Below are 1,118,975 nucleotides of genomic sequence, written 5' to 3'. Positions count from 1 at the left end.
ACCAACCCAAACAGGATATGACGTTGATACTGTCAGTCTGCGCAAGGATGGAAATCCCTCACTTTGCCTTTTCTGGCCACACCCACTTCCTCATGCCCACTCCCTTTTTAACTCCTGGCAACCACTACTGTATTCTTCATGTGTATAATTCTGTCATTTCCAGAAAGTTATGTTAATGGAATCATTTATATAACTGTAAGTAACCTTTTGGGAATGCCTTTAAAAAAACTTATTTTTACAGCAGTTTTAGATTCATAGCAAAATTGAGTGAAAAGTAGGATATTTCCCATGTAACCCCTGTTCCCACACATGCAGAACCTCCCCCATTATGAATATCCCACACCAGACTGGTACATTTGTTACAACTGATGAACTTGCATTGACACGTCCTTATCACCCGAAGTCCACAGTTTATTGGGGTTCATTCTTGCTGGTGTACATTCTCTGGGTTTGGACAAATATATAATGACATGTATCCACCATCATAGTGTCACACAGGTAGTTTCACCCTCCTAAAAATCCTCTGTTCTCTGCTTATTCATCTCTCTCTCCCCACTACCTCTTGGCAATCATTGATTTTTAAATTTTCTCCATAGATTTGATTTTTCCAGAATATTGTATAATTGGAAACATACAGTATGTAGCCTTTACAGACGGGCTCTTTTCACTTAGTAATATGTATTCAAGATCCCTTCATGTCTGTTCATGGCTTGATAGATCATTTCTTTCAGCACTGAATAATTTTCCATTGTCTGGATGGACCACAGTCTATTTATCCATTCACCTACTGAAGGACATCTTGGTTGCTTCCAAGTTTTGGCAATTATGAATAGCGCTGCTGTGAGCATCCATGTGCGGGTTTTTAGGTGAACATAAGTTTTCAGCTTCTCTGGGCAAATACTAAGGAGCGCAACTGCTGAACTGCATGATAAGAGTATGTTTTATTTTGTAAGAAATTTCCAAATTGGCAGAAACATCACAGTTGGAGAGGACAAATTCATATTCCACATATATACCTAGTCAAGTTAAGACATATTGCTGCCCCCTCCATGGTGTAGTGGTTCAGTGTAACCAACTTGTCACTAGGTGGCTGGCTAGTCCCCTTAGGGAATTTTGCCTTACCTGGGGTGCAAGATTGGGCTCTGTGGCAAGTTGACCTTTGGCAGAAGGAGTCACTAAGTCAGCCTTGGTGAGGGGGAGTCCATGTTGAGTCTGAGTGTTTCTGCCATCCCAGCCAACATGCCCACTTTCTACAACATCTATTGAGCAAACATTGGGGTGATTGATATCCACAGAAAATGTCATCTTTTCTATGTTACAAAGAGTCTTCTCTGCAGTGCAGTTCTTTGGTGAGCATTCACATAGAACATAAATATCTTTCCATTCTGTGTCTGGTCACAGAGAGAGGTTCATTCCCATATCGTTCACAAAGTTAGTAAGTTTTTGTTCATTATTTCTTAAAATATTTTTTTCCTGCATCAATCTGTTTCTCTTCCACTCTGGCACTCCAATGTCACAAATGTGACAAATGTGACTTTGTGGTATTGCCCTATAGGTTCCTGAGGCTGTATTCATGTTTTAAATCTTTTCTTTGTTGTTCATATCAGGTAATTTCTACTGATTAATTTTTTTAAGTTTTCTGACTCTTAACTCTGTCATCTCCATTCTGATTTTGAGCTCATTTAGTGACTTTTAAATTTCACTTATTCATAGTCTCTTTTATGTTCTAAAATTTCTATTTTAGAAATAGTTTCAATTTTTCTACTGAGAATGTCTACCTTTCCATTCATTTGGAGAGTGTTTACCTTTACCTCATGGAACATGTTTCTAATAGCTCTTTAATTTTAAATATTTGAGTGAAGACCCTACACCTGGATCACCTCAGAGTTGGCATCTGTTGATGGTATCTTCTCTTGAGAATTGGTCACATTGTCCTGATTTATTGTATTATAAGTAGTTTTTAACTGTATTTTCAACACTTGGGACACTATGTTGTGAGTCTTTGGGTCCTGTTAAAGTCTCTGCAGAATGTGGATTTTATTATTCTGGCAGGAAATCAGTATGATGGGGTTCTTATTGCTAGTTCTGTTTCACTATCTGTGGGCAGCAGTTCCAATGTTAATCTGGTTTTCAAAGCCTTTGTTATGCTGCGTTGGGTCTATTCCATACCTGTGCCTCTCTGGGCATGAGCAGTGGATGATACTATAGGTCAGATTTCAAAGTCTTGGCTATGATGCTTTGGGTTGATCTGGTACATGCACAGCTTAGAGGTGATCCTGGGACTTGTGACAGAATAAAGGATTCGCTTGTCCAGCTCTGTCTTCTCTGAGATTTCTTCTACAATCTTGCAGTTTTCAGGGACCCTTTTCCCAGGTCTTCTGCTCTGATTTTCTCATGTGTTTTAAGACCCCTGTCTTCTGCATAGTTCTGCAGTGGAACCACCCTTTGGTTAGAGTCAGCAGATAAAAGGGGAAAAACTAGAAAACTCACCCCCTGATATGGATTATTCTCTAAGTGTTGGCTTTCTTCCCTAATCTGCTTACTTTTGTTCAGAGTCTGCAAGGAGATGCCTTCTGTATTTTTTCTGGAGTTTTAGTTGTAACCAGTAGGAGAAAGGATTGAGGTGGGCTGGAATTCCCAGACAGCTGTGCTTTTAGAGATGTTGCGAGGGTATTGGAGTGGAGCCTGAGAGTTGAGCGGCTTTATTCATACTTTTGCACTAGTAAAGAGAACATGCTGGTGAGTGGGACCTTGAGTAGGGTGCGTCGAGAAACAGAGGGGCCTCATTTCCACAAAAAGGGCTAGAAGTGCCTTCCTTGATCACGTAGCACATTTGTATTTGTTTTTGGAACATGCTGTACATGTCATTTACTGCCAGATACTTTAGAAATATGAGATTTTTGCCTAAATCATGTAATCTCCTGATGTGTAAATGGTAGTAGGTACTTGCAATAGCCAAAGGCTGTCATTAGTACTATATAGGCTCTTTAGTGGAGTCCCTGGATGGAGCCTGAAATTCCTAGCCATGTATGATTCTTCCTTCTGATATGAGCAAATCATAGTGTGAATGATTTTAGAGTCTCGTCCACAAGTGAGGTAGGCTGAAGCCTCTGCACCCTCGCTTGGGAGCTTGGCTGCATGTCCATCCTGGGGATGGGGGGCATCGTTCTCACTGTCCTCATTAAAGCTCCTCTGTTTAGAGATCTTATTTATTTAATCTTTTGATATGTATGTAATTTATATCCGAAAGAATTTATATTTGGTTTTTACTGCTCTAAGGAAAGTGATAAATACATTAAAGAGAAATGGGTTCCTTTGACTCCCACACAGGCAAAAGAAAGTTGCAACTGGAGTTTGCCTTGAACTCCCATTTTTGCCTAGAAAAAGCAATACAAAGAGTCCTGACACTGAAGTCTGCTGTTTCCTGGGGCACGTTGCTTGGACCTGGGGGTTTCAGCTACAACTTGTAGGCAACCCCTTTGTCGCTGGCTAGAGTCACTGAAGGAGAGATGTCAGATCTGGGGTCAAGGACTTTCAGATCCCGGAATCTACTGTTTGGGGAAATGGTTGGGCAGAATGCAGTTTATAGTAAGATATGGCTTAGATTTTGTATTTGAAAGAATTAAAAGGCATGGGGGACCCTTTGGCCAGTCTCTGCCACATAGGGTTTTGAAAACTTTCATTTCATCCTAATTAAATATAACTGAATCACCACTTAGCCCAGGCAGAGGAGCAGCCCCAGGGCTGGCTTACCCTGAAGCCTTAGGCATGTCCAGTCCTCACAGACTTTTCATTCCCTCCCAGCGCCCCTCCTGGGGAAACTCCTGTGCCAGTCCTTCTCTCTGAGGCCTCTGGTTTAAGGATGAGCTGTAATGAGAGTTAGGAGGAGGAAGTTACGAAAAACTGCATTCATGCCTTCTTTGCCGACGAAGCAACTCACTAAGTAGCGTCCCAAGACAGCACAGCTCAAGCCATTTGGCACAATCTCACCTATAGATAAACAGCTTCCCCTCCCACCCCCACCAAAGCCAGTGTGCCGAGGGGTGGGCGGCCAGGATGGGAAGGGGCTTCTTGCTGTGGCCTGGGGTGGAAGCAGCCAGAGATCAATGTTGCAGTCAAAGCTGGAATCCACACCATGACCACGGCCCAGAGGGAGGGATGGGAAGGGGGCCCTGAAGGGACAGTCAGGGGTCTGGCTGGGCGTGGAAGAAACAGAAGTGGTTCTAGAACAAGGTGGGGTGGTTCCGGGTGGTCACTGGCTGTCATTGGTACATGGGAAGTTTATGTCTGGTAGTTAGGGGGAAGTGGGAGACTGACGTAGACAGGTTTGTTAGGTGACCCCAAAGGTACGGGGTCCAGTCAGACACCATAGAAGGGGCCGCTTGGTGTTTATTTCGCATTCTCTTTGTCGTGGCTGTGGCTATAGAACTAGTTGTAAATAAACAACACGTTCAATTTGTTCATTTTCCCCTTTTTTAGCTGTATGTATTATTTAAAAATATTTCATTACAAAGAATAGAATGTGCTGGGTGATTAAAAAAGAACTTGGAAAGCACAAAAAAGAATCAAGAAGAAAAAAATGTGCACCAGTAGTCAGAGCACCCAGAGATCACTATTGTTGATATTTTGGTGGATTTCTTTCCTGGAATTTTGGCTGTAAATAAACAGCTGTTGACCTTGTATTTTCAACCAGGTGAGCAGGCCAGGTGAGCTCTGCTGGCTAGGTGAACCCCATCAGCCCGGTGGATCACCAGCCAGAGCAGGGCCTCTAGCTGGGATGCTGAATGGAGAAATCTTCAGACATGTTTTCCTTCAGTGGATGTACCCAGTTAGTGGTCTGACATTATTTTGCCAATAACTTTGGCATGGTGCATCATGTGGAGCATCTGATACCGTTTGGGCACAAGACCTGGGGAAGTAAAGCCCCAAATGACCCAATTAAGGCCTAAGGAGGCCCATTTTCAAGTCAGTGTCATTACAGTCACTCAGTGGGGGAGCATAATTCTCCGAGTGTCTTCTGTGCTAAGACCTTATTATGGTGGTGGTATAAAGAAATATCCATGAGACATGCACATCAGAGGGTAACGAGAGCCCCAAACCATGACGTCCAATGAACTGTTTAATTGGAAAGGATTTTATCGGAGATGGCGGCCGCCCTCCTGACTCTCCAGCTATGATGGGAAGTTATGGAGTGTTGATCATCATCAACGCTGCCCACAAAATGGCAGAATGAAATCATATAAATGCAAATTAAGCTGTAATAAAAGAGGAAAGAGGCAAGAAGCAAAAGCATTTAGCTGAGCCTGGCCTTCAGTCCTCTGTTGCCTTTGAGAGTCCTGCAGACTCTTTGAGAGTTTGCCTGGAAATCCTCCTTCTATGCTGTTGACAGAGGCAGGGGGTTAATGAGGGGGAGTCGCAGGGACAGTTTTGAGGGAGACAGCACAAAGCCATTTCAGACTGACAGTCACTCGGGGGGTGTCACGCTGATGGAATCTGACCTCTTGCACAGGGAGAAGGGCAGGCTCCCTGTACTTACTGTGTCTCCCCACCGCTGTTCAAGAGCATCTGAACCAGGCACCCAGCGCTGGGGCGCGATAGAAAAGGAAGGAAGGGCAGGGGTGTTCTTCCTGGGGGGAGGCAAGGCTGAGATTGTTTTCATTGGCTGTAAAGCACATTTATTTTTAATTAACATTTTTAGTAGTTCAGTTTCAAAAATTATTTCAGTTCCAAAATAAAAAACAAAACAAAACAAAAAAAGTGAAAGTCTCCTTTTTCTACCTTTAGCCCCCACCCAGTCCCTCACCCTCCAACTTCAAGCACAGGAATCACTGTTATTAGATTTCTGGGTGTCCTTCCAGACTGTCTTGGTGCTTATAAGCAAACATTAATATATATTCTAATTTCCCTCCACTCTTATGTGAAAGAAAACATACTGTGATCTTTACCTTGCTTTTTTCCTTGAATATATCATGGAGACCTTTCCATACCAGTACAGAGCAAGCATCCCTATCCTTTTCTATACCAGCTTAGTACTCCATGGATGTACCATACTTTACTAATCCCCTATTCATGAACATTTAATTTATTGTAAATATTTTGCTACTACAAACAAGAGCCCTTGATTAGTAGGTCTGCCTTTCCCACCTGGGTTCTGGGCTCCATGAGGACTATGCCCCAGGCCTTATTCATAACACACAGTACAGTCTCTAAGACAGAATGGATGCTCAGTAGATGTGAATGGAGTTCAATTAAATCTAACATCAAAGAATCCCACTTAGACAGCCATGGTGAACAGAGCTGTTAGCCTGCCCAGAAAGGGCGATTTCAGCAAGCCTGGTAAGACCTTCATTCCATCCTCCACTCTGCTCCAAAGCTTTTCAGACGTCCTGGATCACACCTAAAATCCCTCTATTCCTTTCATCCCTTTAGCTTCCTGCTCTCACTTGTTAAAGAGCAAAAGCTCCACGTTGGTGTTTGTCAGTCATTTCCTGTTCTGTGGGGGTCAGACTTCCCCTCTCCTGGCCACATCACACATTCCAGCCATTTAGGAAGCTGAGGGACCGACACCTACAGCCAAGTCAAGTCATAACTGACTCTTCATGGGGCCAGGTCACTTACCTGGTTGGTCCAGGGCCCCAGAGCAGAGTCACTGGGCCCAAATCCCAGCCCTGCCACTTGTAGTGGCACTTGCAGGGCGATGTGGCTTTGGGCAAGTCACTTCATCTCTGTGTCTGCTCTTCTTTATCTGCAAAATAGAGAGGCTTACACTTATATCTACCTCATGGAGCTGTGGAACAGTGAGCCAACATCTTGGAGTGCTTAGAGCAGTGTCTGGCATGCAGCCAGAGCTGTGCAAGGGTTTTTGCTATTATCAGCATTGGCCCTCAGGCTGGGCAGTGGAGTGGGCACCTGCTCTCTGCTCCAAGTCTCTGCTAGCACTCCTGGGCAACCATCTCAAAGCTGGAAGGGTTTGGCCCTGTCCTTATTGCTTTCCTGGGGCAGAAATTTTGGGTCATTGGTAATAAGCAATGGACACACTTGTACTTCCTTTAACATTAGACAAAGGGGGATGGCTTGCATGGAGCTCACCAATATTACATGCTCCTTTCCTATGTTGCATTTGCCTTGTTAGTCTCCTGGGAATGAGCACACAGATCAGGCAAGAAAGGGAGAGAGACAGGGCCTGGCCTGGGACGGGGAGGCAGGGGTCGGGAGCCATGTACTACCAGTTTCATATGAAGCTGATGTTAAGAGAGAAAGAAATATAAAAGATGCAAGCTTTTGTGTTGAATTCTGGTGTTCACAGTATGTGAAAAGCATGAGAAAGGCATAGGCCATGTGAAACCAAGGTCGGTGGCCGTGTAGGCCTGGGCCCCCCCCACCTGTGTCTCCTAGGTGTCTGGCTACTTAACCACATGTGTTCCCTGAACATTGGGTCTTCTGAACACAGAAGCATATTTCTATGTCTCTGTACCTTTGCCTGTGCTGTGAGTTTGACCTGGAATGCCCCTTCCTCCTTTCCTGGCTAACTTCTGTGTTTCTTTTGAGATTGAGCTCAGGCACAGCTTCTTCTGGGAACCCCTCCCTGTGAGCAGAGTGTCCCTCCTCTCTGCTCCCAGAAGGCCCACGCTTAGTTCTATAAATGAAATGAAGACATTTTGCAGAATTAATTATACATGTACCCGTCTGGTTTTCCGTGAGATGTCATGTAACACCCATTGTTTAAACAAAGAGGAGAGGCTGTCCTTAGTGGAAGTTGTACAGGTGCATATGGGTAGAGCTGATACAATGTCTCCCAGACTTTCTAATGATAGTCATCTCTGGGGCCTTTGCTAAAATACAGATTCCTAGGCCCCACCACAGGGATGATTCTGTAGGTCTGGGGTAGGTATGAAATCTGTATTTTCACCTTGGGCCCCAGGTGTGCTTACATGCTAGCAAGTCTGAGGGACATTTGTAGAGTACTTGGGAGCTTAGGCTCTGGTTGGACTTGGGTTTGAATCTAGACCCTTTCACTTATTAACTGTATGACATCTGGGCAAATTTTTTGTCCTGTCTAAACCTCATTCTTCTCGTCAGCTAAACAGGGATTATAACATCATGTATCTCATAGTATTGTTGTACGTGTAAATGAGAAAATGGCTGGACAATGATTAGCACAGCTCTTGATACATAACACATTCCACAAATAGCTCATTTAATCCTCAGATGACATAAGGGGCAGACGTTATTATGTTTATCCTCATTTTGAAGATGAGAGAACTAATACGTGGACAGGCTAAGAAGCTAGCAGGTCACACAGTCAGTAGATGACAGAACTAGGCTGAACATCCCAGAAGTTTCTGCTGCTGGGGCATGGGGAGCTCTGGCCTGGGGAGGAGCAGAGAGAGGTTTTGGGATGCATGCCTTGCATGGGCATTCCCCCTTAATGAGTTGGGAGTCTGAAATTGAATCTTATTAGGTAATCTATTAGGATTAGAGAGTTTTCCTCAATGACTGAAAGATAAATTGAGAATGGAAAGATGTCTTCATGGAATGGAAGAAATTCAAGGAATGTGTTATTTCAGGCCAGTAATAGAAACAACCTTAAAAGAAGTAAAATTCCAGAACAACAGACTCCTGAGGTCACTGAGGTGTGTGATGTGCCGAGGCAGCCTCTTGGGGGTGGCCAGATTTCTCAGAGCATGAGCTCCCTGGTCAGGACTTCAGCCTTGTGATTTCCAGGTTTTTATCTTTTCCCCCCACATATAAGCAGCAGTATTGAGAACACTATGCTAAGACAAATTCCAGGAAGTTTTTCATGTTAAGGGCATTGGAAAGGAGAAGATAAGGAAGGATGTATATATGTTTTGCTGCAGAAATTAATCATATGGAGACTTTTGCTCCTGATTGGCATGGTGAAGGGTGAAGAAGGCCTTCACTATCACTGATAGAGAAATTCTCAGGTACGCCACGGCTTCATTTGTACTTTTAAAGCCATTAAAGAGCTGTGGTGCAAAGACATTTAAAAGAAACAAATTCCCGAGAGATCAGCCCTTTCTAGGTGAGAAAATGACAGAGGAAACTTTCTTACCTGGGGCCAGTTGCTAATGTTAGGGGCATTGTGGGCAAAGGACCAAGGCTTCCAGAGAAATAGTCTTCACTGGGATGAGGAGAAACAGCGAGGCTTTTGACAAATCTATGGCTGGCATTTGGATTTGACTCTGGAGGAGTCTTAAATTAAAAGAGAATCTGCCCAGTAATGGTCTCACATAAAAATTCTGGGGAGTTACCAGAGGCTGGGAAAAGCCTGGAAAGCAGAAAGAGATCTTGTGATTTTGCAGTCTTGCAGTTTCAAAATCTTGTGATCTTGAAATCTCATGGTTTCTCAGTCTTGTCATCTTGAGATTTCCTGTCCCTGAGATTCTGAGGTTCCATAATATCGTGCTATATACTCTGACAGTCTTGTGATGTCACACTCTTGAGGTTTAGCAGCCTTGTGGTGCTTTGGGGAAAGACCTGAACTTATCTTCAGAGTATCTGGAGAAAGATGTGAACAGAGCCTAATCAAAGCCACAGACATTCACCCTGAACAAACAGTACAGTTTCTGAGGAGATAAATGGACCCTGGGTGCCCCAAGAGATGGTGGTTGGGATCAAAAGCATAGATATATTTCCATAGACTTGAATTCCAAGGTGTTGCTCAAGGCAGTAAGGATGCACTGTTGTACTAAACTAGCTCAACTACTATTTAGCTCTAATTGATCATACCTTTATCTTAGGTGCCTAACAAAAGCACACATTTAATATACTTAAGGGTCTACTGTTATTTTAGAAATATCTAGCATGTAATAAAAATTTGTGAACACATGAAGAAACAGAAGAATGTGAAGCATAGACAAGGGGACAGTCAGTCAATAGAAACAGACCAACAAATGACTCAGATGACAGAATTAGCAGACAGAAATGTCAAAATAACTATAGTAAGTATGTTAAGGAAGTTACAGGAGAAGATGTATATAGTGAGTGAAAAGATGGGAGAATTCAGAGAATATATAAAAACTGTAAAACAGAACCAAGTAGAAATGCTAAGATTAAAAAAATATAACCTCTGAAAAATGCTTAACAGGAACAGTAAGGAACAGATGGAACAGCAGATTAAACACAACTGAAGATAGAACCAAAAACTATGGAGACATGTAGATAAAACTCATCTTAGAAGCAGAGTGTAAAAGCATAGACAAAAATGTAACAGACACTCAGTGACATGTGAGAGAACAGCAAGTGGTCTAAAATACATGTAATTGTAGTTCCAGAAAGACAGGTAACACAATAGGGCAGAAAATTTTTTTGAGAAATGTTCACTGAAAATTTAAGTTCATACAAACAAAATCTCTTAAATCCAGGAAGCTCAGCAAACTTCAAGCAAAACAAACAGAAGGGAAATCATTCCCAGACACATTATTGTCAAACTGTTGAAAACCAAAGGGAAAGAAAAAAGTCTTGAAAGCATCTACAGAAAAATGATTCGGTACACACAAGGTAACATAATTGAAGTGATTACTGACTTGCACTCAGAAAAAATGGAGGCCATAAAACAATGGAACAAATCTTTCAAGTGCTGGAAAAAAACCTGTTAGCATAGAATTGTGTCCATCAAAAATATTCTTCAAAAATGGGTAAAAAATAAAGGCACTTTCAGATGATAAACACACACACACACACACACACACACACACACACACACACACACACACACACACACAATCCTCTAAGAGAATTAATTAATAGCAGACCTGCACGACACAAAATGCTAAAGGAAGTTCTTTAGGCTGAAGGGAAGGTACTAGGTGAGAACTCAGATATTCAGAAATAAATGAAGGTCAGAATTGGAAATGTAAAAGAGTATTTTCCTCTTAATTAAGATGTAATATGACAGTTTAAAGTCAAAATCATAACATTGTCTTGTGGGCTTTATATGTCAATGTAATGTGTACTAAAACTGTTAAGATAAAGGATGAAGAATGGTTGTATTACTTTTCTATTGCACCATAATTCATTACCACAAATGAAGTGACTTAAAACAACTAAACTGATCAGTTCACAGTTTTGTACGTCAGAAGTCCTGCATGGCTCAGTTGTATTTTCTGCTTGGGGATTCACAAGGCCAAAATCCAGGGTTTTTTGGGATGGGGTTGTATTTGAAGGCTCTAGGGAAGAATCCACTTTCAAGCTCATCCAGTTTGTTGGTGAAATTCAGTTTCTTGCAGTAGTATGGCTGTGGACGGTTCCTGTTTGATGGCTGTCAGTTCTTGAAGGCTGTCCATATTCCTTGGTACATGGCTTTCTCTGTCTTAAAGCTTGCAATGGCACTTCAAATCCCCTTCTTATTTCAAATCTCTTTCTTTCTCTTCTGCTCTCAAGTCAGACAACATGCTCTGCTTTTAAAAGACTTACCTGACTGGATCAAGCCCACCTAGATAATCTCTCTGTTTTAAAGTGGACTGACTTGGGGTTTTAATTACATTGGAAAAATCTCTTCACAGCAGTACCTGGATTAGGTTTTGGTCAAATATCCAGGGGATGGAAATTTTAGGGGATCATCTTTAAAATCTGCCTAACACAGCAGATAAGTGGACCTTTTAAATGATAAATGTATTGTTGGGAGATTTCTACATTTTATATGAAATGGTACAATGTTAACTGTAAGTAGACTGTGAAAAATTAAGAATGTATTTTGTAATCCCTATAGCAACCACTAAAGTACATAATGCAAAGAGACATAGACATAATTTGAAGATGAATTCTAAAAATTATTTATTTAATACTCCCCCTTCTCAAAAAGAAAAAGCAGGAAAGAAGGAGCAGAGGAACAACAAACAAAAATCACATAAAAATCACTTCAAAAATAAAATGAATGAACCATTGATACTTGCAACAATATGGATGAATCCTTAAATTTATCCACAATATGCCTCAAAAAAGAATGTATACTGTAAAATTCCATTTATGTGGAGTACTAAAGTACTAAAATGAATCTATGGTGGAAAAAAATCAACAGTTGTTGCTTTCCTGGGAGGAAGGTGGGAACTTACCTGGAAGGGGCATATGGGAATTTTCTTGGATGATATTAGTTTTCTGTATCTTGAAAGAGGTTTGAGTTGAATGTGTGTATGTATGTGTCAGATGTTATCAAATGGTACGCTTAAGATTTGTGTGTTAAATTGTATGCAAATTTTACCTCAGAAAAAATAGTAAATTAATATTAACTGTAGTTATGGTTTACATGCCAAAGTATTTAGGATGAAGTGTTCTATAGATCACAGACACATAATAAAAGAATGAAAACTGACTGCCAATTGTAGAATTTAGGCAGTGAATATATGGTATACATTTTTTCAACTTTCTGAGTGTTTGCAAGCCTTTATAATGAAAAGCTAGTTAAAAAAAGAGAAAGTAAAACAAGACTTAACAGATAAGAGCTGAGAGAATTGTGTTGCTAGCAGACATATGCTACCAGGAATGCTGGGAAACTTTCTCAAGTGGAGAAAGTAAAACAAAACTTTACAGATAAGAGCCAAGGGAATTGTGCTGCTAGCAGATGTACACTACAAGGAGTGCTGGGAAGAGAAATAGAAATCAGATGAAAATTTGAATATATTGTGAGGAAAGAAGACCACTGATAATAGTAAATAGCAAATACTGCTTTTCTTTATTTTCTCTATCTCTTAAAACTAATTGACTCTTTAAAGCAAAAATGATAACAAGGTATTGTGGCTGTTGTTGCATTTAAAATATATGTAGGAGTAAAATATACAAGAATAGTACAAAACAGGAGGGAGTGTAGAGAGAATTATCCTTTGTCAGTTTTTTCATTATAAAGGAAGTAGTGTAATGTTAATTCCAGGCAGGCTGTGAAGGAAGCATTTTTAAAGTATAAGAGCAACCATAAAACATAAAAAAGTTATAGCTAAATAGGCAATGGAGGAGGTAGAATATAGAACTAAAGAATAATGCTTGATTAATCCAAAGGAAAAGAGGAACAAAGGAAGTGAGAACAGAGTAGTGAGTAAAAAATAAGTATTACATTAAATGTTAATGTGCTAAACATGCTGTTTAAAACAGAGATTCTCAGACTGGATAAGAAAGCAAGACCCAAGATTTTGCTGTTTAAAAGACACACACTTGAAATACAAAGACCCAAGCAGGTGGAAGTTAAAGGACCAAAAACGAAATGATATGATATGAAAAGACTAATCTTAAGAAAACAGATGTGGCTTACTAATATCACTTAGGGATCATTACCAAAGATAAGAAGGGTCATTTCATAATGAGGGGCTATATTTTGGTTTAAACATCTCCTTAAAGGATTCTGAATTTCAGTCATATTGTTGAAACTATTTGCCTCAACCAGCTGTTTTATGTTTGAGTTCTGTATTTTTTATCCATCTTACCTTCACCTCTCATCTCTTTCTATCCTCTCAATTCATTTACCATAAAGTACTTTTTTTCATTTTTACTTCTTGCAAAATTTGCAAAAATAAAATAAAACTTAAAGAACTTTCCACAGTTTCCCCCTTGTAACAATACATCTACTTTATTTTTATCTTGTCCCTCTGGTCCTGGTGTATATGCATATACAATTTTTATAGCTGACATTATAGCATGGATACAATTTTGTGTTTTGGTTATTCTCTTGTGTAGGTAAAACACCTGTTTATGTTGCATGTGATTATGGCCTTGGCAGTATTAACATTTTGTGCCCAATCAGTGTTTGTTGTGAGAAGCTGTTCTGTGCATTGTACAGCACTTAGCACTCCTAACTGCTACTCACTAGGCCCCAGGGAGCCCCGCTCCCTAGTTGTGACAATAAAAAATGTCTCAAGACATTGCTAGAGGCAAAATCATCCCTGGCTGAGAACCACTCAAGTCTGGAAAACATTTTTATTCACAGCCCAACATTATATACATTTAGTTGAAGACTCACACATTGCCAAATTATTTCCTTTCACCAGACATCTATATTATTTCCAACATTTTGCCATTCTGAATTGCACTGTAAGAGGAATTTCAGAGCCATATCTTTCTTCTCTATTATTTATTCCCCTTGGGGTAAATTCCTGGGGGTGGGGTATATGGGCTCAAGGGCATTTTACCTTTTGGGGCCTTTGAGGAGAAAAGTGATCCTTAGATCCTCAGGGCTAGCGTTTTCTATGGTTTCATGCCCTGAATTAGTCCCCTGCCAATATAAGTCACCCAAATCATTTCGGATCCATTTGTGTCACCAAGAAAAGTGCTAGGTGACTTATACGTTTTGGTGCTGGGTCGACAAATTAGTCATCTGAGCTATAAATTACCACAATGACCCATAAATCAGATCCATATTATATAAATCAAAAGACATGGACGTATGATGGGAATTTAAGAATACTAATTTATAAAACGCATTATGATAGATTAGGCCATGCAATAAAGGAAAACTGTGGCACATCCATCAATGCCTCCTCACCTGAGGAGATATTAGATGCCCAGACTGGCAGGGAGGGTGCCAGGAAGTTAATTTAAAGTCGACAGATTCTGCATGGAAGGGAAATGTGGGATAATGTTAGTTGCTCCTGCAAAATGAAGAAATGGCTGTTGTGGATTTTAACTTTGAAGAAACTTCTAAAGTGCAGTTTTCATTTTGTGCGATTTTTTCCTCCAGAGTTTCTGGTGCCAATAGGTTTTGGCGTTGAAACATGGATTTGGAAGGTGGCCAATTTTTATTCTGCCTCTCGTGCACCCTGCTTCTACAGACTGGAATTCCCCCAGTTCTCTCTTCTCCACTACCGTCTATTCATCCTCTGGTTCTCAGTTTGAATGCCTCTTCCTTCAGGACACCTTCTCTGGCACCCCCAGCTGGGTCAGGTCATCCTGTCTCAGGCTGCCATCTCCCAGCTCTCCCCATTGCTGGGTCAGGTCATCCTGTCTCAGGCTGCCATGGCTCCCCGCTCTCCCCGTTGCTCATGTCTCCACTCACACTCATTGCTCACGGCTTGCTCTTCCTCACTCTTCCTCACTAGAGCATGAGCTCCAAAAAGGAGACCTCAGCGCCTGTCTTGTCCTCCGCCGTATCTCCAGCACCCAGTGCGCTGCCGCAGAGCACACACGCAGTGTTTCTGGAATAAATGAGTGAACAGAAGGGAGGGTCTCACATTTGGGGGCTGGGGGCTGGGGACTGGGAGATGCTTGTTGGGTTGAGGCCGTGTCAGTGATGCATAGGGCAGTATTTCCTAAACTTCCTCAGCTGTTTTATGAGAACTTATTAAAGATTCTAACAAAAAGAATGTTTGGTAGGTAGATAAGTTAGAGAAAGTTGCATATTTTATTTCCCTCTAGGGGAGGTGAGATGCACATCCCCATAGTAAAGTCTCTGTGGGGTCTTCTAGTTAAAATGTTACATACTTTTTAACTGAGGTCAGGGTTTCCACTTGGTGGGGGGAGGCTATCTGGTTGTGAGTTTTGCTGATTCCAGTCACCACCCCCTGATTTCTTAGGCATTTTGTGAGTTCCCCAGGCTGGACAAGATGATGCCAGAGACACAGGCTCCACAGTCCCTTCCCACAAGAGATTGTATCTTGTTGGGGATGCACTTATTTACTCCTAACTGGAATCTTCGATAGTTCGAACTCTCTAGGGTACAAAACAAACTTCTATTTTTTTCCAATTACACAGTTTTTTCAAACATGCTCTGTTATGTTTCCCTTCCTCACCTGTTGACTCCAGTTCTGGCAGACCCCTTAACTGTGTGGTCCCTTTGACGATAAGCATGGTCATCTTGACAATCGAGACTCATGTTCAGGAGGTGGCAAGTCCTTCCTAGTCAAATCACCACCTCAGCCCCCTCCCATCCAAAGCTGCTCCCTTTGCCAGCTCAGCTGCAGCTGGGACCCTGGTTCCTCTGGGAGCTGACAGTACGTCTGGGGAGAAAGTCATATACATGAGATAAATGCAAACACATGACCAGAGGGTGCTGATGTGCTAGACTGTGCAAGACAGCTGGTATTTCATTTTTATTTTTTTATTGAAATTAAGTTGATTTGCAGTGTTATATATTGGTTTCAGATGTACAAAATAGTGATTTGATAATCACATATATTACTAGATGCTTGCCCCAGTAAGTGTAGTTACCCTGTTACCATACCAAGATATTATAATACTGTTGGTTATATTCTGTTTGTTGTACTTTCATTCCTATGGCAAGTTTATTTTACAGTTTGTGGTTTGTACCTCTTTATCCTCTTCACCTACTTCACTCCTTTGCCACTTCTGAAGCTGGTATTTTAGATGTCCGGCTTCTGTCTGGGGATGTGCTCATTCAGGCTTTCTGATGGTCAGTGGCACTCCCTCGCTCAAAGCCCTTCACTGGTCTGACTCCCATCACCTTCAGGAAAAAGAAAAGCCAAAGTTCTTTGCAGGCCCTTTGGGGTCTGACCCCTGCCCATCGCTCCAGCCCCCTTTCCTGGCTCTTGGGCCCCCCAGAACCCTCTGCCCACAGGCAGCCTCTCAGAGCCCTGAAAGTGGCCTGTCTGTAGGGTTCTGCAGCCTCTCAGGCTTGGCGCACGCCCTTAAGAGCTCTCCTGCTCACCTGTCCTCTACTCCTCTCTGTCTGGCTCTTATCTGGTTCCCAGCCCCAGCCAACCTCTCTCTCTCTCTCTCTTCCATCATCGCATCCCCTTCTTGACTCTGCATCCCTCTTTCAAGGACCCTTGTGATTACATTGGGTCCACCTGGATAATCCAAGATAAACTTCCCATCCCACAATGCTCAATCACATTGGCAAAGTCCCTTCTGAATTCCTCTTACAGAAGCAATTTCATCAGTGTGGCTGGAATCTCTTGGTTTGTCATGGAGATTACCTAGTGCGGATCAATCCAAGCAGAAGAAAGGGAACCAGGTTTGGGGGGAGGGTGACACCCCTGAGTCAAACTCAACAGCACAAGCTCTCAGAATGAGCTGGCAAGTGTTTGGGACTTAGGTCTGGTCACAACTTCACATAAAATCAGAAATGTATGTTCTCTGTCCTTCATAACCCCCTTTCCATAAGTAGGTATTTATAGGCTTCATTGTTAGAACTTGAATCCCAATGTGGCAGGAGTCCCTGAGCTTGTTATCCATTTTGAGGGGTGAATCTGGGCTCTTGCTAGCAATGTAATGGACACCTCTCAGATTATCTTCCTACTATTGCTTTCTGAAAAATTGATCCTTCCACAAAACCCCATCCATAGCATTGTTGCCAAAGATCCATGTTATAGTGCCATGTGCGCCCTGCTCGCCACAGACTGGTCTAGAGAACAGCACTACATTTGGAAAAAGGGCAGGGGGCTGGTCTGTAACATGTGCACTTGGAAGCAGGTCATGGCGACCATGTCCTACCATGAGAACTGGGTACAAAGAAGGCTAGACTACAGCAAGACAGAAGAACAGAGAGAAACATGGATAAATGACACAGACACAGATTCCCAGCCTGGTGAAATACTCCAGGCCAGCTCTGGCCACACTGCCTGACTTCACCTCTGAGGCTGCATTCAGCCACATACCCCAGGACTCAGCCACCCAAGTCCTTTTTCACTTGAAGTAGACAGAGTGTGGTTTCCAGAGCTGACACCTGGAGAGGCCCAAATAACATGCAAACCAAGGTGTCATTTGGAAAGGAAGGACAATGACAGTGAGCACATGTCTCCCAAGATAACAACCAAGTTGCCTCTGAGATCAGCAGTTTGGGAAAACCTGCTCGGGTGTACCATACACCTTCTGAGCTGACGTGGCCCGTGGATGACAATTCCACTCAGGCACAGCAGTAACCTTTTGCTACTTAATGGGCTGCTTGTAGAGATTTCCCTCCACAATGAGAACATTTCCTATTACAGGAGGAAAACAAAAGAGTCATTCATTCTACATGAGAAACAGGGACTTCAAAAATGGAAACCTTGTCAGTCCGGCTGAATCACCAGGTGTCATTAAAGCCACCAGACTTTTTCCCATTCATGTGAGCACATTTTAATTCTAGCCCAACCCTGAGCCTGTATTATAGAATGTCTGATATATTCCACTTTGAACATAATGCCAAATATGTCATAAAAGTAAAATACTTATTGCCCAAGTTCAAGCAAATTTTGGTTTTTCATTCAAGAAACTGTCACAGCACCTCAACCTTAACTCACATTTAGGTCCTTCCTAGTTAGGGAAATGAAGACGAAGCTGGGATCTATTATCATTGCTTGGCTGGTGCATGAAGCATCATTCATGGAAGAGAAGCTGGACACTTCTAGAAAAGGCAGCTTCTCTCCCCGGCCCACTACTGCTGTGGACGGAGATGGGTTCATTTTATTATATCAATCCAAACAATGATGAGCCTCTTGGACTGGAGGCTGGGAGTATAAATGAGAAAGTGAGATGCGGTCTGTACCCTTAGGAAATTTGCCAGCTCCACAAGCATGATTGTCAAGTAGGGGGACAATAAACTTTAACCTCAAGGCCGTGGGCACACAGAGGAGCGGCCTGGGCTGGAAGGAGCTGTCAGGAAAGGCTGCAAGGATGAGCAGACTCCAAGTCTTGGGAAGAGGGCAAAGCCTTTCACACGACCAGCACGAGCAGGGGCACAGGTGTGAAGCGGGGGCACACCGGGGAAGACCGTGTCCAGAACGCACCTCTCCACCTGCCCACGCTCACCCAGGGGGCATGCGCTCACCCAGCACTTGAGAGGCCCAGGAACTGAGGCAGGCAGGCCTGCAGACAAGAGAAACAGATGACATGCTTCCAAAAACAGCCCTGGTCCAGCTGGTGGGACAACTGAGGAGGGGGCTGGAGGGCATCAACCCAGTGCTCAGACAAAATGAAGAAATGGCCAGGAAAGACCTCACAGGCTTTGACCTCAGTGTGACCTCAGCCTGGGCCTCCGCTGACCTCAGAGATGGCAGGATTGCCACTTCCAAGGAGATCGAGGCATTTTCCTTGAATCCTTTTCTTTTGTGCCCTTCCCCCAACATTCATCAGCAGTTTGTCTTGCCTCTACCTACAAAATATACCCCACCTCTGCCCAAGCCTGTCTTTCTCCTCTGCCACCACCCAGTCCAGGCCACCATCAGCTCTCACCTGGACAGCTGCAATAGATGGACGTTGTAATCCTTTATGGATCAGATCATAATTTTCTCCTACTTAAAGGTTTTTCTCCCAACTTGGAATTAATCTAAGCTCTTTTTAAATTAAACTCTATAAGCCCACCTGTTTGGAGCCACAGCCCAGGCCCCCAGTTTCACCAAGACCCCCAGGCCTGCTCACCAGGCCCAGTGCATCACCCTCCTTTCTGCACCCACCTTTGCCCTAGTTCTTCCCTCTGCCTAGAACGTGCTCCTCATCTAACAGTACTGCCTAAGGAAGCCAACCCAATCCATAACTGCACAGTCATACAACTTAACACTATTTCCTTATTGTCTGTTCTCCCATCCCTGCTACACCTAGGCCCCATAAGAGGAGGGAGTTGTAAGTCTGGGGACCCTTCAGGACTGTATTCCTAGAACAAGAACCAGCCTGTAGAGTGTGCTCAGTAGACATTTGCTGACTGGATAATTCCATGTGCTGTCAACACCCTCAGAGCTTTGGACCTTATTGGAAGCCACAGTTCCTGGAATTTGCGAGGCCAAGGCAGGGCTGCTCTGATGTCAGGGAGGGGCTCATGGGCTTCAGGGACTCCCAAGCAATGGAATCAAAGGTTATTTTTCCTGTTTTGACAGAGCCTTCATGACAAAGCACTCAGTCCTCTGCCACTGTGATGATCCCTTTACTTTATACCTGTGCTGTATTCGTCAGGGTTCTCCAGAGAAACAGAAGCAACAGTATCTGTGTGCTTCTGTGTATGTGTGTGTGTGTGGGCGGGTTGGGGGGAGTGATGTAAGGAATTGGTTCACATGACTGTAGAAGCTGGTGAGTCCCAAGACCTATAGTCAGAAAGCGGGAGACCCAGGAAAGCCAATGGTGTAGTTCCACTTTAAATCCAAAGACCTGAGAAAAAGGGAGCTGATGGCTTAAGTTCCATTCCGAAATCCAGCAGCTTCAAAATCTAGAAAGATCTGATGTTTCAGTTCAAGTCCAAAGGCAGGAAAAGACTGATGTCTCACTCAGAGTCGGTCAGGCAAGAGGAATTCTCTCTTACTCAGGGAGGGTCAGCTTTTCTGTTCTATTCTGGCCTTCAGCTGGTTGGGCAAGGCCCACCCATGCTGGGAGGACAATCTGCTTTACTTAGTCTACTGATTCAGATGTTAATCTCATCCAGGAATGCTTTCACAGATGCACCCAAAATAATGTTTGGCCAATGTCTGAGTCCCCATGGCCCAGTTAAGTTGACACATAAAATCAACCATCGTATGTTCCTTTTGTGTCTATTTTCCTCACTGGGTGTGAGCAACTTGAGAACAACTGGGTCTTGTTTATCTTGGAACCCTCTAAATCCAGTTTAATTCCTGAAACCTGGTAGGTGCTCAGCAATATTTGAGGAATGAATGAATGAATCTCTGCTTCCCAGAATCTAGCCTCAGGTCTGGTCTAAGTGAAGGCTCATAAATTTGGATCAAATAAAAGTGTCTCTTGGCAAAGGACAGGAAGAAAATCAGTATGATGTCAAAGGTGGACCACCAGGACATCCAGAGAGTCCAGAACATGTCATTCAGACAATGAGGACTCACCTGGGGATCTCTGCAGAGACCGTGGGCAGACAGGAGCAGTTTCAGAGTTCAGGATCTGGACTCTGAACCACCTGGGTCTCAGCCCTGATGACTTAACCAGTTACCATCTTTGACCCCAGTCAGGATAGTGATTCCTGGTATTCTCAGAATCCTCATCTGTAAAGTGATATATTTGTAACTTCTTCATAGATTTTTGTGAAGATTAAATGAGATAAATCCATGCAGAGTAAGTGTGAATTTGTTTCATGACACTTGGGAAAATAAAGGTGTCTGAATCAGATGAATTTGGCTTGGATTGCAAGAAAACCAGATAAATAAAATAAAATCACATATAAAGAACTCCTATAACTCCACGCTGAAAAAACAAACAACCCAGTTAAACAATGGGCAAATGACTTGAACAGACATTTCTCCAAAGAAAATATAATACAACTGCCTTATAAGCATGTGATCAATAGGGAAGTTCAAATCAAAACCACAATGAGAAACCACCTCATACCCATTAGGATGGCTACTATAAAAAAAACCCCCAGAAAATAATAAGTGTTGATGAGGATGTGGAGAAAGTAGAACACTTGTATACTGTAGGTGGGAATGTAAAATGGTACAACTGTTGTGGAAAACAGAATGGCAGTTACTAAAAAATTGAAAATAATATTACCCTCTGATCCAGCAATTCCACCTCTGGGTATATACCCAAAAGAATTGGAAGCAGTGTTTAGAAGAGACATTTGTACATGCATATTCATAGCAGCATTATTCACAACAGCCAGAAGGTGGAAGCAATCCAAGCACTCATTGATGAATGAATGAATAAACAAAATGTGGTAAATACACATTCGATGGAATATTATTCACCCTTAAAAAGGAATGAGATTCTAACAGATGCCACAACATGGATTAACTTTGAGACACATTATACTAAATGAAATAAGCCAGTCATAAAGACACACTGATATGAGATACCTCATACATACTCCCTCAAAGCAGATTGTCCCAAGATTCTACCAATGCTCTGGGCGTTTTGTCCCCAGCCCAGTCCTGTGGTCACTCCTGGGGACTTCATTGTCGTTGTGGGTGGTCCATTCCATGCTCTGACCTCTCAGGATCTTGATTTCCACAACTGTCTCCATGTCAGACATCTGTTCTCATAACCATCCTGCAGGCCACCCCCTTGTCATCACGTGATCTCCTCCGCCCTGACGTCCTGAACTGTGGTTATTCTCTGACCACCTTGCCATCTTTCTGTTGCTATCACAGGGTTCCTCTTTGTCCACATTGAGATTTCTATCCCCATTCAGTTTTCACCCCTTATTTAATCTCTTCCTTTCCAATCTACCCCTGAACTTGGGGTTCCTTACTACAATCTGTCTCATGCCAACAATTTCCTTGCCTTTGCCAAATGTGCCTTTAGTAGGCCTTCCACGCTGATCCGTCTGGCCACCCACCTCCACTCCACTGCTGGGCTGCCAAGGCCCATTGGAGTGAGAACCAGCTCTTTCCAGTCCCCCATTTTACTCTGGCAGCAGACTGGCCTTGCCCCAAATTTCTACCAAGTGTGTTGTAGAAACCTTGGCAACAGAGGAGAAATTGAATTTTCTGGGTTGTTGTCAATACTGATCTTTAAATAAAAGTCGAGGATGAAGCCAGAGAGGGTTATCTTTTGATTTCCACCCTGTGAACTTCAGTTGGAGACTTGTGTTTATGGAGGTTGTTCTTTGTAAGCCTATTACAAAAATAATATAGCTGCATAATTGCAGGGGGAAAATGAAATTTTATTCTCTTTCTGTGATGACCTTGGGGGAAAACAGAAGCACATAGAAAATTCTCTACTTAGGGAAAGTAACCAGAACCTGCCAAATATGTTATATAATTTAGTTGAGAGGTACTTTGAAAAAAAATGTCTATTTATCTTAAGCCCCTGAAGAAATATCTTCATGGAGAGATTATTCCATTGAAATTTATTTTAAGGAATTCTTTAAAGAACATTGGTCTTTACCACCCATTAATCAGATTTCATTTGATCATACTTTGGTTTCTCTTTATCTCTTTAGCTACGGGTAATTATTTTAAGACTGCTGATTGCCTCCTATAAAGAATTTGATTTTTATGTTATAAAAACATCTCAGATGATATATTGGGCTGAACACTGTTGGGGAGGACTGGGAGAGTTCTGGGAGCCAAATGACTTTAAAGTTGACTGGGCTTGGTCTGGGCTGTGACTGAGGAGAATGGCAATGGTGCTGCTCTGGAAGTTTGGTTCAGAGGCAGAATCTTCAAGTGGGGCAGAAATTTTAAAGGCAGTGGCAGACTGGGTTGAACTCTGGAGTTGGAGTGTGGGCCAAGCCCACTTTCGTGGAGGCCTGAAGCCACAGCCAGCTGGTGAGGACACTGTGCCTTCCACACCATGGGCTTCTCTGGGCCCTACCACAGCGCCCTTCCCAGGGCCCCAGTAAGAGCCCAGATGGAAGGCCAAATCCTTGAACACCCCTGGTGTTTTCCTCTGGTGGGAATCATGCCCTGCATTGTGCCTTATTTCCCAAAGTCAAACATCAAGACAGTCCTGAGCGCAAGCAGATAGGAGGGTGGTGACGTGCACAGGGGGAACCCACGTGGTGCAGACGGTCATAAGCCTATCGTCAATCTGAGCTGATGTGGTGGTGGGACATTTAGCAAGTCACTCAAAAGCTCCAGGCCTCAGTTTTCTCCAGTACAACAGGAGAAACAAGAATGCTTGTACCTCATAGGGCTGTCACGAGGGATCAATGAGATAATGCACATAGGCATTCAGCTCAGTGCATGGCCCAAAGCAGGTGCTCAGTGTATGTCACTGTTCTTCATATCTGTTAAGGGGACTAATAATCACTATCTCAGGGGGCTGTTGTGACGATTGAATGACATGGGTGAATGGCTTAACACAAGGGACACCGGCACTCTATACAGGGTAGTCATGGATGTAAGTAGCGGTGTTCAAGTAGGTATTTGATCAGGTCTCTGTCCACTGTCACCTCTGCCTCCTCTCCTCTTTACTCAGATGCCCAGCCACACTGGCCTCCCTCTGTTCCTCTGTGTCCAAGCCCATTCCCTCCTCTCCTGTCCCTTGCATCTGTACTCAGTGGCTCCTCTTCATCACGTGGGTCTCAAATCCAAATCATCTCTGCAGAGAGGTCACCCAGGCCTCCACTAGGACCACTGTCTGTCCCTTATGATGCACCATGTGCCAGCATTCACTCATTTATTCTCTTCCCCTCCCACTGACTGGTTCTATGAGAACTGGGCTCTCTGTTGCCCACTGATGTTTCCAGGGCATAGGACAATGTCTGGTACAGATTAGGTACTCAAAAAATACCTTCCCCAGCTTCTGCTTGCTGAGTGCCCCACTGGGAGCTCTCTGAGGGGATTCATTTTGAAATCAATATTTCAGAGCCTTGAAAATGTTCAGTGTTCTCTGAAACAGCCTACATAAGAAACCTTACAGCACTAGCCCATGAGAGTGTTCAGGGAAAAAAAAATCTCCCCAGATAAAAAGAAGCTGTATCTGCAAGTGGGTTCTGTAAGAGGAAGTTCTGTCTTCAAGGACGAAGGGGGTCTCAGCGAGATCCTCCTGGGGTAGCCTGCTGATGGGGAGATGCGAGACGAAGACCCGCTTACTTCCAGGGTGGGTGAGTGCTGGACAGAGCTTCATGTAGCCACACTGTGGGGTGCCCCTGGCCAGGGGTCGGCCTCCTCCTCTGGGCTTCCTCGGGAGTTAGGAGACGAGGAGCAGGGATAGAGGCCCAGGCCATATCTGGGGAAGAGCAGTGCATGGGCCCTCACGGTGATCCAGTCTAGGGGACGTGAGTGGCCTTAGGGATAAGTGAGAGGGTGTGGGAGAGGCAGGGAGGAGGGACACGGGGGCAACCAGGAATGCACAAAGCAGTAGAAGCAGCAGAGAGCAAGCTGAACCTGTGTCTGACAGGCCCAGGAAATCCGCCCACCCATCCACCCATCCACCCATCCACCCATCTACCCATCCATCCATCCACCCAGCCACCCACCCATCCATCCATCCATCCATCCATCCATCCATCCATCCATCCATTCATCCAAATACTTCTCTCTCCCTCCTCCTTCCCTCCTTTCCTCCCTAGATCCCTTCCTCTTTTCCATCTTTTGTTTTTTTCCTCCTTCTGTCCATAAACCAATCTAAGAGCCAGTCACCCGTTGGTTGCTGGGGCCACAAAGAAGTTCCTAATCCAAACTCTCAAGGAGCTCACGGTCATATTAGGAAGAAGTGAGAAAACAGGGTCACTGCTGAAGTACAAGGCATCTTCCTGCAAATTTACAAAATGTGCTTCTCCTTTATGAAGAAAAAGATGCTTCTTTTTCTTTAAGAAAAGCAAACACCACAGTGAATTTATACATTGTTCTGTCTGAACAGTGGTGCCCAGCAGCTGTGTCTCTTGGGGGAGCTTTCCAGAGCTCTGGTCGACAGTCCTGGGGCTGCAGGCACACACCCACCCACCATCTGTGGATGCCACAATCCCTGCCTGTCCCCAACCCCCCAACCTGTGACTGAGTCAGGATCAGAGTCTGAAATAGGGTGTTGAGAGTAGGATTGCACCTCCCAGAGTAGTGGGTAGGCAAGAGAAGTGGCATCAGGAGAGGCCTGAATTACAGTCAGAATGGGGCATAGCTGCACACTTGTGGGTATGCAAGGCCGGTGGTGCCCATGTGGGTTGATGTTGGAGAGGTTCACGACCACTGTCCCAGCACACATACAGCTGGGCAGTTTGCAGTCTACACACTGCCAGTGCAATTCAGATAAATGAGTATGTGTCTAGGCCTCAATGGCACTTCTTAGGTGTGGGGCCCCTGTATGGTGCACAGTCTGAACATCCATATAAAGCAGCCCTGAAAACAGGTAAGGTGTAGTAATATAAGTAATAAGGTCTACTGGGTATCAACTGAGCACAGTCAGGAAAGGGAGCAGAGAGGTCGGTACTGATTCTGCTCCAAAGGACCCTTTAAATGCTCTTGGACTTCCCAAGCCTGGTGCTTTTGGATTCTATGAAAAGTTCTCAGACAGTCATGAGTGACTCGAGCTTCTCTCTCCTGCATCCACAGGCCCTGACTTGGCCTGCTCAGCCGTGGTCTCTTGGTCCTGTGCCTGGCCTTGCTTGTTGGGGTGGGGTCCTGGCTCTGGCCCGGTAGTCCCTTGAGGCCTCTGGAATGGCCCCTCAGCTCCTGGCACCATATCCACAGACAGGAATGCCACACATCTGTCCCTGCTCAGGCCCCAAAACCCCCACTCTTCGGGACTGGGCTAAAGTGACAGCTCTTCAGTCCTTGGTCTGGATGTACAGAGTGGAGGGAGAGACAGTCCTGTGCTTACAGTGGGCATCTGGTGTCCTTGTTCAGTGGCTGCCCTAGGAAGGCATCACGGTCTCCAGGAGGGGTACAGTCGGGGATTCAGAGAGGACAAACTATTAACACACAGTGTTTCCCTTGCCCCATGGATTCCAAACCCACACAGTGGATTGTGCCAGCATTTGCATGGAGAGCTTGATGAAGCAAGCTCTTGCGGGATTTAAGTCTGTGTTCGTTTCATGCAAGTTCCCCCCAAAGAACTGAACGGGGTGGGAATGGATTGCTGCTGCTGGATTATCTTAATGTCTTCCTGGAGTAACTCTAGGCAGGCTATTCTTCTGGCTTATAAGAATCACATATCTGTTTATTTATCTGCCTGCGAATCAAAATTCAACACTGTTGAGGAGCATTGTCTTTGCTGGAAAGCTCTGTCTTCCTGAGATGTATGCGTGTGCTCTCCAGGGGACTTTATCTCAGGCCTTCCAGGGCCCCTGGCTGTGTCAGGTTAGAGCTGGAATGGGGCCTCTACCCCTGTCTGCACACCTGTGAGCAGGGGCTCAGATGTCCCCACAGCTGGGGGTATGCAGTTGCAGAGGTCCTTTTTTCACCAAGCCACAGTTCACTGTATATTTTCTAATGCATACAAACAAAGGATTTCTAACATACTTGTGTACATTAGAAAGTGGAGTGGAGTAGTGGGGAAGAACAAAAAACCAAAAACATGGGATCTGAGCTCAAGACTTGGGTTTGAATGCCCAGTGGTTGTGTGATCTTGGCCATTATGGTAGACAAAATGATGGCTTTCTGAAGAATCCGTTCCTAGTTATCTCACACAATAAAAACATTATTTCTATACATTATCTATTAGCCTCCCAAGCACCACATCTTACTGATGTGGAATCAAAGCTACTAGAGGTTGATCAATTTGCTAAGGTGACACAGAACAGAAGAAGGGGAACTGGGACTGGCATTCACATATTTCTAGCTCTAACGCCTGTATTGATTTTGTAACACCACACTAGTCCCTCCACATAGCAGCACATTTCAAGACCAGGGTTGTTAGCAAGGAGAAAACAGACATAATGGACAAGAAAAGGGGTACATGATTTCTACATCTAGGAAAGGACGTACGAATGCATGGGTGGATCAGAAATCTGCTAGGATTCTTGGCCACTAGGACTTCGGATTGGCGCAGAGCCTGCTCCCTGCTGCAGGGAAGCGTCAGCCCCCCCCCCCCCCCCGATGTCGTGAGTGCCTGCTGTCCACGTGTACTGGTGGGCGCTTTCTCCGAGCGGCTCAACATCTGCCCAGACACAGGAGCGCATTCCTTTCCTCAGGTAATGCCCTGACTCTAAGGAAAACCTGTTCACACAGTTTTCTTGGATGTGAGTGTAGTAGCCTCCTTGGAGGGTTTGGAGGTGGGTAGAAGATGGGTTTCCATCCAGTGATACAGAGAGTCTAAGGTCTGACATTAACCATTCCCACACTTACATTATATATGGTCATCACATCCAGGGACATCTCCACTTACTCTTTACCCCAAGAAGCCTCCTCACCTCTCCCCATCTGCTGAACACCCTCTTCCTTTCCTACCCTCTAGAGTTTCAGGGTTACACAACCAGTCCTCCCATTTTTCTCATGCTTAATAGCTGCCACATGCAAACCCTCTGCCATTCTCAGCCCCTCTTATGGTTCCTGGGTGGAACTGGAGCCCCTGTCCATGGGAGACTGCCCCCCTCTGCCTTGGGGTGGCTGCCTCTCTGCTCCCCAGGTCCACCTGGACCTGCAGCTTCTGTCTGCACCTGCTCAGATCAGCACCTGCTGGTGGAAGTCGTCTTTCTCTGACAGTGCTAGCTTTGCACCCCCTGTCCAGAACCTCCAAAAGCAGCCGTCCTTGAGGAGGGAGGGAAGGTATTTCCTCCAGCTGGAGCAGCCAATAAAAGGTGTGCTGGCAGGACTGTGCACAGGTGTACAGGAGGAGTGGAGAGTGGGGCAGAGGGAGCGCTGTGTTCAGGGGAGTGAGGCGGAAGATGGTGCAGGGCTCTCCTAGGCCGGGAGAGGGCTCTGGGGTCTGAGCGGGCATCGTGGGGGACTGGTCTCTATTTGTGGCCATGCGTGGAAGGTAGAGCCTGGCCTTAAACATTTCTGTGTTCCCAAGCATCTTGTCTGGTTCATGGAGGCAAACAGTACATGTGTGTTGAGTGAATAAGTAAGCAAGGGAACAAGCCTTGTCAGCTGTGAAAGGACTTACTAGCTCTAGGGTTCAGAAAGGCTAGTTCCTGCTGCCTACCAGGCAGCCCCTGGGGGCCGTAGTTGACTGAGTCCACGGGATCCGCACTAGTGAGGCCCACCGACCTGCAGGCCCTTTGGAGGAGGAGGCAGCCTGCTGCAGCCACCGTACTGTTTCTGCCCCAGCAAACACAAGGCTTCAGGAGTTGATGCAATGTGACCGAAGGAAACCCTTCCGGATGGAGACCATCGTGGCCATGAGGTGGCGCCATTGCTCCAGCCGCAGACCACAGAGACTTGGGGAGACCGCATTTCTTGGAACTGAGTTGAATCCAAACTCCAATAACATATTGGTCCGGCTCTACTCTCAGTGCAGTAATCCATTCTAATCCCATAACAAGGGGATTAACAACACCACTGTCGCTAATTTGAACTGAGAAAATCTGTTTCAGAAAGCTAATTCCAAGGCGATTCCTTTTCTTAGCTGGCTGAAAAGGGCCCAGCACGTTGGTAGGAGCAGCTTCGGTGCAAACTGGCAAATCTGCTTGCTGGCTGAGCTTCTCGCGCAGCTCACTGCAGCGCCGACTCACGGAACCGCAGAGCGTGCCGGGCACTCCAGCCCCGGCGTGCCATCTTGGTGGGGGTCATAAAGGCAGCTGGGGACGACCAGAGAGGAAGGGTCCCCAACCTTAATTCCCATTACCTGTTCCCTGAGCACCCACCTCTTGGTACAGGATACCCCTCTATTCCACATGTTCACATCCTGCCTTTTATCATGGTCCAGTCCCCAGAGAGGTCTTTTAGCACCTCCTGACCCGAGGACTAAGACCTTGGGGCAGACCTTGAATTCTGGAGGCTCTTCTGACTCAATGGGCAATGAGAAATACAACCATGACCCACCTTTTTCTGTTCCTTTTTTTTCAGGACGTCCCATTGAAGTAGTGATTCCCTTGAGGGCAAACACTGTACTATAAGCTTGTGTTCCCTGAACACAGATAGCATTTGGTAGATATCTGTGCATGTAGAAGAGCAAAGTAAAACTGCTCCATATTCAAAGGGCTGGGAGATGTTTAATAGCAAAACGTACAAAGAGAGAGTTCTGCGGGTCGTTATTCTTAGATAGTTACAGATTATGATCTACAGATAAACAAGTGTGCTTTGTATTAATATTATCATAAATAACATTAAGAATAGATGCATTTTTGAGTGTCTTTGTGCAATGCATTTTACATATGTACTTCGATAGTTTCCCCAACAATCTAGGAGGCATTATTCCTGTTTTCTCTATGGGGGAAAAGGAAGGCTGAGGAAGATTAAGTAACCTGTAGTTTCCCCAACAATCTAGGAGGCATTATTCCTGTTTTCTCTATGGGGAAAAGGAAGGCTGAGGAAGATTAAGTAACCTGCTCAAGTTTCTGAGTTAGTGCAGGCCAAGCCCTGCAGGGTGACTGTGGGTTTGAAAAGCTCAATCTGCCTTCCTGGACCATGGGGCATAGGGACCAGGTCCCACAGTCTCTATCAGACTCGTGGGGACTCATATGCTGGGGTCATGCACAGCTCCACTCAGTCAGATCTGACTCCTGAAGGGCCCAAGGGCATGGAGAGCAGCCTGACTTGGAGGAGCAGCTGGTAGATGGCTAGAATCTGGGCATTTCGGGAACCTTGATTGCAGTGAATTCCTTGAACTGTCCTTCAGTAAAAACCAGACGAGGCCCAAAGTATAATGTATTTGCCCAGTAGAACATGTGCAAAGGTGTATCATTGCCTGTTTGGTATGATTTATGGGTCACCTGGGAGGCTTCTCTGTCCCCAAATATCTCCCTCTCTGGTCTGTTTTGATGCCCTGAAAGCTGCAGTTATTTCCTTTCAATTCAAATGTTTTTCAGTCTCTCAACATCCTCTATAATCTATCAAACCTGGCAAGGGAGGAGTTAAGAGTCATTTGGGAGGAAGCCAGGGCCGGGGTTAAGAGTGGGCTCTTCCCTTCTGCCTTCACAGCTGGGGACGAGGCCAGCAGGCAGGCAGAAAGGCACTGCTGGAGCCCCTGTAAGGCAGGGAGACTCCAGCTTTTGTATCTGGACCACAGAGTCTTCAGGACCTTGCTTTCCATTCATTCTCTACACTCTGCTCCCCGAGGCTGCCTCTCGTACAGCTGGAGTCCCAGATGCCATGGTTTGTTAAGTAAGCATGGCAGGTGGTGTTAGCAGCAAGAGATGAAGGAGGGAAAACAAGGCTTCAGCACAATCTTCCTCAGCTCTGATGCCTATGATGGAAATGCATTTTTTTTGGGGGGGAAAGAAGTCTCTGGCTTGATACTGAATATTTCCTTCATGGTAAAAATAGTAAAAGGGCCTTATTGGCTGTCTGCATGAGCAGTAGGAAGCCCCTAGATGGTCTCTGATGCTGGAAATTCCTTTCTCAGAAGCGTTTCATCCTACTATTAAAAACTAGGTTAAGGCTGCAAACCTTTGACAGAGCAAATTCCTGATATCCTTTTCTCCTGAGAGTCCATTGCTGTGGAGGATGGAGAGGAAGGAGAGGATTAAAATGTGAGGACGCTGAGCACCTGGGGAGAGCAGGCAGGTGTGGCCAGGCAGGCTGAGATCAGGGGTGTTTTGCCACTTTGTAATCTCATGAGTGTATTGTGCACTGGCCTCCTTTATACAGGTCTGAAATGAGTGTGTGCATGTGCGTGTGCATGTGTGTGTGTGTGTGACTGAGTAGGCTGTAGCCTTGACTAGTTGTAGTTTTCTGGGCTACTTCTATAGTGTGGCTTCAACTTTAGTTGGCTTAGTTTGGCTTCAGAAAGTCACACAGAATCTCTCTGACCTGGGCTGTGGTAGGCTGAATAACGGTCTCCAAGGATATCCAGGCCCCAATCCTTGGGCTTGTGTAAAATGTATCTTATACGGGTAAAGGGTCTTTGCAGATGCGCATGAGCTAGGGATGTTGAGATGGGGAGATCATCCTGGGTTGTCCAGGTGACCTTTAAAAGTAGTCACACATTTCCCAAGAAGAGGAAGAGGGAGACTTAGCTACACACAGAAGAGAAGAGGGCCACGTGACAGAGGCGGAAGAGGCAGAACTCAGAGTCAGGAGAGAAGATACTGGTTTTGAAGGTGGAGGAAAGGGGCCATGAGCCAAGGAATGCAAGGAAGGCAGATGTAAAGGCTGGAAAAGTGAAGAAAAGAGGCTCTCCCTAGTGTCTCCAGAGGAAATGTGGCCCTGCCTCAGTTTTGACTACTGAAGTCATTTTGGACTTCTGACCTCCACACTATAAGAAAATAAATGTATGCTGTTGTAAGCCACAAGTTTGTGGCACTTTGTTGGAGCAGCCATAAGAAACTAATACTTGGGCTAAGATGAAAATTTACATCTCTGGGATCCTGCCCTTTAAGGGGCTTTCCATTTAGGAGGTGAGATGAAGCCCCCCGGAACCACTGAATGCTGACCACCCACCACCCTGAGTTAGCAGTGGAGGGGAGCACTGAGAAGCAAATGGTCTAGGCTCAGAGACACTGGTCCTAAGCTGGTGCTGCTATTTGTCCCTGGGTTGACTTTGAGAGTGTTACTTGAACTCTTGAATTCCAGTGGCCACATTATAAAATGGAGCTAAGAATGCAGGCTGCTGTGACCATTAAGTGATGTCAGGGTTGTAATGAAGACATGGCTAGCTCAGTGCCTAGTCTATTCATCTTAAATCCCTCATCCTTCTTCCCATAGATACACAAGGTATTGACATTCTGAGTAACTAGGGAAATTGTCATGAATGAGTAAAAAAATCTGAATTCTAGATAGTTTATTTGGGAAAATCCCCCTCATTGTATACATGGGGAAATGAGGCTGAGAGAAGTTATGCTCCTTGATGGGGTCATTCTACAAGTCAGAACCTGGCTATAGGTCCAGCCCTGCTGGGTGAGCACCCCTGACCTTGGGTCATGTATGATCAATGATCCTTTCCGATATTGCTGATCACCAAACCCGTGACTAGTTCTTTGTCCTCCAGCTCTCTTTCCTCCCATAGGTGGGAGGAGACAGAACTGGGGATTTGGCACAGAGAAGTGAGAAAAGATTATTCTTCAGTGAATGTAGCATGGGCTTTACTGACATTGGGTAAGTGGATTCGAGTTTTTAGTGATGTAATCTATTAGTATAAAGAATAATGGCATCTACAGTCAGGGTCCTGATAAGGTTGAAAGGACAAATACTTCATTTTCCTTGATTACAGTTGAGTTCCTTTATGCAGATTAAAAACAAAACAAAACAAAACAGCCCAAACCCTGCAGGATCCAAACTGGTGTGTGCAGTGTATGTGTGTGTGTGCATATGACCAAGGGGGTACAGGTGAGCAGGTGTGTGCAGCACTGGTGTGATCTGGTGTGTATACCTTGCGCTCTGTTAGCTTGCACTAGGAAGCCTCAGGATGACTAGGGTTTGTGTACAGGTAGCTTAATTTGGTAAGTGATCCCAGGGTACAGGAGTAGGGGGCTGAAGGAAGTGAAACGGAAAAGGTGGGAAAGCCAGTCCCATGGTGTGTCATCAGGCTGGACCCTGCCGTGCTCAGCAGCCTCGGGTCTGCTGAAACCCTCTGTGGAGCTATCCAGGATGGGCTCCGGAGTGGTCTGCCTGGCAGGGGAGCGGGAGTCGCTAACTGGACAGTGTCGACAACCTTTGCCCCTCTCGACCGGCTCATGCTTCAGAATGGCTGCCCACATTGCCATGCTCAGTTCACAGGCAAAGACTGAGGAGTCTGGGGGCGGGGGAGAGAGACACGAAACTAGGGAGGCAGGTGCTTGAAGCTACGTGTCGTCATAGTGGGTGCAGTAAAAAGGTAGGCAAAGAAGATGTGAGATGAAGCGCAAGAGATGTCTGATACTTCCTCCTACCAGAATGGTTTTTCTTGTTTGTGTTGAAACCTCAGTCCTATGTTGTTATTAAAAGCATTCATTCACCGGGGACCTGATGGGTTTTGTCCAAGCATAGGCAGCTATTTAGGACATTTATAATCTAGCTGACCTATCAAAGGAGTGACAGTGGGCAAGGGTCTATGATGTGCCATACACTGTGTTAGAAGAAAGGATGAGATGAATATAACCTGTGTTCTTGTCCTTCAGGAGGTGTCATAGCAGAGTGGGGGTGCCAGCTTGTGATAGTCCAAAGGGGGTTGAAATTTCAGCTTCTCAACTTACTAGCTCTGTGGACCTGGGAGCACCACCACTTCTCAGTCCCAGTTTCCTCATTGGCAAGATGGGAATGATAATAATTTATTCAGAGGTATGACAGTAGAATTCAATAACACAGTGAATGTAAACTGTGTAGCCCAATTCCTGGCACAGTATACATGCTTAAAGATGGTGGTGACAAGAAGCTTTCTTTCAAGTGGGAAGATATCAGTACTGGGATGATTCCTATGCCCTGTGCTGCCTTCTTTTTTGGAAGGAAGCAGAGTGAGGGATGAGTGAAGGCTTCCTGGAAAAGGCTATGTAAAGATAAATAGTCAATACAATAATACAAGAAGAGATGAAATAAAATGGGTATTTCTAATGTAAAATTTAGTCAGGTAGATTGAGAAACCATTAGAACTAGCACAAGTTCAGAAGTCTGAATCCTGAGGAGTAAATGAAGAAGAGGTTATATGAGAGAAGGTGTGAGATAACAGACATACCACATTTCTAGATGGGAGGAGATATTTTAAAGATGGCAATTCTTCCCATATTATTTTATTTATAGAATAATAAATGCAAGAATTTACATTCACCGTTAGTGTGAGATTTCCTGCTACCTGATTATTGGAAAATAAATTGGCAATATCTACAATATCACACCTTTTGTTCTAGCAATTTCATTGTTAGGAATCTGTCCTTTAACGATCCTTCAATGAACACAAACCTGTCCGAGGTTCATTGCAATAGTTTGTGTCAGCTGAGAACTGGAAACCATCTAATGGTTCTTCAGTAGAGACTGCTTCCACTATGGAATTCAATGTAATGGCAAACTAAACTTACTTCAATCTGTATTATTAACAGAGAGATTTTATGAGACATTAAGTTACAGCATAATATGCTGAGTATGATTCCAGTCATGTAGAAGACAGTATGTGTTTGTGAATGTGTATTCCCCTGGGAACTGGTGCAAGATTAAAGAGGAACTTAGTTGGTTTTTTTCCAATGAAAGGATATTGTGTTTGTTAATATATATATATAAAAAAAAAAGATGAAAAGCAGTAACAGAATATTTAACTTATAGGAACAGTTCCAATACAATTTTGATGTATAATTATTCCAAAATTTGATTCTGAAGTGACAGTACTAATTTCATGAAAATAGCATAGTCATCTAGTAAAAGCCTCAAGTAGGCTATTCATTCCTATTTTTCCTGATTCATGTCTCAGGATTTAAAATATAGCTTTTTGTTGATCATTGAGTATTGATTTTTCCATTTTCTTATACTTTTAGATTAATTTCCCTATTCATGTAAAAATCAATGTTTGGATGACTTTTTTTAAAGTTTCACGTTCTACAATATTCCTTGATCCCTCATAAGTTTTTCCTTTTTGCATAAACAAAACTTGGATACTCTCTTGATTTTTACATTTCTCTCTATATCCTGCTGTCCCCTTTGAATTTGCTGGTAATCTCTCAGTCACGCCAGAGCATCTGTGAGCCTCTGTCTTAGCTGATGAAGCTCACACTCAGAATTCTAGAGGTGTTGATGCAAATTGTATCCCCGCAGTTCTCACAGTCACCGGTGTGTGTCTTAGGTCTGTCTGGGTGGGTGTTCAGAGGCTCCCTCCTGCCTCAGTCTCCTTTTTCTTTTTGTCATCTCCTGTAGGCTCATGCCCTTCCTTGAGGTCCTGCTGGGGAACCTTGAGTCTTGTGCATCCCAAGGGAAGCTTAGAGCTTACAGAGTTTTCCAGGAAGCCCCACGAGACAAACAAGCCTTTCTCATCCTAGTATCAATGGCATTTCTTGCATTACTTTGATGGCCTATCATGATAGTGATTTTTTTCCAGGAAGTGGGTAGGTGGGAAGGAAAGGTGGTCAGGGGTGGGAAAAGAAACCTCCTAATCCTATAGTTTATGAGAATGTGAAGTAGAGGTGAGGAGGGATGTTTTGGACTGAAGAGGGGATGGGTGGTCCAGGCAGAGGAGACGGTCATGAGAAGGCACAGTTCGGGGTGGTCTGAGCACCCCGAGTTGCCCCCCCCGCACCCTCCATCTGCCCCAGCAAAGGCTTCGGCGACTGCTTGGCAGGGGCTCCCTTGTCAAAGGTTGCAGATCCCCCCACCACAGTCAACCTCACAGCCTCTTCTTTGCCTCATTTTCTCCATCTATAAAATGGGGCTAATACTAGTGCATATCTCACAGGGCTATTAGGAGCATTTAATGAGTTAGCATTTGTAAAGTGCTTAAAACAGAGCCTGGGAAGCTCTAAGGACCATGTAAATATGTTTTATTATGAAAAATCTGTGGTCTTTACTTCTTTTGGCCATTTCACTGCATATTAGTTATCTGTTTAAAAATTTTCTTTAGATAATTTTCCTTCCAGTTCATGGAGAGAAAAGAACCTATCAACTCTGTGCATTTAAACAACAAAGTGGTTTTATTTCAGAAACAGTCCATATTATCCCTTCTTGGCCAAAAGCTTTTTGGCCATTATTTTTCAGTTGGGTTCATCTAATTCAATAAAAGGTTGACTGGCCTCTGAGTATATGTTCTTTTGGCTGTTCTTTCCTCTTGTTCAAAAAATCAGTGGCAGCCGTCTTGTCAGTGGGCCTCTGAGTGGCCCCATGTCACTTGTTGAAAAAGCTGTTTAGGAGAGAGGGAAGCTGTGTTTCAGGCCCAGTGTTGTCCAGCCTCCTGTTTCATGGGCCCTGGGTGTTTCTGGGTGGGCAGATGGTAGAGAAGCATAGCCTGCCAGCTGGGGGTGTGTTGGTAAACTGGCTTTGATTTGTATCATTGCTGATTACCATGGTGTAAATACTCCCACCATAGCTGATTTCAGACTAGCAATATGAGGTCACTGAATGGGGAGCTGGGAAAAGATGAGCACCATTAGCTCTTGCAAGCTGGTGTGAGCCAGCTTGTGCTACCACTACCTGTCAGGAAGGGACATAGGTAAGACAAAAGAGACCTTAATCCTGCAGCAAAGGGGTTGGGGTGGGTGAGGTCAGGAAAGTTCCAGTGGAGATTTTTTTCCCAAGCAGGGAATGTTGGGAGAACCAGGGGAGTATTAGCATTTGCTGAGCATCTTCTGAGTACATTCTGAGCTAGGTGCTTTATGGACATTATCTCATTTGATCTTTGCAATGACATTGTGAGTCAGCTTACTTCAGCCCCATTTTCATAGGAGACAGAGCCTCAGCTGTTAAGTAACCTGCCCAAGGTGACACAGCAGTAGAGCCGGGACTGAAATCAGTGCCACTGAAAGTATAATGACTCCTGGGATTGAAAGCAGCAGAGAATAACGCTAATGAAAAAGATTATAGGTAATTTTCTATGGGTGAATCCATTTTAACTTTACTCCATCACTCTGACATGAAAAATCATGGATTTTCGACCTGGGAGGAGACTTTATTTAGCTCAATCCCTCATCAAACAGATGAGGAAAGTGAGCTAGAGCAGCTTTATTTTAGCATAAAATAGGGATATGAAAAGTTAGGAAGGTGCTTTGTGCTCTTGGAAGAAAGAGGCTGGGGAGGAGGTGATTTTACTTTCCCAGGGCCCTGGCCTCAGAGAGCAGGAGGCAAGGACATGACTGCCCTGATCGGGGAAAACAGAGTGGTTCCTGGAAGCAGGACTGCAAATGAGCCCAAGGGAGGAAGTCCATCCTTCCTTCTCCACGGGGCCTTCCCCAGTGGGCTCTGGGGATATGGATTCCAGCCCGAGGAGAAGGACCCTGCTGAGGATGCCGATGACTTCGCGGCTGCAGGGGGTCATTCGGCTCAGGTCCCTACCTGAGAGGGCTGCCTGGGGATGCGGTACTCCTGGCTTGGCAGCCACGTCTGTGCAGAGGGGCTGGGGAGAGCCCTGCCCTCTCCTCACATTTCAGCCTTTGCCTATTGATGAGGAACTGAGGCGGAGACATTTCAAACCTTCTGTCCATCCTGCTTTGCCTTCCCCTGCCAGGCTCATCAGCACCTGGGGCAGAAGGAGCCATGTTAGGGGCAGGGCCACCGTGCCTCAGAGTGCCTGCAGGTGCACCTCCCCCGTCACTTCCCCTGAAACCTCCCTCTGCTTGTGGCCCATAGGTCCGCTCACAGGGCCAAGCCTGCTTCCTCAGCTTCCGCGTCTCCCCTCTGGATGGTCACGTGGGTGAGCTCATTCTAGTAGTGGACGCATAAAATAGCTGCTAAGTTGGATGAATAGAATTAGTTTTTTCCCTACCATACCGCCTTCCAAAAGTGTTTCATATACTTCTATAAAATCTGCTGTGGGGTTATACAGGGTTCATTTATGTATTTTATGTATTTATCAAAAGGATTTTGTATATCAGCACTCTGCTGAACTTTTAAAGGTCTTGTGGGGAGGGCTCCTCACTCTTCTCTGGCACCCCACCTCAGCCCTTGCTCATAGCTGCTTACACAGGAGTGCCACCAGAGTTACCGCCTGTCCTGGTCTTTAGCTTCTAGGGTCCCTTGGACTCAGAACGGTCCTCCCAGGGTGGTCTGCAGCTCCCAGTTGCAGGCTATGAAGCTGTGGTGCCAGATCGGGTGTACTTTGCCCCTCACCTACTGCCAACGTTAGATTGGTATGATTCTCTGGGATTTCAAAAGATCCGGGCTCAATGACCCAGCTCTGGCTCATGTTTGTAAAAGTTACAGAACCTACAGCTGGCACAGTAGGCTGGGAGATCCACGGAGAATCAGAGTGGCAGGCGAAGAGGAAAGTTGGGGAGGAGGGAGGCCCTAGGAGCAAGTCTGCTTCTGCTCCTGGCTAACCCAGGGGTCTGAGCTAATCCAGCAGTCAGGGGGCAGGCGCTGCCTGGGCCTCACCGTCTGCATGTGCAGAGCAGGGAGCTGCGAGTGTTACTGGAAGGAGCTGGGAGTCATCCCTCTTTCCAATGAAAGGGCAAGTTGTCAAGTGGAAAGGAGAAGGGAATTGTCAGCATGTGAAATCTTCTGTTCCTCGAAGCAGAACTGCCAGGAGATGGTTGTCTGGGGAGTTCCCACAGCCCGGGCTGACCTGGGGAGAGCCGCAGGCTCAGAAGCATGCAGACCTGGGTTCACACTCTGGCCTGCCTGCTCTGTCATTTTGTGACCTTGGGTAAATATGAAATCTTTCTGAACCTCATTTGCTTTTTTTTTTTTAAAATGGGGGCCAGACACCTTTCTGGGGTTGTTGCGAGGACATTATAGGGTGGCATTTTTTTACAGGCCTGGCACAGAGCAGGCACTTAGTAAATGCTGATCTTCCTCGTCTCACCCCTAATATTTATTTCTCCAAAGAAGGCACCCAGTGAGCCAGGCCTCCTGATGTCCACACCTTGCACCTGTGGCTGGCTGTGATTCGCTCTTGACCAGCGGAATGTAGTGGAAGTGCTGGTGCGTCATTTCCGAGGCTAGCGGCATCAGAATCCAAAGCCTTGGGGTTTCCCCCCCGGGGGCCGGAAGGCTTGCTGTTGGAATGCGGCCTCTCAGAACCCAGCTGCCATCATTATGATGGCAAGGGCATGGGGAGCTGCTGTGCTCAACGGCTCCAGCTGAGCTCCTGGGCAACCGCCAGCGTCCACGGCCAGCCCCATGAGTGAGCCACTCAGGACATCCAGGTGAGGCAAGCCTTCAGATGGCTCCAGCCCTAGCCACAGTAGGGCACCCCACGGAGAGCCATTCAGTGTGCAGGAGGGAAGGGGGTGGGCAGGGGGCCAATGTGGGGGTCCTATAGCCAGAGCCTGTGGGCCTGGCCTCTGAGTGCCGTGGCTCAGTTCTCAGGCTCAAGGAGGCCATAACTTCTGTGTCATGAGTGCTGGTGGTGAGCCCAGTGTTCAGTAGCTGTGCTGTTCACTCCTCTTCCCACAGCCTTTTGAAGCAGAATTGATATTATACCCATTTTATAGATTAGTAAATGGAGGCTCAGAGATGTAGAGATGTGACTTCACCTGAGGTCACAGAGCCAACAAGAACAGGACTAGACTTGGTGCTTTTCTGCCTGGTTCTGAAGTGTTGTTTCTTTCTAAGGTAAAACTTAGGCATTTTTCTGGGATTAGTTCTTCCCTCGATCCTGAGAGCTGCCCTTTGGCACCCCAGAGACCTGCCACACACATTTAGGGAATAGAGGAGTGGCAATTCCCCATCAAAGGGCTGTAACCAGGGCTTGTTGTCCATCTCCTCAGGCCTTTGGTTCTAGAGCAAGGTCAAGGGCCGTCCCTCTGCTAAACTCCTAACTTGAGCACAGATCGTTGTTTTCCCTGGAACCCTGAATTTCCCAGGGAGGTAAACTGGGGGTCCCTGTCTAGCAGGGGCAGGCGATTGTGGGGCAGCTGGAGGGGGGGCCAGGTACTGCAGCCTGACTGCTAAAGCTCTGTTCACTGCCATGTACATGGCCTGCTGCTGTCACCGGGCTCCTGTGCATGTTTTGGGCCTCTTCACCAAGAGGGGAAACGTACTATGAGAGGCTTAAAGTGGGAAAAGTCTGGGCACCACCTCTCCCCAAGACTGGACCTTATATTTCTTTGCTAGCAGGCTTTCTGCACGCCAGTTTTTCCTTCAAGGAACTAATAAGATGTGTTTCAGTCCAAACAGCTTTCAATGTACACCTACACCAGCTGGCTGCCCGTCACTCCCTGTCTACCTGCCTGGCTTTTTGCAGAGAGAGCACCTCCCTTAAATTCAGGAACAACCTCATTCTCTACAGTCATACCTATAGGCTGGGTCACACTGGAAGGCTGTAGGTCATGTAGGCAAAGGGAAGGGCCTAGTGAACCCAAGGGCAGAGTGGGGGATTGTCCATGCAATGGGTTTTCTTGTGGGGAGGTGAGTGGAAGAATTACTATAAAAAAACCCTCCTGGGGGCACTTTGTGAACATCACTTCCTTTAATTGTTGTGACAAGTCTCTAAGTCATTATTATTTCTGCTTATAGATCAGAAAATTGAAGCTCAGAGTTGTTAAGTCACTAAGATTTTCTTCATTCATGCATTCAGTAACTATTTACTATCTTAGTTTGGATTCCCTTGAAGCAGAGCCTGGTGCAGGGATTTGGGCACATGTGATGTGCTGAGAAGGGGCTCTCAGGAGAATCACATAAGGATGAAGGGGAAGCAGCATAGGCAGAGGAAAGGGATGAGCAAGGATGTAGTCTCAGGTGTAGTCTCACCTTGATCTAAACCACTTAGGGGGTCTGAACACAAATGCATCACAGAGTTGTCCTCCCTTGAGACAAGGGGGACTCTCATATTCCTGTAACAGCCAGTCACTGCCCCCTGAGTTTGGTGGTATAATCTCCCAGTATCTCTGAGTGAGGTGGCTTCTATCTGCCAAAGGCCATTATTGGGAGATGGTCACATGTTCAAGCTCTTGGTGCCAGCTCTTGCAACAGGAGCTGAGAACTGGTTTAACTGACACTGTAGGGTGACCGGCCATCTCAGTTTGCCCAGGACTGAGTTGTCTCTGGGATGCAGGATTTTCAGTGCTATACCTGGAAACTCCGAGTAGTCTGACATTAGTTGTCTACCCTGCCTGGCAGTCACAGATCTGAATGGGGCATGGACCAGGTCTGTTCATTGACTGAGGGTCTCGATATGTAAAAACTCATCTCAACAATGGGGATGTAGGGTCAGTGGTGAAAAGATATGGTCCTTGTTCTCAGGAGCCCAGAGTATAGCTGGAGAGACCCACAAAAATGACAATGGCTGGACTGAGTGAAGGGATGCATGGAGGACTCTGAGAAGGGACCCTCACCTAGCTTGGACAGGTGGAGTAGGGGAGGAGGACACGTAAAGTTTCCCAGAGGAGGTGATAACCAATAAGAATCTGAAGGCAACAGGGACTTGGTTAAAGTTGGGAGAGCAGGCAAAGGTGACATTCTGATTAAGGAAATACTTGATGTGAATTATTTAAACCCAACTCAGCTACAGAAAAAAATGGGTTCAAGGTGGACCTGGAGATGCTTCATATATTAGTCACCTAATGTTGAGAAACAAATTACTACAATACTCAGTAGCTTAAAACAACAAGCATCATAATGTAATAATTTCTGTGGGTCAGGGGTTTGGGAGCAGCTTGACTGGGTTGTTCTGGCTCAGGAGCTCTCATGAGGTTGCAGGTGAGACACCGGCCAGGGCATCTGACCTAGAGGTGAAAGATCCACTTCCCGGAAGGCTCGCCCACATAGCTGTGGGGCAGGGCCTTCATTCCCCTCTGGTGGTTCCTCACCGCATGGGCCTCTCTTCAGCACTGCTTGAATGTCCTCTGACATGACTACTGGCTTCTCCCAGAGCAGGTGATCTAAGACAGGGCAAGACAGAAGCCACAATGTCTTTAAGGTGTACCCTCAGGTCCCTTTCTATAATTTCTACCCCATTCTACTCATGAGAAAGGAGTCACTAAATCCAGCCCATAGGCAAGGAGGAGGGAATTAGGCACCACCTTTTGGAGGGAGGAGTGTCAAGTCATTTGTGGATATTTTCTAAATTTGCCACCAGGTTTGACTGGATCCAGGGATGAAAATGAGGTCTGTCATTTCCTCTCAGTCTCTCTTTCCTGCTTCCCTTTCTACTTTAGCCCTTCCAACTGACAAACCGAGGGAAGAATGTCTTTTGGCAGCCCCTAGTGTACATTATTTTATCTCCCTAATTAATCAGAGGTAAGATGCACATCACTTCATTTAATGAAATTGTAAGGGGAAGGTTCTGATTTATCTTATTTAGGTCACTTGCAGATACCGGGACTTACTTTATTTCCAAGAGAAAGCAGCTCTCTGGTTGGCTGTGCTTGAGTCACATGTCCACTCTTCTGTCTAGAAGAAACAAGTCATGTGATCACCGGTACTCCAGGAATCACGTAATAACCCTGCAGGAGGACAGATCCCGCAGGCCACAATTTCCACTAAAAGTGGTGATGCACAGGGGACAACTCCTGTAAAGGTAACAGATCAAAATGAATATGGTGCCTCCAGGCCAGTCCGTCTGTGTGTGGGGGTTAGAGTGTTGGTTGGTGGTGAGGGGCCAGAGGTGGCAGTAAAGACACTGCCGAAGAGCAGGCCAAGAGCTTGATGATGGGGGACCTCCCGTGCTGCACTAAGTAACAGAGAAGGCAGGATCACATCTACTTGTAGAAAGGTCACCCTGGCAGGAATTCAGAGGCTCTATTGGAGGAGGCTGGTTGAAGATGAGAATGCTGGTTCAGAAACCATTTCAGTGGTGTGGTTGAAAAAAGCGTTTTAATAAGAATTTAAAATATCATCACACATGGTGGGATTTTAGTTACTCTTGTTGGTGACCAGGAGTTTACTGTGCAGGAGAAATTTCTAGTCCTTTTCTCCAAGGTCTCTGTTAGAAACACCTTGGCTACTCCGGTTAGGCTCCTTCTCTTTGTCTCTCATTCACCTCTGTGGATGTTTGTGAGGCATTTAGATGAGGCAGTGGTTAACTAAAGGAATGAATTTCTAAGGATGAAATATCAGGCATCTTGGCAGGTGGGTAGGGGAGACACTTTTGGATAAGGAGAGCTACTTCCTTGTTCCATGCACAAAACTGCCTCATTCCATAATAAATAAATGTAAGAGACCTCTGCTTTTCACAACCTTCTTCACATCATCCTCACAGCAATTGCTGGCTACGTTCACCCACATGATCACCAAGGCCCTGGCCATATGTGTGTGACCATCAGTCCTTGCATAGGGGTCAGCACCACTCAGAGGCTTGCAGACCTGGGCCAAGTAACAGTACCACCACTGCAAGAAGAGAAATTAAAAAAGTTCCAGGCACTATTCTGTGTTCTACATATATTATTTCATATGATTCTCATAACAGCCCCTAAAGGGAAATAGTATTACTGTTGTCATTTTGCAACTGAGAAAATTGAAGCGAATTGCTCATAGTTACCTGCCACAAAGTGGTGGTTTTGAACCCAGGCAATGTGATTGCTCCTGCATTGCTTGCTCCATTCTGCTGTGCTGACTTGTTAATAAACCACCATCTAAGCCAAGAAGATGAATGTCTGGGTGGAGACTCACTAATGTGGGTCATGTGTGGCATCTCCATGTGTTCTATGGAGGAAGCAGATGGATACTATTGTGAACACCCCCAGGGAACATTTTGTTCTCCATAAATCTCTAGGCAAGGTTAGGATTTCAACCACTGTCACTCCTCTGGGAGTTCTCTGACAAGAAACAGCAAAGAAAGGGCTTGCTAAAAATATAAGAGAATATAGCATAACAGCATGTATTTTCTCTCTGTATCTTCGTAGAGCTGTGTGTGCACTGAGAAGGGGCCCTGAACAAATCCTAGAATGGAATCCTGAAAAAGTCTAATTCAAGTGTGAGCATTAGGAATGCAGTTCTCTAATAATGTTCTCCTTCTGGGGCATACCTGCCCATTTGAGGTGAGGTGCGCCCATGTGACTTATGTTGTTGGGTGGAATGTGAGTGGAGGTGATATATGTCATTTCTGGGTGGAAGCCACACTCCCTCCTCTTGCCACAGTGCCCAGCAAAGCTGAGAAGGTTCCATGCTCCATCAGCCGTGTCTCAGAGCAGCAGAGCCCCAGCTGACTTGTGATAGTCACACAGTGAGAGGGACACTTTTCTTATCTTAAGCCATTGATTTTAGGGTTGTTAGTTATTAGATCACAATCTGGCATGTCATGACTGATACAGCAAATCTACATTCAACCAAAAGAGCCCTTCACCCCCCTGTTGAAGGAATTATGTTGGTCTCTACATGGAATTGATCTAAGGGACAGATAATACTTTGGAGACCACTGTAGCTGGGTTTGGAATGGACCCATTGTTTACCTCAAAGCCACACTAACCAAAGCAGATTAAAAATGGAAAATGTAAATGAGGGTCATAGTAGCACTGGATAGATGCATGGAGATTTAATGTTTCAGAGACTCTTACATCTCTCATAATTTTTGCCCAGAATAACAATGAGAACACTACGCAATAGATTCTAACACCTACCATTACATTTGCTCTTCTGCAATGTGACCTTACCTCAAGGGATAAAGTTGATTTCTACATCCCTTGGTTCTAAATAGGACTGTGACTACTTTGACCAAACAGAATAAACCCAGTGGAAGTTATGCTGTTCCAGTCTTGGGTGTAGCTCTTAACTGGCTGGAAGTTCCTGTTCCCTGCCTGCTGTGTTTAGATGCCATGTGGAGAGAGGAAAAGAGAAAGATTAAGAAGTATCACAGTTCCAGATTTGTGAGTGAAGATAGAACTGGAGCCTGTAGCCCCAGAGGCCCCAGTTGATGCCACACAGGGCTAAGGCAAACCACCCAGCTTGTACTTCCCCCAAATCCTTGACCCACATAATCAAGAGCAAAATAGATGGCTGTTCTTAGTCACTATGTTTTGTGATGGTATGTTATGCAGCACTAGATAACCAAATGCAAAGCAACATACAACCCGGGAGGTAAGTAAGGGATGACGTATGTTCTTATTTTAAAGATAAGGAAATTGATACTCAATGGCACAAAATTGTTTGCTTGGGATCAGACTGCTCCTTGGTGGCATAGAAAGGACTAGAATGCAGATGTTCTGAGTATCAACTAGCTCAGGGTTTTTCCACAATGAAAGACACCCTGGCACATAGGATGTTTGGGGCATCTCTTGTTTAGGATCTACATGGAGGAAAATTAGTCCCAGAAAGGTTGAGGGTATTGCTGAAGGTCACATAGGGAGTCTGGGCCATGGACCAGACAGAGTCCCCATCTTCTCAGTCTGTTACCTGAGAGAATAACCAAATTGCTTGAACAATTAAAATATGTTTTCATTGCCTTATTCTTGGTAATACCCTGTAAGAGCAAATTATAATTCTCAGGGGGATGTTAAATAAAAAGCTATAAAAATATCTCATTGCCACAGGCTGAACATTTGAAGGGAAATATGCTGAGGAATGAGCCATATTGTTAGAGCCAAGGGAACAAAGGAGAGGAAAATGCTGCAGCCTGTTCCCACTGCAGGATCCCCCTGCCCTGCAGACAGCCCTGGCTCAGACCCCTCCTGGCTACTTGTTTTCTCAAATAGGAATAGAAATAAACATCCCTATTGGCATACTTAATATATAATAAATAACATGTATATCTCTCTATATATGCATATGTATAATTTATATAATGGTGTAACCATTTTATTGAATGGTTTAAAATCCCGTCATTGTCCTCCTATATGTTCTGTCAGAGCTCTTTCTCTCCCCATAATGTTACCTCTAGAAGATTCCATAGCTTTCTGGTTACTTCTCAGTTATAAGAATCCTGTTTTCAGGTATAAAAGGTTTAGTCAAATCTAAATCTTACTTCTCTCCTCTTTCCAGTTTACAATGACCCAAGTTTGGGGACTTCCACTGAGAAAGGAGGGCATGGTGACATTTTACTCTTCCTTGCTGTCCTCCCACGTCTGTGCTTCTGGCTACTGTTCCCTCCAGTCTTGACACCAGTGGTACATCCACAGCCCCTCACTGGGGGATTTCCCCACCTGGCCAACACTACTTTTGAGTACGATTCCATCAGGATGGCTGAAACCTAGTAGCTCCCGTGTCCACTCAGTACATGGGAATCTCACACTCCCTGCCTCACCAAAGGATGGCGGTGCAGCCCGTCCAATTCTGTACCAACTCTCCTTGTCCAGACTTTAGGGGCAACTTTTTCCAGACTCTACATTGATAAATTTCAAAGTGGAAATCAAACAAGCCTCTAGGCTCACTGTGTCACAAACTGCCAGAGTAAATTATCAAGATCTCTGAAGAACTCCCACCATTGTCTTGGTCAAGCTATTGGTACAATAATGTTATATAACAAATCACCCCGAACTCAGTGACCTGGAACAATAAACAGTGATTGTCACCCTCATGAAGCTGCAGTTCAGCTGATCCAAGTTGGCCTTGTCTTGGCAGCTCAGCTTCAAGTGTGGGTTTCCAGTCAGTCTTAGCTCCTTGCTGCTGGTGGGGCTCAGGTATTTCCATGTGTGTTCCTTCTGGGCCAGAGCTCAAGCGCAAGCAGCTAACCCTGGGAAGCCATACTCAGGGGATGACAGAAGTAGAAGAGGACAAACCAAACCATGCATGTACATTTCAAACTTCTGCCATACCACATCTGCTAATATCTCATTGGCCTGAGCAAGTCCTGAGACAGTAAAGTCCAGCGGTGAGGATGTAAGCATATCCTGTTCATCATGGGGCCAAAGCAAGTCACAAGACCAAGGCCAATATTAACAGGGTGGGAAAGAACACCCCCGTGGAGGTGGTTAATTGGAGGAAATATTTGCTCAATAGAAATCTAGTTTACCACAATCACTGAGATGGGACTTAGTTTCTGCAACTCAACTTTTAGTTGGTGAGCAAGCTGTGCCCCTCCTTGCAAGCATCCCCAATCTCTCCAAGCAGTTCTCCTCTTCCTGCCTTGATGGGGGCAACCTTTCCCCTCCAATAAAGAGTAAGAGTGGAGACCAGTTCTCTATTCCTACTTGATGTTCAGTGAACTCTGTTTCGGTGACTCATCTTCTCATTATAATCAGTATGGCATAATGCTTGCTGGACTGGTTTTGCTGCCTTTTAGCAAGTCCTGCGTGAGTGTGTCTGACATTCTCTTTAGAGTGGGTGTATATGTATCACCTTTTGTTCTTAGCTTTGAAGCTTCAGTCAACCAGAGAAAAAGTCTAATTAACTAGCCTCCTTCCACAGGAATATGCTTTGTGTGACTCCTCTCATATTAGCTGCTTTTCTTTTTCCCCTTTAGCACCAATCAGTGGACATCTTTCCATGCCGGCACATAAACATTTCTCTCATTCCTTTTAATGACCTTTTAGTGTTTCAGAGTATGGAGATATCATTATTTAAATAACCAAGTCCTTAAATGGTTGCCATTTAGATTTTGTATTTTTGTTGTTTGGATCATCTTTGTAACAAGGATTCCTAATATGTATACTCGTTTTATTTCCACAACATATATTATAAAAAATGGATTGCTGGATTAGCAATATATCACCTCCCCATCTTAGTATTTTCATGGAGAAATTAAAACCTAATACTAATATTCATACCATGTTTTTTGTAATCACAGTTGCAGGAGACATTCTCACTCTTTAAAAATTTTGTAGACTGGCAGTTCTAGTGTGAAAATGGAAAGTCCCAATTGTCAGTCTGAGAGAAGAAAAAGATAAAGTCAAGAAAAACATGCCAGTTGTCCTCTTTCCTTTCTCTACATTTTGTTGTACACACACTGACCAACAGTGACAGATTGAAAGGATGTCTTAAGGCCAAAGGAGAGACCAGTCACTGGAGTCCCTGGGATTCATATTCTTTGCAGCAGCTGCACATGGTGTCTTTCTTCTGAGCCAAACTAACACACTGAGTGTAGGGTGACAAAGATGACCACTGTTCAAATAGTAAATAGTCACTTAATAGGATGGATAAGGGATAGATCATGATTGCATCCAGAGTCCCTGAATTCATCATGTATACACTCTTTTATTTGTGGTAATAAAATGTAATATCCCAGCATCCATTTTGTTGTCTTTGTATTTGAATAATATAATTATATTGTAATAATTTAAAAATATTTTGATTATCAAAAATATTTTCTGAATATCAAAGAAACATATTCTCTTTTGAAAGTGTACAGATGCAGAAAAATATTTACCTTATAATCCTACCACCTAGAGTCTCATAAAACAAATCCTGGTGTTTTGGCTTACACAGTGATTGCTGAGTTTGTAGTAATGAAGTACCACCCCCTGGTGGAAGATTCTTGAATTGCAGGTAATGCAGGAAGAAATGGAGAAAAGGGAGTGATAGATTTGTCACCTTTATTTCAAGACAAATACCTTTGGAAGATTAAATTAGGGGAGGGTAGGGGATGAAAGAAGCACAGGGTTGAAATCAAAGGAGGAACACAGAGGTGGTGCAGAGGGCTTTGAAAAAAAGTTTCACATACTCAACTCTCTTGCTGTAGGGCATCTCTGCTTGTTACTATTGTTAGATTTCTTCATATTTTCATTGGCTAAAGTATAGTAGGTTGAAGGAAGCTTAAGTCTGCTCTTTTAATTGACTAGAGGTTGGGAGCAAATTGAAACATAAGTTCTCCAAATTTGAAAATCAGGAAAAACAATTTATCTTTTTATCTAGCTTTAGTTTCTGTGACTTTAAGAGAGCAAGACAAAAGACAAAAGAAACAAAGACAAACAAACCCAACCAAAGCCTTTGTGTGTGTGAGAGGCTAGGTATGGAGAACTGGCAATGTGGCTCTAAGGGCAGGCTGTGACCGTGGGGCCCTGGAAATGGGATTTATTTACAGGAGCTAAATAAAGGTGCCCTTGGATGTGGCTTGATTCTCTCCTGTTTAAATTGTGCTCCAGAAGGTTTCCACTTTAATTATATTAGTTGCCACTGGAGGCCAACTGCTCAGGCATCTCCTAGGCAACCCTCTGTCATGATGCCTGCACTGGACTGGGAGCCAGAAAGGGCGGCTGGACCACAGCAGGGATTTCTGACCTTGTCAAGTTTGAGGCTGGCCCTAAATGTCAAAATATTTCTGGTACCTTCACAGGTTGGTGCTTGTGCTTTTAGTAATTCTTTGTATTTTCTATTTGTTCCTTGTCACAGCAGCTTGCTTTGTTTGAAAACTGCACCTCGTGCATGGGGTAGGTGCTGCTGTTTTCTCAGGCTGTACACAGTGCTTGGTGTGCCCACTGATTCCTGGAGCTCATTGGTGGTTCTGTGACCCAATGCCGGGCCTCTCTGGGCCAGATCTGTCAGCCAGCTCTTCGTGGTGGCATGTTGACAGGTGTCCCAAGACTTCCCTGGAAAGGGTAAAGTGGCCTCCTCACTCTCATCTCCATGCAGAATAACTGAGGTCAGAGATAGGCAAGCTCTCCTGAATGCAGGACCTCTGAACTGGGAGCCCCTGGACTCCCCAGGATGTGGCTCAGAGGTGGGACTAGGGCTTCTCGACTCCATTGATATCCTACGCAAAATCTCACATGTATGTGCTCTCTGCCAGGGCCTGTTGTTTTTCCAGATTCTCAGTGAGAGTCTAATAACTTGGAAAAAGTTCAGAACTGCTCTGCCTTAACAGAGGCAGGCTGTATGGAGACATGGCTGAGTAGAATGAGGCTGGTTGTGTGGATGGACATTGCAATTCTGGCAACAAAGCTCAATTGCTGAGCATCTGCCCCAGGCCAGGCACTGAGCTTGAAACTGTAGGGACATATTCTCATTTTATACCCTTGTAATCTTCATGCCTATCCTTCCCAGTGGGTGTTACCCCTTTTTACAGAGTTAAGTCCTGAGGCCAAGAGAGTGTAAATACCTGGACAGAGTGGCTGCACAGGACACGGGCAGGTCTGGGGGCCTTGATGCTGGTGCTGTCCTGGGGCATCCTACTGCGAAGTGAGAACTGCTCAAGGAGGTGTCCTTTGGGAAGTCCTGCAAGGGCAGCAGGACTTCACCTTCCCAACCTGCTTGTTCCTGGAGAGCTGGGAGGGAAGACCTCATTTCTGTAGTTGGGGCCAATCCATTGAGAAAATCAAGTCTCCACAGACAGAGGGACTCTTTGACTTGTCTAAACCATAACCATTCACTTTTTAAAGAAATTTATTTTTATTAAAGTATAGATTATAAACAATATTATATTGGTTTCAAGCATACAACATAGTGATTCCACAGTTATCTACATTATTAAATGCTCACCCCAACTAGTGTAGTTACTATCTGTCAACATAGAAAGATGTTACAGAATCATTGACTGTATTCCCCATGCTTTACTTTCATCCCCATGACTAATTTGTATTATGATTGAGATTTTGTGCCTGTTTATCCCCATCACCTATTTCATGCACCCACACCGCCTCCCGCATGGTAACCACCAGTCACCTCTCAGTGTCCATAGCCCTCACTTTGCCCATACAAGACCTGCAGCTTCTTTTGAACTGGGGAACAGCCACTTTAGCTGGGGACACTGAATGCCTGACACTTGGATGTCAGCAGCCCTTGTGATTCTGTTCCCGTAGGGGGATGGGCACCAAAAGCCTCTACTGACCTGAGGAAACAGCACAGCGGAAGGCTCTGCCTGGACCTTGTCCCAGGATCCTCGTGGGTGTCTCTGAGCCTAGGTGAGAACCATGGTCCCTCTTCCAACGTGTCTGTCCCCCACGCTGCCCGGCAAACTCCACTCACGCTCCACCCTGCCACTTGGGTGCTGCCTACCCTGGGAGCTGTGCTTAACTCCCCTGAGCACCTCCCGCCCTCCCCATCCCACCATGAGCGGCCCTGCCCTACATGCTGTGGCCCTTTTCACAGGGTTTTGCCCCTGAGGGCAGACAGTGTCTCCCTCATCTCAGGGTCTCCAGCATGGGCATAGTGCCTGGCACTCAGGAAGTACTTATTAAAGTCCTGCTGAGAAGGCAGTTTTCCAGCTGAGGAAGAGCACCAATCTGATTAAATACAGGGTGAAGGGGAAGCATAGTGCCAGTGGTGGAACCCCTACTCCAATTAGCTTAGGCCCCAAAGGAGGATATGAAAGGGCGGGGGCGGATCCTGATCCAGACCCAGAATCATTGCCAGAGGCCCCCTACCCTCACCTCAGCCTCTCTTGCCCTTCAGCTTCGTTCTCAGACTCGCTCTCCATGAGTCAGGCACAGAGGCAAGGCAGGGCAGAACCTTTGCCTGGCACAGCTGCCAGGGCAAGGGCTGCATTCTAACTCAACCTCTCTGTGCCACTTACCAGCTGTGTGGTACTTAACTTCTCTGTGCCTCACTTTACTCACCAGTAAAATGGAGGTAATAGTAGTGCCTATGTCATAGGTATTTTTTGTGAGAATTAAATAGCCAATACATGTAAAATGGTTGGTTTAAAGCCCATAATATCTTTATGTTAGCTATTATTATTATAATTACTGCTGTTACTCATTTCCAGCTGAACAACATATATATGCTACTCATTAGGCAAAGAATAAACTCAAAATCTGTTTTCCATTGATTCCAGTGATCTGGCCACAAATCCCCATCCAGGCCTTTCACTCACCGAGGAGAAACACACTCTTGTGTATCTTTCCTTTACTCTCACACTATTGCCACACTTCACTTCTGACACCTCTGATCACCAAATATGTGTGTTTTTTCCCACACCAGGATATTCTCCACGGCACCAGCTTGATTGAATTCAATTCTGACACATGTACCTGGACTTAGCATCAGATTCCGCAGGTAGGGCTTAGTCCACAGGGCTGCCCCACTTCACATCCCAGTCACAAGCCCCACATTGTCATCTGTATTTCTGACCTACTGACTGTAAATCAGGGTTCCTACAACCTCTCCTTGGGTTCAGTCATTTGCAAGAAAAGCTCACAGAACTCAGGAAAGCATTTGCTAATGTTTCCAGTTTATTATATAATAAAGGATATGATGAAGGACACAGATGAACATTCAGATGAAGAGATGCACAGGGAGAGGTCTGGGAGGGTCCTGAGTGCAGGAGCTTCTGTTCCCAGGGAGTTGGGGTGCATCACCCTCCGAGCATGTGGATGTGTTCACCAACTCAGAAGCTCCTCCAAGCCCCCTGCTACTGGGATTTTTATGGAGGCTTCCTCACACAGGCATGATCAATTATTAACTCCATTCCCAGCCCCTCTCCCCTCTCCGGAGAATGGAGGGTGGGACTGAAGCTGTAAGCTTGGTCTCTGCGGTGACTGGCCCCCATCCAGGGGCCATCCACAAGCCCACCCAGAGTTGCCTCATTAGAACAAAGACACTCCTGTCACCCAGGAAATTCCCAGGGATTTAGTAGCCCTGTGCCGGGAAGTAGAGTCAAAGCCCAAATATTAGAACAAAAGATGCTTTTAGAGCTCTGGCCACTTAGGAATTTATGAGTTTTGGGAACTCTGCATCAGGAACTGGGGTCAGAGACTCAATGTTAGAACAGGAGATTCTCCTAGCCTCCTCCTATTTGCCAGGGTTTTAGGAACTTTGTGTTAGGAACTGGGAGCAGAGACTAATATCCACTTTTCTTAAAGTCTGGCACTCTGCGTCTGACATCCCAGTCCAGCCTCCATGACTTTATTGATGCCGTTCCCCTCCCACTATGCCTCCTTTGCTGTCTCTGCTCCTTGAATTCTTTGCAATTTTCAAGACTCCAGGGATTGCCACTCCTTCCGTGAAACCTGCCCCAGATACCAAAGCTCACAGAGATGTAGGACTTGATTTTCTCCCACTGTTTCATGTATGGAAACCTATGGAGGGCAGAGCCTGCACTATTTGCTCCACATGCCCAGGCCAAGTGGGTGCAGTGCTTGGCTAGTTTTTATTGAGTGAATTTGTTGTCTGTTTTGCTGCTCAGAGAGAAACTTCTCATATATGGCTTTATTAAGATGAAAGACTCCTTTATTCTGATTTTCTTAGAAGGAAATAAAATCAAATGAATAAACCCTGAAACAGCTACAGTTTTATATAGAAAGCATTATTTCAGAGCTAAATGATTTTTTTCCTGAAGGAAAATTTAGAAATTGTAGCTCCTGGTGGAATTAAAGGAATGGAAATGAAGCCATGCATAAATTCACAGCATCTGAAGAACTCTGTTTTAGACCCTATTTTGCTAACTTCTACTACTTGGTATAAAAAAAATTCAAGCTTCTGGGCCCAGTTCAGCTTTACAGTAATGTGTCCCTTGTGCTTCTCCCCAAATGGCATTTTTTCCTAGATTCAGTCAATTATTTGCCTTGGAATGTATTAGCTTTTCTGAGAACTTCTGCAAAACCTGATTCTCCTGGTCGTTTGCTGGCAAAGAAACTCTGATTTCAAACCAAAATGTCCTCACAGCTCATTTGGGTAAGAGTGACAAGGAAACGCCTGAGCTCCCCCACTTCCGCATGTCATGTCCGCCCTTCCCTTCCTCCCCGCACTGGCACGGATGCGGAAGTGCTGCCTCAGAATCAGGCTTCTTGGATCTAGTCCTTCCAGCCTCAAGGCAACTGCCCCGGTCCGGTCCCGGAGGTGTTCACTGACCCTGGAAGGATGACGCGGTGCTGAGCGTGACTGCAGAGTGTGCGCGCATGCACGTCTGAGGCACGTGGCTTGGCAGTGGGCAGTAGGGATGGTTGAGGGTAGGGGTGCTCCTATTGCTTTGGAATTCCCGTTAGCCCTTTGTTTCCTTATTTAGTTTGGAGTAGGGCAACTGTTGAAAGGATAGCAGCAATTTAAATGATCTCACCATTTCCCCACATAGCCTCTTTTTCATTCTCTCTCAAAACAAAAAGAGGGAGATATAGCACACGGTAAACTCAGAGTTTAGCAACTCAAACAATGAGCATTTTACGAGTACCTATTGTGTCCTGTTCTCCATCCATTCCTGCCTCTCTGCTGCTTTGCAAGCCATCCTCATGGTAGCCTTTCTCTGTCCTGTGTCTTACCCAATTCCTGCCCATTCTTCAAAAGCTCACTCTGGGTCTACTACCACCAGGAACCGTCTTCCAACAACTCGGGCACCATCCAGAGGGTACCAAGTGCTTGCTGGTCTGGAGGCTTTTAGAAAATACAGTGTCTAGGCCACTGTACTGCATAATCCGATCGGTGGGTCTGGGGTGGGACCTGAGCATCGACATTTTTTGGAAGTTTCATAGGTGATTTCAATGCTCACCTGGGGCTGGGACACAGCTCCAGAGGCAAGGTGACATAATCAGACATCCAGTTGCTTTCTGGTTGGCCCTGTGGTCATCTTGTGCTTAGGAAGCCACCTGAAGACAGGAACCAGTGTCATTTCTATCTAGTCTACCCTGCAGAGACATGCTGAGTTTGGGACAATTGACGTCATTAGTACGCTAGGAAATCAGAGTTACATCCACTGATGACTCCTGAGTTTGTGTTTCCAGCCCTGGCCTATCCTTTGAATTCTAGCCTTACATATTCAAGCTGCTACCTCTCAGCCACAAACCTGCCTCTCTGGACTTGTACTCTGGTGCTGGTGCTGGGGCTTTGGTGACAGCCCCTTTCCTCTGCCAGATGGCTCTGCTGCTAATGGCCACCAGCAGAAAATAAGAACCTAAAAGGGGGGGAAGGAAAGTGCTTCTTTCTGTCTTACAGCTGTCAGTTTCCAGTTTGTTTCCCATTCTCCTGGGACTGGCCTCCTGGGACTCCCTCAGACCTGCCAGCACCAGCCTGGTGATCTCTGCTCAGAGATCTGAGTCCCTGCTCAGCATGGCCCCTCCGTGGAGCCTCTGGTTCCGAAAAGCTCCCCCTCTTCCCTTCCCTTCCCAGTCCTAGGGGAGATGGTGGCTCCCTGCAGTTGCCTCCTGTGCCATCGCACAGTCTGCAGTCCTCCACCGTTTCATCAACGCTCATATTCTGTTCTCTCTGTTGAAAGGACTGCTGTGGCCTCTGTTATCCACATAGAATGAACTGATAAAATGACCAGCTGCTGCTCTTTGATTCCACTCACTGACCCCGAAACATCCTCACTCATCCAATACACAATTCCAGTATTTCCCTGAAACTTGGGCATTCGCCTGTGTCTGGATCTGTCACCCACCTTGTGCTTAACCAGAATCTGGGCCCTCATCCTTGACTCCTCTCTCTTGCTCACCCACATACCCCACATTAGTCAGAAAGGGCTATGGAGTCCACCTTGAACCTTCCTCCTAAGCCAAGGTAACCATGCTTGTGCTAACAGTTCCCCTTCCTTTTCTCTTTGCCCCCCATGACTCATTTCACACCCAGAACCAAAAGTAACACTACTAAAATATAAATAGGGGTGTGACATTGTGTGGCTTCACATCTTTCAACAGCTTCCTGTGGGCACACTGACTGTGATGGCTCTTGTCAAGGCCGCCGCCAGTCTGTCTCTCCTTGCTTCCTGCACTCCAGCCTCTTTCTTGAACATGCCAAGCCTCAGGGCCTTGGCACCTGCTGCTCTCTGTCTGGAAGGCTTTCCTCCTTTGCTTGTCACATGGTTGGCTCCTTCCCTCCTTAAGGAAATCATTTTAACTTCACCTCTTGGGAAACCCTTCACTGATACCATTTGTCTTAGTCAGTTTGGGCTGCTATAACAAAGTACCATATACTGGGTGTCTTTCAAATAACAGGAGCTTATTTCTTACTATTTTGGGGGCTAGAAGTCTGAGAGAAGCATTGTCAGGTTCTGTGAGGACCCTCTTCTGGGTCTTGAACTGTTGACTTCTCATTGTGTTCTCACACGGTGAAAAGAGAGTGAGCTAGCTCTCGGCCTCTTCTTAAAAAATGGCATCTACCTCCTAATACCATCACACATGAGATTATGGTTTTAACAGCTGGATTTTGGGGGACAGAACATTCTTTAGAGTTGATGCTTCCAAGCTCCATGCCCCTTTTCTTCCTAGCACTTTTAATCATTTCCAGTCATCTACATGTTTATATATTTATCTGTCTCCCTCATCAGACTTTAAGTATGTGAGGCAGGGACCATGTCTGCTTAATTCATCACTGAGTTCAAGTCTTTTCACAGATGGGTGAAATGAATGAATGAATCTAGAGTGGATATCAAAAAGAAAAAAAAAAAAGAAAAAGAGGAGAGGTACAAAAAAAGTACCGTTTAGTTAGCCAGCAACTGTACCACACTGCAGGCTTCTTTCCAGAAGCACTATAATAATTGCCACTAATTATCTGTTCCTGCAGCCATAGACTCTTCTCTAAAGAAAGACTGATAGGGATATTGAAATATGTAGATGTACAGAGAGATCATGGATCAACACAGTGGTATAGATTTGTGAATCTCTTGGTTACATTTGGCACGCATACATTCACATATATACTACAATGTACAGACACACTTGTACCTTATAAAACTTTGTTCTCTTTAACAGTACTTTTCATTTTGTGACGTACTCTCACCCATCTTACTCAGTTGAATCTGACAACAATCCTAAGAGTCAGGGAAAGAAAGGGGCATTATTCTCATATTATTAAGTCATCTGTAAAATATCTGATTTAATCACATCACTGTATAGATGAAGAAGCTGACATCCAGTGTGAGAAAGGGACTTGATCAAGGGCACACAAGTTAGTGAAGAGCTGGTGTAAAAACCAGATCCTTGCTTCCCTTTTTGTATCTTGGGAAGAGTCCTGGGAGGGGGACTCTGGGTGAGTCATGTGTGAATCAGGGACCAAATAATGGGCAGGGGTTTCAGTACCATTAAGAAATCCCACCTTGCATCTGGCAGACTGGCTTAGCCACTGGCTCAGTGGGCCTCTTAGCCAGTGTCCAGAGTCCACCTGACTGTCTTGGTCACTGAATGCAGGTTTGCATGTCCTCTAGAGGGGCTGGCCTCCCTGACTCCAGCTGTCTTTGTTGACTCTGAGTAGCTTTGATCATTGTTATGCAATATTCATACCATTTCACTTTTTTAGTTTAATTTCACTTTATCAGTAGTAAAATCCCTGCTGGCGTGTCATATAATTTGCTCTCTGTGCTAATGATGATTCTGAAGGCTTTTACAGAAATGATTATATGGTAATACCAAATCTGATGGTGGATTCAAGCCATCATTTACGGTAATAGGATCACAGGGAAGCTCCCTGGGGTGTTCCTTCCTGTAATACTGATGGCCGTGGGGCAGGGCAGGAATCCATTGGGCTTCATCTCACCTTGTTAGAAGAGCCTCACTAGGGACCTCTCATGGGAAAGGGTCTTTTGTGTCTCTTGCTGAGCCTCAGGGCAAAATAAAGGGTGGGAAAGCAGTCGTCTTACGGGTGAAGCTGGATGGGCTGGCCACACCTGTCCGTGGGGTGGCTCCTGGAAGGGACGGGAAAGAGGAGGTGGAGCCAGCAACTGCGGCTCCCTTTCCATGCCCTCCCACTTCTGAATGTAGACCCTTATCATGCATGCTGACACGTGGTGGCAGATCAGAGGAGGGTCATTCTCTGTGCCTGCCTTCAGCAGACCACTGGAAGGCAGCTGCTATCCTGGTAGAATTACCATTTGAGCTTTGCTGAGCCAGGCACTGGGACAGAATAAATGAGATAGCATCTCTGCCCTAAAGGCTAGGGACAAATGAGAGTCCCAGAGCATCACGGGCTCCTGACACCACAACAGATATCTCTGAGGGGGTTAGAGAAGAGGGCTTTGTGTTCAGTGAGAACCCAGGGGAGGAGGGAGGTATCATCCCCACCTGGAGAATCAGCAAAGGCTTCCTGGAAGAAGTGGTTGAACTGGGTCCTGAAAGACTGATGGTGCTTTCCACACAGAAATGGGGTTGGTGTTCAGGAGAGCCTTGTTCCAGGCAGATGGGGCCTTTGTCAGGCAAGGAAACCTGGGGGTTTCATAGTATCTGAAGGGCCAGGCCAAGTTCAGTGAGGCTGGAGCTGATGCATGACTCTGTCATTCTTTCCTGCCTTGCTTCAAAGGACTGGAGAGGAGCAGGCTCTGGCCAGGCATCCTACTGCTCCTCCTCTGCTGTGGGGACCAGAAGGCATGAGAGGAGAGGGTGCTCCACTCCTCATGGCTCAGAAACAGACTTCAGATCATGAGTCAAAGCTACGAGGAGGCAAGTTCAGGCTCAACGGTTAGGAAGAGCATTCTAGCAATGTTGGCTACTTAATATTGAAATAGACTGCCTGGTGAGGTAATGGGCTCCCCATCAATCAATGACTTGTGTAAACACAGAAGGCTAGTTATAGCAGAGTCAGAATGCATACCCAGGCGCCCTAGTTGCACAGAGAGGGCCCTTTTTGCCACCCAGAGGCCTGGTGGCTGGATATACAGAACACCGCAGGATTCTGAGCCCCAGGCTTAGGCCTGAGCTAATGGAGACAGAAAGACTTGCTGCCTGTTTTGTATAATAGTTTCATAATGAGCAAACAGAAAGCCATGACACCAGGCATTTCCTTTTATTAGTGCTTAGAAGACTGTTGATGAATTAGTTCAGACGTCTTGGGAACATGGTCTACAACTTCATTGAAGAATGTGCTGAGAAAATATATATACTTGTGTATATATATCTCTATTTCATGGTGCATGTCTGAGGTTGCTGCCTGTTCTGCAGGGAGGAGGCGCAGAAGTGCACTGGACATTCTTCAGCAGGCCCCACTTAGCTCGGTTCTTCCCATGCTCCTTGGGTGTTACCACCTGCAATCAGAAGCAGAGAACAATGGCACCAGTCACAAGAGAAAGAGCAGCTCCCAGAAGCCTGTGCCCTGCTGTGTGCCAGACCCTACAATTGTTCTCTCATGAGCTCCTCAGTTGCTATTGACCCTATTTTATAGATGAAGAAACTGAGGCTCAGAAAGACTGGGTAACTTCTCTAAAGCCCCACAGCTAATATGTGGAGGGATTGGGATTTCACAGACCAGGCTCCACTTCCCTTGACTCATCACGTGACTGACTATGTTCAGGCTGTGAGCCCAGGTGGGGTTTGCCGTAGAGAAGTCCCCTGGGTCCCTCGTTGGCCCTTGGCAATTGCTTCTGTCACATCTCTTATCATTTGTGAATTTCAGCAAATATGTTTGACTTTAAAAAAAATTTATTTTGGTATCATTAATTTGCAATTGCATGAGTAACAGTATGTTTACTAGACTCCCCTCATCATCAAGTCCCCCCCACATACCCAGGTACAGTCACTGTCCATCAGCGTAGTAAGATGCTATAGAAACACTACTTGTCTTCTCTGTACAGCCCTCCCTGTGCCCCCCCTACATTATATCTGCTAATCGTAGTGCCCCCTTTTTCACCCGTATTCTTCCCTTCCCACCCACCTTCCCCAGTCCCATTCCCTTTGGTAACTGTTAGTCCATTCTTGGGTTCTATGATTCTGCTGCTATTTTGTTCCTTCAGTTTTTTTCTTTGTTCTTATACTTCACAGATGAGTGAAATCATTTGGTACTTGTCTTTTTCCACCTGGCTTATTTCACTGAGCATAATACCCTCTAGCTCCATCCATGTTGTTACAAATGGTAGGATTTGTTTTCTTCTTATGTCTGAATAGTATTCCATTGTGTATATGTACCACATCTTCGTTATCCATTCATCTACTGATGGACACTTAGGTTGCTTCCATTTCTTGGCTACTGTAAATAGTGCTGCGATAAACATAGGGGTGCATCTGTCTTTTTCAAACTGGGCAGCTGCATTCTTAGGGTAAATTTCTAGGAATGGAATTCCTAGGAGTGGGTCAAATGGTATTTCAATTTTTAGTTTTTTGAGGAACCTCCGTACTGCTTTCCAAAATGGTTGAACTAATTTACATTCCCACCAGCAGTGTAGAAGGGTTCCCCTTTCTCCGCATCCTCGCCAACATTTGTTGTTGTTTGTCTTTTGAATGGTGGCCATCATTACTGGTATGAGGTGATATCTCATCGTGGTCTTAATTTGCATTTCTCTGATGATTAGTGATGTGGAGCATCTTTTCATGTGCCTGTTGGCTATCTGAATTTCTTCTTTGGAGAACTGTCTGTTCAGATCCTCTGCCCATTTTTTAATTGGATTATTTGCTTTTTGTTTGTTGAGGTGCATGAGCTTTTTATATATTTTGGAAGTCAACCCTTTATCAGATATGTCATTTATGAATATATTCTCCCATACTGTAGGATGTCTTTTTATTCTAATGATGGTGTCCTTTGCTGTACAGAAGCTTTCCAGCTTGATATAGTCCCACTTGTTCATTTTTGCTTTTGTTTCCCTTGCCAGGGGAGATACGTTCTTGAAGAAGTTGCTCATGTTTATGTCCAAGAGATTTTTGCCTATGTTTTTTTCTAAGAGTTTTATGGTTTCATGACTTACATTCAGGTCTTTGATCCATTTTGAATTTACTTTTGTGTTTGGGGTGAGACAATGATCCAGTTTCATTCTCTTGTATGCAGCTGTCCAATTTTGCCAACACCAGCTGTTGAAGAGGCTGTCATTTCCCCATTGTATATCCATGGCTCCTTTATCATATAGTAATTCACCATATATGTTTGGGTTAATATCTGGACTCTCTATTCTGTTCCACTGGACTGTGGATCTGTTCTTGTGCCAGTACCAAATTGTCTTGATTACTGTGGCTTTGTAGTAGAGCTTTAAGTTGGGAAGCAAGATCCCCACTGCTTTATTGTTCCTTCTCAGGTTTGCTTTGGTTATTCAGGGTCTTTTGTGGTTCCATATGAATTTTAGAACTATTTGTTCCAGTTTATTGAAGAATGCTGTTGATATTTTGATAGGGATTGCTTTAGGCAGGATGGGCATTTTGACAACATTAATTCTTCCTAGCCAAGAGCATGGGATGAGTTTCCATTTGTTAGTGTCCTCTTTAATTTCTCTTAAAAGAGTGTCTTATAGTTTTCAGGGTATAGGTCTTTCACTTCCTTAGTTAGGTTTATTCCTAGGTAATTTATTCTTTTTGATGCAATTGTGAATGGAATTTTTTCCTGATTTCTCCTTCTGCTAGTTTATTGTTAGTGTATAGGAAAGCAACAGATTTCTGTGTATTAATTTTGTATCCTGCAACTTTGCTGAATTCAGATATCAGTTCTAATAGTTTTGGAGTGGAGTCTTTAGGGTTTTTTATGTACAATATCATGTCATATGCACATAGTGACAATTTGACTTCTTCCTTACCAATTTGGATGCCTTGTATTTGTTTGTTTTGTCTGATTCCATGGCTAGGACCTCCAGTACTATCTTGAATAACAGTGGGGAGAGTGGGCATTGCTGTTCTGTTCCTGATCTTAGGTGAAATGCTTTCACCTTCTCTCTTTTTAGTATAATGTTGGCTGTGGGTTTGCCATATATGGCCTTTATTATGTTGAGGTACTTGCCCTCTACACCCATTTTGTTGGGAGTTTTTATCATGAATGGATGTTGAATTTTGTTGAATGCTTTTTCAGCACCTATGGAGATGATCATGGTTTTTGTCCTTCTTTTTGTTGATGTGGTGGATGATGTTGATGGATTTTCTAATATTGTAGCATCCTTGCATCCCTGAGATGAGTCACACTTTATCATGGTGTATGATCCTCTTGATTAATTAAAAAAATTTTTTTTATTAACTTATGGTTGATATATACTCTTATGAAGGTTTTACATGAAAAAACAATGTGGTTACTACATTTACCCATATGATCAAGTCCCCACCTGTACCCCAATGCAGTGACTGTCCATCAGTGCAGCAAGATGCCATAGATCCACTGTGTGCTTCTCTGTGCTACACTGTTCTCCCTGTAACCCCCACACCATATATACTAAACATAATACCCCTCTATCCCCTTCTCCCTCCCTCCCCACATGCCCTCCCACACCCTAGTCTCTTTTGGTAACCACTAGTTCATTCTTGGAGTCTCTGAGTCTGCTGCTATTTTGTTCCTTCAGTTTTGCTTCATTGTTATACTCCACAAATGAGGGAAGTCATTTGGCATTTGTCTTTCTCCACCTGGCTTATTTCACTGAGCATACTGTCCTCCAGCTCCATCCATTTTGTTGCAAATTTTAGGTTTGTTTCTTTCTTATGGCTGAATAGTATTCCATTGTGTATATGTACCACATCTTCTTTATCCATTCATCTACTGATGGACACTTAGGTTGCTTCCATTTCTTGGCTATTGTAAGAAGTGCTGCAATAAACATAGGGGTGCATCTGTCTTTTTGAATCTGAGAAGTTGTATTCTTTGGGTAAATTCCAAGGAGTGGGATTCCCAGGTTGTATTTTTCAATTCAGTTTGCTCATATTTTGTTGAGTATTTTTGCATCTATGTTCATCAGGGATATTGGTCTATAATTTTCTTTTTTTTGTGGGGTTTTTGCCTGGTTTTGGTATTAGAGTGATGCTGGCTTCATAGAATAAATTTGGAAGTATTCCCTCCTCTTCTATTTTTTGGAAAACTTTACGGAGAATGGGTATTATGTATTCTCTATATGTCTGATTAAATTCGGCGGTGAATCCATCTGGACTGGGTGTTTTGTTCTTGGGTAGTTTTTTGATTACCGCTTCAATTTCGCTGGTAATTGGTCTTTTTAGGTTTTCTGTTTCTTCCTGGGTCAGTCTTGCAAGATTGTATTTTTCTAGGGAGTTGTCCATTTCTTCTTGGTTATGTAGTTTGTTAGCATATAGATTCTCATAGCATTCTCTAATAACTCTTTGTATGTCTGTGGGCTCTGTTTTGATTTTTCCTTTCTCATTTCTGAATCTGTTTATGTGTGTAGATTCTCTTTTTCTTTTAATAAGTCTGGGTAGGGGTTTATCAGTTTATCTATTTTGTTTATTTTCTCAAAGAACCAGCTCTTGGTTTCATTGATTTTTTTCTATTGTTTTATTTTTCTCAATTTTTAAAATTTCTTCTTTGATCTTTATTATGTCCCTCCTTCTGCTGACTTTGGGCCTCATTTGTTCTTCTTTTTCCAGTTTCAATGATTGTGACTTTAGACTATTCATTTGGGATTCTTCTCCCTTCTTTAAATAGGCCTGGGTTGCTATATACTTTCCTCTTATAACTGCCTTCACTGCGTTCCACAGAAGTTGGGACTTTGGTCTGTTGTTGTCATTTGTCTCCAGATATTGCTTGATCTCTGTTTTAATTTGGTCATTGATGCATTGATTATTTAGGAGTATGTTGTTAAGCCTCCATGTGTTTGTGAGTCTTTTTGTTTTCTTTGTACAATTTATTTCTGGTTTTATAACTTTGTGATCTGAGAAGTTGGTTGATAGAATTTAAATCTTTTAAAATTTACTGAGGCTCTTTTTGTGGCCTAGTATGTGGTCTATTCTGGAAAATGTTCCATGTGCACTTGAGAAGACTGTGTATCATGCTGCTTTTGGGTGTAGAGTTCTGTAGATGTCTGTTAGGTCCATCTGTTGTAGTGTGTTGTTCAGTGCCTCTGTGTCCTTACTTATTTTCTGTCTGGTTGATCTGTCCTTTGGAGTGAGTGTTGTGTTGTAGTCTCTGAGAATGTATGCATTGCATTCTATTTCCTCCTTTAATTCTGTTAGTATTTGTTTCACAAGTCGGTGCTCCTGTGTTGGGTACACAGATATTTATAATGGTTATATCCTCTTGTTGGACTGAGCCCTTTATCATTATGTAATCTCTTTCTTTATCTCTTGTGACTTTCTTTGTTTTGAAGTCTATTTTGTCTGATAGTAGTACTGCAACACCTGCTTTTTTCTCCCTATTGTTTGCATGAAATATGTTTTTGCCCTTTATCATTATATAATCTCTTTCTTTATCTCTTGTGACTTTCTTTGTTTTGAAGTCCATTTTGTCTGATAGTAGTACTGCAACACCTGCTTTTTTCTCCCTATTGTTTGCATGAAATATGTTTTTCCATCCCTTCACTTTTAGTGTGTGTATGTCTTTGGGTTTGAGGAGAGTCTCTTGTAAGCAGTATATCGATGGGTCTTGCTTTTTATCCATTCTATTACTCTGTGTCTTTTGATTGGTGCATTCAGTCCATTTACATTTAGGGTGATTATAGAAAGATATATACTTGTTGCCATTGCAGGCTTTGGATTTGTGGTTACCAAAGGTTCAAGGTTAGCTTCTTTACTATCTTACTGTCTAACTTAACTCGCTTATTGAGCTATTATAAACACTGTCTGGTGATTCTTTATTTCTCTCCCTTCTTATTCTTCCTCCTCCATTCTTATATGTTAGGTGTTTTATTCTGTACTCTTTTGTGTTTCCCTTGACTGCTTTTGTGGATAGTTGATTTTATTTTTTGCCTTTAGTCAGTATTTGGTTGGTCTGCTTTTTTTTCTGTGATTTTTTTTCCCTCCAGTGCCATCTATTTAGCCTTAGGAGTGCTTTCTTCTAGAGTAGTCCCTTTATAATACACTGTAGAGGTGGTTTGTATGAGGCAAATTCCCTCAACTTTTGCTTGTCTGGGAATTGTTTAATCCCTCCTTCAAATTTAAATAATAGTCCTGCTGGATACAGTATTCTTGGTTCAAGGTGCTTCTGTTTCATTGCATTAAATAGATAATGCCATTCTCTTCTGGCCTGTAAGGTTTCTGTTGAGAAGTCTGATGATAGCCTGATGGGTTTTCCTTTGTAGGTGATCTTTTTTCTCTCTCTGGCTGCCTTTAATCCTCTGTCCTTGTGTTTGATCTTTGCCATTTTAATTGTTATATGTCTTGGTGTTGTCCTCCTTGGGTCCCTTCTGTTCGGAGATCTGTGGGCTTCCATGGTCTGAGAGTCTGTTTCCTCCCCCAGCTTGGGGAAGTTTTTAGCAATTATTTCTTCAAAGACACTTTCTATCTCTTTTTCTCTCTCTTCTTCTTCTGGTATTCCTATAATGTGAATATTGTTCCGTTTGGATTTGTCACGCAGTTCTCTTAATATTCTTTCATTCCTAGAGATCCTTTTATCACTCTCTGCCTCAGCTTCTCTGTATTCCTCTTTTCTGATTTCTATTCCATTAACAGTCTCTTGCACCTCATCCAGTCTTCTCTTAAGTCCTTCTATAGATTGTTTCATTTCTCTTATCTTTCTCCTTACTTCATCCCTTAGCTCTTGCATATTTCTCTGCAGGTCCATCAGCATGGTTATGACCTTTATTTTGAATTCTTTTTCAGGAAGATTGGTTATATCTGTCTCACCAGGCTCTCTCTCTGGGGCTGTATGAATGATTTTTGACTGGACCAGATTCTTCTGCATTTTCATGGATATAGAAGTGGTCGTAGGCAGGTAGCATATGTATCAGTTGGGAGAACAATGTCCTTTCCTGCTTGCTGGTCACCTTGCCCTTCTCTGCAGCTGTGTTGGTTACCTGCACACTGGGAGCAGTCCCTGGGATAATCCCCTGAGCTGCCGTGGGCGGGGCCACCCTCAGGCTAGCCTAGAGCTCCGTGGGGGGTCGCTGGCACATTGGGTGTGTTTTCCTGCGAGAACAGCACCCCCTCATGCCCTCTGGATCTTGCTCCAGCTTCCTCTGTCTGTGCTACAGCTACATGCCAGCAGCAGCCTCTGGGTCTGTGCCAGTTAACTGTGTGCTGGGAGGAGACTCTGTGTGGTTGCTGTGGGCAGAGCTGTTTTCCAGCTGATCCGCAGCTGTGGTGGGTCAGCCAGTTTGCTTGCAGCACTGGTGGGGGGGAATGAATGGCAGGCTGCTTATCACTGTGAGGGGCTTTGGGGATATGTTACTACTCCCCAGGTGGTTGGGACCCCTGAGGTTCCTTAAGATTCCTAGCCTGCTAGGCTGAGTGTGCCAGGATGATTTTGTCCAGCCATTAAGCCTTTGTCCCTTTAAGACTTTTAAAAACACCTGCTTTTCTTTTGTCCCAGGGTTGCTGGCTGTGGAGACCCACTCACAAATTTTACTTTTCCATTTTTCTAATAGCCAGTACACCATGCAATGTGTGTCTGTGCTCCTGGTGCAGATTACTAGGGCTGGTTATTTAGCAGTCCTGTGCTTCCACTCCTCCCCACTCTGATTCTTTTCCTCCTACCAGTGAGCTGGGGTGGGGGGAGTGCTTGAGTCCTGCCGGGTCACAGCTTTGTATCTTACCCTCTTCATGAGATGCTGAGTTCTTGCAGATGTAGATGTAGCCTGGTTGTTGTATATTCTGGTTTCTCTTTTAGGAGTAGTTGTATTTGTTGTATTTTCAAAAATATATATGGTTTTGGGAGGAGATTTCCACCACCCTACTCACACCACCATCTTTGACAGACCCCTGTTTGACTTTATTACCAGACTGTGAGCATGTTGATTGGGGTGTGGGCAATGACAGTCTTTCCTCTCTGTAATCCCAACATTGGTTATAGTAAAGAGAAGATTCTTAGACAAGCGGATGAAAGGTGAATAGAACCATAATTTGTAAATCTGCCAGTTACTTTCCTTTGATGCTTCATACTACCTTTGATCACAGTAAATGGTCAGTGCTACCTACAAAAGGTAGATTGCACTGGGTAGTGGGACCCTCCTGGAAGTCTCACCAACTCAGCTTATGTGTGGCTCTCCATGCCTTACCTTGAAGGTGGTGGGGTTCTCCATTTCTCTGGTTTGGTAGCATTCCTGTTCCTTCCAATACATATTTACTAAGAGGCATTTAGGGAGTGTGGTTGAGATCCAGGGATGAGAGACAGCCCACTGAATCAATGGGCTCTGTCTAGATAAATCAAGACTCACAGGGCAGATGGGGAGGGGGTGAGGATTGGATGGTGAAGGGCAATGCTTGTACAAAGCACAAAGTGTCTACATGCAAAGATTTTAACTTTTTATGTTCATTTTCAAAGGGAAAGGGCAAAAAGAAGTAGACACTCATTACCATTATGTTCTCTAGTTTTATAAAATTTATTTTCAGTTTTAGAGAAAACAGGGCTTCATGCAAGGTAAAGATCTTTTTATATACATTATATATGACATTAGATTACCCACTGCTGGATTATTACATATGACATTAGTGGAGATAGCACATAAAGATAATGCTGACAAAAGTAATATAAACAGTGTAAGATATACACACAGAGCTATCAGGGGTCAATGAAGAAAGGATAGTAGTGTTGTGACAGACATGGAATTGGCTTTTAAAAAATAGGAGATTTGAGTTCTGCCTTAAAGTATAATCAGGAGATATACTCCAGAGATAAAGACTGTGTGTGACATGTGAATGGTGCGGTGGGGACTGAGGTGAGTCTATGAACAAGGGAACCAGATGAAATGTGACAGAAGAAACAGAGAACAGAAATTGAGGTACCAAAGAAATTGAAATGATAGTTGACATCCCCTTCCCCACCCAAAGTTCTTGGATAGTTTTCCAAGTGGATTTTCCCAAAATTTAAGAAAGAGTTGTTCTGGAAAATAGGAAAAGAACTAGAGTTTTGTACCTCATTTTCTCAAGCTAGTAAAATAATGATTCCAGGACCAGATAAAAATAATATCAGCAAAACATTTTAGGTCCAGTCACTTATGATCATAGATGCAACAATTCAAAATAAAATATGAGTTAACTAAAATCAAGTATGTTAAAAAGTAATACATCATGATCACATAGGATTTAGTGCATAAATGCAAGTAGAGATTAACATCAGAAAATCAATGTAATTCATTTCATTAATGCCTAAAAGAGTAAAATCATATGATTGTTTCAATACAAAAAAACCCCATAAGATCGCACAAGCTCTCGGAAATTTAGAAAGGGAAGGAAATTTCCTTAACTTAGTAAGGATTATACACCACAAAAGCTAAATCAATACTCCTCATAGCTTAGTGGAGAAACATTAAGTTCAGGAATGAGACAAGGGTAACAACTATTATGGCTGCCATTCTCTGTATGACTCATGGCCCTGGCCAAAGTTATAAGGAAAGAAAAAGGAATAGAGGTTTAAGGATCATAAAGAAAGAGATATAACTATCGTTATTTATGGATGATAAGATTATATACATGGAAAAACAAACTGGATCAATAGATAGATTCTCTTAATAATAAGAGAGTTTATGAGATAGCTGGACTCAAGATTAACCTACAAACAACCAATAGACTTTATTCTAAGCAAGCAATATATTAGAAAATGTAATCAAATGTAAAATAACATTGATAATATCAATAGAGACTATAAATTATCTGATTTAAAAAGGAACATGTAGTATCTTTATGAGCAGGACTTAAAAGCCCTAATTAAGCATGTGGAAGATGAACTGCATAAATGTCAGATATATTACAAAAATACTAATTGATTATGGAGACTCAAGACCTTCCTAATCAAATTCCACCTGGATTTTTATTTTAGGAATTTAATTTATTTACTCCAAAATTTATATGAAGGAATATAAATGTCTAGTGAGACAAACCTTAAAAAAAGAAAGAAGGGTAATGGGAAGACTTACTGTAGCAGTTCATCAAGATAGCATAAAACTGAGGTTAAACAACAATAAGACTCGTGTGGTATTGACATAAGAATAGACAAATAGACCAACAGGATATACTGGAGAGCTTGGAGACACATCCCTAGATATTCGGCAATTTAATATAAGATCAAAGTAGCACCTTTACTATCTACTTGGGAAAAATGGCTCCCTAGATGGCCAAAAAGTATATCCCTACCTAGCTCTGCATACAAAGGTGGATTCGAGACAGAGTAAAGTCCTAAATTTGAAAGGTGAATCTAAAGTTAATAGAAGAATATGTGGGAGATTATTTCTGTGATCTAAGTATACAGGAGGACTTTTTAAAGAAAACTTCAAAAGGTCAAACCATAAGGAAAAATAATTGGTGACATTGATCACATCAAAATTGAAGATTTCTGCTGTTTCATGAAGTACACTATGAACAAAGTTAATAGACAAATGTCAGAATGGAGAACATATTAGCAATGCCTAAAGCCATTATCTAGAATTCATAAGGACATACTGCAAATCTCTAAAAAAGAAAAATGCAATAGAAAAAAGGGCAAAGATTATTTAGCAGGCTATTGACAGAAGAAAAAATCCTGAAAACTAACAAGCATATGAAATGAAATTTAAAACAATAAGGAGATAGTAGTTTATACCTATCGAGCTAGCAAAATACTAGAAAACTGGATCATGCTAAATGTAGGGAGGGCTTAGGATTTGAAGGCCCTCATTCATTTCTTATGAAGTATATGTGTAGGCAGTCAAATCAAGTATTCACATTCTTCCAGGCCGAGCAATTTCACTCCCAGTATACATCTGTTGGGTTGCACTGTGTCCTCTCAAAATTCCTCTGTTGAAGTCCTACCGCCCAACTACTTCAGAATGTAACTGCATTTGGAAATAGAACCTTAGAAGAGGTGATGAAGTTAAAATGAGGTCATTAGAGTGGGATCTCATCCAATCTGACTGGTGTCGTTATAAGAGGAGGAAATTTGGACACAGAGACACACCAGAGGGGCACTCACACAGAGCAAAGGTCATGTGAGGACACAGGGAGAGGCAGATGTCTGCAGGCCAAAGAGAGAGAGGCCTCAGGAGAAACCAGGTTTGCTGGAACCTTGATTTTGGACTTCTGGATTCCAGAACTGTGAGACAATCAATTTCTGCTGTTTAAGCCACCCCATCTGTAGCATTTTGATATAGCAGCCCTAGGAAACTAATATGATTTCCCACAGAAATGCTCGCACCCTTGTCCCACCCACTAAGAGTCATGAATGAGGCAATTCACTGCAGCATTATTGAAGGTAACCTGGGCATCCATCCTGGCTGAGTAGACAGATAAAGTGTGGTGAACAAATGTGTACTGTGAAGGAATAGGCTTTAGGAGTAAGGGAGTAAGTGTGCATAACAACTGGGTGGACCATAGAAACAGTATTTGGGAGGAAAAGGTAAAAAGCAATGTAAGACAGGTAACGCAATACTACTTGTGCACATTAACAACACATTCAAAACAAAACACACTTGTAGGAGCACTTACAGCAAAAAGATACACAGAAAACACATCAGAATGGACATCTAGGGAGAAATGGTCACTAAAGGGAATGCGTATGTAAACAAGAAAAGGACCTTGTATAGACAAGTGTTGATAAGGGACCATGAACTGAGGTGTATAGTTAATTCAACCCTCTGTTATGAGGCTAAAAACAATAGGTCCAGCTGGAACCTAAATTATCCTTGCTCTGAGTGTCAAGCCTCTACGGGGTAAGGGTGGAGGGATCAATAAGGCTTTATTTACATGAAGGATCAAGTTGCTCTTTGGAAAAGAATGAATCCTGAGGAGACAAAGTGCAAACAATTTGATTTCATTTCAGGGCCTGGAGGCACTGTGAGATGTGGGTAGGTAGGGGGTAGGTTTGGGGCATTCTGAGTGTGAAACAAGATCGGTCACTCAGATTGCTTTCCAACTCCAAACCCTGAGACGTGCATCTCTGCCTAGGAGAGGGTCTGCAGTAGGAACAGGGGAAAAACCAGAAGGGGGATTTCATGAAACCAAGCTAAGTTCACCAGCATGGCCAGGCATTCCTCCTGTGTGCTAGAGTTCAAGCCTGATGCACCCTTCACAGGACTTAGGGTAGCTGGCAGAGCTACTTCCCGAGCATACGTGAGACACATGGGGATCTGCAGTACAGACTGAGAAGGGATTTGAGAAGATGGGTGGGGGCAGGGGTTGTGCATTTCCTAAAGAGCATTTCCCCATGGGGAAAGACCAAGAACAGAATCAGTGTGTGACTATGTGGAGCCTAAATTTTTATCTCCAAATCTGATGTAATCTGGGGCATCTGGTTTACAGATTGAGGTAGGAAGAATAATGCACCCCTCCCCCATCCGTGTCCTAATCACTGAATTTATGATTATGTTATGTTACATGGCAACGGGTAATTAAGGTTGCTAATCAGCTGGCTTTAAGATAGGGAGGTTATCCTGAATCACCATGTCAGTCCAATGTAATCACAAGAGTCTGTCAAAGCGGAAGAGGGAGGCAGAAGAAGGACTTAGGAGGGACTCAGCCTAATGCTGCTGGCTTTGAAAGTGAAGGTGCCATGAGCCAAGGAAGGATGGTGGCTGTTATAAGCTGGAAAAAGCAAGGAAATGGATTTTCCCATAGAGCCTCCAGAAGGAACACAGCTCTGCTCACACCATGCCTTTGCCCAGTGACACCAATTTTGGACTTTTGATCTACAGTATTGTAAGATAATAAGTATGTATTGTTTAAATGACTAATTTATTACAGTAGCAACTGGAAACAATGCACAGAGGGAAAGTTAGATTAGACATGGGAAGATTTCCTGGAAGCTAGCTGAGATTTGAAGTCAGACAGAACCAATCAAAGCAAGGAGACTATTTTCAGAAACAGGGATGGTGGTCAGCAGGTACACCAAGGACTAGAGGAAGAGCAGGAGGAGAAAAAGGTACATGACTTTTGAGGCCAAAGGGTACATGACCTGCTAAAAACACATTTCTCCATCCCTTCAAAAATATCAATTAGGCTCTTGGGTGTTAAAGGCTCTCAACTAGGGTCCATGGCCCAAAAGAGATGAATAAGGCCAACATGGTACCTGTTCTCACAGAGCATACAGACTAGTGGAACCGGGCCTTGGACTCACGTACACCAGCCCAAGTCCAGTGCTCTTTTCAATGCATGATCTTCTCTCAAAAAAAAAATAGTTCTACTGTCACTGCTGTTGCTTTAGCAACATCCTGCCAGAGTGAGGTGGCAGGTCCCCATGGCTCAGCCCACCTGCCCAGACTTAGCTGTGTCTGATTACAGTGCAGGGGGACACAGCTCCCATATTGGATGAGACCTAGGTTCCCCCTCAGCACCTTCTTCAAATTCTAGAAGGCCATTTTCTCTCTCTGAGCCTCAGTTTCCTCATCTGTAAAACAGAGGCAATAACTTCCTGCCTTCCAAGCAATTGGGATGAGTGTGGTAATGAATATACAGTTGCTGACACCAAGTTGGCCTTTAATAAATCGTACCTTTAAAAAGCTTTGAAGTTAGTTTTCATGCTTTGTGTATTATATAGTTCAAATAAAATCCTTTAAATAATCAGCAAGCCACAGACTATGAAAATCAAATATAAAAGGTGTTATTTCACTTCCTTTACAAAAGTACATATGAGGGAAATATTGTATTTTGGATAAGAAATGATTCTGCTGCCTCATTACAGCATTTTAAATGAAACCTTTCAGGAATATCTGCAGAGAACTGATGCCAATGGAAAAATATTTCGATTTTATAGGAAAGAGCTGAAGTCATTACTTTTATGAAGCTTTATAAATGTCATTCAAACACACCATCTTTTTTTCATTTGCCACTGAAGCCTTTACTTATGCAAATCATGACAAATGTTAAGGAAACCTGTGTTTCTCCTGGAATGCTAATACAATCACAAAGAGGGAGGAAGAATTACTTCTGAAGGAAAAATCTATATTGCAGCCCTGCAAGTCAGATAAAAATGAAGCTTCTAGAAAACCTCATTAATTAGTGCTCTGCTCATTTAGAAATTGTGTGAAAAAAGCAAAGAAACTGGAATGAGTTTCCTTTTTAGGAAGTACAAATTAATCATGTAAACACAATTTCAGGTGGAAATATGTCTTGACTGACTATGTAACACAGTTAACAGCTTTCAGACATCTTATGGCACTTTTTAATTATTAATTTTATTTATCAATTTATTTCTTCACTCCTTAGACATTCATTCATCTGTTCATTTGTTTGGTCACATTTTCACTCATGTATTCATTCAACAACCATTAAGAGCCAGCTATATGCACAAAGCTGTGGTAAGCACTGTGGAGAAAGAAAGATAAATTAGACAAAAATTTTGTTCTTAAGGAGTTCAGAGTTTCAGAGTGATGGCAAAACACCTGCCTAAAAAAGGCTGACACACTTCAGTCTCTCCATGCCTGTCCATGTGCCGAGCATCTAAAAATGACAGAAGATACATTAAAAAAAAATTAGTAACAGCACTGCATGCTCTGCATGGGCACGACTTTTTTGAGGAATTTCTAAAAGATGAGAAGGCAGATGGAATCGGATGGAAGGAAAAATCCACAGCCGAAAGGACATGCTGCAAAACATGGTAGCAGCTGTGGGTGTTCCATGCTCTGGCGAGAAGGGTTTCCACAAGAACTGGGCTCTGGGGCAACTGCCAGACAGGTAACTGGCTGGGGGGTGGAGGGTAGCAGGAAGGGCAGCTAGGTTGACTTTCTCATCCCACTTCCTTCCCATGTGAGTGTCTGACCTCTGTGGGAAAGGAGGGGGTGCATGTGGGTGCTGGGCTCACCCTTGGAACTTGCAATAAGGATGGAGTAGGGAGGCCCCATCCCCAGGAGACTTGCTACTGGTGTCCTACCAACAGCATGGTCCTGCCCACAGCCTATCTCCTGCTTCCTTTCATCACTAGAGCTGGCAGCCAATCGGATTATTTTCTGCAAACATTTGACCAGAGACAAAGGGAGTGTAGCTAGTCAGATTGTGTTGGTTACACAGACTGTCATGTGTTGGGCCATGAAAATCTAAAACCACATGCAAGCCTAATTTAGGAGAGGAGAAATTATGAGCTAGCTGAAAGTGGGGCAGATTCAGAGAAAAACAGATGGAAGGGGGTGTGGTGGGCAGGGAGAGAGAGAGAGAGACAGAGAGAGAAAGAAGACATAGGATTGACTGATGGAGAGATTGAGAGAAACTGATGACTTTTCAGTCCCCTTGCGTATCAGCTGTATCTCCTGGCTGGAAATGGTTTCATGAGACCTCCCTCCCTTTCCTTTCTCTGTACCATGAACTTCCCTTTATGGAAGCTGAAATGAATGGACTTACTCTCTTTACTTCTAAAGAATCCCTGATTGAGACATAATCCTCGGTGATTCCAAAGAACACCATCATGGTTGTACAGTAAGATAGCTCTGGGCATTTTTGATATTTTTCTTCTTTTTCACCTTTGAATATCAGTAAAAGTATACTCTTGAAGGTATGTCCCCTGGGGCCATAAAGAAGAATCATCCTTGCATCACAAAGAAGATAGGAATAATCCTGTCCCTGTTTTTGGAGTCCACACTGACCTGCTCAGTGGCTATTCCTTGACTTTCAGATAAACGTAAGTATATCCTAAATATTGCATGGGACATACTTATATTAAAAAACTACTCATGTATGTGTTCTGTATTTGTTAAATCCAGCACTCTGTCCTTGCTTTGAGTCACCACCAGGGCTAACACAACTCTTTTTTGCCTTTCTCACACCACAATTATTTATCTCCTAGACTCTGAGCTTGAAGGCACGGATTATGTCTTATTTTCCTCTGACTCTCTCCAACCTAACAAAATGCCTGGCACAAATGCTTTTTCAAACTGAACTAACAATTCTCGGGCCTCATTTGCAAAGTTGGTTGAGGCCAGTAGCCCTCTCTCTCTGGCTCTCAGTTAACCAATCTTCTGGGTTTAGAGGGGCCAAGTACTTGGTGGGTCCTGTGATCTCATGATCATCCTAACAGAATGGCATCCAGAGTTTATAAAGAAAATCTGAGGAATAATGTGCACAGTACCTTGCAGATGTCACTCCATTGCCCAGGACCTTTATTGTTGATGGCTCTAACTTTAAAAAAATATTCAGTGTTGGGGGTCAGGTTGTGCAGCTCCACATTCTGCTGCATTATGTCCTGAATTTGTCCACAGAACTCTGCCTGCACATTGTTAGGTGGGGAATTAATGAGTTCATAGAATTCCATCTCAAAAGAGACCACATCTTCTGCTGGGCATGTCCAGTAAACCTGTAAATAAATGAACATGTGGGTGTGGTACACACCATTCAGCTTTCTTTCCCATAAAGATTTGTGTCACTAACTATCCGTGGGATGTTTAAGCTAACGCCATCCCTTCTAGCTGCTGAAGACTGAATTCAACTGTGTACAATAGTTTTGAAAGCTGTGTGATGAAGCCTGCCATGATACTTGTAATGCCTTTCAAGAATTGAAGAACGCGCCTTGTTACCGTCAGTCAACAGGGAGGTGACAGTTGTCTTTCTGAAAATGCTACCCAAAGTAGCTACCATTTATTGAATACCTATTATGCATCAGATTTTGTGTCTGATATTGCCCAGCTCATTTAGTCCTCATACTCCCTGGAAGGGAGATTTTATTATGCCATGTTAAAGTTGAGGCTTAGAAATACTACATTTAGCAAATTCCAATGGAACCACAGAGTACTAGAAAATAAAAAAGTGTATCTATTCCAACCCTATGTTTTATTATTTATTTATTCATTCATTCACTTATTTATTTATTTATTTAAAATTGAAGTATAATTTATATATAATATGTTTCTTCAACTATACAATAGTGATTCAACAGTTATGCACATTATTAAATCCTCACCGCAACTAGTGCAGTTACTGTCAAAATAGGAAGATATTGCAGAACCATGGACTGTTCTCCATGCTGCACTTCCATCCTGTGACTAACTTATATAATGCCTGAGATTTTGTGCCTCCTTATCCCCTTCACCCTCACACCCCTCCCCCTCCCCCATGGTAACCACCAATCACTTCTCAGGGTCTATGAGTCTACTGCTCTTTTATTCATTTTGTTTTGTTTTGTTTTGTTTTTAGATTCAACATATAAGTGAAATCGTAAGGTATTTATGAAAGGCCTATACCCTGAAAACTACAAGACACTCCTAAGAGAAATTAAAGAAGATAGCAATATAAAGAAACTTATCCCATGCTCATGGATAGGAAGAATTAATATTGGCCATCAAAATGGCCATCCTGCCTAAAGCAATCTACAGATTCAATGCAATTCCTATCAAAATACCAACAGCATTCTTCAAGAACTAGAGAAAATCATTCTAAAATCCATATTGAACCACAAAAGACCTCGAATAGCCAAAGCAATTCTGAGAAGGAAGAATAAAGCTGAGGGCATTACACTCCCCAACTTCAAGCTCTACTACAAAGCCACAGTAGTCAAGACAATTTGGTACTGACACAAGAACAGACCCATAGACCAATGGAACAGACTAGAGAGCCCTGATATAAACACAACAATATATGGTCAATATATATGATAAAGGAGCCATGGATATACAATGGGGAAATGACAGCCTCTTCAACAGCTGGTGTTGGCAAAACTGGACAGCTCCATGCAAGAGAATGAAACTGGATTATCATTTAACCCCATACACAAAAGTAAACTTGAAATGGATCAAAGACCTGAATGTAAGTCATGAAACCATTGAACTCTTAGAAGATAACATAGGCAAAAATCTCCTGAATATAAGCATGAGCAACTTCTTCCTGAAAGCGTCTCCTCAAGCAAGGGAAACAGAAGCAAAAATGAACTCATGGGACAACATCAAACTAAAAAGTTTCTGTACAGCAAAGGACACCATCAACAGAACAGAAAGGCATCCTACAGTATGGGAGAATATATTTGTAAATGACATATCTGACAAGGGGTTAACATCCAAAATATATAAAGAACTCACATGCCTCAATACCCAAAAAGCAAATAACCTGATTAACAAATGGGCAGAAGATATGAAGAGACAATTCTCCAAAGAAGAAATTCAGATGGCCAACAGACACATGAAAAGATGTTCCACATCACTAATCATCAGGGAAATGCAAATTAAAACCACAATGAGATATCACCTCACACCAGTAAGGATGGCCAGCATTGTAAAGAAAAAAAAAAAACTAAGAACAACAAATGCTGGCGAGGATGTGGAGAAAGGGGAACCCTCCTACACTGCTGGTGAGACTAGTAAGCTAGTTCAACCATTGTGGAAAGCAATATGGAGGTTCCTCAAAAAAAATTAAAAATAGAAATATCTTTTGACCCGAGAATCCCACTCCTTGGAATATTTACCCAAAGAATACAACTTCTCAGATTCAAAAAGACATATGCACCCCTATGTTTATCGCAGCACTTTTTACAATAGCCAAGAAATGGAAGCAACCTAAGTGTCCATCAGTAGATGAATGGATAAAGAAGATGTGGTACATATACACAATGGAATACTATTCAGACATAAGAAAGAAACAATCCTATAATTTGCAACAACATGGATGGAGCTGGAGGATATTATGCTCAGTGAAATAAGCCAGATGGAGAAAGACAAATGCCAAATGACTTCCCTCATTTGTGGAGTATAACAATGAAGCAAAACTGAAGGAACAAAATAGCAGAGACTCAGAGACTCCAAGAATGAAGTAATGGTTACCAAATGGGAGGGTTGTGGGAGGACATGTGGGGAGGGAGGGAGAAGGGGATGGAGGGGTATTATGTTTAGTACACATGGTGTGGGGGATCAGGGGAAAACAGTGTAGCACAGAGAAGGCACATAGTGGATCTATGGCATCTTTCTCCACTGATGGACAGTGAGTGCATTGGGGTATGGGTGGGGACTTGATAATATGGGTAAATGTAGTAACCACATTGTTTTTTCATGTGAAACCTTCATAAGAGTGTATATCAATCATACCTTTATAAAAAAAATAAGGTGTTTGTCTTCCTCCACCTGGCTTATTTCACTTAGCTTAATACCCTTTAGGTCCATCCATGTTGTCCTAAATGGCAGGATTTCTTTCTTTTTTTGTGGCTGATCAGCACTTTCATTACTTCCATATCTTGGCTATTGTAAATAATGCATATACATAGAGGTGCATATATTTTTTTGAATCAGAGATTTCATTTTCTTTGGATGAATTCCTGGAAGTGGAGTTACTGGGTTATATGGTATTTCCGTTTTTAGTTTTTTTAGGGAACCTCCATACTTCTTCCCATAGTGGCTTCACCAATTTACATTCCCACCAATAGTGTAGGAGGGTTCTCTTTTCTCCACATCCTCACCAACACTTGTTATTTGTTGTCTTTTGTATAGTGGCTGTTTTAACCAGTGTGGGGTGATATCTCATTGTGCTTTTGATTTTCATTTCACTGGTAATTAGTGATGGGGAGCATCTTTTCAAGTGCCTATTGACCATCTTTATTTCTTCTTTGTAGAAATATCTGTTCAGACCCTCCCCTTATTTTTAATTGATTTACTTATTTTTTTTTGGTGTTGAAGTGTATGAGTTCTTCATCTATTTTGGATGTTAACTCCTTATCAGATAAAGTGTTTATAAATATGTTCTCCCATACTGTAGGTTGCCTTTTTGTTCTGCTGATGGTGTCCTTTGCTGTACAGAAGCTTTTTAGCATGATGTAGTCCTACTTGTTCATCTTTGCTTTTGTTTCCCCTGCCCCAGGGAGATGTGTCTGGAAAAAAATTGCTCATGCTTATGTTTAAGAGATTTTTGCCTATGTCTTCTTCTAAGATTTTTATAGTTTCATGTCTTACATTCAGGTTCTTAATCCATTTCGAGTTTACTTTTGTGTATGGGGTTAGACAATAATCCAGTTTCATTCTCTTGCATGTAGCTGTTCACTTTTCCCAACACCATTCATTGAGAAGACTAGGCTTTTCCCCACTGTATATTCTTGGCTCCTTAATGATAGATTATTTGAACATATATGTGTTGGTTTATTTCTGGGCTCTCCATTCTGTTCTATTGATCTGTGTGTTTGTTCTTGTGTTTTGTACTGTTTTGGTTTTGGTAGTTTTGTATTACAGCTTGAAGTCAGGGAGAGTAATACTCCCACAGCTTTGTTCTTCTTTCTCAGGATTTCTATTCAGGGTCTTTTTCAGAACCATATAAATTTTAGGATTATTTGCTCTAGTTCATTGAAAAATGCCATTGGTATTTTAATAGGGGTTGCACTGAATCTTATAAATTGCTTTGGGCAGTATGGCCATTTTGACAATATTAATTCTTCCTATCCTTAGATATGAAGAAGTAGAGCTCGGAGAGGTGAAACAACTTACCCGAGTAATGGAGGATATATGCTCACATGCAAAGCATAAAATATCAACTCTTGAGAAGAAATATATTAACAAGTGTCAATTAACAGATTGTGCCTGGCATATATTTTATAATTATATATATATATTTTTTTCTCATTTTAATTTTTTATTAATATATAGAAAACAAAGTAATGCTTAATTACTCTTTAAAATCGTGGTTCAGTATTTTGTGATACACTTATTCAGAGGTCTGTTTCTAAATTTAGTTTATTTCAATACTTGGCTTATCTTCCAAACACTTTAGTGCACATATCCCACTTTAGAGATCACTGCTCGGTAAACAGCTGGGATAACTGTATTGAAACTAGCCTTTTCATTAAAATCAAAACAAAACTAAAGTAATTTATTTTCCTTTATGAATTTGTATTTGTGAGACAAATTTAAGAAAAATCAGCTTTGGCTTGAGCTTTGAAGATAAACACATCAGTCATAAACAGACTATGACTACAAGTGTCATATTTCACTAACTAGGAAGCCCTAGAGAATGGGGAAAAATTATTGGATAAATAAGTTACATGAAAGAAATGAAAGAACATTGTGCTAGTAATTGTTGATCAAAAAGATTAATTGCTGTTTTTTAAAAATAGTACCCTGTAATTATATTTGTTGGGTGATATCGGGAAGATGCTTTTTCTGAGCTATAGGAGATACAGTTCATAGCCTCTTGGGATGTCTTATAAAAGTATACTTCTTCGTGATATACTCCATCACTTATTGCATTTGCTTTATTGCATTTGAATCAATCAAATTCTTTTCATTGGAAGAGATGGAAAACCAACTTGAATAAGCTTGAGTAAAAAGAAAACTTACTGTCTCATAATCAGTATTCAGGCCCATCTCAAGGGCTTTAACTTGGTTGTCACTTCTGTGTTTCAAGGTGTCTTTTTTTTTTTTTTTGAGAGGGCATCTCTCATATTTATTGATCAAATGGTTGTTAACAACAATAAAATTCAGTATAGGGGGGTCAATGCTCAATGTACAATCATTAATCCATCTCAAGCCTAATTCTCGTCAGTCTCCAATCTTCTGAAGCATAACGAACAAGTTCTTACATGGTGAACGAATTCTTACAGAGTGAATAAATTCTTACATGGTGAACAGTACAAGGGCATTCATCACAGAAACTTTCGGTTTTGATCATGCATTTTGACCTATAAACAATCAGGTCAAATATGAATATTCATTTGATTTTTGTACTTGATTTATATGTTGATCCCACATTTCTCCTATTATTATTATTATTTTTATTTTTAATAAAATGCTGAAGTGGTAGGTAGATGCAAGATAAAGGTAGAAAACATAGTTTAGTGCTGTAAGAAGGCAAATGTAGATGATCAGATGATCAGGTGTGTGCCTATGGACTAAGTATTAATCCAGGCTAGACAAGGGCAGCAAGACATCCACGGATGCAGAAGATTTCTCTCAAAGCAGGGGGGGTGAGGTTCTGAGCCTCACCTCTGTTGATCCCCAAATTCTCACCTGATGGCCCCCCTGCGACTGTGCCTGTCTTAGGTTGTTCCTCCCTTGAGGAATCTTACCCGTCTCTGGCTAACCAGTCATCTTCCGGGGCCATACAGGGAAATGTAAAGTTGGTAAGTGAGAGAGAAGCCATATTGTTTGCAAAGGTTAGCTTTTTACTTCTTTGCAGATTTATGCCCTGTGGCTTCTATGCCCAGCATTTGTCTCGAGGTATCTTTACCACCTGGAGGAATTATGATACTCGGTAAATTCGATATGAGGCACGAATTCTATTTAAGGTTTGTAATTAGGAAGGAAGAAGAAAAGCTATAGATGTAGCATATGAAGGAAACTTGGGAGGATTGATTATTTCTTTGACATATCTTCTTGTATAGTACCTTAAGTATGTATAGGTTTTAAACTACTAACTAATTTGCACACACATATTAACATAATAGGAATACGGTGACATAAACAAAGCAAATCTATAATTACCAGCCATCTCCAGTGAAGCCAAGAAAACCATTTAGGCACCCTAGGCATTTGTGAAAATTTATCTATGATATGATGGATATTTTCCAACTGTACTTGAACCATCAGACAAATTAAAGCAGCCCATTTCTGGGATCTGTTCACATCCCATATGTTCTTTTAACCATAGATAGTCTATAGTCATGAGATTTTGGGGTGCTACAACTTGCACCCCTCCCAACTCCTGGTTGAGTTCCAACAGTACAGATCCAGTCAAATTCGTTGTCTCACTGTATGCACATGCCAGCCTAGACATCTCCCTCCTCCTTCTTATGGCAAGTCCAGGAGACGGTGGGCTGGATGCAGCCACAACCGCAGCATCGTCCGGATCCCTGTGGAGGCTTTTTGATGATCATCCCCCGGCACGAGTCCTCCAGAGAGTGCTCATGCCGGAAGCTCCTCCTCATATCGTATCTTAGTTCATTTTCTGGGTATCCAAGCTAGGCCTTGATCTTCTGCGTAGAAACAAACAGACCCTTTGCCCACACTTTGACATGCCCTCTATACCACTGTGCAGAACTCATTGGAGGTCAGCACACAGTAACTGCTTTTTTTTTTTTTTTAATTAAGAGAAAGGAATATTATCAGAAAAGAGTACTTCCATAGCTGATCATCTGACACCCTTTAAGTGATCAACATTAAGGATATTTAAAGCATGCGTTGATCTTTGATTTACCAATAGTTTTATCCTGTTAAGGAGTAATCCCCCTTTTCTTTCTTTCTTTCTTTTTTTTTTTTTTAATTTTTAATCTACACTTACCTGAAGAATACTATGTTTACTATGCTCTCCCCTATATCAGGTCCCCCCTAACAACCACATTACGGTTACTGTCCATCAGCTTAGCAAAATGTGGTAGAGTCACTACTTGTCCTCTCTGTGTTGTGCAGCCCACCCTCCCCTTTCTCCCTCCCCCCCATGCATGCTAATCTTAATACCCCCCTTCTTCTTCCCCCCCTTATCCCTCCCTGCCCACCCATCCTCCCCAGTTCCTTTCCCTTTGGTACCTGTTAGTCCATTTTTGGGTTCTGTAATTCTGCTGCTGTTTTGTTCCTTCAGTTTTTCCTTTGTTCCTATACTCCTCAGATGAGTGAAATCATTTGGTATTTCTCTTTCTCCTCTTGGCTTATTTCACTGAGCATAATACTCTCCAGCTCCATCCATGTTGCTGCAAATGGTTGGATTTTTCCACTTCTTATGGCTGAGTAGTATTCCATTGTGTATATGTACCACATCTTCTTTATCCATTCATCTACAGATGGACATTTAGGTTGCTTCCAATTCTTGGCTATTGTAAATAGTGCTGCGATAAACATAGGAGTGCATCTGTCTTTCTCAAACTTGATTGCTGCGTTCTTAGGGTAAATTCCTAGGAGTGGAATTCCTGGGTCAAATGGTAGGTCTGTTTTGAGCATTTTGATGCACCTCCATACTGCTTTCCACAATGGTTGAACTAATTTACATTCCCACCAGCAGTGTAGGAGGGTTCCCCTTTCTCCACAGCCTCGCCAACATTTGTTGTTGTTTGTCTTTTGGATGGCAGCCATCCTTACTGGTGTGAGGTGATACCTCATTGTAGTTTTAATTTGCATTTCTCTGATAATTAGCGATGTGGAGCATCTTTTCATGTGTCTCTTGGCCATCTGTATTTCTTTTTTGGAGAACTGTCTGTTCAGTTCCTCTGCCCATTTTTTAATTGGGTTATTTGTTTTTTGTTTGTTGAGGCGTGTGAGCTCTTTATATATTCTGGACGTCAAGCCTTTATCAGATCTGTCATTTTCAAATATATTCTCCCATACTGTAGGGTTCCTTTTTGTTCTATTGATGGTGTCTTTCGCTGTACAGAAGCTTTTCATCTTAATGTACTCCCACTTGCTCATTTTTGCTGTTGTTTTCCTTGCCCGGGGAGATATGTTCAAGAAGAGATCACTCATGTTAATGTCTAAGAGGTTTTTGCCTATGTTTTTTTCCAAGAGTTTAATGGTTTCGTGACTTACATTCAGGTCTTTGATCCATTTTGAGTTTACCTTTGTATATGGGGTTAGACAATGGTCCAGTTTCATTCTCCTACATGTAGCTGTCCAGTTTTGCCAGCACCATCTGTTGAAGAGACTGTCATTTTGCCATTGTATGTCCATGGCTCCTTTATCAAATATTAATTGACCATATATGTTTGGGTTAATTTCTGGGGTCTCTAATCTGTTCCACTGGTCTGTGGCTCTGTTCTTGTGCCAGTACCAAATTGTCTTGATTACTATGGCTTTGTAGTAGAGCTTGAAGTTGGGGAGTGAGATCCCCCCTACTTTATTCTTCTTTTTCAGGATTGCTTTGGCTATTCGGGGTCTTTGGTGTTTCCATATGAATTTTTGAATTATTTGTTCCAATTCATTGAAGAATGTTGCTGGTAATTTGAGAGGGATTGCATCAAATTTGTATATTGCTTTCGGCAGGATGGCCATTTTGACGATATTAATTCTTCCTAGCCATGAGCATGGGATGAGTTTCCACTTATTAGTGTCCCCTTTAATTTCTCTTAAGAGTGACTTGTAGTTTTCAGAGTATAAGTCTTTCACTTCCTTGGTTAGGTTTATTCCTAGGTATTTTATTCTTTTTGATGCAATGGTGAATGGAATTGTTTTCCTGATTTCTCTTTCTATTGATTCGTTGTTAGTGTATAGGAAAGCTACAGATTTCTGTGTGTTGATTTTGTATCCTGCAACTTTGCTGTATTCCGATATCAGTTCTAGTAGTTTTGGAGTGGAGCCTTTAGGGTTTTTTATGTACAGTATCATATCATCTGCAAATAGTGACAGTTTAACTTCTTCTTTACCAATCTGGATTCCTTGTATTTCTTTGTTTTGTCTGATTGCCGTGGCTAGGACCTCCAGTACTATGTTAAATAACAGTGGGGAGAGTGGGCATCCCTGTCTCGTTCCCGATCTCAGTGGAAATGCTTTCAGCTTCTCGCTGTTCAGTATAATGCTGGCTGTGGGTTTATCATATATGGCCTTTATTATGTTGAGGTACTTGCCCTCTATTCCCATTTTGCTGAGAGTTTTTATCATGAATGGATGTTGAATTTTGTCAAATGCTTTTTCAGCATCTTTGGAGATGATCATGTGGTTTTTGTCTTTCTTTTTGTTGATGTGGTGGATGATGTTGATGGACTTTCGAATGTTGTACCATCCTTGCATCCCTGGGATGAACCCCACTTGGTCATGGTGTATGATCCTTTTGATATACTGTTGAATTCTGTTTGCTAATATTTTATTGAGTATTTTTGCATCTACATTCATCAGGGATATTGGTCTGTAATTTTCTTTTTTGGTGGGGTCTTTTCCTGGTTTTGGTATTAGGGTGATGTTGGCTTCATAGAATGAGTTTGGGAGTATTCCCTCTTCTTCTATTTTGTGGAACACTTTAAGGAGAATGGGTATTATGTCTTCTCTGTGTGTCTGATAAAATTCCGAGGTAAATCCGTCCGGCCCCGGGGTTTTGTTCTTGGGTAGTTTTTTGATTACTGTTTCAATTTCTTTGCTTGTAATTGGTTTGTTTAACTTTTGTGTTTCTTCCTTGGTCAGTCTTGGGAGGTTGTATTTTTCTAGGAAGTTGTCCATTTCTTCTAGGTTTTCCAGCTTGTTGGCATATAGGTTTTCATAGTAGTCTTTAATAATTCTTTGTATTTCTGTGGAGTCTGTCGTGATTTTTCCATTCTCATTTCTGATTATGTTGATTTGTGTTGACTCTCTTTTTCTCTTAATAAGTTGGGCTAGAGGCTTATCTATTTTGTTTATTTTCTCAAAGAACCAGCTCTTGGTTTCGTTGATTTTTGCTATTGTTTTATTCTTCTCAATTTTGTTTATTTCTTCTCTGATCTTTATTATGTCCCTCCTTCTGCTGACTTTAGGCCTCATTTGTTCTTCTTTTTCCAGTTTTAATAATTGTGATGTTAGACTATTCATTTGGGATTGTTCTTCCTTCTTCAAGTGTGCCTGGATTGCTATATACTTTCCTCTTAAGACTGCTTTCGCTGCATCCCACAGAAGTTGGGGCTTAGTGTTGTTGTTGTCATTTGTTTCTATATATTCCTTGATCTCTATTTTGATTTGTTCATTGATCCATTGATTATTTAGTAGCATGTTGTTAAGCCTCCATGTGTTTGTGAGCCTTTTTGTTTTCTTTGTAGAATTTATTTCTACTTTCATACCTTTGTGGTCTGAAAAATTGGTTGGTAGAATTTCAATATTGTGGAATTTACTGAGGCTCTTTTTGTGAGCTAGTATGTGGTCTATTCTGGAGAATGTTCCATGTGCACTTGAGAAGAATGTATATCCTGTTGCTTTTGGATGTAAAGTTCTATAGATGTCTATTAGGTCCATCTGTTCTAGTGTGTTGTTCAGTGCCTGTGTGTCTTTACTTATTTTCTGCCTGGTGGATCTATCCTTTGGGGTGAGTGGTGTGTTGAAGTCTCCTACAATGAATGCATTGCAGTCTATTTCCCTCTTTAGTTCTGTTAGTATTTGCTTCACATATGCTGGTGCTCCTGTATTGGGTGCATATATATTTAGAATGGTTATATCCTCTTGTTGGACTGAGCCCTTTATCATTATGTAGTGGCCTTTTTTATCTCTTGTTACTTTCTTTGTTTTGAAGTCTATTTTGTCTGATATTAGTACTGCAACCCCTGCTTTCTTCTCACTGTTGTTTGCCTGAAATATGTTTTTCCATCCCTTGACTTTTAGTCTATGCTTATCTTTGGGTTTAAGGTGAGTTTCTTGTAAGCAGCATATAGATAGGTCTTGCTTTTTTATCCATTCTATTACTCTATGTCTTTTGATTGGTGCATTAAGTCCATTTACATTTAGGGTGACTATTGAAAGATATGTACTTATTGCCATTGCAGGCTTTAGATTCATGGTTACCAAAGGTTCAAGGTTAGCTTCTTTAGTATCTTACTGCCTAACTTAGCTCGCTTATTGAGCTGTTATATACACTGTCTGGAGATTCTTTTCTTCTCTCCCTTCTTATTCCTCCTCCTCCATTCTTCATATGTTGTGTGTTTTGTTCTGTGCTCTTTTTAGGGGTGCTCCCATCTAGAGCAGTCCCTGTAGGATGCCCTGTAGAGGTGGTTTGTGGGAAGCAAATTCCCTCAGCTTTTGCTTGTCTGGGAATTGTTTGATCCCACCATCATATTTAAATGATAGTCGTGCTGGATACAGTATCCTTGGTTCAAGGCCCTTCTGTTTCATTGCATTAAGTATATCATGCCATTCTCTTCTGGCCTGTAGGGTTTCTGTTGAGAAGTCTGATGTTAGCCTGATTGGTTTTCCTTTATAGGTGACCTTTTTCTCTCTAGCTGCCTTTAAAACTCTTTCCTTGTCCTTGATCCTTGCCATTTTAATTATTATGTGTCTTGGTGTTGTCCTCCTTGGATCCTTTCTGTTGGGGGTTCTGTATAATTCCATGGTCTGTTCGATTATTTCCTCCCCCAGTTTGGGGAAGTTTTCAGCAATTATTTCTTCAAAGACACTTTCTATCCCTTTTCCTCTTTCTTCCTCTTCTGGTATCCCTATAATACGAATGTTTTTCCTTTTGTATTGGTCACATATTTCTCTTAGTGTTGTTTCATTCCTGGAGATCCTTTTATCTCTCTCTATGTCAGCTTCTATACGTTCCTGTTCTCTGGCTTCTATTCCTTCAATGGCCTCTTGCATCTTATCCATTCTGCTTATAAATCCTTCCAGGGATTGTTTCACTTCTGTGATCTCTTTCCTGACATCTGTGATCTCCTTCCGGACTTCATCCCACTGCTCTTGCATTTTTCTCTGCATCTCATCCCATTGCTCTTGCATTTTTTTCTGCATCTCTGTCAGCATGTTCATGATTTTTATTTTGAATTCTTTTTCAGGAAGACTAGTTAGGTCTGTCTCCTTCTCAGGTGTTGTCTCTGTGATCTTTGTCTGCCTGTAGTTTTGCCTTTTCATGGTGATAGAGATAGTTTGCAGAGCTGGTACAAGTGACCGCTGGAAGAGCTTCCCTTCTTGTTGGTTTGTAGCCTTTTCCTGGGAGAATAGCGACCTCTAGTGGCTTGTGCTGGGCAGCTGTGCGCAGACAGGGCTTCTGCTTCCTGCCCAGTTGCTTTGGGGTTTATCTCCGCTGTTGCTGTGGGCTTGGCCTGGCTGGGGCTGTTCCTCCAAAATGGTGGAGCCCCGTTGGAGGGGGAGCAGCCAGGAGACTATTTATCTCTGTAAGGGGCCTCTGTGCTCCCTGCTGCCCAGGGGGTTAGAGTGCCCAGAGATCCCCAGATTCCCTGCCTCTGGTCTAAGTGACCTGTCCTGCCCCTTTAAGATTTCCAAAAAGCACTCTCCAAACCAAAACAACAACAGCAACAATGAGAGAGGGAACAGAAAGAAAGAGAAAAAAAAAAAAGGAAAAAAAAGGAAAAAACAAGCGATTTTTTTTTTTTTTTTTTTTTTTTGTCCTCAGGTGCCGGTCCCAGGCACCCGCTCACTGGTCCTGCTGCCCTGTCTCCCTAGCACCAGGGTCCCTGTCCTTTCAAGGCTTCCAAAAAGCACCCACCCACCGGTCCCGCAGGGAAGGAACGCTCAATATTCTTTGTCCTCAGGCACTGGTCCCACGCACCCGCTCACCAGTCCCGCTGCCCTGCCTCCCTAGCACCGGGGTCCCTGTCCCTTCAAGGCTTCCAAAAAGCACTCGGCAAAAAGAGAGAAAAAAAAGGGGAAAAACGCGCGATTTCTTCCGTCCTCAGGTGCTGGTCTCAGGCACCCACCCACCGGTCCCACAGGGAAAAATGCGGGATATTCTTTGTCCTCAGGTGCCGGTCCCAGGCACCCGCTCACCAGTCCCGCCGCCCTGCCTCCCTAGCACCGGGGTCCCTGTCCCTTTTAGGCTTCCAAAAAGCACTCGCAGAAAAGAGAAAAAAAAAAAAGGGGAAAAACGCGCGATTTCCTCTGTCCTCAAGTGCCGGTCTCAGGCACCCGCCCACCGGTCCCGCAGGGAAAAACGGGGGATATTCTTTGTCCTCAGGCGCCGGTCCCAGCCACCCGCTCACCAGTCCCGCCACCGTGCCTCCCTAGCACTGGGGTCCCCGTCCCTTCAAGGCTTCCAAAAAGCGCTCGCCAAAAAGAGAAGAAAAAAAAAAAAAAAAGGGGAAAAACGCGCGACCTCCTCCGTCCTCAGGCACCGGTCTCAGGCACCCGCCCCCCGGTCTCGCAGGGAGAAACGCGGGATATTCTTTGTTCTCCGGCGCCGTTCCCAGGCACCTCCTCACCGGTCCCGCCACCCTGCCTCCCCAGCAACGGGGGCCCGTCCCTCTAAGGCTTCCAAAAAGCGCTCGCCAAAAAAAAAAAAAAAAAAAACCGCTCCGGTTTCTCTCCACCCGCCGGGAGCCGGGGGGAGGGGCGCTCGGGTCCCGCCAGGCTGGGGCTTGTATCTTACCCCCTTCACAAGGCGCTGGGTTCTTGCAGGTGTGGATGTGGTCTGGATGTTGTCCTGTGTCCTGTGGTCTCTATTTTAGGAAGATTTTTCTTTGTTATATTTTCATAGCTCTATGTGTTTTGGGGAGGAGATTTCCACTGCTCTACTCACGCCGCCATCCTGGCTCCGCCCTTATAATTATATTTTTAACAGATCTTGCATGCTTCATTTAATTTTAATAAACTGAACTTTCATTTTATTTATAAAATTAATTTATAATTACTCTTATTAGCATATAAACTTTTAAATTTTATGAATTTGTTTAATTTAGTTATTTTTACATATTTATACTTATAAAACTTTTGATATATTTATATAACTTATTAATAGAAATTAACTTACTTTTTTGTGATTAGTAAAACAAACACTCATTGTAAAACTCGGGAAATACAGGAAAGGTGTAAGGGAAGAAAGTAAGTATCACTTATAATCCCACAATTTGGTTAATTATTCATTATTCTTTCCAGTTTTGGAATACACACAAACACACAAATATGTATAATTTGGTTTATACTGCTTTGATTCCTGTTTTCTTTCACTTACTATATTTTACATATTGCCTATTATCATTAAAAATTCAGTAAAGCACCATTTTAATAACTGCCCCATAAATTATTTAATTCTTCTGTAGTTGAAAACTTAGGTTGTTTCTAATTTTGCACTCATAAATAATGGTGCAATGAACACTTTGGGCAGGAATCTTCATCTGAATTTTGAATCATTTTCTTAAGAGGGATTTCTAGGAAATAAAATAAAATTTTATTAAAAGCTCTTTAGGATTTTTAAGATACATATTGACAAGCTACAAGACTAACTTTAAGAATATTTTCTCTGCTGAAAGCCTTAAGGGGTTTGTTAGTCAACCACCCTCTGAGAGAAATGTCAACACAGGTTTCATCTTCTGCATTACTGAGCTGTATGATTCCTGTGTGACTGGTCCTAAAATAAGGATCACTGATATTTTTACATCAAATGCCACGGTCTGGCATTAGGTGTAGATGTCCTCTCTTGACAGCCAATGCCTTGACCAGGTCTTCCTGTGTAGAGTCCTTTCTTGAGCTCACCCAGGGACCACTGATGGGCGGCAGGGGGTGACTGTTCTCCAAGCCCAAGTATAGAAAACATCACCATTCCTTCTCCAAAGCAAGATCCTGCTAACTTCTCAAGTGGTCTAAGTTGCGGGGGGATGAGACGTAATGTCATTCCTGAGCTAATGTCACATACACTGCAGGATTTGCTGTTCTAATACTATCTAGAAATGAAAAAGTTCAGCTGTTCAGTTGTGGGTGTGCCCTCTTTGTAGGGCAGAGACACTGCTGTGTCCCATAGCCCATGGGAGGGTACGTTCTAACTTTCAATGTATGTTCCTGCTTAGTGTCAATTATAGACTCCAAAACATAGATTGTTTTGTTTCAGGAGAGTGGGAAAGTAGAGTTTAGTTAGGTCTGGCTTTCATTATCTTGTTTTTAGACCTTTGATGCTAAAGTGTGGTCTCTGGATGAGCAGCAAAGGCAACACCTGAAGGTTGTTATAAGCACAGGATCTCGGGACTGGCACTGTAACAAGATCTCCAGGCGCACATAGATGTATAGACTTCAAGGATGACAAGAGTCTCTGGCAGAGCTCCAAGACTCTGGGGGCAAAAGGTGGGCACGTGGAAGCAGGCCGTGAGTGGTCCCGGGACACGTCCCTGTGGGGGGCCCAGAGGAGGCAAGGTTTGCTGGAGTGGAATACCTAGTTGCGAGTTATCTTTTTTCCTCCTTGAACTTTAGTGAAACATTCTGTGAACAACTCAAGTTCAGCTGGATTTGAGAGGAATCTTAAGGGAAAGGCCATTTGGCCATAGTAGGTCAGGAGGCTCAAGGTAGAGTCATGTCCCCTGAGGCTAGGTGGTGGCTGCTGCAGAGGTCTGTGGGAGACCCACTGCCCCTTCCACACCCCCCAAAAAATGTTGGCTCTCAGGCAAAAAGAATTGGAATGACACTGGGGATATCCCTCCAATCTTTCCAAATCATGGGGAGTCTGGATATTTTCTTTAAGAAAGGTAGCAATCTAGAGGAATCACAGCAGATAGATCATGAAGCCTGCATTTCTAATGCCAGTTTCTGTGCTCTTTCTACTATTACAGATATTCCTTCGGGTAATATTACACTCTCCAAGCAGTCTCTCTAAATTACTTTGGTTCCCAAATCGGGTTCTCTTTTCAACTGAGAAGCTGCCTTTGAAGTAGGGCTGGGATTTTCTGATGAATTCTATGAGCTAAATACATTGGTTTAAGCCACTCTTGGGCAACTTAAGATTTCAGGAACTTATCCCTTTTGAGTGGGATGACCACAAAGAGTCCAGAGGAGCAGATTGAAGCTACCCAACACTAGAGGTCAAAGAGGTAAGTGCAACATTTCCTGACTACTCATGTCTGTTCCATATCCCACACCCTCCCACCCTCCACACAGGGACACAGCCTTTACTAACTCGACAGCTCGGGGATACACCAGAGCCTGGTAGATAACAATGGGGCCTGGGGTTCTCACAGAGCCATCACTGAATGCGTACCAGCTGTGGAAGCTTCCTCCACTCTGCACAGGCTCGCCTTCTGCCCCTGTGTTTCAGTAGGTGTAGAGGCCATCTGTGGGTTTGGCAGCTGTGGCTGACTGGGCTCGCCCAGACGCCTCCAGACCCATCTTGGACTTCTTGCCACCAGGGGCACTGAAAGACATCAAGGAGGTGCTTCACTGGTAGATCTGCTGGTTGCCGAAGTTGTGGGTGCTGAAGGTGAGCTTCCTGGCAATCACCGTTTCCGAGTGCACAGGGTAGCAGGAGGGCAGGGAGTCCCCTGAAGGGCACAGCTTTTTGGGTCCTGTGGGGAAGAGCTTGTGGATGGCACTGGAGAGCTTGGTGAAGTCCAAGGGCATATAGTGGAAGGAGTGTAGCCGGAGCTGTGGGTCGGGCCTGAAGGTGCTCTCGATGCCATCCTTGATCTGGTCCATCAGCATCTTGGCCGACTGCAGGAACGCCACTTGGCCTGTCTCCTTCAGGGCCTCCTTGGAGTAGGCGATCAAGCCATCCATTTCATTCACTTTTGTGGTTGTGATGTACACATATTTTTCAATCTCCTTCTGCCTGGACACTTCTAGATTCTCTGTCTGCTCCATGATGACTTTCTCTTTCTCCTGTAGAATGCTGCACAGCTTGAGAAATCCATTTCTGATCTCTCTTCACTTTACCTCCTTGTCAGCTTTGAAGCTGATTTTTAAAATGTTGAATTCCATCAGGTCATTGTCAGTTTCACATCGGACTGCAAAATAACCAAGGTAGTTATTTCAGTTAAAATTTTCATCTCCCCAGATGTCAAAGGCAGTAGCAAATTGGAGAAAATTACCTTGGATTCCAAGGAAGTTCATGGAGAGGGAGGGAAGGTACTTATAGCTGGGCTGAAACATTCTAGATCAGGGTTATGAACTGCATGTGGCCTCCCTCAGCACAGCCCTCTCTTGTTCCTTGTCTAATACCTCCCTCATGTATAACAGCCAGCCTTCCCTGGCATACTTGAATCTTGTAATAGTAATCCCTGTGGCCTTGAGTCTGAAGTTGGAAGTTCAAGGCCACCTTTGATATTAGTGTTCACCAGACTTCATTTGTCAGCAAGTCGGAGTTGAGAAGGGACAATGCCACGAAGTGACTGGTTTTCCCTGTGTGAAAGTTGAACTGTTGCAGGGATAGGAGAAATAATTAAATTTCTGATGATAACTTCTAAATGCTGCCATGCCTCATTTGCCAAAACCCAGCCCTAGACAGCAGTGGGAGTCCGGCGATTCCCTTCCCTGAAGCTGCTCTTCCACACACACATTCTCCCCACTGGTGGACTTCGGCTCTCTGAGATTCATCTTGATTCCCTCTTGTCTTTCTCCCACTGCCTTTTAAGAATGAGTCCACTGAGGCGGAGCCAACATGGCGGCATGAGTAGGACAGTGGGAATCTCTTCCCAAAAACACATATATTTTTGAAAATACAACAAATACAACTAATCCTAAAAGAGAGACCAGAAGACACAGGACAACAGCCTGACTACATCGACATGTGTGAGAGCCCAGCACCTGGTGAAAGGGGTAAGATAAAAGCCCCGGCCAGTGGGACCCCAGCACACCTTCCCCCAGCTCTTGGCAGGAGGGAGAGGGAGCCCAGGACTGCTAAACACCCAGCCCCAGCCACCCGCACCAGAGCGCAGACACAGTGCATGCGTGGAGGGCTGGAAACTAGGGAAATAGGGCAGCAAGACCTCTGAGCGGGTTTTGAAGCTGATGCCCCTGTGACAAAGAAAAGCCAGTGCTCTTTGAAAGTCTTAAAGGGACAGGGATTTAACAGCTAGATGGAAACAACACAGGTCACAGCTCAGTGGCTGGAAATTACAGGGAAAACCAGGTGCATTAACCCCCTGGGCAACAGCTCTGAGATCCCTCATGGAGGTAAACAGCCAAACAGCCCCCCCCCTCCATCCATTACCCCTCCCGGCGCTGCGAAAGCAGAGAAACAGCCTAAGGCAAAACACGCCCACAGAAAGGCAGAAAGGAAAATTCCTATACTTTGGCTGGGCAAGACACAAAGACCCAGCCTACACGTGATTACCCAACACAGGCCACTAGGGGTTGCAGTTGTCCCAGTAAAGAAAGGCCAGTAGCAAGTGAAAAGTTTGGTCCTCCCAGCTGACAGTCAATAGCACCTGTCAACATGAAAAGGCAAAAAAATATGATCCAGACAAGACTAACCCAGACAGCTTCGGCATCTGCCACATCTTCCCCTGAGAAGGAACCTGGGGAGATAGATTTAGCCAGTCTTCCTGAAAAAGAATTCAAAACAAAAGTCATAACCATGCTGATGGACTTGCAGAGAAATATGCAAGAACTAAGGAAGGAGAATACAGAAATAAAACAAGATCTGGAAGGGCTTCAAAACAGAATGGACGAGATGCAAGAAACCATTAATGGTCTAGAAAACAGAGAACAGGAACGCAGAGAAGCTGATGCAGAGAGAGATAAAAGGATCTCCAGGAATGAAAGAATTCTAAGAGAGCTGAGTGACCAATCGAAAAGGAACAATATACGCATTATAGGAATACCAGAAGAAGAAGAGAGAGAAAAAGGGATAGAAAGTGTCTTTGAAGAAATAATTGCCGAAAACTTCCCCAAACTAGGGGAAGAAATGGCCTCTTAGACCACAGAGGTACACAGAACTCCCATGACAAGGGATTCAAGGAGGGCAACACCAAGACACATAATAATTAAAATGGCAAAGATCAAAGACAAGGACAAAGTATTAAAGGCAGCCAGAGAGAAAAAAAAGGTCACCTACAAAGGAAAACCCATCAGGCTATCATCAGACATCTCAACAGAAACCCTACAGGCCAGAAGAGAATGGCATGATATACTTAATGCAATGAAACAGAAGGGCCTCGAACCAAGACTACTGTATCCAGCACGAATATCATTTAAATATGAAGGAGGGATTAAACAATTCCCAGAAAGGCAAAAGTTGAGGGAATTTGCCTCCCACAAACCACCTCTTCAGGGCATCTTACAGGGACTGCTCTAGATGGGAGCACTCCTAAAAAGAGCACAGAACAAAACACCCAACATATGAAGAAGGGAGGAGGAGGAATAAGAAGGGAGAGAAATAATCATCAGACTGTGTTTATAATAACTCAACAAGTGAGTTAAGTTAGACAATGAGATAGTAAAGAAGCGAACCCTTAACCTTTGGTAACCACAAATCCAAAGCCTGCAATGGCAATAAGTTCATACCTTTCAATAATCACCCTAAATGTAAATGGACTGAATGCACCAATCAAAAGACACAGAGTTATAGAATGGATAAAAAAGCAAGATCCATCCATATGCTGCTTACAAGAGACCCACCTCAAACCCAAAGACATGCACAGACTTAAAGTCAAGGGATGGAAAAAGACATTTCAGGCAAACAACAAAGAGAAGAAAGCAGGTGTTGCAATTCTGGTATCAGACAAAACAGACTTCAAAATAAAGAAAGTAACAAAAGACAAAGAAGGACATTACATAAGGATAAAGGGCTCAGTGCAACAAGAGGATATAACCATTATAAACATATATGCACCCAATACAGGAGCACCAATATATGTGAAACAAACACTAACAGAATTAAAGGAGGAAATAAAATGCAATGCATTCATTTTGGGAGACTTTAACATACCACTCACTCCAAAGGACAGATCCACCAGACAGAAAATAAGTAAGAACACAGAGGCACTGAACAACACACTACAACAGATGGACCTAATAGACATCTACAGAACTCTACATCCAAAAGCAACAGGATACACATTCTTCTCAAGTGCACATGGAACATTCTCCAGAATAGACCACATACTAGGCCACAAAAAGAGCCTCAGTAAATTCCAAAAGATTGAAATCCTACCAACCAACTTTTCAGACCACAAAGGCATAAAACTAGAAATAAACTGTACAAACAAAGCAAAAAGGCTCACAAACACATGGAGGCTTATCAACACGCTCTTAAATAATCAATGGATCAATGACCAAATCAAAATGGAGATCCAGCAATATATGGAAACAAACGACAACAACAACACTAAGCCCCAACTTCTGTGGGACACAGCAAAAGCAGTCTTAAGAGGAAAGTATATAGCAATCCAAGCATATTTAAAAAAGGAAGAACAATCCCAAATGAAAGGTCTAATGTCACAGTTATCGAAATTGGAAAAAGAAGAACAAATGAGGCATAAGGTCAGCAGAAGGAGGGACATAATAAAGATCAGAGAAGAAATGAATAAAATTGAGAAGAATAAAACAATAGTAAAAATCAATGAAACAAGAGCTGGTTCTTTGAGAAAATAAACAAAATAGACAAGCCTCTAGCCAGACTTATTAAGAGGAAAAGAGAGTCAACACAAATCAACAGTATCAGAAATGAGAAAGGAAAAATCATGACAGACCCCAAAGAAATACAAAGAATTATTAGAGAATACTATGAAAACCTATATGCTAACAAGCTGGGAAACCTAGGAGAAATGGACAACTTCCTAGAAAAATACAACCTTCCAAGACTGACCCAGAAAGAAACAGAAAATCTAAACAGACCAATTACCAGCAACGAAATTGAATCGGTAATCAAAAAACTACCAAAGAACAAAACCCCTGGGCCAGATGGATTTACCTCAGAATTTTATCAGACGTACAGGGAAGACATAATACCCATTCTCCTTAAAGTTTTCCAAAAAATAGAAGAGGAGGGGATACTCCCAAACTCATTCTATGAAGCTAACATCACCCTAATACCAAAACCAGGCAAAGACCCCACCAAAAAAGAAAACTACATACTAATATCCCTGATGAACGTAGATGCAAAAATACTCAACAAAATATTAGCAAACCGAATTCAAAAATACATCAAAAGGATTGAACACCATGACCAAGTGGGATTCATCTCAGGGATGCAAGGATGGCACAACATTCGAAAGTCCATCAACATCATCCACCACATCAACAAAAAGAAAGACAAAAACCACATGATCATCTCCATAGATGCTGAAAAAGCATTTGACAAAGTTCAACATCCATTCATGATAAAAACTCTCAGCAAAATGGGAATAGAGGGCAAGTACCTCAACATAATAAAGGCCATCTATGAAAAACCCACAGCCAACATTATATTGAACAGCGAGAAGCTGAAAGCTTTTCCTCTGAGATTGAGAACTAGACAGGGATGCCCACTCTCCCCACTGTTATTTAACATAGTACTGGAGGTCCTAGCCACGGCAATCAGACAAAACAAAAAAATACAAAGAATCCAGATTGGTAAAGAAGAAGTTAAACTGTCACTATTTGCAGATGACATGATACTATACATGAAAAACCCTAAAGACTCCACCCCAAAACTACTAGAACTGATATCGGAATACAGCAAAGTTGCAGGATACAAAATCAACACACAGAAATCTGTGGCTTTCCTATACACTAACAATGAACCAACAGAAAGAGAAATCAGGAAAACAACTCCATTCACAATTGCATCAAAAAAAAATAAAATACCTAGGAATAAACCTAACCAAAGAAGTGAAAGACTTATACTCTGAAAACTACAAGTCACTCTTAAGAGAAATTAAAGGGGACACTAACAGATGGAAACGCATCCCATACTCATGGCTAGGAAGAATTAATATCATCAAAATGGCCATCCTGCCCAAAGCAATATACAGATTTGATGCAATCCCTGTGAAACTACCAGCAACATTCTTCAATGAACTGGAACAAATAATTCAAAAATTCATATGGAACCACCAAAGACCCCGAATAGCCAAAGCAATCCTGAGAAAGAAGAATAAAGTAGGGGGGATCTCACTCCCCAACTTCAAGCTCTATTATAAAGCCATAGTAATCAAGACAATTTGGTACTGGCACAAGAACAGAGCCACAGACCAATGGAACAGACTAGAGAATCCAGACATTAACCCAAACATATATGGGCAATTAATATTTGATAAAGGAGCCATGGACATACAATGGCGAAATGACAGTCTCTTCAACAGATGGTGCTGGCAAAACTGGACAGCTACATGTGGGAGAATGAAACTGGACCATTGTCTAACCCCATATACAAAAGTAAACTCAAAATGGATCAAAGACCTGAATGTAAGTCATGAAACCATTAAACTCTTGGAAAAAACATAGGCAAAAACCTCTTAGACATAAACATGAGTGACCTCTTCTTGAACATATCTCCCCGGGCAAGGAAAACAACAGCAAAAATGAACAAGTGGGACTATATTAAGCTGAAAAGCTTCTGTACAGCAAAAGACACCATCAATAGAACAAAAAGGAACCCTACAGTATGGGAGAATATATTTGAAAATGACACATCCAATAAAGGCTTGACGTCCAGAATATATAAAGAGCTCACATGCCTCAACAAACAAAAAACAAATAACCCAATTAAAAAATGGGCATAGGAACTGAACAGACAGACGGTTCTCCAAAAAAGAAATACAGATGGCCAACAGACACATGAAAAGATGCTCCACATCGCTAATTATCAGAGAAATGCAAATTAAAACTACAATGAGGTATCACCTCACACCAGTAAGGATGGCTGCCATCCAAAAGACAAACAACAACAAATGTTGGCGAGGCTGTGGAGAAAGGGGAACCCTCCTACACTGCTGGTGGGAATGTAAATTAGTTCAACCATTGTGGAAAGCAGTATGGAGGTACATCAAAATGCTCAAAATAGACTTACCATTTGACCCAGGAATTGCACTCCTAGGAATTTACCCTAAGAATGCAGCAATCAAGTATGAGAAAGACCAATGCACCCCTATGTTTATCGCAGCACTATTTATAATAGCCAAGAATTGGAAGCAACCTAAATGTCCATTGATAGGTGAATGGATAAAGAAGATGTGGTACATATACACAATGGAATACTACTCAGCCATAAGAAAAGGGAAAATCCTACAATTTGCAGCAACATGGATGGAGCTGGAGAGTATTATGCTCAGTGAAACAAGCCAAGCGGAGAAAGAGAAATACCAGATAATTTCACTCATCTGTGGAGTATAAGAACAAAGGAAAAACTGAAGGAACAAAATAGCAGCAGAATCACAGAACTCAAGAATGGACTAACCGGTACCAAAGGGAAAGGGACTGGGGAGGATGGGTGGGTAGGGAGAGATAAAGGAGGGGGAGAAAAAGGGGGGTATTAAGATTAGCATGCATGGGAGGGTGGGAGAAAGGGGAGGGCTGTACAACACAGAGAAGACAAGTAGTGACTCTACAACATTTTGCTACGCTGATGGACAGTGACTGTAAAGGGGTATATAGGGGGGACCTGGTATAGGGGAGAGCCTAGTAAACAAAATATTCATAATGTAAGTGTAGATTAATAATAAAAAGAAAAAAAAAAGAAAAAGCAGTTCCTGTGTGGTGACCTCCAATGAGTTCTACACAATGATATAAAGGGCATATAAAAGTGTAGGCAAAGGGTCTGTTTGTGTTTATACAGAGGATCAAAGCCTAATTTGGCTACCCCGAAAATGAACTAAGATACGATATGAAAAAGAACTTCCAACATCAGCACTCTCGGGAAGACTCATGCCAGAAGATGACCATCAAAAAACCCTAACAAAGATCCATGCACTGCTACAGGTGTAGACGCATTCATCCCACCAGTTCCTGGACTTGCCATGGGAATGAAGAAGGAGATATCTAAGCTGGCCTGTGCATACAGCAAAACAACAAATTTGACTGGATCTAAACTGTTGGAACTCAACCAAGAATTAGGAGAAGTGCAACTTGTAGTGCTCCAAAATCTTACAACTACAGACTATTTACTGTTAAAAGAACATATGGGATGTGAACAGTCCCCAGGAATGGGTTGTTTTAATTTGTCTGATTTCTCTCAGACTGTTCAAGTTCAGTTGGACAATATCCACCATATTATAGATAAGTTTTCACAAATGCCTAAGGTGCCTAACTGGTTTTCTTGGTTTCACTGGAGATGGCTGGTAATTACAGGTATGCTTTGGTTATGTAACTGTACTCCTATTATGTTAATGTGTGTGTACAATTTAATCAGTAGTTTAAAACCTATACATACTGAAGTTACTCTACAAGAGGATATGTCAAAGAAATAATCAATCTTCCCAGGTTTTCTTCTGCCTGCTACTTCTATAGCTTTTCTTCTTCCTTCCTAATTATAACCCTTAAGTAGAATTCGTGCCTCATATCGAATTTACCGAGTATCATAATTCTTCCAAGTGGTAAAGACACCTCAAGACAAATGCTGGGCATAGAAGCCACAGGGCATAAAATATGCAAAGAAGTAAAAAGCTAACCTTTTCAAACAATAAGGCTTCTCTCTCACTTACCAACTTAACATTTCCCTGTATGGCCCCGGAAGATGACTGGTTAGCCAGAGACGGGTAAGATTCCTCAAGGGAGGAACAACCTAAGACAGGTACAGTCACAGGGGGGCCATCAGGTGAGAAAATGGGGATCAACAGAGGTGAGGCTTAGAACTCCCCCCCCCCCCATTCTGAGAGAAACCTTCTGCATACGTGGATGTTTTATTGCTCTTGTCTAGCTTGGATTAACACATAGTCTACAGGCACATACCTGATCATCTACATTTGCTCTCTTACAACACTACACTATGTTTTCTACCTTTATCTTGTATCTACCTACCACTTCAGCATTTTATTAAAAATAATAATAATAAAGAGAGAAATGTGGTATCCACATATAAATCAAGTATAAAAATCAAATGAATATTCATATTTGAACTGACTGTTTATAGTTTATAATGCATGATCAAAACCAAAAGCTTCTGTGATGACTGCCCTTGTAATGTTCACCATGTAACTTATTCACTATGTAAGAATTTGTTCTCCATGTAAGAACTTGTTCATTATGCTTCAGAAGACTGGAGACTGATGACAATTAGGCTTGGGGTGGATTAATGATTGTGCATTGAGCATTGACCCCCATATACAGAATTTTATTGTGGTTAACAACCATTTGATCAATAAATATGAGAGATGCCCTCACAAAAAAAAAAAAAAGTACACACTTCCAATTGTAAAATAAATAAGTAACCGGGATGTAATGTATAGTATAAGGAATATAGTCAAAATATTGTAACAACTTGGTATGGTGGTAGCTGGTACCTAGAATTATCATGTATATAAATGTTGAATCACTGTGTTGTACACCTGAAACTAATGTAATACTGTGTGTCAACTACCCTTCAATAAAAAATACTTATCTAAAAAAAAAAAAAAAAGAATGAGTCCGCTGTTCTGCAATGGGGTATGGGGGGGTCTCGATAATATGGCTGAATGTAGTGAGCACATTGTTTTTCATGTGAATTCTTCATAAGAGTGTATGTTAATGATACCCTAATAAAAAAAGTGTGTGTGTTGAAAAAAAAAAAGAATGAGTCCGCTGTTATACACAGAGAAGACAAGTAATGATTGTATAGCATCTTACTATGCTGATGGACAGTGATTGTAATGGGATATGTGGGGGGAACTTGATAATAGGGGGAGTCTAGTAACCATAATGTTGTTCAATTAATTGTATATTAATGATACGAAAAAAAAAAGAATGAGTCCACTGTTACATTTCTAGGAGAACCCAATTCATCTTGTGTCCTCTCACAAGGTATTTGTATTTTAAGTTGATTCAGTCATTTAGCAAACATATACGGGATGCCTGTTACATGTCACATGGCTTTCTAGGCACAAGGGATACAGATATGAATATGAGAGGGCACCAGTGCTTAAGGGACTCCTAAGTTCAATGACGCTACAGTGCAGAGGATGCTATGACAGGGGCATGCATTTCTTTAGGGCCCAGAATTTCCCAAAGTATGTTCTCAGATCACCTGTTTTTGAATTACCTGGAGATCTGTTTAAAATGAAGATTTATGGCACCCCCTGCTCCTGAAAGTGAAGTGAGTCCATAAAAGCAAGGTTAAACACTGGTTAAAAAAATTTGGTGGGGGGGGAGCTCCTTTAGCAAGGATAGGCTAAATCCTTTACCTGTATCTGAATGGATATGTCATGAAAGTGGTCCCTGCTCTCTCCCTACCTCTGGAATTTGTACTGGTGTCCCTCTTACCCTGAATTAAACCTCACTGTCTGACTTTTAGGTGCCCTAGACTGGAGAAAACTCTCCTAGATTTCTCCTGTGTTAAAGACCCACTCTTGCTATGACTGCATGGGGTCTACAGCAGGCTTCAGGCAGCAGCCCCTTCCCCCTGCTGAGACCCCAGAGAACCTAGCCAACCCCAGGCAGGGGGTCCACCTTCAGAAAACCCTCTGTGAACCTATGGGACTCTCACTGCTGGCGACATGGCCCCTGGCGGGTTTCTTTAATGTAGAGGCTTCCCTGGTAGTGGTTCCAAACCTGAATAAACATTGTTTGACAATGCTACCAGGTATGGGCCAATTGAGAAACAAGGTATTCCTGAAATATTCATGCTGGTGAGAGGCCCTGGGTGACAGAATTAGCAAAGTCCATGTCGGACACACCTCTCTGTCCAATAGGACATTTCTGTGTAGCTCAGAGAAAATTTGCCTCTCCTGTGTTTAGACACAATCCTGGGTTAAGTAGGCCTCTATTCAAGGAAGTTATTACTAGAGGCAAAAAGCCCTGAAAGAATCCCTGATATCCTCATGTCTAATCAGGTGGACAAACACCCAGAAATTATGGGGTTCTTTGTGGAGCTCTGTAAAATACTGCTGTACTGAGTTCCATTGTGGAAATGAGAGTCAGTCTCATCTGTATACATATATGTATATGCATGTGTATGTGTGTGTATATAGATATATGTATATATATCTATATACACACACATACTATATATACTATATTCTATGTATCTAGTATAAAATAACCACGAGCAGGCATGCAGAGGAAAAACAAGCTGTTGACCAGACCATTTTTGGCTATTTCTGAGTTTTCTTCTTATTATGTGTTTGCTACCAGTTCACTTACTTTGTTGTTCGCAACTTTTGGGAAGAATCTGTCAGTAAAATTTAAAATTGAGATAATGAGATAATTCTAACACTGACTTCATTCTTTCCCCTACAGATCAGGAAAATACTGAAGAAATCCAACTTTACTGACAAAACACCTAAGAGAGGCTCACAGAACTTCAGGACACTACAGGATCAAAGCTTCCATCTTCCGAAGGAGAAAATGAGGCCCAGGGTCATGAAGATTACAACCAAGATTATACAATCCTTATGCACTTACTATGTGCCATGTAGTTTTCTGCACACTCGTGGAGAGTAACTCATTTAATCCTCAGAGCCACCCACGGAGGGCAGTACTACGATTACCCCCATTTTACAGGGGAGGAAACTAAGGCACAAGGAGGCTAGGCGGCTGGTGGTTGTTGCTGGGGGTGAACCTCAGGGCAGTAAGTTGCAGCCTAGCTCCGCTTTCCCCTGTGCTTGGATTGCCTCACCAGGCGGAGGTAAGGCTCTCACTGTGCAGACTGCCTAGGTCATTCCCCCCATCAGTGCCCGAACTGGAGTTCAGAGAGGAGAAAAGGGGGCCCGGACCTGCTTTGAACTTGGCCCTCTTGGAGCAGGCGTCGATGAGGCTGACAGTGTCATGGCCGTTGTGGAGGGTGGCCTTGCAGAAGGTGCAGAGCAGTTTGTTGTCATTGTGGCAGTACTCGATGCGTCTGGATGGGTAGTGGATGCAGACCTTCTCGTCCTGGTCCTTGGTGCTGGTGTCCACGAAGACATGGTCCTGCATGGCCATGTTCGAGTGGAAGGTCTTGAGGCAGTCGTTGCATAGGTTGAGGCGGCAGGTGATGCAGCGCTTGTAGGCGGTTCGCCGGCTGCAGCAGACCTGACAGAGGGTGGGCCCGGTGGAGCAGTCAGAGCGCTACTTGAGGTAGCCATGCTGCTGCATGTAGTGCTTCGTGAGGCGCCCGCGCAGGTAGTTCTCGGGCAGATGCATCTTGTGGCTGTAGGGCATGCAGTGTGAGCGACTGCACACAGGGCAGATGAGGATGAAAAAGTTCTCTGTGACCTTGGCATGCTTCTGCAGCTGCCGCAGGCACTTCTCACACAGGCTGTGGTGGCAGGGCAGCATGAAGGAGTGGAGGCGCAGCCGATTGCACCTGGGGCACGAGAGATGGTGCACCAGGTGGCTGCTCACTGGCATAGTCTTCACATCCTCCACCTGGGTGTTGCTGCTCCTGATGCGCAGGGCAGTCTTGGAGCTAGAAGCAGGAGCAAATGCAGGGAGGGCTTTAGGAGGCAGGCTCAGGATTAAAATTAAAGTTAATACCGGCAAGGGTTTATTTAGAGCAGTGTCTGGTACACAGGAAGTGCTCTGCGACTGCTTGTTATTTCTGAGCCAGAGAAAAGCGGCTCAGACTGGCCTGGCACTGTCAGCTGGGCCTTGGTGTCCTATTGGCCGCCAACAATATCATAGACCACCAATATCAGACACAGCCCTTTTGGGACTGTGATGGCGCAAAGTGGAAACCAGACCACTTCATCCTGTTTGAATGCAGACAAAAGGAAGTCCAAACCACAAACAGGACCAAACCTCCCCTAACTGGTTGATGGAAGTGACTGCTGTGTTTCCACTGATGGCAGCATGAGGCTCACTGTGTTCTTCCCACCTTCTAGAGAAGATTTATTAAGATACCCAATAGGATTTTTGCCCTCACACCCTCACCAAGCATGTACCTAAATCCTACAGTAACTTACTGATGTCTCTTACTGAGGCTTCTCAACTTTGCCTTGCTGTGAGTTCTCACTTGTTGCAGTGAGTCAATAAATCCAGTCTCATCCAACCACACTTGTGTTCTTGGTGGTTTTACTTGGAGGGCATTGACATTATTATTGTTTATTGTTATTGTATTATTATTTATTGTAGGTAGGATGGGACACAGAAGAGGATGCATCAGGAGTCCTTCCCAGGACTCCAGGAGGTCAGTCCCTGAGCCATTCATAGAACCTGTGTGTTCAGACCACCTGACCAAGAGCTAAGAGTTAAGGTCTAGGCTCTAGGGGAAGACTAGATAGAATTCACCACTTTAGATTTGTTGTTTGAGATGTTTTTCATTCTCAGTTTTCTCATCTGTAAATCAAAGCTCACGCTACTACTTCCTTCACAGGGACTTCACCTCCATACCTGATAGATAATTCGCGATGAGTGACTGACTGCTAGTACCTAGTAAACATTCAGTAAATGTGGCCATTGTAACTATTCCCCTCTGCTACTAGCCAGCTAATGTCCACAGTAGAAGAAGACAAGTCCATGAAAATGTGTGCTTCTACCGTTGTGTGTGTGCTGATTCTTTGTTTACTATCTGAGGCTGATTTAATACATTTAATTGTAGGAACTAAGGATGAAGCAAAAGGATACTTATAAAATTCAAGTGCATGTTCTAAGAAGCCACAATCACCGTAAAAATAGTTAGCTGTGCCAATAGAGGTGTAAACGTATACACAATTTGTGACTTCCTATTTCTTCTCCTCTGTTCACATAGTGTTGTTTGGGCATTGGTCTCTTCTGTTCCTGGCTTCTTGCAGTCCCTCTGTGCTCTTGTCTCCTTCCTCACTCCCTTAGCCAGGGACCTATGTCTCAGGCCAGACCGTCAAAGGTGCTGCCTAAGCGTGCTGGAATCAGTGACCCTGTGGTGGCAGAGAGTGCCCCTTGTAGACATTCAGCCACTGGGAAGCTCCTCCCTTGGGATTTGAATGCTGGGCTCCAGGCCTGCGGGCCTCCGTGTTCTCAGCCCGGTTCCCTCTCTGCTTTCCCAGCTTCCTGCCTGAACCCTCAGGGGGTCGCCTGGAGCTGCGGACCAGGTGGACACACAGTGGCTGGATGGACTTCTCTGGTATGATAGGGCGGGACTCTGGGAATCAGAGTGTAATGTAAAGGGAGATATTGCAACTTGAGAAATCAGGAAGGAGGAGGGAGGGCTGAGAGATAGGGGCCAATGGCCCAGGAGCTGGGGTGGAGGTGAGACAGGAGGTGAGAAGAAGGGATGAAGAAGGTGGAGATGGATGAACAAAGCTAGGGGAAGGCAGCTCTGTCCAGATGCTGAGCAGGGTGTAGCGACGAGCAGCAGGGGAGGCAGTGGGCCAGCAACCGGAGGGAGGTTGGATGGGAGGGAGCCTGGGCTGCACCCATGGCAGAGCTCTGACGCTGGCAAGAGCGCCTGTGCTCATCCCCCAAGAGCCTCAGGCTGGGGCCCCAGCACTCAATAGCCACGGTTCCCTGCCAAAATGGTCACCAGCAGCCTTGCCTTCAGGCTGAGACATCTGGCTTTTGCTCCTCAGCACAGTGCCCCCCACTCCTCATCCATTTAGGCCTGGTTCCTTGTACCTGGGCTCTTAACTTGGCAAATTTACTGGCTTCTCCTTGTTACCTCCAGACCATTCTGCACTTTAGAATCACTCAGTGTGTGTGTGGGGGCTTTTACAATTCCGATGCCCAGGTCATACTCCAGACCAATGTAATCAGAGTGTCTGGGGGTAGAGGCCAGGCATCAGCAGTTTTTAAAGATCCCTGGGTGATGGTAATGCCAGGCAAAGGTTGGGAGCTGCTGGCCTAACGTATCTTCCCAAGGCGCCAGTGTCATTCTTTCCCTGCAGAAAAGGGCTCAGGGACTCTCCATGGCTGATGTGCAGAAAATGGGGCCTTTGAGAGGAGAGAGCAGTGTGGATGCTACGTTCCGCAGCTTAGAGCTTCTGGCTTGCCATCCAGATCCCTGAGTCCTCCACTCATGCACCCTCTGGGAGGGGTCCACGAGTGGAGACGAACACTTATTAAGCATCTATCAAGTGCTGAACTGCAGGGTGGATCATACTCTTCCCCTGAATCCACTGAACCTTTGCTCATAGAACTGTTTTTGCAGCCTTGAAAGGCTATGAAACTGCCCCTCCAAATGCTGTCATCTTATAGTTTGAAGCTTTGATCCTTCTTACTCTAAGAAGTCTGCCCCTGCTACTCCAGACTTCCCTCAGGTGTGACGTACAAAGTCTGCCTTGGTCAGAGTGGGAAGAGGATACACAGCGCCTGACACAGAGGGTTAAAGGTCCAGGGGCATGACTGGGACCCCATGTCCCACAGCTTCTGGATAGGAACAAAGAGAAGGTTGGCAAGAGTTCATGGCCATCTGGGGAACTTACATGGACCATATGGGACGAAAGTGGCTTGTGGAAGTTATGAATTTTTCCAGTAAGTGCTACAGATATCAAGAGCTTAGAGGAAGAGGAGGAAGAGAATTTACATTGTAGCTCATAACAGATTGCAAAGCACAGGCATTCATCTGCATACCCACTTCACCACAGCAGGCATTATGCCCTCCATTTTGCAACAGTTAAAAACGCAGAGTCTGGGTTCAGATTCTGACTGCATCTTACTAGCTGTGTGGTCCTCTGCAGCTTAACCTCTCAAAGGCTTATTTCCTCTTTGGTGTGACGGCACGGGGCGAGGGTCCGTGGGCAAATTGCCTAAGCTGCAGCAGCTAGGACTGTTTTGCTGCAGGCGGAGGATCCGCGCTCGAGTTCAGGAGCGCGCGGTGCTCCTTCGCGCAGCTGCTGAGTTTGGGCTTAGAACTCAGGTCTCTCCACGCCGAGCGGCTGTGAGGACGCACTTAATCGCGACGACACTCCGGGCCTCCTCCCTGCAGACGGAGAGGCGGAGGGCACAGACCCGAGGCGGCCAGCGCAGACGCAGGGCCCCGGCTGTCGGGGAGGGTCGCGTACGCGGGCGAGGCACATACGAGGTGCGGATGCTGCGCAGGCGGCCCCGGGGAAAGGCGACTGTGGCCCTGTGGCAACAGCAGCTCTCGTAGTAGCAGCAGCGCAGGTCGCTGCTGGCTGTGCACGGCATTTGCCGTTGGGGTCGTTGGCCCAGGAGCAGCAGCACCAGTGGCGGTTGGGGTTCTCGGCGCAGGTGCTGGGGCAGCATTGGCAGTCGCGCTCGTCCTTGTCGGGGCAGGGGAAACACGTGCAGTTCCGCTCAGAGGTGAAGAGGAACTTGCAGCACAGACAGGAGCACAGCTCAGGACAGCATCTCTGCCACGTGCAGCAGGGAGAGCAGACACACGCGGTGGTCTCCATGACGCCTATATGGTTGTCGCCTGCCCCAGGGCTCGGCCGCCTCCTCCACCAGCACCGCTCTCGGTTCCTGGAGCGCCGCCTGCTGCCCCGGTGCCCGCGGAGGCTGTCAGCGAGAGGTTGGCTGCTAGAGGCCTGCGCAGGCGGTGTGTTCACCAGGAAGCTCCAGCGCCGGCATTTACATAGACCAGCCTGAGGCCGTTTGTTTATGTCACAATCCCTGCCCACCCCTCCCCCGACCCCCACATCTCACCACGCTGGGGCTGGTGGAGGGGGAGGCTGATGACCCTTCGTGCTTGCGTAGGACCAGCTCCTGAGGAACGACAATGCAGTGAGCATCCTGGAGGATTAGCTGTCACTTGCCACCTTTCAGTATGTGGGGTGGATTTCAGGGGCTAGTTCTCACTGCTTGGCCCTTTCCCTGCCACTCGGGCAAGTTGACTTCAGAGTATGTCTTCATGGGCTGAAAGGCTTGGGTAAGATTCATTGGAAGAGTAGGCCGACATCATGCTCCTTTCTGTGTGCCTTTTCTGCATTGATAGAACTCTTTTTTGATGATCCAGGCGCAGTGTTGACAAATAACAGTAACGCTGTATTTAAAGGGAGTCACCATTTGGAGGAAGAATTAAAGAAAAACAAATGATACAGGCTCACGCCATCACCTCTGTTAGTAGTCATTGTTTGCCAATGGCTGTATGGTCATTGCTGATTTTTATTGGGCCTCATGCGTAAGTCACAGAATATTTCTTGGCTTTTTGCAGCTTCAAGGGGTTTGGCTGAGGCTCAAACTGTTTCCTGCCCCCCTTTTACTCCCACCCCACTGTATCCCTGTTATCAACAGGCTGGAACTCTAGAAGAGAGTCTTTAACTCTTCTTTTAGTATATGCTCTGTATCTCTGGAAACAACCTTATATTTTAGGGGAGAATCTTGCTTTCCAGTTTATGTAGCTTGCAAACATTAACAGTGCAGAAATTTCATGGCCAAATCACCCTATGGTGTAAACATTGACTTATTCTTTTTCCAAAAAGGAGAAGTGAGACCTGAATTTGGCCGCAGGAATTTATGGCACAATTTATTATCTCTCCCTGTAATCAGCACCTTGTTATAGGCAAGAACATTCACTGTGTGCTAACTGTACCCACCACACATTGACTTTAGCTCCTACAAATGAAAATCCTGGATCATAGAATATGTGCTTTATTATTATTATATTTTATAGATACAACTAAATGGCTTACCTAAAGAACATGCCAGTTTATACTGACACCAACAATGTATGAGAGGCACTTTCTCCCTATATGATTTCCCACACTCAATTTTACCAGTATTCCTTTCTATCCTCCAGGTACAGAGGTTTGAGTTAAACTCCTGAGTTTATAGTACATTTTCATCATTGGTCTGTGCAAGGCTCCCTCTTGTTTCTTTAAAAATTTAATTTAATTTTTTAAATTGAGATATAATTCACTTACCATTAAGTTCACCATTTAAGAAATGAAAAAGTCAGTGGGTTTTAGTATATTCACAAGATCATGCCACTATTACCACTACCTAATTCTAGTACATTTTCATCATCCCAGAAAGACACCCTGTACCCATTAGCTGTCACTGGCTATGCCCTCTCTCTGTGGCTCTGGTAACCATTAATTACTTTCTGTATCTATCAATTTGCCTATTCTGGACTTTTCATATAAACAGAATTGTAGTATTTGGTCTTTTGTATCCAACTTCTTTCACTTATGTAATGTTTTCAAGGTTCATCCATGTTTTAGCCATGTGTCAATATTTCATTTTTTTATGGCTGCATAATGTTGTATGGATATAACACATTTTGTTTATCATTACCTATTGTTGGCCATTTGGGTTTTTTCCACCTTTTGGCTATTGTGAGTAATGTTGCTGTGAACATTTGTGTGCAAGTTTTTGTATGAACGTGTTTCCAATTTTCTTGGGTATGTACCTAGAGAGTGGAATTTCTGGGTCATACAGTAACTCTATATTTTTTTGAGGAAATGCCAAACTGTTTCCAAAATGGCTGCACCATTTTACATTTTTACATTTCTCTACATCCCCACCAAAACTTGTTCTTTTAAAATTATGATTAGTATAGCCTTCATAGTGGGTATGAAGTGGGATCTCATTGTGGTTTAGATTTGCATTTCCCTGGTGGTTAATGGTGTTGAGGACCTTTTCATGTGCTTATAGTATCTTCTTTAGAGAAATGTCTATTCAGATCCTTTGACCATTTAAAAAGTGAGTTTTTATTTATTGCTGAGTTGTAAGAATTCTTTGTACAAAATAGACAATACACCCATATCAGACACATGATTTGTAAATATTTTTTCCATTCTATGGCTTGTCTTTTCACTTTTTTGATTGTGTCTTTTGAAGCACAAAAGTTTTAATTTTGATGAAGTCTAATTTAACTATATTTTTGTTGTTGCTGCTTGTCCTTTTTGCCTGATCCAAAATCATGGATATTTATACCTATATTCTCTCCTAATAGTTTTATAATTTGTGCTCTTACAGTTAAGTCTTTCATCCATTTTGAATTAGTTTTTGCATTTGATGTGAGACAATCAATTGACCATACATGTGTAGTTTATTACTGGGCTCTGTTCTTTTGATCTATATGTCTATTCTTATGCCAGTCACACTGCTCCGATTACTGCAGCTTTGTAGTAAGTTTTGAACTTGGTAATGGTGAGTGCCTCACTTTTGTTCTTTTAGAGATTGTCTTGGATATTATGAGTCTCTTGTATTTCATATACATTTTAGGATCAGCTCTTCTAGTTTGCACAAAAGTCCATTAGAATCTTGATAGGGATTGCAATTAATCTGTAGATAAATTTGGGGAGCATTGTCATCCTAAGTATATTAAGTTTTCCAATCCATGAACATAAGATGTCCTTCTGTTTATTTACACCTTCTTCAATATCTGTCAACAACATTTTTTAGTTTTCAGTGTGTAAGTCTTATACTTCTATGGTTAAATTTATTCCTAAGTATATTATTCTTTTCATACTACCTTAGATGGAATTGTCTTCTGAATTTTAGTTTTAGATTGCTCATAGTTAGTGATGTTGGGGGAGGTCATTGGGAAGACATAACCACTGGTTGACTTGTGAGCTGGACCTGGGCAACTGGAGGCTCCTCACACCCTCCCCTCGTCTAGGAATGTGTAGTCTGCTTGCCTGTTCTGCTCCCAGAAGTTGCCCCAAGGACAGAGCCTTGAGATAGTGATGTGGTATTAAGATTGTCTGGATGGTATACATGACTGAACCCTAGTTAAGGCCTCTATATAAATTTTTAACATGTGCTGGAGTGAGTGCAAAGATCTTCTCATGTTGTGGCTGCCTAAGATAAGCCTCAGAGTAGGTTCCCTTGCTTATTTAACCTGCCACCTGCCAACCTGGAGGAGCCTGTCTCTTTCTTCAGTCTCTCCCTCTCCTCCAAATAAGAGGGCCCAGTTTCAGATTACATGTTGGAAGCTCCCAAGGAGTTTTCAAACTAACAAGTGTACAGAAATATAACTGATTTTTCTGCATGGGTCTTGTATCCGGCAACTTTGATGAACTCATTGTTACCTCGTCTTTTTTTGTTGTTGATTTTAAAGGACTATATGTGTGTTTGTGTGTGTGTGTCTATATATATATATATATATATAGACACACAGATATATATGTATATGTAACAGTTCATGTCACCTGTGAAGAGAGAGATCATTACATGATTTTTTTGCATATGGCACCAAAAACAAAATTAGACAAGTGAGACTACATCAAACTAAAAAGCATCTGCACAGCAAAGGAAACAATCAATAGAGTGAAAAGGAAACCTATGGAATAGGAGAAAATATTTTCAGATGACATATCTGATAAAGGGTTAATTTCAAAAACATATGAAGAACTCATAGAACTCAAGAGCAAAAAACCAGATAATCCAATTAAAAAATGGGCAAAAGACCCAAATAGACATTTTTTCCAAAGAAGACATACAGATGGCCAACAGGTCATATAAAAATCTGCTCAACATTGCTAATTATCAGGGAAATGTAAATCAAACCTACAATAATATATCACCTCAAATCAGTTAGGATGGTTATTCTAAAAAGACCAATAGATGACAAGTGCTGAGGATGTGGAGAAAAGGGAATCATTGTATATTGTTGGTAGGAATGCAAAATGGTGCAGCCACTGTGGAAAATAGTATGGAGTTTACTCATAAAATTAAAATTAGAACTACCAGATTATCCAGAAATTCCACTTTTGGTTATACAGCTTAAGGAAATGCATGTTCTTTGCAGCATTATTCACAGTAGTCAAGATATGGAAACAACTTAAGTGCTCCATGAATAAATGGATAAAAAAGATGTACTGTATACATATGTACACAGAGATACACACACATTCAGTGGAATACTATTCACTGATGAAAAGAAGGAAATCCCTTTGTAACAACATGGATGAACCTAAAGGACATAATGCTAAATGAAATAAGTCAGACAGAGAAACACAATTACTATAGGATCTCATTTATATGAGGAATCAAAAAAAAACAAAAAAAAAGTCAAACTCATATGAACAGTAGAATGGTAGTTTCTAAGGTTTAGGAGGTAGGAGATATGGGCAGATGTTGGTCAGGGAGTACACCTTACATTTATAAGATATATAAGTTATGCGATCTAATGTACAGCATGGCAGCTATAGTTAATAATATCATGTTGAATACTTGAAAGTTGCTAAGAGATTAGAGCTTAAGCATTCTCATCACACCAAAGGTTTTGGAGGTAGTAATGAACTTGATTATAGTAATCATTTCACAATGTATATGTATATCAAGTCATTATGTTGTACATTTTAAATATGTATAATTTTATTTGTCAATAATACCTCAATAAAGCTGGAGTAAAAAACAAAATCAACATACAAAAATCAGTGACTTTCATATATACAAGTAACAACAAGATGTAAAATAAAATAACCAATTTACAGTCACAAACAAAGCAAAAACAAAAAACAAAAAAACTACCTAGGTGTAAACTCGACCAGATAATTTCAAAACCTATATGAGGAAAGATATGAAACACTCTTGAAAGTGTCAAATATAGATTTGAGCTAATGGAAATATGTACTATATTCATGGATAGGAAAAGAGCACTATAGAGATTTCAGTTCCTTAAATTAGCAAATTCAACTCAATTCCAGTAAAAAATATCAGAATTCTTTTCTGAAGCTATAAGTATTGGTTATAATGTTTATTTGGAAGAACAAAGAAACAAGAATAGATGGGAAAACTGATGGAGAGTAGAACTAAAGGAGACTCGTACTGAATATTAAAAAAAAGTATTATAATGCCTCTATAAGTAAAACAGTATTGGTGTTTGTGAAGAAATAGACTGACCACTGGAAGAAGAAAGAAAAACCCAAATAGACCAAACTGCATATGGAAATTTAATCTGTATATAAAGGCAGCATCTCAAATCACTGTGGGAAAAGACAAGGTATTTAAAATATGGAGTTAGGAAGACTGGGTAGTCTTATATTAAAAAATGCGGATCCATTCCTCACACGAGGATAAATTCTGAATGGATCAGAGATTACAATGTGGTAAAAGATGAAATTACACAAATAATAGAAGAAAAGTTAATTGTTTTATAACATGGGAGTGGGGAAAACCTTCCTAATTATGACAAAATGCAAAAGCAATAAGGCAAAAAGATTCATAAATTTTATTACATAAATTAAAATATTTAAAAAGACTGAACAAATAAACACAAGAGGATTAAAGATGGTGGCATGAGAGGTGAGACAGAGGTTTCCTCCTAAAACTGCATGTAATATGAAAATATAATTAGTACAACTAATCCTGAAAGAGCAGCAGGAAAGAGGACTGCACTAGACTGCATACACCTGGAGAAAAGAATAAATCTCATGGAAAAGGGTAACATACCAAAGCTGTGGCCCCATGAAACCCAAGCCCTACCTAATTCCAGAGATCAACTCTGGGAGCACAAACCTACATTTCATGGTGCTTGCATAGTACTCTTGTGATTAGGGGGTTGGAAAGCTAAGACAGGCAGAGTTCCTGGAGAGACTGAGATTCCAGCCACTTGTGGAAAGCAGGGATCCATATCCAGTTGCTCTGGGACAAAAGAAAGGCAGGCAGCCTGAGAGACTGCCTAACCAGGAAGCCTTAGCAAGAGGGTTGCTATAGGGACAAGGATTGCACAGAGTTTACTGCTCAGGAGAAAAGACAGGTAGACAAAATTGTCCTGGGGCACTCTGCCCAGCAGGTTGGGAGCTTTCACCATCTTCAGGCACTCCAGCTTCCTGGCTGGCTACACAGCTCCAAGGACCTCCTTCATGATATGCAGCCTACTGTGCCTTTCTCCCAGCCAGCTCCACCTGGCTCGCAAACTGGCAAACCCTACCCTGGCATTAGGCCAGCAAGAGGGAAGACCTGTCTACAGCAACTACAAATGTAAAGTATAGAGGCTTATACCTGTGTGCTTGGCCCACTGGTTCAGGCAGTGGAGACAGGCAAAGCAGTCAGGAAGCAGGAAACAGCTCTTTCCTCCCCCCAGGCACCAATACCACTCCCCTGTGACCCCTGACATTGCTTCAGGAGCTGAGCAGCTCCAGAGAGTAGAGCTTCTGGGCACTAGAGGGTGCCACATACAAATATGAAATGCCAAATGAACCTGGTTCAGAGTAAAATTATTAATATAACTCCTGAGAAAGATTTAAGTGACATTGACCTCATGACTCTTCCTGAAAGGGTGTTCAAAATAAAAATCATTAACATGCTCATGGAGGTACAGAAAAATATTCAGGAACTCAGGAATGAATTCCTGTCAGAGAACCAATTGTTGAAGAGTAGTATTGAAAGCAGATTAGATACAGTGGAGGAAATGATAAATGAAATAGAAACTAGAGAAGAGGAATACAATGAAGCTGAGGCACAAAGAGAAAAAAAGATCTCCAAGAATGAAAGAATATTGAGAGAACTGTGTGACCAATCCAAATGGAACAATATTTGTATTATAGGGATACCAGAAGAAGAAGAGAGAGAAAAAGGGATAGAAAAAGGGATTGCACAGTAAACTCTGTGCAATCCTTGTCCCTATAGCAACCCTCTTGCTAAGGCTTCCTGGTTAGGCAGTCTCTCAGGCTGCCTGCCTTTCTTTTGTCCCAGAGCAACTGGATATGGATCCCTGCTTTCCACAAGTGTCTTTGAGGAGGTAATTGCTGAAAACTTCCCCAGTCTGGAGAAGGAGATAGTCTCTCAGGCCATGGAGATGCACAGATCTCCCAACACAAGGGACCCAAGGAAGAGAAAACCAAGACATATAGTAATTAAAATGGCAAAGACCAAGGATAAGGACAGACTATTAAAAGCAGTCAGAGAGAGAAATAAGATCACGTACAAAGGAAAGCCCATCAGGCCATTATCAGACTTCTCAGCAGAAACCTTACAGGCCAGAAGGGAGTGGCATGATGTATTCAATGCCATGAAGCAGAAGGCCCTTGAACCAAGATTACTTTATCTGGCAAGACTATCATTTAAATTTGAAGGAGGGATTAAACAATTTTCAGATAAGCATAAGCAAAAGCTTAGATAACTTACCTCCCACAAACCATCTCTACAGTGTATTTTAGAGGGACTGCTATAGATAGAAGTGTTTCTAAGGTTTAATAGCTGTCAACAGAGGTAATAAAACCACAGTAAAGAAAGAAGAACATCTAATTACTAAGCAAATGCAAAATTAAATTAACTATCTTCAAAATCAATCATGGGATAGACAAAGAGTACAGAATGTGATACCTGAAACATAAAGAATGGAGGAGGAAGAAAAAGGAGGAGAAAAAAAAGAACCTTTAGATTGTGTTTGTAATAGCATATTAAGTGAGTTAAGTTAGACTCTTAGATAGTAAACAAGTTAACCTTGAACCTTTGGTAACCACGAATCTAAAGCCTGCAATGGCAATAAGTACATACCTATTGAATATCACCCTAAATGTAAATGGAATGAATGCACCAATCAAAAGACATAGTCACTGAATAGATAAAAGAACAAGACCCATCTGTCTGCTGCCTACAAGAGACTTACTTTAAACCTAAAGACATACACAGACTAAAAGTGAAGGGATGGAAGAAAATATTTCATGCAACTAATAGGGAGAAAAAAAGCAGGAGTTGCAGTACTTGTATCAGACAAAATAGACTTCAAAACAAAGAAAGTCACAAGAGACAAAGAAGGACATTACATAATGATTAAGGTGTCAATCCAACAAGAAGATAAAACCATTATAAATATCTATGCTCCCAACACAGAATCATTCACATATGTGGAACAAATACCAGCAGAATTAAAAGGGGAAATAGAATGCAATGCATTCATTCTAGAAGACTTCAACACTCCACTCACTCTGAAGGACAGATCAACCAGACAGAAAATAAATAGGAGACAGAGGCACTGCACAACATATTAGAACAGATGGACCTAACAGACATCTACAGAACTCTACACCCAAAAGCATCAGAATGCACATTATTCTCAAGTGCACATGGAACATTTTCAAGAGTAGATCATATACTAGGCCACACACACAAAAAAGGGCCTCAGTGAATTCAAAAAGATTGAAATTGTACCAACCAGTTTCTCAGACCACAAAGGTATGAAACTAGAAATAAATTATGAAAAGAAAATGAAAAATTGCACAAACACATGTAGGCTTCACAACATGCTCCTAAATAACCAATGGATCAATGACCAAATAAAAACAAATCAAGCAATATGTGGAGACATATGACAACAATAATTCAACACTGCAAAATCTGTAGAATGCTGCAAAGGCCATGCTAAGGGGAAAGTATATTGCAATATAGGCTTACCTATTTATTGCATATAATAAAGGCATGTATAACAAACCCACAGACAACATTATACTTAACAGTGAGAAGCTGAAAGCTTTTCCTTTAAGATTGGCAACAAGACAAGGATGCCCACTCTCCACACTTCTATTCAACATAGTACTGGAGGTCCTAGCCATGACAATCAGACTACACAAAGAAATAAAAGGCATCCAGATTGGCAAGGAAGAAGTTAAACTGTCCCTGTTTGCAGATGACATGATATTGTACATAAAAAAACCCTAAAGACTCTACTCCCAAACTACTAGAACTAATATCTTAATTCAGCAAAGTTGCGGGATACAAAATTAATATGCAGAATCCGTGGCATTCCTATACACTAACAATGAACTAGCAGAAAGAGAAATCAGTAAAATAATTCCATTCACAGTTGCATCAAAAGTAATAAAATACCTAGAAATAAACCTAACCAAGGAAGAGAAAGACCTATACTCTGAAATTACAAGACACTCATGAGAGAAATTAAAGAAGATACCAATAAATGGAAACACATCCCGTGCTCATGGATAGGAAGAATTAATATTGTCAAAATGGCCATCCTACCTAAAGCAATCTACAGATTCAATGCAATTCCTATCAAAATACCAACAGCATTCTTCAATGAACTAGAGAAAATCATTCTAAAATTCATATGGAACCATAAAAGACCCCAAATAGCCAAAGCAATCCTGAGAAGGAAGAACAAAGCTGGAGGGATTATGCTCCCCAACTTCAAGGTCTACTACAAAGCCACAGTAATCAAGACAATTTGGTACTGGCACAAGAACAGACCCATAGACCAATGGAACAGATTAGAGAGCCCTGATATAAACCCAGCCATATATGGTCAATTAATATCTGATAAAGGAGCAATGGATGTACAATGGGGAAATGACAGCATCTTCAACAGCTGATGTTGGCAAAACTGGACAGCTCCATGCAATAGAATGAAACTGGATCATTATCTAACCCCATACACAAAAGTAAACTTGAAAAAAAAAAAGTAAACTTGAAATGGATCAAAGACCTGAATGCAAGTCATGAAACCGTAAAACTCTTAGAAGACAACATAGGCAAAAATCTCCTGAATATAAGCATGAGCAACTTCTTCCTAAATGCATCTCCTCAAGCAAGGGAAACAAAAGCCAAAATGAACTAATGGGACTACATCAAACTAAAAAGTTTCTGTATGGCAAAGGACACCATCAAAAGAACAAAAAGGCATCCTACAGTATGGGAGAATATATTTGTAAATGACATACCCGACAAGGGGTTAACATCCAAAATATATAAAGACCTCACATGCTTCAACACCCAAAAAGCAAATAACCTGGTCAAAAAATGGGCAGAGGATATGAAGAGAAAGTTCTCCAAAGAAGAAATTCAGATGGCCAACGAACACATGAAAAGATGTTCCACATCACTAATCACCAGGGAAATGCAAATAAAAACCACCATGAGATATCCCCTCACACCAGTAAGGATGGCCAGCATCGAGAAGACTAAGAACAACAAATGCTGGCGAGTATGTGGAGAAATGGGAACCCTCCTACACTGCTGGTGGGAATGTAAGCTAGTTCAACCATTGTGGAAAGCAGTATGGAGGTTCCTCAAAAACTATAAATAGAAATACCATTTGACCCAGGAATCCCACTCCTTGGAATTTACCCAAAGAATACAACTTCTCAGACTCAAAAAGACATCTGCACCCCTATGTTTATCGCAGCACTATTTACAATAGCCAAGAAATGGAAGCAACCTAAGTGTCCATCAGTAGATGAATGGATAAAGAAGATGTGGTACATAAACACAATGGAATACTATTCAGACATAAGAAAGAAAAAAATCCTACCATTTGCAACAACATGGATGGAGCTGTAGGATATTATGCTCAGTGAAATAAGCCAGGTGGAGAAAGACAAGTGCCAAATGATTCCCTCATTTGTGGAGTATAACAATGAAGCAAAACTGAAGGAACAAAATAGCAGCAGACTCAGAGACTACAAGAATGAACTAGTGGTTACCAAATGGGAGGGTTGTGGGAGGGTGGGTCGGAAGGAAGGGAGAAGGGGGATGAGGGGTATTATGTTTAGTACACATGGTGTGGGGGGGTCACGGGGAGAACAGTGCAGCACAGAGAAGGGACATAGTGGATCTCTGGCAACTTGCTGCACTGATGAACAGTGACTGCATTGGGGTATGGGTGGGGACTTGATAATATCGGTAAATGTTATGACCACATTGTTTTTTCATGTGAAACCTTCATTAGAGTGTATATCAATAATACTCTAATAGAAAACTAAAAATAAAAAAATCCATAAATATAAAAATAATAAAAATGCCCACAAAAATACCAAACTTACCAACCACTAAGACAGTAGAAAGACAAATGATGAACCGCAAAAACTGTGAAACCTGTATCATAAACAAAGATTTGATATCCATAATGCCTAAGGGCTTCTAAAATTTTTAGATGGAATAGATTGTTCCTGCCTATGAGTTTAAAATATGAGAAATGATCTTAGAATATGAAGCTTACAGAAGAAATTTTAATAGCCTGTAATCATATATAAAGTTGCTTACTTTTGCTCATAACAAATGGAATACAAAATAAACCTATACTGAGATACAATTTTTACCCATCAATTTACCAAAATTTCAAAAAATTGAGAATATACTCTGTTCGCAAAGCTCTAGGAGAACAGGAGTTCTCATACATTATTGGTGAGAATGTCAGAAATGGAACAAACACTATGGAGAGGAATTTGACATAACTCTCAAAATAACATCTACCTGTTGACTCAGCAATTCCAATGATAAGAATCTGTCCCAAAGATATACTGACAAAAATACAAAAAAGATTCATTTGTGGTAGTATAAGGACTATATGTGGTAACTCAAAATAGAAACAACCCAAATATCATCAATAGGGAACTAATCAAACTACAGTACATCCACACAACAGTGTTTAATGCAATTGTATAAAGGAATGAGAAAGACCTCTATTGAATGTTTCAGAATGATTGTTAAATTATTGAGTGCACTTCTAGATGTAGAAATGTGCATATAATATGCTACCATTCATTTCAGTAAAGGTCTTAAGTCCCTTGGTTATCTTTTCATACAATATGAAAGGATAAGCCAAAAAACCCTTAGATTTATGAGGAATTGCAGGAACGAGGTCAAGGGGGACTGTGTATCTTCATTTACAGAACTGATTTTGAAATCATGTAGCTATTTTACATAATTATAAGACAAAATTAAACTAAAAAAAATTCTAAAAATTAAATGAAACAAATGCACCTGTGAATTGAGTTGATGCCACAACCATACAAAGAGGAATTATTTTAAGTTAGTTTGAAACACATTAATGCAATTGTACATCCCCAGTGATTTAATCCCAAAGGAGAAACAAAACAAAATAAAGAGAAATCTTAAATTCTTTCAAGAATCATATTGTTAATGGTTGTGATGGTATTGTTATTCTGAAAGTCTTACGTGTGTATAAAGCAAATGAGTAATTATGTTGGTGTCAATGAGAGTCACAGCTTTTGGCATGGGAGAAAAGACATACAGGTGGGTGACTGCTGAAATTAAGAAAATCTTGTAGTCCTAAATTTGAATTGGAAATCTGAATATCAACTCATGATGTGTTTTTTTCTGAAAAAAGTAGTTCTTAACTCTGGCCACTGAAAAGGCCCAGAAACCATGACTTACCCAGCAGTAATGAACCCTCTCGTCTCCCAGATTATGGGCTCTGAGTATCACTAAAAAGAACCGGACTCTTTGGAGAAATGGGCGATTCCAGGTCTGGGGCAGGAAATGTAGAAGATAAATGTGGAATTTGATCTACACTTCACAAAATGGAACAGGTCCCCTCTGGCACCAGTATACTTAGCTTTGCCAGAGGACAAAGGACAGGAAGGACAGCATGCCTGCAGGCTGAGGGCAGGGGTGAAGGAAGGAGATCAAATGCGTGGGTATAGTGAGGCTATGGCACACCACTCAGGTTTCCTGTTAAGACTGAGACACTCATCTCTCCAGTTGTCTGAAGTGTTGGCTGTTTATAGTTCACACCTGACTCTTTCTCTGCAATTGTTTTCAGTGGAGGGGAGCTGCCTTGCCCTAGACTGTCCATATTCAGGGAGCAGCCCTTCCTAAATTGGGGCAACTTTAAAGGCCCATCCCAGCTACTGAGGAAGTCCTATGGGACTGGCTGAGGTTTACAGTTGCAACTCTCCTGTAGTTTAGCTTTTCCCTCTGCACCATCCTGTTTTCCTCACTCCCTAAGAGTCCTCCCCAATAAACCTCCTGTGCATAAATCTGCATCTCATAGTTTGCTCCTTGGGGAATCCAGCCCAAGTGAATGGGAATGGGAGCCATTCTGATTTATAAGCCCCATTCCCCTTATGAGAAAATATATTTTATTTCCTCCCATGGGAGCAGCTTCCAGGGGTCCTAGCAGGGCACATGCTCAGTTACAAGAATACACTGCATTCAGAGCAGTTCAAGTCATGAATTCTCACTAGATAGTTATAGTTAATTCACAGTCCTCCCAGGCTAGGTGTAGTTTAACTAATTAGAGGTCATTTATACCATAAGCAATGCTGCCTGGTAACATAGATGACATTCCACTTTTATTAGGTTTCCAGGGAAACAGAGCTAGAAAGTTAACCCAAGGTCAATTTTTCCATAGAGAAAGAGAATGAGTTTGTTAACCCTTTATTCAAATTTAAAGACTTATGAGTTACAAAGATAACTAAAACGAAACAACCCCCCAACAACCCTCATTTAGAGGATACTAGGAAACTAACTTTTTGTTTTGAAGCCTGGTAAATAAAGGAAAAGAATAGTTTATCTAGACTTTGTTATATGAACTATGCCTCAGGATAATGAGTGAGTTGATAAGGGGAATTTTCTCTTTATAGAAGTATCCCAGCTAATAATAAAGAATGATGGGATTAAGATGTCATCCATTTGCTTTCATCTCCTATTGAAAAGGTGAATCTAGCAATATCATCAGTGACTGCTATTAGCACAAAAGAGAGACAACCAGACATTGAGTGCCCCTGATGGAAGTACACAACACTACCTATAAAGTCTTCTTGCAAAAAGTTCTAACCTGAATCTGATCAAACTTCTAAGGACCAATTGTTGGGGCAGATATGTGGCTAGGCAATTTTCAAAATGCAGATTGTGGAAAACTATATAACAAATTACCTTTCTTTAACAAAGATATTGCAGGGGACACAAACACACACAAGGAAGAAATTTTACAAGTTAAAAGAGACCTAAACAACAAGAGACATATTAACCAGTTGTACGTCTTCAAACTTATTAAGTTCCCAATTTGAACAAACTATAAACATATTTAGTATTTATGGTTTAACTGAAGGAATTTGAACACTGTCCAGAGACTGTATGTTAGGAAGAAATGATTATTAATTTTTAAGGTTTGATAGTGGGATTGTGGTTACATTATTTGAGAGTCCTTGGTTCTTAAAAATACAGACAGAAATATTTACAGATGATGTGATAAAATAATTTGTTTCCCCCAAACAACCTAGACTGTGGGGAGGTGGATAAGGGATCAGATGAAATCAGACTGGCTATGAGCTGATAACTGTTGAAGCTGGGTAATAGGTTTATGGAGTTCATTAGACTATTTCTTTTACCTTTATGTTTGAAGATTTCCATTATACCAAATAGAAGCACATACACATTTATTTTTCAATATAATAATCACATTTCTGGGAGTCTATCCATGTAAGGATGTTTCATGTAGCAAAACTAACAAAAAGAAAAAGAAATCTGGAAATAAATTGAATATGCAGCAGTGACATATGGTTAAATAAATTGGGATACCACACCATCATTAAGAGGAATGATTTAGTGGCAAACCAGTTCACCTGGAGGTGTTTTCAGAAATATTATTAAATGAGAAAAGCAAAATGCACACATGAATGTATAAACCTCATTTAAAAAATAAAGACAAAAAAACCCCTCTACATCTTCACACTTGTATATGTGTATATTGGAGGGCAGTCAACAGGGTGTTAGCATGGGTTACTTGGGGGCCGGGAGAGTGGGAATGTGTTCGGGGTGGATGGGGGAGATGAGGCTCTGAAACTCTGGTAAAAGGAAAAGGAAGCTGTTTGCTGGAAGGGCGGGCTGTGTGGCAAGATCAGGGCTATGGGGTCAGGCTGCATTACAGTCCAGCTTTGCCACCTACCAGTGGTGTCACAGTGGAGGTTCAGGAACATTCATGGAGTGCTACCATGTGCCCAGTCTGGGATCCTCTGCACAGATGTGAAGACACAGCTTCTCCCCCTCAGATGCTGCCATACTGAGGGAAGAAGAAAGGTCAATATGTTTAAATGTTTTGTGCACAGGATGCCATGGGCATATTGCTTAACTTTTATGAACCTTAGTTTCCTGGTCCATAAAATAGGATGACAATGTTGGCTTCTCTGGGCTGTTGTGAGGATTAAATATATGCAACATGAATGCATACGCATCCTCTTGGACCCCACTCCTCTCACTGTGAAAAATAAACCCTCACGCTATTACTGCCCGTAAGGGTAGGAAGAGGGGCCGTGAGAGCAGTGGTTAGGCCAGAAAGGGACATCGGTCAGGGAAAATAAGTCGGAGAGCTGAAGCATAAATGAGGAAGGTAGAATTTTATGATGGTTTCTTGAAAACACAGAAGAAAGGAAGTAAGTTTATTCTTTTATTCATTCACATGAAAACATTAACTTAATTCATTATGTTAAACATCAACGAACAAAATAAACCAAGTCCTGAGCCCCTTCAGAGATTATACTGCAGAAGGGACAGACAGACGATATTCATTAAAAGGAGTAAATGAATAAATTCCATGATACATTAGAAAGTTCCATGGAAAAAGAAAAAGCAGAGCAGGGGAAATGTATCAGTTTGCTAGGGTTGCTGTAACAAAGTATCACAAACCGAGTGGCATAAACAACAGAAATTTATTGTCATTCGGTTCTGGAGGTTAGAGGTCTGAGATGAAGGTGTCCACAAGGCTGCGCTCACCCTGAAGGCTCCAGCGCAGGATCTGTTCCGGGTACCTCTCCAGGCTTCTGGCCTTTCCTTGGCTTGTGGCAGGATGACTTTGGTTCTCGTGGTGTTCTCCCTGTGTGCATGTCCACCTCAGTGTCCACATTTTCCCTTCATGTAAGGACACCAGTCCTATTGGATTAGGGGCCCGACCTACTTCAGTATTGCCTCCTCTTAACTAATTACATCAACAAAGGCCTTATTTCCAAATAAGGTCACATTCAAAGCTGCTGGAAGTTAGGACTTCAATGTACAAATTAACATAACAGGAAGGGAGACTAGAATGTCCACGTGGGTGGGTGGATGGGCTGCAGCGTTAAACAAGGAAACTTGTTGAACAGGGGCATTGGAGAGGAGGCTTGGAGGAGATGGGGAGTGGACCATGCAGGTGTCTGGAGAATTGTGTCTCAGTCAGAGGGGTCAGCCCATGCTGGGGCGCCATGGCAGGAGTGTGCCTGGGATTGCCCAGGAACAACAGGAAGCCAGTGCAGCTGGAGCAGAGTGTGAGGGAGTGAACCAGGAGATGAGGTCACATGGGGTCCGGCCCAGATCATGGATAGCTGGGAGGCCCAGGGGGGATGTTGGCTTTACTGTGGGCATAGCTCTGGGCAGAGTGGCTATGTTGAAAGCACAATGTGGATGGGTGGGGAAACAGCTAGGAAGCCATGGCTGTGATCCAGGTGGGAAACGACTGAGATAAGAGAGGTGGGGGTGGGGGGGCTTGCTACAGCAATGTCCTGAGTAGAGAAGTGGAGATGCAAGCTGGTGTACAAGAAAGGGATTGCCATGGAAACCAGGTCTCTGTACATATGTAGAATTTAAACACTTTTCCCTTATGGCATATTTAAAGAATCTAGCAAAATACCTGATGGACAGAAGAGCCTGAATATAGGTTCATTTCTCCCCTCTCCCTTTTGCCCTAGAATCTAGCCTTCTTTGTGCCTACCTGACAGTTCTCCATTCCCAGTCACTCATCCTAATCTCTATTGGCTCTTTAATCTTTAAAGACTGTGAGCTGGTATTGGCTTAAGGAAATGAGTCTTGAATGGTCTTCTGAGGAATCCTGGGTTTTTGAGGCAGGGCCTTGCAGCCCACGTGAGGGTGAAGGAACCGCTGAGTGGAGAAACTCCCGGGTTTCCCCGCCCATGACCCCTGGCCCTGCTCCATTCCCCACTTTGCCCACAAAAGCTCAGAGTCTGTGGTTTGCATATAGGGGCCCATTAGAGAGTTTTTTTATAAAAAAAAAAAAGGTCTCTGCTTCTCAAAAACAATTTGTTGTTTTAGTGCATTGCTTCTGTCTGAAATATTTCAAAACCCTTTAAAACCAAAGAAATGAGTTTCTCTGGTGGAATTTTAGATCCTGGTTCTGCTTCTTTTGTTACAGAAAGACTTTCTGACTTCATCAAATAGTAACGATGATGACATGATAACTAATATTTATTGAGGGCTACACTTGATATTGTTTAGGGTCCTATCTAGGAAATGGTAAGAATAAGGCTATGCATAGCCAAATCACTAGATTTGTGAAGCCAAATCTTTTGATTGGAGAACTTGGAGAGCTCGTAATAATATCCTAGCTTCAACCATCTCATTTTATTAACAAATGACTGAGAGAAATGTTGACTTGGTCAAGGTCATCCAAAGACAGTAGGGTCTAGAATGCAGTGACCTATATATCCCAGGTCCCTAATTTTCCCATCACCTCTTGCTGAAAGGCAGGTGTGCTCAGACTAGGATAAGGAGTGCCATATTACGGCTGTTGAAACAAAGGAAACATATACTGAAGCTATTTGATCTGACATTTACTGTCCTTGGGAGTTCAGATTTATAAGTTCTACCACATTTAAGAGCCTTTTAAAGTCTCTAATTGCTCATTTATCTGCTGTTACAAAAACAGCCTCCACAGATGCAGATTGACAGGTAAATAGCTTGTTGAGAATTTATTTAAAACGATAAACTAAAATAATGCATCTTTTCTTGGGAGAATTGTCAAAAGCAAAGGATCACACCACAGTTTGGAGCATTATTTCTTCTTTGGTCATGCAGGAGGCTGTGGCCTCCTAATTTTCCTGGGGGATATTTCATTTCCCGATCCATGAACTGCCACACTGTAAGTAAACCTGGCAGTTCCCATGGGGACAAGTAGATGTGAGCAGCCTGGTGAAGGACAAAGAAAACAGTTTGGGGCTTGGTCAGACCTGCATGTGAATCCCACCTCTGCCTCTTAGATCAGCTTGCTTTGGGTAAGCACGCAGCTCTGTGGCTCATTTTTCCCTTTGGTAAAATGGGAATTATAATAATATCTACCTCACAGGATGGTTGTGGAAATTAAGGGAATAAAGTCTATAGAGCATCTTGTGCACTGCCTGGCTTGTGGTAGGTGCTGTATGGCGAGGCACTCGATTGGGAGGCAGGACAGTGCAGCGCCTGGCCGCCCAGTGTAGTCTTTGGACCAGCACCATCAGCATCCTCCAGGCTGGGGGGGCACTGGTGTGGCTTTTGAGTTGGCCTGCTTGGATTCAAGTGTACTTTTGGTTACTAATTAGCTATGTAGCTTCAGATGAGTCTTTTAATTCCTCAAAGTTGCCGTATGTTCATCTGTGAACTCAGAAGGATGATGATAGGACTATGTTATGGCTCATTTTTACATGTCAGTGTGATGGTGCCCAGCCTCTACAATGTCTGGCATGTGAAGAATCACTCTTAGGATTTTCCAGAGACTGCCATCCAGAAGCAGTGAGCCTGTGGTAAATAAAACAAATGTGACATTTTAGGATATTTCTGTGCACCTGCCTCACAGTGAGGTATTAGGCAGACATTCAGTTTCCAGGTCACAACCTACCACTTGTTTGTCACAGTGCTATTTCTTATTAGTGTTGGGGGCACTTTGGGCAGTCGGGGAAGAGGCAAGGAAGGGAGAGGGTTGGCAGCTGGCTTGAGCATCCCCCCTAGTAAGAGACTCACACCCACAGGGCAGGAAGTCATCTGCTGCAGCCCCTGCTGATACAGGAACACTCCCTCGACATCTCTGACTCATGCTTCTTCAGCCTCTCCCTGTTCTCCTCTGGTGCTAGGGACACCTGCCTTCTGCCTAAGGAAGCCCATTTCAGTTCAGTTTAGGAGATCTCTAGTTGCTGGAAAGCTCTGGAGTTAGGTAATAAAGCTCAAGGGAACACAGAGTCCCTTGGGAACTGCCATAGCCTGAATGCCTGCTTCCTTCAAACTTCCTCTGCTGAAACCTAGTCCCCTATGTGAATGTGGGGGTGTTTAGAGGTGGGGTCTTTGGGAGGTGACTGGGTCATGAAGGTGGAGCTCTCAATAATGGAATTAGTGCCCTTATAAAAGAGACCCTGGAAAGCTCCCTAACCCTTTGTGCCATGTTAGGACAGTAAAAAGACAGCTGCTGTTGAACCAGGAGTGGGCCCTCACCAGATACCGAATCTGTGCCTTGATCTTGGACTTCCCAGCCTGCAGAATTGAGAAATAAATGCTTGTTGTTTAAAAATGTTCAGGCGGTAGCATTTTTGCTACAGCAGCATGAATGGCCTAAGACAGAACCTATATCCCAGAGCTGGAAAATCAGGTTCTTTGATGTAATGTATTACTTTCTTTTTATGAAATAATTTTGGTTGATTTTTATTCACTAACCAATTTTGGGGACATTTATACTCCCAAAGGGTGAGCCACATTTTTTTCTAAGGCAAATTCACGTATTTAATTTGCAATGAAAGGTTTTTGAATTCCACAGGAAAATAAGTAGTTTCCTGATTGAATCAAGCAAACACCTATTTACTTAATATTAGCTCCAAGCTACTCTCAAACCTCAGGTTTTCTTGTGCTAATGATATGAAAGGGAGCATCAGCCTTATTAGTCAGACCCTTCATTCTATGAGTCTTAAGTTAGTTTAATGATAGCTGGTCAATGTTATTTACTTGAATGGTCTGAATTGTCTGGCCAGGGCCAGTCCTGCAAAACTTGTCTTATTGGGTAGAAAGGGTCCATTACTCGGGTCCGTCATGAGCACTTTCTGTAGCAACCCAGCATGCAGAGTCCAATGCGGCAGGTCTCAATCCTGACTTCCAATGCAAAGAAACCACTGTTGTGCCATCAGTGGCAAGATTTCCCTCAAGACTTTTAAAAACTAATAGAGCCTAAAGGTATAGGGCCAGGAAGTGAAAAATCTGCAAGTGGATAATCAGGTGGAATAATATGAGGGGCTACTCCTACTGGCACTTTTTAATTCTCAGACCCTTGTACATCAGTTACCATATATTGGATGTAGGTTCAAAACATTCTTTATGATAGTATTACAATCTTGCCAAGTATTGTTTCCCAACTGGCGCTGTAATGAGTCCTCAGCAGGCCCTTCTATGATTCTGTCAATCCAGTTGCTTCTAGGTGATGGAACAGGTAAGACCTATTGGAATTCCATGAGCACGAGCTGCTGTTGTATTTCTTTTACTGTGAAAATGAGTTATCTGGGCAGAAGCAATATTGTAAGGGTTAGTAAAACAGTAAATAAACACTGAAGTTCACAGGTGGCTGTGGGCACAGGAAGCTGATTATTCAGTAGACAGGCCTGTTTCAGTGATATCGGATTGTTGCCCCTCTATGATGAAAGGGCAACACTGTAATCAGTCTACCACCTGGAGACAGGCTGGTTTCCCCAAAGAATGTGCCACAGGGAGCTTCCAGCATTGACCTCTGCTGTTGGCAAGTCACCGCTCAGCAGTGGTGGTAGGCAGATTATGCTTAGTGGGAGGGGGTCCATTTTGAACTCTTGTAGAACCTCCATCCCTATCACTAAATTCAGGAGCCCATTGAGCAAGCATTGCGGTAGCTTGGAAAAGAGGTTGACTGACAACAACAGATTCTATTTTGTCTACCTGATTATAACAATCTCCTCTGAGTGAGCAATCACAGATGACACAAATATCCATATTTTGTGCCCATTTTGAGAGGTCCATTCACAAAATTTTTCCCCAGACCTCCTGGTCACCAATCCTTTTCTTTCCAAACACTGATCTTATGGCCAAACCATTAGCCACTGGCTGTGGATCAGTGTAGGCTTGAATTGTAAGGCAATTCCTCAGTCTTCCTGCCAGACCTAGAGTATTTGTATAGAAACATTAATTCTTTAGTAGGCTGTTAACCTATTTTGTTCCTAGGGATGCTGTGATAATATTATCAAAAGTCCCACAGAATCAAAACATTGTGAAATCTACTTCGTCTCAGTTGCCTTGTCTGGTGATTACACTAGCCTTGTTTCTGGTGAGTTAAGTTCTATCACCTGGCCTCTGCTACTTTCAGATCGCATTCATCCTATGAAAATAATGGAGTCATTAAAATGGCAGTGGTATTGCACATCTTATATTACATTTATTCCTAAAGTATTTTGTTGACTGTGTTGAATTGGAATTTTTGTATTTTCTTTTCCAATTGTTCGCTACTGTACTTTAATTTTGTATATTGAGACCTGTAAGCTATGACTTTGTTAAATTCACTTTTTGATAATAATTTCATTGTAGGTGTCTTCGAATTTCTGCAGTCATGTCATCATGCATAAACATTTTACTTTTTCCTTTTCATATTTTTCTTCCTTATCACACTGACTAGGACCTCCACAACTACATTGAGTAAAAGTGGAGAGAGTGGGCATCCTTGTCTTGTTCCTGTTCTTAAAGGAAAAGCTTTCAGCTTCTCACTGTTCAGTCTGATGTTGGCTGTGGGTTTGTCATATATGGCCTTTATTATGTTGAGGTACTTGCCCTCTATGCCCATTTTGTTGAGAGTTTTTATCATGAATGGATGTTGAATTTTGATGAATGCTGTTTCAGCATCTATGGAGATGATCATGTTGTTTAGTCCTTCTTTTTATTGATGTGGTGGATGATGCTGATGGAATTTTGAATATTGTACCATCCTTGCGTCCCTGGAATAAATCCTACTTGATCATGATGGCTGATCTTTTTGGTGTATTTTTGAATTCAGTTTGCTAATATTTTGTTGAGTATTTTTGTACTATTTCATCAGGGATATTGGTCTGTAATTTTCTTTTTTTGTGGTATCTTTGTCTGGTTTTGGTATTAAAGTGATGCTGGCCTCATAGAATGAGTTTGGAAGTATTCCCTCTTCTACTTTTTGGAAAACTTTAAGGTGGATGGGTATTAGGTCTTCACTAAATGTTTGATAAAATTCAGCAGTGAAGCCATCTGGTCTAGGGTTTTTGTTCTTAGGTAGTTTTTTTATTACCAATTTGATTTTGTTGCTGGTAATTGGTCTGTTCAGATTTTCTGTTCCTTCTTGGGTCAGCCTTGGAAGGTTGTATTTTTCTAGAAAGTTGTCCATTTCTCCTAGGTTATCCAGTTTGTTAGCATATCTTTTTTATAGTATTCTCTAATAATTCTTTGTATTTCTGTGGTGTCCATAGTAATTTTTCCTTTCTCATTTCTGATTCTGTTTATGTGTGTAGACTCTCTTTTTTTCTTGGTAAGTCTGGCTAGGGTTTTATCTATTTTGTTAATTTTCTTGAAGAGCCAGCTCCTGCTTTCAGTGATTCTTTCTATTGTTTTATTCTTCTCAATTTTATTTATTTCTGCTCTAATCTTTATTATGTCCCTCCTTCTACTGACTTTGGACCTCATTTGTTCTTTTTCTAGTTTTGTTAATTGTCAGTTTAGACTGTTCATATGGAATGGTTCTTCTTTCTGAGGTAAGCCTGCATTGCAATATACTTCCCTGTTAGCATGGCCTTCACTCAGAAATTGTGGTATTGAGTTATTGTTTTCATTTGTCTCCATATATTGCTTGATCCCTGTTTTTATTTGGTCATTGATCCATTGATTATCTAGGAGCATGTTGTTAAGTCTCCATGTGTTTGTGGGCTTTTCTGCTTTCTTTGTGTAATTTATTTCTATTTTCATACCTTTGTGATCTGAGAAGCTGGTTGGTACAATTTCAATCTTTTTGAATTTACTGAGGGACTTTTTGTGGCCTAGTATTGATCTATTCTTGAAAATGTTCCATGTGTACTTGAGAATAATGTGTATCCTGATGCTTTTGGGTAGTTTTCTGTAGATGTCTGTTAGGTTCATCTGTTCTAATTGTTCTGTACCTCTGTCTCCTTACTTATTTTCTGTCTGGTTGATCTGTCTTTTGGTGTGAGTGGTGTTTTGAAGTCTCCTAAAATGAATGCATTGCACTCTATTTTGCCCCTTTAATTCTTTTAATATTTGTTTCACTTATTTAGGTGCTCCTATATTGGGTACATACATATTTATAATCATTATATCCTCTTGTTTGACTGACCCTTTTATCATTATGTAATGTCCTTCTTTGTCTCTTGTGACTTCCTTTGTTTTGAAGTCTATTTTGTCTGATACAAGTACTGCTACTCCTGCTTTTCTTTTCCTAATAGTTGCATGAAATATCTTTTTCCATCCCTTGACATTTAGTCTGTGCATGTCTTTGGGTTTGAGATGAGTCTCTTGTAAGCAGCATATAGATGAGTCTTGTTTTTTTCACCACTCAGTGACTCTATGTCTTTTGATTGGTGCATTCAGGCCATTTACATTTAGGGTGTTTATCGATAGGTATGTACTTATTGCCATTGTAGGCTTTAGATTTATGGTTACCAAAGGTTCAAGGGTAACTTCATTACTTTCTAACAGTCTAAGTTAACTCACTTAGTATGCTATTACAAACACAATCTAAAGGCTTTTTTCCTTCTTTTTCTTCCACCTCCATTCTTTATATATTAAGTATCATATTCTGTACTCCTTGACTGACTTTGGGGGTAGTTGATTTGATTTTATATATGCCTAGTAATTAATTGGTCTACTTCCTTTACTTTTCTTACTTCCCTTACTTTATTTTCTCTGGTGACAGCTATTTACCTTTAGGAGCACTTCCACCTAGAGCTGTCCCTTTAAATATACTGTTAAAATGGTTTGTGGGAGGTAAATTCCCTCAACTTTTGCTTATCTGGGGATTGTTTAATCCCTCCTCGAAATTTAAGTGATAATCTTGTTGGGTCTCTATTCTTGTTCCAGGCCCTTCTGCTTCATTGCATTAAATACATCATGCCATTCCCTTCTGGCCTGTAAGGTTTCTGCTGAGAAGTCTGATGATAGCCTGATGGGTTTTCCTTTGTATGTGATCTTTTTTCTCTCTCTGGCTGCTTTTAATAGTCTGTCTTTGTCTTTGATCTTTGCCATTTTAATTATTATATGTCTTGGTGTTGTCTTCCCTGAGTCCCTTGTGTTGGGAGATCTGTGAACCTCCATGTTCTGAAAGACTATCTCTTTCTCCAGATTGGGGAAGTTTTCAGTAATTACCTCATCAGAGACACTTTCCCTTCTTCCCTTTCTTCTTCTTCTGGTACCCTTATAATGTGAATATTGTTCAGTTTGGATTGGTCACACAGGTCTCTCAATATTCTTTCATTCCTAGAGATCTTTTTTTCTCTCTGTGCCTCAGGTTCTTTGTTTTCCTGTTCTCTAATTTCTATTTCATTTACTGTCTCCTCTATGCTCCATTTTTGGATACTTTATTCTTCAATGTTTGTTTCTCATTCTTGAATTCCCCCCTGAGTTCTTGAATATTTTTCTGTAGCTCCATGAGCATGTTTATGATTTTTATTTTGAAATCTCTTTCAGGAAGATTGATGACTTTAGTTTCACTTGGCCCTCTTTCTGGTGTTTGTGGGACTCTGGTCTGAACCAGGTTCCTTTGATGTTTCATATTTATGTGTGGTGCCCCTTAGTGCCCATAAGCTCTGCTCTCTGGAGCTGCTCAGTCACTGGAGCGATGGCAGTGGTTGCAGGTGAGTGGCACTGGTATCTGTTGGGAGGAAAAAATCTCTTTCCTGCTTCCTGGTTTCTGTGCCTGTTTCCACTGCCAGGGCCAGTGAGCCAAGAATGCAGGGAGAAGCCTCTATCCTTTGTACTTGTAGCTGCCATAGGAGGGGCTGCCCTCTCATTGACCTGGTGCAATGGCAGGGGTAGCCAGTTTGAGAGTTGGTGCCAGTCAGGAGGAAGGAGCAGCAGTCTGCATATCATGGTGGGGGGCCTTGGAATTGCATAGCCAGCCAGGGGGATTGAGCACCTGAAGCTCCTGAAAGTTCCCAACCTGCTGGGCAGAGTGCACCTGAACAATTTTGTCCACCTGTCCTTTCTCCTGAGCAGCAAACTCTGTGCTATCCTTGCCCCTTTAGCAGCCCTCTTGCTGTTAGGAAGTCTGTCAGTCTGCTCGCCTTCCTTTTGAACTGCTATCCAGAGTGGCCGGTTATGGATACATATTTTCCACAAGCAGCTGGAATCTCAGTCTCTCCAAGTATTCTGCCTGTTTTAGCTTTCCAACCCCACTAGTCTCCAGAGCACCATGTAATGTAGGTTCATGCTCCCAGGTTAGATCTCCAGGGCTGGGTGTTCAACAGTCCTAGGCCTCCAACCCCTCCCTGCTCCATTTCTCTTCCTCTGGGTTGGGGGAAGGCCTTGGGTATCTCTGGATCATGGCTTTCATACTTTACCCTTTTCCTTGAGGTCTGCTCTTTTCCCCAGCTGTAGGCAGTCTGCTCAGCCTTCTTTCCTGTTGCTCTTTCAGGAGTAGATGTATTTGCTATATTTTCATATTATATGTGGTATTGGGAGGAGGTTTCTGTCTCACCTCTCATGCTGCCATCTTTAATTCTCTCCTTAATAAGATTCTTAAAGCAATATAGTTCTACTTTACTCCCAGTCCTGTGTGCTGCTTTTACAATATATATTACATCTTCATATGTTATAAAGCCTACAATGCAGTGTTATATTTTATTTTTGGTTTAAATTGTCATATGTCCTTTAAGGGAATCAAGATTTCTATAATGTCTTGTCTTGTACACAATTTTACCATGTCCAGTTCTTTCAGTGTTTTATGTATATTTGAATTTCTAACTGATGCCTGTTTCTTTCAGTCTGAAGAAATTTATTTAGCATTTTTTGAGGTATTATTCTTATGACAACAAATGTTCTCAATCTTAGTTTATCTAAAAATGTCTTTATTCGCTTTATTTGAGGAATTTTTTGCAGGACATAGAATTCTGGATTTTTTCTTTCAGTATTTTACAAATGTCACTCCGTTGTCTTTAGATCTTTGTTGTTTTAAAAGAAAACTGGCCATTATTTGTGTTTTGTCCTTTATGTAATATATTATTTTCTCTGGCTGCTTTTAAGATTTTACTTTCTCTTTGGACTTTAGCAGTTTGACTATGACATGCCTAGCTCTGATTTTCTGTTTATTTTGGTTTGGTTTCTCTCAGCTTCTAGGATCTATAAGTTGATTTTAACCAAATTTGAAGAAATTTAAGCCATCATTTCTTCAAACATATTTGTCTTCCCATTGTCTGTTTCTTTTCTTTCTGGGACTCCAGTTACATGTATGTTAGACTGCTTGATATTGTCTCTTAGGACACTGTGACCCTTTCATTAAAAAAAATTCTTTGTTGTCTATGATTTTCATATTGGAAAAGTGATACTGATCTTTTTCCAAGTTCAGTGACTTTTTCTTCTGCCATTACCAATTTGCTGTCAAGCCTATACAGCAAATTTTCATGTCAGATATTATATCTTTCCATTTTTAATTTTCTGTATTGTTCTTTTACATAGCTTCTGTACCTCTGCAGGGGACCTCCTCTATTTATCTGTTTTAATCATATTTTCTTTTAAGTGCTTAAAATTATAATAGCTTCTTTAAAGTCCTCATTTGATAACTCCAAAGTCTTAGTTATCTCAGAGTCAGTTGATAATGACTGATTTTTTTTTTCTTGACTATGGCTCACATTTTCCTATTTCCTATATTGTCTAGTAAGACATGATTGTATATTGAATCCTGGATTCTCTGATCTCTTTCTGAAGATTTGTGATTTTTATTTTGGGGAGCAGTTTCCTTGGTTGGACTCAAACTCCAAACTCTGTCTCCCATATGGTGGACAATTGCTGAAATATGCATTTACTTTTTTCTACATTCCAAATGTTGTTTTCTGCCAAGGCTTCTGCTGTTTTCTCCCAGGCATGCTTCATGAGTCAATTGAGAATTTGGGTAGCCTTTACCTGTGGACTGTAGGGCTTTACCTCTGTAGTTCTTTTACTTTCCAACCCTAGCAGTCCTGAGCTACATCCTCTGAGTCTTTAGGCTGCCGGACTGTGGATGTTTGCTTAAATTCCAGCTCCACTTTGTACGGACTGGGGAAAGCCTGCAGGTAGAATATGCACAAACCAACATCCACAGCTGTCCCCTTCTATCAAGCTCCTCCCTTCTCTGGCTGCTTTTGCTTACTCCTTAATGCTTTCAGATAGATTAGTTTTTCTTCAAGTTCATCCAGAGTTTATAACTGATATCTGCCAGAGAGTTTACCTGATAGAAGCTACTCTTGTTACAGAAGCACAACTTCCATACCTTAGACTTCTAATGTTAACTTTACCATTAATAAATAAATAAATAAATAAATAAATAAATAAATAAATAAATATATATATATACTTGCATACCAATTCATCAAGTTTTTGATATAGGGTCATGGCATTTTCTTAGGGTATGTATCTTTTTTGTGTGTATGTATGTGCACAGTTTCCAATTTGGATTTCTTTAAAAGTAGAACAAGAACTTAAAGACATCTGTGAAGTACAAAGCCCTCTTAGTGGTCTTAGACTCAACCTGAAAAATTATACTCACCTGACTTCAATAGGCCACAGCTGGCTTCAGCTTCAACCAGAAAGATACAGGACAGTCAACTCAGCAGGACAGCATCAGGTGTGCTACTTTTGTGGTGTTTTTGTAACAGTCAAGAGTCTAGTTTTTAGTGCTTTGAATGATAGCTCAGATGCAAGGGAAGGAGACCAGAACTGCAGGTATGAGCGTGAGACTATATTTTTAGATTATGGACATGATAGTGTCTCCCATCCTTTATTATGTCTTCTTTCACTTAGTAGGGACTTTGTCCCTTCTTTTGGAGCTACATTAGGACAGTTTTTTTTTCTCAATATGAGGATTATCTGCTCCTCAAATATTTGTTGGAATTCATTTGTAAAGTTATCTGAATATAGTATTTTGGGCAGATGTAAGATGTTGGAGGTAGCTCTTTGACATATTTCTTAGTGTCTACCACAGTTTTCTTTCTAACTTGGCAGTTTCGGTAATTTATATTTTCTTTTAGAAATAGTACATTCCATTCATATTTCAAAGTTACTAACACAGTGTTGGGGAAAATGTTTTGCTATGTATCTTTGGGTTTTTCTCTGCATTTGTTTTCTCCTTTATTCATTCTTAATTTTATAATGATGTGCTTCCTCTTGTTCTTGATTAGGCTGCCTAATGATGTATTAGTTGTATTGATTTTTCCCCCAAAAAACCTGCTCTTAAACTATTTAATTCTACTATTTGTTGTGCAAAAATTCATTTTTTTTGAGTTTATATTTTGCTTGAACTTCTTTTTTTTCTCTATTAACATTCTATGTTGAATGCTTATTTAATTTATTTTTATTCTTGTTTGTCTGGTAATGTAAGTGTTTGAGGTTATGATTCCCTCTGGGCACAATTTTGAATGTATCTCAGTTCTAATTTGTAATGTTATTATTTTATTTTTTAGCTGTTTAACAATTGTAATTTCTCTATTATCTTGAATCCAACCCAACAGTTAATTAGGAGAGATATTTCCCCCCAAATTTCCAAGTGTTTGGCTTTTCTATTTTCTATCCTTGCTACTTATTTATTGTTTTAGTGCACTGCCATCTTAGAATGTAGTTTTCATTATAACAGCTTCCTGGAATTTATGCCTAAAAGATGGTAATTTTTGTAAGTGTACCACAGCAACCTTGAAAGACATCATATTAATTATATTGCTCACATATTTTATATCCTTACACTAATTTTCATATATTTGATCTGTCAGGAATCTAAAGAGGTGTATTAAAGCCTTTTATTACTTTTATATTTTTGTCGGTTTCTCTTTGCATTTCCTATGATTTTACTTTACCAGTGGCAATACCTTGTTATTTGATTCCTAATGATTCATGACAGTATTATCTTCAGTGTGGACTGCAGCCTTCTTTATTGTGAAGTGATTTCTTCTGCCCCCGCACAATGCTTTTGACCTTGAATTCAACTTTGTCTAATAAACAGTGTCACATTGCCTACCTTGTGTCCATTCAGGCTTCTGCTGCTGGTCTGGGGGCAAGAGAAGGGGTGTGGCTGTCCATCTCTCTCAGGTTTGCTTGCATCATTTCCCCATGTATGGAGGGAGCCTCCCACACGGGCCCTGCTTCTCCCTTGGTTCACCCAAGCCCAATGTCTCCATCTTTCCTAGATGAGAGCCCTTCAGATCCTTCTGCCCGATGTTTTCAAGTTTTGTGAGCACTTGGGATGCACTGTGAGTAAGACATAGACCCTGCATCTTAAGGCCCTCTTACTGTAGTGGAGACAGAAGGATAAGTCACAGTACAGAATACTAAGAGTTACAACTGATGCAGCTTCTGCTCTGTGTAGGTGGCTGCTGTAGAACCCAGACAAGGGGCACCTTTCCAGCCCAGTCTTCCTGAGGAGGTGATATGGGTGACATACCTAAATAGGAGTTAACCAGGCATATGGCAAGGAATATGTGGGCATTCAAGACGGGGAGGATGCCGTGATCATTGGCATGGAAATAGGTGTTTACACACCTATTTCACCAAGAAGGCAACAGAGTTTCAAAGAAATGAGCCCAAGGTAGCAGTAGGTAATAGAATCAAGATTCCTGACTACAGAGTCTGTGCTCGGCCCACTCCAGGGTGTCACTTGCCCAAAGAACGTTTCCCCCTTGGTGGTACTTCATTTCCTCATCTTCTTCATGTATTTATGTTCCTAGTCATCACATTTTCTTCTCTAGTGACAAAGCTTTCACACTGAGGAGCAAATGACTGATAGCAGTTTAACGTCTGAGCTACATTCTCTTCAAATAGTTCTGTATTTTAATGAGTAAGTCAGAAGCTGAAAGAAGCACCTCTAGCAGTGGAACTGCACTTGTTGTTGAGGAAGTTTTGGGATATGTAGGAGCCTGAGAAGTTTTACCACCTGAGCTGAACCGAAAGCTGGTCTCATCCTCAGTATCCCTCTTTCTCCTTGATTTCCTATTATTGGTGTCCCTTCACTCACACAAGTTCCCAATTCCTTTATGCAAAGGAGTGTCTGACCCATCTCTTCTGTGGCTGAAGCCATGGAGGAGCTCTGGACCTCTGGGATGAGCGCACCAATAGGAGACACAGACTTCAGGGGCAGACAATGATGCTGCTCAATTTACAGACTAGTTCCTGCTACAATTTACGTTCCTGTTCATATCTAGGTTCTTCCTTCATTTGCAGGTCTTGTGAGAACTCCTTTTTCTTGGAGTCCTGGGCTTCCCTTCTCTGAAAAACGTTCGAGTTGCCGAGGATGCGTAGCTTACCAGTGTCAGAGGAAGCCAGCTTCTCCTGCCCTAGACCCCAGGCTCTGATTGAGTTTCTTCCATAAATTAATGCTTTTCCTTTCAGCCCAGACCCTCACACCCTGTTGAGGTGGGATGCACTCTGAGACCCTGAATCTGATTGTTCACTGCTCTAGGGGTGTGTTTGCCATGTGGAGGAAGGGAGGCCTTCCTTTAGCTTTTGTCTGCTTCCTGTTAGAGGGAGACAGGCGACCTTGCCAAGAGTCTGCTCAGTGACAGCCTTCTTGCTCACAGGCATTGTATTCTGTGGCTTTGCCTTTACTCAGCTTTGCTCATTCAACACTGATAGACAGTTACATATTTACCCTAAAGATTCCAAATTCCAATAATTGTTGCCTTGAAACCCAGGGATTCTCTAACTCAACATGAATTATGCTTGATTTTCCTTGTGTGTCCATTCAAGCAATTCAGTACACACACACACACACACACACACACACACACACACACACACACACACACACACACACTAGAAATACAGGCTATTTGCTACATCGCTCAGTTGACACTTTTACCTTCACTGAATGTAGTTTTCAAACTTAAAACCAGGGCACATGGTGGGGCATTCAGGGGCTTTTGTTTGGTTTGGTTGAAGTAAAAGACTACCCAATCAAAACCTGCGTAAGCAGAAAAAGAAAAAGGAGCTTTTGGCTCATTTAACTGGACCATTCAGAGTCACAGATGGTTCTAGACACGACTGGATTTAGGGTTCAAACAGGAACATATCAGGACTCAACCTCTCACGTCTCAGTTCTGCCTCTCTCTGTCGTGGCTGCAGCCTCAGGTTCCATGTGATAACCTGATGGTGGCAACAAGTCCCAAACTCTTTCCTCCTCACAGTTTAAATCCAGAAAGGAAGGCACCTGCCTCTGTCCCAGGAGCCCCAGAAGCATCTGATTGGCTCTGGTTAGGTCATCCCTAAACCAGTCGCTGTGGGCAGGAAAATGTAGTGTGCTGACTGGCTCAGACTCATGTTATAAAGTCACTTCCAGAGCTGGGCATGGGCTGGACCCACCCAGAACACACAGACTGAGTGTGGCAGAGCAGTTCCCCAGTGGGAGACAGATGTGTAACTAGCACAGCAGCGAGTGGACGGTGGGGGGCAGAAATTACAGATATCTACCATCCTGATAGGATCAAGAGGTTTTGAATTTCTAGACATAAAACCAGATTGAGAGATGAACATGAGGCCAGTGTATTGTCATTTCTGAGGCATGTTTTTTTGTGCAGTGACAAGCCTGTCACAGACTATCAGTGATTTATGGTCACGAACTGCTCCCTCAGTCCCTATGGTCTTTATAATCATTATATATATAATACCTACCAGGGAAAAGCGGCAGAGAAAAGACAGTGTCTCACCCAGTCTAGATATTGTTGGCAATTTTAAGAGAGATTGTTTTGAAACCTATTTATTGTATGTGCTCAGAACCTATAAATTGTTTTCAACATTTTCCAGATAAGTGTGAAATGCTCTGAAGGCTGCCAGCAAAACATCAAGTCAGACCATTGACAGAGAAAAGAAGAGAAACTTTTGGAGAAGATATCAATGTTTCCTATTAGCTTACATTCCATCTGAACTGGAGCGGCTGACCTGCAGAGGGAGGCAGGAGAGGGTAAAGGCATGAAATGCTGACCAAGCTGTTTACTAATGGTTGCAGTGGGAGAGATGCCCCCTTCATCATTGTAATGCTAAGGGAAACACCCATAGCTTCAAAGACACTGGAATCCATCTTCTTGCCAAACAAAACTTCATAGTATGAAAAAGAGACCTTAGCACAAATTTCTCTAGGCATCTTTTATTAACAGACTAAGGCTAACCAAGTGATCCTCTGAAAACTCATCAAATTTCCAGGAAGACAAGCAAAATTATTAGTCATGAAATATTCATTATTATTACTGCACATTTTAGGGTGAACACAGAACAGTGCATTTATTACATACAGTGATCTGATAGTGTTGCCAAGAGAGAATCATGCTGTCTAGATCAGAAAGTGGGGCAATGGAGGAATGGATACAGGTTAAATAAAAGCCATTCAGCCCAAGAGCTTCCACAGGAAACTTCTCTTCCAGTAGATGCAGGGCTTCCTGCCAGCTAGGGGAAGTATTTGGGCAAACTCATTAAAGGCAAAATGATTATAAGCTCCTAACCAATCATAGACCCATGAACTCTGAGGGAGCTTGTCTCTGGGGGCCTTGGGTGGTAAAATCACTGGGCTGGAAAGATTTATTTTTGTAAATTAACATGATGTATTATGTTTTCTGAAGGATTTTGGGGGCAAAGGCCAAGGGTCGCTCCTGTGGTCCGGAGGTCTTCTGAGGGATGAGCTTTAAGGACTTAGACAATAAGGGAGGAAATCAGAAGCAGACGTTGCTAGTGGCCTTATCTGATCCAGAGCTGTAAGATGTACCATTAAGTTTCATCTCTCTTTCCCCTTGTCTCATGGCCCATGTGCTTCTATGTAAAGGTCAGGGTACTTTCTGCCTGGAAATGGTCTTACCCAGAAAAGACCTGGGTGGTGGCCTGAGATGGTCAGCATTACTCTTGGTGTTAGATATTCCTTTACACATATTTTTTTGGTGTCTTTTCTTGTAATACCTTTCCTCCCACTTGTAGAGGTGAGATCCAGAAAGGAAGCATCCGGAATAGTTCTGGTTACAGCAGCCTCTCACTCAGGTAAAAGACCCTGTACATAGTTCAGCCTGGCTAACTGGGAGGCTGGAGTGGAATTTGAGGCCATAAGCTCCAGGGCACACATGAGGTGGCCCTGTAGGAGGCTGTCTCCAGGATGCAGGGCTCCCATGCTGGAAGGAGGGGAAGATGGGACAGATGGCCATGCAGACATGGACCCTGAATTTTTGGTGCCCTTATTCCAGACAAATTCAGCCTCTTCCCATCATTCATCACTACCTTAGGTGAAATTTAAACCTAGGTCATTCTAATGTCAAAGCTTATGCCCCTTTCCCTAAACCTTTGCTGCTCAGGGGCAAGGCCATGAAGTACAGGCAGAATTTACAAAGACAGAGGGCTAGGGAAAGAGGAGCCAGGAAAGGGCAGGGGAACAGGGACAAGCATAAGGATGAGAAGGCACTGGGTGTACTGGTGTGTAAGGTAGAAGGAAAATTGAGGAGACCTCTAGCCCTCGAACTGGAACCTCTTGGGGTGGCAGTAATGAAGAGGCCACGGTGCAGAAACAGCCACCAGGAAGGGGCTCTGCCTTTGGGAAGCAGGTGTAGTAGTCTGTGATGTTCTGGCAGACATAGGACATGATGACAGCAGAGGGTCAGAGACAGGAAACTAGTGGCCACTGTGATCATTGGTGACTGACCTCCCTGGACTCCGCACACGGGCTCATTAGTCAGGCTCGGTTTCCACTGGAAGGCTGTGCTATTGCCTCTTCCTGCTGCCCTGAGGACCTGTGGGCTGTGATTTAGGAGGCGCAGCTCCCAGGGCCTCCTCAGCCCTGTCAGTTGGAGGAAATTGAGGTTGCAAAGGCTCTTTCTTGGCGGATGTCCCACAATCTCCACAACCAAGTTATGACCAGATTTAGATTGAGTCACAAGTGTGAAAGAGTTACTAGCAGTAGAGGAAAGTGAGCTTAGAATGACAGAGCGGCTCCCTGTTAGCTGGTCTATATCACAAGTGATCAAGGAAAGCTCCTGGAGGTAAGCCAGCCTGCTGGATAAACAGATGCGGGGAAGGACTGCCAGGAAATAAATTGCCTTCACCTCACTCGCCATTTTGGGGCCAGTATGATAAGAATGCATTTGGTTTCCAAATAGTGGGGAAAAAGATGGCTGAAACAGATACTGACTCACATGGCTGAATGTCCAGAGGTAGAGAGCTCAGCCTTCAGGCTCGGCCAGACCAGGGCTCTGGCTCCATTTCTGTGGCCTTTCTGTTCTGCCGTCTGTGGGTCCGTTGCGTTCCCAGATGGCTTGCCTTAGAGTACAGATGGCTGTATCAGTTCTAGGCTTCACATCCACACACCACTCCATCCAGAGCAAGAGAGCTTCTCTTTTCCACACTGTCGAAAGTCCTAAGTTTCATTCTAACTGGACCAGTTACTACGGTGATGAGGAGGGGGTTATGTTGATGGATTTAGATCTTTTGGGGCTGTGGTCAGGAATGGGGGTGGTAAGTTAATCTCACTCAGACCTTGTGCTTGACTCACAATGGAGGTGGTGAGGGATAGATGTTGGGGGAGAGGGGCTGGCCAACAATGTCCTCTCTAGGGCTGGTCACATTCTCCCCAGGAAAAAGGACAAATACATCCATGCTGTGGTGTGTAGAGGAGAAAAAAATGGTAACACGGAGCCCGGGCCACAGCTGGAATGGACATAGCACTGCAGTGGAAAGGCTGTACAATGTGAGACCCTTTGTTCTTTTTGAAATTAATGAATTGCCTTATAAACACAGTATTAGGAATTCATACTAAATAGTTGATCCAAATGTAGCATTTACAAATGTGCTGCTTGCTTAAGGCAAGGTATTACTTGAGTTTGTAATGGTGTTTGCCAAGTAACTGGATACTTAAAGTGAATAATAAAAATTTATTATAAAGTGTTTAAAATAAATAACATTTTATTTTTTCTACAGAAATATACCATTTTCAGCAGTAGAGTCATCTGCTCTGACATTTTCCATAGCCTTGTTACAGAGAGAGAGCGAGAGACAGAGAGAGAGAGAGAGAGAGAGAGAGGACAGATGAAGATAGATGATATCAATAGATGAGAGAAAGATAGGTAGATATAGATTGATAGTGTGAAAATTGACAAAGGGAAGCCTCACAGACTTACTGCGTGGGGAGCTCCCATGCCCTACCACTCCTGGTCAACTGCAGACCTGGCAGGAAGGAAGAGACAAGAGAGTTTCCAACCCATGCTAATTTGACTCCTTTGCCAGTAGGAGGAGGGAAGAGTTTCTGCCTCTCCCAGCAACAGCCAGCCAATGAGAGACTGTTGCAACTCAGCCAATGAGCAGACACGTGGTACCCCCAGTTTCCGCCAGTGGACTTTCTTCTTAGAATGGCCCCCCGCTTCTCCACCTTACTTTTACAAAAGATCCGCTCTCCTTTGTTCTCTGGACATGTTTATGATTTTGCCATTGCTTGCTTGTCATGAATTGCAATTCTCTGCTGTTCCTGAATAAACCCATTTTGCCGGTAAAATAACTGATAGCTGTATTTTTAACAATAGATAGGTAGACAGGTAAGGCTAATTCTCTGCCTTTATCATATTTTTCCCAAAGTTCTTGAAGACACAGGCTTCTGGTTGCTTCCCTCTCAGTGAGACACAAAAAACGTTGATACCAGCTATTCGCCCACCCAAAATACAGTACAGCAATTCTCTGTCAAATTAATTTGAAACCCAGTATGTTCTCCTGGCTCGCTTTCCGTCTTTTTGGTGATTTGATTCAGGTAGAGCAACTGTCATTGCAATGAAGGACGCACTACTGCCTCACTCCTGCCGGGAGAGACCCAGGAGGGGCCTTTCCTGTGTGGGCACGGGGCGGGGCTTCCTTCATGTGTCTCTCGGAACCACAGTGAGAGGGGTTTGAGATAGTGTTGGATTCTTAAGCTCCTTTGGGATGTGCAAACGTACATTGTTCACCAAACTGGGATACAATCATCAACATCAGCAAAATAACACATCTAAAGAGACAGGACTGAACTCTGTGCTGGGGCCAGAAAACCACAAGAAGTCACCTGGACTGAATAGTTTGACCGTTTGTAGCTTTGGGTAGAGTCAAGGACATGGCTGCTTTTCTCTGGTCTGTGGAAGGACTCCATGGAGGCACCTGGGATCCTAAAGCTGTCCCCCACTGGTTTGTCTCAGGGACTGAAATTTCACTTAAAATTGAAAACTTTTTTTTTTCCTGTAAGATGTTACAAGATGTTATGTATACAGACTCAGTCAGTCATGCTTTTCAGGTCAGTGCACATTATCACCCCTGGTTTGGTACAAGAGCCCTTTTATTTTATTTCAAAAATTTCCCCTTTATCCCAAAAACCTACTCTAGTTTCCTTATTCTATAGAAGCCCATTCTAAAATATTTTATGGGGGTCATACAAAAGGTGTAGCACACAGGTAATAGGAATGCCAGAGGGAGAAGGGAGATAGAAAGGAGCAGAAAAAATATTTGAAACAATGACTGAGAATTTCCCCATACTAATGTTAGACACCAAACCACAGATCCAGAAAGCTCAGAAAATACCAGGCAGGATAAATGACAAAGAACACAGAGGCATATCATTTTCAAAGTACAAAAAAATAATCAAAGATAATGAAAAAATAATTTTCAAAGTACAAAAAATAATCAAAGATAATGAAAAAATCCTGAAAGAATCCAGAGGGTAGAAAATTTTACCTATAAAGGAGCAAAGATAAAGACTTACATCTGACTTCTCAGAAGACATGAAAGCAGGCAAAGCGTATAGTGAAATATTTAAAGTACTGAAAGAAAAAAACATCAACCTAGAATTCTGTATCTGCAAGATTGTCCTTCAAAAATGAAGGCTAAATTAAAAATTTTTCAGACAAACAAAAATTGAATTTGTTGCCAGTAGACCTGTCTTGCAAGAAATGTTAAAAGAAGTTCTTTAGAGAGAAGGAAAATAATATAGGTCAGTAACTTGAATCTACATAAAGTAAGGAACAACATTGGAGAAAGAAAACATGAAGGTAAAATAACTTTTATTTTTCTTATACTTAGTTGATCCAATAGATAACAGTTTGTTCAAAATAATGCAAAAAATATATATAATTATGTATGCTCATGTATATCTTATGTGTATATACGTGCTTATGTATGCTTAAAAAAGACTTAAGAAATGGAGGAATATACTATGTGTATGAATTTGAAGACTCACAATTGTTAAGATGTCAATTCTCCTCAAATTGATTTATAGATCCAAAGCAATCCCAATCGAAGTCCTCACAGGCTCTCACAGCTTCTTTCAGAAGCTGAATCTAACAATTCTTACAGAAGTGCAAGGGACCGAAAATAACCTAAACCATTTTTACAGAGAAGAATAGCTGGGGAGGACTCATAGTACCTAATTTCCAAACTTCCCACATAAAGCTACAGAGATCAAAGTGGTTAGATTTGGCATAAGGATAGACATATAGCTCAATGGAATAGAACAAAGAACCTGAAAATGGGCAGATAGGTATATGACTGATTGATTTTCAGCAGAGGTGCTGTGATAACTCAATGGGGAAAGGCTAGTCTTAAACAAGTGCAGTGGAGCCAGTTGGACAGTCCTATGGAAAGAAAACTGAGCCTTGACCCTGATCACTCATCTTATCAAAACAAACCCCAAATGGGTCATACTTTCATATAAAAGCTAAAAGCTGTAAAATTTCTAGAAGCAAATATAGAACATGTTTGTATCTTGGCTTAGGTAAAGGTATCTTAGATAAAACACCAAAGGCAAAAACTGTAAGAGAAAATGATACATTGGAATTCATAAAAATTATAACTTTTGCTTTTTTGAAGGCCCTGCTAAGAAATGAAAATACAAGACTCAGACTGGAAGAAAATATTTGCCAACCATATATTGCATAAAGGATTTGTATCCAGAATATATAAATAATTCTTAAAACTCAGGATTGAGAATCCTAACAACCCAATTTAAAAAAAATTGGGCAAAGATATAAGATGCTTTACAAAAGAGTGACCAATAATGGCAAATAACCACATGAAAAAATGATTAATAGAAAAGGCAAGTCAAACTAAAACCTCAATGAGATACTACTACACACACATTAGCATGGCTAGATTAAAAAGACTGCTGATACCAAGTGTCGAAGAGGATGTGGAACAACTGGAGCTCTTGTAAATTGTTGGTGGGAGAGCAGAATGGCACAGCCACTTTGGAAAATTGTTTGGTGGTTTCTTTTTTTTTTTTTTTAAATTATTATTTTTTTATTTTGTTATCATTAATCTACAATTACATGAAGAACATTATGTTTACTAGGCTCTCCTCTACCCCAAGTCCCCCCTACAAACCCCATTACAGTCACTGTCCATCAGCATACTAAGATGTTGTAGAATCACTACTTGTCTTCTCTGTGTTGTTTGGTGGTTTCTTATAAAGTTAAACATTTATCTATCATATGATCCAGCCATTTCAATTCTAGATATTTATCCTAGGGAAATGAAAACATATTCCACATATAGATTTGTATATGAAAATTCATAGCAGCTTTATTTAAAATAGATAAAAACTGGAAACAATGCAAATGTCCCTTAATGGGTGAATGGGTAGATAAGTCATGGTGCGTCCCTACAATGGAGTACTACTCAGCAATAAAAGAGGCACCTAATGGTAGATGCAACAGTATAGCTGAGCCTTAAAGCATTATGTTAAGTGAAAAAAGGCAGAACCCAAAGACTATATACTCTATACTTCTTTTTTACGACATTCTAATGAAAGCTTAACTGTAGTGATAGGATACAGATCAGTGGTTGCCTGAAGCCAGGAACTTCTGGGGATGCAAAAATGAACATTTTGGGATAATGAAAATATTCTATATCTTGACCATGGTGGTAGTTATAAGATTATATACTTTTGTCAAAACTCATGACACTGTGCATTTAAACGGGGAACATTTTGTAGGTTAGACTTCAGTAAATCTGATTTTAAAAATTGCTGTGATTTGTTGTGTTGGTTACAACGTTTCTGTGTTGCACAGAGGATCAGGTATCAGAATGCTAGAGGGCCCAGGTTAGGGCATCCCTGTATATTGAGAAAAGACGTGAGCAGCCTGGTCTGCAAAGGTGTTGGCAGCTCTCTGGAAGGCATGACGTGTCTCTAGCACTTGTGGAGTGATTTCACATTTCTTTCTGCTAGAACCCCCATCAGTTCCCTGGGATTCACACTTGACTGCCCTGGTGAAATTCCCAATTTCCATCTGATAAAGGAGTAATGCGTCCAAAAAAAGTTGAAGGAAGCAAAAGGAAAATATCACCGTGACTGTTGAGGGGAGAAAAGAGTGGCCTGGGAGTCAGGCCAGGACAGCATTTTAGGGCCAGGTTCTCTGATGTGAAGCCTATCCCCTGTTGATGGACTGATTTAGCCAAGGCTGGCAGATCATGTTCCTGGGCTCATCCCTCTGTGATCCCTCAGGGCTATGTGGGGACGGACTCCCACTGGTCCCTCATTTCAAGGTTCTCAGCTTGGCAGGGGAAAGCAGACATGGGCATAGATAACTATCATAATGCATTTGCCAAGTGCTGTGATATGAAGATGTACTCAGGAGAGTATAGGGCTGGGACTCTAGAACCTCAGCACTTTCACCTATTAAATGTGGGTCATAGCAATAGCAACGTCCCAAGATCATTGTTAGGAATTAACCAACTATCAAAAACTGCATTTTCAAGCTATCCATTGCACAAGCTGCATAATGAAGCCCCATTCACAGCATGTTCCTGATCTCTACTAGGCTGCAGCTGGCTTTAGGTCCATCTTTGTCAAATGGAGTATGGCTTGTGTCTGAATAAATTAATTATAATAATAGCTACAAGGTGCTGTGCAAACATTACACAATTTAATCCTCATAAACATCATGCAGGATCTGCATCATTAGTCCCATTTTATCCAGGAGAAAAGTGAGGCTCCTAAAAGTTATAGACTCATTGAAAGTCACCCAGCCAGTGAGCACTGGCTATAGAGGAAGATAGAAAGGCAGGATCCATGTGTATTTTTTCTCTTAGTAAGTCTTACCCTGGCTTGGTTATCCTTGTGTCATTATCAAGAATCACAAACCCAAATGCCTCTAGGAGCCAGGTAGGTAATGTAAAAAAGGGGTAAGGGGAAGGCAGGTGTGAGACTGTGAGGCGTGGAGCTGTGGGGACTGGGTGGTGGGGAACATACCGTGTCTAAAGAACCAGCAGCTCCTCAGTGCCAGCTGGCTTTCGCCAAGCATGGGTGCCAGCTCAGTATGGTCAGCTCCCCTGATTTCCCAAGGGAGCAGAAATCTGAATTTAAAAGAGAGCTTAGTAGTGAAATATCCTGCTTTGCAATTGTTATATACTCTAAAAATGAATGCAAATTTCTGTGAGGGACCTACTCTAACATTATGCATTAGATTTGGCCCCAAAGTTTACAACATCTGATGTATATAATTTTTTTTGAATGCAAGATTAATAACCAAAAAAGGAATTTTGCCATAGGTTGTATCCAAAGAAGCGGCGTATTGTATTGGATTTTTGATGACATATTACTTTTAACCATCTTGGCTGGGGTGTTAGTCAGGATTTTCCAGAGAAACAGAACCAGTACGATGTGTGAGTGTATGCGTGTGTGCAGGGATTTATTTTAAGGAATTAGCTTGTGAGGTTATAGGAACCCGGGGAGGAGCTGGGGCTGCAGTCTAAGTCAGAGGCTGTCTGCTGTAGAAGTCCTTCTTTACCCAGGGAGGCCAGTATTTTATTCTAGTTCAGGTCTTTGACTGATTGGATGGGACCCTTCCACACCATGGAGGATATGGTGCTGTATATAGACTTTGTGTAACTCAGAGTCTACTGATTTAAATGTTAATCTCATCCAAAAGCACTGTCACAGAAACATTCAGAATAATGTTTGATCAAATATCAGCATTGTGGCCCAGCCAAGTTGACAGATAAAATGAACCATTACAATTGGTAATTTACTTATTATCTCTACTACGTTCAACCACATCTATGGTACATATTCATAAGGATACAATTTGCAATCAGCACTTTTGCTGAGAAGTCAGTTGGCATACTTTTATATTTTATATAGTACATAATCATATTTATTTGTTCTAAGAATCTGACAGCAAGTGCACTGCAATCAGTTCTGCTAATGAAATGCCCTGGTTTATCCACGGTGGGAGGTGTATCAGTCAGGGTTCTCCAGAAGAAACAGAGCCAATATATGTAATAAAGTATTGGCTCGTGTGATTATGGAGGCTGAGAATCCCCACGATCTGCGTCTGCAAGCAGAGAAGGCAGGAAGGCCAGTGTGTAGTTCTCGAGAGCCAGAGCCAATGGTGTAGCTTCCTTCTGAGTCTGAAGGCCAGGAATGGAGAGGCGTCGTTGGCAGAGGTAATTCTGACAGTGGGCTGGGCTTCCTTTGGCGTCTGGGGAAGTGATTACCTGGGCCTGATCAGCTGTCTTAGGTTTGGGGATGATGCTTCACACGAGGCGTCTCTAGAACACAGTCCAGCAAAACACCCAGGGAATTGGGAAATGCATGCAGCGGCCTGTCTTCCATACACTGCAGCCCTAACACAGCACCTTGCAAGGGAAAGGCCCTTTGTTGCTGTTTTCGAACAACTTCATTAATCACTTACAGGCCTCAGGACTGATAGCCAGGAAGCTGAAGAAATTGAAGGCTGAAACTTTTAGTCAGTGAAGGAAAATTTTACTTGGTTACATGTCTATTCGTAATGCTTGGTGAAAGGATGGGATGCCTTGATTTGCATGCATGTTGTAAGACAAAAACCCCTCATTTATTAATCCTGACTTCCAATGCACAAGCAGCTGCGGGGTGGTGCAAAGTGCAGGTCACAGAGCCAGGTTTGGACCACCCACTAGCGCTCAGAACCTGAGCTGCGTTCCAGTGTGAAGTGTGCAGGGGGCGCTGCAAGATAGGGGACAGAGGTCTGTGCTGAGGCGCGGGAATGCCGGCTGCTTAGCCCGGGCCAGGATCTCAGGTAGGGAGAACACCGAGCAACCATTCTTGCCTCAGCCTCCTCAGTTCTTAAATAGCAGTTTCCTGGAGGAGGTTGTCTCCCTAATTTTTTGGCCGCATGCTCTTTGATTGCCTTTTCATATGTCAATAATTTTATAATATCATTGTTTACAGAGAGAATTAAATGGTAATTCCGTCTTTCCTCTAGCATGGTTGATGCCAATTTTCATTACTGATAGTTTTAGAAATATTATTTCTTTTGGTTTAACAATTTATTTTTGGAAATGTTATGTAAATTTTTAGGGCTGTTGTCAAACTTCAATCCCATTTCTTTCATATATGTCTCATTTAATGACATATGTGCTTAAATGTTTGGAAATAACATCACAAAACAGGACAGTTTGCTCCTTCATGTAATTTGTACATTCTTTGGGGCATCTTTTTCTATTTTGTCTTTTTAATATTTCAAAGATTTCCACCAAATCAAACTGATTGGCCCTTAGATGAATTGGCTAAAGCAGCTTTAAAATCTTAAAAATAGACAAAAGAAACAGAATGAAAATGAAAAAAAAAGCTTTAAAAGAGCTACACAGATTACATCAAATATAAAGAACTGCCCATGTGATAAATACCTAGTTACAAAAGATTCATGTTTATAGATATTGCCTACCTTGGTCAACTGTGGCTTGCCTGCTGAGAAAAGCCACATAGACAAATTATGCTCTGTGCTTCAGCCTGAGTCCTAATGAGCCACTAGGGAATTGGGCTTCTTGACTTAACACCTGCCCACCCTGCTTTGGCACCACAGAAATGGTACTGAGGGTACAAGCAAGAGAGAGCCTGTAACATGGTCCTATATCCCTTACTTCTGTGTGGAAATATTTCTCCTTACCAACTGGTGCATTTTTAAGTCATGGGAACTAAAAATATTGTATTGAATGTATTCCTTTTTTTGCTTTGGATGCTTGGAAGCTCCTGCCGAACCATGTGACCTTAGTAAGTGTTAAAGGACCATGTAACATACATTTTTAGGAATTCTGGCCTCAGTGCTTTGTTCTAATGCTTATTGATCAATTAATTTTTTTTGCCTATTGTATACAGATTTGAAGGGCACCACAAACCTTATCTGGAAAAATAACAGAGATATAAATTTAAAAAAGATGATGTTTTGGAGGAAGAATAGCTGACATGGAGTTGAGCAAGAGGAACTATGAATAAAAAAGTTGAAATGTGGATGGGAATGGGTTTTGAATATTGAAGAATTGTGGAGAATAGGATGGGGGAAGGAGTACGAAATTCTGGACAGAATCAAGATTTGGGGGAGTGCTAGCAAAGAGTGTCCTGAAATCAACAGTAAGGACAGTTTAGGAAGAGGGAGGTGAGGCGAGCTCCCAGCCATGCCCCGGGCACTCTGATCACTGCACCTTGTCTAGTTAACAATCTTTTTTTGTCTGGGTACTTGAAAGGTTTTTCTCTTTATCTTTTTCACTATGGCATGTCTGCTTTCAGATTAATTTGTGTTTATCTTGCTTTGTGTCCAGAGCAAGTTTTAATTTGAGAACTTATGTCTCTCATATCCTGGAAATATTCTACTTTTATTTCTCAAATATTGGTTCTTTGCCATCCTCCATGTCTCCTAACTGCTCTAATAATTATCTTTATTATGGCTATCCTCTGGGTCATTCCTTCTGAGTCAATTCTTACACTGTGTAGACTCTAGGGTACTCTATTGGATTTATTTCAATAACTATATTTAATTTTCAAGATTTCTAATCAGTTTTCAGTAGTTTGCTGTTGTTTTAATTTCTGCCTGCTTTTGTCTCATAATTTATGCCCCTTTTATTGCTGCTATTTCTTCTCAATGAGGATCTTAAACATATTTATTTAAAGTCATTGCCAGACTGACTATATTTTTACTTTCATCTGGAGTGAATCCATGTTTGAATGTTTAATAGTTTGTTTTCTGTCTTTTGCTATATTTGATTTCCTCAGGTGTTTTGGAATTTTTGTTAGCAGGCTCATCTTGAGAGAGAGGTCTGACTCCACCTCCCTAGGCACACACACATACACTATTTCAATGAAGATGCGTTTGACACTATGTGAGAGGAAATCCAGCCAACATCGGTTAAACCCAATGAAATTGTTTACTTTAGAAGTCCAGACTGGGTGGTGCAGGGTTTATTGAATGATCCCACAATGTCAGGATTTCAGGTGCGTTTCTTTCCTTTTCCTCAATAGGTACAAGATGTTCTCTCAGCTTCAGGTATCCCATCATTACACAACAGCATCCCAGGTGAGATGGGAGAAGAAAGCAGACAACAGTTTTTTCTCCCACAAAAATCTTTATTTGGAAGAAAACCTTTCCTAGAAGCCCTGAGCAGTGAGCCTGATTTGGGTCCTTCACCTGGTATTCAACTCATGCTCCCTCCCTCATCTGCAGGAATACAGCTCCCAGACATGCCAGGATACTTGAGAGCTTAGCAATGCCTCTACTCACCACTAGAGATTTCTCTTCCTTTTGCATCTGTAACTCCAGGGGAAAATCCCGGGGCAAAACACCTTTGAAACCGAAATCAGTCAAAAGGAGAAATAAAGTTTATGAAACCCTTTTATCTCTTACAAGCAGTCCCCTTCTGCTCTCCCGTGTCTCTTGCAACCGGCCTGCAGAAGAAGAGGCCCCCCACCCAGCGTCTCTGGTCCAGATAAGCCTTTGCTAGCCCTTGTAATTACCTGTTGATATGGAGATAGACTATTCCTGCCACTCACTGGAAACACTCATTGTATGGAGATGAATTGAAGCCAGGTGAGAGATTCTAGAAATTTTGCAGTTTTACCTACAGCATCCATAGACATGGTCATCTTGATTTTGAACTTAGTCATGATTTTAGCAGTTTCTTTTTATATTTCATCTGTCATTACTATGGGCTCACACTGGATGGAAGGAAAGGGTCTTCAAATTATGTACTTACTATGTGTGGAGATGTGAAGGTTCCTATGGCCAGGATTCTCACCTGGCCCTGGTTGGCTTGTTTACTATGCATGTGTGGGCAATACTTTGTTGTTGACATTATTTACACAGCTCCGCCCAGTGCTCTGGGTGACATGATGGTATATGGCTGCAAAGCTGCAGGAGAGCAGAGATGAGACTGGAGTGGTGGCAGTGCTGAGGACAGAGACTGAGATGGCTGCGGGGGCAGAGAAGCCCTGAAGCAGAGACCAGCTTGCTGCATGCAGACTCTCTCTGAGTGGGTAGGATTCTAGTGATTGACCTGCCACCACGGGAGTAAAGTTGGGTATAAACCTCTTCACCCTAAGAACGTTCCACTGCCATTTCTTTTGTCACATTGCATGCATAGTGAACTTGTCCAGGGTTGACACCCATTGACAAGACACATGGGAATAAAGTTGGATATAAACCCTTTCACCTCAAGAACATTCCACTGTCATTTTTTTCAGCCTCACTAAAACCACAGAGAACTTGTTTGGGGCTGAAACCCATTGGTAAGACACCATGCTATCTTGATCCAAGTACCACTCTTCTTTCTGTTTTAAACACTGGGATGTGAGTCATGTATTGGGTAAATGATCAAACGATGTGGCCAGAGTGGTACGGGGAAGGCCACCTTATATCATCCTTACAGATGTGTAGGAGAAGCCCCCAAAAAGACACAAATGAACACCCTCAACAGGATATATATTCAGCTTAAAAGGACACACCTGAACATTCAGTTTATTAACACATGAGGGCAGAGTTTGTGGCCCAGATATACTTTCTGCATGAATTTGAACCCCAGAACCAACCTCCAAAGCCATGCATTTTTGTTACTTAAGCCTTGATTTAGCTACACTATGGCAGTTGTGGTGAGGATCGGTATTTATTCTTGGTTAATTTTCACTTTAATTAACTGGGGTGGGATATCAACACTGTGGCCCATAGACCCTTTCTGCCTGCCCAGTAGGATCTTTCTGCACACCCCACAAGCGGCTGTGGCAGCAGCTGAGCCTGCGTTAGCTCTCTCCCACAGAACGTATGTTACAGGTAAGTCACAACAGCCAGCAAAGACTACATTTCCTTTCACCTGCACCTATTTGTCAATCATTGGCTTTTCTACACTGGCTGGACCAGTTTTGGAGCAGAGATGGGGTTGTTTCAAATAGTTTCTTTCAAAGGCTTTGTTTTCAGAACTGGTGTTTCCCTTTCTTTTGGAGGAAAAAGAAAGTTCGGTATAATTTTTATTTACTAGCATCTTTCAGAATCTTTCTTGCCACTTTTTTTTTTCCAAAGGCAAAAATTTAGTTCTACAGTTTTTTTTTCATGGAAAATTGCTTTATTTTCAAAGACTGTAATAGACATGCAATGAATTTTGAAAACTCAGATATATGCATTATTTTCAGCAACAGTTATGTCTACAATCTACATAATTTTTAAGGAAGTATTTTCAGAGTATTCACAAGCAGCTTCTGGTGGCGCTGCCTGAAGACTACACAGCCAGAGTTTTCCAGCTTCTGGGCTGCTGCTGTTTAAGCAGAGAGGGGCTTTGGCGTCTGACTTCCAGCTGCAGCTGCCATCCTCACAGTCTAGGGGGTCAGCTTTTTAGCTACTCAGCCTCTGACCACTTCCACCTTCATGTCTGTGTCCACACCGGCTACTGGCTGTGTCTGGAGCTGGTGGAGGACTGTGAGCTGCATAGTCCTCAGCATGCTGTCAGCTGAGATCAATGGTCACTGGGCCCAGTCTCCTTCCAGAGAGCTGAGCTGTAGCTCAAAGCTGCTAAAGCTCTATCTCTTGCAGAAACACATCGTCTCTCATCAAACTTTACATTTCCCTTGCATGCTTTCAGGGAACTCATATTAGGTGTAGCCCTCAGCTGCTGCCAAGGGGAAGGGGTGGTTGTGCTAATTGCCTGTAAATGGAGCCCCCACAGATGGTGGGAAAAGCAAACAGACAGTCTACCTCCTTTTCAGGATGCAGGTGTGGGGGCATAGGAAACAGGCACGTCAGGGCCGTGCCACCATGTGAAGAGTCTTTGTCATGTTGGTTTAGGGAGCCTGCTTTGGTATGGAGCAGGGAGTGGCAAAATATGGCCCATGGGCCAAATGTAGCCTGCCGCCTGTTCTTATAAATTATTGGAACACAGACACACTTAGTTGTCTATGTACACATTGTCTATCGCCACATTTATGCCAAAGTTTAGTAGTTGCAACAGAAATCATATGGCCTTCAAAGGCCAAAGTATTTACCATCTGACCTTTTGCAACAAAAGTTTGCCAACCCCTAGTCTTTCTATTTGTTGAGGAGAAACTTAAGACTTCTGGCAAAGCTGGGAGAAATTCAGGTAGCCTTCCTGAAGTCTGTCTGGTACCCATTTTACGTGTTCTTGGTGTGTGAGGTATGAATGATGCTTATCCATTTACCAATATAAATCTAAGTGCACTTAACTTCAATGTGTACCATAGCTGAGTAAGGCTTCCAGTTACCTGTGCCCCGTTAATCCCCTCCACAGGATGTTGTGTTAATAGGGAAGGACAGACTGCAAGATGATACTGTAGTACCAGGAACAACAAAGTATTTGTGATTATTTGCATCTTTGTGAAATGGAGTATTACATTATTTGCTTTGGTGACATCTCATTAGACATGGTAAGGTCGGTAAAACCCCCTGACCACTGATTCTAACCCATTGTCACCAGCTTGAACCCCCTTGGGGGTCCCAAGGTCAAGGGCCACAGCAGAGGTTTGGGTCAGCACAGTTGTCAGTCCAAGAGCCATCACATTGGGAGGGTGAGTGGTGTCCCCTCCTTCTCAGGCTTTCTACTCATTCATCCTGCCGAGGCACCACGGTGCATGAAGCATGCAGCTGAGTGAGGCTCGGTGACCACATTGCGGGAGTGCCACCAGGCCTGCCCTACCTGAGGATGTCCTGCTCACTACATTCAGGACACTGATTTCGCTTTATAACCCAAGGCTACTGTCCCCGATGGTGGTATATCCCTCAATCACCAGTAAAGAAAACTTGCCTGACACTTGACAATAAGGCAAAAATGTAGGCAAATGTCCTTTTAATGGTTAGCAGGCTCAACTAAAGATTTAATTATTTAAGAGAATGTTGCTGTGTTTGACCTTGCTATTTATCACTTATTAGAGTTCAGACAATGTAAAGTTATATGTTAACTTGTAGCTCTGCTCGATAGGAAAAAAACCAACAAATTATGGTTTTATTCCTCTATAGCAATATCTGGCCTAGCAATCGTGTATGTTTTTTCCCTACCAATCTTATTCAAGCATTCTTTGTAAAGAAACATTTTATTGAGGGACATGCAAACCTGTTCCTCACATGCTCTTGGAAGCAGCTCTGGTCTGATTGGCAGGTACTTACGGTGAAAGGCACCCCAATCCTACAGTTCCAAGCTTTTCCTCCCTGAATGTTCTCCAACATCCCATTGGCCCAAGCAAATCACAACAAACTCAAGGGCAAGGACCTGCTCCAAAGGAAGTGGAGGTGAATATTAGCTGAACAAGCATCTAACCTACCGCAATGGTTAATTTTTTTGTATGTCAACTTGAATGGGCCATGGGACGCCAGATAGCTGGTTAGACGTTTCTTCTGAGGGTGTTTGTGAGGGTGTTTTCAGAGAAGATTAGCATTTGACTTGGTTACCTGAGTGAAGCAGGCCTTCCCTGGTGTGCGGGGACACTGTCCAGCCACAGAGAGGCAGAGGAAAGGTGACCTCCTTTCCTGCCTGACTGCCTAGGTGGACATCAGCCGTTCGCCCTGTACCTTCAGGCTTAGGTTCTCAGGTCTCCAGGTTCGAAGTGGAATCTGCATCATCTGCTCTCCACTCACAGGCCCTTGGATTACACTGCTGGCTTCTCTGTAGAAGGCAGATGGTGGGGCTTCTCAGCCCCCATAACCACACGAGCCAATATGTTGTTATATATATTGGCTTTGTTTCGTCTGGAGAACCCTGATCAATACACCTCCCAGCATGGATAAATGAGGGCATTTCATTAGCAGAACTGATTGCAGTGCACTCGCTGTCAGATTTTTAGAACAAATAAATATAAAAAAATAAATATTTATCTAAGATATAAAAGCATGCCAACTGACTTCTCAGTTAAAGTGCTGACTACAAGTTGCACCCCTGTGAAGGTGTATCACAGGCTTGGTTGATTGTAGTGGAGATAATAGGTAAATACAACCAGTCCAAACGTAGCAGTGCTCCAATCCTTACAGGTGTCACTTACACAGACTTTTTTTTTTAATGAGTGCCAGTTGTCACAGCTTTGTAGGAGATAAACAGATAAAATTGATATAACTGTCTTATAGTCTATTGCATACATAACCATTGCACAAACATCTAGGATGGAAGAGAAAATTTGAATCAGAGGTGGGTGATTCTACAGACAGGGAGCTAAATCTGGCTCACTCCCAGTTTTGTAAATAAATTTTTATTGGAGCGCAATTATGTGTATTCCTTTATGTGTGTTCTACGTATGCCTTTGTGGTACAATGCCAGGGTTGAATAGTTGCAACCATGAGGTCTAAAACTTTAATCTCTGGCTCCTTGTAGAAAATATCTGTTGACCCCTGAATGGGAAGGATACCACAGGTATGATTTTTGCCTACTCTTGAGCTGCCTCTGGTAAACCACAGTGCATAAAAGCAGCAAGGATTGCTGGTGAGCATTGCTAAACCCCAGCCTGTGAGAACCAGAGCCTCCTGGTGGGTAGGGGCAGGGGTCTGCTAGAGGACTTCTAGAAAAATGTTTTCTGAAGGGAAGAATGTTCTGGGTATTACCACCCCTCAAGGCCTGGAAAAGTTTACCTCTGTCACACACCTTGAGCTGAAAACATTTATTTGAAAATGTGAAAAACTCAATTTTCAGCAGTAGCGACAGGCACATGCAGTGTGAGGCTGCTCTCTCCCCACTGACATTGCCAGGATTAAAAATAGCCGTTCTGTTTGTCCTTCAGCCCTGTATCGAACTGGAGCCTCTGAGCCGAGTTCTCCTTAGCTTCATGCTTAATGAAGCATAATTTGTATTAATAGCAGCTATTAAATCTAGAGTGCTTAATGGGAATTTAGAGTGGAGGCCCCGAGTCACCAAGCCCCTCCAACCTGGTCCCTGGAGAGCTGAGCTCAGGCCTGAATGCTGGTGGCAATGAATCTTGGCCCTGGTGAGGTAAAGCAGCCCTGGCTAAGCAGGAGGGGGAGCAGTGGAGAAGCAGGCCTCAAAGGCTCTGCCTTAGCTGGGAGTCTGAACAAGTCCCAGGTCCTGTGAAGGGGGGGCCCTCAGTCCTGTAAGGGCTGCATCCCGGAGAAGGCCGGGTGGGGCCTGGAGACCAGTGGGTTGGCAGCTGTAAAGACCTGCATGCAGGTGTGGGTTCTGCTGTGTGATCTGACTCTGGTGCTTTGATCTCTTGGAAGCGCAGTTGTTTGTATTCTGAGAAGTGGAGATCACTGAATGGGTATAATATGACGTGATGGAAGTTGCCATGAAAAATAATAAGGAAAGACACATAGAAATGAAGAATTGGTTGGTGCTGGTTCTGCCCCTCTGTTTTCCCATCTTTCTTTACAATCAGCTCTGTTTTAAATGTAATACGGAGGGATTTCTGTAGAACATCATTGTGGGAAGCAAAATAGCTCCCTTTTAGACCTGCATAGCAACCATTTCCTTCCTTGCAGGCTTCCTCCATCAACACACACTGCGTTTGTATTTTATTGTGTTGTGGATCCCCTGCTCAGATGTCTGGCTTCACCCCGTGCTCCTGTTCCCACCTTGAGCTCCTGAAAAGCAGCAGGAGAAGAAGGGCGTCTTTCTCATCTTTGCATCTTCCCTGCCTAGTACGGGGTGCCAAGTAGGTAGGTGATCATGCGGCTGCTGTCATCACTGTTATGTTACAATTAAGAGAAAGTATTCAACACAGGGTCAGGTTGTCTATTTTAGTATTATCACCCATTGCTTGGTGAATCATGTGGTCCATCTGGGCTGCAATTTTCACATCTGCAAAATGGGGTTAATAGGTTGTTGAGAAGTTTCACTTTAAAAATTAAGCACTTAGGCTATGCTTTGCTTCTGGTTATTCTTACTGGAAGTGCCCTCTAGTTATTTCTACCAGAGCAGGAAAGGCTGAGGTGCCTTCCGCGCAAAGACTGTGGCTTCTTCTGCCAGTTGCCTACTCAGTGCAAAAGTCCTTTTCTGCGCTGGGCTGTGGGGCTGGGCCACCATGCAGAGCTTCAGCTGAGTATTTGGGTAGTTGGGAGACATCAGCAGAACGTGAGCCTTTAAGAAGTTACCAAGCTGGCAGCCTCCTTCTGGAAGCTATTGTTGGAAGCAAGCCATCACAGCAGAGCCCTGGGTCCTTTTGAACATGCCCAGGAGGAAAATGCTTCTAACAATCTATTGAAGCCCTGGAGCCCAAGGATTAATAGGAGCTCTTGTTTTGGACTTAGACAGCCAACAGGAAAATAGAGAATGAAGACTTGGCCACATGCGAGCCTGGACATTGTCAGTGAACATGTTTCCAAGGAATGGGCTGTGGGAGGAGAGGAGAGTTTCCTACCACTTTAGGGAATAGTATGAAGCTCTCAGTTTCACGAACACACTAACAAGCCTGCAGACCATCCTTAGAGTGGAAACATACCTCAGGGGGATTCTATTAATGTCAGGTGATTATTCATTTGTACCTGTTGGCATAACTGCAGTGACCCAGTGACAGAGGTGGGATGTTTGCTGGGCTGTGAACATCAAAAACGGGGTTCCCAGAACATTTGCTCATCTGTGAAATGCAGGCTGCTGTGTAGGGTTGACCTGGCAGAGGCTGAGGCTTATTCCCCAGCTCCAGGTGTCATGGCCCTGGGAACAAGAAAGTATGTCACGTCTCACTGGCAGAGCAGTAAACTATGGAGTGATTTAGGGAGCCACAGGGTCAGGGAAATAATAATACATCCGCCCCACTTGCCCTTGCTGAGCCAGTCCAAGGTGCCAGGCGCAGGGCTGACACACTGGGTAGAAACATGCAAACACAGGGTCCCACCCACCTGGGAGTGGACCCAGCTTTTGTGTGCCCTTATTGAAAATACAATAAGATCATGAAGCCAAAAGTGGGTAAAAAGTAGATATTTATATAGAATAAGAAAGAAGTTTTATCAAATATCATACCTTTAAAAGTTGACCAATAGAAAAAATAGTATTGTGCTGGGATTAACAGACACAGCTTTCTAATATATATTTTTTTACTAATATTTCTACTTTCCAAAGAGGACTGAAAGGTGAGTCAGTCTTTTCTCTTGCATAGTTTATAAAAAATTGCTTTTTATTATTGGTAGTTGAGGAAAGTTTCTTTCATCCTCATGTATCATTATATGTATATAATGATGTCTATGAGAGGATTGTTGTAAATTTGGAAGAGATTTCTATCTCCAGTATGTGGATTGTATATTCTACTCCTTCTGCTCAGTTGTTTCTTGTTTGGTACTGTTCTGATTCTCATAATCTTTTTTATCTCCTCTGTGATTTCATTATTTATACTTTTTGGATAGCATACCTTCCTTATCTTTATCTGGACTATCAGCATTTTGGTCTAGTGTGAGAAGAGGTTTTGATATTTTGAAGCCTCTGCTAGCCTGTCTTTCAGGTGATATTTTTGTTTTTTACTAGGATACTTCCTTTCCATTGTAAGTGAGTTTGGAGTGACCAATAATTCCAAAAAAATTCACAAAATTGATCAATAAGTAAGAAACACACAAGGAAATTCAAATACATTTTTAAATGCCCGTACCTTTCATTTAACTGCATACTTGTGAAACCAACTTACTTTTTATACTACATGCGTTTATGCTCATTCTGTGCAGGAGTTTTGCCAGATGAGTTTCTTCAGATAATTTTCCTGCATCAATGGCAATTTTGTATGCAGTTTTATCTGAAACTTCCAAATTTTTCTAGAGGACAAATGGTGTCAGACACAGTAAGATATGCCGTGATATATGGGGATATTTAAAACATGCTAGTTCCTACATTAGCATGTTCTCTGTAGTATTGCTATAGGGCTGTGCTCTAGTACAAGAATTATGATAAAATTAATTTTGTGATATTCTCATAACAGAAGATTTTTAAAATGTTTACTAAATTTATAATTGTGGGTAAAATCACAGTATTTCCAGAATCTCTGGCCTGGCCTTAGTGCATCTCCATATCAATATGTGTTTCCAAGGGGTGGAGAGATGTAGTCCATCTCCATATCAATAGGTAGTTACAAGGGTGAGGGAGGGCATATCTGGACCAGAGTGGTTGGGTGGGGCCCCTTCTTCTGCAGCCAAGTTGCATGAGACACAGGAGAGCAGAAGTGGACAACTACTTATTAGCAATAAATGAGTTTCTCCCACTTTATTTCTCCCCTTGGCTGATTTCAATTTGAAAGGTATTTTGCTGGAGTTACAATAATCATAATGAAAAAACAACATAACTGAATACATTCTCAGGAAGAGGCAGTTTTAGCGCAGTGTGAGTGAGCACTGAAGCCTTTGTGTGTAGTCGTGCTCCTCCGTGACTGGCAGAGCGACACGCGGAGTGGCTCTGGCTCTGCGCATTGGGAGCTTCGCCTCTCACCTCCAGTGCCCTGTGTGCGTTCACCCCACCCTAGATCACAGGGCCAGCCTGCCTCTGTGCCTGAGGCTGGAGCAGGCAGCACAGAGAGCAGGTAAGAGCATTCCACAGGAGGGACTGTGCAACACTTCTGTAAAATACCCACTAAATCCAAATTAAATCAATCCCACTGCCACTCCAGAGCCACCTCCACAAAGAGAAATGACACAGAGGAGAAGTCAGTTGGAGAAAGATGGCAGAATTAATTGAGGTTTAAATATCTTATTTTTGATAAATCATGTGACCATGAGAGACATTGTTGGTGCCCCTGTCAGTCCCTTGGGAAGGAACTGGGCAAGTGTAGGGCACTGAGGCTAGAGCATCCTCAGCCTCATGGAGAACCCATCTCTGTCTGTCCTGGAGGGAGGGAGGAGAACAGAGAGGCTAGCAGACAGTCCATGGCAAGGTGGAATGGTTGTCCCTGTCTGAGGGAAGCATGGGGCAGGGGAGAACCAGAGATGAGGGATCCTGGGTCAACCCAGAGGGCATGGAAGGCATGCTCGGGAAGACAGTGTCCAAGATGAACTGAATGATATCCAGTGCTTAGCCAGACAAGCCAGATGAGAGCCATTTCAGGAGGAGGGCACAGCATGAGAAAGTGTCTATAAGTGTTGATGTCTGTAGTGTCCAGGTGTAACTCCGGGGGTGGGGGTGAGAATCCCGGGGCAAAATACCTTTGTAACTGAAATCAGCCAAGGGGAGAAATAAAGTGGGAGAAGTCCATTTATTTGGGGTGATAATCCTGGGGCAAATTATCTTTGTTACTGAAATCAGTCAAGGGGAGAAATAAAGTGGGAGAAATCCATTTATTTCTTGCAGGCAGTTGTCCAATTCTGTTCTCCTGTGTCTCTTGCAACTCGGTTGCAGAAGAAGGGAGCCCACCTAGCCTCTCTGGTCCAGATATGCCCTTGCTCACCCTTGTAACTACCTATCAATATGGAGATGGACTACTTCTCTCCACCCCTTGGAAACACCTATTGATATGGAGATGCACTAAGGCCAGGCAAGAGATTCTGGAAATAACTGCAATTTTACCCACAGCCCGCCTGAACAGAAATCTCACCTCACAATCTACTTGTTCCCTGTCTTCTGCAATGGTTTCCTGTGTGAGAAAACTAGAGCACTGTAACCAGACCAATAACATAAAATAGCAACAGTAATAAAATCATGATAATCCTCAAGCCAGAGGATTCAGCTAGGTTCAAAGTCCTACGCAGATTAAGTCAATAGCTTCCCATTCAACTGGCAGTCAGTAGCTGAATGGGTAGAGTTCAGAGCAATCATCACACAGCAGGTCCAGACCACAGGGACTGTAGAAGAAAATTACCTTAAGGATGATAAGATACATGTTTTAATGACACCAGCATAGGCAAATCTTGTCCATTAGGTAGGATGCATGCAAGAGAGTGGTCCTGTGATAGGACAGTGGCAGGAATGGGATCTTGTCCTGGTCTAGTATACCAGACTTTCACCCCCCTCCCTGTGGGAGTTACAGATGGGTCAATATATAGGGCTATAGGAGGTACATGCACTGGCCATAAAGATAAAACAAAACTTCCCCATAAGATGCTCTTACCTCCCGGATGTTTTGGGTACACTACTGTGATCTTTGGGGGTCACTCTGCTGTTACTCCAGGACTACACAGGAGGCCAGCTTCCAGGCCTCTCCCCCAAGGTGCCAAAAAGGCCAGCCATCACTGGTCCATGTGTCAAAATGTTCAGGGTCATGTCCATTCAACAGTGTCTCCAGGGTTTAATGCAGTCGGGGCTGTATAAGTCCAGGGAGAGGAAATCCTGGGGCAAAACACCTCAAAGAACTGAAATCAGTCAAAGGGAGAAATAAAGTTTAAAATCCGTTTATTGCTTACAAACTGCAGTCCTGGGCCTTCTCTCTTTCCTGCTCCAGCAGAAGCAAAACTGACATTCCCCGTCACCTTTCAGGTACAGATAAGCCCTCTGTTGCCTAGGTATTTCCAGAATCTCCATTGATATGGAGAAGAACTTCTCTCTACCCCTGAGGATATGCAAATGAACTAAAGCCATACTTCTTTCCACCTCTGAACGCCTATTGATATGTAGATGTACTAAAGCCAGGTGAGATATTCTGGAAATATTACAATTTTACCCAAAGGCTGGCAGCAGGATGTTGCTCTGCTAGCCAGATCCTGGCTTTAATAATTCCTCTTTGGTTTGTACAGTTGTATAGGAGAGGCAGCAATGTGTGTTAGCATATCCACAGGGTTCAAGGCTTCTTTTTGGGGCTTCTCATTCAAACGCCGGAGCACTGTCCATAGGTGAACTGACCAACCCTGTAGACAATTGGTGTCTGACTTCAGGCCAGATTTCAACAAACCATTGTATCTCTCTATCATGCCTGCCCCAGTAGGGTTATATGGTACATGAAACTTCCACTTTATTCCTAATTGCTGCACCCATTCTTGTAATGCATGTCCAGTAAAGTGGGTGCTTTGACTGCTTCTCAATCACCTGTGGCTGACTATAGGCTGCAAAGCGATGCTCCAGTCCCCTTTTGGTGATTTGCTGATCTTCATGACGTGCAGGAAAAGCAGCCAACAGGCCAGTATCTGTGTCCACACATGTCATGGCATACCAATATCCTTCTGATATGGGCAGAGGCCCAGTATAGTCTATCTGCCACCTGACAAGGGGTATTGGCCCCTTTACTATTGTCCCATGTTGCTGTGGGACTCAGTTTAAGTCCTTCTTAGAGCACACAATGCCCTCCTTCCAGGTTCTGTTGATTTTTTCAAATGTCACTGGCAAGCCCCACTGATGGGCTACAGCCCACATTGTCTTTTGCCCTGCATGTAACAAATGCTGATGTAACCATTGGGCTACATCAGAGGCAGGCTTTCCTTCTAGCCAGTGCACCTGGGCCAATGTGTCTGCTTCATCATTCCCTGGGGATGCCAAAGGTGAATGGCCAGTCACATGATTTAAGGTAACTGTCTTAGTCTGACCAGACGCCCGTAGGTCTTGCCACAACTCTTGCCCCCAAAGGTGACCAACCATCCAGTTGGCATGGTATCATGTCAGTAGCCACATGGTCAAGCCGTGATAGCCCAGCTGTCAGTGCAGACAGCTATGGGGGAAGGCTCCTGGTGATCACGAGTCATACTGCCCGCAACTCAGCCCATTGGCTGCTCTTCCCCTCTTCATCCTCCAGCCATATTGTCTCAGTCTTAGGATGGAAAGCCACAGCCCTCCATTCTGGGGACTGCCCACAACTAGAGCTGTCTGTGTACCAAGCATCTTCAGGTAGAGGGGCTTTTCCCTCCTGATAAGGAGTCAGCTACCAATGGCTCAAAAGCAAGTTCTTCCTGCTTTACACTGGTATAGGTCACTAGCCCCAATAAGCATTGGAGTTCTCCACTTAAGGGGCTAGTAGAGTGAGCGCTGCACTGCTGTGAATATGCACCCCATCTGGCCAGTGTAGGTGTCTGTGCCACGCTACTCCGTGACCTTTGGGTCCAGTCTCACACCCACCCTGGGATAGGTGATTACTATCTTGGTCAGAGCTGTTCCAGTGATGGGCTCTGTAGCCAGCAAGGCATGGTACACAGCAGCCCGTTGCTTCTCTATCAAGGTGTACCAGACCTCTGCTTCTTTCCATAGTTGTGACCAGAATCCTATAGGTTGGTGTGTCCATTCAATCTGCTGCCAAAGACCCTATCCATAACTGTCTAGCTCAAGGACCTTGATGAGTCCATTATACTCAAGGCCTATATGACCTTGACTTCTCGCTTAGCAGCCATAAAAGCAGCTGCATGTCTCATCCCAGTCCCACCTGATGCCCTTTTGTACCAACTGGTCTAAGGGCTTCAGAATTTGTGCCAAGTGCGGGATAAACACTCTCCAGTAGCTCAAAAGACCCAAAAACTCTTGTAATAATGCCACAGTGGTAGCAGTGGAGAAAGCTTGGACCTTGTCTATGACTGCTTCAGGAAAAACTTTAGTTTTACCAAACAACCCCTAAGAATTTTACAGACAAACCAGGTCCCTGAACCTTGGTGTTGTTCACAGCCCATGCTTTCTACTGTAGATGTTGCAGCAGTCTAGGTACTGCACCTTCTAGATCTGAAAGAGAATCAGACATGAGCATGACATCATCAATGTAGTGATACAGTCGCACCATTTGCAGTTTCTTCCATGTGACCAAGTCCTGGACTACAAGTACATGACAAATGGTGGGATTGTTGAGGTATCCCTGTGGAAAGACAGTGAATCCACTGCCGGCCTTCCCATGTGAAGGCAAACTGTTCCTGGCTTTCCTGTGCTATGTCAATAGTGAAGAAAGCATTAGCAAGGTCCAAAACATAATGATACGTCCCCAGTTCATGACTGAGTGTGTCCATAATGGCACTATAGAGGGGACAGTAGCATGCCAAGGGGGGGTGACTTTATTCAATCCCCTGTAGTTCACGGTCATATACCAGGAGCCATCTGGCTTTCTCACTGGCCACACTGGGGAATTAAAAGGACTATGAGTGGGCTTTATAATGCCCACCTTCTCCAACTCCTGTACAGTTTCTCTGATTTCTTTGTGTCCCCTAGGCAATTTATACTGCTTAGTATGTGTCACCCACCAAGGTACAGGCAGAGCCACATGTGGGTGCTTAGCATGTCCTCTCAGAACTGCCTTTACCACATGTACCCCCAGTCTGAACTCACCTGCAGTCATCTGTAACCACAGGCCATGCAGGCTATCTACTCCTAAAATATATTCCAGGATGGAAGAAATGTGCAGTGTACTCTTTTGGGGGTAAACACCCTATCCCCAGTGGGAATTGCGTGTTTTTCAACTCTAATTGCCTTACTCCCATAGCCATCTATCACAGGGGGAATCCTGAGTAAATGCTCAGGGTTGCAATAAATCAGAGAACACTCAGCTCCTGTATCTACCAGTGCCAGGACATGTTGTACATTCACTGGGGACCAATGAATTGCTAATTCTACATGTGGCTTCCGGTCCTGCCCATGTTCCCTAAGATGGGGACTTTGAAACCCCCACCTCAGTCAAACTGTGATGCCCAATCGTCCTCCTATGGGGGTGAGGGCTCAGGTTGAGCCTGAGTACTGTCCCCTGGGAAGTCTTGCAGGGACACAGGCCAGACATGGTGCTTTGCCTCCAGTTTCCACATCCTGGACCTCAGCAGCTGAAACTACTGCTCTGGCCTTAATTGGTACCAGAGTTCTAACAAGATCTTACTGGGTTGCCTATTAAGTTTTTCTTTCACTACCCCAGCCTTCATCAAATCAACCCACATCTGGGTCCTAGAGTCCTTCCTGGGGCCTTTTGTGCCTCTCCTTTCAGTTGTAGCCTGTACTTCCTTCCACGCTCTTATTGTTTCAACCTCTCCCAGATCTGCTAAAGTACGAGTAGCCTCACTTATGGGTTGCCCTATGTGGGGGGCAAGAGTAGTCACTATGGAACCAAAGAAAGCCGAGGGAGCTGTATGGAGCACCAGATTTCTCATTCCTATGGTGAATAACTCCTCATCAGGGCCCTGGGGGTCCACATTATAAATTATATTTTTCATGCCTAGCTTCTGTAACACCTGCTGGAGCTCTGCAAATGTTTGCTACCTAGTGGGTAAGTATGGTAAATCACCCTGATTAGGCCAAACTGCCCTGATGGCTGCTGTCAGCCAATCCAGAAGTGCCTGACTCCCTGAGGTGTGATGGGCACTTTACAACCACTGCTAGAGGGAAGGGTTAGTGATCAGGGAAGCCAGTCTACCCATTTCAGAGCCCAAAATAACCATGTTTTCCACCCCCATACCCCAGAGATGCAAAAGCCATGTAAGCAGAGGTTTTGACGGCTTCTGCCAAAACCAGATGCTCATGTCCACCAGCTCATCCTGGGTATAGGGGCGGAGCACTGCACAACCTGGGGAGGAGGAAGCTCCTCCCCTGAGGAGCCCATGGTTGTTGGATTTTCATTTTCTTAATTACAATTGGATGGGCCTTTAATACATGAGAGGCTGGTGTCTCCGGTGGTGGCCGTGGCAACAGATCAGCCCTCGGCATCGCCTCATCCTCTTGGAACATCTCCTCCGCCATCTCCGGCACTGAAGGCGCTGTTCTTTTCTCCTCCTCCCCCACCGCCTCCTGCAACATGGATTCTGTGCTGTGTCCTCCCTCACTGCTGCTAATGTATCTTCTATGAGTGTGACCTGTCTTCTCAATAACTGTCTCTCTTTCTTAAGGGCATTCTATAGGTCATCACCCAGCTTCTCCAAGTGATGCCATAGTGTGTCTTCTGCTTAAGTCTCTCTTTTTCCTCCATAACCCTTTCTACTATCTTGAGGAAAACGCATCCTCAATCCCAGCTGCTACACAGCCACTCAGGGCCTCTAAGCAGTCTTTTATCTCATGAAGTGCTGATTCCACAGCTTCCGGTGTCTCCACCCTTCCCCAATTCTGGGGAAGGCCCCACCCCTCTAGGAGGTGCTTTACTCTAGACCAGTTCCCCACTAAGGGCTCCTAAATTGGAAGCCCCACAGATAGGAGGCCCCATGTGAAGTTGCACTCTGTACCACTGCAGCCACTGGGGCCTCCCCACCATCCACAAGGGAGGTTCTGGACATTTCCCCACCATGTCTAGAGGCAGGCCACCCAAGGGTTGCACCCATGTAGGCAGATTTCAGGTTCAGAGGTCCTGCTGTACTGCCAGGTGTAATTCTGGGGGGAAAATCCTGTGGCAAAATACCTTTGAAACCAAAATCAGTTTCAAAGGAAAGGAAAAATAAAGTGGGAGAAACCCATGTATTTCTTACAAGCAGTCATCCACTTCAGCTCTCCCACATCTCTTACACCGGGCTGCAGAAGAAGAGGCCTCACCCAACCACTCTGGTCCTGATAAACCCTCACTCACCCTTGTAATTACCTATTGATATGGATATGGGCTACTTCTTTCCACACCTTGGAAACACATATTGATATGGAGATGCACTAAGGCCAGGCATGAGATTCTGGAAATACTGCAATTTTACCCACACCAGGGTTGCACAAGTTGGAACTGGAGTTCTAGGAGAGGAGAGGAGAGAAAAGAGGTGCAATGGAAAAGCAGGAGTGAGATCTTGAAGGGCCTGGAGTACCATGGTAAGGAGATGATGGGCCACAGGGAGGCGCTGAAAGCTGCAGGTGTGATTTGCCTTTGGACAGTTCACTTGCAGCAATGTTGAGTTGGATAGGAGTGGGGTAAGTCCAGGCTGGTGAAGTAGCATGGGTAAGAGTAGCTGTAAGCAGAGTAGGTCCAAATACTAGGAAAAAATAAGGAATGGGGAGAAAAAGCTTTGGATGAATGGGGATTTCCAACGATAATAATCCAGGCATCTGGGTTGATGATGATGTTGGGAGAAGGGGCAGAGGAGGAGAAGCAGCTTTGGGGAAGACAATGAACTGCGGAAGGTTTTGGCAGGACATTTCAGTGACAGTGCCCTGAGAAGGGGCTTCAGGTGCATCCACATGGCTGGTGAGGGATCTGCCACAGCAGTGACTGTTGGAAGCCTGTGAAGCCATAAGTATGCATGAACTCTTACAAAGAGAGAGTGTGCTGTGAAAGGGTCAAGGACAAAACACTGAAGCCTGGAACACTAACATCTAAGGCAAAGAAGGGGAGTATGCTTAGGATACTGGGAAGAAATGGTATAGTGTAGGAGAAGGGGCAGTCTCCAGGAAGTTTTCCTGAATTCAGGCATAATCCTGGCACAAGATAGGCTTGGGCAGAGCTTCCAAGGAACACTTGATCAATGGGGAAGCCCAAATAATGGCAAGCATGATTTCCATTTTTCAGTTTCAGGTAATTTTCCATGTTGGCATCTTATGGTTATTGTACCAGTACTTTGGAGGGAAAAAGTACTTCCATTCTCTTTTTGTTTTTCCTCAAGGGAACTGGAAGAAATATAAAACCATAGCACTCCTAGTGTCTGAGGCAGACGGTCCCTGTAATTAGTAGTGAACATAAACAAATACAAGATATTGAGGTTTTGCTTAAAATTATATTGTAACTATCTCCACGGTCTAAATTGTAAATGGAGTTTTTTCATGTACATGTTCATTTACTAACAGCATTATTTAATTCTTACAATAATAGGTTTATGTTGTATTCTACTTAGATGAATATACTCATTATTCAAGCTAATTAGCCAGAATAATATTATCTAGCTTAACACAACCAAAGTTTATTTCCCAGTCACAGTTTATACCTACCATGGGTCAGTTGGAGTCAGGCTCCACATAATTATTCAGGACTCCAGGCTGAAAGAAGGTCCGTCATCTTGAAGCCACATCATCTGGAACACATGGTTTCCTCAGTTCCCTTAGCAGGGCAAGAGACAGCTGTCGTGTCATGGCCTGGATCTGCATTTGCTTTGCCCCAGGAAGGATATGTGCCTCTATGGTCAGGCAGCCCATTTAACTGCATGTGGCAATGGGTGTAGAGATGTACTTCGGCGTATGGTGGGCTGGAGGTAGAGGCGTACTTCTGCATGGTATGTGTCTCTGCAACACTCAATCTTGTGTGACTACAAAGTCCCCAAAGCCAACTTAAGTTAGAAAATATAAACAAAACAATAAGAAAATAGAATTAATATTAGCAAGTATCAGTAAAGTACTTTCATTGAAAATTAAAGAAATGGGAATGCATCTATATAATTCTACGATGCTTGGTTTCAGTGGAAGCAATTTATTGTTTTAGAATCCTAGGTATTTATATTTTGAAATATGATTTGTAATATTAATTGTAATACAACATTAATATCACATTTATATATTTTCCAATATTAATTTAATTAAGAGTAATGAGCTTTATTGTTTTTATATGAAAATAAGTATAGGAAATTCAGAAAATTGCAGTCATAAACAATTTTAGCTATTTTGCCTTTGCTGTATAACAGTCTCAGCCTAACTTAAATATGTCATGCTATTTGCTTTCTGTAGTAAGTGCACAAATACTACAGAGATAAAACACACAGTCACTCTAAAGAGTTGAGTTTCAACAGACTTATTTCATTAGTAGATTTTTTCTCATTCTAATTTATAAGGATTACCAGAATATGAATTGTTAAATTTCCCAGTTTTATTATACAATTTTTATTAGAGTATTTTTATTTTTTTGTTAGAGTATCAGTGGTATATAATCTTATGGTTTCACATGAACAACATTGTGGTTTCAGCATTCACCCTTATTATTAAGTCCTCATCACCCGCATTGCGGTCACTGTCCATCAGCATAGTAAGATGCTACAAAGTCATTACTTGTCTTCTCTATGTTATACTGCCTTCCCCATGACCTACCTATACTGCAACTGCAAATTATAGTGCCCCTTAATCCCCTTCTCCCTCCCTCCCTCCTCACTCACCCTCCTGAACCCCTTGCCTTTGGTAATCACTAGTTCCTTTTTGGAGCCTGTGAGTCTGCAGCTATTTTGTTCCTTCAGTTTTGCTTTGTTGTTATACTCCAAAAATGAATGAAATCACTTGGTTCTTGTCTTTCTTCACCAGACTTATTTCACTGAGCATGAAAGATGTGGATGCCCTGAGAAGGGGCTTCAGGTGCATCCACATGTCTGGTGAGGGATCTGCCACAGCAGTGACTGTTGGAAGCCTGTGAAGCCATAAGCATGCATGAACTCTTACAAAGAGAGAGTGTGCTGTGAAAGGGTCAAGGACAAAACACCGAAGCCTGAAACACTAATATCTAAGGCAAAGAAGGGGAGTATGCTTAGGATACTGGCTCCATCCATGTTGCTGCAAATGGTAGGATTTCTTTTCTTTTTATGGCTGAAAATATTGCATTGTGTATATGCAATATTTATCCATTTACCACATCTTTATCCATTCATCTATTGATGGACACTTAGGTTGCTTCAATATCTTGACTATTATAAAGAGTGCTGTGACAAACATAGGGGTGCATATGTCTTTTGGAATCAGGGATCTTGTTTTCTTTGGGTAAATTCCTAGGAGTGGAATTATGGGGTCCAATGGCATTTCTATTTTGAATTTTTTGAGGAATCTCCATATTGCTTTCCACAATGGTTGAACCAATTTACTTTCCCATCGACAATGTAGGAGGGGTCTCCTTTCTCCATTTGTAGTTTCTTGTCTTTAGGATGTTGGCCATCCTAACTGGTGTGAGGTGATATCTCATTGTGGTTTTAATTTGCATTTCTCTGATGATTAGCGATGTGGAGCATCTTTCATGTGCCTGTTGGTCATTCAAATTTCTTCTTTGAAGAAGCATTTGTTCAGATTTCTCTGATGATTAGCGATGTGGAGCATCTTTCATGTGCCTGTTGTCCATTCAAATTTCTTCTTTGAAGAAGCATTTGTTCAGATCCTCCACCCATTTTTTAATTTTGGTTGTTGAGGTGTGTGAGATCTTCATATATTTTAGATGTTAACCCCTTATCAGATAAGTCTTTTACGAATATATTCTCCCATACTGTGGGATGCCTTTTTGTTCTGCTGATGGTGTCCTTTGCTGTACAGAATTGATATAGTCCCACTTGTTCATTTTTGCTTTTGTTTCCCTTACCTGAGGAGATGTGTTCAGGAAAAAGTTGCTCATGTTTATATTCAAGAGATTTTTGCCTATGTTTTGTACTGTGAGTTTTATAGTTTTATGACTTACATTTAGGTCTTTGATCCATTTCAAGTTTACTTTTGTGTGTGGAGTTAGACAATAATCCAGTTTCATTCTCTTACATGTAGCTGTCCAGTTTTGCCAACACCATTTTTTTGAAGAGGCTGTCTATTCCCTATTGTATATTCATGGCTCCTCTTTGTATATTAATTGGCCATATATGTTTGGATTTATATCTGGGCTTTCTTTTCTGTTCCATTGATCTATGGGTCTGTTCTTGTGCCAGTACCAAATTGTCTTGATTACTGTGGCTTTGTAGTAGAGCTTGAAGTTAGGGAGCATAATCCCCTCAGCTTTATTCTTCCTTCTCAGGATTGCTTAGGCTATTTTGGGTCTTCTGTGGTTCCATATGAATTTTAGAACTATTTGTTCTAGCTTGTTGAAGAATGCTGTTGGTATTTTGGTAGGGATTGCACTGAATCTGCAGATTGCTTTAGGCAGGATGGCCATTTTGACAATATTAATTCTTCCAAACCATGAGCACAGGATGTATTTCCACTTATTGGAAATACATCTTTTTTATTTCTTCTTCTTTGATTTCTCTTTATACCTTTAAATGTGACTTCTTTAATTTCTCTCATAACTGTCTTGTGGTTTTCAGAGTATAGGTCTTTCACCTCCTTGGTTAGGTTTATTCCTAGGTATTTTATTCTTTTTGATGGAATTGTAAAAGGAGTTGTTGTCCTGATTTCTCTTTCTGCTAATTCATTGTTAGTATACAAGAATGCAACACATTTCTGTGTATTAATTTTGTATCCTCCAACATTGTTGAATTCAGTTATTAGTTTTAATAGCTTTTTGGTGGAGTCTTTAGGGTTTTCTATGTATAATATGTCATCTACAAACAGTGACAGTTTAACTTCTTCCTTACCAATCTGGATGTCTTTTGTTTTCTGTGTTATCTGATTCCATGACTAGGACTTCCAGTGCTATGTTGAATATAAGTGGTGAGAGTGAGAATTCTTATCTTGTTTCCAATCTTAGAGGAAAAGCTTTCAGTTTTTTGCTGTTAAGTATGATGTTGGCTGTGGGTTTGTCATATATGGCCTTTATTATGTTGAGGTACTTGCCCTCTATACCCATTTTGTTGAGAGTTTTTATCATGAATGGAAGTTGAATTTTGTCAAATGCTTTTTCAGCATCTATGGAGATGATCACATGATTTTTATTCTTTTTGTTGAAGTGGTGTGTGATATTGCTTGATTTTTGAATATTTTGCCATCTTTGCATTGCTGGAATAAATCTCACTTGGTCATGGTAGATGATCTTTTTGATGTATTTTTGAGTTCAGTTTGTTAATATTTTGTTGAGGATTTTTGCATCTATGTTTATGAGGGATATTGGTCTGTAATTTTCTTTTTTTGTGGTGTCTTTGTCTGGTTTTGATATTAGAGTGATCCTGGCCTCCTAGAATGAATTTGGAAATATTCCCTCCTCTTCTACTTTTTTGGAAAACTTTAAGGAGGATGGGTATTAAGTCTTCTCTAAATGTTTGATGAAATTCAGCCATGAAGCCATCTAGAATTTTGTTTTTAGGTAGTTTATTTGATTAGCAATTCAATTTTGTTACTGGTAATTGGTCGGTTCAGATTTTCTTTTCTTCCTGGGTTAGTCTTGGAATGTTGTATTTTCCTAGAATGTTGTCAATTTCTTCCAAGTTATCCAACATATTGGCATATAATTTTTCATTGTATTCTCTAATAATTCTTTGCATTTCTATGTTGTCCATAGTGATTTCTCCTTTCTCATTTCTGATTCTGTTTATGTGTGTAGATGCTGTTTTTTTCTTGATAAGTCTGGCTAGGGGTTTATCTATTTTGTTAATTATTTTCAAAGGAGGAGCTCCTGGTTTCCTTGATTCTTTCTATTGTTTTATTCTTCCCAATTTTATTTTTTTCTTCTCTGATCTTTACTATGTCCCTCATTCTATTGACTTCGGGCCTTATATGTTCTTCTTTTTCTAGTTTCATTAATTGTGAGTTTAGACCGTTCATGTTGGATTGTTATTCATTCTTGAGGTAAGCCTGTATTGCAATATACTTTCCTCTTAGTACAGCCTTCACTGCATTCCACAGGTTTTGGCCTGTTGAGTTGTTGTTTTCATTTGTCTCCATATATTGTTTGATCAGTTTTAATTTGGTCATTGATCCATTGATTATTTAGAAGTATGTTGTCAAGTCTCCATGTGTTGTGGGCTCTTTTGTTTTCTTTTCATAATTTGTTTCTAGTTTCAGACCTTTGTGGTAGGTGAAGCTAGTTGGCAGAATTTCAATATTTTTGAATTAATTGAGGCTCTTTGTATGGCCTGGTATGTGATCTATTCTGGAAAACATTCCATGTACACTTGAGAAGAATCTGTATCCTGTTGCTTTTGGGTGGGGTGTTCTGGTGATGTCTGTTAGGTCCATCTGTTCTGATGTGTTGTTCAATGCCTCTGTCTCCTTACTATTTTCTGTCTGGTTGATCTGCCTTTTGGTGTGAGTGGTGTATTGAAGTCTCCTAAGATGAATGTGTTGTATTATATTTCCCTCTTTAATTCTGTTATTATTTATTTTATATATTTACATGCTCTTATATTGGGTGCATATATTTTTATAATGGTTGTATCCTCTTGATGGACTGACCCCTTTATCATTATGTAATGTCCTTCTTTGCCTCTTGTTATTTTGTTTTGAAATCTATTTTGTCTGATATAAGTACTGCTACTCCTGCTTCTTTTTCCCACTATTTGCATGAAATATCTTTTTGCATCCCTTTACTTTTAATTGTATATATCTTTGGGTTTGAAGTGAGCCTCTTGTAGGCAACATATAGATAGGTCTTGTTGTTTTTTATCCATTCTCTAAGTCTATGTCTTTTGATTGGTACTTTTAGTCCATTTACATTTAGGGTGATTATCAATGTGATTGCCACTGTAGGCTTTAGACTTGTGGTTACCTAATGTACAAGGGAAGCTTTCTTACTCTCTAACAGTCCTTAACCTACTTATTATGCTATTTCAAATACAATCTAAACATTCTTTTTTTTCATTGCCTTCTTCTTCTTCTTCCTCCTCCACTCTTTATATATTAGGTGTTGTATTCTGTATTCTAGGTGTATCCCTTGACTAACTTTGTGAATAGTTGATTTTATTTTGTATTTGCTTAGTAATTAGTCTACTTCATTTACTGTGGTTTTATTATCTCTGGTGACAGCCATTTAACCCCAAGAGTACTTCCCGTCTAGAGCAGTTCCTTTAAGATACACTGTAAAGACAGTTTGTGGGTGGTAAATTCCCTCAACTTTTGTTTATCTGGAAATTGTTTAATCCCTGCTTCAAATTTGAATGATAATCTTGCCAGATAGAGTATTCTTTGTTGGAGGCCCTTCTGTTTCATTGTATTAAATATATCATTTATACCTGATCAGTCAGAAGTACATGTGGCAACATAGAAATTGTGATTGGGATCTGAAATGGGTCAGTCTTGTGGACTGAGTGCTTACCCTGTGGGCTCTCACATTAAGTCCAGGTAGATGGTATCAAATGAAGTGAATTACAGGACATCTACCTGGTGTTGCAGAGAATTGCATGATGTGTGGTGAACCAACATGTCTGGTGTCAGACACTCCCTTCTGGCCTATAACATTTCTGCCGAGAAGTCTGATGATAGCCTGATGGGTTTTCCTTTTAAAAAAAAGTTTGTGAACTTTTTTCTCTCTCTGGCTGCTTTTAATACTCTTTCCTTATCCTTGATCTTTGCCATTTTAATTGTTATATGTCTTGGTGTTGTCTTCCTAGGGTCCCTTGTGTTGGGAGATCTGTGGACCTCCATGGCCTGAGAGATTATCTCCTTCCCCAGATTGGGGAAGTTTTCAGCAATTACCTCCTCAAAGACACTTTCTATCCCTTTTCTCTCTCTTCTTCTTCTGGTACCCTTATAATGAGAATATTGTTCTGTTTAGATTGGTCACACTGCTCTCTCACTATTCTTTCATTCCTAAAGATTATTTTTTCTCTGTGTGCCTCAGCTTGTTTTCCTGTTCTTTAATTTCTATTTCATTTGCCATCTCCTCTACCTCATCTAATCTACTTTTAATTCTCTCCATTGTATGTTTCATTTCAAATACTGTGTTTTTCAACTTTTCTGTCTCTTTGTTGAACTCCTTCCTGGGATCTTGAACATTTTTCTGTAGCTCTGTGAGCATGTTTGTGACTTTTATTTTGAAATTTTTATCAAGGGGATTGGTGATTTCAGTTTCACTAAGCCCTCTTAATGTTGTTTTTTTCTGGAATTTTTGTTTGGACCAGATTCCTCTGTCTCTTTATTTATTTATTTATTTTTAGTGTTTCCTATGGGATAATTGAATTTTGTAGGAGGCGCCCTCTAGTGTCCATAAGGTCAATATCCTCAGCAGGAGCCCCAGCTGTTGGCATGCAGTGGGTGTTTGCAATGGTTCTGCTTTGTGTGAAGGGTTCCGATTTCAGGTAGGCTGTGTGGGCCATCAGCTGATCATGGGAGTGGGGACACTATTCTCTGGAGCTGCTGTCCAGGCCTGCTGCAATGGTTGGGGCACAGGTGAGCAGGACCAGTACCTGCTGGGAGTATATAATGCATTTTTATTTGCAGTTAAAACATTTAATAGAAAGTTAGCGTATTTGGAATTCCCAATCATTTAGAGAAAATAAAGTTCATACGTAAGATTTCTTTTTAAAACAAAAATCAGGGGATAGTTTCATTGCCTTTTCTTGGCTCAGAATCCAGCATTTGCTAGGCCAAGATTGAAATTGACACTTTTTCATTTCTAAAAATAGAATTTTTTGCTTTGTGTAAAGAAAAATATTCCTCTTTTACCTACATGCTCACAATACTTCTGACACCAAACATGTTGGTTCTCCACACATCATGCAACTCTCTGCAACACCAGGTAGATATCCTGTAATTCCCTTCACTTGATACCATCTACCTGGACTTAATGTCAGATCCTACAGGGTAAGGGCTCAGTCCACAAGACTGACCCATTTCAGATCCCAATCACAATTTCTATGTTGCCACATGTACTTCTGAGTGATCAGGTATAAATCAGGGCTTCTACACCCCCTCTTTGGGTTTGATAATTTGCTGGAATGGCTCACAGAACTCAAGGAATCACGTTTAGCATTTTATTTTAAAGGGTATAATAAAGGATATAAATGATTAGCTAATGAAGAGGTACATAGGACGAGGTCTGGAAGGGTCCTGAGCATAGGAGCTCTTATCCCTGTGGAGCTGGGGTACAACATTCTCCCAACTTGTGTCTGTTTCACCAACCCAGAAGCTCTCTGAGCCCCATACTCTTGGCATTTCTAATGAAAGCTTTCTCATGTAGGTATGAGCATCCTTAACTCGCCCCTTCCAAGATTATGGGAAATTTGGGGGTGTTGAAAGTTTCAGGTTCATATAGGGCTCGGTCTCTCTCATGACTGGCCCCCATCCAGAGGCCATCCAGAAGCTCACCAAGAGTCACCTCATTAGAATAAATGACATTTCTCTCATCTAGGAAATTCCAAGAGATTTAGGAGTTCTGTGTCAGGAACCAGGGTCAAAGATCAAATTTCAGAGCAAAAGATTCTGCTAGTGCTCTTATCACTTTGGAAATTACAAGGATTTTAGGAGCTCTTGCCAGGAATCAGGGGCAGAGACTAATATATATATTTTCTATTGTTTTATACCTTGGAAGAAATTTTCATGTTATTATCTTAAGTTCATATTATTATACCTCAGTATAATTTTGTAATGTTACCAGCTTTTATAGCATATCAGTTACTTTCTTATTGAAAGGTTATACTTAAAAAATAGTAATTAAAACACAGTTTAATTATAACAGCATCTCATGTTTTGATTTTGAATTTATCTTGAAATTGATAAAAGTTATAATGTACAGCTCTTTACAAACACTTACATATATTTAACTTGTTTCCTGGTCAGAATATATTTATTTCTGAAGAAGACTTTTTAAAGGAAGTTTTAAAAATACACTTTTACACAAATGGGGTTTTAGTTTTCAATTACATATTTTATATTGGATATTTAGGAGAAATCCTTATTTATCAATCTCTTTTTCTATCTCTGAGACTTATAATAATCTCTGAATATCTTCTTAAAACTATGAATTACAGAACATTTGTATAAATTATAGAGCACTAACCTCACAACTTTTTTTTTTAAACATACATTAGAAAAAAATGGAAGTATTTGTATTTGAAAATGAGAAGCAAGATTAATATATAGTATCAGGAATCCATTTGTCTGAAAATAACATAAACCCAACCAATGCTGGTTTAACAGATAACAGGAACCTGGGGTGAGTGGGGAGGCAGTAGGGATCCAGGTTATATCAGTGGCTCAGCAAAGCCACCAGGAGCCCAGGCTCCTTTGCATCTGTCCATTCTATCACTCTCAGTATGCCCACCTTCTCCTGTCTTGGTGTGTCTATGGTTACAAAGTGGCTGCTACCCTTCAAACCCTTTCATCCATGTTCCAAGCAGGAAAAAGGAAGAAGGGGAAGGGTGAAGTCTACTTCCTAACAAATCTTTGCCTTTTAATTCAGGAAAGAGCATCTTCCTCAGGGACTTCCACCTCCATGTTATTGGCCCAAACTGAGTTAAATGGCCATGCTTAACCACAAAGGTGCTGGGAAACTGTTCTATTAGTAAGCAAGAAAGTAGAAATTGATATGGAATAGGCAATTAGCAGGGTTTGTTGAACTTTCCTGAGTTGAATAAAGGTACTTATGTAATTAAAACTTAACTTGTATGTATTTTATTTGATCAGCTCATGTGAACAATTCAATTTTACTTATAATGTGTCTCCCTTTGTGATCTCCCTCTGAGATGGAGAACCATCTTAGAGTACCACTGAGCCCCGTTCTATAACCTTCTATGTCTGATGCCTGGGTATTTATCCTTTTTTTTCTTTTCAAATAAAAGGATCTTTGGGTATTCTTAAAAATAAAATGAAGAGGAGTCTTTTGCTTAATTCATGGGATGAGCAAGCACTTGTAAACAGACCTAATTAAAGAAATGCTAGAAGCTTTAATACATAAACCCAAGTGTACAGGATGATTACTAGACTATGAAATGTTACATTTTCCAGCTGTGCTCTATAATGTGTTATAATTCCTTTTGAACTTGCTCAGGTAAAGTCCAAAGCAAGTGTTCCTGATCAGCCGGGAGGGAGCTCTCCCTCCAGTGGTCTGTCCCCTGGTTCCTCCACTGTGGGCTATGACTTCCAAGAATGCTTGTTCATCTGCCTCCAACGGAAGAAAGGAAAGAGTCCGGAGGACTTGTTCATAGCAAGTTTCTAAGTGGAATGGCTGGCATCACTTCCATGCACGTGCGACAGGCTAGAAAATCACCACAAGCTGACTGTATCCCTGCAGCAAGCACTGGAACAGCTTGCCAGGATGAAGAGGATGGGGTTTGGGAAAGAGCCAGCCAGTCTCTGCCACGCAGCTAATTTGGCTGTTCAATTATCTGATTCTTCTGGCAAATACCGGTTGTGTGTGGCCATTAGAGGTTGGTGGGGCTCTATTTCTCTTCTCCACAATTAAGCTGAAGAAATATCACAACACAAATAAGTTCCACAGTCAGTTCTGGTGAAGGTACAAGAAGTCACAGCAGTCACATAAGCTATGCTTGTAAACAAGGAAGTCACCACTTGATCCTCGGTGACTGCTGAGTGCTTAGAATGAAGGCTCACCTCAGGGCAGGCCCACAGACATGCTATCCTCATGGCAGGACCACCCAGCCATAAAGCCTGGTGATGGTGCTCTGGGAAGTGGGGACTCAGAGGGCCAGTGGGGTTCTAAACCTCGGCACTATTCCAAGGAAGTGGGCTGTTGCACTGGCTTTTTTGCCTGGTGTTAACGTAAGCCCATGGAGACCGAGGCCATCTCTGTAAGCAACTGCATATCCTCTAGGACCCCTCACTCCATCAATGCAGATTGTTTCATTATTATTCTTAGTAGTAGTGATACTGATCTTACCTCAGGTGCAGGGGGGTTGACTTGATAAACCCATCAGCTCAGGCCATGCTGTGTTCACTGGGCTCTGTTCCAGGCTCCATTCCCTTTCCTGTCCCCTCCTTCCTCACACGGACAGCCATCTGATGCATCAGTGTGTGCTCTCTCACCTGCATGTGTTCTTGAAAACATGTATATTTGTTTTGTGTACTTCTATTGTTCATTTATATTGATTCTGCTGGGTTGGAGATGTCATTCAGTTAATTCTTTTCTTCTCATCACTATTCTTACGGGACCTACCCATGTTGTTATTGTGTTAGGCTGGGTTTCCTAGGAAACAGACTGTGAGATAGATTAGTGTGAAGGAAGTTTACTAGGAATGCTCTGTGCTTCAGGATCAACCCCTTACAGGAAGAGCAGCAGGGCTGGCAGAGGGAGAAACCAACCTGTGAGGCAGACCATGGTCCTTCACGGGGAGCTAAGCTGGGATGGCCCAGCAGAGTTGCCCTGACTTCGGCATGGGGCCAGCTTCCAGGCACCAGCGAGTTACTGGATGTCAGCTGCCTGGGGAGGTGGACCAGAGTCAGGGCCTTATCTTGGCTAAGTGCAATTTTTCAAAGAGCGACATAGCTTGAAGTGTCAGCGGTCACCTGTCGGTCCCTCCCTGCTTCTGACCTGCAGATAAGGGAGGAGACATGATGAGATATCAAAGATCTGAAAGGACCAGCCAGGGGACTCGAGGCTTAACAGCACAAGAGTGGTGCTGAGAGGGCACCCTTTGTATTTATTGAGCACATACATGTTAACAACAACAGAATTCTGTGGGGGGGACTTAATAGATAACCATTAACTTACTCTAAATGTAATCCTTGGCAGTCTCCAGTCTCCTGGGGAACGATGTCTTTCATGGTATTGAAACAATAGCAAGGGCAATTATGTCACAGAAACTGTTTTGGTCTTGTTTGTTCTGTTCTTGGTCACTTATTAGGAATTACAGGAAAAATAATCAAGTCATATATGATTATACATTTGATTTCTATACTTGGTTTATATATAAATCCCACATTTCCCCATTATTTAATAAAATGTTTAAGTAGTAGGTAGACATAATAAAGATTCCAGTTTCTAATAGAAAGCTTTTTAACAGTTTACTTTTTCATAAAAGACAATCTATCTTTTAAATCTCATGATATAAAATAAAGATGGAAAGTAGAGTTGAGTGCAGTAGGAAGGCAAGTGTAGGCAATCAGGTCCGTGCCTATAGACTAGGTATTGATACGAGCTAGACAAGGGCAACAAAACATCCACAGATGCAGAAGATTTCTCTCAAAACAGGGGGGGTGAGGTTCTAAGCCTCACCTCTGTTGACCCCCAATTTCTCACCTGATGCTGTGACTGTGCCTGTCTTAGGTTGTTCCTCCCTTGAGGAATCTTACCCATCTCTGGCTAACCAGCCATCTCCGGGGCCATATGGGGAGATATAAAGTTGGTAAGTGAGAGAGAAACAATATTCTTTAAAAAGGTTAGCTTTTTACATCTCTGCAGATTTATGCCCCATGGCTCCTATGCCCAGCACTTGTCTTGAGGTAACTTTCCAGCTGGAAGGATTATGATACATGGTAATTTTAAATATGAGGCACGAATTCTAGTAAAGGTCTGTATTTAGGAAGGAAAAAGAAAAGCTATAGAAGTAGCAAAGGAAGAAAATATGAGAAGATTATTTCTTTGACATAACTTCTTGTAGAGTAACATAAGCATGTATAGGTTTTAACAAACTACTAATTAAATTGCGTACACACATTAACAGAACAGGAATACAGATACATAACAAAAGCAGACCTACAATTACCAGCCGTATCCAATGAAACCAAGAAAACCAGTTAGGTAACACAGGCATTTGTGAAAACTTATTAATAATATGATGAATATTGTCTAATTGATTTTGAACAGTTTGAGAAAAATAAGACAAATTAAAACAACACATTCCTGGAAACTGTTCACATACCATATGTTCTTTAAACAGTAGATAGTCTATAGTAGCACAATTCTGGAGTACTGCTATTCACACTTTCCTCAATCCTTGATTGAGTTCAGATAATATGGAAGCAGTCAAATTCATTGTCTTACTGTATGTACAGGCTAACTTAGATATTTCCTTTTGCATTCCACCAACAAGTCCAGGAACCAGCAGAATGAATGCAGCTGCAACTGCAACAGAGGTGGGATCTAAAGGCTTCAAGTTGTCACCATCAGACGGCAGAGCTTGGAGAAATCTTTCATGACTGTTTCCGGGATAATCTATTAGAGCAGGAAGGATGCATCCCACGCCACATATACCTTGATAATGTGAAGAGAGGGCTTAGGGTGTGGACTTGTACCACCTGACCTGCCCCTAAGGTGGACTGGGTTATTGTCTGTTTGCCAGGGCTGTTTGCAGTGAAGTCACGGGTTATGCTGAGATACCCTTCTTTATTTGTGGAACATTCAAAACATTCCAGGCCAAGTTGCTCCTGGTCTTTTGAGCTTTAACTGATCTCACTGAAGAATGACTCTAGAGTTTAATGTTTAACACAGAGTTTTGGTAGGGGGCTTCCTTGCATGTAGTTACATTGCTCTGACTACAAATATCCTGCCTTGCTTTTTCGGGAGGCCCTCACCCTATTTTGTCTAAGCTCACAGTCCCTGTCTCATTTCCCCCTCTACAGATAGAGACCCTAGCTGCTGCTAGGGAAAGGAGGCCACACCTGCTCTGGCTGCCTGATAATGAGAGGGGGTGCATAAAGGGTGCAGTTAGGTCTCCATCAGTGGCCAGTGAGAGGGCCTCGGAAGATTGGCGCTTCTATTCTGGGTTCCATTTCTATCACTATTTGCAGTTTTATGGCTTCTAGGCAAGATAGAACAAATTGTGTTATTAGGTTAAGTAGCAACATCTGGAGTTGTATTTTCCTTTTTGGAGCAACTTGACAAGATTAAGAATGCATGGCTGAATATGAGGACTAGAAACAGTAAAATTTTAATTGAAATGATGGGGGAAAACTAAAACATCTAGAGATCATAGCTAGATATTTTGGGGAAACTAGAATTCTGGATCTAGTCTATGTCCAATGACTAGTATTAGGATTTAGTATAGATAAGGCTGCATTATTGAAGCAAAACTTTTCTCTAAAATCACCACCATTTTTATTAGAAGTAACTAGATTAAGAAAATAATTAACACTTGGCTTGACTATTTGCGTAAGTGCAGCAAGAAGAGCAGTTGATTACATAGGATCTTTTAAATGTGCTTTGCTGGAACTTTTTATAAGGAATTTCAGATTGGACTTTTAAAGGCCTCTTGAGGTCAGAAAGCCAAGCCAGACTTGACATCAGGTTTTGCCTGCAGTACCTGTAGATTTGGGTGAATTCCTCTCTTGCTGGGGTTCCCAAGATTTTCCTGAGGTTCCTGCACCTGCCAAGAAGTGACCTTCCTTACTCCCCTGGTAAGGCTGCTGGGAACCCTGTAAGCAAGGTACCAGGCCAGTTCTTCCAAGGGGCTTTGTTGGCTCTATAAAGTCAACCTTAGTTCCTTAAAACTGTCTGTTCATATCTGAGTTCATGCACATGTCTCTCAGGTATGACATTCCAGTCAGAGCCTTGGTAATATAACCAGTGTTTTTAATTGGTTCTCTTACAAGGAAAGCAGATTCTTATTGAACTTATGCAAATAAACATATTGCATGAAATATGAAAGTAGTCACTGACAGTTTTTAAATTCTGGAGGGATTAGTTAGAGAGAAAGATAAATGTTTCAATTTTGCTTATAAAGATATTGTCATTTACTAAACTGTTGTCAGTCAACTTAAGGGAAAAAGCTTAAAACACTTTATCACCAACATTTAAAACAAAAAGCCACAAAATCATTTTTTTAGTTTACTTAATCTTATGTAACTAATACTTGCTCTGCTGAAATCCAGTTCTTTACTAGTTTAGGAGTAATAAAATAGTGATTTTATATGACAAAAGACCTACAAATGACAATGGTTAAAGATCTGATGAGAGCTTACTATAAGACAGTTGATATAAGACAATTTGGATATTTCTGTAACATAAAACATTCAGTAACAAAGTTTAGCATCATTCCCTTTGATAGTGTTTTCCAGGTAAATATATATCAGATAAATAAGCCAAATTAGCCAAATGTTTTCCCTGATGAGGAGAAAAAATTCCTCTGACATGTTTTAGGTGCCCTCTGGAAAATATCAGAGTGAACTAGAGGTAAAAAGCACCTTTTTGAGTTTGATTTTGGGAAGCTATCAGAAGAAAGTTTCTTTGGCACTTGCTTAAATAAGATTACAGGTTGCCATGAAGCAATACTTATCCATTTAACCAGAATGACAACAAAATACCTCAAAGGTAAATACAGAAGGTTACACAGTTGTTAGCAAAGTTTAGGTTTTAGTCCTTTTAATATTAAGATCTCATTTTCTTAAATATTCAAGACAACTCATTGAGACTTTAAGCATGAGAAAGTGTTTTGATAAAACAATTTAGAAAACGCTTTGCAATCTTTCAACATTAACGGTAAACTAATAAACCATTGTTCTTTCAACAAACAAAAAATTCTAGTTTTTCTGTGTACTTGATATCAAGATTTATTTGCTTTAATTTCACATGGCATGACTATATCAATTTTTCCACAAACTTTCTACAACTTTCTACATTCAGTGTTCTCCCTCTTTAAATAAACAGCTGTACTTTAGAACAGTTATCTTCTCTTATCAAAAGATATATTCTTTAGCATGCAGAAATGTTTTCCTTATTACTTTAGGTAGTTTTACTTAGAACTTAAAACCATTAGGAACCTTAATTTTCAGTGAACACTGAGAAGTGGGCTATTGTAAACCATTACACTAGCATTCTTTAGATTAACAAATTTATGAACATACTTTATAATTTCTGGACCCATGTGCTTTACAGCATAATCTCTAAGCATAAAATATGTCTATTTAGCAAAACATTAAGGTTTTAGGTTACCACAAAGATTCTCAGGCCATTTGTAGGTATACATACTGTACTACACTGTAACACACTATTAAGATGTTCACTTGCTACACTTAGTTTACTCATTCCTAACAACTATGTTATTTTACTTACATTAGACAAAGCCAAGCCTCACTTTAAGCATTTTTCCTTGAAAGATTTAACAGATAATATCAAAACTTAAATGACTTTAGGTAAACTTAGGCAGCTGATAACCATAAGGACATGTCTGTTCAGTTTAATTTAAATTAGCATTAATCAATGCTTAATATTTCTATTAAATTTTCTGGAAGTTTTAGAATGCCTAATTTCTACAAGCCCTTGTCTTTAAATCAATTTTTATTAATACTATCCGGAGTTAGAAAAGTATTTTTCATTTACAGACTTAGACACCCAAACATACAGATTGAGACATAATGACTACAGTTAGCAACACTTTTCGTAAGAGAACATATACACAAACTGATAAAAAGATTTAAGTTATTAATATCTAATTGCCTTCTTTCTTTTTAGCTTATTTGATTACAAGTATCTCAGTTTTCACGAATACACTCTAAGGGCGAGCAGTTTACATAACTGGGTTAAGTTTTAGACGGCCCCAGATGAACAGGGCCGATGAAGGCTCTGTACTGATAGGGACAGTGTGTGTCTAGGGGGCTGGAAATGAAATGCAAGTACGATTCTAGCACCAGTTATTTAAAGCCAAGCTGTATTGCAGAAGATAAATTTCTTCAGTTTCAGGGAGTCTAGTTTAAAAACCTCCCAATTTTTGAAGATAATGATGAACCCAATAAGTAGAATAGATTTTCACTAAAAAAATTTAGAAAACTAGTCCCATATTGTAGTCTATGGGATTTTTGACTATTTCCCTTCTTTGCATCAAAATACATTTAGCTGCATAACCTTATTATATTGTCTACTTCTCTCAGGGGCCAAGCCTTTCTAATCAGAGACTTAAGACTGGTAGCGGACGCTAATCATCTTTTAAGTGGCTAACGGGTGCTGAGACACATTTCATGAGATAAAGAGTACAGCATTTAGTCAGGAATAAGAGCAATCTCTAACCTTGCAGTGGTGGGCATCAGGTTCCGTGCAACTGGTGAAGTTAGAAGAGAGTTAGGAAAGTCCCCTGCCTAGATGCCTCTGAAAGGGAATCCCAGCCTCCACTCAGGTGACATTCCCTGCTCCCAAGAGAGATGGGGGATCCAGTGAGGGAGGCGCAGGGGAACCTGTCGCTCGAGACTTTGAGATCGGACGCTGGGCTAGTCCCATGTAAGTGGCTGATGAGAGCCCAATGTTGTGTGCCATAGACGGCTTCCTTCTATAAGGACAGTGATAGAAAATGCGGGCTCGGATGCCGATACTCACCTCCGAAGTTATCCCGGACTAGCCCCCAAAAATGATGCTGGGGTTCTTGTTCACAGAGCCGAAGAATGAACTTCATGAACAGTCAAGGTAGGAGAGCAAGGTACAGGCTTTTATTTAGAGATAAAGTGAGAGGACACAGCTCCTGGCTCAGGCCAGGAGGGGACAAGAGAGTCCCGGGTGGTGTGTTGCCTAGGGGTTTTATAGGCAGTTGAAAGAAAAAGGGCTAGGGATGTACACCTACTAAGTGGTCTCAAATACTTCTGAAGAAACACTAAGTTTCATATTAGTCTTCCTGGTTATTTATAAGAATTCACTGATTTCCTCCCAGGATAGCAGCTTCCTGGTCTGGGAGCATGTCACTCAAGATTGCCTGCTTTGCTCCCAAGGTGGGCTGAGTTACTGTCTGTTTGTTAAGAAACTTTTTTAAACGAATTGGGTTTTAAGATGGAATCCTTCCTGTTTTTACTAGTTGTTTTGGGCTTGCTTGCTACATTGCCTAAGTTGCAACAAATCATTTGTTTAGGACTGGAGGAAGAAAAGCAGCACTTGGGTAAAGTCAGAAAAATAAGCTGGGCTCCCCTCAGCAGGACAAAGCAAATTTCACAATGGATTATCTTACTTTTGTTTTTTCCAGAAGCCTTCACCCTACTTGGTTTAAGCCCATGGGTCCCTGTCTCAGGAGCAGCCGGGGAACGGGGAGGGCGGAGGGGGCAGGCAGATGGCACGAGGTAGGGGAGGGTGGCCAGAAGCTGTAAAGATGGCCATGCCCACAGGGATGTGTGGCCATTGCTGCGTCCTATGCAGTGCCATTCCTCTCCATGGCCCCAATGCTTCCAAGAAAAACTTTGCTTTGATTTTCCCCTCTTTCCTCTGGAACTAATGTGTACGGTTTATCCCTGGGTATGACTAATATGAAACAGGAGGAAGAGGCTGCTGAAACTGTAACTCACAGAAACCTGGGGGAGCACTCTGGGTCCCCACTGGCTTCGGATGGAGAGGGAGCCTGTCTTCAATGGGCTTCAGGGGTGAGGGGGCCCTGGGTGGCTGCTGGGTGTAAGGGAAGGTCAGCATGGACGAGCGGAAAGGGACAGGCTAGGAGAGAGATGGATCTGTGCTCAGAGCCATGACCCCTCTGGCAAGGCCCCCGGCTCCTCTGGGTCTCAGTGTCTTCGCGTTGACAGTAAGAACTACCTGCTGTAAGAGTCAATGCAGACCGCAGGCACAGAGCTCTGGTGCTTTGTAGGTGCTCACGAAATGCATTGGGACTGTCTTTGTATAGGTAGGTCTCCAGCGGCAGTGCTGCTGAGTACCATGCAATAGGGCGCCTTGAAGAGGTCTGATGGGGTTCCATTTACCATGTCACCACCGCTCACATCCCACACCACTCTTGCCCACACATGGATTTAGGACAAAGCCCTGGAGAATGTTGGCCCAGCTAAGGCAGGTCTCAGCATCTCATCTCATCAAATAGTCTGAAGAACAGAAACTCTCAGAGGTCATCTTTACTGTGAAACTCTAAAATCATATTTATTCACCAATTCACAGAAAGTGTTGTTGTGACTACCAACATGAATCAGTTTGTAGGCATTTACAAGCCAAGGCTGAAAATAAGTATCTTTTTGTGTGGAATAGGCATTTAACAAATTACTTGGAAACTGCAAGAATCTTAATTGTTAGAAATTTAAAGTTTGTGATTCAGACCTGGGTAAGATCACAGTCTTAGGAAGAAGCTCAACAGATTCCCATGGTGGTTCTTATTTTCTTCCTATATCGTTATATACATACAGATTCTCAGTGCCCCTCCCCCCGTGTGGCCTGGAGTGGGTAGGACTGCGCAGTTAGGCAGGGGAGGGGTGCTGGGAGAAGGCGTGGGGAGGGAAAGGGCATTTTCTCTGATCCTCTGTGACTGGAGAGGCTTGTTCATTGAGCAAGATGACAATGTGCTCTCCAGAAATTAAATTCTATAAGTGCACACAGTCCTTTTAGCAAGAAAGTCCAAAGTTTGCATTGTATCACACTCACACACAATAGTATATTAGCAAATAAACACATTTCTGGACTAAAAGGATCCATTTTTTGAGGCAGTTGGAAGAGCTCCGAAGCCTGTGTGTCAGGTTCACACTGACCCTCCACTGGAGGCGGCATCTCCAGATACAGGGAAGAGAAGGATTGAGAGAAGAAATCGCTCAAACTTTTGGCCTGGTGGAGCCTTTACATTTAGTTCCAGAATTGTGCCTGAAGTTGGAAAAATTCAACAATTCACCAAGTGTTTAGGAAATGGCAGAGGCAATAGGAGGGGAGCCCCCAGCCCTTTTCCTGTAGAAAGAGCATTAGGTATTAGGCAGATGTGGTCTAAGTGACACAAACCCACTGTGTGTAACATCTTGTCACCGCTCACTACCAGGCAGCCAGACCCAGTGCCTGCAGCTGGCTGAACATGGCTCCGAATCTGTGAATTCACTAGGGCTTCTGCTCAGACAGGCTGTGATGCTCTAGGAGGGGAATGTGGCCAACTTACTTCTCTGTGGCTCACTTAATTTGGGGTATAGTGATACTACTGAGTGTTAGTTGGATCTTTGATTTCCAAATGCTTACCAAACTCCTACTATGGGCCAGGCACTATTCCCAGTGCCTGGGAGCTAAAAGTAAACAACAAGAAAAAGTGTAACACCCAAACCAGAGTTTCTAAAGAATTTAAAATGTGTTGGGATCATTGACATCTTCATTCAATAGCTTTATTTCTGTATTATATAAATGCACACAATGCACGTATATTTAGCTGTTCCTAGTCTAGTTATCTCTTATAATTTATATTTAATACAAACTAACTTTCCAAGCCAAAATGCCCCACCCCTCCAGTCATTCTGAATCTTACCTTAATGACATTATAATGTTCATGCCAATAACATAACACACCCTACAGATTTCTTTGAAAACAACCAACTCTACAAGCAATTTCTTTTCTAAACTCACCAACTTGTTTTCTCTAATTTCTTTCCAAGCCTGTTCAGCTTAGGGCATCAACAGCCTTTTTTGGAAGCCACCGGAGTCAGGCTGGAAGCATTCAGGTGGATTGATCCATCATGACGAGTTCAGTTAAGCACAGAGACCCCCTTCAAATGGCTCTGACATTGGAAGCATTGATGTGACTGCCTCTGTGGTCATATGGCCAGACTTCCTCAAAGCTTGCTGGCACTTGGATACAGCTTTCAATACAGAGGCGTGCTCTGGCTTCCTGGGTGCTGGGTGTTCCTACTGCTCATTCCTACCCAGCCTCACCTGTTCCCTCTCCAGCTCTGAGTCACCTTTCCCCTCAATCTCTCTTTTCTTGCTTTTTGAGTGATCAGCCCCGGGTATCAAGTCTACCATTCCTCCTCCAAAGAGCTTTTGCTGTATTCGCACCCCTTGAAGTTCCCCAGCAAAGGCAAGCCTGGCTTCTCCGGCACCCCGCGCGTCAGTGCTCCTTTGCAGCCGCGTGAGGGAGCCAGGCAGGGAGGGGTGGTCCACACTGATCAGCATGGGTGGAGGTGCACGCTAGATTCAGATTTGTGACCCACAGGCACAAGGGGAGCCCCTCCCCATAAAGGCCCTCATAAACCCTTCCCGAGAGCAGGTGCCCCCAACCCTTCCTCTCCTGTTTCCACAAGGGGCTGGAGTCGGTGCTCAGACTTGTGGTTGATCCTCTGCTTCTGCATCTAGACACAATCTGTGAGCTCCTTTCTCTGATAGCTCTTTCTGCTGAGGAAGAAAACCCTCAATGTGTGCGTGTGCGTAGGTCAGCTTTGTGCGTAGGTCAGTTTTGAAAGGCTCAGAAAAAACAGTCTGGGCAGTAGAGATGCATTTTCATTTTCAGATAAAAGCAAACAGACATTAAAGCTGACATGTTTCCGTTGCCTGTGATTAATACACCTGTCTGCATTTTGCCTCTCCTCACGTCTATTGTTCTCCTTTCTTTAGTCTATTGCGAATTGAGCTTCATCTTGATGAATCTCCTCTGTAGTGCATCTGATAAAAGGGACAGCAGAGCAGCACAGGGCTGGGGTCACTAACAGACTGGGGCTTCCTTGCTCGATTGCGATGTTGCCCAGGACCTATCGATCAGAGCAAGAGGGCTCATCCAGGTGCATCCACCCTACCCCAGGCTAGGGGCTTCTTTCCCTGGTTACAGACTTGGAGGGGTCACTCTCCCCACAGCACTGCTCCTGCTCTTTTTCCATTTGGGCAGCCTTCCTCCATGGCACTTCCATTCCCACCTGAACTGATGTTATGAAGGATCTAGACTTAGATAATAAGGGAAAAGATGGGTGAATCTTTCTCTGTTGGAGCATTTTAATTTTTCCAAACCCAGTCCATTCACTGAGGTCAAGTGATCTCTGGTCTTCCTTTTGATTCACAAGTTATTGTGGGCTGTGCTCAACACCCAAGGTGCTGTGCTGGGTAAGTGACTATTCTGGCCCTGAGAAGGGACTGTGATGGCAGGAGGCAGGGTTGAGGAGCCATAGCAGCCTCGCACAGCCATGTTTTCCAGGGTCCCAGTCAGGTACCCCATCAGAGACCTGGGAACGGAGGGTAGTGGCTCCGTTTCATTTAACTGACAGTTCTCATGGAGTAGGATTCTAACCCTGGAGATGTCCCCTCAGTGGTCAGAGCTACCAGCTCTTCTCTGCTCCTCAGAATGGGGGAACTGGCTGGGGCTGGGACACGGTTCTCTCCATTGTTTCTGAGGAAAGTAAATGGCCGGTATGGCTTGCACAGTGGCACCCGTTGTATGTCTCATCTGTGCCCAGCCTTCCAGTGAACACCCCCTCCCTACTCACTCACCCTACCTGGTGTCCTGACTGCATCTGAGCTCCTGATGCTCAGACTATAGTGTCCCCCTGTCCTGCCTGAATGGACACGGGTCCAGGCCTGCCTGTGAGAACAGAGCCCATCCTGTTTCCAGAGCGACCCAAGGCCTCTCTGTCCACCTCCTGCCATCCCATTTCTGAAAGTAGAACACAAAACCCAGTCCTTTTGTCTCCCAGGGTGCTTCGTAATAGGTGGCTGACTTCAGGGAAACACATAAAATTGCCTTAAGGTTTTGGGAGAGAAATAAAGAAAAACCCCTCGGGCTCTAAGCGACATGAAGAAAGCACTTCACCTTCCCTCCTGGGTCTGGTTTTCCTCATTCTCTCTCGCAAACAACTGGCAAGTGCTGTTGGTTCTTTTTAGCATATTCTAATCTGTTATTCTCGATATGGTCTCCGCGGTCCCAGGAGATTGGTTGGGTATTTAATCAGAAGACCTTTTTACAAACTGGGCTGGAGAAACAGAGGTATCCTTGTGGGCATTTGGGAGGGCTCAGTGAGGACGCTGCTGGGAAGACCAGGGATGTGTCTGGTCAAGAGAGAATTGGGGTTCTTAGGAACTAAACAGCAGGTGCTATGTCCCCAAGGCCATGTGTCTGAGCCCCCTCCCAGCTCTTTCCTGCTTTGTCCTTCTGCCCCAAGGACCAGCATCCTGGCCCTCTTAGCCCCCATCTCAGAAATACTCATATGAGGACAGGTTCTGCACCATAATTAGGTGTCGATGACTGATAGAACTCCACCTGGTCCTCCCAAAGCTTTGTGCACCTTCACGGAATTCAGACCATGAATCAAAAAACAAAATCAGTAATTGGCTGACCTCAGGCCCTCAGGGAGGTGGTGGAGAAAGGGCACTGGTGGACCTGTCATCTTAATAGGACTTAGATAGCTGAAGGCGAAAACAGATTCTGTCTGTAGAGAATGCTGCTGGTTTGCTTCTGGTTTTGTTTTCTACTTTCAGTGACATCCAGAATGAGTCACTGTCCTTGCAGGAAAAGCCATTCATTTGCCATCCAGGTGAGGGGATTGCAGTGTGGCATGCCTCCAGATGGGGCAGTGCTGCAGCGACCTGGCGGTGTCCTTCAGTGCCCCCACTCCTCTCTCTGCTGGGCCCTGGAGGCTCCCCAGCATAGAGACTGGGGAGAGGCCAGTTATCCTGGTGACACAGGGCCACCACTGCAGTGTCATTGCTTCCCCCAGAATTTGGGCCTTTGAGGAGACTGCTTAGCATCCAGGGACCTGGAAGGCAGCCTTCTTAGGGGTGGGTGGCCTCACTACAGCATCTATTAGTCTGAGTCTCTCTAGGATGAATGGGGCCACACTGGCAGAAAGTGGCTCATGAGAGGAGTGGAACTGGGACTAGGACCAGGGCTCCCTGAAACCACAGCCTCAGGGAGCAGGTATTGGAGCCTTAAGGGTGGGTGGGGCCGTCTGCTGTGGCTCCTATCATCACTACATTAGTACCTGATTACTTGATCTTGTTAGGGTCATTTCCTCCCAATGCCAGTGAAAGTCATTCTCCTCATCCTCTCCGTTCTGTGTGCATCAGCAGCAGAGGGCTGGTTAAAGTACGGACAGCCGGGCCCCACTCCCAAAGTTCTGAGTGAGCAGTGAGTGGGGCCTGAGAATCTGCATTTCTTTCTGTTCCCAGGTGATGCAAATGCTCTGGTCTGGGGGTGCACCTTGAGAGCTTCTGCTCCACAGTGTCATGTGAACCCGTAGCAGGTCTCCCACAGTCAGAGCCTCCTTCCCCGTTCAACCCTTACTTATGGCCTCACAGGTGTTTCCTCCACGGGCTTTTCCCGCCCTTGGGCCTTGGCTCACCAGCCCTGTACCTGGGTTGCTGTATTTGAGGTCTGCCTGCCATTCATACCTACAAACTTCCTTTGGCCGGAGTTTCACTGAATCGCAGCCATTAGTCACGTGATATCCCCCTGGTGGGCTTTTTCATCCATAAATGAGTCAGGCTGGGGTAGAATTAGAGACATTGAAGGAAGCATTGCCTACTTTCCTAGAGAGCTTCTCAGCTGGCCTCAGGGCTCCCAGAATTACACCTACCATCTACTGTAGGGTAGAGAGCTGCCCAAGCAAGTCACTCGCCTCTCCCAGCCCCACACTTCCGTCCTAACTGCTCTCAGACAGCCCTCAGTGCTGCGCAGGCAACAACCCGACAGCTCCTGAGAACAAGAGGTCCCCATGGGCAGGGCCGCACCTCATTCATCCTCTCTGTTCCTGGCACAGCACCTTGCACACCACGGCCCTCAGTAAGAATCTGCTGAGCTGCATTGAACAGAACGGCAAACACATAATCCCATCTGTTTGCTAATGGCATACAGGGGACATCTGATTGCTTTCTGGGGTGCTGGTGGTAACTTCTGTCTCTTTTGGTCTCCTTGGGATAGAGTCAAATTTGGCTTCTAATTCACAGCCCTTATAAAGCCTGCTTTCCTTTACACTTGGCACCAGTGGGAAAACTAGAGCAGGATCTCTAAAGCAGGTACAGAATTCATTTCCAGGGTAAAGCCAGTCAAGGCAGGGAAATGAAGGTGCTGGAGTAGACCTCAAAACTTTCTCTGCTCATTTCCTTTGTCTATCACTGGACAATGGAAAGTGATAACATGAAAATTAAATTGTGCCAAGGGCTTTGGCTTGTCAGCTTCAATAAATATCTGATGGATATAGAGCCTCCTTTACCATCCGAAGCCTGCCAGAGTATCTTGCAGGAGGCTTGGGGGATCCCCAAAGGTCTGAGAATGAGGTTTTCTTCCCTGAAAATTATCTACTTTTTACTGGCAAATTCTTTCAAAGTGTTAGACTCCTTCACTTCTGTGTAAAACTGATTTGGTTAATTTAAATGAGGGGATGATTAAGAAGTCCTCTTTTTCTCCCTCTTGGTATTATTGAATCATAGAGCCAAGAAGACTGCTAACTTTGAAGTACGCTGGGTAGGGCTTTCTGCTGATCATGGTGTTATTGATTCAAATAGTCAGAAGTCTTTAGGATCATTTTTAGAGCGGTGGTAAGGAGCAGGGCTGAAATGGAAATCACTCTGAGATAATGAACACTTCTGCTTAGAAATGATCACGGGCTGAGTCATGCGGAGAGGGTGCTGTGCCTGGGAGTGAGCCCTTAGCTCTACGGGGGTAGCTTTCAGTGGACAGCCTGTACCTGGACCCAGGGCATGCAGCTGTTGAGGAATGCTTGCCTGCGTTTGTGTCAGTTTGACGAAGAACAAATGCTTTTTGTTTTCTGTTTTCATTTCACCCCTGGAACACAGACATTTAAAACAGCTTAATTAAGGACTGTGGAGTTGTTCATTTTGGAGACAAAGACCACTGGCGAGTTGAAGGGGGGCTCTAAGTTAGCAATTTGCTGCCCTTGGCAAATGGAGGGTTGCTTTTTGTGCATGTGTCGTAGGCGGGTGCACACTACAGCCCATGGGCCAAATCTGTCCAGCTGCTTGTTTTTGTATGGCCTACGGACTCAGTCAGGTTTTTCCATTTTTAAATGGTTGAAAATAAAAATCAAAAGAGTAATAAAATTTCATGACATGTGAAAATAATATGAATTAAAATTGCTTGCTACTTTAGCATTCATAAAGTCTTTTTGGAACATAGCTATATCCACTTGTTTGCATATTGTCTGTGACTGGTTTCATGTTATAATGGCAGAGTTAATACTTGAAACAGTGACCACATGGCCTGCAAAACCCCAAATATTTACTATTTGGCTCTTTATAGATAAAGCTTGCTGACCTCTGCCATATGTATAGACATGGAGGACTGCTTCCCTCCAGCGTCCCTCTGCCTGGAGTGTCCATGTCCGCAAGGTACAGCCCTTGCTTCATGCACAGAAGTGTGGTCTAAACCCTGCCCACTAGGATGACCTAGCACATTCAAGAAAGTGACAATGAAATGAGATAACCCCTGCAACCACATTTTTGTTATTTAGATGAATTTGGGCCTTTGTCAGATTTATAGCATTTGATTAAACCAGCTAGAATATACTTTTAGTATTCTCTAAGCTAGGAGACCAACTAGTTGGTTGCTTTGTTCCATTAGGGTAACTCATTCTGTATTCGATTTTTCCTCTCACCTTGTTCCTCTTCCCCTTGGCACCTGAGTCACTGAGACGTTTCAGCCCATCTATTTTCCAACTCCAGAGAAGAAGCTGGTCATACTCTTGGAAATACAATCAATGCTTTGGCCCGGGGCTAAACTGGTCAGCTGTTGCTTGGGGTCTGAGCCTGTATCTGCTGCTGCTGACATCTGGGTGAGAGGCAACAGGGTGTCTGGGCCACCTGGAGTTTAGGTCTCTGAATGCCAGTGTATGAAGCCTGAAAACGCTGGGCTGGTTCATGACATTCTTCTCTTGTGGTTGGAATATCTGGCGGATGGCGAGTTACATTATTCACCACTCACGTGGCTATTCTCTGAAACTTCTGTGACTTTTATATGACTATCCCTTCTTGTTCTCACCCAGGGTGATGAGTAGGGCACTGGGAATATGATAAATGCCCCCTGACCTAGTAGCATCATTTCAAGTGCCTCATCTTTGTCACTGATGCAGAGCATGACCTCCCCTGACAGGAGTGGATGGAAAGGGCCCTGAATTGCTGCCCGCATTGTTTCTCTGCATGAGTCCAGTCACACATGATTCAACTCTGTGGCTCTTGCCAAGAGCTGTTTTTACCTGCTCCTGCCTCGTAAAACCCTGCAAAAGTATAGAGATTTCACTCGCCCCAAACAGCTCCCTCAGTCATGATAATGGATGCAGCCGTCAGAGACAGCCAGAGGATGTAAGGAACACCTTCCCACCCCAGCCAAACCGAAAGACTGAGCAAAGTGCTCTCATGAACAAGTGACTTAAATACTTTAAATCCAAATCCAATTCAAAAAGAATTGGTTTTAGACATGTCAAGTATTCACATTACTGCCACAATTTGGGGAGAATTCTGTTAGCCCCAAATGCCCAACCTGAGACTCTCTTTTTATTTAACTGAGGGGATTGGGAGGACTAAGCAATCCTACAGATTTTCTCCTTGTTGGTGTGCAGACACAGCCTGAGAGAAAAGGGCTCATTTTTGGTTGGGAGAATTCACAGAAATGTCTACTTCCATCCAATGAATATAAAACTCCAAACTTCTGTCAGTGGTTTTCCCTAAAAATAGGAAAAATAAGAGCGCTGGTTGATTTGCAAACGTGTCCTCCTTCCTGTCTCCCCCTTGCTCTGCATCTGTCCACTGTATACTTCCTATGCCCGTCTGGTTCCTGCCTGCAACCAGCCAGTCCTCTGGGGAAGGAGCCCATCTTACTCAGCTTCTTCCCTTTTCCACAGCTGCTGGTCAAGGGCTCTCCACACAGTAGATCCTCAGCAATGCCTGACAGCTGCACCAGTCTGAACACACGGAGAATCAGGGTGGCGGGCACTGGACCAGGTGGAAGGCATTTGGTCTGGTCTACACCTCTGAGTGACTCTTAGCAGGATGCTGAAGGTCTGAGCCTCAGTTTACTCATAATGAAAATGTGTCTGACAACAGATGTCCCAACTCCCCCACAGAATTACTGTGAGGCTCAAAGGTAGGAACACATGCAAAAAACACATTGGGCAATGGAAAAAGTTGCATAAGGTCCTATTCTTGAATCAGAAGGTTGCAAAGGCCTGTCATGGATCCTCACAGGGTGGAGGTCAGACTAGAGGACACTGGCGGTGGTGCCCCCTTTTTTAAGTGCTCCCTGTTTTGAGGACACAGTGAGTAGAATGAGCAGATTCTCGACTTTCCTTTGACCTGCATGCCCCTGAGACTAGCGGCAACCAAGCCAATATGGGACGGGCTGTGGGAGAGTGGGAAGATGGGGACAGATAGTACATACTGAGGACAAAGCTTGAGACATTCAAAACAAAGACTTTCTCAGGGCCTCGAGGAAGTCCTACAATGGCCCTAATTCTTGCCTGCTATTCTCTTGGCCACAAAAGATCACAGATCATTTACTATAGCAACAATTCTCTACAAGAGGTGTTCATGTTAGGACAGAGATGGAAAAGATTTCCTTATAAAAAAAAAGAAGAAAGAAAAAAATTAGGTTTTTGGATGTATTTGCCCTCCACCCAAAGCATTGCTCCTTTTGTGAGAAGAAGCTGTTATCACAAATATGATTCCAATTCCTAGAAGCTAAATCTCCAGACTTTCATTTTAGACTTGGTGCAGTTCACGCTTGCTCTAGTACATCCGAGAGGAATGTGTGTTCTGAAGAGGCAGAACAGTGTGAAATAGGGGCCGAGGGGCCATAAGACAGGTGGGGAGAGTCAGCCTCAGGCCCCCTCCAGCCTGGAGGAGCCCAGCCGCCCCCATCTGCAGACTTGTGCCGGCCATGAAGCATAGCTGGGCCATCTCATCAGCCCTTCCTTTGGACCTCTGGCTTCATGCTGTCACCACTGTCCCCTGGAGCAGTGCCTGTGTGGGAGGGCCTCCTGGTCCCTGTGGGGTCGTGTGGTGGGAGGGCCCAGCAGGGCAGCCACGTGGGTCTCAAGGCAGGCGGGCTCTCAGCTTTGGCTTGGGACCAGGCCCTGCTGAGGCTAAGGACCTATTCTTGGTATCGGACTTTTCATCTAAGCTTGATATGGCCTCCGAAAGGACAAAGGAAGAGGCTCTCCAAACTGGGAGAGAGTGTGTATGTGTGCGTGCGTGTATACGTGGGCAAATCTTTCCCTGTAAGTTGAATTCTGCCTCAACAAAGAGTTTGCTTTACAGTGTTAAGGGCTAAGACCTTCGGTGTGTGCAGTCTGGCTACCTTGCCTGTATGAAGCCACCTGGACAGTTAGGCGAGAAGAACCTGCTGGTCTGTGTGGGGAGGACTAAGTCAGGGTCACACAGCAAGTTGGAACCCAGGGCCCTGGGAATGCGGAGCTGAGGCAGGGTGAGTGATGTAAAGGCAGACCTTCTCCTTTGCAAAGAGCAGAAGAGCAGAGGCAAGACTGCAGCTTGGCCGGCAGGATGCTGGGTGAGTCCAGGGCAGGAGAAGTGGGGGCTACAGGACAAAGGTCACCCTAATGTCCCCACTGATGATGGCGCTGGGCTTCTTGAACCACCCCAGAGCTGGGACACAGGGTGCCCCAAGGTGCAGAGGGTGGGTTCCTGGAGACTGGGAAGGTCTGCCCAGACCGGTCATAGAAATCAGAGGCGACATGTGATAGACTCAGGCATATATCGGGGTGGGCTTACAAAAGGGACCCGTGGGAGGGCACAGACAGCAGGGCACTAGTAGGAAAGGGTGGAGTCGTCCCACTCCAGCTGGGCTTGCCTGGCCGCACTCTGCCCATGTCTGCCCCTGCCCATCCCCTCCTCCTCTTCGTCCTCTTCACTGTCATCTGAGTCACTGCTGCTGGCGCTGATGTCCTCCTCCATGTCCTCGTCCTCTTCCTCAGTCTCGTCTTCCCCACACCCTGGCGCTCCATGTTTCTGGATGTCAGGGGGAGAAACGCTCATCAGGGGCTAGGCAAAGGCCACCTTGGATATTATGTTTATCCCACCACTAAGGAAACATTTTGGGTCCCTTGGAACTCCTTTCCTTTAATGCTCAACCCTTGGGCCTGGAGACAGGCTTACTGGAAGGCAGGGCCTAGTGAAAGGCAAAGCAGAGGGTAAGGACAAAGGGCAGCGAGTTCCAGGACATGGGTTCAAGGTAAGTTGTGTGTACTAAACATTGGGCATTTAAGCCAATCCCTTCCACCATCTGATAAGCCTTTTGGCCTGAGGTTTGTTTTCTGGCATTTCTGGAGCCTATCTCCATGGAACTTTCTTTGCCTTAGGTGCTTGCTTCTCAGTGAGAGAATGGCATCAAGCTTACACCTCTTCTGCAGCTGAGAATATGATGTTTCTGGGAGTAGGGCTTCTAAATCAAGACTCAGGTGTGCTGCCCCTTGAAAATACTCCTCTGGGAAGGACAAAGTCCGTGGTCCTTATTTACCATGCCTGTTCTCACCCTCTGAGCTTCAAACTCTACCCAACTCATTTCCAGTTCCACCCCCACCCTCCAGCTTTTGGTTGACTCCAGCCAAATCTTTCTTCTGCATCTATGTTTTGAGTGGATGAAGCAGCCATAAAACATGTGTGCCTTGCTTGGCTGCATCTCCTGTCCGGAGCGGCTCATCCTCTGCCTTTGCCGCACCTCTCCCTGCCCCAAGGTCTCCCGTAGGCTGACCTCCAGGAACTCTTCCCTGAGCGTCCCAGCCCCAGGGACCCTCCTGCTCTTGCTTCACTGACTGCTGGCCTCACCGGGTGAATCCTTGGACGACACACTCTGGCCGGTTTCTCAGCTGGCTCCAGGCACAGCAGCTTGTTTCCAACAAGCAAGGCTCAGCAACTTGGGATAGAAATGCTGAGTCCCCATAGTAGTGTGCTCACTTTACCGATGGCACGTGCTGGGGGAAGCTGAGCTGCGTGGGCACTCTGGCTTTCAAACTGGAGCATGAGGCCAGCTGAGGGGGAACCAGGGAGAGGCTGGATAATCTTTTCATTTCTCACTGACTCTTCCTGATCTTCCCCTGACTTCCTACTTCTGCCTCGACATGGGTAGGCCAAAGGCATGATGTGAGTGCCTCCCCCTAGATACTCAGATGCCCAGAGCAGGGGCCTTCAACACTCATGGGTAGATTCTGGGGGTTGCTGGGTAACTGGAAAGATAAGAACTTTAGAATCTGGAGATCTTGTGTTTGACTATCAACACTTCCATTACTAGCTACACAAGTTTGAGCGCTTCTGCTTTTTGCCCCAAGTAGGTAGCCACCTTCGTAAAGAAGGATGATGCCATCTACACCACGGGTTGTCAGGAAGGTTACAGGAGGTGGTGCATACAGAACACCCTGTGCAGTGTCTGGCCTGATGGGGGATCAACAAATGGCAGGTGTTACTGCTGTATTTTTGTCTTAACCTATTCTGAGCCTTTGAGTGAGCTTGGCAGGCAGGATGGAGCAAAGCCATCTTATTTACACTGTTAGTTAATCAAAAATTCAATACTGAGTCCCTCAATGTTAGTCAGTTCTGAGCTGAATACTATGGGGGAGGCAAGATATAGACACCACATGGCTGCTTGCCTTGAGAAATGTCTGGTTCTGTTTGTAGGGTGAGAGCAATTCACATGTTTTGAATCCGTGAGTACAGTTGGTGGGAAAACCTGGCCCATTCAGGTTGAGAGGGCGGCAGGGGCTCAGAGAAGGAAAGGTCAGTGGGCTTGGGCCGGCAGGGCAGGGCTTCTGGCACAGGAAGAGATGGAGCTGGATGGGAGGGAGGTTCCATGCCCCAGCACCCCCCACCCCTGCACAAGGATCACCTCCATGGGGTTGACTGTGATGGTGAGTGCGGAGTCATCCCAATCCATCTCAGCCTCCTTGGCAGCCTCGGTCTCCTGGGTGAAGCGCTGGTGGGCGATCCGGATCCGGTACACGCCCATGGCCACAACAAACATTAGTATGCACAGGGAGATGGCGACGGCCACTGCGGCGATGCTCGGGACCGCTGGAAGGAGGAAGCAATCCATGACATGGTGAACAAAGGACTCACTTGGTTTTGGAAGGAACATGAATGATGCATCCACATGTAGATTAAAATCTGCCCTACCACTTCTCAGCTGTAGGGCTTTGGGTGAGCACCTTACCCTGGGCTTCATTTTTGCCACCTGTAGAGTAGACTTAATAACCCCTACCCCAGGGGTAATTGTGAGCATAACCAAAATAATCTATGTGAATCTCCACATGGGCACATGGTCCACACTTAATAAATCCAAGTTCTCTTCTATTTCTTGCTTTTTCCTCCTAGTTCTAGGGCAGCTTCCACTGAGAACCAGGCACTGTGATGTTCAGCAGGGACAGACACAGGGCCCACCAGGCAGCAATACAATATGGCAAGTGCTGGAGCAGCAGTAAGGGCAGGGGACTTTTCCATGTGGTGTGCACAGGTATGTATGTGATTGTGCACAAGGGCCCCCGCGATGCCTCATACGGGATGTGGCTTTGAGTTGGGCCTAAAAGGACTTGCCAAATTTTACTCTAGCCCTTTGCACTAATGCCTGTTATAATCTATTGTGTGTCACTTCTTGTTTACCTGACTGGCTCCCTGTGAGTACCTTAGGGGCAGGGCCCACAGCTTCCCCCTGCTTGGTCGTTCTGCCAGTGCCAGGTGCTCCATGACTGCTGGGGGGACAGTCTTGAATGACTGTGACCATCTGGTATCCCGGGTTCCCTCCTCCCAGATGACCTACCTGAACTGTGCTGGATGCTACTCCGGGACTCAGGGTGGTGGACGGACTGGAGGAAGGGAGGCTGCACGATCAGATGGTTGACATGCTCCTCGTCTGGGACTCTGACCTCGTGGAGGACGCTGACCTGGGAAGAGCAGGGAGAGGTGCGGCTGACCTGGCGTGGCAGGGGCCCAAGTCGATGAGGGAACCAGAAGTCTGGGCGTCTGCACAACGGCAGGACTCAAACTCACCTCCAGGTTGAACTCATTGCTGGTGTAGCGCCCATTGAGTTCCGAGCACTTGATCCTGAATCGCCGGGCCTCCAGGGAAGCCGGGCGCCAGTTGCGGTAGCGGATGTGACGGAGCACCTGCTCGTAGCGGCTCATGGAGCCCACACCTGTGCCAAGAGACCACACCTGTCTTAAGGCAGAAGAGAAGGTGAGGGAAACAGGCTATGGCTGCTGTGGCTTGCGGGCCCCTGAATTAGTCCATGGTGAGAGCTTGAGATGGTCAGGGGTAGGCTATGTACAGGCACAGAGGTCCTAGGGAGCCAATTATGCTGATCCACAGGATTTCCAAGTAGATTGGGCTCTGACCAGAGAGTTTGGCCTCAATCTGCCGAATGCTGCTATAATATTTGCAGAGATCAAACATTACAAGAGAAGGCATCCCCCTAGTTTCTACAGAGTGTTTCCCCAGGAGGGGGATGTGGGCCTGGTTCCCAAGATGCTGGGCAGCTCACCAAAGGAGAGGCTGGGAGTCCGCATGCCCAGGCCGATGGCTTGCACCCCCCAACCTCCACAGGCGATGGCCATCCCTCCTCCGAGGGGACCCCGCGTGCAGCCTTACCGTAGATGGAGTAGCCTGCAGTGGAGTTGGTGGCCTCCAGGTGCCGCTGGTGGAGCTCGCTGTGGGTGAGCTCCAGGCACTCTTGCCTGGGGTCCAAGTCCCCTCCAAGCACCAAAATGTCACAGAAATCTAAGTTGTGAAGCATTTCTTCTATGACTGCCGATTTGGGGCCTATGGGAAGACAGACACGTGGGGACCGTGGGTGTGCCGGTGACTCAGACAGCAGCCCCTGGGCACCATCTTCCTCCCGTGTGCTGGCCCCTGGGGCAGGCTGGGCAGGGGAAGGGGCTGTGCTGCCCCAGATCCCACCTGTGCTGCTCAGATGGGTGTTCAGACAGGCCCGAGGGTGAAGAGCATGAATATGGTAGTCAAAAGATATGCTACTGGGAAGTTGTGCTGTGTTAGAGAAGCTGCCTACTCCTCAATTTTCTCATCTGTAAAGAGGCCAAGGGTCTTGAGGGGATGAAAAACAGTGTCTGGCACCTAGCAGGGGCTTAGTAAGCAACAGTTCTCCTTTGGGGCCCGAGATAAGTGCCCGCTGTCATGCCCTCCCAGATTCCCCCAAGTGCCCATGGCGTGTGCATCCATTGGCCCAGCAGACTCTGACGTTCTCAGGGCAGAAGCACCGTCTCTTTATGACTGCTCAGTATCTACCCCAGGGGCTGGTGTGGAGCAGCATTACCACACATTGCTCAAAATGAGCTGTGTGGTTAATGTAATTAAATAATTAGGTATATTGGTTAGTCTATTGGTCAATCTAGCTGTCCTTGTCTGATTTGATGAACCCAAGTTTCCCCAAGGGATGTCTTGAGTATTTGAAAGCTGCATAGGTTGGCAGTTCTAACTGAAAAAATCTCACTTTATAATAAAAGTGACTGGGATTTGTGAACTGCTTGCTGTGTGTCAGGCACTGTGCAAATAAAATCCTAACAATAGATATTAAAAGGGTATCATTACTTTCAGCCCCATTTCACTGATGGAGAAATGGAAGGTCCAAGGGGTGGGGCGGATTGCCCAGGGTTGCACAGAGAGCAGAAGAGCCAGGACACAAAGCATGACTTTCTGACTCCACAGTGTCTGAGGTCTCAGCCTCTGGGCCAGTAGTCTTCAAATGTTTTTGCTCTTACAGCCTTTTATTGCAAAATTTGTGAACTGAGTATATTTAAATAAATTTATTTATTTATTTATAAAGTGGACTAATATATTTTGTGCATTATAAAACATTTATGAAAATAGAAATTAAAAAGGATTCACTAAAGATGAGAAAATTATTTGAAATAATTATTTTATATTTTGATTTTGTAGTGATACCAAAAATATTTTTCTGCTCTCACTAGATATGTATCATAAATAATTTCATATGCTTAATTTTTAAGTGCTTGTGAGGCTCAATGGCTTCATGTATCATTGGCAAAATCTAAAAGCACATTAATGTACACCTAAGGCCTATCATTAACGATAGTGTATTTCAATTTCAGGTGGAGTTCTCAGGGTTCTGGGTTTCTTGGTCAGCTTCCTGTCAGGTCAGGTTGCACTGTCCTCTCCTATCTCCTAATGTGGCTGCCCGATGGCTCATTCCAGGGAGGACCATGCTGTCACTGCCATTTTCTCACTGTCCTCTTGTGCTTGCATGCAGGGTAGTATTTTCCATCTCTAGTTCTCTTTAGTCCCACTGTGCAGAAGGGACTGTGCTGGGCTCAGGGACTTAGAAGTGGATTAGCCATGGTGCTTAAGGGGCTCCAGTCTGGCTTAACAAACAGGTAATCACCACAGTGGGCTAGCAAATGTGGTGTGTTAGAGGGAAGCACCAGCGGTGGGGGTGTACAGAGCAGGAGGCCCTAACCCAGTCCAGGGGTCAGGATGGTGGTGGTGGGGAAACCTTTTGGAGGGGGTCTTAAAGGTAGAGATGTTTGCCAGCAATAGCGGGATGAGGGGGGAGCAATCTTCCAGGCAGAACATAGGGCCTCAGCAAAGGTGTGAACTAACACAGAGGTGTGAGAGAGAGGGGTGTGCATGAGGGACCCTCCTGTGTTTGGTATAAAGAATTGGTCAGTGGAAGCAGAAGGTGATGCTGGAGCAGGTCACTGAGGCCTGGTGGCAAATGCCATTGGCTTGCATGTTTAAGGCATGCATAATAACGATTATTCTAAGAACAATAAGAGCAAAGTTTAAGAAGTACTGATGATAACTCAGGCACTTGGCCGTGCTCTCTGCCTGCGCCTTTCACAAACAGAGCGTGAGCTATGGACCCAGGGAATTGCTTTTCCCTGCATTGACTGCACGCTGGTGTCAGGCCTGGCAAATCCAGGTGCTGTAAAGGCCTGCGACCACTGTGGTCACAGGCCCTTCCTTTTTCTGTCGCACCGAAGCTACAGGTGAGGGGGAGCAGGCAGAACACATGGCCTACTGCAGCCTGAGACCTAACTAGGAAAGCAATTGCCTTGTCAGGACAGGTGCTGAAACAGCATCTATTTCTGTAAGCTCAGGAGGGCTGCCTTTTGAGGCACCCCACTCACTAGGGACCAGGGTGGTTTAAGGCACTGGATACTTACTTAGGTTTACTACAGAAGCAGCCCTTTAGGGATTCAGGCCCCTTGATGCCAGCAGGTCATTAGCAGTGGCTTTTTGGAGGGGAGAGGGGGAGTTGAAAGCATTCTTGTGGAGGAGGTGGCAAAGCCAGTTGTCCAATATGCATTTCCCCTGTGGATCTGGGCCCAAGTTCTCCTTCCTTCCTTTTTTAACCATGTCCACCCCATCCCCCAGCAAAATATATGGTAGATTTCAGTGCAACTGAAGTGTTTCTCTTTGGCAGATCATTCAAATTGCTCTCCTTTCACTGAATAGCCTTCCCAAAAATTAAACTGTTGGAAAGAACACTGGGAGTATTTCCTGAGATCTTCGAGTAATACAGCTGAACAGGAGCTGCCTCTGTGTATATATGAAGATGCAGCTCTATTTTTTCTTTGTGTTTCTTCTGATTATCAAAACATTAACTGCTCACTACAGAACATTTTGCAGTTGCACAAGAGTGAAGGGGTGTAGAAACAAACTGGCTCTTACCGTGCTTTTTAGAGAATGTCACTGTTAGCATTAGGTGTGTTTCCTTCTTGTGTTTTTCTATGTATTTCTTTTTATCTTTATATGGTTGACATCACTCTGCGTGTAGATACTCTGTAATCTGCATCTTGCTTTTTTCACTTACCATTTAGCATAAATGCCTTCTCTCCAACATCCTAACATCCTAGCACTTATGTGGGTGCACCATAATTTTCTAAGCCATTCTTCTTTTATTTATCTGCCTTTTTTCCAGGTTTGTTTATTTTGCTATTATAAATACCCTGCCATGGTAACGATACTGTTGTCCTGAAGTACGATTTGAGTGGCTGGGAGGACTTAAGGCTCCCTGTCCCGCAAGCCAGCATGAGCTTGTACCTGTGGTCCTCAAGCCACCTGGGGCCTCGGCTTTGGCAAAGGTGCTCACAATCTTGATGTCGGGGAAGAGAATCACCCCTCTGGCACTTCCAAACTGGGCCGCCGGTCTCCAGAAGCGGTCGGTGCCACGGAGGGTGATCTGGGGCTCGATGGCCTGCAGCACCATCACGTAGGCGTCCATGTCAGGGATGGTGATGCACACATCTTCCCCGAAGCACCTGGGAAAACAGCGGCAGTCACGGCACTGAAGAGCACGCGATGAAGCCATCCATCACACAGCCGTGGACAAGGACATACGCAACCACCTCTAGTCCTTGGCCAGGCATCCTGACTGCCTAACAGTCTCTGGAGATGTCAACAGACATTCACACTTAAAGCCACACTGCAGTCCAAACTACTAACAATCTAGGTTTACTACAGAAGCATGCATAATAACGATTATTCTAAGAACAATAAGAGCAAAGTTTAAGAAGTACTGATGATAACTCAGGCACTTGGCCATGCTCTCTGCCTGCGCCTTTCACAAACAGAGCGTGAGCTATGGACCCAGGGAATCTAGGGGCTTAAGAAGACTGAGTCCTAGGAGAAATGGGAATTTTCTATATCAGCAACTGGTAACCATTAAACCTTAAATTATCCTTTAACAAAGTAATCAATGGAACCATTAATTAAATAGCAACTGCTTGCTATGTGCATTAGGATTTAGTAAGCAAACTGTCATCTAACTAGTTGGTTAAAGCCATCTTACTAAGTGAGACCCCAGGGCTAAACTCTCGCTGCATCTCATCTGTCATCTCTCTGGGAGGATATCACACTAACATGCAGGGGCCAGTTGTACCAGTGGAGGGCTATTGTACCCACACTCCTTTTTCATGATACACCGCCCACAAAAATATCTGGAAGGCGGAATAGTGTGACAACAAGAGCAAGGCCTGGGAAGTTAGACAGGAGCCCACGGCCTGTCACTGCCGCTCCTAGGGCGGCTGACTCTGGCCAAGGTGCTTGACCCCTGTGAACCTCAGTTTCTTCATCTATGCAATGGGGATGGCATTAATGAATTACCTTACAGTAAGGAGGGTCAAATGTGATGACATATTTAGAAAAGAAGCTGGCTCAGGGGCCGCTGCATGGCTGGAGCTGGTGAACTCTGATGGATCTGACCAACTCCTCAGACCTCATCAGGCACACATGGCATTGGCCCTCTCTGCTGCTCATCTAGGCCAAAGACACAAAGACACAGGCCATGGCAGAGAACTCCCAGGCCCAGACGGATGCTCTGGGCACAGAGGGTGGGCTCAGTGGTGGCAGCCATCAGTTTGCATTCCTGGGGAAGTCCCTGAGGGAAGGGCAGTTGGGGCAGACCCCATGCTGAGCCACTCCATCCTCTTTTCAGTGGGTGAGATGTGGGGGCCATGGTGGGCTCCTGCTCCCAGTTTTCTCTGGCCTTTGCCACACCAGCCCCAGAGGGCAGCTTACAGAAGCTTGATACCAGAGCAGGGACTACCCAGTCTGGTGCCTCTTCTTCAGTGAGAGACGGAGCTCACCTGGAAGTACTTGCTCCCTATCCCAGGCCCCCAGGGGTGGCCTCTTGTGCGGAGGTGTGTGAGTCCTCCATTGCTAGAACTGTTGAATACAGGTGCTGCCTGTGGGCTTTACCCTGCCACCTGTCCCAGGCCCCAGCAGGTGGCAGGCCATCTTTCCCAGCCCTGACCCTGTCTTTCTGGGTTCTTCAGACTTCATGTGCTGGGTGACTCCTGTTCTACCTTGCCGGAGTTTTCCTGAGGTCCCCTTCCTAGCTGCTCACCCAGGCAGCTGCTGTGGTTGATAAATGATTGATAGGACTGTAACGGAGTTTCTACAGACTTCAGTATTGTCTCCTCTCCTTAATTTAACTCCAATCCCTAGGGACGAGTACTGGGCCTTCTCTTCTCTTGCTTTATCACCATATTTAGGAGCTCTACAAAGCTGGGTTGGTTAATTTAATTCAGTTTAAAAAACACTCATCAAGCATCTACTATGTCCCAGGCCCTCGGCCCTTAAATCAGACCTCTTACAACCCAGCTCTCTGAGAATATAAAGGAAGCAGTACCTCCTATGCATTCAATTCAGTTCAGGACTAATTATAAAAAGCTGGATTTCAATTGGCAGGACAATAGAACATTTTCTTTAAGAAGAAAACAAAAGGGCAACACAGATCCCCTGGGGAATCCTCACAGGGACTGCAGGGAAACTGCGACTAGCTGAGGAAAGGTGAACTGTGTTTTGCAAGGGAATGTTCCCTGTCCAGCCCTGCTGCTCGGTTAGGCCCCAGGCTGCCCAGTGACCACTCACTGGACTTTGGAAGAGACTTTGAGGCGCCGCACACCCGCCGTTGGGAACTGCCTGGAGTTGATGTAGGAGACCTTCTGGAGGGCGCGATTGATGCTCCCAATGTCGTCACCTTCCATCACCAGGATGGACTGCGAGGGGTTGAAGTGATACTGAAAGACAAAGGAGGTATCATGGGGAGAATGGTCAGCACTGCACCCTGTCCCGTGGAGGCTCCCCTCCATGGATGCCCACCAAGGCCAGCACAGGCATCCCCGAAACACCTGCAAGGCCAGCAGCTGTGCGCACGATGACCTTAGAACCTCTCAGTAATCCCTGCTCTTCCCCCACAGACTCCAGGGCCTCCCCTGTGAGTGTCCCCAGGGATTATGAACCCTCATCCCGAGCTGCAGGAGGGGGCTCTGAAATCCCAGTTACTGTGCCAGTGTAGCCCTGCTCTTGGTGGGGGTGGCCCTGCTCTGTGCCACTGTGGGGTGCTGACCGGAAACTTTTAGCCCTTGGACTGTCCACCCCTCAGCTGACAGCCTAGACATGTGGGGCTCCTTTTGCTGTTCATGTCTTTGGCCTTGAACTGCCCCTCAATTCACCCTGTACCCCACCTCCTGGCCTAGGCCTTATCTTCTCAGATTCCAAATTTAAAGCTCATTTTCCAGCTTATGGCTCTTCTCTCTCAGATTTGATTCTTGGTCTTGCTTTCCTGGTGCTAAACTCTGGTTTCCTATGAGTTTTACTCATTTGCTGTTTTCATGCCTGCCAGGTGCCCTCTGTTTGTTCTCTATTCATTCCATCCCGAGTCCCTGATATCCCAGGTGGTGAAGGCCCAGGGACTACATTGTTCCCCACTGAGTCCCTTGAATCCCCAATCTAGATAGACTAGATACAGACTTCTGCTTCTCACCATGTCACCCCAGCCCAGCAGTTACTCTGGGTGGAGCATGAAGAACTGCCTTCGTACTGGTCTGAGATACTGATTGGGACATGCTTTGGAGCAAGAATTATTAGCAACTGCTACCAGTAAGATGTCAAAAACATATCTGTGGCTTCAGTTTATATGTCCAATGCTCATGGCACAGGAGAGGGAGACATGGATATATTGTTATGTATCTACTTGACAATAATTATTTATTTTTAGATAGATAATATATTCACATGCTTCAGATATATGTGTATATATGTGCTAAGTGAAATTGTCCATCTTATTCCTGTTTTCTGCCCACCCAGTTTCCACAGTCCCATTCCTTAGGGAGTCACTGTTACATTAATCCCTTAGTGGCAAATTGCATTATTGTTCATGATTAGTTGCTTCCCTTCCCAGGGAAGGTTTACACAGGCCTGCCCTATTGTCAACAGGCTTGATAATGGGACTTATGGTGCCTTCCCCTGCAGGATATACATTTTTGCCCTGTTGCTCTCAGTGATCATGTGACCTGCTTGGCCAATGAAATGCAGACAGAAGTATTGCTTGATTCACACTCATGTGGAAGATTTAGCAGCCTGTTCATGTTGCCATGCCTCTTTTCCTCTGCCACGAAACCTGCAAAGGTCTCGCAGGGCCTGCTGCATCCACCCGGGTCTCACAGTGAGGGTGGTGTAGAGCTGAGCTGCAGCCAATCTATAATGGATGTGATGTGTGAACAACCAAAAAATGCTTGTTGTGTTAGCAACTGAAATTTCTAAGCTACTTGGTGCTGCAGCATAACTTAGTCTATCCTGACCACTATACTTAAGGTTCTTATGAATATAGATTTCCATTTTTTTCCCTTTCTTACATGGAAGGTAGCTTATTACACACTACACTGTACTTTGTTTTTTGGTTTAGCTTTTATTTCAGAGATCTTTACTCATAACCTTCTGCATTCCTTCTACAGCCATATAACATTCCACTGAGTAGGTAAGTTGAAATTTATTTAACCAGTCTCCTATGGGCTTTGGATCATTTCCAATCCTTTACTAATTATGCCATAATGCATAACCTTGTACCCATAACACTTCACATGTGTGCAAATACCTGTCAGACAAATCCCTCAATGTAAAATTGTGAGAGCAAAGAGTATATGTACTTTAAATTCTGACAAAAGTTGCCAAGTTCCCTATTGCTGGGATTATATCAATATACACTCCCTTTCACCGGGTATGAGAAAGAGTCTTTTTCTCAAAACCTCAACAAAAGATTATGGTTCCAGACTTTGGGATTTTTATCCAGTCTGACAGGTGATAAGTGCCATCTCAGTGTAGTTTTAATTTGCATTTTACTGAATGTGTTTCCATGAATTCAAGGAAAACTGTCAATTAACTTTTCCCTGATCTGACTAGGATGTCTTTATATGAGCTCCTTGTTCTGTTTCTGGACCCTAACGAAGTGGATGCCTCCTGAGCACTGCTGATGACATTGATCCACATAAATCCCTTGCATTGCAACCCTAACCAATGAAAGCTCCATCTTTGTCTCCTACAAAGTGTTTTTTTGTTACCTCCTCCTTGAGGCCTCTCCAGCTTCCCTCACTGAGAGTCCCACTGGGTTCCTACAGTGATTCTGAAATGGTCATCAGTTATCACTGTGCAGTGACCCTGAGCTCACTGAAGACAGGGGCTCCAACTCTTGCCCCTGAATCCCAGAACCGAGCCCTACTGCCACACATGCCCCTGTTAGATGGATGAGTGAACGGTCCCTGGGCCCACGTTTTACTCAGTATCATCTCCTGTTATTCCCCAAAACGACTCTTTTTTGTCAATCACTGTCTTTTCGATCAAAGCTCTGTGGGAGTCATCATCTGTGCTGGCCAAGCCCCGCTCTCCTTCGTCCTGGGGCTCTCTGGGGGCTTCCACTGCCTTGCACGGGGTGAGGGTGGGGCCATATGACTGCGTCTGACCAATGAGATGTGACAGGAAGTGAGGTGGGCCCTTCTGGGCTGAGGCACTGACATGTCTACTGGATGTACAGCCTCTTTCTGCCTCCACTTTGGTGGCCTGTGGCTTTCTAGGCAGAAACCCACCCCACCTCCCACATACAGTGAGAGAGAAAAATTAACTGTTAAGGATTAAAGCCATAGAGATTTTGGAGTCATTTGCTGCTGCTATCCCTTAGCCCACTTGGAAGAATTCAGCCCTTCTGAGGAGTGATTCTCATTTCCCTAAGGCTCCGTGGCATCTCTGAAGGCTCACAGGTTGTGTGGACTGTGGTATCCCAGCTCCAGGACAAACTACATAGTACAGCTTTTGATGATTTTCTTCCCCTTTCTGGACTTTATTTCCTCATGTAAAAATAATGAGGATATTAATATCTCCCTCTCTGGGGCTTCCATGACATAATGTATATAAAATATCTAGCAATTCAAAGGTGTTCAGTCTGGGATAGCTTTTATTATGATTCTTCATATTGTGATTATTTCTGCACTGAGTGCAGCATGGATTATGCAGCACATTGCCGTGCTGCTCCTGCCCTCTGCTCTCTCCCTGTGACCCAGCTCCCTCCTGCCCTCAATGCCCTGAGCAGGTGTCCCTGAGCTGTGGGGTCTGGCCACAAGCGCCGCCCCTGGAGCTGGGTTCCGGGGCCCCAGGCACATGCACAGGCGATGCTCCGGTCAGCTCTGGGGTGGCTCCTCTCTCGCCCTAGATGACTCACCAGCTTAGTGTGCTAGCCATGGACCTGCCTGCTCTGGTGGGTCGTTTCTAGTTCTGAGTGTTTCCCAAAGCAGCCAATTTCAGATCTGAACAGATTCAAGGACATTCTTCTGAAATACTACTTAGGTTCCCACCTGTTTTTTCGGCATCCTGCTGTGATCCCTTTTAGAGCAGAGTCCTGTGGAAACAGTACAGAGTCCTGCTGTCTGTCCATCTGCCACTCCAGCCAACCGTGAACACCTTGAGGGCAGGGGCCCCTAACATTTCCTCGGTGTCACCACAGGGTCTAACACATGAGGAACCTGGGACAAAATGCAGAACCCCGCAAAGGAGGCTGACCTCCACGCCTTGCATGAGAGCTGAACAGGAAATCCACAGTTCTTCCAGAGGCTTGAATCGGCAGCACCCTATGGCAGCCGGCAGAGGGCACATTGGCATGGCAGCCACCTAGCGAGAGGTGGGGTTAGGCAATGTTGGATCTATAGTCAACACTCTCACCTATCTGCCTGAGCATCCTGGGGGCTGCCACAGGGCATGAAGCTGGGCACTGGCTAGCCATCAACATAGTTCTTACAGGATCAGTAAAACCCTCCCCCATACAAAGTTTTTGTTTGTTTGGTTTTTGAAAACTGAAGTGTTCCCAGCCCTGTGGAATGACAGAGTTGGTCTCTGGTTGTGTGGGACACTGGGTGATAATGGCACTATCACAGGGGCAGTAGAGGGCCTCCTGGGGACCTAGCAAAGGGTGACATTGCTTACCATCCCTTGGGAAGCTGTATTGGCCACTGTGATCCCTTCTTTTGAGCTAAGAAGCTGCTAGACAGATGGCCTTTGCAAACTGTCAGCTTTCTTAAAGTTGGCCCTGTCACCAGCCACCTAGCAGGCTGGAACAGCAGTGAGATCCCTGCCTGATACCCTGGCCTGCTCCTCAGGGAACTTTGCTGTTCCCTTGGCTACCTGCCAGTCCCCCTGGGCTGGGCCAGATGAAGCATTGCCCCTTAAGGCTCTTCTGCCACAGTCACCCAGGCTTACTGTTCAGAGGAAGCTTGGACAGCAGCGACTGTCAAGTACAAGGCCAGCCCAGCAGGGGAAGGAGCTATGATTTGTTGAGAGCCTATTTATTAGGCTTGTTAGGGGTGATCTATATCTATGTACCTGTATCTATATCATCCCATCTATCTCTATATATGTATCCCTTTTCTATATCTAATATATATATAAATAAATAGAGATATATGAAATATACATAAAATGCAAATCTCACAACAGTACTACAAAATAATATTAAGTCCATTTTATTCAGGAGACATTGGGCTTAAAGGATTAAAGTACCTTGCCCAAGGTCACCCACCTAGCAAATATCCATACTGTGACTTGTACCTAGGAGTGTCTTGTTCCAAAGTTCTTGCTCTTTCTTCCTCTGCCACACTGTGGAGATGACAAACTGCCAGGGATTTGTTGTGAAAAAAAGAATACCTGAAGGGTATTCTTTAGGGATGTGGCTATTCTACAGTTTCTTGTATGGACACAAGACAACCAATTGATAACTACCACGACCATTTAATGTCTCTAGACATGCTGGAGAAATAGTCCAAAACATGTACATTCTAGGGGAAAGCAAGTCAAAAGAGGAACCTGTGCTGGGCCCTGTGAGTGAATGGGATGTTTCTTTATTTGCAGGAGGACCTCACTTCTTTTGACTAATCAGAGTGGAGGAAGGAGGCCAGGAATGGAATAATAGTCAGTATCTAGAAATGAAATGAGGGCTCGAAGGAGGAAGGGTAAGAAAGAAGGAAGTCTTGATAATTTTCAAGAATGTCTTCTAATCTGAGTTGCTGGTGTGGAGGAAAGAGCACGAAGTTACTTTGGACAAATCCCTGAGCCCCAATCTCCTTATTTCTGAAATGGGGTCATAATATTTAATTTATCGTGAAGAGTAGGGATAATGAACTTAAAAAAGCCCCCAGTGGGGGCACTGAAAATTGTGTCTTATCATTAACTTCTCACACAGCACTCTAGTTCTTGCCAGTTGCACCCTGAGAATGGAAAAGGGTCCTTTGCAGGGGCTGGTCATGACCAGGTGGTATCCTGAAAACTTGGATTAGCCTCTCCCACCTGGCTTCTTGTGCCTCTCAGTTTAGTACTTCCTCTTTTCATAAGCTGTGACTGCTAGGCAGAAATTGCTGTGCTTCTTTATAATTCTAAGAGTGTGTGGCTTTGAAGTCCAGCATCTTTGGTTTATTGGGTCTGTAGTGCTTGGAATCCTGAAACTGTGGTCCCACAGGATGGTCCAGAGCACAGCTGATTCACTCAGAGGCAGGGAGTGAATCCAGAATCAGACAGAGAGGAGGGGTGGAGGACAGATTTCTGCATCACTGGGTTGACAAAATGTTAAGAAAACAACACAAACAGCTGGTCAAAGATCAAACCCCAGATGCTCCACGTGAGGATCCCTACATTAGATGTGCCATGAGGGGCTTGCCTGGACCAGCGGCCATGAAACAGACCAGCAGAAAGCTGCCTTTCTCATATGAGGCAGTTTTGTGAGTTTCCTTCGATGACAGGTGATGAGCTGTTGAGCACACCTGTGCCTATGCCTGTGTATTTACTCTTCTGGAAACCTGCTCTGGCCTTCCTCTATCTGTGTCCTCCTCTCATCCCATCCCCTCTCCCTCTGAGCCCAGCCTTTAGAGGGAAATCCTAAACCACACCCCGTCCAGATCACACTCCTTTGCCTGAAGCCTCCTTTGCGACAGACACGTAAACACCCAAGCACAGTTAACAAGGCTCCATTGACATGGTTCTGCCTAGCACTCTGGTCGCACTTTCTACCTTTCCTCCATGATTTGGGCACCTGTAGCACTGGCCTTGGAGTAACTGCACACCGCAGGGCTGCTCATGTTCCTGGGTCTGCCCACGGTGCCTGCCCTGTGCTCCCCAACACCCCCAGCCTTTTTCCTGGCTGATTCCTGCCCAGGCTGAAACATTCTGCTGACTTCTCCTTCCCCGAGGAGCCTCTCCGAACTGCTATTCCTCCAGGTTCTGGAGGTCTGGAGCAGGACTGCCTGGGTTCAAATTCTGGCTCCATTCATTACTAATTCTAGGATCCTAGACAAGTTTCCTTTCTCTTCCGGTCCTCAGTTTTGCATTTGCAACATAGGAATGCTCACAGCACCTTCATCAGAGCGTTGCTCTGGGGCTTGAGTGAGTTACTGCCTATAAAGTGTTCAGAACAGTGCCCACTACTTGGGAGGGCCCAGTGCACATTAGGGCTCATAGTCACTGCAGCGGCTGTCACACCGGATTACAAACGTCTGCTCCGGCCACTGACTTTCCCGAAGACAGTAGGCTTGGAATGTTCAGTTCGTGTCCCTCGGCGAGCCCTGACCCACGTGCATGGGCATCCACGGAATGCTTGTTGAAGTGACCCCAGCTTAAAGAAGAGCATGACGCATTCGGTCACTAGCCCCTCTGAGACCACCCCATGTCGGAGCCCCATGAGGCCCACTGATGGCATAAATAAGAGGGCTTTCTGTTGGAGGGATGACTCCCGGTCCAGGAGAGGCAGGCCCCGGGCAGGAGGTTAGGGCAGATCTCTGTGGGCAGCACTGGGCAGGGGATGGGAGGCAGGGAGGAGAACCTCGGCTCTGATCACACCCTCCTTGGGAAGTGGCCAAGAAGGGGTGGGGGGCCTTGGGGGGCTGCCCTGTGGCCCTGGAGACAGAGGGTGGGCCACTCAAATTCTGGAGAGGCATCTGAAGAGCTGCCTGCTTTCACTGGGGTCCATCATGAATGAGCAGGGCCTACAGTGATGTTTACCCTGCTATTTGCTGAGGACCCCAGGGGCTCCATGCCGGCAGGTGCCCCTAAGGTCCAGGTGAGGCCAGAACCACCCCTGCTGATGGGGAGGCCCTCCTGAGGACAGCTGGCCACTCCCTGCCCTCTCAGGGGGTGCTTTCCTCAGAGCGCAGCTTTGATTTGGTTGGATCGTGTGAATGTCTTTATTTTGTGTGGATGATAAAAATTGTGAGTCTGCTCATGTTCCCTTTGACTGCCAGAAATCGCTCGAAGCCCAATCTGTGTTTCAGTTTAACCATGTAAGACCCAGAGACCTCCACATTTGCTTTCAGTTTGAGCCCCACTCCAGGCTGACCTTTAATTTGTATTTTACATGGCCCAAACTTTTTATTCTGTTTTTAAAATATTTTTGCATGTTACTTTTTAATATTTTTAATGTTCATGCAGGCTACTTCAGTTCCTTTGGAAAATAAACAACAAAGCCACCAGCCAGCCTGGGAACAAGAGGTAGACATTGACCATGGGCCTGCTTCTGTGCAGGGAACTTGTGCACAGAGGCTTCATCTAGGAATCTCAGGAGACAGCAGAAGTCCATGGTGGAAGTCACCTTCATGCATCTGCCCCCTGGGGCAGGCCGTTTTTGCTGCAGCACCATCTCTGTGCTACTGGGCAGGGATAGATTCCAATTCTCAGGGTGCACTGGTGCCGGCAGCCTCTTAAAGCACCATTTTATTGCAGGTGATGCCGCTCCCTCCTTACCTTTATTCCTTGGCCAAGGCTTTCCAGGGAATTTATATCCAGCCCTTCCTTGCAGGCCTGCAGGCAGGAAATCACCTTCTGACTCTCCATTTTGCCAGGGCGGATGGTGAGACTGGCTAAGCTGCCGTGGAAGAACTGAGCAAACCGTGGTTTCGTGACTTCTCCTCCTATAAGAAAAACAACACCAGTAGTCGTCTTGTGGAGATCGCGTGTGAAACACCAGTTCAAGGTACCTTCTGGGCAGGGATCCGAGGATGTGGTGACTGTCCCCTAACCCTGAGCTTTTCCTTTGGAAAGGTGAGCTCAGCAGCCAGAATCTCAGTGAGACGATGTTATTTGCCACCAAGACCTTGGCACTCCCCAGCTGCACCTGATTTAGGAACCCTGACATCTTTGAATTTTAAACCAGTCACTTCCAGAGGCATGAACTGTGTTAGAAGACATTAAGGGCCTACAGAGGAAAAACAGGAGGGACAAGGAAGCTACTACTGATCAAAGGCCTGCAGTGTGCCAGGCTGTCTGCTACGGTCTGAGCAAGCCTGCAAAGAAGGTCTCATTCTTCCAATTGATGCACAAAGAACCCTGAGACTCAGAAAGGTTGAGGGACTTGCCCCAGGGCACACAGCTAAATGCTGGAGCTGGTACTCTAGTCCTGCTCTGTCTGACCAAAGCTGGCATTTGCTCCCCTCTATTCCACTGAGAGGTTGGCATGCAATTGAGGAAACCTAGAAACCCTTCATCCATGGGCCCTGGCTCTCTCAGCAATGATTTCATTTCATACATGCTCAAATTTAAGTTCTTTGATATAGAAAGACTTCCCTGATTTTGTTTTGCCTCTAATTTTCTTCTCATCACTTGCTTCCTGTTCTCTCACAGGCTGACCTGAGCCCCACCTGAGCTCCAGGTCTGCCTGTCAGCATGTGAAATTTTTCCATGCTGTTTGTGTTAAGTCACCTCTCCCTATTTTTTCCTTGGTTTTCCACAGATCCCTAAAAAGAAGCCCCTAAGGGCCATTTGGATCCTTGCCTCCTCCAGTACAGACCCCTTCTATCTCTGGGCAGCCCACTGACAGACCAGCCTTGACCTTGAACTTCTGTTTATTCAGAGAGGTAGCAGAATATTTAGGAAAGATAGGTCTGGGTGCAGGTCCAGCTTTGCTAATTCCTGGGGATGGTTTTGTGACCTCTCTGAGCCTCTGCTTGCTTGCAGCGACACTTCTGGGCTCTGCGTCCTGGTTCCCTTGCACTCTGAGCAGGCGCCCACAGCCGCCCTGGTACCTGGCACCTGCAGGGCATGGCCAGCTCCAGGGAGATGGCCCCTGCAAACAACTTTCCCCAGCACACCAAAGGCAGATTTCTGGAAAGTTCTGCCAGAGTGACACTACACAACTTTTCTGCCCTTCAGTGAGCCATGCTGTGCCAGCAATCTGGAACTCAATCTGGGGAGTGGAGTGGGGGGTCTGTCCCTTGGGCATTCTGTCTCAGCCCTGGGGTAGTGGGTGCTCCTTCAAGGCTCCTTAAGCCCCCTGTCCCCGGTTAATCGCAGAAATCTTTTATAAGCCCCCTGCCCACTGTACCCTCCCCTAACTTCAGCCCTCTGCCCACCATGTCCTTCCCTTGCTTTGAGTCCCCTGCCCACCAGGCCTTCTCCCTTTTTCTGAGGCCTCTGCCTACTATGCCCTTTCCCTGCCCAAAGCCTTGAAACACTGACTTCATTTTAACATAGTCCTTGCAACCCGGCATTGTTAATGGCTTACGTGTGTTGCTTTATGTCCTCAGTAGCCTCGTACCATGGTTCTGAAACTTGGCTGCACATTGTAATCATCTGGAAATCTTTAAAAAGAAAAACTAATCCTGCTGCGGGGTCTTATCCACAGATATTGTGACTTAGCTGGTGTAGGGAGTTTTAAAAACTCAGGTGAGTTAAACCCGAAGTTAAGGTTAAGAACCACTGGGCTATAAACTTCTTGATGTTGGGCTTTCTGCATACTCCTTACGTGCCCTCTCTCCTTTATGCCACTTTCTGGCTTCCCCGTGCCACACTTTGCACACTGCTAGAGTTTATCTGTTTAGTCTTTGTCCTGGATGGCAGGAAGCACTCATGCATTATTCATTTTTATGAAGACAACACTGAGCAGGTATTAGGGGCTGAGGGCTGCACCAGACACTTCGCATAAGTTGGCTTATTTATTCCTCTTAACAATATGGGGCCCCTGTGTCCTCCCTGCATCCTGCACCCTGCCTGGCATGCAGCAGATGCTTCATAACTCATTGCTGAATTGAAGGAGATGCTGACTTAAATACCAGAAGAGTAGTGGGCATTGAAGTGTCTCTCCAACATCCATCTCACTCCTGTCCTCTTGCAATAGCAGCCCTGAGGTTTGGAGGGTTGAACTCAACCTGTGGGGATGGATTCTATTTAGTCAAAGCTAATGGGGTTTTCCTGTTCCCACTGTTCCAGTGACTGAGTCAGGTGTGGACTTTGGACCTCTTAACAAGGTGAAGCCAATCAGCATCTGCCATCCAATAAGCCAGAGGTTGGTCCAGAAATATCATGAGACCAAATTTAGGCCAATGAAATGACAGGAGAAATTGGCATGGAAGAGAAATGACAGGAGGAAGGGTATGAGCCTGGGTATGAACTGTAGATCTGTCACTCTCCAGGACATCTAGAAGGTCATCTCTTCCTTGCCTTTTCCACCCCCTTCCCCTGAAGCAGCAGCTGCAAAACAACAAATGAGTATTTTTTTACTGGGAATGAACTCTGTTTCCAACTCTATGTGAAGTCCTCAACATACATCAACTTACTGAATCTTCATCAAACTCTTGGGAGGTAGGTACTTATTCTGTAGTTGCAGATGAGCAAACTCAGGCTTAGAGAGATGTAAGTGGTGATGTGTGTACCCCTACAGTGTGAGTACATCCATCCTGCACAGAGCCAGCCAGAGCCTACTGGCCAACCCAGTCCAGAGTGAAGCTGAGAGGGAGCCCACTGTGGTCTACCAGTTAGACCCCCTTGACCACTCAGTGGGCAGCTCCATCCTTAAATGCCAAACTTTGAGATTCTGTCAGATGCTAAGACATTTTACTCTACTCTACTTTCTCTCAGAAAAACATTCATATATTTTTGACTCAAGAATCCTAGATCTGTGATGCACCCTGTTTATTAGTGACAGAGCTCCAGGAAATCAATTCAATTAGCATTTTGCAATAGGAGGCCAGCATAAAATTTGAAATATACTTGCACTCAGGGATGATTGTAATGTGGGACTTTTAAAATAATAGATACATTAAAAATCTCTTTCTTCTTAACATCTAGGGTGTCTGCATAAACCACACGGCTTCTCTGGTAACATTTAGACATAAACATGCTCATGAATTATTTTAAGAAAAAACATAACTTGATTTTTTCCACAAAGAACTTTCTCTAAATGGCTGTGAATATGATTTTGAATTCCTGAGGCTAGATCTGCACACATTTTTAAAGTATTTGTTGCATGCCTAGCCTTCTGTTAGAGTCAGTTAATTATAAGATGTCGACTGTGTTCTCTAGTAGCTTACATTTAGTTGGAAGAATAAAGTATAGATGCTGGGGAAGTAAAATAAAAATATAAGAACAGATTGCCAGCACAATAGATGTTCTAAGGCAGTGCATGATTAATTTCCAAACACATGATACAGGTAATGTATCCAACAGATCAGAGGGGAAAAAATTACAGTCAGCATTTATTAGGTCCTTAAAACATGGCAAGTTCTTCATTATGCTCTTTATTTAATACTTAAGTGGCAGGATAGTACTTTTGAGAGCTTAGCCTCTACTTTTTAAATTTTCCCTTAGTATTTCTCTCCATTTCAACACATCTCTGGTTTGTGCTCATTGCTACAGTGACGGTTGTGACAAGGAGAAGAACAGATGGGGCTTGAAGCTGAGTTTATTCCCCAGTTTTGTTTCCAGAAGTCTAAACCCTTGGTGGGGGGCAGCTGGGTATGGTTCAGCATTTGGAGATAAGTAGAGGAAGACAATATGGCTCTCCCCAGATGAGGAAATGACATCCCAGACATGGCGGTGGCAGCGAGGGTGAAGGGAGTAAGACAACAGAGGCGCAGAGCTAGGGCACCAGCACCTGCTACCTGGGCTGAGCCCAGGCAGGCGATGTGATGCTGGAGGGAACGCTGGCCTTAGTGCACCTGGACAGATGGACAGATGGACTGCAGATGGCCTTACTGAGAGAGCATGGGAGCAGGGGAGGTATTTCTATGCCCCTGAGCAAGGCAAAGAAATTGCTGCCAGCCCTGGAAACTGCTAGTGACTGAGGAACAAAGAGGTGGGCCCCATTGCAGGGAGTACCAGCTGGGAAGTGACTGGAGGTCCCTCCACACCCCAGCACCATATAAATCCCCTTGCAATCACCCAGAAATGGGAGAATTCTAAATTTACCAGGATTAAATCTCCTCAACTCAGATGGAATAAGGCTTTGAAATGAAACAAAGATGTATGTGGAAAAATAGTTTTTTCTTTGTGAATTCAGATTCTTACCTGCTGAACTTTTAACTCCTTTACAGGCAATGTTTTCAATGTCAGGTAACTTGCCCAAGGCCACACAGCCAGAAATTAGTGATACATCGATTCAAACTCAGGTACTGCTTGCTGCCAAGCCTTGGGCCTGCACGCCACCCAATGGGATGTGGCGGGGAGGGTTCAAGGAGGATTTCTTGGAGGATGTAACAATTGGGCTAAGAAACATGGGGGCAGGTTGGGACTGACGCAATGCTGGGGCAGAAATGTCCAATCAGACTGGCTTCTGTGGACACTGACTGACTTCAGCAGCAACTCTCAAAAATTTGTGTCATTTGCTGGGAAACACAGTAGTCTTGAAAAACAGTAGTATTTGGCAAATGTGATTTAATGTAGCCTGTGTTGTTCTGAGCCAGAGTTTGCATTGGTAATGAATTTCCCCTTAGCTTTCCTTCAACTGAAAGATGGAGTCCACCCACTCTTAACATAGCTTTTGAGTCAGTAATGTCCACTTTCCTCTAAGTGTAAGTAAAAGATTTGTGTGTGTGAACATACTAAGTCTCCTCCCTTGGCCAAGTGTGTGCAGGATGCTGCTGGTCTTTCCTCTCCTGTGTCATTCCCATAGCTATTTAGTCTGAGAAACACCTAGAAAAGAATGGGGGCGATGTTCCCTCTTGTTTGAGGCTAATGCTGCTCTGCGCATATGGCTTGTTGATGGGGATGCCCCTCAATGAACACAATTTCATGGATGGTTGGGTACCAATTCTGAGCAATGCAAATGGTGAGACCATCTGAAATTTTGCTTTCTTTCATTCTCTCATTTCAGTGATGGAGGCACCCATGGAATGCAGAGACTAAGTGAAGTGTGTAATAGACCCCCAAAAGCTGCAGCCGTAAAACTGTCCACACAACCCCGGGGGGTTGCAGCTGTACATGGCAGGTGACCTGTAGAGATCTGCCATCAAGGCTGGTCATGACACATTCTCAGCAGGCTTTCTCAACCATTTCAGTTTTAATGTCTACATCTCTCCAGCCTTTCCTGAAAACATTGATATAGCATGTTCTAAGTGAGCAAAACACATGACTTATGGATGACCTCAGCTAGCAGCTCTCTTGGGTTGGGCACCTAAATTCATGGAGTTGGAAGGGCCCTCAGATATCATCCAAGGTAACCCTTCATTCTCCAGACGAAAAGCTGGGGAGCACAGAGGCAAGACACTTTTCAAAGACCCAGAGCATAGAAGCAAAGCGGTGAGGGTCTGGAATTCTCCTGACTCCAAATTCAGTTCTCCCTGTGCAAAAACATGATGCCTGCTGGCCCTGTAATTATCTTTAGGTCTCAGCTTTGCTTTGCCCAATCTGGTGGGAAAAATGCCCAGGGAATGCAGGCAAATGATTTGATTCTAGATTCCAGAATCCTCTGGTCTTCTGTATTTGGATATGAAATGCCATCTGGCTTTACCTGTCCCTAGAAGCCGAGGTGGTATAGTAGTGTAACTGTTCCTGAGGGCTCTGATGGTACAGAGCTGGGGCCAGTCCAGGCTGCTCTATGTGACCCTTAACGAAGGTACCTACCTTCTCTCAATCTCAGTTTCCTCACCTGAAACGTGGGGAGCATAACCATAATCACACCCTAGTGGTGTTGAAGGAGAAGTCATGCAGAGAGCTCAGCACAGAGCGGGAACCTGAGAATGGCAGAGCGTTCTAGTGCAGCAGAACCAAGAAGCTTCCAGATGAGATTCCACCATGAGGGTTTTCCCTGTCTCTCTTCAGTGGCCTGCTTCTCTTTTATCCTTCCCTCCAGTGTGTCTCTCAGAGAAGTTAAAATGATACTGTTCTTGCTCTAAGACCCTTGTCAAATTTCCTAATTAATATAATCTTCAGAATAAGATACAGTTAGAATTATAACTCAGTTATACTGTGCTTCCAGACATGAACACTCAATTTTAAAGCTGATTTCATCTGTGTCTTCTTTAAACCAATACACCCTCATGTCAAATACTCCAGAACTTAGCAAATCTTTTCTTGATTTTTTAATATAGACAATGTTAACAGACACCCTTTTAGTCATTTCAGTGTGTCAGACCATGAACCACATATCTTTGTTAAAAGAGCCTCAAAAATGGGGTATAATTCAACAGACATTGATTATTGGAAAGGAGAGGAGAATCTGTGCGAGCAGTCCGTCTTTGTCTCCTACAGACTCATGACCTAGCAGGGGACAGACATGTGCATTAATGACTCTGATGAGGTATTTCCCAAAGAGTGCTCCAGGAACACTATGTCCCAAAGAGTGAGTTCCATAGTGAAATAAGATTGAGAAACATGGGTTAAGTAATATCAAACAGATTCCCTCATTGGCAGGCTTTTGAGAGCTGTTAATAAACTAATATGTGTTGTCTCTCCAAAGTGGTGGTGTGGGAATAGTTTATGTGGTTTTTCCAAACTTGACTTGACCTCCTTGTGGAAGGGGCGTCCTAAGGGACTGGAGCTGTTAAACCTTCCTTGGGAAATGCCACCTGAATGTCAGACAGACTGTGTTAGCACGTGCCTCTTTCTTCCAGCAGCAGAGACCCTAGGGATGCAGAATAATTTCAACACAGACTTTATTAAGAGAATTTGCACTAAATTAGACCAAGCTTATTAAATGAAGGCATGTACGCCAAGTGTCTGCCCTAATTTTAGTGTCTGGCAGAAAACAGACCTGGAAATGTACAGCATATCTCAGGACAACATATGGCTCCAATTCCCTGCGATATGAGCATCATAAACAATTGATTACTGGAACTCTCAGGGTTATTCCTGCCTTTTTACGCCTGTTGTGATCACTGCTATTCTTTGTCTTGGCTCCTCCCAAAGGCCACAGGGGGGTTCTGTATCTGTCCCTAAGGAGAGGTGCTTATTTTAAAAATCATCCCCTTCTCTACCTCCTACTGCTTTACTGTTAAGTAGGGAGCAGGACTCAACATGGCAGGAGCTAGGATAGAAGACCAGGGGTTCTACAGTCAGGAGGTGACCAAGTTGGACACTCTAGGGAGGCCAAGGTCCAGAGCTCTGGAGGAGAGTCCCCAGCAGAGGTAGGCATGTGGTGGTCACTGGGGGCAGAGTCGCAGGTAGGCAAGCCTGTGATGAGATGCACCCAGAGTAGGTGAGGATCCAGCAGAGAGCAGTGTGGTGGCTTCTGGAGCATGTGCCCAGAGTTGTGCTACTTCAGACAAGGTTAGACACTTCATTAAAATAACTTGCCCAGAGATCATACAAAATAGGTAGAACAGAGTTGCTCTGGTCACAGTGTTGGGGGAGAGGTGCCCTGGAGTTCTACCTGCTGGGGCATGTCCCTGAGCCCTGACACAGTCAGCAGCCTTCCTAACTCACTCCCACACTAGCTGGGTTATAGTCCCTCAGGGGTTGAGCCCAGTTGAGAGGTCCAGGGGCAAAGCAGATGTGAGTGTACAATTTTTATTATATATGAGCAGAACTTGAATTATTGCTGTTAGAAATGGATGCATAGGATGTCTAAAAAGAAGGACAAATTAATTAGCCTTTTAAATGATCTTCTCTCATGGCGTGTCCCAGAGAGAGACCAGGAACCTGGTATTTGTGTAAAGGCAGAAGTTTTTGAGTTAGCACAGATTGAGTGCAGCCAGGAGAGAGGGTCTGATCCATCCTGGAACTGTGCCACTGAGCACAGAGGTGATGGCAAGGGGGGGAAGGAGGACTCTTGTCATGTGAGGTCTGTCCTGATTGCAAAAGCCTTTCTCTACGATTCAGATAAACTGTGTGCTCTGGGCTGTCCTGGCAACATTTCATAAGTGTAAATGAAGTCTCAATTTTTTTTAATTACTGGGAAAAATAGCAGTGGAAATGAAATTCCACTGAAGGCTTTGGCTTTCAAATTCATAACAGGACACAGTAGGCTAACTGGGGCTGCAGAGTACGGCTGAGTGTCAGTGGCAGGCCAGGTCCCAGGAGTGCCCGACGAGCAGCTGTTATCAAATTAGTTTCTGTCCCCATTGTTAAACCTTGACCAGAAATTTCACAAATGGAAACTAGTTCTCTTGCCAACCTCAAAATCACCTGAAAAACTCACAATTGCAGGCCCAAAGGCAATTAGAGGTTCACAGAGCAGGCTAATAATATGTGTATTAGTAGATTTCAGAAGGTTTATAAACATGCCAAGATAAGGGCTGCATCACAGGCCATTAAGTTTGCAGCAACATGTCCTGTGGAAAGGTCATTTGATGTGTACTTGCAAGACAAAACCATTGCTCCCAGGAGGATGTTAAGTGTTCACGAGAATCCAAGCTCCTTAGCAAGGCGTGCTGGCATCCTGTGGCCTGCTCGCAGCTCTTCCCCAGCCTTGTCCCCACTCATTCTGGGCCTCCTGTGCAATTCCAGGGATGCGGCACCCTTCCCATGACTACGTCCAGCTTCTCTCTCATGGCCTGTGCTGTCTTCCTTATCTTCCTAGTGAACTCTTACTCATCCTATAAAGCCCAGTCTTAAATTTATAAGGATTTTCTCCTATGCTGAAAGTTCACTAGAGGATTGTCATTCTTCTCAGGGAAGGTACCCACATCTTCTCCATGGCTTAAAAGACTGCATGATCAGGTCCCTGCCTCCACCGCAAGCCCCATCTCCAGATACCTGTCTTCCGATGGTCTTTTCTCCAGCCTCACTGACCTTCTTTCAGCCCTACAATGGACCTGGGAGGGCAGGGCTTGGGTGTGAGGGTTGGTCGAGGGGAAGGGGAGAAGCATCAGTGTATGCAGGGAGTCAAAGGGAAGCCAGAGTGTCCCAAGGTCTTAGACTGTTGGCCATGTTGAGTTTAGGCGTAAGGAGAAGGGGCGGGGGAGGGGACCAGCGATGTTTCCAAATGTACGTATTCATTCAACTGAAACATGCCAGACACATTCCATGTGCCAATCACCTAGTCTTATAACCACCCTGTGAGGCAGGTATTACTCTAGTTTTACAGATAAGAAAATAGATATTCAGGCAAGTTAGGGATTTTTGTGCCTGGTTCACATAGCTAGTAGGTGGCAGGGCTGGGGTTTGACTCAAACTCAAAGTTTTCTGGCTCCAAAGCCTAAACTCCTTTTCTTTGTTTTGTAGAGGGTCATGTGTATGTAAGGAGTACAGAGCAGAAGATGAGCAAAGAGAAGGCAGTGCTCCTCTGGCTTTTTGATCCCCAAGTTGCCAGGTGTCTAAGAAGGTAAGGGGTTTAAGTATTTATATCAGTACACATCAGCTCCTGCATTTTCCCAACATATAATGACACCTACAAACCAATCAACTAGCAACAGGGGCAGAGAGCTACTGTGAAGAGAGAACAGGCTTTGGAGACCTGGGGTTGGGTAGACTCAACTGGGTGACTTAACTTCTCAGAGCCTAAGTTTCATGGCATCTGCAAGTTGGGACTAATAGCACTTTTTCACAGGATTATAAACACCTATGTCTGTAATGGGTCTCCTTGCAACACTGGCTCTTAAAGTTTCCTTCAGGAAATGACGTTAGGTACTTCCACTGACATTTAGCTGGTCAAATGGCCAATCTTTCTCCAACAAGGGTGGTCCTAGCATCTCTCAGGGAAGAGGACTCAGTGAATGACCTGCTGGTAATTCTTTCCCCCATTCCTTTAAAATAAAGGTGTACTTACTTGATTGAATGTTTGAAAAACATTTTTTTGGAATAGATTTTAAATAAATTATAAGCACAATACTAGAGTTATTTATGGAGTGACCAGGCTGTCTTCAGATGTGGCCAAGGCAATATTGGAGAAGGAAACACCTGCCAGAGGATGGAGCTGAGGGCCGTTCAGAACACTTCCCACCCTAGGGCAGGGCCCTTACAGCATCTGTCCAGAGGGAATTATTATGGACAAAAGATTGCTGTGTTTCTCTAATTCTACTCTTACTTACTGGAAATGCTTTTTGGTTATTCTGCCTCATTCTGTTGTTGCTTGGTGTGTGGTGTGGTGTGTGTGTGTGTGTGTGTGTGTGTGTGTGTGTGTGTGTGAGAGAGAGAGAGAGAGAGAGAGAGAGAGAGAGAGACTGAGAGAGAGAGTGTGTGTGTTGGTGTGTTCGTGTGTTTATGATGGAGGGGGTGATGGTTGTGGTGGGAGCACAGACTTCTTCCTATTAGCATAGCAGTCTTCCAATCAAGTAGTGCCACATCTGGGCCTGATACAGAGCCTCTGATGCATCTCACCCTGATGAAGAGATCACAGGAATCACTCAGAGAACCTGGGCATCGAACTAGGAGCTGGTAACAGGTAGGCCTCTTGAATTGTCTCATTTAGGAAACGATAGTTATATTTTTTATGTGGGAAGGATAGTCAAACAAGTATCTGTTTACTTAGTGGACAGGCAGTGGCGTTCATCAGTGTTGTTCATAAAATATTTTCTGTTTCTCTTCCAGATATGTTGTGGGTTTCATTTGCCTGCTGTGTTGGAGTTAGGTGTGGCCACAGGACTTGCTTTGGCCGGGAAGATGTGAGTGACAATGGCTGGTATCGCTCACAGGTGGAAGCTTTAAGGGCTTGTGCACCACCCATCATGCTTTCTTTTCCTTCTTTCTCATTATGCAACAATGTGGCTACTCTGTGAGTTTGGGTCCCAGACTGGGGAGAAAGCAGGGAAGAGCACCCCCATTGATCTGAGCTAAATATGAAGTGGGAATTCTTTTAAGTCACTGAGAACTGGGACTTGATTGCGACTGCAACACACCTTGGCTTATTCTAATTAGTTCAAATGTACCACCTTAATTCTTCATAAAATCACTTTCTATTTTGGTGCGACCATGTCCCTACCTAGTAGGCATGGAACGGGGCAGCAGCAGTTGCAGCTGGCCTTGCAGACTTGGGGGCAGGTTTCCACTGCAGGCTGTGGTTGCAGGGATCCACATGTGGTCTCTGAGGGCTGCTAGGGAAGTGTCACGGTAAGGTTCATGGTGAGGACATGACTAGGGCCCTGTTAACTCATGGGTGGCATCCAGGCTACCTTCCAAAATATTCACAGGCTGGCTGCAGAGCCAGCTGCAGCAACTGAGCCATAGGAGAGGGCCACTGCTCTAGGGTCTTGTTATAATAGTTTCACGGGCTCTCGCCGGATGAAACAATCTCCCTTTCCTGATAACCTAGGGAATTCTGCAATATTGATGATGCTCTTATCAAGTTCTATTGAAATGTTTAATGATATGTGACACAAGTCAGATGTCAAGTAGGGGACCTCAGCTCAAAATGCCTTCCCTGTCCTTGACTCGTTTGCGCTTTGCTCCCTGGTCCTGGGTTTCCTATCTCTAGAGTTCCCAGGGCAGCACTCTGTGCACTTTTTGGCATCTCCTCTTGCACGGTACTGCCCAGCACTTGTGCTTTGTCCCGACCCAGAGGGCCCTGTGTCTCGCCTAGTCCACACTTTGTCAGCTGGTCTCTGAAGGTGCACTCTTATACCAGCCCCCACGGCAAATGGTCACAGTCACAGATCTTAGTAACTTTGAAAGAATCCAGCAACATGAGGATGGGTTATCTCAGTACTAATCTGCTTATCTGGGGACATTTCCTTTCCCCTCTGCTCATTCACTGGTGCTTCAGGGCGTCCCAGCCCTTAAGAGAGCAAAGACAAAGACCCCAACAAAGCAAGAGAGGGACAGAAAATTTACGTGCATGCTCTGAATGCTGGCTTTACTGCCTCCAAAGAGGAGATTAGCCTGGGTTTGGGGCTTGGAGGAGAGGTGCAGCAGAGGAAGTGAGGAGGGAGTGGAGATACTGGGGTGAGAAGGCAGCAGGGAGCCTCTGTCCCTAGGAAGCAGGGAAGTGGCTAGAGCTGAGCTGAACTTGAGGGTGGCTCCCATGGCCTCAGGCCTGTGGACAGTCCACCCCCCACAGCCCTACATATTTATGAGTTCTGGAACAGAGGGCTGGGGACCTGGACAGCTTGTGTGTGGATCCTTGGCTCCTGACCAGTGTAGTGCTCAATAGAGCCAACTGGCAATTTTAATAAAAGACTCTACATTCAGCCTTTTCTCTGTGCAGCCCCAGTTGGAAACCAGATAAGGTTCCAGAACAGTAAAAGGCATTAGCAACTCAGACGTAACCATGAAACTTCTCATGTTTATCTAAAATCAAAATCTGGTGTCCAGCCAAGGGCTTTATTATCACCTAAGTTTAATGTCTGCATTAATCCTTATATAAAAATAAACTGTGTTTTATTAGTAAGGGAAAGTACACTTTGCTGTCTAATTCACACACCACTTGCTTTTTCCCTTTTCTCTACCAGTACCTTTTGTGGACTGCACAAAGATGGGCCAGGGAGAAGGGCTTGACTTAGGCTCACCTTGCCAACAAGCGCCAACAGTAAGTTGCATGGCTATGTGAGATGGGTGAATGGGCCAATCATTGGTCACCAGATATGGCTCATATGTTGCTCCATCCATGTATAAGGTAACCACAGGAAACTCCACATTGATGACATAGTAATGCCACTCTTTGTCACAAATCTAATGAAAAGAAAGAGAAAGAACACATAAAATTGAATATGCAATGAAACATCAAACAGGCTTTGGCTTTTATTCTAATTAGGGGGGAAAAGATATTTTTGGGTCAACAATTTTTATTGCAAAGAACTCAATGAGCATAAGGGCTAATATGCACTGAGGTTATAGAAGCTCATATCAAATATGATGGGGCAAACCATGAGGTTGAGAATCTAATCATCAGGTGAGCATTTGGCTGTAGGCAGATTATCTTGGTCACATAATTACCAACTGTCCAGGCTGGCAGGTTCTTGGTGGGGGTGTCAGCTTAAATTTGCTTTGTATGGATTTTTTTTAGTTCTTTAGTAGAGAAAAATAGTTAAATTGGAATGATTTTTCTAAACTTGGGGAAAATTGGTGGTACAAAAAGTAAGATGCAAGATTGAAAGTAGAAATGAAGATGAAGATAGAGAAGGGGAGGAGGAGGAGAAAGAGAAAGAAGAAAATGGAAGAGGAAAGAATTAGGGGTCAGAAAGGAGAAAGAGAGGAGGCAACGAATGTGGGAGAGGAAGGATAGGATGCAGGAGAGTAGGAACCCCCCAATTTCTTGTGTCTATTTTAAGGCTTGCCCAAGGAGCTGTTGTAATCACGTGCCACCTTCAACTGGATCAAGATAAATTCTGAGAGAGATAGTCTTCCCAAGAGAGCTCAGTGTTGTCCTACCGTGGCGTACCTGGGGAGGCAGAGAAGGACCACAAATGGTCCTCCTGGCCAGGGCTTGATTCAGAGTACTCTTATACTCATGTAACTTTTACAACTTTTACACCCAAGATTTCTGATCTTAGGGCTGGAACCCAAACCTAAGCTTGATGAGTGGATAGAGACGCTGGGGCTAGGATGGAGTCACAATTCCTGATCTCAGGGGACTGAACTCCTACAGCATGATCCAAAATAGAAACCAAGGCTGACATATCTTGGGAAGGGAGACAAGAAGCATTAGCAGTGGCACACTGGAGAGGGGCGCCTCCTCCCTCCCATCCCCTCTCTTCCACACACCCTCTCCCTCAAATCCCCCTGCACCTTGTGGAGCCCACCTCTGAGGGGTCTCTCATCTGCATCCTTTGCCTCCACCACCCCTGCTGTCTGTGGCAGCGCAGACAGATGAGCTCTGCATGAAGGTGACCCCAAGGGGAGGGCACCAAAGCCCTCCCTACATCTCGCTCTGGAGTCAATGTGCCATTTCTCATGAATAGATAACACCAACAGAGGTGCTAAATGATCTTTTTCCTTTCATTTTCAAATAGGGATTTCCTTTCCTTAATGTTCTTTTTATACCGTCCTGTCTTATGTCTCAGAAAATTGCTCCTTTTGAAGCCTATTAGCCTGATAATGCCTGATGAATATTTTAAGGGCCATTGGAAGGTAAGCAGGAAGGGTCCAGGCAGATGTCTCCAAAATCCTGTTACACTCTGCTGATCGTACAGCTCAGCATGTGCCTGTTACACCTCACTAGGGGTGTATACTCCCCTCCTGCTTGGTGCCTCAGACCAGATGCTGAGCTGGGCACAGGGCTCTGGGGCTGGACCTGTGACTGGGGTGAGGCTAACCCAGGGGCACAGGGGTGGCACAAAGGAAGACCTAGAGACAGAGTCCAGGGTGCTGGGAGCATAGAGAGCTAAGGAGAGTACTTGAATGAGGAAACATCCAGTCCAAGGAGGCCCAGTGTACCCTCAACTTGAAGTTTGCAATCAAGGATAGCTGAGCAGCATATTTCAGAACCTGGAATATGGTTCACATCTTGGGGATGTTTTCTGAGGCATCAGGAAACCTCTGGCCAGGCCCACGGGGATGAGGGAGCAGGTGGCAGTGCAGTGACCCTGACCAAACCCAAACCCTTTGAAACATAGGCAAAGCATGAGAGTCACCCAGGCAGCACTGGGGGCTCCCCTGCCCTGACCGCCATCACACCATTCCCGGGGCCCCCCTCTTAGGCATGCCTGCCATGCCGAGCCTGTGTGCCCGCCGACTCCACAGCACTGCACACCTACTGACTCTGGCTCATTTTCATTCACAACACAGAATTTGGAAGAACAATACAAAAAAATTCCAAAGACGCAGCAAAATAATCCCACCACTCAACAACAGCAGTGACCCCTCTTAGTACAATTTCTTCCAGGCCTTGCACCCAGCTTTTCTGAAGTATGCTCCCTGATGTCCTGCATAAACAGTGACCCTGTGCACCGAGCCGCGCTTCTCTTGGATTTCCCATGTCGTCAGCATATCTGAGGCTCTCAGGAGCTTCACAGGAGTATATGCCTGTGATGACTTTCTAGCCTTGTTGGAAAACGGAATCTTCATATTTTATATTTACATTGTTATATATTTATATATATTTAAAAATATACAATCTGGATTTTTATACTTATATATTTTCATTTTATATTTTATACTGACTTTCATATTTATGGCATTCCTATGAATACATCCTGAGAATCAACTTTTGGGAAAGGTCTATTTGGATCACGCTGTATGTGCAACTTGACAGTTTGCTCATCACTTAACATCAGCATTAAAATGCCTTCACCAACTTTACTTTAAGGTTGCTGCGTAACAAGGATATACTAATTACTAATATGGATATACTAATATACTAAACTATACTTAATAGTACCTTATTATCAGGTATTAATTATGCCCCAGCAATTACAAATGATGTTGTAGTGAATTTCTTTGTGCGTAATATTTTTCCACATTTCTGATTATATCCTTGGGAAAGACTCCTGGAAGTAGAATTACTGGATCAAAGGTTGGAGGTATTTTGAAGGCCTTTGACATATAACGTCAATTTTTTTTTCTATAAAAATCTGTGTCTATTTATACTCCTGACTGCAGAGTGTGAGAATGTTCATGCCTTATATCCTTCCCACATTGTGCATTCAAAAATATAAAATCCTGACAATTGGAAAGGGGATACATTTTATCTCATTTTGATATGGGTCACAAAAAATGGCAAGATTTGTATTAGCCAAGGTCAAAAGGGAGGGACTCCTGGGGGTGGGGAGGAGCCCTATCTAAGACTCAGGGTTAGAAATGGTTGGGAGCTTCCCCAGTTAGCTCCTAATTGGGCATCTAAACAGGCTTTTGGCTCAGACTAGGTTTATGCCTGCAGACTTCTCGCAACAAGTAATCTACGAAGGCAGCTAAGGGAAATGCCTAGTTAGGGTTGCACTAATGTGGATATATGATCAGAAAGAGACTCACATTAACCCTCTGCTAGAATAGCAGGGACACACTGTGATTGAAAAAATGATCAGGCCAGGAGGCAGCAAAAATAAATGTGTCAATGCAATGGCTCAACCACTAAAGAAGGAAATTAGGTAAAGTGACCTTTCCCGGGGGGAGAGAAGAACTTTAATTCCTGACTGTTCGTGAATCACTGGTGACTGCAGTTGGCACCAGGCCTGTCCCTGTGATGATGCCCAAGGCCTCAGCTGACCAAAGACACTTTGCTCCTTGGAAACCTCAGGGGTGATTCATACACCATTTGTGTGTGTGTGGTGTGTGTGTGTGTGTGTCTGCTGTTGGCTGGCCAGTGAATCAGAGGCCAGTGAGCCAGGAAGGGTAGGTAGCAGGGACAGTGCCAAAGGAAGTCTGAGTTGGGAGAAAGCTGGTACTCCAGGGTGAGCCTGGGGCCAGGGCCACCCCCCAAGAGGAGGAGAAGAAGATCAAGCTCTGACAGGTCGGTCCAAGTGTCTTTAAAGGGTCACATTGAAAGTTCTGAGTTGATTCTGAATTCCCAGGAAATGCGGTGTTTTTGAATGCAGCTATGCAACATGAAATACATTCACCTACCAACTACTACATGCCAGGGAGGGACCTTCAGGGCTGCAGGAGGTGTGATGCCTATCAGACACATGCTTTGACTTCAGAATTTTCAATAAACAGTAGGGGGCACGTATCCTGTAATGGGAATTGAGATGAACCTTACTGACCAGGTGCAAAGCACTGTGAGACCCCAGGGAATGTAGAGACGACTTCTGGCTGGGAGAGGGTGGTGTTTAATATGGGTATGGAAGGACTGTTAAGATTTCACTAAGAATAGATGGCAAGGAAAAATTCTAGGCCAATGGAGCAGAAACCCTTAACTCCTTCCTTCCTTCATATCTTTTCTATTGTCAGAGATGGTACTAGGTTTGGGGTATATGGAGATACACTCATTGTTTCTCCCCTGCAGACCTTTACTAAATGCATATCCTGCTTGGTGAATAAAAGAAAGTTCCTGCTTTCATGGAGCTTCCAGTCCAGTCATAGAATTGACAGAAAAGCTTGTCACAGAGTGTGACCCTCGTCCACATGGATTTGTACAAGGTACTGGGTTAACACAGCGGAGGGGAGAGGGGTGTCTGATAGCACTGGGAGGGGAAGGAGTAAAAGGCACAAGCTTGGAGGGGTCAGGTGGGTGTGGGAAACGTGATGGGTGAGAGATGAGGCTGCAAGGATGGATCTGGAATGGAGGGCCGAGGACTCGGACCGCCTCCATTCCATAGGCAGCAGGAGTGCAGGGGGCTGGGGGCAGGAGGAAGAGATGGTAGCTGTAACACAATTGATCTTGGAACATGCTTCTTAATTTTAAAACAGCTTTTCATATTCCTTATGCTCACTACAACCCTATATAGTAGGAGGGCCAGTGTTGTCTTAGACACCTTCAGAAAATAAAGTGAAAGTAATGACATGGTTTTTAATCTCAAGGAGTTTATATGGGGAGTGGGATGTAATCCCCCCACAGCCCCACTGTGGGCTTCCACACTCAGCTCTTGGTCTTTTCATCTCACCCACAACCAGTGATCAGCTTCACACATGCACCGCCGCGTCATTATCTCAGGCAGACAGGTACCTCCTGAGTGATGGACTCACATGTCCCACTGGCCCAGGATGGCCCCACCTGTTGTTCTGTAGGCACTTCCGGCTCACTGTGCCCGAACTGAGCTCAACTCCCCCCACTCCAGCCTCCCCTGCTCCTTCCCACGATCTCTGCCTTAGCACAGGCCCCCGCATTGATCTGAGTGTGGGCATTGCCTTAGACTCCCCACTCTTTCCCTCCCTCCAGCTGATTTACTGCCAAGTTCTGATGATGCTTCTCTCATCCGTTCTCGCCTCTCCACCATCACCGCTACTCAGAACTTACAAGCTGTACTAGAGAGGGGAGAGGTTGAGAAAGTGTGTCTGGGACAGCCTGTTGCCAGATAGGAAGCCCTCGAGGAGGGGGAGGACCATTGGTAGCAGGGGGATTGTGAGAGGGTTTTGGGGTGAGTTGCATCAGAGGAAGCAGCCTGCTAGTGACCAGCTGCCCTGGGGCTGGAGGCAGGCAGAGTGGGAAGGCCAGGGCGGTAAGGAGGGACGTGAGGGAGGCCACGCAGGCCTACCTGCGGGTGATGGTGGGTGTCACACCCGCTTTGGGAATTGCTGGGGGGATCACTGTCTGGACTTAGGGGAAATAACTGAACTTTAAAATCCTTGGCTCTTTCATCTGTAAAGTGAGGATAATAATAGCTTCTACATCTTTGCGGTATTATGTGAATTGAGCTAAAATAAAGCACATACAATGCTTACTGCATATTTTCAACCTGGGCAGATATGGGAACCCCTTTCTTTTTCCAAATACATGGAGATGCTGCATAAAATATAACAACAATTAAAAAATAAAACCAAAGTCAGACAGCTAGAAAGAGAACACCTTGGGTCTAAAAAACAAAAACACCAAAGCTGCAGCTAAGAACTGCACCTGAGTGGTTGCTGAGGGCTGTGGCCCACCCTGCCAGCTGTGGTTCCAAAGCCCTAGGGAAGGGGGAACAGAGATTTGGGTCCTCTGCTCGAGGAAACTCCAGCTGGGAGGTTGCATAAAGCCCACAGCTGCAAAGAGATGGTCTGAAGCCCAGGTCTTGGGACAGTGGCTGCCATGGCCCTAGGGAGGCAGGGAGGAAGCCAGAGAGCCACTCTGGAGTAAGTCACCTCTGAGACACTAGACCCCCGAGCCCTCCCTGTGCACATGCACTGGCAACAGAGGTACACAGCCCAGGTGGTGTGGAAATCCACAGCTCAGAAAAGAACTTAAAGTGAAGTCTTAAGGCCACAGCAAATCTTGATGGAGATGCGCCCACCATCTAGGGCATGAGCAGGATAATTCCTGCTGGACACCAGCTCAGGGTTAAAACAAAGAGGAAACAATCCTTTGCATGTGTGAGCAGACAAAACAAATGATCAAAACGTACATTCCAGGAAATGCAGAAAATGGAGAAACTGGAAAGGGAATAGGGGAAGGCAGGTTTGAAAAAGAACCAACTAAAGAGTCTAGCAATAAAAGACAAAGTTGTTGAAATAAAAATAAATCAAGAAAGCTGACAGCAGAATTAGTGAATTGATAGCTGAGATTAGAATAAAATGAAGTTTTTGATAGAGCAACAAAGAACTATGGGTTCTGTGGATGTGAATATACATTCCAACAAGCTTCCTGACCCATGTGTGTGGTCAGCGCGGGCCTGGTGCAGAGCAGTGGGGCTGGGCTCCCAAGGATCTTGTACGCCATGCTAGGGAGTGTGTTACTTTACTTTAGTGCCTGCATTCTAGAAAGTCATAGTTTACTTCAACAGACTTATCATGTGTTAAATTCAGGTGCCAATGGCCACATAGAGCTAAATAAGCCTCTGCCCCACAGGACATATTTGAAGGGTGGGTCAAAACTGAACTTCTTTTCCTGAAATGGAGGGCTATTGAATGGGAGGACTGAAAATATACAAATCGGTTCTCATTGTGGAGTTGCAAGGCTGTTTGGCCTTAGGCCACTGTTTTGGAGCATTAGAAAGGTGGGTTTTGGTTAGTGCCAAGTTCAAGCTCATGCCAATGTGAAGATGTCACTCTTATTTGCAAATCTCTTTAAGATCTTCCCAGGAGGGTGCCTGCACTTCCGAACTGGCAGGGAGAAGTACAGTGTGTTTTCAGCGGAAGGTGATTGTGACAGCTCAGAAAGCACCCGCTGGGCCTTCTGTCAAAAAGCAATTGCTGACTCAGGGCGGTGGAACACGGGGAAACAGGAAACATGAAAGGTGGCCTGTGTCAGAGACCACCTCCGTTTGCAGTTTGGTTGAGTAACATTTGGTCACATCCCCAGAGCAATCCTGGAAAATGCCCCTCGAAATTTGTGCTTGAAGTGTGTAAATCAAGAATTGCTAGTACACAGGATTAAATTAATCTGTGGAGAGAGAAAATACACCTTTATTATGTACTGATGATATGCCTGGTAGCCTGGCACCATGCTATGATTTTTGCCTGTGTAATCAGCTTATTGGATCAGCGGGTTTATTGTTTCCCACCACAGCCTTTAAATGCTGTCAATCAGACTTAGCACACCCTTGGAAAACACCCTGGGAAGATGCCTTAACTTCCAGGTTTTACTGCTGGCCTCATTTTCATGTGTTAAAAAGGGCACTTCTGTTAGTGTCTCATCTAAAAGCTTCTATACCCAGCCTGGGGCTAGTCCGCAAATTCCCCATGGAGATCAGGCAGGCAGATTGATGTGGGAGTCACAGTTTAGAACAGAGAGCTGCCCTCAACCTTGTAGGGATTGCACATCCTTCTGTCCCCTGCAGGAAGAGGACCGGGACCAGCCCGGGGAGGTGAGGCCCCATGTGCTATTGCTCAGGAAAGTGGTCTCCTCAGACCCTTGCAGGCTTCTTTCCCATGTGGGTTTTGTAAAGCACGGCTCTGCAAGATGTACCAAGAACAATGGCATCCAGGGTCAAAAATGTTTTGGGAAAACTTCATGTAACAGTTTTCTTCTAGCAAGACTCCTCAGAGCAGTGGTTCTCAAAGTGTGGTCCCTGGATCAGCAGCTAGTGTCACCATGTGGTACAGACTGAATGTTTGTATCCCCCCAAATTCAGATGTTCAAGTCCTACGCCCAAATTTGATGGTATTTGGAGGTGAGATCTTTGGGAGGTTTAGCTGAGGTCTGAGGGTGGGCCCCACGGTGGGATGACTGTAAGAAGAGGGAGACCAGAGCCTCTCTCTCTCTGCCATGTGAGGGGATGGGGAGGGGGCAGCCGCCTGCACACCAGTAAGTGGGCCTCCACTGGCAGCCGGATGTACGGGCACCTTGATCCTGGACTTCCACCTTCCAGAACTGTGACAAAATAAATGTCTGTTGTTTAAACCACCAGGTTGATGGCAATTTTTATAGCAGCCTGAGCTAAAGCACCTAGGAACCTGCTAGAAATGCAAATTCTCAGGCCCTGCCCCAGGCCCACTGAACAGAAATGTGTGTGTGTGTGGAGGGCAGCAGTCTGTGTTTCAACAGGCCCTCCTGGTTGTGAGGATGGGCTGAGTCTGAGAACCTTTGCCTCAGAGAATGTGCTCTGCTAACGTGGGGAATGGAGGGGTCACTTTACCACACATTTTTTTATCCCGTTTATTTTTTCCTGTTAGGCTTTTATGGCACAAAATTCTCAGAAGACACATGGAATGAAATTCATTCAATTCATTCACCACATACTCATTGAATATCCACTAGGTCTCAGGCACTTTCTAAGCACAGGGAATGTGACAATGACCAGCCCAGGAAGGCTTCTGCCTTGCCTTCCCACTTCCCAGCACCCCCACCATCCCTTGGCCCCATTCTGAAGCTTCTCTGCCTCTGCTCGCAGGTTTCTTCCAGCTTCTCTTCTTTTGGGGACTCAGTTGCTCCCAAAAGCAAAAAGCATTCCCTTAAACCTGCCAAGCTTTCTTCCTCCTCCCAGGTTTTTGATTCCAGCATGTGCCTCAGAATTCATCTGGGGATCTTCTTCTCATGCATTTGCTAAGCTGCTGACATCTGTCGGGCCCTGGGGCACAGACTGGAGCTGTGGAGGCAGGCCAGGAAGCATATGTCTTAAATGTGACGATTAGGAAGGGGCCTGTTTCTCCTCTGGCGTTTTCTCTGGTATCACAAACAACTTCGCAAAGACCACACTCATTGCTCACCTTGAGGAAGGAGCTGTCTGGAAAGCAAGTCGCTTTAGGGTAGGGTGGAAGTGGTTAGAGTCCTGTGGGTGCTGCCTCTTCCCACAAAGAACTGGGAGCATCTCTAGTGACATGATGGCAGTGAGCGTTCATAGGCCACCTGAATGAATGTGCCATTGAATGATTACGGGAAGAGCCAGCAACACTGGAAATGGTTCTTGTAGGAAAGGGGGACATGCAGGTCCAGCTTGGAAAACTGGGGCATGGTCCTAGGGATAGGTAATTATCTGTGTCCAATAGATATGGAGTTCTGGAAGCCTCATCAGGGTGGCAGTCCAAGAGAACAGGATGGGAAGGTCATGCAGACATGGAGGGTTTTAGATAGAAGGCAAGAGCCTCATGGGTCAAAGGGAAGGAGGGTGAAAGCTGTCAGATACAGGTTAGTCCCAGTAAGACCCAGGCTAGGGCAGGGTCCCTGCATGGTGTGCAGGCCTCCTCACTGGCAGCTGGTTTCCAGGCCCATCCTGGAATGCAGGGGACACTGGCACCTCCCTGCATTCCCACTGAAGGCAGTGGCTTTCAAGGGAGTCAGCTCAGGGGAGTTTTAGCTACCTTCTTACTTGGACAGGGACCTGGGGCAAGTTTCTTAAATTTGCTGTACCAGTTTTGAAGATTTATACTAGGTGTTGAGCATATAAAGTGGGCAAACGCTTTTTGATGAAGCTAGGCTTCATAAAGGATTCAGCCCTTCCTGAAGGGAGCAGACAGGAAAGAAAATACATAAACAGACATAATGTTACATCTGAAAAAAATACTCTAAAGGAGAGGCACCAGCTGCCACATGATCTAGTGCCTGGGAGATGTGCGCAGTTACAGAGGTCAGGAAGAGATGGTGCAGGAAAGGAGGTTGGTGAGAACACTCAAGGTGGGGGGCCTGGTGCAGGCAGGGGCCTGTGGCTGGAGCGCAGAGGTGAAGGGAGAGCTTGGCAATGCCTCAGAGGACCTGCAGAGCAGGTGCCCTGGGGACATCAGGCTCTGCCCATCACCCATCCCTGCTGCTGCCAGCATACCCTCTGCCCTCCCTACCAGCAACTCCCTGCAACCAATGAGTCTTCCCATCTCCTCAGACCAGGCTCTGTGCTGCCCAGACCTGCGGGGATGAGCATTCCCCACAAAGTGCTCACTCCTCAGCTTCACCTTTAGAGGGGGGCTAGGGAACAGTTCAAAGCTCGGGCTCAAATTCAGCTATGATCATTTTCTGGCTTTGTGATCTCAGGCAAGTCACCGGCCCTCTCTGTGCCTCCGTTCCTTCATCTATAAAATGGAAATGATAATACTAACTACCTCACGACGTTGTGAGGAGTAAACGAACACGTAAAACACTTAGAACAGTGCCTGATAGAGGGGGTGCTACAAAATGTAGCTGTTGCTATTGGTGTTCTGTCCACCCCTTTTACCCTTAATTACTTACATTATTCCTGGCATGAGCTCTTGCCCTCCCCACATTTGGTCCAGGACGTGCCCAGCCCTGCTTGTGCTGTGTCTCTCTGCCACGCCAGAAGAGCCACTGCCTATGCCAGCCCACACCACTCTGACCCACCCACCCAGCCCTCCCTCACAGCATCCCAGGCCCATGTGCCATCTCACAGTTTTTAGTAGCCACATGACAAAAATAAAAAAGAAACAGGTGAAATCAACTTTAATAATGTACTACATTTAGTCCAATATAGCCAATTATCATTTTAACATGTAATCCTATCTTAAAAATGATTAAGCTGTTTTACATTCTTTTTCCCTTACTAACGTCCTTGCGGTTCACTGTGTGTGTCAGTGACAGCACACCTCTGCCCAGCTGGCCATGCTCCTGGCGCTCAGCAGTCACCCATAGCCCGTGGTTGTCCTGCCGAGCAGGCCAGCTCTTAATGCTGAGATCCATACACAGCGTACGTCTGCATTTGAGGTATGCAGTCAGTTCTTGATACATGCTGACTGCATGACTGAAAGCATGGGTAGACGGAGGGGCAGCAGTTATGCTCTGCAAAGCCCCATCTGTTCTCCCCAAGGCCTCTTCCTGTGTTACAGGGCACACAGCCTTTCAGCCATGATGGGGATCAAACCCTGGCACCCAGCACCAAGTGACCTTTCCAAAGAGAAGGTGAGGGAGGCCCTAAAGGACCCAGAGGCCCAGGCTGAACTGTAAGGAGGGATGTGTGGAGAAAAAGAGGAAGGTGTCAAGATTCACGCTGGAGCAAGCAGAACAGGCCCCATCCCAGGGAGCCCTCAACTTCCCACCTTTAGGCAAAAAGACAAGGAATAGGGTATCTCCTGGTGGGGCTCTCTCAGTTTCCTAGGCACTTGCCAGCAGAAGCAAGGATTGGCAGGAAGAATAAAAAAGAAGGGAATACTTTGGTGCAAAAATGTTCCTTTCCATTCTTAATTCCTCTGCTGGTTCCTTATTAGGCAGATAAATAGCAGCAAGCACCACACATCACCCTCTTGACCCTCAGGAGGCCAACTCCTGTGGGCAGCTGCAGAGAGTAGGTGAGAGGGCCCCCTGGAGGCTTCGGGCAGCCTGCCCGGCCCAGAGTGTGGAGGCCGTGCTCAAGGGGAACCAGCTCTGTAGTTGCAGGGCAGGAGCCCAGAGCTCCTGCTTCCTGTCCTCAGACTTGTGCTTTTGAAAGTTCTCTCTTGATAGAGATGAGAGTAAATTGTAGGCTCCTTGAAGAGGACCCCAGTATATTAAACAAATAGGTTACCGAGATGCAGTTAATTATTCAGTAATGTATTTGAAGAGAATTAATTTTTCATTCATCCACTCAGAATATTGAGGCTTGCTGTCCATAAATACACAGTTTGATTCCTTCTCGTGTGTTCAGAAAAAAAGATCTCAGTGGATATCTTCGGGAAACATAATTATAATTTAGTTGACATATCTCATATCTTGGTGCTGGTGAATAAACCTCCCCTGAATAATTCAAATAATAAATTCTGCCCCTTTGGAAAATTGAGATGATCTTGAATGGAATTGGTTAAGTGTTTCCATCTCCAAAGACACAGCACCTGCCAGCCAGTGAGCATGTCCTGCATCTCACATCTTGCTGGGACTTTCTCAAGTATTGGCTCTGAAAACCAGCCACCATGTGGCTAACTGGCCTGGCCTGTCCTCCAGCCACATGCCTGCTTGGTGTGTGTCTGCCGGCTCCCCGGTGGAGCAGCGGAGGTAAGTGTGCATTTCCAATGGAGCTGTTGAATGTCTAGCACAGACCCTTCACCACATGAGCTTCCCACACTGATATTGCTCAGGTGGAATTTGGAGGGCTTGATTGTGATAAAGGCTGTCAGCGGCCATGGCCACGCGCATAATGTCCCTGCTCCAGAAAAGCTTGGTTCCAGCCTCATGTGGATCACCTGTTCCCCCTGCAGAGTGATTTATGGGGAAAGCTGATTTGCATTTCACAGGGGCCTCCAGGGAAAGCGTGTGAACAGGTTGCCTCTGCTTGGAATTCCACAGCAAAGAAATTGGGTGCTTTCTTTGAATTACAAGTCAGTCCATTAAATTGGGGAGAATTTGTAGAACTCTTTAGGGAACACATGCAGTTTTAAATCCGTTAGAACATCCAAGATCTTAAGACCAGTCTGTTAGGGCTATTTGCCAAGCAGACTCTTTAAATCTGGGTTTTGGTCTCATATAAAGCTTTGGGAACAGCTTAAAATCCAGCAGTGCCCTTCTCTCCCAGCCCTGCCCCACCTCCCAAGAAAAAGTATCTAAACAAACACAAAAGCCCGCCTAGCACCAGCCTTCCCTTGCTCTGGGGAGAAGGTGGGGTAGCCTGACCAGCTCCATGCCCAGATTCATCACCCAGCATGGACCTCCTGAGTGCCAATTAGGTGCAAAGCATGTGCTGGTTGCAGGCTTCAGTATGGCTGTAGATGTCAGAAGGTAAAAATGGCCGTCCACATTAACTGAGATAAGTGTGGTTCATCCTCCTGGCTTCCACCCAAGCCACATGGTTCAGGGACCCAGTTTTACCAAGTCTTAGAACAAAACTGGGAAGGCTTAAGTCCATGAGTCTGTGTTGGCCATTGTATTAATTTTCTGGGGCTTTTACCAGAAAATAGCACCCACTGAGTGGCTTACGACAATAGGAACTTAGTGGTCATACAGTTCTGCAGGCTAGAAGTCTGAAGTCAAGATGCGGGCAGAACTGGTCCTTCTGAGGGGGGGGGGGGAATTTGTTCCATGTCTCTCTCCTACCTTCTGGAAGCCACAGGCATTCTGGCTCACAGATGCATCACTCCAGTCCTCTGCTGTCCCATGGCATTCTCCCCACGTGTCTGTGTCGTCACATGGCCATCTTATAAGGACACCAGTCACATTGGATTAGGGGCCCACCCTACTCCAGTAGTTACATCAGCAACAATTTCATTTGCAAATAAAGTCACATTCCGAGGTATTGGAGATTAGAACTTTAACATCTTTTTTGAAGGGATGCAATTCAACACATTACAGCCCTCTCTTGATCCTGCCATGCTCCCAAAGTGCAAGGATAGGGACACAGAAAGTGCTCAAAGGATGTGGACAGAATTCAATCCGATCACTTCCCATGAGGAAAGAAAATTCTTTGAATCCCACATGATAATGATAGTAAACTGTGAGATGATATGTGTGTTCAGGAAGTGTTACTTTTAAAAGAAGAATCCTTTGTTAAATAATAATAAGGCTCCTATGAAAGGGTCTATAAATTGTATTCATTCATTCATTCATTCATTCATTCATCCATTCCATAAGTTTGCCTGCAGCCTGTATGTACCAGACACCCTGCTCTGTGTGCAAGTCACTCAGGTCCCACTGGGAAACCTGGAGTCTCTTCACTGCTGGGCCAGGCCTCTGAGGCTCCCTCTCTAGTGATCTGGCTGAAGCAGGGAGCATGTTCAGATTAAGATCACTTCACAGAGCAAACATTCCTAATCCTGAGTGAGATAATATACATATATATTATTCTGTTCTTGATCTAAAAAGCCATGTCAGTAGGGGTGCTAGGAGAATCTTTTGTTCTAATCCCAGTTCCTGACATAGGGCTCCTAAGACCTTTGCAATTTCCTGGGTGGCAGGAGCATCTGACCCCAAGCTCCTGAATCCTTTGGCATTTCCTGGGTGGTAGGGACTTGCTGGAGTGAGACAAAAATCTCACACATCTGGTATCAGAAGAGTCGTGTGTGTGGTTAAGTACGAGAGTAAAGGAGATGCACCCGGAGAGCCAGCCTACATGTGCTGGGTTCTAAGGGTGTCTGGGGTTTACCTGGCAAGGGGAGGGTGGTGCTGTGGAGAGGGAGGGAAGGCCGAGGACTGTCCCGGGTCCCAGTGGCCGGCAGGCCACCCTGCCTCTCCTGTGGCTGTCCTGGGGGGGCCTGGATGAAGGGGTCCTGCCACAAGGCCATGTGTGCCATGGCTCCTCAGTCCCTGTGGGACAGGGGTGTTCTCCTTATGTACCAGCTAATAGAGCCATGTCATGGGAAGTTCTTTTTTCCTTTTTGTCCCAAACTCTTAAACATTTTTCTTCTTTTTTACAAACTTCCTTGATAAGTTGCATTTCCCACAAAATCCTGGATGACAGACATGTTTAAGTCCCTCCCACCATGTAGGCAGAGTAATGGCCCCCAAAGATGTCTACACCCTAATCCCTGAAACCGGGAACTTTGTTACCTTATATGTCAAGGGACCCTTCAGGAGTGACTGAGCAGAACATTTGAGGTGGGAAATGATCCTGGGCTGTGCAGGTGGCCAGTGTGATCCCAAGGGCCCTTCTAAGTGACAGAGGGGGGCGGGAGAGTCAGAGAAGATGTGGTGCTAGAAGCAGAGCCCGGCGGGGGCTGAGGAGATGAGGAGGCCACCATGAGCCACAGACGGTGTGACCTTTACAAGCTGGGAAGGGCAAGGAAACCGATTCTCTCCTGGGAACGCAGCCCTTCTGACACCTTGATTTTAGCCCCAGGACACCCACTTCAGACACCTGACCTCCAAACCATAAGATGGCCAATGTGTGTTGTTTGTAGCTGCTAAGAGTGTGGTAGCTTGTCCAGTAACAACAGGAAACTAACACACCCATTTTATGTAACTCATAATCCTGTCTCTCCAGGCCCACTGGTCTCCCACTGTTGTCTTCCCCTCTGCCCTCCCCACTTCTCCTGCTTTTCCCACTCTCCTCAGCCTGCACCACTTGTGCCCCAATGCTGCCCTCCCACCCGGCCCCCCAGGTCCTTCTCTGATGCCAGCCACAGTGGGCCCTGACCTCTGAATTCCCTCAGTATTTTGAAGAGTGTTTCTTATTGTATATAATCCATGACCACAAAAATCTCATCTACCTAAAGACATGTACAAGGGCTGGGCTGGCCACACACAACACACCTGGATACCTACTGAATCTCCCCCAAGCCAGGTTGCCCCGTGAACTAAATGCTGTCTAAATGAGGGCCCGTTTTCCTGAAATACTCATGGCACCCTCTGCATGGAAGTGGTGCCCGGGGATGTGAGAGCTCAGCAGTTGTCCTCACAGGTCTCTGCGCCTCTGCTGCTCGGCCTGTATCGGGTATGAGCTCAGCCTGAAAGATGTGCTCTGTGCACCCTCTGGAGTGTCGCCCCAGGGAAAGGCCCATGCAGGAGAAGGCTCCCATCAGGTCATCCTGGGGTCACCAAGTCCACGAGTGCTCCCATCTCTCCTCTGCTTTGTGAAAGCATGGGCAGAGAACTCATGTGGATTGCCTTATTTAGTTCTCCCAAAAACTCTTGTCACTAGTACTATTATTATCCCCATTTTTCACTTAAACGGACGCTCAGAGAGATTCAATAACTTGCCCGAGGTCACACAGTGAGCTCCTGTGTACATCCTTGATCAAAGCTTGAGCTGTCACTTTGAGGCATCTGGGAGCAGTGCAGGCATCACCCAGGAGCTGGTTAGAAACCAGAATCTCAGCCCCACCTCGACCTGCTGAATCAGAATCTGGATTCCAGTTGATCTATCAGTGATTTGCAAGTATATCGAAATTTGAAAAGCTTAGCTCTAAATGACTATATGGTTCTATCACTCAAGAAAGAAAAAAAACAAAAGCGGTCATTTATTAGGTGTGAATTTGGATAGTGGGTCCGGTAGGGATTCCTGCAAGTCAGGCACTGTGTGAGGCTGCAGGGCCTTGGGAGAGCCGGTGAGGCCTCCCAAAGCATCCATTTAAGCCCTAAGCACTTACCCACCGGTGTCCCCCCTCCATGCACCCAGACCTCAAGCGGGACAGGGGAGGGTGGCTCCTATAGGCTTGCCAGTGGACTGACACTGGCTGTCATTGCATGGTGGCCACAGAGCAATGGCCTGCAAAGGACATTAGGGTGCTTATCCTTGTCTGGATTGCATTTTCAGTCCCTTAACCTAAGGAGGAAAGAAGGGAAATTCAGGCATGCTAGCCAGTACTGAGAGAGAGAGAAGAAAAGGCAAGTTGGGGGGTGGAGGGGCTGATGCCGGGTGGAGGCGCTTTGTGCCCTAGATACTGTAGGTGAAGGCCTGGCTCTCTCAACAACTAGACTCACTCCATTAAGCATGGGCAGGTGCCCCCACCAGTTCAGTACCCCCCTTACTGAACTGGAAGAGAGAGGAGCAAGACTGGTACTCGATCGCTATCATTACTGTCTTTAAATCCATTCATTTAGATCTTATTTATTTATACCTATCTCATTCCTTATCAGATTTAGGATTAATTTGTATTAATAATAGATACTTAATAGCCACTGTTAATGGCAACATCACTAATCACTTTCTATGAATGAAATAATACTTTATTATTTTCAAAGTACTCCACAGTACCCTCCCAATTTCTCCTGAGTCCCTGGGGAGGACAAACAGGTGGGTATTATACACCTTCCATAATGAAAAGAGTGAGGCCTGCAGAAGCACCATGGTTTCATCAGAGGCTCGTACAGAGAGAAGTCTGGGTATCGCCTCACTGGCACTTGTTCCAGCTGCACCTGGGAACCAAAGCAGCCGTAGTCACACATGCTGACCAGGTGCAGACAAAGGAGGGAACAGACCCCACCCTTGGATTCAGGAGTGCCTACCCCAATTTCTCATCCTCTTAACAGAATCCATGATGTACAGCACTGTTTGGGTGTTTGTTTGCTTCTGTTTCATGGTGGGACTGCCCATATCTGTTAGAAGGTTCCTCTCTCCCTCAGAGATATTCTGAGTATGTTCCTCATTTTCAAATATGTTTTTCTTCTGGGGTCATACATATGTGTGTGCATGTTGCTTGGTGTGTTTTCTCAATTCCCAGATAGTTTCTGGGCTCTTAAACAACTATCAGCAAGGCTGCTTTGGGGACCACCCTCTGATGCTCGATTAGAGGACATACCTGTCTGTTAGGAGGAATGAGGGAATGAGATATTTATGTTCATATTCCCAGGGGATCCCAGCTAAGTCTGAGTTCCTGAGCCCCACTTAAGGGCCAAATCCTGAAATTCCCTGACTCCCCATGAAATGTCCTAATTTCCACACCTTGCCCTTCCCTCAATGAGAACCTTTGCATTTTTACAGGGGTCTTGGTTATCTCTACCTCATGCATAGCAAGGGGTGGAACCTCAGGTACCTGGGCAGGCCAATCAGAAATATCCAGAGAAGGATTATACCACCTAGCACATGGTGGGAAATTCTGCCAGTGAGCAGAGCTACATTGCACAAAGACCAGCCTCTTCATCAATAAATGTTGCCCCAGCATCCTGGGCCACGGGGGCAGCAGCTCAACACCCAAGGGGGTCTTCATTTCCTGGACTACAGTTCTCAGCCCTTCAGCCCAGAAAAAGAAAGAAGAGGGTGCCCAAGCTGAAGGTGTCCTCCCACGTGCTTGGCTGACCATTTAATTACAAGGTCTAATCAAACTGATTACACCTTTGGGACCCTTAAGACATTAGGTAATTAAAGGCTGCCTTGCTGCTCAGTTCCAGAAACGCAGATTGTGTTTGTTGCAGTCATGAGAGTCATGCAGTGAAAAGGCGAGCCTTGAAACCAAGGGAATCAGGAGGAGAAGCATCTGGAGACACCAAACTAAGGGCTCAATATTGGATTGAATTCTGCAGAATCAGAGAGGTACATGGAGTTTTTTTCTAGCAAACTCCATCATCATCATAGAAATCTGGGGTCTTCATCAGATTTATGACTGAACCACAACTGGTAAGAGCTGAGTTTATAAAGATTAAACAAGGGAAGGCAGCTAGGGCAGTGTGGGGCAGCTAGTAAATGCTCAGTAAATGGTGATTCTTATAATTTAATAATAGTTAATTGTGTTAGTTCAAGACATTCATCAAGTGCACACAACACCAGATACAGTGCTCAGTGTTGGCGATACCAAGGGCGTGTTATCCTTGCAGATTCCTGGCATTTCCAAGGCTCAGAGGAAACATTTCAGGAAACAAAGGCCTTATATTTGGCATGAGATGTGAGTTCAAGGCTACCTGTGTGAGGAGAGGGGGTGACATGGCTAGTGGTTGCCTCGGGCACCACACTCCAGCCACTCTCGGGGGCACTTCAAGGGGTAAAAGAGAAGGTGTGCCTGGAGGATAAGGGTCTTACTGAGAGACTGCATTGGCACACAGCAAATGATTGTTGAATTTTATTTATACCCTGGCCCATCCAAAACATTGAATGTGGTTTGTGAGGATAAAATCAGTACATGATTAAAAAAAAAAAAGTCGGGAAATATGAGGCTGTGGAAGGGAAAACGTGGGTAGGGAAGTCTGTCAGATGCTTCTCTGGGACACCATCTCTCTGTAGGAGGGGTGAGAAGGGTGCACGGTCATTCGTTAGTGCCAGCTGCCATTGTGGCAAACAGCTCTTTCTGGTCTGTCCAGTGCTAGCTTCCTGAGGCCACAACCCAACAGCACCTCACCCTGCAGTGGAGCTTGGTTCCCCAGTTGTCTGAGGCATGCGGCTCACACAAGACTAATGCCACCTAGACATAGGGAGGTGTCAACGTTCCTGGGGCAAATACTGGGCCAATGGGAGACAGGTGTCAGGGGAAAAATTTCTCTTCTTATATAAGGAAGTTAATTGTTAAGAGTTAAGTAATTGCTTTGGAAGAACAAGCAGCTGAATTTGATCACAAGCAATGTTCAGCTCTTTTTATTTATCTCCCTCCTTCTCTGCCTCACTCCCTTTATCTTCACTCTCATCTTCGTGGGCTTGTACTCCTGTGAAAGACAGACTCATAAGCTTTTGCATTAGGCTCTGCTTTCTAGGGACTCAGGCCAAGACATAAAGCTAAGATGAAGTATTGGAGGGAATGTATGTGCTTTGTGCCTTAAATGCATGCTGAAAGGGTCTACATTCTTTAGCAGAGGGGGCAGCCAGCTGGTTCTAAGCTTTGTGGAAGCCAATGCAGAGAGGAAATTTGATGAGTCATATTGTCTTATCATGACCATAAAATGAAATGATGCCTTTTGTTAAAAAGAAACAAAGCTTTTTCTTATACTGAGTCCAGACAGAAATCTCTCTTGGGGGTCCTCAAAAGAAAACATTGTGTGATGTAGAGATCATTGTCCTCAACATCACCCTTTATTAGCCTAATAACGAGCTCTGTGGGCTGGTTCTTGTAACATCCTTGAACGTGGTCCCAAAGTCTAACACAAAGGTATACTCCAGTAAGCGCACAGGGCTAGCCACATAGTGTAGTGCACAGTTAACAGTCAAGGGCTTTGAAGTGGCCTGGGTTTAGGTATGATTCCGAGTTCTGCCACTGACCACCTAGGCAAATTAAACTCCCACAGCCTCAGTATTCTTCATCTGTAAAATGGGTCATGGTAAGGATAAATAACATAATGCATGAGGTGTCTGACCTCATGAATTGTGCTCAATATGACACTCAGCAAACAGTGAGAGTCCAGGAGGAATTGCTATGGGTAGAACTGTTCTGAGAGGGGCCCTGGAATGAATTCCAGATACAATGTAGTTCTCAAACGGTCTGTCTTAATTCAAGGGCTAAGTGTAGAGTATTTTGAGTTGTAACTGCCTTTTTTTTTTTCTTTTTCATCACTGAGATTTTCTTTTTTATTTCAAACAGTTCAGGCAGTGCAAGGAATTCAAAGACCCCCTCAAAGTAACTCAAGAGTCCATGGTTTGGGGATCCTGGAACTGAGGTCTGCTAATCTTTTTATCTTGTAGTCAGCTTGGAGAATAACTAAACTCTAGTCTGTTTTGTTTGCTTTTACTGGAGACAAATGCGAGTACAACACACAGACATGAGGTACAGTGGAAAGAATATTGGGCAGGGCCACAGTAATCATGGGCTGTTCTGTGAGAAGAGGATCGAATTTCTCCCTCCCTCCCTCTCCCTTCCTTCCTTCCTTCTTCCCTTCTCCTGATAGCATCACCCAGCCCCTAATATGATAGGGCAGGAGCTTCCCCAAGTATTTCTTTGTGATCCCTGCAGAACCCAGCTCACTGCCTGGTATAAAGCGGGTATACACAGCAAGTGCCGCTCATAGAACATTTGACTGAAGAAGCAACTTGTCCTTTGGTTCCATGACTAATGCTACAGTTACAAGAACAGAATGGCTGAGGTTCCAAACAAACCCTGTAATGCATGTAAATGACTCTTCACCATCCTAAATAATAACACAGATTTAATTAAAAACACTGGAAAGACATCCTTTAAAAGCCTCGCCCCAACCCTCTGTTCCTTTATCAGACTCTCATTTTGCAGACTGGAGTGTGATTTTTGCTGAAGCCTCTGAATGGCACATCACATTTTCATCCCAAAGTGTCAGAGATAAAGTCAGGTGAGAGAAGGAATAATTAAAGGCCAAAGAGGGAAACAGCCAGGAGCACAACAGAAAAACATGAGGGAGCCAATGAGGTTCAGACATTTTTTTCCTTTTGCTGATTAAACTAAAGGTCTTGGCTGTAAATTAAAACTGTGTTCTTCTGAAATATTAATCTACACCTTAGATTAAAAACAAAAGGTCTATGGTTGATTGCAACAATTCAAACGGTTGTTGAGTGTCCTTGGGAGAGACAAGCAGGGCTTGTCAAACTTTTTTTGGAGTATTCTTTATATGGTGGGAGGCCCCTACCTCCAGCGGGATCAGTTTACTTACAGACTCCAGAGCTCTTCCCATCTACATTCACTTCCTTCCTTCCCCCCCATTCCTCTGGCATATACTCTGAGCCAGGTGCTGCTGCTCTGTGTCGCTGTGGTGACACAGCAGGAAGTAAGACAGATGAGGTTCCCATTCTCATGGAGAGACCACATAATTACATAAACAAATAGTTACAACATGTAAACCAGGGCCAACCAATTTCCTTAAGTAAAGTGCTAAAGGCCAAGATCAGGTTGCTGAGGTAAGTGTCTGTGTTTTCCTGACAGGGTAAGGGCCATCTCTGCAATTAGCCCTGAATCCCTAGTGCCTAGCAGGAAACCCAGAACACAGTATACATCAGGAAAAGGGTGGTCAGTGAAGAATATCTACTCTGGGGCTACTCGAGGACAGGGCCAATGTCTTATCTGCCTCTGCAAAGAGCACTCTAGATTGTTTTAATTCATTCAACTAGTATTTTCTGAGACCCGTTCATTTCTCAAATATTGTCTGTACATGTCTTTTGGCGAACACATGTATGTGTTTCTGATGGGTAGACAATACGGAGTGGAACTTCTGGGTCCACTTTAGGAGATAGTGCCAAACAGCTTTCTACAGTGGTTGTACCAATTTATATTCCCAATTTATAGGAGTTCAGTTGTTCTACATTCCTGCCAGATCTTGGTATTGTCCCTTTCTTTTCTTTTCTCTTCCCTTCTGGTAGATATTTAGTATAGCACATTGTGGATTTAACTTGCATTTCCCTGATGCCTAATAAAGTAGAGCACCTTTTCATGTGCCAAGTGACCACTTAGGTAATTTCTGTGGAATGCTCGTTGGGGCCTCTGGGAGGGCCGGGATTATTGTCTGCTTTGTTCACTGTGTACCCTCAGGGTCCTGAGCAATGCCTGCCACAGAGTAGGCCCCCAAAGAAATTATTTGTTAAATAAATCTGCAAATCCCCAACCTCTTCTACCATCATGTTCTAAATGTTTGTCTTTAAATCAGCTCACTTTATTTAAATAAACTGACTTTAAAAGGTAATTTTGTGTCATTTCATAGTTCTGAAATCATGGTTGTAGTGTGCAAGTTACACTTTTTCTCTTACACATTAAAATAAATGGCCAACAACTAAAATTTAAAAATCTGTTCATGTATTTCCATGATCTCTCCCTTGATGTCACTGGTGATAAACCGATATCTCCGAAATTAAATGAATTGATTCTGGTGAAACAGTTCAGTGTTCATTATTTTGTTAACTAAGATTAACTTCCCTGTTCACCAGTGGTATGCGAACCACACAAGCAGACCAGGCAGGGGTGAAGTGAGCATTCGGGAAACATGTCTAGGCCAGGCAATGTTGCAGCAGCCCTGGTGATGTGCTTAGAAAGATCGCCAAGGGGAGGTGGCTGAGCGGACAAAAGGCTGGAGGGGTGCCAGACAGGCGAGATGCACAGAGACATCAGAAGACAAATGAATACCTAACTCTAGTTGTGATGTGAAGTATGTTTTTCAAGATTTTAAGTGACCAATTGTGCTTTACTTCACAGATAAAAAGCCTTTCATGTACTAGGGACAAATGACTTGTAAGGGGTGAACACAGTGCTAAAATCTTATTAAATGAACAGACTTTAAATGTCCTGCCTTTACTTGCCTAGATAAAATGCAGAAGTGGAGCAGCCTCAGATACTAAAGTATAATGAGGAAGGCTCCCCAGCTTATTTAATCAGCCACATGTGAGCCCGCGCTGGACATCACAGCCGGGCAGGCCGGGCTGCAGGACCTCTGTGAGGTGTGGGGTCTGTCCCGAGGTGGCTGAGCTGATGATGGTGTCAACGCCCAGCCCACGACACTACTTGGTGAAAAGACCTCCCATAACCAAAAGGTGGGAAGTCACAGAATCCTGCTCTTGAAAGCCAGCAGCTAGGCTGGAACATAGTCCTAGGGGATGCCACATTTTGAACAGGTCGCAGGCAAATGGCAGTGAGAATGCGAGCCTACTCTGTGGTCAGCCTCATAATGAACTGTTACGGAGTGAACATCCTTACAGCGATGGCCCAGGCCAAGAAAGAACCTTACCAGCTGCCCACCCTGTGCCCCCTGCCCCCACCAATCACACCCACCTTTCTCATCTAGGAGGACCCACTCTCCTGACCTTTACAGTCTTCTCGTCCTCCAACTTGCTCACGTAAATCTGTACCTCTAGACACTACAAGTTTTCCCATCAAAAAACTAATTTGTTACATTTAAGTCCTTAAAAATTTACAGATTCCTTCCCCCATTGCTTTCTTTTCCTTAAAATTTAACTATTGCAGAGCTCAGGACATTTGACCTATAGAGTTTCCCAGTCCGGATTTTGCTAATTGCACACTCAGAAGTAGTTCAAAATGTTGAACTCTATCCCGATATTTCCTGCAAAAAGGCAACTTGATCCAGGCTCATATTGTTCACTTTCTGCCCCAAACCTGGAATTAACTGTTTCTTTAAGAAACACTGGTTCCCTTAAGTGCAAATGGTGTTTTAGGACCAGTGTGGATTAGGAGAACAGAGACCTGTCATAGTTCTGTTTACCACTAGATGCCCAGCTTCCACCAGAGCAGTGCCTGGTATGAAGTAGCTGCTAAAAAGAAAAAAATGTATGTGTTAAATGAATTCAGTAGTAGGAGAGTGTTTATTCTACCTACAGCCTGTCTGTCTATCTGTCTATCTATCTATCTATCTATCTATCTATCTATCTATCTATCTATCTATCTATCTATCTACCTATCTATATCTATCTTTACCTGTCTGGCTTTTCTATCTATGCATATGTGTGCATTATGATGGTGTTGGCCCACCAAAACCTTTCCATGGGTCAGATCTGCCACTCCCTCCCTCACTAACCTTGCTTACACTCACTGTACCAGGTAATCCTTATAACTGCCCCCAAAGAGTTTATCCTCAGTGCACAGATGAGGAAAGCAAGGTTCAGAGAGGTGAAGTGGCTCACCCGAGATCACACAGATAATAAAGGGCAGAGCTGAGCTGCAAACTCAGGTGTGAGAGACTCTGAAGCCCGCTTGCCTTTCACTGCTCCTTGATGAATGTTTGCCCCTGGAATGTATGTTTATCCATTTCAACATCTAATATTGATTGAGATTTGTTGATAAATGAATGAGTGTATCAATGCCTGACTTTATGGGGCAGAGGGTGGACATAACTTGGCTCTGCACTCTGCCCCACTAAAGAAGCTTTCTTCCTTCTTTTTTCTTTTTTGGTTCCTAGTATGACATATTTTTGTTACCTATGGCAGAGGGATATTTTTAGTATTCTGGAATAAACCCTAAGTTATATTTTTGCTCTTGCTTTTGAGGCTCATTTCATTCACATATTTAGAGATGCAGAAATAAGTGCATGATATCAAGTGATTCAAGTCACAATTCACATTTATACCCCAATTATGGGTTCACTATTTATCTGAGCTTAGATAATAGGTATAAGAGTCTCTTTTTGCTTTGTGCCCACATAGCTAAAGCTTCATTGTCCCCTAGTATTTGTGACTATAATGAAAGCTTCTGACAAGGTTATGTTCGATGGAAAGATATGTGGCCCTTTTAGCAGAAGCAGATCACATTATAAGGCTGATACCAAGACTCCCATTTCCAGGCTAGCCTAAACAGAAGGACAAAGGATCCTTGGTATCTAAGATTTCAAGTCATGTCAAGGAACAGATGTTAGACTTTGCTATTGGAAGAGCAAAGAGTTCTCTTTCTCATGGGCATGGAGGAAGTTGCTTTTAACTGCCAAAGGGAAGAGGCATGTGGATCCATGGGGTCAAGCACAGGGATGGTCTTAGCACTCTCCTGTGTCTTCATCTTAGACAAAGGAGTCAAGCCAGTGCTGGAAAGAATGACAAGTCATCCCCACTGACAAAGAGGAGGGAAGGCCAACCTGTGTTTGTACCTTTAATTAGCACAGAGGGTTATAAGGAAATTGACTGGAGAGCCCAATGGAGGCTGGTTTGGCTTTTGATGGTAAAATGGTCAAAAAGGCTGGAGGTAAGAGATGAGGATTTAAGGTAATTCCAGATATAGGAGATTCTTGGTGCAAATGAGGGATTGTTTCTAAGATATCTGTGGATAACTCAATTCATGAAGATCCTTTGTAATTCCCCCCTTAGCCTGTATGTACTTATGAGTAAAAGCATTACTTTTGCAGACTACTTTACTCAATTTTCTTCCATAACAAGCAGAGCAATTTGCACAGAGAGTGATATCTCTGTTTAAAAAGGGAAAAAAGGACATTTACTCCATCCTAGGTAGACTGATTGTATAGACTACATACACAGGTCTCTAGCTCCATAGATATACACTGTTTTAAAATGTACCCAAGATTTGCTGTCTTCAGGTATGGTAAGACACACAGACACAGAAATGACTGTCATTAAGGAAGAAGTTTTTATACTCACAGCTCCCTAGAAACAGGGGGCACAATGTGCCATGAAGGGCCACATGCAGAATCACTAGGGTTAGCCAGGAGACAGAGGGTATGAGAACTGTGAGCAAGAGGCTTTATTGTGGTTTTTGAAAGAAGTAATAGGTGAAGCCAGATAAGTAAGGTGAACAGGCTTAGGACCGGGTAGTTTGAATAATTTTAGTGGGCTTTGGACTACTAGGGTCATCCCTAGATGTCTAATACCTAGCTCTGAAATGAGGGCAAGCGGATAGTGTCCTGGTCTGAAGGAGCCCAATAAAAGGAGGCAGTTGGGGTATGGTTGGTTTGCATATCAAAGGTGTACTGTCAGGTCAGTAATTTGTTATCTCTAAGAATGAGCTAACACAGGCAGGGGCAGCTCTTCCCTGGGTCCATGAGGCCCCAGGATGTCAAAGCATCAAAATATACGGAAAAAAAAATCCTATGGTTGATGCACAGAGAGATATGGTTGGTGCCACTGCTTGCAGCCCTGATAGCAGCAAATTCCACCTTCTTTCCATTCCCACACTTCTGGGTTACTCTCCAGATCCCTTAAACTTCTACCTGTTAGTTATATACTTTCTGAAGTCCAAACCTTAGGATTTTCTCTCTAGGCATCCTAGAACCCTGTTTCATTACAAGCAAGCAACACTACATTCTTATATATTGTGTCCAATTACAACTCAGGGTTGAGAGGTGAAATTGGTCCCTTCATCATTCATGCCACTTTTAGAACTTTCTCCCTGAGCACTTTCTAGAAGTTCCAGGTTCATTTTCTCTATTTCTAGTTTGCCCCATCTACCATCAACTGTTTTCTTTGACATTGTCACCACCTTTGCCCATTTTTTGTCTGCTTCAAGAAACCTACAACATTCTGAGTTTGCATTTGTTTCCAGAACATCCCTTTCACTTCATGGTCTCTAACCTAGAGTGGACCTTCCTTTATATGCATCTTTAACTTATCACAGTATACTCAGAATTAACATTGTAACATAAAATGTGAAGACCATAACTCTATTTACCACCCTCATTAGCTGTTTTACTGTGGGTATGTATTTTACATCTATATAAATTATATACCCACAATTACCTCTATATATATTGTATATATACTGTTACCATTATTTCATTAAAAGTAATGGTCATTTAAAGAAATTAAGAGGGAAAGGATAATAGTTTTTAATATTTACCCACATATTACCATTTCTATGCTCTTCTTTCTTTCTTGCAGCTCTCTTTCTGTCTAATACCATTTCCTTTCTATCACAAAGATGTCCTCCATCATTCCCAGTAAAATGCCTATTGTAATCTATATTGTTGCTCTCCCATATATAATGTGTTTTTTTCTTTTCCTTTTTCTTTGGGTGCTTTCAAGATTTTCTCTTTATTTTTGGTTTTCACCAGGTTGAGAATAATGTGATCATTTGTGGTTTACTTTGAACTTATCCAGTTTGAAGTTGCTTATCATATTCAGTATTTAAGATGTTTTGTACTAAATTTGGAAAACTTTCCAAAGATTATTTATTCAATTAATTCTTTTATGCCTCTCTCACTTAATATTTCCTTTGGTCCTTTTGAGACTTCTCTTTTCTCCTTTCCTCTCTCAATCTCTGACTCTAGATTTTAAGAAATCTTCCTCCCCTCTTTGTTCTTTACATTGGACAATTTCTTTCGATCTCCTTTCCAGCTGATTAACTCTTTCTTATTCTATCTCCTATCTGATGTTAAGTCCATCCTTTAATTTTAGATTTTGTATTTTCCACTCTAGATTTTACATTTCTGTACAGTTTCCATTTCTTTGCTGAGATTCCCCTCTCATAATTATGACATTCTTTAAAGTTCTAAAATGTATTTAAAATATCTGCTTTAAACTTGCTTTCTCATAATTCCAATATATGTGTAATCTCAGGGTCTGTTTCTGTTGAATTATTTTATGTGGGTCTTAGGTCACATTTTTGTGTTTCCTCAAATGTCTAATAATTTATATTTCATACTGAAACCTGTGGATTGTATACTGTAGAAACTTTGAATTCTATAATCTTTCTCTGAGATTATTGGTTTTTGTTAAATTACTGATCACCTTCTAACTACAGAGTTTGGTTTTATACTATATAAGGGTATGCTTATTGGGTTTACCCTTAATTATGAACCAGTCCCTTAATCCTGGCATATCATCTTTACTTCTAAGATGTGTCTCTTCCAATATATTTCATTGGAAAAACTTAGTGTTTACCTGGCCCCTCTAATTTGGAGAAATTCCAAAACTTGTCTTCTTTGCAGTAGGCAGTAGCTAAAATCTCTGCTCAGTCTTGTCTGTTCAATCTTTCCTGCTATTGCTTTCCACTGGGTTCCTGAAGTCTTATCTGTGTGTACACATTTCAGGGGTCACCCAAGGACTTAAGGGATTTGAGGACAGTTTATATTCAGATTTGAGATTTTGACTTGCTTCTGCCTCCTTTCTGGTATTAACCACCTACATTTCTAGCCACTCTGGCATTGCTGACCTTCATCCTATAACACCACAGGCTTAGAGAACTGTCTTTCTGTCTCTGTTTCTTCCTCCCTCCCTCCTTCTCTTCTTTCCAATCTTCTTTTCTTATTTTCAATTCTTACTTTGAATAGCCTTATTGAAGTATGACTTGTATATCATAAAATTCACTCATTATAAGTACACAGTTAGATGATTTTAAAATAAATTTATAGAGTTGTGCAATGATCATCTGAGTCCAGTTTTAGAAAATTTCCATCACTAAAATATCTGCCCATTTTCAGTTGATTCTGACTGTCACCCCAAGCCCTAGGAATCACTGATGGGCTTTCTGTCTACAAAATTGTCTTTTTATGGACATTGCATGCAAATGAAGTCATGCAACATGTAGTCTTTGTTGTGTAGTTTCTTTGACTTAGCATAATGTTTTTGAATTCATCCATGTTGTATGAATCAATAGTTTGTTCCTTTTTATTGCTGAATAGCATTCTGTGTACGAATATACAACAGGTTACTTATCCATTCATCTGTTAAAGGGCATCTTGTTTTTTTTTCCTGGAAGCTTTTCTACAGTGTTCCTCAGATGATACTTACATAACCAAACTGTTACTTTTATATCAGTAGACTAGAGTTTGGGAACCACAGTGTAGAAGATCAGATTGTGGCATTTAGATAAGGACTCATTTTTAAAAATTCCATAAGCATGTATTGAACACATATTTGTGTCAGACACTGTGTTACAGATTAAAGAGGTGAATAAGACATGATATCCCAGTGTACTGTAGGAAATGAACCAACAAACAAATAAGTGTAATAAAGTGTGAAAAATGGTATGACAAAATTCCAAGGCCCCCATAGTGGTAAGGTCAATTCCCTATGGGAGAAGGAGTTATAGGAAAGTCTTTATCAAGTATGTGAGCCTTGAGTATGGTCTAAAAGATGAATAGGTAATTGGTCAGTTAGATAGTGGATTCAGCTTGCCTGTCCATGACACATTCTGTTTTATTCTTAAGAACCATGCAGACAGGTACATACAAAGTGTTGTCCAGCCTGCCTGTGCTTGGGAATTGTATGAAAGGAAACTACTCCTGTGAGTTTCTGCTGAAATGAAAAGATGGAGAATTATGGTGAAGACTTGGAGGATATCCAGTTCTTTGAAGCTATGCAAATACTTCTCAAGACAATAAGTTCATAATGAAAAAGATCACGGAGCTTTGGAGAATGTTGGATGTGGTCCAACACTTTAAATAAATTACTTATTCTTTCAGATCTTCAATTTCAGTATCAATAAAATGGAGTTAAGACATAACTTTGAAAGTAACTGTGCAGCATAGACTTAACATATGCAAGTTAGTGAGTCTAGGGACTGGCACACAATAGCTTCTCAAAAAAATGCTAGTTTCCCTTCTTTCTTTCACTTGTAATATGTTACTGGCTTGCTGTTTGCTATTCTTACACCTACTACTATAAGGAGTTAATGGGATCAGAGGTTTATTTGTCCTTAGATTCCTATTTCTACTGCCTCAAGAAAGCTACTGTCTTCTGAGTAACCAAGGGATGCAGTAGCTGTTTTGTAACGAGACCTTGCTTCCTTCTAAACATGCACTGATTGTCAAAGTGATGGAGGAGGTTCATTATTTAAAAGCATAATTAAAGGGCACTTCCTTTAGCTAAACTAATGAGCAGTAAGTGCAGCAATATTTGCATGTTCAGACATTAAAGATGGAAACAGATGACTCGTAGGAGATTGGGAGGAAGCAGTGTTGGTCGGGCAAATAAATCTCACTGCTGGGCCTCCAGGGTTATTGTTTTGCAAGGCTTCCTCAGAGGAGCGGTCTTTCCTGGAAAGTCAGTTGTACTGGCTTCTCTTGTTCTATGGGATGAACAGTGCTTTCATAATTGTGCCCTAGGAGAAAGCTGATCTTCACTTTAAAAGATGCTAAAACATGATTCCTGGTAAGTTGAGCTTGGAATGTGTTTCTGGATGGACATCCATACCCTGCTTTGGAAGCTTAGGTATCAGCATGGATATTGGTTCATTCTTGTCATCTGTGTACTCATTAAAGCTGCCAGTTCTCCCAAGTCAATAATGTTCCCTTTTACCCTCTTGGAGCATGCATGCTTTCAGATCTGACTCAGGGTTCTTTCATTTATTAGATAAGAGATGTGGAGAGCACATGTGGCATGTTTCTTATTATTCATCCTTAACCTGAGTGTTATGCCTAAATGGCAAGACTTTTGTTAGAATGAAAAGCAAATGCCTGGCACAAAGTAAGAGCTGAGACCGCTGGTTCCACCTCTCCCTCTTACTACCCAGGGACTTCACAAAATGCCTGGTGTCTCCTAGAGAGAGGTTATCATTAGCATTTGCCCTTTATATTAGGATTCAATTTTGTCAAGTTCTTGTCTTTCCATAGTGTGCAATAGATTGAGGAAAATGTCTTTCATCTAATGAACGCAGACATTCAGGTCTGAAACCAAGGAGGTGTCTCCCCCCCATCCCCCACTGGCACCCAGTCCGTGAAGCAGTCTAGAAAGACAGAGGCAGGGCACAGCCAGCACAGTAACTGAGTTAATGCTGCTTCCCTCGGTGCCACCCCAAGGCTTAAGTGTCTGAATTTAATATTGAAAGAGTGATTAAGCATTTTTAATTGTGTTGACATTATTTCCTTCTTTTTAACAATAAAATGAGAGACACTGACTTTAAATATGTATTACAGAATGTCTACTGAAAAAAAATGCATCCATTGCCTCTGGGAAGATGTACAGGCCGAAACACAAATAATGATTTCGCAGGAGCAAAAGGAACTACTGAGCAGATGCTCGTTAGGAGAGGAGAGACCAGAGAGCAGCTAGGTCCGCCAGCCCAGGGAAAAATGTGTAGAATAATTGGCATCTTTGATTTGTTTAAATTTAACAGTTGTATAGCCTTCTCTTAAATCAGGATAGGAAAGAGGGAGAAGCCAGTGAGATAACAGCAGAGAAGAGAATGACATTCCTCATAGCTCTGTTTCAGCAAGTTATTCTTCTTTAGCACAGCCTCTTAAGAAGAAAAATTAAAGAAAAGTCTTTGAGAAATAATGGGAATTCAAGAAAGCCCTTGAGAAAGCAGCTCTTCAAGCAAGTAGCTCAGGTCATACTGATAAATAAGCCTGTGGAACCCCTCAGCCTGTTTGTGGATGCTATGTCCGCAGTGATTCACAAATGTATTGATCTACTTGTTGTCAGATCTTACTGCTGTCATGTGATCAGCTCCACTTATGTCTGGCAACACTAATCGCAACTTCGTGAAACTTCCCTTCTTTCCCTTTGTTCACTGCACCTGGGTCTCTCGGCAACTTCCTCCTTTTGGTCACAGTTCTGCCTCTGGAACTCTGCAGAAGTCTCTTTCTTCCCAATAATAATAGCAGTGGTGGTTTGCTAACTTCTCACTATAGATCAGAAACTTGTAACAATGTGTAACAGGGGTGAATGGAGCAGAGAGTTCATTTGAGGGTGGTTCCAGGGAAGAAGATGAAGCGGGGAGAGAGTCAGGGAAGGCAGAAAAGTCAGTACGGGGGGCACTGCTGAGGCCGCAGCGGCGGGCTCCTCGGAGGAGTGCGGGCAGCTGCCCAGAAGTGCTCACTGCCTCCACGCCCGGCTGCTCCTGTGCCCCTCTGGACAAAGGGTGCCCCTGGGGGCTAGCCACAGCTGCTGTGCTGTGGCTTGTGGAGATGTGCCGAGGCCGGGGCCTGGGAGGGTCTCCTGGTCGGCCTGGCAGCCCGGCTGTGCGGATGGGGAGGGGGCTGAGTCTGCAAGCCTGGGGCAGCGCCAGGATCCCGTGGCTCACGAGTGATGCTCTGTTGTTGCTAGAACAAGTGGCCACAAACTCTGTGGCTTAAAACAACACAAATGTATTATTTTATAATTTTGGAGGGCAGAATTCTGGGCTAAAATCAAGGGGTCAGCAGGGCTGTGTTTCTTCTGGGGGCTCTGATGGATAATCTGTTTCTTTTTTTTTTTTAGCTCGTAGACGCTACCACGTTCCTTGGCTTCTGGCCCCACCTTGCTCTGGCGCTGCTGCCACTGGCACATCTTGCCTGTCTCTAGCCCTCCTGCCTCCCTCATGCGAGGGCCCTTGTAATCACACTGGGCCCACCTGGATAATCCTGGACCATCTCTCTATTTTATGCTCTTAGATCGCATGGGTGGAGACCCTTTTGTCATGTAAGGCAACACATTGACAGGTTTCAGGGATTTGGGGGTGGAAACCTTTGGGGGCCATTGTTCTGTCTTATCACAAGTGGCTAAGGGAACCCTGAGAGCCTAGCTGAGGTGTAGGGGTGTGGAAGTCATAAAGCCTGCTGTGCACTGGAGCCCCAGGGTGTGATGCAGCTGCCACGAAAGGGGCTGCAGGGCCAAGGGGACATGGCTCGGGCACTGGGCTGGAGTGGGGGTGCTGGCATGCGGGCACCCTCTCTTAAAGAAACAGAGCAAATGGGCTGTGTCAGCAGTCGCCTTTCCAGAGAGCAGGAAATCTGGTCACTGCACAGTCTTGGCCCAGGAGGATGGCGAGCGTCCACTGTGGGTCTGAGGACCTTTCTCTGCCAGCACCATGCAGCCGTGGAAGCCACCTCCCCCCAAATGCCTAGGTGCTCTTGGAGGTGGGAGGAGGCAGGGAGAGGGGCTCTGAGAGAAGTAGGGGCTTAGCATGTATTATTGAAAGAAAAAGTGGGAATCACCGTATTTGTGACCCTTCCCAAATCCATTTTTCACTCAGAACAACCTTGCAAGGTGGCATCTTTAAAAAAGTCATTTGGGATTCTGTGTGAAAGGGAGAAAAAAGAGGTTCTGGGCTTTCATCCCTCCTCTCTGCTAGGACATGTGCTCCTGAAAGAAAGTGGCCAGTGTACAGGCAGGACAGTGAGTGGGGTGGCATCACCACATTAGAGGAATGGTGGCCACCGCATCCAGGAGTTAGTCTTTAACAGCAGAACTGGTGTGCTGACAATGCCCAGTTATTTTGCTCATTAAGATGACCCGTCTGGACTGGAGCCCAATCTCCAATGAGCTACCTGCTCGGCAGGAGCAGTGATTGAGCTGGCCCATTTGACTCCCAGCATGGCCAAAAGAGCAGACGCGGTGACCTGGCTGTGCATCTTCCTACCTTTCCCTCATCAAGAATTAAGGATTTGCTCACTTGTACTTCTTCCAGGAGCTTTAGAATTCTATGCAAGTAGAATGGCCTTGACGGGCAAAGGCTTTGGGCCAAGACAAATGTGAACATCTGGCTCAAATCCTGACTCTGTCATTTGTTTCTGGGTAAGCTTGGGCCTGAGACTTGCTGTCTCCTTCATTTGGGAGGAAGAAAGGCCACCATTCACACCAGGAGCCTGGGTCTGGGGGACTCTGTCCCACTCACACCTGCCCCTTCCCTTTGGGTGTTGTGAGGGGCTGCTGGGGACCAGACATGCTCCTCCCTGTCCCCATTCTTTATGGGGAGAGGGAGGGGCTAGGAGGACAGGAGGTGCTGACAAAGGATGATGGGCCTCATTTAAGAAAGTCCAAACTTCTCAATGGACATGAGGCTTTCCTATGTCAAAATAATAGTGCTTTTCTCTTTTATCAGTAGTCCCACACTGGTGACCAGAGTATAAATTAGTTTGGTCTCATGATATATGTTGCTCAATAAGAAAATTTAAAATATTGGGAGATTTTATGTAAATGTATTAATTCCAACTTCCGAACAATTGGAGGCACAGCAACAGGTGTGGATTCCTGTGTGGCCTGAAGTGGTGTGGTGGTTGGCTCTTCAGTGAAGGCCCACCTTCACCCAGCCAGGAATCTTCACTCACCTTTGTTGCCTCTCCTCACCCATAATTATTAGGGTTTGGGACTTCTGCAGGAGAATGCTCCCCAGCGTCCACAAACCGGGCATGGCCATGAGCTCCCCCAGGGCAGGGCCATGTTCTTCTTCTCTGTCCTGGTGCCTATTACAAGTTCTGACACAGGGAAGGCAATGGCCAAGAGAATGAATCTCATTTCTGCATCTTGTGCTCATTGCACTTTTTCAAAGATGCATGTTTTTCCTCATATGTGCCGGGAGCACCTGTCCTCTTGCTGGTCAGTGGAGGGTGTCACTCAAGCTGTGGCTTCCAATAAGTGGAACATGCCATAAAACATCAGCAGGTTTCCCTCCAAACACTGACAAGTCCAAAGGGAAGATCATTAGAATTCATGACAATGAGTCAACCACATCCAAATAATATTAAGGTCAGGAGGGGCTGCAAATTAATAAACCTTTCCTGTGTGAGCTGGCAGCCGGGTGTTCTCCTCTGCTCTTGTCTGGGTTTGCACATGACTAACTGCAGGCTCGAGGGATTTGCATTAGCAGATCATAAGTAAAAATCCCATTAAGATGACATTCTTCTCATCGTTATGATCTCTTAAGTGAGGAGTAGTGGATTGTCAGAGGCATTTCCTGAAACTGCCTGCGAATGGATGTACCTGGCCACCTGTCTTCTCTGGCAGAGGCTTTCTGCAGTGGGGGGGGGAATGGCACTGGCCTGCTGGAAGCACACAGCTGCCCTGTGGCCTCTGCCTCACTCCCTGGGCACACTCCTGAAGGGCTATGTGGAAACCATGCCCTGGTCTCAATGCCTGTGAGTGACATGTGTCAAGTGCTTCATCTCCTGTCCAGGCTGTGGAGAGGGGAGAGGCAAGACCCCACTTCCACTGCAGCCCTGTCCTTGGACCCACTGAATGACCTGGTTTGAGCTATAGTTGCTTAAATTTGATAAATTTTATGAATGCCATGGTAGCATTCTTCACATTTACCCATCCCTAAAATTTTCAGTCTTCTTTGAATAACAAAATGTTTCAGTTGTGGCCCGTTCTTTTGGAGATCAAGTACCCACTCAATAACATGATATAAAAAAACCTTGAGATTTTAATTCCCACCAGCTCCTCCAAACTGCCAAGCCTGCCAAAGTGTCCCCTTCCACCCCGTCCCGACGCCCTGCCACACAGGAAGCTTAGAGTTCCTTGAGGATGGCCCTTTAACGCACCTCTCTGCCATCTTGGCTGCCTGGCCCCACCCCACTGTGCCCACCACACTCTGTTCAGATGAGGTCCTTCCCCCAGGGGCATCTCCAGGCCCTCCACCCCAGGTCCACATCAGTGTCCCTGGAATGTCACTCCTCCCACTTAGGCCCTGCCTTCTGACCCAGCACATATTGCATAGGATCATAAACTGCTTATGTGTTCTTTTCCCCATTATCATGGACACCTCTAGAGAGCAGAGGCTTCCATCTACCCCGACCCCCTGATCACTGGTACCCAGCACAGAGCCTGGCACATAGTTAGTGCTCTGCTGAATAAAGGCATAAATGAGGTACCATCAGGCTTTAGAACATTTACTATGCTTCTGGAATCTCCAAGGTGGGCCAAGAATTTGAATACACACAATATAACAGACCAATTGGAGTCCTTTCTGCCAAGGCCAGAAAGTTCTCTACTAATCACAGAGCTACTGGTGGTAAACACACTAAGATTTTTGTTTTCATCAAAATCAAAGCTGGACAATGCTTGAGACTGAAAGTAAAAAATGCAAAATTGTAAAATTTAAAAATGTTACATAAAATGAATCAAAAGGTCAATTAATCACAGGAGATTTTTAAAAATGTCTGAACTTTTCTACTCTCCTTCCCTCTCTCCCTCCCTCACTTCATTTCTCTCTTATTTTGATCTTGACATCCATTTGCTGCTATGCAAACATTTATTGGGCACCAACTGTGTACTCAGGGCTGTAACTTGCACTGAGGATCTGGAGAGAGTAAAGTGCAGTACTGTCTGCTCAGAGCTCAGCATAAAGTGGGCAGAAAGGAAGGATAAAGGAGTCTCTAGGGTGCAGTAAGTGTTGGGATGGGCTACTGTGTGGGGCCTGGAGAGCACAGGGGAGAGGCATGCCACTAGCAAGGTGGTCCAGGATGGCTTCATGGTGGAGGAGACATTATCAGGTATGTACATTCTGGGCAGCAAGTGACTTACATGCAAGAAGATTCTGTCTACACAGGGAGCTGAATAAGGGGAAGGAGGGCTCTGCAAGCTGGTCTGTATACACCACTGGATGGCTAGCATGAGCATGGTGGAGGTTTCCTATATCCCATCCACTGTAGCTCCTGTCCGGGTGAGCTGGGGCTTCTGATCATTAATAGGCAGGCTTTACGTTTCTTTGAATGTTAATTTCTTTGGTAAAAGAGTGCTGTGACAGAAACGTGTCTCCCTTACCCCCCAATTCATGTGTTGAAGTGTTAACCCCCAATATGACTGTATTTGGAGTTGCAGCCTTAAGGAGGTAGGGGAGGGTGAATGAGGTCATACTGGTGGGGCCCTGATCCAACGGCTCCTGTCTTATAAGAGGAGGAAAGGTACCCAGGCTCTCTCTCAACCACGTGAGGACGCAGAGAGTAGACAGCTCCCTCCTGGCCAGGAGGAGGGCCCTCACTGGGCAACAGAGCCCGCTGGGATCTTGATCTTGGACTCCTGAGCCTTCAGAACTGTGAGAAATCAATGCCTGTGGTTTGAGCCCACCGGTCTGTGGTATTCTGTTCTGGCAGCCTGAGCTGACTGAGGTGAAGGACACAAAGTGTGAGCAGAGGGAGATTTGACATTTTCATAGGGTTTCATCAAGACTATAAAATTTTGCATTTCAGGGATAATCCAGATCCCTAAATAAAAAATATGTTACACTTAGAAATGAAGACATTTTATATTTGAAATTGGCAGGCACACCTAAGCAGCAGCACAGCATCATGGAAAGGCAGGTCTGAGCCATGCTTCATGGTGCCATGCCAGGTGAGCTGAGACCATGGTCCCTGGGCCCCACTGGGGCCGAGAGCAGAATGAGCTCAAGCATGCGGCATGCCTGGCACAAAGCAGGAGTCGACAAATGGTAGGAAAGGAGCTTGGAGTCATTTGGAAGGTGTTCAGTGTATCTCAGGCCTTCCTTAAGTTCACCACTTTGGGAACAGATTTCAGAATTCCTACATTCACTATATCTTTATCTGTATAACCAGAGTTCTGTCTCCACCTATTTTTAATTCCAAACCCTATGACTTTATTAGCCTATGTGAGTGCTTATCAATCCCATCTTAGAAAACGTCACAGGGCATCCATGACCATCTTGGCCATGATAGTAATGTTCTTATTAAAAACCCTCAAAATATAGAATTTATTTTAATGTACCTCAGTTCACATTACATCCTATATACATCCTATATACGCCATATGGCACTGTACAATGTAGCTGAGAGGTTGTGGGGAAATCAAATAAACAATGTCACAATTTCACAATTTCTGCAACACCCTGAATTTCTAATTCAGAAGAACATACACTCATCCAGATGCCATATTTGCAAAACTCCAGGCTCCAGGAGGATGGGATTTATTGGGAATGGATTAGGCAGTTGCCACTGGCTCCCTCAAACGTCTTTCCCATCAACTTGGCATCCTTGACACCTTGTCACATTGCCTCAAGTTCCATCACTGAGACCTTCCCTGAGGTTAATGAATCCTTTTAAAGAGCATATGTCCGTACTTCTGTGTAGATGCAAAAGGGGCAGCTATCATTCTCCTCGCAATGTAAATGAGTTCCTCCTGGAATGCTTCCCAGTGAAACTGTTTGAACTCAGTCCCACTGGGGACCCGGGGCTTAAGGACCACTGGGAGAAGGTGGGGGTAGACACAGGTAAGAAGGAGGGCTCAGCTCTAGCTGAGGCGAGGGGGGTGGCACAGACATGGAGTTTTAGAGGGAGAAAAGAAGACTGAGGTTTCCAGAAGTGCTTGGGATACAGGTGCAGGAGAAAGAAAGCAGAGAAATACTGTGGCTCCAGGTAGTAAGGCCACAACGAGCATCACTTCATCTGCTTCATCAAGCAGACCATTCTACAGCCCCCTTACCTGTCTGCAGGCATTCTCCCTTTGGATAATTTAGTCATTAAAAAATTCACGCCCGCCCCACCTTTTCAAGTTTAAGTGAAGCCCAACTCCAGACTTGCTGCCCAGACAGACATATGGCAAGGCACAGCCACCCAGAGAGGGTGGGGTGCCCCCCACAGTCAGCGCTGCACAGCCCCTGGAAACAGACACTTCAAGGCTTCCCATTCAGGCCAGAGGCTTCATTTGTCATTGACAAGTAGGACACAGTGGCGCTTGTGATCACGAGTCATGAGGCTCTGGCATGAGTCACAGATTTTCCCACTTTAGAAAAGAACATGTGCCCACAGTGCACTGTGTCACTGTTTACTTCCAGGTCCCCCTGTCCCTGTTCTCAATCTGTGTCACCAAACGCAAGGCTACATGGCACCCACAGGGAATAGTAGAGCATCAGAGAGGAGACAGGGCACATGTATGCTATAAAGATGTACTAACAAAAAAGAAAAACTGGACCCGAGGATCCAGAGAAGCAGCCTCCCAGGAGCTCAATGCAGAGCAAAACATACATGTTGGCAGGTCCACTGACTGGTGCTGGGTCCCGGCTGGGAAGTGCAGCTCTCCCCACCTCCAGCTGGTCTGAGGTGGCAGTTTCCATTCTGACTTTAGAGATGTGTCTCCCTGAGCTGACTTTTCCAGAATTCAGCAAGGGGCCAGAGCCTTGAGGGGTGTACCCACTGCCGCCACCATGGAGTGCACCGACCGTCCTGCACAAGGGCGAGCGGGGGAGAGGAGCCCGCTGAGGGCCATACCTGGTCCAGCTTCCAGTGGAACTCAGCTGGGCGGAAGGTGTCAGCCTGGTCAAAGTCCTTGCGCAGGAGGAAGACGAGGCGGCAGTTGTGCACATACAGGGCGTAGTGATGCCGGTTCATTTCTGAAAACCAGAAAGAGGACTTATGGGTGAGAGAATCCCTGTCAGTCTCCAGCAGAGGAGTCTCCCCGCCACCTCACTTAGCACACTTCAAAGGACAGAGGTGTGGGCAGTATCCTCTTCTGCAACTGGGTCTATGGGATGTTCTAGGACACACATGAAATGGAAGAGGGAGATTCAAGAAAGCCCACAGCAAAACTTCTGGGCTTTAAATACCTTATACTCAGATACTCCATCACATTGAGGATAAAAATTATGTAGGTTAACAAACTCTTTCTTGTGCAAATAACTTCTGGGATGGTTATGGGGTTCTTTGACAAAGAAGTCAGCCACCCTGGGCTACTTAACAGAGCTGATATTCTACTAGGGTTCTGGACTTTGTTTTACATTCCAGGTTTCTCATTGGTGACCACAGAGCACGACTCCTTCTCTATCTGATCTGTGTGCAGATGAGGGGAGCTGCCTCGCTTTTAGTTGCTGGGAGGAATGGACAGATTGATTTTCCAGCATTAGACATAGTTCTGTGACTTCCCAAAGCAATGAACACACCCTTCTCTCCATGCACAGACAATGGATGGACCTTTTTTCTCTTCTGATACAAAAGCCTTCTTTCCCACTTAGGAAAGCTCGTATCATGGATCCAGGCTACAGTGTCCTAAAGCCACAAGATAACAGCCACGAGGAGGGGAGGAGCTGTTCCATGGCCAATACTCAGAGAACTCATATTTTACTATTCAGTAGCACAACACAGAAATCTACTACCCATAAATGTTGGGTGAATGAGCAGGTGACTGGTAGAGTAGAAAGAGCATAGGCCCTAGTTCAGACTAGGAAGGATGCAGCTGTATCTCCAGGTGATGCTGGGAGAGTTATTTAGCCTCAGTTTCCCTAACTGTATCATGACAGGGATACTGGATTATCCTAATATATCATGAGGATAGGGTATGGTGATTGATTCATGTACAACCTGTATAAACCTTGCCCATGACACTTGACAGGGAGGAATTAGCTTCAGTCCCACTGCTAGGTATGGGCTCTGATTGGTCCTGGCCAAACAGGCTTGGCAAATCCCCCTGCCACAGGGATTGGTTCAGGCCTCAGTTCAGCAGTGTGGGCTATTCTCCTGGCCATGAAAAGTGACTCAATTCAGGCTAGTGATTGGGGAGCTTTTCTGAACAGTTCTGGGAAAGAACTCTTTCTCTTTTAGCAGAAATCTCTTTTAGCAAATAAGTACATACTCTCTCTCTAGAAGTTGTAGTATAAAATCAGGAGGCTTGGAGCTATATTTGCTAATATGAAATTCACACATATGGTGGAAGATCTGAGAAACTGCAGAGAAAAGTGGCCAGGGCCTTGATCACACTTTGCCTGAAGTGGTCATAGTTCTGGACATTTTCAGCTACAAGACCTCCACCTTCCATTTGTTATTGTTATTTTTTTTTCATCTGTTATCAGTTTGATCTGTATTTCCTGTCTGTAGTAACTGAAAGCATCTTAATTGGTGCAATGAGGAAATGTGTATAAAGCATCTGCCTAGAACAGATGCTCAATGACTGTTAGTTATTATAAGGACTATTACACTGACTCATGGCCATGACAACATAGCAAAGTGGTGTCAGGTGCTATTTAAACACAAGCATTGCTGATCCTGAGAGCGCAACCAAGAATGCAAGGGAGCAGAACGGTCAGTTGCCAAGTGTGGTGGGACTGGCCTTGGCCAACTTCTGGGCCAGTCTTCAGATTGACAAACACCTGGGCCTGGTTATGGGGTTTTTATTGAATGTTTCTTGTCCCCTCAGAATTGCCTAACTAATTTTCTATTGTGGTTTCTGTTGATATCTGTCAGGAAAATATAGAAAACCTTTTTCCCTTTAGTTTATTTGAGTCAGGAGAGGTTGTGCGTGAGGAGCTGGAACAAGAAGAATGAAAGGCTAGACCTCACTGGGGGTCCTGAGCACCTTTTAGCTAGGGGGTTTCTCCCTCCCACACCCTCCGTTAGTCTGGATTCCTGGATCACCCCCCACACCAGGGAAACTGGCTTATCCAGTGAACTGATGACATGATACACTCGGGAATTAGTTCCACTTCTTTTTCTGAAGTTCTGTGTGTTTTGCTACAGCTCTCTTTCCTCCTCTTTGCCCACGTCTCCAGCAGCTCCTAAAGCCTCTGGTCACATTCTGATAGAGCAGCAGTCTCCCCTTCTCCTTGGGGAATACAGTCCATGACCCCCAGGGGATGTCTGAACCACAGATGGCACTGAGCCCTATCTATACTACGCTCTTGCCTATGTATAGATACTTACAGTAGAGTTTAATTTGTAAATGAGGAACAGTAGGAGATGAACAATAACTTATTAGTTATTGTTACAATGCAATAGAACAATGATAACAATATACTGTATTAAAGTTATGTGATTGTGCTTTTTCTCTCTCTCAAAGTATCTCATTGTGCTGGGCTTCCCCTCTTCTCATGATGATGTAAGATGAGAAAATGCCTACATGAGGAGACGTGGTGAGGTGGATGATGCAGGCATGTGGCCTACTGTTGACCTTCTGACCACACATCGGAAGGAGGATCATCTGTCTCCAGACTGGGGGTGACGGTGGGTAACTGCGACCGCAGAATGTGAGCCCATGGATGAGGGGGGCTGTTGTGCTGATCGTGCTGAAGGGTTCACTCTAAATCAAACGCCAGTGTCTCATCCAGCTCAAAGGCCCTCCCTTTCCCTCTGCTCAGCCTTGACCCACGGCTTGGTGGCCAACAGCGGGGAAAGGCAGTGGGTCTGTCCTTTCACTCTTTTTGTTCCACTGCCTCATCCCCCAGCCTCTTTCTGGCTCCAGCCATGGTCAGAGTCAGGGGAAGGCCGATAAGAAGGAAAGAGGTGGGGTCCCTTTAACGAGCCCGTGGAGCCTGTCATGTTCTCGGGGATGCTGCATGTGCACTGTCATGCAGGTGTATGTATGTGCACTCACTATCTGGAGAGGCGCTGCAGAGCCTGGACCTGGGCAAAATAGTGTTTTCATCTCTCCCCTCTTCCCCCTACCACCCACACCCCCCAACCCTATTGTAATCAGGAATGAGAGTGGGCTAGTTATCATTTTTACACAGGGACTGATCTCATCAGTGACAGTCCCTTTCTAGATGTCTGGGACATTTATGCCAGCTCCAGTCCTTCCTTTGTGGGTGCCACCTCTCTCCTCCTGGTGTGAGTGATGCTTTTCCCAGTCAGTCTTTCATGACCTCTCTCGGCCCCTGCCCTCTCTCAGTAACTCCTCCCTCCTCCCCCATCTGCTCCTCCCACCAGGATCCCCTCTGCTTGGCATGCAGCCCCCTTGGCTCTAGCCTCAACCACTTCTGGGTGTCCATTTGGCCCATAAGAATAAGAACTCAAACACCTGTGTCCTGCCAAATTGCAGTGAGACACCTGCTCTCCCCCCGCCCCCTGCTCTCCTCTCTCCTCAGCCCACAGCTGAGGCAGCCCCCATCGGCCTCTTGCCTTCATAATCCCCGGGGGGTGGGAATCAGGCCAGGCATTCATACATCCTGACTCCTGGGACATGATTCAAACTTCCCCAGGGCTCTACCGAGTGTTCGCAGCTTGGCTTGCAAACCTCAGCTGGGAGTGAGATTCCCACCTCCTCTCTATGGCAGACAATGTCCATCCCTCTGAGTGATTTTCTGGGCCTCTCTGGAAGTGTAGGAGCACCCCTTCCCTTTCGTAGCAGGCAGGGGGCCCGGCTAGCTCCCTACCAGGCTGGCTGTTCTGCCTCTGCCACCTGGTGATTGCTGGGCCAGGCTGGCTCCTCTCTCTTGGAAAGCCCTGTAGGGAAGTGGTTAGCACTGTGTGCGATCATTTATCATACATTGCTGTCAGTTGGAACTCAAAGATAGCAAGAGGGGTGCATGCGTGAAAAAGGGGATCCCGGCAAGAGGATAAGACGTATGGGGAGGGCGATCTCTGAGAGAGGGCAGGAAAGAGCGTCACTCACACCAGGAGTGGGGAGAAGAGGGCCAGCAAAGTAGGTTTGGAGGGGGCACAAGTGTCCCAGCCAAGAGAGTCGTGGTAGAGACTCTGCTGTGTGTTCACCTGATTCTGTTTCCTTTGCTCCTAGACAAACAACAGAACTCATATCACAGCTTTCCCTGTGGTTAGGGGGGCCACGTGACCAAATTCTACCAACAGAGTGTGAGTAGAAGTGAGGCACGCCACTTGCTGGTCTAGCCAATAAAACCCTTCTATGTTCAACTCTATGCCAACTTTCTATCTTGTAGTTGAAAATGGCACCAAACGACGGAGGGATGCTGGGTCCCCACCTGCCTGGGCAAAGCTGAGCTTCCTCAGCCCCCTGCCCCACCCAGGGCTGCCGGACAATGGCGTAGGGGAAAACCACGAGCAAAGAGTGTTCGCCACTGAGACGTTTTTCGTTGGTGGTGGCTAATAGTGGTTTTCTTTCTTAGTTCTTTAAAACTTCACTTAGCCCTTGATGACTAATCAATTCTATTATCCAATTATTTATAAATTACTTTCTAATGGGCCAGCATAATAAGTTTTACTTGGTGGACAAGACAGAAACGAGTGCCATTTTCACAAAGGGTGATTTGGAAATCTGCATCGATAGCCTGCCTATATTCTTTGACTCAATAATTCAGCTTCTGATTGGGAAATAATCAGAAATGTCCTATAAAGGTTGACACAAGAATGCTCATCATGGCATTGTTTTATTTGCATTTAAAAGGAGACACTCTAAACATCTAACAAAAGGGAGCCAGTTAAATGAAGTATAACAAAAGCCCCATGACAGAATTTTAGACTGCCGCATAATTCATATTGTTAATATTTTTCATCACAGGAAGAAATGATCTGGATATAATGTCATGTAAGAGAAACAGATAACATGATAGCATAACATGTATTATAAAACATAGATTGAAAATTGTAAGGACATTCTACATGCAGATAGAAATAAAAACAAGATTTGGAATATTTCATTACCAAATATTAATAGAAAATACCTCTAAGTCTTAGGATTTTAGGTGATTTGTGTATTCTCTTCTATACTTTTCTGTGCTTTTCAGGTTTTCTGCTATAAATGTGTTGCTTTTCATTTCTGATTTTTAAAAAGTTTAAAGCAAGGACATATTTATAGATTTTTTTTTCTTAAGTTCAGAAGATTTAGAGAAAAATCTCCCCCATCTTCTTGGTGCCCACGTTGAGCTGATTGTAAAGTGTTATTTTATAGTAAGGCCAAAGCTGAGTAGTGCCTTGAGTCCTTGCTGATTCAAGGGAGCTGAAATGCCTGTTGGGTGTACTGCTCAATGAAAGGGGAGGCAGCACTGGCTAAAGCAGAATTTTCAGCCATGGCTGCACATAAGAATTCCCCAGAAATTTGAATTTATTGACTGAGGTGGGGCTCTGGTATCCATGTAGTTTTAGAAGCGTCTGGGCTATCCTGCTGTGTTAGGAGGGTTGACCTATAGGTCCAACAGCATGGGTCTGGAATGTGGGGCCAGGGGAGATAGGTACGATCCTGTTTCTCTGGGCAACTGGCTACATTATCCTGGGCCAGCTACTCAACTTCCCATATTCTAGTTTTCTCCTCTTTAAGCAGGAACATTTATATCTGTGTAACCTGCTTCCCAGGAGTATTTGATACATATCAGAAAGGACTACATATGTGTGGCCCCAGCTTCTGCAGCTTTGCATTCATATGTACATGCTGGGGCCATTGTGTCAGACACTGGCTTCTGGATCATGATGGGGGTGCCCCACCAGGCACTGAAAGGACAGAGCCATGGGCTGATTCCTGGGGTGGTGGACTGAGCTTTGAACCAGTCCTAAAACAGGGCCACCTCATGCAGGTCTTTGGGGTCCTTTCTGCATGAAGGTCCCAGAAAAGTTAATCGTTGGCAAAACCAACCTGACATAGACTTACTGTATGATTAGGGAAATCTGATAACTCTCTCTGTCTCAGTTTCTAACCCAGAAAATACATTGACATTGATTGTAAATATCAATTAAAACAGAAAATACAGGAGCCTGCTAGTAGCATAATGTGGAATAAAACCAGAAATATGAGGATGATAATAGTACCAGATTAATCAAGCACTGATTTTGTATCTGGTGCTAAGTGATTTCATACATTATTATGTTTGTTTTCCCCATTTTACATATGGGGAAATTAAGGCTCAGAGATATTAGCAACTCCTTGAAGGTCACACCTTAAATAGTGGGAAAGTTGAGGTGTGAACTCTGGCTGTACAGCAGTGAGGCTGAGCTGCCAGCCACTCTCCTATACTGTTTTCTCACTGCACTATTTGCTATAGGTGTAGTTTATTTGGGATATTTTCAGAAAAGCAGCATTTGAAATGGGAAATTGTGGGGTTACAATTTAAAATAGAATTATAACATTTGCATAAGAAATCAGAGTATTTTTGCGTATGTGTGTGTGTGTGTTTGCAAATTGAGGGTAGTGATAAGAACATAGGATTAAAGTTAGCTAGATCTAAGCTTACATTCCAGTTCTAATACTGATTGGCTGTATAACTTGGGACAGGTTCCTTAATCTCTCAGGGATGTTTCCTTATCCTTAAAATGGAAAACACAGTAATGCTTTTATAAAATTGCAGAGATGTAGAGCAGCTTAGAGCAGTAATAATAGTAATTGCCACCATAGATGGTACTTCCTGTGCACCAGGTACTGTTGTAAAGCATTAGATATACAGAAGTCATTTCATGCTGATAAGCACCCTATGAGGTAGATGATACTATCACGCCCATTTTATAGACAGGGAATGTGAGGCACAGAGAGTTAGACACCATGCCCAAGGTCCCCCAGCCAGTAATTGGTGGAGCCCTTGTAACTACCAAGGTGTGAACTGCCTTGCACAGGCTCAGTGTGCTGGAAATCTAACAAAAGTCAGCTATCACCATTATATTCGGCAGTGATTTTCAAATTATTTTAAATGAGCAGGACCTTTTCACTGAACATAAAGTTTTGCAAGTCTTACTATTTAAAATTTTGTGAAGGTGGAGCTGCTTGGCTTGAAGGAAGACAGCTCCTGGCCTCCCCCTCTCGCCCATATTGGCAGCCCTAAGTTACTTCTGGGGAGGTCAGGGTTCTGAAGAACCTGGTTTGAAAACCACTAGCCCCAGCCTTTGCATTCTTTCTATCTCTGTCTCTACTTTCTCCCCTTTCCTGTTCTGCTCTACCCTAAGCCCAGAAAATCAGCAGCCAGAAAACCAGAGACAGAATATTTTCCTAGGAATCTCCTCATGCCCCTGCTTTTCCCCACATCCTCTGTGGCTGTGTTCAAACAACCGGGCACAACAGGCAGCCACTGGGGGCGCTGGACTCGAGACTCACCAGTTTTGTCTGAGTTGCAGAGGATGGTTTCCTTCTCGGCTCTCACACCGGGGCTGGGGCCGTGTTTCATCCACATGGTGATGGTGAACTGATCCGTCAGGTTCTTTGGCACAATCCCATCAGGGATCTTAGCACCCTGCCTGCCGTCGAACTTGAAGATCATCTCACTGCTGTCCACCAGTAGTCCGGTGGTCCAGTTGGTGGCAGTGCTGGGGGACGGCAAGAGGTCAATGATGCCAGAGGAGGCTCCTGCAGAGGACGGGGGGATGGAAAGCACAAAGGGTCAGTCCTCACCAGGTGGGTGTCCTCACCTTCTGTCGTCTGCTCCTGGGTGTGGATGAACTGTTCGGTGTACCTACTCAGAGGTCTGTGCTCCACCCTGAGCTAGGTCACTCAGGAAAAGAAGAGCCAAATGCCATCCCTACCCCGGAACTGCTTCTGGTCTCTTTGGAGCTATCAGGAACTTACAGACAAAAACGTTGCATGTGACAAGACAGAGTGCAATAAACTTTTGTACCAGGAAATGTGCTGGAGGAATTTAGAGAAATGAGGTTACCCTGGGGGCTTTTATAATCAGGAAAGGTTGCTGGACAAGGCCAGGCCTGATTTGGATGGATGAATTCATTCATCCACCCATCCATCCTTCAACCTGCTAGCTATTTATCGAGCACTGATCCTGTGTCAAGATTCCTGCTAGGTCCTGGCAATATGAAGGTGAATCAGCACAGTCCCTGACCTGGAAGAGCTCAGAGCCAAGAATCCGACAGACAGCTGTATGCAGTGTGTTCAGGGCTGTGACTGAGGGAAGTTCTAGGTCCTGATGCCATGGGAAGGAGTATGAGTCACTTTTTACTCAGCACACTTTTTTACAATCATTTGTTTAGGCCACATGGTACAGTGGTTGAGAACAGATTCTGAAGTCAGTGAAATTTGAATTTGATGCCTGGCAGCATGACTTGCTAGCCTTGTGTCTGGTAGCAAGTCACTTAATTTTTCTATCTTTCCACCTCCTTCCTTGATACCTCCTTTTCCAGTGTGCTGTGGAGACTGAATGGGAGACTGCACGAGAGCTTACAGCAGCAGGCCAGCCACATGGTGCATTCTCACTCCACGTGAGCTATACCTTTATCATTATTATTACAATTATAGTTCTTTCTGCTACCACTATGATTCTAGGCTACATAGTGGGACTGTCAGAGGCATATTTGTGTCTTAGGAGGAGCACACCACCAGCTTCATGGAGGCCGGAGCTGAGGTAAGTGGGAGCAGGTGGCCCAGCAGAGAAGTCTGGATGTCTCAGCTGGGAGTGTCCTTAAGCCTCCACTGAGCTCCCACTGAAGCTCAGGAGCTACCAGCAGAGTTCTCTGCATCCTTATGTTCCACACAGGAGTGGGGCTCAGCACAGGGAAGGATGAGGGCGGGGGCTTCCTGATGCTGTCTAGGAATAAGAGAGTCTAACTTGTGTCCAGTGCTGGGGGTCACATGCTCTCCCAGCAGGCATGGCACTAGGCAGTCAGTTGTAAATGCTGATGGGGTCAGTGGACAGTGGTTGTGTGCAAAACCTGATATTTGTCAGGGCTCACTGGACTTCTGAATTTTGTCTACAGGCATACCTTGTTTTATTGTACTTCACTTTATTGCACTTTGCAGATATTGCATTTTTTTGCAAATTAAAGGTTTGTGGCAACTCTGGGTTGAACAAGTCTATCACCACCATTTTTCCAACAGCATTTGCTCACCTTGTGTCTCTGTGTCACATTTTGATAATTCTTGCAACCTATCAAACTTTTTGTGAGTATTATATTGTTATGGTCATCTGTGATCAGTGATTATGACTCACCAAAAGCTCAGAGGGTGGGTAGCATTTTTTAGGAGTGAAGTATTTTTAAATTGAGGAATGTACATTGTTTTTTAGACAATGCAATATAGCACACTTAATAGACTACCATATAGTATGAACATAACTTTCATCTACACTGGGAAACTAAAATATTCACTTGACTCCCTTTATTGTGACGTTCGCTTTCCTGTGGTGCTCTGGAACCAAACCTGCATCTGAGCCTCATCTCACCAGGGGACTGGGCTCCCAAGTCAGCCAGCACGAACATCTCCTTCAGTTAAAATGACTCTTGACTATCCTTCAGGAAGGTGCTACTTTGGAAACCAATCCACTTCTTTGAGAACGTTCAACCCAGCCAGTTTTCCCTCTTGGGAAACAAATCATCTTGGAACAGATAATCAGGTCTGGGGTGGAGTGCCACTGGTTTGCAATGGATGGTTATGCTATGTGAAAAATATGTGTCCTTAGAATCAGATGCTTTGTTTATCACTGAGAGGCTCATCCTTCGGGAGGCCTGTGGGAAGTGCAGTATCTGAGAGGATGGGATATTCTGGTCTCCCAACTTATGATCACTCTGCAGCTCGGGCTCATCAAGGGGAGAGGTGGGCAGCACTGACTGCATTATTTACATGTGTACCTTAGAGGTTTTGGCTGGTTTTGTGCCTGGCACAGTAGGCACTCCATTAATGTTTATGACTGCCTTTCCTCTCACCAGTACCTTCATGAGATGCTTCTGGCCATCTACCCAGTGCTTAGGTGAGCTGCCATTTGGCCTCTCGCCCAGGCCCCACACCTCTCACCAATACTTACTTGTTCTCAACTCCTGCCCTTAGAGCCTGGTTTGGTATCTGATAAGATTTTACTTATCTGCTAAATTTTACTCATCTGAAAGATTAATGCACACTAATGTTTTAATGACTGACAAAGCTTCCAGGGTTATCACCCTCCAAAAGTATTTGAAGGAAAGAAATCTATCAACGTGGTAGCAGGTAGAGATTTGGGAGTAGGTAGGAAGAAAAAGATATGTGGTCTTCTGCAACAAGTTCACTTTCTTAGAAATGTCCAAAATGGCAGCATCTTCTCTGCCCTATGGGTAAGCTAGCTCTCATACCAGGATCTGTCCAATGTAAGACAGCCCTGAACTGGGCACATTCAGAGTGTGTGTCAGATCCTGACATTTCAGGTGGCCAGAGGGATGCGGGCTGAGCCCTCGGGCTCCTGACTTCCAGCTTATGCCAGTGAAGCCAACCGTCGAGCAGTGCCCCGTGCAATGGTGTGTGCCTAGTGGCTTCCAGTGCTAGCTTTGCTACCACGCCTTTATCACTATTTTCCTAGGAACCTTTTCTTATGCCCTGGTTACCAGATCTGAATTAAGTACTTCAATGTTTTTTCTTACTTACTCACCTATGCAGTGAATACTATTATGATTCTAGTTTACATAGAAGAAACCTGAGGCTCAGTGAGCACCGCTCACAGTCAGCTGGTGACTGGACCCATCACCAGGACTTTGCAGCTCCAAAGCCCACGGTCCCCACTGTAGCACCTCAATAAACCTGGGGGGTAGATCTTGTAACCTCCTATACATTTTATGAACATGGAAACTGAGGCCCAGAGAAGGGGACGAGTTGACCAAGATCACACAGCCACACAGCTAGCTAGAGGCAGACCCAGCTCGCAGACCCAGATAATGCTCTTTCTGCCACACAGGATAGTGTCTTACCAAGCAGAGCACAGTCCCCTGGACCCCACCTCCCTATATAGGCAGCTGTCCACAGAGAGGCACATTGTGGAGAGCATGTGCCCTGGCAAGGCCAGCGATGCTCAGCCCCCTTGTCTTGTCGGGTGAGGGGAGCAGCAGGCCACCCTGACTAACCCACAGATGTTGCCTAGCAGAAAGCACCAGGCTGCATGTAACCAGATGGTGCAGACTTCCACAAACTTAACAGCTTGCGTTTCATTTCTTGTGCACTTAAACAAACTGGGGGAGATTTGTTTTCTTCCAAAGTTCTTCTCTCTCTCCTCTCCCCAAGGGATCTCATGGAAAGCAGGGCATAAACTGAATGAACCACTTGCCAAATGGTGAGGCACTGTCTTCCTATCAGTATATATTTAAGACATTTGCTGGGAATCCTCTGCAAAGGTCCCTGGGACCCACCAGGCTGCCAAGGTTTACCCTGGTCTGGCACACAGCAGCTGGAGCTTGAGTGTGGGGGCTTGGGGCCAGAGTTGAGGTATGAGTCCAGGGTACTCTGAGGCCTACCAGGGTGGGGGAGCCTCTCTGGGCCAGCAACTAGATAAAGATGTGGTCACACTGGTGTGAGAGCCCAAATGGAGCCTGGAGGCAGAGGTAGCTGGACTTCCTAACGTCAGGGCTTACATGCTGCTTGGGGTGGTCTTGCTGAGGGCAGAGGATCCTTAGCACTACAAGGTGGACCTGTGGCAATGGTGATGGACATGGAGCCTCAGGTCATGCCTCCTCATGGTCCCTCCTGAGGCATGGGAAGGGATAGGGATACATAGGAGGGTCTCAGGGGAGAGAAGCCACTGCAGTCAAGCACACAGGCCTCATTCCGTATTCTCACAGTTGTCAATATCAGCTCCATATTACTTCAATAGATGTTCATGTATTGTCTAAGCTATGCCAGGCACTGTGGGGAGAATGCAGCAAGGAACCCACCAGAAGTGGGCCCTATGTTGAGAAGCCCAGTAGGAAGTCAGTTATTGTTCACGGGTGGGATATGTTCGTGCTTGAGTGTCTGGGGAAGCCAGAAGGCCCTCTTGACAAATGCTGACCAAGGACTCACGGTGACAGAAGGCATTCCATTATCAACATGTGTCTCTGATCCATTGGTAGCACTTGGTTGTGTGACTTGCTCTGACAAAAGTGCAAGTGGTATGTGTCATATCGGGACAGAAGTTGCAAGAGCCAGTCCGTGGTTTCTTCCCATCTCTCATGAGATCCACAATACCCTAGCTAAAGGCTGTTCAGTTAACCTCCATCCCAGTGGGAAACTGATATGGAAGAAAGCTGATATGGAACAAAGCCACAGTCAGCCCAAGAATGATGTACAGGAGGAATAATAAATAAATCTTTGCTATTTTAAGCCAAGGAGACTTTGGGGTCATTTGCTACTGCAGCATAACCTGTATCCTGACAGACAATCCACATAAGTGACTGACATCAGCAGCCACAATTCCTGTCTCTCCATCTGCATACCTGCAGCATGGATGGAGGGCTTTCTGATGCCCATGCAGGAGAGCACAGCCCATTGACCCTGCAATCAGACCATTACTCCACCTGGACTCCCGGACAAGAGGTGTTCCTCCGAGGCCTTGGAATCAGAAACTTAGCTGTCCAGGTGAAGCGAGACTGGCTCTGGACGAGGGCTCAGCTATGCTACTGGAACAGAGCCACGGGTACCCATTTGCTGACCAGCTTGGGCAAGGCTACTGCAGGCAGAACCCTTCTCCCCACTGTAGGAGGGCATGCCGCATGAGAGCTGCTGAAATGACATCAAGGAAGGAAGCATATTGGTTGAGAGGGCCACTGTTCACTATCATCATTCATGAGTCAGCATGTGCAGACCATTGCAGGTGTGTGATTGGTGATTTAATATGATTCGGTTTTCCTTAATGGGCTGGGCCCACTGTAGCTCTCTGAGAATGGAAGCACAGGTCAGACTGGGACAGAGTCTCCCCTGGGAAACTCGAGCTCTTTAGAGGTGACTTGGAGAAACTGATGACAGCTTCCTACCTGTAGCTGGGCCATGCTGTGGGTCTGGAAGCCTCTAAGCATGATTCTTAGTGATGACAAGCTTTGTTAAGCTTCATGGAGTAGTAGAAAACCTCAGATTTAACTTTTTTTTAAGCATGTCTTCCTCAGGAGACTGAATTGTTAAGTGGTCTTATTCTGTATAACCTCAAGAGTTACAGCATTTGGACACTCACAAATGTTTGTTGAATTAATAAATACGGGAATGAATGAATGAATCCTCTATGAAAACCTCCTGGGCTGGGAGTCTGCAAATCCTGAGAACATCTTAATGTCTGGTGATCTGAACTGTGCTGACAGGTCGGTCACTGGATTTAATGGCAGGCTCCCATCTGTGGCCTTACCTTCAGCAGACCCATGTTTGAAGGTCTCGACCGCACATACAAAACGGCTGGCACGGGCATTGCATGTGGGAGATGCCAGGCCCCTGCCAGGAGGCCTGTAATCCTGACTAGGAGTAGCCTCTGGCCTCAGGGCCACAAAGGGCATGAGCATCACAGACTGCTTTTCTCTTTGCTGTACTAGGTGGTGATGTAGGGGCCTCGAAGTGGGCCTTCCCTTGGGCTGTGGTTAATGTCAAATGTAATCTGACTAAGAGTTCTCCTTGAGGATTTTGTTGAGCATTTCATACTCAGGCCGGTTCTGTGACACTTCACCTCTGGAAAGTGTGGCGCTGAGATGGCAGTCCTTCATTCTGAGTCTCTGGATTCAGAGGAAGTGATAAGCAGTTTGCTCAGCTTCTCCTAGAAGCCTGGCTTTATGTGAAGCAAAGGCCACGGGGGCCCCCCAAGGCTACATCTTAGGCTGTGTCTGGCCTCCCAAGCTGAAGGGGACACAGGTTCAGAGCCCTGCATGGCTTGGGTTTTAAAGCAGAATGGTGGCAACTCAGTGTATAAACCTCAGGAGGCAATATGGGGGCGTCCAGTGCTTCCCGAGCCCCACAGAGGCTATTTCAAATGCCAGTCCCTGTCAGGAACTTTCTGGCAGCAGGCTGTGTGCCAGCTATTGCCCAACTTTCCCTTCACCAGAATTCTATCGCTGCTCCTAATGGAGCTGGTGTTGTAGGAGGAGGAAGCAAATGGAAAATGACCAAATGCCTACAATGTCCCTCTGGAGAGACACCCTGCTGGGTCACCGCTCATTTGCAGCCTCACCATAGAGACACCAGGACTCACAGCCACCCAAGAAGGGCTCCAGGGCTGCCTCCCAGTGGGCGCAGAGGGCAGGGCAATACTGATGGAAGGCAAGGGTTTGGAATGATGAGGGGGAGAGTCTAGTGGAAAGAAAACATGAACAAAAGGCTTAGGGATGACCCCCAGCCAGGCATGGGGACAGAGGTGGTGTCTTCGCTGAGAAGAGACAACACCAGGATCTGGTCTCTCACGCTGGATCGGCAGGGTGGAGGCTGGTCCTCGCGAGGGTGCAGACTCAGGCTAGAGTTGGGCACCCACACCAGATTGTCATCTGGCACGTACCAGTGGTGCCTAAATCTGCTCCTGGCCTGGGTTCCTTGTTCTGGCAGTGGCACCCTTAACCTGTTAGAAGCTTGCACTGGGGCCATCTTAGATGCCTTCTTTCTCACTCCTGACAGCAAATCAGTCACTGGCTCTTGCTGATTTTGCCTCCCTCATAAGCTGTCTTATATTCATCCCTGACACCACTCCCTGGTTCAGAACTCATTATGTCTTTCTTGCCTAAACTATGGCAATAACAACCTATTTGGTCTCCCCGTGTCCATCCATAGTCAATAAAGATTTGCAGGATGAAAAATGCAAGAATGCTGAGGCTTACCGTGTCATGGCCACTCCCCAGCTGGTAAACCCTGCAAGAGCTTGTCTGCCTTCCACTGAAAACACACAGAAGCTTGGCTTCAGGAGCTCAGGTACCCCACCAGAGTCAGGAATTACAACCCAGACCCCATTTTAGAAGTGATCCGGCCCCCACTTCCCTTGAAGTTTGGATATTGCCTGGGGCCTGATGAGCTGCCTCCTTCAGAAGCCGAGTCAGGACCAGAGGAGCATCTGGGGCTCATTCATTTGCTTCTGGCCTTTCCTGCCTCAGGGGAATTCACAATTCACAGTGCTGATAAGGACTTCCCCTAAGTGTGGAGGTGGCCCCCCAGGGAAGGTCGGCAGAAAGACACACAGACTCCTCTTAAGAAACGGTCACTCCCAGCACCAGATAAGCTCACATTTTAGGGGAAACGGCTTTTCTGACTGAATTATCTTGCCTTCCTGCAAGGCCAGCCTGGCAGCTCAGGAGGAATGAGCTGTGTTAACAATAAGATGCAATTTTGCTCTAAAGTTTCTTCCCTCAGAAAATCCTTCTCACTCCCCCTATCTCTTCATCTCTCCCCAGAAACATTCAAAATCAAATCATAAGTGTGTGCCCTTGGGCCCATCTGATCTTTAGCATGTTGATTCCATCATCTCCGTCTAACCTGGAGGAGTTCAGGAAATGACTGTAACCTACGGTGGTGTGGGGTCGAGTTGACTTATAATTCAGGTGCCCGGGGAGTGAAATGGGATATTCACTAGAAGTAGGATGTCTCTGAGATGATTTCTTTGCAGCAGAGTAAAAGAGAGGACCAGAGGCAGTTTTCTGAATATTGCAGACCCTTTGTGCACATTTTTGCAAGAGCTGTTTGGAATACTGAAGTTGTGGTGTTTTCCCTGGAGAAGCCTGTATCCCCACAGGCCTCCCTTGCCAGTCCAGTGACATGATAAATCAGACACAGTGATATCTAAGCAGGCTTTATTTCACATTCAGTTCTAACATCTTCACTTGGTTCTTAGGGCCAGAGCAGTGTGGGTGAAGGGGTACGTGTGTGTTGGGGGGTGCAATGCAAAGGAGAGAAAGTCCCCCCAAAGGTAATAGTGGGAGGGTCACCATGAAGGGATGGCAGACTGAACTGTTCAGGAGCCACCTCCTCCTGTGGAGACATAGTTCCCCCCAGTGTGGGCCCAGTCTGTAAGTAAGCTCTTTCCTAAACTCTCCACAGCACAGGTAGAGAGTTGAATGCTGAATATTCTTGAAGAGAACAAGAAAGAAATGAAACGTGTGTGGGGATGAAGGAGGGTCCTCACATCCGCAGCGCGGTTCACCCAGCACGAGGCACCATTCTGCCGGGTGAGCGTCCTCTCAGTCCACAGGCTGACGGGAGATTGCCGTTCGAGCTCCCAGGCCTGGCCTGCCTCCGTACATGTGAAGTTCCAGAGCCCTTCACTTAGACGGGCACACCCGGAAAGTCTAGCTCTGTCACTTTCTATCTGTGTGACCTCAGATAAGCCATTTCTCCTCTCTGGGTCTTAAGGTTTCCATCCTTACAATTGGATGAATAACATCCTCCTCAGAGTGAAGACGAAGAGCTCAATAAAGTGATGCCTGTGAAGAGCCAGGCAAAGGGAAAGGGAGCGCACAGCAGGCGCCCAATAGAGCTAAGACTCCCGTTGCACCGCCGCTCCACCAGCCTTGTTTCCCAGTCCCCCGTGGCTCCCTCGCTGCGACGCACTGCCTCACGCACACTGACAGCAGCCCCCTCTCCCACGCCCGGGACACCGTCGCCGGGCCACCTCCACCCTGACCCCAGCTCCTCTCCGACATGCGCAGCTCCCCCAAGTGGCTGGCACCACCCTTTGCTGCGGTCGCTGGTCCGGCGCCCCTCTCCAAGCCAACACCCTGGAAGGCAGCCCATGGCTCTTCAAGCCCTGAGTTAGGTGCTCTTAAACTGTGGTGTCATTCATCCTGTTTCACCAATGGAGAATGGAGGTTTTGTCACACCACTTGCCCACCGCCCCACAACTGGTAATGGTGGGATCTGATCAGGTGTGCCTGATGCCGAAAGCTGTGCCTTCTGACCCCTTAACCACAATAAGTAAATGTAATACTCCTCCAGGAGTTACACATCTCAGTGCAGCGGAAGGGCCTGATTCTTTCATAATACCATAGATATGCTTCATATATTTCACTTAAAAGTGATTTATTAAAAACATCCCAACAAGGAGAAACCTACCACATAATTTCTGAAGGGACTTCTCGGAATAGGTTTCCCGGTCACAGCCCTTCCCGATGTAATTGGTCTGTAGCTCTGTGGTGATCTGGATGGCGGACACGGCCCCATCGCAGGTCTCCAGGTGGATGCTGGGAAACAGGGGCACGCTCCCCGAGCCGGGCTGATACTCAATCCTCTTGGTCCAGTCTACACAAACAAGGAAAGGATGAATGCAGATCAGGCACTGCCAATTCTGCTATGACGTTTGTTTTGAAAATGCAGATTTGTTCGAATGCAACTGATATATTAGGGAATGATTTGAGGATAATGGGAATTTCACATTTGCTTATGCAGGATTTCCTTCCTGAGAAACACTAGGGTAATGCAGAAAACTGCATCCAGCTGGTCTGGGCTACATAGGAATGTACAAAACATGCACACGTACACACCTCTAACACCTACCCACTTCTTGGTTCCCCATGTGTTATGAGCCGCTTCCATGCACACCTGCCGTTATACCTGTCCATCCCACCCAGAAAGACCTCCTTCCATGTTTCACAGGAACGTACCAGCTGCACTCCTTCCCATGCCCACTTCCACACGCCTGCATCAGGCCTCCTCAAGGTGAAGTGCCACATTTATTGCAGTATACTTACATATGTCTTAACCATTTATCTGGTGTGAAACTGTTCTAATGATTTCTCTCTCTCCTTTTTTGTGTCATTGATGATGTTTTTGAGTGTTGTGCCCTATTTTCCTTATTTTGCCTAGCATAGTGATTTTTTAGGAATGCTTCTATCTTGTCACAAAACAAAAGAGAGCACAGTAGCTCAGGGCTATGTGAGGTCACGAGGTGGGGTGCAAGGGCTCTTTCCCAAACAGTCAGGACTGTGACCCACTTAAGTAGGGCTGATGTCTTATTGCTATGTTTTAGTGGAAGCAACATTTGGAAGTGATACACTGTTGAAGACGAACAAAATCACAGTCAAAGTGGGACCACAGAAAACACAGCAATCAACAAAATAAACGCTGAGTGAGTGTGCACATGGATCGACTGAAACAGCAATAGCTGTGACTGAAATTCAGACTCTAGGCAGAGTCAAGGCAGCGCTCACGGCGACCAACAGAAGTGCCTTTGGCAGCAGTGAGCAAGCTTCCCCCCACCCCACCATGAGGATTCCCACCTGGGAGGTCTGTACAACCCTCAGCCAGACTTGTGGGCAGAAGGGTGAGTGTGAATCATCACAGAACATGAGTTATGGACACTATTAGTTTATGGATCCCAGATGTTGCTCACATACATTGCTAGATGGCAGCCTTTTGCCAAAGTAGAAATGGAAAACTATGGAATTGCCTGCCCTCACCTGTGAGGAATTCAAAGTCCTACACTGAGGGGTCATTCTGCAGCCACTCATGTGCCCACTGGGCCACTGGCTGCCATCTTGAGCAATTCTAGTGGGGCAGAGGGGGCTGGGCTTAAGGGCCAGTCAGCTTTGTTCACTTAGGAACCATTGGTTCAGGGTTTTGCCATACCAGGCTGTCCCTGAACCATCAACGATACAGCAGGGAAGGAGTTAAGAAAGATCCCTGCCTTGTGCTGCTAGGGGAGAGAAGCCCATAGGTCCTGTTAGGGAGAGCAAGTACCAAAGGTGACAGGGAGGGTCCCTTTAGATGGAGAAAGTTCCTGTCTCAGCTGAGGCCTAAATGTCAAGGATGAATGTGCGTGGGAAGCCTCTGAAAACATGTTTAAAGCAGATGTAGAAATCGTCTTGGCTTGACTCTGTCAGGTCAGGAGTTCTCAGGCAGGTCGATGAAGGTCTCCAAACCTCAGGCACCTTATCAGTAAGTAAAACAGGGAGCAGAGCACTGACCCTACGGTGCTGGGTGAGGACCAAGTGCGGCCACGAGCGTGGCAGGCAGTAGGGCCACAGTTAATGTTCTGGGAGAGGAAGGGAAGGGTTCAGGTCACAGGACGCAGTGCCCCTTGGCGCCACAACTCTGCCAGGTCCCAGCTAACCATGCAGTGTGGGGGTTGCTCTGAACTCCACAGTAAGTAGCCTCCCTTGAAGGGGTTTCCTCTGCCACAGCCTACCTCGGGAGGGTATTTGGGTGAGAGTGACTACACGTGGAAGAGAACATTGCTAATTACGTGTTTTTCCTCATAGCCCCCCAGAGCTGTGATGGGACAGGCCCAGCCCCTCCGGAGGAGGAGAGCACGGAGCTGCCACCGCCTCTGCTCCAGAGGCCCCGAGTGCAATCGAGAGGACAAACCACTGGAGCACAGGACAGCTTTTTGTTAGGCATCTCGGAAAGTCAGAGTGCTGGATGAAGCACACATGATCAGCCTTGTAGCGTCTTAGAGAGAAACTGTTTTATGCCACTAGGCATTTGATCATGCTGTTTCTTCCTCATGGAGCTCTATTTCTTTCCCCCTCTGTCTTGACACCTCCTCCATGCAGCCTTTCAGAATTCCTCTGGTCTGGGTAGGTACCTTCCTCTGCGCTCCTGCAGCATCCCCCACATTAGACTATAAGCTTCATGGTTACTCTGAATCCCGTTCACACTGCCCAGGACCTGGCATGGAGTAGATGCTCGCTAGATAGAGGTAGAAAGTGTGAACAAATCCTAGGAGATTATCATATGGAAATCATCCATTTGTGTGCTTGCCTCTCCCAGTCACTAGGGATTCCTTAAAGGCAGGGAGTGTGATGTTAATTTTTGATTCCTCCACAGCTAGCAGAGAGTGCAGGAGATATTTGCCAGGTGTATCTGGGGACCCCAGGTCCCTAACTGTGACTGCTGCCACAGCAGCCTTTCTTCAGCTGCAGACAGAACCTCTGGCCCATTTGCAGCTGCTCTGATAGTGCCCCCGTGTGCCCCTACCATCAGTCCTGCAGAGCCGCCCATCCCACAGTGGCCCATGACATGTTAGGCTCTCCTTGTTCTCAGCAGGGTGCTTGGTCCAGGCTTGGTGATGGAGGAATCTGCGTCCGCAATAACAAGACACAGGTTGACGAGGCTTCTTTTCCTTCCCTCCCTCTCTTTAGGGAATCAGAGAGAAAATGGCTGACAGTTTATAGGGGGACCTTGATCTGAGCCCACAGCCTGGTTCTTGAGGTCCTGCTATTTCTGCTAGTGTGGAAGACACCTCCCACAGCCTCCTTCTGGAAGCCTTTTCCATTGAAGAAGGCCAAGACATCTTCAATATTTCATTCCCTTTATTCTGTGGAGGCTGCGGGCATCTCTTTCTGAAATAGATAGTTTGGTGGTTACCTTTCGTAAGAAATTACACCGCAACTCCTTTTCATAAGAAATGTAAATAAAGAAGCAAATAAATGAAGGGAAAGTCAGTGGAGGAAACTCTCCTAGTAGAATTTCCATTCCTCTCACCATCCCCTGGCTCCGGGGCAAGGACCTCTCTGGGAAGAAATCAGGTACGAAGGAGATTTGCTCCAGGTGGTTTGCTTTTAAAGGTTTATGAGGAGGAGGCAGAATTACAATCATATAATAAAATAAATCAGTGACGCTTTCTGAGTGTAGCATCCTTGAGAGAGTGGACAGTTTGCACAGATGCCTTTTATTTCCCAAAGATGTGGATTAAGAGAGCGAAAGACAAGTCATTGAAATGTCTTTGTCTATGAAATGTCTATTCATCTTCATTTCTTGGAGGGTAGGATTGCATGATGGTTAAAAGCATGACCTCTAAGTTCAGTGTGCCTGGGTTCAAATCCCAGCCCTACCGCTTCCTGTGTAACTTCGGGCACATCAGTCACCCTCCCTGGTCCTCAGTTGCCTTTCTGTCAAAGTAGTACCTACCACCCGGGGTTTGGGAATGTTAAAGGCAGAGTCACTTCAGCCTCAAACACAAGGGATATGTTCAACAGATATATTATTGTTAACTTATTATTTATTTGAAACAGTTATTGCAGGAAATAAGAAGATGCACAATTATTAAGCACCTACAAGGTACTAAACACTTCGACATCTATTCTTTTGTTCGATCCTCCCAACAGCGCAGGGAGTGGGAGTTATCATCACAACTGTGCAGATGACAGAAGCACGGCTGACAGTAGGCCTTCCTTGCCCAAGGCCACACAGCTCTTTCACAATGACTCCTCCATGATTTGGGGGATTTGCCAGAGCAGAGAGCAACTGCAATTTGTACAGACTCATTTCTGAACACTGACTTTACACTGATATAAAAAAATAAGAAAGGCAATAATCTCCAATTGGCAAAGCATCAGGGTGCTGTCAGTTTCATCACTGCCTGACCTTAAGGGCAGGTTTTGGGGGCCAAGGGGCTGCTTTGACACTGAAGACTGCAGAGATCCGTACTTGAATCTCATCTCCCCCAAATATGGTCCTGTGACCTCTGGAAAGTAGTTGTCTGAGCCTCCATTGCTTCATCTGTAGACTTGAGCTAATTACACCTCCTTATAGATTTGTTGTGAGCATTTAGGGCTAAAGGACCAATACAGAGTCCTTCCTGTTGAAGGCTCATGATAGGAACACCCTGCAACTTGCATTCACAAGCTTCCCAGACTTCCCTGGGTGGTCCTGCATGGAAACAAAATCTTTCCAGCTTATAAAGGGCCTAGAGACTAGTTTATTAATTGTGGTACAATTGTTTTCTTAAGTGGGTAGAAAGGAAGGAGACCACCTGTTGTATTAAGAATCAGGCTCAACTGCACTGTAAAGTATTGCTGGAAAAGCTAACATTGCAATGCCTTCCGGAATTGAACTCCTTGTGGATTAAAGATTCAGAAGCATGATGACTTTGTCATAATTCCTGCTAAATTTGGGGAACATGTGTTTTCTTATCAGGAGAATATTAGCCACTTGGAACTCTTTTTTTAGATGCTTGGAGGTGGAAAAAAAGCTAATCTGAAACTTCTGGAAACTATAGGCTTTGGGGGCCCTTGTAATCCAAGACATTCAAGTAAGTTGTTCTGATTCTGCCCTTAGAAGTGATGCAGAAGGAGAAAAAGGAGAGACCCGGTTGTGTCAAACACCTTCCTTTCCCTAACTATGCATGGTCAGAGGCTCCCAGCTCCTGCTGCCCCACCCTCTCCTTCAGCAGCTGGAGAAGCATCACGTTTTCTAGGAAATTGTTGGATTCATACAAAGTGAGTGACTGGGTGCAGGGATGCTGAGCAGTGGGAGGGACAGGAAGGGGTCCCCCTGAATAAGGGTTGTTCAGGCAGCTGACACTTTAGCCAGTCTCTGCAGGCATCAACCATCTGACATCTTTCAAGACTTTCTCTAAGAGATGGGTGACTTCGGTTTGGATGCCAAGGGTCTTCATTTCCTGCCCTGAGAAGCTAGGGAGGTGCCTTTGCACAACGGGGAGCATTTTATCTCCCCTGGATATCCAGTGCATCTGAACTGGTGGCAGGTTAGGAAGTAGACATGGGCTAGAGAGGTAAGCAGAGGGCAGATGATGAATGCTGGGTAAGAGATTTGGGTTTCACCTTAGGGTCAGTGAAGAACCACAAAGGGGTGTTGAGTGAGGGTGTGAAATACTCAGATTGCATTTTGGAAATGTCGTTCATCAGCTGGGGTAGGCCTGGTGTCCATTTTTAGGACATCAGAACACTCCTGATTGCCACCTCCTGATCCATCCACGCAGAGGGTTGCTTCTGATAGGGCCCCAAGTAGGGGAACTAACTTCAATTCAGTTCAATTCAATTTTATTAAATCTAAGAGTATTAACTCTGTAGCTGGGCAGACAGATGTTTGAACCTGGACTCTGCCCCTTCTTGGCTGTATGACCTTGGGTGGCTCACTGAACCTCTCTGAGTCTTGTTTTCTCACCTGAAGAATGAAGATAACACAAACCTACCTTGCAGAGTGGCTTTGGGAATTGGAGAAAGGTATGCAAAGCATCAGGAATAGAGATCTAGTGTTGCTACTATCATTGTTCTTATCATTATTTCAGATGCCATGTATTTACTGAGCACCTACTATGTGTCAGGCAAAGCATATGGCATGGGAGATAAGAAATGTGACTCATAACCCCTAACTTGGTGGCTTTTACACTCAGGGCAGTGGCAGCCACACCACCACAGAGTTAAGGCAGACAGAGGAACCCAGAGCTGGCTCCAGGGAACAGATAGGAAGAGGTAAGTTATGCTCCTGTGACAATCAAATGATGCTTCCTGGAGGAGGTGACCTGGGCATTTGTTTTAATACAAGTGTCACTATTATGTAGGTATGGCAGGGCCAACAGATCAGGATATGATTGCCATTGAGAAGACAGGTTGTTAGACTCACAGATTCCCAAGGAGCGGGGGCACGTCACACCACGGGGTCCGTCAGGAGGCCGAGGGAAAGGGAAAACTGTGGGTAAGAGCCTTTCTTGTGGTTTCCATGGGAAGAAACAGGCAAGGCATGCTAAGCAGGCATAGGATTGGCTCTTTTGTACGATTCCAGAGGCTCTGGTGCACAGGGGCTGCCCCGAGTTGTTTGGTACCTGCCCTGGGTGACCAGGGAAGGTGAAAGCCCAACCAAGGAGGTGGCCTGAGGGGCCTGCACAAGGGTGCCAGAAAGGAACAGAAGAAATGTGCCATTCATTTCCTTCGCTGCAAACACTGGCAATATCATCACCTATTTTAGATCTGCTGATAAGTTTTATATCAGACAATACATGCAAACCATGTAGCCCTGTGCCGACATATAATAAGCACATACATAATTTAATAACTCTAATAGGTATTAAACTATGTGGCTTTCTCTTCTCTAACTAAAAAAAATTATACACAGGTACAATTTAAAAAGAAACAAAACACAAACCCTCTGAACTCAATCACAAATACAAAGAATCCTTCCTCTTGCATTACTACTGACCCCTTTCCATTTAATCTATTTCATTGTCAGAAGAACATTTTCTTTTTTATGCATTTTTTAAAGTAAGCTATCCTTGATATACAATCTTATGAAGGTTTCACATGAGCAATGTTGTGGTTACTACATTCCCCCCATTATCAAGTCCCTCCCCACCATATTGCAGTCACTGTCCATCAGCGTAGTAAGACACTGTAGAGTCACTGCTTGTCTTCTCTGTACTGTACTGCCTTCCCTGTCAGAAGAACATTTCATTACCTTCTAATTCTTACTAAAAAGAGTTATCTCAACTAACTACAAAAGAAAAGGAAGGAGGGGAAAAATACCCAGGTGCCCATGTTGGGGTGTCCATCTGCCTGGGACTTCCCACCCTTCCTGAGGCTGGGCCTCCTCTGCCTCCAGGTATCACCTCACACGCAGCTTTGTGAAGGACGCCTTGGCCTCACCTGGATGGCACATACCCTACCTCCACCCAGCCCTGTCTTCCCCTCTGAGAATTATTTACTTATATGATTGTGAACATTCCTGCTTTGAAGCATCATGTGTACATCACTACAGTGCCTGGCATGTTTAATAAATATCTATGAAATTAAAGAGTGATCAGATGTGTGACAATCAGAACACACACACACACACACACACACACACACACACTCTGATTTCAGTCCCCAAAGGCAGGGAAGGCACCATTTGGAAAGCTGGGGGTCTCTTGGTACACTTTGTGCATCTACCTTCCACTTAAGCCTCCAGCCAGCTGCCAAATGACAGACTGTCAGGCATTACAGTGGGAAGGATTCAAACTGTGGCTGTGTGTGGGGGGGGGTGTCTGTGTGTACATGCATGCAAACACCTCAGCCTGAGTTTGAGTGTCTGTGGGCAGGTGTGTCAATGATGAAATTGCCTTTACATACGGCTCTAGTTTTGGAAACCCTCACATATTTTCAACCCTTTTAGCTCCCAAGATGTCTCAGTGAATGTCAAACAAAGCAACCAGAAATGTGTCCTCAAATATTGTCCTGCCCATGAGGTTCTCCCTGGTTAGCTGAGAGCACAGGGAATGTAATTTTGTCTCAGATCAACAGCATGATCAATAACTCCTCAGCCTGAAAAATCCTTGCCTCCTGACCTGGATAATTTCGGACTCATGCCTGTAGGCAGACACTTTCTGGCTATTCTGAATTAAGAAATTCCCTCCTCCCCAATTCACAGACCTTGTAAACTGCATCACCTATGTGGGGCTCACACTATTCTCTCCAAATCCTGTCTGTAGGCAGGTATATGGTCAAGAGGCCTCAGGAGAATCACCTGAAAAACGTTTAAAGACACTAATTCCTGGGCCCCACCTTAGGAGATCCCAGTGGAAGATTTTGAAGAAGGAGCTCTGGAATCTGTCATTTTAATTAACCCCCCAAAGTGATCTGGATGCACAGACAGACTTGGAAACCATTCACCCCCAAAATATTGGGTAATAAACTCCCATTCCCACTACCTTCCTGAGCTCCAGAAGTCAGGGGAGGGGCTGAGAAAGGATTTCTCCCCCTATGCACGATGTAGAAAGAGATCTGTTTGCTGCCTGGAAACTGGTCAGCAGGGTGGGACTTCACACAACATGAGTTCACAACAAGCTTTCTTTTCTTTCTTTACAGTGTGAATGTAAAGAGATTTGTAAATGCAGAACTGAGGTTCTAGTCCCAGAAGAACCACAGTGGCAGGACCAGGGCTGTCAAATAAACTATTTTGATCAGTCAAATAAACTATTCATTTATTTCCAAGACTGTTTTTTGTCTGCAACTCCTGACACCCCTCTCCCCATTAGAAGTTCCACAAAAGTAGGGTCTGTGTCTATTTTGTTAGTGTTTAAATCTCTAGTGCCTGGTGCAGTTCCTGGAGCACTGCAGGTTCTCACTGAATGCTTAGGGAATGAGCGGCAAGGGTGCTTCCTAAAAGGGGCCTGGGCCCAGTTCTGGGGTTGGGAATTCCTCTAGTCCTCTGGCTCTGGCCACTTTGTCTTTATTGCATTCCTTGAGGATTCTCCAGCCGGTTCCTGCCTCTCTGAATTGCAGACACTGCTCCCATTCTGCTGGCCTGGGTTTAGGGTTCCCTCTGCATGCTGTCTCTCCGGGGCCTTCGGATCAGCACACAGCCCTTGAGCAAGTTCTGCTCTGCCCCCAGTCCTGCCACCAGCCCCTGGACACTGTGCCCCAATCAGCCCGCCCCTCACTGTCCACATGCTGTGAGGGGATTTATTCTCTTCTGCATGGTTTTCTGATACTGGTGTGAATGAATGCCTTCTTTGTTCCCCACAGCTTCTGAGTTTGCTAGTGTTGGGCACCTCTTTAGGGGTTTCCCTCTACTTCCACCCTGGCTCCCAACTCTCTGGGGCTGTTGGGAAAGAAGCTGATGCTGCCACTGAAGTGAACTCCATGGTATTCAGAAACCAGGACCCCACCCAAAGCTTAGGTGCTGCTTTTCTGCCTCCCCCTTCGTTCCCAAAGACCCTCAGTTCGTGTGCTTCCCAGCTCCCAAACAGAAACATAACAGGCAGAATAGTAACTGCCAAGGTGCAGAATCCAGGCAATTCAAGAGCAGCCCTCTGAAAGATAATTCTCCCAAGGGGGAAATCATTAATTCAACCAACCAGGTACTTTCTCTTGGATTTATAGAAACTCTTCTCTCTTATGTCCAATAAACATGAGCATTTTCCAGGCAATTTTCTTATCCTGGGACGAATGTATTATTGGTGTAAGATGGAGTAGCTGTTCTTTTAGAATCTTTCCTTTTATGGCGTTGGAAAGCATTTACAATGCAAGAGTACAGTTTTTCATGCACATATTTTCAGTCGTTTTGTAAAAATATCTTACGTATACTTTTCAGACTCCAGCAATGTAAATCATTTTAACCTATAGATCAGTCATACATGGTTGCAAAACTTTTTTTTTTTTCAATAAAAGGACTGCGACTCTAGGTGATATTGCAGTGCTGCAGGACTTCTCATTTCACTGAATGATTTCTAAAACTGGAACAAGTTTTCATCTGTTCAGAAAGTATGGTACAAATCTGCAGAGTCCTTCAGTACACAGGCAACTGGAGAGTGCATGTGCGGGAGGGTGGGGAAAGGTGTCCTCACCCCGCTGGGGGCAGTGCAAGCCAGCACAAACGGTCATATGGGGCCTTGGCAAAATGCACCCAAGGCTGACAAACGCCCATTTACTTTGGCCTGGGAAGGAGATTCCTGAGAAAGGAATCCAAAATGCACCCAAAGACTTTTGCACAAAAAAAGAAAAGCAGAACCAGTTAGAGCCCACCAATCACACGGCCCCATCTGACCGCGGCCCAAGGACACTGACCTTCTGTGAGGGACCATGATGCAGGCGCTGTGGGGGTGGTGAGGGTTTTATCATGTGGGAAAATACATAAGGCATAAAGTTAAGTGGAAAAAGAACACAGACTTCATGTGACTGTAGGAAGAGAGGAAAGTATTCTATAATATTGATAATACTGCATTAATTGGATGGTGGAAATTTTTATTGTGATTGTTATACATTTAAAAATCATTTTCAAATGAGTGTAAACCACTTTAAAATTTTAAAAAATGTTTATATTAAAGAGTTGTGGTGGCCCAGTTACCATATATTATATTATCTCAAGTTCTCTAACAGAATGCAGAACTCATAAATGTTGCCTGGAGAACACCCTCTCCCTTGCCTGGTGGTCTCTGTTGGTGTCTGGGCAGACAGACAAGCTGCCTTTTCCTTTCTCTACAGGGGCCCCCATGGGCAGGTGTGAGTCCCACCCACACCTAGGTATGGAGGGCTTTGTCTTACATTTGGTAATGAGGGGCGTTTTAAATCCATGGAGACTAAGAGCCTCAAGAGCTAAAGCTATGTAGGCTGGGAGTAGGGGGACCTGCTGTCAATATTTGCTTCTGGGCCTGGAGTCTGGGAGAAGCCCACAGAAGGTGGGAGATTCAGCCAATGGGAGGTGGTCATTAAACAAACTTCCCAGTAGGTGGATGGGCCCCTACTCCTCGCCTGCCAGGTTCTGCTAGTGTGCAGCTGGCCGCCGTCACTCAGGGATGTAGAGACTCTGGCCAGAAACAGGCATTGGCATTGGAGATGCCAAAGGGCTTCTAGCTTCCAGGAAATGCCTCATTACTGAAACAGGGCCAACCAAACAATCCCCTTGTCTTAAACAGTGATTAAGAGCGGGATCACGTTTCACTCCAGATACTGACCTCCTCAAGCCAGGTTATCAGAAAGGGGTCTTCCTCCGAGTGTACTAGTTTCTAGAGGCCCCAGACAGGCTCCCCACATTGGCCTACCATCCGACTGGTTGCAGGCCTCACAGGCCTCCATGAGTGTCCACTTCTGCTGGAGCCCACTTGCCCCGCCTGCTGCTCCCATGGCTAGGCCTTGGCCTGCCCTGCCTCACTAGCAGATGCCAGCCTCCCAGCTGGGGGTGCCAAATGCAGATGCCCTGGAGGTACCTAAGACATAGGGCTGAGGCTGGCTGGGCTCCGTGGAGAGGTGAGGAGGCCCACAGAGCTCAGATTCTGTGACTGCACAGCCTTACAGAATATCTATGTGAAGTTCTGCTGGGCCTCTCCCATGGGGCTCAGTCTGAATAGCGTCCATCTGAGAAAGGGAATAATCTCACTGATATGATGGCTGGGGCCGAGGTGTCAAATGAACTACCCCAGGTCACACAGCCAGCAAACGGCACTGAGAGGCTGCCTACCCCCAAACCCACATCAGTGGCTTCCCTTCCTTCTCCTTCGTCCCCCTCATTGGTACCACAGAGCTGTCCCTGCATGCCAGGAACAGTTCTGCCTTGTGACCACACTTCCAGCATGTTTATGAGCCTCATTTCGCAGATGCCAAATCCGAAGGTTCAGAGAGGTTAAGTGACTTGCCCGATGTCCCTGCCCCAATGTGTGGTGGAATCCAGGCTTGAACCTTGATCCTTCTGGCTTCAGAACAGTTTCTGAAGCCCTACCCTGTGCCAACTCCCTGCAAGGTGAAATTCTAGGAACTGCAAATATTTGAAAGAACTGTCAGTGGAAGAAAGCGTAGACTGAACCACAGATTGGGTGGAGCATGGCTTCTGAGTCAGAAGACTGGATGGGAGCTGTGGTTCCCTACTCAGCATCTGAGTGTCCTCGGGCAAGCCCCCTCCCCTGTGCTGCCCCCAAGGGCTCAGCTAAGAAGGCTGAGAGAGGGCCCTGCTATGGTGAATGGGGGTGGGCCCCAGACATGGGCTTGTGTGGCAGGAGCGATACCTCCTCACCACCCCCTGCAAACATGGCCCTCTCTCACGGCTGCCTGCTGTCCAATGACACATTTTCCTTAGGAGATGAGGGAAGGGTCATAACTGCAGAGTTTTCCTCAAAATAGCAATATTTTTAACTGCAAAAATTTCCTCCAATGACCTCCAATGGTGGCCAGTGGCCTCCGCTTTGAGACACATTGTAGGTGAATGGGAGGGAGCTCTGTGCTTGCAGACATGGATTGGTGCTGGCCTGGATATTGCTAGCTGTGAGACAAGAGTCTTGACCTCAGTGTCCCCATCTACAAATTGGGAAACTGACAGCGTTCAGGGTGTGGTGAAGAGTACCTGAGAGCACATGAAACACCCACACACAGGGCTTGCCAAAGAGGGAATGCTCAGGCAGCGGTAACGATTATCATGACTGAGCACCGTTTGGGCTGAGTGCAGTGCGCCCAAGTCCGCCTCCCCAGGCCTAGATTAGGAGACTCAGAAACCTCTGAGGCCTGTTGCCCCCTGCTCACACAGAGCCACAGGCGAGGCAGGCAGAGCAGGCTTTAGCATGGGTGCTTTTTATCCAGTAGGTCTTGAAGCGCATTAAGACGCCACTGAGTGGGTAAATCAGCATCTTCTACAGAGCCATCTGTTGCTCCTTAATGATCAGCTGTGTCATGATGTGAAAACAGGTCGTTATTCATGGAGGAGGGCCTCCACCAGGGCACAGAATGCTAGCTTGGCAAATCTGAGCAAACCCAGGGGCAGCTGTCCGGGGGCTGCTCTACAGAGTTAGAGGAATTCAGGGATCGTTGATAGCTTTTCCAACTGTTTTGGGGTAAAAATGCTTCACTGTGATTGCAAAAATTGTAACGAAGGGAACTGGACACAGCTTCTATTTCTGGAGCCCCACCATGTGTGGTTCTGAGTGGGGCACCCCACCCAGCAGCTTGTCATCTCATACAAGGAGGCATTATTGTCCATTTACACTTGGGGAAGTGAAACCAGGCAGGAGTGGCTTTCCAAAGGATACAGAGCAGTTCAGAGCTGTGCTGAGACGGAGTCCTAGGTCCCCAGGCCACAGACTGTGCTCTTTCCACCCCACCGCACTGGCTCCTTCAGTGGCACTCTTTGGCTCTGCAATCAAGGGCATGATGCTCAAGTCGCATAGCCTTGCCCAAGTGTATGGATTTCCCCATGTACGTGTGCGTGTGTATGCATTCATTTATATGACAGTGCCTGTTTCACCAATTCTAATCATAATATTATCTGGTGATTTAAATTTTGCAAAACACTTCCACACACAGAATCCTGTGGCCTTCTTAACAATCCTGTCAATAGCTGGGCCAGGGATTGTGCTTCTCAATTTACAGCTGAGAAAATCCAAGCTTAGCCAGGGAAGTGGCTTCCACAAAGCCTGGGGCTGGAGCATGAGTGGGCTGCCCAGAGGCCTCCTCGGTGCCTCCCTGCTTCGTCCTTGCTGCTTTGACCCACCCTGGCACCCCGGTTGTGTTCAGGGCCTTTGCTTGGGAAAGACTGTGGGGGGAGTGGGGGTCAGAGGATGAATGTAGAGGGAATGAAGGGAAGGAGGGGAAGGTAGAGGGTGGGAGCACAGGGAGAGGAGGCAACACTGATAAACTCGAGGGTCAGAGTCCAGGAGGGGACTAGGGGTAGAGGGGACAGGGAGGGTGACTGTAAATGAAGCCAGGTCCTGTCCTGTTGAATGGAGTGAGGATGGTGGGACACTTTTGTGTCTGATTCTCTCGCAGAACAAGGCAGCTTCATGCCGTGGTGTGAGAAGCCTGGTCCGGGCCTTTGAGGGTAAAGCTTAACAAGCATGCCACAGCTCATACTGCTTCTTGGGCCCACGAGTTTACCTGGAGCAACTGCAGGTTTGGGCAAATAGTGCCTGAGAGACAGAGTCTGCAAGCGCGGGTGTTTTCCCAAATGAGGTGTAACTTCAAGGCACCTGTGCACAAGATGGGCTCAGTCAAGGAAATGGGAGTTGGGTGGGGGGAGTAGGAGAGCGAACGAAGGCGGGGCCCTTGTTGGTGTTCCATGCACTGTTTCATTGGACTGGACTCCAGCTACCCTTTCAAGGTGAGTCTAGGGGCCAGTTTGTAGAGGAGGTGACGGAAAGGTGAAACACGTTTCCTAGGGCACTTCTGGACAGAGTCCTGAGATGCCCGTTTAAAGTGGGTTATGTGCCCCTTTGGAAATTGCCGCCTTCTTGTTCCATCCTCCTCCTCCTCCTAGTGCTGGATGCCCTCTGGGATAGACAGGCATGGGTTTGAGTTCTCCCTCTGCCATTTACCAGCTGCGACTTCCAGACAAGTCACATAAGCTCTCTTGGCCTGAGTTCCCCTCACCCGCATAATGGGCTAGAATCACTTATATTTCAGGGTCTTCCTGTCATCTGTGCAGTGAACCTTGCTTTGGGTTTTTATACTCTTTTGCCTCTGTCTAAAATTGTTCTATTCTTTCTTTGCTGTTCTAGGTACTCCGATAAACTATTCTCACTAAGGTGTCAATGGAAGATAATAGCTTCACGTGGGTGTCAGCAAATGTTTTCTGTAAAGAGCCAGGTAGTAAATTTTCAGGCTGTGGAGCTCATTTAGCCTCTGTTGAACCTACTCAGCTCTGCTGTTGTTAGTGCAGAAGCAGCCATGAGATAGGATGTAAACGAGTGAGTGTGGCAGTCTGTCAGTAAAACTTGATATAAGGCCATAGAATTTGAACTTGACATGATTTTCACATGGTACAAAATAGTATTTGTCTTTTGATGTTTTTTTAACCATTTTAAGATGTAAAAGCCATTTTTTAGCTCATGGTGGTACAAAAACAGGTGGTCAACTGCATTTGGTTTGTGGGCTATGCTTTGCTAATCCCTGGCTTAACAGTTATTCCTACAAGAGGTATTTGCATCGTAGGTGGGGATTACCCTTTAGAACAAAGAGTTGGTACTCCAATGGTGGGTGGCACCTCAGACACCCTGGCAGGAGAGTGAAAGAGGCAAGGAGCTGTTCTTCTCTGTCTTTCTGGCAATGCCCTCATGTATCAGCCTCCATAAGGCTATAACATTGTCATGCAATCTTCTGATGGACACAGCTCCACCTTCTGAGCCCTGGCTGATTCTGTGTCTTTAAGCAAATCTGGACACCTTCCTGGGCTTTTAACCCTATGATTTGAAATCAGTAACTTTCATGTAGTAAAAGCTAAGGCAGCTCTTCAGTGTATTTGATCACTAATCGATCTGACTTTTGGCAGGAGCAGGGTGAAGCCAGTTGACCCCTGGGGCTTGGACTTCCTTCTTCTTGGCAGGGCAGCAGGTAAGTGGACAGCCACAGAGGGGAGTGGGGCATATACTTGACAAGGCTTAGCAGGAATCTTTCCTACTGCAGACATACCTGAATGCCAACCCTGTCCCTGTATCTATGGGGGTCTCGTGGGATTTGCTGAAAGTGTAACCTCCTCTGCTGCCCAGCACAGCAGTTCCCCCTTATCTGTGGTTTCAGTTACCAGAGGTCAACTGCAGTCCCAAAGCACATGATCCTCCTTTGACCTGTCATCAAATCAATAGCTGCCTCATGCTCCATCATAATGCCTTCATCCTTTACCTCACCTCATCTCCTCACGCAGGTGTTTTCTCATCTCACTTCAGTACAAGAAGGGTGAGCAGAGCACAGTAAGATATTTTGAGACAGACAAAAACCACTTTCACATAACTTTTGTTACAGTATATTGTAATCATTGTTCTATTATTAGTTATTGTTCATCTCTTACTGTGCCTAATTTATAAATTAAACTTTATCATAGATGTGCATGTATAGGAAAAAACATAGTATAGTGTTTGGTAGTATCTGTGGTTTTAGGCATCCACTGGGGTTCTGGGAATGTATACCCCTCAATTAAGAGGGAACTAATGTACTTTGAATTGGTTTTGGAATAGATACATGACTTTAGATACTTTTTCAGAAGTTTTCCACTGAAAAGTGCACTCAGGAATAATAACCCTTTCCAGGTGGTCTTCCTGTTGCAATTTCTGCATCCCAGCCACCATCTACGTGGTTGGCCAAGGAGCCTTTCTTCCCCAAGATCCCCCTCACCATGCTGGGGCATGAAACCCTCTGGGCTCCCCACTGCCCTTGGGGAAGCGTAAGAGCCCTCTCTCCATGATCTGATCCCTGAGGCCCGTCCAGTCTTCTCCTCCATGCCCCTGACACGTGTGCTCCTTCCACCTTCCTAACATCTGCTCTTGAGTCCAGAACACTCTCTGAGCTACAACTGTTATCCTTCAAGATTTGGCCCGGTGCATCTACCCCAGGGGGCTTGCAAGGTTAAGTGTTTCTCCTCTGGGTCCCCAGAGCTCGCTCCACCAGACCTTCATCCTCAGTATTACCATCATCTCCTCTTGTCCTAGGAGCCTGGGTATGTAGCAACTGTCTCCATCTTCCTCGCCTTCAGCGCACAGTGGGCCCTCAGTAAAGGGCACATGAATTCACTCTGAAGTATTTCCCACCATGTAATGTGTGTGCCTTCTTCAGTTATTTCACAGTGCAAATAACTAAGGAAAAATTTATCTGAGCCACCTTCTTCACGGTCCTGTCTTTTCAGCACAAAATTCTTAGACACACTCTGGTGTTCAGTAAATATTTTCTGCATGAACTTACTCAACTTGAAGGTCATGGGTCAGCAACATCCAGACCTGCACAGGCTTAGTAAGTCAGAATCTGCATTTTACCCAGCCTCCCAGGTACTCATGGGCACCTTTGGGTTTAAGAAGAACTGATCTAGCAGATACCTGCCTTCCTTCCTATAGAAGGCTGATTTGTGGAATGGTGGAAACACTGATGCGATCTGGCACACCTGGAGAATTATTCAAACCCAAAAGAACAGAGAAAATGTGGTTTGTTATGTAGTTGTACCTCCATATTGGATAGGACACCTTACTGTGAAGGTAAAAGGAGCAGGAACTTGGCCCGTGGAGAAACTCTAGTTGCTGGTGGCACTGGGAGAAATGGTGCCGAGCGAGGTGTGACTGAGTGCCGTGGGACTGCGCTCAGGGAGGCAGTGGGCAGACGGAGATGGGGCTCCCCGGGGGCTGGACTTTACAAAGCTGGTTTGATATGGAAAGTTCCAATCCAGAATGGCCAAAAGTCTGGTCAGCAACATGTCTGGGAAAGAATGGTGAAGGGCCACCAGGGAAGTCTGCAGTGGCTCTCTTCAAAGGGGAATTGTTTTGCATGAAAGGACAGTGAAATATTGAAGTTGGGGCCCTAACTGGCAGGAACAGGTAGTAAATACAAAATAAGACTTGCACTAAATAGGGGAAAGTATACTAAGTAAGTGTTGTGAAGACAATATTTTCAGTTTGAAACATAGAAAGAGAAGGGGCAGTGGAATTAAAAAGAACAATAAAGGTAGGCATAAAGAAGGAGTGTGATTCTCAACACAACATAAGCTGACATAAAAACTAAACAAATAAAGAACCCCAGGCAGAAATTGAGTTACAAGTGACCCTCCAGGACATTGTTGGTGGCCCCTATAAGGAGGGTCAGTGGGGTCATCTCCGACTGGGTCCATTGCTCTAATAGCCACTATTATCCTGAGAGCTTCCGAGGGCCCTATGTCCTCTGCAGTGCTCTGATCCATGAACGGATGCAGATGCCTCCTGAGTCCTCAGAGCACAATCGGGACCAAGCCTGGGTATGTATACATGCTTGACAAGAGGGAAGCAGAACCAAGAAGACTGCACGTCCAGAGCCTGGTGTGAGAGGCAGGGTATAGACCTGTCTTTGGCATGTGGCCTGCTGCAGGAGCACCATTCCTGGTTCCTAATAGAATCTTCTGTCTCCACGAATAAGAGCTGCTGTAGGGATACCATGAGTTCTCAAAGCTCAGGACAAAACACAGAGATTGAGTTCTCCCTTCCACTCACCCCGGTCTCACTGGTGCTCTGGGGACCAGTCTCTTCCCTGGGAAGCTCAGAAGGGGAGTGAAGTCCCCTTAGGCAAAGCTCCACCTACCCTTGCACAGTGAGCTCACCCTTGCCACCTGTTTGGAGAATGCAATCTTAGAATACAGCAAAGAAGACAAAACTCGCATAAGAGCAAGACTGTGTGCCTGGTATCCGGGTCTTTTCCTGGATGCAAAGCCTTCCTCCCATTGCTGCCAGCTGAGCCCTGGGCAAGCCCCTTTCTGCCACTGGTGAGTGGTGCTGGTAAGCAAGCTTTAGTTTAGGCATAGGTGATGGGCAGAAAGTTCAATGAGTGTCAGGGGCTGAGATAAGTGTGGCTTTGCCCTCAGGCAGCCCCTGTAATTTCTGGGAAGACAAGACCAATTCATGCAAAAAGACAATGGAAACCCACAACCCAAGTAGATGATGCCTTGGCCAAAGTCTGAAAGGCAGGTGGCAGCAGAGCCAGGGTCTGGGATGTCCTCATGCACAGGTGGGTCAGGCCAGCAGCCCGCTGGGAAAGCTGCAGTCCTCTCCTCCTGGAAGGGGTTATTGTGCCGGGAACCAGGGCACTGCCCCAAGGCGTCACTGGAATCTGAGAGCGGTCCCTTCCTGGCCCTGGACAGACGGAAGGCTCCGTCTGGTGACAGTGCTGATAGGAGGGCTCCAGGGACTCCTGAGTGTGATGGATTGCTTTAAGTGTGCTGCAGTTCCCTCCTGCCTGGAGGGAAATGACTTAGAACAGGTACAAGAATTTGAACTGCCTAACTGCGTTTGCCTGGTGACTCTTGTGGCTAGTGAGGAGTTGGCCTGGGGAGGAGCCCCTGCTCCCCTGGGCACTCACCCCAGGCCCATGCCCCCAGAGCCTCACTCGCGGCTCGGGAGCAGTGCAGCTGCTTACCCTAGCACTCGAGATGGTGGCTGCCTGTCTACCCTACCCTACCCCTGACCTCTCCACTCTTGCTTCCCTAGTCCCAACCCCTAAGCAAGCTTGGCCTCCTTATAGCAGTCACTGGTGCCCTGTGTGGCCTCCCCTCTCTGTGCTCCTCTCTTTTTCTACAGAGTGCAGGCTTCACCCCACATGTGCTTCAGGAAGAACCAACCCTTTCCCCTTGGGCCTCACAACCTCTCACAGGAAGGGGAAGCCTGCCTCATCTGTGGTTAGCAAAGAAAATCAGTAAAACACGCTTTACTCCTGTTTGCTCTGCAAAGCTGGGAGAGGGAGTTGGACAAGAGACATGCATCTGGGACCAGTGGTGATATGCTTCTCCCTGGGGAAAGGTGTGCTTCCAGCTACGAGGCTGCAGCCCTGGCCAGGAGTGGAAGGGAGAACAGGCCCCAGGGTGGGGGTGGGGGGTCAGAGATGAGGGGTGCCCAAGAGGAGGAATAAAGTATACCAGGATGCTGGTGGAAGGCTGTTCTCCAGGTCTGGGGGCTGGGACAGGAATGGCAGGAGGGCAGTTTGACCACACTACACATATCAGAGGACCTGTCTGTGATCTGAAATCCTGCAGGGACTATGGCTGGGGAGAGAAACTTAATGGCTGACTGCAGGGGTAAGCTGGACGGAGGAGGGGTGCCATGTAGAACCAGGGTGAGCTTCTGCCCCGAAGGCTGGCTAACAGGCAGGGACGCCACCCTAAAGTAAAGCAGCAGCACATGGTTTGGGTGTTAGACACGTGTGCATCACATTGCCTCACACAGTGAACTGAGTTGCTGCCTCCCTCTTTTCCCTGTTGCACAGAAAGGTACACTTGTCTCTAGCCAGTCACCTGTTTGACACTTTCTGAAAGCTGTGTGGTGCCTGGCCCTGTGCTGGGCAGTGGAGGCACAGCAAACAAACATGATCCTTGCTGGCAGGAGCTCACTGTCTGCAGCTGCAAAGGGCATTGTGCACCACAGGTCAGCTGCCCCCACATTCTGCACACCCGGAACTAAACATTATTAACATGTTTTCCTCTGCATACCTTTAACATTGAAATAAGTACAAACTCTGTTATGAAATTACATTTAAATATGGGCACAAAAATGTAATCCCAAAGCTGTAGGTGTCATTTATCAAAGACAAAAAGCATTGGCATCATTCTCCAGGTGTGGCTTTGTGTTTTTATTTCCTCACTTAAACTCCCATTGTGAGCATGCTCCGTGCTGAGAAAGCACTTAGAGTTTTTTCAGGCTTTCTTTTCAAAAGCTAGACTTTCGCTGGGGTCAGTCAGTCCTTTTAAATTAACATAAAAGAAGGTGAGTTCTTCTTTAAGCAAACAGGTTTGTATTCAGCCATCCAATCATTTATTCATTCAATGGCTGTTTCTGGAGCACCTACCTTTGGGGCCAGAAGTATGCTAAGCCTGAGAAATGCAGTGGTGAACACACAGGAGAGACAGAATCCTTCCCTCGGGGTCTCAGGGTCTGTTGAGCTATAGCCCACCAGGGCTCAGGCCCCCGAGGCCAGTACCACACACTTTCCCACTTGGGCCTGTTCCTCCTTCTCTGTCTCTTGCTTGACCCTAAACACACTGACACAAGGGTGACTCTCCTTTGTTCTTTATATCTTACATGTCTTGCCTGTGGCTTCTGTCCTGAGCATTTCCTCTTTTCCACTTCGCTCAAAGGCAAACGACTCTGGCTTTCTCCAGAGGTGGGTTTGATTGCCCCCTCCCATCTTTCTAGTTGAAAGATTAAGGGTGATAAAGCTGTGCAAGAGAGGAACACTTTGAGAGCTGCCTTCTGAGGGGAGTGACCACAGAGGGGCCCTCGGGTGTTCTTGCTTGCACCATGAGGTCCTGCCAATCTGGCCCTGATGGACCAGATTAGGAATGAAGGTCTGACTAAAAGACCACTATTCAAAGGCCTACGAGAGGCCTGGCATCAATCTGCGCAATAGGGATGTGAATGACTAACACAGCTAATCACACCTTCTCTAGGGGAACTTAAAACTGAGAGACACAGGGAGATAGAGAACAAGCTAGAATAAAACAGGGGCCCTGAAACTTAAAGGCATGTGAAGCGAAGGCAGTAGACAGAGCCACAAAGTGGAGGGCTCCACGAAGCACCACAAGCTAGGAGTAGGCAGTGGCCTACATCAGCAGCAGCACATGAAGCAGAGACAGCAGCAGGTGAACCCCAGAAATGGGGGTACAGAGATCACTCCAGCATCCCTGTTCGGCCATCGGAACTATTGGTTCACCACTAGAGCTACTGTTATTCCACAAACCATCCAGCTGTCTGTGAGACCCATGCATGCAGTTGGCCTTGTGCTCCTCATTTCCCCATAGCTCAGTGATAAACCTCCATCATCACCACCTTTGTTCTGTCTTTGCATCCCAAAGTATTGAAGCTAGCACAAAAATCCACCTACATCTAAGGCCATTGTTTCTCAGTTCCCAGAGCCAACATTTGAGAAACTCCATAATCCAAAGCTGGACTCTAGATCCCTGACCTCTGCCTGTATGCCCTCAGTGCAAGCCCCAGGAACATGACAACCTTCCCAGGTGACACACCAGCTGGACTTGGCACCCTTAGGCAAAGTGAATAGGCTTGCTGGCACTTCTGAGAACTGGGAAAATTACTGGTTCAGGGATGTCATGACATTTGAGAAAGGGTGCACAGGACAAACTGGGTACATGATGTTGGACAAGCTGCCTGTGACATTCTCAGTAAAATGGGCATAATATATAACCTAGGAACTGAGACAAATAAGCTACTCTATTTCTTGCAGCAAAGTGACAGCACTTTAAACATTCCTCTAGTTACAGGTTGATGATTTGAGGACAGGTCCAGCACCTTCTCTATGCCAGGCCAAACTGGCTTCACTCATCAGACTGATAAGAGCAGGCCCACCTTGCCACCCAGGCTTGCAAACTGGCTTCACATCCACTTGCACCAGGGTGTCCTGAGCAGCAGGCTTCTGTCCACAGTCATAGGCGGTCACCAGGATCTCATACTGGTGTTGCTTGTCGTAGCTCAGCTTCTCAGTGTTCCTGATGTTGCCTGAGGACACAGGGATATTCAAAACTGTTTCAGATCAAGTTAGGCATACTGCAGTCCTTCAGAATTCCTCTCCACTCCTCTAGCCTTCACTAAAATGAAATGACCCCTTGCCCTCTCTCTTCGTAAAAACCAGGGCAAATAGGGGTATGGCTTCCACATGTGCCCTCCTTGTGCTGTGGAGCAGATTCCCCAGAACCACTGGCCAGAACCACCCCAGCTGTGGAGCGGGATTTGTAGGGAATTCTGAGCACACATGTGGAATTGAACTGGTTCTATTTATTAGTGATGGGCTGTCGACAAGCTCTCTCCCAAGGAGTGTGCCTGATGTAGGGTGCAGTGAGCGTATCTGCTCTGAAATCTCTGGGAGAAAGATGGAATTCAGAAATGTCCTGACAAATATTTTTTAACATCTTGGCTCATTGCCAGGAATGTTCACTGCCTCTTCTCACTATTTTGCTGCTAAATAGGAAGTAAAATCAATAAGAAAACGTGTGAACTCCCTTCTGAAAGCTACACAGAATAACAGATTCCTTGCCTTGGTGGCAGAGATGTTTTTCTTCTCCAAGAGAGACTAAATGATTTCTCTGAGCCATTTGTATGTTTTTGTTCCTGTGGGTTCAATATCATGATTCAAAAATAAATATTTGATAATTAATGAGCAACACTTTCACTGTCTTGCCTGAGAGTTCCAGCCCCGGGCAAGTTCACTGTGGATTGAGTGAGACTGAGAAATGACAATGAATATTCTTGGGATACAAGGGTCTACACATGGCTTTGTTCTTCCAGTGGAAGGCTGAGCTCTAGAATCACATCTGCATCCAGTAGTCTGTGGGCGGGTAATCCACCTTCATCTCTGCCTCCGCTCAGAGCACTGAGCAGAGCTTTTATATAGTGACTCAGTCAATAATAGCTTATCGCCTAGGTGTGGAAGCATTAGCCCAGCAGCAGGCCAAGTATATCATCAAGGAATTTAGGGTCAGGTAAGGATCCTGGCTGTGGGAACTTCATTTCCCCACAACTATTTTTGCTGAAATATAATTTTAGTTCCAAACAACTAATACCTGCCCAGTGTGCACTTAATACTTTTTAGATTTTGATTCTAAGAGATTAACAAGTTTTCCTTTGTTGAGAACAATTTCAGTCTTGCTTTATTTCTGATGGGGGAGTTGACAGCAAATTAGAACTCAGATGTTACTATCATTCGTTTACCAGAAGTGAAATTAACAAAATGGAAAATAAGAAACAAGCAAACCAACCAGCAAATAAACAAACATGCAATGGCTGACTCAGGAATATTTTTATATTCAAAACCAAAGGAAAACTCCCTAATGAACTTTCTTCCATTCCAAATAATGTACATTGTTTATGTCAATTGAGGCAGGAGGGACTAAGGTAAGAAGGCATGGAAATTAGAAAAGTCCCATAATGTTTTAAAGATTGGAAAAGCTAATGCACCAATCAAAACAGTGCTCAGCACCAGGCCATGTGCAGATACTACAAATGTGAGTAAATGTGAGGGTGGCATACAGGGAGTACAAAGTTGCCCAACACTTTGGACCAAGAACTAGAATCATTTATTCTGCTGTCTCTCCTGGGCTGTTTCTAAAAATGTACTTGGAGCCATTGGTTTGAAGTAAAATTTAGTTTAACAAAGCCGGTCAAAAATCTCTTAGTATTTGGGGTGTTTTTGATCTTGTGGCCGATGTTCAAAACCCCTCTCATTTTCCCCCAAATATTTGTTTCCGTCTCATCTCGGGGCCCACACAGGTATAGAACAACTGGTCTTGCCATGATTGGTCACATTCCCTGTGAGTTCTGTTAGCAAACTAATTTGTGGCTCAGTCATCACAGGGGAGGAATTCTGTCAGGTGGAAGCACTTTAAAGCCACCAGGAGAAGTATGTTTCAGCAACATCAAATTGAATTTTGAACAAAAAGTTTTAACTTTCTCTTCCTTTAAAGTTAAATGGCTCTCAAAAGATATGCCTCTTAGAAAAGGAAGGCTCGGGTTTTCCAATCTGTGTGACATTAAGCAGACCAAACACTATTGACTGTTGTAGAAAAATAAACACACAAGTTGGCTATCTTGGGCTCAATCTGTGGCAGCTGTGCTTCCTAACAAGTCTTAATGAAACTGTCTGAGAAACTAATTTACTTTCTTCACCACTACTGACTTCATGCATATGAGAATGGGTTTCAGAGCATAGAATTTGAAGCATTATGTCAAAAATGAGAGCATAATATTGTGATCAATTGTTGTGTTGGGGAAGGTTCTATTTGTATATGGCACACAATTTAAAATGGTACAATTGTATTTTTCCCCCACATTTGAATGATTTCTTCTTGTAGTGCTTTCCCAGGTGTCTTGCCAATGGGTTTCAGTCCTGGGCAAGCTCACTATGGGTTCAGAGAGACTGAGGAATGACAATGGAATGTTCCTGGGGTGAAAGGGTTTATTACCTGGCTTGTTCTCCCGGTGATAGGTCCAGCAGTAGAATTATACCTGCATACAACAGTCTGCGGGTCTGTAATCCTCCTTCATCTCTGCCTCCACCCAGAGCACTAGGCAGAGCTTTTATACAGTGACTCAGTCAATAATAGCTTAATTGCCTAGGGTGTGGAAGCAGTGGCCCAGCAGCAGGCCAGGTACATCATCAAGTAGTTTAGCTTCAGGTGTGATTCTGGCCATAGGAACTTCAGTTTTTCCCACACCAGGACACCTGAGTGGGCAGTTCAGCCAGGTGGGTAACAGTCCCTGGGCCTATTGCATTGGTCCACAGGAACCTGGGAAACTAGCTCACAAAAGAACAATCAGAATGTACATTGCATATGTGGGGAAATTGGGGTTCCTATGGCCAGAATCCTCACTGAACTCAAACCACTTGATGATGTAACTGGCCTGTTGCTAGGCTACTGTTTCCACACCCTAGGCAATTAGCTATAATTGCACTATATAGAGAGAGCTTGGCCCAGTGCTCTGGGTGGAGGCAGAGATGCTAGTGCTCCACCTACTGCTGGAGAGCAAGCTGGGTAATAAGTCCTTTCACCCCCAAAGAAACATTATACTGTCATTTCTTTTGTCACACTGAATCCATAGCGAACGTGCTGGGGGCTGAAACCCATTGGCAAGAAAACTGGCAAAGTTGGCAGGGTTCATTGTTGACCAAGGAAAAAGACAGGCTGCTCTTATGGGAGGGGTGCTTCAGTGGGCTGCCCCTGTGAATGGGAAGACAGCAGATTGTCTCCCAGTGGGTATGTGGTCTGAGGTGGCTTGCTTCCTAGAGGGCTGGGACCCACCCCAGGGCTGGAGGCAAGTGGAGGTGACACCTGAGGCAGTAGGGGTGGCCCTTGGTATAGTAAGTAGGTCTTTTGAGAGACAGAGCACCTGTGAGGCAGTGGGGACTGTGGGTTGGCTGCTTCTCACAGTATTAAAAAAGTCTACAGAAGAGAAGGACACGCTCCTGAAAAAGACCCAAGAAATGGCGGCACAAGAATATGAGCTGCAAACTGCAGCTATGGATTCACTGAAGAAGGAAATAGCATTGATGCGAGAGGAGGCAGCATGAAAATGCTGACAGAGAGGTGCCATTGAAGAGGTAAAAGATTCCTTACAGAATGAGATGACAGCACTGCCAGGTGCTCTGAAGGAGGAAAAGGCCATGAAGGAAAAAGACGAACTTCTGAGGGAAGCACAGGCAGAGGTGGTACGAGAACATCAGCTGCAAAGCATTGAGGTGAAGGTAAGAGAGCTGCTGCAGACTGAGCTAGCATTGCTGCGAGGTGCTGTAGAAAAGGTAAAGGTTGTAGCAGAGGAGGCACTCAGGGGAGGGGAGAGAAAGGTGCCATCAGTCCCGGAAATGGAGGAGCTGGGGAAGGATGAAGGGGTGGTGCTGGAGGCACTGGCCCCTCCTGTACTGAAAGCACACTCAGTGGTTGTAAAGAAAATAAAGACCCAGCAGCTGAAAGTTCCCCAAGGAGAGGAGCAGCCCCCTCCCCAGGTCGTGGAGCACTCTATGGTCCACCCCTATACTCAGGCTGAGCTGGTGGATTTGGGCTCCTGGATTAGGCAGAAGCCCTCGGAGTCAATATCAGCTTGGCTCCTGTATCTGTGGGACTTAGGGTGGATGGAATTGTTCTGTCGGGATCAGAGATGGGAAAGCTGGCTTCCCTGATGGTTCAGCCCACCTTGAGGCAACAGTTACAAAGTGCACTTCACACCCGAGGAAATCACTCCCTCCTCGATTGGTTTATGGCTGCACTTTGTGCTATGTGGCCCAATCTGGGTGATCTACCATACTCTCCTGCTAGATGGCAGATGTATGCTGAGCTCCAACAGGTGTTATGAGAGCTAGGATTAAGAAATGCCATCTGCAGTCCAGAGAATCATGTCCCAGATGAAGAGCCTTTCTGCTGGGATGAGAAATATTGTGCTTTAAACAGCTCTCACATCCCTCTTTGGGTCTCTAGTGGCCATTCTTTCCCCTCACTTAGGGCAGCCCATAAGCGAGGTGACATGTACAGTAGCAGACTTAGGAGAAGCTGAAGCAATGAGAACATGGAAAGAAATAAGGTCTGTTACTCACAAGAAGAATTTAAAGGGCCCCATGAAGGTTATGAGGACCCAGATGTGGGTTGATTTAATATGGGCAGGAGCAGATGGAAGGAAATTAGATGGGAAGTCAAATAGGATCTCACTGGAGCTATGGCAACAACTGAAACCAGGGCAGCAGTTCCAGCCATTAAGACCAAAGAAGCAGAGGTCAGAGACAGAGCCACAAGTCTGGCCTGTATGTTTGCAAGACTTCCTGCTGAAGAGTGAGCCAATCTCACTTGAGCCCACACAGGAAGGTGACTGGGGAACATGGTTTGACTGAGGGAAAGGTACCTGCCCTGAGGGACCAGGGGGGACCAGAGGCCACATATTGAAATAGCTATCCACTGGCCCCCAGTGACCATACAACGTGTCCTGGCTCTGGTGGACATAAGGGCTGAATGTTCTCTTCTTCATGGTAACCCTGAGTGGTTCCCTGGGACCCCCACTATCATAGATGGATATGGGGGTAAGTCTATCAGAGTGAAATAAGCCCAAATCCCTTTGGGAATAGAGCATCTACCCCCAAAAGAGTATACTGTGTATATATCTCCAATCCCTGAGTATATTTTGGGGATTGATATCCTGCAGGGTCTATGGTTGCAGACCACTGTAGGTGAGTTCAGACTGAGAGTGCATGTGGTGAAGGCAGTTCTGAGGGGACATGCTAGGCACCCACCCATAGCTTTGCCTGTACCTCGGTGGGTGACTAATACCAAACAATACAAACTGCCTGGAGGGCATAAGGAGATTGGAAAAACTCTTCAGGAACTGGAAAAGGGGAGTATTATAAAGCCCGCCCATAGTCCTTTCAATTCCCCAGTATGGCCAGACAAAAAAGCCAGATGGCTCCTGGCATATGACTGTGGATTACAGAGAATTGAATAAAGTCACACCCCCAATGCATGCTGTTGTCTCCTCCATTGCAGGCTTGATGGAGACCATCAGACATGAACTAGGAACATACCATTATGTGGTAGATCTTGTTAATGCCTCCTTTTCTATTGACTCTGAGCAGAAAAAGTCAGGAACAGTTTGCCTTCATGTGGGAAAGATGGTGATGGACTTTCACTGTCCTTCCACAGGGATACCTCCACAGCCCCACCATCTGTCATGGACTTGTAGCCCAGGACTTGGCTACATGGGAGAAACCGGCTGTACCATTATATTGATGATGTCATGCTCATGTCTGATTCTCTTTCAGATCTATAAGGTGCAGCACCTAGACTGATGCTACATCTACAGGGGAAAGGATGGGCTGTGAACAACACCAAGGTTCAGGGATCTGGTTTGTCTATCAAATTCTTGGGGGTTGTCTGGTCGGGTAAGACCAAAGTTATACCGAAAGCAGTTATAGATAAAGTCCAGGCCTTTCCTACCCCTATAACTGTAGCATTGTTACAGGAGTTTCCGGATCTTCTAGGGTACTGGAGAGTGTTTATCCCAACCTTGGCACAAATTCTGAAGCCCTTATACTAGTTAGTATGAAAGGGCATCAAGTGAGACTGGGATAAGACATGTGCATCTGCCTTTACTACAGCAAAACAGGCAGTCAGGTTCGTGCAGGCCTTGAGTGTGATAGACCCATCAAGGCCCTGTGAGCTGGATGTTCATGTGACTAAAGACAGTTATGATGGGGTCTCTGGCAGTGGCTTGAATGAACTCACCAACCTGTTGAATTCTGGTCACAACTCTGGAAAGGGACAGAGGTACAATATACACCTTGACAGGAAAACAACTGGCTGCTGTGTATCACATCTTTCTGGCTACAGAACCCATCACTGGAATATCCCTGATAAAGGTAATAACCACCCATCCCATCTTGTGGTGGGTACAAGACTGGACCCAAAAGCCAAGGAGTGGTGTGGCACAAACACCCACACTAGCCAAGTGGGGTGCTCACCTACAGCAGCATAGTGCCCTCTCTAGTAGCCCCCTGAGTGAAAACTTCAATGCTTATTGGGGCTGGTGACACATACTAGTGAAAAGTAGGAAGAACTTGATTTTGAACCATTAGTAGCAGAGAGTCCCTACTGGGAGCGAAGAGCCCCTATACCGGAAGATGCATGGTATAGATTGATCCAGCCATGAGCAGCCCCCAAAATGGAAGGCCATAGCTTTCCAACCTAAGACTAAGAGAATATGGATGGAAGATGGTGAGGGGAAGAGCAGCCAATGGGCAGAGTTGCGGGCTGTGTGGCTTGTGATCAGCCAGGAGCCCTCCCCTATAGTTGTCTGCACTGATAGCTGGGCTGTCTATTGGGGCTTGACCCTGTGGCTACCAACCTGTTACCATGCGAACTTGCTAGTTGGTCACTGACCCCTTTGGGGTCAAGAATTGTGGCAAGACTTATGGGCCTGTGGTCAGACTGAAATAATCACAGTATACCATGTGACAGGTCATTTGCCACTGGCATCCCCAGGAAATGATGAAGCAGATAAATTGGCCCAGATATGTTGGTTAGAAGGAAAGCCTGCCTCTGATGTAGCCCAATGGTTACATCAGCGTTTGTTGTATGCAGGGCAAAAGACAATGTGGGCTATAGCCCATCGATGGGGCTTGCCTTTGACCTTTGAAGAAGTTAGTAGAGCCCGGCAGGACGGTGTCATATGTTCTAAAAGGGACTTATACCGAGTTTCACAGCAATATGGGATGATAGCTAAGGGGCTTATACCCCTCATCAGGTGGCAGATAGACTATATTGGGCCTCTACCTATGTCAAAAGGATATCGCTATGCGATGACTTGTGTGGGCACAGCTACTGGACTTCTGTTTGCTCTTCCTACCTATTGTGCAGACAAGCAGATGACCAAAAGAGGCCTGGAGCGTCTCTTTGCCACCTATGGCTGACCATAGGTAATTGAGAGTGATCAGGGCACCCATTTTACTGGACATACAGTGCAAGAATGGGTGCAACAGCTGGGAATCAAATGGAAGTTTCATGTGTCATACAATCCTACCACAGCAGGCATGACAGAGAGGCATAATGGCTTGTTAAAATCCAGACTAAAGTCAGATCCCAATAGCCTGCGGGGAATGTTCAGTCCGCTTATGGACCATACTATAGCATTTGTACGAGAGACGCTGAAAGGGAGTCCTGAGCCCCATAGACATGCTAACACATATTGCTGCCTCCCCTATGCAACTGCTAGTACAAACCAAGAAAGAATCACTGAAGCAGAGGTTTGGCCTCCAGAATAATATCTTGCTGCCAGCACCAACTGCACTGAACCCTGGAGACTCCATTGAGTGGATGTGGTCTTGGAACTTTTGACATATGGACCAATGATGGCTGGCTCTCCTGGCACCTTGGGGACAAGGCCTGGAAGCTGGCCTCCTGTGTATGGGCCACAGCAGAGTGGCCCATACAGATCACAGCAATATACCATGAATGGCCAGAAGGTAGGAGCATCTTACCAGGGAGTTTTCTTTTATTATTATGGTCAGAGCATGCACCTTGAGTAGCACTATATATAGACCCTTCAGTAAAACCCACAGGGAGAGGAGTAAAAGTGTGGTGCTAGACCTGGACAGGACCCCCTTCCTGCTACAGTCCTATCACTAGGACCACTCTCTTGCATGCATCCTACCTGATGGACAAGATTTGCCTATATTGGTGTCATTAAAGCATGTGTCTAAGGTCTTTGTGGATTGGGAACCTCCTCTGGCCTGAGGATTATTATAATTTTTGTTGGAAATCTTGTACCTTAATTTTTCTTTTTATCTCTAAATTGTTGTTAGCCTCTGTTGCTGTTGTGGAATCTGGTTAGAGTGTTCCAGCTTTCTTGCACAGGGACCATTGCAGAAGATTGAGAGCATGTAGATTATAAGGTAAGAACCCTGGAGGGGGGGAGTGTGGGGAAGTTGGAGTTCCTATGGCCAGAATCCTCACTGAACTTAAACCACTTGATGATGTAACTGCCTGTTGCTAGGCTACTGTTTCCACACCTGTAGGCAATAAGCTATTATTGCACTGTATACAGAGAGCTTGGCCCAGTGCTCTGGGAGCAGGCAGAGATCCTAGTGCTCAACCTACCACTGGGAGAACAATCCAGGTAATAAACCCCTTCACTCCAAAGAAAGTTTCTACAGTCATTTCTTTGGTCACACTGAATCCATAGCGAACTTGCTGGGGGCTGAAATCCATTGGCAAGACACATATTAGTGAAGGTATTTTCTTTCTTGGTATCATTAACATACAATTACATGAGCAACATTGTAGTTACTAGATTCCCCCCATTGTCAAGTCCCCACCACATACCCCATTACAGTCACTGTCCATTAGCATAGCAAGATACTATAGAGTCACTACTTGTCTTCTCTGTGCTATACTGCCTTCCCTGTGCCCTCCCCCCAATACATTACATGTCTAATTGTAATGCCCCCTTTTCCCCCTTATCCCTCCCTTCCCACCCATCCTCCCCAGTCCCTTTCCCTTTGGTAACTGTTAGTCCATTCTTGGGTTCTGTGAGTCTGCTGCTGTTTTGTTCCTTCAGTTTTTTCTACATTCTTATGCTCCACAGATGAGTGAAATCATTTGGTATTTGTCTTTCTCCACCTGGCTTATTTCACTGAGCATAATACCCTCTAGCACCATCCATGTTGTTGCAAATGGTAGGATTTGTTTTCATCTTATGGCTAAATAGTATTCCATTGTGTATATGTACCACATCTTCTTTATCCATTCATCTACTGATGGACATGTAGGTTGCTTCCATTTCTTGGCTATTGTAAATAGTGCTGCAATAAACATAGGAGTGCATATGTATTTTTGAGACTGAGAAGCTTCATTCTTAGGATAAATTCCTAGGAGTGAAGTGAAGGTATTTTTAAAAAACTCAGGCAGGGCTGAGGGTGCAGAGATAAGAACAGTGACCTGTGCCTTCCTTTCAATTTTAATGGGAATTTAAATGGAATAAACCTTTCAGAAAGACTATACAGGCCAGTCACTTTGGAATTGTTCATACCTTTTGGGCATGCAACTCATATATAAAAATTAAATATGGGCCTGAATGTAAGTCATGAAACCATAAAACTCTTAGAAAAAAACATAGGCAAAAATCTCATGGACATAAACATTCGTGACTTCTTCAAGAACATACCTCCCCGGGCAAGGAAAACAAAAGCAAAAATGACAGGTGGAACTATATCAAGCTGAAAAGCTTCTGTGCAGCAAAGGTCACCATCAATAGAACAAAAAGGTACCCTACAGTATGGGAGAATATATTCATAAATGCCAGACCCTATAAAGCCTTGACATCCAAAATATATAAAGAGCTCATGCACCTCAACAAACAAAAAGCAAATAATCCAATTAAAAAATGGGCAGAGGAGCTGAACAGACAGTTCTCCAAAGAAGAAATTCAGATGGCCAACAGACACATGAAAAGATGCTCCACATCGCTAGTCATCAGAGAAATGCAAATTAAAACCACCATGAGATATCACTTCACACCAGTAAGGATGGCTACCATCCAAAAGACAAACAACAACAAATGTTGGTGAGGTTGTGGAGAAAGGGGAACCCTCCTACACTGCTGGAGGGAATGTAAATTAGTTCAACCATTGTGGAAAGCAGTATGGAGGTTCCTTAAAAAGCTCAATATAGACTTACCATTTGACCTAGGAATTCCACTTCTAGGAATTTACCCTAAGAATGCAGCAGCCCAGTTTGAAAAAGACAGATGCACTCCTATATTTATCGCAGCACTATTTACTATAGCCAACAAATGAAGCAACCCAAGTGTCCATCAGTAGATGAATGGATAAAGAAGATGTGGTACATATACACAATGGAATATTATTCAGCCACAAGAAGAAAACAAATCCTACCATTTGCAACAACATGGATGGAGCTAGAGGGTATTATGCTCAGTGAAATAGGCCAAGCAGAGAAAGACAAATACCAAATGATTTCACTCATCTGTGGAGTATAAGAACAAAGGAAAAACTGAAGGAACAAAACAGCAGCAGAATCACAGAACCCAAGAATGGACAAACAGTTACCAAAGGGAAAGAGACTGGGGAGAATGGGAGAGTAGGGAGGGATAAGGGTGGGGAAGAAAAAGGGGGTATTACGATTTGCATGTATAAGGTAGGGGGTGGGGGAAAGGGGAGGGCTGTGCAACACAGAGTGATTCTACAACATCTTACTATGCTGATGGACAGTGACTGTAATGGGGTTTGTTGGGGGGACTTGGGGTAGGGGAGAGCCTAGTAAACATAATGTTCTTCATGTAATTGTAGATTAATGATAGCGAAATTTTTAAAAAGGTAACAAAAAAATTAAATATGGGAAAATGATAAAAATTGCAGATATAGGTACAAATATATTCTTTAAGCGTTATTTATTACATTGAAAAATAGTAAAGAACTGGATATCTGCTTGTGAAGAAAATGGAAGTTCCTATGGCCAGGATCCTCACCTGACTCTAAACTACTTGATGATGTAACTGGCCTGCTGCTAGACTACTGCTTCCACACTTGCAGGCAATGAGCTTTTATTGACTGAGTCACTATATAAAGAGCTCTGCCCAGTACTCAGGGCAGAGGCAGAGATGGTGGTGGATTACGGACCTGCAGATTGCTGGATGCAGACATCGTTCTAGTGCTTGACCTACCACTGTGAGAATAAAGCTGGGTATAACTCTTTGCACCCCAAGAACATTCCGCTGTCATTTCTTGGTCTCACTGAATCCATGGTGAACTTGCCTGGGGCTGAAACCCTCAGGCAAGACACCACTGCTAAGGGAAAAACTAAATGTAAGAGTCTGTGTACATGATGGAATGTTGTCCTGCATTAAAAGTGTTTGATTGTGAAGCATTTTTAAGGATGGAAAAAAATCCATATAATTGAATGTTAGGTGAAGAGGGAGGATAAAGGAAGGCAAAGAAAGTGTGGCTTTTGTTTAAATACTTCATAGAAAAACTGCTGGGAAAATGTCAATAGCGGTTACATTTGGTGGAATTACGAGTGACTTATTTCCTTCTTCATGTCTCTCTGTACTTTCCAAATTTCCCACAAAGGGTATGGTTGCTTTTCTGTTCCAATGAAAAAGAAGTGTATTCATTTACTTTAAGAATAAGCAGATTCTGGGACACACTTGGCTCAGAATATGTCAGTGTCTGGTGAGAGCCTTGTTTGCAGTATAGCCACCCTCTTGGACATATACTTATTTAATTCCCATTTTGCTGATGAGGTTCTGAGCCAAGGCTTAAGTACATTGTCAAAGTTCTCTCTGTCTCTCTGTCTCTCTGTATCTCTGTCTCTCTCTGTCTCTCTCTCTCTCTCTCTCACACACACACACACACACACACACACACACACACACACACAGTAATGGATGGAGCCTTAAGACACAACTTTGTATTTTTGAACTTAAATACCATCGCCATGCATTCCTGTCAGTTCTCACCGAGGACAGTGATTTTACTTTCCCAGGTGCAAAGGCCTTGGGACCAACTCTCAGGGGAACTGGGCTCCAGTACCAACTCTGCCATAGAGTGACAGGTGCTGTCAGCCAAGCTCTTTATGCTTTAAGACTCAGTTTTTCCATCTCTTCAATGGAAATGAGGATCTAGGCCCCACTGATTCCAGAGAGACTAGCTATAGAGAAAATGAAAGTTCTTACGGCTAGGATCCTTACCTGGCTTTGATTGGCTTGCTCACTACACATGTGTGGGCAATGCGTCTTTACTGAATGTATATAAAGAGCTCTGCCCAGTGCTCTGGGCTGCCCAGCTGCAGGAGAGCAGAGGCTGGAGTGGTCGCAGCGCTGAGGACAGAGACTAGGATGGCTGTGGTGGCAGAGAGGCCCAGAGGCAGGGACCAGCTTGCTGCATGCACACCTGCTCTTGAGTGGAAGGGATTCTAGTGCTTGACCTGCCACCATGGGAATAAACTTGGGTATAAACCCTTTCACCCCAAGAGCATTTCATTGTCATTTTTTGGTCTCACCAAATCATGAGTGAATTTGCCTGGGGCTGAAACCCACTGGCAAAACACCAACCAGCTTCCAGAAGATCAGGGACTGGAAGCCATCTGAAGTGGGTTCAGAACTTCCCAAGAGGGAGCTGATGTCACCACTCACTTAGGTACCTGCTCAAAGTTTCAGCCTGGAAAACCATGAAGAGTGAACAACCTTCATGTCCCATCACCCAGATAAATGCCTAATAATCACTGTGGGTGGTGCACTTCCCAACTGCCAGGTACCCTGGGAACTGTGGTCCCTTCTCTGCTGAGACCTGCCTCACACAATGAAGCAGGCCTTGATGCTGCCATGATTTCACAGCGAAGGGATCTAACGGGAGTCGGGGTGAGGCCACCTGGTAGGAAGAGATTGAATCTTGAGTTAAGAGAGCTCAGGCTGACTCCACATGATGACTTCTATCCTCTCTGCTGCCCTGCTCCCGGCCTCCCCCACAAGAGGTGGAAGTGGTCAGGAGCCATCTTCCCAAAGTCAGTGGGCCTCAGCGAGCAGACTCCAAACCCAGCAGGACTTTCTCTGATGTGCATGCAAAGAGCTTCTTCAAGGAGCTAGGAAGGTCTCTGGGACAAGTGATGGATAAGGGCCAACTGAGAAGCTCATTAGAATGGGAGCTGCTTCTGAGTCTGCCCCCGGGTCCTGCCTTCATTACTTGGAGAACTGCTTTTGTAAACCTCACTGTTGGGAGCCCATGCTCTCTAGGAGAGCCCACTCTCTTCTCCATCTTATCTTGTAAACCAATGTTGGAGGCAGAGGCCTGGCAAAGGACCATTACTCACTTTTAATGAGACAGCTAGGGAAATAAATTGGCATATGTTAGTGAAATGGCTCATCAAGGTGAGTAATTATCTTCATGACTGGGGTATTTTACCCTGGGATGATAGAATTTGTATCTCATCTCTTGTTGGGCTGTGGCTCTAGAACAAAGGCAGGAGGTCAAGTGGAGCTTGACTGCTCATCAGACACCTTCACTTGTCTAGTCTCACTCTCCACCAAGGACATGTCACTTCCCAACTTCCAAAACTACTGTGGACATAGGCCACAGGGAAACAGAAAAATATAAAGCAGTTGTTTTATATTGTATGCATGTGATATGTGTCTGTGTGTGTGGCAGGGGCCAAGCCAAGGATATCACAGGGCCTGTAGGAAAGGCTATCAGAAGGCAGTTCTGACAGGCTTTACTAATTAAAATCACTTACTTTTTAGTTCTGAACCAAATATTAATGAAAGTCCAGTATTTTCTCCTTTACTTTCTTGTGCACTCACCTTGGGTCCTACACAATTAGCACCTAGCAGTACCCTGGTGCATAACTGTCATTTCCACACCTGCTTTTATAAGGAAACTGTCTTATTAGTATTTTGTCTGTTTTATGAATATTGGTTTCATCTTCCAAGACAGATCTCAAGCTACCAGAGTGAGAGGTGAAGGTGTCTTCTAGGTTTGCATCCCCTGTGGAACCTGCTACAGTTCTTAGGATGCAGAAGACTATATTTTAGGGTGAACTTCTCCCTGGCCTCAACATCAAGAAGCACTGGAAGTACTGAAGGTGTGCAAGCAGGCAATTGATAGTCTTTCTCTTTAGGCACTGCCTACCAGGAGCCCAGAGCTAATTTGTTGCCTAACTCTGGTTCATGACATGCTTTGTGCACCAACCTCACCCTTGATGTCACAAGACTTTCTACTTTGGATCTTGATTTTTTTTCCCACTAGATGATAAGCTCCATGTGGGCAAGCCAATGTCTGTTTTGAGTTCCACTCTACAGGTCTTGCAATATTTGCATCTTTGCACAGCACTTGAATCCTACTTGAAACAAAGTGGGGATAATATACATATACCCACAAACTTATGCTGATATTCAAACAATATACCTGGCAAATAATTATCATTTGGTTAACATCACGTTACTGAAAATTATTAAAGTAGGCTGAGTTGATTGGGCCTCTGGCTGGGGAGCTTACACTATAATGAGTTTTTATTAATGGCAATGGAGCAATATTCAAAGGGTCTAGTGGGCTGTTTTCAGTTCAGTGAGTTCAGTTTGGGATTGGGGTATGGTGGGACACTTCATTCATTCTTCATTCTCACTAGGGTAGAAATTTTCAAAGGACACTGGCAAGTGCTTTAAAGCTTCCCAAATGGATCTACAGCTTAGTCAGTGTTTCAAAAATCTGCATCTCCTCCTTTAGCATCTCTTTGTCTGAGAACAGGAACCAGATTGTTGTGGTGGGGGATCATGTTATAACTTGTCATATAGGAAAGAGACTCAGATACAGCCAAATTGATGGCATGGCTCACATCTGGATGAAAACCGACTTGTTTCCTGTATCCAGATGTGTGGCATTGTGAGCTCTATAGGCTGTATTCACTGAGTAGGTTTCTGAGGAGTCCTGGGGGGATTTTAGACCTCGCTGGCTGCTAATACTGTCAGGCCATTCCTTCTAATGCAGAAGCGAGTTCGGAGTTACAAAGCTTGATCAGGGTGGCCAGGGAGGTGTCACCTGCCAGGTACATTCAGAGGCCTCACTTGGCCTTTGGAGGGTGGACTTGTCTCCCTGTCCCCACTGGGGTCCCCAGGTCACTCACCGTTTCTGTCAATGGCAAAAGGCACGTCAGTTGTGATGATTTCATAGTTGCAAATCTGGCTGTACTGGGGGGAACAGTCCTCGTCGATGGCTTCCACCTGCAGGATGCTGTCGTAGATCTTGCCCTCTGTCACGACAGCCTTGTAGGCAGGCTCTTTGAAGGTGGGAGCAAACTCATTGACATCCTTCACCTGGATGTGGACCACGGCTCTGGGATCACACACAAGAAGGAAGAGACGGTGGTAAAGAAAGAATCACACCACCTCCTGTACACTCACGGTCACTGACCAGGTCCCAAGGTCAAGACAGCGGAGAAGCCACAGGCCAGTCAGAGAGGGTGTTGTCAAGTGTTCTGTCCTCCCTCCTACTGGTGACCCCTCTACCTGTCCTTGCCCAGCCCTCTGGAATGAGTCCTCCCCTTCTCTGTCCTTCCTGTTACCCAGCTTTAGGCAACGTACTTTTCTAGAGCGCCTCCTCTTTCTTTTATTCATTCCTCCCCTGGTGATTCACTCCTCCAGTCAGTACAAATTGAACCACGCTTCTCTTTGTTAGGCTCTGAGCCAAACTCCACAAGGAAGAGATTTAGATACCCAAAATGAAAACTGCCGTCTCAGACAGAAGCAGGTGGCAGAGTCCCCACCGGGTCTGCAGGGATGGGCTGGCTTAGGGAAGGCTTCCCGCAAGAAGGGCCACCTGAGCTCAGTCCTGATGGTGGACAAGAGCCTCCCAGGCAGAGGAATCGGTCTGTGCCGATGCCCGCAGGGACCCGGGGACTGGCAAGCAGGCTGGAGTGTGTGGTGTGACCACTGGGCACACAGACTGAACAGCAGTGTGTGAGTGGGACGGTGGGCCAAGGTGAGAAGGGCCCAGGGAGCTCTGTCAGCCACTTACTTGTGTGACTTCTTCCAGGCTGTCTCCCGGAGCCCCGAGCCACAGTCATAGGCCTGGATGATGAATGTGTACTCCTTCTGCAGCTCACAGTCAATGGGGCTCTTGGCACGGAGCCGGCCCTCTCCCGAGGTCTTGTTGAGCACCACAGCCTCAAAGGGCAGCTCCTGGCCATGGATCTTGAATGCACAAATTTCCCCTGCAGAAGGACAGGAGATAATGAGTGGGGACCCTGAGAGTTGCCAGACTGAAGTCAGAGCTACTATTGGGCTGGATTTGCAAACTCAAAACCTCTAGTCAGCTTCCCCCACACTGAGAATTGTCAAACCAGAAGAGGCCTCCAGAGATCCAGACCAATGTGTTCATTTCATGGATAGTAAAATTGAAGTGTTTCATGCATAGAATGTCACCCATCAAATAAATCTGGTAGAAATAAAGGGAGCATCATCATGCCAGGGAGCTGGCTGATCATCCCTGTTTGCCACTTCTCCTAGCAGGTTCCCAGTTGCCCTCTGCCCAGTCTGAGATGAAGGACTTGGCCCATGGTCAAAATCACTGCAGAAGGAAGGAGAAAAAGGCCAAAGCTTTCAATTCTTTCATCCCTTGACAACATCCCCGCTACTTGAAAGTCTGTCTGTGAACCAGCAGCACGCACAACCCCTGGGGACTTGTTAGAAATACAGGCTCCTGGGCCCCACCCAGCCCTCTTGAGTCAGAACCTGCATTTTAATGGAGTCCCCAGCTCACTAAATCTGAGAGGCCCTGTTCTTCTTTGTATTTTGTTCCTGCTTTAAACACCCCACATTGCTGCGGCACCCCCATCCTCCGCCCACACCCCTCCTTTATGTCTCTCCACCCACTGCTTCCCTGCGGGGAGATGGGCGCCACTCCGAGTTGCAATTTTTCTCTCACAACAGTGGGAGCGAGTCTGTGGTTCCAGAATCCCCATGGAGCCTGGAAAGCTAACTTCTTAAAGAGCTGAACATGTTGTGAAATTAATGCGTTTCTCTCCCTCAGCTGGGTTCATGTGTATTGTAACTGTTCCTCTGCATTAAAATTATAAGGCCATGAAAATATCTTTTTCTCAATTGATGAATATTTATTTCTTGGATCCAACTGCAAGTAAGCCCTGTAGTGTAAGTGCCTAGAAAGTGCTGAAATTATGAGACATGTTCCCTTCCTGGACTGAGGGACCTTACAGACTTGATGGAGACACAATATGGTGATGGACGTTCAAAAGAACTATTCACAGTGCAAAGGGGTGCAGGCACGTCGCATGACAGTGGCCCCGGAGAGTTGAGCTACAGGCTGCTGGGGAGTAAAACAGGCTTAGAGCCCAGAGGCCTGGATGCACGTTCCCAGTTTGCCACTTACTGGCTGATTTAGTCAAATTACATTGATTCTGTGGGTCTCAACTGTGTCACCTGTCAAATGGCCTGGGAGGTGATGCTGAGGGGAGGAACACTGCCCTGAGATGCCTCAACCCTGGATGACATTGCCCCAGCTGCACTGCTGGGCAGGGGTGAGGCTCCTGGGGTGCACAGTTTACAGGGCCCTCACTCTGAGGGCAGTGGGGCACCTGCTAGCCTCAGTCTAGTCCAAGCCCTTTCCAGCTGTTCCAAAGCACCGATACTGTGAGGATAGGCGATGACATGACTGCAGGCTGCTCTGTGCCAGGCACTGAGCTTGCACCTCCACCCAAGGGATCTCATTCAGTCTTCATAATAAACCTGCAAGGCAGGTGTTTTATTCCAATTTGTACAAATCAAAGAAGAGTCAGAGACATTATTACTTGCTCAAGGTCACAGAGCTAAAGTTGGTTTACAACTCAGGTATGGCTGCTTCCTAAACCCATGCTCTTTCTACCAGAATGGAAGGTCTCCAAGCAGCTGCATAACTTCTGAGCAGACCTCCTCAGGGATTGCTTCCAGCCATGTCCTATATTCCCATTCAAGTCTCACTCAGGAGAGAAAGCCCCCATTTTATGTATAAATATGTAATATAGGAGGCATGCCCTGATCTCTTCTTACTAACAATGTTTTCTGAGATGGTCAATCAATACCAATCTTACCTTTAGGCTTTTGTTTTTTATTATTTCATTGATCCTCAATTTCATAATGAATGCTCCATTTTCACTGCATCCCTCCTGGCCATTTCTCAGATGTAGTTGTGGAATAATGGGCAAGACAGACAGGTTGCTGGATGAGGCTCTAACGAGAGGTCTGGGTTGCCACCACCGCTGTTGCTCAGGCTCGGCCTGCATCTCTGTACAGCCTTGCCGACAGGGCTGGCTCTGCAGCTCAGGGCAGGAGGCCAAGCCTATTTGAGTCTCAAGTTTAATTTCTGCTCTGAATTGGCTAGGGTTGAATGGATGGACTTCTTAATGCCCGCCTTGTGGTTCTATCCCAAGATCAATGCCAATATAGGAGTATTACCAGCCAAAGTGCGAGACTGCTTCTCTTCGCTTGGGACTCCCTTGGGCGCCCAACCAATGCACGATTATAAGAACAACTGGGCCATTTCTCTTTGAAGACTCGCGTCAAAGTGAAAATAAATGAGGGTAATTCTCTGTTGGAAACATTGGATCACAACTAAAGTAGTTCTCAAGGCTCAGAAATCCTTAACAAGAGGAAAGGAGAGGAAAGAAGAAGAGCTGAAGGAGGCGGGGAAGGAGATAAAAGGAGTGGGTATAATAAAGTAAGCCTTGGGCCAACATATTTTCATTCAACTCAAAGCAGATCAATTCAGTTCAATAGAACCAGTACTTTTTGAGAACCAAGTAGGTACCAGGCACTGTGCTAGGCCTAGAGACACAAAGAAAATGATTTGGGTACCTTAAAATAGAGGCACACCCAAACCTGAAGACTCAGTACCCGGCAGAAGACAGTCGAGTGAACTAGGGCCATGTGGGGCTCACCTAATTTCGCCCCCGCTTAGATGGAGACAGGATTGAGCCAGCTTTGAACAAAACCTACAATTCATGCCATCCTCATTTATCCCACCTCCACCTGACACTTGAGTTATTCATTTACTCATCCATTCATTCACCTTGTAAATATTTATTAGAGACTATGAGCCCAGCACTGGTGAAACAATGATGGGCAGAACCAGAACCAGCCCTGGCCTGTGAGCTGCCGGCTGTCCAGTGGAGGGAAATAAGCCGCCAGGTAACCACACCTGAATGAAGAGTGGTGATGCTGAGGCGTAACTGAAAGAGAGCTACACGGCGCCAAGAGAGCTCTGACCTGCTCATGGGCAGGAGGGGCTAACCTAAGGACTTGACAGCTTAGCTGGGATCACAGGAGGAGGGGAACACACCTAGGCCACCAGGGAGGGGACCGAGCTTCCCTAGGGCCTAGTAGCAGGAAGGCCTTGTAGCAGATGCCTAGGGCCTTGTAGCAGGAAGGAACATGGTGAGACCCAGGACCCGCAGGGGCCAGCATGGCAGGAGAAGAGGCCGTGGGGCAGGGCTGGCTTCAGGAGCATGTGTGACCCGACAGCCGGCAGTGCCTGTCCTCGAGAGGGCCTTAACCTTGCTTTTACTCTCTGCTGTTACCATCTTGAAATTCTTACTAATTTTATCTTTGAACATGTGTTTTGTAAACTGGACTTATTTGTTAGGAAATTTTTTCCTATTTGTTATTCCTGGAGGTCTAAGAAACTCATTTTACTGTGATGTAAAACTTATATTTCATAGGTATGTCTGAGAGCGATCCTATAGATTTTGCAGACCTGGAAAGACAACATGGAACAGATTCAAATTAACTAGATGAAAGCAGGTCTGCAAAATAATGTGTATTTAGAATCTTTTAGAATAAATGCGGTTGCAGCACAAAAGGAAACCCAAAGCCTTCAGGTTAGTCTGAAGTCTGATGGGACAATGGAGCAGGTCGTGAGCTGAGACTGGTGCAATATGGATGTTCATAGCTCTTGCTGTCCCTTCACAGGCTGCCCCAAGCACAGAATGCTGGCAGACCTGAGGTGCATTGGAATTTAGCAGGACTCCTGTACAACGTAAGCATGTGGCATCCATGACCATGTAAGTGGGGAGCTGACAACCCCGATATGCTACCCCTTCTGTTCAAACCAAAGCTGTTTTGAATGCAGAAGGAAGGCAGGGGTGTTTTAAGAAACATCATCAACCAAAGAACTCTCGCGTATCTTTTCTTACCTATGTTACTTCTCTGTAGTAGCCAATCGCTTATGCTCAAAAGATGACACAGAGGGAAAGCAGAGCTAAGACAGCCCACAGGTCATTGTCTTTTTGTGCTGTCCTATGATCAGCATGCCAAAGACAGGGAGTATTGGTAGAATGTGTGCGTATCAAGAAGTAGAAGAAAACCATTTGGTCTGGGGTGTGTGTGTGTGTGTGGCATTTACACTGCGCTGGTAAAAAATTAAATACATATGCATATGTGAGCTATGAAATGCAAATTCTGTGATTTTTCAGAGATTCTGCACAGCAGTTAATATAGCTTTGACTTGTATCTAAAACTGGCATTGCACAGTCTAAAGATAAATGCTAAAATTCATGGTAATAATTTAAAATTTTAATTTTTCTTTACTTAGAACGACATCAGATAGCAAATAAAAAAACCCACAAGTTGAGAGAGAGATTGCAGGAAGAAAGGTCCCAGCGTGGAGTCCTGAGGAGAAAGGAAGGATGCTTAGAACTACAGCTCCCAGTGTCAGCGGGTGCCACCCTGGGCAGTCTCCTTTTTTTGTGAGGCTGCCACTGGAGTTGATCACTAATGAAGGAGGATGATGTGCTTAAAAGTGGAAGATCATACCTAATGGTTTCCATATAAAAATATCACTTTTAAAATCTTGCTTCCTCATATGCTTTCTTGGGTGGAGAACTGGGCTCCAGGCACCAGGTGTGGAGGAGAGCAACATGCAGATGACAGGTGTTCTAGGCCAGCAATGGGCCCCTTGGGGAAAGCGGCCAGCCCACAGGGCTTCTGGGCCTCCGGGTGTGACCCCACACTGGCTGTTGCCTTGGGTGGCTGAACTGGAGCCCCATTGAGAGGCCAGGCCAGAAGAGGAGCCCCTGCAGTGCCTAGCTGGCGCACTGTGTTCCCAGCCCCTGTGTCTCACGGTCACCTTGTCCCCTGTACCTCTCACACACCCACAGAAATTGGTGGGGTTGTCTCTTAATTCCTCTCATAGATACTGGGGAAATGAGTGAAGCTGAATGAATGGATGAATGAAATAGATTTTGAGAATATATTTTGTTCCTACCATTGAGTAACCTCGACAATAGGTTGTGCTGATTTCATCTTTCAGACGAAATTGAGTCTCAGAGAGATTAAATGGTCCACCCCAAGTCACTTTCATAGTAAGAAGCAGATCAAAGACTGAAGTCTAGAGGCTTTAATTCTACATCCAGCACCCTCTTTTTATTCATGCTACTTATCACTGGGTGAGTGTAACATGCTAGGACAGTGGTTCTAAGTGTGATCTATCAGCCTCTGGGGTCCCCAAGACCCTTTCTGCCAGATCCAAAAAGTCAAAATTATCACCATATTAACAATAAGATCTTATGTGACTTTTTCACTGTGCTGATATTTGTACTGATCGTATAAAAACAATGGGCAAGTAAAAGTGCTAATGCCTTACCAGCACCTAACTGCATTCTTTACCACAGAGGGTCCCAGTGAAAAAGTAAATAAGGCCAATTCCACTTAAGAATGACTTTGATGGTACAGTAAATATTATGAATCTTACTAAATTTCATTCCTCAAGTACACATCTCTTTAATATTCTCTGTAACAAAGTGGAGAGTACACATGGGCACCTTTGTATAGCAAAGTATGCTGGTTTATTGCTAAGAGTATTTGTGTGATGTAAGTTGAGTGGGAGCTGAAGTAGGACGTTTTTCATGGAATGCCATTTTTACTTAAAAGAATGATTGACAGACAAACTATGTTTATTCAAACTTGAGTGTGTGGCTGATGCTTATTTAAAAGTAAGCCTGTCACTTCAAGGGAAAAGAACTAGTGTATTTGCTGCCAATGATAAAATTCGAGCTTCAAATTTTAGAAACCTTGTGTCTGCCACAGCGAGTTTAATTTACAAATACTTTAACAGTTTCTGATGAGATGGGTAGAAATAGTAATGAATGTTACAGTTTTATATTGCATAATGACATACGTAAACTTTTAAAAGATCTACTTAACAATGAATCACTATTTTCCAATATATATAATGTTAAGCAGTCATATATGTTTAAAAGTTTTATTTAAAGTAGGAGATAGCCTGATGGATTTTAACAGTGCCTAAGTTCATTAGTGTGATTTCAGATTCTTTACTATTAACTAACTTCTAAGAACCTATTACTTATGGAGTTTTGGTGTAGTATCAGAGATGAATATCTACAATTATCTGAAAATATTATTAAAACACTTCCTTTTTCCAACTCCATACCATAGTTTGTAAGGCCATAGCTTTTCTTAGCGTACTTTGACCTACATAACATATCACAGCAGACTGCAGGCAGGAGCGGATAGGAGGACCTAGCTGTCCTCTCTGGAGCCCAGACATTGAGGGGACTGCGGAAGTGCAAACAATGCCACTCCTCTCACTCATTTATTTTGTTTTGGAAAATGTATTTCTTCTTGGTCAAAACATGTTGTTTATGTTCATATGTAACAAATTTATTATTGTTAGTTTTAAATCAGTTAATAAATAAGCATTTGAATGTTTCTCTGCTTTAATCTCTAGAAGAGTAAATACTGATAGATAGAACCCACACATACAAAAGCTCTTGAGGGTCCTTAATAACGTTTAAGAGTGTAACAGGGTCTGAGACCAAAAAGCTTGAGAACTACTGTTCTTGTCATTTACTGACCACAGTTTCCCCCCAGATCATGATTCCATGTCCTGTTCCTGACCCATCACCTCTCAGAGAACTGTCAACCTCAGGGCAACCCACTTTGCTTTGCATCTCACAGCAGAGGCATTGGTAATGAGAGTGACTAGGCAGAGCTTGACGTCCACAGAGTGCTGGGTGTGAGCAAGTTCATTTCAAGATCTTCATCTAGGCACAGATGGTTAAAGTCTGGTTGTGGGAGCCAGACTGGCTGGACTCATATCCTAACTCTGTGGTTATCTTCTTGTGTGATCTTGGGCCAGTCACTTACGTCTCTGTGCCTGTTTCCACACCTATAAAATGGGATGATATTCATAATAGTTTAGTATTGTTGGTATTGGGAGGCAACTTAACAGTGCCTGGCATGAAGTAAGTATGATATAAGTGTTAGCTTTTATCATTGTCACTATATTGAAGAAAAGTCACACACTTCTGGCAAATTCCCTGCTCTTGTTCAGGAACTGAAAAGGCGTCATTCAAAACATTCTGGCTTGTGACTATCGGCCACAGCTTATACGTATTTATTTTCCTGAACATCACTGGCCAACATCACATCCTGCACATTTGCAGTATCTCATCCAGGGCCAGTACTGCCCCATGGGGAGAGTTTACTGGGGGTGAGGGGCTTTTGCTCATCTGATTTTGCTTGTCACTGTGACTAGAGGTTGCTAATAGCTTTTATTTGGGTCACAGTCAAGGATGCTAAATATCCTGCCCCAAGCAGGTCAGTCTGACACCATGGAGAGCCATCTCAACCTCACCTGAAATGGCTATGGTGTCCCCTTGAGAAACACTGTATCCTAAGCATGCAGCTAGTCTTCTTAGAGCAAATGCCAGGCTGGGTTCATGGTCCCAGGTTTGAGGAAAATAATAGATCTTGTTAAAGGCTTCTCCAAGTTGGTGAGGTGCCCCCAGAAGGAGACCATACCACCTGTACTCAGCTGTACGCTCTGTCCTCCCAGTACATACACTGGGGCAGACCGTGGACACTGACCCAGCTTCCAGAGCACTGGGTGGCTGAGCTTTTCCCAGCGTGCTCTACACTCCCACCTGAGGTCATCTGCTGACATGTTAAGTATAACCAAATGGGAAGGGACAAATGGTAATGGCATCAAGAGGTAATCATGCCCAGAATATCAAATTAGGGTGGAACCGGGAAATAAATCTATGCTTCAAATACAAAAAGTTGATTTAAAGCCCTCTCTCTTTAGATGAAAACTTAAAATTTCCAAAAGTAGAAAGCTAAAGGGACGGGCTCAGTGGCTTGTCCCTTTGGTGGCCCCTCATGGGTCTGGGTGGCAGGGAGCTGTGGACCAGGCTCTGGCTGGCCAGGAGGTGACCCTGGTCAGAGTCCCAGCTCCGCGCTTCTCAACTGGGTGACCTTGGATGATGCCCAAGTTCTTCTCCATTAGAGCTGAGGACATAACCATGCCAATCCTGCAAGTGCCATGAGGCACTAAATGTGAAAAAGCTTTGGGAAGTATAAAGGTCTATCCACTTTTTATTACTGCGATAGTAATAAATTCTGCCTTCAAGCTTACAAGTAGCTAGATGCAGATTGGCAACTTGCCATGTTTCTATTAGAAATGAAAGGGGGCTGTCACCATTTATAGCTTTCTGTCTTCTTAGTATTGAGCAAAATAAAACATTCTTTTATTTAAAAAGCCATTTTCCTATGTGCTGAGATCAAAATCCCTCTCCTTTGGAAGATTGTTATACACAGTTATTATATTACTGTAAAGCCAATGTAGACAATGTATTTTTCCCTCTTTGGCAATATTTACTGAGTGAATAAGTGATATATCAACTAACATATATGCTGAGAGACTTGAAGAGGTCCCCGCTCAGCTAGTCACCATCAGGTCAAGTAGATCTTGAGGAGACGCTGTGGCATTTGGTCTGTCTGGTGCTCAATGGTCTGGTCTGGAGTTGAAGGACTCCAGGTAAAAAAATGTGCCATATTCATCATTCTCTCAGCAAACCTTCCCTGATCATAAATGATAGAGTAAAAAGAAAATTAATGAGTAATCATAATTTAAAATCCACTGCAGCTCACATTCATTGAGCATTTAATGGCACTTATTTAGATCTACAATGAGAACATCCTGCATCTCTTTATATGCTGACCTGCCTAGCCAGGGACTGAGATTTGGACGAATCAGAGACAAGCTCTGTCTTTGCAGAGAGGAGAAGGAAACAGGTGAACAAAGAATTAAATGCAAGCAGGTGAACAAAGAGTTAAATGAAATACAATAATGCACAGGCTGCAATAGGTGTCTCTTCTGGGTGTTGTGAGAACACAAATGATGACAGATCAATCTTACCCCTGTCCTTCCAGATTCAGTTGTTTGCTATGTCATGTAGCCACCACAGAGGAGTTCAATAGTAAGAAAGAAAGAGTTTTAACCTAAACAACTCTGCTGTGATAAGACCCTATCGTATGGACACTATCCTGTCTTCCTTTTACAATGGTGTTTTCTGCTTCTGTTCCTAGTAGAAAGGTAGTATTTATTGATAAGTACCTCAGAGTGAGGTAAACCTAGATTCAAAGGCTGAGCCTCCACTTGTCATCTCTATTACTTTCCATACCTCCATTTCCCCATCTGTGAAATGGGAATAAAGCCATCTTTCTCCTATGGCCACCATATTTTAATCAGGATATAACATCTTTTTAACTGAGAATTTACTATGGTGCAAGTGGAATTACGTTTCTGTCGGTCGGTGCTGCTCTACATGATTAACAGCGCACATCATTAAATGGTCATTTTACCATAGAAATAAATGTAGAGAATTACATTCTACAATAACTGCAGAATTGTTCTGCTTTAATGCTAATTTTTATTTCCTAGCATTATTCCTAATATTGAGGATAATGTTCTCTCTTAAAACAATAGCTCATTTGGCCTTCTTCAGATGATTATGCCAAATTTAGCTCAAGCTCTTAAAGTGCTGATTGTCCAGCCTTGAATTAGCCTTGCCTCTTAATGATCACTTGGATGGCGCTATTATAGAAGAAAGAAATATTTTGAAATTTTAATGACATTTAATAATAATAATAGCTCATTGGTCACTTGTAGAAATTCAGATGTATGTACTGACAAGTGGCTTTTATTAATTATCAGCTAAGGTAGAAGCCTTTTGGCAATAGGATTCTAGTTTATAATTCACTTAGTCATTGAAATTGAAACTGTGTTATCCTTTATAAAGAAAATTTTATTTTTATAAAATAAATTTAATAATATTACATTAGTAAATTAATAATAAAATATTTTTATAAAATAATTATGTATTACATATCAAGTCATATTATGTCAGTATTCTTGTACTTTTTCTAGTTACAATAATCCAGACTCCCACAAAATATAATGCACTGTTTATTTCCCTGCAACTGGGAAGATAGGGAATGCAGAGTTGTGAAAGGTACAGGTAAAGGGGCCTAAGGAGTTGTGCTTCTGATGTGGATGAGTAGGCTACTAATACACTGACTGTCTCACAAAATACCCACAACCCTGGAAAAAATACACCCCCCATTCCCCCCCCCCCAAAAAAAAACCACTGGAGAGTGGTTAAAAATAGGTGGATTTTTGGTTGGGGGTAAAAAATTGAAGGAAGCTCCTAGAAGTGGGTGAGTTTTCTGTTTTTTAAATCATTTTTTAAAATTGTGATAAAATACATATAACAAAACGTACCATCTTAACCATTCTCAGGTGTACGGTTCAGTGTTACTAAGTACATTCATGAGTTTTCTGTTTTCTTTTTTCCTGAGGGCAGCGCAGCCCTGGAAGAGCAGGGGTCCCAAAACTCTGATGGAAAGCCTGTTGTCCTTCTGGTCAGATAGAGAGGGCTGCTGGGGTGTGAGGGAGGACTGCTGGGGAGGAGTAAGCCAGGGAGGGGGCAGCACAACACCATAAATTCCACCCTAGTCTCTGGCTTGGTCCATAATGCATGTGGGGGACAAATGGACAGTCATCTGCACTGACATCTGAACTGCTACCCACAGCAGGCAAGAGACTTCACAGTTTGAGCTGAACTAAGTTAACTGCCTGTTAAAACAAAACATCAACAATTTCTGAAAGAATATGACAATCCAGAGTTTTCTCAACATAACAGTCAAAATGTGTAGGACACAGTGAAACTTACTTAGCATACGAAAAGCCAAGAATTGTGAACCTTTCTCAAGGGCAAAGGCAACAGGGGCCGACCCTAAGATAACTCAGATATATGTATTCTTAAACAAGGACATTATTTATTCTTATAATGCCCAAGGCTATAAAAGAAAATATGCTTGTAGTGAATGAAAATATATAAATCTCATCAGACAAATATAACATAAAAAAAGAAGTGCAGATTCTATAAGTAAAAGAGATAATATCTGAAATAAAATATTAATTGGATAGATGTAATGGCAGAATGGAGATGATAGAAGGATAAGTTAGTGAATGCATGATAAATCAACACAAAAGCATCCAATCTGATGAAAATGAAGAACAAAGACTGAGAGGAAATAAGCAGAGTTTTGGTGGCCTGTAAAAAATCTGAAGTAGAAAGAGAAAATATTTTGGAGAAAAAAAAACCCTCAAGGACCTATGGGTTGATAACAAGAAGTCTTATGGGTAGTTGGAGTCCCAGAAAGAGAGGAGAGGGGAAGTGAAGCAAAAATGATACCCAAAGAAATAATTGCTGAGAATTTTCCAAATTTGGTGAAAGACATATATTTACATGTTCAAGAAGCCAGTAAAACCCAAGAGGAATAAATATGAGTGTAATCACACCCATGCACCTCAAAGCCAAAGAGAAAGAGAATGCAACCACAGAAAAATGACATTATGTACAGGGGAACAATAATTTGAATGACTGCAAACTGATCACAAACCATGGAAGCTAGAAGACAGTGGAACTACATCTTTGAAGAACTTAAAGAAAAAGACTATTAGCCCATAATGCTGTAATAAACAGAAACAGCCTTCAGGAAAGAAGAAGAAATGAAGACATTTTAGTTCATCTCCACTAGGCTGGGCCTGAAAGAAATGCTAAAAATATTTTTCTGGCAAAAGAGAAATGATATGGGGGGAAACATGGGTCTCCAGAGCTGAAGGAAGATTCTTGGAATTTTAAGTATCTGGGAAAGTCTAAGAGACTATTTTTCCCCTCTTAAAAAAATTTCTTTAAAATATATTTATGATTATTTAAAGTAAAATTATAACATTGTCTTTGGAACTTAAAATATGTATAGATATAATTAATACATGTGACCATTATAGCATACAGGATGGCAGCAGAGAGGTGGCAAATGGAGCTATATGATTGCAGTGTGCACAAAGTGATAAAATATCAATTCTAGGAAGACTAAAAATTTGTAGACATATAGAAAGATCATGCAACCCCTAAGAAAATGAAACAAGTTTTACTTAAAAAGTCAATGCTAAAGTAAAATTTTAAAGATTACTCAAATAATCCCAAAGAAGGCAAGAAAGAAGCAACAGAGAAGCATCAGAGATTAAAAAAACAAGTAATAAAATGGTAGATCTAAATCCAGCTATAAGAATTACATTAACCACTCCAATAAAAAGGCCGAGATTATTGGAATGGACAAAATGCAAGGCCCAACTGCATATGTGCTATCTATTTGAGAGGCACTCTACATGTAAAACCACAGACAGGTGAAAAGGAATGGATGGGAAGATACCTGACAGAATAGTAAGCACAAAAGGCTGGAGCAACTAAATTAGAATCAGACAAAATTGATGTCAAACAAAGAGTATTATTAAAGAAGGACATTTTGTAATTATAAACAGAACAGAAGGCAATCATAAAAGCATGTGAACCTAATTATAAAGCCTCAAAACACATGAAGCAAAAACCGACAAAACTACAGGGAGAAGCAGGCAATTCTACAATCATGGTAGGAGAATTTTAGTAATCGATAGAACAAGACAAAAAACGATCAAAAGTCATAGGTTATCTAAACAATTATATCAGCTACTTTGTCCTGATATTTACAGAACATTACATCCAACTGCAGAATACACATTCATTTCAATCTCACATGCCATATTCACAAAGGCCATATGCTGGGCCATAAAATGACCCCGATCAATTTTAAAAGGCTGAAATCCTAGAGTATGTTATTTGATCATAATGGAATTAAATTAGAAATCAATAACATTTAACAATATGAGATCTAGAGAAACCCCAGGTATTTGTAAATAAAACAATATATGAGTCAAAGAAGAAATTGAAAGAGAAATGAGTAATTGGAATTGAAGGAAATACCAAAATGACATATAAAAATAGGTGGAATGCAGTTAAATCAGTGTTTAGAGAGAAATTTATAGCATATATTATAAAAGAAGAAAGATCTAAAATAAACTCCAAAAAGAAAAGTAAATCCAAAGTAACTAGCTGAAAAAAAGACCCTATTATCATGTTTAAATAATATATTAAAGAATTTGAATTCTTCATAAAAAAATCTTCCCACAAATAAAACTCCAGACCCAGATTATATCATTGGTTTCTATCACACATCTAAAGTAACAACACTATTTGTAAATAGCTTATTTTAAGAAAATGAGGAGGGGATACTTTCTCATTTTAAGAGGCTGGCGTTACTCTAATACCAAAACTTGACACAGACATTATAAATAAAGAAAATTGCAGAATGTCACCAACATTGATACAAAAATCCTTAATAATATACTAGCAAATTTAATGCATCTCTATAAAAAGGATTATGACTAAGTAGAATTTATCTCCAAAATGCAAGATTCAGTCCATGTAATTCACCATATTAAGAGGACAAAGCAGAAAAACTGTATGATGGTGTCAATGATGTAAAACAGAATTTGCCAAAGTTCAACACTCATACATAATAAAATCTCCCAGTAAACTAGAAATAGAAGGAAACTTGTTTGAACTGATAAAGGACATCTATGATAAACCTATAGCTAACATCATACTAACAGTGAAATATCAAATCCTTTCTTAGGATCAGGGACAAGACAGGAGGCCTGCTTTTACCAGTTAATCATCTTGAGTGCTTATTATATGCCAGGTACTGTGCCAATGGTTCTAGAGAAATCCTTTGGGTAAGTACCAAGTACCAGATTTTCTCCCATTATGCAGATGAGGAGATTCGAGCACAGAGATGTTAAGAAATTTGCCCAATGTCATAAAACAATCCTAAGTCAAAATTTACATTCAGGTCTCCTTGACTTCAGAGTACACCTCTTAATCACAGTAGCATAATAAAATTATTATAGGAATCTAGAGGCTGGATAGAAGCTTCTGTGTCTGGCCTCTTCACACCTTCCCCTCTCACAGGCTGAGAGGCAAACATCGCTGCGGACACACGTCTGCCAGGGACAAAGCAGACCCAGGCTAACTGGTGCATGGTTTCCGGGAGATGCTTGCGAGAGCTGCTGCCTGATTTACACATCTCCATCAAAGACACCATGCTATCCATCAATAGGAATATTCAAATTATAATGGTATTTTGCTACTAGAAGTGAGTCTAATTTGCTCATTTTCATTATTTAGAGGCAGTTAATTAAAAACCCAGCCGATATTTACTTTGCTCCCCTCACATCACCAGTGATTTCTCGCTGCTGTGCCTTCACAGCCTTACAGTTTTATGACCTGACATGGACTATAGTGGGTTTCTTATGGTTGTGCCTCCCATTACTTTAATTTCAAGCAAGACATTAAGCTGCTGTAAGATTTCAGCCATTGCTGGTGAAGCGTGATGAGCAATTGTGGTGCTTGTCTTTCTGAAAGAGCAGACGCTACTGGATTATACACTGGAGGATGGACTCTGCTCCCTTGTACAGGGAGAGTGTGGGTGTTCAGCTTTGGGGTAGGTGAAGGATTGGCCCCAGGGGTTATACAGGTTGAAGCAGGCAACCTTCATCCTGGGTCCCTACAGCCATTTCATTATCTCCTAATGATAAAGGAACGGCTATGTCAAAACATGTCCCATGTCAACTGTGACATTTTTTTTGTGTGTGTGTGTCTGCGCCTGTCAACTGTGACATTTTTAAGAGAGCTAATGTTTTATTTCTGAAGGGTCATGCTAACTTTGCAATTCACTCTATGAAATATCTCTATCTTAATACAAAATTAATTTTTTTTACCCTTGCATAGGCTCTTTTGAACCTGTATCAGCAGCCTTTGTTGCCAAGAAAATAAGCCATCCCAGTTAATGAACTTAGCTTCAAGGGCCAGCTCCAAAATGCCTACTCTATGATGCTGGTCTAAATGCGTTAACTGAGCTAAACCTCAATCTCCCATCCTTTCTAAGGAAATCTGTCATGACAAATTTTGCCCATGATCCATATGTTGTACTAAAGTTTATCTGGTGACTCCATGCCTGCTTGGCAAGGGCCATTTTAAGCAGAGAAGCCCTGTTCTGAAAATTCTGGGTGAAGGTTAGACTATAGGATCCAAATGGCAGTAATATTTTTACTTCATCACCAACACTCTACTACTGTAATGTCAACCTCCTGGAAACAGAGGCAGCCTTCGCATCTGTGGGGTGGACTCCGCCTAAATTACTGTCCTACGACTCCTGACAAGTCTCCACCGATGCGTTACTCTGAAGAGTCACTGTCCCCCGCTTCCTCCCCCTGGTAATCTCCACAGTGACTGCCTGGGGTCAGTCCCCTTTGGCACCCTGGGAGCATATCCCTCGCAGTATGGTCCAGACACTGTCTGCTTGTGTTGGGCCAGGCTGATGTTTAGGACTATCAGAAGAAACAGCAGGCTCCTGCATGCTAAATGACATGGTCTCAGCTCCTGCTGGCAGACACCCCACAACTACTGAAGGGAAAGTGGCTCATATTTGCCTCTTCTTTCCCCCCAAATATGGGGTCCTTTATTTTCAATTAGCACCCTCTCTCCAGACCGCAGGGTGGGAATGGAATGGAATGGAGTAGAATGTGCCAGTGCAGGGGAAGCCCAGTTGCTAAATCAACAATGACCACCGAAGACTTCAGGCCTCAGGCACATTTTAGCGGGCAGCAGGCAGGCTCAGGCTGTGATTTAAGTCACATTGATTGTGGCAAGAAGGGAGGGAGGTGAAGGGAGGGGTAAAGTCATCTATAACTGAGCATCTACTGTATATCAAACATTAGATATGGCATTTCTACATATTAGCACACTTAATCCTGTAAGCTAGCTATTTTACCAAATTGTAGAGAAAAACAAACAGGAGTTTGGAGAGGTTATGTGACTCACCTAAGGCCACACAGCCAGTAATCAGACCTCCGGCTTCAGATAGTCTGTGTGATCCCACACTCATGCTCTTTCAGGGGACCAGTCTTAAAGAAGCCCTTCCCTGTGGATGCTCAAGGCCTCCCTGCAGCTTTCCCTACAGCCAAGTTCTAATACACAATAGGGTCCTAATGACAGTGAGCAAGTCTAGGTCTCAGGTTTCTGGCAGACAGATCACATAGCCCCAGTGATAATAAACTGATTAAGGTCACTACAGTTTGAGCCCCACCTTTTCCAGTTTGAGTAAAACTGTTGGCCTTTGTAAAGACTCCATTAAGTCAGGAAGGCTGCAGAGCACTGGCCTGGTCCACCTGAAGTATGTAAAGTGCCTGTAACATAACAGATATGTGCAGACATTTGTTCCCTTTCTGCATTAGGGTCAGATGGCTTTGCAGTTTGTTCATCAGACACTCACTGAGCATCTACCGTAGGCCATCTGGAGCAATGCCTGTAAGGGCCTGCTGCCAGGAGGAAGGGGCAGGAGAGCACGCACACAAGGGAAGTTCTCTTCTTTAAGTCCAGCCGGCAGGAATGTGCTTCCTGTCAGCTTTAAGCCCTTGAGAACCGCTGATAGATGAACAGTCCCAAACCCAGCTCACGGACCTTTCATTATGCTTCCTACCAAGAAGGCTTATGAGGATGTTACAGATCAGGTGGCAGCTTACTGCAGTTAAACTGAGCCACTGCTCTCCTGCTGGAAAATCTTGACAAGTGTCCTGGGATTGTAGAGTCAGACAAGACACTGGATTTACAGCACAACTCCTCACAAGGACTGTATAGAACGTGACGTGAAAAAACAACTTTGTTCTAGAATTTAAAAACAAATCTAGGCAGGGTTTACCTCTTGGGAGGGGATTTGGAATTTTGGTCAGTTGTCTACTCAATTATTCAACTAAGTACTTTAAAAATATTTAGCTGAATAAAGAAGACATAGAGGGATGTTGCAGAAGGGAGGGAAATCTTTAGGGGTGGGGGCTTGTGATTCTGCCACAGGGTCCCTTGGAAGGAGAGAAGCATGCAGCCTCCCTGCATCCCCTATCCATCACTGCCCATAGTCGGGGACCCTGCCTGCCACAGCCTGGAAGGTGCAGCCCGGAGAGCTACTTACTGCCATCCTGAGAGCTAAAGTTGATGCAGGAGGAGTGGGGTTGGAGGGGGAAACTGAGCCAAGTTGAACCACCCAATCAGATCCTGTCTTACTGGTGGTTGGAACTGGTTAACAGTGACTGAGTTGGTTAGATGGTAGCAGGTTCTGGACTTTAAGGCATGCAGACTTGGCCTTGGTAGTTAGGCTGGGCCTTGGGAAAGCAGAGACCTCAACTCTTTGGGGAAGGCACATGAAGCAGAAAAGCAGAGAGGAAGAAACAAGGACCCCAGGGTGAGGGACAGATGGAGAAGGTAGTTGTGGATGATAATTTTGCATTTCTAATGAGGCTTGAATATCTTATTACACTTCATTTCTTTGGTATTTGTCTGTATTCTTCAAATAAGCCTTCATTGCATGGACTAAGTATGAGTGGCTTGCTGTGCCTGGTCACTCAAGATGTCCTTTCTAAGACTCTGGGTGCCCTCACAACTGGTTCCTTCCTAACTGCCTCAAACTTGCTGTTTTGTAATTAAAGAGCATAAAAGATAATGAAGAAACCGTGTGCTATCAACAAAAAGATGAATCAAGGCAAAAGTCATTTAAAGCAGCATAAAAAGCAAATAACAAGGCTAAAATAAAAATGAACAACACTAAACTAAAGCTCAAAATAAAAGTTGACTATAATGAGAGAACTAGGTAAAATATAAGGCATGGAAAAAAGTAAAAGTGAGATAAAAAGTCATCAATCGAACATCAGCTGAGAACAATTAAAATACAAGAAACAAAAGAGCAAAGTGAATAGTGAAAGAATATGACCTACAAACTATAAAACTACGATAATCAGGCAATAAAACAAAATGGATAAGAAGATAGAGCTCCTTTGCCCAGGGGCATATGCCAATGCCTTAAGTCTACAAGCAGAGAGTGTGGAGACCTTCCCAGCCAAGCTCGCCACAGCGGGGGCACAGGCCTCGCATGACTGTCTTCCCACAGCAAGGAGCTCCCAGGCAATCACCCTCTGGACAGAGAACCCAGGGGCCGGAGAGCAGGACACCTGTCCCTTTCTTTTCCCTTTTTTCCCTCTTTCCTTCAGTGTGTGCCTTCTCCCCATGCTCCCTTCTCTACTGAACCGAGTAAACAGAACCACATCAGCCACACTCCTTCAGTCCCTCAGTGACATTTTGTGAGCAGCAAAGAGCAGTGCTCGCACATACAGTTCAGTAGGGAATCCAAGTGGCAAGATTCAGAACCACCACCCTTGTTCCTAGATGGGGAAAGAGAGGCAGAAGGCTAAAGGTCTTATCTGTCTGATATTCTGCAAAATGCCCAGAGGCTTTGCGTTGGGTTGGCAGGGCCATAAGAAATCACTGGGGCAACAGAGTTGCCTGTGAGCGGCCAGCCTCCTCTCCCAACCCTCACCAGGGCACTGGAAAGGTCCAAAGGCCAACATCAGTCAGGCAGTACTGAGATATATTATGAGGCTACGAAGGGGCTTCCTACATGGTCAAGAGAACAGGTATCTGACCATGAAAAATTACTGGTTCCAGTTACTTAAGAGGTATAGGATCATTTAGGTTTTCCATTTCTTCTTGCAACAATTTGAAAGTTGTATTTTTAGAAATTTGTATGCAGCAGTTATATTTTCAAATTCATTGTCATAGTGATTTATAATACCATTTTTTATCATTTGACACTTGTTGACCTCACTTGTTTTTCATTCCTGCCTTGGTTATGTCTTCTTTCTTGTTAACTAGAATAGCCTCAGCAGAGGTTTGTCAATTTTATCAGTATTTAAAAAAAACCCAGCGAGCCCAGGGAACAGAAATTAATGACATAGTGAATATATGATAGAAAGACTCAGTGGGGCCCAAAAGGATACCGGCAAAAATTAGCTAACAAGACACAAGAGGAAGGCTGATGCTACGAGCATATTCACTAGCAGGTCTGATCAGAGATCCCTCTGTGAAGACACAGACGGCGGGACGTGGAACTTCAGCTGGGTGGTAAAAAATGGCAGAATTTGGACAGTCGGAGAGCACGAGGGGAAGGAGGAGGAGGAAAAAGAGGCAGCGGAGGAGGGGGGAGGAGGGAAGCGTCTGAGCAAAAACGAAGAACAGACAGGTGGATCAACGTGGTTTCTGACATGGGACTTACAGTCACAGAGTTGAACAGGCACTAGGGGCCTGATCGTAAAGGGCTGTGATGTACGTGAAAGGCAGTGGGAAGGAGTGTGTGGCCCCTCCTGAAGTCAGTGCGCAGCCCTGAGGGTGTCTGGCAGATGCATCTCTCTGCAGGGGAGCAAGGAGGAAAGCGGCTGGCCGGGCAGACTGGCCGCAGGCACCGGAGGCCGGCCGTTCAGGCCGAGTGATGAGGGCCTGCAGCAGGAAGCCTGCGGAGATGGACAGGAGGGTCTAGAGCCTGAACAGTCAGGAAGGGAGAAGAGCTGAGGAAACACAAGTCCACAGGGAAGGCTCCAGAAAGCTCTGGCAGGGACAGTGGCCAATTTTAGTGTTCCAGTGCCAGCAGGGAGCCTCCAGCTTCGTTGCTCCGACCCCTTTCCCTCCTGCTGCTCAGGAAGATAGGCTCCCCTCGGTTCCTCCTTCCTGACTTCCTGCTGTTAGAGCCTCACACAGGATGGCCTATGTGGGGAAGAGTGATCGTTGTTTGCCCTCAAATAGAGCTCTCTCCCTCCCCAGCCAACAGAGTGATGGCGGGGGCCTTGTGCACCCTGTCCTTTCCATGCCCTGGCTGCGCAGCCCATGGTCTGAACCAAGCAGGCGTGAGCGATTTCTTCTGGCTCCTGGTCTCTAATTCTCCTGTTCAGTGTGATGGACAGCATATAAGAAAGGAGCGCTCTGAATGCACCTTTTGTGGGAGTGCAGGGAAGCAGAAAGCTGATTATTTTCCATTGGAAAATGTCGTTGTTAACACTGGGCATGTTTTGTGTTTGGTGGTCACTCATAAGCAGTAGGAGGAAGAGGCCATAGTTCCCTGATGGCTGAGCTGAACTGCTCCCAAGAATAAGGAACAGCAGTTCTCAAAGTTCCAGTGAGATTCTCTCATGATCAATGCTGAAACAGTATTCTGACCATTTTTGCTACAGTATGTTTTGCCATTTCTTGATGGATGTTACACACACTCACAGTTTCCTCTGTGGCTGCCCATGTTTGGAAAAAGTGAGTTAAACCAGGTTTCTTACATTCAAGCCTTCTCAGAGCCTTTAATATGCTAATCTGCTAACTTGTACTGTGAATTTCCAAGAGAACCAGTGTTCCGGAGACTAGGCATTCTTGCCACCATTTTTGTAGAGCATCTCATGTGATTAGAGCTTCCCAGGGTGCCTGCTTTTAGGGAAGATGGTCAGATGGCCATCTCCTGTGCCTGCGGAGTCACCTGTGCTCTCCGAGTTGGGTTCAGCACTCGCCTCCCTTGCTTGCTCTGCAACAGAATCTCATGGATGCAGGGGGATTTTACTGCATCACTGCTGGTGACACCAGATTGCTTAGAGTTATTAGGTCAGCAAAATGTGTTGTCAAGGGCCTTGCCCACCCACTCCGCTTTCCCTTGCTCTTTTTTTCCACCAAGTGCTCTTATGTTCAGTCTGACATAGCTATCAAAGATTCTACTCATCAAAAATGGAGGCAAATAATTCAAACCAAGACTGCTCACTGGGTTACCCACTGCACAAGCATCCATTTATTCACACACATAGTCATTTAAAACACTCAGTACTGACTGTGCTATGTACTGGCGGTGCAGGCAGAAAATCAGGCATGGATCCTGCCCTTGAGAAGATTACGGGCCAGTGGGAGAAGCAAGAGATAATTACCCCTGGGCAATATGCCATGAAAATGGGATGGCCCAAGAGCTTTGGGAGCAGATGAGGGTCACCTCACGCAGTCCAGGAAGGAAACACCCAGAGATGGCTTCCAGAGGGGGTGACACCTCACTGGAGAAGTAGGAAAAGGCACTACAGGAAAACAAATGACGCACAAAGACTGGGACATGAGACATAGCATGCTATGCTTGGGAGAAGAGGAAGCAGGCAGCATGGCTGAAGAAGAGGATGCCTTTAGAGAAGGAGCTGGAGATGAGGCCATCAGGGAGCAGAGGCCCAATCAGGGATGCTCTTACCAAGTGAGGAGCATGGGACCACCCTGGAAACCATGCAGAGTGCTGCAGCCAGGGACAGAGGTGTGTGTGTTTAAGTGTTGAGTTCCAGGCAGAGCAATGGTAAACTGAGTTCTGGTTACTCTGGTCCCTCTCTGGGACTTCCCAGGCTAGGAACATCCCCATCAGGTGCTTACCCTTCTCCAGATTCTTCCTGGGTCCCTTCAGTTTCTCTTGTTCCACCCAGATCCCGCAGTTACAAACCCCACTGCCATGCAGGAGTTACCGGCTTGGTGTCCTGGCCACCTAAGGTCCGTCAGGAAGCATTAACCTATTATAACAGCTCCACGCCTGCCCAAGAAGGGAGAGATGGACATGGTGGGTGTGCATCTCTAGGGTTAGGGATAGGGGAGGACAGTGTACCCACTTACTGGCAGTGCCGCAAGTGATTTGCTGAACACATGCTACTCAGCTATTTCACCATAACTGGTGTGAGGAAATCAATGAACATATGGCCCTACACTGGTCCTATAATCCCCCCAAGTTGGAGTTGCTAAGCAGAAAGTAGGGATATAATTTCCTTCTCAGGCCTTCTTTAGGAAGGACTACACATGGGTATGAGGGACACTGAGGTGCTACTCTGCACTTAGACTGACATAGGTGGCCAACTGGAGGGCAGGCCCTTGGGGGCTGATTTGCAGGAAGGTTCCAGGGGCAGCCACTTGGTGACCCTGATGAAAGCCAGGGTTGAAGAGTATATTAGTTAGTTACTCAGGCTGTACCACAAACTGGGTGGCTTAAACAATAGTTTATTGTTGCATGGGAGCTAGAAGACTAGAAGACTGAGATCATGGTTTTGGAAGAGCTGGTTTTATTCTGAGAGCTGTGAGGAAGAATCAGTCCATGCATCTCTCCAAGCTTCTGGCATTTGATAGCCTCACTGCATCTCTGCCTGCACCTTCACATGGCTCCCCCTGTATGTGTTTCTGTGTCCAAATTTTTATATGGACTCCAGTCATATTGGACTAAGGGCCTGCACTATCTGAGTATGACTTCACCTTAATGAACTAAATCTACCAAGACCCTATTTCCAAATAAGGCTACCTGCTGAGGTTCTGGGGGTTTGGACAGGGAGGGACATGGGATGGGCCAGTAAGTTCAGATGGGACCCTTGGCAACTGCAGAAATTTGGATGGCCTGCAGTCTACATCATTCCAGCGTCATGGAACAGCCTGAAGGTGATGAACACATATGTTTATGACATGTTATTAGTTACTGGTGTGGAGGGCCCATTTGCATCAAAGGCTGGTGAGCCTGGGGAAACTTGCTTGTGTAAAAAAAACACTTGGTATGTGTCTGGCCTTAGTACCCGTCAGCTCCTAGTCTCCTGCTCCCCACATCCCGTGTTCCAACTGAGCATGTTTTCTCCTTAGTCCTCTGCAGATTGCTTCAACAGACCTCCCAAGGCTATGTCTTCAGGCCCAGCCATCCCTTATCTTCAAAGATTAACCTACATGCCGTCTATGGTCCTGAACCCATGGGCTTCCCAAAGCCTGCTCAGATCTCTGCCTCAAGGGGTACCTGTTGGGCCGCCTCGAGGGCATGCCTTCCCTGACTCCCTTTATCTTTTAGCAGTTTCAGTGCCAAGGGAATTGCCAGTGAAATATGTTGCCTCTGAGAAGTGAGAAAATTCCTGCAGGTGTTTGCCAGAAAGACAGCAAAAGGTGTTGTTTTTGCTTAGCAGGTGTTTAAATTTTTGTGAGACATAAACTTGCGGAAATCACAGACTTTCAGATGGGTTTTGATATCTAGCATCACTGTGCCTTCTTGGCCAAGGCGCTGAGGTGGCAGTAGTGTGTGTGTGTGTTGGGTGGAAGGGCCTGATGGAAGAAAGAGCGTGGGCTCCTGGTTCCAGCGTGGCCCCTGCTGGGCACTGGGCACTGGAGAAAGCTGTTCAACTCCCAGAAGGTGGCTCAGCCTTGAAATGTGCATTTGTTCTTCTGTGAGCCCTAATAGCTCTCTTTTTTCAGCTGTATAATTTAATGCATTTTTGGCCCCAGACTGCCCAGGGTGAGGGCGTGCTGGGTGAATAAAGTTCTCTCTGGCCAGTGGAGTTATATTGGGATCTCCTTCCTCCTTCAGACATGACACAACAACCATATTCTAGAACTACAAAATTGATACCAAGCTGTGTCATAACCTTTGCACGACAATCCCATCTCTCCCTCCCTTCCTCCCTTAGGTGTATACTGGGCATCTACCGTGTGCTAGGCACAGTGCTGGGTGAAGGATAAAGGGTGAGCACAAAGCCATCTTGGGTCTTTAGGCTAGGGGGCAGGCCGAGAGCCCAAGCTTCCAATTAGGACCACACTTCAGTCCCATGATTACCGGCCTTAAGAAGGCAGACTTCCTGGGACCAGATTCTCCACTTTGACTACCCGTGAGAATCCCCTGGGGAGCTTTACATGTGCTGGCACCTCACCTCCCCTGAATCAACTGAATCAGACTGCGGAGGGCACAGACTGTGCATCCTAACAGAGAGGCCTGGTTGAGAAGACAGGACCCTGGATGGGCCTAAGCATCCTTATGACAATCTGTTCACACACCCTGTCATCTGTAAACAGGGGTTGTTTCTGGACAAGACATGGGAGTTAACCCTCCCTAAAGCAGGGGCCTCTGAGACTAAAGACATGATCACACAATCCCATGGAATAATTAATAAGGATAATAATTAATCCATATTAATTTCCAGAATGAATATGTAGTTTCATAATTCAATATGTGCTACATACTTGTAACATAAAATGATCCACAGAAACAACTGGTAGGGACCTTACTATCTGCTTTGCATGGCACTACCCACGGTGAGGCATGTGTGTCCGCCTACAGCCTTCATCTCTAGAATCTGCCATGGGAGATTTCCACTCGTGGAGGTAAGAGAAGTGTGTGAAATGGGCTGAGAACAGGACAGCAGCGGCTGTGGGAGCTGTGGCTCTAGGAGTGCTAATGCTGGGTCCAAAGTGGGTGGGCTATTATTTAGCTCCCACTGATTGTGGCCACATGGAAATTGAGGACCTGTGATAGCAGCTTTAGGCTTTTTTTTAAAAAAGTGTTTACTTGAAATCTCCTGATTTCTAAATGTGTAAAGTCAATCAATTTTTTAAAAATTAAAAATAAACAAAAAACACGTTGGGCATTGCAAGCAGACATGTCAACTGATCATATTTGCTGTCCAGACTGAAAGGACAGCAGGTCCACTGGCCAAGAGGGGCTCTATGCTCATTTAGACCTTCCATGGTGGATCACCACTGTTACTTCGGCTGGCCCCCAGCTGTAACTCATGATGTTAGAGGCAGGGAGGCCCTACAGCTGGAGGCCGTCTGTTGCCTGCTGTGAAATGCGTGTATGAAGTTCTAAAAACCATGATAGAAGAATATCACTTGCTTACTCAGTATTGACTTATAATGGCTGCTGATGAATTTTACACAAGACAATTTAATAGTAAGCTATAACAATCGAAGTGCCTAGAATCCAACTGATGAATTTGCTAATTATTCTCCCTTAACCAAAATGATGGTTTTAGGGTTGCTGGGTAACAGAACAGCTACCATCTAGCCAGAAATTCACTCATTTACTTAAAAACTGCTACTGAACCTCTACTTGAGGTGGGCAGTGTGACCCAGGAGGGACAGCAAGTCCTCACCTTCAAGGTCCACACGCTCCTAGAGGAGATGTGGTAAATTGTCAGTTAAAAAATGCCTCAATTATGTGCTGGCTGTGAGGGGGGCAAGCTAACCCTGGCTGTGGTACAGGAAGACGTCACCCACCTTTCTTCCTAAGTGCTTTCCAGATTGTTTTCGTTTAAAGCTCACACAGAACACTGTAAGAAAATCAATGAATGAGGATGCTATAAAAAATAATGCTGAAATTTCCACAGCACATGAATAGTATGCAGTGGGCGCTCTGGCGAGAGGGCAACTTCTCTCCTTCTTACCACAGGCAAGACAGCAGAGGGAGGGCTAAGGCAGAGTGTGCAGACCTGAGTCTGTGCTGGGTGCTGGCATGGCTTTTTGAGGACTGCCCGGGATCATCCTGGGGGCCTTTAAGCATAGGTTGAGATACAGACTAGTTGAGAATTGACAGCATCTTGGAACCAGTAGGAGAAAGAAGAATATCTGGCTCTGAGTGATTAAGGGGTGGGGCTCGATTCAGGCCAAAGATTGCATCCTTCAATAGGGTCCAGTAGGGTCTGGGTCCCATCCTTCCTGCTCCCAAATGCCAACAGCCAACTCACTTTCCACATGGCACTTCTTTCAGCATTTCCTTCAGGGCAACTATACTACACAGAAGAATATCTAGATTCTTTTTAAAGCATTTTTAAATTGTTTAAGCATTTTTAAGAACACAGTCTCTCTCTCTCTTTTTCCTTTACTTTTAATACCTTGATAAATGGAACTACCGTCCACCAAGTCCTTTAATCCAGAACCTAGGGGTCTCCTGGACTCCCCCCACCCCACCCCCTCTGTACCCATAACTGACCCCCAGGACGTGCCCACATATCTCACACCGCGCCTTTGCCATCCTCAGCATCTCTCACCTACGTATTGCAGTAGAGCCTCCCAACTGGTTTCCTGGCTCTGACCACCATAAGACAGCCAGAAAGTTCCTTCTGTAAAGCCAAGCTAATTGCTACCCCAGCATTTAAAATCCTTTAACAGTTAGCATTTACCTTCCAATAAACTCAAAGTCTCTTAGCTTAACACAAAAACCTCTCCATCGTGGGGGCCCCTGGTTTGTGCTCCAGCATCACCCCCCAGCCTACCCTGTAGAGGGCTCTGCAGGGCCCAAGTCCCATTCTGTCTTTTCACACATGGTGGGTTCCTCCTAACCTCCCTCTATCTCATCTCTACCTGTAACCAGTCCCAGTGTCAGGAAGAAACAGAAGATGTGGGAATTGGGATGACTCACAAGGCCAAGGTTCAGGCGTAGAGAAATCACCAGGGATGGGGCAGGAGCCAGGGACATGACGGGGGCGGATGTGGGTGAGGAGGTGGTTTCAGACGTCTGAAGCCAGAGGCTGTGGTGATAGGACCACCTGGAAAGACCTCTGGCCCTGGGCCAAGGGCACAAGCAGCCTCCAGGAGGTGCCGGGGCATGGATCACTGTCCTTCCATCCCTTGCAGTCCCACCTGGCCCCACCAGCCGAACCCTTGGGAAGCTAGAGGGCAGGGCATGGAGAGAGGCCAGGAAGGAAGGCCTGGGAGGGGGAGGTGCGTCTCTCCCACCACACACACTGCTCATCCCTTAAAAGCCAGCCAGGCTGCCTGGTGTGGGAGGCCTTCCTGACCCTCCTTATGCTCAGGCTCTCAGGGACCCCCCCCCTCCATGCTCCCAGAGCCCCAGGGCCAGCTCAGCTAGGGGCTGAGCATGCCCTTGGTTGTTATGTTTTTACTTTTCACTGCTGGCCTGTCTCCCCTCAAACTTGGGGTAAGCTTCACATATTTGCCATTTTCTACCTAAATCAGGCTTTCTGATTTGTCTTTCTAAAAATAATCACCTAGAAGCTTCCAAAGCTCTTTGTGGTTTAAATTTCACAGCCTGGAGGGCAAGACTGTGCTTCCCTCCTCCATTCCCGCAAAGCAGCACATGCCAGGACTGCCTCCTCTGGTGCCCAGACTGAGGTAGAGATGGCCCCGAACACTGGCCATGCCCCGGGCCCTGCGCTTGGCGCTTATGGGTTTACCTAACTCATCAAACACCCTAGGAGGAAGTTACTACTACAAATGAAGAAGTTGAGGCTCAGAGAGGTTCCCAACCATACCCAATGCCACACATTGACGTGGTCAAGTCAAGACTGGAGAAGAACTTTAGTAAATTCCTGCTTTAAAATCTATGGAGCCCACAGCCTTCCCAGTTCAAAATATAAACAACACAAACACTGATGGCAAAACTAATGCAGATGATGGAAGTAAATGGTTTTGAAGTTTTAATTCTAAATTCTGCATGCATTTCTCTGAAGTTGAACTTTTCTCCCTTCTGTGCGGGAGCCTAAGCTCCCCTCGGTGTGCCTGCTGGGTCACCTGGCCCTGGGTAAGAGGGCTGGAGTCTGGGTGGTTGGCTCAGCACCCCTGTTCTTAAGCAGCAGGCTTGCTGCCGGGCTGATGCAGCCACAGGTCCTTCGGAGGACAGAGTGGCCTTGGAATATCCCTGCCAGCAGCAGGCAGGGCACGAGTCCATGGGAGTTTAATTTTGCCTCCCCTCCTGCAGATACTGCCGAGGCCCCACCCAGTGTTCCTCTGGGTTGGCCAGTGAGAGCACCCCGGTCACTCCCAACACTTGCATCGTTCACCTGTCCTGGTCACCAGCTGGTCCTGGAAGCTGGAAGGGAAAACGCCAAGCATCCAACACAGGTCCCAAGTGCAGGGACAAATGTCAAGTAGGAATAACCTCAGTGGGAGGCTTGAGGGGCAAGAGATCACTGCCAGCTAAGGGTTCTGCAGGTGCTGTGGGGAGACAGGGTCCGAGCTGGGGCAGTAGGTGGAGGCAGTTCAAGGAGTGAGGCGTGGGCTAAGCCCAGGGCAGGCAGGACGCAGGGGTGGAGGAGAGAGGGAAGGCAGGGTGAGCTGATAAGGATGCACGCAGCCCAGCTGTGTGGGGTCCTCTGCAGTCTCTCTGAAATCAACCCTGGGCGGTTTAGCCTGCTGCCCATGCATTTTAAGTGTCTGGGTTTGACTTACATATTTTTCTTTCTAAATATCTGATGTCTGCTTTCTTAACTGTTCTTTAAAGGCAGAGCAAATCCTGTCTCCTGTCCTCCTGTGACTCAAATTGGTTTCGGAATTGACGAAGTAATTAGGCTGATTGTTCCAGTCTGGGGTGGCTGCACAGGCAGGAGTGGTCACATTCTCCTCACGGACTAAGACCTCTCCTCCGCAGGGGAGATTTCTCCAGCATGAGTCATAAGGGGTAGTGGGGACGCTGTGTCCCATCCACCCCAGGGGTCAGTTCTATCAGGGACATGTGTGCAGTGCCTCTGTGACACGTGGCAGACATGCACGCCAGGCTGTCACCGCAAGGGCACAGTGTTTTTCTCCTCAAGAGCAGCTTGTTTTGGCCAGCTAGTGGATAAGGCAGATAAGCCACCGTTCTGCTTCCGCGATTGCCAGCCTACTTCTGAGGACCAGGCAGTGGAGGGGGCCTGGGGTGTGGTCCTCCAGGAGGCAGAGCCCAAGCTTCAGGGAGACTCTCTGCTCAGACTCAGGGCTGGGTTACACCTCCTTTTCTTATGAGATATTTCCCAAGCCCTTGAGACAGCTTTGCAAATTGTTAAAAAGGAAAAAAAAAAAAAGAGAAAGATTTTGTTTTGAATGCACAGCTGTCTCCCTCTATCTCCAAGGCACCAGGCCTAGAACAGAGCTTGGCAGGTTGCAGGCAGTCAGTGAGTATTGAGGGGACAAAAGAAAGAATGGTGAGAGAAAGCTAGGTTCCGGGACTCAGACTATAAAGCCCCAGATCTGGCACCACCACTTACCTTCTGTGAAGCTTTTGGTCAGTCCCTTCCACTCTCTGGGCTCTGTTCCCCTACACAAACTTGCTGTAGGAATGATGGTCCTGGCTCTGTGTCCTCCCTGGGCATTCCCTAGTCATCCTCATGTTTGGGTGGGGTGCCCCTCTGAGATGGCCCCTCGGCCCTGAGCTTCCCTAGCACTGCCCCATGCTGTAACTGCTGCATCCCCCCAGACTGTAAGCAATGCCTCATTGACCACTGTGCCCAGTGTGTGCCCATGGCCCAGTGCAGGGCTTTGATGATGGTGGGCACTCAGTTAGTCTTCACTGTATGAATGAATGGATTTCTTTTGGTTGTAATCTACATTTCCCTCAAAGGTAAACAAGGGCAAGAAATTCAAATTGAGTACCTTCTACACGCCCTTCCAGAGGTGGGCCTCTGCTTCTATCCTGGCCCTCTCCCTGCTTCATCGTCCCCCGCAGGCCCCAGGGTTGGTCTCCCTTGCCCCCTTCTTCCAGCCACTATTATAAGCTGCTCATGCCTTCCCCATCCCTCCCTCTGGCTCCTGGTACCCTGGACACAGGCAGACCTTGCTATTCATGGCTGTGTTTTAACTGACCTTCAAACAGGCACCAGCCTCACATGCAACTGTTAACTTGGTCACTGCCAGGTCAGAGAAGAGAGTAAATGACACACAGAGTGAAAAGTATGATTCTCGGACCTTGGCAGTTTCCATGGTAACTGTTGGTTTCCCTCAAGCTCAGCAGAGGATGCAGATGTCGCCCTCTGAGCCCTGGGTCAGAAGTTATTGAACTGCAGGCCCCCACTCTGAGGACACTCAGAATGCCAGGGGTGCCCTGCAGGGCCCCTCTCCTGGAACTCTAGGTGAGTGTGTCTGAGGCTGAGGCTGCCTGTTGCACATGGAAATCAACTAAGCCTGTGCCTTGGAACTGACTTACAGGAAGGAAGTGGACTTGGATGGGCTACTCTGAAAATTTGTGCCTGGTGATCTAGAATCAGGATGTTGAAAAAGGTACAACCCTAGAGAGACATTCACTGAACACCTTGAATTGAGTACCTTCTACACGCTCTTCCAGAGGCGGGCCTCTGCTTCCATCCTGGCCTTCTCCCTGCCTCATCGTCCCCCACAGGCCCCAAGGTTGGTCTCCCTTGCACCCTTCTTTCAACACATGGAATTGTGTTGACAGTGTGCCGGGCACTGTGAATGGCGCCGGAGTCCTTGTAGATAGCCCCTCTCGGTCTGCCGATGAGAGAACTGGAGAGGCCCAGGTCAGCAGGGACACGCAACTGGGGCGGTCAGAGCCAGACTGAGGCTCCCAGTCAGGATGCAGCCTCCCACTACTTGGCACCTCTCTAACCTGGCCATTGCAACAGAGTGACTCACTGGGTCTCCTACCCTCTAGGGTCCCCACCCCAGTTCGTCCTTTGTTGAGCAGAGTGATCTTTGTAAAATCCAATTTGGATCTTATTACCCCTAAATTGGAAGTCTAGATGGTTGTCCATTGTTCTCAGGATAGAGTCCTAGGGGACTTTGGCCTTCATATTTTTACCCATCATCCCACCTCCATCCAGAGGAACCTTGCTCCCGTGAGATGCAGGGCAGGGAGGAGCACATACACAGACAGAACCCTAAATACACGTTCGGCCCTCTAACTGGCAGCGTCTCTACCGTCAGTTGCCACTGACCCCAAGACTGCTACCTATCAGACATGGTTTGAGAATCAGGAGTTTTGATTTCTTCTTCTTCTTTGTTTTTCTAGCTACTTCATTCAGTAAGGGATAATTTACAGACTTCCAAATTCACGCATTATAAGTGTGCATTTCAATGATTTTAGTAAATTTATAGAGGTGGGCAATTATCAACATAATCCAGTTTTAGAACATTTCCATCACCCCCCAAAAATCCTTGTGCCCATTTGGAGTCAAGTTGGGTGGGTGCTTGCTGCCTTCATCCCAGGTGACAATCCGAGACAAGTCTGTTTTCTACATCTATAAATTTGTCTTTCCTGGACATTTCATATAAATGCAATCATATAAGATTCTGTTATAAAATGGAATAATCTAATAGTCTTGTGAATCATTTTGTTTACTTAGCATAATGTTTTTGAGATTCATCCATGTCATACTGTGTGTGACTAATGCATTCTTTTTTATTGATGAATAGTATTCTATTGTATGGATATACCATCTTTTGTTTATCCAGGTTAATGGACATTTGGGTTGTTTACATTTTTGAGCTATTATGAATAATGTTCCTATTAATATTCATGAGCAAGTCTGTATGTAAACATGTCTTCTTCATATCTCTTAAATGAATAACCATAAGTAGAGTTTTGGTCATATTGTAAGTTTATGTGTAACTTTTCAAGAAACTGACAAACTGTTTTGAAAAGTAATAATATGATTTTACTTTTCTCGCAACTACACTGAATTGTATAAGAGTTAGTTTCTCCACATTTTTGTCAATACTTGTTATTATCTGGTTTATTATTATTATTACATCCATTCTTAGAATCCTTGAAGTGGTAGCTTACTGTGGTTTTAATTTGCATTTCCCTAATGACTGATGATCTTGAATCTCTTTTTAATTGTTGGTGGTGTGTCATCTTTGGTGAAATGTCTATTTACATCTTTTGCCAATTAAAAAAAATCAGATTGTCCCTTTATGATTGAGGTGTACGAATTACTTACATATTTTGCATTTGTTTTTTATCAAGTATATGATTTGCAAATATTTTCTCCAAGTCTGGCTTGTCTTTTCATATTCTTATGGTGTTTTTTGAAGCACAAAAGTTTTTATTTCAACAGTCCAATTTATTAATTTTTTATAGTCATGCTTTTGATGTCATATCCAAGAAATCTTTGCCTAGCCCAAAGTCATGAAGATTTTTTTTCCTATGTTTTCATCTAAAGGTCTATAGTTTTATTTCTTACATTTAAGTTAACAGATAATTCATTTTGAGTTCATTTTTCTGTATGTTGGGAGGTAAGTAAGTCTCTATATTCATCCTCTTGCATTGTGGATATCCAATTATCCTAGAAAACTATCCTTTGTCCCATTGAATTAATGTGGTACCTATGTTGAAAATCACTTGCTCACAAATGTAAGGGCTTATTTCTAGATTCCTAATTCTGTTCCACTGATCTATATTCCTATCCTTCCACCAGTAACCCACCATTTTCATTACTGCAGACTTACAGTAAGTTTTGAAATCACAGAGTCTAAGTCTTCCAGTTTTGTTTTTCCTTTTCAAAATTGTTTTGGCTATTCTGGATTCTTTGCATTTCCAGGATCATCTTTTCAATTTCTGCAACAAAGCCTGCTGAGATTTTGGTAGAGATTGCATTGAATATATGGATCTACTTATGGAGAATTACCATTGTAATAATATTGAATCTTCCAGCCCATGAACTTGGAATATCTCTCCATTTATTTAGATATTAAATTATTTTTTCTCAGCAATGTTTTTACAGTTCTTTTGGTGTACAAGTCTTGTATGTCTTTTTTAAAATTTCTTCCTAGGCATCTTATTCTTTTTGGAATTGTTTCTTAAATTCATTTCTGGGTTGTACATTGTTAGTATATAAAAATACAATTGAGTTTTTTATATCGATCTTGTATCTGAGACCTTGCTGAACTGTTTATTGTACATTCAGTTTGTGTTGTCTGTGAATAACGATCATTTTTATGTCTCCCTTTCCAACTGAATGTCTAATTTTTTTGGTGGGGGGCGGTCTTATTTCATAGGCTTAGGAACAATAGTTTTAAGGTTGAAAAGAAGTGTTGAGAACAGATATCCTTACCTTGTTCCGATTTTATGGGGAAAATCTTCAATCTTTCACCACAAAGTATGATCTTAGACATAAGTTTCCTATAAATGCCTATAATTAGGTTGAAGAAGTTTCTCTATTTTTAGTTTGAGTGGATATTGAATTTTTTACATGTGTTTTCTGTGTCTTTGAGATCATGTGGTTTTTACCCTGGCTAATTTAGTCTATTCTAATAAGGTGACGTATTATTTTAGTTGATTTTTGGATGTTAAATAGGTCTTTGATTTCTGGGATAAATCCAACTTGGTCATGGTGTATAACCTTTTTGTATATTGCTGGATTTTATTTGTCAATATTTTGAGATTTTTTGCATCTACGTTCATGAGAGATATTGGTCTATATTTTTCTTATGTCTTGTCTGACTTTGGTATCAGCATAATACTGGCTCCTCATTCTCCTCTATTTCCTGGAGAATTTGTGAAGGATTGGAATTATTTCTTCTTTAAATATATGATAGAATTTACCAGTGAAGTCATCTGGGCCTGAGATTTCTTTGTGGGAAGACTTAACATGCTCAGTTTGTTCTAAGTCTGTTAGATTTTCTATCTCTTTTTGAACCAATTTTGATTATTTGTGTCTTTTTGGGGATGTTTCCATTTCATTGAAATTGTCTAATTTATTAGCACAAGATTGTTGATAATATTCTCAATTTGTTGTTTGCTTTTGGTCAATTTCCAGAGTCCTGAAATGGTTGTGATGATTTTTTTTCTTTTTTGGTTTATTGTCCTTTTTGGGGGATAGTATTTGCTGAGCTCTTTATTCCACTGTTCCATGAGCCACACCCTTCTTTTCTGGTTTTGATACCATATCCTTAGCAATCCTCATTTCTTGGTGAAGGAGACTGTGTGTGGATGACCATTTCAGACATTCAAGTTTCTGTCTGAATGACAACTCTGAGGAGCCTTTCTTGGTCACTCTCAGCTCAAGTGCTTATCTTCCTCTCCTCCAGGTACTTAATATCATACCAGTTTATTTTATTATAGCACTTATCACTAACTGACTTTATTCTATTTGCTCAGTCAGTTTCTCATTTACTGTCTGTTTCTCACCCCCTGCCTGCCTCAAGCCCCCTGTCTGTGTGCTATGCCATGCAAGCAGAGGCCTTCAGCTCTACCCACAGCTGCCCAGCACAGAGAGGGGGCTGATGAATGTCAGCTGATGGATGAATGACCAAAGAATAAAGGAAGTAAGGACTATAGGTGGGGATGAGGCTTCAAACCTGGGGCACTTTATTTCCAGATCAGTGCTTTTCCAGTCCACTGCTCTTTCTTCCTAAACTACAGATGTGTTCCCCAGATACTGGTGGGAGAAGCAGTATGAAGGAGAACTAATATACATCAAGCCTTATTGCCTATAGAGTGGTAGGGCACATTTACTGCACATTTTCAAGCCTTCCTTGCAATTAGGTGGGGCAAAGTGCCCGTTCTGGCCGACAGAATATAATTGGAAGAGCGTCTATTATGTCTCTACTGTTATAACACAGCAAGATAGATATTACTGCCCCGCTTTAAAGATGAGAATGCTGAGTGTCAGAGGTTAAGCCATGTGACAAACCTCACCCAACCGATAAGAGGTGGAGCCAGCTTTCCTTTTAAACTTAGTTTGAAGGATTTGAGATCCTGCTGTGTTTTCACTATTCCCAGCAGCCTACATGGGAGTAATTATGTCATTAAGTTATTATAAACAATTAACACCATAGATGGTTTATTGGGAGTTAGGCAGAGTATCAAAAGCCCTATATTTCTTTTTCCTTTTCCTTTCTTAATGTGAGTATACATAATGTTTTGCATCAGTGCAGCCCTGGCTAACTATCAAAATGATTTTTATGCTGACTCAATTCAAATTGAGGACAGAAGAGCTAGTTGAGTGCGGAAATGGCTTCATTATATAACATTCACAGCTTAAATTTAAGCCTTGTACTTGAGTACTTCCAATGCTTTTGTTCTTTCACTTACCCACTAAACATCTTTTTCTGGTTTGATTTCCTCTATTGGACGCAAAGCTGAGGAACCTCAGCCCCTAACTTGCAGAGCTGAGTCCAGAGGGATAAACAGAACAAAAGGCTATATTTCCCCCCAACTGACAGCAAATAAACCGCCATCTCCTGCTTCTGTATCAATTCCCAGGGCAGCGTTTGTGGAGGATGTTGTGGGTGGGTCGTGGGGTGATTGCAGACTCCGAGATGACATCTTTGAGTAGCAAGATCTTTGCTGTTGGCCTAAATGCTTGGACACCAGAAGGAGGTCTGTCTGCAGGCTCTGCTCTGGGGTTTATTCTGCCTCCGGGACTGCCTCGGTGCGTCCCTGCGCTGGCAGCCCAGCTGCTCCCTGACCTCACTGCCTCGGCGCCTTCAAAACAAAGGGCTGGATCAAGTCGGCCTTTTCCTTTCCAGGTGTGCACCATCTGTGGTATTTTAAAAGCATGTGTGTTATTATCCCACTCCCAGACTAACAGAATTGAAATATAGGAGTGGCAGTGCGGAGTTCTGGGGCGAGGGGTGGCAGCGGAGGATATGTCTGAAAAAGCTCCTGGGTGATGGTAATGAGCCACCAGGGTTAAAAACCAGAATAGTATTAATCTAGAATGATCTTCTGGGTCCTTTCCAGCTCTGTGCACATTCAAATATGCAAGGTGTGACCCAAGAAGGGCTGAAAGGATTCCTAATGCCTTGCTGTCTGATACTGCTTTCTGTTTTTCTAAGTGCCCTCAGGTTCATTAAGGGAATGATCTTTAAATACCAATATTATAGCTAGGTAAGCACTTCAGAGATTTTACAGAGGAAAGATTTTATAGATAAGTGCCCCTTCCACTCCCAAAAAGTACAGTTCAGGGTCTCTTGCAAGGTCACTGGCATTTCAGCCACATACTGGGACCAGAACCCCAGCCCTGAGCCACCTCCAGGAGCTCTAATTGCTCCCGAAGGTGAAGAAGCTTCTTGAAAGCTTTTCCAAAGGGAGGTGGAAAGGGGTTGGCCACGTCTCCCTGACACTCTGAGAGACCAGAGAGCCAGGTTTCACAGAATTCTGAGCCAAGGAGACTGTCAGGGGGCCGCCTTCCGAAGCACAGAGCATAGGGAGCCCAGCCTGGGTGGCAGGCACTCTGCCAGCCCTCAGCTCTGATGAAGGATCCAAGATGACTTAACCCCACGTGGATGTGTCAAGAGCAGTCTCACTCAGCATCAGCCTGGCTCATCCTGTAATAGGCAAAGACATTCTTGCTAGAGCACTTCATGCTTAACCCCTTGCTATTGGCTAATGGGCTGTCAGAATCCGTAAAAGAGGTTGCATTTCTGCCATGAAATCCAGAAATGTAACATGTTTTCCTCAGTATTAAGTCACTGAGGCTGGTCAGCTCAGCACTGAATTTATGTCTGAGAAGTCTGAACTTCTGGGGTGCCCTGGTAGAAATGAAAGTGCTGGGATGCCCCCAAACCACAGTCCTCTGTGCTCTGCATGAGGAAGTCTGGGTCCCAAACATCCCTGTCCCTGAGCCTCCTTCCAAAGGCACATGGAGGTAGTGCAAAGTGAGGCAGACCATTGAGTCTCCACTCAGCTCTGAGCCCTGCAAGCAAAGGTTTCCCCTCTCCAGGCTTGGTGTCTCTGTCTGTGCTTGCCTCTCTCACATAAAGAGACCATTTTGGGTCAATGAACTAAGTGTTAAAGTGACATAGTGACTTTCATTATTGCTGTCATTATAACACTTGTTACTCACCCACCCAGCCCAGCCTAAGTCCAGGAAGGCTTCCTTCCAGCAGTGGGAGGAATGCACAGTATGTGCTCCATGAACATGAGCAGGGATGCGAGGGCTGGCACACTGAACCAGCAGCCTGGTGAGAGCATGCCTGCTCCGTGAGATGTCCACGCAGACAGAGTCATCTGATACCACAGCCAGCATCTGGGCTGTGGTGACAGGTGCCACACCTTAGTAGACCCTGTAATTCTCATACTTGAGGGAGGGGCAGTGATTGGAAGCATAGAGTCTCTGGCTGCCCACAGCATGGGGCTTCAGAAGTCTCTGGGGCTCTGTGCTTAGACCAGATCCTGCTCTCTTGTAGGCCCTATAGGTTTCTTGCCAGGGCCTGCTGAGCTTTGAGAATATCTGTCTTGGTGTGTGGGAGGGCTGGCAAGGCCCTTGCTTGCTATATCCTCTGCCAAGACCTGACCCAATTGGGAGCAGCAGGCTGTCCTGCCTGGCACTTCATCTGGCTCCCCTGGGAGCCTGGAGCTGTGGTTACTGAGAGCCCAGCCCACCACGCTGCAAAGAGGGTTCATGAGCTTTCTGTCTATAACTGGATTTCTGCAGTTTCTCTGCTGGGCTAGGAGAGGGGCACTGTCGAGGTTGTGGCATCCTCTGCTGGCAGCCTCTGTGGGTCTGTCCTGATGTCTGTGCATCTGGATAAGAAAGGGTAGCTGGTGTGACTGCATGGGTATGTGCCCATGGGAAAGGGTGCCTGGAGTGTGCATAGTAGCAGCATCTGGGAACTGGGGCCATTTAATCCTTCTGGCCCCTTCTGGCAGGACAGTCTTTAACCATCTGATGTAACATCCCTTAAACAGTAAGCCCTGCTGCCACTTTAGATGCATGGGTCAAAATGAGGTTAATTGGTAATATTACAGACAATTTAACAAAAACTAAGTCCTGTTAGACACTTACTACATCCCTGACCCTCTGCCAGGAATGTTAACATAAAAGATAGCCCTTTTCATCTCCATTTTCCAGACTGAGGTCCAGGGGAATGACTCACCCAAGGCCTGGCAGGTATTGTGTGGCTATGCTGATTTCCAAGCTTGGATCTGCTTTGCTCTTTACCAGCCATTTGGACTGGGGCTATGTTTCCCCACCTGTAAAATGGGATGCCAACTGCATGGCGGGTGCATTGTTGGGCCTAAGATGGCACATGTAATGTGACTGTATGAGTAACTGATAACCTGGTTCATGCTAATTCTCAGTTCTTTTCTTATTTTCATTGTATATTGGAATGATAATATAAATGTAAATTCAATATATTTTGAAGTTTTCTTTTGAATTGAGGGCATTTAAAACCCCCTAGGGGTCATCCAGCTCAGGCCCTTGTAGAGAAAAGTTCCAATTTTATCTTAGCTCACAGTTTTGACAGCTGTGGAAGCTTTGGCTCAAGGACACCTTCAGGGACAAGCTCAGCTGGGGCCTGCTTTGTCACTCCACTCCCCGGCTGTCCACTGAGGGTGGGCTCTTGCTCTGCTGACCCCCAGCTCACTTTCTGCCCCCTCTGATGATCCAGGCTTGTCTTCCCTTTATGGTCCCAGAAAGATCCAAGGCTCTGCATTCTGCTGGCCACGGCCTCCTGCCTGGAGAAGCTCACAGCCGGTGGGAGAGACAAACAGTCAGAAGGCAGTGTGGGAACTGCTGGCTGACGGAGGTACTGCAGCTTGGGAGACAGTGATGGAGCTGTATCATTACTAATGTGAATTTTGCTAGATGCTCAAAAAACAGTATGATTAATTTTTTATTCACTCTTTTACACAGACAAAAGTTTACATTAATTTACATTTTTGAAGGCAACAAACAGATGTCACCTACTAAGGAAATAAGTGCATCCCTCGAGTGGAATAAAACCTCTCCCCTGTGGCATCCTGGACGCCATGCTCTATCTCCATTCCTCCTGGGAGTGGCAGGTGCTGTGTGTGAGTGGGAGGCAGGAGGCAGGGCCAGCCCCAGCCTCCTTTCTGTCGTCTGTCCCACACCCAATGCTGGACAGGTTGCCTGTCACCTTGCCTGACCTGTGGAGTGTACACAACAACTTCCTCCTCCAGGATACTTCCTAGGCTGCTCCAAGCCACACTGACCCTTCACCCCTGAAATACAGCAGCATGCCCTGGCTGCCTGAACACTGTGTCTGATTAAGTCTAATTTGTTGACAGCCCTCTACCTACTGATGTATTGACTGAACACCCACCTTAAACCCAGATGCCATATATCCGTGCTGAATGCATAAGGGCATTTTATCATTTTAGCCTCACAACAATCTTAAGGGACTGATATTAATATTCCCACTTTACTGATAAAGAAAGTGAAGCTCGATTGACCAAAAAAAATAATGTACAATGGCAGATATATTCCCTGACTCAAAGTACTTATTCAGGAGAGTGAAGGTTCATATTTAAGTTTTAAAAATTCACTGAGAAATGCCATTCTTAAATAAGAAATGCAAATCTAAGAAAGGTAATTCTTACACCCATGCACAGTTTAGTAGCAATGCCACTTTCTTTCTGTAAAACATCTCGGACCTGCACGTTAGCTTATCTTCTCTTCTGATAACATAGTCAGAGTCAGGTGTGAGGCCTCCCCCATCAGCTAAGGAGATTCCTCAAGGGTGGGACCAGGTGCCATGCTTCTTCAGACACCTGGAAGAGCATGGCCCAGGCTGGAGCAAACCGCATTGTCTGAAGATGTGCCTCAGCATGAGGAGTGTCTGCCAGCCAGTGCAGTGGGCAGGGGCCACCTCTGCAGCACTAAGTGTTGGCCAGAGGTGTGCAGACAGTGATGAAGATGTGAGGTGGAGGAAGTGAGAAGCAAGGCCTCCAGTGTCTCTAACAGAGGGAATTAAAACGGACGACCTGATGTGCTTGATTGCCACCCGCCCCAGGCCAGGCCAAGTTCATCCAGGCCCACTCCTGACTCACCCCTTCCACGGTAAAACGCAGACACCCTGTAGCCACGGGCAGGCTGGGAGGCATCTTATTTGGCAGTGGACTTTCTCAGCGCTTCAGCAGATGACCATGGGCTCGGGGAGGGGTAGTCAGGGAAGACTGTGGGGCAGACAAAAATCCTCTTCCCCAGAGCACCACTCAAAGAGCAGGACACTGTCATTGTGGGTCTAAAGACAATGTGAGTCACTATGTGGGCCACCACAGATGGAGTGACACAGAAGTAAAGTTTCCAAGGATGGCAATGTGGTGGACAGAAAGGTACCATTGGCTGACAATGAAAGGATGTGGAGTTTCTTTATAATTAACGGGCATAAAGTGCCTTTCACCACAAAAGATACATAATCTTATGAAGCTCGATACGCAAACAGAAGGCAACACAGTCCATCCAGATGGAAGTTCAGTACCCTTGGTGGCCCAGAGTTCCACCCTGACCCATGCCACTGTGGATGATATCCTGGCATGGAGACAGGACCTGCCAGGTGTGAGGGCCCCACCTGCCACGTTCAGGCATGTCTTTCCTATTTCCAGCCTCATCTCCTGCACCACATCCCAATCCTAGTTATCAAGGCTATGTGCCGAGGGACTCTCCAAATGCGAGAAACCACTGCAAAGCAAGCCAGCAAACTCCTGGTTAGTGTGTGATGGGTGAACAGGGCCGATTTCCCAGGCTGGTCACATTTCAGTAGGCTGAGCCTTCAGACCTGCAGTCAGTGCCCTCTTGCAGCTGAGCGTCTCTGCCTGCAGTCGGCTGTGGCCTCCGCACTTGGGCTGTCCCTTCACCCGGGATCACCAGGCGGCCTGTTTGGTTGGACCCAGGCAAAGACAGGGAGTGAAACGGAAATACATAAATGGCCCAGAGTAAGTACTGTCTCACCATTATTTATTAATATTTTACTGAGGCCATCTGAATAAGCTTTAGAGCTGCTAAATGGAGACCAGACACTACTAGCAACTTGAGTGAGGCAGAGGTGCCTCCCAGAGAAGACGGAGAGTGGCCGAGGATGCCAGGAGGCCTAGTGGAGAGACGAATTCCTCTGCTCTGAAGACAGTAATAGGCCCCACTTAGAAAAAAAGCCTGATAATTGGTATGATTTTTAAGAGTGTCTTTGAGTAAACATAGGACACTGCTGACAGGGCCATAAGTGAAAGGGGGCTGCTATATTTCTTACAGAATCTCTTAAGGCTCTAATAAATAGGTGGGAATCATTGTTAATTAGCACCTACATTTCAGGAATGCAAATGTGGCTGCTAACTCAGCAGCTTTGCTCTAAGTACACTAACTATGTCCTTGTTTACAGTGTAATCACCCCCAATCCCTAGTTGTTTATAAATTACTACTAAGAATGGTCTGGGGGGAGGGAGGAGATCCTTAATAGGAATTCCAGGAGACTCTGGGTTTCTGAGCTCAGCTGGGTACTGAAGGGAAAGATTGAGTTGGTTTTAGGAAAAAATCTCAAAAATCAAGGACCTTATATGAGAAGGATGAGCAATAGGACTTTCCATTATACCTTCATGATCCCAGCACCCAATAATGATTGTGGATTTATCTGTAGCCCTAGGACCTCCCTTTGGCTTTAATAAAGAATAATTAATGATGATTTTATAGTTAAAAACTGTCATTCATTGAATGCTGGAAAATGCATCATCTCTTCTACCTGTCACAACAAACCTCTGGGTAAATCCAGTATTATCTTTATTTTTGAAGCAGAAAAATCAAGCTTTAGTAAGATTGGCTCAACCCTCTTGGGTCACACATTGGGATTAGAACTAAGTGTGTCTCACTTTCTTGTCCAGGTGTGTTACTCAGGTACACTTATTGCCTAAAGAGTAAAAAGCAAAAGGATGGCTGATTCCCTCCCTAGTCACCCAGCTTTATCCCTCCCCGAATCATTAATAGACCCAATCAGTGCTCCAGGAATTTTTACTTGCTTATAGCTCCCCAAATACAATGCGTGAGCTCATGCCCCAATGCCTCTGCACCCATCAAGAAAAAAATAACAAAACTTGGAAATAAGTTAGAGATAATTTTTTTTGACCCTTTAAGGTCATCCAGGAGTCAGTGTCAGCTACAGCCTACAGGCCAAATCCAGCCAACAACATGTTTTTGTAAATAAAGTTTTATTGAAACACATCCTCTCCCATTCATTTCAATATTGTCTAGGGCAGCTTTTGTGCAGCAAGGGCAGAACTGTGTAGTTATATTAGAGACCATACATCCCCCAAAGTATAAAATATTTACTCTCTGGGCCTTTATAGAAACAGTTTGCTGAACCCTGCTGTAGGGGGGCTTCACAGTGTTTTTCTTACTGTTTACTATTGATTAGGACCCAGATATACCATAATCTGTAAAGGTTAGAGACTAATTTATAGAAAATCAATAAGGGGAGAAGCTGATAACAAAGAATCTCAGAAGTTATAGTTTTATTGCCCTGCAGCAATTACCCAGCTTTGTATCTGGTTTACCTATCTCTTCTCAGCATTCCTTTTTATTTCACAGATTATATAAAATGCCAGGTTTCATATTTCTTTTGTACTAATTTTGTCATCTTGCTGGCTCCCTTGCTAAAAAGTTAAATCAAACTATGATATATTCTCTCTCTGTCCATTTTGAGAAATTTATTTTGACAAGCTCTTCCATCCACTTCTAGTCATACTTCAATGCTTATCTTGGTTGTCCCCTTCTCTGGGAAATCTTCCCTCATTCTGTCTGGGTTAGTGGCCCCCCTCTCTATACCTGAAGCCTTGGGAGGACACTTTCTCAGCACAAATGCTCTCAGTTTGGGAGTGAAATAAGGAATGCTGAGCAAGCAAGCACTAAATCTTCCATGGGGTGTGCAATAAGACACTGCTCAGGTGTGGATAAGAGGTGTTGGGTGGAATTGCGTTGAGGGGTCCAGGAGTTTGTGAAACACACCTCATCATCCTTTTGATAACTTTACTCAGTGACTCTCTCCATCTCGAGCATCTGAGCTGTAAGAACTCATCTCTAATCTCTCCAGGACTGCTGAAAGCTCCAGGCTTCAGGATCCTGGAGTCAAAAGCAGAAAACTATTGATAACCTGGATGAAGGAAGAGACCAAAATGAGTGCCTCATTATGTGCATACCATCTGGAGAAAACTAACATAGACTTAGAAGCATATTGTCACAAGATGTTTGGGAAGAGAGAAGCCAAGATGTTTCTAGCAAGCAAAGAATAAATGAGTAAATGGAACATAATCACATGCAGCCCCACTATTATCATTTTGGAATGGTAATATGTCATTGATATGCTCATTATTTAATGTATCCTTCAACGTTTTACTTTTAGGAAGATAAAATGCATAGAGGGGCCTTCACAAGTCCCCACACCCTATTTTCTCCATTAGATCTGGTTCCTTATCACAGGACTTTCAGTAATTCAACAGTCATGGCAAAGCTTTGTGCTGAAGGTAGCAATCTGTAGCTGGCTTTTTAGCTTCCACATAATACATATATTTGCAAGTTCATTTTGCATAAGTGAAATTCCTCTAGCTGTCATTACCTTCCGAGATTAGCATGGATTTCTGGCAGGTAGTGTTCTTAGCATCATTAAAGAAGACTTGATTTTCTGAAAGCTCCTTTCAGATTTCTCAAGTTATTATCTTTCTTCCTGTCCAGCCCCACTCTAAGCTGCCACCAAGCCAAGAGGCAGAACTACATGGCTTGCTGTTGCAGCCAGCAACATTTTCCCTTGGGATTGAGGGTGTATGTGTGTGTGTGTGTGTGCACATGTGTAGAAATAGGATTGTTAGCCTCTACTTGACTCTTGGCTGGTTTTCCTCCCTATATTTCAGGCAGTTTCAGAAACTGTCATCCAAATGACGCCCTCAGTCTTATAGGAGATGTCAACAAGGCAACAGACAGGGAGAGACAGGTTTTGGAGAGAGATACCATGAGGCAAAATGTTTATCCTCTGTTCACAAGCCAGCCATTGGTGCATAGCAATGGGGAAACATGTGGATGTTCACTTCCCCTTAACCACGTGTATTTGTAGAGTCTTGCTAGAGAGGGAATCTGGGCGTGGAAGCAAGTAGGAAAAGAGCAAGCCAAGGGTGAGTGGGTACTTGTTGCTTCAGTGCTGGGTCCTGTTACCTTGCAATTAGATTCAAATGTCAAATGTCTGGATTTTATATGTCTGAGGAACCATGTAAAATACTTCAGTTTCACATATTTCAGATCTGGCCATCCCCAGCCCTCACACCACACTCACTACCATACTGTAGCCATAGATTAGATTCCCACTGCAATGCCATCTACTGTCTTGGTGAATCTACAGGATTATATAAACAGTTTCTTCAATAAGTAAATGGATTATTCCTATTGGGAAACGACTTTCATTTTACAAAATAAAAGTTTTTTTCCAACACTATTTTTTTTCCCTACACAAAGTTCCTTCAGTGCATTCAAAAAGTAACTGGTTTCTGACCCAATGACAGAGTGTGCATTTGTGTAGTGAAGTAAAGAAAACATAGTCAGCCACAGTAATGATTGACAGACAATCTTGACAGCCATTGAGACTCTATGTGTGCCATAATAGGGAAGGAAAAGAGGTGACACAGAGGAAAGGAATGGGAGATCAGAGAGGGAGACTGGCTAGAATTCTGGACTGCAGAGAATTTACCCATGCACATGCCTGTGTGTGTGTGTGTGTGTTCAGTACAGTGGAATCTTTGGGGAATGAATTGCCTCCAGGACAGGTCAAACAGCAGCAAGGTCACCCTCATATATTAGGCAGATTAGGCCATTATATCTGAAGAGTGACTTAGCATAATATAAAGAAAGGCCTTTCTAATCTATCCTTGCACCTTTGGTAACCACAAATCTAAAGCCTGCAATGGCAATAAGTACATATCTATTGATAATCAACCTAAATGCAAGTGGACTGAATACACCAATCAAAAGACACAGAGTTTCAGAATGGATAAAAAAAAATAAGACCCATCTATATGCTGCCTACAAGAGACTCATTTCAAACCCAAAGACATGCACAGACTAAAAGTGAAGGGATGGAAAATGATATTCCATGCAAATAGAAAAAAGTACTTATATTAGACAAAACAGATTTCATAACAAAGAAAGTAACAAGACACAAAGAACATTACATAATGATAAAGGGGCCGGTCAAACAAAAGGATATAATGATTATAAATATGTATGCACCCAATATAGGAGCACCTAATAAGTGAAACAAATACTAACATAATTAAAGGGGGAAATAGAATGCAATGCATTCGTTTTAGGAGACACACCAATCACACTAAAAGACAAATCAACCAGACAGAAAATAAGTAAGGAGACAGAGGTACGGAACAATACATTAGAACAGATGGACCTAACAGACATCTACAGAAAACTCCACCCAAAAGCATCAGGATAGGCATTATTCTCAAGTGTACATGGAATGTTTTCCAGAATAGATCCCATACTAGACCAAAAAGAGCCTCAATAAATTAAAAAAGATTGAAATTGTACTGACCAGCTTCTCAGACTATAAAATGTATGAAACTAGAAATAAATTATGCAAAGGAAACAAAAAAGCCCACAAACACACAGAGTCTTAACATGTTCCTAAATAATCAATGAATCAATGACCAAGTAAAAACAGAGATCAAGCAATATATGGAGACAAATGAAAACAACAATTCAACAGCCCAAAACCTGTGCAATGCAGTGAAAGCAGTTCTAAGAGGAAAGTATATTGCAATACAAGCTTGCCTCAAGGAAGAAGAACAATTCCAAATGAACATTCTAAACTCACTATTAAAGAAACTAGAAAAAGAAGAACAAATGAAGCCCAAAGTCAGTAGAAGGAGTGACATAATAAAGCTCAGAGCAGAAATAAATAAAATTGAGAAGAATAAAACAATAGAAAGAATCAATGAAAACAGGAGCCAGTTCTTTGAGCAAATAAACAAAAGAGATAAACCCATAGCCAGACTTATCAAGAAAAAAAGACACACATAAATGGAATTAGAAATGAAAAAGAAAAAATCACAACAAACACCATGGAAATTATTAGAGACTAGTATGAAAAATCATATGCCAATAAACTGGACAACCTAATAAGTGGACAACTTTTTAGAAAAATACAGCCTTCCAAGACTGACCCAGGAAGAAAATAAAATTGAATAAACCAATTACCATCACTGAAATTGAATCAGTAATCAATAAACTACCTAAGAACAAAACTTTTGGCACAGATGGCTTCACTGTTGAATTTTATCAAACATTTAGGGAAGACCTAATACCCATTCTCCTTAAAGTTTTCCAAAAAGTAGAAGAGGAAGGAATACTTCTAAACTTATTCTATGAGGCCAGCATCACTCTAATTCCAAAACCAGACAGACATAAAAAAAAAAAGAAAATTACAAATCAATATCCCTGATGAACATAGATGCAAAAATCCTAAACAAAATATTAGCAAACTAAATTCAAAAATACATCAAAAAGATCATATACTACAACTAAGTGGGATTTATTTCAGTGATGCAAAGATGGTACAATATTTAAAACCCAATCAATATTATACACCACATCAAAAAGAAGGAAAAAAATCACATGATCATATCCATAGATGCTGAAAAAGCATTTGACAAAATTTAACATCCATTCATGATAAAAACTCTCAAAAAATGTGTGTAGTGGGTAAGTACCTCAACATAATAAAGGCCATGTACAAAAAACTCACAGCTAGCATCATACTTAACAGCGAAATGCTAAAAGCTTTTCCTCTAAGACTGGGAACAAGACAGGGATGCCCACTCTCACCACTTTTATTAAACATAGAACTGGAGGTTCTAGCCACAGCAATCAGACAACACAAAGAAATAAAAGGTATCAAGATCAGTGAGGAAGAGGTTAAACTGTCACTGTCTATAGATGACATGATATTGTGCATAAAAACCCTAAAGAATCCACTCCAAAACCACTATAATTAATAACTAAATTCAGTAAAGTTGCAGGATACAAAATTAATACACAGAAATTTGTTGCATTCCTATATACTAATGATGAACTAGCAGAAAGAGAAATCTGGAAAACAATTCCATTTACAATTTCACCTAAAAGAATAAAATACCTAGGAATAAACCTAACCAAGGAGGTCGAAGACCTATACCCTGAAAACTACAAGACACTCTTGAGAAAAACTAGAGAAGATACCAATAAATAGAAATACATCCCATGCTCATCAATAGGAAGAATCACTATTGTCAAAATGGCCATCCTGCCTAAACCAATCTACAGATTCAATGCAATCCCTATCAAAATACCAACAGCATTTTACAATGAACTAGAGCAAATAGTTCTAAAATTCACTGGAACCATAAAAGACCTCAGATAGCCAAAGAATTCCTGAGAAGGAAGAATGAAGCTGGGGGATAATGTTCCTCAACTTCAAACTCTACTACAAAGCCATAGCAATCAAGATAATTTGGTACTGGCACAAGAAGAGACCCATAGACCAGTGGAACAGACCAGAGAGCCCAGATATAAACCCAAGCATATATAGTCAATTAATATACAATAAAGGAGCCATGGATATACAATGGGAAAATGAGAGCCTCTTCAACAACTGGTGTTGGCACAACTGGACAGCTACATGTAAGAGAATGAAACTGGATTACTGTTTAACTCCATACACAAAAGTAAACTTGAAATGAATCAAATACCTAAATGTGAGTCATGAAACCATAAAACTCTTAGAAGGAAACATAGGCAAAAATCTCTTGAATATAAACATGAGTGACTTTTTCCTGAACATATCTCCTCAGGCAAGGGAAACAAAATAAAAAATGAACAAATGGGACTACATAAAACTAAAATGCTTCTGTACAGCAAAGGATGCCATCAGTAAAACAAAAAGGCATCCTATAGTATGGGAGAATATATTCATAAACAATTTATCTGATAAGGGGTTAACACCCAAAATATATAAAGAATTCATATGCCTTACCACCCAAAAAACAAGTAACCCTATTAAAAAATGGGCAGAGAATCTGAATAGACACTTCTCCAAAGAAGAAATTCAGATGGCCAACAGACTCATGAAAAGATGCCCCCACATCACTAATCATCAGGGAAATGCAAACTAAAACCACAATGAGATACCACTTCATACCAGTTAGGATGGCCAATATCCAAAAGACAGGGAACAACAAATGCTGACAAGGATGAGGAGAAAGGGGAACCCTCCTACACTGTTGGTGTGAATGTAAATTGGTTCATCAGTGTGGATAGCAATATGTAGATTCCTCAAAAATGAAAAACAGAAATACTGTTGGACCCACTAATTTCATTCCTAGGAATTTAGCCAAAGAAAACAAGATCCCTGGTTAAAAAGACATATGCACCCCTATGTTTATCATTGCATTATTTACAATAGCCAAGATATGAAAGCAAATGAAATATCAATCAACAGATGAATGGATAAAGAAGATGTGGTACATATACACAATGGAATATTATTCAGCCATAAAAAGAAAAGAAATCTTACCATTTTTAACAACATGGATGGATCTAGAGGGTATTATGCTCAGTGAAATAAGGCAGATGTAGAAAGACAAATACCAAATGATTCCACTCATTTTTGGAGTATAAAAACAAAGGAAAACTGAAGGAACAAAATAGCAGCAGACTCACCGGCTCCAGGAAGGGACTAAGGTTTACCAAAGGGAAAGGGTTGGGGAGGGTGGATGGAGAGGGAGGGAGAAGGGGATTAAGGGGCACTATAATTAGCACTCAAAATATACGTAGGTCACAGGGAAGGCAGTACAGCATGGAGAAGACACGTAATGACGTAATGACTCTATAGCCTCTTACTATGCTGATAGACAGTGACCACAATAGAAGGGTGAAGACTTGATAATATGGGTGAATTGTGAAACCACAGTGTTGTTTATCTGAAACCATCTTAAGATTGCATATCAATGATACTTTAATAAAAAAAGAAAGAAAGAAAGTCCTTCCTGTATGAAATTATCTCCCCTATCTGCCATTGTAGCCTACCTTCCTATACCTTCTCACTCCTCAGAGAAATTTCAAACTGTGGTTTGCTGAAAGAAAGACAGAGAAATTCATGCTGAAATGTAGATGACTGATAGCAGATTCTTTCTTGAGAGCAGACAGGTGCTGATGCCTGGTGGCAAGGAGTGCTCTGGCTGTCCTGGACACTCTGACAGAGAAGGAGAATGCAAAACAACTGAAGATAGTCTTTGCTGATTGATCCTAAATTGAGGCATGAATATAGAGGTGATTAGAGAAAGAAAATTCCTTTTTAACTTGAAACAGATGTTTTAAAAGTTCAAAAACTTGGTTTGGGGCTCCAGTGCTCCAGAAATGAAACTAAGAGTTCAGCCTATCCAAGTTGTGTGATTAAATTGCACATTAGTTTCTATCTGAGAGTTTGAAGCCAAAGAACACGTCATTTGGGTAACTGCCGTTTCAAGTGGAACTTTTATAAGGGTCAAAGCTCTGTAACCTGAACACAGTTGGTTATTTTGTAAGTAGAACATTGATCCTATGCCCAGTACTGGTCACCATTCTTCCTTTCCACCCAATTGGCAGTCAGTGCTGATTCACTGTAGCATCCTCCTTACTGCGCCAATGTCAAGCATCAGAATCCTTCTCAAGCCAGCCCTCCAAGCTGCCAGAATTATTTGATGGGACTTGGCTCTTGGATCAAAAGCTATCTTTCTTCCTTGGTCAAAAGCAATGAAGAAGTTCCACATACAAATTCTTCAAAGGTTCCATCTCTATGCTTTTTTTCCTGAAGAGACAATTCAGGGTAGGGTACTCTAGTAGATAAGCAATAGATCTATGAAAGTTTGATGAAATTTATGTGAAAACAGGTATACACAGCTGATCCATTTAACAATAATTCCTGAGAGGCAGGTAGAAGGAAGCATTACCTGGAGATCATAAAAGTATATTTGCTATGACTGCTAACTCTCTGTTGCTTTGGGAATAGAAATGGTTCACTGAGAATTTATCTACACAGATAAGATAGATAGCCATGCTCAGCAAGAAAGGAGTGCTATAGGCCTTTAGTGATAAATTTAGAGCTGTAGTTTTATTGATGAGTCAGATGTTTGCTTCACCACAAAAAAAAGAGGAACCATGGTAAGTTACTATGTCCATTCCAGGTGACTCACCTTTGCTCAGCTAAGGCTCCAGGGAAGTGATTAGAGCTCACCGATATGGGGCCTCTAGAACAACCACCTTGGAAACAGCCATTAAACAAAACCACAGTGTGGTCAAGCTTTAGCCATTCTGAAAAAACTCTTTAGGATGTTTTCAACTCTCTCAACTTCCAAGTTACTGGAATTACTTAATTTCTCCTATTCAACAAGGAAAAGTTCAATAGCAATTTTTTTTTTTTGGTCTACTAGGAGATGCCAAATAACACATTTCAGTCAATGTTTCAGTCAATGGTGTTTTGTGAGAAAATCATCATGAAAATGATTTTGTTCAAAACGTGTGTATGATTCCCAGAAGAAAACAGAATATGGGCCCCTTTAAAGAAATTAAAACAAAATTTTAGTAGAGCTATGAAATCCCTCCCAGGAAAGGAAGGTTGAAAAAAAATAAAAGTTACATAAGATATTCTTTCAGTATTTACTATCCATTTAATAGAAGAAAAGAAAAACATGGTGGGCTAAGGCACTCATACAAGGAAGTTTATGCTACTAGCTTGGGCAAGTTACGTGGATTGTTAGATACATGGTCTCAGTATTAACCATTTTGCAGATCCTGGAGCATCTCCCAAGGGCCCCATGCATTTCACCTTCTCTCCATTACCCGTAATCCTCACAGTCACATTCAAGGTTGTCATTATCTCACTTTTGTATGTGAGCACGATGAGATGCCGAAGGATAAAGTCATTGGCTAAGGGTCATTAGGGAAAGTGGGAAGCTGACTATACTAAGAGACTCGAAGTTTTCACACCAATTTTAGTTAAGTACTGATTGAAAATGGCTCAGTTTAGAGTTTCTCCATATTTGACTCTTGTTCTTAAACTTCCTTAATTCTCTTAATTCAATCCTATGAGCTTATTGAGTAACTCCTCTGTGCAAAGCCTTTGTGCCAGCAGGGGACACTGCCTGGAAGATCTGAATGGGAAGAATTGGAAACCTGGACAGGCAAAGCCCAGCACAGGGCTGTGGATACATAGACTGGATTGAAAGGGAGTGACAGGCAGGGTGCTCACTGAAAACAAGATAGAGGTGCTCCCTACACACACACCTATCCCAGAAGTTCCTACTATGGGTCCCTGCAGCTCTTCTGTAAATGAGGACACCCCAAAGACTTTGTTTGGGCTATTATATGCAGGGTGGCTGCATAGATCTGGCTAAGATAAAATTCAAAAATTGAATGAACAGTGTGATGTTTTGCCTGATGAATTTTGCAGCCAATTCAACTGGCATGGCATAATCCACCTTTGAGGTAGTGCGACTCCTCTGAATGTGTACATGCCTGGGGAAATTAGAAATGGCACAAAAACAAATAGCAGGATTTGTAGCTCTGCCATCCCCTGCCGTCTTTCATATTCTGTTTGTTGATTTGGAAGAGGCTTCTGAATGTCTCCACTCCCTTCTCTGGATGAAGACCCAGCCTTGGAAGCCATGCATAGTTTCAGTAAGCTGAGATGATGGGCTATTATATCTAAGAGTACCATATTGAACTGGCAAACACAGATCATTGAGTTACCTTCAAAATGATCATTCACAGTGAAAGGCTTCGGATTCCTTTAAATGAGGAGCAGCTGTGACTTTAAAGTACCACCCAACAAACATATAAATTCCCATTTCTAGCCCTGCTCTGAAGAAACTAAAGTCTGGAGTGGGTTCAAAGCAGCCTGTAAGTCTGTCCCCTCCACCCTCCTCCCTTTCTGCCTCTGGAAAAATCCAAGCAGAGATGAGTGGCAGCCACACATGTTACCGCCTTTAACCAAATGCACAGCCTTCTGCTCCATGCTCCCTGCCCCACCCCCTTTGCCAAAAATCCACCCAGGAACACCAATGACAAGTCAATGAAAAATCCTGCATGAAAGAGTTTCTACCCACCTAATGCCTAGGGCTGAACAGAATGCCTTGAGTCCTCCACGACTGCTACTTGGGGAGCAACTAGCAGCTAATACTCCTAATTTAAGTCAAGATGGGGAACAAAATTCAGAAAGGGTACATGAGGATATGATGCTGCCCAGAACAGAACCTAAGACACATGGTCTACGCTGATTTCCTAGTCTTCACATGCCTCAAAAACCCATGGCATTTGTTGGACACAGTCAGATGTACCCAGACGACTCATACAGTTCATTCCAAATGGCACTCCCACTGGGAAATGTCAAAACCCCAGTTCTTTCTCCGCTTCCCCAGAGTGTCAGTGCAGAGAGGTCACAACCCCCTTACCCAGTGCTGCAAACACAGTATTCACTTGCCTTTCACTTTGAGCCTATGCTGCCTGCTGGGGAAGTAATGATTCAGCCCTCATGGTATAGTGAGGTGCTAAAGACAAACAGATAAATTCACTTTGTACAGTATGATGGGGTCTGAACATGCAGAATGATGTGGGAACCCAGAGGAGAGTCCAGGAACCTAAATGTGTTATTGGAGAAGGTATCCCAGAGCAGATGGCCCCAGATGAGTAGGAATGAGTAAGGGAGTGGGGTCATTTGACCCCCAAGTAGAAACTATTTCAGATAGAAGGGATGGCATACCGAAAGCTCAGAGGCTAGAAAGAGCATGACACTTGTGGAAGAAGTAGAGGTGTGAGAGCTTAGGAAACGCTCAAGCCTTCCCCCTCTGTCTCCTGGGAGGAGCCTGCTTGGTCGCACAGCTTGACTCTGGGCTGGGAATGTGATTTGTTTCAATCATTGGTTTATTAGTAGACAAGTGTGAGCAGAGCCTTAAAATGTGTATGCACAGGCTTGTCTGCTCACTCGTCCTCCTGCCGTTTGCTCTGAGAACATGTCTCAGATAGTCTCAGGGCTAAAAATAAGATATGTGTAGAGCTGACCTGAATTATTTCTACTGAGCTCAGCCTAAGTTAGCCAAATTCCAGATGATGACAGACATGTGGGCAGGAAATAAATGCTTATTGTTGTATGCCAATGAGAATTGGAGTGGCTTGTTATGCCAATTACTAAAAGTATAGCTGAGTATATACTGGGTAAGGCAAAGAATGGAAAAAGAGGAAGCTGGAGAAGGAAAAATGTGCCAATATTAACTAACTGGAAATAAACACAGCAGAGAAACAAAGGAATCACGAAGTGGTCTTGAGACTTGAGGGCAGGGACTGCTTTTTTTTTGGATGGTTATCCATGCCTGGCACTCAGCATAAGTCTGAGCACACAGCAGTTACTCAGTAAAGACATCTGAACGATCAAACCAAAGAGTCCTCAGCCAGGAGCAGACAATGGACTGCATAGTTATCAGCAGTGACAGGCTACTTGCGACACTAGCTCAAAATTCTCACAGCCAAAAATTTAGCTGTGGCCACAGACTTGAAACTCTTTTAAGTTAACATAATCATCATGAACTTACTCAATGTAACTAAAACTTGAATGTGGATTAAAGAAGAGTAAAAAGTTATAATTACATTTTGATTAGAACTTCTAGGCTCAAGGAAAATCTCACCAACCTCTAATACAGACAATACTGAATATCATAAAATGCCCAGTCACTGAGATCAGAAACATTTATTCAGCACATACTTATTAAGAACCCAGCATGTGCACTGCATGTTGGTAGACCCCAGCAGACACAAGTTCCCTCTTTAAGACAGTCTCTTAAAAGCAAAGATTTATGTGCCATCTTATTTCAGGCATATCAGCACCACAGTTCCTTCCTGAGCTAACCTCAGAGGAGACAATGCTGCGCTTTGCCTTAAATGAGCTTCTCAAGGTGAAATGAAGTAGCTGTTTGTAGGACCTCTAGAACTGAGAATCAAATGATTCTCAGAGCCATTGGGGATATTCAGAGGAAATAAAGCCAACAAAACCCCAGTATCATCTTCTTCCAGCGGACCTGGAGGGTAATTTTGCATCAGTCTCTTTGGTTATGGGGGAGACTTCATGGTGAATGAAAGAAGGGCAGATGGTCTGAGAGAAGAGTCAGGAGCCAGGGCCCATGGATGGGGTGAGGGAGACTCTACAGAAAGATAACGTCAGGGAGGGACTGGGGCAGATGCCACAGCAGCCTATCCTGTCCATGTGCCCCTAGTACAACGTGATTTTGACACTCCTCCCACCTGGGAGGGCTCCTGACCACAGCGGAAGCTACACCATGTGAGTTCCGAGGCTTGGTCATAGAAGGAAATACCGTTTCCATCTGGTCTCTTGCAGTAGTCACCTTTGACCTTACACCATGTAAGCAGCTGAGTGCCCTGGGGCTGCCATGCTGTGAGGAAGCCCAGACCACAGGGAGAGGTCATGAGTAGATGACCTCTACCTCTGGCCACAGCCCCAGTTTAGCTCCAGATTATAGCCAGCATCAACTGCCAGACATGTTAGGAAGACAGTTTCAGATGATTCCAGGTCCCAGGTATCAAGTCACCCCCAGCCTGTGACTTTCCCTCCTGAGGGCCTCAGACATCAGAAGCAGGGAGAAGCTATCCCTGCTTCATCCACATGGCTGCTGCTTTACTGCACTAAGTTTGGGGTGCTTTATGACACAGGAATAGGTAACTAGGACAGGAACCATGACAGGGACTGCCCCCTGGTTTTCCCTTGTAATCTCTGCAGTTAATAGTGAGTCATCAGTCCTACACAGGCAAGAAGTGCCTGTACCTTCCGGTCCTCACACTGAACACAAGCAAACCCAAGGGGTGCAGATGTGTTCCACTGTAGGGCCTAGAGAGAGACAGCTGGACCTTCAGAAGAGTGGTTCTCAACTGAGGGGGATTTTCCCCTCAAGGGACATCTGGCAATGCCTGAAGCTGTTTTGATTGTCAGGACTTGGGAGAATGTGCCACTGTCACCTAGGGGAAGCCAGGGAGGCACTCAGCATTCCACAGTGTGCAGGACAGGCTCCACACCAAATATTCACTCTGCTGTAGTGTCACCAGTGCTGAGGTTGAGAACCTTTGCTCTAGAAGACAGCAGCTTCTCAGAGCTGCACAATTTGCTAAGAATGTTCCATTTTTTACAGAGAAATGTTAAGTGGGCCAGGAAGATGAGGCTGTAGTAGGTATGGTTGAGGACTCTTTCTTCCCTTTCAGCTGTTGCATAAATGAAGTGGTGCCTGCAGGCTGTCTACCCCAGGACACACAGCCCCTACAGTGTCCTCTGAATCTTGTCTCCTGCACCAGGCTTCCTTAAAAGCAGAGCAATTAGCCACCTGCTCTCACAATCATTTTGGAAAACTGTTTCTTTTTTGGGGGAAAAAAATCAAGAAAACAATTCACTAAGGATAGTAAGTTTTAGGACAGTGTGCCTGCTGCAGGTGGCTGCAGAACTTTTACTGTAAGAAAGCTGTCTAATTTCAATGCATTGCTCACACTAGCTTCTTTGACAAAAAGCCACGGGTGAACCTGCTACAACTCACTCCTTTATCTCACTGATAACTGACACAAACTGCCCGGCCCTGTGCTGGGTCTTTTTAGGGAAGGAGGTGTGGAGCAGGCTGTCTTCCAAATGGCTGGGTGTTTTCAGGTGGCTGGATAAGAACCTTCTCCTTCAGCAAGATTTACACCCTGCTTACCTCTGGCAGCAGGGAGAAAGTGCTGCTGAAAGTCCCCTTCACTTTCACAGTGAGGGCAAGGCTTCCTGGTTGATTGATGGGCCTGCTCACACAGCAGCATTGGAAGTTACTCTGCACAATACACCCTTGCAAGGCGAGCCTCATGGGCTGAGGTCAGAGTCACGCTCAGCAGGAACTGAGGCTGGTAACTAGATAAATCCTCAACAGAGACATCTGGAGTGGCATGCGTAGCAGTGTGAAAATCAAGCCAAAACAAAATATAAAGAAAGAATGAAAGTCTTGTGAGACTTAACCCATTTTTTTCCCCAAATAAAAATACCTTTTTCCTCCCTGATTATCAAAGTAATTATGCTAATTGAAAGGAAAAGAAAACTTCAGATAACATGGAACAATAAAAAGAAAATGCAAGTATAGTATGGAAAAGGGGAATGGGAAGTATCTTTATGTTTGTAGTGGAGGAACCTGACAAACACCACCTCAGCCAGGTGACCAAGGTCAAGATCAGTGACAGTAAGTCATGTTGGCAGCATGTGCTCGGGATACGATGTGATCAAAATGGCACTTGATCTCTGTGGTCCTCCGACCAAAACCTCACAACCCTAGTCTAGTTGTGAGAAAAGCATGAGACGAAGCCCAGCCAAGGGATATTCTTAAAAATATGTGATCATATACATGACATTGTACCTGACAACTGTGAATGTCATCGAGAACAAGGGAAGTCTTGAACAAGAATGGTGACTAAATGTGATGGGGTATGCTGGATGGGGTCCCAGAACCAAAACAGGGATGTTAAGTAAAAAACTATAAATAAAGTATGAACTTTAGTCAACAAGAATATATCAGTATTGGTTCATTAATTGCAACAAACGTACCATAGTAATGTAAGATGGTAATAACAGGATAAACTGAAAGTGGGATATAGGGGATTCTGTTCTATCCCTTGAAATTCTTCTGTAATCTTAAAACTACTCTAAAAAATGAAGTTTCTTAAAAAATAAAAAAGCAATGAAAAACAGCTATAATTGCCCCCTCCAGATAAAACTAATGTTTATATGGTTTATAGCCTTCTCTGCATATGCAGTCATTATATGCATATGTCTATTTGTTATTTTTAGTTTAATTTAAACCAAAAACAGAGTTATTCTACAGGTTTTTTAAAAACTGGAAATTCACTCTCTGGTCCTCATTTGCAGATGTAGTCAGCACACAGTACTGTGACGTTCCACATGCAGGGGAAAGTGAAATGTGTGTAGGAGGTACATCGGGACTTCCTACAGTCAAGTCTAACTTCACAAATTAGCCTGGGCCAAGATAAAATGCATGCTCTAGGAAGACATCTGCTCGGCAAGCACTAGTTTCAATAAGATTATAAAGATATATATTCAAGCTGTAGGAGAGGGAGTGGGTGAAGAGGCCAAACTCTGGACACAAGACTCGCTTCACAACCACCATGTCTTTTCATTCTCACAGGAATCTGGTGAGGTCTGCCCGTCTGTCCTCATTTTCAGGAAAGGAAACTGGGGGTCTGCGGGGCAGGTGCACCTTGGACTTCACAATTAGTAAGTGGCGGAGCCTGCGTCCAAACCAAGCCCAGCTCCAAAACATGGGCTCGTTCTCTGGAACAATGCAGTGCGGCTGGCTTGGACCGGGTCAAACTTTCAGAGGCGAGGAAATTAAGGCCAGACGGGTGTATGTCCAACAGCAGTGCAGCTGCTAGAACAACACCCACTAAGCATGGACCATGTGTCCCAAGTACATGTGCCTGCAGAGCTTGAATACCCTGAGGGGGATTGTGGTTCCGTGTGTTCCATGGGGAACCACAAAGCACATGTGTTCAGCTAGGGATGGAAACTGCTGCGCCTTCATCTCAGCACCCCACGGTTCTGAGGAAGCACAAGGCTGGGCTGGGTGGGGAGATTCCTGGGTCCCTGCCTCACAGACCTTATTTAGTAGGTCTAGGTTATGGTCAGGAATTGACTCCTTTAAAATCTCCCCAGGTGACCGTGATGCATGGACAGATTTGGAAACCACTGTGACGGATGGTCCCTACTAGCTTTAAGATTTCAAGTGCAACTGATTATCAAACTAAGTCTTTGAAATTGCTCTTCACAAATCTCACTGTAATTCCAAAGGTTCTCTTCTAGTCTTGATACTTCCCCTGGAGAAAGGGGAGAGAGAGAACACAGTTGGACAGCACTCTCCTGTCCTCCACACACGACATTGGTCATGGGGCCAGAGATCTTCTTGGGATTTAAAAAATCACAAAGAGCCCCAGAAGGAAAACATTCTTGAGATCCTGCAATCTAACCCCTTATGGTAAAGATAGTAGCAAAGCTCTGTGGATCTTATTCAAGCCTGGACTGCCCACCTCAGACTCAGGCTCAAGCAACTGTCCAGAAAGCAGATGGTGTGGCGCTGGTCACACCTGCTGACACAGGGCAGCTTTGCTGAGAGGAGCCACTGCAGAGCATGACACAGTCTCATTCCCTCCTAATAGAGCAACATATGTGGGTCTGTGTCAGGCTGCCAGGCCCCTCATCTCTGTCCTCCACCTCATTAGCAGAGAGCCCATAATGCCCGCCCCACTGTCTGCTGGAAAAAAAAGGTGAGGGCAGTGCACAGATTCAGAGAGCAGCTGGCCAGGCTGAGGATGCGGAAGACAGGGCATCTGCATGCTGAGAACCTTCAGACCTGGGGGAAGGCTGGTCCCTGCTTCCTCAGTCTGTTCTACAGGATGTGCGTTCCTCCTGGTCTCAGGCAGGAAGAGCCCCACAGGAACTAGTTCCAGACCTGGGCAGAAAAGGGCATTTGCCTCTGTGCAATTATTATACATCCTCCTAGGGCCCCCAAATAAGACCACCCTGACAATTCTGCAGGTGCACCACTCGCTGAGCACCCCCCACCCCCAGGGGCAGGGAGTGGAACTAGACATGTTACATTCATTGCCACATTTCATCCTTGCCGCCACCCCTGTGGAAGAGGTGTCATCATTCCTGCTTTGTAGATTAGGCTTGGAGGCATCAAACAACCTGCTCCATCAGCAGAGCTGGGACTTAGACCCAGGCATGGGCAGGGCTGGCTCTTAGAGGGCATGTGGCAGGGTATGGGTTCAGGTTTTATCCTAAGAGCTACGGGGTCAGAGAGATCTGTGGCCCCAGGTTTGCACTGCAAATAGATTCCTGTGGCTGTTGTGTGGAGCCATCATAAGAGCCTGAAAGGAGAGAGACAACAGTCAGAGAAATGGGGGGGTCCAGGGTGGGCCCTCTTGCTTCACTGAGGTCTGCAGATCAACAACCTTATCTGACAAAGTCACTCTCATGGAAACAAGAGGACACTGTTTGTCAAAGTGTGGGCCATGGAGTCTGCATTAAAATCACTACAGGTGCTCTAAAATTTCAGATTCCTGAGCTCCATCTGGGTCCAGATTTGATTCCATCACACAGAATCAGAAGCTCTGTGTGAAAAGCCTAGAAATTGCATTGTCAAGAATTTAGGATGAAGAACTTGGGCTCTGGAATCAGAGTGCCGAATTTTCATTCAACTCTCTCACTTCTGTAGGTCCAGGGAAGTCACCTACTGTCTGTAAAACAGGTATCATGGTAGTACCCACCTCACATGGAAATTCTGAGGGTTAAATCAATTAACATGTATCAGCCCCCTAAAACCTTGTTCTAGGTCAAGGGTAACAGAGAAGTGAGTGTCCAAGTACCTCTGAAGGAGATAGTGCCGACATTAGCTGTGTACCCGCATTAGCTATGAAACCAGTGCATCCACTTCTTCTGTGAGGTTTCAGACATAAAAGCAGAATCTCAGCTGCTGTGGATTGAATTGTGTTCCCCCGAAAGATGTTGAAGTCCAGATCCCTGGTACTTACGAATGTGTTCATTTTTGGAAATAGGATCTTTGCAGATGATCAAGTTAAAATGAGATCATTGGGGCGATAGCCACAACCTGGAAGCACGAGTAATTTTGTTCTGAGCCTAATAATGGTCACCCAAAAGGACGTTCAGCCCCCAAAGCAGCAGCCAATGATATATATATGTGGAGAATGTCACACAGAAAATGAAATAAAATCCAGGGATCCAATCAGATGCAGAGAATGTGGATACAGAATAATGTACAAGAAAAGGACTAAAGGATTGGTGGTTTTTGATGCTTAATGAAAGATGAAATTCAGAAGAATATCTTCATTTGTATTTGCATTTGCTGTTAATGTGTAGCTTTTGATTAGTGTACTTAATGAATGCAACTCTATGCACATGATTTCATATTGTATTTAGGTATCTATTAATAATTTATATAAAGAAATCATTTTTTGTTCAACTAAAAAAAAATGAGATCATTGGGATGGGCACAAATCCAACATGTCCGTGTCCTTTACAAGAGGGGAAATTTGGACAGAGAGACAGACATGAACAGAGGGCAGATGATGTGAAGATGTAGGAAGGACACTCATCTACAAGCCCAGGAACTCCTGAGGCCACCAGAAATTGGGGAAAGGATTAAAACAGATTTTTCCACACCATTCTCAGAAGCAATCAATGATGCCAACACCTTGATTGCAGACATCTAGCCTCCAGAACGGTGAGACAGTAACTTTCTGTTCTTTAAACCATATGCTTTGTGTTTATTATAGCAGCCCTAGGAAATTAATACATCTGCCAACACAGAATGGGCCTCTAGAACTAGAGAGCTAAAGGACAGTTCCTAAGAAGCAAGCAAGTCCTAAATTCCTGAAATTTGTATCCTGAGTCTGGCCTGCTGAGCACCAATGGGGGCAACAGCCCTTCTGGTGACAGTAGCATTGCTACTGACTGGGGACAGGCAGTAAGTTGATTCTTCCCTCAGCTGTTCATCTTCTGGGGGTGGAGGAGGGTGAGGCCCTCAGGGACCACCAGCCCTTTCTTTCCTGTGAGGCTGTGTAATTTGGCACATGATGGCTGTGGTGTACTCAGTGGCCCCACTGGCCTCGCTGTCTAGTGCTGCTGATGATCACAGCCTTTGGTAGGCAATCATTTGCAGCACAATTCACCCAGAGCCATAGCAAACAGTTCCGTGGAAGAGAACGCAAAAGCCTCCCCAAGCCCCAGGACTGCAGCTTTCAGTGCACTGAAAGCAGTTGGCTTTCAGCAAAATCCTGGCATATCTACACTGGCTCTGGTAGGCTGGTGGAAGCTGGGGGTGGTTGTGTGCTTGGCAGAGGGTCAGTTCCCAGCCCTGCTTTGGTTAGCTGGGGGGCTGTGCCCAGAAGCCCAGAAGCCAGGTGCTAAGCAGTAGGAGAGCTCTGCCATTCCACAGGGCTATGCACACTTGAGGGGATGCCCCAGGAGAGGCTGGTCCACAGGCAGAGCCTGAAAAACTGCAGAGAAGGAAGGCCAAGCCTCCTGGAGTGGCCCTCAAGACCCTTCAGGGTTCATCTCCATTGCAGTCCTGTCTCATCTTCTTCCTCCCCTCACAGGAGGTTCCAGAATGGCTGAACAATGGGTTATTCCTGAGTTCAAATCCTGTCTCCTCGTGTACCTACTTTGTGAGCTTGGATGTGACACTGAGCCTCAGTTTCCACCTCTGTAAAATGGGGAGACAGATACCTATTCTTTCTGGTTATTATAAGGATTACAGGAGGTAAAATGTTCAAAGGGCCTTCACAGTGCCCAACACATAGTCAGCACTTGGAGGTAGCTATCACTGATCATCATTAACTCACTCATCAATAACTGAATCCAAATAGTATTCAGTCTACAAATAACTCTGCTGACTGACAATAGAATCACCAATACCAAGAAGGCAGTAATTAACTCATTTAACCTAGCTTCCCAGTCCCTTCCAAAGGCCCAGCACTTATGCTGTAAAAGACTAAAAGGAAGGCTTCTGATATGTAGAGTCCAGTTCTGTAGGCTCTGGTGTGACCTGGTGCCTCTGTTCTGAGGATGGGCTTCTGACAGCAGCGAGGGCCAGAGGACAGAAGGCCATTCAGGCCTCCAGCTCCGTGCTCATCACACACACAGTCCTATTCAAGCCTCTTTCAAGTTCATTTTTCTTAGAAGAATTGACTTCTAAAGCTCATGGCCCCCATTCATAGGTGTATGACTGAATTAATACCAGCATTGTGGGACTCAGCAGCCATCTGGAAAGACCTTTTTAAGTAACCATATTTTGCCTTCTGTCTTTGTTATAATAATGGGATGTAAAATAAGGGTCATCAGTCAGAAATGCAGTCTAAACCTTCTGATCCGATTTAACCGGCCTTTGTCTTTGAGGCTCTGGCTGTCTCAATCAGGGGCAACCAGACTTCGGTCTTCGTCTTAGAGCCCTGTGTACCCAGACCTTTGGAGGAAGGGCAGGCTTCAGAACTGGGTAGGGAGCCCTGAGCTCTTTGCCTCTGGTTATAAAAAAGCCACTTCAAGTCCCAGTGGGGCTTTCTTTGCATTCTATATCTTCTGACAAGGGCATACAGCTCTGAGTCCCCTCAACAACGTCTCCACCTGCTGCCTGCCATAATTCATCTTTCTGAAGAATTAGAAGGTTGTACTGAAGCATGTATTTCTTTAACTACTACCACCCTAATAATACATGATCCCTAAAAGACAAGTACTCCTTGTGCCTTGCTCCATTTCCTGTCAAAGACACCAAATGGGCTACAGGGTCCAAAGGTACTGGAGGCCAGAGGTAGGCTTCCCGTCTCATGTTTGGATTTTAAACAAGACCAGGATGCAACTTACTATCCACAGAGCAGGACGCTCGGCAACATTTTCCCAACTAGATGGTGAAGATTCTCCAGCCTTTGGGTCTTCACGAGGCAACCCTCAGCCACAGAAACTTCTGGTTAGGGAAAGGGGGCAGGCCCTCCTCCAGGAAGCCCCCATGACCACTCCTCTGTCAGCATGGAACCCTCCTGGAAATGACAGCTCCCCTGGACACTCAAGCCCTGTGCCTGCCTGCCCAAGTGGACACAACAAAGGGTGACAATGACAGCCCATTCCTGAGGCTTCACATTCCGAAGAAAAGGTTGATTTCCAGGGTTGGCTTCCCAGACTGCTGGTCTGGCTTTAGCTTGCTTGACAGTTGATTCCACACCTTCCCTTCAACTTCTGCCTGTTGGCATTCAGCCCAAACTCAAGGCTCATCTTCTGGCTCCCCCTTCTTCTGCAAATGCCTTACTAGTCTGCAAGACTCCTCTTAAATGCTGCTTCCTCTGTGAATATTTTCAGATTCCTCAGGATGATCTAGCGATCCTTCTCTCAGCCGGACGGTCCCTTCATTCTGTCACTGATAGATTGCACGGCAACTGCTTTCTGCGTTGGGCCTCCCCGTGTGGCTCTGACGGGCTCTGAGGCAGAACCCTGTTTTTCCGTTTGTGCCTCCACAGCCCAGCCCAGGGCTTGGCACAGTGTGGGGCTTTAGAAAATGTAGCTGTGTGCTCACTGAATGAACATGGAATAGAAAATGCACAAGTAACACAGAGCAGTGATGAATGAGGCCACCAGGCTCCTCTTGGAGTTTAATATTTAGAGCTGCCACACTTCCTCCATTTATTCAGGTCACATCCATGAGAATGAGTCATTTCTCAGGGGCTGGGGCAGATGACTGGAAAGCCTCTCTGGAATGGATGATAAGCAATGACTTCATGATAATGCTTCTTCCCTTTGGGGTAGAATGCGGTGTTCTTCCTACTGCACTTTTATACACAATGTCTCTATCAGGGTGGGACACCTGTTCAGGGATAAGAGGACCTTCATTTTTCAGATGAGGAAACTAGGGCCCAAGAAGTCAGGCAGCTGGACTCATGGGCACACGGCAAGCTAAGGTAAAGCTGAAATGAGGCTTCTTCCTCTGCCTTTTTTGTTGCACTTTCCACAACAGCCGTCTGCCTCTCCTTGAGCAAAGTGGCTCACCCAGACATAAAATCCAGGTGTAATTCTTATCTGATCTGTTCGTAACAGTCCCAACAGCAGGCTGAATGTGGAGCTACAGGTAGTTCTGGAGCCAGTGGCTCTGTCCTAACAGCTGTGTAGAGGGCCTGGTCTGGTAAACCCACTAACCATAGCCCTGTACCGTAATAGCCCTATCCTGTTGGGCAAGGCTTGCTTACTCCCCACGCTGTGGCCTCATCTCTCTCTTTTCCCTGACTTCAAGTTTATATTCCAACAACAATGAACAATTGAGGGTCCCACGGACTCTCCTTGTCTCCTTGTCCTGGAACCTGCAGCTCTCTCTTGGAATGTCCCTCATACCCCCACCCTCCACCTTTTCCTAGTGCTAAAACAGCTGAGGTTATCCGTCACTGCCTCTGCCCCCAGGCTTGGGGAGGAGCCCCTCCCTGCTCCCAGGGCCCCTGCGCTTTCCTCTAACACTGCACTGATCACTGTTCTGTCTCTGCTTATGTGCTTGTTTGTCCCTCCCCAGGAGAGGGGTCAGATTGATTAATGTCTACAGATCCAGAGCCAAGCATATTATTAGATAACACTGAATACATTATCAAAACATAAATGTATGAATAAATGAACAAAGGGAAGAATCCCAGTAAGTACTGTAGTTGCATAAGTGAGCTTGGAAGCTTGCTAGAATGAGTGGAGCCTTGAAGAACAGATACTGGAGAACATGGGAGTAAACTTTTGGGAGAAAAATGAGGGAGGAAGTCAGCATTAGCCAAAGGTAGATGCAGAAATGAAAATGTCATGTGGGTCATGGAAGACAGACAGCCTTGGCTAGAGCGTTAGGTTTGTGGGTAAAAGTTGTCAGACATAGGGCAAAACCGCAGGGGATTGGGGACCACAATTAGCCTAGAAGTTGCCTTTGTATGAACTGGAAAAAGGTGCTCTCTTTGTGAAAATGCCAACCTGAAACCACCTGGCCTGGAGAATGGTCAGTACCTTTGTGTTGAGAAACAAAAGCTTTTTATTTCAGTGGATGCAGCCAAGACCTTGAGGGTGTGGCCTGGTGAGCAGAACAAGTGCTAAACTTCAAACTCCTACAGTGCCCAACCTGCATAACCATATGCAGAGACCTGACCTTGGCAGTCCGGATTAAGATGAATAGAGAACAAGAAGCACAAATGAAGCTAATTCTTTTCATAGAATCTGACTTTCAGAGCTATTGGGGCTTTATGTTGGCCCCTAAGCCTCAAAGTTCATTTCTGCCTCCATAAGTCTTCCCCATACTATGAGCCTATGTTTTGCCCACGCGTGTCCCTGAAGGCAGAGCCTGGGGCAAGGACTTGGACCAGATAACTTATTTGGGAGATGTCCCAGGAAAGCAGGTGTGTGTGTGGTGGGGGCAAAGAAAATCAGACAGGCACCTATGGAAAGGTACAGAATTGGGCTAGTTATTGGTGTGGGAAAACTGGGACTCCATCCTTCTGGGGAATTTTGAAGAAACATTTAAAACACATCAAAATTGTCCCTCCAACAGACATGCAACACAGCTGGGATAATCAGTGACCCCCCATCTTCTGCCCCGCCTTAGTTGAGAGCTGTCACTAGGAACATGGCCTTTCCCACACTTCCAGGCAGTACCTGAGTCCAAGGTGAGAGACCTCCAATGGAGGTGGGGATGCCAGGACTGTGCCCTGAGCTGTCTGTTGTGACCACACTGAAACAGATGGGCTGAGGGCGCAGGGCAAGTGGCACACAAGTGTCCGCCACAGCCTATCCTTAGGTCAAATCAGAGACTGGAATACTGTCTTTACTTGATGGTGTGCAGACGAGGAGCAGCCCCTCTGGCTTTCTCTCTCCTAGAGAGGCCGAAAATAGTGGTGGTGACCTGGCCATCTGTTCCCTGCAGTGGCTAGCATCATGGGGCCCTAAGAAAGGCAGACACCAGCCATGCACAACAGAGATGCAGATATTGCATCCACCTGTGCTCGGGGCTCAATACTCATTCCTCCCTGAACAGGGAAGGAAAAGGCACCAGCTTGGTTACAGCTCTTGAGTAACACTGAATTCCTTACCTTTAATATTTAATGGCAGGTGTAATGATATAAGCTGTGTTCTTCAGCATCCACTAGAAATGAAGGAACATTTTTATTTTAGTGGCACCCTGCCATAGATTTCCCATGCTACATTGCTGGGGCCATGCCGTGAATTCCAGAGGCACATGAGAGGTCATTGATCAGAGCTTGGATCCTAACCCCATAAATATGGCCCAAAGTGCTTATGCCTATAATATCAAAGGGAAAGGGTTGATTTTTTTATGAGGTTGGACTGAATTTCTTTTTTAATTCAAGGTGTGTCACATGTATTTGTAAGTCAAATCACAATTTTTCAGGAAAGGGTTGGAAACTGTTCTGTGAATACCAAGTGCTTAGCACAGGAAACAGACATGGGAATGAGGCACCAGGCAGGGGGCTGGGCAGAGCCCCCAGGACCAGCCATAAGTCTGTCATATCAAGCACAAAGTCACAAAGTCAAAAAATATAGAAGACACCTTGCACCCATTAGGATGACCACTATCAAACAAAACAAAACTCTAAACCCAGAAAATAGCAATTGCTGTGAGGCTCTGGAGAAACTGGAACTTTTGTGTGCTGTTGGTGGGAATGTAAATAGTATAGCTGCTATTGAAAACAGTTCCTCCAAAAGTTAAAAAAATAGAATTACCTATGATTTAGCAACTCCAAAAAGAATTGAAAACAGGGACTCAAAGAGATATTTGCATATTTATGTTCATTGTAGCATTGGACAATAGCCAAAGGGTAGAAGTAAACCAAGTGTCCATCAGTGGATGAATGGACAAACAAAACACGGTATATACTTACAAAGGACTATTACACATCCTTAAAAAAGAAGGAAATTCTGACACATGCAGCAACATGGATAAACCTTGGGGACATTATGCTATGTGAAATGAGCCAGACACAAAAGAACAAATATTGTATTATTTCATTTGCATGAGGTACCTAGAGTAGTCAAATTCATATATACAGAAAGTAGAATGATGGTTGGCTAGAGCTAGGGGAGAGGAGGAAATAGGGACAGAGTTTTAGTTTTGCAAGATGACAAGAGTTTTGGAGATGGATGGTGAGACGGTTGCACAACAATGTGAATGTACTTAATGCCACTCAACTCTGATGTTAAATGTTGAAACAAAGATATAACAGATAGAAGGCTTTATAGATTACCTATTCCAACCCACTGATGATGCAAATGGGAGAAACTGAGGCCCAAATAGCAAAGGTTAGAGTCACACATCAAAAACTGGTAGAGAAACCAGACTAGAATTTAGATTCTCAGTCCAGGGCTCCTGTGATATAATCTCATGTTAACTCACTTTATTACAAAACATGGGTCAAAGTGTCAATGAGAAGTTTATAAAACACGGCATGCCAGATGCTACTCTGAGGCCTCGGCCTAACTAACTTACTGAATTCTCACAAGGACCCTGTGAGGAAAGAACTACTATTTTTACACAGGAGGAAATCGAGGCAGGGAGAGGTTAGATAACTTGCCTGCAGTCACCTAGTGACAGAGCCAGGGTTTGAACCTAAACTGTTTGACTCCAGAGCCCACTTGACTTAACCGCTCTAAGATGCTGTTTCTCATCAGGATTCTCCACAGCCCGTGCTTCAAGGGAGCCTCCCTGCCTACAAACAATATAAAACCTGTACTGAGAGAAAGCGTGTCCATTCTCTCCTGCCCCTGTGTATGTGCTGAGCTCTGCAGGGTTTCTAGCTTGGCAAAGTTAGGAAAGAGAGGAGTGAGAATCATGGGAAGACAGCTAACACATACGATCTCCCCAAACTCCAGGCATTTTGCATTCCAAGGCGAAGGTCACTAAGGAGGGCTCTGTGTGGACTGGGAAGCTCTGGGAACCACCTCTGTGGAGGGTAGGCCTCACCTGAGTTTTGAAGAATGAACAGGACTTGACTTAATGGGATGGTCTATGTGCTGATTATCTGGTGTGTGGTCCCATCCTGAGAACTGTAGTGAGGATTTAAACACAAAAGCTATTTATTTACTTTCCAGGATGCTAGGAAATGACTTTCAGCACTGGTTTGGTTAGAAACAGGATCCAGCTTCTGGAACTTTCTAGTTTAGGGCTAGAGACACCTAATTTCTTTCTGAAGAAGTTAAAACTATAGCAAGGTAGGGTAGGTGGAAAGGAGGCACAGTGAGTCCCCAGACCAATTGCTAAATCACCCTCCTGTGATTCCCAGGTGTTTCTGGGACCCCCTCAGCACACAGGGACTGAAGTACAATTGGCCTGAGGTGCTGGGACTCCAGGTCTTCCACCCCCACAGTTTAGCCCTTGACTAGTTTACATGTTGTGTTTCTAAGTGCAATTTCATTAATTAAGTGGGCCTGTGACTAAACAGATCTAAAAACTACAATATGAAATTAACATGCTACACTAAATCTTTCAGATCCCATAGTATTCTATGGATTGGCCAGTGAACTAGTACTTATTGAGTGGATGGTACTAATTTCAGTGAATACCTACAAAAACACTAGGAGGTAGGTTTTACAGTTATGACCGCTTTATAAATTAGGAATCTGAGGTACATTAAATTGTGAAGTAACTTGCCCGAGATCACACAGATGTTTGTCAGGAAAGCCACTACGTGAACAGAGAGCTGTCTGACCCCAAAGCCCATAATTCTCTTGAGTACATCATGCAGCATGGCCAGAATTTTTCTCTAACTACATTTTCTAAAATTTAAGGAGAGGTGTGTCTGGCTTGAATAATTCAGATTTACACCACAAACTGAGACCAGGAGCACACCACTCCTATGTGAGTACAAGGAGGCTTTGGGGTATGTCTTCTGGGTGAAGGTGCTTCATAAATTGCACCTGTTTCTGGGGCAGCAGGGACAGGTTGTGAGTGTTTGGGGTTATTCTCCCTGTTATTATCCCTCTGGAGGGCAGGATAATGGCTATATTGTGAAGAGCAGTAAGAGCATTTTTTACCATAGTGCACAGTAGAGCATCAAACGTTGATTGGGCACCCTTAAGCCTGGCTTCAATCTAATAACTGTCATTTTCCCCATAAGAATGAACCCTGGCTCATTCAAGGATAAGACAAGATAATCTTGTCCTCTCTGTCATTTGTGTGCTTTCTGGCTTTGCTCTAATGATACTGACCTGTTTGCCAAGAGCTACATATACAATCATTTTAATGAGGTGTTATTCTTTTCTGTGAAATAGATAATCTTACTTGATTGCATTTTTAGTTATTCTTCAGGGCAAACACTTTGTATTAATCTTAGCAATGATGGACAAAAGGTCATGTATAAAATATTTCACATCCAGAAAGTCGACCTTTCACTTTTAAAATTGATGTCTAAAGCAAATATGGTTGTAGAAAACACTTTGGGAAAATGTCACACCAAATTGCACAGGTCAATGAGAGAGTTTTGTCTGAAAGTACAGAGGTAAAAAGAAGTCTGTAGATTCTAACGAGGCCTTGAGCTTTCATTCCTTTTGTCCCTCATAACTGGCATAGCGGCATGGTGTTCAGGACCACGGACAGCGCCAAGGCACCTCCTGACTAGGTGAACGGGTGGCAGCTGGGTAGAAAGGGTGGTAGCTGTGGGGGAATTCTGTCTCTCAGGCTACTAAGTCCTTGAAAGGAATCTCTTTTGCAGGAATAAGCAATGCTCTATCCTATCTGCTGTGTATTAACATGAACTTCCGAATTCTTTAAGTAATTAGAGCTTATGTTCTTCTGAAAATGAGGAAAAGCTGGGATGATGAAATGATATTGTGTATGGGAAATGCTCAACACGTTCTAGATTCCCTGTTCCTATGGGAGAATTAGGTATAGCCTTGGGTAATTGCAGTGGGAACACGATCTTTGGGCCAAGACATGCACTGTTGGGAAGATCTTTGCCTTTTGGGGTGCCTGCTTCCTCCTCTTCTCTCCCTAGCTTCATGTTCAGAAGTCTTCCCCTGGTGATCAGCTAGCGACCGATGAGATGCTCTGACACTGACATAAAGCTTTATCCCCCAGGGGAGAGTATTACTTGGGGAGTCTTGGGGGACTAGGGACGACTCAAGGCTCAGTGGGGTAACGTCACAATGGCGGCATTTCAAACGCAGTGCCAAGCAGCAGGGGGCAGTTTGGATATGATACGTAGAGGGTGGAATAACACACTCAATATTTATTACAATGCATTAAAATGGTATTTCTTGCTTGTGGCTAACATTTGTGATTACCTGTTGTGGGGTAAGATTTTGGGGAGGAAAAGTACACATTTAGCTTCTTAAAAGCTTTGATCCAGTAATAAGTTAAGAGTAAAGTGTTTGCGGGAGGAGAGGTCTTCTCCATAAGCAACCCAACCAATGGGGAATGAACTGCATTATCCCCTTATACACCAAACTTACCTAAGACAACCCCATCTCATGCTTTCTGTCTTAGAAACTTCCTGTCTTAGAAGCATCTTCAGCTCTTTAATCTCTTCATAATCAAATTAAACCTTCTCTTATTAATGATGCACATTAATCTTCTTTAATTTGTCACAGACATTAACTGTGATTTCCCAAGTTTTCAGCTTCTTGACACGTTTGCAGGCCCAGAAGTGTCCCCTGACCAGCATTTCTGTGGTCGCTGCCATTACAGTAACACTTCTAGTTTATATGGCCTGTTCTCAGGACAAAGAGGCCCTCTTCCTCATCTCTCATTTGTTTTAATAAATGTGGTAAAAATGCATGAGATGCAGAGACTTTCTCCACACAGTCTGGAGTGCCTTTACACATTGATTTGGATAGAATAGAAAGATAAAAATATGCATGCAGATCCATGCCAAGAAGGCATTCTCTGTGGTCAGGCTAAGCACCATTATTTTTTAAATTGTTTTTTTCCCTGCTATAAATAGGTGAATTATAGAAATTTTAGAACACCATAGGAAAATAGAAAGAAAATGAATCAACCAGGCTTCCACTACTCTAGAAAAATCAGTCAACATTTTGGTCTGATTTCTTCTAACAGATTTTTTTCCCTATTAATTTTATTTTGTACATACATTTGCTTTCCTTAGTGGAGATAAAGTGGTATATAAGCATTTTTATTTTACTCACTCAACATTATATAGAATTTTTATATGTAATCTAAAACTCATTATTAATATTACAGAATTAGAGAGGTACATTACTGCTTATTTAATTAATTGTTCCTCTATTGCTAAACAATTAGGTTGTTTCCTTTTCTTTCTTGCTTTTAGAAATTATACCAGTTGACAGCTTTCTACATAAAGAATAAATATTGTTAAACATGATAATTTTTAAATAACTGAGTGTTCGATGAACTGTTTTTAATTAGTAGTGACACTTTAGTGAAGGTCTACCGTGTGCACATACTTTTCAAGGTGGCATGGGAGAGATCTGACAGTATAAGATCACGCCCCTACCCTTGAGCCTTATTTGAAGAGGCATGGCAAACACTTCCATCTGGCTGCCCATTTCAGAGGCCTACCCATTTCCCTTCCTGGTGGATTTCCTTTTCTATTGATATTAGGAGGCATCTGCTCCTGGGCATAGCCTGTGCACACTGTTGCGTGGGGATGTGAAGCTGGGCCATCTTGTGAGAAAATCAAGGGACCAGTCTTAGGACAGGTGCCAGCACTTGGATCCTTAGTGGTGTCACTGAGCTGCTATTCAACCTATCCCGGTGTTCCCTGCCATCAGACTTCATACTACATGAGAAAAACTGTTTTCTTCCTTGTTTCTTCTAGTTGAGTTGGACTTTTTATTAATTGCCTCTGAAAGCATCCAAAACTAATAAGGTAAAAAGAACATATAATAGTTGCCTTTTATGAAGTTGTTTTACAGACTTTAATTGAACTGTAATTCTCTTCACTGAACAGATGAAGAGACTGAATATCAGAGAAGCTACATGACTTGCCCCAAGTCACAGAGCCAGGATTTGAATCCATACTTGTGTGAATCTGGAGCCTCGTTGATGGGCAGACTAGAGAAGTGAAGAGTGCCAAGCATACTGTCCATGAGGGTGATGAGGAGGCAGAAACTGTCCTTACCTTCTGTAACCTCTGTTCATATGTGTATATGTGGAACTTACTGCATTATAAAATCTTTTTACATCTGTTAGTTTATTGTATCCTTCCCCAGGTACCTTGTGGAAAAGGAGAGGTTTAACTGTTCTGTCAAGGCACAATACCAGCTGGCCTCAGAGGCCGACCTGGAAGCTAAGTTCCCTGATCCCCACTCCGGTAGAGCCTGTTGCAGGGGAAGCCTGCTCAGAGACAGTCCCTTCCCCCTTCCTGGTTTTCTCCCTTTAGTCCCCACCTTTTGATGTTCTGATTTTCTTGAGCACAGCATCTACCCTGTGGTGCTGTTAACAAATGTAATACATCAGAGAATGAATTACAAATATTTATGGCTGTAATAACTTTCCACCCAAAAAAGAGGCATGGATCAGATCATTAGAGCAAATCAGCCTCGCAGGAGGTATGCTTTTTATTTCTCCCTTAGATTTTAATTCAGATAATGTACATGATTTTCTGGGAGTGAGAAACACTGCTCAGGGAAACAGGATTTTGCATGACACAATGCTGATGTGCAAATGGGTTTTTTGTTTTGTTTTGATTCACTGATTCCTTCAAAATGTTATAACCTAAAAATGCCTCGGAGGCTTTCCAACTGGGACTCAGATACCAGGGGTTATAGTGTTCTAGTGGATGTGTGAGTCTGAGATACACTGTGCCTGCTCTCACACACTCTGCGTCTTTTACAACCTGCCTTTGAGTAAATCTTATTGTTAGTTTATTTTTAAGGTTCAGCAAGAAATAATAGGGGGGTTCAGTCTAAGAGCCTCAGTTCATTGCCATCTTCTGTACAAAATGTCCCTGACCACCCCACCCTCATGCTGGTTTGGGGCTCCCCTCCATATTCTGCAAGCCATGGAGCTGATCTATCATTCCGTATCCCGTTTGGCTGTTTTCTCATCCACCTCCCTCGCTAGACTCTGAGGTCCTGTAAGCAGAGATCGTTTCTCCAGCCCTCAGCACGGAGCTTGCCATAGGGACAGGTGATCAGTACATTGTCTATTCCATGACTCCCAAGAGGCACACCGGAAAATGATTCAGGCTTGGTTCACCTCCCAGGGTTCATGTGGGGAGGGTGTAGCCAGGCCACCTCAGCCTGGCGGACACCAGCCACGTACACTGCAGTGTGGGGGAGGCTCCCCCCTCTCTCCTGCACTAAAATTCTGCCTTGTTCGCTCTGCTGACACAGGCCTTGTTCTGGGAACTTAGCTATGACTATGTCTCTGTCCCTGAGAACAGCTCCCACTGCAGGGCTTCCCTTCTCCTGGGGGTTTGCAGTCTGGACAGATGGAGCCACAAAGGCTGTGGACGGTGACGGCGAGGGCCCAGGCATCTGCCCTGGAGTTAACACTGGCTGGGCCACTCTGCCCCAAGCGGCCGTCCTGTACAGCACAAGCCTGCAGCGGCAAGGACGTCCTTCCCTCAGTCTTACATTCCCTGGGAAGCTGGCAGCGGGGGCGGCCCCCTAAGCACCAGTCTGTACTGGACGCTAAAATACCAGAAATGGAAAAAAATGTATTTCCCAAGGCTCTCTTCAAGGAGGACAATCCAATCACCTCAGGGCTACGTGGCGCTGGGAATCAATGTGTCCTAAGTGTGCTGTCAGGAGGGCAATTCTGGCTGTCTGAGGGCTCTTGGTGGGGTGCACACCCCCACACCTCCCTCCCCTCCCTGCCCTCAGCCTCACTTCTAAATAAACGAGCAGGAACATTTAAAGACTATCAGCTTTCAGGGGTGCTCCATTATTAGATTCTAGGGTCTCCAGCCATCTCTCCCCAGCCTCGCTGAGGTAGGGCAGTGAGTCTGAGAGGGAATCCACCCAAGGGTGTAGGGAGCAAGCAAAAAGGAGGTCGTGCAAATGTTGGGCCACACAGGCCACTGCTCAGAGCTATGAAGGCTGGAAAGGAGGAGGAGGAGGTGGGTTTGGGGCAGAGTGGAACATGCTGGCCAGGCCAGACTCCCCCTAGCAGATGACCATGTAGGAGACTGATTTCCCTGGGCAGGGAATGTCAAAGATGGTGTCAGAAAAGAGAAAGAGGCAGGCTGATAAGGTGTGGACATGGGTCTGGACTTACTCTGGGCCTAAGGGGGCGGGTCTAGGGCCGATCCACTCTAACCTGGTCCTCAAGGCTCCAAGACCCCCGTTCAGGAACAAGCTGCGCTGTGCCCAAGAAATTCCTGTTGAGCCAAGAAAAACCACCCTATTCCATGACCAGTTACCACAGTTGTTCACCATCAGTCACCTAGGACACCCCTGACCTTTAGCCTTTACCCCAAAGCCACTGATTTCAGTTCCATCGCAGATGAGGGAGCTCTGCGATTCTTCCACATGTGCTCGGGATGGGGCATTTGGGGCAGCTGCTCTAGGCACCCAGAAAAACGACTGCAGACACTTTTCTCTGTTGCCTGGGCTCACCTCCCATCAAAGAAGCAAGCTAGCCAAGCACCCCAGGCTCTCCTGGCCTGCGTTTCCCTTCTGTTCCCACTTTCGCTTGCTTCGGCCGTCTGTTCTTGCATTTCTGGAGCTGCTTAAGGCTTCAGCTGCATCTCCCAAAATGGCCTTTCCTTCCTTGACATGGTTCAGGGCTCCAACTAATAATGAAGATGCCCCTGAATCTTGTTTAATCCAGAAAATTCACCAAGTGAGTCTTCCCCTACCACCTCCCCACACAAAGGAAGCATAGGCACTATCTGCCTGCACATGGGGCCTGCAGAGGGCCACCTGGTTCTCAGGGGCACTGCTAGCCTCGCTCCTGGAGTGTCTGACATCAGAACCTGAAAACCAGCAAATGAGCACCGAGTCTTTTATCCCTCTTTCAATGTCCTTACCAACGCTATGACACCCTCTTCTCCCCTTTGAAAAAAAGGTGACAGGGTTGCCACTTCAGTGTTGGACCCCCTGCCAAGACTCTCCCCTTTTCTCTTACCCACTTTCTCTATTTCTGGCCTGGAAACTACAAATGGGGGCAAATTCTGACAAGGACCCCAGTACTGGGTGTGCGTCAGGTTCTCCTGGCAGCCCTGCTCTTCGCCTGCTGCTGGGATCTCCTGGCTGACTTGCACCCTGCAGGGCTCCTACGGGAACCCAATTACGAGGGCTGTCAGAGCAGCTGGGCCAGGGGAAGGCATGGCATGCAGCTGCCTTTGGCAAGAGCCCGAACATACCTCGTGCTCTGAGATGACACTTCAAATGTGAAACGTTCTCATGGCAGAGCAAAGACGTTTGTTAGGACCCATAACACAGTGTTCAGAGACTGCTGGGAATGCACTTGCAGTAAAATGGAGCAGCCAGAAAACAGCAGCCAAGTGTTTGCAGCAAGGGTGGCCTTTTCTCTGCGGGGAAGTGACTGAGTTGCCACTTCTCCAAAGCATCAGCATAGTGCTGTGCCTGGAACATATTTTAAAAGAGCACAGCAATTATTATTTGAGACAGACAGATATTCTTAGAAGGGTTTGTACCTTTCCTTACTATTAAAGTGATCTACAAGCGTGCTAAGGCACATGCTCAAAACTTTCCATGTGTCATCTCTTTATTCTTCATGACAAACTTCTACCATGGTACTTGTGTGGGACACTGCTGTTGGCTGCCTTCCCTGCATCATGTCCTCACCATCCTTTCTGACTGGATCCTGATTTGTTCTTCAGCTAGTCCCTGCCCAGCCCCGGTGGGGCAGCCGGATTACTTAAGAAACAAATCAGTGCATGCACAGTGTTTCTTTGGCTACTCTCCCTGGACTGGGAGGGCACTCGTGACCATGGTCCAGCGAGACTGAGGGTAAGGACACACGCTGTGGTTGGAGGACTGCATCTTTCACTGTTCTGTTGGGTGGGAACAGAGTGGCACACAGACCCAAGTGAGATCACCTGATGATCTCCGGGGACTGCCTTAGCAAGGCACCCATGCTAAAGACGGCAGAGAAGAGGGACAGGGACACCTGGGTCCCGGAAACCATCACTGGGCTGCTGGGTCCACCCACCCTGCCTCTGGGCCTCCTTGCAGTGTGAAACAAGACATTTCCTTACTTACTCATTTGGGGTGAGGTGGAATTACTCTTGTACTTGGAAGAGTCCTAATTGATCTAGGACTATTATTATTCTTATTTAACTGATAAAGAAACTGAGGTGTTTTTTTTTTTTTTTTTTTTTTAGGAGAGCAAGGTACAGGCTTTCATTTAGAAATAAAGTGAGAGAATAGAGCTCCTGGCTCATGCCAGGAGGGGACAAGAGAGCCCCAGAAACTGAGGTTTAAGGGACTGATTCACTAGATCAAGGTTAAATAGCCAGTAATCAGTGTAAAATCCAAGGATAATTTGACTCCAAAGTCCAAACTCTTCATTTTACTGTTACATACAGGTTGTTATAATCACATATGTGGAAATTTTACAATTCACTCTCATTCAAGGGAAGAAAAATACATTAAATCAATATTTTCTCCCAAGAACCCAGATCCCAGATTGCTTTTCAGGATGGATTGCTTTTAAAAATTATTTCAAAGTTCAAATCTTCCACTTTACTCTTTCTCCAGTTTCCTCCTCAGCTAGGTACAGAGCAGGCACTCAATGTGACATACCTAAGGTCCCCCCAGCAGAAAACAGTGGCTCTGAGGAGGCCTTTTGGGTACTGGACCCTTTCCTTCCATGGTAGTGCTTCCCTGGAACTCCAGAATGTGGAGACATTCATGCCAAAGTCTGCTTCAGTAGTGTGGAGAAAATAATCAGCTTTCAGCAGTAGCAAAATTTGAACAATTAATCACTAATATTAGGTCACACCTTAAGACTTGATAATCTAGAAACGGGTGTCCCAGAGGGCCTTGTCAGTAACTTCTGTTCCACTGGGTACATGAGCTTCTGCAGAGACCCAGCAATCTGACACTCTCCTTTGTTGGAAAAACAGGACTCCTGATCTACCTGTTCTGCCGCTACAACACCTGACCCTGGCTTCTGTTCCCCGACAACCCTTGGAATTCATCCACCCACTTAGTCTTCCAAGCCCTCTCCTTGCCTCCTCTTCTTGTCACCATGGCCTTGTCTGGTCACTGGACTGTGTGCCTGCCTCTGCCCGAGGTGCTGGGACCTGCCTGGACAGCACATTCTGGCAAGCCTGCATGAGAGACGGTGCAATGCAGGTGGGAAGAGCACGGCCTTTGGAGCGGGTCCACAAGGCCCCTTTGTTCACAGGGTGAACGACTTTGGATGGGCGTCTCATTTCCCTGTGCCTTGCCATCCTCATCTAAGATGGGAGCTGTCACAGTGCCCTCTGGCTAATATGCATCGCACCAGGGTCGGAACATACTGAGCTGCATGGCTCTAGGGGGTGCTGTTGACGTGGAGCATGGCCTGCACATCGGCACAGGGCAGTCCTGACTTACACCCAGCAAGCAATTAATACATGCTGATGTTAGGTATTATTTCTTTCATTGACTCTATTCCCTGGGATCCTTCCTGCCATCCACTCTTAAGTTTCACTTACACTGTCTCATTTGGGCCTCAGAGAAAAAATCCCAGTAGTCAGATTTTCTGTTTTGCATGTGAGGAAGAGAAAGTCTGGAGAATGGTGATCCTGACACAGCTGCTCACTGGTGGGTAGCCTGCAGGCTTCCCCATGGACTGCGGCTGAGTGAAGACTCTGCAGAGAGGAGGTTGATCAGGCCAGGAGGCTGCCAGCAGAGGCCTCTGGCCTCTAAAGCCTCAGTCCTTCTGGTTGCATCAGCAAGCTCTGGCTTCCAACCATCTGAGCCAACTTATCAGATGTGCCCTCCCAGAAGGTTCCCTGAGCTTAACCACTTGCATTTTCAGAGGATGATGCAAAGAGCAACAACCCTATTTAAAACTGAGCCATCTGGTCCACTCAACACTTCTTTGGTAAAATTCATGGGGACTGTTTTCTTTGTTTGTTTGTTTTTTAAAAGGCTCAGCTTCATTATACAGAAATGTTGTTCCCAGAGGAGCCACTAATCGAGGAAATCACTGAAACTCTCAAAGGGAAATGCCTCTAATAATTCACTTTATTATAACTCCGCCTAACACCAAGAACTTGTTTTCTTGATTTCCTTGAATTGTCCCTAAAGTGAGACAATTTTCCCATCAGCATGCTGTCAGTCTACTCTGCATTATTCCATGGCAGGCTTTATTTGCATTCACTGTGAGTTTAAAACTTGGAGTGGTTTGATGAGATTAATATGAGGTGTCTCTTCAAAAGTTGAGTGGTATAACAATTTAGCAATGCCTCCACTATGCGAAATGAAATATTAACTTCACAAATGCAGTGACAGATTAGAATATCATTCACCTCTGAGGCAATTACAGCTTCTGATCACACATCACCACCACCCCTGGGAAATGTGTGAGCCCCTCTGTCAATCACTCCCCAGCACCTGCTTATGTCCCACACTCTGCTCTGAGAGCCCTGAGATACCATGTCTGGCCTTTGGGAGCTGACACGCTAGCAAAACTAACCTGTGATTAAAATGGCAAGCCATCGAGAAGTAAATGGGTGACACAGACAGCAGGAGATGTGGAGAAAAGAAAGTAGTGTGGGCTAAAGAAGGGGTCCCATAGAAGACACGAATTCACTGCAAGAGCACAGACACCATTTAGCAAGTGCTACTTATGCCAGCCACTACCACGCTGGGCACTTGACACGTGCCAGTGAATTCAGACCGGATCACAACCTTATGAGCCTGAGGCTCACCCTCGCTCAATCAGCTGCCATTGGTGCACCTGGCATGGCCTTGCTTCTCTCTCGGGATTCAAGATTTGGGGTCATGAATCAAGCCCTCCCCACTGCTCATACCAAATTGTAATCACATGTTAATTTTTCCCCAGACTGGGTTGTGAAGATCGCAGCTGAGTTTCATTTATTGTCATACCCCTAGCACCTCACACAGAACCTGCACATAGTTGGTGCTCAACAAATGCCCACAAAATGAGTATATGAGTTCTAAAGACTGTCAGTTCCCCTGGAGCAGGGATGCATGCATGCTCCTCTGCAAGCCCATCCTGACTTGTTCTCCCTCCACTGAGCTTCTCTCCTTCCACGCCTATTGCTTCAGTGGCAGAAATCATCTTGGAGGCAGTGGCCACCCTCAGCTTTTTCTCTTTGCCTTGCCCTCTTCCCCGGTGCCTGAACCATGCTTAGCCCACAGCACAGGGTCCAGAAACTGATGAGAGCATGTAGGCTATGACCTTGCTAAATGGCATCAGCACTGACTTGAGATTTTACTCAGAAAGAAGTGTCAGCTGGGTCCCCTGGAAGGCAAGCCCTACATTTAGAAAACAACCACTACTTGGAGCCTCCACAGGACCCCTGAAAACTTACTAATTGAAAATCAGTTTCTTAGCTATAGGACCTGACGAGGAGACAATGGACAGGCTCACATTTGGCACATGTGGAAGGCAAAAAAGCCACAGTATGAGAGGATAACAGCATCCACATGAACAAATAAACATTTTCATAATTTGCCTACTAATTAAACAGCAAATACAATCAAACTCAATTAACGTGTATTGGTCTGTGGGGCTTTAAATCAGAGGAGCCTGGTTGATTGCTCTGGAGTCATTAATTAGGCCTGACGTGATTTCTTCCAAGAAGCAAATCCTCTTAGCAGGTGCCTTTCCCAACTACAGGATCATGAGCTCATGAGCGACTGGGAAAATTACAGGTGTTGTTCAGAACTGGACTTCAGCAAGGGCCTATTTCAAGGGTTTCTGCCATTTCATACGTGCTTTCATTTACTTAGTTTGGGGTGGGGTGGGGGTGGGGGTCTTCTGAACCTGGTTGGTGCACACGGTGGTCTGGGGTCTGAGGCAGGATCTGGGGATGGCAGTGAAGGCAGTCCTCCCGGGTCCTTACCCCTTCCCTTATCAGCAGGGCTTCATGCCTGTCCTACGTATCAGCCCTCACCAGAAGGCATCTACAACTTCAGGGCCAATCTACTATTTCCCTTGTATAGGTTAAAAAGTGATCTCTCTCAGTTAACTGAGATAAAGAGGAACTTAGTTCAACCACAGGTTCCCTCAAAAATATTTCTTGGGAGAGGCGGAGCCAAGATGGCGGCGTGAGTAGAGCAGTGGAAATCTCCTCCCAAAAACACATAGAGCTATGAAAATATAACAAAGAAAAATCTTCCTAAAATAGAGACCACAGGACACAGGACAACATCCAGACCACATCCACACCTGCAAGAACCCAGCGCCTTGTGAAGGGGGTAAGATACAAGCCCCAGCCCGGCGGGACCCGAGCGCCCCTCCCCCCGGCTCCCGGCGGGTGGAGAGAAACCGGAGCGGTTTTTTTTTTTTTTTTTTTTTTTGGCGAGCGCTTTTTGGAAGCCTTAGAGGGACGGGCCCCCGTTGCTGGGGAGGCAGGGTGGCGGGACCGGTGAAGAGGTGCCTGGGAACGGCGCCGGAGGACAAAGAATATCCCGCGTTTCTCCCTGCGAGACCTGGGGGCGGGTGCCTGAGACCGGTGCCTGAGGACGGAGGAGGTCGCGCGTTTTTCCCCTTTTTTTTTTTTTTTTTCTCTTTTTGGCGAGCGCTTTTTGGAAGCCTTGAAGGGACGGGGACCCCAGTGCTAGGGAGGCACGGTGGCGGGACTGGTGAGCGGGTGGCTGGGACCGGCGCCTGAGGACAAAGAATATCCCCCATTTTTCCCTGCGGGACCGGTGGGCGGGTGCCTGAGACCGGCACTTGAGGACAGAGGAAATCGCGCGTTTTTCCCCTTTTTTTTTTCTCTTTTCTGCGAGTGCTTTTTGGAAGCCTAAAAGGGACAGGGACCCCGGTGCTAGGGAGGCAGGGCGGCGGGACTGGTGAGCGGGTGCCTGGGACCGGCACCTGAGGACAAAGAATATCCTGCATTTTTCCCTGTGGGACCGGTGGGTGGGTGCCTGAGACCAGCACCTGAGGACGGAAGAAATCGCGCGTTTTTCCCCTTTTTTTTCTCTCTTTTTGCCGAGTGCTTTTTGGAAGCCTTGAAGGGACAGGGACCCCGGTGCTAGGGAGGCAGGGCAGCGGGACTGGTGAGCGGGTGCGTGGGACCAGTGCCTGAGGACAAAGAATATTGAGCGTTCCTTCCCTGCGGGACCGGTGGGTGGGTGCTTTTTGGAAGCCTTGAAAGGACAGGGACCCTGGTGCTAGGGAGACAGGGCAGCAGGACAAGTGAGCGGGTGCCTGGGACCGGCACCTGAGGACAAAAAAAAAAAAAAAAAAAAAATCGCTTGTTTTTTCCTTTTTTTCCTTTTTTTTTTCTCTTTGTTTCTGTTCCCTCTCTCATTGTTGCTGCTGTTGTTTTGGTTTGGAGAGTGCTTTTTGGAAATCTTAAAGGGGCAGGACAGGTCACTTAGACCAGAAGCAGGGAATCTGGGGATCTCTGGGCACTCTAACCCCCTGGGCAGCAGGGAGCACAGAGGCCCCTTACGGAGATAAATAGTCTCCTGGCTGCTCCCCCTCCAACGGGGCTCCACCATTTTGGAGGAACAGCCCCAGCCAGGCCAAGCCCACAGCAACAGCGGAGATAAACCCCAAAGCAACTGGGCAGGAAGCAGAAGCCCTGTCTGCGCACACCTGCCCAGCACAAGCCACTAGAGGTCGCTATTCTCCCAGGAAAAGGCTACAAACCAACAAGAAGGGAAGCTCTTCCAGCGGTCACTTGTACCAGCTCTGCAAACTATCTCTATCACCATGAAAAGGCAAAACTACAGGCAGACAAAGATCACAGAGACAACACCTGAGAAGGAGACAGACCTAACTAGTCTTCCTGAAAAAGAATTCAAAATAAAAATCATGAACATGCTGACAGAGATGCAGAAAAAAATGCAAGAGCAATGGGATGAGATGCAGAGAAAAATGCAAGAGCAGTGGGATGAAGTCCGGAAGGAGATCACAGATGTCAGGAAAGAGATCACAGAAGTGAAACAATCCCTGGAAGGATTTATAAGCAGAATGGATAAGATGCAAGAGGCCATTGAAGGAATAGAAGCCAGAGAACAGGAACGTATAGAAGCTGACATAGAGAGAGATAAAAGGATCTCCAGGAATGAAACAACACTAAGAGAAATATGTGACCAATACAAAAGGAAAAACATTCGTATTATAGGGATACCAGAAGAGGAAGAAAGAGGAAAAGGGATAGAAAGTGTCTTTGAAGAAATAATTGCTGAAAACTTCCCCAAACTGGGGGAGGAAATAATCGAACAGACCATGGAATTATACAGAACCCCCAACAGAAAGGATCCAAGGAGGACAACACCAAGACACATAATAATTAAAATGGCAAGGATCAAGGACAAGGAAAGAGTTTTAAAGGCAGCTAGAGAGAAAAAGGTCACCTATAAAGGAAAACCAATCAGGCTAACATCAGACTTCTCAACAGAAACCCTACAGGCCAGAAGAGAATGGCATGATATACTTAATGCAATGAAACAGAAGGGCCTTGAACCAAGGATACTGTATCCAGCACGACTATCATTTAAATATGATGGTGGGATCAAACAATTCCCAGACAAGCAAAAGCTGAGGGAATTTGCTTCCCACAAACCACCTCTACAGGGCATCCTACAGGGACTGCTCTAGATGGGAGCACCCCTAAAAAGAGCACAGAACAAAACACACAACATATGAAGAATGGAGGAGGAGGAATAAGAAGGGAGAGAAGAAAAGACTCTCCAGACAGTGTATATAACAGCTCAATAAGCGAGCTAAGTTAGGCAGTAAGATACTAAAGAAGCTAACCTTGAACCTTTGGTAACCACGAATCTAAAGCCTGCAATGGCAATAAGTACATATCTTTCAATAGTCACCCTAAATGTAAATGGACTTAATGCACCAATCAAAAGACATAGAGTAATAGAATGGATAAAAAAGCAAGACCCATCTATATGCTGCTTACAAGAAACTCACCTTAAACCCAAAGATAAGCATAGACTAAAAGTCAAGGGATGGAAAAACATATTTCAGGCAAACAACAGTGAGAAGAAAGCAGGGGTTGCAGTACTAATATCAGACAAAATAGACTTCAAAACAAAGAAAGTAACAAGAGATAAAGAAGGCCACTACATAATGATAAAGGGCTTAGTCCAACAAGAGGATATAACCATTCTAAATATATATGCACCCAATACAGGAGCACCAGCATATGTGAAGCAAACACTAACAGAACTAAAGAGGGAAATAGACTGCAATGCATTCATTGTAGGAGACTTCAACACACCACTCACCCCAAAGGATAGATCCACCGGGCAGAAAATAAGTAAAGACACACAGGCACTGAACAACACACTAGAACAGATGGACCTAATAGACATCTATAGAACTTTACATCCAAAAGCAACAGGATATACATTCTTCTCAAGTGCACATGGAACATTCTCCAGAATAGACCACATACTAGCTCACAAAAAGAGCCTCAGTAAATTCCACAATATTGAAATTCTACCAACCAATTTTTCAGACCACAAAGGTATGAAAGTAGAAATAAATTCTACAAAGAAAACAAAAAGGCTCACAAACACATGGAGGCTTAACAACATGCTACTAAATAATCAATGGATCAATGAACAAATCAAAATAGAGATCAAGGAATATATAGAAACAAATGACAACAACAACACTAAGCCCCAACTTCTGTGGGATGCAGCGAAAGCAGTCTTAAGAGGAAAGTATATAGCAATCCAGGCACACTTAAAGAAGGAAGAACAATCCCAAATGAATAGTCTAACATCACAACTATTAAAACTGGAAAAAGAAGAACAAATGAGGCCTAAAGTCAGCAGAAGGAGGGACATAATAAAGATCAGAGAAGAAATAAACAAAATTGAGAAGAATAAAACAATAGCAAAAATCAACGAAACCAAGAGCTGGTTCTTTGAGAAAATAAACAAAATAGATAAGCCTCTAGCCCAACTTATTAAGAGAAAAAGAGAGTCAACACAAATCAACATAATCAGAAATGAGAATGGAAAAATCACGACAGACTCCACAGAAATACAAAGAATTATTAAAGACTACTATGAAAACCTATATGCCAACAAGCTGGAAAACCTAGAAGAAATGGACAACTTCCTAGAAAAATACAACCTCCCAAGACTGACCAAGGAAGAAACACAAAAGTTAAACAAACCAATTACAAGCAAAGAAATTGAAACAGTAATCAAAAAACTACCCAAGAACAAAACCCCGGGGCCGGACGGATTTACCTCGGAATTTTATCAGACACACAGAGAAGACATAATACCCATTCTCCTTAAAGTGTTCCACAAAATAGAAGAAGAGGGAATACTCCCAAACTCATTCTATGAAGCCAACATCACCCTAATACCAAAAGCAGGAAAAGACCCCACCAAAAAAGAAAATTACAGACCAATATCCCTGATGAATGTAGATGCAAAAATACTCAATAAAATATTAGCAAACAGAATTCAACAGTATATCAAAAGGATCATACACCATGACCAAGTGGGGTTCATCCCAGGGATGCAAGGATGGTACAACATTCGAAAATCCATCAACATCATCCACCACATCAACAAAAAGAAAGACAAAAACCACATGATCATCTCCATAGATGCTGAAAAAGCATTTGACAAAATTCAACATCCATTCATGATAAAAACTCTCAGCAAAATGGGAATAGAGGGCAAGTACCTCAACATAATAAAGGCCATATATGATAAACCCACAGCCAGCATTATACTGAACAGCGAGAGGCTGAAAGCATTTCCACTGAGATCGGGAACCAGACAGGGATGCCCACTCTCCCCACTGTTATTTAACATAGTACTGGAGGTCCTAGCCACGGCAATCAGACAAAACAAAGAAATACAAGGAATCCAGATTGGTAAAGAAGAAGTTAAACTGTCACTATTTGCAGATGATATGATACTGTACATAAAAAACCCTAAAGACTCCACTCCAAAACTACTAGAACTGATATCGGAATACAGCAAAGTTGCAGGATACAAAATCAACACACAGAAATCTGTAGCTTTCCTATACGCTAACAACGAATCAATAGAAAGAGAAATCAGGAAAACAATTCCATTCACCATTGCATCAAAAAGAATAAAATACCTAGGAATAAACCTAACCAAGGAAGTGAAAGACTTATACTCTGAAAACTACAAGTCACTCTTAAGAGAAATTAAAGGGGACACTAATAAATGGAAACTCATCCCATGCTCATGGCTAGGAAGAATTAATATCGTCAAAATGGCCATCCTGCCGAAAGCAATATACAAATTTGATGCAATCCCTCTCAAATTACCAGCAACATTCTTCAATGAATTGGAACAAATAATTCAAAAATTCATATGGAAACACCAAAGACCCCGAATAGCCAAAGCAATCCTGAAAAAGAAGAATAAAGTAGGGGGGATCTCACTCCCCAACTTCAAGCTCTACTACAAAGCCATAGTAATCAAGACAATTTGGTACTGGCACAAGAACAGAGCCACAGACCAGTGGAACAGATTAGAGACCCCAGAAATTAACCCAAACATATATGGTCAATTAATATTTGATAAAGGAGCCATGGACATACAATGGCAAAATGACAGTCTCTTCAACAGATGGTGCTGGCAAAACTGGACAGCTACATGTAGGAGAATGAAACTGGACTATTGTCTAACCCCATATACAAAGGTAAACTCAAAATGGATCAAAGACCTGAATGTAAGTCACGAAACCATTAAACTCTTGGAAAAAAACATAGGCAAAAACCTCTTAGATATAAACATGAGTGATCTCTTCTTGAACATATCTCCCCGGGCAAGGAAAACAACAGCAAAAATGAGCAAGTGGGACTACATTAAGCTGAAAAGCTTCTGTACAGCGAAAGACACCATCAATAGAACAAAAAGGAACCCTACAGTATGGGAGAATATATTTGAAAATGACAGATCTGATAAAGGCTTGACGTCCAGAATATATAAAGAGCTGACACGCCTCAACAAACAAAAAACAAATAACCCAATTAAAAAATGGGCAGAGGAACTGAACAGACAGTTCTCCAAAAAAGAAATACAGATGGCCAAGAGACACATGAAAAGATGCTCCACATCGCTAATTATCAGAGAAATGCAAATTAAAACTACAATGAGGTATCACCTCACACCAGTAAGGATAGCTGCCATCCAAAAGACAAACAACAACAAATGTTGGCGAGGCTGTGGAGAAAGGGGAACCCTCCTACACTGCTGGTGGGAATGTAAATTAGTTCAACCATTGTGGAAAGCAGTATGGAGGTGCATCGAAATGCTCAAAACAGACGTACCATTTGACCCAGGAATTCCACTCCTAGGAATTTACCCTAAGAACGCAGCAATCAAGTTTGAGAAAGACAGATGCACTCCTATGTTTATCGCAGCACTATTTACAATAGCCAAGAATTGGAAGCAACCTAAATGTCCATCTGTAGATGAATGGATAAAGAAGATGTGGTACATATACACAATGGAATACTACTCAGCCATAAGAAGTGGAAAAATCCAACCATTTGCAGCAACATGGATGGAGCTGGAGAGTATTATGCTCAGTGAAATAAGCCAAGCGGAGAAAGAGAAATACCAAATGATTTCACTCATCTGAGGAGTATAGGAACAAAGGAAAAACTGAAGGAACAAAACAGCAGCAGAATTACAGAACCCAAAAATGGACTAACAGGTACCAAAGGGAAAGGAACTGGGGAGGATGGGTGGGCAGGGAGGGATAAGGGGGGGGAAGAAGAAGGGGGGTATTAAGATTAGCATGCATGGGGGGGAGGGAGAAAGGGGAGGGTGGGCTGCACAACACAGAGAGGACAAGTAGTGACTCTACCACATTTTGCTAAGCTGATGGACAGTAACCGTAATGTGGTTGTTAGGGGGGACCTGATATAGGGGAGAGCATAGTAAACATAGTATTCTTCAGGTAAGTGTAGATTAAAAATTTAAAAAAAAAAAGAAAGAAAGAAAGAAAGAAAAGGGGGATTACTCCTTAACAGGATAAAACTATTGGTAAATCAAAGATCAACGCATGCTTTAAATATCCTTAATGTTGATCACTTAAAGGGTGTCAGATGATCAGCTATGGAGGTACTCTTTTCTGATAATATTCCTTTCTCTTAATTAAAAAAAAAAAAAAAAAGCAGTTACTGTGTGCTGACCTCCAATGAGTTCTGCACAGTGGTATAGAGGGCATGTCAAAGTGTGGGCAAAGGGTCTGTTTGTTTCTACGCAGAAGATCAAGGCCTAGCTTGGATACCCAGAAAATGAACTAAGATACGATATGAGGAGGAGCTTCCGGCATCAGCACTCTCTGGAGGACTCATGCCGGGGGATGATCATCAAAAAGCCTCCACAGGGATCCGGACGATGCTGCGGTTGTGGCTGCATCCAGCCCACCGTCTCCTGGACTTGCCATAAGAAGGAGGAGGGAGATGTCTAGGCTGGCATGTGCATACAGTGAGACAACGAATTTGACTGGATCTGTACTGTTGGAACTCAACCAGGAGTTGGGAGGGGTGCAAGTTGTAGCACCCCAAAATCTCATGACTATAGACTATCTATGGTTAAAAGAACATATGGGATGTGAACAGATCCCAGAAATGGGCTGCTTTAATTTGTCTGATGGTTCAAGTACAGTTGGACAATATCCATCATATCATAGATAAATTTTCACAAATGCCTAGGGTGCCTAAATGGTTTTCTTGGCTTCACTGGAGATGGCTGGTAATTATAGATTTGCTTTGTTTATGTCACCATATTCCTATTATGTTAATATGTGTGTGCAAATTAGTTAGTAGTTTAAAACCTATACATAATTAAGGTACTATACAAGAAGATATGTCAAAGAAATAATCAATCCTCCCAAGTTTCCTTCATATGCTACATCTATAGCTTTTCTTCTTCCTTCCTAATTACAAACCTTAAATAGAATTCGTGCCTCATATCAAATTTACCGAGTATCATAATTCCTCCAGGTGGTAAAGATACCTCGAGACAAGTGCTGGGCATAGAAGCCACAGGGCATAAATCTGCAAAGAAGTTAAAAGCTAACCTTTGCAAACAATATGGCTTCTCTCTCACTTACCAACTTTACATTTCCCTGTATGGCCCCGGAAGATGACTGGTTAGCCAGAGACGGGTAAGATTCCTCAAGGGAGGAACAACCTAAGACAGGCACAGTCGCAGGGGGGCCATCAGGTGAGAATTTGGGGATCAACAGAGGTGAGGCTCAGAACCTCACCCCCCCTGCTTTGAGAGAAATCTTCTGCATCCGTGGATGTCTTGCTGCCCTTGTCTAGCCTGGATTAATACTTAGTCCATAGGCACACACCTGATCATCTGATCATCTATATTTGCCTTCTTACAGCACTAAACTATGTTTTCTACCTTTATCTTGCATCTACCTACCACTTCAGCATTTTATTAAAAATAAAAATAATAATAATAATAGGAGAAATGTGGGATCAACATATAAATCAAGTACAAAAATCAAATGAATATTCATATTTGACCTGATGGTTTATAGGTCATATTGCATGATCAAAACCGAAAGTTTCTGTGATGAATGCCCTTGTACTGTTCACCATGTAAGAATTTATTCACTCTGTAAGAATTCGTTCACCATGTAAGAACTTGTTCGTTATGCTTCAGAAGATTGGAGACTGAGGAGAATTAGGCTTGAGATGGATTAATGATTGTACATTGAGCATTGACCCCCCTATACTGAATTTTATTGTTGTTAACAACCATTTGATCAATAAATATGAGAGATGCCCTCTCAAAAAAAAAAAAAAAAAAAAAAAAATATTTCTTGGCACTTGCTTTTGTGCCAGCGGGTGGCAGGGAGCAGGAGCCGAGGTCCTGCCCTGAGGAGCTGCATGTGTTTCTTCAGGGAGAAACATTCACAGAGGGAGTCGCTCCAATGTCCCAGGGGCCAGGCCAAGCACACAACCAAGGAGTGGGCCTAGTGTGAGCAAAACGGGGAGCGGCTGGGATTATGGCAAATAGTGGGTCAGGTCCCTCCCTGTGGGGGCGGCCACCAGTGACTCAGAATGATGGCCCCCTATCAGGAATATGTGCCCCACGTCCTAGATGTCCTGAATTTACTCGAAGGTTAGAAACCCAGAGTCATGCAAAAACCCCCATTCTGTTGTTGTTTGTTTCATTTTTAAAGATTGGTTTGTTAAAAATAAACAAACAAAGCACTGGGACATGGAAACATGGCCTTTTGGGAGAAAATGGAGGTAAAGAGGAGATAAGCCCATTTTCCCATGTGTGTGGTCCTCTGGGGTCTCCAGGGTGGCAGCCACGTGGATTAGGTCTGGACAATAGCAGCTCTTCTCCAGATTAAGAAGGTAAGGACATAGGAGGCCTGAGGAAGAACACGGGCCAGTCATGGGTCCAAAGAGATCGTTGGACACCTTCCTCAGCCATGGGGTCTCAGTGCCCGAACGGTGGTCCCTGAGCAACTCCCATGGGCTTGAGGGCAGCAGCTAAGGGTAGTCCCCTGTCAGGGAGCCTAGGGGTCCCCGTATATTGTGAATGAGTGTTTGGCTTTCAGATAAACTCAGGAGATTTCATCTTTACCCAGTTCTTTCCTAGGAGCTTGGCTTTGAGGATGGCTATTCAATTTCTCAAATGGAAGATGGAGACAAACAACAAAATAAAACAAACAAACAAAAGACACCTGATGGGATGGTTGTGGAGATTCCATGAGACTGTGTGTCGCAAGTGTCCCAGGCCTGTTGCCTGCTGATGTGTGCCCTACAAGTGGCAGTGTTTATTGCTGTCAAAACCCCAGTGATCCAAAGCACAGCCTTTCCTTGAAACCGCTGAACTGCTGCTCTAGTCCCTTGACCCTGTGGCCACCCAAGGGCTAGGATTGGGATGGGTCAAAGGGCAAAGGGGGCAACCCCAGAAAGTAGACCTTCATTCTTCCACTTTGAGCTGCCCTTAATATTCCCAAACCTGCAGATGTCGACTTCCTGAGGTCCAACAACCAATGGTAGGGAAAGGTGCCAGCACATTCGCTGTGATTTGGAGATCACTGCACTGTGCTTTGTGTCAAAAAGTCATTATGATGTCTAGACTTTTTACCAATGACACACTTCACTTTGTGAGCATAGAAATAGCTTCTGAGTCTCTGGGACAGACGCACTTGAAAGCCACAAACGCCTCCCTGTCAGTCTGAGTCCTCTGGCTCCCGGAATCATTATGCCCTCTGCTACGACTTTACAACCCATTGTGCTTCCTCCACAGCACAGAGCACAGCAGCTGCCGCCTCCAGGCGCTCTCAGCTCGCCTCCGCTCTCAGCCTCCCTCAGTGGTAATTTGTCATATAATTCAAAATAACACTTGTGCTACATGGAGCTGCCATCTCTTCTACGGAGCCTCTGTGAGGCCCTACCCCCCCAGGCTGAAAGGATTCCTCTCCTTTTGGCCTCCTGTTAGGGTATTGGGGCTACACTGGGTAGTGGAAGGAGTGATGTGCTTCAGTTAGAAAGCTCTGCGTCTACCACCATCTTGCCATGTATCTGTGGCCAACCTCTCTGGGCCTAGTTCCTTATCTGTCAAAGGACGAGCAAGCAGTCCCTCATCTGCAGGGTTATTAGGAAGATTAAGTGCCATGCAAGGCATGGCATCTGACATGTAGAGGGATTCAGTGAGCAGTAAGGTGCTGTCCTTGTTTCTCAGCCTCTTCTGCTGAGGATGGGCTTCTAGATGGTGTGGATGGTGTACGACTCACCTGTGTTTATAGCCCCAGCACTGAGCACCATGAATGGCACTTTATGTGAGTCACTGAATGTAACTGCCTGAACTTCCCCCAACCCCCTCCCCGGGAGTCCTTGAGTAGTTTCTTTAAAATGTTTTATGTGCAAAAAGAAATTAACAAGTACACCAATAACAAAATAGAAATTGCCCAGGATTCCAGTGGCGACCTTTGGAGACAAGCTAACAAATAATCCAATTGCTAAAAAACGTCGACCCTTAGAAGGTTTTGTTCTTAATTATCAAAACAAATGCAAGTGTTTATCTCTGTTTCTTCCATGTACCCATTGTCAGATTCTAAAACCAAGGCAAACCAAACTGTGTTCTTCCTAAAACCCCCAATTTTTCTCCTGACCCCAATTAATTACAATTTCTTTGTGGTTTTACAGTGTTCACTTCACTGCCGATTACAGCTCAGTGGCTTATCCTGGCTCTTGACACTGTTAAGGACATGACAGAGGGGTAGATCCAGAAGGTGTTTGGCTTCCGTGTTTCTCATTATTTTAAAAGAGGGCTTAGAATTTTCTTGCATGCTCCTCATACAAAGCAATTACTTCAAACAAGTTCATGGCTCACACCCTGCAGAAAGAGTGAAGGTGATGAACATGGCTTTCAAAACAGTTTGTTTATTTCCCTGGGGGAAAATTCCTTGAAAGAAAAAGAAAGAGAAAGAAAGTCAGACTCTTCACATGCAATGACGATAGAGCAGGTCAAGGGCCCAGCAGTGCGAAGATAATCTGCAAGTGACAGTCCCCTGTACCAGCCACACTTCGGAAGGTCACCCTGCACAGAGCACGTGCATGTTGAAAGGGAGGAGATCGTTTATTTTTGTGTAACTGGGATCCTGATTTGTAAAGTAATGCCCACCTAGTGATCTGAAACCAATTATGTGTTAGAAAAACTAGTACAGAGCGAACAGCTACTGGGAGGAGATCTCAGATTCATGTCCTGATGAAACTCTTGGCCTTCTCATTAAAAATAAACGTCTACATTGCTTCCAAGCATTTGGGGAAGACAGCCAGAGACTGCAAGGGAGAAAGGGAAGGCGCTGTGTCTGGATGAACCACAGAAAGCAGAACCAGACTTAATTGGATTACCTCTAATTAGGTGACTCTAATGAGAACTGAGGAACACATGTGTAGAGGAATAACTGGAATAATCTTCATAATTAGAGATGTGATTGAAGTTAGGGCTTTTCATTCCCAGGGTGCTTTGTTAGTACAGACTTGCTCCTCCATCCTTCCATCCACCAGAGACCAGAAACTGGGGCCCAGTGTCTAGGGGGAAACGCTGGCCCACACTCACTAGCTGTGCAACTTGCCAAGTTACTTAACTCACTGTGTCTTTCTTTCCTCATAAGCTACATGAACATGGTTAAAACAGGGCTTCCATTTATTTATTAAAACAGCATTTATTAGGTATTTTCCATGTTCTGAATTCTGGGCTTGGCAAATCTGATCATATTAACTCCAATTCAGTGGCTTCCCGCTATTTTTTCTTATTTTGTTATCATTAATGTACAATTTCATGAGCAACATTATGGTCAGTAGACTTCCCCCATCACTAAGTGGCCCCCACAAACCCCATTACAGTCACTGTCCATCAGCGCAGTAAGATGCTGTAGAGTCACTACTTGTCTTCTCTGTGTTGCACAGCCTTAATGAAGACTCTACTGACTCCCAGCCATGTGTTGCTTGCCTGTTTCTTTCACCACGCTAGTGGTATTGGCCTCCCCCTGGGCGTCTGCCCAGCCATGCTCCCCGACTGTAGGGCCTTGGCAGGGCTAGTCCTGCAGCCTAGGATGCTCCAAGAGGGCAGAGTGTGCACCTGCTACTGTTTGTTCTTGAATCCACAGCCCCTATCACAGAGGATGGTTTGCACTAGGTGCTTGATTAACAGTCATTGAACTCATGTTAAGTAAATGAATCAAAAGTTAAAAATAATCAGCAAGACAGTGCTAAGGCCCAGTCATAACAGCTAACATTTATTTAGTGACAGGCACTATTCTAAATGCTTTTCTTGCCCTATCTCACATCTGTTTCATCGTGAATGGAATGAAATGGAACAGAATGGAGAGCCAGAGATGAGCGCAGAACCCAGGCCTGAGGCAGTGGGAGGCAGGGCCAAGGGCCGGAGCAGGACGCAGACATTCAGGGCAGGGAAGCCTCACAGTATGATGAAGGAGCAGAAGGGCTGAGGGAAAACTAGTCCCTGGGGAAGGACTCCTGGCAGTGCACGTGGGTGACTCTTACGGCTGCCTGGCTCTTGCAGCTGTGATCTGAAACCCTTGCCTGAGGGCCCTGATTCCTGAAGAACTGCTCTGCCCAACAGGCCTGCTGAAGGCCCCAGGCCCTGTGTCCTCTGGCCTGCCTACCTCGCCACTGGCTGTGCCCTGCTGCGGACAGGACTGGTCTTCCACAGTGTGGGGACATCTACGGTAAGTTTCCATAGTTCCCCTTCACCCTACTCCACCCCCAGAGCCCTCTTCAGACACCTGGTATCCAGGGTCCTTCTGCCTTTCTTTTGCCTCGGGCAGCTCCAGGCCAGCTCACCAGTGCAAATCACAGCCCCGACTGGGCCTGCATGGTGCGGCCTCTCACCTGGGAGCTGCAGGAAGGCAAGACATCCTCCTGCTTCACATATGTCCCAGGCATCTTGCTGCTGCAGGCCTTCACAGGTGTGCTCACCGCCTTCCTGTCCTCACCTCCTCACCCTTCAGTTTTGGCCTAAACGGGCCTCTCTCAGAAGAGCCTTCCCTTAGACCCCCAGCTGTGCCCTCACAGGACCTCAGTCCTTCTGCTTTGTCTTGCTGTCAAGATTGTAATTCAAATAATTAGTTGCTTAATCACATGCTTAGAGTCTGATCCTCTCACCTGTCTCTAAGTTCTCTGAGGACAGGCCAAATCAGCCTTATTCACTGCTGTATCCCTGGGACTTGAGATAGAGTCAAGCACTTGACAGGGGCTCCACAAATATTTGATGAATAAACGTATACATGAATAACAAGTGCAACCATGGCTCAAAGATCACATGGCCAGATAGCCAGTAAAATGTTGAATCTGGATGCAAATCACCTATTCCACATAGGCTTCAGCCAGTCCAGTTAGGATATGATATGAGCGGAGAATTTGCCCTTGGGTCTACTTCAGGGTGGACCTTAGGGAAGCAATGGAGTGGGGTCAGGAGGGCAGGGATCTTACATGCCAGCAAATGTTGGTTTTCTGAGATTGCTAAATGGCTTGGCATAAAACTGAAGTGAGGATTGTGCTTCTGAAACATTAAATGTTAAATTTAAAAAAAAACTGTGTAATAATTTGGCACTGTACAATGAGGGGCTTCTGTCAACATCCAACACATAGCTCTCCAGCTGGCTGAGAAATGAGCAGGGTGGTTTTGAAAACTTCACCCGTTCTCTTAGGGAACTAATCTGCTTTTCACAACTCACTTGATGCTTTGGGACTGGATTCACTCACTTCAAAAATACGCTTGCTAGAATTGACTAGGTAGACTCTCCCCGAGGAAATGCAGGATCCTCCATGAATACCACATTTACTATCCAGATGTAGTGTGCATGCCGGGAGGGATCATTCAGGAGAGCCTCCTACATGCTGGCGCTGAGCGGGTCCTCCCCCATGTTTCCTTCCTCAGGGTTGAGCACCACTCTGCATGGTGGTCCTGCCATGTACACCGTGGTGAAGTGACCTGCCCGGGTCCCAGTGTCTGACGTGAGTGGAGAAGGCCTAGGCACCCGAGGCCCTCTGGCCTTGAAGACTGTGCTCATTCTCCAGGTCCAGTTTGTCTGTCTTCTGGGTTGATGATGGTAGTGTCAGTATTCCAGAATTAAGGGGTCTGTAGCCTCTCACTGACACCTAGAGCCAGCTGCAAGGGGAATGGCCACCCCCTGGGCACACTTCTCCAAAAGGCTCAGGCAGGAGTTGATGATCAGATTGTACATACAATTCCATGGCTTGCTGTTTTTACTTAACAATACAGAGGAAGCATTTCATTTTCAAGAATCTGGGTTTCCATGGCTGCATGGGCCTCTGTTCAGGGCCTCCCAGGTTCTTGGGTCCTAGCGGCATGGCAACCTGTGTTGGCTGAGGAGGATGCAGCTCTCTGGAGTGGAGAGGCTGGCTCACCAGGGCCTTGGACTCCTCTTGGGGCACTTCCAGAGGGCCAGGTCACCTTCTCATTGCTGCCTACCCATGCTACCCCCTGCTCTTCTCCCATGGCATCTGGCCTTGCTGGGGCTGATATAAAAGGAACAAAGAGGAGTCTACTTCCCCTTTGGAGGCAAGGGACCCAAAATGCCTATGCTCCCACCGCACTTGTGAACGCAGCTAAACTAAATGTGAAGACATTAGATAATGTCTAATAAGACAATGATGTTTTACAGGAACCTGTTTCAGGTCTCCAGAAGTATTAAGAGATGCAATTTTTAATTCAACTCCTTCCTGGAAATGATCATATCAGACTATTAATATACAAATGGAGCCCCTTCTGACCTTGTCTTATGTGGTGACAGCTTGAAACCATTTATAGGATTCTTGGCAAAGAGCAGAGGCTCCCCTTGCTGGTGATCAGTACTGATGGTAGGGAGGGAGGGGTGTCACACACAGTGAGTGTGTGTGTGTGTGTGTGTGTGTGTGTCTGACAGCTCACGTGATTCTGTCTCTGGGGAGATGCGAACTATCATGCATAGCCGATTACTTACATGGCATGCAGGGCACTAGGCACTTGATGGAGATTATGTTTCTTTGGGTTTACAATAGGCAAGGAAATAACAATTGTCAGCTTTTCTTACCTGAGGAGACAAAGGGTTGAGCATTTTGCCCAAGATGACATACGTACTCAGTGGTGGGGCTGGGGCTGGGACTCAAGCTGCCTGGACCCACAGCCGGCTTTCCCCCCACTGCACACTTCTACTCCCTGGGTGGGGAGGGCAGCCACCCCACCCCTGGCCACCCCAGCTGAGCCCCGGAGGGCCACCAGCAGTCCCCAGACCTCAAACAGAGGCTCCAGTCAGGGCCCCACTTTCAACAGAGGACTCCATTTGGTACTGAGCTCTGCATTTTAGAAGATTATCAGGGGTGAGGAAAGAAACTCGAAGGACTTTCAGTCACAGTTATCAGAAAATTCAAAGAAATGAAGTTTCATGTTGTTCCAGACAGAGCCATTTAATCTCCCCACTGTCAATTTCTGAGTAACCACCTAACTCACATACATTCTCTTCTGAGTATTAATATATTGTCTATTTATCATATAATCCCCCTAGTGGGTAATATTTCTGACCACCATTTCAAAGACAGAGAAAAGGAGACTCCGAGAAAGAAGTAACTTGCTTAAAATTGTAGAGAAAAAGTGGCCCAGTAGTGCTGTGGACTCCATTTTTCTCCAAGATTCTGGATTCTTAGAGAGCCAAGGCCACGAGCCTCGTCTTGTGCATGGTGACCTTGTGTAAGGCCAGAGTGGGGCTCCTGGCCATGGCAGGTCTCTTCCCAGGTGCAGCTGGAGCAGGGTGACGCCTCTGAGGACTCAAGGGTGGTGCTGCCTCCTTTAGGGTCTTGGAGTCCTGGAGCCTGGTCATAATGGCCAAGGGCCAGGTTGGGACACTGAATTGTCCCGTCAGGTTCAAGTTTTTTCATACACATCTCTAGAAACCCACCTCCTTTGCTCCAATCGATCTGCAGCTGGATTCATTTTAAATTTTGGAAGTAAATGTGTTTTGTAACCGGTGGCATGCTCTATGCTTGGAGGATGTTTTTGTAGTCACACTTAGAAAAACTCCTGGAAGGATTATTTAGAGATCATCCCTCTTTTAGAAGTAAAAAAAAAGTATCCAAGAAAGCTAAATCCCTGTCAAAGATCATCACGTTGAGCAGCAGCAGAGCTGAGACTAGACCCTGACCTTTCTTTTGGATTCAAGTCAGTGAAATACTGACTGAGGACCTACTGTTTACTCAGCATCTTGCTAGGTACATGGGAGAGGATGCATGTCCTTGGACGAGAGCAGCCACGTCTTGATCCCTGGTTCCAAGCCTAGTGTTATGCTGGGCACAAAATAAGCACTTACGACATGTCTGCTGAACGACTTAAATGGCACAGATACTCACACTCTTGCTTCCTTTTGTGAACATTTAGAACCTAAACCGCCTACCTGATGTTTGAATTCATCTGACTAGATTTTCTCAGGTTTTTCTGTCACCATTTTCCCCTGTATTTATCGGCATCCCAATAAGATCGCGTACTCTTCAAGGGCAGAGGCCCTGATGCTGCTCTTGCCTCCCGTGCCATGTGCTGAACAGAGCCTGGGGCTCAGCCACGGCTGAGGAATCAGCCCCTCACCTCTTCAGGCTGGCATACCTCTGGCCAACACCAGAATGCCAGGGTCGCATGGAATCCTGAGCCCACCTGGTTCTACAATGGGCCCACACGCTCCTCCCTACAAGCCACCATTCCTGTACCGCCACCTGCCCCTCACCCCTCTCTGCCCCCTTGCGTGTCCTAGTGGAATGAATATTTCCTTGTCTGCTCTATACACCTGCCTTATTCCCTCAGCGGGATGGTGAGAGCACTCTTCCTACAGCCCCAAACGTCCCAACATCTAAGTCAGGGTTTTTCATATGGCAGGTACTCAATAAGCTTGTGCTAAACACAGAAAAACATTTTAGCCACACGTGTTTGGTTTGTTTTCAGCCAAGGTTTGCTAGCCTTTGAGAGTAAATGCTTTGAAGACCATATTTTTCAAAGAGCTCCTACGCAAACCCAGAATTAATAAGCATCTAAATTACAAACCTCACCATGTAGAACAAATTGGATTTCTTTTCATTAATAGCAAGGAAGCAGAAAACAAGCCCAATCCCAAGAGAACCAAATGAACACAGTTATTCACCATTTTCTCTTACATTCTTTTTCTTCCATCTATAAACTCATCTTTATTCAATTATGTAGCTCATAAATATGGCCTCTGTATGCCAGCACAGTCAACAAGTAGCCTCCAATGTCCCCGCCTCTGACAGCTCACCCGGCCTTGCAATAACAGAGTCATGGCTCTGGTTCTGGAGTCTTTTTATCTATTTATTCATTATTGAGAAACAACAGTAACAAAAACTAACCACAGTGCTTCCAATGTTCAGATGCAGGCCTAGTGGCTTTTTTCTCAAATATATGTTAATGCAGTTTTATAGAACAGCACAGAAACCACGTTACGGATGGAAAACAAAGGCCAGTCCATGCACAGAATATTTTCATATGTGTCTTCTTAAAAATATACGTGCTTGAAAAACAGTCCTGAAGCTTTTGCAGAGATCTGAGCACTCTAGTAGCGAAGGCTCTTCTCCAAAACAGCTACTGTAAGAGTGTCTGGAGGCTCCACCTCGGTGCTGGGGCTGCTCTTGTGCATTTCCCTTTTGCTCTGTGGGGATGGGGGTGTGAATGGGGCTGTGTTCCCTGAGAGATTCATAGCCTCCAGGAAGAGCACTTGGCGCCCTGCCTACATAGCAGAAGCCCAAAGCCTAGTAGGCTAGCCAATGATGAACCCTGGAGCTTTTTGTTCTCCAAATGAGAAGCTCCCAAAGTGCAGCCCAGGGACCCCTGATGGTCTCTATGACCCTTTTGTAGGAAGAGTCCATGAACTTAAAACTATTCGCAGAATTTCATGAAGACGTTTTTGACTTTTTTTTCACTTATATTATCTCATGAACCTACCATGAAGTTCTATCTCCATGAGGTATACTATTGCAGCCGATCAAATGCAAAAGTACACTTGAGAATGCTCTGTCTCTGTTAAGCTAGATAGTAAAGAGATTTGCCCTAATGTAAAGCAAGGCCACCCTTCTCACTGGATTCACTTTGTTTTGGACAATATAGTCACTTTTCAGAAAAGACATTATTTATGTTAACATGTAATGGGTTGATTATTGTTAAATCAATATATTGCTACAAAGTTCATTTTTCATTCTGAAAGGTTAAGTATTGATAGGTACAACCTACATAAATAAGTTCTTCATGGTCCTCAATAATTTTTAAGAGTGTAAAGGGGCCCCAAGGCCACAGAGCACAAGTACCCTGGCCAAGGACCCTTCTCAGCAATTCAAGGGCCTTCCCGGTTCCTCCTTACCCTGCAGACCCATCTCCCGCACCCCTCCTCTGGAGAGCCACCCGAGAGCCCTGGGCCCCAGGTGGGCCCTGCGCTGGCCTCTATACACTGATTACCTCATAGCTCATCCATCCATTTCCTTGTCTGTACTTTCCAGTGTCAAGCTTCTGAAGCTGAGCTGAGTGGGGGTTGGGGGGACCCATTCCTGCATTCTTAATGCCAAAGAGAAGAATTTACTGTAAGCTGTAAGCTTTTGTAATGTTGAAGGAAGAAGAGAGGCAAGGGAGGAAGCAGGGCCTTGTAGGGATTTGGGTCTGAAGGGTGTTGATCTGCATCAAAGGTCCAGCAAGGCCTATAAAACTCTCAATCACAATTATTCCCCAAAGGCCTAATCTTGGCCCAGCCCTGCCACTGGATTCCAATACACTATACATAAACATACCTTGAGGTATTTATAAACTAGACTTTCGGACCCTCCCCTTAGAGATACCTAAACAGCAAATCCTTCAGAGCTGGTGAGAAGTGACGGAGTGGAGGGGAGAGGCTGCTTTCTAGGCAATAGCTCCCAGTGAGGGACCAAGAACTGTAGCTTCCTGAGCAACGAGGGGAAACATCGTCAGGTTATTCACAGTTTGGCAGTTGTTTTATTTCAGCAAAAGGTGAGGCTGCACACAGAATCATCATTCCATGTGGTGTTTTTCCAGCCACTAACAGAACCATAATTGGTACAGGGGAGAAGAGAGAAAACTTTCACAGAGCTCCAGTGTGCAAATTTGTGTAACTCAAACCAAGTTCTGCAACTGCACATGTTTGTGCAAATCAAATTAGGGGGAAATCACCAGTGTGGTAGAACACAGCAGCGATGGACAGACACAGACGTTTCTGCAAACCATCTTCCTGTCCTCATACAAACAGTACCCTTCATGACACAGCCAGGTGGGATGTAGGGCAGCTTGGGGCACAAAGATGAGTGGCTGACACAAAGACACAGCACAAGAAGACAAAGAAAGGGACCTGGACTGGATCTGGACTGACACACACTTCCCTATACTTGGCTAAGGGTTTCACCACATCCCTCATGAGGCTGAGTGGAGGGGAAAAAGTGGAGAGTCAAGGTGATATAGTGAGGCACTGAGGCCAAGGAAAGGCAGAAAGGTCAGAGGCCAACCTTGTGTGGGTCCTCACTATGTGTCCACCACCTGGAAAGGCACCATGCAGAGTCTCCTTATAAAGAGGCTGCAAATATTTCTGTTCATTCCATGCCCAGACCTCAGATTCCCCCATCCTAGCTTCTGTGCAGGTCTGAAGTGCCTGGCCTCTTCCAATCCTTGTCATCGTCTTATCTTCCAATTTGTGTCAGGCAGCCGCTGAGCCCCAGTGGTCTGCAGTCTGTCCAGCTGGGGTCTGGCCCTCCTGCCTCTTCACTCTAGCGGCAGTTTATTTGCATTTCCTTATTTCCCTTTCTATTTTGGTTCCTTGTATGTTCATCACTGACCACATCACCAACCCCCAGCTGCTTCCCCTCTGGTCAATGAACTTTTTGAGCAAGTATATTGCCCTTTGCCTGTCCAATCAAGATTCAATGAATGAACAGCTAAGTGAGTCTCCTTGTGCAATCCTGGGAAAGTTACCTCCCCTCCCTGGGCTTTGTCTTCCCCATCCACGGAACCTGGTCATTGACCACAGCCTCCCCAGTATGAGGAGGTGGGCTCCCAGCTAGAGCTTCTTAATAGCTCAGTGCCTCCTGCTCCTTCTGCATAGTCTGGTTGTAGCATGAACCCTCCTCTCCCTGCCAGACACAGCACAAGCAGCCTCTCCCCACTGACCTCTTTTCCAGCCCCTCTGTGTCCACAGCCTTTCTTGCTACAGTGCACTGCAGATATGTGTTTCTATACTTGTCTCTTTCTCTGAGTGGTGAGCTCCTTGAAGGTTCAAAGGCCAATGTAAATTACAGTTACTGTTATTACTATTGTTATTAGCTTCCATTTAATGGACACTGTATTCCAGGTATTGTTCTAAAGACTTTACATGGATCATTTCCTTGAATATTTATAATAGTCTGATGAGCTATTACATGATGAGCTATTACATATTACAGATGAATTATATTGGGCCTATTTTACAGATGAAAAACTGAGGCTCAGAGCTATTAAGTGACCTGCCCAAGGTCAAGCAGCAAGTAGGTGGCAGGGCCAGGAATTGTGTGCAGGCCTGTCTAAATCAAAGCTAGAGCTTTAAATGACTATTATTTACATTATCTCACCTCTTGGCATGAGGTCTAGCACATTGCAGATGCTAAGGAAAGTGTTGGTAATGAATGAATGAAAACTATTAGGCTGAACCATCATTATAGAACTCACAAACCTGCATATTATCCTACATACTCAGAAAAAGATGACTCAGGTAGAATCACATTGCTTCTCTGAGTTCTGGTGTTGGGGGGGTCAGTAAACTTTGGCCCCCAGGCCAAAACTAGCCCTGTGCTGTTTTTGTGTAGCCTGCAAGCTAAGAATGGTTTCAATATTTTTAAATGTAGTATGTAAAAAAGACTCTAACCTTCCAGAAAATGGCTTGTCCCTTGGCTTGCAAAACCTCAAACGTTTACTATATGGCCTTTTACTGAAAAAATGTGCCAACTTTTGCTCTCTGTAGTAATGACTGCACAAGTTTGATATGAGAATTAAGTGAAGGTTATTGGAGGAAATCCTCTGTAAAGAAAGATGTTGTAAAAAGGCACTCATATGAATAATGGTTATTAATATTAGTTATAATTTTGATTCCAGAGGTGGCCACCTTTCCCAAAGTCCTTTGCACCTGTTTAAAATGAGTGGGCATTTCTACCTCCTCCTCTAACCCTCAGAGTGGCTGTGTGATCTCTGTGCAAGATCAACTCTCAGAGTTGATGCAGAGATCACTTCAAAGACTGAGGTTGGCCGACTAAACATCTAACTGTCCAAAACTACTTGGCAAACAAACAAAACAAATTGAGTCCAAATGTTTCCTAATTAGTCAAAATATTAGTAAGAAGCTAAGTACTGTAAGTGATGCCCAGAGACCTCCTCATAGGGGAGCAGCTGAAAGGTCTAAATTTCACCTGCAGGGAATCAGGAATACCCAGGAGATGGCTCCTAAAGTCCAGCCCTTAACCAGGCATCTGTCTGTCTGGCAGAGGGGGCAGAAGCTGCCTGTGGTGCTGGCCTGGCCACTCCTGCTGCTTCATCCCAGCTTGCTCCCTCCTGAACCTCAGGTTCTAAATTTGAAAATTAACTCAAGTTATGCTTTTCCTCTCCACCTAACAGGGCTGTTATGCTGAACTAGTGGAAAAATGGATGTGACAGTATAGCCTTTGCAATGACTAGAAATATAATAAAACTCAGCCCTCACAGGAGACATGGTCAGAGGCAGAAACCATAAAGAAAATATCGGTAGACTTTGTTTTATTAAGTCAATGTTCAGGTAATATTTATTAAGCTCCTATTATGTATCAGGCACAGCATAAAAATTCAAAAATTTCTATGGGGAAAACAAACTTAAATGTCAAATAAATTTTTTAAATGTTTGCCTTGTGTATGACAGACAAAGGGTTGATATCATTAATTTCTAAAGAACTCAACAAATCAGTAAGAAAGCAATGAACATCCCAATCGGAGTATGAAAGGGTGTGAATCAGGCAATCCATAACAGGTATGACAAATGAATTGTAAACATCTGAAAAGATGCTCAACCTTGCTAGTAATCAAAGAAATGCAAATTGAAATGACAATGGGATGTCATATTCCACTGCGGCAATGGAGGCAAGGAGTGGAAATGCCTGATGTGGGCAGAGGTGTGAGGGAATGGGGAGAATTTAAGTTAGTTCAGACTTCCCAGGGGCAACTTCACAGTATGTATCAACATCTTAAATCCACACGTCCCATCTTTATTAACTTTCCAACAGGATGGTGTTTAGGGAACTGACAGTAATTCTAAAGATCTTAAAGTAGCTCTCCAAGAAGAAACATGGGAATACAGCTAGGGAACTTCAGAAGAGAAGATCCCTCCAGATCCTAAGACAGTGAAGGTAGGAAACTGCAGACTGTAGGTACTAAAAAAGACAAATGGGTCAGGAGATTAGCATGGAGAATTCATAAAGAAATCCAGGCATTGGAAATCAGGATGGGAGGCAGGTAGGGATGACCACTTGACAGAGAAGTGTTGGGGAAGTTGTACAACTCTTCAGGGAAAAAATTAAGCTAGATCTTTACAGCACTTTTTAGAGCAAAATAAATTTCAGAGATGTGAAAGATTTACATATAAATAATACAAATAAATATTGAACAAAAAGTAGGTAAATCCTTTTATGATTTTTTATAAACCATTCTGTAAAGGAAAACTATGATAAACAAGGTTGAAAGATAAATTTAAAACTAGGAGAAATATTTTAAATTGTATGATGGATAAAAGGCTAAAATCCCTAGCATACAAACTGATTTCAAAGTCATAAGAGAAGTTCAGTTACCACCCTCCAAAACTGGACAAAGAAAACAAGTAGGTGGGAAAAATACAGTCAATAAATGTATGAAAATATGATCATATGATCATCCTTGCTTATAAAAATGAATATTTTTAAAAAGCAAGGTATTTTTTTTTCCTGCAAAACTGGTAAGACAGTATGTATAAAGCTATAAAATTAAGTATTGCTAGAAAATATTAGAGAGAAGGGAGGGAAGGCGAGAGAGAATGAATGCTTACTGATGGCAGGGCTCCTGCTACATTTATACATCATGGGTGGGGATGAAAACTGGTTCCCAGACTCACGGAGTCCCTGCTTCCCCACTGGCTAAAATGAAAATTACAATAGCTGCCTGCAACTACCACCACCATTTGAAATATGGGATATTAAAAAATACTCTATATGCACAGTCAATGCATTATCTTGTGTAATTCTCCCAGCAACCCTGTGAGAGAGATGTTCTGTCCCCACCTTCACTTGGCAAATGATGGCACTGATCCTCAAATAGGTTAAATAACCTGCTGAATGTCACTTGACTAATGAGGATTGGAACGTAGGTTTACACCCAAGTCTTTGGATTGCATCCTGCATGTTTCCCCTCCCCGTGTAGTAGCTGTTCTTAATAGGCACTGAAACACTGAGGTAAACAGAGATGAGCATCACAGTGTGTAGGTAGGGGTATCGACGGCTTTCTCCTTCAACAAAGATTTGCTGAGGAGTTACTGCATGGCCAGCACTACACAAGAGGCTTGGGACACAGTCGTCATCAAGACAGGTAATGTTCTTGCACATAAGAGGGCTCTATTCAGTGCGGTAGATAGAAAATAAATAAGTTTCAGTGGCATAGCTAACTGGGTGGATCAGAGAAGGCCTAATCGAGGAGGATATAACTGGGCTAAGATAGTTGTAACGGGACCGAAGCAGTTGACGGCTGTGGGAAGAACGGAGCAGCAGCACCCCAGAGAGGGAGAGGTGAGGTGCGGAGACGCAGCACGTGGGGGGACAGAGAGAGACCATATGGTAGTGAGAGATAACAGTGTGCAGGCAGCTTCAGGCAGCCTGTGGGGCTTGTGGGCTGCTGGGGAGGGCCTCCTTCTCATCTTCAAGGCACTGGGAAGTCTTTGAATTGAATTAAGCAAGGGAGAAATATGATCTGGAATTTGCTTCACAAAGACCCTCCAGCTTTGATTTGAGGAGGCGCAAGAGCTGGAGCAGGGAGACCAGCAGGAAACTCATGAGGTCCTCCAGGTGAGAGACACCCGGCTGGGGGGACTGGGCACTGATCAGGGATTCGTTCCGACGTTGCCGCTGATAAGACCTGTCTTGTGCGTGGATGGGCAGGGGAGAGTCAAGGGTGACTGTGGGTCTGAGTGTTTGGGAGCTTGATTTCTAGACAGGAGGACTGAGGAGGTTTCAGAGCTCTGCTTCTAACACTAGATCCAAGGTGCTTGTGAGACAGCACAGCAGAGGTGCCAGGTAGGCAGGGGAATATGCCAGTCTGGAGCTCATGAGAGGTCTGGCCTGGAGAGGGTGGGAAAGGTAAAAACAGTGAATAAGAGACTCCACCATATTTGGCTATCTGGGGGAAGAAGAGAAGGCAGCAAAGGGACTGATCAGGAACATGCAGGGAGAGGGTGGAATCACAGAACCCAAGGGACAGGTGTTCCTGAAAGGAGAGGGTAGTCAGAGTCACTGACGGATGTGGGGTCCGACAGGCAGCAGACGGCTGGGTGCTCGTCTGACTGAGCTTCATGTCAGATGCAGGTGTCCCTGACAAAAGCCATTTGACCTCCATGCTAGGAAGGGAGGCCGGAGTGGAGGGACGTAAGGCAATGTGAAGTGAGGAGGTGAGGCGATGAGTATAGGCATCTTGTTGGAGCTCAACGACTGCCACCGTATGGCGAAAGCTCATCATGGGCCAGGCCGTTCCCCTGTGCTGAAGTGAGGCTTGCTGATTCAGTTTTTCAACAACCCTCTGTGACCCTCATTAATGGCAGCCCCCTGTTGTAGACGAGCAGCCCGGGGCACAGTGATCTGAGCAATGTTTTGCTGAGAGGGTGGGAGGGTAGCTTAGATGTAGCCTTAGGCCAAGTAAAAGAGATATTATAAAAATCAGTTTTTCTTTTAACCTCAGGTAGTTGAGACAGTTTGTATGCTGATGGGAAGGATCCCTTAGTGAGGGGCATGAGAAAGCTCTCTCAGCAGTCCAGGGGAAGGACTGGCCCTGAGGGGAGCAAGGGCTTGCCTCGCCCAGAGGGGTGGGAAGGTACGGTGGTTGTCCTCAGCTAGAGGAGCAGAGGCTAGAGTGGTCTGAGGACAGAGGAGAAAGTGTGAGTAAGAATACTTACATTTACACATTAAGTTTTCCATGCCACATGCCAAAGTGCAGGGTGAGCCAGGACCCCGTGAGATTCTCAGCCAGGGAAGAGGCTTTCCTGCATCGTCTATTGGTTGCACTATGATTGGGTGTGTTTGAATCTGTTTCTCTCCATGGAAGACATGGGGATGCCCCTTTCTTCCTGCCCTTTTCCTATTTGCAGCAGTCTCTCTACCTGCACCCCCAGTCCTGCCCTCCACAAAGGCCACCCTTCCAAGAGGCCTGAACTGGCCTTCCCTAGTCCAAATCCATGAATTCCTTCCCGATGGACGCTCTGCAGCACTTTGCAGACTCCCCTGCATTACCGGGAAGCTCCCTGAAGGCAGGACTCTATCCTCTCAGTCACCCGAGGCTCCTGTGTTACCAGCTCCTCAAACCCCCAACAGCGGCTGACTGTAGTGCCTGACTCATGGGAGTGGCTTCATAAATGACTGCAAGATGACCTCAATCACACTTCAAACCAAGTCCAAAAAAAAACCATGATATGGGAGTTATGAGACAATTCCAGAAGCCATCATTATCTTAAAAGTGCAAAAAGATAATGAAAATCTTTTCTGATGCCTATTAGCAAAATTAGAGCACTAAAGGGACTTTTGATCTTTATTTCTCCACTTTTTACATTAAATCTGGTTTTAAAAGCTTTAAAAATGTCTGTTCAGCATCTAGTAGACTGGTCAAAGAGACTTCAGAGACTATTTTACATGCCCCACAAGCCTTGTTTCTAACCTGAAAATACAATTCGTTCGACTCAATATGGAAATTTGTCATCATTAGCATATATGAGGATTCTGATAATATTCTATGTTTTGGGTTTTTAAATATTGTCTGATGGGTAAGAAACTTACATATAAGTCTGATGACAGGGTTGTAGTTTTAGTTCATGATCAAGTTGGCAGATTTTAGAAAGGCAACAACTGCTAGGCTCTCTCCTCACGCTGGTGTTACCCTTTAGTGCATTCACTCTTCATTCAACAAGTGTTAATTAAGTCACCTCTGATGTGCCAGTCATTATCTGTTAAAGAAGGAATGGAGTAAAGGCCTGCTCAAGTGTTTGGCCTTGAGAATAACGGCAATGAGGAGCTGTGGAGCTCTAAAATGGAACAGAGGCCCAGTTAGCACTGTGGTACAGATAGGATTCTGCTATGGAATCAGGCTATGGTCCCTGTGCAAGCTGTTCCTTCAGCTTAAGTTTTGGCCAGTTGCACACAGAGATTAACTAGGTACCTGAAGGAAGACCTCAATTTCTAAAAACACAACTTAATGGACACCAACAAATTTTGAAACTGGACTCTGAACAAAGCTGTCTGGGTTTGAATCCTAACCCCTCTATTTCCTGTGTGGCCTTGGACCACACAGAATGGTAACAGACCTGCTCTGTGCTTCAGCCTTCCCGTCTCTATAATGGGCATGATACCATAGCTCATCTCATAAGAGTTCTGAAGATTAGAAGAAAGATTGAATACAGGTAAGGCCCTTGGAACCATGCCTGGCCCATAGTAAACAATCATTCTGGCTATACTGGGGCTACTTTGTGTTGGATCCTGTGGACCTGAAGGGGAATAACCATGGTCTGTCTCCTTGGGGAGCAACCAGTAGAGATCCCCCAGGGTTTCAGCACAGTGTGATCAGGGCAGTAAGGCAATAGTGGCATCTTTACCTTCAGAGGAACAGGACACCAGGGTGGAGGAGCACAGGTGTCTGGGAAGGCTGCCAGGAATGTGGGAGGTGGGCAGGAAGAATGGACAGAAGAGGGGTGTGCAGGATGCTATGGCCTGCTCAGAAGGAGCTGGATTTTCCCCACTTACAAATTTATTCATTAGTGCCCAAACCTGGTTCACAGTTGTTTTCATATAAATTCCCTGGAAGGTGTTCATGGGACCTTCCAGGGCATCGATGATAGTAACACGAGAGATAACTAGTGCCTGGTGTTGGTGGGAAGTGGGATGCTAAGTGAAGCACTGTGAGAAGGGAAACCAAAATAATCGATCAGAATTTCCTCAGTCCAATGCACTAACCTCAGAAATTATGCCCTGAAATTGGGAGGCTGAAGTCCACTAAAAAATTCAGGGAATCAGAGTGCCCCAATCAGTTTCATTTTTTCCCAGCCAGCGCTAAAGACTTCCCAAAACATCCAGAAATGGTGTTCAGCAATAGCAATAGAATCTTCCTCAAAAGAGCTGGGTATCTGAGAGGATGATACGGAGATAGTGCTATCATTTCCGACTGTCAAGGGTCTTAGGCAGAGAGAGGAAGGGCCAAGAAAATGAGCGGGCTGTTCACTGATCTTGGCATATGCCCTGAAATAGAGAGACATCTCTCCCTCCATCTCTTCCTTATTTTCTCTCTCCCCCCTTCCTTCATTTTCTTCCTTCTTTCCAACCTCCTTTCTTACTTTCCTCAGGTTGTTACTTCTAGTTTTGTATGTGTGATGTGTGTTAATGATGAAAGATTCCAAGATTTCAACAGGTATATATCTGACTCCCCTGTTTCCTGTTCTGTTTATTGCTTTTCAAACGAAGGTTATGCCTTGTCTATTGAGAAGAACTGTTTGGAGCTCAATTGATTGGGTTAACATTTTGTGCTGAAACTCACCTTGATAATCATAAGGTAGAATCCTCCCCTAACCCAAACCCATTCTGAAAGATGAGAAACTGAGCCCTCTGAGGGTTTGGAAGGGCTGCTTGGCTCAGCGCATCCCTCTTTCCTCCTGAGCACTGGGGAATGCTCTCAGAGGGAGACTCGAGAGGCACAGACCCACCACCTGGCACACTGATTTGAGCTGTTGCCCAGGGGGTTAGTGCGCCCGGTTTTCCCTGTAATTTCCAGCCACTGGACTGTGACCTTTGTTGTTTCCGTCCAGCTGTTATGTCCCTGTCCCTTTAAGACTTTCAAAAAGCACTCGCTTTTCTTTGTCACAGGGGCATCAGTTTAGGAACCCACTCAGAGGTCTTGCTGCCCGGTTTCCCTAGTTTCCAGCCCTCCATGTGTGCACTGTGTCTGCGCTCTGGTGCCGGTGGCTGGGGCTGGGTGTTTAGCAGTCCTGGGCTCCCTCTCCCTCCCGCCGGGAGCTGGGGGAGGTGTGCTCGGGTCCCCCCCGGGGGCCGGGGCTTGTATCTTATTCCTTTCACCAAGCGCTGGGCTCTCGCACGAGTGGATGTAGTCTGGCTGTTGTCCTTTGTCTTCTGGTCTCTCTTTTAGGATTAGTTGTATTTGTTGTATTTTCAGAAATATATATGTTTTTGGGAGGAGATTCCCACTGTCCTACTCACGCCGCTATGTTGGCTCCACCTCCTCTGGCACACTGATTTGGAGATCAGATAGACCTGAGTTTGAATTCTGGCTCTACCCATCACTCACAAGAAGTGTGACCCTGGGAAAGTCACTGAGTATCTCTGAGCCCCAGCATAGAATATATAAAATGGGAGCTTAATACCTAACACTGGACTGCTTAAGAAATCACATGAACTGACATATATAAAGTATTCCCTTTTCCATAAGAAAGTAAACTATGGTTTTCCAAAATTCACTATTATTATGGTTTCACTTTACAAGAAACTGCACACATTTAAAATGTGTTTTGATCAGGTTTGATATGTGTGTGTACTGTGAAACCACCACTGTGATTAAGATAACAAGTATTTTCAGCACCCTCCAAAATTTCCCCATGCCCCTTTATAGTCCACCCCTCCCTCTGCTCCCATTCCCAGGCAACCACTGTTCTGCTTTGTCTTCAGAGATTAGTTTTCATTTTCTAGAATTTTATATAAAAGGAATCATATGAAATGTCTTTTTTTTTTTTTTTTTGCCTGGATTCTTTCATGCAGCATAATTTTGAGAGTCATCCACGTTGTTGGGTCCATCAATAATTTACTATTTGTATTGCTGAGTCATATTTTATTATTGGCACTTGATAAGGCGTACCTTAACAAATCATATACCATCCTCGCAAATCAGGAAGCCAGAAAGAGCTTACTGTCTTTAGTTATCAGAAACCTTTGCTAACTGTAATATTCTACTTTAATTCATGATTACTCATCAGCTGGGCTGCTAAGGCCCTTTATTATCTGCATCTTGACATGAGCCAATCTCTCTCCCATCTGCTGACCAGCCCAATTCCTCATTCCAGCCAGGCTCTGTCCTCCTGGTCAACTACATTTTCCAGGATCTCTTCAGAGTCTGTACTCTGGTAATGCCATTCCACAGCCAGAAACACAGACTACTTCCTCACTTCTAAAAAGCCTACCCCATCTGTCATGCCTGAGGGGGACTGCCCCTGGGCAAGTTCAATCTGGATTTGGTGAGACCAAATAACAGCAATGGAATGTTAGGGGTAAAGGGGTTTATACCAAGCTTTATTCACACGGTGGCAGGTCCAGAGCTGGAATCACATCTACCTCTGGAGCAGAGCACTGGGTGGGTCTCTTTATATAGCAACACCAACAATAATGGCTCATTGCCAGCAGGTGTGTAAGCATGCGCCTATGCAGTAGACCAATTACTTCATCAAGCAGTTTAGGGTCAGGTGAGGATCCTGGCCATGGGAACTTCTGTTTCCTACTTCATCCCAGTGATTCAGTGCCTGCCTTACTTCCTCTAGGCCCCTGCTTTGTCTAGCTGCCATTCAGCCCCTCTTCCTGGCACATAAATCTCATGACTTGGCATGTACAGCTGAGCAGGCTCCTCCTCCCTTCAGCAAACAGTCTCCAATCTGCAGCACTACCTGGGCTCTAAGACCAGTTCAGAAATAGGAAGAGAGACACCTTGTCTTCAGGGTGCTCACAGTCCAAAGCTGGGTGGGCAGGCAGGCAGGGACACACCATCAGGCCCATCCCAAACTGTCTATCTGGGATTGGGGATGGGAATCATCAAACCATTCTTTCTTCCCCAATTTGTCAGGGTCATCACTGGAGCAGGAGATAGCTTTACAGACCTCCTGTCTGTTCCTAGAACAAATGTCTATACATGGCTGAACACAGAAGACAATTAAGAAATATTTAATTGATTTGTAGAAGAGAAATGGTTCAAAGAGTCTCCCCAGCTCTCCTTGAAAACATGATACCTAACAATAAGAAAACCCTATATCCAGGCATGAATCAAAGGCCCCATGTGCAGCTCTACCCAGTGGTTCAGTGCACAGGCATGACCTCCATTAGAATCAGGACCTGCAGAGAGTGGCCAGTTTCTTTACCCGGCCTGTAGGTCTGGATGCTGCTCAGAGGCAGGGGATAAGGTCAGGCCTCTGCTGCTCCAGAGGCCACCTGGACTTTCTGCTTGGAGAAGGAGCCCATCTTGGAGCCCCACACATACATTTCACAGGCATTATGCTACCACCCTGATGCTCCCAGGGTGGGAAGCTCACTGTGCCTAAACTTCCCACTGGGCAGGAAAATCACTGTGGTACAGATGGCAAAGTGCTAAGACACTTCCAAAGAGGGTCACCAACTTGACCCATTTTGCCAAGACTGTTCAGGTTTTAATATTGAAAGTCTTGTGTTCTGGGGCCCCTTTCCCCACAGTCCTGGGCAAACCAGGATGATTGGTCACCTTTGCTCCAGCTGGCATCCTCTGGCTCACCTTATACTTTAAACCAGCAATTCTAGAAACGTGATCAACTGAGCAGCATCCCAAATCCTAGGGGCAGCCATCAGCAATCTGTTTCAGCTAGCCTCCCAGGAGATCCTGGGACTGCTCAAGTTTGAGAACCACTGCTATAGCATAGCCACATCTGTTGCAAACAGCCTCACTGTCTTGCCTGAGGGTTTCAGCCCTGGGCAAGTTCACTATGGATTTGATGAGACTGAGAAATGACAACAGAATGTTCTTAGGGTAAAAGGGTTTATACACGGCTTTATTTTCCCAGTGGTAGGTTGAGCAGCAGAATCATGTCTGCATCCAGCAATCTGCAGGTCTGTAATCCTCCTCCATCTCTGCCTTTGCCTAGAACACTGGGCAGAGTTCTTTCATAGTAACTCAGTCAATAATAGCTTATTGCCTATGGGTGTGGAAGTATTAGCCTAGTAGAAGGCCAATTACATCATCATTGGGGTCAGGGGAGGATACTGGCCATAGGAACTGTTTTTTTCCTCACACTCACATATGAGTATCTGTGGATAAAGTGAAGGTTCCTGTGGCCAGGATTCTCACCTGGTCCTGGTTGGCTAGCTCACTACACAAGTGTGGGCAATACATTGTTATTGACTCTATATAAAGAGCTCTGTCGAGTGCTCTGGGCACAACACTGTGGCGCAGCTGCAAGGCTTCAGGAGAGCAGAGCAGAGGCTGGAGTGGTGGCAGCACCAAGGACAGAGACTGAGACAGCTGCGGGGGTAGAGAGGCCCAGAGGCAGAGACCAGCTTGCTGCACATAGAATCCCATCCACTCAGAGTTCTCTCTGAGTGGATGGGATTCTAGTGGTTGACTTGCCATAGTGAGAATAAAGTTGGATATAACCCTTTCACCCCAAGAACATTCTACTATCATTTCTTTGGTCACATTGAATCCATAGTGAACTTGACTGGGGCTGAAACCCATTGGCAAGACAGTACCTTGTTGGCCTCTGCCTCATCTACACCCCCAGAACTCCTACTTTGTACCTGTGGCTAATCTGATGCAGTGGTTGGGGGTGGGGGTGGGGTGTGCTTGCAGGAGCCACCTGCGCTTACACAGGCTGATGGAAAGTGTGGGGGTAATGCCTCTGAGGCTGCAGGAGACATCCAGTAGGTAAATGATACCCTCTTCCACCCCTTGGGCCAGCAACTTGAAAGCACAATCTAAATATAATCAATAATAAAAATTAATTAAAATGAAATGCATGTAAAAAATATCTTTCTCAGTCTCACAGCCACATTTCATTGGCCCACCAGCCATGTGTGGCTAGTGGATACAACACTGGACAGCCCAGAGAACATGCCAGCATTACAGAAAGTTCTATTAGTTTTGTTCTGCACAGCTCCTCAGAAGGGCCCACCGTAGTGACCAACTGGCGAATGTCCCTTTGTATGGACTGTTCTTCCTTCCCTGTTGCAGTCTGCTCAGGCCCTCAATCTTGGGCCCTGGAATCATGCAAGCCTTTGGCTCAGGCTCTGCTTTCTTGGGGCAGGGGGTGGGAGGTGTATGTGGGGATAGGCCAGCCTAGGGAGCCACAAGGACAAAGCCCTTCCTGACTCCCAGCCCTGCCAGGGGTATCCAACTCTGCCCAGCCCCCTGTCCCCTGAGCAGGCTGAGCATGCAGAGGCCCAGCAAACACAGGCTGTTGACAGAGGGAGTCTTTGCATTGATAAATGTAATCTGAAGATGAGTGGAGAAAACAACCCTCAGAATGAGCCTTTCAGACAGAGGTAAGCGTTGACTTTGAGAGAGGATTTGTACTGTTGAAGCTTTCCTTTCCACAGAAAATAGGCCCCCAGGGCAGGGCACATGCGTACCGAGTGGCTCCTGAGCCAGGAAACCCACGGTGGGAACACAGCCTTGATTGGAGAATTTGATCCCCATAATCCCCTGCAGAGTGTGAATAATGTGATTTTCTTAGAAAAAAATATCACTCTTACATTTTCTTTAGGACTCCATCAGTATTATATATGTGGAACAGCCCTATAATTGGCTGTTTTACCTTAAAGACTGGTTAAGGGCAATGGTGCCTTGACATCTTTTCAATTCAGTTCCATTTCACAAGCAGTCATTGAGTAATTACGGTGGGCCTAGTATTGTGTTTTCTAGCCCAGCAATAAATTAGAAGTCCAATTTATTCTTTCAGAAAAACCCAATAACACTTAGATTTTAAAATATATAAAATTCTTCATTTTGACAAAAACCAACCTCATTTTCACATGTCATTACTACATCTTTGGAGGAAAGGCTTGTTGAAAAACAATAAATATCTTTATTGCTGCTTTCTCTTAGAAAAAATAAAAGGAGATGTTCTTTTGGATGACAATTTTATTTGATCAATAATTGCATCAATTCCTGCCAAAAGTACATACTAGTTGCCGAAGGTGAAATTTGCCTGCTTCCAATTTTTAATTAGCCTGTATCTTCTTTACAGTTGGAGCTGCTAACAGAGAATTAAAGCAAAGTAACTCACTGAAGAGAGGAAGTCATGCAGAAAATGCCAATGCCAATTTTCTAAACAAGTCATAACTTAAATGTCACCTACCTGGCTCCTGGCCTGAAGCTTTAAAAGGAGAAACAGGCAAAGAAACTGATTGGGAGGGAACATTATCAATTAATGAGAGAAGTTAAAAGGAAAAAATAATGCATAAATAAATTAGAAAACAAATTTCAATGAAGGTTTGCCATTTTCAGTCTAAGGAGGAATGACTTTTCTGTTTGGACTCGTCTGTCTTTGCCTGTAACTGAGTGTCGCAGAGCAAAGAAGAGATGCTGCTATAGCCTGAGGTGATGTGCTCCAGAGCCAGGCAGAGGAGGTCTGGGGTGCAGGCCTGGCTCTGCTGCCATCTGGGGGACTTGTGCCCATCTCCTAACCCCTCTGAAGTCCTTGTTCCTCCTCCAAAAGATGAGGGTAATGCAACCAGCCCCACTGACCCCACAAGGTCATTAGAGAGGTCATCCAAGATCTGGGGCTGAAAGGGAAGCACTAATCCCCTGTAAGGAAAAGTGGAAACTCTGGGTGCAATGTGAGTGCATGCACATGTGTGCACATATTCCAGTACATATATGTGATTGTATAGATACACCAGTATCTGTGTACGCACGTGTGTAACCTGAAACAGTACATAGACTTTGGCTCTCAGAAGGATGAGGGAATGCATGGAAATGACAAACACCAACTTCCAGCTCATGAAATCTGGAGGGGCACATGGGCTTCATCTGAACTAGTGATGTCTCATTTCTTAAGCTGGGGGGTAAGAAAACAATGTTTTGCTGTGTTAGTTTTTAAAAACCTTTTGTATTATGAAATATATCTATCTTCTTCCTTCCTTCCTTCCTTCCTTCCTTCCTTCCTTCCTTCCTTCCTTCCTTCCTTCCTTCCTTTCTTTTTCTTTCTTTTTCTTTCTTTCTTTCTTTCTTTCTTTCTTTCTTTCTTTCTTTCTTTCTTTCTTTCTTTCTTTCTTTCTTTCTTTCTTTCTTTCTTTCTTTCTTTCTTTCTTTCTTTCTCTTTCTTTCTTTTTCTTTCTTTCTTTCTCTCTCTCTCTCTCTCCCTTCCTTCCTTCCTTCCTTCCTTCCTTCCTTCCTTCCTTCCTTCCTTCCTTCCTTCCTTCTTTCTTTCTTTCTTTCTTTCTTTCTTTCTTTCTTTCTTTCTTTCTTTCTTTCTTTCTTTCTTTCTTTCTTTCTTCCTTCCTTCCTTCCTTCCTTCCTTCCTTCCTTCTTTCCTTCTTTCTTTCTTTCTTTTTTCTCTCTTTCTTTCTTCCTTCCTCCCTCCCTCCCTCCCTTCCTTCCTTCCTTCTTTCCTTCCTCCCTTCCTTCCTTCCTTCCTTCCTTCCTTCCTTCCTTCCTTCCTTCCTTCCTTCCTTCCTTCCTTCCTTCCTTCCTTCCTTCCTATCATCTATCTATCTATCTATCTATCTGTCTATCTATCTATCTATCTATCTATCTATCTTTCTTTCTAAGGGATAAAGAGATAAGCGTTTGCTTGCAATAGGAAAATAGGAGGGCTGAACACCAAGACTTGGGGATTGTGCCTCATGCCCTGCTCTGAGCATCCCTCTATGCCATTTCTGGGGCAGATGTAAGATGAGTTTTGGGGGAGAATGTCATTTTGAGGAATGATCATCACATTACCTCTGGAAAGAGCAGCTCAGAGACTCTTTTGCAATGGACCAGGACAGTTTGGCCAGGATAGGCTGCAAAGGGTAAAAGTCAGGATGCCTGAAATTCTAAAGTAATACACACACTGTATAACTGTGCAGCAAGAGAAATGTGAGTCTCTTGTGAACTCAGACATAGCTGCAAAACTCAGTTCCTCTGACCACCAGCTTGGGGAACTTCTGCAATTCACTGCACCACTCCATAAGTTGCTTTCCTTGGTGTACACAGGGGCAATAACAGCCTACCACGCAGATAGAGATCATACATAGGGGAAAGGGAGAGGGGGGAAGGAAGGAAGCTTTGGACTAAAAAAAGAAGTTACAGACGATTTTCTTTGGTCTATAGATTATTTTAAAAACTGAGTATTTTTTAAAATTGAAAATACTGAAAAATAGTTGTCAATATTTTAAACCTAGGAGATTTCACAGGCAGCCCATTTCCAAGCTCCTGCATCCCCCAGTCCCCATTCCCATGAGCCTCCAAAGGCTGCAGAGCTATATACACACATGCTCTCCAGCCCACCCTGGCCCCTGCAGGCCCCCAAACTGCTGTGCCACCTGGCTGCACTGGAAGCATCTGAGGGGGAGGCTGCGGTTTGTGATGCTTGTGGGAGATGTGTGAGGGGCCAAGCTCAGTAGCACATCCCCACCATTCCCTACCAGCCAGCATGTAAGCTCCTGGCTCGTGTGCCCTGTGCCTGAAACAACCTCACTGCTGAGCTTTCTCTGGGACTGGTGTGTCCAGTTGCCTGCCTCCTCTCGGAAGTGTCCCTGTCCCCCTGACTGTATCCCCTTTGGACCAGTTAGCTACTCTGATGAAGCAGCTGTGTTTGGAGGGTCATTGGTTGAGAAGGGTGGGAAGCACCCTTAAGGCTGGACTTACTGGTTTTGTGGCCACTTTGCTGCTTCTTACGGTTTCCAGGCTTGTCTCTCACTGTCCCTTTGGTACTTTTTCAAAATGGATTGGAGGGCTTCCTCTAGGATTCTCCACTCCCCACCCCCATCTCAAAACTCACTGCTTCCGATGAGCTGTGGGTTGAAGAATCAGACGATGAAGCCTTTTAAATCAAAGAACCTTTTCCCATAAAATCTCAATGAGTGGATTGTGAATGGGGGCCTGGGAGCATGTCTCAGAGTAAATTAATCGGGTAACTGGAAGTGTCCCCCATGTTTCTGGATTAAGGGATATGATCGCAGCACTCGGGGCCCTGCTCCTGATACACTTTCTCAGGCACCACCTGCCCCAAGGCTGGTCTGATCAGGGTAGGCTTCATGCTGTTTGTGCTGTTTTCATTTCTGGAAGTTCCTCCAAGTCCACGAGCCCATGGAAGGCAGGAGCACCATCCTTCCTGGTGCTTCCACTGCACTCACCACGGTGCCAGCTCTAACCAAGTACTTGTTAAAATGAAGAGTCAGTTCATATTATACTCCCGTGTCTGAGGAACCCATGCCCATTTACTTAAGAACTCACTCAAAAGCCTTTACAGAGTTCCCACTCTCTTCAAAGTACTCTTTGAAGGAGATTTAAAATATTTAATAATGCCACCCCACCCCTTATGAGTTGTCTGCTACACACATGCACCCTCACATTTTGACCTTGAGACTTGAAAAGAGCCCAAGGGAACTCTGAACCACAGCCCCTGTGCCCTCCATGATGTCCAGGACACATACTGCTAGTCAATTAAGTCAGTCATCTCATAAATAAGCTCTTTCTCACTGAGCCTGGATCCTACCTCAGAATCCTTTTCAATACTTCTCAGTCTCAGTCTCAATAGGAAGACTCTACCAATTGATCAGAACTGGCTGTTGAATGAATGAAAGTCATTCTATACTTCAGATCAAGTTCAGTGTGTCCAAGTTCTCATTTTACAAAAGCTGGGACTGTCTCCAGACAGGATGAGTCACTTGCACCAATTCTCAAAGTTCTCTTGAAGCAGCTCTGGGTCTCCAGCTCCCAGTGCCCAGCACACCCCACCTACTGCCCCTGGTGAGTCACTGCACATAGGTCTACATTACTAGGGTCTGTCCCACAGCCCCATGTTACAGTACGACACGCTTGGAAGAGGCTCTGGTTCTACACCCAGAACAACTGGACAGAAATGCAAGGCTCTGCTGAACTGTCTCAGATTCTGTCTGGAGAGAGCTCATCCACAATGCACAGCAAAACATCCTGAACATTCTTTTTATTTTCTCAGTTCCTCAAGGTATGGCACCTGCATCTAAATTACTTTCCTTCCTCTCCGAACTGGAAAATCCTCCTCCAACCTGCCCCCCCTTCCTCTTGCCATCCTGTCTCTTCGTACATCCCACATATCTCCCACCCTCTTCCACCAGTATGCTTTCTTCAATGCAAATACATCCAGTCAGACTTTCTTCCCCTGAATGTCCCTGCTTATCCATTACCATGATTCTGCACAAAAAAGCCCCAGGACCTGATATGACAGAGTCAGAATCCCACTAATGGGGCAGTAGACGGGGAGAGAATGTGGACATTGAAATGATAATATATGTTTCTATTTGCACACATGTTATGTAAGAGTCAGGGATATTAGCAAGCAACCTACTTTGGACTTTCTTATTCCTTCTAAAGCTTCCCTTTATTTAAGAGAGGACACAAATATTTCAGTTTGATGCCTGCATGATTCACCGAGCCCCCATCTCTGGCCCAGACGGACACTGTACCGCGGCTGCAGGTACAGTGGTGAACAGGCAAGGCCCACGGCTCTGGGAGTGGACAGCTGCCTGGGGCCTGATGGGAGAAAGGAGCGAGCCTGGGGCTGGTCACCTGCCAGCGGAAGGCCTCCTGTGCTTCTGGCAAGGCCCTCCTGGCTTCTGAGACAGACCAAGAGGGCACCAACGGGCATGGATTCCCTAGCACGAGGAAAAGGCCCGATCTCACCACAGGTGTTTGGAAGAGCAAAGGGTGGGCCTATTTGCCCACTTTCTCTTCTCCTTTATTCATTTGGCAGTAACTTTCCTGAGCACATACTGTGCACAGGCACCTGCTCGATGCTGGGAACATGAGGACAGAGAAGGCAGGTCACTGGCCTTGAGAGCCCCCTGTCTACTGCAGTTAAGCAGATGTCACCCACTTTCCTCAGTTCACTCACTGAGGGCCTGAGCAGACAGGGCTGCATTGCTGCAGTGATCAAGGTGGTGAGTCACTTTGGAGACAGAGACTTAGCAGGGCAAATCAGGGGTTTCCAGAGAGCACAGCAATCTGTCCACACCCACCACTGACAGTTCCGCCTCCATGTATTGCCTTGCGCATCTCCTAGAAGTATACTCTGGGCTGCCTCTTCTTAACCAACAAAGGCCTGTGGCTGCTTCATCTCAGAGACACAGGCATGGTTACCCAGTAGTGACTTGCCCACTATCCAGGTGCCCTCGGCTCTGGTGCTGAGCTGCCAGGAGCCGGTGGGAGCTGGGTCTGCAGCCCTGGGCTTGTCCCTGTCTTTCCTGGGCCAGGGCTCCCCAAGTAGGCATCTGAATGAGGGGCAGGGCAGGGGATGAGCTCAGGGCCCATGGAACACCACTGGGATGAGCCTCACAGACAAACCGCTGAGAGAAAGAAGCCAGTCACAAGTGTCCCTGCTGCGTGACTCTATTTATAAAAAGGCAATAGGCAAGGCGATAGAAATCAGAAGAGGGGCTACTCTGGGGGTGGGAGGTGGAGGGCTGGAAGGAGCAAGAGGGAGCCTTCTGGAGTGCTAGAACTGTTCCATCCCTTTATCTGTACAGTAGCTACATGCTTCTGCATCTCGGCAAAAAATAATCCTGTGCCTGAAACCTTGGTGAACTTCACTTTAAATAAATTATACTTCAATTTAAAAAACACCTTTGGTGCCCTGGTGAAGAGGTCATTATAAATGTGCACAGATGAGTTCACTGGTATCAGCAAATAGTTTCTGGCTCTAGTCTGCCTGCTCTGCCTTGGCCTGGGTCAGAAATCAGGAAGCCCAATGCGCATCCTTGCAGGGTTCAGGGTCTGCCCCGGGGAAGATGGCCATGTATTCAGAGCAGAAAGGAAGCACCTGCTGGAGGAGGTCAGCAGGCAGCAGCAGGCAGAGTCCTTAAGGGGGAGCAGCAGAGGCCTGGGAAGGGGGACAGGGCTTTGTGGGCAAGGGGACGCCTGAGAAGAGCGGAGGGCGTGGTGTGGATCTCTAGCAGTGTGTTTACAAGGCTTGAAAGCAAGGAGGCCTAGGGGGAGGGTGGGAAGCTGCGGGGGCCAGACCTGATGCCGAGGACCACGCAGTGGGCACCTGGGCCTGCCCCCACTTACCTCACTTAATTATTCAGGCTGCAACTCTCCAGAGATCTAGAGAATGACTTGCAATCACCCAACGTAGAGGTCTTGAATACCAAGTAGAGGAGGGAAGGGCCATCTCAGACCACTCTGGTCAGGCCCTCTGCCTTATTTCAGCAGTCTGCAGGGACTGGGTGTCCAGCGCAACATGCCTCAGACCTGACATCTGGCCTGCGTGCGGTGACTGTCCCCCAGGGCTGGCAGGGAGTACCTCGGCTCTTTAAGATGCAGGTTAATCCTTCCTTGGAAAGCACTGCTGTCATGGCCGGCAAAGAATTATTACTTGTCTACATGTATTCTTTATTTCCTCTTTCAATAAAGCCTCATAGAACATGAATATTCCTTCATTTCCACTTCTATTAATTGCAGCCTTTGAGGTGAATAATAAGGCTGTGCAATCAATAGCAATGATGGAACCACTGAACACAAACAATATCTCCTTCACTGCTGTCTCTCCCCTAGCATCTATCGGCTTTTTTTAAGTGGCACAGTATATTATTTTTTTAAAAAAAGTACACCAGTAGGGGAAACAAATCTACAAATAATTATTTTAAAAAATTAATTGGTGGTATAATTCAATTATGCAGCATGCAATGCAGAAAAGTTCTCTTAATTACAACAGAATTGAATAGAACATTCTTCTGCCTTAACCTTGTTATTTTTCAAGGTGAGCATTACTAACTAAATTCTAGGATGGCTTTCAATAGCCTCTTTTTGCAGCAGTGTCTGAGAACTATTCAGAAGGAATCTGTCTCAATGCAATTGGAGATGGCTGGAGGAAAAATAAGGCAAAGAGCATGGACTTTGAGGCTGGACATACCTCACTGCTGAAATAAAGCCAGTGACTTTGGGGGAAGCAAGGTAACTCCTCTGACCTGCAACTCACCTCATCCCCCCTACCTCACAGAGTTCCAGGGTCAGTGAAATGGTTTAACATAAAGAGAGACCTGAGCTTCCAGCCTTGGTGCTGACCTTGATGCTTTGACCCAAATGCCCCAGGACCACGTCTGAGTTCACCAGTGGCTCCATCACCTGTTCTATGCACCTGACCTCAAGGGCCTGCATCTCCCTGCTTCTGTGCCCCACGGGCTTTCTCCAGTGTCATAGGAGCTTGCTCAGCCTCTTCTGAGGGGTAGCCCAGAAGTGCCAATCCCCCAAGGCAACCCTCAACCAACGAGCTTGTTGACCTGTGTCAACAGATACTCCAGATTCCCCAACATTTGGTGCATATTCTACATGATACCAGTGACCAACCATCCTGATCAGCAAGGGGCTGAGTGGATCCCCAGGATATCAGACTTGCACTGCTAACACTGCTAACACTGGTCAATCTGGGAAGACTGGGATGGTTGGTCACCCTAATTATATCTCAGAGGGTTTCCAGTGGGAAGGAGCCCCAGTGCCCACAGCAGCAACTTGTGTATCACTGCCCCATCCATTGGCCTTTCTCCCCTTCCTGCCTCAGCTTCTCCACTCCTGTGCTTGAACTTCCTGGAGTCACTCTCAAATAAACCGCGTGCACCCAAGTGCTTGTCTCAGGGAAAACCCAGACTGACCCGAGGCCAGGAGCCATACTGTCATAGCTCACTAGACAGTTGTCAGCTCAGGGTGCCCTGGGAAGAGGTGAGTGGGTCCCCAGGCACTTCTGTCTCTCTGCCTAAAGGCAAAGTACTTTCGAGAACCCAAAGGCATCTTCCAAAGAAGAGATGCAAGTGCCGGCCGCCGACAGCCAAAGCCGAGGACACTCCTTGCTGCCCCTCTGCTGCCTGGCACAGGGAGCCCCAGGATCTACACAGCATCCATCAGACGTGGGAGCTGCCCTAGCCCCCCTCACAAGCAGCAGGGTCTGTGTCCATGTTGTGCCCAGTCAGTCCCTCCCAGGTTTGGGAGAAGTGGGGCAGAAGCACTCTGTTCCTCTGACATTCCTTATCTAGGAAACAGAGCCTTGAGCTCATCGGCACAGCCTTTCCACGGGCACATGCAGTTCTTGTTCTGACCCACCCCTGAGGGCCACGTGGGTGAGCCCTGTGTGTCCAGCCCAGTGTCACCACACACAACCTGCCAGGACAGATGCTCTGAGGTCAGTGGGGCAGGCGGGCTCCTCCTGGCTAGTCCCTGGAGATAGGCAGGCCTGCCCCACGACCCCTACTTAATACCTGTCACGAGGATGCCCATGGCCTCATTTCCATGGCATTGTGAGTTCAGCCATCCAACATCCACTGAGGTTCCAGGGGCAGCTCCAGGCCTGTCTCCTCTTGGAATTAATCACCCTGAATGGGTCACACTTGCTGACAGGGAGTGAGTGGGCAAAGATACCTTCCTAGTGACATGAACTGATCAACTACAAAACACCTTCCTACAGTGACATAGTCAGGATTTAACTTCTTGAGGGCTCTTCCAGTGCTCTGACACCTGCCACGGTGAGTCAACAGACAGGTCAAGTTACCTTACGGACTGTTTCCATGGGCTTCCTAAGAAGCCGTGGCTGGGGGCAGGGGAGGAAGCCAAGGGTTTGCGTCCATGGGGAACTGACTTTATGCCAGGCCCTGGGGCTCTGGTGTGGCATCTCACTGAATCCTCACAATAGCTCATAGATTTTTCCTCTGTACTTAATCTTATTATCCCTATTCACATGTGATATAGAACGAATATGAATCTGGGAGTCACACTGAGGCCACATGTTCTTGCAAGGCTTCAGTTTCCTCAACCACTAACACTGTTGTGAGGATCCGTTGAATTAACACGAGGAGGGTATCTTGCACCATGGCGGGTGATCAGTATTTCTTTAAAGAAGAAAGTGAGTGTATTTTTCCAACCAGCAGGAACTCAAGGATGGAGAGTCTGATTTCAAAGGCGAAGTCATTCTTTAGGAAGTTTGCCTTCGATAGGTGAGATCGGTCTGTTATCTTGGGGGCTTCTTGTCCTCATCGAATAAGTTACAAATAACAAGGGAGGAAGAGAGCCAAGGAGGACATGGAGTGGGGGTCTGAGCCCCCAGAAAACTGCATCTGTGTGTGTGAGCGCTATTTCCTTCAAGGTGTTCAAAACTGAGACAAGATGGAAGGCATCACTGCCAACACAACCTTCCTTAAACACTTCATAATTTTCCTATCTAGTAATCAACCTAATGAAATGCAAAATACTGAACATTACATTTTAAAAGAGTAGCCATTCTACTTATTTTAATCTTATTGATTGACTATTATGTTCCAAACACTGCACATATCCCTTCCCATACAGAATTTTATTTCTTTTCACATTTACCCCATGAGGCAATAATTGCTGACCTTATTCATGGCCTTTGCATATTGATTGATTAAACTGTCACTCTGTGTCTCATATCAGAGGAGAGAAACTGAGGCCAGCAACATTAAGCAACTTTTCCCAAGGTCACTCAGCTAGTGCTTGAAGAAGCTGGGATGTGGACTTAGATTTAGCTTGTTCAAACACCTCTTAAGTTTTATTTTCTCATATCACTCCACGGGCTTTTATGAATCTAGGTGTGAGCAAAACAAAAGCAGGGAAAGTGGGCCTTTAGCTAGCTTTGCCTTTGTGCCCTCCCCCCATTCTGGAGGAGCAGAAAGTTAATGGCTTTACTTTGAAAAACACCCCGGTTAGCTGCCTTCAACACTGTGCTATTATCATGACTCGCAAGAAATATTAAGGAAGAAGGTTGGAGATTGCAGAGCTGGTTCCTTTTTGCACTTTTATTCTAGAATCTGTCAGGTGCTCATTGCTTTAAGTGAACACATTTTGCCTCAGCAGGGAACCCACACACATTTCTGTGTCTGCTGTACACAAACACACTTAGTTTGAATTTCACAAGCCTTCTTTCTTTTGATACCGGTCAGGCCTAGTGAGCAGCTTCCTCTGCTACCAAACAGGCAGTCCTTTCAATGAAATAAACAATTAGCTTGGAGGGGAGGGGAGCAAAGAGAAGCACTCCGGATAACCTGTCACTTGTTATTTCCTGGGTGGACATTAGCTGGCATCTGGGCTTCTACCTTCTCACATGTCAAGGGCCCTGGTGAGCTGTGGTGACCTCCTCTGATTCAGGGATAAGTGATTGCAGAACACAATGGTGCCCTAAATCCATTCGACTGGGGGCTATGATGCCCGGAGCCATCAGCTGTTTGGTGAGCCAGAGCAAAGTGATTATCCTGCTCCCGGAGAAGGAAATCACCCAGAGACACTAGGAAAGAACTATCTGGCATGAGGATGTGAGGGAGTAATTCCTCTTAAATTATTACTTTGTTGCAAGACTATGCAATGGTGCTAAATTCTCTCTGTGCAAGGATGAGAGGTCAGGTGCAGACACTGCATCTGTGGGACAGGAGGTATGCCGGGAGGGAGCTGCAAGCTCTCCCTTGGGAGTGCTCTGGACCGCAGGTTCCAGAACTCTGCTCTCAGCAGCCAGATGAGAATGCAGTGCTTTCCATCCTACCATTCTCTGGGCTGTAGTGAAATCATCTGTAAACACTTACCTCCTGGACCGCAGACCCACGGGGTAGATGTGGCGGATCCCTATACCTAGTACCACCCCCATGGCCTTTCCTGTACACACACAGCCTGGCCTCCCAGGAGAGGGTCATGTTTTTTACTGGCCCAACCCGTAAATTGTTTGGGTGGGGGACAACTGGGCCTTGTGCCGAGCTGACTGGATCACCCACGTACTTCCATTTTTCTGCTTGTGAATTCTGTCCTCACAAGTAGACAACAGGCACATCCCAAGCAAGGACCTTGTGTCATTTTTTTCACAAAGGTGGCTGACATAGAAAGTGGATGCCTGTCACCTTCTGCTTGAACTCCTCACTCCTGCAGCCACCCTCAGGCCCACAGAAGGGGAACCCCAGCTCTAGAGCCAGGTGCGTCTGCGTGTGAGTCCCAGCTCGGCCTCTTTCCTCAACCTCTTTGAGTCTCCGCCTCGTCATCTGTGTCAGGAGCTACAAGTACCACAGGTGGGTGAACGAGGCAATGCATGAGTAGCATGTAGGAGAGGCCATCTAGTTAGTCCTCTCAATAAGGGAGAGCCATCACATCCTCACTCACTAGGACTCTGATGCAGTTCCAGCATTTACTGGCTTATTCCCTTGGCATGTTCATCTGTGAAGATGCCCTCAATAACATGCACCTCATATGTTGGTGTTGAGGCTTGAATGTACTCCTGTCTGTGAAGTGGGGATCAAGTCAGCAGCATTTTCTCAGAAACCAGCCTGCATTTTCACCCCCTTTCTTTCTGTGTATCTTCACCACTTTGGACCTCATCAAATTCTCACAAAACCCCTCTGAGATATGTACAATTGTTATTGCCATTTTACAGATGAGGCAACTGAGACTCGGAGAGGTTAAGCAGTCATTTTGCTGGCATCACACAGCTAGTGAGTGACAGAGCTGGGCTTTGAACCCAGGAGTAAACTCCCTCTCTTAACACTACTCTGAATTCCTATGGGGCCAGAAGCCCTTTGGGAATGCAGGTTGGGAGCTGTTTTTCCACTGTTTTAACTTCCTACAGCACTTGGTTTGGTCCCCTATGGGTTAAAGAATTGGGCTACACACACAGAGTTTAACTCAGCAGTAACCAAAGTTTTTTTGTTCCTTCCAGAAGGGTCCACTCTTTAATCGCCCCCATTTTTGTGAATGCACCTCAGGCTTGGGTCACTCTGTCCCACATGAGTTTTGATCATTAGCTTTCTGTTAATTAATACCGAATTTAATCTTCTTTGATTACAAACATTGATTGTTGCTGATCTTTCAGCCATCCCTGCCCGAGGGTATGTATCTGAGTTCTAAAACACTCAGGCACCCTCATGCCAGGAGAAAGGTGAAATGAAACATTAAGCTCGGTTTATGGTCAATATAATTAATGCTAATGCTCAGCTCGGCTCATTTGCCACAATAATGCTTTCCAATAAAGCTATTGGGGACAAACACTTCTTGATTGTTTATTTTCTATGTCCTCTTTCAAAAAAAATCCTTTCTGCAAGAAACCGAGCAAGGTATGGCCTAAAGGACAATATTAAGTACTAAGCCGTGTCTCGTTCTTCAACTCCATGGAAAAGCTGCCTTGTGACTAGAAATCTAAGAGCAAAGATAAAAGTCTCTCAGCAAAGAGGGAGTAAGCCTGTGAAATGACAGGGCCAATGGTGGAAGGTAAGGGTGAACGTGGAGAGAGACAGAGGTGGGGGTGGAGAGAAGGAGAAAGAAGAGAGGAGAGGTCTTGCAGTGTAAGGTTTACCCACTAGAATATTTATTAAAGATATCTCTGACAAATCTACGGAACAACAATTTTTAACATTTATGTGGACAGGGCCCAGAGCACACAACATTCGTTATCTCATTTGACTGCTACTCAAAATAATCAAGGTAGGTACACAGTGTGGTTTCCATCTTGTGCATATAGGAAATGAGACTCTAAGAAGTCACACGAGTTGCTTAAAGTTACACAGCACCAAAGTCAGGACAGGCTATATGCTTCTAGCTCACTGCCACTGGGGCACGGTGTACAGGTGTGCACATCGCACCCCACACTAGGGTACCTGCATACCCCCATGGTTCAGTGGCCAACACCACGGTGGGGTACTGAGTCAGCCTGAAGACTGGAACTCTCCTCCTAATTTGTGCAATGACACACCTGCTTTGAGGCTGCAAGTCTGCAGGTGGAGTCTGTCCAGAAGACGTGTCAGTCTCTAATGTGCCCCAAAATGCCACATGGAGGCTTGCAGTGGCCAGTCCTGCCTTCCCAAGCCCTTGTCCATTGGATTTATCTCAGCACCTTTGTGTGTGCTGTTTCTAATGAATGCTCTGTTTCTCTGTATGCACTCCCTGCGCTTCCTGAGGGGAAGAACCCAGCTTTACTGGTCTCCATAGGCCAGGGCCCAAATGGGCTGTGCAAACACCGAACGAGATTAGTCAAGGGCTGACTGGCTGGATGCACAGATGCATGTGCAGTGCCCTTTCAGTACACATCCCTGGCCCAGCACTCTGTGGGTGACCACTCCCTCCTCTGGAAACCCAGAGCTTGGGTCTCTCCCTGTTGGGTCTCAGGTCACTGTGCACTTACTAATAGAGAGCTAAGCAAGGGCAGCCACAGGCAAGCTGATGAGCTTTTTCAGCACCAAGCTCAAAGCTTGCCATTAACTTTATTTCCCTCTTCTTTTCCTCTGCCTCCAATTCATTCCGCATTTTTATGTTGCCTCTTAAGGACAAACAATAAGCTTATGTGATAGGAGCCAATGGATGTCAATGTGAGTATAATTTCATTTCACAGAATCAGTCAGATTCCAAGAACAGCTACACCTTCTGGGAACACAGTATTCTAGAGCGCGACCTCTATCCATACTGTTCTGTCTCTGCTCTGGTGCTTTTGAGTCATACCAGAATTGTTATGCCTCCAAAGTTCAATGAAAATGTGAAATTGAGATATCAAAAAGGTAGCAAAGCCCTTGCTCAGGCCAACCAGACTAGAAATCACTGAGGTTTTCCCTTGTCTTTGTTCAAAGGTCTGACTGGCCACTGGCCTGACACATGGCAACTACCTGGACTTCTGCCTGCGGGAGGCATCTGCACCTTGAGAATACCTATGTTCCCATCTGGCAAAGGACGTGTCTGCCCAACTTCAGCTTTCTTTTAAATGACTATTGTTTGATTCTGTGCTTCAGTGAGGTTCAGCTTTTCTCCTTGACCTTCATTGTTTTCTCAGTCCTCATAAGTTTTCATCTTGCAATGTGCAGCAGACCTAGGGATTGGAACCTGTGGACTGAGGTGGTTAGGCCAGGGCAGAGGCATTCTACATCAAAGACTTACAGAGGAGCAACATAGAGCTGGGTTTGCTCCAAATTCTCATTTATCTGTATGTGCTCCTTCAGCTGCATCCTCCTCATCTTCCTTTCTTAAGGAAGGATCTGAGGCTCCTACAGAGTGAAAGATACTCGGAAAAGCCTTAGTGAGTGGAAAGAAGTTGTAATAAGTGTTGTAATAAGTGCACAGTCTGTTGTAACAGACTGGAAGATACATAGTCTCCTTTAGCTACACATTCAATTTGATGGCCTGGGAGGAACATGGTCCATTCTCCATCCATGTAAGATTTCTAGGTATGGCTGATTTCCAAATGTTGCAGTTCTAACCAAGGAATGAAACACACAGGTCTCACTTGTCCCAGTTTTCTCCACTTTTATTCACGGTAGACATTGCTAACTGATCATGATGCTGTCCCCAGTGAGCCCATTTCAGCCTAGAATTCTTTCCAACACAATGTTCCAGACAATTACTAACAATCAGAGTTGGCACATGAAATGCCACAGCTCTCTTCATGCTCTCCATATACCCAAAACAAATAATTGTTTAATATCCACAGCCAGGGACTACACCAGTGGATTGATTGATTAATCTATTTAAACTCACTGTGAACCATGATCACTTGTTAGACTAATCAGCATCCTATGTGGTGACCATTAGCCCAACACTAAATTATTGGAGCTTTAACACCTGACACCAACAATATGGGTAAACCCAAAACTTGCAGTGGAAATCCAGACACATTTTCACTTATTCAGCCTACATTTTACTTGAACCTACTTAAAACAAACGATGAGTTTTAGCAACCAACATGCAAACAAGATGCCAACTGATATATCTTTGAGTTGTTCTCTAGTAGCTGAGAACCGGATTGTTCTTTAGGCAGGCACACGTGTGGGTGAAGCCAGGTGTTTCTTACACTTAAAATAATGGAAAGTTGGAAGATGCTCTCTTAGTTTTCTAAGAACACCAAAACTACTTTCCTATAATATGAACTCAATTCTTCATATTTGCTGTGGTTGTTTGGATCTTGCTATAGGATTTCTAATGTTTTTCTTTCTTCTTTTCTTCCTTGCTTCCTTCCCACCTGTGATCCCTAGAAAAACATTTAGAAAGTGTCCTAACACTGGGAAAATTAGACTCTAGGGTGCTTGGGCCTTCACTGGGTGATGCAGACCAGGTGAAGCTGGCGCAGATGCCAGCGCTGCACTGCCTCAGCTCACCTAGCTGCATCAGACCCACTGGAATTCATGGCTGTTCCTAACAAGCCTTCTAGTACTGCACCTGACTCCCTTCAATAGGCTAACACCAGAAATGGGGACACTGAATTGCAGAGGGTGACTTAGTCCATTATTCTAATGTCTGGCTCCTCTCTCTGCACGGTGTTGGCTCACTTCCCCAGCACTGTCCTCTGATTTCCCTCATTACCAGGGGGAATGCAGAGGCAATGTGGTTCCCTGAGCAGATGTCCCCGCAGAGACCATATAGGTCCCCTGAGTCTCTCAGCTCTCTCCGCTCCATGGAAAAGTTGTTAGTTCACGCATGCTCTCTCCTGTCCTAGTGTCTGAGCCCCTGGATATGAGACTGGCCTAGGGATTATTCCTTTGGGGTCCCTTAGCCCCTGTGAGCACTGCCAGCAGACAGCATCTACAGCTGAGAACTGCCTTTGTTACTGTATTTGTCCCAGAGCCAGGAAGGGCAGTGCAGACCTGTGGCTGAGGGCCTGGGGGTCTGCAGCGCACTGTGTGGAGCCAGTTCCTGGCTCTGGTTCTGCCACGTTTGAATGAATTCAAGCTATCTGACCTCAGCTTCTGCCTCAAAAAAGTGACAGTAGTAATAGTACCTCCTCATGGAGTCACTGTGGAGACCAAGGGACTATGATGTATTATGCACTACATTATAACATATGCACAACACTTATAAGCATTGGGCGGGAGGTAGAATTTTAAGATGACAAGCAAGCTTCTTGGGGACAGGGCCCTAAGTCACCTCTGGAATCTCAATATCTAATCCCATACAGAAAAAGCTCTCAGTGAATGTATGTGGAAGCATGCCTGTACTCTAGATCTCCCCTACTGGCCTCATTTTCAATTAATAGCTGTTGTTCAATGAGAAACACCAGTTTCTCAGTTGCCCTAAAACCCACCAACCAGTTCTTTCTTCTTTCTCTGTCCCTTATTCCTGGGTTGCTTCCCTAACAGGCCTGAGATGACCTCTTGTTAGCAGGTTGGTGGAAGACAGTGCAAGGGAATCATCCTCAGAAGCAGTCATCATTAACCATAATCAGTCCTCATTATTACAATGGTTATATTGTATAAAGTAGCTATAAGCATTGAATTAGCGAATACTGAGTTTTGCCCCTAGGTGAAGACAGGGTTAGGTTCCAGAGAGCTTCTGGTAATAATATTTTCATCAATTTATGGATATGAAACCTGGTTTTATGGGTGTTTCTGTTCAAAAATACCTTATTTAAAATATATTGTTGATTCAATAACTTGAACTCATGGCTGATACGCTGCAACTCATGCTTGAACAAAGCTTATCTACCACAAGTATTTTTTTCCTGAAGGCACATCACAGCTTTCTTGTGCTTAGTAACCTAGACAGCCTTCCAAAACTCTGCTTGGAGGCAATTGTAAACAGCAAAATCACCAATCTAAAGCACAAAAATAAAAAAAAATAAAAAAACAGCACTGCATAGGCCATGAAGGGATATTTGTTCATGAGAGACCTGCCCTGTTCCACTTCAGCAGGAACTCAAAATTTTGCCAGTTTGCACATACCCACAAATGACCATGAAGGCACTGTGGGCACTGTGAGTATCGATATTGGGGTTGCAAATAATGTTTAGCAAGTAAGCACACTTGCAAAAATATGGGATCTGAATAATGTGGACTGACTGTACATGGCTATGAAATATGGAAGAGAAACATAGTATTTGTAATGAATGCCTAGAACTATGGCTTTGCATATTCTCAGACTATCAGGATTCAATATAAATGTTCTTGCAGGGATATTTCTCCTTCTTGAAATTATCAATGAGTAGTTAACATGGATATATTTTGTTCTAATAAGAAACAAACAAGTGTGTCTTTATTCTTCTTAAAGGCAAGCCGTGCCATTCATATGCTGAGTGGGATTGCCATTTGCCTGCACTCTGATAATCGGCCCTTTTTGCTTCCACATCGATCATTGCCAACTGCAAATAAACATGCACATAAATACAGTATATAAACGCAGTGATCCTGCAAAGTTTTTACTATAATCTCCGTTTTCTAATCAAGAAACTGAGCTTGAGAGAGGTTAAGAAACTTACTGGGGTCACAGGGCTAATCAGGAGGAATAGGGTGACTAAAATCTGTAGTTTTTATAGCATTTATACTAATTAGCCTGGCTGTATGACTGATCTTGATATAACCCTCAATATCAATGGTGACTAGCAGAGCCAGCTCTACAGACATTCTAATACATACCATAAGCCATAAAGGATACATGGAGGTAAGATGCAATTACCAAAGGGGCTGACCCAAACATGACTCAACAGCAAGGTGAGGACATCACATCTGTGAGGTCACCCACTGAAAGCCGAGGGCATGCACATGTGTTGTTTAGTGCTTCCTCTACATATACAACCTTGAGGTTATACGCACAGCATGATTTCCATGGATTGGAATGGCAATGTTGTGAACAGGTTTGAAGATAAACATTACACAGAAGGCCCCTCCTCAGTACTGCTTGTCATCAGACAGCTCCCAGTGATCAGAATCAGTAATTTGGCAAGTACAGAATAATGGAAATTTCCAACATATGGTTAAAACCCCAAGAGTTCTTGTACCCCATAGAAAACCACTCAAAGATATTAATAGAAGTTTCCCCAAAAGACATTAAAGCCGGGGGGCAGGGGAGAGATACATAAGGAGGAAGTAATGGAATTCAACTGCAAGTGGAAAACTCATCCTTATTTCAGGTTTGAAAATACCTCTCACAGCAGCAAATGGGAAATGGCAACCTCTTGCCTGAAACACGACTTTTTATTCTCATTGTGACATGCTTACAGTTTTTCCAAGGATTTGACCAAAGAGAGCCAGGAGAAGAAAAAGGAAAAAGACAAATGAATTGGAAATGACTGCATCCATTATCTAAGGCCACATGGAGGAAATAATGCTTTCCCAGAGCTGAGCCATGGATTAGCTGTCAAATAAAAAGCCCTATGTATAAACACTGGACCTAAGCACAAAGCTTCAAAGTAAGTTCAACTGTGTCTGTCTAAGAGGAAGTCACTGCCCATGTGGAATTAGCAAATTGTAGATAGAAGCTTCCACACAGGGACTTCTTTTCTTAATCTCAAAGTCTGTTTAAATAACTTTACTAAAGGGAGCTTAACACAATAAAGGCAGCTTCAAGGCTATGAGCAGAGAATGTGTTACACAGGAAATTAAAAATGCCATTAAGCTTTGGGGAAAGTGCTCAATCAATAATTAAAGAATAACAAATTAAAACAAAGATGAGATAATATTGCCACCAAAGTAGAAAACACACACAATAATATTTAATAATGTCAGAATCTGTGGAGTGGGAGCACCTACCTGAACACTGTTAGTGGGAAAATAAAATGACAAATCCGAAAAGAATAGATGTGAAGAGTCTGACAAATGTTTATATCCTTTCACCCTACAATTTGCCTATTGACTTCACCTTAAGGAGAGGATCTGAAATGGAGACTGATGTTTTGGCACAGAAGTGATCTCTGTAGTACTTTAACAAAGATTTACATTTATATCTGCAATAGTTTGGAAACAGCCTAATGTTCGGTAGTAGTAGAATTGTTAATTAATTTATGACATATCCATATGTCAGAACAGTTTGTAGCCATTTGAAAACACATTCTCAAGACATTTTGAATGACATGAGAATATTTAATATTATACAGAGAAATAATTTTGTACATAGACTGGATCTCATAGCAGACACACACACACACACACACACACATGCACACACACATGCACAGCCCTGTATACAGAACACTGGGAAGAAATAGGCTGGAGTACCAACAATGCCTGTCACTTCATGCCAGTGAAACTCTCAGTGACTTTAATTTTCTTCTTTATAAACAACTGAGCAATACTGAATTTAAAATACAAGAAGATAGCATCATGACACATGTGACCTACAGAAAACCCTTTCCGTCATTTCTCCAAATAATACAAGGCCTTCCTCATTACCCAGGCTGACTGTTTCATTGTTGATTATGTGTTGTCCACTGGATCATAGTTTTCTACTTTTCCCATTTTCCCTTATTAAATGAATTTAATATCCAAGTGATCCTTAGAGACATTTCCACTTGCAGTGTGCACCAAGTGCTATTTATGGAGTGTGAGCTTAATTATTGTAGGGCCTTTTATTAGTTTGAAGAATATTTTCTTTAAAGATTAAAACATCCTCTATACCGATCTTTAACCATTTCAGTGGACATTGAATTCAGTTCCATGAATATATTAATTTATTTGAAAATATCTATTAAGTACCCACTCCATGTCTTTGCCTTTCTACACCACACATGTTGCTCTCAAAAGGTTCCTGTGCATTAAGCTTGTCTCCCCAGGAAGGCTTGGGAGAGTGAAGTCCAACTTCCGGCATGTAGCATTGAATTAAACATAGAGCAAACGCATGCCCTGTGTGTGCTTGCTTGGAAAGACACCCACTCCTTGAATCAGAATGCAAATGAAAACAAACATAAAACCTCAGTGCATTATAAGCATCATGCAATGGCTTTGAGCATATTTTAATTAATTATATTTATTTGGCTGTCTTTCTGTCAGACTGAATCAAATAGAAGTCTCACGTTTAACCTGGGGACAACCAAGTTCAAAAGGAAAGTACTGTAAAACCCTGAGAAATGCTCCCACCTGGAGTATCAAGATCCAGCATATATTCCTGTAGGATGTAAGGCAAGGTTGACAGACAAATGGGAACTCCAACCTGAAGCTCATCCTGAAGGATGCCAAGACCACTTTGGCCCTCCTACTCCGGGCCAGGCACAGTGATGGCACTTCTCATCTCATCTCACTCAGTCTGCACAAACAGCCCTGTGAAGTTGCTTTCAACCTTTTAAATATGTATTTTCCTCCATGAATTAGTTTGATCATGAATTAAAAACAGCATTCTTAGGGTGCTTTTTGAAGTAATTGTGGCTCAAAATAAAGTTCAAAGTCCCCCTTCATCCTAAGGGGGTAGTATCTGTATTTAGAAAGAAGAGGCCCAGTATCTAGGAGAGGACTGGGGTAAAGAGTGGGCGAGGGGCTCTTGTGGAATTTTTGAGGAAGATCTCTCTTGCCTTCAGCTACCATAACTAGAACTAACTGAAATCTAGAAAATGCTTTGCTATCTCACACTACCCATGACTCTACATCATGAAAAATGTGGGAAAGAAAACATTGGGGTTGGCAGAGATCTGACTTGTATACACAGAAAACAATTTTCCAGATTTAGGATTTAAGGATCTTAAGAATTTCCAAATGCCCAAATGTCCTGGGTTATGTAGACAGAGTCAATAATTTCTGTTCTTTAGGTGTGTGCTGGAGTTGAAAGAGGAGGAGTTAGAACCCTAGTGATGTGTCCAGTTTCTGAGAGTCAATAGACATGTGACTAAATAAGCACTGAATATTTCTATGCCTTGGTTTTCTCCCTGTGAACTGGAGATAGTGGTCTCTGCTCTCCCCCATTACCAGGGACAGCATGAGGATCACATGGATATATCTGAAGGCTTTTCATAAACTTGAACCATTAAAAAAATCTCTATGTCTGTGAGCTATTTTAAATCACAACCTTTACAATATTATGAATGGTGTGGTTCTACTCCTATAAAAATACAAATGCACATATGTAGAAATGGTACACAGATTATTTTAGATAGTCAGTGGAATCCCTGAAACTGTTGTGAGTCCTAGATTGTGAATCTCTCCTGTAAATAGTTGTGGGAACCTCTCATAAAAGTCCCCTCTATGGGGCCCAAGACTCCCTCACCCTCATGTGTGATGCCTTCTCCTTCTTGCAGGAAGCCACAAATATTAGTAATTGGATTATTTCCATCTGTTAGGTTTGCAAGGAACTCCATCTCTTCTCAGATTTGTCATGGATATGCAGCGAGAGGTGACAGCATGGCAAGTCTGCATGTATTTTAGAAAGAGTCCCTCCTTACCTGGTTTATGATGCCAAGAAAAGAATGGGGAGGAACATGCCCAAATTAAGTAAGAAGCCTACAATTTCCTCTCCAAAGGAAGTTCTGAAGGAGGCAGAACATGGCTCCCTGACTGCTGCGAAGTTACCCAACTATCTCCAGCAAAAGCCTGCCTGTAGCTGAGCAGGGCACTGACAGTCCACCCTGTCACCAAGCAGGGGAGCTCTGGTGCCAGAAGTGCCACTCAAAGACTCCCACATCTGTTAGAGGGACGAAATGGTGACAGTTGTGTCTGGATCATGCTCTACCTGATAGAAAAAAACAAAGACTGAAACTCATGATGGGTCCCTGGTTCCTGGGATCCTGAACTTTCTATCTCCTTGCAATGCAGAGTTCAGCTATGGTCTGTCCCAGGGAAGGGGGCTCTTCCATTTCACATTTCTGGCTGTGCACTCTCTCAACACACACCTTACCTGTTGAGGAAAGACTGGAGCTCTCGCTCACACTCTCCCTGTCTGCACATTGCTGTTTGAATTTTTTAAGTGAGTTATAAAAGAGCAATTATACAAATCTGATTATGTAACATCATAAACAAATGTAGCTGCTGCCAACACTAATTAGGGACATCAGCTCCTCGGGTGCCACATGCACAGCGCTCTTGAGCTCTGAGTGGCTGACAACAGGTTTCCTGGGAATGCAGATAGCTCCTGCATGTACCCTGTGCAGATAACTCCCATGGTGCACCCTCCCCAGCCATTGAGGAACCTGGCTGTGACCACGGCAGAGCTCCAGTGCTGACCCTGACTAGGCCCCATCTTATTCCTACATCTTGCCCATGACCAAGATCACAGACTGTGTTTGCAACTGTAACTCTGTAACCTTGAATCTGTCTTCTGCTCTCCATCCCTCTGCCTTGACCTCAGGTAGGGCTCCTGCTATCCCCTGCCTACTATACCTGAACTACACAGGTGGTCAGATGGACACTGGTGACCAAACTCACACATGTGCAAACAAACAGGTTTAGGCAGAAGTGCACATTAGGCTGACAGTGAGATAGTTTAGAATTAGGAGTGGGGGAGATCCAGGGATTGGTGCTAACTTAGCACATTGGCCTGGTCTCTCTGGCTTCTACAGAGACACACTAGCCAGCAGATCCAGCCATCACTGGCTTTCATAAATGGGCTGGATCAGGGCTGAAGAGAAGCTCATGGGCTTTCTCAGCTGCCCATGTATCCTTCAAGTCTCTGAGCCATAGCTACTACTTCTTCAAACAACATAATCAACTCAGCAAGACGCATTTGTGCACTACACTTTACAGAGTTGCATCCCTCTGTCCCATGATCCACATATGTGCTTCTCAAACTTTCACATACATCTGGATGACCCGGAGAGCCTGTTAAGATGCAGAGCCTGATTCAGTTGGTCTGGGGCGGGGCTGAGGTTCTGCATTTCCCACAGGCCCACAGATGGGGCCTTGCTGCTGGTCTGTGGGGCAGCACTCACTACTTTGAGAAGTGAGGGTCTCTGAGGGCTAGTTTGGGACCTCCAACAAGGGTAGGCTGCTCAAACCTTTACACAGGATGCGATTTCAGGTCTTGGGTCCCATTCTAGAATCTGCCTCCTCTTCCACCCATCCTCCACTAAACCTGCTCCCTACTCAGCCTCTTTGTCTGTGGTCTGCTCTCATCTGGCTCTGATCCCCTCATTTCTGTTTCCAAAGTTTCCTTAAGAAATAAAACCCATGTCTTGCTGTGTCACTGCCTTGCTTCAGATTTTTCAGTACCTCTCTACTGAGCTTAGAAAACACACTTCTTGGTACCGCACCTGAGCTCATTAGAACCTGGACTCTGACCCCGCTACTGCTGTCCTCAGCCTGAGCTGCCCCCAAACCACACTGAGTCCCAGCAGTGTGCCTCAGGCCTGAAGCCCGGTGCTCCACACTCCGAGGCCTCTTCCTTCCAGCTTACGTCTGCTCCGCTGCAGTGACTGTACCTCTCCCTCCTTCTTCCAGCGTCGGCCCAGAGTCCCCTGGCCCACAGCACGAGACCCATTCCTTTGTGTTTTCTGTCTCCTTTTTTGTTTCCCTCACTTGACAGAGCCCCGTGAAGGTGGGAGCTGCAAGCCCATCACAGACGCAGTGTACCACTGACTGCACAGAAAATGGGGCATGGCTCAAGGCAGGTGCTCAGTAACTCACTGAGGAAAAAAGGAAGGTGGGAGGGCCCCAGCAGCTGCCTGCAGTGACTTTCCTTTTCCAGCGCCCCCTCCAGTCAAGGAGCCAGGCGTCAATCACTAGGCTAGAGTAAAGATGTCTTCAAACTTCATGAAACATTTTTAGCTCTCCCTGCCACAAGCTCAAAGAAAGCAAATTAGCTCTGCAGACTCTTACCTGCAAAACCTTCATTTAATAACTAGGCAAACTACCAAGTATAGAAACAGATGCTGAAGAAATCATACAGGCTAGAGCGACTTGTAATGGAAGAAGATACTTAGAACATGACTATTCTTTCTAAAAATTTTTGACAAATGGCAAACTTGATGGCCTTTCCCCAGAGGAGATGACACATTTTAGCACTGAGAACAATGATGTTTCCTTCTGGTAACGTCCCTCATTCATTCATTCTGTGCTTGCACTTGCCTGTTGCCTGAATGCCTGCCAGGCTGGACTCAGAGGAAGGCAGCCAGAGAAGGTGTGGTTCTGGCACTCCCATGTCCCCACACACGTGCTGACAGCAGGAGAGTCACAGCCAGCACACGCTTGGCACAAATGTCACAGCGTGGACACCTCTGCCACACGGGAAACCAGTCAGTGGGGAAAAGGCTCTTTTTGGAATTTGGCTGCTTAAGAAATCCTTTATAATTCCATATTGTCAGATCTGGATTTATTAAAGGTCACACGAAAAGCAATATTCTCGCCCACCACAGAAATCAGGGTTTGCATTAAGGTCTGCCTAAAACCACATTTCACATTAATGAGGACTATATTATTAAAATGAATTTTAATTTTAGTGTTTTACTCTCAAGTTTGGAAAAAGAGTGATTAATTAAAGAGAATGCTTTCCTTGCTTTTCTCCCCCTAGGTGGATTTTCACACCCATTAGGCCTGCTTGTCCCTGGCCGAGGGCCCAGCCAGCTGCAGCTGAGTACAGCTTGGCTCTCCCTGGGCAGTGAAATGTCTGGCTGCCACACCAGGGGCCAAGGCACTTGCAGGGACAGTGGCTCTGATGCCACTCCAGGGAAGCCCATAATGAACAGCATTACATCAAATGATTATGTAAATTTGACTTCGTAAAAGTAATTGAAAGAGATTTTTCTCATTTCTTCCCATTGCAAACTCCATGAAGCATTAGCCCGAACCCCCTAAAGAAGCATAGCCAAATGGTTGTTAACTCTCAGCTGCAAGCATCTGACATGGAAATACTCTCTAGCTTAGTTTCGAATGACCCACCTCTACTCCACCATCAGAATTTGGCATATTCTTTGGAATTCCCTGGAGGACTGCAGGCTTCTGGAAGGCAGGGCCAGATCTCACCCACGGAGTGTTTCCAGATCCTGGCATAGTGCTGGACACAGAGTGGGCACCAGTGAACTTCTGCTGAGTAAGGGCATCCCTCAGACATGTTTGCTGCCGACACCCAATGTCTGGTTGCTGCATAATGTCAGCCTTCCTGGTGGTTGTCCATGAGCCTTGTTTTGATAGATCCCTCCACAACAAAACTTATTCCCATTTCCAGTAAAAAATTAAACAGGTTCTTCCATAAGTGGCCTGCGTAATCTCTGAAAATGGATCACTATTCATCAGACCCAGAAAATCCCACAAAATCATGCACATCAAGAGGTTCGAATCTTTGGGTTCACTTTAAGAACACCCATGAAACTGCCCAGGCCATCAGGGTATGCAAAGGCAAAAAGCTAACAAGTACCTTAAAAGATGTCACTTTACGGGAGCAACACAGTGATGGAGCTGGCAGGTGTGCCTGAGGCCTGGACAAAGGTTGACAGCCCAGCAAGATGGCACAGTTTTGCTGCACATGCTAAGAAATGCAAAGACAATGCTGCACTTGGGTGGCTGGAGGTAGAATCTCTGATCATCAAGCACATCCCAGTGAGCTACGTCCCCAAGATGCCCTGTACTCAGAGAGCTCATGGTCACATTTGCTCATACATGAGCTCTGCCTGCCACACTGGGATGATTTTTACTAAGGAAGCACAGGTTGTTCTTAAACCATAAGAGAAGGTTGAATAAAGGAAAAAGATACACTAGAAGAAACTGAAGAACAAAAGGTTATGATCTGGGAAAAAATACAGCATAAAATGAATGCAAATGGAAGTTAAATAAAATTAAGCAGGTGCCTTTTGAAGGGGTCACTTGCTATTTCTTAAATTAACATGATTCCTAACTATCATCTGAGGTCACACTACTGTCTTTCTGGGCTCTCCCTGCCTGCTCAGGCCACAGGATGCATGGCTGTGTGGGTGCCGAGGCTGTTCTAAACTTCTATCTTTCCAAACCTTTCCTGTCATCTCTAACCTCCTGTATCCCAAGTTCTCTTGTCTGGGACCTACAAGTATAGAAGTTTCCAAGACTGGTAGATAAGATTAGGATAGTTACAATTTCGCATGTAATAGAAAGAAAGTAAGCTTTCATGTCAGACCACCTGGGGCACAAACTAACTCTCATTTATGAAGCCCTTAAGCCTTAATTTTCTCATCTCTAAAATGGAGATGATAATGCCCTAGGTTTTGGAAAACAATTACATTTGATAAAATGTGCCAAGTGCCTGTACCATACATGGAACATCGTAGTGTCTCTTATGGAAACCATTTGCATTTACCCCACTAGCCCAGGTCACAGCAGCTAGTTGGACCAGAATGTCTAACTCTTGACTCTCCCTGACCATTTCCTCCTGAGAGTTCCAGCCCCACAAAGCAGTATGGTGTTGAATAAGCCCTCTGCAGAGGCTTCACTCAACCCCCAGTCTTGTCAGACTTCTCAAACTATATGTCAGGCATGTTGACTAAATGTTCTTGTGAGAGCTGCAAGGCAATTGCTCCAGCTACAACATTTGTATGTGTCAATTTATCTTCATCTAGACTCAGATTTTTATCTGGAGTTGTTTGAATAGGAAGACAACATTAGAGGCAGGACAGTCTCTCTTGAGGCCCTGTTTGTTGTAGTGACATTTTAGCAGAGGTAGGGACTTGACTTGCACCAAGCTGGCTGGCATCTTAGGCCATCTGTGGCTCCAGGAGTCGTAGGAACATTCTTAGGAGAAGCAGCGAGGGAGTGGGGACTGTGACTGGGTGAGGAATCAAACACCCCACGGGCAAACCCCTTCTCCAGGAGCTATTTATTTCCATAGACACACAAGTGGTTAATTTTGTTATCTTGACTGGCCATGGTGCCCAGATTAAACATGATTTGTGGGTATGTCTGTGAGGGGTTTTCCAGATGAGATGAGCATTTGAATTGGTGGACCGAGTACAGTAACAGCCCTCCCCAATGTGAACGGGCCGATTCTCAACCTTTAGGACCTGTATAGACCACAAGGCAGTGGAAGGATAAATAATCCCTTTATTCCTGCCTCACTGATTAAATTGGGACATTGCATCTCATCTCATCTCCAACCCTTGGACTGAGATTCACACTGCTGGCCCCTCTGGTTCTCTAGACTTCAGATTTGGACTCGGTTAGCTGGCTTTCCTGGGTTTTCAGCTTCCACAGTCAAATGAATGGATTCTTCATAATAATCTCCTTTTGATAGATAGACAGATAGATATATGAGTATATGTGTATTCTTTTCTCTGGAGAACCTTGAACTAATACAGATGCTGAACTTAAAAAAACAATAATAACACATGAATTCCTAAAGTGTCAGAGCTATGAGGGCTCCTGAAGAATATCTAATCCACATCTCTCCTTTCAAAATTGGGCAAGTAGAGGCCCAAGGAGGGAAAGTGACTTTTCCAGGATCATATGGTTTCTTAGTGGGAGAACTGAGGCTGAAACCTGACCTCCAAATCTGTAGAATGTAGTTCCTTCTGGCTTTTGTGTATGGATAAAATTTTAATAATAAACTGATCTTCAAACATGTTATGGAAGCCCTTAGTTGGAAGAATTCTGCAAGGTCCTATAGGTCATGTGCCGATGCTACATCAGGGTGAATTGGTGAAATCATTGCAGACCATTAGTCCTGGGCATCTGCTATTGCTAACATCTGAATGTCCCTAGTACTTCATCCCTCCTTCACATCCACTGTATTTCAGCCACCTCTCTTCTGACTGCCATGGGTGTCTTCCCAGGTACATGCTGTAAGTTTCTGAGTGTTGCACATGAACTCCTGTGCAAGTCCACTTAATGTGTGAGGGCCCAGCTGAGACCTGCTGACCCCAAAGTATTTGAGGAAGATCCTCGGTCTCCTCCACTGCTCCCCAAATTGTCACCATCTCCTCCTCCAGTCTTGGGGCTGCTGCTTTGCAGGCCCAGGTGTAGCTGCCTGCAGGAATCAGGAGAAGTTGCCATGTTCCTGATGGGTGGTACCTCCCCCATGGGGCCCCTAAGCAGTATGGCTTGTGTCCCCTTCAGCTTAACCTATACTCCATTGTTCTGTAGGATGCCAAAATGAATGGTTTGTTCTGCTCAGGGAATGGACATTGTTGTCTCTTGTCTCTCTTCAGACAGCCACAGATAGGCTTTTGAAGTTCCCTTCTCACATGTCCACTAATTTGCACCTGGGATGCCTGAGAGGCTGCAGGTCTGGCTGCAAGTGTTGGTGTCCAGAACCACTTACTGCTCATACATCCTGTTTGATTAGAAAAGTGATCTCAGTGCTGGCAGAATGTTAGAATCACCTGAGAATCTTTAAGGAATCTGAGGCCTGGCCCAATCTGGGGTCAATCAAATCAGAGTCCCAGAGGGTGTGACTTGGGTATAAGCATGTGTGAAAGGCTCTTCTGGCAGGAAGAGGGTCCCTGGGGGTTCCTAACTGGGCTGGGGCCTGGGGGGGGCCTGCGGGTGCAGGAGCTGCTCTGTGTCTTCATGTCTTGCCTCACAAGGGGGGCAAAGGTTTTGTCTGGGCAGGGTTTGGAGAGTCGGGGTATGTCTTGCCAGTGGGTTTCAGCTCTGGAAAAGTTCACTCTTGATTCGATGAGACCAAAAAATGACAATAGAACATTCTTGGGATGAAAGGGTTTATATCCAGTTTTTCTCCTGGTGGTGGCAGGTCAAGCACTATAATTCCATCCGCCTCAGAGCAAGTCTGCACTCAGCAAGCCTGTCTCTGCCTTGGGGCCTCTCTGTCCCCACAGCCGTCTCAGTCTCTGTCCTCGGCGCTGCTACCACTCCAGCTTCTGCTCTCCCACAGTTGTGCAGCCCCACAGTCATGCAGCCCAGAGCATTGGGTGGAGCTCTTTATATAGAGTCAATAACAACATATTGCCCACACGTGTACAGTGAGCAAGCTGACCAGGGCCAGGTGAGAATCCTGGCCATAGGAACTTTCATTTTCTCTGCAGGGTATCTCACTGTCTATGTGCCCCGTACCCCTCCACACACTGTAGAGCTTGCATTTCCTGCTCAGATGATACCCATTCAAAAAAACAAGCAAGCACACCAAAACCCATTAGGAGGGGAAAACTGCAGCAAAGTAAATAAATCACATCATTTCGTTTTACTTCAGAGACCTAGGTATTCTGTGTTCTCGTGCCTGGTTTTCAAATGAAAGAAATCTGTCTAATATGCCAGTTTGAAGTTGATTTTCTTTTTTTTTTAGCCTTAAGAAAAAGATGGCTTAACACAAATGTAGTTCTGGGCACCATAAGGATGCCAGGGCTTTCTGAAGGTCACATCTCCTTTGCAGGAGGACAAGTAGGGGCATGAACAATATAGTTTTTCTGGAAATAAAGAGTTTCTTAGGATGCAGGACTTTTAGTGCTAAAACTGGGGAAGTCCTGAGAAAACCTAACTAACTGGTCACCCTGCAAAGAACTCAATCCTAATTGCTGGGTGGCTGGGCTCTCAACATGGCCAGGAAGGCAACACAGGGTTGAAACTGGGCCTCGTGAGTCAGATGTCACTGATAACCAAGTCAAGACCCCAAGGTCTATGTTGAGGACCTTTCAAGATCTTCAGCTCGTATTTCTGAAAACCACCCAAAATCTCAAAGGCATTTATCCTTACATAGAAGAGGACTCTTCAGAAGCCCATCCTGGTGATGTGTTTCCTGTTCTATGTTTTCTGGTGTTGGTTCATAACTGTGGCCCTCAGGTATTTGGCACCAAGATTCTTGATGATTTCATCCATTATTCATAATCCTCACAATGACTAAAATAGCATAATTGTTCCCATTTTAATAACCCTAGGATTAGATTCCCAAGTCTGTCTGAATTCACAGCCCACTGACTTTCCACAAGGTCATGCTGCCTCTCAGAAGCAATTCAGGATGTCCCAGGACATTAGCAGCCCCATAGACAGCTGCTAAGGAGCCTAACATCCACTTCTGGAATTCCTCCAGATTTGTGCCCCCACCTTCCTGACCAGCCCTTCCTTGGACTGATTTACTAGTTTGAGATTTTCCATGTTTAGTGAGACTTCAATTAAAATAATAATAATAATAATATATTAACAACAGCAGTGCTAAGTGTACTTACTATATGCCAGACATTTCACTATGTGTCTTACAACATGTTTCATGAAATCTTCATCCTGTGAGGTGGGTATCATGCCAATGTACAAATTAAGAAATTCAGGCTTAGGAAGACAGAGTAACTCATCAAAGTGTACACAGCTGCCTAGGGGTGTGGCTGGATTTCAAATTCACATGTGTCTGATTTCTTCTGGCTTGAATAGACAGAGAAGGGGAAAAGCATCTTGAATGATAGTTGAACTCATGGCAGTGAAAGTTCTCCTAGTAGCAACTGTCCACTCAGAACCACAATTATTTCCCAGGAATATCCTCTGATTGAAGGGGCAGGAGGTGCATTCAATTAACATTTCATGCAGAGCCAAAATTCACGGCTCTCCTGGGGAAAATAATAAAACGTCACCTTAGTCATAATTAAAAATGATACTCAGCTTCCATCTGATATGCATCTAAATCTATTTTAGTGTTATTAGTGTGGAAACAGATTCTCCATCAGTGTTGTTCCTGGCTCATAAATAAACTAAAGTAGAAGCAAAATAAATTTGAAGTTGGAAGTATCAACGTAAATGCATTTTTACAAGTTGTTTTATTTACAGTCACAGATTCACAGTTTATTGATTGCACACTTTAAAAAAATCCATGCATATCTGTACTGCATTACAAGAGGAAGACTTTAAGAAAAGAATAATGTCAATGATACACATGTCCTCAGGAGGTGCCACCAGCCATGCTGGCTAGAGCAGCGAGGAACAGCCTCCCTCAGTTCCTCAGAGAATAGAAATCAAGTGGGAGTTCACACAGGGTGAGGCCCTTGTCCAAAGCCCCCACAACGCCCCGCTGAAGTCAGCTAGTGCAGCACCTTTCTGAATCAGAGTGAGACATTGTCCCTGCAGAGCTGCAGCGCCTCTGGGGAAGGAACGAGGCTTGCATTGAGACCAAGGATGTTCTCGGCTCCATTGTCAGTTACTGCGTTTTCCTTTTTAGAAGTTAGCAGTCTCAGGGACATGGCAATGCGTTTCTGCCAAGCTTTGGAAACCCTTGACCACACTGGACTCTCTCCCTGGATTGCCCTTCCCTCTACTTGTCAACCCGGCAAACTCACTGTTGTCCTTCCAAAACCGACTTTTCCTTATCTTGCAGGTAAGGGATTAAAAATATTCCTTTTCCTTTGCCACCTCCAAGTCTCATATATCCATTATTGTTCTACTTATGCACAGTTGGGCAATTTCTTTATTTAAATGCCCTTCTCTCCTTCAAGGCTTTGAGCTTCTTGGGGATGCAGCTGAATTTCCTTCATTTCTGTATTTGCCTAGCATAGTGCCCGGCCTAGAAGCAGTTGCCCCCACAGTTCACTGCATGGGATTTGAATTAAATTGACTGTCTATTTGACTTTCTCACAGACATACTTTTCTCTAGTTATTCATTCAACAGGCATCCCTTGAAGACCTACTATGCCCTCAGCTTTGAGGCTAAAAGCCAAGCACACAATACATTGCCAGGCCTGTAACATGTGGCTGTCAGGTTAGGAGACAAATGCCATGCCTACCAAAACAAGTCAGTCAGTGTTTCCCAGATGCCTTCTGAGAAACCAAGATACTCTGACAGAGGACCTGGGTGAGCCAGCCTGGGGAGCCCTGCACAGCCCTGTTTCCACAGGCCGCTGGCGCACCTCTGGCCTGTGAAGTTTTGTGGCAACATGTGCTGTGGCATTTTTAAATCCTGACTTTTCAAAATTTATTGGGCAATAGCAGCTTTTTAAAAAATACAAGATAAAATTAACATTCAGTAGGAGCAAGTGTTACAGAGAACAAATTGCAATAAACATCAAGCCGGATGTTTGATGTTGATATACACACAAAGTAAAGCTGCTTAGGAAGGGGTTCAATAGGAGAAAACTCTTCTTCAGATAAGGGAGGCCTTGGTCTTTGAGAAAGGGCTTCCTTCATTCTCCCACTGCAGTTAAGTTTGCAGCAGTAAATTGTTATTAAGCAGTATCAGGTGCCAAGCACAAGCCTAGGGGCTGGGGCTGCAGACACTGGACGGAGTGTAAAGCATGTGCCTGGTGTTGTGAGGGTGTGAGTTTGAATGTAAAAGTGTGTGTCATTGTGTGTGTCTCTACACATGAGTGTGTATGTTTGTGTGATGTCGAAGACAGAGCCCCTTCCCACAAAGAGCCTACATTCCTAGTTAGATGTGGAGTGAAGGAAAGAAAGGGGAGGTGGCACTTCCTGAAGGTGAGGGGCAGGGTTGCCTATGGCATACAGTCCTGCCTGGCTGGGATGAGAGTTTGGCTTCACATCAAAGTCATTCTCTTCTTGATAACTAGCACATCACACCCCCAACGCCCTGTCAGGCAGCCCCACTCTGCACCCATCCCATTCATTGCCATACGAGTCAGGCTGCCCACCATGCCCTCTCCGGAGGCCACCCCTGGGTAAAGGCAGCACAAGGAAGGCCACTGGCATGTTTCCCAGCCACATAATCCACGGGATCACATAATACTGGCCTAGTAACTCTGCCACGACTGAGGTCATCTGCTAGGGCTTCTCCCCAGCATTCATCCCAGGCAGCTACCTCTCCACGATCCCTCTGTCATTTCTGAGAGATACATCTGTCCCTTTATAGGGGAGATGCTGCAGAGTGGGCAGGAGAAATGCGAACACAGGCCTGGGCTGCCCCCCGGGGAGACCCAGGTGTGCTCTGAGTGTAGCCAGGCCTGTAGTCCCCATTCTGACATGGACTGAGTACACAGGCTCAGTTTAGGCCTGTTCTCTCACCTGGGCAGTGCAGGAAGATGAACTCTAAGCACATGCTTCTCTAACATTAACATGCTTATGGATTCCCTAGCAGTTATGTTAGGATGCAGACTGACTCTGTAGATCTGCAGACTGAGATTCTACATATCTAGCAAGCTCCCTGGTGATGCTGAAGCTGTTGGTTCATGGTCCACACTTAAAGCAGCAAGACTAAGCTCCCTTCTCCCTCCCAGAGTCTACAGTCCAGGTTCTCAGCATTCCCTCTGATGGCTGAAACCATGGAACCCGTGGAGGCCCTGAACATATACAGCTGTGACCATTACCTGTGTATCTCAGCCACACACAGCCCAAATGGGGTGCTTTCATTACGTTCTGACAGCCCCCTGTGGAACAAACAGGCATGCATGCAGTATGCACTCCTTCCCATGCACGCATAGTTACATGCCGTGTGTCCTCCCTATTCTCCACCCTGTGTTCACCAGAACCAACCCCACTGCCGTCAGCTGCTAAATCACAGACAGATGAGAGCAACATTACCCAGGGTGTTGATGGTAGAGGATGTCAACACCCCTTCATGAACCACTTGTGGAAAGCACACACTAGCCAATCATTTACCCACAAATGGCTTTGTTTCTAACATCTGGATTAAAATACTGAGCCTCGACTTAGCCCCTGGGTGGTGAGCAATTGTATCCTAACCTGGGAAGGGGAGCCCGCAGCACACTGCTGTGCCTGTCCTTTCCAGCGGGCGTTCTGCATATTCCTCCCGCTTGGGCTGCATCCCACGTGATGGCAGTGGGGTGAGCACTGAGACCTGGGAAACCCTACGCCTCCAGATTGCGGCTTGGAAAACGTGATGGATGCCATTAGCAAGCATGTGCTTCGGAGGGTCAGGGTGGGAAAATGTCAGTGGGCTGCACAGGCTTGGCAGGGGTTCTAGAAGAATCAGAGCTTAACGATGAGTCAGGAGAGAAAGAGATGAATGTTGATTTAAAAAAAAAACCAAAAACATAAAAAGTACGGATAACCATGGCAGTGTATGCATACTCCTGTATGTGAGTCTGGAAAGAGCAATGACGCGTTCAGTTCAGGCCCTCCAGGGAGGGCTGCCGTGCTCCGGGGTCCCCGAGGAAGAGCATCGCGGCGGGGAGTGGGCACTGCCCCTCCATAGGCTGCCGGGCAGTGAGGAGTCCGTCGGGCCCCAGCGCCTCTGTGAATGCAGACGTAGCAGACCGGGGAATGGGAGTCGTGTCCTCTCGTAAAGTTCAGAGTCCCGTGAGCTCCTTCTGCTTGTAAGTTTCCCTTTGGGAAGGTGATGACTGAGCGCCAAACTCTCAAGGTCCATAAAAATCCTGTGGTTCCCAGCCGAGAGGGAAGGCCCGGTGGTGAAGGCCCACGACCCTGTCTAAGGAGGGAAACATTAACTTCCCTGGGCTCTGGGAGGCCAGAGCACAGAGAACTGATGTCTGGGTTAAGGAACGCCAGGCTGGCCAAAGTGCTAAGTAAATTTAAGTAAAAAAATAGTCTCAGAAAGGACACATGGCCAGCTTTTCCAGAATTGTATTTCAAGTGTGCTTTCTGCATATTTCTGCTCATCTGTCTCACAGGTTTTCCTGGAAAATATTAAAGATACACTTAAAAATGACAATGTGGTTTCTATGAGTCTTTCTTCACTGATTCCCAGAATAAATTAGGTTTCCCCCATTTATATGTATTCATAATATACTGTACAGGTCCCCTCTTCTGTAGCATATAAGGCGGCTCAATGAAATAGCATGTGTGCATGTGGAAGGCTGTCTTCCTTCCTGACAGCAGAATATCTGTCCTGTTCATTGATATATCCCCAGATTGAAGAACAATTCTGATACACAATGAACATCCAATCAAAGTGTGTTAAATGAATGAATGAATTCATAGTCTAATCACTTGTGACAAAAGACTCTGGGACACTAGAATCAGGCAAGATGACTATGAACGGTTATAGGACATTGCCGTCAGGATTGGAACTAAGGTCAGGATCAATATCTTCCTCAGTCAGCTCTTAAATGTTTATTCTAACAAATGGATCTAGATGGGTATCCTTGACCACAGGCCCAGGGCAGTGGATTCATGGAACACTGAGCCCATTCTCCTCTCCCTCATCCATGGCAGACACTAAAATTGAACATGGACATGGCTTGAGAATATTTTCTAACAGAGCATTTCCAGCAGTCACTGCCAATTGACTGGAGATGACAGGAGATATGAAACCTATTTACCATCCTGGCCACAGGCAACAGGGATGGGCAGGCACAATTTGACAAATTGGCAAAAGTTAGACCATGAGATGATACTCTAAATATTCCTTTGTTGTTGTTTCACTATCTTGCTAAATTTATTGAAAAACAGAACAGAAAAATAATTTACAAATCATAATTACTATGGCTGATTTCATGCATTATTATTTTTCATGTTCTGTTACATTGTCAAGTTAAAATTCCTCATCTCCTGGGATGTTGATACATTACAACCTGATGACGGGTGACCTATACTGCTTCCCCTTTTCCGAGCCTCCTAGATGATGGTCAGCATGTCACCTGGGAAGAGGAAGGTTCTCTGATGGAGAGGGTGGTACATGTGGGATCCTAGCAGTGCCACAAAAAACTTTGGGTTTCTCTTTCACCCCAACTTCAGAACACCTCTTATCCCATGGTCACTCTCCATTGCTTTGGTCTCTCAAAGCTGGCCCACTTCATCCCTAACTCTCTATTTTGCTGCTTTGCTAGGAGCAAGATCAAGGATCGTCTACCATCAGTGAAGTTCAGCCTCTTGGCCCGTGGGATGTGTGTCAGCACGCTGGCAGTATAAGTGAGACTGATGTGTGTTATCACTGTACATCTGATCAATAAATGTTATCTCATCTTCCCTCTTAACAGAACTGTCAAGCTGGTATTATTGCATTATTATTATCAGATGAGGAAATGAGACTCAGTCAGATTATGTAGCTTGACCAAGGTCTCATAGTTGGGGAATATGACAGCTTGGTGAAGCTCAAATCTTGTCCCTTTGTTTCCAAATTTCATTCTTTTTCTATAATGCCATGTGGTCTCCCATGCTTATTTTCTTTGTTCACAATAGCTTCTTAGTAAGTACTACCATTAAAAAAGGCATCATCCAGGTGCAATTAAGTCAGAGCTCTACAGCTGGGACTAGAGCTTGGAGAAATACTACAGACAGAGGTATGTACGCAGATGGAATGTCTGTGCCGACGAAAGGTGGAAAGGTATCCTATGATCTGGAGTGGATCATAAATATAGACTTTCCTGTTCTTTCTTTTAAATATGTTTATACATGTATATATATATATATATATATACACACACATATACACATACATATATATGTGTGTTTATATATATAAAAATACATACATATATATCATTTCATCTCTTTTAAGATACATATGTTTTTATATTTCATCATCACTGAAATCAGGCTGTGTCTTACAATCAATGAATAAATGGCATCTCACAATTTCTGGCCAGTCTGTAGTCCTGATGTAGTTGTCTTTGCACATCAAAATGTGCAGAATGGCTTTTAGCACTTGGAGGAAGTCCTGGATACAATAATGGAGCATTCTAAGAAATGCTGCATTAGCAGTGCTTCAGTGGCATACAAGATGATACTGTATGAAAAAACTTGGGCTTGGATGACTCTGAATCACAGGTAATTAGAAAATCTAGCCACTGAATATGAAGATAATCTTGGGACACCTCAACCATTTAATTATATCTATTTTATATTATTTTAAAGTATGCATAAGAGTAACAACATTCTTCTGTTGGTTTTAAAAATGTCTTTTAAGAAGTAGAAAATTTAAAAGTTTCAAAGTATTAAGAAAGCATGTGTCATAATTAGCTGGCAATGTTTCTGAGTGGTACACAAAATATTGGCATATCTTACAATTGATGGCATCTTTGCATCATTGAAGAGAGCCCACATATATTGTGTATGTATTCACATGTGTGTATGTTTTTTCTGCCACTCTAAAGAAAAATAGAGTTGCAGGTCTAGACAAAGTCAAAATTGTGACATTATCTCATTTTGCTTTTCATGTCACCAACCCCTCTACACCATTCTCATAGCCAAGATTTAGGGACACTAGCAACAAAAACTGGTTATTGAGGCCTTCCTGCAACCCAACTGTGAGAAAAGATTGCTGGAATAGATGATAAGATGCAGAGTACATGTGAGAAATGTACAGAAATATATTTTTTCCCATGTGTCACTATTATGCTCCCCTAAAATGAATGTTTTCAGTTCTGTTGGGCAATCTAACTTCCCTTTTAGATCTACATCCATTGTACTTTAAATTATGAATGCTGAATTAAAACTCTGGAATTCAAATCTCTTCTTGCCTTAAATGTTCTATTATTTCAATGCATCACAAATTTCTTTGTAGCTGAACTCAAGGCTCTGAGGCATTCTTGAAATAGTCCTTTTAAAGCTGATATTTTAAAATCACCCCCAACTCAAGTTAAAATAGTTTTGACATGGTGTTCTGAGAAGGCACAGCACTTAATAGCAAACACTTCTCGTGTATTAAGCAGGATTAGTCAGCTTAATTCTAAAAAGATGTCATAATGAGTATGCTGCAATAGATGTTTTCAAATTTGAGCCAAATTTGCTTCTATTTTTTCCTTTTAATGTCTTAGAACATGAAGGAAAAGTTCTACTTCTGAAAATGAATAGAAACCTCTGATTACCATTTACAAAATAAGATGCAACAAAAATGGATGAGGTACAAAATTACTATTTCCATTTTCTAGTGGAAGTAAAATATATCAGAAAGAGTTTCTTCTGGACAGTATAGATTTTTTTTCTGCTCTGTGCAGAAAATGTTCTTAAAATAGAACACAGAGAACTTTACCTAGCTGAAAACCATGCATAATTCAGTGTAGAGAGTGAACCATAATCTCTTTACACTGTTTGTATAAATAGTTTTGTTCTCTGAAAACAGGAATTTTCCAGATAGCAGTGAAAAGTCAGATTATATTCTCCTCAGTAAAAGTATCTGCCACAACTGGAGGCTCTGGCAATCTATCCCATGGCCCCAAAGGGTCAAGAGAAATGTCCTCTGTCCTCATCTGAGACAGGATGAAAATACAACATTGGGGTTGATGCTTGGAACAGCATTAATGTTTAGCTCTGAATACACGGGTGAGTGAAATGGGCCCATCCGTTTGAATGCTGGATGTATATATATGAAAACACATGTTGATTTCCTTTTGTAACTGAGAAATACTGAGTTTTCATTTAGAAAGATATTCATTTGTTTGACAGAAATATTTTTGAGACAATAGAGCCTAGAGTTTAAGAACATGACTTCAAATCCCTGGCTACTCCAATTACTAACCATGCAAGCTTGGGCAAATTACTCAACCACTTCATATTAGTGTCACCATCTGTAAAACAAAGATAAAAATAATCCCAAGTAAGACTTCTACTTTCTGATGGAATAATAGGAACCTTCTGCCTTAGAAAGTTAGCATACTGGAGAAGTGTATAAAACAATGGTTTTCAGATACCATACAATAGGCAGGATAGCACAGTGATCTCTGTGAAATGAGAAACAAATGAGGTGAACATTATGCTCAGCTTATGACCTGGAAAACATTTCTAGGCCTTAGCACAGGGAAAGAGTGTCCAGAGAGAGTTCAGCAGATTCCCAGAGTTAAGTCAGACTCTGAAGTTTGAGAGGGTCAAGGCAGCTAGAATTTGTGGAGCAGAATTAAACCAGAGAAGAAGATGTGTAGACAGAGAGAGAGAGTGCTCTGGAAATGTTAGAGTTTCCCTCAAATCTGACCGAGTACCAATCAGAGCATGCATGTGAGAAAACCACTAAGGGTAGGGAAATAACTATTAAAAGGAGCAGGAAGAATAGTCCCTGGAGCTCACACAGTGCTAAGAATGGACTGTATTCCCATCATCCAGTAAGGAAAAACCTTGAAATACATGAGGCATGGAGCATTGCCTTATTTATGGGGACAAGTTATTCCTAGACTAACAACTGATCTGGTCCACCATATAATAGTTAAAAGTAAGCCTTGAAAAGTTCAAACTGGATTATAAGTAATTTAACTACATTACAGAATGAAGTCCCCAAATATTTAAAGTCATTAAAAAAAAATGCCAAACTCAACAACATAAAATTCAAAATGTCCAAAATCCAATAAAAATTTATCAAGCATACAAAGAAACAGGAAAACATATGGGGAGAACAACCAGTTGATAGAAACAGACCCAGAAGTGATACAGATGATAGAATTAGTAGATGAGGAATTTAAAACAAATATTGTAAATATGTTTCATATGTTCTAGAAGTAACAGAAAAGAAAGCAGGGACAGGTAAAGAAAGATATGAAAAATAAGATAGATATAGGTATACTATAATTGCTATCTGTCTATCTATGTATCTATTGACCTATTTATCTATCCTTCCTTTTCTGTTCATGCTTTCTTTCATATTAGTGTCATTTTACCTGTATCTCTGCCTGTCTTTCTGTCTGTCTATCTCTCTAGAACTTCTAGAGATGAACAAAAACAATATATGAAGTTTAAAATATACTAGGTGGGATTACAATATATTAGACACTGCAAGAGAAAGAGTGGTGAACTTACATAGCAAGAGAAACTACCCAAAATGAAATAAAGAGGAAAAAATAAGATTGAAAAATAAAATGAGCAGAGAATCAGTATATCAGTGAGCAACCTAACATACACATAATTAGAATCCCAGAAAACAGGCATGAGGACAGAAAAAAATGTTTGAAGAAACAATGGTTGCAAATTTAACAAATTTGATGAAAACCACAAACCTACAAAAAGTTCAATAAACTGCAAGCAGAGAAATGAAGAAAACCCTGTAAGACACATCTTAACCTGCTGAAACCTGTATTAAAGTGTATAATCTTTAAATCCACCAGAAAAAATATAAATTATACATAGAAACAAAGATAAGACTGACAGAGACTTATCAGACTTCTCATCAGAAACAATACTAGCCAGAAGATAATGGAAAATCATCATATATATATATTTTTAAATAGGAGTTAACTCTTAAGGCTGTGCTCAGGTTTAAAACTGGCAACATTTTAAATTTATAATTCTTAGACTAGCACAAACTAGGTGCTATGTAAGTATTTGGTAAATTAAAAAACAACAAAAAACCCAGCTGTAGGCTTTCTTCCCATGGGATCCCAGAATTTTAGGTGTATGAAGGGGCTGTTGGAAATCATCACATTCAAAAATCAATGATTTTAAAGGAATTGATAGCTGAAGTTCAGAATGAGGATGACACATGGTCAGGGATGCACAGTGAGGTAGAGGCAGACAACTCTGGGACTCTAGCATCTAATGGATCTTGTCGGCTATAGTCACCCTCCCTGACCCACCATTTGATCTTCCCAGCCTCATTCCTTTTATTGCTCTTCACTGCTACCTCCTCCTCATATCTGTGAGCTTTCTCTAGCAATTGCTTTTCTAAGAATTTGCTTTGCCCCCATGATTTGATCTTCTTCATTTCCTTCCTTTCAGCCAATAATTCACCTTCTTTGATCATCTAGCCCAAGGCAGGGTTTAAACCTTGGATGAAGAGAAGACCCCCACTCGTAGCCAGCCCCAGGGCTAGCCCCTATGTCTCCCAGTGACACTGGCAAAAGAGCTCTGGAGCCTGCTGGCACACAGAAGACAGAGGGCAAAGCCTCCTCCTTAGAGCATACTTAGAAAGATAGGTATAGGCCTTCTGTCACTCACAACAAACTCAAAGACTAATTAAAACTACTCAGACCAATAGGTGGGCCCCGAGCTGCATGGCCCTGGACACACACGACACTGGACAAACCCCCTTTATCAGTGAGCACTGTTGTCACTAGCATGCATTTAAATTTCTCCCTGAACAGACCAACCCACTTCCACAGCCAGCAGCATGTAAGCTTTCTTCCACCACCAGGTCCCTTCTGCTTGGAGGGTTAAGTGGCTGACCTGGAAAGTCTTCAGGGAAAGGAAAGGGTTCAAAAAGCCAGTGTGGACTCTCAGAACTCCCCGTCTCACCCTCAGAGGCTCACCTCTAGGGGCATCACTGATGTCTGCAGCAGTGCCCACTAATCAGTCTATATAGTCACCTAAGTGGAAAGAGCCATGTGCTAAAAGCATGGAGGGAAAAATGAAGTATTTTGAACCTACTACATTCAAGAAACATTTATTATTTTATAGTTAACCTACTACATTCAAGAAACATTTATTATTTTATAGTTAATCCCAGAACAACTCTAAAAATGAGTGTTATTATTACTATTTCATAGTTGAGGAAATGAGTCTCACATGCAGTGTGGTTGTCCCTCCTGGGGCTGCACGCGCTCAGGGAGGCACAGCACAGTGAGAGATGGCCACAGTCCTGGCGGCCTCCTGCAGGCAGTGGTGCAGCTGCTTGGCTTTGAGAGATAGAGGGAAGGAGGGGTGTGAGAGAATGCAAGCTCAGGGGAACAGCATGAGTAAAACAAAAGAACAGTGATCAGGGCAGCGTGCAGCACAGTGAAAAAACCCCCTGATGGGGGCAGAAGGCTGAATGGCAACAGAATGATGAAATGGACTGGCTGTCAGTTTTGATCTTCTCATGTGGGCCCTGAGATGTGTAGGAGATGTCATGCAGAGGAGTATTGTGGAAGAAAGAAAGTTGTAGTGATCTGACTTTTTCTAAGTACCTAGGTTATTCCTTTTTTGGTAAGGAACACCCAAATACAGATTTCCTTGGAATTTCTTACCATGGTACTAGCACACAGCTGAGTAAGACCATAACAGCTGACATTCATTAAGCATCTTAAACAGACCCAATACTGTGACAAGAGCTTTGCATGTCTTATCTACTCTCTACTTTGACAGTTGGATGTCACTTTCATTGAGCACATTTTACAGAGGCGGAAATCAAGGCCAACAGGGTTAAATATCTTACTTGCTCAAGTTTATGTCATCAGTAAGATTTGGGCAGTGAGATTCCAGAGGCTGTGTTCTACAGCCTTGCAACTCAAAGTGTGGTCTGCGGAGCGGCAGTGTGGGCCTCACCTGGGAGCAGTAGTATTTGTATTTGAAGATCTTTCCTTAATGAATATGAAAGTACTTAGAAAAACATAAAGCATTATCAAAGGGAAAGTATTAGAAATGCCTTTCAGCCATGGAAATTGGATTTAAGACCGTGACCCTTTCTTGGGTTATGCCTTGCATATTTGAATATCAGCACAGAGCTAAATGAGACCAGCAGCTATAGAGCAAAGGTATAGAGTAGGCGTTTGTAATTTTTTTGTAAAGGGATGGGAGTATATAGTTTAGACTTTTCAGGACATATGATCTCTGTTATAACTACTCAACTCTGCCATCGTAGCATGAAAACAGCCATAAACAATACATAAATGACAAGTGTGGCTGTGTTTCAATAAAGCTTTATTTACAAAAACAGTGGTGAGCTGAATTGGGCTCCAGGTTTTAGTTTGCCAGCCCCATTCTAGAACACTAGATATTATCCTCTGAAAGATGCTCTGTAGAAGGGAGGACAAAGTAATAAATATGCTTCAGGTTACACAGACACTCTAGTAGTCACCTGGATGCAGGACCCTTCAGTGGGGGCAAAAAAGGTTTGGATTCTGGGGTTCTGGAATAAACATTACAAGTACGAACATAGTGAAGAACAATATCAGACTATTTATGGCAGGGAAGGCTTTTTGCCCCTCCATATCAAACTTTTTGTTAGATGGGCTCTGTTGGGTAGAAAGAAATGCCAACTAATATCTGTCATTTCTTCTCTTCATTCATCATCCAAACCAATGCAGCACATGCGAGTCTGGAGAAAACCAAGAAGCAATGCATGAGCTTGGAGGAAGGCACCTTACACAGAGCAGAAGCGGATCAGAAGCAACTACCTGGAAGAAAGTAAGCCTCTGTTGATACTTGAAGGCTTGGAGGATGCAGAGCCAACCACGTGAAAGAAGAGGAGCAGAAGGAACAAGGAGCAAAGGCTAGAGGGGGAGGAAGCACAGGAGGTCTAAGTACACAGAGTGCAGAACCAGAGATTAAGTATGACAAGGGAATGGAGGAAAATAGGGTGAGGGAGAATCCGGGGCCAGACTATCAAAGACCTATGCACCCTCTGAAGGAGGTGGGCCCATTCTTAGGGCAATGGGATACACTGAAGCCTTTTAAACTGGGGAGAAATAATGTCTGGATTTCTGTTTTACAAATCTAGAGAAATCTTATTAAGGTTTCACTGTGGAAAATGGATAGACTAAGGGTGACAACGTAGAGGAGAGGCCAGTAAGGAAGCTCTGAAAGTCCCCCAGGGAAGTCCAGAATTAAGGCAGTGACAGGGCAGGGAGAATGGGGCAGTGTTTGAAAGAGGAATTATGAGATAGAACTGATAAAGCTTGGTGAAGGTTAAAATGTCAGTAGTGAGATAGAGCTAAGAAGACACTCAAGATTCAAGCTGAGTAACTGGATGGGTATTGGTGCCATTCACTACAATATCCGACACAGAGGAGGGTCAGGTTTGGAGGAGAGGTAATGAGTTCAGCCTTGGGCTTGTTGACTCTGAGTGTCTGTGAACAGACTAGTGAAGATGTTGAGTAGGTGGGTATATAACATGGAACTTAGGGGAGAGATCTGGGTGGGAGGCAGGGATTTGGAACATCAGTGTATAGGGTTTGTGATCAAAGTCATGGCAGGGTGAGATTACACATAGAGAGTGCAGAAAGTAAGACGACCAGAAGGGCCTAGGAGGGTGATGGGAAGAGGAGGGAAGCCATAAGGAGGAAGGCAAAGGGCACCATGAGGAGGGCAGGAGGACCAGGAGAGAGTGGCATGTTTGCTAAGGATGGAACATGGATTATCTCCTATGTTTCCAACAGCTATATGGCTGGATGTGTTTATTCTCATTTTACAGATACGGGGACAAGGGATCAGAGAGGTACGGGATAGCAACTTGACTAGGTTTACAGTGCCAGTAAGTTTTGGAGGTGAGATTTAAACGTTTCTTGTTTTCTTTGAAGCTTGTGTACTTTTGTCTCACAAGCTACATCACAGGTTTCAATAATAAAATGAGCAACATTCATTTAGTATGTACTGCACTCTAGACACTGTTACAAATATTTTAAACATATTCACTCATTTGGCTCTTGCAATAAGCCTATAATATCCAGTACCAATAACACAGTACCATTATTATCATCATTTTTCAAATGAGGAAACAGAGGCACAGAGAAGTTGCCTAAGATAACAAGCTAGAAAATAGCAATCTGGGATTTGAACATAGATGTCTGGCTCTCAAGTCTGCACTCTTAACCACTGCACTCTACAACTGTAATCAGTCTGAAATATTTCATTCAGCAAAAGCAGAGTGACTATCACGTACCAGGCATTGTGTTTGATGCTACAATTCAAAGATGTGCTGAAACACAGTTCCTACCCAAATGGGTCTTATAGTCTAATAACTCCTAGAATTAATCCTCAGTCTTACCTAGAAAAAACAAATAATAAAGAAACAACAAAGATGAGTGACAGAATATGGGCGGGACTTGAACTAGAGACCAGTTGAGATAAATACAGGCCTTTATTGAACACCTTAGTGTGAAGTACTTTTCTGAACCTGAGCTGAGCTATAATGGGCAAACTATATAGCAGACTTTAAGGGTATAGTCACTAGACAGCACAGACTTGCCCTATCCTGAATTTATCTCTGTGTTTCCCTGTGGGAAGTCTTCTTGTGATGGTTAATTCACTGCTCATGAGATGGTCTGAATTTCTGAAAATCAGGAAGCTTTTATCAGTCTCCATCTTGTGATGGGAATAGACAGGCATTTAGAATTTAGAAGGCTGGGATTTATGGAATCGTGGAGTTCATCCAGTGATGCTGCTGCTGAGGATATTAACAACTCTGGAGCCAGGAAAGTGAGAGAGTATGTCTACTTCAGGTAGGAATGACTCTTGGGTCATGTCATGAGATAGTGGGAGCCTCTCAAAAGAAGCTAAGACCCTTATTGCTTCTCAGTAATGGTCCCCTCAATCTCCTGATAACACCTTTCTTCTCAGTGCTTACCATGGGATTTGATTGTTATAGAAATGAAAAAGGTGTGAATCAGGAGGGGTCTAAAGTAGATGTTTCACTGTGAACAAAGAGTTGACATATTTAAAAAATGAGAGAATTATTCCCTCTTTAGAAAGCAGGTTTGGGCTATCTCATTGCCTTCAGGAACTGCCAGGCTGAAGTCTCCTGAGAACCTATTAGGTCCTTTGTCTTCATAATATTACCTGAGACTATGGAGACTACAATATCCTGAGGGTGGTTTGAAAGGGAATACCTCTACAAATATCAGCTTGGTGTCATCTGGAGGGTTTATGTGATATTCAAAGGTAGTTTCTGAAATGACTGTATTTACTGTTTGTGTCATGCTTCAGGGACTAGACTAGCTCTACTCATTGAGGGTATTACAGGTAGGTCTAAAATACCCATGGATTTGACATATCTCTTTGCACTTAGGCTGGCTGCCTGTTGGATCACATTATGCTGCCATATGAAAGCTTCCCAATAAATACATTCACCTCATGCCACTGCTGTAAGGATGTATTGCTCCATAAATCAGAAATCAATGCCAAACTACTTTCTGCCCCTGCTCACTGAGGCCTGATATCACATAAGTGCCCCATTCATTCATTCATTCCAGTCACCCAAGAAAAAATGGCTGAGTATTTACTTTACTGAGCCTTACCCTAGGGCAAGGAGATGAATCAGACACATCCTTCAAGCTGCTCATAAACTATTAGAGAAGACAGAAAGGGAAGAAATAATTTCAATATAGTGTGATAGATTCTATAATAATTGTGTATGAAATACAAACAAAAAATAGATTGAGCTCCCACCTCTCATCCTGTTCAGAGTGACAATCATAAGAGAGAGCATAAATGTGAGACAGCTAGCCAGCTGAAGGTTCTATGTTCTCATGAGGCATAAAGGAATCTATCATTAGAACTTTACATCTCACAGAGCAATAGCTTAATTTACCTTTGTAGGAGAAGGTCTTGTCAGGGAGAATACTGGAAAGCTGGGTTTAGAGGAGCCCTGGAGGAGTTAGTGGGGAAGGCAAGAGTGAGTATAGTACTTTAAAGCTACCAGAGTGAACATGGCAGCTTTCCCCAGTTTCTCCTTCACTTACTTGGGTACTTACTTCATTACCTGCCTGAACGACTTTTAGCTCCAATAAATAGTCATGTAAAGAGCATGAATATGGCTTTTGCTTTGTCAAAGAAAGACAACTCAAAATGCCATGGAGTAAGAGAGTGGAATGGGAATGTTCAGACCTTCTTTCTCCCATGAAGACACTGGCACAATAAAAATACATGAAACAATTCTCTTTGAGAAAAAAACAGAAGCCAGGTGAGAGGATTCTGAACCCACAATGAATGCAAAACTGGCTATTATAACCTCTAATATGTTTTATGCATGTCTCATGGTAACCACAGAAAATACCTATAGAAGATAAAAGAAAATAAGAAAGGAATCAAAGCATGTCCTTACAAAACAAATAAAAAAACACAAAGGAAGACAGCAGGAGAGAAAAAGAGTGTCAAAATTGCTGTAAGAAAGACAGAAACAATGAAGAAAATGGCAATAAGTCCTTACCTATCAGTAATTACTTTAAATGTAAATGCTTTAAACTTCCTAATAAAAAGACATAGACTGGCTGAATGGGTTAAATGACAACAACAAACTAAGATCCAACTATATGTTGTCTAAAAGAGACTCACTTTAAATTTAAGGACTCATACAGGTTGAAAATGAAAGGAGGGAAAAATATATTCCATCTAAGTATCAACTAAAATAGAGCAGGAATGGCTATACTTATACATCAGACAAAATAGACTTTAAGTCAAAACTATCACAAGAGATCAAGAAGGACATTATATAATGATAAAAGGGTAATTCATCAGGAAGATGTAATTAGAAATTTTGTGTAAACCCAACATTAGAGCACCAAAATAAATGAAGCAAACATTGGCAGAATTGAATGAAGAAATAGACAGCAATACAATAATAGTAGGAGGCTTAGTACCCCACTTTCAATAATGGGTGGAACATCCAGACAGAAATTCAATAAAGGAACAGTGGACTTGAACAACACTACAGACAAATGGATCAGAAATAGACTTGCAAAGAGCATTCTATCCAACAGCAGCAGAATATATATTTTTCTCAAGTGCATAGGGAACATTCTCCAGGATAAATTATGTATTAGATCACAAAAAAGTCTTAAAAAATTCAAGAAGATTGAAATCATAACCAACTATCTTTTCTGACCACAATGAAATAAAAATAGAAATCCATAGCAGAAGACTGAAAAATTCACAAATACATGTAAATTAAACAACACACTCTTGAACAAACAATGGGTCAAAGAAGAAATCAAAAGGGAAATTAGATAAACTCTTGAGACAAATAAAAATGAAAATACAGTATATGAAAACTTATGAGATGTAACAAAATTAGTACTAATAGAGGTTTGTAATGGTAAACACCTACATTAAAAAAGAAGAAATATCTCAAACAATATACATTCATACCTCAATGAACTAGAAAAAAGTAGAAAACTAAGCCCAAACTTAGGAGAACAAAAGAAATAGTAAAGATTAAAGCAGAAATAAATGAAATGGAAAATATAAAAGTGATAGAAAAAATCAACAAAAATAAATTAGTCTTTTGAAAACATCAACAAAATAGAACTTTAGTTAGACTACGAAAAAAAGAGAAAACTCAAAATCAGAAGTGAAAGAGGAGACATTTCAACTGATGCTGCAGAAATAAAAAGAATTATAAAAGACTGCTAGAACAAGTATATGCCAAACAAATTGGATAACCTAGAATAAATAGATAAATTCCTAGAAACACACAGCCTACCAAGACTGAATCAGGGAGAAACAGCAAATATAAACAGAATAATTAAAAAAGACACAAACAAATGGAAAGACATAGGAGATTGAATGAGTAACCAAAAACCTCCCAACAAAGAACCAGATGGCTTCCCTGGAGAATTCTACCAAACATTTAAAGAAGAATTTATATCAATCCTTCTCAAGGTTTTCCAAAAACTGAAGAAGAGGGAACACTTCAAAACTCATTTTATGAGGTCAGCATTACTATGATAATAAAGCCAGACCAAGACATTACAAGAAAAGAAAACTATGAGCCAATATCTCTGATGAATATAGATGCAAAAAATCATAACAAAATACTAGCAACTGAATTCAAGAACACAATGAAAGGATCATACACCATAACCAAGTGGGATTTATCCATGGCATGCAAGTGTTTTTCAACATTTGAAAGTAAATCAATGTGATATATCACTTTAACAGAAGAAGGATAGAAAACAACATGGTCATCTCAATAGATGCAGAAAAATCATTTTTAAAAAATCCATCACCTTTACATGAAACACTCACAAAAACTAGGAATAGAAGGAAATTACTTCAACATAATAAAGGCCATATATGAAAAGCACATGGCTATTAGCATAATCAATGGTGAAAAAATGAAAGTATTTCCCCTAAGACTAGGAAAAAGGCAAGGATGTACACTCCCACCATTTCTATTCAACAAAGTACTAGAAGTTCTAGCCAATGCAGTTAGGGAAGATAAAGAAATAAGAGGTATCCAAAACAGAAAGAAAGAAATAGAACTGTCTCTGTTTGCAGATGACATGGTCTTATATATAGAACACTGGAAAGATTCCACAACATAACTAAGAATTTATGAACAAATTCAGTTAAGTTGCAGGATACAAATTTAACATGCAAAAATAAGTTGCATTTTTATACACTAACAATGAAGTATTTGAAAAGGAAATTAGGAAAACAATTTCATTTACAATACCATCAAAAAGAATATAATGATTAGAAATTAACTGAGGTGAAAGACTTGTACATTGAAAACTACAAAACACTGATGAAAAATTAAAGAAGACATAAGCAAATGGAAAAACATCCTATGTTCATTGATTGGAAGACTAACATTAAAATGTCCATATTACCCAAAGCAATCCATAAATTCAATGCAACCTCTATTAAAGTTCCAATGTTACTTCTTGCAGAAATAGAAAAAACAATCCTAAAATTCTTATGGAACCACAAAAGATCCTGGATAGCCAAAATAATCTTAAGAAGAACAAAGCCAGAGGCATCACACTTCCTGATTTCAAAACAAATTATAAAGTTATAGCAATCAAAACTGGATTATATTGTCATAAAGACAGGCACATATACCTGTGTGTGTGTATGTGTGTGTGTGTATACATACTAGTGAAACACAATAGAGAGTCCACAGATAAGTGTATGCAGGTAGTCAAATGATGCCAAGACTACGCGAAAGGGAAAGAAAAACTTCTTCAGCAATGGTGCTAGGAAAACTGGATATCCATGTGCAAAGAAATAAAATTGGACCTGCATCTTACATCATAAGTAAAAATCAACTCAAAATAGATTAAAGACTTAAATGTAAGACCTGAAACTATAAACCTCCTAGAAGAGTAGAGGAGTAGCTTCCTAAGGTTGGGCTTGGAAATGATTTATTGAATATGTCACCAAAATCACAGGCAACAAAACCAAAATTAGACAAGTGAGACTACCTCAAACTAAAAAGCTTCTGTGAAATGGGAGAAAGTATTTGCAAACCATATATCAAATAAAGGGGTTAATATCTAAGAAATAAAGTGAACTCCTACAACTTAACAGAAAAAAACCAACCAACCAACAAATAACCTGATTAAAAAAGAGGCAAAGGTATGAATAAACATTTGAAAAATGTCTCACAAGGCTATGAAGATGCTCATATCATTATTCATAAGGGAAATGTAAGTCAAAACCACAGTGAGCTATCACTTCACACCTGTTAGGATGGCCACTGTTAGAAAAAAAAATGTTGGTGAGGATGCAGAGAAATTTGAACCCTGTGTACTGTTGATGCGGATGTAAAATGGCTCAACTGCTATGGAAAGCACTACACAGGTGCCTCAAAAAAGAAAAAATGGAACTGCTATATCATTCGGCAGTCATGCTTCTGGGTATTTACCCAAAGAAATTGAAATCAGGGTCTCAGATATTCACACTCCCATGTTCATTGCAGCGTTTTTCTGCAATAATGGAAATAATCTAAATGTCCATCAATGGATGAATGGGTAAAGAAAATGTGGTATTTACATATAATGAAATATTATTCATCCTTAAAAGGAACAAAATCCTGTTACATGCTACAACATGGATAAATCTTGAGGACATAATGTCAAGGGAAGTAAGCCAGTCACAAAAAGACAAATATTATTTGATTCCACTTATATGAGGTATCTATAGTGGTCAAACTCATAGAAACAAAGAGAATGGTGGTTACCAGCAGCTGGTGTGGGGGTGGGGGGGACTGAGAAGTTGCTATTCAATAGGTACAGAGTTTCAGTTATGCAGATGAAAAAGTTTTAGAGATCTTCTGTACAGCAATGTGAGTATAGTTAATAATAGTGTATTGTACACACAAAAATTTGTTCAGAGGGTAGATTTCATATTAGGTGTTTTTTTGCCATGGAAGGAAGGAAGGGAGGGAGGGAGGAGTTAGAGATTACGGTCCAGAGGTCTAGGGTGGGAGAAAGAAGCAAAGGAGGACCCAAGTCAGAGGAAGTGGGTCATGTGGTCCCTGGAATGTGGAGACGCACATCTCAGACTCTTCAGTAGCTGCATCCTCTGAAGGACTGGTTTGGAACAGAGATACCTAGTGGGCTAGTGAACCATTGTTGGATTTTATTATTTTAATTATGAAGCAACAGCATCACCACTGTTGGGAAATAGAGGTCTATTCTAACCAATTACCTTGTTTATATGTTTGTAAATATACATCATCTTGGCGTCTTCTTATACACACCCTTAGCTCCTGAGAATCCCGGGAAGGTGGGTAGTTGGCTCCTGCATGGGCTTTCTAGACACCTGCCAATTCCTGGAACCCAAGCTGATGTGCATGGCTCTGCCTATAGTTCCGAGGGGGCTCAGGCGGCCCTCTGTGGCTGCTGGAGGGCCAACGAGATGCCTGTACAATCTAAAGCCCAGTCTCTCTCCTCAGGGACCTCCTTTCTCCTTTACATCCAGAACGAGCATGTGCTCTTTCTCTGCCACAGTCCGTTGTGACCTCCAGCACTGTGTAGTTAGGTTCTGTCCTTTATGTGTTCATGAGGCCATCACTCACATTTCCAGTATGTCTTTTCTAACATCTTATTATGAAGATTTTTAAACAAAGATAAAGTTTAATGAATTGTCTAATGAACATCCATATTCCCTTGCACAATGTCTAGTTGTGTCATGAATCCACCTTTATTGCATACCTATACATCTGTCATCAATACTCCTTAGCTTCCAGTGTACTTTCTAAACTAAACTTTTTATTTTGAGATAATTATGGATTCACATGCAGTTATAAGAAATGCAGAGAGATCCTGTGTACCTTTTACTTAGTTTCTCATAGTGGCATCTTACAAAACTCTATTACACAACAAGATATGGGCATGGATATAGTCAAGGTACAGACATTCCCATCACCACCAAGATTCCTCATGTTATCCCTTTAGAGTCAGGCTTACTATCCTTTCCCCATCCCTCCTTAAGCCCTGGCAACTGCTCAGCTAGTCTCTATTTCAATATTTTTATATTTCAAAAATGTCCTATACATGGAATCATGCAGATATAGCATTTGGGAACTGGCTTTCTTCACTCAGCATCCTTTTCTGGAGATCAGGTTGTTGTATGTATCAGTCATTCATTCCCAATGTGTTTTCAAAGACATTTTCATGCCTATGGGAAGTGCTTCACAAGCTTGTGTCAATATCACCGAATAAAATCCCTAGCAATGTTATAGAAGGATTTGTTCAAGTCTCTTCTTCTTCCTTAGAACAACCAGCTTATGGACGTTTGGACACTTTGCAGTATTGGCCACAAACATTTTGAAAGTTTCCAGTGTGACTTTTGTATGTGCGAATTTGAGAAGGAAATAAAAATGTCACTGGTCATATTCATCTTGCATAAAATATTCAAACTTCATGCTGCACTAGAACAATAAATTGTCTCTGTAATAAGACATGGGCAATTAAACAAGCAAGAGAAATAATTCATGTTGCCTGAGTTGAATAGAAGCAGTGCAACTGAAGTAATATAATCACACCCTAGGAACCTGAGGAGCAGGTGTGTGCCCAGGAGAGGTGACTGGCTTATGCTTCTTTATATAATGCGTAAGGGAAGTGTAATTTAATTTGCAAACAGCAATGTTTAGAAATCAATTAGGAATTTATTCCAAATAGGGCAAACACCAATCACAGATTTATGGACTTCTCTGCAAGAGGAAGGAAGTTTAGCCTTTAGTGCCTAAGTCCTGCCCTCTATATCTCCACAACAGTGACTCCTGGGAGAAGGAATATGGTGGGGCCACAGGCAGAGGTGTCCTTCTCTGCAGGGGGCTGCAGCAGAGAGCTCTGCAGTGGGGGGAGTGAGCCTGTGCCCCAGAGCTGGGAGGCTACTGACCAGGATAATAGGACTGATGTCCCTATAGTTGGTACTGAATCCACACACAGGCAGATCAATCTGGGATCGGCCCCAGGGGTGGCTGCTGCTTGCTAGTGGAGAGAGCCTCCTCCTCCTGAGAGCAGGGAAAGCCCTTGCTTGGGCTACTTGGTGGAATTACAGGCTTTGGGATTTCTTACTCCATCGCAGACTTCTTTCAGACATCTCTGGCTCAGTGTTTTCCTTCATGTGTTGAGACATAGACTTATAGCAATCAGTCTAACAGGAATTAGCAAACAGAGATTTTGTGGTCAGGTAAGTTTGGGGAATGCTGGTTTAATCAAAGTGAAGCAGGCATCTTTACTACAGGACTGCTTGGACCCTTTCATAGGAGGCTGTGCAGGGGTCTACAGATTATTATTAGTAAGCCTGTATGGTTATAATTATTGATTATGATTATACTCAAGATTTTTTAACTGTCAGATGAGGGGACCTCATTTGTCTGAAGCACAAAAGTACAAAAGCATTCAGACAAAAGCACTCTGGGTCACACTTTGAAGAAGGCTGACCTGCTTGGCTCCTCTCTGAGTCCTGTGTGTACATGACCACGATGAGCCTGGGAAGGTAAATTCCGTGTTGGAAGGCTTCTGATTGTGTTCCCTGGTGTATTTCCACTGCCTAAGGCAGTGACAGTTCATGGTAAGTGCTCAACAAATGCTGGTTAAATGACTACAAATAATAACTATTATTTCTTGAGTTCCAGGATTTGTGTTCAACTTTTTTCAGGTACTTCATTTAACTCTCAAAACAACACAGAGAACTAGTTCTCATTGTTTCTCCATTCTATAGTTGGGAAACCTGAGGGTTATGATGGTTCAATAATTTGTCCAAGGTCACTCAGATAGGAAGGAGCTGACAGGGGGGCTTGAATCCAGATTAATGACCCACTGATAACTGTGTAATAGCCCACACTGGTAACTGTTTCTACATTGCTTCTAGGAAGGAGTGGATAAATAGATGAGTGAATCCAAAACCCAGCCAGGCATCACTCACTGGAAGGGAATTAGCCAAAGTGGCCCCCAAAACCCCATTCCTCCAAGCTAACTCATCCTCAGAGGCAGTCTACCAGAGTGCTCTGGGATAGCACACATTTCCAGAACCTTCCTGGCTGCAGAGGATGGCACACACACCTATGGAAACTGCAGTGTCACCAAGAACCAGATTCACATGAACATACCTGATTTGATCTTCCTTGAGTTATGTGTGGTTCTCTTTGGAAGAGTCAGTTCTGAACGCTGAGGCGTTTGGAATAAAATAGCCACAGAAACAGGGGTTGGGGTGGTGAAGGAAGGTCTTGTAAATGATCAAATAATTGCTAGGGCTTCCAAACAGAAAATTAGGTGCATTTATTTTAGCACAGTGGATGGAGGCTCAGCGGAGAGGGCATCTTAGCCTCTCAACATTCACAGTGTGGCTATGAGACACTTCCACCCAGCACTGTGGCAGACAGGAAATAATGAAGCCACCTAGGAAAGTGGTTGTTGATACAGTAAGAAGTCAGGTGCAAAAAAACCTATGAAGACCCCTCTTTGGAAAAGAGAAGTGCATCTCTCAGAACATACTGAACTGCCGCCCCAGCACTCAAGGGTCTCCTCCAGCTCCATCCAAAGGCTGGCAACAGGCTGCAGGCCTGCGAGAGGCTGGCCCCGGGGCTGTGGGCTGGACGCTCTGTTGGGGCCTCTCAAGCAGCACTCAGTCAGGCATGGCCCGGCCTTCAGGAAAAGCAGCCACTGCTGGGGTTCAGATGCCTGAGGAACTCATATGACTTAAATTACTGTGATTAGGTGCTGTCTGCACACCTTAACACCTAACCATGGCTCCATCCTCGTAGTGATTTCTCTATGCATCTTGTGTTAGAGCAGAAGATGGAGACATGCTGCTTGCTCCAGGGAAGATGTCAGCCCAGGAACAGAAGGCCGTGTGGGTGAATAGAACACTTCTTAGTCAACATCACTACAACTCAGCACTGGGCAGTGGTTAGGAAGGCAGATTTTAAAGCTAGATTACTTGGGTTGTCCTGAATTCTGCCACTTAGAAGTCTGACCACTTTGAGCACATTATTTTAATTATCTGGCCTCTGTTTTTCCATCTCTACAATAGTGATAAAAGTGGTAGCATCTATATCTTAAAATTATGGCAAGGGTCCAAAGATAAAAGAGATGCAAGGCCTTTAGATGTAAGGTCTGGTATATGAGTGTTAGTTGCCATAATTAATATTCCAGGTCTGCAGTTCCTTATCAAAATTCTTTGAGGCCAAATGCATTACAGCATTCAGATTTTTTTGGCATCTGGGAAGGTAACATGATGCACACAATTTATATTAGATAGTGCCCCCTACAGGGTTGAGGGCAGTATCTCACAATCGAACATGTTAATATTTCTGGAGCTAAATATAGAAATACATTAAGATAAATATTGTAAATACCTTAATATCAATTTACGCAGATTTTTTTCAGCCAGTGAGTTTGGGCATTAAAACTTATGAAAAGACTTTCAGTTTTCAGAGCATTTTTACATTTCGGATAAGGTACTGCTGACCTGCAATGGTTGCCGTGTCTACACTGGGGCAGGTGTCCTCCCTACTTGGGTTCCATGAGAGGCCGCGGGTTGAGTCTGGGGATGGTGGGTGGTGCACAGTGGCAGAGCCTCCAGGTGTAAGCACCCACTGGCTGCCGCTGCCTGGCCAGGTCTGCTTGCTGGCTCCTGACATGGTGTGCGTTCAGTGCCAGGGCCTGCTCCCAGCCGGGACTAGGGATGGATCCTGCTGAACAGCACGTTCCCTGGACACAAGCTCCCTGCAAGTCATGCAAGCAGCCTGATGCTGTCACAGGCCAATGTGGGGAATGCAATGGAAAGAGTCAAGGTGCCTTCTCTCGTGAGGCGCTGCAGCCCCGAGCAAGGGAGGCAGCTGAGCGAGGGCTGGATGGGATTCAGATCTGCCCATTCACCCAGGAAACATTTACAGTGGGCCTACCACATGCCAGGCACCCTGCCAGGGCCCGCATACCCAGGAGTCCACAGAGAGCCTCAGTGAGACCCAGCTAATAGTGATGGCGTATTTGGAGGGCAGGCTGGGCAGACTGGATTCCTCCTTCCCTCCCTCCTGAGGCCACTGGAGGCTGCTGCCTGACCTTCTTACCCAAGCCGAGAGTTCTGCCTCTTAAATCCTGAGAAATATAATTCCTGTGAGACTCTTCATGCTCCATGAAAGAGCAGTTATCCTCAGTCCATAAAAGCATTAAGTAGGGGTTAGTTGTGAATCCTAAAGTTAGCTGGAACAGGAAGCAGTGGCTCACCTGTTAACATTTATACCCCTAACGACATGAAATGCCATCAAGATACGGTCATTTTTGCAGCAGGTGACTGGACAGACCCAAGACTTTCCTTTTCCAGGACCACCTATTATTCCTCCTGCCGAGGGAGGCCTGGGGTCCTTGGGGCAACATTTGTGGTAAACAGAGGCAGGGATTGGGCTTCCCTCCTGGGGCCTTCTGTGGATATCAGTGCTCGGTGCTCCCCCAGCAGTTTGTCATCCCCTCCTGTGCACACCCTGTTATTGAAGACATTCCCTGTGTTCTATCTGCTAAGGAGGGAGTCCAAGAGGGGGAAGCCCGTGGGAGACACTGAGGACTCTCCTGTCATCACTGCAATCATTTTAGAGCCCAGCACTCTGTAGGCCTTTCATATGCTATGCCATTACTCTGAATTCTGAAATCTATGCTACTTTTCATATTACAAAGAAGCAAAATGAGCAGTAGGGAGTTGAAGCAATGACTGTGGTGGCCCAGGCTATAGTCTAGATCTATCAAAGACCCAGACTGTAGAAAGGAGAGACAAGGCACCCTGAAATGCTGAGCCCCATACCACTCATGACGATACATCCTATTCTCAAAAGTATGTATTCGCATCCACCTCAGTGTGTTTAGGTAATGTGGCCAGGCAGCATGCTGGTGTTGGATCAACTCCAGGACACTGATACATTCTAGTTTTGGGGGGCTGCAGTCCAGGGGTCCCAGTTCTGGCAACTCTGTGAGCCTCCAACCTGGATACCTGGATCCAAGCACAGGTACCAACCAACTTCACCAAAGTTCATTGTCAACCACCTGAAGGACAGAGATTTTTCTGGAAGCCCTGGGCCTGCTGGAATCAGAATGAGATCCTCTGGGACTCTAAACCAGCCATGCCCTCCTGCCTCCTGGAGTTCCATGTCTCAAGTATTTGTCCCATATTCTGATGGGGCATTTAGTTCTTAGTTTCAGACACTCTCCAAGAAGCATTTGGAGTGATAACTGAGAATTAAAGTCATAGGGAAAGACTTGAGGACAGAAATCCTGAATTTAAATTCATTATACTTCAGAGTGAGAATCCATTGTGTTTCTGGTCAAGAAGAGCCCTCAAGTGATATTATTAATTCATTCTTTCAGTAATATAAAACATGTTTTCAGCGACTGTTAAAGATCCAACATTGTAGAGATACAAAGAAAAATAAGGCTCGGCCCATGATTTTTGCTTTGATTGCTTGTACATTTGGAGTCAGACCCAGTATGGGCCTGGCTTCATGTATGTCCAGAGCCGGCTGACTCCTTGCCTGCTGTCCACCTGGTTTCCTCACAGTCCCAACGAGTTGGTTTGCCTTCTGTCCTTTATGGTCCCAGTGTCCAATCTATTAATGCAGAAAATAATGCTAAACTCACCAGCTGGTTGTGAGGATCCAGCCAGTGTGGGTGAAAGTCCTGGGCATGTGGTCCTGGGCACACTGAGGCCCCTGTAAATTTCACCCTCCTATCTTTGTCTGGATGGAAACTGCCCTGTCTCTGCCACACATGAGCACAAAATGATATTCTGTCCTTCTGAACTTTCTCTTCGAGTTGTGGGCTTTTGTTTTAAGATTTCTAATTAGATGGAAAGCATTATGAAAGCAGGTGCCAATTCTGTTCATGTATCTTCAGCACAGGGCACTGAAGACATTCTTCCTGAACTGAATGGCAATGGCCCTTGGCAAATCTGCCTCTGAATACACCAAGCTTTTCAATGAGATAGAGGGTTAATAGTAATAGACATGGGGGGTGGGGGGTGCTTGTATGCTGCTCAGGCCAGGATGCCTGGTTCCAAAGCTAAAGACAGCTAGACCAATTTAAGGCTAAAAATAGAAACTGTAAATTAACCATGGAGCTCAGGTGAGAACATTGGAAGCCAAATTCCACATAGTGATACTGATAATATCCACAGTTTTATTCTCCCAGGGAACTAGTGTTCCCTGACCCTGCCAGTGTTACAGGGTAGCTACCAGATGCATCATAATTATTGACATACTATATCAAGTTGAGTCTAATGAGATGGCACCTGGAAAGGGGGCGCCCTCCACCAGGGGGTGCTGTAGGCAGGCAAGCCTGCAGGCCTCTGAGGAGTCTGGCAACAAATGTGACCCAGCAGAGTTTGCTGAACTGATGCACTTGATCATTTTCGTCTGGATGTTATTTTCCTGGCTGCAGGGAAACCATGAGAGGCAGACAGCATAGCAGGTCAGAGCACAGCATCTGTAGCCTGGTTGCCCTTGAAGCCAGGCTCTACCTCTTTACAGACACTGAGAACACCACATGTGGTCTTCCATTTCCCCATCTATAAAATGAGGACAGTAATGGTGCCCACTGCCCTTGTGGCTGGAGTGAAGAGGCGAGAGTAAATATGGCCAAAGCTCTCAAAAACAGTGCAGAGTGCAGAGAAAGCCAGAGGTAACTGGTAAATAAGACAGTGACGATGCTGTCTTTTGGAAATATTCCCTGGTCCCACTACCTGATGCAGCATATCTCAGGGAGGTGCTGAGGTCAGCCAGGAAACTTGGAAGAAGCCAGGCTTCCAAGAGGCATCTTCTAGAAGACCCACTTTGCCAAGTGAATGTGCAGGAGGCCCTGCTGCCCCCAGTGCCACAGCTGACTCTGTGGGGCAGTCTGGGAGGGCTGGGCACTTCCCTTCTGTCTTGCCAATGGTTTTCAGCCCCAGACAAGTTCACTATGGATTCAGTGAGATGGAGGAATGACAGTGGAATGTTCTTGGGGTGAAAGGTTTATACCAACTTTATTCCCAAGGTGGTAGGTTAATCACTAGCCTGTGTGGAGGAAGCCGGTCTCTGCCTCTGGGCCTCTCTGCCCCTACAGCCATTTCAGTCTCTGTTCTCGGTGCTGCCACCACTCTGATCTCTGCTCACCTGCAGCCATGCAGCCATGCCACTGTGTTGCTCAGAGCACTGGGAGGGGCTTTTTGTATAGAGTCAATAGCAACATATTGCCCACACATGTGTAAGCTAGGGTCAGGTGAGAATCCTGGCCATAGGAACCTTCATTTTATCCACACTCCACCCCTTCCAGGATTCTTGCCTCTCAATCTATGTGCCCTCAATCTTCTGCAATGGTTGCTGTGCAAAGCTAGAGCATTGTAACCAAATTCTATAACATAATAATAACAGAGGCTATGAAAATATACAAATAACAAAAATTACAATAAATTATAATGACCCTCAAGCCTGAGGAGATCCATTGCCACCAAGTGGTCACCCCAGCTCTATTCAAATCAGTTCTACTCAAATGAGTTAGCCAAAAGGATCATGGGAGGGCCTTAGAATACCTCCCTTCTCCAGCCTCTCCAGCGGAAGTCTTGCAGACACACAGGTTAGTCTTGTCACTTTGTCTCTGGCTTCTGCTTCTTTGTCCTCAGCGGCTGGACCCTCTGCTCCAGTTTCAATTGTTGCCACAGCTCCAGTAAGAGTCTATTTGACTTTCCATCCAATTTCTGTCTGCCTGCTCCTGCCTTTATCAAATCAACCCACACCTGGGTCCTCGTGACCTTCACAGGGCCCTTTAAATTCTTCCTTCAAGTAACAGACCACATTTCCTTTTGTGCTTTCACTGCTTGAGCCTGAGGATAGGAGCAGAGTATAGAGTGCTCCACAACCTGGGGAAGGGGCTCCACCTCTTCTGGAGGAACCCATGGCTGCTGAGTCTTTATTTTCTTTTGGGCTCTCCACCAGTCAAACCTCCACTCCTCCATTTCTGGGGCCAACGGCTCCACTGCATCCTTCACCTGCCCCAGGGCACCTGGCGGCATCTTCTCGTGAAGCTCCTTCTCATGCCACTGCTCCTTCTTGTGTTGCTTTCTCTCAGGCTACCATGACATCCTTTACCATTTCCACAGCACCTCATAGTGATGCCATTTCAGTCACCAATAAATTTTTTACCTTCTCAACGGCACCTCACAGCTCACATTCTCATACTGCGTCTTCTCGTGCTGCATATTTCTCCCTTATGGCTCTCAATATTATGAGAAAACTTGCTACTGTTCCACCACCTCACAGGCACTCTGTTTCTCTAAGGAATTCCCTATTTTGCTGGAGCCAACTTTACTGCCTTAGGCACTGCCTCCATCCCTTCCCAGTCCTGCGGTGGGGCCCAGTACTCTAGGAGGCAAGCCATGCCAGACCACACATCCACTGGGAATAGGGGCAGCCTGCTGAAGCACCCCTCCCATAAGGGCAGCCTCTTTTCCTTGATCAACAATGAATCCTGCTGACTATGCCATTGTCTTGCCAATGGGTTTTAGCCTCGGACAAGTTCACTATGGATTCAGTGAGACCGAAGAATGACAACGGAATGTTCTTGGGGTGAAAGGTTTAAAGCCAACTTTATCCCCACGGTGGCAGGTCAATCATTAGAGTCTCGTCCACTCAGAGCAAGTCTGCATGCAGCAAGCTGGTCTCTGCCTCTGGGCCTCTCTACCTGCAAAGCCATCTCAGTCTCTGTCCTCAGCGCTGCCACCACTCTGGTCTCTGCTCTCCTGCAGTCATGCAGCTGTGCTACCATGTCACTCAGAGCACTGGGCGGGGCTCTTTATATAGAGTCAATAGCAATGTATTGCTCACACGTGTGTAGCGAGCTAGCTGACCAGGGCCAGGTGGGAATCCTGCCCACAGGAACCTTCACTTTCTCCACACCCTCCATCATGGCACCATGGGGGTCCTTCCCACTGTACATGCCAGCCTCTAGGACACCAAGACAGTGCTTGCTCTGAGTGAGAAGGGAGCAGTATTCATAATACATTAAAAAATATATCAAGGAAAAGGACTCTGGAAACAAGATCACTCCTAGATAAAAAAAAAAACCACCTTGTTTTCCTAAGGAGCTTTGAGTTCTGTGAATTACAGAACTCTGGTTTGAAAGGTTACCTGCAGGAGATCCGGAGCTTTTAAAGCCCTGGGCTTTAATTAAAACTCACTCATGTGCAACTAATGTGTGAGCCCAGAGGTCCTCAGCGTGCTCTCTGGAAAGACAGGCCAGGGAAGGTCTTTGATGAGCCAAGAAGCTCCAAAGTTCTTGGCCCCGCATGTGAGGCCTGGCCACCCCAGTTCCCATTCTTACTCTTTAAGGCTGTACACCCAATCTTCAGACGTGAATGCACCTGGGCACCCCAATGTCCATCATTCCTGCAATTCATGTATGGGGCAGAGCATGGTTGGAGTTGATGCATTAGTGGTATTAATATAAATTCTCAAGTATTAAAATAAAAACAAAAAGTGCCAAACAGGCCCATATGCCACTGACAACAACCTTGTGTGTAAACCAAACACTGCCAAATGGGTAGCCTGCTCCATCCAGGTTGGGCTGCTCTGTGATTCCACCCCACACCTCTGCTCATGTTGTTCACTAAGATGGTTCAGATGGTTGCCCCATTTAATCATGCCTCACATGAGCATGTTTGTGGAGGCTGTTTCTATATCTTTATATCCCCAGGGACTCCACGTGATCCATTATTAGGAGCAGATTCAAATAATCAATTCCCTCAACAGATCCCACCCTAAATGCAATCTTTGCTCCTTGTTTCATGGGCCTGTAGTTAATCTGTAAAGATGCCATCCACCTTGAAAGGTCTCTGGGGAGAAAGCTAAATTTGGCCTAAAGACATGCTTCCTTGACCTACTCAGTGTTTAAAAAAAAAAACATGAACTAGTTCATATGTAAAACTCAGGTTTTAATGTATCAACTCAGGGTCCTCTCAAAAATCAGAATATCTAGCAATATGGGCCAACAATCGAACAAGGCACCCCCTGGCTGGGTCCTGGCTTCAGTGACAGTAACCCTCTCCAGCTCACCACGATCCCAGAGCCCCTCTGTCTTATATTCTGTCATCTCACTTGCTTTCACTTCCTGCCTGGACCTTGGGATGGGTCTCTCTAGCCCAGGAAGTAAGAATAAAATAAACAAGCAAAGGCTTATGAATCCTAAAAGCTTTGTGACTAAGGGCTGTGTGAGGTTCCACTTTGGCTTGCAAAGCACAGACGCTAATGACACAGGCAAAACAAGAGCAAATGCAGGGACTGGGCAGAGTTCTGTCCCCAAATGCTATAATCTCATGGCTAATATAAGTGGCCATTTTTCTGACAAGGTCCAGGAAATTTCTGCTGACAGGAGCTTAGTAACATAAAACATTGTGTTTTGAAATATGGTAACTGTTGCATTTTCTTATCAGCATTCTAGTTTTGCTTTTATGTCCTGAGTTTTAGCCCCTTGAGGAGTTCCTGGGAAATGCCCAGGGGTCCTGTTCCTGGTCATCCCTTCTGCTGGGGCAGAGAGAAAGTGAATTCACTCACGTATGCTGAGTCATGAATGAAGGTTTTGAGGAGGGTCTGGTTCATTCCAGAGCCACACGATTTGCTAATGTGCTTCTGAGCTGAAGCAGAGAATGGTCTGGTTTCTTCATTCCTTTCTGCTGTAGAGAACTTTAAAAATTTAAAACCATAATTTCCAAGCTTCCTCCACACTTGACATTTCTTAAATAGTTTCATTTTCTAGTCCAACAGTGCTCTGGCTTTCTAAGGCACATATGGCCTTTTCCACTCCAGAAGCAGCTGACTGGAAGAAAATCAAAGGGAAGGGAAGGCTATCAGAAGATGTGTCATGTGCCACAAAATCCTCTCTCAAGGCACCATTTCTATTTCTCCCAGATCATGAAAAGATGCAGAAAATATCATAATCACCTTATAAAAAAACAGGGATTTTCTTTTTGTGTTTTCCTACTTCCTACTTTTGTCATGTACAAAGTAATTAACAAACCTTTTTTTTTTTTTTTTTTGTAATATGGTGACTGTTGAATGATAATCAGTTTTTCCTGGATCTCAGTAAACCACGCTGCAGTGGGAGAACGAAGGTGAATTCTAACAAGAAAAGCCAGTTCTTGGGGAAGGTTACAACTCTGCTCCATGGACAGCTATTCTGGGGCAAAATTGCTTCATTACCTTGTCAAATTCTTCTTTATAGGAGAACACATCCTCAACTTTGGCATAAAATTGCCTTTAGAGGCAAGAAATAAGAACCTGTGCTCTTTAAAATAACCTTTGCTCTGAGGATGTAGCAGACCCTCGGCCGCAGCCAGAGCCAGCTCCCTGGAGACATGAGGTCCTCCAGCTCAGCTCGCACATCCCTCCTTTCACCATAATGTGGCAGTCGGGAAACTGGCCCTGGAGTCAAACTGTTGAGATTCAAACCCTGGCTTGACTATTTACCAGTAGTGGGACCTTGGGCCAATTACTTAAACCTCTGGACCATGGTTCTTCATCTGTAATATGAATATGAGTATGATAATGCCTCCTGCATGGAGTTTTTGTAAGGAGTAATTGATGTAGTCTCTGTAAAGCCTTTGTAATAGAGTCTGGCAGAGGCTAAGTTCTTAAATGTGCCCAATTACCTAAGGAACCTCCCTTTCTTGCACTGTCACTTGGTTTCCCAGGTTTTATTTACCTGGTTTTAGATTCATTGTCTGGGCATATTGCTCCCACCTCATTCCCATTCCCATGAAAATGTATTATCTATTTTATATCATGAAATTTACAAAATGTTTTTACATTCTAAATCCCATGTAATGTTTGTATAGACCCTGGGTATTATTCCCACTCTGCCTGATTGTTTTGGGCAACTTAGCACCATTTTGTCTCCTCTGTGCTTTCCCCTGTATCCTGGGCCTAAAGTCCCGGGAACTAGATTTCCTAGAATTCTAACCAGCAGTTGACAAATTTTCTATCTTTGTAAGAGTAAGAGCAGACAGGCACCCAGAGGAGAGTGTGAATGTGGAGGAGGATCAGAGCCCTAGTTGCTGCTGAAGCAGTGGGGACAGCCATGCAGGCTCTGCAGCAGAGGGATGCAGAGCATTTGGGCATCCTCCTGCGGACCACCCTATTGGCGCTGCAATGCCTGGCTTCTTAAATGCTAGTGGTGGCTTTCCCTTCCTCCATCACCTCAGCTTCTCTAAAGACACTGTGTCCTCTAATTGCCTCTATGAAATCTCTTTCTATCGTAAATGCCTAGCGCTTTCCATTTTCCTGACCAGACCTGGCCCAACACACCTCTCTATGTCAAATAATATGCATTGAGTACATGCTTTATGCTGGATACTATTTTAAGCATTTTATATAAATTAACTTATTTAATTCTTGCTAAGATGGTATTTGAAAAGTGGTGCTATTATCCTGATTCTTCAGAGGAGAAAACTGAGGCATGGAAAGGTTAAATTACTGTGCATGATTATTACTAGGTGCCCCTGACTCTTAATTTACTGGATGTTTACTATCTGCCTGGCATTGTGCTAAGTGCTTAAATGAACAATGAGCCTCAGGTTTGCCAAGGTAACATAGGTAGTTAAAAGCCAAGCACTGATCCTCATCCCTTCCCAACTCCACCTACAAGGTTTCTTTCTCTTAAACCTCTGACACCTCTGGCACCAGAGAAAACTGTCATGCAGATAGAGAGAGAAATGTTCTCACAGTTAAAGGGTGTCTGGCTAAGAATAGGTTGTCTGCCTCCTATTCTCTGCGCTCCTTACATCTTATTAAGGAAACTATGTCATTGCCAACAATGAGCCTGTAGTGGTAGGTCTTGAGGCCCTGGGAGAGTTTGTTATCGTCATACAAGGCAGAAATAGGAGGAAACAGAAAAAGCAGAGAGAGAATGAAGAGGGAGAGGTGAATGGTACAAGGGGTGGGGGAAGAGAAGAGTAAGGCCAGAGGAGGAAGAGGGTTAAAAGAAAGAAGGCAAAGTGACAGCTTTTTCTGATCAGCAAACCTACCAGCTGTACTTCTGAGCAAGGAGAAAAGAGAGAGTCTTCCTACCTCCTATTTCTACCAGGGGATCCAGGCCTCTGCCATCGCAAGGACTAAGTGCAGGTACTAAAATATTCATCCTTCTGTCCTAGATTTACATCAGAATGCACAATCCATAAGTGTTAGTTATTTTGGTTGCTTGATAAAAATTTGATACATTCTGATTAACCCACATATAATAAATAGTCTAATTTTATTATTGTATAAAGACCACAAAAATACATGGCATCTGTGCTTTTCCAAAGTGTAAGAAAACAGATAAGGCTTCAGACAAAGAAAGATTGCTTTCATTAAATTATGCAGTTATTGAATTTCTTTCCCTGTGTTATACTTTCCCTATTTTCAAAGCTGTCTGCCACATGAACAATCACTTGTGATGGGAATTTTCCCTCAGTTTCTGGAAGTCATCCTTGAATATACTATTTAAATAATTAGGAGATTCCTTATGAGAGGTCTGCAGGCAGCAAGGATGTGTTAGGAAAAGATCAGCTGGGCTGGTAAGGGTAATGCTGAGGCTGTCTAGAGAGGATGCGAGCTCTCACTCTAGTCCCTGGGACATCTTGAAGCTGAAGGATAGATATTTCCATATAATATACGTATTTTCTTTGGAGGATATGTGGGTTCATGAATACAAATGTGCAAAAGCACACATACACACACACACACACACATAGAAATAACAACATAGGGTAGGAGTCTGGGACTGGACATCATAATAAAAGTATAGCCTTTGCAATTTTCCTTTTCTTTCCTTCTTTTTCTTTTTTTTAACAGAGACTAGATTAATGTATTACTTATGGTATGAAAAAATGAAAGGTGCTCATGGTCATGAGGCTATTTTTCCAAGACAGGCAGTCTTAAGTTTAATCTCGGTTGATGATCAGGACATTCCACCATCAACAGTCATTGAGTGCCCCCTGCACCAGTGCTGTAAGGACACGGGCACAGTGAGAAGACAGGCTGAGCTCCTGCCCTCAAGGAGCTTATGGAGGAGGAACCGGTGAGTACAGCTCAGTGTGAGCGGAGCTGTGATGAGCACACGGCCTGAGCAGGGGTCATCAGCATGGGCTCTCCAGAGCCTAAGGGCTGAGGCTGGTGAGCCTCAGAGTGGGGGTGAGTGTTCCAGATGTAAGGGACGATAGGTGGCAAGGTCTAGAATGACCCGAGTATGGCCTACTAGAGACAATGAAATAGGTTTGTTATAGTTGCGGGGAGGTAGGAGGAATGTGAGAGACAAAGCATCTTAGACTTAAGTAGAATATAGGGAATAGAGGGTCTGATGGATCGTGTGAAAAGTTTAGACTTCAGCCTAAAAGTGAGGTGGGGGCACACTGAAGACTTTTTGGCAGATGAGAGGTTCATGGTAGAACTTCAAGCTAGCTAATGGCGTTTCTTGGGCCAGCTGGCTCTGAGTGGCCCTCAGAATACTGTAAGCTTTCTACCTACACACACCACAGCCTTGATTTCAAAGAGGTCCAGCCCGATCAACGTGTAATTATCTTTATGAAGATTAATTGCTTGTGGATTACCTGTGGCATATGAAAAATGTTAACCCCAAACTGATTTTCCATTCGTGCCTAGGACACTGATGGCTGCCTTTCTATCATCACTCACCAGCTCCCCTAGGCCTGCAAACTCATTTTATCACTGGGCTGAGCCAAACCAGATCTAGAAGGGAATTCTCTGCTACAAATGATTAACATAATGCAAGAGAAAGCCCAGTGTGAATGTCTGCTCAGTCAGGCGACCCCTCATAGCAAGCACCCATCCCGTTCCCAGGGAACCAAATGTCCAGGTGGCTGATTGAGCCCAGCCCTGTGGGAAGCAACATAGAGAAGAGGGTTGGCCATTTGGTGTGACTGCATTTAAATCCTGGATCCTCATCAGATCTGCGAGGTTTCGCAGGTCACTTAATCCTTGGGCTTCTCATATCTATCACATGATATCTTTATTGGATACCTAATATAGGTGATGCAGGTTTAGGGTCAAAAGTCGGCCTGCATGCGGAGAATTGAAAGTCAAGCACAGTCAAAACTGCATTTGAAAAAATAAAACAACAAAACATTAGCTCCTTTTTAAATTGTGAACACCAGGCATTTTGGAAGCTCAAAAGCTTCTATTTGTTATTACTTCTTCTTTTTCTTTTCCCATATTTTCTTGATTCACTGGAGGTTAAGATCTAGTTTAAAAGGCTGAGGATGAGATGGAAAACAGGGTGAGGGGCAGGGGATGAAATCACATCCAGTTTCATTCAAGGAAATTAAATGTGCATTATGATTGAACTCCATTGTACCACAGTAACTATTACAACTACCTAAAGTTTTTTATTGTGGGGATTAAATGGGTATGTTTGAATTATCCAGAATACTTTATGTGGTCTGGGGCCTCTTTTCTGTCTAGTGGTAATGGATAACTGAGGAAAGATTGCCCACCCCTGCAAACTCAGTCACTCTAAAATGAATCTCAGATAGCAGAACTGGAAGTTTCTTTAAAATAATCTAAACTGAACTGCCCAATTTATGGAGGAAGAAACCGAGGCCAGAGAGGAGAAGGATTTACAACAGCCACTCTGCTAGCAAGTGGCAGAGCTAGGACGAGGTCCCAACTCTCCTGACAGCCAGCCCAGGGCTCCTTCCATCCCACCACACTGACGCTCCCCAAGAGCCTGGCTGTCTGTTCAGGGAGTAAGACAGCACCCTCCCTAGCCCTAAGTGTACAAAACCTTTCTCAAAAATCCAGCTCACATTAGTGTAGGAAGTGGAATCTCTGGCTACTGTTGATGGAATACCTGGGAAGCAGAGGGGGGATGTTATAAATTTGGAGACTCAAAGCTTCCTAGGAAGCCAAGGAAATGCTGAGTTATCCTCAGCCTCATGGCTGTCTGCGTATTTATTATAAATCCTGCCCTATCCCCCAAATTCCACCTCAATGATTGCAAGTGGGTCCAATCTGCAGACTTCTGTAAAGACCATCCTTCCTCAAACCCACTGCATGGGCAGGGCCCACCAAGACTTGCATAGGATGAAACATCCAGGTTTCCCTCAGGAATGGTGCGAAGACTGGTCAGGACACAAGTGTGGCTTCACTGTGGTGAACTATCCAGTCAACAAAGAAGCAGCTTGATGTTTCCTTGGGCCTCTATGACCTCAGCTCAGGCTAGTGTGTGATTTCCCGGAGGATTACAAGAGCAAAACTGAAAATTTGTCTCAGACTTCAAGAGTCTGTACCCCAGGTGGGAACGCCTCCTTCCTGCTGGGTATGTGTCATGTCGGTTGACTGGCTCCTTGATGCCAAACATCTGTCTAAAGTGTGGAATATTTTCAGGTATTTCTTAGTATCCCAGTATACAACATGCTCCAGCTTCTGCTGCTCATATCAAATTGAGTGCTGGATTCACATCCTCGCAGACATATTCTGATCATTCATGGGATGTGGGAATTGGTGGGCTTAGTAAGCATGAGCCATGGGCTTTTGTGTCAAGCAAACAGAGGGTCAAATCCTGGCCCTTCACTGACACACAGCTGGCATGTTGCTTGTGCTCCAATGACTCATTTGTAAAATGAGAACAATGACAGCAACTTCCCAGAGTCACACACAGATGTGGCGATGCACAGAAGGCTCCCAGTAAGTGAGGACAATGTGATAAGTGTACAATGAGGAGTGCATTTTCTTAGAAGAGACAGAGAAGGTTCTATCTTGCTCACCACTGCATCTCTGGTACTTAGGACATGGCAGGAGCTCAATAAATATAAATAAAGGAGTGAATAAAAGAACAACTGAATGCAAATCTGATTTTCAGCTTTGTAGGTACTTAGAAAGTCCTTATAATCTAAGCTTACAGTCAGAACTCAATTAATTAAGGCTCCAATTTATACATAAAAGGTTACAACCAGTCAAAGGTGAACCACTAGAAGCACTCTTCCACCACCTGAACCCAGAATTCTCTCCCTTTCATTTTGCTGGTGTCCTATTGCCACTTGTCCTCTTCAGCTTCTAGCCCTCAGGACAGAGTGTCCAGGGGCCTGGTTACCTTCTCAGCCACTAAATACCAGGATGCTCTGTGCCTTCAGCCTGGGGAGCTGCAGGTTCAGACAGTAACACAGACACTGCACTTCATTAGGGATCTACTTTCTGCAAGGGTCCCTGACTAGCAGCAGCTGACACAGTCTCCCTTGGTACTCCATAGAAGTATGTATGAAGCCACAGCAAGGACCAGCACTCACAAAAGCACCAAAATCTGGCCCTGCAGCTAACCTACTGTCAGAATTGAGAGGTAAATGCTATATCCCTCCAATGAAAGAGAAGTGAAAAATCCATTAATGGTCACCAAAACTACACAGCTCAAAGAAGGCAAACCCAATGACCTCAAAGCATGAAGAATTATAATCATTCATTCCCTACATGCACCCAGCCAGAAGTGCTAGGGCAATATCTGCTCAAATGCTGAGCCTTCTTTTTTTTACAGAATGGATCCTGGTTTGATCAGCCATAATGCTGTCCCCCAAGTATCATTCCCAACTCCCCACCCCATTCCTGCTTGACAACCACCACAATACACACACTATGGCTTTTTCTTCTACAGATAGTTGGAGTCAGACTAAGTTTCAAAAATCTGGGAGCAAGAGAGGATTAAAGACGGCAGTGTGAGACCAGAGACAGAGGTTTCCTCCTAAAACTGGATACAATTAGAAAATATAGTTGGCACAACTAATCCTGAGACAGCAACAGGAAAGAGGTCAGCGCCAGACTGCACACACCTGGAGAAAAGAGCAGACCTCACAGAACAGGGTAACTTATCAGAGCTGTGGCTTGGCAGGACTCAATCCCTTCCCCCACCCCAGCTCACCAGTGGGAGGAAGAGAAACGGAGCAGGGAGGGAGTGGAAGGCCTGGGACTGCTGAATACCTAGCTCTGGAGATCTTTGCTGGGAGCACAAACCTACATTTCATGGTGCTTTCATCATACTCTTCTGATTACGGGGTTGGAAAGCTGGGACAGGCAGAGCTCCTGGGGAGACTAGGATTCCAGCCGCTTGTGGAAGTCAGGGATCCATATCCGGCTGCTCTGGGACAAAAGCTGACATCTGTGTGCTTGGCCCACTGGTTCAGGCAGTGGAGACAGGCACAGCAGCCAGGAAGCGGGAAACAGCTCTTTCCACCCCACTGGGCACCAGTGCCACTCCCCTGCAACCCCCGACATTGCTTCAGTGGCTGAGCAGCTCCAAGTTAGAGCTTCTGGACACTAGAGGGCGCCATATACAAACATGAAACACCAAAGGAACCTTGTCCAGAGTAAAATTAATATAACTCTGGAGAAAGATTTAAATGACATGGACCTTGTGACTCTTCCTGAAAGGGAGGTCAAGATAAAAATCATTAACATGCTAATGGAGGTATAGAAAGATATCCAAGAACTCAGGAATGAATTCCGGTCAGAGATCCAATCGTTGAAAAGCACGATGGAGGGTATTAAAAGCAGGTTGGATACAGTGGAGGAGATGATAAATGAAATAGAAACTAGAGAAGAGGAATACAAAGAAGCTGAGGCATAGAGATAAAAAAGGATTTCTAAGAATGAAAGAATATTGAGAGAACTGTGTGACCAATCCAAACGGAACAATATTTACATTATAGGGATACCAGAAGAACAAGAGAGAGATAAAGGGATAGAAAGTGTCTTTGAAGAGGTAGTTGCTGAAAACTTCCCCAATCTGGGAAAGGAGACAGTCCATCAGGCCATGGAGATCCACAGATCTTCCAACACAAGGGACCCAAGGAAGACAACACCAAGACATACAGTAATTAAAATGGAAAAGATCAAGGATAAGGACAGACTGTTAAAAGCAGCCAGAGAGAAATAAGATCACATACATAGGAAAGTCCATCAGGCTAACATCAGACTTATCAACAGAAACCTTACAGGGTAGAAGGGAGTGGCATGATGTATTTAATGCCATAAAGCATAAGGACCTGGAACTAAGATTACTTTATCCGGCAAGATTATCATTTAAATTTGAAGGATGGATTAAACAATTTCCAGATAAGCAAAAGCTGAGAGAATTTACCTCCCACAAACCATCTCTACAGTCTATTTTGGAGGGACTGCTATAGATGTAAGTGTTCCTAAGGTTTAATAGCTGTCACCAGAGGTAATAAAACCACAGTAAAGAAAGTAGAACAGCTAATTACTAAGCTAATACAAAATTATTCCCAAAGTCAATCAAGGGATAGACAAAGAATACAGAATATGATACCTAATATACAAAGAATGGAGGAGGGATAGTAAGGAAATTAGATTTCAGAATATAACTTCTCAGATTCAAAAAGACATATGCATCCCTATGTTTATCACAGCACTTTTTACAATAGCCATGATATGGAAGCAACCTAAGTATCCATCTGTAGATGAATGGATAAAGAAGATGTGGCACATATATACAATGGAATACTATTCATCCATAAGAAAGAAACAAATCCTACCATTTGCAACAACATGCATGGAGCTGGAGGACATTATGCTCAGTGAAATAAGCCAGGTGGAGAAAGACAAGTGCCAGATGATTTCCCTCATTTGTAGAGTATAACAATGAAGCAAAACTGAAGGAAAAAATGGCAGCAGACTCAGAGACTCCAAGAACGAACTAGTGGTTACCAAAGGGTAGGGGTGTGGGAGGGAGGGAGAAGGGGATGGAGGGGTATTATGTTTAGTACACATGGTGTGGGGGATCACAGGGAGAACAGTGTATCACAGAGAAGGCACATAGTGGATCTCTGGCAACTTGCTGCACTGATGGACAGTGACTGCATTGGGGTATGGGTGGGGACTTGATAGTATGGGTAAATGTAGTAACCACATTGTTTTTTCATGTGAAACCTTCATAAGAGTGTATATCAATCATACCTTAATAAAAATTTTTTTTAAAAATCTGGGAGCAAGAAATGGGTATGGAGTATACAGAATGGTAGTGACATAATTTTCCTAATGGTACAGTTTTCATAGAAAGGGGCTTTGATGGTGACAAACATAGGGGTCTCTTCAAACTGGGAATTGTCATTTTCTATCCACTGTATCTTTTCAGAGTGTAAAATAGCCAGAAAGTGGAAGTGCATATTAATAATAACAGGTAAGATTACTTGAGTACTTTCTATGTGCCAGGCATGTCTACAGGCACTTATGAGTATTGATTTATTTCATTTTCCTGATTACCCCTGGGAAGTACAGAGAAGTTACATAGCTTATTCAAAGTCTTCTTATACAGAGTTGGGTTAAGAGATAACAAATAATATGAAAACCCAACAGAATAAACCAAAACAGATGTGAAAAATAAAAAGGATTGCAACAGAATCCCAAAACACAGCATCAGAAGGAAAATTTTCATTGGTAGAACACAAAAGCAAAATGAGCACTGGAAAACTGAGTCACCGAGACCAAAACTAAAATGCAGAAACATCTAAGAAGGCAGGAGAATGCCAAAGCAACAAACGACAATGTCAGAGCATGCAGTACACCTGGGGAACAGAGAGCCTGAGCAATACCTACATTTGTGGGGAATGGAATCAATAAATGAAGCTATTACAAATTTATCTTGGCTAAAATAAAACAAACAAGAAAAGATTAATCATAATCTGAAGATTAAAAAATCTCATTGTACTCTATAAAAAGAAGAAAAAAAACAGTGAAAAGAAACCTTTTCCTAGATAAAGCTTAGCTAAATTTATTCAGTTAAGGATTCATAAAATTATTTTTAAGATGATTAGGGGAAGACTTTTACTCATAAGAAATTAAGTTAGAGGCTTACCTCTAATCCTACATCAAAAACAAATTTCAAATAGTTTAAAGAGTTCATTTAAAAATGAGCCAGATGTGGACTTGGAAAAAACCATCTTAGTATTGTTTGGATTTTAGATGAAGAATCTTTTTCTTTACTTAGAACAAAAAGTAATGCGGAAAAAAATCACAAAAGGAAACATCAGTGGATGTGACTAATACAGTTTAAAATTTATACCCAAGCCAATCTAATCAAAATTTAAAAGCATAAAGACTATTATTTATTGCCAAAAAATATGGCAATGGGTTACCATTTAATAAAAGAAGTTAGAGACAGATACTTTGCATATTAATAGTAAAACAATATCACATCAGTTATAAATATATATCAATATAAGCTTATAAAACAAAAACACATATACCCCATAACCATTTTGGAGATGTTCACACTCCCCAGTAATCAACAAAATGCAAAATAAAACCTTGGTGCCATAATGCTTTAAATTGGCACAACAGAGGAGAGAGCAGTTCCTTAACTGCTGTTCAGTCAGCTAGTCTTTGGAGGGCAGTTCTGCAATGGATACTAACAATACATACATTTGACCCACCAATTCGTCTCCTAGGAATTTACCCATGCAACAATCAAGTAAGTACATCAGTATGGATGCAGGAGCGTTTTCAGCAAGCACAGAGCACTCTATCTACCCTGTACTTGTTTATTTTTAAAACCACCATCAATTGTCAGTCCTCACAGGTGTTTTGATGTTCTGAATTTGTGGAGCGTGTTCCCAAGTGTCATCATATTTAATGTTTGAAACAACTCCCTAGCCATTACTATCACGATTTCCATTTAAAGAGACTGGACTACAAAAGGAGGAGGTCAAGTGTTCTCTGAGTTAAAGGTCACAATGTTTTGTCTGATTTCTAAGATCATGCCAGTAAGACATGAAAATACCATGAGAGAATGGGAAAGGTGGAGCACTGAGACCAACTTCTTCCTCTTACAAATTAAAAAATGTGGCATTTAGAGATGGGGAGTTTCTCACTGAGGTTCGCATGGTGATGCTGGAAAACTGTTTCTCTCCTGCTAATTTATTGGAAAGCACAAACATTTCCTGGACGGAGGACCTGCTCTCAAAACTCTTCCCTTTGCAGTTTGTTAGCTTATTAGCCAAAAGGAAGGCACCTTAGAAGTTGGAAATGGGACATGTGATGGGTCACGATGAGGAAATAGGAGATTAAGGAAGGTCTGAAGAATGGTCCAGGAATCTCCCAACCTCTTCCAGGGCTCGGGTCATGCAGTGAGCATGGGGATGGGTAAAGAAACAGAAATGCAGGAGAAAGAGGGAAGCAATCCCAGCTGCCTGGTCTGCTGCTCAGTCCAGGACAGGCACCGATTCCTCCTGGGACCAGGAATTCCTGGCTAGGGCAGCTGTGCTGTGGCCCTTACGTCATCATTTCAGACCCACCAGGTGCCTCATGGCTTCTGAGCATTTTCTGGAGGCCCGAGGACAGTGCTTTGCTGGCGCTGCAAAGAGAAAAACCCATTAGACTCTCCAGAAACAGAGAGCTAACGGAGCAAGTACAAAGGTCTCCCTGCAGAGTCTGTGGTGAGCTCTACTGAGGGGTTTTAAGCCTCGGCCGCTCTCCTTAGTGGCTCTGAATCCCCTTGGCAGCACGTTTATCAGCTACTTCATTATTTAAAAGAAGAGGTTGTGGAGAGTTGGTTTGGGGAGCTAATTCAAGTCTGGAAGATGACTCACGCTTCGTTTTCATGTGTTAGCTGCTCTCATACTTGATAAGAGCAGACGGGTATTAAGGACGCCAGAACCCGCCTGGAGCACTTCAAGCTCATTTCTGGCCAGCTGGGGCTGCAGTTCCTCAATCGGTTCCTTTAGGGCCACTTTGCCAAATCCCTGTCCTGCCAGTCATCCTTGCCTCTGCCTTGGCCTCTGCCCGCTGGCTGGGGGAGGCTGAGCCAAAGGGTGCTGCATGTTGGCCCCATCTGCTGAGCCCAGGAGGAGGTGTCCCCGTGGGTCCTTCTCTGCCTCTCTCAACTCCCCAGCTCCACGACCAGATAACATGCCCTTCCACCCCGTGGAACATTGGAGTTGTTTATAGCTATGGATCTCTACAGCAGTATTTCCACAGGCAGTCATTTGTCACTAATAAAAGTGAATGTTCTGAAGTTTGTGAATAATTTCTTTTTTATTTTCATTTTTTGACAGGAGTGGATTCAAGGTTCTATCTCTAATAAAATCCTTCACTGTGTCCATTCTGATGCATTTTCTTCAGGGACAGAATATGGAGCACCCAGCCCCCAGGGGCACAGTGCTCGCCATGGGAAGGGGCTGCCCAGGTGAACTGCACCCACCCTGTGGGCAGCTGGGGGCTGACTGGTGGGCACTGTGGTTTGGACCTCTGTGAGGCATGGCTGTGTGCACTGATCAGGGAGTAAGAGCTCCTTAGGGCAGGAATGCTGCTTTATTGTCCTCTGGGCTCCAGCCCTGGCCACAGTGCCTGCACACAGCAGGTGCTCAGTCATCATGGAGTAGCAGAAAGCAGAGTTTTGGTCAATAAGCTCATTGACTAACCAAGACCTGCACTGTGAACACACACAGAACGTGGCTGTGTGGGGTCAGGTCTGAACAACAACTACACCCAATCCTTAGTCTCCTCCCCGCTCCTCTGTGACTTTCCTAACCTTATCTGCTCTTCAGTTTAATGTGTTTCTGATATTCACACTTTTTGTAACCCAGAAAGAACCTAGAGTTGCCTTTCCCAGAACCCTCATTCATTGTTTGGTGACCCTGGTGGGTGACCATTCATCACCTGCTCAGGTGCTCCAGGAGCATGCTCTGCCTTCTCATCTGCACTGAGCACTCCTCATGGCAGGGCATAATGTCTTCTGCCTCTGTGCATATATTCCCAACTTCCAGCATCAAGGACTGAATGTGAGCTCCATAAATATTTGGACTGAGCTGAACTATGTAGGCATAATGATAAAAAAAACTCAAAAAGCATAGTATTTGGGTGTCAGAGCAACCTGGGTTTAGATCCCAGCAAATCCCTTTGGATGCTGTCTGATCTCAGACAAGTCACATAGCCTCTCTGACTTTCACTTTCCTCAACTTTAAGATGCATATGATATTCATGTTAACTTGTCATGGGCAGTACAAAGGCCACATCTTCTAGAGTATGCTTGCTCTTGTCTCATACGTCTCCTGACTGCTTCCACTGCCCATTGTATTTTGAGCCCCTAAGAATCATTAGCAGGTCAATAATGCCATGAGGTCCACCAATGCACTGTCATTAGGTGCTGCCAGGTAGAGCGGCCTAATAGAGCCAAAAGGGTGGACAGAGAGGCCTGGCCAATCACGAGCACCACTGCTGTCCAGCTGCCTGCGGGGGCAGCAACCAGGGCCATAAGACCCTTGGATCTCAAGGTCACTCATGTTGCCCCTCAGATGGGGGCTCCTCCAGGAAGGGACATTTGGGCCTCCCTAGAGTGACAAGGAGGCTGAGCACCACACTGTCATCCTTGGTTCCAGGTCTCTCATCCCATCCTAGGTTCTGCTCAGGCTCCATGTTATGTACAACCAACCAGCCAAGGAATGTGTCTTCTCCCAAATTTACACAAAACTACACTTACATGTAAATAATTCTAATAGCTGACTCACCAAGAGGTTATGTAGCAGACTAAGTACTTCACATGTGTGCATTCACCTGTACTCCCCTCAGTCCTGTGAGGTAGGCACGGTGATGGCCTGGATGAGGAGAGGGAGGGCCCAGGAGGGTAAGGACCTCATGCGAGGCTGGAAAGAAAGGACTGGATGTGCAGTCTGGCTTTTCTAGGCCACAGTGTCTTCCTGGCTGATCCCAAACATGAACAGCCAGTGCCTGTGCATTCCTGCCTCATGCCATAAGCTCTTTGAGATACTTTGAGTTCTATATTCCAGGAGGGGAAATTGAAGATATGGAAAGTGACTTGCTCAGGATCATCCAGGGAGAAGCAGCGAAACAGGAATGTAGAGCCATGCCTTTCCGAAGCAGCCACGCTGCATCCCAGAGGACACTTTTCCTTTGGCAAGTGGGGAGCAGAGGAAAGGGGAAATCCATGGAGACTAACTGCAAAAGCAGATGTCCTCGGAGATGTCCTACCAGCTGGGACCCTGAGGAGAAATGCTTCTCCAGTGTCTTTGTTCTTCCCCTGGCAACTGCCCATTAAACAGACTCTCAGAGCTCATTTCCTTCCCATGCTTCGGGGTCCATGTTAAGTAAAATCCTTGCAGATTTACCTCTTCCTTCTCCTCCTCCTCTTCCTCGCTGTCTTCAGGCATAATGCTGTTCCTTAGGATCCTTGGAACCTGTCCAAGACAAGCACTGGCAGGAGAAGCCATTGTCTTGTCAGAAAAGTCCATTAAGGCTGTCAGCCTTCCTAACAAATCAGTCAGGCACCAGGAGGCCTTTCAAAACGATATCATTTGCTATTCAGGCGGAAACACATAACTATCCCAGGTGAGCCGCAGAGGCACAGACCATGCGCCAAATTGCACCATGGTCTCAGGAAAAGAGCTGACGTTTTCTGCCAACAAACCCAAACAACCCTTTTCTCAACCCCTCCTTCCCCACCAGCTAGTACCCCATTCTTTGTTCTTTTTGGCAGTTATGTTCCTCAAAAGAGAGCTGGTGCTGGGATCTCCATCACTAATTTGTTTCTTCCCATTTTCTATTACACCAGCTCAGTCGGACTCTCATTCACCTACCCCCTGAAAGTCCCATTCCAAGGCCATGTGCAGTGTGCAATGATCCTTTCTCAGCCCTCACCTTCCTTGGCCTGTCAGCAGCACTTGATCCCTCCCTCTCTTTGTCAAGAGTGTATTAACTGCCGTCCCAACCAACCCCCAGATCTCAGTGGTGGAAAAGAATACAGGTTTATTTCTCACCTGTGACACATTCCAAGTATGTACATGTGTGCAGGGGTAGGCTACTGCTTCATGCTCAATGCAGTCACCGAGTCACATTAAGCTCAGTCTCCATGTTTGTCCTGTCACTCAAAGCTTTCCCAGCTCCCCAGTAAGCACAAGCTCCGAAGCTGGCAGTGAACAGCTCCACATTTTTATCCTGTTGCTCTTTCCTGTGTCTCCCATGTCCTCCATACATGAAGCCTGTGTGCCAGGCAGAGGATATGGCCACATCTTTTTCCTCCTGTGTCTACTTCTGGCTCTCCTTCGCCTTTTGAATACAGTGCCTAGGACCCAATTATCTTCCAATGGCAATTTCCATATTTATCTTCTACACTGAAGCCTCCTCTGATGTCTCCAACTGAACTGAGGCCACACAGTTTTCTTTAAGCGTCTGATGATCTTGAGCATGTCTCATGTCAGCTTCGTCCTCTGAGTGAATGAGTTGAGGGCAGGGCCTTTTTATACGTGCCTCAGGCAACAGATACAGGGCTTCACACTCATTTATTGAGCTTTCATGTAACACATTTTTGCTGTGTCCTAGACTGGGGGACCTAGAGACAAGTAGGGTGGTCACTGCTGTGAAAGGAGCGGATTGGATGAATCAGCAGATCCAAGGCCATGTTATCAAGGTCCTGTACAGGTAAGTGTTAAGTGATGTATCCGCTGAGATGGGACAGGGCCCGGAAGGCTTAGCAAAGTGACCCCTTAGCTTAGTTTCCATGAATCCCTTGAAACTTAGGTGAAATTCTCCAAGCATTTCTCAGGGCACCAAGGTCTGTGTCTTCCATAAGATATCACAGGGACTTTTATTTTTAAATGTGTACAAACCTCTGCATGACATCATACTCAAGGCCTTTTCAAAGGAGCAAAGAGATCTTGGCTTTTGTGATCGCCTTGACAAGAGACAAAATTGGGACTGTCCTATACATCTCCTGCCTAGAAGGAAGCTCCCAGGGGAAGAAACGTGAGGCTATATGTAGAAAACAGACTTCTCTGAGTTGAACTGCACTAAAGGTCTCATAGATGGTACCTGCAAACAGCCACCAGCTGCTCCAATCCTAGCATACATAATGCCCTCCAGCCAGAATCTGAACTCTATTTGTGCACCATGTTTGGGTTCACTGCCACTAAATTTAAAAGACCTTTGCAGTTTCTAACACCCATTGTCCAAGTCAAATTAAATGTCATAAAAGTCTAATTAAGTGACTGCTAGAGGTAAACTCTACTGCATCTACCTGATGGCCAGGGGCACCCATTTAGTTTGTGGGTCCCAGACTTTGGACAATATCAGATTCACCTATGGTGCTTGTGAGCCAGCTAGCTATCCAGAATTCACTCAGGCCCAGTGACTGAATCTCTGGGAAGACGAGCTGCCTGCAAGTGTGGGGACTCTGGGGTGGAAAGAGTTTGGCAGCAAAGATGCCCAGTGCAAATATCCATAGTAACAATAATCCCCCGGGCAGGGGTCTGGGAGGCTCCAAGTTTGGTAAGTGCCCCAGCTGATTGGAAACACTGATCTATTCAGTAGCTTTTGAATCTGGAACTGCATCAAAATTGCCTAAAGTTTCAAAACAATTCTGATTCCAGGTCTACTACAGACCTACTGCATTGAATTCTTTAGGGATATAGCCCCCAAATGATTCTTTAGAAGGCTCCCTGGGTGATTCCAATGTTCGGGCAAGGACCTGGATGGCTAGAGGAAGGCCCACACTGATGGAGAAACAGCCCTGCTGATGCCTTGCTTTTAGCTGGCAGGTCACTGAGCAGACGACCCAGCCACACTGGGCCCAGGAAACTGCGATTGTAAATGGGTGTTGTTTTAAGCCACTGAATTTGTGACACTTGGTTAAGCAGCAAGTGAAAACTCACATGAGCCTTCAGACACCAAAAAGCTGACCACTCTTTCCAGGAAAATGTATTCTGACTTGCCCCTCATGCTCTGGAAGTTTCCACCTACTTTTCTCTGTCCTATCCTTCAGGTTCCCTGCCAGACACAACACCTCACCCGACTGTCCCTAGCCCTCAGGGAGTTTACAGTCCGTGGAACACAGGACTCCTGGGAGTGCTGCTCAGCTGTGCATGGATTCATCCATTCTTCAGGGACACCCCGGGCCAGGTGCAGGGGATAATGAGGCAAATAAGCTGGGGTTTCTGCCTTCACAGAGTTCCCAGTGCAGACAGAGCAGGTATGGTAATGCCTTCAGTGCAGTGTAAACAGAGCTCTGTGAGAGAATTGTGCAGGGTCTGTTCTGCTCAGAAGACACTATAAACACAAACAGTGTTCACACTTTGTGTGACTGATGCTCTGCTCAGCCCTGATGATGCAGAAGTAACTCAGCCTGCATAAAGTTCAACAAAGCTTTATGACTCTGGCCCAGCCTCCCAGCATCTAATGCACGGCAATATCATTTACTTCCAACCCAGCTCTGATATGCCTCCCCACCAGGAGACTGCCAGGTTCTTTAAGGCAGGAACTGAATCATGTTCACACCTACATTCTACCTCCTGACTCAGAGAGAGGTGAGAGTTTTATTTACCAGCTTAATTTACCAATTCTCCAATGCCCTCCTCTCTAAAATGCAAGCAAATTCCTACCTGCTTTCCTTCCACTGATCTTCACAAAAGCGTTAGCAATGAGTGTGCAGTACACTGAGAGACTGTTCTCTACAATCACAGAACACTGGATAAAGTTCACTCCTCCTAAAATAATCACAAGTGAAGTGTTGTAAAATTTAATCTATTGCAAATGCATGGGTCAATCTATGTGCATGTAAATGTGTATTGTATGTGTGTGTGTATGTGGTGTGTTGGCAAAGAAGTAATTTTTGGCCTTTAAGTAATTTTCTTTCCCCCTGGCCTCCCCTGACCAGTCATGCTGATCTGGAAGAATGGAGCCGTGGTTCCGTGATCTGCTCATGCTGAGGGCTTAGCTGCTCTTGCGGCTGCCAGAGTCTGCGTGTCCATAACATAAGCAATCTGTGTTTGGTAACACAGATATCTTAGTTCCCCCGTTTGTCGATCTGCATTCCCCAAACGCACCAGCACACTGGGAAACACCCAGCTGGGCCAGCCTGTGGAGACACAATCACTGGCTGATTCAGACTGGGAAACTTAATTACAGGGAGAAGTCAGAATCAACAGAACCATTAACTACGACCCAAATACAATACGATGTGAGCACATTTGTTTTGTATAGCAAAATGCATAAGTGTCCACAGGTGTCCTTGCTATATAGCTTGTTGATGCCTTTCAAAAACTCTCCTTGCTTCTGCTTGAAGCCTCAGTACAATTCATAGGCACCTTTGAGACCACTTTAAGAGCCACAAATGAAATTCTAAAGTTCCCCAGGATCCATAGGGGATGAAAGCTAGAAATACCTTAGAGATAATCCAGTGTAAGAGTGAGTCTATCCCCCTTGATTTACACATGAGAAAACTGAGGCTCAAAGAGAGGAAGTAAAATTATGTTCTGAGCTAGACACAGAATAGGAACTCAAAGGCCTCCTGCCTTCTACCCCAGAGTTTCTCAATTTCAGCACTATGGACATTGTGGGTCAGATAATCCTTTGGTGTAGGCAGCCATCATCTGTTCACGCAGCTTCCCTGGTCGCTACCCATTAGATGCAATAGCAATCCCCACTCTGTTAAGAAAACCAAAAAATGTCTCTGAATATTGCTGAGTGTCTTTTGGAGGGCAAAAATCATCCCCATTGAGGACCAGTGATCTCATGATTGATGCCAGTCTGTGTGAATCCTGGCTCTAACATTTACCTGGCTGTGTGATCTCAGCAAGTCACTTACCTTTGTGAGCCTTAGATTCCTTATCTTTAAAGTAAAAATAGTGCTGACTTTCCAAGCTCATGCAGGTGGTGAATGTACGTAAAGTTATGTGTGTAAGTCCCTCAGGAAAGGGCCAGGCACACAGTAGGCTGGCAATGGATATTGTTTTTTTTTTTGTTACTTTTACAAGATGGGGTAGTCTGACACCAGTGTATTTCCAGCAAGCTCTTTCTTCTTTCTGCATTTTGCTGTAAATGCCACTGAACAATCATTTCATAGTCGGGACAGCTACCTTGGCAGCAGTGAGCTGAGAATGTGACCTTCTCATATTTGGAGGAAAAGGGGAGTGCTTGCAAGTCAGCCAGGGTTGTATCTGCTGTGCAGGAAAACAAACTATGTGCTATTTGTTTGTTTTTGTCATGTCTTTAAGCTCCCTTATCTCTAGCTGCAGGATTCTGCAAAATAAAATTCAATTAGTATTTATCATCCTTTTCCTAGCTGAGTAAGTCAACTTCTTTTATTGCTGAAACTCATAAAAAACATGGAATTGCCAAAGACCTCTGAAGATTTCAAGGTTTTGAGACAGAAAAGGCCTGAGTGTAAGAGAAGTAATTTCTTTCAAAACAAAATAACCATGTTTCTGTTGTGATCATAGATAATGTTCAGATATGAATATAAACAGAAAGTTTAATGCTGGGGTTTTCACACTTTGGATTCACCATGAAATCTGTGTGTGCAGGAACTTAATGCTGTACAATGCATGAGCAGGACAGCTTTTGTGGTTCAAGCTGTCTCTGTTTATACCTGTTTATGGGTGTTTATGCTGTTTGGGAAACTTAAAGACACATATGGGTCTTCAAAGCCAGGACTGGGTATATCATACCTACCCAGAGGACCCAAAAGGATGAGAGGAATTTGTGCTGGTGACTTCCTGAGTCCATCCCTGGCTCTTTTCTTTCCTGGAAAGGGCAAGTGGTACCCATTCCATTCCAGTCCCTGGTTTGACCAGGCAAGTGCACGCTGAGACAACTGTTTGCAACCTTCACTCCTGTCCAGGACCTGTCCCTGCAATGATAACTCATGCCCAAATCCTATATCCAAATGCTAGCCTTCCTGTGTCCTTAACTTTGATGGGTATGACTCTGGTTTTCCCCCTACCTTCCGCTACCATGAAATTTGGAAAAGCTCTGCTCTTTCTGCCTGTGGCCAGGTTCCAACACAGGGTGCCCTGATGTAGCTTGGAGGCAGTTGCTCTCTCTCTTCCAGCTGTCACTGGAGCCAGTGGAGCTGCTTCCAGGCATTCTTTTTAGGCAACAAGAAAGATGAGCTTATATTCCTGAGGAAATCCACTGGACTAACCATCAGAAAGACAGACCACCTAGAGAGCTACCCAAGGAGTCACATCTATTTCTGAAAACCTGTTCTGCATCATGATGCCCCTGATCGAAGGGCATGGTTTGTTTGTTCATGTAAGCTCTGTGGTGAGAGCCCTTGTCGGTCTCATTCACCATTGTAGCACACACAGTAGACACTCCTTGATGTCTTGTGAAGGAATGAGTGAATGTGGATTAGGCAAATGCCCCTCTAGGCAGCATGCAAACCTTCAAGGATAGCCAGCCCACACCTCTTCATCTCTCATTGCCTGGATAGCTTAAACCAGAGGTCACAAGCTGGTTGCTTGGGGCCAGATCCAGCCAGCAGTGATTTATCTGCAGATTGTCTTTCTACACAATGATTTATTGAAGAAACTGCATTATTTACTTTTAAAAATAAAACATTTGGAAATTTCACACAAACTCTGGATTTTTGGCTTCTTTTAGAAAATGACAAGACCTACATTTATAGATGAAAAAAATTAGACTTTAATCTATTCTTCCCACTAAGTGTACCTAAAATCCTTAGGCAAGATATATAAAACAAACATAGGAAAACTCTGACAGCTGGAGAGAAGGCAGACTACTTAGGGAGCTGGAGATCTGAGAATCAACATGGTGGTCAGTTTCCTGGGTTTTCTTTCTGTCTCATATGTACCACACTTGGAGCTAAAGAAACCAGCAACTCAAAAATGCCAAAAGGTACAGCAAAAACCAATAAAACTCCAAACAAAAGGTTGCTTTCTATAGCCAAAGGACCAGGAAAGGATCAGCCTTAGCGAGACAGATAACTTCCAGACAACTGCCACTATAGTCATAAACACTACATAAAAAACTATGGTCTTATTCTACCCATGCCAGAAAAGGATGAGTGGGGATCTTAGACTTCCACTCTCATGAGGCTTAATGAGATACCCCCAAATCCTGGCTGCAGCAATGTCAGAGAAGATCAAGTAGGGAGCTGGGACTTTCATGCTCAGTGGCCAAAATGAAGGCCTTCCTATGTGTCAGTGGAGACCACATGGGAAGCAGGACAGCCACCCTTACCTGGCAGTAGCTAGAGCACTAAAATTTTTTAAGCTATACAAAAAGATACCTTCAAAAACACTTTAGATAAATCAAAATGAATTCTGAAACATATTCAAATAATGGACCAAAAGAAAACATATATATATAACACACATACGTATATATAGATATGACAGAATACAGAAGACAATAAAGTGGCAGAATTAAATCCCAACAAACCAATAATTACATAACTATCAGTGGTCTAAATACAGCAATTAAAAGTCAGAGGTTGGCAGAGTAAATTAAAAATAAGATGAAATATATTGTCCATAAGAAACTTAATTCAAATACAATGGTAGAGACAAATTGAAAGTAAAAAATAGAAAAAGACATATCAGGTAAGCAATCAAATGAAAACAGAATGGTTATATTAATATCAGATAAGGTAAACTTCAGAGCAAAAAAATTACTGGAGGCAGTGACATTATATAATCATTAAAAGGTCAACCCACAATAAAGACATAGCAATCCTAAAAATGTATTCACTAGATAACAGAAAAACATGTGAGGTAAAAGCCAGCAGAACTGAAAGGAAAAATAAGCAAGTTCATAATTACAGTTGTATTCTTCAATAGCCCTTTGTCAACAGTTGATAGATCTGGGCAGAAAATAAGTTAGGATATAGAAAAAAATGACACTAACAACCAACAAGATCCAATTGAAATTTTTAGAACCTTTCACCCAACAATAGCAGAATATACAAGTGCCCACAGAATATATACTGAGATAGATCTTGGGCAATAAAACAAGCTCCCAAAATTTTAATGGAATTACTATGCTTTCCGACCACAAAGAAACTACACTAGAAATCAACAACAGAAAGATAAGAGGAAAATCTTCAAACATTTAGAAACTTAGCAACACACTTCTAATAACTCACAGCTCAGAAAGAAAGTCTCAATGGAAATAAAACTAATACATTGAACTAAATAAAAACAACATATTAAAATTTGTAGGGCACAGCTAACAAGATGTTGAGATGGAGATTTATAGCTTTAAATGTATACATTAGAAAAGAAGAAACATCTCAAATCAATAATCTAAGCTACCACCTCAAAAGCCTGCTAAAGAATAGCAAAGTAAGTCCAAACAAGTAGAATGAAAGAAAGGAACAAAAATAAATGAAGCAAAAACCAGAAAAATAATAAAGAAAAATCAATGAAATAAGGAATTGAGTCTTCAAAAAGATTAATAAAATTGATAAAACTCTAGAAAGACTGACAAAGAAGACATGAATTATCAACATAGAAGTGAACTAATGTATGTCATTTGCAGATACTAAAAGGTTGATAATTGGATACTAAAAACAACACTACACACATACATCTGTCAACTTACATAAAATGAGGAATTCCTTGAAAAAAACAACCCACCACTACTCAATCAATATGAAATAGACCACTTGTAGAGCCTTGTAACTGTTAAGGAAATTTAATTTATGATTCCAAAACTCCCAAAAAAGATTTTTCACTGGAAGATTCTACCAAATATTTAAAAAAGAATTAACACCAATGTTATATAATCTCTTCTAGAAAATAGAAAAAGAGGGAACATTTCCCAATTCATTTTATGAAACTATTATTACCTCAATACAAAACCAGATAATGACAATACAAATGCAGAAAATGACAAGCCAAAATTTCTTATAAATATGAATAAAAAATACTGAGTAAAATATCAGCAAATAAAATTTAGCAACCTATAAATAGAATTATACACTATGACTAAATAGTACTTATTTTAAGGATGCAAGGTTGGTTCAATACATGAAAATCAATCAATGTTATCACCATATTAACAATCTAAAAAAGAAAAACCACATATTCATATCAACAGATATCAGAAAAAATGAATTTGACAAAATCAACACTCACTCATGATTAAAAAAACAAAACTCTCAGAAACCTTGGTGTAAAAAATTGCCTCAGCTTGATGTAGAGCACCTACTATAGGTAATATATACCTGTTGGCTGAGTGCTTTTCCCTAAAATCTGGAACAAGGCAGGAAAATCTTTTATTTCTAATCAGTGCATTAAGGTAATAAAAGGAAACAGGTTTCCTAATTGCAGGAAACATGATTGTCTATGTAGGAGTTACAGGATACAGTAAGGTCACAGGATACAAAACATAAAAGCAATTATATTTCTATATACTAGCAATGAACACATGAGCAACATCATTAAACAATACCATTTACAGTCAATGAAAAATACATGTGTGGGTGTAAATCTAGCAAAACATGCATAATTTTTTGCTAAAAACTACACAACACTGATGAAGGAAATCAAAGAAAAATGAAACAATTGGAGGGATATACTATGTTCATGGATTGGAAGATTCAACAGGGTAAAGATGTCAGTACTTCCCAAATTGATAAACAAGTTTAATTCAATTCCTTTCAGTATCTCAGCAGGATTTTTATAGATGTAGACAATATTATTCTAAAATTTATATGGAAAATTGAACTAAAATAAACAATTCTGAAAAAGAAAAAGAAATTGGGAGTCATTCCTTTTAAGACTTATTTTGTACCTACAATAATAAAAATGACATAGTTTTGATGGGACAGTAGATATATGGATTAATATGACATAAAAGAGAGCCCAGAAACAGACCCATACAACTATGGTCAACCAATTTTTGACAAAGGTGCCAGAACAATTCAATGGAAGAAAGATAAACATTTCAACAAATGTTGTGGAAGCAACTGGACACTCATAAGGGGAAAAAAGTCTCAAGCTAAGTGTCTCATCTTATACAAAATTAATTCAAAATGGGTTATGCCACCAAAGAAGTGAAAGACTTATACTCTGAAAACTACAAGTCACTCTTAAGAGAAATTAAAGGGGACACTAATAAATGGAAACTCATCCCATGCTCATGGCTAGGAAGAATTAATATCGTCAAAATGGCCATCCTGCCCAAAGCAATATACAGATTTGATGCAATCCCTCTCAAATTACCAGCAACATTCTTCAATGAATTGGAACAAATAATTCAAAAATTCATATGGAAACACCAAAGACCCCGAATAGCCAAAGCAATCCTGAAAAAGAAGAATAAAGTAGGGGGGATCTCACTCCCCAACTTCAAGCTCTACTACAAAGCCATAGTAATCAAGACAATTTGGTACTGGCACAAGAACAGAGCCACAGACCAGTGGAACAGATTAGAGACCCCAGAAATTAACCCAAACATATATGGTCAATTAATATTTGATAAAGGAGCCATGGACATACAATGGCAAAATGACAGTCTCTTCAACAGATGGTGCTGGCAAAACTGGACAGCTACATGTAGGAGAATGAAACTGGACCATTGTCTAACCCCATATACAAAGGTAAACTCAAAATGGATCAAAGACCTGAATGTAAGTCATGAAACCATTAAACTCTTGGAAAAAAACATAGGCAAAAACCTCTTAGACATAAACATGAGTGATCTCTTCTTGAACATATCTCCCTGGGCAAGGAAAACAACAGCAAAAATGAGCAAGTGGGACTACATTAAGCTGAAAAGCTTCTGTACAGCGAAAGACACCATCAATAGAACAAAAAGGAACCCTACAGTATGGGAGAATATATTTGAAAATGACAGATCCGATAAAGGCTTGACGTCCAGAATATATAAAGAGCTCACATGCCTCAACAAACAAAAAACAAATAACCCAATTAAAAAATGGGCAGAGGAACTGAACAGACAGTTCTCCAAAAAAGAAATACAGATGGCCAAGAGACACATGAAAAGATGCTCCACATCGCTAATTATCAGAGAAATGCAAATTAAAACTACAATGAGGTATCACCTCACACCAGTAAGGATAGCTGCCATCCAAAAGACAAACAACAACAAATGTTGGCGAGGCTGTGGAGAAAGGGGAACCCTCCTACACTGCTGGTGGGAATGTAAATTAGTTCAACCATTGTGGAAAGCAGTATGGAGGTGCATCAAAATGCTCAAAACAGACCTACCATTTGACCCAGGAATTCCACTCCTAGGAATTTACCCTAAGAACGCAGCAATCAAGTTTGAGAAAGACAGATGCACTCCTATGTTTATCGCAGCACTATTTACAATAGCCAAGAATTGGAAGCAACCTAAATGTCCATTGGTAGATGAATGGATAAAGAAGATGTGGTACATATACACAATGGAATACTACTCAGCCATAAGAAGTGGAAAAATCCAACCATTTGCAGCAACATGGATGGAGCTGGAGAGTATTATGCTCAGTGAAATAAGCCAAGCGGAGAAAGAGAAATACCAAATGATTTCACTCATCTGAGGAGTATAGGAACAAAGGAAAAACTGAAGGAACAAAACAGCAGCAGAATTACAGAACCCAAAAATGGACTAACAGGTACCAAAGGGAAAGGAACTGGGGAGGATGGGTGGGCAGGGAGGGATAAGGGGGGGGAAGAAGAAGGGGGGTATTAAGATTAGCATGCATGGGAGGGAGGGAGCAAGGGGAGGGTGGGCTGCACAACACAGAGAGGACAAGTAGTGACTCTACAACATTTTGCTAAGCTGATGGACAGTAACCGTAATGTGGTTATTAGGGGGGACCTGATATAGGGGAGAGCATAGTAAACATAGTATTCTTCATGTAAGTGTAGATTAAAAATTAAAAAAAAAAAAAAGAAAGAAAGAAAGAAAGAAAGAAAAGGGGGATTACTCCTTAACAGGATAAAACTATTGGTAAATCAAAGATCAACGCATGCTTTAAATATCCTTAATGTTGATCACTTAAAGGGTGTCAGATGATCAGCTATGGAGGTACTCTTTTCTGATAATATTCCTTTCTCTTAATTAAAAAAAAAAAAAAAGCAGTTACTGTGTGCTGACCTCCAATGAGTTCTGCACAGTGGTATAGAGGGCATGTCAAAGTGTGGGCAAAGGGTCTGTTTGTTTCTACGCAGAAGATCAAGGCCTAGCTTGGATACCCAGAAAATGAACTAAGATACGATATGAGGAGGAGCTTCTGGCATCAGCACTCTCTGGAGGACTTGTGCCGGGGGATGATCATCAAAAAGCCTCCACAGGGATCCGGACGATGCTGCGGTTGTGGCTGCATCCAGCCCACCGTCTCCTGGACTTGCCATAAGAATGAGGAGGGAGATGTCTAGGCTGGCATGTGCATACAGTGAGACAACGAATTTGACCGGATCTGTACTGTTGGAACTCAACCAGGAGTTGGGAGGGGTGCAAGTTGTAGCACTCCAAAATCTCATGACTATAGACTATGGTTAAAAGAACATATGGGATGTGAACAGATCCCAGAAATGGGCTGCTTTAATTTGTCAGATGGTTCAAGTACAGTTGGACAATATCCATCATATCATAGATAAATTTTCACAAATGCCTAGGGTGCCTAAATGGTTTTCTTGGCTTCACTGGAGATGGATGGTAATTATAGATTTGCTTTGTTTATGTCACCGTATTCCTATTATGTTAATATGTGTGTGCAAATTAGTTAGTAGTTTAAAACCTATACATACTTAAGGTACTATACAAGAAGATATGTCAAAGAAATAATCAATCCTCCCAAGTTTCCTTCATATGCTACATCTATAGCTTTTCTTCTTCCTTCCTAATTACAACTCTTAAATAGAATTCGTGCCTCATATCGAATTTACCGAGTATCATAATTCCTCCAGGTGGTAAAGATACCTCGAGACAAGTGCTGGGCATAGAAGCCACAGGGCATAAATCTGCAAAGAAGTAAAAAGCTAACCTTTGCAAACAATATGGCTTCTCTCTCACTTACCAACTTTACATTTCCCTGTATGGCCCCGGAAGATGACTGGTTAGCCAGAGACGGGTAAGATTCCTCAAGGGAGGAACAACCTAAGACAGGCACAGTCGCAGGGGGGCCATCAGGTGAGAATTTGGGGATCAACAGAGGTGAGCCTCCGAACCTCACCCCCCCTGCTTTGAGAGAAATCTTCTGCATCCGTGGATGTCTTGCTGCCCTTGTCTAGCCTGGATTAATACTTAGTCCATAGGCACACACCTGATCATCTGATCATCTACATTGGCCTTCTTACAGCACTAAACTATGTTTTCTACCTTTATCTTGCATCTACCTACCACTTCAGCATTTTATTGAAAATAAAAATAATAATAATAATAGGAGAAATGTGGGATCAACATATAAATCAAGTACAAAAATCAAACGAATATTCATATTTGACCTGATTGTCTATAGGTCATATTGCATGATCAAAACCGAAAGTTTCTGTGATGACTGCCCTTGTACTGTTCACCATGTAAGAATTTATTCACTATGTAAGAATTCGTTCACCATGTAAGAACTTGTTCGTTATGCTTCAGAAGATTGGAGACTGACGAGAATTAGGCTTGAGATGGATTAATGATTGTACATTGAGCGTTGACCCCCCTATACTGAATTTTATTGTTGTTAACAACCATTTGATCAATAAATATGAGAGATGCCCTCTCAAAGAAAAAAAAAAATGGGTTATGCCCTTAAATATAAAACTATAAAACTTTTGGAAAAACATACAGGAGAATACAGGGCAAGACAAGGAGTTCTTAAGCTGGACACCAAAACATAATCCATAGAAAGATAAATTGGAATTCATCAAAATTTAAAACTTGCTTTGGGAAAGACCATGTTAAGAGGATGAAAAGACAAGCTACAAAATGGGAGAAAATATTTACAAACCAGGTATCTGACAAAGTACTAGTATTTAGGACATGTGATGAACTCTCAACAGTCAGCAGTAAAAGCTCAAACAATCCAATTAGAAAATGGGCAAAAGACATGAAGAGACAATTCAAGTAAGAGGATATATACCTGGCAAATAAACACAAGAAAATATATTCATCATCATTAGCCATTAGGGAAATGCAAATTAAAACCACAATGAGATACACTACATAGCTATCTGAATGACTATAATAAAAAATAGTGATAACATCAAATGTTGGTAAGAATGCAAAGAAACTGGAGCACTCATACATTGCTGGTGGGAAAGTAAAATGGTGCAGTCACTCTGGAGAAAGGTTTAGCAGTTTCTTTAAAAACTAAACATGTAACACCATACCACCCAGCAATCACACTCTTTAACACTTATCATAGAGAAGGGAAGACTTACATTTACACAAAAACTTGTATACAAATGTTTATAGCAGCTTTATTCATAATAGTCAAAAACTAGAAACAACCCAGAAGTCCTTCAGTGAATGAAGGAACATGCATACCATGGAATACTATGCAGCAATATAAAGGATGGATAACTGATAGAGGCAATGACCTGGATGAATTTTCAGAGGATGATGCTGGGTGAAAAAGTGCCAATTCTAAAGGTGGCCAACTGAATGATTCCACTTATATGATATATTTGAAATGACAAAATTATTGAAAGGAGAACAGCTGAGTGGTTGCTAGAAGGTAAGCAGGGAGTGGGTGGACAGCAAGAGTAGACACAAAGAGGAGAAAGGCCATCTCCTCCTGGGCTGGGAGGGACACGATAAGGGGGGGTCAGCGTGGATCAGTGCCCTGCTACGTGAGCCAACTCTCTGGCCTGTCAGCATCATGGAGGACAGTATTAGAGTAGCATGCATCCAGAGGCAGGCAGCGACGAGCTCCTAGGGGCAGAAGCTAAAAAGAACACACTGGCGTGGTATGGCCAGCCCACCACATGTGGGGCTGGGTGGAGCGTGGCTGAGGCAGAGCAGCACGGACGGCCTCTGAGCAGACAGGGTAGGCAAGGCCAAACAGAGCCACGAGGGTGGCCCAAGGGCAGGAGGCAGTGGGCATTACATCTGTTATCTCACCTCTTTAGGGACTTCAAGAGAGACACAGAAAAGGGAAACAGGGCTCCTTGTGTAGTGGACTCGGGGACAAAGAGTGTGAAGTTTCTGCCCTTGCAATCCACAGCCTGATGAAGCCAGGAGAGGGTCTTTTGCTAAAATGTCCTCACTTTCCGAATTTGCTTCTAAATTCCTTGCCCTTCAAAATTTGCTATTAGTATCATTAATGTGCATAAAGAACTCCTGCCATACTGGGATTCAACTTTCCACTAAAAAATAATAGTGTTGTATTTTAATGAAGTTCTCAGCCACCCAAGCCAACCATTGCAAGGGATGTCATTTATTTACCAGGGTACTCAGCTGGAACTTAGATAAATAATAATAATTTTTAAAGTAAGTTTGCAGATCATATTGAACTTGGCTTAATAGGCCCTCTCTCCAAACCTCTGAAAGGATGGCTCATAAAAATGTAATTAGTTTATATAGACTGTCAAGGTTCATGGGGGACAGCTGGCCTTTGATGCCTCATCTGTGATTACAGGCAGCTACAAGATCATAAAATCGAGCTCTGAATTCACGCCAAGGTATTCAGTGATCTCACTCTGGACACTGTGCCAGGCAGAATGAACTATAAATGCCTGCCTGTCCTCCTGTTCTTTAATTTGGAATCTCAAACAAGTCTAAGACATTTAGGACTTGCATTCATAGGCCCCAAATTCCTATTAAAGTAAAATCACTGACCTTACAAATTCATGCTCATAATTAATATTTGTGAGGGACTCTGATCCCAGGCCTATTCAATATGGCCACTGTCGTAAGTTCCTGACAGCTTCTGGAGAAGGGATTTGAATTGGTATTAAATTGTCTAAACTCAGTCATTAAATGGTCCAGTTTCTGATAGAGCTGGTTTTCAATCATCATTGATTTCACTGTGATGATCACCAGTAATGGCTTTTTAAGAGGATTTCCTCAATGTTTTCAAATTCTCAGTTCATTATTCTCCAGACTGCCCCCTTATCTGAACTTCCTTGGGCTCTTTTTCCTCCTGTAGCTCAAACTGTGACCCATGCCTTCAACATAGAAAACTATAAGAATAGGTGGTTTACATTTGGTCTCTTTGGTTTCCAGGGACAGAGACATACTCAGTCATCTCAGGAGAAAGTAGAGAGATGACGGCCGCAATGAGGACAATTCATGGGAATCCAAGATCACCAGGATGACTGGACCACTTGGGAACTGAGGCCATGGTTCTGACAGGGACCACTTAGGCCCTTCCTGCTGGGAACATTTGCTTCTCTCTGGGAGCAGCTGCATGTCCTCGGTCTGCTGACCAAGCACTCACAGCTGTGAGTCACAGGTGTCAGGGAAGCTTCATTGGCAACCCCCACCCCCAACGTGGCCCCTCAGCACATGAGCAGGAAACCAATTGGCCTGCTCCATCCTTTCTACCTGGGTAGCAAGTCACAGGCTGTAACTAGCCTATTCATTGGCCACCTTGAGTCAGGTGCCTACCTCAGGTCCAGTCACAGCTAGGCAGGGGGCAGGGTCATGTGGCCTAGAATTTGGCTGCCAGGGACAGCGAGTGGGAACATGTCATAAACATGCTTGCATCACATTAGTCAACAAGGTCATAGATCTGGAGTCCCTGACACCTCAGGATGCTTTCAGGCTTGGAGCTTGATGGATGCTTGTGTCTTCTGAATTGTTTATCCAGTGGAGGAAAAGGTATTTTTTGTTTTGTTCTGTTTTTCATTTCCTCTTGACTTATTGTATGAGCCCATATTTTAGAGTTTGGTTTGACCCACTGTCTTTTATTAAGGCTGGACAGAGTCAGGGATGTTGATGTGATGAATGAAGCTAAGAGTGTCCTCTGGGGCTTTGGGGCTGAGGCCAGGTCCCTGATCTCAGGAGCACTGTGTCCACTCCTGCTGAGTCTACCAGCCATGGGATGGAGCAGAATCAAATAATGGAAAGGGGAACAGAGGTTAACAGGAAGAGTAGAGAACAGTGGACTGGTGAGTCCCTCCTAGGGAAGAGAATCACCCTCAAAACGGGGGGATCTGGCTACCTTATTCCAACATGATATCAGGGTTGTTACGGGCCAGACCAGTGACTACTGTGTGCCACCCACCTTCCCTCTCTTTCAATGGGAGGTTGTTGAGGTTTTCCTTCCCCTGATGGGTATGAGGGGGAAGACAATTATTTTTCTAGCTCGCAGGTCTCTGGACCAAGAGGAGCTGCATCTAGACATGATGAGAATCATAAAATCTTGGACTTCAGCCAGATGCCCTGGTTGGACACAACTTTTGGGGGTCCTAAGATAGGGTGAGCATGTTTTGCATGAGGAGGTGTGAACTGTGATAGAATGACCACACTGGTGACTCTAACTTGTCACCTCTTCATGCCCTTGGGAATCCACTCCTACTCTGACTCCAGGCTTGGCTATGTGATTTGTTTAGTCAGTGGGACAGTAACAAACTTGTCCCAAGCAGCTTCTTGCAAAAGTACTTGCATATTTCTGTGCTCTTACGCTTCTTTGCAGTCACTACAGGGACATGCTCAGGCTAGCCTGCTGACATGCCTAGGCCAGCATGCTGGAAGAATACACAGGAGAGGGCAGTGTCATCCCAACCAGGCTGCTAGACCAGGCAGCCTACCGCCTAGCCCACAGCCGCCCACTGACACCTAAATGAGCCCAGCTGGGACTAGCTGAGCCTGGCTCAGATTAGCAGAGCTGCCCAATCAACAGGTCAACTCATGAGAAAGAACTAATGGCTACTTTTTGATGCTCCCAAGTTGTAGGGTATTTGTTGCATAGACATCTGGTGCGAACAACAGCTTCACCGTTACTTCCGTGTTCTGAGCAAATTACATAATCTGGTTTAGCCTCAGTCTCTCCTTCTGTAAAATAAGGGTAATGATAATGCCTATTTCAGAGGATTGTTGTAAAAATTATAGCGTGTGTAAAATATCTAGTACAGTGCCTGGTATATAAAGTACTTAATAAGTGTTAGCTAATTTTTGGTGCTATTTTGTGCAAGCTGTTTTCTGTACAAGGATGTACAACTGAGAGGACAAGCAGGGGCTTGTCCACTTGCCAAGTCATGTACTCTTGTGTGGGACAGTGTCCACATGTAAGAAAGGACTGCTTTCTAATTTGCCTGTTTCTAATTTGCACAGTTACCATACAGGCTGGCAGCAGTCCTCCTATTGTTATCGATTCCATTGTTCACTTTTCATCTTGTTTAGTAAAATACTGCCATTAACTTGGAAGCCCAGAAGACTCAAAATTCCTACATTCAAGGCCTTCCCTCAAGCCATTTTCTAGTACCAGTACTCAAGTTCTCTACTGTAGAACCCCACATTCTTCCTGTCGGGGTGACCAACTTGCTTTCGTTTACCAGGATTGTCTCCTTTTTAGTATTGAAAGTCCATGTCCTAGGAAACCTTCAGTCCCAGACAAACTAGCATGGTTTGCCTCCCTGAAGGTCCCTTACTCTTCCACCCAGTTGATGGCGAATGCCCCACCAGTAAACACTGGTTCTCCCTTAACTGGAGCAGGACCTTGCAGGAGTCTCATTGAGAAAGCTGGGGTCACATGACCTCCTACCAGTCAGCCCATGAAGCCCAGCCCCTACCATGGGTATTTACCTGGGACCCTCACATTCTTCTTCCTCCTTCACTGTCCACCCCTTGCTCCTGCCCTCTTTTCTCTGTGCCCTGGTTTTTGGTCCAGTCTCCAGACATCCCATGGGGGTGTCCCATCAGTGCCTGCCCCTCACTGCTCAGCGCAGGAGAAGCCCATGAGAACATACTCACTGGGCCTCCAGCTGTTGCCAAAAACCCAGTGGAGCAAGGGTCCCACGGAGGGGCCTGGACACCAGGGTTAAGCATGGAACATGATGGAGGAGAGGCCAACAGTAGAAACTTTCAGATGAGATACACCATCCTTATTTTCCCTCCAGTCGAGCAGCTCCATCCTAGAAAGGGTAACCCCCCATCTCTGTGGCAGGAAAAATGTGTAGTTCTCTCAGCAAAGCAAGGGCTTTGTGCCGCAGGACTGGGGAGCCCAAGGATCATGTGGATGGCTCCTGTCCACCCCACCCCAGTGGAGCTGAGGTCTCCTCCTGGGCTGCTTGACCATCAGCAGATAGGAAGGAAGTATAAAAAGTGCAAAAGGCAAAAACTGGGGTGAATGCAGTGACCATGAAAGGATGACCAAAAAAGGACCCCCAAATATTCCCCTAGTCCCATATCAATCATTGTCAAGGCTGGCAGCTGCCAAGCAGGCAGAAGAAAGAGAGCCAAAGAGCAGGGGCATACCAGGACTTAAATTGCAGGGTGACGGATACATCAGGCCTTTCTCCCAGTCTGCCTGGAGGACCCCTATGGCACCCACAGAACCAGAACCACAGGTGTCCCTTGCTACTCCCGGGGACAACAGACAGACCTCTCATTGCCATCCTCCCCAGAGATGAAAAGCATCAAACTGACCCATTGCTGTGCCCTCACCCCTCAATTTCTTCTGGTTTTAAAGCAATGTCTATTTTACCCTAATGAGTTCTCAAATCATAGCTTACCTACAGCTGGGAACCCTTAGGTCACAGTCACTGTTGTGAGAGGGAGACTTTGCCATAGGGCCTGTGGAGAGGGGCCCGATGCTCTGGCACGGGCTGCAGATGGGGGAATAGAGTCCAGTTCTCACTTCCCCCTCTAATCTGATCCCCACCACCTGCTCAAAATTGGGCACAGATCACATCAGCAAAAACATCTGATAACACAATCTCAATCTGTTCCTTAAAATAGAGCACATCTGTTTTTGATTCACTATCTATGAACTAAACCATAAACATAAGATCCTGACTCCTGTGTTTGTATGAGAAGGGTATTTCTTAAAAAGTCATCCATGGCAGTGCTATTTTTTTTAATGGAAAAATATTGTAAAACAACTTAAACATACAAAAATAGTGGAATGGTTAAGTAAACTATGATGGAGCTACATGATATATAATTATGTTTACACTTAAGTAAAATTTTGGAATATGTTTTAGTCAGCTTGGAAAATGTGAAAAATGAAAACACAAAGAGTCTGAACCACATATACTATGATCCAAATTAGTAAGAACTATGTATCGACATATGAATAAAAAAACAATCAGCAGGGTTTTAGGAGTTTGGGTTAATTTTGTTTTATTCTTTATTCTTTTTTGTAATTTTCACATGTACTTGAATGAGTAGACACTGACCCATGTTTTTCTGCTTCCTGATTATTCTTGATTCCAACCTGACAGATTGCAGCTTGATTCCAATTGATTGATTCCAACTTTGCGAGGTCCAAGGCAGTAGCCCAGATTGCGGGTTCTAATTCTTTGCAGTGACTGCTATAGACTGACCTCTGGCTGGGGCCAGGTGCTCAGAGAGCAGGGTGAGACACCAAAAGGCACCCTGCCTCTTCAGGAATGACCCCTCCACCCCCCATACAAACTAACTTAGAATGCAAAAGTACATCTCTGGTGAGGCTGACACAAACGGCTCCTTTGCTGCCAGGACCAGAGCTCAGAGAGCTGTGGGGCAGGACATACTGGTGATGGCTGGGGCCAGTGCAGGTGATCCTTAGGTTGCTGAACAGGGGCGTGAGGCCCAGATGTGGTTATCCCATGGTATTAGAGACCTCTTTCATGGTTTTTACTACTGCCATAAACTACCTAAATACTTATTTACTTACATCTTTCCTTAAATTGGATTAAAAAATACTCAAATGAGTTTATTCAAAAAGAGAACAGCTGAAAAGCAAGCAATCCTTCCCTCAAATGGAAAGTGACCTAAATAAAATACAACAGAATGTTATTAAAATTCTAGCTCAGTGCTGTTGCCTATGGGATACTATGAGAGAGCTTTCTCCTTCATCAAGAGAGATTTGCAAGTGTTTGAGAGGTGTTGAAGACATACATAATTAGAAAGATGGAAAAGATAACTCAGAATGACACTCAGCATGGGGTCCAGCATTCTTTAACGGTTATGTCCAGATACCAGCTGAATCCGCCCTTAAGAGTTGTCTCACACTGGAAAATTGGCAGAGGGAAACGGGAGTTCTGGAGTCTGAGGGTCTGGACTTGAATGACGGGGCTGATCCATCCTCTGCTAGGAAACCTTAAACAGTTACTTAATTTCTCTAAGTCTCAATGTCCTCATTTGAAAAAAGAGTATCATAATAGCAGACCTATGTACCATAGGGCTGGTTGGAGGGATGGATTTGGGTGTGTGTGTAAGTATGTGTTTATAGTAAAAGGACACATGACTTGCAGTAATTTGAAGTATATCTTATAACAGATGACTCCACAGGGATAAATTACAGGTATAATACAAAAAAAAAATTATTCCCAACTAATATTTATAGACTTCTGCACAATTCACAAACTACTTTTCCTTGCATTATACAATGGATTGCCCACCCACTACCCAACAATCGAGGCGGCACTTAATGGTGCAAGTAGGTGAGGGCATCAAGCCTTTAGAACAAACTCCAAATGAGTTATGATCACATCATTGTCATCAACCTAAAATGAACAAAATACTTGTGTTCTTATTGATGATAATAAGAATTACAATCACTCTGATTTCTCTTATTATTACCATTGCTAGGATTATCAGAACTACTGATCATTGGATGGAATTAGACAGTATTGGACTTCTGTTCCTATAGCCACAGAGCACTATAGGAACTTTGCATTTATATCTTATTTAATTCGCCTATTAACCGAAGAGTAGGTACTGTATTTGCCCTCATTTTAAATATGGAGACAATAGCCATCAGGGACTTCAGTAACTCATCTGAGACCACACAGCTCATAAATGGCAGAGCCTAAATGGAAAACCCATGTTTCTGATCCAAACCTGTGACTGTATACAGCCTGCATTCCCTCTTACCATGAGGCCCCAGGGCTGTACAAGCCCTCGGGAACAGTCTCAGCACCTAGGGGGCCCAAAGCATGAACAAGGGCCCTGGGCAGGCCCAAAATAAGGAGGCAGGTGGATAGGCAGACACTGAACGGAACAAAGAGGACAAACAGAGTCAACCACAGAGAACAGAGAACCTCTTGCCACAACCAGCTCATCAAACCAGGCCAAATCATGTCTGAGGCAATTTTCTGGGCAGCCTTCAGAGAGGCACCCAGCCTGAGAAGCCAGCCCATTATGCCTGATCATTCTCTGCAGCTCTTTCCTGAAAAAAGACAAGTCCAGACTGGCCCAGTGTAGACAAATGAACAGTTCTATTATCTCTGAAAGGCAATCTAATTCCCTTCAAATTTAAAAGGCTCCACAGTTTCCTAACAGGCCTCAGTGGGGCTCATGTAGAAATTAATAAGTTCACAGTGTGCCCAGCTTGCTTTCATTATCATTTTTTGCCATGCAGTGGACAGGATTTTCATTATTACTCAACGATTTTTCTGTATCTGATTCTTTAAGAAGGTCATGTCCACAGGGCTCAGACACTGGGTTGAGAACTGAGTTAGCTCTAATGGACCACACTGAAGTCTGAGGGGAGTGTTGTTGACTGAGAGTGGGTGTCTCTGCTAATCAGGTGGGGCAGGGGTCAGAGGGGAAGATCATAGGGAAAAGGAACTCAGAGCAAGTGATGAGAAGCCCCGGGCCCAGTCCCAGCCCCACGACTGGCCTGCTCCCAGATACTGAGCCAGTTGCTTGGTCTCTGTGAGTTAGTTCCCTCCCCTATAAAATAGGCAGATAGAAGAATCTGGAAAAAAAAATAAAACCCCTCAAATTTATTAAACTACTATCTCTAGAATCATTGCAATATGCATAAATAGATATTCTTTAAATAAAATCAAAACAACAACCCTGGAAAGCTCATATTATTTTACTAATGAAGGTAATGAGAATACTATAATTTGTTATTCCACCATATTGTCACTAAGTCACATCATTAGAGTGAGCCACATGGGGCCAGGAAATTAGAGACTTGTGTGAATGTGACTGCAAAATCATGCAACTTTTCTGGAAAGCAATTTAACACGGTTATAAATTTAAAATGTTTGACTAATTTCATTCTTAAAATCCATCCGAACAATAGAATCAGAAATGTAGAAATTACAAAAGAAAGGACTTGAAATATAAAATTGCCTCTCACCTCACACCTGTCAGAATGGCTATCATTAAAAAGACAAGAGATAAGTGTTGGCAAGGATATGGAGCAAAGAGAAGCCTGGTGCCCAGTTGGTGAGAATGGAACCTGGGACAGCCACTATGGAAAACAGTATGGAGGTTCCTAAAAGTTAAAAATAGAACTACCATATGATCCAGCAATTCCAATTCCAGGTATATGTCTGAAGTAAATGAAATGTTTACCTCAATGAGATACTGCATGCCCATGTGCATTGCTCAATAATTTACAATAACTGAGACATGGAAATAACCTAAGTGTCTGTGAACAGAAGACTGAATAAAGAAGATGTGGTATATATACAATGGAATATTATTCAGCCACGAGAAAGAAAATTCCGCCATGTGTGACAATATGGAGGGACTCTGAGGACATTATGCTCAGTGAAATAAACTAAACAAAGAAAAACACTGCAAGATATCACTTTGGGGGGGATCTATATGTGGATTCAGTTATATGTGGAATACCTGTATCGCATGTATGTTATCACTTACATGTGGAATTGGTTTTGAAAAGCCAAACTCAGAAATAGAGAATAGAATGGTAGTTACCATCTAATAGGGAGATGTTGGTCAAAGAGTAGAAATTTTCAAATGAATAACTTTTGGGATTCTAATGTACAACATGGTGATTATAGTTAACAATACTGTATTATATACTTGCAAGTTGCTAAAAGAGTAGATTTTAAATGTTCCCACCATAAGAAAGAAACAGTAATTATGTGAGGTGATGGGGGTGCCAGCTAAAGCTATGGCGGTAATCATTTTGTAATATATACATGTATCAAATCAACATGTTGTATACCTTAAACTTACACAATGCTACATGTCAATCATATCTCAGTAAAGTTGGAAAAAAATAAGAGAATCATAAATGTAGGAAACTGTGTAAACCATTAAATCACTTGTAGAAGAATATTTAATGAAATATGTATTTATATTTATTTAGTGGGGAAAATATTATAGTATTAAATATGAGGTATGATCACAGTTTTTGCAAAAAAAAACTGAAAAATGACGGGAAGGAAATACATTAGAATGTTGACAGAGGCTCTCTCTGGGGGTAGGAAAACATGCTTTTTATACTTTTTTTGTGCCTTGCTGTATTTTTCACACCTTATACGAAAAGCACTTTTTATAGTCCTAATCAGAAGATATACAATAAAAGCTATTTTATGTCCCTGAATTTTTTTTAAAGGGGGGTGAAAACACAGGAGAAACAAGACAGAGCAAAAATGATATGGATGGAAACATCTCCCAATAAACTTACAGCTCACCTCGCAGGCTACATGGGAAATAACGAGCACTGGGGAAGCAGTGGAAGATCGTCACCCAACACAGGAACAGTGATAAGGGGGGACTAAGAGCCGCGGTTGACTTTGAGAAGTGATGGAGCTGGCAGATATGAATTTTTCAATTTTACGAGAATGATAGGGATCTGAAATAAATCTTTATATTTTCTTTTTAAGATAAATGTTTTAGAATAAATGCCTGCAGCATGGATGGATGGCAAATGCCTGTCCTGTCTTAGACCTGATCATAAATAACGCTGAGAAAAATAGCTTTGGCCATTCTAAAAAGCACCTTTATTTTTACTCTTAAGAGCTTAGAAGATTATATTTTGACACATTAAGCTAGTTTTTTTTTCTTTATGCAGCTGCAGATATCAGGAGGAGTATAGAAATTGTCTTCAGATGGAAATAACTACTCAGGGCTTGGCTTAGAAGCAAACCTTAGTTTCAAGATGTGCCTGAAAACCCACGACTACATCCAATGGTCAGAATACAAATTCAAATTTAAAGACATTTGATGGATTTATGACTTAAGGGAATCCTTTGACAAATCTCCAGGTGAAATCATGAATTGTTCTTCAGCCGTGTAACCAAGGAAGATAAGTAACTTTTTGTAAATCTAAACTTCCAAAGATCAGATTTGCTTGAAATGTGGTTGGTTTATTTCCATTTTGGGCTGTATGTTAGAGAGCTTATAACTTTACTGCAGAAAAGCATATTCAATAACTCCGGTTTCCTAGGTCACTACTGGATGAGAGCAAGGCCACCCTGCGGTCAGAATGAATGATCAGACACATCCTCATCTTTTAAAGTAAAGTGTTAGCTCACAACTCTAAAGTGACTTAACGGCACATGTTTACTTCCTGTTTAAATTGTCATTTTTTTAAGAGGGGTCACACCCTTGAAAGGACAGGTGAATGAGTTGCCCTGTCCCAGAAGGGCTTTGCTCACAGGCTGTGAGAAGGGCTGAGGGAAGCCAGAAGCACATGCTTAGTCTAACAAGGGAAGCCACAACTCTGTATTTCTGGTCTGATTCATCAAGATAAATAAGAATCATGCATTTCCATGCTAAATCTTCCAATTTTTAAATGCTGTCTCTGTTCTTTTAAGCATACACTACATGCCTAACTAAACATTTCCATGACCCAAACACTTTACTAGTGGAGATAATTAAAATCTCATTTCCAGGATGTTATTAAGAATTGCTGATTAACCCAGCAATGTCTAGTTATGTTCAAGAAGGGGATGAGTTGGAATATTCCCAGAGTGGAAAAGGTTTTGAGAAGACGCCTTATCTTTTGTGGAAAAGAGAGGATGGGATTTGCACTTCCAAGTGGAATTTGGTTGAGCTGGAGCCTCTGAGGATGGCTGAAGGATGTACGGAAATGTCTCAGCTCTAAACACCATGGAGTCACAGTTAGGTGTCCTTGGTGGTCATCATGCTACATAAAATAAAGATAAAGCCTACTTCTGGGAGTCAAGAGTATCTTCCCCATGCTCAGCAAGAATGCTTATGGGTTTATCTTCACATAATGTTGAATTTCCCCCATTTAACCCATCCCCTTGCTCCTTTATAATGCTCTGTCATGAAAAAAGGGCCTTCACAGAGCTTCTCTCTCAGAAGTGCGAAAGCCGATTTTTTTCTGCCCAAGTAGCTCATAATGTAGCAGACAAACTGTCAGAAAAAATAGACTTCATCATGGTGAAAGCCTCAGCCTGGCACCCATCTATCATAAAGCAATCTTCTAGAAATCTTGAAAACCTTCACTCAATTTCCTATCTTTCTACTGACAGTTATAAAATGTTAACGATGTTCCTCATGATGCCGGCATCTTCAGAAATTCTTTGTCTAATCCCTCCTCCTGTGGCCATCCCCTATCCCCTTTCTCTTTCCCAAGATCTATGGAGACATGAGACATAGTCATATTCTTCACACACCCTTCCAGGGACAGGCAGGGTCCTCGCAGGAGCTCAGAGGAAGAAGTGTAGTCATTGTGGCGACAGTGGGAAAGTTCTCTAGACACAAGCTGCAGTGGGCAAAATGCCACTTGCTTTTGGATTCCTCCTTCAAGAGCCACCCCCACTCTGAACTTCAAGGGCACAGCCCCGTCCAGCTCTTAGCAAATATGTCCTGGTCCTTCTTTCTTCCCCTTTCTCTTGCCAATCCATAGAGGTACAAGTCTTCACCTGTCCATGATCTGTGGGTAGTGGGAACAGTGGGTCACACTTTATCATACCTATAGGCCACCTTTCTAGAAGGAAAATTCCCCTATGGACCTTACTAGCCCAGCTTTTCCAACTCCAGTGGCCACTTCAGCAATATACCATTTCTTAGAAGTAATAAGTGCCTTGCACCGGGGGCAACAAAGGAGCAAAACCATAAATCAGAAATCAGAACATCAGACATCAGAACCACACCAGACATCAGAAAAGGCATCAGCTTTGAAATCACAGGCTGATCTATGAGATGCACAGGGTGGTGAAAATAGCTATACAGCCCATACCTGGGCTGCGTGGTTTCCCAATATGTTTCCAAAGGAAGCCAAGCCCACCCATGTTAAGCCATCATCTCACCTGCAAAAGGAATTGGTGCATCTTTATCCAGGGCAACGAGTGGTGGGTCCAAAATGACTGTGTCATTGTTCTCAGTTATGACTCCATGATACGAAGTCTCGATCCATGGCTTATGTTTATTGACTAGAAAACAATGGAAAAAAACAAAACAAAAAGATTGACTTTTAAGATAACCACTTGAGTTGCTAATCCATAGTATTACTAATATTATACATTTGCCCAATCATAACCTCACATGAGGCACACAGAATCCCCATAAAGGCAGTACTGAGACTCAGCTACCAAACACAGTTTTTGGCTGTGAGACCTTGGATAGTTCACCTTACCAAGGTTACAATATTTTTATAGCTAGATGCCTAGTGTATGTAGATATTGTTAAAAATTGACTAAAAGCATTAATTCTCAAGAGCTATTATCAATTAATAGATGTTTTAGAGTTAAAGTTCATATTAATCAACAAACTAGCAGTATGGCTGGCTGTGTGCTGGGATTTCTGACCTCAGCCTAATCTGGTTCATTATTAGGAGCTGTTACTGCATTTTATACATGTACATATATAAAGTACCAACATATATGTAAAGATACACCAGATATTTGAATATTTTCTAGTCATTTAAAGACTATCTAAATGGCCTAAATTATCTAGCAATTTAATTTGCTCTTCAGATTTAACCAGCTGAATGATATATTATCTAATGAAAAATTAACACCTTAAAATGCAAATCAAATATGTGCTACTGATTTAAGTATGTCTCTGAGGAAAGGATAGGTTGGAGTCCTATTCTCCAGTACCTTGGGATGTGACCTTATTTGAAGATAAGGTCTTTATAGAGGTAACCGAATTACAGTGAGGTCATTTGGGCAGGCCCTAACCCAAAATGACTGGTTGTCCTTATAAAAAGGGGCAATTTGGACACCAAGACAGATATGCACACAGGAAAACACCACGTTAAGATTGAAGTTACAGGGTCACAGCTGAAGCACTACCGGAAGCTAGGAGAGGTACTTGGAATAAATCTTTCCCTTGCACTTTCAGAGCAAGCATGGGCCTGCCAACAGCTTGATTTTGACTTCTAGCCTCTAAAATTGTGAGACAATCCATTTTTGTTGTTCTAAGTCACACAATCTGTGATATTTTAAGGCAGTCCTAGCAAATGAATATAAGAATTCTTATAGAGTCAACAGATACTAATGAAGGATAGAGAATTTAAATAAGACTTGTGCTAGGATGGGAGAAACATTCTATGAGAGAATCTTATCTGGGGACTATCCCATTTCTGCTGATTTCAGCTCCTTGACTTGGTTCCGGGTCAGCCGTCTCCTATCTGAATCACTGCCTTGGCCTCCTGACGGGTTTTCCAGTTCTTAACCTACTGGCATTGAGAATAATCTTTCTAAAATACTAATCTGATTACTCAACTGTGATCTCCTAGGTGTGTCCGTTTATTCATTCACACACCCGCACAGAAGTCTGGGTGCAGACCAGGTGCTTTAGAAACAAAATGACAGGTTAGAGAGAGCCTTAGGAAAACCAAGGGCATCCTGAGGCCAATTCCAACTCTGCTTCACAGTGTAAAAGGCAGTGCCACATATAGAATGCTTATGTCCCTCACAGCAACCTGGAAGAAAGATGCATCGTTACAAAAATGATGAAGACACTACTTTAACAAGGCATGCCTTTTCCCAAGCTGGCCATGGGGTTAAATAACTAATAATTGGGAAAACCAAAGACTCCTTTGATACTTTATGATATCCAAACACCCATGCATTCATAGTATAATGTATGTAATACATATTATACTTACATATTATGTTACCTATTTTTCGACAGCCATGGCAAAGAAAGAGCTTATAAAATTGAGAGCAGCCTGTGGCAGTGGCCCCCATCCCCTCTCCTCCCCGTCCTGCTTTAAAAGGTCAGTTAGGAGTTACTCCAGGATTGGTGGTAGCCTCCATCTGGGCCACCCCTTGGCTCCTTCTTACCCATTCCATAGCAGTCCAGGAAGAATGAGAGACAGTTCAGTGGGGCAGGGAGTGTGCCTTGCTATTCTCAGGTCTGGGCACCTGAGACCCATTTCTGGCAAATGAATCATGCCTAGGGAAGACAGCAGTTCTGCAACTGCAGGTCTGAATAGGGAAGCAGGTTCATCCATGCTCACATGTTGGCATTCAAACTGGTGCTTCTTTATAGACCCAAAGAATTACAGCCACTCTGGGCTTCCCTACTCTCTTTTGCTCTTTTATTAGCCATCAACACAAATGCAATGTAAATAATTTGCAGCTGTTGGGAAAAACAATCTTTTTTCCTTTAATTAAACCTAGGGGCCTATTTATTAGAAATGTGTACGGAGGATATGGAAGGACCTCACCCAAGGTTTTAGATTCATTGTGCCACTTGGCTTGGTGGCAGATGGTAGAATCTAGAATCATGGTTGTTGGCTTAGCAGGCCTGGCTTAGCTACTTCAGGGCTGGTCCTGTGCAAGTCAGCTGGCCACTCAGAGTTTAACTTGAAACTCTGAAAAATGGGGAACATGACACAACTCACAGGATTGTCATGTCATTCAGATGTCCTGGGCCAGACAAATAGCCCCTGATCTTTCATTACTCAGACTCACCATCCTGCTCTTTAGACAGTGACCTTGTCAGCAGGAGAGGTGATTTATAGACCTTAAAGTTGAGGTTTTCCCTCATTAGTGGGGTGGTCTTATTTCCTTCTACCCACAGGCCTGTTTCCCTTTTCTCCCCTTTATCAATACCACAGTCAGTTGAGTACCTGTCACATATTAGGCATTTCACACCATAGAAAAAATGGAAGTTCCATGGCCAGGATTCTCTCCTGACACTGGTCTGTTTGCCCACTGCACACATGCAATGCTCACAAGCACAGGTTTGCACACATGTGAGCAATAAGTTATTATTAACCCTATATGAAGAGCTCCTGCCAGTGTTCTGGAGCTGCACAGCTGCGGGCTTGCTTCGTGGGCTAAGAGGCAGTGGATGAGCCCAGAGGCAGAGACCAGCTTGCTCCGTGCAGCCTTGCCCTGAGGCAATCAAAAGGCTAGTCAGGAGTCCACCACAAGAATAAAGCTGGGTATAAACCCTTTTACCCCCAGAACTTTCCTTTGTCATATTTTGGTCTCACCGAATCCAGAGTGAACTTGCCGAGGACTGAAACCCTCAGGTGAGACACGCACATATGCATTAATCCTCCCTACAACCCTAATAGGTAAGACTGTATATTTCATTTTGCAGGTGAGGAACTGAGGCTTAGTTTTTCCCTTTTGGAAAATAAGAATGCTAACATCCCTAAAATTTCCTCATTGCTCTCCCACTTTCTTTCTTAGATCGATCTAGCTTTCACTTTGTAAAGGTGGATAAACATTTGCCTTTTGATATATAAGCAAAATTAAATCTCCTTTGCTTTGTCTATAGATGAAATCCCCAGGGCTGCAAACCAATAACCTAAATTTACATTATTTTGACTATGAGGATATTGTTCATGGCTGAGCCAATATTGCGCAAGGATTACCTTTCCTTTTTAGTGGTCCAAACACAATATTCCTTGCATCCAGACCAACTAGAATCTTGATTCTTTCACTCCATCAAATGGTCAAATCATACTCCATTTTAACTTGCATCCCATTTGAAAACAGCCTCCTTTGCACACATTTTTGTTTTTTGAATTTAATGATTCTTTTTTAAAAAATTTCTATTGAGTTATGAAACACAGGACATTTTCTCCCACACCTGAACCATATTATAGCTTTTTTACTCCTTCTTCATAGGTAAAATGGATATAATTACTTCATAGGAATGTTGTAAAAATCACATGAGATCATTAAGGCAAACTAGCACCCCTGATACAAATAGGCATGAAAGTACTCTTTGATAGAATCCGGACCTGAGTATTACCTTTCAAATAAGCCCCCCGACCATCACAGAGAGACCTAGGTGTCATCTTACCTAGGCTACAAGCATCTTCCAGAGGACACGTCAGCAAGCCACAAGCCCACCTTTCCACCGACCCCTCCCCTCAAAAAGCCTGCCAAAAACCTTGGCCATAAAAAGCCTCTTGACCTGTTAGAGACTCTCTTTCCTTTGTTCTGCTCACCAGAACAGAGGGGTCCCTCTCAGGTTCAGCAATAAACCTGCTTGGACTGTTGAGCTCGCATCTCCTCTCTTCTTTCATCTATCCCCTGTGTCCTTTTCACTCTTAAGCTCCCCTGGCCTGTCTCATGCCTCTGGGTAGCTGAAGTGTGGCCTTGCCCTCTCAGAGGTATTCAGTTCATTCATTCATTCAACAAATATTTATGGAGTACCTAAATGTGCAAAAACAGTTTAAGCACTGAAGGTATATAGGGGGAGAGGGAGTCCCTGAAAAAAGCATTTGACAAAATTCAACATCCACTTATAATTAAAACTATAAGCAAATGAGGATTTGGTAAAGAACTTTAATAAAAATCTATAGCTAATATCATGCCTAACAATTAGAGAGTGAATCCTCTCCTCATAAGAGCAGGAGGAATACAAGCATGTCCACTCTCACCTTGGACTGTACTATTTATTCACATAGAACTGGAGGTTCTAACACAGTTAATTAGGCAAGAAAAAAATCAGATGGGAAATTAAAAAGTAAAATTGTCTTTATTTGCAGAGAACATGATTATCAATGAAGCAAATTGTATGGAATCTACCCAAATGCTACTAGGCCTTATAAAAGAGTTTAGGAAGGTCACAGTATGGAAAATCAATGTATAAAAATTAATTATGTTTCTAGGTAGTAGCAGTAAAAAATTAGAAATTTACATTAAAAATACTAATATGATAACATTAAAAACATGAAACATAAAATGCATGCAAGATCTGTACACCAAAATCTCTAACACATTCCTGAGAGAATTTAAGGATCTGAAGAGGTCTGAATGGAGAGAGAGACAGTATTCATGATTTTGTAGACCCAGCATAGTTAAGTAAATTTCCCTCTGTTGGTCTATTGAGTCAATACAACTCAAATCAAAATAATACTAGGATTTTTTTTTAATGGATAAGCTAATTCTATAATTTATATGAAAATGAAAAAGACCTGATAAGCCAAAATAATTCTGAAAAAGAAAAGTAAAGTTGGAGGACTTACATTACCTGATATGAAGACTTATTATAAAGCTACCTTAATCAAAATAGTATGTTATTGACATAAAGGTAGATACATAGAGCAATGGAAAAAAATGAAGAGTACAGAAATAGAAATATATACATATGGTCAATTAATTTCTGACCAAGTTTCCAAAATAATTCAGTGGAGGGGAAGCATGGTCTTTGCATTAAATGCTGCTGGAAAAATTGGATATCCATTTGCAAAAAAAAAAAAAAAGATCCTACACACCATTCACAAAAATTATCTCTAAATGGATCATGCCCTTATTATAGGCACTAAAATCATAATGCCTTTAAAACAAATCATAGAAGAAAAGCTTAGTTTTGAGTTAGGCAAAGATTTATTAGAACATGAACAAAAAAAGGAAAGCATGAACCATAAAAGAAAAAATGGATACGTCAAACTTTATGAAAATTACAAACTTCCATTCTTTGAAAATCACTTTTAGGAAAATTTTTTTTTTCTAAAAGACACAGACTGGAAGAAAATATTTGCACATACCTCATAAAAGACTTGTATCCAAAATATATAAAGATCTCTTGCAAGTCAGTAGTAAAACAAATAATCTTTTTAAAAAGGCAAAAATTTGAATAGGCCTGTCACTGAAGTAAATATATGAACAACAAATAAGAATAGGAAAGGATGCTCAATGTTAATAATTATCAGGGATTTGTAAAGAAAGCCACAATGGAATCTCACCACACCACCTCTAGAATGGTTAAAGTAAGACTGACAGTACCAAGTTCTAATGAAGATATGAAGCAATGTCATACATTGCTGGTAAGACTGTAAAATAATAGTCACTTTGGAAAACAGTTTAGCCATTTCTTTTAAAATGACTCAGCAATTCCATTCTTAGGATCTACTCTCGAGAAATGAAAACAAATTACACAAAAAGACTTGTATGTAAATGTTGATAGCATCTTTATTCAGAATAGTGTCAAAATGGAAACTAAAATGGCTATCAACCAGCAAATGAATAAACAAATTGCAATATATCCATATAATGGACATCTACTCAACAATAAAAAGCAGTCGTCTCCTGATCCACACTGCAAAATAGATATCCAAAGCATTTCTCTGGTGAAATGAAGTGAAATAAGGCAGACACAAAAGACAGCATACTGTTTGATGCCATTCATATGACATTCTAGAAAATGCCAAAGTATGCTGACAGATAATCGATTATGGTTGCAAGGGTCTGGGGGTAGGGTGGGAGGTGTTTACAAGGGGTATGAGAGAACTTTCAGGTACGATGGAACAGCTCCGCACCTTGATTGGGGAGTGGTTATACTTCTCTGTGCCTTTGTCAAAACATATCAACCTACACATTTTAAAAGGATGAATTCTATTATGTATAAATTATACCTCAATAAATATGGACAACAACAGAGTCCTTATCCTCAAAGGATCCCCAGACTAGAGAGGGATCCCTGATAACCAGCATGGTGAGAGTTGGTAAGTAGAGGAAAAGCAGAGCGCTGTGGAGGAAGAGAGTTGCACTAACCCGGACATGGAAATCAGAATCACGTCCTGGAGAAAGCAGATTCTAAGCTATGCACACTAGGAACTGAGCAGAGAGAAAGGATGTAGAAGTTAAGTCCCAGGGGCAAAGGCAGTCAAGAGATTGGACTGACAGATATGCATCATCTAGGGCTACTCCCATATACACAATCACGCAGGAACCGCTCTCAAATTCTGGCTTCGTGGGACACCAGAGAACTATCTCCTTTCAGAAAAAGCAAGAGATGTTGATGCTTGTGGCTTGGCTGTTATTCCTTATTTAATCTGTTCCCTCCCCTGACAAATGTTTTGCCTTTTTGTTCCAAAAGACTGAGACCAGTCAGCTCACACTTTGTTGCATTTGGATGTAACTTCAGAAGAGCTGACCTTTTATCAGTTCTTTACAAGATAATGCACTGGTTGCTGCACAGCCTTTCTTGAGGCTGAGCTCATGTCCCCTCAGGACTGCTTCTTGCCTCTGTCTTGTCTCTTTTCCATGCTCTTTCAGCATCTGGAAAATGCCTGTGTCTTTGCATGCACACAGAGGAAACACCAGTGTGATATTTCTGCTCCATTTACAGAGAAATTAGGTCTTGCTACCCAATAGACCTTTAACTAGAGCATAAATGTGTTACCAGGAGCACTCCTTGGCTCTCTTTTCGCTTCCTCCTCTGAAAAAAAGTGCATTAACACTTAGTCCAAGCAGCAGGCCCAAGTGGCTGATGATTTAGCCTTTGAATCTTTCTACTCTCAGACTCTAGTTGACCCTGCAGCCATATTGCTAGCTCCTGACTCCTCAGAACTCTAATACTTCTCCCTGGGTGTAAGTAAACTGTGAGTAAACAGCATACTGTACTGATTGCATAAGGCTCTAGTAAGGCTAACGACGCCCTAGACAACAGGTCATTCTAGTGGTTAGGCTGGTCTTTTGTCTGTCATGCCCAGCTGCCCTTCTGAGTTGATCCCCTGGTACAGCTGCCTAGACCAGGGTGGCCATCTAACCCATGGGAGAATCAGTGGGTGGAGTAGGCTGGGCTACTTGACTGGATCTTTAAGCTTTCACTTAAGAGGCTCAGAAACTATGGCTTATATGGTGATGGACACTTGAGATTAAGTTCATAAGGAGTTGGGGTTAGTGTTCAGGTAATGATCACTCAGAGTTTTGGGGGAGCTAAGAAGCCATTATAATCAGAGAAAGCTAATAGTCCAGGAGACAGAGAATTTGGGAATCAACAGAGAGAAGAACCCTAAACAATTGCAGAAGATAGAGAGGCTGGCCCCCCACATGTTGTCTGCCCAGGGCCTGCTCACCCTTCACGGACTGTCAGCTTGCTGGGGGGTGTCTGAGATTGCCAACTGAAGCCTTTCAATAGTTCTTCCCACAACCACCAATATATATGTATTTTTTGTACATGTGCTAGTTTGACTGGGTGTCTCTTCTTGCAATAAAATGATTCCAACTACAATAATTATAATAGTATTTCTTAAAGTATTTTTATTCCCTGCCACAGAGCAAGGGTAGGAGAGGATCCCTGTCTAGGTGAGAGGTAAGCTGCCTAAAGGCACATCTGGCCCTGGATTTCCCTGCCTAGCAGCCAGCAGCAGCAATCTCTGTTCAGTGAGGCCTCCCCAAGCCCCAGCTCCTTTCATTTCCCAAACCTTTGCACCCCCCCCGGTGCTGCCTACTCCTCTCTCCTCGCTCCTTCCTCCTGACCCTGCCTGTCTACCTTCCAGATTCAACTCCAGCCCCACCTCCTCTGGGTGTCCCCCTCTGCCCCAACATCACCCCGTACTGCCTGCTGCCATGCTGCGGGTTGACTACATATTGCCCTTAACTATTTTCCTGTCCTCTTTTCTCTGAAACTGTGAGCCCCCTTCAGGGAGAGGCAGCATCCTACACAGGATGGCACACTGGTAAGTGAGGCCAGCACACCTCTGCCTTGCTGGCACCTCTGATGCCTGAAACCAACAGCAGTGCTTTGATTCCGAAGAGCAGGTACTCCTACGTCACCCAAACAGAAAGAGGGCGCGTCTCCCAAATTATAGGGAGACGTTTGCCATCACTTAATTAGAAGCGATGTATGTCTCTTGCTAGAGGTACCAATTAGAGAGTTTTAAATTCAAATCCCATGTGTGTGACTCACGCATGCAAAGATTCACAGAAGATGAGAGTTACATTTCACTATTTTAATTGGGTTGAAGAAGCATCTGAGGGAAAGATGACTGAGTCATTTTAACTCCTAACTCCTTCATAGGTGCTTTCTTGGAAGACAGAGCCTTTCCTGACTGCCTTTCCTCTCCCTCCTTCCCTCTATCCGTCCCCCCACCCACTTATCCACCACTCCTAGTGTTCACTCTCCTTCCATCTGTCATTTTCCATCTATCAGTACCCAGTGGTTTGGAGCGTGAGTTCGCTCAAGGGCAGGACCCAAATGTCTCCAGCCTGGGGGTAGACCCTATGCCATTAGCCCACTGGGTACTGGCACATGGGCAGGAGCAAGGCCAGGAAGAATTATACCCTGGGGAACTGTGGAAGCTTACAGAAGTGAGATTGTCAGTTGTCTCTGTTACAAGTCATCCAGATAAAGCCAGCATCCCAAAGCTTGCCCTAAGACAGACCTTGAGGTTGGGTGCAAGGGTGCTGGGCTTAACACCATAGTTCTGACACAATGTAACCAACAGGGTATCTTAGCCAAGTCTCAATCTTCCCAGACTTCTGCTCACTCTCCTTTATAAGGTGGAGGTAATACCAATCCCGAAGTATTATTGAGAGGGAAATAAAATGCAACTATGAGTCAGAGCTGACTCAGTGCTAATTAGCACCTTATCTGTCCTTTGACAGAACCTAAGGTGCTTTGATTCTGAACATCAACACTCATAGGCTGGAGCAGGACCCATGTGGGCCCCAGTGGGCCCCAGAATAAATGTGCCCATTTTACGGAATAAATCTATCGGTAGGTGGGAGACCTAACAGAGTCGTAGCCTTACTCTTGGGGGCTGGGAAGATTAGATTAAATCTGTGAAGATTAGGAAGCATTCAGAACCCATCACTCAGGCTAGGAAGGGGAGAAACGACTGTGATGGCTTAATGTTCCCACTCAGCTGCGAGAGCCAACTCATTTTTCCACATGAAATGTCTTACCTACTGAACAATGTTATTGGACTGAAGTGAGCACTAAATTGTTATATCTATAATTCCCCAACGTTGTTATTACTTCAATATCTCATACTTCACTGCATTTTAAACATCTTTAACCCCTAAAACCAGCCCTTTACTTACTTTGGAATTTATGCTACTACATGTAATTGTCTAAAACTCTTTCTGTAACTGTCATTGTTTAACCACAAGCACTACATCATAACCAGGAGCTGCCACTCCTGAGAGCCTACTATGTACCAGGCTCTCCCGCTGTCATCTCATGAAATCCTCACATCCACCCTGAGAGGGCTCCCTTTCATGGATGAGGTTATGAGGCTCAGGAGCTTAAGGAAAACATACAAGGTCATGGCCCTTAATGGAAGAACTGAGATTCCCACCTGCTTTGGTCATTCTTTCCCCTGACCAGAGGTCAATGCACCATCTCCTGTGAGACTAGCCTTAAACGAAGTACTCTGTGAGGGCACAAGATGACAAAACCAGCATAGGCTGACACCCACAGAAGAGCAATCAGCGCCCTCCCGAGAAACAGAACCAGTAGGAGATAGATGGAGACAGAGCTAGAGCTAGGTGTGTATGTGTGTGTGTGTGTGTGTGTGTGTGTGTGTGTGTGTGTGTGTGTGTGTGTGTGTGTGTATGTGTGTGTGTGTGTAAAGGAATTGGCTCACATTGTCCAGGCTGCAAACTCAGGCAAGAGTGGACACCGTAGTGTTGCAGCAGAATTTCTTCTTTTCTGGGAAAACTCCGTTTTTTGCTCTTAAAGCCTTTCAACTCATTAGATGAGACCCACCTACATTATTGAAGGCAATATCCTTTACTTAAAATCAATTGATTATAGATGTTAACCACATACAAAATACCCTCACAGCAACACCTAGGTTAGGGTTTCATTGAACAACAGGTACTATAATCTAGCCAAATTGACACATAAAACTGAACATCACACCCATTGAAGAGTCTTATAAAATGTTATACCCAAAATAAGTGAGAAGATTTGATGTGACAGTGTAAATTTCTTTTAACCCCAGGTAGAAACACCATATTTTAGTTTCCCTGCTGGCAAACTAATAAATAAACCCTGAGGTTATGATATCAACTTTGTTCTAGAGGGTAGCAAATGTGTGATACATTTTTATTGCAAATTCCATTTCATGCCTTAGATCCCAAGATGTTGAGAAAGACGAATGGCAATTATCTGGTTTACAGTATATTCACTTCAGAATGCTCACTTGCTTCTCAATGCTTCAGAAAGAAAGCATTGGCAGGCCAATTTCACTCCTTATTTATGTGGACTGTTATCTGAATTTCTCCAGCTCTGGCTCCTTCCTGGGAAGCTCCGGAACATCAGAGGTAGAGGATAGGCAAAAATAGCCTCCCCTCCACCACCACCAAATACATAATCATAATAAAGCTACAAGCCAATACCCTAGGTCACCCTATCAGGGTATCAGACAAGATGATGCCATTTGCTTTCAGATGTCTGCACTCCCACCTGCTCAGCTCAAGCACCACTGAGTCAGGGAGGCCTTCTCTGAGCCTCCCCTTGGCCTCTACCCCAAAGACACACCCAGACTGAGTTAGGTCTCCCTCCCTCTCCTCTCGTAGCTCTCTCCCTACCTGTAGCACAGTAAACACTGGGTGTAAACATCCTTCTGTGTCTCTCCCCAACAAGATGGTCAGGAAGGGTGCTAGGTTTCTCCTCTCTGTGTCTCTAACCCAAGCACAAAACCTCTCAAAATTTGGCCCAGAACTCGGGCATCCCTGAGACCCTGTAAGGAGTTCACAAGGTCAAAACTGTTTTCATAGAGGTACTAAGATACTTTTCTTTCTTCTCATTCACTTGGGAGTTTTCCAGAAGGAGTTTCTATATACCATGAGACCATACAGATTGAACGCAGAAGCAGATATGAGGATTCGTCTGTCTTCTATTAAGCCAGAAATTTGCAAAAATATAAAACAATGGCACTCTCTCACTAGGTTTATTTTAGATAATACTGTCATTTTTAACAAAATATGAGATGGGTTTATTATCATTTGTAACTGAATAAATGTTTTAAAATTTTTTCATCTTTAATTACTAATGCAATACATGCCAATTGATATAATCTACAAAAACAAAAGCTCCTTGTGGTTGTTAATGGTATTTAAGACTGTTCAAGCGTTCAGAAACCAGAAAGTTTGCTTTATGACCTGGCAAAAGGACTTAAAGCATAGTGCATACTACTCATGTAGGGAGAAAGAGAAAAGGTATGAGTGGAGGAACAGAGGGGAGAGAGAACAAAGAGACAGAGGGGAGGCAGGGAAGGAAGGGATATTTGACGTCGTCAAGGCAAGACTCACATAATCATTCTTAGATACAAACTCAATTGGGGGAAAATTGATCAATATAGTGACAAGATCAGTCCTTTCTCTGTTTCTGGTTGTGAAAGAAAAGCAACTGGTTGACTGAATAGGTTGCACACCAATTGTTGCGATACTGTGTGGGTAATAGAGCCTCTGATTCTTTTGGAAAAAGGAAAAGGAGCATCTCTTGCTATATGAACTTGAGTGCATGCTGTCAAGAGAATAATTGTCTGAAATCACAGTCTTTCTATCGCTTGCAGACTGGTTGGAGAAATTGCCATAAGGAGAAATAAACTTCATAAATCATTCCTGCAAAAGGCATCAAAGGTTAAAAGTACCATGATGACTTTCTGAAAAAAATCTGTAGTCTGAATTTTCAGTGTTTGGGAGTGCAACCAGGGTGTTCTCCACAGAGAAATGATGATCTTAACAATTTTAAAGGGTAACACTGTTAAGGTGTCAATTTCTCCTACAGGTGAATAGAACAGGTATTTGTCAGCTACAAGAGTCTATCAATGCTTAAAGTATCCTTCCCAAAAGAGATTTGTGAGATCCCTGATCTCACCAGTGCTAAGTAGTGTAGGGCATGTGTGGGGCACATGGTGATTAAAAGATGTGTGTTGAAAGATCAATGAATGAATATGCGCTCTTACTACTTGTGTCAATGATGAGTGCAAAGACCCATGTAAGTGATCCCTCCACAAATATAAATTCTCTTAACTAAGATTTCTGGTTTGGACATATTTACATCTGAATAACTTTTGGCTGATCAAGAGTTTTGATTCCCACATACATCAGCATGTCATCACGGAATAAGTGAATGAGGAAGAAACAAGAACAGCAAAGAGGCTGAATGGACGAAGTTCATAATGGAAATTGGCAGGAGGTATACTGGGACAGTCCTGCATGTAAGGAGAAGAACTCCATGGACTGTCCCAAGAAGAAAAGTAACTCCTGACATGAGATCAGATTGTCACAGGACTTTTGGATGGGAAACGAGACAAACACATTACCTGCAACAAAGTGCACAAATGTACTAGTAATTAACAGATTTAAGGTTGGGAGAGTCTAAAAGATTCTTACAAACATAGACTGACAAATATAATTAATAGTGCGGAGCTTCTTATATTGAACTTCAGGTGGGTATCATGTCATTGATAGTGTATTATTTGAGGTGCTATATATTAGTGAAAACCAAGCTATTTACAAAAACAGTTGTATGTTAATTCTCAGCATCATTTTCTCATTTTTAAAAAATGAGGATTGAATTTTTCAGTAGTGATGCCTCCTCCCGTCGGATGTTGTTCCAGGGACTCACTCTGCAGCACAAAGGGCATGAGGTAGAACACCCCTGCTGTCCAGCTGCCCCTGGTGGAGTTAATAGAACCCTGGCCCCATCTGATGTTAGCAGGAGGTGTTGATCCAAGTCCTCCAAGAAGCAGATGCAAAGATGGGATTAAACAAGAGAGGATTTTTTTATAAGGGAAATTTTTATGTGAGGGAAAATAGGGAAAGAACCAAAAAAGTCTGGGAAAGAGATTAGACCCTGATCCAAAGTGTAACCCAGAACAGAAGAGAAGGTTGAATGACAGTGTCTGATACTATCATTCAGCCTAAGTGGGACTCTATACAGCTGAAGCCCTTGTGGCACCTTGTGCCAAAGTCAGCAGTCAGAGGAATCCCATGTCTCCCAGGAGAGGGCCTGCCTTAGTATTCCCCAGTATCCTCACACTCAGGCACTGGCTGGAACAGCCCAGGGAAGGCATGGCCTCACAGCCATACTCCAGAGCCTACCAGATGGGGCCCTCATTAACTGCCCCCTGCAGGTGGAGGTCTGTGAGGTGCTTTCTCATGACCGCCACACAGGGTGCCTGGTCATGCTCTCAGCCCCCTCCAAGTTAACTTTTAAAATAATCAAATTGCCAAAACCATTCACTCATTCATTTATTCATTTAATAAATACATATTGAGAAACTATGATGTGGAAGGCCCTATTCCAGCATAAAACTGAAACTGAAAAAAAGCATATTCCTGGAAATATCTGGAGGTGTTTGGCATGGTGTATGATGTAACTGAAGCATTTGGAACAAGGGGCAGACCTCTCCTGCTCTCAGATCTGTGACAGGCGCGGGTTATCAATGCTACTGAGTCTGGGTGCGACTGCAGACTCCTCTCAACACAGCGTCTCTGGCAGCCTCTACCGATCAGCAAGAGGTAGCACTGAAGATGAAACTAATCTGCCATCCCTGTTCCAGGAGAAGTGGTGGACAGTGGGAGGGGGAGCTATGGGAAGTAAAGGACATTATATACCCAACTGTAAAGGAGGTCAGAGGGCATCAAGAGTCAGGAAAAAGGACTAATAACATTTAACCTAACTGCCTAAAGCATGGGCCACCCAGTTTTGAATAAACAACCCGAGGCTAAGCTTAGAAATGCACCTACTTTAAGTTAGATAACTAGAAGTGGGCAACAGCCTGGGGGTGTGATCTGTGATAAGTCACATAGACATGCTTAGGTAAGCAAGAGATAACAATTGAAGCGGTCAGGCAACTGGAGTGTTCCCTAAAAGGTTACAATATAGAATGTGTTTTAAAATTATTGGTTGTAGAAATGCGCAGGCTTCGGTGTAAGGGCTGTGAAAATCCTATATAAGCAATACCTAAAGTTGCCTGGGGGTCGGCAGCTCGGACTCGGCCTGCGTGTCAGGGGAGGTGCTGTCGACCCCAGCTTGCTGGCTGAATAAAGACTTTGCCTGTACTTACATCTCCATGCCTGTGTGTTTTGTTCTCTCGGGAAAACCCTGAGTTCCTGGACCCTAACATTTGGGGGCTCGTCCGGGATCTGTGTGGCTTCCCTGAGAACAAAGGACGGCTGGAGGCAAGGTCTAATTGTCCAGACGGGGCAGTGCAATTCAAGGGTCGCCCCCTCGTGTCTGCATAAATCCATTATAAAGAGGGAGTCGCCATCCTGTGTATGGTCTCGGGTTAGTGACCCCGAGTGAGAGAGTCCGGGTTGGTAGTCCCGGCCCCCAGGTTAGCGACCCTGGGTGAAGCCCAGGTAACCAATCCTGGCCCTAAGGTCCGAGTGACTCGGCCTTAGGAAGGCAAGTCCGATTGGCAGAAAACTGGGTCCCGAGGAGGAAAAGATCGAGCTCGTCACCCTGCAGCAGTCCGAGTGGACGCCTTTTGGGAGAATAACAAGAGTTTTTGAGGATCCTGAAAGTGGTGAGTGTGGTGCACACCAGAGTGAGAGAAGGACCGGTCCGAACGAGTGTGATCAGATATGGTGTGTGTGCTTGGTGTTTATTTTACTGTGTTTTGGTTTTGGTTTATATTTTTTTATGCGCTTCTTATTTTAAGTTTCCTTGTTCTAAGGGTCTCCTGCTCTCTCTGTTCCTCCTTTCTGCCACTACATCATTCCCCGCGGGCACGGGTCGGGCAATTAAGAGCCATTAGGGCGCCCATCACTAGAAGACTCCTGTGACAGGATAAGGGGGTCACAGCCGTGAATCCCAGATAAATTCGCGTCCCCCGCAGAAGGAAAACTGTGCAACGACAGGCACCCATTCACAAGCACATATAACAGTCATCTTGTTTGAAGTGGCATCTTCATCCTTCACCTTTGTCTCCCTCATATCCTTTTTCTTCTTCTTTTTCACTATGGGTCAGGCTCAGGCTACTCCTAAGAGTCTGATCCTTTCCCATTTCCTGGAGGTCAAGAAACAGGCCTTAAATATGAGCCTTGGCATCAAGAAGGGTAAGCTTGACACCTTTTACTCAGTCGAGTGGCCTTCCTTTGGAATAGGCTGGCCGACCCAGGGATCTCTTTCCCTGGACCTTATCGGCAAAGTCAAAACCATTATCTCCCGACCAGGCCCTGAGGGCCACCCTGACCAACTCCCCTATATCTTGGTCTGGGAAAATCTACCCGAGAATCCTCCATCCTGGCTGAGGCCCTTTTTGGTGGGGAAACCTCATACTGACCCCCTAAAGACCTCCATCCTAGTTGCTCAGGAAAAATTAGAGCCCTCTGATTGCAGGGCCAGAAATCCTGTGCGCCTGAGTGCGCCACCTGTCCTCCCCGACAGTTCTCCTCTCTATCCCCTTCTGCCGATTGAGCAGCCACCCCCGTATGCGGAGGAGGGGGGTGAAGCTGCCGGGAGGATAGAAAATGAGGCTGGGGAACCCAGTGGGAACCAGGCGGCCGCAGCTTCCCCAGACTCTTCAGCAGAGGGAGGCAGGAGGCCGGAAAGAGCTTCCCCACACTCCCCCGCCCTGTCCCCACGCTGGGCGCCAGGTAGAACAGGAGGAATGCAATTAAGGCCTCGGGGGGCCAGGGAACAAGAAGGGGAGGCTCCCTCCTCCACCTCAGAAGGAGCAGTGCCGGTTCTGCCTGTGCGCGCCATCGGTACAGGCATCGCTCAACAATATCAATACTGGCCCTTTTCATCTAGTGACCTCTATAATTGGAGGACTCAGAACCCTCCCTTCTCAGAGGACCCCAAGTGTCTTATAGGTTTAGTGGAGTCCATTATGTTTACCCATCGTCCCACATGGGACGACTGCCAGCAATTGCTCCGCACTCTCTTCACGATGGAAGAGCGAGAGAGTATCCTCAACGAGGCCAGGAAAAATGTCCTCGGAGAGAATGGAAGACCCACTGTCCTCCAGCCCATCATTGATGAGGCGTTCCCACTTACGCGCCTGGATTGGGACTTTGGGACTGCAGAAGGTAGGGAGCCTCTCCGGGTCTACCGCCAGACTCTGATGACCAGTCTCCAGGCGGCCGCCAGACAGCCCACTAACCTGGCTAAGGTAAAAACTATTGTTCAGGGGGAAATGGAAAGCCCAGCCGCGTATCTGGAAAGGCTGTTTGACGTTTACAGGCAGTATACCCCCATAAACCCAGAAGCAGAGGAACACAGATCAGCTGTAGTCCTCTCATTCATCAACCAGGCAGCCCCCGATATCCGGAGAAAACTCCACAAGCGGGAGGACCTAGGGAAGATCTCTATTAGGGAATTGCTGCAGCAGGCAGAGAAAGTCTTCAATACTAGAGAAACTCCGGAAGATAGAGAAGAAAGGCTGAGGAAAGAGAAATGGGTAATACAGGAGAAAAATAGGAAGGAAGACAGAGGATTTCAGAAGAGGGAAAACAAGAAGCAGAGGGAGGAGATGGCCAGGATATTCCTGGCCGGGGTGAAGGAGGGCCCTAGGCCACCTTGAGGAACAGGACCCCACCAATCCTGACTAGGACAAGATCAATGCGCCCTGTGCAAGAGATATAGACATTGGAAGAGGGAGTGCCCCCAAAGGAGGGAACAAGGAGGAGGGAACCCTGTTAAAACCCTGCACCTAGGAGAGGAGGATTGACGGGCACGGGGCTCGGCACCCCTCCCCGAGTCCTGGGTAACCCTGTGCATGGAGGGGACTCCCATTGGGTTCATGGTAGACACTGGGGCACAATATTCAGTTCTCAACCAAGGCCCATGGTCCCCTGAACCCAGGACGCACAAATATAGTCCAGGGAGCAACAGGGTCCAAGAAATGTGCCTGGACCACTAGCAGAAAAGTGGACCTAGGAAGGCATCAGGTCTCTCACTCATTTATGGTCATACCTGAGAGCCCCACACCGCTGTTAGGTAGAGACTTACTAACCAAGGTTGGGGCGCGCATTCTTTTTGAACCAGAAGGGATAAAAATCATGGACAAAGAAGCGCAGCCTGTACAACCAGCGCATGTGTTAACTCTGTCCCTGGCCGACGAATATCGTCTGTTTCAGGTGGATCAAGAAAAGGGGGGCCAGGGAGAAATGGACTCTTGGTTACAGAGGTTCCCTTCTGCATGGGCTGAGACCAGAGGAATTGGTCTCGCTAAACACCTATCCCCGGTCGTTGTTCAACTCAAAGCCGCGGCTCTACCCATCTGGGTCTGGCAATATCCAATGCCGGAAGAGGCTAGGAAAGGAATAGCACCCCATATCCATAGACTATTGGAGACAGGAATCCTTAAAACCTGCCAATCTGCATGGAATACGCCCCTGCTTCCAGTAAGGAAGCCTGGCAGTGGAGATTACAGACTGGTGCAGGACTTGCGAAAGGTCAATGAGAGGGTAGAAGACATCCATCCTACAGTGCCCAACCCTTACACCCTACTCAGCTACCTGCCACCTGCACATGTGTGGTATACTACTCTGGACCTGAAAGACGCCTTCTTCAGTATCCCACTCTCTGAAGTTAGTCAGCCTTTGTTTGCCTTTGAGTGGCAAGAACCAGGGGGAGGAAGAAAAGGGCAGCTTACCTGGACTAGACTGCCACAGGGCTTCAAGAACTCTCCCACCTTATTCAATGAAGCCCTAAGCCAGGACCTGGAGCCCTTTCGCAGGAGCCACCCCCGTGTGACACTGCTGCAGTATGTGGATGACCTGTTGCTGGCTACAGAAACCCATGAGGAGTGTGAAGAAGCCACAGGGAACTTGCTGGCTGAACTAGGCGAACTGGGATATTGAGCCAGCGCCAAGAAAGCCCACATCTGTCAGAGGTCAGTAGTCTACCTGGGGTATGAAATATTTAATGGGGCCAGGTGGCTAACGCAGGCTATGAAACAAACTATCCGGACTATCCCCGTCCCCTCCTCACCCCAGGGAGTGAGAGAATTTCTTGGCTCAGCGGGGTTTTGCAGGCTTTGGATTCCAGGGTATGCAGAAATAGCCCGACCGCTATATGAAGCGACCAAAGAAGGGCCGGGCTGGCAATGGACTCAGGAACGACAAGAGGCTTTTGACAGACTAAAAGAAGCTCTCCTCCGGGCCCCTGCCCTATCTCTGCCAGACCCAGAAAAACCCTTTATCCTGTTTATAGATGAAAAGAAGGGAGTGGCCAAAGGAGTCCTGGCTCAGCAGCTGGGCCCATGGAAGAGACCTGTGACCTATTTGTCCAAGCGGCTAGACCCAGTGGCCTCCGGGTGGCCACCTTGTCTGCGTATCCTAGCAGCCATCGCTCTACTGGTAAAGGAGGCAGACAAGCTGACTTTTGGCCAGAACCTAAGAATAACAGCCCCACATACTGTAGAGGGGATCCTCAGGCATCCTCCAGGAAAATGGATGATGAACGCAAGACTCACCCACTACCAAGGGCTCCTACTAGACTCTCCACGAATCGCCTTCTCTGACCCGGTAACCCTAAATCCTGCCACCCTTCTGACGGACCCAGATCTGACGACCCCCATCCATGACTGTGGAGACATCCTTTCCAAAATTATCCAGGTGCGAGCAGACCTGAAAGACACACTGTTACCAAGCTGTGAGCTGAATTAGTATACGGATGGGAGCAGTTTTGTGCAGGAGGGGGTCAGGAGAGCAGGGGCAGCTGTAGTAACCCACGAAGGGGAAGTTGTCTGGAGCGCAGCTCTGCCCCCTGGCACCTCAGCACAGAAGGCGGAACTTATTGCTCTTGCTGAGGCCCTGGAAAGAGCAGAAGGCAAGAGGGCCAACATATACACAGATAGCAGATATGCCTTTGGCACTCTCCATGTCCATGGTGCCATCTACCGAGAAAGAGGATTCCGTTCCGTGGAAGGGAAGGGACTGAGGAATCTGCAAGAAGTCCAAAGACTACTAGCTGCTGTCGAAAAACCCAAAGCAGTAGCAGTTATACATGTACCGGGCCACCAATCAAAGAAGACACCTGAGGCTGTCAGCAACAGCCATGCTGATGCGGAAGCTAAAAGGGCAGCCCTCTCGGACTCCCTTGTACTTGCAGCCCTCGAAATACCCATACCTGAACTGCCCACCTTGCCACCCAAACCTAAGTATTCCCCCCAGGACCTTGAGTAGATTAAGAAACAAGTCTCGGGGAAAGTGTTTAGGGAGGGAAATTGGAGTAGGGATCAAGAAGGTAGGTTGATCCTGCCTGAAGCATTGGGGCAGTACATGCTTGCTAATCTGCACAAGTCCACCCATCTAGGCTAGAAAAAGCTGCTCAGCCTTTTCCAGTCTGCACAGTTGGTGTTTCCCCACCAGAATGAGGCAGCTCGTCAGATCATGAATGAATGCAGTAGCTGTGCAAGGCTAAGACCAGCCCCAAGAGGGCTGCACCCGGCAGGTACCCGGGAAAGGGGGAGGGCTCCAGGGAGGAATTGGGAAATAGACTTCACCGAAATAAAACCAGGGAAGTATGGATACAAGTATTTGCTGGTTATGGTAGATACTTTCTCTGGGTGGGTGGAGGCCTTTCCAACCAAGTATGAGACTAGCCAGGTAGTAGCAAAAAGATTAATTGAGGAAATCATCCCCAGATATGGGGTCCCTGAAGCAATAGGTTTCGATAACGGCCCGGCTTTCATTAGCAAAGTCCTGCAAGGACTAGCCCTAGCTTTGGGAGTAGATTGGAAGTTACATTGTGCTTATAACCCACAAAGCTCTGGGCAGGTAGAAAGAATGAATCGGACCCTGAAGGAGACCCTTTCTAAATTGGTATTGGAGACTGGCGGGGACTGGGTGACCCTCCTTCCCTTAGCCATCTTCCGTGCTCGGAACTCCCCCTATGTACATAGTTTAACTCCATTTGAGATAATGTACGAGGCTCCTCCACCCATAACCCGGCGAGTGCAGCTTCCCCGTGTAGAGGACCCATCCCCTGACTATCTGAAGGTGTTGCAAGCTCTTGCTAAAGTGCAGCAGGAAATCTGGCCCCTGATCAGAGCGTATTACGAGGGCGGGAAAATTCCGAGCCCAGAACATGGCATAGTCCCAGGGGATATGGTGTGGGTCAAGAGACACCAAGTGAAGACTCTCGAGCCCAGGTGGAAAGGACCTTACATTGTATTGTTTACCACCGCCACTGCTCTCAAGGTTGACGGTATCGCTCCTTGGGTGCACCACACCCACGTTCGGAAGATCCTGCCTCATCAGGATCCAGGGGCCCACAAGGAGGAGTGGAAGGTGCAGCAGCATCCTGCGAATCCCCTGAAACTACACCTAAGCCGAAGATGAAGGGGATCCTGCTGATAAGTGCCTTAGTATGGACCTTAAAGGGAACCACATCTGTGACCAGCCCCCCACCAGCCATGGGGCCTGACCTGGGTGCTGGTCAACGGCGCAACTGGGGAAGTCATCAGTACCACAGAACACAGTGCGCCACTCAGAACCTGGTGGCCTGACATGTTTTTCTGCCTTCGACGGATCAACCAAGTTTACTGGACCCTTTGGGGGATCGCCCCTTCGACTGGCACCCAGGCCCAGGGATTTTATGCCTGCCCAAAAGCAGGTAAAGGAGAGTCATGTGGGTGGGGGCCCTTCTGGTGTGCCAAATTGACCTGTGTAACCTCGAACGATGGGGGTCAGAAATGGCCGGTTACAAAAGGGGATGCTGTCAAATTTTCTTATGTCAACCAGGGCCTCCCACGTCACGTGCAAAGGGACAGGGCTTGTGACCGGGACCGGGATTGGGTACGAATTCAATTCACTGAGATGGGCAAAAAGACTGAGGTATCACGTTGGATAAGAGGGCTAACATGGGGGATAAAGTACTATAAATCTTGGGGACATGAGGAAGAAGGCTCAACCCTCACCATTAAATTAACCGTGTTAGCTCCCACCGCCGCCGTAGGTCCCAACCCGGTTATAAATCCCCAGAAACCTTCAATCCAAGATAAGGGCCTGAGCAAAAAGGATGAGAAAATGCCAACCAGGACGCTTGCTCCAGAACCCACGAGAGGACCGAGTCCATCGACCTCTGGGTTATGGGCCCAGCACACTCCCTCCGGGTTAGATAATCCCATGTGGGAAATGGTGCAGGCAGTAATAGAGACTCTTAACCACACCACTTCCTCCCTCACCGATCCCTGTTGGCTATGCTACCCAGGTTCACCCCCCTTCTATGAGGCAATCGGGATAAATGGCTCCTACACTATCAACAACTCCCATCCCACTTACTGGGATGGGAGACCATGGGGACTTACAATCGCTCAAGTCTCTATCGCTGGTACATGTGTAGGCACAGTCCCGACGGCCCAGAGCCAGTTATGCTCCTCCTATAATAGCACCCTGTGGGAGCAAGGGAAGTGGATTATACCCTCCTTGGGTTGGTGGCTCTGTTCAAAGACAGGCCTCACCCCGGCCCTATACACCTCTGTGTTCAATACTAATAATGAGTTTTGTGTGCTGGTGGCCATTCTACCTCGCCTAATATATCGTTCTCATGACTCTCTCCTTTCTTATTGGGAAAAAAGGCCGAATCCCCACCAGAGCAAGAGGGAGGCTGTTACTGCCCTGACCAGTGGGATCCTCGTCTCCCTAGGGATAGCAGAGGCAGGCACTGGGGTCGCAGCCCTCGTGACACGGGAAAAAGGGCTCACAACCCTGAGGCTGGCAGTCGACAGGGACCTAGAACAGCTCCGACAGTCAGTATCAAACCTGGAGCAATCCCTCACCTCCTTGGCAGAGGTGGTCCTACAGAACCGAAGAGGCCTGGACCTCTTGTTCTTAAAAGAAGGTGGGCTATGCGCAGCCCTAAAAGAAGAATGCTGTTTCTATGTAGATAAGACAGGTGCAGTTAGAGAGTCCTTAGCCAAACTAAAAAAAGATCTTGACAGGCGGCGTAAAGAATATGAAAGCAGCAGCAACGAAGGCTGGTTTGAATCTTGGTTTAAGCACAAGCCATGGTTTGCTACCCTCCTCTCGGCCGTTGCAGGGCCACTGGTCATCCTGCTGCTTTTGCTTACCATCGGCCCGTGTATAGTAAATAGGCTGCTTAAGTTTGTGCAAGAGAAGTTTGACACCGTCCAACTCCTGGTCCTTCGCCAAAAATATCAGGCCCTAGACACCGCTGCGGAAGATTCCTTAGTCTGATCAAGAAAAGGGGGGAAATGTAAAGGAGGGCAGAGGGCATCAAGAGTCAGGAAAAAGGACTAATAACATTTAACCTAACTGCCTAAAGCATGGGCCACCCAGTTTTGAATGAACAACCCGAGGCTAAGCTTAGAAATGCGCCTGCTTTAAGTTAGATAACTAGAAGTGGGCAACAGCCTGGGGGCGTGATCCGTGATAAGTCACATAGACATGCTTAGGTAAGCAAGAGATAACAATTGAAGCGGTCAGGCAACTGGAGTGTTCCCTAAAAGGTTACAATATAGAATGTGTTTTAAAATTATTGGTTGTAGAAATGCGCAGGCTTCGGTGTAACGGCTGTGAAAATCCTATATAAGCAATACCTAAAGTTGCCTGGGCGTCGGCAGCTCGGACTCGGCCTGCGTGTCAGGGGAGGTGCTGTCGACCCCAGCTTGCTGGCTGAATAAAGACTTTGCCTGTACTTACATCTCCATGCCTGTGTGCTTTGTTCTCTCGGGAAAACCCTGAGTTCCTGGACCCTAACACAACTCAGGTACCTATGCTGACAACATAGGGCAAGAAGAAAATAAATAAGATTGTCCCCAGAAGGTTTGGAAATAAACCTGTTTTGAAAAGAAAGAAAAAACATGGATAAGAATATAAAATCAGCTTAGTCTTTTATCATGGGTCTATCAAGCTTGGAAATGGTTTTTGAGACAGATCATAATCATAATGCAGTGAATTTTCATGACTCTGTCCTGGAATTTTGGAACCCTTTGACTTACTGGTCATTCCTTGACTGTGGGGGTCATTGATGGTGGGCACTCAGCATTGTAAGTAATGGACTGGATTGAAGGGATGCTAGCATGGTGACCATTTGGCTGGTGTCTCTAGGATTGTCAATGTACCCAGCAAACAGAATTCCTGGTCATACCCAGGTTGCCTAGTCCCAGTCCTTGGCTTTGTGAGAAAGCAATGGTAAGGATGTTTAGCTTTTGAAACTGAGTTACCTGCTCTTTTCTCGAGATGAATCCTGACCGAGTATCACGTAGCATTCCCATTCAGATGTTCAGGAAACCCTCACCTCTGGTTGCCCCTTGTGAAGAAAAGACTTGATTTCCTCCCCAGGTCTGCACCTCACCTCATGGCACCATCTCAAAAAATGGGACTATTATTGCTGCTCAAGCAAAACCTCCAGGAAGCATCTTGATTCCTGCCTTTCCCTAACCAGCAGTCCCTCCTCATTCATGTAATCCATCGGCAGGTCCTGCTACTCGCCACTGACACACTAGGATGTGGGACTTCTCTTCCTCCCACCTGTCAACATCCCATCCCCAGCCAATACCATCTCTTGCCTGAAACTCTGAAAGAACCCCCTAATTTGCCTTCATGTTTTCACTCACCATTCCTTTTCCAAGGAGCTTCTAGAGTCATGGTTTCAAGAAGAAAATCAGACCATAAAGTAGGCCATGGCCATTTCTGCTTAGACCCTCTCAAGGCAGCCCAATGCACTCAGAAAAAGTTTCAGAGACTTCTTCCCAGGGTTCATAAACCCCACCCCTTACTTAGCTTCTACTGCTTTTTTCACCGACTATGCCTCAGCCACACCGGCTTCCTTGTTATTCCTCAGACTCACAGCTCAGCCCTACCTTGGGGTATCTGTCCCACCTGGTCCCTCTGAGCTGCTTCCTCCTGTAGCATGACTGACTCCTTCTCATCATTCAGCCCTTAGCTCAGATTCCAAAGGACTCCTTCCTGAAAACCTCATTGAAGTATCCTCTCCCTGCCCAGAGGCAACCTATCACACCTTGATTCTTTGCATTATAATGGTCAAACCTTCTGTAAATCCTGACTTTTTTTCCTGTGTGTCTGGCCCCTCAAGCCCTGGGAGCAGGGGACTGACCCATTTTGTTCATCACCGTTTCTCCAGAACTTCAACAGTGCCTGGCCCGTGGTAGACACCAATAAGTCCCTGCTGAGTCAGTGAATGAACTAGCACCCATTGTGACTGTCAGGGACGTCAGAAAAGTGTCCTTCTGACAGTGGCCCCTTCATCTAGTTGAGCCCTTTCCTGGTTCAGTTCAGCTCCGTCTGGAAGCCCAATTCTACCAGGGTGTTATCTCTCCTCTCCCATCTGCACCTTGATTTCCTTTCTAACCCTGCCCAGCAATACACACAGATACACCCAGCCATCATGGCTCTTTGCAGAGCACCCGCTGCCTGAGCTGTGGAGACCCATGGGCAGGGCCTGCCCAAGCCCTGGAGGGCAGCCCTGTCTGCACCACTGCAAGGCAGAGCGCGAAAACTCTAAGCCAGAGCTCTCCTCACAGGCCCGCTACAGGTGGGTGGCTGCAGCCCTGAGGAGTAACACAAAGGCAGGGCACTCCCACATTTCTGTGCAGGGTGATTTGTTCTCTGTTTTTGTTTTAACTGCCTGGCAGCCTCACAGATTCCCTGCGCCAGCAGGGGGTACCTGCTTCTCCACATCTTTGTCTTTATAAAGCAGCCTCTGCCTGCACAGTCGGAGTGACAGGGCTCAGAAATGGAGCTGAGACGAACCACGGAGGGAAGAGGTGCCAGAAACCCCTCCTTCCACCGTGCAAGCTGAACCTCATCTCCTCCCCTACAGGACTTAACAAGCTGCACACCATGGCCTGGCAGGCAGCTCTGAAATCCTTCTAAACCAAGCTCTCTGAGATGCCACAGAAGCAGGCAGACACCCAGACCCCACAGGCAACGTGGCTCCAGTCACAGGTAGATCAGGCCTCCTCTGAGAACACTCGAGCTGGAGCTAGTGCACGTGCGCACACACCTCGGCTCCAGGGCCTGTCCCAGGGTTTGTGCACAGCAGTCTCTCTTTAAGTGCCTCTTGGATTCATGAAGTATTTAATAAGTCTTGGATGTGTAGATTATCTTCAGCTCCACTGAGCATGGAATTTCCTGTGGCACAAGGGAAGGGAGTAATCTGTAAACAGGGTGTTATGACATGGGGCTGCCTGGTCCTGGAGACTGAGGGAGGCAGGAGCTGCACCTTAACTTTCAACAAGGCTTCCACCCACTAAGAGGGCCAGGCTAATGGAACACCTATTGCCCGTGTACACAGTGTAGTCCACAAGTAAGAATTTCATTCAACAAATATTTGAACTACCAGCTAACTGTTGAACCACTGTGTTGTATTTTTGAAACCAATGTAAGATTGTATATCAACAATACTTCAAAAAACACAAATATTTTATTTAATGAGTAACTATTGTATGTGGGAGGAACTGTGTTGGGTACTGGAAATGATAGTATTTCCACAAATAATTAAATTGGGGTAAGTGCTAAGGAGTATAGGACCCCATGAACATACATGTCAAGGGGAAGTGACCTGCTGAGGTTGTTGGAGGAACCGCCCGTCAAGGGAGCTGAGACCTGACAGCTGAGAGGGAGAGAAAAATGTTTCAAGAAAGGAGAAGTGTATGGGCAGAGGCGAAGGAAGGCCACACACCTGGGTGCTCACATGCACTCCCTTCTCTCTCATCTGTTAATTCCTTTTTTACCATGTCTATACCTCGTCCCTCATAGAAATGCCTCCCGTGGACCTGCTCCCACTCCCACTGCCTCAGCCCAGCTCCCCTCAGGGCCCCTGAGGGTGGCTCCTGCCTCCAGCTGTCTCTCAGATGGCGCCCTCCAAGGCCGGAAATGCAGAGCAGACCACACTACCTCCCATGTCCGTCCTTCCAGGAACTCCATCTGGTGGCCCTGTATCTGAAGATCACAGTCCTCAGCCTGGCACACAGGCTTTTCATCTTGTAACCTCCCCTTGCCTCCGACTCCCACTTACTGCCTGATCTCCGCTGACTCCTTGGGCTACTTCAGCTTCCTGGGAGCTCCCTGCTCCCTCACCAGCCCTGCCTAAAGCCCAGAGCTTCTCTCCCACCACTTCCTAGGGTCTCTGGGGGGACTGAAACTCTTCCTATGTGACCTTATCCTTGGGCCATGGATATGCCCAAGCCCCTCACCTTCCTGCTGCAACCTCTGGTGTATCTCTTCAGCACATGCTTATGAGCAAACCCCCCTGAACCTATTTATATTTATAAATGATTTCCTAAAGAAGTCTGTGACTCCATGTGATCTCCTGAGACCAAGTACCTAAATGCTGTCCAAGCATCTATTGAGCATCTGATGTGCTTCCAGGCCCACGTCAGCCACCAAAAGAGGCACAGGAGCAGGACAGGGCTCACACTGATCACAGTCTAATATCAGTAACATCCCTACAGAGAAGGAAGCCCTTTCTGAGAAGCTGCACGTAGCATCACTACTACATCAGTCTAGATCACTGCTGGATGTTTGACACTACTGCTGCCATTCTTTTGTGCGTGTCCTTAATGTTTCCAATGAATTGAGCACCTATACCATGTGCCAGGAGCTGTACCAACCTGTTGCAGGTTGGGTTCCCTAGGAAGCAGACTGAGACAGAGCTCAGTGTGCAGGGTGTTTCTTTAGTAATGCCCTTGGCATACAACAGTGGGGGGAGTGGGGAAAGGAAGCAGCAAGTGCAGTGGGAGAAGTGGAGCTGCGCTGCAGGCTTGGTGGCCTTCCTGCCCCATCCCAGCTTGGGCTGACATGAATGGGCCTTTATATACTCGCATTCATCAGTCACTAGTGGGGCCAACCCCCCAAGAAGGGATTGAACCTTGGGCACTGTGCCTTTCTGCAGCTCAGGCAAAACCTGAAGGCCTGACAGGTGAGAGCTATCTCTGCCAACAGTTCTCCCAGCAGCTATGGCAACTAGCACTTTATTGAAGTGGGGGGTCTAGGTGGCACGTTGCAGAGTTCACCACAAAGCTGCTTTCTGTATTTCACTTTGAAAACTCACAACAACCTGAGATGTAGAAATCATGTCCATTTTACAGATGAGAAACTGAGTCATAGGGAGATTATCATTCAACCAAAGTTCTACAGCTGGATTTGAACTCAGTTCTGGTTTCACAGCTTATGCCTGTGTCATTGGGCAATAATCATTCCTTCTAAGCAATTGACTAGGGGTTCACACTGTGCCCCTCACTCACCACAGCCTGAGTTGAACTAGGCTGAAATGACGAGTTCAAACTCTTCATTGAAATAACCAGGATAAAAGGCAGAAGCCATATGTTCAGGGCAGCTGGGTGGAAGCGGGGTGCTCCACCATGGGTACTCACCTGAGGGGGTTCCACTTTGTTGCTGGGATGGTGCCTCATCCTAGGCCACATTTAGTACCCCAGGAAATGGTACCAAGGCTAGGACTCATGGAGGAGTTTGTCTAATTTAATATATAAAAATACAGGATGCTCAGTTAAATTTGAATTTCAGGTTGACAACAAATGATTGGTTTAGTGTAAGTAGGTCCATTGGGACATATGTCTACTAAAAAGTCATTTGCTATTTATCAGCACTCAAATTAACCATGTGCCTAGAGAAGCGGAAGGTATCCATTCCTATCCTCAAGATGATTTCAGTGACATGAAAGTTTCCGCAGACCAAATGCTCTCCCAGTCCAAAATCCATTTTCCAGAACCCAAAGTTTCTCATAGCACAGTCAAAGCTAGTGCGTAAGTGTGCTGACATCCCTGGGAGAGTGAGCTACACTTATTCAACCTTGAGGTGCTACTGACAACAGGTTTAGGGAATCCAACTAAGAGGACCCCAATAGGCAGGAAGGATGACCAGGAATGGGCCTTACCAAGTGGGTGAAGGGCTCAGGATGAGAAGAAAAGGCCTGTGTTGGAGAAAGACAAGTATCAAATGATTTCACTCATCTGTGGAGTATAAGAACAAAGCAAAAACTGAAGGAACAAAACAGTGCGGACTCACAGAACCCAAGAGTGGACTAACAGTTACCAAGGGAAAGGGACTGGGAGGATGGGTGGGAAGGGAGGGGCAAGGGGGAAAAAGGGGCATTACAATTAGCACACATAATTTATCAGAGGGGGGATGCATGGGGAAGGCAGTATAACACAGAGAAGACAAGTAGTGACTCTATAGCATCTTACTATGCTGATGGACAGTGACTATAATGGGGTATGTGGGGAGGACTTGATAATGGGGAGAGTCTAGTAACCATAATGTTGCTCATGTAATTGTACATTAATGATACCAAAATAAAAATGAATAAAATTAAATAAAAAAGAAAAGGCCTGTGGTATGAGGGATAGCCTCATGAACTTCTCCATTTATCTCAGTTGGGCTCCATGGGAAGGAAGTTCCAGTTTTTTAAGACTGCTTAGCAGGCTCATGGGCTCTCCTCTCCGGCTTAGAGGTTAACACCCAAACTCCTGCTTCACAGTAAGCTTCTGCCACCAGCAGCACCATGACCTACTATGGGCTACCAAGTGGCCTGGTGCCACTGCATCCAGAGCAGACCCAGGCATGGCAAAGCCCCACCATCCCACTCAGTCTCCTCATTCTGTCACTGGCCTAGAACCTGATGTTTCTTGGCAGCTCTGTGTTAAGGAAATGGTGTGTAGACAATCAAAAATGTCATCACGAGTGACCCGAACTTCTTCCTTTTCTCTCAACACTCCAGACAAGCCATTCCCTTTTATTACGCAGAGATACATAAAAATGCATAAGTGAATGCAACAGCTTAAATAGTTTTCTTTTTAAGACTTTGGCACTAAATACATTAAATGAATTCTCTTAACCCTTGGACAAGAAGCCATTAGATATGGACTATTACTTGCATTATCATTACATTCCTGGGTCATTATGAAAAATAAAAGTTCTAATCAGCAAGAACATTTATTAAGTGCCACGATGGGGAATATGCCAAGCTAGGCTGTCTCAGATATCCAACCTAACCACAGTGAGTAATGACTTTGAACAAAAAAAGGTTGAACACAAAGAATCACTTTAACAAATCCCACTCAAAGTCATTAGCAACGAAAGGCTTTAGGGAAAAAGGGGCAGTCCAGCCCATCTCTCCCAATCAGTGAGAGTTCTCGCTGTCTCAGATGTCCTGGGACAGCACTGGGTCTTCACCATCCTTACCCGGCCTCTGACTGGAAGGAAAGAAGCCTCTGTGGTCCTCACAAGGCTCCAGGCAGCCCCAGGGGCTGCAGCAGGTAGTAAGGGGCAGCTGCGTGGGCAGTGCGATGGACCCTGAACCCTGCTTTAATCCTGTCCTTTTTCACCCCTCATTTTGCTTTAACTGTGATCCTGTTTACAAGTTCCAGATAGTTCTGGAATGAGCTCCATTTGCTTCCTTTGACAAAGGATGATTTAAGTGACCAAGCATCCCTCTGGGATGCCCTCCCTGGCTGCCCAAGGTGAGTAACCCACTTCCCAGGGGACCCACTGGGCCCTGTACAGACCACTTACTGAGTACAGGGAAGTGGCCTTGTGCACTTCTTGTTTCCATTACACGGTGGACTCTGCTAGGGAAGGGTAGTGTCCAAACAGACTCCCTCCTTCACCCACCCGTCGTCCATCCGATCACTCATTCAATCTCTAACTCACTCAACAGACTGAGTCACCGTGTTCCTTTCACAGTGCCAGGTGCTTACCTTGTCTGTGAAACTGGCTCCTGAAACAGAGTTCGGCACCCAGTAAGTACTAAACACATCCTGATGAATGAGAATGCACAGGCGATGAGGACTTCTGCCAGTGGGGCCACATTCCCAGCGGCCCTACTGCTGGAGGGCTGGGAGGGGGTGGTGCAGGAGGAGTGAGAGGATGATGTCACCGTGGTTAAAGCCTCAGATCCTCGACTGACATAAATATTCCAGCTGACTAGCAATGTCTTTGGTTCCATCCAAACACATTAAAAATCTTTTATTCCCAGCACTGGTACTCTTTCAGATTTTTTCTTCCATGTTGCTAGTAAAATATTTGCTAGATTACTTTTACTACTTTGTAGGTGTAACACAATTTCTTTCAAGTTCTCATTTCCCCCAATTGAACTTCCTCTACATTACCTACCTGCTTTATTTAGCAAAACCTCAAGGAGCCTTTGAAGAGGAGCAGGGCTCCCCCTGTGTCTCCACAACACCGCCTACACCCCAAAATCTTTCACTTCCCCCCCAGGGTGCTGCTGCTCACTCTCATGCTTGTCTGAGCTCTGGTCTAGCTCTCCCACTTTTCAGCAGCAACCTAACAACACTTTGCTGAGCTTTTGATATTTCTGTAATATCCTTTTCCTTATAAAATAATCTGTTTTGCACACAGAATTTTAAGCAGTTAAATTTCTCCTCCCATATCATGTGTTCAGTAACTTTAGGGCATCCCAGTTATTGTAAGTTATTATATGCTTAGGTGAACTTATTAAATTCCACTTGTCTCCAGTTTTATTTATTTTCATTTCTGTAGTGGATTCTATGTCCCTCTATGTACATTTGTCAAAAGGCTTTCTAAATCAGTGGGGACCAAGGGAACTTATACCTCACCGGGTAGTGACAGGTGGACTCAGGGGTCCCAGGGAAAGGTCTTCCCAGAGTCTGCACTGTGGATCCAAGTATTTTGGCTACATGTTCAGGTCCCTCTGATCAGCTCCCAGAAACAAAGCAGTCTTCTTGTGGAAAAGTGTTGTGAAATGGCAGGCCATCACAGAGGCTGGGCAATTTCACCAGGCAGGATGTTCTGTAACACCATCTGCCCCACATAGGTGGGCTGTGCCAGAAAGATCGCTTTGCCAGCTCTGGGAATGGCAGCCTCTAGACCCAAGAAGCGCCCCTGTGCTGAGAAGAGGCTCTGGAATGTTGCCTAGAACTTGTCAGACTGCAGAAAGCCGAACAGAGCATGCAGACAAAGCTGGAAATGTGTTGGAATTTGCCACCAGGGCTGTCTGGCTGGGGACTGGGGCAGTTCTGGGCAGGGCATTCAGCTTAAACCTCGGCTACAGGAAAACAAAGCTATACTTTCCACCACCGGCAGCATCTGCTGAAACAGTTGAGCGAGATTTCTTCTAAGTAGCCGCTTGGGAGCCTGTGTACTTATTCCAATGACTCAGCCTAGCTGGAACCTTTCAGAGAGCTTCTCTCTGAGAACTGCCTTGAGACGCTACGATCCATCCAGTAAATGCTTTACATGGCCCATATGTGCTGTGCAGAGCACCTTTTCCATGCCACTTATAACTCCCAGAAATCCTATGCCTTTAGGAATCCTTTTCTCCCTTGCAAGGATCAGAAGACAGGGGGTTCAGATACACTGGGGATTTCCCCATGGCTTCCCTGCTCCTACAGGCCAGGGAAAGACTTTGAAATCAAGGCTCTCTCATGTCAGAGCCTGAACTCTTTCTATCTACCTATGCGTCCTATCTACAGCTCTCTAGAGTGACTGAATAAACACTCGCTGAGGTGACACCATGTACCAGATACTCCATTAGAAGCCAGGTCATGGAAAGTTTAATAAAGGTATGTACTCTGATCTAAAGGAAATCACAGCATGGCGGTGGGGGAGGGGGGCAATCCCATAATGTAGCTCTTCCAAGATGATACATGCGGACAAGGAACACCTGGGGCGCAGGGCAGCAAATGGTCTCCATTGGGGAGAGCCAGTGGTGTGGACTTTGTCCATGGAAAACATGTGTTGATATGACTCTTCAAAGACAACAAGGAGTTATCAAGTCCCCAAAGAAAGAGAATTTGTTTCAGACAAAAGAAAGGCTACATGCAAAGGCCCAGAGGCAGGAGAATGTGCTGCCTGCTGGGTGAATAAAAATGGTTTAGTGTGATCAGAATTTCAGATGCAAGGTAGCATGGGACTGGGGATGTAAAGAGGAGCCCAGTGCATGGGTATACCACACCTTCTTTATCCAGTATTATTCACCCTTAGAAAAGGAGATCCTGCCTTTTGTGACACCATGGATGAACCTAGAGGACATTATGTTCAGTGAAAGAAGCCAGGTACAGAAAGGCAAATACTGCATCATTCCATTTACATGAGGTATTAAAGTTAGTCATACTCACAGAAGAAAATAGTGGTGGTTGTTAGGAGCTTCAGGGAGAGGGAAATGGGGAACTGTCTCTCCATGGGTATAAAGTTTCTGTTATGCAAGAAGAATAAGTTCTAGAGATCTGCTGTACAACATAGTATCTATAGTTAACAATACAGTATTATGCACTTTAAACCATGTTGAGGTTAGACCTCATGTTAAGTGTTCTTACCAAAAACAACAAACAAACAAAAACCACAAAAGAACACAAAGAAATTTTGTGATGTGATAAATAGGCTTAGTACCTTTGGTGTGGTGATGGTATCACAGTTGTATGCATATGCCCAAAATCAACATATATACATTAAATGTGTGTGATTTTTTTTGTATATCAATTATATTTCAATAAAGCTAAAAAAAAACACACACAAAAAAAACAAAGAGAAGCCCAGCACCATCACTTCCAGAACAAACTGCACTTTGAGCCTAGTCTGACCAAACTGAGCTGCACGACTTTGATAGTTTTGGTTTTATGGGCTCTGAAAACAATCTTTTTTAAAAAAGTAAAAAAAGACATTTTAAGTACTTTCAGTGTAATCAGAATAAGCAAGCAGTCTCCTAAGGGGACTACTTTTCTCATCAAATCTTCCTTAATCCTGTTCACATTAACAAGAGTCATACTTGTCTCCACCCTTCATAACATTTGCCTGTCATCAGAAATAACTGAAAATATCAGTTCTCCAGCAAGTCAGAGGCAGTCTGCTGACAAACATCCAGTCCCCTGATCTTCAGTGGGACTGAGCTTCATTCCTTTCATGTAGGTAAGAAGGCTTTTGCTAGCATCTCTCTGTCTCCAGCCTCAGCCTCAAAAGGATGGTCTTGAAGGTTTCTGTTAATTTTATCTGGCTGGAGCACAGAGGAGCACGTTCAGCTAAAAAGATATCTATTAAGTTGTCAGTCATGATATCATTTGCCTTAACAGTGTTTAGTATCTACCAAGTGGAGGCTGACAGACAGCACAAAGGTGCTCCGTGAGGTAGACAGAATGCTAATTAGCACGGCACCTCCTCTCGCCTTCACTGCTTAGGAAAGTGGGAATCATAACATGTCTTTCTGCATACTTCCTTCAAAGATTTCAGGCAAAGAAGCAATTGGAAGTTTGCTACTAGGCATCCCAAGTGCTCACACAGCTGATTAGGCAGGCTTCCTGACTGGCCTATCCTGCATTAGAGGGAATGGTTACACGCAGCATACAGAAATATCCTTCCCAAACTGACAATGTGCAGTGAAATGCACAGAGGGTGAGTGGTGGGGCTCTGGGCTTTGGTCTTCCTCCAGGCCCCAGGGAGCCTTAGCAAGGCTGGTTCTAGGCTTAAACAGAGGTACTGAGAACCATTGTAGGAAAAGAGACAGGAAGGGAATTCCACGAAAGAACTGGGTCTACCTGGCAGAAATATATGTATTTATACATATTATGATTATAATCATTCTGGTAATTATAATCATTATACCAGCAGCCAGTATTTCTGGCTTGTATGCTATATGCCAGGCACTGTGTTAGATGCTTAACACACATGATCTTAATTCATAGCAGCCCAATAGTCCTGTTGTGACGAGGGTATTGTTATCCTCAGATAGTTAAGAAAATTGGGCTCTGAGAGATTGCTGATCACAATATTAGCAAAAAGTAGAAGTGCTTTTAAGTATAGGTTGATCTGCTACCCTTGCACTCGTAGAGTTTAAAGTAGCCTACAAAAGCCTCTGGCTTCCCATGAGGTGGATGAGGCAGATATCAGCATTCCTATTTTACAGCTGGAGAAACTGAGGCCTGAGTGCTCATTACCGAGATCACAATGGGCTAAGCCAGGATGAAGACACCACCTTTTCCAGACCAGATGGCTTCACCACTGAATTTTATCAGACATTTAGAGAAGACCTAATACCCATCCTACTTAAGGTTTTCCAAAGGGAATACCTCCAAACGCATTCTATGAGGCTAGCATCACTCTAATACCAAAACCAGGCAAAGACCCCACAAAAAAAGAAAATTACAGACCAATATCCCTGATGAACATAGATGCAAAAAAACTCAACAAAATATTAGCAAACTGAATTCAAAAATATATCAGAAAGATCATACATCATGATCAAATGTGATTTATCCCAGGGATGCAAGGATGGTACAATAATTGAAAATCCATGAACAACATCCACTACCTCAACAAAAAGGACAAAAACCACATGATCATCTCCATAGAACTGAAAAAGCATTTGACAAAATCCAACATCCACTCATGATAAAAACTCTGAACAAAATGGGTATAGAGGGCAAGTACCTCAACATAATAAAGGCCGTATATGACAAACCCACAGCTAACATCATACTGAACAGCGAAAAGCTGAAAGCTTTTCCTCTATGAGTGAGAATAAGAGAAGGTTGCCCACTCTCCCCATTTTTATCCAGTGTTGTATTTGAGATCCCAGCCATAGCAATCAGACAACACAAAGAAATAAAAGGTTTATCAAGATCAGTGAGGAAGAAGTCAAACTGTCACTGTCTGTAGATGACATTATATTGTACATAAAAAACCCTAAAGAATCCAAAACTACTAGAACTAATATCTGACTTCAGCAAAGTTGCAGGATACAATATTAATACACAGAAATCTATTGCATTCCTACAGACTAACAATGAACTAGCAGAAAGAGAAATCAGGAAAACAATTCCATTCACAATTGCATCTAAAAGAATAAAACACCTAGGAATAAACCTAAACAAGGAGGTGAAAGATCTATACCCTGAAAACTACAAGACACTCTTGAGAGAAATTAAAGAAGACATCAATAAATGGAAACACATCCCATGCTCATGACTAAGAAGAATTAATATTGTCAAAATGGCCATCCTGCCTAAAGCAATCTACAAATTCAATGCAATCCCTATCAAAATACCAACAGTATTCTTCAACAAACTAGAACAAATAGTTCTAAAATTCATAAGGAACCACAAAAGACCCTGAATACCCAAAGCAACCCTGAGAAGGAAGAATAAAGCTGGAGGGATTATGCTCCCCAACCTCAAGCTCTACTATAAAGCCACAGTAATCAAGACAATTTGGTACTGGCACAAGAACAGAGCCATAGATCAATGGAATAGAATAGAGAGGACAGATAGATATAAACCCACACATAAATGGCAAATTAATATACAATAAAGGAGGCATGGATATACAATGGAGAGATGACAGCTTCTTCAGCAACTGGTGTTGGTACAACTGCACAGCTACATGTAAGAGAATGAAACTGGATTGTCTAACTCCATACACAAAAATAAACTTGAAATGGATCAAAGACTTGAATGTAAGTCATGAAAACATAAAACTCTAGGAAGAAACATAGACAAAAAATCTCTTGAATATAAATATGAGCAACTTTTTCCTGAACACATGTCCTCGGGCAAGGGAAACAAAAGCAAAAAAGAACAAATGGGACTACGTCAAACTAAAAAGCTTCTGTATAGCAAAGGACACCATCAGCAGAACAAAAAGGCACCCTATGGTATGGGAGAATATATTTGTAAATGTCATATCTGATATGGGGTTAACATCCAAAATATATAAAGAGCTCATGCACCTCAACAAACAAAAAGCAAATAATCATATTAAAAAATGGGCAGAGCTGCTGAACACACACTTCTCCAAAGACAAAATTCAGATGGCCAGCAGGCACATGAAAAGATGCTCCATATCACTAATTATCAGGGAAATGCAAACTATAACCACAATGCGATATCACCTCACACCAGTTAGGATGGCCACCATCTGAAAGACAAGCAACAAGAAAGGGGAACCCTCCTACACTGCTGGTGGGGATGTAAATTAGTTTAACCACTGTGGAAAGCAATATGTAGGTTCCTCAAAAAACTAAAAATAGAAATACCATTTAACAAGGAATTCCACTCCTGGGAATTAACCCAAAGGAAACAAGATCACAGATTCAAAAAGACAGATGCACCCCTATGTTTATCACAGCACTATTTACAACAGTCAATATATGGAAGCAACCTAAGTGTCCATCAGTAGATGAATGGATAAAGAAGATGTGGTACATATACACAATGGAATATTATTCAGCCATAGAAGTAAACAAATCCTACCATTTGCAACAACATGGATGGAGCTAGAGGGTATTATGCTCAGTGAAATGTGCAGGATGGAGAAAGACAAGCATCAAATGATTTCACTCATCCGTGGAGTATAACAACAAAGCGAAAACTGAAGGAACAAAACAGTAGCAGACTCACAGACCCTAATAAGGGACTAGCAGTTACCGAAAGGTAACAGGGTTGGGAAGGTAGATGGGAGGGGAGAGGGAAGGGGAATAAGGGGCATTACGATTAGCACACATAACATGCACAGGGAAGGCAGTATAGCACAGAGAAGACAAGTGGTGACTCTTTAGCATCTTACTGTGCTCGTGGACAGTGACTGTAATGGGGTATGTGGGGGTACTTGATAATAGGGGAGAATGTAGCAATCACAACTGTTGGTCATGTGAAACATAAGATTGTATATCAATGATACCTTAATAAAAATTTTTTAAAAAGGTGCCATCTCCTGTCTCTCAGGACTTCTCTCCAACTCTCACAAGGGCTCAATTACTTGAGCAGAAATGCCCAGAGTTAAGGAATAATAATCCTCAACACACAAAAGGGAATTTGAAAACAATAATAATAAAAAAATAGCCATCACAGAAATCCAGGTGTATAACTAGGTTATTCATGACACATTCTATAATTTACAGAGATGGAACCTGAGAAAGTCTCTGGTACCTCACGTGTGTTTGGCTTGGTGGGCCCAGATCTGTACAATTCCTGTTTGCCAAGAGCATTCTGCTCCCTTCCATCCCCAGGATTGAGCCTTCTCACCGGGAGGCCTTCCCCAGCCTAGGCAGCCTGAACACTCCCATGGTCCTCTGAGCCTCACTTCACCTTGGGGGTTGTCTTTGAGCAGCCTTCCTGCTCCCAGGTGCCCCCTCTCTTGGGCACCCCGTGTTCTCAGCAACTGCCTCCATTGCTCCTGACAATATTAACAATGAAACCATGACCTGTGCCCTCAGTGTCCACACTAAGGAAGAAACAGAAGTCAAGTTGGGACTTGGCAAACACATATCTGAATGCTAAGATTTCCTGAAGAATGTGTACCACCTAGCCTATTTACCTCCTTATGTAAATTACAAATGGTTATATTAGTTAGACAAATGAGGCAGCTGATCCAGGAAGAATGAAGTGAGCTATCGAAAACCTCGGGGCTATTAAGGGAAAAACCTGGGGCCCCTATCTTGTTTCACCCTCAAAGGATCAGCTCTTCAGGCTTATTGGGTTCTCCATTATTCAGGAGAGAATACGTTGCAGATGACTCAGGACAAGCCCTTCTTGGGGTAAGCACAACTCTTTAGGCAATGGAACTCATGCCCGGGAGTCAGGAAAAGGTCTTTGGTGGCAGTATTGCTGGATGAGCATAGACACTGGCTTCTCATCCCCAGGTGGTAAGAATGAGGCAAAGACTATAGACACCGGCACCCCCCAGCTGTGTGCAGAGATATGCTCCGTGGGGTGTACTTCCAAGTCTGAGCAGGATGATGGGCTGTGAGCTGACTGGCTGGATTTCCAGGGCTGTGTGTGTGCTCCAGCCCAGTGGTCACCCTCAGGAGATCAGTGGGGGATTCTGCGAGCAGCTGTTCCCTGTGCTGGCCAGGCCAGGCCAGGGGGTTCTCTCACTTACTATTTCATTACTATTGTTATTATTGCCATTATTCTTGTAAGACAGGCCAGCTTGCCATCAGTAGTGACTTCAGGAACATACAGTCACTGCCACGCTTCCTCTAAAACAGTCTTCATGATGGGCCTGTCCCTGTCATTCCTGACAGTGTGTCTTGCAAATGGGTTTCAGTCCCGGACAAGTTCACTATGGATTCAGTGAGACTGAAAAAATGACAGTGGAACATTCTTGGGGGAAAAATATTTATACCCAACTTTATCCCCATGGTGGCAGGTCAGTCACTAGAATCCCGTCCACTCAGAGCGAGTCTGCCCACAGCAATCCGGTCTCTGCCTCTGGGCCTCTCTACCCCCACAGTCGTCTCAACCTCTGTCCTCAGTGCTGCCACCACTCCAGCCTCTGCTCTGCTCTCCTGCAGCCTTGCAGCCCTGCCACCATGTCACCCAGAGCACTGGGTGGAGCTCTTTGTATAGAGTCAGTAATGACGTATTGCCCCCACACGTGTAGTGAGCCAGCCAACCAGGGCCAGGTGAGAACCCTGGCCACAGGAACCCTCACTTTATCCACTGGGGGGCTGGTGGGAAGGAGCCTTGGGGCCCTGGGGCATTGGCAGGCTCCTGTGGCTGCTGCTTTGTTGCATACCTGGGGCGGCTCTGAGTTTCCTTCCTTGATGGAGACCACTAAGAGGTTTTAGTGAGTTAGGGAGGGGTATCTTGTCACACCCATGGTGCCTGGAACATAGATGAGATTATTGCAGGAACCCAGTGATGGCCTGTTAGGAGGCAGAGTGGTAGATGGAGTGGGCAGATTTGGGAGTCAGGCAGTCCTGAATTCAAATCCAGACTCTTACCCTTAACTCACAGCCTGGCACACTTAAAAAGCATGCCCTTTAACAAGTTACTTAGTTCTCTGAGCTCTCTGGAATGGGGGTGATGCCTACTCAGGTAGTTTTGTGAGATTAGAGGTAAATAATAAAGACTGAGGTTGCCTAGACTAGTGGTTCTCAAGGTGTGTTCCCTGGGTCAGTGGCATTAGCATCATGGGGAACCGGTCAGAGATGTACAGTCCCAACCCTACCGCAGCCCACCGAATCCAAAACCTGGGATTGAGCCCAGCAATCTGTGTTTTATCAGGCCGTCTGGGTGATACTGATGTACCTGAAGGTTCAAGAACCTTTGTAGGCCTTGGTAAATGTCAGTCTGTCCCCAGTCAGAGATGAAGAAATGACCTTCATTTGTACTTCAGAGCTGAAGTAGGGAAGTGGCCAGTGGCCAGACCAGTCACTCCAGAACTATGATCCCCTGGGACAAGTCGCTGGGTGAAGGAGTGTGCCGTTCCACTTATTTAAACATGAGCCGAGAGCACATCCAATTCAATCTGATCCAGTAGGAACTGGAGTGGTTGCAATAACACAAGGTGATGAACTTGCCCTAAAAGTAAGCACTCAGTACATGCTGACAGGGTCGGAGCTGGTCGAGCAGGGCTGCCACATATATTTCTTTAGATTCACTTTCCCTTGAAAGCAGTGGTTTTCAATCTTGGCTGCACCTGCGGAGTTTCAAAAAATCCAGATACCTGGGCTGTACAGCTCCTCCCAGAGAAGCTGAGAACCAGGCCTGAGTAGTTTTAAAGCTCCACAGTGATTTCAGTGCACCGCACAGGGCTGTGAACCACTCACCCAGGTGGGGCAAGCCTGAAGGGCTGGTGGCACACAGGTGGGCAGAGGCCACCCCTCGTCTCCGCCATCCCCACCCCTCCGTTCTTGTGGTCCCCACCCTCAGGTCACGGACTCAGCCATTCTCATTACAGAGGCATAAAGCCAGCTCGTGAGTTGGAAATCACTTGGGCCTCACAATAACCTTTGGAGAAAGGAAAAGCAACTGTTACTCCAATTTTGTGAGTAAAAACACAACTGTGCCACTGTGGGATTCTGAGATGTGTGCTGTTGCTTGCCTGAGCTGTAGGGTGGTCAGAGCCGAGCAGAGGCAGGGCCCCCAGCTGTGGTCTTGTGTGATGCAAGAGTTCACGCCACTGAGACAATGCTGTCTCCCCGTTCTGCCTGGAAAGCTGCCATATACTGAGCATCTACTATGCAGCAGGCACGTCCAGACCATTATGACTGTTCATTCTGCAAAGAGAAAACTCGAGGGCAGAAAAGTATATAACTTGCCCAATATCATACTGATAATAAATGATGGAGCTGGAACTGGATCTGAATCCTTTATGTTCTAGATACAGTGGTCTTTCCACTATACCATACTGCCTTTCTGGGAGAGAGGACATGAGAGAATGCCAGCACAGCCTCTTAAAATGATTTGATTTGGAGCCATCACAACAAAGTAAATCAGAACCAGGAAAAGATACTTCTATTACTTATAATTTTGCACATTCCTCTACCTTTTCTATAAAGCCTGGCTGAACCAGTTGCAGAGGAGGACTTCAAATGGCCATACTGACCTTCATGAGCATAGAGGGTAGCCTAAGGATATGGACAGATCAAAGAGAAAGCCCATTCAAAGCAAGCATCTGTGTGCTTCAAGTCCCACCATGCTCCAGGATAAGGTGTTGACATGTCCCCAGTGCACCACTGGATGAATGTGCCCTTCAGACTTGAGGTTCAGATTGAGGCTTCCATGTCTACCTGGTTTCACTCAGCTTTGATCTCAGCACTGCCTTAGCCATGCTGCCTCAGAGTACCTGGAAAGTGTACCTACCTCAAGGGACTCTGACCCAGGAAGGCTGTCAATCCCCAAACAATGGCCCCGTGACCACATGGATTCCTGGACAAGAGCCAGACAGGTGGTCTAACACAGCAAACGACCCACAACAAGCAGCAGGTGGGGGCAGCAAAGCTTGTCTCCTTTTCTACCTGTCCCTCTCCCTTGTTGCGAGGTACTGCATCCCCCCTTCAAGCACACGGGTCTCAGAAGAAATCTGCTATCTGCCATTTTAGGCATGTGCAATATTCACAATCTAAGCCCTATTTTATTATGTTCGATTTTTGGCCCTGTGGAGAGATGTCAGATGTTAGAAAATTAGGTAAAGGTAAGTAATTTAGGGGAAGATGAGCTTCCGATTTGGGGACTCCTCACTGAAGAGCCCCCACTTGCTGCACTGGCTATTGGACTTTCTGGATGCATATGCATACGCCATATGTTTGTGTGCTTGTTCTTTCCTTAGGACTTCTGTTAAGCATGAAAATTATCAAATGAATTATAGTAACAGAGAAAGAAGGATTTGGAATCAGACCTGGATGTGAATTCTCCTCTAACATGGCACAGCCCACACAATCAGCCCTTCGCTGATTCCTCATCTGCAGGACAGGGGACAGTGAAGCAGAGCGTGCTCTGCTGCCATCATCTGCCTCATGGGGCTGGGTGAGAATTCAGGGAGTACTGAGGGGGTGATTAATAAGCTGCAAAGCTTTATGTAAATATTAGCATAGTTGTAATAAGAACGACCATTGTTATGTCTCTGTGATTTGCATGTATGCTTATGCCACACATGCAAATCACATCATTATTGCCCCTAACATGTTAAATTCCTGGGGTAGATACAGTCTCTGCTAGAGAACAAACTGGTGGTTGCCAGGGACAGGGACTGGAGAGGAGAAATAGGTGAAGAATATCAAGAGGCACAAACTTCCAGGTATAAAATAACTAAGTCATGGGGATGAAAGGTACAGTATGGGGAATACAGTCAGTATTATAATGACAACTTTGTACGGTGCCAGATGGTAACCACACTTATCATCAAGGTGAGAAGTTTGAATTGTATATAAATGTTGAATCACTATGTCATACACCTGAAACTATTATAATATTAGGTCAACAATACTGCAATTTAAAAAAAAGACATTATGGTCTAGGAGGGAGATATTCCCAACTAGAGAACACTGAGTAGTGGTACTTAACTAGGGGAAAGGAAGCACGGGGAGGGAATGCAGGTTCCAGAGGAGGGAACCTATATTGTGACCCAAGAAGGCTTCATGGAGGAGGTGACCCTTGAGCTTTGCCAAAGAGGATATGTAAGAGTAACGTGGCTCAGAAGGCTGGTAATGGTAGGAAGCTTCTCAGCAAGCAGAGAAACAGCATGTAAGATGAAACAAAGCAAAGAAAAAAATATACTACATTTGGAATGCCAGTAATTTGATATTTGCAAAGGTCTTCAGCTCCTTGCCTAAGTGATTTCATTATCACTGGGCACCTGAGCCCTGCTGGGGCTGGGACAAGAGGAAGATGGATCTCTCCTCGCCTCTGATTACAGAGCTAGCCCTCATCAACGATTCCCTCTTCAGAATAAATCAATGCATCCTCAGTACTTGGCCCAAATCCTGGCATATGGTTGGTTCTCAATAATTATTTGTTGAATAAATGCATCTTCCACCTCCAATATAATCTAGAGGTAGCAGACTGTGATTATGATAAAATAGCCATAGAGTATCAAATACTCCTAAATTTTTATAGCCATTTCATTTACAAACTGACTTTAGCTATCTCTTCAGTGACCTGACATTTTCTGTCACCTGATCCCCACAGTCCATACCTGAAGTTAGACCCACCTGCCCTGGCTCCATTGTTCTGTACCTCCCCCTCCTCAAAGTCCAGAGTAAGAGTAACAGCCACTGACCATCTGCTCACTACAAGGACTGTGCTCAGTGGGTTTCTTAAGCTTTCCCATCTAATTCTCCTAACAACCCTGCAGGGCAGTTGAGAGTTACCACATTTTACAGATAGTGAAGCTAAAGCAAAGTGATCTTGCCAAAGTCATATAGCTGGCCAATAAATATAGAGTGATGTTTCCAGATCCCAAAACCTGTGTTCTTTGCCACATATGGGGTCAAGCTTCCCCCTGGGTTAGTCAGGAGGGGTGGTCACAGACCACATACTAACAGTAGCAACAAAAATAACTACTATATATGGAGTGTCATGCCACTCACTGACAAAGCAAGGTACTGTCATCTTAATCCATATAACAATTTCTTTGAGATAAGTACCATAGTCCCCATTTTACAGATGTGGATCAGAAAGGCTAAGTAACTTTCTCTATTTAGGCTGCCTAACTCCAAAGCCTGTTCTCTCATCACAGCACCACTTAGGACCAACTACATATGCAGCAAGAACTGAGTGGGAGATTTGCCTCCTTTCAATAGGAATCCAAGAGATTATGGAGCTTGATGCCTAAGAGTGATATATATTTTTAATTACTAGAACACTGTTGTTCATCCAAACCATTTCAGGGGAGCTGTGGTTGATAGGCATAATCAGTCTCCCTCTGTTCCATAAATTTTGAAGGAACTACTCATTAAGAATGACAGTGACCCTCACTCTGGATCTAAAACCTTCAAATCTTCTTAAGCCAAGATAAATAATGACTTACTCACATTAATGCTCCAAGATAGAGACTTGAATCTCCTAAGCGTATGTCTGCATTCACCAATGCTCTCAAGGTAAATAGCAAAAATGTAACTTAGCTTGGGGTTGCAAAATTTTAGAGATTAGGCTTTAAGGCAGATTTCTAAAACAGAGGGGCCCCATGCAGGAAGAGACCCCACACAACATGGCTCATTTCCTTTATAAACTGGCTTCAGCTATAAAAAGGTTTGAGGTAAGTACTTTCAACCTCAGTGTCATAAAATGTTCCCACCAGATTAATACTTCCACTTGTCAAAAAGCCAAATGTTACTGTTCCATGTGCAATCATGTGTGATCTGCTATGGTTTTGCTTCAAAGTATAAGGCAGTGCCACAGGCTGTCCATATGGCCTTGAAGTATCTGCTCTCAGTTTCCCCTCTCAGATACTTTTCTTTGATATTCCTAGAAATTTAGGCACACATTAATATCTCTTACGAAACCTGGTCTATGTTTAGAGAATGTGAGAATCAGAAAGGACACCTCAGGTCAACTTTATTCTCCATTCAGCTCCAGAATCTACCCTAAGGATGGCCACATCAATTCCACTAAGGAAATGTGTGATAGAAACTCCACAGGGTTTCTCAAGTATGTGCTGTAGAAGAGGAATGGAGTACAATTAGGGACATCAAAAATGTTCCAGAATAAGTAAGTTTGGAAAACACGTGATAAAACAAAATTAAATATGTATCTTAACTATAGATCTCAGAGTGTTTTATATGTGAATAGACACTGTATAACCCCAAAGGATGTCTATGGAGCCAAGGATAATCCCAATATACCTGATCCTTTTACAAACATCACCTTGGATTACTGCTATTATGTGGAACACCCCCTTGGAAATGTGATCTAAAACTTTCTGGAACCCATTTATGTTTGTGAAGTGAACACATCCTGGGGCAAGAACTTCCGTGTGTTCTCCACTCTAAAATGTTCTTATATGGTCCTTCCGATCTTCTTTTTAAACCCAGCTTGGAAAATCTTCACAAGCCATCAACTAGTGGTTGGTTGCATGCATTTTGGAGCTTTTGATGGACACGATGTTCGCTGATGTATCAATGGGTTTCCAGTGCAGGCACAGTGGGCACTGCTCTGTCCTCCCCTCCTTGCCTCCTGCGCAATGATCTGCATTATTACACAATGTACTGCCCTGTGGCCCTTGGGCTGCTCTGGGAGAAATCCACAAAGACAATGCTCAGCAAGAGTCAAACCATCTCCTCCTAAGCTGATGCCCAAGTGGTAACTCCCTCTGCCCAAAGAGGCCTGATTAACAACCCAAGCTTTCTTTGCTCTAGCACAGGCCAGGTTTCTATGGAAACATTATTTTAAAGGAGATATCTTAATTTAGTTCCCCGGACCGTTTGGATGGCCTTCTAAGAACCATGCATGGTTGCTCTTCCCAAGAAGCAAGTTGGCTGGGGTGGGGGACGACTGTCCTGCCTCATGGAGAAGAGGCACCAGTTTGATGTCATCTGGAGAACAGAGAGCCATCCAAGCAGAGAACCTTGGGCCGCAGAAAGCTCTGTGACTCCAGGGGAAAAGACTTTCCACATCCATAAGGGAAGTACCCAGCTCAGAAAATAAGCATATAAGCCAGAGGAAAAAAACATCATCAGTGCTTACTGTTATATGATAAACTGAGATTCAGAGGCAGTGAAGTTACATCCTGGGGCCCCACAAGTAAGTGATGGAGTCGGGATACCAAGCCAGGTGAAAACTCTAATTTCAAGCCAGCTGCTCATTTCACTCTTAACTGCAAGTAGTTAGTTACCCAAGGTCCATGGGTGGGGTGATATCCCATCAAAGCTCTGACTTTCTAGGGTGCAAATTGTAGCCAAATGTGTCCTATGGGCTCCACAATGGGTGTAGATATTCCACTAAGGAGAGATACCATTCCAGGATATCTCATTTCCAGGGAGAACGGCCCAGGTTTCCTAGCTGTACTGAATGTCCTGTATGGACTACCTGCATTCCTGCCTCCTAAGCTTTTTCAGTACTTTGTAATGTGGCTGGCCTTCCAGCAACATTATCTGGGCCTGCTCTTGAACCTGGCAATGAAGACAGGCCCCATCTCGGACATTTCCAAGCATCAACTTTCAGGTGTTGAACTGGGCTTTTCCAAAATATAATCTTGGACATGCTTCAACCCAAGTTCATGGTTATTGATTTACCAATTGTCAGCAGATAGATGCCTGTTTCATTAAGCAAACATTGTAAGAATATACCCCATCTTCATTTAAATATCCTTTAAAATGATGACAAAAAGATATCATTTTCTAGAGACATCGAACACACCATTCCATACAGTATCTTCCATCTGGGACATCCCTGGGGTGTGCGAGGGGGTAGGTTTTGTTATCTCCCACAGGGATATGTACATAATTACAAGCGAGCAATCATTTTTTAACTATAGGTATTAGGTTGCTCATAGTTGAGTTGCTCTTGTAAGAAGTGTTTTTGGTGTCCTTTGTATTAGCAATGCATTTCAACTTTAAGAAATATAAACATATTTAAAAAGAACTCACTTCTCTGAAGCACTACGATTGAGCTACACTTCCACATGCCATCATATATAATTCTCATGACACCCTATTGTGCTCAATATCCAGTCAGGAAACTGACTTCAGACACACTAAATAACTTCCCATACCTAGAAAGTGATAGAGTTGGGACCAGAAATTGGGTCCACCAAAGCCCACGGTTCAGGCATTTTCTCCTACCCTATGCCTTCTCTCCTCTACATTTTATATCACAGAAGGATTATTTCCTGAATGGAGAGATAAAGTATTTTTAGATGGATGTATTCTAAGTAAGGTTACCTGCAGTAGCTTGAAAAAATAAGAAGGAAGCTAGATACAAACTTACTTATTATTCACCTTCAAACACAGAAAAAAGAATCAATTATTTAAGTGCTGTTGGTAAAAATCATAGAAATCTAAGGAAGGCATTCTCCTAAAGTGAGGAGTCTTTTACAATTTTTCCTTCTGTAAAACGTCATCCAACATGATGAGTTATGTGAGCCCGCCATGCAGAATAGCAATATGTATCATAATTGTAGCCCTCCATGTGAGCTATCTATCAGAAATCTTAATGTAATTGCCATACTGAATCCCAATTCATCTCCGAGAGAAGCTTATTACTTTGGGGGTGTTGTATCACCTGCTTTTAAATCACACACAAGTATAGCTGCAATGATCTATTTAGTCTTCAATGTTTTAAACATCACTGTCCACGTCTACAGTAATTCCCCATCCACCAGCCATTTCAGACAGGGTACTGGTCAACTGTAAAGTGATTCTAAGCTGCTCTCTGTGCTAGTGTTCCTACCTCTGGCTTTTTCCTTCCAGTCCACCCTTCTCTACACAAATGCCAGAATGAGCTTCCAAAAATACAAAACTACCTGGGCCATGCCCTATAAAAAAAGCCTTAAATGGCTCCCCATCACCAACAGGACATAAGACCTCTCACTATACAGGGATCATGTGTCTACCTCACCTCATCTCACACCTCCACCATCTTTAAGCAGAGGCATAATTATAGACAACAGTAAACAATAAGTAAATATCAGTCTAGAAACCACCAAATAGAGCCAGACCTACCTGTTGCCTCTCAGGGGCTGTGTATGTTCTATGTGGGAAGCACAAACTTGATGATACCTCTCAGAATACAGAGGAAAAGGATGCAAGGTGAAAGTCACAGCAGAGAAAGTGATAAATACAGATAACTTCAACTCCCAAGTACATGCATACCCTGTATTTCCAAAGAAAACAGTGACTACACATTGCAGAAGCAACAAATAAAGATATGAAAGAAGAAATTTGCTGAGCCAAAAAAAAAATGACCTAAGAGGATCATTGCATTAAAAAAAAATCCTTAAAGAAACTCACTCTAACTAATGATGAAAATGTAGATTCAAAAGGACAAGGTATGGTCTAAAAAGTACCCAAGCAAAAATTACAAAATGGATTTGCTGCCAAAGAAATAGGCTGCCGCCAGGCTTCTCCTCTGGTATGCTCACTGCCATTCACAGATGTATCAAGTCATGAGGGACTTGTGGCTGTGGCCCAATGGGGCGACAGCACCCACACTGTCCTTCATGTATGAAGGCAGTGGAAAGATTACCTCTGACCTATAAAGGTTCAGAAAGCATGTCCCTGATGTGCTCTTTCCAGTGGTGATGGTACTGAAGTACATCCATGGGAATGGATTCAGTCCAATCAAAATAGAGAAAAGCAAAATAAGAGCTCGGAAATAGGGAACAATAGTGTCCAAGGACTGTCGATACTAAAACCAGTTAAACACAGGAGTCAAACAATGCTTTAACTTGGGCTACAAGATTGCAAATGCCAATACTTCTTAAAAACAAAGATACAAAATATAAAATCTGCATCTGTGCATAGAAAAGCATCACCGGCTCTCCTCCTCTGAGCAAGCCTCCAGGACTCCGCAGGCTGGGTCAGCCCCAACCTCGTGGTTCCTGGGCTTCTCTGTATCACAACACTCTTCTTGCCGCCATACTTTACAGGTGTTTCATGTTTTTGTTGCCACTGGAAGAATATGAGCCCCTAAGAGCAGTAGCTTTGTTATTTGTGTCTTTCCCTTCTATGTGGCAGAGTTCATCCCCTTCCTCCAACAAGGTCCCTCGGGGTTGGGCCCCTTGCATTTGCACCCCTGGAAGCACTTTCCCTTCTCTGCTCAGTTCTGTGCCCTGGGGGCCATGTGGGCCACAGCAATGGTCCTTCCCACTCCCCCTGTGGTTGGGCTCAGCAATGGGGAGCACTGCAGGACTGAAGGAAGGGAGGGGGGATATTCCCTTCTATGTGGCAGAGTTCTTTTTAAATATGACTGTGGATGTTTATTGAAAGAATGAATGAGGAAGAACATGGATGCATCTTCATTATGTTCTAGGTGACCTTCCCTAAGGCATGCCCTCTGATTCCTGGCAGGGCTTCAGTGAGGCCTTTACAGGATATTTAGTAGCTATTCTGAGCATCAGCGAAGCTTCCCTCAATGTCTGCCTAAAAAAGCCAGTGGTGTGCTCATCACATGGCGAGCCAAACTGTATTAGAGTATTTTTTCCCAGGGCCCATTAAACCCTGTGGTTCGCATCTCCACCCTGGGAGTTAGTTATTGCTGTTCCCATGAGGCAAAGATGGAAACTGAGGCTCACAAAGATATTTCCAAGTACACGTGGTGAGGGTGTGTGGGAGCTGACTGCATCTCTGACAGTAAAGGCCCTGCTCTGCCCACTCTCTCTCCCTGGCCCTAGTCTAGAAACCTGTGTCAGAGAACATCACGGTATGACACACAGGAGTTCTATCTCCTGAATGTCAGAGGGCCAAATCAAGCATCCGTCCCACCAGGCGCCTCCCTTAGGCTGCACAGGATGCTGTGCAGGGAACAGATATTCACCGGTGACTAGAGGGCTTAGTTAGCCAGAGAAGGTGGCCTCCCCTTGATGAATGGGGTCCCAGCTGCATTTACATGAGAGGGGATCTGGAGAGCTGGCTTCCTAGGTGTGATAAGGGGCTGGGCGATGCATCACTTGCTGTGCTGGCATGCAGAAGTCAGGAGTGATGAATGGGGCTGTGAGAGAAATGTTCAGAATGGCTCTGTGCATCCACACACCAGGCCACGCAGATGTGGTGGCCGATTAGGCTTCGAGAACACCAACCCACTTAAGATCCAGTCACTCGTGGATTTCTCCACTTGCCTGCGATTGATGGAATGCCTTTTCTGAGCCAGTGCTTCCCAGATGCTGCAGATAGAGAAGGAAGCTGCAGTCCTCCCCAACCACGCAATAATGAGCGCACCAATTACTGGGCACTTACTGTGTACCAGACACTGTACATGTTTAGTCTCCCATACTCACCACCACTTCCCTGTAGGGTAGGTATAATCCTCATTAAAGAATGGGAAAACTAAGACCAAGAAGGATTAACTAATCATCCCAAGTAATTATAGCTAAACAGTAAAATACTCTGAGTTTGAACTGGGGTCCCCTGATCCTGGAGTCCTTTCTAGTAGTTGATCTACAGATACGCAGACAATAATTATAGACAAGGAGTACCTAGAAAGTCTCAGACATTCTGCATGCTTTGTCTATCTTTATTCTCATGACAACCTCATGAGGAAGGTATTATTATCTCAATTTTTCAAATGAACAAACGGGCTCAGAGAGGTTAAGATATTTGACCAAAGACACACAGCTTGTTAAGGGGTTGGAGACTATATCCTGGCATCACAAATTCTCCTGAAAGTCCCCCTGGGCTGTCAAGAGAGTGGCACGTAGGGGTGTTTACAGGCGTTTGGTCTACAAAGTGAGTGCCTCTGAATAAACACCCTCACCAAATGTGACCCTCACACAATGGCACACTTTAAAAAGTGGTAGGAATCTGGCTTTGATAATATACTGTAGTCACAGATGTCATCACAGGGGAGGCTGGGGAGATGTACACCAGATTTCTCTGTTATATTTTCAGAACTTCTTAAGAGTCTATAATTAGTTCAAAAGGAAATTTTAAAAAATAAGTTTAATTCAAAACATTGAATCAGTTCACTTTCACAGACTTAGCAAACCTCTAAACCGTGATCAACCCTGTGTGGCCATAAGGGGAAATTTGAGATGGCCACTCGGTTTCTAGGATTATAAGTTTTTAGATATACTATAATTCACATCTCCTAACACATGACGACTCTGTGCTCTCAAACCTCCCAACTTCCACCGAAGAACTTACTATCTGCTCTTCCTGCTGAGAATTTAATCATGCATCAGATCTGCCTTCCTGGTTGTCTCCTGTGACAATCTCACCTGATCGACTCAGCTCCATCCCCTTCCTCCAACAAGGTCCCCCTGGGTTGGGCCCCTTGCATTTGGCCTCTGGAAGCATTTTCCTTTCTCTGCCCAGCTCTGTGCCCTGGGGGCCATGTGGGCCACAGCAATGGTCCTTCCCACTCCCCCTGTGGTTGGACTCAGCCATGGGGAGCACTGCAGGACTGAAGGAAGGGAGGGGGGATATTTACTACTCCAGCTCCCTCCCCGTAGGTCACTGCAATACAGCTGAGTCCCTCCACCAAAAGGAAGGTCACAGCTCCTGTCCAGAGACCCTCGCTGCTCAGCTTTATCTTCAGGTTCCCTAATGAGTCCCTCCACTTCAGGCCTGGGTGTGGCCACTATGACCCACCATGTCTAGACTAGGGTACCACACTACCTCTTGTCAGTCACAACATCCTGCCTACACTTTTATAAATAATCCCTTCGCTAACCTTTCTTCAAACTACCTAATTTGAATGTGCCATCTGTTTCCTGCCAGGATGCTGTCTGATACCATCTCTGAGGGCAGAAACCATATTTAATGCATTGTTTCATTACCTATGGCATCAATCACAGAGAAGTCAGGCCCACAGTGGGTGGGAATTGCCCAAATGGGTATCTCCTTGCTCGCCCAAGATTTGGACTTAATGACAAATTTATTTAAATTGATTTTTTTTGTAAATGGAATTCTATTTTAATCAGAAGAGTTAAATGTTTCTTAATCTATTTTGAAGACTCAGATCTCTTAGGAAATATCATGAAAGCTATAGATCTTCCACTTTAAAAAATACACAAAATCATGTTTTCACAAATGTTTGCATACATTTTCAGGCAGTTAAGAAGCAACTGGTTAAGAACCCCTGAAATGAATTCATTATTTATTAAATCAAAGAATCCTATAAGGATGTGAGTACTTGCTTTCTAATTCTAAGATACAATCAATTCTAAACACTTTACTATTATTATTATTTAAATGGTCATGGCACTTGGATTTATAAGTCAGTATGGTATTGACAAGATCTGGGATGAAACACAAAAATTCTGGAAGCTTATAAATGACAGAAGAGAAAAATAACAGGACCACATATATGACCTACTCTGCACAGAACTGTCCTAGCTGCCTTACAAATGTTAACTCATTTAATGCTCACAACCCCATGGAGTCAGTCCTAGTCTTATTCCACCCTAAAGCCCTCAAGCCTTTGAGGGTAGCCTGGCACTTTCTATCCATAAGGTTCAGGGAAATCACTTCCTGACTAGAAAATTTGACTCAGGAAGGTCTGAGAGGCATGATTCTGACAGCCCTCGCAACCTAGGTCTGCAGTCCATTGTTCTCAGCACTGTCACTACACTCAGACATCTGCGTTATAGTCAGTCACCTGTTTGTATGTTGCCTCTGCCAAGTGACACTCTCGGCCCAGGACATAGACTACAGCACGTTAGGAACAACAATTAAACCTAAATTGAATTGGTAATTTCCTATGTACTGGACTAGCTCTGCCCTAAGAGTTTTACAGGCACTATACCTCAGTTGATACTCATGACAATTCTATCATCAGAAGTGCTCTTATTCTCATTTTACAGATGAAGAAGTAAAGGCTGAGAGATGGCAAGCAATTTGCCTCAGTCACACACGTTTCCCTCACTCAAGAATGCATCCTGGTGTACAAGTGAAAAAGAGTAACATTATTGTGATAATCTTGACCTGCTCTAAATTTCTTAAAGTCAAAATTTGCTAATAGCATTATTTTAACCAACCATTGCTAGGAACATGGTGCTTGTACCTTCTGATGGATGCCAGACCACTTATGTGTCTACACACAGTGTCTAGGGACCTACCATGTTGGGCAGAGGCCAGGTATGACATCCCTGTGTCCACAGTACAGTCCAGGCTCTCAGCAAACAAATGAGTGCATGCAAAGATGCATGAATGAATGAATTTAAAAGATGACTCTCAGGTCTTAAAGGTGTAAGCAGTTAGAAAAAATAATTTGCAAAAGAATTAGAAGGAGAAGCAAGTGATGGAGAGAGCATACCAGCCTTCCTTATGCACCCAGGATCCCTCCCTGATCCTCAAACCCACCTGTCAGGTCCTGTGGAACTCAGAGAATATCAAAATCAAACTCACCTCAGTCCCTCACTCAGTGCTTCACATTCTTATTCTAATGAAAACCCAGAAGTCCCTCAGTGCATTTCGTACAGTCCTTTCCAGTGGTAGAGGCTAATTTTCCAGCTCAGGGGCTGGAGGATAGGTGTCCTGGATCCCCACTCTGGATCCAAGCCCTGTCTCTGCTTGCTCATTAAAAACCCCCAGCTCTTTGGAAGCATATCATCTGCCAGCTTCCTAGTCACCGGCGCTCCACCATTCACCGGTGACTTCACACCTGCTGCCCTCTCTTCATATGAGGGGACTTGAAAGTCCACGGGGTTGGTCTCTCCATGACCAAAGTGTCTCAGTCCTTTGACCTCCTCAACCCAGTGTTTTTTCTCCTCCCACTTGGGGCACCACTCCTAAGGCTACATATAGATCGCCACCAATCCCTGAACTAAGTACAAAGTGTCTGTTCCAGCCATCTATTCCTGGCCACCACTTCCCGTCCTTTGCACTCATTCACTCTAGGGTAAATGCACTAACAACTCTCTGATGCCACGGGGCCTGCCATTGGCCCCAGCGACTCTCGCCGCTTTGGGGCCGCCAACCAGATCCCCACTTCTCCACTTCCATTCTCGCTCTTCTTGGAGTCCATCACCCAGCTCTACACTCACGTCCTCGCAGACCTTGGCTCTGTGTTCTTCCTTCTCCGGACATCCTTCATAGCACCTAACACCCTCCTGCGGACTTACTTATCAGGTTTTTAAAACTGTCTCTCCCTCCACACAAGCATGTGAGATTCACACGGACAGGGGTCCCTATTTACTTTGCCCACTGATGTATCCCACATGTCCTAGAATAGTGCCCGGTGTGAAAAAGGTGCTCAGTGGAGATGTACAGACCCTTTGGGTGCTGTGACCCCCTCATCTGTGAGGCTCAGGAACTGACTGGCTCTCCAACCTCCATGACAAACGGGGGCAAAAGCCCTCTGACCACACCCAGCCCATGGCCTGGTTTTGTGTAGCCCATAATCTGAGCATGGTCTTTGCATGTTTAAAGGGCTGTAGAAGATGAAGAGCAGGAAGAGGAACGGAGCAGGAAGAGCAGCAGCAAGGACGTGTGTGGGACCGTGTGCTCACGAAGCCTGGAACATCTGGCGCTTCACAGAGAACATGGCAGACCCCACTCCAGGAGATCAAGATGACGGGGCATGCCGGTCCCTCAGGGCCCCTCTGGAGGGCGGGCCATGCCCACTGCCTGCCACCCCGCAGACAGACACTGTCTCCGTGTGACCCTGGGTGGCGTACACTTTCCCTGTGCCACCAATGCCCCGTTTCCAGCCCATTAGGAGAACTAATGTGGTACACAGCAGAGCGCTCACGAGGTTTCTTCATGGAAATTTCCTAAGAATCCATTCTTGGGAGTAAAGACATCCTTTATTATCTAATAAAATAGTTATATTGTGAATCAGGAGTCCGTGATTCAGCTAGCATGATTCCTGCCGTTAGCAGTCAGCGCTACTCCTCACCGTTCAGCCTCTGTTGTGCACCAAATGTTGTTGCCTGAACATCCATCCACAGCATTTTGCTGGCTTTGAAGTTAGGAGGGGCCATCCAGCCTTGCCTCCTCAGAAATACCAAACCTGCACAGCTAATAGATTCATACTGCTGAAGATGCATGGACACCCTCATGCAGAGGGAACAGGCATCCTCCATGTGTACTGAAAGCCAGTGTGCACCTATGGAAGTTGAAATTGTAGTCAGACATCAGTGCATTTCTAAGGGCAGTGTGAGAAATGTCCAGCTGCAGAACCGCAGGAGAGAGAACGATGGGGAGATGCGCTGCTGGGTTTCGCTCTGGTCCTGATTGGATCAACACTATAATTAACAATCCTCCCACTATGGTTGGTTGCTTCTTTACTCCCCCTAGAGCCATTACAGGTATCTATTTCAAGTGGCAGGCTTGTGCATTTTCCCACCAACTGAGACTCCGTGAGAACTGGTTTTCTCAGGAGGGAAGGTAAGAGAAATCCACAGGCTTCCCACACTTGCCCACTCTTGTGCTGAGGTGTCCTGAATGCCTAGGCTGTGCTCTTCCAGGGGAGATCTGCAGAGCTGGGCATTCACCTGCTGGGGGGTAGTGCCAGCGACATGCTTCTTCTCAGCAAGCCCTCTGAGCTGAGCCTGGTGTTGCTCCCCACTGACAGCACGTCCCCTGGAGCAGTCCTCTGCACTCTGGGGGAGCTGAGAAAGGCCCTGAGGACTTGGAGACCTGAGGCTCAGCTCAGCTTAAGCTCTGCCTCCCAGAGGGAGAGGAGACTCAGTGTGCGTTGAGTCCATACAGTGTGTCAGGCCCTGTGCTAGGTGTGTGCAGTGCACTGGGGCCTTCACTTTGCCCCTCTGGGCCTGCTCTCTGTCCCTCTCCTCCTGCCTCAGGGCCCAGGAGGCCTGCCTGTCTGGCCTGTACCAGCAGGCCCCTTGCCTCTGGCTTCTGGTTGCATTTGACCATCACGAAATCCAAGGTGGGGACTATTGTAGCCTGGTTTGCTGCCTTCAGGGCCCTGTGGGCTGCCTGGTCCTGCCCCTGAGGCCACAGCTCTGGCAGGACCCCCTCTGCCTCGCTTCTCCCTCACACCCTGGTCACTCCCAGCCCAGGGGTAGTGCCTTGAGGGTCTAGCCCTGAGGTACTGCATATTTCTTGTGATTTCCCTAGTTCTGCCCACCCATTGAAAACAGTCCTCTTACTAATCTCTCTTATTATAATAGTCCTTTTGTTAAACCTTTCATTAAAGGCTTCTGATTTATGTCAATTTTCAACTGGTAGGTGATTCAGCCACACCGAAGGGACATTGAAAATGTAGGTATACACAGTGGCCAGGATGTTCAGTGGCCAGGGCACTGGGATGCCCAGGGGCCTGCAGTGCATGGAACCTCCACGTGGAGGGATTCTCCAGCCTGGAAGGTGAACAGCACTCCCCACGGGAACACTTCAGAGCCCAGTGAGGAAGCCCCGAGGGCCCCCACTTCACATAAGATGACATCGAGGCTCACGGGGCATCCAGACAGCCCCACCGTCGGTGATCTCTCTGAGACACAGGATGCCCTGGCAACTCCGTTTCTAGCAATTAAGTTGCTCTGACTCACCGCCCGTGTGAAACATACATGTGCCATGTGCTGGCTGGCTGACACCCATTACTTCACTTAATCACGTCTCATCCAGACACCTTACCAGCTTTCCAGGGGAACGGGAGGAACCTAGGGCCTCTCTTTCCTCCCGCTCCTCAGCGTAGGCTGAGTGTACACAGTGGTGCCCATTACTAATCACAGACTGACCCTGGGATTCTGCCGAGTGGGGGCCACGGGGTCATAGTGTGTCTTCCCTCTCCTCATCCAGGAGAAGGCAGCTCGGAGAGGCAGGTGGGGAGAGTGGGAAGGCACATGAGCAGGAGCTATCAAAATCTTGAGCTGGGACACTCCACCTCCGCTTCCTGAGCGAGCATTGGGCCCCTTCCAGCCCCATAACCCGTGGCGAGCTTGGTCTGCTCTCTCCCTCCCATGACTCTCCTTGGCTCCCACCTGCCTGCTCTGCTGGTTTCTGTCCTCTGGGCCACTTCTCCACCTTCAGCGCCACCACTCCTGCCCTCTCTGTGTCCTGGCACTGCCAGGACAGCACCAGAGGAGCTGTTCATAAATGAAGTGATGGTAATAATGGCAACCACCACTCACAGGGCCTCTTCTCTATCCTGGACAGGACACTTCTATTTCTGCTTTAGGAGAGAACACATTGTATTCTAAAGATCCAGGAACTGAGCCTCAGATCAAGTAACTTGCCCAATGTCTATATTTCAAACCCATGAGTATCTGAAATCGGACCATGTGCCCCAGTGCAAACTTCCCAGCAGATCACACTGTGCTGCCCGCTGCCCCTCAGTCCTTCTGCCAGACCCCGACTTCCGGGGGGGCCCGGCCGCTCCTGGCTGGGTGACGGCACAGCTGCCTCTCCTCCACTGTGGGCAGGGAGGGAGGCCCCAGAGTCTCCTTCCCAGGCCTCAGCTCCTGCAGAGCACTAGGCTTTGAAACAGCTCAGAAAGTCCCGGCAGTGGGGAGTCCAAGTGACAAATCACCACTGTTCTCAGAAACTGGGAAGTTTTTCCGTAACTCTCCTTGCCCAGATTGCACATTCTTTTTTTTCCGTCTTTCAGTTCGGCATATGGCCTACATTAGTCAGCCTGGGCTACCATAGCAAAACACCACAAACTGGGGGGCTTACACACCCATATTTATTTTCTCACAATTTTAGAGGCTAAAGTCCAAGACCAAGGTGCTGGCAGGTTGGGTTTCCTCTGAAGCCCGTCTCCCTGGCTTGCAGAGGGCCGCCTTTCTGCTGTGTCCTCACAGTGTCAGCCCTCTGTCTGGGTCCTAATCTCTTCTTACAAGGCCACAAGTCATATTGGATTAGGCCCCATCCATATGACCTCATTTTACCTTAATTACCAAATTAAAGGCCCTGTCTCCAAATATAGTCAAACTCTGAGAGACCTGGGGTTAGGACATACAAATTTGAAGGGACACAATTCTGCCCATAACATGGTCTAAGAAGGAGGCGATTAGCAAAAGGACATCCTGATAACAAGGTTACCTAGATGCAAAGGGACCAAATACAAGGACTGCGGAGCCCAGTTAGGACACCTGAGTCCCAGGCCTGACTTCCCTGAGCTCTCTCTGTGACTCTGGATGAGCTGCTTCTCCTCCCCAATTTTCCCATTTGTAAAATGAGCATAACTGCACCCTCCCTCCTGTCCCTGAGTTGCTCTGCTAATCTCACAAATCCATGGCTGTGAAAGTTCTCTGAGAAGCTTAAAGCTCTGGACCTATATGGTTGATATTAAACTTTCTATTAAAAAGAGGAGCAATATAAGTGCTGTTTACAGAAAACTGAACTCAGCCGCTTTCCCCCTACCCTAATCAGAGACCCACCTCTTCAGTTAGTGTCCCTCCAGGGGAGCTGGCAGTCACAGGCAGGCTCTGGGGTCCAGGGGTCTGCCCGCTCTGCCTCATGACATCCTCACCATGACCTGGTGGAAGCGCTGCTAGCTCTGCCTTACAGGAGGGGAAAGCAGACTTTAGGAGGCCAGAGATGGAGCGAGCATACAGAATCCCAGCTGTCAGGCTCTAGAGCCTATGTTCTTGACCCTGTGCGAGATGGAGCATATGCACCGAGGGTGCTGAGCTGTGTAGGACACATTCCCATTTTTGAGGACACAGGCTGCAGAGGCCACCATGATGTAATGCAAAATGCAGAAAAGAGGAAGTGGACTGTGAGGGGTCATTCTTCATCACGCACTAGGCAGAACACTCACCCAGAGAGTGGGAACACGGCTGAGAAGGATGCAGGTGGAGAAAGGCATTACAGGCCCAGGAAGAGCATGGTACACCCAGGGCCATTCTACCAAAAACTGCTCCCCTGCCTGTTGGGATACTGGAGGAGGAGGAAAAAGGGGATCAGAAGAATAGGAGCAATACTGGAAGACTGACCAACAGCAAGTAGTACCCAGGTTTCCAAAGAGGCAAGATGGTAGATTCTGGAAACTAGAGCTGGAAAACCTGATAAAAATACTTGGTGCACTTTGCCAGAAGGCATTAAAAGGGTGGTGTGTGAGTACTTAGAAGAGGATTCAACCACAGCTCAGAGCTACCTGAGCACAAACATGCCAATTCAAACTCATTTTGGGCAGGAGGTTGGAAGGAATGGGTGTTTCCCAAGGCTATGGCTGCTGTTCCAGGGGTGAATTTAGGTGTAGGGGACCTGGTGATGAATGGCACCACTCACAGAGGACTGGGACTTGAGCAAGGCAAAGTGCAGTGCCCAGGTGGTAACATTTAGGAAGGCACTGGCTCCCAGCACTGGTGCAAATGCAGCGCTGGCCCTGAGGGTGAAGGCCTCCTTAATTTTGCACCCTGGGAGCTTCATTGACCTCCCCCTACTCCTGGCCCTGCTCATAGGGAGAAAATTAGTCTTTCTCCAAGTCATGATCAAATCCTTCTGAGTTGTGTAAGGAGAAGGCCGATGTGTCTCTCAACCTGGTCACACCCTCTGAATTTGAGCAGGCCTTATGCTTAGAGCATCCCACAGGCAACAGTATCTAGCTAGAATTTAATAATATTGCTTTGATTTCACCACATTCACTTTTATAGATTCATGGCAAGTGACATTGGTTTTCCATTTATGTTTGAAATACAAAGTTTCTTTTTAAAATTAAGTAAGAAAAGTAAGTCCTCTGGCAAAACACACAAAGCTGATAATAGAGCAGCAGGTATGCAGGTGAGGACATGTCGGGAAGGTGGGATGTGGGTGAGTGAGGCTGGGATCCTAGGTTTTCCAACTTTGGCTGTCCCGTGAATGGAGCAGGTTGGTCTGAGGGGCACAAGAAAGCCCGCATCCTCTGGCATAAAGCACCAACACAGCAGACCCTGTCCACTGAGCCAGAAGCCGCTCCTGCCCCAGGACAGAGGAGCAGGGACAGAAGACTGCAGCTGCCAGAGCCGAAAGAGTCCAGTGCCAGTGCCTGGAAAAGCTGGCCTCAGACACAGGGAATGTAAACCATGCTAATGACAGGGGGGGTGGTTTGCAGCTGGGCTGGTGACAACAATACCAATCCATTTGTAATTAATTTGTTATTTTGGTTCATCCAAAAAATATTTCAGTGGTACCCTACTGAATGTCAGGCACCAGCAATAGAAATGATAAAAGTATCATATTCTGCCTCCAATACCCTTAGAATCCAGTGGCCTACATAACTGGAATGGCCCTTGGCAACCCTTTGAAGGAAAGCAATCACTGGAATGCACACATTCTGCTGTGGAAATCAGATGGATCTGCTTGTGAGAGTTCCTATCCTTCTGTCTGAGATGGTCTCTTCTTTCTCCCAACCAATTGAAAAGCTTGGGCTGGTGGTGCGGCTTCAGAGACCAGCCTCATGAAAACCTGTCCTAAAAGTTTACAGGCTAGTGAGGGACAAGGACAGAAGTCAGAGCAAAGACAGGACGTGGTGTGATGAGGGTCACAACAGACACGGAGGAAGAGAGAGTGCCATGGGGCAGACCTGACCCAGACCAGTAAGGACAGGTGTAGGAGGAGCTTCCTTAGAAAGGCCAGCAGATGCACAGCTCTACAGGTGAGCAGTTCAGTAAAGAGCAGGGAGCACAGACCCTGCATGGGAACCACGGGAGGTATGTCAGGGAGGAGGCATTTGGAGGCCTGGTGGACAAGGCCAAGGGATCTGGGCCTTCTCCTAAAGGCCAGCCAGGAAATTTGGATGGTCTGTAATGAGCAATGTCTGCTCAGAGGCAGCTGTAAGTTACTGCAGGCCCCCCACAGGCCCCCACAGGTCCTCAGAGCATCCCATGTTCACTGGGCTGGCTTGCCTCAGTTATCCCAAGCAGCTAGTGCCTTCCCCTCGGTTAAAAATAATTTCTCACATTTCATGTCACTGATTCATACATGATACACATGCACACATTTGCTCCACTCACTTTATTGTTTAAAATTAATCTGTTGGCTCAATCTGAGAGTCCTGCACAAGCACTATCAGTTCCATAATTTTGTACAATCTACCCATCATCCAACTGCTCCCTCCCTGTTCTTACCTATAAAATAGGAATGATCAGGCCCAACTTGCAGAGTTATTATGAAAGTAAAAAAGGTATTACCCAGGAACCTTGGAAAAATTGAACCCAAAGCCAATGGAATTATGTGACTGAAACTCTAAACCCCACAGTTCTGTTTCCCGCTGTGTGAGTGCTGCAGAAACAGATGGGAAAGGGGGCAGAGGAGTGAGGCTGGTGCCAGATGAGCACAGGAGAGGAGGATGTGCTCTCAGCATCGGCATGACCCTGTGCTGTGAGCACAGGCGATCACAGTGTGACACCCCCACCCCGGGCTGTGCTGATTTGGAAGCAGCTCCCATCCTGCAGCTGTAGTGGACGCCCAGAGCCAACAGCTGCAAGGGACAGAGCTGCGGTCTGCACCTAGCCTGCAGGCACACTGTGGCTGGACCCCTCCAGGTTCAGAGCATCTCAACAGACCTTTGAGGAGCAATCACGGGGTGCTACCGAATTTCTGAATTTGACATCAGTTGGGCACAGTGCTCTGCTGGTAAACCAGCCCTCCAGAAAGCAAAAGCAAAAAACCTCAATCTGTAGTATTGCCAATTTCCATGGTGTAAAACCTCCACCTAAGGCCAATTCAAGTGACCCATGGTTTAAGAATTGGCTCTAAAAATTTCAGAATATTTAACAGTGGGTTCCCACAAGCTGGCAGGGCTGGCTCCAGCAGAATGCTGCGGCCATCGGAAGCATGGATTTGGCATCTCAGGGCCTCTCTAGAAAATTACCATGAACAGATTATGAGCCATTTTCTGTAGTAAGCATTCACACTTCAGTTTGGTTAAATGAAATCAGCCACAAAGGATTTTTATGGAGTGTTCTTCTCATGTTCTGTCTCCAAAGGCATGTTTGCAAAGCAGAGAGGAATCTCCTCGCGTGCCTTCCCAGGGTTTCTGTCGGCAGGATCCACCTCGAGCTGTAAGTGCAGACTGCCTGCTCCTTGTGCTCACTGAGCCAGAGGGACATTCTGAGCACAAGTTTATCTTTCCTTTGTTAGAACTCAATGCTTCCCCAGGACTGAACGCATCCCCAAGAGGCCAGAGGTGAGAGTGACTGCGGCCCTCAGATTCATCCATATCTGACAAAGGGATGAATAACTCCCACTTACTGAGTTTATGAAGAAAATGACGGCACTGTGGGTAGAATACAGTGTGTGGCTGTCTGCACTTTCACACTTGCTTAGTGAGATTGCTCTATGAAGATGCACTCCTGTGAATTAGAAGGTTTCTTTTACTGCTGGTTTTAAAAAATTTTATGTAATGCCAGGAAACTTAGGGGAAAAGTAATTATTTGGAGTATAGTGAAAAAGCACACTTTTGATATTTACTCCTCTTCTGTTACCTCAGTTCACCTGTGATTCCATAAGCAAAATAAGCTTCAAAAATAATGGTGTTTCTGAAATTGCTTAGAAGAACAGTTGTTAAAGGATGCGTTCTTTCCTTTGCTGCCCCCTCATAGAACAGAAGTGAAAATTCCATCAGGATGGCATTTTCTCTTCCTCTTAAACAGGAAGTGAAAGCAGATTCTGTTTTGAAGAAACACCTCGGAATCAACAGATAAAGAATCCATCCCTTTCCATTCCTTTCCCTGGGGTTTTGAACAGAGCCATGCCAGTGACACTTGACATCTTCACCCGGGCACTTAGGACATCCTTCTGTGTTGTGAGATGGGTAGAGTGTGGGGTAAAGAGAACAGTCCTTGGGGTCAGATTTTGGGTTTAAAGCCTAATTTTGCAGCCCATGAGCTGTGTGGCCTTTACTATCTAAACCTCAGTTTCTTCATCTGGCACTTACCTTCCAGGGATGGTCTAAGGATTTCATGAAATAGTGCACAGAAAGCCCTCAGCAGAGTGGCTGCTGTGCAGAGCGGGCACTCCATAAATATGGTGACGATGATGGTCTCTAGTGGCTCCAACACACCTTGTCTTCCAACTATACTTGGACTGCTTGGGACATTTTTCTTTTCTTTTAAGTCACAGGAACACACAAAATAAGGTCTTGTAGACTCATGTGTTGGTAACTCAGGAGGTTGGAGCAAGAAAAGCCCTTGCCCCATATAAGAAGGGAAGGAAGAGGGTGTCTCCTCTGCTAAGCTGGGACATCCTGGAACAGAGCAAAGCAAGGACCCTGCTCCTCCGATGTGGCTTTAGAGGTTGTCATCTCCCCAGGTGACTTGCCTGGTGACTCGCATTTCAGTGGGAGAGATCACTCTCTGACTTGGCTAACAAAGATGGGGTCTTTTTAAACCCATATCTATGAGCTCTTCACCATGGACTGGGGATGTGGCCAAAAGAGATGAACAATGAAACACAATCTCATGTGGAGAGGGAAAGGCGAGAAGAGACACAAGGACTGGGATAGGATTGTATCTTTGGGGACAGGGGATAAATATAAAGCAGTCAATGAGGGAAGTTGTCTCTGGGCACAGAACTGCTTCAGACTGTCCAATAGGATTACTATCCCTCCCTGCAATGGTGAGTCAAGGATGAAAACGCATGATAGAGCACATGACAAGGTGCATGCAGTGATACATGCTAAGTCTTGAATGTGCAGCTTCCTCCGAGATCCCTCCTCGGCACAGCCAGAAACTTGGCAATGGCTCTGTCCAACCAACCTGCTTTTCTTCCCTGGGGTCCAGTTGCAAGTCCCATTCTGGTCTGGGGCGGTGAGGAAAGCAGGAGAAGCCATCACCCAGGCCCTCAGAGGCTCACTATCTGGCTCAGGGGGCAGGGCTCCCAGGCAAGCAGTTTGGAATCACCCCAGAAGTGGAGGGGCAGCAGAGAGAACTCAGGACTGAAAGGTAGAAAGCTGAATCCTCACTCCCTGCATGCCTCGGGTCAATGACCCCTGAGGAACTGTGGCTTTCCTACATCTACAACAGAAATAATTATAATAATGATCCCAACATTTGCAGGAACATATTCACTCTCCAAGGGAATTATTTTACAACATCCATAATTAGCTTTTTTGTTTTTCTCTAATAATACAGAGCAAATAAAAGTTGAAGCAACAGCAAAGTGAAAAGTCCTGACCCTCAAATCAAAGCTATCCTTTCTACAGATGTGCAGACATTATTTTCTTAATTCGATAACAGGATGGCCCATGGTATTTAATGTTTCCATTTCCCTCTTTGTTGCCAAAATATTACCTTTCAAATAGGCTCTCAGGTTTCTTTTGCAAAGTGGCCTATTCCCTGATCTTTCTGATTTCCTATGTGAAGTCCTTTAAGGAAGATGTTGGTCATCTGAACATCCATTTGGAATTCAAGAAGTTGATCCTCATTAAAAAACCTGAGGAAGCATAGATCCATCTAAGTATATGCTCCTCAAAATAAAAGGATTATGAAATTCAAGGTAAAACCTGAATATTAAGATGGAATTATTCCAGTATTTCAGATATTAAGATGAGTGGTGATAGTAACTTGAAATTGACAGCTCTGAAACATTTCAGCAAAACCTGGGATAAAATTGGCATGCAACAACAAAAAAAATTGGCATGCACGGTTATGAAAATCATGGTTCTGAGAAGGGTGCTGAGGAGTTGGAGGGATGATGGTGGTCAAATGGCTGAACCGGGAGGAGACCCAGAAGGCCTTTAACAAACTCCATTGTTGCTGCAGAAAACAAGCCCCAGAGAGGAGCGTGACCTCCCCGGGTCACTGAGCTGTTGACTGCAAATCCAGAACGGCAGATGGCCCCACGGCAGGCCACACGAAACACAAGCCCTCACTGTCACTTCAGCTCCAGGCTGATCCTTGAGTCCTGTCTCCGTGTCCCCGTAAAATTCTTCTGCTGAACTGGTGAACTACCCCACCAACCCTGGGAACATCCTCAGTTCCCTCGGAATTCCCCGAGCCCACTGAGTCGCTGCACAGGACCCCGTGCTTTCATCGAGCAGACACCATGGAGACAGCCTAAACTCAAATGGCCTTGAAAAGACCAAAGAGCAGTGTTTTACAAAAGGCTCTTGCCCCCACCACATCCATCACTGGCCTGCAGAGCTGCCAGGAAGGCCACTCTCCACCCACTCTTGGCCTGAGCCAACTGTTCACCCCATCAGGTCTAGCTAAGGCTTCCCCTAAGCACAAGTCCCAGACTCCCCAGGGAGTGCTCAGAGACCCATAAGCACCTGTGCCAAGACAGATCCACGTGCCAAGTTCTGGCTCCCTAAGCCACAACCCACAGAGCCTGGGATTCTGCACTGGAATCGCACCTGCCCCAGGGCCTGTGCTCAAATCTGAGCTTTACCACTTCACAGCTGCCTGGCTGGAGCAAGTTACTTATCCTTGCAGAAGCAAGCTTTCACTGCCTTCAAAATGTGATCATGATGCTCAGCTCAGAGATGCCTCCAGGATCAGAGGGTGTAATGGAGCTCTCCCAGCCTGACAGCTAGCAGGAGTGCAGCAAATGCTGGCTCCTTCCTTTCCCTTCAGCTGAAGGGCTTCCCTCTCCATTTACTTATAAACAGAATGGTGACTCCATTCCTCTTTGGGTACCAAGGGGGAACAGCCGTAGAGAGTACCATGGCTCCTGCAGGCTTCCTTTGGTTCATTTTCAGGGTGAAAAGGGTAAGGAATTTTGGTTCCCTGCTCTGCCTGTGGACTTCACTGATGCCATCTGACAGGGGATTCACTGTCTGGCAGACAAGCAAGAAACTTTGTTGTGCTGGTGTTCTCAGAAGATATCTGTCACTCTTAAGAGGTGGATGTGCAGACATCTGATCCAGCAGTGCCCTGCTTCAAGGGCCAGTGTGCCCGTCCTCACACTGCGGGTGGGATAGCAGGGAACCCTTCTCCTGAGGGCACCTCACTGCTCTTCCCTGGAGTTGTTCTTGGTTGTGAAAGAGCAATGGAGCCCCTGGGAGCTGCTCCTATGGGAGTGAGGGTGACGCAGGAAGAGCCAGGGGAAGAGGAGGATCCAGTTCTTTGTGTTGGGGGAGGGGTGGGGAAGAATCTGAGAAGCGGGTGGAGCTTCAAAGAACCCAGAAGACAGGCTACCCTTGAGGAGTTGGGGCAGGACAGGACATGGGGGCTCCCCAATGAACCCCATCACCAGGGACGGTACTGTGGCAGAGGCTTCCTGTAGCCACTGCAGAAATTCCAATGTAGGGGCACCTCTAGTGTGTCCATGCGTCCATGCCTATCTTTTTCCACCTGTCCCAGCCCTCAGCAAAAGAAAATACATAGATTGACAGCCATTTTAAAGAGAATCTTTATCATCAGTGCCACCAATTAGGTTGTATAAAAAAGGAAAAGTTGTCACATCACTAATTGAATGATCATTTAGAAAGTAAGCTGCCACTCAAATATCTCCCCTGTTGCTTAACAATAGTGTTGGGGAAAAATACTCAACCCTTGACTTAGCATAAGTAGCACATAGGTGCAATTATAACATCATTTTTGCTAAATATAAGATAAAATCAACATGCTTTTAGAAATTTCCATTTTTTCATGAGAGTGCTCTAAAAATCTACCAAAAAATTTTGCTGTCTTGCTTTTTATGAAGATTCGTTTTGGAAGTGTTTGGGGAGACTTAGCTGACCTTCCCATCTCTTTGTGGACCACGCTGGAGAAGGAACTGGTCTTCTGGAAAGAACCACTGCCTGGAATTCCAGGCAGAAGCTGGCAAGTAGTGCTGTGAGCGGTGCCACCCAGGGGTGCTGGGAGGTGAGGGTGGAACTCCGGCCTGTGTGCCCAGGAGGCGGCCCTCTGGGAGTGACGGGCAATGGGTGTCTGGTCTGCAGAGTCCGGGTGGAGGACCCGGAATATTCTGGGCTCACACTGCCAGTGGGAAGAAAGCCCTTTTTGATCAAACCTGCCTCTCCTGGGAGAATGCTGGCAGGCTCTGAAGAGGTTCCTGGAATCTCCACTGAAGGGGAAGCACATGTTAAGGACAATGGAGGTCACCTGGGGGGACCTCTCTCCAGAGTGGAAATGGGCCCAGTCACCTATTACTCAGAGAGTCTTTCTATCTGGAAGGTGTGTTGCTCAGGGTTGAGTTGTGTATAAAAGTAATCAGAAGAAACAGATAGGGGCTTTAAAGGCCAAATTTGAAACTAAAACAACCTCAAGTGCCTGCCATATACATGCTATTTGAAAAGGAAGGGAACCCCACCCCCAGTCTTTCCCATGGAAGTTACCATGTTTTGCGGCACTCTGCAGATAAAACCAGGCCCACCACCTTGGGTGACTGGCACTGGAGGAGACTGGACTTGGGAATCACCACTTCTTAGGTCACTGAGCATGATTTCTGCTCAAAGGAAACCCTATGTGCTGCATGGCAGCGAGCTGACACACAGCAGCCCTCGCAAAGATGGCACAGATGTCAGGGAACAAGGGAAAGCAGGTGCTTGTCTCAGAACCCAAGAGGTGTGATGCCAGGTGTCTACGAGACCTGCTATACCTCTTCCAGTCACAAGCAAGCTGAAGCCTGGCGTGCCTGAGGGTCTGATGAAACAGTCCCACACTGCCTCACCTTCCCAGGTGATACACCTGCCTTGTGAAAGGACCTGGCATGGATGAGATGCTCAGTAAAGGTTTGTCTGATGAATGACTCTAAGAAATCTGCCTGATGTAGATGCTAGGAGTCAGCAGTCAAACCTTTCACAGGGCTGTAAAGACAGAAGAGGATATAAAGCTGAACAACTTGGGAGAAATGTACATGATCTACCTTCCTTGGGGGACCACAGGCCTAGAAGAGGAACAGAGATCACTGTCCAATTACCGGTTATCACTAAAACTACCAAAATGTGTGGCATGTGCTGGCCCTTTAAAGGCTGGGGTTGAGCATGTAGGACTTCTTAGATACCAGGCCGTCCCTCCAGGAACTATGCACCTGAGCATGAGCTTTGTTTGGGAAAATGCTGATGTTCCTCTAGGGTCTGTAGTAGGCATGGGCACAGACACAGGAAGGCACCTTGTCAGTAACATCAGTAAAGCAGTTAAAGTCAAAATGACCAGAGTATTCTTGAGATGATACGTCCCAAGAGGAAGAATTTAAAGACATAAGCCTCTGGACAAAGTCGGCAGTTAGCTCACTAATTCTTAACTTCTATCAGTCACAGCTTTATCTAACCATGAAATATCTCAAGACTTGACCAGAACACTTCCTTCCAAGCCACCTGGAGTCCTTAGCCCGGAATAAGATTCCTTCTTTGTGACCACTAGAAATTTAGGTTTTGCTTTTTTTGTTTTCTGTTTTAGCAACAGTTTCTCTTTTTATCCTACCTGGTTTTCTTTTTGTATAAGCAGCCACTGTTTCTGGGGACAAGCAGTGGGTATTGGTATGAGCTAGGAAGGTTACATTTTGCACAGTTGTCAAATATAAGTCAGTCCAAAGGAAACCATCATACCCTGAAGTCAGTGGGCTCAGGGGTGGGAAGCAGAGAGAGTGGAGCTCCTTGCAGCTGAGTGTTGCTTGCTTAGTAACAAAGAAAGAATCCTGGGTCTTTTTTGATATTTGTGGTGGCAACAGACTAGAAAGTTCAGTGGCTGGCAGCTATCGCAGAGGAGAACAAGGATCTCCAAATGTGGGTGGTATACTTCAGAGGGCTTTTATCTCTTTCTCTAGTGCCCCTAGCCGGCTGCTCTGTGAGAAAGAGGGCAGGAGGGAGGGACTGTCTTGGAGGAATCCAGGTCATCCTTTGAAGGGCGCCATTCGACCCTTATCACCACTGGAGTCAGTGGCGGGGAGAGAGATCCTTACTAACCGCATGACAGTGAATCGTGTGAGTTGGCAATGCTCTGATTAAAGCTGTGCCGTTCCTTCCATTCGGCTGACTTTACCAGCCTTTAATGTGAACAAGTATCTCCTTGTTCCCTGATAAGAACAAGGTGAAGATAAAGTTCTAATCAGCTTTCACAGTTCCCTCTACTTTCTCCATCAATCACGCCCCAGTTCCCTGGAGATCAGAACACCAGTTTTTCAAGTACTGGCAGGTACAGTTCTCCACTGTCTCACAGCTCTGGTATTGTGAGTCCTTTCTTCATATGTTTATTTGCTCTCCCCAACTAGTCCCACAACTCTTTGAGAGCCCAACTGGGACTGATCACACAGTAGGTGCTCTATAAACACCTGTCACATTGGGTGTGGTTCTCCAGGATTTGAGTAAGCCCACAGGAAAATAATATGTCCCCCAGCAGAAAATTACTTTGTATTTTATTTTTGACAATTTACACATGACTGAGCATACTACCCAGTACAGACTTAATTTGATATACTGTGCTTAGGATTCTGAGATGACAGCTAAAACACTGTCTTCAAAAAGACCCTGAAAAATACATGAATGCATAACTCTTTTTTCCATGCTGCTCATGGAAAGATAAATATACAACCTCTAAATGATGCCACAGAGACCCTGTGATGAAGGAATTGGAGGCACTATGGCAGGTGTGGAGGTTGAGAGGGGCTTCCTGTCTCCTCTGAAAGCTCCCTGTAAAGAGTATGGATGCCTGTCCTCCACTTGAAATAGGCCAGTGGTGCATCATTCATTCAGCTCTGCAGCAGAGAGTACAGAAGAGTGTGGATATGATGCAGAAGTGATCAGTTGTTGGCTTGGCTAAAGCTACAGCCCAGCATCTTCTCAAAAGGCGATCTCTCCAGGTGTTCTGTCCACCTGCTACACCCACACAGGCTAAGATATAACTGACATCTGGGCACTGTGACCATGGTCAGGCCTAGACGAGGTCTGCCTTCAAAGGACTATTCAACCATAATGCTAATTGCAACCATGCAGCTATTCTCTTCCAGGCAATGAGCTACATGATTTTCATACTTCATTGTAAATGTACACAACAAAATAGGTATTAATATCCCTATTTGACAGGTAAAGAAACTGAGGGCCAGAGGGACTGAGTAAATCGTTTATCCACAGTAAGTTTTAGACCAAGGCACTGGATGCCAACTTGACTCCAGTGCTTTTTCAGTTACTGGTCATTCTATAACTATTCCACATATGAATTCTTGGTTTATTGCATAAGCCATTCGGCATACCACAATTAGAGTTCTCTTTCCAAGGTACTTCAAACACCACCTGCATGGAGCTGAGGTTTCTGTTCCCCAGCTCTTAATATCAATATTATTAAGAACATGAAATAACAAAGGAGCCATCCGGGTCATGGGAAGACAATGGCTTCCAGTTGAGTTTTTGTTGTCTGTACAAGGAAATTACCTCCTGCTTACAAGACATCTTGCCAGGCAACCCACAGTAAGATTTTTGAAGTTTCTACTTGGAATCACAACAAGATTATCCATAGTATGTTTCTCTACCTGCCCCCTGCCCTGCTTTCCAAGGGCCTGAAGCAGCCTGCAAAGTCACTACAGAGACCTTTATAAGACATGTGTGACCTGGCTTGAAATGAGGACATGCAACAGAGCAACGACCATGAAGCTTTGGGTGGGCTGTAATGATGCCTGAGCCCACAGGGTGCTTCCTAGGTTAGGGACTGTTGGTTGTAGATGGTTCTGGGAGATCAGGTCAAGCTCCTTGGTGTAATTTCTGTTTAATGCCAGCTCCATCCGCATCTCCTTCTTAGAGACATGCTCCTAAGAGAGTCCCTGCCAAAAAGCCACAGACCATGTCCCTATGTCCCTCCTAGTCACACATCATTGTCCCAAGGGAGGACAGCTGGTACTAGGAAGCCCACTGGCTTGCCAGCAACCTCCGTATGACATGTGTGACATTTCAAGCAACCTCTGGCTTGGCATAAAGACCTAGAGAAATAGCTTCTATCACCAAGACTTTGACTAAGAAGTCCTCAGCTGTAAGATGGAAGTAGCCTGAATCCCCCAGCTCTTCCCTAGGAGACAGCACATGTACGCAGGCACACTGGATAGCTTAGCGAATGAGTTGATGACTAATGTTAATGTTAGTACTACTCCTACTGTTTGGTGACTGACTGACAAATTGGCAACCACAATCAGTCTGTGGTCATCATGAAGCCATGTTATCCATTGGAGGGACACTGGAGGCAGGAGACAGAGACTCACGTTTACAAGTGAGTCCTTGCTATGTTCCAGGATCGCTGCTTCATTTGATTCTTATAACAATTCGAATAATAAAATAGATGCTAGCTACCCTATTTCACAAAAGAAAAGCTGACAGAGTGGTTAAAAGACATGCAACCTGTAGTCCCTGATATGAGGAGTGAAACCCAGGCTTGACCGAGTATATCTGCCTCCCTTTTCCCAACAGGCTCCCTACAACCTTGCCTCCCCTTTGCCATGCACCAGGGCCTGCAGTGACACATTCTGACTACAAGGGCATCACAAACGCTGCTGGTAAAGCCCGCCTTGGCATCCTCCCCAGGAGCATCAGGGATGCAAGACTGAGAGCGGAAAGGTGGTCATGATCACACATGGGCTCGGGTGCCACAGGGAAGCGTCCCTTCAGGGTTTACGGCTGTCTTACAACCCCCGCAGCAACCTGGTGGCCAACGATGCCTTTTACATCTTGTTAGAATGTCAGCCTCATAACCCACCTCTGCTGTGCAACTGCATAGAATTACCCGCTGCCCACAGGGAGGACTGTGCATGTGTCCCCACACTCGGCATGGACCCTTAGTGGTATACTGGACTGTATGGGCAGCTGGACAATCAGGAGTACATTTAAAAAGAAATGGAAAGGAAAACCTTCAGTGACTGTAAGTTTATATTTTCCTATCACAAGGTCATGTTTTAAAGATAATTTAAGAGAATCTTATATTTTTCAGTCCTTCCCTTCTACCTCTAAGTTTAAAAGTGAATATTGAAAGAAAGCAACATTTTAAATAATTTTCTTTTGCTCAAGGCAAAGCTGCCCATCTTGACCACTGCCTGAAATTAATAAGTGGAGGATGAGGTGCATTGCCTTAGAGTCACAGATGGTAACTTTAATACCTTGGTATATCCACAGATAGCCAAGGGGCTTGGGTGGGGAGCCACCTCCATGTCACATGAGGGGAGGAAAGAAATAACAGAGAAAAGGCCCCTGTCAAGTCAAGAAGGGAAATGAGTACAAAGCAAAGGATGGGAGGAGACATCAGGGTAAATGAAGAGGGCTATGACTTCCCAAAAGAGGTCACAAAAATTGCAGAGTACAAAGAAAAAGAGATGCAATCTATAGAGGATGGTGATGTGGGATTTTAGAATGACTCAGTCAGCATGTGTATGCAAGCAGCTGTGTCTATGGGAGATGGGAAAGGAAACAATGCACGTGACCTCCCAGGAGGAGGGGCAAGGGGAAAAGGGACAGAATTGTCCAACACTACCAGCCTTTGCACAGGATTCTGCAAGATTTGATTATTAAGTGCCAAAGACATTAGGCAGCAAGAGCAGCATGCTGCTTCCTCGGGGACGTCTCCTAATGGGTGACCCCAAGTCTGAGCAACAGAGGCTGACCGAGTCTCCTAAGTCTACCTTTGGCTCCTATGATCATCTTGCCCCTTTACTTCCAGGCTGGCTATAAATAGATTTCACCTGCTCTGCCAGCTCTGCATGAACCTGTGGCATTTACACTGAGGAATTCTGCATCAACTAAAAATGTGTATCCATCTCTTCTCTGCAGATAGGGATGGCTGTGGGGCCCAATCTTGCCCATGAGATGGAAGCAGTGGTTTAGTGGTATAGTGGATTGAATAGTGGCCCCCAAAGGTATGTCCACATCCAGTAAGTGGAGGATGAGGCACAGTGCCTTAGGGTCACAGATGGTAATTTTAATACCTTGGATGACCCACAGATAGTCAATGTGAACGTGACTTTATTTGGGAAAAGGGTCTTTGCAGATATAATTAAGGATCTAGAGATGAAACAATCCTGGACCATCTAGGTGGGCCCTAAATCCAATGGCAAGTATCCTTACTGGAGACATACTGAAGGAGAGATGCACGGAGAAGAGAAGGCCAGGTGAAGACAGAGTCAGAGGTCAGGATAATGCAGCCAAGAGCCAAGGAACATCTGGAGCCACCAGAAGCTGAAAGAGGCAAGAAAGGATTGTCCTCTAGACCCTCCAGAAGGACCCCAGCCCTACTTCTAGACTCCAGGCTGTGAAAGAGCAAATTTCTGTTGTTTTAAGCCAGCAAGTTCATGATAATTTGTTACAGCTGCCTACGAAACTAATATAGTGGGATTTTCTGAGCTGCTTAAAAGCTGACAGCCATTCTTTCACTCTTTTATTCATTAAAATCTTCCTGTCTTGCCAATGGGTTTCAGCCCCGGAGAAGTTCAGTATGGATTCAGTGAGATTGAAAAAATGACAGTGGAACATTCTTGGGGTGAAAGGGTTTATACCCAACTTTATTCCCACCGTGGCAGGTCAAGCACAAGAATCCTGCCCACTCAGAGCGAGTCTGCATGCAGCAAGCTGGTCTCTGCCTCTGGGCCCCTCTGCCCCTGCAGCTGTCCCAGTCTCTGTCCTCGGTGCTGCCAACACTCCAGCCTCTGCTTTCCTGCAGCCATGCAGCAGTCATGTGGCCATGCCACCATGTTGCCCAGAGCACTGGGCAGGGCTCTTCATAGAGAGTCAATAGCAATGTATTGCCCACACACGTGTAGTGAGCTAGCCAACCAGGGCCCAGTGAGAATCTGGCCATAGGAACCTTCGCTTTATCCACAGTGCCCCATGAGAGAACTACTATTGGATAAAAGTGTCTGGGCCACGTGAGGACCAGCAGATTCTCGTGTCCTTCTCTGGGCTGTGGCATGTGGCACACCCCTCACTCAGCTGACTGTCCCAACATGACCTTTATGGCATAAGGTGTCCACGTATGGAGTCACCTCTAAGTATGGCTTGAAAGCTGTAGGATAGTCCTGGATTTACGAGGTGACCTGCAAAGTGTTTGCTCTTTTCTTTCCGACATGGCAGTCAGTGATTTTTACTTCTTCCCCTGCTCCTCGGTGGGCATTCAAACTCTTCATGTGCTCATTTGATAGAAAATAATAAAAACATAAAATAAAAATAATAAAAATAAGAATACTTTTAGGAGCAGAAAGTCTATAGCTCAGTAGTTCAGGGCTATGGAATAAGATGGTTGAAAGCCAGATGGGAAGAGAACAAGGGACTTCATGACTATTATAAAACAGTGAACTACATACAGGAAGGATTACATGTTTTTTGAGTATTTAGTAATTGCCTCCAAAGCCAGGAGAATGAATAAAATCTCCAGAAAAAAAAATGTACTTCCTTCAAAACAGTAAATATGCAGTGTCTATACATTTCCAAACAAACATATTTTGATTAAGCCATTAATGTCACTTTATAGTTCTTTCCACCTCTCCCCTCAGTCTTGCTGAAGGATTTAACATCAAGCAATTCAACAATGACAGCTGGCGAGAAAACAGCTTTGAGATTTCTCATTAAAAGTAATGCTGTGTTAGTAGCCAAATACTTGGAAATGTGAAATGTTAAAATTTAATGGTGTGGAAAAGGCTTATTCTAACTTTTTAGATTGTACTATCTTTGCGAAAGTTGGTAGAAAACAGCAGCTTGGACTGTGGAAGGCCCAGTGCAGTTATAAAAACAATAGTATTTTGCAGAAGCAGGTCTCCACTAACGTGCGGTACATAATATGGTTTGCTTTGTGGGGTTCTTGAAACCTCCAATTGGCTCTCACACTGGCACAGAATAAAGCTCCTCATTGGTCTCTGCTTCTTCACTCTGCACTCTCACCATTATTGGCCCATAAGCTGAATAGGCCAATTTATTCAGCTTATATTACCTTACCCATGCCATTTTCAGGAATATTCTTACCAATGTCTTGTATCACTGTATTGTGCTAAGCATTTGGGAAATTCATTTCGCTGAGAGGAATAGAAGGAAATAAAGTTCCAGTATATTTTTGGTGGGGAACAAGAATACAAGGACTTACACCCGATGTAATCAAGCTGCCTATTTGCATTTTGGGGAAATAATTACATTCTTTATCTTCTGAACTTAAATCACTTTGTGAAAACCCCCAACTCCTGGGACAATGAAAACATACAACTCCACAAATTTTTCAATGGATCCCATCTGTAAGACTTTAATACTAGCCCCTTCCAATCCTGTAACTGAGCTGGAATTGAGGATGGGAAGGAGGGGTATGTGTGGGCTCTGTGGCCCACCCCGTCTATTTCTTTTCTAGAATTTGAAAGTACATGTGCAACTACCTAAATGATTCAAGTAAATTTGCCTATTCAGCTTACGGGCCAATCACACATCAGGAGCTGTGATTATGATGATGGTGGTGGTTATCCCAAAACAGTAGCCCCTAAGTAAGGCTGGGCAGAGAAGTCCCTAAGCAAAGAAACAGAAAGTCCCTATGAGAACGTTGGTATATCTCTCCAGTTTAAACGTGAGTGGAGACAGGGAAACTCAAGCCCCAGGTGCAGCCACTTGTAATCTCCAGTGAGTCACTTGAACCCTCTGAGGCTTGGCATCTTCATGGATAAAGTGAGGGTAATAATGTAACTGTTATTATATTAGGAGAAGATATGTAAAGATAGTCACAAAGTATCCACTCACTTGAGGTGATAATCCTATAATATTATATCCAGTATTGGGGCTGGGAGTCATCTGAGAGCCCAACTGGTCCAACCTCCCATCTTATAGATGAAGAAACCATGGCTCAGTTGGACCACCCAAGTCTCACCAGGCACTAGCACACTCAGGGTTAATGGCAGAGCAAGGGCTTGAACCCCCGTCCCTTGCACCCAGACAATGGCTCTATTTATCCCTGCCAACTGCTGCTCTCACTTTGTCTCTCCAAACAAAGCACCGAATCCGAGAGGATGAAAACTGTCCCTCCTTCTGTTTCCCCCAGAGCAGAGCCAACTAGTCCAGGCTAAGAGTTACCACAGATCTCTGAAACAAGACCAAATTTGAATCAAGAGCTGGGTCTACTGCTCAGCTTCCAACACCGGCCATTATCTATCCCTGGGCATTTTCACAGGAGGCTTTGATGGATCTCTACCTGCACTGAAGCACATGGCCAGCTAATGATCTTTCTGACATGGTCCTGGGTCATGACCTAGAAGATTTCCCCGTACCCAGCTAGCACAAGAAGAAGCCGTGGGAATAGGAGCCAGCCATTCAAGAAAAGGGTAGAATTCCAGGAAAGTAATCCTGCCCTAGGCTCTCTCCCAGCAGCCTGCCACCAGTGCCACAGTCTGCCATCAGAATATCATCCTTTCAGCCAAGACGGTAATGCTCTGGGATATCACAAATGCTCTTACCGTACTGTAAGCCATTAATGTCAACTGCACTATCAGGAATCTTCTACTGAGAAAGCTGGACTGCCTCTGAGCAGAATATGATATTCATTAGATAGCACTGACTTGAGAAGGAAAGAGGCAGGAGTTCAAAGCAGAAATAGTTGTGCCCTGAGCTATTTAGGGAGCTGGGGACAGCATGAAACCACTGGACATGAGAGGGAAAATGAGATTTCAGGAGCAGAAAGGGAGGAGGAAATATGATGCAGTCTGAGAACTCTGAAACCGGACTTTGAAGTCATTTGGTAAAATCAAATTACCTTCCCTTAAAATCTGTTCTCTGGGAAAGAAGCTTTTGTTTTCCCAAGAAGCTGACTAAATTGTCATCCAGTGTCTTTAAATCTCCTCATCCACCCATGGTCTTTATCTCCTAGGACAGCAGCTCAACACAACTGCAGAACCATTAGAAACAAGAGCCCATCACAGACAAATAAACAGCAACCCACTCAGCAGCAGTGTGGGTGCCAGCCTGTAGCTCAATTACTTCCAAGTCTTAAAGCTAATTATAGGGTTGGAGCGGCTGTTGCTGTCCTTAGAAAACATGTCACACTAAAGAGTCACAGATGTTTGCCGCTGGTCACTGACATGTTGCCCAGCCCCCAGGTGTTCTCTTCCAGCCACTCACTCTTCCTCTCCCACTCTGTGCAGGAATTTTAGTGCAGTGTGACCAATATTCATAATCAGGACACAAGGCAAAGTCTCCATACACTTTATGAGAATTGGGGTGTCGATAGCTAAAGTGGAGTAATATTAATAACATGCCAAGTTATGATGAAAACCATTGTATAAGACAGCAAATGCATGCTACTTGCTTTCCATTTGCTGACATTGTCAGGAATGGAACAGCTGCAGAAAGCCCACTGGGTCCACCAGTTCTCCACTGGCACTGGGCTTCCTGTACTAAACATCCACACACAATGTTCCTGTTAGCAGGAGATACGTACAATCGGAGGGATTTTTGGTTTTTGATGTTTGGGTTGAGGGCTTCAAGGAATATGATCAAGCAACCTAGATTACTGAAACATAAGGGACATGGTCAATGATAAGACAGTTCCAGAAACCCTCCTCCCCATGCAGTGGCACATTATGGAGACCTTTCAGAACAAAAGGCAATACTGCACATTCATTTATTCTGTTACTCTATGGATATTCTCTCCACCATTATTGCTCCTGATCCCAGATATCCTTAATACATGAGCATTTATGGTGTAGCATTGGGAGGCAGACAAAAACAGAAATTTAGCTCATGAAATCTTTGTGAAAGTCTCTTGCAGAATTGAGACACCACCTGCCTCCCTTAACATGGGGGCCATCACACTGTAAATAAAATCTGCTTAAGTTTCTATAATCAGTCTGAATCTTATTTTTTTGAAATTACTCCAAGGCCTCAAAAGGGCATTGGCAGTCCCACTGGCAGTGGCTATGAAGCCCTGGTTGTAGTAGAATCATTGGTGTGTTAGAACATCACCCAGTTAGTTTGCTACAAAAGAAACCTGCCGCAAGGAGAGAAGAGTGTGTTCAGGGGCCCTCAGAACATCGACAATTTCTGTATTCAAAGGGAGCTTCCTCATAGCATCACTTAGGGGCACAGACTTTGGTTGGGGGAGGAGATTTCTTCTGCCTTTTTCCAACATTTATCTGCCATTTCTGCTGCAGACAGGATATAGTATTACTATTACATAGCACTCTAGCCACTTAATTTAGGTACTTCCGATGTTGCATTTTTAAATTAGAAAGAGTTTTGAGTGCTGAGCATTTCATTTGCTAATACGTTTTTCCTTTCTTCCCTACAGAGGCTCCTGCACCATTTGAAATAAAATTCATTTCCTTGAACACATGGAATGATGCTAATTAAAATGCCTGTGAGAGTTAAAGGCATCAGCCAGCCCTTGGAAAATGTAAGGTCAATTTTATTTTTCAAAGGGCATGGAAAGAAATTAAAATACCCTCAATTCAAGTCATAGGTTTCTAGAGTTTGAAGAGACTTTACAGCTCCTGTAGGGAAATATCAGAAAGGGCATGGGCTCTGAAGTCAGACGTGGGTTTGACACTTGGCTGGGCTTCTTCTAGAGTCTGTGACCTTAGACAAGGTCATCAGCTCCCCACCCCCGAGGATCAGGAAGGTGTTTTAGGGAGGAAAGCCTGGCTGCCAACATCCTATGGCACATACTTCTGCTCTACCTTGGTGCTGGCAGCTGGGAGCTGGTGTCTCTCTTATAATAAGAATATCAGTGATAGCAAATGGAGTTGAAGCTCTGCTAATGGGAAGGGTTTGAACTTCTCCTAGGGAACAGATGGGCCGCTTGCAGAAGGAACGGTATCCTCTCAGGCGTGAGATCCTTCATCGCGGATCCCCAGGGCAGCATTTGCAACACTGCAGCCACTTACACTTTCCCTTCTTGGATTCTTGCCATATGTGGACACTATTTGTACTTTAATGTACTCCTTGTTCTTATTTTATTTACTTGACTTCGAATAAACTCACTTTAGTGAGTTATCTTTCAGAGACTATTGTTTATATTTGATAAATAATAGGGTTGACATTCTAATTATATTTTAATGTACCACGAAATAAATACAGAACTACAAATCAACCATGTTCACCTTATGCCATTTAAAATTATTTTGCACACCGCTCATTGAGAAATACTTCTCAAGGGAAAAGTTAGGGGGTTAGAGCACCATGGTTTCTTTCCAGCCTATCTTTTAAATGATCAGATCTATGCCACTCTCCCAGTCCCCACGAACACTGAGGCGGAGCACCCCCCATGCTCTGCCAGCCCTTAGTCATTGGCCTTGGGGGACGCTGAAACTCAACACCCAAGAATATGAAATGGGCATACCCCAGAGGGGATCTGAAGGAACCTGGGCTCCATCATTCAAGGATGGGAGCGAGGGGAGAAGGAAGGGGGCCAGGGACAGGTGGGAGAGAGGTGAAGAGGAGCAACCAAGAAGAGGGAATCAGGAAGGCAGCAAGGATACCTTCTGGCCGGGGCAGGTGTGGGACGTGGTTAGGTAACCTCCTGCCTGCATGGCCTGGTACCATTATTTAGTACTATAATTAATCATTTACTTGACTTTAAGTAGACTCCAGGTTTTACTTAGCCTTAAATAATAATAATATCTGTGAAATAACAGTACACACATGGTAGGGAAGGATGAATGGATCTGGTGGCCTCCAGAAGAGCAGAAGGGCGCCCACTCACTCCTTCCTCCTGGTCCTCAGCTCTCTGGCTGGCTTGATTAGAAGGGAGAACCCCCCGCTAGGAGGGGCATCCAGGCAGCCCCCTCCACCCCGTGATGGTCAGCGACATGCTGTGGAGGGCAGGGGTGGGCAGAGGCTCTCTCAGGAATATGTTCTCTGGCACTCTGTTAACTTACTCGAGGCCACAGAGGCCAGAATCAGCCATAGGTTGTCCGCCTCCCAGGTCACTGCTCTGGGCGTAGTGGCGTCACCCCAATCACCCACTCCCCTGCCTGGAGCACACTACAGTGCCTGCAAGCAGAGGCCCTGGAGGCAGACCTCCTCAGTGGGGTGTCCACTCTGCCTCCTGGCTGGCTCTGCAGCCTTAGGCAAGACCCTCAATCTCCTGAAAACTTGATTTCCCATGAAAGAAACAATAACACCTCCTTCTAAGTCTCCTGCCAAGAGGAAAGGAGTAAGGTCTGTAACCAACAAGCACATGTTAAGTGAACAGCTTCTTGCCATGAACTGTGCACCAACCCACACCCCAGGCTCTGAGCGAAACATGGCGTCAGTGTCACAATGCCTTATCACGGGAAGAAGGGGGGGCCAGGGACAAGTGGGAGCACTTTTTTCCTGGGAGGATTACCTAGCTTTGTTTGGTATGTTTGAGAAAGTATATTTGCAGGTGATGATTCTAGGAAGATGTCTCAGCAAATTGAAAGGCAAAACTACATCTCAGGTCTAAATGATTCCACAGAGAGCCAGGAGGCTTGAGGAGCACATGCTGCACTCCCAAAGCCTCATCAAGGAAAGCAGTTCTGACTCGTTCCCCCAGCAGCCTCCATGGACAGACTTGGAGGGAGCCTGCTGGGGCGGTGGGCGGGGGAAGCCCTGGACACACTCTCTCTGAAAGTCCCATGGGCGGTTCTGAGGCACAGCCGGGCTTGATTAACTACATCCTTGTTTATTCAGCAAACATTTACTGAGTACCTACTACATGCTGGGCATTGACTGCGGACAGAATACCAAGAACAATGGAGGAAATCAGCCAAAGCAAAAGAATGCGCACTGTTGTATGGTGAGGCTGTACAGGTGCCCACAAGGACTATAGCTCCATTTGTAATAGGATTTTAAAACACAACACAGCTTTTAAGCTCATCAAGAACAGAATCCGTAATGAGATATTTCTCCTTTTGTGTTTGTTTCTGAGGCTTTGTGCTTGGCCCAGAGGATCCACAGAAGGCCGGAGCCTTGGATGGCCTGTGCTTGTTGCACTTCAACAACAAAAAATGAAGAAACATTTTCATTTCCTGCGTGATCTAGGAGAATGATTTCCACAGAGAAGGGCAGCAAGTCACCATAAACATTTTCAAAGTGTCTTCAAACTGTAAACAGATTTGGGTAATGAAATGCTCTCAGCTTCTCTGACTGTCATAGGCCGCACAGGCAGGCTCGGATGTTTACAAGGAATTCCTTCCCCCAAGGAAAGCTGGGACTGACACTAGCCAGTGGGCAAGACATGTGAAAACCTGCTCACTGGTGCAGCTCCTTAGAAGACAACAGTCTGAGGGATACCATAGGGGAGTAGATTTCTTTTTGTCTCTGGAACCTGTACCACATTTTTAAAGCTCAAGAGCTGCTGTTCAGATCATACCACCAAGGCATGTTCTTCTACCTGGCACCGTGACCCGGGTCTGTCTCATCCTCCCCGAGCCACTCTGCACATAGTCCCCCTTGTGTCAAGGGGGCCGCATGTTCCTTGGGCACTATCTGCTGGGCACAGGCTGTGCTCAGCGTTTGTTCACAGCAGGCCCCACAACAGCTACAGAAGGTCACCATCATCAGCCCACTGGTAAAATTAAGAAACCACGACTGGTTCTGCATCAGAAACTTAACCAAGGCAGCATAGCTGGTGAGAGCCCTACCCTGCCCATTCCACTACACCAGGAGAAGTCCAGAGTTGCTCCAGATTCTTCCACCAGTTTACCTGACCTGCATACCTTCAATGCTCCCCACTGCTGTCAGGGTCAGGTTCATACTTCCCAACCTGGTACTCGAGGGTCCCCAGCTTCCTACCACAAAGCTCTGTTTCATTCTTCTGACCAGCATCCTCTACTCCCCTTGCTTTCTTATCTTTCTTACACATATTATGTCCAGCCTGCCTCTGAGCCTTAATTTCCTCCTTCAGAATCTTCACTCTTCTCCCTAAACTAAATTTGCCCTATCCCTCAAAGATCATTTCAGCCTCACCTCCTCCAGGGAGACTCCCCTGGCTGGTCTAGCCCTCTCCTCCCATGAGAGTTCACTGTTCTCTAATTATGTTCTGGGTATTAGCACTGTAGAACTCAACAGGACTCATGTTCCCAAAACAGTGTCATGACTTCATTTCACTTCTTCACCAGTATTACCTAATATGCTAGAAGCCAGTAAGCACTTGACCTACATCTGTTCATCTATTGATGATGTTTTTTTCTCATTGATCATGGCTAGAGAAGATTGATCAATATAAAAAAGCTTCAGAGGAAGTCCACCAAAATAGAGTAGCCTTAAAAGTACAGGGCTTTACTTCTCTTCCTGTGTCTCAGATGTTCAGAGCCTGCTGAGCCAATGCATTCCTTTCTCCATGGGCACATTAGAAGCACTGTCCCAGGACCAGTGGCCTCTTAGAGAAGCAAGGGTTGAGACATAGACTCAAGGGCCTGTACTCAGGGGAACCCCCTAAGTGTTCAGGCAGGGCACTGAGAGACCACATAATCCAAGGTCAAATCTGACCCTTGGCCAGGAAGGGAAGCCATAGATAAATACAAAGAGAACAGAAGGACCGACTTGATTTCTGAAGGGTGCACATGGCCACCCATGGGAATACAAGCAAGGAGTAAGAATCCCAACAGGTCCAGGCATGTGGACAAGGCATGTGGACCATGAGGCCAGAAGCTGAGCAGAGCCCAGGGCTCAGCTTGTGAGTTCAGACTGTTACACATCAGCAGCTGCTAAGCTACAGGTCTCCAGGAAACTGTGACACAGACTAAAGAGACTGAGAAAACAGGAGAGTGGGGCAAGCACCAATGAAATCCCATCAGCAGCTTTTGCTTCAGAACCCTCATGCAAGCTGTGAAGCCCTGTCCCAGAATGCCCAGGGAGCGACCGGGGGATGATGCATGACATCACCACATCCGTTTAGCACATCAAGTCATCTCAGTATTGAAGGTCCCTCGGGCACCTCAGAGACATCAGGATTGAAGGATTTGGGATTGGGAGGGAATTATGGGATGGGGCCAAGGGACAGCTGCCTTGGAGAGCTGGCTTTTTCTGTTTTTTCCAGTTATAATTCTGTGCAAGTCAGCCCAAATGACCTTGAATGTCAGTAGGACTTGGTGGACATAAATGTGAAATGGGGTGGGGTTGGGGGTTATGGCTCAGCTGAATTCAGATTAAAAATTTAAGACTTTCAGAAAAATGTCTCCCCCAACAAGTAATGGCATGTCCAGGTGTCACATAAAAGTCAACCTTGATAGATGTGTTCTACACAAGACTGGATTATAAACTGCGTCTGGAACTCATTGTCTGGCCATTATCAGAACAAATCCCATTCTCAGATAATGGACATCTGTTAAATCCTCCACTGTTAATAGAAAATGTTGCCTGTGGGACAGAGACTTTTATGATAGCGCCATCTCTTCTGTGATAAAAGTGTTCTAAATCTTATTTTAACCAAGTGATTGTGTTTGCATCTGGTTTTCTTAGGGGGAAAGGAATAATGGGCCACAAAAGAATCCAGGGTGTCAGAGATGTCAGAGCACAATGAAGGGCTGCTAAGATACCAGACTCTCCTGCTTTCAGGCTCCCATCCAGCCCATGGAGATGAGTGGCTGCAAACCTTAAAATACAGACTCCCTAACCTGGACTATAAGACCCATAGGGATACTGTCTGAGTCTTGCCCAGGGTACTGTTGCCCTGGCCCCTCAAGTTCCCAAACGTTGCAGACATTACCACATCTCCCTGCCTTACCCCTTTGTTTTCTTGAACTCTTTCCAATGCTATAAATGACTTACACAACCACACAGCTCAAGGCTGACTGGAGGGATGAAGTATTGGATGGGGAGAAAGGTGGACTCATTCAGAGAGAATGATTCTGGGAGGTAGAAAAATGGACCCTTCCCATGCAGGATAGTGAGAGAGAACTAAAAAGACAGGGGATATTATAAATGTACCTAGGATCTTAAAAATATACAATAAGAAGCACCTCCATGATTCATATTTTTAATTTTTAATTGGATCATTTGCCGGATTCATGACCATACCCCTACCCAGATTCTGTCCTAATCTCATTAACCTGTCACTTGACCTACTGGGGAAACTCAACCTAATATTAGGATCTTCTTTCTAGCTCCTTCCCTTAAATTCAATGAAGGCAAAGGGGGCACATCTCAACTCCTGTCTGCTTGTTCTCAAGTGACACTGGTTCCTGACCCAGAACTCTACTTCAACTCCCAAATCCTATCTCAGATACCTGTTGTGACCCTCTTTCCTTCATTAAAAAAAATCTCCTCTATAAGGCAAAAGGTCTTCAAACCACCTTCCATGTGAGCAATGACCTGGATTTGAATTCAGACTGCCATTTTCCAAGTGAGCAATCTCAGGCAAGATATTTAAGTTCTCTAAACCTTTAGAGATATTTAAGTGTTCTTGTTTATAAAATGGAGATAATCATAGTGCTGACTTGAAAAGGCTGTTGTGAAGAGTAAATGAGACAATGAATAAGAAGCTCTTAAAACTGCATGATACACAATGACACTTAATATGTCACTGGGATCTGTCAAAGACAGCTGTGTAACAGCAGAGACTGAGAGCAATGCCTAAGACATGCAGGCAATGGCAAAACCTTAATTTTCAAGAAATGAGAAAGCATGGATCCAAAAATATATGTGGTAAGACACAGTGATGCCCAGGAAAATTGTAGAAAATTTAAAGAGATAGATTTTAAGCCCTTAGAAGAAAAAGTGGTAATCCCAAAGATCCAAAATAGATTTATTAATGACAAATGCACCTGGTTAACCTTAATTCCTTAAAACTTTGAAAGTCATGGGTATTCATTAATAATTACAGTAATAGCAAATACTTATATTGCAATTACTATGTGCCAGGAGCCATTCCAAGCATATTACACGTATTAGGTGATTCAGTCCATGGGTAAGCCCTATGAGGTAGGTATTATCAATCTCTTAAATTAGAGATGAAGATACAGAGGTACATAGGGTTTATGTAGTTTGCCTAAGATCACACAGCTATAGGAAGAGTCGCGGTGAGGATTTGAATTGAAGAAGTGCAGGTCCAGAGCCTGTGCCCATGCATTACTTCAAACCCACCATGTACACTACCACTCTGCCATCACATTCCCATAACAGACATTGCTAATCAATCCCAGTACTCGTTGTCACTGAACAGAGATACAGCCCCAACATTCTCTCAAGATAGTACTTCAGAGGCACCACACCTAGTCTTTGGGCATGTCACACCAGAGGAAATCCCTTTGCAATTCCTGCCATTGGCATATCCTGTCCAAATGTCCATAAGGTAGTCATCAGAATCTATTTCCATGAATTTGGTAGGAATAAAAGCCCCAAGACAGATTTATAGTTGGTTGAAAACATGTAAAAACCTCAGGGGTCTCATGAATGTGTCAATGGTCATCTGAGGGCTTAACCTGGAGCTACCCCAAGTGATCTGTACTTTGGTTGGTTCTATGCAACATGACCAATCAAAGGCTTGTACGAATGGCTACATACAGAGTCTGGTAAACACACAACTGAGTCACACAGGAAATCAAAGTTCAAAACCTCCTAGGCTACAAGTCCTAGGGAGTCCACAGGCATTAAGTTTTCACTCTAGATATAGTTTTATTGAGCCTGTATTTACCCAGGGTTGTGTGAAATCCTGGTGGCAGCAATGGAGGGAGGAACACAAGAGGACGTGAGCTCTGGCCAGGTTTATCAAGTGATACCTAGTCTTGCCAGATGGACCCCAGCACCTAGCCACAGACCAGTAGTTGTGTCAATTCTCTGGATGGAGTAAGTTGCTGCCCAATGACATGGATTCTTATGAAAGGTGTAGCTCAACTGGTCCCTCCCCACTTCAAGGTGAGGGTGGTCCCAGGAGGATAGACTGAGAGCAATGACCCTAGTGTGTCAGATATCAGTCGATACCACAGCCCTATCTATCTATATAGAGGAAAGTAAGTGTATCTAATGCTGGTCTGAAAGACTGTCCGCAGGAGACAGGGAAGCTTTTCAGTTGCTGGCAAGAAAAGGCTCCTTGTGCAATCAGGAAAACAAAATGATCCAATCCACCATTTTTCTTTTAGCACAACAAGGAACAGCAATGGCACCCATCCATTTGTTGATTTCTTTTCTAAGGCAGGAAATGAGGTGTCCACAGAGATCCTGGATGAATAATGCATGACACTTGCAAACAAAATCAACCTTCAGTTAAGTGTACTGGTGGAGGAGGCTGCAAGAATCCAAAACATCTGATAATTCTAGAAAAAGCCTGTTTCTCTTTGGAAAAGTTGAGGAGCTAAATGGTGGAAGATTCAGCCATACATACTGGAAACAAACTCATAGATTGCAATGCTGTGTATACATCACACCCACAGTCACATATACACACTCTTAAATGCACACACACAATCACACTCACACACACACACACATACACAGGTTGGTATAGACCCAAATCAAAGAGACTGAGCCTTATCATGAGGGCATTGTGCTCCCTGTCACTGAAAACGGGTAAGCAGGGGTGGGAAACACTTGTTGCAGATGCTGGAGAGAAGATCCAAGTATAAATAGAAGGATTTGCCTTTAGGCTTCCCTCGGACCCCTAGAATTTGTGCTTCTGGAATTTGCTTAAGTTCAGCAACAGATTGTATCCTACATCAGTGCACCTTATACTATGCAGCATATCAGAGAACCCTCAAATATTGTCTCTTTGAACCTGTGAATTGGGTAAAATAGCCATAAAAACAGCAGCACATTCTATTACAGTTGTCTGCACTGTGGGCTTGGTTTCTGACAGATGTTGGCAGACTCTCAGCTACTTTAGGAGATCAGATTTTTGTCAGGCAGTTGGAATACATATGAATGCATATTTATCCATATACACACCTACTCCTCACCTTAAGTGAAAGCCCACAGATATTTAAGGACTTGCTAGAGTTAGGAGCTGAACTGAATGGGAACTTTGTCTCCCCATTCTCTGCCTGGTACTCCAGCCATTTCCTTGGCCTGGTAAAAAAGAAGCCTGTGCTTATTTAGTTAATGTGATCATGTCCTCACTCCAGTCCCATATACATACCTCCCAGCTTTGGTAAGCAGCACAAGGTAGTGATGCTGTAAGCATGTGTTGGTGCCTCCCAGAAGGGCAGATGGGAGATACACACATGCCAAATTTGCCACAAGAAATGCAAACAGAACAGCAGATATGCTGATTAATTGGGATTTGACCTCCTATTCCTCTGGGGTCATATAGAGCATCATAAAAAGTCTACATTCTCAGATCAAGAGAACCTATTATTTGTCTTGTAAGCACCTTCTAAAGGCAGTGAAGAATGTCTCCTGCCAATCTCGGATGTATGTGTCACATCAGACATGTAAGTATCAAGAGTCTGCTTTTGATGCTCACTGAATGAGGCAGGGGATCAAAGTTCACTACTTAAAAAAAAAAAAGAAGGAAAAATATCTTCAAAAAAAGGATCACTGAGCTTAAAACATACGGATGCCACTATTCTCATTGCTGCTACTCCCCACAGCTGCCTTGCAGGCAGCGTTACCACCAGGACTGGGTAACATCACTATGCTGAGGGAGGATTCCCCAGCACAGGCAAACTAAAACTGGGAAGTCCCACTCCACACAAGAACTAGATTCTGCTCTGGAAATGCAGACCCTCAGGACCAAGGGATCCAAGGGTGACTGAAGGTTGGAGGGACAGAGCATGGACCATAGGTTGGAGAGGAGAAGCAAGGTGCAGGGTGAACACCTGGGTATTTCTGAATGGCCCACATTGCTGTTTGAGAGGCCCTGGTTTTATTCTTTCAATCATTCACTCATCCACCCGTCCATCAATTTATTCATCCATCTATCCAGCTATTCATTTAAAACAAATTAACCAAATAACAACATTGTAGATTTGCCACTGTGCCAGGTATGAGGCATAGAGTGATGAATAAATTAGATCACCCTTACTTCATAGAGCTTACAACCTTGAAAAGGGGAATAAAATATTGAAATCATCACACAAGCAGATCAGTAAAAACTATTAGTGCTATGACCAAAAAGTTCAAGAAGTCACAAGTGCTTAGTATCTAGCAATCAAAAGTCTTCTATGAGGAAGTAATACTACAGCTAAGATCTAATGGAGTTTACTCGTCTAAAGGAGGGAAAAGACTGTTGCAGGCAGAGGAAATCAGACGTGCAAAGCCCGTGGGGTGGAAATGAGCATGTTGTCCACATGGCTGTACCCGTGTGGAACATCTCAGCATTCACCTGGATGTCGAGCCCTGTCCTTGCTACGGAGACACACATTGGGATTATATAAAAGAAGCAATCTGAGTTCACTGCAGTCAGGGACCATGTCCAATTCTTTCTTGTCTCCCCAGCACCTAACACAGTCCCTGGCAAAGGTCAAACCTCATAATAAGTAATAAGCAGAAAACTGGTAGATTATGGGATGGTTCACGGATTGAGCTAAGAGATTTGAAGTAGCACAGAAGAGAGGCAAGATCACTCCAGAAAGGGGATGTTGGCAAGATCAGTGCTTGAAGGCAATCACACATGTGGGCTGTGACAGGAACCAGGAGGTCACTGCTCCCCTTACAAGGAGGTGTGTGGAAGTAGGGAGGGCCTTGTAGAAGTACACAGGGGTCAGGTTATGGGGGTTCTTCAAATCCAGAGTGAACCTCATTCTGATCCCAGAAATAAAGCAAATGGGGACATATCCATTCCAAGGATACGTCTCAGACTCCTCTGCCTGCCAACTACAAAGCAAAGGCCTGAAAGGATGGTCCACCCCACAGCTTCTCAACAAGTAATGTTGATGCAAACAGCACTGCACATTCCGTCATTCCCGCAGCTAGCCCTCTGGATGCAGCACACAGCCCTCTGAAGTCAAGGAGCTAGGAAGAAGGCAACAAAAAGCCAGCTATGGCACAAAAGCCTAGAGCCCTTCAATGTCAGGAGAAAGATCCCAGTGAGGAGCAGCAGATTTACACTCCTGCATTAGTCTCCAATCCTGGGGCACAGACAATGCTCACCAGGCACCTGCCCCAGCCTGTCCTTAGCCCTCCTGCTTCTCCAGTTTGGTGTTGGCGTCATTGCAGCACAACTCCCAATAGGCTTGCTCCAAAAGGCTGGGGCATGTGCAGGGTGCAGGGTGCTGAGCAGTGGATGGCATTCGAGTTAAATGAGTGAGCCAGTCGTTAAATCTGAATTTTATATGAAAGTAATAATAAATAAGCTAAATCCAGAGGGGTGTAGCAACTTGCTGAAGGCCAAACAACTATTAAGTGTCAGAGCTTGATAACAAACCAGCAACCTCTCTCCGATCTACAGAGTAGGATGGCAGCTAAATCCATTAATCAAAGTGAGCCAAGCTCTACCTGCTCCCCTAGACAGATTACCGTCCTCCTCTCTGAAGATTTCAGAAGTGCTACTATATGAGGTAGAGCTGGTGTGCTACTGGGCACAGCCTAGAAAAGGGAAGGGGAAGCAGTGGTGGAAGGGGAGACCTGAGCTGGGTGGGGGCGGGGGATGAGCTGAGGAATCTGCCAGCCTGACCTGCCAGTGCCTGGGGCTGCCGTGAAGGAGCCCAGCAATTTCCTCTCCCGGTTCCTACTAAATAAAATAAATATCTCTGCCTCATGTCACAGTTTGCATTTTCAATCTGATTCATGGGGAAAGCATTGGCAGGTAATCTTTATCCGTTTCAAGTGTTTAACTTTTCACTCAGAATACTAATGACAAACATGCAAAAGGAGAAACATCAACCTTGGCACTAAGAGATTAATCTTTCAAAACAAAGGAACATATGAAACGTCTCTATGCTTTCAAGACCTTTGTATTCTCTCTTTTTTCATTGTTCATTTCTAGTAGCGTCTTGACATCCATGAGGGATATGCCCTAAGGGGGGGGACTCAAACTGACAAATGTCACGGATAGAACACAATTTCCCCCACAAATGTGTCTTCTTACAAACAGCCATCGCTTTCTCACACATCTTCACCTCTTGTTCTATTCTACCATCAACAAAAGCATCTTCCTTTCTTAAGCAGATCCATTCACCACAAAATATTCGCATGTTTATGACATCACTAGAACTGCTGTGTGCGCTATGGGGCAAAGGCTGTGGGAGGTCAGCTGGGCACTGTCTCCTCCTCAGCAGCTCAAAAACCTCACGGGGCCTGAATCAAAGTTGGGCTGTGGTGAACACAGATCGTTAGCCCTATTATAGATATGAAGGGAAAGAGGCTCCAAGAGGTAGGTGCCCCACAGCTGAGGCAGTGGCAGAAGTGGGTGGAAACTTCCCCCATTGCATCACTGTACATATCCCGTAGTGCAGCTTGCACTCATCTTACACTTTTGGGGAATGGGATGTCGCCTAGCCTGTGTGGGCTTGGAGAGCTCCAGCCCTCAGGAGAGCACTGAGCTGCAGGAGAATGGAGTGGTGGCTTCGTGGAGCCTTCACTGATGGGCGATGAGCAGACAGCCAAGAATCTCTTGCTCCAGGTGGGGCTGTGTAGGCCTGTGAAGGCGGCAGCATCTTGGACAGAGCGGAAACAACCCAAGGGAAGCTGGGGCCTGGTAGAAGCTGAAAATCCCTGGAGGCCACAGGAATTGTGGACTAGGGCAGCATTAGTCTTGATGAAAAAGACCCATGGACCAGGAAAAGAAGGTTGAGTTGGGATAAACATGAACCCAAATAGGACCCTAAATAAATAAGGGTGATCCACTGTGGCCCAAAGGAAAGGTCTGGGAGCTGGGCACTGGGTGCTGACTTTCAACATCCATTCAAACAATGTTCCCCAGGCACCTACTATGTGCCAGCCCCCCTAGGAGGTCCTGATGGTTCTGAGACACAGAGCACACAGTTTTTTGTAATTTTGGAGTTCACACTAGAGATAAAGATGAGTGAACAGGTTAAGTGTGTTACTAGTGAGCAATACAGTGTATTAAATAAAGTGATGGTGGAAGACCCAACTGCTGTGAGAACCTAAGGATAGGCACCCGCTGGGTTTAGAAAGGGGAAAAGGTTCAAGGAAGGTTTCCCAGGTGCCAACAACCTCTCTCTTCCATGAGACCAGAGTCTGAACCCTGGCTTCACTTCAGCTGTGCTACTTGAATCTACATTAAATATTTTGCTCTCAATCTCCTCATCTGTAACATACCTCATATCACTGAATTGTGAAAATAATGTCTATAAACACAAAGTATACGTTAACTCCTCCCTGACAAACAATCAAGAATCACTAAACTTACATGCACTAGATCTTTTTTAAAGTTAAACACAAGAACCAACATATTATTCCTCAGAATTTCTAGCTTTTAAAAATAACTATTTGAACCTCAGTTTGGAAAAGAGAAAATAATTGATGTGTGGACTCTGATTCCTCCTCTCTATCCACCCTGATAATCTTTTCTATAGTGTCCATGATATATGAATCTTCCACCTCTGCTTATCTATTTCCTGAGCTTATTGCTGTCTTCGGAGGAACTTTCTATACCTCTTAGAGACTTGAGCTCACTCCTCAAACTTTTGACACTAGAATGGTTATTGTTAATCAACAGATTCAAAAAGTTACATATACCACATAACTCTTTCTTGGTCTGTGGCCCAGAGGCCACTGAACCATGTGACTACAAAGGAGCATAACCTACCTAGGTGGTGATGGCATCAGAAACCATAGCCACAGTTTGATGAGCACCTGTTTCCAAACAGGTACTGTGTTAGATTCCTTTACAAATATGCATGATGCTATTTGAGTTTCAGAGCCACCCTGGCTAGGGAGATATACTTATTCTGTTATGCAGATGAATAAACTGGGCAATGGTCATACAGCTATTAACAGGCAGAACTAGGGTCAAACCAGGTCTTTCTGCCATCAAAGATCACACTCTATCTCCCCAGCATTCCCGCAGCTCCTCCATCTGCATGTGCATGCATTTTTCACTTCTCCTTTGCAAAAACTATGAAAACTCTAGCTTTAATCCAACCAAGCATGGCTGCTATGTCTACCAAAGAATTGGAGAATTTTTCCCTGAATTCTCATTTTCTCCAACTGGTCAAAAGAAGTATTCAGTTCATAACCAGTTCAATAAAAACCATCTCAGAAATAAATGATTGCATTTATTACCATGACTCTGCTAATACTATTGATTTTCACCCACACCATTTCCCTATTCTTTGCTCTCTTTATAGACCACTAGCAGCAGGAAAGCTTACCATTAACCCCACAGACAGCACAAATAGATCACCGTGCTGTCACTCTCCCTCTTTTGTGAGCGAGCGTAGCAATTCCAGGCCGTGGCACAGCTTTTCACCTATCAGTCATCAAGGCCCCCTATTGGAGACAATACATTCATTACATGGAGCTCCTCAGACAGGCTGCTGTCAGCTTGCAAGCCAGGATTGAAAAGTCACCTTTAATTTTCTAATCCTCCAAGTAGTATGCTGTATCACACTTTGGTTCTGCCCCAAACCATCTCCCCTAAACCACAGGGACAGATGCCATGCACCGGGCAGCTCCAGATTCTAATTCCCAATTCTTCAATCAACCACTCAGGCAGCAGAAACTAGTTCAGTGCCTCTGTTCTTACTACCTCGTTGAGGAGCTAAGCCAAGCACAGGTGCAAAGCTAAGGATGAGAATTGATCACAGGAGAGCAGCTGCAAGACCCTGCCCCAAAGGAGGAAGGCAGGTGTTCTGTGAGTCCAGAGGATGGAGCTCAGGTGGGCTGGAGGGAGCCCCCAAATGCCACCAGCACACACAAGCAGTGCCTCCTTTCCCCTTCCATCTTCCATGCTTCCTCTGCACCCCCGTTACCCAAAATCAGGCTCCTCAGCTGGCCCTTCGAAGGGGAATTTCTTCACCAATGCCAGCACCTTCTCATGGTTGATTTGTTTCCTTCCAGTTCAGTTCCAACCACTTCCCCTGAGATAGAGTTGCAAGCTTTAATAATCAAATCTGGATTGGATTCCAGGAGAGTCCACGTGGAAACCATCAAACAGTTACATTTCAGCAGAGGAGCACGTCAGCCATGCCAAATGCTGGCAGCCTCAGCACGGTGGGCATTTGATATTAGATGAAAGCACACAAGAAGAAAGAGCTTAGTGGGCAGTAGCTGGAAGAGTATTCTAGGGTGGAGTGTTTTCTCCCTCTGCTCTAAGGGAAGAGGAGACAAAACCTCTCCCAGGGCAGGCACAATGGGGTTTTATAGGAAACCCTCACCAGCTGTGTAGGGCAGGCCCTTCTTCACAGGGCGTTAGCAAAGCCATTCCCACTGATAAGAGGGGACCTCCCACCTCTCTTACATTTGAAAACTTCTGTGTGGGACCAACAGAAACACAGGTAGAATTCTTAGACTTTAAGAACCTTGCTTTAATGAAGGAATTTTGAACAAGGGCTAACAGCAAGACTGAGAACCCGTGGTGTATAAGAGAGCCCTGTGATAGGAAATGAACCAATCAGCCTGGTATGGCCTGGGACACATCAGAGGGGAGGGTGTGCCTGAGAGTCAGCAGTTGGCAGAGAACTGCTGAGACAGAACAGAGCTAGGTCCAGGAACCTGGGTCTAGCTGTGGCTGTCTAGCAGAACATCAGGCTCCCAATGAAGGTCTCTTAGGCATCAGAGATCAGAATGAATTTGTTGCTTAAGTTTGCTTCTAATAAGTTTTATTTGCTTTCCATTTCATTAAGAGACTTCAGCCTTTTCCACTCATCTTTCAGTTAGTTGTCTTGTGAGTTCAGAGGCAGAAAATTCAATTCAAGTGTTAAAAGCTGGGGATCCAGAGTAGAGAGGCCAGAGTGTGCAGCCCCAGACCGCACTGCCTGGCTGAGCCTGGTTTGGTGCGCAGAGCATCACCCTGTAAGCCAGCTCTGTGTACGGCAATTTGCAGCTAAGAAACCCACAGACACAGAAACCATAGTCTCCATTGTCGTCGTATTCTCCCATCAAGCGTCCTCGATCAAGCTGGGGAGGCCAGAGCTATAAAAATATAGAAAACAATTTGCACTGCATAGGCTAAGTGCCAAATAAATCATGTAGGCATTCACTGCTGCTGAGTTCACAGGCAGCATAGTGGGGAGCTGGGCATCAGGGAGGACTACAGAGAAAAGCTGGGCCTGTAGGCACAGAAACCACTGCTAGCAGGCTGACAGGCCCTGACCACACAGCTCAGCTCCATGAAAGCTCCCCGAGAGCAGGGATGGCAATCTGTCCTGCTTGCTGAGGTATTGCTAGTGCCTAGAGGAGTACCTGGTACATAGTCAGCACTCACTACATATTTCTAAAATAAATGAATGAAATAACATTTACTGAGCTCCTCCTGGGTACCAGGCATTGGAGTCACAGAGACAAAAGAGTTCTTCACCTCAAGTAGCTTCTAGTGCACTGGGAGAGACAGAAAAGCAAGCAATGAATTCAATTTGGAGCATTAGGTGCTATCATCCATCTGTGCTTAGGACGCGCACAAGCACCCGGCCTGGGAATACTATCTAGTTTGTCTGTTGTATCATCTTCTGGGAATAGAAGACACAGAGACGCTACACATTCGGTTCAGTTTTCATGGAATGCTCTCGAAGGAAATGCAGATCAAAAGTCTTAAAAAGAAGGGCCCACCATTTGACCACACAATTCTAGGCCTTTTTCCTAGGGTTATAAAGATCAAACATATGCATATCAGATCAGCTCTAAGGTTGCTTGTTGAAGCACTGTTTAAAGCAGAAAGAACAAAAGCCCAGCAATATAGTATTGATGATAGACTACGATATATTCATACAATGAAATACAATGCCACTATTAACACGCTGTATCAGAATATTTATTAGCACAGAAATATTGTCTCCAGTACACAGCTACTTGAAAATGTAAAATTCAAAAGAAATTGCACACAGTAAGATCCAGTTTGTACAAATGTATTTTTTCCTTAAGAAGTCCAAAAAAATATATACTCCAGAAGTTGCAAATGCAGAACTTTAAGATGGTTTTCCAGAGTGAACATGCACTGCTTTTATATAAGAAAAACATATATTTTAATAAAAAATGAATAATCTCTTCTGCCCCATACACACTTTTAACAAATGCCACAAACTAAATTGGCTGCCCAGCTCATGTCAAGGGGGTAAAGACTCAAAGGAAGCCAGGGCCACCTTCCCTAGGGAAAGCCCTACAGCTGGCATCACCGGCCCAAGGCCTGCCCCAGACCTTGGACAGCTGTGGATTCAACATTAAAATCCTTTAAAGAACTGGCACCCGGCAGGTTAGCTCCCTAACACCCAGAATATCTGGGCCATATCCATTTCTCCTTAAAGAACTAACCTCTCACTACTTCAAGCTCAAATGACCTCATTATGACACAGAAGACTCTAGAAGCTCTCAAGCTTACTTATCATTTATTGATAAGCATGTACAGGAACAAATGATCTCTCCAGCTGCCTTGAGTAATTTGACAGCAAAGAGATTACCTCCAGGAGGGTAGAGAAAAACATGCTAGGGGACAACACAATAATGAGAAACTGTGTGCCAAATAATGACTGGAGTCCTCATTTTTCTCCTTAGTACTTGCTAAGGATGAACCACTGGATGGGCTTGCCTTATGATGGGAATCTTAAAGGATCCACCTGCCGACAGGTCTGCCCAGAAGGTGAAGTGTGGGAGGCTGGTGCTGACAACCATCAGTTGCTCAAATGACATGGCACTCTCATCCCAAGGCAGGCCCTTCCCTCCAAGCTATTTTTGCATTTTTATAACTCATTTTTTGCTGCTCTTACTGTAGGAGCATTTCTCCTTGCTGTGGGTGGCTGAAATGAGGAGAGCCAGTGATCAGAGACTGAGTTCGTCAAAAATGACCCAGAAAGTCTGGAGAGGGTAATTCATGAAAATGAGGACAAGGCAGGAAGTGAAGGGGTAACTGCAGGGCAGCAGAAGTTGGTGCCCACCGGACCCCCTATTCTTCTGCCAGCACTGACACTCTCATTTGCTCACAGCCCTGGTGACGGTGAAGTGACGAGGAGGTGGTGGCGGAGCTGAGCTTCAGAACCAGAAAGAGCTGGATTTGACTGGACTACCTTCCTCTTGCCATCGCCACACCACCAACTCACACTTAATAACCGTGTGGCATCACATGGAGTCTTTAATTTCAATTTCCTCATCTGCGAAACGGAACTGGTACGGCCTGAGCAGGGAATGTGTACGGAGCTGCAATAATGAGGAGTGAGCTCCTGCCACAGGGGAGGGAGTGATAAATGACATGGTGTCCTGTTTTGATGTAAGAGTATTTGTATATAAGAAGAAATCAGTTATCAAAAGATAAACCACAGAAATCCCCCATTTAGTTATAAGTTAACAAACATACTTCTGAATAACTCATAAGTCATAACCTAAGAAGAAAATTTTGAATTTAATGATGTAAAACATGTACACATCAAAACACACAGGATTCAGCTGAAGCAGTATTTAGAGGAAAATGCAGAGCCTTAAGTGAAGAAAGGACATTAATGAGCTAAATATCCATCTTCCTATAATGGACAAAGAGGAGTAAATTGAACCCAAAGGAAGTAGAAGAAAAAATAATAAAGATTAAAGAAGCTACTAATAAAATAACAAGCATAATTTGGAGAAGGTCAAGAAGCCAATAGCAGGTTCTTTGAAAAGGTTAATAAAAGTGTTAAACTTCTAGCATGGGTGATTTAAAAGGGGAGAAGGAAATAACCAGGATCAGGATTACTGGTGGAGCTATTTTTCTGGGCATAATTGCTGCTCACCAAGTTGAAGCATTGGCCCCTGCTTCAGGATGCTGAACATGCAGACAAAGACAAACTAGGGGTCCATGAGAAGTATCAGGAAGAGATTTAAGGCAAGTGAATACTCCAGGCAGGATGTTCAGAGGAGAAAGAGAGCCCCTGACTGGGGAAGCCAGGGAAGCTACTTCAATGAGGTTAGGAGTAGAACCCTGCCGGTTTCTATGATGAGAGCTTTTAATGCCACAAGTACTCAAAAGCTATAAAAGAAGACTACATCTCACAGTGGCCACAAGTACAAAAAGGGGAGTCAGATGGAACTGAGTTTGCATCCCAACTCTGCAACCAACTAGCCTTGTGACCTTGTGCAAATTACTTATCATTTTTTCGTGCCTTTACTTCATCATCTGTAAAATGGGAGTAATAATTGTACCTCCCTTATAAGGTTATTGTGAATATTAAAAGATTGACACAGAATACATGCTCAGTTGTACTGAGTATTACTTTGAATATTATTGTTTTATAACTCTATGAACATAGTTTAATGTATCAATCTGGGCAGGAAAGCAGACGTGCATTTCTGTGGATAGGCACAGAAAACCATGGATTCCCTCATCCTTCCATCCCCTCAGCAAGTCAGTTATGAAGTGTCTCCTATATGCCAAAAACAGCTACCATTCCCACACAGGCAGTCCAGGAGCTGCCCATAAGGGAGGGGCACGTTTGGCCAATGCCCAAGCTGATACACACTGAGCCTCCTGTCCAATACTATCATGGGCTAAGGTAGACAAGGTGAGGAAATATCTCTCAGATACTCAAGTGCCAAAGAATCAAGACAAAAATGGGTAATAATTGTCTTGAGAAAAAGTGAAATTTTTTTTAAATAAACATTTTATCTAAGGAACATCAGAGGTCAAATGGTAAATGGGAACAAAACTAACATTGATTTATAGCTTTAACCTCAGTTTTTGAGCCCAGAGCTTTGAGACTGGTATTCCTAGGGCCAGAAATGGAAGGGGAGAGGTTGGCTGACCAGCCACCCCTCGTCAGCAAGACCAGCGTCTGGACCTCTCCTTGCAAGGTGCCTTCCCAGGCTTCCAGAGAGCAGGCTGGTTTCCACAGGGGCAGGGTGGGAGTGGACTGAGCTCAGAGCTTTTCAGGCGAGTTCTGCCAGGCCCAAGGATGATAAATCACAGAAATGGAAAACAGGAGTGAGAAATAAAACCCTTGGCTTCCCACGAACTGCCAGCCACTTTCTTTGGGCTGTAAATAACCACAGTTAAACCAAGCACCCTTTGCACTTCTCAGCAGGGAAGTGCATGAAAGCATCTGATGTAAGGATTTTAAATGCTTAAATGCCCTCTGCCAACATCTATTTAACAGCCCAGAGCTGTGCATCGCATCCAGATCTTTAAGGAGAGCCCTGGTGCACCTCTCCCCCCATCTCTCCCCTGGCCCTGGCCACTGCCTTCAGGGACCCTGACAGGCAGGGTGCTAGGTGGCATCATGAGTGAGGAGCAGGGGTCAATCAGGCCTGGCAGAAGGAGGCGGGTGGCCCTGAGCTGAGGACCCGAATGCCCACAGTGCTACCTCTAGCACTGGCCATCCTGCAAGTCCCAGTCAGTCAGCTGGTGAGTAGGTGGTGGAGCCCAGATCCAGACCCGTGTTGTTCTGCTTCCAAAGCCCAGGCACATTGTCAACAGGCACAGCACTCGCCTGCCCAGAAAATATATTCTGTGATTAGACTTTGGAGTTGGGACTACTTTGTCTCCCCCACTCCTGTTTCCAATACCTTCTCTGTAACTTTTAAATGTCACCACCTGACAGAGAGCTGGTAGTCCGGAGCTCAGACTTTGCTGATTCTGCAATGCCATTTTAATGCTATCTCCCTAAATCAGTGAGTAAATGCCGTTTTGGATCATCTGGATGCCCATCTTTTAACCAAGAACTGCATCATTTGTATTTACCAGGAGAGTTGCTGCAAATGAAGATCAAAGGACATCATAGCCATCTGTGGAAGGAAAGACTTCACAGTAATTTGAAAAGAGAGAACAAGGAAGGAAATTGAGACCTCTGGGTAGAACAAAATCAGGGCTCTAAGAGCTCCCCACAGCTGTCTGCACCTGTGCAAGCGTGAGCCTTGCCTCGTTAGCAGTAAGCAGCAGTGCTAAATACCCCAGGAAGAGGATTTCTGGTCTTGCTTCCAGTGATAATTAGATCAAGTACTATTTAACACACATTACTGTAAGTCACAATACTAACCTTATCTTCAGATTAACTGGGTACCTTCATGGGATTATCAATAACAGCTCATTAAAACTGGCATTTGACATTCTTATTAATCATGGATCTCAATAGCGTGAACTAACAAGCAAAGCCTAAATGTATTAATATAATTTTTAAAGCTTATTTATGTAAGCAGGCCTTCCTTTCACTAATATTATTGAGCTGAAAGTATAGATTCTATATACAAAACAAATCTGTGTCAGTACAACCCCACTCCTAACACACATTCACCCTTTAGTTTCAGCAGAATACACCACACAGTTTATAAACTTTGTATTGTGAACTTGAATTTTATTGTTTTTATGTGTTTGTATATTATTTATACATTTATTTTTGACTTACGGAATTATAAGAACCATAAATCTACGAAAGTTGTACTTAGTTCAGTAGTTCCACATTTTAGAGACCATGATAAAAACATTAATTCAAGAACAAAGTTTCTGAGAATTTCTTTTTCTCTTAAATGGAATGGATACATTATTCAGGTTTGAGAAACACAGACATAATGAAACCTTAATGATGGGTATTTCATTGTTTCCTATTATCTTATCAATACAAACAATGTGCAATTACTCTCTTTGTCCAAGTATCTTTGTGTGGTGGGTGTACCTGTATGGCCAAGTCAGGTCAAAGTGTAGATGAATTACAATGTTCGTAAATGCAGCCAAATTACCCTTCAACAACTGCAATTACTCTTTCCAAACTATGTATGCAAATGCCTGTTTTCACACACCCTTGACACTTTTTATATCTTTGCCAATCTGCTAATCTGACAGGTAAATTAACATATGTCAGAGTTGTTTGAATTTACTCTTCTTTAATTAAAAGAAGAATAAATGCTTTTGCTCATTTGATATTTTCCATATCTTAATTGTATTATGTATGAACTGCCTGTTGGTGCTCTTCGCTGATTTTCTGTTAGAGTGTTTTATTATTTTCTCATTGATTTGTCTGCTTTCTTTGCATACAATCTCTGTCTCTCATGTTGATGATACTTTCTTTTTTTTCATCCAAGAAATTTACTGGGTAGGCTTTAAAAACATTTTAAAGTAAAATACACCCTCCTTCTTTCCTTTGTGGCTTTGTTTCCTTTTCCCCTTTTTATGATCTCAATGATTATTATTAAATATTGTATTCATCTAGAATTTCCTTCAAGTAAGACATGAGGAGAGTATTTTTTTTTCTAGATATCAACATAGCTTATTGAATAGTCCATCTTTTTCCTGCTAATTTGAAATGGCATCAACTATTAGATGTTAAATTCTGATGTTAAATTCTCCCAATATCCCAATATTTGGGCCTGTTTCTGTGCTCTTCTGTTGCAGAACTGAACAATTTTCTATTCTTGTGCCAATACCAAACTGATTGAAGTACTGTGTATTTGTAAAACAATTTGAAATTTGGTAAGGTTAGTCCACCCATATCAATCTTTTCTTATGTTTTCATGAATATTTTCACATGTTTAATTTTGGGGGTCAGAAGTCTGCAAACTTTTTCTCAAAGAGACAGATAGTAAATATTTCAGACTTCTGTGGGTTGTATCATATAGTCTCTGTGGTAACTACCCAACTCTGCCTTTGTAGCTGGAAAGCAGCTATAGGTGATATGTAAACAATGAGTATGGCTGTATTTCAACAAAACTTTACTTACAAAATAGCAGTGGGCTGGATTTGGGTGAGCCATAGTTGGCCAATCTCTGTTCTGAATGATACCCAGTATTGTTTTTGAAAATTCTCCTATCTAAACAACCAAACTGTCTTTGGACTATTGATTGGCATGACTTACATGATTAACAGTGGGAGAATTTACATGTTTAAATGCTGACTCTTACTATCAAAGAACACATTCTTCCTTTCCATTTATTCACAGCTTCATTGTTAGGTCTCATTAAGATTTTGAAGTTTTCCTCATAGCTCCTGCACACTTCTTGTTAAGTTTAGTGTGAGGTATTTTATTCATTTTCATGTTTGCTTATTACTGCATATGAAACTGTTCACATCAACTTCTGTTCAACCCATTAGTTCAACTCACTAGTTTAATGCAAGGCTTATAACCAGATCTACAGACTTTTCTGGGATTGAGGAAGAAATCCCATGGGACCTAGATATTCTCTGAAATTGTCCTGACATTTGTGTAGTATATTTTCCTGAGAAGCAAGTCAATAGCTTTCACCAGAATCTCAAGATCACCATCCATTCCCCTGCCCTACATATGAGATCCCCTGACTTAAGGTGGCTAAAAGACAGGGTGTTGGCACTGCAATGGAACCCAAATATAGGGGACTAAGAAGAAGCTCACTGCAGTGCCAGGGAGAGTGAGAGCCGCCAGCCTGCCCTGGCTGTCTGGGAGTAAGGGACAGCCAGGTTTGTGGGGTGCTTCCCCATGCCACCTGTATGGGCAGGGCTGCCCAAGGGCCGAGGTGCCCCAGGAGGGGAGATAAAGCTGTGCATCGCCGCATCAATAGAGCTAGACAGCTGAACAAGAATTTTATAGTTGCAGAGAACAGCAGCTATAACTGTTCTAAAAACACATCTTGAGAGAGGTTAGGAACCCAAAACTGTTCAGCCCCAACCACGGCTGGTAGTGCCCTGGGAGCTCACACACGTGGCCTTAGAACAGCGCTCCAAGTGGGCCACCATGTCCGGACGCAGAGAGAGGAGGCCAAGGTCCAGCGAGCGTGTGTAACACCAGTATGTCCATTTTTGAGCTAGTGAGACACCTTCCTATTACCCTATATTACCTTGTATGATCCATCATGGAGTCACACTGACTGAGAGGTGCAGGAAAGGTCAGAGGTCAAACCTCTCCTCCCTCAAGATTGATGAAATGTACTCCAGGCATCTCTTGCCCTAATTAAAATACATCGATGGTAAATTACCAAACTCCTTGACATGGAAAAGTGCGTGGTAAGAGTGCCACTGACAGCTGACCCAGGGAGATCATCACAGAAGGGGAAGAACAGCGAAGTTCAGCCTACCTCCCTGCCATCGTTTTCTGATTTCTAAGCATCTGTGAGTGTCTGTGGGTGAAGAGCAATAGAAGGAATACATTAGAAGGGGATCTGGAGGTCGTAATGATCATAGATGAACATAAGCCAACAAATTATCGTGCCTTTGGTTTAAGACACCAGGAGCCTAAGTACAGGGTTTCTCCCCTCAAGGTGGCAAAGCTGTAAAGTGGGATGAGTCTGTCTTGACAACCACCAGCTTCTGTTTGTGCCTATCCCTTTCTGACAGAAATATTCCTGCAAAAAATGTGTGGTACCTTCAGTCCTAATCACCTTCCTGTCTAGATGTTTATATAACTGCAGTGCCAGGAGAGCATCTCCTAGAAATCAGGCACACTATTATGTTAATGTCAAGCCATTTGTCTTCCTCCTCAGGGTCATTTCCTCCCTTGGCCTTTAGTCCCCTTGTAGAACAAAAGTTTGGTGCCTGCAAAAAGAATTCCAGGCATCCGAGAAAGACTGGAGAGAAAGCCCTGGAAACACAATAGGCCAGAGGCGGGATAGCTTCCCTATAGAAATGGAAAGTGGGAGACTGCTTCTCCTGCCCACATCTGTCCCTGAAGCCGGGCAGGCTGCTGTGGGCTCCTAGGCAGGCCCCAGGGAAAATCGGTTGGAACATTTCAGAAAATATTCTTGCTGGGCTTGTGCCCACCTGAAAAAATCAAGGACTTTAGGATCAAGCTCTGAATCTCATCTCTGCCACTTTCTAGCTGAAAGACCATGGGCAAATCATTTTATTTCTTCAATTGCCCATTCTGTGAAGTGGGGATAATAATATCTGTGTATCCTGGTAGTAGTGAGCATTATATGGGGTAGTGAATGGAAAATAGATGGCAAATCGTGAGAACTTGACAACCATCATTGTTGAGCAGATTACATAACATTCATCCTTCCATGGGAGAGTAAAAGTAGCCAATTAAGATCTATTCCCATGAAGCATTTTATCACTCACCGGGTCTGGTGCCCTTCACTCCCAAGGCTGTATCTGCCAACATGGTCCTTTAAATGAAAGGAGCAAAGCATGACGCATTTAACAGTCCCTGGGGATTGGGCCTTTAAAATCCCAACATCGTCCGACCTCCTGGCCCCGGAGGCTGTGTGGAGAGTCTGGGAGGCCAGTTAAGGGTGGAGAAAGAAGCGAATCTGCTCCCAGGGCACCTCCCTCTTGCCCAGCCATCTTGGTGTGAGAAACACACTCACTGGTCCAATTTATATAAGTGGACACAGAGACAAAGAGACCAGCGGAGCGAGGCTTTAATGACGGTCTTGCAAGATCGGGTGTCTGGTGGGCAGGCACACCTGGGGAGTTTGGTGCCAATAATTAATCTCCTAGTGCGCGAGTCCCTCCCCTGGTTCCTCATTGGCTGAGTACTGAAGAGTTCACATTCTTCCCAAGCCAGTTATATCTTTCCTTTCCATTTGTCTTAATTTTATAGGTAGGTTTAAAAAACTCAAACAGGTATTGCCAGGCCCTTATCAATTCCCCCACCCCCACTCTCAGGCCGAGGAGCTTCCACCACGTGGCCCTTTGTTAATACCTTACTGTTAAAATGTTTAAACATCCTAGTGGGAATAAATCACATTTAGGTTTTAAACTCTTTTCTAACATTGGCATGCCTTCTCAGGATAACACATTCAAGCCCATAGGAAGCACCTGAAGTCTGGCAGTTATCAACACAACAGCTTTAAAGGAATCATCTTTCTTGACCAGGACAAGAATAGTTCTTAACCTTAAGGTACTGTGAAATTGAATTTATACAAATGCTCATGCTTTCCATAACCCTTTCCCATTGACAGTCACAAAACTCGGGTCAGTAGGCTGTAAGGAGCTATCTCCCCAGATGACCATGCAGATAAAGGCAGGGCCCAGGTGGCCAGGCCTGAGTGTCAGAAAGAGGACACTGTGGCTTGTGTTTGAGGTCCAGTCTGTCCCAGACTCTGCTCACCTGCCCTCACCGCACACACCTGCCCTTGGCCCTGACTCCTGGCCTCACTCCCAGCCTCCTCTGCCTTTGACCTTGCCTGATCATTGTCTTGACTCACCTACTTAACTGTTCCAGTAAAACCCCGACTAGGTCTCTGAAACTCTATTTTTATTTTTTGATAATTCACTAAACATTTCAAGTTTCTTCCTCAGCTATTAGCCAAGTTAACTTTTTGAGTCAAATCTGAGAATATACATTTTCTCAGAATGCTATACATTTGAGACTTCCCAATACCTTAGTTTAGAACTCTATGTATTATCCTTTGCATTTTGATTTAATCTATTCCATATCCATGGTTATATTCCCTTTCTCATCTTTAATCTTGTGTTTACTGTGCTTTCTCTATTATTTTCTTGATTATATCTAGGAAGAGTATGTCAATTTTATTGTTTTCTTCAAAGAATCAGCTTTTACATTCACTCATAAGTTCTAATGTTTTTCTATTTTCTAATACATTGATTTCTGCCATATTTATAGCTTATTATTTCCCAATTTACTCAGATTTCTCTTTTTTTTAACTTCTTATGTTGAATGTTTTATTTAGTTTCATTCTTTCTCATTGATTATGAAGCATTTAAGGTTATGGATTTGCTTCTAAGTACAGCTTTGGTCATATTCCATAAGTTCTAGTATATAATGTTGCTCTATTAATAGCTATAATTGTGGTTTTGATTCATTTGTACCCAACAGTCATTTAAGAAAGCTCCATTTTTTTATTTCCATGGGATTAGGGTATGTTTTTCTTTGATTTCCATTATAAATGCTACAACATGATTCCCCACTGGCAGGGAGGACATTCTTGCTCCGCTTTTCAGAGAAGAGGAAGCTGAAGCATGGTGAGGTTAGGCAACTGGCCTAAAGCTTCCGAAATAATTGCCAGTGAAACCAGAAAGGGAGAAATGAGAATCAAAACTTTCTGCACAAGTAGATGCTCTCCAAGATTCTGATTCAGCAAAAGAGCATGTACAACTGTCAGTGACCTTTTTTAGGGCTGGGGAGGGAAGTGAAGGGATTCAGCAACTAGAGGCCAGGACTGCAACAGGGCTCACAGTGCAACACCCTCCCACCCCTGCTCCAGTCCTGCTGAGAGGGCACCCCGCACCCCTACCCCCCACCCCCAGCATGCTCTGCTCCTTGTTCACACTTGATCCCTGGACAGGAGAAAAGGCAGCAAGTGGTTAGCGATCCATCTTTCGTATCAGGTCCGTCCAGAGCAGCAAGAGAAAAGGCCCTGGAGGGTCTTCGTACACAAGCACCCCAGAGGCAAGAACAGCACCCAGAGATCATGGTTAGACTTGTCCAGACAGGGCAGTGTCCACACCTCTCCAGATGTGTTACTCCACGATTGTGTTACTTAATCCTATGAAGTGGTTATTAACCTCCTTCACAGATAAAGATACCAACGCTCAGAAGACTAAGGAACTCAGTCCAGGTCAGGGTTTGACAGTACAGGATGGCACTTTCTACAAAAGGGTGACAAGATACTGTAAGAGAACATAGTGGTGATTTAGATACTCCTTTCCCAGATTAGGCTTCTGGAGGAAATGTTTATGTATAAGTATATAGAATTCTGCCAGGGTTTTGACCCTCTGTTTATGTATTTAACTTTTAAATGGTTTTTTCCCACCATTTCTTTCCTAAACATCTCTTATTCCCTAAAATGAGGGGGGCCTTCACCCAGCCCTGGGGACTATAGTGCATAATGAAAGGTTTAGGATGGTGCCCAGCACATGGCAGGTGCTCAGTTAACATGGGGTTAAGGAGGTTCCTTTACTACATTCTCCCTTTAGCCTGGGGATCAAGCTGGGAGATGGTGGCCTACCTCTTGCAGAGTCAGACACCAGTGACGTGCCAGGGCTGGAAGAGCCCAGAGAGACCATCTAGTTCAGGGGTTCACTACTACAAATCATAGGTGGAATTCAGGGGGTGCCTAAATTTGGATAAGAAACAGTTTCATCTTTATCCTCACTAATCCCTCAACATTCTAGGATTTCCTTTGTTACACATGCAGGCAGCAGACCACAGCAGTCCTAGCTAGGACGATCCTGAATTGTGCCCTATAGAAATAACAGGTTTGTGGGACGTGTTACCATACGTATCTCAAAATATCTTAAAAACTTCATCACTACTTCAGAATTAGGATAGGTATTACACCCACAACTGGATTTTGTCACATAATGTGTTCATAAATAAATAAGCGTATGTATTCCAATACCATAATTTATGAATATTGGTAACTATTTCAATATAATTAGTTTACTTTATAGTCCAATATATTTTATTTAACTGATTAAAAAACATCATTCTGGGGAGGAGTTCATATGTTTCACCAGTCCATGGTACAAAAACATGTTTAAGATCCTTAGTCATAGATGAGGAAATAGGCCCAGAGAGAAGTGATCACCCACAGCAGAGCTGGGACCAGACGCAGACTGCCAGCCCTACCGGCGTTTGATGACCTTACAGAAAGGGATGGTTGGGGGCAAGGAGGTACAGGTAGTGGGCACACAGCTCTGCCATGTGATGACTCGGGACGCCTGTGGGAGCAGGGGTGCAGCCCAGGTGTGTGCAGTGGTGGTGGTGGGGTGGGGGAGGGGCAGGGCAGCAGGGGAAAGTAGGAAGCCCTGCCTGCTCAGCCAAGGAGGCCCTCAGAGCAGCAGGTACAAATATTTATTATTTGTTTTCCTGAAGTTTGCTCACATAGAACCAAGTAATAGATGAAATGATCCTTCAGTGGCCATGCAAGAGGGTGTAGGGCTTGATTTGCCTTTACAGTTAAAACCCTCATCACGTGTGGGTATTCTTTATAATTGTCTTCGAGCAGTTTAGGGAGATAGTATAATCCCATAATACATCTCACAGAGGTGGCATGCTTGCCTGTAGAACAGGAAGCCCTCAACTTGGAGGACGGTCCTTTCCACTGATACCTGAGACTTACAGAAATCAAGAACTTGGAACCAGAGAGAACGTGCTTCTCAGAGGAGGATGTCCGCATGTTTAGGGGGACTGACATCATTGTACCTGGCCTTCTGCAAACTGGGTGCCTATCACACATTCACCTCTCTCCTGGCCTTCTCTGAAAGCCTGGAGTTTCTTTCATGCTTAGCCATCATTTGGAATTCCCTCTCCACACCACTGTTTAATAATAACGATGATGAAGATGATGGTGATAATGTAGCAATTTCTAGTTAGAGGACTGCTAGCAGGCATGAGCCCTCATTCTATAAGGGAGGCTGCTGCATAAACAACCATTTTAAATACTGTACAATCAATGTTAGGAAAAGTGAGCACAAGTTTCAGGGGTACTTTGCTGGGTCTGGAGGGTACAGGGGCAAAACAGTTTCAGGCTGAGAACACAGCACAGGCGAAGGCTCAGTGGCCAGAAACAGCACAGCCCCATCAGGCCTCAGCAGGACTTTCCATCTGCCTGGTGCAGAACGTAACAGTATCATGTTCCAGGAAGCTACACTAGTCTGGATTTCTTGGAGAGGTGGACTTTCTCTGGCCTTCCAGCCTGGCAGCAGTTCTGACAGGAGAGCAAAAGTGGAGAGAATACTCTTGGAGTGGGGCGCAGCTCAAAAGAGTGGTGCAGGGGACTTCCCACCTCCAGTTCTAGGAGAAACGCTTCCACAGACCTGGAGAGAAGCTGGGCTCATTGGGGGAAGCATAAGCCAGGTTCCTGTGCAGGGTCCAGAACTGTGGAATCCCCCATGGAAATATGGAGAGAGATTTTATCTGGAAAGTCAGGAATATCAGCTAGGGGATGGGCAAATTGAGTCTGCAGTGGTGGGCTGCTTCACTGAGCTTTTCTTCTCACATCTCTATAGAGCATGGGGCTGAATGGATTTATGTACCTATGTCAGCAACTGACTCATGTTCCAGATAAAGAAAACTGTCTATTCTCATGCATTTACCTGCCTGCTTTAATTCCTCTCCTTTAAAGGTTTACCTACCACATTGCTTGCAAAACAGAATTTGATCCAGGAAAGCTCACCATGAGAAAAAAAATGATCAACATTACTATTTCCATGTGAATTGAGAAGGTTAGAGTCTTTAGGGAAGAGCCTTGGGGAATCTTGCTTCCTACCCCTTGAGCTGAGTAAGAAGTGTCTCTTATTCACCCCAACACAGGACTTCCCTTCACCAGAGCACAGATCCAGTGTCCAGCCATGGTCTGATTACTCCGCTGTCTCCCTCTCCGGGTTGGAAATTCACTGGGGGCAGTGATCACGACTCATCCTTTTCCAAGTACCTTTTGCTTGGCACAGACTTTGCCCTAAGAGATGCTCAGAAAATGTCAAATGAATGAGAGGAATGGCATACCCATGAAACTCAGATCCACAACTCAGTATTTATGTCTGTGAAGCCCAAATGTTTCCCTGTGTTGCCCAAATTTGGCCAATACCAGTTACCCAGGTGAACCACAGGCCTTGTTAGTCCAGGTCCCACATAGGGCACCCCAGCAGACACTGACCCGTTTGCCCTAACAGCCAGGTGCTGTTACCTCTGTGCCAGGTGTGCATTAGGCCCTAGTCCATCAGTCACCCCATCTAGCCCTGCACTGCAAAGTTTGGCTCACTCACATGTCCATGGAGTGGCAGAACTGAGCCCCCCCTGAGATCGAGGGCTTCCAAATGTCTGGGAAAACCGAGGCTGCCTTGATCTGGTGGGGTTCATTCCTAAGAGGACATCAGGGATTGGATCAAAGCAGCTTCTTGTCAACTTTGCAGGTTAGCAGCAGGGGGCAGCCTTGGTCATAGTGATGGGAGGGCTTCCTCCCCGACCCTCATTCCTCCATCCTCACACAGCCCTTCCCCAGTGACATCACCCCTGCCCTCACATTCACCTTTATTCTGGTGGACTATAAATAAAGCATAATAATACAAGAGTGAATTTTTCAAGCCTTTTATTAAACTCTTCCTTTATACCAAAATTCTTGCTGGGTTATTTATAGGCATGTTACTTGATTGTCCTAACAGCCCACAAAGGGGTCTCATGATCCTCATTTTTCAGATAAGGAAAGCTAGGCTCAGAGAGATGAAGCAGTCTTTCAAAGGCCACATTGCTGGGCAGTGGCAGGGCTAGGGTATGAGGCCAGTGCCTCCTGAAAACTGAGATGTTATTCTTAACCTCACATTAAGCAAAACTATTCACATACTGAATGAACTACATTACTAAGCATCCTAAACTTTTGTTGTTTAAATACCGTCTTTGGACATTTTGCTCAGTGAACTAACGGCTGCCATTGCAGTTTGAGAAATCAGGTTGACGATCTACAGAAGGAGCATGGATGGGGAAGGAGAGGACACAGGGCCAAGGAGCAGGCCCACCTCAGCACCTTCCAAGCAAATATCTTTAAGATAGTCAGTCTCTCACCTGAAAACAGGATAATTATATCCAACCTGCCATGCTCAGTGTTGGCCACCATGTGGATTGGACAAGATGGCAAGTGTGCAAAGGCTGGACACATAGGCAGAGGGGTGGCCTGGGTGGGTTCTTGTGGTCCCCATGGGCCCCATGGGTCCCCATGTAGCTCTCACTGGTCCCCTGATCAGGAGCACACACCTCCACCCAGAGTATGCCGCATCACCTTGAGTCATCCATCAGTACTGAACACATACTTACGGTGCCCCCTTTGTGTTCTGAGCACAGTTCCAGGCCCTGGGAAGACAGCAGCGTGCTCAGCCCTGCCCTCGTGGAGCTCCACCTGCTGAAAGGAAGAGCAGATGCACCCGGAGTGTTCAGCGTGGGCTGTTCCAGGTACTGGTACATCTCTGCTCACTTTCTCCTCCCCTGCAGAACTCTAAGGAAGAAGCTACTATTACAGCTGAGGACACTGAGGCAAGGGAGGCTAGGGAAGTTGCTCCAGGCTGCACAGGCAGGAAGCAGCAGAGCTGGGTTTGAACCAGGCATCTGGCACAAGAGCTCACCCCAAACCATCACTCTCTGCTATCACTCTCTTTACCTGCTTTACGTTGGACACCAAACCCTTTCAGCTTTTCCTCCACAGCTTCTCCTGTCTTCTCCTGCTCTCCTTTTGGGTATCTCACCCCTGACCCTTGTCCCATCTTTCTGGAAGCACAGCAGTCTTCCTCTGGCCTCCGTGCCTCCTCCAGCTTCTGCCTGGCTCCCCCATAGACTCTCTCCCCTCCTCTACATCCTGTGCCCCACCCCAGCTGAGTCCCAAATAACGTCTATGTGTACAACCCTGACTTTCAAGGCCTGCACAGTTTCTGCATTTCTCCCTCTGTTCACCAATGTTCAATTCACAAAAGCTGTCCTGCAGGCCAATGGGTCTAAAATTTTAATGGAATCACTGGCCTTTTTGAGAAGCCAACAAAAGCCATAGACCACTCCTCCCCAGGAAAGTCAACATGTGCAAGCTCTTCCCAAAGTCAGGACATGCCTTACGGACCGCCCCAGCTCACAGCGTCGCCATGAAGACCTCGGCTGCAGATACACCAATCTTAATACTTTTCCTCAATTCCTTAAACATACCATGGGTCTTCCCATCCGCCTCTCAACACTTGCTCATGCCATTTCATTCATCCATAATGCTTCCTCTGTTCTCATTTCCATCTGATGAAATCCTGGTGACCCATCAAAACCCTGTTCCTATGTTACCAGGCCAGGCAAGAACCTTTCCTCGATGTTTTCACCTGCAGCCACCCCCATGGGATTTCAGTGCTCACCTGCCTGGAATTTGGGACCACATAGCATTTCCACCTACCTGGTTGGACCCCTTGAGGCAAGGACACTGGCTTATTGTCTCACAATCTCATACCACCAAGCATAGAGCCCTGTGGGCAGCAGGTATACATTGTTCAGTTGCTGAAAAAATGGAAGATTCTTGAATGCTAATGAAATGGACTTTTTATGGTCTGTGTCTCACTAATAAGGCCTTGCAGAAGGTGGACTTCTGGAAAACTTCACCAGACATAAGCCTAGGAAAATTATCTCTTGCCTTTGTCATTTGTTAGAAATACAAACATTTCATACCCACTCATTACTGCAGTTCTGAAATTCCTACTTAAATCTCTGTTTCGCTAGTAATGGTAACCTAGTTTACAGGAATCTATGACTTCAAAATAAGGTCAGATCCTGAAATTAGTTGTGATCCATATTTTGTATCTGATAATTAGCTTATAGCCACGGTGATAATTGGGCCCTACATTTTTGGAAGCCACATATTTTAAGAAAGCAAGGAATACTCTTCATGTGCTCTGATCCTCTCTCTGCTTTGTTAAGAGGTTGTTAAAGTGAGAACTATAACATAGGAGAAAAATGAATACATTTGCTCTCGAGGATGCAATTAAAACAGAATGTAAACATGACTAATGAGGCGATTAACTTTTCTAGAAATATTATGCAGGAAAATCAATTTTGAGGACATAACATTTCCATGCTAGCTAAGAAATTCAGTTTGATGGCATCAGTGACCAAAGGACTCTAGGAAGAAAAGACGTTGCTACTGTCAGGAACACCAGACAGGGCGGAGAGACGGCCATGAAAAGCATCCATTTCTTTCCAGCTTGACCTGCCTGACCATGAATTATTTGCTGTAGCAAATGCTCCCAAGGCTGCTGCGTATGTCCTGCTTTCAGCACATCTTTTCAACATGGCACCATGAGAATGGCATTAACTCGGAAGTCAAGAGTGCTAGGTCAAAACCTCAGCTCCGCCAGAGTTGTGTGACCTGGGATGGTCCGTGTAATTGCTCTGGGCCTTGATTTCTTTGTTTGTGAAATGGGGTTAATGATACCTGCCTCAAGCATCCTGAGGATTACAAGAGCTAATGCAGGTGCCTGGAATGGAAGCAGCAGACTGCTGGGCTCTGGGGAGGGAGCTGTGGAAGCTGCAGAGTGGGGAGGGCATGAGAAATCCCTTTCCAGGAGGAGGCTCTGGCCTGAGGTGAGGGCTCTCTGGCAAGGAGGATTCAAAGGTCAGGATCCTGGGCCCCTCCATGTCCTCTGAGTTAAAGCCAAGTGATTTAGGGTATTAATGGCATGCTTTCAATGCCCATAAAATGAGAGCATTTCCCTAAACAACTTCCGAGGCACTGTTCTAAAAACCCAGCGCTGTTCAATGATACAGAGTAGTGCACATTTTTTAAAAATAATTTGTTACCCAATAGCCTGAATTTCTCCAAATATGACCTATTCTTGACTTATTTGGGTTGAGGTCCATAGCTGTAACTGCCCATAATTATATCGCAATTAAACAGTCCAAATTGTAGCCCTCCTGGTCCTCTGAGGTTTGCAAACAGCCACTCTTCTCAGTTCCCATCCTAGAGTTGCTCCTTAATCTTCCAACCCATGTCTGTGGACATTGATCCTACCCATGTGTTCCATAAACCAGACTGAGATACAGAGCATGGTCTTGTCCTCAGGAAGACTGGAGTCCAGTGGGAGTGACAGACCAGAAACAGACAAGACCAACCCAGTGCAGCAAGGACTTTGGTACAGAGATACACCTGGGGCCATGCAGGCACAGAAAGGGGTCAACCAACCCAGGGCAGGATGCTGGCAAGAGTGTCAGGGAAGGCTTCCTGGTGGAGGTGATGTTCAAGCTGAGTCTTGGTCGCCCAATGAGTCATCCAGCCAGCCAGTAGTCAGCAACTATTTCTTGAGCACCTCCTGTGTACCAGGCACCGTGCTAGATGCTGAGGCTGTAACCCTGAATGTCACCATGACAGTTCCTAACCCAAGAGTCCACATGGTTCACTACAGTCACTTGCTCCAGTGTCTATTCATTACATTTCCACCACGCTGGCATGACTTCCCCAGAGAGGCCTGGCCTCTTTGGTAAACAAGTTATCTTTCTTCCCAAAATGTCCCCTCCATTCTAGATGTCCCCTTCCCATCCAAATTTAGCCCAAAGCCATAGTTGAAGTTCAGCCTATCCCCAGACCTCTTTATACCAGTGGCAAGTGCTACTGTGTGCACCAGTCCCTGACAGGGCCACAGCAGGGGCATCCCAGTCATTCTGCTCACACTCACCTTATATCCCAACTTGGCGGGGATCCTGCTTCCTTCTTTTATACCTTCTTGTGCCAAGGACAGCTCCAGACACTGAACAGACAGGGGGACTGATTAACTAGGTGCTGCAAATGAGATGCTTCCTCCTGTCCGTCACCACCCTGAGCACTGATCCAGAGCTCATTTGGTTTTCTTTTTCAAGGAGATGGAAGAAAAAAAGAATCATTCACTAAGCATCTACTACATGCTTGGTGTGGTGCTGGATGCTCTAGTGTGATCTCCCTTTTCCTCTCTACCGCAGTCCTGAAGGTGAGCATTTTTATACCCTCACAGCATGTATAGAAATCAAGGCCTAAGGAGCTGGTTGACCTGTCCAGCATCTCACTGCCAGTAAGTGGCAAAACTGGAATTTAAACACAGCTATGTGATTCTGAAATCTAAGCTCTTCTTCCTCCACCAAGCTTTTTCCCAAGGAAAACACTGAAAGACCTGCTTCAATGCTGCATCCTGGGAAGAGCACCGAACTTGTTTACTGTGGGATGGTGGCTCAGAATCAAGTGAAAATCCAGGGCCTCCTTAAGGGAGAGGTAGGTGCCTCCAAGCCAGGGTTTAAGCAAACAAGATAAGAGGAATAAGAAAATGGTTTTTGGACACTGCCATCCATCTCTGGGAGGCCTTAGATAGGAAGCAGCAGGTGATGAACTGGAATGAAATTCTGAGAAAAAAAAAAAGTGAAAATGGAGGTTTTACACATCACTGAGCTACCTTCCTAGCTAGAAGGGAAAACCAACATTAATAAAACAGAAAACCTTCAACAAAAGCAAGACCAATTTATCTGCCAAGTTCAGAAACAATAGTACATAAACCCGCAGGCATTTCTCAGGTGTGTTCTAAAAATAGCCGTGTTTCTGAGAAGTTGGGTGGAAATCAACTTTGAGGTGAACTAGTCCATGTGAGGGGCACTGCCTTTGTCGCTGGGGGATCATGCCGCTTGTGACATCAGCTTTAAGTTTTCTTCCTAAACGCCCTTCTCCTCTTTCCCACCCTGATCAGGGACACCCTCAAACAAGGAGTCCACGGTATTCAACAACTGCCCAGTAGCACGGGGGAGCACTCAGTGACTCGACCTCGCTCATGAACTTGTCCATGAAGAAAACACACACACAGCGCAGACAGCTGGGTGGCGGCTCTCCACAGCCCGGCCCGCCTGCACTCTGCCTGTTAGCCAGCAGGTGGGGGTCTGTCTTCTTGCTGGCTACCAGGTAAGGGGGCCTCCAGCAGAGACCGCGGGCAGCAGGTGATGAGTGGGGTGAGAGATGGGTACAGCCAAGTCTGTAGGGTCGGACCGATGTAGGTTTGGAAGTCATTCCCACCACTTCCTGGCCGCATGGCCTTGGATTTACACATTTCCTTTTCCTTAAGAGAGAGAGAGAGAGAGAGAGAGAGAGAGAGAGAGAGAGAGAGAGAGTGTGTGTGTGTGTGTGTGTGTGTGTGTGTGTGTGTTCTTCATGGATAATGCATCTGCCATGGAGGGAAGAGCAGGCCCATTTCTTGGGTTCAGGTAAGAACTAACCAGAACAACAGTGTGAGGTTTTTGGTGTAGGGTTGGCACTAGGTGGTCTCCTCACGCTGTTCACCCTCCCCAAATCTGGTGTGTCTTAAAGGTCCAACTCACCTTCACCTCCTCTAAGAAGCCCTCCCAGATCCTGGATCCCCAAGGACCGTCCCTCCCATGAGCTCTGCGGTACTGTTGGTCATCATCAGCCTTTTGTCTGTGGTCACTCTCAGTTTTTCCTGTGACAGAGAAATGTCTGTGTGTGCTGGGACTCCCAGACAGACTGCAGCTGCCTGAGGACTGGCTGTGGTGACCCACCAGCTTCAGGCCCAAGCCTCGCTCAGGGTAGGCAATTAATAGTTGTGTGTGCACAGACAAGGTATTCAATCACCCCAGGGGGTTTTCAATGCAGGAAAGTTTCCTCACGTGAACTGAGTGAGTCCTGATGATGTGCCAAGCACTCTACAGTGACAATCCATCCCAGCAACAGCCCCCTAACATGAGCATTATGGATTCCATTTCACAGACATAGACACTGAGGCTCAGGCAAGTGAACTAGTGATTTCCCCAAAGCCTCACAGCTCAGAAGGACAGGAAAGGAAGCAGAACCATGGAAGGAGGACGGGAAAAAGGAGAGGAGGGATATGGCAGGTGGGGAGGACAGAGGGTAGAGAGTCAAACAGGAAAGACCAATCTGGACTCCTCTCTGTCGAGCTCCTGTTGTGAGCTGCTGTGCTGGCCTCTGCACACGTCCCTTCCCTAAGGCTCCCCGTGCTGGAGGTGTCTGGCACTCTTGGGACTTGTCACATACTTCTGTTTATCACACTCAGTGAAAGCTAGTGAGAGTTACAGTGGCTCTGACCTCTGTCCCCGCCCAGCTGACCAGTGAGTTTATCCTCAAATACAATCCAGTAACTCCAGAGAACCAGAATTGGAACTAGATTGGTTTCCTCTAATAAAATTTACCGTGTATACAAATACAATTACATCATCACATGCCAGTGGTGGCTGGAGGGGCCAAGGTCATTTACACACATCCATCACCAGGAAGCAGAGAGCCAGGGGCATGAAACTACCTCCCACCCAGAGCCCAGAGACTGGTGGGGGCACAGCACAGCTGCCGGCTGTGAGGGCTGGCCTCCCAGGAGGGGGGCAGCTGGTGATCCAGCCCCATGTTCTCCCTGCACCCAGGAGAGATAGGGAGACCAAGGGGATGCCCTGGGGTCCTGACTGCCATCCCCACCCTGTGCCACCCCTGCAGGCCCATGGATGGCTCTGCTTCCTTGTTGGCAGCTTTGTGTGTCCCTACCACACGATCTGCTTCTGCCCTGCACAGTGGAGGGTGAAACAATGTGCTGAGCCCACACCCAAGTTTTGCTATTTAATCCTCCCCAATCGTTACTTATAGAACCGGGGCTATCAGAGAAGGAAAGTGAGGTCAGAGAAGTTAAGTAACATGTCCAAAGCCACACAGCCCAGGAATTGACAAGCTGTGCTTGGAACTCCAGAGCCCATGCCAAGGGATTTCCCCGCGGGAGAAAGCAAGGCTACATTTCAAAGGAGAAGCTCGAGGAGGCCGAAGCTACTTCAGGGGATGTTTCCAACCCACTTTTTGATGGTGGGAGATACAGCTGGCTGGAAATAAATATTTTAAACAAGTACTCCTGTCTCCACCAAGGATTCTTATGATCTGGCAAATCTAATAAACACAGGTCTATGAGAATAAATCTAGAATGGGGTGAGGAGCAGGTTTGGGCCTTATGGTAATTTGATATCAGAAATACTTGAAGAAAATATAGGCCCTCTGTTCAGACTCAACCTGGCAAGGGCAGGGATAAACTGACTCGAATTCTCCATCCACTGAGGGGTGTCCGACCTTAAGCCAGTCATCTGAAGTCTCTGGGCCTCGGTTTCCACCACGGCAGTGGTCCTAGGGTGTGGGCCCTAGAGAGCATCAGCACTGCCTGGAAATGGAGGAAACAAATCAGATGCCGAGCCCCTGCCCCAGACTTACTGAACCAGCAACTCCGGGAGTGGAGTCCAGCTGTCTGCTTTCAAGCCCCCCTGGGGACTCTGATGCAGCTCAAAGGCACCCCTGCTTGTCGGCAGTGCCTTCATGCAATGGGTGCTCACAAGAGCCACCTAGAGAGTCTCTACAGCAATCCCAGGACCCTGGCCACTCTCCAGACCAATGGCAGCATCGCCTTTTATGTCAGTGAGGGGAAACGCAGGCCTCAGCACTTTCTGGAAGCTTTCCTGGGGACTCCAGCTGCAGCCAGGATGAGCAACACCCCTCTCTGGAGATGTCCACACAGTCCTCACAGGGAGTGGAGAGCCCAGAAGTCCACAGATGGAGAAACGTGAGCATGAACGAACCCTCCTCACAGCCCCTTGCAGCCCGCAGATGCCCTATTGCTCCTCCCGGTGTCGGGCAGGGCCCAGCAAGCATGCCGGTGGGGTATGGATGAATGACAAGAAAGCTGTGTAGGAGGATGCACAGTGGCCATGCCAAGGATGGATCAGGAACTGATTACAGGCAGGCAGGGTTTTCAACTTTGATTTTAATGGGGCTTCATAAAAGTCTGTGATATTTCATCCAAGTCCGATTGTTTTTCATTCATCAGAAAAAGTCCTGAAGGTCTGCAAACTTGTGCAAATTGCACATGCCACAAGATTGATGGCGATTCCTGGCAGCCTCTCCCTGGAGCCATTTGCTGCTTAAACCCCAGTTCTTCCAAAGACCTTGAAGCCGCTCAGCCTGGCCTAGGCTTCAACGGGCATCAGAGGCTGTATTTTCTGTTCCCTTGATTCTGAAGGGGGTCAGAGGGAGGGCAGGGGACAGGGTGTGGATAAGCCAGCTCCAGGTCTCAGCCAGGGAACTCTAGAGGTTGTGTGGAATCCAGGACCGCCTCCGAATTTGCCCTCTGAGCGGGCTTTTGTCATTTTACATTTCTTTTTGTTGATGTTTTTGAACCTTTGCATCCCCTGAGCCCTACCACCCCCCGATCCTGTTTGGCCTTCAAACCACTGACAGTAACAACAATGAGGATGATGAGGAAGCAGGCTCAGTGCCAAGCCCTCAGAACATCTCAGCTGAGCCACAAGTGTGGGAGCTGGCGACTCCCCTCCCACACCTCCAGACCACCCCCACCTCCCTTCTGTGTGCGGGAGGCTGACGTCTATGAGCTGCTTCATCCAAGCTCTCTTCTCTCTTGTCTGCCTGGGTCTGACCTATGGGAAGCACTGAGAAAAAGCCTAAGTGCAGGGGGAGTGGGGGCTGGGCTAATGGTTCCTCTACTCCCTCACCACTGGTCCCAGTGGGTACCCTGCTCTTCTGCAGAGGGTCACAGCTCCCACGGGTGGCCTCTCCTCCCTATGCCCGGCTCTCGGCAGGGCTCAGGAGCTGCTCCTGGTAACCCTCTGGCCCCTTCGCCTTTGGCCTGGGTGCTAACGGCTTCCACGCTGCTAGCCCTGGATTCTCACGGTCCCTTATTGGTGTCTCTTCAACACTGTCCAAACTTTTGAGCCATGTGAAATTGCTGTGTTTGTAGGTCAATAAAGGCCAAATTACTTGCAGTTTTACATGGTTTTATCTAGCAAATAGTTCCTTCTCCCAAAACCCTCCTCAGCTAATCCTTTGTAGTGAGCTTCTGTGTCCTACTTTGCCCACACAGCAGGCCTGGTGAGATGTTAGCATCTGCTCACAGGTGAGAGACTCAGAGCTTCATTGTCTCATCCAAGGTCATCTAGCATAAGGTTGAGAAAATAATAAGGGCAGGCTGAGAGTTTACTGTGTGTCAGGCACTGTGCTAACAGTTCATACAGATGCTCTAATTTAATTGTCAAAACTGATATTTACTAAAATCTGATATAAAACTCTAATATTATTAGACTTACTGTACCAGTGGGGACATCGAAGCCTGGATTAGTTAGGAGTAACCTTTCTCTGGAGCCTAACTGAGGGTCCTCCCTTTAGTCAAACTCGGCCAGAAGCAAGAGGGCCAGGGGCTCAGCTGAAGCAGCCTACAGCAGCCAGTCTCGGGGGCCACAGGGCAGAAGGGAGCAGGTGGGGCTGGGTCCCCAGGGCCAAGAGGGGAGTAACAGGCTCCTGGGCTTTTGCTGAAGATAAGAGGGACCAGCACTGGGCAGGCTGCCCGACTGCAGACCCTTAACCAAAGCCCAGCTATAGTTCCCGGATCTGTTTGCTTCCTCTGCCCGTGTTCCTTCCCACTATGCCGCACCTACCTTTCACCGAGAAATAATAATGCTGCTGTCTTCATTCTGCCTTCTTCCTCCTTCCACCCTGACAGACCCAGTACAAGACTAGGTACAGAATATAGCTTTAGGAGGTGATGGAGCCACAGCTCAAAGTGATTAAGGCTGCATGAGGCATGCCATGTGAGCAGCTGGGGTGGGGTCACCTTTAAGGGGGTCCGTGGGGTCACTGCTGTCCTGAGGTTTTGTGCTGTGGTGCAGTCTGCCTTTCCTTCCTGCGACCTGCTTAAGGTCCTGCCCAGCCACTGGGACCCCACCATGTTTCTCTTACAGTGATGCAGTCAACAGGAAGCTCTGGAGGCAGACAGACCACGGCCCGGCACCGGCCCCTTTGGACTTCGTGCCCTGGACTCCGAGGAGTCCCCACACTTACTGTCCTCCCCTGAAGGGGGGGTAATAGCCCCCCTCAGAGAGGCTGAGAAGATGAAATAAGACAGCCAAGGTAAAGTGGGTGTTCCTTATAAACATTTAATAAACAGCTGGTTCAGTTCCCTCATTCTGGAAATAATATTTCTAATCTAGAGATTATAATTAGTGGTTTAAGAAGAGAAGCTAAAATTGTTTATCACATATTGATTTTATGCACCTGGGGTTAAAAAGCCTGCCTTTAAAAATGGTTTTCCTGAGTTTACTGTTGAATTCCAGGATTTTCTTAGCAACAGCCTTCGGGAAGATAAAGAAGTCATCAAAGGCCACCCAGAGTGGGTGAGGGTTGAAACTGCTTATTCCTCTTTGGGGCTGGCGCTCTGCAGGCCCTGCTGGTCACGGCGTGCTCACGGGAACACCTTCCAGGCCTCTGTCAGAATCAACTCCCCATTCCCCATGCTGCCAGGTCCGTTTGACTGTTTCTCTGGCTCCAACTCCAGTTCCAGCCTGCTCGTGCCTCCCCCAGAGACGGGGCCCAGTGTGCAAGGACCAACAGGGTGCCGGCTCACTAGTGCCAGCTAGCAAAGCACAGATGGTCAAACAGGGAGGAAACACAGACAAACAGGTGGGGCCAGAGATCAGGAGGTGAGAGTCTGTGTGAGCTGGAGACACAGGCAGGACTTGAGCCTGGCCTTTCCCAGTGGGTGGGGGTGGGAGTGAGGAGTAGATGCTAACAAGGATGCTAACTGAAGCGGCTGCAGGGCTGTGGCTTCAGTGAGCTCAGACACAGTTTGCTGGCACCCCTCCCAGCCAGCTCTGAGGCCTGTAACATAGGGTCACCCCAGAGGGCTCAGTGCAGCCCCCCAGCTGAGAGAGAGGCCCAGTGGGGCAGAGGGAAGGATCTCAGAGCCTGAAGTCAGCCTGCCCGAGTTCACATCCAGCACTTCTACTCACTAGCTGTGTGCCCCTAGGCAATCTCTTTAACCTCCCTTTGCCTCAGTTTCCTTATTTGTGAAGTGGAGGTGATAATAAGAACATCTGTTGTGGTTGTAAGAAGTAAATTAACACACGTACAGCATGTGGAACAGCGTGCGCCCCTGGTACCTGCTGCACTGTGGCAGATGCCATTACTGTTAGCATGACATCGGCCAGCTCTGGGGGCAGCCTCAGGCCAGGGTGCAGGCAGCACCTGAGGAAAGCGCTTAGTCACCACGGCTCCCCGCGGGGTGGTCAGCACAACTGCTGAAATTCTGCTACTGCTTTCAGCCTGGTGTTCAGTCAGTCCTTTAACTGTGAATTCAGCTGTAGCTCCCAAAGCATGCTCCTTGTACAGCTGTGGCATTTACACTGACACTAAGAGTGACTGGAGAATGCTGTTTTAATTTTAATAGCCATGTATTTTAAAACTTTCTTTATATCAATATTTAAGGAAATAAATATCAGCTTTGCATTTAAATAATGACGCGGTCTCAGATAAATGAATGTCCCTGTAGATCACAGTACTTAGTTATATTCCCCCCTCTTCCCTGGTCCTTGCAGTCACCATGGGAACAATATCCTTCTGGTCAACTTCTTATACTTTATACTCTAATTTTAATAGCCATGCATTTCTTTATTTTCTTGAATCGTTAAGGCAAGTAATAATCATTTCTCATTTATAGAGTTGACATAAAACTTCCTTCTTAAATTAATTCATGTAAGAAGTGAATTAAAAGAAAATATTATGTAAATAAAAGACACAGGTAGAAGTGGCAGTTAGAAAAAATGACCTAGATCTATATATCAACATGGAGCAAGTGTTAAGACGTACAGCTGAATGACAAGAATGTTGCAGAGCAATATGTATTTTGTGGCATGATTTATGGAAAACAAATACACACAAAATACTGATACTTACCATGACTACGTATATGTGTTTGTAAAGATATACAAAACTGACTAGAAGGATAGTGTTTCCCATGGATGATGAAGGAGAAAGGGAGAGGAAGGCACATGGTTATGATTGATGGTCAACGGTAACATGAGTTACTAAAATTATTAAATTCTTTTTCTTTCTGAAGAGAAAGGAAGGGACTTGAAGAAAATCTAACACTATGTGAGCAATCTGCAAGGAAGCAACATGGATGTTTAACAATATTCTTGCCTTTTTCTTTATTTTATAGATCTTTCAACATAAAGGGTAACAAGGATGGCATGAAGATGTGCAAAACTCACCTAGAAGGGACAGCTAAATGCGGGCAATGCAAGGCAAGGCCAGTCGCCAAGCTGCAGGGATGCAGAAATGAAAGGCATGTCCCTCCCCTCAGTATCATATTTGAGCAGTAGACCCAGCAAGGAAATTTTCACAGTTCTGTGACAGAGGTGAGCCAGGAAAGTTCTCCTGGAGGAGGTGACTTCAGAGCTGTCTTTAAGAATCAGGGCTGGCATCCATCAATGGATGAACGGATAAATAAAATGTCATCTATCCAGACGATGGTATATTACTTGGAAATAAAAAGCAATGAAGTACTGATATGCTACAGCGTAGATGAACCTTAACAACATTATGCTAAGTGAAAGAAGCCAGTCACAAAAGGCCGTACACATACTGTATGATACCATTTCTATGAAATGGCCAGAATAAGCAAATCAATAGGGACGGAAAGTAGAGTGACTGCTAGGGGCTGGGAGGGAGGGAGTTGGAGAGGTGGGGGTGACTATGAATGGTACACGGTTTCTTTTTGGTTTCAATTGCATAATGAATCAAATGGACTTAGCTGTGTGTTGACTGCCAATGTGCATGGGGTTTTCCTGATGTTCTAATGCTTTAAAAATTCTATAATGTTCTAAAATTCATTGTAGTAATGGTTGTACAGCTCTGTGATTATATTAAAAATCACTGAATCACACTCTTTAAATGAGTGAATTCTATGGCATGTGAATTCTATTTCAATAAAGCTATTAAATAAAAAATAAACTTAGAAAAAGACCAGGGCTGGAAGTAGAAGGAACAGAAGAGAGGGATCATGAGTGAGGGCAACTGGCCCCCTCACCCCGCCCTAGTGAAGGTTTTTCTCACCCACAGGCATAAGCTATTGTTAGGGATGCTGCCCACGGGGTGGAAACCCCGTTAGACCTGCCTCTAAGGCCCCTGCCTCTGTGCACGTTCTTTCCCAGAGAGTTGAAAGAAGCAATAACACTGATGATCCAAAATGATACAGATATGCCTTGAAACTTCATGGGAGACGGTCAGATCCAGAAGGTGAGGAGATGCCTTCTAGGCAGAAGGAAAGACATATGCAAAAGCTTGGAAGCAAGAGAGGCTGAGGCTTTGCAAGGAGTTTGTGCAGGATTTAAGTGTTGAAAGGAGATGGATCTGAAGAGGCAGGCAGGGCCATGAAGAGCCCCCATGTGCCCCCAAATGGTGAAACCTCCACAAAGTCCTGGCTTCCCACCCTTCCTACTCACCACGTACCCCTCTCCATAATGTATAAAGGGAAAACTGAATTTCTTCTAGGACTGTCCCCTACAAACATCTTTCGAAGGTGGAACTGAGGTCTTTTTGTGGTTCCTCACCTCCTGGATATGAGGAGACCAGGTCTGCCTAGAAACCTCTTGTGCTGACTCCTCTGGTCTCTGGAAAATAAGTACTCTGTGTATGTCAACCAACCAGTCACTCATGCACAGAAGATAGCCATCTCCACCGTGAGCTGTCTGTGGGTGGCCAAATGACCCTCATAGACAGTTGGGAAGCAACCTCAAATAAACTTGCTTTGAGTCAGTTAATTAAAGTCACAATCATAGCTTGTGTATCTCAAGATAACAAAAATGAACAATTATGTCCCTGCACTGCTCTCTGGATTTAACACAATAAATGGCAGGGGTGATAAATTGTATGAAGAGCTCACAAAAGCTCTCCTGGAAGGTATCTCCCATCTTTATTATGGTTCCTTTTCTCCACTTGGGCCACCTGATTTTGGAGGCAGTTATTTCCTTCATTTATCACTGCCCTTGGCAACAGGAGTTGGATGTCAAAGCCCCATTTTCTCCCCTCATCCCCCCATCACGCTTGACATGACTGATTCACAGCTGGGCCTGCCTAACAGCCAGACCCAGCACACTCTTCCTTGTAATCGTGAGAAATATTCTCTCCCCTTCAGTGGCACTGTCACTCACACTGCATTATCAACAGCGTCCGAGCTAAGACTATTCCTTTTCTCTTGCCACTGAGTTCAAACTACAGAGAAGTAAAGGCTCATTTCTAAAGAAGTGCTCCATTTTCTTTAATCACTTCAAATTGCTTGGGTACCTGAATTTTCTTTTCACCAGTGGGAAAAGCTGCTGGCACGGAATAAAACATTCAGATCCCTGGTAAAATCTGGGTAAGGGAGGGTCAGCACGTGAGGATATTGATCATTGGCCTCCTTTCCACCTGGTAGACACAGAGCCAGCATATGAGAGTGATTCTGGGGTGGAAATCTTCTCCTATATGTAACCTGGTAGCCGTTCTGATGGATCATCTGGCCATATTGAGCCTATGCAGTGCATGGTCTGACTCTTAGAAAGGTTCAGACTGTTTCTTTGTTTGCACATAAGCCCCCAGAGAGGGCTGACTGAAACTTTTTTGATGTCTTTCTATGGCACAAAGCAAAGAAGAGCTAGACAGCACATGGATTGGATAAGGCAGTCTGCGTCAGGGTAGGGACTGCCTCAGCTGCGTGCCGGAGAGCACTGCTTACGAAAGATACTAAACGGGAGGAGGAAAGGAAGGCCCAGCTACAGAGCACGGCTGATGTGCAGGAGAGGGGGACTCAGACCTGGTAAGCTCAGGACGCAGTAGTGCTGGCAACTTGGTGAGCGATGGTATAAACTATGTAACCTCCCGGGGCACATGCCTGGGTTACAGGAGATGAATCAGGAACTTGACTGTGAAAAATGATATTTAGTATTGAAGGTTTCATTTCATTTAGAGGGAGGGAGGAAGGAAGGAAGGAAGGAAGGAAGGAAGGAAGGAAGGAAGGAAGGAAGGAAGGAAGGAAGGAAGGAAGGAAGGAAGGAGGGAAGGAAGGAGGGAAGGAGGGAAGGAGGGAGGGAGGGAGGGAAGGAAGGAGGGAAGGAAGGGAAGGAGGGAAGGAAGGAAGGAGGGAAGGGAGGGAGGAAGGAGGGAAGGAAGGAAGTTCCAAATCACCAATAGCCCAGAAACCCTTAGGCAAAGAGGAGAATGAATAGAACCAACCCCACCATATATCTAGGGATAAGTAGCTCAGACTATCAGGTTGATGAAGTTAAAGATATAAAAGTTTGAATTTGTAATGTGTTTTTTCTTAAAAATAGGTGAAACCATATGAAATTGCCAATACTGGATCACTTTAACCAGTAACATGATAATTTAGCCATATATTTTTCCTTTCTGGAACTAATGAAAAAACTAGAAACAGTGAAAACTCTGGTTTCAGTGAGCATACCTACTATTTAAATATCATTTTCCAATAAGGGAACAAAGACTCCTTAGGGAAATGGCTACTTCTAGGCCTACCTGAGACAGAAGATGGACAAGATAAGCCTAGAACATCTTGCCATGACAGAAAGCAAGGAAGTCTTCAAAGGCTATAGATCATGTCTCAGAGAACACAGGTGTCATCCTGAAGAAGTTTCCACTGAACAAAAGTGGGACGACTGAAATGGACTGAAGTACATGAAATATACTTAAATCCATGCATTCAAAGAACACAAAATCCACATTAGTGTACCTTTGAGTGAGGAAGATTAGAGCCAACTCATTATTTTGAAAACTGCTAACCAAGTAGTTAATAAAAGAAAGTTTATCTTAATAGAAGTGTTGCAGCTAATAAGTGCAAAAGGAATGATAAAATTGGAATATCACTATTCCACAGGCCCCAGTGGAAATAATTTACTAGGCATAAAGCATCAATGACTACCAACATTATGAAAATAAAGACAATCAGACATTATATGCCATCTGATGGAAATACGTTGTAGCACATATGAGGTCATCTTGCCAAAACTTCAAACCAGAACCTAGTTCAATTTTGTAGCTAGCTATCAATTCACAGGAAATACAGAGCAGAGAGGAACATGTTATAAGGATGCTAAAGGGATGGAATTTCAGGCTGGGGGAAACTCTACAGAAGAAAGTAACAGATAAACCACGAGAAAGAAAAATCATGTGTGTGTGTTCTTTTGAATTAAAAGACCCTTAAGAGACATATTAGCCAATTGCAAATTGTGGACTTAGGGTTCTGATTCAAACAAATCATAAAAATCTTTTATGAGCCAATTAGGGTAACTTGAAGAGTGACTAAGTGTTTCAGGATAATAAGGAGTTACTATTAATTTTTTAGGTGAGATAATGACATTGTGAGTACATACTTATTAAAATATATCCTTATCTTTCAGAGATCCAGGCTCACATATTTATAGAGGAAATCCTATGGCTGAGAGCTGCTTTAAAATACCTCAGTGGCAGGCAAGAGAGTGGAAGATGGATCAAATGCTGACCCTGGGCAATAAGTTTTATGACAGGGTTGTGTTCCTTGTTATAGATGTTTGAAATTTTCCAGGTTCAAGAGTTTAAGTTTGAAAACAGTAATTAAAATGTTAAAATGTATCCTCAGTGTATTCATTTCCAGAAAAAGGATGCTACAAAATTGCACATACTGTATGATTCCAATTTGGCATATAAATATAGTTGTATGCTTAACACAAGAGAAAAAACTAAAATTATATACTCCAAATTGCAAACTGTAATTATCTCAGGGTGTAGGGATTAAGTAAGACTTTTATTTTCTTTACACAGTTCTGTATTTTGTACTTATTTATAAAGATCACATGTTTTAATCCAAAAAGTATCATTGCTTATTATATCTAACAAGTGTGCACAGCATTCAAGAATTAGATTAAACATGCCCCCATCCTTAAATCAATGTAATCTAAAATGTAGGTCAAAATCAATGACATTCTAAATATTGGAAACATTTAGATGAGTGGCAGAATGTTGTGCATTTCATCTGCTGCTCAGCCTCCTATAAAAACAGTTCTAGCATTCTCACTGATGTGGTAAGAATAATGGGGGCAGGCAGAGCGGATGTGATGCTGTGAGGTGGACACTGACACTTTGATCACCTCATGCATGGTTGGGAAAGAAAGTGGAATCTTAAAGTAAAAATCCAAATGTTTCCAAATATCTCAAGTTATGCCCAGATTTGGGGCTTTTTACCTGCATACCTATACTATGAAACAGTGCCCCAGGATATCATTGTTTTCCATTTACTTCAAACAGAAGTATCAACAAGATACAGGTTTATAACGCCATGTGATTCTTCAGGCAAACCCTTGACCAGGCCATGAGTTCTTCTAGGCTTCAGCCAAGCTGTCTCAGAGCTGGGTCTAATTAAATGCAGCATAAATCACTCTGTGGATTTGGAGCTTAGCTATAAACATCTTAGACAATGGAATGGAAGCACTTGTAAGAAGTGAAACAAAACAAAGTGGAATGTACACGATGCCTAGGGCTTCAGAAGGTAAACCAATCATTCACCAGATACTCTCCAGCATCCAGCTGGTGTGGAATCCCAGGCCAGGCACTGGAAAATGAGGACAGGCAAATTGACCCTGCCCCTGCCTTTGCAGAGCTGAGTTTACTGGGAGAGAAAGGTTTTAATTAAATGGAGACACAAATGAATAATTACAAGTGGTGATGGAAGCCATGAAGTTAAAGCACCAGAAACTTGGTGAGCATATGACAGGGGGCCAGGCCCCTTGCTGGGGCTCAGGGAAGACCTCTTCCAGCTGAGATGTGAAGGATGTAAAAGTAGCATGGGTCACCCATGCAACTAGGGAGGTGAACTGGGAAGAAAATGCACCAGGGATGAAAAGAATACAAGTATGACTGGACCCCAGGCAAAAAGCTCAGGATGAAGTTGGCGAGTCAGGCAGAAGGCAGATTTGGCAAGGACCTAAAGGCCATATTAAAACTTTCAGTCCTAGGTCAATGAAGGTGTTATAGGCAGATGACTGACAAATGATAATAACTGCCAACATCACTGAGCACGTCCTTGAATCAGGTATCGTCCTAGGGCTTATGTGGATTCCCTCACTTAATCTGCATGATAGCCTTATGAGGCAGACACTACTATTATCCTAGATGGACCGATGAGGGCAGAGGTTAAATAACAGAAAGCAGCGCCCACAGCTTGTAAGATTTAAAGCTGGACTCAAACACTGAGCCCAAAGTCTGCTTTCTTGACACGATGCTCTGTGGCTTTTCAGTGCTCACTTGGCTGCTGTGCTGGGAACGGACAGCAGGGACTGAGTAGGAAGGAAGGGCATCAGGCAGGCTACTGCAGTCATCCACTTCCTATTGCCCTATATACTTTATAAAAAGCTTACAGCACAGTGAAGAAAGACATCCCAACTCATGGCCATCACTCCATACTTTAGGGAGGCCCTGGGCAAGGTGCCACCAGGTTCTCCAAAGCCCTCTTCCAATCTGGGGACTGATTAGAATCCCTAATGATGCAGAGATTCAACAAAGGTCCTTAGCTGACATAGGCATGGGGCTGGCACCTTGGCTGGTCAGAATTTAAAATCAACAAGGAAAATGTTTATTTCAGATAAGATCCAATATGTATGATTAGGCAGTAACAATGTCCTTAGTTTGTCAATCATCCCTAAACCAGGTAAGGGTAGCTCCCGGGAATTCCTATGAAGACCACTAGGGGCATAATAGGGTCAGAAAGGGGACCCCAAAGTCCAGGGAAGGAGTTGTATGTGGCTAGACTATTTTGCCCAGAACAGGACAACAGTCCTTCAGTCCTAACTTCTCCTGTGCACACACTGCGCACTCCGGGCTTTGCATCAATAATATGTCTGACAGCCACCCTGTGAGGCAAGCATTATAATCTCCACTTTATGGCTGAGAAATGGTGCATTTGGATCTAAGCCTATTTAACTTAGAGTCTCTATCTCTAGAATGAATGAGTTATTGAATGAAGATGTTGCAGGAAAACAGTTGGTTGATATCAATAGATATCAAACTCAAAAAAAATTCCCACTGCCTGCCCTCCATGCTACTCACTCTTTTGGACCTCAAGAGGCCAGAATTCCAGCTAACGGAGATGCTCTGCTGAAGGAGAGGAGGAGGGCAGGCTCCCCGAAGCCTGTACACCCTCTGGGGGCAGGCCCAGTATATGTAGGCATGTGGAATGCCTCATGGCAGGATGGAGATCTTCCCCAAGGAAACAGTACAGGGTCAACCCCATTTCACACTTTGATTCTAATTTGGCATTCAGGACTCCTGTGGCCTTCAGGATTTTTATCCCTTCTTTCTCTGATAGGATAATGACATCATGGTTCTAGATTAATGAATGAAATGTGAGAATTGCCATTAGATATTTTCTCATAGTACCACCCTCTCCTATAGACACCCTCGATAAAAATCATTTGCCCCTTTCCACACTGCCTAGACTTGGATTTAAGCATTCATTCAGTTGCCTCAGGCTGTCACCAAGAAAATTACTTAATTTCTATGCACTGCAGAGCTATCTCTAAAACAAATAGAGTAGACGCTGGATTGCCAGTATTAACCCCCTGCTCTGGCTTTGTGTTTTCTGTCAGAGCCTAGAAATATTTCTAATACAGAGTCATACACATTTGATCACATTTAAAAAATGCAAATTTACTCAACATTAATTGAAAACATTCATTGGTGAAGTCTTGGAAGTTTGCACACTTTCAAGCTATTAAAAGGCTAATAAGAGATGTTTTCTTCCATATATTATGATACAGCTAATTATTTCAACTTCTTTCTGTCTAAAAATAAAATAACAACTCAGTAGATTAATGGGCTCTAACCTTTTGATCTTCAGCCCTTTAAGAATATGAAGAGTGCTATGGGATCTTCTCCCCAGTAAAACCCATCATTTCACTCACGTGTGCACACCCCCACACAAAAAAGATAATTTTGTGCAGACTTACAACACGGTTTCAGATATTTCCTGGCTCACCTGAGAGCCCAGGAACCCTGGAGAATATTCTGCCTCTCTTCTTTTTTCAGTCTCCTAATTTGTTTATTGAGCTGATGGCTGCCCATTTCATCAGGGATATCAGTACTGAGAGGAGGCTTGCAGAATGATAAGCAGTATTTGTGTTTATTTCTCTGCTCCTAAACTAAATTGTCAGGTGTTTGCATGCAATTTTAAAATGTGCTAATGGCTTCTGGAGGGGGCGGTTAGATAAATGGGATGGGAAAAAAAGATGTCATGCTTGGCGTCCCAGGGAAGGAGGCTCCTCTCCAGTCCAGTGCCCAGAGAAGGTAGGTGTTCAATAAAAATGTTGGGGCTATCATTGTGAAGCTATTGTCTTTAGGGATACAGGAACTGACTACTGCCTGGTCCATGAGGCAGTTAGGTTGACCCTGCTACCATGCTACATCCCTTTGGTCTGCAAGAGGCCTGTGCAGTAGCAGCAGTCTCTTAAGATGTGTCACAGAGCATATTAGAATTTTTATATACTATCTACTACGTGCAAGGCCTCCTATTTCTTATTACGACTAATACACTTCCTAAAGTAGGAGTCACTATTCCAATTCTACCAATACAGAAACCAAGGCTCAGACAGATTAAGGGACTCTTGCTGGCTTACTGGCTGATAACTGGTATGGCCAGATTCAGCTGGACCCATCTGCTTCCAATGTCTGTGCTCCAGTTCAAGCCCCAGTCTGCTTTTCCCATCTCCACAGGGCTTTTCACTTTGCTCCCACACTCATTTCTCACCAACAAACCCAGAGGGGTATTTTGTTACTCTCAATTGCCATTTCATAAATGGGGGACTTGAAGGGCAGTAAGACCAAGCAACTTGGCTAAGGTCACACAGAGGGTACTTGGTGGATATAGGACTGGAAGCCAGGTTTCCTAGTTCCTGGGCTGCACCAGCCCCTGCACCATCCATGATGTCCTGCTGGCAGGAAGCAGGAAGGCATGCACATACCTCTGCAATCCTGTACCAGCATCAGACCACCCATCAGTGGTACTTACTGGCCCTAGAACTTAAGCTTGGTGGGAACAAAGACAAAAAGGAGAATAAGAATAAATTTTAGGCAGACTCATAAGAAGGTTACATGTGAAATATATTTTTTAAAAATTAGTTTTTCCCATCCAGATTGGCAAGGAAAAAGTTAAACTGTCCCTCTTTGCAGATGACATGATATTGTACATAAAAAACCCTAAAGAATCCACTCTAAAACTACTAAATCTAATATCAGAATTCAGCAAAGTTGCAGGACACAAAATTAATACACAGAAATCTGTGGCATTCTTATACACTAACAATGAACTAGCAGAGAGAGAAATCAGAAGAACAATTCCATTCACAATTGCATCAAAAGGAATAAAATACCTAGGAATAAACCTAACCAAGGAAGTGAAAGACCTATACTCTGAAAACTACAAGACACTCATGAGAGAAATTAAAGAAGATACCAATAAATGGAAACACATCCCGTGCTCATGGATAGGAAGAATTAATATTGTCAAAATGGCCATCCTGCCTAAAGCAATCTATAGACTCAATGCAATTCCTATCAAAATACCAACAGCATTCTTCAATGAACTAGAGAAAATTATCCTAAAATTCATATGGAACCACAAAAGACCCCAAATAGTCAAAGCAATTCTGAAAAGGAAGAATAAAGCAGGGGGAATAATGCTCCCCAACTTCAAGCTCTATTACAAAGCCACAGTAATCAAGACAAGTTGGTACTGGCACAAGAACAGACCCATAGACCAATGGAACAGACTAGAGAGCCCTGATATAAACCCAACAATATACAGTCAATTAATATACGATAAAGGAGCCATGGACATACAATGGGGAAATGACAGCCTCTTCAACAGTTGGTGTTGGCAAAACTAGACAGCTCCATGCAAGAGAATGAAACTGGATTATCATTTAACCCCATAAACAAAAGTAAACTCGAAATGGATTAAAGACTTGAATGTAAAGAATGAAACCATAAAACTCCTAGAAGACAACATAGGCAAACATCTCCTGAATATAAGCATGAGCAACTTCTTCCTGAACCCATTTCCTCGAGAAAAGGAAACAAAAGCAAAAATGAACTCATTGGACTACATCAAACTAAAAAGATTTTGTACAGCAAAGGACATCATCAACAAAACAAAAAGGCATCCTACAGTATGGGAGAATATATTTGTAAATGACATATCTGACAAGGGGTTAACATCCAAAATATATAAAGAACTTACACACCTCAACACCCAAAAAGCAAATAACCCAATTAACAAATGGGCAGAGAATATGAAGAGACAGTTCTCCAAAGAAGAAATTCAGATGGCCAACAGACACATGAAAAGATGCTCCACATCACTAATCATCAGGGAAATACAAATTAAAACCACGAGATATCACCTCACACCAGTAAGGATGGCCAGCCTCGAAAAGACTAAGAACAACAAATGCTGGCAAGGATGCGGAGAAAGGGGAACCCTCCTACGCTGCTAGTGGGAATGTAAGCTAGTTCAACCACTGTGGAAAGCAATATGGAGGTTCCTCTGAAAACTAAAAATAGAAATACCATAAAACCCCGGAATCCCACTCCTTGGAGTATACCCAAAGAATACAACTTCTTAGATTCAAAAAGACATATGCACCCCTCTGTTTATTGCAGCACTATTTACAATAGCCAAGATATGGAAGCAATCTAAGTGTCCATCTGTAGATGAATGGATAAAGAAGATGTGGTACATACACACAATGGAATATTATTCAGCCAAAGAAAGAAACAAATCCTACCATTTGCAACAAGATGAATGGAGCTGGAGGACATTATTCTCAGTGAAATAAGCCAGGCAGAGAAAGACAAATGCCAAATGATTTCCCTCATTTATGGAGTATAACAATGAAGTAAAACTGAAGGAACAAAATGGCAGCAGACTCAGAGACTCCAAGAAGGGACTAGTGGTTAACAAAGGGGAGGGGTGTGGAAGGGCGGGTGGGGAGGGAGGGAGAAGGGGAATGAGGGGTATTATGTTTAGTACGCATGGTGTGGTGTGGGGGATCACGGGGGGAACAGTGTATCACAGAGAAGGGACATAGTGGATCTCTGGCATCTTGCTGCGCTGATGGACAGTGACTGCATTGGGGTGTGGGTGGGGACTTGATAATATGGGTAAATGTAGTAACCACATTGTTTTTTCATGTGAAACCTTCATAAAAGTGTATATCAATCATACCTTAATGAAAAAATTTTAAAAAATTAGTTTTTCCCTGTTAGTCAATTTATGGACATGTTCTCCCCAGCAAGCCTGTTTATTTTGCACAGACATAATTTTCACAAGCCTTATGCAATATGTCCAGATCAACACCCTCCTTTGTCTAGGTGGGGGTAGAGGAAGGAGTTCAAAGTTCCCTCCCACCTCGCTTTGTGCTCAGCATAGGGCTACAGACTGTTAGGACTGGGGAGAGGTTTGGAAATCCTGGAATCTAACCTCCCATGTCATAGAGGGGCCCTGAGGTCCAGAAAGAGGAGGGACTTGCCCGAGGTCACCAGTCAATCATGCAGTAGCTGAGGCCACAGGTACTAGATAGAGCCAGGCTACCTGGTTTGAACCCCAGCTTTGCCTCCTACTAACCATGTGACTTTGGACAGGTTAGTTCAGGCTTAGCACTGAGTTACCTAAAGACACAGGTATCCTCCCCAGCACACCTCCAGTTGCACAAGCTGCCAGCCACCTGATTTCTTCCCAAGGTCGGCTTTGGACAGCATCACCCTATTTACTTGTAGCAGCAGGGACACAGCTCTAACAAACAGCTTCTGAATCTGTCTCCTCCATTACACAAGATTCCAGCTCACACACACTGTCCTTGTTGTTAAGCAGTGTCTAGAATAAGGAAATTACAAATATCCCAAATATAGGTTGATATTAAAACCTATACAGTTAGAAAAAGAGGACTTGGGAGCTTCTCCCAAATATAGGATACCAAATTATCTGGGTCTCTTTAGTTTCTGAGAATTGGCTAGCAATGTGCCAAGAGTTTGGACAGCAATGGATACCTATCCTCTCTCAAAGTGTTTAGCCAAACCACACATCTCCCAAGACCAGACAACAAGAGTCCAGGTAGGGAGCGATGCCTCCTGGGGACTCTAGCAAGCGAACAGGGGAACAGGGAAAATGGAGGCTGCAAGGGTGAACCACACCTGCCTCTTCTGTTTCCTTCCAGCTTCCTGATGACACAGCTCCTGATGATGATCCAACTCTACAGAGTCAGAATGAGGGAAAGAGCAGGGCTCTGAGGGCAGTCATCCTAGGGAATGTATTCTACTTCTCACTGGATGTATAACATTGGGAAAGTTACCTAACTCATCATTTCTGTTCCTGTAATGGGTACAATATTATCTGTCTCACAAGAGGATTATGTGACATGGGGTATGTGAAGAAGCAGGTACGGTGCCTGGCACTTAGCAAGCCCTCCAGACAGGAAATGGTGACTTCTCTGTGGTCCTGTGCTGCTCCCACCCCCAATCAGCTCCCAACTATTGTTGGTGCTGCCAATGTAGTGGTAGAGAGTACATTTCATTACTGAACAGAAAACAGAAAATGCAGGTACAAGGTGAAGAAGTGCTTAGAGAACCCAGCGGAAGCTGTGACCTCTCAGAAATAGCTTTGGCTTCTCTGAACTCAGCCTTCAGGAATTGTAATGGGCCATCTGCTGTATTCTGGCAACTCTGAAATTCATTGATGTTTCTGACTTGGGTCTTTGGAGAGCTCAGGGTTACATTAACAAGTGATACAAAGCAATCAGCAGATAGGGAGCATAAAGAAGGAGTCCTAGAAAAATCAGAGAATAATGATCCCAATGCAAGAAATGAAAATACCCCAAGCTCTAAAGCTTTGGAGGAGGAAATTTTAAATTTTATAATATTTAGACATCTGCAATATAGCATTCCTCATCTCTGTGTTTTGTACTGTGCATTTCTTTCATATAGATATTCCCCAAGCCTAAGTGCCTCATCAGGTTCTTAAGTCATTGAGTTAAGTTTTTTGGGGAAGACTGTTCCAAAAGCTTGACCATGCTTTTATAAGAATGACTTCATATTCCAAACAATATAGTTAAAAATCAACATGTGGGCATGGGCCTTGCATGCATGGGCCAGACATCATCTTTGGTTTTTCTGTTTTCCCCAGCATCCTTTGCAGACCTAAATTCAACTACGAATATGAGAGTACATATATACCATATGTATACCAGGCTTTTTGTCACAAAGCTCATTATTTTTGGCTTTCTTAAAATGTAAAAATATGTGGGGGGGATCAAAAGAGAAAATTCATTTCTTCTCAAACCTCAATACTTCCTTCCTCCATTTACCCCAAACTGCCCCACTTTTAATCCAGACAGATTGAGAGAAACCTCTAGAAAGCCCAAGAGAATGTACTGGATTCCCAGGACAAGAATGTTCTGGCTCTATGAGAGGTTTTAGAGGAGGCAGGAAAAAGAGGAATCAGAAACAAACAGTGTGAATGTGGAAGCAGCCCACGGAACCCACTGTGCAGTTCTGGAAGGAAGGCCCCGGTGTGCTGCCCAGCCCATCCCCATATCAGTCAGGGCATGATGGTTTTATGTGTCAACATGACTGGACCACAGTGTGCCCACAGAGCTGGCAAACATTAGTCCTGAATGTGTCTATGAGGAAGTTTCCAGATGAAATTAGCTTTGAATCAGTGAACTGAGTAAAGCAGTTTGCCCTCCCCCAGGGTAAGTAATCATCATCTGATCTGTTGAGGGCCTGAAAAGAGGGGAAAAAAACAGAACAGAGGAAGGAGGGATTTTTCCCTTTCTGCCTGATTGTTTCAGTGGGACATGGAGCTTCTCCTGCTCCAAGAGCTCCTAGTTGTCAGGCCTTAACACCCTATTACACCGCCGGTTTTCCTGGGTCCCCATCCTTCAAAACAGCACGTTGTGGGACTTCTCAACCTCCATAATTGCACAGGCCAATTCTCCATAACAAATCCTTTCATATATATCTACATAGCCCTGTCTATCTGTTTAAATTCCTGGGCTGCAACTAGCAAATCACCAGACATTGGGTGGCTTAAAACAACAGGAACTTAGTGTCTCATAGTTTTAGAGCCACTGACCAAAATCCAGGTGTCATCAGCACCATGCCCTCTCTGAAGGCCCCAGGGAAGGATGCTTCCTTGCTCCCCCTGCTGCTGGCGCCTGCTGGCACTCCTTGGCTTGGGGCTGCCTCTGTCTCCACTTCTCCCCTGTGTCTCTGTACACATCTCCTCCTTTTACAGAGACACAGTAGTTGCATACGGGGCCCACTCCAATCCAGTATCACCTCATCTTAACTAGCTACATCTACAGAGACCCTATTTCCAAGTAAGGCCACTTTCTGAGGTTTGGGGTGGGCATGAATTGGGACGGAACCCCTACTGAGTCTAAGGAAAAGCTGTTTCTGTCTCCCTGCATCCGGCCCGCTGGGCCACTTTGGCTCTGGCAAAGCCCCTAGGCTGCCAAGAGCAGGAGAAAGACCGACACTTGTTTTTCCAAGTTATGCAGAACATGAGGCGAAAGGGGAAGTCTCACCACCAGCCCTGGATCTAATCTGTGAGTCCACTAGCACCAATTCCTACTGCTCCATTCGGTGGGGGAAGGCCATCACCCCCATTAGCTGCATGGTGGAGCTCCTGTGGTCCCTCTCACAGGGCATCCATAATTCAGGCTCTCAGCCAGATGGAGGAGCACCCCAAAAATGAGTAGTATTGATATGTGGGGAGGTCTCACCGCCCTTCTGTGGGCCTTTGTGCCCATCTATAAAACATTCACGACTGGGAACAGTGAGGCTAACCCAGAATGGAGGGCCTCAGGGACAGAGAAGTTCTCATCCTCTGTCCATCCAGCCCTGAGTGTCCCCTTGCAGGGGGTGCCCTGAGGGGTCAGACCTTCTGAGGAGTAGACTCGGGGAATACCCCTCCTGTCGCTGGGACCAATCCAACAAGAAAAAGGTGGCAGCCCCATTTCTCAAAACCTACAGCATTCTGTGACACAGAGAGGAAGCAGAGAAAAGATGGCCCTTTATGGGAAGGCAAATTTTTTTGTCCATTTAGTTTTTTTCTGCTTTCTGAGCTTCAGGACATATTTAGCACATACACACCCCACACAGTACATAAAGGGCATATTGATGTATTTGCAAGCACTTCCACATACTATTTATTTTACCTACTGAAATATCATTTCTGTCTGGGAAAGATATTGGGTATAGTCAGCTTTTATGCTCTCGGCACTTTCCCCCCTAACAAAACCCTTCTCTATAAATCTGCAGTCCACGGCCTGACTTCAGAAAACACTTTAATAGTTCCCAACTCCAATATTTTCCATAGCGATATATCCTCATGTCAAGAATACTGAAGAGCTAAGGCTTGAATTCATCTAAGAGAACTCATCAATACCCTGCCAGTGGAGTTAGGAGTTTAACCTCCTCCCAGCCCATGGGGGGCACACAGGGGTAAGAGGAGATGCTGGAGGGGGGAGGGACCTGGTGGGACCGGGCCACCCAGGAGAGGGGATCTCCTTCCCCACTAGGGGCAGCCACAGGTCCTTATCTCACACAACTCCAGGTACTTGATCAACCCCAGGCAGACATCACTTCCTTGCATCCACATGAGCTGCTTCTGTGCCCATCCCGTGCCTTCCTTGAAGCGGGACACAACTCCATCTGTCTCTCGATAAACCAAACCCAACCTCACATAGTACACCCAGCAAGACGGATATTACTGGAGATTTTGGAAGAGGACAACATCATATGTCACACTGAAAATGTCTTTTAAATCTTGCTGAGACATCTCTTTGACCATCAGCTGCCTCATCTCTCTCTCTTTCCCCCGCTTTGCTCGTTAGAAACAAGTTAACACCCTCCTCCTCATCTGTCAGTCCCATCAACAACAACATCTGTTGGGAGGCAATGGGAGACAGGAAATAACCATCTATATATACTAACAGTAACAGAAACCCTATAGGGCTGTGCTGCCTGTTAGCCGTCATCTCAAGGTGGGGAGCTGAGGGGCAGACAGGACCCTTAACCTGCCAAAGTCACACGGCTGCACAGGCAGCAGAGTCAGAAGCCAAGTGCAGCACCTCCAGACCTCCACTCTTACCAAATGAATACCTGGAAAAGAGCAACTCACCTTCCTGTGAGCCCCCTATCCTTGGGGCCATGCTTTAAGGTCCTCCACTAGATGAACAGATCTTTAGCTTGCTCAGCAGACCCACAAATAGAACCTAGCAGAGCACACTTCCAAGGTATCCAAAACAGTAAACAGAAGCAAACCACTTTGGGAACAAAACTGTGGTCATTTTCAAAATTTCTACTCAGAAATAAACAATAGGAAGCTGAAAGGAAAGGATTTGAGAAACAGCAAGGTTCCTGAGCAGGGAGGCTCTGGACAACTCACCAGCCCTCCCTAGACCTTAATTTCTCATCTGCCAAACAGAAGAAGTTGACTATGGCTCTTTCCAGCTCTAGAATTCTTAGTCTAGTTCAAATAGATTTGTAAGTGATCACTTAGGTTTACTCTAAATATACCAAACCCCTGGCATTTGGTATATTTATTTGACAAAAATAATAGCAACTACTATTTACTGAGCAACAAATATATGCCAGGTGCTTTATATGCTGCATCTTCGAGCCTTAAAACAATCCTGCAAGATAAGGATTACCGCCCCCATTTTACAGAGGGCAAAACAGAGGCTTAGAAAACCCCAGTGACTGCACTGAGGTTACAGAGCTGAGATTGGGTCTATACATCGCTATATCCAAAGTGTGTGTCTTCCTCACCCGCAGGGCCACCACGAGATGGCCCTGTACTAACAGGAAGTTGTGTGACACACGGAGCTGGCTGTATAAGGTCTGAGTGCCGTCTAGCTCCGATCTACAATCTGAGCCATGGGGTGTCTGCTAGTGACCAACCTTCTATGGGGGCCAGGCCAAGGTTACCCTAGGGGCTTCAGAAAACTCACTGAATACTCTCAGTGATCTCCAGGGGAAGGACCTCACTTCACAGGAAAAGGACATGCAACCGAGGTGGACCCGGCCAAGTGGCTCAGTCCAGGTCTCCCTGTGGGAGGGCCGCACACCCCCTGGGCTGTCTGCAGTGTGAGGACATCCCCAAGGGAAAAGAAAGTGGGCACCCGAGGCAGAGGTCCCCTGTGCCATGGACACACACACTATGGAACGTTCCTCCCTTCGTGCCCAGACTTCTAAGGTCTTAGTAGTAGTAACCAGAAAGCAGCTGTCATCTCAGTGAGCTGCATCAGCAAGTGTGGTAAGGGTTTCACATGCCCTCCCTCATTGAAACCTCACCTTCTACAAACTGGGTATCCATATTTATCCATGTTTTGTAGATGAGGAAACTGAGACCCAGATTGGCTGTACTACACAATCAGCAGAGCGGGAGTTCAAACCCAGGCTGCCTGACTTGAAAGGCTGAAAGCTTAACCTCCAACTGACTTCCTCCAAACAACCGTAGTCCCCCACGGGACCTCCCTTCTGCTGTGAGTGGGGGGAGCACCACTGAGGATGGGAGCAGGGCCCTGAACCCCAGTCCAGTGCCAGGTGGAGCCACACCCAGACTCAGCACTTCCACCCTGAGCTCTTGTTTGTTGGAACCAAACTTTTGCCAAGAAGCAGCAGTGCCTGGAGAGAAGCGGAGCAGGGGAGGTGGCAAGACACACAGTGTCCAGGGACAGCCACCAGGTAAACAAGGAGTCTGCTCGGAGTTCCCCTGGGGGCCCCGGTCGTCACTAAGGCACCCTGGTGCAAACTTGAGCACCTCCTGAGACAGCAGATTCAGCTCACAGCACCAAACGCTGGACCAGCAGGCTCTGTCTCTGCCCCATGCAGACAGGGCCCGGACTCTGGGCACAGGGCAGCCATCCCTGCAGAGCTGATCCGTGCAGAGGTGCTGGGGCAGGCTCAGTGCCCTACAGAGGGAATGGGGGTTTAGGTGCTCTCCCAAATAGGGAGGCAAAAGTCCCAAGTGTCAGGGACACAGAGCAGCTCTGCCCTCAGAGGATCATCTGTTCTGCTCTTCTGGATTACAAATGGGGACACTGGCTCAAAAAAAGAAAGTGCTGGTCCAGGGTCAAATGGCAATTTTTCTGCAAAATTCAAGAAAAATTATGCCAAGTTTCCTCTGTTTGAGAGATTTCCACCTGCTCTCATCAATGCATTTGCATTTCAGTAAGAAGTCCCAAGCCAAGAAGGTGGGTTCAGGAGCCAGGCCAGCTCTCAGGTGGGTGGGAGTGACCTCTCTTGAACCTTGCTGGGTCCTCACTCCAAATGGACAGGGTTCTCCTAAGTCTTCTCGCACCTCCTGACTCCCTGCTTTGATCATAATTGAGGAAGAAACAGAGTAAGACTCATAAATAATGAGACACTGGGCTTCGCCACTGTGGTGCATACCATGGGTAATTAACTCCATTCTTTGGGAGGTCTGCTTCTCATCTCTCCTCCTACTCAGTTCCTCCAGAAAAGCCAGGGAGAGTCAGCCCTAGTCACCAGTGCATCCCCAGTGCCCAGCAGAGCTGGCATACACTAGGTGTCCTTAGTTATTTTTTGTAATAAAAGAGAGAACATTTTCACAATCATACCAGAAATGGATCTCACAAGCTAGTGGTTCTTCAAGGGAGACCACGTCTGAGGTTGTGCGTTTCTTCCAGGGACACTTGGCACAGCCTGCCTAGGACCCCTCTGTATTCCCCATGACCTCCCAGCTGAATACCACGTGGAACACCTCCAGGCAAATGGCTCTTGCCTACTCACCAGCAGCCGCATCCCCTGACACCCCACATCCACTAGCATCTACTTCAGCCTTAGGATGCCTCTGCGTGCCCACACTGCCTGGGCCTCTCAGCCAGTTGCCCTCTCTCCCACTTCTCTGCTCAGCGGGAACCTCTCCTGGGTAGCTTGCCTCCCTCTCTAGGTTGGGGCTCATCACACTTTCCTGCAGATCCTTCCTGGATGCCTATATAGAGCTCACCTGGCACCTGCCTCATGGCACTATGCTGGCTCTTTGCCTGTCTGTGTGTCCCTCCTGTCTGTCCTCCAGCGGTGGAGCCTGCAACCAGTTCACGAACAGAGGAGCCAGGGTCCGAGGACAAATTAAGCTTCATAAATATTTGGGGCTTCATAAAATATATGAAAAAATTGGGTACATTTCTTTAATGACACACCTTAATTTTCCCATATTTAATCCCTGATTTATTTAAAAATCTTACTTAAAAATGGCTGAGCCTTTTGTGCTGATAGATCACACACACGTACCATTATATCAGCCCAGGGGAAGCAGCCCTACTGCCCACAAAAGCTGGCCAGCCCACTGAGGTACCCCCCTCCTCTCCTCCTTGTATGCGTGCGGCTAAGGAGCTGGGACTGCATGCAGCAGGAGCAGGGCCCATGGAAGGAAGGACTGGAGAACAGAGAGCCATGGGGGCAGTGAAGCTGAAGGAAGGGCCAGGGCATTACTAAGGTAGGAGGAGGGGTTCTCTCGGCCCCTCCTGCCCGCACAGGGATGGCACGGGCCCTGTGTGGCCTGTGTCCTTCCCCCTCACCACAAAAGGCTGCTCTGCTGCTTCCAGAGGCACCTGGGAGAGGGAAGGGCCCTGAGCAGAGCAGCTGGGGCCTTGTGCCTCTGTGCTTCTCGAATCTCCCTCAGAGCACTCTCAGGCATCCAGGCTGTTCCCAGCCACAGGCTACTGTCCATTTCCAGTGCCTCCTAGTGACACCCCCACACCCCCATCCTCAAGTGGACTCAGAGCTCCTGATAGAATCTGCCACTGTCATCCATCAAAACAGCCTGGCGTGCCACAGTCCTTCAGCAACACCACTTAGAAGAGCACTGTGGGGGCCCCGCTCCGCCCCCTGCCTGGCTGGGGCAAGTCCCTCCCACCCTGGTCTTCGAGCTCTCACCCCAGAAGTGAGCATGTTGGATGGCACCACCTCACATTTAATATTCCGTGGTCCCACACTCTGATCTGAACTCATGTACTAACATGGAGAATGGGCTCATAGGAGAGTTCTGTTATCTGGGCTTTAACGGGATCTTTGTGCCTTAAATCCCAAAGAAATGCATCTCTCTTATGGGTGGAATATCAGGAACAGAGGAGTAAAAATTTTTGAGCCCTGAGGAGAAGAGACTTCAGGGTACCCCGAATCATCCCACAGTAGTCATATGTACTTCCTTAATGCCCCTGGAACACCAATTAAAAACCAGCCCCAACTTACAGAGACACAGGAATGCACACACATCCCTCCCAGCCCAGGTGAGAATATCAGGCACACACACATGGCTCTAGCCTGGCAGGGGAATTTTCTAGCAGAACAGGGCCTGCTGGTGTCAGAGAGCTCTGCGTAGCAAGGCTGGTCCCTGCCAAGGCTACTGGTGAACTGCATCACTGAGTCACCTATGTTGCCCTGACACTCCTGACCTGTTTTCAGTCCATTGTTGACATATATCTGCCATTCTAATCCATTTTCTCCCAGGGCTCTGTGCTGGAGTTAAGCTCTTCTGGAAGCTTCCAAACCCTTTAGCCCACAGGAGCATTAATGAGCACAGGAGCAGTAACTCAGAGTACTTAAGAGTTTGTGATAGCACCATGGTACTAAAGAGGCTGGAGATTGTCTGTGATGCCAACAGCAATGTATCCCCCATTGTGGACAGAAACCTGGGGTAACCAGAGCATTTGGGCCTCAGATGGGAGAGGCATGGAGCCCCACATCATAAAAGTTATTATCTCGCAGGAGAGTAGTTTTTCTCCAATTTGTATCTAAATATGAGGTGAAAATGCGTGCTGGGTGGAGAAGGGAGCACAGGAGCATTTAAGTCATTTATAGTTTACATTTTTACAGCACAGCAGAGATCGGCATCCGTTTTCCATCTGCAATTAGAAGACAGAGCAGTCTGCCAAGCCTGCGTGTAAATTGTGCCTATTAAAAGAGTCTACGCCGTGCAATGATTGATCAACACCCAGGATTTATTCACTGAGCTAACAGCGGTTTTTACTTTTGCCATTACCCGGGGTGATACATAACAATTTAGATAATGCACCCGGACAGATGCATTTATAACCCTAGTGTCAGCGTCCTGTCTCGGAGGCCGGTCGGCCTGCAGGAAGAAAGATGCTGTTCCCGGCCGCCCCGCGAGCACAGAGCCTGGCTCTGCCATTCTGGGACAGGGCTCACACTGTGCCAAAAGAGGAGGCTTGGGCCAGAACCACTAACACCCTCCCTGACAGCACACTGAACCTATCTGCAGGCAGGAGGCCCTCTCTCTCTTCATCTGTCAATGGATGATACAGCTGTCTCAGGGGCAGAGGGAGGACATCTGTGAAGCTAATGTGAAATACTTGAATAGTAGGTTTATAGAGATTCAAATATTCCTAAATGCACATGTGTACATGCATGAGGGTTCTACCCAAACATGCACAAGAACACAAGCACACACGGACAATCACGCTCCCCTCTTCCCTCTAGAATAAACAGTACACCTTTTCCCTTAGTGTAGGATCTTCTAAGAGTCTGTTTTTGTTTTCTTGTCTGGCATCAGATGGTGTTTAATACCATTGCTGAGTTTTGGTGACGGGTACTGAGTGTTCCCCCTCCACATTATCAGCCTGCTGTCTGTGTCGCAGGCTTCTGGGTGAGGACCTGGGCTGAGCACATGCTGGGCAAGGCACTTGGATGGCTGTCCCATAGGAATGACACTCTGGTAGAACACAGATAAGCTCTTCCTGCTCCCGAGGGTTTCAAACTCTGACCCACCCACCCCCCAACTTGTAGCATCATCCAAAGCTGTGCTCCCTGGGTAGCTCCCTCAGGATGTCCCGACGTCCCTCCGATCTGACATTCTCCTCAGGAGCTCATCCCCTTCCCTGATCTACCACCCCAACCTGACTCTCCTTCTGTACTGTCAGGCGCCAGCATGCCCAGTTTGGCCAAGCCAGAACCCTGGCTCTGTCCTGCCTACCTCATTCAAGGGTTCTTAGCTCCTATTACGTCCTCTGCCTAAATACCCCCCATTCTGGCCCTCCTCTCCATCCCCACTTCTGCCACCAAATTCATCATATCGCACCTGGGTAAGTGTACTGGTCTCCCTACCTTCAGTCTCCCCACCTTCTGTCTGACCATCCCCAGCATCTTTCTAAAACATAAATCCAATTGTGTCCTTCTTCTGCTTTAAACTCTTTTGTGACTTCCACCCAAATCAGGATGAGGCTGAAACTGCTTTGTCTGGGAACATGTCTGACAAACATTTCTTAAAAAGACTGAACTATGCCATCTGCATTAGTCAGAGCTCTCCAGAGAAACAGAACCAGAGGAACCAACATGGGGGGAGAGAGAGAGAGAGAGATCTTAAGGAATTGACCTGTGTGGTCATGCAGGCTGGCAAGTCCAAAATCTGAAGGCTAAGCTGGCAGGCTGAAGACGAGGTGATGTTACAATTTCCATACAAGGCCATCTGCAAGCAAAATACCTTCTTGCTCAGGGGAGGTTAGTTTTTGTTCTATTCAGGCCTTCAGCTGATTGGATGAAGCCCACCCGCATTATGGAGGGCAATCTGCTTTACTCAAAGTCCACCAACTTAGATGTTAATCTTATCCAAAAACATCCTCACAACAACAACCGTAATGTTCAACCACGTATCTGGGCCCTGTAGCCCACAGGGTTGGCACATAAAATTTACCTTCACACCATGTCTTTCCTATAATGATGAGGTTGAGGCTCTGGGGAGCAAAGAGGACTTATCTCCCGTCTACATGAGCAGTGCAGCATCTGAGTGGCTCCATGCAGAGGAAACCAGACCTTCAGAGCTGAAGAGACTCCAAGGATTGTCTGATCAGAGCCTGTCACACAGAAGCGGGAAGAGAGAGGCCCAGCGAAGGTCGAACTCCTACAGACATGTAACAGTCCATTAATTGGGAAGTTGAAGCATGTGAATCCACTCAGTAAGCATTTAAATTACAAGTAACATAAAAGCATAAAAGCTGAGGTTTCCATACGATGTGGCATTTATCACTGAGTCCTCACTGTTGAGCAGGTCCCGACACCTAGGGAGTACCAGGCCCTGTGGGTCTCTGTGGTGCAGAGGGTGTACATGGTGGGGGAGGGGGTTCCTTCAAGGCAGGGGCTACAGGGGATGGGTGGAGGTAGCTGGACCGGCCTGAAGCTGCGTCTCCATAGCCACACTTTCTACTTAGGTGGTCTCCTCATCTGGAGAGATGTGGGAATGAAGATGAAGGGAATGAGCCCCTACAGCCTCTCCTTAACTTGGAAGTGCCACCCAAACTAAGGCTTAGTCCACAGGGAAGAGCACCAGGCACAGACGGAGCAGCCACTCAAGGCCACGCAGGCCTGGAGACAGGAGCTCAGCCTCGACCTGAGCCGCCCACAGCCTGCCCTCTGGCTTCTCCTCACTCTTCCCAGAAAGCCATGACAGCACACTGCCTCTCTGGGACCCACGGCTCCCCAAGGGCCTCGGGCCTCCCGCTGCCCTGCAGAGCAGGCCGTAGCCCTGGCCAAGGGCCCTGTGACTCCGCCCCATCGAATGCCTCCCCAGTGTCTGTACAAGGTACTTACTGCAGGCCAAGCCCTCGACCCCCCAGCAGGAGAAGGACTTTGCCAGCAGGTTGAATACTGCTGTTCCCAGAGTTACAGACTAATGCAGCCACCTCAGACCTGAGGACTTGTTTAGAGAAGCATCACATCCCAGTTGCAGTGGGTTTTCCTCTGGCGCTTCAGTAAACAGGAGCAGAAGCATAAGACCAGATTAAAGCATTTTCCAGATGCATGTTCACAGTACCCACGACCAACCCTCAGCCAATACAGTAGGGAAGAATGACAAGTTTTTCTTTAAAAATGTGGCATAAAGGGGTACCCTAAAGTTATACTTTATAATTATAGATCCATTACTCAGCCTCAACAGTACGAAAACATTTTATTCCTTCTTTCCTTAAAGCAAAAAAAAAAAAAAACAAGGCAAAAGCAGACTGCATTCTGGTTGATCTGCAGAAGCACCAAATAAGCATCTCTCTCCACAGTCAGAGACACTCAGGAGAGGCAATCACTGGCATAGGCCCCGAGCTCAGAAATTGCCGGGATGAGGCAACAGAACAGTTCCCAGGCCCCGGCAGGGGCTCCCACAGTGGGATGCCAGTCCGTGTCACTTGCACGTAGAAGAAAAGGCCTGTGTCAGAACTGCACCCAGCCCTCGCTTGTGCAGGTAGCTCAAAAAAATGAAGAAAATCAACTCTATGTCTTCTCCCCACTTTGTTGTCTTTCAAATGCTATCTCCTTTCCCCCATCCTGGGAAGCAGTCCCTTCACACCAAAGTCCAAGGACTGATGGTGCACCACTCCTCACCCCTGACCCCTATATGGGCTCCCACTGCACACACAACCCTACTCATGGGCCTAGGAGCTGGGGGGATGACTCCAGATCCTGAAGCTCTTGGAAAGCCAAGCTCCCCTCCCGGTTGCATGCCACTACCTGTCTAGGGAGCACCCCTCCCCACTGCTGCACCTGGACAGTGGTCTAAATCCCCAGACCCCACACATCATCTGCACACCTCTTTCAGACACCACGCACTCTGAGGCAGGCACGGTTCCCACTGCACCTCCTGGCCCGGCCCTGCAGGTGTCAAGTGGAGAACTGAAAAAGAAAGTCAACCCTGAAGGCATGAGAGGACAAGCGGTTCAGTGCCCTTTCCTCCTGCCCAGAACAGTCTCTACTGCAGTCATGACAGCCACTGCTTTGGGCAGACATCCACAGCCTTGCTTTCCAAGCCATTTCCTTGACTTCTCATCAAGTCTAGAACTTCTGATCTTTAAAACTAAATGTGTTCCTCCCAAAAGGCTCCCCAGCCCAGTTGACCGAAATTCCATCCTTTCTTCTCTGATACCCCTCATCCTGTCTGCCAGGAAATCCTGTTGGCATTACCTGCAATGTGTACCCAGAACTTGCCTTTATTTTCCAGTACCAGTATTGCTATGGCCTCTGCCTAAGCAGCACATCTCTGTCAGGCCTCCTGATGGGTCTTCCCAAATTTCTGCCTCCTGCAAGGTTACTGTCATCACAAAGTCGGGGGTAATTCTCCACGGCCTGTCTGTGTGTCTTGTGACAGCATTTGTGGACTGTCTTCTCAAGGATGTTTCTATAAGCAGCCTTTGATGATAGAGATAATATCTCCTTCCTAGAAGGAGAGCAGATTGTTTCCTGAGCAGGATAATAACTTCTATTATCTTAGTCCAGGGTAAGCAGGCAGGTATAAGGGACCAACAGTCCCTTAGGAAATTTGGGTTCCTCTCTGTGACATAGACCCACTGTGTGCACGGCACCCACCTGGGCTGCTCCAAATTGGCCACATGGGGCTCAGAGAGAATGGGGATGGGTGTGAACAAGAAGCTCAAGCTGCACTGCCTACTGTACTTTGAGTGACAAATCCTTTATCTGATGGGGAGCTGCATGTGTGCTGTCATCTCGGAAACTACAGCAGGGGAACTGGTCAGAGGGAGGCAGGCCGTGCCCAGTTTCCGGCACAGAGCAGCCAAAGTTATAATTCAGCATCTAAGGTCATGTCGTTCCTCTCCTCAAACTCCTGTGATGGCCCTCATCTCACTCAGAGTAGAATCCAAAGTCCCTAGGCCAGAAGGCCCTGCATGAGCCCACCCCGCCTGCACCCTGCCTCTGACCTCATTTCCCTCCTTCCCCACCCCTGCCCTCCTCCAGTTCCAATGGCCTCCCCACTGTCCCTCCCACTCACACACACCGGGCACATGCCCCGCTGAGCACCCAGATAGCTGCTGCTCCATTAGCTGGGTGTTCTTCCCCACACCCACACAGCTCACCCCCTCACTTTCTTCATTTCTCTGCACAATGTCACTGTGTTGCTGAGACCAGCCTGAACCCCCATCTAAACTCACATCCTTCTGCCATTACAGGCCCTCAGCACAACCCCAAGGGCACCTGCTCCCCAGGGCAGGGCCTTCCTCAAGAATGGCTTTCATGGGTCGTTTCAGCAAGGGTCGCCACCGCCCTCACCCTAGGCAAACTGACCTGGCTCCAGCCGTAGGCTCTGACAATGACTGGTAGGTACAGGAGGGTACCTGAGGATCGCCTGGTGGGGGGAATGGGAAAATGGCATGGGGGAACACAATAGCAGAGAGCAGGACGCAGCTTTCCATTCAGCAAAAGGCCAAAGCGCTTGCCTGGTCCTCAAGGCAGCAAGGGGAGCAAGGGGTGACTGGCACTGGCTGGTGGTATAAATGTCACCACTCCCTAGGGACCTGCAGGACCACTGGGGGAGGAGGACGTGGTGCAGGGCTGAGCTCCAGCCAGGCCGTTGGAAGGAGGCTCAGACTATCGTGATTTAGGCATTCCAGGCACACGTGGACCCTGCCCCCTCCTCTAGCACAGGCTGCTGACTTCTGGAACAGTCCGTTTATTTTTTCAACTGATATATTTTCTACAGCATCTTACACTCTGCTCAGTTATGTTTTTGAGTTTGGCGATTATGACAGCCCTGCTCTGCTATTTATGTTTCTGATTATTTTGAGTGTTTTGCAGTGAGATTTTCTTAAATTAAAACTTTGGACCTAAGCATCAGATTGTCTGTAATGTACCATGATGTGTTCATATATGCAGTTTATATATTTGGGTTGCAAAAGCCGCAGGAAAAAAAAAACAGGATATTTCAATATTTGGCTCCCAGCGACGTTGTTTCCATATCACCCACACGTTTCCATGCACTTCTTTCTATTCCTACACCCTCAGTGACGCCCTCCACATTGTTGTGCATCAAAACAAAGAGCTGAGAGAGGGAACTAGGCCCTCTTTCAAAGCCAGAGCTCAGCTGCCTTTCCCCAGCTCCTCAGCACCTCCCCTTACTGGGATGTGCAGCCTGCACACTCTGCCCTTCGCCCTAGGCTTCCAGAGCTGCAGCCCCTTCTGCTGCTTTCCCTTACCCAGAGTGGGGTTCATCGGTTCCCTACAAGGCTCTCCCCAGACCGCTTCTGCCTGAACTGACACAGCTGTCCTCCTGGCTCCATGGTCCCCCACACTCCCCAGAGGTGCTCCCCAGAGGCAGCACCCCCCAAGACAATGCACAGGCAAGCCTGGCCCCCACCCCCCACCGGCTAGGCCTCCTCTCCTGGCCCCCACTGTGTGTGCTGCCCTGAAGCCCCTGGCCCCTCTCCCTCCTGCTGCAGACAAGGACAGCACTCTCTCCCCTATGGCCACATTCACCTTGTGGTCAGGACAGTCACCTTCGTGTATTTCCAGCCCGACCTCTGGGCTGCATTTCCAGCGCCAGCTCTGATTCTATTTAGATGCGTCTAGGCATTTAGGGCTCAACAGTATCCCTCCAAAGTCCCTCCTGCCTCCTCATCTCCCTCCCTGTGGTAATTCAGCCTGCAGCCCCTCAGTCTTAACCCCACCCCATGGGATCAAGACAACTTGAATCACTCATCCAAAACCCTTTTCCACCCTTTCTGACTTGTCTGCTTCCCTGCAGAGGCTGCAAAGCTCATGACTCCTTTCTGGCAGCTGGCCGTGGTCAGGAGGCACAGTTCAGTCCAATGACTTACAAAGAGAAGTCTGTTGGGGTGTGTGAAAAAGCTTTTGCTTTCCTAAAAACATGGACGGATGCAGCTGCTTGCCCCTCGTCCTCTCAGCTTCCACTTCCTCCAGTTCCCCCAACACCGACATGTATCCGGGGCTGCGACAGCCCAGGTCCCGGAGGACAGCAAGTACATGGGCTCAGAGTTGAAGGGAGGGAGAAATTGCCAGGCGCTTTGGTGGCATTGCTGAGTCGCCACTCAAGCTCTGAACAGCCTGCTTGCAGAGAGCCGGTCCTGAGAGACAAATAGCTGCTTGTTTGTGTTTTCTGTTGCCTGCAGTGAAAGTGTCCTTACGGATACACTTAGCCCATTCCCTTTTCTTCCCTCTCCACTCCCTCCCTTGCTCACAGATGGATGCTCTTATTCAATTGCCCTCTCCTCTTTCTCTCTCTCTTCCTCCCTCCCTTCTCTCATTGTTTCAGCAAGTGCTTGCTTCTAGAGCACCCACTCTGGACAGCTCCGCCCTGCATGCTGGAGAGAAAGCAGGGGCCCGCCACACATGCACAGCCAGGGCCCCAGGCCAGGCTTCACCTTGTGCACCTTAGTCAGTGCCGAGCCTGGTTATGTCACCCGTCTGGTCCCTTCTTCAAGAGTCCCCTGCACACCTCCAGCAGAAACAGCATCTCAGGTTTCCTCTGTTGAGTTACTGCAGTGACCCTCAGGTTCCCCAAGGCCTCTCTGGTCTCACTCTCCTGACAGGGCCATGGTGCTCTGCAGAGCTGGGCTCTTCCCCTCCACCGCCCCCACTCCCAAGCCAGACCCACCGCCCTGCTCCCGCACCCCTGAGCTCAGCACTGGGATCCCATTTCCCCACACTCACCCCTCCTGCAGCAACTCAGTGAAACTCTGCTGAGAGGGCGGCAGCAGCCAGAGACAGGGCCTCAGTGGTCCAGAAGTTTAGGAAGGACGAGGGGTTACATTCTGGCACATCATCTAGAAACAGTGGCCCTGCAGGGTGTTGTCAGAAGGACTAGGCAGGGAGATAATGAACACTGAGTAAACAGACACCATATACTAAGGCCTGGGCTAGGTGGCATCCATTTATTATCTCATTTTAAAGTGCAGTGAATGGAGTCCAAGATTCAGAGAGGTTCAGCAGTATGTCTGAAGTCACACAGCAAGTAATGGGCAATTCAGTGGTCTGAGGTAAAGAAAAATGAGGTTGGCAGAGCTTGTGGTCTGCAGGTCAAGGTTGCAGGTGGGCATTCCTGGAGCAGGGGATAGCCCTCTCCCTATATGCTCTGCTGCTAAATCTTCAGCTCTGCTGAGACTCCTTCGTAAAGCCAGGTAACCACCAAAACACCAGCAGAGGAGCTGTATCAGATCTGACTCTAACACGGCCATGATACCAGTTAAGGGATTATAGAGTCCTAGAAACATTATGCCCTAACAAGCAAGCAGGTTAGCAGTACTGTGGCTCAATCCCAGATCTACCTGGAGCGGGTTCCTTGGGTCTGCTCAAGAGGGTCTGCTCACTCCCTACTGCAGGGAGATGCCCCTTGGCAGGTGGCTGAGGAGGCCTGGCTTTACAGGCAGAGCTCAGACCTACCCTTGCAGCTGATGCCTTCTGCAACCCCTGAAACACAGGCCACTCACTACACCTGGGGGTTAAGACGAAGGGATTTCTAAGTCTAGACTAGTTATATTTTTTTATAATTTATATAACTAATATAATTGTTTTATAATTATGCAAGTGCCTTCATACCCATTATTGCATTGGGTCCTCACGATAAGGCCAGTATTACTTTCTAATTTTCCATATGAATAGCATCAACAGAAACAAAGCAAGGCCCTAAGAGGTCTGGATGCTGAAGACCTCACAGCAATTTCAGTGCAGTGGATGGTGGTTAACAGTTCATTTTGCCTTCCTCTGTTTCCTTCTGGTTTCCTGTGGGACCCAGGGGCCCAGAGGACTGCCTCTCCTTGGGCACAACAGAAAGAAAGGGCCTGCGACCCTAATCAGGCCACTCAGGATCCTCCCTGGGACATTGGATAGAATTCTCAGGAAAGAGCAAGCCATCAACCTGGGGCACCAAGGGTCATCACCCTCCCCAGAAGACTGTCTTTCAGGGAATGAGATCAGTTTGCAGGACAGCCATCTGGACATGTGAAGATGAATTTCTGGAAATATCATTAAGCACACAAAACCAGCCTTGCCTCAAGCCAACCCCACCTCACCTCTGGAATTTTCACATATGTCAGGCAATATTTTCTCATCTAAGTTATGATAGAAAGAGTCTTTCCACCAACACAAACTATAAAACTGAGACCTAATTGATGGTAGGGCACAGAAGTCTCCCAAAAAACAGAAGTGAAAATCAAAGAAAAGCATAAAACAACCACTGACAGATACTTTTACTCCTGCGACAAATATTTATGGGCGGGATCCCACTTCCCAGTGACCTTATTGGACAGGAACAGCACAGACACTATGGAGGGGCTGGGGCTGTTTGCAATAACAGTACAAATCTAGTCAGAGAGTAAGGAAAGACTATTCTAGAATGTCACATTTAAACTGAAACTGAAGGATGAATCAAATGCAAACTTCATAAAGCAAAAGCTGAGCAGGAGCAATGTAAGTGAAAACCCACAGCTGAGACAGCAATTTCATTACCAGTGACTCAGGGATGCCAGTGCATTTTTGCAGGGTGGGGGGGTGGGGATTTAAGTGAATTCTACATGTTCTTTTATTATTTGGACACAAGTACATATGAAAATCTTTCCAAACATATCAGATAAGCATGTAAAGAAGTATTTACAAGGCCCTTTATTACAGCAATGTTTATAACAATGGAAACCTACAACAATTGAAACTGAAAAATTAACAACAAAATATGTCACTATGCCCTTATGACTGAAAAACACTTAAAAAGACAATGTAAACACACATTTATTGATTTGGAAGGATGTACATGTCTAGGAGAAATAAGCAGGTCTCAAATAATGTGTATAGGAAGTCCCATGCATTGAGTACAAAATAGGAATTCAATAAATATTTACTGAATGAATGGCAAATAAATATGTCTAAACAGATAAACACTAAACGAAATGTTCACAGTCATTACTTCTGGGTGATGGGATTATTGGTGATTTTAAATTGTTGTCTATATCTGCTTATTTGCACTATCTAATATTTTTATATAATGCACATGAGTTACTTGTACAATAAAAAGGAATAAATAAGAAATATTGCCAAAGTAAGCCATGACTCACCAAGGTCAGTTTTAAAGATTAACATAATTAGGAAATGGGACACTAAGAAAGAAAGACAGAAAATAGTGTGGCTGGAAAAGCATAATCAATAAGGAAACATTCCTCCTATGAACATTGGAGAGAAAGAAATCTTTCTTCAGTGTCACAGGCAAAAATTGCTTATCACAAGTCCATTCCATATTTTATATTTATCAGCTCCACAACATAGCACACTAGCTAAATGTTAGTAAAGGGAAACACATGATGCAAACATAAAGTCAACAAGCTTATCCTTGTCAGATGCCCAAAAATTTACATTAAAAAAGAGGTTTATCTATGCCAAACATCCAAATATTTGGGAAAATCTGCAAGATAAATGCCATTTGGATCAATTTCTGGGGTGACTGATGGCATCATCCATGTTTCTCCCAGATGTTTTAGCATAACAGAGAATGTGGCCTTAGACAAACAAGCCAGTGGCCAAGCAGAATCACAGCCAGCTATGCTGTCACCATCACTAAAAGTGAGTGCTGAGCAAATAATGCTTTTGACTCTCTGATGTCCTTTTGTAGCCAAATTGTAATCCTCTGATTGTTCATATGATTAGGAAAATTCTGTTAACTTTGAAACTCTGGAAGCCCCTATGGAGGCCGAAAATTGGCTCTGATCCTGGCAAATTTGAAGGAAGCAGACGGCAGGTGCTATGAAAAGCTGGCCAAATGGTGGGCTCTGGGCCCTGGAGATGCCCCATAAATTACAAGAACAGCTGTCTGCATCTGACAATGGCCTCCCAAGCCCCACATGAGCAGTGTACCTCCCACCTTCTTGTGGTTCCCTCACTCACCAGGCTGCACCATGTCACTCCACTTAAGAGGGAACGGATTCACAGGAGGCCACAGAGGTCAGGAGAGGCATACTGTAGGAATGGGAGGTGAGCTGGTCCCTGGAGTACTGGCCTAAGGGAAAAGGATACCTGGGGTGTGGTCACACCGGCCACTGCAAAGACATTGTCTATAGCTTCTGGGGACAGCTGGACAGCTCACAGCTGCTACTCTGAAGAATCTGAAGAAGCATGGGGCACTCAAGTGGCAAACTCAAGGGCTTGGCGAAGAAGAGGGGTCATCATCACACAGAACCATGCCCCCAGTACCACTTCCCTGTCCTGGGATCAGCTGTCTAGATGTGGTCATTCTCCACTGGACTGTGAGCTCCTGAAGCTGGGACCATATCCTAGCAGGCTTGGCATCCCTACAGCTGGCACAGTGTCTGAACGAGAGTCCTCACTCAGTAACTACTGGCAGTTAAATGAGTGAGTGAATGCATCTCGCCCAAAGGCTAGGCTCCAAGTCAGCACGTACTGTGAAAATCTTGTATGGTATGAGTTACCTCCAGGAAATCACTTAACTGCTCAGAAGGTACATACAGAACCTGCTAGCATCTTTCCTCTACCAGTAGACAAGGTCACAAGTTGTTCTCTTGAAAGCCAGAGGAACTGGCTACCCAGCTAACAGAGTCACAATGCTGCGCAGTCTACCACTTGCACACACATACAAACATAAGGACACATTGGGCAGCACAGGGTTCTCACACTGCCGTGGGAACATGGGAACCGAGGGAAGACCAAGCTCATGGTGCCCCCATGCATGCTCACACTGGGGTCCACCTGCTCAGAGTAGGATGGTGGATGGGATCTCCAGCCCTCTTTCAACTGTTCTTGTTTTCTCCTTTTTTAACTGGTGGTAGCACAAATGAATGAAGGATTAAATTTATAGATGTTGGGACTCAACCAACTCTACCTAGATTACTACAAACTCAAAAGGAAACTGGGATTGGATGGGATTGGGAAGGGGAAAAGCTGCCCCATTAGACTGCAAAATGGGCAGTCCTCCACCCCATTCCATCTCATTTTCAGATCCTTAGTGAGTGACAGAGGAAGGGGGCTACCCTTTCAGGAATAAAGGGTAGGAATCGGCATGGGTGTACAATTACACATCACTACAAAAGGAAAAATCAGTAACACTCACCTTATATTTATTTTAAATTTTGATATTTTATTCTTGGATTTTTACATTAATTTTTATTTTCTGAAATATTACTTATTGTTATTTCTGAGGTTGCTTTTTTTTTAGGTGCCCCCTTATGTTTTACACCTAAGACAGATGTTTCACTCATTTCATTCTAGTCCCTATAGATAGAGCTACTATTTATTGTGTGTCAATAATACATGAGACACCTGCACTTAAAAAATGTCACAGAAGTCTCACAAATCTCCTATCAGTAGGTAGGAATGCTCCCATTTGCTAAGTGGGAAAGCTGAGACCTGAAAAGTGAACAGCAGAGGAAGGGACACACAGCTGGTAAGAGATAGTAGGGACACAAATTCAGGAGGCAGTGAAGTGCACTGTGCTTAATTAGCAGACTCCAGCATACTATGTATCTTATTTAGGGGAGAAACGGTGCAAGGAAGCGCTCTGCAGCCAGCCAGAGAGATTCAGAGGGCATCCTGTGGTGCACGTTGACCGTTCTGAGAAATCTAGGTGGGGCTCTGGGTGGGGCTCTGGAGACCAACCAACTGCTTCCATGAACATTTGCATATGGGCTAAGAAAAGGCTCCTCTGCTTAGAGGATTCACATACTGAAGAAAATCTGGTAGGGATTTGAAAACCCAGGCTTTGAATTTTTCATAAGATTATTTTAGATTTGTGGGAGTAAGATTATTATGAAATCTATGGCCAAAACTATTTTTCTGGCAATTTAAATTTTTCGGAAAGAACAAAATATCTCACAGGAAAATGTCTCATTTGACATAAAGCCATCAGTCAGCATTCTTCATCTGCTCATGAATACCACATTCTCATTAACACCCAGAGATCCATGGAAACCCCACTGAGAAACCATGAAACCTCAGGATGGATTTAACTAGGAGCTGTTTTTTTCAAGAATGTGTATGTTATGTTGAATATCAATACATCAACTCAGCTCCTGAACCATTATTTTGATGATATTAGCAGTAGCATGAATGAATTTTAATATTATTAACTCTAGACTAGACCAAATATACAATATTATTCAGATTAAGCTGTCAACATCTGAGACTGAGTTATTACTGTTCTAGTATGTGTGGGTTGGCAACTCCACAGCTGTTTATCATTTCACTTATTTTGTCATTTTGTTTGCTAGACACCTTGTCAGTTGGTGATGACATTGGCTGAAGTCCAAAAGTAGGTCAGAACACACATCCCAGGTCAAGATCTGCTTCTCCCACTTCAGACTACATTAACTTCTGTCTCATCACGTTTTCTCCAGCACTTATCAGCACCACACCATTTAGCACACAATTAAATACAGTCTCATCTATATTTAAGAATCAAGAAACTTTTGCCTCCTCAGATAGAAGGTAGCTACTCAACAGTGGGAATTTTGTTTCACTTCCTCTCATGGAACTCAGCTCAGGGATCAGTACATATTAGGCTATCAATTAAAAGATTTACTTTACTAGAGGGGAGACACAAAGAAAGGTAGGTGGGGCTCTGTGTATGAGTCCTCGTGAACAGAGAGTGATAGATCTAGGAGCCTAGTAGGACCTTTGGGGCAGCCTGAAGAAGTGTCACCAGAGGCTGTATTAACCACCAAGACAGAGGGAGGCTGAGGTCATGATAAAGTGAGCACAGATGGGAAAGACTATGAACAGGGGAAGCAGCAGTAACAGCACAAGCTGAAAGAATCTGGAGTGAGGAGGGGAACAAAAACCAACCCAGGCATATGGTTTAGGACCAAGGCCATACCTCACATGAGGGGACTGGAGATTCACCTGATGGCCAAGGAATCATGGGACACTGTCCTCCTCATAGCCCTGCCAAGAATTCTCCCCATTCCCAGGGCAATGTCTGCAGGGCTTAGCTCCTTTGCCCTTGGATTCCTGGACTCAGCTGATGTTCTACCTTTCCCAGTTGTGCTGATATCCAGGGCTAGCCACTGACCACCATTCTCTCTTCCCTAACCTTCTCCAATAGCCATTGAAGTTGGAGGCCATCTGTTATAATGGTACTTTTATGTGAATCATAAACTTTGGTTCCAAAGGACCAAGAGAAGGGGTATATCACATGGCCATATTATGGAGAACTGAATAACAGTGCCTCCTCTAGGTTGGAAAAGAGATTGTTCTAAATGTCAATACCTTGCTAAGCAACCAGTAAAACCATGGAGCCCTGCATGTAAGTCCAAAGGGTCTTTTATGAATTTACAACCAAATTTTACAAAAAGCCCTTCATACTCAGTTTTGCTTGTAGTGGTTGAAAAGAAGAGAAACCAGATCTTCCTGCTAGAAATTTGTTTCTTTTTCCAACTCAGACATCTTTCCCAAGGATTAATTCCAAGATGAAAAGCTTCATTATGCTAATGAATAATTACTAGAAGGCCTTAAAGGCAGGAAACTAAGTTCTTGAGAAGACACCAACATCACAGATGGTCTCTAAAGAAAGACCTCCTAAATATTTCTAAAGGTTCACTCTTCCTGCTATCCCTCTGAGTAGCTCTCAGTGGTGACAGCTATACAGGATTTCCCTGTTGGGATCCAGGAGGTCAGAGGTGGATGTGCACTGACTTTTCCTCCATTCAACCTCACCAATATCTGCACCTCCCCTGGTGGGCTTTCCAGATGGCACCTGTCATAAAGGGAAATCATGGTCAGATTAGTTATCTGCCTACATTAAGAAAGCCAACTTCCAACTGATTGACTCTCTTTCTCTTTCTCTCTGGCTTTAATTCTGTGAATAAATAAGGGGATTATATACTAATGAAGGTACTTATTTAATTAGTTGATATAAGAGAAACTGCAACTTCATTCTTTTAATGAGGAAGACCACCTGATTATGGAATCCTCAAAAAGGCACTGTGCACTAATTGGTGTATAATATATGAATGTATATATTTTATTTGATTGAGATACTCATTTTCTCACCCTATGTACTGAACAGAAAGAAGGGAAGCCCTCTTTGGTAGAATATAACATCAGAGCCTCTACAGTTTTTTGTATTCAATGACCAGCATACAATAAAAAATTACTGGACATATGAAGAAGCAAGAAAATTTGACTAATACTCATAGGAAGAAAGGTCATAGAAATAGACCCATTAATTATCTAGACATCTGAGTTAGCAGACAAGGATTTGAACCAAGATTAACATATTAAAAATAGGAGGCAAAATGAACCAAATGGATGAAAAGATAGGAATTGCAATGGAAATCGGAACATATAAGAAAGACGGCTAAAAAGCATTTTAGAACTTAAACATGCAATGTAGGAAGTTAAAAATTCATCAGGACAGCAAACTGGATGCATCAGAAAACAAGATAAGTAAATAGTCACACTAGTGTACAGAGAGAAACAAGAATCAGGGAAAAAGAGAAGAGCACAAGAGATATGTGAGAAACGGCCAAATGTTCTAACATACATGTAGTTAAAGTTGCTCTACGTGTTGTCTTAAGACAGACCTGGGTTGCACCTCACCCTTCTCTGGGGTTACTTACTGGGATAACTTACTGGATGAGCGAATGGTATGCCTAGTAGGTGGCCTAACTCTTATGAGCTTCAGTTTCTGCATGTACAATGGAAACAAATAAGCCATCACTGCAGCCTTTCTAAAGTAAGGCAGGATATTTTTTAAGTATTATCTCTGTGCTTCTCCCAACCATCTCTGCCCCAGAATCAACACATATGCCAATAACAGTAGAACTCTGGAATAAAGGCCCTAATACCAGGTGTCTAGGATCACAAGCCCTGGTCAGTCTGTAAGATGGAAAGATGGAGATGCAGACTCATGGAGTGGATTTTCTTGTGTTTCAGATCAGATGAGAGGTGGCACAGGACAGGAAACTGCAGAAAAGAAATATAATATAGGCCAGGGAGGAACAAGATGAAAAATCTGGGTTGTTCCACCAGAGAAGCACCATCTCCTGCCAGACTTCACATGAAAATAGCTCAGCTCCTAGACATGCTTCACACTGCCATCATCCAGTGAGGACCACTGAGATGGAGCAGTCTATATACTGTGGTAGGAACAATGCTCATTTGGGCCCTGACACCATGTTAAGTCTCCTATCTGACCCTCTCCATTTGGGCAACCCCTGTTTTATGGATTAAGGCATTGATGAGACCACAATTCCCATATTCAGTAATTTATATTAATCAACTCTTATGACCTACTATATATTATTTTATTACACTTAATATTTAATGAGTGTATACTATGTGCCAGCCACTAGTCATAACATTTCACATGTATATTAGCTTATTTATCACAACAACCTTCTAGGATGAATATTAGCTAAATACTTTCCTCAAGACCACCCAGTGAACAAGTTCCTTTGTCAACTCCAATGTATGACTCAGCAGATGGGAAATACCTGTTGAGTGCCACTGTATGCTAGGAACCTTTATATCTGGCCTGCCTGAACCCAAACAGCAACATCTGGTGCTTAGTTCCTCATCTACTATGTAGTCAGGTTGTTAACCATTGCTACCCCCACAGCACTGTTGTGCAACTTAAAGGAGATGATTACATAAGGTGTCCACGACAGTGATCAGCACATTGTGAACACTCATTAGACATGCTGTCACTTACCTGTCATTTGTGTGAAAACAGAGATCTCAGAGAAAAAGGTAAGATCTGGAATTTTAGATGTTCCATATATATAATTCACACAGAGAATGAAACTTTGGAATGTCTACGTTTCTTGCATTTTTTCATGTATTTAATGGTAGTTAAATAAATAACAAATGTCTCTGTCTCCGATTTCCTTTCATGTTGTAAGCTAGAGCATTGGAGTTTACTGGGATGTATCTTACTGTTAGGCTCCCATCCCTCTCAAGCACATCTGAGATGGAGTCAAAGCCCCCAGAACATCTGCCATTCTCTGACCTACCAGCTACCCACAGGAGCTCCGGGCAAGGCTCAGATTCCTCCTTAAAGAGCTGCACAGATAGAGGAACAGCCCTAGGGCCCAAGGCAGGCTAGTATGGGATACAGGATTTATTCTCCATCCCCAGACTCCCCCAAAGTTGGAATCAGAAAACTTCAGGGAACCTCAGGCCATCACCACAGACTTCCCTGAGAGGCTGGTGCTTGGAGACAGCTCCTCTCCAAAGAGCAGAGTATCTGCCCATGGGGACAGGCAAACATAATGGCATCAGTGGAGGATTCACAACAAAAACCCACAAGGTTCAGGCAGTAAAGAAAAGCTGAGTCTGATGTTCTTGCTCTTCCCATCAGAGATAATCGCATTTTAAACTTAGCCTCAAGGTTTCCAGGAACCTATTTAGATCTTGTGTAGCCTGTGTGTGACAAGCATGTAAGTCAGAAAATCAGTTGATGAAATGGGACTGTCAGCTTCTAAGACCACTCCAAGCCAGACCAGGGCAGGAGGTGGGGCCCTGATGGGAAGGACTCATGCAGCCCCTGAAGCTGCAAGGAGATGGTCAGTGTTATGGGCTGGTCTCAAATCAGGGAAAATAATCACTCTTTACTGAGCTCCTGCCTTGCATCAAGCACTAAATGCTGAACTGTACACTTGGAAGAACCTTCCCAGAAGCCCTGTGTTGTAGGTAACATTAGCCCTAATTTAAATAGAGGAAACTGGAGTCAGAAGATGTTAAGTCCTTGTTCCAGACCCACTGGTTGGTAGGTGTGGGGATGGATACAAAGTGAGGCCTGACTCCTAAGCTCAGGGAGGTTTGTTTCCCTAGAATTTCTGTTCTCATTACTGAGGTAACCCCTGGACCAGACAATGCACTAGACCATTGACAGACATGATTGAATCTTAATTCTCACAATCTTCCTGAGAGTAGTAAAGAAAACTTTTTGGCTAGACTACATGCTCATTAATATTTTTCTAGTAAAATACTGCACAAACTTCTGAACGGCAGAAAGAAAGAAAGTGGTCCTATCTTCTAAATATGTGCGCTGAAATTCCAGGGTCCTAAGAAAATTGTGAATTCCCAGTCTTTACCTCATGGAAAAATATACCATATTCATGGAAATGAAGTTTCAATACAAGAGAAATGTCAGTGTTCTCCAAATTGGTTGATAAATTTGATGCAAATTTTAAACAACAAGCTTTCTCAATGGTCTTGACAAATTAATTCTATATATGCACTGAAGAGAAATAGACAAAGCATAGCCACACCACTTCTGAAGGTGAATAAAGTGAAGGAATTTACCTTACCAGATACAAAGACTAAATACAGAAGTGTAATAATTAAGATAGAATGGTGTTGGTATAGGACTAGAAAAAATGACCAACACACCAGAATGAAAAGCCCAGGCATTGTTACCACAAGGAAAGTACAGATAATTTAGTCCAAGGAGCTGGAAAATGCAGTTCTCCATGTGTAAAAATTGAAATTGATCTCTAACTCATCATTCACAAAACAACTCTGTGTGTGTTCATGTGTGTGTGTGTGTGTGTGTGTGTGTGTGTGTGTGTGTGTGTGTGTTTGTCTGTCCATCCTTCTGGCCCTGGAGTAGGGAAAGATTTCTTAAACAAGATTCAGAAAATTCTAGCAATAAAAGAAAAATTTGACACATTTGATTTTATCAAAATTTAAAACTTTTATTCATCAAAAGATGACTCAAAGAAAGAGAAAGGACAAACTACACCCCATAAAAGATATCAATGATTGAATAGATGACTTATGTCAAGAATCTATGAAAAGCACCTATGAAAAATATGAAAAATACTAACACCCAGTAGAAAAATTAGCAATGGACATTACCAGAAATTTTCACAGAAGTGAATAAACTTACAGCCAATAACATATGAAGAAATGCTAAGCTTTAGCTGCAATCAGAAAACTGTACATCAGATTTCATTGTTGCATTCATCTAACTGGAAAAATGAGAACTCTGACATTTCAGTGTTTGAGAGAATGCAGTTTAATGTGGATATATTATACTTCGCCAGTAAGAGTACAAAATAATATAAGTATTTTGAAAAGCAATTTGGCATCATATTGTAAATTTAGACAGTCACCTACCCAAAGACCTATCAGTAGCATAATGGACAAATAAAGTGTGAATGTTTTACACACTGGAATATTATAAAGATACACACGGTAACATTTTAGAGTTGACTGGGGAAAAATGATATCTAGTAAGCTGCTTTTTTTGTTAAGTTCAATACAAGTAAAACTCATAACTGGGATTTAGGTATCATGTGTGATTTTAAAAGTTTTTAAAAAACAAACAGAACAACAATTACAACCTTCAGAATCATGGTCTCTGGTATGGGGTTACGAAAGCAGAGAGTGGGATTGAGGGAGCACACATATTGCTAATATAGAAATCTTGGTTTGAATTGTGGGTTCAAAAGGGTTTCTTTTTTAATAAATAAAAGAGACATATGATAATAGTATGTCATGAAAAGAACTCTGATTAATCCAAATCTATATACCTGAGACCTAATTTTAAAAATTTGGAACACAAGTGCAATTGAATATTGGCAATTGCCAAAACACTGCCATCTGTGAAAAGCACCTATCTACCATCCACATCACTGCATGTTGGAAGCCTGTGGCCAGGAGGTTCTCCAACCCCATGACACACCTGAACACAGGTAGCAGATAGCTCTGCAACCATCTTAACTTTTAACTTAACAAACCACTTTTCCTCATCATGACCATGACAGACATCAGTAATGGACCTGCAAAGACTTCAAACTTCTTCTCCTCACAGCTCTCCCCATAGTCACTTGCAATGAAAACTGGATGGATTAGGAACCCGATCAGGATGTTCAGAATAGCAAGCAATTCAGAGAAGAAGAATTCAAGGGATCACAGGCAAGAGAGAGGAAAAAAGTCAGCTGATGGAGTAGGACGCAAAGTCCATAAAACTGCCATGCCTGCCATGAAAAAAGCACAAGTGTCTGCCTGCTGGGTTTCTGAGAGGAAGAGAAATCAGGATAGACAACAGCATATTTAACTTGACATGTGGGAAATATGCTATGCTATGGGGTGTGGAGGCTGGAAATGGAAACCAATTTCCCCAAAAAATTGCTCATCCATGGGTGCCTGGGTCACTTGGGTTCCTGAAGGGAAATTGGATGATTAGAGCTCAGGACAGAAATGTCATTCCTCTGACACATCCCTGGAAGCTCACCACCAGCAGGCTCTCAGCCTAGAAAGATGGACGCCAATGAAGACCCAGAGGCATGACTAATATCACCAGCCTTAACTCTGCAAATGCCCCCAAAGCTCCTCAAATTCAGAGCCACAGCTCAGAACAGGCAGCCTGAAAATGTCAGAGAGATGAAAGCCAACATGCCAGAAATGCATGGTTTTATTTTGATTCAAAGCCATAGTCTTTTGAGCCTGAGACCTGAGTCCTTTAGGAAGGACATCAGGATTCTAAGTAAGGGAAGGAGGGGAAGAAATCATAAAGAGGGGACCATCTTTTCCTTGTAAATGCCCTAGTGGCAAGGGAAGCATCTTAATTCTTATAACACCTTTGCTGCCTAAAAGTGTATGAGGCAGAGCATACTCTCACAAATTGCCTAATAGATTTCACCAATCCAAGAGGCTCAGGTAAGCAATAGGAAACATGCACAGAAAAGATGCACCTGGTGTTAGTATCATACAAGCACTAAAAAGGAGAAGCTGGGCAAGGGGGTAGTTGGCAAGGGGGAGGCAGAGAGTACCAGTCCTCTCAGGGCACTGCACATTCTGGATGGGTTGTAGCCTAGATCTCAACTAGGGCAGAATAATAAAAGCAAAAGCACCTTAAGACATCATGAAAAATCATCTCCATGTAGAAATAATAAAGGCAGAATGCCAGAAGTGGTGACACAGAGCAACAGAGTAAGCATGAGATCAGAAGGTAGGAGACCTACAACAAGATATCATGCCTCAGTTTCCTCGGATGTCAAATGACATAATGCTGACCAAGTAGGATCAAATGATAAGGTTATGAAAGTATGATGATAAGTATGAAACACTACTAAAATACAAGGAAAGGTCAGTTTCTAAGACAACCCAAAGATGGATTTCAGTACAGGCAAGTTGAAATTTCTTGGAGGCAAATGCACTTCATTCCAGTAAGACAAAGTGCCCCAACCCAAGATCTGGACTGGTTTAGGCACAGCAGAAAAATGCTGGGTCTGCCTGAAGACCTCTATGAATGAGCTTCGCTCTCCACTCTGGACAGTGGCAGATACAAAGGGCAGACGAGCCATCATCTCTGAGGACCAAGCTAGGCACTCACTTCACTGGAGACTCCCCAGTTCCTTGAAGATCTCGCCACAGGTGTCCTGTGAGTTGGGCAACAGAAAGTAAAGGGGCTGCCCCCAGGAGGCCCAGCAGGCAGCAATCAGGGTCCAGCCCCACCTCCACAGGTCCACTGCACAGCCACAAGTCACATTTGTCTGGTGACCCACCACTTACTGTCACCCCAGAGGGTAAGAGTAAGGGACTGTCAAATAGCAGGATACATTCTTTTAATTTATACACTTTTGCTGATTTCCCCCAACCCTACCAGGACAGTATTTTTTGTCCCTAGTTGGCAGATAAGAAAACTGAGACTTAAATTGACCTGAAATCACGTAACTGGTTTATGGCAAAATAAGGATTTGAACCAAGATATGTTTGTCCACAAATCCCACACTTCTGTGCATTGTTTTGGCATTTGTGCCAATATATTAATCAATGTTAATAAATTTAACATTCAAGAGGATGCAGAAACAGTTTATGAGTTTCTTTGTGGGGGAGGGCATGGGTAAGGTGAGGACACATTCTTTGGGCAAAAGGCCCTTTGGGAGGAGTATTGTGGGTTAAGGTGAGGTTTGGGCACCCATTTGCTCATTATCCACAGACCCAGGATTAGCTGGGCACCAGCATCATTCATGCATCCTCTTCCCTGCAGGTTCCAGGGGAGGAAGCAGTAGTCATGGGAAACAAATAGCCCTCTGGGAGCACAAGAGAGAAAGAAGGCCTGAGTCCCAGGCTTTCACCCCACTGTTACAATACACACATACACACACACACACACACACACACACACACACCAGAAACTGTGGCTCAATTAAGATCTCAGGCACTGACCAATGAGCCCTCCTTTCTTACAGGGGAATTGCAAATGAGCTTGGGAAGAGGGACTTGACTGCAAGAGGAGAACACGGAATGATTCACTCACTGTTCATCCCAATAGGATGCCAGAGAGAGGACCTCAAAGGCTACATGAGCACCCTGAGATACAGCAATGCAGTTAGGGGTGCAGGAGGAATAGAGGACTTTGCTAACCACATGTGGCCTTGAGCCCTTGATAGATGTTGGGTGCTTCTGAACTTCCACTCTCAAGGGAAGCCTGTCTGCCAGGGAATTGGAGAAAAAGAGGAGACAAATAGAGAGGAGGAGACAAGGAGGAATGGAAGAAAACAGCATTTGACTCTCCAGCCCTCCTACTCCCCAGTGTTCTGTTTCCCAGGAGCCCCTCCTCCTCTCCAGAGCCCCCAAAACCCCCATGCATCTCCTTGTCCCACTTCTGGAAGGCAGATGCCCTGTTTCTCTTGGTTGATTCTCTCATGGTACCTCATAGAATCCTGGGTACCCAGCAGGTGCTCCACGAGTCCTGGGTGGTGCAGCAGACAAGGAGCAGTGAGGCTCTGATTTGATCAAGGAGCCTGGCACACAGCAGGCCCTCAGTAAGAACTCGATGCACTGAGTACTTGCTGGCTGAGGCTCTCTGTTCTACCCACAGAGACAAGAGTTCAGAAGGCTGGCTCTGCTGGAGAACTTTGGTTCTGGGAAGCCCTCTGCTCTGAGCTTTGTAGAGGCAGACTCTGAGCCTCCAGTCAAGGCTCCTTGCACACATTCCCCCAACTCCTACCATCTCTCTGAGGGAGGGTAAGAGTACGAGGCTGTCCAATAGCAGAATATAGTCTTTAATTTCCCAAAAGATTTTGATATGACTACATCTCACCCTTTTCCATCCTCAAGAATCACTGTGCAAGCAATTCCTGATTCCTAGTTTTCTAAATGCTCCATTCCCATTTGTACCTCCATGTCTTTATGCACTCTGACCCTCTTTTTAAAATGCTCTCTCCATACTTGCTTTGCTAAAAGTCTTGCTCAAGTGTACCTTCCCTCAGTTGCCAATGTACCTCTTAAAAACAGAACATTATTGTGCCAAAAGAACATTACCTCTTCCTCAGCCCACACAAGTGATCCCATTCTCACCCTACGAAACAGAACAAGCAGGCAGTCCTGGCCAGTGAGTCTCAGTTCTGAGAATGATGTCAAAGCTTGTACAGTAAAGTTCTCTTTTTGTTAGACCTGAAACAGGACGGATGGTGACCTCAAGTTGTTAGGGGCTACCCCATGGAATGAACCTGAGAGAGTGAAGAAGAAAGCAAGAGCTGGTAGAAAGAAGAGGCTATGTTCTGATAATACTGATTCAGCCATGCCTGAAGTACACACCTAGACTTTTCACTGTATGAACCTATAAATCTTTAGCTCTTTATTTGTTTGAGGCAGTTTGAGTTGGGTTTTCTAACATTTGCTGCCAAAACAATCCTGGTTCATATAAACATCGCCATCCCCCCAAGGATCTAACAGTACATGACACATAGTAGACATTCAATAAATAGCTAATTAAATTCAATGACTCTGTGGCAGCCTAGTTAAACCCCAGCCTTTAAACGTACAACTTAACATCAACCTGTGTTACCCCAGAGACAAGGAAATCTCCCTGTTCTCTTTGACTTCTGATCTCACTGAAACATCACTTCAGCTCCTCAGGAACTGCTATGAGGAGAAGTTCATTGTCTTCTAACTTTTGGAAGAGCACTTCTAATTAAAGCAATATTAAACAGTAATAACTGTCTTATAGTTTTATGGTAATGCCCATGATCACATAAATAAGGATTTTATGTCCAATTAGCATTTTATATTTATTCAATCCTAAAACAATCTACATTTTTATTAATCAAATAAAATAGCATTTAATAGATATGGTTGTTTCAGTTTCTGAAATTAGCTGCATATAAAATAGCACTACATCCAATTACACAATATATTGCCCCAAAAGAACAATGTTAGCCAGGATTTCCATCAACACAACACTCATATTTACCTAAATAAGCTAAAACCAACATCTTCCAACATTCTATTATTTGCATAATACTTTCAGCTCTAGCCGTGTGCCACCTGTAGTATTATTTACTTAAAATATTTATTTAAAAAGGCCTGTTTTGTTCATTTAAATAACTTTATTTTAAAAAGGAAACTTTATATCATGAGTTTGAAATGCTATGTTTTAAGACAATATTAAAATAAAGACACAATCATTAACATAAAAATGGTTTATCTCTGTACCAATTTACAGTTATCTTGCATATCACCAATGGTAGTCATGGCACACTTGGGAGAAACCTGAGTTAAACCATTCTAGTGTCAGGGAGCCTCTACCTGATTAACTCGAACACACCCAGGTGGGGTCTCTCCTTGGACCTCCCTGTGGTGAGCCTTCTCCTCTTCATTAAGAATTCATTATTTATTGATACATGAGGAACTTGGCAGTAAAAAGTTAGAAACAACTTTTACATGGTGGAAGACCTCTTTGATCTTGCAGGATAATTGCATTTTAGGTAAAGGATGCATTTCTGAAGGTGTTAGACAAGTTAAAACAGGTCCATGCCCAGTTAGGAACAAATACAAAGTAAGGGGATGACCCCTAGAAGCACAGAAATCTGCAAGCACTCTCACATGTTTTATTTTAAAGCTGCTTTTTATTTTCTCAGCATTGCCCTTAATATTAGACTGAGCACGTACACTTACACTGCCATGCAGCACAGCATGGAAGTGGTCTGGCCTCCTTTGTGGTATTTTATCAGATCTACCTTCTGGACCAAACTTACTGACATTCAGGTGCAATTTTCAGGACTAACAATGTTTCTTAATGAACTCCTGAATGATTTTATACACCTACAGGGTATTTAAGAAAAGGATCCCAATGATAATAACAATAAATGTTAAAATAACACCATATGGTTACCAAAATGACTTGCAGCCAACAGAAGGACTCCAGAGATGTGGACAAAGAATGGGCTATTTCTTTTTTTTTTGAGGAGGCTACTTCAGGCAGCTCTGTGCCTGCCTAGCCCCACAGCTCAGTGGCTTCTTTTTTTTTTTAATTTTGGTATCATTAATGTACAATTACATGAGCAACATTATGGTTACTAGACTAGGCTGCCCCCATTATTAAGTCCCCACCACATACCTCATTACAGTCACTGTCCATCAGCATAGTAAGATGCTATAGAGTCACTACTTGTCTTCTCTGTGCTATACTGCCTTCCCCATGCCCCCCCCAATAAATTATGTGTGCTAATTATAATGCCCCTTTTCCCCCTTATCCGTCTCTTCCCACCCATTCTCTCCAGTCCCTTTCTCTTTGGTAACTGTTAGTCCATTCTTGGGTTCTGTGATTCTGCTGCTGTTTTGTTCCTTCAGTTTTTCTTTGCTCTTATACTCCACAGATGAGTGAAATCATTTGATACTTGTCTTTCTCTGCCTGGCTTATTTCACTGAGCATAATACCCTCTAACTCCATCCATGTTGTTGCATGTAGGATTTGTTTTCTTCTTATGGCTGAATAATATTTCATTCTGTATATGTACCACATCTTCTTTATCCATTCATCTACTGATGGACACTTAGGTTGCTTCCATTTCTTGGCTATTGTAAATAGTGCTGCGATAAACATAGGGGTGCATCTGTCTTTTTGAAACTGGGCTCCTGAATTCTTAGGATAAATTCCTAGGAGTGGAATTCCTGGGTTAAATGGTATTTCTATTTTGAGCATTTTGAGGAACCTCCATACTGCTTTCCACAATGGTTGAACTAATTTACATTTCTACCAGCAGAGTAGGAGGGTTCCCCTTTCTCCACATCCTCACCAACATTTGTTGTTGTTTGTCTTTTAGATGTTGGCCATCCTAACTGGTGTGAGGTTTAATCACCTAACTGGTGATTGTGGTTTTAATTTGCATTTCTCTGATGATTAGTGACATGGAGCATCTTTTCATGTGCCTGTTGGCCATCTCAATTTCTTCTTTGGAGAAATGTCTGTTCAGATCCTCTGCCCATTTTTTAATTGGATTATTTGCTTTTTGTTTGTTGAGCTGCGTGAGCTCTTTATATATTTACGATGTCAACCCATTATTGGATATGTCATTTATGAATATATTCTCCCATACTGTAGGATGCTCTTTTGTTCTATTGATGGTGTCCTTGGCTGTACAGAAGCTTTACAGCTTGATATAGTCCCACTTGTTCATTTTTGCTTTTGTTTCCCTTGCCCAGGGAGATAGGTTCATGAAGAAGTTGCTCATGTTTATATCCAAGAGATTTGGGCCTATGTTTTTTTCTAAGACTTTAATGTTTTCATGACTTACATTCAAGTCTTAATTCATTTTGAGTTTACTTTTGTGTATGGGGTTAGACAATGATTCATTTTCATTCTCTTACATGTAGCCTTCCAGTTTTGCCAATACCAGCTATTGGCAACAGAGGTTGTCATTTCCCCATTGTATGTCCATGGCTCCTTTATCATATATTAATTGACTATATATGTTTGGGTTAATATTTGGGCTCTCTATTCTGTTCCACTGGTCTGTGGGTTTGTTCTTGTGCCAGGACCAAATTGTCTTGATTACTATGGCTTTGTAGTAAAGCTTAAAATTGGGGATTGAGATCCCCCCTGCTTTATTCTTCCTTCTCAGGATTGTTTTGGCTATTCAGGATCTTTTCTGGTTCCATATGAATTTTAGAACTATTTGTTCCAGTTCATTGAAGAATGCTGCTGGTATATTGATAGGGGTTGCATTGAACCTGTAGATTGCTTTAGGCAGGATGGCCATTTTGACGATATTAATTCTTCCTAGCCAGGAACATGGGATGAGTTTCCATTTGTTAGTGACCTCTTTAATTTCTCTTAAGAGTGTCTTGTAGTTTTCAGGATATAGGTCTTTCACTTCCTTGGTTAGGTTTATTCCTAGGTATTTTATTCTTTTTGATGTAATTGTGAATGGAATTGTTTTCCTGATTTCTCTTTCTGCTAGCTCATCATCAGCATATAGGAAAGCAACAGATTTCTGTGTATTAATTTTGTATTGTGGAATGTTGCTGAATTCAGATATTAGTTCTAGTAGTTTTGGGGTGGATTCTTTAGGGTACTTTAAGTACAATATCATGTCATCTGCAAATAGTGACAGTTTGACTTCTTCCTTGCCAATCTGGATGCCTTTTATTTCTTTGTTTTGTCTGATTGCTGTGGCTAGGACCTCCAGTACTATGCTGAATAAAAGTGGGGAAAGTGGGCATCCCTGTCTTGTTCCCAATCTTAGGTGAAAAGCTTTCAGCTTCTCTCTGTTAAGTATGTTGTTGGCTGTGGGTTTGTCATATATGGCCTTTATTATGCTGAGGTACTTGCCCTCTATACCCATTTTATTGAGAGTTTTTCTCATGAAAGGATGTTGAATTTTGTTGAATGCTTTTTCAGCATATATGGAGATAATCATGTTGTTTTTGTCCTTCTTTTCTGATGTGGTGTTTGATGTTGATGGATTTTTTAATGTTGTACCATCCTTGCATCCCTGGGATGAATCCCACTTGATCATGGTATATGATCCTCTTGATGTATTTTTGAATTCTGTTTGCTAATATTTTGTTGAGTATTTTTGCATCTATGTTCATCACGGATATTGGTCTGTAATTTTCTTTTTTTGTGGGGTCTTCACCTGGTTTTCATATTAGAGTGATGCTGGCTTCATAGAATGAGTTTGAAAGTATTCCCTCCTCTTCTAAAGTTTTTTGGGAAACTTTGAGGAGAATGGGTGTTATGTCTTCTCTAGGTGTCTGATAAAATTCAGCAGTGAATACATCTAGACCAGGCATTTTGTTCTTGGGTAGTTTTTTGATCACTGATTAAATTTCATTGCTGGCAATTGGTCTGTTTAGATACTCTGTTTCTTCCTTGGTCTTGGAAGGATGTATTTTTCTAGAAAGTTGTCCATTTCTTCTAGGCTATCCAGCTTGTTAGCATATAGATTTTCATAGTATTCTCTAATAATTCTTTGTATTTCTGTGGTGTCCATCATGATTTTTCCTTTCTCATTTCTGATTCTGTTTATGTGTGTAGATTCTTCTTCTCTTAATAAGTCTGGCTAGAGGTTTATCTATTTTGTTTATTTTCTCAAAGAACCAGCTCTTGGTTTCATTGAAGTTTTTCTATTGTTTTATTCTTCTCAATTTTATTTCTTCTCTGATCTTTACTATGTCTCTCCTTCTGCTGACTTTGGGTCTCATTTGTTCTTCTTTTTCCAGTTTCAATAATTGTGACTTTAGACTATTCATTTGGGATTGTTCTTCCTTCTTTAAATGGGCCTGGATTGCTATATACTTTCCTCTTAGAACTGTCTTTGCTGCATCCCACAGAAGTTGGGGCTTTTGCTGTTGTTGTCATTGGTCTCCATATATTGTTTGATCTCTGTTTTTATTTGGTCATTGATCCATTGATTATTAAGGAGCATGTTGTTAAGCCTCTGTGTGTTTGTGAATCTTTTTGTTTTCTTTGTACAATTTATGTCTAGTGTTATACCTTTGTGATCTGAGAAGTTACTTGGTACAATTTCAATCTTCTTGAATTTACTGAGGCTCTTTTTGTGACCTAGTATGTCATCTATTCTGGAAAATGTTCCATGTACACTTGAGAAGAATGTGTATCATGCTGCTTTTGGTTGTAGAGTTCTGTAGATGTCTGTTAGGTCCATGTGTTTTAGTGTGTTGTTCAGTGCCTCTGTGTCCTTACTTATTTTCTGACTGGTGGATCTGTCCTTTGGAGTGAGTAGTGTGTTGAAGTCTCCTAGAATGAATGCATTGCATTCTATTTCCTCCTTTAATTCTGTTAGTATTTGTTTCACATATGTCAGTGCTCCTGTGTTGGGTGCATAGATAGTTATAATGGTTATATCCTCTTGTTGGACTGACCCCTTTATCATTATGTAATGTCCTTTTTTATCTCATTACATTCTTTGTTTTGAGGTCTATTTTGTCTCATACAATACTGCCACACCTGCTTTTTTCTCCCTATTGTTTGCATGAAATATCTTTTTCCATCCCTTCACTTTTAGTCTGTGTTTGTCTTTGGGTTTGAGGTGTCTCTTGTAAGCAGCATATAGATGGGTCTTGCTTTTTTATCCATTCTATTACTCTGTGTCTTTTAATTAGTGCATTCAGTCCATTTACATTTAGGGTGACTATCAATAGATATGTACTTATTGCCATTGCAGGCTTTGGATTTGTGGTTACCAAAAGTTCAAGGGTAGCTTTTTTACTTTCTAACCATCTAACTTTAACTCACTTATTATGCTATTACAAACACAGTCTGATGATTCTTTATTTCTGTCCCTTCTTATTCTTCCTCCTCTAGTCTTTATATGTTAGGTGTTTTATTCTGTACTCTTTTGTGTTTCCCTTGACTGCTTCTGTGGATAGTTGATTTTATTTTTGGCCTTCAGTTAGTATTTGTTTGGTCTGCTTTCTTTGCTGTGATTTTATTTTCTCTGGTGACATCTATTTAGCCTTAGGTATACTTTCATCTAAAGCAGTCCCTTTAAAATATCCTGTAGAGGTGATTTGTGGGAGGCAAATTCCCTCAACTTTTGCTTATCTAGAAATTGTTTAATCCCTTCTTCAAATTTAAATGATACAGTATTCTTAGTTTAAAGCCCTTCTGTTTCATTGCATTAAATACATCATGCCATTCTCTTCCAGCCTGTAAGGTTTCTGTTGAGAAGTCTGATGATAGCCTGATGGGTTTTCCTTTGTAGGTAATCTTTTTTCTCTCTCTGGCTGCGTTTAATACCCTATGCTTGTCTTTGATATTCACCATTTTAATGATTATATGTCTTGGTGTTGTCCTCCTTGGGTTCCTTGTGTTGGGAGATCTGTGGACTTCCATGGTCTGAGAGACTATTTCCTTCCCCTGTGTGGGGAATTTTTCAACAATTATTTCTTCAGAGACACTTTGTATCCTGTTTTCTCTCTCTTCTTCTTTTGGTACCCCTATTATGTGAATATTGTTCTGTTTGGATTGGTCACACAGTTCTCTTAATATTCTTTCATTCCTAGAGATCCTTTTATCTCTTTCTGCCTCAGTTTCTCTGTATTCCTGTTCATTTATATTCCATTAACAGTCTCTTGCACCTTATCCATTCTTCTCTTAAGTCCTTCCATTGACTGTTTCATTTCTGTTATCTCCCTCCAGACTTCATCCCTTAGCTCTTGCATATTTCTCTGAAGCTCCATCAGCATGGTTATGACTTTTATTTTGAATTCTTTTTCAGGAATATTGGTTATATCTATCTTTCCAGGCCCTCTCTCTGCATTGTTTGAGTGATTTTGGACTGGACCAGGTTCTTCTGCTTCTTCATGGTGATAGAAGTGATTGCCGGCAAGTGGCGCATATGTCAGCTGGAAGAACAAAGTCTCTTCCTGCTTGCTGGTCACGTTGCCCTTCTCTGCTGCCTGTGCCAGTTATCTACACACAGGGAGCAGCCTCTGGGTTAATTCCCTGAGCTGCTGTGGGTGGGGCAGCCCTCGGTATGGCCTATGGCACTGCCGGGAGTTGCAGGTATGCTGCGTGTGTTCTCCTGAGAGAACAGGCCCCTTCGTGCCTTCCAGACTTTGAGCCAGCTTCCTCTGCCTATGCCAGGCAGTTGTGTGCTGGCAGCAGCCTACAGGGCTGTCCCAGTTAGCTTCGTACTGGGAGAAGACTCTGTGTGGTTGCTGTGGGCAGGGCTGCTCCCCAGCTGATCCACAGCAATGGCGGGTCAGCTGGTTTGCTTGCAGTGTTCCTTAAGATTCCCAGCCTGCTGGGCTGAGTATGCTGGGATGATTTTGTCCACCTGTTAAACCCTTGTCCCTTTAAGACTTTTAAAGCGCTGGCTTCTCTTTTGTCCCAGGAGAGCTGGTTGTGGGGATCCACTCACTCTCTTCATCTCAGATTCTACTTTTCCGTTTCCTTAATATTCAGTACACCATGCATTGTGTGTCTGTGCTCCCAGTTCAGATTACTAGGGCTGGTTATTTAGCAGTCCTGTGCTTCCACTCCCTCCACACTCTGATTCTTTCCTCCCACTGGTGAGCTGGGGTGGGGGGAGTGCTTGGGTCCCGCCGTATTATGTCTTTGTATGTAACCCTTTTCATGGGATGTAGCCTGGCTGTTGTACTGTATCTTCTGGTCTCTCTTTTAGGAATAGTTGTATTTGCAGTATTTTCAAAATATATATGGTTTTGGGAGGAGATTTCTGCTGCCCTACTCACGCCACCATCTTGAGTGCCTCCCCTCAGTCCAGAATGGGCTATTTCTGTGTATGGTTTCAAGGGTGGGCAAAGTTTTTATAGTTCAGCCATCTGCCTTTGAACTCATGCAACTTGTAAGTAAAAACAAGGGAGGTTCAAATTATTTCCAAATCTGTGCATAAAGTGACATTTTCAAACTTTTATATCACATTTTTTTAATTTGCTAATTCAACTGGACATGGATTACATTGTTGCTGGCAGAGATCTTTCAAAAGGGAGGAAACTGGGGAGTACCACGGGTTTACAGGGTGGGTGGGAGAGGCTCTGTGGCAGTACATTGTAGCAGGCTTGCAGGGTGGAGAAGAAGCTTGCCTTTTATTGGCATCCCAGATGCAATAAAGCTCAGTGCAGAGCTGTTAAATATATTATTCCAGTTGATTCTCACATCCCCGTTAGAGGTAAGAAATGGGAAGGCTGGGGTGGGGGGACAGTTCCAGGCTTGCTCACGTGTGCAGTTTCCCAGACCCCAGACCCCAGGAGAAGGTGGCAGGTGGACATGAGGGCAGACAGAGTAAAGGGAGGCTTCGTGGGCCTGGAACCTCAACAGCTCTCACCAGAGTGATCAAGGTAGCTGGAGGCAGATGGGGGAACTTTCTACCACCTAGGTGGATAAATCCTACTGCTAGCAATGCTGTCCCTGTGCTGTTTGTTCTCTTGTTTGAAGAAAAATAGTTTTAAGGAACTGCTTTTCCTTTTCCTTTTCAACTTAATATCTCTTTTATCTATAAAATATAAGCTCCAAACCAATCACATACTGGCAGGCAGCCTTTGATAAGAGTCCATGAATAGTAGAAAAGGTAGGACTCCATGGGAGTCAAGCTAAAATATGGGACTGCTGAGCTTAGCCAACTAGTCAGTTGCCTGTTTTTAGCGCTTCCATTTTTCATCTAGTCTTTCCTGTTAAAGATAATGCTACAATTACCATTTTAAATATAAGTTTTGCCTGTTTCTTATATTCTTTCCCGGGTAAGTTTCTATGACTTTGATTACTGATACAGGGTATCAACACTTTAAGACCAGCTGATACATACTGCCAACGTGCTCTTCCACCAATGGCTCAAAAGGGCTCATCACTGGGCACGGCTAACACTCCCAGTCTTTCAAATGGCATATGCAGAAAGGAAAAAAGCAGGCATTCTTTCAGTTTGCTTTAACTGGGTTAATAAAAACACCCAACTCACCAAAAGATAGAGGAACTATAGTCACTAAGGGTGTCTTCTCTTCACAGGATTGCTGTGCCAAGGGGAATCTTCTAAACACCATCAAGCTAGATAATAGACACGGATGATAAGTCCTTAAGGCAAGGAGGGTGGATAAGACCAATCACTGAAGATGATCAGATGTATCTTTCCTTGCAGATAGCCAGCCCACATACCAATCCTGTTTTCAGACATCCTTGCCACCTCTCAAATATGGCCCAGGAACACCAGCCCACAGCCTGCCCCTGAGTGTGCAATGGACATTGCTGACAGACCGAGCTCTCTGGTGTTCTGCGTTCTGGTGCCAGAGCTGCAATACTCCCAGGAGACTACCTCTCCTTCTAGCCAGGCCAGAAAGCATCAACAGTGACCTGTCACCAGCAGTAGAGCTGAGCTCAATCAAGCAACATGGAAATGCATAATTCCATAAAGAAAAGTAGGGCTGGGAGAGAGTAAGCCAGAGCCCCATAGAAAATTTAAGTTAGGCTCTGAACAGTCTAGGTTGAAGGGGAAGGAAAACCAGAGTCTCTTCTATTGGACCTGACAGAAAGCTGAATGTACCCCACAGAGGGGGGCAGCAGGGGTAGACAGACCCCCTCCCTGTGGTATCCTGGACCCTGTGTCAAGTGAAGCTGAAGGCTGCCTGCAAGACTCCTGACAACTGAAGGCTAGAGCACAGCTCAACCTCTTCAATTGACAAGATCCTGCCCACTCTGAGCCCCGGTCATACTTCCTCAAAGGGCTCGGATGAAAGTTTATGAGATATCAGAGCACAATACCTAGGACCACTGAAGCATGCACTAGAGACAGGCAATAAAGGGTAGCTGTTAGTGTTAATAATTACAGCAATTATTCACAACAAAGGCTTTCATAAGCATTTAGTAACTTATTTCAAAATTTTCAATACATTCTGGAATTTGTTCTATAAAACTTCAGTTCTATTCCTAGAAATCCAGACAAATAGTGCAAACATGACTGTGTCTCCTCAATAACATCATAGAAGAAAACACGTCCACTCTACTTCCCAGGGTTAGGGTGACAGGAGACAAGAGACGTTGAAGATCATGAGAAGCTCTATTGCTAAACGCCATGAGGAATAATTAATTAGTATCTACTACACTCGGATGAGGCTTGAGTTCTCATGTTGTCCAATGCAACCGCCACTAGCCATATGTGGCTATTTCAATTTAAATAAATTAAAATTAGATAAAGTTTAAAAAGTTCCTTAGTTGCACTGGCTACATTTTGAGTGTACACACTGCTAGTGGCTACCATGCTGAATGGCACAGAGATAAAATATCCTGATCATCACAGGAAGCCCTGCTACAGTCTGGACACCACAAACTGGACCTTGTGGCCCTCACATCCCAAACACAGACCTCAGAGGCACCTCAGAGCCACCATGATCCTGCTACCTTCCCTTCCTTGGCTTTATCCCCAAGTCACTGTATCTAAATAAGCCATTTTTAGTAGCATCTATAGACATCTTTGAGGAGCTGATGAAAGCAATGGATTCTCTCTCCAGAAAAACATAAGGCACATGAGAATACAAACACACAAGTTTTCAGATACTGTCAGAGTCTGAGGATGTACATGCCTGTGGACCCTTGATTAGGAACCTCAATCTAGAGAACAACCCAGAAAGGCCTGTTTATCAAACGGTTGACTGTTGGAAAGCTGGAAGAATACCCAAGAGGTTTTATGAGGAACAAAACTCACAAAGCACGATTTGTGTTCCACACCACTTTATGTGGGGTGTATTTTCCTTCCTCCTGACTTAGGAATGGTCAGCTCCCCAGTGGTCTCAGTGCTGGGCTCAGTTCACTCTACCCAACACTTGTGTACCTTGTACATCACCGTTGAGTTTGAGTTTTAGGCAGAATACAGTGGGTAGCCATTGGAGTTTTTGAACAGGAATGTGGTATGATCTTGTTTTTAAAAATCTGTTGAGTGAAGAATGACTGTGGAGAATTAATTGTTGAGAGGGTATGGAAATGAGGGGCATTAGACCAGGTAACAGGTGATGCAGGCTGAGGTGACAGACAACAGGAAATGGCATTTGATTGTAGCAGCAGACATGGAGGGAAGTAGATGGACCTGGGACACATTTTGGAGGCAAAGCTGATGGCACTGTTTCTGGTTTGAATGTATGAAAGGAGAGTTTTTGGCTTAAACAACTGTGTGGTGCAAATGTAAGAAAGAAAAGATTTATCAGAGATTAGGGACAGGGAATAGGGGAACAAGAGTTTTGTTTTGACCTTTGAGATATCCAACTGGGACCCAAGTAGAAATATCAAGCAGAGAATTAGAGATACAAGCTGGAATTAGAGGTGTAGGTTTTGGAAGCATTCATGTCATGATGATATTTGAGTCATTTCATCACAGGACTGGCTGGGATCACTAGGACGGGATGCAGGGAGTGCTGAGAACAGCACCTTGGACAGAGCCCAAGGCACCTCCACAGTGACAGGATCAGAGGCGTTGGAATGAGGAAAGGTAATCAGGATGGAGTGGTGTGAGAGGGAAGAGGAACAGAGAGTACGGAGCCCCAGCAGCGAAGAGAAGGCAGTGTTTTGGGAAGAAAGAGGTGGTCACCTGCGTTAAATGCTGCTGCAAGGTCCAGTATTAGAAGAATGGAGAAGGGCCCACTAGAGGGGACAGTGAGTAGAGAGCTCTCCTGCTAGAGTGGGTGACTGACTATGGAAACCAACTGGAAAAGCATAAAGGGAGAACGGGCGCAGAGAGGGCAACTAACACATCTGTGGTGGATGATGCTTTACTCTCTCGGAGCAGCATCTTTGATGATACTCCTTGTTTTTGAGGGACACTGCCCACCTGTGGCTCCATGACACCAGGGGTCATCCTGGGGAATAGCTCCTGGAGTAAGAACCTGAGCGCTTGGCTAAGATTAGAATTCATTCATCTCAGTTTCCATGCAGGGGGTGCCTGCAACCTCTGTATTCCTTGCTCCCTCAAACACGTTTCCCCACAAGTTCCCTCTTTCCCACCACTCAGCTCCCATGATGAATATATCCAACCATGCCATTGCTATAAGTAACCCATTCCTTGGCCCATTAAAGAGATGGGTCAATTTATGGGCTGACTCCAGTAAATTTTACTTTGGGTTCCAAGAAAGAACCAAGAAAGAAAAAAAGAAAGGCAATAAAAAGAGAACATTCTGAGAAGTTGAATCAAATTAAAAATGCTTAAGAAAAAATACTGCTTTACATATTTGTGTTTTAGAAGCATTACATGGCTGGATTTTAATTTCATATTATTACACATATACAGAGTTGTTAACATGCTGTTGATTAGGTAAGCTCCCATTAAAAATATGAAGTCCTTTGCCCAAAACAAAACAAGATACACAGCATCTTCTAAATAATCTGGGAGTTGACTTTTAAAATATATTAAAAATTACATATTATATTATGACATAGTTTAATACTATTATGCAGGGAAAGAAGAGTGGCATTTTGATTCTCCATGGAATTTAAAGATCACATATTTAAAGATGTAATAAAAATAGGCTCTACACATAAAATTCTAAACTTTAAGAAATCCAATGGATAACTATCTTAGTATTATGCAATAATTTCTTTGGCCCTCAAAGTTTGTAGTATAATGGCTTGTGAATTCTTGTGGTTGTAAGGTTAAAATGGAGGATTATTTCAAGGCTTTGGAATGAATATGTGAGCCATGCTATCCCAATGAATTAAGGAAAGAGCTCATTTCTTGTAGGAGTGTTTTCAGGCATATTTGTCCAGATGAGATCCACACCGTAAAACTTCTAATTAAGATTTTAATGTGGTTAGATTACACTAAATCACATAAAAACCATCCCTCCCACCTTTTCCAGCCCACTCTTTTGGTAAACACGTTTCCACATGAGTGGCTGCTTATTAAAGGTGAGTAACACATATATAATCAAGTTTCACTGATCAAAACATGCAGATGAAACATGCCAAAACCACCCCCAAATCCTGCCAGTAACTTTAGGAAAAAAAAACAAACATCAGATTAGAGGCCAACTTTCAATAGCAAAGAGCTGACCTCTGAGGTTTTTATTTGTTGCTTTTGTTTCGAAACTATCAGTAACTGCTGTGGAGTACTGTTCATCACAGGATCCTGACACACAGCCTTCAGGATACGTATTTGTCTTTGAACCAATATCTGCAATCTGCCCAAAATCAACATTAGTCAATTTATCTCAATATTATTTAATTATGTCTACTCCCTATTAATTTTTTTCAAGTCCTAATGTTCTTTCTCTTATACTCTTGTTTCATACACATTTCTTCTTCACAGGATACAACAAAAGCTGGTTTTCCTTTAGCCATGCTGTAAATAATGTCCCAGGAGGATTTTTAATAGCCACAATGAAACTATAGATGGACCTCTATTTACAAACCGGTGACGCCTGGTGGGGCGGAGCTGGCAAGCCTTTGCCCTGGAGCATAGCTTTTCCAGATCTATAAAAGTCTGTAAGGTACAGATGCCAAATAAAGAAGCCTCCCTGAAGACAAGCAGTGACTCTGTGGCATCTCGCTAGGATGATTGACAGTGATTGCAATGGTGGGGGTGGTGGACTCGATAATGTGGGTGAATGTAGTAACCACAATGCTGCTCATGTGAAACCTTCCTAAGATTGTATATCAATGATACCTTAATAAAAAAAAAAGGAAGCCTCTCTGAGCATTGTCAAAAGACCTTCTGGCATTCCTAAGTATCAATGATTATCAGCAAAAGTAAGCCCCCACAGAAGTATGCTAATATCAAGGGCATTACATTCACTTAGGAACTCCCAGGAATTTTGTAACTAAAAAATATTTGCAATATTTTAATTTTAATATGATACACTATCGCTCACACGTATAAAAATATTAAAATTAATACAGAAAAACTTCTCTAGAGGATCGCTGGAACATATGATAAGTCCATTCGGCCATCTGTAATCTAAAAATAAATTAGTAACAATACCAGTAATACCTGAAAATACAAAAATTCAATCAGAAACAAACACACCAAAAGACAAGAAATTAGTAGTATATTTTAATTTGCTGAGGAACACTTCACCTGGCTGGAAAAGCTGCCCATGGTGCCTTTGGCTTCTCCTGAATAGCAAATAAAGTATTATTGGATGAGTTAGCAACTCCTCCTCTCTCAGGCCTGTTTGCTTGCTTGGCCAGCAGAGGGCAGGGAGGATGTACAAATAACGGCAACTCTCCTTCCGGCCATCTTTTGATACTGCAGACAGATATAGACCAGCAAGAGAGGGAGAGGCCATGGTAGGGCAGCCTTGGAAACAGACCTGCCTTCCCTCCATGTGAGGCCCAACCGAGAAACCTGCCTTTCACTTTCTTATCTTGCATCATGAGCCCAAGGGAGCCAGAGGCTCTCGGGGCCATGAGGTGGCCCAAGGCCAACATGATGAGTGGGAAGGACAAAGATTCTCTCTCACAAGGCAACCATCTTGCTTCACAAGGCAGCCAAGCAGCTTTATGCTACTAATTGAAATTGATTTCAAAAATGCAGAGACGCCGTTTGGAAGCCTGAACTCTTTTTGTTCTTTTGATTTAGTCTGCCTAACCTCTCTCACCATTTAATTCTAATTAGATAGAGCCAGTAAATTGAGCTGGCAGGAATAGTCATTGACATTTAATTAATGGGTGGTATTCCATTTGTCGAAGAAGAAAGTCCAAGTAATGGAAGCTTGGTACAGCCATCATGAGCACAGGCAGTGATAAAAGTTACATGGGGGGCCCATACTTCAAAGGGCAGTAATACCCACATAGACATATGCTCTCTTCTGTGGGCCATTCCTGCCCCTGCAAAGAGGCTTAAACTCTAGGACTGATAGTCCATCTGTATCTCTACAGCCTAGAGCAGAGCTCAGAATACAGCAGATGCTCAAAAATATTAGTTAAATATCACTACATTTTTCACAAAGAGGGCGATCTGGGAGTGGGGGCTACATCACTCCCCACACACATAGTCAAATTGTCTCAAAAAGTCAGTTGAGAAAATGATATTTTCCAGAAAGCTGAGAAAAGAGGAGATGATGCCACTGAGATACTTCAGTAAACTCAAATGTGTGCAGGTGCCCCACAGACAGAGATCACTTTGATTTACATGATCAAACACACCCACAAAGGTTTTCTGACTGCAGAGAACTCTCTGCTCCATTCTCTGCCCCACTCCCCACAGTAAGACACATCATTCCAGCCTTCTAGGAGGGAGGGGTAGGAGGGAACTACGAAGGCTGGACACTACTTCCATGATTCCTGCTAGAAGTCTGAATGGGCCACTCCTTGGGGTCATATGACTCTCCAAGGTTGAGATATATTTGATGCACGTCTAAGCCCAACTCCTTAAAGTGCCCTTAGTAGGTGCATAATCCATGCACTGGGACATTCAACAAATACCTATTAAGTGTTAGCACTGTTCTGGGGCTGTGGAGATATCAGAGGATCAAAATGACAAAGGCTTTCATGGAGATTGTAGTCTGATAAAAGGAAAGTAAACAAGTACATGTACAATACAGTGTAGAAATGTCACACGCTATGAAGAAATATAAAGCAGAAGGAACTAGACAGCGATGTGCAAGGGAAGGGAGATATCATTTTACCTAAGATGGTTATGGACGGCCTTTTGGATGAGACCTAAATGAAAGCAAGGAGCAAGGCAGGTAGGTATCTGGGAGAGTCTATCAAGAAACAGTAAGTACAAAGGTCCTGTAGCAGGCGCAGAGGTCCAGGAGGTGCAAGAAGGGCAGTGTGACTGAGGCAGAAAAAGCTGGGGACAGACTGATGGGAGATGAAGCTGGGCAGGTGCGCATATCACGTAGAACCTTGTGACTCATTGTGAGGACTTTGGATTTTACTCCAGGTGCCCCTGAAAGGCATTTGACTTCTAAGGTTTGCCTTTTTTAGACTGTAGGGCCAAGGTGGGAGCAGGGAAACTTTCAGGAGACTAGTGCAGTAATCCAGATGAGGTGATGGTGGTCTGAATTAGGACAATGACTGTTGGGAAGAGAAGTAGATTGTGGATGCATTTTTCAAAGTAGAACTCATAGAACTCAGAGGAGTTCCTGATGGATGAGAAGTGGAGTGAAGGAGACAAGAGTCCAAGATGACTACCAGATGGCGTGAATAAGTGGGTGGATGGAAATGCCAGTTACTGAAACGGAGAGGCCCTGGTGGAGAGGAGGGTTGAGTCAGAGAGGGAAGCCAGGAGTTCCGTTTTGGAAATAAATACTGGCCAATGATGATGACAGTAACGGTGATGTAGTAGAAGGCAGAGTGCAGAGCTCTCAGTTTTCAAAGACTGAAAATCATTCCTCACAGAACCAAGCAAGAAGCCCCATCTGGAACTCTTTATGGGATCCCAATCTCCAGCTACTTGCATGGTGAGGAAGAACTGGACTAAAGTAGTAAGTTCCATAAGCAAGGAAATATAAATGACAAATGAGAACAGAACTGTCCCACATCCACTCTGGACAGCCTCAGTAAACAGGTGACAAATCTGAAGGGCTCTACTGTGCTGGGCAGTGGTCGATGCTAATGAAGGAGGAGGTAGGGAGCCCGTCATCACCACAGACTGGCCTGGAACCCTAATCCTTTAACGTGGATCTGAGGCCTCAAAGGTTCAAGTGCTCTCAGTTCTCTAGACCTGGTACCTCCAAATATGTCTGAGGCATGACAGGGGATCCACTAGGTATTATAGATTCACTTTTTAATATTTCCTTTTTTAAAAAAAGTTGGGATTACTTGTTATCAAAGTTCTACAGACACATAGTTAAAAAAAAAAGTCAAATAGTTCTGCAGGGCTTGTTACAAAGAAAACAGCAATAAAAAATGTTATCCTGAATCTTCCCTCTGCTCCATTTCCCACATCCCAGAGGCAACTACTTTTAACTATTTTAGCTGGTTCTGTCATTACTTACCTGCGCATCTCTAGATAAATATGTTTATGTTGCTACCTCATTTTTCACCTCTAGGCGTTCTCTATTGACTTTCCACTTGGGAAGAGGAAGATTTAGCTCTTGTTGTCTCCCACTACATAAATCTGAATAGATGTACACACACACACACACAGAGATACCTACACACATACACACAGCCATGCATGCACATGCAGGCACACACCACCTCAGGTCCTCGCAACAGTTACGTTACACTCTGGATAGCCCAATACTCAGCGCTAAATGATTAGGATTTTGTAAATGCCATTCAGAGCTAAGTCCCACAGACCCTTCTCTTTCTTATAGAATACTTCATGTTTTCAAAATTTAGTAACTATCTTGATTTCTGTCTTTCTTGTTTTCTATGCACTTTCCGTGATTAAGCAGAATCTCACCCTGTAAACTGGTCATCCTTCCTAATTCTCTCTGCCCCATGTACTCACATAGCAGCGAGTTTTTAGTGAGAAAGGAGATTATGATCCCCAGAGCAACATTCCACAAACAAATTTATAACTATCCCATGAAAGAGGGTTTTATAGTTGACAGGGCGGGAAAGGCCGAGTGCAGCACCCGGCAGCAGCAGGCTGCTGGGTTTGTTGGACTTCAAGTGTTCTGAACTGCGGAACAATGAGCTCAAAGGATCCCCTGCTTTTCTCTACTTCCTAGTTCTGTTAAAACAAAATGTGCCTTTTGGTCCTCCCTTAGCTTTGCAAAACCCTTCATCTGGTGTCTGAACTCAGCACAGATCCCACAGAAGCTGCTGCCACTGTTTGGGGGCCTTGCTCAAAACCAGCCCCTCCCCACTATCAAAAGGAGAAACATCAGCATGTTCCCACGTCACCACATGTCATGGAAATAGGCCAGCAAGGGAAATATTAAGAACATGCTGAGCAGACACTATGGGAAAATAACCTCAATTCCAAAGCTATATTTTTCTCAGCAGGTATAGAATAAAAAAATAATGTGACTGACCTCTAACTTGGCCAATATACAGAAGCAGCAGCAGGTCTGTTCTGTGCCGGGTGACAGCTTTCCTGCAATGCCCGGCTGCCTGGCCAGAGGCACTGTCCCCAGCTTGCAGGCCAAACAGACCTGGTAAAAAAGTTAGCACAAGGAGAGAGGGCCCCTGAAATGCTGTAAAGCGTGTAAATTAGGATAATGACAGCAGAGACTCAGTAATCTTGAAACCAGAATACTTAATCTAACAGATTCCTTAGAGATTCATGGGTGAGGAGAAAAAATGGTACAGGTATAAAACCCACACTGGTGACACTGTTTATGGCTGACACCATCATGTCACTCAAGACTGGTCTGGGATTCTGGATGGAACAGAAGAGAGGGCAGAATGGGATGAGACTCAGGAGGTCTTGGTGAGGCTGGGGTTCCCACCGTGAGCTGGTGTTCTCAGTGGCCCTTTGCCTTCGGTCCTTCTCCCATCCCTGTCCAAACCTCCAACTGGCTTCTCTGTATGGCTCTGAAGCACTGCCCAGCCCTTTGGTGAATTAGATGCATTAGGTATGAGGGATCAGGTAAGGATCCAGGAAGATTTGAAAAAACAGCAGTTATCACGCCAACTCCTATTCTCACCTAGAAACCAAATGCTAGCTAGTGCTGCAAGGCAGGCACTGGAGAGTTTGAGTTTTTGTCTTTTCTTGCCCACTGATTCCTATTGGCAACTGGCTGCTGGTCCTTCCCAGGCCCAGGTGGCAACTGGCTGGAGCAGGAAGAGGAAGCAGATGGAGGGGGCGGGAGCCTTATTATTGGAGGTCTCCAAAGGAACAGACTGCATATTTGCCTTCTAGCAAGTATGATTGCCAGGGAGGGTTGGAGGTCTCTGTGTTGCCAATGCATATGTGTGTGTATGTGCACGTGCACGCACACACACACACATCAGTGTATACATAGCAATACACAAACATACCCAGTCTTCAATCCTCAGCACATTTAGCACCTTATATTACAGACATGCAAGCAGACACCAGGAGAGGTAAGATGACTTGTCTGTAGCAGCTATGAGTCGCACCAGGACCTGGACCCATTGTACTTTCTTCTGACCCAGCCCGCTGCACTGGGTGACTCCAACATAGGACAGTTGCCTGGCATACTGCAGTGAGGGTGGTGAAAAGGTGGGGATTTGGGGTTCAGGTAGACCCCATTTGAATACTGTCTCTATCATTATAATCAGTGACCTTGGACAAGTAGTTAAAGCCCCTGAGCCTCAGTTTCCTTTGTTAGTAAGCTAAGGAAAGTAGTACCTACTGCCTGCATGGTTTTAAGAATTCTGTGAGATTCCACATGTGTGGCCCCTGGTACAGTATCTCCAGCACAGCAGCCACTTTCTGAAGTGGCAGATGATAGTAATTTGCACCTTGCTATGCAGATTTGTGGCAAATTTAGGTGGCTCTACCCATCTGAGCTAAGTCTTCATCCTTATTGGTCCCAGATGAGGGCACCAGGGTGTGGGAATGAAGGGCCCTGCCAGGGGGGCGGCTCCTGGTCCCGGGGCAACAGAGCAGCCCCTCCTGAGGTCCGCAGGCTGGTCTGCGGCCTGTGACTGCTCTGTAGGGATACTTGGTGACAGAGTCTTAGGCAGACTCTGAAGTATCTGTGGTAACACAGGTGTCACAGCTATTTAGTTAGCTCTATTCTTTAGCTTTTTGATTTGAGCTTCTTCCATGGGCAAGTCAGCCTGATGCTACTCCCAGGCCTCAGACTCTGCATCCTCGTACCCACCTCCTGACTGTGTCATGAAAATTACATGAAGGTGTCAAAAGCCCTCAGCAAGGGCCTGACACACCGTAAGAGCTAAAGGAAGGCTTGCTGTCATGGCGGCTCTGGCCCTACACCTGCCATGGTGGTGACTGTGGCCCTGATTCAGCCATCTTCCCAGAGCCCAGGGAGCAGGGTCTGCACATGTGACATGGGGCCATTCTGATTCCTCTGAGGACAAACTCCCTGCAGAAAGGCAATAGGGAAATGCTCCATTCATTCAGGCAGTCATTGGACAAGCCCTCACAGGGCCCCATTGCGTGTCAGCCTGGCCTGGACACTGGCACTCACATGTCCCTGGTATTCATGAAGCTGTTTTAAGAAGCTGGAGGCTTTTCACCTCATCACCACAGGTCCTTTCTTAGAACCAAAATCTCCTGAATTTTACTGTATAAGATCTCCATCAGTCCCCTAGTCCTGATTAAGTTGAATGACCTCTACCCATGGTCCTATTTTGCATTTGCAATTAATAGTGGGAATAAAATATCACTCATTCGTTCATTAACACTTAATGAGCACCCAGTCAGTGCTCTTGGGTGCCAGTGAGCCCATGACAGATGGTCTCTGCCCCATGGGAGGGGACAGTCTGGCACCGAACAGCAGGGCTCCCCCAACCACATCCCAGCACCAAGGTCCTTGCCAGGTTCCCTCAGGTACCCCCCTTTGCATGAGGCGCTTCCTCAGCCCCACCTCCTGCCCCTGTACCCCCTACTCCAGGTCTTGAGCCCAAGTCTGCCTGCCCTGGCCCCACATTAGGATTCCAGAAGCTACAGGTCTCACAGCTAGGCCCAGAGGTGAGGTTACCGTAATCAGCTGAGGGCCATTTCAGGATCCACCTCCTTGTGCAGCAGCTCAGCTTCCTCCTCTGCGGAGACACATCCCAGGATTGAATGAGATGAAGGAGGAGCCATGCTTTCAGGGCTGGGACCACCCCCACCTTCTCCTTAGACCCCGCTCCTGGGTCATACCACCCCCGCCTGACTGAACGTATGCCCCCAGAACGCCCCCTGCTCAGCTCACTGCTCTAAGATGAATACCCAAGACCTCTGTACAGGCCAGAAGGCAAACAGCATGCCAACACCCCTCAGGGCTGGTCTCCCAGAATAAATTATAGTGCAAGGCTTTAGACTCATTAGCAGTGAATCAGCAATTGATTTTATACATAATTTGGAAAGAGAAGAATATTATTGTACTTTGTTTTCCTACAGCTATTATCCCCATAAGAGCTCATTTCTACCTCTTAACAGGGGTTTACTTGGACTGATGAATTGGTTAAAACCTTCCTCCCCAATTTCAATTTACTCAGTGTGACATATGATGTAAAACATTTAGCAAGAGTGTAATTCAGGCAGTGCAGCTCCCTAAGGGACATTGCTATTCTTATATGGACACCCCATCTTCCTTTTGCAGGGCTCTGGGGAGCTCACACAGTGACCACTGGGAAAGCAGGGGATGCAGGATCCAAATTAGACCTGGAGCATCATTGCCCCCCAGACACATGTGTTGCAGACCGGCTGATAGCCCCTTGTTCCTGATGGGTCCTTTGCCCCTATTTCCCCCCCAATGCTATGCCCATAGGTCAGGTAGATCCCACCAACAACAACAACTTAAAGCCATCATCTGAGATGAGCCTTCCATTCCTCGGCTGAGTTTCTGAGTCCAGATGACCAACCTGAGCCTGCTACTAATGAGGCTGAGACTGGAACTCAATGTTTGGGAGGCCAGACACCTGCCCTTGAGGCCAGTCACAGAGATGTGGCTCCTCTGTAATGCAGGGAATCCGGCAGAGGTATGGGGATGACTCCCAGCAGACCACACCCTGCCAGAGCCCACCTGAGGGCTGCAATCCTCCAGGTCAAGGGTCCCTGGCTTTGAGGCTTCGATGCAGGTGTCCATGAGTAAAGCCCTCAGTGACCAGCTCATGGTAAGCACCATGTAAGTGCGGATTCCCTTTCCCACTAGCCTGACCAAGAATCTGATTATCCAACATCTCAGTTGGATATAAAACTCTGCAGGAATCCTTTTTATTTTAGAGGTAGACTAAAGGAGCAATTGCCTTCTAACAATAAAGACAGACTTGCAGACAAAGTTCCTAGCAAAAAATACCAGAGGACCAGTCTGTTTTTTCATTCGTCCATCCATCCACCCATTCAAACAGTACTGAGAACAAACTGCAGGCCAAGGCAGGAGGAAGCAACTGTTCTACAACCCTCATGCCCTTCGTCCTGGATCGAGGCAATGGGAGCAACTACAGCATTGCCACCCCCAGTCCTCATCACACATCCCCTTCACTGTGAGAGCTGTCATGGCATTGTGGGTGTTTTGGACTACAGTTAACTGAGTGCTGGGTCTTCCGCTAAATGGCTTTCCTAGATGATCTCATGGAATCCTCACAAGCCTTCAGCTAAGGGTTACCCTCATTTTACTGAGGAGAAAGCAAGACTCTGAGAAGGAGCAGGATAGTGCTATTAGCAAGTGATGGGAAAGAATGTGCAGCCCACTGTGGGGACCCACAGCCTGTGCATTTTCCTCTCCATTCTCTGAACCTACAGAGAATTCAAATCCTCAGAGAGGCACTCATATCAACATCACTACTTCCTTTACCATGCAGGCCCTGCCTGCAGCTGGGGGGAAGTGACAGGGACTCAAAAGAATAAAGGAGGACCCCCCACACTGTAAAACTTCCATCCCTCAGGACCCCCTCAAGCTCTTTCCTCCAGGAAGCTTCTGCAGGTGCAGTCTCCCTGACCCCGAAGAGGATTCAGAGAATATCGGAGGCTGCATTTGGCAGAGGTCACTAGAGCCCAGTGGGCCTTTACAGCTAATTTCGTACACAGGCAGAAGGCTGAGCTGGGAGTAGAATCTGTGTCTCCTGTCCTCCTGACCCTACTGACTGCTGACCAAGGAGGCTCAGTCCCTCCCAGCCCTGTAACTGTGGGGTGGGCCTGCAGCCATATACGGGCCAAGAATCCAGAACACCTGACTGCTCACAAAGGCAGTATGTGTTCCTCCGTAAGCCTAGCTCACCTGGACTTAGACCCCTTACCCTGTTTAACATCTCTTCCCACCTGGGTAACCCCACCCTTTCCTTCAAGTCTCACTCAGGCCACACCTCCTTCCAGAAGTCTACGCTGTTCCCCATCTTACACCTCTTTCCAGGAGACATTGATCTCTCTACAGTCAGTGACTGTGGCTCACTCCTCAGTGTATCTCCAGCTCCCGGCCCAGGACCTAGCATAGAGATGGTCAATAAATGATCATTGAATAAATTTTGTTGAATACACCAGAAATGATAAAACAGCCTCAGGCTCAGATAGCTATTTCATTAGCTGGTGAGGAATTAAAAGATGCCAACTCATCTTTATAATAATTGACTGCTTTTTATGAGGCCTCTCATCTCATTTATCTCCAGCCCTGCAGAGCACTGGAGCTCTTCAGTACCCCTCATTATCAGAGGTACTATTTATTGTGTAAGCATTTCATTTCACAGCACTAAAACACCAAATCTTCAGTGGTCATTTCTTTCCTCTGGCAGCAGGAAGGACTACTAGAAGCTATTCAGGCCTAGGAAGAACAAATGAATGCCAAGAAGAAAGCCAGATAATTCTAAACTATAATCTTCCCTTAGATTGATTTCCTCAAGGCAAAAATTCAACATTAAAGGCAGCGTTACCTCCTCAAGTTTTATGAAGACCATCAGCCCTCCGTAACATTGTGGGAGGCATCTGATGTGGGGCAAAGGGCAGGCATACAATGGGTCCTGTCATCATTTCCTTGGCTTTTCCTCAAGCCAGATCCCATCATCATGTTTAAGAGCTATTTCTAAAATGTATGTCTTCTCCCAGCCACTGGCCCACCATGAGTTGGTGAAGAGAGAGCTGCCATCTCCCTTAGAAACAACAGCGTCAGCAACTAGTCAGCTCCACCTGCAGGGGGCTGCAGGAAGCAGCCTCAGGTGAAAATCCTGCACGTGTCTATGGGGCAAGGGCCTGCCCTGGCCAACTGCAGTTTCCAGGATGAGCCACACAAAGTGGTTACTATCCCCCAAATAGTCACCAGAGGTTTTTGACAGACACCCTTCAATCACAAAAGCACATCCATAGTCAGCCCTTATCAGCAGGGCATGCGTTCCAAGACCCCCAGCGGATGCCTGCCCTGCATACAGTACCAAATCCTATATGTGCTATGCTTTGTCCTATGGATACACATCTATGATAAAGGTTAGTTCATAAACTAGGCAATGAGAGATTAATAATGACAACAATAAAACAAATATAATATAACTGTAATAAAAGTTATGTGAATGTAGTCTCTTTCAAAATATCTCATTGTACTGTACTCACTCTTCTTGTGATGATGGGAGAGGATAAAATGCCCACGTGATGAGAAGTCAGGTGAAGGACGCAGGCATTGCGATGTAGTGTCAAGTGATGACTGACCTTTTGACAATATATCTGAAGGAGGATCATCTGCTTCCAGTGGACCCCGGGTAACTTAGCCATGGAAAATGGAACTGCTGATGGGGGCACTACAGTGCTTTTATGTTTCCATATTTTAGAACTAGGCTGTCTTGCCAATGGGTTTCAGCCCTGGGCAAGTTCACTATAGATTCAATGTGACCAAAGAAATGACAGTAGAACGTTCTTGGGGTGAAAGGGTTATCCCCAACTGTATTTCCACGGTGGCAGGTCAATCACTAAAATCCTGTCCACTCAGAGTGAGTCTGCATGCAGCAAGCTGGTCTCTGCCTCTGGGCCTCTCTGCCCTCAGTGCTGCCACCACTCCAGCCTCTGCTCTGCTCCCCTGCAGCCTTGCGGTCATGGTACCATGTAGTCCAGAGCACGGGGCAGAGCTCTTTATATAGAGTCAGTAATGATGTATTGCCCACACATGTGCAGTGAGCTAGCTGACCAGGGCCAGGTGAAAATCCTGGCCATAGTACCTTCATTTTATCCACATAGGCCTTGAGCACCTGCTCAGTTTGGGACATTGAGTTAGGTATTGTGGAGGCCACATTAAACCATAACTACAGTGACCCCATTTATTGGCACACACCCTACCAGCTGCTTTATGTGGGTTATCTCATACAGTGCCAGGAACTCTGGGCAAGTGGTGTTTTACCTGAGAGTAAGTCCTAACTACTTACATAGGCAGTTTAAATCAGCAACTCTCAAATTGTGTTGCTCATCAGAATCATCCAAGGATCTTTTAAAAATTCTGATGCCCAGGCAACACCCCAGCCCAAATTATAGAAAAATATCTAAGAGTGGGATGCAGACAGCACTTTTTTAAAGATCCAAGGAAGATTTCAGCAATGACCTAATGATGACTGGCTGAAGTTCCAAGAGCTGGTAGTAGAGGAATGTGGTGGCGTGAACCCAGATGGGTCAGGCTCCAAAGCTGGTGCCCATCCTTTGTGTCATTCTTCCCATAGGTCCCTGCCTTCAAGTTGACTGCAGGCTCTAATAAGAGGAAGAAGGCCAGTCTACAGTGTCAATCAATGCTATGATGTAAGTCCAAAGGGCTATGGAGTTCAAGGGAGATCCTTGAATTGCTGGTTTCTTTGGGAAAGTCTCATTTGAAAGGGGTCCTGTAGTATACCATAGAGTGGTGGTGGGAGGTGTTACAGGTAGAGGGTATGGCATGTCAAAGCAGGGAAGCAGGAAAGCACGCAGGACCCAGGTGAACACAGTCACTCAGCTTAGAGGGCTCCCAGAGAGTAGGCAGAATCAGGGTAGAAAGACAGGTGGGTGTAGGAAGGAGGTGATGATGTATGTGGCTAGCAATAGGAAGCCCCTGAGATTCTCCAGTGACTGAGATTCTCCAATGATGTGACTGTAGATATGCTCTGGGAAGAGTCCTCTGGCTGTGGCACAGGGGAGGCACTTGAGATCTGCTAGACAGCAAGAAAGTGACTGCAAAATTAGATGATTTGGGATGAGAGTTCAACTAGAAGGAGGATGCAACCTCCCAAGAATAACTGACTGATGAGAGTAGGGCAGTGAGATGAAGGAGTAAAAGCTTCTGGATGCAGAACAGACAAGACTCAGCAGTGATTGACCACTGTCGGCGGGGGGAGGTTGCTTTTGTCAGCAACCTTGCCTTTACTGGTTAGGTGACCTCGGGCAAGTCACTTAACTCTCCAGCCTTAGTATCCAGCTCTGATGAATGGATATAATAAAACCCTCCTGCCCATCTCACAGGCAGGCTCTGAGTCTCAAATGAGAGAATGCATTTGGAGAGGTAGAAGAGTATTATATACAAAGCCCCACACAACTTCATGAAGTTATTAATACTCTGCATGTTCTCTTTACTTCCAGAGCTCTTAAACTTGAAGGCTACGCGACCATATGAGAAAAACTGTTAATAATGTCTTTTATAGCTAAAAGTTATGAACAAATAAAAAGAGTTTATGTCTTTTGCTGCTGCTAGAGAACAGACTTACCAACATGAATTTGAATTAAAATGTCAATAATTTTTCATCTGAGTTTCTTAAAATACATTTAATTTCTTTTTACATTTTCTCCTTATTTTATGCAGCAATATATCCTAAGTATTGAGTTTCTGGAATACGTCAAGATTCAAACTAACCAGAACACAAAAATCATACAACAGTTACCTATGGTCTTCAACTTAAGAAGAAGAGAAAAGAAATCAGTTATTGGAGCTCTCAGAAGATGGTGGTCTTAAGAAGCACTTTTATGCCAAGAGTTGTCAGTCAATTACACTTTTTGAAACTTGGGACACTAACATACCACAGTTGTGAGGGGCCCAGTCCTTGGAAATGCAGAATTCTAGTTACCTCTGGCCTCCAGTTTACTCCCTGGCCTCTACTTAACTCTTTGTTCCCCGTGGCCTCCAGTGTGAGTGCTAAGTTCTCTGAGGACTTTCACCTGGTCAAGAAGACATACATGTCATCCAAGTAAGAGGGTCCCATTTGGGTGTTTCAACCTCTTCTAAACCAAATAACCAATCATTAAGCATTTTTATTACGCCAAATATTTATTTATGTTTACTGCTACATAAATGTGTATGTGTCTGTGTCTATACACACACTCTTATCTTCACAACAAACTAGAATCATTGCCAATTTTGCAGAAGAGGAATTATATAATTTGTTCAGAGTCACATGGCATGGAACCTGCATTACAAAATTTCACTCTCCCATTTTCGGAGAACCTAATTATGAGACTGTGGGGTGCAAGAGGTGCGAATCATCTCCTGTGGTCTCCTCCACTCCAGCAGAACCAGCAGGACCACTTAGACAGTTTCTGCTTGCATGTTATCATGCATAAATATGAGGGAGATGTGTAAAAATACATGGAGCCCTTTCATCATTTTTAAATAGCTATTTGCTATAACTTCAAGACATCCAAAACACAACTGGAATATTTTGCTCCTGGGAAACTGGGATTTCTCATTTTTAAAGGACAAACTGGCAACCACTTTTAATAACAAAACAAGTCTTTTGAAAAATGGGACGAAATAGAAAAGCACCCATAGTCTTGGAAACAAAATGATACAGAGAACACACAGTTAAACTCCCAGGAAATATAGACTCCCAGGACTTTTTCCTATAGCCACCTGAAGTCCCATATGCCAAATTCCCTTGGCATGTTCCTGAAGGACAAACATGGGCGGCAGCCATGACCATTCTCTGATGGTTCTTCCTTGGAAGCCTGGGCACAGATGGAAGGTGACATTGCCCACTACCAGCAACTTTTTATCTGACCTCAATACCTAAGTCAGGTGGAGGCATAATCGACTGGATTAATCACATCCTGATGGGTACAACTTTAAAAGACAAGACCACTTGGAAGGTTGCTCTTGGGCCAGTCATGGAAGAAGGCAGAAGAGCTCCTCTGCACAAGATCCCTCATCCCACTGCTCCCCAAATCCATCTCTTTTATCCATAATTCCTGTGGCTTCCAAGTCAGTGCCTGATCGGGGCAGGTGTTCAGGAGCACCGGGGTGGAGGCCAGCCCCACTGAAGCCCTTTACCGTGGTTGGCAGCAATTTATCAAGCAGACCCTTGATGAGCTGCAGGTTTCCTCCACCCTCAACATGTTGGCACACATCTGTGCCCCACCCACCTTCCTCTGCTGAATTACACTCTGACGTCCCAGCAGGGACAGCCTAAGAGCCAGACTGCAGGGCAGGCTGCTGACTCCCTGCCTTACTCTTACTAGTGACCCTTCTCCTTCATTCTCCAGCCTTGGCCTAGGGCCTGCTGCTTCATACAAACAAATCTGAGCACCTTTGCTCTGCTCATTCAGTCCATCAATAAACATATAAACCTACGACGATTGAAGTGACTGCTTTCAACTATCTCATTCTCCAGTAGAGGAGACAAACTAATAAATAAACCATGAAAATGCAGTGTGGTCCATGCTCCACGGGACTGTATGGTGCTAGGCAAGCTCAGAAAGAAGGTTCCCACCCCAACAAGCAGCACTGCAGGGGCTCTTGGGAGGGGGTGAGTCCGACCCTCGTGAGTCTGAAAAGATACAGAGGAGTTAGCAGGCAGTTTAGGTGGGAGGCAGGGAGGGAACAAATGGCCATCAAGGCCGAGGAGACTACATCAACAAGAGCAGGAGATAACAGCCACCACAGTGTAGGGAGCAGAGGGAACTATACAGGGTCAAGTGTAAAGCTGGGGCTATATCATAAAGAACCATAGACACAAGTTAAGGAGTTTCAATTCCATCTTTAGCATGACCGGAGTGACAGAAGGGATTTAAACAAAGGAGTGGCACACTGAGATCTGTGTTTGAGTGTCTCTGGCTTCATGGTAGATAATGGGTTGCAGATTGTGGGGAGACAGCAGGAGCTATGGACTGGGTCCATAGAGGGCTGCTGCAGTCACCCCAAGTGGGGGCTGACACTGGGATTCAGAGTCATCCCCACCCACAGCTAAGACTGACTTGGATGGCAACATGGGCAATGTAGAGCCCAGGTCTTTAGGTTTATAAACATATAAACCTATGATGATTGAAGTGACTGCTTTCAACTATCTCATTCTCCAGTAGGTGAGACAAACTAATAAACAAACCATGAAAATGCAGTGTGGTCCATGCTCCAAGGGACTATATGGTGGTAGGCAAGCTCAAAAGAAGTCTGTCATTTGGTCACAGTAAGTCAGAGCCCAGAGCACCCCTTTAATTGGCTGGTCCATTCTCCAGGCCCTGGCCCCAGCTGCTCCAGCACCTTCCTGTCCTCCATCAGCCAGTGTTGATGGAGTGCCAGCAAACCCCCAGAGGCAAACAGAAAAGTGCTACCTCAACGGGCCAGTCATCAAACCACCATCCAACAGGTTGTCAGGACAAGTTGGTCTTGAAAGCTAGAGAGAAGGGCATGCGTTTTACAGGTGGTGAGTGAAGGGGCATGCCTCAGAATGCTGCAGGGGCATGCTGCAGGGACATGCACACTGCAGGGGCATACTTCAGCTTCACGGGGATGCACAGGCTGCTAGGGGATGCAGGAGGCTGAGGGTACTGGGCTCCTGTAAGATGGAGGGATGGTCCCAGCACAAAGGAAAGCTAGGTTCAGATGCCTTACCTGGTTCTTACGAGGGCTGGGCCAGGCCTGAGGCTGGCACCCAGAGAAAGGAATGTGTTTGCCTCCCTGTCTTCTGATGCCAGGTAACAGAGCTGGTCACCCAGCCTTGAATCTGGATACCTACCCACCTACCTTCTCCCTCATTGTTCACCAGAGCAGAGGCCCCAAGACCATGACCCAGAAAGCCAGGCCCCAGGTATGGGGGACACCCTTCCCACTCCACAGCTGGGAAGAGCATGACAGTAGACGCAGATCAGCCTGGCTTCTGCCCAGAGCTGTACAGAACCCACAAATCACGTAGAGGTCCAAATGCCCCCTCCCTGTCCCTCTGTGTCTCTTCAGGCCACTGCAAAGTTTATGAGAGATAACTCCTCATACACGGAGGCAGAGAAGTCAGTTCAGACAGCTCTGTTGTCAACGGATCAAACAATAACATTCCCTTCCCTGCAGAACCACCGCCTGCAGCCAGGCTTGTGTGCAGGAGATAAAGAGGCACAAAATCTCAATCATAATATAAATTAGCCACAGAGATGAAAGTACAGCATACAGAATATAGTCAGTAGTTCTGGAACATCTTTCTGTGTTGACAGAGCCTCATGAGTCTGAAAAGATAGAGTCTGTAACCACAGTTGGGGCGAGCATTTAATAATGTAGATAACTGTTGAATCACTATGTTGTATATTTGAAATCAATATAACATTGTCTATCAGCTATACTTCAATAAAAAAATATACATCAACCAAAAAATAAATAAAGTTTCTAGGGACAAAGGGAGGGTGGCACTAAAATCAAAAGCATGTGAAATGAAATCACTGAAGAAAATTCCCAAACTATAAAATATCAGGCATGGTGGTGGTATCTTAGGCCTGCCACCAAGATGAATGGAGGTGCCTGGGAGAAACATCAGACGGTATTTGTCAACTCACAGTTCTGAAGGACAAAGCAGGTCATTCCCCAGTCAATGAGAAAAGAGGCATCTACAACGGGCCAGAGACGTGTGGCTGGGAGGTGAAATTAAACCTCCTGGGGAAGCAGTTTTCAGCCCTGGAAAAATGTGTTTCTCTTTTTTTAAAATAAAAATGAGGAAAGAGAGAGGAAAAGTTCTCATCACAGGAAAGCTGTGGGGGCTTTGCAGAAGACACAGGACGCTCAGGACACGAGCCGGCTCACTGCCTGTGGAAGGCGCCCCAGCCTGGGAAATGCAGGTGTTCCATCCAACTCCACAGCGTCCCCTGGCTCCTGGCATGGCTCGGCCGCATACTGGGTGCAGAGGCACAGCAGCCCCTCATCTCTGAAGGCTTTCTCGCCTTCCCCTCCACTCACACTTAGAGATGAAGCTCCGGCATCGCCTCCGCCTGAAGCTTCCTCTGCCTCTCCAGGTTGGATGAGAACACGTGCCGGCACCATACCATGCGCCTTCCTCATCTCACCGCACATTCTCCTAACTGCAGTAGGCTCTCCCCGTCTCGCACATAGTGCCTGCCCTGACCCCAGACCAGCCCAGACTGACGGCACTGAGACTGTTCTCCCCCTAGCTAGGAGACCCTTGTGAGCACTGCCGTGCTCTATCCCTATGGTAAAGGATGCTGTCCGCGCCAACAACATGAGGAGAGCTGAGAAAGGACCCCAGGCGCTGGTTTCCAAACTGGGGACTGAGGCAGCTTGCGTGGCCACAGCAAGCTCAGAGATGCCCTGCCTTGGATATTTTAAATTTTCAAGGGCAATATAGTGACATCTGCCAAACACCATGCAAATGACTGGCTGGAGGTAGTTCAGCTGCTTCAGCATTAGATTGCTACATCCCTTCCATGCTGCCACATCTCTGCAAACCTTGGTTTTCAGTGTTGCTGTCATAAAAGGCAAGTACTGCGGGAAAATCACCACAGAACAAGACAGGACAACAGCAGCATCCAATGTAAGGCCCTGGCCTGAGACACTGTGGTGTCCTGTCGGCACCAAGTTGTTAGAACATTAATATTTAGTAAGCCTTGGGGACCAATCTAGTTAATAAGCAGAACTGTTGGGTATTTCTTTTGGCCGTGGGGAACTGTGAAACAATTCCTGAAACCCAAAGGGTGCAGTGAGCTAAGATAGTTGGAGAACTTCTGCCCCCAGGTGAGACAGCTCCCAGGCCTGCACTGGCGATGCCATCCAAGCCAGCCTGCATGACTCTTCACCCCTGTATCTGCTGAGCACCTACTGCCTGCCAAGCACGTGCTCAGCACTGGGCCACACAGACAAACTCCTCAGAAATGGAGGGATATAACTAGGCATATAAACTAATGGGTCCCTCTTGGAAAACAGTTTGGCAAAATGTACCAGGAAAATTAAAATGTCCTGATCCTTTGAAACTTTTTCTAGAACTGTACCCTAAGACATAAAAAGACATACAAAATTTTCACCACAGGATTATTTATAGCAAAAAGAATGGAAACCACTAATATATCTGGTAAAATGACTACTTAAATTAGGGTACACTCATAGTGAAATATTAGGTAGCCATTGAAAGCAATGTTTATGAGGAGATTTTAATAACCTGGAAAAATACTTATGTGATAATGTTAAGTGAAAAAAAAACAAGATATAAATTATATATATGGTGTGAACTAAATTATGTAAAATTATGCATAGAAAAACTCTGCAATACCTTTAGAATTATCTCAGAGTGAAGGGGAATACAGGTAATTTTTAATCTTTTGGTACAGATATCTAAATGTTACTATTTTTTATGTATTTCCTTAACTTTCTATTATGAAAATGTATTTGTTAAATTACAAGATATATAAAATAAATAATATTCAAGGAACCCCTCTAGTATTTCTTATTTCTTTGAAAAAGAAAACCCTGCTATAAGGATAAGAACCAGATTGCATTTCCCTAATCCTTGCATCTGTGAAAATGTACACGTCTTCACTGCCAGTTGCCACTCTATAACTTGAATCCATGTTCCCTTCTCTACTTTCAGACAACCTAGAGAACCAACTAGTGAACAACATAGATTGTCACCTAATTTTATCCTGTATTTTATTAAAACTCCACTTCTCTCCATATTTTGAGTGTTAACCACTTGAAGGCATAAGTGGGATGGTTTCCTTCATTTATACCTCCCCTTTCACCCCTAGTCCACCTTGACTTAATATCCAGGACAGATCTAAGGATGCAGGGACACACACACAAACACACACACACATTATGATTCTATAAATGAATAATAAAACCATACTACAATCTTACATACAGTCAGCTTTTTAGAGTTATCTCCTATTTTTCAACAAAACAAGAGCCCTAGGAGGTGGGTGGTGAGGTTGATGGGACTTTGGCTCCATTTTTTAAAGAGGAAGATGAGACCAAAGCACTCACTGAGGCTGAGACTAACTTCAGGAGTCTTTTCCTAACTTCTCTATATAAGTGATTCACAGAAGGACTAGGAATCCAAGGTCATGCACTAGCCTGTGACCTTCAGTCATGTCTTGCTTGTCTCCGTATCTCCAATGCCCAACCCAGGCAGGTATTGGTAAATTCTTGTTGTTTCTAAGAGAAAGGTTAGCAATTAGGTGAAGGCATGGATGGCTATGTATTTGCATCCACTTTCTCTATGCAAGATATATCCAAGAGAATCTTCAGTTTTATTGGCACCTATTTAATAATTTCCCACAGACCTCAAAAAAATCTTCTGAGATTGCCATCAAAGGGACCATTGGTGACCTTAACTTGACCAGATTCAGTAGAATGTGGGGACTGGGGAAGAGAAAGATGGCCCCTCAATGTTTAACCTTGTGATGATGTATCTTTGTATCAGTCAGGATCTAACCAGTAAAGCAGTAACTACACTAGGTACTTCAACGAGAAGAAATTTAATGCAAAGAATCAGTTGTGGAGTACAAGGAAGCTTAACAGCAAATGGCAAGACAGGATGCTATTACCACCCAGGCTGGAAGAACAAGTGGAGGAGACAGGGTCACCAGAGTTGAGGCAGTGGGCCCACATGGTGGAATCTGGAATCCTGCCACGTCTCCCCTGAAGGAGAGGAATTAGAAGGGGCATAAGACGTGAGATCACAGAAGGCAGAAAAAGAGGGAGCTACTCTCCAGTCTTCTCTCGGGGCCTCCCACTGGTTTTTCCTAGCCAGAAGCAATTGGCAAGGCAGTGTAGTAACTTAGTTCACCAGCATACAGACCTGAGCAACATAAAGGGAGGAACAGATCTGAGCCAACAGGCAAATGAATGACACAGTCTTTTATCACATTTCTTCACACCTAGGACACCATCAGTTATAAGACTCAGTCTGATTTCAGAGAGGCTCATATTTGAAAAAATAAGTCAGCCTAGTGTTAATGAAATGGTATACCTATGAAGAAATGAAGACACAATGGGATGGCACAATGCTTCACAGGGTATCTATTTTTCCAGACATGTTGGATTTCCTTTGCATGAGACTGTTATCTAATCCTGACTACAGAGACACACACTACTGACCCTAGGCTGCCAGGTGGTCCTCTGTAGGTTCCTAGGGTATCTCCCTTCCCCAGGGCTCATTCACCCAGCCTACCTGGTACATTATTGCCAGTCATGTCTTCAAGTTCATCATGCTCCCCTGGGCAGAAATCAAATTTATTATTTTATTCATTGATGCCCCCACATTCCATGATGGGTTTCAGTCTTGTGTACAGAAATGTATGCTGTGCCAAAGAAGAAAAGTACTTACTGAGGCAGAGGAAGGGGAACTACGGAGAACAGAAAGATAAACTAGGAAAAAATGAGTGCATATCACTCACTCCCATACCTCCTGGGTAAGTGCTAGAGATGGAGCACATGCACTCTGTGGCCAATAAGCTGCCCCAAGAGTGGGCCAGAAGTGTTTGGTCCTCCTAGGCAGTCTTGTACTCCCAGGATCCTAGTGAGACAGGGACCATGGGTGTAGTCAGAGTAGGGTGAGGGCTTCCAGGAAAAGCGGGGTGGGATATTTACAGTGAGAACAATGTAACAATGGGCAAAGAAGTCCCCATTGAAACTCTGTTAAGCATTATGCAAAGTCAAGGTCACACTAATTCTCTAGGGTAAAGATATAGACATCTTCAGTGAGATCAGTTAAAGGTCAGAAAGCCAGGAGCAACTTGGCCTGGAATGTTTGAGTGTTCTGCAAGGGTATCAGCATAACCCGTGACTCTGCTGTCAGCCCTAGCAATCAGACTATGACCCAGCCCACCTTGAGGACAGGGCAGGTGATGCAAGTCCACACCCCTAAGCTTTTTCATGTTCTCAAAAAATCCTCAACTGCCTATAAAACCCCCTAGACAACGGACCACTACGGGCTCTCTTGTCCCTCCTGGCGTGAGCCAGGAGCTCTATTCTCTCACTTTACTTCTAAATAAAAGCCTGTATCTTGCTCTCCTACCTTGAGTGTTTGTGAAGCTCATTCTTCAGCTTCTTGAACAAGAACCCCGGCATCACTAGGAACCATCACCATGAGGCAAGGGCCCTGGTGGGCATAACCCTTTTCAAGGGCAACAATGTATCCAGACTGCAAATGAGGCAGGAGCAGTATTTGCTCTGACCAGCCTTCTGAGTGAGAGCTGGCCCAGGCTTTCCTTGCAGAGGAGAATAAGCAGCCTTGTTGCTCTAGCTAAGCTCTGTTTCTGGACGGCTGCATCTGTAGTGTGCCTCAATATCAAACATGGGATCCCCCATCCCGCCAGTGGATGGGCAGCAGCTTCTCACAGGCAGGCAGGCAGCAGGAAAACAAGAATCAGAAAAACAAAGGAAAGTGCTTGCCTTTGGTGAGCTTGACATGTGGGGTCCTGTGGCATTTCTGAGACAGTTAGTGCCAGAGAAAGCTTCCTGGGCTAGCCCAGCGCCCTAGCTCAGGGCCCCAGTACCCAACATTAGAGAGGGGGGCTCATTCTTCCCAGGCCTTGGAGGGAAGTCTGTGGCAAACAAGCTGGTCTCAGCTCATACCCAACAAGGCACATACTCTCTGCTGTCTTCGGGCCATTCACTGACTTCAGTCCCCTCTCCAGAGCCCTCAGAGTCCCATACACTCCAAGCATCTGATTGAATCAGTCATTCCTCCATCCACTCGCTCAGTCAACAGTTAGTCACCAGGCTGGGAGACAAGCTGGGAAATGGATAAATGAAGATGTGAACCCTGCCCCTTTACAGACCTCATAGTCTACTGGGCAAACCCAGCCTTTCATTTAAAAAAAAAAAGTAAGGATTACATGAACTCTCTTTGAAGTATGTACAGGTTAGAATTGGGTCACAACTGTGGGGGTAGAAAAACAAAACTTTATTTAAAAAGTCCCAGATGAGGAGACATGCTCTGGGGGATTTGGGATGGGGGTTGTGGGTACGGGGGAGATGAGGGCATCCCAAGTCCTATGGGGAGAGGGAGTGTGTTGCCTAGACAATGAAGCACCTGGTTCCTTGCCTGGGCTCTAAGTGTCAGGTGTGGCTGGCACAGCCACCGCCTGAGCGGAGACTGGAGAGGAGGGCCCCGCAGTGTGGAGAGCCTCCTGCTCAGAGCAGGCATGGCCTTCTGTCCTCCCCTCCCCTCCTCAATTACACCAGCCCTGACTATCCAGCCTCATTCAATGCCTGTGTTGCTCTCCTACTCAGAATCACCATTTAATATTTTAATCTGTCAGCTTGTTAGTTTCCCCATCAAAATTTAGATCTTCTTGAGGGCAGAGAGCTGTCTTTGCAATCAACAATATTCTATGCTCCAGGCAGTCTGCCAACTCAGGAAGAGAAGGTGGGGGTCCAGGAAGGAGCAACCCCAGCCTTGGGAGAGCAATATTCTAGCCTGAGCAGTTCCTCAGGCAAAAGGACACTTACCAACTAAAATAAATTGTGTGTTTTTAAATAAGACTTTGGCTTGTCTGAGATTTCTCTTACTGGTGAATGACAATCAGCATTGTGCTCAGGTTTTTGTCATGTAAATTATGCATTTATCCAGCAGCTTTAACCTGTCAGAACCATTCACAATATTCTTTGGAGGGTTTTCTATTTGCTTCACGGTTATTGCTTTTAACCTGAAAACAGGAATAAAAGGAAGCCCATCCCAAATGGGATACCCCTTTAGCAGACCTTCTGTGTTTCCATTTCAAAACCAATACTTTAACAATAATGTAGAACAAAACTTCCTTTGGAGACTAGGATATGAGCAACAATGGCTTCCCGGCTCGCAATCCATCCAGCCCAGCCAGAGTAGCTAACAAGACCAACTCCGTGCTGGGACCCTAAAGAGGGCTGGTGGCCTCTCTGCCAAGCCCCAGTGCTGTTTCTGAGAGACTCCCATGTGCACTGGAGGGGAATCTGAGAGGACACACTCTTGCCCTCAGTGAGTACAGAATGGAGTTAGGGAAAATGATCAATGCACAATGAATAGAGGACAAAATATGAAAATATGTCACCAAGTACAGGGCTGCATACAAGAGTGATATTAAGAGCATAGACTCTGAAATCAGAGAGATCTGGCTTCAAGTAGCAATGCCACTACTCACAGACTAACTAAAGCTCTCAGAGACTCAGCTTCTTCAGCCATAAGAGAGGAAGTTGCAAGACCCCCCTCGCAGAGTCCCTGTGCAAATGACCTGAGCTAATGTGTGTAAAGTCTCTAGGCTATGGATCACTATCCTTGGGTCCTACCAGCCATCACCCTACTGCCCTCCAGGCTTCAGGTCTAACCTACAGAGACCTGTCTTTCTTTCAGAGCCCCAGCCCCTCCCTGTATGTGCTGCCCCCATCATAGGACACTGCCCAGGAAATAAGTGTGCTCCACCCTTTCTCTCTTGGACCATGAGATAGCAGAGACCACTCCAGCTAAGGCCAAGATCCAGGCCAAATAGAAACAAGGAGAAAGTCATCCTCTAGTGAGAGACACAGCTGAGGTTAGAAGGGCCTGTTCTAGAGGACTTTGGAAAGGAATCCAGCTGATTCACAAGACACCTTGCAGCTTCCCCCTCGTGCACCAGGCCTTGAGCTGACAGGTAAGAAGAATGACTACCCTGAGGCCTTCATGCAGTGAGGAAGCAGAGCCTCATGCCAAGGCCACATGAGGGCCCTGGTCAGTAGCCCAGCTGAGCTCAGTCCCTGCATCATCCCAGCCCAGGAATCAGACATTTGAGTGAGGAGACTTCCAGGTGACCCCAACTGACCCAACCAGCCCCCAGGCATTCAAGGCCACTGTCATAGTGGAGCAAAGACAAGCTATCCTCCCTCTATCAGAATTCTCAAGCCACAGGATCTATGAGCGTAATAAAATGGTTGCTGATTTACATCAGTCAGCTGTGGGGCAGTTTGCTAGGCAGCAATAGACAACCAGAACACCAGCTTCTTAGATGCCATGATTTTTATGTCCTGGGGCTTACTTTATCTTTACAACAGTCTCTTGCTATAGCATTTAATATGCTCATCATAGAAATGAGAAATCTGACTCTCAGAGAAGTTATGTAACTTTTCCAAGGTCCCAGAGCATCTAAGTGGCATTATCAGGCCCCATACACCAAATCAGAATTCATACACCATTCACACACCATGCATCAGTCAGCCACCCAGAATTAAGAGAACTTTTTAAATAAATTAGATGTTGTACTCAGTACCTGAAATGGCCTATTTATATATATTTTATATCCTGATAACACTGACTTCTGAAATAAAGTCATTTGGCTATCAAAAAAAATAAAACATTACTAAATCCCAACCACTTGAGCTGGGCCATACAACTAGAGCTAAGCTGGTGGACTAATTCACATAAACTGCTCAGCTGACAATGGCTCAGTGCATTAAGTCTCTCAGAAAGGGCAGAATGTGTATCAGTCAGATGTTTCAGCTCTTTACTGGAAAAAATAGAATGACCACAGCCATTCAGACCCATGGGTTAGCTGGGGAGGGCTCAGAGGAGAGATTGTTAGTTCTGCAGGCTAGCCCACATCAGGGAAGGAAGCACAGCAGACAGAGGTAACTGCTTTGCAAATTCACTTAGAGGAGCCCTGGGAAAATGCTGAGAATAGACACTCGAGAAATCTGGCTGTGATCAGAGGGGCCAGATGCTCCCCCAGATGCACAGATGATAGTGTTGCAGGCATTCAGCCTGATTCAACTCATTTCACCTCAGGAGGGTGAGTGCCTAGCTTAGCTCAGATCTTTGGGAAGGTGCTAGGGCAACCTTGCTCTCAAGGGTTCTGACCCCAGAGTAAAAGCCACCAGCGGCACCAGGCCCAGTGTCTGTCCTGCAGCAGAACAATGCACCGTGGGCCTGCTGCAGGGAAACCTCCTAACCCCAGGAGTGTGAAGGCAACCGTAGTGCTGTACAGGAGTGCTCAGAGTTCACGGAAGGGAGACCCCGCTCAGGCATGAGCAGGGTCCTCCAAATGTCCTGCAAGACCTCACAGCTGCCAAGCAAGTCTGACTGAATGAACAAAGGAATCCAAGTTCAGGTCCTGGAACACAGACTCACTATAGAGAGGGGGCAGAAGAGCTTAGAGTGCCTTCTATTGATCACTCCCTCTATCAGTTTGGGTTCCCTCAGAAGCAGATCCTGTCTGAAATAAGGATTTGAGTGCAGGTAGATTATCTGGGATGTGACCTCAGAAAAAACCAGTAGGGGAGTAAAGAAGTGACTTGGTGTGGATAAAGTAAAGGTTCCTATGGCTGGGATTCTCACCTGGCCCTGGTCAGCTAGCTCACTGCACACGTGTGGGCAATATGTTGTTGTTGACTCTATATAAGAGCCATGCCCAGGGCTCTGGGCGACACGGTGGCATGGCTGCTCAGCTGCAGGAAAGCAGAGGCTGGAGTGGTGGCAGTGCTGAGGACAGAGACTGAGACAGCTCTGAGTGGACCATTCCCAGGGGTGTTTATTCCCTTGGTCTTCTGACCCAGCACACACATAGGCATACTTGCTGCTGTGAGTGGACAGGATTCTAGTGATTGACCTGCTGCCATGGGAATAAAGTTGGGTATAAAACCCTTCCACCCCAAGAATGTTCTACCGTCATTCTTCAGTCTCATCGAATCCATAGTGAACTTACCCAGGGCTGAAACCCATTGGCAAGACACTTGGGAACAAAGGGTGGAAGCAAGTCCCCTCTTCTGGTGACCTCTGGGGGAAAGGCTGCAGACCTTCCTACCTGAGGGACGAGGGAGCAGACGTATTGATCCATCAACTCCCATCAGTCATCAATTGAGGACCATTCCTGGGGTGTTAATTCCCTGGGTCTTCTGACCCAGCACACACATAGGTAGAAAAGGATCTCATGGCCAGAGAAGCCCACACACAAAGGGCCACAAGTCTTGGAAGTCAAGCCTGAGTGCGTGAAAATGGCAGGAGCAGAGGAAATGTGGGCAGGGTGCTGGGGCATCTGTTACAATCAACCTCTGGCCACATAAACCCCTGACCCACAAGCACCCTTGCAGTGCTGCCTAGTCTCTAGACAACCTGCATCTTATTGAGTCTGATGACAAGGCAAGCTCGAGAGAGGGTCAAGACCTGCTACGCGGCCCAGCCTGGCATGCATAGCCCCTCCGGGGAGGAGTCCCTGAGTCCTAAGGGCCTAACTCAGCAGCTTTTCTATTCTGCTAGCCCAGCTAATGGGGTATATGGGGAAAAGAGCTGGCCCTTCCTCATCCTGGACTGGCTGTGGGTGGAATAGGGGGCCATTGCAACCCTGGATTTTGTGACCACCCTCTGGTCGGGAGGTCACCTCCTGAGCCTCTTGGAAGAATAAAACAATACAGAACCACTGCATCCTGGGACTGTCTAAGTATGACCCTGACCCTAACTGCTGCCAAAGGGTACCAGACTGGGAACTCTATGTAACCCATTTAGGGCATTTTGTACTTGCAGGGTGAAATGATGCTAAAATGGGAAACTAATAGGTACAAAAGGTCTGAATTTAAGCCAGAATAGGTAATGGAGCACAATGCCCTAGATATTTGCTTTACTCCCCAAATGTTCTGTTGGAAATACTTTTGTCTGGCTGTCAGAAGTATTTCATGCAACCTCAGGCTTTTACTGCCATGATTTTTCTTGCTCAAGTTCAACCCATTTCAGGTAAATCGAGATGGAAATTCACCACGAATTTAGAAAAGATTCCACTTACTAAAAAATCCCCAAGGAACCAATGTGTGGTGTAGTGGGGGGGAGCGGGGCTGGAATTAGAGCAATCTCTAAAAAGGAAGTGCTGTAGTAAGTTAAAGTGGAACAGTGGGCATGAGAACCCCTCTCTCCCCACCCCAAGCTCTTCTCTTTCTTCTACACAAGCTGGGACTGCTCAAGAGCTTGCAGGGGAGCTGCTTTTAAATTCACGGCCCATCGCCCATTATAATTGAAAATATGGTGACACATAAGAGACGATGTTGATTTAAGAATCAGAATGTCAACCAGGTCTTCTCATTTCAGAAATACATACATCCCTTAGTGCCCTGAAGTTACTGTTGGGCTGAAATTTTTATAAACTCAACTCCAAGTCAAATATTTTAAACTACCAAATGTCATTGAACTACTTATTAAAGGGATATAACATTTTTCCATTAAATCAAAATATTAAAATGCATTTTCATCTCAAAGTTACTGAAACTCTCTTTGCCAATTCAGCCTGTCTCAACCTCTGGCCACATAAACCCCTGACCCACAAGCTTATGTGAGGCAAGTGGGGAATAACAGACACCTGGGGATGGACAACGAGGCCAAAACAAAACCCTCATCCTTCTAATCTATTGATAAGAACACTTAGGAAGAATTTTCCATCCAAGAGAACAGTGTTTTATCTCTGAAATACTGGTATTGACCATAATAAATACACTAGCCAGTTTGTTGGAGTTTAATCCTAAGGGTTATAAACATATTATGATGTTATTTTTGCCCCCTACGATGTTATCTAGTGCCCCTTTCCCACTATGTGGCAACTGCCTTAAAGATACTCCAGCCCAGTTCCACAGCCTTTCATTCCCATCCAGTTCCTAAGACTCAATCCGGTTCATTTTTAAACTTCAATCTCCCATCACATCCCAAGATCTTCTACTCTCCCCGGTCCCTAGCAAAGGCGAGGTCTTCCAAAGCCACATGATGGCAGATCAGGTGGGGTCTTCTCCCTCCCTGGCCCGTCCTCCCTACCCTTCTGCCTGAGGGGTAGAGAGGCAGGAGAGCAGAACAGATGTCTCCATTCTGGACAAGGCAAAGTAGCAGTTCTCTCTTCAGCTGATCTAAGTGATGTCCCAGTACATGGTTTATGGGCTCCATGTGGTCTTCCAACATGCCTCACTGAGGCCCTAATCTTCAGGCCTTCTTGTGAACTATGACAACCTCTTTCAAAGTTGTCCACCAGCTGGTGGCATTTTACCCTTTTTCCCCAAAAGGTCTCTAGAAGAAGTATAGTTCCAGGAGCTATCTATGCATTAAGACAATTTCAGCCTGGAAGCACATACGGGCACACATTTCTCTTAGAACCAGTAACTGATGAGTGAGTGTGTGTGTGTGCATGCACACCTGCGTTTGTGCACATGTGTGTGTTGCAGGAGTCCAGGTGCCTCTCGGTTTGAATGTTGGCCAGTACACAGAGCTCCACAGTTCTCGTCCTTATACCACTGGCACTGGAGTGGGTCCGCTATAGCCTTTGTGTAGCTTTAATAAACCCTGAGTTTTCTAGGAATACAACCACCCTATGCATTGAGGCCCGAGTGTACTCTGTCTTGTTGAGAACTTCACCAAAAGTATTTCACCATTTCTAAACATCACATTACCCCAATCCCGTCCATATTTGAATTGCCAGTACAACACACCCAGATCCGTTTGCATTTTTTGCTGTGGAATTCACAGCAAGCAAGTACTTCACTACCTTCCTGTAGTAAAGCTGGGCCCAAGCATAACATTTTATTTTATTATACATCATTTTCCCTTTAGTTCCTTTATATTTCAATTAAGGCATTACATTGATTTGTTAAATTATGTATACAAGCAGGTAATAGTATCAGTAAATTTCATTCCAGGGTAATACTGGGAGCATTACAAACTATGTGTTGTAATATCACCGATGGGAAAGTTTATTTACACTAATTATCCCAGAAGAAGACACATGCTAGAAATGGCCCCCAGAATCATCATCAGCCTCAGAGGTTCAAGGTCCTGAGCCATCCAGCTTCCCACTCCCTAAACTGTCTCATACCCAACAGGTCACCTACCCCCATTCTGGCTCCATCTCCCCATCCCTGAATGCACCAGCTCATGCCAGTGCCAGCCATACAGATCTCCATCAGTCCTACACTGCTGTGCTTGCCCTAGAAAGATGGGCACTGGGACCCAGGGAAGATGGACACTGGAACCCAGGGCCATAAAGGAGAAAAGTGAATCAGGGAAATATCCATCCCGGCCCTGCATCCTCCATGAGGCAAAGAGCTGGGTTCCGGGGAGCTCTAGTCATTACCTAAACACCTACCACGTGCTAGACCCTAAACTGCTGGCAATACAGGAATGAGCACTTCACAGACCCTGACCTCAAGGAATGCACGGTTTAGTGCAGGGCAGGCAGGTGGGCAAGGATGGCACAGTCTGAGAAGTGCCACCACGGAGGTCTGCATGGGAGCTGTACCAGAGGGGAGGAAGGACACCTCCCTCAGCCAGGGGGTGGGCAGGGTTGGAGTCCCAGAAGAGGCACTCACACTGCGAGGGGAGCTGCCAGGCTTCCAGCCCAGCACAAGTGGGGCAGGAGGCAGATGAGGCCCATGAGGCACGAGAAGGCCCCACAAGGCCGGGAACTGGGGTCCTTCTGGGAGTCAGGGCCGAAGCGTGAGAAGGAGTGGAGAGAGGATTCCTTCTTTTCTGTCTCAGGCACTGGGCTCTGCTCACAGGAGTTTATTTTCTAGCCCAGGAACAGAAGGGCATCAACTGAGAGTCTTTTGAGATAAGCCAACAAATGTAGACTTTATGCTGAACGTGGTGAAGCAACATGGAGGGATTCTGAGCAGGGGCAGATGACTGGGTGCCCAGGAGCCGTGCAGAATTGGATGGAAGGGGGCTCAGTCCACAGGCCAGTGGGATATAGAAGTCAAGGACAACAGGCAAGCAGAACCCAAATTACCAAGTGCTCCCCGAGCAATGAGTCCCCTGCCACCACAGCCCTCACCCCCAGTCCTGAAATGGTTGAAGTAGAAGAACAAGAGTCAGGGGGACAGTGTCTGCCAGAAGAAATGAGGACAAGAGAAAAGAACATTCCAGGACCCCAGAGAACACACTCAGAGCAACAGATGGAGAAGGATCAGTGTTCTGCAGACTGCTGAGCCAGGTGTGGGGGGGCTGGGCACCATGCTAAAGAAGCCCCACTCTGCCTGTGAGCAGACAGTCACGCTGGAAAACAGGTGTGTCCTGCAGTTAAAGGAGGGTAGGTATCAGATGCCTATATCCAGGCCATGCTTCTGTGGTTGGGTCTGAGCCCCAGCAGCCTACATACCTGTACCATGAGGAATGGCAATGCCCTCCTGTGCCTCCTGGGGTGCCTACTCTGGTGCCCATGTGGGCGGGCTGGTTACTGGCAGAGCTTAAATTCCCCAAGTCAGGGTTGTCCGGGTCCTGGGGAGAGAGGATGTCCATGTGCACACCTTCCCCTCCAGCCATGCAGCTGCCCACACCCAGCACTGGGTTGTCTCATTCAAAGGCCCAACGCTGAGAAAAACTTCAACCCGCCAGTGCTGGCAGCCAACCTGGGCAGGAGCCCAGTTTCCACGGATCTGGGGCCAGCCACTGCCAGCTTTTAGATGACAGAAGGTGTCTCACGGACTCTCCCTGGAGGGCCCACACAATTTGGGCACAGGAGCTGATATCATCACTCCACTATGATTTCAGCACCATGACAGAGACCCACCTGTCTCACACAACCACCACATGCTCCAGACAGCCTGCCAGGCTGCCAAAAATGCCACCACCATGTGATTTGCTTGCCTTGTGTGTTGAACAATGCCCCCTCCTTCCAAAGGCAAGCATCACCAAATGGGACCACACATCACATCCTCTTACCTTGGTTTACAGGGAAGTCAGAAGTGTTTCCTCTCTGATGAGATCATGTAAGCAGAACTTCGGGTACCAGTATCCTGCAGACTTGGTGCAGATGCTATGGCAGCTCCAAATTTCCTATATAGGAGCCCATATGGTTGGAGGTGTGAATCAGGTGACCTGTTTGGAAACTGTAGCTGCTGAGCAAGCCCTGTGACTTCAGTAGGATTGGATGGTTCTTATCAATAGAAGTAGCAAAGTTTTCTAAAAATGCTTTTACTCACATTTTCCATCAGATTGAGAAAACAAATTTTAAGACTAAGATGGTGAAATCTCAGCATTTTAAGAAGTGGTTCCAGAGAGCAGCCCTCTACCTCCAAAAGCACACCTTGGTGCCAACAAGGTCTTGAAGAGAGAAACTGTGGTGGGTGGGGGGCAGGAAGAGAGATCACAGGATGGGGGGATGGGGAGTTGCGAGGGGTGCTGAAAGGTAGACACAACACTTCTGCCAACGCTTCCCTGCACCCCACTGGGCTCTGGGACAAAGCTGGTGGCACATGTCTCAAAGCAACACTCCAGGAAAAGCTACAGCTTCAGGCAAAGATTCTTGGCTGGTCTCTGCCTTGAAGTCCTCTAGGTAGCACAGCTGGGAGTTAACTACTAGAAGATCAGGGTGACCAGGAGGCAGTGGGTGTTGAAAGAGGACAAAGTTGCAAGTGCAATTTAAAAATGCTTCATTCATAATATCTAATGAAAAGAAGAAGAAATCACTAAGGTCTTAAATATGATTCACAATTAATAATCAAGCAAGATACAACCCATCTTGATATTTCTGATGAGGTGATAAAGCTGAAATAATTGGTTTTCCTTTGGGAAAAATAAATGCCAACAAAAAGAGAGACAGGAAGGTAAAATCTAGATCTTGAATGTGAAATTCTTTTTACTCCAATTACAAACCATTTTAGTCACCTTTTCTGTGCAAATGACCATCCAACCTCCCACAAACAAACAAAAACAACACCCCAAAAAGGAAGGAAATAAAGAGAAAGAAGGAGGGAAGGAAGGAAGGGAGGGAAAGAAGGAGAAAGGCCATTAAAGTACCATGAACTGTAAACTCAGTACTTTCTCTCAGTCTCCAGGATTTCTGTGAGTTTCCTGAGTGATGGCTTGTCTTCTAGTTCTTGGCTTTAAGTCCTGATTCTTAATCCTTCCCAGGCAGGGTCTGGAGGGGCAAACTGGGGCAATTTGCAGCAGAGAGGCGTGCAAAGTATCACTGGCAGAGCACAAGGAAGTGAGATTCTAAGACTGTGTGGGCTTAAACGGTCCTTGCATGTTGGCTTGGAGGACCAGAATAAGAGGTTTTCTGACTCCAGAGGCAGAGGAAAGAATCCCCACACCAAAATTGTTTCCCTACACACTATTCACATCTAACCGTTATCAATTCATTCCTTTGGGTTAGCATCACTCACGGTAGATTTGGAACCACTAGCTACAGGGCAGGCTGATATCTGAGACAAACTGCATTTCAGAGGGGCCTGGTTTGTGAAATACAGTGAAAATTTGTCCCAGGAGAGGAACTGTGGGCTTGAAAATTTGAAGGAGCAGAAAGAATTGGAAAAGTAAACATTCTGAATCCCAGACCACCAAACCCACCACAGTCAGGCTAAGGGCCTCCTTCCTGATTCTTCATAGCTTTTATAATGTATCCTCTCCCCTCGGTGCATATATCCAGGGGGGAGGAGGCAAGGACAGGAGGTCCTGCAAATAGGCATGGTCCCCTCAGGAGATGGGGCATTCCTGGAGACAAGCTACTGCAGAAGACCCAGATCCTCACTCCGGAAACTTCCCTTGAGAAGCAAGCTTGCAGCAAGACAGCCACTACTCCCTCTCTAGGGTCCTCACTCTCCAGTCCCAGCAGGTAAAGGGACAGTGGTCTGTGGCCCCCACCCAGGTAGGCCTGAAGACAGACCCCAGGTAAGGAGGTTAGGCCCTATTTCCATCTCCCTCTCACTCTTGTTTCTTCTCCTATTAGTATCCCAAGGCCTTGCTCCGCAGTCTCCAGATGGTCAAGAGAAGGGGGCTAAATGGGGAGCAGCAGCTGGCCCAGGGGAAGATGACCATCTTGATGCCCAAGTAGGGCACTAAAGTCTGGCTGGCCACCCAGAACCACTTGGAGATGCCCTGTCCACACCTGGGGTTGCTGGGTGCATTTTCTGAACTAAGACTGAAGTTTCCTTAGAGCATTTGGCCTGAGCATCCAGCAGAAGCATCTCTGGCTTCAGGTGCAGAGTGACAAGCTTAGTGTCTCCTGGCAGCACAAGAGAGTGAGACTAAATACCTAACCATGTTCTGCAGCTACGTAAGTCCAGTACAAACTGTACTGCTGCAAAGGAAATCATAAATAATGCATCCGAAGACCAAGACTTTAATATTTTTGAAGGGTTTCATTTCTCCTCCCTTCCAACTTTGATACATGTACTTACTTAACAAGGGTCTGGGGAGGGTTAATTGAATTAATGTATGTAAAGTGCTTTGAGTTTGAAGAGAATACACAATATAAATGGAAGTGTCACTAAAAAGGTTAATCTAATTTACATCTAACACTTTCAGTTCATGGTGTTAATGAACTATATCCTTTTAGAGAGTGATTAATTTACAGAAATGTGATTATTTTTCCTAATGCTATATATGGGTCAGCTTCTCCTATTACTATATCTAACTTTATAGAAGAATTCAGCATTTTATAAATTAAAATAATAAATCAAATACCCCTGTAATGGTTATATTTCATTAATTACAAGGAGACATGCATTAGATTAACATTTATCTATTTTAATTAATTTGCTGCAATGAAGTTACCCATGCAAATTGGAAAACAACACATCAACTTGACAGAATATTAACAGTTTTGACTGGTCCTTCCCTGAAAATTTATGGGCCTGCAACTGCTGCATTCATCCTGTAACTATGGTGACCACCAGGTGTGTGACATATGCAGGCTGAACATCAAAGAACTGGGAAGGGACATAATGCTGAATTGAGACTTCTCCTGAACAAATTGGTAAGGCAGTTTAAAGAAAGATGTAGGGTTTTGTTTGGGGGCTTTGAATCCCAAAGTCTTAAAACAAATTTCCTTAGATCTGATCACCTTATTTTCTTAGAAACTTTGTCCTTTCAAAGGGCACTCAGAGCCACTTCCCTGTGGACACTCAAAACTTTCTTGGGTAGAGGAGGGAGATGCCACAAAGTCAGTCCCAGAGGGCTGGGTGTTTTGGCCAGCGCCTCCCACAGATCAGTGGGCTCGGGTCACGTGACTTGGAGACCAGTCTTTCCTTCATCTTCCACAGTGATTTTCTTGTCAAACTTGTGTGAAGACTGCAAATTTATTTAACTATATAATACAACAGACTTCATGGAAATGTAAAGTAGCAACAGTCACAAAAATGATGTGGCTTTTTTCAAATTGGTCACTTTTAAGTCAAATCTCAGCCAATTAAGCATTTTTAGAAGCGATGAAAGTGATGTTTTACAGCCTTTCCCAGTGAGAATTCCCATGGCACATGCTGGAGCTGACTCCCTCACACACTCTGGTGTGGTTAATGTTCTCCTGATTCATGTGCAGATCTGAGTGTTCTCGACCTTTACAAAGTGAATGCTGTTAATTGGTTTGGAAGGCTAGGCAGGTAACCAAAGAGGAGAGACCTGATGAGCAGTTCCCACCAGTGACCAAAGGCAGGAAGTAGTATGACCAGGAGACACAGGGGCAGAGCCCTGAGGGACTCACAACCAGCATGGGTGACATCACCTGGCACGCCCTCACTCCCGCAAACTCAGCCTTCACTCTGGACCTCAGAGAGTGCCGGGCCCTGGGCACACCAAGGTGACCAGGATGCTTCCCTGCGAGGGGCTCCCAGGCTGCCTGGGGACACAGGAAGGCAACAGGCACCTTGGTGGGGGAAACTAGAGGTGGTGAGCCGTAGAGGGACAAGGCCCCATGCATCAGTAGCCTTGCAACTCATGCAAAGAAATAGTCCCCTGGGGAACTGTTAGGGGAGTGCTTTTTGACCTTGGCTGGACTTTAGAAATACCTCAGAGTTTTAACCAAATCCCAAGTCCCAACCTGGGGGTGGGGGGCTCCAGGCATCATTGTCATTTTAAAACTCTCTCATGCGAATCCACTGTGCCTCAGGGTTGAGAATCACTGACAAGAGAGAAGAGGGTTGAAGTCTTGCAACTCGAGCCTCCTCTGGTGCAAGGATGCACAGGGGCCCAGCTGCCTTGTTACAACAGGGAGCCTCACCACTGATGACAAACCCCAGCCCTCTCAAGATAGATCCAAACTCTAGTTTTGCCTAAAAATAAGCAGAAGTTTTCTGTAGGTGTTTCTCTTCCTGGCCTTTGCTCTATGAATATCTGAGCTATCTGAAGGGGTGACAGTGGGTAAGGGAGAGACAGAAGGAGGGAGAAGAGCTGGCTTCCTCCAGGATGGGAGCCAGTAGCCTGTCCCCTCTCCTATCACCAAGTACCCCTCCCCCATGACAATGTCATGTGAGAATGGACCTCAGGAACTGGAGCCCCGTGGTGGCAAAGATTCTGCCACCTCTCTCAACTTCAAGAGCAAAGAGTAGCAGCAGACTGCTGGGGACATCAAGAGGCCATGATGTTCAGACAAAGGGCATCACAGGCAGTAACCTGTGAGGGACAGAAACCTGAAGAATGCCAAGAAGGTTAAGGTATTCTCAGAGCCCTGGGGCCCTAACAGACCCTAGCATGGATGATGGAGGATGCAGTTCACGATGGGACAGATTGGTGGGACTGGAGTTCTCACAACCCATCCTGGCAGCAGGGTCAAAATTAGAATCTGATGCTTTCATTCACCAGAGATACTGAATAAGGCAGTAGCAATGGGGGGGGTATAAAGGGGAACAGGAAAGTTCTAGATGATTACATGTAGAATCAACTGGGCAGGATGAGGGATGGAGTGTAATGGAGGAGGACAGATAAACACGCTGGAGACCCGGGGCACTCTGGCTCCGGGGAGCACATGGATGTTGCACCTTTCACCCAGACAGAAGCCACAGCGTAGGCAGCAAATTCCTGGAGGAAAGATGAGAAGATGGGGGGCACAGATGGGGTTGCTGGTGCCCCAGGGCATCCTAGATGGGACAGACATTGAATGAGCCTCTGAGAGGGGCACAAGATGAACTAGGAGAAAAACTGGTCGGGACCACAGATGGCCCTGGGAGCACTGATATATGCGGAGGGCACTGAGCTGGGGACAAACAGGATCCTGAGATGGTATCAGAGACAAGTTCCTGTTTGGAGGACTAGAAAACCACTAAGAAACAAGAGAAATGGGTGTTAGGTGGTATCATCCATGACATCACCTGGCTCCCTGGTGCTGGATTGCAATCAACTGCATGCAGTCTGACCCACAGATCTGATTTCTGCCTCTGTTGCTGCTTGCCCTGGGTGTTCATTTACCAACCTGTAAAACAGGTGTTTATTTCACCTATTGACATAGGTAAAATCCTCCCCTGACATTAGAATAATAAAAGATAAATAGGCCATCTTATGAACATCAAAATACCTGCTACCCCATGACACCATCTCCTCCCACCCTTGGCACACTCACTCTTCAGCAGCCCTTCCTCATTCTCCCTGTGTCCAGCCTTTAGGTATATCTAATATACTTGAACACACTTGTAGTATCCTTTATTAACCCTGCCTGCCTGAAAAAAAAGGAGTCAGAAGAGGGACATGTTTAACCCAAAAGAATGACCCGCTGGGTAGGTCTTTCTGCTTCAGCTCTGCATCTCAGACTGTGCACTACAGACAGCTGCCCTCTCTGCTGTGACAGCGTGACAGTGGAGGAAGGCCTCAAGCTGCCTGGGCAAGAAGCAAGGCCACTCCACTGCTGATGGAGAAGTGAATCAGTGAGGCACCCAGAGAGACTGCCTCTTTCAGCAGGTTTGTAGTGAAACCCACATGTCCTCAGACGAGGCTCCTCAGGGTAGCAGAGCCTCTCTGGCAGCAGCGCCTTCCTCGACAGGCAGCACTTCCTTCCAGTAGGTGAGCCTGTGTGATGTGGGAAACCCTTGTCTGCCACACTGTTCCAGGTTCAAATCTCAGTTCTACCATCTCCAAGCTGGGAGGCCTTGGGCAAGTTAATTCACTTCTCTGAACTGCAGAAATAAATGTCTCTTGTCTATAAGCCACCTCACCTACAGTATTTTCATCACAGCATCCCCAGCTGATTAAGATGGTGACCTTCTCTCCTACTCAGTACCAGTGTCTTGAGCCCAGCACCCTTCCCGCAGGGCAGTCCTCTGGTCATGCACCCTCAGACCTGCCATCCCAAAGGAAACGCTCCCCCAGGTCCACTTAGTGCTGGGCTGGATAACTGATAATCAAAATAATGACCTGTTTCAAACTGTCATTTGATTATCATAGCTTCAGCCACCCCCTTCCATGCAAACACACATCATCACAGAGGTGGTCTTAAAAAAAGGATGTGTCTCTGCTTCCTGGGACAGTAGGGCTGGGGCAAAGTACTAACAGGGCAGGGCACCTCTCCTTATAGCCCAGATCACAGCACAGCAGCTCCTGCTCCGGGGATGAGAACCCGCACACATCTGACACTGGCACATGGCGACATGTTTATGTGTTTATTTACATGGCACACACGGCTGAGCACTCTGAGCCAGCCCTGCGTTAAGTGCCAGGGCTTTTGAGATGACTGAGGAGAGGGCCTTGGCCTCAAAGGCATTCATGGACTAGTGAAAGGGGTAAATGTTTTACAATTCAAGTCAAATGTGTGTGTGTATGCATGTGTATTTATGTTTATAAACATCTGTGTGTGATATCTCCACACACATGCGTACATACACAAAGAGGGAGAGGAAGAAAAAGAGAGGCAGAACAGAGTTTGAGCTGAGATACAACAAAGTTACTGGATTGCCAAAAAGCCAGAAATGGTGACTTTTATCAAATCTCAGATGACAGAACCCTGTGTTTAATGATCCCTAATCCCAATCACTGTGTATGTAGTACCACCTACATACCATGAACTGGGCTAAGTGATTTCTAAGCACTATCCTGACAACAATTTTACAAGGTAGAGCATTGTGTTCCCATTTTATAGAAAAGAAACTGAAGCTCCAAAAAGTTAACTTATTTGCCCAAAATTAGCTAGGAAGCAGAAGAGCCAGGATTGGAACCCAGGTTTCTCTGGCTCCTAAGCCCAAATTGTACTTCATAATGAAGAGGAAAAAACATCCAAAACATCTATGTCAACAATCACTAGCATTGCAATTGCAAGCAGGTGGCTTCACTAAGCCAGTTACCACTGACTGCCCAGCTCACAGCCAGCGCCTAGGTGGCAGGGTGCCCTCAAGATGATGGAAGAGTCAGGATGAGACTCCAGCCTTCAGGGCTTACAGAGCAGTGCTAGAGCCAGACAAGGAGCACGGGCATGCCAGAAAGGGAGCCACAGGTTTCTGGGGATGGCCAGCTTGGGGAACCAGTCAGGAAGGTTCCTAGGGGAGACCATGCCTAAGCCTGGCTGTGTCTTGAGTAACAAATAATTAGGCTAAAGAAGGTGACCTTGTAGCCTGGAGACACAGTCCAGACCATCTAGGATGAGAATGAGCACATCCGGGTCCAGGAACCACAGGTGACTGAGGACGGCGGCAAGTTAGCATACGTTGCACTTGTGTATTGCTGGGGGCTTTTTGCCATTTGTGTTCCAGTTGGGGAAATAACTGCCACACCCCTAAGAGATACATGCTACTTGCCCAGAGATGATTTAGGACAACTCACCATAAAAAGTCCACACCACTCTTGCCCCTGTGGGAAGTTCTGCAATGCGCAGCTTGGAATCTACAAGGGTTTTGAATCTGTGAGAGGGAGGATGCGGCTGCTGCTCAAAGCAAGAGCTCTGGTTTCCATGGACGGAAGCAAGACCCACTTCCTCGCCTCACCAGCAGGTCTTAAATAACACGCCTGGGCTCCCCTCCTGCTGGGGGCAGGACCACGGGGTCCCCTGGGGAACTTGGATACAAACAGCTCAGCTTCCCTGCCCTTACTAGATCTTTTTTTAAACCGACCGGGGAGAATATCTAATGAATAGTCAGGGGGCAATTGGGCATGGTGACCCTTCTTATTCTCACCCCAGTGCCACTCTTCTACTGGTGGTCTTGGCAAGTCATTTACCCTCGCTCAGACTTAGTTTCTTCATCTGTGAAATAGGCTACCACCAGCCCTGCCTGGATTGTAAAAATTAGAGACTGCTCAAGTAAAGGGATTAAGACAGTGCCTGTTACATACTGAGGAGGATCTTCAAAAAGGACAATTACTACAACTATACTTCAACACTTAAAATGCTGCTCTGTTCTCTCACCTTCCTCTTACCAAATGCTGCTTTTGAAAGCCCTCTTGCTTCTCCATCTCCCTTGTCTGGGTCCCCGCACATAGTGGCTGTACTTTGGACAAAGCTGTTGGCTGTCATTCTCTTCAAATTTGTACGTAAAAATCTTCTCTCTCCAACTAGATCAAAGCTCTCCAAGAAGGTGCAGGTGAGGTGGGAATGGGGGGTGGCCTTCTGATATCTGCCAGGACTCCTTCAGACCACTAATCCAGGCTCTGGGCACACTGGTGAGCATTACAAAAAGCAACGGTCTCTACTCAAGTATTGTCCCGAATGACTTATGCCTGGATGTGAGAAATGGGGAGGGGCTGTGCACCAGCTCTCTGAGACCTGAAGCCATTGATATATCGCTAAATTTAGCACAAACCTTATGATGTGTGTCTAGATTGCATTGCCTTCTTTCCCTGTGATAAGACATGTCTCTCTCTGCCCTAGAGAGTCCTTGGGTCCACAATACGTTCCCAGCTTTGCTCCTAAAAGGTGTGCATGAGATCTGGTCTTTGAAAGGAATGCAAGAAGTGTGTTTGTCTTTTTTGAAGAGCTAAGATATAGGAGAGTAGAGGGAAGTGGTTAAAATAACTGCCTGGGCACTGTATTATTTCTGAAATTAGGAATATGTTGGCAATGAAAGTACAGTAATTCTGTGAAAACCCCAAACAGTTGTCAAGAATTAGCTGCTGCTCCATTCCCTATGGCAAGAAGCAAGGAACACAAAGGCAGAACAAGGTGCGCACCACAGACACGACATCACAGGAGCCCGAAGCTGGGAAGGCATGCTTCCAGACAGTTTTCCAGAGGGTGCATTCAACTCGGCCAAGCAGCCTGATGCCACAGCCCCCATTTTCTTCTACACATGAATATAGAATAGTATGAAGGAAGAAAGCTGTTTTTTCTTCAATCTTCCTCACATGCCTTTCTGACTTTTCTCTTTTTCAGTAATGAGAATAACAATGATTTGAACCTTAGAAATAGCAAAATCAGTGGCAGGGTGCATTTCACATGAAGCATACCTTTATTATCTTAAATGTTCTTCCGAGATTATATGAGATTTGGAAACATAAAATGCAAGTGCATTGTAATAAAGAAAGTCAGTCCTTGTAAATACCAACTAAAGTGTCATAATAAATGTCTCTGTTTTGATCAAATATTCCACATTTGTCTTTTTTTTTTTTTTTAATGCAGCTAACAGCGCTCTTTGCAGCCCCCCAGTGGATGGAAGGGGAAAGATGGAAGAACAAGGAGGGATTCAGATAGCACTCCTGTGCTGTATGGCAGATCAACTTTTTACACTGGGAAGACAAATGGCTTGTTTGCACCGAATGAATATGTTCTTAGTGGGGAAGATGAAAAGTGTTTGTTAAAATGCACATAATTATAAACATAAGTGAGAATCACTGAGAGCCTAGATTTTTTTTTTCTTTTTAATCTTTCTCTCTTATCTCTGCACATCTTTCCATTCCAACCTGAGAATTCAGCAACGCATAAGCACACCAAGTCCTCTTCCCAAACAAGTTTTCCCCCAGTAAGTACTTCACTTGCTGGGAGCAACCTTGTTTGTAGCCATCTGTTTATAAATAAACCATTTGTTCTGCTACAAAGCGATGAAAAATATTCAAAGACATGTCATTTGCCTCTTTAACAAAGTGTCTATGTTGGGAAAGGAGAGCAAAAGGTTTGGAAATTCACCTTTTTTATTACTGTTTTCACCAAAACAACAGTCTCTCAGAATGATTCCTTCATATCAACAACTGTTTTACCACACTCTGTGACATTCTCTTAATGAGTTTTTCTTTGTCTTTCCCCCAAAGAAAATGCGTATGGTGTGCAGATGAAGGGGGTGATGATGAAAAGAAATAAGATGTCTGCTTATAATATAGTTCCAAAACCATGTCCCCACAAAATTAAAAGATGACAGAATAACAGAAGCTCCCCTGTTCTTCTCAAATTTATCACTCAAAAGTTGAGAGAGAAGTATTCCTGAGGCCCCCTCGCCCCACCATGGAGAGTAATTAAACTAGGTATATACTCCCTCCCTGAGCCACTGGTAAACTGTAGTTTAAGCCAGCTTGCAAATCAGGTTGCGTCTAATAGAGAGTCTCTTTTACCTATAGGCGCAAACCTCTGTCCTCTGACAGTCAGCCAAGATTCCAGAGACCACGGTCCCGGTTCCTTGTTGGCTGGCATTTAGGCCACAGCCCTCAAACCACGCATACGCCCGCCTTGTCAACAGCGCAGAGAATCAACAAGTTATCACTAAGCTTGGCGCTCAAGCCCACATCTGTCACTGCCTCCCCTGCTACCCCCAACCCCCGTACTCCTTGCCTGTTTCTCCCCCCACAGTCCGGCAAACACGCGACCTTCTCTTTCTGATCCGCCCTCCAGGCGCCCACACCCCGGCGCTCTTCACTGCGCTCCCAGGCAGCTGTCAAAGTCCGCGTCTCGCCAGCCTACAGTCTCCTGACAGCGCCGGCGTTCACCGGGATCTGGCTTCCTTCGGGGCTGGGGGCAGGGAGGTCAGGATATCCAGCCGAAGCCGGGGCGGAGGAGGGGCGCCTGGATGGGCGCCTCTGCCGCGGGGAGCCCAAGCGCAGTCGTTAAGGCTGTGGGGAGCACCACGTCTCGCACTTCCTCCGGGCCCCGCCGTCCACCCAGAGGGCGCCCCTCTGCAGGGGCTCAGAGCCGCCCTGGGGAAGCCTGGGGCCAGCCAGGGGGCCTTCTCTAGAGCCTGCAAGTTTCCACCCCATCCCCGAGCTGGGAGCCAAGCTCTGCTCCCACCTTTGAAATCTCCGCCGCTGCAGCTTCCTTCCGGGCAGGAGCAGACTACTGCCTCTCCCGGCGGCGCCGGCGCCCTGCTCCAGCCTTCCCGGCGGGAGCCGTGACCCACGCACTGACCCCCACTTCAGCACAGACCGCCCCCAAAGTTATCCAGACTCCCCAGACCTCGCCTCGTCCTCGGTCCCGGACCCCGCCCAAGGCTTGGGCCGGCGTCTGCAGGTGGAACCTGTCTGGTCCAGGGCGGAGGGCGCTCACTTCGGAGATCTCGGGCGCACGGAGGCCGTGAAAACTGCAGTACCGGAGGTGTGCAAATCTATTGTGAGCCCGGTCTCCCCGCCGCTGGCTCCTCCAGCCTGCCCTGCCTCCCTCCTCCGAGAGGAAGAAACTTCCCCAACACCCACCTTTAGCCGCGAGGAGGCGGCGCCGCCGGCTGCCCCCGCCGCCGCCGCCACTGCCGCCGCTGCCGCTCCCCACGCCCAGCGCCAGCAGGAGCGGCACCCAGTACAGCCTCCCAGTCAGCATCCTCGCCGCCGCCGCCAACGAGCTGCCGCTGCCGCCTGCTGCCCGCGCCGGCTCTCGCCTCCAGGGCACGCCGCGCCACGGGCCGCCTCGCCTCGCCGGCTGGGTGCACTTCGGGTGCCGCCGCGCTCGGCCTCCGGTGCCCGCCGCCGCGCCGCTGGCTCGCCGGCAGCAGCCGCGCTCACTGGCGCGGACCCGGAGCCGCTCCGCGCTCACCCCGGCACGGCCCGTGACGTCACGGAGGGAGGGAGGCGGCTCCTGCATATTCATGAGACGCGGACACCGGCTTCGGATTCTGCGCTCCCGGCTCCGCGGCCCCGACCCCCAACTTTCCTCCAGCGTCCTCCCGCTCCAGTTAGGGCTCGGCTCCCAGAGGACGCTGGTGGGCTGCTGCAGGGAGCCCGCGGCAGGTGCCTCGGCTCTGGCTCTCCAAATAAGGTCCTCAGGAGATGGTGGGCTCCCACGAAAAGTGGTCACCTGGGGCCTGAATGTCGTCTGAGGGGACGCAGGGGACCCTGCCCTGCCACGCCCTTGGAGCTGACATCCGTGCGGAGGGGCTGGCGGGCGTCGCTGCGGGTCCTGCCCTCGGCCCGGTCTCTGGCAGCTCTCTGCCGCCTGGACTGGGGAGGGCGCCAGGCCCACGCTGGAGCTGGACAGCGCGAGCGCTGCTCTCCAGTTGTCAGGCAGGGCAAATCGCCGTGGACCTGGCGGGCAATGGCCAGACTCGCACCCTCTTGTAGAGGCAGGGGCAGCCACGACTCTCAGAGGCTGAGGGAGCTCTCAAGGCTCTCAGAAGCGGCAAACTTGGGGTGCTGGGCCTGCCAAGGCTGCAATGAGGACCTAAATATCCTTGCGGTATGGTGCCCAGGCAAGAAGTTACCACCTTTATGACAAGAGGTTGTCACTCCCCATGCCTAAGACCAGGCCATCTGACATCACGCCTTGTAACATCACATGCTGCTGCGTAATTGTCCGTTCCCTGAGTGCTGGGACCACAGACGCATGCCTTGAGGATCCCCCACCACCCACAGGCCACACAAGGTTCATCAGGATTAACTTGAGGCTCAATCTAAATCCTTGGCCATATTTGCACATATGCAGGGCCAGTGTCACAATTCAGGGTTCATAGCAATCGACGGGGAAATAAGATAGATAGAAAAAACAACGAAAGTCTTTTATTTATTCATTGATGCAACACACTTACTGAGCACCCAGACTGTTTGTATCATCCTGCCAGTGGGCTCTCGATTAGACATTAGGGATCCCAAGACCAAAGAGAGTTGTCTGTCTTCTCAAAGCTTTTGTTCCCCATCTGGGGAGCGAGAGAGGGCAGTAAAAGGCAATTACAATGATTTGTAAGTGTTACCGCCCTGCACAATCTCTAGGTTGCTAGTTGTGAGCCTATACAAATCAATTAACAAAATATATGTATTGCAACGGTGTCTAAACAGCATCCTATAAATAATAACTGTAGCTTGGGGTACTCAGCAAAGCCATAAAATCCATTAATAACCCTCATGTTGCTCAGCCTCTGCCCCACTCTGGCAGCTCACCTGGAGCCGCTGCAGGTGTGAAGGCCAACTCTTCTGCATCTCCAGGCACCAGGAGATGTTTGGGGGTGGTGGGAGGGGGGCAACTGTGAATCACAGTGGCTGCAGGAAGGCTCAGACCAGGCAGAGCACTTCACCTACAAATCTCCTTTAACTATACAGCCAACATCTCTGCTATTATTCTCATTTCTCACATGACAAAATATAGACATGGGGAAGTTAGGGCAACTTCCTTGTCCAAAGTCAGAGAGCTGACAAACGCTGCAGACCAACACCAGGATCTTGCCTCTTTCAGACTTGGTGTCAGGATTCAAAAAGGATGGCATGGAGAAGGGGAAGCTGACATAGGAAGAAACTCAAGGAAACCAACAAAAAGAGGAGAAATTTGAATTTTTCTCATTTTCTTCCATTTACCCTCCATCCAATTACATATCTGGCTTACCTTTATTTTCTTCAATAAGTAGATTAATCTTACTGATCCACCTGCACTGTCCTTTGAGGTCATTCTATGGGGTTTCATTGGGATCAATTAGTTAGTTCCAAAAATTATACATTCAAATACAGACCAAATAATGAGAAAGAAAGGGAAATACAGCTGATTGGAAAGCATCCCCACCCCCAGTAGTAGATTACAAAGAAAGAACACAGCAGAGAAAGACACCAGGGGCAGAGCAGTGACCCAAAGGCACAGCATTGCTAGCTAGCCTCCATCTCCTTCTCTACAAATGGGGTAATATTGATGCCTATTGTGGAAAATCAATCAATGGCCCCCATTTGTTCATGCCATCCTGAATTCATTCCCTTTGGATACACTCTCCAACCCTAAATCAGAGCTTGGCCATATGACTTACTTTGACCCATAGACCCGTAACATGCATGTTTCTTCTTCCTTTCTTGGACCCCTGCCACTAGCACAAGAACAAGCCCATGGCAAGCTGCAGGAGGGTGAGAGATAACAGGGAGTAGAGCTAAGCTGTGCAGCCCTCCAAGACCACCCAAGGCTGCTCAGCACCAGCTGACCCACCAGTTCACCACAGACACATGAGCAAGCCCAGCTAAGATCAGCCAAGCCTGGCCCACATCAGAGCTGCCCAGTAGACTCATGAGAAACAATAAATAGCTGTTGAATTAAGCCTCTATGGTTTTCTTTGAAGGGGGGCTGATTAGGGAGCATTACAGCTACTTCATAAGGTCATTACAAAAAGTAAATGAGACAATGTACGTGAAACCCTCAGTATGGTGCCTGGCATATAGTCAATGTCCAAAAAAAATAAAAAATCTCCCTCTTAACCCTACTTCCCAAGTCTCTGAAATGCCATTTGGCAGATTTGTCTCATCTGAAAGAAGGGCATCCACAACCTGTCTGGGGATGAAAGTGAGTAAGTTCAGCCTTGGAAATACTCAGGCCACAAAGCTTCAAGCCCATGTCATCTGGTCCCCATTTGTTCATGCCATCCTGAATGAACAAATTCTGTGCCCTCTGGAACACTGCTGTGCCCTCTGCTTCTGATGGGCTACTGCAGATGCAAAACGTGAGCAAAGCAACCCAGCAGTTTGTGTGTCTCCACTTACTTGGTGCTAGGCCTTGCAATGGGGGTTTTACAGCCCATACTTCATTTAATCCTTGCAACAGCAGGTGTTACTTTCCCTACTTTATTATAATCGGATTACCGGCTCGGGAAGTTTGAGTAAATTATCTACATTCACAAAATTGTGCAGAATATGAGTCCATATCTGCCCAATTCAAAATTCCATCTTTCTCTCATACATCATGGTTTTGAAAGAGGCATGTAGGAAAAGTAAGCAACAGAAGTAGCTTCAAATCAGAAAAGGTAGCGTTTGGGATTCAATTTTTTTTTTTTTACATTTCTATCCACCATCACCTCTGAATAATGACCACTTAAAATAACCAATTGTTATCAAAGTAATGATACAAATCTGACTTTGTTGAGGCTGCACTCTTTATTCTTGACTTGCTATTGGGGCATGTTCCTTTAAAGACCTTGTTCAAGAAATGCTGAGCAGAATGATGCAAGGCCTTGGTCACTTTAAGCCCCAAGTCCGGGGCCCCACCTGGTGATGCAGTAATGAATTTCAGACAATTTATTTGGGTCAATAGTTTTTAATAAATAAATAACTCTCCTGTTCCAGAAAATAGAATCTCACAGGAACAGGCCTGACATAAACACAGCCATACCCTCTCACTTTCACCAGGGTCATTAATGCCTTGCCCAATTAAACACGAAAACATGGCCCCTAAGTAATTTAAACTAGATGAATGAAGGAAATAAATAAATTATGTCAGCTTACGGAATGTTATTTTTAAAAAGAAAATTAAACTAAGGCTTTCTACCTGATCCAAATTTAATTGAACTACAAGTACTTCACTTAAAAGGAAAGTTTGAAAGTCTGACCCTTCAAGAACTGGAGTCACTTATTGTTCCCCTCCCCTTTCACCTTGGTAGGCAAAGCAGGTCTTGGTGACCCACAGGCGACGGGGCAGGTGACAGAACTGTCAGCATCTCTCAGACGCTTTGGTACCAGTTTTGATACTTCTGCTGCCAAAGTGGTTTGTTTTTGTTTTTTGTTTTAACTTCAGGTTTTCTCTTCAGGAGAAAGCAAGACAAACTTGTTCGTGACCAAATCCAGCTCATGTTTGACGTTGTTTAGACAGGAGTGTTTTACACTTGGCAAAGCAAAGTTCCCTGATGAGAAACAAAGATGTCATTGATTATAGCCAGCAATTATTCTGGTACACTCCCCTGTATTTTCCTTGGACTTTTATACCCTGTAGTGTTTTGTTTTGTGTTTTAAAGCAGTCATGAAATTCAAATGACATGTCTCCCATCAAGGGATAAGATCTATCTTTCCTCTCCTTGAATCTGAGCAAGCTTGTGACTGCTTCTACCAATAGAATTTGGCAGAAGTGATGTTATGCAACTTCCCAGACTAGCTCTTAAAAGTGATGCAGCTTCTGCCTTATTTACTGGGATGCTCCCTTTTGGAGCCTGGAGCCTCCATGCACAAAGTCCAAAGCCCCTGAGGCTGCCATGTGGTAAGGATCTAAGGCCATGGAGGAAGGCCACATGTAGGTGTGCTGACAGCCCCATCTGAGTCCAACATTTGAGTCATCCCAGAACTCCAGAAAATTCCATTTTGTAGCTGCTGAGTCATGTTCTACTGTTAGGACCTTCCCAGCTGAAGCCTCAGACATTATGGAACCATCAAGCCATTCCCACTAAACCCTGCCCAAATTCCTGACCCACAGAATTCATGAATGTAATAAAATGGTTATACATGCCACTAAGTTTTAGGGTGGCTTATAATGCATCAAAAGTAACTAGAACATGTTTATTTCCATTTGTTCTCTATAGCGAAGGCTGGGGAGAGGGAAGTATGTTGCAGTAAGTCATGTATATTAGGCTCATTTTGTAGCTCAAATGTTGAGACTTGTAGAGGCCAAGAAAATAAACCAGTAGAGCTTAAAGGAAAGAGAAGGACTTCTAGAGTCAAACAAACCTAGGTTCCAAACCCAGCTCCACCATTTCTAACTATGTATGACTCAAGGAAGCTACTTACTCAGTTTGAAGCTTTGTTTCCTCATTTACAAATTGGGGCTGATGAAACAAGGTTGTTTTAGGGTTAAATGACCTGTAAAGAGTTGATCCTGCCAGTTGGTAGAGATGCAATAAATGGAGTCATTTGACAGTGACAGTGGATAGGTTTAGAAGCCTTTTTGCTGCTCCTCAATCCAGTATTTGGTATTTTTCTATGTAAGCAAATATGGACAGACATAAACACACATGGAACCACACCAGCTCAAGGCCACCAGAATCTCTGCCAGCACTGCTATGAGAAGCACCAGCCCATACGTCCTGCCAGATCAGCTCAGATGTGCTGTGAGGACCTAAATCTCTCTTCCCTGTCATTTCATTTCAGGGTTTTGTTCTACAAAGGAGAATGAGAAGGAACCTACCATTTATTGAGCAAGTATGATGAGCCACATATGATACGCATTACTTGATTTAATCCTCTAACAACTCCGGAAGGTGATTTATTACTCCCATTAGATGCCTGGGGAAACTGAGGCTCAAAGAGATTAAGGTATACTGTGTATGAGTCAGGATTTTCCAAAGAAGCAGAATCAATAGGAGATAAATAGATATTCATTTTTTTCTTGTTTCTTCCCAACAGAATATAGACTTTAGGAGAAGAAAGACTTATATGTATGCCTGGCACATGGGTGCTAGACAGTTATTAAATGAATGAATGGCTTGAAGAAATGAATGAATATATATAGGGAGAGAAAGATTGATTTTATTGTAAGGAATTGTCATATGCAATTATGGAGGCTGACAAGTCCCAAGATCTGGGTCCTGGACGCCCAGGAAAGCCAAGTGTATTTCCAGTCTTAGTCCAAAGGCCCACGAACCAGGGGAATCAATGGGGTAATTTCAGTCCAAAGACTGGCAGCCTTGAGACCCAGAAAGAACTGATATTTCTTTCAACTCCAAAAGCAGGAAAAAGCTAATGTCCCAGTTCAACCTATCAGGCAGGAGGAATTATCTCTTATTCTGGGAGGATCTATTCAGGCCTTTCACTCATGGGATGAGGCGCATGCACAGTAGGGAGGGTGATCTGCTTCAGACCTCTGATTCAAATGTTAACCTCGTCTAGGCACACGCTCACAGGAACACCCAGAATAATGTTTGATCAAATGTCTGGGCAATCCATGACCCAGTCAAGTGGACCCATAAATTTAGCCATCACATACTGCTATAAGTAAAGGAGCTGGGTTTTGTACTGAGGTCTGTCTGCCTCTGAAGTCATGCTTTTCCAGCCTGCTGACACAGTGTGACCAGCCTCCATCACAGCTGTCAGTGCAGGTTGGGTAAAGACCAGGTGGCGCCCTGAGTCACCCTTACCATAATGCCAGCACAAGGTTTGCACAGCCTCTGCCCTTCGGTGTGCCTGCACGATTTCCTGGGACCAAGCCCTGTCCCCTGCTGAGTCACCACTGGCAGGACGTTCCTGTAGGTGTCGCTTTCTCCTGTCTTTACTTTCTGACGACCTGACCTAAGTCCCATAGCTCAAGCTGCCCGCTGTCTCCACCCTTGCCTCCCTGTCCTTCATAGAAGCAACTGCTTAACTATCAATACCCAACTGTCCTCCCCACTGCTCATGACCTAAGGCAAAAGTTAAGTTCCTTAACCAGGATTCAAGACCCTCACCAGCCTAGCCTCCACTTCCATTGATAACCTGACTCTCTGTGACTCCATTACATGTAAACAATGCCCCAGTCTGCTGTCTTCACTGTCAAAAGGCACCATGTCAATGCTGCCTCTACACCTTTGCTCACTCTATATCCTCTACTATTATGAGTTAGATTACACCTTCCCACCCACTCCAATCCTATCTGAAGTCTTAACTCCCAGTACTCAGAATGTGACTGCATTTGGAGATAGGGTCTTTAAAGAGGTCATTATGGTAAAATGAAGTCATTAGGATGGGTCCTCTTCCAATATGACTGGTGCCTTTATAAGAAAAGGAAATGTAGACACACACATGTAACAGAGAGATGTGTGAGGACACAGGGAGAAGGCACCATCCACTAGCCAAAGAGAGAGGCCCCCGGGGAAACCAGCCCCGCCAACACTTCCATCTTTGAGACAATAAATTGTGTAAGCCATCCAGGCTGTAATATTTGTTCCAGGAACCAAGCAAATTAGTATACTTACCTACAGTCTCACTCTCTTCCACCCACCTAACCCCTTCAGTCCTACCTCTAATAGATGCGTCTTCTAACTCCCCAATACATGCTTATCTTAAAATTCTCAAGAGGCTCTCCATCATACTTGAAATAAAAGGAAAACATTTCAGTCTAACTCACAAAGCCCTGCTTAATCTGATCTTGCTTGCTTCCCAGACCTCTCTCTCCTTGTCCACTGGCCTCTGGTCCTTTGAGCACACCGAGCTCCTCTCTGCCTTAGGGCTGAACCACTTCCTGGGATTGTACTTCCATTTGACCATCACATGACATTCAACTCTTATCTTAAATGTCACCTCTCCAGAGAGGCCACGCAGGTACTCTATGACATGGCCTTCTCTTACTTTGCCGCAATCATTCCTTTCTGATCATTTTGTATGAATTTATTGGCTCATTTTCTTGTTTCGGCCCACAGAATATAGATAGACCTTGGGAGAGGAGACACTCATGTGTCTGGCACATGACTGTTAGATAGTTATTGAATGAATGAATGGCTTATCTTCTCTGAACAAGCATTTTTTCCACATTACACTATTTTGACTATTTCACCAAATGTTGTATTACAAAATCACTTAAATGTACACTCTTTTTTAAAAAATACAGAACTTATATTTTCATACAGCTGGAGTATCTTGCTGGAAAATTCAAATTTTTTTTTGGTGAGGGTGGTGGTAAAAAGTAAAGGAATATGTTGAATGGTTGGTAGCACAGACACTGTTTTCATTTTATACATGAGGAAATTGAAGTAAAGAGAGGTTACATCACTGGCTGAAGGTCACACAGCCTGCACTAAATTTTAGTTCTCTTGAGCCCTGGTGGAGGGTTCTTTCTCTATACCACATCCAGCCACATAATGAAGATTAATAAGTGTCCAAACACCAGTGTTTACAATGCCTGGAGCTGACTGCGCTGGGAGTTGGGAAATGACTTCCATCCCAAACTCCCCAGTGGAGAGGGTTCTGTGAAACAGATGTGAAGGGATGAACATTCATTTGCTTTCCCAATTCAAAGAGGCCACCTGGCCTGCTCTCCCTATTCACAGCCTTCCAGGGTGACAAGCTGACTTGCTAGACTGCTCCAAGGAAATCACTTCACCTAAGTAATTTTAAAGTTTTATGTCTTTCAATTTCTGAGTATTTAAGAAATCTTTCCCAAGTTGGCATGGTTATGTATAGTGAATCATGTGTCCAAAGGGGACAGGATATATTATATCACATTCACACAATGTTCTGCAACATCTGGGGATGTCAAAAAAATGGTGTTGAGCGGATGGCACATGATAAATGGCATGCATTTGCTAGCGGAGGAATTGAAAGACATTAAAAACCTGAGCCATACTTAAATGGCCAAGTGTAGCTCCATTCCTGCTTTAGTCCATGAGCAATTGAATATGGGAAATTGAGTTTAGTGTAAAAATTCAGGTATTTTTTGGATTTAAAGTTTGAGATGGATACTCTTAACTCAGACTACTAAAATCTAAACTAAAAACGTTTCCCAAAAGTTGGTCTCAAGGTTGATTGATTACTGCGGCTACCTAGAATAGAGAAAGAGACAGAAAGGGTTTTTCAAACAGTAACTACATGATTAAGGATTTTGAGGATTTACATAATACAATTCATATATATGCATATGAAATTTTGTACGAGATTAGGGCCTCTTTTAAACTCTTCATACAAACTGATCAGATGCCTGTATCTCCAAAGTGCTTAAGGCATGCCCATAATTAATAAATTCTTTAAATAGCTAAGCTGCTTTTCAGATGTGAATAGGAAATAAAGAGACTTTCAGACACCCACTGCCAGTTTATCAACCAGGCCCCATGGAAGGAGACTCTAAATGAAAGAAGGAATAGTGAGCAATGAAAAACATGTGGGCAGATCTAAACAAGACTTAAAAAATAAAATACACATAACATGCAAAATAATGAGTAATCTGAGTGGCATATAAACAAAATACCAGGCAAAATAACATCGAAATTAGAATAGAGAGATCACAATTAAAACAGTCTAGGCTCCATGTATTGCTCAAAATTAGAGCACAGAGAGGGATTAATTCTACACTTGCTCATCGAGTGTTCTTGTTAAAAACTTAAGGTAAATAGTTGAAGATTAGATATAGACTAAATAACTTCCAAATTACTAAGAAGGAAAAGGGGATGGAAAAATAACTTGATCAATCCAATAAATGACAGTAAATGAATAAAAAATAAGAAAAGGTAGATTTATTAGAAAAACAAATTGATACAATAAATCCAAAACCAGAATTGTAGTACGTCAAATATACCATACAAGACTAAACTTGAAAGGACTAAACTTACTTAGTAATAGTAGATATTCAAAATTAGATGTTTTTAAAACCCTGCCATAAATAGCATAGAAGTGAAGCACCTTAAATTATAGGTACACTGAAAAGCTGAAAATTACTGTGTGTGTATTTATATTATATGTGTGTAAAAAAATGTATTACTAAAAATAATTAGGGTCATTGCATAAAGATAAAATGCTAAATTTGCTAGGAAGCTATAATAGTTCTAATCTTTCATGTACTTAATAACAATCTCAAAATACAAAAAGCAACAATTTGAAGAATTATAAGAAGATTCATGAATTCACAATCCTAATAAAACATGCTAATGAATTTCATTTTGTAATTTGTAGGTCAAACCTGTAAAATGTAGTGAACAGAGAAAATTTAAACAATGCAATGAGCAATTATGCTCTAATGGACAAATTCAAACCAAGCAATGAACAATCAAAGAATACAATTCAGCTTTCAAGCAGAAATTAGATATTTACAAAGCAAGTGTCAGCAAATAATAAGGAACCTATATCATGCAGACAACATGTTTTTCATCATCATCATAAAAAACACTTAATAGAAAAAAATGTTTTCAAATGCTCATTGTTTGGAAATTGACGGGGAAGACTTTTAAGTGGCTAATGGGTCAAAGAGAAAATTAAAACATTTGGAACTGAGCTATAGTGAAAATACTACATATTAGCACTCATAAGATGAAGCTAGCATGGTATTTAGAAATAGTAGTCTTTAATATTTATCCTGGAAGAGAAAGAATTCTGAAGACTTTTCAGTTGAGCAGCCAACACAAAAAGTTAGCAAATGGACAACAGTAATACTTAGGATTGTGTGATATTGCTGAAGTTACATACAGAGAAATGGAATAGAATAGAGAGCCAGAAATAGATCAGCACATACATAAAAGCTTAATATATGCTTAGAAGTCATTGGGGAAAAGGGTGGTATACTCCATAAAAGGTAAAAAAGAATTCCAAATGGAACAAAGGCTTCATATGAAAAACGCAAAATTACAAATTTTAGAAGAATATCTTTATAACTTAAAAGTAGAGAATTTCTTAAGCACAAAACAAAAAGCATAAATCATGAAGAAATGTATTGATATATGTTCAGTACATTGAAATTAAGAGCTTTTGTTCATTAAAAGATAATATAAAGTGAAATGTGAAACCATGAGGTGAAAATTGATATTTGATATTTGCAACCCTTACAGCTAACAAAGGATTGATACCAGAATATATGAAGAATTCCTACAAATCAGTAATCATAAACTAACCAATTAAGAAACTAGGGGAAATTTATAAGCCAGCAATTCATAGAAAATTAATCTGAAAGGCAAATAAACACACAAACAGATGCTCAATATCACAGGTCATCAGGGAAATAGAAATTAAAGACAAAAAGAGATACTGCTATAGTCTGAATGTTTGCATCCCCCCAACATTCATATGTTGAAACCTAACTCTCAAGGTGATGGCTGTAGGAAATGGGGCCTTGGGGAGGTGCCTAGGTCATAGGAATAATGCCCTTATAAAAGGGACACCACAATATTTTGTTGCCCTTGTCTAGCTTAGATTAATACTTAGTCTATAGGCACACACCTGATCATCTACATTGCCCTCTTACAGCACTAAACTATGTTTTCTACCTTTATCTTGCATCTACCTACCACTTCAGCATTTTATTTAAAAATAATAATAATAATAATAATAATAAGGGAGAAATGTGGGATTCACATATAAATCAAGTATAAAAATCAAACGAATAATCATAATTGACCTGATTGTTTATAGTTCATGATGCGTTATCAAAACCGAAAGTTTCTGTGATGACTGCCCTTGCACTGTTCACCATGTAAGAACTTATTCATGATGTATGAACTTGTTCACCATGTAAAAACTTGATCCTTATGCTTCAGAAGATTGGAGACTGTTGAGAATTAGGCTTGGGGTTGATTAATGATTGTGCATTGAGTCCCCTATACAGAATTTTATTGTTGTTAACAATCATACGATCAATAAATATGATCAAAAAAATCACCAAGGAATGGGAGAAAAAAAAGCATGTTACTATGTAAGTGTCCCAACCTGTTAAAATACACCTCTGTTTTAATTAATATTGTCTAATAAACATATTTTTCAGTTAAAAAAAAAGGACACCACAGAGCTCCCTAGCCCCCACCTCCACGTGAAAATGCAATGAGATTCTGGTGGCAACCCAGAAGGTCCTATTTCAATCCTGTTGGCACCCAGATCTCAGATTTCCAGTCTCCAGATCTATGAGAAATAAATTTCTGTTGTTTGTAAGCTACTCAGTCTGCAGTATTTTGTGATAGCAGCCTGAATGGACTAAAGCAGATATCATTTCACTCTTATCAAATTAGAATAGTTTTACAAATTGAATAACAGTATACACTGGTGAGAATGAAAAGCAATGTGAATATTCATACTCTGATAGTGGGAATGTAATTGGTATGACTACTTGAGAAAGCATTAGATGGAATCTACCAAAACCGAACATGCACATATATTCTACAGTCTAGTGCAGTTCTGTGACAAAGTACCACAAATTGGCTGGCTCTGAACAACAGAAATTTATCTCACAATTCTGGAGGCTGCAAGTCTGAACTGACGATGGCTCCAAAGCCATGCTCTCTCTGAGCCCGAGGGAGAAGATCCTTCCTTGCCTCTTCCAGTTTCTGGTAGTCCTGAGTGTTCCTTGGCTTGTGCCGGTATAACTCTAGTGTCTGCCTCTGTCTTTATTTTTCTCCCGGTGTCCCTCTGTCTTTACATGGATGTCTTCTTATAAGGACACAGCCCTATTGGATTAGGAGCCTACTCTGTTACAGTATGACCTCATCTTAACTGAACTAATTGTATCTGCAAGGACTCTATTTCCAAATAAGGTCACATTCTGAGTACTGGGAGTTAGGGGAACTTTTTGGAGGGACACCATTTAACCCATAACACTGAGCCATAACTATTAGTTATATATTCTAAAATATACACATGCATATGAAAAAAAAACTGCAGCATTGTTCATAATTATGAAAATAGAAAAGTATAAATATTCTTCAACAGAAGATGAATTCATCAATTATGATATATTCATGCAATGGAGTATTACATAGCAACTAAATTAATTAAGTAGAACTCTTATCAAATGGGGAAATCAAAATGTATGATGCTAAGCATAAAATAAAATTGAAATTTTCCATTTCCAACAGTATGACAGGTTAGATATTAAAATAATGGACAAAATGGGAAAGTTTAAAAAACATTGCCGAGCTGATACAAAGTAAGGATTCTACAAAATACAAAATGAAGTGAAACCAGAGAACCTGGGAAGTATGGAAATAACAATGCTGGCTTTGCCCTGAGTGATTTTGCCAACTCTGTAGACATTGAATTTGATCTTTAATGTCTGCCTGGCATATAATGTTCAGAATCTATAGTTAATGTTCCAGCCTAAGTGGATATACCTTTACTATGAAAGAAAGTGGGAAATAAATCTCACCACATAGAAAGAGACAGAAAGAACACTTGTCTGTCCAAATCTAACCCTGCCAAGAAGAAAAAATATGCATTATCTATACATTCCAAAAACCAAAAAAATTCCAGAAGGAAATTGAAATTAAAGCCCCAAGGTGGTGGTAGCACCTTTAGGTGGCAGAAACAAATGTGTACACCGAGAAGTAAAACTTAAGATAGGACTCAAAGAATTATCACAGGTAAAGTTTGGAGTAAAACACAGAGGGAAAAATCAACAACTGCACACACGTGTGATTACAGATCAGCAGAAACAACAGATAGCAGAGACAGACACAAACACATCAGATACTGGAATTTAAAGACAAAACATCTGAATAAGTAGGTTTAATATATCTTAATAAATAAAGTTTACTAGTAGCAACAAAATAGAAAGGACAGAACACATATTTAGAAATAAAAAATAAAATGGACAGACAAGTGGGAAAGTTAGTGAACAAATATATGTAGCTGAAGAAAGAAATATCAAACTATAAAATAGATCCAAATAATTATTCCAAATTCAGATCAGAGAGATTGGAAGACTTAAAATGTAAAAGAAAGGTCAAAATACAGGAGAGAGATATTCCAATATAAGTGGAATTCCAGAAGAAGAGAGAAAAAAAGGAAGAGACAATATAAACATAGATAATTTTTGACAATATTTCTGAATTTTTGAGAACCACCAAATCTCCAGTATAGAAATTCTAGTACATTCCAAAGTGGGTAAATATTTTTTTTAACCCACATCAAAATACATCAAAGTGAAACCTAAGAACACTATAAAAAAAGAGATCTCAAAAGCAACCAGAGAAATCACCTACAAAAAGCAATTTGATGCTGTTTTTATGGCAACATGGGAGCCAGTACACAAAATGCTGAAACAAAAAAACTGCCAAGCTGTAGTTCAATGCCCAGCAAAATGTGCCAAGAATGAAAATGAAATAAAGCCATTTCATCACCAAAACTAATCTCAATAAAAGAAATTATATTATAAAAGAACTATTCTCATTGAAAGAACATACAATAAAATTTACAAATCTTAGTGTACAGCACAGTGAATTTTGACAAGTGTATACACTCATGTAACCCCAAATCAAATAACAAACATTCTCACTAATTTTCCCCCTTTTCCCCTCAATAAAAATAATTAATTGATTAGTTAATTAACTTTAAAAGATAATGAAACCAAGTATAAAGGAAGAGGAAAATAATCCAAATGGAAACTCTGAGTTGCAAAAAGAAATGGTGTGGTAGGTAGAATAATGCCCCCAAAGATATTCACTTCCTAATCCTTGGAATCTGCCACCTTACATGGCAAAGGAGAATTAAGTTGGCAGATGGAATTAAGGTTGCCATTCAGCTGACCTCAAAATACTCCTGGATTATCTGAGTGGACCAAGTGTAATTCCCGTTGTCCTTAACCATGGAATAGGGAGGCAGAAGAGGAGGTCAAAAAGATGGGAGCATGACAAAGGCTTGGCCCAACGTGCTGACTTTGAAGACTGAAGGAGAGTTATGAGCCAAAGAATGTGGACACCTTTCAGGAGCTGGAAAGGGCAAGGAGGTGGGTTCTCCATAGAGCTTCCAGAGGGAGTCAGTGCTGCCAGCACGTCGATCTGGTCTCCAGTGAGAGCCATTTTGTACCTCTGGAGCATAGAACTATAAGATAATAAATTTGTGTTGTTTTAGCCACTAAGTTTGTGGCAATTTGTTACAGCAACAATAGGAAACTAACACAAATGCGGAGCAAAGATATTAATAAACATTGCTTAAATACAAAACAGTATTCACAGTGTAAAACAAGAGAAATGCCAAGTTGGAAGGAAACAGGATAGCATTTAAATATCGGATAATAATAACATATATGTGGTAGAGAATATATTAGTTAGAATCCTGTCAGGAGATAGAAACCTCACTTTGAACACAAAAGTTTAATATAAAGAATTATTAACAGGAGCTGGAGTGATATGGAATTGGCTAGTGAGAGTGAAAGAGTGAAACAGGAATAGTAGATAAAAGAAACAAGTACCCCTTAGGTAGGTTAGAGTGTCCAAGGAGAAGTCCTTCACACTTCCCCCAGGACTGAGATCCAAACATCTCAGGAAAGGGCACAGCTTGGCTCACTGGACAGCAGAGAAGTCACTGAGAGGCAGCACTGGGATGACCTGCTAGCATCTTTGGGAAGAACAGAGGCTGCGATCAAGTGGACATCAAGCCTCAGAATTTGGGAGGTACTGGAGGAAGCTGCTGGCTGCTGGTGGAACCAGGGACTGGAAAGGCTGCTATCTATAGGAGTCCTAGTGCACTTCTGTAAGCAGCTTGGGTCAGCACAGGTCCAGGATGGTTGTGTGGGACAAAGTTCAGCTAGAAAGGTCATAGAAATTGTCATAATTTGTTAAGAATGCATGGTACAATAGCAGTGCAACCACTGAAAGAGTGAACATTGAGGATATAACTTCCAAACAAGCACATTGAAAAAAATAAATTTAATAGAAAAACAACACTAGCAACAATTCAATCAATCCAAAGAAAACATGAGTAGAGGAGAAGAGAAACAAGAGGTGAGACAAACAGAAAGTACGTAATTAGCATGTAGAGATAAATACAAATTTTTAAATGTGTGAATGGAATAACTCATCAATTAAAAGACAAAGATTATCTGATTGGAAAATAAATCCTACTGTGTGTTTATTTCAAAAGATGTAATTGAGTATATTGTCTAAAACATAAGGACTAAGTAAGACGAAATTCAAAGGATGTGTAAAGATGTGCTAACCAAAAGAAAATGAGTGGTTATATCAACGTCTGTCAAAATAGACTTTACAGTAAAAAGGTTCACTGCATCAATATCAAATGTTTAATTCACAAGGAAAATAAAACAATTCTAAACTTCTAGTTTCTTAATAACAGAGCCTCAAAATATGTAAAGCAAAATGTTGGAAGCGCAAGGAAAAGTAGGAATGTTTACCATTCAGAGTAGGGAACTTCAACAGACTTCTTGCAGTAACTGACATTCAGTAGGCAAGAAATAAGTAAAGATATAAAAGATTTAAATAGCAAAACTATTAAGATGAATAAAAAGAATTTCATAGCACATCACAGTCAATAACTGGAGAATGTATATTCTTTTCAAACACAAAGGAACTATGTATATTCGTCAACATAGTCTCAATTCAATTCATAAGATTGACATACATACCATGTTCTCTGTCTACAATGTAATCAAGTTACAAACAAAAACAAAAATATAAAAAGGAAAATTGATTTCAATTTTTATGTTTGGGAGCTTAAAAACACCACTTAAACACTCATAAATCAGAGAAGGAAACATACTAGAATTATAAAACTGAACACAAGTATTGAATATCAGATCTTTTAGGCACAGCCAAAGCAGTACTTAGAGGGAAGTTATATCCTTAATACTTACATTATAAATTTTTTAAATTCACATTTAATGAGCTAAGCATTCAACATAAGGAGGCAATAAAAGATCATTGAACTAGTTCTCCAAATAAGCAAAATAAAAGAAACAATAAAGATAGAAGAGAAAATAATAATAAAAATATTGTTGCAGAAAGCAAACAAAAGAAGAACAATAGAGTCAAAGCTGGCGCTTTGAAAATATTATTGAAATAGACTAAACTCTGAAATTATGAATTCAGAAAAGGGAAAACATGCATAAATAATATTAAAAATAAAAAAGAGGACAAACTGCAGGCACTGAGGACTTTTAAAAGATTATAATTTATGCTGACAAATTTTAAAACTGATGAAATAAATTCATAAAAAATTAAAATTGTCTTCAAACTGTCAATGTTATGAAAGATATTTTTAACAGGTTTGTTTGGGGATTATTCTAGTGTGAAGGAAACTATGGAGAAATGGAAAGTGCAACATGTGATTATATTCTTGGAGACAAGGTCAATACAAAAAATGTTTCAACCTATAAATGACACTATTGGAACATTAGCAGAAATATGAATATAGATTGAATACTATTAGATAACAGACTAATATCAATGTCAAATTACCTGTGACTGGTGGTAGAAAATTACTACATAGTGAAATATTCACAAAGTGAAACATCATATCTATAGCTAACTCTTAAATGGCACAGAAAAAAAATATGTATATATAGTTATGTGTGTGCTTGTGTGTGTGAGAGGGAGAGAGAGGTGAAAATAGAGTTCCAGGAAGCAGAAAAGCACAAATATGGCAAAATATTAACAATCAGTAGGTCCATATGAAGAGTATATGAATGTTTATGAAGCTATTCTTGAAACTTCCAGGTTTGAAAAGTTTCAAATAATTTAAATACAAATTAACAATATAAACATAATATATAATACAAATATAATAAAAATACAATTACCAAGATTGACTCAAACAATGTAGGAAGTGATCCAGTAATTTAAATCTTCTCTCATAAAAAAAAAAACTAGGCTAACATTTTAATCATTTTTTAAGAAACCAATAATTCCAATCTTACAAAAAATTTTCAAATTATAAAAAAGGAAGGATGGCTCCAAATTCATTTTGTAAGTTTACATAATCTTGATGACCAAACCTCAGAGATAGTACAGAAAAAAGAAAATTATAAGAGAAATTCACTCATGAACTTAGATGAAAATATTGCCTTCCCCCAGAAAAAAATTATCAAGCTAACCTAACAGAGTATTAAAAATAGGGGTTTATTTCAGAAGTGCAAGGTTCATTTAATTTTAGAAAATAGAGAAATGTAATTCACCACATTAACATATCTGAAGAAGTAAATGGAATACTAATTTAAAAGATGCAGAAAGGTGTCTTTAAAATTCAATATATATTCATGATCTTTAAAAAGTCACAGAAAACTCTGAATAGAATGAAACTTCTATATCATTATAAAATGAATATATGTGTATTTTATACACATCTATCTATGCAAACCTACATATGTTATGTTAATATATATTAATCTTGTGTTAAATGTCATATTTAATTGTGAAACTTTGAAAGCTTTCCCTTCTGTGTCAATGATAAGGCAAGGATGTTACTCTCCTTTTTTGTTCACTTTTGCACTGGAAGACTTAGCATGTTTCAAAAAAATAAAGAAGATTGGGAAAAGGGAGACAAAAGTTATTGCTTGCAGATTATATGACTAAATGTGGAAAGTAAAAAATCTATAGGAAAATCATTAGAATCAATAAAAGCCTTTAGCAAGACTACTGGAAACAAAAATAATATGCAAAAACTATTTGCCTTTCTACATATCAGCCACACAATAATTAAAAAATTAAAAATAAAAACATCAAAAATAAGTAGGAATAATTATCACAAAAGGCTTCTATAAAGAATATTATAAAATATTACCAAAGAGACATTAAATAGACCTAAATAAATAACTGGAGATACCAAGTTATGAGACTGAAAGTATTTTTATATTAAAGATGCTATTTTCCTCTAAAAATGTCATACCAATTCAATGCAATTCCAGTAAGAATCCAAAAGGGGTTATTTACATGTTTGTTTTGTGGAACTTTATAAGGTGCTCTAAAATATATTCATAAGTATAAAGGGCCAATAAAAACACAAGCACTCTTGCAGAGCAAGTTGGTAGATATTTGTCTCACTGTGCATCAAGGATTATTATAATGCTAGAGTAATAAAGACTTGTTATTTATTTGCTTAGAGACAAATAGCCCAGTGAACTAGGATAAAGTATAAACATTCCCATGCATACATGGATAAAGACATATTGGACACCAGTGAGGACATCATGCCTTTTCAATAAATCGTGCCAGGACAATAAATACAAATACCAATGAAATTTGATCCCTCCCTCACGCCAGTTCCAAGTGCATTAAAAAGTCTACATGAAAGGCAAAACTAAAAAGGTTTTAGAAGATAATATAGGAGAATATCTTCATACCTTCATGACCTTTAGGTAAAGGTTTTTTTAAAACAAAACATAAGAAATACTAACCATAAAGGAAAAGATTAATAAATATGATTACATTAAGTCAAAAATATGTATTCATCTAGTACCATAGAGTGAAAATAGACACAACTGGGAGAAGATATTTATGATCTAACTGATCAAGGTCTAGTATCCTGAATATATATAGACTCTTATTAATTTATAATGAGACTTGTAACTACCAGATTGTCCAAAACTAAGAGTCTGCTTTTATCAAACAATGGTGACCACATGGAGCAATGGGAACTATCTTATCTTATTGGTGGCGGTGGAAATTGCTATAATTCTTTGCCAAACTGTTACATAGTAAAATTTAAGAAACACCTCCAGTGACCCAAGAATACTACTCCTAGATATTTGCCCTAGAGAAATTCTTGTATACATGGACCACGAGACATGTACAAAAGTGTTTATTGCTGCACTTTTTGTGATAGTTCCCAACTGGAAAGAGGCCAAAGGTCAATCCACAGTAGGACAGATAAATAAATTGTGATGTCTCCATTCAATGGAATACAATAAAGCAATGAACAGGAGTAAATTACTGCTGCACACTCAAAAAACAAAGATAAATCCAAAAAACATGCCAAGTAAGAGAAGCCAGACACAAAACACTGGCTATATATGGTGCTATCCTATTCACATAAAATCTTAAACCTAGGTGAAAGGAAATTATATTTCTTATGGGTGGATTCATATACGATAAAACTACAAAGTGAAACATGGAAATCATTATGACAAAAGCCAGGATAGACTTACTTTGGAATTATAAGGCCCTTGAGGGCAGGAGTCAAGTATTTTTATTTTTATCCTCAGCATCTAACACAGAGCAGACACACAATTGTCACTCAATAAATTTTTACTTTAATTAGATGCTATGTTATCTACAATGTAAGTGATTCAAGTATAATGTTAAACACCCCAAGGTCTATTTTGTCTCCAATCCAGGCCATGGGTTGGAGGATAAACACAAAACATTCCCTGCTGATGATTATTTCCTCACACAGTGTTTGCTGAGAGTAAGAGCTCTTATAGGGAACCCATGGTTCTTCCCTTCAAGGTGCTCACATCATGGAGGGAGGCAGGCAAAATAAAGACACAATGCCGAAAGAGTATAGGACATTAAAGCATTGCTAATCATTAAATACCATGTGTTACATGTCTCAGGAACATGTAACAGGATCTTCAGTTCTTCAGCCAGGCACTCACCAAACAAGATTGGTAGGAGATAATATGGCCAGTGAGGAGCGAAGGGAGGAGAGGTCTGCTGGCTTCTCAAACCTTACCACATCTACCTACCTCGACGGTTGCTTACTCCTTCTAGAAGGAAACATGTTGGTTTCACCCACCCCACAAACTCTCTCCCACCACCACTCCTCCACGTACATAGAAGAGGCTGGGAATCTTGGGTTGGGGGCCAGGAAACCTGAGAAGAGGAGGGAGGGTCATCACCCGTGGAAAGAGAGGGTCGTCTGACAAGAGGTGGAAGGAGGACTTGGGGCCGTAGAGGGGCAGCAGCAGGCCTGGAAGAGCCTCATGTAGAGGGATTTGGGTGTGCTGGCCAGTGTGGCAGGCAGAGGTGGTCTCTGGCTAAGGGAGGTGGTCCAGGAGGCCTCCCAGAGGGGCCCCAGGTGGACTGAGCTGCCAGTTAGCATGTGTGTTTACTTCCCTTGTGTTACCCAGGAGCTTATAGTGGGGTCTTAGTTAAATATTCCTACCTGTTGCCAGCTGCTGCGCACCCGCAAATAAAGGAAGAGCTGCACGTCATTCAGAAGATGGCAGAGCCCGAGGCCACCATGGAGACGGCGGCAGTGATGCGCCAGGGGTCTCCAAGAAGCTGAATATCAGAAGGCAGGAGCAAGGGCTACCAAGCTTCCCCTGCCATTGAGGGGAACCTCCTCCCCCTGCCCATGGGGCAGGCCCCTTTTAGCTTCACTGGGGAAGTCAGCAGGTTCTGCTCTGCCCCGGCAGCTGACCGCAAGCCAGTGTGGGGTGGCAGAGGCCCTCAGTTTCTCCCGAGGAGACCACATTTCCCCAGAGAGTGGGAGGACGCTGGAGGAAGTCACACAGTGGATGATCACAGAGCAGGACAGATGGGGTTTGTAAAAATTTCTTTTCCAAATATATCTCAAAGGGTATTTGAGACAACTGTTGGAGCCTCCACAGGACACAGGGTGCCTGGTGGGGATACGGGTGAGAATTGTCTGAAAAGACAACCTCTCTCCAAGGCCTAATTTGTCATCCTCAGGTCAGGGAGCAAGTATGGGCATGTTCCTGATTTAGTCTCTGTCTTGTCACTTTTCAACGGAACAATTTCCCAAGTCGGTCAGATCCTGCCGTTGTGTTTTCACAGCTGTGCGCTGTGCTCTGTCATCAATCCATGGAAGAGAGACTTTCCGCATAGGGAGGACTCCCCAAAGAACAGACTTCAAGCTGAGTCTCTCTGAAAGAGGTTTTAGAAGCAAGAATAAACAAATCAGATAGGGAAACTAAAACCAGGCCTGCTGTTGCAGAGGTTGACTTAGGAGAGCCCTTCACCTCCCGACTCCAAGATTCCAGGTTCCTGGGGCTAATGTCCTGGGAGCAGGCTGAACATGGATGGAATCAAGGCTATAAAATAGGAGATCATTTTCACCCGCCAGTTCTCTATAAATTGTGGGGAAATAATGATTGTCTAGAGCCCAAGACAGACAGCTTCTTAAAATACCAAGGAAAGCAGCCATGTGCCGTCTGGAGGCATATCCGATGGCTCCCTGTCTGCAGATCCTAGATCTCCTCCTGCCAATTGGGTTTTCAATCCAAGAAATGACAGCAAGGCATTGAGATTCCAGCTCCAATTAGCCCCTGCAGGCACTGCCTCTCCAAATACATTTCATCCAACTACAAAGGGAGGTTTCTGGAAAACAAATAGTCCTGTAAAACTGGAACAATCCCAAGGGGCACATTGTTTTGAGACATGCCATTGCAGTTCTGCTTAATCCTGGGTTTATTTCCACCTGGAATTCTTTGCACAGGCAAGACGGATTGACTTGGGGGAAGGTGGAAGCCTCTCCTGGTGGTGGTGAGAAGATGAGAGCAGAATAGAATGGAGGTAGGTGTTTGGTAAGACCAGGAGGTGACTTGACTTAATTCGTGCCAAGATCCCTCCCTCAAGATCGTATCTACTCCTGATAGAGCAGAGCTGGCCCCCAGCTGGTGAGAAAACTCTAAATCTCACACCTATTCAAAGACTACAGAGAAAAAACATGCTTCCGTGCATGAAAAATGCACTCAAGAGGCACAGAATTTTCACTTCTAATAAAAGTAAAATTGGACTGTCATTGAAGGAAATAAAAATGGACTTCTGCAAAGAGGTGAATCTGGTTTTTCTGGCCCATGGTCCAATAGCTCTCATAGAACAGGGCACATATCCTGTAAAAACTGATAACTCAAAAAGAGATGGGAGTTATGGACAAGCTGTGTTCCTGTGGCCTGGAGAGAAATCTCGAAATTACACTGGCTACTTGAGTAAGTGTCTGATTTTGCCATTTCCACCCAAGCCCCTGATGGCAGGCGATTTGGAATCCACTCTGTTCCTCTGTCCTCAGACCATGATGTGTCTTGCAGGCCATTGGAAGCCTCCATTTGCCAAGTGCCTCCTTGCCTGAGCTGGCAGAGTATTCTTTGCCAAGCTCTTTGCCAAACTCTAGGCTCTCTGCCCTCCCAACTGCAGAGCTCTGCCTGGCCCTGTGTTCAGGGTGTTACCTGTGCCATGTGACAGCCTGGCAACAAGTGGAAGTACACAAATGGGCATTGCAGCAGCTGCCCTCTTCCTCTACCTAACAAAGAAGTTACAGCTAATGCAGATCACTTCAAATGAGGCTAAAGATAACATACATAAGAAATGTTTCCTCTTACGACAAGGTTTTGCTTTTCAGAAGAATGTTAAAAATTAAGACTGAATTACAAGTGTCCATTACAGGAAGTAGTAACATGACCAACGACCATTGATTAGGTATTGAAGAGAGAATCACATCTCAGACATTGCAGAGTCTCAGACTTACAAACACAAACCTCCTAAGAATTTTGGACTCTCAGAGAGGCTAATCCCTTTAACCTTAAAATACCATGCACACATGCACACACACAAACTATTTTTTTCCAGGATATGCAAGCCTTATAGAAACTGAGATTTGATTCACTGATACGGAAATAAACATGAACCAGTCCTGCTTCTCAACAGAGTACCACATGGGAAAACGGCTTCGGGCTTCCACAGGAGCAATTCAGGTATTACAATGATTTGTTCTTGTAGGTTAATCTTCTGGGTCTCACAAGGTGTTTACCCTACCTGGACTCTGAGAGGCAGAGTCAGTGGATATTTTATACAAAACCCTCCTCCCGGGAATGGCTGGAACATCCCCCAGCAAGCTGGGCAGCAAATCACAAATGTCTGCTTGCAGGATGGTTCTCAATTGATTCAGCAAATATTTACTGACCTCCTTGCTATGCCCCAGGCCTGAGCTAGGCTAAGCTGTGCACAGTATAAAACACAGTGCAGAGCTACCACCTGTCCCACTCTGGATCAGGATGGACTGATGACTCTAGCCACAGAGAGTAGTGAGCCAGGCTATAGGGAAAGGCTCCCTGACCTCAGCAGGGCTGGGCTTTGGGATGTGGCAGCCTTCAGGGTTTATTTCCACAGTGTTCTCCCAGAAACTGCAGCATGCTTCATCAGAGGTCGTTCAAGGGAAGCAACAGGGACAGAGAGGGTAATCCAAAGCCCCTGTCCAGGGGCAGGGAAGAGGAGAGGTGATATGTGCCTGGACATGGACTGAGGAGGAGTCAGGCTTGTAGCCTCCATGTAAAAGAAGGGGAGCTAAAAATGCAATCAGGAAAGCCCCTGAACCTGCTCCCCACCCATAGTTCATTTCCAGAGGACAATTGCCCCCCAGTGATAATAAGCCAAGGGTGCCAGCCCTCTTCATTGTGGCAGTGGGAGATCTCAGTGTTTATAAAGAAGGCAAACTCCGCAGAAGATGCATTTGGGATTAAATCTTATAGCTCCATTTCTTCACCTCTAAAGGGTGTGATAGTCATAACAACTCCCTGATAGGGATGATTTGAAGGCCAACTAGTTCACTGAAGTCATGTAGGCACAGGGCCAGGCACATGGGAAGAGTTACCTATTGTTTCATTCACATCTTCAACAAATATAAGTGAGTGCCTGCTAAGACTGTCAAGGCCTGTGCTCTGGGCACAAGAACAAACCCAAGAGAACCACTGTCTTGTGGGAACACATAGAGAGATGGGTGAGGTAGTGGGCAGTGGCTGTTCAGGAGAAGGATCTGCAGTCCAGAAGGGTCTCTCTGGCATTATTGACAAGTTCCCAACAGAGAGCCTACGAAGGCCGAATAACTAGGAATCCTTGGCAGTAATCCAGGCCAAGGGTAATGGAGGCTGGACGGAGGGCAGTGGAGTCCAGAAATATTTAGGGAGTAAAATAGGCAGATCTCAGGGTCGACTGGATGTAGACTGGACAGGGAGTTGTCCAGGCCAGGCTTCTAGCTTGGGAAGCTGAGTGGATGGTGGTGCCAGTGCCTGAAACACAGCAAGCAGAAGGGCAGGTTTGGGACAGGAGGGTAAGGGGCTTGGGCCTGGGGCAAGCTGGCTGGGGCTGCATTAAAGCGCCAGACGTAGGGTTGTCAGGAAGAAGGGTGAGGTGACCATGGTGATGGGGCTAAAGTGAGTGGCTGGGCAGACAAAACACCGGGGCAGGAAGGGCTGGAGTCTGCTTCTCCCATTGCTCTGAGAGGCACAGGCCCCACCCATGGCTGTGTGCAGCATTGGGAAGCGTCCTAACTTTGCTTCTCCTTGCTGACGATCCTGGTGCCCTGAAAGCAACTCCAGTAGTCCTCTTCCCTCCCACCTCTGTCCTCAGATGCATCCTCCTCTCTGCTCCTGCAGGCTGACTTACTAAAAGACTACATAAACCAGGTTACTTCCATGCTTAACAATCATCAGTGGTTCTCCATTGCCTTATGGTTCAAGCAAAGCTCTTCAGCATGGAGGTTTAATAACTTTCTGCTCATATAGCATCTACATGGTTTTCAAACAACTAAACAGAAAAAGGAACAAGTGTAATCAGCTATCTGGAATTTTAGAACAGGTAGAGATGGTCTCAGAATCCTCCAGTATCTTTAGCCCTTTCATTCTGGTAGTTGAGACCCTGGCCCCCTATATCCCAGAGTCCTCCTAGCATTTTAGAACTAGAAAAGAATCTTAGTGACCATATAATACCCCAGCCTCATTAGAAGTGTCAAAAAAACTAATTCTCAGGCAAATTTAGAAGTACAGGTGTACTGCATCCAATTAGGTGCACACATAAAATATCAAAAAACTGAGAGTATTCCAAAGTCAAAGCATTAATAGTGTATTCTTCCAGGAGTTTTGAGCATGAGGTCCCTCCCTCCAGAAGCTCAAAGTCTGGTGAGGATACAGATCATTTAAGTGGGAAACCATAAGGAAGTTCAGGAATCTGTGTAAGCACTGATGAAAGGGGTCAGTTAATCCAGAACAGGGAAATTAGCCCCAGCCTCTTTACAGATGGAAATATGTGGGCTGAGACCCCAGGTGGGAGTTAGCCAGTTAAAGAGGGTGGGCAGGTAGGTAGTACAGTATCCTAGACAAAAGAAATTGTATATACAAAAGCTTTGAGGTATCATGATTAGTGCACATGGTGTGTGTGTGGAGTCACAGGGAAGACAGTGTAGCACAGAGAAGACAAGTAGTGACTCTGTGGCATCTTACTACACTGATGGACAGGGACTGCAATGGGGTATGGGGGGGGACTCGATAATAAGGGTGAATGTCATAACTACATTCTTTTTCTTGTGAAACCTTCGTAAGAGTGTATATCAATGATACCTTAATAGAAAAAAAAAAAGCTTTGAGGTAAGAACACATGGCAAATTTTGGGGATGGTAAGTGAGTCAGAAAAACTAAGCCTTAGATTTGGAGATCCGGTGGGAAGTAGTGAGCGGGGAGGCTGGGAGAGGGAGCCAAGGCCAAATTCTAAACTATCTTGCATCCTAAGAATGATACATAGTAATGCTAAGTAATTTAGTGCTTTTCCTGAGGTCAAAGGGGAAAAATTGAAGGGGTGTGACACAAGCAGACATGCACGGTAAAGTGATCACTTCACTCTGGCTGCATGTGGAGGAAGGACTGGAAAACCAATATGAAGCTGCTGCCAGGCAGGGGATGAACTGAAGAAGAGACAGCAGGGCTGGGAAAAGGGGGTGGGGTGAGAAATATTTCAGAGGTAGCCTTGAGAGTTCTTGGTTACTAATTGATGTCAGAGGCCAGGACTAGGAAGGAATCAAGGGGGGTGTCAGGCTCTGACCAGGGAGACTAGGTGGTGCCACTCACTGAATGAAGAACACCAAAGAGGAGGCACCCACCAGCGTGGGGCAGGAACACAAGAAGAACGGTCATTTATTGAGCACTGACTGTATGCTAGACGTTAAGATCAGTGCTTCTTATGTTATTACCTCATTTAATCATCATTACAACATCAATAAATTAGGTTAAATTAGTACACCTAATTTACAGATAGGATATGGAGGCACAGATATAATATGTATTTTTTTCCAATATTTCATAACTCATGAATGGTTGAGCCAAGATTCAGACATGGGGTTGGGTGGAAATCAACAGCACTGTTGAATGTGGAATTAGGCATACAAATGGGGATGTTGGAGAGGTAGCCAGAGTCTAGACTGCAGGAGAGAAGTCCACCCTGGTATCATGGAGGTCAAGTGAAGAAAGGGCTTCAAGAAAGGGAGTGACTAGCAATGCAAATGCTGCTAAGAGATGAACACAAAGACTGAGACTAGATTATTGGATTTGGCAACATGGAGATTATTGATCTCAACAAAAGTGGAGTCAATAATGTGGTGAAGACAAAACCTATTTGGAGTGGGCTCAAAAAAATGGGAGGTGAGGTAGTGGAGACAGTGAATATATACTCTCTCAAAGAGCTTTACTATAAAGGGAAGCAAAGAAATAGGGCAGTAGAGAGGAATATGGGGTCAAGGAAGGTTTCATTGTTAAAATCACAGCATGCTTGTATGCTGATGAAAATGAGCCTACAGAGAAGGGAATTTACATTTAATAAGAGAGAGCGGAAAAGAAAACCCTAGGAGAAAAATTCATAAGCGTCAGACAGGAGCAGGAGTAGTGCATCCACTATTTTGAGGAGAAAGGCAGATCATTTGGACCCCTAATGCTGATGGATGTTCTGGTAGGAGATTGAGACAATTTTCTTATTTCTTCTACTTTACCAGTGAAAGAAGAAGATCACAAGCTGAGAGTAAGAAGATGCTGAAAGTTTGAGAAAAGAGGAAAAGTGTGAAACATTGTCTTGATCTGGGGACTCACTTAAGATATGTGATGACAACTTTAAATATGACCTGATGTTTTTCTCCAGGTGTAGAATGGGTTGAAAGTTGGCTTTAACCAACAGGATTTGTTTTTTTCCAGAAAATACAGTGAAAGGAAAGAGAAGCAAGGGTGTATTCACCTACTAGTTAGTAGTGATGAACTATAAGTTTGAAAATAAGAAGAGGATTGATGGGTAGTAAAAATGTGGCAGGGCAAAATGTTAGAATCACAGGGAGTCCAGGAATTGCCAGGGTGGAGGCACTAAAGGAAACAAATGGGGAAGCTGGTGGTGGTCAGTGAGTTTGCTATTCTTTAAGTGAAGACTTTGAAGTTACAGTAATTACAAAAGAGAAGGTCTTCTGTGTGCCCATGGGAAGAGGGTGATTGAGGTCGAGTGGAGGAAGATATCATGGCCGGGGGTAGGGGAGGAGTCAATCCAGAACAGGTAAATGAGCCCCAGCCTCTCACAGATGGAAATATCTGGACTGAGACCTCAGGCATGAATTAAGGAGGGTGGGGTGGGTGGTTAAACAGTTAAGCAACCAAGAGGTCAAGAAGCTGGAACCTCAGTCCATGAATGCTAAAGTCACCAAAAATGATGGCAGGAATAGTGGAGGACGGAAATACAGTGATCCAGGTATAAATCTTGGATGACTGATACCTGAAGAAGAGTGAAGCAGAGGACAATATATAATCACAACAAATAAGGCTAGACTGTGTATAATCCGATAATATGCAAGTCAAACAGGATGGAGGCCAAACAGGATGGAAGAAAGATGAGCATCAGGAAATGGCAATAAAGAGCAAAGAGGACATCTGTCTCAAGTCTAGGTTCTGAAAGAGAAAAGTAGTCTCCTCTTGATAAGGCTACTGAGGAAGTCAATGTTCTTGGGGAAAATGAGGTGTCAGTGAAAGCAAGAAGGTAGAGGGACCATTCAGAGAAGAGGTCTATGCTTTCTGGAGGGCACGGGGCAGTGTAGAGGAGGTTGACCAGTGGGGAACTGGGGCCACATCAAGCTGATGGACCTGTAAGGTGAGTGAGGATCCCAGCAACTGGGGTCCACAGTGATGGAAGCCTGATAAGATTAATCCTGATTCTCCCTTTGGACTGCTGTGTCACAGGTTCTCTTTGGGGTGTTCTGAACTTCCCATGCCTGCAGGGTATCCAGTACATTGATTTCCAGTGGGCAGTGGGAGCTCCGGGCATAAGACCAAAGAGCCATGGCCAAGCTGGAGATGCAGACTTGGGAGCTGGCAGCTTGGAGATGGGTGTTGAGGCCGTGGGAATGCAGGAGACCATCCGGGGGTGGGGGCGCTGCAAGATGAGGAAAAATACCTAGCACAGAATTTCCAGCAACACCAAGAGACAGCAGAAATTAGAAAAAGTCACTTAGGGGACAGAAGCAGCATCCAGAGATGGAGGAAAACTCCAAAGGCAGGGGGCCCTGGAGGCTGAGGGAAGAGAGCAGTGACAAATGCTGCAGAGAGTTTGGTCAAGGCAAGGAGGGAAAGCTTCCCACCGGACTCAGCGGTCACTGGCGTCCTCAGAGAGAACCACTACAAAATCCTTAAATGTGTTTGGAAAAGCCACTAGGGTTTCCAGGAAGTATAGCTATTCAGAAACCTCAGGAAATGCTATCCACAGCTTCAATAGGCCTTATCACTCTGGCTATAATATGATTTCTGGAATGAAATGCTGTGGATTATACAGCCAGGCTATGATTTTCTGATTTGTGCAACAATATGTCCCTGGAAGGAAGATAGATTGTCATGCATTGAATTCCTAATCCAATGCCTAATTTTGTCCAAGGTACTGTAAATCTTGATGCGTTACCTGAAGGAAAATCTTCGATTTCTGAAAAATGAATATTGTAGAGTTTTCTATGACCCAAAGAGACTTATGTAGCAGGCACGAGCCATGCAGTATGGCTATTTGCCAGCCATAGTAAGACGCTGAATGCAGAAAACAGGAAATGCTGATCTTGACTAACTGTCACCCTGGGTCTGGTGGCCCCTCACCTTCAGCAAATTCATTTTCTGAAAGTCTGAATTAGCACCAGAAATAAATGTGGAGATGCTGCTGCTCTTTAGCAAATAAAGTACAGAAGGGTTAAATATACACATAAGTGTCAGTGGGGAATTTCTGGTCTATCTAAAGGGTCTGCAGGAGAACCATACAAACTTCAGTGACCTTTCAAGCCTCAGGGGAGAGAAAGGGTGTGGTCAGCAGATCACAAAGGCAACCTAACATGCATTGCCAGGAAACAAATTCATCCTTATTTTCAAATTTAACTCAATCTACCTCCTCTAGGAAGTCTTCCATGATTTCCTTAGGCTTAGCAGGTTTTCTCTGTGTTCCCATGGTCTCCAATACTTAAACTCTCAGAGTTCTTATTTATTAAAGGCTCCAGAATGTCTCTACAGGAATGGGTGAAAGGCCTTCAGTCTAGTGGGCAAAGGCTACTTGAAACTATAGTTCCCTATCCTTTTACAAAAGATTGAGGAAACACCAATTGTCTGTGTCAACAATTGTGGGGCAGGGGCCCCTGGAAGATTAAGGAAACCTTAGCAATTGTCACAGTGACTGCATATTATAAATACTCAGGATGAGTTTATTGAAATTATTTAATTGATAGAATGGTTTGTTTGGATCTGAATCACTTCTTGACCCTCATTTTTTGAGATTTTATCCCTGCATGTATGTTTCCCTCCCTACTGTGGTCCTTTGCCCTCTGTTTTGAGAGGTTCTGGAGGAAGAGAGCAGGAATTGATATCAATCAGAAAAGGCCTTATAAAGAGATGTGAAATTCTAAACTGGTCTCCAAGAAGTTAAGAAGTTAAGGTCTTTGAAATTAAAGACGAAAGGAGGGCATTGTAAGTAATAAAACAAGTCTGTGCAAAATGGTAAGAGGAAGGCCTAGGAGCAGTTCTAATGTGACAGCGGTCAGAGGTGGGAGACAGAGTGGAAAGGAACCCTGGACCATATTCTGGGGGGTCTTGAATGCAGCTCCAGGACTTTGAATATAACTTAGTAGGCAATGGGAGCCATTGAAGGTTCTGGAGCAGAGGATTCTGACAAAAATTGTTATGTACACAACATGGTCACCCAAGTTTGCATTAAAATGATAACTTCCTTAAGTATTCATTATTTAAATACTAAGTGCTTTTAAGAATAATCACAGTTTCTGGAAAATGTAATTTATATGCGTAGTTCTCTTTCACAAATAATATAAATAAGGTCATCTGGATATATTTTCTAGGGTAAGAGCCAGTTTATTTGGCAAATTTGTAGTTGAATTCCTACTTAGACAGCACGAGGTACCTCGAGGATACAAAGATGTGTGGACTCAGAGTCCTGCCTTCCAGAAGCTTAACCCTCAGAAGAAAGATGAACAACTAAAATACACTCAACAAATACCCAACTGAGTCAGACACCTTCTCAGATTAGCTAGAACTGGTAACTGACATAAGCCATTGAAGTGTCAAGGAGAATGGTACAGATGTGACTCCAGGACCCAGGGAAGTACAGAGCAGCTGGTCTCCCCAAGGACTGGCATGAGACATGGAAGCAGCACCTCAACCCCTCCTTCCCCCTCATTCCTCTCTCTCTTGGCCAATACTTTCTGCAGCACATGGCTCCCCATATGCCTTGGGTCCGGCCACACCCCAAAACACTGCTTGAAATTATTGCCTTTCAGACCCAGAGTAGAATTCCTGGGGCAGAGAGCTCAGCTGGTGTACCTTGGGTCTGCTGTCCAGCTTGGTCCAAGCAGCTGTGGGGGAGGCTATATGGAGACAGGTCATCTGTGTAACCAGCTCCAGGACTCCTCTCCTGTGGTGGCAGGGTGGCACTCTGTCCAAATAAAAGGCAGTGTGAGGTAGGCAGACACCCCAAAAGATACATCCCTTGCCAGTATGATTAAAGGAGCTTAGAGGTAACGTGGTCTTAGGGTTCTGAGGAAAGTAAGATGATTCACAGCTGAGGAGTGCTGGGACTTTTCTTGCCATCAAGGAGCAAGGCCTTCCAGACATGCAGGAAAGAACCCTGCGTGAAGGGAAGTACCCCTGACACCACCTGTGGGTGAAATTGCAATATTTCCAGAATCTCTTGCCTGGCTTTGGTGCAACTCCATATCAATAGATGTTTCCAAGGGGTGGAGAGAATTAGTCCATCTACATATCAATAGGTAATTACAGGGGCCTGTGAGGGACAGGAGAGGTTGAATGGAGCTCTCTTCTGCTGTAGCCTGGTCAAGAGCGAGTCAGGACAGCTGCTTATAAGAAATAGACGGGTTTCTTAAGCTTTATTTCTTCCTTTGATTTCAGTTTCAAAGGTATTTTTGCCCCAAGATTTTCCCCCTGGAGTTACACTACCTCATTGGGAAGAAGAGGCCTTACAGCACATCCAGTGCAGATAGCTTTATCTCTCCATAAAGGACTAGACTAGTGTTCTGTCCATATGAAACCTACTAATTTCGGTGAATAAAGTAAAATTCAGTGATACTGAAACCAGAAAACGACTTCATAATTTATAGATGTGGACAGCAGGTTGTTTGCATCTTCCCCAAGGGGGAAGGATGCATGTCTACTGAGCAGAATCAGTCGGAGCAGGCTTCACAGCTCAGGACCCCCTGCTGCAGCACATTCCTTCAAGATGACCGCTCCTCTGCCCAAAGCAGCTGCTGGGAGGGCCCTGTAGGCACAGCCAGGCCCTGAGGCTTGGGTGGGATGGGAGGCTCAGCACTGTCAGACCCTATTCTTCTAGGAGCAATCCCAGAACAGGAGAGGGGAAGCTGGAGTGTCAAACCTTGTCTCCACAGCCGCTCCATTCCAAAAGGTCGGAACACGTTCTCACAGACCTGCAGTTGTTTTCGAGGTTGTTGAGGGCTGGAACCTAAAAGAAACCATAGACATACTCCAGTTCAACTACAGGAACCTTAGCCCTGGTCACACAGCTGAGCCTGGAGGCAGGTCTTCCAGACTCCCTGTTGAGCTCCTTCCACTATGCCCACTGCCTCCATGACCCAGCCTTGCTGGAGCTGACCTTCTGGAATGGCAAAAGTCCTTGATGTCAGTTGGTGCCACAGTATTGGATGTTTGCTTTGGTCACTGCTATCCAATATTCATTCATTAAGGTGAGACCTAATGATAAAAAAAAAACTGGTCATAGAAAGTATCATTCCAGGTAGAACCCAGCATGTGTAAAGGCCCTGAGGTTAATGTGAGCTTGGTGTGTTGAGGTAGATCCCAGTGAATGAGGAAAGTCCATGGAAGGCTAGAAGAGAAGGGCAGGGACTGGTCATGTAGGCCCATAAGCTGTAGTAGGTGCTGGATTTTGCACAAAATAGAATGGGAAGCTGTTAAACCATTTTAAGCCGGGGCATGCTATCAGACAGTTTAAATTTTAAGAACCTTCTGACTGCTGTGTGAAGAATGGATAGGGGCATGGGGGAACAAAAGTGAAAGCAGGAAGACCAATTAGGAAGCTGCTATGATGATCCAGGTGGGAGATGTTGGTGTCTAGACCAGGATGGGGACCATGGAGATGGAGAAATATAGGTGGATCAGAGACACAACCAACTAGACAAAGTCCTGGCTGGCTGTAGGGACTGAGGGAATGAGAGGTCAAAGTGGTTCCCAGGTTTCTGGGAATGGAGGAAGGGGTGAGGTGTGTGCTGGAAGGAACAACCCAGAGTTCCCACCTAGGAGTGTTAGGTTTGTCATGTCTTTGAACTTTCTAGGCACAGTCAGGTTTGTGCAAAACTGGAGTGCAGAGGAGAGCTCTTGACTGAATTATGTATTTAATGTCAGGGAGAAGCCCCTCAAGTGAGCTTAAGTAAAGAGTGGGATTTGTTATATGGATTCACAGGACTCTCACCAAACCTGACAGTGCAGCTAAGCCCAGAGGGCCTGCAGATGCCAGGAGGTGAGGCAGCCTTTCTGCCTCCATACCTATGTACAACTATGGCCCCACTGAATCTGGGATTCCAGTCTGTCTGCCTGTCTCTGCATTTTTCTCCATATCTGTCTGTATTTGTCTCTGTGTGTCTGTCCCTTTCTCATTCTGAGTGTGTGGTTATATGTATGGGTATGTGTCTTGTGTCTCCATTATTATTTTTCTCCTCTTTTCTCTCTCTGTGTTAGGAGTATCCGTGTGTTTCTGCCTGTTTCTTTCCCTCTGTCTGTCTCTGCCTCTACCTGTCTCTGTCTGTTTCTCTCTCTCTCATAAACTGTTTTCTTTGACATGCTTGTTTCCTTCTCTCTTGCTTCCATGCGCACATGACCAAACGTGGCTGCTCCTGTCCAGCCTTTACGACGTTTTCCAATTCACCTACCCAACAGACCGGCCATCAGCTCAGAATTCCAATTCCAAATTCTGGGAGAAAAGGATCTGATTGGCCCAGCTTAGACCAGGTGTTAATTTCTGGTTCAATTCAACTCTGGCCAGGAAAGTATGAAGCAAGAGCAGGGAAGTGTCAGCTGCTGTAAAGTGGGTATACGCTAACTCATCAGCAGAGCACTAAGGTCCTCACCAGTGGAAAAGAAAGAGGTAAAAGGACTTTGAAAAAAAAGATAAATGCTCACTATTTGGAAACATTAGAAAACATCTAACGAGAAACACTAGCAGAATTAAACAGTGTAAGAGAGCTTCATGAAGCTGCTGGATTTAAGGAACCCTCAAAATTCAATATCATTCCTTTATACCAGTAATAACCAATTAGCAAGTATAATTTTTTAAAATTTTATTTTGGTATCATTAATCTACAATTACATGAAGGACATTATGTTTACTAGGCTCCCCCCTTCACCAAGTCCCCCTAACATCCCCATTCACAGTCACTGTCCATCAACAGCAAGTATAATTTTTAAAAAGATACAACTCACAATAGCAACAAAATCCATAAAATACACTGGAATAAAGAGGAACTACAGAGAGTAAAATAAAAAATTTTAGTAAATAAAAATACATGTATATCTGATCTGAATAAATGGAAACCCATTCCAAGGTCATGAATGGGACAATGTAATATTATAAGAATATTAATTCTTCCCAAATTAGTCTATAAATTCAAGGACTTGCAATCAATTTTCCAAATGGAGCTTTAAAGGTACTTTATAAATGTACTTCCCTTATGCTTCACATAGAAACAGGGGACCTGAAAGAACTCCCTCTGGGTACTCTGGGCCTTCAAAGCAGTGGCTGCTGTCTGCTAGGACAGGGCAGGAGGGCTGAGAACCTTCTGAATGGTGCTGAGCCTCACCAGGTGCACTGTAGTGGCCTCTGAAAACCAGAGCAAGGCAACAGGGAAAACCCTGGGATCCTGAGCCCCAAAGACAAGGTGGCCCTGGAGACCAGCATGACCTCCCCAAGGAAGAGAAAGCTCTCATGGCTCAGAAGCTGGCAGGTGAGCTGTCAAGTATAGAAAAATACACAGAAGCTTGGGTTCAGATCTCCATCCCTCCTGAAGGGGAAGTCTTGATTCTACCCTCAAAATATTTGAAGGTAGGAGTGATCTGAATCAAACTAAAAGTGCAAGATAGCCCCAGACTCAGCTCTCCTAGAGCTTAGATTGACTCGTCCCCCACCCACCCCCGCTAGCAGCCTGAGAGAAGGTCATGACTTTTCTTAACAGAATGACTTATCTCAGTCTCTGCTCTTTTGCATATCTCATAATATCTGCAGTACAATTGTTAAAATTATGAGATTGAAAAACAATCAAAATAATGTGATGCATGGTCAAGAGAGGCAACAGCCAGAATTAATTTATTTACAAAAAAAAAATACACAATACCTATCAACAAACTAGGAATTGAAGGTGTATTAGTTTCCTACTGCTGCTGTAACGAACGACCACAAACATAGTCGCTTAAAACAACACAAATCAATTATCTTACAGTTCTGGAAGTCAGAAGTACAAAATGTAGTCTCACTGGACTAAAATCCAGGTGCTAGCAAAGCTGTATTCCTTTCTGGAAGCTCTGAAGGAGAATTTGTTTACTTGTATTTTCCATTTCTAAAGGTCACCCCCACTCCTTGGCTCATAGCCCTCTTCCTCCATTATCAAAGCCAGAAATGTCTCTTTCTGGTCATTTTTCTGCAGTTACATTCCCCCTCTGACTCTCTTCTTCTGCCTCCTTCCTTTTTTTAAGGATCCCTGTAATTACACTGGGCCCATCTAGATAATCCAGAATAATCTGCTATTTTAAGTTCAGATGACCAGCAATTTAATTCCATCAGCAACATTAATTCCTCTTTGCCATGTAACCTAACATATTTCTTCCTGGAATTAGGACATAGACATCTTTAGGGTATCATTATTCTGCCTACCTTATCTAATATAAAACACCTGTACAATCACATTTGATGTTGAAACATTGGACACCTTTTCCTAAATTTGGGAACAGTTCAAAGATATATTCTCTTGCCACTTCTGTACACCATTGTACTGAAAATTCTGCTCAGTTCAATAATGAAAGAAGAAAAAGGCATTAAAATTGGAAAGGAAGAGGAAAAACTGTCCTTACTTTAAAATGTCATAATTTTGTATATAGAAAAAAACTATGGAATCTCCAAAATTTAGTAAGTGACTTTAGCAGGATTACAGGATATGAGGTCAATATTCAAAAATTAATTGTATTTTTATATATTAGGAATGAACAATTGTAAAATGACATTTTAATAATAGTGTCAAGCAACTCAAATAGGATGAGTCTAACAAAAGATATGCAAGACCTCCATATTGAAAATTGTACAATATTTCTGGAAGAAATTAAAGAAGACAAAAATAAATGGAAAGATATACCATGTATGTAGATTAGGATATTCATGATTGATGAACTGTCCTACAGATAAAGTAAAATTCCAATCAAAATCTCAGGAGAATTTTTTTTTAAGAAATTCAAAAGGTGATTCTAAAATATATAAGTAAAGGACCTGGAATAGCCAAAACAATATGCAAAAAGAAGAACAAAATTGGAGGATTTACACCATCTGATTTCAAAATTTATGATAAAGCTACAGTAATCAAAACAATGTGTTATTGACATAAAACAAACACATAGATCTATAGAACAGAATAGAAGATCAAAAAATATACCCACAAATGTGCTGATTTTTGACCAATGCACCATAGTAGTTCAATGGGGAAAGAAAAGTCTCGTTAGTAAGCTGTGTTCTAACAACTTGCTGTCTCTGAGCATGTGGAGTGGGTGTGGGTGGGGGAGCATGAGCCTCAATAACTATTTTAATCCTTACACAAAAAATTATTTGATAGTTGAAGATCTAATGTAAAAGCTAGACACATAAGCTTTCTTGAAAAAAAGAAAAAGAAAACACAGGAAAATATCTTTGTGGTGGCCATGAGTGGGTAAAGATTTTATTAATCAGAACTCAGTAAGAACTAACCATAAGAGAAATAAAATTTGATAAATTAGGCTTCCACAAAATTAAAAACTCTGCTGATCAAAAGGCACCATTAAGAAAATGAAAAGGCAAGCTATAAACTGGAAAGATATTCACAATATATTTATCTGACAGAAGACTCATATCCAACAGATTACAGTGGGGAGGATGTGCTGAGAACCCCTACAAGTCAACAACAGAAAGATAAATAATCCAAGAAAAAAAATGGGCAAAGGGCATGAAGAGTCACTCCATGAAAGACTGGCCAATAAGCACATGTAAAGGAGTTTAAGATTATTAGTCATCAGGGAAATGCAAATTAAAATCACAGTGAGATCCAGTTCACACACATTAGAATAGCTTTTAGCTAAAAGACTGATATCACAAATGTCCACAAAAATGGAGAACAACTAGAACTCTTAGACATGCTGGTGCAGTGTAAAATGCTACAGCTATTTCGAAGAATAGTTTGGCAATGTCTTACAAAATTAGATATAAGCCTACTCTAAGATAGCAAATCTTCCCTTAGGGAGCTACCAAAAAGAAATGAAAGCCTATGTCCACAAAAAGGACTTCAATAATACTTACAATAACCCTTTAGATAATATACAAAAATTGGTAACAATCCAAATGTCTATCAACAGGCAAAAGGAAAAACACATTTACTCAGCAATAGAAAGAAATCAAATGCCAATGCGTGCAACAACAATGATGGATCACACACCAAAAAAGCCTTAGATAAAAAATAATGTGAACTGCCTAATTCCCTTTATATGAAGTTCTAAATCACATAAAACTCATCTACAGTAATGGTGGTTGGGGTAACCATGGTGGGGGGTGGGGCTGATAGAAAAGCACAAGGAAAATTATTGGAGTGGTAAAAATATTGTACAGTTTAAGGTCGTCCCAGTTAATTTGGACTTCTATTCTTCCATATACATTATTGAGATATAATTTTACACATAACAAACATGAAAAGATCAGAAGTATTCAGTTAAATGAATTTTGAAAATTATATATAACTTCTGATACATGCAAGCTATACCTCAGTAATTCCTATGGAAGGATAAAAATCTGTAGTTAAATAGGACAATCTTAAAAAGAAGAGAAACAAGGAGAAATTTGCTTTATCGGATAATAAAATATACTATAAAGCCACAGTAATAAAAACAGCCTGGTATTATTCACAACCAGATTATGGACTAATAAAACAGAACAGAGAGCAAAGACAGAACCTATTATCATACCTCTTATATGATGAAATAACACTATAAATCAAAGAAAATACTGTTTAATAACAGTATTGAAAAACTGGAACACAAGAAAAAGAAAGCTGGATACCCACCTAATAACGCTTTATTCCAAACAGATAAAAGATCTAAATGTATAAGATAAACTTGTAAAATACTAAAATGAAAAGTAGAATATTGCTGTGACAGAGGTAGGAAAGCAATTCTTAAATAATACTTCAAAAGCACAAACCACACAGCAAAAATTAGATGTATTTAATCATATCAAAATTAAGTATCTTTCAGTTCAATGAAAGATATTTTGGAAGGAGTTAATAGGTAATAATAGAAGAACATATTTGTGGAATTTAGTATCAACAAGGAATTCATTATTTAGATTATGCAAGAAACTCCTCTAACTTGTACTCCTGTGCTTCTATAAAAGGAATATAGATAGCAACCTCAAATTAAAAATGTCCAAAGGATAGGATTTAGCAGTTTCTAGAAAAGGAAACTCAAAAGGCTGATAAGCATATGAAGAGATGCCCACCATTATTAGTAATCAGGGAAACGCTAATTAACACAAGGCCATCTCTTTATTAGACTGGTAAAATTGAAAACAGCAGATAATGCCAAGTGCTGGAGAGGATGTGGGTTCTGGAGAATCCTGTGTAGCAGTGGGCAGCCATTCTAAAAAGGTCCATCTACAACAGGTCCAGTGAGTACTTAGTCAAACTGGATATACAAACACCTAGGACCCAGCTCCCCTGCTCCTTGGGTGTGTTTCCCAAGATATTCTCATACTGTTCAAGCTGCACAGGTATGAGGTTCCGTTTGCAGGGGGCTGGAAGAGTGGCTAGGTAAATTGTAGTAGATGCACATCACAGCATAGATACTAGTGAGCACTTGGACAATGGGGTCAAATAGGTATGTGGCCATAAGGATGGATCTGGAAAACAGAGCTCAGTAAAACAAAGAAGAGAAAGAAATAATTTGATACAACACTATTAAGGTAAATTTAAAATACATGCACACAGAACATGCCCTTTGCAAAAGGATACACATAAAATACTAGAATGATTGGAGGGGACGATGAAAGGAAAGGGGAACAGGAGGAGGGCATGGAGAAGAAGGAAGTGAAAGAGCAGAGGGCCTGGCACCACCTCGATGACTGCGGGCCACGCACTGATGAAGATGCCTAACTCCACCCTCTGTGCCCGAGGCTCAAAACTGGTTGTAGGAATTCCTTCTCAGGGGAAGGAGGACAATTATCCAGAAGGGAGAATGTGGGCTGGGACATCACTGGGGGCTCAGTGAACCAAGCGATTACAAAGAAATGTCTTCATCCTTGATTTTTTAGAGGAAGAAACTGAAGTGTGGAGAAGCTAAACAACTTGCCCAAGGTCACAGTTTGTAAGAAGCAGTGCCCAAACTCAGGATCAGAAGGAGTCATCCCCTGGCTGCTGCTGCCCTGGCCCGACATGGGCGCTTACCTGGACTGTGGCCACAGCCTCCTCACTCGCCCCCCTGCCCCCACCCACGCCCTTCTAGTCTACTCCACAAGCAGCCAGAGTGGCCCTATAGAAATGTAAGGCAAATCATGTCACTTCCCAGCTCAAAACCCTTCGAGTCTCTGCCACTCCCTCATCATTCAGAGTGAAAGCTAAACTGCTTGTGTGGACTACAAGTCCCCAGATGACCTGGCCCCTCCCTGACCACTCCCCATCTAGCTCTTGCAGCTCAGCCATAATGACCTCCATGCTGTTTCTTAAACACTTTCAGGACATTCCAACCTTATGGCTTAGCACGGGCCTTTCCTCCACTTTCACCTGACATTATTCATTACTTCACTCAGGTCTCTGCTCAAATGTAACCTGCTAACAAAGGCCTTGATCTCTAATGCACCTTCATTTTCTCATCATTTGTAATGATTTACTGTTTCTACCACTTACCCTATCAGACAGCATATTACCTATATTTTTGTTTGTTTGCTTAGTTTTGTCTCCCCCATTACAGTGAGGGCAGCATTCTGCTCTGAATTATAAGCTCTGTACAATCCCTGGCCCATTGTGAGCCCTCGTCCATTCTAAGTGAATGACTGGATGTCTGCCCAGGACTTGTGTTCTTTGCACTGTGGCCCCCATGGCTGTCAAACAGAACTCAGGGAAGGGAGTATGGTGCAAATGGAAACAACAAAGTTCAAAGGTGATTCTTTACTGGGAAGCGGGTGTGTGGGTCAGGGAGAGGAAATCCTAGAACCTAATGGGACTGAGAAAAATGGAGGCAGGAAGAGGAAACAGCAGGCTCTGAGATTTAAGGATTTTAGCCTATTTGATCTTTCTGTTCTGCTTCCAGAAAAAATGAAAACCAGATTGGCCAACCAGTTCCCCCTCCCCCAGATCAGCCAATGCCTGAAGCTATTCTCCTGAGCCTCAGGGTAGAGAAATTTCACAGCTGCCCTCCAGTATCCCTTACACAAGTCTAATGACCATCACAATAAGAAGTCCGTCCTTATGATAGACATAAATTTATCTTGCTGCAATTTTAATCCATTTCCTCCAAGAAATGTACTATGTAATTGAGAAATAAATAAGGGGGTAAAGCACTAAGGAAATCTAACGTCATTTACTCAACTAAAATAAGAGGTTTCCCCTGGATTGTAATTATGTGTCTCATGTTAATCCCAGCTAGCTCTCAGAATCTAGCTCTTAGGGCTGAGCTTGGCAATCAACTTCCATAAAAATGCCACTTACTGTATGTCTCTCCTAAGAGACACTATTGACAGGACCATTAAGAGGAGAGATTCCTTGATACAAGGAGAGAAAAATCTTTTCTTAAACAATTTATTGCCCTTCTGCTAAAAGCACGTCCACTATTCACTTTCACCCCTACTAAATGATGTACTTAGAAGCCCTGGAAGAAATCTGACTTGGCCACACATCCATTTTGGCCTGCAAAAAGGAGACTGGGCCTATTCTCCCTCCAGCACTACCTGAAATACCATCCTCGTGAATTCCTTTGAGCTAAGCACTGCCTTCTTCAGGTTCTCCATTTAAAATGTCAACATCTGAAGATCAGAGATATGAGTCCTTCATGTCTCCGTGTAGTGGGAACGTCTTGCTCTTGCTGCAGGCATTCAGCCATCCCTCTTCGGGTAATGGTACCCCTCCCAGACACACATCCCAATTTTATGACAGTAACCATTATCAATTGTACCAGTTAGTTTTTGCTGTAATAATGCTGCATAACAATCACAAAACCTTAGTATTCATTGAAATAAGCATTCATTGCTCTTAATTCTGGGGCCAGCTGTGGATTTATCTTGACTAAGCATGAACACATTTATGGGGGCCACCTGGTTGTTTGCTAGTCCAGGCTGGCCTTTGCTAGGGCAACCAGAGTGAGTTGACTCTGTTCTATGTGTCTGTCATATGCCTGCAGACATTCGCATGTTGATGGCAGAGGTTCAACAGAGCATACAAAAGCATACTCGGTCTCCAGGCCTGCATTCAGAAATGATACAACCTCAGAAGCTATGGAATAAATGCAGACTTAATCAAATGCAAAATACCTTTTACACATTAAACAGGAAAGATAAAACAAATCTTGAGACACAGGGTTGATGAAGTGGGTTTGATGCTCTCAGACTTGGTAGAGAATCAACTGGTAAATCTCATATGGCTACTTGGCAAATGTGCAGTCCCCTTGACCTGGAGAGAATACTTTTGGGGGTTTATCCTAAGCAAACAGAGAAAGACAGGTGTACATCTAGTGTAATGGGTAAAACTGGAGATAAGTTAAATGTTCAACATTAAGAGATAGATGAAACAAAGTGTAGTACTTCCATGCAGTGAAATATCCTATTTACTCTACAGTTAGGTGGGTATCACATACTGTGTGAGTCTACTTTTGTTAAGAAACCACACATGTCTGTATAGATACGTAATTGAAAAAAATTAAATAGAAATATCAAAATGTTCATTGCAACATCTCTGGATGGGTAATTATGAGATATTGTCTTTCTTTTTGCTTGTCTATATATTCTTATTTTTCTACAGTGGGCCTGGATTATTCACTTGAATACAAACCTTACTAAAATGTGTCCAGTTGTCCATTCTGCTGAAGGTCTTTGTAGCTCACAATACTGTCAGGAGTGTTTTGCTCACTCTGGACTCTAAACCCTGCTCCCTATCCCCTTGGCCTGACCCAGGAAGGCTAGTATCATAACCATAATCCTTTCCAGGTTCATTACTGCCTGCCGTGGCTTTGTAACTCTGTAACCACCTGATTCAGGGCAGGAAACTATGGAGCTCTGGTGGCCCCCGGTTCCCTAGCAATACCTGGAGTGTACAGCCTGGTGACAACACCCACCCTAGGGCTGTGGCTCCATTCCCAGCTGCAGGAAACGAACTCAGCTCCTTGTTGCAAGAAGCAAAGTACCCCGAGTTAGGAGTGCCTTCCTCTGAAGGATTCCCAGCCCCGGAGTCACTGCCAGTTGCACACTGGGAACAGGAGCCCTGCACAGAATGCACTGAGGCACTCGTTACTCAAAGGTGGCCAGTGGCAAACTATTTGCAAAGCAAGCAAGCTATGGGTAGAGTGAGTAATAACACCAACATTTGAGTTTCACTCACAAAGAATGGTAACAGCGCATTGCATACATCATTCATGTTAATACTGTTTTTTTCAATCCTTCATTTTCAAAATGAAACATTCCTTCATCTTCCCCTGGTCCAAAACTTATATATACTTGAAAAAATGTATCTGGTTGGCAAACATCTTTCAATTTGTATTCCAATGTCTGGACTGGCTTTGAATTAGCCTTAAAGACTTGGCTGACTTTCCTAGACTGCAGAGTGACAGATTCTTTCAGAAATACAACGAGAATGAGTTCAGAGAAAAGATAAAATTTGAGGCTCTTACGATCTTCACTGAAGTGTGCCCGGGGGTGACTGGAACTGGGCTCCATGGCACCTAAGCCTCTCTCCTCCCTCCCCTGCTCCCATTTCTGTATGTGGGAACCCATTTGGGCTGCTATAACAGAAATACCCTAGATGGGGGCAGCTCAGACAACACACATCACTTGTCACAGATCTCCAATCTGGGAAGCCCAAGATCAAGGCCCCGGCACATTCCGCGGCTGGTGAGAGCCCATGTCCTGGTGCCCAGACCAGTCTTCTCACTGCGTCCTAGCATGGCAGAGGGCACCAAGGGAGCTCTCTGGGGTCTCTTTTATAAGGGTACTGATCCCATTCATGAGGGCTCCACCCTCACGAACTAATCACCGTCCAAAGGCCCCACCCCCAAATATCATCACATTGGAGATTAGGTTTCAATACCTAAATCTGGAGCGGACACAAATCTTCAGTCTAGAGCTCTGGGCCTCTGCATGGGACTTACTGGCCTTAGGGAGCCTCATTTCTGTCTTTTTGATCCACCAGTTTGTGACAGCTCTGTATTAACACCCCCCACTAGGAGTAAGGATTATCCATGTCTCCTTGTAATCCTGCCTATTTTTAGACCATATTATTATGCATGTAAGGTCATAATTATTGTATCTTACTGAGTGACACCATTGATCATGCAGCATCTTAATGCTTTTCACCTTAAAATATGTATTGCCTAACAGAACAGTTGGCTTTTGGCTAGCATTTGCCTGATATGCTGTTTCCATTCTTTATTTGTAACCTTTCTATATTAATTTTATTTGTCACTCTGATACGTAACAAATAAATGGATTTTAAACTTTTGATATTTAGTCAACCTGACAGCCCTTAGATTTTAATAGTTTAGGTGAATATGTTTATACCTGGATTATTAATATTTTTTATTGCTTAGCAGGTTTTTCCTGTCAATGTTTTCTCTTTTCCAAACTTCTCTTTTTTCACTCATTTGATTATATCCCCCGTTTATCCTTTGCTGATTTCATGGTTATAATATCTGTTTGTATTATGTTAGTGGCTGCTCAAAAAATTTTAATACATCCCTTTAATTGTGTATGTTTTCTAACAAAGTCTACAGTTTAGGGATCTCATATACTACTTCCTTTAAACTACATGGAATCATTTCCATTGTTGATACTGTTTAGAATTTCAGTTATACTTCTACAGAGGCAGTGGGAGAGAGGTAAGAAACTGGGGTAGAAGGTAAGTCCCTGACATTAGGAAAATTAACAATACTCATTCACATGTCTTTTCTCTTCCACAATTAGAACCACCCTATTGTATATTTCATGATTTTTTATAATATATGTTTTGGGTAAAACATTTTCAAACAATACAGAAAAGTGTAAGGGGAAAATAAAAACCACAAACTATCTTCTACCCTGAGATAACTAGATTTGGGATACCATCCACTCATGTATCTCTATATGCAGATATATAGACATAGGTATCTACATACATCTACACATTTTCAAACATAAATTTCATAAATTATATTTGCTTTTTAGATTCAATGACTGCTTTTATTGAATCTCTTTGAGTTTTGTTTGCCTCTCTCCTACTCTAATAGACACATCTCATATAACCAGTACACTAACAGCTTGGCTAAACATCCTACCCTAGCTTTTCCCAGGTCCGCTTAGTCATAGATAAATAAATAAGATGAGGGAGGGAAGAAGGGAGGAAGGAAGGAAAGAAAGAAGAAAGAAAAAGAAAATATATAGAATTTCAGTTGTTTATTTTATAAAACTAGGATTATATTATACTTCTCTGAAGTTTGCTTTCCCCTTATAATTCATCATGAAAATCCTCTGTAGTTAACTTCAATAGACCTCACTCATTCTTTGTAGGTTTTTATTATGGAAATTTTTGTACATACACAAAAGAAGTAAGAAAAGTATAATGAATTCTCATGTATCCATCACCCAGCTTCAACAATTACCAATATTTACATTTTGCCCATCTTGTTTCATTTAACCCTTCCTGTAGTAGGCAGAGTAATTGCCCCCAAAGACATTCACATTCTATCTTCTAGGAATATGTTACCTTACATGGCAAAAGGGACTTTACAGATATGATTAAATTAAATTCATTGAAATGAGGAGATTACCCTGGATTATGTAGGTAGGCCCAACCTTAATCATGCGAATCCTTAAAAGAAGAGAATCTTTTTTGACTGTAGTTATAGAACGAGATGTAACTATGGAAGATAGACCAGAGAAATACAACTCAGCTGGCTTTGAAGATAAAGAGTACCATGAACCAGGGTCTCTAGAAGCTGAAAAAGGCAAGGAAATGGATTCTCTGGCAGTGCCTCCAGAAAGGACCACAGCCCTGCTCACACCTTGATTTTAGCTCCATGGCACACCGTGTCAGACTGCTAATCTACTGCAAGAAATACATGTGTGGGCTCTCTGAAGCTACTAAATTTGTGATCATTTATTACAGCAACAATAAAAAAAAATACACCTCCCTTTCCTCTTTCTTTCTCTCCCTCCCTCTCTCTCTCTGTCCCTCTCACATGTCTTCCCTCCATCCCTCCTTCCTTTCTGGTGAAAGCTACAGTATTTCACAGCACATTTTAGGTATCATTGCATTTCACCTATAAATACTTCACCATATATTTTTAACACATGAGGATTTAAAAAATAATCACAATACCTATTGTACCTTATGCAGTGAATAATTGTTTAATATCATCCAGATTTTCCTTATTGCCTAAAAAATAAAAGATCTCCTTTCATCCTGGGTTTATTTAATCAAGTTCCAGAAAGGGGCTTCAAATTGCATTTCACTGATATTTCTCTTAAATCATTTTTAATTCATAATAGTTTCTCCTTCCCCCCATCCCACCCCCCCTTTTAAACAGGCCATTCGCTTTTTTTAGTAAAGAAACCTGGTCATTTGCTCCGTAGAATTAACCATATTTTGGATTAAGGTGGCAATAGTCTCAAAATAACAAACACCACGTTCCTCTAGCCTCTGTATTTCCTGCCAGCTGGAAGTTAGATCTGGAGGCTTGGGAAAGTGAGATTCAGTTCCCTGGGTTTCAGGCTGCACTGCCTGGGGTTGTCCCACTGTGAGAAATAGAACAGATGGGGGCTTCACGGGTTTCAGCCTGTCCATCTATTATGAAGTTTCCCCAAAGCCTTTCACCCTGTGATGTTGGGAGTCTATGGCCTCAATCTATTATTTCATTAATATTGTCTGAGACTCAGTACAACTTATATGTATTATTGGATGCATTCTCATCTTCTGCAATTTTTAAGAAATTACTCAAGTTTTCTCCACATTAGCCAACGGAAGCATCGATTACTGGTTCCTGTGTTCTCCTCATATGCCCCATTAGCCTTTGATAGCCTCTTTTTAGTGTGAACTGTCATTTGCAGACTACCACCTAAGTGATCAGGGTTAACTCACTGTTTTTAAAGCCTGCATGATATTTCATGATGCAAGTGGCAGGACACACAGGTGAGTGCACTCCACTGCATTCTAATCCTGTTGGAGTGTCTTACTATGTGCTGAATAGTGTAGCTCCTGCCACTCCAAGACCTACCAGTTCTCCCTTGACCTTGTTTCTGCCAAACAGGCATCTAAGAGAGATTTGGAAGTCGAAGTATAGAACTGCTTTGATTGCTCCTCTCATCTCAGCAGCAATCATGGGCTGCAACATGGGGGTGGTATTAGGAATTCCAGTGACTGGTGCCTAGCTTCATGGACAGCAAGCATCAGGCACACAGTAGGTATTTTGCAGCTTCAGTTGACTGCAGTATATCTTGAATCCAATGATCGGGGCTGCTGCTTCCTGAATATCTAGCTTTATTAGTAGCTTTTACTAGGTTATTCTGCTTTTAAAAAATTATTAGTGACTAACAACAAAGGGTGATTTCTCCCTGGTGTTGCACACTGGCTGTGGGTTTGATTTGATTCTCCGCCTGTGCCTTCATTATTCTAGATCCAGGCTGATGGAGTAGCCCCTATCCAGGCCATGCCATTGTTGTGACAGATTGAAAAGAGAAATGGCAGAACCAAGCAAAGCCACTTAAAGCTTCCATTTGGAACTGGCACACATCACTCTCCCTGACATTTCAATGGTCAACGCTAGTGCCACCAAGCTAATGTTAAGGGGTGGAGGGGCATAATCCTCATCAGTTTAGAATGAGAGAAGTGGGTAATAAGAGCAGTTCCAGGCAGGGACATAAGAGTCCCACTGTTTGGACCTGCAACTCAGCAGCTTGTGCATGAATAAACACTTCATATGTCGGTTGCCTCTGGTCAATTTCCACACCTCCGAAATGGTTGCTTTGACCATTTTTTCCAGTTTCTCAGAAGTGCTTTGGAGAGAGGATTCACCAATCTCTTCACCCCTCCATGCTGGAAGCTGTGAAACACTGCTTTTTATGTTTATAATGATTTGGAGTTGGGCTTACTTTCTCAGCAGCCCCAGCAAGTGCCACTGTTGTTTTATTGTCTCAGATTGGGACTGAGTGGTGCGTGCATTCCAGAACCCCTCTCAGTGGCCATGGGAAATTCAGCGCTATGACTGGCCAAGCCTGAGTGCCACGCCCACCACCCTGTGTGAGAGCCACGCCCATTGCCAGAGCGTAAGAGGAATGAGCTCCCACAGCGCCCATCCTGTGCCCTGTGCGTGGAGAGGGCTGTTCCTCCAGAAGTGAACTGGGGTAATTTTCCAGAAAGAGGGCCCATTACTAGGTGGCAGAAACAGTCAGTATTCACTACCACTACAGGCTCTTTCAGTAAAAGTTGGATTCCTGATGGGAAGCCCTTACATCACCGGCCCGTGACCAACGCCTATGACATCCACGGGTTTCAGACAGACCTTGCCGGAGCAGGCAGCCTCTGCTGAGTTCTTAATGACACCAGACAAAGCCTCCGACGAATCAGGCACTGCAATCTGGCCTGAGATGAGCGCAGATTTTAGTGCCCTCTAAGATCTCTCCCAACCCTAAGCTTAAGACGTCAGAATTCTAAATTTCCCTTGTCTTAACATGCTACTTTTTCTGATGTTTCCTTTTAGTCTCTTGTGCATTCTTTTCAGCCATGTTCTATTTTAACATTCTTTTACCTTCCCATCTAAAGACTTCCCTGTTCTATGGCATTGGTACTGTCGTTCTCCCTTTCTCTCCCTCTCTCTCTATTACCAGTGTCTATTTATCCAACATCCACAAAAGTCAGGCACCATGTACAGCTACAATGTTGCAAAGATACATTAGCTACAATCCTTTCCCTCAAGTTTACAATGTCTTTGCCCAAAAGAACCTATCATTCGTGGCAAAGCTCACCACAAAAGTAAAACATCCAAGTGGGACACGAGTGACCTGCCAAGCAGGGTGTGCATTCTCCCAAGGCTGGCCTTGAGCACAGACAACTTAGTCAAAAGTTTTTCTAACTCCAAGAAGGCATCCAAATGTCAGAATACCTTACTCTTCCCTGAGCTTGACAGTCCTCACTCCACCTTTTCACACTCTTGAAAAATTCCCGTACTTGAGAATCACTAGGATGCTGGATGCCAGACATTTACAATGGAAGATTAGTTCCAAAATGTTGTTTCCTTCTTAAATGGGCTGTATCAACTGAAATGAACGATGGCAATTTTGATGTGGTAGGGGAGGGATTCTGGAGCAGGGATCCATGCTGCGGACTTAGGCCTGCGTGGGCCTTCCCAGAGGGCATCTTGTGCCTCTGATGCAGGATAAGATAGGTACAAAGGAAGATAAAACCCAGATGGCGGGAGGTGGGGAGGGAGGAGCTCCAAGCAGTGATTCTGTATACTTCAGTTCTGGGCCAAGGACCACTCAGACCTCCATCCATCTATTATCCATTGTTTAATTTTCTTCCTTCTTTCTTTTCCTCTCTCACTCAACTGCAGTTTATTGTGATTTAGAACTCAGTGAACTAGACAAGGCACTTAGACTTTTTGTCGAAGTTTAAAAATTGTACAATTCACATGTTCAAGTGTTGCATAGGCTGGTAAAGAACTGTAAAGGAAAGCAAAATCTTCCATTCCATCATGGGCTCCTTGCCAACATAGTGAATTATCACAAGGGCAAGATAAGGGCAGAAACACCCCTATGGGGAGGGGAAAATGGAAAGGATTATTCATACTATGGAAATTTTGAGAGACTGAAAAAATAGACCCTACAGGAGGAGGGGAATCACAGTGAGAGAGGAGGGAAAACTACCTCACCTTTGAGTGTGAAATTAGTTTACCTTCGTTAAGACACCAATCCCATGAAAACTATAAATATAGCATCCTGATTATTTAAGAGAAAAACTCTAATTTTCAAGTTTGTGCTATTTCTAGTGATTCCAATCTGCTATGCAGGAAGCATGAGAGTGCTGATAATTAAGGAACACTGTGTTAGGAGATGATAACACACCGCCTCTGGATCCCAGCTCACAGTACCTTGTAGATGTGACAAAATCAGATTTGATATTGCTAAAATGTCAGGAATATATGTTAGCAATCCTCTTATTTAATACAATTCAGTAATGCTTAACTTTGCACTGCAATCCTGTGTCAGTGTTCCTTGTCATAGATAATATGAATTCAAGATAATTATTACAAGAAAATATCAAAAAGCCACAAGCTGAAATCATTTACACCCCCTCCACCCCATTTTTTGTCACTGACCTGCATAAATTGCATAATCCAAAATCATGAGAAAAAGCATGGTTGACTGAAGTCCTCATACCCTTCAGGACTGAGAAGCATTAGAGAATGAACTCTGATTGTTTTCATCCACCCCCTAGACCTGGTTTATGACCCCCTAACAGTTACCCAAGCCCCAACCTGGTTGTATTTCCAGATTCCTCCTTTCCACATGCCAATCTCACTCAATCCTATTACGTTTACCTATTTCTCCAACCCCAGGGTCTATTTCAGATTGTCCCTGTCTCTTGAACTCTTCTCCTGACTCAGGTCCAAGCCCTCTACCTGACTGCCTGAGTTAGGTATCCAAAATGCAAATCTGGCTGTGCCCAGGCCCTACGTAAAAACCCTGCAGTGGCTCCACTTTATCCCTAGATTCAAGTTCCAATTCTTTGGCGTGTCTACATGGTCCTCTGGGATCTGCCCTTGCCCATCTCTCGTTCCAGATGTCCCCCCACCCCACTACATATACTGTGCGCTTTATACCCACCAGGAAGACCAAACCATTAGGGGTCCACATACCCCGCACTGCTCGGGCTGTGTGCTTTTGTACACTCTGGGCTCACCCAACACCCTCACCTACAGAGCTTCAGACCCTGAAGACTGTGCCGGAGGCCTCTCCTCCTGAAGGTCCTCCCTGAGCTCACAGAGAGGAACAGAGGTGTTTTCTCTGGCCTTCTCTCATCCTCCCAGCTGTCATTTAATATTATTGTTTACTTTTCTTCCAGCTCTGATGGTGACGGTTGGGAGGTCCCTCAGGGCAGGGGCTGGGTCTCATTCACTTTCCCTGTGGCCATTGCAGAATGGCAAACCCGGGATGGTGTAGGCATTCTGAGTGTATTCTGGAACTTGAATCTGAGTGTGGTTTTAATTAAGTTATTGGTGACAATTGTACAATTCAGATTCTGTGAGAGGAAAAAAAAATCACTTTCTTTAAGCCCTACAATTCCTGTATTATTGATTGGATCCAAGCATTTTTTCAAACATGTCATAAAAATATAAAATCACAGACTGTATATTTATTAATATACAATACACATTGTTCTATGTTCTATAATTTACATGTGTCATTCTTTATGTTTTGAGATACATCTTGCTTTTTTCAGTCAATAATGCATTTCTAGATTTATCAGTGTTGATAAATTTAAGACCTAGTTCATCATTCCCACTGCTTTGAGGTATACCATTGTATGAATATATCATGGCTTATATGATCATGACTGTCATATTTTCTTGTGAAAACTGTGATCAATATGTAGACTCCTTTTTAGTCCTAATAATACTCCTTCCATTAAATGCAATTTTCTTTTATATTGGAAATGCCACATAGCTTTCTTTCTTTTGATTTATATTTATATTGTGTCTCACCCATCCCTTTATTTGCCAATATTCTCTGGGACTTTGTATTAGGGATGTCTTTAATGAACAAGTTTGATTTTTATTGTTTATAATAAATTGGATTCCTCTACTTTTGATAGGTGATTTTAAACTTGAGTGATGACATATTTAGAGTTATTAATTTTTTTATTTGCTTGCTTCTTTTCTCCTTTGAATTTCCTTTCTTGACTTTCTTGACTGCTTTTAAATTAATAAAGCTTTCTTTATTCTTGTCTTTTACCCCTTAGCTGGGTTGGAAGTTATAGACTAATATTTTTTTTTTACTTTTCATTTTTTTAAGTAAAAAATATATTAAAGTATAATTCATATATAATTCACCCATTCAAAGTATACGATTTAGTGGTTTATAATATACTCATGCAGTTATGCAACCATCACCCCAGTTTTATATTTCATCACCCCCATGTCCATTAGTCATTCTCCATGTTCCCTGAAGCCCTCCCTCTAAGCCCTAGGCAACTCCAATCTATTTTTTTTTTTGTCTCTAGGGATTTGTCTCTCCTGGGCATTTCTTATAAATGGAGTCATATTTCTGGGCCTTTTGTGACTGGCCTCTTTCACTTAGCATAATGTTTTCAAGGTTCACTGATGCTATAGCATGTATCAGTATTTCATTCCTTTTGATTGTCAAATAATATTCCATTATATGGATATGCCACATTTTATTTATCCATTGATCAGTAGATGAACATTTGGATTGTTTCTGCTTTGGGGCCATTATGAGTAATGCTTCTATAAACATTCAGGTACAGGTTGTTAAGTAGACATATACTTTTATTTCTCTTGGGTAGTCCTAGGAATGGAATTTCTATATTTACACTCTTAGAAACTGATGGACTAGTTTCAAAGTGGTTGCACCATGTTATATTCCCACTAACAGTATGAAGACTCCAATTTCTCCACATTCTCACATTTGTTATCTGACTTTTGATTATAGCCATCCTCGTGGGCATGAAGTGGTATCTCACTGTGGTTTTGATTTGCATTTCCCTGATAATTAATGTTGTTGAGCGTCTTTTCATGTGCTTTCGGCCATTTGTATACCTTCTTTGGACAAATGTCTATTTAGATTCTTTGCCAATTTTAAATTGGGATATCTTTTTATTACTGAGTTGCAGAGCTCCTTTATGTATTCTAGACACAAGTCCCTTATCTGATAAATAATTGGCAAAAATTTTCCCCACCTGTGGGTTGTCTTTTCATTTTCATAATGGTATCCTTTATAGCACAAAGGTTTTTAACTAATTATTTTCAATTTATCTAGTTTTAATTTTTTTTTGTTTTTGCATATTAAGAAATTACTGTTTAATCCAAAGTTATGAAGATTTACACCTATGTTTTCTTCTTCTAATTTTTTAAGATGCGTACTTAATTGTACCACCATTTTCTTTATTCTATTTTCTGAAAAATCTAACATACTTCAAAGTCTCTGTTTCAACTGATTTTTTTATTTTAATCTTTTTATGCTATATTCCAAATGAATTCAAGTCTACTACATTCCAATTTTTTCAACCTCTAATCTAAAGTTGAGACCATTAATATTTTTATATTAATGGTTCATTTGTTTATGTTTCTAGGATTTCAAAATGCCATTTTTCATATCCACTGGTCCTGTTTCATTTTACTTATTAAATTTCATTTAATTTCTATTTTATTTGTGATGCCATTTATTTATCTCCTTGAGGATCTTAAATACACCTTTTTAAAAGTAATTTTCACATTGTAATTTTATTTCCTCTGCAGTGGATTTAGCTCATAATTGTCAATCTTTCTTAACATTAGATATTCTATTAGGTTTTGGAATTTTTACTTGCAGCCTCACGTTGTGAGAAAGGCTTTTTTTTTTTTAAACTAAACTCAACTCCTATCCAGAACCAGGACACATACTGGTTGCTCACAGCGCCTCCCCACTGGTAATATTTTGGTGATTTCCAAATGGTCAGGTCTGCTTCCACGTACTCTCCTCCACTGCCAGGAAGCTTTCCATCAGCCATTGCTCCAAGCAGCAGGACTTTATATATCAAATTTCTTTTTTTCTAAGTGATAAGAAGACTGAGGCTCAGAAACACTAAGAAGCTAACTCAAGGTCACACAGCTGATATATTGTGGGACTGGAGTTTAAACTTAGTTCTCTGACTCCAAAGCCCAGGCTCTTCCTAGTGTGCTTGCCTGCTCTGCAGGATGGTGGCTGCAAGCAGTCTTCACACTGCCCCTACAGCCCCATCAGACAGCATCCACAGCCACGGGGACAGAGACCTGCCCCCGCAAGTGGTTGTAAATAAATACCCCTTTGTGTGAATGAATCAAGTGCAAACTGGCTGCTGTTCCCTGGAGCAGCTTGATGGGCACAGAAGGAAGCTCTCTAGTTAGAGCGACCCAAGTTCCCGTCCCAACTCTGCCAGTGACTTAGGTTTCGGGTAAGTTGGACAGATTATGTTACATCTCTGAACCTATGTCCTTAGCTGTGAAGTGGGGACAGTAATGCTTACCTTCCCAGGTCATAGCAAGGATTCTGTGAGCAGACTCACAGAGCAGATGAATCAGTAACGGTCGATCCCATTTCCCTTTCTGTAGACATGATCAGTTTTGCACAGGGGCCTGAATTGTGCTGGGAGTGCACTTTTGCTCCTCCTGCCCCTGGCATCTGAGAAGAGCACATGACAGAAAAAATTCAAAGCATAGCACATCAGACTTCAACACAGCCCCTGGTATGAGATAAATTTCCCTACTGAAATTTATGGGGGTAGATAGAAGGGAGTAGCAAAGAAAGGCAGGGCCAGTGCTCAGGAAGGCCCCCATTCTAGTCCACTGGAGAGGATGTTTTCCCTTGATAACCTGGATACAACAGAGCCTCTGGGAGGCTGTAATTTTGGGCGACAGCTCCACAGGCTGATATGGACTATGAAACAAGTCTCAAGAGAATACTAATGTTTCAAAGAAAATAAGAATAAATCAGAGACTGGGGATTTTCCCTGAATAATGCGTTTGAGTTCTGATTTAGGACAAGCTTGAACACCAAAAGCTACTTAAAATAAGACTTATGCCTTGGATCAGGCAAATATTTCTTGGATAGGACACCAAAAATACTGTCCAGAGACAAAAACAAGTTAACACTTTGGACTAAATCAAGATCAAAAGCTTTTGTTGGCATTGTTAAGAGAATGAAGACCAGGCAAAGACTGGAAGAAAATATTTATAAACCAGGTATCCAATAAAGGACATTTTTCTGTAGTATATAAAGAATTCACAAAATTCAATAAGAAGAAAATAAGAAACACAGTTTTTAAATTGGACAAAAAATTTCAACAAGCACTTCACCCAAGAAGGTATACAAAAGGCTAGGAAACATGAAGAGGAATTCAACAACATCCGTTACGTAGGGGGGGAGAAACATAAGAAATAATGAAATACTACTATATACCTGTTAAAATGGCTAAAATTAAAAATATTCACTGTGGCAAGTATCAGTAAGAAACAAGAGTTTTCATACACTGCTGGTGGGGATGTAAAATAAAAGAATCACTTAGGAAAACAGCTTGGCAAGTTTCTCAAAAAGTCAAACTCACACTTACCATGTGATCCAGCCATTATACCCCTAGGTATTTACCCAGGAGAAAAGGAAGCATGTGTTCATACAAGGATGTGTAACTGGAATGTTCACAGTAGCTCTATTTGTAATAGCTCCCAACTAGAAATGACCCAGATGCCCACTGACAGGTAATAGAAAGCAAATTGTGTCATATGCTTGTAATGGAATACTATTCAGCAATAAAATGGAATGAATTACTGATGCACGCGAATGGAAGGGTCTCCAAATAGTTTTGCCGGGTGGAAGAAGCCAGGCGAAAAAAGAGTACCTACTGGATGACTCCATTTATAAGAAAACTCTAGCAAACCAATATGCAATGACAGAAAGTAGACCAGTGTTTGCCTAAAGATGGATGAGCAGGAGGGAGATTACAAAAGAATGTGATGAAATTTGGGGTTTTGTGGTGATGCTTTCATGAGCATCTACATATGGCTTATTGAATTTCATAGTTTAAATATATGCAGTTTATTGGATGCAAATTATATTTCAATGAAGCCATTAAGAGGAGGAAGAGGAAGAGGATGAGATCTGTGTTTAGTAATTCTCACCTATTGATCAGTCACTCCAGGATACTAACAAAAGTTCCAAAATATAGGAGTATTTTCTCAAGTTTGGAAGAAGTGCTTATTGGAAAGTCCAGAATATATAGGGTCTTTTAGGAAGTTTTCATAAGATTAAGGAACTTTTGAACATTGTTTCTTCGAAAGCATTTGTTACATGGGACTAGGACACCACCATTTGGAGTTTTTGATGGAACTACCATTCAGCTCACCCCTCCCTCTTGTTCCAGCCCCAGTCATTTTCCCAGCCACCCTGCTCATGCATTACAGTGCAAGCAAGGGTGACTTCTCAGCTTCTTGGCAGTTGTCATCACAGTCCTGCCTCCACTCCTCTTCAAGTCCTTGGCCCTGAAATCCTGTCTCTACCTACCATTCTTGCCCCTCTCCTGCCCTCTAATCTGCTGGATGCACTTGGCCTTTTATACTCTATTCTTTGACCTCTAGCCCACTATTCCTGGTCACTGATGTAGGTCCTAGGCTCTAGCCATGCTCATCTAGGAGTCAAACACTGACCAGACCCACCTGGTGCCTCTGTGTTGAGGCTAAGAGCAAAATTCTGAGCAGGTGGCTAAGACTCTTTCAGCTGCATTGTTTGCTGACCTATGCACAGTTCCACAGGTTCCTTCAGCCCAAGGATCACCAGTGGCTTCCCCAGGTGCCTCAGGGCACCTCTGTGGACATTTCCTGACCCCCACCCCAGGCTAGGTTAGATGCTCTTTCTCTCCTCTAAGGTCCTGTGCTTCCCTTCATCATTATACTTCCTTTGTTTTCTTTGTATTTTATTGCCGTTCCCCAGTTCACATCCCTCTCCCAATATGGGAAGCTCTGGGGAACAGGAATCTTGCCTTATACATCTCACTATCCTCAGCACATAGTTCAGATCCAGGTACAGAGGAGTCACACAGCTGAACAGGTGATTTAATTAGGGCAGTGAAACTGCAGGACCTAGAAGATAGGTCTTGGAAATGATCTATGTTCGCTTCAACTTCCATTACTAATGTGGTTCCTCGACTTTTGATTTTTATCAGTGCAGTTTGGAAAGAAGCACTAACCTTCTTCTCTGAGAAACTTTAGAGATTTTCTAAGCCTTAAAGACATATAAACACTAAAAAAGAATCCATTTGTTTTCCCCAGATGAACTCTAACCTGCTTTCCAAATATATTACATTTTTCAATCCTATCCAATAAACAGAAAGCTAGGTTCGTTATATTTCTTGAAAAGAGAGATGGCCGAGATTTGCAGTCTAAATCTCTGGCAAACCTACTTCCCACATATACCTGCTATGTCCTCCAAGGAGAATGGTAAATGACTACTCCAGGACAATTCACTTCAGAAAACTGCTGCTCCCCAACTACTCTCCTCCACTAGGACTGGACTAGAGAGTAGAAATCATCTGGGACCCCACCAGCTCTTCTGGTTTGAGTCCTGTACCAGAGGCCCAACCAATTGCCTTTTTCTGCCCCAATTTCCCTGTTTCCTGGTGAGATAATGCCCACTGAGCAGGAGGCATTCTCAAACCTGTCTGACCACAGTACCTCTAAGAGGTAGACAATGGACGGATGGGGCCCCTCTTTCCTCCTTTCCCTTTCTGACTTTAGCCGCTTTATCCCACCCGACCTCCCTGAAGAAGATAGTGATGGTTCCTTAGGGCCCATGTTCTTGGTAGGTCCTTGGCCCAGACCTGAGGCTCATCAGCCTTGGGAATGGAGCTGGGAGTGAGGCCAGCAGTGAGGAGGTGATGACAGTTCACACTTGACAAGTGAATTACAAGGCAGGGTCAAAGGAAATCTGAGAAGATGGCACCCTAACCCCACATTTCTGATGCCCTCTATCACCAATTCCCTGCAGCAGCAACTCCTTAAGAAACCAAAAATGCCCAGGAGGATGCGAGTAGCCTTGATGCTGAATCCTGAAGAGTCACAGACACATGTCTGAGGTTTCAGTTTCCAAGGGAACTGGACATGTGTGGGCAATGGTCAACTTCTGTGAGACTTGCTCCTATGACCTGGCGGCTGTAGGACTGAGGGACAAAGGAGGAGGAGTCCTTTATGGCAAAGTCTGAGGTGAAGATATCTGCACACCCTGCAGCATGAACAGGCCCCAGACACTAAGCTGCAAGTTTCCAACTCTGCCACCCACTCACTGCTGTCAGCCTGAGAGAAACCACGGTCCTTCATTTCTTCCTGCTTCTTGCTCTCCCATCTCCAACCCACCATGCTTTGAGAGACCCTCAGCCTGACCTGAATATGAGCTGGAGGGATTCCAACACAAGCTTACAGTGAAGTCAAGAGACAGCAGCATAAGGAGAGACTCAGCAGAGTCAGACCTCTTTAATGACAAAGCTTTAGTGAAAGGAAGAGAAAATAAATTAAAGTTGATACACTGCATAAAGCTATGCAATTAGAGAATTCAAATAAAAGAGCTTGAGTAAATGAAAAAAATATAAATTGAAAAATAAAGTTACAGAACTAAAAAATACAATTGATTTCATTGCAAACTGAATTAGTAGTCTAAACATCAAGTGAAAGAACTATCTTACGGCACAAGAACAAAAAATACAAAAAAAAAGTGTAGAATAAGAGATGTGGAGGATAGATCTAGGAGAGCTAAGAGGCAAAATGTATAGTTTTAGAAGGAAATAAATGAACTGGCCCACTAGAAACAAAAATGTATGAAGAAGGAAAAGGCTCGCTTCCCAACTTCAAGCTCTACTACAAAGCCACAGTAATCAAGACAATTTGGTACTGGCACAAGAACAGAACCACAGACCAGTGGAACAGAATAGAGAGTCCGGATATTAACCCAAACATATATGGTCAATTAATATATGATAGAGGAGCCATGGACATACAATGGGGAAATAACAGTCTCTTCAACAGCTGGTGTTGGTAAAACTGGACAGCTACATGCAAGAGAATGAAACTGGATCACTGTCTAACCCCATATACAAAAGTAAATTCAAAATGGATCAAAGACCTGAATGTAAGTCATGAAACTATAAAACTCTTAGAAAAAAACATAGGCAGCAAAGACCCCACCAAAAAAGAAAATTACAGACCAATATACCTGATGAATGTAGATGCAAAAATACTTAATAAAATATTAGCAAACCGAATTCAAAAGTATATCAAAAGGATTATACAACATGACCAAGTGGGATTCATCCCAGGGATGCAAGGATGATACAACATTCGAAAATCCATCAACATCATCCACCACATCAACAAAAAGAAAGACAAAAACCACATGATCATCTCCATAGATGCTGAAAAAGCATTTGACAAAATTCAACATCCATTCATCATAAAAACTCTCAGCAAAATGGGAATAGAGGGCACGTACCTCAACATAATAAAGGCCATATATCATAAACCCACAGCCAACATTATACCGAACAGCGAGAAGCTGAAAGCTTTTCCTCTGAGATCGGGAACTAGACAGGGATGCCCACTCTCCCCACTGCTATTTAACATAGTACTGGAGGTCCTAGCCATGGCAATCAGACAAAACAAAGAAATACAAGGAACCCAGATTGGTAGAGAAGAAGTTAAACTGTCACTATTTGCAGATGACATGATATTGTACATAAAAAAACCCTAAAGATGCCACCCCAAAACTACTAGAACTGATACTGGAATACAGCAAAGTTGCAGGATACAAAATTAACACACAGAAATCTGTAGCTTTCCTATACACTAACAATGAACCAATAGAAAGAGAAATCAGGAAAACAATTCCATTCACCATTGCATCAAAAAGAATAAAATACCTAGGAATAAACCTAACCAAAGAAGTGAAAGACCTATACTCTGAAAACTACAAGTCACTCTTAAGAGAAATTAAAGGGGACACTAACAAATGGAAACTCATGCTATGCTCGTGGTTAGGAAGAATCAATATCGTCAAAATGGCCATCCTGCCCAAAGCAATATACAGATTTGATGCAATCCCTATCAAATTACCAGCAACATTCTTCAATGAACTGGAACAAATAATTCAAAAATTCATATGGAAACACCAAAGACCCAGAATAGCCAAAGCAATCCTGAGAAAGAAGAATAAAGTAGGGGGGATCTCACTCCCCAACTTCAAGCTCTACTATAAAGCCATAGTCATCAAGACAATTTGGTACTGGCACAAGAACAGAGCCACAGACCAATGGAACAGACTAGAGACTCCAGACATTAACCCAAACATATATGGTCAATTAATATTTGATAAAGGAGCCATGGACATACAATGGCAAAATGACAGTCTCTTCAACAGATGGTGCTGGCAAAACTGGACAGCTACATGTAGGAGAATGAAACTGGACCATTGTCTAACCCCAAATACAAAAGTAAATTAAAAATGGATCAAAGACCTGAATGTAAGTCATGAAACCATTAAACTCGTGGAAAAAAACATAGGCAAAAACCTCTTAGACATAAACATGAGTGACCTCTTCTTGAACATATCTCCCCAGGCAAGGAAAACAACAGCAAAAATGATCAAGTGGGACTATATTAAGCTGAAAAGCTTCTGTACAGCAAAAGACACCATCGAACAAAAAGGAACCCTACAGTATGGGAGAATATATTCGTAAATGCCAGACCCGATAAAGCCTTGACGTCCAAAATATATAAAGAGCTCACATGCCTCAACAAACAAAAATCAAATAATCCAATTAAAAATGGGCAGAGGAACTGAACAGACAGTTCTCCAAAAAAGAAATGCAGATGGCCAACAGACACATGAAAAGATGCTCCACATCACCAATTATCAGAGAAATGCAAATTAAAACTACAATGAGTTATCACCTCACACCAGTAAGGATGGCTGCCATCCAAAAGACAAACAACAACAAATGTTGGCGAGGCTGTGGAGAAAGAGGAACCCTCCTACACTGCTGGTGGGAATGTAAATTAGTTCAACCATTGTGGAAAGCAGTATAGAGGATCATTAAATGCTAAAAACAGACTTACCATTTGACCCAGAATTCCACTCCTAGGAATTTATCCTAAGAATGCAGCAATCAAGTTTGAGAAAGACAGATGTACCCCTATGTTTATAGCAGCACTATTTACAATAGCCAAGAAATAGAAGCAACCTAAATGTCCATTGGTAGAAGAATGGATAAAGAAGATGTGGTACATATACACAATGGAATACTACTCAGCCTTAAGAAGAGGGCAAATCCTACCATTTGCAGCAACATGGATGGAGCTGGAGGGTATTATGCTCAGTGAAATAAGCCAAGTGGAGAAAGAGAAATACCAAATGATTTCACTCATCTGTGGAGTATAAGAACAAAGGAAAAACTGAAGGAACAAAACAGCAGCGGAATCACAGAACCCAAGAATGGACTAACAGGTAACAAAGGGAAAGGGACTGGGGAGGATGGGTGGGTAGGAAGGGATAAGGGGGGGGAGAAGAAAGGGGGTATTAAGATTAGCATGCATGGGGGGGTGGGATAAAGGGAAGGGCTGTACAATATAGAGAAGATAAGTAGTGATTCTACAACATTTTGCTATGCTGATGGACAGTGACTGTAAAGGGGTTGATAGGGGGGACCTGGTATAGGGGAGAGCCTAGTAAACATAATATTTTTCATGTAAGTGTAGATTAAAAATAACAAAAAAAAAGAAAGAAAGAAAAGGGGGATTACTCCGTGATAGGATAAAACTAAGTGTAAATCAATGATTAATGCATGCTTTAAATATCCTTAATTTTGATCACTTAAAGGGTGTCAGATGATCGGCTATGGAGGTACACTTTTCTGATAATATCTCTTTCTCTTAAAAAAAAAAAGCAGTTCCTGTGTGGTGACCTCCAATGAGTTCTACACAATGGTATAAAGGGCATATCAAAGAGTGGGCAAAGGGTCTGTTTGTGTTTATACAGAGGATCAAAGCCTAATTTGGCTACCCAGAAAATGAACTAAGATACGATATGAAGAAGAACTTCCAACATCAGCACTCTCTGGAAGAGTCATACCAGAAGATGATCATCAAAAAACCTCCACAAAGATCCAGGCGATGCTGCAGTTGTAGCTGCATTCATCCCACCAGTTCCTGGACTTGACATTAGAATGAAGAAGGAGATATCTAAGCTGGCCTCTGCATACAGTAAAACAACAAATTTGACTGGATCTATACTCTTGGAACTCAACCAAGAATTAGGAGAAGTGCAAGTTGTAGCACTCCAAAATCTTACAACTACAGACTATCTACTGTTAAAAGAACATATGGGATGTGAACAGTTCCAAGGAATGGGTTGTTTTAATTTGTCTGATTTCTCTCAGACTGTTCAAGTACAGTTGGACAATATCCATCATATCATAGACAAATTTTCACAAATGCCTAGAGTGCCTAACTGGTTTTCTCGGCTCCACTGGAGATGGCTGGTAATTATAGATCTGCTTTGGTTATGTAACTGTATTCCTATTATGTTAATGTGTGTGCGCAATTTAATTAGTAGTTTAAAACCTATACATGCTTAAGTTACTCTACAAGAAGATATGTCAAAGAAATAATCAATCTTCCCATGTTTTCTTCCATCTGCTACCTCTATAGCTTTTCTTCTTCCTTCCTAATTACAACCCTTAAATAGAATTCATGCCTCATATCGAATTTACCAAGTATCATAATTCCTCCAAGTGGTAAAGATACCTCAAGACAAATGCTGGGCATAGAATCCACAGGGAATAAATCTGCAAAAAAATAAAAAGCTAACCTTTTCAAACAATATGGCTTCTCTCTCACTTACCAACTTTACATTTCCCTGTATGGCCCTGGAAGATGACTGGTTAGCCAGAGACAGGTAAGATTCCTCAAGGAGGAACAACGTAAGACAGGCACAGTCGCAGGGGGGCCATCAGGTCAGAAATTGGGTATCAACAGAGATGAGGCTTAGAACCTCACCCCCCCTGTTTTGAGAGAAATCTTCTGCATCCATGGATGTTTTATTGCCCTTGTGTAGCTTGGATTAACACATAGTCTACAGGCACACACCTGATCATCTACATTTGCTCTCTTACAACACTAAACTATGTTTTCTACCTTTATCTTGCATCTACCTACCACTTCAGCATTTTATTAAAAAAAATAATAATAATAATAAAGGGAGAAATGTGGGATCCACATATAAATCAAGTATAAAAATCAAACAAATATTCATATTTGACCTGATTGTCTATAGTTCATAATGCGTGATCAAAACCGAAAGTTTTTGTGATGACTGCCCTTTTACTGTTCACCATGTGAGAACTTATTCACTATGTAAGAATTTGTTCACCATGTAAGAACTTGTTCATTATGCTTCAGAAGATTGGAGACTGATGAGAATTAGGCTTGGGGTAGATTAATGATTGTGCATTGAGCATTGACTCCCCTATACAGAATTTTATTGTTGTTAACAACCATTTGATCAATAAATATGAGAGATGCCCTCTCAAAAAAAAAATAGGCAAAAATCTCTTGGACATAAACATGAGCAACTTCTTTATGAACATATCTCCCTGGGCAAGGGAAACAAAAGCAAAAATGAACAAGTGGGACTATATCAAGCTGAAAATCTTCTATACAGCAAAGGATACCATTAATAGAACTAAAAGGCATCCTACAGTATGGGAGAATATATTCACAAATGGCATATCCAATAAGCGTTGACATCTAAAATATATAAAGAGCTCATGCACCTCAACAAATAAAAAGCAAATAATCCAATTATAAATTGGGCAGAGGAGCTGAACAGACAGTTCTCTAAAGAAGAAATTCAGATGGCCAACAGGCACATGAAAAGATGCTCCACATCACTAATCATCAGAGAAATGCAAATTAAAACCACAATGAGATATCACCTCACACCAGTTAGGATGGCCAACATCTAAAAGACAAACAACAAATGTTGGTGAGGTTGTGGAGAAAGGGGAACCCTCCTACACTGCTGGTGGGAATGTAAATTAGTTTAACCATTGTGGAAAGCAGTATGGAGGTTCCTCAAAAAACTCAAAATAGAAATACCATTTGACCCAGGAATTCCACTCCTAGAAGTTTATCCTAAGAATGCAGGAGCCCAGTTTGAAAAAGACATATGCATCCCTATGTTTATCACAGCACTATTTACAATAGCCAAGAAATGAAAGCAACCTAAGTGTCCATCAGTAGGTGAATGGATAAAGAAGATGTGGTACATATACACAATGGAATATTATTCAGCCATAAGAAGAAAACAAATCCTACCATTTGCAACAAAATGGATGGAGCTAGAGGGTATTATGCTCATTGAAATAAGCCAGATGGAGATAGACAAGTATCAAATGATTTCACTCAACTGTGGAGTAAAAGAACAAATAAAAAACTGAAGTAACAAAACAGCAGCAGAACCCAAGAATGGACTAACAGTTACCAAAGGGAAATAAATGAACAGCCCCACTAGAAACAAAATGAAAGGGACTGGGGAGGATGGGTGGGAAGGGAAGGATAAGGGGGAAAACAGGGCATTACGATTAGCAGACATAATGTTGGGCAGGGAGCACAGGGAAGGCTGTATAGCACAGAGAAGACAAGTAGTGATTCTATAGCATCTTAATATGCTGATGGACAGTGACTCTAAAGAGGTATGTGGAGGGGACTTGATAATGGGGGGAGTCTGTAACCATAATGTTGCTCATGTAGTTGTATGTTAATGATAACAAAATTTGAAAAAAAAAGAAGGAAAAAGATCTGAGTTGAAAAAGGTGCAATTTTTAAATTAAAAAGGCAAATATAGAATTGGGCAGGAATAATAACAATAATAATAATAATAAAGACATACACCCTGTAAAACTTCTGAACTCTGAGGATAAAGAGATTTGCTTACAGGCTTCCAAATACTGCAAGAAGGTGAATTTCAAAGGCAGGAGAATCAGAGCATCAACAGACTTCTCATCTGCTGGACACCAGAAGACAGTGAAACAATATATATTTAGTTTTTCAGGAAAAGCATTGTGATCCAAGAACCTTACAGTATCCAATAAAACATTCATATTGGAAGAATTTTCTTCAGTTCAAGGAGACTTATAACATATGCCACCCAAGCATATTTCTAAGTAAATTACCTAAGGGAGAACTCTTGTTTTAAAATCAGAATTAAAAAAAACTTCAAGGTAGGATGAAATATTCAAAGAGCAGGAATCAGTCAAAAAATATTTATAAAGTCCCTATTTTGCTCTAGGATAGATTGGTGAACAAGACAGAGCCCTGCCTTCCAGAAACTCCTGTTTAGGCACCAAGTGCGTTGAAGGGGACTCAGCAGGGTCCCGAGGGAAGGGCCCGATATGCTGGAGCTACCTTGGCACCACTGTGGATGATGTCTAAACTGAGAACTGACTGCAAGAAGGAGGCAACCTTGCAGACTTACAGAACAGGAGTATTCAGAGCAGTAGAAACACAACTCTGCTGTGTTCCACTCATTCCGAAAGAAAACAGGGGCTGGGCATAGAGAATTTGGGCGGGATCGAGGCAGTGTGGCTGAGTCTGCCACCAGCTCACTGAAATCTGGGTCCTTCTTCTCATTCCAGGGTTAGTCCACCTTTCCACCTTCCAGACTCCTTGGAAAATGGGTGTGGCTATGAGAATTAGAACCAGTGCAATGTGAACAGGACTGATATCAATTCTGCCCCATAAAACCATCCAAAAGCTGGTATCTCTGAACGATTGTGTACAGAATTTTCCCAACCTACTCACATACCTCAGTGCTGGTATATGACCAAGATACAAACCTCTACAGTGTTTGAGCCCTGGTTGGGTGTTGGGTAAATCTGTTGCAGCAGTCAGCACACTGTGACCAAGGGTCAGACGAAGGGGCCAGGACCTCAATGAGTAGGACTGAGCAAGTGACAGGTCTAGCTAAATCGAAACAGGTGAATGTAAGGGGATGGCCAGTTGCAACATAAGGAATTAAAAGATATAAAAATTAAAAAGTAAAAGCAGGGAATCAAAATTCCAAAGGATTCCAAGCAACCCCAGGAGCTGGAGGAGGGACAGAGGGAACGGAGAAGTAAACACATACCAACAGCTTCATTTTGGTGTGGGGTATGTGGCTGAAATTGAATTGAATAAAAACTATACCAAAGAGTCTCCTCTTGAGAAATTGGGATATTTGGTGTTTGATAAAGAAATACAGACTTGAATATACTCTTATATATATATATATACCCACTAGAATAATAGAAACATGCAGAAAAGCTTCCAAATCACCAGAGGCCAAAATAATAACTAAAAATAAAAACCTTATCAATGCAGCAAAAATTGGTTAGGGAAACACAGGAACAAATAATACATAATAGTACAGAAAGCACAAAATCAGATAGGGCTAAACATGTCCTTTATTTCAATTATGGTCATTATATTTAATGTCTCTATTAAAAATAATGAAGAAAAAAATCATTAGGCAGTGGTTATTTCATGGGTGCACAATTGTGCACTTTAAACATATAGCTTATTGTACACCAACTATACTTCAATAAAGCTATTTAAAAAAGAAACAAAGACTCTAAGATTAGGTAAAAATGCAAACTCCAAGTTTACATTCTATGCATATACCTAAAAATGACAGAGAAGGACTATAAAGAGGGAAGGCAAGGGGAAAAGAATAGAAAACAGGGATAGCAATATTTATGTCATAAAAAGTAGATTTTGATGCTAAAAGTATTGTAAAACAACATAGATATTTTGTAATGATAAAAATAAAATCTACAGAGACATTCTAACAGCCAAAAAGCTGTAATGTACCAATATCATAACTTTAAAATATATAAGGCAATAACTTCTAGACATACAACAGATAGGAAAATCCACACTAATATTAAGAAACTCTAATATGCATTTTAAATTTAGTAAATATAAAATAAAATTGTAGAGGCTTGTGTAATAATCAACACACTGGACAATATACACACACATAGACATGGAACATCATACTCAATGGATAGAAAATGTATATTCTTTTCAAACACCTTTAGAACTTTGATTATGCATTAGGTCACAAGGAAAACATCAGCTACTTTCAAAACAAATAGAAATCATTCAATAAGACTAGAAAATGTCATGAAAACTAGTCTATAAAAAGCAAACAAAAAATCCACTTGGAAATTTTGAAGCCTCTTTTCTATCTGTAATCATCTATAATTAAAGAAGAAATCAAAACTGGAATCTTAATGAGAAAACAATTAAGACAATTACATATTAAAACCTATGGGAATCAGTCAAAAAGTTATATGTAGTAGACAATGTATAGCGTTAATGTTATGTGTTAGAAAACAAGGAAAACTTAAAATAATGAACTAAATAGCTAATCTAGGAAAATAGAATGATACAGAACAAAACTAAATGAAATAGAAGTAATAAAAATCAAAACAAATTATTGAAATAGAAAACAAAGGAAAACCCTCTTGGTCCTAAGTAATTTGATAAAAAATTTGTTTTTGAGAAAAAGTTTAAAATGATGGAAAACTATGCTTTTGATAAAATACATCAAAGATAACAAAGTTAAAATCATGGACACTGAGAACATTTTAAAATTTTAAGACAATGAACTATGACAGCTACTTTGAAAATAGACATAATGGATAATTGTCTAAGACAATATAAGTTATCAAAATGGACTCCAACTGCAGAACCTGAACAGACCATGAAACAGAGGGAAAGTTAATTCATCAAAGAGAGGTCTCCAAAAACAGTGTACTTAAAATTCTCAGTGTAATAGTTAAGAGTAAAGACTGGATTTTAATTCTTCCTCTGCTACATACTAGTTGTATCACTTTAATGTGGTTGCCAGATTCAGCAAATAAGAATGCAATATGCCCAGTTAAATTGGAATCTCAGATGACCACCAAATACATTTTCAGTATAAATATTCCCATGCAATACTTAGGACATACTTTATGAAAAAATTAGTCATTGTTTATCTCAAATTCAAACTTAACAGGGCATCCTATATTTTACTGGCCATCCTAGACTTTGGGCAGATTACTTAACTTTCCTGTAGTACTTTCTCATCCTTAAAATGGGGATATGATGACAATAACAATAATAATAATAATAAACCTACCTCATAAGGATGATGGGAGAATTAAATGAGTTAATACATGTTAAACTCTTGTGGAAAACATGGCAACTGGTAAGCACTATGACAATGTCAGTTGTTTCAGTGATAGCTCCCTTTCCTCACCCCGCACTGCCATTCATTCTTCAACAAGCATGTAGTAAACAATTGCTGCATGCCTGGCCCTAGGCTACATCCTGGGATGTATACCCAACTAATATAATTAGAGCATCCTCCCCCTTCTTCCTCCACACACACTTGCCCACCAAACACAAGCCCCACAGCACACATTAGATGCAGTTCTAGCTCATCACAGTGCTAGGTCTTCCTGTTGCGACAGCAGGACAGGAACACCACACTGATTGACATTTCATCCAGGAGCCCACACTGACTCTTGGCCAGTTACATCATCAGGTGGTTTAAGTTCAGTGAGGATCCTGGCCATAGGAACCCCAAGTTCCTCACACCAACTTTATTTCCACGGTGGCAAGTCAATCACTAAAATCCGGTCCACTCAGAGTGAGTCTGCATGCAGCAAGTTGGTCTCTGCCTCTGGGCCCCTTTGCCCGCACAGCCCTCCCAGTCTTTGTCCTCTGCTCTGCTCTCCTGCAGCCTTGCAGCCGTACCACCATGTCGCCCAGAGTACTGGGCAGAGCTCTTTATAGAGAGTCAGTAACAACATACTGCCCACACATGTGTAGTGAGCTAGCTGACCAGGGCCAGGTGAGAATCCTGGCCACAGGAACCTTCATTTTATCCACAATAATAACTGGACATAAGAGTCTATCATATCACAGGTACTGTTAGCCTTTTCTTACACTGAAAACACTACTGTGACTGTCAAGCCTTGGGTGGTTGTTTTGCTTGCATAGGTTTTTGGGTTAATTTTAATGTTTGCTGTTCTGAGAAACACTAATTAAAACAGAGAAATTTTGCCTGTTCTCTACTCCCAGGCTTTCTTACAGAGCTTCTATCTCCCTGAGTTATAGAATTCCACCTGGTGGCCAGCTCTCAGGAACCAGATGAAAAGCACTCCCTGCCCTCCCAGATAATGCCACCTTCCTCTACTGAACCTTCTCGGCCTGAACCTGCTTTAGCTCCTCATCCATGCTTTCTCTTTCAGCTGCCCAGGTGCACACACCTGACTTGCCTCTCTACTTCCAGGCACACCCACCCAGTGGCATTTCCACAGGGGTATGAAAAAGTATTTCAGAGCCCTTTGGGGGCTATTCTCATGATGAGATCCACCTCTCCTGTGTCCCCAAACTTCTTTCCTCCTTAGTCCCCTCCTGCTTCCCAGACCCTGTTTCCACTCCCTCTGGTACTCCACCACGGTGCTCAGCACCCTCACTCAGGTGCCTCTTATTTTCATTTATAAAGTGGCTGCTAAACTTAGCACTTTGAGAGTGCAAGGAAAGGCTTTGGATTCAAAGGAGAAAAGTAATATCTATTCCTACTATGCACAAGACATTAGGCTAAGCCCCTTTCCACATATTTTTCTCACTTAATTCTTGTGGATAAACTGAAGTTTCCTATGGCCAGGATCCTCACCTGAACCTAAACTACTTGATGATGTAACTAGGCTACTGCTTCCACACACTAGGCAACTAGCTATTACTGACCTAGTCACTATATAAAGAGCTCTGCCCAGTGCTCTGGGAGGAGGCAGAGCTGTACGTGGATTACAGACCTGCAGCCTGTTGGATGCAGATGTAATTCTGGTACTCGACCTACCACTGGGAGAACAGGCTGGGTAATAAACCCTTTCACCCCAAGAATGTTCCATTGTCATTCCTCGGTCTCACTGAATCCAAAGTGAACTTGCCCTGGGTTGAAACCCATCGGCAAGACAATTTCCTAATAATGTGGTGAAACTGTGGGGAAAATGTAAGTTCCTATGGTCAGGATCTTCATCTGACCCTAAACTACTAATTGATGTAATTGGCCTACTGCTCAGCTAAGGCTTTCATACCTGTTGGCAATGGGCCATTATTGTTGGTGTTACTGTATAAAGAGTTCTGCCCAGTGCCCTGCCCAGAGGCAGAGACAGAGAGGGACTGTGAGCACCCCAGAGGCAGACATGATTCCAGGACTGGAACTGCCACCATGAGAATAAAGCTTGATACAATCCTTTTACCTTCAACTTTCCATTGTTATTATTCAGTCTCACCAAATCCACACTGAACTTGCCCAGGGGCAATCCCCCTCAGGCAAGACATTATATCCTAATCTCTTTTTATAAGGTCATTAAACCAGTTGTATTGGGTTAGGGGCCACCCTAAAGACCTCATTTTAACTTAATTACCTTTTTAAAGGGCTTATATCCAAATATAGTCACATTCTGAGGTCCTGAGGGTTAGGGTTGCAACATATGAACATTGAAAGACAAATCTGTAACTCTGTCTCTCTCTCTGAAACATGCATGCACTCACACGTATACAAATACACACCTACAGAAAGAAGGCAGATACTAGGTTGAAACTGAGGCAGCACCTGTCTCACTGGGGATTCCTGTTTTCCACATTTCTCTGGAAGAAAAACTCAGTGCCTCAGCCACCTGCTCCTTATTATGGAGGAGGAGGGACTGGTGCTGGTTAGGGCTGGGGATGGGGAAGGTTTCCCTGAATTCATGGAGGGCTTGCAAGGGATCCTGGTGATTTCAGGGAGAGATGTTGGTCTGGTGCTCTTCTCACTTGTGAAAAGGCTGAGAAGAACAGGGTGGGACCCACGACTGAGCGGTTTCCGTGACTAGAGTCCACGGGCACATTCACAGAGTCTTCAAAGCCTCAGTAAGGGTAATCTGTGTTCATTTCAATGTCATCTAAGAGCCTAATAAGTACATCCTGAAATATCAAGATGTCCGCCCAGATACAAGGACTGCCGTGCCATTTAAGTGCCTACATTTGCATTCATTTCTATCATTGTGTTAGTACCAAAAGAACACCATTTTAAGTGCTCAGAGCTAAAGAGAAAAGAACATATTTGAATCTATGCATAAATATAATGTTTGTGCAAAATGAAGGCCAAGTAATGTCACAGCACATGGTATAAATTGGAGTTTAATTTATTTAGTTGCTAGAATGGTCAAAAGAGGAGGATTGAAACATTACAAAACACAATTAAAAATCTCACATTAGGAGATAGTCACAGATCATAATCCATCATTGGTCATATTAAATTAACAATAATTTTATGTTATTGGTTATGCTTTAACCAATGTTTTCAGTTGGCTAAATTTGTTAACCAAATGTTGAATTGATTTAAATTGATTTGTCTTGATTTTTGTTTGTATAAGCATCTCAGTATGAGAATTTGAATCGTTTTATTTTTACACACATTTAAGAAATATATTAAAGTCCAGACTTACACTTCTAGTTAAGACAGAGTAGATTGTATCACTAACTCTCTGGCTAAGAAAAACTATAAGAACTGAATAATAATCCAAAAACAGATGTTTGATGGCATCAGAGAATTACCAAAGTATCCAAGACTTGGGGGCCAAAATCTCTGAAAAATGGACATGCTTTGTGTTGAGTTCTGCATTCAACAGGTTTCCCTTCCCTCCCCCTTGAGTCATTATCAGTTCCTGGTATGAAACAGAGGCAGGAAAAAAAAAAAGCAGTGGTCTAGAACTTACAGTGGTCTCACTAGACCAAGACAGGCAAAAATTGGAATTAACCTACAAAAATACCAGAACTTGAGGTCCAGATCCTGGAGAAAAAGGAGTCACAGGGAGGTAAAGCTGACAGTCTGAATTTCCTCTTGAGTTCTTTTATGATTTCCAGTGTTGGATGAAACCAAGTAGAGGAAGCTGCTGTAACAGTAAAACTCTAAACATGGAATGTTGTAGCCTCAAATTCTGGAAAGCCAGAACTTAGAGTTCAGAGACTGCCATGGAAAGGCTCTGATAAACACCCAGGGGTTCAGCTGAGACCCAGAAAGGCTATGTCTTCGGAGTAAGGGCAAACCAGATATAGAAAAACTTCTACTGAATCAAGATGATCCTGACCGAAGAGAGAGTGATCTGTGGCTACCTGTAGGTGCTCACCCACAATCCGCTGAGCTTGCAGCTTGCACATGTGGAAGGTGGGTTCCCTGGCCTCCCCCTGCACCTCCAGGCCACTGAGGTCTACCTCAACATTGTGGAGTTCAACTCTCAACTTTGTGGCACATATGATACCCAAGGTGGCATGCATGGCACTTCTGCAGGTAGCCAATACCTTGCATCTGGTCTAGGTGCCCAAAGGGCCAATTCTTAAGTATGAGCATGGTGAGAAATTCCTGAGGAACGTGGACCCCAGATTGCAGGAGGTAAGTGTGTTGGAGAGAACTCTGCAATGTCCAGAGTCTAGACATGTGTTCCCCATTAGCCTAATATAGCGTGCCCCTATCACAGCAGTATCATGTTAAATGGAAATTAAATATTTACATACATCCCATATCAGATTACAAATTCTTTGATGGCAGGGACCGTGTTCCTCGGCACACAACAATAAAAGTATTAAAAGATGTTTGAGGATTGGTGGCTGGGAGATGGCATTGCTACAAGGTCCTGAGAACAGAAGCTCAGCATTTTTTAAAAAAGAATTCAGCCCACAATGAACTCACCCAGGACCTAAGTAATGACCCTGGGACTGTAGTACCAGAGCTCCCAGAGCCCCCAGAGCCCCATGCCACTTTATACCCACTCAAGGAGAGCATCAATGCCAGCTCCAGTTTCAAACCCATGAAGGTCATGAATATAAGGAACGTACTCCCCAAGGGTACTTCTTTAAACTGCAGGCAAAGAGTAAAGCTAGCTGTTATCTGGCTGCAACTGCCTTCCAAATGGTCTCTAAAAGTCTGTGCTCTTCCCCAAAGTGATCTATTCTCTTAAAGCCTATGTAGGTAATCAGTTCTATCCTACCCACAGGACTGGAGTGAGGAACGCATGTTTAGAAAATTCATTCCGAATGATTATACAAACATTAGAGACAACTAAGATTCTTCTGTGTTTATCGCACAGACTGCAATCAATGAGGCTGTTCTCATCAATAGCAGATCTTACATGACCTTCATGCTCCTGCTCTTACGGTGCCCACACCCACTGATACCTAGAGCACAGCCGCAGCTCTGTGAGCCCCACTGAGTTGGCAGCTTGAGCAACAACTGAAACAGTAATAATACTAGCAAATGGCTGCTACTCACATGTTTATATGGCCTACCTTTTCATCTTTACAATGAGCCTCTAAGCTGAGCATCATCTTCTCCACTTTGGAGGTAAGGATGGCATGCACCAAACAGGAATCTGTTTCTGCCCTTTAAAGGTCTCTGTTTTCAAGAACACCTCAGCAGTCTGGATAACATTTGTGCAGAGACAACTACCTCGCGTAAAGAGCACCAGGAACCCCCAAGACCAGGAGACCAAATGTCTGTGTGCCTGAAATCTCCTTCCAAGGAACACAGGCCCTCCTGTTCCTCTGATTGCACTTGATGGTGCAAGATAAAGTAAAAATGAAAGCATCATAACAACGCACTGCTTCCAGCCTCAGACATAAAGAAGGAAAAACTCACTGCAGCCTGATTCACAGAACAGCGGGCAACAGCCCAGGTTCATTCCAAGGTAGAAACATTATTAACTTGTGACCCAGCCTAGAAGCCAGGCAGCTGTGAAATAATGTTTCAGTTAAAAAAAAAAAAGAAAGAAAGAAACCGTGTAGAACATATTGCTGATAAAATGTTTACACTCAGTTTAACAAATTTTATAGTAATGATGCTTTAAAAATGTGTTTCTCATGAATGCCTTTGTGTTACTGAATGCAAATAAAGAAATAATGAGTCTGAAATTGCAAACAGATTACCTCTGCCCTCGAGTTGATGGTATCAGCACAATACCCACTCCAGCCAAACCCATATGCATGGATTTGCCATGTGACTCCCAGAAGATCCAAAAAATTTCATTTTTGGCCACCTCACTGAGTCATATGGTTACTGCTGGAAGTTTCTGTATGACTGTAGGCACCATGGCAACAGACCAGACTTTTCTAACCAAAAAAATAACCAAAACATCCTAGGGATTTGGTAGCTTGCCATATGAGCACCATGGAAACAAGAGAAACCGAGCAAAGTGACACAGCTCACAGACCAACCCCAGAATGCTGAGCCTGGAGTAAATCTGAAATGAGAGAGAAACACCAGTTGTGCCCAGAAGTAGAAGAGATGCTCCTTTAACCTAGAGAAACGCTGCAAAACTTCTAATCAGGATAGGGCTGGATGCTAACGTGCGGCCCAGGGCACACCCGAATCAGCCTTTAGGCAGTGGGAACACTTCTGTCTGCAAGGCTCTCTGTCTCCATAGACTCTGGACACACAGAAAGCAAAAAGCTCAGCTTAATTATCTATGATAACTCAAACTCACACTCAACAGTCCCAGCAAGCTCCTCACACAGCATGCTCAGACCCTAGCTCTTGGCTGCAGTCAGGGGGAGCGGGACCAGTATTAAAGCCAGCAGAGAATTCTCCCCAAGTGCTGAGAACCCCGCCTCTGGAATGAGGGAGAATCAGCACTCTAGATAGGGTGACCAACATGGTCCAGATTGCTTGAACTTCCCTGGTTTTAGCACTGAGAGTCCATGCCCCAGGAAACCTCCCAGTCCCTGGTGAGCCCTCGCACCAGGGCACGCAGTTTAGAGAGAAGCAGAAGCTGCAGCGTCAGCAGCCGTTCCTAAATTAAACCTAAGGGAGAATCATGCACAGCTCAAAGGAGGATTGCTAAGCCTCCTTGGAGGCCAAGCTTATAATGAGTTTTGAGGACCTGCAGAAACAAAGACCAGGTACTTGGCCCTGAATGTCTGGAGGGGAAATGCGGACTTCCCAGTGCAGGTGGCTGTGGAGCATGGGGACCCACAGCTGACAACAAGAGAGGCTGGAAGAGGATGAGTCCAGGCTTGTGCACTGGTTCCTGATGTTGCTTCAGGACTTGGAAATGGTCATCAGAACCCATGATGTATCTTTTATAGTTTATGCATAGAACTATTACACAGTATTTATTTCTTCTCCCTGTGTATACACTGGGCTCAATCATGTTCAATACATTTCTCTGTCTACCTCAAAGTCCTTTATTAAAAGAACCCTTTTGAATCATGTCATACATGAGCAGGCTTGGCCTGACTATTGAAGTAACATTCTGGTTAAATGTTCTGCTTTAATCACTTCTGGCCTACATCCACCCTCACTTCCACATCTCCCTGATGTCTTAATGAGGCCCCTATAGTCTCGAGGTGGTCCCTATTACACAGATTGGATTTCACAGCCCAGGCAGTGGTAGGGCTCGGAAGAGGCACAGTGATTCTTCTAATGGGTCCAAGTGTGGTTTACACATCATTAGTTCCCAACAGAGGCCACCAAATAAAACTGCCTTTTAAGAAAAGGCATCTGAGCACCACAGGACCCTATGTTGTTATTAACAAGGGACAAATATTAATAGTGACTATTATTGTCAGGCATTGTAGTGGAGTTTGACCCATTCTTTACCTCACCCCTCCTACCCTGTGGTAGACAGAGACCATCACAAGAGAAGCTAGCTAGGAAGGGACCTGCAGATGTGATACTAAAGGGTCAGACAGGTACTCATCCCCAAAGCTCAAGAGGCCCCTGGACAAGCTGGGTGGAAGAGGATGCGTTTCTTCACTGCCCTCCTGTGACCTGAAGACTACAGGCTCTGAGACTGTGCACAGAGAGAGCAGAGATCTGGGCCAGGCATCCAGCAGCAGGTCTCACCCAGTGATCCTGCGGAGTAAAGACTTTCAAGTGCAAGGTGCCTGGTGACTGGGGCTTGGCCAGTGCAAGGAAAGGAAAGGGGATGCCAGCGGCTGTGTGTGGCTGAGCAGATTGTGCACTGCACAAGAGCACTCCCTGTGGGGCACCCTAGCCCCAGCTCCACCTGCCAAGCATCCTACAAAAGCAAAAGGTGTACATTCATCTTTGTACAAATGCATCATCTTCTCAGTAAGCCCTGTTCCTGTTGGGCCTGCCTGTCCACATGTAGCATCATTTTCAAATTCACAGAGGCACCTTGTAGGTTAGCTTGCTGTCTGTAAGCAGTCACTTTAACAGTCCCACACCACCTCCTGGCCAACTCTCAGCCTTCCGAATGCTAGCACCTCCACTGGCCTTGGGATGTGAGTTAGTGGATGGAAGGGAGGAAGCCTCTTCTCAAGGAAACAGGATGCACGTGTCTTGGGGGTCTGCCCCAACTCTACCCAGAGTTTACCCACTTATCTAAATGGGCTAAACAACCATGCCTTTGGTCAGCCAGGGGATACCTGCCCTTTCAGGGATGCAGGACAGCAGAGGCACTATGCCCTCATGACTTCTAGTTCTACTCATCACAGGGTCCTGCGGGATGGGCAATTCAGCTGCTACCCCCAGAAGCCTCTGAAATGGTCAAACAGGGTATTAAGTAAAATCATTCCAAGTCCCTGCTACTCCCTAGGCCAAAAATTCACCCAGATTATATTTCCCATCTCAAATGTCAAGCCACAGTGTCCAATATAGCTCAGCAGAGGAAGCCGTATCATATGATGGCATAAAAATACCCTCAAGCAGCACAATGCCAGCCACTAAAAAATACCTGAACTTGTGTTGCCCTCTCCATTATTAAGTTCTAGGAGAGGAATAGAAAGTTCAAACTGGAGTAACCTTCCCTTTGCAAATTAAAACCCAAAGAAATGAAAGACCTTTGCTCCCAGATTTGAATCCCCCCAAGTCTCAGCCTGTAGGGCACCCCCAAACAGAGTCTGGGTGTCTCCTGCAGTAGCAGCTGCTCTCCGCCTTGCCTACCCAGAATGCGTGTGGCCCCAGGACCAATAAGGAGGTCAGATTTACCCAAGCCCCAATTGCTAGTGTGTCCTGCTTTTCAAAGAGTCTGAAAGTCAACACAGTCCACAAGAATAACCCAGCCCCAGCCCCTCACCAACCAAATGAGCCAAGCGCCCTGATGTCCTCAGAACCCATGTTTCTGCTGCCAGCCATGGGAGGCAGCAGATGCTCAGCGACATCTGGGGGAAAGAGATGTGGAAAACAAATGTGAGACAGAGAAAGAAAATATTCTGGGTTTTGGACTCACTAAATTGCCAGTAAGACTGGCATTTGCTGAGGTGCAGACCCCTGCCTCCAGGTCTTACTTGAGGGTCTATCTTCTCCACATCCAACCCATGTTTATAAACCCTCCTCATTCCTGCGGCCCCTTGAGGCTGATGTTCCCAGCGCCCCCGGGGCTTCTTCACACGGTCAGCCTGGCCTGCCGACTCTCTCCTGCATCCCGGGTGTTTCCTGACCCACCGCGTCTGCCGCTGCTCCTGTGTCCTGCGCCGGCCTTGTGAACCCTGTCTGCCAGGGCATTTCCCTTCCCCCTGGTTTTTGACTCAGCTGCAGGAATGCCATGAACCGAAGCTGCTGCTGGTCCTTCTGGAGAAGGCTCTCTCTTCTTTGTGCTGGTGGCTTCTTTCCAAAACCTTGCCTCTCCTCATCCCCAAGGTTTTCTTCCCACCGCCCCCTTGCAGTGGCATTCCATCTCCTTCTGGTGTTCCCCAACTCCTTTCAGGCTAAGCTTTAAAATAAGTACCTGCCTCTTTGGTCCACCCCCTTCTTTGTCTACATGTGTAAAGCTAGTATTGTTTGCTGGAGCCTGGAGCCTGGGGCTTTCCTTTATTTTCCTAATTCTTTGCTTTCAGGCCCTGCCATTTGTGGTCCTAGCCTGTGAGTTGTCACATGCTGTCCCGCATAGCAAGAAAGAAAGCCTCAGTTACAGGAAAAGTATCCATGATCTAAACATATGCTGCCTATCTCTGTCGCTTCCTCCTTGAGAAGCAGAAACCCCTCAGGATGTGCCTTCTGAACAGTCATCACCCAACAAATAGCTAGGGAGGATCTACTATGTGCAAAGGACCATGCTGGATGCTCGGATATGGTGGCGAGCAAGACGCAGTCCCTGCTCTCCAGGGGCTCACTCAGGAGACCAGTCCCACAGTTCACCTGGACTTCACTCAGCCCTGACATCCCCACCTGGCCCTTCTGGCTTCCTGCCTCCCCTAAATTCACAGGTTTCCTGACACATTTCTTCAAAACCTATGCTGGGTCCTCCTTCCCATTTGTGACAAGTACTTTGAAATCTGTCTTAACTCTGCTGGAATCATCCTCCTGGGATTATTCTCATCTTCCCCTTCTAAATATATGCAAACATTTTTTAACCCATTCCAGTCTTCAAGCAGGGACTCTCCAATTGCTTTTAGCCAAATCCTTTCTAGCTAAAGCTTTTAATTCCTTTTTTAGGCACAGGATTTATAATAATTCCATTTAATTTCTTGGCGCCTCAATCCAGGAAAATGGTATATGCTCTGTATAACCAGAATCCTCATGCCTCTGTCCAGGAATGGATTAAAATCTTCTATTTCTCTGAGGAAAACCCCCCATTCCAGGCCCCAAAACCCACCAGGATGCTGAGACCTTACACAAAGAACAACCTAAAGCCAGTTTGAGAGCATGAAGGAGGAGGTGGCTCCAGGAGCACGAGCCAGACTCATGAATCTGAGACTGGCTCGCAAGTATCCTTCTTGGTCCTGGATTCAACTTAGCACAAGTCTCAAGATAACATTATCTGAGACAGGAGAGTCTGCACCTTCTATCAGTGCCTCGCACAAACAATCCAAAAATCCAAAGGCCCACCTCACACTGCAGGTCTCACTTCCCATGTGGCACGTGGATGTTTCTGGTTAGAGTCCCATGCATCTCATACTGGCTCCAGTTTGCAGTCCAGCTGTGGCATCAGTCTGAGTTGCTGTATCCCGCGTCAGTCAAACACCAGACATTCCCATGCAGCTCACATCCTGCATCAGTCAGGATTGGCTAGCTTATGCTGCAGTAACAAACAACCTCAAAATCCCATTAACAAACAACAAGTGCTTATACATGTGTGTTACAGAATGTCTGGGGATAAAAAGGGTGCTTTCTTTCACATTTTATTTATTTGGGGACCTTGACTGAGGGAAGTCTTTCTCTGTCTTTGTGCAATCAGAAAATTATTATTTTCATTATTGTCATTATTATTATCTATACCTGTAGTCGAATAATGAACTGCCCTTGGAATCAGAAGAGTTCATCTTGGTCTCAGCTCCACCACTTAATAACTGTAATTTTCTACCAGTCACTTTCACTCAATGAACCTCAGTCTCCTCATCTGTAAAACCAGGAGACGGTGTCACAAATACTCGTTAGCATCACTCTCTTCTCAGAAAGGCCATGTTTCCTCCACTTTGACAAGGAAAGGGAATTAACGTTTAGGCATCTATCCCACAGTGCTCTGGAAAGCATAATTATTCTCACCATGCAGATCAGAAAACTGAGGTTTACAGAAGTTAAAAACTTGTTCTAGAGCCCACAGATGGTCAGTAATAATGTGGGATTTGAATTCATGACTGTCATATGCCAAAGAATGTTCTCTTTTCATTTTATCTCATTAAATACACAATCTGGCCTTGCAAGTACAGAGAAGAAGGATGGAAAGAAACAGATGCAATGAGATGAGCAGAAAGCCAGGCCTCATGGAAGAGCCTTGGGGAGTAAAATGACTCATGGTGTTTTTATTCCTTCTGTTGACTCAGTTTAACTTGCTGACAACAGTATTTAGTACTTAAGTGCCAGATACTGGACCAGGTGCTGGCTAGGAAAGACCAATTACCTGAGAAAGTAGGGATCACTTAGGGAAATAGAAACCACTATGTATCTTAAGAGGGAGGTATTTTTTTCCAAGAAATTCAGTATTTTTTAAACTGATGGGAAATCTGAGGAAGTAATGACAAGGAGAAACTGATGCTGGTTTTTAGGAATAAGGAAGTATAAGAACTACCAAGAGCTTCTGTCTGTCCATGCACCTATCCACCATTCCTGCAAGTAAATAATGACTTCTCCTTTTCTTTTGACTTCCAGATTCCTTGCATAAGCCTTTCATTGGAAGAATTTAAACTGGACCTCTGCTGGCAAGGGAAACTGGGTAATGTAGTTTCCAGACTTCCAGCCTCTGTGATACAAAGACAATACCCAGGGAGGGTGTTGAGAATCAGCAAACAGTTGATATAACACAGCACATCAGTTCTAACAAGAAGGGTCAGGAAAAGTCTCCTGCAAGGTGACATCAACTGAGTCTTGAAATAAGATAGAAAAAGAGAAGGGGGGTCCTCCACAGGGAGTGGTCAAGAAATGTCAAGTTACCGAGTCCAATCGGAGCATCAGATGGGAGGAAACAGGGCAGGGTTGAGGCCGGAGAGGCAAGCCAACAAAACTCTGGAAGGCACACTAGGTAATGTGGAGGAGCTTGGACTTCATGCAATCAATAATGGAAAGACACTGGAGGTGTTTAAAGGGAAGAAAGTGACAGAATCAGGTGAGTATGTTTAAATGGATGCCCTTGTTGGCGCTGAAGGAGGTTTGTGGAGGAAATAGAGGGACCAGTGAGAAGGCTTCGTTGCCACCCACACGCCCAGCGAAGGCAGCCAGGACTCATGCAGTGGTTGTGGGGGTGAGGACAGGGGCTGCTCTGGGAAGCAGTGCAGAGGTAAGGCTGAGTGAGTAAGCGCTGTGAGTGAGAGAGGAGAGTCAGCCAGGCTCCTGGCTTGAATGACTAGAGGATGGTGAGACCATCCCCAGAAGTGGGAGCTCGGGAGAGGAGCACAGGTGGGGATGGGGGAGACAAGGATTGCTGATTTGACTCTGCACAAGCTGAGTTTGAAGTCCCTGGGTGGTGGAAAGCGTAGTAACACCAGTAAGGTGTGAGCTGACATCCTACCAGCGGCCAGGCCCTCTGCTCAGTGCCAGGAGCACTCCACTGAACGTGGTAATCCCCACCTGGAAGGAGTTCTGAATTCCATCCACCTCTGAAAGACTTTGACTCCAGAGCCTCAACAGTGGAATCTTTGGGGAATAGTCAAACCTCACTTGAGGCAAATATTTTCAGTTCTACAAAGTCTGCAAGTAAACTTTCCCTGGAGACTTTCAAAAGCACACTGGAAATGGTGCTCACTTCTTTTTCTGGGCCCCAAAGGTGGGCTAAAAACTACGGAAGGAAGGAGAAAGCTCTTCTGCCATTTGATTTTGGTGAAATCCCAAACCTCTCTCATTTCTAGTTGACCAAATGAAATGACTGGGTTTAAGACAATAAACATTTTAACTAGGTACTGGGGGGTTTTAAAGATGGGTAAGAAGGCTGGGGCCTTGGACAGCCAGTCCACGGTATGGCAGGGCTGAGGGCTCACGGGCTGGATCAGAAGTAAGAGTCTGCCGAGACACTTGTGTGGGGATAGGGTGACCACCTGCCCCATTTGCCTGGGACTTCCTAGGTTTTAGCTCTGAGTCTCCCATGTCCTAGAAACCCCTCAATCCCAGGCAACCCAGGATCACCCCATGTGGGGAGGATGTGCTTCTATGAGGATCAGGGAAGATATCCTAAGACACACTGGAGCAATTCCAGCTATTCCATCCAGACCCACCAGGAGGGTGGAAGACATCTAAACACAATCTATGTCAACTCCACTTTCTTGATGAAAAGCCTTCTGACTGCCACATTTATTGTGCACATCACTCCGTCCCCCAAGCTCCTGATCTCCCTTTCCCTGCTTTATTTTTTTAATTTATTCATGTCATTGTTTAGCTTCTGTCATACTAGGTAATGGATGTAATTATTGTGTTTATTATTTGTTGTGTGCCTCTCCCTACTAGAATGTAAACCTCTTGAAGGCAGGAATGTGTCATTGCATTTGATTCTTGATGTATCACATTTCTCTGGATCACAATAAGCCCTTAATATACAGTTGTGGAATGAATGAATGAATTAAACATGTTTTCAACCTATAGCACTTTAGACAGAACATGAACCAAACTTGACTTTCTTTAATTTAAATGAAACTAAGGAGATATTTGCATTATTTCATATTCAAAGCTGACTGTTGACACATTTAATCTTGCTAAACTCACCAAGTGTGGCAGCTCTCTCCTGCGAGCAGGTTATATAATCTTCTCAGCACACATTTGAAGCACCAAGCTAACCTCCACACATGGCAGCTGTGGAGGGGGTGTCTCTGAAGGGCTGGAGAAGGCAGGCCATCTGCCACAGCATCAGGGACAGCCAGGGGCGAGGACGCCGGGCCTCCTGCAATGCCTCACTGCCAATTAGCTCTCTGCATACCAGCTGAGTGAGCCTTTGAGTTCAATGGCTGGAGCCATGGATGAAACAGAAAGGTTGCCAGCATAGTGACCCATCAACCTGCCTGTGCTGTAGCCAGCATGGGACTGTGTGAATGTCAGCAGTGGGTAAGAAGCTGTTTACATACTTCTGTTCCATAAGCCTGAGGGGAAGGGCTGAAATGTTCACGGGAGCAGTCATTCAGACTAAAATGGTGCTGCCTAGCTCCTGGAAAACACCATGCTGAGTCTCGCTCTGTGCTTCTGCTGACCTCATTGCCTGCAATGCCCCTGTCCCTGCTAATGGCCTGGTGAACACCTTGCACCCTTCAATCCCTGCAAAGACCTCACCTCTTTGTGTCATCTCTTCTGACCATCTGCCCACAAAATTAGTCACTCTTTAATCTGAACTACCCCATTAATAACAACAATAATACTAGCAGCATCAGGAACAGCAGCTGAAACATATCAAGCACTTAAACTGTATACTCCAATGTATAATAGTAGCAGGGCCATAGGTCTGCTGTGACATTTACATCAGCTAATACTTGTATGTACATCTCCTTGTATGCTAAGGCACAGCTATTATTAGGTCATTTTACAGGTGAGACCTGGGGCTTGGAGAGATCACCTCATCTGCCAAGGCCACACAGCTACAAAGGGGAGAGCGTGGCCCTGACGGTCAGTCAGCACGAGCCCAGAGTTCACGTGCTAGTCGTGGTGCCTTCACATGGTGCTGCCTTCCTGCCTCTCGCTTCTCTTGTCTTCTCTTGGTGGCCCTGTCTCCCCACTGGATCTCACTCCTCTAGGACTCAGGAGGTGGGGTCTGCGCCTCTTTGGTTCTCCTCTGTACCCTAGGCCCTCGCTGTGCTTGGTATGTGGTGGGTGCTCCAAAAGTATTTCCTGAATTGAATGATAAATACAGGTAAAGAGCAGGCACCATGGTGGGTTGGCCCCGTTGCTCTCTCTCCTTAGGTTAACTAGGAGTATCTGCAAATTGCGATGGGATTGAATCTGCATCCTGAGTGACCCTGCATTTTCTTAGTTTCCTGGAATGCTGGGACTCTGTGGGAATGGCCCAGCCCCCTCGGGAGGAGGGACGCTGATGGCCGCTGCAACCCCAGCGTCCTGACATCTGTGCCTGGTGATGTCAAGGCTGTGCACAGAGCGGGAGTCAGCAGTCATCAGCTGCCCCCAGAGGCTGACACTCATGCTGTAGATGTATGTGAACACTTGGGCCACTCGTAGAATATCCCAGAAGGGCCAGACGTGTGTGGGAGCCCCACGCAGGGCAGTAGGGAAACCTAACTGAGCTGTGGACCAGGCACCGCGGAGGGTGAGAATGCACGCCGCTACACCAAGGGCAAATTCCCTTCCCCGTGTTCCCTGCCACCTGCCCCGTCCACAGGGCAACAGGCCATGCAACAGACAAAAGAGGTGGCACCGACAGTCAGCGCTGTGAGCAATCCCATCCTTCCCCCTCAGGCTCAAGGAAGGCCGGAGAATCCGCCTCTCCTCCTGCTGCTGAAATTAAGACCCAGCGTGGCCCAGCGTCCACCACAACAGGCTCGTGGCCCAGGTAACGCTGTGCGTGGCCTGGTGCGCGGAGCCACCTCCCCTGTGCTCGGCCAGCCGCGGCCCCTTGGTTCCTCCCTCTGGCGGCCAAGATCTGGTTCCGGAGGAGCCAGATCGGGGGAGCGTGGACGGGATGCTGCCGCAGTTCCAGGAATCCGCCTGCCCCCCTGTAGGAAGATGGCCCTCTGGCGTGGCTGGAGATGAGACACAGCCTGACCCTGACTGTGATAATCATATTCACAGGACAGAGACCCTGTCTCAGGCTCTCTCCTAAGCATATTACACACGGTAATGCATTAAAGCGTCACAACAACCCCTGAGGTATGTATGTACTACGATGCCTATTTTATAGATGAGGAAACTGAGGTACAGAGAGGCTAACTACCCACGATGTCATCTAAGGGGTTTTAGAAAGGTACTCATTAACTCAAAATACCTTTTCCACTAATACCTAATTTTACAGTTAGCCCATCCCTTTGTAGGACAAAAGTTGAGAGCTCTTTTGAAATCAAATGTCCACAGCAGGAAAAATGTGGAACAACCACTGCATGGAGAAGAGAAGTGTTCACTACTTTAGGCTCATGAATTTACTTCCTTCCCCAGCATGTATCAGCTGTGTGACCCTGCATAAGTTGCTGAACTGCTCTGAGCCTCATTTCCCTTTTTGTAAAATGGAGATAAAACTAAATGATCCTGAGGATTAGAGATAATCTTTGTAAAGTACTTAGTACACTATGAACACAGACTAAATGCTGACTGCTGTAGCTGCTATTGTTATTATTACTGGGATTACCTTCCTGAGGATTTGTTTCTCTGTTGCTTTTCTCAGTATCCCTACCAGAGGCCTTGCAGAGGCACTGCCTAGCGGGAGCGGGCAGCTTTAATGACAAGTAAGTGGCAGAAACATCTTTGCAATGTGGTTTTCTGTCTCTCCCAGGAAGCCTGCTATGAAACAGGGGATGAGACATAGGTCCCTTGGGGACTCTGGTCCCACAGAAGAGGTGCAAGCAGGATTTCACAGAACGTGGCAGGATGAGGCTTGGCCAGACAGAGAAGCCTGGCCAGGCTCAGAGATGTGCAGATGTGTCTGGGTTTTCTAAGAAATGGAAGCACCTTTGGCAGCTTCCAGTGATGGCAAGTTTTTGCTCTAAGACAAGCTGCAGATGCAGATGGAAATATCTCACATCAGCATTGCTGGGGCTGAAACAGCAGCCCCAGGCTGAGAACGCTGCTCTGCTTGCACCTCCAGGGCTCACAGGGGTGTTTTTCTTTCCTTTGTTTTCTTCCAAGGATTGTTCTTCCAAGAGCTAGCTGGGCCATCAGGGCAGAGAGGAGGCGGACTTGACCAGATGGCACTGTCTCTTCTGGAGCCCACTGGTTCTTATGTAAGGTCCCCATGACACATTGCCTCCTAGAATTGAGAGCCAGGAATTGGGAGCGTGCCTACTAGGCACCCTGCTTACAATAGCTGCCTTCATTTCCCGGATAGGAAACCACATGATGCTCCAAGAAAAGGATGTCTTACCCAATGTCACACCTGGATCTTAGACCTTTGTCTATCTCTAAGTGTCCTCCAGTGTGGCGCATCACTTCACAAGATGTTCACTTCTGCACCACTTGCCTCCTTCAGGCACACAAAGCTTAGTAAACAACAAGTGTGCTTCCATTTTTACTGGGGTTGCTATGAGCTTTAAGCTAAATTTATGACCACTACCTGATTTCCTCATGTAATTTCCTCTTTCCTTTTATGTGCTTTCAGCATGATTTTTTAAAACTCTTTGTCTCATCTGCCCTAATTCATGGGTCAGCTGCCTCAGATCCTTTTTCGGAATAGGCATAGAATAAATAACAATTTTAAATACTTACATTTAAACTTAGAGTCCACACAACCCCCTAATACAGCAATTGTGCGCTTGGGAAGTGAGATGTGCTGATTAATAGGACATTCTGATGGATAAAGAGATGAGCAGGCCTTATTCACAAGTGGAGCAGGAGGCTAGCAGCTCACGTGGTGTGATCTGAGGGGTGAGTAGGAACTTGCGTGTGGGTGATAATGCTTTCTCTGCTGCTGGCTGACACCTGAGTTAGAATTTCATCTCCTAGCTTATCATTTTCATTACCAGTTAAACTTGAAATCCCTCAGGAAATGTGGAAGGTGGAAAAGAGGAAGTGTCACATGCAAAGTTTCCACCTGGGTATACCTCTGCTACTCAGATCCTTTCCCCAGGGGGCATGGTTTACAGGGCACAAGGCCACCTGAGTGGTTCACTGTGACACTGCGCCTGAAGCGTGCCATCTCCTGGCACCATACCTCAAGCGCACAGTGCCTCACTGACGGCCAGTGTTGTCATCTCTTGGCCCCACTGCTCTTCCCACCACCTCCAGCCTGCTCCCAACCCCTCCCAATTCTGACCCCAGGCTCAGGCTGCCATTCCTGCCACCAACAAGCCAGTGACATCCCAACTTCCTAGTTCTGGGCCCATCTTTTCCATGCCTGAAGATTTTCTGTCCCCAAAAGGCCCCAGTGCCTGCCCTCAGGTTTCCCCAGAAGTGCCCCTGCCCTCCCAAGCTGCTTTCCAGAGCTATGCCAGGCTCCAGAATTTCCCTTCCCTCCACACCTATCCAACACTGTCTTTGGTTTTCCACACTCTACTTTTAGGTAGCTAACAGAAAGGAAAACTGTACGGCAGTCCAATGGATGCAGGAAGTGGAACACCTTAAAGCATTACCTGGGGGAGGAAGGAAAAGGAGGGAGGGGTGGCAGGATGGCCCCCAGCCCCACTCTACCCAGGCATGCAGTGAAATTCTCACCTTCACCAGACATCCCTTCTTGTCAAGGGACACCTCCTTTCAGCCGGTTACTCCAGTCAAAACAGAGGAACCACCCTGCTTCTCCCATCAAATCACAGCCTGTATGTGCTCCATCACCCAGCCCAGCTCTGTCCCCAAACCCCCTCACCCCACCCTCTTGATCCAGCTGCACAGCCTCCCTCCTGTTCTCTCTCGCCTGGGCCCTCCCTAGAGCTGCCTGCCATTCTCTGTTTCCTGGTTTGGCCTGGTTCAATCAGTTCTCTATATAAGAGTGTGAGTGATCTTTTAAATGCACCCGTTAGACCACATCATTGCCTCTGCCAGGCCCTCCCAGCTTCCCATCAAGGAAAATACAAGATCTTTGCCCTGCTTACAAGGCCTTGCTTATCTGGCCTCTGCCTCCTCTGACCCACTTCACCCCCACTTTACCCTAACCCCACTGGATTTCTTTCTCTTCTTTTAACTTGCTAAGTTCCTTTCTACCTCAGACCCTTTGCATTTCCCATCCCCCTTGCCTGGGCAGTACCCATAGCTGGCTCCTTCTTGTCACTGAGTCTCAGTGTAGGCATCTCTCCCCAGAGAAGTCTTTGCTGAACACCACTCTTCCTAGGTCCCTGTCACATCACCCAGGGGTGTTATTATCAGAGCACTTATCTGTTCCTAATATTGTCCTACATATTCACGCCTATCTCCCCCACCAGAATGTAAGGTCCACATTATGGGGCCTCTTGCACTGTTGTGTCCTCAGTCCTGTGGTCACTCATGTATGATGAGTGTAACAGAAGGAAATGTTCTTCAGGTCAGACAGACCTGGGCCTGAACCCTTGCGTGTCCTTTACAACTTCGATGTCTTTTAACTCCACCCAGCCTGAGTTGTCCTGTTCAGGAAGATGAAGGCAATAATGAGTGTAGGGGCCAAAGGACAGGCTATCCCAGAATCTAAGACTTTGGCATGCAGATTATATGGAGCAGAAAACAATCAAGGCCCAAAAGACTGAGAAAGAAACTTTCACCTTCACCCTAACTGCCTGAAAAAATGTAGGTAGAGGACCTGCTCCAGGAAGAGACTATCACTGTAGGTAACTATTCTACTCCATCACACAACCCAGCTCCACCCCAGCCTTAACTAAAACAATCGTACCTGCCCGCCTTTCCACCCAGTCCAGTATAGCTCTGTGTTTACATCTGCGTCACCGCCTTCAGAGGCAGAATTATAACTGTAACGTGAAGTAGGGGCGGAGACAGGGAAGATCCTAGCAAAGTCTGTTTGTTAAAATTCCCCTTGCCCCATTATTTCTGTGTGGCCCAGCAAACTTTTTTTTTACCATTTACTCTTTCATATTCCTGTGAACCATTTTCCTTCCCTTTGAAGTCCCAGACCCCTCTCTCCTTCTCCTTGGTTCAGAATGACACATAAATCTCATTTTCCCTGTCTTTGAAATCTCATGTCTATGTGGATTACTTGAACATATGTAATTGCATTTGATTATCTCCTGTTAATTGGTATTGAGTCAATCTGATTTTTAGATCAGGTAAAAGATCTTGGCACGGTAGAGGGAAAATTTTCCTCCCCAACAATCTTACGGGGGCTTCTAGGAAGATGAAATAAACCAAGGGCTGCACATGGCCTAGTGGGGCACTGGGCACACACAGAGCCTCACCAAGCAACTGCTTGTCTCCTTCCCTTCCTGCCATTGTAGGATTGGGGACTGTCACTCACAAACCTGGTTGCCCTAGGAGGTGCATGCCTGGATGATCTGGAACAGAGAACCACACCTGGTGAATGGAATCACAGATCTGCAGTGGGTTGAAGAGTGTCTTCTAAAATTCATGTCCAACAGGTACCTCCAAATATGACCTTATTTGGAAATAGGGCTTTTATAGATGTAATTATGGTCAGGATCAAGATGAAATCATAATGGATTAGGGTGACCCTAAATCCAATGAGTATCTTTGTAAGAGATACAAAAGGCCAAAGAGCTGCAGAGAGGAAGCTGATGTACAGACAGAGGCAGAGGCTGGGTTGGCGTGTCTATAAGCCAAGCAACACCAAAGATTGCCAGCAACTGCAGAGATTAGGAGAGGCCACGAGGGACCCTCCCTCAGAGCCTCCTGAAGGAACCAACTCTGCTGACACCTAGACGTCTGGCTTCTGGCCCCCTGAACTGGGACACAGTACCTTTCTGTTGCTGAAGCCACCCAGTCTGTGGCAGCCCTGGGAACTAACACAACGTCAGAGAGAGCCAAGCACATTTGTAGGAGGAAGAGCATGCTGATACTGTGTAGGACTCCACAGCCCTGGAGCATAGTTACACATGATCCCCCTGGGCCCTTGCAGCCCTGAGTCCTCCCATCTGACAGATGACATCTTGATAGACTGCCAGGCATACAGCTGTCAGGGTACAGGTGGGGAAACAGAGAGTGGCTCTGTTTGATCGTTCAGCCCCATGTTTGCACTCAGCAGTGAGGGGTTAATGTTCATGTATTCACTCAACAAACATCCATGGATGGAATGCTGTTCCCCAGCCTGCATGCTGGGTGTTCTAGGAGAGAAGGGAGCACAGCCCTGCTCTCACAGCAGCCCCTCTGAAGGTGGACAGTAAACACAAAGCCACAATGGAGTGGGTGGAAAAGCAGGCAGTTAAAGCTGCTTTGTGAAAGTACTTGTACTGCCTGGGGAGTGGCATGTGGAGGTGACACTGATTATCTCTGGAAATACAGGCCTTCCGCTACCCCTCTGCAGGCCCCAGCAGAACAAGTATTAATTTGGCTTTAGTATCTCTGAAGCCCTCCCAGTTTAAGTGCTCTCTGGTTTTCTGAAGTTACAGTATTTAGTAACTCTTGAAACCCCTAATGGCACCCATCTCACTTCCCCAGACTACACTGCACCGTGCCCCTGCTTCTGGATCCCGGATGTGGCAGCGCACTAGAAGGGGCTTGCAGGATCATCAAAACCTAGCTGTGAAGCATTTCTGTGGCCCGGAAACCCAGGCCCAGTTCCCTGTGGCTAATTCCTCCCCCAGACCAAAGATCCAGGTAGACTGAGGTCCTGAAGTATTAGTGCTGTGGGCTCCCAGGAAGGCCCCTGCAGCACACAGCTGGCAGCCTCACCCTGACTGGTGCCTAGTAGGAGGGAGCATGGGGTGGGTGACAGGTCTGAGAAGGGGAGGAAGGGGCCACGGGTCCTGCTGCTCTAAGCAATCTCTTGACCTGCATCTCTGGAGCAGCTTCTGGGCTGCCATCCCTCTTCCCAGGCAATGTGATTCCAACATAGTTGCCTGAACTGAGGAAAAAGCCTCAGGGTATAGGGAAGTCAAGTTAAGGTATGGTTAGTTCAAACAAAATGTTATTTCAACACACAATCAAGTCAGAATTTAATATGCATGACTCACTGCACTACAAGGCATGACTGATTATTACTGAAACATTTATTGAGCATGTACTATATACTTTATGTCAAGTAATATGCTAGAGTCTTGAGGGAATGGGGAGAGATGTGGCATAAGGATAAATAAGACAATTTCTACTCTCAATCTACTAATGGCAATAAAATACACACATTACTATGATTCAAGACAGGGTATAAAAGCAATGAGATAAATTATAGCATGCATGTGGGGGAATAAAGGCATAAAAGGAAGAACAGTTTGAATATGGTAGGGAAGGCAATCTGATTCCCTACCTAGGAACCCCAGAATAGTGCACCAAAGAGCCATTAAACTAACAAGTGAGTTTGGGAGGGTGATTGGATACAAAAGCTTACAACAAGCAGGAGCTTTCTCTACATAAGCAACAGACAACTACAAAATGTCATGGGAGGAAATACCTTACTCATGTCTACAACCAAAACTATAATAAGTCTAGGAATAAATTTAACAAGAAATGTGCAAGACCTGCTTGAATAAAGTCATAAAAGTTTACCAAAGGACATAAAGAAGAATTGAACAAATGGAGAGATATCCCATGTTGTTACATAGAAAGATTCACTATTGCAAAGATGACAATTCTCCTCAGATTAATTTGTAATCAATATAGTCCAATCAAAAGTCCAACAGATCTCTTTGGGAATTTGGTAAGTAGATTCCCAAGTTTACCCTGAAAAAAAAAATATGCAAGAACTAAGAAAAAAAACTGTTAAGAAAAAGAGGAAGAAAAAAGGATAAGGGAAAACCACATCCTCACCAACACTTACTTCTTATCTTTTGGATAGTAGCCATCCTGACTGGTGTGAGGTGATATCTCATTTGATATCTCATTGTGGTTTTGATCTGCATTTTCCTGATGATTAGTGATGTGGAGCATCTTTTCATGTGCCTGTTGGCCATCTGTATTTCTTCTTTGGAAAGATGTCTTTTCAGGTACTTGGCCCATTTTTTAATTGAGTTATTTGTTGTTGTTGTTGTTGTTGTTTTGGTGTTCAGTTGTACAAATTCTTTATACATTTTGGATGTTAACCCCCTATAAGATATATCACTTATGAACATATTCTCCCAGCTGTAGGATGCCTTTTTGTTTTGTTGATGGTGTCCTTTGCTGTTCAGAAGTCCCACTTGTTTTTTTCTTTTTTTTAGTGTGTAGTCCCACTTGTTTATTTTTGTTTTTGTTTCCCGTTCCCAGGGATATGTGTCCAGAAAAAAAATTACTCATGCTTATGTTCAAGAGATTTTTGCTTGTTTTCTCTAAGAGATTTATGGTTTCTTGTCTTATATTTAGGTATTTAACCCATTTTAAGTTTACTTTTGTATATGGAGTTAGGGAGTAATCGATTTCATTCTCTTACACAAAGCTGTCCAGTGTTCCCACCATTTATTGAAAAGACTGTCTTTTCCCTGCGTATATTCTTGGCTCCTTTGTCATATATTTACCTATGTGTAGGTTTACTTCTGGACTCTATTCTGTTCTCTTGATCTATGGGTTCTGTTCTTGTGCCAGTACCATACGGTTTTGATTACTTTGGCTTTGTAGTATAGCTTGAGGTCAGGAAGCATGATACCCTCAGCTTTGTTTTTCTTCTCAAGATTGCTGTGGCTATTCAGGGTCTTTTGTGGTTCCATATAAATTTTAGGATTATTTTCTCTAGTTCATTAAAAAATTCCATTGGTGTTTTGATAGGGATTGCACTGAATCTATAAATTGCTTGGGGTAGGTGGCCATTTTGACAATATTCTTTCTATCCATGAGCATGGGATAGATGTCCATTTATTTGTGTCTTCTTTAATTTCTCTCATATGAGTGTCTTACAGTTTTCAGAGTACAGGTATTTCACCTCTTTGATTAGGTTTATTCCTAGGTATTTTTGTTGCAATTGTACATAGAATTCTTTCATTTCTCTTTCTGCTAGTTTATTGTTAATATATAAGAATGTAACAGATTTCTGTATATTGATTTTGTATCCTGGGACTTTGTTGAATTTCATTATTAGTTACAATAGTTTTTTGGTGGTCTTTAGGGTTCTCTATATACAGTATCATGTCATCCACTAAATAAAGTGGAGAGTGTGGGCATCCTCGTCTTGTTCCTGATTAGAGAGGAAAAGCTTTCAGCTTTTCATCACTGAGTATGATGTCAGCTGTGGATTTGTTGTATATGCCTTTATTATATTAAGGTGTGTTCCCTTTATACTTATCTTGAGAGTTTTTATCATGTTGGATGTTGAATTTTGTCAAATGCTTTTTCAGCATCTACTGAAATGATCATATAGTTTTTATCCTTCCTTTTGCTAAAGTGGTGTATTACATTGATTGATTTATGAATATTGTACCATCCTTGCATCCCTGGAAAATCCCACTTGGTTATGATGGATGATCTCTTTGATGTATTTTTGAATTCAGTTTGCTAATATTTTGTTGAGGATTTTTGCATCTATGTTTATCAGGGATATTGGTCTATAATTTTCTTTTTTTGTGGTGTCTTTGTCTTGTTTTAGTATTAGAGTGATGCTGGCCTCATAGAATGAGTTTGGAAGTATTCCATCCTCTTCTACTTTTTGGAATACTTTAAGGTGGATGGGTATTAGGTCTTCTTTAAATGTTTGGTACAATTCAGCAGTGAAGCCATCTGGTACTGGAATTTTGTTTGTTGAGAGTTTTGACTACCAATTCAATTTTGTTACTGTTAATTGGTCTGTTTGGATTTTCTATTTCTTCCTGAGTCAGTCCTGGAAGATTGTACAATTCTAGGAATTTGAATGACATTGTCCTTGAATCCATTCTTTTTCCCTTAAGAAAGGAATGATGCAGAGTGGGGAGACCCTTGGCTTGGGAGTCAGAGAACCTGGATTTGAAACCCAGCTATACCAGTTAAAGCTGTGTCACACTGAACACATTCTTCAAATCTCTGAGCTCTCTTTGAAAAATGAGGAAATCAATCTCTGTCCATATACTTCATAGTATTGTGATGATAAATGAAACAATCTGTATATATAAACAGAGCTTGTATTGTAATTTTCAGGACTCTAGTAATGAAGGCCCTGGAGTTAAAGACAAAACAAAACAAAAACAACAAACCTTCATGCATTTAAATTTTGAAATGTTACCATTAGAACATCTTCCCATACTTCATGGCCTTGGCTCACGCTGTGGTGTAAATTCTCTGAGTGGCCGTGCTTTACACTACTGCCAGCCATTGACCCCTGAGAAGGAATAAATACCCTAAAAGCAGGTTTAGATGAGCATGAACTAATCAGCAGAGGACAAGCTCAAGGGCAAAAAGGCTGAGAAGACTGAACACCATCTCCACCACCTTCCAAGAACTATGGTGAACACTTCAGACTTCATAAAGAATACTAGTTATTTGCTCTAATATCCATTACCTTCTCTTTTTCTGCATTGGTACAGAACTGTGTTTCCCAGCCCCTTGCCAACTTATTCTCAGGTAGGTTCAGCTAATGGAAGACACTAGCAGCAGAGTGGAGGGTGGGAAGAATGAAGGAAGCAGAGTATTTGTCTTGCATTACCCCTGGTGGTGCCTCAGCAAGGACAGCAGAAATGGCTGCTTTCACCTGTGATCCCAGTGCTGGAGAGACAGACCCTTCCCTATTGCCCCACCTCCCACTGGACAGTCCTCACCACATTTCAGCTCGATGGCCTTGGCCACTGGACTTTCCTTTTGTTCCTCCAGAACTAAGATTGAGAGCACTTGCTGGTGATTGCAGTTCCTGTTCTGAGATTCCTCACTGTGTTATGCTTTGGCTGCTTAGCTCTTCCATTATGTGCATGACCAATTCCCTGTGTTAAATTACTCTATTTGAAAGATCTACAGTGGTTTCTGTTTTCCTGACTGATAAGGAGAGACTGGGGGGAATATTAAATGCTTCTTCTAACATTAATACCAACAGTATCCAAAAAGTATTGAGCACTTAATATGTGTCAAGTATTGTGCTAAGATATTTAGATTGTTTCATTTTTTTTCCCCATCAGCTTCATGGGGTAGGCACATTGTTACCTTGATATTACAGACACTGAGGCTTACATTCAAAGTTGAAACTTTGTCTTTCTCAGGAAGTCATTCTTATTTGGGAATGGCTAGCTGATTCCAGAAGAGGAAAGAGCTGAGTCAACCCACAAAACCCTAGATCCCATAACACGTCTTTCATGTTTCAAGAGGCTCGGTGGCAGCATGTGCCCCCTTCCAAGCCCGCATGTTGTCAGGCCCATCCTAAGTTATAACCCCCCTGAACTTCTGTGTGTGGCTTCAGACACTCTCTCCAGCCTCATCAGCTGACGTAGACATTTGTTCTGCCCAGTGTCCTCCCTTGTCCAGTTCCGCCATAAGTAGGAAAGCACGACCATGACCGGCAGACGGCCATCTGTCCTCTTCTAATGACCATCTGTGTTGTGGCTTTGGTGACGATGACTGAGGTTGGTGCATCAGCCACGTCCCACTGCGGCATCTTTTATCACCAGACCAGAGCCCTTGCTGAAGACCAGGCTAGCTGAGCCTTTTCTCTCCTGAATCTTGCCTTTGATCATTCTGTGCAGAAAATAGGAGGTATTTTTCAGACTGCACAGAAAAGCCTCCAAATTGCTCTTCTCTGTCCTAATGTTTTTCAAAAACATTATTTCCCCCATCACAGCCACTCATTTTCTTAATATCCTCCCAAAGCAACTACATTGAAAAACTAGGAAGGCTGACCTGGGAAATGTTCTGTCAGCTTCAGCTCTCCCCTTCTAATTCAGGGAAGGCAATCCCTATTTTCTCATGTATTCCTGGACACATCTCTTCTCTTTATATCACATCCTGAGATCAAGAGCCCTTGGACTCAACACACAAAAAATCATCAAATTATTTTCCTAATTTGCAGGTTTAGCCTCTTCTAGGGAGGTCACCTTACCTGCTTACGGGAACTACTTAATTCACTTTAGTTGATTAAATATTAAGAAGATAGATAGAGATAGATAGATGATGAATAGATAGGTAGACAGATAGATAGATGATAGATAGATAGATAGATAGATAGATAGATAGATAGATAGATAGATAGATAGGTTGATTGATAGAGCGAGCTGAAGGGCATTCATGAGGACTAGTTTACCCCAGATTCCAGCTCTTGAAGAATATAAAGAAATAAAAGAACAACAGCAGGGTTGGCAAAACATAAACAGAATTTTTTGTTCTGTTTCTTTTGTTTTCTGAGGGAGGGAGGTCCCCAATGTGTTCTACAATTTGGTTGAATAACAAAAGACTAAACAACAAAAAGTTTACCTGTGCCCAGAACAGACACCTCCCTTTTCCCATTACCTTTGGGGCCTAAAGGAAACTAGACCTGACTCTAGTTTAACATCCGACTTCTTGTAAATTAGAAGCCACTCATATCTGCTTATAAGAGGATGCAGCTGAAGAACAGACTCAGCTTTTACAGCTCTTCCTGCGTTCTCTTCACTTTTAGAAGCAATTAAACAGAGCAATTTGAACAGCATATGCAATTACTTTAAACTAATATAACTTCTTATCATATCAAGGAATCTATTTTGTAAAGGAAGATAGCTGCCAAGAAATTGGAAATGTAAGGCTGACTCTTCCTCATCAATCACTCAATCTGTCGTTAAGTTCAGTTAAAAGCACTGCCTCCATGCTGGGCCCCAGGAGGGGGCAGGAAGTCACTGACTCTGCCCCTGTACTCTCTGGATTTACCATAAACTTGGGGAGATATTGTTAGTAAGAGCAATACCTTGATTCTAAAATATGCTCCCCTTAAAGTTGTCAGAACAGTTGGGCTGTGCTCATGAGGGGCACGTTTATGTGAGGGGACTGAAAGCTTCCTAGGAAACAAGTCAAAGCGTCCAAGTTTAGTTGCAGGACAATGAGCCAGTTTGGTGCGGAGGGAGGGTTGGCGAGTAATTCTGAGCATATCCTTGTTCCATAGTCTGGTTTCAGTCGTGGAGATGACTCACTCAGAGGTCTAAGCAGAGAGGACTGCAAAAAAAAAAGAACAAGTTATAAACTGAAGAGGGAGTTCCACCATGCTTTGCTAGGGCTCTTTGGTTATAAGTAACAGAACTGGCTGAGGCTGGATTAAACATAAAATGAAAATACATTTTAAGGATGTGGGTTGGCTCTCAGCACTCAAGGTAAGTATGCAGCTGGGGACCGGAAAGGTCTATAACCAGCAGGAGCCCAAGAATACTGTTTCACCACTTCCTTTCTCTGCTTCTCTCAGCACATGGGAGACCCTGTCTCTCAGAAAACTGTTTTGCTATGTGAGGGTAAACTAGAAGAGGGTGAAGGCAATACTCAGTGAATAGCAGGGTAGAAAAAATACTACAGAAATACTGAGTCAGAGCCCTGATGAATGACACCTACCACAGAACATTTATACTCATGTAATCCAGGAAATCCCTTTATTTTATAAACCAATTTATGTTGGCTTTTCTATTAATTATAATCCAAAACATCATACTAATACAGACACCCTGTGCTCCAGGAAATTATATTATTTCCTTGTATTTGGATAGAACTTTATAGTCTAAGAACTGATATAAAATGTATCTCGTGTGACCTCCCAGCGAGCATCTAGAAGCAGCTGGGTGACTTCGCCTTCACTTTGTCTTGTGTTGAAGAGGAAGGATGATTGAGTATATTGCTTTCTTTACTGTGGTGAAATAGACATGATATGACATTTACCACTCTGACCATTCTGAAATGACATTAAGTACATTGACATTGTTGTGTAACCATCACCACCGTGCATCTCCAGAATGTTTTCATCTTCTCCAACTGAAACTACACCCCATTTGCCCCAGCCCCTGGGAAGCATGACTTTACTTACTGTTTTTGAGTTTGATTACTCTAGGTACCTCATTTAAATGAAATCATACAATATTGGTCCTTTTGTGACTGACTTCTTCCAGTTAGCATGTCTTCAAGGTACGTCTATGTTGTAGTCTGTGTTAAAATTTCCCTCTATTTTAAGACTGAACAATATCCAGTTGTATCTATATGTATACCACATCTTGTTTTTCATCAGTTGAGGGACACTTGGGTTGCTTCTACCTTTTGACTATTGTGAAATCGTTGCTATGAACATGGGTGTACAAATATCCATTCAAGTGCCTGCATTCAAGCCTTTTGAGTATATAGGCAGAAGGTAATTGTGACAACATATGGTAATCCTATGTTAAGTTTTTGGGGAACTGCCATACCACATTCCATAGCAGCTGCACCATTCTACATTTCCACCAACAATACACAAAGGTTCCCATTTCTCCACATCCTCGCCAACACATATTTTGTTTTGCTTTGTTTTGTTTTACTTCATAGTAGCCATGTAATGGGCATGAAATGTGCATTGCTTTTACATCTGTTGCACACCCACCAGCCATGGAAGTGCACCTAGGAAAGGTCACACAGCTTAGGTATCAATTGATGGTGCAATGGGAGCACAGATGGGCCCCCTAGCTGAGAATGGACTAAACAAATAGGGGCTTCTCTATAAATGTTTGTTAAAAGAGTGAGTGAGTAAGCAGCTTGTTTGAGGGAGAACCACCATCCCCATACCCTCCTCACCCCTGCCAAAAAAAAACAGAACACTCTCCTGAAGAACTGGAAAGTTTGAGTGGATGGGAGGGTAATGGCAGGAGATGGAATGCGAGGTAATAAAATGAGGGATATGGAACAAGAGGTGAGGCCAAGCTCCCTGGAAAACTTTCTAAGGACACCTGGTCCTGGCACCTGAATCCCCTCTGTGTCCCTCTCCCTAGTGAGCTGCCTTTGTCTATATCTAGTACCCTCCTCATTGATTTTTTAAAAGCCGCTGCCTCTACAGCAGCCAGTTATAATCAGAATGTCAGTGACAGCCGTGCTTAACCCCAGCAGAATGTGCTGCTGTGAGCACCCAAGTAGGCTGTCCATTTGCAACCCTTGTCCTTTCTGCTTTAGCCATAGAAAGGTTTTACAGGGCCTGAATCTCAGCAAACTTGCCTGAAAGAGTCATGGACATTTGTCCTTAGGACAAAAGCCTAGGGATAATCAAGTTGATACTGTTCTCATTGGGAAGATCCTGCAGTGTTAATACTGAGAACTTTCAGCAGCATAAGGAACACTTTAAACCATCTGGAAGTTTTGCCTCACCAACCCCATAAAAGCAACCAGACATTTAGCTAAAGCTTGTCCAAGCTACTTTGGTTGGACGTGAGGCTGGAAATCTCCTGAGAAGCAGCCTCTTTCTGAAGCTTGCTTTTCCTCTCTTTCTAGGGAGGATGGAAATAGCAAACAAACAACAGTGTGACCTTGATGATGTGATTTTCTCCTGAATACACAGGCCCGGAAGAGGTTTAAAGCAGGTTGTTTCCCATCTCCTGCCTCTCCTGGATGCCATTTCTTTGGCATTTCACTCCTCCCACCAGTTTCTTCCCCAAGTCACTGCTGAATTTTCAGCCTTCCTTCTTTCTCTGCATTCTGACAGGATGCAGCAGCCAGAGGATCTCCTGGGGATAAATGGACACCCCCATGTCTCCCTAGGGAGGGAAGAAAGGTCAAAATGGCCCCTTCACCCAATATCCAAGTATCCAAAATACCTAATGGTTCCTGTTCTTTAATATATTCTTATCTGTCCCAGTTGACATTATTGGAGAATTCTACCAAACATTTTAGGAAGAAATAATACCAATCACACATGCTTATCCCAAAAATAAAAGGAGCAGCAATAAAAAGGAACGAACTATTGATACATGTAGCGACATGGATGAATCTGAAAAGTATTATGCTGAGTGAAAGGAGTCAGGCACAAAAGGCTCCATACTATGTGATCCAACTGGTATGGCATTCTGAAAAAGACAGAATTATAGGGACAGATATAAGATCAGTGGTTTCTGGAGGCTGGAGGTAGGAGGAAGAGATTGGATGCACCCGGGACCTTTTTGCCCCAATGGAACTGTTCTATATGTTGACTGTGGTGATGTTATGACTGTATATATTTGTCCAAATTCATTGAGCTCTGCCCGTAATAGGGGATAAATTCACTGCATTAAATTAAACCTCAAAAGCACTGATTTAGAAGAAGAAAGAAGAGGAAGAGGAGAGGAAGAAAACCCTGGCTTTCAAAATATTACATTTCAATTTAATTAAAACAAGCTTTAACAAAATACATTTGCATTTATTAAAATATATATATGTGTGTATATATATATACTTTTTTTTCTTTTCATGTTGCCATGTTACCACACCATTCTCAACGCCAAGAAAAAGAACAGCTTTTCAGCTAGTCTCATTGTCTCCAGTTGCCCCTGCTTTCATTAAGTTTCTTTGTTTCAGGCAGATGTATTTCGCTAAGCTCAGGTTTGTGCACAGATAGAGCAACAACTCAGCCAAGGCCAGAGAGAGGCCCTGGCCTCAGGAAACTTACAGTTCGGCAGGCCCTGCGGGGATCTATGCCATGGATAGGTAATGGACTTGTGAATCACTCTGTCCTTCTAAAAAAAGCAGGGATGCTGTGAGGATTCCAGTGAGAAAATGCATGGACATGCTAAGCATATAGTAAGCCCCCAACAACTATAAGCCAGCATTGGCATTTCAATTAACATTTCTACGCATTTTACTTATCATCAGGCTCCATTTGGCTTTCCTGTGTTGTTAGGGACCATTTCCTGGAAATAAATGAACCCTGTCTCAGTCACCTCCTCACCTGCAGACATGAACAAAGGGTAGAGGAGAATCTCATTTTGTGTTGCTGAAGCACAGCCAGTGATGGTCGTTTCTTCTGGCATGGGTTCTGGCATCATCTCCACTGAGGTTTGACCCAGGAAATGCCAGAATTGGTATTACATGTTTCAATTATTCAACTATTCAAATAATTATTCAATTATTTGTTGAGTGCCTAGAATATGTCAGACATTCTTCCACATACTGGGAATACAGCAGTGAACAAAACAGACAACCTAATCCAAGGTGAAATACAAAAAAGAAATACTGGCTGTTCAACAATAGCCATTTTGCTAAGAGGTAAAGGAGTATGGGATATCTCCTTACTTCTAAGTTGAAAAATTTTCCAGTATGAGACAGAGGGAGATCCTTAAAGTATAGAGGAGAAAACCTAGGAGAGATGCTCAACTGGAGCAAAGGGATGAAACTAAAGAACAATTTAACATGCTAAGAGCAGTAAGTGTGAAAGGCTTATACATATACAACCTTCACAATCCAACTTGACATTAGGAGGGATATAGACAAACTTTTTTTGTGTGCAGAAGAAAACAACAAACAGGTAGAAAGACCCCTAAGGAATAGATGGAAGTTAGCCCAGAAAAGAGGAATGTGATATCTCTCCTCAGGTACTTGAAGGTCCAATTGAGGGAAAGAGGTGAGGATTTTTCTATTCAGCCCTATAAAGTAGAAGATACAGGGAAACATGTTTGGGCTCAGAATGAAGAGGAAGTCTCAGTACCACAATAGTCTTAATATGGAATGGGGAACCTTCATTTGGAGTGAAGCTCCATCCCTGGAGGTGTTGAGGCTTGGCCTGTGAAATTATTTCCTGGGAATGCTGTAGATGAGATCCTGCTTTGCCTTGAGTAGGAAGCTCATTACACATCAGCCTATTCGTATTCATTGTGTACCTAGCATGTTCCAGGCCCATGATCCTGGGCATCAAGGACCTCTGGGTCCAGTGGAGGGGACAAACAGTAACCCATCAGAGTGGTCAGTGTGGTGGTAAAGCAGGGCAAAGGGCTTGGGGGGGGGCGTGCAGCCCCTAACTCAACATGAGGTCAGGGAAAGTTTCCTGCAGGAGGTGACCTGAGCTTAGTTTCAAATGATAAACAAGAATGAACAAGCCATTAAAGACCAGGAAAAAACTGGATTAAAATTAGTGATTTTCAGGTTTGCACCATGGACCCACAGGAATCCACAAAAACTCTTGAGGGGCTTTCTCAGGTAGGATCATGTGGCCAGAGATGCAGACATCTCCTCTCCTTCAACAAAAGCAGGGAATTTTAATTTATTATACTTCTTGGGAATCCACTTAAGATTTTCAAACAAATATTCTGCATCTAAAAACAAACCAGAAAACATTAAACCAGCAAACCATATCCCAGAGTCTGTGCCTCCTAACCTGGGGTATATTTTCCAGAGCCTGTGGCTCCAAACTGGAAGCATGGAAGCTGTTTATAATGAGTAGAGATTCCATGGAGCTCCAGACTCAACCACAGCCTTTTCATTTCTGCCTTTTCAGCTATGCTGATGGTGCTGGAACCATGCAAGAGATCAGAAGGAACTTAGTTAATTCCTTTTTCTAAGAAGAGAAATAGGGACCCAATTTATCCAAGGTGCCAACACATGACATGGCTTTCCGAGCCCTCCCTCATCACGCGAGAAAGTTGTTTCAGCACCAAGGACAGCATCCAACTCTGGCGGCCCTCGCCGAGACCCAGCAGGAAAATCCAGTTTCATGCCCTCCACCCCTCCACCCATGCGAGGGCTGTGCCTGTGACTCTTCGGTTGTTGGAAATCCTGGTTCTACATTTAGGTTTCTTCTGGGCCTCATCTTACTAGAAAATCAGACTCTGGTGCACTTAATCATTTCCCATTTAATTTGAACCATCACCTTTGATTCAGAGGTATAATTAGCCTTAATAGTATGCTAAATATAAGGCACACCACTCATCTTCAAGACGTGACAAATGAAAAGAGAGCTGAAGGAAAGACCCTAATATTTTCTCCATTCTCCACTAAATGCTAGTCAAACAGCCTATAAACCACAGTTGGTGATATTTTTGATGAGGAAGGGGGAGTTCTGTGGCAGAAATAATCTCACAGGTCAAGGTGAACATTCACCCCCACATTGCAAGAAGTTTAGGAGGGAAACAGACAAACAGTAGTCATAGGGGATAAGAGTGGGGGAGAGTCTGGAGTCTAGGCTCTCACTTTCCAGGGCACAGGATGTTGGATCAGAGGCAGGAGCACCATACACCTGTTCTACCTCTTGAGGGGACTGTGAGTCAGGGGATTATCTCTGCCAGCCTTCACTGCCCCAGATCATGAGGAGACACCGTGAAACAGTGTGATGGATGCTTGGATCTGCCTTCCAACATTCCTCAGTGCGAGTCCTAGCCACACCCTTGGCCAGTCACTTTAATTCTTCACACCTTACATACATAAGTAAAATGAACATAATATGTCCCTTCCCCCACAGGGAAGTCAAGAGGACTAAATGAGATAATTTGTATAAAAACACCTAGCACAGTGCTAAGTGCATAGTAGGTATTAGAAATAGTGCATTCTGTCCTGTACACTTGGAAGAAATTGGTTCTCTGCCAAGTAAATTGATACAGTTTCTAAGTGACTTATTAATGATTGTCCAGAAAATGTAAGCTTCTCCCTCCATCTGCCCACTTGCTGTAAAGGCAAATAGACACATTTGTGCCATGTTCTCAACCTGGTCTTATCTAAGATGGCCCTTGGCAACATCAACTCCTCATGCTCCAGTGAAGTCAGAAACGGGTCAGTAAGCTTTGTGCAAGGGTCCAAGGTAGTTCTTTCAAATTGCAGGTTTCTCAATTACAAAGGAAATGAGCCTGAAAAATGTCTATAGCTTAATCGTTAAAGGTGCTTTTGCTGAGAACCAAAATCCATCCGTAGGTTTTTTTCCTCTTAACTAGAAAGTGATAGTTAAGCATTTACTACATTGAGTATTATGCTCAGTCCATTCTGGGACAGTTTGTATTAATTACTTATTCTGTGCTGAATACAACTCCTGCAGGCCTTGCACCTTTGTCTAGAGTAATAGATACTGTTCTGGAAGATTCATCTCTAGTGTTCCCTCCTCCAGGGAGCCTTCACTGCCTCAAGATGGCCTGCAGGCCTCCTTTCTGTGTCCTTCCTTCTTGTCTCCCTCACTCACCTGAGCTCTCTAAGAACAGGGCCTGTGCCTGATACTTGTGGGGCCCCAGGGCCTGGCACAGGACCTGAGCAGAATTAGCTGCTGGTAGTCTATCGGATGTTGAATGAATATTCTGAGATGTCCTAGATAAAAATTTTCCAGTGTTTATTCCACAGAATCTTGGTTCCGTGGGTTATTAGTAACTATTATATAAAAAAAGTTCTGTGGTCATTTAAGTTTAGGAAACCTTAGGTAAGGCAAAGTACAGAAGTTTCCTTGTTACGGAATTCTGAGAGCTGGGTAACATGCTCACATGCCCTCCAAATCTCTAAGGGCTAGTTAGCAGGCATTCTCCCAGATCTGTTTAAACATGGAACACTTTGGAGGGTAGGGGTGTTTCAAATGGTAGGGGGAATGTCATAAGCCTAGAGCTCCATGGAACGTATTGTCCTAGACCGGCTTGCAGGAGGTTGCATCTCATATATTTAAGAATTTGAAAGCGGAGGCAAAGCAATGGAAAGGTATAGCCAGGAAAGATGGTATTTGAGGACCTCAGGAGATGGGTGGTACATCCCAACTACCCCAGCTCTATTGGGATAACAAAACGCTCCTCTGTCCTGGGAGCCTGTAATCAGGGAACTAGGTTTCTTCTGCCTGGGGGTCCAGAGTTTCACTTATACCAGCTTCCCTGGAAATGCAATTGAGTGCAGCTAGCCAATTTCTGTCAGGCGCATGGGCAGCCTAGTTACCCTACAGACTCCTTATCAGGAAAATGTCTCCTGAGGCATTTACAGCCTTCTGAGAAATCTCCTTGTCAGAAAATGCACTGCTGTTCAAAGGGAATATTTGGGAAGGGAAACTGAGGCCTGGAAGTGTGGCCGTGGTGTCTGTCATGGTCTGCTGTCTTGTCCATCTTCCTCATTACACTCTGCATGTCTCCCCTGTTGGTTCTTGCTATTTATGCACCAATTGCATTGATATCCTCCAGGTGAAGCCATACAGGGACCCTGCTTATGGGCTTAGCCCTTGGTTATTCCCCTTAATGGGTCAGCCCTTCATTTCTGGCCACCTCTGTGCTCTTGGAACACTACAAATAGATTGCTCCTGGACCAAGGGCTGATCCTGGTCCAACCAGCACCCCCCTTGCTGGAGGCACAGCACCACATTGGTTCCTTCAGCAGGGAGCAGAGTAGAGCATGGCTGCTGGAGAAGGACTCTGGCTGTGCAGAGACCAAGATGGGCATGTTCAGGACAAGTCCCCTCTGAGGACACTGCTGGATAGACTGATGAAGGGGATGTGGGAAAAGTCACTTCACGAGTTTTCACAGCAGCACAGAGTGTACACACGGCACTTCTATTTCTGAAGATGCTATGTTGCTCTCACATGTAGAGTCGGGCCCAAGTGCATGGACTTTGGAACAGACTGCCTGGATTCAGCTCCCAGTGCTGACTTCTGCTGCATGTACAACCTAGAGCAAGTTACTTAGCCTCTCTGTACCTCAGTTTCCTTATCAGCAAAATAGGAGTAACAACTAACCCGATTAAATAAGCTAGCTATGCATGCAGCACTTAAGAACAGTGCCAGGCACTTCTGAACTAACTAGGAACAATGGTCTCCTGGGAGGAATGGATGGAGAAAGGTGTCCCCCACACCCAGGACTCAGCCCAGGGGTAGCAGGTGTTAAGTGTTTGGAAACCACTTGGTTAAAACAAAATTCAGAGGTGAGCATCAGCCTACAGACATGGAGCCTGCAATGGATGAAGTTCATGGGTGCAGTGTGGCCAAAGGGCTTCTCCCAAGAAAAGGGAGCATAGCACTGGAAAGGAAGAGCAAAGTCCCCTCCTCCACCCAGAACCAGTCTAACCAGGAACTTGGCTGCCCCAATTCTTGGCTCATCCCGAGCAGTGATATTTCATGGAAACATGGTAATCATTGTGTCCAGTTGGCTCTATCTCCAAATAGATCTTCCTGCCACTTTCATCCTTCACTGCTGCACCCTAACCCTTCCTCCATCCTCTCATCTGAGCTACTGTCACCATTTCCTCTTCATTCTCTCTTTTTCATCCATACTCAGCACCATTGAGACCATTGAGACACATCAATCAGACCAGGTGTATACCTGCTGAAATCCTGCCTCACCCCCTGGGTGCCAGAGGACCAGGCCCTTGCCCTCAGGTGAGTCATTTCCTCTCCTCTTTCCCAGGCTCCTTGGTTTTCTACTGTGCAGCCATCACTTCTTCATCAAGTTTGTCAGCCCCTTGTGGCCCTGCACACACTGCTCCCTGGCCCACAAGGCTCTCCTGGCACATCACCTGGGTCTTCTCAGGTCCTCACTGACCTCTCTGACCCATTATATTCTTTGTGAGCACCTCCCACTTTTCATTCTTGGCATGCATAACTTAGTTATCTTATATTTATCAACATGTCTAGGAGTCTGCTGTGTATACCTCCTGGCACACTTTGAGTTCCTAAAATGCACAGATCAAATCTGTCCTATTTACCATTGAATCTCCAGTGGTGAGCTCAGCTCAATAAATATTGGTTGAATGAATAAAATCGAATATGGTCTCTGGAACCAGAGGCAGCTGCTGGGGCTCCAGGCATCACAGCAAGAACCACCCTAAAGCTACCCTGAGTGGGAAGAGCTGCTCTGGGGGGACTCTATTTTATAGGAGGTTATTGTACTATTTGGCACATAATGTAACCCAGGGGGTCTTATGGAGATTACAAACTGATGGTCCAAGGACCCAGTTAGATCCACAGACATGTTTTCTTTTGCCTACAGTGTCAATAATTTTTAAAAAAAATTTTTTTTACTTAAATATCCAGATTTCCAGATAACCTTTTAATCTGGAAGACCCAGCAATGCCAAGGCCACATTCCCATGCACTTCAGCCCACTGGAAGTGCTACTTGTTCTCTGCAGCTGAATCTAAACTCTCCACCCCTACTTTGTGACTCAATCCTTTCCCACCTGCTGATCCCCATAGTCACCAGGGCTTCTGACCTGGGAGCAGTTATCACGAGAAACACTGCGACATCCTTGGTGATGAATGAGAGGCACAGGAGCCCCGTGAGCAGCCTGCTTTCAAGGATCCACAACTTCCCTGATTTCAACCCAGTGGGAAGATCTCTAAAGTAGGGGTCAGGAAGCCCCTGGCTTGTAGCTCTTCATGCAGCGGGGGCCCAGGGCCTATTCCCTAATTAGTCAGCCCCAGTTTCTCCATCTGAGAAGCAAGACTACCCCCTTCACAAGGCAACAGAGGAGCCCGACCCTAACCCCCACCCCCACCACACCACTCCCTGCCTGTCACCTCCAGCTTGTTACTCAGCCTCCGCAGGCCCTCACCCAAACCTTGCTCAGCAGAATGAGGCGCTAATGGTAGGATGGAAAGCAGCAGTACAGCTGTTTCTGGTCAGGGGCCTGCCTGGCCTCCTTAAACAATGGCGTGGAGCAGCCCACCTTCTCCTTGAGCAGACTGGCCACACTCTCCCTGGTGGGCTCCGCCCTGAAGCACTCATTCATAGTTTGCAGGTACCAGGGAGAACTGCATTAATCCAGCTCAGGTCAACTGGGTAACTCTAACTGGAAGAGCCCCATCTGCTGCCAGGTGCCCTACTCCCCTGTGGTAGTATAATCCTTACTGGCAGTGTGGCTGCATGGTGGGGGAAACGTCCTTCCTCAACCAGGGACTCTGGGCTGGGCTGTGTGACGGGCCTTGGCTGGAGGGATGTTAGCAGACTTGAGGTGGGCAATGTGCTTGAGGTACTGGTAGTGACTCCTTGCGCTTTTGTCATCACCACAAGAAAAACATGCCGCGGCTGGCCACCAGCCCCAGGAGGAAGAAGACATGTGACTCTGACCCAGACCACCTGCAGCCTGGAGCCACGTCTGCCTCAGTCCAGCCCAGCCGAGGCGAGATCAGCCACTCCCCACCCAACGGACCTGCCGTCACAGGAGGGAGAATAAATCCTTGTTTTAAGCCACTGTGCTGGCTTATTATACACAAAAGCTAGCTGATACACTGGATTTTTGTAAACTGCTCTGACTCAGTGCTCCTCTCCTCTGCACCTGCTCCTCAGCCTGCCCTGGGTGGGCATTAAGTCTTAGAGTCACAGATGTGGAATGGTCCCGCAAGGAGGACAGCTGGGAGGACCACCACATCCCTGAGCCTGGGGATATTAGTCTCTGAATGTTGTGCGTAAACGGACTTCATTTTTTCTTTTATAAGGAGTTTAGATTTCCTTCTAAGTGCAATGAGAAGCTGCCATTATAGGATATTTTTAATTGAGGTATAATTAACATATAACATATTAGTTTCAGGTGTACATCATGATTTAATATTTGTATATATTATGAAATGATCACTGCAGTAAGTCTAGTTAACATCTACCACCTTACAGTTATTTTTCCTGTGATGAGAACTTTTAAAATCTTCTCTCTTAGCAACTTTCAAATATGCAACGAAGTACTATTAGCTATAGTCACCATGCTGTACATTACATCCTCCTGACTTATTTTATAACTGGAGGTGTGTACCTTTTGACCCCCTTTCCTTACTTCTCTCACCCTTCAAACCCCTACCCCTGGCAACCACCAATCTATTCTTGGTATCGATGAGCTTTTTGTTTTTGTTTTAAATTTACACATATAAGTGAAATCATATGATATTTGTCTTTCTCTGACTTATTTCCCTTAGACAATGTCCTTAAGGTGCATCCATATTATCACAAATGGCAATATTTTGTTCTTTTCTATGGCTGAATAACATGCCAATATGTATATACCACAATTTCTTTATCCATCATCCATTGTTGAACACTTTGGTTGTTTCCATATCTTGGCTGTTGTAAATACTGCTTCAGTAAACATGAAAGGGAATATATCTGGGTTAGTGTTTTCATTTTCTTTAGATTAATATCCAGAGGTAGAATTGCTACATCATCTGGTAGTCCTCTTTTCAATTTTTTGAGGACTCTACATACTGTTTTCCATCGTGGCTGCACCAATTTACATTCCCACCAACAGTGTAGGAGCGTTCCCTTTTCTCCATATCTTCACCAACACTTTTATCTTGTCTTTCTGCTAATAGCCATTCTAACAGTTATGAGGTGATATTTCATGCTCCCTAAGGATTAGTGATTTGAGCATCTTTTCATGTACCTGTTGGCCATCTATATGCCATCTTTGGAAAAAATATGTATCAGATCTTTATCCACTTTTTAATTGGATTGTTTTCTTGCTATTGAGTTGCATAAATTCTTTATGTATTTTGGATATTAACCCCTTATCAAATATATGATTTGAAAATATTTTCTCCCATTCAGTAGGTTGACTTTTCATTTTGTTGATGGCTTTCTTTGTGGTGTAGAAGTTTTTAGCTTGAATCAGTTCCACTTGTTTATTTTTGCTTTTGGTGTCAGAGCCCAAAAAAATCATCACCAAGACCAATGTTAAGGAGTTTATTGACTATGTTTTCTCCCAGGAGTTTTATGGTTTCAGGTCTTACACTCACGTCTTTAATCCATTCTGAGTTAATTTGTGTGTATGGAGTAAGATAGTAGCCTGTTTTCATTCTTTTGCATACAGCTGTCCACAGTTTTCCCAAAACCATTTATTGAAGAAACTGTCACTTCCCCATTGTATATTTTTGGCTCCTTTGTTGTAAATTAATTGACCACATACACATGAATTTACTTCTGGGCTCCCTATTCTGTTCCAGTTGTCTTTGTGTCTATTTTTATGCCAATACAACACTGTTTTGACTACTATAGCTTTGTAATATAGTTTGAAATCAGGAACCATAATGTCTCCAGCTTTGTTCTTCCTTCTTAAGGTTGCTCTAGTTATTCAGGGTCTTTTGGTGGTTCCATACAAATTTTGGCATTTTTGTTATATAACTGTGAAAAATGCCATTTGAATTTTGAAAGGGATTGCATCTGTAGAATGCTTTGGGTAGAATGGACATTTTTAACAACATTAATTTTCCTAATCGTTAAGCACAGTGTATCTTTCCATTTATTTGTGTCATCTTCAATTTCTTTCATTAACTTCTTGTAGTTTTCAGTATATAGGTCTTCTACCTCCTTGGTTAAATTTATTCTTAGGTATTTCATTCTTTTTGATGTTTTCTTAAGTTCTCATTCTGATTGCTTGTTATTAGTGCATAGAAATGCAACACATATTGATTTTGCATGCTGCACCTTTACTGAATTCTTTAATTGGTTCTAACAGTTTTTTGATCTATCTTCACTGCTCTTTTCTTTTTCCTTTGAAGCCATCAGCAAAACCTAGAGAGCCACCCCCTCACATTTCAGCTTATTTTGTTGAGTAGATATAAGGGCTTATATCCTGGCTCCATTATTTATTGCAGTGTGACCTTTGGCACAATACTTAAAATGAGTCTAGCAAAATAGACTAACAATGCCTTCCAACTCTGCCACTTCCAGGACCTTGGGCAAATTGCTTAACCTCTCTGTGCCTCAGTTTCCTTATCTATAAGTACCTACTTCATAGCTCCACTGTGAGAATTAAATGTTTTAACATACATAAAATTCTTCAGAGAGTATCTGGTCAATAATAATCTTGCAAAATTGCAATAACAATAAAAATCTTGCAGGACTTTTAAAATTAGATAATATAGGTGAAAGAGCCCAGGATAGTGCTGAGCACATGGTAGGCACAGGTTGCTTCTCTCTCTCTTTTTCTCTTCCTCCCTGCTTTCCCATGACTCTCATGTAGACTACCAACCCTGAGCAGAAGGTCCAAATTACCAACGAAGGCCATTTAAATTAAGTCCCAATAAAAGTTACTTATTCTGTAGCCAGGGTTTTCCAGTTCTTGTATCTTCAGCTCAGAAGTCCCTCTTGGGCCTCAAAATGCCTTCTTGGAAAATCCACTTGGATATCCCAGAAGCCCTTTGAAATGCACATGTTCAAAGCAGATTCACTATCTCTGTCTACCTCTTCTGCTATCCCAACTTGTTCTTCCTGGAACCCTAATCTCAGTTAATGGCAGGTTCATCTACCCAGACATCCAAAGAAAGGTAAAGAAACCCCCTTAACTCTCCCCACCTTTCCCATCCCATATTTAATTAGTCCCCAAGGACTGTCAATTCTTAGTTATGACATACATGTCCACCTATAGTCCCAGGGGAGAGTCCCTTCAGTTCTGACAAATGACTACAGCCTCTCTTATCTGAGCCTGCTCTTTCTACACCACAGCCAAGATGACCTTTCCAAATCATACACCAGCCTCTGTTGGTCCTCCCCACAACCTTCAGGATATAGCCCACGCTCTTTCACTGAGTATACAATCAGTGTCTTCCCTTGAATGGTCTAATCTGCTTCTCTATCTACATGAATTGTACCTTTTGTCCTCCAAGCAAACTGCTTCCGGTTCCTCACCTAATGCATGATGGTTCTTAGCCCCAGCTATTCCTCATGCTATCCCTCTGGAATGTGATGCCTTTCATGGTAGCCAGCCCCCGGGGAGGCTCACTTTCTGGTGATCATGCCCATACTGAGTGAGGTTGACTTGTATGCTGAACAGGATATTACAGAAATGACAGCAGGAGGATTTTCAGGCTAGGTCATGAAAGACATTGCAGATCCCGACTCACTCTGTCTTGTATCACTCATACTGGCTGAAGCCAGCCACCACATCATGAGGATTCTCAAGGTGCCTATGGGAGAGATACATCTAGACAAGGAACACAGCCATGTGAGGGTTTTTGCCCTGAGCAACTGGAAGAACAGAGTTGGACTTTACTGAGACTGAGAAGACTGTGCAAAGAGCAGTTTTAGAGTAAAAAGAGTCTAGTTGAAAGCATGTTAATTTTGAGATGCTTCCCATTCCTGCAGAAAAGCTATTTCTGGCCATTCCCAGATGGGTAGACATCTGCACTTAACCTCGGAGTATCCTCTGATGATACCTCCTATAATGTAGTTTCTCTTTTCCTTCCCCACCAGACTTGGAGTATTTCAGAACATCACCCAGGCCTTGCCTGTAGTCCTCTTCATTCTCCAGCGTTCAGTGGGTAACCATTTGCTTCAGTCAATGAGTGGGTGGAGGAGGCTGGTTAGTGAAAGAGCAAGGTGCTCCTGACTGCAACCTGCCCCTCTGTCCAGGACCCCAGGTCGCCTCTTCCTAATGTGAGTTTTTCACTGCTCTGTGCAAAATACTTTGGCGGATTCTCATAGCTTATGAAGTGTATCCTTACATACTAAATAGGATTATAACTGCTGATTTTTTCAGGTTGTTTGATATAAGCTCCCCAATGACAATGAAATGAGAAAATGAACATATGCCAACGTGGCTAACACTGAGCCTGGTGCAGTGAAGACAGTGAATGAATGGCCACTTTTTATCATTTTTCTCATTCATTCATTCTTGTACTCAGCTATCTATTGAATACCTAGACCCTAGAGATAAGCAACGAATGAAAATCCTAGCTCGCACAGAGTTTGCACACCAGTGGGAAGAGAAAACAGTAAGTACACAATTACTGTGATAACAAATATCAAGTGATAACAATGCTAGGAAGACAAATTAAGCATGGTAAAAAAAATACAGAGTGATAGGCCTGTGCTATGTTATCTAGGGTGGACAGGGAAGATGACAGTTGAGCAGACATCTGAATGAAGGAAAGAGAAAGCAAGGCTGATGGCTGATGCATCCCAGGCAAAGGGAGCGGTATATTAAACATGCAATCCTGGTGCCTGAGGAAAAGCACAGAGATGCGTGGTTGGGACACGGAGCAAAGGGGGAGCTGAGTGAGGTGAGCAGAGAAGTGGCGGGACAAGTTCATGGAGGATGTGATGAGCCAATGTAAGGACTTCAAGTTGCGTTCCAAGTAAGAGTGACATTTGTTGGAGAATTTGGAGCAAAACACTCACATATCTGACTCCTGCTTTAGAAGAATGGCTGTGACTGCTCCACGGAGAGGAGACCAAGATGCAGAAGGAGAGCTCGCAGTCCGTGATGACAGTCCAGGCAAAACCTCTTGAGGACTTGGACTGTACCATGCAAGTAGAGATCATGCAAAGTCATAGACTTCTGGGCTGTATTTTAAAGGTAGACCTGAAAATACTTGCTGATGAATTAAATGTAAGGTGTAAGGAAGAGGAGCCGAGGATGGCTGCTAGATTTTTGGCTGGAGTAACTGGAAGAATAGAGTAGGACTTTACTGAGATTAAGCAAATTGTGGAAAGAGCAGTTTTAGAGCAAAAGGAGTTTAGTTGGAGGCATGTTAATTTTCAGATGCTTTTTAAATATTCAAGTAGAGACATCCACTAGGAAATTGGGTACATAAACCAGAACTTCAGAGTGAAGGATGGAGATAAATACTTGAAAGTTATCAGCATGTAGTTAAGCCATGGGATTGGATGAGATTTCTTAGGCTCTGAGTGTGGATAGAAAAGAAAACAGGGTCAGGAACTGGGCCCAGGGGCATCATTAAGGTGACGAGGAGAAACCAGAAAATGCGAATGAATTGGAAGAGTCTGGAGTAGGGAGAAATCCAGGGGAGTGTGGTATCCCACATGCCAAGTGGCTAGAGCTTCAAGAAGCGAGTGACCAATTGTGTCAAATGCTGCAGATAAGCCAATTGGTCAGGTTAGATGAGAATTAACTAGTACACTTGGCAATGTGGAAGTCAAAGGTAGCCTGGATGAGAGCAGTTTAGCAGAGTGGTACGAATGATAGACCAACTACAGAGAGTCCCAGAAAAAATGAGAGAAGTTATTATTATAAAAAACTAAAACATACTGACCTTTAAGGGATCTCAATAATCATCCCCACCCATCTCTCCAGGCCCATCTCCCCACCTGCATCCCAGCAAGATCTCTGTATCTGATAAACAAGAAAGACATGCACTTCTCTCCGCGTTGTAGACATCTTTCCTCATCTGCTCCTCAGCCCTTTCTAAAATCCTCTCCCCCTCATGCCGATCTTTATCCTTTGAAATCTAGTGCATTCTGTGTGGCTGAGCTTAGCTACTCCATGCCCCCAGGAGCCCTTCCTAAACAGAGCTCTTCATATGTGAAGTCACCGATGTTACACCTGTTTTTTCCAGGAAACATGTATGCATGTCTTATTACAATTGATGTAGTGGATTAATCCACTTTTCTCTTTGAGGTCTGGAGGTCAGAAGTCCAAAATCAAGGTGTCGTCAGTGCTCCATTTCTTCTGGAGGACCTAGGGTGAAAATCAGTTTCATTGCTTTTACCAGCTTCCAGAGGCCACCTGCATCCTGGGTATGTTGCCTCTTCCCCCAGCCTCAATGCCAGCAGCCTAGCATCTTCCAGTCTCTTTCTCTCTGCTCCTGTCATCACATCACTGATTCTGACTCTGAACTTCCTACATTCCTCTTAGCACCCTTATGATTACATCAGTCCTGGATAATCCAGGATAGTCTCCTCATAGCCAAATCCTTAACTTAATCATGTCTGCAAAGTCCCTTTTGCAGAAGTAAATTAAACATTCACAGGTTCCAGGGACTAAGATGTGGACACTTTGAGATGCCATTTTTCTAACTACCCACAGCCCCAGTTCAAATTATGCTTTGAATTTACTGACGGCTCTGTGCTGGACCCTGTGTAACAGCCCTGGGTTACAGAGATGCATAAGGCACAGAGTGCCTTCCTGTAAGGGGCATATGGCCCCTATTTTCTCTATGTCTTGTTCATCTTTTTCCTGATATCCAGCCTCTGCCTTGGGTCATGGCACATGCTCAGTAAAGATTGGTTGGAAGCGACCTGAGATGTTGCTTGGCATCATCACCATCCCATAAATCCTCTCTGCCCCTCTCTTCCTGCTCTCATCCTTTGTTCACTCAGGGAGGGAAACACCTCGCACTGCACTGGGGCCCCAGCTGAGGGCAGGAGATTTGACAGCATGTGTACATATGTGTCTGCTCTGCTTGACGCCAGGGGTCTGAAAGCTGGAGATCACCTTCCCACATGATACTACACAGTGAAAGGTCTGGGCCATTGGTGCCATGTGATCAGATCCATAAATACCTGTTACACAGAGTAAGTGCCTGCTGGATCACACAGACACAAGTGGGACTCTGAAGGTACTAAAGGAATGCACTTTTGCCGCTAAAGTCACATTAAACATTTATGCCTGAAAAACAGTAGCATTTTCTCCCACAAAGAAGTTAGAAGCAAACTCCTGAATGGCTGTCATGAACGGAAAACAAAACCAAAGGGGCACAAACAACGTCCGCTGACATGCTTTGGCAATGAAGGGGTTCAGAGAACCAGTCATTTATTCAACACAGGCTGAGGGCTGCTAGATTCCAGGTACTGTCGTAGGCACTGGGGAGATGGCAGTGAACAAGACAGTCAACGTCTCTGCTCTCACAGAGCCTGATTTCTGGTGAGGAAAGAGGGGTGATAACGGACAGTTACTGGAGGCTGACTGCACACCAGGCACCAGTCTGAGGGCTGTATCTATGTTAACTTCTGGTCATCTAGGGACTGTTACCGTTAGTCCTGCTTTGCAAGGGGGCAAACTGAGCACAGAACAGTCAAATGACCTGCCTGAGATCACACAGCTTCAGGGCAGGTGAGTTGGGATTTGATCCAGGCATCCCCGTGCTGTGAATCCTGCACCGAGCTGCTTCTTGGCTCTCTCTCTTCTCACTTAGAGGTAGGGAATTTAGGAAAAAGTCTTAGCCTTCCAAGAGTTAGAGCAGACAGAGACAGACTCTTTGGCTTCTGGGACTTGAGAATTGGGAGGAAAGAGAGAGAAGTTGAAAATGGGAAGGAAAAGGAAAGTTTATTTTTTTTAAGCAGCCTACTGACCTCCATAATGCCAGAGGTCCCATCATTAAAGAATACATTCCTTTGGATGAAATGTTGTCATTCTATGTTATATTAAGTAGCCGGAGCATGAAATGAGCTAACTTCTGAGCTTCTTCTAGAGGCCAAGAATGCAGTAGATACTTTATATAAGATGTCTTATTTAATCTTAATACCAACTCTAAAATCAATATAAAACCATCGCCAAAATATAAAATTGGGTTGGGTTAGGGTCTTGGATGAGGCAGGTTTCAAAACCAGACATGTGGAGAGCCCTGTCTAGTGCTCTTTCCAAGATACCAACCTTCCCTTTTTGGTTTGCACCATCAATATTATTTAAAACACTCACACCTGTTGACCCAGAAAAATCTACTTCTAAAAATGTCTCTTAGAAAATAGTCAGATGGAACAAGGATGCTCTTTGTAGTCTTATTTCAAATGGCAAATTTTAAAAGTCAGGGAAGGGACTAACACAAATAATTCGATAACAGAAGACTAATTATATAAATTGTAAGATTCATTTACTAAAATCCATGTAATACTTTTATGAAGGGTATATTTAAACATGGAGAATTATTCCAGAGATATTAGGCAAAAATAATCAAGTTGTAAAATAAGTATATACTCATATGCATGTATCTATATTAGGTAAAGCCATATGAAACTGATATTTTATAGGCCAAAAATGACTGAATATTGGCAGTTTCATGCAGTTCAACCTCAGAGGAAAACAAACTGATGGATGTGCCCCAAAACATTAGCCATGGCTCTGTTACTGATAATCTCAAGAGGATTTTCACTGTTTGTGCTTTTTTATGGTTAATATTTTCCCACAATATGCATGCATTGCTCTTGATCAGAAAAACCTAGTAAGTGCAAATAATTAGAAATATAAAAAGACTTTGTATTTATGTTTAAGAAGTATGCTCAGATCTGAGAGTAGGTTATGTTCTAAATGATCCTGTTCCAGTGGTTAAATTGAGAACTCATGACAAAAAGTTGAACATTTGGGGAAATTGATTTGTGAAATGACTTTTCTTTTGGAAACATTTGAGTTCTGAGTTATCAATCAAATTGTGTGCAACCTTTACTGTAGTGAAGTCACTGGACCATCTTAAAACTGCATGAGACATATATGGCATCAGATTCAAAGAAAGTCCTTGCCTGTGAAGAATTTATAACTAGCTGAATTAACTGCACACCAGCTAATCTGATGTGCTACAAGAGCTAATAGTCAAGGCTGGTATTATGAACCAATGCGTATCTCCAGCAGCAATGATTGCAATCCTTAGAAGTAAAGATTCTGTCTATACTTCCCTTGGGAGGGTCAGACCTTTATCAGCTCCAGTGAAACTTCAAACTTTGAGCTACAGGAAAATGCAGGCTGAACTGGAATGTTAGCTAGGAAAGACAAGTATGTTACTAAATATACATTGGCAATAATGCTTCAAATTCCAGGAAGGTAAATGATTCTATTTGACAGTGGAATGTGAAGGAGTGAAAGAATCACCAATAAATGGTTCTGGTTATTGTACTTTAATGCTGCAAACATAAGATGTGGCCCTTAGGCAGAACACTGAAGCCACCATCTTTTTTGACTCAACTCTGAGCTCCATTCCATGCTGGAGATTCCATGTGCCAGAGAAGTGGGAAGAGTCTTCCAGTGCCCTGCCCTCCTCCTTGATTAGAAGGGTTAGCTCTTGCTGTTGGTTTTTCTTTGCAGGTTTGTGGGGTTTTCTTTAACTTTTTAAGTTAAAAATTCTTTCTTCCTTTGTAAATATGAACTCTTCCAGGAGAAAAGCATTACTGACACAATTCTATGTACACCACACAGTCACACATGCTTGTAGATAAAAATAAGAACACCAGGGTTAATAGTTAGAAAACATTAATATGCTTTTCACCCTCTGCTGCATAAACCATGTTTCTCAGTAGCCAGCCAGCCATGATGCTGGGAGAAAAGGAGGGTGCAGAAGTGGAATATGGGAAAATCCCTTCAGACAGAAACTGGAAGTCGAAATCCCACCCTTAGTGAGGAAGAGACAGGGAAAGGGAAGCAAGAAGGAGCAGCAGATGGTTAGAGTCCTGTTCTGATCCCTCCTCTAGGTGGGAGAGGACTGTAGAGCAGCTCAGGGGAAACTAAGGCAGAAAGGCTTTTGTCTTGATTCCTGTTCAGGGCTCAGGAGGTCAATATAGCAAATCTGAGAAGACCACAGTAGATTGCAAATCGCAGCTCAGTATGGCAGACACAGAGAGAACCTGTGTCAGCATCTCCAGTCTCCTTCAGCTGCTGCTGTACATAGAAGAGACCCAGTGTGACTGAGTGAGGGAGTCAAACTTTATTTTCTGAGCCATGGAAGAATTCTTCCTGTGCCCATCAACTTTTTCCAACTGGCCTTGGCTCTAAAGCCAGGCTTGTTTTACTTCTGGCTCTACTCACTTTTCCTCAGGCTGACTCCACTCCCAAAGTACCACAGGGAAACCCCTGTCACCCCAGCTTCTCTGGTAACATCTATTTCATTCCCAGGGGTGTCCCCCTGACAGCCACTGCTCACAGAGACCAGAGGGCCCAGAACTCCTGCTGGCTCTCCTCTATCACACCCGTGGAGTCTTTAATTCACCATAGGAGGTCACAGTAGTTGACTTATATCAAAGTACAGCAATTGCCCAGGCAAGAAAAGCAGAAACATCACATCCAAACACACACCTGTCCTCTCCTTTCCAATGAGCCAGAATAAAAATCAAACATCCAGTTTACCATTCCTCCACAACTGCCATAGGAACTAATTTTACTTCCCAAAATATTTATGACTTGTAGATACATGGTTCTGAGAGACTCAAGCCGTGTTTTGTTTCAAAATCTGTTACCAGGAAAGAAGACTGCTTTTGTCAAGGGCAGGGACAGAACCAGAACTTACACCAGATTCCTTCCAGGCACAGACACCCCCTAAGATTCACGGCCACTCTGTGTGCATATTTCACCCACCCATCTGCAGGTGTGGGATGAGCACCCTCTGGGCTCCAGGGCTTGTGCTCACTCATGGAAAGCATGACAAGATACAGACCTGCCAGGAACTAACAACCTTTAGGGGTTTGGTGGACCCTGAAAAATAAACGTACCTGTTGTAATCCCTGAAATCTGTTAATATTTTCTTCTATGGAGATTAAGAAGAAAAGATGGTGGTGTTAGTAGGGTGGCAGAATCTCCTCCCAAACCATATATATTTTGAAAATACAGCAAACACAGCTATTTCTAAAAGAGTGACAAGAAGATACAGTACAAAAGCCAGGCTACATCTGTGAGAACCCAACATCTCATGGAAAAGGATAAGATACAAAGCTATGACCCAGTGGGACCCGAGCACTCCCCCGACCCCAGCTGATGGGCAGGAAGAAAATAAGCAGAGTGGGGAGGGAGTGGAAGCACAGGACTGCTAAATAACCAGCCCTAGTAATCTGCCCTGGGAGCACAGACACACATTGCTTGGTGCTCTGGATATTAGAGGAACAGAAAAGCAAAATCCAAGACTAAGACTACAAACAGGTTCCCTCAGCTGGCTGCCCTGGAACAAAAGAAAAGCAGGCACTTTAAAAGTCTTAAAGGGAGAAGGGCTTAAGAGGTGGATAAAATCATCCTGGCACACTCAGCTCAGCAGGCTCAGAACTTTAAGGAACTTCAGGTGCCCTAATCCCCTGGTTGGCAACGAAGCTCAAGACCCCTCACAGTGACAAGCAGCCTTCTATTCCTTCCTCCGCACCAGCATCTGCAAACAAACTTGCTGTCCCTGCCATTGCTGCAGACCAGCCAGAGGGGAGCCTCACCTACAGCAACCACACAGCTTAACATAGAGGCTTCTCCTTGCACACAGCTAACCAGCCCAGACCCAGAGGCTGCTCCCTGTGTGTGCTTGACCGGCATGGACAGTGGACATGGGCGGAGAGACCAGGAGGCATGAACAGGCTATGCTCTCATGGCAGAACACATGCTGCTCACCTGTGACCCCCGCCAGTACCATAGGCCATCCCAATGGCAGCCCCTTTCATGGCAGCTCAGGGGATTAACCCAGGGGCTGTTCCCTGCACGTGGTTAACCGGCACAGATAGCAGAGACAGGCAAGGCAACTGGCAAACAGGAAGGGACTTTGTTCTCCCAGCTGACACATACGCCACTCACCAGTGAACACGCCCACTGCCACAAAAAGGCAGAACCTTATTTAATCCAAAATCACTCAAACACCAGAGAGAGGGCTTGGTGAGACTGAAATCACAAATCTTCCTGAAAAAGAATTCACAATAAGTCATAAGCATGCTGATGGAGCTACAGAGAAATATTCAAGAGCTAAGGGATGAATTCAGGAGTGAGATAACAAAAATGAAACAAACAATGGAAGGATTTAAGTGCAGACTGGATGAGGTGGAAGAGACTTTTAATGGAATAGAAATCAGAGAATAGGAATATAAAGAAGTTGAGGCAGAGAGAGAGAAAAGAATCTCTAGGAATGACAGAATATTAAGAGAACTGTGTGACCAATCCAAATGGAATAATATTTGCATTATAGGGGTACCAGAAGAAGAAGAGAGAGAAAAAGGGACAGAAAATATCTTTGAAGAAATAATTGCTGAAAACTTCCCCAGTCTGGGGAGGGAAATAGTCTCTCAGGTCATGGAAGTCCACAGATCTCCCAACACAAGGAACCCAAGAAGGATACCATCAAGACATATAATAATTAAAATGGCAAAGATCAAAGACAAGGACAGAGTATTAAAAGCAGTCAGAGATAGAAAAAAGTCACCTACAAAGGAAAACCCATCAGGCTATCATCAGACTTCTCAGCAGAAACCTTCTATGCCAGAAGAGAATGGCATGATACAGTCAATGCAATGAAACAGAAGGGCCTCGAACCAAGAATACTCTATCCAGCAAGATGATCATTTAAATTTGAAGGAGGGATTAAACAATTCCCAGATAAGCAAAAGTTGAGGGAATTTACCTCCCACAAACCATCTCTACAGTGTATTATAAAGGGACTGCTCTAGATGGAAGTATGCCTTGGGCTAAATAGTGTCACCAGAGAAAAGAAAACCACAGAAAAGAAAATAGACCAACTAAATACTAACAATGCAAAATAGAATCAGCTATCCACAAAATCAGTCAAGGGAAACACTAAGAGTACAGAATAAAACACCTAACATATAAAAAGTGGAGAAGGAAGAAAAAGAAGAGAGAAAAATAAAGAATCATCAGACTGTGTTTATAGTAGCGGAATAAGTGAGTTAAGTTAGATGGTTAGATAGTAAAGAAGCTGCCCTTGAACTTTTGGTAACCACAAATCCAAGCCTGCAATGGCAATAAGTACATATCTATCAATAATCACCCTAAATGTAAATGGACTGAATGCACCAATCAAAAGACACAGAGTTTCAGAATGGCTGATGAAGGAAGACCCATCTTTATGCTGCCTGCAAGAGACTCACTTCAAACCCAAAGACATACACAGACTAAAAGTGAAGGGATGGAAAAAGATATTTCATGCAAACAATAGGGAGAAAAGAGCAAGTGTTGTAGTACTTGTATCAGACAAAATAGACTCCAAAACAAAGAAAGTAATGGAGACAAAGAAGGATATTACATAATGATAAAGGGATCAGTCCAACAAGAGGATATAACCATTATAAATATATATGCACCCAACACAGGAGCACCTACATATGTAAAACAAATACCAACAGAATTAAAGTAGGAAATAGAATGTAATGCACTCATTTTAGGAGACTTCAACACACCACTCACTCCAAAGGACAGTATCAATCAAACAGAAAATAAATAAGGACATACAGGCACTGAACAACACATTGGAACAGAGGGACCTAATAGACATCTTCAGAACTCTACACCCAAAAGCAGCAGGATACACATTCTTCTCAAGTACACATGGAACATTTTCCAGAATAGACCACATACTAAGCCACAAAAAGAGCCTCAGTAAATTCAAAAAGACTGAAATTGTACCAACCAACTTCTCAGATCACAAAGATATAAAACTGGAAATAAATTGTACAAAGAAAACAAAAAGGCTCACAAACACAAGGAGGCTTAACAACATCCTCTTAAATAATCAATGGATCAATGACCAAATTAAAACAGAGATCAAGCAATACATGGAGACAAATGAAAACAACAGCACAGCACCCCAACTTCTGTGGAACACAGCAAAGGTAGTTCAAAGAGGAAAGTATACAGCAATTCAGGCCTATTTAAAGAAGGAAGAACAATCCCAAATGAATAGTCTAAATTCACAATTATTGAAATTGGAAAAAGAAAAACAAATGAGGCCCAAATTCATCAGAAGGAGGGACATAATAAAGATCAGAGAAGAAATAAATAAAATTGAGAAGAACAAAAGAATAGAAAAAATTAATGAAACCAAGAGCTGGTTCTTTGAGAAAATAAACAAAATAGATAAACCCCTAGTCAGACTTATTAAGAAATAAAGGGAATCTACACACATAAACAGAATCAGAAATGAGAAAGGAAAAATCACTACAGACACCACAGAAATACAAAGAATTATCAGAGAATACTATGAAAATCTATATGTTAACAAACTGGATAACCTAGAAGAAATGGACAACTTTCTAGAAAAATACAACCTTCCAAGACTGACCAAGGAAGAAACAGAATCTAAACAGACCAATTACCAGCAATGAAATTGAATTGGTAATCAAAAAACTACCCAAGAACAAAAGCCCCAGACCAGAAGGATTCACCACTGAATTTTATCAGACATTTAGAGAAGACATAATACCCATTCTCCTTAAAGTTTTCCAAAAAATAGAAGAGGAAGGAATACTTCCAAACTCATTCTATGAAACCAGCATCACTCTCATACCAAAACCAGGCAAAGACACCACAAAAAAAAGAAAACTATGGACCAATATCCATGATGAACATAGATGCAAAAATACTCAAAGTGAAGATGCAAACTGAATTCAAAAATACATCAAAAAGATCATACACCATGATCAAGTGGGATTCATCCCAGGGATTCAAGGATAGTGCAACATTCAAAAATCTATCAACATCATCCACCACATCAATAAAAAGAAGGATAATAACCACATGATCATCTCCACAGATGCTGAAAAAGCATTCAACAAAATTCAACATCCATTCATGATAAAAACTCTCAACAAAATGGGTATAGAGGGTGAGTACCTCAACATAATAAAGGCCATATATGACAAACCCACAGCCAACATCATACTTAACAGCGAGTAGCTGAAAGCTTTTCCTCTAAGATCAGAAACAAGACTAGGATGCGCACTCTCCCCACTTTTATTCAACATAGTTTGGGAGGTCCTAACCACAGCAATCAGACAACACAAAGAAATAAAAGGCATCCAGATTGGTAAGGAAGAAGTCAAACTGTCACTGTTTGCAGATGACATGATATTGGACATAACAAACCCTAAAGAATCCACTCCAAAACTACTAGAACTAATATCTGAATTCAGCAAAGTTGCAGGATACAAAATTAATACACAGAAATCTGTGGCATTCCTATACACTAATGATGAGCTAGCAGAAAGAGAAATCAGGAAAACAATTCCATTCACAATTACGTCAAAAAGAGTAAGATACCTAGGAATAAACCTAACAAGTCCTATACCCTGAAAACTACAAGACATTCATGAGAGAAATTAAAGAAGATACCAGTAAATGGAAACACATCCTGTGCTCATGGATAGGAAAAATTAATATTGTCAAAATAGCCATCCTGCCTAAAGCAATCTACAGATTCAATGCAGTACCTATCAAAATACCAACAGCATTCTTCAATGAACTAGAACAAATAGTTCTAAAATTCATATGGAACCACAAAAGACCCCAAAAAGCCAAAGCAATCCTGAAAAGGAAGAATAAAGTAGGGGGAATCTTGCTTCTCAGCTTCAAGCTCTACTACAAAGTCACAGTAATCAAGACAATGTTGTATTGTCACAAGAACAGACCCACACGCCAGTGGAACAAAATAGAGAATTGAGATATTAACCCAAGCATATATGGTCAATTAATATATGATAAAGGAGCCATGGATATACAATGGGGAAATGACAGCCTCTTCAACAGCTGGTGTTGACAAAACTAGACAGCTACATGTAAAAGAATGAAACTGGATCACTGTCTAACTCCATACACAAAAGTAAACTCAAAATGAATCAAAGACCTGAATGTAAGTCATGAAATCATAAAACTCTTAGAAGAAAACATAAGCAAAACTCTCTTGAATATAAACAAGCAACTTTTCATGAACATATCTCCCTGGGCAAGGGAAACAAAAGCAAAAATGAATAAGTGGAACTCTATCAAACTAAAAAGCTTCTGTACAGCAAAGGACACCATCAATAGAACAAAAAGCCATCCTATAGTTTAGGAGAATATATTTGTAAATGACATACCTGACAAGGGGTTACATCCAATATATACAAAGAGCTAATGCACCTCAACAAACAAAAAGCAAATAATCCAATTAAAAAATGGCAGAGCACATGGCACATGGAAAGATCTCCACATCACTAATCATCAGAGAAATGCAAATTAAAACCACAATGAGATATTACCTCCCACCAGTTAGGATGGCCAACATTCAAAAGAAAAACAACCTCAAATATTGGCGACAATGTGGAAAAAGGGGAACCCTCCTACACTACTGGTGGGAATGTAAATTCGTTCAACTATTGTGGAAAGCAATATGGAGGTTCCTCAAAAAACTAAAAATAGAAATACCATTTGACCCAGGAATTCCACTCCTAGGAATTTACCCCAAGAATTCAGGAGTCCAGTTTGAAAAAAGACATATGCACCCCTATGTTTATCGCAACACTATTTACAATAGCCAAGAAATGAAAGCAACCTAAGTGTCCATCAGTAGATGAATGAAGAAGATGTGGTACATATCCACAATGGAATATTATTCAGCCATAAGAAGAAAACAAATCCTACCATTTGCAACAACATGAATGGAGCTAGAGTGTATTATGCTCGGTGAAATAACCCAGGTGGAGAAAGACAAGTATGAAATGATTTCACTCATCTGTAGAGTATAAGAACAAAGAAAAAACTGAAGGAACAAAACAGCAGCAGAATCACAGAACCCAAGAATGGACTGACAGCTACCAAAGGGAAAGGGACTGGGGAGGATGGGTGAAAAGGGAGGGAGAAGGGGAATAAGGGGCATTACGATTAGCACACATAATGTAGGGGGGAACAGGGAAGGCAGTGTAGCAGAGAGAAGACAAGTAGTGATTCTATAGCATCTTACTATGCTGATGGACAGTATGTGGTGGGGACTTGATAACAGGGGGAATCTAGTAACCACAATGTTGCTCATGTAATTGTATATTGATACCAAAATTTTTAAAAAGTAAAAAAATATATATTTCCTTCTAAGGAAAAAGATGTGATTAAGCTAAGGATATTGAGGGGATTATCCTGGATTATCTGAGTGGACCCTGAATTCAATCCCATGCATCCTTATAAGAGAGACATTCAGAGGGAAAGACACAGCAGAGGAGGCAATGTAACTCTGTAGCAGATATTGGAGTGATGCAGTCACAAGCCAAGGAACATCTGGAACCACCAAAGGCTATGAGGGGCCCAGGAGACTTGCCAAGAGCCTGTGGAGAAAGCATAGCCATGCAGCTTGCGTTCAGCCCGTTGGTCTCCAGGTCTCTGGGAGGACACAGAGCCATTGTTTTAAGCCACCAAGTTTGGGGTAATTTGTTCCAGCAGCCCCAGGAATCTAATAGAGTACCTAATACAGGAAATGCCTAACTTAGCTTTACTGGGGGCACGTGGGAGACATGGGAAGGGGGCCCTACTCGGGCCTCTTCCTGGCAGGATGCCCATTCACCACCTCGCTTCTCACTAGGTTTTGCCCTGTGCTGTCTATAGCCACCCATAACTTTTCAGTAGTGAAATCCCTGCTGCTACTGCCTGTGTGGGGAGCAACCCAGGCACAGATCCATCTGTGTGCCTGGAAAGACCTGTGCTTGGGAGTTTTGACTTGGGGCTGCACGCTGGGAATCCGTTTGCCTTCCACACCCAGTGTGTTAGCAGACGTGCAGAGGGTCCTTAGGCTGGTAATCCCCAGGCTCTCCTTGTACTTTATTTCAGCAGCTGTGAGGCAGTTTGCATACTGTTTTGAGATGCTCCCTGGGGCCCCCAAAGCTTTTACAGAGAACACATGGTCTGTACTGTAAGGCAGTCCATCCTAAACATACTCCGTAAACTGGGTGAAAATCAAACCTACTGCTTTTATGTTTTACAATAACAGAGAAGCACAGGGAAACTTAGTTTCATTCATATAAGTTCTAGTTCAGTTTCTGTCTGAGCATCAGGAGGCCCCCATGGAATAGGAGAATTTCCATCACCATAAAGGGGTTTATCCAAGGCCACTTGAGATAGTGTGGTCAGCTCCAAGACTAGGTCTGCTCTCCAAAGGACCCACCTTCAGAGCTGAGGAAGGAAAGGGTGGGTAGAGGAGAATGAACTGCCAGGTCACAGCCAAGGGTATGGGAGGCAGAAAACAGCAGGTGTGAAAAATAGGTCAGGGCAAACTGTTCAGAACTAAAGCTGTGAACGTGACTCAAGATGCCAGATGGTTCAACAAAAATACCTGAAATGGCTAATAAAAAATGTGTCAGTTTCAAAATATATGTACACCTGATTTAGGATGTTTATTGACAATTAACATCACCCATTTTTACTTTGGATTGCTTCATTCTTTTTTCTCCCTTTTTACTTAGAAAATGTTGATCCTAAAGAAAATAAAACAAATAGTATTAGGAAGACCATGTTTTTCATCTATAACTAAGGTATTTTTTGCCACATAATTTCATGTTTACCCACTCTTTCTCTCAAATCATTTGACTAAACTATTTAAAGCAAGACATGAGATGGCATCAGGACACTTTACCAAAAATGCATACTTATTGTTTTAACTTTTCAAAAACTTACCTTCTATTCCCAAAAGTACATTTTCGAGAAGCACAAAACACAGATAAAGACTTCTCAATGTGTGTGTCCCTCAGTCCACAGATCATTGCCTAACAACTTGTCACACAATACTGTTTGAAGCAGAACACCAAATCCTTTCAGACACATTGGAATGCACGTGCTCTGCAGAAAGACACATCCAGATACAAAAACTATCGAGTTTTAAGGGATAGGATGGGCATCAGGAAGAATCATCTCAGTCGTCCAACAGGGGCAGGAGCCTGGGATTGCACTGTCGGGGCAGTGAGAGCAGAGGGCAGGGCAGAGGTCAGAAGCCCCAGCAACCTGCTTGTCTCCTCTGTGTGGGCGATGTGAGGATGACAAGGGTGCGGTAAGTGGATTCAGGGAGAAACTGTGCCATGGCTGATTACAAAGACGGGAGAGGAGGGCAGAACAGAAATGTGACACGGGGGATGCTGCAGCGTGGCAGCAAGGCAGCCATCACCCCGTGAGCACTCACTCTGCCCCAGGGGCCGACTGCAGACAGTACACACTCCAGGTTGCTTTTTCCCCACTCCATCCCCTGAAGTAGAATGTATTGTCCTCATTTTAGGCAAAGACAAAGTTAAGGAAATGATGAAATTCTCTGTATTTGTCAGGATGCTATATAGTTTCTGATAGAAACTATTGTCAAACCACTTAGTGCTAGCACATATAAGCGGAATGACCAGGGGTTTGTGCCACCTCACCACAGGTCCCAGCCAGGGTGTTTAACCTCATGTTCCTTCCCAACCCCTTCAGCAGAGGAGGGGACTCAAGTGCAGGTGTGGACAGTGGGCAGCTGGCCAGTGCCAGGAAGGCCAGCAATGATGACAGACCTGCAGTCAGGAAAGGGCAGGCAGAGGACCAGGCATGTTGGGGAGTCCAGGGCAAACATGCAGGCCACAGATATCCTGCTGCAGAGGACTGGCCACTGTTAGGAACCTTTTCCCAAGGGGGATGGGCATCTCCTCCTTGACTGGTGCTTCAGCCACAGTGTAAACCCTGCTGGGCGTGACAAGCTCATGGGGGCATTTGAACCTCCTGAATTCTGAGTCCAGCTCTGCATCAGAAAGGAAGAGCCATGGCCAGGAACCCCAGCCCAGGTCCTACCCGGGGCCACCGCTTCCAAAGGCCCCTGAGGAATTGGGCAGCTGGTCTCCTCTGTGCCAGGCACACTGCCACGTAGAGCTCTGGCTCCCAGCCCCGTGCAGACAGCCCCAAGGAGCAGGAGGGTTCCCCTAGCTGGGACTGGAGTTCTGCCAGAGCCAAACTGCCACAAACCAGCCCCTGCAGCTCAGGAGCCCCTTTCCCTAAGCCCATGGCCAATATGGACCTTCAAGGTCTTTCTAGACCCCATCAGGCCAGCATTGCTGCCTAAGCCAGGTACCCCAGGCCTCCCCGCATGAGTGACCCCTGAATTAGCCCCTCCCTGGTTTTTCACAGGAAGCAAGCAGAGGGTTCCATAGGCTCCTCTGACCGCTAGCCAACCCATAGCAGAGCCCAACGAAGGCAGTTCCAAAAGAGGACTTACTGCAGGTGAGGGGAAGCCTGAGAGAGAGAACAATGCCTCATGCAAACTAAAAGCCTTTGCCCACCATAGCAGAAGCTCCATGCTGGTACCTCCTCTGGGTGAGTGATGGACAGAGCCTCAACAGCCATGGCCTCTGGGACTATCTGACCCTCTAAACTTTGCCCTCCCCCTACCTGCTCTGACCTCAGGGGATGGCCCCTGTATCAGTCAGCTCCAGCTGCCCTAACAAATACCACAGCCTGGTGTAAAGAGCAGAAATTTGTTTTTTATGGTTCTGGAGTCAAGAAGTCCAAGATCAAGGTGCTGCTAGGTTTGCTTTCCCCGCGGCTTCTCCCCTTGTCCTGCAGATGTCATCTTCTCCGTGTCCTCCCATGGTCTTCCCTCTGTGTGCATGCACCCCAGTGTCTCCTCATCTTGGACACCAGTCCTGTGGATTAGGGCCCCACCCTTATGACCTCATTTAACCTTAATTACCTCCTTAAAGGCCCTCTTTCCAAATATAGTCACACTGGGGGGAGGACTACCACCCGAATGTGGGGAGACACAATTGAGGGCGTAACAGTTACGTCTTCAGGCCTTTCCTGCCTGCCCCATTCCCAGCTTGGCCAGGCCTTTGGATTCCAGCCTGGAGATAATGCAGGATTCAGTCTCTGAATATGCCCATAGGCTCACACCCCGCACCCAGTCACCTGCCAGAGAGAAACAGCAGCCAGACCCAAGTCTGCATCTCCTTCCCTCGTGGGCATTTCTGCTCAGAGCCTGGGGCTTCCCAAAGCCAAGTTTTTGTTATCTTCCATTTAATTAAAAAGTGAGGCAGAAGGGTGCTTTCTCAAGTTTAATGACTGTTCATCGTTAGCACTATGCAGCAAATGACTTCTTAAATCGAGGACCTGAAAGCACTCAATTTTCTGGATATTTACTGTCACATCTACAGCAACACAGCTGCCACTGAGCGTGTGATTCCCAAGGCTCATGCTGAGCTGGAGGCGCAGCCAGTCTCACAGCACTGAGACCTCCCAGTGCAAGGCACAACTGCCTGGCAGTGTGGGGCCTGGCAAGGCCACAGCCAGTCACCCAGGCCCTCGAGCTTGACCCCAGGGGCAGCCTGACCCACCGGACATCACTGGGCACAGCTGCCTGCGTGAGTGGGGAGAAAGGCATTGATCTGGGTGCAAAGCCCACACTCAACTCCTTCCAGTGAAATGCCCAGCATGAAACCCTGCGCAGCTCCATCCCTCTGCTTCCTTGCAGGAGGCATTGGGAGTATTGGGTATTTGAGATGTGCATCCATGTCTCTTCTTAGCAGAGAGGTTCTAGGCAGAGAAGAAAGGCTAAGGTTAGAAGTTAGATGGTGCGTCTGCATGGAAATCCATGTCTTGTTTCTGGATTTTTGAATTGCTGACAGGAGAAACAGGAAGCGATCTCATGGCATCAGGACTGCTGGAGTGACAGCCAATGTCACATCCTTCTCTGTGTTCCTGTGTAGAGCTGGGGTTTCCTTTAACTATTTCCTTCCTCCTCTATGTAGCACAGAGCAAAAGCATTTTCTCCAACAATCCAGAAAGATCTGAAGCCCCAGAATTCCTTGGCTCCGGGGGGGAAAGACCATCCACGAGTGATCTGAGAACCCTGATAGGTCGTATTTCAACCTCAGCAGACCAGAGCCACCTCCTTCCCAGCGTGCCCCACAGAGGCACGGAGTTGACAGGTCACATCCCAAGAAAATCATTCCAGTGCCCTGCCAGCCTTGCTGGCACTGGGATCCCTTGAGATAAGCACCCCAATGCAATGCCTAATACCATGCCAGTTGATGTTCCCTTAATAATTGTTTGTTAAATCAGTGAATAGCAGTGTATTATTTTTCTACTGCTGCATTAACAAATTAGCACAACGTGAGCAACTTAAAACAACATCCATTTGTTACCTCATAGTTTCTACAGCTCAATAGTTTAGGTGCCTCTCCAAAGGACCCTGTGCTCAGGGTCTCACCACACTACAGTCAAGGCATCAGCCAGGCTGTGTTCCTGTCTAGAGCTGGGGCCCTCCTCCAAGCTCGCGTGGCTGTGTGGCATTCAGTTCCTGCAATGGTAGGTGAGGGCCTCAGCCCCTACAGGCCACTTGCATGTCCCTGCCACGTTCAATAGCTGACCTCACAGCAGCTCCCACCTTCACGAGCAGCAGGAGAGTCTCTCTCTTTAGTTGACTACAGAGTCTCATGTAACACGATGTGCTCATGGCAGTCATGTCCCATCCCATTTGCTACATAATGTACCCAAATCCAAGAGGAGATATCCCCTCACCTTCATCATATTCTACCAGTTCAGAGCAAGACACATGCTCCACCTCCACCCAAAGGGTGCGATTACACAGGGCATGAATCACTGGGGGTCACTGAGGGTAGTCTGCCACAATCAACAACTCAAAATGGCAAATAATTTTTTTAAAAGCTAACATTTATTGAGCTCTTATTATGTACCAGGCACTGTTCTAAGCTCTTCCTAAGCATTACTCAATAAATGAATGAAGTAAGGAGCCCCAGTGGATGGATGAAGTAGAGAGCAAGCCTGGATATCCTGCCTGGATACTATGATGTGGAAAAGAACAATGGAAGGACTGAAAAAGCAATGATTAAACCCCCCAAAAAACACCACTTTGTACCCCTCACCCCTCACTTGGTCACAGAGTGGCTCATCTCCAAGGCAGTCCACCTACATCTGCACGTATCGTGGACACCAGCTCCTACCCTGGGACCAAGGCCTGTGCCATGACCTGGGCCCCCTCTCCCTAACACAGACCCTCCAGACCCCGAGGGCAGCCTACCTGCTGAGCAGAGGTACAGACCTACCCCAGGCCCCATGACCCCTTCCTCTGTGGCTGTGGACAACACAGACACTCCCTGCTCCTGGTTCCATCCCGGCCTCTCCTCCCTGGCCGGTCTTTCCCCAGGCCTTGGCTTGTGTGTGCCCGGAGACCTGCTTCCAACCCAGGGCTGCTCTCCTCCTGGGCCCCCCTCCCCCCAGCCCTGCACCCTGCGATCCTAGCTGACCCCCTGCCTGCCTAAGACCCTCATATGCCTGTCTCTCCATCCCAGTCTCCCCACAGAGGGTCTGGCCACGACTCCCGCCATGGCTGTGGGATATCCCACAGGCTTCTCAACTCAACATGGTGAAATGCAATTTGTCAGCCTTCCCCCAGACTGCCCCCGCTGTGTCCCCCCATTTCCCAGCACACAACTTGGGCTCACTTCCACATGCCCTCCCCACACCTAGTCTTGCTGACTCTGCCTGTGTAACATTTCTCAGTCTCTCTTCCCATCTCTGCCACACTGCCCTACATGATCTGTCCCAGTCTACCCCTGAGTGGCACATTTCACCACCCCCCACTGCACCCCTAGATCCTTGTCCTCCAGCTACCCTGAGCCATTTTCAGTTTCCTGAAGGAATAATGTTTTCTCTCCAGAAGTTCACCCTCCATGCCCCTTTAAGCTGCTAAGTCTCCCCCTGTGCAGTCTTCTTGGACTGGCTAACTCCTGTTTGTCTTTCAGGATTCCATTTAGATGTCACCTCATCCAGGAAGCCTTCTCAGACTTCTCCAGGCAGTTGGGCAGCCCATTTACGGCTCCCAAGCCCCTTATGCTGTCTCCACCAGAGGCAGAGACAGCATCACATGGAGCCGGCATCTCCAGAGTCCTCCTCACACCAGGCCAGCGCCACCTGTTTACTCATCCGGTCTGTGAATTCCTCGAAGGCAGGGTCTCTGTGATCCCAGGGCCCAGCCAGGGCCTGGCTCATAGGAAACAGTGACAAATGCGAGCTGACAATGGTAGCAAATGAATCACCTGCCAGCCGCCTGCACCTCCAGCTGTCAGCTATCCATTTTGCCTGCATACCCACTACCATCAGATATGTTTTAAGATCCTGACCTACTATTTCTGGGCCAGGGCTTGAGGCTATGACCCCTGCTTACCTCAGTCCATTTCAAAGATATAAATTTCCTAGGGCTCCAGGGATGCTGGACCCAGGACATTTAAGGTAAGGGGCTGACTAAACAAAGCTCTCCTTTCCCTCCCGCCACCAGACACTCATTTATTTTGCCTGGAATGACCGCTCTCCTTTTCTAGTTACATAATCCCTATCAAGCTCCAAGACTCAAGGAAGCTGTCACCTCTACCAGAAGTCTTTCTTGATCCCCATGCTGGACTGTGCGCCCTGCCATTGTGCTCGGGCCCCATGTGTCCCCCCGCAGCACACTCAGCCCCCTGTATTTCAGTTTCATATTGATTCCTCATTTCCCCCACAGGATGGGAGCTGCTCAGCAACGGGATAGAATTATGTAAAACCCAGAGCACCCGCTGGAACATTCTGGGCTCACCAAGGAGGGACCCCACTGTAAAAGCTGGCGTCATGGGGTAGCAAAATGAAAGAGAAACAGATCTCCATTCTGGCTGCTTTTAACAGCTCACTTGAATGGCTAAAAGGAAGATTCACTTGATGAACTCTGGGCCTGAAGATGCTTAAAAGATAAATATTTTTGAACCAGAGAAGCTACCCTTTCTACCCTGGATTTGGAAAAATCAAAGCCTTTCTTTCATGTCAGTTTAAAAGATTTATAAGGTCTGTTCCTTGCTGTGTCTCCGGGTAGATGTTCCTTTCGAATGCATTAATGAGGGGTAAAGAAATCTCACACTGACCTGGTACGGGTGTGCCACCAGATTGCTCTCATTGTGACCCATGCCAGGGCTGATCCCTGGGGCCATCACCCACAAAATTGGCCCCATCAAAGATTTTGCACAGGCCTTTATGAGCAGCACTCAGTGTAAATAAGCCCTGAGTTTGGAATCAGGGGAGACCTGCCCATGGGCCTTCAGTGTGCTTGCAACCCCCAAATGTGTCATGATCCATCTGGATGTAAGTGTCAGGTACACAATTCTAGTTCAAGAACAAAAAGGACCTTACAGGCTCACAAAACTGCAAAGTCCACCGGTGCATCTGCCTACAGACCCAACCGGACTCAGGAGCTCACCCCAGGCCTATGGGACCAAGGCTCTCCATCCCTCTGCACCACCTTCCTCCCTGCTGCCATCTCTCACTCAAGCAGCCTACACAATGCAACCTAAAAGCCCCAAGCTTCCATCCTACCGGTTCAACAACCCCGGGAGAAAGAGGGGCCTCACTCTCAAGAGCTCCAGCATAAATCCCAGGACTAACCTGATTGGCCCGTTTGGGTCATGTGATAACCGCAGGAAGTTAAGGTCTACTCGTGGCATGAGAGTTTGCTTCCTCAAAGAAAATTACAGAAACTCTGACAGAATCCAGACAGGAGTACCACCTTTTTGAATAAGCCTGCCTGCCATCTCAGAGAGACCTAGGTGCCATCTTACCTAGGGTACAAGCATCCTCCAGAGGACACGTCAGCAAGCCACAAGCCCGCCTTTTCCCTGACCCCTCCCCTCAAAGAGCCCACCAGAAACCCTGGTGATAAAAAGCCTCTTAGCCCGTAAGGGATGCTTTCTTTGTTCTGCTGGCCAGAACAGAGGGGTCCCTCTCAGGTGTAGCAATAAACCAGCTTGGACTGTTGAGTTCGCATCCCCTCATTTCCTTTCAAACTCTACCTTGTAAGAGGGGGATGGGACCGAGTCCAGCAAGAGCATCTGATGCCCACTGTGTTCCACAAACCACTGTGCCTTCCTGGGAGTCCCCATACAAGCGGTCAGCCTCATCCGAGCAAGCTCTAAAATCCCCCGAGAATGGTATATGCTGAACACTAAAACAGGTTTTTTGTTTTTTTTCCCCAAGTCTTAGTGACTCAAACCTGATGTCTTACCTGGGTGTGTCTGGGTATCAGGCAAGAGGCAGAGATGTCAGGAAGGACAACCATGCCTCCCAAAGCCCTCACAGAGCCAAACCCCACCTGAGTGGTGACTTCTGGGGCCAAATGGTGGGTGGCTCCCCCCTCACCTGCTACCCCTGCGTCAGACGGGTTCTCTCCCCACTCAGCACCTCTGGGCCCAGAGTAGTGGCCTCACTGAGGAGGATTTTGCCCTCTGCTGTCCCCCAAGACACTCAGCAATGTCTGGAGACATTTTGTATTGTCAGGATATTCAAGGGAGGGGAAGGGTCTGCTCCTGGGATTTAGTAGATAGAGGCAAAATACCTAGGTATTTAGAAATATCCCACAAGGCCTAGGCAGCCTCCTGCAACAAAGACCTGCCTGGCTTCACCTGTACGTTGTGCTGAGGCCAAGAAACCCACGTCTGGAGGGAAGCGTTCTGCAGCACCTGCTGCGCTCACTCAGGCCGGCTCTCTGTGGAGGCCTAAGCTGGTCGGCTCACATGCAATCACAGCCCAGGAAAGGCAGTGTGGCTGCAGTGCAGAGAATGGTTGAAAGATGGGGCAAGGGAGGAGAGGCAGGTCTCGAGATCAGCTAGAAGGCAATCACCATGGTCCAGGATCAGCTTGATGGGTGTGTGACCTGTGCGGTCACACAAGGCCCCACGCTTACAAGGGACCACACTGGGTTTGATGCTCTGCTGTGTCTTGAAATTCTTAGTGATTGTTGGACAAGGGTCCCTGCATTCTCATTTTGCCCTAGGCCCCACAAATACGCAGCCAGTCCAGGGTCTGACCCAGGGTGCTGGCAGCGAGAACAGAGGGCCACCCTTCTTATTGGGAAGGTGCCTCCTGTTTTTCCAGCTCCCCAAAGTCCTGAGCACTGGCTGAGAACTAGGGCTGGGGTTGTAGAGACCCGATTGTTGTAGGTCTGGTACTGAATAAGGTCAACTGAGTGAAGAGGTGCAGAGGCAGAAGAAATGCATGGCCTTCCTCTAGCTAGACTGGTACAATACTGCCAGCCAAGAAGGGATGGTTCTTGTCCCCTGGGCATGCTTTGGGAGGGAGAGAGGGGGTGGGAGACCGTGCAGCCCCTGCAGGCAATGAGAGGCATCCCAGGGCTTAGCACGGAGCAGTCAGAGCACATTTCTCCTCCAGAGGCCTCAGGTCAGCTAATGTGGGGCTGGCGCACCACAGCTACTCCCTGAAGGCAGGCTGGAGGCCAGGACTTGGGTGGGGTCAGCCATCTCAGATTTTCCTGGGGAGCCCACCAGGTAGCTGTGCATACAGACACCAGAGTCAAGTCCTGCACAGCCACCCAAGTCTGTCTGATCCCTCAGTTCCTCTTCTTCACACCAAGTCCCCTACCCTAATTAGGGGTGTTTTACTATACGTCCAGCTTGCTGCCAACCTCCTCTGCTGCTTTCCCCCAGAAACCGGCAAAGAACCCAGAAATCATGTCCTGACCCAGTACTACTCAAACAGCTGCTCTCAGAAGGTACCCCAGATCCTGTGGAGTCACCCCCCACAGGAGACGCTGATGATGGGAACACACTGCCTGTTCTATGCTCACTGCACCAGGAATGATCTAGTCTCCATGAACCTGGGAGTAGTGCGCTCCCAAATGCTGCCAGCTCCAAGCAGCAGCCTTGTGACTCATGATTCAGAGCAGTGGCTGCTGAGATGTGCGAGCAAGGCAGCCTGCCTCGGGGCAGGCATCCCAGGCTTGCATCTGCAGAGTCATTCCAGATAAACAGTCAGAGGGCAAGGGCTGAGAGATAATGAACAGATGCCCACAGCTCCTCCTGTCACTGGGCAGCTGGACCTACTGACAATCCCACGTGCCTGGAATTGGGGTCTCACCCCAACTACTGACGCTGGTGAGAGACCTTGAGTAAGGCAGTCCCCACAGGTCTCAGGCTTCCCAGGTGCCAACTGGGGACAGAAAGAACCCCCCTTACCTACCTCGGGCAGGGGGACTGATCATTTTGCATGGGGCCTTTCTCACGTCCCAGCTCACCCAGGAAGCACCTTCTCATTACTCCAGACACTGTTCTCTCTCATCTCTGAACTGCTAAAATTTGCTCAGATATTCTGGTTATAAACATAATGTATGGTCATTGTAGAAAATTTGGAAAACACATTAAAAATTGAAAATTACTCAATTCCCACCATCCATAAATACCTATTTTTAACATTTTATTATCCATGTTCTAGATACAAATGGTTAATTCTCTGCAGTTCTGCATTTTTCATTTAATGTTATATCAACAGAATTTCACATTATTAAAAACATCTTTGTAAGCATCATTTTTACTATCTGTAAAATATTCTGTCATACGCAAGGGTTAACCTATTTATTCCTTCCCCCTATTGTTAGATATCTAGGAGGTTTCTGATATTTTGATATGATAAATTAGATTACATGAACATCCTGGTTCATAAAGCTTTCTTTTCCACTTGTGATCATTCCCTTGGACAGATTTCTAGAAATGAAGTCATCTGATCAAAAGGTAGCAACATTTTGAAGGCTCTTGTGTCATACTGAAATGTTCACTCCCCTCAGCAGTGGGGCAGAGGGCTACCCTTCCACAGCTTTTCCATCATTGTTTTCCCTTTTCAAAGTTTTGCTCTTCTAATCCAGACAAAGTGGATTCTCATTGTGGCTTCACTCTGATATTTTAAATTACTTGTTCTATTTTTGCTCATTTTCTCAGTGGATTTAATGCTGCTTTGCAGATGTGTTTCCTTTTGCAGGCCCTGTATCTTATATCTAATCTCCTGAGAGGCAAGGCCACAACCCGAAGTGGTAAACTGAACCAGATACCTTCTCTGGCCCTTGTTTAAATGTCTCAGTGTGTTCCCATCATTTGCCCACCTTGGCTGACTGTCGTGGCTGTCTGGCTTCTCCTTTGCTGACTCATGATCTCAAAAGACCTGCAGGACAGCATCACACATCAGGGTTTGGCAGCTGGGATGGAGAGTTTGACAGCTGATGAGTCTTCCTCTCCAAGACAGTAAGTTCCTTGAGGGACTGTAAGTATCCTTGCTCCAAAATAGGAATGTCCATCCCTGAATTCCGGCCAGAAGCACCACTTAAAAGCATCTCCCTTTATTTTCCAGTCACTGCTGCCAACATGCGAGATGGAGGAACTGGCAAGAAGGGCTGGCTCTGTGTACAGCTCAGGCCATCCTGTGAGCCTCTTGCCTTGTGGAGCTGCCTGCCCCATGACCTGGAGGACAGGGTAATCTCAGGGCGGCAGGCTTCCCCCCTGCGGCTGGGGCTGATGTCAGCACAGTTCAGGGGAGAAGAAGAGCCAGAAGACCCCAGATTACCTTGGATGCAAAAAACCTCTCTTTGCCACCAACCTCATGGTCCACAACTCTGGTGTTTAACTACCCCGCTACCTCCACAGCCCACAGCTCCCTGGACCAGAAGTCACCGGCAGAGGAAAAGTACTCTCAGTACACCAGATTCACAACCCTCCGAGGGTGGTTTCATGCAAAGGCTGTGCCAGAGGCCTTCCCACCCTCTTCTAAAACCAGTGAGACTACTCTGGAATTAACACGTAATTTCTAAAATTCATCACATTTTCTCTTACACCGTTGTTTCCCAACTCTGTTTCTAGATTCTGTGGACTATAATTGGGGTATAAAAAATCATTCCCCAATCAATTTCCATTAGAAAAATATTATCAAACCAAGTAAATAGATGTGTTACCCATAGGACTTCTCAGAGCCTTTAACATACTAATACAGGTTGTGACTCTTCAAGAGGAGGTTAAGGAATGTGTTTCTTGGGTATCTTTGACTTTGAAACCCTCTCTCTGGGACATCTTGCTAGACTAGTGCTCTGCAGAACAGAGCTTGGACACCTGCATTATGTAGCCTCAGGTACCTCTCTGCCAGATATTTATGGTATTTCCTAGGAGAAGGGCTTCCTGCCAAAAGAGCAGCTCTGTGTGACCCAGTCCTGCCCTGAACTGACCCCATCTCAATCCCAGGATACAGTCTGGTACTATCTCCCTAGATGGTATAAGGAAGAAGTAGGCCAACTTTCTTCTGTAAAGAGCTAGATAGTAAATATTTTAGGTTTCTGTTACAACCACTCTGCTCTGCTATTGTTGCATGAAAGCAGCCATAGATAACATGTAAACAAATGGGCATGGCTGTGTTCTAATAAAACTTTATAAGAACAGGTCGTGGGCCACACTTGACCCATAGGCTATAGTTTTCTGACCTTTCATATGAGGCATCTCAGACATGGGAGAAGGGCCTCTAGGTACTGAGTGTGAAGAAGTTGGGGAGAGCAAAGTCATGACAGCCCTCCAGAGGATACCCCATTGTCAGATAAGGAAGCTTCATGCACAGACCACCATAGCTGAAGGACAGGATACACCATGTGCCTTCCCAGCTCTGAGGGCATGGCCACCCCCAACACCAAGGGCTGCCAGTGTGTGTGATCATAGAAAGTCTCTGTGACTTTGTGAGCTATGTGAGACCTGGGTTAAATCCCCCTTCATCTTTTTGGATGAACTGAGGATATAGGGGCCTTGTCTGCAACAGGAGGTTTAATTGGATGGCAGCTGCTAAAGATTTGGGGGCAGGAGTGGGGTCAAATACTACCACATCCCATCATGGTGTTGCTCACCTGGACTGACTGTATGGGACAGGCAGGGAATCTGAAGACTGTCTGCAATGCAAACCCCAGGGCACTGGGCTTGGGGACTCAACAGTTTTCAGAGACACCAAAATGAGCAACATTCTCTGTGAGTCATCCTCCAACCCATGATGGAGGAAGCATGTAGTCTCGTCATTTAGAACCAAGGAGTTTGTCAGCAAAGCAAGGGGCAGATGGGAAGGGGTGTGGCTGCAGACAGAACCCGCTTAGAAAGCTTGACCCATAGATAGAGCAGTGGATGTCTACCAAAACCCTGTTATACATCAAGCATCTTACACACAACAGCACAGATTCTTAGCTGCATGGTAGATACTGCCCCATCTTATAAAGGAAAACTGAGGTTCAGAAAATTTATGAGTTGTCAACGTTTCTACAGCTATGAGGGACAGAGCTGGGGTTTGGATCCAGATCTATGCAACCTCACTGGACCCTCTCCATCTCCTAATCCTGAGGGAGGCCAGGTCCATGGTCCTAAGCTGGGTTCAGGGCTCTTCACACCTTTCTACATTCCTTCCAGTACCTTTGAATCCATCCCAGGCCTCAGAAAGGCTGGTTAGGTGGTCACACTGATAGGATGTGGTTTTCCCAGGATCTGGGGTTTTCAGATATAGACCTTGCATAACAGCATGACAAGAAGTAGGTGGCCAGCAAAGCTCTGAAGCCATCAAGGTGCCCTTCACCTAGAAGCAGGATAGCTCAACATACATGGAGGTGCCTTAAGGTAATGGGAAATATTTATTAGGTGCCTTCTGTCTGTGCCCAGTGCTGAGACATTTACATACATTGCCACATTTCATTTTCTCAACTATCCTTCGAGGTAGGTACTGTGATCATGACCATTTTTACAGATGAGGAAATTGAGGCTTAAAAAAGTGTAGGTTACTGGCCCTGATCACATATCTGATCATCTAGCCTCTTGAGAGTGACTGCCATGACGTCATTATGCCATGCTGCAAACTCCTGGATTTGCCAAGAAAGTCCCAATTTAAAACACTCTGGCCCATTTTTATTATAACTTCTAGTCTGTAACAGAAAATGCACAACACTGACTGTATTTGGGGAAATTATGGTACCCTGAGATCTGATGAAGAATTAGGGAGCTAATTCTACATAGAGGAGGCTTCCTGACAGGTTCAGGTAGGAAGATACAAAAATATTGAACTGCCTGAGTCATCCAGTCATCTCCAGAATTAAGGGAGACTATGGTATAAGATGTCTAAATGAGATTCTGCTGAAAAGGCCCATATGTAGTTTGACGTACCTTTTCACTAAATCTTCCACAGAGCTTAGCCCAGGACGAGCAACACAGGAGGCTGAGCAGATCCTTTTTATTCTGATGGATGAAATTAAGAGTCAAATGAGAATAAAATGGAAGCACCACTGTCACCTCAGATCGTGCTCCCTAGAAGCAGATGCTGGAGCAGGGTTTTTCTTGGGGTTGTGCTCTGGAGGAAGGGGCCTGAGGGACGCCCGTGGGGCAGGGAAAGGACTGAGCAAGGTGTGGCCTCAGCTGGTCCCATGGGAAGCTCTGGAGCACCAACGAAACGGAACCAGAGGGCCGGTAGGCCAGCCTTTTGTACACTCACCCCCCAAACCAGGGTCAGATCATCTGTGGTAGACAGTCCCTGGGGTAACCTCCTGAACAGGGCAATCCCTTTCAGCTGAGGGTGATTCTCTGGAGGACAGCAGCTATGAACCACGGGCAGCCAACACTCCCAGTGGGGGTGGGCACACCTGCTTATGCAGGGGATCTTGGCAGGGCACCAACAGCATCCATCATAATGGCCTAAATCATATATCAAGTTTACAGCCAGAACCACCTGGTGCCAAGTGCTTCACAATCAGCCACAGTCAGACAAACTAGATGTCATCAAAGGGGCCTTTCCACATCCCCTTCAACAGGCCTGTTTTAAAGACAGCTGTGTAGGAAGCCTTCTAGGGAAAGTAGGGAGACCAGAGAACTTGCCCTTGAGGAGTTTATGTCTACTTAAGGAGTCAAGCAATTAAATAAGAAAATCACATAATAATGGAAAAGTACAATAAAATACTAAAATAAAACCAGAGTTACCATTAGGCAGTATTTTGTACCTGCCAATGGCCCCAAATAAGAACAAAGCAAACAAACTTCATGAGCTGAAGAAGGGGAAGCATGCATTTTGGCCAAGCCAGGAAAAGGTTCGTGGGGAGTTCTCCACAGGCCTGAGCTAACAGAGACCTTCAAGACCATCAGCCAAGGTGTAATCATTTGACGTGAGCCTCTCCCTCAGCCATGGCAGCACCTCTATTCAATCATGGGACTCCTTTCAGCCAAGCCCAGAAATGTGCTGCTCCAAAGAAAGCATAGCCAATAAAACAAAACCAACATACCACCCAGGGCCTCACCAGGAGGGCCAAGACTAGAGCCCCCACCCTGCCTCCCAATCCTGGTCTTCTCTGGGCCTTGGGAGGAGGCACTGGGGCCTCCCCAAAGCGTATCATGCACTGGGAACCCCATCCACCTAGGAGAATCTCCTTTCCTGCAGCCTCTGAAATTCTTCAACAGAAACCCAGATTCTGAGCAGTTTCAGGGTGGGTCTCAGAAGCCAAGAAGGAGCCCTTCTGAGGGGAGAATACTCCACTCCCAGTATTATCCTGAGTTATGGGTGTGGTCCCACAAAGGAAGGGACCCTCCTTTTTGAGGAGACAGGAAGTACAAAAGGGAAAGCAACTCTATCCGGCCTGTAAAACAGGGTTGAATTGGCTCCAGGGGTGAGTGGATGCACCTGTCCCTCAGCTGCATGAGTGTGGGAGATGCCTCCTGCTGCCCTTTTCTCTAGGGAATTGCTCCCCTCCCCACTCTGTTCACACTCACCCACCAGATGATGGGTGCACCCCTATTCTCTTGGCATTCCCTTGAGTGGAACCTAAGAGGAATTAACTAGGCTCAATTAGGTTAATTTTGCAACTTCACACTTATGAAGTCAATGGCTCCAAAACTTGAGAGTATATAAGAATCACCTGGGGGTAAGGGACTTTTTACAAATGCATTCTCAGGCCTCAAGCACAAGAAGCGTGAGAGATTGTAGTGAGAGCAGCTAGCCCTGCAAAAAATGCTTCAGTGGCAGACCTGGTTGACAGTGGTTCCTATAACACAGGCCAAACTCCTAACCCATGGCCTTCAAGATCATTTGAGGTATAACCCCCATCTTCCAACTGCATGTCACCCACTGTCTTGCCTATGGGTTTCGGCCCCAGGCAAGTTCACTCTGGATTCAATAAGGCTGAGGAATGACAACGGAATGTTCTTGAGGAAAAAGGGTTTATTACCTGGATTGTTCTCCTGACATAGGTCAGGCACTAAAATTATGTCTGCATCCAGCGGTCTGCAGGTCTACAATCTACCTCTGACTCTACCTCCACCCAACACTGGGCAGAGCTCTTTATATAGTGACTCAGTCAAAAATAACCTATTGCTTACAGGTGTGGAAGCAGCAGCCTAGTTGCATCATCAGGTAGTTTGGGGTCAGGTGAGGATCCTGGCCATAGGACTTCCATTCTCTCCATACCCACTCTCTGCTCTGCCACCTGTGCTCCCACCACAAGGAACCAGAGTGAACTGTACTCTTTCCCACCTTGAGGCCCTCCAAGAAGCTGTTCCCTCTGCAAGGAAAACTCTGACCCCACTCTCAACCCTGTTAATTCCCACTTCCTATCTCTGTTTAAAAGTTGTATCCTCAGGGGCCTTACCCTAATACTCCCTCCTCAAACCTACTCTGAAAAACTGCCTGTCTTGCCTGAGGGGGATTGCCCCTGGGAAAGTTTGTTGTGGCCTCTATTAAACCCAATAACAACAATGGAATGTTAGGGGTAAAGGGTTTATACCAAGCTTTATCCTCACAGTGGCAGGTCCAGTGCTGGAATGACATCTGCCTCTGAGAAATCAGCACGGAGCAAGCCCATCTCCATTGCTGCCTCCAGGCAGAGCACTGGGCAGAGCTCTTTATGTAGTAACACTGACAATAATGGCCCATTGCAAACAGGAGTGCAAGCAGTAGCCTAGCAGGAGGCCAATTACATCATCAAGTAGATTATGGTCAGGCGAGGATCCCGGCCATAGGAACTTCCTTTTCCCTGCACTGTTCTTGCATGGTGATTTACCTTCTCCTGCCTTCCCCTCTGGGCTGTAAGCTGCCTGAAGGCGTGGACATGGTCTGCTTCTGTTTGCAGTCTTAGCCCAGTGCCTGGCACAAGGAAGGCACACAGTAACAAGTGTTTGGCCAGATGGCCCTGTCATTGCAATGTTGTTCTTGCACGGCTGCTGCACTGCCTCCCCCACCCCAACATTCCTTACAAATGTTTACTGAGTATCCACTGTGTGCCAGGCCCTAATATATGTTCTGGGCACATCAGGATTCACTAGACATCTGATGCACACCTTCTAGCTCATATATGAATGTTTGGCTTGTGGGTACCAAGGCTTTTAGATGTAATCTCTTCGGAATTTCAAAGGTTGGAACATGCTCAATCTTTGAGCCTCACCTAGGCACAAGCAGAAACTTTCAGTCTAAGACAAGGTAATGCATCCAGCCCCCTGTGATGGTCTGTCCTCCCTGTCATAACCTAGGGTGGTTTAGACAGATCTTTGGTTTTGCTGGGAAGATGGCAAAATGGAAAATAACCAGCAAGTTGAGCTCATAATAACATGGCAAAATGCTCTGTCTATGACAGGTGCAGATGAGGGGCTTCACACCTGGGGCATGTCCGATATGCAGTGCTGAGAATTTTTCCCAAGCTTCTTGTTTAACAATGGTTTGTTCTCATTTTAAGCTGCCCTAGACCACTACCACCCACAAGACACTTGTACAGTCACATGGTACTGACCTCACCCAAGACACCTTACTATTGGGAAGTGTCTGAGACTATGCCCTTCCTTATTTCACTCCCTGGCTTTGGACCACCTAGTCTAAATAAACTAAGTTCATCTAGAAGCCCAAACAAAGCATCATGGCTAAGCCTGGAATGGAGAAACAAGGGGGTAATGCTTCTTCCCCTGGGAGGGGTAAGGATGAGCAGCTGGGACGAGGAGACTTGGTGAGGTATCAGGGCTCTGGGGGACGTAGGTGTGTGAGCACCTCCCACCCTCCAGGACCAGTACCAGTGAAAAGCTGGCTGCTGAGGCTGCTGGTACGATCAATCTGTGGCAGCTGGGAGATGTGAGAGTGGGCAGAGAGCTGGGCATCAGACCAGCCTCAGATGCCTCAGCCAAGGCTGGCCTTCTGGAAAGGCAGAGGACGTGACTGCTTTGTGGGTTGGAGTGCAGTACGGCCCCCTTTTACCCATATATATCTCTTTGGCCTGCCTCAGAGCCCCAAAATTGCTCTAATGTGCCCCTCTGGGCTAGGGATACCGGGGTCTTTACTCAGACATCATGGAGCACACCAGGTGGAAGTCATTATTCATTCTGGTAAACCATTGATGCTTTACATTGACCACACAGTAAAAACACCCAGGGAGATTATTAAAATCCAGGACCCAGGCCACAGCAGGCCGATTACATGGGAATCTCTGGGACAGGAATCAGACGGGGCGTCTAAACTCCCCAGGGTTTCCAGTGTGCGGTCAGGCAGGCAGCCCTACACCCACACCCTGGAAGGATCAGCTTCTCAGGTACACCCAGTCTAAGAGCAAGAGACTGGCACCCAGATGTGGAGGACCCGGTAAGGTGCCAGGTGCCCCACTGATATCCTCAAACCTCATCCCCACAGTGGACACAGGAGGGGGCTTTATTCTCAGGTTTGAGAGGTTGGAGCTTGGAGAAGTGAGGCAGCAGAGTGGGAACATGCACACATGGGACCCCAGAGGCTTCATTCTTCTGAAGGTATTACCTGGCCATTGTGGATGGCTGATAAGGAGCAAGTAATAGGGGACCCCAGGGGGACCAAGTAGCCGTGCTGTTACCGAGGTATGTACAGGTGTGCTGCTGAGGGCCTCTGGCCAGGCTGGGCCTGGCACTCTGACAACCAAATGAGCCAGGCAAGCAGCAGCATGTTTTATGCCTCAGAAACACCATGATTTTTCTGGAACCTCCTCTCTGTGCACATTGTGCATTTATTTTAAGTAACTCTGACCACCAACACCAGCTTTTTACACGGCATAGCAGGTGACCTCCTAAACAGTATAATCTGAGGGGCACCAGAAAGACAGCTAATGCCTTCAGGATCCTTTCTCACTGTAGGAAAGTGCACCAGTAGAGCTCCTGTGCCTAACGAGTGAAACCGATGGCTCCCAAGCTTTGCTGCCCATTAGAATTGCTTGGGGAGCTTTTAAAACTCCCATTGCTCAGGACACACCCAGTATGCATTAAATTAGAATGCCTGAAGGTGAAAGGCATCAGTAGTTTTGAAAGGTCCCCAGGTGTTTCCAATGTGTGATAAAGTTTGAGAGTCTCTGGGTTAGGCCTGGTTCTCATGTAGTGAAAAGGGCAGGAGACCGTTTACTGCCCCACCTGATGCCCCAGTGTGGCTCAGCTTGTCAGTTCCTTTCCTGCTGCCAGTTGCTTCCCTGCTCACAGCACAGTTTTCTCCTCCATCACTGAGCTGAAGTCAGCTCTGAAACTGCTTTTAGGCTGACATACATGTCTCCTTCCCTCCTCTTTTCTGGAGCAGTGGTTTTCAAACTTGAGCAAACATCAGAAGCACCTGGAGGGCTTGCTAAACACAGATCACTGGGTCCCACTCCACAGAGTTTCTGATTCAATGTGTCTGGGCTGGTTCTAAAGGGTCCCAGGTAAGGTCAAGAGACCACGGGTCAGACGTAAGGAGAGGAAATGGCTAAACAAAGTTAACAGAATAATATTTGGAAGGGGCCTGACACAAGAGACCCCCAGGTACTCAGAGAAATGCAAAATGATTCTTAATAAAAAGAAATCTCATATCTCCAGATCCTTCAAAGCCCTTGAGGAGGAGAAGCTGAAAAGAGAGGCTCTGAATGAGGAGTGGTGGGGCCACCACCGGTCATTTCAGCCATGGCTCACGGCTCTGTGTCTGTGCCCTGACACAGGGAGGGGGCCCTGAAGGGGTGTGAGGGTCTGAATGTGAGACCCCTTTCATCCAGAGCAAAACCTGAATATGAATCTGTTCTTCCAGGGAGAGGACCTGCATTAAGCAAGCAGCTCTTTAATTTCCTCTCTGAAGGCAGAGTTTCCCTTGTACAATCAGCTTCGTTTTCTGTCACTCTAGAGGAACCAATGAAATAGTGCTCAGAAAAATTACATTCCTAGCAATTTCAGAGCCTGGCTCATGAAGCATGCACATAATTGCTACTTCATAAAAGTTTGATAAATGAGGTACAGAATATACAGCTACTTCCTCTGAACAATATAGAGGGCTTTATTACAGGGGTCGTTTTAGATAATGAAAAACACAACCAAAGAGTTTGATTAAAGGATTCATTAATGGTAAAGAATGTTTAGAAATCAAAAACAAGCATCTTTTCCTGGGAGCATCAAGCAGCTCACATCGCCTCAAAGCCTGACTGACCAAGGTTTCAGGGGAGCTGGCTTCTGGGTTGTGCTCAGATCCCTGTGACCTCCCTGAATGGCCTCAGTCAAGTCCCAGACCCTCCTTCTGCCTCACTTTCCAGCTGAGGAGCAGAGAGCATAACACTTGCCCTCTTGACTCTCAGACATTGGTTCCAGAGCTAGAGTTTGCAACAAAAAAATAGTCCTTGGGGTTTGAACCATAGAGATCCTGCTGCTCAGTAGGACACTCAGGACAAAGTTCGTGGCAATAGGTGACTTTCCATCCAGACGTCTCATTCTGAACAAAGTGGAGAGAGAGTAGCATTGGAAAAACAGAACAGTTTCCATCGTAAATTACCTTCAAACTTCCATAGTGATGAAGAATGGCAGAGAGTGTAGCATATGAATACGAGTGTGTGTTTTATGAATGTTGTATATGAGTGGGTGGATGTGTGTGAGTGTGCAAGTCTGTGTATATGAGCAGACATGAGTGTGTGCATGTACAGGTTCATGGGAGTGTACACACAAGTATGTGTACAAGTGTGTGTGTATGTGCAGTACATGTATAAGTGCACACGTGGGAGAGAGCTATTGTGTGAGTACATCCATGTGTGTGCGTGTAAGCATACACGTGGACGTGTGTGCCAACGCATGCATGTGTGTCCCATTTTTAAGGCATGCTGCCTTTCCCCCTCTCTCAGTGCACATTTGTCTCACTAGTCTTCCTATTATCTCCTTGGCACCAGCCCCACAGCAACCCCAAGGGGCAGTTTAATACTGCAGGCTGAAGGTGTGTGTGAAGCAATTTGTAACAGCCTTTAAAAGTAAATTGCTTTAGGCAGAAGACTACAGCATTATAATAATAGTACTATGCCTGACCTGATCATATTCTGTTGAAAAAAGAGTAAGTTCTTCGGAGGACAAGGCAAACTGGCCCAGAACTGAAAACCCTGTCAGCTGTGAGAAAACAGAGAAGAGTTTATATTTAGAAAAGGGCTAATTATTTCCCTGCCACAAACATTATTGATGCTTAACCAATGAAAGCTTTCATTTCAAAAAAGGCCCATGTATTTTATGAAGACCTGAGTATATCTGACCTGAGTTCATTTCAAGATTTAACTGTGAGAAATAAACATGCTTTCAGCAGGACTGATAGGGGCACGTGACTGAAAACATCCTATGCTCTCCTGCACAAGTGTTTGTGAGCACTAGGCAGTCCTCTGTCTGCGTTTCAACATGCCCTTAAGGAAGATATCATCATCTGGGATTGAGAATGGACATTCTTTCAGGAATGTTCCAGGAAATGAGGAAAAATGCCCAGGGGTTCAGAGAAGGCAAGAAAAATCCCCCCATTCCAGTTTCCAACATGGTGTCAGCATGTAGTTAGATGTGTAAAAAGCTATAAATTAAGTGAACACGTGAATGGATGAATCAATCAGTCAAATAATGCTAAGAGAGAAAAATAGTAAGCCCCTTCCTGGTTTACAGAACAACCTTTCCTTAAGGTGAATCCTGCCAAATGATGTTTTTATCCTTAAGCCTTCATGACCCCCAGAAATGACAGGTTTTCCAGAAGAAATTCTAAACGGCAAAATAATAATTTTCAGACACCAGCGTCTTTGCCAGCCAGAGGGACCAAATGCCACGGGTAAGTCTGATGTGAATGTAGTGGTTCTCATTGTTACAGTGACTATCCTAATCATTATAAAAATGTCTAAAACATTTTCAAGCAATTCAATTCAACTAGCTTTTATGAAGCAACAAATGTCCTGGAGGCTCAACAGTCACAATGCCACAAGACCTGTTTCTGACTGCAGAGCTCTGTAGGTCCTCATTCAGAGCCTGTTAACTCTTAGTTAAAACACGGTCCTTTAAAGGAGATCTGCACTCCAAGACACAAAAACTCAACACCTCAAGGTAGAAGGTAGACTGCTAGAGACAAGCATAGTGATACTGACAAGAAATCGTGTCATTTATAAAAAGTAAAGAGGAATAAGGCCATATCCTACCATGGAGAAATCTCTAGGATTTAATAAGCACAAAAGGCAAGGTAGAGAAAATGTATAGTATGACAACAATTATCTACAATAGGAGAATTTATTAATATGTAAACATTTGCTTACATTAAAAGTAAATCAGAGCTGGACTTCATTTAACATTTACAGATTTACTTTTGGAGCCATATAAATATCTTATGTAAGTATAAAACAAAATCAAGTTTTAGAAATGAAATTCCCTTAAAACCAAAAGCAAAATAACACAAGTGAACCTGACTCTACACTCATTTGGTAGCATAACCACACAGAGTGGGTATTATTTCATGCAGTTTTAAAACATAGCAATCTAACTCCACATCCATCCCAGTGGAATATATTCTAAAGGCAAAAAAAACTGCAAAAAAGTTCTTAAATCCATGTTTAATGTTTAAGTCCTCATGTTCACGATGGTGTTTGCACTGTTGCTCTTAGACTGTTATGTGCATGTTGTAGGATAAAGCAAATGAATAATTACCTGGTGACATTGAGAAAAGATATTTTCAGTAAGAGGGGAGAAGCATACAGACATAAGATCAATGAGATTAAGTAAAATTCTATAGTCCTAAACATGAATTGGTAGCAGCAGTATTAACTCACAGTATATTGCATCTTAAGAATGTACACATGTAAATGCAATTTTTCCTATCTCAGGCCACTAAAAAGCCCCAGAAATAAGGACTTACCCAGCAACACTGAGCACCCCACATGCCCATTTCCCACTAAAAGAAACCAAGAGTCCTTGAAAAATGTTCAATTGAAGGTCTGGGGCAGAAATTGCACCTGAGTCTAGGACGTCTGGTCATACTTAAGCAAGGGACTATCAAAGTCTTGCAGGGTCATATAAAAAGGAGCATACCTGAAGAGGCTCCCTCTGGCCAAGGGGAGGCAATGTGAACTTCAATAATGATAATAAAGGAATAGACTGAAAAACATCAAATAGACTTAAATCCATAAGTTCAAAATAAAAAATATTTAGTCATCATTGGAAGGCACAAATGAACCAACTAATTATCTTAAAAACTAGCAAAGAGAGGGGGAAACAAGCATATATCTGGCTTTCCCTAAATGAACTATCCCTCAGGGTATCTGCAGAGCTGATGAAGAGAAGCATCTATTTATAGACATTTCCAGCTAATAAACAAAGACACTGTGATAGAATCAGTGTATCAACATTTCATCACAGCCAACAAATTAACAGATCTAGGCAATGAGCATCCTTGTCTGCCACCATGGCAAAGAGAGACAGCCAGACACTGCATGGCTCCTGAAGGAAGTACACATCACATATGAAGTGATCATATAAGCCGAACCTGACTATAATCACACACCCAGATCTAACTAGCACTTTACAAGAAATACAGGCTACAGAGGAACTTGCTAAACTGTACCACACGAATGCAGCTAGCAAAATCCAAAAGTGTGATAAACCTTCCAGGACAAATAACTGGAAATATGGGAGAACATGTAGGTTAAGAGACTTGGGAGTTATATCAGCCCATCACAATATATGGACCTTATTTATATCACAGTTCAAACTATTTTTTTAAATGTGTGAAGCGTTCATGGAAATTTGAACACAGATTGGTTATTCGATGAAAGTAAGAAATTTTTTCAATGTAGTAATGGTACTGTGACTATTATGACTTTTTTTAGTCTTTGTCTTGTACATGCATGAAATGGGACAATAGCTGGAATGCATTCTAAAATAACCTAGAGTGGGGTGGGGAGGAAATGGATAGAGAGTATAGAGGAAAAAAGACTAGCTATAAATTGATAATTATTGAAGCTGGATGATGGATAAAGGGGAGTTCATTATACTATGTTCCCTATTTTATATATGTTTGAAATTTTCCATAATAAAAAATAACAGAAAAAATTGCAACTGACAGCCTCATTGTGAAGAGAAGCAAGAAGATAAATAAGTAACAACAAAAGTAACAGACAGTAGGCAGTGTCTAAGTAAGCGATGGTGTGGAACAGATTGTAGAAGAGCCTTCTCAATAAAGGAATGAGCCACAAAACCCACAAATTTCATTTGTGCAAAACTCTAGCCCTTAACACCACCATGAGTGAAACTTCACCCAATGTTTGTTTATTATAAAAATGCCATCTAGATAGCATTCCCTAGGTCTCAACCAACTTCTTTACACACTCTCCAATTTCAAGTGGCCAACATCTCTGTGAAAATGCCATCATTGCACTCAGTTTACAGAGGAGAATGCTGAGTCTCAGAGATGCTAAATCACTTACCCAAGGTCACACAGCTAGTCAGTGCTGGAGCTGTGTCCACAGACCAGGTCTCCCACCTCCCCTGCAGACAAGCCACACTGGCTTGTCCTTGGGAAAGATATCAGTGTCCTTTGAAGACATACTGGGTCTCCCTTGGAGAAGCACCACCCTCTCCAAAGCGGTATGCCCTTCGTACAACAAGCCAACCTCCCACAATCCACGGGCTCTCACATTCCCGGGGCACCCACTTTTTTTACCCAGAATGCCATCACAGTCCAATTTATCCAATCATATATTAATGTTCAGGAATGTTTTCATTAGCATTTTAGGCTTCACTGTGTTCCCAAGATAGAAATGTTTATTTGCAGACAGTAGCTTTCAGCCCTAAAGGGTCTTGTTGCAGCTCAACACACTTAATATGGTGCCACAGAGCCTCATTTCTGCAGTGGCAGGTGTGAGATGCCCCAGACGTGGAGTAAGTTAGAATTGCTCCTTCTGCCTTCAGTCCTCAGGCAGGAAGGTCTCCCTTGGTTTAGTGAGCCTTGGAGCTGGGGGATTTGCAGCAAAGGCAGCCAAATCGACTGAGCTCCTAGAGGCAAAATAGAAAGCAGAGCCATTAGCAGGGAAGGTTAACCATGAAGTCCCTTCCGGCCAAGAGTTTAGAGACTTGGGTGGCCCTCTGACTCAGTCCCTTCTCCCCTCCAGACCTCACAGTCCCCATCTCAAAGAGAGCAGCGATGATCCCACCAAACACAACGTTCGGGGAGCAGAGAAGGCTATCCAGGTGTGTGTTGATGTTACTAGACACTGTGATAGGAACCAGCTCTCAGAGCAAGGGCCTCAGTCATAAAAGCCTATGCTCAGCAAGTGCTGGCTTGTGCTGTCTTGGGCTTCCCCACAGTTCATCTTCACAGAGATCCTGTAAGGAAAGCAGATGAGGACACAGGCACCCAGAAGGGAAGTAAATTGTCCAGTTACACAGCTAGCAGGTAGCAGAGCTATGGTGAGATCCTAGGTCTTGCTGATGCCAAAGCTATGCCCTTAACTGCTTGCTGCCCCACCTTTATATCTTCGAATCCTAGAACAGAGGTAACAAGTGCCAAATACCCAGTCAATATTTGAAGCGAATAAGTGAATAAATACATGATAGAAAGAAGGAATGATCAGTAACCCCAAGCACCAGACAGAAGGATGTTCACATGGGTAGCGAAGTGATTGAAATTGCATCTTGTGTACTGTTGTGTTAGAGATGCCCAGGGTTTCATAAATAACATTTTTCTGCTTGTACTGGTAATAATACATGTTTGCAGTAGAAAATTAGGTAAGTGCAGAGATGTGTAAAAAGGAAAATAACACTCATCCATAATCTACCCCTCAAAAGGTAGGTGCTCCTAGCATTTGGAAGTAGTCCACCCCAAGGAAAGAGAAAGTCTTAAATAGTCCAAGAACTAACATAGCCTTTGCTGTCCGTCGCATTTGTCCTGGTACAGAGACTGAGCCTCAAGACAGGGCTTTTGGCAGAACTCCAGTTCACCTCACGATAAGGATAATAATAAGCATTTCTGCAGCACTTCCATGCAGCAGGTGTTATTCAAAACGTTTCCCATATGAATTCATCTAACAGCAGAAGAGCCATTATACATGGTAAATTTCAAGATTTTACAGCATTGTAAAATTCAGCCCAGTCACCTTAAACCCTTCTCTCTGGCCTTCACTGCCACTCACGAGAAAAAAAAATCTTTTTTAGTTACTTTATGAGGAATGACTTACTAAGCACCTGTTTTTGCAAAAGAGCACTAGGTAAGGCTCTTGGTAAATAGGATCCCTTGCCCCCACAGGCTCGCACTGGGTCATTTAAAAATAGCTGGCCCCACTGAGCAGTAATTATCCTTTTAGAACAACAGCAGCAGCTTCTGGGAACATGTCAGAAGTGCAAGTTCTCCAGCTCCATCTGGGACCTGTGGAATCAGAGACACCAGGAGGGGACCCAGAAACCTGTGGCTCAACAAGCCCTCCAGTTGATGGGATGCACACTAAGTTTGGGAACCTGCTATAAGATAACCTAGTCCTGGCAGTGAAGGGTGATACCCATCATGCCTGCGGTAGAACTTCGGTGATGGGAAGATGCTGGGGTGGGCTGGAGCAGCCAGGGAAGCCTTTCTGGAAGAGGTGATCCTTACCTGGAGCTCAAAGAGGCCCTCTTCAGAAGGAGAAGAAATGGAGGGGTGAGGGAGCACTTGGCTTTAGGATTTGGACAAGAGATGAGTGCCTCACTGCTGCATCTAGGGCAGCCCAGCCAGAACAGGAGGAAACTGTTTGCTCCCACACCTTCAGATTGCAGCCCCGTCTCCAGCAGTTGATAACTGTCAATGGTGATTACTGTGAAGAGGCAGGCAAATGCTGACAGGGCAAAGAGAGAGAGAGGTGTGGGTGAGGAGCCCAGAGATGATGGGGACGTGAGGCCTGGAGCACACGGGCAGGCCCTCATTGATCATCCTGTCCCCGGGGCATCAGCCCCCATGTTGTCTATTACCACCCGGTCACTGAGCCTGCACCCCAGGACTCCATGGTCCCCAAAGACAGCACACAGAGATACAAGCACAGGAGTCAGGACACACTGCAGTCCAGGGAGCATAGCCTTTGAGGCTCTGTCACGTGGACAGCCCTGGACTGGGAGAGTGGGGGCCCGTACTGGTCCTGCTGGTCCTGGAACAGTTTCCCCTCAGGCCAGTTACTGGCTCATTCCCGACTCTGCTGTGTGGGACAGAAGGGCTGGCCCCTCCAAAGGCTGCAGTTCCCAAGCTCCTAGATCAACTGTGTCTGGCTGGCTCAGCCAATGAGGAAGGCAGGAGGAAGAGAGAAGCTAAGGTATGAACCCTGTTCTCTCTGCTTCAAGTGGTACCTTGGGCCATGAGTGCATAATCTCTGTGGCTCCAAACCTAATGCACAGCCTCCACCAAAGACTGACAAGCTTTCTCCTGTCGGCCCCTGCCCCCGCATTCCCAGTGCTTGCAGCTGCCTGCTGCTGCTGAAGCTCTTACCATATTCTGTTTGCGCCACTGAACTGCATGGTGTAGGTTCTCTATCCCTGCCAGACTGTCTGACCCAGTGCCCACCCTCCCACGCTCACAGGCCATCCTCCCACAAGTGCCCTTCCGAGGCTCTCAGTTCTCACATAATGATACCCAGGCCCATCTCCAGCTTCATTCCTGTCTGATCGCCTCTGGCCAAAGGGAAGACCTTGCCAGTTTTAACCCTATCTTATACCCTAGGCCTTGCCCTTCCGGGTGCTTTATCTTGGCCTATTTTGTCTTAACCATCTTGACCAATCAAAGCTCTTCCTTCCTTCAATGCTCAGCAGGAATGCCCCCTCCTTTGGGAAGCCTCCCCTGCCCTTGCTCTCCTCTGGCCCTAGAGGTCTCTTCTGCTCCCTCCCCAGCTTTCTCACTTAGGACAGCAGGACACCCACTAGGGATCTGTACAGGTCAGGTGCCTAGCTCCGGGAGGGTAGGACCAAAATATTCCAGGCTGTTTCCCCACAGCACCCAGCCCAGAAACTCCACAGAACAGGGTCCTACCTGATCTCCCAGCTGCCATCCTTGCCCTCTCCCATCCAGGGGTTCTCCTGCCCCACACACAAGCCCTTCACCAGCCCTAGTGCCCTCGGGATAGAGACTGCCCTCCTCAGGAGGGCCCCGATGTGGCTGGGCCCATCGTGGGTGGCCCAGACAAGCTCTTGACAAGGCCTCTTCTCCTTCTGACCTGGTCCCCACCCAACCTTTCCCCCAGCATGCTCAGCACTGGACAGTGAGGTGGCAAATGTGAAATAAACAGAATCCCATTCCTTGCTGGATTCATTAACCTGACCAAATAGGTCTCATAGATTCTAGAATGCCTTTAAGTCCTTTCCAACTTCCTGCTGGTTTTTAAGAACATGGGAGACTGCGGCAGACCCAGACTTGAATCCCAGCTCCACCATTCACTTCTTTCTCCAAACTTCCACTTCCTTCCCTGCAATATATGGGTGCCTCCCTGGCAGGAGAGCAGAACAATCCAGAAGGGCATTTCCAGCATGCTGCCAGTGCCTTCCCTGAAAGCACTGGCTATTGCATATTTATTGACTGAGATACCCCCCAGCCTGGCTCCCTTTACCCTTTGGGTATATCCTTCTCATGAGAAAACAGGTCCTTAACCACGCACGCTGCTGTGGTGGAGCCGGGGTCCCTGCTGCTCTCTGTCAGACATCCTGTTCGAAACTTTTCTGCTGCTTCTTCCCTGAGTAGCATGAAGACATCCAGCCCCTCACCCAGGCTCTCAGCTCATCAGGAGTCTCATACCCTGCAGATTAGAGCATGAAGAGTGAAAAATGTGGTCCTGATGGATCACTCCAGCATTTGAGAAGCATCTGTGCTTTGGGAAAATTCCCCACGACTGGGCCCTCTGAGGGTCTGGTGCCCAAGCTCCATGTGCCCCCTGGTCACTCAGCCCTGAGTGCAAGCCCAGTGGTTTCTGTGGGCTGGGTGATGGTGGAAGTGAAGCAGTAGCAGGGATTCATCTTCAGAGAGTCAGAAGTTTCTTTTCAAAAAAACCTTAATTCACATTAACAAACATTTAGGGAGTGGCTCTGATACACCTGGAAGTGGAGTTGCTGAGACTGTGTGGTTTTGAGAACGCTATTTTTTCAACTCTGTATCCTCTGGTCCTGGCATAGGTCTGTGCCCAGCAAAGGCTTGGCAAACCAAAAGGAGAAGAAGGGAGAAAAGAGAAAGAGGAAGCAGAGTTCCTGTGGGTGCCAGGATCTGGGATCCAAAGAGGGACCGGAAGTGGTCTCTGCTTCCATGAACCTGAAGCATCCTTATTGCTCTGACGTGGTGGCCCTGAGGAGCTCTGTCTACCAGCTCAGCACTCAGTGCTCACAGCAGACCCGCCTATCGACACCTCTCAGATTGGGCCTATAAGTGTACCTCTGGAGTCAGGAGGCCCCAGAGAGACCCAAGGGAGTGCAGATTCACCAAGTGAGGCCTTGGCAGCCAGGGCTGTAGCACCCTGATGGAAGGGAAGGTGCTCACACAAAGATACGGTGACAGAGGCACCCCAGGTGGCTTCCTGGAGGAGGGAGGCCCAGAGCAGAGTCTGGGAGGATGGGGTGGGTTTATCTGAATGGAGAGGAAGGATGAGGGGCATGTGAACCAATGGACAGGGCAGGATGCATGGGTGCATCAAGGAACCCAGAGAGGGGAGGCTGCTTTAGCCAGCGAGGCTGCCAAGTGGAGTTGCCATGCAGAAAAGTATTAGTAAGTCCTCATAAAATTGTCAGCAAAAGCTGACAGTGCAGCTGCCCTTAGCCATTTGTCACTTGCTGTCAACAGACAGCTTCCTTCAACTGCTCCAGCGATCCTCCTGGCCACCTTTTGGCCATCCCTGGGCAATGGCTTCTCATATTCTCCTCGTCAGCCATTCCACACCCTTCCAATATTCTTGATGTTCCTATCATCTCCCCACACGGTTTGCTCGCAGCATGTGACCCAGTGCCCCACTTCACACAGAAATGGAGACCCTCTAGGAAGCTGCTTTTGTGGCCTTTCGAGCTAGGTTAAATGCCCACTGCCAGCTGCATGGAGCCTGAGGCACGAACACCTGTTCGTGTGGCTGCCTTTCCTGCTACCCTGGAAGTTCCTTGAGGGCCTCTCATATTTACACCCCATCTCCTGGGCCCAGCACATAGTCTGACCAAAGTACTTAGGGACTATTTGCTGAAAAAATGGGTGACTTACTTGCTTATGAGGTGGACATGGATATCTCCGGTTATAGGTAAGGGGGTCAGGTCAGAGGGCTTGAATTGCATGAGGGTCCCCTTCAGTGGGACAGAACCTCTGATGACAGAGTTGGCACTTTCAACACCCTAAGCACCCCAGAGAGGAGCCTACGAATGTGCCAGCGTGGGTTGTCCTTCCCACCTAGCCAAGAGGCCGCCATGTGCGCTACTGTCCAGGGTGGCACAGACAGTGGAGGGGGCCAGAGGGACAGCGGGCACATGGAGTTGATGTATCTGCTCGCCTCCGATCTGTCTGTATACTTCCCTGCCAGTCATCCTCAGGCAGCACTTGATGCTCGGCCGGCTTCTGGAGAAGCTGTGTGGGTGGAGCACGGCCAACATATGGCTCCTGTGCCTTCCTGTTTATGTATGTTGATATTTCCCCATGCCTTTTTCTGAGCCTATATCTTCTGTTTGTTTTGAAGTTATTATAATTAGTGAACTGGGCTTGACTTCTCTCTCTGTGCCAACTCTTCTAAACGGCTCCATTAGAGGCTCTCCCTGGTATATATATGTATATTGATGCCCTAACACCATTTGCCCTTCCAGGGATGTGCCGACTGACCACCAAGTCCCACCCAGAGAGGCGGCAGGACAAACCAACAGTGGCAGAGAGGGCAGGTGTGGTGCTCTGCTCCCTTCACTGTCTCTCCACACCTACAGTTGCCAAGACACAGGGTCCCAACAGGGGTGTTTTTAGGGGCCTTTCAGAACACATAGGCAGCAGGGTTTCATGTGCCTGCCACCCCTTTGCTTAAAACCCTCAAGGGCACTCTGTCCTGCGGGGCCCCTCAGGCACACCCTCCATCCAGCTTCATGGCCTTCCACCCCTGCCCACACCTATCTCACTCCTGAAGTGCTGGCTATGGCACAGCTGTCCACCTGTGGGGGTGCTGCTCCCCACACCCAGAATGCCTGTCCTGCTCTGCTCCCCCTGAGTCATCACATAAGGTACCCGCCTTAGGAACCACTATGATACTGCTGCAAAGTATGGTTTATTGTACCCATTCTACAGATGAAGAAACTGAAGTTTAGAGAAGTTAAGTAACTTGTCCCAGTCACACAGCTAGTAAGGGGCAGAGCTAGGATTTTCACCTGAGATCTCTTTCACCACAAACTCCATGCTCCTAAAACCTGACCCCTTCAGTGCGGGACTCTCATCTCTCAGGAATCAGTTCCTGTTTCACCCCTTCTCCGAGGTCTCCTGTGGCCCCTGCCAGAAAGCTGCTCTGTCTCCCTGCCACAGCGGCTGCGGGCAGACTCCAAGCCTGAAATGTGTACAGTGCTTAGCCTCTCTCTCCCTACTAGACCATGAGTTCCACAGGCAGGGAAGGCCTCACAGCCTAGAAGATCCCTGGCACCTGTGCGAAGCACTGACACACCTACAGGTGGCCGCTGCATTGTTTTTTAAATGAGCTAGTTAGTGGATGGCAAAGACAGCCAAAGCTTTAGTACGTGCAAAGGGCAGCAGGAACTAAGCTGTTCTGAGACTGACACATCTGTCTCTCAACATAACAGTACCTGATATGTTTTTTGAGTTTCCAGGCTTTCTACTCATGAGGCTACCAACTTTCCCTGGACAGTTTTTCCACACTACAGTGTGCTGACCTCATATAATATATGGACCCTGGCAGAGGCTGACGGTTACTCTGGGCACACACTAGCCCAGGGGCCCCGGCCTCTCTTGCCATTCAGCATGGCCATGTGACTGAGGGACAAGAGACTGTGATGTGCCCCCTCCCAGGCCACTTACACTGAGTCTTGTGGAGGGACTGTTACAAAATAGATGGGGGATTCTCTGCCTCCCCCATCAGTGCCTCCCTGAATGGGCCCTGCCCTTTACAGGAGAGGAGGTTGGGAGCCCCCTCTATCTGGGCCTTCACTCAGCTCCTTACCTGGAAGCCAGGTAAGGATTTCTGTCTATTGGTTCCAAATTCTTTAATTTGCTTGTTACTCTTTTCAACATTACACAGGAAAACAATCTTTTAATGATGTTCTTTCTCATCCTTCATTCGCTCATAGCAAAAAGCAAGCAAAAGTGTGCAACTGTCCCAGAGTAACAGGAGATCAGAGGCCGTGAGCACGCTGGAGACTGAGCACACCTGTCCAGGACCTGCCGTGCCGTACCATTCCTCTGCAGGTACTTCACACACAGTGACTCCCCTGATAAAATCTGCTGTTCTGACAGAGGAAAGCAGGGAAGGACGGTGGACACCAGGACTCCTAGCCCTATCTGCAACCTGCCGCCCTCCCTCGCACACTTCCTGTCAGAGCAGTCAAGCCCATGGCCGAGTTGCCTGTGTCCTCACCCCCACCCCATAGTACCGGGACCTTCTGGACCAAGGGCATCCCCTCTGTTCTTAAACCACATCCCTGTTCAGTAAGTTTGTCAAATGAATGAATGAGTGAATGTATGATTGAGAAAATGGGCCAAAGTGAAGAGCCCGCATTACATCCCATTCCAGGGGGTCCCCAGTGAGGACTTCACTCTGGCTTATTACCTTCAAATCTCTATACTGACTCATCTTCCCACAACCTCAATTCACAGTGGGCAAGCCACCCCCAGGGACTGCAAGCTCCACACCAGGACACGGGTAGGCACACGGGTAGGCACCTGCATTGAGGGTAAGCGAGAGGCTTTTGCAAGCCTCCTCTAAATGGGCTGTGAGGCTGCCATCCCAGAGGGACAACAGCTTCCATCTTGCCCCACCCTGAGACGCCATAGGGCACCCACCCAATCCCACCCTCCCCGTGGCCACACCCAAGCCTGTCTAGGGCACAAGGGCTAACAGCACAACACAGACCTGCAAACATGCAAACTGGTCCCGACTTAAGCAGGGCAGGGGTGGGAAGGGAGAGGTCAGGCAGGGCCCAAGGCATGAGAAGGAAGGGCACAGGCAGTTGAGAACCCACCCCTGCAGAGCAGGGAGGCCGCAGGAGGTGGGCTCATGTATGAGATGGGAGTCAGCCGGCCCTGAGTGCACACTCCATTGTCCCATCAGACTTAGCTGATAAAACACAAATGCAAAGATAGTGTCTCACCTGAGTGGGACTGCCCACAGACAAGTTCACTCTGCATTCAGTGAGACCGAATAACAAGGGAAAGTTAGGGCTGAAAGGATTTATACCAAGCTCTATTCTCAGGGTGGCAGGTCAAGAGCAAGAATCACGTCTGCAAGTCCACAATCTGTATCTGTCTCCACCTCTGGGCAGAGCACTGGGTGGAGATCTTTATATAGCAACACTGACTTATATGTTCATAATGGCTCATTGCCAACAGGTGTGGAAGCAGTAGCTTAGCAGGAGACCAATTACATCATCAAGCAGTTTAGGGTCAGAGGAGGATCCTGGCTATAGGAACTTTCATTTTCCCTTCAGATAGGTTATTACGAATTTCAAGACAGCCACCGCAGAGCATTAACCCCAAGTGTGAGAGCCTTCTAAATGCAGCATCCTATGAGACTGTACCCATGAAGCTGGTGCTGGGCTGGATGGAGCATCACCAACCACAGGCTCTCTAGAAAGCCAAGCAGAGAAGAGCTGGGGAAACAGGTTATCAGGGCAAACACCAGGAGGAGGTGAGACCTGGGGAGACATCAACAAGCAAGGAGGAGAAGAGAGGTTTTTACAGCCCACCCCATGCTGGAGGGAGAAGAGGATGAGCCCCATACCCTCTATACTCATGGTTCTCAGGGTCTGGGCCCCAGACCAGCAGTGTCAGCATCCCTGGAACCCGCTAGGAACAGATGTTCTCAGTGCATCTGAAGCTCGGGTGGGGCCAGCAACCTGCAAGGTGCGCTCCAGGAGATGCCGGTACATGCTGGGTGTGCCCCGCACTGCTGCAGACCCTCAATGCTCACAGTGATCCCAAGGGCAGGGAACTAACAGAGGCAGCACAGAGCACTCATCAGGAGCTGGGCCGTTTACCTGGCTGTGCGACCTTGGGCCGCTCGGTTAACCTCTCTGTACCTCCACACCCCACCCCTCCCCCATCTGTAAGATGATAAAGATCCCACCCAACAGGATTGTTCTGCTGATCAAATGATTCAAGATTTATAAAGTGCTCAGAAGAGTGCCTAGCACATAGTAATTGCTCAATAAATGTTATTCAAAGGAAGTAAAATAGTAATAGTAACAAGAGTTAACATAGATCAAACACATACTATATACCTGGCACTGGGCTCTGTTTATGGTGATTTCATTTGATTCTTGCACAAGTTGTTGTTGTTTCTTTTCTCATATAATTTTGCAATGAGGAAGCATGGGGAGTTAGTCCCCGAGGGCAAGTGGAAATTAAATTTTGGGTCCACCGCTTACTAGCCCCATGTCATCTCATTGGTCCTCTCTGGAGTGGATATTAAAACATCTGCTTGACTTGGTTGTAGTGAGGATTAAATTAAGTTCTGAAAGGAAACTGGTACATAGTAGGCCCTCAACATGTGCTGGCCTTTGCAGTACCACACATTGTGTGGCATATTCGGTGGGGGTGCCACATTATATGCAAGATGAGGTTTCTCCATCACAATCACAGCACACAGGTGTTGGAGAGCTCCTCACTGCCACACCTGTCTTCCAGCCCTGTTAATCAGAGAACATCATTCTCAAACTTTTCCCTTTGAAGTAGGGAGGGAGGGCAGCTTGGGCTTTCCCTCTGTCTTGGCCGTTTCTGCTGTTTACTCCTTGAAGAAGGTATATAAATATTCAAAGAACACTGGCATTTAGATGCCCTATAATTTAAAGATCTTTTCAAAATTAAGCATGCTAAATAAAAGTCTTTTATGAGGTGTTCTAAACCCCTATAAAATACAGTCACCAACATCTCAGTAAGCAGGTTATTTGCAGCTTCATAAACAGGGCAAGTTGTGGGTGTCTCGGCTGTACTTGGCTCTCCCTTGGGTCCTCTCATAAAGGTGGATCAGCCCCTTGGAACATGTGTGCTTAATGGGCCAAGCAGAAGGCACCATGCCCAACCAAGGATTGGGGGCCACTGGTGAATTATGTCCTGGGGCATGGGTAGTCTCCAAGCTGAGGGGAAAAGCAAATTGGGACAGGGTTTAGGAAAACCAGCACATAAATTTCAAGGTCTGAAATGTCCTTCCTCCTCCATGCCCACGTATCTGCTTGCCTGCCAGTGAAGAACCTGTATGATCTGCAAGCTCCTGCAGGGGCCCCTTGGGAGTGTGAGGGGCTGAGCAGCCCCACTCCAGGGGCTCTTGGGCCAATAGCAGGGGCCCTTTGTGTTGTCTTGTCTCCTCTTTTCCTCTGCTTTCTTGGTTAAAATAAAGTCATGATTCAGAAGGAGGGCTAACCACACGTTGTACCAATGTTACTTTCTCGGCTTTTTTTATTGTTCCACAGTGACCTAACCTGTAATTACTGGGGCAAACCGAGTGATGGGGGACATGGGACCGCTCTGCACCACCTTTGCAGCTTCCTGTGAATCTATAACTGTTTCAAAATAAACAGTTTTAAGACACCAGAGGGAGACACCAGATTTTGAAAAGTAATGTCCAGGCCGCTCAGTGAATGACCCATGACGTGACAGGGCTGCCGCCACTCGCCACAGGTCGCTGTTTCCTGAAAGAGTTTGGGTGGCTTAGTTTTTTGGTAAACTGATCCTTTTAGTTTAAACTCAGAAATTTGATTCACTAGGCATTTGTTTACATGTCTACTAAGTATCCTGCTCTGTGCCAGACTGTGGAGTTTGGTCCTTAAGGGAATTTGTTAATTATGATTAGTAAACACCAATATTATATTACAGAGTACTACATTTTATACTATCCTAAGGCCTATAAGTCTTCACCCAGCCTAGTCCCTTGGTCATCACTTCACAAAATTTTCATTGGTTGGTTGGCTGATTCAATACTGTTTCTCCTGTACAAGTCTTGATTAATTTCAATTCAATAAATGATTCCACAAATGCCTATTGAGCACCTATTATTTAAAGTCAGGAACTCAACAAATACCTACTTAAACCACTTATGTGCTCAGTGCAGAGGAACTCAGATCAGTAGTTCTAATCATGGCAAACTGTGCCCATAATAATGGGTCCCAGGGCACTCACATATGTTTGTCATGGCAAAGAGTCTGTGTGGTAGGTGGTACCCTGCTCCTCCTCCACCTCATCCCTATTTCATAAAGTAGAGAGATGAAATGACTCACCCAAGGTCACACAACTAGTCAGGGTCAGAGTTGGGGTTCAAACCCAGCAGTGCAGTTACAGAGTCCAAGTTTTTGATCCTTCACTTCACTGCGTCTTCCTAAGTGATGGAAGTAAGAGGTGTACAGATGCCACGGGATCGCTAGGCAGGAACGATTTAGGCTGAGTTGAAGGCTGAGAGATTTCCTAGGGGAGGTGGCATCAGAGCTGATTTCTGAAGAGTAAGAGTTGAGTCAGCAGAGATGGAGGGCAGAGAGAGGGGACCACCTGAATGTACTGAACAGTGCCTCTGGGGTCCCCCTTGGCTATGTTTACCAACCATGGATTCCTGTATCATTGCATAATGACACCTGTATTTCAAAGCCCTAGGAACTCAGGTCCCATGGGACAAGATATTTCCACCATTGGTGCAACCTGCACCTTGCTTTATAAGCTCTTCAGGAGAACTCATCATCTGAAGTGTGGTGCTGTCTTCCACAGCTAGCACAGTGCCCCCATCCTGGTTGGTGCTCCAGGTTACTGTGGCTTTTTGGAACCTTTAAGAGTTCAGATAAGAACATTTTTATTGTGGAAAAAAGACACAAATCATGAAATCTACCTTCTTAATCAATTCATAAGCGTATAGTACAATATGGTTACCTAAAGGTGCCTTGCTGTAAGCAGATCTCTAGAATGTTTTCATCTCACACGATGAAATTCAGATAAGAATCTGAGACAGTGACAGTGGATTGGACACTGTCAAGGTGCTGACGGATTAATATCAGAACAGCAGTTTCTCTGGTTTGCCATCAGAAAATGCTAGAAAAGAAAGAGAACAATAGCAGCTATTTTACTCAGCTATCTTACCAGTGCTGAAAGGGAGATAGAAATCAAGAACAGAAAGTGAAAGATTTTTCCTTAAATAGAGTAAACTAGAAAAAACGGACATAAGGCCGCTTTGGAAACTGCAGTGTTACCAGGTGGGTTGTTTTCTGAAGAAGACTCTGGGGCCCTCGTCTAATGAGCACTAGATGGGAGTCCACTGAACTCTAGTTCAAATCACAGTCCCACTCCTCTGAGAGTAATATCTGCCATCACAACCTCACAAAGATCCACAATAAAAAATGAGACACTGCGTGAGAAAGTGCTTCTGTATCACAAAGCATTAACACGTAAGATATGGTTATTGCCAATAATGAAGAGCACAATGAGAATTGCCAGGTTAGACAGACTCAGACTTATTCCTACCAGATAAAAATCCCTGCGGGTTCTGATTCTCTCACAAACACTACAGAGTAAAGCTCTAAGTCCTCTTTTCACGGAATCAGCCAAGCCTGTTGGTAGAAAGAATGCCAGGTCCCTTTTGAGTGCACTCATTCCTGGTGAAGTCTGAGCGAATAGGCAGGACATTTGACAATGACCTAAGGAGAGGACAGGAGACTCACCTCCTCTGGGACAGATAATGAAGTGTGACAACATGCAGATTGGTCTCAGATCAGACCCTGGTAATCTGAACAAAAGGGCCCAGAGATGATACTGGGTGGGAGGTTATGCGATCCAGCCCCACACTAAAAACACATGTCACATCCAAGAAAGTCAAAACAGGTTCATTCATTCAACAAACACTGTGGAGTCCCTGGGATGCATGATCTCTGCCATCCAGTAACTTGTTGGAAAGGGTGGCAAGAGTGAGGTTACGAAGCATCGTGCACTTTCAGTTGAAGATTTTAAACATCATCCCTAAAATTTGCCTGAAAATTTTAAAAAGAAGAATGAAAAAATTAGTCTTGGTTTCTAGAAAGAGAGGAGTGAGACTCCATTGAGACCAGAAGAGGAATTAAAAGCAGGTATGTCAGCATGAGAAAATTAATTCTAGACTAAACAGTGAAGTGAGATAGAGAGGAGGGTACAGGTTCCAGAAGTAATTTGATGGGCGACTCTACTGGGTTTGGGTCTGCTGGGATTGGGGAATGAAAAGGAATTCTAGAATGTTACCTAGGTTCCTGGATTGGTACCTTGAATTGCCATTGGTGCCGTTCATCAGGCTATAGAATACGGAAGAAGGAGCAGGTTTGGGGAGGTGGGGTGGTAAGGATGATGAATTCTGTTTGTCATATTTTTGGAAGCCCTGGGGGAGCAGTCCTGGCAGAGATTGGTCTGGGATAGATGCAGAGTTCTCGGCTGGATAAGAGATGTCAGCACATAGGTGGCAGCTAAAGCCATGAGGCGGGAGCCTGACCAGGCAGCAGGTAGACAGCGAAGAGACCACAGATCCAAGATCAGAACTTTGGGAATGGCAGACCACATGGAAGCAGAGAAGGTCTGTGGGAACCAACAGGGATCAGGCAAAAGAAGTGGTAGAAAGTGCAGGAGAGACCCGTGTCAGGTGATGCCCCGCACAGCCAGAAACCCCTGAGGTCGGAGTTCAGTCAAATTCACCCAGAACAAACAACACCAGTTCTTCAAATTAATGTTCTTAAATTCCAAAAGAAAAAGACAATAGAATGCTCATTGAGTACCAACTCTTTCCTAAAAGTCTGCTGGGGCACTAGAGAATTTGTAAGACACAACTCCTGCCTCAGACCCCTCATTCTATTGATAAAAATGTAACTATTATCGAAAGGGAGTAATGGACCCTGAGAGCCAGAAGGAGTCTGAGAGAGGGCAGGGGACATAGCAGCACTTGGGAAGGCTTGTGGAGAAGACACCTGACAATTGAAAGGTAGACCAGGGCACCATGAAACAGAAACCAAGGCCAGAATGGAAACAGTAAGGACCCTGCAGGGGGCACCTTTCTCAGAAGGCACACTGCATCCTTACCTACACTCTGCCTTGCAGCCATACTCAATGACACCCAATTCCTCTCAAACTCCAAGCTCTGTCATGCCTCCAGGCCTTTGCATATGCTGTGTTCACCACCTGGGCTGCCTTATACCCCTTCTGTGACACACATGCTTGCCCAGACTGACGGACAGACTGTAAACAAATATAAGAAACTGCATCTTATCTTTGTACATCTGGCTCCAAATTTAACGCTATTAAATTTACTGTCTCACATTTGTTAAATAAATAGATGAATGCTAAGAAACAGCATGAAATGGGTTGAAAGAGGCAGGGAAAATGCTCTGAGAAACAATGTGTTTTATAACTGATTCACCAGGTGTTTGAGTTTATAAAATTTACTTTATTCCAATATGAAATGAACCGACAGATCAGTAGATTTTATAGTGGCTGTGTGAGGCCTGAATTACATTTAGGGAGAAGCAAACGTCATCTCCAGATTTCAAAAATTTTTTTAGCTATAACTTTTTAACCACAAAATGCATTTTAATCCAGAGCAGGCTGAGTAATCACTTCTGAAATATTACAACATATCAGTAACAGCTTCCCCAGAGCTTGGGAGCCTAGCTTTGTAGAAGGATAAATGTTTCTTTCTTTGATCCCTTAACATTCAGATAGTTATTGGCTTAGGAGAATTGTAGGTGACCAGTCCCACATCCTGCTGTGCTGGGCTGTGCCCGCCCTGCCACCTAGTCCCATTCCAAGAGCACTGATGGGGAATGGCTTCTAGAGGCGCCAGGCTTAGCAGCCATTTTCCTGGCCTGCTGGCTGGGATCACTTCTCTTTGCCCCACTCATCCAGCCTCACCTCAGTGAAGAATGCAGGCTCTGCAGCCAGACTGCTTGGGTGCAAAGCCTACTTGCTGCACCTTCCAGCTAAGGAATCCTGGGGAAGTCACTTAACTTTCCTGAGACTCAGTTTCCTCACCGGTAAAGTAGAGAATATACCTACCGCATGGGGCAAAGGTTCTCAACTGAGAGCAGTGTCTCAAATGGAACATTTAACGGTGTCTAGAGACATTTTTGACCACTGCAGAGTGGTGGGGAGCATTATTGGCATCTAGCAGGTGGAGGCCAGGGAGGCTGCTGAGCAGGCCAGGCCAGCTCCCAGCTTGCACAGCAAGGAGGCACCCAGCCCAAACTGTGGACAGTGCTGAGCCTGAGAGACCCTGCTCACAGGGTCATTGTGAAGCGTTCCATACATGTGAGCTCCTTCCCACCTCATCATCAAAATTGCATCACTCCCAGTGCCCTCCAGCTCCCTGTTCAAAAGCCTTCCCTCCTCTGTTCTTCCTTCCATCACCACTACAACTGTAATGAAAGACTTGAGACCTTTCCACACCTGAGACCTTCTTCTTGCCCCTTAAGTTGTCCTTCTTGGCTCCTACCTGTGACCAAAGTTGCCTTGTGAGAATGTGAGCTCCTCAGTCCCAGGACGCAGCAATCTTCTGCATGTGTCTTCAGCACCAGACTCAAATGCCTGGCCCACGGCACGTGCCAAGTGAACATCTGCTGGACCAAATCGAGATCCACACCTTGGTGAATGGCCAGATCATCTGCTCTGATAGCCCCCACCAGGCACTAACCACCCCCAAAATGCTCATAGATAAAATGCAAACATCTTAGCAATCTCCCCAAACCTCCACTTAGAATTTAATTTCCCACCACCCTACATGAAGCTTTCCTTAAAGCCAAAGTGTCGTGTTCACTGTGTACCAAGCACATCTCGTCTAGTCTTGTTTCTGCACCTTTGCTCAGTCGATGCCTCCAACCTCAGTACCTTCTTCCAGTTCTTCTCATGACCAAATTCTATCCATCCTTCAAATCAAATCCCTTCCCTGATGACCCCAACCCATCAGCCACTCTCTCTTCCCTTCTTACAGTTTGAGCTCTTCCTTCAGACAGGCTGCCATGGGCATCTGCTTATCTTTCTGTGACTCAGTTTCCTCATCTGAGAACCTGGAATTGATGGAGGCTTTTATGGAATCCAAAATCCACAACCTTTCTCCAACCAAATATTAAACTCATTGAGAAATAACGCAAAGTCTGGCAAGTAACTCTGAAGTCAATATATATATATATATATATATATATATATATATATATATATATATATAAAAACCATTAATATTATTTGAGTACATCTCCTAGTTTTTTTCTTGACTTTTTTCTTATTTAAGTTGTCTGATCCTACCTCATAAGGTAAAAAAGAGAGCTCTTTTTTAAAAAATTATTTGGGGTAGGGGGGTCAGGAAAAACCAAATGGTTTTTAAAATCCCTGCCTCTTGCCTTCCTGTGCTCCTCAGCCCCACGCTCTCCAAGTGGAAGGTTGACCATATGTTCCAATAAGCTTCGCCCTCAGAAGCTTTCAGCTTCCATGAACAAATGTAATTGAGAGCAATGAAACATTTGGATCCCACTACTTAGTAAGTCAACAAAGTGTAAATGAGGACTGTGGTTGGCAGGAGCATTTAGCCCTGGAAAAGGAGGCATCTCTTCCCATCCTGCTGCTATTCAGGGCACAGTGCAGGACAGAGAGAGGGACCCGCTGCACCTGTATGTGGATGGTGGCCATCTGCAGGTGAGGCTTGAGGGGCCTCGGGGGGCCCCACACTCCCCATATCTCTGCCACGCATCATATCCAGTGCCTGAAATCCCCCCACAGTGGCTCCTTTTGTCCTACCCACCACTGGCTTCTCCCTCAGGGTCCATTCCGGACCCCACCTTTGAGACTGATCCTGTTCCTAGTTTGGGAGAATTTTAGGAGATTGAGTGGGGAGTAGAAAAATCACCAGGAACTTTTACATTCTACAGAAAGCCTGATAAAGTTGTCTTTTCTATAGGGTAATAATTCAGTAATTAAATAAGAGTCACACACTCAGAGACCCCAGGATCAAACTATCACTGCTGAAATGTAATGGATAAAGGTGGAAAAGAGGTGCCTGTCCTCGGATCTTCCTGTCTAATCTGGGAGTCAACCTCACCATGGCAAAGCCATCAGGCAGAAACAGAGCAATAGTCACGATGCCAGGGAGGCTGGTGGCTGCCTCCCAGCCACTGGCGATGCTTGGCTGAGGGCGGTAGTTCTTTCATCCCCACATTCAGCAAACACCATGTGCCAAGCCTGCTGATCAGGATGATGGTGAGTCTTTCAGTCCTCTGAGATGTGATGTCTCTGGGTTCTCTGGGGTTGATCCACTTCATGGTTTCACTTTATGGAAGGCAGGTTGGCAATATTGATAGAACTTGAGAAGTGCACACTCTGACCCAGCAAGATTTTATCATAGATACACTTGCACACATGCAAGGTGGCAGCATTGTTTGTAATAGTAAATAACTGGAAACAACCTAAGCGTCCATCCGAAGAGGGATGGTAAAACAAATTTCATTTTGGTGGTGAAAACAAGGTGACTTCATGTGCCTAAATGAAAAACTATCCAACATGTTTTGTTGAATTTAGAAAGCAGGATGCAGAACAATGCAGAGGAGACATTTTTCTGGAGTTTGTCTGTGTCTGTAAAGCATAGTATCCAGAGGGACACGCAAGAAGCTGGTGATCATTAGTGGGTGGCTATAGGGGAGGGACTGGGTGGCACAGGAGGTACGAGGATGGCTTTCTTTGCATCTCCTATTTGTGAATTTCCTAACTGAATTTGTGCCAAATGCATACTTTCAAAGAAAAAGTAACTTTACAAAAGGAAATAAAGACCAGGGTTTTGTTTGAGGCTCCCACCTCCATACCCTTCCACGTAGTACAGTGCACCTGGGGTGGGCTGTCTTGCCTGGCTGAGCTTCGGCCTCTTCAGTTTCTCAGCAGGGATAATGTCAGGCCCCACATCAGATTGTCATGAAGACTGGAGGAGATGGCGGCCCACCCATGCCAGGAGCTCAGGAGGTGATGCCCGCTGCCACCAACTCCACCATGAGTGACGGTCACCAAGTGTCAGCAGAAAGGTCAGTTCAGTGCCTGGATCAGAAGATGTTCCTACTCTTGCCTTGGCCACAGATTGATGCAGAACGCTGACCAGGACTGACTCTGGCCTTGAACTTTACATACTCCTAAGTCCCAATCAGATAGCTCCCTATTCATGACCCTAGTTCTGATCAGGGCAGGGCGTTGGCCTAAGCAGAGCCTGTCAGAGAACCAGAAAAAAGCAGCAAGAGTCAGGCTGCAGTTGAGGCTGTGACAACTGAGGCTTAAAAGCTCTTCGGGACAATTCCCGTCACTGCTGGCAGAAGAGTAAATTAGTTCAACACTCTACCGAACTATTAGGCAGTATTGACTAAAGTTAAACATAAACCCACCCTCTAACCAGCAATTCCACTTTTCATATACCCAACAGAAATAAGTACATATGTCCACATGAAGACTTGTATAAGAAAAGATGTGCATAGCAGCTTCATTTATAGATTACAGTAGTTAAAAACTGATAACAACCAAAATGGCCATCATTAGAGGAAGAGATAAACAAGTTGTGGTATATTCGTGAAATGGAAGACTACCCACCATTAAGAAAGAATGAATTAGTGGTACCTAAAGCCACACGGACAAATCACATAAACATCACATTGGGTTAAAAAAAAAATGTAGACACAAAAGTAAACATAGTGCATGCATTCAGCAGCTGGCAAACCTTAGCAACGGTGACCGAAGTCAAAATAGCCATTATCTTGGGAGGGTAGGAACTTGGTGGGAAAGGCACAAAGGAACCTTTTGGGTGCCAGAGATGTTCAATATCGCTATCTGGGTGCCGTCACATGGGCGTCTACATGAGCAAAATATCATCAAGCTGCGCACTCAAGATTTGTACATATATATATATATATTAAAAGGAGAAAAATAATGATAAAATAAAGCTCTCTCTCATAAAGTTTTCCCAAACTTCTCCATGTGCCAACCCACTCCCACTAGCCAGAAAGTCTATCCTGTTTTCTAAGTTGTCATCCTTCCCAGGAGGCACAGAGCTTTTCCCACCTGCCTCTGTGCAGTTTGGTCCTGGAAAATGTATCCTCCTTCTTGAGAGGTCGGCCACCTTGACCCTCAGGTGTCCTGTCGTGGCAGCATGCCACATCTCTCCACCTTGCAAGAGCTGCTCCCACTCCCCCAGAGTTATTTATGCACAGGGTTGGAGCCACTGGGGACTTGTGCAGGAGGGGCAGGTGACCCGCCCTTAAAGCTGCAGTGTTCTGTGGAAGCCCTTCGTCCCACATGGCACCTGGTGCCTCTTATAAGCTAAGGAGCGTAAATCCACCTACAACTTCAAGGAGGGGTCCTTTGTTATTTGTATAGTGTCAAAAACAGAGAAACAGATGGAAATCAGAATCTGGCTTCCACTCTAAGCTCCCTCTGCTGGTTTGTTGGAAAATGCATCTGCTTGGCCAGTATCTATGCTCCAGACTGAACTGGGAGGGCCTTTGATGCTAGAAAGCTAGCTTTCCCAAAGCCCGCCTCCTTTCCCATCTCTGCCTGGAGTCTCCAGGGTGACTGTCCTGGATTTCCTGATCACCCTCACGACAGAAGAGCCAGTAGGCTGAGGGAGGCCGGAAGTGTGGCTTGGGCACACACATCTACCCCACCCCTGCGACATACACACACCCCTACACAGAGGGTGTCTGATGACTCTTGTTCCTCAGAGAGAGACCGCAAATGTCACCCACAGAGTCGTTCTCCCAAAGAGTATGGAAAATCACCCCAAACGCCACTGTCCTCCAAGCCCTAATTTACACAGACTTGGGTGGAGAAGAGGTGGCATTTGGGGCCAGGGCTACAGGCTGTTTAAAATAAACATGCCTATTTCCATCTCTGGGCCCCCTCCAGGGTGTCTTGTCCCTCCGGAATCCTCAGGACTGTTTTTATCTGGAGAAAGCCAGGAGATGTGTGAACTATACCCGTCTGAACAGAGGCCTCTGCTTTTGTTCCAACCCAGGGCTGCAGAATTCCCTCCAGGGTCATTAAAACCACTTGAGGTGTAATTATAGCTCCTCTGCCCACTGACCCCCGGGAGATGGGGCGTGGGAGGCGAGAAATGGAATGCCCTCTTTTTAGACTCTTCAGCTTTCCCAATAAAAGCTACTTAAAGCCCTGCCAAGCTAACCAATTGCTGCAGTCTTATCAGAAATGTGGCTGTCTTTTTATTTTCATTTTTCTAATTCCAAGACGTGATTGCCTTTAGGTAAAACTTAGCTTTAAAGTCCTCAATGAATGTTTGGATTGAGAAAGAAAATAAGGCCATTAATACACAATACAAACATGCCTCTGCTCTAACTTCTGTCTGGGCGGACAGCTGGCATATTGGAGAATGTGGTTGTTCAGATTCATAGAACCTGGTTGGATAAAGTATAAACATCACAGTAACCTGGACTCTGAGGCAATAGATTTGGAAACATCTGGCTGACTGTTTAAAGTGTTATCCAAACAATAATCTCTATCATTTGTCTAAAACAGCTGAGCTTCATCTTATATGCATTTGGACCCACATGATGGATGAGTCATGTGTGTGCTCATTCCCAGGAGCTTCCCTGAGCCATGCATGGCACCTGACACCTGAGTGTCCTGACACCACTCTGCCACGCAAGGAATCTTCTTGCCTTGCAAGGGAGTAAGCATGATGCTGTCATGGGAATAGCAAGAAATCTGCTCTAATCTGTTCAAAAAGTCTATTTGTCACAAATAATGATTTTTAGGGACAGACTGGGCAGCCTGCAACCCCTGGCAGAGCTCCTTCAAAATCCCTCATGTGCATCATTCACCTGATCTGCCCAACAACTCCAGGCTCGTACTGCTCAGCCCTGGTCCATTCAACACGCTGAAGGGCTTCACACTCAGGAGGGTGCTGTGTGGCCTCAAAGGCAAGACATCAAGAAACAAGAGGAGCCAGAGAAGGACCTTGTGTAGAAGAGACATCTGAGGAAGGAACTGCTGTCTGGAACACGGACGTGGCTGAGGAGGGGATTGAGCAGGGGAGTGGGTAACTGGTTGGCAGGGCTAGTGCCCAACACCCATCCATGCAGCACATCCAAGTTGTCAGTAGCTGCTCTGCCCAGGAGAAAGAAGATTGAGTGGTGAAAGAAGCTTGGAATATGCTTGAACAAAATTAAATATGTTTTTTTTCTGCAAGATTTCTCAGAGCCTTGATGTGTGAATGATGTAGGTTATAGTTTGTGGTACTTACACAGCCTGTTAGATCTCAGATTCCCTTTCTTTTTTTCCCAGAGCATCTCAGAGGGTTAGTGAGCTGCACTATTCTTTGCTCAGGTAGGTCAGTTTGGGAGCTGTTTCCCAGAATCCCCTTCTCTCTATGGTTCCAAATTCAAATTGGCTAAAAGTGGAATTTGCATGATGTTTAGGAAGTAGAAGTGAAGCAGTAGCCATTTTTCTGAAGGTTTCTGAGGTCAGAGAAATGACAGAGGACACAGAGGTGACTAAGGAGCTACAGTTTGTTCTCCATGACTCTGTGTCTCGCTCTTCTTCCCAATTTCTAGCTCTGATCACCAGTAGTGTGGCCCAGGCTCACCACTAGATTTTTGGTTACCATAGAGGTGGCAGCTAGAGATGCAACAAGTTCCCTCCATGAGTTCCCCTTCACATTTTCTCTTTGGAAGCCCGACCTGTCTGGATTCTCAGATTTTCCCTGCAAGCCCCATCTTTCCCATTCACGTCAGAGATTCAGGAGCATGGATAGTGACTCTTTATGATCCTCTGACTTCCCCTTCCAGACTGCAGTAGTTTGCTTAGGGTGCTGTAACCACCTGATTTATATTCTCATAGGTTTGGAGACTAGAAGTCTGAGATCAACATGTCAGCAAGGTTGCTTTTTCCTGAGGCCTCTCTCCTTGGCTTGTAGATGGCCATTTTCTCCCCTTTGTCTCCATATACTTTTCTCCCTGTGTGTGTGTGTGTGTGTGTGTGTGTGTGTGTGTCCTAATCTCCACTAATAAGGACACCAGTCACATTGGATTAGGGCCCACTCTAATGACCTCACATAATTTTAATCACCCTATCTCCAAAACCAGTCATATTCTTAGGTACTGGAGGTTAGGACTTCAATATATGAATTTGTGGAAAGCATAATTCAGCCCATAACATAGACCTTCATTTCCCAGCTCCTCCCATAATTGTGGAAAGTTGCATTCTTATGATAAACCCCTTATTCCATGACACACACACTTTCTTGACTAAGTCCTAATACAGGAATTGGTAGTAGAAGCAGAGTGCTGCCGTAAACGAATGTAAAAACAAGTGGCATTGACTTTGGGATGGGATGGCAGGCAGTGGTTGAAGAAAGAGTAAAGTCAGGGGGTGCTCTGAACTGCAACCTGTCTCCAGCCTGCAAAGAGGCAGCTGAGGGCTCTGGGTGGGGGTGGGACAATGTCCCTCAGGGTCAGGGATTCAGGAGATAAACCCAGACCATACTTCTGAAGCCTCCCTGCCAGCCCAGCCACAACTCACTGGGCTAATGGCTAGACCCAGAATCTGAAAAGGCCGCCCATGCCAAGGATGTCCAGCCTGACCCTGGCATCAAGCAGAGCACAAGACAGCAGCCTCCCACTCTGAGAAAATAGCCGTCTTGTCCAGATGACCAGACACACAGGTGAAGCAATTAGTGAACCATCTAAGACCATCCATAGTGAATGGTCTGTGTGTATGCCCCAGACAAGGCACGTCCCCCCTCTCCCCTACATTATGCTCCAGCCAAACCGAACCGCTTACAGTTTCCTGAAATGTCAGGCTATTTCACGCCTCGGGGCATTGTTCTCCTGTTCCCTCCCACCCATAAACTCTGCCAGTGTGGTGCCTAGCAAACACCTATTCATCTTTCAAGCATCACCTTTTCTATGAAGCTTTGTCTTTTGGCACTTAGGTGGCTATTATTTATTGAGCACTTGCCATGTGCCAGGAAATATGCAAAGGTCTTCATTTGATCTTCTTGATAGCCCTATGAAAGAGGCATTCTTAGCCCCCTATTTAAAGGTGATAAAACTAAGGTTCAGAGAAATTAAGTGATTTTCCCAAGTTTACCTAGCTTATAGGTGGTGCAACTGGGTTAGAAATTCAGACCATTGTGATCCAATCCTGGCTCTAATATAGAAAATACAGACTGCTCCTCTGAAGTCAGGTTTGAGCCAGAGACTAAGTCCATCCCAGGGTCCTTATTAGCATCCTGCTGTGTATTACGACAGTCTGAAGATCTCTCCTGACCTGTCTGAACAGGACACAGAAATGTTGGTCTACAGCAGGAAGTGTGCTCTCTGCCTAGGGGCAGCTCCTCCCCTGTATATATGGGAACTATAGATGACCTAGATGGTACTACAGACAATGGGAGAAGAAAAGATTGTTTTGTCAGTGATGATAGGGAAGTGGCTAGTCCTAAGGAGAAAAGGGAAGCTACATAGTTACTTTATGCCAAAAGAATCCAGACAGAATAAACACCTAAGCATGGAAAGTAAAACTATAAACCTCATGGAAGAAAATACAGTTGAATATCTACAATCAAATACCCAAAAGCACAAACCATAAGCCTAAAAAACTAAAAAATAGATAGATAGATATCACAACTTCGCAGTCATGGGTTTTAACAAAGAACATCTCAGACAAAGTTAACAGATTAATGCCAGACTGGAAGAAGATATCGCAATATCTAATATCAATAATGGGTTAATATCTACTCTAGGTTTTACCAGGAACTCAAAGTTATCAATAAAAAAGACAGGAAACCCAGTTGTCTTTTTAAAGGGACAAGGATATGAATAGGAAATTCAGAGAAAGTAAATACTGAGATGATGTTCTTATTCCTTAAAATAATCAAAGATATGCAAATTAGCTCAAGAATGAGACAGTGCTTTACAGCCATCAGAGTGGCAGAAATTAGAAAAGTGGGTAATTTGTAGCTCAGGTGAGGACATGACGAGATGGGGACACTTATGCACCACTTTCTGGGAGCTTTAAGTTGGTTCAGCTGTTTTGGGAAGAAATTTAACAGAATATAGTAAAATTATGGGTATTTATGTTCTATGATCTGGTAATTCCACTCCCATTTATATAACCCAGAGATTTTCCATAGATCTTAATAAAGGAACCAGTATGAGGATGTTTGTCAACAGCATTATTATTTGTAATAGCAGAAAGTTAAACTTGGGGTCCATCACTGGAGAGATGATTAAGTGAAATGTGCTGCAGAATAAAATGCCAGACAGCGGTGAGAAGCCTGTGTGGACTGGATGCACATAAATCTTAAAAGCATGGATTTGAATAGGAAGAGTCAGAACCAGAATGGGTTTTATGGCACAATACTTTTTAAATAAATTAAAAGCCAAGCATACAAAAACAACTCCAAATATTTCACAGGGAGACAAGCATATTTAAGTTTTTACATAAAAATCCCTGGAGTCAGAGTTTATGGGGGGGATGGGGTGGTGAGGGGTGCAGAGATCAGAGGTGGGGGAGGAAATAAACAACCAAGTAGTAAACAAACCAACAGACCTGGAGCATAGATGGATGGTGACGGTAAGGTATGACCTGATGGGTATGAGGAGCTCCACCTCGGGAGCAGGGGCCCTGACAGGGGATGGACGAGAGGAGGAAGCACAGAGGAAAGAAACCGCAGGAGCCAGAAAACCAGCAAGTACCAGCAATGGCTCTGGAGTAAACTCCCCGCCTTCTAATCCTGGGTCTGCCACTTAATAGATTTGACCTTAAGCAACTTACCTCACTGGACCCTGCCTCAGTCTCTTCAGCTGTAAAATGGAAATGCTAGCATCACACATCCAAGCACACCACCCGATAAGCAGCAGAGGCTCAATGAACACTAGCCATGCTTGTTTCTACATCAATTCTGTATAGCAGCTCGTGCACTTTAAAGGCCTAAAGTAACATGACAGTGAGGACACACATGGGGACTTTAATCCAGCTATCACACAGATCATTTCATTTCACTAGCAGGATTTTAATTTCACTCTGGACATTGTCACAACCACCTTCTCCCTAGAAACTACAAAGGCCTCTACTGCTACCTCTGTTGTGTCAGACAAAACCTCAAAAATACAGCTGACAGCTGGACAGGAGAGTATGGGGGGGTGGGGCACGGCTCTGCAGTCAGAGACCCACCTGGTTTTGTGCTCTGGGTGTGCACTCACTTTGTTCCTTAGGCTCTCTGTGCCTTATTGTCTTCCTCCGTAAATGCAGATAAAAACAGCACCTTGTAAAGTTGTTGTGAGCACTAAATGTGAATATGTACAGAAAGCTCTTAGCACATAGTAAGTGCTTTGTAAGTAATAATTACTCTTACTAGTGCCCAGTGGTACTCCCTCAAGGCCTGAGGGGAGAGAGGATGAGTTCCTGATTAGGGGAGACCACACTAGCAAAGATGAAAAGAAGAGGGAACAGTGCGTGTGCAGTCTACATGGAGCCCTCAGTTCTGCCTCCAAGTTACTAGCAAGGTGCATGCAGTGGGCTTCCAGAGCCAAGAGACCCCAGTGCTTAAAGGAGAGGGTGTGTTAGCAAAACAGCCCTGGGAATCGGCACCTGCTTCCTAGCTGAGCATGCTGGAAAGCAGATACTGTCAGACCAGGAAAATGGTTTTATTATTCTTATAAATGATTATTCTATTTCCTTTGGGAACTCAAGAGAAGCATATAAGAGAGAAACTCAGCTTCCCAATGACAGGTCTGTTTTCAAATCAGTGTTGGCATTTGCATCGGTTTTGCTGAGGATGAGCGGTTCTTTTCTCCCAGTCCAGCGTGAAGAAGTGGGATGAAAGAGGCTGCTTTCTTGCAAGAGAAGAAAATGAGTCTGAAACTGCAGCTTTGGGTTTCAAGTGAAGATGAAGAGTGGTTGGCTCAGCCATGTGATGGCAAAGATGACTGAAGAGAAACAGCATGTGGGGCTGATGGGGGCCAACAGGATACAGTTGACGGGGGGCTGAACGGAGTCCCCAGCCTCCTCTCCAGGGCAGCACTGGGAGTGGGCAGCCTGGATGAGGACCCCGGGGTGAGTGTTCGCCAGCGCCTGCCGCAGTCAGCACTGCTCCACAGTATGGCAAATTCCCATCAGTCTTGCCTTTCTAACTTGGATCCCCCTGGGGTCCCCTGCTCCCTCCAGGCCATCTGCAGACCCTCCCCCCCAATTCAGTCCCACTGCCCATCCTGAGAGGCCCACTCCACTCATTCCCACTTCTCAGCCACTCCATTCAGCCTGTTTCCTGAGCTCTGACCCTGGGCTGGATGCTGGGCTGGGGGCCAGAGACTCAGAGAAGACAAAGGCAGGGCTTCTGCTCTCACAGAGCTGGTGAGATGAGGGGGAGACAAGCCACAAAGGCTGGAAGGGCAGTGTAGTCAGCAAACCAGCAAGAGACCACATGGCACATGGGGCACAGATTGGGGAACAGTCAGAGGAGGCCCTGGAGGACCCCTTTCAAGTGCCAAGCCTGACACCATTCATCGTGTCCAGGAAGCTGCCCCTGACCCTGCCAGTATGACCTCCCCTAAGTGTACAGCCAAGCATCCGAGAGGCCGTCAGTACAGGGGTTAAGAGCCCATGCTTTGAAGCATGCCTGCCTGAGCTTTGAATCCCAACTTTACCACATACTAGCTGTATGACCTTGGATGAGTTTCCTAACCTCTCTGGGCTGTTTCAGTTACCTTATCATCTGTAAAATGGAGATGATAACAGTGCTAACACACCAGTGTGATTATAAGGATTAAATGATATACATATTAAAGCACTACTTAAAACAGTGTCTGGCTCAGTGTCAGTGCTACAGAATTGTTTGCTATTATTAACTGGAGCCTTCTCAATACAAGCCTTTGTGTCCTCTGCAGCACACTCTAGCTGTGCCACGAACACCGTTGGAAGGTGGCATTCAGCAAGGCATGGACCTTTATCTGCATAGATACTTCTATATTACCATAACCTTTATCTGCTTTTATCTCCATTATGACAATTCTCTTGTTAAACATAATCTACCTCATTGGCCCACATACTATCCACTGAATCCCAAACAGTGCTAATAACATCACATTTTGATTGGCACATTAAAAAACAATAATAAAAAAAGAAACTTCTGTCTTGAATGTCCAAGAATAGACTCAGCAGTAAGTCTTCCAGCTTCAGGCCTCGGACAGAATTGGAAGAGGAAGCGATCATTTGCCGTCTTTCTTTATAGGCTGCATTTCTGGCATCACTTCGATGCTAAATGGGACTTTTTAAAAATAGTCTTAACAAGCATTTGACAGACTCCATTAAGGATACCAGAAAATGTAACCATGGAGCATCAGCATGTGTGAAATCCAACCGGGTTCCAGCCAAATGGCCAGTGACTGCAGCCTCCTCCCAGGGGTGTGCCTGGCAGCAGGGACACTGGCCCAGGAGGACCATTTGGAGATAGGGTATCAGTCGGACACAAGTGGTGGACTCAGTGGAGAGGGGGCCGCAGAGAGAGAAGAGCTGGGACCCTGTCACTGAGAGGCAGCACCAGGGGTGGACGGAGCTGGTCTCCAGAGGCAGACGCACCTGGGCTCTCTCTGTGGGGCCCCAGCGAGTGCCTTAATCTCAGGGCAGTCCAGCTCCTCATCTGTAAAGCAGGGAAACTAGTAGTTGCCTCATGGGGATATGGGAAGGAGCTTGGTACTATACTTGGTCCTGAGAATATGGTAGTGATTATGATATCACTTAGAGATTAGACCCTGGAGCGGCAGGAGAAGACAGTGCACACAGAGACCATGCCAGGCAGGGGGAAGATGCTTCATTCTGGGGAAAGGCAGGGACCTGCTTCCAGCCAGGATCACAAAGGAGATGCTGCCATGGCCCAGAACCTGGCCCATGGAAGATGCTCAGAGGATGCTTCTTACGCCGTGCACTGCAGTATTCAGCAAACCATCCCCTGGCCTTAGTGAATCACAGTCTGGAATGGAAATAGGCAGTTTCTGTCCCATGTGATCAATGCTGTTATAGAGGGTCTCTCAAGAGGCTTGGGGGCACTTGGAGGGCTTGGCTTAACCCAAATATTCTGGAAGGCCTCCTGGAAGACGGACCCCAGGCTGGATTTTAATGATCTAATAAAAGTCATTCAGGCATCCCTGGCTCAGGACCCAGCCAGTACATAAGCCAGGAATGGGGAAACCATAGGCACTGAAAGTTCAAGTTTATTTGATCACTAATGTTCATAATAAGCCAGTACTCTTGATATTTTTTCTTCATTTGTTTGTGAATTATATAAATCTTGGTCAAAGAAAAAGGACAAGATCACTATCTACAAGAAAGTCCCCAGTTGCCGTCACTTCCTTCACCTTCTCCAAATTCCATTTCACCCAGCTTTAAACAGGCTTCAAGTTCACAGATGGGCTGTAGCTTTCTCAGAAACAGGGAACACTCAGCACTCTCTGCTGCTGCCCCTAGATGAAGCAGAGGATGGTGATTAATTCTGGGGAAAGCATGACATGTGTTCCCTGAAATCTGGGGTGTATCTCTAGACAGAAGCTATAGCTTGCTTCTCTGCTAGAAATTTCTGAAGGTGGAAGGCTGGGTTTAGAAGCTCACACCAGCAGAGCAAGTAAGGCCTGTGGTGTAGAGAGCCCACCACCACCACCTGTGACCTGCGGCAGGTGCAGGAGATGACCCCATCTTCCTCTCAACCGCAAGAGGAGCACTGAGCTTAAACTCACAGAAACTATGGGCTGGCCAGGTGACCAGAGGCCCAACTGAGACCACGATCTGTGTCCCACCTGGAAGGGATGTTAGAAATATGGACTATGGATGGAATAAAGGAAACACTGTTTTTCCCTTCTGGAGAAGTCCTCAGCTAGGCAGAAGCTAAACAGTGTCCCAAAGCCCACGTACCCCATTGATGTGGGACCACATATCAGCCTCCAGCTGCAGTTCACTGCACCAAACCTCAGCAAGGCCCGCAGCACCTGCCTCCCTCCACTGAGCAGCCATCAGGGGTGAGGGAAGACTTCTGCTCCCTCTTCTTCTTCTCCTTGCCCTCAGCCCTGGGCCCAGAGGATGGAGAGCAGCAAGTGTCTGAAGGACAAACTCCAAGCCCCCAACTCTAAGGTGCCAGGCAGGAGAGCAAACCATGCCTCCCTCCCTTCTACAGGTCCCTGTAGTCAGGCTGCCCCAGGCCGTGCAGGCCACTGTACCAGAATACCGTAGACTGGGTGGCTGAGACACAACAGAAATTTGTTTCTCACAGTCCCGGAGGTTGGAAATCTGAGATCTGCCAGCATGACTTCAGCAACCCCCAAAGCCCTCTCCTTCTAAAACCATCACCTCTGGGGGTTAGGATTTCAACATATGACTTTTGGGGGGACACAAACCATTCAGACCATAACCCTTGTGTAAGCTCCTCACTGGGAGAGGAGAGGAGATGGAAATGGGGTTTCAGATTGAAACTTCAAGCAGGACATCAACTTCTAATAACTGCAGGTGAAAGAAAAGTGATGGAATCTGTCCAAGATGTTGCCAAGGATAGAGAAGAGACAACTTACCCAGTTGAAGGCAATGATTAGAAAAAGATGAGATGATCTCATGTTTCTACCCCAAATAATTTAAGACTATTCAATAAACCATACATACATCCCAAATTTGGCATCTGATTTCAATGTGTATATGAATGAAGTTATTTTTAATCATTCCATACACTTTTTATAGAGAGGGGATGTGATTTCTTCGAACACATACAGGACATATCAGAACCTAGAGCAACTGGCACCTGCTGACTCCTGACAGCACTACAGGAGGCCCCTGTGCTTGGCCTTGGCCTTAATCATGCACTCAGGCTACAAGGGCAGTGTTTTAAATCCTGATGCCTGAGCAGCCCCTCACATCCCAGGACAGCCTGAGGCAGTGTGGAAGACAGCCGAGATTGAAGAGAAGAATGACTCTTAGATGGTGTTTTGCATCCACTTGAGAATTTGTTACCAAAGATGGCAAGCTTCACGTGCACTGATTTGCTTAAAGTGCTATGAATTTCAGAACACATAAATCCATATTCACACACAAGTTGAATAAAAGTCAAAACTAACCAAAACTATATAGATTGTTGGAAGGTGTACCAGTTTGGATAATCCACCTCTATTGCTCACCTCCAGAATTGCTGGCTCTTGAGTTTCAACAGTTGACTGCTACCAAACCTAACAAAGAGAGGAATGGAAGAAAGTGTAAATAATGAACAGAAATCTCATACTTACCTCTAAGGAAAGAAGTGTGTTTCCAAGTGCACTGTAAATACTTCTGAATTGTTTCATTTTTCAAAATCCGCAAGCCAGGCTTCCTTTCCTGTTAGAAATTGGGCACACATGGTACATCCCCAGCATGCCTTGATAACCACCGATTCCATTATGTGTTTAATAACTGACTATTCAATAGAGCATTGATGCATTTTTGTCTGGAACTAATTCACCTTTGTCTGTGTCTCAGCACGAATGTTCAGTGAATCACAGATGGGATCACAGAAGTGTTTCAAGTGCTGCTGCCCGACACAGAGCCACATCCTCGGGATTATTCATGTCAGGCCCTGTGCTAAGAAATGTTCTAGCATGCTAAAGCCACCTGAAAATGTGATTTATGAAAGCCGTGGCGTGCAGGACTACACCTTTTCCCTTCTAATGAGAACTAACAAATCACAGGCTGCAGGCTGCTCAAACCAGGGAAGAAATTGTTGGCTGCAAAATTAACAAAAATGAACGCCCTTATAGCTCATTAAGGCCGTGGAGTTACCCAGTTGGAAATTGGCTGAGACATGTTGGCTGGGGAAGCAAGTATTAGCAAATGCATATGTCTTGACTTCTCTGCAGTAGAAGGAAACTCCCTACCCCCTTTGAAAGAACCTCTGTCTTGCCTTTATTGGTTTGGATTTATGAGTTTGAGCAGCACCACAAACAGCACAAATAAATGGTGCCTAATTTTGTGATGACCTGAGCGCACTGTCCCGTGGGTGCTGTCCTCAGAAGGACCAGCTCTGTGCCAGGGCTCAGATGCTGAGCAGGGTTGGCGTGGCATGAAAGCCAAAGATTTAAAAGGGAAAGGAGGAGAATTTATTCCAAACCTATTCTTACCCATTGCAATTCTTTGGCCTTTGTGTTCCAGAAGCAGAAGTCGGACTGGAGTGGAAGGTCCTCCAGCAAAAGACAGCTTGGTTGCCTCTGCCCAGCCATGAAATAGTGTTCTAGAATGGTGCAAATGAGGATACAGGAGAAATATCTCTCAGTCTTTTGCTGAAGCTGGGCATATGATTTGATAGTGAACATATTGTTTCATAAAATTATCCATTTATTTAAAAATTCCAGCCATATCAACCATTGTGGAAAGCAATATGGAGGTTCCTCAAAAAATTAAAAATAGAAATACCATTTGACCCAGGAATTCCACTCCTAGGAATTTACCTGAAGAAAAAAAGATCCCTGATTCAAAAAGACATATGCACCCCTATGTTTTTTGCAGCACTGTTTACAATAGCCAAGAAATGCAAGCAACCTAAGTGTCCATCAGTAGATGAATGGATAAAGAAGATGTGGTACATATACACAATGGAGTATTATTCAGCCATAAGACGAAAAGAAATTCTACCCTTTGCAACAACATGGATGGAGCTAGAGGGTATTATGGTCAGCGAAATAAGCCAGGCAGAGAAAGACAAGCACCAAATGATTTCACTCATCTGTGGAGTAGAACAAGGCAAAACTGAAGGAACAAAAGAGCAACAGAATCACAGACCCCAAGAAGGGACCAGTGGTTACCAAAGGGGAGGGGTGGGAGAGGGCGGGTGGGGACTTGATAATATGGGTGAATGTTGAAACCGCAATGTTGTTCATGTGAAACCTTCATAAGAGTGTATATCAATGATACCTTAAGTTTTTAAAAAATTTGTGGCATAGCATTAGATGTCAAGACTGCCTTCTTGTTGTAGCTTGAATTTGTCGGTGGAATGTCCTTTGCTTGGGAATGTGAGATCTATTGTTTCTTTAGTAGTCATCCTAAAGTAATGGATGAGTGAATTCATTTATTTCATTAAGGGACTCTATCTACTCTTCTGTTACATGAAGAAGGGGAATCTCACTTCCTCTGTCATCCTCATTGCTTTCCCTTGTTCCATGGTGTTGATGTGAATGCAGGATGCAAATTAGCATGAGCCCAGGGGCCAACAAGCCCTGAGGAGCTGTGCTCCCAGGAGCAGCCAAAGTTTGCGATTTAAACCACAGTTGTAATCCATTTGTACCTGGGCCATGACTGGAAAAGTTTAGCCTGGTGATCAATTCTTTTCTCACTAATCAACAAAGGTGATAAACTGCCTTCAAAACTGGGGCCCAGACCTCAGAGCCTCTTGCATGAACAGGACCCAGCTACTGTTTTCCCTTTATTATCTCTTTCCAGGATAGTCAAGCTGTAGAAGAGCACCAAGTATATTTAGTTATAATAACAACTTAACCTTACCTAACACTTAATAAAATGCAGACTCTGTTGTGTTTGTACCTATTAACTTACTTGATCACAGCTATCATATAAGGTAATACCTCAAAATTAAAGATACAAAAACTGAAGCACAGAGAGGTTAACAACTTGCTTGAAGTCACAGAGCTTGTCATGGAACTGCAAACTGAGCTTAGAATACAGGCCATCTCGTGCCATAGTCAATGCACTAAATTCCCGTGTTAACCGCCTCTTGTGGAATAGGAACACAACAGGAATTATATCATTAATGACAAAGGCTTTTGATCTTTTTTTTGCCATGAATTGCTTCATTAAGACCCTAGTATGTGCACAGCATTGTGAAAAACCTTAAAGGAATAATGAAATACAAATATAGGGCATAGACTCACCTTCCCACAATCCCAATAGACTAGGTGAGTATTGGGCACCAGACCGTGGATTTAGGGGAGAGAGATCACCAGCTTGGTAGCTGAGTGAACTTGGCAGTTTACCTTGCCTCTCAGAGCCTGTTTTCCCATATGTCAAACGGAGCAATAAGCACTGCCTCATGGCATCCCACTACCTTGCAGGAGGGTTGTTCCCGCACAGGTGAATGGTCCCTCTGGGAGGTGTTTGTGGAGGCAAACACGGAGGGCCAAAGTTGGGGGCAGCGAGGATGTGCTGACTCAGCTGTGGTCTGGAGTTACTACTCCTAGATTACACCAAGTGCCAACATAAGTGTGTCTGGAAATCATGCTCTAAAAAGTGAGAAGGAGGCCAGAGAGTTCAGGGTGAGCTTCCTGAGCAGGAAGCTGAACTGGATTGAAATGGGAGAGAAAAGAGTCTTTTCAGAACATTAGGAGCCAGAGCTGTATGCTGTGACCTCTGGTGGCTCTGGGAAGCTCCTCTCCTACCGCTTGTCTGTCCCAGGCCTCAGTGATCTTCCAAGATGGCACCATGCTGCCCAGAGCGTGGGAAGGTGCCCTTCCGCAAACTTGGCCAAGCCTACCATCGTGTCCAGGTACGGATGGGAGTAAAACATGGGAGGGCAATGGGAAGACTTGCTTCTCAGGATAACTTCCCTGCGCCCTATGAACTGGGGTTTCCTATAGTGCTGAGAGGGGCAGACATTACTGGGGGGACACAGAAAAAGGAAAAGCAAATAGTTCATGCATTCACTCGCCCAACACCTGCTGAGCTCTGTGCCAGGTCCTCCTGGGAGCTGCAGTGCACCCTGTTCACCCGTTCAAAGATCTTTCATCCTAGTTAGAGGATATGAGTAAAATCTACATACATTTAATTAGCCTGTAGATATCCATTTTCCCTAAGGCAAGGGCCTCAAGCATGCGGCACACACCAAGTTGGCTGATGACTGTTATTGCCTGTCTGCACCAACACAGAGGGGCTCCCTGCAACCTCACAGCCCACAGAAAGGCTAGAACCCAGAGCCCACTGGGAGACCCCAGGTGCTATGGTTCCAGCTACCGTATGAGCTTCAGAGGACCTGGCAATAGATGATTCTGTCACAGAAGAAAGGGCCTCTGGCTGGATGCTGCCTGCCTGGTTTCCTGTCCTGCATCCTCTCCAACCCCTGCTTGAGGGAAAAAATAAGGTACTACCTGCTGAGTGCCCAAGTGGACCAGACACTGGCTTGGCAACTCACCTCTGTGAGGTAGGTGTTAAAATACCCATGTACATAAAGGGGAAACTGAGCCTTAGACATGAGAAACTGGCAACAGCTTTACAGCTGCTAAATGGCAGAATTCAGATTTGAGACCATCAGAATTCCACGAGCCTGACTCATTCTTCTCACTCTAGCCTGGCTTACAGGATGCATGTGTCCAGCCCCTGCCTGCCTCTCTAGCCTCAGCTTCTCCATTCTTGCTTTTCCTGTTCTGTCACTTCTTCTACTCAAGGCTGAAATATGTGTCCTCCAAGTGTCACTGTGCCTTGCTTGGGCTCTTCTAAGTCTCCCCTACCCCACATCCATCCAATGCTTCTCAAAGGTCAGCTCAGATGCCTAGTCTCTGGAAGGATTTCCTGGCTGAGATGTCCTTTGGGCCTACCTCTAGCATGGCTGATAAATGAGTGTCATTGTCCTTTACTTCTCTGTGCCTCTTGAGGCCAGACCAGAGGTGGGTCATATTCATTCTCTAGCTCAGAGCTTAGACCACGACTTGGCTCAGAGAGGAAGGAAGGAGGGAGGGAGGAAAGGAGGAAGGGAGGGAGGGAGGGAGAAATCCTGGCCCCCACAAGTCCGTCATAGCTCTCTTCCAGCCCCACCTGCTCTGACCTCCCACCACCGCCCGACTCAGATCTGACAAAGACATAGATTTCTCTATCCCCAGGTCAGGGCACAGAGTCCCAGGCTGGGGCAGGAAATTGACACTGCAGTCAATTTTTAGCCTTCCCGAAGGGCACAATTTGTTGGCTGGTGATCTGCAGTGAATTTTTAATCACAGATCTCAGTGCTGTGGCCTCAGTGCTGACTCTGCTGAGGCACCAGGGACTCTGCTTGACTGGGATCTGCAGTGAAAGTAACAGAGAAGGGGGACTGTTGCTTAAGCCTGGCTGCTGAGCCTCATGCAAACATATACATGGTAACTGTCCTCTCAGTTCTGGAGACAGTTCAGAGCCGAGAGCAATAAGAGGTGCAGGGATGAGTTCTCCATACCTGCTTATAAGGGCCATTGTTGTAGGATAGGGCATGGAGGTTAGTGAAATAAAACTGATCATAAGGACCAATGCGGATTGAAGCTTCCCAAGGTACAAAGCCGTTCATACATGTGACCTCAATGACTCTTCACAGCAACAGAGGAGGAGATATCTTCAAAGCTAGTATTTTCCTGGGTGCTTACAAGGTGCCAGGTGCTGCACTCATGTGCTTTACAAACACTACCTCATTTATGTCCACAGCAGCTATGAGGTAGGTTCTGTTAGGGTTCTTACTCTACAGAGGGAACCCAAGGATGTTAAGTTCCTGGTCTAAAGTACCACTGCTGGGTATTAGGAAGTATGGATCTTGAATTCAAGTCTGTTTGATAACAAAGGCCACGGACTTGGCCATTTTAACATGCAACATGCCCATTTTTTCAGATGCAACATTAGTACACAGGAGAACCAGGGCATGATCTGAGCATAGTCACAGAGAAATGAGTGTAGGCTCTGGAGTCAGATAGAATGGGCTGTAAGTCTTGGCTCTGTCACTTACAAGATGTGTGGCCTTGGGCAAGTTGCAGAGTTTCTGTCTCCTGTAGTGTAAAACAGGGAAATAGCACCTTTCCTGCAAGATTGTTTGCTGCCAAACCCTTCAAACTACTGCTTTGGGAGAATCAAGACTCTCGCTTAAGTCATTTTCTAGACTCCTGGAGCCAACGAGTCATCCTGGGTTCAGGCTCACTCTCTGTGTGTTACATGTTCATTCATCCAATGGCCACAGAGTGAAAGGAATTATTACTATTGTTGGCGCCTGACCATGATTCAGGCAGTGTGCTAGGTGGGACCCCATGCTCCTAACAGGCTGCAAAGCAGAGATTTTTTTAGGCATTTTATAGGTGTGGAAACTGAGGCATGGAGAGGCAAAGTGACAGTCTCAAGGTCTCGTCTGGGGCAGAGCCCAGACTGTGTAACCCCACCGCCCCTGCTGCCTTTCCCTGCCCTTGATTTGCCTGTCACCTCCCCGGAAAGCCCTTTTCCTCACTCAGGGTGCCTGCCCTTTCCAGGAGAAACAAGACCAGGTCTGTGTAGGTCGGGCTGAATTTTAGACAGCACAGCTCTACTACACTGAGGCCTTTATTATTTGGCCTTTTACTTTTTTACTTTTCAAAATCAAATGCATTCACCAGGTGGGTAAGAGCTTTTTCCTCCTGTTTGCAAATAGTATTATTTAGCCTTCTTTGTACCAAAGGGAATTTACTCAGGAGTAGAGAAGAGAGAAAGAGGAAAGAGACAGAGAAAGTAAGGAAGAAATTACAATGACTACGAGACCTGGAGATGTAATTACAGAAGTGCTGAAGGTTCTGCAATAGCTGGAAAATTGCAGTCATTTCAGTTTGGGAGTAAAGCTATTTTCTTCTATTTTAAAGTGGATCCTTCCTCTTCCAAAGGGCTAATCACGGTACTACCTACATGTTGTGCTCAGAGGCTCCGATTTCATCTTTTCATTAGCCACAATGACAAATAACAAAATCGTGCCTGTGCTCTGGAAGCATCTGTGTGACGGCTCCCATACGGACGAGCGGGACACGGCCATCACCCATTCTCGTGACTCAGGCCATGTTTCCCACGATGGGGCCCGACAGGGGCCTTATCAGAGGCCTGTCCAATTGCTCAGCCAAGGCAAATTCATAAAACAAGGCAGGTAGGTGGGAAGAGATTGGAGGAGGTCCAGGGATGGTGACAGACGGGGGACAACCCAATGGCTGTCACAGAATACTTGCCCTAAAATCAGGTCTCTGAAGAGTTTCTTAATGATGTGGGAGAATGAAATATAATGCTCAGGGAAAAAAGCAGGACATACAGTATGTGGACAGTATGATTTCAGTCATGCTAAATAAACATTTATCAATCTATAGCTATCAGCTATCATGATATTTGACTATATTTGATATTTAATACATATCAATTAATAGATCTTTTTCAAATATCTGAATATAACTCAAACCTCAGTCTCACAAAAATGCAGGGATTCAAAGCCTCCTCCTTGAGATTTCAAGGACGCCCCTGAGAAAGGGGAATTTCATTTTCTTAGGGGTTGCTGCTCACCTTTTATTCCAAACCCTCCTCTTGGCTCAGTGATCAAGCCCTCGAGGGATCTGGGCACAGCCCCACATGCCCTGTCCTCTCCCTGAGCCACTTTATCCCTCTCAAGACAAGGATCCCTGCCTCCCCATTCCCCAAGGCACCAGCAACATCAGGCTGTTCTGTGAAGCAGAGTTTTACACTAAAGGTTTGAGGATCGCCAGGGCAGAGAGGGGGCTGCAGCCGAGGGCAGGAAAAGGCTGAGGGCCAAACATCTGATTTCAGTTTCTGAAGTTCACTGGGTGTGCTGGGCCCCAACCAAGCAAAATAGGCCTGGCTTCTTATCACTGAAGAGGCAGGCTGATGCTGGTGCCGCTGGGTTTCATGCTTGGCCTGTGTGTTTGTATTCCTGCTCCCCTCTGGGTCCTGTTTGTGTCTCCCTGTCTGTGTCTTTGTGCCCCCTGCTCTCCATTCCGTCCGTCTCTGTCTTTCTCTCCTCTCTTCCTCCTTAAGTCGAGCTCTGTCTCAGAGAACCTCTTAGGCTTTCTGCCGTGTTCACAGTCTTTCTGGTCCAATTTTCAGAGCCTCAAAACTGAAACTTCTCTTCCTCTTTGTCCTCAACAGAGGACTTAAAAAACTTCTGTCTGACAAGGAAGCAGAGAATTCAGAAAACTTTTCTTTCAACGTTTCCTATTCAGATGAACCAGGGAGAACCCGGGAGGGGAGCTAATAAGCCCACCAAGGTGTCTTCCCAAACAAATGTCTTCCTTGTCCTTCTGCCCAAATGCAGAAACAGCTGCAGCTTTAAAAATAGCATGCTCTCATCTTTGAAGGAAATATGCCAAGATTTTAACACTGGCTCTCTTTGGGTGGCAAGAAACATTTTAGTGTTATTTGTTTCTTCCCATTTTTCTGAGTTTTCCAAATTGTCCAAGGCAAGCATGAGCTATTTTATCATAATAAAATTTCCAATGTATTATGCACCTGCCAGATATCTGATTTAATCTTCACAACAGCCTTAAGAGGTAGATATTAATAAGCCCATCCAGAGCTTCAGAAAGATTAGGCAATCCACCTCAGGTCACACAAGCAGAGGCGGAAATCAAACTAAGCAAACTAAATCATGCTGCTTGCAGAGGCCAAACCTCTACTTCACCTGCAGGTGGAGAGCCTTTTGCACACCTGAAAACTTACTAGATTGTCTGACATGCCTCACTTGACTCTTCACTGTAAATGCAAGTGGTTCTGTACATTATGATTCACAATATCACCTTCCCGGGGGGAGGATTCTGCTTTCCACATCAGGCCTGTGACCTGTGGGAGACAATCCATCCTGAGCCTGTTGAACTTAGTGGCATATGACTTGCATGGGCTAATAAAACATGGATGGAAAGGTCACGTCACCTGTGCACAAAAGCTGTAAGACCCAGCTTATGGCTCCCCATGTCTCTCCCCTCTCTGCCACAAGGCAATGTTCCCAAGAAGGGCCATGTGTAAGCATGGAGCGGAGCACAGCTGTAGTTTGCAAATGATGGACATGCAGCCTGAGCAAAAATATAAATCTTGTTTTTGTAAGCTACTGAGATACGGGGGTTGTTTGTTGCCACAACATAAGACAGCCTAAGCTGACTGACTCAACATAAGCAAAACTCAAATGTATAGGCAATTGCTAGTGTGTTTCCTACTTCCTCCTCTTGGAAGGAAGAAATATGCAGACTCTTGACCACGGCATTAGGCCGAAGTTCCACTTGTCCTTTCTGAAAATGATCTCTTCCTCTAGGGTGTATTTCAGCCACACACTCTCCTAATGGGGCAAGCTGTCTGAATCAGTACCAATCATAGACTCTGGAACTGCCCAAGGAGAGACAGGCCAATTAGTGCATGGCTTTACGTCATTATAGCACCATGTGGAAGGAAGCGCTCTGGCTGAACTCCTCCCCTCAATGGGCACTGAGCTGTGACCAGCTGTGGCCACACTGGAGGCTCAAGGCTCAGGTGCCATCCGGGCAAAGTATGAAGCAATAAAGGCAAACAGAAGGAAGGCTGGGGGATAATGCAGTCAATTTACCACCTTTGCTCTGAGATCCAGAGAGCCACACATCCTTCACAGACAGCTTTCAGCAAAGCTACCTTCAAGGGAAGAATAGTGACTTAACCAAAAAACGTAAGACTTAGAGTACAAAGAGCAGCAGTCATCACTGGGGAATTGGCAGGAGACAGAGCAGATACTGCTTCTGCTACTGGATGAAGAAGTCAAGTGATACTTCAAAGAATCCCTGGGGGTGGACATGATCATCTCTTTGCTAAGTGACTCGGTTGGTAGTTCTGTTGCTGAAGTATCTTTATTCAATTGTTCTTTTCTCTGGCTGTTTCATCATTATGGCATTCTTTCATCTGGGCTATCATTCTTTCCTTCATTTATTCCATAATGCATTCATTCCTTCACTCATTCAGCCAGTGAGACCTCTGAGCACAGCACTGTTCTAGACTTTAGCAGCCTGGACAGCAAACAGAGGAGGTATGGGCAAGGGTACAGGCAGGGCCTAGCAGGGGAGGGAAGGACGCAGAGCCCAGATTCACAGCTGAGCTTTTGCTATTGGATATAAGAACTCAGTGGTGAGATTTTCAGTTCTAGCTACTGTTTTAGACCTGCCTTTGCAGAAACTTCTTTTCCCTGGGCTCTGTAACTTCACATTCTCCTGGTTCTGTTCTTATCTCTTGGAGTGGTAAGATTGGGCCTTTAGTATTTGTTATGCGTGGGCCAGACCCTGAAAGGGCCAACAACTGGAGACTGCCAGAAAAGTCTTTGTTTTCTACTTTAAAGTTCCACCTGCAGCAGACACACATCTGCCTTACAAAACTTCAGAATACAGGGCAGAAGCCTCTGTAAACTCAGTTTGTACCTGCACTGAAAAATTAGTTTGTCAGAACAGCAAAGTAGCCCCAGTTTGGCCATTATGTTCTAGCAAAAGCTCATTGCTTAGCTGCATTTAATAATCCATTAGATATTTCTATTAACTTTAGTGTGTGAATTGTACACCTACCGAAAAGGTAAAAAGAAGTGGGAAGCAGAAATAAAAAATACACAGAAAATGAAAATAAGTAAGGTCTTAAATATTTGATCAAGGTCTCTATTTTCAGGGAAGCAGTTACCATCGTGGGCCCTCCAATGCCAACAGAAGCCACAGAACACCATCTGAATTATTAAAATGACTACAGGAACTCTTTTCCTTCTTACTACTTTTAAATGAGTATGTAATCTTTCAATCTAACCTTTGCTTAAATATTTGACCCAGTCATTGGGTCAAATATAAAATAGCAAAAGTTCTCCATCTAATCCTCACCTGTAATTGTGAATCCCATTATGTGATGCCTCTCAACCACTTCACTTAATTTTTTCTCATTCTGCTCCAACAATTCTTCCCAATTTAAGAGGAACCAGTCTGTGTTAGTTGAAAATCTACATTCTAGAATATTTTTGAACTGTATATTTAGTGATTTTCTTTTTATTTTTCATTCATACAATTCAACTGATATCTATTGAACTCAATTCAACAGATATTTATTGAATACCAGCTAGGCATCAGACATTGTTCTAAATACACAGATATATGAGGGAACAAAATATATATAAAGCCTCAGCCCTTCTTGGGCCTTACAGTTATTTACTACACATATGACAAATAAAAATATGTTCTAATGACAGAGAATAGGTGCAATCAATGAGGAGGTATGGGAGTGTTTGTTTATTTGTAGGTAAGGAGGTCTGTTAGAAAGTTAATGAATTGGGCAAGCAACCTTGAGAATGGGGGAGGGATGTGCTATTTCAGTCAACAAGAATAGAATGCGGCAGCTCTCTGGTGCAAACCAAACCAGGTCAAGAGACAGTAGCAAAGCCCAGGAGCCTGGAGTCAAGGAATGGCCAGTGGTCACTGTCAGCAGATGCTGTCTGGGAGAGCTTGAGAGGGCCTTGGAGGCCATTGGGAAGGACTGGGGATTTTACCCTAATTGTAGGGGAAGCCACAGAGGGCTTTTAAGCAAGGAACTGTTGGGAACTGTTTCATGTTTTAAAACGATCACTTTAGCACAATAGTAAGTATGGCTGATGGAGCCAGACTGACAAAATCATGGGTTCCTGGTGGAGGCCTGCTTCAAAGGCCGTCGAAGAAAGACTTGGCATTGGCATTACCTGCTCATTGCTGAAGACGCCAGCTTCTGAAGTACTTGGACTGATTGAAAAGTTTGGCCTCTTTGGTCATTTTAAAAGTCCACTAGCCTCAATGAGCTATCACTAGTTAGGATAGCCAACATCTAAAAGACAAGAAACAACAAATGCTGGTGAGGATACAGAGAAAGGGGAACCCTCCTAATTGTTGGTGGGAACGTAAATTAGTTCAACCACTGTGGAAAGCAATATGGAGGTTCCTCAAAATCCTAAAAATAGAAATAGCATTTGACCCAGTTATTCAACTCCTAGGAATTTACTTGAAGAAAACTAGATCCCAGATTCAAAAAGACATATGCACCCCTATGTTTATCGCAGCACTATTTTCAATAACCAAGAAGTGGAAGCAACCTAAGTATCCATCAGTAAATGAATGGATAAAGAAGAGGTGGCACATATACACAATGGAATATTATTCAGCCATAAGAGGAAAAGAAATCCTACCATTTGCGATAAAATGGCTGGAGCTAGATGGTATTATGTTCAGTAAAATAAGCCAGGAGGAGAAAGACAAGTTCCAAATGATTTCCCTCATTTGTGGAGATAACAACAAGGCAAAATTGAAGGAACAAAACAACAGCAGACTCACAAAACCCAAGAATGGACTAACAGTTACCAAAGGGAAGGGGTTGCAAATGGTGGGTGGGGAGGGAGGGAGGGAGAAGGGGATTAAGGGGCATTATGATTAGCACACATAATGTAGTGGGGGGCACAGGGAAGGCAGTATAGCACAGAATAGTGACTCTATAGCATCTTAGTATGCTGATGGACAGTGACTGCAATGGGGTGTGGGGGTGACTTGATAATATGGATGAATGTTGTAACCACAATATTGCTCATGTGAAACTTTCATAAGATTGTATATCAAGGATACCTTTAAAAAAAAAGGTCCACTAGTCTCCATTTTTAACATTTTACTCAGTCAAAGTTTGCCTTTTCTCAGTGAGAGCTCAGCAGTCTAGGCTCCCGGCTCATCAAAGGCAGAGGCTGACCCATCCCAAAGTCCCATCACAATGGGTCCAACACTGAGTTTTCCAAAACGTCCTCAGGACACACCTCTAGTTCTCAGATACTGACTCTCAGCCATCTGCACATTGATTGTCACCCAAAGTACTACTACTGAAACCTCATCAGAACACCATCAGGCAATAGGAAGAAGTTGCAGAGTTGTGTTAAAGCTTGAGATTTGGTAACCACATTTTTTTTTATTAGATAATTATTTTTTATTGAAGGGTAGTTGACACACAGTATTACATTAGTTTCAGGTGTACAACACAGTGATTGAAGATTTATATACATGATAATTCTAGGTACCAGCTATCACCATACCAAGTTGTTACAATATTTTGACTATATTCCTTATGCTATACATTGCATCCCGGTTGGTAACCACATTTTTATGCATAGAAATAATTTGTGAAATGTTCGAAAATGAGCTAATCTATCAATTCCAGTTTTTGCCCTTTAGATACTTCCCTCCTACAGCCTTTTCTTAGGTGGAATAATTCTGAGGTATGTTCTTTATGCTGCTTTCTAGAGTTTTCCCACAGGATTAATTTCCAATCACTGTTATAGTGGCTGGCTTAACAATGCATCCTTTATTGGATCACCTTCCCTTCTCTATATTACTTCTCCATTCTTCTGCTGGTGTTTCCTGTATCTCTCAAATAAACTACTTGCCCTTGAACTCCTATCTTGGGATCTGCTTCTGAGGGACGTGAACTATGTAAAATCCTCCTCCTTGCTGAGGTGGCATTACCTTCCTTGGGACATGATGGCAGATAGGAATCAGGAGAAATGAATCTTACTAATAAGGGAGAGATCCAAAAATATTGCCCCCATTACATCCAGGATCCAATGGCCCTTTGTGCCCTCAAGCAAAGGACATGAGTCTCATCTAGATATTTCCTCTTTTAAAATATTAGGAACTAGGGTAGAGCCAAGATGGTGGCGTGAGTAGAGCAGCAGAAATCTCCTCCCAAAACCACATTTATCTATGAAAATATAACAAAGACAACTCTTCCTAAAATAGAGACCAGAGGACACAGGAAAACATCCAGACCACATCAACACCTGCAAGAACCCAGCACCTCACAAAGGGGTAAGATACAAACCTCGGCCAGGCAGGTCCCGAGCACCCCTCCCCCCAGCTCCCAGTGGGAGGAGAGAGGTCTGAGCAGGAGGGAGAAGGAGCCCAAGACTGCTGAACACCCAGCCCCAGCCATCTGGACCAGAGCGCAGACACAGTGCATGTGCGGGGCCCTGGATACTAGGGAAACAGGGCAGCAAGAACAGTGAGCGGGTACTGGAGGCCACCGCCCGAGGACAAAAGAAAAGTGAGCGGCTATCTTTTTTTTTTTTTTTCTTCTCTGTTGTTTTGTTGTGGCAAGTGTTTTTGGAAGTCTTAAAGGGAGAGGGACCCCAATACTAGGGAAACAGGGCAGCAAGACTGGCAAGTGGGTATCGGAGACCAGTGCTGGAAAACAAAAGAAATGCGAGCAGCCACCTTTTTTTTGTTGTTGTTGTTGTTGTTTTGTTGTGGCGAGTGCTTTTTGGAAGACTTAAAGGGTCAGGGACCCCAATACTAGGGAAACAGGGCAGCAGCAAGACCGGCGAGTGGGTATTGGAGGCCAGCGCCAGAGAACAAAAGAAAAGCGAGCAGCCATTTTTTTTCTTTTTTTTTGTTGTTTTGCTGTTTTGTTTTGGCGAGCACTTTTTGGAAGTCTTAAAGGGATAGGAACCCCAATACTAGGGAAACAGGGCAGCAAGACTGGTGAGTGGCTGCCCGAGGCTGGCTCTGGAGAATAAAGAAAAACAAGCAGCCATTTTTTTTCTTTTTTTTTTTTTGGTCATTGTTTTGTTTTGGCGGGTGCTTTTTGGAAGTCTTAAAGGGGCAGGGTGGGACACTTAGTCCATAGGTAGGGAATCTGGGGAACTCTGGGCACTCTAATCCCCTGGGCTGCAGGGAACACAGAGGCCCCCTACAGAGATAAATAGCCTCCCGGCCACTCCTCTTCCAACAAAACTCCACCACTTTGGAGCAGCAGCTGAGCCAGGTCACACCCACAGCAATAGCGGAGATAAACTCCATAGCACCCAGGCAGGAAGCAGAAGCCCTGTCTGCGTGCAGCTACTCAGCACAAGCCACTAGAGGTCACTATTCTCCCAGGAGAGGAAGGCCACAAACCAACAAGAAGGGAAGTTCTTCCAGCCGCCACTAGTCCCAGCTCTGCAAACTATTCCTATCACCATGAAAAGACAAAATTACAGGCAAACCAAGATCACAGAGACACCAGAGAAGGAGACAGACCTAACCAGTCTTCCTGACAAAGAATTCAAAATAAAAATCATAAACATGCTGACAGAGATGCAGAGAAATACGCAAGAGAAATGGGATGAAGTCCGGAGGGAGATCACAGATGCCAGAAAGGAGATTACAGAAATGAAACAAACTCTGGAAGAATTTATAAGCAGAATGGATAAGATGCAAGAGGCCATTGATGGAATTGAAACCAGAGAACAGGAACACATAGAAGCTGACATAGAGAGAGATAAAAGGATCTCCAGGAATGAAACAATATTAAGAGAACTGTGTGACCAATCCAAAAGGAACAATAACCATATAACAGGGGTACCAGAAGAAGAAGAGAGAGGAAAAGGGACAGAAACTATCTTGGAAGAAATAATTGCTGAAAACTTCCCCAAACTGGGGGAGGAAATAATCGAACAGACCACAGAAATACACAGAACCCCCAACAGAAAGGATCCAAGGAGGACAACACCAAGACACATAATAATTAAAATGGCAAAGATCAAGGACAAGGAAAGAGTTTTAAAGGCAGCTAGAGAGAAAAAGGTCACCTATAAAGGAAAACCCATCAGGCTAGCATCAGACATCTCAACAGAAACCCTACAGGCCAGAAAAGAATGGCATGATATATTTAATACAATGAAACAGAAGGGTCTTGAACCAAGGATACTGTATCCAGCATGACTATCATTTAAATATGATGGCAGGATTAAACAATTCCCAGACAAGCAAAAGCTGAGGGAATTTGCTTCCCACAAACCACCTCTACACGGCATCTTACAGGGACTACTCTAGATGGGAGCACTCCTAGAAAGAGCACAGAACAAAACACACAACATATGAAGAATGGAGGAGGAGGAATAAGAAGGGAGAGAAGAAAAGAATCTCCAGACAGTGTATATAACAGCTCAATAAGTGAGCTAAGTTAGGCAGTAAGATATTAAAGAGGGTAACCTTGAACCTTTGGTAACCATGAATTTAAAGCCTGCAATGGCAATAAGTACATATCTTTCAATAGTCACCCTGAATATAAGTGGACTGAATGCACCAATCAAAAGACACAGAGTAACAGAATGGATAAAAAAGCAAGACCCATCTATATGCTGCTTACAAGAAACTCACCTCAAACCCAAAGACATGTACAGACTAAAAGTCAAGGGATGGAAAAACATATTTCAGGCAAACAACAGTGAGAAGAAAGTAGGGGTTGCAGTACTAATATCAGACAAAATAGACTTCAAAGCAAAGAAAGTAACAAGAGATAAAGAAGGACACTACATAATGATAAAGGGCTCAGTCCAACAAGAGGATATAACCATTCTAAATATATATGCACCCAACACAGGAGCACCAGCATATGTGAAACAAATAGTAACAGAACTAAAGGGGGAAATGGACTGCAATGCATTCATTTTAGGAGACTTCAACACACCACTCACTCCAAAGGATAGATCCACCGGGCAGAAAATAAGGAAGGACGTGGAAGCACTGAACAACACCCTAGAACAGATGGACCTAATAGACATCTATAGAACTCTACATCCAAAAGCAACAGGATATACATTCTTCTCAAGTGCACATGGGACATTCTCCAGAATAGACCACATTCTAGCCCACAAAAAGAGCCTCAGCAAAATCCAAAATATTGAAACTCTACCAACCAATTTTTCAGACCACAAAGGTACAAAAGTAGAAATAAATTCTACAAAGAAAACAAAAAGGCTCACAAACACATGGAGGCTTAACAACATGCTACTAAATAATCAATGGATCAACAAACAAATTAAAATAGAGATCAAGGAATATATAGAAACAAATGACAACAACAACACAAAGCCCCAACTTCTGTGGGATGCAGCGAAAGCAGTCCTAAGAGGAAAGTATATAGCAATCCAGGCACACTTGAAGAAGGAAGAACAATCCCAAATGAATAGTCTAATATCACAATTATCAAAATTGGAAAAAGAAGAAGAAATGAGGCCTAAAGTCAGCAGAAGGAGGGACATAATAAAGATCAGAGAAGAAATAAACAAAATTGAGAAGAATAAAACAATAGCAAAAATCAATGAGACCAAGAGCTGGTTCTTCAAGAAAATAAACAAAATAGATAAGCCTCTAGCCAAACCTATTAAGAGAAAAAGAGAATCAACACAAATCAACAGAATCAGAAATGAGAATGGAAAAATCATGACAGACTCCACAGAAATACAAAGAATTATTAAAGACTACTATGAAAACCTATATGCCAACAAGCTGGAAAACCTAGAAGAAATGGACAACTTCCTAGAAAAATACAACCTCCCAAGACTGACCAAGGAAGAAACACAAAAGTTAAACAAACCAATTACGAGCAAAGAAATTGAAACGGTAATCAAAAAACTACCCAAGAACAAAGCACCCGGGCTGGACGGATTTACCTCAGAATTTTATCAGACACACAGAGAAGACATAATACCCATTCTCCTTAAAGTTTCCCAAAAAATAGAAGAGGAGGGAATACTCCCAAACTCATTCTATGAAGCCAACATCACCCTAATACCAAAACCAGGCAAAGACCGCACCAAAAAAGAAAATCACAGACCAATATCCCTGATGAATGTAGATGCAAAAATACTTAATAAAATATTAGCAAACCAAATTCAAAAGTATATCAAAAGGATCATACAACATGACCAAGTGGGATTCTTCCCAGGGAGACTTCAACACACCACTCCAACATCCCAGGGATGCAAGGATAGTACAACATTCGAAAATCCATCAACATCATCCACCACATCAACAAAAAGAAAGACAAAAACCATATGATCATCTCCATAGATGCTGAAAAAGCATTTGACAAAATTCAACATCCATTCATGATAAAAACTCTCAGCAAAATGGGAATAGAGGGCACGTACCTCAACATAATAAAGGCCATATATCATAAACCCACAGCCAACATTATACCGAACAGCGAGAAGCTGAAAGTTTTTCCTCTGAGATCAGGAACTAGACAGGGATGCTCACGCTCCCCACTGCTATTTAACATAGTACTGGAGGTCCTAGCCATGGCAATCAGACAAAACAAATAAATACAAGGAATCCAGATTGGTAAAGAAGAAGTTAAACTGTCACTATTTGCAGATGGAAGAAAACATGGGAAGACTGATTATTTCTTTGACATATCTTCTTGTAGAGTAACTTAAGCATGTATAGGTTTTAAACTACTAATTAAATTGTGCACACACATTAACATAATAGGAATACAGTTACATAACCAAAGCAGATCTATAATTACCAGCCATCTCCAGTGAAGCCAAGAAAACCAGTTAGGCACCCTAGGCATTTGTGAAAATTTGTCTATGATATAGTGGATATTGTCCAACTGTACTTGAACAATCTGAGAGAAATCAGACCAATTAAAACAACCCATTCCTGGGAACTGTTCACATCCCATATGTTCTTTTAACAGTAGATAGTCTGCAGTTGTAAGATTTTGGAGTGCTACAACTTGCACTTTTCCTAATTCTTGGTTGAGTTCCAACAGTATAGATCCAGTCAAATTTGTTGTTTTACTGTATGCAGAGGCCAGCTTAGATATCTCCTTCTTCATTTCAATGGCAAGTCCAGGAACCGGTGGGATGAATGCAGCTACAACTGCAGCATCGCCTGGCTCTTTGTTGAGGTTTTTTGATGATCATCTTCTGGTATGACTCTTCCAGAGAGTGCTGATGTTGGAAGTTCTTCTAGTTCTTCTTCATATCGTATCTTAGTTCATTTTCATTTAAAAAACCCTAAAGACTCCACCCCAAAACTACTAGAACTGATATCGGAATACAGCAAAGTTGCAGGATACAAAATTAACACACAGAAACCTGTAGCTTTCCTATACACTAACAATGAACCAATAGAAAGAGAAATCAGGAAAATAATTCCATTCACAATTGCATCAAAAAGAATAAAATACCTAGGAATAAATCTAACCAAAGAAGTGAATGACCTATACTCTGAAAACTACAAGTCACTCTTAAGAGAAATTAAAGAGGACACTAACAAATGGAAACTCATCCCATGCTCGTGGCTAGGAAGAATCAATATCATCAAAATGGCCAATCTTCCCAAAGCAATATTCAGATTTGATGCAATCCCTATCAAACTGCCAGCAACATTCTTCAATGAACTGGAACAAATAATTCAAAAATTCATATGGAAACACCAAAGACCCTGAATAGCCAAAGCAATCCTGAGAAAGAAGAATAAAGTAGGGAGAATCTCACTCCCCAACTTCAAGCTCTACTATAAAGCTATAGTAATCAAGACAAATTTGGTACTGGCACAAGAATAGAGCCACAGACCAGTGGAACAGACTAGAGACTCCGGACATTAACCCAAACATGTATGGTCAATTAATATTTGATAAAGGAGCCATGGACATACAATGGCAAAATGACAGTCTCTTCAACAGATGTTGTTGGCAAAACTGGACAGCTACATGTAGGAGAATGAAACTGGACCATTGTCTAACCCCATATACAAAGGTAAACTCAAAATGGATCAAAGACCTGAATGTCAGTCATGAAACCATTAAACTCTTGGAAAAAAACATAGGCAAAAACCTCTTAGACATAAACATGAGTGACCTCTTCTTGAAGATATCTCCCCAGGGAAGGAAAACAACACCAAAAATGAACAAGTGGGACTATATTAAGCTGAAAAGCTTCTGTACAGCAAAAGACACCATCAATAGAACAAAAAGGAACCCTACAGTATGGGAGAATATATTTGTAAATGACATACCTGGTAAAGGCTTGATGTCCAAAATATATAAAGAGCTCACATGCCTCAACAAACAAAAATCAAATAATCCAATTAAAAATGGGCAGAGGAACTGAACAGACAGTTCTCTAAAAAAGAAATACAGATGGCCAACAGACACATGAAAAGATGCTCCACATCACTAATTATCAGAGAAATGCAAATTAAAACTACAATGAGGTATCACCTCACACCAGTAAGGATGACTGCCATCCAAAAAACAAACAACAACAAATGTTGGCGAGGCTGTGGAGAAAGGGGAACCCTCCTACACTGCTGGTGGAAATGTAAATTAGTTCAACCATTGTGGAAAGCAGTATGGAGGTTCATGAAAATGCTCAATGGATAATGACCCAGGAATTCCACTCCTAGGAATTTACCCTAAGAACGCAGCAATCAAGTTTGAGAAAGACAGATGCACCCCTATGTTTATTGCAGCACTATTTACAATAGCCAAGAATTGGAAGCAACCTAAATGTCCATCGGTAGATGAATGGATAAAGAAGATGTGGTACATATACACAATGGAATACTACTCAGCCATAAGAAGAGGGCAAATCCTACCATTTGCAGCAACATGGATGGAGCTGGAGAATATTATGTTCAGTGAAATAAGCCAAGCAGATAAAGAGAAATACCAAATGATTTCACTCATCTGAGGAGTATAAGAACAAAGGAAAAACTGAAGGAACAAAACAGCAGCGGAATTACAGAACCCAAAAATGGACTAACAGGTACCAAAGGGAAAGGGACTAGGGAGGATGGGTGGGTAGGGAGTGATAAGGGGGGTGGGGAGAAGAAGAGGGGTATTAAGATTAGCATGCATGGGGGGTGGGAGAAAGGGGAGGGCTGTACAAGACAGAGAAGACAAGTAGTGATTCTATGGCATTTTGCTGTGCTGATGGACAGTGACTGTAGGGGGTTTATGAGGGGTTCCTGGTATAGGGGAGAGCCTAGTAAACATAATATTCTTCATGTAAGTAAAGATTAAATATAACAAAAAAAAAAGAATGAAAGAGGAGGGGATTACTCCCTGATAGGATAAAACTAACTGTAAATTAACGATTAATGCATGCTTTAAATATCCTTAATTTTGATCACTTAAAGGGTGTCAGATGATCATATATGGAGGTACACTTTTCTGATAATATTCCTTTCTCTTAAAAAAAAAAAGCAGTTCCTGTGTGGTGACCTCCAATGAGTTCTACACAATGGTATAAAGGGCATATCAAAATGTGGGCAAAGGGTCTGTTTGTGTTTATACAGAGGATCAAAGCCTAATTTGGCTACCCAGAAAATGAACTAAGATACGATATGAAGAAGAACTTCCAACATCAGCACTCTCTGGAAGAGTCATACCAGAAGATGATCATCAAAAAACCTCAACAAAGAGCCAGGCGATGCTGCAGTTGTAGCTGCATTCATCCCACCGGTTCCTGGACTTGCCATTGAAATGAAGAAGGAGATATCTAAGCTGGCCTCTGCATACAGTAAAACAACAAATTTGACTGGATCTATACTGTTGGAACTCAACCAAGAATTAGGAAAAGTGCAAGTTGTAGCACTTCAAAATCTTACAACTACAGACTATCTACTGTTAAAAGAACATATGGGATGTGAACAGTTCCCAGGAATGGGTTGTTTTAATTGGTCTGATTTCTCTCAGATTGTTCAAGTACAGTTGGACAATATCCACTATATCATAGACAAATTTTCACAAATGCCTAGGGTGCCTAACTGGTTTTCTTGGCTTCACTGGAGATGGCTGGTAATTATAGATCTGCTTTGGTTATGTAACTGTATTCCTATTATGTTAATGTGTGCACGCAATTTAATTAGTAGTTTAAAACCTATACATGCTTAAGTTACTCTACAAGAAGATATGTCAAAGAAATAATCAGTCTTCCCATGTTTTCTTCTATCTGCTACGTCTATAGCTTTTCTTTTCCTTCCTAATTACAACCCTTAAATAGAATTCGTGCCTCATATCGAATTCACCGAGTATCATAATTCCTCCAAGTGGTAAAGATACCTCAAGACAAATGCTGGGCATAGAAGCCACAGGGCATAAACCTGCAAAGAAGTAAAAAGCTAACCTTTTCAAACAATATGGCTTCTCTCTCACTTACCAACTTTACATTTCCCTGTATGGCCCCAGAAGATGACTGGTTTGCCAGAGACGGGTAAGATTCCTCAAGAGAGGAACAACCTAAGACAGGCACAGTCGCAGGGGGGCCATCAGGTGAGAAATTGGGGATCAACAGAGGTGAGGCTTAGAACCTCACCCCCCCCCCCCATTTTGAGAGAAATCTTCTGCATCCGTGGATGTTTTATTGCCCTTGTCTAGCTTGGATTAACACATAGTCTACAGGCACACACCTGATCATCTACATTTGCTCTCTTACAACACTAAACTATGTTTTCTACCTTTATCTTTCATCTACCTACCACTTCAGCATTTTATTAAAAAATAAGAAGAAGAATAAAGGGAGAAATGTGGGATTCACATATAAATCAAGTATAAAAATCAAACAAATATTCATATTTGACCTGATTGTTTATAGTTCATAATGAGTGATCAAACCGCAAGTTTTTGTGATGAATGCCCTTGTACTGTTCACCATGTAAGAACTTATTCACTATGTAAGAATTTGTTCACCATGTAAGAACTTGTTCATTTTGCTTCAGAAGATTGGAGACTGACAAGAATTAGGCTGGGGGTGGATTAATGATTGTACATTGAGCATTGACTCCCCTATACAGAATTTTATTGTTGTTAACAACCATTTGATCAATAAATATGAGAGATACCCTCTCAAAAAAAAATCCAGTTAACTCTATTTATAATTAAAATATATATATTTTAATTATATAATATATATAATATATTATATATTATTATTAATAATATTAATATAATTAATATAATTATATTATATAAATATAATTATATTAATATAATATTATATATAATATTATAAATAATATAATTAATAATATTAATATAATAAAAATATAATATATATTTGTATATATATAATATATATATATATTAGGTACTAATTGTCTCTCCAAAATGGATTTCTCAACCACTGCTCATTCCCCACTTGGGTTGGGTAAAGCATGGCTCTTATAAGATGTTCTTACCTCCCACCACTAGGAGACAATTAATTGCGCAGGAAGCCAGGCTTCCTCCTAGCCGAAGCCCCTTAGTCTCACTGCCTCTGAGAAAGAAGCAACCCCTGCATGGGGAAGTCAATGCCCAGTCTTCCTCTTGCTCTCTATGTCTAAGGTCAGGGCCCTTATTCAGTATGACTTAGCCCTTGATTTTAATCCAACCTGTGGTACCAACATGGTGCACACATTCTTAGAAGTCCCTACATTCTCTTATGAGCGTCTCCCTCTGCTGGGAGACAAGCTGAGTTGTCAATAAAAGAATATCCAAAGATAACTATCCTTGAAAATATTTTTTAACGGCTTAAGTATGACACAAAATCCAGAAGCAATAAAAAGGAAGGAGCCATAAATACAAACAATAAAGAAAGTCTGAGTTTTTAAAAATGAAAAATAAAAAGATAATCATTGTATACATGTGTATTAAACCACTTAATCTTCTGCAAAACCAATATGGTAGAGGTTAGTACCTCCAATTTCAGAGAAGTAAAGCAAGGCTTACATTGGGAAAGTGGCTTTGCCCAAGGTCACCTAGCAGAGCCACATTTCACACCCTAAGTCAGAGTTCCTACCAAGTCCCTGATCCTCAGGACCTGGACAAGGGAAGGAGAAGGAGAGTGAGCAGAAGAGAAAAAAGGCAGAGCAGTAGAGGGAAAGGGTTGAACTCTCTGAGGAGAGCTGAGGTGTCAAGGAGGGTGTGGAGGAGAAGGATGGACCTGCCCCTTCACCTGAGCACTTACTGAGTGCTCGCTGTGTGCTCCCTGTGACGATACAAGAGGAACAAGGGCAGGCCCTCCTGTAAGTGGGAACAGTGGGCCTGTCCAGCCAACCCTAGGGAAGCACCCAGAGCCAGCATTACAAAACACTCTTCACACTAAGGTGAGAACTTGTCACCGATGCTAGGAATTAAGTATGCAGCAATCACAAAACCTTGACATGATCCTTGACATCTTTGTTTTGCACACTCCAATTCACTCAACTAGAAAATCCTATTGGCAGAAACTGATGACTCTTAAACTTCACCCCTGGCCCCTGGGAGGGCTGGGACCTGAACTTCCAAGGCCCTGGATTTTTCTGTGGTTTTTGTTCTCAGTTATATATAATTGAGAAAATATGTAACTATATGAAATAAATGTTCACTTCCAAGTCTTAATTCTATAAGACTTTCTTAAATTTTCCCCGCCGCGAAACAGGTAGATGCTGCAGGGCCCAAAAAACCTTACTCCACTCCTGGTTTGAGGTCTCAGAGCTAACCAGGGCAGGACTTGAGAAAAAAGGTATAAATTTGTCAAGAGAAGCAAAGTAGGGGCTCAGAAAGAGAGTAAATCCTCATCTAACATGGCAGAAAGTCAATAAATAAATCAAGAAATCACTATGTAAGCTGATTTTTTCAGCGACAAGGGAGAGACCAGCAGCAGAACTAAACGGAAGAGCTGATATGGAGTTGTGTGGCATAGCAAGGTAGACAGGCTTGTTTTTTTCACTGTAAGAACATTTAGATAATTCTATTTTGTAAAAAGTGCTCATGCATTACTTCGAGATATATTTTAATTCGACCTTTAAAAAGTATAGGAAAATTGAAGGAAAATAGGAAATAAGACAGAACACAAAACATAGGACAATAAAAACCAAACGCACACACAATGCAAAAGAACCAGCGAAGGGAGCGGGAGAGAGGTGGGGCTAGTGGGCGGGGCACGGAGCGAAGGGGCGGGGCGCAGGAGCCGGTCTCCCTAGAGCCCGCCCCCAGGGTCCGCCTCTGATTCCGCCCCCGCGGGAGCCCCGGGAACGCGGGGTCAAATTCGCCTTAGACCCGCCCCCTAGCGCTGCGGGGCGGGCTAGTCTCCGGGCCGCCCCGCAACAGAAAACCGTGCGTCGCGAGATCAGGTAGGGCCGCGCGCAGGCCGGGAACCCTGGTTCCGCGCGGCCGGTACCCAGTGCCCGGCAGTCCCCGAGGCTCACCGAGAGCCTCTGCGGAGCCCCGCGACGCGCAGGTAAGCGCAGCCAAGGTCGGCCCGCGTCAGCCCGCCTTTGCCCTCCTGGGCCCCCCGCCCTCCACCTCGGCGCCGCGGCCACAGGTTTCGGGAACGGAGCGCAACAGCCCGTTGGGGACGGTGAACCCCAAAATGCCACTCCTCTACCTCGCGCGCCAGGGTTATCAGTCTGACCCCAGTACCCCTGTGGCTCTGACCCGAGCCCGGCAGTCACGCAAGAGTTCAGTTCCAACGGTCAGCACCCTTGCACTCAACAGGTGGAAGTAAGTATGAAACAAATTCTAATAGTGTGCCACCGAGTGTCCGCCCCGGGCTAAGTGCTGGGGACGCAGTGGTGGGCAAACGAATGTGGTGTGAGGCCGGGGGGCCCACAGTCTAGTGGGAAAGACCCGCAGCCAAGGGATAATCCACACACCTAAGTGTAAAACTTAAAACTGCCTTAGAAGCTGTGAAGATGGAAGTGCAGAGGGTTGAGGGAGCACTTAACCGGTGGTCCGCATCTCTAAAGGTCCTGGAGCTCACACTTTAGTATAAATCAAAGAATTACAGGGTGAACAACAGAACAAACACATTTTGTTGGAGAGAATGTGGCTTGTTTGAGGAAAGGGAGGGTCAGTGGGACCGGCCTGTGGAGAACTAGGCAGAAAGCAAGTTAACTTGGCTTAACTTCCTCCTCTGTAAAATGGGACTGTTGCTGACCACTGACCATTGAGACGAATGGAAATGACTGAGCCAGTGCCCAGGTGTGCAGTGAGCAAAGGAAAGGTGAAGACGTTTCTTGGCGGAGCAGGATGTGAATCTGGACGGCAGTGGGCCTGCCTCCCCGCAAACTCACTTCCCCTCTCCTTGCGTCCCTTTCCTTACCTAAGCAGAATCCCTCAAACAACCTGTCCTCTAAAATGATGACTGGTTCGGTCTTTCATTCTGGAAACATTTAACTGGCACCCACTTTACACTGGCTGTGAGGATACAGAGAGAAATTAGACACTGGTCCTGACCTCCTGGTGCTCATGTGGCCGTGAAGTAAACTGAATTCCAGACTATCGGGCTTGGTGCTCTGGGAGCCCAGAGGAGGGGTTCTGACCCTCTGGCATTGCTGGGGGAAAACCTTGCTGCTTCCGGTCAGGTGCCCATTTCCCAGAAAGCCTCACTTGTTACTGCCGGCTCCATGAGACCCCCCAGAACATAAGCTCACACTCTGAGCTTCAATTCCTCTCTCTCCTTGGTAGCGCCACCCCCTAAAACTGGCCAGAAAACTCCCCAAAGGCAGCAGCCCTGCTGGTCCCTAGCTAAGGACCCCTCAGATCTTGAAATTCCAGGGATTTTGGAAAGGGTCTGGGACTTCAAGAAACACCTGTTGACCTCTTGGTGTATTTTATTAACTTGAATGATCCCAGTTCCTTCTCTGGCTCTGTTACACTGTTGGGGTAGACTCAGGATTTGCTCCATGAAAGCCGGCTGGGAGGCCCAGAGAGTGGGGAAACACAGTTGAGACAAGAGGCTGGCACTATTTGTGTGTAAAGGTAAAAAAAAAAAAAAAATAGAGGACAAATGTTAAGAGAAGGATGCTGGAGGAAGTGGGAGAGAGAGCAGTCTTTTGCAACCTGTTTCCCCTCGCACACCACGTCTGTGCCAGCCTCAGAGAGAAGAAAGGCTAGGCTGGGCAGTCACAGACCTGGGTCCAGATACTTCTGGCTCTGTGACTGACTCCGGGCAGGTCACTTACTGTCTAACACTGCAAGCTTAACATGCTTAGCATGTTGGCCCTGAAGGAATATGAACTCCCTCCCTCTTCCCCAAAATGAACTAAAGTTAGAATAATAATAGTGTCTACCTCAGAGAACTATGGGGATTTAATGAGTTAATGCACCTAAAACATGGCACTTTCTTTCCCTAACTTCGGACACCTTTCCTTTAACATCCCACTTAAACACAGGGCGGTTTGCCTTGTGGGTTTCTGTTCATTCATTCGTTCCTACCTTAGGAGCCCAGTACTTTGCTGGATGCAGGACTTACAAATTTGGATTCCACAGCATGACATGGAGAAAGTTACTACTACTGTTGCTGGGCAAAAATTGGTGAAAGAAGGCAGGCAGAGGGTGGGAGGTGGGGGGTGAGGGGGTGGCTCTGAGGACTGTGCAGGGTGATTAGTGGGGGGGTGGTTGGGTTATCTGCTGCCATGGTTGTACTGGAAAGCTTTGGTTCTGCCAGGAGAAAGGGCTGTTTTGTGTGATAAAAGGACCTCCTAGATGGCCACACACTGTTGAAAGGCCTGGGGAGTTTGAGGTCTTTGAACAGTCAGGCCAGAGAAAAACAGCAAAAGTTGATGGGGAAAATAAGGGTTGAGAAAGATCTAAAATTGTCCTGTGCAGGCTGTATCTTTAACTCCCAGCTGGGTGTGGTTCCCTGTGAGGGGCTGCCCCTGCCCTGTGCTGAGGGGCCCTCCTGTAGGTTTGGTAGGGCCTGGGGCTGGTCTAGGAGCTGTGGAATCCAAGTTTTTAAGTCCTGCATCCAGCAGAGTACTGGGCCCCTAAGGAAGGAACTAATGAATGAACAGAAACCCACAAGGCAAACCTCCCTGTGTTTAAGTGGGCTTTTAAGGAAAGGCATATGAAGATAGGGAAAGAAAACTGCTGTTTTTAAGCACTTGCTAAAGGCCAAGCATTTTCATGCATGTTGCAGCTTACTGGTGAACACTGCAGCTTTCGAGTCAGATAAAATTGCCTGTGTGACCTTGTGCATCACAGAAATTCTTTAAAGCTCAGTTTTTGCATCTGTAAAATGGGAACCATTGTACCTAACTCATAAGGCTGTGATGAGTACTGAGTAATGCTCATATGTAAGTACGTGAAGTGCTGTCCTCAATGCACAGCGCATGGTCTGGTACATACTCACTCAATAATAGCTGTTATTATCATTATTATATTTATTAATCCTCCCAGTGATCTCCACTGTGATGCAAAATGGAAGGCCACAGACACAGATGGGTGGCATTGATTCTGAACTCAGTCCTGTCTGGAAGCAAAGTCTCTGCAGACACTAACCAGACAGCTTGTGTGAAATGAAGTAACTTTATGTGCATTTCATTCATTACTTACAGGACTTGACTATGTGAACTCTTAAAAGGAAAAAACCTGCAAAATTATAATTTATGTGCCTTTCAAGTTCAGGTATTTTATCATCTGGATAAATCTTCTGTGCATCTATGTTAAACCACTTTGGGCTGTTGAAACTCTTAAATGAAGTGGCTTGTCCTGACCAGTGTCTGTCTTTGCTCATTTATCATAGTTCCCTGGTGAAGACAGACAGATCCCATTTTGCAGGGCCGGCCTCAGCATAGCAGCTCCTGCCCCACTGTTAGCTGTGCAGTTCAGCCTCATGGTAGTTTAAAAGTCACAGTGAGCTCGTGGCTCCCTCATCATCATCTCTCTCTCACACACACACGGACTCAAGCGCCCATCTAGGAACTAGGAATAGAAAGGCATTCTGTCACTAGTGTGACTCAGGAAATCAGCTCCAGGGAAATCCCAGGTCCCAGTGATGGGTGTTTGGGTGAAAGTGCGTTGGATGAGGGTAGCAGTTTCTTCTTCTTCTAGAAGTGAGAGCTGTCTGCTCTTTCCACCCAGGAGTGTCATCTCTGGGCCTGGCCCCCTGCCCAGTGATGGCCAGATTTGTATCTCTGTGCCTCCCTGCTGTCCCTGCCAGAACTGCCTCTAAAGTTAGAATCCCTAGAGTAGTGGCAGAGACATAGCCAATGGCAGGGAAGCTTGCCGAGAGACCCTGCCTTCCCTTAGTCCAGTGGACACCTGCGAGGCATGCCCTTCTCCAGCTTCCCTGGAATTCCCTCCTCTGCTCCAGCTGTGGGAACAAGTGTTCCTGGTACCCAGCAGCATGCCTGACTCATTGTCCTCCCTCCCTTCCTCCTTCCCTCTCCTTCTTCCTTCCATAAATTCTTCAGGCAGTGTCCTGAGTATTAGAGTGCTGAGGCAAAATGATGTGGTCTCAACCCTCATGTGGCCCACAGCCATCACAAGACAGATTATTGCTAAAGGCAAAATTAAGCATATAAACACCCACACACAATGTCATACTATAAACTGGACTAAGTGCCAGGAAGGAGAAGCCTGGCATGCCATGAGCACGTGAAGGTGGGACAGACAGAGAAACATAGTCAGTATCAATATAGTGCATCCATAAATGTTGGTCAGAGACTTATACTCATTTATTTACATACCTTTGAAGACCTTTGGATGGCATTTTTCTATAAATTCTTGTAGACAGTGTTTTGTCCTGCCAAGGTAACCTATTAGAATGTGTACTTTAAAAAGTAATTGTGCTTTGGCTTCGAAATAGAATAATGCTAATGCTCTGATCTATTTGACCTTTAAAGTTCACAGAGCCCCTCCTTGGCTGTTGTTGCATTGGGGGCTCCAGTTCTCGGCGTCACACAGCTCGTGCTGGGTGACAGCACCAAACAGGCATGGAGCTCACCGGGCATGGTGGGCACGAGAGCCCTGTCGCTGCTGAACGAGAGCCCACCTGAGAGCCGCTTTGTATTCCTGTCCTCTGATAGCCCTGGGCACACCAGGCTGAGGCTCCATCATGTTGGGGTGCCTGCCACATGAGAGGAAAGAATGGCAGATCTGGCCACTCTCGTCTAGAGGGCAAGACGCCTGTCTGCCTGCGGCTGCAGCAGGGGTAGCTGGCAGCGGGCTGTGCCTGCAGAGCTGTGCCGCCCCAGCATGGTCCCTCATAAGGAACCAGCAGTCCCCCCGGGGGTCACCACGCCTGCCTTCATGCCTGTTCAGTTCCACTGAGAACGGGGAGAAAAACAACACTAAAGGGCCAGTTTTAAATAAGACGTGAACCAAACAGCCTCAGGAAACATTCTGTCCTTAACTGACCATTATGAGAGAGTTACTTTATTTGTTTGACCAGAGCTGACGACAAAGTACATCTTCGTTCCCCACCAGTCTCAGACATAGACTTTAGTGCCAGAGAGGAGCCGTGTTCCCCAAAGCAAAGTGAAGAAACGAGCATCCTTGTGCAGAAGTTGAGAAGGCCTCCGTGCCACTCTTGGTAGGGTGGGTTTGGCTGCTGTGTTCTCAGGGTACAGCTCTGTCGGATTGTACCCATGCGGAAGAGCCACGCAGAAAAGAAATGGCTGTGGGAATCTCTCTTGGATAAAGTTGGCACACAGTGATGGTATTTATGCCTCTTGGAAGTGCATGTTAAGTGGTGGGTACTTATGAAAAGAGTTCTGTGGAGTAAATGTGTCCATCAGTCAACCTGGAACTTTTTAGAGCTCCTAAGATGGTTTTAAATTACATCCAGTCTTCCTGCCTTCCCTTCCATCAGCCTCCCCCTCCCTTGCTTCCTCGTATAAAATGAACTGTCAAGGCCGAGCGTAGCACAGGTGGGAGTGTTGGAACGACTAGCAGAAGCAGAGTTAGCATATGGAAGACATGCCAGGCTTTAGTGCCTTGATTCTAGTCTTTCCCATCCAGTCACTGTGTTCAGAAGAGAGGAACATGTAGAGCAAGGCTGACGGATGTGCCTCAGCCTCATTACATCCCAGCCACAGCTTTCAGCAGCCCTGCTGTCAGCCGGTCTGCTTGCTGGAAATGTTTTGCAATCCAGGGGTACAGGGCGGAAGGAATGATAAAAATAAGTGACGCAAATGAACTTGAATTTGGGCCAAGTGAGTTACACAAGGGAGAGAATGATTGTTACTGTCAGTGAGGGAATCACACCAGACCAGGTAAAAGGCTAGAAGTTCCTCTGTAAGCAGGTGGTCATTAGGACAGAATGCCTGTTATATGAGTCAGTGTGTAGGAGCTTGACTTGAACTTATTGTGGTCTTTGAAATGTTCATTTAAAAGATCAGAAATTGGTGTTTTATTGCATGAACCCTATACTTAGAGTCAAGACTGCTTTGCATTTTAATTCTCCCTTCTAACCTTCTATGTAACTTTTATGATCTATTGGTCAATCTTGTCTTAATGGGTTTTTGGTTTTGTTTTTTTTTTTTGCGAAGAAGGTTGTCGGCATGTTACCCACTTTACATTTCGTGTAAAGAAATCAAAGGTGCAGATGATGAAAGTAGAAGGACTGCCTGTCTGAGTGTCACTGAAGTGCCACTACCCTTGGCTTCTCCTGGGATTTTGTCTTAAGATAGTGATTTGAAAAGTGACAAGAACCACTGTATAAAGTTATGTCATTACTTATAATGGTGAAAACTTGGGAGTGACCTGAATATACAGTACAGGGGAGTAATCAAATTACAGGAAATTCGGTTGATGGAATATTATGCAGCACTTAAAAATGTTAAGATTAGTAAGTCGGGAAGCCCTTACGTGCCCAGTGAACAGAACACCATTACGTTAACGGCACTTTCAGGAACAGTTTGCGAGGGGTGCCTCAAAGGCGATATGAGAGTTGCATTTGAGCAGTGGAACTATGGATAAGTTTTTTTCATATTTCAAACTTTTGGTATTGTTTCCTTACTCTCCTTTTATTTTGAAATCCTAAAATGAGCCAGGTTAAACAATAAGCTTTTTACTGTCAACACTTTTAAAGGCACTACATGTGTGGTCTTTTCCTAAATAAATCTTTAAATCAACAATTTCTAAAGCCAGGCCTGACTTCCTGCTTCCGTGTGTCTGGGCGAGGGACATACTCTCAGTCTGCCGGCTGAATGGCCTGCGCACATGCTCACTCTGGCCCTGCAGACGTAGATTTCAGGGTTTCTAGTGTGAAAAAGGCTACTGCCTCCCCCTGCCCTGCAGCCTCGTGTCCCTCTACCAGTCTCCCTCAGCCTTGTTCCTGACCTGGTCTCCGCTGGTGGGGTGGAGGTGAAGGATTTGGGTTTGCAACCTTTGGGAGGCTCATTGATAAAGTTTTAGCATCCTCTGTCCCCAACACACACACACACACACACTCACACACTCACTCACTCACTCACTCACTGTCTGTCTGTCTGTCTCTCTCCCCCTCTCCCTCCATCCCTCTCTTCTCTCCTATGTCAGCAATTGCTGGGGCAGTCCCATATCACTCTGGCTTCTTGTCCTGTCTAGGCCTTAGCCCTCCAGTACCTCAGGGACTGGATTTTATATCCTTAATGCCAACTCTCCCTGTGTTGGCCCTATGCCCATGTGTCCTCTGCTGCCGAGGGGTGGCAGGGACCTAGTGTGTGCCCAATGGTATCTCCTAAAGCAGCAGTCCTCAAACTCATTCAATTGGCTGTACGTTGGGAAATCATGACGTGTGTCTTTATTCGAGACAAGGATTTGAGACTGCATTGGTTTCTTTGTGAGGAGGTCCCAGGAAGTACTAGCAAGAAGTAGGAAAATGAGCCAGCACCACCAAGCAGTTCCCCAGTGTGGCCCACTGGAGTGTAAAACTGCTGGGAGTCTCTGGCAGCCAGTGTAGAGCAACCCACCCCAGAGCTGGCCTCTCCTGGGGTTTGGGGGCTGGGCATATACACACCATTGCTATCCATCATTGGTCAAGCATTGCTCCTTAGGGAATGTGAATTCTCTGGGACTTCTGACAGCTCCCAGTCACCAGTGAAGCACCAGGACAAAGGGATGCGGAAGCTGGGGTGTGGAGTCAAGCTGATTGCTCTAAAGTGATGAGGCCTGAGAGCTCAGGGTGCAGCACTGACAGTGTCTGTGGTGACATTCATCCCTAAACACCAGGACCTCATCAGTGTGCTAAACTGAGATAACCAAATCCCTAATTCTGTGCTGAGTCAGAGACCCATTTATACCAAGTTGAAGACTGCATTAAGTAGTGACCAACCCCAGAAGTTTATGAAAAATGGGAAGAAAACTCTAAGGAAAACAATGCTCTGTTTTTTCCCTCTGACTTGGGATAGACTACTGATATTTGATCTAAGTGGCAGAATGCTAGTGTTCTGCAGCTATGCAGTTTGAGACCCAGCACTTTTAAAAAGGGCCTGAGTGTGTAATAAGGTTTATTTTTATCACAGCAGTGTTTCCCTCTTCTGTGGTAGCTTGTACATTTTTCTGTTATTTCTCAAGTACATTAAGATGATCTTAAAGAAAAATTCATTGGGAGAAAACATTTAACTTCATTTGTCATCCCATGATTATATCTCCAGTGCCATGTTTTAATATTAATATTGGATTCACCATGCTGACACTAATACCAGAGGTTGGGAGAGAATTTCTGTAGTTGTGGCTTTAGGCACTGTGATAAATGGTGTGTAGTCATTGCCATTATGTAGAAACACGCCATCTCCAATTAAAGATTTAGTAAGCTGTTCATCAAAATATCTATTCACAACTAGGGCATATGGTTGTGCTGACATTTCAACTTAATTCTCTCTGTAGTCTTGTGGGTTCCTCAATCCATTTTATATGCTTTCTTTTTGCTATGCATGGAGGGAGACTAGTGGCAGAAATTTGGGGACATAATGAATATTCTGGAACATTCTCCATGTATTTATTGTTATTAAGTCTATTGGAAGATCTGTTGCTACAATTGAAGGCTTTACTGCAAGAGATGATTTAAAATTGTTCATGTGGTAAGTTCAATATGGTTTAGTGGCTAAAGTTCATATGCTTTGAGTTATGGGTATTTTAGAATTTGCATTGAAAGGATTCAAGATCCCAGTGTTTTAGAGGAAGGAGGCCATTTCCCTATAAGCTATGATTCAACACACAGTCTGTAAAGGACAGGCTGGTGGATGCGTGGCCTTCGTGTCCTATTCCTGTGTCCTGTGTGGACGGCAGAGGTCACTCACTGGTACTCAAGCCTGCACCCTCCTTACAGTGCTCCCCACAGTCACTCCACTCACCCACACTGACGCACTAGATGAAACCTGTTGACTCCCCAGGCTCTTGCACAGCTTTTTATTTGTCTTTGCCAAGGCTGTGAATGGTCAGCAAAGGAACCCTTCATAGTCTCTCTATGAAAAAAAGAGTCAGTTTGATCACCTTATGCCCTTTTAGTCACCTCTCTGCTATGCAGGCTGTAGTTTTCAATCTGTCAGTGTTTGTTTCCTTCCATTTTTCCTTCTATCATGTGCCTTGATTTTTTTCCTTTCTCCCTCTAATATTTGATAAAGCAGGGAGCCCCAAATTATTTGCTATTTGTTCTCATAAAGTTTTGTTGAAGTAATTTGTATGGATGGGAATGCACTGAGGTTTTAATTTTTTTTTCGTACCACTTGAAGACTGCTCTGCTACAGGGCACCAGTGACCTCCACATTGCCAAGTCTTGCAGGCTTTTCCATCCACATCTTCCGTACAACAGCTGATACCTCTGGCCGTGCTCACCCCTTGAGTCTTTCTTTCCTGGGTCTTCCTTCTTCTGCCTTCCCTTTGCTGGCATTTTTCAGGGGGCATCCCCAGGGTTCTTCCCTTGGCCCCTTCTTGTCTGCACACTTCACCTGAACGATTTTGCCCATGCCCTGGTTTTTATGCCTCCCTCATCCTCACCTACATCACATCCCCTCTCTGGAGCCCATACCTCTGTGTCCAGTAGCCTGCTGACTGGGGTCTCGTGGGGCTCCAATAGGCATCCGGAGTTGGCATGTTTCACTTCTTCTAGACTCACCCTGTTTTCACATAGCCAGCTAAATAATTGCCCCTTTCAAGTTGTTCTGCCTCCTTGAAGTCTTAGGTAAACTGTTCTAACCTTCTTAGAAAACTGCCATCTTGGGAAGTCAAGTTTAAGACAAGGGCACAAACCAAGAAGTCCTCCTCAAAACTTAGGGGCTAATAGTAAAATAACCATTTTTAATTATTATCTCTAACAGTTCTGGGGGTTGACTGGGCTCAGCCAGGCAGGTCTTGCTCGGGGCCTCATTCAGTGCCGGTTAGGTGGGCGGAGCCGCCTCCGGCCTCATTGGCTGTTGGCTGGAGTGCCCTGTTGTGGCCCCTGCGTTCCTCACAGCTCAGCAGTGGCTTATAAGAACAGGTATTCCAAGAGGACCAGGTGGAAGCTGTATCACCTCACGTGGTCCACCCTCAGAAGTCTCAGAGCATCACTTTTTCCATATTTACCAGCCTGCCCAGCGTCAAGGGATGGAACACAGGCCCATCTCTCAATGGAAGGCCTGTCACATGGTGGCTCTGTTGGAAAATACATCCTGCCACAGTCCCCTGACATGTCTACCTTTTCCTTTGAGAACTACCTGAAATGTTTAAATGTTTAAAAAAATTTTTTTGTATAGGTACCATATTTACATGATTGGAAAGTTAATAAAAAAATAAATATAAATGTTCTTTCTCATTCCATATCCCATACCCCTGCCCTACCATAGACAACCATTGTTATGTTCCTTATGTTCTTTCTGAGTTTAGAGGTATTTTTTATACAAAACATACTATTCTATACTCACTGTTCTGCACTTCTATTTTTTTGCTTAACAATATGTCTAGGAGAGATTTCCTTCTCAGTACACAGAGTTCTCTACCTCCTCTCCCTCTTAGCCTCTCTGCTCTCTCCTCCCTCTGCCTCACTCTCTCTCTCAGATGCAGAGTGTTCTGTTGTGTAACTCTACCTTAGTTTACTTAATTAACCATCTGGGTGGGCACCAGGCTGTTTCCAGGCTTTTGCTCTTACAGACACTACTGCCGTGAATAACATTTACATGCTGTGTTTTGTGTGAGAGAATTCTCTGGGAAGCCTTCTGCAAGAGCTGTAGCCAGTTATGTGCATCCTCTCCCCAAAGTACCTCCCCTCACCTCGCATCCCATCATGCATTTCCCATGCCTCCCTACCGGAGGTCTCCTAGAGGTCTTGGGCTGCAACCATTGTAGCACATTTGCACACTGCCTAGCAGAGGGAGCACCGTGTCTACCCTGCACAGAGCAGGCATGTGCCGAGGAGGGAGACAGAAGGAAAAGCAGGGGGAGGAGGCTTGAGGACAGGTTTCTGGGTGGCCTGTATTCCATGTCCTCTAATTTTGTTTGTAGCCACATTTCTTAGTGGCAGTCACCACTTCAGGCATGTGTGCTTCCTTCCTTAGTCTGTCACTGAAACCAGAATCTGGTCCTGCCCTGTTGTGCCTAGCTTCATGGGTTCAGACCCAGAGCCCAGTTTTTGTACAGTCTCCCTGGCCAGCCACAGGACCACTCTCTTAACAGCTGGTCCTTTCCAAAAGTACCACCATTGGGCTGTTGTGGGGAAGGCAATTATGATGCTCATCACTTAGTACTAAGATACCATTTCTCTTGTCCTGATAAAAATCCAGCAAAATAGAATCCTTCTCTTGTTAAGGAAGTATGTCTAAATCACATACTTCTACTGTTTCTGTTAGGAAATGTATTCCTTAAGAAACTTAGATTGTTTTTGTTAAATTAAAAAGGCCAAATTTGAACCTCCACAGAAAGATTTTGACAGTGTGCTTATTGTTTTAAAGGAAGCTTTCTGGGATGGTGTCTGTTCAGGATTCCTTCTGCTGTAAGGAATAGAAGCTTCACTCAAATTAAGTTAAGCAACTCTAGGAATATGGCTAGAATAGAAAAGCTTTAGGATATCAGGCATAGCTGGATCCAGGTGCTCAGATGCTGGCACTTGGAATTTCACCTTCTCTTTCAGCTCTTCTTAATATTGAGTTGGCCTCACCCTCTAAGATAGGGACAATGACAACTCCAGGTTTGTGTGGACTTTATAGGTCCTGATTTCAGAAGAACACACTTTTGTCCAGTGTCCCTATTGACAAGAGATTTGTCCTCCAGGGACATGTGTCCACTCCTATACCAGTCACTTTTCCAGGAAGTTAGTTTTCTGGCCATATTGACTGACAGACCTGCCAGAATCGTAGGAGTGGTGGTAGAGCAGTTTTCAAAACAATGGGATGAAGGACCAACACATGTTGCTGCCCACTGCAGATGGTGATTGAAAATTTGAATTTCAGACTGTGAAGAGTAACCAAAGTAGAGGTGACAGGCCTAGGAGTCAAGACAAGGTTTGTTGTGTTAATCTGTCTACTTTTGCATTTGTTTGAAAATTTCTGTAATAAAAGGGCATTAAAAAACAAAGAGGAGGAGCTTTTTTCTGACTTATTTTGGGAATTCTCAACACACAAGTATATTTACTGTCTAATTTTCTCATTCTCTGTTTTTCTTTTCATTGTACAAAGGAACCCTAGTCCTTACTGCACTCTAAGCTGGGGATTGGGAGGAAAACACACAGTAGTTAAATTTGTGTGGTGTGCTGGGAGGGGCACTGGGGCAAGGCAGCAGGAGCCCTTATGTCCACATCTCTACGGTTCACAGAACAAACGCCTTGGAAAGTTCCAGCCAGGGTTGAGAAGGATGTCCATGCCATGATCAAGTCTGCACCTCTTCCTCTAGTGGTCAGTGTGGACAAACCAGGTGAGGGCCTCATGGGGTCCTGGCCTTCCTGGTCCACGTACATTGTTAGAGGACGACCTAGCTCCTCAGATGGTCACAGACTTGCTGCTCACAGAAATCTTAGCATTTGGACAGCCTTTTCATTATACAGGTGAGGAAACAGGCCAGAGGGGTTAAACAGCTTGCCTAAGCTCACTGTGAAGTAAGGAAGAGCAGAGCTAGATGGGGATCCCCATAATCTGACCTTTAAGGCTGGTACCACTTAATAGCTGGGTAACCTAAGCCCCATTACTTCTCTGAACTTCACTCTTCTCATCTTCTATTGTGGTGGACAGAAAAATGGCCTTCCAAAAAGTCCATATCTTAATCCCTGAACCTGTGAATGTGTTAAGTTAAATGGCATAGGGGTGTTAAGTTTGCAGATGAAATTAAGGTTGCTAATCAGCTGACTTTAAAATTATCTTGGATCATCCAGATGAGATTGTTGTAAGCACAAGGGTGCTTAAAAGTGAGAGGGGAAGGCAGAGTTAGAGTGATGTAGTGTGAGGAAGATAGGGCCAGCCGTGGCCGGCTTGGAAGAGGGAAGGAGGCGTGAGCCGAGGAATGGGGCAGCTACTGGAAGCTGGAAAAAGCAAGAAATTGTTTCTCCCCTAGAGCCTCCAGAAGGAAGACAGCCCTGCTTACTCCTTGATTTTAGCCCTTTTGGACTTCTGACTTCCAGAACTGTGAGATAATAAAATGTGTGCTGTTTTAAGCCACAAAGTTTGGGGTAATCTGTTACACAGCAATGGGTTACTAATACATCTGTAAAGGGGCATAGTCATTACTTTCTCAAAAGATTGGAGTGTAGAGGCAAGGAGGTGATACCTGAAAATTACCCTAGAAAGTAGTAGATGTTTAATAAACAGTAATGTTGGTGGTAGACATTGGTGATGAGCAGTGGTGACCGTTAATAGAAAGTAAAGGGAGAGTAGCTGTTGGAATGTGTCATTTAAGAACCAAGGTTGGTTCAGGGGTAGAAGGAAGCTGGTGGGAGACACCATATGGCCCAGGTGGACGGCCAAAGAACCCTGACAAGGAGCCCTTCCGTTCTGACAGTCTGCATGGCCTTCCTTCAATTCTTTGCTTTGTCAGGCAGTGCCATCCTACATCTGGGAAGTGAGAGGTTGGGAAGGACTGACCCTGTGATCTCCCTAGAGCCCTGCCTTATAGATCCGGTAGGATGCAAGTCTCTCTCTGCCTGGCCCTCACTCGCCCTAATGCTTTTGGCTGCCCTTATGGCCGTAAAGATTGTTATTGCCTCCCCCAGTGTCAGCAGCTGCACTTCAGAGCTTTCTTCAGGCCAGGCAGTATGCTGGGTGCTCTCGTGTCAGTGCTAATTAGAGCTTGTATCTCTGTCTCATTTTCCACGACAGCCCACTGAGGCAGGCCTTATTTCCCACTTACAGAGGAGCAAACAGGCTCGAGGGGTTAGGCAACTTGCTCAGGGCCAAACAGCTTGTCAGTGGCAGAGCTGGGACTGCAGGCTAGGTCTCCAGATCCTGCCTCCTGGACAGAACTGGCCACCAAGTGGAAGAAGAAGAGAGGTGACCCACCCACAGGCTGACTGGAAGGGGCTTGGGAGTACTGTGCTTGGATGCTATGGGCCTGTGGCAGCAGGTCCCCCAAGTCTCCAGAAGGAGGCCCTCACCTGAGGGAATGCCACCTCCTGCACCTCTGGGAATGACAGAGCCCCCAGGGGGTGTGGGGGGAGGCACACTTGCTTCCCTAGGGCCTGTGGGGACGTTCACATCTGCTCCCACCCACTCTCAGGGTCACTGCAACTGTGTTGATACTTTATTTCCTCGAAAGACACACACTGGCATTTAGATTGGTGTTAGACAATATTGAGGAATTTTTGTTATTGTTAATTTTGTCAGATGTGATCATGCTATAATGGATAAGTAAGAAAGTGCCCTGTATTTTTGAAATATTTGAAGGTGAAATATCATGGTTTTGTGATAATGCTTTAATAAACTACCAGGGGAAAAAAGGTGAAATAAACATGGAAATGTGCTAATGATCATTTGGGGACCTCTGTGTGGCAGTTCATTATACCATTTCCTCTACTTTTCTGTATGTTGTAATTTTTTTTGTAATAAAAAGATTTTTTAAGTGTCTTGCCAATGGGTTTCTGCCCTGGGCAAGTTCACTATGGATTCAATGTGTCCAGAAGAAATGACAGTAGAACATTCTTGGGGTGAAAGGGTTATACCCAACTTTATTCCCATGGTGGCAGGTCGATCACTAGAATCCCATCCACTCAGAGCAAGTCTGCACGCAGCAAGCCGGTGTCTGTCTCTGGGACCCTCTGCCCACACAGCCGTCCTCTGACCTCAGCGCTGCCACCACTCCAGCCTCTGCTTTCCTGCAGCCATGCCATTGTGTTGCCCAAAGCACTGGGCAGGGCTCTTTATATAGAGTCAGTAACAATGCATTGCCCACACGTGTGTAGTGAGCTAGCCAACCAGGGCCAAGTGAGAATCCTGGCCACAGGAACCTTCACTTTATCCACATTAAGTCATTTTCAGAGCCCTTAGGATATACTCAGTCTTTAGCTGAATTAGTCCCACACTCCAGAGACCCACAAATAAATGACCACAGTGGTGGAGCCAAGCTTGGGGGCAGAGGTAAAGGGGCATGACAGGGCTTGGTGGGAGCAGCCCTCGAAGGGACAGGCTCTGGGAGGAGTCATATTCTCACACACGATTCTGGCTCTTCCAGTAGTACAGTTGCCCTTGTCAAGCCAGTCAGTCCTGAGTCAGTCACTAAGAGAAAGCTGGGCTACCCTTTTCCAGTGCCGGTCTCTGAGAGTCCCTGCAGGGAGCGACTGTCCTCGCCTGGCGGCTGCTTTTCCTTCATGGTCGCGTCATTGCTTTGCTGTGTTATGATACAGGAAAAGGACCGTGGTGTTTTGTCAGACCTCTTCTCGTGGTACAAACCTCTTACTAGAAGTTCCATTTGTCGCTGCAGATTCCTCAGCCCATTTTCCTTTGGCAAATTCTGTAATCTTCTGAATTTTACATGAAAGTTCATTTTTCAAACTTAGCATTGGAATAGATAATCAGATTCCCTGATCACCCGTTAACTTCCCTCTTTCTTTGCGTTTTCCCTTATCAACGTGGCCAGCCGGAAAACAGGAGCAGCCCTGAGGGTTTATTTTCACCTGATCTTCTCAGTATTTCTAAAGACTTTGCCAAGTCTTCAGAACCATGCTGAGCATCTTTGAATACACACACCACTGCTAACCAGGAGGCCAGACTTGGCCAAGCACCGGTGTAGGTCTCAAAATACAGTGTCATTCTTCGACTAAAACCCGATTTCTTTCCTTTAAGCCTTTGGACATATGAATGCATAATAGGTGACCCCTGAGTGGTAATTTCATAAATTCTTGGTGAAATGAATTGTATCAGATCAATATATCTGTAGAGTCATCACATTTTTTGAGCTGCGAGGGACTTTAAGATGAATCTAGTACAGCTCTGTTAGTGGAGGAAACATTCATTTTAACTGCATAGTCAATTCTCAATTAACAAGCGTAATGGAGTGGAAGGAGGTCAGTGATAATCAAAAATCATGGTGAAAATAAAATTACAGTCAACACTGGATTTTCTGGGGGCTGATTAACTGGCTTGTGAATTAATTGAGGTTAAGACACAGTGGATGCCAGCATGTCATCGCCTTGGTAATTGGTCAGCAGCTGCTCACCACCTGGCCTCCACCTCCCTCTCTGTCCCAGGGAGGAGAAGAGCCTCCCCCAGGACTCGATCAGGCAGAAGTGGCTGTCCTTGGCTGGACTGGCACCGTGATGGCGCAGACTCAAGCCTTGGGTCCTAGAAGAAGGCTGCCTTTAGGGCTTTCCACCCCTGCCTCTGGAGCAGTGATTCTGGAGGGCTTGTGAAGACCAGGTTGTTGGGGCCTAGCCCCATTTGCTGATCCAGGCTCGAGTGGTGCCTAAGAATTTGCATGTCCCGCAAGTGCTAGGTGATGTGGATTCTGCTGCCTCAGGGGGAACACTTGGAGAACAGCAGCTTTCCAAACCATTCTTTGCATGCCAGCTACACTTTAGAATCATCTGGGAGGCTTTTTAAACCTATAGATGCCAATTATATGAGAGGCTCCAGAAGTGGAACCCAAGCAGGGGTGGTTTTAAAGCGCCAGTTGATTTTAATGTGCATCCAGGATTGACCACCACTGCCCTGGGTAATGTTTCCCACACCTTAGCCATCTCATACCAGTCTCATGATTTTTTTCTTATCTTTACCCCCTTTATATGTATTTACTATTTCTTTAAGCACAGTTTTTTTATATAAATAGATTTATTTAAAAAGCAAACTATATATCCCCTTCAAGTAGGAAAACCAGTTTCATTTTCACAGGCCAGATATGGGGCATACCTATAATGGCAAAGATACTAAAATTCATGCCTAGAATCATCTTACATCCCATCACACTTGGGGAGACTCTATTCTAGAACTGTGCTTTTCGCGCCTTTTTCACAAAGGTGATGGAATATACTATTTCTGTTCTTCATCCCCGCATGTGGGTCAGGCAGGGCTGGGCTAACTCAGCACACCTCACCTCCCCACAAGAGAAACAAGTTGGAATGCAAATGAGAGGGGCTTCATTACTGAATAACCTCTATTAGGTGATAATCTGTACTTCTAAAAAAGGAATTCATCAACACGAGACTAGATAAACTGTGCTGTAGCCAAAGAATGGACTACCTACCCCTCAGCAAATGAAAAGGAGCAGACTAAGGCGCACACCACCTGAATGATCTCATAGCCATGTGCTGAGTGACAGCCAGACAGAAGACCATTGCATGAATCCACCGTCATTGAGAGTCCTGAAACAGGCAAAACTCGTCTATGGAGGAAAAATTTATAACAGAGGTTGCTTGGGAGAAGGAGGTACAGAGAGACTAAGAGGGAAGGGACTTGAGAGGACTTTCTGGAGTGATAGGATGTTCTTTATCTTGATAGGGGCTGGAGTTACATGTGTACTTACATTTGCATTCCCTGAATGGTGCCCTCAAGATTTGCACATTTTTCTTGTATAGTCAAAAAGAGGAAAAAACACTAAACCAGTGCTGAACTCCAGTTAATGATATGCGTGCCGAAGTGTTCAGGGAGAAGTGTGCTGTGTCTGCAGCTTACTTTGAAAGGCATCAAAAAAATGAGGTGAATTGATGAATGGATAGAAGGGTAGATGTATGACAAAACAAACATAGTAAAATATGCATGGTAGAGTCTAGGTAGGGGATATCCAGGTGTTCATTTTAAAATTCTTTCAACTTTGCATTATGTCTGAAAATCTTTAATATTAAAGATTGGGGGATAATGGACATACACATTCAAAACAACAAACAAGTGCTTCATCCACCCGCCTGAGCTCTCCAGCATTTGCTGCTCTGATGGGCCTTCCAGGGATGGCTCCGGTGGGAGACAGATGGGCTGGAGGGTGGGAGGGGAGAGCCAAGAGTGGAAGAGTGGGTCCTTAGGAGAGGCCACTACATTGGGAAAGAGGACAGCAGCTCCCCTCTCCTGGGCCTCACTGCAAGAGGAGAACACCAAGGGTACATCCTTCCTTCACCTATACTGTGTCCTGGAGGATCCCTGCAAGGGTCACCTTGGCCAGGAGCCCTGGAAGGAGATGTGCAGGTGTATTCGATATGACCTGCAGGTACCACCGGGCCCTGCCACAGAAAGGCAGGTACAGTAGGTGAGAAAGAGGGGGCTTCCCAGGCTCCTATAAACAGCAGAATTCCAGAACATGCCACCCCAATGTCTCATTGGGTATCCTGAGCACAGAGATGTGCCTGGGGGACAAATAGGGGGTACTAGGGCATTGCTTACCATCATGGGAATCAGACAGGTACTGTGGGGCAAGAGTAGCCTTCTCAGGGCTGGTGGTAGGCTCTCTAGGATTCCCAAAGCACTGACCCTTGACCTGAGCCTCCTCTCTGGACTGCAGGGTCCCCCTCTCAATCACGCCCTCACGATACACCACAGCATACCTGTGACACAACCCCACAAGACCCTCTGTGTCATGGCATACCCCCCACAGCATACTGTAACAGCCCATCACCATCGTACCCCTACTGCATATCCCCACAAAACACCCCCCACATGATTTCCACCACACACAGTTCAGCACAGCCCCTCTGTCACCTGCCTTCACTGAGTACATCCACAGACACTTGCCCATGAGACAACCCTTAGACCCACCTCCGGGGGAGACTCACTACACAGAAGCCCCACCACATGACCTACAGTGCATGCTCCTGTAACTCACTCCCTGGGACAAGTACCCAACACAGCCGTGGCACACTGCCCGGTGCGCACACATGCACACACCCAGGGCACATCCCTGCTCAGCTCTGAGTGGAGGCCCCCTTGCCTTCACTGTTGAGGGAAGAGCACCTGCAGGTTAACCTGCTCTTACTTTCCTTACTCCTGCAAGGCTCTGAGATACACCAGAAGGACAGCCATTTACTCTTTTTTTAAAAAATTTTTTATTAAGGTTTGATTGATACATACTCTTATGAAGGTTTCACATGAAAAAACAATGTGGTTACTACATTTACCCATATTATCAAGTCCCCACCCATACCCCAATCCAGTCACTGTCCATCAGTGCAGCAAGATGCCCTCTCTGTGCCCTCTCTGTGCTACACTATCTTCCCCATGATCCCCCACACCAGGTGTACTAAACATAATACCCCTCAATCTGCTTCCCCCTCCCTCCCCTTTGGTAACCCCTAGTTCATTCTTGGAGTCTCTGAGTCTGCTGCCATTTTATTCCTTCAGTTTTGCTTCATTGTTATACTCCACAAATGAGGGAAATAATTTGTCATTTGTGTTTCTCTGCCTGGCTTATTTCACTGAACATAATGTCCTCCAGCTCCATCCATGTTGTTGCAAATGGTAGGATATCTTTCTTTCTTATGGCTGAATAATATTCCACTGTGTATATGTACCACATCTTCTTTATCCATTCATCTACTGATGGACACTTAGGTTGTACCCATATCTTGGCTATTGTAAAAAATGCTGCGATAAACATAGGGGTGCATATCTTTTTGAATCTGAGAAGTTGTATTCTTTGGGTAAATTCCAAGGAGTGGGATTCCTGGGTCAAATGGTATTTCTATTTTTAGTTTTTTGAGGAACCTCCATATTGCTTTCCACAATGGTTGAACTAGCTTACATTCCCACCAGCCGTGTAGGAGGGTTCCCCTTTCTCCACATCCTCACCAGCATTTGTTGTTCTTAGTCTTTTCAATGCTGGCCATCCTAACTGGTGTGAGGTGATATCTCATTGTGGTTTTAATTTGCATTTCCCTGATGACTAGCTATGTGGAGCATCTTTTCACGTTCCTGTTGACCATCTGAATTTCTTCTTTGGAGAACTGTCTCTTCATATCCTCTGCCCATGTTAATCGGGTTATTTGCTTTTTGGGTGTTGAGGCGTGTAAGTTCTTTATATATTTTGGATGTTAACCCCTTGTCAGATTTTTCATTTACAAATATATTCTCCCATACTGTAGGATGCCTTTTTGTTCTGTTGATGGTCTCCTTTGCTGTACAGTAACTTTTTAGTTTGTTGTAGTTCAATGAGTTCCTTTTTGCTTTTGTTTCCCTTGCTTGAGGACGTGCGTTCAGGAAGAAGTTGCTCATGCTTATATTCAGGAGATGTTTGCCTGTGTTGTCTTCTAAGAGTTTTATGATTTCATGACTTACATTCAGGTCTTTGATCCATTTTGAATTTACTTTTGTGTATGGGCTTAGACAATAATCCAGTTTCATTCTCTTGCATGTAGCTGTCCAGTTTTGCCAACACCAGCTGTTAAAGAGGCTGTCATTTCCCCACGGTATGTCCATAGCTCCTTTATCATATATTAATTGACCATATATGGTTGGGTTTATATCTGGGCTCTCTAGTCTGTTCCATTGGTCTATGGGTCTGTTCTTGTGCCAGTACCAAATTGTCTTGATTACTGTGGCTTTGTAGTAGACCTTGAAGTTAGGGAGCATAATCCCTCCAGCTTTATTCTATCTTCTCAGGATTGCTTTGGCTATCTGGAGTCTTTTGTGGTTCCATATGAATTTTAGAACTATTTTCTCTAGTTCGTTGAAGAATGCTGTTGCCATTTTGATAGTGATTGCATTGAATCTGTAGATTGCTTTGGGCAGGATGGCCATTTTGACAATATTAATTCTTCCTATCCATGAGCACAGGATGTGTTCCATTTATTGGTATCTTCTTTAGTTTCTCTCAAGAGTGTCTTGTGGTTTTCAGGGTATAGGACTTTCACTTCCTTGTTAGGTTTATTCCTAGGTACTTTGTTATTTTTGATGCAGTTGTGAATGGAATTATTTTCCTGATTTCTCTCTCTACTAGTTCATTGTTAGTGTATAGGAATGCCACAAATTTCTGTGTATGAATTTTGTATCCTGCAACCTTGCTGAATTCAGATATTAGGTCTAGTAGTTTTGGAGTAAATTCTTTAGGGTTTGTAATGTACAATATCATGTCATCTGCAAACAGGGAGAGTTTAACTTCTTCCTTGCCAATCTGGATGCCACTTACTTCTTCGTGTTGTCTGATTGCCGTGGCTAGGACCTCCAGTACTATGTTGAATAGAAGTGGGGAGAGTGGGCATCCCTGTCTTGTTCCCGATCTTAGGTGAAAAGCTTTCAGCTTCTCGCTGTTAAGTATAATGTTGTCTGTGGGTTTGTCATATATGGCCTTTATTATGTTGAGGTACTTGCCCTCTATACCCATTTTGTTGAGCATTTTTAATCATGAATGGATGTTGAATTTTGTCAAATGCTTTTTCAGCATCTATGGAGATGATCATGTGGTTATTGTCCTTTTTGTTGATGTGGTGGATGATGTTGATGGATTTTTCTAATGTTGTACCATCCTTGCATACCTGTAATAAATCCTACTTGATCATGATGGATGATCTTTTTTTTTTTTCAGGTTTTTTTTTTTTTGAGAGGGAATCTCTCATATTTATTGATCAAATGGTTGTTAACAACAATAAAATTCAGTATAGGGGGGTCAATGCTCAATGTACAATCATTAATCCATCTCAAGCCTAGTTCTCGTCAGTCTCCAATCTTCTGAAGCATAACGAACAAGTTCTTACATGGTGAACGAATTCCTACATAGTGAATAAATTCTTACATGGTGAACAGTACAAGGGCATTCATCACAGAAACTTTCGGTTTTGATCACGCATTATGAACTATAAACAATCAGGTCAAATATGAATATTCGTTTGATTTTTATACTTGATTTATATGTTGATCCCACATTTCTCCCTTTATTATTATTATTATTTTTATTTTTAATAAAATGCTGAAGTGGTAGGTAGATGCAAGATAAAGGTAAAAAACATAGTTTAGTGCTGTAAGAGGGCAAATGTAGATGATCAGGTGTGTGCCTATGGACTAAGCATTAATCCAAGCTAGACAAGGGCAGCAAAACATCCACGGATGCAGAAGATTTCTCTCAAAGCAGGGGGGATGAGGTTCTGAGCCTCACCTCTGTTGATCCCCAATTTCTCACCTGATGGCCTCCCTGCGACTGTGCCTGTCTTAGGTTGTTCCTCCCTTGAGGAATCTTCCCCGTCTCTGGCTAACCAGTCATCTTCCGGGGCCATACAGGGAAATGTAAAGTTGGTAAGTGAGAGAGAAGCCATATTGTTTGAAAAGGTTAGCTTTTTACTTCTTTGCAGGTTTATGCCCTGTGGCTTCTATGCCCAGCACTTGTCTCGAGGTATCTTTACCACCTGGAAGAATTATGATACTCGGTAAATTCTATATGAGGCACGAATTCTATTTAAGGGTTGTAATTAGGAAGGAAGAAGAAAAGCTATAGAGGTAGCATATGGAAGAAAACATGGGAGGATTGATTATTTCTTTGAGATATCTTCTTGTAGAGTACCTTAAGTATGTATAGGTTTTAAACTACTAACTAATTTGCACACACATATTAACATAATAGGAATACGGTGACATAAACAAAGCAAATCTATAATTACCTGGATGATCTTTTTGATGTATTTTTTAATTCATTCTGCTAATATTTTGTTGAGTATTTTTGCCTCTATGTTCATCAGGGATATTGGCCTATAATTTTCTTTTTTTGTGGTGTCTTTGCCTATTTTGGTATTAGAGTGATGCTGGCCTCATAGAATGAGTTTGGAAGTATTCCCTCTTCTATTTTTTTGGAAAACCTTAAGGAGAATAGGTATTAGGTCTTCACTAAATGTTTGATAAAATTCATTGTTGAAGCCATCTTCTACAGGCATTTTGTTCTTAGGTAGGTTTTTGATTACCAGTTCAATTTCATTGCTGGTAATTGGTCTGTTCAGATTTTCTGTTTCCTCCTTGGTCAGCCTTGGAAAGTTGTATTTTTCTAGAAAGTTGTCCATTTCTTCTAGGTTATCCAGTTTTTTAGCATATAATTTTTCATAGTATTTTCTAATAATTCTTTGTATTTCTTTGGTATCCACAGTGATTTTTCCTTTCTCATTTCTGATTCTGTTTAGGTGTGTAGACTCTCTTTTTTTCTTGGTAAGTCTGGCTAGGGGTTTATCTATTTTGTGAAGAACCAATTCTTGCTTTTATTGATTCTTTCTATTGTTTTATTCTTCTCAATTTTATTTATTTCAGCTCTAATCTTTATTATGTCCCTCCTTCTGCTGACTTTGGGCTTCATTTGTTCTTCTTTTTCTAGTTTCATTAATTGTGAGTTTAGACTGTTTATATGGGATTGTTCTTCTTTTTTGAGGTAGGCCTGTATTATAATATACTTTCCTCTTAGCGTGGCCTTGGCTGCGTCCCACAGATTTTTGCGGTGTTGAATTATTGTTGTCATTTGTCTCCATATATTGCTTGATCGCTGTTTTTATTTGGTCATTGATCCATTGGTTATTTAGGAGCATGTTGTGAAGCCTCCATGTGTTTGTGGGCTTTTTTATTTTCTTTGTGTAATTTATTTCTAGTTTCATACCTTTGTGGTCTGAGAAACTGGTTGGTACCATTTCAATCTTTTTGAATTTACTGAGGCTCTTTTTGTGGCCTAGTATATGATCTATTCTTGAAAATGTTCCATGTGCACTTGAGAAGAATGTGTATTCTGCTGCTTTTAGGTGTACAGTTCTGTAGATGTCTGTTAGGTCCATCTGTTCTAATGTGTTGTTCACTGCCTCTTTCTCCTTACTTATTTTCTGTCTGGTTGATCTGTCCTTCAGAATGAGTAGAGTGTTGAAGTCTCCTAGAATGAATGCATTGCATTCTATTTCCCATTTTAATTCAGTTAGTATTTGTTTCCCATATGTAGGTGTTCCTGTGTTGGGAGCATAGATATCCATAATGGTTATATCTTCTTGTTGGATTGACCCCTTTACCATTATGTAATGTCCTTCTTTGTATCTTGTGACTTTCTTTGTTTTGAAGTCTATTTTGTCTGATACAAGTACTGCAACTCCTGCTTTTTTCCTCTCTATTAGTTGCATGAAATATCTTTTTCCATCCCTTCACTTTTAGTCTGTGTATGTCTTTGGGTTTAAAGCGAGTCTCTTGTAGGCAGCATATAGATGGGTCTTGTTTTTTTATCTATTCAGTGACTCTATGTCTTTTGATTGGTGCATTCAGTCCATTTGCATTTAGGGTGATTATCTATAGGTATGTGCTTATTGCCATCACAGACTTTAGATTCATGGTTACCAAAGGTTCAAGTTTAACTTCATTACTATCTAAGAGTCTAACTTAACTCACTTAATATGCTATTACAAACACAATGTAAGGTTTCTTTTCTTTTTCTCCTCCTTTTCCTTCCTCCTCCATTCTTTATATATTAGTTATCATATTCTGTATTCTTTGTCTATCCCTTGATTGACTTTAGGGATAGTTAATTTAATTTTGCATTTGCTTAGTAATTAGCTTTTCTACTTTCTTTACTGTGGTTTTATTACCTCCAGTGACAGCTGTTAAACCTTAGGAACACTTCCAGCTATAGAAGTCCCTCCAAAATAGACTTAAGAGATGGTTTGTGGGAGGTAAATTCTCTCAGCTTTTGCTTATCTGGAAATTGTTTAATCCCTCCTTCAAATTTAAATGATAATCTTGCCGGATAAAGTAATCTTGGTTCCAGGCCCTTCGGCTTCATGGCATTAAATACATCATGCCACTCCCTTCTGGCCTGTAAGGTTTCTGCTGAGAAGTCTGATGTTAGCCTTCCTTTGTATGTGATCTTATTTCTCTCTCTGGCTCCTTTTAATAGTCTGTCTTTATCCTTGATCTTTGCCATTTTAATTACTGTATGTCTTGGTGTTGTCTTCCTTGGGTCCCTTGTATTGGGAGATCTGTGGAGCTCCATTGTCTGAGAGACCCAGCTTGGGGAAGTTTTCAGCAATTACCTCTTCAAAGATACTTTCTATCCCTTTCTCTCTTCTTCTTCTGGTATCCCTATAATGTGAATATTGTTCCATTTGGATTGGTCACACAGTTCTCTCTTAATATTCTTTCATTCCTGGAGACCCTTTTTCTCTCTCTGCCTCAGCTTCTTTGTATTCCTCTTCTCTAGTTTCTGTTTCATTTATCGTCTCCTCCACCATATCCAATCTGCTTTTAATCCCCTCCATTGTGCTCTTCCACAATAGGATCTCCGACTGAAATTCATTCCTGATTTCTTGAATATCTTTCCGTACCTCCATTAGCATGTTGATGATTTTTATTTTGAACTTCCTTTGAGGAAGAGTCATAATGTCCATGTCATTTAATGTTTCTCAGGAGTTACATGAATTTTACTCTGGACCAGGTTCCTTTGGCATTTCAAATTTGTATATGGCACCCTCTAGTGTCCAGAAGCTCTAGTCTCTGCAGCTGCTCAGCCCCTGACACAATGTTGGGGGTCACAGGGGAGTGGTATTGGTGCCTGCAGGGAGGAAAGAGCTGTTTCCTGCTTTCCTGCCGCTATGCTCATCTCCACTGCTTGAACCAGTGGGCCGAGCACACAGGCATAAGCCTCTATGCTTTGGGTTTGTAGTTGCTGTAGACAGATCTTCCCTCTGGCTGGCCTAATGCCATGGTAGGGTTTGCCGGTTTGCAAGCCAGGTGGGGTTGGCTGGGAGAAAGGCGCGGTAGACTGCATATCATGGAGGGTTCCCTGGAGCTGTGTAGCCAGTCAGGGAGCTGGAGCACCTGGAAATCGTGAAAGCTCCCAACCTCCTGGGCAGAGTGCACCCAGACAATTTTGTCTACCTGTCCTTTCTCCTCAGCAGTAAGCCCTGTGCAATCCTTGCCCCTTTAACAGCCCTCTTGTTAAGGGCTTCCTTGTTAGGAGGTCTCTCAGACTGCCCGCCTTTCTTTTGTCCCAGAGCAGCCGGATATGGATCCCTGCTTTCCACAAGCAGCTGCAATCTCAGTCTCTCCAGGAATTCTGCCTGTCTTAGCTTTCCAATCCCCTAATCATGGGAGTATCATGAAAGCACCATGAAATGTAGGTTTGTGCTCCCAGAACAGTTCTCCAGAGTTAGGTATTCAGCAGTCCCAGGCCTCCACTCCCTCTCTGCTCTGTTTCTCTTCATCCCACAGGTCAGCTGGGGTGGGGGAAGGGCTTGGGTCCCACCCAGCCACAGGTCTGGTACGTCCCCTTGTTCCATGAGGTCTGCTCTTTTCTCCAGGTGTATGCAGTCTGGCACAGTCCTCTTTCCTGTTGCTCTTTCAGGATTAGTTGTATTAATTATATTTTCGTATTATATGTGGTTTTAGGAGGAAGCCTCTGTCTCACCTCTCACACCGCCATCTTTAATCCAATCTGCAGCCATTTACTCTTGAGGGAGGAATTTATGATTGATGTCTGAAGGGTGATTAATATACTGATTACAACTATTGTGTCCTGGGAAAACGAACAGGCCCATCCTGTATAACAAAGAGCCCCGGGCTTGGGTGGAACAGCAGTCTGGGACCTCCTTGGTTTCTGTGCCTTCCAGGCAATGGCTCAGCCTTTGTCATCAGCTAAGGGTTTGTCCTTGCTCTGCTTCCCAGTACCAGGCCTTTGGATAAGCCCCAAGCTTCAGAACCCAAACAAGATGATAATATTTCTCTGCACAGTGTTTGCAAAGATTAAAGATGACATAATAGACAGTATAGTAACAGGCACAGTGCAGGTGCTGCCAAACTATGAGATAGTGGAACTGTAAGTGCTTAGTACATAGTATACTAAATAACTTTAAGCTATTGTCATTACTGTTATTGATTTATTATGACGATTCACTCCTGTCAATCATGAGGATTTAAAAAGTGAACATTTAGAACTTACGCAGTTGCAGTAAGGTTTTGCTTTGACCACAAATGGCACTTTGAACATTTAAACAAAGCTGCTTGTTGTGTTTTCCATGTCAGACCCGCAGCTAGAGAGAGTGCTTTGAGAGGAGGGACTGTGTCCTCCGCACCCTCCTCCCCAGGACTGAGCACAGTTGTACATGGAAGGTCCTAGGAATTTAGGCTGTTTGCATGGTTTCTTGAAGAACAAGTCGTTCTAATAATAAAACATTAAGCTCATCCAAACTGCGCTTTTAAAACAAAGCCACCAACAGCACCTTCAAAGCTAAAAAGCCACCATCACGTTCTCATTTGCATGCCACTCTGCCAATTAATGTTAGATGCCAATTAAATGGGACATTAAGCTGCCAGTGGGTATGCAACTCTGCACACTAACGTCCTCTTCATTTCGATTAGTGACCTGAATTCTTTGCCTCCCGTCCATTCCCCAGGCTCATCCTCTCCCCCATCCCAGCCAGCCCCCACCAGGACCAAAGGCAGGAGGCATGGCCCCATGCCAGCTCGCACTTAGGAGAGGGGTTTATGATGCCATTTGGCATGGCTGGATCCTTGCAGAATTCCAAACATAATATGACCAGATATGTCAGTCCCTTAGGTGCATCTGAGTTAGTGATTATCCCATCTCTAAAAATTCCTCCAAGAAGCAGCAAAAGCAAGAATTATTACCCAAGAGCTCAAAGGACCTGCCTGTCACCTAAAACTGCCACTTTCCAAAGAGCCGTTTCTGAGAGCCCTCCGTTCTGCCAGCCAAGCTCTTCCCTGGTTTGCAGCAGTCTGGGCCAGGCTTTAGGTGAACCGATCTGCTGAGCAAAGGCACCTGTCCAGAAGGCCTGGTCTAACACCGCCTACAAATGTGCGTTTCATTTTTCAGATGATAATGGTATAATATTGCCATTGGCAAAAGATGCAGCAGTTCTTAATTCTTCCCTCCCTCTGTGGCTAGGGCATTTTAGTAATTTAAAAGTCCTTCTTTCCCTTCTTCATCTAAGAAGTAAAAATAATTATAATAGAAAGTGAGTAATTTGCAGCTACAATACCAGGCTGATAATCAAAAACTTGTAAATGGAACATGAGCATATGTTTATCACTTCTTGAAATTAGAATGCAATTGAAAGTAGCTGTGGCCTCCAAGAGAGGGCATTGTGGAAAGGAAAGCATGCTTAGTTATTCGTTGGAGACCTGCCTGCTAATGAGGCTTTTAAGTTGCTCTTGCCTCAGGAGTGGTGAATAAAGGAAGGTGTTCCTAGTAGCTGCTCAGCTGTTCAGGGGACCCTTGGGTAATCACCTGTGGATTGATCACTCCCCTGCATAAAACCATTTGTGGGGCTCACCAGCCACCACCATCAGAATAGAGTTTGACCTTTTGAACATAGGACACAATACCCCTGGCAGTATGGCCCTGGAGAACCTTGTCACCCCAGCCCTCACAACCTTGGCTGCTCTGTTGACCCTCTTGCAGCCCCAACATGCAAATACTGTTTCCTCTCTCCAACTTATTTACCTGCCTGACTCCTATTCATCCTTCAAAACCCAAAACACCAGTTACTTCCTCCTAGAATGCTTCCATACCATTTCACACCTCTCCCTCAGCCTGGCTGGACTGGGGGCTCTACTGTATGTATTCAGGCTCCCTCTGTTTACATTTATGCCAGTTCTTACCACACTGGGTTGTGAACATCAGTTAGCCCATCTACCTCTCCCCAGCACAGACAGGTGAGCCCTCAAGGCAGGAATATGGCTTACCCTTCTGTCTCCTTGGTACCCAGCATACTACAGTACATTGTAGGTGCTAGCGGATGTTTGCTAACTTTAGGGATTGTTAATGGCAGTGAAGGAGTTTGAAACAATTTTAAAGTTTGTTTTTTAAAAAGCAGAAGTATCACATAGTCATTGATAAAATAAATCCCAGCATGCATTCCAGCCTACTGGAATATTTGTAATGGTCCAAATTCATTTTGTAATGATCTTGAGGTAGGCTTGCCCAGTTTTCAAGTCAAAAGCAAAATTGGCCTGAGAGACACCATAGTTTTTTTCCACCTCAAATGCTGCATGCCTCTGTACCATAATCAGGACAGCAGTGTGTTTACTGCTTTGCATCTTAATTTTGTAATATTACTGGAAGTACTGAAGGGCACACAAGTGCTTTCAGCATGAAAAGGAGGTCCATCTTATTAATGAAGCCTCTGTGAGCCCAGGAAGCCAGTGTGTCTCCCTTACTACCCTTGCTGGGTAACCAACCCCACGGGAAGCTCTCTCTGCCTGCCGGTATGCGGGCATAGCTGCCCGTAGCCAGGTTTCTCCTCACTGCCCTTATTCTCAGTCAGTTCCTGGCTTGTAGGCCTGTAGGGGTACAAGGTTTACATTTAAATCAGCCACTGGTTTGAAGTTGACTTTATTTTTTAATCTGCAAGGTTATCTTGCTGAAGGCTTGCTTCTCAGCTAATCAGGTACCCTCATGCCCCAAGCTATGGGGAAGGAGAGAGTAAGGGGTGATTCCTTGCCCATAAGTCCCACCTGTAAGCCACCATGTCCAGCGGGAATGTTCCAGGGCCATCGTCTGCTTGGAGCTGCCATCAGGGACCCCACGTGTGCTGTGTGCTCTACCAGCACCTGGGACCACAGGGCAAGAGGGGAAAGGAGTCCAAGCCGGGAGGTGGGGGGTGGGGGCGAAGAGCACTGGTCATGGGCACTGCATGCTTGTCTCGGTGCTCCTGACCAGTGAGCCGTGTGGCTGGGCTAGAGAGGGTCTCTGGTCCCTTGGGTTTGGCTCCGAAATGCCGTCTGAGTTAGACCGCGTTGCTGACTATGACAGCAGAGAATGAGTCCAGGGAGGGAGGAGAGGGGAGATCTCAGCAGCCTGGATTTCCTAGAAGAGTTTCTGGAGCTGGGGTGGGGCAGGTCTGTGGGGAGGCTCATTTCTCCATTCAGCAAGCGTTTCCCAAGCCCAGATCATGTTCCAGTCCTGTGTGAAACAAACAGAGATCGCAAAGGCAGAGATCTGACCCTGGAGCTCATAATCCAGGAGGGGAGGCAGGCCCTGCCGCTGGTTCCCCACCACCCCCGGCGTCAGCTGAGCCCTCTGCCCCGTGATCTCCTGCCCCCACCAGGTGGGCACTACATTTACCAGTCAGTTGTGTTTGTTCCCAAATGTGTTGGTGCCCATGGTGCTTGTTAACAAGTCACATAACTTTATTAAATTTGACATAAACTGACAGATTCTAAGAAGAAGGATTAGGTTTTCTGAGGAATGAAGTGAATACTTTGAAAGACTTAAGAAGGTGAGAGTGACTAACCACCCTCCTTATGAGGACCTGGTGAAAGAGCTGGGCCAGGCAAGACTGGTGATGGTAGAGGCAGGGGAATTGGAGGAGCAAGACAGACTCAGCTGTCGTGTCCTTCGTGTTCTTCTTGAGCATCTTTAGGTTCCCTTTCTACCTAAAAGGAACAGGAACAGGGAATTGTTGTTGGCACATGACATTTGTGAAAGCTCCAATCTGCGATCCAAAAACAAAGCCTTGGCCCTCCTACCTTACTTGAATAGGTTTAATTTAAAGCTAAAGTTCACTTAGATGTTTCTTGAATGATTCTCTGCTTTGACCATTTGTTTCTCCTTTAGCAGCCAGCTAAGGTGGGGTAAGAGGGCATCTGTGGCAGTTGGGTGCCTAGTGAGCGCTGGGGTGCACTGAGGGCTGACTACAGGAAGCTGAGGCTTATGGAGCCGCAAAAGCTAGGTCAGGACCACCTCTCTGCCTCATGGACAAGCTTGGGCTCCTGCCTGATGGTCGAGGGGAGCAGGGGAGGGACGAGCTCGTGTGTGTATTCAGGAGTGGAGGGCAGGACAGGCCATGAGGTGGCCCCATAGCACTGGGAAAGCCAGGGTAGGGCATTACAGAGGGGCTGGAGATGAAGGGAGGTCAGAGAGAGATCTAGCAAGCTGAGTGTACAGAACTCAGTGATGGATGAATTTTAGGGCCCTCCTTTCCTTAAAGCAGGCCAGAATTGCTCCCACATAACCCAGTGAAAGGTGGTGCTGTTCATTTATGGAAAACTGGGGAGGGTGGTATGGATAAACCATGGGATGGGGCATTCCAGGTGGAGAGCAGAACTCCAGGAAGGGAAGGAAGCAAGAGGCTTCAGGGTAGATGCCTGTTAAGCAAGTATTTATTAAGCACCTTCTTTCCGTCTGCTGGGTTGAAGGCCAGGGATGCTAAGAATAAGCATACTGGTCTCAAACACAGAGGTGGAAGGGCCAACCTGGAAAGTGCTTGGGTTCTGAGAGGGCAGCAGGGCCTGGCGCCTCCACACTGAGGTGGCAGTGACAACACTGATAATATGGGATGAGGAACTGCGCTCATGGAGAGAGAGTGAATCCAGGCAGGCTGAGTTCCAGGAGGTGGTAAGTTGGGGATGGTGTTCTAGGCCCTGGGCAGAGGACAGAAACTCACCTTAGGAAGTGGGGGCCAGGAAGGGAGTGGTCAAGCCAATAAGAGGACTCTCAGGGGTGTGGACCCAGCAGGACAGAAGGTTTGGGCTCTCAAATGCATCCTTTCTTGACTGCACACAGGGTTCTGATTTAGGAAGATGGCAGTGGAGCAACTGCTGATAAATAATCTGATTGCTCAGAAATAATGGCTTCAACTCAAATAAATATTTCATAATTTCTGAGCATTTTATAGTTTTCTATTATTTTTGAATTAAACAGTTTTTTTTAGTTATGAGGTTTTTAACAATATCACTTACCTTGTTCATTGTTCCATGACGCATTGAGAGATGTGAGGGTTTTTGCATCACATTTCTCTTTTAAAAACCTCTCTGAGTCTTGTTTTATTTACAGGACTTCTTCTTGGGAACCTTTTAATCCAAGCATAAGTATTTTTATAAAATGGAGTAGACACAGAAAATGACAGAATAACACCAATAAGGTGACACATGCATTTATTAAGCATTTATTATGCACTTATGAAGCAACAATTCCTTAAACTGGAACATACGATGTTTTGTCCCAAGTCCATCAGTTCCTTTAACATTTTACATCCATCATTTCATTAAAATAGGGGTGAGATGCTTATCCTGAAACCCATTCTCTGCTTTGAATTTTTTAAAATCCTCTCTTGAGTGAATGTGCATCTCAGTGGCTAAGTGAACAAAGCCAACATCTTTCTTTCACTGCATTTGCTTTTGGACTTCTAGAGCTACAGCCAGAGCTGTTTGTTCTCCCAGAAGGAGAGCTGCGTTTTGCTCCACAGGGATCCCCAGCCTCTCTCTGGGGCAGGAAGGGATAGAGGTTTACTGGATCTCCATCCCCTCTACTGGGGAAAGAGGCTGCAGGGATTCTGTTCTCTTCTGCTTTCAAAATTAAAGTTAATTTAATTTGGTTTTGAAGCATTGTGCTATCGGGGATCGGGAATCTGAGCCGTAACCTCCCCACAAGCGTGCACTCACAGGCCTGCACAGAACTACCAAGTGCTGTTGTCAGGTGGTTCACACCCAGGCAAAACAGCTTGAGAGCTTGGGTGTGGGGTCAGATCCCAGCTCACTCATCCCTCCATGTAACCTTGTACAAGTTAGTTCATATCTCCAAGCCCCACTTTCCTCATCTGCAAAGGGGGAGTAACATCATCTAGTTGAAATAATATGTGTAAAGCAATTGGCAGTGGTGTCCCATGAACAGTCAGTAACGATATTATCTGACCCCTTTAGCTGCATTTCTGGGTTCCTCTGGATTTTGTGGATACCCAAGCTTCACTGGATTGTGGTTCTTCCACTGGCTGTGCACTGCCTCCAAGTTGTCTCCTCCAGGTCCCCACACCTGGGCTCCACTGTCTTCTGGGGACAGACCCCAGGGTCCAAAAGCCTTCCCCAGGCATGGTTTCATCTCAGCATCACCTTCAGCCTGGGCTTTCAGAGCTCTGGGCGAGGGCCTAGACCTTCACTCCCAGGCCTGAAGCTGGGTGGAAGGGAGAGCTGGACCAGGTCAGGCAGTGGGCCCCAGGTCTCCGAGGAAGGAAGGACATGGATCCCCAGACAGTCAGTAGTGGATGAGCCAGTCCCAGACACCCGGAGGAAGGCATGGGGGACATTCAGAGAAACACTTGTTTTGGAACAGCAGAGGAGAAATGACTGGAACAGGGGCATTGAGATAGCTCTGGGAAGGTCTGATGGGCCTTTATGGGGATGGCTGGGATGGGGAGTGAAGTTAGGGCTATTTTCCTCCCTTGCCCAGTCCTGGAATCCTGAGGCCAGAACTCTGGTGTTTCTCTGTCCTCAGACCTGCCAGCTCCTCCCATGGCTGACTGCACTGCGCCACAGACTGAGGCCACTTTAACTCCAGCAGCTGCCTTTGAGATCCACCCCTTGATTCTCAGAGCCTGGAATTTCATCATCGCTGATAGAAAAGCAGTTCAAAGCTGTTGGCGGTGGGTCAGTGGTACCGTCTTCAGAGAGAGTGCCACACGTTAGTAGCTTCCCCTCTTAATATCACAGGTGTTAGGCAGACTTCCTCCTCTCAGAATAACCTCTGTCTTCTGAATCATTTGGCATGACTATATGTGGAATCATTGGCGAGTTTTTCAGCTATTTTATTTTTATTTTTTTCCCTGTCAGATTACTTAGAAATGTACTTTCTCTAACTAAGGCCTACTACAAAAATTGCTTTGCTAGTAATGGGACTTCTTACAAAACTTAGAGATGAAAATCATACAGTGGGAGCCATTGTGAAAACTTGGGAGTTTTCATGTTACAAATGTTTTATGCTGTGCAGGTCTTGAGCTGTTATCATTTCTGTCAAAATTCTTCATACAGCCAGGCCAAGTGAGTCTCCTACCTTCTTACAAATCCTTAAAAAAAATCATAGTTAAGGGCTCATGATATCTCCACACTCTCCTTATTTTCTGAAATGTTTTCCTTTTATAGTAGAATGTTCATGTTGGGCTAAATTAGAAGGTGATTTTACATAATCACTTCTGAGCTATTGGTAGGGAAGATTTTTATGCATTTTACGTAAAAGACCATGTGGTGGTTTTCTGTGGTTATATCTTGGATGCCTCCTGTTGAGAGGAAATCAGATAGTCCTTTTTGTAAGTGAAGTTATGAAATCTTCCCCGAAGGACGTAGACATTAGATAGATAAGCCTCCCCTGGAGTGATACCAGCGACTCCTGCCTAGAGGAAGGGAAGTGGAGTAGAGAATCACTCTAGGGCCTCTCCAACCTTCTATTTCTCTGAATTTATTACTGGATGAAAAGGATCGTCCACATCCCGAACGTTTGTCCCTGGGTGCCCATCGCATTAGGCCTAGTGCAGACGCTCCCTGGGTCACTATGCCTTCCTTGGGTGAAACTTTAAAATCTCCCTAACCAAAGAGCTTGGCTTATAAGGCAGCGTCACAGTGTGGGAGAAGTCTCAGCCCGAGGTCTGAGTCTCACTCTGTTGTCCCTTCCTGTGTGACCTTGAGTACAACTTCACCTCTCCTGTCCTCAGTTTATTCAACCATAAGATGGGGGGTTTGAACCCAGACATTTACATTTAGAAGGTAGAAGCCTTCTAGATAAGGAAAAATGCAGCTCCCAATCTTTATTTTTGTGACAATTTCTTTAAAATACAGAAGATGAAGTCTTTCCTAAAATTGTGATAAGGAAGCATAAAATGTCATGACTTTTTAAGATTTGCAGCAAGTCTTAGAGAAATGCACTTGAAAAATAAACACTTCATATTATGTGAGGGAGAAAGAGGATTGATTCCTTTCATTCCACAAAAAGGCAGTAATTTCCCTAAGAGCTGTCATTTACGAAGTGTTTGTAGAGAACTGTCATCTTCAAAGCACCGCACTCATGTAGCATATGCTCGAGATGAAAGTGACCCATGCCCCTGATTTTATCTGTAACAAAATTGTGCTTATAGATTCTTGTCCAGAAATCTCATCCTTGCTTTGGGGTCCCAGGACACACACCCATTCACGTCTTCAGTTGCCCTAGTGTGAGGTCAGTGCGTATCTGTCCTAGCTGTCTTTTTTGGGGCTTTCTCTTATTTATCACATCTATCACATGTGGCCCCAAAATAACCAGACATAGACAATAGAAAGAGAAGAATACAAACAGGTATGAAGCCAACCTCCAACATAAAATATGCCATCCCCTCCTTGAAGGTCCTGTGGGGTGGATGTTGGTACATTAAGGTAAAAATCCAGGGAAGCGTCCTTCTCATCTCCTAGCTGTCTTAATGCCTTTTTGTGTACAACTGATCAGCCTGACTGTACATTAATGCAAAATAGCACTTCCAGTGCTCAGTAACTGGGGGACTCCTTTGGTCCAAGAGCTCTGCCTTCACATGTGTTGGGGTACACTCCGAGGAGAAAGACTAGGAGAGTCCTTTGCCAGGCATAGAGCCCCCCATCCTGCCGCACAGCTCACCAACACAAGCAGGGCTGTGCTCAATTGCAAGCACATAACTGTCTGCTCACCAGTGAGAAAACCACCCTTCCAGGGGAAGAACAACCTAGAAACATCTTCTTGCAGAATTTTCAGGAGAAACTGTTTAAAAGATAGATTCCCCTTGGCTTTGGTGTAAACTGTTGAGTTGGTGAATAGTGGAAGACAACAAAGCCACATTTGCCTGGGACTTTGGTCTACTGACTGCCTTTCTTTTTTAAAAAATAAATAAATAGGGAACTTAAAATAAAAGTAAGGTTTTTGCCTCCAGCCCTGCAGCATTGCCTGGCTTACAGGCACCCTCAGGAAGCCACAGCCAATCCCTAAAGACCACCTATAGTCCTTCTGCAGTCCTTCTGGGGCACAGGGTTACTGAGGGTCTGCACTGCCACCGGACAATGTACCGACAAGGTTCTCCATAGCAGATACTTATTACGCATTCATCTTCAACTACATAAAGAGTACGCCTGAGGGAAAAAGCACTTTCACGTAAAGTAATAAGTCCAAGTCTGTCCATCCCTCCTGCTGTACCTCCAACAGCCCTCCCCTTTCCTTAGAGGTAATGACTTAGTGTTTGATCTATACCCATCCAATGAATGTATGCACATAGAGGTAGATATATATGATTTCTGTACGTTACACCGCAATAGAGAGCTTTCTTTAACCAAAATGAGATGATACTATAATACTGCCTGAAACATGCCTTTTTAAACTCAGCATTTACTCATTAATAACTTCCCATGTCAGTATATATAGAATTACATTACTTTTTAATGACTGCTTAGTATCATCTGGGAATTAACCATTCCCTTGTTGGTAGACATTTGGGTCTCTAATTTTTCACTATTAAAACCTTCAGAGAACAGCCTTGAAACACAGGCTTGCAGGCATTCAGCCATGTTTATTAATAATTACAGTGCATTTGTTTAAAGATGAGCTCCCTTAACAATACACACACACCTACATAGCCCTATCTGAGCCATGAGGGTAATTCATGGGAATCTTCTTAAATCCTGGTACCCCCATCATACTTACCTATTCAGATATTTGCTTGAAGAACTAGACATGTTTTTCCTCATGTACTCAGTCTCCTGCTTCAGAAGGGAGCATCGCTCAGAACTGTCCCGAAGGACCCAGGAGTGTGGTTTCTGCTTGTCTAACCTGTGCTTTGTGGACCTTACTGCCCTACATTCAACCCTCCCATGCCCCACTTGCTGGAGGCGGAAGTTGAATTCTGCCAAATAGCATCAGAAGAATCATAGAGTGTTTGGGATGGTTTTTGTACAAACTGAAGCCCTCCCTTCCAGCACATCTCTGGATGTTTTAATTTTCTAGGGCCATTGTTAACAAATTACCACAGATTGAGAAGTTCATTCTCTCGCTGTTCTAGAGGCCAGAAGTCCAAACTCAGTGTCACTGGGTGGATGTCCAGGGGTCAGCAGGGCTGTGCTCCCTCTGAAGCTGTAGCGGAGAACCCACCCTCTGCCTCTCCAGCTTCCACGGCCTGTGGCCACTCTGCGACAGGCTCCATAGCCGGCACCTCCAAGTCTGTCTGTCCCACCTTCACAGGGCCTCCTCCTGCGTGTGTTGTGTCTGCCTTTCCACCCCTCTCGTACCTACACATGTGACTGCATTAGGGACCTCGAGACAATCCAGGATAATCTCCTCACCTCAAAATCCTTAACTGAATTCCATCTTCAGAGATGCTTTTTCCAATTAAGGCAACATTTACAGGTTCCAGGGATTAAGACCTGATATCTTTCAGGAACATATTTCAGCCTACTATAGTGGGATTTTTCAACCTCTTTTCCAGTATACTTTAACTTACTGCTGGGGTACACCTGACACTTCCCTTGCACTCTTTAGAAGAATCTATTTTCATTCATAAGGAAGGGGAAAACTACTCTGTGCATCAAAAAGTGGGCTAGAAAGTCAAGGTCAGACAGAAATCCCTGGCTGACGAGCTCCCTAAACTGGAGTCTACATGGCATGAACTGCATATACAACTGCTACAAGTTAAATTACAAACATGCCTGTCTTCCTTTTTTAATTTGGAAATATTTAGCTGTATAATAGTTTGCTTGCCCTAGCTGAAGGAGGTTAAGAAGCCTCCTTTGCTACCTTCCCACCTGCGGATCAAACTACATCCAAACCATGAAATTCATCATTTAAATCTGCCAGAGGATGTACACACAAGTGTTCTATTGTTACAAGCACTGGAAGGTAATGGGCACTATTAACAGCATAAGGCCAGGAGAAGCTCAGACCTCTCAGGTGATTGGTGGCATTAAAATACAAAGATGAGGTTGCAGAGCTCAAATTTAACTGACAGTGTGTGTCTGCTTCAAGCTCTCTAGTCCTCACTCTGAAAAGCCTATTACACTTTAGGATTTGGCCCTGCCCCTGCCGTGTGAATGCTAATGTCCTATACTTCCAGTTCCCAATTTCACAGCTGACCTGCACACTCATAAATTAAACTGCATCCCTCAGCATTATCGTGTGCATTCTAGGATTTAGTCCAAAATGGCCCAAACTACTGCCTATTTCAGCAGAACTCCCTTTGGCCACTGCCTGTTAATACATTGTAGAGACATTCGGACAGTGATTTCGGAGAGCAGACCAGGCAGGTAGAGAGCATTCTTCCCTGCACAGAGATCGGAGAGCAGACGGGAGTGGCCCAGGGGAAGGAACATGGAAGGTGTTGGCTGCCTCATTTCAGATGGAGGTTGGGGCACAGGTAGACTTTCCCCAGTGGAGATACAAGAGGTGATGCATCTCTGCCAGGCTCTTATTATAAAGAATCTTGAATGGAGTTTAAAATATAACAAATCAATTGAAAAAAGTGAAACAAAGAAAGCCCTGAACATGGCTGGTTTTCACTTTCTAAGCCAGTGAGAGTATTAAAAAATATACCAAAATGCTCATCACTGAACCACGTTGGCAAGGATAAGGAAATATAGGGATGCTCTGCCTCCCAGTTCAATGGACTAAACACTGTTACTTCTGTAATCAAAAGCACTTTTTAAAATTTCAACTAATTCAGAAGGGCATTCAATAAAAAGGTACAGTTCCATCCCTGCCCCCTTGCCTGCCTCCCAAAGGTTGCCTCTTTGTTCTTTTAAAATTATTTTGGGGGTTAAATGAACAACTCTAAACTGTGTCCTGATAAGATAGCCATTGAGTCCCATTATGAATGATTAGTTTAACTCATTTCTACTCTGCACGCTGCCCTTCCTCCATCCTCTCATTTCTGATGACTTTATTATTTTTTCTTTTACTGGTTACCTTTTTACTTGAAATAACATACTTCTGTCTCTTGAGTCACAGATGGTCAATTGCTTATCCAACATCCATTACCCCCTTCTTCCTTACAAACAAACCCAGTTTGTTGAAAGCAGTAGTGTGCCATCTGAAAAATCTACACTCCTCAGTTTAGGGTTTAATCCATTTTTTCCTAGTCATGAGGTGGTCATGTCACTGAATTCTAGCCAGTGAATTCAGAAGTTGTTGGGGGGCCTTCAGGAAAGCTCTTTGTGAGGGAGCTGACTTAGAAGATAGGCCTCTTTTGCCCTTCTGTTGCCAGGCAGCTGCGTCTGGGGAGGTCTCGCCCTGTGCACTAGGTGAAACACGGGGAGAAACCTCAGCCTGGACGGAGCAGGGTTCTTGACTCTGGGCGAGAAAGAGTTCTCTAGCAGGTCAGAAGAGTGTAGGTAAGGAAGAAATTTATTAGAGCGAGAGCAGCAGGGAATGGCAGCTGCCTTGCAGGCAGCAGAGAACAGGAGAGTGCCAAGGGAAAGTCCTTGGCCTAGGGAACCCTTGCCAACTTCTGAAGCCAGGGTCACCTGGGCGTCCTGTGTCCACTTGGATCTGCATGGCATGGGGGCTGGCCCCTACCACCCCAGGATTTGGGGGAGCCACAGAGCACAGGATGCAGTGAGGTTATGTTCTGAGAACTTCCCAAAGCAAAAAAAAGGAGATTTTCAGGCAGGCTACTAAGGGCAGATTGCACAGCGGCAGTTCCGTCCAGGTCACCCAGGTGACGGAAACATGCAGGCCCAAATCTGAGCTCTTAGCAGCCCTTTCCTACCTACTAGGAGTAAAGCAGTGAAGGAGTAAGAGTGAAGACTTGGAAATAAAATGAAATAGCAAAGAGACAATCCACAAAAATTTGAGCAGTGAGAAAGCTTTATTTGAAAGTATGCACTTACAGAAAGGAAAGCGCGGGCCACCTCAGAGAGGAGGTGCACTGAAAGTTTGGGAATTCTGCCTTTTAAGGCTTTCAAGAATGGGGCAAAGGGCAGAGGGGGAGTTGTTGGGTGTAGGCTTGACTTGTGGTCTCAAGGTTAGTATCTCTGGTGAGAGACGCCATGTCTCCTCTCCTGTATTATCAGTCCTCCAGCTGAGTCCACTAAATAAATCCAACACAAGGGGTTTATTTATCCTGTTCTTCTCCAACATAGTGGTCACCCTCAAGCAGTGGGGCCGTATCAGTTAAGACTGCCTGCCCTGCCTTAAGATAGGCTGTTGGGCTATTGTCTGATTGTCAGAGATTATGTTAGGAATCTTACTTCTCAACTCTCTGCTTTTTAAAATGGAATCTTAGCCTTAAGATGGGGTCCCTCCTGTTCTTACTATACAGTTTATATCTCAGCATTTTTCATCATAGGCAGGAAAAGTTAATCATGATGCTTGTTCCATGTCCCTGCCTTACCTCACTTCTACCCTCTTCTTCCTTCTTATTTGGAACACAGATATGATGACTAGAGCTGCAGCAACCATCCTGTCATCATGAGACAATCTTGAGGTTAGACAGAAGGCATGTCCATAAGAATGATAGAGCAATCTAGAGGGATCCTGGGATATTGATGACATCAGAGCTGCTGTACTATCCCTGAACTGCCTACCTTCTAGGTTTATTTTATGGGGGAGAAGTTTATGCCCTGTCTTGATTTAAGTACCATTTACCCCACACCTTTTACTCATAACCAAATCTGTTCCTTGTTCTTGAACTTTAATCAGTGTCTAGACTGTCCATGAGATAATAGGAAAATATTGGTGCTTCTCCCTTCTTCCCATCATTCTCTCCCCAACCATTTCCCTTCTAGTAGCTGTATTTTTACATGCCAAGGATGTTCACATTTTTTTTTCCATTCTGTAGTCATTATTAAGCTTTTTGTGTGTTTTCACCAAATTGACTCTGAAAGTTGAACACTATTAAATAGGACTTAAATCATTATGACCTCATAAATGTTCACTCCAAGGTCAAGTAGCCCTGGACCTCTCACAGGAAAATTTGTAATACCTGGGTCAAATGAGTTTTCTTTTCTCATATTCCATAAAGAGCTTAAAATTTTGTCACATTTTAGTTTACATTAGTTTTGGACTATGCTATACAGCTTTTTGTTTTACTTGGATTTTTTAATTCATTATTTAGCTATAGTTGATGGAGAAATGCTTTCACCCTAAACTGCGTTTACCCCCCCTCTCCAGCATTCACCTTTTCTCCTAGAGGCCTGTGTCGTCCGGTTCTGCCCTGGGGTATTGCTCTCCTACCATCACCATCCTCCCAGGCTGGGTCCCTCTCCCCTCCTTTATTGGGTTATCCTTCTTGCTTTGTTGGGACACATCCTCAAAGCACTACTTAAGAAAGAGTACCTGAAAGGTGAACTTTGGGTCCATTAACATCTAAAAATGTATTTATTTTATGTATAGAGTTAATTAATATCTCGTCAGAGAATTCCGAATTCCAAGTCATATCTCAGAAGTTTGTAGGAAGTGCTCATTGTCTTTTTGTATCTGAAGTTGCAAGTGAGAAGTCAGATCCAGTCTTACTTTCATTCTTTTATCTTTGAAATTTCTTTTGGTTATTCCCTAGAAATCTTTAGTGTCTCTTCCTCCCTTATTCTTAGTGTTCAGATATTTCAGACCAAGTATATTCTCAATTAGGATGATTTGGGTTGCAATCACAGGACACCAGCTCAAACCAGCTTAATGTTAAAAAGGGGGTTTATCGGTTCATGTAACTGAAGTGTTCTAGGTAGAAGTAATTGTAGGAGCAGTTCGGTCACAGCTCTGGCTCTACTTCTCTGTGATTCTCTTAGTTTAGGCAACTGGGTAAAACAATCCTGATAGAACAGAAAACAAGGAATCAAGGTGGAGGTTGACAAGGGATGCAGTGCAGTCCAAGCCTGACATCAAAGAATGCTTATTAACAGGTTGTCCATGAAGGTCTGTACAGAGCCCACATGGACAGTGAGTGCAGTTGAGATGGGTCTGTTAAGAGGCTGAAGAGGCACCTTCCCATGAGGTTAGATTCTGAGGTCACAGTGTGAATCAAAATCTTGTTTGTTCCAAATAATCTCTGGACAATTCCTAGTACAGTGCCACATTGGAGTTCAACATACCATGCCTCCCTAGGTCCCCACACAGTGGGATTTCCTCAAGCACAGGCATAGTCTTCCTAAAGATGCAACACAGATGAAATAGCTGCCTTGACTATAGGGGCTACATTATGCAGAAAGCTCCTGTCTTTACACCCTAGAATCATGCTTGGCCCACACAATGCAAGGGAAAGGCAAGAACTGAGGCCTCCTGAAGAGTGTATGTTTAGAATTGGGCCACAAGTAACTGAATAGCTGACAAGCTGTATGTGCGGCAATAAAGATTATTTTAGCAGCTCACATAATAAATAGGGAGGTCCTATGAGATTAATCCCACAACCCAGTGAGGCCAAGTCTCTGGGTCGCCCTTCACCTCTACAGTTCCCTAGGCCCTCCCTTTGTAGTCACAGGAGGGTTGAGGCAACCCCAAGTGTCACATCCCTATGCCATGGTGCTCAGGAAAGGAAGGGACAGAATAAGGGTCTGCTTCTCATTGCTCTTGCAAAATCTTTCCCACAGGCCTCCAGGTGCTTGCTCTTAAATCTCATTGGCCAGGACTGGGTCACATGCCCGTGTTTGACCACTCACAGGCAAAGAGTTGCCACGGTGGGCATGGTGCTTTGATTCCTATTGGATCTGTGCCCCTTGTCCCTGAAGTGGAGTTTGTTAGCAAGGAGAAAGGGTAACTACTGTGCTGCAAGAAGGACCGGGAGATTCTCAACCATATCATACTCCCTCTAGAACATCCCTCATGGGAGATGGTGAGCTTAAATCATTTCATTTTGGCTATATTTTATTATATGCTTGAATTATTATTTTATTGATTTAGTGAGGCCAGCTCATGTAGGAGAATTCACATGAGCTCAAGGCCTGTGGGATAAAGCTTCACTGTCTTAATTTTGGAACCGATACATCCAGATGTCTGCCTGTCTTCACCCCAACCTCTGGGCAAGAGGTGCTCTATAGTTCTTCTGGCCTGACTGTATTCTAACTCTGCCCATTGACCTTGAAGCCCCAGGATCTGCCTGTTCCCCTGGGGCCAGGACCTTCCTTGCCTACGCCTCTGAGTAGCCTTTCTGCTCCAGCCCTCAGAAACCCTATGCTTGTGTAGCATGCACACTCATAGATCACCATGTATCACAATGGCCTGTAAAAAGGGCCTTCAACCGAAGTGTACCAGATACATACATTAGTTCTTCAGAAATCATAGAAGCAAATTAACCTTTTTGCTGGTTCTAAAAATCATACATAGTAAAGAAAGTCAACAAGTCTTGATTTTGTGAGAGGGAGCCTGGTGCAGGTCAGCTGGAGTGTTGTATATGTCCTTCTGGGAGATACATTGGCTTCTTAGACTGCCCCAGCCCAGGCCTGAATCAGCTGAAGCACTGGCTCTGTTACCCCTGATTCTGTTCTCTACAGAGTGGGATACCCTCAGACAAAGAGTGGCTCCACTGGCCTCCTCTTGCAGGAACAGATGGAATCTGTCAAGTGCAGCAGTGTTTTTACTCAGGGTTGGCACGCATGAATCCTATTCCCTAACTCTATGAGGGAAAGCTTTCTCCTCTTAAAGTGGTGACACAGGTATAGTCCTAATGTGTCTCTTTATCTTCATGACACTTCTATGGATGAGCATTAAGTTATCCTCCTTTTATAGAGGACTGAAGGGTTTGTTCAAGGTCACAGAGCTTGTAAATGCCAAGCTTTTTCCATTCCAGAGGTCCCCCAGGAGCAGGCATAGGCAGCCTCCATTCAGGGCCAGAAGTGCCCATGCCCTTTGCTCTTGGAACACACCTATGTTTGTGTGCATGAGAAATGTTAGCCTCTGCATGGGCTCTGGTGGGGACATGGACGTGGAAAGCTAAGCAAATCCTGCCAGTAGATTCCGAAGTGGTAACTGAGGGAAGAAACAAAGTATGGTTTTTTTGTTTAAGAATCATAGGGACTACAGTTGTTTCTGCAAATAGCCCACCAGTTGGGCCTAATTCAGTCCAACACAAAAGCTAGTATACATAATAATAAATATATGTTGGATGAACTTGTTTAAAAATTTTAATTAATCACAGCCCCAAATCTGGCTCAGGTCTCTTCTGACTTCATAGATCACTGCCCAGATTTGCAGTCATGTGCTCATGATCATGGCAGTCTGCTTATAGCCCAATAAAGGAGGGAAGATGGGCTGCTTGGCTTCTAATTTCTAGAGAAAAGTATATTACATGAGATGGGGAAGGATTGCCCTGGACGTGGTTATGTTGCGCCCAGTAAAATTCTCAAGTGAACACCTATCCTTAAGTAGCAAGACTCGCATTGGCATCTCCCCGGCTGCGGTTCATTGATCGTCTACTGGTCTGCTTTGCCTTCGTGGAGGTCCTGGTCAGCTTCCCACCTTTTTAGGTATTTCAGGATCTGCCTGTCATCCTCCTGTGGCTTTGAGGAAATTGAAGCAGTGGCAGCTTGTTTTCTTCTTTAATGAATGAATGAACCAGCAAGCTAAGCAAAGTTGCCTTCTTTGTTAGAATTGTTATATTTGATTTTAGGGATGGTCCTAAAATTCAGTTAAAGGGTCCTTAAGATACAACGGAAAGCAGTTTGATGGAGCAGACATGGGGAGGGGGTTGGAAGGTAAGTGAGGAAGCTAGAGAAACAGGTCACGGCCTGGTGAGAAGGAGCTGTGGATGCCATTCTAGGGAGTTTCAGCGTTACCCAGAATGCGACTGAGTAGGGGGGAAGGAAGTAGGGAGTCTGATGTGCATGTTAAAAGGTCCCTTGGGCAGCTGAGCAGAGGATGGATCTGAGAAGGTGAGGCTGGAGACAGGAGGCAGGTTAAGAATGCACTCAGGCCCAACTGAGAAATAATGAGCCCCACTTCAAGGCAATGACTGTGGAGGTAGAGGGATGGATAATAAAGACACTGCAGAGGTAAAACTGATGGGCTGTAAGGGCGAGGGAGAGGGAAGAGCCCAGATGGCTGCCAGTTTTGTGGTGTGGGCCATGGTGCCATCCCCTGCCATCATTATGAACTGTTCTGCATTTTGCTACAAGCAGGGAAGCCCCCAGGACTGTGGAGGGTGTGGGGCTACTTTCTGAGCAGTAACTGGCCCATTTCCTGCAGCTGGACTGAAGCGGGGCCTTTGGGCATGCACCCTGGATTGGGCAAGGGCAGAGGCAGGGAGAGGATGGAGGATCAAATGGCACCTCTGAGGTGGGAATCGGAAGTCAGGATCCCACCTGGAGCCCAGCCAAGGCAGCAGACACAATTTATGGGGTGAGAGCAAAATTCAAGTTCAGAAGCAAGCTGACACCCCAGCTAGGGAGACAGACACTTGCATGGGGTAAAAGCCAATTGGATAAATCAGAAAGTATCGGGCATTGGAAGCCAGAGCAGGGATGGGAGGGTGGACATAGCTGGAGCCCCGCTGTTTTGAGCTTGGGGATATTTCCTCCTCAGCTGCTGGTACCTGCTTCAGCCTAGACTGTGCCAGGAAGGGGCCCATGCTCTCTGGCACTCATTTTGATCTACTTTCCACTTTTACCTTGTCCCCCAGTGAATAGGTAGATATTCTTTATTTGCCTTGCACTCTGCATTAGACCTTCAGGAGTTACAGACAAAAAAAGAATGGGGGCTCAACAACATAGAGTATCATCTTGAAGAGGTCAGAGGATGGCACACTGACTTCCAGGTGAGCCACCAGGGGAAGGTCTGTGGGAGAGCTGGCATGGAAGAGATCATTCTAGCTCCAGGAAATGGCATCAACAGAGGCCCAAGAAGCAGGAACACTCGGCACACACATCAGGGGATGGCAGGTGGGCTCAGCTTGGTGAGGATTCGAAGAACATTTAGGGGTTCGAGACAATGAGGAGAGGCAGTGAAGCCAAAACCGTCAAAGCCCTAACGCCAGAGAAAGGACATGGCCCGGCAAATACACGCCAGCAGAGAATTACTGAAGACTTTATCGCTGGCTTGCATGAAGGCCCAGACTTTACACAGTGCTTAGTACATGGTAGACACTCAGTCATTTATCTCCTTAGTTTGAGGGATTGAGCTGAACTTTAGTACTGGTTAATCTTTTTAGTATATTAAGAACAGAATAGATTGGGCCCAAATTGGTGGTGGGGAGGGTTTTCCAGAGTTTGTCTCACCTTAACAAGAGAAGAGAGGTGGCAGCCATCACTGGGGTTGGGGTGGGGGCTGCCCAACCCACATCAACTGCCCCTCTCTGCGAACAGCATTGTACACTGGTGGAGCCCCAGTGACCATGTCAGTACCAGGGGTACCTGTCCAGGCTGAGACTGGGCCACTGCCCTACCCCTCGGCCACCCTGAGCTCTCATGTTCAGCTTCTCTTTCTTTCTGTGTGATGGCCGGGTGGCTTTCAGATATCCCCATGCTCCTTCCCTGCTTCCTTTCAGTGGGGAAGGCAAATAAGATAACCAGAGCTCATTTCTCTTGTTTGAAATTTTTAAAGACCCTTAATGATATAGGGAAGTAATAAAATCCTATCGTAGGGCAGGTCTTAAGAGTGATGGAAGGTGAAGACCTTACATAGGGAATATTGGCCATACTTGGAGGCTAATTGTACTGGGGGGACAACATGATGAAGGAAGAAGAGATATCACAGCAAACTAGCAGGTTTTGATCATGGGTGTCTAGAAAAATGATGGAATATTTTTCAGATAATGGGTATGGGCAGCCAGAAGCAGGTATGGGAGATGGGGAAGTCTGTTTGGAACACAAGGAAAAGAAAGGAAGCCAATATTTCTGGAGGACTTCCTACAGACCAAGCACTGTTCTAAATGTTCTACATGGTTTCACTCCAGTAACCTTCATGCCTTCATGATAGTTGAGGAAGTATGTGTCATTACCTTCATTTTTCCAGAAGGGTCCATGAGGCTCGGAGTGGTTGATTAACTCACTGAAGTAGGCACGAGGCTATTCACTAAGTATTTCTGGCTCTCCAACCTTTGGGACACAGAGCCAGAATGTATTTTCTAACTTGCTGAGGTTGGGTAGAGTTGTTGGAAGTGACATGTACCAATCTGAGGCCAAGCATTACTGGTGAGGGACCTTCCAGAGCCCTCTTTTTTTTTTCTGCTACAGTGACTGACCATATTCCAGGTGGTGACTGCTCCTTCAGCTTGAGTACTGAGGGAAAACGATGACTTAGAACAGAACCCCCAGTCAGCATGGAATGGTCATACAATAGGAATATGAAATAACCCTTTGTTGTTTTAAGCTACTAATATTTGGGGGCTGTTTATTAATGGATGTCACCTGGAGTCTGCTAACGGAGTCACTCAAGGTCACTCAGGTAGTACTAATTGGCTTTGAATCCATGTCTGGCTTGTTTTCAAGCCAGTGCCAGGTGGATATCCTTGCACAATTAGGGGCCCATAAGCAAGGTCAAGACTAGAGCTGTAGATTTGGGTGTCATCTGCACTAGTGTGGTTGGAAGCAGAGAGAAAGGCATAGGGATTTAGTCTGTGAGCCTTAGAGTGAAGCTGGTTTCTCTCCCTCGTGTTCTTTCTTTCCCAAGGGTTTGTGGTCGGCTCCACATGGCCTGCTGCTAAGTAGGACTTCCCTGCTGCCTGCTGGGTCTGGTGGCTAAGAGACATTGGCTGGAGTTTGTTGACAGCTGCACACTCATAATATTGCTTAAAACTTCATAAACTCTGAAGCCTGGAAATAGCCCAAGTGATTTGAGGTTCTGCTCATTTGTAAATGTTTGTGTATTGTGTCCACAAATTGCAAATTGAGTAACTCAATTTTGAGGCACAGCTGTTATTTGGGAAAGACCCATCTAGGAATGCAAACTCCTTGCAAAATGATTGTGCTTCGTTTTTGTCAAGTATGAGAAAACCATTAAGCTGCCAAGCCATATGGCAAATGCCCACTCAAAGCAGAGTGCCACAGCACACCATAATGCATCTGTTTTTTGAGGAAGGAGATAGGACAGAGTCTCAATTTTGTGATCTACAGAAAAGCAGACTTGCCACTGTACTTCAGCCTTCTAGAGTCCTGAGTAAGGATTTTTTCCTCCCATGAAAAATTCATATAAAAAATTAAGTCACAGTAGATTTTCTTTTCCTCTAAGGTGTATTTTCCCTTTCCAACAAATTCCATTTGAGTTTCTGCATGTAGTATAGGTTGCACAGGGCCAGTAGAAACTTTCAAAAGTTTGCATACTTTTTCATTTCTTTGTATATATAGTTCAATAAACAATCATTAGGTATGAATATGTCATTGGAATATCTGATATATAATAATTACATAGCTGATATAACAGAAAAATGAAAATAATGGTAGCTTAGAAGATTACTTCTCCCCCAAAAAAAGAAACCTGGAGGCAGGCAGTCTGGGGCTGCAATGGCAGCTCCAGGATCATTGGGGTCCTGGCTTTCTCTTGGCTTATTCTCTGTCAAATGTGGAGGTAGTCCTCCTCCTCAAGGTGCAATATAGCTACCATGCTCCAGCCATCACATTCTAGACAGCAGGAGTGGAGAAGAGAAAGGCATGCCTTTCCCTTTAAAGAGAGCTCTTGGAAATATCACCCAAAACTTCTATTCATAGATCACTGGCCAAACCTTAGTCACATGGCCTCATGCTTCCACGGAGGCTGGGGAATGTAGCAATGTGCCCAGTGCAGGACAGGGCTTCCCTTCCTGAAGAGGAGGGGAACCTGGATGTTGGGAGGTTACTGGCAGACTCTGTCCTACCGGAGGCCCTACATGTTTGTTCCTCCTAGAGGATGGAAACCTTCTTGAGGGCAGGGGCAGGTGTGATTGATCCCTGTGCCCCCACAGCGCTAGCACAGCAGCTGGTAGGTTGTGGTCTTAATTATGCACTACTTTGCACACCTCGCAGCAGACCCCAGGCACTTCCTCTCACCCTCTATCCCCTCTTCTACCTTCTTTTTCCAAGTTGGCACGTCAGCTGTGATGCGGGGCATGTTTATTCTTCCTCATCAGGAGATGTTCTTTCTACCAGAATGACATCAGATTACCCATCCTCTGTTTCTCAATATCGACTTAACTCAGTTCTAGGGACAAGTGAGGCCTGAACTGAGTCGTTGCTGGTGGAAGGGTGGAAGTCGGCGGCCTCCCTCCGGGGCACTCCCCTGCGGGCACACCTCCAAGCTGGGCTGCCCCGGTGAGCTGCCTCACTGGTGGTGGGGGAGTGGGGGGTGGAGCCGAAGGCTTCTTAAGGTTCTGATCACAGATGACCACAAATACAGTGGGGCCTTCCCAAATACAGTGAGCAAACCTCTGGAAGCAGGTGTGGGGCGGCGGGGGGTGGGGTGAATTCTCTTTTGAACATAGTGAAAGGGAAAGAGCTGATACTTCTGAAGAACCACAGTGGCTGGGAGTGTGCATGGGGCTCAGTCCTGAAAACCCTCGTGATTGCCCTAGGAGATGTGTGGTTTGTGTCCATTTCCGTGGGGCTCACTGAGGCTCAGAGCAGTTGGTTAGGTTCCTCACCAGAACACAAGTACAAAGCCTGCCATCCAGGCCTGTCGAAGGAATCAGCATCGATGTCTGTAAAGTTTCTAGCACAGGGCCCAGCCCATCACTCAGCCCTACAGCTGTTAGTCATTTCCACCTTCCTGCAGCAATCGAAATTAGTGCCAACCCCTGCGTGTGGAGTTGCCGAGAGACCTCGTTCCATTCCTTGTGCTCCTTCGAATCTTTTGAAAGTTCTCAAAACTGAAGAGCCAGGCTGCCTGCTTTCTTGGGAGTCTCATAATTAGGATGAGGGCTTAATTGGCATGTTTCTTTCCTCCGAGGGGTGGCTGGCAGAGGATCCACACACCGACAAAGAAGGCTTGCTTTGCTTTTGTTCTTAGCAGCAACTGCATGCCAGTAGCAACTGCCAGTGACACCAACAACATTGAAAAGGAAAAGCGCCCAGAGGTTGTGTGAAGGTTGATTGCCCTGGAGAAGCTGACACACTCACACCGATGGAAATGATTTCCCAGGTCCTGAAAAATGTGCTCGTCAACCCCACAAATACAAACAGCATCTCATGTTTCCTTTAAGATGAGGAGTCCCATCAAGAGGTCTGTGTGATGAAAGATGTTTGTAGAATCCATTTCCATTCTGCCCAAAGCCATCTGCTTTATGTCTGTAATAAGGGATGTTTTCAGCCCCTTTGCCGGGCCGGGTCCTGTTAGAGGCACCCATCGCAGGGAAGGGACATGACTGCCTCGTGAGTGCTGAGCATTGGCACGTTGCACCGTAACCTGGCCGGCTTGCCATTCCTTGGTGTGTCTCTGTGATCACCTGTGACAAATGGGTCGAGGCGTGGGCACTTAGTTAGAACTGAGTACATGTGGGGCACTGGCCAGCATCATATTACCTGCTGACTGAGGCAAAATGTAGAAAGCAGGAAAGGCCATCCTCTGGGCAGCTGGGGACCGCCTGGCCTTCCCAGGCGGAGAGGTCCTGGGGTGGCCATCCTGTGGCTTCCTGGTGCACCATCCTGTGAGCACTTGGGAGAGCTTTCCAAAACAGAAATATGAGTAAGTCACACCACTGTTTAAAATCCTTCAGAAGTGCCTCATTGCCCATAGGATAAAATCTGGATGGCACAGACCCTCTGGTGGCCTGTGTGACCCTCGCGCCCTGTGCAGCCTCATCTGGGCTCATCCACCCATCGGCTGGCAGCCACACACAGCCACACTCATGTGCGTTTAGTTCCTCACCCACCTTCACAGGGGCCTTCGGGTCCTGTGCAGTGCTGGTCCCTGTGCCCCACATGCCCTTCAGTATCCTCCACCCTGGCTGTTCCCACACCTTTTCTGCCCCAACTTGAAGGTCGCTTCAGAGAACTTGCTCCCAAATAGTGAGTGCAATAGTTTTCTGTGGCTGCTCTAACACATTGCCCCAAAGTACTGGTTTAAAACAACACAATTTAATTTTTTTACAGTTCTGGAGGTCAGAAGTCTGAAATCAAGGTATCAGCAGGGCTTCTGAAGTCTCTAGGGGATCCAAGAATCTGTGTCCTTGCCAATTCCAGCTCCTAGAGGCCCCTTGCACTGCTTGGTCCATGGCCCCTTCCTCCCTCAAAACCAGCAGCACAGCCTCTTCCCTCCTTTCTGATTGCTGCTTTGGTCCGTACACTTTCCTCTATCTGGCCCTCTGGCCTCCATCTTATTAGGACCCTCCAGATAAAATTGGGCCCATCGGATAATCCAGAAAAACCTCCCTTTAATTTAATCACATCTGCAAAGTCCCTTTGCCTCTCAGTGCAGGAGCTGGTGACTGTAGTCCTCCAGCACAGAAGGATGACCAGGACAGGAACGCCCTGCTTGATTGCATCATGAGTCAGGTGGAGTGGGTCTAGGGGAAGGGTCTTAAATGCCTCTAGGAAATCCAAAAGGCCAGTTTATATCTCTGGAAGGCCCAGTCCATTGACAGGGGCAGAAACAGAGGCGGTAGCCATCTGCAAAGGGCAGAGCTTGGTTAGAGACAGCCACCCATCCTTTCACTCATTCCATATTCATTGAGCACCTGTGTGCCAGGCACAGTGCAGGAGTGTAGGAGACCAAGATGAATAAGAAACTACCCTTCAGGAATTCTCTTTCTACTTGGGGAAGAGCAGCATGGAAACAAAGCAAGCTAATTCTGCAGTGGATGGGAGAAGAAAGTGATAAAATGTGTAATGGGTACAGTTAGCATGACAGTGCAGGGGATCACCGGATAAAGACTCCAAGGAGAAAACCTTGAAGGCAGGAGTGAGGGAGTCCGAGCATCATATGCAGAAGTGGGGAGGGAGGAAGCAGTGTGTTGAACTGGAGGAGGAGGATGGGACGCTGTCTGGATGGCCAGAGGTGGGAGGTGGGAATAAGGAGGGGGGCGGGGGCCATAGTGGAGTCTGTTTACTTTGGCTCCAATGTAATGATAAATTCCAAGAGGGCCATATGCTGCCCTCTCAACTTGTTAAGTCCTTCAGCAGCAATTATTACCCACTCTGTGGACTGTCATTACAGGCTTATCGATGGGAGGCCCTTTCCAATAACAAAAGTCTCCCACACATGCTTCGTCTCGCTACATGTGATTAGATGATAGAGCAGATGAGTCACTTTAGTGGCGTGCGTCTGGCCTTGTGTCTGATGAGACTTGTCCTCAAACTGGAGGTTGGTTTATGCTCCTGGTAGACCCCTGGAGTGAGGCCCATTTTAACCCTATCATGTGTTTCTCTGGGTTTGGGCTTGGGAGGGTGTTTAGTTGAAGCAAGTTTGAGTGTACAAATGACGGAGGTGCACCGACCCCACTCCTGAGTCTGGGAACATGAACTCACGACCTGGGGTGCTGCTCGGCCAGGGTAAGTTGCTGTCAGAGCAGTGTGGCTCGGTGTGCCCACGTCAAGGAAGGGAGAGAAAGACAGACAGTCCTTAAATGTCATTTCTTCCTCTTCTCAACATCACACTTCATTGCCTGGACGCCACCATTGAAACAAATGATCTAATTTACAGTATCTGGGACCTTTTAGAAAAATGTATCAAAACCCCAGGTTACCTGAGATGCAGTTTCATGTTTTAATGGCTATAAAAAAGTATATTTTGTAAAACTGAAATAGAATTTTGAACAGCTTCATAATAGTTGTGAAAAACAGCCAGCCTCTTTGGATACACTTATCACAAGGCTGCTCCTAGGAATAGCTCAGCACACTCTGCAAATCATATCTCATTAAACCACCCAGCCGCCCTGGGAAGAAGCCAGCAGCAGCTTGCAGACTGCCTTCTGCTCACACAGGAGGGGGTGTCCTGCTGCCACAGAAGAAGCCTGAGGAAACCACAGCCCACCTGGGTTGTGAGTCTTTTATCTTCACACTGTAATTCAGAATACACCCGCAACAACTTCCCTGCATCAGCAGGTGTGTTAGGCCTTCCCACTACCAGGACATGGGTCCCCTCCCCAGCAGGCCACTGCCCGTCTCAGTCTTCACTGAGCCCTACCCTGGACCGTGTTATACTTGGAAGGGAGATCCAGAAATGAAGAAAACACCACTCCTCTTAAGGGGCTTACTATCTGGTGGGCAGGAAAGACACAAGAGCAGGATTTTCTGATGGAATGTAATACATGATTTACTAAAAGCAGGTTGGAGAGCAGCTAACACAAGCTAGGTGAAGAAAGCATTCTAAGCAGGTTTCTATGCTGCCAGCTCCTTGCAATTGTATCCCCAGCTCTATGGCAGACACTGGGGATTAGCTATTCCTGTTCCCAACTCCCTTTTCCTTGATGCTTCCCACTGGATAGGCTACAAAGCCTTCCCAGGCTCCATTTTAACCAGAGTGGCCATGTGGCCAATGATGCAGAAGGAAATTCTCCAGGGGGGATTCTGAAAAAAAATCTTGTGTTCTTCAGAGGGTCAGTCAGTCTAGTATAGCTCCTTGCTTCTTCTTCTTGCTTCGATTGTAATCATGATGGCTATCCCGCAGTAGCAATCTTGTGACCATGAGGGAGAAGCTGAAAGAATTGCAGGTCATTGTTGAGCCAGTGATCCAATGCAGGTAGCTGCCTAGTTCTAGGCTTTTTACTGTGTGAGATACCAATAACCTCTATTTGTTTAAGACACTGAAGTTAGGATTCTGGAACTTGCAGCCACCTACATCCCTAACTGATACAGGCACCTAGCAGGCAATCAAGAAGTAGTGACTGAAGTCATAAATAATGTGATCACCTGAGTTGAGTCTTAACAGATCAGGATGAGCTGGGGGGTGTTCCAGTTGGAGGAAAATGACATAACATGTACAAAAGCTTGAAGCTGGAAGCTGTGAGGACCTCACAAAGAAACCACTGACAAAAAGTTCATTGTTGCTAGAGTATAAAAAATGAGGCAGGCAGTGGTTGAATACAAGCCTGGAGAACAGACAAGAACCAGATTAAAATTGGTTAAGAGAGGGTCTCAGTTCCAGTTAATGAGAACTGTCCATTTTACCCCTTTGGAACTACAGAATTACAGCCAAGGCCACTACAGCAAGAGAAGTAAGAAAGGAAGCAAACGCATTCCTCCTGCTGGTCACTTCATGTTACCTCTTGCTGCTTAACAAATTATCCCAAAACTTACTATGTCAAAACAACACACATTTATTACATCACAGGTTCTGTGAGTCCGGAATATAGATTTGGCTTAAGTGGCTCAGAGTCTCTTACAAGGTTGTAGTTAAAATGTTTACAGCGCTGCAGTCTCATCTGAAGACTTGACTGGGGAAAGATCCACTTCTGCATTCACTCTTGTGGTTACTGGCAGGATTCTGTCCCTCACAGGCTGTTGGCATCAGAGGTCTCCTTCAGTTCCACGCCTCATGGATTTTTCCATGAGTCAAATCACAACAGGGCAACCAGCTTCATGAGTGAGCAAGCGAGAAAGCCAAAGAGGAAAGCCAGAGTCTTTTTTGTGACCACCTCTCAGGAGTGTGATCCCCCTTCTTTGCTGTATTCTCCTTATTAGAAGCAAGTTCCTAGGTCCAGTCCACACTCAAGGGGAGGGGACTACAAGTGAATAATAAACAGTGAGGATCTTAGGAAGCCATTTTAGAAGCTGTCAGCCACAAGCACACTGCCACCTCCTTTCACTTTCTCCTTCTCCCTTATCATGATCAGCTGGAGTATCTTTTTCATCATCATCATCACCACAGCCACAGTTATTTTTAATTAAACCCTTCTTATACACCAGACACTTAACCATACATAGCTCATTTATCCTCACAACAACCCTGTAAGAGTAAGTACTTAAATTCCCATCTTGCATATGAGGAAACTGAGGTCACACAGCCAGTAAGATGTAGAACTAGGAGCTAAACCACAGCCTAACTCCAGTGGAGTTTGTCACCAGCACTCCAGGGGGCAACATCTCAGAGACAGAAAAGCCATCTCTGCCAGCCTTCCCTGGAGTGTAGGCTGTTTCCTGCTTTCCTTTAACTTCCCCCCAGTGCTGAAAGCCACAGAGTATGGAGACAAGAGGGTGGGCTGGACCCTTTCGAGATGCTTGGGCCCCAGATAAAAAACAATGGCTAAAAATAGAAAAGATCTGTAAATCAGATAATAGTCCTGCAACAATTTTAATTTCCTGATTTTAGTCATTCGTCTGTAACAATATGAGAAAATGTCTTTGTTCTTAGAAAGCATACTGAAATTTTAGAGGTAAAGAGGTATTATGTCTACAACTTTCAAACATTTCAGAAAAAAATCACAGGTATATACAGACATGTGTCTGTGTGTGCATATGTGCACACCTGTAAAGTAAGGACAAATGAGAAAGAAAGTGTAGTAAGATGTTAGCATTTGGGGAATCTGGGTAAAGGGTATATTCTTTGTACACATCTTGCAGTTTTTCTTGTGAGTCTGAAACTATTTTAAAATAAGTGTTTTTAAGTACCAGGCTCCTCTGGGGCCTGGTGAGTTTTACTTGGACTATCAGAGATGACGTTATGGGTTCTTACCTACCTCCTTTTGATCCCAAGGTGACCCATTAGAAACCTAGGAAGCATGGAGAGGTTAGGAGCAGAACACGGTCTCTGAGGTCAGGCTGCCTAGATTCCAGTCCTGGCCCTGGGGCTTCTAAGGTCCCTGAGCCATATAAGTAACCACTCAGGTTGTTGAAAAGATCTGGTAAGATAAAGGATTTTGAAGTGCTGAGACCAGGCCATGGCCCATGGTGAGCCCTCCATAAATGTTGTTATTGCCGCTCAGATTCTTACGAGTAAGAGCTAATAGGCTGTGTATGGTTCAGAGACAGGGATCTGGACAGTTGTTCTGGTACCAAGTCCCTGATGTGAGTTTTGTCCCCATGAAGGCAGGGTGGCTACCGCAGATGGTGGAGATGCTCCTGCTGCAATGAAGAGCCGGATCCCAGTGGTGCTCCTGGCCTGTGGCTCCTTCAACCCCATCACCAACATGCACCTACGCTTGTTTGAGGTGGCCAGAGACCACCTACACCAGACAGGTCAGTCAGGGTGGCCAGGTCCAATGGAACACTGATGGGTTGGTGGGCCTCATCAGGCTTTTCTGGCTGCTGTCAGCATCACTATTATTAAAATTCATCTGTGTATTAATTCACAGCATAACTGGTGGCACACATTTCCTCTGTCATCTTCAGAGGGCTAACATCCTGTAGCTGTGTGCCATGTACAAGTCATACCCCTGACCATTGAATTGAATGCTTCTCAGGGTCTACCACCCCGTGCCACCTCGTGTTGCCCATGAATGCTAAAAAGACACTGAGCACCTTATAGAGTCTGTGCCTCAGTCTAAGCATCCTTCCTGGTGTTCTCAGGAGGCATTTACCTGCACAGCCTGATGAGTAGGTAGAAGCGCCTCTGAGAGCTCCTGCTGCTCTTCACTGGGTAAGCAAACATTCTGTAATGGGGATTTTGACATTTTCTCCTTTGAAAGAATAGGTCTCATATGATTACAAAATCACAATCTTGTATGTAGGGCATTTCCAACATAGATGGCATGGCTTTGCCAGAAATATTTAATCAGCTCGAAATGTTTAATCTGGGTATGTTTCAGCTCCTTGACTTTCCATTTCATTATTAGGAGAGTAAAATGGCATTCGGACTCTCCATGATTATTTCTCAAGAATATGTCGTTGACATGTTGATGTGAAATATATATAAAAGTATTTATTATATATTTATGTATACCTTATGTATTCCTATGTGTATTTTGTATTTTTCTGTTGTTCAAAAATATTTGCCTTTAAAAGCATTGTTTTTAAGCTAGAATCAATTCCTGTTTATTTTCAATATAGGAAAAAGTATTTACATGTAAATCATTTCTTCAAAGAAGTTATGTACAAATACTATTTTATTTTAAAGAAAGTATCTATGCTTGTAAAATGTACTTTTTTATTATTCAAAGGTGAAAGTGGGTGTCTGTCCTTAGTAAATAAGTAGCTCTTAGAAAGGGAAAAAATCAAAATAACCCAGACCACTAGTAGGACGTATATAAAAGAAGAAAGATATATGGCCAGTAAACTCAGGAAAAAATGTTCAAAATCACTAATAATGAATAAAAATATAAATAAAAACAGGATAAACACCACAAGGTTATAATCACCATGAGGGCAGCTTCTGTGGCTGCGCTAACACCATGAATTGACACTGTCTGTCCCTGGGCATGTAGTTGGCGCTTAATCAATATCTGTTGTGTGAATAAATAGTTTTAGCCTGAGAGATGGGCAAAGATAAAAGTTTGACTAAATATAGTGCTGACAAGATAGGGAAGGAAACAGACATTCTTGGGTACTGGTAATGATAAGTGATGAAACATTTTTGGAGGGCAAATTTAAAGTCTACCCATATCCATGAGGAGAAAAATCAATTTAAACTAAACCAGAACTGACACAGATGTTAGAATTAACAGCAAGGGCATTAAAACAGTTACTATAATTATATACCATATGTTCAAAATCAAGTAGAGAAATAGAAAACATAAAAAGAGCTCAAATCAAATATCTAGATATGGAAAATACATTGGGTAGGATTAACAGATTAGACATTGCAGAAGAAAAGTTTAGGGAACTAAAAGCTAAAACAATAGAAACTCTCCAAAATGAAAGAGAGAGAAAAAAATCTAAATAGAAAAAATATCGGTGAGATGTGGGATAACTTACAGAATCTTAATATGCTTGTAATTGGATCCCAGAAGGGAAAAAACAGAGCAGCAAAAAATATTTGAAGAAATAATGACTGCAATTTTTCCAAATTTGATCAAACAGATTTCATCAAGTAGCTCAGCAAAGCACAAGCACAAAAACATGAGGAAAACAACACCAAGGTATATGATAATTTAATGTCTAAAAACAAATAATAAAGAGAAGATATTAAAAGGCAGCCCCAGAAGAGCAAAGGTAAGGAGGACAGATTTCTTGTACTGAATTTAGCAAAAGGGAATTCAGTGGAACAATATCTTTAAAGTACTGAAAGAAAAGCTGCCAATCTAGGATTCTATATTCAGTGAAAATATCTTTCAAAAATAAAGGCAAAATAAAGACATTTTCAGACATATAAATGCTGGAAGATTTCACGAACAGCAGACTTTCACTACAAGAAATGCTGAACTCTTTCAGGCAGAAGGAAAATGATACCAAATGGAAATGTGGATCTACAAAAAATAATACAGAGAACTGAAAACCACATGAGCAATTACATAGGTATTTTTTCATATTATTTAAATTTATTTGAAAGATAATTGACAGTTTAAGCAAAACAAATAGCAATATTTTGTAGGGTTTAAAAGATACATAGAAGTAAAATATGTAGCAGTAGTATTAGAAAGACTGGGAGGAGAAAAATGGAAGAATACTATTGTAAGATTCTTGTACTATACATGAAGCAGTATAATATCACTTAAAGGCAGACTGTAACAAGTTAAAAATATGTATTATCAACCCTAATGCAACCACTAAAATAAAAAGTTATAGCTAATAAGCATACAAAGGAGATAAAATAGAATCAGAATATGGTCAGTTAAGAAAAGAAAAGAGAAAAAGGAAAAGGAACCAAAGAATAGATGGGACAGATAGAGAATGAATAACCAAATGATAGACTTAAACCTAACTATATCAATAGTCACATAAAATTTAAATAGCCTAACAACTCTATTAATGGGCAGCCATTGTCAGATTGGGTAAAATAAGCAAGATTCAACTACAACTATGTGATACCTACAGGAAACACAAAATATAAAAACACAAATAGGTTCAAAGAAAAGAATGGAAAATTATTCCATGCTAACACTAATTAAGAGAAAGCTGAAATAACTAGAGTAATAGAGAAAGGAGATTTCAGAGGAAAGAATATTATCAGGGGTAAAGAAAGTCATTTCATAATTATAAAGATATCAATTCTTTAAGAGGAATTAATACTGCTAAAACTTTTTTTACTATAGAGTTGTAAAATATATAAGAAGCAAAAATTTATAGAATTACAAGAAAAAATAGACAAATCCACTATTACAGTCAGGTATTTCAATTCCTTCTCACTAATTGATAAAGTACACAGAAAATTATTAAAGATATAGGAGACTTGAACAACACTATCAACCAATTCAACCTAGTTGACACTTGTAGAACACTCAACCAAACCTCAGTCAAATGCATATTACTTTCAAGGTCCCAGAGAACATTTATCAAGATGGACCATATTCTGGGCCATAAAAGAAGTCTCAATATCTAGTAAACATAATGTTCCTCATGTAATTGTAGATTAATGATACCAAAACAAAAATTAAAAAAAAAAGTCTCAGTAAATGTAAAAGGATCAAAATCATACAAAGTACATTCTCCAACTACAGTGGAATTAAGTGAAAATCAATAACAGAAAGACCTCTGGGAGATCCCCAAATATGGAACTAAAATAGCACACTTCTAAAAACCCATGGGTCACAGAAGAAATCAAAATGGAAATTGGAAAACATTTTGAACTAAATGAAAATGAAAACAGAACTAAATGGAAATTTTAGGATGTCACTAAAGCAGTACTTAGGGGGAAATTTTATAGCACTAAACACCGTGCTAGAAAAAATGAAAGGTTGATCAATGACATCAGCTCCTACTTTAAGAAATTAGAAAGAAAGGATCAAACACAAAGTGTAAAAAAAGGAAATAATAAAGATCAGGGCAAACATCAATGAAATAGAAAACAAAACACATTAGAGTAAATCAACTAAACCAACAGCTATTTCTTTGAGAAAATCAATCAAATTGATAAAGCTCCAACCAGGCTATCAAGGGAAAAAAGAGAGAAGATACAAATTACCATTATCAGGAATGAGAGGTGACATAACTACACATTCTGATGATAGGAAAAAGATAAGGGAATATTGCAACTTTATAGGTATAAATTTGATAACAGGAATAGGCAAAGCCCTTGAAAGACACACTGCCAAAGCTCATTCAAGAAAAAATAGATTTTTCAAAAAGAAAAAATAGGCAACCTGAATAGCTCTATATATCTATTAAAGAAATTTAATTTGTGGTTCAAAAACCATCCCACAGAGGATTCTGGGAAGATGGAAAACTAGGAACTACCAGGAATTTATCTCCCTACCTAAACAACAATTGCACTGGCAGAATCTGTCTGATAATAACTGTTTTGGAACTCTGAAGTCTATTGAAGGCTTGTAAATTCCAGAGAAAGATTTGGACAGGTGAACTACAGCTAATTTCAGTCAATTCCAGTACTTAGCACAGTAACAGCTACCCAGTTCCACCCCCCAGCCTCCTGGAAAGCCATTGTGCATGTGTCCCTGGAGCAGCTGACACACAGCTTGTGGGAGCCAGGGTAAGCTAAAAGGACCATATCCTCCAAATATCAGGCATCTGTGCTCTCATCTTTGGTTGCTTACACTGATTACAGAGGTGCAGACAAAAAGGTGGGTAGCCATTGTTACACACACACACACATTTTTTCAACCCCCACCCCCTCTGGTTGAAGTGACTGCCAGTGGATTTAAAAGGCCAGTGTTATCCCCACCTCCACCATCATTTTTCTCCTTTTCCCCTTTTGGGAGCCAGACACTAAAGACAAGGACATGAAAAAAGAACTGCATATACAGGAAAAATCAGAGAGTAGTATACCCAGAAAGAGACTGAGAAAACATTAAGTTTATAGCTTAGGCTGATCCTGTAAGTGACATCTTACAATACCCAAAAAACAGAAACTATAAACAGAAACAACAACAACAAAAAAGCAGACCCTAGCAAAAGAGAATCTGATTTCCAGAGTTACCACATCATTAGATTCAAATGTCCAGTTTTCAACAAAAAAGTCACAAGGTATACAGAGAAACAAGAAATTAAGGGAAAAGATAAATCAACAGACCCATCCTTGGAAATCACCTTACAGCAGATACACTAGACAAAGACTCTTTAAAAACTGTCTTAAAGATGCTCAGAAAGCTATGGAAAGATGTGGAAAAAGCCAAGAAACCATACATAAGCAAAATGGAGATATCAATAAAGATATTAGAAAACCTGAAGAGAAACTAAGTGACATTTCAGAGCTGAAAAGTGCAATAACTAGAAATGAAAAATTCACTAGAGAAATTCAAAGGCAGATTTGAGCAGGCAGAAAAAAATCAGCAAACCAGAAGACAGGACAATAGCAAATTATCAAGTCTAAGGAACAGGAAAAAAAGATTAAAGTGAACAAAGCCTGAGACCTATGAGACACCATCAAGTGGACCAACAGAGGCATTGTGGGAGTCCATGCGGAAGAAGAGAAATAAAGGGGCAGAGAGAATATTTGAACAAATAATGGCTGAATACTTCCCAAATTTGATGAAAGACATGAAAATAAACATCCAAGAGTCTCAACAACTCCAAGTAAAAAATGAAGTCAAAGAGAGTCACACTGGGATATATTATAGCCAAATCTCAAAAGAGGGACTCTTGAAAGCAGCAAGAGAAGCAAATCAACACGTTCAATGAGTCTTCAATAAAATTACCATATTTCTCAATAAACTATTTAGATTTCAGGAACTTTAAGGGCCAGAAGGTGTAGGATGATATATTTAAAATGCTAGGGGAAAAAACTGTCAACTAAGAATCCTGTGTCTGGGAAAACTGCCTTTCAAAAGTGAGGAAGAAATTAAACACTCCCAAGATAAACAAGATAGTAATGTAGGAAATGGGAGATAAAAAAGTACAAGACATATAGAAAACAACACTGTGACAGCAGTCTCTCCTTATCTATAATTACCTTAATTTTAAATGGATTAAACTTTTGAATCAAAAGACAGTAGCAGATGGGAAAAAAACACATGATCCAACTATATGCTATCTACAAGACACACTTTAGAGCCAAAGACAAAAATAGATGAAAATGAAAAGATGGAAAAAGATAGTCCATGCAAATAGTAACAAAAAGATAGCAGGCATAATTATACTATTATTAGACACAATAGACTTTAAATCAAAAAAAAGTTAGAAGAGCCAAGAAGGGACATTATATATTAATAAGAGATTCAATAAAGCAAGAAATTATAACAATTATAAACATTAATTCACTTCATGATTGACCATCAAAACATACAACTCAAAAACCAACAGATTGGAAGGGAGAATTTATATTATAGAATACAATGCTATAATAATAGTTGGAGATTTCACACAATAATGGGTAGAACAACCAGTCAGAAGGACCAGTAAGGAAATAAAGAATTTAAAAAAGATGTTAAACTAACTAGATCTAACACATATACAGAAACATTCTACCCAACAACAGCAGTAACACATTCATCTCAAGTACACATGCTACATTTTCCAGGATAGGCCATATGCTAGGCCACAAATTAAGTTTCAAGAGATTTTGAAAGATAGGTATGTAAAGTATATTCTCCCACCACAATGGAAGGAAGTTAGAAAATCAGTAACAAAAGGAAAAATGGAAAATTCACAGAATTAATTAATGAACTACTTAATTGTTAGTTAATACACTTTTAAACAACCAATGGATCAAAGAAAAAGAATCACAGTGGAAATCAGAAAATACTTAGAGACAATAAAAACAACAACATACCAAAACATATGGGACAGAGCCAAAGTGCTGCCAGGGGGAAGTTTATAGCTATAAGTGCTTACATTAGAATATAAGAAAGAGCTCAAACTTTATGACTTAAGGAAGTAGAAAAAGAACAAACTAAACCCAAAGCAAGGAAATAAAGATTACAGTAGAGATAAATGAGAAAATCAACAGAGAAAATCAATAAAATCAAACATAGTTCTTTGGAAAAATCAACAAAATTGAAAACCTTCAGCTAGGTGAACTAAGAAAAAGAGAAGACTCAAATTACTAAAATCAGAAATGAGGTGGGGACATAAATACAAATTCTACAGAAATAAAAAGAATTGCAAGAGAGTATTATGAATAGTTGTATGCCAACAACTTGGATAACTTAGATGAAATGGAAAAACTAGAAACACAAAACCTACCAAGATTAAATCATGAAGAAATTTTGAATAGACCAAAAGTAGTAAGGAGATTAAATCAGCAATCAGAATCTCCTAACACGGATAAGTCCTGGACCTGATGGATAGGTGAATTCTAACCAATTTAAAGAATTAATACCAGTCCTCCAACTTTTCCAAAAACTTCAGGAGGAGGGAACACTTCCTAACTCATTCTATGAGGATACCAAACTCAGAGACACCACAAGAAAAGAAAACAGACCAATATCCCTTTATGAACATGGATGCAAAAATCCTCATCAGAATGCTAGGAAACTGAATCTAGGAGCACATTAAAAGTATTATACAACCATGACCAACTGATATTTTTTTCTGAAGTTAAAGAATGGTTCAATATAGGAAAATTAGTCATTGTAATACACCACATGAATAGAATGAAGGAAAAACACGTAATCACCAAAATTGATACAGAAAAAAGTATTTGACAAAATTCAAGACCCTTTCATGATTGAAAAAAAAATTAAATACTAACAATAGGAGGAAATTATCATAATATAATGCAGCCATATATTAAAAACCCACAGCAAACATTGTACTCACTGGTAAAAGACTGAAGGCTTTTTCTCTAAGATCAGAAACAAGGCAAGGACACCCAGTTTCACCACTTCGATTCAGCATAGTACTGGAAGTTCTAACAGAGCAGTTAGTCAAGGTAAAGAAATAAAATACATCCAAATTAGAAAGGAAGAAGTAAAATTATCACTGTTTGCAAATGATACGATCTTACATGTAGAAAACTGCAAAGAGTACACACACAAAAAAGTTATACCTATACATGAATTCAGCAAAGTAGCAGAAAATAAACTTATACAAAAATCAGTTACATCTATATACTAACAATGAGCAATCTGAAAAGGAAATTACAAAACAGTTCAATTTACAGCAGCATCAAAAACACTAAAATACTTCAGAATTAAGTTAACCAAGGAGGTTAAAGACTTACATAATAAAAACTATAAAACATTGCGGAAAGGAATTAAGGAAGTCATAACTAAGTGGAAACATATCTCATGTTCATGGTTTGGAGGATTTAGTACTATTAAAAAGTCAATACTACCCAAAGTGATCTTTCAATCACAGATTCAATGCAATCTCTACCAAAATCCCAGTGTTATTTCTTGCAGAAATAGAAAAACCCATGCTAAAATTCATATGGAATCTCAAGGGACTCTGAAAAGCAAAACGATCTTGAAAAAGAACAAAACTAGAGGATTCACACTTACTGATTTCAAAACTTAACCACAATGTCATAATAATCAAAATAGTGTGGTACTGATATAATGACAGACATATACAGCAATGGAATAGAATAAAGAGCCTAGAAATGAACCCTTGCTTATAAAGTTGAGTAATTTTTGTGATCTTGACAAGGGTGCCAAGATCATTCAATAGGGTAAAGACAGTCATTTCAACACATGATACTGGGAAAACTGAATATCCACATGCAAAAGAAGGAAGTTGGATTCTTCGCTAACATCATGTACAAAAATTAATTCAAAATGAATGAAAGACCTAAATGTAAGAACTGAAACAATAGAACAGAAGACTACTTAGAACAAAAGCTTCATGACATTGGATTTGGCACTGATTTCTTGGATATGACACCAAAGGCACAGGTAACAAAAAAGACAAATTGAACCTCATGAAAATTTTTAAATTTTGTGCACAGAAAGACACTGTCAACAAAGTACAAAGGCAACCTACAGAATGGGAGAAAATATTTGAAAATCAAATATATGATAAGAAACTAATATTCAGAATACATAGAGAACTCCTAAAACTCAACAATAATGAAAAATGTACATCCCAATTCAAATATGGGCACAGAACTTGAGTAGACACTTCTCTAAAGAAGACACTGCCTCTCAAACAGCTACATCTATGTGTGGTATTGAGGACTTCTTACTTGATGTACTTGCAAACTCTCCTTTAGCTGCATGGGAAAACTCTGGCATGGCCTAGCCAAGGTGTCAGAGAATATTCCTGGTCCCCAAAGGTCATAGTAACCACAGAATATGCAGATAATTGATCATATGTATACAATATATATTTATATTACATACAAGTTCTGTCTGTTGGGGTATTAATAGGGGGAGGGACCTACGTCATGAATGACCTCAAGCACTTTTTTGCCTTTATTCTCAGTCATTCCTCTATGGAAAGCACTTGGTCATTTTTGAAAGTATAGAATGGATTCTCCTGCCTGTGTCTTTGAATATTACAGACTGGGTTGACACCTTTCACCTTGCAACTTTTTACAGACATTTACTGCATCTTCTCCAGGCCAGGCACTGTTGCTGGAAATAGAGTTAATTAAATTGCATCCCCTGCCAAAAAGGAGTACATAAGCAGCATATTGTCACCTGAATAATTTTACCTCTGTAGGATTTGATTAATATCTGCCTCCCTTAGACAGGTGAGAGACACATAGTAGCAAGTGATTGTGGTACTAGGTACCAAGGAGGGAAGTCTCCCACCTGGCAGTTGGAGAAAGCTTCTTGGAGGGGATGGCACCCACATCGTGAAGAATGTGAAAGACTCAGCCAGCCACAGTTTAGGGGGCATGACGGGCATGGAAAGCATCAGCGTTTAAAATACAGAGGTAGAGAAGAGGATCACATTCCAGCACATGTGAGAGACAGGAGGCTGGCAAGGGAAGAAAGACCCAGGACATGCAGAAGGGACTTTCTTGACACTAGGAGGGGTGTCTGGTATGAATTTTCCCTTCTCCGTACAATCAGGCATCACCTCTTCCTACGCACAACCCCATTCACTGGCTGCAGCCTCCAAAAGCCAGCATATCTATGCACCACGCTATAACTTGACCGGTCTCTCTCTCAAGGGACAAATAATTTAAACAGCACCTTTTCTCTCAATCAGAATCAACTCACGATTAAGGCCGATGAAAATCTGGCCCCACAGCTGACTTTCTTTTTTCATGAAGAAAACTGAATCTCCCTTTTATTGGTGTATTTTCATTAAAACAACTCACAATTTTAATTTGGTATTGCATGCATATAAATTGAATTAAACAAGCTGAAGCAATTTGTGTTAATACCTTTAAGTAGAAATTAACAGTGTCTTCCTCGTTTGCTGCGAAGATCTAATTACTTTTCTTCTAGGAGCTCCTTCCCCCTCACAAGCATCCCTTCTCCACACAACCCTCCTTCCTTCCTTTGTTTACTTTTTCCTTTTTTCTCCTAAAACAAAATAAAACTTTAAAAACCAACAGAGGCACTATAATATATCAAAACTTCTAGCTGCCTTTAGTCCTGTGATAACACACCCCTTTATAATGAAAAAGGTACACGTTAGGTGAAAACTGCAGTCTGTAGCTTTTCTTGGTTAATCCACTGACAAAATCGTATGTGCTCAAAGGATAAATGTTGAACCAGCCATTTTTTTACTCCTTTACTTGAAAGAATGAGAATAAGCTGGCGGCTCATACGAATTTATGCTCTCTGTGGATTTTCTGTGTTTTATAGTGTTGTCCTTTGATCACAGACTCTTCCTTGCCTTGCACTGCACGCTCTGTGGGGCACAGAGAGAGGATTCTCGAAGGCTTGAGGGATGCATTTGTAGAGTGGATGTGGGTGGTTTTAAAAGGGTTCATTTGGGATTCTTATTCTTGGTTTGCAGATTTTTGACAGAAGTGACTCAGCCCAACATATGACTTGTCAATTCCTCAGACCTACCTAAAGCCTTCATTGAATATGTTAAGAACTAGAGCCTGCATTTCTCTTCAGATGTTGGATGTATTCCCAGTTGTGAACAGTTGTTCCCCCAACATGTAGTTACAAACTTTTAAGGATTGAATGAAACGTAAACCCTGTTTTCTGTTATTTAAATGGTTTTTTCTGATCAGTATGATCTAGTCATTGGCCTATATTTTAACAAGAGTCCACTTTTATTTCTTTTTTTTAAGATCCAACTTTCTGTTAGTTTAATTAATACTTACTCATTTAATGATTATTTAGCACCTGTGTTTCATTTATTTAAAAAACTTGTTATGTCCTTACTCTGTGTGAGGTAGTATCCTAAGTACATTACCTGAACTCATTCAATCTTCATTACAACCCTATGAGGTGGATACTGGTACTGTCCCTACTTTACAGATGGAGAAACTGAGGCTCAGAGAGATTAAGTCACTTGCCCAAGTTCACACAGCTAATAAGTGGTAGAGCCAGTCTGCCCCTAAGTCTGTGCTCATAACCACCACACCATGCTGCCTTAGGTCATTCCATTGGTGGAGTGTCCATGCTGGGAACAAAAGTGGGCCCTATGGTCCTGGGGGCTTGCCTGGTTAAGGCTGCTATCAGCAAAAATCTCATAGACTGGGCAGTTTAAATAACAGAAATTCATTTCTCACAGTCTGGAGGCTGGAGGTCTGGGATCGGGGTGCCAGCACAGTTGGGTTCCAGTGCGAGCTGTCTTCCAGGTTGCAGACCGCTGACTTCTCATTGTATCCTCACATGGTGGAAAGCAGAGAGAAGCAAGCTCTCTCACGACTCTAAGGGCACTAACCCCAAGCATGAGAGCTCCACCCCCATGACCTCAGCTAATCCCAGTTACCTCCCAGAGGCACCACCTTCTGATACCATCACATTGTGGTAGGGGTGGGAGGCAGGAGCTTAATGGTCTCAACATGTGAATGGGCATGTGGGGGGTTGCAAGTGGCCATAGTCAGTCCATAAAAGGGAGTCAGACATTAATCAAATCCCACAGGCTTAAAATTCCTTAGGTGTCCCAGGAGGTGAGGTGAGAGGGAAGGGGCAAGCTGTGAGCACCTTGCAGACGCCTGCTAAGGCATTTGTACTAAGAACTGTGAGCAGATTTCTGTTTCCCTCCCTCCTTCCTTACCCACCACTAAAGAGTGGAAGGGAGCCAGTTGAAGCAATACTTCTGGTAAGAGGGTGACCTGGCAGTGAGAAGAAGTAGTTGGAAGGTATAGCTGACCTGATGCTGGATTGGGTCTGAGCGGGAGAGAGAGTGCAAACCCCTGAGAAAGAGTGAGTCCTGGAGGTGAACCAGACCAGCAAGGGGCAAGTTCACCTTCTGATATGTTTGGCTTGAGAGACCTGTGAACATCTAAAAGAAGGTGGTGATGAGAGCTCCGAGGAGGCAGGCTAGACAGAGGTGGACATTTGCAAGTCACTAGTAGGTAACAGATGAAGGTGTATATAGGGAGAATGAATGAGCGGTGGCACTGACAGGTGGGACAGGATGAGAGAAGAAAGGGAGGCACTTGCTGAGCCGGGCCTTCCAGGGGTGTCAAGGCTCCAGGTGACATGGAGTGTGGGTGCACAAGGGCACGAGGGATCACTGTAGTGAGAGGCAGGGAGAGCAGAGCAGCCTGGAGGAGCAATGTGCCTCGTCCAAGTCAGGGAACAGCCGCATCTCCTGAGGCCTCAAGAGAAACTGCAAGCGCTAATTTTCATGTTTAAAATATTGTTGTTTGCTCTGTGTGATCATAAAATAGGGGAAACAAAATATTCAATAGTAAACAAATATCCAATTCTAATAAGTGGGTTTTGTTTTCCCAGAGTTGGATTGGCAATTTTGAAACTACTTCCTATGTGTTCTAGGATTAGCAATAAGTGAGGATCTTGTGGATAATGGAAGTCAAGTTTCTCACTATTTGGACAGAGGGAACATAGAAATACCCCAGTCATACAAGATTGGAATAGGAGGCACCAGTGTGAACTCATGGATAGGTGAGATGAGATAGAAAGATTAGACAGACAGACAGATGGGCAGGCAGGCAAGTAGGCAGGCAGACAGACATGTCCCTCAGTATGTATGCACGTACACATACATCTGTATCTTATCCCTCTCTGCTGGGAGGGTCTAGAAATAATTATGTCCCAGTGGCAGTAGTACAACCTTGCATTCAAATCTTTCTGTTTCTAAATACTATTTCTACTTCAAAATGGCTCCTTAGGAAAATAGTTGCTCTGGGGCTAGAGCAGGAAAGGTTTAAATGAACGGGAAACATCTTGTGGTGCCAGAAAATAAGAAAGAACTCAAATAATGGGCACATATCAAAATCACACAGAATCCAGCTTAAAGGGGTCCCACTGATAAAATCTGAGCATAAAAATAAGTAATAAAGTACGAGTAGCATGTATAATGTGGGGTGGGGGGCATGGGGAGGGCTGTGCAACACAGAGAAGACAAGCAGTGATTCTACATCTTACTATGCTGATGGACAGTGACTGTAATGGGGTTTGTGGGGGTACTTGGTGAAGGGGGGACCCTAGTAAACATAATGTTCTCCATGTAATTGTAGATTAATGATAACAAAATTTTAAAAAATAATAATAAGTAATAAAGTAAAGGATTATAACTCACTGAATAAAATAACAGTCCATGAATCTAAATTGATGTAAATCCACTTATTAATTAGTTAAATGAATAAACAATTAGATGAGAGTACCAACTAATAAACATAGAAGGCATGGTGGAGTTAGAAAATCACCATTTGGCAACCATATAATAAAACTGATTCATTCCAGAATCATTCTTGGATTCTAAAACTGGTGGGTTGAAATAGCAAGATATTTACATGGTGGCAAAGTAACTTCTGACAATAGGCTCACTAATTAGAAAGGGAAAAAACAGTAACTTTACAGCAGAGGAACCTGGCAGACACCATCTTAACCAAATGATCAAAGCTAACCTCGCAGCCTGGAGCATAATGACACCAGGTGTTTCCTGAGGTGATGTACAGGGAAGGGTGCACTGCTGATCCTGTGTCACTCCCACCAGAAGTGCTTACCTTGCATCTCCTAAGGAAACATCAGACAAACCTAAAGCAAGGGACAGTCTACCAAATGGGTCTACCATATGAAATGTCAGTGTCATGAAAGACACACTGAACAGCATTCCAGAAGAAGAGCTAAAGAGACATGACCACTGAATGCAATCCATGATCACGGATTGACTGATTGATTGATTATTGCTATAACAGATATCAGTGGAGAAATTGGTGAGATAAGAATTAGGAATGTAAGTTAGCAGTGCTGTTTCAATGTTCACTTCTTGATTTGGGTCATTTTATTGTAATTGTGTAAAAGAGAGTAATTGTTGAAAAGAAACATATTAAAGTATTTAGGAATAAAGCTGCATCGAGTCTGCAATTTCCTCAGCTGGTTCAGAAGAAACACATATGCATGTCTGTGCATGGAGAGAGAGAGAAGGACAAAGTAAATGTGATAAATGTTACCATTTGAGGAATCTAGGTGAAGTATATATGAAAATTCTTTGTAATATTTTTCCCAGTTTTCCTTAAGCCTGAAACTACATAAAAATAAAAGGTTTTATGTTTTAAAAAAGCTTTAAAGTATTAAATAATTGTCTCACTTAAGAATAAAAAACAATTACACCGTGTGAACCAAGCAAGACATGCCCTCCATGGGCCGATTCAGGCTACAGTTGACTGGTTTTCAGCCTCTGTGGTGTCATTCCTGTGGGGTAAGGAAGGGCCCAGGCCCAGGCGAACAGTATCTCTAGATACTGCTCTGTTGTATCTAGAGAGCAGATGGGCAGGACAAGGATGGATACTGGTGCTATTGGTGGTAGGGAGGTGGGGGCACTCCCACGTGTGGCTTCTGTTGTCCTCCTGGGTAGGCGGCACAGTCCCCAACTGAGAGTGAAAGTTGCTGGGAGCTCAGAGGCTTGAGGAGGGAAGATGTTGGATGTGCAGTGGGAGATCACATGCATCAGAACTAATGAAGGACTTGCAGAGCAGTGTGGCTCGTCCATCTGGGGTCAGTGCTGCAAGAGGCCCCAGGGGGTATCTTTCCCTAACAGCTTTTGGCTACCCAAGGGCAACCACAGAGAAAGAGGGTAGCTGGATTCACCAGGGCAGGAGCTTGCCAGCTGAATGTGATGGAAGTATGGTGGGGCATGGGGCTTCAGGCACTGCCATGCGCATCCTTGAAAGGACTGACCTGGGATCTCAGGTGGATCAAACGTGCAGAAGGAGAGGGCAGATGTGCTGGGCAGAATCAGGAATGGGCTGGGGACCCTGGCAAGGTGGAAGCACAGTCTTAACAGAAGTGGTAGAGGAAGTGACCGTGAAGAGCTGAAGGAACAGGGATCAGGGACTCTGAAACAGTGTTGGAGGTAACAACATCCAACCCACAAATGGTTCCAAGGGAGAGTGGAGAGAACTTCGGAAATGAGGGGGCAGAGAACCAACGTGTTAGGCAGGTTGTCTGTGTGGACTTGGGAATTGCCCCAGGAAATGGCAGATCGCAGATAGAGAGGATCGCCATGTGCCAAGTGCCAAGGCTAAAGTGTAACTGTGATTTTATAGATCAGTAGATAGAGGCTAAGGGGCAGCCAAGAGCCCCCAGTGAAGGAGATGCAAGGGAGGGTGCTGTTGTGGAGGGCAGAGTGCATGAGGTTGGGCTGGGTGAGCAGCTGAGTCAGGGCCAGGAAGTACAGAACCTTGTGAAAATGGCCATGTGTTAAAAGTTAGGATCCTTACAACGTGCAAACCTCTGAGCACAGAAGCATTTTACGAAGATGAACGTACTTTTAGTCCTCCTTCTAAGGAATGCTTTAAGCACACGAATAGTAGCAGTGGGCAAGAGAGCATGACATGGGCTATAATGATAAAAAGAGATTGTGTGAGGAAAAGGACCAGAACACAGGTGTTCTGTATAGTGTGCAATTGTCTGGAAAGGGAAACTGAGGCTCAGAGAGATGATCACTTCCACAGCTAATACATGGAGGACTGGTGCCTGAGCCCAGGCCTCTGACCCCAAGGCAAGTGCTCTTCTCACTACCCTGTGCTGCAGAGCTGCGACAGCAGACTTTTGGGAGGTCTCCTGAATATGGAAGTCCCAAAGGCAGGTTTGGTGAGAGCAGAAAGTCTGGGTGGGCTAGCAGAAAGTAGGAAAATAATGGAGACTTGATCTTAGAGTCCAACATGCCAAGTGAAGAATAGAGAAAGGGAACTCGTTGAAAGTCTTAATTAAGTGGCCACCGTGTATCTACTAGATAAGGTCTCACCCATGGAAGGAGCCTTGGCACAGGGATATTTAGCCTCTGGAAAAGCAACTGCTAGAATACTCTCAGCAGCCTGTACATGGATAGGCCAGACCTATCCAGTGTGGGGACTGGCTGACACTGAGAGTTCAGGCTCTCTCCGCCAGCTGGGCCAGAACTCAGTCTTGGGAGCAGTTGCACAGCCCTGGACAGCAACTGCCTGCAACTTGGCCCAGCATGCATTTCCCACCTGTTGCCAAGGTGACCGTGATAAGGTTCCTCCTTCATGGCTGTTGGTGGCTTTTACACACCAGCTCATTTGTAAACTCTACCGTGTAGGAAAATGACTTATTCTCAGTGAACTCTTGCTACATCTGAACAGTCACTTCCTCCAAGTGCTCAGAAACTGTCAGTTGCAAACTCTGTTTCCTGATTTTGCTCTGATTTGAATTCAGGGTCCCAAACCATTGTCCAGAATTTATCTTTGGTGCTTTTTCTATAATTGACTCAACACAGTTGCCTCCAGAAAGAATGACATTGGTTTTCTAGACACCAGGAGCAAAAGTGTGCACAGATCTTCTCTCAGCCAAATCTCTGTCCTGGCCTAGCCAGGATCCAGAGGCCGTACCTATGCCTGCAGCCTGCCAGCACTCAGACCCCACCCAGCCCTGCCTGCTACCCAGCCACTCTTGGCTCTGACTTCATTGTTTCTGTGTCCTGGGATTCTTACCTCTTATTTTTGTCTTTGCTTTGATGCCACAACCTATAAGAGAAAGAACTGTAGAATGGTGAACCACAGAAGGGACCCTGCTCCCTTCCCAGTGACCATAGGGTCCCAGAAAGAGCACTGGCTTTGAAGTCAACCTGGGTGTCAAACCCAAGCACTAGTTCATGACCTTGAGCTATTTACTTCACTCCTCCAACCCATGTGTCCTCAACTGCACCCATGGGAATAATATCTCATAACCTTACAAGGTGATCTATTATAAAGCATGAATGAGATGATGTATGTAAAGTGTCTAGCCCACACAATATCTCCAGTACACGTTTGGTCTCCCCACTTGCCTCCTGAGCAGGTACCATCCCAGGTGCTGCCTTAAAAGCAGCTCCTCTTCCTGTGGCCAGGACCAGACAGGTTCACATAATAATCTCCTATCTATGCACAGAGGTGAGAAAACCGCAGAACAGTTTCACCTGTTTTCTTTACCCTTTCTTGGTACTTTATGATGTTATTTCCTAACAATCCTGCCCCATGTGTTTGTGGCACCCCAGATTAAATTGCATCATAAAGATAACAACCAGTCGAAAGCCTTGTCCTTTTTTCCCTTTGGACAACCTTGAAGGGAGGAAAAGTATTTTATGGCTCCCAGGTTTACCCTCTCAGCGACTTGCATTTTAAACTGAGGCATATTTATGGCAATATCATTTACAGTAGCAGTTTTCTGTGTTAAGTAAAAATGTCTGATCAATGTCCAGTATGATGCATATCAATTTTGCTGCCCCTGTAATTTTAATTTTGATTCTCTGATACACGGTGAATATAGAGAGGATTAAATGCCTCATAATAACATGGTATGATACAATCTGAAGTAAGGGGGAGAATTAAACTATAATAATTTTATTTAAGGCAGTGACAGCCCCAGTTTTGGGTCTTCTGGGCTAAGAGATACCATGAGAGCATGAGCAAATGTTATGTAAGTGCAGCATGTTACCTTAATCTTGGGTACACACAGATGTTTATTAATCAAATTGAGTAATTTTAGTATATATTCATGGGCAATTCTCCAGCCTGGTGTGAAAAACTATTTTCACATTTCTAATTTAAAATATTTTTTTGGAGGATATAAATTTAAGAATGTTGAATAACTCCAGCAATTGTTTTGAACCAAGATAATTTTTTCCTTATCATGTGAGTCTTCCAAGAGTTTGAGGCCACACAAGTGTTACATTCCAAATTCTCTCAAGAAGAGATACTTTTCTGATTCAATAACAAATCAGCATTTTCCTTATCCTTATAGTTCTACCTTGAGATGTGGCTTAAACAGATTCTGGAAGGGTCTCTGAGGAGAAGTTTCCATGGTATGCACCTTCACACCAGACTCGGCTGTGCCAGGTTAGGGGTGCACAGCACTTCACCCCTGAGTGTGCTAAAGCTCAAGGCCCTCAGACACTTTGCAAGCCCTCCACATTCTGGTTTCCACTGCACCTCACTACCGCTCCTGTACAGAATGCTATGAAAAATAGGGACCATTACTTGTGTCTTCAAACTCTGAGATGCCTGCCACCTCTTGCCCTATTTTTCCATCCTCTTCTCCTTCCTCCCAAGCAAGCATAAAACTAAACAAACTGATGTTCTTGTTTAATGTTTTTTGCTTTTTTAGTTCTACTGTCTTATTCATCAAAAAGAGTTGAAGTTGCAAACCTTATATCCGACAAAGGACTAGTATCTAAAATATAAAAATAATTCTCAAAACTTAATGAAAACACAAACAGTCCAGTGAGGAAATGTGCACAAGATACCTGCAGACATTTCACTGAAGAAGATAAACAGATAGCAAATAGGCACATGAAAAGATCTTAAAATATTAGCCACTAGGGAAATGCAATTTTAAAACCACTATAAGGTATTACTAGATACCTATTAAAATGGCTACAATAAAAAAATAATGACAACACTGAATGCTAGAAAAAATGCAGAGAAACCAGGCTGCTCATAATTGCTGGCAGGAATATAAAATGGCACAACCACTCTAGAACACAGTTTGGCAATTCTTGTAAAACAACATGCAACTACAATATGACCAAGCAACTGTACTCATGAACTTTTAACCCAGGGAAACAAAAACTTAGGTTCACACAAAATCTTGTACATAAATGTTCATTACAGCTTCATGTATAATAGTTAAAAACTGGAAACAATCCAGTGTCCTTCAAGGGGTGAATAGTTAAACTATGATGCATCCATACCAGAGACTATTACTCAGTAATAAAAAGAAAGTATACACACAACTTTGATGGATCTCCAGGGAGTAATCCAGAGAGGGAGTTTGAGGCAGAGGGAGCCTATCTGTAAGGTTACATATTATATGGTTCCTTTTATGTAACATCCTTGAAATGACAAAATTACATAAGTGAGACTATATTAGTGGTCACCGGAGGTTGTGAGGGCTTGGGGGTGACAGGAAGAAATAGGTGTGGTTATAAAAGGACAGCACAGGGTTCCTTGTGAGGAACTGTGGTGGTGGGTATGTGAAATTTACAGATGTAATGAAATTTCATAGAACTAAATACCCACTCTCAAATGAGTGCATGTGGAACTGGCGAAACCTGATTGAGATTGGTGGATTATGTCAATCTCAATGTCCTTGTTGTGATATTGTGCAATATAATACTGCAAGATGTTACCATTGGGGGAAGTGAAGTAAAGGGTGCATGGGATAGCTCTGTATTATTTTTTACAACTGCATATAAGTCTACAACTATCTCAAAAAGTTTAATTAAAAATTTAAAGAGGAATTGAAACAACATATGTTATTAATGTAGGGACGGAGGGGTGAAATAAGAAAATGACTTGTCTCCAGTGGCCTTCTTCGACACCAGGGCTTTTCTAATAGTCACATCATCCCTAAAACAGTCCTGTGACTAAATTTTAATATTCCCATTTATAGGTGTAAGGAAGCTTGAGGCCTGGAGAAGTGCCACATTTTGCAGGTGGCCTCCCCAGCAAGTAAAAGACAAAGCCCTCGGCTCATGGAATGCAAAGCCAGTCTCTTACTGTCTGGCCTTGGGGGACCCCATCTCCTGAACAAACCATGTTGTGTCCTGCCTGCCACTGCTGCTACATCAAACAGTCAGGCCCAACTTTCACCTCCCCAAGGAGACAGCTCCAGGGTTAATATGCCAGGACCTGCCACCATCTATCTTCCACATCGGAAGCAAAGATCATTGAGAGTCGGACTCCAGCATTTGGCTTCTCTGCTATGCAGGTCCTAAAGAGAAATCATGCAAAGAGCGTTCAGAAAACCCAGACCAACATCAGATAAAACAGTCACGGAGGTAACATTCCCAACAGCACAAAATGCATTAACTAAAACAAAACTGAAAAGATGCATCCATATAAATATTTCTAAAGATGCAGTTGTCCAGAAAGTTAGACCTTGGGGAGATTTTTGAGTTACTGATAATTATAGGGAAGATAAATCTTAAAACAAAATAATTTAAGAAGAGATTTTATAAACTGATGAGATTGGTTACCTCCAGGGAGAGTAGGTGAGAACAGAGTGGAAAGACTGGGGAATGGGAACAGGGTAGAAGCTAGGATGAGGGAGGAAAACTCTTCTCTGGGGTACATCTTTTTATAGTCTGACTCTTAGAACAGTGGAATCACATACCACGAAAAGTAAATATATAATTAAAGTCAGCCAGGCTGTGAGGGGAACCTAAGATGAAATACAAACAGTAACAAATGAGCCTTACTCTGTTACAAATGAATATGTACCCACACTGAAGGCGGTGGCAAAGAAAAGAACTGACCTCAGCACCCTGGAGAGCGGCATTATGACTGGCTGCTGCAAGGCTGAAGACAAAAGGCTCACAGAAGTGCCATTCTCTAGTCAGAGAATCTGTTTTCCACAGGTGTATAAGGAAGCAATTTTGAAACTATGCAAATACTAGAAGCAAGCAAATGAGTAAATGATGTGGAAGACAGAGCCAGGTTTCTCACTACTACATAAAGGAGTTACAAAAAAGGATGTGAAGCTAGAATGAACTCTAGTGGCATTGGAATTGGAGGTTTCGATATACACTGGTGGTTTACATATATATGTAATTATAGAAATAGATACGGAGAGGTGTGTGCACATGTGCATATTATATAATTATATAATGCATAACTTCCTAGCTCTGTCTTCTAAGAGATGCTTAGAAACCACAAAACCCCAATAGCAATGAGCACAACTAGCTCTCTTGGTTTCTAAATGCCATTCTCCAATAAAAGAAACTAGAGCTTCTTGGAGAAATGGTTGACTCCAGAGTTGGGGCAGAGAAAGTACAAGATGGGCCTGAATAGGCAAATAAGCAAAGACTTGCTTAATAAATGATAGAAGCATGTCAGAAAGACACAGGGGCCATTTTAAAGGAGCTTCCATTGAACAAATCTGAAATAATTTGAGGAACAAAATAAATAATGATAATGGATTAACCCCGTATAATAAAATAGATATCCATGAGCCTATATTGATACAACCTAATGATTGAATGAAGAAATAAGTAAATGTGGAAGAAGGCATAGTCCCTCCTTACAGTAGAATTCTGGTTAATACTGTAGAAAGAATGTTAGAAATAGAAAATTGCCTTTTGGCAAACATCATAGTAAAGACTGTTGAACACCAGTCATCAATGCATGCTAAATTTTGTGGGCAACAGTTTGATGGGAAACAGGATATTTACATAATCTCAAAGTATTTTCCCACAAGATGCTTATTAATTACAAATACACTGGGAAAAATAGTAACTTCACATCAAGAAATCTGGCAGACATGACCTTAATCGAGTATCAAAGTAAATACCATCAGAATCAAGACTGGTCGGCATCACGTGCCCCTTAATGAGGCACTGGAAAGAGCATGACATGGTTTCTCGGGTATTCTTGCCTAAGGTGCGTAAGTTCAATATAATTGTGAGAAAACAGACAAACCAAACTGAGGGGTGTTCTGCAAAAGAACTGGCCAGTACTTTCCAAAAGTGTCCAAGTCATGAAAGACTGAGAAACTGTCCCCAGTTAGGATGCAGGACAATTACATGCAATGGGGGATCCTGGATTGGACCCTACGCCAGGAAAAGGTCTCAGTGGGACATACATGAGTAAGATCTCTAAATTAGTGAATAGTGTTAATGTTACTTTCCTGGTTTGGATCATTATACCATAGTTATATAAAATAATATTAGCAGAAGCTGGATGAATATGGCAACTCTTTGCTGTCTTTGTTAGTACTTAGCAACTTTGTTGAGTCTAAAATTATCTCAAAGTAAAAAGCTAAAATACATAAGATTACAAGGGAAGCAAATTATGTTGACATCATTATCTAAAGAGCTAAGTAAATTGTTATATAGTAAAAAAATGAGCTTCATCACATGAAACAAAAATAATAGTAATAATATTACATTTGAATAGCTCCTTTTATAAAATGTTTTCACATACATTCTGTTGTTTAAGCCCCCAAACGAGCCTGTGAGGTAACTCCTCAACAGTAGCAAGCTTCATTCTTGCTGGTTTTAAAGCCCGTCCATAGTTGCCACATGGCTAGTTGTTCCTCCCTAACAACTAGCTGAAGCTCAGCTTCCACATTTCTGAAATGAGACTAGGACTGAATCTTCTCATCAGATAAGCTGATGCAGCAGCTCTGTGTGACATTTTTGACTCTTGGCATGGTGGCAATGGAGGGAGGGAGCCCTGCCCTGGATCAGCAATCCTTTTTAGACTCCAGACTTTAGATTTCCAAATTCCGCTGTGACATCATTTCTGGCTCCACTTGATGGTTACTAGTATGCCATCATAACTAGGGATAAGAATGTGCTATTTTATATAGTCTTCCAATCTTTGGTTGCAACCTGAACTAAGAGCACTGTTGTTTTTTTGTTTGTTTGTTTGTTTGTTTGTTTTGAGAGGGCATCTCTCATATTTATTGATCAAATGGTTGTTAACAGTTAACAACAATAAAATTCTGTACAGGGGACTCAATGCACAATCATTAATCCACCCCAAGTCTAATTCTCATCAGTCTCAGATCTTCTGAAGCACAACGAACAAGTTCTTACATGGTGTACAAATTCTTACATAGTGAATAAGTTCTTACATGGTGAACAGGACAAGGGCAGTCGTCACAGAAACTTTCGGTTTTGATCACGCATTATGAACTATAAACAATCAGGACAAATATGAATATTCGTTTGATTTTTATACTTGATTTATATGTGAATCCCACATTTCTCCCTTATTATTATTATTATTATGATTTTAATAAAATGCTGAAGTGGTAGGTAGATGCAAGATAAAGGTAGAAAACATAGTTTAGTGTAAGAGCACTGTTTTTTTACCTCCTCCCCAATGTGGACGTAGGGAAGGTGGTGGCAGCAGCGAGAGCAGTGGTTGGCTGCTCTGACCGACTCTAGTGGCTGCAGCACGGTGGCTGGCTGGCGGCAGTGCTGGAAGTGTGCATGATGGGATGATAACGGCGGTGGTGTCAGTTGCTCACAGGGTGATGGGGGGGGGGTCGTGATGGGTAGGTCATCCTAATGATGGCAGCAGTGGTCCTGTTGGCCGTGTATGATGGTGGTGGTGCTACCAATGTGATGGTAGTGGTGGGGATGTGGTGTTGGTCAAAAATGCTGGTCATGACTTGGTGGCAGTGTCAGTGATGATCAAGATGTGATTCCATATTTTAGATCAACACTTTGGATGTTGAGGTGGGAGGTTTGTATCTGAGGAAGCTCCCCGCAAGAAATCTAATATATATCCGCAGTTGTAAAACACTCTATAGGCCTGGGTCTAGTGCAAAGTGCATCTAAATAGAAGCAGCCTGATCCCCTGATACAATTTACCAATGGTGCTAACTGAGTTTTTCATAACGTGGTCCTATGAAGGCTCATCGGGGAAAGTTCCAAGAAACCTAAATGAGCCTGGTAAACCCTGAGATTTCTGTCCCCTTCTTGAAGAGTTGCTCTGCACACCCACACTATAGGGGCTCTCAGAGGATCTGTTTCACTTTGCCTACCCGATGATTCCCAAGCTTATTTGATCACTGAACCCTTTGTCTTTGGGATTGCTGGTAGCCTATAAACCATTACCCATAACAGCTACAGAAATACTAATCTAAACAACACTTGAAATGAAAAGAAAAATAAAATGTTTAAGAAAAATATTCCCCCAGAGGGACTAATTTTTTATTGCTTGGTGAGAATGGTAGCTTTGGGTTACTTTTGCAACTCTGAATGTCTTATATTGCAAATGGAAATCAACTACAATTTACATAATCAGAATTGACCTATGAATACATTAGACTTGTAAATTAAGGGTATTATTGGAAATAAACCTCAAAAATGAAATTGCATTAAACTCCATAAAACATTTACAACCTAAGAAACCCATATTCTTCTTTTTTTTACTAAACGTTTTTTTATTGAGATATAATTGACTTTAGCCTTCTATTCCATACTCATTCCATACTCATAAAATTGATGATTTGTTCATTATAGAAAGTGGTCTTTGTTTATTTTAGCGCCTGGTGCTGCGTTAATGAAAGAACCTTGGCTAATTGAAAGGACGTGATTTTACTACAGTCAGTACTGACCTGTAGCACTCAGCTGGGATGGGAACAATTTAAGTTTATAAAGCCTCACTGCCAGAGAGCAGGTCTAAGTGCCGCCGAATATGCACTTTTAACAATGACATCAGTACAGAGCCCCTTTGAGAAATCTCAGGACAAGTACTGATGGTGTCCTCCTCCTCACTCCTCCCAATGTCAGTCTTAGGAAAATTTCCAGTTTCAGACCCCTTGTTCCTGCAGCAGTTTCAGGAGCAGCCCCAGGGGCTGAGGTGGGCCAGTGGGCCCCATTTCCTTCCTAATGCAGTGTCGGTTAACCTTAAGGGCAAAGTCTGCAAGGCCACCAGATGGGCTTAAAGAATTTGGAAAATGGCTTCCGGATTCCTATAGTGAGTGACCCCTTCCCATTCATTGAGTAATCACACAAATAATGCAAACAGGCAGCTAAGCAATTTAAATTTTATCGGTAAAATTAAGCCCTCTGTTTCACCATAGCATTTGACCCTATGACCCATTTTATTGAATCCCTTAGCACATCTTGGACAGTTTCCTTGAGTGTAAATTACCATGAAGGTAAATTGAAAATGTATCAAGAAATGGGCATGAATATTAGTGCAGAACCAAGGACTCATCAAGCTTCAGTTATTCTGAAGATTTTTTTAAGACTCTTTTCAGTACAGTTAAAGTGGAACTATTTGATTTGATTAACAAGACTTTACCTTTCTTAGGTCCCCATCTGCCTTCTGCATCGTGCCTAACTCAGGTTAGCTGTCCCCTCCCCCAGCAAATCCACCCCACCTGTCCAGAGCCTCTCCAGGGCTCCCTGTATACTTCTGCCTTCACTGACCACCGCGTGTTGACTGTCCGTCTCCCCCAGTACTGAACCCATGAGAACAGGGCCCCCACCATATTTATTTCAGAATTCACAGTGCTGGCGCCCTACCTGACTTAGAGCGCATGCCAAGTTGCAGGCTAAATAAATGAATGTGGCCCCCTCTTGCCTCAAGAAGAGGAGAAATGATGTTTGTAGTGAAACAAGGGAAAGGTAGGAGAAAATTCAGATTCAACTGATATTTCTAGTATGCTCTCCAACCATATGTTTGCCCTGAACTGGTCTCTGTCTCCTAATATCTATATTAGCACATGTGATTCAGGTGCAGGAACTGGAGAACTGAGAGATTAAGTCATTTGCCCCAGGTCACACAGCTCATAAGCAGTAGAGCTGAGTCTCATGCTCAACCTCTGCATGCTCATTGCCAAGTTCCTGCCATTACAAAGCCCAACTTGAGAGGACAGTGAAAGTGACAGATTGTCCAGGACTAGTTATTCATTAATGAGAAACGAGCCTTCACATAGATCCCATACAGAGGCTGCCCACGGCAGTGTTTTGAGCTGCTTTCCCATGACTCCAGAAGACTACACACCAAGCCAAAGCCAAAGCTGCCTGATTACAACCTGCCTCCCACTGCCTTTCATCTTGTGTGAAGTTCCTGCCTGTTCCAAGGCCCCCAAAGAGAAGGTAATGAGTCTCTGAGGAGCCATGAGACTCTAGCATTTCAGAGTTCTGCTGAGCTCTTTTTAAAACCTACCTACTCTAAAAGGACATTCATTCTGATCAGCAGGCAGAGACACAGCCGGGAATTAAGTGATGGAAAATGGAGACATGCAGAAGAAAGAAGTTCTAATACCCTGAAAGCATGTTCGACCCCAAGGTGCCAGCCACCCCATCAGAGGCTTTGTCAGCAGCCGCAAAAACAGGAGGCTCTGCCAGCTGACCACCGCCTAGTGCCTGAACCCAGGGAAACAACTGTAAGAATGGAACAGGAGAGAGAGGCCCCTGCCCTCCAGCACCAGAAGGGATGTTTGAGCCCTAGGAAATATTGCTGCTTTGTTGTTTACTTTGCCACGTTTTGAAGAAGCTGCACACAAAGAAAGCGGGACATGTGGAAATCAAAGAAAGAGGAACCTCATACTGACAAGCTAGACTTTGAAAGATTCTGGACACCAGAGGGGGGTTTTGGAGCATGCTGGAAGAATCTGCTGGTTGAAAGACTCTTCACACAAAGAGAAATGAAATGGTGGACAGACAGAAATGCTGCACAACTCTACTTTGGGAAAACGGGAGTTCCTGGATCTCTTCTCCCGCCTGCTCCAGGCCTTGGCAATCCAGGCACATGGTGTCCTGTGAAATGGATGGGTTCTTGTGGCCAGCAGCACACAGAGCAGAGCAGTGCATAGGCGTCTCAAGTTCATTTGGACCCTGTGAGTGAGAGCAGTCCGACTGAAGAAGCAAACAAACTAGCAAGCAGAACTTGAAGAAAAGAGTGTCAGATGGCCTCAACAGTCTCAAAAGCCTCATGTTTTCCAGACTTAGCTTGGAGGCCAGGTTCAATCACAGTAACCTCTTTTTCAAATCATGTAGATCCATTCAGTTGAGATCCAGGTCTTTTTTTCTTTTTTCTTTCAATCTGCCTTTCATCACTGGCTTCCTTTCCTTGTCACTTGATTCCTAACAGCACTTGCTACAGTGGGTGCTTTTCAGCCAGCACAACCAGAGAAAGAAGAAAATGGACAGTAGGGTCCTTGAAGTGGGCAGTGTGTGGACTGTGCCTGTGCCCACGAACACAACTTCTCCCAACAAAAGCCCCAGATCTGGAGTCTGCCAAAGGGAGGAGGAGAATAAGGAATAGCCTCCACAGCAGGGCAGCTAACCTGAGCATTACCTAATGCTTTTCTCAACTGTTTTGACAAATGTAGTTTTGTTTTAAATATGTATGGTGATTCTTAATAAAATGCTGATAAACGTGCTGTGCTAAAGCATTCTCTGCGGAAATAATGATGTCATTACACTGTGGAATGTGGTTAAGTCTCTGCTTCATGGTTTGTGAGGCTGCTGCCATTTTAAACAGTGGTAACATTTCATTGCCGCCCAGTCTTGCATGGGGAGATGGCCCCATTTCTTGCCTTCAGCTCTACAGGGGATGGAATTTCCCCGAGAGACCTAGTTCAGGGCTCCCCATACACAGAGGTGGTGCTACCCAGTGGTACCCTCCACAGCCCTGGCTGGCTTAGGGCTCACCAGACCTTACTGTTGATCATCAGTATGGTGCAGTGCAAAAAAGCACAGCAGAGCTGGGTTCAAATCCCAGTCCAGCCATTTTCTGGGATTCTAACCATAGGAAAATCATGTGACCTTTCTGACTCTTGTTCCTGTTCCAGCTATACCACCCCTGACTTAAGGTTGTGAATTCCCCATTCTGTTATTCTCACAGATCAGTGGGTCAGGACTTTGTGCACGGTGGGGACGGCTTGTCTCTGCTCCACAGTGTTGGGGCACTCAGCTGGGAAGACTCAAAGACTGAGAATGAGGAGGCAGCTGAGACCCAGAACCATCCAGAGACTGCATCTCTCACACATTGGGCAGTCAATGCAGGGTCTCGGCAGGCTGTCGACCATAACATGTACATGCTCATTGTGGGGTCTCTCTGCATAGGCTAGTTTGGGCTTTCACAGCTTGACAGCGGGTTCCAGTGTCCCCAGGCCATAGGTGGAAGCACATGGCATTTTTATGATCTAGCCTCAGAGTTCTGTAGTATCACTTCCACCACTGGGTGAAAACAGTCCAAGTGCCCAGCCAGGTCCAGGGGTAGAGGCTCAGGCTTCACCTTTCCATGGAAGGGTGGTCAGGTTCTGGAAAAGCATGTGGGCTGGGAGATGACGTTGTGGCCATCTTTGGAAAATATAGTCTGCCACAATTCCCTCCTCTGCTAGTGGACCAGGTAAGAGGTTGGAGGGAGCAACAGTTGCTGAGCACAAGCTAAATGCCACAAACTACTTGTTATCAAATTCTTACTAGTTGAAAGTCTTTAAATAATTGTGGGTCTAGGGAAATAGAAGGGGTAGTGGATAGCTCCCATATTCTTCACACTGGGATGGCTTAGGCACAGGATTGCAAGCCCCACCAAGCAAACAAGTTTTAAGTCTGTTCGGGTCACACGTGCCAATATCTCATTGGCCAGAAGAAGTCTCATGGCCAAGCCCAAAGTAAAGGGGTGGGGAGTGCATTCTGCCTTTGTGGCAGAGATGTGGGTGTGTAATACAGTAATGACAGAGTGAGGAATTAGGACCAATAATTCAATCTACCATAGCCATTTTCTAGAACAATGGAAATTGGATACGGATATTGTGGCATTATAGCCAATGTTAAACAATATAATCTTGGATGCAAAATACCCATATAAAGTAGCAAGTTATCAAATTGCTAATAAAAGAATAATTCAACATGATCAGTTAGCATTTGTGCCAGGTATTCAAGGACAATATACCATAAAAAATCTATTAATATATTGCATTACCAAGACAGTGTCTTTTTATGAAACCTAAATCATCCTCTCAGTACACACTTAGAAGTCATTCAGTAAAATCCAACACCCACTCTGAATTTTTTTAAGCTCTTAATAAATTAGAACTATAAAAATACTTACCTACATGTTATGTAATGGCCTAACACTTGAGAAGCATTCCCATAGAAGCAAGGAAATAGAAAAGAATGCCTATTCCCACTACTGTTTTCTAATGGCATCAGCAGTTACACAAAGGAAATTCAATTTTCATTATTTGTAAGTGGCATTTCAGTATCCCTAGAAAATCCAGGAGAAGCGTTTGAAAAACCATCAGAACTAATAAGTTCGGCAAGGTAATCCAGCTTCAAAATAAACAAGCCAAGGTACAGAGTTGTCTATATAACAGTTATAATACAATGTAATGAAAATATATACAAAATAATATATGAGGGGAAAAAAAGATCCATTCATAAGAGCAGCAGCCAGGGACACATGTCCCCAGGGCCAGCCTGAATGAAAAAGGCAAAGGGTGCTGAGGGCAGCAGCTCTGCCCTGGTGGGGGGATGTAGCTAACTGGAAGCATGGCCAGCCACTCATGGGAATGTTTGTATTGATGGGCTGTCCAGTGGAAATGCCCATGGCTATTTTTATTTAACTTGAGAAAAGTATCCACAATGTTCTCCTGGCAGACTAACCAGGGGCTCAGAAAGCTCTCAGACATTAAAATGTAATTTTTTTAAAGTGATTAAATGAATGTGATAATGACTCTAGACAGCACAATGGAACGTAATGTCTAAATAAAAAGATTAATATATGGTAGGGGCGAAACAAAAATGAGTATTGGTAGGAGGGAACAGATTATTTAATAAAAAGAAATGGCACAGTCACTTAAGAATTTGAAGAAAAGAATTTAATTTTCTACTTTATATATTTCAGTTGGTAAAACTAAACATAAACCTTAGCATTGGAGACTTTCCTGTCAATGGCTGTGTTCTTTGCCCTGTAGCTCCCTCTTTAAACTACACAAGCAAGTGTATGTCTAAGGTGCAAAGAACAGTTACAATAAACTTAAATGTTGCCTTTATGCTTTTACTGTGAACAAAGTAATTAAACAGTGACCTACCCAGGCTCTAAAAGAGGCACCCAGTAGCTCATACTGGACAAGTAGGCCTTCTGGAGGCAGCTGCCCAGTCAGAGAAAAGTCACAGGTCATATGCGAAGGAACTGTATTTCCAAAGATAGTCCCAGCCTACAGATTCAGACCAAGTGGACTTCCACTTAAAAAAAAAAATTTAAACCCCTGGTTCTCTATGAGATTCAAGAGGAGAATGTGATAACAGCAGAAGAGCAGCTTGTCATGAAAAAGGAGCAATCTAAGGACAGTGAAGGACTTCTGGAGTGGAAAACATCACCAAATTAGTGCTCAGTGGAGACAGGGCAACAGGAAGGCAATTTCTGACATTCAAATAGAGAATTAGAACACCAGTCCAAGGAATTCTTCCAGAACTCAAGAAAAAAGTGAGGATATGGAAGTTATGAGTTGAGACAGAGTTGCTGTAAGAGAACAGAACAGAGGAGCAATAACAACTGAAGAAATGACAGAAGAAAATATTCCTGAGATGAAGACTTGAGGCTTTACTTGCCATGGATGTGGAGAGTTTTAGTTGACTGAAGACGCAGACATAATTCCCAGCAACCGGAAGTTGAGGGAAAGATCCATCATTTGGAGGAAAATCCTCTCTGTATGGTTGCCAACAGACACACAGGCAAACATATAATATACTTGTTAAAAAGAGTTCATACAGCGCTTTTTGGAAGCCTTGAAGGGACGGGGACCCCAGTGCTAGGGAGGCAGGGTGGCGGGACTGGTGAGCGGGTGGCTGGGACCGGCGCCTGAGGACAAAGAATATCCCCCGTTTTTCCCTGCGGGACCGGTGGGCGGGTGCCTGAGACCGGCACTTGAGGACAGAGGAAATCGCGCGTTTTTCCCCTTTTTTTTTTCTCTTTTCTGCGAGTGCTTTTTGGAAGCCTAAAAGGGACAGGGACCCCGGTGCTAGGGAGGCAGGGCGGCGGGACTGGTGAGCGGGTGCCTGGGACCGGCACCTGAGGACAAAGAATATCCCGCATTTTTCCCTGTGGGACCGGTGGGTGGGTGCCTGAGACCAGCACCTGAGGACGGAAGAAATCGCGCGTTTTTCCCCTTTTTTTCTCTCTTTTTGGCGAGTGCTTTTTGGAAGCCTTGAAGGGACAGGGACCCCTGTGCTAGGGAGGCAGGGCGGCGGGACTGGTGAGCGGGTGCCTGGGACCAGTGCCTGAGGACAAAGAATATCGAGCGTTCCTTCCCTGCGGGACCGGTGGGTGGGTGCTTTTTGGAAGCCTTGAAAGGACAGGGACCCTGGTGCTAGGGAGACAGGGCAGCAGGACCAGTGAGCGGGTGCCTGGGACCGGCACCTGAGGACAAAAAAAAAAAAAAAAAAAAATCGCTTGTTTCCTTTTTTTTCCTTTTTTTTTTTCACTTTCTTTCTGTTCCCTCTCTCATTGTTGCTGTTGTTGTTTTGGTTTGGAGAGTGCTTTTTGGAAATCTTAAAGGGGCAGGACAGGTCACTTAGACCAGAGGCAGGGAATCTGGGGATCTCTGGGCACTCTAACCCCCTGGGCAGCAGGGAGCACAGAGGCCCCTTACGGAGATAAATAGCCTCCTGGCCGCTCCCCCTCCAACGGGGCTCCACCATTTTGGACAAGCAGCCCCAGCCAGGCCAAGCCCACAGCAACAGCGGAGATAAACCCCATAGCAACTGGGCAGGAAGCAGAAGCCCTGTCTGCGCACAGCTGCCCAGCACAAGCCACTAGAGGTCGCTATTCTCCCAGGAAAAGGCTACAAACCAACAAGAAGGGAAGCTCCTCCAGCGGTCACTTGTACCAGCTCTGCAAACTATCTCTATCACCATGAAAAGGCAAAACTACAGGCAGACAAAGATCACAGAGACAACACCTGAGGAGACGGACCTAACTAGTCCTCCTGAAAAAGAATTCAAAATAAAAATCATGAACATGCTGACAGAGATGCAGAGAAAAATGCAAGAGCAATGGGATGAGATGCAGAGAAAAATGCAAGAGCAGTGGGATGAGATGCAGAGAAAAATGCAAGAGCAGTGGGATGAGATGCAGAGAAAAATGCAAGAGCAGTGGGATGAAGTCCGGAAGGAGATCACAGATGTCAGGAAAGAGATCACAGAAGTGAAACAATCCCTGGAAGGATTTATAAGCAGAATGGATAAGATGCAAGAGGCCATTGAAGGAATAGAAGCCAGAGAACAGGAACGTATAGAAGCTGACATAGAGAGAGATAAAAGGATCTCCAGGAATGAAACAACACTAAGAGAAATATGTGACCAATACAAAAGGAAAAACATTCGTATTATAGGGATACCAGAAGAGGAAGAAAGAGGAAAAGGGATAGAAAGTGTCTTTGAAGAAATAATTGCTGAAAACTTCCCCAAACTGGGGGAGGAAATAATCGAACAGACCATGGAATTACACAGAACCCCCAACAGAAAGGATCCAAGGAGGACAACACCAAGACACATAGTAATTAAAATGGCAAGGATCAAGGACAAGGAAAGAGTTTTAAAGGCAGCTAGAGAGAAAAAGGTCACCTATAAAGGAAAACCAATCAGGCTAACATCAGACTTCTCAACAGAAACCCTACAGGCCAGAAGAGAATGGCATGATATACTTAATGCAATGAAACAGAAGGGCCTTGAACCAAGGATACTATATCCAGCACGACTATCATTTAAATATGATGGTGGGATCAAACAATTCCCAGACAAGCAAAAGCTGAGGGAATTCGCTTCCCACAAACCACCTCTACAGGGCATCCTACAGGGACTGCTCTAGATGGGAGCACCCCTAAAAAGAGCACAGAACAAAACACACAACATATGAAGAATGGAGGAGGAGGAATAAGAAGGGAGAGAAGAAAAGAATCTCCAGACAGTGTATATAACAGCTCAATAAGCGAGCTAAGTTAGGCAGTAAGATACTAAAGAAGCTAACCTTGAACCTTTGGTAACCACGAATCTAAAGCCTGAAATGGCAATAAGTACATATCTCTCAATAGTCACCCTAAATGTAAATGGACTTAATGCACCAATCAAAAGACATAGAGTAATAGAATGGATAAAAAAGCAAGACCCATCTATATGCTGCTTACAAGAAACTCACCTTAAACCCAAAGATAAGCATAGACTAAAAGTCAAGGGATGGAAAAACATATTTCAGGCAAACAACAGTGAGAAGAAAGCAGGGGTTGCAGTACTAATATCAGACAAAATAGACTTCAAAACAAAGAAAGTAACAAGAGATAAAGAAGGCCACTACATAATGATAAAGGGCTCACTCCAACAAGAGGATATAACCATTCTAAATATATATGCACCCAACACAGGAGCAGCAGCATATGTGAAGCAAATACTAACAGAACTAAAGAGGGAAATAGACTGCAATGCATTCATTGTAGGAGACTTCAACACACCACTCACCCCAAAGGATAGAACCACCGGGCAGAAAATAAGTAAAGACACACAGGCACTGAACAACACACTAGAACAGATGGACCTAATAGACATCTATAGAACTCTACATCCAAAAGCAACAGGATATACATTCTTCTCAAGTGCACATGGAACATTCTCCAGAATAGACCACATACTAGCTCACAAAAAGAGCCTCAGTAAATTCCAAAATATTGAAATTCTACCAACCAATTTTTCAGACCACAAAGGTATGAAAGTAGAAATAAATTCTACAAAGAAAACAAAAAGGCTCACAAACACATGGAGGCTTAACAACATGCTACTAAATAATCAATGGATCAATGAACAAATCAAAATAGAGATCAAGGAATATATAGAAACAAATGACAACAACAACACTAAGCCCCAACTTCTGTGGGATGCAGCGAAAGCAGTCTTAAGAGGAAAGTATATAGCAATCCAGGCACACTTGAAGAAGGAAGAACAATCCCAAATGAATAGTCTAACATCACAATTATTAAAACTGGAAAAAGAAGAACAAATGAGACCTAAAGTCAGCAGAAGGAGGGACATAATAAAGATCAGAGAAGAAATAAACAAAATTGAGAAGAATAAAACAATAGCAAAAATCAACGAAACCAAGAGCTGGTTCTTTGAGAAAATAAACAAAATAGATAAGCCTCTAGCCCAACTTATTAAGAGAAAAAGAGAGTCAACACAAATCAACATAATCAGAAATGAGAATGGAAAAATCACGACAGACTCCACAGAAATACAAAGAACTATTAAAGACTACTATGAAAACCTATATGCCAACACGCTGGAAAACCTAGAAGAAATGGACAACTTCCTAGAAAAATACAACCTCCCAAGACTGACCAAGGAAGAAACACAAAAGTTAAACAAACCAATTACAAGCAAAGAAATTGAAACAGTAATCAAAAAACTACCCAAGAACAAAACCCCGGGGCCGGACGGATTTACCTCGGAATTTTATCAGACACACAGAGAAGACATAATACCCATTCTCCTTAAAGTGTTCCACAAAATAGAAGAAGAGGGAATACTCCCAAACTCATTCTATGAAGCCAACATCACCCTAATACCAAAACCAGGAAAAGACCCCACCAAAAAAGAAAATTACAGACCAATATCCCTGATGAATGTAGATGCAAAAATACTCAATAAAATATTAGCAAACAGAATTCAACAGTATATCAAAAGGATCATACACCATGACCAAGTGGGGTTCATCCCAGGGATGCAAGGATGGTACAACATTCGAAAATCCATCAACATCATCCACCACATCAACAAAAAGAAAGACAAAAACCACATGATCATCTCCATAGATGCTGAAAAAGCATTTGACAAAATTCAACATCCATTCATGATAAAAACTCTCAGCAAAATGGGAATAGAGGGCAAGTACCTCAACATAATAAAGGCCATATATGATAAACCCACAGCCAGCATTATACTGAACAGCGAGAAGCTGAAAGCATTTCCACTGAGATCGGGAACCAGACAGGGATGCCCACTCTCCCCACTGTTATTTAACATAGTACTGGAGGTCCTAGCCACGGCAATCAGACAAAACAAAGAAATACAAGGAATCCAGATTGGTAAAGAAGAAGTTAAACTGTCACTATTTGCAGATGATATGATACTGTACATAAAAAACCCTAAAGACTCCACTCCAAAACTACTAGAACTGATATCGGAATACAGCAAAGTTGCAGGATACAAAATTAACACACAGAAATCTGTAGCTTTCCTATACACTAACAACGAATCAATAGAAAGAGAAATCAGGAAAACAATTCCATTCACCATTGCATCAAAAAGAATAAAATACCTAGGAATAAACCTAACCAAAGAAGTGAAAGACTTATACTCTGAAAACTACAAGTCACTCTTAAGAGAAATTAAAGGGGACACTAATAAATGGAAACTCATCCCATGCTCATGGCTAGGAAGAATTAATATCGTCAAAATGGCCATCCTGCCCAAAGCAATATACAGATTTGATGCAATCCCTCTCAAATTACCAGCAACATTCTTCAATGAATTGGAACAAATAGTTCAAAAATTCATATGGAAACACCAAAGACCCCGAATAGCCAAAGCAATCCTGAAAAAGAAGAATAAAGTAGGGGGGATCTCACTCCCCAACTTCAAGCTCTACTACAAAGCCATAGTAATCAAGACAATTTGGTACTGGCACAAGAACAGAGCCACAGACCAGTGGAACAGATTAGAGACCCCAGAAATTAACCCAAACATATATGGTCAATTAATATTTGATAAAGGAGCCATGGACATACAATGGCAAAATGACAGTCTCTTCAACAGATGGTGCTGGCAAAACTGGACAGCTACATGTAGGAGAATGAAACTGGACCATTGTCTAACCCCATATACAAAGGTAAACTCAAAATGGATCAAAGACCTGAATGTAAGTCACGAAACCATTAAACTCTTGGAAAAAAACATAGGCAAAAACCTCTTAGACCTAAACATGAGTGATCTCTTCTTGAACATATCTCCCCGGGCAAGGAAAACAACAGCAAATATGAGCAAGTGGGACTACATTAAGCTGAAAAGCTTCTGTACAGCGAAAGACACCATCAATAGAACAAAAAGGAACCCTACAGTATGGGAGAATATATTTGAAAATGACAGATCCGATAAAGGCTTGACGTCCAGAATATATAAAGAGCTCACACGCCTCAACAAACAAAAAACAAATAACCCAATTAAAAAATGGGCAGAGGAACTGAACAGACAGTTCTCCAAAAAAGAAATACAGATGGCCAAGAGACACATGAAAAGATGCTCCACATCGCTAATTATCAGAGAAATGCAAATTAAAACTACAATGAGGTATCACCTCACACCAGTAAGGATAGCTGCCATCCAAAAGACAAACAACAACAAATGTTGGCGAGGCTGTGGAGAACGGGGAACCCTCCTACACTGCTGGTGGGAATGTAAATTAGTTCAACCATTGTGGAAAGCAGTATGGAGGTGCATCAAAATGCTCAAAACAGACCTACCATTTGACCCAGGAATTCCACTCCTAGGAATTTACCCTAAGAACGCAGCAATCAAGTTTGAGAAAGACAGATGCACTCCTATGTTTATCGCAGCACTATTTACAATAGCCAAGAATTGGAAGCAACCTAAATGTCCATCTGTAGATGAATGGATAAAGAAGATGTGGTACATATACACAATGGAATACTACTCAGCCATAAGAAGTGGAAAAATCCAACCATTTGCAGCAACATGGATGGAGCTGGAGAGTATTATGCTCAGTGAAATAAGCCAAGCGGAGAAAGAGAAATACCAAATGATTTCACTCATCTGAGGATTATAGGAACAAAGGAAAAACTGAAGGAACAAAACAGCAGCAGAATTACAGAACCCAAAAATGGACTAACAGGTACCAAAGGGAAAGGAACTGGGGAGGATGGGTGGGCAGGGAGGGATAAGGGGGGGGAAGAAGAAGGAGGGTATTAAGATTAGCATGCATGGGGGGGAGGGAGAAAGGGGAGGGTGGGCTGCACAACACAGAGAGGACAAGTAGTGACTCTACCACATTTTGCTAAGCTGATGGACAGTAACCGTAATGTGGTTGTTAGGGGGGACCTGATATAGGGGAGAGCATAGTAAACATAGTATTCTTCAGGTAAGTGTAGATTAAAAATTTAAAAAAAAAAAGAAAGAAAGAAAGAAAAGGGGGATTACTCCTTAACAGGATAAAACTATTGGTAAATCAAAGATCAACGCATGCTTTAAATATCCTTAATGTTGATCACTTAAAGGGGGTCAGATGATCAGCTATGGAGGTACTCTTTTCTGATAATATTCTTTTCTCTTAATTAAAAAAAAAAAAAGCAGTTACTGTGTGCTGACCTCCAATGAGTTCTGCACAGTGGTATAGAGGGCATGTCAAAGTGTGGGCAAAGGGTCTGTTTGTTTCTACGCAGAAGATCAAGGCCTAGCTTGGATACCCAGAGAATGAACTAAGATACGATATGAGGAGGAGCTTCCGGCATCAGCACTCTCTGGAGGACTTGTGCCGGGGGATGATCATCAAAAAGCCTCCACAGGGATCCGGACGATGCTGCGGTTGTGGCTGCATCCAGCCCACCGTCTCCTGGACTTGCCATAGGAATGAGGAGGGAGATGTCTAGGCTGGCATGTGCATACAGTGAGACAACGAATTTGACCGGATCTGTACTGTTGGAACTCAACCAGGAGTTGGGAGGGGTGCAAGTTGTAGCACCCCAAAATCTCATGACTATAGACTATCTATGGTTAAAAGAACATATGGGATGTGAACAGATCCCAGAAATGGGCTGCTTTAATTTGTCTGATGGTTCAAGTACAGTTGGACAATATCCATCATATCATAGATAAATTTTCACAAATGCCTAGGGTGCCTAAATGGTTTTCTTGGCTTCACTGGAGATGGCTGGTAATTATAGATTTGCTTTGTTTATGTCACCGTATTCCTATTATGTTAATATGTGTGTGCAAATTAGTTAGTAGTTTAAAACCTATACATACTTAAGGTACTATACAAGAAGATATGTCAAAGAAATAATCAATCCTCCCAAGTTTCCTTCATACGCTACATCTATAGCTTTTCTTCTTCCTTCCTAATTACAAACCTTAAATAGAATTCGTGCCTCATATTGAATTTACCGAGTATCATAATTCCTCCAGGTGGTAAAGATACCTCGAGACAAGTGCTGGGCATAGAAGCCACAGGGCATAAATCTGCAAAGAAGTAAAAAGCTAACGTTTGCAAACAATATGGCTTCTCTCTCACTTACCAACTTTACATTTCCCTGTATGGCCCCGGAAGATGACTGGTTAGCCAGAGACGGGTAAGATTCCTCAAGGGAGGAACAACCTAAGACAGGCACAGTCGCAGGGGGGCCATCAGGTGAGAATTTGGGGATCAACAGAGGTGAGGCTCAGAACCTCACCCCCCCTGCTTTGAGAGAAATCTTCTGCATCCGTGGATGTCTTGCTGCCCTTGACTAGCCTGGATTAATACTTAGTCCATAGGCACACACCTGATCATCTGATCATCTACATTTGCCTTCTTACAGCACTAAACTATGTTTTCTACCTTTATCTTGTATCTACCTACCACTTCAGCATTTTATTAAAAATAAAAATAATAATAATAATAGGAGAAATGTGGGATCAACATATAAATCAAGTACAAAAATCAAACGAATATTCATATTTGACCTGATGGTTTATAGGTCATATTGCATGATCAAAACCGAAAGTTTCTGTGATGACTGCCCTTGTACTGTTCACATTGTAAGAATTTATTCACTATGTAAGAATTCGTTCTTCATGTAAGAACTTGTTCGTTATGCTTCAGAAGATTGGAGACTGACGAGAATTAGGCTTGAGATGGATTAATGATTGTACATTGAGCGTTGACCCCCCTATACTGAATTTTATTGTTGTTAACAACCATTTGATCAATAAATATGAGAGATGCCCTCTCAAAAAAATAAAAAAAAATAAAAATAAATTTAAAAAAAGCATGTATTGTAGCAGAAGAGACTACACTAATTTAATTCTTTAACTCTCAAAGATAGAGGCCTCCTGAAATTCCCAAACACTGGCAAGAGTTAAGTAAATAGAGCAGTCCACCATGGAGGCTGGGGAGAAGTAACTGTTAATACCTAGCCATCAGTGTCATTAGCACTGTGCTAAATGCTTTACAAGAGTTACTCTGATCATCACAGTATGATGTATGTACATACATTACTATTCCCTTTTTAAAGAGGAAAAACTCAGGGGGATTAAATAGTTTCCCAAGTTTACTCAGCTAAAACATAGTATAGCCACGTTTCACCCAAATCTGTGAATCCAGGGTCATTTTAGTCTAATAATTTAATGCAATTGTAAATCTATTAACAGTTACAACAAATTTTGATTTAAGGTATAAATAGATTTTCTTAACATTTCAGTGTTACAATACAGTGAAATAATAATTCAAAACTTCCCACACTGTAATGTTTTTCTATGGAAAATTCTCTAGGTGGTTTATTCAAACTCAATAAAATACTAAAAATCTCAAAAAAAAAAAAAAAAAAGAGTTCATACACATCAGTAGACGACAAATACACAGTGAGTTTAAACAGGCATTTCACAAAAGGAGAAGTATAAATGTCTGTAAGTAATACAAATCACATAAGTAGTTTTTTATTGAAGTATAGTTGACATTATAATAGTTTCAGGTGTATAACTTGACATTTTTATACATTACAAATTGCTCACCACAATAAGTGTAGTTACTGTACATCACCATACCAAATCCCTGAAACCTATTTCAAAAATTATTTCCAACCAAGTATTTTAAACCAGTGAAAATATCTTTCAGGAATGAGGGTATTATTTCAAAAAAGTCTCTCAAGAATGAAGTCACCAACTTAAGGAAGTTCTACAGGATGTATTCTGTCAGAAGGAGAGTAATTCCCAGATAAACAATCTGATATGCAAGAAGAACTGGAGTTCAGAGAAAATGGCAAATAAGTGGATAAGTTTAAGTGAGCATTGGTTGTATAAAACAGAATAATAAGACCTGATAGGGCTAGAAGAAAAAATAGACAAAATATCTACAAAAATAGCATGTAAGTCAGGAGGTGGTAAATGGAGTTGTACAGAGTTCTGAAATCCTTGTGTTGCTGAGGAAGAGAGAAAGTTCTTGATTTACTTTGGATGTAAGACTGTACATGTGTCTTCCAGTATAAGAGAAAAAAAAGGAATAAAGTCCAGAAAGGCAAAAAAAGAAAGGGAGAAAAAAACCTTTTCAACAAAAAAAAAGATGATAGCTAGAAACTTAAACATATCAACATTCATATCAAATGTGAGTGAACTTAATATTCCAGTTAAAATTATCGTACTTGAAAAAAATCTTTAATCTAGCTATAGGCTATTTACAAAAATTTGCCTAAAACAGAAGTACAGTCATACCTCAGAGATATTGCAGGTTTGGTTCCAGACCACCTCGGTAAAGCAAATATAGCAATAACAGTTGAGTAAAATGAGTTCTTTGGTTTCCCAGAGCATATAAAAATTATGTTTACCCTATACTGTAGTCAATTAAGTGTATGATAGCATTATGTCTAAAAAAAACTATATACCTTAATTTAAAAACACTTTATGACTAAAAGATGGCTAACCATCATCTGAGTTTTCAGTGAGTCATAATTATTTTGCTGGTGGAAGGTCTTGCCTTGATTTTAATGGCTTGCTAACTGATCAGGGTGGTGGTTGCTAAAGACTGGTAGATGTGGCAATTTCTTAAAGTAAAATAGTAAACCTTACCACATCGATTTATTCTTCCTCTCACAAACAGTTTCTCTGTAGCAAGTGATACAGTTTGATAGCACAGTAGAATTTACTTCAAAATTGGACTCAATCCTCTCAAATCCTGCTACTGCTTTATCAACTAAGTTTATGTAATGTTATAAATTCTTAGTTGCCGTTTCAACAATCTTCACAGCATCTTCATCAGGAGTAAGTTCCATATCAAGAAAGCACTTTCTTTGCTCATCTATAAGAAGCAACTCCTCTTCAAAGTTTTATCATGAAATTGCAGCAGTTGTCACATCTTCAGACTCCACTTCTAGTTCTAGTTATCTTGCTGTTTCTATGGAATTACTTCCTCCACTGAAGTCTTGAACCCCTCAAAATCATCCATCAGAGTTGGAATCAACTTCTTTCAAACTTCTGTTAATGTTAATATTTTGACCTCTTCCCAAAGTGTCCATCAACTAATAAATGGATAAAGCAGATGTGGTACATATATACAATGGAATATTATTCAGCCATAAAAAGAAAGAAATCTTTCCATTTTCAACAACATAGATGGTGCCAGAAGGTATTATGCTAAATGAAATAAGCCAGGCAGAGAAAGATAAATACTGTATGATGTCACTTATATGTGGAATCTAAAACAAAACAAATGAATAAACATAAATAGACCATGAATCATGAATGTTCTTAATGGCATCTAGAATGGTGAATTCTTTCTAGAAGGTTTTCAATTTACTTTGCCCAGATCCATCAGAGGAATCACTATCTGTGGCAGCTATAGCCTTACAAAATTTATTTCTTAAAGAATAAATATTGAAAATGGAAATTACTCCTTAATCCATGGGCTGCAGAATAGTTTTGTGAAACAAGCATCAAAACAACTTTAATCTCATTGCACCTCTCCATTACAGCTCTTGGGTGACCAAGGGCATTGTCAGTCTTGAATCTTTTTTTTCTGAGCAGTAGGTCTCAACAGTGAGCCTAACCTATTCAGTAAACAGATGTGTCATCCAGATTTGTTGTTCATTTACAGAGCACAGGAAGAGTAGAAACAGCAAAATTCTTAAGAGCCCTCAGATTCTTGAAATAGTAAATTAGCACTGGCTTCAACTTAACATCACCAGCTGCATTAGCCCCTAAAAGAGAGTCAGCCATTCCTTTGATGCTTTGAAGCCAGGCCCTGACTTCTCTCTAGCTATGAAAGTACTAGCTGGCATCTTCTTCCAATAGCAGGATGTTTTGGCTACACTGAAAATCTGTTGTTTAATGTAACCACTTTCATTAATTATCTTAGTCTCAGGGACTAGGGAGGCCTGGGGAGAGGGAGAGAGATGGGAAAATGACTGGAGCAGTTAGAACACACAAAACTTTTATCAGTTAAATTCACCATCTTATATGGGCACAGTTCTTGGTGAGCCAAAATGGTTATATCAGAGATCACTGATCATAGATCACCATGATAAACATAATAATGAAAAATTTTGAAACATTGTGAGAATTACCAAAATGTGACACACAAACCCAAAGTGATCAAATGCTGTTGGAAAAATGGCACCAGTGAACTTTCTTGATGCCAGGTTGCCATGAAACTTCCATTTTTAAAAAACATAATATCTGTGACATACAATAAAGTGAAGCACAATAAAACACAGTATGCCAGTAAAAGATTAATAGAAAAAGGGTGAAAAAAATATGCAATGTATAAACTAAAAAAAATAATACTGCTGAAGCTATATTAATGTCAGATATATGGACTTTAACTCAAGAAGCATTACTAGATATAAACAGGCCAATTCACAGAAAGTTATGTAAAAATAATATGTAGGCAATAACATGTCCTTAAAATATATGAAAAGTTGAAAGAACTGAAAGGAAAAACAGAAAAATCCACAGTTATAGTGGGAGATTTTCACATGCCTTTTTCAGTAACTAATACAAGCAGGCAGACCAAAAAAATCAGTAAGAAAATAGATTTAAACAAGACAATTAGCAATCTTGACTAAATGAACAGAAAATTGCACCCAGCAATCATAGAATATACCTTTTTTTTAAGCACACATAGAACATTTACCAAAACTGGCCATATCCTAGGATATAAATCAAGTAACAACATATTTCAAGTAATTGAAATCAATATAGACTATGTTTCTCTGACTACAGTGCAACTAAGGTATAAATAAAAAACAAAAAGACAACCAAAAAATCTCAGTATGTTTAGTAATTAAGAAAAATACTTCTAAATAACTCATGGTTCAAAAAAAGGCATAATGGAAATTTAAAAATTTTTGAACTGAATGATCATGAAAATACTACATATTAAAATTCCTGGGATACAAGTAAAGACATGCTTAGAGGGAAATTTTATAGCCTGAACTGTGTATATTGGAAAATAAGACAAACTGCAAATTAGTTGTAGATCCAGCAAGAAGTTAGAAAAAGAATAGCAAAATAACACCTAGAAAGTAGGAAAACAGAATTTATAAAAATAAGAACAGAAATTGATGAAATGGAAAACAAACATTCCATAAAGAAGATCAATAAAGCCTAAAGTTGGTTTTTTGAAAAGGCTAGTAAAATGACAAACCTCTAGGAAGACTGAGCACAGAAAAAGAACAGAGACAAAACCAGCATGAGGAATGGAAAGGACATCAGTACAGATGGTGTCAACACTAAACAGATAAGAATATTGTGAACAACCTTATGGCAATATATTTCAAATTTTAAATAAAATGAAAAAATGCTAGAAAAATGTAAGTTAAAAGTTATAATTAGGAAATAAAAATATGTATCATTTTATAACAATTAAATTAAATCAGTAGTCAAAAAGTTTCACAAATTAAACTCCAGCATCTTAAAACTTTACTGTTAAGTTCTACCAAACACTTAAGAAAAAAATACCATTTCAGTCTTATACAAACTCCTGTAGAACACAGAAAAAGAGGGAACACCCCATTACTATTTGTGAGGCTAGCATAAGCTTGATACAAAACCTGGTTAAGACATTAAGAGAACAGAAAATTACAGACTTCTCTTCCTAAAAAAAAAAAATAGCAAAATGATCACATCAATATATTGAAAAAGATAACATATCTTGACCAAATTGGGTTTATCTCAGGAATGCAATGTTAAAGATTAGAGAATTAATCAGAGCAATCCACTGTATTAACTGACTAAAAGAGAAAAATCACACAATCATTTCAAGAGCTACAGAAAAAACATTTGATAAAATTCATTTATGACAAAAGCTCTTTAAGGTAGGAATAGCTAAGAATGTCCCTTAAAGTAACAGATTTACAAGATAGACCAGGCTAGGCTACAATAACAAATACTCCAATTTCAGGGGCTTAACACTTTAAATAAAGTTTATCTCTCATCAGATAAACCTCACATAGGTTCAGAAGATCTACAGGGCTGTTCCTTCCAAGCTGTATCTCAGGGATCCTAGTAGACCCGTCTATGGCTTTGCTACCTTAGTTGTGGCTTTCAGGTTCACTATAAAAGAGTTGGAGGATCATGCAAGAGTTTTAAGGCCAAGTTTAGATGCGGCATAATCACTTCCACCCGTATCCCATTGACTATAACTCAGTCAAATCACATAAACCCAACCTAATTTCAAGAGGTACAGAAACATTAACTTCCTATGCACCCAGAAAGAGGAAAAACAAAAATGGGTCTTAATGAACACACAGTGTTGTCTCTGCCACACTGAAAAAGAGTATCTACAGAAAACTTGCAGCAAACATCATATGAAATAATGAAACTTAAAAGCTTTCCCCCTGATAATGTGAATAAAACAAGGATGCCTACTAACACTGTCTCTATTTAGCATTACACTAAAAGTCTTAAACAATGCAAAAAGAAAAATAAATGAATAAGACTTAGAAATGAAACAGCAAAGTTGTCAGTATTTTCTGATGGTATTATTTTGGACTTAGAAGATTCAAAAGACTGTGCAGATAAACTATTACGATTATCAAAAGATTTATCATGGTTACTAGATACACATTCAAAATACCTAAATCAATTATGTTTCTACATATATACATTTATACATATATATATATTTGTACAACAAATAGAAAAAAAGTATTTTTAAATGCCATTTATAGTAGCACCCAAAAAAGCAAGTATCCAGGAATAAATCTTACAAAAGATGTGTAAGTGCTGTACAAAAACAAAAAGTAAAACTTTATTTAGAGTCATTTAAGAAGACCTAAATAAATGGAAAGATATACCATGCTCATGGATAGCAAGGCTCAATATTCTAAAGATGTCAATTCTACCTAAACTGAATTTAAGTCCAATTCCTATCAAAATTTCAGCAGGTGTTTTTGTCTTTTGTTTTTTTGTTTTTTTGGTTGAGTAGGGGCATTTCATTTGTGGAACTTGACAAGCCCTTTCTAAAATTTATATAGAAAATGCAAGAAGTCAATAATTGCCAAGATACTCTTGAAGAACAATAAAGTGGGAAGATTTGCTCATCCAGATACCAAGATGTATAGTAAAGCATACATAACAGAGCAGTATGAGATTGCACAATGACAGGCAAATAGAACAGAACAAAACAGAGTGGAGAAACAAGCCCATGCACAGATGGACACCTGATGTAGGACACTGGTAGCAATGCATAGTAGTGGAGTATAAGGGGCCTTTTTGGTGAATGTTGCTCAAATAATTGACTATCCAAATAGAAAATAACTTAATAGGACTTATATCATACACAAAGATGCAAATGTGAAAACAAAATTGTAAACCTTTTATGAGATAATCTAGGAAAATGTCTTCATAACACAAAATGCACCAGCTGTAAAGGAAAAACTAATAACCAACTACATTAAAATTAAGAACTTTAGTTTGGTAAAAAGAATAAGACAAGCCATAAAGTGAGAGAAGATATTTATATAACCAACCAACAAAAGGCTTGTGTTTGGAACATATGAGGACTCTACAACTCAATTATAAAAAGGCAGACAACCCAAGATATGGGCAAAAGATTTGAACAAACACTTCACAAAAAATTCAAGCTTCAATGTCTAAGAATACATATGAATAAATGTTCGGTTTCATTAGTAAGAAAATGAACATTAAAAGCAAATTTATCAAATTGGGAAAATTCTGACAATAACTGCATGTGGCATGGTGTGGAGCAAATGAAACTCTTATACACCACTGGTGGGAGGGTAAATAGCTACAACCACTAAAGAAAACTGTTTGTGTTATCCAGTAAAGCTGCAAACACACCTGCCCTATGACTCAGCAATTCCATTCTTAGGTGTGGATCCTAAGAAATAAGTGCCTGTGTGTATAGGGAGACTTGCACAAGGATTCTCATAGCATCCTTGTTTGTAATGGTCTGAAGCCAGAATCAAACCAAGTCCGCCAACAGCAAAATGGATCAATTTGGTATATAACAATGCAATGGAATGTTATACAACAAATAAAACTGGTTGGGCTACATGAATTCTATTTAGATGAGGTGAAAAATAGTTCTTTCAGTATGATTCCATTTATAAAAATTTCAGAAGCAGGAAAAATGTATCTATGTTTTTTAAGGCTGCATAAATACATGGTAAAGCTATAAAGTAAAGATGGTGGGTTACTATTATAAAAGTAAGAATAATGATTAACTTCCATCAGCATGGGGGTTGTGATAGAGAACTTCTGGCGTGCCAGAAGTGTTCTGTAGCTTAACCTAGGCTATCATTAAAGCAGGATATACATTAGAGCTCTTCATCAAACTGTGTTTTGTGCCCTCTTTGGTGAATGTTATATTTTATTATACAGTTTTTTAAACTATGTTATATACTAAATCAAAATACAATCCCACTACATAAACATTATCTAATTTCAACCTTACCACAAGGTCCTGCCAAGGAGGAATTATCCCATTTTACAGATAGGAAAAATGAGGGTCAAGTGGCTAAGTATTTTATTTTCTCAAATAGCTTGGTAATTTGCTAAGGCATCCTAGTAAGTGATGGAGCTGGAACTGCCCCCTAAGACTGACAATTCATACTCTTTCCATGATGGTTCTCTGTAGCTTCTACCATGTCACTGTAGCCCTAAACTTAAAATACCTCCATTCTCTCATCCCATAGCCATACTAAGCCCCACAGCCAGTGTCTTTTCCAAAGTACGCCTTCCCATTCCAACATGAGTGGTGGGCCTGTGCAGTCAGTGGACTTCCCATTACCTGCCTACCTGATTCCTTCTAAGTCCCATCCCTTTATCTTTGGTCCACAGAATCCCCATGTGGGCTAAGAAACTTCATGCAGCTTTTGTCCCACACATGATTAGAGGATGATAGTGCCTCTGTGAAGTCCCACATCGGGAAGACATGATGTTCCCCCAACTTATGCAGACCGTACCTGTCCACATTGCTATCTGGGAAACTGTTCTGGCTCTATGCCCACAGCCTTCCACTCAGAAGTATTTCTCTGGGTTGTAGAAGACTCTGGAGTAGAAGCACAGGGTCCTTGAGGCAGCCTTTACCCTTGCCTGCAGGAGCTGGCCCACCCAAAAAAGAATGCCGGTCTGCTCCCACTCAGGATGAAGCAGAGCTATTTGCACCTGCCTGAATTCAGGCTGCCAGGTCGTGAGCATTTATACATGCAACACCACCACTTTCCCTCACTAGGATTGTACCAGGTGATCAGAGGTATCATCTCTCCTGTCAATGACAACTACATGAAGAAAGACCTGGTTGCTGCCCAACACCGAGTGGCCATGGCCCGGCTGGCCGTGCAGACATCCAACTGGATCCAAGTGGACTCCTGGGAGAGTGAGCAGACACAGTGGATGGAGACGGTCAAAGTGCTGAGGTAATGGTGGACATGCTTTTGTGTGATGACCAGGGGCCTTGGGATGCTTCTGCAGGTCCCCCAGGTAAAACGTAGGAGTGGAGTGTTGAGTGCAGCTTCAGCCAGGCCTTCCTAGCCAAAATCCAGGAAGTGCTTCTCCTCAGAGGGAGAGACCAACAGATGTTCACAGATAAGTCTGAGTAAAAAACCACAAACCACAGCCTGCAGGATGCACTTTGTGGAAATGTCCTCTCTTGTTGCAGAGGGTGGTAGCATGGGGTTCATTGCCCACTTAGTAGCCATGTGACTTTAGGCACTTGACTTAACTTCTCTGAGACATATTTCTCACTTGAAAAATGGGGACAACAAAACCTGAAGAGGATTTATAAAATGTGAATAACTTTTCTGACCCAGAACCACATAAGAATATTCAGTAAGTGGTACCTTTTATTATTGTCATCATTGACTAAGTTAAAAACCACATCTACATAGTAAGCCTTCTTTTCTAATGGTATAAATCCTGGGTTCTATAAATCTAGACATTTACAAATTTGAAAAAAAAAAACTATTAAATCTAGAAATAGTTGCTTGGGACTTTTTTTCTTTGGAATTGCTGTCAGCATTTAGCATAAGTAACTAGTCGTTTAAAAGCTCCTGCAAGCCTTGCATGTTTGAACAATGGATCACTGACTTGTGTCCGGGAAACACTGCTGGGAATTTGCAAGAGAAGCAGGAAGTCCCACCTGTCCTGACTGTCAGAGGGGACTGTGAGGTGGGCCTGCCTGTCACTAATGGCAGCCCCCTCTGCTGGAAGGGATTGCAAATTGTGAGCTGCATCTTCTGTCCTAGGATCATCAGCACACACAGGACAAGTCAAAAATTGGCAGCCCTGTTCATCATCTGTTTTGGTCTCCATTTTTTACTTACCTTTGGAGTCACTTGGGAGAAAGATGTTTCCCTTTTTCATAAAGGTAAACATTTAGTTACATATCCCAGTACTTATTATTTACCTTTCACTTGGGAGATAACCAGCTAGAAGCATTCAGCAGTTACAGTGCCGCTTCAGAACCTGTTGTCAAATTAAAAGGGGAGCAAGCATGAAATAATTGTTAGGATGCATGCTCTCTTTTCCTTTAACATGAAGAATAAATTTATACCTAGATTGTCCTTTCAGAACGAGTAATATGTTCAGCTCTCATTTATGGAGGCTAGCAGAGGAGAATAGAAACAAAACAAAAGCTGATCCAGTAAATCATTTACCCTCAGTATGAAGTCAGAAACACACTGTCCCTTCTCCACCCCCGCCCCGTCCTCGCCTACCCTCTGAGAGGCAGTATGGCCTAGGGCCCAGATTTGGAGCTCTATTTACTAGCTAAGTGACTTGATATAAGTGAGTTAGCCTCTCTGAGCTTCAATTTGTCACCTACTAAAATAGGGATGGCACCACTTTCCTCTCTGGGTACTGTGTGAATTAAATGAAAAGGTGCAGGCAGAACATCTGGTTGATGGTAGTACTTAATAATGTTAGCTACCTTCCGTGCATTCTTAACACTGGCCCATAATTTATCCTCAAAACAGAGATGCCATTCTGGGATAAACAGGAACTGACCACAGTACTACATAAAATTACTAGTGCTTCTGCTGCAAAATGCAGGTGTGAGCTGAGATTTGAACACAATATTTTTCTTTTTTTTCTGTTTGTAATATATCCTTTGTGTAGTGCTTCTCAGCCCTGGCTATACATTGAATCAGCTATGTAGCTTTCAAAAGTACTAAACCCCAGAGACTGGGATGTCATTGGTCTGGGATGGGGTATCAAGATTTTTAAGAGCTCCCTGGTAATTCTAATGTGTGCCCAGTAATGGGGCTACCACCTCAGTTACCAACCATGTAAATCAGGCTTGAGGATTAGTACCAAGATGCACCCAAACCAGTGGACTCAGCCCTGGCTATAGGACTCACCCAGGAAACTCTCTAAAAATGCCCATCCCACCTCCTCTCAGAGATTATGATTTGTCTTGGGTGGGGTCTGGGCATGGGTATATTTTGAAAGGTCCCAAATGATTTACTTTGTGCAGCCATAGTTCAGAATCCACCAACATGAGTAGTCGACACAGTTTTATTGGATAGCTGATTAAGATTTCCATTATTTGGGAGTGATCTTCATTAGAAAATTCATTTGATTCATAATGTTTTCCTAAAATTACCAAAAGCAGCTTTTTAAAGATTGAAAAGCTGGTTAAAATCGTAAAGTTAGATGAAATTAGAAGCATGGTAGAAATCCACTCTACACATTGCTCCATTTAGTGTCTTCTTGATAGAATCAACAGTGAATTAACATCATTTATTTTTTTTAATATAGGCCAGCTTTCATGCTTTTAGGGCATTTGGTAACTTATTTCACTCACCTTTTCCCCATGTGGTTGGGGGAGGGCCTTGGATACAATGTCACTGGATGTGGGCCATCATCATCACCCTCACTGTCACCCTCACCATCACCATCACCACTACATCACCATCACTGTCACCATCACCGTCACCCTCACTGTCACTATCACCCCCACCAACACCCTCACCGTCACCCTCACCATCACTGTCACCATCACCCTCACCCTCCTTGTCACCGTCACCATCACCCTCACTGTCACCATCACCATCACCATCACCCTCACCCACCTCATCACCATCACTGTCACTGTCACCCTCACCATCACCCTCACTGTCACCATCACCATCACCATCACCCTCACTGTCACCCTCACCCTCACTGTCACCCACACTGTCACCCTCACCATCACCATCACCATCATTTCATGAACCCCTTTGCAAACACGATCTTATGTTGTCTTCATTTTACAGATGAAGAAACTGAGGCTAAGTTAATCACAGTCACACAACAAATAAACAAGTGGTGGAGCCACAGTCTGTTCGACTCTGAAGCCCTGCTCATGGCCCCCCTGACCACAGTGGGAACACAGTGTGGCTGATTTCATGCTGCCACAGTGACCCTCTGATCGGGCATCCCTGGAGGCTGGTGGGGCTGCTGAGGACATGGAGAACATGCTCCAGGGTCAGTCCTCAGGCCCAGGGCACCCCTAAGGCAGGCAATAGGAGGAAGCAATGACCACTGCCCAACAAAGGCAGAGTGGAGATCTATGAGGAAGAGGCATTTGGCAATGAACATAACCATTTGCATAGCAGAGTTAGAGACCCAGCTAATGTTTAAAGCACGGTCAGCTTGAACTAGCAGCTTCAAGGTAGGTAAAATAAAATGGCAACCATTACCATTTACTGATCACCTACTATGTGTGCCAGGCTCTTTCACATATTTAATACCTAGTCAGCTCAGCAACCTCGACAAGTAGATGGGTTTCACCCATTTTACAGGTGAGCAAATGGAGGCTCTGAAAGGGTCAGTAACATTCTCAAAGTCCTGCAGTTAGAGAGCAGAGGTGAGACTCAGACCTGCCATCTGATGTGAGATCCAGACTAAGCCAAAACTGAATTCTCAGGGATGAAGCTTACCAAAACCAAACCAGTACAATAATGGAAACACAGACACAGGCTGGCTAGGCCCCAGGGAGACTCTGCTGAGGCTCTGGAATCACCAGGAAGGGTTTTGGACCAGAATCACATGTATTTGTTCATCCATTCCTTCCATTGTTCCTGAATTCAGCTGACTTTAAGTAAGCGGTTCCTGGGTTCTGAGAATATAAGAATGAATTAAATGAGCTCACTGTTCACCATCCAGTGAGAAGATAGAGAGTAATAATGGTAAGAACAACTCATGTTTATTGGGCCAGTGCTATCCTCTTCAGTTCATCCTCACAATGGCTCTCTGGCATGGGTACTGTCCTTATCCCCCATTCTACAGATGGAGAAAGTAGAGGCAGATTGCTTGAACCCCCAAGATTCCACAGCTACTAGCTGGAACCAGAATTCCAACCAGGCAGTCTAACTCTAGAAGTTAAGCTTTACCCCATGCCTTCTCCCAGTGATAACCAGCAGTGAGCCACTCACCCAGCATCTGGCAGAGTGGAGGCATCTGCTCTTTCATGGTCTCATGATACTCAGTGTAGATGAGGCCAGCATTAACTTCCCTGGTGACCAATCAGCAGACGAGGGCAGTGAGGCTCTGAGAGTATGAGCGACCCACCTAGGATCACACAAGCAAGAAAACGTGGTCCAGAACTCACCCACTCTGGCAGCAAAGCAAATGCTTTCTCCACCAGGCCTTGCTCCCTCCTGAACACAGCTCTAGTAAATGCATCATGGGGCAGGTGGAAGACGGAAGATCAAATTGATACAGGACAGAGTGATTACCTATGTTTGATTAAAAAAAAAAAAAGTACGGTATCATTTGATTTGCAGACAATAGGTTGCTAACAGAGCCGAGCAAACCAAATCGGTGTAAGTCTAATAGTACTTGAAATGCTAACACATAGTGAGATTTGCTCTGTTCAGTGCACGTGGGGTGTATGACTCCTGTAATATTCATAACCACCACTGGAAGCAGGTGCTGAGCCATCCACACACAGACCTGAAACCGCTTGCCCAAGGTCACACAGCTGACCATTGGGGGAGCTGGGATTCAACCCAGGCAGTCTCTCAGCCTCACCCTGTGCAGCCCTAAGATGCAGTTTATGGTAAGAGCCAGGCAGCTCTGTTGGGAGCCACCTATGGAACATACCCTGTGCCGGGGCTCACCGTGTGGGAGTGCATTTCCCTCCCCAGAAGTCCAGAAAGTAGGTGTTATCCCAGCTTTACAGTGAAAATTTGTATTTTGAGCTTAGGTCTGTCGGATTCAAGTAACCTATGTCCCTAATCCCTACTCATCTTTTTATTTTTTGAAGTTAGATACTGAAAGAAAATGTTAAAAGAGTAGAAGTATGCTTACTTCCCCCAGGGCTCGCAGAAGAGTGACTGTCCTGATGGGACACTCTGCGAGGACACCGATGCATCTGCCTTTTGTCCCAGCACCTGGCCCAGGGCCTGGCACATAGTGGGCCCTCAACAAGTATTTGTGGAATAAGCTACCCAAAAGGGACAAAAGCAAGCCAAGACTTAGAATCTGAGACCCTGGTGGCTCTGGGGGACAGACACCCCCTGAGCCTGTATGTTTATAATACAGGCATCATCACAGCGAACTGCTGAGAGCTCTGCCCCCAGCGGAAGGCCCGGACCACGGCACGCCCGCCTCCCGAGCCCCTGCAGGTGGGTGCTGACCCTCTTGGCCGCGGAAGGGTGACGTGCAGGATTCCTGTGAGATGGTCGGGGAAGTATCTGGGCACAGATAAGGACTCAGAGCACCCTGCCTGTGGGGACACTTCCCAGACTGAAAGGTCAAATTACACAATCCAACACCCCCACTTTATAAATTGTTATACTAATTTAGGATTTTCTGCCCCAAAGGAGCTTACCTACCCTTGTGACTTGCACTTATGACACAGATCAGTCAGGGCCACACGGGGTAAAGTGGTAAGCGATGCTGGAGTTCTTTTAAAAGTTTCAGCCTTTTGAATACAAAAGGTGTCACTGTAACCCTTAAACTGAGAGACAATACCCAGCCATGTCACACAATGGTTTACTCAGAAGAGGAAACCTGTTTTTCAGGGAATTTAAATTTGCCTTTCAATGTGTAACCCTGGGTTTCTACCCGCAGTCAGCTCCGGCTGTTTGATGGAACCTTGTCAGCTTTGATTTCAACATCTCTTCCTCTCTAATGGCAGCCCCGGTACTGCATAGCCCCCTCATGCACATGCACAGGAGCACAGCTGATGGGAGGGCAGGATGTGACAGGAGCCAGGAGTCACTTGTGCCACTCAGGGGACATTCCAGCCAGCCTATCTGTGGGGTTTCTGGCTGCAGGTTTCCCCCAGATCAGAGGCCTCAGGAATGTCAGAGTTGAACAAACCTAAAATGGTTTCTTTGCTGCAGACCTTGTCAGAGCCTTTACTGTGTTCAAGTGACTCTATAAGAAAGGGAAATAGCTCACAGCCACTCTCACTTTTTAATCATGGGACTCTTTTTAATGCATTGGTATTTCTCAGAACTAGTGCTCCCCAGAACACAGACCGGGAAGCGTTCTTCCAAAAGGACTTGAAAATGCCAGCAGGCCATCATGGTTTAATGCCACAGTCCCCAAATGCTGGTCAAAGGATTACTCACAGCAGAGTTGCTATGCAGCTTATCACAAACACTAACTCCCTGGCTACACACCAGACCTCCTGCTTGGGAATGGGGCCTAGGAAGCTGGATGTCTAATAGGCACTCTGGGGACTGTTTAACAGACAGTTCAGGGAACTGTGCACTAGAATAGAAATCTGAGAAGCAGGTATAGAACCTCCTACATAATCAGCTTATGCAGTGTTTATTATATCCTTCTTGCCAGCCTCTCTGCCTCTCCTGCGCTGCCTACGTGGACTCCTCCCCTAGTCCCCAGACATGAGCAAGGCACCGTGTTAATTCTCAGCCTGCCTTCTTTCTGAATCATCTCTGGCTCAGCCGTCACTCCTAATACGCTTTAGAGACTCTTGCTGAGCACCCCCCGAGGCCAGGCCACAGGCGCAGGCAGAGAAAAGTGACAGCCCAGCCCAGCCCCTGACCAGAGCTCGAGACAGGCTGTGAGTGGTGGTTAGTCCAAGCGTGGATTAGGAAGGCTGCCTGGAGGAGTAGACACCTGCACTGAGACGTGTAGGATCAGCAGGGTTTCTGGGGTTGAGGCATTTCTGGGCAGAGGGGCAGTTAAGCAAGGCCCAAAGGCCGGAAACAGCTTAGGTGATGGGCACTCGTGCTGCTGGGGAATATGGAAGCTTCTGGTAAGAGGTGGGGAGTCACCAGGGCTGTGGGAGGAGAGCCATGCCCAGGCCCCCAGCTTCTCACGCTTCGCCTCTGCAGATGCTTCCAGAATCCCTGTCTCAGCTATTTGCCTGCCATGCCCCTCCTACCCCCTTCCCTTCTTGGCTTCCCTGGTGAAAACCTATCTATGCTATGAGGCCCAGTTCGGAAAGCACCTTCCCTGTGAAACCAGTCCTGGCTGCCTTCATTGAGGTGGCCTCCCCCTTCCTCTGTCAAAGTTCACCCCTCATTCTTTCTGGATTTATTTTTCTAGGGGCTACTAGCCTACTCTGCAAGGGCCTATAATGTTGGGGCTCGTCCTTTGTCCCCTTCTTCTTTGTTCACATTCTAAATCCTACTCATTTTGTACTCTCCTAAGTAACTGTTTAAAAAAGGAAGTTTACATACAGTGAAAAGTGAACTTTTCAATTTACCAAAATATATCAGGGGCTTGAAAAATGTTTATGCCCTTTGCTTGCTGTACCCCCTTCTAGGAATATAATTGGAAGTTGGGACAAAGATTTATGCAAAAAGATGATTACCACAGCAATTTTTATAATGGCAGAAAATAAGAGCAGCCCCAATGTTTAAATATAAGGGAACATGTAAGTAAATTATACTGTATACATAGGCTAAAGAATCTATGCAAAATGTTTTCATATATGGAGAAGTGCTTATGAGGTAAGTGGAAAAATAACAGGTTGCAATATCATGTATATAATCTGAAGTATATAAAAAATATGTAAATATATTTTCATACCTATTTATATGTCAAATCCATAGAAAAGACTTAAAAATACACCAAATATTGGCAGTTTTTGTAGAAAGCATAATTCCTGTTGTTATTATGTTTTAAATACTTATGTTTTTTCCATACTTTCCATAATTGACACAGATTTCATGTTTGTAATTGGAAAAAAAAGTAACGCAATTTAAAAAAGGAAGCTCAAACTCAGCATGAGTTTGGCTTTTGATGGGGTGGCTTGCACGTTACTGGTGACATATTTTAAAGAGCCATTCTGTGTGCTGTGTTTTTACCATGCGCTGTTCTACTCTGGGACTGCAAATAATGGGCTGCGCTCAGCATGCTGGGGCTGCCAGAGCCCTGCTTTGCTCATCGCTCCTGTGATTTGCTGTCCTCCTCAGACATGCCCAGAGTCACATGGCTTGCCACATTCTGGGCCACTTGGGTGTGACACTGTGTGCTGGATGGCCCTTTAACAGCGCAAAGTTTCTGTCTTTTTGAGAAGGTGGTCCCTGCCCTTGGCTGACAGGGCTGAGCATGCTCAGCAGCCTTCGGAGATTCCCTTCCCATACAGCCACATGGGCTCTTCATCAGACTCCGTTTTACACTGATGGTCCCAAGGTGGCCTCATCTGGTTGATTTGGGTGCTGCCCTTCCCATGTCGTCACCTGGCCTCAGTTCTGGTGTCTTCCTGTTTAAACCCAGGAGTCCCACACTCCTGGCACACGTGGTTGTGTCCAAACCCAGCACTAGGCAGCAAATTCACATTGTATCCACTCCACACTCAGTTTGCATCATTTCCGAAGGAGGTTTTATTATCCTCATTTTCCATCTGAGGAAATGGAGCCATCAGCTCTAAATGCCCCACGGTCCCAGCAGATCGGAAATTCAAACCCAGGGCTGACTGACCTCAGGGTTGGTGCTCTGTGATGTCCAAGAGTTAGGGCCACTGAACATTGAAAGAAAATGTCCTGGGGACACTTCAAAGCCTGTGAGTACTCAAAGAGAGCACACTGCCCCAAATGCCCACGGACATCCCTATTTGTTTCACTGTATCACTGTGAAGACAACTCAGATCAGCAGCCTTTATTCAACACCTCAGACTTAAGTGCTTCAGACTTGGGCACCTTGGACATCTGGAGTCACTCAATCAGAAGATTTTGTGGCCATAGTGTGAATGAGTCTGAAAGGGATATGTGAATGCCTCTGCGAGGTCTGGTGACAGGACTGACAGAGTTGGGATCTAAGGCATATGTTGCTTGCAGAAGTGACCTATCGCACCAACAGCACAGAAATGCCTTTGACATGGGGGACAGGGAAGGTGTAGACATTTATAGGTAAGGGTTCACAGTGACTCATTCCTTGCTGTCATTGTTAATGAATCAAACAGTATCTAATATCAAAGCTGATACATGGAAATTGTCCCCACAAAATCCCCTGAGAGGAGAAGGGGGTGTCTTCTCTGTTCTCCCACCTGTGGGAACAGGGGGTGTTCCCAAGCTTCAGATGACCTAGAATTAAATTCACATCATCCAATCTTCCACATAGAAAGACCACATAAAAACTACTCAATTGTTTGAAAGGTCAAATGCTGGTCTCGTGCTGTATTACAAGGTTGAATAAATAAGAAATTAGAGTAAAACCTCACAGATGCATAACAGTTCAAATCCACACAGATGTTGTAAGTGATGGGATCAGCCCAAATTAGTGAAACATCTGAGTTACCAAATAAGTTTAAATGCAGTTTAATTAAATGTTTTTAAAAGGCCAGGCACTTAGGAGATACCTTATAAGTATGAATGGATATACTGATGAATGGACTGACTGGTGGATAAGTAGGTGAACAGGTGGCTGGACGGATGGCAGTTAACACATCACAGTCTGTTCCAAGCACTGTTCTAAGTACCTTACATTTATAAGCTCACTCAATTCTAAAAGAATCCTATGAGGTAAGTACTGTTAATACCCTCATTTCAAAGTGGAGGTCACACAGCTGCTGAGTGGCAGAGCCAGGATTTGAATCTAAGGTGTCCGGCTGTAGAGTTCCGGTTTGTAATCGCAGAAAATTCATGAATGTATGTTTTAATTGTAATGTTTTAATGTTTTATTATGTTTTCATACCATTTCAATATGCCAATATTGAGCTGCTGGAGTGTTTAAAATGTGTGTCCATAATTACGTCTGCTGCTTCAAAATGAGGTAACAAGTCCAGTGCCCACCATTTCATGGATGGAGTACTGTGCCCAGAGAAGGAAGGATAGTAGTAGCTCCAGCCTCCCAGCAGCCTGTGCCCAGCTGAGGCGAGAACTCAGACCTCTCCATGACACTTCCAATTTCTTACTTTCCATTCCACAACCATTCTAGTGCACCTTTGTAAACTCAACTCGCTGGTCCACATCCAGATTCTTTCGATAGTTCCACAATAGAGGAACATAAACATACCACTTACATCAAGTTTCCCCCAGCAGGTGGTATCACTGAAGCCCCTCCTAACAGGTTTTATGGTGACTGAGAGATGCCACCACTCCAGAAGCCCAGCTTTTGGCCTTTTACTGAAGCTGCAGTTGGCTTTAAGGATCTGCTGGTTGCTTCTAGCATGCACTTGGTTTTTCCTTTCAAAAGAGTCCATTGAAAAAAGGACATGAGCATGAACAGTGCCAGGAAATCCAGGAAGGGCTTCTCAGGGCTGCATGTACAGTTCCTGCCACCAGGCGGCGGCAGAGCCCAGCAGTTACAAATGCCCCACGCGGAGGCTAGCTGCCTGCGTTTGAACCCTGACTCGTCTACCTAGATGAGTGACTTCAGGCAAGTCACTTGTCTCCATGTGCCTCGGTTTCCCCCTCCACAAAATGGGCAGAACCATAACACCTACCTCACGAAGTTGTTTTGAGGATCAAATGAGATTATACATAAAGCGCTTAGCAGTGGTGCTCATAAGCACACACCCAATAAATGTTAGGTTTTCTTTTATTATCACAATCATTCTGTTAGAATACCAAAGGATTATCCACAGTGATCCATTGTTCTAGAGAATTTTTATTGAAAACAGATGAAAAGGTCACCAGCTGGGGTCCTAGATACCTTTTGGTTATTCAAAGATCCTTCATAATTAACCTTTATGATATTTTATTCATAAAAGAGTTACTGCTGAAATGGATTTTGAGGAGGGCAGTGACTTGCTTGTTAGCCCTGGGGCTTTAACAACCTCACCTTCGATCAAAAGATGGGGTTCTGGGTACCGGAGAGACGCCTTCCGACCACTCTGCCACGGCATCCAGCAGCCACTGACAGACTTGTGGTGCTGCACTGGGAAAAAAAGATCAGTTTTGTAGCACTTGGCACTTTGCCAATATTAAACAAAAGCTTTATTAAATTATTACTGAACAATTGTGTGTCCCTGAAGTAGCTTCAGATTTATTTATATGCTTTTTTTTTTAAGTCTTGAACACGGAGACATTCAGTTCCTCATACATTCCAAGAAGAGCATTTTGTGAAATTTTCAGATGGAAAATGAAATCTTAGTGGCCATGACCTTCCATAATTTTGCTGGGATCCACCCTTGTTTTTCCAGCTGTACCTGAGGTGAAGTTCCTGTGCGGGGCAGACATCCTGAAGAGCTTCCAGACTCCCAACCTCTGGAAAGACTCAGACATTGAGGAAATAGTGAAGAAGTTTGGCATGGTGTGCGTGAGCCGGACAGGTTATGACCCCGAGGGGTACATCTCGAGCTCGCCCATCCTGCAGAGGTACCAGCGCAACATTCACCTGGCCAGAGAGCCCGTGCAGAACGACATCAGTGCCACGTACATCAGACAGGCCTTGCGCCAAGGGCAGAGTGTGAAGTATCTGCTCCCAGACGCCGTCATCGCCTACATCAGGGACCACAACCTCTACATGAGGGACCCTTCCTTGACAGGCAATCGCAGCATGCCGAGGAATGAAGGGAAAACGAGCTGGGGAGGGCCATCCACGTCTCCTCTGAGCCCCTCCTGAGAAGAGGGTAGTTAAGGGCTTTCTTTTTACTTTTTGCTTTTCCAGTTTTCATTTGTTTTATTTCTACAGTGATTTTACTTCTTAGGAGAGTTCTGTCCCTGGAAGAAATACCTTCTTTTGCAAGGAGCAGGTGTCTCCATCACAAGGATGTGCATTTATAAAAGAAGTTAAAATGGGGTGGCAGGTCAGTAGGATTTGGCACCATCTCCCAGAACCTCTGGATGAAGAGGCCTTCTTTTTTGTAAATGATAATTGCAGTGTGAGCACTGAAGGAGGTTCTGCGAGTGGCAGGGTCCCTGAGGGTCCGATCGGAATTGCCCACAATGCACTTTTTCACTAGGACCAGGTGCAACATACTGGTCTTGATTGGAAAGACTTGTCAGGCTGCTAATTACCACACAGTAGGCTTTGTCAACACCTCATTTCAGACCAAAATAATACTAATTGAGGGGTCAAAAATTTGGAAGCAGCACTTCCCCATTTTACATGGAACCTTCCCCAAAGAACCATGGTCTGCCTGCCTACTGGCCGTTAATAAAATTTAAATTCAAATCTATCCAAGTCATGATCCTCAAACAGTATTTTTGATACAGCAGATATTTTTAACACAACTTTTCTATAAATGCCAGGTCTTCTGATTTGCAAGTTTCCAAAAAGGGACGGAGGTAAAGCAGATGCCTCGACTGTCTTAGAGGATCTTTTTGAATGTTTTATGACTGCCTGCCTGTTTGAATATTGGCAAAGGGGTAAATAATAAATTGACATCAAAAGGTACTAATGAAAAGTTTCTCTTTTTTCTTTCTTTGTTATATTATTAATGCCTGATGTGCCAGCTGTTGCTCTTCTTTCTAGCTATTGTGTGAAATATGCTGCTGTTCCAGTCGAACTGGCGTGAATTTTAGAGTTTATGTCCCCAGGTACTAGCCATGGAGGGAGCAGTTGCTTTGAGTCTACTCTTTACACTTGCTGAATGGCTAAGAACTTATTCTCCACAATTCACCCAGTTTATCCTTGCTACAGATTCAGTCGTGCAGGAAAATGGGGAGTCAGTTATATCGCAGCATTTGCATGTGTGTCATGAGAGATGAATGAAGTAGGAAACCAGGGTTCCCTGGGTCCAGGGTAGTAGGACCCTGCTGGGGTAGGGTGGGGATCGTCCCAGACTTCCACCCTGCTGGCCTTTCCCACCCTGATTGACCTCTGCCCTCCAAGACATCCTCAAGGACCCTGATAATGCAGGGGAATAGGAACCAAACAGCCTTGTCTGAAAGCTGCCCTGACAAGCTGTGTGGCTTTGACTAGGTCCCTTCCCCTCTGGGAGCTTGGGACTGGAAGCTCTCCAAGGGGTGCAGGGCTTTGTTTTGTTTGCTGACATATCCTAAGTACCTAGAAATTTGCTCCAAATGTGGCCTCAGGCTGGTTAGAAATGCAGACCCTCAGGCTGCACCGCAGACCTGCTGACTCAGAATATGCTTTTTAATAAGATCCCCAAGTCTTTCAATGCACTCACCTAGAAAGATGGCCTGTTACAGTATTAGATTTATTTTTAATAAACTGTATGATTGAAATTATGTCACATTTACTCTGTTGAATATCTTCCTCCTTAACGCTCTGGGTATCACATCCTCATCATTCTGTGTAGAGCACAGAAAGCAAAGGAGTCAAGAAACCTGTCAATAGCTGTAGTGTCCAGAAAAAGTGGTGAGAAAGGGACCTGTGGGTTTGAGGCAGGATTTCTCAACTTGGGCAACATTGACATTCTGGGCCGTATCACTTCTGCTGTGAGGGGCTGCCCTGTACATCCTGGATGCTTAGCAGCACCCCCCCCAAACTGTAACAACAAAAATGCCCCCAGACATCACCAGACATTCCTGGGGTAAACAATAACCACCCTGGTTGAGACTGGCTCAAGGATATGGCTGTAGGGGGGGAGGGATACATATAAGGAGGGGTCTTCTGTTTCCCCATAGGGAAATCAGGAAGCAGCAGCTCTAGAATTAAGTATTTTAGAATAGCGTCCTCTCAGAAAGGGTGAATTTGGGAGGTCACGTTATTCTGGGGGACAGAGTGCTGTGACAGTAGGACTTCAAAGCCACATCCTTGACTTAGAGGAACCCCCAACTTCACTCTCCCCTTACTCCCAAGTGCATAGCAGCTTCTCCCGTGTCTTGGCAGGCTGGGGCTTCCAACATACCCTGCAGCCCCCATGCTGACATTCAGGGCAAACCAAGAGACTCAGTGAGTCAAAGGTAATCGTTTTATGGTTATGACTGTGACTATTATGATTCAAATTTCAAGGGTCACTTCTTCAAATCATTTATTGAGGACCTCTCGTGGGCCTGACACTAGACTGAATTACTAGGAGTCTGATGACGAGCGAAACAGACCCAGTCCCCACAGGAAGCTTACAGCCCAGTGGGGAGACACACATGCATCGGTCACCCAAATGAACAATGGTGGCAAGCTGCGATGAGGGCTCTGCTGGCCAGGGGCCACAGGACCCCATGGGGCTGGCAACACCTAGCTCTGATCCCTACTTCCCAGGCCCTTTCCAACTAACTGTGTATCTAATTTCACGTTTGTAATTTTTATTCATTTCCTGAAAAAGGGCCTTCAATACTGAACAAACATTAGACCCCATAAAACATCAGGGATTCACTCTGATGACAGAGTGTAGAAAGCAGGGAATTGAGGATGGATTTGATACCTGAAAGGTGAATTCACAAGACTTGGGAGGCAGCTAGGTTTTCAGACAGAAGACCCAGCATGTACAAAGGCCCTCAGTCAGGACCAGGCAAAACAAGCAGCGTGATGAGCTGGATTCATCACCAGCTCCTTAAGAAGGGGTTAGTATTGGGTGTGTACCTGACAGCAGGCACCCTCACATGCCAGCATCCCCTTGTCCAGCCTTCCGTAGGCTCAGGGCACCAGGCCCGCCTAGGCTTAGACGAGATGCCTTCATCTCTGATTCATGGCTGTATGGTGTGGCTCCCACCAGGGAAAACCTCCATTTCAGAGCCTTACACTGTCTCCTAAAATAAAACAACGCACAACAAAACCCGCTTTATATATTTGTGTGCGCGCCCATACACACACACACACACACACACACACTCATATATCTCAATTTCCATACTCTCACTTTGTCCCACTGATTCATGTAGCCTCCCTTTTTTAGTATCAGGAGAGAGAAAACCTATCACTGCTGTGCCCCTGATTTATGTCCTTGACACTGACCTGCATACCTGATTTCACATTCCTTCCCATTCCCTCAGGCCTTCTTTGCATCTAGTTTGCCCAGGCATTTTGTTTATTTTGCAGGAACAGAAAAACTGTGCTTTGGGCTCCTGGGTAAATCGAATTTCCAACCATAAATAAAGGTTCCCCCACGATAGCATACACTGTCCAGATGAGAGGCACTCTGTGTCCCAGCCTGAGGAAAGAATTTTTCATTTCTAATACTGTGTATCACTTGGGACAGAATGATGTGAAATCCCATTTCAAACCGATAGCGCTCCAGATTTGCAAGGTACGTTTGGTAATTGGGTTAATACATGAATATGAATTTCTTATCTCTGTCCTCGTACTTTTCACTAAGGTCTCCATTCATGGACTGTGTTCAATTTTAGTCATGAAATTATTTCTTGGACAAAAGCTCAGCACTGTAGGTAACACACGTGACTAATAAAGAATCTATAATAATGCACCTAGGCACACACTTCAGAATATTTTAGAATTGTTAAAATAATCTGCAGAAGTCTTGTTCCTGGCCCACAGACTTTGAGAACTAAAAGGATCTAAAGTTAATCTGGTCTCACCTTTCCCAAATTATCAGAATATTAAAATCCCACAAATTAATGGGAGTTTCACTGTTAAAAACAATAATAGTATTGTGTTCTATGGACAAGTCTGGGGAGCCCTGCCTTTTCACTCCTGGTGGAAATCCATCGTGAGTGCTTACATGCCCAGGCAGTCTTTCTTCCGCATCCCTCGTGTGCAGCCCCTTCTCTCATCCTTCCTGTCACTTCCCAGTCCAGGCCACCAGCCTCTCTTCCCTGGACTCCTGTAATGTCCTCCCCGATCCACTCTTGGCCCCTGTGGTCCCTTCTCTACATGAGCCAGAGCAGTTGTATGTGTATCTAAAAATCTGGTTATTTTACTTCCCTGCCCAAACTTTCCAAGGGATGCAATAAGAAAATGGAAGACAAGTCAGACTCAGAAGACACACTTATAAAAGGTATATCTAACAAATGACTTATGTCCAGAATATGTAAAGAGCTCCAACAATTCAAAAATAAGAAGACTAAAAGCCCACTTTAAAAGTGATGCGCAGGTCTGGTGTTGCTCTTGGTAAGATCCTGCTCAGGCAGCTGGCCCTTGGCTGGCAGCTAAGAAATAGGCTTTTGGAATGTTGCCTATGTTTCTAACTGATAAGGTTGTTTTGTCTGTCTGGGCACTGAACGCTGTACAGGCTTGGCTAGACTGTTTGTACAATGTGACTTACAGTGAATACCTGCTTTCCATCTAGGAGTTTGGAATTTTGGTAATCAAGGCTGCCTGTGCAGGCACAGTACCTATATCACCAGCCCACAATAAAAACCCTGGATTCTGGGCCTCAAGCAGACTTTCCTGGACAGACACACAGCTGTTGCTGCATTTCACTGATGGAGGAAGAAGTATTTCTGTGCAACCCCCACCCCAGGAGGGAGAACTTTGGAAGCCTTCACCTGGACTCCACCCAACATGTCTTTCCCCTAGTTAGTCCCACTGTGCACCCTTTTGCTCTAATAACCTACTGCCATGAGGGGTAACTGCCTGAGCCCTCAGTCCTGCAAGAGAGTCACCAAATGTAGAATCCCAGAAACAAGGCACTTCCCCAAGGAAGATGCATGAGTGATGACATAGAGGAGATGCTCAGCACAGGGGGTCATTAGGGAACCACAGTGTGATGAGATACCACTGTGCACCCCCTAGAATGGTTCAAATCAATCCAGCAATTCCAATCCTCAGCATCCACCCAAAAGAGATGAAAACATGAACCCACTCAGACTTGCATGTGAATGTTTATATCATCATTATTCATTATAGCCACAAGCTGGGAAAATTCAGTCATCTGCCAGCTGGTAGATGGATAAACAAATGTTTTACAACCACGCAGTGGATTACATTCAGCAACTCAAAGGAGGAACCAGAGATAGATACCTGCACCAGGTGAAGAGCCAGACAACACAACAAATTGTATGATTCCATTTATATGAAATTTCTAGGAAAGGCAAAACTATAGAGGCAGAAAGCACACCAGTGCTTGCCCCAGAGGGTGGGTTGACTGCAAGTGGGCACAGGGGCCTTTTGGGGGTAATAGGAATGTTCCAAAACTAGATCGTACTGGTGGTTGCACACTATGTACATTTGCTAAAGCTCATCAAACTATACACATAGAATGGGTAAATTCTGTGGTGGTTAAATTATACCTCAGTAGAGGTGGTTTTGAAGATCCATCTGCACTTCCTCTGCTTGCCCTGAGAGTGAGGACCTGACTCCTCCTGAGCCTCTCCCATTTCCCCCTTCTTCAGGCTGATTCCCTGTCTTCTTCAGTTCTCCACTCAAATCACCTCGTCCAGGAAGCCCTGAGTCCTGATTAAGTTAGACTCACCCGCTGTCCTCCTAGCTCCCCATCCTTCCCTCGTAAAAGAGCTTCACTCCTCTGGAAATGGCTGACTCGGTGGTGACTCAAAGTCTGCTGAGAACAGGAGGTCATCTCGATCATTGTTCTTTTTCCCTAGCACACCTCCTGGCTCAATAAATATTTCAGGAAATAATACCCCTTAAGCATCTGAATAGCACTGAGAAGCCCCCATGATAAACACATCTGTTTAACTTGGTATAAATCCGTGTTTTTGCACACGGAATCCTTTGTACACACATACACTTAATCATACGTGGAACACTCTCAAAGGAGTAGTTTAGGAAGTTCTTATCCCAAGTTTCTTCCCCATTTTGCTGCTGCAAATAATGCTTCAGTTAACACCCTTAGACCTGAGCCCTTGCAAACCATGCTTTTGTGTAGTAGATTCCCAGGAGTGGGATTTTGGGGTCAAATGGTATGTGTACTTTTTATTCTAATCAGTGTTACCAGATTGTAGACACTAGATTTTTTTTAAGTAAATTGAATTTTTTTTTAAAAATCTCATAAAGCTGTTGAAATGAATTTTTTTAAAAAAAGAATCTCATAAATGTGTTGAAATCCTCATTTCCTTACTCCTTTGCAAAGGTTCACCTCCATTATCTTTTAAACAAGCCAAAGCAATGTCTATCTATTTTTTTCAATAGATAATTTGTGATGAAGAATTTCAGGAACTCACTCACCACAAAGAGACATAGCAGTCTGTAAGCAAACGTTGTTCCTGGCGTTTTAGGTGGGTGGATAAAAGGAGGTTGTTTAGGTGGCTGGTGGGCATGAGGATGGGTAAGCAGAGAACTTCTCACACCCTACTCTCATCCATAGAGCCCAGGGCCTGGTAGCCCAGGCCTATGACACTGTGGTTGCCTTTGTACAGTCTTTGCAGCCTCCCAGCAGCCAGAGGAGTCGCCCTCCAGCCCGCCACATGCCCACCATGTGCTCCGTACCTCTGGGCTGGCAGCCTCCCAGGAACTCCCTCCCAGGGCCTATTCCTATTCCCATGACTGCATGTCTCTGCTTTACTCCCTCGCTCTTGGCAACATTCCTGTACTCCTCTCCATGGCTCCCCATTGCCTGCAGGAGTCTGCATACCTTGTTATAGCCTATACGGCTCTCCTTAGCCCAGCCCCACTTGTCTCTCCAACATCCTTTTTCCCTCTGAGATGTCATGCCACCCCTTTTGCCCCCGTTGCTTCCCATCAGCCATGCTGCAGCCACCTTTGAATATGCCAGGCCTGGTAGATATTGCCAGGCTTACCTATACCTCCCAGGAGATGCCAGGCTTACCTACACCTCCCTGCGTTTGCGTGTGCCAGTCCTCCTTGGGAGTACTCTCCCCACCCTCGGTCAGACAAACACCTACTCTCCTTCTAAACTTTGTCTCTATGCTCAACCACCATCTTGTCCTTGAAGAACTTCATACAATGCTCTACTTGTTATACTTCTGTCTCCCACTGGACTTGACTTCCTTGGAGTAGGGTCTCACTCGGGGTGGCAGGCAGTATCCTCAGCATCTAGCCCACTGTGGCACCTGCAAAGTGCTCAGCAAGTGCTGCAAGGGTCCATCAAGTCACAGCTTTTACACTTTCCCCAGTTCTCTCAGCACAGGTCCCTTGAGCTCATGTTTCTGTGTGTCCAGCCCATGGCCAGGTGTTGTGAGGCCTATACACGGCCCTGGAGACACAGTCACAGGCCACAGAGCAGTGACAGTCTCGCTGCGGGAGCTGGTGCAGGCGTGCAGAAGTGCACACATGTGAGAAACAGCTCCGGGGCAGAGTAAGCAAAAGCAGGTGACCGGGAGCACTCAGGCCTCTCCAAATTCAGGAACGAGGTTGCAGTGAGATGGAGCGTGAGGACTTTGACGGGAAGGGGAGAGTCGCTGAGGGGGCACATTTGGGCAGAGGGATCTGCAGAAGTCAGGCACGGCTGTGAGAGCGTAGGCGGAAAGCCACCCACGTGGAGGGTGAGCAGAAGGGAAAGGAGTCTAAAGCTGGGGAAAGGTGTTGGGGTCAGAGGGCCGAGGGCCTCGAATGACAAGGAAGAGAAGGAAACTAGACCTAATTGGGGATGTGAGTGCCAAACTGCTCAAAACACCCTATGAAATAATGGCTTGGCTACTTTAAGTGACTTACCCAAGATCACACAGCTAGGAAATGGTGGGCCTGGGATTCAAAACCAGTCTCCCTAAAACCCATCTCTGTTCATTCCACTGGACATTATCAATGGTGCAGGAAGAAGGTCACAGAGGTGAAGAGTCTTTACAAAGATTATTATAATGCTATTTGGAATGTGTTCTCCGTCCAACTCAGTGAGCACCTGGCCTATTTCTTCCCATTTTGGGAACACAAACCCTCCATGAGCTAGCTACCTAATAGGCGTGTTTACCCTCCACTGTTTCTGAGGAGACAGGACAGAAACTGAGGCCTTGAGGCTAGCCCTGGCCTGATCAGGTGGTCTTGGCCCACCCACCCCCTGTGATCCTCCCCTGAGCCTGCCTTCCCCTGTCTATTATCCTGACTGTACTCATTTTCGGGATGTCCGGGAGGACATGGTCACATGCTTCCTGCAAATCAATGTGTGTTTGACCAGCCGCTTCCCTTTCATCTCTCATTGTATGTATAATTCCACCCCAAGAACACAAAAGCATTGGTCTGGCAAGATTTGTTCTTTTAAAATCTGGCCAGAGCCTCACTAAGGTACATTAATCTTTAACTCTATATAGATTTTTCTGATTAGAAAATATTCCCTATGCTTTCATTCCATGTGGGGATTCAGTTTCTGCTTCCATACTGATGATGACTTGGGATTCTTATTTTGTCTCCAGTATTTTCTTCTGTGGGCTTATTTATCAGATCCAGTATACCAAGATCCCCATAGACCTTTGCCTTATTCAGGAAACGATAGCTGATTAAGACCTTGGGCTTCAAATTCACAGATCCAGACCCAAATTCAGTCCCCAGCCCTGCCACTCTACTCATGTGACCTCGAGAAAGTCACAAACCTCCCTAAACCTTGTTCTTTTCTTCAAATGAAGGCCCAGTGGAGTCATATCTCACCCAGAGTTCTCTAATCAGCACAAGGCCCATGTGTGGTCCTAACAATTACTTCTGAAGAGTTCTTAACTCTGTGCAAGGACTCCTGTGAGCCCACCCCACCCCTCCCATCCCTCAGCCTTTTCCAGTCTTCCCTCTTCTTCCAAGGCCAGCTGCCTGCTCTTTGTCCATCAGTCAGCCTTTTGGGACCACATCCAACCCTCCCCTCTGCCCAGCCCCTCTGCTTGGCTCCATAGGAAGGCCAGGGAATGTACACAAAAACCACGATCTTCCTTAAAAACCAAGGAAGTGACAAAGGTATGAGTATATATAGTTCATTTTCCCTCAAGTTTATTACTGGCCAAATCATATTTTAAGAGTATCATCAAAGTGAAAACACAAAATCTATAAAATCTTCTGTTAAGCCTCAAACCCTCAAGGCTCAAGTCCACCAAGTACTAGAAAAAGACTGACCAAGAGAAGTGATTTAAAAAAAAAACATCGGGCGCCTCTCTCCAGCCACTGGCCCAGTGGGCATGCTCAACATGAAGCAAACACCATGTGGGTCAAGCATCTGCCCACACCTGTCCTCTGCCTAAACCCTGCAGGGGCCCAAGTTCCTGGATAACCTGCCCCCCACTCCCACTCAGCCCTTCTGCAAGCCTGTTCTGGCAGAGGTATAGTGATGGGCCACCAGTAGGCAGATAAATCATATTGACCCTTTCCACTTTTTAGTGACTCTGGTGTAATTGCTGATGACATCTCACTTTAAAATTCCTCTAGTAATTGCTTCAGAACAAAAACCATTCGCTCCCTCATCAATGGCGTGATATGGCAGGGCATGAAGCCTGCCATCACTGGTCTTTTCATCTACCGTATCACCGACAGGATGAAACAGCTGCTTAAAGACTGGAATCAGACTGAATCTCAAGGACTGACTTCTGATTTCCTACCAGCTATGCCACCGTGTAAGATGCTGTCCCTCAACTGAAACAATGCTCTGGGAGACCATCCTGTTGGGTGCCTGTAAACTGCTCCACAACCCTCCCGCTTCTGTCATCTGGGTTTGTGGCCTCTACTCTGTAAGGTTCCTGCCCCCTTATAGGTCTGTCAGGTCAGGAGATCCAGCATAGTCACCTCTCTGGCACAGCCTTGGAGCTCGTGTGTGGGCTTCCATCAGCTTATGGGTAATTCCCCAGGCCCGACTTCTGTGCCTGCCCACAGGAACCACAGTACCCCACAGGACCCAGGCTTCTTTTCCAGGAGGCATTTACCCTGCACATAGATGTCTATAGGCCATGGGTTTGGAAACTTGGGACCCAAGGACCTTTGCAGGAGGATGTTTGACTGGGGAGGTACACTGAGGTAGATAAAATAAAGGGTGTCTTGTTCTTCACAAAACTGCCACGACCAACAACATCCCCTCATTGAGTGTCCTGGGTCTGCCCACTGGGCCAGGTCCTTACTGTGGACAGGACCCTTGCCACTCCCATTTCTGTACCACCCTTTCCAAGGTGCTCTAGCCATCTGGCAGCAACCCAGGAGAATTACCTCATCACCCTCGGCTGGAATAGCAGGAAGCATGTGAAAAGTAAAACCATCCCTAATCCGGGCCCTGGCATGTCTCAGTGGCAAGCCTCGCAAGGTAGACAGCAAAGAAATAGGACCACCCATGGGGTACCTACCTTCCAGTTGCCTAGACCCTGGGAGGCTCTGCTCTTTTTAGAGCCCTGAGTTTCACACCAACTCTTTTTGGTTTCCTGGACCCAATTCCTGTATGTGTGTCTGTCTGTCTGTCTGACTGGATGTGTGTGTGTGTCTGGTTTTCCCACACACTACACCAAACAATTCTCAAACACCAGGATGCCGAGAACTCAACTCAATTCTGATGCTGTCTGCCTGGAGACAGCACCAGATTCCCCAGGTTAAGTGTTCTGTCCTCCAAGACTGCCCTTCAGCCCCATTTCAGATGCAGGTTGCAAGCCCCAGGCACTTACCTGTGCATCTGACCAATAGGTTAGAGATTGGAGGTTCCAACAACCTCCCCCTTAAATTTGATTACTTTGAGAGGGCGGCTCACAGAATTCAGGAAAATACTCTCCTTGATGGAGCTTGGAGCCTGGCTTGGTGGCACATGGAAGTGTCCTGGTTCCCCAAGTGTGGAAGCTCTCTCTTACAGAGCAGCAGTGTGCAAAAGAGAGAGCAAAACACTCTTGTCGTGGGTTTTTGTGAGGGCCTCATTGCATAATCATGACTGACTATATCATTGGTCATTGGCTGATTCAATCCCTCTACCTTGGGGGGTCCAGAAGCCTCTGATTGACATAATATACACTCCTTTCACTTCTATGGTGCTGAGGCATTTTTCGAAAACTGTGGATAAAGACCAGTACACCTGAGAAATATATTTTGGTCATCTGAATGACCAAATATATATTTCTTATAACTCATCTTATCACAAGCCATGAGCCATGTATGCCATTTCTAGTAGCATGTTACACTGAACAGTCACATGAGGTAACATGTGGGAATGAGGACTGCAGATGGAATTCAGAAACACAATTTAGTAACATGAGCCCAGAAGTCCTAACTGTGCTCTGCAATTCCACCCCATTCCAATGGCTGTTTACATGTGCAGAGGGGACTGACTGGGGCTTTTATAATCCTGGCTAAACAAGAACATGACTGCTTACTTGGTGTCAAAACCCTCCCCAAATGCCAATGCAGATTACCTTTTTTACACCTAGCAAAAATCCAAGAGTTTGACAACATAATGTGTTGGGAAACAGACACCCTCACACACCACTGCTGGGAAGGCAAAATGGAACAGTCCTCGGGAGGGAAATTTGGCAGTATCCAGCAAAAGTATATTAAGTATTTTCCCTTTGACATAACAATCCCACCCCAAGAAATCTATCCCAAAGATAGAATATGACAAGGCTTAACCTGCTCATTGCAGCACTGTTTGTTACACCAAAAGACTAGAAACAACCTATGTGTCCATCAGGAAGGGACTGGTTCAGTAAACCTCGGCACATCCATGTAATGGAGCACTTGCCTCCGTAAAGGAAAGGAAGAAGCTCTCCCTGAATTACTGTGATAGATCTCTAGGATATTCTATCAAGTTAAAGAAAGGTATGTAGTATGCTATCATTTAAGAAAAGAAAATCATGACTATCTATTTATATTTATATTTTTTAATAAAAGGGTAAACCATAAAATAAAAGAGCTATATCAACCAATGGCAATGGATAAGGCTTGTTTGGATCCTGATTTAAACAAAGAAATTGAAAAAAAAATTATAAGATAAATGATATTATGAAATTATGAAATATTTGATGATATTAAGGAATTACTATTTTTGTTTTTTAGTTGTGATAATGGTGTATAATTTTTCTTTAATGAGTCTTCATCTTGGAGAGATACTTCTTGAAATGTTTCTAGGTGAAATGATATATGATATCTGGTGTTTGCCTCAAAATAATTTTGGAAATGGGGGGTGGGTGGGGATATTGCTGAAACAAGATTGACTGTGGGTTAATAATTGTTGAAGATGGTGATGAATCTATGGGAGTTCAACATATAATTCTCCCTATGTTTATATAGGTTTAAAACTGTACATAATAAAATAGTTATGAGAGCAAAAATGAGTGAGAGAGAAGAGAAAAATAGGAAGGAAGGAAACGAGGGAGGGAGGGAGGGAGGAAGGAAGGAAACCAGAAACCCCTCCCACCTCCCACGCAGTATGTATCACAATCTGTAGAAATAACTGTTATGTATCAATGAAAGGTAGCTGACCCACTCTACAGAGCCATTTTCTAGACAGAAATAAATCCCAGGCTACGCCCCCTTAAGTGGGTTTAAGATTCTGGAGCTTGTAGACATGGTGTATCATTTTCACATTTGCATATTCATGAACCCATCAGAGAACATCCTCCGTAGACCTTGGTGCCCCTCAGTCCCTGCGGCCTCTTGACAAGCTCACTTACTGGCCAACACCATGGACACAAGAAGGCAGCTTTGTGGGGCCACTCTCATCCTTTCAGACGTTAAGCTCACAGATGGCACTGCGACAGCGCAGGCTGGAGCAGTGTCAGTTCTCCATTACGATCTATTCGCACACAGAAAGGAGAAGATTCTACAAGTCTCCAAAATAAAATGAGCCCCTGAGAAGACAGGCAGACATGTGGTGTCAGATGAGGATGGTTTTCTGTATATGCACCAGGCAGGAGTAGGAAACTGCCTGTCCCCTGCTAGGAGACTCCACTCTGGCTGAGGGACCCCAGGTGGAGAGGGCAGGATGAGGTTGGGGGGCACCTTCCTGCCCAGCCTCTTGTGAGGAGCGTACTTTGGGGAGGGACGGATCCTCGGGGTCTCTTCCCAGGCTCTCGGCTCCAACCCCACAGCCCTCAGGAAGCGCTGCTGCCCCCACAATGACTCAGACCAAGCGTTCTGCCTCCACAGCCTTCACAAGCAGCCCCTGACTGGGAAAGCTCCAAGACTTCACAGTTATCTGGGGATAAGAGTTCGCGCCTCACAGGGCCATCGGGAGGATCCTGGGCGATCAAGGAATCACGAGGTGGAGGTGGTTCCTGAGCTCTCACTTATGCCCACGGAGCAGACTGACCCGCTAGAACCCAGCTCCTCTGGGCTCCTCTCCCCTGCCCCCCGCAACCCATCCTGAGGCCCTGGGCTCTCTCCTGTCCTCCCTCCCCCACCCCAGGGTTGCTCAAGGTGCCTGTCAGTCCTGCAGTACACTCACAGCCTCAGGTGGTTCCCACGGGACTGGTCGCCCCTCTTTGTAGTCTTGGGGGCTCTTAGGGCTTGGTCATGGATCTCCAGGTGTCCCCTGCTCTTCTTTAAGGCAGGTGAATAAGCAAGCCCCAGTAGGCTGTCCTGGAGCCTTTTCACCCCTGTCCCCATCATTAACAAATCTGCCCCTTCCTGGGCACACTTTTGCTCTCCTACCACCCTGCTCCCCACCTCTCTAATCCTGGCTGTCCTCAGTTCCAGTGAGAGCCCTCCTCCTCCTGGGTGTCCTCACAAATTGCTGGTCCCACCCAGATCCCCTCTCTCTTCTTTCTACACTGTGCTCAGTGACTCTTTGCTTTACAATCCCAGTGATATCACTGACAAGAAGGAGCTCCACATGCCACTGATTAACAGATTAAATCAGGCAAGGCAGAGGGGCTACGGGAGCATCACCGTAGTGACCCCTCACCCTCCGCAGCACTGCCATGGAGCACTCTTCACTCATCGCATTGGGGTGATTGTAGGGCCCCAGAATGGAGCACAGGCCAGCTCCCTTCTCTCCCTCTCCATTTGTCTCCCTCCTAAGGCTCCTCTGGCTCAAACAGCAGCATGTCTGGAGCAGTACGTACTTTGTGATTTCTTTGACCCTTATCTCCTTTGCTAAGAGGTAGTACCTAGATAGGTAGACAGAGTGTCCCCATTTTACAAATGCGGGAACTGAGGCACAGAAGAGATAAGCAACCTACCCAAGATCACTCGGCAGGACAGTGGCACAACCAGCTTCAAACCAAGCATTCTGCCTCTAAAGCCTGCCCTCACAAGCAACTCCGGCTGCGGTTAACAGCACACCCAGCTGGAGCTATGCTTGCAGAGCCCTCCTGGGAGGAGCCCCAGTACTGATCTGTTGTGGAATTAGACAAAGGCAGAGAGAAACCAGACAAAACCAGGCTGAACCACATGGCCCAGCCATGCACCCAGCTGGCCAGCTCAGAAGAGTGAGGTCAGTGAGCAAGAGATGCCCAAAGTGTGGCCAGAGGAGGGAGAAGTAGCCAGACCTTGGTTCTTTGCAATGGGCAGGAAGGACCAGAGAGGTGTGGGGGAGTGGGGAGGGGGGTGGGCAACGCCTCCACCTAGAGGGTGAAGACTGGCAGAGGGCCAGAACTGACTGGATCCCTGCTGTGTGCCAGGTACTGTGACAGGCATTTAGTATTAACCATTTCAGGAGACTTGGAACAAAGGGAGAAGGTTGGGGAGGGTGAGAAATCCATTTGTCTGAACTGGATGGTGTGGAGGAGCAGGGAGAAGCGTTTAGACTAGTTGCGGGGGACCACGGGAATGACATTTCACTGCTTAAGCCTTTGGCTGACGCTCTGTTCCAGGGAGTCAGGCTGACAAAGAAGCCCAGGCCTAAAGCTGCTGGCCCTGACCAGATGCCTCAGAGAACCCCAGCCTGGCCAGGACCCACCCATCCACCTGACTGAGCCACAGAGCTTTCTTCTTGCACATTCAGGCTAGGCAGGGCCAAACAGGCTGCCCTGTCTGTCCCACTGAGATGAGCCGTGGGCTGGCTAGGGAGAGGCCCAGAGCCAGGGCCTGTGTGATGGCCTGAGCATCCCAGAGCCAGGTGAGAAGAGATGGGAAATGGGTCTGTTGAGGGCTACAGCAGTCCGGAGCAGTGGCTCTCAGCTAGGGGTGATTTTGCTCCCAGAGACATTTAGCTATGTCGTGGAGACATCTTTGTGGGAGGTACCAACTGGGATCAACTGTGCAGAAGCAGGGATGCTAAATATCCTAGTATACATAGGACAGACACCCCCACTTCCCACAACAAAGAATTAATGTGGCCCAAAATGGAAGCAGAGCTAAGGCTGAGGAACCATTGAGCAAATGGGTAAAGGGGGTTGAAATCCATGTCACTTCCTGGCATGAAGCCGCCCCTGCCCTAAGTAAGAGGCATCTTTCCCTAACGCAGCCAGATGCAGTGTGCAAGCTTTGGGGAGGAGGCGGGGGTGGTAAGGGGGGCCCATGGTAGCACTAGAGGGGGATGAGAATGAACTTGCTGTCACCCAGGCTGTGATCTGTGCAAAAAGCAATTTATAAGAGACATTAAGTCTTTAATAGAGGGTCAAAAAGTCAACCCACGTGATTATGTCATCTCGTTACTGGCAAAGACAAAGGTTTTAAGGCCTGACGACATACCTACCAGGTAGCAAATGAGATGTGATAGAAGGTCTTCACTGCAGTACTGTTTCTAATAGTAAAGAATAGTAAGCAACATAAATGTTCATCAATGGGGGACAACGCTAGATAAACAATGGACTATCCTGCAAAAAAATGGGAATGCTTTCTAAGTACAGGTGTCCAGGATACAGTAAGTGAAAAAAAGCAAAGTGCAGAACCCTGCGGAGTACTGTGCTGCCTGAGGTGCAAGGAGAGGGAAAACTCAATGGCATCTTGACAATGCCTTATATTTGCATGAAGCAAGGGATCTAAAACATCGCTGCGCACCATAGCAATCCAGAGGCCCCATAGTTATTTCAAACAACAAGAAGTTTGCTTTAATTGCGGGGGAGAGGGGGTGATGTGGAGAGCGCCTCACTTTTCTCGCCCGGAGTTGAACTGCCCAGCTTTCCCCGCCCGGGCCGCCCACCGGCCAACAGGGCGTTAGACAAAGGCCTTTAAGTGGCCTCTTTCCCTGACCTCTCCAGCAACACCCGAGGACACTGTTTCCCAGCAGCCGAGGGAGAAGTTCAGGGCCTTTGAAGGAATCCCGCAGAAACCGAAGAGTTGGGGCAAATAAAGCATCCCACCCCCAGGCCATTTCCTCTTCCTTTTACGAGTGGCGACCTGAAGGTCTGCATGAAGGTGGCCTCGGGCCAGGAGCAGACCCGGCCCTCCAAGGTCCCCCGCCCCAGTCCCCGCTGGCGGGGGAGGAGCGACAGCTACAATAGATCCTCCCGCGGGCTTTGTGCGCGCCTGGAATCCAGCCGTCGCCGCCCCTACGAGCCCCCTGCCCCCGGCGGGCGCGCGTTTCCGGGCCCCCCACCGCTCGGGTCTCCTCGGCCGCCGCTGTCCCGGCAGAGCCAAGAGCTGCTCGCGCCAGCTGCGTGGTGGTCCGGCCCCAGGCGCTCCCCAAAATGCCGGTCGACTTCACCGGGTACTGGAAGATGCTGGCTAACGAGAATTTCGAGGAGTACCTGCGCGCGCTCGGTAAGGAGCCCTGCGGCCGGGGCGCCCCCTCCCCGGAGCCCCCCAAGCCTGGGCCCGTCGCCTCCGCCGGGACGAGCTGCCGACCGGGCACCCGGGCAGCAGAGAGCGCGGCCGCTACCGCGGCTGCCAGGGTGGCCAGCTGGCTGCGTGTGGACTGAGGAATGCGGGTTGTTAGGGTTCACTGGCGGTAGACCTCTGACTGTTGGCTCTAGACTTGGATCGTTTCACTAGGAAAGCAGGGGTAGGTTTGCTAGTTTTTGCTTTTAAAAAGCTAGTAAGTGCAGAAAACTTTGTTGCGGGGAAAAAGAAGAACGAAAAGAAGAAAAGAAAAGGCAGACAGCTGTATGGAGACACAGGACTAAGCGAGCAGGGAACCCCAGCACTTTTCCCGGGCAGGAGCTGGCTCCTGGGGCCCGGCTACCTCGGGAACAGCTCTCTGAATTTTCTGGCTAACTCTCTACCCGTCTCTGCCCCGCACCTATACAGATGTCAATGTGGCCTTGCGCAAAATCGCCAACTTGCTCAAGCCAGACAAAGAGATCGTGCAGGACGGCGACCATATGATCATCCGCACGCTGAGCACTTTTAGGAACTACATCATGGACTTCCAGATTGGGGAGGAGTTTGAGGAGGATCTGACAGGCATAGATGACCGCAAGTGCATGGTGAGGATTTGCACATGTCAGGGTATCTCCTGCCCAGGGGACCTGACCAAAGGCTGGGCTAGTTCCTCTGAGAGGCGAGTTAGGAGGACCTTGTGCTCTGAGGGACTGAGATCTCACCCACAGCTTCTGGGCAGGCAGCAGGGACTCACCAAGCATGCCCCTCTGTCCAAACCAGATGGTAATAGTTGTGAAAGCTACGGTTTGTTGTGTCTCCATTGTGTCTGGGCACTGAGCCAGGTGCTTTATACAGCTGACTTCACTTAAGCCTTACAACAACCTTTAAGGGAGGTATAAGAACGCCCATTTTACAGATGAGGACACAGTCTCAAAGAGCTGAAGAACCACGCCCAGAGTAGCTGGGCTGGAAACGCAGGTAAATCTGTTGACTCTGTTTTCTGGCTGCCTGTGGGCTGTTGGAGGAAGGGAAAAAAGAACAAAAAATACAGGGAAACCTTCTGAAGCATAAACTTGCTGCATGACCTAGCATGAAGCCATTCTGGGACACAGGGCACCCTGATCTCTGCCAGAAGCCTTCCAACCTGCCCATCCTCCTCCCCATACTGGGATTTGGCTCCTGGCCATCCCATTCCCACCGTATCCTCCTGCAGCTGAGCTTGCTTTGAACTGTGCGGCCAACACCTACTTAGTAGGTTGGTACCACTTCAGGCCAGGCCAGAGCAGACAGCTGGGGAAGGTGGGGAGTATGCTATCCTCCCCCAGGGCGGGATGCTGGTGACCAGGAGACCTCAATTAGCGCAGCCTAGCAGACTGCGGATGGTCAGCCCCAGGCCTCTATCAACATTCTCGGGTTGCTGGGAAGGCAGGGTGCCCTGGGCCTTCCTTTCTCAGCCTTGGGTCCAGAGCTAGTTCGTGTGCACCCCAGGGAGCCACCTTGCTTACTGAGGAGGCTCTTGCTCTCCTCTCCCCAACCCCATTTACTGAGGGTCTGCAATGTGTCCTTCAGCGATCCAGCTATTTCCCACCTCAGCCCAGTGAGCAGCCATAGTCCACAATGACTGAGGCTCCCAGAGAGGAGACTTGCAAGAGATGAGATTTGGACTGTATGCCTTTGGACTTTGAAGCACACTCTCCTGCCCCCAGCAAAGCTCCTCTCTGCTGGTAGCCTTCACAGAAACCACATGGCTGAGGAGTGTTAGGACTGTGGTTGAAGGAGGGCTGGTGTCTACGGATAGAGAGCCCTGGGTGTGGACGGCTCATCCCCACATTGCTGACTCATCTGAAGGCGGTCAGGAGTTAGTATCTGAGTCTGCTCTTTGGAACGATGCCAGGAGAAGTGGTAGCTAGCACGGTGTCCTTGGAGAGGCCACTAGGGAGATAAAACACTATTGTCCTAGGAAAGCCTCAGGTTGTGCCCGTAGAAGGCCCAAGGCCTCTTAGTCCTCAGAGAGGCTCACAGCGGGAAAGGAGACCTTCGGATGCGGTCTGCCTTGGTGAAGTGGGGGCCTGCTTTTCAGACCAGTGCCCAGGGTCCACTCCTTGGCCCACTGCATGGAGCTGCACCATAAACAGTCCTTGTCCCCAGCTGACTTTCAAGGTCCTCACAAGAGCACATCTCTGTCTGGGTCACTGCAGCCTCCAGAATGTGCTGGCTTGTACTTGCTTGGCTAATTAGCTCCGCTCTTTCATTCCTGCCCTCATCTGTTATTGCATGAGACATTTATTGAACACCTAGTGATACTAGCTAATACTCATCAAGTATTTACTGTGCACCAGGTACTGGTCACATTTTATTTTAACTCAATCTTCTCTGCACCATTTTCAACCCCATTTTACAGATAAGAAAACCGAGGCAGGATTTCTTGTTGCATGACCTTGGGAAAGTTAAGTAAGCAGCAGAGGAGGATTTGAATTTGGTCTGTCAGCTCCAGGGTCCCTGCCATCAGCCGCTGCACTGGACCTTCCATTTTGCTCACATGCTGATCCCTGTACAGACACAGGGACAAACGGGAGTGTGTCACAGTCCCCTATGTCCAGGAACTCGCAGTCTAACAGAACACAGTGTGGCCAGTGGTGACAAAGGGAGCCCCCAGAGGGGGTCCCAGAAGTGGTCCGGAGCAGGTGACTTCCACACCTAATAGTAAAAGAAAAGGAGTCGCAGGGGGTGTGGTTTGGACAGAAAGGGAAGGGCACATGGCTGTCTTTTCTTCCTGACCCAGCATTATGCCAGTGGTAAGTGGACAGAGCAGGAGGCCCCGCAGCTTGGCGACCTAGATGAAATGGAACTAGGACTCACAGTCACCTTTGCTGTCCCAGGACTCAGGGCAGCCCCTCCAAGCAGATGGCACACACTCAGCTTGCTGTTGGGGGAATGGATGGCTCTCTGCTCCCTCTTCCCTTGCTCCTCTGCATTGCACAGAAGCCCTTCTCTGGACTGCCCAGCTCGATGGTGGGCTACAGCAAAGAGCATGGCTGGGGAAGGGTATAGGATAATAGTTAGAGAAACTATCCAGCCTAAGACATGTGAATGCAGGGAGAGCTGCACACCAGGTGGCCACACTGGCTGAAGTCACTAGGTACTCCAGCAGTTACCAAAGATGAGTTTTGCCCCTGTCCCTTCTGCTCCACATGCTCTGCACCCACCAGCCAGGGGCAGTTACCAGGAGGAGGCCACTTTCTTCTCATCGTCAGGTTGGGTTCATGCTAACAGACTCTTCGCAGCACATTATTCACAAGGGTCTCATTTCTCACCTGGGATCATTCATTCATCTGTTTCATCCATTCCTTCCTCGGTCCTACAAGCACTTGCAGCCCCTGCATTACTGTGGATGGCACAGGATTCCTGTCCTCATGGGGTTCATGTAGAGGGGGCAGGCAGAGCTGAGCAGCCATACTGTGCTAATGGGGAAGGACAGGCAGAAGGACCCCCCTCCTGGGCCTGGGAGGTCAGGGAAGGCTCGTCTGAGCCTGAAGATAAACAGGAAGTAGCCAGGCAAACAGTATGGTCATCACTGGAGAGGAGAGGAAGCCAAGAGGACATAAATGCTACTTCAGAACCCACACCAGGCCCTGGGCTAAGCCCTGGGCACACAGAGGCAGCAAGTCCTCCTGGACATGTCTCTGGGCACTTATAGCCCAGTGCAGTGATGGGAACAGTGGGCTGAGGGCTGCAGGTGGGGGAGCAGTGGCCAGGGAAGGTTTCCGGGAGGTGATGACTGAGCGGGGCCTTAGGGGAAAAGTAAGAATTAGGACAGATGTGGCGAAGGGACAGGAGTATGGCACAGAGGCCCAGAGGTCAGAAAAGGCCTGGTTGGAAGGGGGTTTTGGAGGGGAGAGAGGAGCAATCTGCAAAGACTTCAGTTTGGCTGGACTGCAGGGTGTGTCTGGGAAAGAGGAGAGTGGGAGGACCCGCAAGGGAGCCCAGACCTGGCTCTGACAAGCTGCAGTGAGCCCTTGCTGGGGGAGGTGTGGTCAGGCTAACATCCCTCCCTAAGGGCCCAGAGGCTTCCTGGCTCAAAATCTCTGATCTTGCCTCTTTCCAGGGGAAACTTATCTGTGTCCTAGAACAGCTGGCAGAGGGTGAAATCAGCCAGCAGATGTGTTTTGCTTGGCCAGCACAATGTTTGAAAGATTTCAGAGCCAGTTGCCAAAGATGGCCAAAGATTGTTAGCGTTCACTGAAAAATGCCTATTTCTGGCTATTCTTACCTAGACAAATCAAAATTGTTGAATGCACTGGGTGCCTGTTCATTCCTGTGCTGTGTGGATCCCTGGGACACTGTCACAGTTGCTCCCTTTAGATGGGACGTCCTCCTGTTTTCCAGTCCTCACCCCACCCCAATACTCTTAAGTCAAAGATCAAATGGCCATACGTCATTGCTTGCGCCATGGGCTCCCTAGACTGGTGATTCCCGCAGCAGAGACCAGCAGCAACATTAAGAACTTGTTAGGAATTCTCCAGCCACAGGCTGGCCTACTGAATCAGAAACTCTTGGAGTGGGGGCATCAGTCTGGGTTTCAATAAGCCTGCCTGGTGGTTCTGATTTAAAGCTTGAGAACCACTGCCTTGGAGTAAAGAAACATCCTTCTGTACCTGCATCTCTATAAAAAGTACAGAACTATGAAATCAGGTGTACAGGACCCCATGGATGTTACCCGTCCTTGCCCAGAACCATCTGAAATGACTGCATTCTCTCACAGGGCTGAGGGGTGGCAGGATTCAGAACTGTGTAGCCGGGGGGTCACTCAGCTCACATTTCCAGTCTGTTCTATTCAGATTTTGCATGACCCACAAGCAGCAAGGAATGTCATTTTGGCGGAAATGTATATAGTCCAGTCTTGGTTTTTCTCCACTACCTCCTGCATGCCTTTATTTACTAAAATGAAATCCCAGTTTTAAGCCAGTGTCATTTATTGAATCTAGCAGGCGTACACTTTGACAGTGAGGAACCTTGAAAAAGTGAGGTGCTTCTCAACTTCAAATAATGCTCCCCACTCCTGGGCCAGCCAGGGAATCCCTCAGAATGAGGAATGATCAGGCTCTTTGTTCCCAACGCCCCACCAGCAGGAGCCGCTTTTATGGGAGAAGACAGCCTCACCCAGGAATCCCAGCCGTGAGCCTGGCTCTGCGGGAGGCAGCAGAAGGGCCATTTTCACCCCACCATGGACAGGGGGTCAGGTTTTTCCTGAGGGAGGCAGCTTTGTTCACTTAGAGCCTGGAGCCTTCCCCCTGACTGAGGCCTCGCCCTCATGTCCAGCTTTGAACTCAGGATGACCCCTTCCAGAGGCCTGCCTTCCCCTTCCAGCCCTCCGCCCTCTGTGGCTCTCTTTGTTTTTATTGTAAAAGGGAAAGAAGCTCAAAGAGCACAGGAGAGAGTGGACTGCAGAGGAAAGGACCCCTTCCCACTCCCCAGAGGTCATCACTGTCACTGTTTCTGGTGGATCTGTCCGGAAGTCTTCCTCGAAATAGAAGCTGTTTTCTATTGACTGGCCAATTGATCAATTTCTCTATCTAAAAGTCTCCCACCAAAAAAAAAAAGAAGGGAAGGAAATCTACTTTGCACATTGCTTTTTCACTCAGTCTTATTTCTGGAGCATCTTCACATATTGGCACTCATAAATTTTTCTGAGTTCTTTCTTTTTCAACCACCTATGTTCCCTTCCCTTCCCTTCCTGACTTCCTTACTTCCATCCAGGCAGCCACTTATACATGGCGTGAAATCCACCAAACTGCTGTTAACTCTGTGGTTTAAACTCTCGCCAGCATTCTGATCCTATCCTTACCTCACTGAAGAGATTTTTTTTTTTCTTATTTTTAAAAACAGAATAGCAATGGTGGAATTAACTCTCTGGGCTGCACAGCCGAGAATGCCAATGGGTTTGGGAGCCTCCTGCGAGTTGCCCCACCCAAATCAGGGAGCCTGCGTTTGGCTGGATCCTTCCCAGGGTGGAAACACAGAGTCTCTTTCACGTCTTAGTTCTCTGACCTCTGCAGTCGGTGTCAGCAGCATGCTTTTGAGGATTACAAAAACAAGGATTAAAGCAACCCAAATAAAATTCACAAAGGTGCTTTCAAGAATAACACTGTTTGTTAGGCTGGGGTTTTCATTAGGCAGGAGCAAAGGAAAAGAACGTGTAGAAGGTGCCATACTTGCACCAAGTGATTTTAGCACTTTCTCTCTTGTTGTCCCCATGACTGTTGGCTCAGTAAATATCCTTATGCCCATTTTATAGATGGGAATCTGACGCTCAGATAGGTGAAGAAACTTTTCAGGCCGAGGTCACCTAGCCAGCTGGTGGCAGAGAAAGGATTCTAACTAGTCTATTTATAAAGCTCTCCAAGGTCTTCCATGGAGGTCTGCTGGGGGCCAGCACCTCAGCTCCTTGAGGGAGCCTCATGGCAATCTAGAGGTGAACACGGACAGGATGGACAAGGCAGGGGGTGTGGAGGGGCCCTGGTTACTGGAGTCAGACATCTGGTTTTGCATCCTCCTCTATTACCTAACTGACAGAGTGACCTTAAATGGTTGGACCCATCATAGCCTCTGTTTTCACATCTGGAAAATGGGTGTCATTTTGGCATAGAGAAATCCAACAGAAGGAAAAGATAAAGCCAGTAGAAAAGCAGAAATGAGAGAGAGAAAGAGAGAAACTCAACATTGGAGCTCCTGGCACTACCACCATTCTGAGACTTTTCATATACTGGGAAAGAGCCAGTGCCTTCCCTTTCTTACCATTTAAGCCATTTGAACTGGTTTCTGTCACTTGCATCTAAAAACAAGCTAAGACCTTCAGAGTCCACAGAACATGGATTAAGAACCACATCCATGCTTAGAGCAGTCGTTCTTAAACTTGAGCTTGCCCTACCCCGCAGAGCTTCAATTCAGAAGGTCTGGACTGGGGCCTGAGAACTTGTTTTTCTGGCAAGTTCTCAGATGCTGCTGCTGCTGCTGGTTCAACAACCAGGATTTTGATAACTAGTAAGAAAGAGAGAAAGAAAAATGAGGAAGTGAGCTGGCCCACACCCAAGTTTCTGTGATGTTCTCGTAATGAATGATTCACTGCAATGAGCCTGCGCTGGGTGCCCGGATAAGCATGCCCAGGTCAGGGAAGGAATGAAAGTGGAGAGATGTGGTCCAGTCCTGTGGGTGGGGCCTGCCTGGGACACCGAGCATGGAACAGCCTGCTAGGATTGCAGCTAAAAGTCTGAGTGACTGATACCAGTAGTGTGGGCACTGGACAGGTGTGGGGTACGACAGAGCAGTTAAGAGCTTTGGCTTTGAGATGGACCTGGATTTGATTCCTGGGCCCACCCTCCAGCTGGTTTCCTTGGGGAAAGTTCATTTGTAAAAAGGAGCCATTGGTAGTACACTGATGGGATTATTGTGAAAGTTAAAGGGGGGAATGAATTATTTTAATTTTCTATTGCTACATAACAAACCACTCCAAAACCTAGTGGCCCCATACTCCAAAATAATAACAGTTGTTCATTTTGTTCAGGAATTTGCAGTTGGGGCGGGGCCCAGAGGGGGTGGTTGGTCCCAGCTGCATGTCACATCAGCGGGGAGCTGGAGGAGTTGCTTTCCAGATGGTTCCTTCACACTCACTCTGTACTGCAGCTTGAGCTTCCTCGCAGCAGGAATGTGAGGCCAAGGGGACAAGGCAGAAGCATGTGACATTTTTATGATCTGTTAGCCTCTGAAGTCATAGAGCCACCATTTTGCCATATTCTGTTGGCTGAAGCAGTCACAAAGGCCTGCCTGTGTTTGGTGGAAGGACTCCACATCGCACTGGGGACACGGCAAGGTTCTGGAAGAGTGTAGGGTGGAAGATGCTTTAGAAAGCTCAGTGTGCTGTGTGCATGCCACACTGTTACCACAGTGCCTGGCATACAGTGAGTACCCAGCAGAGTGGAACATTTTCCTCCCGCTAAACCTTGCTGGTCTGTCAGGGCTGGGTTTTGTTTCTGATGAATCTTGTGTAGCGGCAGAGCCCACAGGACTCACCGGGGGTGGGAGAAGGTGGGCAAGGCCTGGAGCAGGGCCTGGCGGCAGGGCGCGAACTGTTTCCCTGGGCCCCTACCACCCCAAAACAGGCCCTGCTCAGGAGGCTGGTGTGCGGGTGTGCAGGGGACAGGGGATCCTGAGGGAAAGCCTGAGTGTGCCAGGAGTGGTGGCCCAGGACTTCACCTTCAGCCCCATACCTGCCTCCACAAATCCTGAACAGATGGGTCTGAGCAGTCATTGAAGCCACTTCCTAGGAGTGAGCTCAGCGAAGGAACCTCCTTTTCCCTGGTTTACCGCCCCTCAGGATCTCTAGGCCCTCAGAGCCAACCCCCCACAGGGTTTGGAACCAAAAGAGGTGAGTGGGGCAGGAAGCCCCCTCATCCTCTGCTCCAGGCCTCCAGAGGCGGTAAGCTTCTAACCGCCATCAGGGTCCCCTTGCTCCATGGAAGCCTCCTCTGGAAACCAGCCCTGCAGCCTGGGTGCTATTGCTAACATTTCATATGGGCGCAGGGATTTATTCATATTTGACTTGGAGTTTATTGAAAACTCCTCTGAGAGCAGGACTTGCCTGATTTGCATTAATTCCCTCCCTGGGAAGCATTTTCGTGTCTGTCCTTGTTGCATAAATTGAGTTGTGCTAGGACATGAGCACATACACATGCACATGCACGTGCACGTGCACACACACACACACACACACAGCACCCTTTGTCTTCTAAAGAGGGACCCCCCACCTCTGTCATGCTGCCTGCTAGTTCACCATTAGAGCACATTTATTTTGGTTAAATATCCAAAGATTTCCCTAGTGGCTCCTCTAATAAGCAATTTCCGTAGAGTGCTGTCTGTCTTTAACACAGGGATGTTAATGAGTCCTTCCTACTGCCTTTTCTCCTGACCTGAGGGGCCACAGACAGCATGGGGGTACTCTGGGATGACCTGAACACACAAGGTGGGCATGAGGACGCAGAGGTGAAGATGGAGGAGAACCTGGGGTACAAAACCCCCGTCGGACACCTTTACGACAGAATAGGCCCTGCCCTCAGAAGATGAAGGGGAAAAATCTTTCATCTGACAATGTACAGTGAGTCAGAAAAATCATCTTAACTCTGACTCAGGGATCCCACTTAAGGGATTATATTCCAGGAAAAGTATTTTAAAAGTGAAAAACCAAATCCATTTTACAAAGGTATTTGTTTGTAACTGTGTGGTAATAATCCTCAACAACCCACTTCAGTATAGCCACCATCTGAGAGCTGCTGCATGGCAGGCCCTGGCCTGAAATTGTCCCTACATTATTTAACCCCCCAGCAATGCTAGAGAGGACATACCACTCTCCTATTTTACAGACAGGGACTCAGAGGCTCTGCCAGAGTCACACTACTGGTTAATCATAGCCCTTGAATTCAACTTCCTCTCCGACTCCTGACTTCGTGTAGTTTGCAGAACGGGCTGGCTCCTGCCGGTGCTCCTGAGGGCCAGACACACACAGGTGGTTAGGATGACTGGCTTATTCGTCCTATAGACCGAGACAGACCAGTGAAGGTAAATGAGAAGCGTTTACAGGCAGTCAGTCAATAAGTTCCATAGATTCTCCTTCTTAACATCTCTTTCCCCATCCCCACAGCTCTGAATACCTCTTGCCTATAATAATAATAATACTAATAACAATTAACATCTCTTATACTTTTAGAGTGCCAGGCTTGGCCCTTTCCATGGATTCATTCACATGGCTCTCCTTTCCATCACCCCTAACACCTCAGCCCATCTTTCACATCCTAAAATGGGGAATCTCCCCAGCTCAGAACCCCCAAGGCTCTCCACAGCTGACAGGTAAAGGCCAGATGGCACTGGGATCTCCAGGGCATGGCCACACCTGCCTCTCCAGCCCTGTTCCCTACCTCACACCTTGTGCTCCAGCCCATCCCACCATTTGCAGGCACCTTTGTTTGCCACCCTCCCTTGCAACTCTCTTCTCACTTCCCTAGGATAAATCCCTGGCGCCCTCTGCCTCAGAGAATGACCTATTGATCAAGACCGGCTAAGGTTTAACTGCTCCTTCAATGCTGTCCTGACCCCCCAGCCCACCCCGCCCTCTCTGCCTCACTGCCCCTGTCTGCAGCTGCTGCTCCTCAGGTGCCTACGATGCTTGCTAATACATTTGAGATTCTCGACAGTGGGGCCCACACCTTTGTATCTCTAGTGCTTAGCACAGTGGGCTCTAGTGTGTTTGTCAGATGAGTGTTAAATAAAAATAGCAGAACCTCAAACAATATAAATCTTAGTCATTGATCATATCACTGCAGGACCCACTTGCCATTTAGTAATAGCTCATGTTGGGTATTGCCCGTGTGCTAGCAGTTTTAACACTTCTCATGCATCAATTATTTTAATCCTCACAAGTCTATCATGAAGATGCCAAAATCCTTCCTATATGCTATGTGAAGAAAATGAAGGGAGCTATTGCTTGTCCGCAGTCCAGCTCCCTCTTAGGCAGCTCCTAGCCATCTGGCTGAGTCACACCAGTTCAGCTTTGGAACCCCAAAGATGTTTTGACAAACTGGTTGGCCTTAACCAAGTTACTTCACCTCTCTGTGCCTTTACTTGTCTGTGAAATAGGGGTAATTTCAAAGTAAGCATTACCTACTTTGTGGTAAGGATTAGGTGCAGGGAAGCCTGCAGTCAACTGCTCCATCACTGTGAGCGGTTACTGCTAATCCTCTCACCTTGTGAACTGTTCCCCAGAAGACAAACTCTGGTAACGTGTGATGGGGCACCTGGCCATGCAGAGAAGAGCTGGTGTTACATGAGTGAGGGCTGGTCTGAAAGGGCACAGGGCTCTCCACATCCCCAGAGAACAGGCTGGATGAGGCCAAGAGCAGAGGGGAACCACTGCTCCCTGAATACTTCAGGTTTCCAACCCTGAAATAGGTCCTTGCAACACTTGTTTCATCTCATCCTGTTGTCTCTGTTCTGTGACAGGCCCCATTTTGCAGATGAAGACGGGGAGGCTCAGAAGGTTGGCTCACCTGGTTAGAAAGAGGTAGGGATGGATTGCAACTCAGGCCTGCCTCTAGCAAGGCTGTCACTGGGTCCCTCCTGAATGCCCAGCTAAAGCAGGCAAACCCTTATCTGGTGGTTCAGCCACACCCAACCCACAGCCTGCCAGCTGCTATTCAACAGCCACAGCATCCATAGCAGCACAGCGTGTCTGTGGGCCAGCCATGGGCTCAGTCCAGCAGAAGAGGATCTAATCCATGACTCAGTATCTTCCTGGCTCTGCAGCCCTGGGCATGATGACTAATGCTGGGTACACTCTAGGACTCAGAAACTGGGGGCCAACATCACTGCGGTGGCTAGCCTGCTTCTATAAGGCTGATCTATGGAAGGATGAACAGCCACATTGCCTGGGATATTTTGCCTTAATATAAAAAGGGTGCGCATTGCCTGAAAAATTACAAGGAGTACCCCTAGAATGTTTTCTGCCATTCATTCAACAACTGTTACTGTGCCTTTTCTCTGCCATAGATTCTAAGGGGGACACTGGTATCCTGCAATGAGTAAAAGGATCCCAGCCCCCAGGACTCTTGAAGAGCTCTTGAACTGCTCCCTCTCCCTGGTTACCACATCAGCATCTCTTCTCATCTGGGAGCTGTATGTTTTTGTCCATCTTGAAAGATAAAAAAAAATAGAGGCCCAAGTACCCATGAAAGTGATGAGGCCTTGGATGGGCTCTGCCCTACAGAGGCCCCCTGAGCACTCTCTGGCAGAACAGCCCCTCCCTTATTCCACCCCTGCCCCCGGCGGCTCCATAGTAGGCTGGTTCCTTGCGCTGGCCCAAGGAGCAGAGCCAGTCTGCCTGCCAGGTAAGCAAACATCTGGATTTTCCTTTGCACCAGGCTTGGCTTGTTGGAGCTACAAAGATGAGGAAGAAGAGAGGTGTGAGTGACCTCCCTGGTGAATTCTGGGGCTGGAGGTGCAGGACCCAGCACCATGGGGAGGGCAGTGCCAAGAGAGTCCAGCCAGCAGAGCCCTTTTAGAAGCCTCACTCCTGCAGCCCCTGAGTGCTCTGTCCAGGCTGTTCCCTCAGCCCAGGGAGCCCCTGGTCCTCTGTTCCAAGTTCTAATTCCTGACCTAACTTACTGTGTTTTTGGTGTCAATCCCAGCATTACTTCCAGCATTACCTCCTCCAGGAAGCCTTCCTACATGGACCTCCATCCCCACTTCAGAGAGGCTGATGAGCTGTCTTCCCTTACCATCAGCTGCCTCTACCCAGCTCTTGACCTTCTGCTGGAATTCTCTGTCTGCTTGTCTTCTCTGACTGTGAGCTCTGGAGAGTAGGGTCCGCACCTTCCCTGCATCTACTTCCAGCTGCCGAGGCTGGTGAGCGGGTGTGGAACCTGTAAATGCTATATGTTGTTGCCTTGCACAAAACTGTGCTGCAAAATCCCAGTGCTTACATAAGCATCAGCTTACATCAATGACCTGCTGAGCACAGTAGCCAAGGGCATAGGCTTAGAATCAAATCTCTCCACACTTCATGGCTGGGTGACCTTAAAGCCTCAATCTCCACACCTGTAAAATGAGCTGAAGTGCAAACTGCTCCAGGCGGTTTGAGGAATCAACTTGATAGACTAATGCGTGTTCAGTACCCTGCCCAGCACAGAGTATTCAGTACATGTTGCTGGGGTGATGGTGGTGATGGTGATACTGGCAGTGGTGCTGTTACTTCCACCAGGAAGCCTTCCTTGACCCTCTAGGCAGGATGGGGTGCACATCACACATTCCAGCACAGAATACAGGTAGTGTCAATGCCAGTTTACATGTCTGCCTTCCCTCCAGGCCCAAGCTGCTCCATGGCAGAGCTTGGGTCCAGCCCAGCCTTGGGCTGCCCCTGGTGCTAGGGCCCTAGACTGACCGAGTGCATATCCATGTGAACACTGTGACCCTCTCTGCCCCATTTCCCTTCTCCCCATCCAGTACCTCGGCCTCATGGGGCCTTGAGCTCCCTAACGGTTTCTTGTTTTAAAATTGGCCCTGGACAGCTTCTGGAATGTTTAAGGAATTTAAAAAATGACATGTCAAGATGAGTCTTCACATGTTATCCTTTTGTTTGTGCTAAGAATTGTGGTATCATTTGCGGTCAGCTTCTTCATGGCATTGGAGCTGCACTCTCTCATGCTCTCAAAGGCCGTGCTGTGGCAACGCTGGTCTGGAGAAGCTACTTTTAACAGCTGTTATGTCTCTAATTACTCATGCACCTTTTAAGGCCTTATTAATTTAGTTTTAATCTGCTGTTAGAGTGCACTGGCTTTTCCCCTCAAATGTGCTAAGTTTAGATAATTGCCAGCCCCTAGGAATGCATCAGGAGAGAAGCATACTCACTCACCCAGCCTGGCTCGATGGGCAGCTAGTGGACTTTCAGCCAGAAAAATAGATTTAAGTGATGGCTCAACCTCTAAACCTTGTGTGGCTTGAGCTGGTACCTTAACTAAGCCTAATTTTTACCAGCTCCAAAGCTAGCAGGTCAAGTGAAACATTACAGAAAGTTCCAGCACAGTACCTGGCCCTTGGCACGTTTTCTGTTTCTCTGTTACCTTCCCTGCCCTGCCCATCCGCTCACCTATTTAACACAGGTACCAGAGGCTGAGAACCTTCTTATTATCCCAGGAAACTTCAAAGGGCAAAGCCCACTTTAAAATCAAACTCGAGGAGGAACAGTCCATTTGCATCTTTTAGGAATTCACATCATGTATAGAAAACATCTGGTCACTATCTGGTTTTGCAGTTTCCCTCTCACCCTGCTCACCCCCAAATTTAAGACAGGCTTTCAAGTCAGACCTAGGTCAACCCTGGCTCTGGCCTTTGCAGGTAGAATTGCCGTGGATAAGGCCACCCCTCTTATGACTTGGTCCTGGAACCACAGAGACAGTGAGATTCAGTCCCAGCCCTCTGGGAGTTGGGTCCATAAGTAGAGGGCCTCCTAGGGCTGGGTGGACAAGTGTGTAGAGAGCAGAGGCTGGTCATCCCCCCTGCTCACTGGAGCGGGTGTTTTGTGGATGTGGGAGCTTTAATGCATGTTGCAAATTCTTGGCAGCCAAGTTGAATCCCACTATTTGTGGTTCATACTGGGCCACTGCCAAGAGATGGGTCCATTTAGTGGGAATAGTCTGTTATGCCCAGGACAGGTCACTTGCATGGGGCAAGGGAACCTTGAGACTTCCCTGTGGCATGCCTCCTCCCACAGCCTATAGGAACCCAGGTTTCTGTGTCACTGCTCCCCCTGTAGCAGGGCCGGCTGGGGTCGCTAAGCTGTCAAGGGAGCTGGATCATGGCTTCTGAAGCGACAGTCCCTTGCCAGAGTGCTGCAAAGCTGTCTTCATCTATTGGCGCATGTCTTTCTGGGAAATCTGCTGACAAGGCCGAAGTGTTGAAGGTTGTTCATTTTTAATAGAAATGTTTCTTTATAGCCAGCTGGCCTGGGCTCCAGCCTGTTTGCAGACTTTCAGGTGGTCCTTTTGGTGAGACTTACTGTTAGGAGGGGACTGGTAGGTGGCCATACATCCCCCTTGCCCTTGGCTTTGTCTGGGCTTCATTTCCAGGGTGGACTCCAGAGCTCATGGTGTGGGTGAGGCAGCCCTGCCTGTCCACCCCAGTTTGTCCCGGGTTCACGTTGGGCCCCACAGGCACCTGCTTTCCTGCGCACTTGAATAGCATCAGGAGCCCCCTCGCCGGCAGTTCCCCCAGCAGACCCTGATGAAGCGGGTTAAGCAGTGGTGTGTGCCCAAGCTAGGGGACAGTATCGAATGACCTCTGAAAGGCCCTTTCTCGTCTGGCATCCCAGGACAAGCCAAATCCCTGTCCCAGACATCACTGCTCCTGGTCTAGCCAAGGGGGCTGGCTTTACCACCCGGGAGGTCGCAGAATGAGTGCTTGGGTCCTGGGGAAGCCTGTTATCAGAAGTTATGTTTTGTGTCATAAGGAAACAAGCGACCCTTGTTTGTCACCCAGTCCCCTCCCAACAGTACTTCTTCCCTTATTTCCTCTCCTTCAGTTTTAGGCAATCACCCTTCCTGACCCCCCACCCCTCTTCTCTGTTCTTAGAACAAATCAAATCCCCCGGGCAATGGCTGACTTATTCCCACAGGATACAAAGCTTAAAAAGAAAAACCCATGCCCATCAAAAGCGGATAAGGGGCAGCAACGTGGGAGGACAAATCACGTTGGAGCTGTCTCAGCTGTCAGTGGGGAGTGTCTAAACAGACCAGCTTAAACAAAGGCTAATTAAATCTTAGGGGCAGCAGACATCCTAGGGCTCCTGGGTGCCCAACCCAGCCCAGCCCGCAGCCCCTGCAAGATCTCCTCTTGGACCCAAACTCCTGGAAGGGAAGGGGCTTCTGAAATACTTAGCCATGATGAAAAGCATGTCCTTTTCTCCCACTTAAAAAAGAAAACAAAACGGTCAGGTATTGTTCAACTTCGACAAGCAAATCCCATCCTATCTAAGCTGTGGATGTTATGATTACCAGGACCTAGTGGCTCAGGTGCCAGCCCTTTGTATTTTATATATATTTTCTCTCATCTTCAGCAGAGTCTGGTGAAGTAGGTCTTTGGTTATCTAATAACACCTGACATGAGTAACTTAGTAATTTAGCAACCTTAACAAATTAACAGCCGCTTGTCTTCATGATCCTGTGGGTTGACTGGGCAGCACCTTGGCTCCATGTGACTGTTGTCAGCTCCAGGCTCAGCTGGGGTGCTTTGGCTGTCCTGAGGTGACCTCTCTTCCTCATCCTCCAGACCTTCTCCACATGACCATTCTCTCCAGCAGAATAGCCTGGATGTCCTGAAAGCACAGTTCGGTTCCCAGAGGGGAGGGTGCCAGAGGACAGGCCCCCAGCATGCAAGCGCTCATGAAGGCACAGTTTGCATCGTGCTTGCTGATGGCCCATTGGCCACAGCAGGTCACAGAGCCAGGCCCAGGGTCCATGTGGGCAGGGATTTCACAAGGGTGTGAATGCTGTGTGAGCCCCTGGGGAACAGCCTGCCACAGCACTACCATTAATCCCTCTTTTGTGGATGGGGACACGGGTGCAGACAGGCTAATCCCATTGCCCAAAGTTGTTACACATAGCTAGGGACAGAGGGCCTGGGTCTTTCCACTCCAAGGAACATGTTCTTTATTGATGATACTGGGTCAACCTCATACAAGTGGAGGGTGTACAGCGGTAGAGGGCAGATCCCAGGGGCCCCGTGTAAATGACAGCTGGGCTGCCAGGCCTCTGTAGTACACAGGACAGCCCAGTGGATTCCCTGACCCACGTGGTGAGTGCTGTCCCTGATGGTCCCCCCAGCAGATCAGAGCCATAGGGCTGTGCGAGGGTGAGGCCACACTGGGAGGCATTGGAAACACACTCCAGGCCACAGCCCCAGTTTTCAGGCTGGCACTGTGGCCCCATCCGCCCACCAGCCTTGTTCCTTCTCTGTATCTACAGGATACCTTCTACAGTACCAGCTTGCTCATCCTTATTCACTCTGTTTGGAATGCCTTCCCACTTTAGAAAGCTAGCTTATGTTTCCTGTGAGACTGAGGTGCCCTCCTAGACACCACAGCCCCTGCGCTGCCCCTGATTCCAGCACCTGCTGCCCCCCGGGCTGGAACACCTGGCACTTCTCTGCCCTTCTCTGTGGCGATCTGTAGGGAAGGGGCCTTTGGGACCCACACCCAGCAGTGGTCAGACTGAACTGAAGGGTTTTCCTCCTGGGGGCTGCTCAGAGTCTTAGCATGAGGCCCGCTTATTTTTTGTAGCCCCCAGAGACTTTAGCAGACATCTGCGGGGCCCCCTGCCCTGGGCTGGGAAGCAACAGGGTGCTGAGTCATGCAAGGCCCATGTTCTAGCCCAAATTCTGTCCCTCACTGGCATCATGACACTGGGAAAGTCGCTGAACCTCTCTGAGCTCAGCCTCTGTATATCCAATACAGGCAAGAATAGTCCCTGTTCTGTCCAACTCAGTAAAGATTTCAGTCAGCAGGAGCTTGGGGTTGAGAAAGAGGCTCCTTTGGAAACTGACAGCATTTGTGGGTTAGGGATCCTTCTCTTCTGGGGATCTGATCTGTGGGGCTCTACGACAGGACTTTTTACACCTGAACAGCCTTCTGCTCCCTCTATTTCTCTCTCATGATGCCAGAAATTCTGCTATCTGTCATTCTTTGGGTAAGGTATTTTTATTATTTCTATCCAAATGGTCCCTGTGAAAAGTTGACAAGTGACCTGGAAAGGGCAACACAGTGGCCCAGGAGAAAAGGTGGCTTTACCATTAATGAATATCTCTTTCACATCCATTCTCTGACATTGGTGTTGGAAAGAAAACAGGTGTGAGCCTATTGGAGCTCTGGCTGGCAATGCTTATCAAAAGCCTTAAAAATACGTGTAGTCCTCTGCAAATTTATTCTAAGGAAATGGTGTGTTCAAAAGTGTACAAGGAAGGCTTTTTTATAGTAGCACAGAATGATAAATCACCTAAATACCCAAGAATCTGAATGGGATAAATACTGTTCTGTATATACAATGGAACACTACCAGACTGGCTTCGTGGGCCTGGGACCAGTGCAGTCACACAGGCCCCCACACCCAGGAGGGCCTCTGCTTGGGTTAATGCACTGCTGTCACTCTCTGAAAATTCTTAACCACTCCTTTAAAAGGAGCTTCTCACTTTGATTTTGGGCTTTGCCCCACAAATTATGTAGCCATTTCCTGAATATTATGTAACAATTGAAATGATGCTTATGAAGAATATTTGTTGAGGTGCAAAATTGAAGAAACTAGAGTACAAAAGCATAAATGATACAATCCTAATTTTTTAAGACAGAAATATAAATGTGTATTAATAGAAGAAAAGGCTGGACAGAAATACTCCAAAATGTCAGAGTAATTATCTCTGAGGAAGCGAGATCACAGGTATTGCATTACTATGTTCTCGAACATTTTTTGTATTTTCCAGTACAGAAGGTATGAATATGCTCACTGACTCTAGTATTTCTGGTCAAGGAAGTGTCTATATTGCCCTGAGAACCAGCTATTCTCTCTTGGCCTCTGATGGAGTCTGGAGCCCTTAGTATGCAGAGTAGATATCTGGGTAAACACATGAAGGAAGCTCAGTTGATGAGGAATCCAGGTGTTCTTAGAGCTCCTTGAAGTTGAGAACTGTCTGATTCCTCAATCCTCACTCCCCTCACAGGTGTGGCACAGACAGGGCACCCAGTGATTGGGCATGTTATCTTGTGGCTTGAAGTCATTAGTGTCTTTACCTGTGACACACCTCACCAGACATTAATTTCGTGTTCTGACTTGGAGGTGGGAACTTATCTCTGGCTCGGCGCTGGATATGTGCCCCAAGTGATCTGTGGGCCAGGGAGAGGAGATGTCCCCACCCCAGGTCCTCCTGTGCCTGTCTGCCTGTGGGAAGACGCTGCAGGAGCACATGTCAGATTTATTCCTGTGCAAATCTGGGGGCTCCACCTGTCACCCTTGTGCTTGCAGCTCATTACAGGCTTCATCCTAACAGCACAGGGCAAAAGAGATCCACAAGCCCAGAAGGGATGGTGCGGGGGGAGGGGGAGGGGGGGTTGGGGAAGAAGGGGGAGGTGGTCCCCCTGTAGGGAATGGCCCCTCTTCACACCCATTTCCCAGATCTCTCCTTCTCTCCTAAATCCTTATCTGGCTGTTGCTGACTGTCCTCGCTCTCAGCAGCAGGGCCAGGTACACAGGAATCCTAGAACCTTATCTTTGTAAAGCCAAGACCTCCGACCCCTTCATATGACAGATAGAAACAGTGGGGCCCACAGAAGAAATGGACTTGCCCAGAGCCACACAGTGAAGAAGGGGCAAACGGAGTGCTGACCGCTGCAGAAGGGAGGCAGGGCTCATAATGTAGAATGGCCCTGTATGGAGGGCTGTTTAAAAGGAGGTGGGTGGCCCCATATGGGAACTGTCCCCTGCACATGCACACTGGTCCCAGCCTAGACCATGAGTTCCTGGACTGTCTTGCCTCTAAATTCCAATGCCTTGTGCCCTGTGTTTCTGGGTGCGCCCTTGCCTCTCCAGTAAGACTGTGAGATCTCCGTTGGGCACAGGCTGGGCTCCCCTGTAGCACACGCAGGCCCTGGTGAGCACACAGTACTCAGGGGAGATGTGAGGTTCTGAGGTGGTGGGGGTGGGTGCTGGCAGTGGGCGCCGGCAGGGCAGCCAGAGCTTCCTCCTTCCCCCGTGGCTCCCTGGAACCTGCCGAGGAGCTTCCTATGCATGCCTTATCCTGCCACATCTCTGTGCCTGTCCCTGGTGGTCCACCGAGAACCCCTCTCCAGTGCCTCCTTTCCTCTGCTTCAGCTCCTGGGCTCCAAGGCCCAGCCTGGCACATCCTCTCACAGCCTCCTCCTCCCTGGGTCGTCTGGGCTCCCGCAGTCTCTGGTCTATAACTGGTGGTACTCGGGCATCTAAGGAAGCAGGGTAGTCCAGTGAGGAGAGGACTTCAGAGCCCTACACATCTGTGTTTTGATCTGGCTCTGCCATGGACCCTCTGGGTGAACTTGGCAAATTCCTTAACCTGCTCTCTAAAACGGACATGCTAACCCATGCTCCAAATGGACAGTCATGAGAATTCAGAGACAGCACAGAGTGCCTGGAAGTGCTAGCTGCCATTTGTACCTATAGTTGGTTATATCTAAGGTCATTCTCCTTGAGATGATGGTCATTCTCTTTGAGGGCAAGGGCAGGGTCTTTGGGTGTCCCAAGACCTTGCAAAGATTGAAACAGTGAATGAGGGAATGAATGAATGAATGCACTGATGGGGTACTCTGAGATGTCTGCCTCTTTCCCCCAAGATGCAGAAAGGCAGCCCTCACCCTGCCCACCTGGTGCCTGCTCAGCGATCAGAAGACCCTCCTCCCTTCCCGGCCCCTTTTCTTAGCCTTGCACTGAGAGCCCCACCCTAATGACTTTTTCTTTCCTAATTACCCTTTTAAATGAAATTTGTTGAAACTGATTTGCATACTTTAATAAGAGCACAGTAATGGAGAGGGAGTATTAGGCTACCAATTTTCTATGATGAAACTGACTTGAGCACACCCTGGGTTATCAAGGTTGCAGCTGCTCCCCCACCCCGTGGCCTCCAGGGGCTGTTTGCTCAAGACTGACAGCTGTGTTTTCTTTGCTTGGCAGACTACCGTGAGCTGGGTTGGGGACAAGCTCGAGTGTGTGCAGAAGGGCGAAAAGGAGGGACGCGGCTGGACCCAGTGGATTGAGGGTGACGAGCTGCACCTGGTACATTGGGACGGTGGCGGGGAGTGAAGCAGGCTAGGCTGGGCCTTGATTCTGCTCCGAAGCATCTCTCCCAAGGGCCTGGTGAAGACTATTGGCTTTCAAACCTGAGCAATGCATGTTCAAGGTCCAGGCTAACCCAGTTGTCAATCAGAGGGAGGAGGCAAGGAGGCACACCTGCAAAGCATCACATGGCGCTTAGCCCTTTTGCTTTATGTATCTTTCTGTTCTCTCAGCAGTCCTTTGGGCCAGGTACTGTTATGATACTATTTTGGAGATGAGGATGTGAGGTTCATATCCAAGGTACACAGCTAGAAAGTGGCAGAACTAAAATTTGATCCCAAATGATGCCTATCACCATGCCAACTTGTGGCAGGCCAGATCCGAGAAGAATTGTCCAAGCTTCTCTAAGGCATGATCTCAACAAGCTAGGTCGGGAAGAGAAGCCTTTCTCAGCTCAGGTGAGTTGCTGTTCTCCAGCCTGGGACCTACTCCATCCATCGTCTAGGAAAAGCAGGCAAATCCAGAGGAAGGGGCCTCAGACCCTGGAAGGCTAAAGTAACACATCCTCTGAGAGGAGATGTCATATCAACTCCTTCTGCACTTTTGGTCCTCCACATCCACCTTCCTTCTGAGAAGGGAGCCTGCCCAGGTGACCTGGGTGCTAGTCCTGACTCCCTGGGTGCCTTTGGGTTGGGTAGGTGCCTTGCTTCTCTCAGCCTCGTCTGCAAAATGCCATCCCACCACAGAGGAGTTCTGAAGATCAGGGTCTGCAGGAGCTTTGGGATATGTGAGAGATGAGAAGAGACATACCAGGGTGCTGTTTTCCACGGCAGCTTAGGCTAATGCAGAGAGCCTGGTCTGCAGTGCTTGACCTTGAGGCAGCCTCCTCCCTGGGCCACTGTTCCCTCAGCTGCAGAGCAATCAGGGTAGATGATGTGATTTCAATTGACCCTTTCAGCTCAATGGTTCTGTGGCTCGATGCAAGAGGTTGCAAACTGGGGGCACAGGCCTATTTATTTGACTGAATGAGCTCCAAACTTCTTCAGCCAACAATTTAAAAATTAGGAGATGTTACATAAATATTCAGATTTTCAGCCTCCTTCAAAAAAAACCCCCACCTTGGAAGGTGTGGCTGTGCACTCATCCCCCCAATGGCACTCAGCAGGGCTGCCCTCTAGGCAGGGCACAGGCTTTCTCGGCTACATTTTAGTACTACTGGGGAGCTTTGGATAATAGCAATTTCCATACTCCACCCACTACGATACTAGTATAACTGGTCTAGCCTGGGACCCAGGCATTTTTCAATTCCCCAGGTGACTCTAATGTGCAGCTGAAGCTTGGAACCACTGTGCTAGTTGCCACCCTGATCTGTGGCGACCTATTGAGCCCTTTGGGGCTCGAGGCGTGTGTCTGGGCCTGATTTCTTCCAAGCCTGAGCACAGACTTTGTTGGAGGCTCAGACTTGAGGTTCTGGAAGCCTTTGGGTCTCTTGAAGGTGGGAGGGAGACGAGAGGCATCAAAGGTCAGTTCTGAGCCATTCTGTTTCCTGGCCAGCTCTGTCTGCAGGGCCCACAGAGCCTGCTCTCCACGGATTCAGTTCAGCTGACTTTCCAGGGAAGTGGTTAGTTCAAACAAATTCATGGGGAAAAATAACAGCCACAGAGTAACTTCAGAGTTCCTGCCCCTACATGCACTGAGCCCAGAGAGGGACCTTGCTCTGGTCCCCAACAAGCTTCTGCTTCCGTTTCAGGAGATGAGAGCACAGGGTGTGGTCTGCAAGCAAGTGTTCAAGAAGGTGCACTGAAGCCTGAGAAGACCTTGGCCTCGAGGAATGAGCGGCATGGATGTGTGAGTCAGGATCCCCATCTTTGCACAGCTTGCGGCAGCAATGTCCAGCTACCCCCAGGCATTCCTTAGCAGAGTCTGTCTCTCAGCTTTGTCTCTTTTCCTTTTCTTAAAATGAAGCCATCCCAATTAAAGTGTTCCCTGCTCAAGACATGTGTTTTCAAGAAGCTTCAAAACTCTACTGTGCCCACTTTTTCTCCAGGACCTCTAAAGCCCACTTCTCCCAATGCCACCCCTGGGCAGAAGGGAGAAATTCAGCCTCAGGCTTGCAAATTTAGTCCTGACATTGCTCCTGTGTGGCTTTTCTCCAGGCTTGGGTCCAGGGTGTGTGCCCTGACACTCATACACGGTCTGTGTATTAAATACCTGCCACATTACATGTCCAGTCAGGGCCAAAGTATAGCAAGGGCCACAGAAGCAGAAGATGCCCTCCACCCTGGGAACTTACAGCCTAGCTGAGGAGACCTATCAACAGAGATGTCTCACAGTACACATAGTTGATGCTCTAAAAATTATTTGTGAATGAATGGAACTAGATAGAATTGTAAGCCAAAAGCTAGAATGAGGTGAACCTTAATTAAAGGCAATCACCAATTAGATTTGAGTTCAGAGATGTCATGAACACATACTTCACCACCTCAAAACCATCGCCACGTCATTTATGGGCTGATGTAAGGCCTTCCTTTTCACTGTTGTACATGAGGCATAACTTGCAAACCTCCCTAGAAGAGGGAAATTAGCCTCATATTCACACTAAAATGTAACTGATTGCTCATTGTGCCTTTAAATAAAGAAACACAGGGAAACTGAAGGGTGAGTGAGGAGGTGGGAGATCATGGATAGGGAAAACTTATATCAGGAACCTCCATGACATCAAGTCTGCTTAGGCTGTGCCCTGCCCCTTGGAAGAAGAACTGGGTGAAGAGTCAGATAAGCTGAGTTCGAATTTCAGCTCCACCATTCACAGAGCAATACCACAGCACTCTGTACCTCATTTCTCCAGCCAGAAAACCATAATAATAATCTACCTTACCTCCTGTACAGGTTGGTTATGAAGCCTGTAATGCACATAAAACTTCTGGACTGCCAAGCACTAGACAAGTGGCTCTCAGACCTGGCTAACCACTAGAACCTCCTGGGAAGCTTTCAGAATTCCCTATACCCAGCAGCTCCCCAGTACCAATTACACTGGAACATCTTGAGGTGGGATGCAGGCATCAGTATTTTTCTTAAGCACCCCCAATGATTCTAATATGCCACCAGAATGAGAATCACTGCCCTGGACCCGTGTTCCTATGCGGGACAACCTAGCCCCCTCTGTCTTGCCAATGGATTTCAGCCCCGGACACGTTCACTATGGATTCAGTGAAACCAAAGAACGACAATGGAACATTCTTGGGGTGGAAGGGTTATATCCAACTTTGTTTCCATGGTGGCAGGTCAGTCACTAGAATCCCATCCACTCAGAGCGAGTCTGCATGCAGCAAGCTGGTCTCTGCCTCTGGGCTTCTCTGTCCCCAAAGCCGTCTCAGTCTCTGTCCTCAGTGCTGCCACCACTCCAGTCTCTACTCTCCTGGAGCTGTGCAGCTTTTCCAACATGTCGTCCAGAGCATGGGGCAGAGCTCTCGTTATATAGAGTCAGTAAGGATGTATTGCCCACATATGTATAATGAGCTAGCCAACCAGGGCCAGGTGAGAATCCTAGCCATAGGAACCTTCACTTTATCCATACTTGATTTAATTACTTGGATTGTGGGGCACTACTGGAATTAGTGGGCAGAGGCCAGCAATGTACAGGACAGCCCCCCCACCGAAGAATCATCTAGCCCAATAGGTCAACAGCGACAAGGCTGAGCTAGACATATATAAGAAATGTGTAAGTTTCATTATTATCAAGGTCATTTCCCTAACCTAAGCTAAGGAAAT

At 44.5% G+C, this 1,118,975-nt stretch overlaps 4 protein-coding genes, 4 long non-coding RNA genes and 1 pseudogene across 25 annotated transcripts; 7 read left to right on the top strand and 2 right to left on the bottom strand.

Moving 5' to 3' along the window:
• Positions 1-58,278: 58,278 nt before the first annotated feature.
• On the bottom strand, positions 58,279-106,793 carry TRIM42 (tripartite motif containing 42). The gene is given in 6 exon segments (XM_073232268.1): positions 58,279-58,521; positions 74,298-74,522; positions 90,610-91,436; positions 102,258-102,928; positions 106,454-106,559; positions 106,562-106,793. Coding segments are annotated over 6 exon segments (2,181 nt in total). The 3' UTR covers positions 58,279-58,401.
• A 337-nt stretch (positions 106,794-107,130) lies between these two features.
• Positions 107,131-142,433, top strand: LOC140848493 (uncharacterized). 2 transcript variants are annotated; one of them, XR_012129490.1, is made up of 4 exons: positions 107,131-107,266; positions 138,733-138,889; positions 139,891-139,950; positions 142,180-142,433. It is a non-coding gene; the product is annotated as an uncharacterized lncRNA (long non-coding RNA). The 2 variants fall into 2 exon arrangements; XR_012129489.1 differs by lacking the exon at positions 139,891-139,950 and having other exon boundaries at positions 138,733-139,673.
• A 44,694-nt stretch (positions 142,434-187,127) lies between these two features.
• Positions 187,128-759,523, bottom strand: CLSTN2 (calsyntenin 2). The gene is made up of 17 exons (XM_036991730.2): positions 759,127-759,523; positions 538,249-538,371; positions 322,429-322,624; positions 321,539-321,747; positions 306,228-306,377; positions 284,351-284,536; positions 274,727-274,975; positions 267,244-267,365; positions 228,341-228,503; positions 215,493-215,659; positions 207,318-207,466; positions 204,987-205,204; positions 201,555-201,725; positions 200,957-201,102; positions 200,727-200,850; positions 199,800-199,984; positions 187,128-197,929 (listed from the first exon to the last, which is right to left on the bottom strand). The coding sequence occupies exons 1-17, from the start codon at positions 759,512-759,514 to the stop codon at positions 197,729-197,731; spliced, it is 3,147 nt and encodes a 1,048-aa protein (XP_036847625.2). The 5' UTR covers positions 759,515-759,523; the 3' UTR covers positions 187,128-197,728.
• LOC108404725 (uncharacterized) lies at positions 218,135-236,670 on the top strand. Of its 2 annotated transcripts, XR_005053998.2 has the most exons (9): positions 218,135-218,324; positions 220,055-220,129; positions 220,834-220,947; positions 225,123-225,222; positions 226,152-226,281; positions 226,428-226,501; positions 228,284-228,360; positions 232,714-232,847; positions 235,415-236,670. It is a non-coding gene; the product is annotated as an uncharacterized lncRNA (long non-coding RNA). The 2 variants fall into 2 exon arrangements; XR_001854992.3 differs by lacking the exons at positions 232,714-232,847; positions 235,415-236,670 and adding an exon at positions 230,656-231,172.
• LOC140848491 (uncharacterized) lies at positions 275,667-289,445 on the top strand. Of its 3 annotated transcripts, XR_012129485.1 has the most exons (5): positions 275,670-275,838; positions 285,264-285,557; positions 286,495-286,812; positions 287,377-287,763; positions 289,295-289,445. It is a non-coding gene; the product is annotated as an uncharacterized lncRNA (long non-coding RNA). The 3 variants fall into 3 exon arrangements; XR_012129484.1 differs by lacking the exon at positions 289,295-289,445 and having other exon boundaries at positions 275,667-275,838; positions 287,377-287,858; XR_012129486.1 differs by lacking the exons at positions 275,670-275,838; positions 289,295-289,445 and adding an exon at positions 283,337-283,467 and having other exon boundaries at positions 287,377-287,858.
• Positions 314,950-327,180, top strand: LOC140848492 (uncharacterized). 2 transcript variants are annotated; one of them, XR_012129488.1, is made up of 3 exons: positions 314,950-315,023; positions 320,353-320,500; positions 326,995-327,180. It is a non-coding gene; the product is annotated as an uncharacterized lncRNA (long non-coding RNA). The 2 variants fall into 2 exon arrangements; XR_012129487.1 differs by having other exon boundaries at positions 314,957-315,023; positions 320,349-320,500.
• LOC108404724 (DNA-directed RNA polymerases I, II, and III subunit RPABC4 pseudogene) lies at positions 381,475-381,688 on the top strand (annotated as a pseudogene).
• Positions 759,524-963,435: 203,912 nt separating the features above from the next.
• Positions 963,436-1,079,611, top strand: NMNAT3 (nicotinamide nucleotide adenylyltransferase 3). 13 transcript variants are annotated; one of them, XR_012129483.1, is made up of 6 exons: positions 963,436-963,635; positions 996,641-996,826; positions 1,018,969-1,019,118; positions 1,066,349-1,066,532; positions 1,071,611-1,071,725; positions 1,077,665-1,077,801. XR_012129483.1 is itself a non-coding variant. In XM_036991612.2 (6 exons), the coding sequence occupies exons 2-6, from the start codon at positions 1,013,157-1,013,159 to the stop codon at positions 1,078,084-1,078,086; spliced, it is 906 nt and encodes a 301-aa protein (XP_036847507.2). In that variant the 5' UTR covers positions 963,444-963,635; positions 1,012,955-1,013,156; the 3' UTR covers positions 1,078,087-1,079,611. The 13 variants fall into 13 exon arrangements, 12 of the variants coding, with proteins under 12 accessions (XP_073088368.1, XP_036847507.2, XP_036847511.2 ...); XM_036991612.2 differs by lacking the exon at positions 996,641-996,826 and adding an exon at positions 1,012,955-1,013,227 and having other exon boundaries at positions 963,444-963,635; positions 1,018,973-1,019,118; positions 1,071,643-1,071,725; positions 1,077,665-1,079,611; XM_036991616.2 differs by lacking the exon at positions 996,641-996,826 and adding an exon at positions 1,012,955-1,013,227 and having other exon boundaries at positions 963,444-963,635; positions 1,071,643-1,071,725; positions 1,077,665-1,079,611.
• A 14,734-nt stretch (positions 1,079,612-1,094,345) lies between these two features.
• On the top strand, positions 1,094,346-1,117,200 carry RBP1 (retinol binding protein 1). The gene is made up of 4 exons (XM_017641388.3): positions 1,094,346-1,094,760; positions 1,095,247-1,095,425; positions 1,115,103-1,115,204; positions 1,116,955-1,117,200. The coding sequence occupies exons 1-4, from the start codon at positions 1,094,688-1,094,690 to the stop codon at positions 1,117,006-1,117,008; spliced, it is 408 nt and encodes a 135-aa protein (XP_017496877.1). The 5' UTR covers positions 1,094,346-1,094,687; the 3' UTR covers positions 1,117,009-1,117,200.
• The last annotated feature ends 1,775 nt before the right edge of the window (positions 1,117,201-1,118,975 follow it).

Source organism: Manis javanica, chromosome 3, assembly GCF_040802235.1.
Source record: "Manis javanica isolate MJ-LG chromosome 3, MJ_LKY, whole genome shotgun sequence".
Classification (NCBI taxonomy): domain Eukaryota; kingdom Metazoa; phylum Chordata; class Mammalia; order Pholidota; family Manidae; genus Manis; species Manis javanica.
Note: the sequence above shows the minus strand (reverse complement) of the source record. Positions and strands in the feature narration are given on the sequence as shown.

Excerpts from the sequence above, each read along its gene's own strand:
- NMNAT3 (XM_073232263.1), top strand. The coding sequence starts at position 996,658 with ATGGCTGACTGCACTGCGCCACAGACTGAGGCCACTTTAACTCCAGCA. Across the intron at positions 996,827-1,018,968 it reads CTTCAGAGAGAGTGCCACAC|GCAGGGTGGCTACCGCAGAT; the intron begins GTTAGTAGCTTC and ends GTCCCCATGAAG. Across the intron at positions 1,066,533-1,071,642 it reads GAGACGGTCAAAGTGCTGAG|GCATCATCACAGCGAACTGC; the intron begins GTAATGGTGGAC and ends TTTATAATACAG.
- CLSTN2 (XM_036991730.2), bottom strand. The coding sequence starts at position 759,514 with ATGAATATGCAGGAGCCGCCTCCCTCCCTCCGTGACGTCACGGGCCGT. Across the intron at positions 306,378-321,538 it reads TTTTGCCATTGACAGAAACG|GCAACATCAGGAACACTGAG; the intron begins GTGAGTGACCTG and ends CTGTGTCCTCAG. Across the intron at positions 200,851-200,956 it reads GCAATGAGTTCAACCTGGAG|GTCAGCGTCCTCCACGAGGT; the intron begins GTGAGTTTGAGT and ends TGCTCTTCCCAG.
- RBP1 (XM_017641388.3), top strand. The coding sequence starts at position 1,094,688 with ATGCCGGTCGACTTCACCGGGTACTGGAAGATGCTGGCTAACGAGAAT. Across the intron at positions 1,094,761-1,095,246 it reads GGAGTACCTGCGCGCGCTCG|ATGTCAATGTGGCCTTGCGC; the intron begins GTAAGGAGCCCT and ends GCACCTATACAG. Across the intron at positions 1,095,426-1,115,102 it reads TAGATGACCGCAAGTGCATG|ACTACCGTGAGCTGGGTTGG; the intron begins GTGAGGATTTGC and ends TTTGCTTGGCAG.